Below are 1,090,188 nucleotides of genomic sequence, written 5' to 3' on the forward strand. Positions count from 1 at the left end.
ACATTATACAACATGTTTGCAATGCTGACAGAATGAATCAGAGTGGTTCTGCTGAGGGATGGCCATGGTAATGAAAAAATGTATTGTTAACATGGCAGGAATACAGAATAAGAATGTTAATCATAATTTGAGTTTAGGCAAAATGGCGTGCACTACTTGGCTGCAACCACCAGAGGCGCTGTTTATCTAAATTGGTAGTCTGAGGAAGTGAAAAAATGGGTAGCTTGCGTTAGGAAGACTGAAACTGACTGAAAAGGAACTGACTGAAAAATCGAGTGACTTGCTGTGGTGATCAATAACAGAAGATAAAAGTCACAAGGCTGATATTGAAATAGGAGTTTTTTTTAAAATTGAGATTTAAAACAAACAAAGTGATCGATTTGATATTCAACAATTTGCAACTTCTGCATTTCATACTGCACAGTATTCTAGCATATGCCCACCCTGTGGGCAACGACACATTAAATAAATGACACATCCCCTTGACTCAGCAAACTATCATTCCTTTATTGCTTCGTTTTACGTGGAAGGAAGGAGCAATCCGACTCAAGTCCCCCTTTAATTTATTGGTCACTAAACAACAATGTCCCCCTGAAGGTTTGTACATTTTTCATTAGGTTGTGTTCAATGTTAAATCTGCAGAGTTTTCATGAATTCAAAATTTTTGTAGGACAACTTTTAAAGAAGTGGTCAAATGTCAGGTGAGTTAAATGTAGTGAAAATATTTGTACAATAACCTGCCAATGGAGGTGATACCCTTAGTCACTACTTTTGTATTGTTGATTTTTACGACATGAGAACACTTTTGGAGTCCAGTAATTAGTCCTGTGGTGGTGCATATTGTGTAAGTTGCAAAAAAGCGCTCTACTCTTTAGACCAGAGGTAGTCAAAGTATGGCCCGTGGGCTTGTCGTGTAACATGTATGACATGACACAAAGCCAACGTTATTATGAAAACTATCACATTCTATTTTTACCTCATTCAGATTAAAACATGCATTTGTTTTTAGATGAATTGATTAAATCATTTAGTGAAAACAAAACATAAACTGGTAACTACCATCACCGTTACCTGTACATTATTGTAATTATTACAATAATTGTAAATGTGATTGGCTGCCTTGTTCAACGTGAATAAAAATGAATTACTTAGTTTATCGATTACCAATTACATGTTAGATTTAAGTAAATTAAACAGGCTGATCAATTTTTTGAGAGTGAAAAATGAATGAATAGATGGATTTTTTGCCGTATTCCTCAAAGTGAAAGGTGAATGCTCAGAGATGCTAGTTGTGGGAATGCGTTCACTTTTTTTTTTTACCATGAAACAACTCCCACATAATACTTCCGATTTACACCGTTCACTTGCTTAAAAAATTCACGCCTCCCGGGTTCAAGTGTTCTTTTTATTCATTTATCTTTCAAGTACAATTAATACTTTGTAATTTTCCCATAATTATCTTTTAATTTACTTCATAAGCATTCAGCTGTTAGCATTCAGCTGTTAGCATTCAGCTGTTAGCATTCAGCTGTTAGCATTCAGCTATTAGCATTCAGCTAATATCATTCAGCTAATATCATTCAGCTATTAGCATTTAGCTAATAGCATTCAGCTAATAACATTCAGCTGTTAGCATTCAGCTGTTAGCATTGAGCTGTTAGCATTCAGCTATTAGCATTCAGCTAATAGCATTCAGCTATTAGCATTCAGCTTTCACCATTCCTACACAAATTGCTCTTAGTCTAGTTATGACCCCTGCGTGTCTGGTATCATGTAATTCCCACGCCAAGGTAATCATTTTGTCCCGTGAGGCTGATTTAAACCAGTTGGGGGCAGTGCCAGTGAGTCCAAGTCACTTTCTTTCCACTGCGCGGTGGCTGCACACAATCACACCCACAGTAATGAGAGCGCCTCTCTCAGCTGTGACCCTGATCAAGGACGAGGAGAGATCATGGCAACGCTGCATGTGTTTGGAGTTTGCGAAAACATTCACTTAGCGCTGATGCGCTGGAAGCGCTCATTACGGGCACTCAGTCAGCTTCGCCGGCGCACCCACAACCTCCTCATCCCTCATGGGCTTGTGTGAGCGCACAGACATGAACAAATAAGGAGACGAGACCTATAAGTTTGGTATTTCATTGATGTCAGTCTGTTAAGGCACAATGGGAGATTTATAAACAGTATTTATCATGAATATGCAATAGCTTGTCGGGTTGTGAGAGCAACTCTGGATAATTAGTCTGCTTGTCTTACTGCACTTTCATGAATTTATAATGCAAGCAGGCCAATCTATTTTGCCTATAGACAGCTAATTTGCTGGATATAACTACCTTACGTGATAGTTGCTTTGTCTTTGCGTCCCTGTTACCTGGATTCAACCTTCCCGGCTCCTGTTCTGTCTTCACAAAGCGGCTTTGATATCCTGGAGGAGCTCGGGCTCCTGGGAGTTGAGAGAACAAATTTTGACTACAGAATGGCAATATGAAAGCTTCCCCCCCTCCACCCCCTCCCCGTTTGCATCTTCCCAATCGAGTCTTGCCGGGTTTGAAATGAAGTAAAAAGGGAAAATAAACCATGAGCTTTAATCTTATATTCACTTGCATCTGAATTGAAGTCCGTCACAGACGAGTGTGTGCGTGGCAGCTGACTTGTGTCAACCCAAGGTTGTTGGCACCTCATTAAATCTAATCACTGCCGTGCACAGATTATGACTCATTAAAAGTTTTTGGGGAGTGAGATATGATGAGCGCGAGAGAGAGGAGGAGAACATAATGTAATGCGGATTTGCTACCACCTGCGGCCGTTACACTTTCATAAGGCACATCCCAAACAGACCTCCGCAAAACCCGCTCGCAACACCCCGCCAGTATTTTCAAGACGGTTTTCAGTTTTTCTGCAGCATTGCAAAGCATTAGACTTGCTAATTTTCTCTATTTGTCACTTCGCGAGTGAATGGAGGCCATAAATATTTATACGTTCACACTCCGCCACTGCCTTATACGTTGAAAAGATAGCGGATGATGTTATGATACAGTTAATTAGGTTTGCAGGAATAATGTCAGCAGCAGGTTCACACGCTGAGCCGACGACTTCCCTGCCATTGTCAATGCGCACGAGCGTTGAGTGAATATGAACACAAAAGCCGACAGTGTAGCGACAACTCAGACATAAAGCGCCATTTAAATATCAAAGGAACCACTTTAGAAATAATTGTTGGTCAAGCAGTGCAGTATTGCATGAGTAACACATTGTAGTTCCTTCCCGCAGCATGTTTTCACTCCCAAATACAAATGCGGCCATTAAAAGCCAAATCAATTATTCATCCATTTTTCCATCACAGCTTTGACCAGAGCAGCAGGACAAATTATGATGCAATGATCAGTATGGATCCGCCCCCACAGGGCAAGTGGTCACTTGTCTTCTACATGTGGCCCCGGATCATGCAGTACACCCTGTCCCACACTGGATCACATGCAGCACAGTTGTGGTTTGCAAGTAGTGAGGGGCGACGACTGACAAGAAATGTTTTGCTGCTAACCCTAAAATCCCGTTAGTTTGACTGAACATGGCACCAAGTTGGTTATATCAGTTTTCTCAGGCTATTCTGGCTTCCATCCACCAGATGAGCACAGTATGGAGGATTTGCGAGAGGGAGGGCTGTGCTGTTGTGGGAGTGGCCACTACTGACTACGTTTACATGCGTCAATATTCGGGTTAAGGTCAAAGCATTCCGGTTTCTGAAATATTTGAGGTAACCCGTTTACATGGTCATTTGTGCTTGATTGGAATATCCGGTTGATTTAAACGGACTCATGTCACTCATCATGCTAAATAAAGTAGTTGTTTTTTGTTGATTGTTTTCTGTTTAAATGTTGCTTCTGTTGTCATCATGTTATTAGGTTAAGGATTCCGACAATGATGATGTTCAAAATAATGATGATGACGACAATAATGACAATGTTTGTGTGGATGTTAAGATGTTAAGTTGTGTACGGATGTTTTTTGTTTGTTTTTGGTGGGGGCTGTTTTTTTTTTTTTCTCTGTCTCTGGATATATGGTTGTTGTTGTTTTGTGAACTCATGGGATCCATGGAATGAAATAAAAAAAGTAGTTGTTTTCCTCCTTGCTCCAGAAGTGTGGTTCTTTGTTGCGTCTTCATGTTTGTTTACACCGGCTTGAGTATTGGGTAGCACGCTAGCAGCACGGACTTGTATACTTGTGTATAGACACAAACTGGCGTTCTCACCGTAGATACGCAAAATAACGTGAAAACGCAGCAGAGAAATCAATGTATTCAAGCGAGGCTCCTTTGGCAAATGGGACGGAGCTGCGTATACAAGTCGTTACTTCAAAGACCAAAATTCATTGCAAATTCAAATAAGCAAAGAAGAAGAATAGAAGACGAAGAAGAAAATAGAGAGCATGCGCGCAGCACAAAACAATGCGCCGTTCAATCGAGGTATTCCGAATGCGTTTATATGAGCAAGGATTTGGGTTATCAGAGGGATAACCCAGGGAGTCTTAAAAACCCAAATAAGAGCAAAGTGTGCGTGTTTGCATGGCCTGACAAAATCCAAATATTGCCAATATTTGGTTTTTAAAAGGGTCATTGCCTGCATGTAAACATAGTCACTGACATCACTGATTTCAGATATGGCCAATCAAAGCAACTTTCCCTTTATATGTTCCACGCTAGTCTCGATGGAGACCCATTCTATTATTATTATTATTTTTTAAAGAATAAAAAATTATGAAACAAATACATCACGGTAGACCAGCTGTCTATCTTGCACCACTCTGATGATGTGTCAAGGTTAGGTTGACTTTTCTGCCACCAAAGGTTTCACTACACTAGGCACACCTCCAGGAAACTGATTTGGTCTGCCAAACTGCCAAACATGGGCAGCAAGCCTCACACTGATACAAAAATCAGGATACGCCTGCATTTGTATGGAGCCACAACACTGACAATAAGATTTGGTATTGAAAAAAAAAATTTCATTGTGGAAAAAGGTGCATTGACATTGAAACAAGTATTGACATTGTAAAACAAGTATTGGCATTGTAAAAGGTTGTATTAAAAAAATAAAATACAGACATGAAAAAAACACTATTTTCTTTAAGCATATTTTTTTTGTATTATGATGCCTTTTTCAATTTTACATTCTTTTTTTCCGAATGTCACAGGTTTTCAGTTTCACTTCTTTTTTTTTCAGTTTCAACTTCTTGGCAGTGTTTTAACGTGGGGGGCGGGGCTTTGAGCGCAACAACGCCTTCCAGCTTTTCAGGAGAGAAGAGAAGAGAGTGCGCCCTCTGTTGGCTAAAGGCAATACTCATGGCTACAAGTTCACCAGGAACTCCTAAACCGCCTGTAAACCACAAGGTTATATGTGGTTATATATTATGTTACTTGCCACAAGGTTATATGTGGTTATATATGTTACTTGTGGCGTTAAAACCACCATGTTTGAAATTACTTTATGCTTCATATCATGCTGATTTAGCTAACGTGCGAACTGGTTTACTACAGAAACATTAACACTGACGCCAAAAGGTTACATGTAGAAAAAAACTCAGATTTACAGGCGGTTTAGGAGTTCCTAGTGTTTCTCTCTCTGCTTGCATCTTTACCGCAATGTTTTCAGCAGATAAGGTCAAAGCAACCGGATTGAATGCCATCCCAAATAGAGTAACAAACAGAGGTTGAACATCTGCTGCAGAAAAACGTGGCCAAGCCCACCTCTGGTTCCCAAGACGAATGTCACCTCTACCTTCACGCTGTTGTGCACTACCTAATGATCTAGTAAGTAGATAGTTATGCATGGTTTTGTAAATGCCTCCTGGTTATACGCGAATACAATTCACTTTGAGATAATGAAAGTCTCATTAATCCCAGTCAGCTATAACATATGGTAAACTCTCATTAAGGTTCGATGATAAGGCGCAAGAGCTGCAATCATACTGATTGTGTTGTTTATCAGCTGCTGCAGGGGAAAAAAATGAAATGATGCAATAATACAAAACAAGCTGAACAAGCAGTAACATTTTTCTTTCCCTCTAACAATCTTCTCAGACAACAATTGTTTATTGTTTATTGTTCTGGCCATAATGAATGTTCCATTCGACAATAGTTCTTAAATAGCTAGTTCTGTGCTGAAAGAGGAATTTTGTTGGAACAGAAGAGAGTGTAGACAAAAGAAATCCAATTTAAAAGCATCAAACAATATCTCTATTCAACAATGATAATGCACAGTTTGATTGACACTGTCAGAGAGATAATCTTTCAATGATGCCTTTATTATTTTGGTTGAAGTTTGCCAAAATATATTATATTATATATTATATTGTGCAGTGCAGCTCCACACCACTGAAAACTACTATCACAATAATAAATGCCAATAAAGACTGAGCCAATAAAGACTGAACATTTTTATCTTTATACAGCTCTCGTATTGGGTCTCATTAAATGAGCGTAAAGCAGAACATGCGCCCGGTCAATTTTATTGAGCCTACAAAATAGAATTCATAATCACATTTGTGGTCATTTTAAACACTATCCCGTTCAGTTGCAGTCATCACCAGATCCCGTGTGAAATTGTTTTTACAACAGGTTCTTATTTATTGTTCACTTTAGGCTGTCCATTGGAATCTTTTGAGAAAATTGAAAACACAGGGAATAAAAGAAAGGGTAAACTTAAGACATAATTCAACACCACAGTTACAAGAATCACACTTTTCTTGATATTTGTGATGATAAGAGTAGCCCATAACTTAAAACGGCAACACTATGCTCAACCTGAAAATTCACGACATCACATATATCCTCAACAAGATTGTCGGAACTTAAAACTGGTATATAATAAAAAATGAAAATAAAAATAGAATTATTTTGTTGTGATTTGTTTAATTAATTGACATGTCATAAAAAAAAAGTGCTGTTGAATTGAAAATATTTTATGACTATTTGGAAGTATCTAAATGTTAAATAACTATATAAGTAGCCCACAATTTAGGAATGAATGTGCGTGAAAATAACATAACAATAGACATATCCAATAGAAAATGGATGGACAGATTTGCTATATACTTTTAGTGGACAAACTAATAACAACTAATGACAGTATTCCAACCTTTCAAGTGCAATTGTGTGAGAAGAAATACAATTCTGTAAGAATTTGCAGTAAATGTCCCAAAATAATCTTATTGTCATTATAGCTGTGACATGAAAACTGATTTAACAAAACAAAAGAAGTGATGTGATTATCGCAATCTCTTTGGGCCAAATGTGGTGGAAAGTAAAAGTCTGACAGCAGTATATTTGTGTTTTTTGGGGATTAAAGCACATTAAGTGGAGGGGGGGGGGGAACCTTACATAGTAATGTATGTCATAATGAAAACTCTGAAAGTTCACTGCAAAGTGGAGGCTGTCAGCTGCGTACTTCTCACCATTTCAGATGATGCGCAGAAATGTACAAGCTCCCTAATCTGTGCTGCGTAACCGCTGATGAATATGAATGACTTTATGAATATAGATGAGAGGAATGAATAATGATGGGGAGCGCTTTCCCCTCCCTCCTATCGACGGTGTTGGGGCACCGAGCATAACCAATCATCACCAAGAAGGCCCTTGATTGACAGGTAGTGCGACTTTGCGGAATATGGTATTTTTCAACAATGACAGATAAATTGTTTGGTTGCTCTTCATCTGTTTGCTGTTAAACTAACCTGCATGATGCGTCTGCTGCCTCGGTGTTTAATGATGACTTGTAGTTGGCACATTGTAAATGAATCCGACGAATGCATCAACATTACAGAGGGTAATAAATGACATGCAAAACAAGTGCATGCATTTCCGCTAATGGCTTCAATGACATTAAGCCCATTAAAGTCGAGTTCAGTGAGGCACGGCAGTTAAATGGCCGATGAACTGATAGAAGTTATTGTGTGAGGTCAAGGGTCAACTATTCAAGCAGACCTTTGATAATTGGAACAGCTTGAGGCAACAGTTGTATGTGGCAATCTAACAGCAAAAGTTGCCATCTCTCAACGCTTCAATGCGGGCCTAATGCAGCGTTTCCTGTTCCAACACCTGTGGGATCGCTTACCACCTATTTAACTTGTGTTCCCCACCATGTACCCCAGGCCTCCCATTCCGTGTAATGGCTGCATTGATCACACTGCTGCACCCCCTCCGAACAACATCAATGGGATATCGACTCTGCAGCCTTGGTCCAACGCACATCGTGTCTGTGAGGCGGAGGAAAAAATTGAAATGCAGACCACTGGACCGAACAGGGTGCAAGTTCAAACAGAACTGGCAAAGTCTAATGCGTATAACGTAAGCCCATGAGGTGGCAGGAGTCCAAAATCCATTACTGCATTAATATCGTGGCTGACTATTAAGTGCTGGGTTCAGTTTTTCATGTTTAGAGCTCATTTCCAGGGCAGCACTTTTCTCTGCTTCCTCTGACCAGTTTATTGGTTTTACATGTAAAATTTGTAAAAAAAAAAGTGTGCCAAACAAGTTTGGGTGACCAAGGTGGGACAAGCTGACATGTTTGTTTGCAAATGTGTTAATACACATCTTAATATCATCATTATCAAGGTGCAATAATAGAAGCAATAAATACCATATAAAAACAAAATATAACAGGTGTGTCCTTGCAGATGCGCTTAGAGTGACAATATGCCATATGTGGCTCTTTAGGCTCCCTGTGGATAAAAAAAAAGAAGAAAAAAAGAGTAGAACTTAATATTTTTCTTTTACATATTTATCTTTATTTTTAACTATTCTTAAAATGAATTTCTGATTTAAAAAATAATAATAATGAAATATTAAAAATGTCAGTCCAAATGTTTAAGTTGTCAGAAAAAGAGAGGTGAAAGGTAGATGAAAATGTTTTTTAAAATTACCTAAAAATGTCTAAAAAGGAAAAGAAGAAAATCACCATAAAATGTCCATTAAATCCCCCCTCCCCCCCAAATGTCAGTTGAATAAAAAAGGCAGAAAATAAATCATTTAAAAAGTAACTATAAAACATCCAAAAATCAAAAGAAGAAATACCGAAAATTACCATAAAAAGTCAGAAAATTGATTTAAGAATAGGCAGGAAAGAAAATGTTCAAAAAGTAACCGTAAAATGTCCAAAAACAAGAAGGAATCCCCCCCAAAAATGCAGAACAAAGTGTCAAAAAAAGCCTCAAACTGTCCAAAAAAGGATGAAGAGGCAGATAATTACCATATGTCCTAGATACACCAATCCGACGTCGGCCAAATGTGACCGACCTCTACCCCCTCTGGCGTCGGCCCAGACGTCGGCACGTCGCGTAGAAAAATGACGCAAATACACACCGCAATTACGCAAATACACACTGCACCGACCCCAACTATTACGTACCTTCAGCGCATGCGCGAGAAGTAATTCCCCTTCCATACCATCGGCGGCGGTAGTCATTATTCCTAAAGGCAACCAGAAACCTCTTTACGGGGGCGGGATATAAAAACTTAAACATTGCATACCGGCTACTTTTACTCTATCGATGTCCTCCCACGTGAATGAAACCCTCTGGCTTTTTGCACAGTATCGTATATAAAAGTAAATCCTACCTGCTATATCCAGTCGCGTCCCCATGTCATGCCGTAGCAAAGCAGAAAGGGGACGAGCGACGGGAGCCCGAATCACAAGACTCAGCGATGACCATCTGTAGGCCCCAGCTGTGGAGGGTAAGCGACCCATTGGGTTCGACACTCGACGTTCGCAAAGTTGCCCTTTGGGCATCCGTAGCAGGGAGATGGCGGCGAAACTCCACCCATGTAACACAATTAGTGATAACTAGACCTACAATTATATATAAAAAAAAAAAGTATGTTGATGTGAAACTTTTTTTGTGTACATATTATTGAAATCAATAGTGGGTTTTTAAATTTAGTTCACCACTAGATGGAGCTAAAGATTGCACACTGTGACTTTAACAAACAGTAAGCGTGGCATGGCTCAAGTGGTAGAGGGGCTGCCTTTTTTGCAATTGTTCCTCAAACCTTGAGTGATTTTTATTTTTTATTTTTTTACTCTCTTCCAAGTTTACTATGTTTAGACTGGGACCAAATATAGTGTTGTTGTTTTTTGAGTAAAATTTACTGTGCATGTACTGGAAGCAGTGCAACACAGTGGAACACGATAAAATGAAGTGAATAGACTGTTGGGGAAAAAATTTATACAATTTCATGGAACAAATATTTAGGTTGCAAATGTAGGTCAGTGCTTCTGATTGTGTTTAGGCCAGCAGAGAAGGCCCCCGGCTTTGAAACAAAGCCACCTTGTAAGCTAATCAAGTTAATAACAATAAGTGTTGTTGCTCTGGTTGGTCCTTCTACATGGACCTACCTCCTTCAGGCTGTCAAGCGTCATGCTCACAGGTCAAAGTTCACTGCCAAGCTCTGGAACGCTGTTCACATGTTGTGACATCATTAGGCCGATTCCATGCTTCTTGTCTCAGCACACTACGCTTGGCGTGATAGGGACAGATGTTCGCATCCAGAGACAACGCCCCACCAGAGCCTGGGAACTTGTGCGAAGGTTCGATGCGACGTTCACACGTATCCAAATGCCTTCAGTCGGAGGGGGCGTCCGCTCAGCTGCGCAATGCAGGCGGGGGTCGGGTTGCTGGCTGGGCTGCTTCTCCCGCTGCACGCTTTCATACTCTATTGATGTCCTAAAGAGTGCAGGTTAGAGGTCAGCCCTTCAGCGCTGACGGGGTCAAACTTCATCTCATGAATATGGAGGACGGCCGGGCCCGGGGGACCATCTGCTCCACTCTTTTGGAGCCCAAACAAATGAGCCTGCTGAGAGGGTGCCGTATTAGTGTAATTGCTGTGGATTTCCCAGGCCTGACTTGTAGCGCCAACCCCCATTTTCAGTCACCATTGACAGGTGGGTTTGTAACAGATACGGCACATGTAATATATACATCAAATAATGGCATTTGGTGTTGAATTGAACATGATTTCATTTATAACCAAAATTCTGTATCACTTTACAATAAGGGTACACTTCAAGGGGCAGGTTTCATTTTTAAAATGGATTCAGCTCATTCATAGAGGAAGTCATAGAATTTAATGAATAATAAAGTCTTTTTTTCCCAGAGCACTGTGGAGTGTGGTCCTTTTTTTATTCTTAGCTCACTTCCTCGACTGTCTACTAAATAGATTTTGCAAATCTTAATGAACTGTATGTTCTCTAGTGAATAAAGGGCTCATTTGTTATTTGCTTGGGTGGTTGATTTTCACTGACTGTCGGGGTTGTTAGAAGCCAATCGCCATGTGACAGTAATGACTGTGGTTACAGTACTGTATTGAGGTTCTGCATCATAATTGCAGAGATTACATAACTTGGCGATGTGCCTCCACTGCCAACACAGAGCCAAGCTGCCGTTGTTATCTATTTAGTCGCATTGTCAACAAAATAATTCTGGAACACTGCTTTGTGGGGAGCTATTTTTTCCCCCATTTCAAAAAAATGCCAAATTAGTAGTAATATGTATAAAAGGATTTCTATTTCTATTGAGATTATCGCATACAAGGAAAATGGAGACGATACTTTACAATCACTTGCCACAAAAATTTACCAAGACTTTCACTACAAATCAATGCAATGTCGACCTCTCACTGACATTCAGCGGCCTCCTCTCCCTCTCCCGTCATATTCAACTCCCACAAGGGAGCCCTCCTCAAAGCGATGTGTACTTGTTTTGATCGAGTACATTTCATCTCATGTTTGAATTCAGCGAACAATATACCTATTCTTTACGCACTGATGTGGCTGCGTTGGAGCAGATGGAAGCAAAAAGAGCGGCTGGCAGATGAGAGGGTTTTTGTCAACTGGCATCTTTTTCTAGCAGCATTTTGATGTTGGAAATACAAAAGAGGACTTAAAAAGCTCATCCTTTTGCTTCACAATTGAGAATCTTTCAGCATGTTTGTGCTAAGAATCCGACATAAACAGATGGTAGCTAGATAACTAGCAGACAAGTCATCCTTTTTCTATACTGCTTATCCTCAAAAGAGCAGTGTATGCAGGGAATTTGGTGCGCTAAGTAGTTGACTTGTTACTGTTGTGATGGTACGTCATGCGATTTATTTATTATTGTAATCCCTTTATACTATGTCGAGCAAAAAAACAAACAATACCATATGGTGTTCCACGGGGTTCAATTCTGGGACCTCTGCTGTTGTCATTGTATCTGTTGCTCCTGAATCACTGTGCTAAGTCGATTTTTGCCTGGAATAACGACTGTACTGTATCCCAAAACCCAATACAAACTATATCAAAAGTCACAATTACAATGTTTTTTTAAATTTGTAGTCTGGGTTGGCTTGGCTGTGCCACACTAAAACAGTTTGGGTGAGTATCTCAGCACTATTGACTTTTTAAAAGGGAAAATAATCCCCCAAAAATTCACGACAATCGACGGCAAGTGGCAAAATGGCCGCTACCCGAGATGGACAAAAACGGCTTGATTTTGCTTCATAACTCATATTCCACAAATATAATATTAATCAGAATGCCATGTTTAGACTAACAAGGTCACATATAACATATTGTCAAGAAATGTTTAGGGTTGACTACCACTTTAAAGAAAGTAGCACCCTTTTCAGTGGGCGTGAACTTGATGAGCTTTGTCTGAGTTTATTGTTAGTTTCTGTGTTAAAATTTTAATCTGAAAGGAAGTCAAACGTGACTGCACGTCACCTTAAGTATTTGGGAGAAATGTATTTGCTATATGATGGTGCGGGTGCATTATATTTAAAGTAAATCACATTTATGTACAGTAGAGGCTAAGCTTGGAGCTTGCCTGTCAGCCTGAGTGGCACTTAAGACTCAGAGCATGAATAAATCACCACAGTTTGACCCATTTGAATACCAAATGGAGCCATACCCACTGGGTAACAACAGGCATGCTTGAACTCACAAGCTCATTTCCATGATGGAGGCGAATTGCCACATGCAGACAGTTGGACCATCCCAGGTATACTATCGTCCGGAAAGATGTTAAAACACCACAGGCATGACCGCCTTTTCTTTGGCTTTAGACATCCCAGACCGTGGCCCAAGGTGTCTAATCAAGAACTAATGCGACCGTGGTGTGAACTCAGCATTTCTCAGACACAGCGCTATGATTTTTATGTACCCTTTCAGTGACCCAGCATCACCTCAAGAACTCACCCTTAATTGGGTTAGCAGGATGATGGCAACCTCCGCTCACTTACTCATCCATGCAGAAACAATTCTTTCACTTACTGTCAACTGAAGTACTTTCAATTAGTAAAAAATAATACATAAATTTCTTAGTAAGTAGGCCAACATACACTGGCTTTCGACACCGACATGTTTTTCCACTCATGCAGTCTGGGATGTTGGAAGGATAGTGGTACGCATACACACAGGTTCCGCTTGTCGACGCTGGAAAATCTTCAACGTTATAGTCCTAAACCTGGATAAATGGGAGGGTTGTATTAGGGTGATAATCTATCATAATCAAAGAGACAGAAATGTTGTAAGGGTTAGAGTTAGGGATAGTTAAAGATACCGAGTACATTCACTTTTGGATCTCCTGTGTGAGCTGAATCAAAAAATTACATATCGTATTTTTTTGCATTGCTTATTTGATCCTGCTTCAATTTTTGTTGACTCTGGGATCATTAACTCCTTCACTCCCAGCCATTTCCACTGAAGCAACCCCCTTCGCTCCTGGCTATTTTACTGGATTTTGACTCATTTTGGAAGGCCCACAGAATATTGTGTTCTATTATTAAAAACATGGGACCTACCAAAAGAAAGTTTAGAGACTCTTCTTTCATCAGGAAGAAAAAGTATATTTCCATCTGTTTCCATTTTTCAGCAATTAGCATTAGAATATAGCTAAATTTCATCATTATTCACAAATCTGTTTAAAACAGAGGGAGAAAGAGCTTTTTGCAACATGGCCCTGGTTGAGCTCTTATACTTTGCTGCCACCTGCTGGCCGTTTTTGTAATAACTAGCATTGCTTCAAGCATTCTCTTCAGTTCAGAGGCTGCATTAAAGCCTTCTGTATGCTTAAGCATAAAAAAAAAGAAGTATAAATCCGTCTTTGGGAGCATGGCAAAATTTAAAATAGAACATATTTATAAGTTTTTGGGAGCAAATGAGTTAATAAAAAAAATTGTTTTCCATTAAAAAGTATTTTGGCGTAACAAACTTATTTTGGCTTTTTTTCTGTCATTTTTAAAGACTCAGCTGGGTTCCTGGTGGGCGACGCAACTTTGCACCACAGGCAGGTTATCTGACAAGACGGGCTAAGCCACTGTGTGAGTGTTTACAGCCGACTTCTCTCACCGCCAATCAAAGCGGCCTCTCACATTCCCTTTAAAGGGATATTTGACTCATTAAGCCATTTTCAGCAGTAAAAAGTTAATATTTTATCCAGAATTTGTTTGATAACATCATTATTTTTCATGTACAATGAATACCTTTAAAAAAAAAAAGAAAATTTCACTTGCTGTCAACTGAAGATGACATCACCTGTGCTGAGGAAATAGGTAACGACCAATCACGGCTCACCTGTTTTCTGGGTTTGGTCAGCAAACTGAGCCATGATTGGTTGTGACCTGTTTCCTGAGCACTGGTTATGTCATCTTAAGTCAACAGCAATTGGAAAAAATACTTTTTAAAGGTATTATTTGTTTATGAAAAATAATGACATTATCACATTAATTACAGACAAAATTATATATTTTTACTGTTGAAAATGGCTCAATGAGTCAAGTATCTCTTTAAATGTAGCACACTCACAGTCCAATCAAATTCACCAAAATCACATTGGACCAATTGTCCACTCCGCGCCAACATTTAGACATGGTCTGAGCAGGAGAAGGTTTAGATCGATTTTCTGCTACCAAATTCACACTTCCTCCGAGAATATTCACTCTGCTGCGACGTACCGGCCAACTTGGCACAGACCAGTCTGCCAAATTGGTAAACATGCACAGCGAGCCTTGCACCGCCATGAAAATCAGGATCCGCCGGTAATGTACAATGCCATGAGATGGCTGCTGTTTGATCAGAAAAGCACACGCTCAGGATGTGTCAGACAGCCGGTTTCCACCTGCCGTCAGCATCTGTAAGCCTGTCCCAGAGAGGATGTCTCCTCTTGTCTGAGGAGCTGATTAATTTTTAAACTCCATGTTTGTCAGGATGTGAGGACTGACAAGAACCACAGCACTGGGAGGACAGGAGCGAAATGTGGCTGTCAGAGTCAGAGGTTGGTCACCGATACCTGTGACTCATTAGCTCCCGTTTACACTCCATTTTCATGATAACCCCCCCCCCCCCCCCCCCCCCCCTCCTGCATTTTCAGCCTTTCTGTTTTTACGAGTCACTGTTCTGTGACACAGAATGGAATATTATCACAGCCGTAACGGAGATTGGACAGCGGCTTTGTATAAGCGAATGCTTGAAAGGCAGAACAGATTTTGATTTAAAATTCAGAACTCGCATCCCTTGTCCTGTATTGTTTGAAACTATCTGTCACTGTCCACCATCTATGTTCAATATCACACCAAATGCTGTGACTGACATCATCACACATCTAGCTATTTGATTGAGGAGTGCCATTTTGTGGTGCGAAAGTGCGCACCTTGCTGCAATACTCCACTTTGTTGGCTTCTGTGTATAAGATGATGCGGATAAATGGCAGGTTATATTTTATGACTCTGATACAGTATTCAAAAGAGGCAATTTTATTAATTGCGGTGCTAGAAGGAGAAAGCAGAAGACTGATAATAATAGCATATCTTTAATTCATGTAAGCATTCTCTAATTGCTGCTAAGATTAATAGGTTTCAGCCAGAAAATAGGTATTTAACAATAACTACTTATTTATGGCAGGCAATAATTGTCCCTGTGGTTAAAAATTATCAATTTAAAGGTCTTTGTCTCGCAAATAAAACTACAAACTAGTAACTAGTTCAAAACATTTGGTCAATGCTAAAAGTATTTGATCATAAGTGAGCTGAAATAGTCTCTTGTCCTTCGTTACCCTGAACTGGTTATGCATAGAGAATCAATGGATGGATAAAGGATAAATCAAGTTTCCAATAAGTACATAAGGTATGCAGAAATATTAAAAATTTGATTGAAAGAAACATTTTGGAGACCATTTTTGTCCCTCTGCAATGTTGAAAGGCCTGGTTTGGGCGTTCACCAAAGCTGGCTGGTGTGTTGTTTATTTCCCTGAAAGGAGTTTTACTAATTAGGCTCATAAGAGCTATAACACAGCCTCACAGGGTCACTTTGAAGAACAGTTTTATTGGCTTAACGAAGTGAAGCGCCCTAAAAATAAAAATTTGTCTTGCAGCTGCAAATAGTCCTGAAGCAGAATGAACACGAGCAAAGCCCTGTGAGACATTTGAGTTTTATTTATTGTTTTTTTTTTTTTTTTTTTACCATCCATCTATCCTTCCATTTTCTTATCCTGCTCAGGTTTGCAGCAGAAGCCGGAGCCTTTCCCAGCAGGCTAAATACAAACAGACCCTGCAGTGATCATCAGTTCATCATAAAATGAGAGTATGGATGGGACAGTATACGACGTGGTCATCTACGTGAACCACTACACTACTAATGACTGATAATACACATAAGTTGATTATTAATTACAACAATTACTAATTACCAAGCATTTAAACATTAATTCAAGTATATAAGCCAGCATTAACATTTTTTTTTAAATTAAACTATTTAAAATATACAGTACCAGTAATACATATAACAATATACCATTGAATAAAAACATAGTTATAGGTATATACAATATAATTTTATTGAAAGGCACATTCTATGAAACAAAGACTTGCAGTGTTTTGAGACAGGCTGAGAAATATTCAATACAAGAGGCAGACTAAAGGAGGTTACCCGGCCCACTTCTCCCCCTCTCGCCCAAATAATACCCCTCAGAGAGAAGACTACTAAACACTCCCTCAGCCTCCAGCACATCAGTCCTGCCGTATAAGGACAAAAGTGGGCGGGCTAGGAAAATTCCATCACTGCCTTTGCCTTTTCCCTTATTCAAATCCTCCCCGTACATGTTCGTAACACTCCAGCATGTCTTTATTTACCTGCTTCCGAATTGGGACAACACAAAATGTCCTGGATTGGAGTGTTTTATTACCCTAGCATGCTTGGAGTAGTCACAGAAAAGAAACCGAGTAGATACTTTAATAACATCTCATCCAGCAGGAAAAGAGCAGCGTTTTTTGGGGGGGAAATACTGTCAAGGACAAGTGGTCTTAACAAGAGACCTTTATGGATACAGCTGCCTCTCCAGCTCTTCACACACTCAGTCGCCATTGAGAACGTCTGAAAAAGGTGCTGATGCTCCAAACAGAGTGTGCACAGGGCCTAACATTATCTTTCAGATTATATTCTCCCTCTTGGCTGCCCATACAGATACATAGGCAAGCGTTTCTGTGCTAAAAGCACCACAGAAGCAAGATGCAGTGTGATTCTCAGCGAGAGCCAACAAAGAGTAGTTGTCTTTGTTCATGGCAGTGGATGAGGGAGGGGTGAACAAGGATGGAGGATGGGTGAGACTTTGCACTTTTTAGCACAAAAAGAGCTGAGAAGCAAAATTTCCCCCCACTAATCATCTACATATTTCATGTCTGTTTAGGCCCAAGTCCCAAACTGCATGTTGTTAAACTCCTCGCTGCCAGCTCAGGTGGGGCGAATGGCTATTCTATATATAAGCACCTGCACATTAATGCATCTCACGGAAGCATATGTTATCAGTGCATTTTTGATAACCTGGACCATGTTAGCAAATCTCTACTTATGGGTCCTCCACTGTTTATAAAATGCCTGAACTTGTTTCATGCAAAACATCAGAGATGTCAGAAGATGCGGACTCCTGACTTCACCTGTCAATTAAATATTAATGCACACTTTAATGTGGATGGACCGAGAGCCTGAGAGGGGACTTAGAAGGGAGGCTTATATCTGCCTTTTATTTGAAGGACGTCTTTATTTCGTAGACAGAGATATATTGGGCCATATTTCTATCTTACAGTGAGAATTAAATTTTTTCGGTTGGTTCACACTGGCAGTTCCTATTTGCACGTCCTGTCAAATACAGCAGATAGATAAAATCTGCACACCCCTGTTCAAACGGCAGGTTTTTGTGATGTAAAAACATAAAATTAAGACAATTTCAAAACTTTTCCCACTATTACTATGACCTGTTATTTCTTTTTAAATAGGGAATTTAAAAATTAACAACTGACCATAAAACATTTTCCAACATGCTCTGATCATTTTGTTGAATTATTTGTCCATAGTTCCAAAAGGAGCCTTTTGAGTAAACACAACACTCCTCATAACCAAAAGAAGAGCATACCTACAGTGAAGCATGTTGGTGGCAATATCATGCAATGGGACAGTTTTTTTTTTTTTTGCATCTGAAACTAGAGCCTTAGACAAGGTGAAGGGAATTATGAACAGTTCAAAATTGCAGTCAGTGTTAGCACAAAATTTAGAACATCTGAAATTTATTAGGGTTAATCAAATGGTGACAGGTGTACGCTAATTGCTATTTAACGTGTTTGAACGCAATTGGTTAATTCTGAACATAGTCACATCCTAGATAAACATAACGGTTGTTTCTCAATATCAAGAACACAAAGTAGGTTCTTGTGACGCAACGAGTAAGATCTTAGGCCCCCGTCCAGACAGAAGCAAAGCCGGCTTCGTTCCTCAAACAAATCTCGTACACACAGAAGCATTTCAAGACTTGCGTGTGTCCAAAAGAAGACGTAATGTATATGCCAAGTCTGGAGTGGCGCTGTAGCGCAGCCACAGGGAGTTAACAGAAAGTGTAGAAGAAGAATCAGCGAAGAAGACGAACACTTTTTTTTTCCTTCTAACTTTATTGCAATCTACAGAACAAACATGGCTTTGCATGCATCAAAACAACATGAAAAAGACGAACACAGGATATTTATCTTTATTATTATTCTTTCAGAAATACTTCATTTTAGTATTTAAAAAAAGTTTTAGTATCAATTTTTGTTTTTTTAGTATATGGAGTCGACTTAAAAAAGCGGTCACTTAGTACTGTGTACTGTAATAAAGTAAAGTAAACCACAATTCAAACAGCTGTTTGACCTTTCTTCTTCTGAACGCATGCAACAATATTGAAATAAATACATTTAAAATAAACACCGAAAGGTCATCTATTATATTAATTGACAGACAAAAATGAAGGACATTTTCATTATAATTAGTTAATTTTTTTTTGGGGGGGGGGGGGGCTTCTAAAAACGTTTTCATACTTTTTAAAAGCATTTTTGTGTTTATATTATAACATAAATGTGCTTTCAGTTTTATCTTTAGTTATGGTGTTGTTTTTTCATTCATTAGAATAACCTTGATCCGATGTACCTGTATGATAGACACATGTGCACAAACAGATTGGGTGAAAAAAAAAGAAGAGGCTTCTATTTGCTCAAGTGGATGATGCACCAGGTGACTAATTAAGGCAAGATGCCCTCTGTGACACTATTTCAGGATACACAGCATTCAACTCTACCACAACCTACTCAGCACGTGACTGGTAAAAAAATGGACGTCAACTCCCAAGAGGCTGGGAGAAATTGCTTTGGTGGTAAGCAATTAAAAATGCATCTGGTGATGTTGTTAACTGTTAAGTGGCCCTGATGGGTTGTGAGATAGCACGCCAGCGTGTACTGTAGGCTAATATAAAGTGACATGCGTAGCGTAGCAGGAGTCAGGACCTCATCACCTCTGTGGCTATTAAGACAAACTCCCATGAGGCGGTCAACACTCCAACTCATCGGATGTGGCCATTTAAATGTCTAAAAACAGCTGAGGACTTACAGAATTCATATCAATAAAAATAGGGTGATTAATACACACAATTTAAATATAAATGGCAACATGTAGTATGGCTGATTTGCCCTTTTCTAAAAACAACACATCACATACATGGATGATATAAATCAATCCCATAAAGACTGATAAAAACTCACGGGAGAACAATAAAGACACAAGCTCCCAACTATGTTGCAACCCGATGCAATAAATTCAACCCCCGCAAAGCTTATAAGCTTCAATTTGTGTCGAGAGCTGCTGATTCAACTCAACTGGGGGGGTTGTGTTGCTGCCGTTGTGTTGTTTTGTTGTGTTGTATTTTCATTAGATGGTAAGGTGAGACTGTTCCAGCGTCCGCACACTGCAGCAACATCTGCAACATTTGTCAAATGCGAGGCTTAATGCCTGCCAAAGGGTACAGAAGTTAAGAGGCACAGTATACCGGCCACGAAAAGCTGTTCCATTTCCAGGGGCAAGCATTTGCTGTAGTCACATCCGAGAACAGCCTCGAGCTGTTTTGATCTACGCCTATTACGATGGAGCTTAATCAGATCGTCAAAGAAAGAGAGCCTGTTGGTCTTATAAGTAAAATGTATTTTTACACAAGGGAAAAACAGTATGTTCTTTTCAATGATATGAAAGGAGTATTTGTAATTCATGTTCTGGCAACATCCACCCTCCTCCCGCCTTAGCTCATGAAGCCTGACAAGGAAAGCCACACCTTTCCTCCGACGAGTGCGAAGCTGCCAAATGATGAGAGGACTTGTGAGAGGTAAAGCAGGGGACACGCATTTCTATCTAACTCCTTTCCCCAGATGGCCATGTGGCAGGAGCTGTGTGATCAGAGATCTAATAAAGAGGCAGATATGCTGCAGCTCCTTTCCCTGGAAGGGAATCGTTGCCATGGCAACCGCACCCCTTGCATCGCAGGTTAATAGTGGGAAATTAGGATTTGCCCGGCTGCTACTCACACCAACTTTCAGCGGCGCTCCTGTTGCAGAAAGATATGAGCTGCTCCTACTGGGCCGCCATTACGCAGCAGCAAAACAGTAAGCAAAAATTGGAGTGTCAAAATTCCAGAGTTGAATTTGTGGGAAGTTAATTTTAACTTCCCACAAAGTGTCATTTGAACATTTTTAGAGTTAAGTGCAGTTGATCACCTTAGAGTTAGAGTCTTAGATTAACTCCGCCTTTGCACCTGCACTTTTCCAGTTTCAGCGCCATTTTCCTCCTCTTCCTTATCACTGGGAAACACTGATATTCAAACAAAAGGAGTTTGGTTCCATGACGTCATTTTCACTCATAGGAGAGACTTTGGTCAACGATAACGTGCTTGAAATGCTCTCTTCAAAGCAAGTGTTCTCAACTCGTTGGATGGTCTTCAAGAAAGTGGGACTTGTTTGCAGTGGAATGACCTTCCAGTCGAATAACTGTACTCAATGTACTTTTAATCACATCTCAGCGGGTAGCGCTGCTGTTTTAAGCTACACGGTAGTCAGGGTAAAACTGATGTGTCTTGTCTACACATGCAGTGTTAATTTAACTCTGTTTAGTCAGTTAAAAATGTACTCTGCAACTTTTTTTTTTTTTTAAGTGTGGAGTTAGATAAGCTGAAAATGTGTTAAAATTAACTCTGTCGGTGTCAATTCAGCACTGGACTTTTTCTGTGTACACTACTTTTACAAGCAACGAAGTTGGGGTCCACTTTGGTACACATTTTTTGTGTGCTGTGAGGGTTACAAAAACATCTGCAATACCTTTTTGCCACTTTTTAAGATTATTGTCGGAGGGCCAATGACAGGAGCATGAGGCAGAAATAAAGTGCATATTCCCGCTGTTGGGCTTATACTTCATATTGCTATCATATACTGTTGCACACAAACATATCACTTCCCCATTATCATGTTCAAGTGCTAATTTAATTCACAAAATATTGCTCATTTATTTATTTATTTAGACTGCTTTCTACGACTAATCGTGCGTCTGTGTGTGGCATAAATCAGTTGGGGTGCTTTGAAAATATATTTAAGATGATAATAACAATAATTTGTTCAATGAATTTAATTTGACAATGATTCAAAAGGATTGATGCACACTGTTGTCATGTTTATGTCTGCCTGTGCCGGGATCAAATCCATCAAAAACGCATTCCACCACCTGCGCCACAACTTAGACATACTTTTAGCTGGTCTAAATTGTATTTACTTTCCGCCACTGTATTGTCAGGTGCGTTGGGAGCGCGTAACAGAAAATGCAGTCAGTCTGCCGGAATGCTCAGCGAGTCCAAATTCCCAAACATGGTCAACTGGACTTGCCCTGGTACAAAAATTAAGATGTGACCGTTTTTACGCAGAACGCATATGCGCCAGTCTATGACCCATATGATATAACCCATATCCTGCAGAGTCAAGAACACTTTAGATTCGTTGTTAATTTGTAAAAAATAACAGACTACATGCAGACTCACTATTAGTATCAATTTGCAAAAAAATATTAAAGTGACCATATGTGGAGATAGGCGGTTTCTGCCCGACAGTATTGATATGCGCCATTTAAGGTTTAATATAGCAACAAACAATCCATCATGTTGTTAGGAATGAATTTACAGATACATTAAGGCTTGGACTCGATGCCAGTCAATCGCAGGACACATCTGAACAACCATTCGCTTCCTGTCTAGGGGGCAGATTGCAAATTACAGATCACTGGCCTTATACTGTACACCTCCAATTTAGGGGGTAAATCAAATATGGTACAGTAAATATGAATTATACCTTGACATAAGTGGGGCTTTGCATGTGAGCAGTTCCTCTTTCAAGATAAAACAGTGCTTAAAAAAAGTTCTAAGAGACCAATGACAAGGGAAAAGATGCTGATTGATGTTTTGAATCGGATCACAACTGATCAGAAGCATTGCAGTTAAGAAAAGATATTTCCTCTATTTTGATGACAGCAGTACTTTAAAGGTCAGCGCCTCAACTTTATCGCTGCATCCGCATCTTTGTGCTTAACCACTCATTTATTCAGGCTGCGTCTTTAAGTTCACCCTGTCTGCATGGGATGCCATGACAGTTGAAAACAAATGCAAACAACAATGCCGCCTTTAAAACAAGTCTAAGGAATTTTGCACAGCTGCTTATTTCGATTGTCTCAACTCCTTGTCTTTCTTCTCTGGCTACACTGTGGATGAAAAAAAAGCAGCCGGGCTGCTCCCAAAGCTGCAGCTCAGACAGTAAATGATAAAACGCTGTCATTTCGCTGCTCCCCTCAGAGACGAGGAAGCAGAGGAGGAAGAAGCCAAACAAGTGACAGCTCAGAGAGAAAAAGACATTTCGCTCTTGCGCTTTCTGTTTGAGGGCGGATGAGATTTCAGTCCTTGTCTTATCTGCCCAAAAATCGGTTTGCTGTCACATTATGTAGTGTCTGTTTATTTGTCCATTGACACGGAACACCACAAAACTACACTGCCCACAACACTTGCATTTGGTAACTGTCACCTTAATGCAACAAACATTGCCGATAAGTAGAGAGGCAGTGGTCACACCTACAAGCAGAAATATTGTGTAGACTTAAATAATTTTGGAGGGTCCAATTAAACAAATTGCAAAAAGCTATACAGCCAGTTATTAACATATTCACTGTTGTGGGTGATTATGTTCATGCGACTTGTCACCGACAACAAAGAGGCATTCTGGCACATATATCAATTTGAAACCGGTCAAGACCATCAAGTCAGACATTGTCACATGGGCTAGGCCAAGCAGCCCCTGAGTGGAAGAGTAGAAGCCATTTTGGATAGATTAGACCGTCTTCCGCATCCAACAGAACAGGCTCCACAGCTGTGTACTCGATCTTTTTGGCATTCATAGTTCAAATGAGAATATGCAGTCTTCTGGTTATACTTCAAATCTGTGAGGCAGGCGTGCTAACCAATAGGACAAGACTAAAAATAAAAAAATAAATGAATAATATTAGTATAGAAATGTATCGATAAAGTCGTTGACCCTTGATGCCTGGTACTCTCTACAGTTTAGTAAATAGACTTTGCGGCCTATAAAATAACAATTCTGAGGTTAATGTTAACTTAATGTTAGAGCTGTCAAACGATTAATTTTTTAAATCAGATTAATCACATTTTAGAATTTTGATTAATCACGATTAATTGCTTAATTAAAAAAGGCTTAATTATCAAAAAAAAAATCCCGCCAAATTTAAAGAGCACCAGTTATGTGTTAATTCTTTTGACATTTAATGTTATGAGGACATCTTCAAAAAAATGTGATCCACTGCACACGCTAATCCTCCTCTTTTTCTAATCAGTTAATTTCTTGCATAATTTAAAATGGAGAAAAAATTACCCCAATATTTTGACATGAACAAATATTGTAAATGTGATACGCAAACATTTATTAAATGCTTTACTTTAATGCATGCAACTATGTTTATTGCTAAAACACAACCTGTGCTACCTTAAACGTAGCCATCCGCTGTCACGTTAAAGGATAATCTATGGTCAAAATTAATAGTGCGATTAATCTGCGTTAATTTATGATTAAAGCAATAATTTTTTTTGTGATTAATTAATCAGTTAACGCTTTAACTTTGACAGCACTACTTAATATACAACAAAGTGCCATTTGCGTTCTTATTGGTTTTGAACCAAAGTAGCCTACAAGTAGGCTATGAGCTATAAATTTAAAGTGAAATCTATTTTCAAACACAAAAACAACAACTTGTATTGAAAATAATGTCATTAAATCTGTGTTACTCTTCACCACAAAGAGCCTCGAGCAAAGAAACCTCGACACGTAAACAGATCAATAAGATGGAACATTCAAACAAGGACATTTACTCCATGTAGCTGCTCCGGTATTGGTTCCTCCTGCCCGTGGCTTCGCGTACCCTCCCTAAATAAATTCTCATGCTCGGACGAGTATAGGGAGGGACTTTTTGTTCCCATGGTGTCGGTAAGACAGCAGATGGTGAGGCTGCACTGGTACCGGTGTCGGTGTCGGTGTCAGACGCGTCTCTGTGCGGCTGACCTGCAGCAAGCAGATGCTCGTCGCTGCAGTCTCGCCTTACCGAGGATCTATTTGCGCTGATTTCCGTTTTTAAAACTTGCTGAAATTTGAGCATCGAATCGCGCACCCAACGTCATCATCAGTGTGGAGGAGCTGCGGATGCTGCATGGGTCGCACCGACTATCGTTCTGCTCAGCGCTTCGTAAGTGAGAACAAACGTGCGTATATGCTGAGAAATGGTCGTTTATGAGTAAACCTTAGACAAAGTTGGTCATTTTATTACTATATTTGGTTAATTCAAGGGGAAATGATCTATTTTTCACAAGGCGTCTTAGGTGGTCTTCGTGTAGCGCAAGCTGCACATACAAATAAATAATTTCGTATTGGCATCAACGCAAAGATAGGCGACATGGTAAAAGCGAGTCATAAAATTACGTGAAGAATAAATACATGTGTTATTATTGTATGCAGTTATCAGCAGCTACAATATGTGCACTAAGGGAAAAGTCCATAAAACATTTTCAAGGACATTACAGTGCGTGTAAGAGATGATTGTTATGAAGCTTTGTGTTCACAGGGAGCAAAACAAAGAACGTGCAACTGCAGTGTTATTTCAACGTTTAGACTAATTGAGCCGTTTGCATGAATTAAGTTATCCAACAATGTGCTTCATTCTTGTTGTCTACTTTTTTGTTGTTGTTGACATTTGAAGTGCACTTGACTCTGAAATTACACCAACAATGCACAAACTGCAGTACAGCTGACGAGCAACTGTGGTGACCATCAGAACCATTTGCATGCCCATGAGAACAGACTGGCTTGGCTCCAGATTTGGGCAGATGTCAGCCATGAATACTGAAGAGAGAGTGCAGACACTTAGGAGTGAGCATTGTTAGGGGGATCACCTTTGTCAAGTGGGTCCATTGTTTCATTAGCTGCGTTACACCTGTTACTAAAATCAAACAACAACAAAGTGGATTACAAACTCAGTGGTTAATCTTGGAGTGAAACAAGTCAAACGTTATGTTTTTTATTTTTTTTATTCTTTCTCTACTACAACCCCACAACTTTGTGGTGTTTACTTTACTTTACTAGACAACAAAAGGAGACCCACGTGTCAGGTGACGCCCATGGGCCAATGATAGGTGGGCTTTGTTGTCACAATGTCCAACAGCGCTCAGTTAGTAACATCTGGGGTAACAAAGGAACATTTTGGTGTTTTTGTGTTGCCGTGTATTTGTTGGACTATTGTGCTTTAACTGTGTAAAGAAGAGTGTAAAATTGTCTTCTATATGATTATGCATTAAGTTTTGGCCCCCTAATCTGCGCCAAAAAAAGGAAGATGTAGAAAAAGATGGCTGTGCAAATATAGACAACTAAACATGCTGCATCTTAATTTTAAAGGTCTCTGAACCACATACAGTAGTTGCAGAGTTCTCCTTTAATTTCATGGCATGGTCTTTTCATATTGGGCCATCCGTCGTCCCCTATGACCTTCTCGCTTCAGCCGAGCCGTGCATCGGCTTCCTCCTTTCGGACATGCTTCTATATCTCCTGCTCGGCTCTGCAGCTCTGCCATCAGCAGCTGCACCAAAGCCTCGTGTGATGTCAAGTGAAACTCTTGCATACTAATAGAGCACCAATAGGATGTCTCTCAGGGTGGCTAGAGCAAAGACCTAATAGTGAAAACATCAGGCGGCGAAGGCTCAGTTTATCCATGATTCTGGAGCGCGAGAAAAGTGCTCTGTCTTGATTGCCAGTCATGTGTTTGTGTTACATTAACATTCTCATTAATGTACTCTTTGGCAAATCCATTTGGGCCATTTTTAAGCATTATTGGCCGTATTCTCATTTGGTTATGAAACGCACACGATGGTGGCATAGGCGTTGCCATGGTGACGGCATGCTAGTGCGCCTGTGTGCGGCTGCTGAGCCAGAAAAGGCTGTTTATATTTGGTGCCCAGTGAAAAGGCGGCTCAGAATCAGGGTAGGGGAAAATGTGGTTCTCAAAATAACAATAAATGACCAAATGAACATCACAACAAGCGGTGTTGTAGTCTGTTAACACATTCACTGCGATTGACGGCTATAGACATCAAAAATTCATTTGAACTATTTCTATTAGTTTAACATTTTTTTCCACTTTTGTTAACAAGAGTATGAAAACCTAGATTTTGTTTTTAAAGAAATACAGATATAAAATGTGTGATTAATCGTGAGTTAACTATTTAAGTCATGCGATTAATTACAATTTAAAAAAAATAATCGCCTGACGCGACTTAAAGATTATTAAAAATTTCGCGCGTCAGGCGATTACATTTTTTGATCGTAATTTATCGCATGACTTCACTAGTTAACTCACAATTAAACACACATTTTGTATCTGTTCTAAATGTACAATAAAAAAAAGTTTTTCATACTCTTTCATACTTAGAAAAAATGTTAAACGAATAGAAATAGTTCAAATGAATTTTTGACGTCCATAGCCGTCAATGGCAGTGAATGAGTTCAACTTGTTTTGAAAAAATCCTAAATGATCTACTATTACATTTACACATAAACAGCATAAATCAGAGCAACCTCATTACGTTGTCACAATTACATTAGGCTGTCTTGTGACATAGTTATTATCAGTGCTGAAGAGGCATGCTGTAGTATTTAGATTTGTGAGTGTTTTATATGTGAATGAGTACTTGGATTAAAACCTCATAAGGATTGGCTAAGCAAAGAGAATAAATCCCTCCTGCTGGTGCCTTCAAATCAAACAGTCAGTTGGATAATGTCAAGCTGTTGAGGGATTTTGTTGCCTATTCCTTTTGGGTTGTGACTGTGCGCATGTCCCGATGTAAAGCAAAAAATATTTTGTCAAAGTATAGAAGTATACTTAAAAAAAAATGCTAGCACTGAAATAGGCAGTATTGGCTTCACAATGCCACATCATTCCACTGCTTCAGCCTGCAGATTTAATGACGGCTTCTCAGGATACAGATGCTGCTGTGTAGGCAGCGAGGGAATTAATCTCAAACCTAATCTCTCTCTTCCCTCAGAACAAGAGTTCACAAAGGTGTTATTCCACCAAAGCCATTCTTACAGCCTTTTGCTATATCAAGGCTTCACTCTAGGAGAAATCCTCCTCCGGGTTCCCACATCTTCCCCATTGATATTCTTGTCAGGTCACGAGGCAAGCATATTTGCTCTGAATGTTTGTTTCATCAAAGAAACGGAGTTTTATTGCCATTCGGTAGCAGTAATGACGCCGCTGTCATATAATTTCAGCCAGCTGAAACACATTTCCAAAGAAACAGTGCAACATCATGTAAAAAGTCACCCCAGAAGAGTGGAAGCTGCTATAACAGCAACTCCATAACTGTATCTCTTTTCACTTCCTGCGGTGTAATGGCCAGCACTCGCATTAGGTACGAATGTGCTGCAGTGATTATGAAGCAGGCCATCAGTGAAATGGGCCAAATGTGCCCAGCAGTGCTTCCTTGGATCAACAAGGTCACCGCAGCAGAGAGAGAAAGAGAAAGAGTGGGTAGGGATGGACGCAGACACCCACAGCGTTGCCAGAAACCTGACTCCAGGTGTCAAGAGATTCATGGCCTCGGCATGACAACAACAATTATTCTGGCTATCTCCTTGAATTTCATACCAAGGGTGATGTAATTGTAGTCACGCTAAAGAAGATCATAACAATAAGCAATTCATTTCATTAACTAGGTTAAGGGACATCACGGCTAATTAAAGTGAAGCTGAGGTTGATTCACTTGGCATCCTCCTCAGTCATCATCTAAGAAGTTCAATATGTCTGAGAGTGACTCATTTGTAGAGACAGACCAGCTGATGCATAGCAGGTGTTCATAGCGTAATCGCGAGGCGGCACGGTTCAGCGGTAGAGCGGTCGTCTCCCAACCCAGTGGTTGTCCCTTGAGCAAAATACCGAACCGTCAGTTGCTCCTGATGCTGCGTCATCAGTATGTAAAATGAAAACAACGGTGTTAAAACGCTAAAGGTAGAAAAGTTAAAAGGGTCATTTACCAAAACAAACAGAATCTGTTCTGATGAATGGCACAAAAATTGTATACGATCTACTGAAATCATTTTTGTCTCGGTTTATGTAATCGGACTTTTCAGAGTCGTTATCTCTATCTATATACACGCTCGTATAATATATAGACATATTCACACTGTAGGGGGTGACAAGGTGGTCCAACGACTTCCTGTACACCCTCACATTGAACAAAAAGCAGTGGACATAATGGAGCTTTTAATGGCTTAAGAGACAGATATTTCCCTCCGGAGTTGAGAGGCTAAATCTTGAACATTGGTGCTTAGTCACAAGGTGGGCATAAAGACAAACCAAAGTAATAATTCTGCTGCTACTGTTTGTTCATCAATTCTTTGTATCACCTTGAGAGTAGCACTTAAGAGTAGTGCCGGCTTGAGTGAAGCATTTTCGTAAGTATACAATTAGTAATGTCACCTCAATTCATCATACAGAAAACAAAACACATTCATCATGTCACTAATTTCACCGATGTGATACTACTGCATACTCTATATGTCTGCGGTATTGTACGTCATCGTTGTCCAAAGCACAGCGCCGACATCTCAAAAATGCTTACGCGTCATATTTTTTATGACTTTCTGTCATGAGCAGAAAGCGATTAGCAGTGAAGAGCGCACATTCTGTGTTTATTAAGCCTGTTGTGTAATGGGCTCACAGCCATAGCTGCTGACTGTGCCTGTCACACACACACACACACGCGCACGCACATGTGCGCGCGCACACACACGCTCAAGTGGCTCAGTGACACTAGGCTGCTATGTGCATAATCTACAACGCACTGGGAAAAAAATAACATGGTAATCTCTGTTGAGTTGGCTGGGGGGGTTGAGAAAACCTAATCTGAGATACAGTACTGTCAAGTAACAGTGTGCTTAATTAATGAGGCGCTAAAACTGAGCTAATATTTGGATGACTGAATATGTTGATAAATTCCTTTTTGGCATTGGGCTTGGAAACTGAAGGAATGTAAATACAATTGCCAAATAGAGTTATCTAATATACTACATTTATTATATGAATTAGTTATTTTTAACATATAATAATTAGCGAAATGTAGTAGCCTTCTAGCCTCAGTGCGTGTCAAAATTAATCGATAAATCGACAAGTAATCGATTGTCAAATTAATCGACAACTATTTTAATAATAAAGTAATAGTTTGGAGCCATTTTTTAATCTAAAATTGTCCAGACCCTCTGATTTCAGCATATCAACAGTAATTTTTTCACTGATTTCTGTAGTCTTTCATCCAAGAAGACTGATAATTTTCAGTGTTTAATCAAAATAAGACATTTGCAAACATGTGTTTTTACTTTGGAAAACAATGACCGACCTGGTAACATAGTACAACATCAATCCACTTAATTTTTGTAATGTTTTTTTTTATTATTTTTTTTTTTTTTTAAATCACCATACCAATAGGAGGTACGAAATGAACACCAATCACTGGTTAATAAACAGTAATGGGGGGTCAAATACACTTTAATGCAAAATGAAAAGGAATCCGATTAATAGATTGAATAATCAATAGAATAATCTATTCTAAAAATATTCAATAGAGACAGCACTAAACTTCCAGTTCTTGACTGTGCACTTGTTTACTAAATTGATAAATTGTTATCTGTTATAATTTAATTACGACAACAAATGAATCTCAGTTTTATTGCAGTTTTTCAATGTTCTTCCATATTTGTCTTCTTTAGGTTTCCATGTCGGGACAAGAAAAGGAAAACATCTGAGGTTGAGAGTGCATGTGCTCGAGGATTCTATCTGCAGAGATCTTATTCTGGACTAGACGAAGAAATTCATGAGGATTGCTGGCCACGGTGGAGACTCATGCTGAACCTTCCCTTCCAGCCTTTACTTCGAAGACCGCCTCTCATTTAAGCGTTGTTTGAGCGGAGAGCAGACAACATGGCGCTTGGCTGCCTGCCGCGGCCACCTCGGCTCTGGCTGTGCATGGCCTTACTCCTCGCCTCTCAGTTGCCCGTACATGCCACCGACTGTCCTCATTTGTGCGTATGTGAGATCCGACCTTGGTTTACCCCCCAGTCGACCTACAAGGAGGCGACAACTGTGGACTGCAATGACCTGAGGCTGACACGCATCCCGATCAACCTTTCGACAGACACCCAAGTGTTGCTGCTCCAAAGTAACGCCATCTCTCACACTGGGGGAGAGCTGGAAGCCCTCCAAAACCTGACAGAGTTGGACCTGTCCCAGAACAACTTCAGCTTTGTGGAAGCTGTAGGCCTCAAAAGCATGAATCATCTTACCACCCTGCATCTGGAGGAGAACCAGATCAGCCAGCTCCAGGACAACTGTCTGGGAAATCTCTCTAGCTTGCAGGAGCTCTACATTAACCATAACCTGATTAACTCCATCTCCTCTCGGGCATTTGCCGGTCTGCACAATCTGTTGCGCCTTCACCTAAACTCCAATAAGCTTCATGTTATTGACAGCCGCTGGTTTGTCGAAACGCCTAACCTTGAGATCCTCATGATTGGGGAAAATCCAGTCATTGGCCTTTTGGACATGAACTTCAAGCCACTCGTAAGTTTGAGGAGTTTGGTTCTGGCTGGCATGGATCTTACTGATGTTCCTCCAAATGCATTTGTAGGCTTGGACAACCTGGAGAGCATCTCTTTCTATGACAACAAACTGGTCCGAATCCCTCAACTGGCGCTCGAGAAAGTCCCCAATTTGAAATTCTTGGATTTAAACAAAAACCCAGTTCAGAAAATCCAGGAAGGAGACTTCAGAAACATGCTTCATCTAAAAGAGTTGGGAATCAACAACATGATGGAGTTAGTGTCCATTGATCGTTTTGCTCTGGACAACCTACCAGAACTGACCAAGTTAGAGGCCACAAACAACCCCAAGCTCTCTTATGTCCACCGCCTTGCCTTCAGGGACATGCCTTCCCTGGAGAGCTTGATGCTCAACAATAACGCTCTCACCGCTCTTTACCACCATTCGGTAGAGACCTTGCCGAACCTTCGGGAGATCAGTCTGCACAGCAATCCGTTGCGATGTGACTGTGTCATTCAGTGGATGAGTTCTAACAAGACCTCTGTACGCTTCATGGAGCCCTTGGCGATGCTTTGCACCTCCCCGCCAGAACTCAGGGGCCAGCGTGTGCGAGAGCTAAGATTGCTGGAGTCCTCCGAGCAGTGCATCCCGCTGATATGCCATGACACCTTCCCCGGCCACCTCAACCTCAATCTCGGCACGAGTGTCAGTCTGGACTGTCGGGCCATGGCTGAGCCCGAGCCTGAGATCTACTGGGTGACCCCTCTTGGAAGCAAAATCACGATGGATACCGTGTCGGAGCACTACCACCTGAGCAGCGAGGGGACTCTGTGGCTATCCCATGTACAGGTGGAAGACTCGGGGCATTACACCTGCGTGGCCCAGAACATAGAAGGGGCTGACACACGGGTTGCCTCAATTCGAGTGAACGGAACCCTGCTTGATAGTGCTCAAGTGATGAGAATTTATGTTAAACAGACAGAATCCCACTCTATCCTTGTCTCTTGGAAAGTCAACTCCAATGTCATGTCCTCCAACATAAAATGGGCCTCAGCCACCATGAAGATCGATAACCCGCACATCACGTATACGGCTCGCGTACCTGTGGATGTTCACGAATACAATCTTACTCATCTTCAGCCTGCCACAGAGTACGAGGTGTGCCTCACAGTGTCCAACGTCCACCTTCAGACGCACAAGTCTTGTGTCAATGTCACAACCCGTAGCGCGACCTATGCCCTGAACCTGTCAGACCAGCACCCGAGCGCTGCCGTGCTAGCAGTCATGGCTACCGCGTTAGCCTTCCTCAGTCTGGCTACCGTCGGCATCTACACGGCCCGCAGATGGAAGCGAAAGAACTATCACCATTCCTTGAAGAAATACATGCTTAAAACCTCATCCATCCCTCTCAACGAGCTTTACCCGCCGCTCATCAACCTGTGGGAGGCTGACGGAGAGAAGGACAAAGATGGCAGCTCAGAGGGGAAACCCTCTCCTGTTGATACCACACGTAGTTACTACATGTGGTGAAGATGTAGCAAGGAGGCCCGGTCGCCTCTTCAGCAGCACAAACAGACAAGAACTTCTGACATTTTGGTGCAAAAGTCACCAAGTTGTATTGTGGGCTTTGCTGAAACGTGGCAGAGAGAACAAGGAGAATTTTTTAGTAGTATAGCGTATCACGCTAATTCTTTCTATTTCTTGTTTTGTCTTCAAGGAAGCAGCTGTATTTAGCTTCTATGTTACCTTAGTTGCTAATATTAGTGGTGCAACAGATCACAAAAGTCACGGTTCGGATCGAACCACGGATTTGAGTCACGGAAAAAGAAAAAAAGAAAAATAGTACTTTGTCTTCATTTCTTTGCCTTTCCCTTCCTTTAAACATGGCAAGTGAATAACAAAGTAGCCTTGGTCCAGAATATTGAAAAAATAATTAAAGTAAGCGGTCAAACTAACTAGCCGGAAGCCAGACACTCGTTGGTCATGCTAACAGTAACAGCTAGCCGCTAGCCACTTGCGTCAGAGACTTCGGCCGTATTATACAATGACGGCGTAATTAATTAGCGGTTTCTTAGCGTCCTAAATTAGCGATTGAACATGAGTTCGGGATAGCGTTGTGTTAATACAACTACAATGTCAATCAACTACAATGAAGAAACGTCTAAAAGGGATGTCAAGCTAGCCATCACGCCACGACGTGGGCAAACGTCAAAGTAAAACTGTACTACGGCTATTTTGCTTTGCCGTCAATATATCGCTGTATTTGGTCAACTTTATTTTGAAGTTAGGCTTAGCGTGTTACGTTGAGTATATTTCCGCTTCCTTGACATGTCAGAATGGACTGTGAATTGTTTTGTTTTTGTCAACCAATCCGCGAATCGGGCGTGATCCGAAACGCGGGGCCTGATCCGAACCGATCGCGGATCAATGATGATCCGTTGCACCACTAGTTGCTATGCTGTATCTGTGGTGCATTTCTAACTCACTTTTACTTGGGTTAATAATAATGCAGCAATGGCAAGGGGGTCTTGTGGCAGCATTAGTAATGATGAGTCTTTTCTTTCTGTTTTGTAAAACAGTTAAACTTTGTGCACCAATAGGTAATGGAGTTTGTTTAAACTTCAACAAATAAAAGCTGACAGCGGGTTTTAGACGTGTTACATTGTCTACTGAATGTTAGCGACTGTGCAGTAATGTTGTATCAACTATACCTTTCAACTTTCTGATTTAAATAAAAATAGCATTTTAGTTTGCAGATATTTGTGATGTTAAATGCTAGAATTGCAACTGTTGGTTAGAACCTTTTCTTTTTTAAATTTATTTTTCAAAAAATTAACAATTTAAGGTTTTACCTTCGTTCTCAGAAATAATATGGGGATGTACTTTATTTTGCTAGGATTTTTGCTGATTGGTTAGTTTATTTTTCACATGTAATATGTTATATTGCCAAAATAAATACTTTTCAGATTTTTTTTTGCATATTTGGTCTTTGTTTCCCCTGATGTTTCAGTGCGTATTTTTTCTAAATAAGCAAAATACAATTCTTAAATTAAGATTTTAATATAAAAAAAAATGGCAGAAATGAACTATTAGGGGGATAGTTCCAGTTTCATTCATGTTGGCTCTTTACTTACAGTATTTATTTATTCAAAGTCTATGCATAAAATGTTCCCGTCTCCATCACTTACATGAGAAAAATACTGTTTTATGAATACAGACAAATGTGCAAATTATTATTTTTTATATTTATTTATTTTTCATAAAATTAAAAGAGTAAATGTAACTTCTGCAAAATGATTAGTTCATTCAATTTATGTAGTAAAGCAGCACTTACATTTTGAAATACTGGTTCTTGATCTAAAATATATATAAAAAAAAAATATATATATATATATATATATATATATATATATATATAAAATAATAATAATAAAAAAAAATATATATATATATATATATATACATTGTTTAATGTGAACCAGAGCTCAAGTGTAAGTCAGTGTGGCTCTTGAGAGACGCAACGAAAACCAAGATTGGAGGCCGAGCTGTCCGGAGTGTTTTGGCTTCGCGCAGCACAGCGGTACCGGTAACAGTATGACTGAGGGAGGGAGAGATATGAAATTTAAGACACTGATGTACATAAATATACCTCAGGACAGGACAGTACACATTGCAAACATAGCAGTGTAAATGAACTAATAGAAGAAGTCATCACTTTACCTTGTGACACATGTATGACCCTCCCTTCTTTACTTTGTCTGTGCCTGATGGAGGACCTGACTAAAAACAAAAAGTTATTTATGTTAATGTGATATTTTAGAAGATCACAAATTGTTGAGGGATGACATTATTTTGTGAAGTTACTGGATTGTGTTGTTGTTCGGCGGAATGGCGCACAGTCCACCAGTCTGACGTCCATTCCCACGCATTGCCCACCATGTCGAACAGACCAAAAGCATTGGCGGGAAAAGACATGACCTGCAGGGTGTTTTAGTCAACAAATGACATGTGCATCTAACCATCAGAAACGATTCTAACAAGATCAAAAGACAAGCAGTTATTGATTATTTTAAATTAGGTACATTAAATATATTTTTCAATTATAAATGATAATACTCAAATACTGCATCAGAAAATTACATCATATTGACTTTCTTATAGTGTGACTTTTATTGAATGGATACTTTTGACGTTGTGTAAATGCGTACAATTGAAATTGTATTTACAGGTTGAGAGCTCCCCCTACAGATGCTGAGCTAGAATTAAAGTAATCAAGTGTCATCTTTGCTGCAGCCAAAACCTCTAATATGAACTCTCTCCACAGAGCAAAATAAACATTTCATTTCCTGACTCTCACTTACCGGCGAGGTTTTGACATATCCGTCTTCTGCAGAATTATGGTGAGGGAAGTCCCCTTGCCAGAGGTTGGCATAGTGTTGCCCTTTAGGGTTCAGTTGATTTCCCCAGGGATAAAGTCTGAAAAAAAATATTCATTTAATATAGTATTATTCTTAATATTTAATTTTTACAATTATAAATTTGGATGTAGGATTGAAGTTAAATGAACATCCAAGTTATCATTTTTCTCATGTCTATTTGGATCACTGATATAAATAAATGTCTGACAGGTTTGATGGAAAGGAAGAGAAATTACTTAAAGGGGTTGTTCCACATTAACTTAACACATTTCAAGAAAATATTCATACTGTTAAATAATTTGTATGGTACTCAGAGAGCAAAAGAATTTCACTTTGAAATTCACGTATTATGAAAGATGATGTTAAAACGCGTTATATTAAAGCAGTAAACGGGCATTTGAAACTGCTGGTGACTCTGGAGTCCGTAGAATCTGTAATTGTAGGATCTTTCGAAGGTTTGCCGTGATGCATAAAGCTGTATTTTGGCCACCCTAACACACCAGGAAAAATGTTTGCAGTGGTCTTCAAATGACTTAAAGATCATTTTCACACAGTTTTACATACTGATGCATGCAATGCTACATGGAGATGGATGGAATTCTGAATGGCCACCATGCCCCAACTCGGCTGAGACAAAACCAAGGAGATGGTTGGGTCTCTTTTGGCTTCCAAAGATGTCAAAATGACCTCTGTAAAATATGTGGAGAGACTAACTGACCATTTCCTTCCATGGTATGAAAAAAAGGACTCATTCTGCAATAAATTCATTAAGTCCCAACACAACACACCAACCCACGGCTGCAGACAATACCATTGAAGGTGCTAAGGGTATAGAGGGAAAAAAAAACTCATGGTGTGGCCATCATCATTCCCTGACCTCAATCCTATTGAGAACCCATGAAGCGTCCTTAAAAGTGATGCATGGCAGTACATCTAGAAACAGCAGCTCTGAAGGAAATTCTTGTATCATCAAATTTAATGGTCTAAGTAATGCAGACAAAAATATATATTAAAAAAAAAAGTTGTTTACCACATTTTAACTGCTGAATATAAAAATTCGGAACACTGTGTTTTTAATAGTTTTACAAAAAAATACTGTTGTCACCATAGTGATTATGCTTGATGAAATCAAAGACTTTCTTACATAAGCTAATATTGATAACATTTCACCCACTGTAAATTGCAAACTGGAATAAAAATTAAAAAAACTAACAGATGCTTAAAAATTTCAATGTCACAATTTTTAATCTACACATTGAATGAACATCCTACCTGTCTTTTAAATTGCCTCTGCAGGCGTACTCCCACTCTGCCTCCGACGGAAGCCTTTTGTTGGCCCAGACGCAGTAAGCAACAGCATCTGCCCAGGATACATGAAGCACAGGATGATCCCGCCTAAAATGGACCCGCTTTAATTAGCTCAGTCTCACTATGGCAAAACAAAAACAAAAAATGGATCATAAGAGTATCCCCTTGCCTATTTTGGATATTGGAGTCAGGGCCCTCAGGTTGTCTCCAGTTTGCCCCTTTGACTGGAAGCCACCAGGGGGCAGCAGCCACCTAAAAAAGAAAAAGAAAAAAAGGAAGCACATGACTTGATAAATCATAAATGATTATCAAAACATACCCGAGTTCAATTGCAAGATGTGTCATGCAGCTGTCACAAAAAAAATTGTGTTATAATCACAAAAGAGCTTTACAAGCTTGATTACACAGTGAACATTTCTCTTCAATGTTTGCCTCGTGTCGTGCTGTGGTTTGCTAAAATGTGTGGCGGCTGTGCACCAGCAGCCACTCAGCAAATAAATAAATAAATTGCAGCAAACATGCCCACAGGAAGCAGTGGGGAAAAACACAGCCGATGAACTTCACCCCTTGGCGCAGACAGCTGCAGGTTTCCACGACAACCACAATGAGAGTGCGCCCATATGTGGGCCATTATATACTTGAGTGGTCTGTGTAAAATATTCAGGTTTTTTTTCATGTTTGCGCACCACAACAGTGACAATAAGGAAGTACTCACCGCTTGTGTGATTTCGCTTTTGACTGTCTCACTTAAAATTCCTTCAAAAACAAATGAGTCCCCAAATTTCTCTGCCTGAAAAAAAAAGAAAAAAAGTGAGCAATCCATATCACAAAAAAGGACATAAACAACATGCATAGCTGTATTGATCAATTAGCACCTCTGTCACATAGCCTGTGGTATTGGCAAAGTTCTGGAACTGTCGGTTGGTGACTTCCTGGATGTCCATGTAGAAGGAGTCCACTTGGACCCGTCTCTGAGGACCCTCACCATCAGCAGGGATTCCTTGGTTGTCTGTTCCCATTAGAAAATCTCCGCCAGGAATGAGCACCATCTATATACAGCATACAGGATAAATAATTGTTCATCTCAGTGTCAAGTGATGTTATAATGTTATATGGCTTTAGTTTGAATATTCTAAGCTTTTGCATGATGAATTTTTGACCATTTGTATTCACTTTTTCTCTCTCAAGAACTTGTTGTTTAGGTTACCAAAGACGATCTTGGAGGTGGCATCTAACAATTTAAAGCAAATATCGTATCAAGTAAAATGAATTGTGTAGCACCAATCTTCATAGTTGCGCACATATTATGTGCACGTTTCATATCTATCCAGTATCCTGAAAAATTGCGTTACAGTACTATTGAGATCACATATATTGTCAAAATTTGAATAGCTTAGCATAATTTTTTGTCAATTTATGATTTTTGAAATAAGTTAATAAGAGAGAGAGAGAGACAGAAGGACAGACAGACAGACATGTCCATGAATAATCCATTGAACTACCTTTGGTCAGAAAGCACTTGATTCAAATAATTTTAATAAGCCTTTCAAAAACCATTAATGTAATTTATAGCACTCAATTAATTTATTTGTTTTAATTTCAGCTCAGCGAGCAGGCAACCTGTAGTTAACAGAATTTTTGCAGTTCTGAGGTAAAATAACAAATATAGTTGTGATCAATTTGAGCCACTAAATACACAGAAAGAGCTATTTACTCAAAATAATCTGTGGATGGTTACCTGACTTAGCATCTTCTTGCCTCCCTGTGGGTCAGACTGCATTTCATTGGCAGCTCTGGAATATTTTGCACTTGGCTCCTCCGATGATGTGCTTTCGCCGACAACAGCGTCCCTCTTTAAACTCTCACAGCCGCAACTGGCTGAACCTGGCGAAGTGACGGGCTCGGTGTGAGCCCTGCATACAAGCGTTTTGTCCAGACAGCCCAAATAGATCATTAATAAGGTCAAAAAGCGGAGCATTGTTGCTTACGCGTCGCTCATGTTGTTGATACTTCCGCAAAGTCACGTGGTCAGTCAGCTGGTACTGGCTACTGTACTGTACTTATGTTGCGCCTCCAGAGGCTGATAGTGGTACTGTCAATTTGAATAAATTAAAATGTTCACTAATGTATTTTAAAAATGAATACTATTATAATAATGTATTTTTAATGGCGTCAATGAATAGTTAAGTACGTAAGGGTCATCCACTAAATAATAAAACCGAATAATTTGCCAGAGATCAACAGTGCCGCCGCGCGGGAAGAAGCGGCAGTGAGCTCAAGCAGCAACGGGCAGCTCAAGCTCAGAGCACCACACAGCACCGCACAGCAGAGCACCGCCTGTCCCTCTCCTTGCTGACCTCCTCACAGCCACAAACCCTGGCTTGTATCACTATCGCTCGGTCGCACGAGGAGAGAGTGGAGCCGCCGTCATGTTGTCGTAGCCGGCCCTCGGAAGAGCCGAACATCCGAGCGTTCGAGGTAAAGTTGCAGCTCTTCAACTTCTTTTCCTTATCTTCATCCTCTTCTCGGTAGAGAAGATAGAGCGCTCCATAAATGGCTAACACTGTTTTCCACTGCTGAAGACAACCAGTGCTCTTATCGTTTGTACAAGCCATGTTTTTTTTAAATATTAAAATGACAGACTGACATGTGTTGTTGTTTTTGTTTTTAAATAATGCCAATGCTAGGAGGATGAGCTGGCTGTTTGCACTAGTTTAAATGTTTTGTTTCCTGTGCTGTGTAATCCACTGTTTTTGGTCTGCTCAGACAGAGTCAGATAGAGCAATGTGGACCTGTTGCAGGTGCACAGCTTCCTGTTTGCAGTCCCAATTATTAACCATCCAGACTAAAACCAGCAGCAATCTATTGCTGTAACATGAAACGGAATTTTCCCGCCAACTTGTAGTTGTAGCAGCGACATATTTAAATTTGCCTCTAACCGATGTAATGGAGTAGGCAAACTAGCATTAGCAGGATGCTGGATAGAATCATTTATTTTTTTACGTCCTCTGTTGCAGGTGTTCCTTTGTGTGTTTCCAACATGTCGGATAAAATGTCCAGCTTCCTGCACATCGGGGATATTTGCTCCCTGTACGCAGAGGGGTCCACCAGTGGCTTCATCAGCACCCTGGGGTGAGCACATTTGACTATTTAACATGACACTTGCAGAATTTGGAAGATATATTATGAACAAGATGAAGAGAAGTAAACATGTTTTCTTTTTCTCACTAGAATGCCCATAGTTAATCAAGTCAGTGGTGATAGTTTAGGAAAATGTGGCTTCAAGTAAGCCTGTAACAGCAGCCTAGCCTATTCAAATAAATGTCATTTATACGGTTTGCTGAAATGCCTTTTCAATACTTTTTGTTTACTGTTCAAAATGAAGACCAAAAAAAAGGTCATTATATTGTATTTTACACCATAAAGCCAAGTAATGAGGCAGGCATCGAGACAGCCAGATAGATGATAGTGTTGAGAGAGGTGAAGAAAAGCAAGTTGAGCACACCGCAGGGGAATTGTGAGACACCAGTTTTCAGAGAAAGGGCATAGGGAGGACAGAGACTGCTGAAGACCCTGAGAGTGGAGTGTGGAGGAGAGTGAGACATATTAGAATGAGTGCTTTATGTGCATCCACAAGCACTGGACCATCAGGTTTGCATGTTAGGAAAAAAACAACATTTGCCTGCATGTCTGTTAGATGTAATTTGAATGGCATTCGAATTAACTTTAAAGATTATTTAACAGGGCAGATAAATCTAATAATTATTTTAAGATGCGGAAATGTGATGCATAGTGAAATAATTCAATATTGATCAAATATTGTACATGTATGTGTGTCTTTTTCAATTATTGACAAAAAGCAATGGCAAGGAATACACGTTTCAGAAACCCAGTATGTAAATAAGGCGACTGTTGTGGGGTTACTTGGTTTTGTGTTGGAAGGTTAGCTAACATCATCAATCAACTCAATCCTCGTGGTCTGGCAGGCTGCTATTAAAATTCATAAAGTTAGCCCACAGCATGTCTAGACCAGAAGTTTCATATTGTAAAAATAAAATATTGATCGATTTGTGATAATAATTTCTTGTGAGCTGTGGCTGCCTCTTGTTTGGTGAGTGACGGTAGCTTCAGTCTCGTTCAAACTCCACTGCTAATTTGGTGTAACTGTGATGTTTTACTGCCATGCTTTTATGTTGAAAAACAAACATTACTGGCTCTCGGATGTGTTACGCCGACGTTGCCTGAGCGTTGCCAAAGAGACCAGGACGTTGCCATGAGTTCTTGATAATAATTTGTTGTGAAATGCGCCTTGCTGTCTGATAAACCCTTTTGTACAAAACATGACAGATCTCACTGCCGCCCGCCATAATAATAGGATTCAGCGCATGTCCATCATCCACACTGCTTGACGATTATTTTCCTGGGCTGATTTTTGCTCCCAGTCCATCTCTGTCTGAATACAGTTCCGCATGATCGTTGTTCAGAGATGGGGTCACAGCCCACAGTGTTACGGGGGCATCCTCCCCCAGTACCGCCACAGTAGTTGTGAATGGATCTATTTCATGGGTTCTTCCTTTGCAGTTGGCAACTACCACACTCCTCCATTAATCACTGCTAGAAATGTACTTTTTTTGCATGATCTTGCTAGCGGACAAATGGGCAATTTTTTTTTACATACACATAATGTGGTTCCATCAGAAACACTGCTGTGGATGTTGGTGGTCGAATGTTTGCATATGTAAGAGGCATAATTTCCCACTCTCAATGACGGAAGGGCTGGCGAGAGTCAGTGATGCAATTTTGCAGTTTATCCCATTAAATAAAGGTGTGAGAATCAAGCCGGAAGAATGTTTTTCTTTTCTTTTTTCCAATGCATTTGTAATGGCCATCAGTTACAATTTTTCTATTTGGAGGGGGTCCACTGCACAGGGTTGGTAAATGTGATAATAAATGGTGTTATTGTGAGTATGGCCAGAGTAAAAGCGGTGAACAGATGGAAACTATAAAAGCTAATATTGTCTATTGCGGAATCAGTAAAGCTGTAAGGACGATGAGTCATGGTGTTGCAGAGTTGATTAAAAAATGGAATGACCTCCTGTATAAAGACCAAGTCGTTATAGAGACTTTGAGGCATTTGCTGCATTCCACAACATCCCACGCACATAAGACTGCATACATTTGCAAAATGGTCATACCAGTTTTGGCCTGCTGCTTTTTTTCCGGCTACATTATTTACAACGAGTTGCAAGTTGTAACTATTTAAACTCTCATACATTTGAAGCCTTTTCTTTTAATTTGTGTGTATTTCAAATCACTTGATACTATAGGAAATAATGCATTTAGGATTAATTTGTTCCAGCATCAAACTGTCACTATTGTAAATAATTCTAACTGTACTGTACAGGTGATTTAATAGTACTATTTTAACATTGTTAGTGAGCTTACATAAAGACTTGTTTTATCATTTTCTTTGTAACTGCCATCCATACTGTCATGCAAGAAACATTAGCAATTGTGGCCAATAACCATTGTGTACGTTGCTTAAAATGAATGAAGAGTGATGGTTAGGGGGAAGAAAATCTCTAACAGAAGGTTAATTTGGTCTGCATCCAGAGAAGTGACATTCTCTGCGAGTAAATGCAAAATTTGGCACCATTGGTTCCATTTTGCCTGCTGGCCCTTTCACAGGGTTGAAGGGAAACAGCAGATTTTTGTCTAGGGTGTTTTCTCCACCAGTGATGGGCATTTGATTGAATATCTCTTCAGAAAATTACCAATCAATAAATCCATTGATTTAAAAAAATATATATATACATTTTTATTTTTGATTGAATGGGACAAACTCTGTAAATCAACTTTTTCTTTAAATTCTAAATTCTACTACTTCTTTGCTACTGATTCATGTGAAGGGCTACCAGTTTGATACATATTTCTGAAATATTATATTTGCTCAAATTACTCTCAATGCAGTAATCACCCTTCTATGCATATATATATATATATCCCATTTTTCCCAAACAAATTTATCATCTCATAATATCAATGATGTACATTAGGAAATTAACCATACAGCGTTTAATTTCTGTAGGCTTACAAAGCAGGATGACAGCAATAATTTTCAACAAAAACTAGGCTTTGCTGAAAAACTTACAGTTTTAAGTGTGCCGCCATCTAGTGGTCAACAGTAGAATTACACCCATTATAAATGAGAATTGGACTGAAATACGTTCAATTACTGTACAATTTTTGGGGGGTGAAATAGTGGGTCCGCAAATTGCGAACCTGGAACCCACGAGGGAAATTTTTAAAACTACTTTTTAAATTTGGGTAAAGACTAAGTTATATTATTGTCAGTTCAACATGTTTCACTGAAACTATTAATAAAGACACAGTTGTATTAAATGTGTCTTGCGTGTTAAATTACGGTTAGAAATAGACGTGTTATAATTGTCTGTATAAAAGTTGAAATGTATGCTGAAGGAAAAAAAAGAGAGCAATTTTAGTCGACTAAATTGACAATTTAGTCGACTAAAATTGCTCTTTTTTTAATTTTTTTTACTAAAATTGCTCTTTTTTTTCCCGTAGACTAAAATTGGATTAAAACTAAAATGAAATCAGATGACTAAAACTTTAATTAATATTAGTCAAAAGATTATAACTAAAACTAAATAAAAAATGTATTGTGAAAATTAACACTGGGTCCTTGGTGGTTACCTGGTGTCCGTGGGTACCACGTTGGTGACCACTGCTGTTAATGCCAGTTTTGTGTTGAGCAGATGAACGCTGGCCAGATAAGCCATAGCAAAAGTCTTCACGGATGCAGTTTGACTTTTCAGCTGCCATCTTGTACATTCGACTGTAAACTAGTTGACGGTGAATCAACAGTGCCTCTGCTGGTTGCAATCTAGTTTTCCCTAGTTGATGACTAATCAATCATTTCCACACAATCTACCAATCCAATAATTGTAACTATATTCCTAAAAGACCTTTTAAAACCAGTTTTTTTTTTTAATTGGTGATATATTCCAAATATGCCTCACATGACATTAACAGTGTTGCAATATGCTACAATCTGCAGCTTGGTGGATGACCGCTGTGTGGTCCAGCCTGATGCAGGTGACCTCAACAACCCTCCAAAGAAGTTCAGAGGTAAGAGGCACAGAGATTGTCCCCCATGTGGCTGACATCATCCCCACTAACTGCTGTGTGTTTATACTGAGCGCTCTGTGATCGACAGTGCTCCATGTGTTGTGCTTCGTTTCTGTGGTGACGACCACAATACCTCTGCCCACCGGGCTTCAAACAGGGATTCCATTGGCAATGTTCAAGCTGCATCCATCTCCGACAGCAGCATTGATGTTAATAAACCAAGAACCATTGGAAAGCGTTTCATACGTAAAAGCCTTGAGATGCTTATTTGGGTGTAATTGCTATAAATAGTCCTCATACAGGAAGTGGAACTGGTGACCCTTGGTTCTCAGGCTGGAGGCTTGTATCTCTGGGGGCTGCTGGCCCCCACATTGCATAGAAAGCATCTTGCATAACCTTGACACTCTGTCAGTCATCTCTTTGCAAACAGCTGATTAAAATGTGTCCCTTAAGGAAAATCATGTTTGATAGATTTCGAAGACAAATGTTTTTCTAGAGCACTTGCAAGAACAGTCCAAGCTAACTTTGAAGAGTCGTTTCCAAATTAGCCCACATGATAATGATCTACAAAGAATTCTCCTTGTTGCTGTGGAAATGTAGATTGCAATTGATTCTGCACTAAGGCTAAATCTTATCACATATTATTGAACATGTTTCACAGTAAGAGAGGCACAAACCTTTTAAAGGATTAATGATGTAACATTGATGTTTACGATGATATTTTACAGTCCCAAAGGTGGACAGACATTTTAATTGTGTTTAGAGGCTTTGGTGTGTTCTGATATTTGTCTACACTCGCTTACAAGCCGCCACTACTTTTATATCCCAAACAACTGCCGAGTTTATATGCATAGATGACAGGGAAATATAATCTATTAGTTTGTGTGTTATATTCACATTGTACTGATCTGGTTTCAAATGGACTGTCTAGTGTCTATTAGGGGTGTGCCAAAAAAATAGATTCTCATAAGAATCGCGATTCTCATTTAGTACGATTCAGAATCGATTTTAAATGTCCCAAAATGGATTTTATTTAAATTATTTTATACTGTCTTGCCTTTGTCTGTGTGTACCTTTTATTTGGAGCGCTGTTCATGTTGTACCCGGTTTGGCCACTGAGGGGCAGTGTGGTTCCACGCGGTCTAATACACTGTTAAGTCGTAGCCATATTAGAGAGTAGAAAGAAAAAGTCACGATCAAGTTATTCCAATAAAAGTTTTTACAGCGTGGAGCCGTTCTTTTGAGTGATAAAAAAGCCGTGAGTAGCGCGCTAATTAGCATTAGCGAGTCAGACTGGAGTAGATCATTACAATTCCTTCTATAGATTGAAGCAAAAATCATTGTCAATCAAATCATTCCGAATTTAAAAAAAAAATGTTCTTAATCGAAAATCGATTCCAAATCGAATCGCAGGCACAAAAATCGGAATCGAATCGTGAGGCATTCAAAGATTCCCACCCCTAGTGTCTATATTGTAAATTACCAGCAACATAAGTGCAAACTGTTTGAAGAGCATTTTTTGGCAGCAAACATGATGCCTCATTTGTAAAGAAGGATTTCACTAATCACTTTTCGTCCTTTAATCCTCCATGCTTCCTCCTCTGTCACCTTATTGACTCATCAGAAGGTAGACTGTGCTCTAGCCCTATTGTAATGTCTTTCCACCAGCAGCAATATCATGCTAGATTTCCAATTTTTTCCCCCCCAAATAGCTCATACTAATGCACAAGGAACAACTTGCGGCTTAAGAAAGAAATGAAGCCGATTTGGTATATTTGAACCGTGCTTGTGCTCTTGAACAGAGTGAATGAGATTAAAGAGCCTTTGGTTACTGCCTTGTCAGCTGCTCCTGATCAGAAGAGGCCTTTATGTCAGTGTGAGGTGACTCTGAACGTCAACCAGAAGGTGAAAAGAAGTGCTAATGTGAAGGAAAGCAAGCAGCGAAAGCAACGTGTAGTCTCAACATTGCATGCCCGTTTTCCCAACAGATTTAAAGATTCCTATTATAGTGGATTTGGTATCCCATTCGCAGGGGTTGGTGATTTGAATTATTTTAATATACTTGGTGATTTTAATATACTTTGGAGATTGACAACCACGAACTATAGATAGTTTACTTGACACTTTATGCTTGTTGGTGAAATCTGTAGTTCTGTGTGCGCTTTGCAAAGCCAAATTCAAATAATATATTCGTTGTACGTCTTTGGCATATCGTCTCAACACAATTACCCAGTTCAAGTTACCTCCACGGAGCCTCACAAATCAGTGCTGCGGGAGTGTGGTACTGATGGGCAGAACTAGTGAAAAGTTTTGAGAATTCTTTCGATTATAAGTATTTAAAATGCCTGTAAAAATGAGTCGGTTTCGATTGTTCTGTTCGGCAGTAGTTGCAGTGACTTGCATTTTGTTGCGTTCTACGGAAATGATCGAATGGCTTACTATCATTAATTTGGCCCGCTACTGCCTGTCACTGGTGTGTAGATGATTTGCTTAAAACCAATTCCTAAATCCAGAAACAACCAGACTGATGATATTACCATCAACATTAGCAGTGTTTTATGATCATTGTCATGTTTGTGCAGGCGTAGCCTACAGGTCTTGCTAACTGTGTCATCTGTGTCTAGTACTGTCTCTGCTGAGGTATGCTCAACATTTCCCCCTAATGTAAACAGAAGCACTTTTAATGTAATCAAACTTTCACTCATGCAGGCCATGAGCTATATTTCACACTGACACAGAAAAGAACTGTGAGTGGTAGTCAAAGCAAGGCAAATATACTACTGTGCACAATGTACCAATAATCCACCACTGTCTATTTTTTGTACATAACAGTTCAGTTCGTCATTAGCTTCATCCACAATTAGATTGAAATATTCATCCTCTGCATGGATAAATTAATAACCCTGGAGAGGAGGTTATGTTGTCGTCATCATCATTTCGTTTGCAGTTTCTAAACCCAAAAATATGCAACTGATTTCCAGTAAACCATTATATTAAAAATCTGGTGCAAATCCGGAATTCCGGAATCCTTCCAGGAGTGCATGAAGGTGTGGCAGAGAAGGCTGCGAAATGTGTTCGACTCTGGGGAATTACTTCAAAGGGGAAGAGGTTTGTAGTTTTGGAATCAAAATAAATATTTCTGGACATTTTCTGACAAACCTTACACTTTAGTTCCCAGTGCAATTATGTTGCCCCTGAAAGTTTGAGAATCAACACTTCCATTAAAGGGGAAGTCAACCCTCCAAAAAATCTTGACAATAATGTGTATTTGACCTCACTAAGTCTAAACATGACACTCTGATTAATATTACATTTGTGGAATATGAGTTATGCAGCAAAATCCAGCCGTTTTTTATCCATCTCAGGGGGCGGCCATTTTGCCACTTGCTGTCGATTGAAGATGACATCAATGTTGCTCAGGGCTCATGCAGGTAACAACCAATCACAGCTCAGCTTGAGAAAACAGGTGAGCTGTCGACCAACCAATCACAGCACAGCTTCAAAAAACAGGTGAGCTGTGATTGGTTGTTGCCAGAGCCCTGAACAGCAGTGATGTCATCTTCAGTCGACAGCAAGTGGCAAAATGGCCGCCCCCTGAGATGGATAAAAAATGGCTGGATTTTGCTGCTTAACTCATATTCCGCAATTGTAATATTAATCAGAACGTCATGTTTAGACTAGTCAGGTCACATATAACAAATTATTGTAAAGAAATATTTAAGGTGCTTTACATCACATTTTAAAATACTGGATAACAAGAAACCATCTTTGAAATAACTGAGCTACATACTTACTTGTGAGACAGTTCAAGTCTAATTTACAATTTGTGTTGGATTCCAAAGTGCATTTCCCTATGTTTATTTCTCGGATCAAGATCTTGGATTTTTTTTCCGGTTCATTTCACATCAGGGTCTTCTTGTTAGGATGTCTCTGAACACCAGTACACTTGGAGCAATGCAGAGCCGCCCTGTACCGGTGCTTTAAAATGACCTAAGTTCTTCCCCACACAAATCAGCTGGTTAATTACCAGAAATAGATCTGTCTTAAGTGCATTCCTTTCCAAATAAGTCCAACATAAGTGCATAGTTTTACTGGCGATCAAGAGGGAGACACCTTACTGGAAATGGCCATGGCTGCTATTGCGGGATATTTGTTGTCTTAGATGCTGTACGGATGATGAGAGGCTTCCTCTATCTCTTAACAGGATAAGAAATTAGGAGCGAGTTGCAGTTTATACAACCCAGATCAGTGAGGATGTGGTTGACCTAACACAGAATAGAAGTCTTATGCAATGTGTGTCTTTAGGTCCCCTGCCAGATGTTGTTGGAGAGTTGCTCACATTTCATAGCAATACTAGGAAGTCTTTCTATCACATGACATTTTTTTGTATACTTACTTAGTAGAGGCCAGCTTTCTTCAAAAAAAAACCGATGCAGTTTATGTTATAAATATCGACACAAATTTGAAGTGCTGCCTTTTGTGATAGGGCGTCTTCGGAAAGTCAAATCTAATCTATACAGGTACCATTTCTTAACCTTTTGTAGAAAATGTCATCAGGTCAAGGGTGAGATGAAAGGATGCTTCCTTTTAAACATAGAAAAAGTCAGCACTGTTTAAAATCAGTTTGACGACACAGTTCTGAGCTGGCGTCATCATGCAAGCAACAAGTACTGGGGACATACGGTGAAAAATGCTGTTTTTGTAAAATAGTGGCCTGTTTCTTTAAAAAATGGCTTCTGTAAAGAATTATGGCAAACAAATAGAGCAGACCCTTGCTATTCACATTGGACAGGGACTGGGCCCGACTGCGAGTAACGAAAATCCACATATAATTGATGCCCATTAAACAAGTAATTGCATTTCTTTAAAAACAAAAAACGTGGTTACACTGAATTCATCTTTGACATATGAATGTGTTCTGCTTTCATTTGTTTACTACGGTGCGTCACAAGAATGTTACAACTCACAACTGTGAGGCAATCATGGGGTGAAAAAGCAAACAAAAGAAGACACTTTTTGATATTCTGATCATTTTGCATGACCACATTTAGTATTGTTATCTAATTAGATACTGTATAGGAATTTAGGAAAATAAATATCTACTATTGTCGTGTACCATTGTATTGTAACGATTGAAGTGTTAAAATGATGGGGTGTCTTTTTTTTCAGCTCGTAAAAGATTGTTTTACATCCCAAGAATGTTAATGATTCCTGGAGATACAGTACATGGCTCTGGATTGCTCCCAGCAGTTCTCCTGCCCAGTGACCCCAGAAGGAATTCTAAGCCCTGTTTCAGTACAACTAGAGCAACATGTGCTCTCACAGTTGACTTTAATTAAAAACAATTGCAGGCTGATATAGTTCAACACAGTACATACTGCATTTGACACGATTGTGTGTTATAATAACACAACTGAACTGCCGTATGGTATGTTTACAGATAAGAAGATGTTTTAAAGTGAACATGGAAAGATGTGGAATGCACATTTAGCAGATGCAAGTGTTAGCTCCATTGTTCCTGCAGCCTGTCTCGCTCTGTCTCTCTCTGCTTAACATTCTTTCACTGTCTTCCTGTCTTCCTCATTTTTGGGCCACTTCCTTTATTGCGTGTTTAAAAAAAAAAGAAAAAAAAGAAGCAGATTTCTGGGTCAGAGTAAAAAACAAACAAATACGATATGGTTTAAGGTGAAGAACATTTTGCAGAGTTGAAGCGAGCATGGTGAAATTTGTGGAATTTATAAAGGCAAAGAATGGATGAAAGAATATGGACGTTAACGATAGGGAATCCCCACCCACTTTTTTCATCCCACTCCTCTTCTCTTGGTTGGCCTTATTTGGACATGTTGCTGCAACCAAAGCTGGAAGAGAGAGTGAGTGAACAGGCAAAGGATCGTCCGGTTTTTCTTTTCTTGTTCCTTCCCTCTTCTTACACCCTCAAAATAGACGATAGGCCTGAGAAGAGGTGAAGTCGTTTGCAGCGCAGCTGAAGAGGAACTTCTCAAGGACAGAAGAGGAACTCTGTTAACATCAACTGCCCTCCCGCCTGCTTCCACTCTATCTATGAAAATGAGTTACACATTCACTGATAAGAGCCTCACATTGTTGTTGTTCTTTCGAACTGACTTCACTGTTGTGGCCGCGCACTCCTTTGGGTTGACATACATGCTTGCACGCCCTATGCAGATCCAGACCAAATGTTTCTTATCTTGTACAAAATGGCTGCATACACAAACTGACACGCACTGTACAGTGGCCTGTTCTTCATCAAACCTCGCTCTAGTGCTTCCATTTTCATTCATGAGAGTGCTGTTTGAAGTGTGACACATACACACACACATGTCAGAAAAGTGCAAATGATTGTTTATTATATGTAGTGTAACTTTTTTTTGGGCAAGTTAAATCTGCCAGTCCTAAATGTGTGTGAATGGTAAATGATGCATTATGGTTGCACATGTACCACCATTGCTGGTCAAATTAATGAGTGAACTTGATTAAAACACATTGATATCCTTGATGTTCGAAATGGGCTAAAATAACAGAGTTAACATTGAAGCTCATTCATCCATTTCATGTGACACAATCTAATTAAGATGAATGACCCTGCAGTTGTAATCATTTAAACACCACTATTTTCTTCTTGAAAAATATGCCAGGAAAAGTGTGATAAGGACTATAGAAAAGGAAATGGAAGTTATAGCGACATAACTGAAACGTAGCGACAATCTTGTTAATACGTCTATCCTGTCTACTCAGTACAAGAAGGCGCCATATTGAACTCTTTTTATCGCCCAAAACATTTAATGACGTCTACTAAAATCCAAATGAATGCTTCCAAAAACGTTAATTGACGATTACTACGTTTTTGTTTTTTTCTCAATTGGCAGTGCAACTTGTTGCACAGCCCTGCCTGCTTAATGGGCTTGTGAAATCCAAAACACCCTCTAACTGTGGCCAGCAGATGGCAGCATTGTATCTCTTTCCAATGGGCTCCTGGTAGTACGAAATTACAATGAAACATGACGAATCTGTTGAAATAGAATGTTTTCAAGGACGACGTGAATGATCAAAGCCTTTGTGACATTGTCTAATTCACAGAGCGTCACTAAACAAAAAATATTAGTGTCAAAGTCACTGTTGTGCAGAAAATGTATCTTTTCACAAAAAAACTGGTTTTGTCCTTAAATTTTCGCTCAATGTCACTCAAATTACCTATTTTCAAATGGTGATGACTAAAGAACGGAATAAGGTAGAAACATACTCTTTTTTTCTAATGAAAGAATGAAATGTGATCTTTCATGTGGTACCCACCATGTTTATATAGTCAGAGCACACAATATTCTGTTTGCCTCAAAAGATTAGTTAAAATGCTAGAAATCTGCTGGCGGGGTTGTTTTTTGGGATAACGTGTGGCAGTAAAAGGGTTATAAGGAGAAGTCAGGGCAAAAATTGTATTCACAATATGTTATATTCGTCACCTCTAGTCTAAACATGGTATTCTGATTTTGATTACTCCGTTTTTTCCCCTCTCGCATTGTACATTTATGAAAAAACTAACTCTGTCCCTCTTTCTTCACGCCTTTTGTCTTTTGGAAGACTGTCTCTTCAGACTGTGTCCCATGAACCGCTACTCGGCCCAAAAGCAATTCTGGAAAGCGGCCAAGCCTGGAGGGAACACAGACACGGTGCTCCTCAACAAGCTCCACGTAAGTGTGACAACACCTTGGCCTCGCAGTCATCACTCGGGCCGAGGGCACTGCACACCAAGCTGTCCACACAGCTCACTCAACACAAAGATGCGAGATTTTGAGATGTTCTTACATGACTATTTTGCTGCTAGATTTAACAAAAGCGTAATGTGGCACAATGTAGTAAGTTTATGGAATTGTCAATTTTTTGTTCTCCTATATTTTCAGTAAAGTACATTTGCTGAGGTAGAATTTTAAACAATCTTTTTATAGACCATTATAAAGCCTTTTACTCCAACTTTTCTTCCTCCACACTTTCCTCCTTACCCTTCAAGCTATCACACAATACCTTTTAAAGCAATTGGCTATCTGACCACATTCTCATAAAAACGAACACTGAAATCTTTCGTTTGTTAATACGCATATGTGGACATCTAGTTTTGGTCTGAAGTTTGCATTTTTACTTTCTAGTGTTTTAATTGTCATTCGTCTTGTGTGTTTGTTGGTGCACAACAATAATGCAGTAAATAACAGAGATTTACCATCAGTGATTTCAACCTGGCCCCTCCCTCATCTGCCTTTTTCTTTATAGCATGCTGCTGACCTGGAGAAGAAACAAAATGACTCAGAAAACAAAAAGCTGCTTGGAACAGTAATTCAGTATGGAAATGTTATTCAGGTTTGTCATAAGTGTTTTTATTCCCACTAATACCTATTACATTTGGCTATCTTTGCACTCTTTTTACTAGGGTGTATTATTTCTTCTTATCCAATAATTAATTAATTAATTTATGCAAATGCAAATGTACCAGCATTACTAATGTTGTAGTTAATGACAATGGTCATCAGGCCATGTCGATAGTGTGTATCGCTGGCGTCGGGCCGAAACCTTATAAATCACAATTTGATACATTTCATACTTTTTCAAAAATCTATACTGTTGGTCAGTTCACACGTGTGCGTGCCGTTTTCTTTATTTTAGTTTAATTTTTTTAAACTAATTATTTAACATTCTAAAGTGTTGAAAATTGCTTACTCTCTTTGAGAATGCCATGTTAATGGTTGAATAAACTATTATTGGGCTCATCTGAAAAGTGACTATTTTGAAGGTAAATGTACATGGTTTTGGCCTGACACTAGTGATATTATTATTATGATTATTGTTATTATTATTATTGTTATTATTATTGTTGTTATTTATTGTATTTGTATTTTTTTTATCTTATCCATTATTTTTTATTTTTTTTAAATCTCATCTCTCATATTTTTATCTTGTTATTCTAACAACAATCTCCCTTGAAAGTTCCCCACAAAGAAAAAACACACCAAAAGCATTTCCTCTTTTCTTCCCGCTTAGCTCCTTCACCTAAAGAGCAACAAATACTTGACAGTGAACAAGCGTTTGCCTGCACTCTTGGAGAAGAACGCCATGAGGGTGATGCTGGACCCTGCAGGAAATGAAGGCTCCTGGTTCTACATCCAGCCCTTCTACAAGCTGCGCTCCATCGGGGACAGTGTGAGTCAGAACATACACGCGGGGCAATTGCCGTATTTTGTTTTTATTTGTTGTAGTAGAGATAACTGTCTACATCATAATATAATCAAATGTTTCAGAAAGCCTTTAAAAGCCGTTTCAGTCTGCAATAAAAAAAAAAAGTCTACTTTTTGAGTCAGATGACAGATAGTGGCCACATGTAAACAAGTGAACTTTGGCTAAAGCAATCCCAGTGTCTTATTTTGTGAAATTCCAATGGTGGTCTTTTGATGACACATTTGGCTCGTAAATCGGAGCATCCCTCACATAAAAAGTACAATATGTTTCCTGTTTCCTCTCCCTTTCTTTGCACAGCAAGATAAGTTGCTCACTATCACAGATTTAGACTGATTTGTGAACAATATTTGAGTGAAATAGTGATATTGTGTAAATGGAAGAAGTTTTAGATCTCTTGAGTTCATCTCATAAAAAATGGGGGCAAAAACAAAAATGTTGTGTTTATATTTTTGTTGAGTTATAATACTGTATAACATCTAAATTATTTTTAAAAAACACGCTGACGTCATACAACGGAGACAAGGCAAAATAAATTCTGGTAGTTTATTGGGAGGGAAAATGTTTTTCAAAAACAGATTTTTTGGGGGGGTATTGCAAAAAATGCAATTAACATGCGCTGATGCTCTCCCCCTTCCACACACAAACACTCAAACTTCAGTCAGTGTGTACATGACCCAAGTGTATGAGTCACCAATCAGATTGCAAAGATCTACTCAATCCCTACATGAAGCTCTGCCAGCCCACAGTAGGATTTTACCTGGTCACGAATCTCTTGTTGGCACTAGCACGGTGTTAATAAGAAGCTCGCATAAGCTCCTCCCAGACTCATTTGAGCTATTACAGGAGCTCTGATTATCAATTTAAACCTCACAAGATACTCATTGCTTCATGCGGTAGTTGTCTTTTGAGAAATGATGTATGTTAAAGGTTAATAAAATCCACATCACTGTTAGCAACAAGGGCGACTTTGTTTTTTATTTTTATGTATTGAATGTTGGTTGTGTTTTGTGTGATGACAGGTGGTGATTGGTGACAAAGTGGTGTTGAACCCAGTGAACGCCGGCCAGCCACTCCACGCCAGCACACACCAGCTCGTGGATAACCCAGGATGCAACGAGGTCTGGTGGCGCTGATGCATCTCATCTCAAGCCCTTTGATTTCTCTGTGGGCGTGTTTGGCTCTGGAGAATCTATTTTTAACACATTACTGCTGCTCGGTTATCAGCCAGCTGATAGAAAAGCCACCACCGCTCACAATGTTGTGATTTTTCTCTTGTATCACTGTTTCTTTTTAACTCCCACAAACATCTATTCACAAAAAGATGGTTATTTATAGTTGTACTGTGTATAAGTTGTTCTAATTAACTTCTTGCCCACAGGGGCCACTTCCTTTTTTTTCTTTGGCACTTTGCTACTAAAATACAAACGTTTAAAGGAAATAATTGATGTACTGTATTGGGCATCAGAAAAAACATTCCCAGTTGATCTATATAAACTGCATGGAATGGCGAATGAATCAATTTAGAATACTACACACGTGAATGAGTTTTAGATGATCCCTTCAGTGACATCAGACTCTCGTTTTTTTTTCTTTTAAGGTGAATTCAGTCAACTGTAACACAAGCTGGAAGATCGTCTTGTTCATGAAATGGAGTGACAATCAGGAGATCGTCCTAAAAGGGGTTTGTTGCATGGCAGCATTGTCATTACTTTTTATTAAATTTTTTAAGATAATACATGTATGTTATTATTGTCAGCATTGTCAGTCACAGTATTATTTGGATCACATTCAAATATCCCAACAAGGGCCAAAATACAGTTTGTATCTAAACAATTTAAATTAAATGGTGACTTTATTCTCACATGACATTGTACATTGTGGAAGACAATTTTACAACATCACCCAACGTGATTTATAATATTTCTTGTCAGGCTATACAGATATCATGTCTGGTATGTTTTCGTATCTTATAGTTAGGGCCTTTTTTACAATGTTTATCACCAAGAATAACTTACAAAACTAGTATCAGTCCATGCTAATTGAATGTAAGTCTGTAAAGCTTATGACACATCTTGTAAATCCACAACAGTATGTTTTTACCTGAGTAATGACCTTTTACTGTTCAGCTGTAAATAGCAAATCATAATAATAAAAATGCATTGGGCTTCTGTCCAGGGCGATGTGGTACGCTTGTTTCATGCAGAGCAGGAAAAATTCCTCACTTGCGATGACCACAGAAAAAAACAATACGTGTTTCTTCGCACCACTGGACGGCAGTCAGCTACCTCAGCAACCAGCAGCAAAGCCCTTTGGGAAATAGAGGTGAGGTGCGGGGGGTGGGGGGGGTGTCTTGGACAGTTGTTGAACACCTCCTTGCCGTGTCACTGTTCAACAAATCCTACGCTTATAACAGTTTAACTGTGTATATATCAGGTTGTACAACATGATCCCTGCCGAGGGGGTGCAGGCTACTGGAACAGTCTGTTCAGGTTTAAACACCTGGCCACTGGACATTACCTTGCTGCAGAGGTCAGTCCACCACAAGGCAGTGTAACATACTGTCATTTGTCAATTTTAATTTTGATATTGAGATTGTTGCAGTACAGGAATTCCAAAGCAATTAAATTATGAATTATTAATAATCCGTGTGTATTGATGGATATTCAATTAATTTATATTGTGAAGTGTATTACCTATGTGTTTTGTGTATTTAAAGGTGAATCCAGAGTATGAAGAGGAGGGTCTGGAGTCACGGCCATCAGTAAGAGACACATTCAAGTCGTTTCACTCATATAACATGTGTGCAAAACTGTCTTCAAACAAACACTAAAAGTTGAACAAGACAGGCTTTTGTTAAGATTCTTCATGACAACACTTGCTTTTTGGCTATTACATTACTGTAGTGTGTTTTCATTTGTGGGTACCGACGACCAGCAGATGGCAGTGATTGACTGATAATGTTTTTTCACTGTTCAAGATTCTTAGTGTTCTTGATGTGGCACTCACTGCATCCATTGGGGGGTAATTAATCAAGAAAAATTATAGCATTTATTGTTGTTTGAGTAGAAGATGTATGGCCTATGTAGTTAGCTACAAAATGTATGTAATTAGATGATGCCAGTATTCCTACTAATGCAGGCTATCTATTGTAGTTAAGGTTATTAGCCTCATGAAACTTAACTAACTTAAAGTTTGTTTCACATAAAGACTTTCTTGCAAACAACCCTGCTTATTAATGCCATTATTTGACTTTTAACCCGGCCAGTTACATTGTGTTTAGTGAAGCATTTGTTTTGTTGTCAGAACAATAATGCTTTTAACTATTACATTTCCTGCTGTCCACACTTCATTCCTAGAAATCCTCTCACGGTATTAAAGCAGGAATCCCTTTTGCTGACAAAGCTGCTTACCTTTGTTTTCCATAAAATGTGGCATTGGAAGATTGTGTTTGTTTTTGCAACATTACATGTTTTCTGCTTGCAGCTGGATTCGGAGCAAGAGGCCTTGCGGGCCCGTTTGCGAAATGTACAAGATAAAGTCATGTACACACTTGTCTCCGTTCCTGATGGAAATGACATTTCTTCAATATTTGAGTTGGACCCGACCACGTTAAGAGGAGGAGACTCACTCGTACCCAGGTACTCTAGTAAATTAGTGTATTAAGTTGACCTAATGTGATTTACAGGAGCACATAATTCTCCTGTTATGCTTCATGTGTAACCTATTGGCCTGACCTTGTTTCGCCCTCATGTTGCACAACATGTTCGTAAGTGCACATTGCCTTTGTTTATATTTAGCTTATATTTCACTTGCCTTCAGACGTAACTGGCTGAGTGTCTTTGGTTATATAGTAGTAGCAAAGTGAATTATTAATACATTGAAAATATGAAAATGTAATTTCAGGAATTCATACGTGCGCCTCAGACACCTGTGCACCAACACATGGGTTCACAGCACCAACCAACCCATTGACAAAGAGGAGGAAAAACCTGTCATGCTTCGTGTAAGTGTATAAAGTTGATTAAAAGATGTGATCATGCTGGAATGATTTAAATAACTCCTTTCCTCACCTCCACCGTGTGGAGACAATTATTGGGATAGAAGAAAATTATTTCAAAGTCAACAGTCATTAATGTTGGGTCACAGTCTCTATTTGAGTTCATCACAAAGTTGTTTGATGGGGTACAAATCGAGGCCCTCGTTTTCTTCCGCAACAAACTCACCCAACTTTGGGTTATGAAATGTAATGGGGCACAGTCATTCATTTCTTAATGGAACAGAAAAGGGCCTTTACCGAACTGTTACACATTTAGAAGCGTAGATTTCCCCAGGTTCAATTAGCTGTTTTTGATTTGATTAAGAGTTGTTTCAATACTTCATCCATAGTCTAATGTCCATTGGCCCTTGTTATTGGACTCACATCTTTATGAGTCTATATTCGTCTCTGACATTCCGTATACCTTTGTTGATGACAGATTGGCACGTCTGCACTGAAAGAGGACAAAGAGGCCTTTGCAATTGTGCCCGTCTCCCCAGCTGAAGTGCGAGACCTTGACTTTGCCAACGATGCCAGTAAAGTGCTGGCCTCTATTGCTGGGAAGCTTGAAAAAGGCACCATCACACAGAATGAGAGAAGGTATGAAGCCGAGATGAGTAATAATTCAATCTTAAATGTGAAATTTGCTGATTTTTCCTCTTTGCGTGGACAACCAGAGCAGTTACAAAACTTCTCGAAGATCTGGTGTTCTTTGTTGTTGACATTCCTAACAACGGACAGGATGTTCTTGAGATTACGGTCAACAAACCAAACAGAGAAAGGCAAAAACTCATGAGAGAACAGAATATTCTTAAACAGGTACTAATTCAGCACTTTGTGGCGAGGAAATTCTTGTCTGGTAGCACCTTTTTATGAGATCTCATAGACATGTTCAAACCCTCTTCCTGGATTCAGATCTTCAAGCTGCTTCAGGCCCCCTTTACTGACAGCGGTGATGGCCCAATGCTTCGATTGGATGAGCTCGCCGACCAGCGTCATGCCCCCTTCAGACACATTTGCCGACTCTGTTACCGGGTTTTGCGTCACTCCCAACAGGACTACCGCAAGAACCAGGTACAGGGTTTCTGATCTAGGGGTTTTGCGTTCTGGATTTGTGAGTGACCTGGCATAACTTTTACTTGCAGCTGCTGTGTGTGCTGATCTGCCTTCCAGTAACTCAATAGTCGTTGGCCTTTTCTTCTTTAGCAGCACTAATGTGTTTAGCAAAATACATTTCTAAGAATCTTTGACGAGAAATTGAATGACTCATAATTGTGCCTTTTCCCATTTCCAAGGCTCTTTTGCAATTAATATTATAATACAAATATCCAAAAACATAGTCGGCTGCAGATCCTAGAACTAGTAAAATCATTCATTCATTTTTGAAGCCTTTCTTTTACATGAAACCGAGGGTAATTTAGAATGGACTTGTTTAAGGTTGCAAAATGGCTGACTTAACGAATCGAGAGATATCGCAAAGCATTATTTTGTAAATCTCAGGTCAAGGGGTGACTTGCACTCATTGTCTGCCGCTTTTCATCCACAGGAGTATATAGCCAAGCAATTTCGCTTCATGCAGAAACAAATTGGCTATGATGTTCTGGCAGAAGACACTATCACAGCTCTCCTCCATAACAACCGCAAGTTACTGGAGAAACACATTACTGCTGCAGAGATTGACACGTTTGTCAGCCTGGTCCGCAAGAACCGTGAGCCCAGGTTGGTAAAGTGGTTCTGTGTGGTGAACCAACCAGAACGGAAAAGCATTGATTTGATTATAATGCATTTCCATGGAGATATTTGTTTGCAGAAATTGATTTGATATTTTTTCAGGAGGAATGATTTATGTTGCTTATTTTGTTTATCAGAGATGAAAAGTAACGAAGTACAAATACTTTGTTACTTTACTTGAGTAGTTTTTTCAGTACTTTGTTCTTTCCTGAGTATTTATTTTTTTAGACTACTTTTTACTTTTATCCGTTACATTTTAACAATGCCTCCTGGCTCCGCCAATCAAATGAAGCGTTACACATGTATATACACCCCTACATCCCAGCTCGTGATTGGCTCTACGACACGCGATCACATGACGTGCAATTTGCTAGATTAGAACAACCCTTAAATATGAGGGCAATGTGCGTCGTCACTACAGAGGATAAATTCAACTTGATAGCAAAGCAGCAAGTCAATTTTGCTCCATTTGAGCTAATATCTTTCAATTTGACGTAGGAGGAAATATCTGGTAAAAATAAGTTTTACTTTTACTTGTCAAGTACATTTCAGACCCCGTACTTTTACTTGAGTAATTATTTGAGTGAGTACTTTTACTTTGACCAAAGTTGTTTTTTACACAAGTACATGTACTTTTAATCAAGTACAGAATATCAGTACTTTCCCCATCTCTGTTGTTTATGAAGTATGATTTGTGTATGTCTAGGTTCTTGGACTACTTGTCGGACTTGTGTGTCTCCATGAATAAGTCCATTCCTGTGACACAGGAGCTGATTTGCAATGCTGTGCTGGATCTAGCTAACGCAGACATTCTAATTGAAACTAAGTAAGTGTCCCCTCATCTAAAAGGGACCCCAAATGAGCTGATTTTAGATCAAGGGTGTAATTAATTGGAATTATTAAGCTATAATGAAATGCAATAACAAAAAGACAAAATGCCAGGAAAGATGTGCATTGTATGTCCACCTAAACATGTGAATCTGAGTCAGCAGTAGTGGTGAAATGATTCACAGTTTACAAATAAACTGATAAAATGTTTGTTTCAAATAAAAATAATCAAAATAAATTATTTTAAAAACTACTGTGATAATCAATTGCCTTAAAAGCATGGAACCTACCAAAATAAATTTAGGGAAAAGAGTATATTTCTATCTGTTTCTGTTTTGCAGCAATTAGCATTAGAATATAGTTTCATCATTATTCACAAACCTGTTGAAACCACTGGGGAAAAGAGCATGTTGCAACATGGCCCTGGTTGATCTCTTATACTCTGCTGCCACCTGCTGGCCGTTTTTTGTAATAACTACCATTGCTTTAAGCGTTCTCGTCAGTTTAGAGGCTGCATCAAAGCCTTCTGTATGCTCTAGCATAAAAATGTATAAATCCGTTTTTGGGACAATGGCAATATTTAAAATAGACCGTTTTTATACATTTTTGGGAGCAAATGAGTTCATCGGTAGTTGCCAGCCAGTGTATCTTTATCATTTTCCTAAGTTCTTCTTCTTTACACTTTCCGGCTGCAGACTAGTGCTGTCAAGATTTGCGATTGAAGGGGAAGTGCTTGGAGACAACTCTGAGGAGTCGGAGGAAGATGAGGAAGAGGTGTGGTTGTTCTGGAAGGACAGCAATAAAGAGATCCGCAGCAAAAGCATCAGGGAGTTAGCCCAGGATGCCAAGGAGGGTCAAAAGGAGGACCAGGAGGTGATCAGTTACTATAGGTAGTTATTGGCCTTTTGTTTTCCGAGGAAATCCTTTTGAGGTTTATTGCATGGTAACCGTTACCCTTTTGTAGGTACCAGCTGAACCTCTTTGCCAGGATGTGTTTGGACAGGCAGTACCTGGCAATTAACAAGATCTCTGGCCAGCTGGATGTAGACTTGATCTTGCGCTGTATGTCAGATGAAGACTTACCTTATGACCTGCGAGCCTCATTTTGCCGCATGATGCTGCACATGCATGTAGACCGTGACCCACAGGAACAGGTTACGCCCGTCAAATACGCACGACTGTGGTCGGAGATCCCATCTGAAATTGCCATTGATGAGTGAGTTCATGGCCAGATTATGACAATAATGTGCACATTGTCATGTTTTAGTTTTTATTCAGCTTTTATTATTATCTTCATGTAGTTATGACAATGACGGAACATCTAAAGATGAAATTAAGGAGCGGTTCTCACAGACGATGGAGTTTGTTGAGAACTACCTCAGAGATGTGGTTTGTCAGAGCTTTCCTTTTGCAGATAAAGAAAAGAATAAGCTCACTTTTGAGGTGAGTTTGACCAATTTGGCATTTAAAATGCTTTTACGATCATGGCACGCATTATGGGGGGAAAAAAGCAACAAAGTGATTACTTCCTATTTCTTTTTTTAGGTGGTGAATTTGTCTAGGAATCTGATTTATTTTGGCTTCTACACCTTTAGTGACTTACTAAGACTCACCAAGATCCTGCTAGCTATTCTAGACTGTGTCCACGTGAGCACAGTTTTTTCCTTCAACAAGCTGGAAAAGGGAGATGAGAGCAAAGGTATAAAACGCAGATTGCGTGGGTAGCCTGCAGGAGGGCGAAATAACTAACAGGAGAATGTTTTTTTTTTCTGTTGGTTGTATCTTGTTTGTGTACGTTATATCAGGTAGTAATGTGATAAGGTCCATTCATGGCGTTGGGGAGCTGATGTCTCAGGTCGTCCTTCGAGGTAGTGGCTTTCTACCCACGACATCAAATAGCATCTCCGATGGGGACACTGTCAAGTCCCAGACTGAACCAGAGAAACAGGATATTTTGGTCATGGACACCAAGCTGAAGATCATTGAGATCCTACAGGTACTTGACACGCAATGGCAACGACACCCATGAATAAATTGGAATAGTATGACACATTCATTATTTGCTCTCCTGCACAGTTCATCTTAAACGTTCGCCTGGACTATAGAATCTCCTGTCTGCTGTCCATCTTTAAGAGGGAGTTTGATGAGAGCAACTCCCAAGGTGAATTATCTGTAACTGGAACAGTTGAAGCTCCAAACAATATGCCAGGTGAGATTCATCTTTTGCACATAGAACTTGATATGGCCAGTGGCTTTACTAGTTGTGCCATTTTAGGAGCGTTGGATTTTGAACACATAGAAGAGCAGGCAGAAGGAATATTTGGTGGAAGGTAATCACACTTTCAATATACAGTAGCAGTTGGAAATCAAAGCAATATGGGTCATTTCAATCATTTTTGTGTGTGTGGCCAGTGAAGAGAACACCCCCTTGGACCTGGACGATCATGGCGGACGGACTTTCCTGAGAGTCCTTCTCCACTTGACCATGCACGACTATCCCCCTCTGGTTTCCCGGGCTCTCCAACTGCTGTTTCGGCACTTCAGTCAAAGGCAGGAGGTTCTTCAGGCGTTTAAGCAGGTATTGTCCGACAGTACACAAAAACAAATCTGTCTGTACAGACCAGTTTGTCTGCTCTTTACTACGTTATTGATCCTTCTTTTGAACATTTCACCAGGTCCAGTTGCTAGTCACCAGCCAAGACGTGGAAAACTACAAACAAATTAAGTTCGACCTGGACCAACTGCGCTCTATCGTGGAGAAGTCGGAGCTTTGGGTTTATAAAAGGCAGGGTCCAGATGAGGTCTTGGCCACTGAGTCTGAGCATAAAAAGGTATCAACAAATGTGGATACAACACTGAAAAATACACTGATAGACAATGGTTTAAGTTAGGCTTCTTCCATAAATAGGATGTAATGAAAGAAGCATGTTTTTGTGTAGTGTCAAAGTTTTGACAGGTGAACAGTTCAGGGAATGTCATATATAAAAAAAAAAAAAAGTGGTTTACCCACAAATATGGCAAATGTTTTTTTTCTTTTTACAGTAATCATGCCACCTCATGCCGAGAGTCAAATTTATGTGTGCATACTTATAACAGGTTTGCTCTAAGATCACTTGTAATCCTGGTTCCAGGTTTAAATAACCCACACGGACCTTGCTCTTTTGTGTATTATCTATTGTAGGGCGAATCTGGAGGAACTGAAAAGCCAAGCAAACCGGAGAGCACCAGCAGTTACAACTACAGGGTTGTAAAAGAGGTAACCATCATCCATCAAAAGTGGTGAACAATCAAACAAGATGTTTGGTGGTTTTTTAAACATTGATCACCTCTCTCCTTCATTAGATCCTCCTACGCCTCTGCAGGCTTTGTGTCCAGGAGGGCCAGTCGGGTAGGAAGAGCAAGAAGCAGCAACAGAGGTTACTGCGGAACATGGGGGCTCATGCTGTTGTCCTTGAGCTACTACAGATCCCTTATGAAAAGGTGTCTGTGACCTACTACTTAGTCATCTATTAGGTCTTTTGGTGTAAATAAATGAGTCAAACATTTTTGTTTTCACTCCAGGGGGAAGATTTACGCATGCAGGACATTATGAGGTTAGCTCATCAGTTCCTGCAAAACTTCTGCGCAGGGAACCAGCAGAATCAAGCTCTGCTTCACAAGCACATTAATCTGTTCCTCAACCCCGGGGTGAGCTATCATTGCGCCAATGTCAAGTCCCAGAGGTTCAAGCCAAGCGTGCAACATCTTATGCTTTTCAGATTTTGGAAGCCATCACCATGCAGCATATTTTCATGAACAACTTCCAGCTGTGCAGTGAAATCAACGAGCGCGTGGTTCAACATTTTGTCCACTGCATTGAGACGCACGGACGCAACGTCCAATACCTCAAATTTCTGCAGACTATTGTCAAAGCAGAGAATAAATTCATCAAAAAGTGTCAGGACATCGTTATGGCCGAGGTGATGTACTGTTTGCATCTGTTAGCATCTGTCCCGGTCGATGTTTTGTCCTCATGCAAGCGTTTGCTTTTTTGTTATTGCGCAGCTGGTGAATGCGGGCGAAGACGTTTTGGTCTTCTACAATGATCGCGCCTCCTTTCAAACACTGGTACAGATGATGCGATCAGAGCGGGATCGTATGGATGAGAACAGCCCACTGATGTACCACATTCACCTGGTGGAGCTTTTAGCCGTCTGCACGGAAGGCAAGAATGTCTACACTGAGATCAAATGTAACTCGCTGCTACCACTGGATGACATTGTGCGAGTGGTGACCAATGAGGACTGCATCCCAGAGGTGAGTTGAACAGAAATAGATTGCTCACATATTATTACGCAAAAATGTCTCGTCGCGCCCCTCTAGGTCAAAATTGCTTATATCAACTTCCTAAACCACTGCTATGTGGACACGGAGGTTGAAATGAAGGAAATCTACACTTCCAATCACATGTGGAAACTCTTTGAGAACTTCCTAGTTGACATTTGCAGAGTAGGTAACGTCTGTAGCGATTCAATAGATCATGAAATCAAATGTGCATCGACTGAGAGGGATTTGTTTTCGTTTACAGGTGTGCAACAATACGAGCGATCGTAAACATGCGGACACCATCCTGGAGCGCTACGTGACTGAGACTATCATGAGCATCGTCACCACTTTTTTTAGCTCACCCTTTTCTGACCAGAGCACGACCTTGCAGGTATGAAATCAATACCATGCAAACAACTGTAACATAAATTACAGTCCAATTTCCATTCACATGAAGTTGCAAGAATATTAGGCACAAGCACAACTCCATTTTTTTTTTCTATAGCTGCGTTTTGTGTCATACTAAATGTTCCTTTTTTCGAAATAAATAATGTACGAATTTGAATGACCAAATTCAGGCATATGCAGCAGGTGGGATACGCATGTCATTTTGAAACAGCTTTTGAATAAGATCTCTTTATGTAATAATATAGCTGTCAAACATCCTGAATAGTGAAGACCCCGCTGTCCACGGATCATCCTGCCCAGCGCGTCAGACATATCCGTGTTCTCCTATTCCACTGAGTCTCAGGTGTCTATCATTAAGAGGGGTGAATGGCTTTTCCAAGAAGCACAGTTAACATTGAGACGAGCTGCTAGATTAGATGTATGTGTTTCTCTCGCTTAATAACAGTTACATAACCTTTCGTCTATTAACGTCTATGTTGCGCTTCAGGCGGCCATCAGGCAGAATGTAAGTATGCCTATTATTTCAACTCGTGTAATTAGAACTAAATAGTCCCACTTTGATCTTTAGGTTAGAACTGTGCTGTCCACTGCAGTGACCTTAAGTAATAGCATTGTCGGCCCCTATGAGTCTTTCTGCTATTTGGCAAATACAGTGGTGCCCTGAGATAAAAGTGACACGACTTGACTGGATTTGATTGAGATTCAAGCTGTCCGTCCAATTTTTTTTTGCCCTGACTTACAAGCATAGACTTGCGATACGAGCGCTTTATGGTGGCAGTGAGCTCAACTCAACACTCTTTAAATTAAGCAACAGTTTGGCAAAAAGTGAACAATTGAAAAAATGGAATCCAAAAATTAGGCTTCAAACTGTTTGGTGCCACTCACAGCTGAAGTTTACTGTCAAACTAAAGACGAAACATAGACAATTACAATTTGTGTATTTAAAGCAACGCTAAGGAACTTTTACTTTACCTTGATTATGGCGGCGCCATATGGACAAAAGCGGTAATGTTTTGCCTGAAGGAAGACCACATTTCCCATGAGGACAAGTGCATTGCGTCGTTTTTTAGCTCACACACATTCAAATTGACTTCCGTCTTTGTGACGAATGGGGAAAGCAGTCAGCACATTCATAGTTTTTTTAATGTGGCAGTGTTCCTACCATCCTCCTCAAAGTTGCTTAATGCCAGTAAAAATTATACAGACCCCCTCAGGCCAGAGCAAAAGTACCATTCAACTAGTTTTAAGTCGATGTTTCATCAGAAGAGTTATGAAAATATTGTATTATGGTTGAAAAGTTCCTTAGTGCTACTTTAAAAACAACCTTATCCTCCCATTCTACTAACTTAATGCCAACGCTAATGTTCTGGTGCTTTAATGGATTGAGCACAAACGGTGCAGTATGCACTGACAATATAGCAGTGCTACATTTGTATATCTTCCATTTTGTGAAGAATGACAAATATTAGTGTTTTACTGATGAGCTGAGAGAGAGTCGAGGCGTTATTAATACCACTTGATTTCTAGGCAGGGCACACCCTGCTACAATAAAATTGCTGCATTTAATCCAAGCAGGACTGCATGCAGCAGCCAATTATATTGCAATGGGGCATAGCCTGTCTGGAAATAAAATGGAATTTATAATCATGCCCTAATGAACAGTGTGTCCATTTGTCTGTCTTTTAATACCCTCAAGTGGCCATGGCGGGCATACCAAGAGGAGCTGCAGTCGATTAATGTATTGTGACGAGAACTGTTTCATTCTATTTATGTCATTACTTTATGTTTTTATAAAGCGATGATGGTTTATATTATTGTAATGTGATAGTATGGTGGATTGTCAGGTAAATCTCAGGTACCAAATACAAGTCCCTCCTCCACTGTGTAACAATAATGCAGAATCCCATTTGTTATAGGTGGGTAAAAGATTGACATAAGACAAAAAAGAAGTACTCTGCTGGTGTGAAATAAGTTTTGAACCTCCAAACAACTCTCAAACAACGTTCACATCACATTTGAAATAAGCCTGAAAGCTGACGCCTATTTTGACCCCCTCCCCCAAATATATATAGAATTGTATAAAAAAAATTATATTGACCAAAATCTGTAAATATGTGAGTCCACTTGACAATATAATGGATTGCTATTTTTCGCAATTAAAATACACATTTCAACAATTTTGGTTGTTTTTTGGGGTAAGGCTGGAACTGGTTAATGCCATTTCAATGAGAAAAGATGATTTGAGTAATGAAAAGAAAATAACTCATCCTCAAGGCACCACTGTACAGGTTGAATCTGGTATTATCAAATGTAAAATATTTAATTTTGTTGATTTCATGCAGCCTGGCAATCTCTGGTATTTTAACATTGCCAGAAAATACTGCGTACAAGTGTTCCCCTTCCGATCCATTGTCGTGCACCTTCTTGTAGTATTCCTTGGTCTTGAGTGATACTTGCTCCATTCCATGGCTATTTAAGGCCAGATTTACTAAGGGTTTGCACATGCAAAAAACAAGTGCAAACTTGATTTAGAAGACACGTTTCAATGACAAACTTAATTATGATACTAGGACGACATAAGCACCTTCTGATCTCATTAGGTAATTGATAATATATAAACATATTTGGCACTGCCATATACCATCTATCTGTATGACACAACTTGTTTATTTTCCGTGCATGTTTCATTTCGTTCCTGCTTGTATTCTCTGCCACAGGCTTCTCTATTGGGGAAAATATGCCAGGTATTTGTTTGATTTAATAAAGGTGGAGTGCAGATTACAGTTTTAGAGGCGGTGATATGACGAAAGATTATGTAATATTGTTAAGCATCCGGGGTTGCTTGAAAGGCGATCTATAAATCTAATGTATAATTATTAGGGGTGTCGGGCGATATCAATTTTTAATCATAATTAATCGCATGACTTCAATTGTTAACTCACGATTAATCACAAGTTTTTATATCTGTTCTAAATGTTCAATATTCATACTCTTGTTAACATAAAAATGGGAAAAAAAATGTTAAACTAATAGAAGTATGGCTGCACCATTTAGTCATTGAAGCAGTCATTTCATAATTCATAAAATTGTGTTCAAATTTAAAAAAAAATGGTGACAGCTCGGTGCATTTTTCTTTTCATAATAAGAGTTATCTCATCTTTAACATGAAGTAACTTGAGAAATTCTGCAAATTTTCGCTGGAGAAAAAGAATAGATCGATTGTTATTCTAATCATCATCTCTGCAGAGTGAAGAAATGACTTGATAGGAATGAAATAAGATGTTGTTTCTCTCCTCAGACCAGACAGCCGGTCTTTGTGCAGCTATTGCAGGCGGTGTTCAGGATCTACCACTGCAACTGGTTGTTCCCTGTCCAGAAAGGCTCTGTGGAGAATTGTATCAAAGTCCTGTCAGATGTTGGTAAGCTTGAATGTCCAATCCTAAAAATCGAATTAACCCTCCCCAAAAATAAATACATAATAAATTCATACACATTCAATGTATTCACTTCTTAAATGTGCTATTTGGCACTGAGTTCTCTTGCTTTTGTGTGCCACTGTCAGCCAAAGGCAGAGCCATCGCCATCCCCGTGGACCTTGACAACCAAGTGAACAACTTGTTTGTGAAATCCAACAACATAGTGCAGAAAACGGCAATGAGCTGGAGACTGTCCGCTCGTAACGCCGCTCGAAGAGACTCTGTGGTGACAGCGTCACGTGACTACAGGAATATCATCGAACGGCTGCAGGTGCAGTGTGTGAACAGTATTGTGTGTGTGTTTTTTCTCCAGATTCAAGCATGTGCTAACCGTGTTTGTGCGGGATGCAGGACATTGTGTCAGCACTGGAGGACCGCCTGCGTCCGTTGGTCCAAGCCGAGTTGTCTGTCCTCGTGGACGTGTTGCATCGGCCTGAGCTGCTTTTCCCAGAAAACACTGACTCGCGCAAAAAGTGCGAGAGCGGAGGTTTCATCTGCAAGTAAGATATTAATAGCGATCGATTTTTGAATGGGGTAGAAATCAAAGATATTTATTCATGCAATTGTGTAGGCTGATCAAACACACCAAGCAGCTGCTGGAGGAAAATGAGGAGAGACTATGCATCAAAGTTCTACAAACACTCCGAGAGATGATGACCAAAGACCGCGGTTATGGAGAGAAGGTAGGAGATAGATGGCACACTCGTTTGTGCAGTCGTATAAAGAATTATAATTATGTCCTTTATTTTTATAATAGTTCGCGTAGTGCTCTAGTCCTGAAAACCTTTTGAATTTTTGGTATAGGACTATTATTGTATCGTATTTTAGTGTGTTCATGTGTACCTAATGAAGTGGGCAGCATGTTTATGTATGCCTGTAGATAATGGTCACTTTGGGTTTTACACAAACACAGCTCAAAACACAACATACTCTCTATAATACATGACTGCGCAAAAGTCTTAGGCGCCATTAAACTTGCTGTTTTAACAATGCTATAATGAGCATCATATTTGTTCATCGTTTCATAGTGTAGTAGATACTTTATAGTTTATAGAAAATGATGAACAGATGGGTGGTATTAATATAATTCTACCGGTTGGACTGTTCCAAGTACTGAAAAAAAACAAAAATCCTTTATCTGCCTTGTTATACAAATAATCACCAGAATTGAATAGTATTTTTTTTGTCATAACATTTTTTTTAAACAATTTCTAAATGACTGCTATGAAAAATGTAATTAAAGTGACCTACAATTTTTGTACAGTGCTATACATTAAGAAGCTGAAAAAACAGCTTTTTACAGAAGTGTTACTTCACTATTAACAAAGAAAAAACTACAGTAAAGAATGAATATTTGGTTTCAATGTATGACAGGATGTTTGGACAAGGCATACACTGTGTTCCAAATTGTTGTCTAACAATACAATCAATCCCCCCCCCCCCCCCCGTATTTTGAAGGGCTTTCTATCCTTCAATCTTTGTCACATATCAGGACTTTCTCAGATATCTTTGCAGCCAACCCTCCGCCAAATGTGACAAATTCAATCAGTGGCTAACATTCAACAGCAACAGAATTCACAAATACTCTTTTATGAGCCACTGAATTGGAGGAGTGTGTCCACATTACTCACTTAACTAACATGTCACGCTGTGTTGTTGACCTCTGCTTGAGCTTCCTGGCCTGTTATCTAACCCTGCAAACCTTCTGCTCTCTTTCAGCTCAGGGCCTTTGATGATGAGATGGATATGCCTAAGGTTATTTCTTTTTTACTTATCCATTTGTGTCCTTGGGTCTTGTAGCTTCTGTTATATCTGTAGTGATTCTAGCTCCTGCTGAGGCTGCGTGCTGTAGTTAGTCTGAGTTCGGGATTTCCAATGTCGCAATTGTGGAAAACGGTCAACTTGAATGAAGCAAAGGAGAGAATGGAACAACTGTATGTTGTGGTTGGCGGGTGATGTTTTGTGAGTTACTTCTTGGGGGGGGGGGGGGGGTTATCCACCAGAGCATTGCCACTATCGTCACACAAGCATGTATCGTTTAATGCAATGGGTTTCAATTGAATCATTTTACATAGGTCAGTGCATCCCGGCATTATGAATGTGTGTCATCAAATAGGTACAAAATATAAGGTAAAGTAAAAGACATACAAAATATTTACCAATAGAGTTGGTAAATGGAGTATCTGTCATACCATGGCCCATTCGAGCCTAATTTAAAAAAGATCCATAGCGCTCCCATGTTTTGCTTCCATACACCAGGTTGATGGTGTTTCCCCTGTATGTCCTCTCAGTGCCGATAGGGGGCACTGTGACCATGTGTGTGCGTATGTCTGTGAGTGCACGCGCGCGTATGCGTGCCATATGCACGTATTAATGAGTTGTGTGGAACTGTGACGACAGCGGCAGTCATTGAGGCTGTGTCCTAGTTTCCCTGCCTGCAAACTGCACGATTCCTGGGCCCTTTCCAACTCTTGGCTGAGGTTACATAAGAACCCGGTATTTTTCCCCCTCCCCCCTCTCTCTCTCTCTCTTTCCTGGAACTCAGCCCCTCCGCTGCTGTGTGACCTTCAGCAGTAATTGTGGAGGATAAAAGTGCAGCAGGAGCCATTTACCCATGCTGGGTGTGAGTGTATGTGTGCGTGCACCTGTGTCTAAAAATGTGTTTGTGAGGATGCAAGGGGTGGAGGGTATTCGTTGGGGCATGAGAGTTGACCCTCCCAACACACACACACACACACACACACATACACACACATGCGCACCTGTCATGTGCTGTATCTCTTGTCTCTGACATAAAAATGGCAGTGGTGCCGAAATGTATTTGCCCCGCCATGTGTCAGTCTGCATATTTCGAGTCTCTTCCTTCGCATGCAACATGCTACTAACCTGCAACACGAGGCTTTATTTAACTGCAATATAGGCGACTAAAGTCTTCCTGCTTCCACACGTCCACACAAGCAGATTTTTTTGCATGTACACACCAGTCACATCATTAGGTACCTCCTGCACAATCTAGTGAAATTCAAGCCAGAGTGTAGAATTTAGTTGTTTAGTAGCCGTGCTAAGTGTGAAATATAATCATTAGGGGTGTCAAAATTAGTGTGTTGCTGTTGTCCTTTAACGCCGCTATTTTTATATATTTTTTCTTAAATTTTTTATGTGCTTTTAATGACTGCCTCTTACTTGGAAAGCCCGTACTGGGGGAATTCCAGTCTCAATGCAGCAGACACGTCCACGTCAAAATTGAGCAGTTATAAATTTAATAATAACGCATATATTTGTGGAGACTGCGGTCAAGTTGTATTTTACAATTTTTAAAAAATGTGCACAATTTCACAAGTTACTTCATGTTAAAGATAGATAGCTCTTCATATGAAAAGAAAAATGCACTGAGCTGTCACCAACGTCTTACAAATACAATTATGCCGTCTAGTGGCAGAAAAATGACCTAAACGCAAATCAATATTACACTTGTTTGTTTACAGTACAGTACATATTTTAAATTTTTACCCAATTTCATGAATTATTATGAAATTACTGTATAACATTTTTCCCACTTTTATGTCAAGAGTATAAAAACTTTTTATTATACATTTAGAACACATCTAAACTTTGATGAAAATTTTTAATCGCCTGACCCCCTAATAATAGTACCTAATTTTACTATTCTTGCATTTGAGGTGTTTCAGAAAAGATCCATGACTGGTTTTACAAAAGATATTTCACACCCAAACAAGTTTCTAACCCAACACAAGTTTTCCCCTTCAGTGTGAGCCAGACGATCAATTAGCATGTCTACAAAGAGATTTTTCGACGTTTGCTTTTGATATGGTTTTTTTTTGTGTGTTTTTTTTTTTCAGAGTCAGGGCCGATACGATACTAATGATTAGTATTTAAGGAGGCGATAACCGATATTTGGAGCTGATATTAATTTTCAGTAAAAGGGAAAATATTGGTTTCAAAATTTAACAATTCCAACTCTTAATTTTCTTGGAATGTATTTTAATATATATAATAAAAATAATAAAAAGTTCAATGAAAACTTAAATAAGGAAATAGCTAGCTTTAATTTTCTACAGTAAATCAAGTTTCCCTAAAATTTCTAAATAACTGAAAATTGGTCCATCCCTAGTCTGCTTTATTTTGTGTGGGGGAAGGGGCGACATATGTGGCAGGACAACTCGTCTGTAGCTCCTGGCCGAGAAGAATGACAATTTTTATGACGACGGGGCTGCGGAGGATCCTGAAAGAAACCTTCTGGAGTGCATGAAGGTGTGGCACACAAGACTAGGAAAGTTTCGCTAGACTCAATGGGGATCCCTTCTAAAACTTCCACAAGTCCTGGAACTTTTCTGACACAAAAATCAAAAGACGTATGAATTGTGTGAATGAAAAATATTAATGTAACTTAAGAGGAATGAAATATTTTCAGAGTCTCAAGCAATGTCACAATCAACATTGTATCATCACATCACATGAACTCTCAGGCTTACATAAGGAGTTGAGCATACAAACTGTTGCGGGGTTTTTTTACTCTCAAGTTTGCCTCTTCACCTTGTGTGAGTGCGTGTGCACGGCCGTGTGCGTGTGCACGGTCCTATTATGTAAGCCCTTGTTTAGAGTAAGTCATGCCTTCCACCTCCCTTCTCCCTCACAAACATATGGTGGGATACTGTTTTTCAGTTTTTATAAGATTTTGCTACATTAACTTGATTTATTCAACTTTAGCTTTTGGAGTGCAGGTCAGCTGCAGTGGCCGTAAGAAGCAGGCTAGTGGTGAACACCAACGCTTCTGTGTCCCGCCACCATTTCAGCCCCCAGCACACAAAGAAACATTTGTTTCGGTAGTACTTTCAGAGACGTGTTTTGTCGAATTCAACGGACGCTGCTGGTCACATATACGTCATTCTGTTGAACTAAGAGTTGTGATTGTAATTTGTAACCGAGGGGGTTTGTCCCGGGGAATTTCCAGTTTAGTAGAATGTGATGCAGTCAGGGCGGATGTGGCAGCTGTGAGGGGTTACTCGGTGGTGTCTGTGGTCAGAGTGCGACCATTAACTAAATACGTCTTTGCTGCATTTGCTGCTTCTGGATTTGATGTGGCGTCCATAGACTTGTTTGTAGTTTTTGTGTGCAAAAGGAGCCAGTAAATTTTTTTTGTATTTCCTCACATAAGAGGTGAAAATACAGTTTGCATTAGTAACAACAATAAATAAAGTATTCATTAATTAAAGTAATACTTTTCATTTCTTAAAAATGAGAAATAGTAATTATAACTACAGACAAAGTGCAATTTCTGGAGGAATTGTGTGGGAATGCTGAAAGCTGAATGCTAAATTTAAATTTAAAAAAAATTGACTAATTATTAATTGTAGACTAATGATAAAAACAAACAAACTTGCAATCAGTCTAAGGTGGGTTTCGAACCATCACCTCCTGTTTACTGGACAATGCGCTGCCGCACTACCCACTGACCCACAGCAGACTTGCTGTCATTGTTAAAGTTTTGTGAAATGGTATTAAAGGATTTCAATTTCAAAGTGTCCCATTGAAAATGAATGGGGAAAAGTTGATATTTAGCATTAAATTGTGTGAAAACTGTAAGTAATATGGAGTCAGGAAGGCGTGAAATTTTTAAACAAATTAAAACGGTGTAAATCAGATTTATTATGTGGGAGTTTTGCACGGCAAAAAAGTGTGGCGAATAAAAAGTACCTGAAATAAGAAGAATAAAGGTTAGAAACAACATGAGTGGGAATGCTGTTTAATTAAGATGTCCATCATTTAAGGAGTATGAGAGAGAGAGAAAACATAAATAGTGCCCGAAGTGATTTGGTGTTTTGTTTACAGTCTGGAAAAATGCTCACCGGTAAATCAATTTGATTGTAAATAAGAGACTCATATTTTGTATGATCTCCCACAAGCTGCAGCTCAAGGAAACAACACTGACGTTGTATGTGCGTAATTAGCTCCTGACTTTGACTTCGACTGACAAGTTGAGTTGTGAAAGTGTCTGTGTTTGTTTTCTTTTCTTCTACTCTGTGTTTTCGTGACAGATGGCTGCTGTAAGCAGCTCTGTGTCACTGGTTTAGTGACCTGGTTCCTCTTGGATTGATTATGTAACTCTAACCCCTTCTGCCCCTCGCCTAGCCAAACCCACTGCCTTCCCCTGCCTTTTTACATAACTATGTAGAGCATTGCCTCTTAGCACTTTAAGGCGTCTTATTGTACATACTGTACAGTAAATAATCCTACTCAAAAGGGTCGCATAACCTGAATCCCTTGTGTTTGCGTGCACCATCAAAGAACAAACACAATCCGCAATGCAGAAAACACCATATCACTTGATATTGTGAGTCATCATTATTGTTATTTGCTCATCCTTGACTTTTAAATGTGATGTGAGTCAGTGCTTGTTTTTATTTTATAATTCCTGTGGTGTTGGCTTTGCAGACATCAAACTTGATTCCAAGGCGCTGTGCTTTTTTTAATTAATTTTTTAAAATAGTATCATTCAACCAGACTTTACCTCTTATACAGAAGTTCATTCAAAGTAGGGCTCGTTGCTAAAACGCCGATTCACTATTCCTTCCTACGTCAGCGAATACCGAATATGTGGCCAATTGCCCGCTTTGTGTTGTAGAACTGTAGTAAATAGTCCTCATGGCAAACATCCTGAAATGCAGGATGGGTTAGCCTGCATGCTTCATGGTACACTAGCTAGCCACAGACCATAGATATATTAGCAATAGGGAAAGCCTTAGCTTTTATTGATGACGCACATATAGACGCCAACTTATGTGAGTTTGGCTACAATAAGTCCATTAGAACGATATATATATTAGAGCTATAATACAAACCATGTGTGTCTAATGCTAACTAGCGCGCTACTCGCGGCACTTTTATCACTCAAAAAACCGCGTATTAGACCACGTGGAACCACACTGTCCCTCAGTGGCCAAACCGGGTGCAACATGAACAGCGCTCCAAATAAAGGCACGCACAGACAAAGGCAAGGCAGTATAAAATAATTTAAATCAAATCGATTTTGGGGCATTTAAAATCGATTCTCAATCGTACTAAATGGGAATTGTGATTCTTATGAGAATAAGAATGTGAGTTTGGCTACAATAAGTCCATTCGAACTATATATATTAGAGCTATAATACAAGCCATGCGTGTCATTTTATAATTGGGGTTGTAAGACCATTGCATGACTTTCTCAACATGGCAGCCACTCAGGGGGAAATATCTATGTATTGGTATCTATGAGGACAGACGTTTGCTTGAAAATTTCAAAATGTCTTGTGCAGCTTCTTGTGCTGTTGCTAACAACCGGGAAGAAGAAAAGCTCAGAGATTAACACGCGCATTTGTGTTTGCCGGGGGTGCCATGAAAAGATTGAGTATTGTAAAAAGAGCATCAGGTATGATTTCATGTGTATGGACTCCATATGCACATTCTATTTCAACTCATTCACTCCCATTAACGGCTATAAACGTCAAAAATGTATATTAGTGTAACTTTTTTCTCTCCACTTTTGTTAACAAAAGTATGAAAACTTAGAAATAATTGTTTTATTGTGCACTTAGACGAGATATAAAATTTGTGATTAATCGTGAGTTAACTAGTGAAGTCATGCGATTAATTACAAATTAAAAAAAATTGACGCCTGACGAGATGATAATAAAAAATTAGGGGTGTCCGGCGATTAAAAATTTTGAAAACGATTAATCACAAATTTTATATCCGTTCTAAATGTACAATAAAAAAAATCTAGGTTTTCATACTCTTGTTAACAAAAGTATAAAAAAATAGAAATAGTTAAAATGATTTTTTTACGTTTATAACCGTCAATGGCAGTGAATGAGTTAAAGGGGAAGTCACCCCCCCCCCCCAAAAAAATTTTTCTTGACAACTAGTATAAATACGCTATTCTGGTTAATTATGAGCTAAGCAGCAAAATCCAGCCGTTTTTATCAATATCAGAAGGCGACCATTTTGCCACTTGCTGTCGACTGAAGATGGCGTCACAGTTGCTCAGGTGTCAGGTAACAACCAATCACAGCTCAGCTTCAGAAAACAGATGAGCTATGATTGGTCGTTGCCTGAGCCCTGAGCAACTGTGATGTCATCTTCAGTGGCAAAATGGCCTGGATAAAAAGAACTGGATATTGCTGCGTAACTCATATTCCACAAATGTAATATTAATCAGAATGTCATATTTAGACTAGTGAGGTCACATATAACATATTATTGTCAAGAAATTTATTTTAAGATGTGTGAACTGGCATTTCCACATGGTTCAAGTCCAAACCTGTTCAACTGTCAAAAGTGCACTGGCACTAAATAGTTACTGTGTAAACAGAACTCTGGTTCCGGTGGCGTCACACCATTTGATCGGAGTCCGCAAGTTATGATTTGGTTATAAATTTGCCGAATTTGCTGAATTATCACTCATTCATTCTAATGCAAAGGTAGCGTTTCAAATAGATATGTGTTTACGTGATCTAATATTAAGTTGACTTGTGGCAGTGAGTTAAAAAAAAAAGAAAAGTTTTATTAAATGTCTTCTTTTAGTTTAGTAGTCTCATACACAATTTCTGGTACCAAAAGCATGGCAGCTCTCTCTCAGCAGACCTTTGCATGGCCTTTTGCATGGATTTGATTTTTGCTGTGTTTTTTTTGTTTGTTTTTTTACTGTGCTTGAATCTGTTTTGGCCTAACATTCATCACTGCGCCCAGCAGCTGGATCAGAACCAGCCTGAGAAGTTGTTGGAGGACCAGAAAAGGGTATGTGCATTTAGCTGTAGCAAGTTGTGGAGTAGAAAGTCATTCTGTATTTGAAGCCGTATGGCTATCTATCTCAAAAACGCTGCATAATATTGATTATGCGGAAATTTAGGCAAGGTCGTTTTGTGCATTGGCAGCTCCTTTTTTAGATAAGCTTCAAATAAAGCCTTGTTGTGAAGGCGCTATCATCCATAACCAATTACTTCGCGGAGAGAGGACGAGGTCAGGCAGACCCGACAGCAAAACACAATCATGAGACAAGTTTGTGGGAGTCAGCAGCTGCACCGCAGCTTGAGTCAAGTCAGCAAGTATCAATTTCAACTGCGGCACGGCCATTTTGCAGCAAGATGCTAAAAAAAAAAAAAAAACTCACTCAAAAAAGTCACAATATGGTGTGTCTGTTTGTTCTTCTGCCGAAGAGCAATACATGCATCATTTAATGTTCATCACACTTACGAGCTAATCTTTTCGTGTCCTTTTAGAGCACAACTGCAGGATCAGGTCTTGCATAATAAACGGGGACCACGCAGTTTGGCAGACCCGTCACGTAATCGCACGCAAATACGCGCACGAGCGCGCACAAACGTCCTCTTTCATTTCCGTCACGTTGTCCCACGGGAGGTCTCGACAGGTAGCTACGGGCTGCCGTTGCCATAACAACAGCAAAGTCGTGCTGCTTGACGCTCAACAGTTGATGAGTCACGATGCGAAAGACTTGGCCTCAGGTCCGCCTTCCTGAAGACCGCATCCTTAAATGTCATTAGGCTGGGTCACTGACGATAACAATCACAGCGGGTGGTGAATGACGTCAAATGTGGGTTCGGCTCGTTTAAACGTTTGAGAGAGTTCCTGCTAGTTTCATATATGCATAGTGATGTTGTGACGAAAACTCAGCGCACAAAATGGACGATGACTGTCCCCTGTTACCTAACACGCCCCCTGACACATGGCTGCAATCATGTCATTGCATTTTTCTTTTCTTTGCTCCTGATAGGGCGAGGCGCTGAGGCAGATTCTGGTGAACCGTTACTATGGCAACTTCCATCGGAGTGGTGGGCGGAGGGACAGCTTGACGTCATTCGGCAGTGGCCCCCTCAGCCCTGTAGGACCCGGCAAAAAACCGTCAGGTGGTTAACACTGATGATGCTGAATGCGCATTCGAACGACTTGGCCGCTGATTGCACACGCACACACATGAAAATATTGATTTCCCCGTCTGTAGCGTGAGAGGGATGAAGTCCGTTCTGGGATGTTTCGTTATCTTTAGCCAAAATATGTATGCCTCGTATAGTTGTAGTAAAACAAATGTCTGTCGGCGTGTTATGCAAGGATGGGTCTCGCTATCAGTCTGACCCTGAGCTCTTATCACTTTCAAAGTCGTGCACAGGCCTGCCCTTTGAGCACGACTAGCACCGCACACTTATCACTGATTGATAACGGAGTCATTGTTATGCAGTCAAAATACCAAAGCAGTCCATCTCTGCCCATTGCTGCACCCTTGATGTGTGTGTGTGTATGATGTGCCATTTCAAAGAATGTATTGATGCCAGCGCCTTGTTTTGGACGTTCACACTTAGAAATGTTTACAGTCTCTGCTATGGGGTCTTAGATAAAGGCTTCTGGAAGTATCACGTGCTTTCTAGTTTGTTGATGTGCAAAGGTGCCGCAGCCTGTGGAAACTTGCTTTCCACCTGTTGTAGAAATACTCACTGTTCGCAGGCATGCACAGTAGGGGTGGGAATCTTTGAATGTCTCATGATTCGATTCCGATTTTTGGGTCTGCGATTCGATTCAGCAGCGGCACCCCCCCCCCCCCCCCCGAATGATTTGATTGACAATGATGTGCAAGAAATTGTAATCTACTCCAGTCTGACTCGCTAATGCTAATTAGCGCGCTACTTGCGGCACATTTATCACTCAAAAGAACGGCTCCACGCTGAAAAAACAAACAAACTTTTATTAGAATAACTTGATCGTGACTTTTTCCTTCTACTTTCTAATGTGGCTACAACTTAACAGTGTATTAGACCGCGGGAAACCACACTGCCCCTCAGTGGCCAAACCGGGTACAACATGAGCAGCGCTCCAAATAAAGGCACACACAGACAAAGGCAAGACAGTATAAAATAATTTTAATAAAATCGATTTTGGGACATTTAAAATGAGAATCGATTTTTGGGGCACACCCCTAATGCACAGCCACAGTGAGAAATGTATTGTCACATGCATTTCAAAGGCTTTGAAAGGGATATTTTCAGCAGCAAAAAAGTCATATTGGTTGTTACCTACTTCCTCTGCACAGGTGATGTCATCTTCAATTGACAGCAAGTGGAAAAAAATGTTTTTAAAGGTATTAATTGTACATGAAAAATAATAAATTTATCAAATTCATTCTGGACAAAATGTGAACTTTTTACTGCTGAAAATAGCTCAATGAGTCAAGTATTCCTTTAAATATGGCATTTAAAAAAAAAAAAAAGAAGTAAACAACTTGATTGCCATTGCCCCCAAAAGTGTTTTGTTTGTTTGTAAGCAGGTTTGCACAATGTTAGCAGTGATTCTCAAAGTGTAAAACCAGTACCATATATAGTATGGGGCTTTATAGTGGTACATGAAAGAATCACTGGCGAAGTGTAGTTCAGTTGTATTTGACTTTTTAGTCAATATATTTTAGTGATAGACCGATATATTTTTTTTCATGGCCAATACCGATACCGATTATTAGTAGTCAAGGAGGCCGATAACCGATATTCATTTGCAGTAAGAGAGAACATTTTGTATAAAAAATAAAAAAAAAACTTCGTTGAAATGCCACTAAGCATGTTTGTTTAAAACAACTTTTCACATTTTCAACACTTTGAAGGTTTTTCTTATAATTTTAAATGTATAAGGAATATAGCTTTGTAAAAACTATCTGTGAATATCTTACAAATCCTGATGAAAACACCAAATTTGCTACGTTTGCAAGCATTCACCGTACAGTGAGATACTAGCTATATCGGTCTTCAGATTCGTAAAAAGGCCGATGCCAATATTTGTCAAAATGCCAAATATCGGCCCAATAATCCCTAATGCATTTGCATTTATGAAGAAATGTTTGTTTTTAAATATTTCACTTATGTGCAATATTTTTTTTAAATAAGTCACTTAAGTAAAGTTTTATTTTTTCCCAGAGGTGGGCAAAAAGGTGGAGGGCCCATATTCACAATTTTATTAATTTCTCAGGTATTTTATATATTTTTCATTATTATATATATTTTTCAGTTATCCACCACTGCAAACTGCAACCAAAGCAATAAACATATTGCTAAATCTGTTCCCTCTTTGACATGTGAATCAAAACAAATAATTATTTTCTATTTTTTTGGTACAGCCTTTGTTTTTTAGTTTAAATAAGTTGTGCGGGTTTGCCTTTTGAAATGAAGTGATAGGATTCCGCTCACCATACGCTTATAGTACAGAAAAATAATTCTCATGAACTGCAGTCACATGCCTGCTTTTGTCGCCCCTCTCCCATGTCGACCCGTGGTCTTTTATAGTGCTAGGGGTCCCTGGGGGCCTAAGTCGTGGGGAAATGAGCCTAGCGGAGGTGCAGTGCCACCTGGACAAAGAAGGAGCCTCCGATCTGGTAATCGACCTCATCATGAACACCACCAGTGACAGAGTTTTCCAGGAAAGCATTTTGTTGGCTATTGCGTTGCTGGAGGGCGGAAACCCCACCATCCAGGTGAGTACAACCCCGGCCCACAAGTGTATACCCCTCATTGAAGCAGCACATGATCTGCCAATGTGGTGAACACGGTTCGCCAAGATTTTCACCGCTTGATGTGTAGTATAATGCATGGTTCTAGGAGTATATGTGTCAGTGTGCCACCATGTGCTTTATTTCATAAGGTAACCTACACTAGGCTAACAACATCACTTCATTACGTATTATTATATATGACATATAAAATAGTTTTTCTTTCAGGATTGTAGTGCTTCTAGTCATACCACAGGCTTTTGGTTGTCTCTTTTTACTCAAGTTTTTTTTTTTTTTTTCAATTCTGTATCTGTTTGTCCATTGATGTGTGTCTTGTGATGAGTCTGCCCATCTATGGCTTGTTGTGCAATCACGGGGCTGGCGTAATCAGATTACGGCAAGGAAGCCGCTGCGGTGGAGATAATGCTCTGGCTTCCCACGGCTGCGGCAGAACCGCATCACGTGATGGGGTTTGTTACATAAAGCCTGTGTGAATGAACAATGAGGAATGTCTCAGCCTTCAAAACATTCCTGCTCCCTTGACTTCTCTTGTGGGTCGTGCTGGGCCTCCGGAAGTGGGACAGTGGGGAGAGGAGGTGGAGGGACAGGGTGTGGGGGTGTGGGGGGAGGGGGGGGGGGGGGTCAGGCAAAGAAGAGGAATTTGAAGAGAGACTGGAGCTCCTTTTTTTTCCTGGCAGTCTACAGTTATCAGGAAGTAGTTATTCGATTGTAAACTTCCACACAGTGCAAACGTGTGTCTTCATAATACTTCAAGTATGTTATATGTGACCTCACTAGTCTAAATATGACATTCTGATTAATATTTCCTTTGTGGAATATGAGTTATGAAACAAAATCCAGCTGTTTTTATCCATCCCAGGGGGCGGCCATTTTGCCACTTGCTGTCGAGTAAAGATGACATCGCAGTTGCTCAGGGCTCAGGCAATGACCAATCGCAGCTCACCTGTTTTCTGAAGCTGCGCTGTGATTGGTTGTTACCTGAGACCTGAGCAACTGTGATGTCATTTTCACTCGACAGGAAGTGGCAAAATGGCCGCCCCCTGAGATGGATAAAAACGGCTGGATTTTGCTGCTTAACTCATATTCCACTAACGCAATATTAACCAGAATACCATATTTAGACTAGTAGGGCTGCATAGAACATGTTATTGTCAAAAAAAAAAAGTGAGGTTGACTTTAATCAAATCATTTAGTTGAGTGTAACTAAACCTTGCCTTTTGTCACATTTTGTCAACTTGAGTTAACTGAAGTTAACCTTTGATTTCCACATGTGGAGCTGAGCACCTGTTAGTAATTCTTTATGTTGTTCCCTCGTAACTCAGTTAACTATTTACTCATGACCTTCAGAGCGCACAGAAATAAACCACTGGCCTGCGTACTCCTTTCATGCAAAGCCGGGGACATGCCGGTGCCCTTTACAGCTTTTCAGACTTGCTTTGACACATTCCAGCTTGAATAAAATTTCCTGAATTTCTAAACTGTGTTGTGACAAATTGTGATTGCCCGCCAGCCGGCCATCTGGCAACAGCACGCGCTACAGGTGCGTGTTCACCCGTGTTGTGAAAAGTCCCGGAAAAGTCGCAATTGTGCTCTCGTCGTGTAAAAAAAAAAAAAAAAAGATGAGGCGGGTGACGGAGCCCAATGAGGAGGGAGCCGCTGCATTTGCTTTGCATGTGGCGCTGCGTGACATGAGGGGAGGGGGCGCAAGTATAAATAGCTGTTACATAACATCCCTTTGTTGATGCCAAGTCGCTGAGCGGAAGGAGAGAAAGGGAAGCGCTATGACCTTGTTTTTCAGCGGACCGCCTCCACCTCGCACCTCTCCTCTCTGTCTCATTCCAATCAGAGTTTGTCTCCATGGATACAGACAGGCTGTGTTTACCCAACACCACACAGGGCGGGGGGCTGCGATGCGTGTCCCTCTCCTCTCTCTCTCTCTCTCTCTCTTTTACCAGCGTTTTCTGCTATTAGCCTCCCTCCATCCTCTCCTTGACAAATGTTACAACATCCATCACGTCATCTCTTCATCGGGGTATCCTTGTCATTGATATGCAAACACAGATGGGGTGCTGTGTATGAAAGCATTTATTCAATATCCTTGATATTCAGCTTGAGGTCCGTAGACTGGTATGCTCCTAATGTTTGTTTTTTTCCACTACTTTATGACATTTTTGCACACGAGTAGGAAAACTTTGATGTACTAGTAGAACAATTACATTTGACCAGTGAGACAAAACTGCACTAATTGACAATTACTAATGAAGTTGGGATGGGCAGCTTTGATTTTTTTTTTTTGGTGAGCAGAGGCTTCTACCTCGCAAGCCTTCCATGAAAGCTTTGCCGATTGACTTTTCTTCTGATTGTTGAAGCATGCACGTGTCCCAGATGCAACAAAAGAGCTCTGCAAATCCCTTGTGATGTGATGTTTTCACCTGAATTATCATTTTTCTTGTGGTTCTTGCTGATATTTTTAGAAGGTCATCCACTTCTAGGCAGGATTGTAGTGATTTCTCTAGTTCCAGATAATCTGCTTCACAGTGGAATGATGAAGCTAAATTTTTTTTAGATTACTTTAGAGCTTTCCCCAGACAGATGTGCTGTCACTACCCACTTCCTGAGGTCCCATGAGATTTCTCTTCCTCTCAGAATGACTGACCTGTACGGGTTCACGTGGATAAGACTAAAGTGACGTGGTTTTGTCTCCGTATCAGTCAGTGATGCACAATTTCTTTGCTAAAAATGTCATTGATCCATTTCAGTGGTTAGTTTAGCTACCAATTTGTCCTACCTGATCCTACTTGACTGCTTGTTTTAAGCAATGCAACTCTGGGTTTTGCACCCTACATGAATTGACCAAAAACTATTTTTAATTAAGTTTGGACTACACAATTGATTAAAAAAAAAGAACAATGCATTGAATTGATTAATCTACACCTGTTATTTCATATAAAATGTAATACTTCAGATTGAACAACAAAATCAGGTTGAAACAATCGGAAAGTCCAAATTGCTCAAGAGGTTCATAAACTTTTGAGCAGCACTGTGTGTGTGTGTATATGTGTGTGTGTATGTATGTATGTATATATATATATATATATATATATATATATATATATATATATAATTCAAAAGTTGAGTATTACTAGTAATATACAACTGTTCTAATGTTCTGACTTGGCTTACTAGTGAACGCATACTAGTACACGGATCTTAAGCCGGATATCAAAACAGCTTCCCATAAATAATTTGTGTCAGTAGTTTATATTAATTTCTGAAGAAACCATGACAACAATATATTATCTGATGCTTTTTATTCCGCTTCCATCTTTGTTTTCATTGTTGTAGCATTTACACTGTCAAAAAAATGTTTCTTAAATCTGCTTTTATAGATGAAAACTAGGGATGGGCGAATACTGAAGTATTGAGCTGATACCCGGCATCATCAGGAGCTGGAAATTAGAAAAATAGAAAATTGTCATTAATATCATGCAATTTTAAGGAAAAATCTCTTTCTTTAAATATTATCAGACATTGTTTTTTTGGGGGGAGATTTTATGTATAAAAAGTATTAGTAGTATCAGTGCTCGGTATCGGTGACTCCTCAAGAGTTGAGTACAGTACTCGTATTGGTGTTGGGTCTGAAAAAAGTGGAACATCCCCATTGAAAACTATTGGTAGTGTTGGGGTTAGGCTAAGAATTCTTAAGTGACGCGTGTACAGTATGCCTCTCCAGCCTCCATTAACCAAGCAAAATGTATTTCGCCACTGTGAAATTCGATGATACTACCAAGTCAGAAGTGTCGTGCCAACTTGTACCAGCCCCAGGACCGCATCGCATACCCGGCTGCACACCCAGTTTATTACAATGGCGACATGAACACGCTGATGCAAATATGATTACATAACTTTGGCAGGACTTCAGTCTTTCTGAGAGCTTGTGTGACAAGTGGGTGTGTGTTTTTTTTTTAAACATGGGCATGTGCCTGTTGCTGGAGACAGCTGACCTACTTTTGTGGGTCTGTAAAAGTCAGTGGGTGTGGACGCAGTGTGCGCCCGCTCGCGCTGGAAAGTATGTGTGTGTGTGTGTGTGAGACTTATGTAATTGTAATGGGTGTGTGTTTGTGGGAATAATGTAATGACGAGCGTTTTTTTCTCTGCACATTCTGGTTTAGTCGATGCCAAAGCTACACCCCCCCCCCCTTCCTTCTTTGGCTGGCTAATTTTAAGACAAGGGCATTGTGCCTCCCATCAGCTACCGCCGCAGACATGCTGCAAGATGTGAGCAGGGTGTTAGTTACGGGCAGACACTCTCAGCCGCCCTTCGTCATCAGGGTTGTTTATTGGATGACGGCCTCGCTCAGCAAGCCCCTCCCCCCTTGATCTGCTATCTGCTTGTCCCTGAGTGTTGACAGTGCGTACGTGCAGGAGAGCTCCTGCTTAGTGGTGAAGGCCTGCTCTGGGGTGGGGCATGGGCCTGTGGAATCTGCTCCAGGGCACAATCGCATAGTTTACTCTTGAAGTGGCTACAGAAGAGATTTGAATTTAATTGTGTTAACTTGGTGTTAGCTTGCCTTCATTGTTTGCTTTAATAATAAATTGGTCATAATTGTGCTCTTTTTTTAAACTGAAAATAATCTCACAGGGTTATCTGATGACCATGCGCTTGACACGAAGGCTTGTTTTTGTCAATTTTTTCCCACTTTTGCTCCCCCAGTAGCCCAGTTTTGCATTTAACCTGGAAAGACGGGTGGTTACATAACCGCCACTGGCCCACATACTGTCTCACGGAGTATTCTGTGTCTCTTCCTCTCTTCCAGTCATCTGATTTCCCAAACCCCCCCCCCCCTCTTTTATTTTCCTATTCCTCCTGTCTTGCTTTTCGTCTCTGGACTCTTTTACCCCACCGTCTTTTTGTCGGTGTAAGTAGGCGAGACTTCTCCCTCTCGTGTCATTTTTCACCCTGTTTGTGTGGTGAGTCGGCCTGTGCTGGGTGAGGCCTTTGCAAAAGGGTGCTATAGATAAGAACTGTTACATAATCAAAACAACATTCTAGTGAGCTGGCCGGCGCACACTGTACGTGATTTACAAGTGCTCGAATTCTACATGACCTCATCCCTGAGCGATAATTGAACTGTTAAAATTTGTAAAAATGTGCAAGAGAGATTTATGAAACCTAATTGGTTTGTTATATTAGGGTTGGAAATAAGTCATGCAATAATTAATTGATTAATGGACACCGTATCAATTAGCAAATCAATCTATTTTGATAATCAATTAATCGTTTAGAGCCACTGTCCCAACTTTTCTTGGATTTCTTTAGTCCTTCATGGAAGCAGACTGATCCTCTTTGTATTTAATGAAAATAAGACATTTGCAAACATCTGCTTTTACTTTGGAAATCAATGACCAACATGTTTGCCTATTTTCTGATAAATATTATGGACCAAACCAGTAACTGAATCAAAATCAATATATGGACAAAAAAAAAGGGGAAGTCCACCCCAAAATTTTGGGGACAATAATCTGTTTTATGCAGCCCCACTGGTCTAAATACGGCATTCTGGTTAATATTGTGTTAGTGGAATAGGAGTTAAGCAGAAAAATCCAGCCGTTTTTATCCATCTCAGGGGGCGGCCATTTTGCCACTTGTTGTCGACTGAAGATGACATCAATGTTGCTCAGGGTTGATGTCATCTTCAGTCGACAGCAAGTGGCAAAATGGCCGCCCCCTGAGATGGATAAAAAGGGCTGGATTTTGCTTCATAACTCATATTCCACAAATGTAATACTATTCAGAATGTCATGTTTAGACTAGTGAGGTCACATATAACATATTATTGTCAAGAAATGTTTAAAGTAGCACTAAGAAACTTTTCAACCTTGATCAAATATTTTCATAACTCTACTGATGAAACATCGACTTAAAACTAGTTGAATGGTACCTTTGCCATGGCCTGAGGGGGTCTGTATCAATTTTACTGGCACCAAGCAACTTTGAGGAGGGTGGTAGGAACACTGCCACACAAAATAACTACAAATGTGCTGACTGCTTTATGGCATACATCACTTTCCCCTTCACTCGTTCGTTACAAAGTCAATTTGAATGTCGATGCACGAAAAAACAACGCATTGCTTTTGTCTTCATGGGAAATGTGGTCTTCTTTCAGGCATAACATTACCACTTTTGTCCATATGGCGCCGCCATAATCAACATACACTGAAAGTTCCTTAGTGTTGCTTTAAGGTTGAGTTCCACTTTAAATATATCGCAAAAATAATATTTATTGTTAGTTTGTAATTTTTTTATCATTAAACAAAGCTGAATAAACAATGAAAATCATTTAGTAAACAGTATTCAGAAAAAAATGATTTTGCAGCATTTTTCAATCATTCAAACAATTGATCGAATAAGTGATTCAAAAATATAAAATTTTGGCCATTTCCATGTCACCTCTGTACACCATCAATGCATTTCCCTGTGTTGTGTGTCCAGCGTTCATTCTTCTGCCGCCTGACAGAGGACAAAAAGTCTGAAAAGTTCTTTCGCGTTTTCTACGACCGCATGAAGTTGGCGCAACTGGAGATCAAAGCTACAGTGACAGTAAATACCAGCGACCTTGGAAATCGGAAAAGAGACTACGACAGCCAGGACAAAGACACCCCAATCCGCAAAAAAGGTTTGTGGTTACCTCTTTGATTTAAGCAAATAGCTAATGGACCCCCCCAGTCTATAAAAAAAATATATATTTACCAATTATTTAAAGTATGTTTACTTGTATATTGGGGCTTTCGTGCGTGATCATAACACAAACAATATTTCAGCAAGAGAATCATCAGTCGTCATGACAGAAGAAGTGCGGGAGCAACTACTTGAGGCCTCGTCTGCCACCAAGAAAGCTTTTAACTCTTATCGGCGGGAAGCTGACCCGGAGGACCACTTTGCCTCAGCAGACGGCCAACCAAGCACCGGTGACAAGAATCAGGACGAAGGGGAGATGAGCTACGTCATCATCATCATGCAGCCCATCCTTCGTTTCCTGCAGCTACTTTGTGAGAATCACAACCGTGACCTGCAGGTTGGTCCGTCCAAGCAGCACAATTGTTGTGTTGCACAGTTTGCACTCATTCTTGACTGCACTTCCTCTTTTAAACGGCCGTTGAATTCACATGTAATCATTTCAACCTCCTTGGACTTTTCTTGTGATTGGTGTTTATAGTGCTTTTTATTACTCACAATTACTGGGAGCAAAAAAAAAGAAGGAAAAAAAAGAAGAGTTTGGTGGCACACAACTTTGAATCTTGTTTTAAAAAATTGTGAGTATTAAAGGAGCATTAAAAAATATTATATATTATTATATTATAAATATTTTTTCAGATTAACAATCAATTTAACTACGATTTTTTTTAAATATCGTACTGTGTCTTTTTAATAGTACAGTGTCCAGCTGACAAACTTGAACTGCTTTTATCTCATCAGAACTTTCTTCGCTGTCAAAACCACAAGAACAACTACAACCTGGTGTGTGAGACCCTTCAGTTCCTGGACTGCATCTGTGGCAGCACGACAGGAGGTCTGGGCTTGTTAGGATTGTATATCAACGAAAAGAATGTTGCCCTCATCAACCAAACTCTAGAGAGCCTCACAGAATACTGCCAAGGTCCCTGTCATGAAAACCAGGTACACAACAATGTTTTTTTAGTTAACGGAAACTAACGAAAAAACTAAAATTCCAAAGCAATTTTGTTAACGAAATAAAATAAAAATTAAAATGCTTAAATTGTATTTATTTTTTTAAACGAAAACTAACTGAAACTACATTTTATTTTTTACAAAATTAAAACTAACTATAATTATAGTGAAAATGTCCATTTTAGTTTTTGATAATTAATTTAATACATTAGCCTTTGGGGATGATTTTAATTGTGATTTTAAGTATTTTTATTTAAATATTAACCGGAATGAAGATGTTTGAAAGTGTGTCACACCGAAGTGACATCATCTAGCAGCAGCCAATAGAAAAGCACTTTCAGATGACGCCGCTAATTTGCCTGCTTGACTTTTGGCTCCAATGGCTCGGCTCGCCTGCTTTTTCATTTAATTCAGCCGAAATGCAACGCTAGGCAAGAAATGTGTTCGTTTTTTTTTATTTTACCATGGTGTTTATTAAATATTGTGCACAAGTAATACACATTTAAAAAAACTAAAACAAAATCTAATACTGAAACTAACTAAAACCAAGTATAAAAAAAAAACTACAACTAATAGAACCACCCTTAAAACAAAATAAAAACTAACTAAAATGAAAATTCCAAAACTATAACCCTGGTACACAATAGATGTGACAATATTAATATGCACTTTTGTTCCCGCCCACAAATGCCTCAGAATTGCATTGCCACTCACGAGTCCAACGGTATCGATATCATCATTGCTCTGATCCTTAATGACATCAACCCACTTGGAAAGAAGCGGATGGATTTGGTGCTGGAGCTCAAGGTGAGGTGAAAGTTGAGGGGAAAGCTTTACTTGACTCCTTTCTAAAAGCTCGTTTCTTATTCGTAGAACAATGCATCCAAGTTACTGCTCGCCATTATGGAGAGCCGTCATGACAGCGAGAATGCTGAGAGGATCCTGTACAACATGAGACCTAAAGAGCTTGTAAGGACCTTGACTTTTTTATTATTATTTTTTTTCCATCTTAAATGCAACAACTCCCAACTCGGTAGTAATAGTGTGATTTGTATCTTTCAAGGTGGAGGTGATCAAAAAAGCCTATCTACAGGGAGAGGTGGAATTTGAAGACACGAAGGAGGAGGAAGATAATGGTGATGATGAGGAACATGACGCAGCATCTCCCAGAAATGTTGGACACAACATTTATATCTTGGCTCACCAGGTCTGATTCAACTACAGAGCCAAAAATCGTCACAGGGAATAACTTCCTGTTTGTGTGTTTGTCACACAGCTGGCCCGTCACAATAAGGAGCTGTCCATAATGTTGAAGCCTGGAGGAGGTAGTGGCGATGGCGATGAGGCCTTGGAGTTTTATGCCAACCACACTGCTCAGATAGAGGTAATAAACAAAACAAACAACCAGGGAATCGACTCACAAATGGCGATTGTCAACTCGTGTCTAGATTGTGCGCCAGGACCGTACCATGGAAGAGATCGTGTTCCCAGTCCCCAACATCTGTGAATTCTTGACCTCCGAGTCTAAGCTTCGGGTCTACTACACCACAGAGAGAGACGAGCAGGGCAGTAAGATCAACGACTTCTTCCTGCGAGCAGAGGACCTCTTCAGTGAGATGAACTGGCAGAAAAAACTTAGAGGTATAAAGTAGGCTAATCCAGTTTAGCTGTAATGCTGTGTACCATTTTTCCCCATTCCATTTCCTACTACACTATTGTGTATTTCAGTTGAAAGAGTTGGGTTAACAGCAACAACAAGTAGAATAGAACATGGATTAATGGATATGGATTGGACTACTATATACTTATTCTCGAGTCCGCGATCATTTATTTTCCATTCAAGTCTGAACACGCCATCTCTCCTCTATGTACAAGTGTTTGCACATTTCTACTCTCTAAAATGACAACGGGGACTTTCCGAATTCTCTGTGCCGCGCAACCTCATGAATCACTACTAAGATATTGCTTGCGTATGTACACAAACATAAAAATACAGGCCTGCACCCACGCAGTCACATTTCTAATCTGTCACTCCAAAGACGGATCAAATGACTTGCGCCTCATTATCATTCTGTCCAACACTGGAGTTCAGTTAAAATTATATGCAGCATTTAAAGCCATTTCTTGTTCTTACCATAGTTTAGTACCATTAAAAAAATAAAAAATTAAAATTAAGATTGAAGTAACAACGAACGCTCCTTTATGTAGTTTATGAAGCGGCTGTGAACAAGTTGGTAAGAATGTAACTTCAGAGGTATGCATTCGCACTGGCATATCACTACTGCTGTTTGCTTACTGTTACTACTGTGGAGGGTGAAAGGCAAAGTTCAGATGAATATAACGAAACAGACTGGCAGACAATGAAATACATTTTCTTCACAATCAGAGGTGGCAAATCCAGGTCCAGGAAGTAAAAACCCTGCCATGGTTTGGTTTTAGCCCCTGGTGCTAGCCAGCTAGCTCCCATGGTGCTTATTTACCTGCTAGGGAAATAGCTAGCTAGTTAGCAAGCGAGCATCAGGGGCTAAAGCCAAACTGGGGCAGGGTTTTTACATTTTCTGGACCTGGATTTGCCACCTCTCATGTTAGGTTGGTTTCTCAGGAACAGCAATAAAGTTCCTGGGTCAATGTGACCCACGCTATTGTAACAATCCGCAGTGTGGCACCGGGGTTTTTGTGGGCATGTTCTTTTTCGTTTTTTTGTGCAGTGTATGTTTTTGATGCCGGGGAGGCACGATAATTGTATTGCGGTGGCGCCTAGCCCACTCCTAGCCCATTTTTTTTTTCTTTTTAATAAAAGTGAACCTGTAGATTTCCGTTGCGCTCCCGTTTTTTTGTTGTCCCGCTACGCCGTCCATGGCCAACCGGCCACCGCGCATTACACTATATTAAATGATATAAAGTGCATCTCAGTAAACATTATTAACCACTTTCATTGCAAATATTTCAAATGAACCATTTTTAATAAGTTTCATCATGAAATACTATTTGTAGTTTTGTAGCGTTGAAATGGGTCAGTATGACCCGGGCTATGTAGCGCCCTGATAATGAATTATAACTAAAGATGAACAGTTTTCAATGCAAATATGTCAAAATGAAACATTTTAATTGTCTGTTGATACAGTTTCATACCAAAAACGACTAATTGTAAAATGGGTCAATTTGACCCAGGTTAAGTTTAATGTTCCAAAAGCATTCCGATAAACATTTAACATTTAATTGAAAATATGTCAAAGTGAACCATTTTAATTGTGAATTTTCATAGCAAAAAAAAGTGCAGTTTTCAATGTTAAAAGGGGTCAATCAATTTGACCTGGATTATGTTTAATGTTCCAAAGGCTTTCCGATAAACATTTAACATTGATTTGAAAATGTCAAAGTGAACAATTTTAATTGTCTGTCGATGAGATGTTTCATGGCAAAAAAAAAGGGAATTATTATACTATGGGTCAATTTGACCCGGAATGTTTGACATTACAAAACCAACACAATAAACATTGTTTTAGCTTATTATTAACCATTTTCATTTCCCATTAAAATTAATAATTTCTTACAGTCTATTGATATGAATGTTGGGTCAATTTGACCCGGCATATGGTCAAAACGTTTACTTAAGCTAACATTTGTTGTGGGTAATTTTAACCCACAACTTCTCAGGAAGGGTTCATTTAGAATCTTCAACTCCCAAATGTAACCATTTCTTTCATCCCCAGCCCAGCCGGTGTTGTATTGGTGTTCCAGAAACATTTCGGTTTGGAGCAACGTTTCCTTCAACCTGGCTGTGCTCATGAACCTGCTCGTCTGCTTCTTCTATCCATTGGAGGGGATACACGGAGGTCAGTCATGACCGCTGACCCCATCTAATGTCACTGAGGATGTCATTTTGCATTTCTTGACACTTGTAATAAGTGAGGTAGACCATTTCTGCTTGATTGGCGTGCTAATGGAGATTTAGAGAAGCTTTTAATATTCACTTTTGGCCACAACTCGGGGTCAAACTGAGGTTGTGTGCTCAATAATGCAAAACAGGAAGGACAGCGGCTCGGCCGCATGCTTTTTCTGCCCCGACCTGCTCTCATTATGAAGAGTGTCTTTGAATGACAAACTATGCGGAAAATGCAGTGTTCTCTTACTGTGAAGTGTTTTCTTTTGACAAAAAATATTTGGTGTGTTCTGAAATCACATGGTGTAGCCACCCACAGAGAAGCACTGAAGAGATGAATCCTTCCCTTGAGCGCTTGACCCACTGATCTGCTTTTGCCCTAAAGTTCTGATCTGCTGACTTTTATCACCTGACCAGGATATTAAAGCGCATGACCTGAGCATAACCCTGTCTTTGTTTGAGGCACACCCTTTGCACATAGACAAACTTGTTCCTTTCAGATTAGTTTCCAGACTGCTTTGGCTCACAAAGAAGTTGTCGTCTTTTGGAACTGAGAATGTTGCATTTTGTATTTTGCTTGTTTTGATCTCAGTTCAAGTGAGTAGTGAGCATGAGTAATGTCTGACTGTGTTTTCCCCTCAGCGCAAAGCGTCACGTGAATTGGCAGTATACCTTTGGTCGGCTTTAATGAGCACTTTTATGGTGCGACAGCCTTTGTCCTCCTGCTCACACTTACAAACGCACACACAAACTGCCCTCCTTTGCTCGGTCGGGGCTTTAGAATAATGTTATAAGAGCAGGAAATCTTGGCCAGTGTGTTCTGCTGCCGTACATATAGAGTACATACGTACGCGCATGCCTGACTGGCTTTTGACTTGGCGCTTGGGCTAACATAACACGTGTGTAAGCACTGCGTGCTTGCCACATTCTTCACTGACAATTTAATTGATGCCTCTAAAGTTTGAACCTGAACAACCTCTTGTACCTTCGCGAAAAGCGTAAGGTGGCGAATTGTAATTACGGATACCGCATGTAAACGTCCCTGTCACATTTCTGGCTCTGTGTGTTGCTTACTGTTCTTTCCTGATGAATCTTTCAGCCAAAGTATTTTTAGAGATGGCTGTTATGTAAGTGGCACCTGTCATATGATCTCTACATGAGTTGGGAGGGAGAGAGAGAGAACTAGAGCAGTCGAGGAGGGGAAAGAGTTTTGACCACTCTGCTTTTTAGATTTTTCATTTTAATCAGGCATGCTCCCTGTACCCCGTTTCTTTGCATCTTTGCCTTCCAAACAAGATGGCAGGATAATTTACAAGTAGGGTGTGGCCTCTATGCATTGAGTTTTTTCATTTAGTGACACGTCGCCACATAAACCCCTTGAGGAGTTTCATGTGGCGACGTGTCAGGTCTTCACTCACTAAAGACCAGCCCACATGCTCAAGTCACACAAAATGTGTGTACTGTACCGTCAACTACTTTTAAGGTGTTACGTAAGTGAATCTTGTTGGGTTCAGTCTCGCTAATGGAAGCCCCAGGGTTTTCCCGCAAGGTGGAAACCAGTTTTATGTATCCAGAGGTGGCAAATCCAGGTCTAGAAAGTTAAAAACCCCGCCACAGTTTGGCCTTAGCCCCTGGTGCTAGCTAGCGAGCTCCCTAGCTAGCTCCCCGGGTGCTCCGTTACCTGCTAGGGAGCTAGCTAGCTAGCACCAGGGGCTAAAGCCAAACTGCAGTTTCTGTGTGGTCAATCAGCTGGCATGAATCCCTTGCAGGTACGCTAGACACCCACCTGTCTGCTCTGCTGTGGATGGGAGTGCTGGTAACGCTCATTATCGTGATCATCATGCCCCAACCGCTGGGCATCCGAGCTCTCGTCATCGTCACAATCCTCCGTCTCATCTTCTCTGTTGGCCTGGAGCCAACGCTCTTCCTCCTTGGGGCCTTCAATGTGAGTCGTCTGCCTACTTTTTACCAATTTGTTTCTGCGCTCGCAAATAGATGTTGATTTATTTGCCATGTGAATGAGTTAACTTTTTTTTTTTTAACAATATTTAGATATGAAAAATTAAAATGTTTGATTCTAGGCCTCTGTGTGTGGAGTGTCCATGCTTTCCTTACTTGTGTTCTCTCTGGTGACTACAGCTTTCCCCTCCAGTCTAAAAAAAATTATCTTACAAGTAATAGCAAGCAGTGTTGATGTGACCTTGTCACAGGGAACACATACAGTTACTGATAAAAACAAACAAACAAACTGTTAAACGTGCATGTGGTGTTTATTCCACGAAGAAACACTTAAAAAAAAACAAAAAAACATGCAGTGTTTTCTTCTCAATGTCCACATGCCCACTTTGACGAGCCATCAGAGACATAAATGGTGGGATCTAATTCAGCCATCGGAGGATTTTATATTTTCACCACTCACATCTTGTGTTCGTGTAATATGCTAGACGATTCGTTTTTCAGTGTTTTTCGGCCATGGTTTCCTGCATTCAGTGGACACGCCCACAGCATTTGAGAGCCGAGACAAGGGCTTGATTTTTAGCAAAAGACTTGTTTTATATAATAACATTTTTTAGTCATTTTAAGAATTTTGTCAGGGTTGTTCTCTGTAGTGTGTCAAATTTAAAACACTTTTTTTCCCGCTTTATAGACACTATACATAATAGGGCTGGGTTTAAAAAAATTTTTTGAGTATGTCAAATTGTTTTTTATTTTTTAACCTTATATTGATTCATAAAACCATGAATTGATCATTTTGGTATTTATTTTTCCCATAAATACATAAGGAAATCCAATTTTCAAGGCAGAATTTTGTATTTTTTTTGTTTCTTGTAATTTACTGTAAATTACTGAAACAAAAAAAAACAGAAGATCAGACTTATTGCACTTTAAGACAATTCAGAATCTTTTTAATTTATATTTACAATTATTGAATTGGAATTATGAAAACATTTTCATCGCATCCTTGGTGATGTCAATATTTGTGTAACACTTAAGTGATTACAACACTTTCATTAATAAACTAAATCATTTCACCAGTTACTCTACACAAAATGTTATTTGGAATTTGATGTTTGTGGAGTTTTTTATCATGTTTAAGAAGTTTCTTAATTAATCAATAGCGGGTTGAATTGAAGCAAACCGAATCAAATCGGGAACAAAATCTAAATCGAATCAAACTGAACTCTTGTGAATCGAAATCTATTCGATGGAGGAAATTAGAATCGATACCCAGCCCTAACTTAACTTTTTTTTCTTAACTGAAAAAAATATTTTTACAGCAGTTTTTTCCTTTCTGAAGTCATCATGATGCTATTGTAAAAAGCCCTTTAACTCGAGTGACTATGTATAATCAAACCAGATCAAACCAGCTTCCATCATGAATTCTTCTGATAACAGATGCCGTCTATCTTCCAGGTGTGTAATAAAATCATCTTCCTGATGAGTTTTTTGGGGAACCGCGGCACCTTCAGTCGCGGCTTCAAAGCCATGGTGATGGACTTTGAGTTCCTCTACCACTTCACCTACCTGCTCATCTGCAGTCTGGGGGTGTTTGTTCATGTCTTCTTCTACAGTCTGTTGGTGAGGAAAAGACACACACTGCACGGTGCACACCCATGCATACAGAAGACTTATGATTTTAAGACTTATGGAGAAATGAAGACATGGCAAAAAAAAAGGAGTCTAACCATGCGCATAACAGCAGAATTGAATTGTGGCTTTCCATCATTCGAGGACACGACAGTCCGTCACTGACAGGCCAGATTTTTTTCATATTTGATGGTTTTATGGTGTCATGCTGACTTTATTTTTTTTCCCGAAGCCAGTGCTTTGCAAAATCTGACTTCATATTCTTGCCAAAAATATGTCATACAGATTGACACAAAGGGAGAACTTTTCCAAATGGTCTTGTGAAGTTTTTTTTTCTCACTTTCACTTATATTTTCATGTGTTTTACCTTTTTGTAGCTGTTTGATCTGGTGTACCGAGAAGAGACATTGCTGAACGTCATCAAGAGCGTTACGCGCAACGGACGCTCCATTGTGTTGACCGCTGTCCTTGCGCTCATCCTGGTCTACTTGTTCTCTATTGTCGGCTACATTTTCTTCAAAGACGACTTCATCCTGGAAGTGGATCGCATTCCCAACACAACACTAAGTGACGATTGTCTTAAAGCTCTCCTGAGAATGCCGCCATGGAGGTTGGGTTAGTTTGAAAGAGTCCTGCTAATTTCTTGCCACCTTTTGTGCAGAAAATGGAGCCAGCATAGCCAGTGAGTTTTTGTCTACAAGAATATGTCAAACTGGAGTTGATGAAAACTGCACTGCTGGGAGCGTGCATGAAGGTAACACGACACAAGGTTTCGACAGTATCCTAAAATCTCATTCAATTGAATACCGGTGTTCTATTTTTGAGAAATTCAAAATTTTATTTGTGACCATTAAGTGCGGGTTATCGTGTTGAATGTGCCTTTTGTTGAAACGTTTACGTCTAGTTGAATAATGTGAAAGAAATCTGCAGTAAGGTCTTGATTTGGTTCATATTTGGGAAAATGTTGTTGGTCACAAGCATAAAGAAAACTGTGTGATGTTATAAAAATAGAACAGACATGTTTTGTGTGTTTTATAGCACCAATAGTCATTGATCCTTCTCGTGACTACATCCACATCACATGCTATTTGACTCCAACGATTAACATTTGACCTCTGTGACTCTCATGTGACATCGACATGTCTGCGCTTCAGCACGTGGAAGGGGAATTATTGGTTGTTTGTGAACAAAAACAGACTTAGCAATGAGTTAGAGGTGTAGGTAACAAAAATGAATGAACAATGGGATCATAAAGTACTCTTGTTTGTGGTCACATAACACGATCAATCTATTGTGACATGACAGACGTTAAGAAGTTAATTTAAAAAAAAAAAACTGCATGAGACGAGTTGCTTAAAGAGAAACTAATTGTTCATGAGCTATCCACCATTTGACCATGTGCTGAAATTCAAGTTGTGTTCCTGACCTGTCAACATTATCAGTTTAGATAAAGCCTTCAAAAAATTTTTTTGTTTGAACATTCTGGCTCAACAAAACATTTTTGTTTTGACTTCCTCCACGCCATGAAGCAAAATACTGCACATAAACACATTTTTCAACCGAAACAAATATCCAAGAGAGCCAAGAAAATAACTGTTTAAGACAATCAAGAATTCATTATTGCTTTGTTTAATAATGTGACATTTGTCATTTTTTTCAACATAATGAGCCATAGCAGGAGGTTTGCATTAGAAAAGACTGAGATTTCTAATAGTTCAGAATTGACCTAACTAACCCAGTGGTTTTTAACCTCGTTCGGTGAGTCAGCCTTTGGGGTTCGGCGGAGGTCAAGACACACACCTGACTCAAATGATTTGTGATGATTCGCCTCACTTGGCCATCATTAGCATTCCCTACATTGCTTGGTCTATCTGTGCTAAAGGGAATTTGCTGCGCTCAGTAGTCGACTTGTGGCAGTTGTGATGGATGGTACATCATGTGATTTCTTATCTTATTTTTTATTTTGTTATTTATTAATAATTGTTTCTTACATCTTAGCTCTTCTTCATACCAGCTATGTCAGAAAAAAAAAAAAGAAAGTGCTCAGATATTGGCACATATAGCATGGCGTTCCACAGGGCTCAATTCTGGGGTCTCTGTTGTTTTCTTTGTATCTGCTATACCCATGTCTTGAATTTGAAAGAAATCACATTTTATTTTTCAAGAAAGAAGGGTTCAGTGAATGCGCATAGGAAACCGGTGAGGTGCATTACCTCCAACAAGTTTAATAATAACTGTCTGAAACAGCTTGTTGCATGTGGCCATCATTTTCTAAATGTATTTGATAGCATACTGAACAGCAAAACATCATTTTTATTGTGTCCAATTCAATTTCAGTTTGTACTGTGGCTCCTTTGTGCTTCCTCAGAGGTGGACAGCGACGACTCGCAAGATAGCGACATGGAGCGGACGTGTGACTCGCTACTGATGTGTATTGTCACTGTCCTGAGTCACGGCTTGAGGAGCGGAGGGGGTGTAGGCGACGTTCTCCGCAAGCCTTCCAAAGAGGTGCGTACCATTTAAGTGTGCGTGTCATGTGAGGTGCCTTTAAAAAAAAAAATTTTTTAAAAACCTCCAGGCTCTGAAATGGCTCTCGCTTCAAACGTGTTGGGGGTTTTGTCGTAGTTTCCTACAGCTCTTAATGCACGACCACATCATTTCCTCTGAATTCAGACTCAAAAAGAGGATGTAAAGGCTTACTTTGTGTACGCATACAATATGAACTCGGCTGTCAAGTGCACAAGAGACATTAACAAGTTGCAACTGAAAGGCAACCTTATCCCTCATAATCTTTACTCACTGGCCCACACCATTAGGCATAGCAGCACATCTAATGAGATCCAATATAAGAGCTGCTTTGCAAAACACTCAATACATAATGATTAGCATTGTGGTCGAAGTTTACAGTAGAACTGTGCTCCGTCATAATGACAGCTTTTTCTTACCCTTGATCCCTTTCCTGTGACAGCTCCGTGAGCTGTCTTTATACAGTATGTATACATATGAATAAGAATACATCGGAGGCATTTTTTTGTCTCAAATTTGTGTCTCGTCAGTGTGTGTGTTTTTGACTGGTTTGTCAGTGTGCACGTATTATTTCAGAACCATTTGGCTAATTACATGTTCACATCGTGCGTCTTAAAGAGATTACCTGGCTTTCTGCCATCTGTAGCATCTGGCTGGTTACATCTTCGCTCTTATGTTTCACTGGCCATAACAACCAAGGTCAACCTTGTTTTAAACTCATTGCCTGCGTATGCTTGCATAAAGGTTTGACCCTGTACCATGGTATCACGATCGTAATCGTAAATCCATTTAACTGTGTCTTTGTCTTTTCATAGGAGCCGCTGTTTGCAGCCAGAGTGATATACGACCTGTTGTTCTTCTTCATGGTCATCATCATCGTCCTCAACCTCATTTTTGGTGTCATCATCGACACCTTTGCGGACCTGAGGAGTGAAAAACAGAAGAAAGAAGAAGTCTTGAAGACCACTTGCTTCATTTGTGGTGAGACCACTTAAATCAAGCTCTGCACCAAGCTGCGCTTCAAAGACTGAAAGAGAAACCAGTCACGAGCGTAGACCTCAGTCACGGATTAAACATTTGGCACCTGCAAAATCAATGAGCTGCCATCTAAGACAGCAGACACACACGCCGGTTTGCTTTACTATCTTTGCGGGGCCATCTCATTGACATAATGCGTTTCCGAGCCCCCTCCCCGAACCCCAACCATCAAAAATGATTGCCTACCCCTATTCCTTACCCTAACCTCAACCATAAACCACTTCAAACCCAAAGTCTAAAACCAAGTCTTGACCCTCAAAAGGAGGTCTAAATTTGTGGGCCCCAGCAAAATGGCCCCACAAGGATGGGTGGGCCCCACAACTCTGTGAAATCCCTTGAATGTTGGCCCCACTATGTCACAAAAACAAGACCACACACACACAAAGACAGAAAACATGTCATCTTTAACACTTCATTAATACTGTATTGAAATACAGGCTGAATCAAGGGCGATAAGCTGTCTCGCTCTTCTTGACTCATTTTTGCTATCTTGGAAATTGTCCAACTTGTAAACCGTATTTTCCTATAAAATTCTGAGTTAGTCTAAGGGTCTACTTTATGCAACACTCTAAAAACAGTTGTGTCAAAAATGGAATGAGCCAAAAAGTTGAGTCAAATTAAATAACCCACAAAGCAACCCCATTTTTCCGAGTTGTTTTGTGGGTTATTCATTTAGCCCAACTTTTTGGGTTAATTGAATAACCCAATTAAATCGGGTCAAAAATCAACCACCCAAAATTTTTTAGTTATTTAACCCAAAAAGTTGGGACAAATTAAATGACTAACCAACACAGCAACCCAATTTCTTGGGTTGTTTTGTGTGGGTTAATTGAATAACCCATTGAATTGGGTCAAAAATCAACCGACCCAACTTTTTTAGTTATTTAACACAAATAGGTGGGATAAATTAAATTAGTAACCAACACAGCAACCCTTTTTTCTGGATTGTTTTGTGGGTTATTCCTTTAACACAACTTTTTGGTGTAATTGATTAGTTAACCCCAAATTGTGGGTCAACTTAAATTAATAACCCACAAAGAAACTGTTTTTGTTCATTGTGACCCAACTTTTTGGGTTATTAAAGTTTGGTCACAATGAACAATCTGTCCCAATTTGTTTTTTTTATCTAACTGGCCTATTTAAGTAGTTTTTTAGCTAAAAAGAAAAAAAATGTAGAAAAACTGATTTTCATCTAGATCCAAGGCAACAAATTAAGTTTCTACATTAGCACAAGTGAGCGTCAGAAAATGACAATCAACATTTTTAATGTTCATCTTAACCTGTTGCCAGATAGCCAATCTGAATCAGATCGGCATTGGCTTCTGACACTGCACTTTATTAGTATAAGTCCAATGTGAATACGTCCAAAATATAAATACCTTTCATAAAATACATTTACAGATGATCAAAATCTACAAAGACAACCAGAAAATAAATAAAGCCACTGTAATGAAATGAAAACATAACCCGTCATTCTTCAAGTTGAGGACTGAACTGTGGCAGGAAGCATGGTTGACAACGTTCAAATTTGGTATAAAACAGAAGCCAACTGACTCGAGCTTCATTCTAAATGAGGTCACAACCAACATTTTTCACTTCTTTTGCACAAATAATATGGAATTTGTGTACAAAAATAAACTGCTCAAGGAGTGTCTTGATGCCAATCAATCGGTCGCTGCAGACCTAAATATCTAATGAGAGGCTGCGAGAGAGATCGATGTCTTATAAAAGCAAGCAGGAAGACCGAGAGGCACTTGAGCGTGCGGTGATGGGCTCCCTTCGTCTCCTGTTCCCGCGCGGTTCCTCTGGAAACCATAGAGACGGCAGCTGCCCCTGTGGCCTGGCCTTATTTAACATGAGTGAGTCAGAGCTGATGGCTGACTCGGTGACATAACACTGTTCTCATTCCATATGCTTACCATTCGCCCTGGCTGCCTGACCCAACATGCACACACACGCTCATTATTGGGAACCATACTGTACGCAAATTGACAAAACGTTTTCAGGCATATTGCAAATGGTATTCGAGTGATGTTTAAAAGAGGGGCTTTGTTGAAATATATAAGATATGAAAATCAAGTGTGAACGAGCGAGTGAGTGTGAATGTGTGTGTGTGTAAATGTGAATGTGTTGAGACTGATATGAATTATGGAGGTGATGGAAGGAAGCCTTCAGGACTCCAACCAACGAAAAGGGGAAAGGAGATGCTTTTTGTAGACATATTTACTAGAAACCACAAACCCAAAAATAAAGCAAACATACCAAGAGGGACATTTGGGAGTCAGCCAAATCACATGACTTGGATTGTGGAGGTGTTCTGGTCAAACAAAACGTTGCTCAAACAAGTTTGGTCAAAGGTCATAGCCATGCTCATTCCAATAACTACTCATTCATGGGAAGTCATTTTGCACATTCACATGTGTTGTTGTCTTCAAACATTTCTTTCAGATTGAGATCATATTCTCTGTTTGTACTGTTTTTTTTTTTTGTGGTCACCTGGCCGTCACACTTTTAGGAATCCATCTTAGAGGGTGGCCATTTTGTCACTTGTTGTCGACTTAAAATGACATCACAGTTGCTCGGGGCTCAGTTAACAACCAATCACGGTTCAGCTTCAGAGAGGTGAGTTGTGATTGGTTGTTAAAGTCGACAGCAAGTGGCCAAATGGCTGCCCCCTGAAATGGATAAAAAAAAAACGGCTGGATTTTGCTGCTTCATCCACATTGCACAAACAATATTAATCAGAATGTCATGTTTAGACTAGCGGGGCTGCATACAGCATGTTATTGTAAAGTCTTTATTTTAGTTCACTGCAATGTGTTTAGTGGAATTAAAGCTAAAAGACTCCCTTCCATGCCAAACTCACTGTTGCCACCAATTTGGAAGCATGGAATTGTCCAAAATGCTTTGCTGAGATGCAGAATTCAGGTTGACTTAATGGGCCTAATTCTTATCTATTAGACCTTTTTTTTTTTTAAATCTTTTAATGTTATCACATAGTGATAGTTGTGTTTTTGTTATTTAAACACTGACAACAGTCAGGGTTTCTCACAAAAATGGTGTATTGCTATAACCTAAGCCACTTTAATTCAGACCGATATGAGTACGAGAACTCCATTCTTGAGTAGTCACCGTTACCGATACCAAGTACCAATAGCACACATACTTTTGATAAATAAAATGTACCAAGATAAAATGACAAATAATTTGAAAGAAAAAACTATATATATCCCACTATAGCATTTTTTTCCTTAAAATTACATGAAATAATGACAATTTGGTAGGGCCAATATGCATTTTTTGTGGCCGATACAGATGCTGCGTTGGGTTGGGGGCGCGGGTCGTGTTGGGCGCTCCTGGGTTTGCTCTCCGGCCGGTGGCCCCTGCGGGGCCCGGGGGTCGTCCTTTGGCGCTGCCGCGGCCTGGGGGGCCCTGAGGTGTTGCGCTTGCTCTGTCCTGGCAGGGGTCGACGGCTCCCCTCTTTGGTGGAGATTTTCATGCGTGCCAGATCCACCACACCAGCATCTATCGAAACTCAAACACAATCTGTTTCTTCCTCTGGTCGTTGAATCGGCGGAGGCTGGTGTCTGTGGATCTCACTCTGCTTCATCTGTCCTTCCTTCCTTTCTTCAGTCTCTCCTTTGGTCTCTTGAGGTCTCCCTAATTTGTTGGAATTTAGATGTTTCTGGGGTTGGTGAAAGACTCTGGTTGGTAACCCGGTGGGTAGTAATGTCTGGTCAGTGCTGGATTTCACTTTCCTTTCTTTTCTTTGATCCTTCCTCGGGTCTCCTGACAACCTCAGGACTCTAGCTGGATTCTGAAGTATTCGGGTTAGGTGAACGGTATGGGATTTTTTATAGGTTTTAGGTAAACTAATGAATACGCACGCACACGCACATTCACACACAAAATAAACATTTATAAAAAATAATAAAAATAAATAAAAGAGAGCAATGATGATGACATGTCAAATCGTTAAAATTACCGAATGAACAATACTGAGTTCTCCATATTTTTTTTTATATTTTTTTTAATAAATAAAAAGAAACTTCAGGTTTCCTCGATTACGTTTATAACACTTTAAGGGAAAAATAATCAGCCATTTGGCCCAATTGGCCGATTGTTTTGGCAGATGTTTGAAGGGAAATAATTGGCCGATTATAATTAGGTATTTTTCTAATATCTACTTCCTGATCTTAAAACAGCTCCGTCGCAACTACTGATACCTTGAAATAAGGCCTGGTATCATTTGGTACACGCCCATCCTTCCACATTAATGATGAAGAGCACAACTGCTCTCTGTTAGAATTTGCCCAAAAATATCTTCACAATAGCCTTTTTATTTGGCCATTTATGAATGAAACATCTTCTAATTAGTAGATCAACACCTTAGCTGTTCGCAATGGGAACTCCTGGATGCAAGCCTCTGGCCACTAGTTTTCAGACAGAATTCGGGTTTGAATTTCCCGCCCTGTCTCTGCGGATGTGACATCATGTGCGTGTTGTGTATGTAAAGAAAGGGAAAGGCGGTTTCATTTTTTTGGCCACAGGTGGCAGTAGCGATTTGAAATTCCATTTTCTGCATCCAGTAGCTTTAATATAGCAAAAAGATTCATACTACACCTTTAAAAAAATAATAATAATAAAAAAAAAGTGCTCCCATGAATAAAATACTTCATTACTAAATATGGCTTGAATGCAATTGAGCTGATATCGTTTCGGGACGGTATGGGTAGCTAACCTTATTGCCCCTCTCTATAGGCCTGGAGAGGGACAAATTCGACAACAAGACGGTGACGTTTGAGGGGCACATTAAAGAGGAGCACAACATGTGGCATTACCTCTTCTTCATCGTGTTGGTGAAAGTCAAAGATTCGACCGAGTACACAGGCCCTGAGAGTTACGTGGCTGAGATGATCAAGGTAAATAACTTAACCATAAACCAACACATCGACTTCTTCAAAATGTGTGCAGGGGCTGTCTTGATGCTACATGTTGTTTGAATAAAATGATCTGCATGTATGATGAAGATATTTTTTTTATATGCACCTCCACTGTCAATTCACGTGGACTAATTCCCGCCGTGTCGCAGCTGCTTGTGTCGATAACAATTTGACATCTTGGGTGTTTCCTATTGTGAGTTCAACAACAATAGCGCACTAGACTGGTCATCACGCGCATGCCTAGCACATGCAAAAAAAAATTATCTCATCATATAAACAGAATGATCCTATTTAATGACACAACCAGGAAGATGGCAAAAATAGCATGAGCAATTTAAATTTCATGGAGCCATATTTAGATTTAGAACAACCTGTCAGCGTAATGGAATGCATCTCTACACAATTACAATCTACAAATAGAACTGTTTGTTTTTTTAATTACCAGTAATTAATTAATCTGTCGTAATCGAGACCTCTTTGACAAAACAGTGTTGTTCTTCATAAATGTACGCAATTTTATCACATTATTGTGTCGGCGTACCTAATGAAGTGACCAATGAGAGTCAAAGCGGCATTGCGGCACGTTTTTCTTAAAACGAATGGTCACAAATACTGCTTATTCCGTACAGGAGCACAACCTTGACTGGTTCCCAAGGATGCGCGCCATGTCGCTGGTGAGCAGCGATGCAGAGGGTGAGCAGAACGAAATCAGGAGTCTACAGGAGAAGTTGGAGTCCACCATGAGGCTGGTGGCCAACCTGTCCGGACAACTGACCGAGCTCAAGGAGCAGGTAGGAAATAACGTGACTGTCAACCATGCATGTATGTTTTGCTATTACTGTCCATGACAGTACACTGTTATATAATAATAATAATAATGGCAAAACCACAAATAGTGTCCATCGGCCTAATTTGCATTGAACTTTTCAGCTGCTTACTCCCCAGGCTCTAAATGCAACTGTGGGGGGAAAACAACTGCAGCTGAAACAAAGTGGAGGGAGGGAGAAATAAAACACTAAACATGTTAAATGCTATAATATCTAAAAAGATGAAAAAAAATAAGGGCTCTAGCCTCGCGCTGTGTTGAACACCAATGAATAAAACTGGGTTTAAAAATGGACAACAAAGAGGCTTTTTCAAATGTGCACCCCGAGGCCATCCCATAGTTTGGGAGCAGTGACAGGAAAAGCCTTATCCCCTCTGAGCTTCCACTTGGAAGCAGTTGTTCAGCATACCTCTAATGATTGACATGCAGACCAGCCAATGACCGTATACAATTTTGACATTTAGAGACAGTGCAAGAAGGTGGGATCAAAAGAGAAGTGCAATTCATGGAATTTTTCTATTTTTAAGTTGTTAAAAGGGAACTCTCAGTGGATTATAGATAACATCAAAAAATAAGCCAGATCTGGATGAGAATAGCGGTTAGCTTCGTTAGCTTCAGCTATTCTGACCACCGCTATTCTTAGAATATTCATACCGGTGGGAGCACGGGACTGGCCAGCTCGTGCGGCGGATTCCCATTAGTTACAACTAAATTTAGCGTAATGGTGAGTTGTTGTTTTTTTTTTTTTATCATTTATTTATTTTGTCTTAACGTGAAACCTCCAGGGTTAATTTTGATATGGAATTTTTATTTAGTTTTAGTCTTTTGACTAAAATTAATTAAAGTTTTAGTCATTTGATTGTATTTTAGTTTTAATCCAATTTTTAGTTGACAAAAATAAAGAGAATTCGGTTCAGCATACATTTCAGATTTTGTACAGAAAATTACAACACACTTATTTGTATCTGTAATTTAACACACAAAACACGTTTAACACAACGCTGTCTTTATTAATTTCAATGAAACATGTTGAAATAACAATAATATGCCGTCTTAAAACGTAGTTTTCTGTTTTACTGCACAATGAATGTAAACATTTTGAACATTAAATAAAGTGCAGTGAACAGTTTCTAAGTGGTTCTTTTCTCCCACCCGCGTTTATTCCTTCATCTGATTGGATTTTGTGAATTTTCGTCACTGTGTTTTTCATTTCGTCTTTATCATTGCCGAAATTGTCAATCAATTTAGTTGCCGTTATAGTCTCAATGAATGCCTTCTATTTTAGTTTTTGTTTACGGGTACTTTTCGTCTGGAAGTTTGGCTGAGAGAAAAAAGGCTGAGAAAATATCAATAACATCATTGATTAATCAAATTTGACTTGACTTTTAGCTGTTCAACTTATATACTAACAATACAGAAAGGGCTCAAACCAATACGGCGTCTGACCCTCAGCTAACTGTGCTGAAAGGTTGACATGATCTTCAGTGTCTGGCCACAATGTTCCCAATCACATATTTAAAAATGTTCTTTTGATTTTCCTGTGCAGATGACAGAGCAAAGGAAGCAGAAGCAGAGGATCGGTCTTCTTGGTCACCCCCCTCACATGAACATCAACCCCCAGCAACCTGCTTGAGGCGCGTCTTTTTTGCACATTACTTAAGGTTCATTTGTTCAAAAGAAATACCAAATAATGCCAATTATCAGCGTGCATTTAGGTTGAGGCGGTACAATGATTGCATTACGTCAGCAAGGCACTCTTACTGTCCAGTACATACAACGTATGTTGCTCATTGTCTGTGGAGCGTATGTACTGTAACGTGTGTGTGTGTGTGTGCGTGTGTGTGCGTGTGTATGTAGTGTCCACCAAGTGCCTCGCGACCTGTGAAGCCAAACATGTTGCTTTAGGAGATGAAAACACTACCCTGAACGCTTTTGGCATCGGACCACTCTGACAGCGTGCCAAAGTTCCGCCAATTGTTGCTAGGGGGGAGAATTCCCTTCGTGTGGCCTTGTATTGGGGTTTTAATCTCCGTATTGCACCAGCAAACTCATGTCACGTGGATTTACAGGTTTGCTTCAATTGACACGTTTAGTCCTTCTGCAGCAATAAGAGTACTTCACAATATGCAATGCCTGTATAGGGAAAACTCTTTTGGGATTTACTTTTATATTTATTATTGTAATATCATTTATTTATATAAAAAAAAATGAAAACGTTTACCGTATTTTTACAAAGGGTGGTGATAAATCCTATTTTTTTGTTTTTTTTTGTTTGCTAAACAACTTCCTCCAGGGCACTTCAATAAGACTGCACAGATTTCTTAGAAAGTCATGTGACTTCCGCACTGCGTATTATTGTGCAGGATGAGTAATGAGAAAGAACCAAGTCCCCGCCTCCCAAATGTTTGTTTTGGACTATTATTATCCTCTGCACATAGTTATTTAACCCCCGTCTAATTAATTTAGTCCTGAACACTAATCTGTATCACCTTTTTTTTTGTTTGGCCACTTTTTGATTGCTCCACAAAAGAATGAATAAGTGTACGTGATGTGGGCTGGTGGGGGGGGGGGGGGGGGGGGGGGTTACAAAGAGAAAATTTGAAGTGCTGCTTAACCAAAAACTTTTATAGTAAGCGGTTTGTTTCTCTGTTGTACATTCTTTTGAGTTTATTTAAATAAATAAAAAAAACATGTAAAGCATTCTATTGAACTGAATTGTTAAAATGAATTGCGAAGAAACATGAGAGGGAAAAGTCATTGTTGACAAACTGATCTGTGTTTTTTTTTTTAATCGGTTACATTTGAAATGACTGCCAGAAGGCAAAGCAAACAGGAACAAATTATGTTTTTCTCAAAACAATGTGCAAGTAGATTGGGAATATGAAGCCGTAGATTTGAGCCTGATAACACTTTTTCTATTACTCAATTTTATCATTAAACTCATTTTTATCATTAAACTCATTTTTATCATTAAACTCATTTTTATCATTAAACTCTTTTTTATTATAGGGAATTTTGAGTCACAAAGAGCCTACCAGCGGCTTCTTGGGCAGATTGTATAACCACCTCAAATATAGAACAGATTAAAAGAAAAATTGTTGCGTGTGTGTAAAATTTGATTTGATCTTCATCCACGTCACAATAGATTATTATTTTTAACTAATACCACACAAACAGTTATGTAACCATGCTCGTATAAAGGTTACAGCGCAGGGTGGAAAAAGTATGTGAACCTTTTGTATTTGTAAAGGAGGCAAAGCCAGTTATCAAAATTTGATAACCGGTTGCACCTCCCTTTGGCAGCAATCGCCTCAACCAAACGTTTCCGCAAATCGAACCTGCAACTGAACCTGGAATTTTGGGCCTTTCGTGTCTACTGTCCAAAGTTGAGCAATTTTCCGAGTTTTTCTGTTGATGTTAGCAATGCGTACAAGCCAAAGCAGTTCCAAACCACGATGCCGACGAGGTTTTGATGGTGGTGTGCTGTCTTGTGAAGCGTGTCCACCAATGACATTCGTCCTTGAGTATTGTTCTTCTTATACCTGGCAACAGTGATGTCTTTAGCTGATGCGATGGGACTGTTTTTCACCACCTTTTTGAGCATTTAGTCATTTATACAGAGAGACTCGGTCTGACTGACCATGGACTGATGAACGTCAGGCTTTTTAAGATATTTATGTGTCCATTTTCCACAATTCTTAAGTGTAGGTCCCACTGAAAGCTCAATTGTGTGCATGGTTCAAATCCGTCAACACTTCTTTAAAATAGAAGACTCAAAACTGGTGTGTGTGTTTTTTGAGGACAGGGCAGCTTTAAACTATACCTCCAATCTCATTAATTTTATTGGACTCTATTTAGGCTGATTTCGGATTAGCTCTTGCAAGTGAGCAGATTAGCCAAGTGGTTCACAAACGTTTCCCACCCTTGACAGTGAATATTTATGAGACGTGTACAATAAGCACATGAAGACATAATTGTTTGAGTATATTAACTAAAAGGCAAATTATTATTATTATTATTTTGATGGATATTAGATCACATTTTAGGACAGATTTATGCAGAAATATGAGTTATGGGGGGTATTTGTGTATATGTTTGTTTATTTACTTAATTATTATACAGTATATATCTGTTTTTATATTGGACATACATTATGTTGTTGGGAGTATTTTGTTGTAGTATGCCATTTATAATATACTGATTCTGAATCACTTATAGGAATATAATGAGCCAATTTATCTTCATCTGATCTAGAATCTAATCCACAAAACTGCACAGCACTATACTGAGATCTGTTTCTACTTCTTCTTCTTTTAAATTTAGCAAGTCAAGTAAAACAGCTCTCAAAATGGCAGCAACGCAAACTCCAACACAGTAATCCATAGCATATAGGTATAATTATACCTCTCTCTCTCTCTCTAATAGTGTCATTCAAAACAATGGTTTATTATTTTTGCAGAGGTATAATTCATAGTGGCTGCCGAAGTGTTGCAAAAACGTGACAGCAATTTAGCGCGTGCTGTATAATTTCCTTACCTATGACAGATCTTTTCATGTGTGTGTGCACATGCATGATCATGAAGGCCACCTGTTTAGTTTTTGTTTTGTTTGTTTTTTTGGCGGGGTAGGGTGTGGATAAGTGATGTCCTGGAGTGTGCTGAATGTGCTCAGCCGGCTCAGCAGGCTCCGTGTGCGCCATGAGGAGACCAACGTGACAGGCGGCACGCACCGCCTCATGACAACACAAACACACTCGTCCACGCACGGGTGCACGTGTCTGCACGAGAGCTCAGCGAGAGCTCCCATTTGATAATGAGGATAAAATGACCTGATGGTGATGCGTTTTAGGGAGAAAGAGGAAGTGGGAGTTGTCAGTTTCGTCTAAATATTTTTTTATTGAAAAAATAAATAAAAACAAAAACGTGATTATATTTGTTTTTTCTCTCAAGTGAGTTATTTATATGTGGCTACCATGTCCACGCGCCTCTCGTGTCCAAATCCATCTCAAAAGGTGGACGTGCGGATTTGCCGCCCGCCGGCACGTTTCGTTAGTCGTGGTTCTCCCTGCCTTGTTTCCATACACTTCAGCATGGTTGTACACGGGATCGGCTTCGCTCCGCCCACTCCGCTGACGTCAACCGCCTACTGCCCACTCAGGCGCCTTGTCTGGAGTGAGTGGGCGGAGCTTGCGCCGCGAAGACAGCGCTGCTTGACACGTGAGCCTCATGTGACAGAGCTGGGTCAGGCTGAGCGGACAAGCGGACAGAGTTTATTTCTCTCGTGGAACCCTCATCCGAAACTCCCTCTTGCTACCCACAAGGCGTGGAAGACCCGCCGAGACGCCTCTCAACGCTTGGGAGGGGAAAAACGTCGTCCGCTTTAAATGACAGAATTGACGGGGGTTTTTTAAGACGCAAACTAGGTGCGTAACTTTTTTTTAAATATTTCAAATCGTGTGCATCGCATTTAAGTGCAAATAAGAACATGGAGCGAATCCCAAGCGCGCAACCTCCTCTGTCCAAGGCTGATCTAGCAGACATGCATAGGTAAGTTAGAGAGGAAGAAAAAAAAAAGAACTACCATGTAACTTGAATACGACAGCTAAAAAATTTTTTATTTCTGCAGCATGGATTTCCCTATGTACGCGTATAAACCCAGGCGGGGAATGAAAAGAGGAGAGGAAAGCAAGGTATGTTTTATTATTATTAATTTTTTGGAAAACAATAGTGCAATTGTGTGGCGTTAATGTGAAGGGCGTGAGAGAAACGGGTCTGGCAGCAGTCTTGTACTGTAGACCTCATTCCTGCTATGACATAACTGCTCACGAATCTTCAGGGGTGGCGGGGGGATGAACAAGCCGCTAACTTTTGTGACGTTTTCTCCTAGGAGACCTACAAACTGCCTCATAGACTCATTGAGAAAAAGAGACGCGATCGGATAAACGAATGCATCGCTCAGTTGAAAGATTTGTTGCCGGAGCACCTCAAACTTACGGTAAGTTTTTTTTTTTCTTCTCATCAATATAATGCCGCTGCTTGTTAATGGGATTCATTCTCTTAACGCGCCACCTAGTGGGCCGCCACCACCATTACATTGACTGTTCGTCTCTGCATTCATTATACGCATCAGAATGGGCCTTCTATTTCAACGCCACATGCTTACGTGTGGATTTATCATGGGAGCGTGTCATCTAATACGAATTAACTTTGTAACAATGTGCTGATAATAGTGGTGTTGTCTGGCAGACTTTGGGCCATTTGGAGAAGGCTGTGGTTTTGGAGCTCACACTCAAACATGTGAAGACGCTCAGCACTCTTTTGGAGCAGCAGCAGCAGAAGATCCTCGCCCTGCAAGGTGGCATGCATATCGGTAAGTAAGCCGCATTCATCTCCAGCATTGTTGACAAAATATTATTTCAATTGACACTCAGTCAAGAGCTACCAAGACAACAGGATTTTTTTTTTTATGATAAAAGACATACAAGTGCAAAAAGTGCATAGCCAGCGTGTGAAATTAATCCTAATATTTTTTTTTTAGTAGCCGCTGAATGTGCAGAAATGTTTGAAAAAAAAAAGTGAAAAGCTCCAGTAAAGGGGTGTCCAAACTATGGCTTATGGGTCATTTTCAGTCCGCCTTCCATTTTTTCACGGCCCACAGCATAAACTCAAAATAACATTTTGGCACAGCCTGCATCACAATTTGATAGAATTTATTTTTTAATAGGATAATTGCCCAAGTCATTTTTTAAAAACATTTTGGGAAAATAATAATAATTTTTTTAAAAATCAACAAATCCAGTTTCCTCAATTCAACCTTTATGGATAACCATGACCTGGATGACTGAGAATCTACACAGACATAAGGGGGAAAAAAATTGCAATCACATTGGGATTTTTTTATTGACTTTGAGACAGGAAGTGCTACTATGCTAGCAATATGCAAATAAACCGACAACTAATATGCTAGCAATTTAGCAACATTTCTTTTAATTGCGCTAATAAGCAAAAATGGTTTCCTCCACTTTATACTCCTAGTCACGGCCCACTTAGTAATCAAAAAAAAAAAATCTAATTTTGACAGATTTTTTCCTGTTTTGGTTCTCACTGTGGAGCTCAACATAATACAGGGGCGGCTATTTTCTAGTGGGTCACAGGGCTGTAGACCACCCCAAAATTTGCGTTCTCACTTCGTGACAAACCACTGTGTTTTTACAGTTGTTTTTAAATAGCTACAAATTAATAACAATACAACATTGCTTGTATTTTTATTTGACTTATGGTTGTCTGTATGCGGCCGTCAGAGGAAAAAGTTTGGACACCCCAATCTAGTATCTTAAATCATCCAAAGTCACATATAACACTTTATTGGGAACCATATTGCTAATTTAAATATAAATCCACGCCTCACTACAAGGCAGTGGAACCATGTGACTTCTCCCAACCAATCAGTGCAGAAAGGTAATTGGGAAACTAGACAGCACAAATATTGTACCGGTTTTATTTTGTACAAATTAGGTATTTCATTATTAGTAATGAAAGCTTACTTAAATTAGTGTATGAATATTTTTCTGCTTTTAAACTTTAAAAAATATATATTTTTAGCAAATGCCTGTACATTTAGATGACACACCTTTTAGCAGTCACGCTGCTTTGGAGAACGTCTAAAATGTCCTCTTGCTGTGTTTACAGAGCAACCTATTGTCAGCCAAGAGAAGTCGGGGGAAATGTTCCGCTCCGGTTTCCACATGTGCGCCAAGGAGATCCTTCAGTATCTGGCCGGCCGTGAAAGCGACGGCGACTTCGCGCCATCGCACGTCATCAACCACCTTCACAAATTAGCCGCCGACGTTCTCCAAAGTCCAAAGCGACCCCGCTCTCCCCTCAGCCCTCCGTCTGAGGAAATCCCCACATACAACCAGCACCAAACCCACAAGGAGACACCTGCCAGTTTACCCCCTAAACCTAGCGAGGGCTACGGGCGGGTGCCGGTCATCCAGCGGGCGCACGCGCCGCCAAGCGGCGAGCAGAGCGGCAGTGACACTGATACAGACAGCGGCTACGGAGGAGAGTGCGGCGCCACGCAGAGGTGCCCCGATTACTACGGCCAGGGGGGCAAGCCGATGAAGCGGAGCGCGGCCGAGAGGCAGAGCTCCAACGTCAAGCGGGAAGACGACGAGCCCAGGCACAAACGAGCCCGGGCCGAGTCGTCGGAGGATGAGATGCTCTCGGGCGGAGAATCCTCCGCCTCGTCCTCCTCCAGCGGTTACGGCAGCTACATGAGCGTCTCCCCCAACCATCCGCCTCCGCCCCCGCATCCCCTCTGCATGCCCTTCTACCTCATCCCCCCTTCTGCCGCCACCTACCTGCCTATGCTGGAGAAATGCTGGTACCAAGGCGCCATGCCCATGCTGTACTCCGGCATGGGCGGCTCCGCCACCGCCATTCCCAGCGAGAGACCACCACAAATGGTCATGTCGCCAAGGGGAGGCTCCCCAGCTCCGGCCATATCTCAGACGCCCATGGACTCCCCGGCTCTCCTACAGGCACTAAAGCAGGTACCCCCCCTTAACCTGGAAACCAAAGACTGAGACAACATGGCCGTTGAGTTGATACATTAGGAGGGAGAACATGACTGAGCCGTCCTGTAGTAGTCCATCAAGTCATTTCTCTACTTTGCTTCTCATCGGGGGAATTCATGAGAAAAGGGGTGGCGAAATGGTCCACACGCGTGGATGATGAAAATTGTTGAATGTTAAGTTCAAATGTACGGAAGCGTGGAACTACCAATGCAGAGTAAACATTTTTGACGGGTAAATATATATATGTAGCCTGAATTTCCGCATAAGTCGAATTTTACCGCTAAAGTCGAAATTTACGTCAAAATACTTTGTCGAGTAAAAAAAAAAAAACATTATTGCCGGAACGAGTAGTTCGTGTTTCCGCCCGGAACTTGGATATTATTATTTTTCCACATACAAACATGGTCTCCCAGGCGGGGAAGCGAACCCACGCCAACCTGCATCGTAGGCAAGTGACAGTACCACTCCGCCACCCGGAGCCCGGAACGTGGAAACTTAAACATGGAAATGTATGAAAAAAGAAGGCGCTACGGACGAGGCGCGGGCGTCGTATAGTTGAAACGTCGTAGTCAAGAAATACGTTCAATTGTATTTCTACACATTTGGACGTATTTTCAAATACGTTTAAATGTATTTGCCAGCCAGAAAATATTTACCCCACGTTAGCAGTTCCATGCTTCCGTACCAACGGGCCTGCCCGACACACACCAACATGCGCGCACACTTGATTGAATGTAAAGAAAGACTTTTCAGATGCTGCTGTTCGAGTCAAAAACGCTGACAACACTGGCGCATTTCATGGAGCTTTTGTGAAAGAAACCATTTTTTTGTATACAAGAAAACTGTCGCACCAAATGTTAAGAATTCACCCAAAGGTTGTTTATTTCCCACCGTTTGTCGCCGCCACCATTATCGCTTCAAAAGTCTCGACGCCGCGATGACCGTGCTGAATGCAAAGTCACTCGTTCACACTCGGTATGGATTTTAATGTAATTATTGTGGATAGACTTGTACATTTCTATTTTTGATACCTGTTTTCACGCACTCTTGTTCAGAGCTCGGAGGAAGGACGCGTACTCAAGAGTGTGTACATACTGTAGCACAGTGTTGGACCTGGTCTGCATACTCAACATCTGTTTCTGCTCAAGTCAAACCTGGCGTTTGTTCTTGCTGTTGCCTTTTTACTTGTGAAAAGCTGAGAACTCTCAGATGTTTTATGCTCTGTAACTCGTATGAATCCCAGAACGTGGCGGTGAGGGGGGGAGAAGTGAATGTAAACGTTTTACAAGAGGATTAGTTTTCTAATAGAGAGAGGTACTTGAGATTTTATATTTTGGGACCTACGTGAAAGATGATTGCTGTTTGTACATATTTTGTCTATAAATGTTGATATACATTATATAAGTGTATTAATAAAGTATTTTTTTTTCCTGTGGAAAATGTTTTGGACTCCTGTGTTGTAAGGGCGGCATCGTGACGCAATTCTGGCGTGGCTGGCGCAGCAGGCCCAGCACGTTCATGTTACCGAGGGACACTTATGTAACCGTGCGTTCACAGCCCGGATCTCCTTCTGATAAACCCGCCCGTGGCTACTAATAGAAGTGCAAGAGAACACGCATGCTTGGATACTGCAGCAAAGGCCTCGTGTCTTCATTGGATGGAAGCGTGCCAACACGAGTGCTAATACGCAAGACAAAATAAGACTTTTTTTTTTTTTTTACATTTGATACTATAACATATTCAGCTCTTTCCCAACACTTTATTTCTATAAATCTCTTTCATTGTTTGCAACGTACCTAGAAAATCACAATGCCCCATCAGTTTTGAGCTATATTTGAACAGGTCCGTGGGATACTAATGTGGTCCTTGGTGACCCCTGCGCTAGATTTAACTAGTCGAATTGCAGTTTTGCAGTCATTCTACTAGTGTGCAGGAGGGGGGGGGGGGGGGGGTCTAGACTATTATTATAGCACCCTAGTCATTCTACTAGTACACTGGTTCTCAACCTTGAGTACCCCTATCCAGTCTGTTTCCCATGTCTCCCATAGCCAACACAGATGAGGATCGTTAATTAGCTGATGGTTTGAAACACCTGTGTTGGATGTGGGAGACATGGAAAACGGGCTGGATAGGGGTACTTTTGAGAAGTTTGAGAACCACTGTACTAGTGTAATTGACCTTGTACTACTATGCTTTATGTCCTCACGCGGAGGGCACTTGAGAAAACTAGTAGATTGACTATCAGGCACACTAGTAGAAATACAGTTCATGCTACTAGTGAGGCAACACTGTGCATTAGTAGCACTATTTACTACATTTTTACAATGTCACTAGTAGTACGAATTGCACAGTTAGCTTTTTTTCTTCCTGAAAGGCAGTAAAACATTACTACTTAGCCATTTCACTAGTGCAAAGAATTGTGTTACTAGTGAGAATAAAGAGCGTACTACATGGACAATTAGCGCACTAGTACCGAATAAATGCTCAAATGGCTTTCAAAACTGCAGGTCACTAACCCCACAGCTCAAAACATACTTCGTGTTCTTTGCCAGGGTTTAAAAGTATTTGTAGTAGAACTACTGTACGTTACTAGTGAGGCAAATCTGTGCACGGTTACTACTTGTCGACTAGTGCAGTTTGCCTACTAGTGCAACTTGTATTTCAACTAGTGCGTTCCTTAAGGATAAATTGTACTTGTAGTGCTGTAGGATAAGGAATTAATTTTGTTTGCCACAGTGCAGCCTACGTCAGCATTTTTCTCTAAAGTGAGGGGGATTTCCCATCATCCTCTCAGAACAGAGGTTGCCTTCTTTCCTGCTGTCATGGGACATCATTTTCATGCGGATTTAAATTGCGCCTAATTCGATTTTTGATACATGCCATGACGAGAGGCGTAGCACGCCCCGTGGTGAATGGAATTTTAAGTTCATTTTAGCTTGTATTTTTAAATGCTCGTCAGTAATTGTATTGACATTTAAGACGGTTATATATATATATATATATGGTTCTTCAAGCTATATTGTGCATGCCTGTCAGTTACGTTCAGTTCATATGACAATTTTGTAACTATTCGATAAGGTTACGCTGCTATCTTGTGTAATTTTCTGTCCTGTGTTGAAAATCTTTTTCTGAGACTTTAGCGCTCCCCGGTGGAGAAAACACAGAACTGCACAGTTTGAACTCCATTTATATGAAATTGTGTCAATCAAAACTGAGCATTCTTATCTTTGTAAAGTCACACGTATTTTAATGGAACCTATTAGATAGTGATTGTGTGGCAAATACAAGTGGCCTGTGTATTTAATGGTGTCATATGTTGAATTAAAAAAAAATCTAATTTAAGGGGGGGGGGGCATAATGCGCATTGTCATTTATATGTGCACATATTTTGCATGTATCGCTGCTTGTGGAGTCTATAACTCGACTCAATAAGAAATGTCTCTATAGAAGGTTTTGGATAGCCCATCAGCATATTCGGCTGCATGCTTGTGAGCCGCAGCAAGGGGAGCTGATCCCGAGTGAAAGATGAGGCCCATATTGAGGGGCGGTAACGAGGCTTGGAAAAGTTCCCGGGAAGGAAGGACCTCCACAGGTGCGCTCCATGGCTCGATTTAATTGGTGATTTACATACATTTGAAACATTGCAAGGCTGGGCGCTGCGGGAAAAGGTGGCGCTCCGTTGGGTAAGCGGAGTTCCGCTGCCACCACCACAACTTGCACCCAAACTTTGGGATCTTCTCCCGGCTTCGGCGTGGTCCTCCACCGCTTGTTCTTCTGTCACCAAACCGGCATTGTCAACCACTTCCACTTCCTGCTGTCCGTTCCCCGAAGGTGTCTGCTGCGAAGACGTCTCCTCTTGTGGCTTCTCGCATGACTTCACTAGACGTTTACCCATTGTTTCATTATCCTCGGCAGAAGCGTGGAATCGTGCCGACTGGGTCAACCGAGGCCTAGTAGAGCAAACCCTGGATCTGCGCTTTGTAAATTTCGGTTTCTTGATGTGATTTCCTTCCACTATCAGTTTCACTCCAATAAACTGCGGGGGTTCAACTGCAGGCTGACAGGGTGAGAAATCAAAACACAAAGACATGCACACAAGGTATGGTCAGTGACCAAAATATGAGTTGCATTTCTGCTGATTTTATATCCAGGACATTTACTCGCAAAAAGTTAAGGATGTTCAAGCTTTAGTGTCAAATTTTAGGATGAACCTAAAATGAATTAGGACCTTTACAAGTGAACTTAATTTGACCCTGCAGCTGAGAAGTACTTTTGGAGGTGAACGGTAAAAATTCACATCAGAAGTTTGGTCTGTACACATTTGTAAAGAAAAATCAATTTCTATGCCTTTCTGCGACTGTTCTAGTCCCCTAATTGAACCGGGAAATGAATTGAAATCAAGGACTACATTTCCCATGATTCTTAGACGCGGAAGCAGGAAGTAGTTCTAGGTCCGGCCAACGCCTGCTACGTACGTTCGTGCTGCTAACGATTAGTTGCAGATGAGAATGAGAAGGCAAAAGTGAATTTGGAAGTAAGGAATTTAACAGTTCAATTCCATTTCAATGGGTTTATCTTATGAATCACTATGGCAACCGTATGATAGACATACGCATGGCAAAAAAACGGGGCCTGCGTAATAAAAAACGAGACTGTCTCGGTTATTTGGGACGTCTGGTCACCCTAAATTAAACCAATCCAGGGGTGGCAAATCCAGGTCCAGAAAGTAATAATAAAAACCCTGCCACAGTTTGGCTTTGGCCTCAGGTGCTTCTCTCAACCGGCAGGTAAATGACATTCTCGGGAGCCGGTAGAGCGACACCTCAATGCCCCAAAGTAGAATGACCTGGATGAATAAGAATAGTCACATGCAGTTGGACATTCAAAGGTTTCCAGATTCTAATTTAGTTCACCTGTAAATGTAGAACATTTTTAGGTTTATCGTAAAACGTCACCCAAATATGTAAAAATACACCGAAAACTGGGCACCTTTGAAAAGGCAGGACAACTTAAGTCACCTGTTTGTAGATCAACTGGAATGCTCCCGTGCAAGCGTTGGTGTTGTTTCGCCTGTCCAGCACCACCCTCAGTGTGTCCATCTGTACAGCGGGGCAGAGGCGAGCCGTGACAACGCTGGTGCAGGCCATCGTGGGATTGACGTTGACTTCGAGAAGCCAAGGGCTCAGATCATTTCCCAACATGAAATCGGCACCATATAACTCAAAGGTTGCCTTGCGGTGTTCCACCTTGTCCTGCGCTGTCTGCAAAACATGGATCACAGCTTGCTGCATACCCGGGACCACCACGGTGTCCCACTGTGCCTCGCGGCCCTGCTGCTGCAGAAAAGCCTTGAAGTCGCAGCCGGACCACATGTTGTCCCTGGGCACGCCCGGGTGGCGCTCATTTGATGGCTGGAAGTGCTTCTGGATGGCGTTGTTGCAAAGATGGACCGAGCTGAGAAGATCATGATAGTGGGTGTTTATTTAAAATGACACTTTTGTCCTCGTTACATTGGCGTATTGGAGAACAGTTTCTGTCCCCCATACATTCAATTTCACATAATTCATGCACAAACTACAGAGCCGCGTTTCCTGGTTAGCATAGCAGCTAACACAGCTTGGCATGTTCACTGACCTCTATTTTATTTTATTTATTTATTTTTGCAATGTTTTCAGCCATAACAGAGTATGTTACTCAAATCAATGTAACCCTGCTACACAGTAAAAATAATTAAATCAGTTTTTTTTTTAATTAAGTTTGTTCTTGACCTGTTAGCATAGCAGCTAACAGCCTAGCATGTTGTCTGACTTCTATTTTTCATATTTTTATGTTTTCAGCCATAACAGAGTGTGTCATCAACCCGTTTTTTAAAGCTAAGATTGCTCTTGACCTGTTAGCATAGCAGCTAACACGGCAAGCATGCTGCATGTGGAGTACTAAATCAAAATTCAAATACAATTTTGCTGATTATGGTTTATTACCCATTACTTCTCTTGAAAACCTGGAAAATCATGTAAAATAAACAGTCTGCTTTTTAAAAATTGTCCTCCAATTCTGGAATGACCTTATTTACAACTCGCTGTCAGGCAGAATCCGCACATAAACCATTATTTTTTCAACATTGTAGTTCAAGAGAGCACATTATTTTCAAAATGTTAGATATGTTAGCATTTCCTGTAAACAGCAACCCCATGTGGGGCCTGAACAGTAGTATCGCTTAATACATTTTTTTTTTTTAAAGAGACCAAATTCACACCAAGGTTTTTTTTCCTAAAAGCGATGAAATGTAAAGTCATTGTTCCTGCCTTGCCTGACCTGTCAAGTTTTCTTGTGGAGTAGGGCTGTGTGGAGAACCTCAGGTAGCACTCTTTGTAGAACCAGACGGTCAGAGGGTTCCAGTCAGTGACGAGAAACCACTGACGCACGTCAAACTTGGTTCCTTTGACCAACATTGGCTGCTCCAGGTACTTCTGAACCACCCACTTGCTATCTTTCACCATGGCTCTGTCTGAGTCTACCAGCGCCAAAATCTGATCCAAGCGATTCATACAAACAATACCTGAATGGTGACATATAAAAAAAAAAATATTAAAAAAATTCAGTGGGATTACAATACCAGGACCTTGGGTATATAAATACTGTTTACAGGATACATACTGTATAGACTGCTTTTTAATATATAATTAATTAAATAAATAACAATATGGAGGTAGAACAAAAGCCTCACTCGCCTCTTCCTCTTGACATTGCACCTGGTTTGATAATCCAGATGTTATTGACTCCATCAATGTCCAACTGAGGGCAAAATTCCTTCAATTGGACCAACATGTCCTGGCAGCGGTCCACAAAATCAGCACTACCTCTGATCGATGCGCCTTTGCTACACACAATTTAATGATAAATATCAGAATTATACAAACTTATTGTAATACACTATACGTTCATCTGCTACAACATTACACACTCTTACGCAATCATCTAATAATTAGTTTAACTTATTTATTAGTCTGGTTGCAGTTGATTGTGTCGTAGTGCATATGATCGCGGCGTACGTATGAAGTGTTCACATTCGACTACTAGTTGCCTTCTTCATCAATAAATGAGCTGCTAATCACACTTTGGCTTATGTCAGCCAGCTTGTGACATCACTGGCTCGGCGCAGGACCGTAGCTAGTCATTTGGGGCCCAAGGTAAACACAATTAAAGAATGTTTGTCTTATTTGTAGTTAGGTGTTTTAAGATCGTTAACGCACAGACATGAACCTACTGTATTATGTTGCGTTCGTAAACGCTAGCTGCTCAATTGAAGTTCACAAAGGCTGTAAATTATTATTATTTTTTCTTAATGCTTTAGTTTTTGATAGAAGAAATGCTAATGTTAAGCCTAAATGTATAGTGTCATTAGCTGGTATCTGTAGTTTCCCTGAGTACTCGCCCATCCCAGATAATTAACTCATTCACTGCCATTGACGGCTATAGATGTCAAAAATTAATTTGAATTTGTTCTATTAATTATTTTTTTCCACTTTTGTTCACAAGAGTATGAAAAACTCGATTTTTTTCATTGTACATTTAGAACAGATAAAATTTGTGATTAATCGTGTGTTAACTAGTGAAGTCATGGGATTAATTATGATTAAAAAAATGAATCGCCTGATGCCCCTCATTTTTTATATTTTCTTTTTTTTAAAGAAGATTATTAACGTATTTAACGTTTTTTTCCCACTTTTGTTAACAAGAGTATGAAAACCTAGAAAAAACATTTTTATTGTACATTTAGAACATATATACAATTTTTGATTAATCGTGTGTTAACTAGTGAAGTCATGGGATTAATTATGATTTTAAAAAATAATCGCCTGACGCCCCTAATTTTTAATAATCTTTTCTCTTTTTATTAATCGCGTCAGGCGATTAAATTTTTTAACTGTAATTAATTGCATGACTTCAATAGTTAACTCACGATTAATCACAAATTTTATATCTGTCTCTGATGTACAATAAAAATGTTTTTTTCTAGGTTTTCATACTCTTGTTAACAAAAGTGGGGGGAAAAAACGTTAAACTAATAGAAATAGTTCAAATGAATTTTTGACATCTATAGCCGTCGATGGCAGTGAATGAGTTAAGCGTATTGGAAAAGAGGAATAAATGTGGTGAAGCCATAAAGCTGCTATTAAAAATGCACTTACTGCACAACCAAGTAGTACTTTTGCATAAAGTGATTCCACTGATTTTCCTCCACAAACGGCAACGTTTTCACAGTCACGTCAATGTCGCTGTGCGCTAAGACACTCAGATACTCCTGACACCTCTGCAAGGCCGTATTGATCACTCCTGCACTGACTGTGGGGACAAACAACATCTGTTCTGCATGTCAAATATTCACATTCAGCCACACTTTTTACCCTGAAAGATGACACTTTCCGCTTTCCCCTCATCTTGCGTTGCCTCTTTTGCCTTCATGCTCGTCTCCACCACGTGCTTCAACAAACTGCTGCACGCTGTCCTTCTGAAGTCCTCTTTTTTTCCCCCCACACAGAACAAGAGCACGAGAAAATGTTGAAAGGTGAAATCTGGTTGCGCCGGACAGTGTGGCAGCAATGTGGAGCAGACCGATAAATGCAGCTCTCTCATCATCAGCCCCGAGCCTGTAACATCTCGGGAAGAAGGCGTCGGGGTCTGCAGTGTCATACCACCGAAGGTTACGCAGGTTCACACAGAGACCCACCTCAAACGACAACACAAAATACTGTCACTGGCGCGCCTTGACAAAAACGTATGCATCGCACACGTCTTCAAGCATTTTAATAATTAAAGGGGAGAACCTTGGTAGTAAAGTTTCCGGTATTCGCATAGTGATTGGTTATTTGGTCCTGTCGAAAGGAGCGACACTGGGAGGCATCGTAAAGTGAGCTCCAGTACAAAAAGATCCTTTCGTTTCGAACCAGGCGAGACTGAAAACAGAAAAAGGAATAAATGTTCCCCCCTAGGAGAATCATACAGTACTCAGACAGGTACAGTTGGATGAAATTTTTTTTTGTAAAGTTAACTGCTTCTAGGTGGACAGATGTCAAACTCAGGCCCGAGGGTGAGATTTGGCCCGACACATCATTTTTAGCCCAGTGAAAGCAAATTCCTTACTAAAATCTAACAACATTTAAAATCGTCATATGTAATAAATACAAATCTTTAGATATTGAAGCATCTTTTGTTACAACCCCCTTTATAGTAACCTGAACAACAATTATCCACGACTTCTCATTTGAAAATGTGTTGTGTATTTGTAATGACATGATGAGGCAATTAAACATATATGTGTATTCACAGTCATAACTTCGGCCCGCATAAAAAAATAAATAATAATAATAATTTTACTCTTCTTTTTTTTGTTGGTCATCTTTTCACATTCAAGCTTTTTCTTAAGTGTGATATGTAGTATCATTTTTAAAAACTTTTTTGAAACAAACAAAAAAAAGTATACTATCTTGTAGGGATGTTCGATACCACTTTTTTTTCAGACCGATTCCAGTACAAATACTCAACTCTTAAGTAGTCACCGATATCAATACCAATACTACTAGGTACTTCTGATACATAAAAGTTCCCTGAACAAAACAATGGCAGATCATTTTAAAGAAAGACCTCTCAATATAACATTTTCCTTTCTATTCTTCAAATTTCTGATTCCTACTTCCTTATCGTCAAATGGCCACAAGAAGATGACCAGCACTGGTATCCGCCGCGGGTACCGATACATTGAAATAAGGCTGTGTATCGGCCCGATACCATACCTGGTATCAGGACTCGCCTATCCCAAATATCTTGAAACATTAAGAAACATACCTTTTATAAATAACATTTAAAAAAACTGTAATAGCTGCCTTGTACTCGTCAATTTTTTTAAAATCTTTAAATAAAGTACAACCATTTAAAAAAATAATGTTATAATTTGTAATATTCAACTTTCCAAACTTATTAAATATAGTTTCTTATCAGAAAATAGTGTTCTATTCTGTAACAGTTAACATTTAAAATTTGGTGGTAACCCTGTAACGTGGCCTGTGTTGAATTTCTTTATGTGATGAGTTAATAAAAAAATTATATAATTAAATAAATTAAATAAATTAATAAATTAATAAATAAATTAATTAATTAATTAAAATTAAAAAAGGTACAAGTGACAATGGCCTCTAAACTGGACTTGGGCCAGCCATAATTTAGATCAAAGGCGTAGTAAGATAAAAGATGCAAGAGGTAGCACTAGTACAATGATATTAGCACACTTGCTACATACAACTAAAATTTAGTTTGCTGGGGAAAAAAAAGAACATTTAAAGGAATGCATGTTGGGTGCATGTGACTGTGCTCTTACCATGAAGTTATACATGTTGCCAATGTCACCTTCCTCGCCATGATCACCTCTCTCTGAAAATGGATCAGGAAAGAGATGAATTATATGTGTAACATTTAATATAAGTGTTGTGAGACCCTGTGAAGGATAAACAGTATAGGGGGAAAATTTTGCCTGGATTGGGTTTGCATGTAGATTTGAAATTAGTTAGAACGTAAGCTTGTGTATTTTTTTTTTCATGGAATTAAGTTATTAAACTGACCTTTTGACTCTTCACTATGATATGCTCCAGTGTTATCATCATCTTCATCCTTGTCCTTATCACTCTGGCGGGGTGACAATCCATAGCATGAGTTGGTCAAATAACGTTCCACCCACCCTCTGGCCCGTAAGCCGGCACGGATCACAGGATAGTGCCCCTGCATTGAAAACACTTTCTGCGCCTGAAAGCAACACAAGTAAAGTAGTGGTTAATATACAGTGACATTTGCACGCAGGCCGTACTGTGGATCTGTTTATTTTGGCTTTCTAATGACCTTGACGGCTTTCTCAACCAGAGCTTTAGCTGCTTTCATCTTCTCCAGCTTGGTAGATGGAAGGCTACAAAGTGCCTTAACCTCTACTTGTGCCATTTCTGGAACAAAAGGTGAAGTTGGTGTTTTAGTATCGGGCCTGATTTATGAAAGGTTTGCATGGGCACAAAATTGATTGCTTACTGATCTGCTAACCGAGCACAACAAGGTTTGCATTTGCTAACTGTGCAAAATTGCAGCACAATTCATTTTCCATGTTCTGGGATGAGTATATGCCAATAGACGATTTTAGCATGTGTAATGTGATTTATCGAACCTGAGTTGATTTGGGATGACTGATTTTGCATATTGGACATGCCTGAAAGTGCAGGGAAATGAGAAAAGAAGCAGGGAGAACTTTTCTGCTTGTGTACACATTTTGAAAATGTCACAAATTATCATGATTAATTGTTTTTTAAGCAATGCAGTTTCCCAGCTTATTATCACTATCTACGGGCTGACTTGGAATCCCTCCAGCTAAAAAAAAAAAAACCCAAACAAACAAAAAATTTGAATCGCTAGTCAGTGTTACAAGATGCTAGCAAACCACTACATGATGATGATGATGATTATGGTGATGATATATAAATAGATGAATACGCGAGTAATACTTATGTAAATTCATAGCCATCGGTGAAAACATGGTCGGCCACTCTTACCTGACATTATTCAGGATTTCTCTGCTCAAAACTGCAGTGTTGCCTTTTTGGGTCCCAAAATCTGCTTTTAAAAATGGGGAGAAACTACAAGCATGTTGTTGCGATAATGTTTACATTTGTGACAAGTGTACAGTACATTCAAGACAATTACAGAGGCGTCGTGTAGTGGAGTTTGTTCTGTAAGAAACGGGATACAGCAGGAGCCCATTTATCACTAAAAGCACAAGTAAACATAATTATTTTAAACACAGGTACCCTTTCGAGAGCATAAAAGGTACAACATATACACTAGCACAACTATCGGCAATCACACACCGTATCAAGTTAGTGTAGTTTTAAGGAGAAAGCCAAGGGGGGTAAGAAACAATTTGTTACGCAATTAGCTGGACTGGACCACGTGTCTTCGGATCGAAGGTGTCCCCTGGCGGTGAGACCTGCGCGACACATCTTCGAACTTGACACCTGCTCAGTTGGTCACCTTCTGATTCAATGTCGGCTCATCATGTGTGACAACAAATCCCGTCTGATCGTCTAACAACGCACAGGACGTCTTCAAACCAAATCGTCACCGTCAAACGCATGAGCTGCATGTGATGTCCTACTTTGTGTAATTCCCAATTATTACGCATGAGGGCAGTCTTTCTCGTACTTTATTTTGTGGACTGTTAACTGTACTAGATAGTTAAGATAGATAGATGTAATGGTTAAATAGTTAATCGTTTGAATCTTTGTAACAATAACAATGTGAAACAATTTATATACAAAGGTAAAATTATGGGATTCGTGTTCATGTCATGTTCATTTCGTTTGATTACTCAATCTAGTCCCGAGAAAGCCCGCCCCCAACATACTGAGGTGTTTCTAATATGTCGGCCCAAATGAGATATTAGAAACGCCCCTCAACACGATGTAATACAATCAAACGCCAGCCACAATAATACATTGTGAAATAAATTGCTATTTGGCCATGCGTCCCATTATGTATTATAATGATGGCATGATGTGTTTATGAAACTCATAATTAGATTCTGCAAGTGTAGCTAATGGAATGTACAGTGAGTAACATAAGCATACTTTGTGCTGAAATACCTGGTGAGCAGCTTCTACATCAGCAGATGTGTGTAATTAAATAATAATGATGGCAACGATTGAGATGTTCCCCATGTGTTCCATTGGCTTTCTATGGGCATTGTAGCTTCCATAAATCTTATAGAAAAGACCCAATGATAATTGGACTACAAAATGGATGGATGGAGATTAAAGTATATGTTTTTTTTAATAACCGAAATAATAGACTGGAATGTTGATGCAAATTAATGCACATCAAATTAAGCAATTTGTATAGACAAATTGCTTAATTTGATGTGATTTACAGTAAGTGGACTTTGTGACAAGAATCAACAAAATTGTAATCGTCTCTATTTTGCTGGGTAGCTGCAGCCCTAATCATTTGCCCTGTCATTGGCTGATATTCTGACTCCTTCACTCCGTTTGGTTGAGGCTGAACCGCTCTCTGCATCCTGAGCTGTGATTGGCTGGTTTTGCACCTACTCTCTGCATCCTTTTCCCACAGCCAAGGACCAAGCAGGAGAGCACAGGGAGGGGGTGGGGGTTGGAAAGCGCGGCTGGGAGAGCATCACACTCTGAGGATGTGCAATATCATTTTCTTCATCCGGAAGAGATGTTGACACGCGACATGTTAGCAGAAACCCAAGCGGCTAACGGGACCAGCTCTCGACTGTTTTCGTCTTAACGTCCTGTGCGACAAAGCGAAGGTCCAAGCCGGAGAAAGTGTCACCTTTCCATCTTCCAGGTCAAAACAAAAGCCACCAGCATGCCCGTCCAAGAACCCGACAGCATCCTAAGCTACCAGGTGCAGTAGTGCCGCGTGTCCTGTGCTTTGCATGCATAATGTGATGACTAACCTGCATGCGCACAACTTGAATTTGTCATTTCACGTCTATAAGGTGTGTTCAGGAACTTTTTAAAGACACTTCCTAATCGCTGCATCCACATTCACTCCACGTTTGAATGTTTTATATCAAAATAAATGCTCCACGTGATAAGTTGAACCCGCGCTGCCAACTATCGGCCGTGGGGGATTGTTGACGTTGTTATTGTGACGTGCAAGCACATGCACTCAAGTCAAATGTGCAAGGTGTTATCACATTGCGACACGGTTGACGTCATTTATCAGCATTAATTTTGTGGTTCTGCAAAAGTGGTCGCCAATGCAAAAAAAACCACATGAATTTGCCATAGTGGCTCTAGTCGTGGTATTTCTCAAGTTACCCTCAAATGACCTTGACGCCATTCCCTCCCGTCGTCTGCATTTGCGACAATATTATTAGTCATTACATCAGTGGGAAGGTGAAGTAGGGGTTGTTAAGCATACTGCAGCATGCTGCATGTTGTGATGTGTGATGTTTGATCAAAGCTGCAGTCGGGTGCTGATGTAAAGCGCAGGACCAATTAAGCATACATGTTTAGTCCAACTGCTTTTAGCCAGGACTCACTGTGGTTCTTAACAGAGTCGTTGCTGTGACGATGATCAATAATTATGTCACCATTAGGCTTGGAGATATATGGAGTCAGGAGATGATTCAACTATCGGTGAACTCGTTTGTTGAAATCTGCATGTGGAGCAATTTTACACAAATATCCTGCACGTGTGATATCCATCCATTTTCAACACTGTTTATCTTCATTAGAGTTGCAGGTGTTTTGGAGCCTATCCCCTCCGACTTTGGGCGAGAGTAGTGGGGTACTTCCTGAAGCTGTATCAAAGATTTAATTTGTAGCAGTAGTTTGAGCTCATCTACAACTACACTCCATGATAATGATATATTTTTGTAATATTTGTTTTAGAGGACGAGGAGCCATATTTGGTAACATTCTGCAGCCCGAACTGCTGGGAAATAGAAATAGGTAGTTTCCCGCTGAGCCTCTATCATCCGACCAAAGAATTCCAGTCAAAACAAAACAACAAACATGGCTGATGATGACGTATTTGGGCATTGGAAGTACATTCCAGCCTTTAAATTAAGATTTCTGGTTCACATCAACCACTATTGTTGTGTAACATTATATTTATCAGATTCAGTAAAGCCAATCAAATTATTGCAAGTTCACGAGTAGAAAGTCTGACATCCAGCGCATTTTCCGAGTCACAAGTTTAGAAGACCTTAGACATACGTATGGACATTAGCGGTGTGCCAAAAAATAGATTCTCATGAGAATCGCGATTCTCATCTAGTACGATTCAGAATCGATTTTAAATGTCCCAAAATCGACTTTATTGAAATTATTTTATACTGTCTTGCCTTTGTCTGTGTGTGCCTTTATTTGGAGCGCTGTTCATGTTGTACCCGGTTTGGCCACTGAGGGGCAGTGTGGTTCCACGCGGTCTAATACACTGTTAAGTTGTAGCCACATTAGAGAGTAGAAGGAAAAAGTCACGATCAAGTTATTCCAATAAAAGTTTTTTTTTTTCAGTGTGGAGACGTTCTTTTGAGTGATAAAAGTGCCGCGAGTAGCGCGCTAATTAGCTTTAGCGAGTCAGACTGGAGTAGATCATTAAAATTCCTTGCACATCTATAGATTGAAGCAAAAAATAATTGTCAATCAAATAATTTTGAATAAAAAATCGCTCCTAATTGAAAATCGATTCTGAATCGAATCGCAGACCCAAAAATCGGAATCCAATCGTGAAACATTCAAAGATTCCCACCCCAAATGGACATTATAGATTATCATTGTACGGCAGCCCAGCCGCGTGATTTCTCACAGCCAGCCAGTGAAATAAAAGAGAAACTACTCAAATGAGACAAATGCACTCAGGTGAAGTGAAGCAAATGTTGTAATCAGTCCATGCTAAAGTACAAAATCTGAATTTGGGCTGCTTTTATGTTGAATATTATTACCAGAATAGTCACTGTGAGGCTCAGGTTTGCATATTGCGTTCTGATGAATTACAATCTGACATTATGCATCGTGAATTTGTCCCAGGTTTAATTACTTCAGCAATCACAGCTCTTTGCTTCTTTTAAAGTAGCTCTTTGGCACGTCTTCCAATAAACTTTCATTTTAATCAGTGTGACGACACTGCGATACTGTAGGTCAATGCAGCCTATTTGGTGATTGGAATTATAATTTAAAAACATTGCTGGAGTTTTTGGACAATCCCACAAATTACATTTTGTTTTTTTCAGATACAAAGAGGAGATTGTTCACCTGCATAGTTTGACATTCATCCAACCATAAATTCATCCTTCATCTCGTTGTCCTTGCAGCAATGAATTCTACTTATTGTCTAGTAGTCATAGTGGGCCACTGACTTTCATGCAGGAGGAAAAAAAAGGGGTATTATTTTTGATACATTGGTTTTCATTGGGTGGAATAGTGGTCAAGTGGTTTGCCTCATAGTTCTGAGACCGTGTGTTCGAATTCAGGATCTATCATCCCAGTATGGCGTTTGCGTGTTCTCTCCTTGCTTTCAATGTAGTCCCTTCAAAATACAAAAATAAAAAAATCATACAATCACACCAATAACTTCTGATTGTCTCTAACTGATGATGCAAGAAATGAAGTGTATTTTAACACTTCTCCAATTCTCCTCGACTGCCTCATCCATCATGCAGCCACAAAATCCCACTAAACTAATCTTAGTAGAACTAAAACAATTAGAGGCGGAGAGCGGAATGGAACATGAGGCATTGAGCGAGGGGCGCATACAGTATGACTCATTCTGCCTGTGGGCCGAAGCAGTCGTTAGAACAGCAGCTCTCTCCTTTCCTGTCTCGCCATTACATCCTGTCACGTATTGATGAGCGAGCCGCTGTCACACACGTCTCGAGTTATCAAACAGCAAGTGTGAAATTGTGTGACGATGATGTGTGTGGCAGTGGCACGGAGAGGCCTTCGTGGCTGTCCACAGGCGCCAACCTCATTCTGGAAGTGACAGGTCCAGTTGTTTGAGTCGGGATTTGTGTCCCCGCTGTCAAATCAGGGTGCTTCGTTGAGACGAGAGGGGTGGAAGGAGTCCACGTTGATTTACTGAAAACACGGTCGACAAGTGCTTAATTAGACAGAATCGGATCTGCCACTTAGAGTACAATAGGGTCAGCCTGTTGGCAGAAGAAGTTTTTATAGTAATGTGAAATCAAGCTACCCTCTACTACAGCCTATTCTTGCTATAAAAAAATTGTGTAAAAACAAATTCTAATGTTAGTTTTATGTGTTACTTAATATTTTTCTCCGGAGTGAAGTATGACATTGACTCGCAATGTAAGGGCATTTTATCTGCTAGATTGGCTCAAATAGAGTAAAAAAAAAGACACATCTAATAAAAATACACCAACTGGAAAGCAGGTTTGGATTGCACATCAAATTTAAAGAGGAGGCTAAAATGGAAAAACCGACATGGACAGTGCGCTTACTGAAGATTTGTGAAGCTTTGTGAAATTGGTCGTTAAAATCTATATCCATGTTGTTGGATTTTTGATGCATAAGCTTTTTCATTGCCCCAGACATGTATTTACTCAGACATTGATACAGTAGAAAATACTTCTTCTTTTTTTAGCAACCTGCATACCAAACTATATCATTAGTGATCATTACAAACCTCAAAACTGAACTAAAATTTGTACTGACTAGCAGACACAGCCAAGTGACTTCTTGTTGCTAAACAGGATTTGTGGCACATAATCACAGGTGCCTCTAGGGGCGCATCTAGTAATTTGGGGAACCAAGACAATGTTGTCAGAAATATGTATTTAGATTAGATTAGATTAGATTGGATTGGATTGGATTAGATTGGATGGATGGATGGATGGATGGATGGATGGATGGATGATAGATAGATAGATAGATAGACAGAGCTAGCTCGCTAGCCTAGCAAGACAGACAGATAGAGCTATAGCGAGACAGACAGACAGACAGACAGGTAGATAGATAGATAGATAGATAGATAGATAGATAGATAGATAGATAGATAGATAGATAGATAGATAGATAGATAGATAGATAGATAGATAGACAGACAGACAGACAGACAGACAGAGCTAGCTCGCTAGCCTAGCAAAACAGACAGCGCTAGCTCACTAGCCTAGCAAGACAGACAGACAGACAGAGCTATAGCTAGACAGACAGACAGACAGGTAGGTAGGTAGGTAGGTAGGTAGGTAGATAGATAGATAGATAGATAGATAGATAGATAGATAGATAGATAAATAGCACTTACTAGGAGAAATACACTAGAAGTACAGGGACTGAAGTTGTCTATCAAAACTGAAAAAAATACCCACACAGCTCCTGTGATGCAACATGCCCCATACCCTGCCATTTCATGGGACCCAGCATGCCTCATTCCACCACAGTCCTAATGGAGTGAAAAGGAAAGCACATTGATTGACCTGCCTAGTCGAAGAGGACTGGGGGTGTTTGGTCGGGGGTGAGTGCGACGGAAATCAGTGCTGCTCTATTTGTCCTGACAAGTTCAATGTCTTTCAATGACAAGAAAATTCACACATTCAGATATGTGACAAACTTGCTTCAGATGCGTCCATTGCGTTACAAATGGCTGCCATCCAAATGAGGGAAATATGATTCATTAAATGTTTTTTTGAGAGCTTGGCCATGAGATGGAAATGGTTGTCATTGTGATGAATTCTGTGGAAGTTGCGATTCATAATGTGCGGGTGTATTTCCGCATCAAATGGTGGCTTAACAGCATCCTTAAATAACTAGGACACTGCGTATGACTGCTCTTCTTTTCAGCTGTAAGAGTCATAACAATTAAGACATATTATCTCAGTTTGTTTATCAAACAAAAGGAGAATGAAGCCACCGGTCTATTTTAGGTGTTTCTGTTGTTTTCAAACTGCTTAAAGAATATATTAATGTGGCCAGATCATGGATTGTTTGGGTTGTTAGATTTAGTGAACGTGTGTATTTGCTACTTTTTGTTTGGGCAGCAATGTGTCTTTTTGCCCTTTTGCAGTGAAATGCTAAAATAAAATATCCATGAGGCAATCCAATTCTAGTGGTGTTAAACTTCGGAGTTAACGGTAGCGTACAGCGAACAGAAAACTCGGCACATTTTTTTTGCTTTTTTTTTTTGTCTTTGGCTTTATTTCAAAGTAGTAGTTTATCTCATTCACTGCCATTGACGGCTATAGACTTCATAAATTCATTTGAACTATTTCTATTAATAAAAATAAAAAAATCCACTTTTATTAACAGGAGTATGAAAACCTAGAAAAAAATTCTTTTGCATTTAGAACAGATATAAAATTTGTGATTAATTGTGAGTTAACTATTGAAGTCATGCGATTAATTACAATTAAAAAAAAATAATCGCCTGACACCCCTAATTTTTGATAATCTTTTCTTTTCTTTTTTCAAAAAAAAAAGTCTAGGTTTTCATACTCTTGTTAACTAAAGTGGAATAAAATGTTAAACTAACAGAAATAGTTCAAATGAATTTTTGACGTTTATAGGCGTCAATGGCAGTGAATGAGTTAAGAGAAGAATAATAATATGCACAGGAAGTGACTTGAAATGAGTAGATTCTTATTCAGTGCAGTAAGACTCCAGCACTAGCATATGCATAATCACTTGAGTGTTTTGGTGTTTTTACATTTTTAGCAACTTCATCAGTCCTAAGTAAAGCAGATTGTCTCTGAATATATAAAGTTCAGCACTGTCGCTACTCTCCCTAGGAGAAACAAATTTCATATTTTAGTTGCAGTACATACATTACATGATTTTATTTAGTCTCATCGTGTCATATTATCTCTTTCCACTTCCTGTGGCGCTTGAAGGAGACACAAGGACAAGGCAGCCATTTTGCATCTCGCCGAGAACCATTTTCATGGAGGAGTGTCTGTAATCTGCATGGAAAATGAGTTTTAGAGTCGTCAACTTCCCCAGCCGCGTGTCACTGTAGTTCAGGGACAAGAGCATAGAAACGGGTCGGTTGCCAGGAGATAGAAGCAGGCCGCATAAACACACAGGATGTACCCTGTCGTTGGAAGAGGTACGCGCACTCACCTGCAAAGGGAAAACCCTTGAGTGTCTTGTGAGCCTTTAATTACGTGAAGCACTTAAATGTGACGCAAGGGAGGTGAGTGCTGAATGATAGGGAACCGTTAACCTGCGAATAGGAAAGAAAAACAAAAGCGCTTGCATATGAATATGCAATCAGGCGAAGAGAAGCACCACGGCATAACAAAAGATCTAAATGGCAACGTGGCCGTGTGTGCGTTTGAACCAAATACATGCGCAATTGATGATCGGATGGTGCGTTGCTATTTCTGGGACAAAGACCTTTCGTAGTCTCGCTCTCATCATGCTCTCTTGTTTGGTGTTTATATGTTTGGGAAAGCTCCAACTCTAATGGTGCCTCCAGCTTGAGCTGCAAACCCACACACTGCATAGAGGCTTTCACTCTTCAACAGCCACAGCTGCAATGACTGATAGCACTGTGTGTGTGTGTGTGTGTGTGTGTGTGTGTGTGTGTGTGTGTGTGTGTGTGTGTGTGTGTGTGTGTGTGTGTGTGTGTGTGTGTGTGTGTGTGTGTGTGTACCTTTTCTATTTTAGACAGATATATTCACATTAGAATACTGACAACAAGATCACAGACCTTCTCCAAGGCTTTACTAAGATTTCGCACTTACAAAATCAATGAGTGACCACCTTTGACTGTGCTGTTGACATTTTTCTTCTGTTGGCTCCAGAGGGAATTGCGAATCAGGATCAAACCTTTAGGCATAAAGTTTATACATAATATCAACAAATTACAACCCGAGTTGAAGTCATTTAATTATTTGGCTTCCAGAATAGGTTTCAATTTGAAATAAAGCAATCAAGATATGATTGAAGTGTATACTTCAAGTTTCAATAAGAGGTTCCTTAAAGTATGGACTAAAATTCCTAAGTGAGAATTGATATGTTTAAATAATTTGAATATCAAAGTCTACACTTCAATCACATCTTGATTGTTTTATTTCAAATCCATTGTTATGGTGCGTAAAGGCGTAATTGTCAGTGTTCAAAATCAAATACTTCTCAAACTGTGTATAAAGAATTATAGCCTATTTTGGTTTGAGAACATATTTCATGGTCTGTCTTTTTCCGTCCACTCATTTACACATGATCTTATATCAAACTCAGTAGTGGCCTCAGCATTGCTTCTCCAATTAAAGTCTTGTTTGAACAGACAATTATCTTGGGATCAAGTCCTGCTTAGTCGCAGCCTGACTGATACTCTGGGGAAAAGATGGCAAAGCAAAAAATAAATAAATTGCACATCCGAGTACGGCAGTCCACTTGGACTTTCCGTCAAATGACCATTAACTTTCATTATTGTGACATGTAATTGTGTTTTTCCGGGCATGAATGAGTAGTCATGTCTTCCAGTGAGATTTAAACCGGCATCTTCCATCTTGACTTCACAGCTTCAAATATTCTCATTTCCTCACTAATTCAGACCCACAGGCCTTCCTAATGACATTTGAGGAAGATACGTTGCCAACATTATACACAGTAAGCATTGCATTAGCTACTTGCTAATAGAATAATGGAAACTGGCATATTGTTCGTTACGTGCGTGTGTTCAGATCAAGCACTAATGTGGAATTGAAAAGATGGTCATGCAACAACTCAGCTCTCTGCTTTCGCTTACAAACGTTTCAGTTCGTATCCAGCCCACACATTATATTCTCCGACAAACACACAGATCTGGTTACAGTATTTACATATTGATTATCCGAGAAGCTTCAAATTCATTTTGGATATCAGCGAATGGTCTTTCAAAAAGAAACGTTGCTGAATATCAGCGCTGAGAAACATTATTATTAGACTTAACAGTGTCATTGTTTTGTGTGTGTGTGTCTGTCTGTCATTCAGCGGCCGGATGAGGAGGTGGTGATAGACCAGGGTGGGACCAGCTCAGTGCTGAACATCCACTATGAGAAGGAAGAACTTGAAAGTGGGTACAATAAGGACTTTTCACACTAATGTTTCCTGAAATGAAAAATCCTGAAGTTTGGTGAAATAAGGATATGACCTTCTCAGTGCTTGCCAATTACAAAATATTGGACAGATGGTGATAATTAAAAACGGAATGGGATCTTACCACTTTGTAATTAACCCATTAAATTGCTGTGATGTGAACACACCTCACAGCTTTTTGCGGTATCAATGAATTCTTATCACTTGCTGCGAAACCGTTTCTGACGGAAATACTATTCTTTGTGGGAAATGTGTTCTATTCTAATGCAGTTAAAGTGCATCCGGATCATTTCTATTCTAGTGAAACTGACAGGTACCACAGTGCGCATTAGTATCTACCACAAATAAAGCAGAAATGTTGACACACTATAGTGGCCTTTCAGGACTTCCAAAGCTGTGGATTTGATGCTTATTTACGTTTACACTAAATCATCTGTAAGAAATTTTGTTTTTATATTTACTAATAATACAAAATATATGAATGATATAGTTATATGTAGGGATGGGCAAGTACAGATACCATCGATCTGGCCAATACCGACAGCAGCCGCCATCTTGTTACAGGCATGCATGTCTGGCAGATGCCCATTAAGGTGTACAACCCCTAAGTTCGATTGGGACTTTTTAACTCATTCACTGCCATTGACGACTATAGACGTAAAAAATTCATTTGAACTATTTCTATTAGTTTAACATTTTTTTCCCACTTTTGTTAACAAGAGTATGAAAACCTAGATTTTTTTCATTGTACATTTAGAACAGATAAAATTTGTGATTAATCGTGTGTTAACTAGTGAAGTCATGGGATTAATTATGATTAAAAAATGTAATCGTCTGACGCCCCTAATCTTTTTTATTTTATTTTTTAAAAAGAGAAGATTATTAAAAATAATAATTTTAAAGAAGAAAATATTATTAAAAATGAGGGGCGTAGGCGATAATTTTTTTTGTAATTAATCGCATGACTTCACTAGTTAACTCACGAGTAATCACAAATTTTATGTGTTCTAAATGTACAATATTTTTTTTCTGTTTTCATACTCTTGTTAACAAAAGTGGAAAAAAATGTTAAACTAATAGAAATAGTTAAAATGAATTTTTGACATCTATAGGCGTCAATGGCAGTAAAAGAGTTAAGGTCACTGGATTATTAGTTATTTATTTAAAATGTAAATTCATTTTATTGTGTGTTATATACAAATTACGGTATGTATTTTATATATATAAAAAGATAGCAGAAAATTGTCATTAATTTCAAAGTAAATATTTAATATTGGGATATGTAGTTCTTTCTTTAAAATGATGTAATTGTTTTGTTTTGTTTTTTAAATATTTGAAAAATGGATGGTGGGCCGCAAATGGCCCCAGGGGCCGTAGTTTGAACACCACTGCTGTACAGTAATGAACATTAGAATTATGAATACAGCTCATATTAGATTGTATTGTCTCGTGTCGGCGTATCTGATAGTATGGCCAGTTGCATCCTTGAGTAAAATAAATATTGAATACCCTCTATTACCTCCGTTTCAGGCCACAGAACTCTCTTTGTGGGCGTTCGGATGCCCCGGCAGAGCCATCGGCACCACAAGGCACACGGCTCTCGGCACCGTAAGAAAGACAAGAGGACGGGTAGCATTACGGTGGCGCAAAGCGATGGAAGTGAGAAGGCACCCTGTCACGGTACGCACGGATTGAAACACATTTCCTCCGTGTTGAGAGTCTTCTGACACCTTTGTTGTAAAGTTGCTACTTTGGTGTTATTTTAACAATTACATCACACAGAGGTGGCTATCAATACACACACACACACACACACACACACACACACACACACACACACACACACACACACACACACACACACACACGGATGTCCCAAGGCCAAGATTGACAAGTCACTCACATGTCACTTTATCAGACACGCCGTCCCAGCGGGTCCAGTTCATACTGGGAACTGAGGAAGATGCTGAGCACGTGGCCCACGAGTTGTTCACTGAGCTGGATGAGATCTGTGTGAAAGATGGCAAAGATGCTGAGTGGAAGGAAACGGCCAGGTCAGTATTTTCCCCTCGGAGCCATTGGCAACAAAGTCCGGTAATAAAAGCTTCTGGCAGCTCGGCACAGATGCAAGTTCTCATTTAGAGCCTACTGGAGCATTTCTTGACCAGGAAGAACTCAATTTGCTCTCTCACACTAATACACGTTTCATATATTTAACGGTTTTAAGTTTTGCTGTTGACATTTTTAGGAATTCATAATCGCAAGGAGATCATTTAATGGACCGACGACAAAAATATACGTTCTCAACATGCATTGCGATGTGTTTTTCCTTTGAATTTGGATTTTAGATGACTAAATATCAATGCAAATTATAATGTGATTTATTTTATTTATAGAGTTACATAAAATCAATCACCTTTAACTCATTCACTGCCATAAATCGATGAAAAAAAGATTAAAATTAGGGGTGAATTTTTCATCGAATGACTTCACTAGTTAATTCACGATTAATCACAAATTTTATGTCTGTTCTAAATGTACAATAAAAAATTCTAGGTTTTCATACTCTTGTTGAAAAATGTTGCTTTAATAGAAATAGATCAAATTAATTTTTGACGTTTGTAGCCGTCAATGGCAGCGAATGAGTAAAAAAAAAAGATTATTAAAAATTCGGGGCGTCAGGCGATTACAATTTTTAATCGTAATTAATCGCATGACTTCACTAGTTAATTCACGATTAATCACAAATTTTATGTCTGTTCTAAATGTACAATAAAAAATTCTAGGTTTTCATACAAAAGTGGAAAAAAAATGTTGATTTAATAGAAATAGATCAAATTAATTTTTTACATTTGTAGCCGTCAATGGCAGCGAATGAATAAAAAAAAGATTATTAAAAATTCGGGGCGTCAGGCGATTACAATTTTTAATCGTAATTAATCACATGACTTCACTAGTTAACTCACGATTAATCACAAATTTTATATCTGTTCGAAATGTACAATAAAAACAATTCTAGGTTTTCATACTCTTGTTAACAAAAGTGGGAAAAAATTAATTTTTGACGTTTATAGCCGTCAATGGTAGTTAATGAGTTAAGGCGATGGCATGGCACTTAAAACCGGCAACTGGCTGCCTATCATCACCTGAGTGAAATGAATGGTGGTTGAACTGTTTTTTAAGTTGTTGTTTTTTTGTACTGTAGTACTAGTTCACTTTGCGCTCTGGATCACACATTTAATTTCTGTTTATTTTCTTCTCAGGTGGCTGAAGTTTGAGGAAGATGTGGAGGATGGCGGCGAGAGGTGGAGCAAGCCGTACGTGGCCACGCTGTCTCTCCACAGCCTCTTTGAGCTGAGGAGTTGCATCATCAATGGCAGCGTGTTGCTCGACATGCACGCCGACTGTATTGAGGAGATTGCAGGTGCATTTTTGATGACTCCATTTTAAATCATCAAAAATTAATTCCTCATCTGTACCTGACAGCGACATATTCCTCTGACTTACCCTCGCTGACCAAAACTTGGATATTCTACGTTTACAAAGATAATGCTCTGTTTGAGACAGACAGACATTTCAAACGGCTAAAAATAACTTTCCTGAGAAATAATTTGGGAAATGCTACAGTATAGTGCACTAATACTGTTTAGGGTGTTTTATATAAAATTCACACTTGTAATGTTTCCCTGATGCCACAGCATGAGAATAAAAAATGTGGTTAGACAAATCTGCTAGTACAAATATATCATTAACTAAGTGCTTGTGATCGAGTGAATGACCACTGTCTATTATGAGTTAACCAGACATACACACACACACACACACACACACGCACACACACACACACACACACACACACACACACATGCACACACACACACACACTTCTCCAACTGACTCCTGCCATAAGCACCTGCAGAAACAGATGCATTGATCAGAGCAGGGGTAACCAACCTTCTTAATAACTGACGTCTAATTCAAACTAGTTTGATACAAACAGTACATTTGAAATGACAATTTTGCTATAAAAAAAAAAAGCTTTAATCATATAATAGTATTTATTAATGAACTCATTCACTCCCAGCCATTTTCACTGAAGCAACCCTCTTCTCTCACGGCTGTTTTACTGGATTTTGACAGATTTTGCAAGGCCCACAGAATATTGTTATAAAAACATGGAACCTACCAAAAGAAAGATTAGATTCTCTTCTTTCATCAGGAAAGAAAAGTATATTTGTATCTGTTTCCGTGAGCAATTAGCATTTGAATATAGCTAAGTTTCATCATTATTCACAAATCTGTTTAAAACACTGAGGAAAATAGCCTTTTTGCAACATGGCCCTGGATCATCTCTTATACTCTGCTGCCACCTGCTGGCCGTTTTTTTAAACCATTGCTTTAAGTGTTCTCTTCAATTCAGAGGCTGCACCAAAACGTATAAATACGTTTTTGGGACCACGCATGGCAATTTTTCAACTAGAACGTTTTGATATGTTTTGGGGAGCAAATGAGTTAATGATATTTCATGTGAAGACACTCATCATGTTATGATTTGTCACCTTAACCCTATAAAGCTAAACGTGTCATATTAAATACAAGACATTTTGAGCCCTCTATTTCATGAGTATTTTCTTTCCCCATTAAAACCCTGACTTATATGATCTCACACATGCATTGCATGGATAATCCATTAGAGAGCAGTATCACCCAGTTGATGGCTTTTTCACCGACCTTGCAAGATCGCCACGGAGGAGGCGGGACTTCCGACTTCCTGGTTTTCACACATCAGCTTTGTTTCCGTTTCTTGTTTGTGCCCCTCGGTTGCGCGTTCCCGTCAACGGGTGCGAGTGTGCGCGCTCCCGCCGACGGGGTGGGGGGCGGGGGGACGCGTTTGTTTCAGTGGCCGGAAACAATGCTGATGTGTGGAACCCGGAAGTCGCAAGTCCGTAGCATCTACCCAATTGAGAAAGGAGAGACACCTATACTTATTAATAGTGGGAAATGTTCTTTCTAATTTTTGGAAACATAAATATATGTATTTATTATTAAATTTTTGACAGGTATAAATGTACAAATTTAAAGCATTGTGACTGAATGTATCAAATATGACACAAATCAAAAGTCATATGTGATTTTCCCCCCCAAATTTTTTGTTTTGTTTTTGTTTAGAAGGACCAATAAATACTTTATTTATTTATCTCAGGGAAAAATAAAAATAATAATTACTTTATTTACGAATAATCTGAATTTTCTCTCATGTGTTTCATGGTTCAGGTTTTATACGGGTTAATTATAAACAAGGATTTGACAAGCAACACACGATTTCTATGAACCTCAGCAAGTGTTGGAAAAAATGGGGTAGAAAAATTGGGGGCGGGGGGTCAACATCTATAATTTGAGTGAGTTAATTTATTGTTTAGGGTTTTCATGTAGCGGATAAACCAAAGTGTGAATTGTGTTTTATTTTCAGCCATGGTTCAGCTGTCCCCTTGTTGGTGGTCTAATTAGCAGGGCTGATTATTCTGGCACTGAACTCAACATGTCAGCACTGGCCTTGAGATGTGCTCAGGTTTCATGTGGAATGTGCGTGCGTGTGTGTGCGTACATGCAGACTGCCTAACAGGAAAGTAGGGTAGAAAAGTTCAAATAATGACTCAGCATCTCAGAAAGGACAAAGTGGAACACAAGGCAATGAGATTAAGATGTGCGGATGATTGGTAGGACAATTCAATTATTTAACAATGTCTGGAGAAATATGACTCGCGCAACAGAAATTAAATTAATCCTTGTTGAAGGATTTATAGGATTCAATAACTTGGTCCCAGCAAGGATACTTACTGCCCACTTCATGAGGTACACCTGCACAGTTTTACAAGAACCATCTCAAACATCCTGCAATTTTTATTGTTGCACTTTGCATTCACACTTCTTTCTTTCTGTGTGTCATAGACATGGTCCTGGATCATCAGGAGGCGTCTCATGAGCTGGATGACAGCGTGAGGGTCAAAGTGCGAGAGGCCTTGCTAAAGCGGCACCACCACCAGAATGAGAAGAAGAAGAACCTCATGCCCATTGTGCGCTCCATCGCCGAGGGGACTCGCAAACAGTCCGAGACTCATCTGACAGGTTTTTATTGTACATCTTATTTACTTTTTTTTTTAATCTGATTTTTGATCATCTGATTTACTGTATAGTCATCAATCGCAAGTGTCCGCCTCCAATGTGAGCATGAGATTGCTAATGAGTTTTATTGAATACAAATTTTGTGTGTTTGTTGTTCAACATAGGCCAAAAAATCTTTTTTTTTTTTGCTCTTCTTTTTTCCATAGATAAAACATCATTCAAAAGATATTTTAACTTGAGCTCCTTATTGTTTTTTGTTTTTTACTAAAGTATCAGGTGTCGAGGACATTTAGTACATTGCCTCGCAAGTTTATTAAAGTAGCACCTAGAGCTGTCAAAATTAATTAATTGACTGACAAGTAATCAATTATGAAATTAAATATGAATGTGAATACGAAGTATAAAATAAACACCAATCACTGTACAGTACAGTAATCAGGGGAAGAAAATGCTTTTGTAATACACTTAAATGCAAAATTAAAATGAGTCGATTAATCGATTGAATAATCGATAGATTAATCGATTCTAAAAATATTTGAAAGTGACAGCACTAGTATCACCAAATGTAAGCTTTAGGTCAAAGCTTCCCAAAATTGACAGCATGGATTACTAAAAACATTTTTCTGTTGGGTTTTAGAAGTTAGGGTATTTCTCATTTTATTTTTATGTTATGTTTCTGTAATGGTTAACAGTAAAAGTTGAATTCAGTTGAAGTTCCCCTTCTCTATTATAAAATAATAAAATTCCAAGAGCGCACTGAAATTGAAATTAAACCCTTTCATGACGGGTGCTCTACTATCATAAACATTTAGAGATTCCTTAATAGGTTACATTGCCGTTAAAACTTTGTATTTCTTGTTAACTCATTCACTGCCAGCTCAGTAAAAGTCGATCTTTTGACGTCTATAGCCGTCAATGGCAGTGAATGAGTTAATATTGCGTGTCTAAGGATGTCTCGTAATGGCGTCTACAAATGTTTCATGAATACAATACATTTTTGTTCATCTGGTGTTACGTCCCAAATTCCTAGTCCCAAATATGAGACATTATAACCATATTGCTCTGGATTGAGAAAAGAAAAAGGTATCGAGTTCCAGAGCAAAGCCATAAAGACAGACATTTCGGGGGGGAACAAAATGGCAAAACTATTGCACTTTAAACCACCATCTACAAAGTATTTACCCATTAAAAACATACTGCACCGAATAAATCCCGTGCCCTTTTTCCACTCCACTTGTTCCTCACACTCAGCTGGGTCAGCCACATCTCCCCAGCCTGTGTCCGTTACAGAGCCACCTAAGAACGGAGCAGGACAGGAAGGGCACCAAGTGGACCTCAGCAAGGTAAAATAGTATTTAGTCAACAATCAAACTAAAAAATAAAAAATAAATACACAAAGTTGTTTTCACACGTGAAAAACTGTTGTAAATGTTTTTTATCAGGTGGATCTCCACTTCATGAAGAAGATCCCCGAGGGAGCAGAAGCATCCAACGTGCTGGTCGGAGAGCTGGATTTCCTGGAGAGGCCCGTTGTGGCCTTTGTTCGCCTCTCCCCCGCCGTGCTTCTCACTGGCCTCACCGAGGTGCCCATACCCACCAGGTACTATAAATAGCAACACACATAAACAACACTTCCATGGTGTACATTCAGTAGCGTGGACATGATATACTGCATGCTGCCAACTCATCCTTTTAGGTTCCTCTTCATTCTCCTGGGCCCAGATGGAAAAGCTCAGCAGTACCATGAGATCGGGCGCTCTATGGCAACCATTATGACGGATGAGGTAAATTTTTGCTCTGTTGAGGTAACAATAACATGCTAGCAGACTAGCAGCTTTTACACTTCTGTGGTCCAGATCTTCCACGGTGTAGCTTACAAGGCAAAGGACAAAAGTGACCTTCTGGCTGGGATCGATGAGTTCCTGGACCAGGTGACTGTCTTGCCACCAGGGGAGTGGGACCCTTCTATCCGTATTGAGCCGCCCAAAAATGTCCCATCTCAGGTAGGTACACGCTTTGAGCAGCTGCACCACCAAAGCAATATACTGACGATAGTTTGCTTTGATTTTGTGCAATTAAAGGAGAAGAGGAAGATGCCTGGTGTCCCCAATGGCACAGCTTACCAAGTAGAGGAAGATCCACACGCAGAGCACCATGGACCGGAGCTGCAAAGAACTGGAAGGTGATACACTGCCATGCGCCTAACATTTTTATGCAAATGTTGTTTTTCTTGTTTTCCCTAAATAGTCGACGAAAATGACAGCATCATTTTCAAATCGTGCATCTTTAGATAATGTGGGCCACACCTAAAATTGTTTCTTCTGCAGAAGAACATTGCCTAACAATGAGAGCGCCACTGCCACCTACTGCAGTGGATGTGCAATTACACTTTATTCTCGTCTGTTCCCTGAAATCACTCAAAGCCTTCCTAAAAGACTAAAATGTTCACTTTCTGTCTTTGTAATGGCCACACATCCCATTCATTTAGTTGGTATTGCATCTTCAAAATGTTAAACACGTTTTGGATGGAAAATGCAAATGACAACGTTCTCTCTGTGCACTTTGTTCCCTTTGTGTTACGACCAGGTTGTTTGGTGGTCTGATAATGGACATCAAAAGGAAGGCTCCCTTTTATCTGAGTGACTATAAAGATGGTCTGAGCCTGCAGTGCGTGGCCTCCTTCCTCTTCCTCTACTGCGCCTGTATGTCTCCTGTCATCACCTTTGGAGGGCTGCTTGGAGAGGCAACAGAGGGACGCATTGTAAGGGCAAACACTTGCACAGAATGTAAATATTCCTAAGCAATGTGCATGAGAAAAAGAACACAATATTGATGCATATTGTTGTTCAACTCATTCACTGCCATTGACGGCTATAGACGTCCCAAATTCATTTGAAGGCTTTTGATTAGTTTAACATTTTTTTCCACTTTTGTTAACAAGAGTATGAAAACCTAGAATTTTTTTATTGTACATTTAGAACAGATATAAAATTTGTGATTAATCGTGAGTCAACTAGTGAAGTCATGCGATTAATTACAATTGAAAATGTTAATCGCCTGTCGCCCCTAATTTTTAATAAACTTTTTTTATAATGAATTTATGGCAGTGAATGAGTTAATTATAGACCGATATGATTTTTTCAAGGCCGATACCGATTATTAGCAGTCAAGGAGACCGATAACCATTATTTCAAGCCGATATTCATTTGCAGTAAAAGCGAAAAATATTAGCATCAAAATTAAAAACATGTCTTTTACTTTTAACTCTTTCACTCCCAGCCATTTTCACTGAAGCAACTCCCTTCGCTCCCGGCTGTTTTACTGGATTTTGACTGATTTTGCAAGGCCCACTGAATATTGTGTTCTATTGCCATAAAAACATGAAACCTAACAAAAGAAATATTTGAGTTTCTTCTTTCATCAGGAAAAAAAGTGTATTTCTATCTGTTTCCGTTTTGCAGCAATTAGCATTAGAATATAGCTTAAGTTTCGTCATTATTCACAAATCTGTATAAACTGTGGGTAAATGAGCTTGTTTGCAACATGGCCCTGGTTGATCTCTTATACTCTGCTGCCACCTGCTGTCTGTTTTTGTAATTACTGCCATTGCTTCACCCATTCTTTGCATTTTAGAGGCTGCATCAAAGACTTGCTCTAGCATTTTAAAAAAACATTTAAAAAAACGTTTCAATACGTCTTTGGGACACTTAAAACATTTAAAATAGAACATATTTTTAAGTTTTGGGAGCAAATGAGTTAAAAATATACAAAATTGACAGCTTTGTTTAAAAATTATAACAAAAATTGCAGGGAGCTTTCAGAATCATGTAGCAAGCTAAATTAAAAACAAAGCAAGTAAAGAGTACCCTCAAGTTTTCTACTTTTGCAAAACTTCAACTATTTAAAAAAAAAATATATAAAAAGTGTCGGGAGTTCTCAGTGTCAGCATCATTTTTTAAAAAGTAGAAATTTAAATGAATCCATAAATTAAAATTCCATGTATCTCACTGAGCGACAAATTCATGTGAACGTAGCTAATTTGGGGTTTTCGTCAGGGTTTGTAAAAGGTTTCAAAAGATCTTCGCAGACAGTGAAAAATTGGTTGAACATATTCAAAATGTCTTTGTGACAAGTAAAACCCGTCTTTGAACATCTTAGAAATCCTGATGAAAACCCTAAATTCGCTACGTTCGCAAGCATTCACCGCTCAGTGAGACACCAGCTTTATCGGCTTTCAGATCCGTAAAAAGGCCAATGCCAAGGCCAATATTTGGCATTTTGACAAATATTGACACCTATAGTCGGCCCGGCCAATAATCTGTCTGTCCCTAATATTGTTAACAAGGTGTGTTTTGTACTCCAGAGTGCCATTGAGTCCTTACTTGGTGCATCCATGACTGGCATAGCCTACTCACTGTTTGCTGGCCAGCCTCTCACGATTCTGGGCAGCACAGGACCGGTGTTGGTGTTTGAGAAAATCCTCTTCAAATTCTGCAAGTATGTATCAAATAAGTGTAGCCTTAGTCACATCTTTGTATTCTCTGTTTGATATGTGTTGTTTATTGGACTCTTTAGGGACTACACCCTTTCCTACCTGTCTCTAAGGGCCTGCATTGGTCTGTGGACGGCACTGTTGTGTCTGTTGCTTGTTGCCACGGACGCCAGCTCTCTGGTGTGCTACATCACTCGCTTCACAGAGGAGGCCTTCGCTTCCCTCATCTGCATCATCTTCATCTACGAGGCCTTGGAGAAGCTGATCCACCTGGGAGAAATCTACCCCTTCAACGCTCACAGTGATCTGGACAAGCTGACACTGACATAGTGAGGAACACAGATTGGGGATCTCTTGGCAGAATTTTAAGAATTGATAGCAAGCATAAATAATGTGTTTATGCATTAGCAATAATGCATTCACTGCCGTTGACGGCTATAAACGTCAAAAATTAATTTGAACTATTTCTGTTAGTTAACATTTTCTTCCCCATTTTTGTTGACAAAAGTATGAAAACCTAGAATTTTTTTATTGTACATTTAGAACAAACATAAAATTGATGATTAATCGCGAGTTAACCAGTGAAGTCATGCGATTAATTACGATTACAAACTTTGACGCCCCGAATTTTTTATCTTTTTTTTCCCTTCTTTTTTCAATTCATTCACTGCCATTGACAGCTATAAACGTCAACAAATCTTTTGAACTATTTCTATCAGTTTAAATTTTGTTCCCCACTTTTGTTGACAAGAGTATGAAAACCTAGATTTTTTTTTATTATACATTTAGAACCGATATAAAATTTGGGATTAATCGTGAGTTAACTAGTAAAGTCATACGATTAATTACAATTAAAAACAATAATCGCCTCTTGCCCCTAATTTTTAATAATCTTTTTTTTTAATGAATTTATGGCAGTGAATGAGTTAATAATAATAATAATCCTGTAATACTTTCAATTTCCCTCTTTTGCTATGGGATTTTTTATTTTTATTCAAATAGATAAGAGGTGGACCAGCATCTTTAGAGGTGTACATGATTCTGATAAACTGATCGCAATTGTGCTCTCTCTGACTTTAGCTGCCAGTGTACAGAGCCTGATAGTCCGAGCAATAAAACCTTAGAACTGTGGAGCGAGAGAAACATCACAGCGTCTTCTGTTTCTTGGGCCAATCTCACTGTCAAGGTAATCTAATCATGTCCAAGTTGTACACAAAAATGCATTTTCTCTTGCATGTTTGCATTTGTTAACAAGCAACCTTCCTCTTCTCTGGAGGTTAACACTGATAAGGATATTTCATCAATTAGCTTTTCTTCACTGAGCACAACCATAGGTTGCCTTTTGAATGCTCAATGGACTTTTCCACCTTAACCTTGCTTTTCGGTCACTCATTCCCTCACCGGAGCTGCTGTTTAGTTTACTTCAGTTTCCATCCTCTCAGGAGCACCTCGCAAAAAGTCTTTGCATCAAACAAACTTGTCCTCTTTCTACAGGAGTGTGTGAGTCTGCAGGGGCACTTTGTAGGGACGTCGTGTGGCCATCATGGTCCCTACACCCCAGATGTCCTCTTCTGGTCCGTCATCTTGTTCTTCTCCACTTTCTTTCTGTCAGCGTTCCTCAAACAGTTCAAAACGAGTCGCTACTTCCCCACCAAGGTAATCAGCAGAAAGGTGCTGGATACTTCACTTTATTTGGCACAGCAAAGCAAATAAAGTGGGTCTTCCTCCTGTTACTTTCAGAACAAGAATAGCTGTACCAAAATGGAAATGTCATTAATATTTAGCAAATACAAGCATGTTTTTCGCCAAATGCATTCATAACAAAACTGAGCAATTGTTCTATACTGAAATCACAGGTGTCAAACTCAAGGCCCGACGCATCCTTTTATGTGACAAATTCCATGATCCTTGCCAAAATATGTGCCAACATTTCAAATTGTACAATTATTGTAAATAATAATGTAGAATTGTTTTATTTTTTTATTTTATTAAGTCCTCTCTCAACATACTGAACGGTGTCCTTGAGTGCCAAGAAAGGCGCATCTAAATATAATGCATTATTATTATTATTATTATTATTATTATTATTATTATTTTCATAGAAGAGGAAATATGTTAGACAGGACTTAGATGAAGGTATAAACAAAGCTGAGAATAATTATATACAAACTTGTATTTATACGAGTGATTATGTATTTTGTAGCATTTTTGTGTTATTCCTTTATAAGGATATAATTGGTATATTATGTTCGTTTTTTTTCACGTAAACTTGTAACAGTTAGGGTTATACTTGTTTGTATAAGCTATAAGTTATAAAAGGGTAGGAGTTAAACAAGTTTGTACTTTTTCCTACTCTTTTTCCGAACATGTGTAAATGCTTTGTGTTGTTAATGTTTTTTTATTTAATTTAATTTAATTTTTATTTTATTTATTTTTTATATATATGTTTGAAATTCATTCATTCATTAATTATTATTATTATTAAATTGTGCATGAATTTTTATAATTTTTTTATCCTTTTTTACAGTATCTTCAGCAAACTATTATCCTTGACTTCTCATTTCAAAATTTGTAATCCATTAATTTGTTATGTACTGTATATGTAATAGTTAGACATTTATTTGGGCCCGCCACAAAAATGAGTTTGACAACCTTGACCTAAACCCTGCCTCGATTTTCCACGACCTTTGATTTCAAATTGTATTTATTGTTAATACAACGTACGTTGTCATTCACAAGTTTGAGGTCATTTAGAAATGTCCTTAGCTGTTTGTTTTTCCGTGAAGATAACCTTAAAGCATAGGTGTCAAACTCCGGTCCTCGAGGGCCGGAGTCCTGCAGGTTTTGGAAGTTTCCCTCTTCCAACACAAGGTGAGTCCAATCAGCAGGATCGTTATCAAGCTTATGCAGAGCTTGCTGACAAGCTGATCATATATCAGCTGTGTTGGAGAAGGGAAACATCCAAAACCTGCAGTTGCACCTGAGTTTGACACCTATGCCTTAAAGGGACAGTGTGTATACATTTTAGATTTTTCAATGTTCATTCATTTTAATACCCTACAAATTTAAATAATATGCAAATATGGTCTATTTCCGTATGTCATCAGGTGCGATCCATGATCAGCGACTTTGCCGTCTTCCTCACCATTTTCGTCATGGTGTTGCTCGACTACGTCATCGGCGTACCCTCCCAGAAGTTAAAGGTCCCCAGCAAATTCCAGGTAAATTGGGAAAACCTTCACATTTCTGTAAAACAGATCAGATTACATTTGCATCTTGTGAATATGTTCCTCCATTAGCCCACCAGAGATGACAGAGGGTGGCTGATCAACCCAATAGGTCGTAACCCCTGGTGGACGATCCTGGCATCTTCTATCCCTGCTCTTCTCTGCACCATCCTCATCTTCATGGACCAACAGATAACCGCAGTCATCATCAACCGGAAAGAACACAAACTGCTGGTACTTAAACTCATTCAAGTTGTACTTTAGCATAAGTGTTGTTGACCCACAATCTCATGCACTCCCAGCCATTTCCACTGAAGCAACCCCCTTCGCTCCCGGCTGTTTTACTGGATTTTGACTGATTTTGCAAGGCCCACAGAATATTGTAAACATGGAACCTACCAAAAGAAAGATTAGAGTCTAAGTTTCATCATTATTCACAAATCTGTTAAAAAAAAAGTAGGGGAAAGAGCTTGTTTGCAACATGGCCCTGGTTGATCTCGTATACTCTGCTGCCACCTGCTGGCCGTTTTTGTAATAACTACCATTGCTTCAAGCATGTCACTTCAGTTCAGATGCTGCATCAAAGCCTTCTGTATGCTCTAACATAAATAAAGAAAAACGTATAAATATGTCTTTGGGAGCATGTTAATACTTAAAATGTATACTTTTTTTGAGCAAATGAGTTAAAAATCAAGAAATTAAATGAAAAATTGAAGTGACGTTTGACTTTAAATGTTCATCTGTGTTTCCCAGAAAGGTTGCGGGTACCACTTGGATCTCCTGATGGTGGGGATGATGCTTGCCGTGTGCTCCATCATGGGTTTGCCGTGGTTCGTCGCCGCAACTGTCTTGTCCATCTCGCACGTGAACAGTTTGAAGCTGGAGTCGGAGAGCTCAGCTCCAGGAGAGCAGCCTCGTTTTCTGGGCATAAGAGAGCAGAGGCTCACTGGCCTGGTCATCTTCTTGCTCATGGGATGCTCTGTATTTATGACTGGAGCACTTCAGGTGAGTGCTGCCACTATCTGGTTGTCACATAAATTTGAGAGAGAGCATGACTTTAAAATAGGTGTTTAAAAAAAAAAAAGAGAGCAATGATGATGACATGCCAAATCGGTAAAATTACAGAATGAACTGAGCTCTCCAGAAAAAATAAAATAAAAATAAAAATAGGTGTGTGAGGCGGTTAACATTTTTAATTGTAATTAATCGCATGACTTCAATAGTTAACTCACAATTAATCGCAAATTTGTTCTAAATAAACAATAAAATATTTGTTTCTATGGTTTCATACTCAACGTAAAAGTTGGGGGGAAATGTTAAACTCATAGAAATATGGCTGCATCTTTTAGTCATTGGTACAGTACTTTCGTAATAATTCATAAAATTGAGTTAAAATTTCAAAGATGTACTGTACTGTAAAAAACGTGTGTGATATTTATTTGTGTTGAGGTAATTTTTCTACCACTAGATGGCATAATTTCATTCGTAAGACATTAGTAACAGCTCAGTGCATTTTTCTTTTCATATGAAGAGCTATCTCATCTTTGTGAAATTCTGCACATTTTTAAAGTTTTAAAATACAACTTGACTCCAGTCTCCACAAATATATGCATTAATATTAAATGTATTCCTGCTAAATTTTGACATGAACATATCTGCTGCATTGCGACTACAATTCCCCCAGTGCAGGCTTTCCATATCACATTAATCACGTGTTAAAAAAAATGAGTGGCGTTGAAGGAACTCCAAATTAACACAACCATTTTGACACCCCTACTAAAAAGATTTTTTAAATATCTTTTCTTCACTCAGTTCATTCCAATGCCGGTGTTATATGGCGTCTTCCTCTACATGGGAGCCTCATCCTTGAAGGGCATCCAGGTACTGTATTATGTGACATATACACTCACTTCTCTTAATGTTAATAAATGCAATAATACAAATATAAAGTAGATATATCTGATGATGTCATATATATATAATGCATATATAATACAGCTCCAGTATTGGATGTCATAATATTGCGGCTGGTGATTACACGGCTTAATTAGATAAAGTGTTAACAGGTGTTCTCTCTTGCTCAGCCTCTGGCATACATAAGTCTTGCATTCATGCATATACATCAATCTTAAATTGCTGGGCCACAGTTCTTTGACCGTCTGAAGTTGTTTGGGATGCCGGCCAAGCACCAGCCAGACTTCATCTACTTGCGTCACGTACCCTTGAGGAAGGTTCATCTGTTTACGCTCACCCAGCTGACCTGCCTCGTGCTTCTCTGGGTCATCAAGACGTCACCCGCCGCTATCGTCTTCCCCATGATGGTAAGCTGGCCCGTCACGACAGATGAAATACTTTATGATCGAGTGCCGTTGTACTTAAGCTACGCGTTTCTATGTGTGCAGGTGCTGGCTCTGGTATTCATCCGCAAACTGCTGGACCTGTGCTTCTCTAATCGGGAGCTCAGCTACCTGGATGATCTCATGCCGGAATGGAAGAAGAAAAACCTTGATGATGCTTCCAAAAAGATTGAGGAGGTAATTGAAATGGAAAATGTGAAAGCTCCATTGGAAGGGGGGGGGGAAAAACATACACATATTGATCCTGCATGTTCCTGTTGGCGCAGGAGACGCAAGTTATGCTCAGTACGAAAAGTGAAGATGCTCCAATTGTTCACATCCCCCTGGAGAGCAGTGAACCAGTGCAGGCCTCAAGGGCCCATGACCCCAGGTGAGTGTGACCCAAGGGCCTCACATCCATAAGAAAATTCAGCTTCCTGTATTTGTGTGTGGAAAGAAGTTCTCATTAACGTCATCACTATTATTATTATTATTATTACAGTTCTTAGTGAGATAATGGTGATCTTTTATTTAGTTGTTTATTTATTTTGTTTGCTTTGTGGCATCAATGTTAGCTTTGGGACTGCGGGTTCAAGACCCAAAGAAAAGGAAAAAATATATATCTATTGTATTTATCTAGTCATTTTAAATGTGCAACTCCAACCTCTTTAAGGCATAATAATTATAATAATAATAATAATTCTAGTGTGATATTTACTTCCCTCTGCAGCTGTTATTTAACTTGTCATGAATTTGATATCGTTATCAAACCTAGTCATGGGCCGATTACCGGTTTTAAAAAGTCAAGGTTTCAATAACTGTTAATATTGGCTGTCACCACTAATAAGCTCTTCTTTTCTGTTTTTGAGGAGACTTGTAAGCAGGCCACAATATGATTGGCTGCTTGCAGAGTTGAGTAAACTAGCCGCCTCTTTGACGTTAATGGCCTCTAATTAACTTTTTCCCCCTCCTCTGTGATCAGAGAGGGGAGGAAGAGGGTGGATGGAGGGACACAAATTCCTTCTGATTCATGTGCATTGGCCAGTGACCCCACAAGCCTGTTCTAAAAATAGCTCACCAGTGATGGGACACCGTGACTTACTAAGAAGAATTACAACAGAAGAATGTTGACATTCATTTATTTACTTCAACTTAACATGGTGCACATTTTTTTATGTAGCAAATATTCGACATTTTGTTCAAAAATTAAATAGATTGTGTTTAGTGGATGGGGGGGACTACTCTTACTATTTTTTAAGGTCATTTTAGAAGCATAATTTTTATACATAGGACCAAAATAAAATAAATAAATAAATACATGAATAAAAGTGAAATAAAAAATGGATAATATGTGTGTATATATATATATATATATATATATATATATTAGGAGTTGCTAGAAAAAATCGATTCGGCAATATATCGCGATATTACAGCGCGCAACTCTCGAATCGATTTGATATGCGGCCGAATCGATTTTTAAACATGCATTTTTAATGCGAATATTCAACAAAACGCCTTACTTAGGGTTAGGATTTACACATTAAGTATGGAAGAATGTTATATTAATGGAACATTAAGCCTTAATATTTTATTTCAGTGCTGTTCAAACATGAAACAGACTGCAACCTGTTAAATACAGTAGCTCAGTTATAAGCCTGAATTTTCTGATAAATAAATACATTTTCATACAAATCTTACAGTGTACATGTACAAGTTTACTGATTAGTATTTTCCAAACTTGAGTACAAAAAAATTGCAATAATCAATTTATCGATTCGTATCGGGATTAATCGGTATCGAATCGAATCCTGACCTATGAATCGTGATATGAATCGAATCGCCAGGTACTAGGCAATTCACAGTAATAATATATATATATATATATATATATATATATTACATAAATATTTATCATTTCAATTCAATAACATTTCATGACGGATGTCATGCTGACAGCATCTGCAGCATGAAATAAATAAATATGAGACCTTTTTTATTTATTGATTGACATTAATTACATTTATATATTTATTTTTGTATTTATTTCCGCATTTATTTTGGGAATCTTGTTTTTTATTTTGTTTTTTACTTGTATTTATTTATCTTATTTTTGGGGTTTTATTTACATTTATTTATTTTTGGTGTTTAATTTTTGATATATATTTTTTATGTATGATTTTATTTTCACTTTAATTTATTTATTCGTTAATGTATTTTTCATTTGGGCAGTGTCGGTCCTCCATACATAATTGCATAATTACAATTGGAAGCCAGCAAATGTGTTTTGTGTAAGATGTTGTACAACAAATATAAATCCATGTTTATGTGGACACCGTCTTAATTGCCTTTCCTTTCCTGCACACGTACAGTATGTTTGCACTAACCCTGCTGCAACTGCCACTCCTGCTCCCTACATCAATTTTGAGCTTCTTCTCTCCTTCTCACCTCCTCGCCCCCCAGGTGTGATCCCTCTGACATTAATATATCTGATGAAATGTCTAAAACCACCATGTGGAAATCTCTCAGCTCCAATCAAAAGGACTCTCGTCCTGTATCTGCTAAGAAGGCAAGACTTGACCCTGCGTGGAAACGCACATTCTGTTCCCTGTCTCTGTCCATGTCGTTTGAACAGCTCCTCAGCTGACCTGTGCACGCTGCTCTCTAAACTTGGTTTGTTTACTTTTATAGGATTGAAGACATCGCCTTCATTGATGAGTAAAGATTTCTAGAGTGCACGCAACTGTGCCTCGTATCTGTCCATCTGGTGCCCAGGATGTGATTTGGGACCGTTGGCCATCCGAGCCATTTGGGAAAGTCTCAGTCCATCAACATTCACACACACTCACACACACACACAAACACAGGACGCAGGTAGGACTAGTTTTAATGCAGTTTGATAGCAAGAAGATTGTGAGTGGGGCAGGCTCTTTTCTGTTTGGACTGAACTTCCCACTAACCATTAAATGAAAGTCAATGGGAACATCGAATGTAATTGGGTCCTCCTTGGCCATTGTGCCATCGATAACAATTTTAGGGAAATTGGTTGTTTTAGCCTGATCCTGCCAACCTGATAAATAAACAATGATAGGAAAAATAATGACCAATATACACTAAACTAAATAATTAAGTGTCGGAATCAGCGCTTAACTTTGTGCATTTTAATAGTAATTTAGGTCTCGTGTTTAATGTTAATAAAGTATTTTAATTTCATGGTAATTTTATGTTGATTGTAAAATTGAAATGCAAAGTATGTTTGTATCCAAAATGATGTACTTCCCAGTTGAATATCTTTTTTTGCATTGCCATCATAGAAGCTGGACCGTTGAAGACTTGAAAGCAGTTTTGACGAGAAAGTCGAGTCTTCGCATTGACTAAAAACTTTTAATGTACACAAATTAAGCACAGCGATACATTGATCATGTGACTCATTTCTAGCTTCATGCACAAATAGACTCTCAAATAGTCCAACAATGGTCAACGGATTGCAGTTAGGACATATTGTTTAAATAGATTTTTTTTTAAATTAGATTAAAAATCTAGGTATAATTACTGTGGATCACTTTAACCCTTGGTGGCTCAAAATGAAAGAGATTAAATCAGTAAACAAAAAACCGTTGAACTAATTATGTACTGTATGCTTGCTTGTTGGTCATTCCCTAAATTCGGTGCGTAGTGTGAAGATGACAGAATCTACATGAACGTAAACAGCCAAAAGTATCGTGTCTTATTTCTTTACCTCAGACAAGCTTGTTAAATCTCCTGCAAGGCACTTTGGATGGAGGACTTCAGATTTGTTGAAGCCTTTTGAGTTATAGAGCAGTAGTTTTCTAATGTTTGCTTTATTTTGACATTGGGGGGGGGGGGTGCTATTTAAAGCAATAATTTACCCAAAGTCCATCTCAACTGAACTGTAATGATCACATTTAACTCATTCACTGCCATTGACGGCTATAGACGTCAAAAATTAATTTTAACAATTTCTATTAGTTCAATACAATTTTCCCACTTTTGTTAACAAGAGTATGACAACCGAGAATTTTTTTATTGTATTAGAACAGATACAATTTGTGGTTAATCGTGAGTTAACTAGTGAAGTCATGCTAATAATTGCGATTAAAAATTTTAATAATTGTAATTTTTATTTTTTATAATCTTTTCTTAAAAAAAAAAAAAAAAGTTTATTACAAATTGGAAAAAAATCATTACAATAATTTTTTTTATAAATAAAAAAAGAAGATTATTAAAAATTAGGGGTGTCAGGTGATTACATTTTTTAATCGTAATTAATCCCATGACTTCACTAGTTAACTCACGATTAATCACACATTTTATATCTGTTCTAAATGTACAATAAAAAAATCTAGGTTTTCATACTCTTGTTAACAAAAGTGGGAAAAAATGTTAAACAAATAGAAATAGTTCAAATGAATTTATGACGTCTATAGCCGTCGATGGCAGTGAATGAGTTAATAATAAATGTTTGTTAATCAGGGATCCTTTGCCTCATTTAAACCTTGATGAAACTTGAGTACTGTTGAAATATTTGTTGACTGAAATTGACAACAGTCAGTCAACAGTGGCACATTTTAATCCATCTGACAAATTCTCGACAGTTGCATCCAGATCTTCATTTAAGGTTGACGTCATACTTGATCCGCACTCAGACTTAATGGCCACTTTACTTGTCGTAGCACTTTCTCTAGATACGTCTATGTATGATGTTTCTTTTTCTCTTTTTTTTCAAAAGATATATTGAGCAAAATGACCTTATGGTAATTATTACAATCATTTTATTTCCGCTAACGATATTCCAAGCTGTTATCTTGAATTTCTGTACATAGCAAAAGACGGGTGGCGGCTTGATCGAAAAGCTGATCCTTTTGCCTCAAAATGACCTTGAATTCAATAAGCTAGAAGAGTTTTGTGAAAGTGATATAAGTTATGTGTCTTAGAATATGCCTTTAAGTATAAAATACTATTTGTTTTATAGTCTTTTGCGCTGTATAATTAATCAGCATCTTTTAGATTGCAGTCACGTTGCAACACTTTCTTCTTGGCCTGTATGAAAGTTTGGTCAATTCACGTCCTGTACTTTCAAGCTAATTAATGGCATGATGTAATATTCACTCGAGTGTACATATTTAAAGCCACAAGTGAGTTGAATGAGAAAATATATATGGATATAAATATTTGGAATACTATCATACACCCAACCAAACTGTTCAGTGATGTGCACACATTTTATTTACTCATGTGTCATGTGTCCCTCATTTGATAACAGAGTAATGTATTTGTGAATGTATGGCTGATATGCAGCAGAATGTCGTCAGATGTACTCAATGTATACGACCGCCGCTTCCTGTTGCATCGTTATTGATTGTTTTACAATATTGTAAACTAAACCTTGTCACAATTCACTGGACTGTTCTTTTTCTGCATAGAGTACAGTATACAGTATAGAAAAAGATCATGCTCATGATCGTGTATAGCGACGCTGTGCACCGTGGCCCTCTGATTAACGCGTGATGATGCGACCAAGCTTCAAGGTCAAGCGGCGGTAGAATGGCGTTTTCAGGTGATGATGAGCGACTGGACTGCAGTTGAAATGGAGCCATACAGAGCGAGTGCTCTCTACTTAACTGTACATGTTTTATATGTACGTATATGTAATGTTGATTTTTGGATGATGTCAAAAGAGAAATAAACTATTACGCAATTAAACAATGAGCTACCCTAATTTATGAGGGGAACAACTTTTCACAAAATCAGGCTTATCTCTTTAAAAATGAAAATTGCTTCCTTTTAAAATGTATATTTAACAAATGGAAGTTCCCTTCGAAATTGACGAAGTTACAGCAGTTTCAATGTTGCAGAGTTGAAATCCCGTGTTTTAAGAACGCATTTAAACTTTTGGTACATAACTTTCAAAGGTCCATAGCAACCGATACCTTAGGAAAAATGTATTTACTCTGAACTGTTTTGAAAGACCACTGGAATGTCAATTTCAGAAGCAGGTAAGGACACCATCCGAAAGTGACTTATTTGAGTGCTGACCAAATACAATTGTGTAGAACTGTATTCTAAAAATGCAACGTTGACATAATACACAAACATGATCTTAGATTTCAGTGAAATATGCTTGTGTGAAACAAATTGACGAGAAAATGATACCGCACTTTAAAACAGTCACTTTTTTTTATGTTGAATTTTGATAGTTCCGTTTTTTTCTTGTACCACAAGGGGGCAGCCACAACCCTTATCAAGAACATTTGTCCCCAGATTCTGTGAGGTCACACCATACCCATTTGTCTATTTCTTGCTTACCTAACCTGCAGGATCTCCTTCCATATGCTTCCCTCCTTGCTCCTTGTGACACCCCCCTCCCCCACATTTGATCCTTGAGGTGGGAGCAGCGTGCACATCTGGAGGTGATCCTCGCTGCAGAGGAATAGCCTGTGGGAAGGCAGGCCTACCGGGTTAAAGATGCACAGCACCCTTTATGTATATCTAAATGTGCACGCTGAGCCTGAGGGTGTCATGTGATCCCCACTCCCAGTACTGATGATTACAAACAGCTGGCGGGCTGTGGCCTCGGCCAATTAGCAACGAGGTTGGCTGTGACATCACAGTGGAGGAGTGGGGTGAGCGGGGCATTTTAGATGGCTTTTCACCTCTTGAGTTTAAACAGAGACCAGACCTGTCTTTCTAGGCTAGCTAGCTAGCTCTATCTATCTATCTATCTATCTATCTATCTATCTATCTATCTATCTATCTATCTATCTATCTATCTATCTATCTATCTATCTATCTATCTATCTATAGCTCTATCTGTCTATATCTGTCTGTCTTGCTAGGCTAGTGAGCTAGCTCTGTCTGGCTAGGCTCATGAGCTAGCGCTGTCTGTCTTGCTAGGCTAGCGAGCTAGGTCTGTCTGTCTGTATGTCTATCTACCTAATCTATGATAGCTATCTATCTTTTCCATCTATCTTGCGAGCTCCACCTACAGGTATCTACTAGCTACTGCTAGCTAGCTAGCTAGTTATGTAGCGCGTTCAAAAGACACACTTAACAACCACTTCTGCAATAGTCTCGGGTGACCAAATGTCGTCTTTTGTCTGGACATGTCTACTTTTTTTAGGCCGTATCTGGCCGTCCATTTATTTTTTTCTTCTTATAAATGTATGAAAATGTCAGATTTTCATTGCGGGACAAATAGGAGATGGACTACGCTGTATTTTTTTTATATAAGGTTATATAAGTGTGTTAAAGAAATATATACTTACTTACTTTTCTTTCTTTTTTTTTCTTCTTACTTATGCTATAAATATATACTTGAAATAAGATCTAAAGCTGTATTGGTGACCCAGAATTTTAGCTCACTGGTAGCGCTCGCAAACTGGAGACATGATTGCGCTTAGATCATTATTTATTCATTTATCAAACGTATGAGAATTAGCTTTACTTTCTACCCACACAGAGGAGGCATATGTTAAAAAATATTTACAATCTATGGTATCTTTAAGGAAACAGTATCATTTAGCTACATATTTTGAGGACGGGTTGAGTGTCCTCTTTTTGGGGAAATCAAAATATGGTCAACCCATGTTAAACACGCCACAAAGTTAACAGACATTCTGCTGCTTTGCAAGCAGAAAAAAAACACCCTAACTCTCAAAGCGATTGTTGGGTTATGTCATATGACGTTCAAAATGTCTTCTCAATTTTTTTTTGCTGATTGTTTTGCCATGACATCTATTTGTGACGTCACCCGTCATCAAGAACAGAACATTACTCCACGTTCAAAGACAACATTGCCGCATGCGGGTAAGCCAAATTAATCTTATTTGCCTCTTGTTGGACCCAGTGAGCTGTGGTGCGCTTTTCTCAGTGAACAGAGGCAGCAGCTCTGGGCTGGCCCTCCCCTCCATCAATCTCTGTCATAAATCTGTCACGAAGAGAAAAAAGGAACTGCTGAATACAGATTTGTCAGCAATTAATCTAACCTCTATTACCAGGCTGGGATATTGTGGTCCTCTATATCTGAGAACAATAAGCCACTCTTAACATGGAGCATGGCAATGCGGGTTATGTGCTTAAGAGCACTCTTGCAAAGAAGGCCGTTTTGTAGATGGAACACTTTGTTTCAAACCTTAATTTCTGTCCTTTTCCCTCCTCAGCGCAACTCTTTGCACATAAGCCTGCCCGTGTGAGACTGCTGTCGTCTATAATTGGAAATCATTGAGACAGAGCGGTGCCATTAAACCTCGAGGAGACGCAGAGGACTTGGCAAGTGAGTTCAGCTAATTGACATTCTGCACTTGATGATAGGGGGAACATGCATAAGAAAGACATGGGACTTCTTCCACACACGTGCTGCTGCGCACGCGAGTTTGGATTTGCAGCTCCTCTTTTTTTTTTTTCAGAATAGAGTCCGTATTGTTTTTTAATCCACTGAATCTTTAAAAGATGCAACCATAATAGTCTTATGATATTGATATGATGGTAGCCATGGGTTACCTGTACTGTCCCACCCCTAATATACACTGTATATATTTAATCATGGTATTAAAGATGCTAATATTATTTTCAAAAAGCCTTATCGTTTGAGCGCAGTGACACAGTGGCGCGTTTCCGTTACATTTCCTCTTCGTTTATCAGATATCCTGTTCCTGTTTGTGCCCTCCTTTTCTTTTGTTGTTGCACATTTCACCCTTTACATCAGTTCATGTACAAACACTGAGCTGGCGGGCATGACGTTCGTATTCAGGCAGTCCAGTTTAAAAAAGATTTGTGTGTCATGTTTAACCCCCGCCTCACCCGTGCGCGCGCACACATGCACGCCCTATTATAATTACTGGGACAGTTCAGTGGAGCAGTAGGCCAGTGCTCAGCTGCTTGAGACAGAATTAGAGTGGCAAACAGCTGAGCTTCTCCAGGGTACTATCATGTGACCTATCCCACCCACGGGGGCCGAAAAGACCAAGGGTAGGGTTACCATCACGTGCGGTTTCCAGCACGGCCTTATGCGTGTGTCAATACATGTGTTCCGAAGTGCATTTGCAGCACAAGAGCCACACCAAGCAAAGTCTTGTAAACTGCTGATAGGTCTATCTTCGTCACTTCTTTGTAGCCTTTACACTCCACCCACCACCCCCCAGCCTCGCTCCCACTTTGTTCCGCTGACCCGCTTGGGGCCACATGGCGACATGCGAAGGTGCTTCTTCTGTAACGAGAGAGCACATCTGGAAGCTTCAGCTCAACGCTGCCTTATCTATGATGAAAAGAACAGCCCCTGCAGCACATTGTGGGATTGTTTAGATGCATTGTTTCCTTCCCTGGAAAACAACAGTGTGGCTTTTTTCTTCTTTTTTTTTTCAGTGTCTGTCAGCAAAGCACGTAAATGTGAAAAAGCTGAGCGCCGCATGAGGTTTTTACTCATCTAAACCTTTCAATGGTGTCTTTTCAAGTCAAAGTGCTTTTGGACTAGAGCATGATATCATGCATTAAATTGCAGATGTGGAAAATATTAAAGAAGAAATACTCATCACAGACTTGATTATAAGAAACTAATGTTAGTTAGTCTGGACTATTATAATGAAACCTGAGGCAAACGCTCATAAGGTAGTCAATATTACACAACGTTGGTCATGATCATGCTGGTGTACAGTCGAGATGAGGAGTTTACCAGTTCGCCCTTGAAGGCCACCATACTTTCTGGTTGACGCTACTGTACAAAATAAGGGGTGAAAGTGAGATGTTTTACAAGCGATGTAGACACACGTACAGTGTATAATGTAAAAAACAAATATACATGCTTATTGCTTTCTAAAGGGGAAGTCAACCCAAAAATATATTATTGACAAATATATGTTTTATGCAGCCCCACGCGTCTAAATATAGTATTCTGGTTAATATTGCAGAATATGAGAGTTTCAACAGCAAAATCCAGCGTTTTTTTATCAATATCAGAAGGCGGCCATTTTGCCACTTGCTGTCGAGTGAAAATGACATCACAGTTGCTCAGGTTTCAGGTAACAACCAATCACAGCTTAGCTTCAGAAAACAGGTGAGCTGGGATTAGTCGTTACCTGAGCGCTGAGCAGCTGCGATGTCATATTTAGTGGACAGCAAAATGGCCGCCCCCTGAGATTGATAAAAACAGGTGGATTTTGCTACACAACTCATATTCCACAAATGGTCATGTTTATACTGATAAGGTCACATATAACATATTATTGTCAAGAAATGTTTATGGTTGACTTTCCCTTTAAGTGTGTATAAAATTCTACTGATTCCTTGACCTTGTTTGCCCCTTGTCAGATGACCATGTTTTAAAAAAGAAAAGAAAAAAAGAAAGAAAGGAGGTGGGGGGGGGGCAGAAAATACAAATCGAAGGACTGATTGGGGGAAGGGGTTGTCTGTTAGAGGCGATTGTCTGTTACATTTAAGTACATTTTTTGTGGTCTAAAAACATCCAATACCGTACAAAATTATTTTGTATAGAATTTGTTGCCTAAAAGTCCCGGTACAATACAAAATTATTATGCATAAATATAAACGAAGCTTGAAACTGTTTTAAACTGAAACATTTTAGTTTATCCAAATTGTATTTATTTATTTACTATTTTGTGACTTGCTTAGCGGCTGCTTTTTGCCTTTTAGCCATTTTGTCTTGTACAGCCACTTACTGCCGGCTAAAAATGACACCAGAGTGCCCAAGGGCTCAGGTAACGACTCGTCACGGCTCACCTGTTTTCTGGCTTTGGTCATGTGACATTCACAAGCTGAGCCCTCAAGGCACTGTGATGTCATTTTCAGTCGACAGCAAGTCGCTAAAATGGCCGCCGCCAGAGATGGATTAAAACGGTTGGATTTTTCTTTTAATTCATACTCCGCAAAGGCAATAATAAACAGAGTGCCGTGTTTAGATGAGTGGAGACGCATAGAATTAGAATAGAATTATTGCAATCAAACTCACACATCCAAAAAACACTCCTGTTTGGTTCCTTGAAGACTAAATTGTCAATAGGTGTTTGTTTAAACGTGCCCTGCGATTGGCTGGCATCCAGATTGTACCACGCTTCTTGCCCAAAGGTCACTTGGCATTGACCCCAGTTTACCCGTGACCCTTTCGAGGATAAGCAGCATAGAAAATGAATTGATGGATAAATCCCTCTTTCAGCAGTAATATTTTTAGTGATGCAAGATTAAATTTAGCACCAAACACAAGAATAAATACACCCCTGCGGTAATGACAAATACTATTAAAATGAAAACTCCACAAAGTTTATTTAATCCGATTGAATGGAAGAGTCATTGCGTCTTTGTGCGTGAATGCGTGTGCCTATGTGTGTGCGTATTGGCCGAGCGCCTGGTGTTGTGTACTGCTGAGCCGTGACTGTTTACAGCGGAGTAACATGAGGAGTTGACCGGCTTGTCCCGCCTACACCATAACTCTAAATGCAGAACCACAGCTGCGTTTCCATGTTTGAGGCGCGAAGCAAAATAGAGGACACGAGAGTGCGGCGAAGACATCAACAAATGGAAATTAATCACTTTACATACATGAAGGGGAATGGATGGTGAGTTACAGGTGAGGAAATTAACCCACATTCTAGTCAAACCTTTGAGGCCAAAGCTGGGGTCATTTGCTCTTGCCCGTGGATGTGTTGTAGGGGGGGATGGGGTTACATCAGGAATTAGGTAATATTGACATGGTCGTTGCGACCCCGCCCACCCAACAATACTACGATCAATGCAACTGATCAATAGAAGTCATTGACAATAACTGAACTTCTCATGTGGTCAGCCGAGGAGAAAATTCACTATTTTTTAGTCATGTGTGTCCGTATTCATGCTCATCCATCAAAGTGTTCTAAAAAATGCATGCACATATTTATGCACTGCAGGGGGAACTGGCTCTTCTCTGACATAGCATGATTGCCCCCCCCCCCTCCTTTCTCTCTTTCCCTCTCTCTCTTTTCCTGCTGAAATAGTTTTAACAAAAGAGGGGGAGGGGTTGTGCAGTTGGGGGAGGGGATGTATGTGTTGCTCTGTTGTCACTAGGCCAGAGAGGGAGGGAGGGAGGCTGAAGGGCGATCGAGGGAGTGGAGGAGAAAAAGATATGGTCCCAGAAGGGAGTGCGGACATACACAGTACACACACATACACACACCCACACTTCATACACTCTCTCGGGCTCAACGCTTGTTTTGTGGATTACTTTTCACATTTTTGGCAAGCAGATACAGACATGATCAGGTCAGTAATCGTTTGCTAACTTGGAGCGTTAGCTTGGAAATGTTGTGCTATGCGCTCCTCATGTGATCTGATCGTTCCCATGTGTGGTACGATTCCACTATACATGCTGTTGCCTCCAACGAGTTTACCCCGTGTAAGGTCAAACCAGGGGATGGAAAGGACTCGAGGCTGGAACTCGTGTTCATGTTGAGTACATTCTTCAAATGTCACTTTTTCATTTGTTTGAGGGGGAAAAATGGTTGGACATGTGAATGTGTTGTGTGCATCTGGTCTTTTAAAGGATTAGAAACTTACCTGCCGGCTAACCGTGTGCTTTTGTGGCCACACGTACAAGCAAGCCGTCCATCTGTTAGCATTCAGCAGGACAAAAATGACAGAAACTGAAAGCAGTGAGAGGGCAAGCTCGGTTGCAAAAAGCAGAATTTTAGTCACTTTTTGAATATTTTAAGCATACGTATCTCCGAGCCAGTCTCTCTCTCCCTCTCCATCTGACATTAAACTGTGCGCGTTCCTCAGGTGGCCGTGTGTCCCAGCTGTCTCCAGGTGTGAGATGAACCATGGAAAGGTGCGGGGGTCCGCTCACTAGCCCAGCTCGCATCTATCCACCCAACCGACCGTAGCCCGGGGGGGGTCCTGCAACATGCAGCGGAGCTCCCACTAGCACCAAGTGGACCCGGTCCTGTCCTCCTTACCTGGGGCCAGGGCTGCAGAATGCTCAGTCCTGTCATCCCTTACAGTAAGTTTCCAAACATTTTGCAGATCATCTGTTTTGGGCCGTTATCACTTTTAGGGGGTCATCTGGGGAGCGGTGTAGCCTGGACAGACATGCTAATGGCTTTTACAGCTGAGTCTCCAGCTTTGCATTGAGGAATTTCACAGAACGTGTGCAGCTTCTCCTCTTTTTTTCAGCTCCTTCGTGTGAATGTAGTGCAGTTTGTTTAGACACTCGCTCAGACAATAAGATGTCTGTTCTAATATGTTCACAACAGCAAAACATTTGCTGGTTTGTATATAACAATCCCTAATTGTTACAGGGGTTCTTTACTATACTGGGAAGGCCAGGGGGGGAAAAGTGACATATTTTCTATGCAATATTTCAATACTTCAAACAACACCATGCAGTACTCTCTTGTGTTAATCAGCAGAGGTTGCTATACAGGCTGATGAATATGCTTATATTGATTGACTGGACTATTGATTAGGGCTAGCTTTAACAGGATTACGCTGCTAACCTGATTGGAATAATGCAACAGGAATTTATTTTCACATTTTCATCGAGTAATGCCAAGTAGAGGTGAGAAATGTAAGATGGTTGAAGGGTACTTGAGGGGGGGGGGGTCTTTTTTAGGCTAGACACAAGTCGTGCTAGCGTGCATCTGTCACATTCCTCCCTTCAAAAAAGACTCACATCTTCTTGTTAGATTTCCTCATTTTTTTTAAGGGTCCAAATACGACATGTACGTTGAATTCCAGGTCATCTTTATCACAATGTGACATCAAAAGAGTGATGTTATGTTACTAGTATACCCTTTTTTAGTGGCCAGTTACCAGGGATGAAAGCGCTTGTGTGATTGTTAGTAAGAAGGTGTCAACAGCCTCTCATTAGTCCTGTATTGTAGCGCGCATTAACATGCCCTCCGCCTACACACACTCGCACTTTAGGCTTCTATTACAATTAAAGCAGCTTGTTTAGCAAATTGTAGCACATCTTAGGTCCTCATTAGATGTCATGGCAAAGACGTGCTCGTGAAAGGGGCAAAAAGAGCACAGCGAAGGGCAGATGGAGAGGACGTGAGGAGGGACTGGTCAGCTGCAGCCTGATATATGAGTGGACACAATAAGCAAAAGGGGGCCAGGCCGGCCTCTGCCACATGTGAGTGTGTGTGTGTGTGTGTGCGTGTGTGTGCGTGTGTTTGTGTGTGGGAGACATGAAGTGATGGGGGAAGGGGAAAACTGACCACACAGGCTCGGACACAGTCGTCTTTTACAATAGTGAGAAGAGAAGGCTGCCTGGAAGAAAAAGCTCAAGTAGAAAATGGAAGCAATGGAAAGCAATATTGATTGTTGTGAGATTAGTGTCAACAATTCTCTTATGACATAATATATTGGTGGCCTAGAAGAAAGCAGCTCCTCATGTTGGACTTTGCTCACGACTTACATAACAATGCAGCCCCCCCTTTGCAAGCAAAAGGAGATAACGCTGCATTACTCTCTTCATTAATATCCCTCTCCTCCCATTGATGTCTTCTATATGGCTCGACGCGGTAGTGTGAAGTCTTTAACTAGCCTAAATGACCCAGTAATGTGCAAACTGGGCCGGTTGGGGCGGTGGAGGTCATTTATCAGCACTATGTACTAGTACAGTCCCTCTCTGTGGAAGTGGACAGTACATGTGTGCGGCGCATGGACAGAGAGAGGATATGTGCTGTGTAAATAGATCGCAGGTTAGATTCCTGGCATTCCAGCAGCCTGACTCATCTGAAAAATGACCAGGAGTCTCTTTCTGTCTGTTTGCCAGCAGAACAGGACACCCGCACCAAAAGGCGCGCTTCACATGCAAATGTCCGTCCGGTCGGAAATGAAAGACTTTTGTTTATTGGGAGTGGAGTACAAGAAACAACAACTCCTGGTGTGTGCGTGCGTGCGTGCGTGTGTGCGCATGTGTGTGTGTGTTTTTGCCCCCCTTCCACAGCCACTTCTGATGCTTCACAACCCCCCAAATCCCATTCCCTCTCAGACCCTTCCCCCACATCTACTTTCATCTAATTAGCCCCTAATTACTCAAACTGACCATGCAGTGGACTACGGGTCCAGTTTGCTCCTGCAAACACCCGTGACTTGCATAATTTATGTTCTGCTTATCATTTCGATGGATGAGAATACCAGATTATTCTGAAAAAAAAAAGTGCTTGCATCACTCTTGGTCAATCTATTGAATGAATCAATTAGAGGATGTAATTGAGTTTAATACATTGGTGGTAGAACTTGTATTGATGAGTGCTTTCATTCCTGCTGAGGTCAGCCATCCAACAAAACGCATGCGATAGCGTAAGTGCTACTTTTCCACTTCATGTAAAGTCGTTCTGCTTCTCCTGCCTCAACATGTTCGGTTATCTTCTGTGATATTTGAAGCCATAGGACATTGTAGTTGTGCTACTAAACTGTAACTCAAATCACATTCACGTTTACATGTGGGAATACAGCTCTTGGTTTTTGGGGCCTTCTTGTTGGATGTTGCGTAAACCTTTTAAGATGTATTATTCGGGTGATTATATATAACTTAACTGTAATATGCAATGTTTTAATTTATATTTCAACATACTTAGTTATCATAAGTGTTAACCATCTGAAGCCTTGCAGGTCGTTTTATGCAACTTCACATGTTCTCTAGTCCAGTACTGAACTGTACTGCGGGTCAATCGACTCCAGGGATTCCATTGAATTTGCATTTGATTATTTGAAGTAACAACAAAGCAGTTTACCGCATTTTTTAGACAATAAGTCACACTTTTTTCCATGGTTTGGCTAGTCTTGTGGTACGACCTGTGTATATTGAAATTAGAGCTTGGACTCTAACCCAAAATCTCTGTTCCCTAATGGTGTTGAGGGCAGCGAACCAGTTCAAGAAATTTTAAATTTTTAAAATTGCTTACCTTACAGGGACTGCAACATGAAAAATCAACTTTTTGGAGCTTTTAGTCATGTTAAAATGTTAATTCCTCACCAAAAACATGACCAAAGTTGTGTTTTCCTCCATTCGCCCCCTGTATGAGAAATTCTAGGTTATTCTGCTCTCCAAGCACCAGCCCCTCCCAACCTGAGAAAACGAGCCGTTGGCACGGTTTGACGTCATTGCGTACGGCCCCACCCCCGCACCGCCTCTGCGGACTAAGCGCACGCCCACTTCCTTTGAGACCTCCCTCCATGGGATATTGACAAAAGTAGCCTTTATCAATAAACATTCTGTCCAGATGAATTCAAAGCAATCAATTATCCTGCTAAACTAGCAGTATGTCACACATTAGCTGCTATGACAACTTCTTCCTCTTCTTTTTCTTCATATTTGACTTCTTCAATTTTTTTCTTCTACTTTCTTTTGGCAGTTGGCAAATACTTTTGCTGCATTGCTGCCACCTTCTTTAGCATAACTTATATGATAACTTATTCTGTTGTATTGGAATTCATACTCCAAAATATATGGTAAATGTGTAATCTTGGCGCAGGTTATAAGAGGATGATGCAAATGCCAGTCCCAGACTATTTGAAAAAAAAAACTGTTTTCAATTCATTGTGTGAGGTGTCAAATGCAATCTATTCAAGATGAAATAATAACGTGAGAAGTTATTGGGGCAGGTTAGACCAAATGTTGGTATATTTTGGTGTTTCACCGTTGTGGGTGTGAACACAGCCAACTTGATATACTGCCAATCAAAGCAGTTCCTCTCATTCAATTTAAGTGTCGTGCACGAGAGGGACACTTTTCGTCATGGCGGACAACTTCAAACAGGCTGGATTGTCAAGTATTTATTGGGACCTGCTCTTAAACAGAATCTAGATTAAGCCTATATAGAGCTCTCCTTGAAAGATATGGCCATGAGAAAGTTGAGCCCCAGCATACCATCCTATTACATTATGCCCGCTTGCGGACCAAACATCCAATAACTTGAAATGACCGCAGTACACCGAGCGCCATTTAGTTCAAGTTTGCTGAACCATGAGTGGGTATTCCCCGTGAAGGTGTCATCCATGCGCCCATAGACGTGTGATGTGCATCAAACTGGCAGTACGACTGTATGATGATCACACTGATTAAGGAAAGCTGTCACAGTACCAAGCCGGCTTAGTTCTCATCTTTGTCTGCTGCTAAGCCAAGCGTGGCCAAGAATGGAGGGCTCTCTACAAGTTCCAAGCCAACACCAGTTGCTAGATTAGGGCCGGGGCTCCCTCACTCATCCCTCCTAATTCCTGGGCTAACCCCCACCGCACACCCATACGCACCCTAATACCCTCCCTCCGACACAGATGTCTGATGCTCCAGCACACATCGGCACTTTTAATGGGTCACTGCAATTGAAATACATTTCACTTCAATTGGAAAATTTGTGAAGTTGAGTGTGGAGATACCGCTGCAGGAATTACAGTACTAAAGGGGAAGTCACCCCCCCCCCCATAAAAAAAAAATATTGACAATAATATGTTCCATGCAGCCCCACTAGTCTAAATACGGTATTCTGGTTAATATTGAGTAAGTGGAATATGAGTTAAGCAGCAAAATCCAGCATTTTTTTTAAAAATCAATATCAGAAGGCGGCCATTTTGCCACTTGCTAAAATGACATCACAGTTGCTCAGGTCTCTGGTAACAACCAATCACAGCTCAGCTTCAGAAAACAGGTGAGCTGTGATTGGTCGTAGCCAGAGCCCTAAGCAAGTGTGATGTCATCTTCAGTTGACAGTAAGTGTCAAAATGGCCGCTCCATGAGATGGATAAAAATGGCTGGATTTTGCTTCATAACTCATATTCCACAAATGTAATATTAATCAGAATGTCATGTTTAGACTGGTGAGGTCACATATAACATATACTTGTCAAGAAATGTTGAAGGTTGACTTCCTCTTTAATGGTGTAGGTTGGTGGTCACAGGTTATGCATGTACACTTGCAGAATCTAATGAGATTCAATACAAGATTTAAGATTAATTTTGCCTTGAATATGGTTATAATGACCAGTTTTGATTGTCAGACAGGTACAGGTAACTGTTGTCATGGGGATGTTAGGAATGGTTTCCACTGCATGCTAAATGTAGCACAAAATGGTTTCTTCCCTCCCTGGTCACAGTTTAAACTTGAATTGACTGTACAAGGCTGTATTAGTTGACATTTTACAAGACGCATACAAAGTTGTAAACGTTAAGTAAATTAGAATCCTCTTGATTATGTTCACTTTTCCCACATCCTTGCAAGTTATGATGAATTTTTAAAATATAATATAAAAATACAAATGACTACAAGTTGTACTGCTAAAACAACAACTATACACAGTGCTGTAACGTAATGTAATGACGATAATAAAATTATGGCAAGTGATAATTGTTAAAGGCTAGGATGGGCGCGTACTGATACCAGGCATCGGTATTGGGCTGATACCCGGCCTTATTTCAAGGTATCGGTTTGTGTCTTGTGGCCATTTTACGATCAGGAATTAGAAATTACAAATAACAAAAATAGAAATTTGTCATTAATTTAATGCACTTTTAAAGAAACATGCTTTATTGGTCTTTCTTTAATTTGTCATTGTTTTTTTTTGGAGGACATTTTAAGTATCAAAAGTGGTATCAGTAGAGTTGAGTACTGGTATCGAACATCCTTAGCTCATTTTAATTTTAAGTATTTTAATCAGTGTCCACGGGTCATGTAATGCTGTTTATGCTGTTCCCTCCTATCAATCAGCGTATGTTGTATTTCAAGCATGCAGCATGATTAATATTTATACAGCGCTTGTAGACATACCTCACAATTACTCGATGGAGGTTCCAAGCCCTCCAGTGGTGCTGTTGATGTCTTCAGTTTGTCTGGCCGAGCGAGCGTCAGATTGTGACACTACTGAGATAAAGCCGTATGTGCGCTAATCCTTCATTAGTCTGCTTTCCCAGTCTGCACACACTCCAACTCCATCTCCCAGCGTCTGAGCTCTGTGATCCACTCCCGGTTTTTACATTCCATTCTGCTGAATTTGGATGAGGATTTCAGGTCACACTAGATTACTATGGTTCGAATATGTCTTTTAATCGATTATGGGCCATCTGCCAGTGCTGAAGATGGGATGAGAGGAGATTTAAACTATTTGCCTGCAATCAGTGGGAGCTGTTTAAATGTATGGATATTGTGCTACGCAATATGTTGGTACATACATATAGCTGCAAATGGGGAAATTGAATGTTAACACGGATGCTAAATAAAACATCTCATATTGCTCTCAAACACACTTTTGTTACTAATTTTAATAACTGAATAAAGACGCCTGCGGCCCCTGAACCAAATGAGGCTCTTTAGTCCCTCTCCTGTGGCTCCCTGTGGATCTCTTAAAAAAATTCTTTTTTTAGAAATTAATACATATTTTTTACATATTTATTTGTATTTTTTGTAGATGCAATATTCTTCAAATGAATTAATAGTTTAGATAAAAATGAATAAATAAATATTCAAAAAAATGTCAGTCCAAATTTTGTTGTCAGAAAACCCTGAAAAAGTAAAAAAAAATTACCTAAACATGTCCAAAAAGTGACCAGCAAAATGTCCACAAAGGAAGATGAAAAGCAGAAAATTACCATAAATTGTCCCTGATATTACCAAAAACGTCAGAGAATTTAATTTAAAAGGCAGAAAAGAAAATGTTCAAAAAGTAACTTAAAATGTCCAAAAACAAAAGAAAGGCAGAAGTTTACCATGAAATGTTTTTGTAGTTGTCAGAAAAGTATTAATAAAAATAAAAAAACTGAAAAGAAAACATTCAAAAAGTAACTTTAAAATGTCCAAAAATAAATCCTGATAATTACCATAAAATGCCCACAAAAATTTGACAGAAAGGCAGAAAAGTAATTTTTTTTATGAAAAAACGAAGTATGAAAAATTACAAAGAAACAAATCCAAAAACTAAATACGAAAGGAAGAAGAAAATGAATGTCAAAGTATTGGATGCTGCACAATTTTGTGTTTTAGTTCTAATTAGCTCTTGAGCCCTCAATACATTAGGCTAACTTTAACACACACTGTTTCCTTCATAACAATTTTTTATTTTTTTGCGGCTTCAGACCGATTAAAAAATATATATATTTGTTTGCCCTAAAATGGCTCTTTTGATAGGAAAGGCTGCTGACTCCTGCTGTAGACTTTCACAGCAAAGTCAAGCGCTCATGTTGACCCAATCAATTCATGGTAATGGAAATGTGAGAAAACACTGAAGAAGGTCTTCCAGTAATATGAATAACTTTTTGAAAGAAAAAAAAAGTCAAAAAGTTATTTTTTTTCATATACTTCTGTTTGTTTGTGTGTGTCTTTTTGAGATAATTGTCTCCGTGTATGGGTCAGCGCCATGATCAGGAATTCCCTAGAGTGTAAGGATTTCTCCGATCCTGGGCGGGGCTTGTGATGGCCGAGAGCGCTGCCATCCTTGGATTGGATGAGCAGGATTATTGGGCTGAAGGATCATTTAATTTAGGGATCAACATGTGGACCGTTTAGAGGCCCATCTGGTGGTCCTGGTGGCCATGTGACACGGCCGGCACTAATCTGCATGTAGACAGCGTCAAAGTCGAATGAGCAAGTGTGTGCACGTGTGTGTTTTTTTTTAAATGACCAAACACACAAACATTCCACAGAGTTGAAGAGCTGTTTAATTCCTTTAAACAATGCAGTGAACTGGAAGTGGATTAAGGACCTCCTCCAAGGTCAAATAGTCCTAATTGTACACATTTAAATGTGTCTAAAGTTTGTCTTTCTTTTTGTATGCATAACTATTAGGTATATCAAATTATTGACGCTTACTTGGAAAGCCTGTACTGGGGGAAAAAGTTGCAACGCAGCAGACAAAGCCACGTCAAAATTTAACAGTAATAAAATCTAATAATGCATATATTTGTGGAGACTGGGGCCAAGTTGTATTTTACAATTTAAAAAATGTTCATAATTTTACAAATTACTTCATGTTAAAGATTAGATAGCTCTTAATATGAAAAGAAAAATGCACTGAGCGGTCACCAACGCCTTACAAATGCAATTATGCCATCTAGTGGCAGAAAAAGAACCTAAACACAAATTAGTATCACACTCGGGGTTTTTTTTTTTACAGTGCAGTACATCTTTTTAATTTTAACTCAATTTTATGAATTATTATAACATTACTGTATCAATGACTAAAGGAAGCAGCCATATTTCTATTAGTTTAACATTTTCCCCCCACTTTTATGTTAACAAGAGTATGAAAACTATTGTAGATTTTATTGTACATTTATGGTGTTAACCATTGAAGTCATGCGATTAATTACGATTACAAATTTTAATTGCCTGACACCCCTAATAAATATTAACCTAAAGGTTAAATGTAACTTCCTTGGTAGAGGTTAAAAAACGGGAACATTTACTAAATTAGTCATGAAGCAATGATTCAATTACTCAATCATTTAGGAATGTTCATATCACTTTTTTTTTTCCCCAGACAGATGCTTAATTTATACACCATCATCACACGCATTTAGCATTTTGATATATTTTCTTCAGTTTCCATGAAACAGAAAATGCTCTTCTGTGTAGGAAACTTTCTGTCAGAAGCCCCTCTGGCCCAAGCCTAGATTAAAATCCCCCACAATGTATGGAATGTCAGCCTAATGCTAGTCATGTGGAAGCCAGTCAAGGGTCGCTCTGCTTGTGAAAGTGTGTACAATCACGCATTGAACACACTTTTTGGACTGCTGAATCAAGTGCTACTGTCAGCATGCCGAATGACAAAGTACTGTGGTTGCCCGCCACAAATGACGCCGCCCACGCTCGGCCCCCTGTCCAGCACGACCCCTGAGGTTTGGGCCGAATTAGATCATACGCTCGGTGGGGGTGGCTTTGTTGACTGGGAGACTCGCTGAGAGACAACAATGGCCCCAATGTGAGAGAGGCAAAGGCAGAGGACAGTGCTGCGGCCAATGGAGGCTTATCGCCGTGGCGACCAGGCCGGGGGCTATGTTGGCAGCTTCTCATAAAGATTAGGACAGTTGTCCCCCCTGCCTCAATGAGATGGTGTGGAAGAGCATAGGCTAAGCGCTGACATGATGCTCAGCTAACCGGGATGACACTTTGCTTCCTAATCTCCTCGAGAGCAAAATATTCCCATTTTAATCTGGAAAGTTGAATCTTTGAATCGTTTTCTTTGGTGCGCAGAACGTCACAGCTTGATGTGGACCACTTGTATTTTTCTTAATTTGTGTGTTTGTACAGTTTATAGACTATACCTGAAATTATATATCCATCTTTCATTTGGAATAATTTATGACTTTTTTTTTGTCAGAGAAAAGAATACATGTTATTTTTGTTTTTGTCCCCCCAACATTTGTGTTACAGATACCAGTGTACAGTATAAGTGACACCGTTGAGATGATAAATATTGAAAATATGTACACTGTAGGCCATATGGGATTTAATATATGTAATTATCAGATTTAAAATGGCGTCTGTAGTTTTTGGTGCCAAACTGTTTCCCAAATATATTGGCGTGTGTGGGAATGAGAGGCATTAACTTTGTGCACACAGATTAAGAAGTTCTGTCTATTACCTCGCTTTAGGTGACATGCAGATCCGCCTACCTCAAATATGGCAGATGCACTGATGTAGTGCAGTAGGTAAACCCACTCAAGGTGGTGTCTGTGTATAATAAATACAGTATTTATGTTGACACATTCACAATCACAGTTTATTTTTATTTTTATAATATGGTCTCCAGTTTGGGTCCACTATCGGTTAGCTAAACTGTGAAGCTAATTTTGCTAATTTACCTGCGTCTACGGGTTTCAAAATTACCGATAACGTGTAGGCCTATACATATTTATGGTAACACATTCAAAATCACATTTTTTTTAATAGTATGGTTTCTAGTTTGGGTCCACTATCGATTAGCTAAACTGTGAAGCTAATTTTGGTAGCTTACCTGCGTCTGTGGGCTTCAAAATGACAGATAACGTGTATAGGCTGCATATTTATGGTAACACATTCAAAATCAGAGTTTTTTTAATAGTATGGTTTCCAGCTTGGGCACACTATCGGTTAGCTAAACTGTGAAGCTAATTTAGCTAGCTCAGATGCATCTGCGCTTTCAGAATTGCAGATAAAGTAAGACATCATATTTTTTGTATCTTTTATCTTTGAGTTGCTATTTGCTAACCTTACATGTTGTCATAGTCTTTTTAATCAATTTGATCAAAAACAATCCATGAATCCAAATGTAAAAATCTTTGGAGGTTCTTCCATGTTGATGCTTGCTTAGCTAGGTGGTCTCAGAAATGCATCTCATGGCATACTGGTGGCTGGGACTGCCTGGTGCACAACACAGAAAATAATAAATGTTCTTTCAAAAACCACAAGTATATTGTATAATTCCGATTTTGACATTTATAAGCCAGGATGACTTTCCAAGTCAAAGTCAAGTCGAGTCCCATGAATGCCAAGTCTCTTTCATACGTTTTAGCCAAGTAAGTCCCAACTTCTAAAATGGGCTATTTGTGTCAAACTCGAGTCAAGTCATGTGACTTCCCCGGCAACTATAGATACTCTATGGGTGTGTTCACACTTGCACATTGGTACTCTGGTGTGATGTGTACCCAGACAAGTCGCATGCTCACGCAGGCATTTTCGTCATCAGACCAAAAGTTGCCCAGTGAAAAGCCCAAACAAGCGAATGGACAACATTCGTGACGTATTGTATGAGTCGATTCAAAACTTTAAAACGATAATGTCTACTTAGTTCAAATCCACGCAACCTATCATGAGTAAATCCTAACAGAAGATGTCCGTGCGTTTTTCATCCGCCCAACTACCAAAGTCAGTCAAGTGTATGTAATGTCAATGAGACTAACTGCAGTGTTGTCGACAGGTCTATTGAAGATGCACTGGTCTCCGGAGCACGCCGCCCCTCTATCTCAGTGGCCTGAGCAGCACCTCGATGTCACCTCCACCACTTCCCCTCCATCTGTCCACAAACACGAGCCCTATGTGTCGGCCGCTCGCCGCAATTACGCTCACACGGGTTACCCGTGGGCCAGCGACGACATATCAGCCCTTACCGCTTCTTCGCTTCTCAAGCGCTACGCGGAGAAGTACTCGGGACTGGAGCTGCCCTACGAGCGCCCCGCTTCAGGGGCCTACCCAGAGCCCGGAGCTTTTCTGAAAACCGAATCGGAACCCTGGGCTCTTAGCCAGGGCGTGGAGTGCTACCCCGGAATTGAAGCGCTAACTGGCACCAAGGTGGGCTCCGGATCCGCGGGCATCCCAACCACGGGAAGCGTGACTGTCGTGAGTAGTAACTTAGCCTCGGACCCGGGTTACAGCGCTGCTGGCTCCTGCGGTGCCCCGTCGTCCCAGGACTACCCTTCCGCCTACAACAGCACCTACCTGTCTTCAGGATACTGCCCTCAGCCAGGCTCAGCACTTCCCCCTGCCCCTCTTCACTCTTTGCAGGCCGCGCCCACTCTCGTACCCAGCTACAGCGCCAGCACTCCAGTCTACAACTACCCGCCGGGCTGCTATCCCCAAAACAGCCTCTCTTCCACTTACAGCCACCCCAGTGCCTCCTACTTGCCCCCAGGGATTAGTGCCCCGACCCCTCTGGCCCCCAGGCCCACTATGGTGGGGGGCGGTTACAGCTACCCGTCGCACAGCCTCGGAGGAGGCGGCGGCGAGGCCGGAGCGCCGCTGAAGCGCAAAGCCTTTGAGATGGGAGACGACGGACAAGAAGGAGCCGAGGTGGAGGGATCACGCTACAGGAAATACGGCAACGGCCTCAGCAAAGGCAACGGGCACGGCAACGGCTACGACGTAAGCGGCCCCGGGTCGGACCCGCAGCCATACAAAGCCGGGAAGCCCCTCATGTCACCCCCTTATCGCAGAACGGGCGATTACAGCCCGCCATCCGGCCTGGCGGTGGAGAATACGTCCGGGGAGCACAGCTTTCCTCGTCAGAGGATGCCGATGAAGATACCGGCGTCGCACACACGGGCCGAGGACCCCGCCGGGGGCCACTGAAGATTCCCTTGCGCTTGGAACCAAGGTTTTTAACCCCAAAAACGTTTGAATATCGCTTGCAACAACAAGAGGGCACAAAATTCAAATGTATTATACCTCATCCTTTTCATTATCCATGTTTTCCCAAAGATACACACGGGCATTTTTGGAGTATTGTTGGAGTATTATCGGAGCATTCGCTACATAGATAAAGAAAATTGCAATGTATGCTTCTCTCAGGATCTATTTATTCCTTTCTGCTACTGTGGCAGCACCGTGGAAATGTTGCTTTTTTTGGGGGGGGGGGGGGGGCTTTATTGTATGTGGCCATGAGTTTTAACCGGCCCAATGACTGCAATGTACTCTACCAGCCCACAAAGATCATTTCTGACCAAAAAGTAAGCAGAGCAATAATTGAAAAGGTGCCGTACGACTTCAGCACAATCATACAGTAGCAGATTGAGAGGCTTGAGGAAATGAATGTTCTTATACGTGAACCCCCCCTTGCCCCCCTTGTTTGTTTCCTGCCTCTTGTTTTCAACCGGTTCCATGCTACTGCTGTCCTGTTTATACAAATCATGCTGCTTATATAAAAGCTGGCCTTTAAGTTGTTTCAATACAGGATCTCATTCCTGTGTATTTTGGCAGTATGCAACTTCGGGGCACGTTGTTTTACATGCAAATGCTCAAAGGGGGCGTCGACAAGAATCCATCTTCTATTTTGTCTTAACTATGAGCAACAATCATGCAAACATACTGCTGAACTTAACAATGCAATTGAGCGGCATGTAAATGCGCGCAAAAAAATGGGCCTGCTTGGATTCATTGTCTTTATTTTTGCCTCTGGAAAGGAAGATTTATCGTCATGTTATTGAATACTCAGGAAGAATATTATTACCTCAGAATGATGATGATGATGAAGAATGTATGTTATTACCTTTGGAGTGCTTGTTGGGAGCCCTTTGGAGCAAAACTGGAGCTGTGGGAAAGCAAAGCATACTCTGAAATCTTCAGGGAATTTACAAGGCCATTGACAATAACAGTGGAAATGCACACACACGAGCACATGCATGCTTACACACACACACACACAGACACATATGCACACACAAACACACTGCTTTGTTGCTCTGGGAATAAAAATGGCGATATTTGTACCAGCGCCTGAAACGTTGAATGTAATTCAGATTGTTTTTTTTTTTTTAGAAAGGACAATACATGCCATAATGTACATCGATGACATTTTTAGATATATGAAACATATTTTCTTCATGTATAGATTCCCTTATAGATTTTTGGTGGAGAGTTGAATGATGTTATGTGTTAGTTGACCTGTATGTAGTTTGCAGCAGGGCGAACGGTTTTATAGACAAAAACCACGCATGATGGATAACCGAAAAACAAACACGCTTTCAATACATGTTTTTCCAAAATGTCTTAATGTCAGTGTTGGGTTTCTGTTTTTTGCAGCGTCAGATTGTTGGATTGGCGCCACAAAGGAGTTGGTTTGTGATCATTTTGCTAGTGCCATTTTGTTAATCAGCAAAATCAAATTGAAGAGCACGAACCTCATTGATTGTAAGATTTCGTGTGCGGATATTGTATACGAAAGCATCACATTTTTGCTGCATGAAGCAAATTCATTGAAAGTGTGACACATGACCTCGTCACACATCTTCAAATTCAAATAAGAGATTCAAAAGGTGAAACAAAACTAAACCCCAGTGTTTTAAAAAGTATTTAAGCGCTTAGCTATAAGAATTGAATGCTCTTCAGTGTCACACACAATATGCTACACAAACTTCTCATTTAGTGAGTTTTGTTCAACCCAAAAAGGATTTCAGTGTTATCTTCTCTTTTTTTCATTGTATCTTGTGCATTCTCTGTAACCATTTCTACCTCATTTTGAAGACATTGTACATGGAAATATTTATTTCATGTCCTTTCATATGACAGATTAGGAGCAATGTTTCTCTACTTTGACTTGTTATAGTCTACCTCAGTAAAACTGTCATGTCATGAAAATGAAGATATCGTATACCCACACCCCAAAAAATCTAAATTTTGTCTTTTTTGTCTATCAAACCAAAAATGTTTGATGTTTGTGTGTTGTCTTTCACTAAAATGTACAATGTTGACAACTAAATGTGGCACTGGTGTTTTGTGTTCTCACATATTATTCCTTTCAGAAGTTGCTTTTTGACTTTCGGCTTAGTCCCGGTCGGTCGGTCAGGCGTCGGTCACCACAGCCTTTTATTAAATGAAGAAACACAAATAAGATGGCTTTAAAAGAAGGATGTGCTTGGTCGCATGCCCAAATTATTTTTGTAGGTCAACAAATTGACTAGGTCATCCATTTGTTGCAATTGCATGTCTCTTCTTAAATCATTCCAGCGTTAATGTACTCAAAGCAGAAGGCAGATAACACGTGGCACAGCGACACCTTCAGGCAACTATTGCAGTTGTCGTTTGCGGTGTAAATGGTAATATGCTGCATTTTATATGGCGCTGTAGAATTACACTGTATTATATTGAGAGGTTTTTGCATTCTAATAATTAATTTACCTGTTTTACATTTCGTTCACCTCTATCTACTGTACAACATTAAGAATAATGGAAAAAAACAAAACAACGTTTTGACAGTGTTACAGCTTCATCTTAAAGTGAGTGTATTTGCTTCAAAATGCCACTGGGAGGCGATAGATATCTGGAAGACAGTTGAGGACGGTCCTCTTGAATATGTGTTGAATGTTCCGAGGTGAGCGCTAAGTGATAAACAATGACATCATCTTTAGTGTTAGTTGGAACAAAGTCATTTGAATAAATGCTTACATGGCTTTCGTTGCTGCCATAAGTCTTATTTATTTCCTGTGAAATGTTTCATTCAAATCATAGAAGCACAATGACAATACTAAATATTGTTAATACTTGAGTATAGGGTAGCATTGCAGCTATTATTATCTTTGAGGGCGTATGAGGGGAAAACATTCAGCATTATATTTCTTATGCACACTGCTGAAATGCTCTCATATATTTTGTCTGTGGCTAAAACGCCGTCCAGTGACACACTTAGGTACATATAGTATGTTTGATTACTTTGCCAAATTCTCCCACTGCAGCTTTCAGCTAGCTAGCGAGCAAGCCAGCAATTTGCTGAGCAGCTTGGTGTTATTTAAATTCCCAAGTGTGAAGAATGTTGTGTTTTTCGGGTAACTGTATTGGTCTTAAGTGGTAATTAAATTGACCTAATATTTTATAGAGCGAGGAATATTGGACAAGCCCACTGATGGTCTGCGGCATCCGGAAGCCTTTTAGCCTGTGAGCTAGCTGGTGGCTATGGGCCTCTGGCTGTGGATTGGAAAAGCCCGGTGATGACTCAGTGGGATGTATTCCAGCTAATGGGAGACTTTAAGTGGATATTTTGTGGCTCAAACATAATTTATAAGTTAACTCAGGGCGCGTTCGCAAACAGTGGCCACGTACACTCCACAGCATCTGAGAGCTGAGAGAACGTCTCTATTTTTTTCACAAATTTGAAGCCTCATTTATATACTTGGCAATTATTTTTATTCATTTTAATTTGGCAAGCTTGTTAACAGCACTCTTCTCTGTGGTGTGTCAAATTTAGACATTTTTATTTTCAATTTATAGGGTCTTTAAAAAGTTTTAAACAGCCTCATGATTAATTTATTGTGACTCCATCAGGTGTACATGACTTGGCCACAGGGGGGCAGTATAATACATTCATGAAGGCAAAGGAAGAAGACTTTCACAACTACTGTGATTTAGTGAATTGCAGGAATATTCGTTCTCTTTCGGAAAGAACAAAGAATATACAGGCATATGTCCTTTGTTGTATCGCTATAGTGTCTGTTTTCTTGTGTTGATGCATCTTTTTTGTACGTTTGAATAGCTTAAAGCTAGAGAAAAATATTCCCATTCTCGGCTGCCGGTCCAACCCCGCCATCGATGAATACGTTTCAGCACATGTCAGCCGGCGACCGCCCGCCACCACCGCCCCAAGTAGTGAATGAGGGGTAAGCCTGAAATATGTCCCCCACATCCCCGCACACATCTTTTCTCCCTGACACACATTCCTCGACTCAATCTACACATCCACACCCTCCTGCAGCAATTTATTTACACAAAGACATGCAAGTGTGAGGGGTATGTCCAGAGCGACATATGTACTGTTTGTTTGTCTACTCGTGCCCCCCCCCCCCCCCCCCCCCCCGTCATCTTGAGCAGCAGTTTCCTTTCTGCTCGCCGTGGGAGGATGGGAGTGTTAAAAAGAGCACGGTACAGTGTGAGGCTGCTGATTCAGCCCAGGCCACTGCATTCATACATCTGCACTGCAGTGCTGCCTCTGCTTAGCCCCACGCCTTCCCTCAGTCGCGCTCGCTCTCTCTTCCTCGTATGTTCCAGCCACCAAAATGGCCGAGCACTAAGATGTGCTTACTAGCATGTAGTCAAGTGACTGCTGTTTTTACCGCGATACATTGAGTCTCTTGTAATGCGTAGTGTAGTTTATAAAGCTTTTCAATTGTCCTTATTGCAATAAACTGAAACATAATTCATCCGTTCCAGATGCCTCAAAAACAAATGTTTCCTGGGTGTTTTAAAAAAAATGAAGATCTAATGAAACATAATAATAATGGTTAATAGTGGCTAAACTGCGCACACTCACAGCTATACTTTTGAACATAATTACTTTATTTAAATTACTGTTTATTTTCTGGTTATGTTTCACTTTAACACAGCTTCCTTTTGATGACCAGTGCATCAGTCTAGAATTTACTCCATCTTGGTTTGCTACTCGAAATGTGTACTAAATTGCTGCTAGCTCCTAAGATGCTAGCAGCTAGCATTTGGAGGGCCTAGCAGCTAAGGGTGCGTTTGGAAATTCAGCATGACGCCCGGACTCTACTTTGACAGTTCGAGTCTTGCCTCTTGTGTGGGTATCTGAAAAATCAAACAACACATTCAAAAACAACACTGACTACGTTTACATGCAGGCAATAATCATTTTGTAAGGCTATGTAAACATGCGCAATAACCCGAAAAGGCTCCTATTCTGTTTGTTTTTAAAAAAAACAGTTTTTAAAAACTCGAATAAGACCCCTGGTTTACTCCATAACCGGAATTCTTGCTCATATAAACACATTCGGAATACCTCTAATCGATTGGGGCAATGTTGTTCGTTGTGCGCATCCTTACCAAAAAGAAGTATATTTAAGTATTTAAAAAAAAAAAAAAAAAGAAAAAAAAAAGAGAGCAATGATGATGACATGTCGAATCGGTAAAATTACCGAATGAACAATACTGAGCTCTCAAAAAAAAAAAAAAAAATATATATATATATATTTACCTGAAGTATACTCAAAATTAGGAAAGTATACTTCTAATTTACTTTTCTTGTACTTATTGGAAGTATATTCCACCAAGTAAATGTTAAGTGTACTTGTAAGCAGGGCTCTAAATTAACTTTTTTTTTTACTAGCCAAACACAATTTTCACCAGCCAATATTTTCCCAGTGAAAATTTGCCCACATTTTCTTTCTTTTTGATGCCCCTAAACATAAAGTAACAACAGTATCCCTTACCAAAAAGTAGTATACTTACGTACATATTATAGAGTATACTTAAGTATGCTTTAAGTTTATTTTCGAGTATACTTATTCTTGTACTAAAAGTAAACTTTAAGTGAAATCCTTGAGACTAAATTGGCCTATTTTAGTACACTAAAAGTATACTTAAGTATATCATAAAGTATATTAATAAGTATACTTTCAAGTATACTTTAAGTACACTATTAGGTATACTAAAGTATACTTGAAAGTATACTTGAAAGTATACTTATGTCCACAGCAAAAAGGGCTAGTGGTGAAGTGACAAAATGCATATCAGTCTGAAAAAAATACACTGGATTCCAATGGCAAGATTAATTTACGCCATTTGTTTCGCTTGTTTGCAGGGAATGGTTTACGCAGGACTGCACCCAGCGGCGTCTTCGTCAATTCGCTGGCAAGTTGACTCAAGGGTTTAAGCAATGTGGGATGAAGGCAGCGCTTAAGTAAGGGTTTGAATGCATAGAAAAGTCAAGCTGTACGGGCGTACTTGAACTTTAAGCAGCGACAAACAATCCACATTGGCACGAGCAAAGTGCTAGTCACCCAAAAACGACACTAGTCACAAGTCTAACTGGAAGGCTGCTTTATTGTTTGGAAATAGATTCGTGCTCAAATGAAGACATTCTTTCACTGATTCTCACTGAATTGTCTCATGTGGTTGTGCAACATGTTCCTCTCTCTGGCTGCATTAGTGGCAAGAGATAATGACATTCAAAAGTTGTCCCCCCCCTCCCCCAGTCAGCCTATTTTCAGCAAAAGAAAACAAAGATATCCCAGTCATGCTTAATCAAAACAATGGCCCCCCCACCCCGTATAGTGACGACCCAACTTTGGAAAATGACAGAAACCAGCGAAACACAAGGCAAGCTTTTACCAGACTAAAAGCTTGTGAACAGAACATAGACAAAAAAAAGAAAAAGAAAAGGAGAGAGCCAACTTGTCGTATTACACAATTCTACAATATGAAGGTAGTCCAGACAACCTAACCTACATGGTGAGTTAGCAATATACCGGTTCATTTTTTTTGGACTCAATACATTGCTACTATCATGCTTTTGTTTTGATTCCCTCCTGTGGGTTTTGGAGCGCCGCGTTGCCGATTTTACTGAGAGACTAAACAGGAAGCTTAAAAAAAGGCACGTGCCGTTTAGATATTGCACCGGAAACAAACACACAGGCAACTAAGACGACTGACTAACCAACCCTTGGGTCTTCTTTACACATCTCGCAGCGGAGGTGCCGTCAATGTGTGACAAAACGTGGCGGGGGGTTAAAAGTTGTGATGCGCAAACACGTTACACGCAACTTACTTGATGCCAGCGTTATGAATGTGTGCAAAGAAAACCAACGTTGTTTGCCAATGTACAAAAAGTGAATGCTGGTTAGTGCAATCCTCCCACCAAGGCAGGCTCCCCGATTCTCAGCAAGCAGCCAGTGCAACAGCATGCATCACGCGCTGGCACCTTTGGGTGCTGGGTGGGCCAGAGTTTTGGTTGTTGACGGAATATACACACAAAGAAAGCTGCATGGTCACGATGTGGTTTTAGAGTGGACAGGCGAGTTGCATCACAGACATTGTTCTAATTATATATATAATTATATATATATATATATATATATATATATATATATATATATATATATAATTATATATATATATTTGCAATATAGATTATTTTCCCCTTAATCCCTTTTTTTGTGTGAAAAGTGAATAAAAAAAGGTCTACTCTGACAAACATGTCACAGCCTAACAGGTGTGACGGGGCAAAAGCTGGAAGCCATTCTATTTATGCTTATTTATATTTACGTGTAAGATTAATAGCTGTAGTTTTTGTTGTCCAGTATTTACAAAAGAACTACACATGCCATTAAAATAAAATATTACATTAGGTTCTTATGAAAGTTCATTTTTAGCTTCACTACAAAGCTTATACTTTTTTTTCTTTCTTTTTTTTTTTATCCAAATGGATCCACTTTGGTGAATGGAGCATTTTTTTTAAATACTAGATGAGAAATTTTCTGCTTATCATTCATGGTTTTATTTGGTTACCCACACAGATTTTGGAGCGCTCATGCAGATGGTGGGCGACTTGAGAACACATGGGAGGGTGAACCATCCATAAACAGGAAGTGACATCACTGCACAGTGCTAAAGCTCTGCTGCGACGTGAGATGCGTCCAGTGCTCTGGTAGTTATTTGGTATTGAGTGCGGCGCCGAGAGGGCGTGTTCAATCGTAAAAAAAATCGATGACATCACCTCCCAGTGTTTCCTGTGTGTACGTACGACTGGGGTCAATCTGGTTGTTTCCTTTTACATGAATGAAGAATTGAATCGAATCCATAATGACGTCTTCCTAAATGCAATCCACTAATTCCACCGGCACCTTTGCAAGCCAGAGCGAAAAAGTAATAAAAAAGAAAAAGAAAAGGTGTCTGTTCCACTGAGATGCGTCTAGCCCTATAAGTCTACGCGTCATAAGCAGGAAGTTCTACAACAGAATGGACCGTGACTCCTTCTGAAACAGGCGGCCGGGCGAGATCGTTTCCCATCATCATCATGGCATTAAACACAAAAGGCGTAAAATGGGATTTAATAAATGCGGCCGTCACATTCACTTGCATTGTGTAGCAGAGCTCAATGAGTATAATATCTCCTGAGAAAAAGGGGAGGATTTTTTTTTTTTCAAGCATTGCATACAATTCTCGGGTCTCTGTTGAGAGCAAAATAAAACACTGTAATCGATCAATAAATAAATGGACATCTCGTCATGAAACACAAACCTCCTTCGCTGATGAGGAACAAGGCGGATCTCTTTGGCTTCTCCACACACTCCAACGCTCGCCTTTCTCATTCCTCGACTTAAAATCGGACAAACACGTCTTCCCTCAACTTCTTGCTGCAAATGAGGCTTACGAAACAAAAGGAGAAAAAAACACACTCATAAGCTTAAGATCTCCTCTCAGCCCTTTCGGAAAGGAAATGCATCATCAATAAAAAAGGCCATACTTGTAACCCCCCCCCCCCCCCCCACTGACCCACTTATAAACAACAAAAGCAAATGGAGCATTACATATGTGCATAGAAACGTTAAATATAAGCTTCTGATTTTCTGACATCACGTCCTTCGTCTTTCTTTTCCACATCTTCCAGGGCAGCAAATTACGACTGCAATCCACTCGTGTGTGTGTGTGTGTGTTTTAATATACCAGCGTTTTCCATTCGTCTATTTATAGAGGCAACAATTGTAACGTCTTGGATGATGAGACAGGGTTTCCGTTTGGGATGATGGACCCTCGTTATCGCGCCACTGCAGTGTTAGTGTCTTGTGGACTATGAAAAGTTCATGCAAGAGTTCTGGTCAAAAACATGCCATCATGCAAATCATTTCTATGCATCGAACAAGCACAATTTACCTATGTAGTTGTTTTGGAAATCGTTCTGAGTAAATGTACGTAAGCCCTTGGCCTGAGTTCACCCCCGTAATAAACAGACCCTGAACACATCGGTGTGAAAGGAAAAACATTGGGACGTGGGTATAAATAATGGGAGTTAAGTGGGATGGGCAAAATGCTAAATAGTGTTCCTTTTATATTGGTTTGCATTTTTGCTGCTCACATCAACAATTTCTAGCTTTAATAAAACCCCCCAAAAAAATCCTCCCGACGCGTCTTTCGCTCAACCTCGTTTCGCTCTCAGAGACATTTCAGTACTTGCTCAGCGCAAGAGTTCCTTATGGTCGGCGTTTGGACGTCCTTGGTTGTCTCCCGTGTGGACGTGTGACTCGTCTCCATCCAATCATGTCCCGGCTGATTATGAGAGGAGTTCAAGAGCCTTCGACAGTGTGAGCGCTTCCCTCCGAAGGCCGGAACTAAAAACACTGATTCTTTTCGGACTTGCAAATGAAATAATCTGTACATCCGTGCGGGCGTGAGTTTCCTCGTGTTATAATTTGTGGTGTTAATAGCGTGATTATTATCATCCCATCGCCTTAACATTTGGATTCCCTGACGTCTTTTTGGTTTCTTCCTCGCTCGTTCCTCCCTCCCTTGCCCTCGTTGTCGTCCTCCTTCTCCTTGTCGGGTTTGGTGACGCTATCGTACGAGGGCAGGGAGGCGGTGGAGGGCGTGGCCTCCTTCTCTTGTTCCTGATTGTTCCCGCCGTTCTCCACTCTGTTGTTGGTGGGGACGCGCTTGCAAACGAAGCCCCGCCTGGCCAAGTAGGAGCGGTAGGCCCTTTGGATGATCCGGGACGACACGTCCTCCTGCTTGCGCCTCAGGGTGGTGGTGATGGGCTCGTAGGAGACCTTGGAGGGATTGGCCGCCACGAATCGCTCCTCCATTTGTTGCCTCAGCATGTCCAACTCCCCGCTGTCGCCCAGCACGCGTTTGGTGAAGGCGAACAGGATGTCCAGGCAGTGTATGCGGTCCCCGCTCACCATCGGCATGTCCATGGCGATGAGTTCGATGGTGTTGGGCTTGGGGACGCGCAGCGGGTGTTCAAGCGCGTCCGCAAAGTCGGAAAGCTTGGCGTACGTGATGAACTGGGAGGCGGTGGGGTCAAACTTCTCCCAAATCTCGTAGAAGGTCTCAAAGTCGTCCTCGCTGAGCGGGTCGGCGCTCTCCTCCGTGGCCACGCTGAAGTTCTCCAGGATGATGGCGATGTACATGTTGACCACGATGAGGAAAGAAATGATGATGTACATAACAAAGAAGAAGATTCCCACCGACGGGTTGCCGCAGTTTCCGGTGGAAGGCGTGCCCGAATTCTCCAGCAAGGGGTCGCAGTCGGGAGGGTAGTTGAGGATGGGCAGCAGCAGGCCGTCCCAGCCAGCTGACGTGGTGATCATAAACAAGATGATCATGCTGTTGCCGAAGGTCTCGAAGTTGTACATGTCGTCGATCCCGGCCCCGTGTTTGACGTAGCCGAAGTTGGACATGCCGAAGATGGAGAAAATGAACATGACCAGGAAAAGCAGCAGGCCGATGTTGAACAAGGCCGGGAGCGACATCATCAGAGCGAACAGTAGCGTTCTGATGCCTTTGGCGCCCTTGATGAGGCGCAGGATTCGACCGATGCGGGCCAGTCGGATCACCCTGAACAGCGTTGGCGACACAAAGTACTTCTCGATCAAGTCGGCGAGGAACATTCCTACAGATGAAGAGGTCCAAAACAGACAGAGAAAATAATCAGAAGTCATATTTCATGCGCAGTCATGTGTTAGAAGGCCTAAAAACAACGTAGAGCGACGGAAAAATGCATTTTCCATTGATTGCCATTCAATAGAATGAGAATTTGAACAGGAGATTCGTCTTCATCTTTCACCAGCAAAACTATCAAACGTCTTCAGATTGACCAGGGGTCGGCAAACTTTCTTGTCAAAAGAGACATTTTAGGCCAAATAAATAAGAACAAATTGGTGACATTTTTGCCAATTTTATGGACATATTATGGTCATTTTCTGCCTCTCTTCTTCCTTGTTATGGCTATTTGATTTCTTAATTTATTTGACTTTTTTCTGCTATAAATTTTTGACATTTTTGTGAACATTTTATGGTCATTTTCAGGACTTTTTTTGTTTTTATTTATTCATTTTGTTCTTTTGTTTTTTTTATGGTTACTTTTTAAACACTTTCCTTCCTGCCTTGCCTCCAATCCATTTTTTCGTTTTACTTTTTGGGCAATTTTGTGGATATTTTATGGTCATTTTCAGGATTTCTTCTTTTATTTTTTGTGTGTGGACATTTCATAGTTACTTTTTAAACAATTTATTTTCTGCCATTTTTATTCAATTCCCTGACATTTATGGCAATTTCATGGACATTTTATGGTAATTTTCTGCCTTTCCTCTTCCTTTTTGGTAATTTTGTTATTATTTTTTCCCATCTACCTTTCATCTTTCCTTTTCTGACAACTTAAAAATGTAGACACCTTTTTTTGGACTATTTAATTATTATTACTTTTATCTAAACCATTAATTCATTTAAAGAATATTTTATCCCCCCAAAATAAAAATATGTATGGAAAAAAAAAATCCACTTTTTTTTGGAGAGAGATCCACAGAGACCCACAGGACATGGACTAAGGAGCCAAATGGCTCCAGAGCCGCAGGTTGCAGACCCCTGAGATAGACCCTTGTGGTACACCATATGTTGTCCTTTTAAATATACGGTAATCATTTTGTATTTATTTAGCCAAAGGCAGAGAGGAGGGATAGAGGCGTTTTAATACTTTTAAACAGAGGTGGGTATTCCATCAATATTGACGGAAAGCCCATCAATGACGGACTCTCATTTTGTTGACGATTAACAATTGACGAGAAACGGGTCAGTACAAACGGATCTTGGCATTCTGTCAACGTAAAAGTCAATTAGACAAATTCCAATTGAAATACTTCACACGTGTGCAAGAACCCTTGTAAATACTTGCCCACAATGGAGAGGATGACCACCACCACGTCAAAGATGTTCCAGCCATTGGTGAAGTAGTAGTGACGTAGCGCAAACAGCTTCAGTAAAAACTCGCCGGTGAAGACGACGATGAAGATGAAGTTGACCCAGTAGAGCACATCCTCTGTCTCTTTTGACTGGTCGTCTGTCTCCACCATCATGGTGACCATGTTGAGGCAGATGAGGATCATGATAGAGATGTCGAACACTTGCTGGGTCACAAAGTCAAACACCATGCCCTGGATTTTGTTCTGAGAGAAAATAAATGTCAGTTTTATTAGAATGTGCTTGGTGAGGAAGATACTTGCATTAATTAATTAATTTATTTATTACCTGTGGTCTGGGTATAGGCTTTTGTGGTTTCTTTGAACCGAGTTTCTTCATGGCATTGTAGTATTTCTTCTGTTCCTCCGTCATGAATATATCCTGACCTCCAAAGTAAAGGATCCAAAACAGTGTGGTTTACAATCGTGAAGTAAACGTCTCTCAAGAAGTTGCACAAGCCAGGAAAATAAAACTTATCTTTTTCTTTTGCTGGTTGAAGTTATCAATGATGACACCAATGAAGAGGTTTAGGGTGAAGAACGAACCAAAGATAATAAAGATGACAAAGTAGATGTACATGTACAAGTTGTCTTCATACAGCGGCTGATCTTCCACCTGTAAAGTTGCAGAAGCTAACGTGACCTATTTGAAGCTAAAAACCAAGATTTATATATTATAGTTTTTATCATAGTTAACAAAAACGAAATAAGTAAAACTAAAATTAAAATAACCTTTTGTCAAAGAAATAAAATAAAAACGCGAGTATATATATAAAAAAAAGATCAACAACTGAAACGTTTAGAATCGAGAAAATGTTCTTTTTCGCTTTAGTCAGTTAAAGGGGAAGTCAACCCAAAAACATTTTTGGAACAATATATTCAGCCCCACTAGTCTAAATATGGTATTCTGATTGATATTGTGTTAGTGGAATAGGACTTAAGCCGCAAAATCCAGCCGTTTTTATCCATCTCAGGAGGCGGCCATTTTGCCACTTGCTGTCGACTGAAGATGACATCACAGTTGCTCAGGTCTCAGGTAACAACCAATCACAGCTCACCTTCGGAAAACAGGTGAGCTTTGATTGGCCGTTGCCATTGCAACTGTAATGTCATCTTCAGTCGACAGCAAGTGACAAAATGGCCGGCCACTGAGATGGACTTGAGGTTGACTTCCAACATGAATTTTCATGGTTTATTTTAAATTGCATGGCTGTACAAAAGGAAAAAAAAGGTCGAACAGTGACCTTTGATTTGATATTATTATTATTAGACTCAGCATATACTCTATCCATTTTTTTTTAAAAACAAAAATAAATACTAAAACTATTAAAAACTGAACTAGAACAAAGCATTTTCCCAAATAATAAAACCCACTCTAAAAAAACTATAACTAGCAAAACAAAATAAAAAGTAACTATAATTTAAAAAAAATCCTTAAGTCAAATAACCCCGTTAACAACCATACCTTTCGAGAATCTATCGCTGCATACATAATATCCATCCAGCCTTTGAATGTTGCCTGCACGGTTGAAATACAACACGTAAGAAAACCCGACGTAGCAAGAGGGACGCCATTTTGAAAGTGCTCCTCACCACTTGCAGGAGTGCCAGGTAGCCTGCCCCCACATTATCGAAGTTGATCTTGACATTTCTCCACCTGACTTCGGTATGGTTATCATTAATGAGCGCAAAACACTCCGTTCGGTTGTTAACCTCATTGGGGTGGAACATTTGCTCTTGCGTGTCATTGTAGCAGAAGTAGTACTTCCCAGCAAAGAGGTTCACACCCATGATGCTGAAGATGAGCCAGAAGATGAGACACACCAGCAGCACGTTCATAATGGAAGGAATGGCTCCTACCAAGGCGTTCACCACAACCTGAAGGGAAGAAGTGAGCACACGCTCCAATCACACCGCGTGCGGTTTCCGTTGAGCGCTCACACAAACACTGAGGACGTCAACACATAAAACTGAAATGCACATTCACAAAACTGTCTTGGCCAAATCAAAAATCAAATAGAAGTGTAACAATAAGAGTACAATAAGTCGGCGTCTCTTCAAAAGTGACACCTGGAACTTTTGCGTGTGCGTGGGAATGTTTAGCTGGCTAATGAGCATGATATGAAACCGTTAAGCAGTCAGTCAATAAAGCCCATCGAGACAGTTTATCATCGCTTAGATGGCATCGCTGTTGGCCTCTGACGCCGTCCTACGCGAAGGGAGTGCGTGCTTGGACGCTCTACCGTAGAGACGAACCCTCCCGCAGCTTAGCTTAGCGCTAGCTAACTGCTATAACAGACACAACTTGGGCAGATGATGTGGACGGATTTAAAAGTTTACCAAAAATGGAGAAAAAACACTCGGTTGAGCCATTGGGTAGCGTATGGCGAGGGATCTTAGCGGTTCAAATGAAGTAAGTATGCTTTCCAAAAAAAAGTGACTATGAGGCTTGATAAAGCGCTTTGGACAATATATGGTGTAGATAAAATGCTATATAAGTGCACTACATTTACCATTAAGATCTAGTTGGATATTTTTTGGGGGGACTATTATGTGTTTTGGGGCATAAGTACCCCAAAGTAACCAATTCTAATTGATTCAGGATTCAGTGGTTAAATGGTAAATTACTAAATGTTTTATATGTGTTTTTCCTTTCGATTTGTATTTCATATGGATATACAGAGTCATTATTTCCTAGATTGCCATGAATGACTTCATTGGCCAACACAGTTACAATTTCAGGTTGCCACAAATTGAAATGTTACCAAAACAAATGAGACAACGAAGAAAGTGATTTATAGCTTTCATTTTATGAAGCCGATTCAGTGGTTGGTGCTGCGTCAATTTTTGATCACACATGATCAGATGATGTTTGTATTGAAATCTATTGTTACACCTCTTTCACGAACAAATATCTGAATCCAGACTAAATTTTGTGGTTCATGCTCAGATTACACTCAGGTTTGATTAAAATAAATAAATAAATAATAATAATAATAATAATAAAATAACAGAAGCTACAAGCAATTTGTAGGAAATATGAAATAAAAATGTGTAATCCAGTGTGTAAGCTGTGTTAGTAGTTGTATGAAATACATTAAAGTTGTTAACACATGAATGTGCATTTTAATAGACAGGTTCTGTGATTACACCACCAAGGAGTTTTAGGGCCACACACTCACACGTACATCTATAATATTATGAGAAGAGAGTTGTAATACTATGAAAATAAATAAAGAGAGAATAAATAGAAGTGGAAAAGGTAATTTCATGAGAATAAAGTCATAAAGAGAAGGAAAAATTCGACATTTTCAATAATTAAATTTGATTAAGATCATGGTGGAAGCAAATTGACTCGTTACATTAAAACTTTATCCAGGTAACAACTTTTGCTCTCATCATTTTCATTTTGTCATTTAAGTGTTGCCCTAATACTACTTGGGAATTATAAGAAGCCAAAATATGACCCCCCCCCCAAAAAAAAGAGGCACACACATCAACACTAAGAGCTTGCCAAACATGACACGATGCATCCATATGAAGACCCAATAGATGGATGGCAAGCAAGGATGAGTGGGAAAGGGGAGCATATGCAACCAGAAGTTTGGTGGTCTTCCAGTGTGACGATACCAAAGCCAAACTGCGATAAGATCAGTGAACAGCACATTTTGTGACGGAGCGACAGGCAGAAGCTTCTGAGCCTAACACATTTTGTTTTCCTTTTGGCGCCAACAACAATATGACCAGCCCCCTTCGTCACTGAATCAGGCTCAGAACAGCTATCAAAAGAATTCACTGGAAACTGTTATGTCTTATTTAGGGGAGCAGCAACCAAGTTCATGCACAAGCCAGTTTGAGGATCCTTTCCATCATATGATATTTACAGACTTATTTTGACCATCTGAGATGATCTGCATCCATGCAAAAATGGTTAACAATTTGATCCATGTTATTTTCTAGCCTTTTCTTCGATTTGCATGCAGAAGCACCAGCTGCCTGGTATCTTGGGCCTTACCCTCATCCCTTCAAAACGTGACAGGGCCCTGAGGGGTCGCAAGGCCCTCAGTGTCCTGAGTGACTTAATTGGGCCAAGATCGGAGTAGCCCAAGGCATTAGCTATAAGGCTGACTATAGACACCTACACAGATAGGGACAGACAGGGGACAGAAGCAAAGGAAGAGAGGACCCACATGGTTAGAGGGGACAGAGCGAGAAGGTCGGGCTCTACTCATACTGGAATTTTCAAAACATAGATACAAATGAATTGCAGCCTCTGTGTAGATACAACTGAAAAGGTGGGGAATCCAGATCCAGAAAGTACACAGCCTGCCACACAGTTTGGTGTTTCTAGGTGAGTTAAGATCAAGCCAAACTGTGGCTGTGTTTTTACTTTAGGTCCAGAAAGTAAAAACCCTGCCACAGTTTGGCTGCCATTTGAGTAGTAGCATCTCTGGCTAAAGCCAAACTGTGGCATGGTTTTACTTTCTGGACCTAAAGTAAAATCTCTACCACAGCTTGGCTTTAGCTTAACCTAACCTAACCTTTAGCTTACTGTCAGTTTTGCTTTAGCCACAGGTATTTTTTTTTTTTAGGTGGTTAAGTAGTTAAGTTAAGCTAGGGTGGTTAACCCAAAGCCAAACTGTGACAGGGTTTTTACTTTAGGTCCAGAAAGTAAAAACTCTGCCACTGTTTGGCTTTAGCTTAACCCCCTCAGCGTAACTTAACGACTACCCTTTCTGGACCTAAAGTAAAACCTCTGCCAGCGTTTGGCTTTAGCCACAGGTGCTTCAAGCTTGACTTTAGATCCAGAAAGTAAAAACCCCTTTGGCCACAGGTGTTTCGAAGTGGTTAAGTAGTAGTAGAGAAAAGGTGGCAGAGTTTTTACTTTAGGTCCAGAGAGTAAAAAACCATGCCACAGTTTGGCTTTAGACACAAGTGTTTCTCGGTGGCTACGCCAAAACTGTGGGAGGCTTTCTACTTTCTGGACCTGAATTTCCCATCTCTGCGCTATGTACAATAACAGTAGGTCAAATATATTGTATGAGACCCGAGCTTTCTTCTTCATTATTTCTTGTTTACTTCTGTCTGTTTTTGGAGTAGTTTGGCAAGCGAGTCGAGCGACGACCAGCTCGACAGCACACCTGGAAAGAAACTTGTGGTTGGCACAGTGACGGGGAGAAAAGATAAAACGAGTCCAACGAAGGGAAAATAATCTGAGGAGGGATGCTCTCACAGGCACTCGACCAATAGGACACAATAACATACAGACGTGTACAAAACAATACGGTTTCTATACCAGAGGACATCTCACTTAAAAGAGGACAAAGAGAAGAATGCAGAAGATTGAGGGCTTTTAGGGTGGGGACAGAAGAACCCGTGAGAGTCCCAGCACAGCAACACAAGCCTTACCGTGGACCCTCAAACATGACCCGCTTAACTTAAAGTGCGTACAGTAGAGGAACCTGCTGTAAGAGAGAAGAGATTAGAGCAGAGAGTTGAATTAAATGAGAAGAACTGTTAGCATTGTTTGTTGTCTTTTGGGATAATACAGTATGACTAAAATTTTAGTAATGAGGGTAGCAAAACTTGCTGATCAAAGATCTAATGGGCAAAATTCACATGTGCTTATTGCTTAACCTACGGAAATCTCCAGCATTGTCCACATCTTTGCCTTTCTGTGACTCTTCCAGTCTATGTATCTCTGACACTAAGTGGCCACTTCCCTCTGCGAAAAGAGGACTTTTTATATTCCAGTTCTAATTCAACCAGGAAATGCATTGGTCTGCTCAAACAAGTTGAATATGTGTCTAGAAAAGATTTAGCGAAAGTCAAATTAAGTTCACCTGATCAGGTATGGGGCAAATTATTTTCTAAGCATTCACCAAATAAAAAAAGACAAAACATATATCAAATGTAATATTTACATAAGAAAACAATACATTATTCAGCAGTCCAGACCTAATATAAAAGACAAGAGCACTATAACATTACAGTAAATAATATGATCTACTCTGTTGGTTTCTAGAAGTAGAACGTAAATGTACTTACATCCACAATGAAGAAGTCCAACCAGCACCAGGCGTTAGTGAAGTACTTGACAAAGCCATAAGCCACCCATTTCAGTAACATCTCCAGAATAAAAATGTAGGTGAAAACCCGATCGGCATACTCCAGAATAATACGGATCGTCTTCCTCTGCTCGATGTAGACGTCCTCAAAAGCCTACAAACCAGCACACAAGTTTTACATACTGTACATGAACTGCGATCTTTTCAGCGTTTACAGCATTTGACTTTGAAAAAACACACTTAAGATAGTTTGTTTACATTCCCACAGTTGGTTTGTTACAAATTAGAGAGAAAGACTAAGGAAGAGCAACTTTGCACCATTTCTTCAGCACTGCAAGTGAACATTGTACATCATTTAAGTGTTTTCATTTGGCCACAGGCCTCCTCGCTCCAGAAAGCTGCAACGCTAAGCTGGATTTTGTCGGATGAAAGGTTGGTGCATTAACGCGCTTGGCTTTCCATTAGCAACAATCATACTGTATAAGAAGCAGGTTCAGAAGAAAAGCAGGATCTGGTTTACCTTGTATATCTTGTATAAAGGATTTTTATATATATATATAAATGAGTGCTCTGCCTTACAGGTGCATTCCCTTAAATTAACTTTATTCAAAGGGGCAGTTAAGAATTTTCAAAAAAAAATCAAATTTTCCTCATATTTGTTCTAACTGTCAGAATAAAGATAACAGTAGTCCAGTAAGCAAGCCAATTGTTTCCGGAACAAGAACTACTTCCTGCTTCCGTGTCTAAGAATCTCGTAACCCTACTAGCTTAATGCTACGGTCGCAGAGACCCACACGCAAGCTCAACTTTTCTGGTGGCATACTGTACAGTATTTCTAATGTTACAATGCGGGACGGGCGTGAGGTAAACGGCACAGCCAGCTTCTATTAGTTGCCGGTTTGGAGCAAAAAAGGTTGGATAACGGTGAGTGCGCTGCATTACTTACAGCTGTTGAACTGTCAAGGAAGATAGATTTAGCATTAGCTAAAGTAATAACACAACCAGATTGACATTTGTTACAAATAATTCCTGGTGAGATTTTATTGTATATTTGATTTTCAGCAAAGTTGTAGTGTCCTGATTTAAATTGTGTTTTTTTTGGTCACCCTAGGTAATACTATTAAAAACAAGTCAGGCTACCAACGTAGCAGCTGTAGCTAACGTCGGCTCGCTTACAGTGCTAACGCTAGCTTAGTATTTCTAGCGCTGAAGCTGGACAGATTTCTCCGTGACTCCTAATTACAGCTACGCACGTTTATAAACACATGACATTATGAATGGCAAAATGTAAAACTCCAACCTTTGATACATAAGTGTAAAAAAAAAATCAGTAGCACTGATAGCTTACCAGAGCTCCACTGCTAAGTAAGATCATGAAGATGATGAGGGTTTCAAACCAGTTGTGCTCCACTATCAAGTAGCAGGTCTTCCTCAGGAACCACCAGTGCTTCCCCCAGCCGTGAGTGATGGGAACATCACAGCACTTGTATTTTGCCACACATTCTGGATGACAAATCAGCAAGCGAACGATGCAATGTGTGTTATTGAAATGGCCGATCAATCTTCCTGATGGTGTTTATGCCACGTACCATCTGTCCAGCAAGCCTCTGGGTCAAGGTACTCCTCCACAACCTCCACGACTGCCACCTCCTCCACGTCAGGCTTAATGTCTATTGTGCTGCCCTCAGATGAACTGGTGTCATCCATCTGGGAGAGCAGGTTGAGAGTATAGTCATTTTAATAAGGCGAATATGTGTTTGTATGAATCACTTGATTTATGACTACAATGCCTGTAAGTGTTATAGTAATGCACGCTAGAATGATTCATCCTCGCCGTGACTCTCTACCCTGCAGCTTTTAGCATATAATCAAAAGGAAGCAATTAAACGTATGCTTTAAATACTGCTATTGTTACGCATTCATAAATAATATTCCGCAGGGGCGAACAGATTTTGTTGACTTGATTGAGTTGAAGGTACTGATAAAAATCTTAATTTAATTGCTCACAAAGAATTGTTCCGAACCTGCTCGCACGCGACTAATTTAAAGCCTACATGTTTGTGCACCCGCAAACGCAAAGCTAATTCAATTCATGAGCAAGTGATACTGCATTTTGTAATCTGAAATTGTCAGCAAAAAGCTGCATTTAAAACTGCTCCCGCACTCGCTCTCGCCTTGCTTTCTCTCCAAACATCTGGATGAGTCGTTGCTTTCCTGATTGGTTGGTGATAGTTTTGCATGTCGTCGCTTCCTGTGGCTGGCTGTGGTGCGGCGATTGTAAGGGTGGCTCAGTGAACCCGGTGGAACATAAACCTGGTACAGGTGTATAATAGAGTGCTCTATTAACGCCTTTAAACAGGCCAAGAGCAGCACACACTTCTTTACTTTTTATACTTTGTGTTAAACTTCATAAAACCTAAGAAGGGAGGAAAAAACACACACACACACACAATATAATCCTTTCCCTTATTTGTTTTCTTGTGTGAAAGAAGGAAAAATAAATCCCTCTTGTACCAGTTGTTTATTGAAATGTTCTACATATGTTCAATAAATAAGTAAATAAGTAAATAGATAAATTAATAGATAAATAAATAGATAAATAAATAAATGTATGATCCCTCATATTATCACACAGCCCACATAGAAGCCAGTAAAAAAATTAAAATGAAATGTTTTAAAAATGTATAAATTTGTCAATGTATTTTGCAACCGGGAATCTATACAATATCTCAATGTTATTAAAAGTGAAGACAATTTGCAATTTTGGTATTTTAGCAAGAAACATGAAGTCAAGACGATTTGTCTTCATGGGCCACATAAAAGGATGTGGCGGGCCACATCTGGCCCCCGAGCCTTGAGTTTGGGATCCGTACTTTAAGCTGTTACGTTACCGTTTATTAACGTTCCTGTATATTGAGCATATCTTTTCTACCCTGAAATAAATTTAATTTAATTTTGATAGTACAATGGATCCCCGATATTCATTCTTTTTTTTCTTTTTTAAACTCATTCACTCCCAGTCATTTTTACTGAAGCAACCCCCTTCGCTCCCGGCTGGTTTACTGTATTTTGACAGATTTTGCAAGGCCCACAGAATATTGTGTTCTATTGCTATAAAAACATGGAACCTACCAAAATAAAGATTCGAGTCCCTTCTTTCATCAGGAAAAATGTTTTATATTTCTATCTGTTTTGCAGCAATTAGCATTAGAATATAGCGAAGTTTCATCATTATTCACAAATTTGTTTAAAACAGTGGGGAAAGAGCTTTTTGCAACATGGCCATGGTTGATCTCGTATACTGTGTTGCCACCTGCTGGTCGTTTTTGTAATAACGACCATTGCTCCAAGCATTCTCTTCAGTTCAGAGTCTGCATCAAAGCCTTCTGTATGCTCTAGCATAAAAAATATAATAAAATGACATAAAATAAATACGTCTTTGGGAGCATGGTTATATTTAAAATAGAACATATTTGTACGTTTTGGGGCACAATATTGGAAAAAAAGTTTTAAAAAATGTGAGAATTCCATGACATTCTCACATTGGTCCGTCCTACTTACATCCTTGCTGTTCTCCACATCCGACTCACTGCTGAAGTCCTCCGTGTTCAGGTTTTCAAAATCCGACTCGCCGACGGCGATAGGGACGCACACAGTCAGGTTGGGGTTGTGGATGAAGGACATGTAGTCTTCATCGATCATGTACTTTCCAACGCTGCTCCCAATGCCGCTGGTGGTACCGTTGCCATTCTTAGCATAGTCCAGCTCACGGTTGATGTCCACCGAGTGGTTGGCAATGCAGTTGAGCTTTTTCTCGTACATTTCATCCAGAGGCTTTTGTTCGTCCTCAACAGGCTGCGAGTGACAGTGACAAAAATGGTTTTTGTGTGAGTCACTTTTTGTGTACATTTTTCTCATAGTTTCAATGTCAGTATAAAAAAAACATTAGCAGTTTTGAGCTGACTTTAATAATAGAACCTGATTGATGATCCTGCTAACTTTTTATGGTACATATATCCTAAAGAATTGTGGGAACAGGATCGAATACATTTCGGTACGCTACGACTTTGCATACCTTTGCCACAATGAGCCGAACTTGGACCTTGATCCAGGCAATGCCTATCTTAATGCGAGCAACAGCGAGCTGGAGATTGTTGGGCTCGCCGTCATCATCTGTGGCGGCGAGGTTGTCTGCACTGAATGAGCTCAGCAACAAAGCCAGGAACAAGTTCAAAACCTACGGATGATACAAGCGTCAAACGGTTGCTTTCTTTCCAAAGCCTCGACATGATGTCGCCTGCCGATTGTTTTCATCTTACCACCAAGTTCCCGATGACCATGACCATCATGAAGACTGTGAGGCACATTGTTTGTCCTGCCACCTCCATACAATCCCACATGGTCTCAATCCACTCCCCACACAACACCCGGAATACAATCAGGAAGGAGTGGAAGAAGTCATGCATGTGCCAGCGAGGCAGCTTACAGTCTTCTGCGATCTTGCACACACAGTCCTTGTAGCTCTTGCCAAACAGTTGCATGCCCACCACAGCGAAGATGAAGACAATGATGGCCAGCACCAGGGTCAGATTACCCAGCGCCCCTACCGAATTACCAATGATCTTGATCAACATGTTGAGTGTGGGCCATGATTTGGCAAGTTTGAACACTCTCAACTGCGAGAAAGAGAAGAAAACAAAATGACTCCAATATTTGGACTCAATATTTGGATTAATCCTGCGGTGGTGTAATGTTCCATCAGGGGTGACAGAAGAAGGCTTCCACTTACCAATCGGAAGGACCTGAGCACCGATAGACCCTCCACATCTTGGAGTCCCAGCTCCACTAAACTCAGTGTCACTATGAAGCCATCAAAAATATTCCATCCTTCCTGGAAGTAGTAGTAAGGATCCATAGCTACCAGTTTGGCAAACATCTCCGCAGCGAAGATACCTGTGAAAACCTACAGACCAACACAGAAAATCATTTTGGTTTTATTGAAAAAGGAACAATGTGTGTCAGAAAAGTTCCAGGATTTAGAACATTTGTGAAACTAGCGAAGGTTGATTTCACGTCAGGGTTCTTTCAAGGTTGCAGCATTTCCTAAACGTTCTCAAAATAGTCTTAATTGTCTTCCTTGTCGCAAGGACATTTTTGTAATGGTCTTTCTTGTCCCAAGGAAATTTTGAACATGTTCACATTTCCAAGTTCCAATTTTTAACATGTTCAAACGGCAAAGACCGCTAAAACTAAGAGCATCGGTGTACAAACTATGGGCCGGGGGACATTAGTGGCCTGCAGTCTAATTTTAAGCGGCCCGGGACATATACTTTAAAAATGACATCTGCGACTAATAAAATAGTTTTACACACTGTAGAACTTTACTAAATATGCAAAGATGATAATTAACTATTTTCAATTAAACGAGTAACAATATTTCTGTTCTTAACACTGTGGCGAAAAAAAAGAGACAATTTTCCAAGCAAAAATGGCTTCTTCCACTTCTGCTGTGTCAAGGCCAAAATTGTGAACATATCACATGAATGGTTCCCAAGTTACTGCTTTAAAAAAATTGTCATATTTCAACAAATTACTCTTGTTTTGGTTCTGATGTGATGGGATGCTATTGAGTGCAGGGGTAGATATTTTCTGGTGGGTTGCAGGGTCTGTGGCCACCCCAAAATTTTGTTAAAATTCTAAACTATATGCTTTATGAAAAGCTGTTCAGGTAGCCACTTTTCAAAAGACGCTGTTATATACACAATATGCAATTGCTTGATTGGCTGATTTTGGTGTGCTTGATAAATTCAAAGTAGCCCTTTTTTTTTAATGCGGCCCTAAGAGGAAAGTCAAAAGTAACCCAATTAAGGATAAAAAATGGACCAATCCACTTTATAGGTTTAATTTGACCCCAACTTTCTGGGTTGTTTTATACAAAATAATGAATTTTTTTGACCCAAGTAAAGGATCTGACCAATGTTTATGAGTTGTTTTCCACTAAAAGAGCCATTTCTTGACTCAAAGTTGGGTCAAATTGACCCAAGTAGAGGATCGGTCCGTTTTTGCCGGGCGCGCATGCGCCTGTCTGCGAAGAAATGGCACTATTGACACATAGCTCACATGTGGTAGAATTAGTACCCTGATCCTTTATCACATTTGACATCAAATACAGAATCACGAGGTGAGGAGAACACCCAATGAGTCATACTGCACCATACTCTTCCAAGCTGACCTAATTTCCTGTACTGACATTGAGTCAGGGCTATTGCCAAAAGATGGCTGTTCTATGTTGCTATGGTGACTGACAGACAGACAGACAGACAGATAGACTGTAGTGGTGACTTGCTACAGATTCAGCCAGTCAAGCACAAGGTGTTTTGTTCTCAAGGCTGTAGACTGAGTGCTTGGGATGAGTGTATAACAAAGACATTTGAGCATAAGTTGAGGTAAGCAAGACACAACGGAAATTGGAGCCTGACATGAGTGGGGGTGATGAGGAGTTGGAGAGTATGCGGACTGGCTACATTAAAACTCAACTAAATCTTTAATGAGCCCCCATAAAAGCCCTATATACAGTATGTACGTGTAGTCTTAAGTGCACATATCAAATTGACGCATGCGCGGTAGGGGCAAATTTGCAATATTTCTCCAATTAAAAAGGAATACGAAAAGTGTTTCTTCTCACCAGATTGCCCATCGAGAGGACTCCCTCAAACTGTTCTGTCATTGGATAGTGCTCCATGGCCATGAAAAGCGTGTTGAGGACGATGCAGATGGTGATGGCCAAGTCAACAAACGGGTCCATGACAATCAAGTAGACTATATGCTTGATCTTCAGCCATTTTGGATGGCACTCCCAGATGAGGAAGGTGTTGGCGAACTTGTACCAGCAGGGGGGGCACTTCCTCTGAGATTCCTCCAATTCTGCGGAAATGGCAAAGATGGAAGAAGAGTGCAAAAGTGAAACGTGTGGATTAACCTTTTCCCTACAAAGCCGACGTTGGATGTTTGGCTTAGAAGTAATCATGGTTTTAAAAGGGCTACGCTAGACAATTTATGTAGCATGATGACAGTAAACAAATATAAAACATTGTATACCCTCCAACAGAGTGTTTGTGACTACGCTCATCTGACTGTTGGCACGGTCTTTTCCTTTGAAAGAGGAGTTGAGCTGATCCACAGATACCATGAGAGAACCAGAATGCTTCTTCTTAATTTCCACGTCGGTGGTCTGTTCTCAGAAAAAAGACAAAAACATGTATTTATTAATAAACACACTATAAGATAAGGAAGCCCTTATTAAGTGCTTTTTCTACTACGGAGCCTCAACCCTAACTGGTTAAAAGCATCTGATTTAAATTAGCGTATCATCTGACTTGTTAGTTGGAGGGATTACATAACATGCTAAAATGTACCATTTGCTTTTATTTATCGATTTTTCTTTTTTTTTACACTAGCCTTGGTCTGCATGTCCAAGTTAAAAGGTACACATTTGTAAGTAATCGGAACAAGCTAGCGCCTTATATTTCAAACTCCAAAGCAGTGGGGGGAGGGGGGGGGCATTGGCAGTAAATACACATTAATCAGAAAATAAAAAAAGAAACACGAACTTAAGTTTTTCAGACTCCAAAGTTGACTACAATGAATTGTTTTGACTTGGCTTGCTTGGTGCTTCAGCCACTGATTCTGATACATCAACATTACAAGTATAGATGTGAGCCAGGCTAGCTTGTTCAAGTGACTACAAATGATACCTTTTCATCACTGGAAACCTCAACATAGCCTAATTTAAATCCCAAGTCTATCATTTACTATGCATACCATGATGACAGTCTACATGCAACGGCATGCAGGTCATGTCAAGAGAGAAATTCAAGACATTATTTGCTGCTGTACCATGCTACATCTGGAGAGAGGTTAAAAAAATTGGTTGGTTGACAATACAACCGAGCTCTTATCATGCTAGCTAGAATGAGCAGGGATAGTCCCATAGAGGGGAAGAATCGTAATTAATCTTGCACCATCCAGTGGTTCAGCAGCAGTGGATAACTGAGGAAAATGTAATGGGACTGCCTAAGGAACAAGAGGAGAGCAGGAAGGGAAAGAAGAGGGATAGATTGTACTAGCAGGACCCCAAAACAGGACGACGCTAAAACTGAGGCTGAAGGTTAGCTTATGTACGATTCTCCCTGTATTTACAATGGCCATGAGTAAGATTAGCATTTGACAAGATTTCCCTGAACAATTATGAGTAAAAACAACAAAAGCTGAGCTTATGTTTTTCTTCTTCGATACAAAGTAGTCGAGAATGAATCAACAGAACCTTTGCTGATACAGCCAAGAAACGCGCCATTTTTGCTACCTCAGCACATCAAACAACAATCAATTGCACACAATAGAATTGTTCATGACCAATTATTCAATTATCATGCCCTTTACTCAATATAAATGTTGTTGTTTAGGAAACTGCTAGGGACCATACTGAATATTGATTCTAATGCAAGTACAGTAGCCAATATACAACCTGTACAACTTATGATTCAACTTTAGGACTTTATGACAGTATTTACAGCTCAGCCATCTAAAGCTTGCTCAGCTCACTCTGGCTGTTATTTTACAAGCCATTTGCGCTATGTGAACCACTACACTAGAGCAAAAGCTGCCATAACACCAAGAACTGGGTTCTAGGATAACGTTGTTTACCATCTTGGATGATAAGGAACGGACAAATACGAATGTCAACATTGACAATTAATCGTCTGGAGAGTTTGCTAGTTTATATTTTCTCCGTAAGAGAACACCCTGAAAAGAGCATTCGATCAGTTTAAGTGACCCAATGAGATTAAATGATAAGATAGGTAGAGAGATATAGATATACTGTTGAGAGATTCACAGGTTGGAAGTGGAGTAAAGGAAACCACAGAATTTAGGAGCGAGAGGAGCCAAGGGGAAAGGAGGTTGTGAAGAAGAAGCTGCGGACGACCAAGGCCGCCACCATCATGCCTAAACTGTATTGGTGTCCCATGGACGTCCTTACACTGTCATCAGTGGCTGCCTTATCTATTTTCACCTCAGGCAGAAGCCGTCTGCCAGGCCCCGGGCCGATGAGAGACACCACGCCATTGCAGTCCACCGTGCTGTTCCTCTTCCCTCCTGAATGAGGCGCCAGCTGGTGGATGCGTGACGAGCCTTGGCTGTAGCCACTGTAGCTGTTCCGGCGGAAAGGGATGAACAGGGAACCCCGGCGGTCCTCGCTTTCCTCCACTGTACTGTGCTCGTCGTCGGCAAACTCGTTTTCTGAGCCCATGTCCTTGGAGCGGCCTTTGAAGCTGAAGATGCTGCTGCGGCTGTTATGGCGCGACATGAAGGGCGAGCCCGGGATGCTCAGTAGAGACTGGAGAGGGACAGACAGACAGACAGACAGACAGGCGGGAGTCCTTAAATGGTCATGTTCGGGGGGGAAAGAAAAGGTTGAGTTCCGGGTGACTACAAAAGAAGTAGAATCAAAGAAGCAAATGCCTGTGCAATGTAGTAAACCATGAACCATGCACCCGGTTTTGTTTTAGTCCTACTTTTACGCAGGTTCCGTCCTGGTGTCCCTTTTTAAATATTTTTCTAGTCCAACAATTGTTTGGGCCACGTGTTTGTCAATCACACAGTTGCCATGACAATTCATAATCTAATTCTAATCTAAACTAATCTAACTACAGCTCATCGCTAACAGCGGTGTTTTCGTCATACCGAAACTCGAACTACTACCTCCTTCTGTGTCTAAGAATCATGGGAAATGTAGTCCTACTAGCCTAATGCTGCGGTCGCCGGTCAGACCCAAGTCAAGCTGAGCTTTTCAGGCGGCATATTTTCGAATGATATAATGCAGGAACGGCAGTAAAAAAGGTTGGATGAGGGTGAGTGCCATGACTTGTTTAGCGCTGTTGAACTGTTAACCTAGCATTGATCATTAGCTAAAGTAATAACACAACCACCAGTTAGCAGATTGACTAGCGGTTCAATTTGTTATAAATTGTTCCAGGTGAAAATGTATTGTATATTTGATTTTCGGTGAAATTGTAGTGTCCCGGTTTCTAAAATCTGGTCACACTAATCTTGTGAGACTTCTAGCACTGATGCGGCCAACTTTCTCAGTTGGTTGCTAGCTAAAAGTGCTAGCTAGCGATATCTGGGGGGAAAAATAGTCAGTATGGTGCAGTTGTACGCCACTGAAAACTACAACCACATTCAAACATATTTTTGAATGAATACTGTAGTTTCAATCAAATGTGAGTATTATTATATTATTAGAATGTGCGGTACTACTCTTGTATAGGATCGAATTAAACGTGCAATCGACATGAACTTATTCTCATTGGTGCCTTACCTGGTTCATGATTGATGTCTTCCTGCCCAGCCGGCTTCCCGGGAAACGAAGTGTACTTCTCTTGCTGCCGTCGTCAGACTCAGACTTGACGACCTTCTCACTGTCACCCTTCTCTTTCTCCTGCTCTTTCTGCCGCCATTTCTTCTTGCGATTGCGACGCTCTTTAGCACTCTTGGAGCTCAGCTTAGAGACCTCTGAGGAGCTGCGAGACAAATGACCGCCTCCCTCATCCTCCAACGCGACCTCCGATACAGTGCCAGCAGAGGTCACCATGGCCGCAGCCTAAATGGAATACAAGCCCATGATGCGCATAAACTATGAATTTCCACAGATGTGTACCAACACACCACACCAGTACCGACCTGTGTTTCTTCCTGCTGTCTTTTGAGCTGCTCCAGCATGGCTTTGAATTCAGCCTCCTTTTGCTCAGCCTCTTCGATGGTGGCCTGGTTCTGCTCCTCGTAGGCCATGGCCACCACAGCCAAGATGAGATTGACAAGATAGAAGGAGCCCACAAAGATGACCAGCACAAAGAAGATCATGTAGGTCTTGCCTGCCGCGCGCAGAGTCTGACGCAAAACACAGACGTAGCAATGAGAAGATTTTGAAAAGCCTGAGAACTGTTTTTAGAGCATGGCAAAAACATCTGCCCAGTGCTGGGCATGAGTTTACGATGGCGTATTAGAGCCACGAATATATATATATTTTTTGAGGCGGGGGTAATATTCAGAGAAAAAACGCACAAATTTACAAGAAAAAATTGTATATTTGCAACATTACAAAGCAAATTTACAAACAAACAAAAAACTTGTATATTTGTGACATTACAAAGTAACAAATTTGCGAGAGAGAAAAAACTCACAAATTTACGATAAATAAACTTGCAGATTTGTGACATTATAAAATGGAACATTTGTGAGAGAAAAAAGCTCATAAATTTCCAAGAAATAAATTCGCAAATTTGCGAGAAAAAAAATTCAGGAACTTGCGAGACGTAGCATAGTTATAGTCTGGACGAGGTGCTGGCTTTTGTTCACCAGGCGTTATATAACGTAAATTCGTTGGTGGTTAATGGAAAAAATCTTTATAAAATGAAAAGGTAGGATGGAGACAGATTTCTAAACTTTAGTCGTTATATACGGCAAGCTACAGCGACAACACTTCCTGACCCCCCACAACTGACTGACGCTAACCAAGCAGAATCTAGCAGACTTTAGGTAAATGCAAGTGAATGACAGCAGATTCAACACATCAATTTAGCGACTTGTACCCAATGCTTCAAAGTGCTTAACATGATATGGTTAATCTTTGCTAAAGCAATTACAGTCATTTCTGGACTATAAGCCGCTACTTTTTTCACTTGCATTCCACCCTGCGGCAGAGCGTCAGGCAGAGCAAAACAAACCAAGTGAGCCCAAACACAGTAGGAGAGACAGAACGAGAGCGAGACAATTTGCCCTCATTAAGGAAAAGAAAGTAGCTGGAACCCGGTGCGGTAACATTAAAACACCTGCGGCTTACAGTCGGGTACGACTTATATGTGTAACAAACTTGAGTATTCACAAGAATTTAGCTAACGCAGTTTATAGTCAGGTGCGCCTTATAGTCCAGAAATGAATCCCCTTATTTGAAAACCCAACCGAAAAATATTGTGACTAACATCCAAGTATGCTGTACGTATGATTTTTTTTTCTCGCAAATTTGCCACTTTATAATGTGACAAATTTGCGAGTTTATTTCTCATAAATTTGTGAGTTTTTTTCTCGCAAATTTGCCACTTTGTAATGTCGCAAATATCCGAGTTTTGTCTCGTAAACTTGTGATTTTTTTCTCGGAATATTACCCCCCTCTAAAAAAATATTTAGACTTATATGCATGGCCCTAATACGCCGTTGTATGAGTTTCCTCTTGCCCACTACATAAGAACTTTATCAAAACACATGATGACTGCTAGTTTGTTCTGTGGCCACCTTGACAAGACTGTGGGCACCCTGGTTCGGTCGTTAGCCAATCACAGGGTACGTATTGAGACAGAGAACCCTTCACACTCACATTTAAACCATCAACATTACCAGCATGTAGAGATTTTCCCAGAAGTCTTGTGTCATTAGACGAAAGAGGGTGAGGAAGGCCCATCCAAAGCTGTCAAAGCTGGTGTAACCATAGTTGGGGTTCCTTCCAGCTTTCATACACGTAAACCCCTCAGGACATCGTCTGAAAGATGTGACAAAACAAACGCATGACCTTCAAATGACAAGAATGTAACATTATTACCATATCAATACAAGCGGCATCATTGATAGGTCAAGACCACTTTCTTTTTCACATCCACTTCGCATTCTGAATAGATTTTTAGTAGTCATGGCATATTTAGAAATCCATCAAGCGAGTTAAATACCAACTCACCCCGAGTCTGAACTATTTCCGCATAATAGCGCATCAGTCTGACCTGGATAAAAGTAGAAGTTAGCTGTGGAAAACACAGACAATGTCATCATTAATTACAAGTCAAGTACGTCCATGTTGTGAGCTCAAATAGGACAATAATATGGCCATATTGTCATCTTATTACTGTATGTCATGAAGTCACAAGATCATTGCGACTCACTATCATTCATGATGTATTCGTCCCAATCAAAGCCCTTAGAGCCATTGGACAGGTACAGGTTGGTGGTATTGATAGGCCAAAAGACACATTTTTGCCGCAAGTTCCCCATGAAGAGCTGCAGTCCGATCAGAGCAAAGACGCTGAGGCAGAAGACGGTCAGGATCATCACGTCAGACAGCTTCTTCACAGACTGGATCAGGGCGCCCACAATGGTCTTGAGGCCTGACAACACACAAAAAGCACACACATACACACGTGTGCACAAGTACACATTCATAAAAACGAGAACATTCACACACACATACACGCAGATAGACAGAAATAAAATAAAACGAGAACACTAATTTTGATTTTTAAAGATTGCCCTGATTTATTTAACTTTCTTTCTGATACCAAATCGGACTCAAATTTTGAATTCTCTGGTTCCTATAGTTTTTCTCATTCCACTCAGTTTTTGTTGAGTTTTTCTAATCGCTGTGTCCACGACTAAGTCTTTCCCTCTAACCAACGGCAGTACCAAAATAACAGTCCTGTCTTGTTGTCATGTCCCGTCTTATACTGTTCTTGTTCCACACCCCCGACCAAGTCACGTCCTTCCGAACCCGTGCCAACTTCTTCACCTCTCATACCACCCGTTTTCTGTAGTTCCTGCATACGCTGCTGTCCCTGCTCCAGTGTTGTTAAGTTAAGTTTCCTGTACAGGCACTGGCAAGCCATTATTCATGTTCCTTTTCCTGTTCGATGCCTCATCAAGTCAAGGTTTCAAATTCACGCTCTTGTTCATCTTCAGGAGCTTCGCCAAGTAGCTGTTTCTGTTCCTGTGTTTCACCAAGTCACTGTTCCTGTTCCTGCAGGATTCTTATATATCAGCGCCTGTCCTGTGAAAAACACTTATGTCCATTTTTTTTTTTTACATTTTTGAAATGCCTGTATTCAGTTTCATTCCATAAATGTAAGTTTTTTTTTTTATGACAAAAATGGACATAGGTGTTTTTCACATGACAGCGAAAATATGTTTTATTTGCATTTTGGAAGACAAATACTTTTATTACTGCTGCTTCCCTGCCTTGCCTTTGCTGCTCCTCTGCATTTGGGCCCACACTTGCCTTCACACCACTACCACGAAACCCAACATCCATGACAGGAGTCAAATGTAAAAGTCCCCATATTTTAATGACGTAAAAAGAACATTAAGTATGTATCGAGTTTTTTAGTCACTAAATAACATGCTGCTCCATAAGGATGCAGCAGAGCAACAACAGAGAGTTTATTGATGAAAGCTCAGAATCCTGTGTGGCTTTGAAACATATTTAGCATCTAAAGTGGAAATCTCTGATTTCTAAGCATAAATAATGTAAACAGAACAATAAAAGTGTAGCTTGTGGGTGTGTGGGCTCGAGGGCTTAATATTTGAATGCAGGTGTGACTTCAGTTTGTTTCAGGAAATTGTCCTTTGCCCATATTACTTTTGAAGTGTGCACAATTGCACACTATGCAAACAACTTCTTGCACATGTTCTATTTTTCATCAGATAAACTCAATAATTTAACAGTGTGTTCACTTTCTATACTTACTGCATATGGACATTCAATCTACAGCATTCAGTTACATTTAGATTAAAACTTTAAACACCAAATAACTGCAGCTACATGGGATGTTTCCGTGAAGGGAAAACATCTTTTGCTATGTATGTGCCTTTTGCGCGGTTATTTTTACATGAGTGATATGAATATAGAATTATTATGTACATTATCTAGAAAATAAAATGACTTTTTGCTCATATTAATGTTTCTTTAAAAAAAAAAATCATCAGATAAATCAGTGAATCAAGTTAGGAAACATCCCTTAATAGTTGCAAGTTTACACACACAAAAAAAAAAACTCCATTGAACAAATCACAGCAGGGGCACAAAGCAGGAGGTGAAGACGAGAAAGAGAGGAAAGGCGAGGAGGAGCAATGAAAGGTGCCATGCAGGTCATTTAAACGCCAAGGCTGAAGATGCTCACTGTGTGTCATCTGTCTGTAAACTGGAATTATACCACTGTGGCTTCCACTAACTCTTCCCACTCATGCAGAGGCTGAAGGCTGATTTAGCTGTATGCACTGGTGATATACAGTGGATATAAAAAGTCTACACACACTTCAAATGCCATGTTTTGGTGATATTTCAAACATTTTTCCACCATTAATGTTGTCAATTATGTTTTCCAGAAGTAAAAAAATGGTTGCACATGTGCATACCGTCTTATACCTAGGGATGCTCATAATTAACTCATCACATTCCAACTCATATTAAACGGGGGTCAGCACACAACCTTTCACTGTTTAAAGTGCCTCTGATTAGCCCCACATAAAGTTGAGATGTTCTAGTAGGCTTTCTGGCTGAAATTCTAAAAGCCATAGCGTGAACATAAGACTGCTCATCGACAAAGGAACACAAGCAACAAATACAATGTCACCAAAGAACATCTGAACTTTATTTGAGGTTAACAAGAGGCACTTTAAATGGTGGCAGGTGTGTGCTCACGCCCATTTCACATGAGTTTAAATGCCACATCCACAAGTCATATGAGGGTGTGCGCACTAGTGCAACCACATTATCTCATTTTAAATCAACTCTCAAAAAGATTTTTTGAATAATGTACAGGTCACATTAATGGTGGAAAAACCTATATATATATATATGCATAAGAACAAGGGTCTGTAGACTTTATATATGGACTGTATATGTGTGCGTGTGTGCCTCATGCTGGATTCATCTCATCTGTCATGACATTTTGAAAAGAGTCTGCAAAAAGGCAACATTTGGTGTCTTGGAAATAGCTAATTAATTCCTCTTGAAGGCAAACCTGTAAAAAGCATGTGTCTCCAAGCATCATGCAGCACTGATCTGCAGTCAGATTAGGCTTGGCAGTCTGAAGGAATGTCAGCAGTCTTTGGAAAGAAGATGAAAAAAAAAATAAAGAAATAAATAGAGTTCAACTTTTAGGAAGGAGCCGAGGAAAGGGTGTTATTTCCAGGGCGCAACATTTTACTGTCATCAAAAAAAAAGTGGGTACAGTTTGGAAAACTGGCTCAAAAAAACTGGAGCTTTGTTTTACATTTCAAATCACACATCGGTATTAAAACTGCCAGTAGACTGCTAAGCCTATCAAAAATGTATTACTACCATTTTTGATTCATAGAAAAAAAGAAATCAAAAAAGTTGTTCCATTCGCTTCTTGTAAATAAAGGAATGAGAAAATGAGGATGGCTAATAGCTAAGCTCAGCCTTAGTGTTTAAATGGGAGTCTCACCTGGAATGACAGAAATAGTTTTCAATGCTCGGAGAACCCTGAACGTTCTGAGGGCCGACACATTCCCAAGGTCCACAAACTCTGTTATATATCTGTAACAAGGTAGGACGACACAAAGAGCAGAACTACATGACACACGACACACAACGCACAAGAACGACACGCACGCATGGACGTGCAGGAGCACGACAGCATCACCACCATCGAGGACCAGGAGGGGACACCACAGTGTGGGAGGAAAGAAAGAAAGAAGGAAGGAAAGAAAGAAAGAAAGAAAAGAAAAGAAAGAAAGAAAGAAAGAAAAGAATAGAGAAGCCCGGTCCAACTCGTGGGAGGAAGACGAATGAGGAAGAGGAGAGGATAGGCACCCAAACAAAACCACAGCTAACATCAACCCGGCGACTCGCCCTCCCGCCCACACAGACACCTGGTCTCTCTTACCTGGGATAACCGATATTGTTTTCAAAGCCCTCAGAACCCTGAACGTACGCAGAGCTGACACATTGCCTAGGTTTACAAACTCTGTTATATACCTGCAAGGTGGATCAGACACAGGCACTCAGCAGTCTGGAACCACAGGGAATGTTCTCACATCACATTTTAATAAGCATTATCCAAAATGGTCGCACGGACATAAATACTAAAAAGAATTTTGTGTGGTCCCCCAAAGCCATAACTTAGAGTGAGGTAAACTAGCTCAAAGTTACAGAAGAAATAAACACTTAGACCTGTAAAATACAGTCTGATGTGAGACTGTTGATTTCTTTGCTTTGAAGTCATTACTAATATCCTTGATGCTATTTTAAACTAAAAAAGTTCAACTTTTCTGCGGGTTGACACACATAGTACGGGCCAGTGAACATGGCTTTGTAAACGTATGATGAAGATAAAGCGCCATGTACGTGCATTCCATTTACAATTTCATATTTTAATCTAATGGTATTTTTCATTTGTTGGACTATGAAGCGTTTTTTGGGGGGTGTAAAGTACAATAAGTAACCAATTTGGGTTGATGGGATTCGTTCGCTAACGCGAACAAGAATAGCAAGTGCAGAGTTTGGGTGCAAGATAGAGAGATAGAGAGATAGATAGATAGATAGATAGATAGATAGATAGATAGATAGATAGATAGATAGATAGATAGATAGATAGATAGATAGATAGATAGATAGATAGATAGATAGATAGATAGATACCAAGTTAGCTAGCCAGCTAACTAAATAGCAGCTAGCTAACTAGATAGATAGATAGATAGATAGATAGATAGATAGATAGATAGATAGATAGATAGATAGATAGATAGATAGATAGATAGATAGATAGATAGATAGATAGATAGATAGATAGATAGAAAAGTTGCATCATAGATGCACCTCATGTGTCAAATATTTTGAACGTTAACTGTAACACATGAGCAAAAATCTTTGGCTAGGTTAGCGATTATGTAAGGGCTAACCTATGTAAAATGCTAACTCAATAAAACATTGCTTAGAGATGATAAGATTCATTCATATAGAAGCTAGGCAGTTGCAGTCTTAACATAAAGCTAAATAAGGAGGCTAAAACATTAGAAAGCAAAGAAATGATAACATTATTAGTATATTGTATTTTAAGGCTGTGAGCCCTTTTGTTGTTTTGTTGCTGTTAGCTATTTTGTCATCATTCCAAGTACTGTACTAAAATGTTACTATTGTAAAATCCCAAAAAGTGTCAACATCTCCTTTACAACAACATAATACTTACGCCATTGAAATGACCATGAAATCCAGCCAATTCCATGGATCTCGGAGAAAAGTGAATCCATCGATTGCGAAACCTCTGGCCACAATTTTTGTGAGTGACTCAAACGTATAGATACCAGTGAAGGTATACCTGGAAAGAAAGAAAAAGAAAAAGAAAAAAACAAGCAATAGTTACAGTAAAGAGACAAGATTAATATACTTTTTAAATGTAGAAATGAGAAGCACGGTACTTACTCTACTTGTTTGGACCACTCTGGGGGGTCGCTAAATGTCATGAATATACAGTTGGTCAAAATGGTGCACATGATGATCATGCTGAATAACGTGAGAGGACGTTAAGGATCAACACACGAGTTAGTGTGTGCGTGTGTGTGAGTGTGAGTGTGTGCATACATTTCCACTGTTAATTGTTCACACATCCATGCAGAAAGGATATGAATGTATCAAAATCTTAATTGCTATTCGCCTGAAAATATTAAAAGGGCTGATGATGTACAGGGAGGGCGTGGCACTAAAGCGGAAGAGTGTTTTCCCCTTGTTTAGCACTATGAATGTCTGCGGAAAGAGGAAGAGAGAAAAAAGAGAGATGGTAGAGTTTGCACAAACATGGCATACAGTACAATATTTAAGACCAACATTTTAATTGATTAATTTATTTATGAGATTATGTCTGAGTCACGGGCCTCTGCTGCATTGTGTTCCCCCGTTCAAACACATAGCTGCTTCTCACAATACACACGACAAGTCCGTGTAGATCAATTTTGATGGAGATTTTTCATGAATGTCCCTCTCCTTTACACATTATATTCTACCTTGCCTTTGCCCCTGACTGCTGTGAGAAAACAGCGCGTGATGTAATGGCCCTCCCCTTTACAAAGGACGCGGCACAAACACAGCACAGAGGTGCCACTTGCATCAGTCCTGCAGTGCTTTCGCCATGACAGAGGCAACAAACAGATGCATGTGAAGCTCCACTCCGTGCTTGCCAAATGAGGCTCCTCAGCCCAGGTTTAAAGCTTTTACTGGAAGAGAACTGCAAATGCTGTCATTGATCAGTGGCAGATCTGCTGACTCCATGCTCTCAGCAACCACTCCCCACCCATAAACGGCAGTGGGCCAAGTGGAGCTGGGCACTGGAGTGTGCATGTGGCTGTGTGTGTGTGTGTGTGTGTGTGTGTTTTGGGGGGAGATATGATGTGACAGGATAAAGCATATGAACTTATTGTACAATTATTTAGAAAAAAAACAAATGCAGCAAGGTCTTGAGATGTATGAATGGAAATGCCAATAATCTGTTCCAGCCTAGCTAGAAAAAAAATGTTAATATGCATTTTAATTCAGAATAGCAAGAGTTTATGACTGAGTAAGTTGTATTGTCCATCTACTTTTTGTTGCTGATATAATTATGTTCAAGCCATTGCTTATAGGCATTAAAGAACCGCAATATAGATGCTAACTAGCAATAGCATTAACATCAATCGAGCGGGGCCTTTCTTTAGGGAGTTGTTTGGATGTTTTAAAATGTACAATGTGTAATTATCTTTGTTTTATGCTTAGGTAAACTACAACTGGGAGTTGCGCTATACAGCTTGAAGCATCTTTTTAGTGTTCATAATCTGGCATACAAAACTTGTATTTGAAACTGAAAAGCCATTAATCCATTCCAAACACCCAAAAAAAACACCAACAAAATGTTATTGTTAGAAAAATAGCTTTCAACAGCATTTGGCATTTTACTTTAAAACAACATATACTGATAACAATAGAATGTAAAGAATCAAACTGACATTTGTGTCTTTTCTACATTTTGATTTTATGCTTTATTTACTGGACTGTGTAAATCCTGGTGTGTACACCTGTGCCATCAGGGGGCAGTATAATACAAAGATTAAAACAAAGAAGAAGATCATTGCGTATTGTTGTATGCTAGTTACGTTAGCCCATTTACTGTGTGTTGCATTGTGTGTTAGCATTAAGCTAGAACAAGTTACACGGTTTGGCTAAATACATCGGCTGAAAAATCTCTGAGACATCCTGTTAAGTTAAGTTATGATTTTAAACTGTGAACTAAAGACTAAATGCCACACCACCATCTGTTTAGTACTTTTCGAGCTGCATTGCTAACACACATGACAAACAAATATCTATGCAGCAAAATTAGTCAATCCAGAGCTTCAACCTGAAGCGAAATGGCCAACCTCCCAGCACCTCTGCGCTCACCTTTAACAAAATATTCTTCAGTCCAGGCACAAGATATTAATAATACTCCACACAATCAACATAAGATGAAAGCACATGATCTAAATTCATGTGTGTGTGGTGTGTCCCAGAGGTCAGAGGAAGAGTTTTGCTGACAAAGCCAATACAGTGTGTGCATGGAAGGAGATGTGAATAATGAGCTATTTTAAAATGAGCATTGAGCATTGAGCAAGATACCTAACAGTGACGGCGAATGGAATTAAGAGTCATGTCATGTATGAACTGAAGCTCAGCATCTTTGGTGTCACCAAACCATTTCAAGACATTGTGAAATGTGCAATTATTTGTGTAATAAAAATATTTCCCCCACATTACGTGCTCTCAGTGTACCCCACAATATATCTAAATAATTCCAGGGGATTGTTTATTGGAGTTGTGATGCGAAAATATCTTCAAGTAAAGCAATATATTAGCATGGATGGACATAAAAGTGCATTGCTTGTATTCATTTTGCAAAGTACTCTCATCTTAAAGTATAATGTTATATAAGTGTATCTATTACAGAAATTTTATTATTTTACGTTGATCCCGAATGTTGTCATTATGTGACGGCAATGACGTAATTAACTCATTCACTGCCATTGACGCCTATAAACGTCAAAAATTAATTTGAACTATTTATATTAGTGTAACATTCCCCCCACCCCACTTTTGTTAACAAGAGTATAAAAACCTAGACATTTTTTTTATTATCTTTTTTTTTTTTAAGAAAAGAAAATATTAAAAATTAGGGGCGTCAGGCAACTAAAATCTTCAATTGTAATTAATCACATGATTTCAATAGTTAACTCACGATTAATCACAAATTTTATATCTGTTCTAAATGTACTATAATTTTTTCCTAGGTTTTAATACTCTTGTTAACAAAAGTGGAAAAAAGTTGTAAACTAATATGGATAGTTCAAATGAATTTTTGACGTCTATAGCCGTCAATGGCAGTGAACGAGTTAACGGCGCGCCCAAGTAGTCCACAACATCACAATCCCTATATTAGGGAGTAAGTGAACAGCTTTTGTTCACCATTTTCAAAACCCATTCAATTAATTACTACGACCAAATAAGTGGGCATTAATTAATCAGCGCAGGTAACAGTGTGGCTAATTATGCGTAAGAATGGGACCGAACCGTGATTCTGTGAATTTTCAAAGAGCAAGCCTGCTAACTAACAAACAACAGCTGTTGCTTTTGTGCTTTAGCGCGCGACAGATGTGTTGTCTTATACTTTGGTCAAGGGTTCATTATCTCAACTAGTTGCTGTTTAGAGAAGACCAACATGATGGCATGGGAGGTTGAATACAGGCATTATTACAATAAATAACAATGCAAATTTTTAATGATTAAAAAAAACCGGCCAAGTATATAAAATGAGGCTTTTAAAATTACACATTAATGTAACCATGCCCCGGTCAAAAATGCATCTTGCTTATGTCTACTCGATCCCTACATGTTTGAGTTACAAAAACATGTCTGCTTAAAGACCGCGGCGCCATGCGCTAGCTTGCGAGTTTACACACCTGGCTGGGACTAGTAATAATAACTAGTTGGGCTGGATAACCACTGACGTGGACAAAGGTGCTCAAGTTCTTATACTGTACACATGTAGTAAGGGATGAGCTCAATCTTGCCTGAGGCTGAAGTGCATCACTTTAGCCACGCTGAAAATGACGAAATGGTGAAAAATACAAAAAAACAAAACGTTAATATAATGCTATATCTCCACAATTGAGTACCTCATACTTTTCAGTATTTGCAATCTCTGAATACACTTTACTGGGTCTTCGCATACCAACCTAATTTACACAGTAAATGATACATTTTTAATACTAGCTATTGAAAATTCCGAGCTTACGTCACAAGTCAAAATGGTGGTCTAATGCTGCATTTGAGAAAGTCGGATTTTTCCCACTTGGAGTGTCCCAGTTTCGCCTTCAAAGCGTTCCAGGCAAATATAAATAACAAAAAAAGGCTGATTCTGATTAATTGTTTGTTGTTCTGGTTAACGTCATCGCAAACATATGTCTTGTCTTACATTTGCCTCGAACGCTTTGAGGTCGGAACTGACACCGTCCGATTTCCCATTTTCCCCGAATGCAGCATTTTTCCATGGTGAAACGCTCTCCGCTCATTGAAACGCATCGGACTTTGGATGGTTGTAATTTGATTGGTGAGGATTATTTTGGTCATAAAATGTTGTTTCACTACTACAACAATATGCCTGGTTTGCATGCTAGTCACAGACAAAAGCAATAGGCCTACAATATGCCGTGGAAATGAAGCGTTGCATTGTGGGAATGTTCGGAATTGTCAAACTGTCGATTTTTAAATGACTAATTAGCTGAAGCTACATAATGCAGTTTAAACACAATATACAAAAAAATACGTCAAGGTTGTTTTGTCTCTGTCTTCCCATATTGTACACTGTGACTTTGTGACTAATATTTAGCGGCAGGCTAAGTGTCTATAAGTGATGAATTCTGTACTTATCTCATTTAAGGAATGTCCCCTCAACAAAGACATTCGGGAAGGGCAATCTTTATCAGCCGTTCTTGCCGCAAACTGGATGGCTTGAGTCTTTTCTAACCAGTTGACCCATTAGCAGTTATCCATCACTAGACAATTTTTTGAAATGATGAACATTTTGAAACGTGTGTGTTCAGCTCGTCGTGACCAGCGGCATCATTTGACCTTCACAAAAGAAAAACACGGCGCAAATAACTTACACGCGAGGCCTCTTTACAGAATTATAACATTATGTATTGGAACGCGTCGACATTAGCTGGACCGGAGCCCGTGCTGTCATGAGTAGCTAGCTGACAGTGGTTCCTAAATCAATATCGTAAGCGGCAAAAATTCAACATGGTGGGCCAAGAATGCTTTAAACGCAGAGATGGATGCTTCTGACGCTGAGACTGAATATACGCCTTGCCTGCAAATGATCCCAAAATGCATCATTCGAAATCTTTACCTGAACAATTTGATGCAAAACCCCACCCTCCTCCTTTATAGCAACCACCTAGCACGCAGTCACAGTCACACACACACACGCACACACACACACACACACCATCACCCCATCCCTCCCTCACTCAGTGCAGCAGGATGCTGTGTCATCAGAGACTGAGGACTCAGACAGAGCACTAAAGCCTGGCCCCTGCTCTAATTTACTACACCCTGAAAAAAAAAAAAGAACAGAGGGGAAGAGGTGGTGGAAATGAGATAGTAAGAGACAAAGACTTTTGCTTGTTATGTATTGAAAATAACGCGCAAAGAATAAAAAGGTACTGTGACAAAAACGAGGCTTTCAAGGGCTGAGTCGTTTACAGGAAGCAACGCAAGTAGTGAGTCAAAATTGTCATTTTAACTCTTTAGGCCAACTGTGTGCACATGAGCGAAAGCATACATGGCTTCCGAGCCTTTCGCTGGAAGACTCGAGCAGCTTGGTCTAATCACATGAGGCATTTGAAAAGCCCAGGCAGTCTACAAGGCATCACAGGGGAAAACGAGAACTGCAACGCTGCATTTCTCCTCCTCCTCGCCAATGCCCCCTCTTCCTCTCTTTGTGATGCGCGAGTGCTGTGATCAGGTTTCCTGCATCTGACCGTGACACACACGCACGCACATGCTCAGCACACACGCTAACATATAGTGATGCTATGTGATAGGACGACCGTCGGTCAAGTGTAGGGGATGGTGTGAAAACAACGGGGCGGGGGGGGGGGGGTTGGGGTGCTAACATGCGTGTGGCGCAAGGCACTTTTTCATTTTCATTTAATTCATTGTATTTTAATGCCTGAAGGGGAAATGACATTTTACACACTGCTGTATATATCGCTCAGTATAAACAGTGACTAAAACAACCACAGTGCAGTCAGACCATGTGTTAAGGTGGGACTTTAACAGAAGCGTAAAAAGTTACGGTTTTAACATTTAAAGTAATTTCATGTTTGGAGAAAATAATCCAATCCTTACGTTTTTGTGTTACAACAAAAAACAAGACAGTCATACATATATGTGCCGATATTGTTTTCCATTTCTCCGTCTCCATCCATCTATCTATCTCTTTACCTACCTAACTAGCTATGCAGCTAGCTAGTGAGCTATGGCTGTCTTTCTGTCTATCTTAATATATTTTGGTATAAATGTGGTGTGGCTTTGAGAATTGTTTCCATTCCATTATTGATACTTTTAACCATTTCTCAGTGAATATATATATAATATATATAATATATAATAAAGGAGAACAAAATCCTTACATTATTGTGATACAACAAAAAGTTAAATAGTCATATATATTCCTGCCGGGCCGGTATTGTTTTCCATTTCTCTACCTCTGTGTCTATCTACATATTTACCTACCTAGCGAGCTAGCTATCCTGCTAGCTAGCCAGCTCTGTCTGTCTGTCTGTCTGTCTGTCTGTCTGTCTGTCTATCCTAATATATTTTGGTATAAATGATTAATACGTTTCACCATTTTCTTAATTTGTCAGTGAATAATAATAAGCTGTAGCCCTTTATATTGCAAGGTAACGAAAACGGATCAGAATTGAAAAAACAAATAGCAAAACATCATGTTTCCCCTGCAAAAGCCATTATTGTTCTCAAAAACCTTCGTCCATCTCTCAAAGTAAATATTTGTGTCAGTTTCATCAAAATGACTTTGTGTCATTGTGTACTGATGAGAAAAATTGCATTATGTCGTCAATATAACAGTGTAATCTAGAAGGTTGTTGTGATGTCAACTGCCACTTATGTTTTGGCGACAAATTCCATATTCTAGATTGAAAGTTACACCTGTTACATGCAAAGTTACATGCAAATCTACGTCTCAAGTCATATTTTGGTTAAATCCACAAAAATGTAACTACACCACAATTGATATTTAACTGAATAGAAAAGTGAATGAACATTTTCGGTGGTAACGAACGGCAGCGCTGCCTTTCGGTAGGGGGAGGTGTGGGGGGGGGGGGGGCAACTTACAAGCCGGCACCTGAGCTGCACACGCACACACAGAAGAGAAAATGAGAGCAAGCCACACCATAGATATTAGTAATGTTCATGAGTCCCAAAAGAAGAGACCGAGTCAAGTCTCGAGTGTTTATGGGAAGATGGAAGTCTCGAAAATAGCGACAAGTCATACGAGTCCGACATAATCATTTGATTAGATGTCAAATAAAATGTACGTGTTTAAAGAAATGAGAACCTACTTTTTTATGTGTGACACAATGTGGAACGTGAACAAGTAGTTTTGAGGAAATCAATTATCATCTGAGAAATGTACCAAAGCAACAGAGAAAAAAAGTGTAAGTGAAGTGAATCTTTAAATTTCAAAATTTACCAAAATCAAAGTGCATTCCCACTGTGGCAGTAGACCAAAGTGAAAATAGAATCCTATTACAAATTAATTTATTTGAATATTCACATAATAATAAAACTATTACAAAATGTTACATATTAGGTAATTTACTGTTGTTTATGTACATATAATATATCATAATAATTACCCAGGGCTGGTATACAATTTTGCATTTGTTAGTAAACAAAAGTAAACGAGTTATTTCAGGCAAAGGAGGATGGGGTACGATTTTGGAAGTCTTAGTAAGCAGTTACAGTCCAATTATTCATCTGCAGCAGGTTTTGAACATGTGACCCAACAGTCCTCAAGCAAACAAGACTGAGCTGCTGTCCAAGTTACTGCCGCCCACATACGTGTGGAAAAAGTCAGCAGCGGCTGCAAAAATAGAGAAATATCAATAATAATATCAAAATATCATTTGAAACCACACCAACGGAACTCAAGAAGTATTTGTGTGCTGCGTCTTTAGGGGAAGTTGCAAGTCCGAAAAAATAGAATTAATTTGCTAACTTCATTCCTTTTCATATACGATACCTTTAAAAACACGTTTTGCCACTTGCTGTTGACTGAAAATGACAGTTGCTCAAGGCTCAGGTAACCATCAATGGTTTGTTCATGTGACGTTGGAAAGGTGAGCCATGATTGGTTGTTACCTGAGCACTGAGCACAGGTGATGTCATTTTCAGTCGACAGCAAGTGGCAAAACATACATGGAAAAGCAATGAAGTCCTCTAATTTATTATGGATAAAATATTAACGTTTTACTGCTGAAAATAGCTAAATAAGTAAGTGAATTTATATTTTTGTATACTGTACTATAGCCACACATTTATACTAAATCTCATCATGAATTGAATGGGTTGTTAATTGCCACATGTATTGACAAAATCTCATGGAAATTGACGTGGTTTTGTGAGATCATGACTAATCACACATTCCCCAAGTCATTTTTTTTTTTTTACTAATTATTACAATATTAATTAAAAAAAAAAACAATGTGTGAGCTAAAAATATGCCCCTGTCCAAAAAAAATCAAATATGGCGTAGCCTAACAATATTAAAATCTTACCAACAAACGTTAATAAAAACATTTGTTGATAAGTTTGTCTGACATGACCTTTCCACTTCTTGTCTTCTTCTGCCATCTTGTTCCATTTTTTTCTCCCTCACTAACATTACAAGCAAAGATGAAGCAGTGAATTCCTCACCTTTTACAACAATTGCCCCTTTAAATTTCACAGAAGCAGGCAGCAGAGGAACAGCATGACCCTGCCTCCCTTTTGTGTATTGGCTGTTAAGTGACAAATTGACGTCATAGAAGTTTGGATAATGAGGTCTTTTTTGAACGTCTTAAAGGCCATATTTTAGATTTCTAATATCATTGCTATTAAGGTTAAACAATAACTCCCATTTCAAAGTCACTTTTCATTAAGGATATCAGACTGAAAACCGGACAAATCATAAAGTGATTTTCAATTATAGCTACATTTGCACACTTGTGAAAAATGACAAAAGCGCAAATGATTCTCTCCAGAAAGTCAGACTTCAATGTATTATTCCAAAGATTGTTTAATATAAAATCCTTACCAGATATCATTAAAGTGTAACTTATTGTCAGGCAACTAAGTTGCGCATGTAACGTAGAGGTGACAGAGCACCGCTCTTAGCTAGCAGCCATGTATGCTATAATAGGCTAGCTATAGTTGTAGCATGCTAATTTGCTGCTAATGAAATGAGGATATTACATTTAAGATGGGCTGACTGTACACACAAGTCACACATAATTCCAGCTTTGTCACCCTTAAAAACAGATTCACATGATGTCGCGCCATGTAGAGCAGTTTAATCTGCCGCTTGCTCATCTTGACTGACTTGTTTTGAATGTGACATGACAGACAGATTTACAGTTTTTCCAAAATGCCCCCTTTTTCCAAAACCGTTTCTATTGATTTTGTCCCAAATATCAGAAACAAATTCTGCTTTGGGGGGGAAAAAATACGCAGCAAAGGCCACATGGGTGAACGTTGGTGTTGTAAGTGAGTGCGCGACTAACTTTCTGGTTGACATAGTAGGGGTCCAAATCCTCTAGCGGCGTGGTCACCATGCCCTTCGGAATATCGCCATAGATGAGCGGCAAGCTCTTGCCAGCCTCCAAGTCCCTGTTGGGCTTGGGCTCATTTTCGTCGGACGTGTCGCGGTGACTGCTGTCCGACCTGGGCTTGGCTGGCTTCTTGTTCTTCTCTTCATTGATGCGCTTCTCGATGTTAATGAGCGACTCCGGGGTAAACTTCTTGAAGCTGTGAGGTCCTGGGGTTGCAATAATGGGTGCGGCCATGTTTTCATCCTGCAGCTATTTCTTCTTTATTTGTTTTCCAAAGCAGACATCCAGATCTGAAAGACAGAGGCGTTTATGAACAAGAGAAGAATTTACATAAATAAGACATTAGATTTTGCATGTTAACACTTCCATCGTTTCAATTTCAGCCCAGGCTTTATTACAATGGAGTTTAATTTTGGGGGTGTTTTCTCCAGGTACTCTTGACTTACTCCCGCATTCCAAAAACATCTATGTTTGGCAAAGTTAAATACTCTAATTTGCAAATAAGTGTGACTGGTTTATTTGTCTACATGCCCTGTGAAAGACTGCCGACCATTCTGGGACGTACTGTACCTCACCTCTCTCACCCAAAGTCAACTAAAATAGGCTCCAATTCACTCATGACCCTGAATAGGATAGACAGTAGAACATGGGAGGATGGGTACGTTCAAGTGCCTCCCTTTGTGAGCACCTGTTCTCCTCCAATAAACAGTACCGAAAACTGCAAACGTTCATGAAATTATGCTGGATGACTTTAATCATAGCATGTGATGCAATTTTTCTCCACGCAACAACACAAAACATACTGATTGACACTCATACTGTTGGCTATTGAAATCGAATATTCATTGAGTCATTGTTGTGTTTTATGATATGCATATTTTCACCTTGTTTTGCATGAAAAACGTGTATTGACTGTTTATAAGTATTTTTGGAAGAATTTTGTAATATATGCAGATTTTCTGATTTGTGGGCCGGCCTGGTTCTTATGCCCCGTGAATAGCAGTTTGTCCAATGAAGAAGAATTATTGACAAGTAAACACGTTTTAAACACATACAAATGAGATCGACATAGAAACTCTAGAAACTTTAGTAGACATCTAACATCTTGAATTAATCCAAATGACAAATTAAAGAGCTCTATTTTGGAAAACATTTGTGCTGAATGCTTAATATTCAATATTTTGAGTTTTAGCTGCATAAAACGATCAATTATCATTGATCATTTTACCGCACATTTTTTGCCAGTCAGGTTAAATCCTTCCCTAAGAAATTGGTTAAACAAGATATGAAGCTGTTCAATGTTCAGTTAGATTTTACACCTAAAAAAAAAAACACATACAAAAAAAGTATACACAGAAGTAACATTTTCATAAAGGCTTAAAACCGACATTTTTTTTTGTGCATCCCCAGTAGTCTAAATATGAGTTAAGCAGCAAAATCCAGCTGTTTATCCATTTCAGGGGGCGGCCATTTTGTCACTTGTGGTCGACTCAAGATGACATCAACGTTGCTCCGGTCTCAGGTAACAACCAATCACAGCGCAGCTTCAGAAAACAGCTAAGCTCTGATTGGTTGTTGCCGGATTTTGCTTCATAACTCAGATTCCAAAAATGTAACATGAATCAGAATGTCACGTTTAGACTAGTGAGGTCACATATTTACGTATACTAAATATGAGCTAGTCATTGAAGCAATTAGTAAGCACACATATGTGTAAGAGATGATCTCCATTACAAGCCGTTTGTTTGGCTTCCTTTCACGTCCTTTTCAAATTCCGTCAGCAACAAGGAAGTCCACGGTCAGATTGATCCAACAATTCCCATCGTACTATTAACGAAAACCATCACCAGCACCCAGAAGAGGAAGGAACTGTGTTTTAAGTAACCCAACCTCGGCACAACCTCCACGTATCCTTCCACCCATTGATCTACTTTCAAGGTGATTCCACAAGCATGCACACTGTGTAACTGTAACAGCACTGTATAAGAGCGGAAGGGGTAGTAGGCTAATGCTTTTTAATGTCAATACGCTCATTAGTCACAGTGCAATTTGACCCCGGCCTTTTTGATTACAACCTGGCCAGACAGACAACTCCACAATGAATCATCAATAAAAAGCAGTCTCACACAAAATGTATTACGGAGTCATGTGGGTCGGAGACGACAAAGGAAAAAAAAAATCGCTGAGTCTCGTTTGTCTCCCAAAAGCTTGTCGATGTTCAGTGAGCCGCTGTGTCCTTTGTACAGGGAAATACGCACACACCGCTGTCTGCATTCCATCATTTGACATAAAGCCGCTTCATTCCTCTCCCTCCGTTTGTCTAATTACCTAACATCTGATTGGAGTTGGTCCGATTTGGTCCAAAAGAGGAAGAAGCGTCACACTCACTTTGATCAGAGAGACACACGCACAGCCCCGGAATACAAAACGCTGATCTGCCATCTCCTGCAGTCATTTCTTATTGCTGCTGCCACCAAAATGCGAGCAGTGAAGGGAAAATGTATCTCAAGTTGTGGACTAGAACTTGAGTTCATTTCGCTTTCCGTGAAGGGAGATTTTTTTCCAAAACCTTTTAAGTTGAATTTGCATGAGAACAATTTATTCACACTTCTCATCTGAAAATATTGAGAACATGGTTTGTGTACTTGAGACTTTTTGTACATTGTACTGAATGCTTATATAGAGTGGTAGCTTAAATTTTGGACACCCAAAAGTTGTACAATTCCAAATTCGAGCAACAATTTCAAAAAAATATATATATATTTTTTTACCTCAGTCGTCAAAGACTTTGGCAAACCGTGCATAACTTGTGACTGTTCAGATTCTATTATTGTTCTGAACTCCTGCTTCAATTGGCCGCGCAGTTAGTATAATGCTGTCTCGAGAAGTGTGATCACAAACGTCTGTGATTATAGTTTCAATGTTGGCCGTCTTTCAACGGCAAAATTGAGACTGACTCAATAGCGCCTCTGCTGTTGCAACCAGGTAGTGCACTGCATTTGGCCTCACTTTCTTTGAACAGGAAGTCAAATTGAAAACTTTCCTTACTCAACTCAACTTTATTTATAAAGAACTTTGAAAAACATTAGTATGCTTTATGCGGCCCCACTGATCTAATTACTGACTTCTGATTAATATTGTGTTTGAGGAATAAGAAATAAGCAGAAAAATACAATTGTTTTTATAATCTTAGGGACGGCCATTTTGTCACTGAAAATGACATCACAATGGCACGACAAGGCAAAATGGCTGCACCCCGAGATGGATGAAAATAGGTCGATTTTTAAATTGTATTTATTTATTTATATTCATTCATATTCTACAATGGCAATATTAATCAGATTAACATAATTACACTAATGAAGGCACATAGAACATATTGTAAAGAAATATTTTGACTTGACATTAATCAACCATTAGTTCCAGACAAATAACATGTACATCCCTGTTGTTTTTTTTCACATCCAGATATTAAGAGTGATCAGTGTGTTATTTTTTTCTTTCTTTCACGTTTAGGAATGTAAACATTTTACTTAACACATCTGAGACATCGCTCACTTGAAAAAAGAACAAAGTGAGCGTTGAAATCAGATCAAATTGCAGGTCGCCAATTGCCCTGGAACGGATTGTGTTTGACCTTGGAGGTTCCACCGAATGAACGCAAAAAGTACACCAAGTTACAATAGCGTCTGCAACATTTCATCATCGGTAAATAATTAGATAATAACCTGAGGAACCAAAACAGTGCTTTGTTCATTTCAATCAATTATTTTCCTCCCCACACTGCACTTTGTCAAGCATTGCACTGCTGTATTTTACTTAAGTCTAACAGGCCAGCATCCCCGATGTTGCCAAATAATACAGGCCTCGAATAACCTACCAATACACACTCGTATGTATGCGATTTAATTCATACGCTGACCAGAAGCCGAGTTCTGAGCATCTGCAAATGATAGAAACATATGACATGGAGCATTAGGCCATTTTCTCTCCCCCTGAGCAGGATCATGCATTTTCTCACCTTTAATCTGCATCCCTAATCATGTAAGAGGCGTTCGGTAGCAGCAAGTGTTGTACGGCTAAAGTCTAAAATGACCTACTGCAGTGTGGCACCATAGATTGCTGCTATGGGACCACACTAACTCATATAGGACACCGATTACATCCTGACGACTCGAAGCAGCCCAAATCAGCATTAGAACCCATTCCACGCCGCAGAGAACGTACGTTTATAAATAATCTTCCTCGGGGCTATTTACCACACCCCAATGGAAATGAACAAAAGGGGGGTGCCACTGTCTCCGTGAGGACTCTCAAAGTAAAGACGCATATTTTGGGGGGGACGATGGTGCAAAGAAGACGGGAGTGATGGGGTGCATCGAAAAATCATAACAACAACAAAATAATGACGGAATGGCATCATCTGAAATGGAAACAAGAGAGTCACTGCGGCCAGTGAGAGAAGTTTGATCACACTTTGTATCTGCGTATGTTGTGTGGACCAGTCTAATGCAAGGCCAACACCCCAAACAACATGCTGACTCTCGCTTTACCCCCAGAAGAAGAGAAAAAAAAAAGGGGGGGTGGAAGGATCACCGGCGAACGCGCGTTCGTCTTCGCGGTGTTCTTATAATTATAGCGCAAAAAAAAAAAAATAGTTTCGTGTGATCCAGCGCCATCCCTCCGTGGGAGCCAGGAAGGATGCTGAGAAGGGGGAGCGCTCTGCCGCATTGGGATGCAGTCGGTGGCCAAAGTAGGACTGCGACCCGCGCGGCGAGCAAACCATGACACAAAGCCCCAAAAAACGCGTTCACTTACTTACTTTCCCGCGCCTTAACAAGAATCCGCACGGCGTCCGGAGGAATGCGGCGGTAGAAAAGAGTGTGGAGCAACTGCGGCTGTCGCCATATTGCTGCTGCTGCTGATGCTCGAGCCGCTGCTGCTATCTTGGCTCGGCGTGCGCGCGGCTGCCCTGCATAATTGATGACTCTGGGCAAATTGTTAGGGAGTGTCGGCAAATGCCTGCAGTCTCAACAACGAGACCGCAGCAACGGCCAGGCGATGGAAGTTATAATTCGCTGGACAGCTTGGACGCAGGCAAAAAAAAAAAACGGTCAACGCGAAGATGGTTTTGGTTTTAGCAACCCTCAAAGCGGGTCTTCCAAAGTAAAAGATTTGATTTAAATGTCCAATAACCAGGCGCAGGCGTTACAAGGTTGCACCTCCCTGGATCAATGCGAGGAGAAATCCCATACAGTGGAGACTCTGCATTAAAAAAAAGGGGGGGGGGGTAGATGTCCCACCAGGGGGCGCTGTTTGGCTTGCTTCTGATATGCATTTTCTATTTAATACAGAGCTTCTAGCCCAAAGTCAGATGGAATAAGCTCCAATTTAGAAAACGAATGAAACAAGAAAACAAAAAATAAAATGACACGATTGTTTGAAATAAATTGAGTCGTTTGAATTTATCTTGTTAAATAGACATACTGTACACCTCAACTGGCTGAGGAAGTGCAGGCCTAGCCGCCATCTTGAAGGGGGAGTCCCATTCGATCTCTTCCATTAATTTTTATTTTGGTGTATTTTTTGGCTCTAATAAATAAATTAATAATTATAACTTTGTTGTTGGTTTGTTAGATACAGTACATCATCAGACATGCAGTTATGAATCCAGACAAGTGGGTGACTTTATAAGTGGGGATTTTTCTTAATATATTAAATAAAGGTTAGCCCAAATGCTTTGTAATTAAAAGGAAGAAAAAGAGATCAGCATCAATTAATTAATAAATAACATTTTATAATAAAATAATACATTTTTACTAAAATAAACAATTTTGCATTACAAGGGTAGGCGAACTTGGACCAGTAGTTACCATATCTACTCCACAGTTCTAAGTTTGGGGGGTTGAGGTTGGGGGTTCCAGGATCCAGCCTTCCTGTGTGGAGTTATTCCCAATTCTTCCTATAGCCTACATTCCAAAACCTAACATGTTAGGTTCATTGACGATTCAGAATTATATACAAGATCCTTATATATATAGTTGTTTTATGCACACTGATATAAGATGCATTTTCTCAATCAAGGGACTGAAATGAAATGGATTATCATATGAGGATTTGGGCATGATCATTGATCAGAATCTGTCATTTAAACTGCACGACACCTGGCGATTAAACTCAAACTCCTTGATGGCACTTGAACTGATCACTCCCATAAAAACTGGCTACCATTTATCATCGTGTTTCATTACTAGTTGCGAAATATAGAACTAATCACTGCACTCGATCTGTATTCTTCTGCCGGATATCTTCTATGTATGTAGGTTTTCATACTGGTAAAGTTGTTCTTGGGCTGTTTCTGTCATTACTTTGTGAAAAGATGCTCATAAACACAATATGTTCTTCGCTCACATCATGTCCAACAGCCATATCCCATTTTTTTCCCCCAATTTATTATTATTATTATTTAAACTAGAATATTGGTTGGTGTGGTTGGCGTCTTTTCGGGGGCCGGAACGGCTTTCCATTCATTTCTAAGGGGAATGCTGATTGCAGATATACAGTAAGTGACTTGAGCAACGAGCTTGTTCACCGTACGAATCTAACTCGTATGCCAATGTCAACCACGCACCACTGAAGTCAAGTTTGACCTCGCTGGAAATGTATGGTCATTGTTTGTCTGAGCTCTTCTGCTCTCTCGTGGCCGTATACAGTACTACAACTTTAAATTTATCGATTCACTAACTAGCTTCCGGTTTTAGTATTGGTGGTAATATTATTATATTTTATATTGTAGTAAATATAGTATGGGATGGTCGAATTCAGAACATACTTGTAAAAAAAAAACGTGGAATCCTTTCACATCGTAGTCAAACGGGTAAAAACACAAATAACACCACTAGGAGTTAACGTGTTAACGCGTTTTCTTTTGAAATGTCACTGGCATTTGCGACATTGTTGACGACGTTTTACTTAACTGCGCAGTTATCTTTTGACAGCAGGCGACAGAGATTGGACTAGCGCTACTAACTGGTTCCAAATGTCTTTTCTGATGACATTTTGCATTTTAGTCGTCAGAGTATTGTGCCTGCCCTTGAACCTGCTGGACGCCGCGGGCTTGTACAAACTCTACAAACGCGTCGTTCCGTTTTTCTTGTATCGTCTCTCCAAGCTGTACAACAAGAAGATGCACGAAAAGAAGAAGGAGCTGTTCTCCTCTCTGTCCGAGTTCAAGCTGCCCGGAGAGCAGCTCGCCATCCTGGAGGTCGGCTGCGGCACGGGCTCCAATTTCCACTTTTACCCGGCCGGTTGCAAGGTGACCTGCACGGACAACAACGCGCACTTTGAGAAGTATCTGCAGAAGAACATGCGCGAGAACCCGCACGTCACGTATGAGAAGTTCGCGGAGGCATCGGCGGAGGACTTGTGCTCATTCGAGGACGCGTGCGTGGACGTGGTGGTGTGCACGCTGGTGCTCTGCTCCGTGGACAATGTCCCGCAAACTCTGAGGGAGGTGCGTCGCGTTCTGAGGCCTGTAAGTTCAGCTCCTCCTAATAGGATCATTAACTTATAATAGGCGCTGTTATATTTTATAATCCTAGCGTGCGGGGCTCATTTAATGCTCAACTCCTTATTGTGTCTAAAAACCTGAGGACTCTAGTCTACTTCTCTCCAAATGTGTTAACCACTATTAACAAGACTCGAAATAACGGTTTCGCATTGCAGTTTAGCAGGCAAAATTAGCATTTTGCGCCTCATTAAAACACATTGATTGAATAGCAAAACTGAGAATCAATTGCCAAGACGTTCCCAAAAAACTCGCTGGGCTGCAAACATCACCGGCTGCTGAACAGGTTGCAGATCGCTCGTAAGTCAGTAATCATTGCCTCCGTATGGTGAATAAGTTACACGTCTGGCAAAAATATCATTCTCACAAAAAATGGAAAAAATGGAGAAGCAATGCTAATTGCTAAGCTAACTTAAGATTGACATGTCATCGTGAGACACCAGAATGAAGTGCTTGGGTGATTTAGTACACTTTTCACATTAGTCTGACAGTAGCCGCATTAAAGTGGAGAGTATTCATCTTAAAATAATTGATATTTGCTAAAAGACCATGAAGAAATATTTAACACTAAACGATATTTGCCTTGCAGGGCGGAGCCTTCTTTTTTCTCGAACACGTTGCCGCAGATCCGAGGACGTGGACATATTTCTTCCAGCACGTCCTGAAGCCTGTGTGCTACTACATCGGTGATGGATGCGAGGTCACGCGGGCAACGTGGACACATCTGGAAGCTGCCGGCTTCTCTGACCTCAAACTAAGACATATGAAAGCGCCACTCATCTTCTTCAACAAACCACACATCATGGGCTACGGCGTAAAATAGATTTGTGGCCCACTCACCTGACAGTAGAGGCCATCCCTCGTCCATAGTCCTGATCACCAGTCACTTTGATGCTCGTCTTATTTTTCTAGTCAAATAAATCAGAGCACATTTTATTAACAAAAAAATAAACACCATTTTGATGCACTAGAAAACCTGCTCATCAATCTGTGCGTAACATAGCTCTTTATAATTTTAAATGAACTAGAGGCCTATTGTCTTTGCTAACTTGGACTTAAAATGGAGGCTACACAAATGTTGAATGTTTTTTTTTTACCCCCAGCCAAAAGGGTGAAATTAATTCAAGCGTGAACATTTTTATTTATATTCAATGGTTATGAATATGACATAATAATAAACCAACTGTGCCCATTTTTAAGGCCAACGTTTTATTTTGTTTTTTTTATAATATACCCAGAATCTGTATGAAATTAATTTTGTTGGAGTTCTGAGATTGTGTAGTATCTTCCAGAACTGTTTAATTATTTTAAATCCAAAGCGCATGCATTATTTGTTTCGCTTTTATTTTGAAGGTGTCCAACACCAATCGTTGCGGTGTGTTGGCTAGACTTGGTTTTTGAGTGTGAAGGCTGGCCTGACCGCAGTTAAAAGCAAAACACGAAGTCCAGTTGAAAGTTCAACTATTTGTGTGTAAAAACAAAATTGTGTTAAGTGATACAATGGCGCCCCCTTGTGGTAGATGAATTGAAGCGCATCATAATAGGTGATTCGTTCATGCGTAATCTCCTCAAGGGGCGTGTTTGTTTTCGTTTTCCCAAATCTGACAAGGATCGTCGAGTCCTAAAAAACATGCCGTCTTATCTCTTGATAGCGTGCCGGCTCCTTTGCTTGTTGTTGACTTTGCCTTTGCGTCTCGCGGAGGCGCTCGGTTTACGCGCCGCCTACAAACGTCTCTTTCCCCTGCTCGTCTACAACATCACGTTTTCGTATAACGACAAAATGCACCGCATGAAAAAAGAGCTTTTCCGGAATGTGTGCGGGTTCGCCAAAAGCGACGGTTCGCTCCGCCTGCTGGAGATCGGCTGTGGCAGCGGGGCAAACTTCCAGTTCTACCCGTACGGATGTACGCTACTGTGCGCGGACCCCAACCCCCACTTCGAGATTTACTTGAAGAGGAGCATGGACGCCAACAAGCACCTGACTTATGAGGCATTTCTGGTTGCCTCGGCAGAGGACATGAAGGAGTTGGACGACGAGTCTGTGGACGTTGTGGTGTGCACGTTGGTGTTGTGTTCTGTCGGGGACGTGAAGCAGGTTCTTAAGGAGGTTCGGCGTGTGCTGAAGACTGTGAGTGCCCGCTGCTGCAAGAATCGAGTTGTCGGATATAAGTGTGGCTTTTTAACGTTCGCATTTATTTATTTTTAAATAATGCGATTTAAAACACGGCAGTAGAATGGAATAAATAAAGCACAAATAAAATCATGACTTTAATACAGGCGGTTTTAAGATCAAGCATCACAATTCTACATATTAAAATCATAAAATATTTCATTAAGTGTAGCGAATTCATGAGTTTCACTTTTTAATTGTAACTCCTGAAATAAGTTGTTTTCCACTGTCTTGAAATTTGGTAAAATGCAAAACGATTGACAGGATGACTGGTTGTGTTTAAAACAAACAAACAAACATATACACACCCCAGTTTAAATGCCAGGTTTTTGTGATATTAAAATAAATAAATGTGTTTGCACAAGTGTGCACACCTTCAGATAGATAGATGGACTCTACGGGGAAAAAAGAGAGAGACCACATTAAAGTAAAGTAAATTCAGATGAATTTAAAAAACTTTTCAGCTTTTTTAATGTTTACTCAAGTTGATTAAGGTATACTAATCAACACCTTGATATGACACACCTGTGAGGTGGGATGGATTAACTCGGCAAAGGAGAAGTGCTCACTATCACAGATTTAAGTTTTACATCTTTGAGTTCATCTCATAAAAAATGGGATCAAAAACAAAAGTGTTGCGTTTATTTTTGTTGAGTGTATGTATGTGGTAATTTGGCCATTTTAATGCTTTAGTCGCTAATGTAAAGTTAGCCAACTGTGTGTACATCTTTGCAAAACAGCTGTATAAATTTGGTCTGTCGATTATGCAAGTACTTTAGCAATGAATCATCAGAATTGTTTCAAATACTGAGAGCTACTTCTTGAATACTGATGAGGGCTACCAGTTTCATACACACTTCTGAACTACGTTTGCTCCAATTACTAAATATTAACATTATTTTCTGAATCACTTTAAAAAACAAATGTAAATAAACCTCTGCAGGTGTTTCCATTTTGAAATGTACCACAATACCAATAACCACCCCAGTGCCCATCACATCTGAGATTTTTTGTTTGTTTTTATTACAGAAAATAATTTCAGTTTCCACCATCTTTACATTGAATAGTCCAAGCTTGGATGAGTCAAGTAAGCGGAGTGACAGGCTGCATACAACAACAACAAAAAAAAACAGTTAAAGTCATTACTGCTGCCATCAACACCACGTGACCCAATTACCATCGTGAACAAAAAAAAACATATTTCTGACTGCTTTCCACATACATATTCTAAAATGTCGGTTCCATTCATACCCACTGGCAAATAAATCTATGTAAAAAGGTTTATTCTGGAAGCCGGGAGAAGAACCACGCAAACGCAACCTCCACACACAAAGGCCTGAGCAACATTGATTCAAATGATCTGACATAAACATTGAATGCATAAACAATAATACTGTATTTATCTTCCAGGGTGGAGCCTTCTACTTTATGGAACATGTGGTGTCAAAGGCCTCAACCTGGACGTTCTTTTTCCAACACACAGTGGAGCCTTTGTGGTTCTACATTGGAGATGGATGCGCGCTTACAAGAGCGACATGGAAAGATCTCGAGGCGGCCGGCTTTTCTCAACTGCACCTCAAACACTTCGAGGCGCCGGTGACTTCACTGATACGACCCCATATTATGGGTTATTCCATCAAGTGAAATTTCAGACCTGCAAGTGTAAACCGACGAACATGCTGCTGAGCATTTCATCCAACCCGCGCCCACTACGCAATTCAATAATGGCTCGGCAGTTAGAAAAAAAGCCCAAATAATTGTATTCAAAATGCTCATGTTACGTATTAATACACCCGTTTTTTTGTTTAAACTTTGCGTGTGGCCCTCACAGGACTTTATAAAAATGACCCGATAAGAAAAGGTTGCCTATCCCCTTGCTAAGATGTCAAAAAACTAAAAAAAATGTTAGCAAAAACAGAGTGAAAATATATATTATTTACTTACATAATCGGCAACATTTCATACACTGTTCCACAGCCCCACCCTTCCATGATGGAATAAAATATTACACCAACACCGTGCAAAACATTTTGTCCAGATTGTCTAAGACAGTAACGGCCAATGAATGATCACACAATATTTCAGTTACCCTTTATATCCCATTGTACACAAATAAGGAATGAAAACTGTAACATTTCCTTATTGGGAATAATTTCTGTGTAGCAAACATGTTCACATAGAACTAATACAGTCAATTCTGTAAATGCTGCCGGCAGACCTAAAAACCACCAAACAGCATTTTTTTTTTTAAACAGAAGAATATTTAGAAATTGAACTTTTAGAAATCGAGAGTCAAAAAGCAAAAGCTCATCATTTCAAACCTCCCAGTTTAAAAATATACACAACTATAAATGTTATAGCATTAGTAAATTAAAAAAAATAGCTGGAAAAAAGTCCACGTTCATTTTTGTTTCGATATATGTGCATATATCATTGTTAGATCGAGCGGAGTAAAAAGATTGTGGATCTCAACCTGAAGCGTTCCCAGAATCATGACCGCGTCCAAAGAGCCGAGAGCTGTTCCCCGCTGACGCGCAGTCTCTGCACTTGCACAGTTTATCCTGTTTTCACACAATAAAGTTCCTTTAAGCTTTTCAGTTCCTCAATCAGGGTTTTGTTTTGGTTCTCAAGCACTGCCACTCGATTCTCAAGGCATTTGACGTATTCCTTTTTCTTCCGCCGACACTCCCGGGCCGCTTCCCTGCGAACGACGACGAAAGACAAACAAGAAAGGTTCAAGTAAAAAAGATCTTTTGAAAAGAAGTTACCGAACGCATTGTCAACATTTTTGCTGTAACGAAGATACAGCATGCGATCATCTACCTGTTTTTTGCAAGTCGAATTTCCCTCTTCATGGTTGGATCCTCACTTTTACTCTGAGGCAATCCCAAGGACGAGGCCATCACTAAGGCTTGCGGCAGTGAGCCCGATGACGGTGTCGAACGGATTTGGTACGTTTGTACTTCGCCCCCTGCATCTTAGAAATACAGCAACATGCTTGTGGTCATTCGTGTCACGGCTTAAGAACAGAGGTCACATGTTTGGTATGCATGTGTAGGGCTCAAACTGTTCATTTTAATAGATCAAGTCCACCTTCAACATTTCTTGACAAGAATATGTGACATGTGACCTCACTAGTCTAAACATGACATTCTGATTAATATTACATTTGTGGAATATGAGCTATGAAGCAAAATCTAGCAGTTTTTATCCATCTCAAGGGGCGGCCATTTTGCCACTTGCTGTCGATTGAAGATGACATCAGGGCTCAGGCAGTGACCAATCACAGCTCACCAGTTTTCTGAAGCCGAGCTGTGATTGGTTGTTATCTGAGTCCTGGGCAACTGTGATGTCCTTTTCACTCGACAGCAAGTGGCTAAATGGCCGCCTTCTGTTATTGACAAAAGCTGCTGGATTTTGCTGCTTAACTCATATTCCACTAATGCAATATTAACTCATTCACTGCCATTGACGGCTATAGACATCAAAACTTCATAATTTGAAAAAATAATTTGAACTACTTCTATTAGTTTAACATTTTTTCCCACTTTTGTTAAGAGTATGAAAACCTAGATTTTTTTTTATTGTATTAGAACAGATATAAAATTTGTGATAAATCGTGAGTTAACTAGTGAAGTCATGAGATGAATTACGATTGCAAATTGTAATCGCCTGATGCCCCTAATTTTTAATAATCTTTTCTTTTTAAAGAAAAGATTATAAAAAAAATTATAATCTGTTCTAAATGTACAAAAAAATTCTAGGTTTTCATACTCTTCTTAACAAAAATGGGAAAAAAATGTTAAACTAATAGAAGTAGTTCAAATTATTTTTTTTAAAAGTCTATAGCTGCCAATGGCAGTGAATGAGTTAAATAATTAATTTAAACTAGTGGGGCTGCTTAGAACATTGTCAAGAATTTTTTGGGGTTAACTTTTCCTATAATTAATTCAAGTTTATTTTTTATCAAATTTTTTATAGCAACTTTAAAGACTGTAGTTATTAACCTACACACATGCATTAGACAAATAAAAAAGAAAGAAAGAAAAAAAAAAGCCATTTGCTGTCGACTGAAAATGACATCACAGCTGCTCGGGTAATAGCCAATCATGGCTCACCAGTTTTCTGAGTTTGGTCACATGACGGTTGCAAGCTGAGTGGTGATTGGCCGTTACATGAGCAACTGTGATGTCATTTTCAGTCGACAGAAAGTGGCAAAATGGCCGCCCCTTGTGATGGATAAAAACTGCTTAACTCATTCATAATCCACAAACACAACATTAATCAGAATACTTTTTCGACTCGACTTGTGATTTAACTTGCAGGGATGGTTGGTTTCACCGTGTCAAATGCAACGCTCATATCACTTTCAAAACAAATGATTTTAATTTTGAAAGGACTGCTCAAAATCTTTGCAATAATATGTTGAATGTGACCAACTTCGATTAAAATAGCATTTGTGGAACATGAATTAAGAAGAGAAATCCATCAGAGGAGTCGCCACCTGCTTTTGACTGAAATCCTCACTCACCCTGTACAACCACCTGGTTACTTGGTACCAATATCTGCTGGCCGTCAGGAGTCTGAGCATACTGGAGGATTGTTGTGCCCTGCTGGCCTCCAGTCGGGTTGGCCATGGCGACCTGAAGTTCCTGAATGCCATCGGGCCCTGGATTTGTCAGCTGGATGGTTCCATTAGGAGTCACGGTAACTAGAAAGACCACAAAACATTTGCATCAAAATCAGGAAACCTCTTTTGGCACAGTCAAGTGGTTTTGAGTTTACATACTATACTGGCCGGTGGTAGTCTGATAGATAGGTGCGGGTATGGTTACGCCCGACACCGATGTGGTTGTCGAGTGGTCCTTTCCCTCACTGTGCGGGACGCCCTCGGACGAAAGCTCATTTAGGATTTTTCTAATGTGTAATGAAGAAAGAAGCATCAGACCATGAAGCTGTTCTTAACCCTAAGCCAATCGCATATTGCGTGGGAGCTTTTGGTTTTCTCACCTGTATGATGGTCGCCGGGCCAGGAGCTCTCTGGTCTTTTGAGGTGTGGTTCCACTTTCTGACGAATCCTGGGAATCCTCACTATCTGAACACTATACCAGAAAAGTGTGGGCAATTTGTCGGCATTAAAAATCATAACAAGACTGATGGTCTGGTTGAAAGTAGTGCTGTGCGATTACGATATAAATCACAGCACGATACAAAAAAAATCCATTATATGATATAACCTTTTATTGTTTGTTTTAGGGTCCATACGATTAGTTTCAAAGCATCTGCACTGAAAGTAAAAAAAGAAAAGAAAAAAATAGAGTACTAAAACATTGTTAACATATGAAGTAATGTAAATGAAAAATGAAAAAGATAAACATACAAAAATATTCAAACAAATTTCATTCATCATTACAACAAACGTTGAAAAATACCAAGTAAAATTGAAAGGGGAAAAAATGAATAGTGGAATAGGGTGCAATGTTTAACTCCGACCAGCAGAGAACAGTGTTCACTGCAACGCACCATGTTGGAAAAGTGCTGTGATCCCGTGACAGCAGGTTTTTAAATGTTATATGTTTGTGTTTTACAGAAAAAAACAGAAATATATTTTTGTGTTTTTAAGAAACGGATGGACAAATAATACAAAAGACAAAACAAAGAATTGTTACATAGACAGCACAAAATTGCGACAAAGCACCGCCATTACAGTATATCAAAACAACAAAGAGATGAAAAGGAACAAAAATAAAAGTCTTTTAACATTGAAGTTACATGTAAAAAGATTGTTGACCAGCCTTTTTTCCTGTCAACTTGTGAAACGCATCAACAGAATGTTAAAAAAGAAAAGGAAAAGCAAAAAAAAAAAAGCGAATTCCTTAAAGAATTTTCATTTTGTCAGAACTAGCTGATAGTTGTGTTCCTAAAATTAAACCTGGAAACAGTTAATTTATTTGTACTTTTTAAATTTTTTATTTTTACTGGTTAAATGTGTTATCTGTAATTCTTTAAAAACTGGTGCGTAAAGCCAAATATTTTGGTAGTTTGGTATTTGACATCAATATTTTATGTATGTTTTTATTTTATTTATTGTGTGCTCTATATACTTATTTTATAAATCATTTGAGATAAGATAGATAAGAAAGACTTGCCATGAATTTAATTTGAAAATTTTTAAGAGATAAAATGAGCTATATTGTGATATTTCAATTTTCATCCATATGGCACAGCACCACTTGACACTTAGTAGCCACGGTCTGACCTGTGAAGTCTGCGTCTGTGGCGCCTGAATGACTGACGAATGTGGAGACTGGATGACTCCTTGAACCTGTAGCTGGCCCCCTGGCAGCTGGACGAGGGTCACAGGAGAACCACCAAGTGACATCTACAAAGAGAAACAAAAAAACACACACACACCCTGTGTTTTTAAAATCCTATTGATTACCTTGACACTTTGTTCAAAACTAGTGATCAAATAGTTAACTGTTTACCAAGAAACCGCAATAACATTTCAGACTGATAGTGGGTGTTCCAAATTTGAATTAATGTTCGTAATGTAGTTAGCATCTCTAGAGAATAGACGCATCAAACCACAACAGCAAAAAAAAAAGAAGTGGAATGAGGAAGATGCAAGCCATTTGATAAGAATAAGAAAATATGAGGTTGCGTCCGCTTTAAAACAGATGCTGTGTTTCAGAATTAAGCAGACAAATTAAATAGATGAAAATTCATTTGGATTATTACGCTTTACAATTTCTAATGTGAAAAAAAAAAAGCATACGATTGCTGACTTTATTATATTTTTTGTGACTAGTGTGGGTGTGCTTCCTTCTTCGGTGGTCTTTTCACAAAAGTGTCAAACAATCCAATGGAAGAAGCAAAAAGACATGCGGATTGGATCCTGCTTGAAAAGTGTGGGGCACATTTTCCACTCAAATCGAAACTAATAATGGGTTGGATCATTTCAAATATAAGAAAGACATTTTTAGGACGCATGACCTTTGTAAAATTGATTTAAAAAACATCAATAACTTCAAAGCATCCGTCCAACAATTTTCTTAGCCGCTTATCCTTCTTCACTTGTATGCCAACAAATTTGAGCGGTATTAATTTAGCATGTTTGTTGATCGACAAACAGACTGACACTTTATTTGTCCAGTGACGGGATAATAAATATTACTGTTGGGGTGTAAAACTTATGTTGGGCCAAACATTTTATAACAACAATTATTAGCTTTCCACAAACATTTCATACAACTTTTGAGGCATTCAAAACTTGATGGAGGCGAATAAGCCTAATAAATGATCGTAATTTGGAAAATGAATGGAAAGGTTAGAGAGACCTGACCTTTCATTCTAAAAAAACCCAAAAACAGTCGACTTTAAAGCACTACAATGTATTATTTAATTGCGTATTATGTAATAACCAAACTTGAATAAACAAGATGGACAGAGGATATAATAGTTTATTCGTCCTTTGGGGTGAATTACTCTCGGTGTTGTGTAAAACTAATGTTAGTTCAACTTCCGACCATTTGTAACAACAATACTCTGTTCTACAACCAACAACACTTTTCCGATTTGGCACGAGGACAAAATTCCAGTCATTCATTGAGTATATCGCCAGTTTTTCGAATCGGGTTTTTGCTGAACTATTAATTGTTTTAATTTACAGGAGTGATTTCCTCTCCTGGTTAGTAGGCCCCGCACTCTGTGACGTACTTAAACAAACCCCCTTCGCCGTAATGCAAGTTGGTGTGTTCAACATTTCCCCCCAAAAAAGTGAACGACTCCAACTGAAAGAAAACACTAGCAGACACGCGTTCGAAGGTTTTGCGAGGACATCGAGTTTGCCCCCCTAACGTCCGTTGCAAAAACAAAAAAAAAACAAAAGCGGATGTTGATCTTTGAAGCGCTCAAATCAACAGTTAGCGAGGCACGCGTGAGGCAAGTCCCGCCACTGTGCTTCACAGGACGGACGAACTTGTGTAAGTCTCTGGTGAGCGAATGTGTGCAACTCTGTCACTGGCATTCGGTTGGCCGCGTCAAGAGACGTCAGCGACACGGGGGAGCCATTAAGCCAACTCCACCTTACTTTATTCGTGAGGCGCAGAGGAGTTAAACGAAGCAACAGCCGCCATTACGACCACGGCGGAGCAGGCGGCGAGCAAACGCAAAAGCCGGGGCGAACTTACCTTTCAAAGGACGCCGAACAGCTCCCGATCACGGCGTGGGCTTCGGAGAATTCGTATTTAGACTTTTACACAATAAATAGTGAGGAAAGTTACTCCGCAGGTTTGCTCAAAAACCTGTTGAACTCAAATGTATAAATACAACCGGAGTTGCCGGATACAGTAGGCTTGTATCCAGCCCCCAAAAATGTTCACTAATATCTAAGATCAATAGTGTCCGACAGAAAAAAAAAACTGACGTCATAAATTTGGGCCTCGTACGGCAGAGTCTCTGTGACAAAGTACGTCACAGAGCATGTAGCACGTCACCCCGCCTTCCGCCCGCCTCCTTTTCTTGTTTCTTGCGGTTGAACGGCAGTTTACATCCATTCCGTTGCACTAGCGCCCCTCTGGATTAACACAATCACCACACACGTCATTAGTCCAAATACCCAAAATTATAGTATTTTTGTTTGTTTTTTAAAAATTTGTAGTTATTTTTTATTTTGTTTAACGTTTTGACTCTTTTATTTATTTATTTTAAAAATTCAGTTCGTTTTTAGTGCAGGTTTGGTAGTTTTAATCTTCAAAAATGCTTCATTTTAGTTTAGGTTTTTATTTATTTAAATCTATGTAGTATTTGTTGAGTGCAATATATATATATATATATATGATATATATATATATATATATATGATATATATATATGATATATATATATATCATATATATATAATATATATCATATATATATATATATGATATATATATATATATATATGATATATATATATATATGATATATATATATATATATATGATATATATATATGATATATATATATATATATATGATATATATATATGATATATATATATGATATATATATATATATATGATATATATATATATATATGATATATATATATATATGATATATATATATATATATATGATATATATATATATATATATGATATATATTATATATATATGATATATATATATATATCATATATATATATATATGATATATATATATATATATGATATATATATATGATATATATATATATGATATATATATATATTATATATATATATATATATGATATATTGCACTCAACAAATACTACATAGATTTAAATAAATAAAAACCTAAACTAAAATGAAGCATTTTTGAAGATTAAAACTACCAAACCTGCACTAAAAACGAACTGAATTTTTAAAAAAATAAATAAATAAAAGAGTCAAAACGTTAAACAAAATAAAAAATAACTACAAATTTTTAAAAAACAAACAAACAAAAATACTATAATTTTGGGTATTTGGACTAATGACGTGTGTGGTGATTGTGATATATGATATATATATATATCATATATATATATCATATATATATATAAATAAATAAATAAAGGTCAACTCGCGACTGCTGCTGTACCTTATTTTCGTAAATTTAGCAAACTACTTTTAATTTCTTTACTTTGCATTTAAATGTCCTTTTTTGCTTTAAAATATGTAAACAAATAATGCCTTTAAATGTTGTATTTTAAGAGTTACCTTTTTTATAAAATGCGCTTTATGACTTAAGTTGCTTGCCTTGCCTTCTGTATTAACGTACAGCAATAAATACATTTAAAATTAACCCCAAAAGTTCTTGTATGATATTGACAAAAGTGAAAAAGGACATTTATGATATAATTATAGTTAAGAGTTTTATAAACTTAAGATTTAGTTTATTATTATTATTACTAATATAAAGTTTGCGATTTTATTTAGTTTGAGTTATTTTGTTAGTTTATCTATGGTTATAACTATATTAACCTTGCACATTCATTTTAAATTAAAAAAATAATGGCATACAGCCATACAAACATTGCACAAAAATATATAGCTATACAACACTGAAATAATTATAGTCATGTCTCAATTTACTGACAAATAAACTAAAAATCATGGCTTGTTTAATTGAACACAAAACTGATATTCTCGTACATGAGTGGCAACAGGTAAGCCCACAGGTTAGCAATATTTTACCATCTGAGACCACGTGGCGTACTTCTGGAAATGATACTATTTGATTTCATTAGTCCCGAAAATTATTAACTACAAATAATCTGTTTATGCAAATTGACAATGGCAGAGCAATCAAATGCTCTTCCACTAGATGGCATACCAACACCGACCCAAATGAACAGGCAAACGATTGCACAGGCTCACCACAGATGATTAAACGTTTTTCTTTATTTTTTGTTTTGTTTTACTTTTGCAGTATAAAACAAAGTACAACTGAGCAAATTATAAAATAAGTGAGACCAAACAAGGGGGTGTACCACCTGGATTTCTGGACAACATTGAGTTGAACTGCCTCCTTTAGTGTAATCACATCTTCACGGACCAGTTATTAATCAACACTTAATATTTATACAACATGCTGAGGGTGCATTCACAATATCAACAGAACAACTCAAGAGAGATTAATATCGCCTTAAGTAATTTTGAAACGTGATCAGTGACTTCATAGTAATTAAAAATGTATGAGCATTGTTGACCGGACTGTGCAAGCTTGAACAAAACTGCACTGTCATCAGGTTTGCATAGTGTGTAAGAATTGACAAAGAAGAGCAGGAAGCCAAATAAAAGACATGGAGATTTCTTAGCAACGCAGGTAGAATGTAGAAGGACAGTAGCTGCTCCTCTTTGTTCATTAGGTTTACTCTAAATATATTTCATGATTTGCACCAAGGGACCACCTGGTCCATCCCTGTGTTAGCTGAGTTTTCCCTGAATATATACATATCTATATAGCAATACTATTTATATATATTTATATATCTCGTCCCCACTTCTGCCTCAAGATGAGATGCACCTCACATTATTGTTTGAGCCATGCAAACATTCTGCTGCAAAAGTATGATTAAAGCAAAAGGATGAAGAATTTCCTCCACCAGGGTGAACGTTTGTAATGCATTCAAGGAAACATGATGGGGATAAAACATTTACAGTACAGTCTGTAATGACAGTGCAAAGCGCTGCATTTCCAAAGGGTATATCTTGCAGTGATATTTCCAACATTGTGTTAGTCAGGTTGTAATGCGACAACGTCTAAGAACATTATCTACATGTAAAGAGTAAAAGGTCATCACTAAGATATTATTGTCCAGTACAAAGTCGCTACAAATGATGGCAAAGAGCACAAGAAAAGCACACAATTGCAGGTCATTTGCACATGCCTCTTAATGCAAATAATGTTTACCCCCAATTAAAATGGATTTTAGTCAATTCAGATATTCAATAGTGCAGAATCCAAATACATGACTTGCTGCTGATCACCCCGACGACAAACTTAACAGAATGGCAAATAAACCTTCACAAAATTCCACAAAGACGACACATTCAAATGACCTTAAAGTGGAGGAGAAAGGATGTTAAATCTAGACGGTACCAATATAACATACATCATGAATTTGGTGCACTTATTTTGAAATGTAACAAAAATAACCAGGCAGCCTGTAAACAGTCAAATTGATTGTTTCTCCCGTCGTCGTATAAGCTCAAATTGCTCCTGATGCCGCGTCATCAGCATGTGCACAAGTTTGTTACCTCGCTCATCGTCAGCATCTGATTGGCTAAACGAGGCAACGGTGTAAAGCGCTTTCAGTGCTGGGAAGGTAGAAAGGCGCGTTCTTAGTGTTGCTCATTGTTTTTGTTTTTTTTATGGCCTTAAACAGCAACAGCCCTCCTAGTAAACTCATGAGCCTCTCATGCCAGATCATGTTCCTGAAATGTTACTTATAATGCCTTATTGTTGTAATAAAATAGATGTGTTTTTTTTTAAGAAAGTGCAACATTTTATGTATCGTGTCTATTGATGATTTACAGGTATTTATTTTGACCCTCTGTCACATGACTAATATTGCAAGTACCACCATATTGGCTCACTCTTATTTACAGTCTTATTTCCGCTACCATCTTGCAGCCGAGTCAACCATCTTGGATTCGTCAGCTGATGAGTGTATCATTTTTATACATTTATACACTTAAAAATATCTTTACAGTAACAGTATCGAAAATACAAAGAGGCTTTCAAGTGCACTACAGGCCTCTTATTTGAATCCTTTGGCCGTTTGTTGGGATTGCCAATAAAAGCCAAAGGAGAATAAAAGCCATTAAAAATAGATTTATTAAAATGAACAAGAGGAATGTATGGCTGAAAGTCTATAAGGCAGGAAATATAGTACGTATATTAGGGCAGGAAAGCAGTGAAAACATTTGGCTTCAATATCTTAGGACATATCATCTAATTAAATAACGAACGGACAAGCAGCTCGTTACACGATTGCAGTCAAAGACCAGTTTAAGAAAAAAAGAAAACGGCTCAGCACATGCATGTGTGCATTTGTTTGAAAGATGTAAAAAAAAAAATTCAAGTTGACGAGTAGCTCTTAGAATCAGTGTCACCACGAAGAGGAACGTATTTCAAGAGGTTTGTGGTAATTATTATTATTATTTTTAAAGGCAATAGTATGGAATTCCAAAAGTGGTCTAATGTGATCGGCCCTTTCCACCAAAAGTGTCAAGAAGTACTTTTTGGGGCACCCGCTTGTAATCAAACACTCCTGGCAGCTTGGTATTACTGTTTCGGAATGATTTGCACAAATATATCAATAAAACACAGTGAATATCCAAACATGACAGATCCAGTCACAGACATGCAGTGGGGTGTCACATGGGGTTCTGTGACGGTACATACCAACCAGGCCCTCATGGCAAAAGGCGCTCACATATTGTAAGCAACATAGATGGGATCCAGCTGGTCTGCCAGGAACGAGTCACGAAGGTGCATGCGTTGCTTCTCCCCCCTGGAGTTGATGGGGATGACCCCGGGGTCCACAATGACAACCACGCCCACAATCAGGTGGTGCTCCTCCAGGACCACGTTTGTTATCAGAGGCACCAGGTCCAGCGCGTCCTGCTCTGAGCCGCACAGCTCCGACACCACCACCAGAAGGTTGGTCCAAGTAAACACGGCACTGTGAACAAGATTATACTGCTTTATTTCATGCAATCCTCTCAGATTTCACCCATGCCATGCAAAAACATATTTATAATACATCATCTTTGTCAAATGTCCACGACGGGACGTCAAGCACAAGAAAGCAAAAACACGTGTGATTAACATACTTGAAAATACGTTCCAACGTACTTGCACATACGTACGTACGTTCAAACATACTTATAAGCTAAATGTTAAAAACTTGAAAACAATTATTGACTAGGAATGCACAAACCCTGTAGCATTATGGGAAAAATGCTCAACAGAAGTCATACATTGCAGACATAATACAATAATATAAAAATAAAATAAAAATGACAAATATATATATATATATATATATATATATATATATATATATATATATATATATATATATATATATATATATATATAATTTATGAACATATTGGTGAAATGTAAACCAAATGCAAAAAAAAATGTTTGTTTTTTACTTGTGCATGCTCAAGTTAATACACTGTGGCATTATGGGAAAAAAAAAGCTCAATGTATTTGACAGTCAAATATACTCCACAGTGTTCCACGCTTCTGTAACAAAGCAAAGTAAATGCCTCCCATTTCTTGATAACAGTGAAAACTGTACATCAGGGGCTTTCTCACCTCTCAGCGATACTGCGATGGGAACGAGACACTGATGTCTCAATATCAATAGGGTGGTATCGAAGCCCTCGGAGCTCCAAGGTCTCGTCCAGTGCGCCCACCACAAAAAGAGCGTCATGCCGATCTGAGCATGCAAATACACACAAAAAACATTGTGGTTGTATTATATTATTTTTTGGATAATATATGTTGTCTCTGATATTCAATACATTGTGTTGAATGTTTATTTTACCCCCACTGGCATCCAGAAGCTCTGTCCTCTTAACAAAGCCCAAGTATCCAGTTCTGGCCCATAAGGTCTGCGGGTCTCCAAAGCTGAGCTTGGTGTTGAAGTGGTCGGCCTGGAGGCTCTCCTCTCCATAGATGGTGTAGTAGCCGCTGGCATTGTGAGGGCTATTCACCCAGATCTATGAGAAAGAGGCTCATTGGTCACAAAGGACTAAGTGTGATTATGCCAAAAGCTGAAAAGTTCAGGCTACTTCTCCGAGATGAGAGTCTCCAAGCGGCCCTCTGGTCTCTGGATTTACGATTATGACTCGGACGCCTGGCAATATCTGGAGGGAGTAAAAAAAAAAAAGAAAAAAGCAGTCAGAACGTAGATCATTTTGAAGCAGAAGGACTTGCACTAGAATTTTGAAGTTCACAGAACAGATGACGTATATTGAACTAAACATGCCCAGATTTTCTCTGTAATTAAAAAAAAAAAAATGCCATGCCTCAATAAAGTCTGTGAAACACTGAACCAAACAATAACTCACCTTTCCAGACTCCATCAAGGGAAGACTTTGAGGTGCTCCTCTCTCCACCAGCCTCACTCTGAAATTGCATTGACACTAAAAATGACATTTATATTCAAATTATTGTAACGTATTACACACATTGTTGGGGCAGGTGAATTACAAAATAATAATTATCAACAATAATTATAAATAAATATAAATATAATTAATAACAAAATCAACCAAAGCATTTTCAGCTTAGACTTCAGAAAAAAAAGAAATTGGATGAGAGACAAATTAATTTGATTAAATTCGACTGTGTTACTACATTGACAAAATCCGAAATGTGTATTAAGCCTTGGGTGTCAGTGCTGATGTTACCTGTCATGGCGGAGGGACTTCATGTCCACATACACTGTGCAGGGATCAGGACCAGTGGTACCCTATCACAAACACATGCACATACACAGTGTTACAAAAGTTACCCAATATCCCAGACTGTTGTTTACTGAAGATATGGTGCATCTTTTGGCCCCAAGTGAAGCTGACCCACCTGCAGACAAACAGCCAAGTTCACTCTGGAGCCAAAAGCAGTGCTGACAGCTCTGGTTGACAATCCCAGATCTTTAAACAGCTTGGAGAAGGAATGCGTGAGGGCCAGGCGAGGGCGCTCCTCTGCAATCACGACGCAACTCCGCACGCATGACAGGTTAACCCCACGGGCCTGAAAAAGCATAGAAAGAAAGTCGCTCAAGTTCAGAACACGAGCATAACGTTTTACTTTTCCTCGACGACATGGACAGCAGCCCGCACCTTGAGCAACTCTGTTTGCGTGCCCAGCCCTTTAGTGCAAAACTCCATGACGGAATAAGAGCAGAAGGTGTCTCTGACGCGGTACTGACTGAGACTGCTTAGCCACAGTGACAAACAGCTCTCCAGCTCAAAAGGAGGTATGAGGATGGATTGGTGACCTGAGTAAACACTGCAGGAGGAGAAATCAAAAGCAGGACAGCGTTAGGAGGATGGCATGCGGTACAAATCCAAGGTTTCATTTGCTGTACCTAGCGAGGCACCACAAGACAAAGCCCAGACCGCAGTAAGGATCCAGGCAGATGGCGATTTGGCGAGAAGAGTAGAGTTCACACTGCAGTTTTATGGAGCGGCACAGTGCACTGACGGCTGCATGCGAGATCTGAACAACAAAAGGGACATTCGTGAACAACATATCACTTAACTCATTCACTCCCAGCCATTTTCACTGAAGCAACCCCCTTCGCTCCCAGCTGGTTTACTGGATTTTGACCGATTTTGCAAGGCCCATAGAATATTGTGTTCTATTGCTATAAAAACATGGAACCTACCAAAAGAAAGATTAGAGTATCTTCTTTCATTAGAAAAAAAAAAAGGATATTTCTATTTTTTTCCCATTTTGCAACAATTAGCATTACAATATAGCTAAGTTTTATCGTTATTCACAAATTGTTTAGAACTGTGGGTAAATCAGCTGCAGATTTTTTTGTCCATTCATCCAGAAGAAATCATTGATGTTGGACCAGAAGGGGCCTTGCTCAGCATAACCTTCTATTTCTTCCCAACAAACCTTTTCAAATGCATATTTGTCCACCTTTGGAAGAAAATCTCATCTCATCTCACCTTGACCCCAGTGAGCATGCCTGTGGTGGAAACGCTGAAGTCCAGATACGCTATCATCTCCGCCGTGGGCGGCTTATAGATTTGAGGAGGTCGACGGCGAGGAAGGTCGTCTGCAGGGAACAGAGAGGGAGATTTAGCAAAGGTGATACTACAGAAATGAAACTACTTAAATCTGGACGATAACTGTTATTTGTAGGAAAGGTCCAATTTATTATATAAACTGAATGAACTGTAAAATCAGGTAGAGTCGCACGTGTTTGGAAGAATTGCATGTGGCTTACCAGTGTCAATGATTGTTGGCCATGTTTTAATGTTTACAGAGGCAGCAGCCTCCTTGGAGCGCAGTATCCGCATGAGATTTTGAGTGGTGAGGATACATGCTGCTTTACTGACCTGGTGGCAATCAGATGTTAAATGAGAGCTACATTTATACAACAAACATCTTATTTTCAGTCTTTGACAGAGTAGAACTCAATCTTTGTCTCTATGCACTCAGTCACAACTACACAAGCTGATGTCATGTTTGAATTTCTTGAAGGTAGAAAAAACTCGTCATATTAACGAATGATCGCCTATGTAAACTCTACAACTAGCAAAATCACAAACTTACATCAATGATCATGCGGACGGTAGGCAGCGTGGCCGCCAGGTTCTGAGGGTGTGGAGGTCTGACGTTTACGGGGACGCAGCCAGCGTAGAGGCAACCGTAAAATGACGCGATCAATTCAATACCTTACAGAACGAGATTACAAAAATAAGTCAGCAAATCAATCAAATCAAATCAATGGCAATTACAACAGCGGAACCTACCAGGAGGATAAAGTAACACCACGTTCTCGCCAGTGTTGATGCTGCCTTTCTCCATGAGCGCGGAGGCTATCTTCTCAGCTCGCTTGTGAAGTTGAACGCAGGTCGCCGTGCTCACCGCCACACCCTGCAGGATAAGGAGAGAATCACAGAGACAGACAGAAAAACAAAGTTCAAGACATGTAAATGCTTTTTTTTTTTTTATTCAAACACACACACACATATATATACATATATATATATATATCATATAATATAAATACACGTTTTTAATCAGATTAATCACATCTTAGAATTTTAATTAATCACGATTAATCGTTTGATTAAAAAGTCTTTTAAGCAACATTTTTTGCCAGACAAATTTAAAGAGCACCTGTTATGTGTTAATTATTTCGACATTTAATGTTATGAGGACGTCAATTTTTTTTATCCTCCTCTTTTTCTAATCAGTCAATTACTTGCATAATTATTAAGTCAATTTCAGCAAGTGCCAAAATGGCCGCCCCTGAGATGGATTAAAAAGGGTGTGTTTTGTTGCTTAATTCATATTGTTTAGACTAGTGGGGGCACACTAAACATATTATTGTAAAGACGATTTTTGGATTGACTTCCCTTTTAATTACTATATTACTTGTCAGACCAAATAGCTACCTTGGCATTAAGAAGCACGTAGAGAACATGATCGGCATCTGTCTGCGCCCTCCATTGTAGAGCCTCTGTCAAGTACTGATGCTGAAAAAAAGGTTTGCATTTTACTGATAGGTAAGCCTTATTAAGTTAAATACAGAGGGTATGTACAGTCACCAGCCACAACATTAAGTACACCTGCACAATGTAATGCAATCGTAAATTCTACCAAGATAATTTTGAGTTGTCGCGGAATTCATTTAACAATATGTTTATTATTATGGTTGTGGTTTGCAATGGTGTAAAACGACATCGCAAGATACTGACAAGTTGGATATACAGTATGCCACCTTTAATGTAGCTATAGTAGGATCAACAACTTACAGTGCAGATTGCTACGATCGCAGACTATATCCACTATATTAAACATATTGTTAAACCAGTTTTCCGACAGCAAATGCGTGCTTGTCAAGGATCCCATTAGAATGTGTAGGTGTACTAAAAGAAGTGTCCAGTGAGGGTCTTTGGCCTGGATGGGAATAAAACTTAAACACCTACACAAAGCAAGAGCTGCTACATTCCTGAACATACAGCTGCATAAGCATGAAAAAAAAAATCCAACTATAAAACAAAAGTTAAAATAGCTTATGTGACATAAAAATGCACATAGCTCTGCATGTGTCAGGCAAGAACACAAGCAACCAAAATTCAAGCACAATACAACACTGGTTAGCGTGACAAAAATAAAACGGGGGTATGAGGAAGATACTGGAAAGGGCCGTAATTCTTACCATGACGGTGGGCCACATACAGAGCTACATCCACAAAGACAAGTAAAACAGAGAGAGAGTAGTTTTTTCTTTACATCTCAATCTGACGTGTGGCCTACAACAGTCTCCATTTGCCTATAGGTGAACTATCAGACCGCACTCTGAGGAAACGCGTGTTGAACATGCATGTAGTTTAAAGATATTTAAAAGTAGGCAGCAGTTTTAAAGTGGGAGGCCAAACTACCTTGCGGACGAGATCCTGGTCGTCGATCATGCCGAGCTCTCTGCCTGCCGCCTGAGCGATCCTCTTCCCTGCCACCAGATTTCCCACCATCACAGACGCAGGACCAACACCAACTAAAGGGAACATTTGAATTACTGTGTTACCTCATTTAGAATTTAGCGTATTTTTAACATTGCCGTCAAATGTGAATTATTATTATTATTTTTTTAAGCAACTAGGAAATACAGTGCTGCTCAAAAGTTTGTGAACCCTGCAGGCATGGTCAGATTTTTTTGTATAAAATATTAAAATAACCTTATTAAATGTTTAGTCATACCCCAATCTACAATGCTGACATTGAAAATAATAGACTTGAACAAAAATAATGATAATATTGTCATTCATTCTTGAACAAAAGTTGTTGATTTCAGAAAAACTCAGATTTGCTGATATTTTTAGAAGGTCGTCCACTTTTAGGCAGGATTGTATTTTCAGTGTTCTCTAGTTGCAGATGATCTGCTTCACAGTGGAATGATGAAGCTAATTTTTTTTTTTAGATGACTTTAGAGCTTTCCCCAGACAGATGTGCTGTCACTACCCACTTCCTGAGGTCCCATGAGATTTATCTTCCTCTCAGAATGACTGACCTGTACGGGTTCACCTGGATAAGACTAAAGTGACGTGGTTTTGTCTCCGTTTCAGTCAGTGATGCACAATTTCTTCGCTAAACCTCTAATTTCATTGGTCCATTTCAGTGGTTAGTTTAGCTACCAATTTGTCCTACCTGATCCTACTTGACTGCTTGTTTTAAGCAATGCAGCTCAGGGTTCACTTACTGTTGCACCCAACATGAATTGATCAAAAACTCTTTTTAATAAAGTTTTGACTACATGATAAAAAAAAAAGAACAATGCATTGAATTGATTAATCTACACCTGTTATTTCATATAAGATGTAATGGTTCAGATTGAACAACAAAATCAGGTTGAAACAATTGGAAAGTCCAAATTGCTCTAGAGGTTCACAAACTTTTGAGCAGCACTGTACATACCTGGCTGCTTCTGACGGGGTTTAGGCAGGTTGGTGACACAAGTATGAGGACACATGAGGATGTTGCAGGGGTGCAGGTTGCCGTCTAAGAAGAACTGCTTGGTGTCAGAAATGTGGATGCCCCCCAGAGGTGTTTTAGGTAAAGTGTTGGCTGAGACCAGAGCCAGGCAGTAGAGGCCCACTTGGTGGATACTGTCAATTGCCTGTACAAGGAAAGAGGTAGAGAATGTTGATTATTTTATATCGAGCATATTTGATTTTACAGAACATGAAAATCAAGGCAGAGTAAAACATCTGAGCTGGGCTAGTACCTGAAGTACTCGGCTCATCCACTGGAAACTGTCCTCCTCGCTAGCGTCTGGCCTCTGCTCAGCCACAATCACTACTCTCTCATCATAGAACACAGTGACTGAAAACACAGCAATCCTGATACACAAAAGGACGCACACACAAATGGTAAACGGGTGTAATATCTTCAAAGTCTTGCTTTTAAAATGATTCGAGGTTGACAAGCAAACAGCTCATTCACACACTGATATTGCAGCTAGCACCTTCCTGCCTACACATTCCACAGTGACCCTTAGTTTTTACGACTTCTAATCAAAACAGCTAAGTGTAATATTTCAAGGCATAATAGGTCCTTTGGTAAAATTAATTATGGTTCTGGGGGTGGATGGTTCCTCGAATACCATAGTGACACAACTGGCCAAAATGAACTCTTGTGGTTGAACCTTTATTTTGAGTTTGAACAAAAATGCATTTACTCATATTCAACCCTGCTTCGAAAAGCATCCTACTATTTACTGTTTTACTTCTTTGTAGTCTCCCAAATAATTACTTGAATATTTAGCGGAGAGAAAAAAAATCACATATACTGAATAGTCAGTAAGTTCAGATTCAGTATTTTTCCCGATCAGAGCATGGCATGAACATCAAATAAACAAAACAGAAAATATGGGAGTTAGGGTTAGTAAGTTTGAAGGGGGATTTTTGTAGGCAGATTTTTTTTTTTAGGCAGACAGATGAGTGGATGTTCTTTTTTTTTTGTAGCCTGTAGGTAAACATAGATTAATTGTGCCTTCCGTGAGCCACATACTGTTACTGTATTTCTCCATTATTTCTGCTATGCTTCACTAAAAAACAGTCACTTTGAAAACCTTGCTTCCGTGTGGGGCCGTGTGTGGTCATGTGACTGCCTGGCTCTATTTGACAAATCAAAAGGAGTCTAATGTTGATTTGGTGAAACACAGTAATGTGACTGAAGTCTCTCTGACTAACCAAAAAACATAAATCACAAACAAACATAGATGTCAGTGAGCCAAATATTGCTCAATGTAATGGAATAAAACTAGTGGTTCTTTGTAAGAAAAGCAAAACGTATGTAGCATTAAAACTACTCTGACAAGTATCCCAAAAGCTACTTAAGAAAATGTATTGGAATGAATGTACCTACCCAACTCTGTTTTGTCTAAAAAAATGACGGTGAAAATTAAATGATGGTAATTAAGTAAATAACATAAAAATGCTGATGGTGACCTCGGAATTTTGTATGGTTCCATACTTTGCCCAGAGTTTTGACTGACCTCCTTTGCATCTATACATTTAAACTGCAAGTACAATAATGCCACATAGCGCCTTAGTGGAGCAGTAGCATGCTAACCACCCTCTCACCTCCCACGATAGACAGTCTTGACCGGCTCCACGGCGAGTGCGGTGGCCACTAAGTCGTCTGCGTTATGTCTCCGTCCGCTCACCTGCAGGAGACCCTCGATTTTGCCGACGACAAAGATCAGACTGCCCTATGAATGCACAGTTGGGTTGTTAGAAAGAAAGGATAGCTCATAATAGCACAAATGTGATCAAATTGTCCAACTCACTGGCCCAACAAAGCCCAGGAGTCCTGACCGCACAAACGGAATCTCTCCGATGGGAACGCCGTTCGCATTGACCGGTATCACCTGAGCACAGGGACAGAAGGGTGGAAAAATCAAACAGATGATGCGATCTTTACAAGAGGAACTTTAACTACACTTTCATACCTCAAAGGTGTTTTTGGTCACCCCTGGCAGGCCGTAGTACATGGTGCCTCCAGCCCGGGAGTTAATTATGATCTCACCTATCTCATCTGTTTTACACAACTGAGGAGGCCCGTCTGGCTTGACTATGCACATCAGAGCTGGAAACACACAAAGTGGGAAAAAAATTAATATATTTTCATAGTTTCCTTTAGGCTCATTCTCTTATGCTTAAATATCACCTCCTGGCATGACATGCCCTACATCCTGCACAGTGAGGGCAGAATTTTTGTCCTCCGTGTTGACCCTGATGACACCATGGCTCAGGCCGCCCAGGGAAAGGACGGCGCGGGCAGGAAGTGGTGCACCCGGTAATCCAGGTCTGCATGAATGAGGGTTTAACCAAATATCAGTGTTTAGTCAGCAGTAACAATCTCACTGACCAGCAGAGAAAAACACATTTTGAATTAAGGAGCATGATTGTACTTTTTAGGCCATTATCAGTTGGGCTGTTCAATACCACTTTTTTTCAGACCTTGTACGAGTGCTCAACTCTTGAGTAATCACTGATTCCGATACCAAGTACCAATACCACAAAATGGATGGATGCAAATGTGGGCCAGAGACACACCTGCGTAATGCTACCGTCATGGCCTCAGGGGATGTAGCACAGGGACAGATGGCCTCAGGCTTCAGCCCGTGGGATTGGAAAACGTTCAGGAAGGCATCACAGGAAGAAACCGACCCTGCAAAAAACAAACAAAAAAAAAACACAAGAAGAAATGGGCAGGGCTCAAGGTATGACTGTGTCGTTTGGAAGGAAAAAAATCACAAGGATTTCTCACAGGGGTTAGCGCCATCAGCAACTATCAGCATACGCAACGACACCAGGCTGATGTCTCTTTGCTCCCGGTGGGCCATCATGGCCCAGTGCAAGTCCCGACACTTCACCAAAGCTAATCGGGCTGTAAAACAACCGTTTGCATTCTGTAGCACCTCAACGTATCTTGGGCAAGTAATTGTCAAGGTGAGCCACAAGTGTTTTTACCTTTGTGGATGTGAACCCTCTGCACCCAAGAGAGAGGACACGCCTTCATGACTGCATAGGGAACACTTATAGTGTGGATCCTGTTCATCACAGCCTGTTAGCAAACAACATCTGATGAAGCAGTTAAGCATGAAAATACATAGGTTTTTGTTTTATTTAAGGAAATAATATGTTTTAAAGAATTAGGCCGTATATATTGTGAACAATGCATTTATATTAGTGACAGGAAACCGCAAGAAACAAAATGGCATGTTCTTTCCAGAATTCTTGTGTTATTATAATTTGGTCCACTTGTTAGTTAGAATTGTTGAATTTAATGAAAAACAATGCAGTGTTTTTGTAGCAAACACCGGTACATTTGAACATCTAATGAAATTAAAGAGGTGTAACCAAAATTATGTCATCACAAAGATAAAACATATATTTAAAATATAATATTATTTTAGAAAAGATACCCCCCCACACCCCCACCTCCCCCAAAAAAGTCTTGAAAATAACGTTCTATGCAGCCCTATTAGTCTAAATACAGTATTCTGGTTAATATTGTGTGTGTGGAATATGAGTTAAGCAGCAAAATCCAGCAGTTTTCGTCAATATCAGAAGGCGGCCATTTTGCTAATTTCTGTCGACTAAAAATGATATCACAGTTGCTCAGGCAATGACCAATCGCAGCTCAGCTTCAGAAAACAGGTGAGCTGTGATTGGTCATTGCCTGAGCAACTCTGATGTCATCTTCAGTCGACAGCAAGTGGCAAAATGGCCGGCCCCTGAGATGGATAAAAATGGCTGGATTTAGCTGCATAACTCATATTCCACAAATGTAATATTAATCAGAATGTCATGTTTGGACTAGTGAGGTCACATATATTATTGTCAAGAAATGTTTCAGATTCTCCTTTAAGTTTTAACTGGCGCAACTCTGCATAACTGTGACTAGATAGTTTTGACAACGTCAACAAGTGCCCATTATCATACCTTTGCAACCATAAACACTAACTCACCGTGAGCACCCCATGCCAGAGACCCATGTCCTTCTTACAGTCTAAAACATTTACCAATGTTTCACCTGTGACAGATAAATATAGGATGTCACATTTATATAAGCGGTAACAAACCTAACTCTCAGCCAAAAGTGCCTAATTTAGAAAGTCGACGCTCGCTCACCCTCGCAATAGTTGCAGGCCTGGGTTAGTGCTTGGCAGTGGGTCAGCATGGCAACCTTAGACACCGCCACGCCAACCACGGTGCCCTCTTTATTTGCTTTGTACTGTGTAAAAAGGGAGAGAAAGAGTAGCAGTACAGTTCGGATCAAGTGGACTCCTTTTCAGCATCCATTTATTGTCAAGTCTAGCCGTGTATTTGGCGATCGGTCAGATAGTATAGGCTGCAGCTCACCCGTGACCTAAACTCATTCACTGCCATTGACGGCTATAGACGTCAAAGATCAATTTGTACTGGGATGACAGTGAATGAGTAAATGAGGACAAGCGCTATATAAAAAAAGATGGGTGTTTCCACACAAAAAACCAACAACTTTGTCACCTACCTCAATGTAGGCAGGGTCTGTGTTGGCCGTTGGTATGTGTGGCTGCCAGTCTTTCGAAGGCTTGGTCAGGTACTTTGAGTCCGTAATCACCCATTTCATTCGAGGCCAGCCTGGCAGACAAAGGCACCAGTGAAGGTAAACGGGTGTTGGCTTCATTTAAAGACGAATTTGATCAGACTGAGAACATTCCTGTCTGGAGTCATACTTTTGATTTTCTTGATATTCTTGGCTGAATAATTTGGTTAACTGTGTGGAATTGCTGGTATCAAAAAAAGTGTTCCGAACATTCACAGAGATTCTCACATTGGAGTATAACTAACGTTTAATTAATTAAATGTAATAACATGTTCATCTTTTAATGCCGGTATGATTTTACAACCTTTGAACTGCATTATTTCTCCAGTGGGGGTCTTGGGTAGACCCTTCAGACATATCTCGCTGGTGAGCGCCAGGCCCACACCACAGCTACCGAGGAGAAAGCCCACCTGGCTGATGCCCGCATCCTACATGTCCAAAGCACAAACACACACATGTTAATTGCCTTAACTCCTGAGGAGGAACATTCACTGTAGAAACACCTCACCTTGCGGGAGAGCGGCACCTCTATTGGTACAGGTATGACCTCAGCCAGGAGGCAGCCATAGAAGGCCACCCAGAACATCCCGGGGTCACTGTTGGGGTACACAAGTGCCACCTACAAAGACATAAAATGGATAAAAAAAATTGCATTTGTTTGTTAGTTTTGTGGTTATCGGAGAAAGAAGAAAAAGACAGATAGGAGTCTTTCCTCTGTGTCAATAATATGTTATATGTGACCTCACAACTCTAAATGCGGAATATGAATTATGCAGCAAAATCTAGCCGTTTTTATCGTGGCGGCCATTTAGCTACTTGCTGTTGACTGAAGATGACATCACAGTTGCTCAGGGCTCAGGCAAGGACCAATCACAGGTCACCTGTCTTCTGAAGCTGAGCTGTGATTTGTTGTTTCCTGAGCCCTGTACAACTGTGATGTCATTTTCACTCGACAGCAAGTGGCAAAATGGCCGCCTTCTGATATTGATAAAAACTGCTGGATTTTGCTGCTTAATTCATATTCCACCAACGCGATATTAACAATACGTTATTTACTATTTAGACTAGTGGGGCTGCATAGAACATATTTTAGTCAAAAACAATTTGGGGGGGGGGGGTTGACGTCCACTATAAGATTTCTTAGCAAAATTTCTAGGGAATCGGTTAAGTACTGTACTTCTTGCATAATCCAGCAAACTAAAAAAAAAAAGGCAATCAAAACAATATTTCCCCCTTTGCACTTTATATTGGTCATAACATTATTTTCGTAGACGTGATGCTTGTGTGACTCTTTTCTGTCCTCACCCTGTCTCCGGGCTTAAGAATCTGCTCGTTTTTGGTGCCCAGCTTGTTGAGAAGAGTGTACGCAAGTTTCACACTGCGACTCCATAGCTTCCCTAAAAGACGCAGTGACAGGATTGCACATTTAAACACTGCTTAAGAAAAAAAGAAATATAATAATGAGTCATGTTTGAAGTGTTTAAGCTCAGTTACTTCCAAATAATTATCAGCAATTTTGTGATATTAATACAATCAGCTCTCACCGTAAGTCAGCGTGTAAAGCGGTTTGCCTGTGATGTCGAGAGCTGTGAGGGCGGGGCTCTTCCCCTGCGTCGCCCCCCATCGGGCCAACGCAGCTTGCAAGGCTGGGGGCCAATTGCTGACCACCCCCAAAGGTTCGCCCTTCACCGGGATGATCTGACGACCTTCTGGCTTGGGTGTGTTAGGGTCCGGCTGGGGCACTGAGATAGAACATCAGAACGACATTATTACAGTATAAATGCATTAAAAATGGAAAGGAGATTGAAAAAAAAAAAACTAGGGGTGTGAGGCGATTATTATTTTTTATTTGTAGTTATTTGCATGACTTCAATAGTTAACTCACGATTAATTGCAAATTTTTATATCTGTTCTAAATGTACAATAAAGTGTTTAAAGTTTTCATGATACTCAACAAAAAAGTGAGAACAAAATGTTTAACTAATAGAAATATGGGTGCTTCTTTTAGTCATTGATACAGTAATTTCATAATCATTCATAAAATTGAGTTAAAATTAAAAAGTTGTACTGTAAAAAAACAAGCGTGATATTGATTTGTGTTGGTAATTTTTTCTGCCACTAGATGGCATAATTGCATTTGTAAGGCATTGGTGACCGCTCAGTGCATTTTTCTTTTCATATGAAGAGGTATCTAATCTTTAACATAAAGTAAATTGTGAAATTTTGCACATTTTCAAAATTGAAAAATATAACTTGACACCAGTCTCCACAAATATATGCATTATTAGGAAATTTATTATTATAGGTCTGCTGCGTTGCGACTGGAAATCCCCCAGTACAGGCTTTCCAAGTAAGGGGTGGTCATTAATCTCGCGTTAATTTTTTTTTAGGTGGCTTTAAAAGAACTTCAAATTAAATAAAAAAGAACGCATTAATTTTGACACTCCTAAAAAAAAACATCTACTGTATTGTATGTGCATACATGATGATGAACAGCTGTAGTGCCTCACCTTCTACTATCTCCTCCGAGTCATCAGTGAAAAACTCACTGAGGGGGGGCCTCTTTGGTCTCTTCAACGTGTTGAGCAGTTGCTGGATCTTCGTGGACACTCTGCTGTTCACTGGAACTCCTACGAGGCCAAGGTGGAGATTTGGGGTGAATTTTCAGCACACAGTCACACACACCGCTCGTGCACACGCTAACAAAAGTGTAGCTGTTTGAGCATCTTATCTCCTCACAGTCTGCTGCTTCTCAACCCACAAAATGTGACTAATCTTACATTTGTCTTGAATTGGTGTCATGTTTGGGAATAAAAAAGCAGCACACGTTGAGTGGGATCATCACAAGGAAAACGAGGTGAGAGTTGGGTCAGGAGTGTGTTTTTGGACTAGGACTATGTCCACGGTGCGTATTGATTTCTGTATGCATTTATTACAAACAATAGGGAGAATTGGGGGTGACACAAGGCTGCGGACAAAATACATGAAGGCATTTCCTTACTCTGGAGATTAATTCTTCCTACCAGCCAGTCAAAAACATGTGACAGAGCAAAAGAAGAAGAAAGCAGTACAGTCCAATTAATGCCACAATTGGAATTCAATTGAGAGAAATATTTAGCGAGGCTGCCATACAGCATACAAAAACAAGAGAGTGCAAGGTAGCGGATTACCGTCTGCGGTCTCCATCATGCTGGAGCGACTCTGCCCTCGACTCATCCCACGGACCGTAGCGTTGGACGGCAAGTCAACCCGCGGGCCTCTGGCTGGAAGGACGACTGCAGTTACATCTGGAGGTGGGGCGCTGTTCTCCGGGGGAGCTGCGGGAAGTAAGATGAAAAACAGTTGCATTTAATAGACAGTAGCATTTACAATTGTATATTACAGTAATTTCTGGACTATAAGCCGCAGGTGTTTTAATGTTACCGCACCGGGTTTACGCTACTTTCTTTTCCATAATGAGGGCACAAATTGTCTATCTCTCGTTCTGTCTCTCCTACTGTATTTGGGCTCACTTGGTTTGTTTTGCCCTGCCTGGCGCTCTTGCGCTTGCTTCCTTTATAGTGCGCCTATCTCGGACCTTTTTATTTATGGCATCTTTCTTAACAGTGTTTTTGTTTGTGCTTATGATTTATATATGTGAGTTACTGTTACTTTTGTGATTTTTTATTTGCTGTTGTTTAATTTTTTGTGTTTTTTTTTATTTGTGATGACCATTTTGTTTTTCGGTTAATTTATTTTTGGGATTATTGATTTACTTTTGTTAAATTTTTCATTTGTTTTTATTTGTGTTTTTTGTTTTGTTATTTGTTTTTAATTTTATGTTATATTTTATTTTTGGGTTTTTGTATTTTTGCGTAACTTCAGGGCCACCGTAGTGACTTCCCATAAGACTGTTAAGTTGAGTTAAAAAAAATAAAATAAAATAAAAATAAAATCATCACATTGTTTACCGAGTTTGTTTTATTGTGTCTGTGGTATTTGCAAGGCAGCAAATTTAATGCTTACATGTCATTTGTAAAGATAATTAAGACTTGTATTCTCTGTAAAGTATTTAAAAATAAAATCCCAAGAATAAAGACTCTTGCAATATTACACCTTATTCTCATAAAATAACTTTACCAAAATATATTTAGTTAATTTTCTGTGTACCCATACATAACATATGGCACCACAATTATACGCAACTAGGAATTAATTAAATTATTAACGTATTATTAGTGTTGTCCTGATCCGATCGGGGCAGATCACGTGATTTTAGCTGATCAGTATCGGTTGAAAAAGATGGGATTTTAAAATTGTATTAATTACTAAAGTTAGGAATGACATATCTTAGTTTTTTACTTGACTTGAACCGCTGGTGATTTACAGCCACATAAAAAAGTATCATCTTGATAATTGATACAATTTGGATGTGGTCTTCTTTTTCTTCCTCACTACATTGCATTGCAGAGGTATTGGATCGACAGATACACAAAATCAAGTGACTTGAAAAAAAATGTGATCGGGACATCCTAATGAATGAGTATGAAATTAGTTCAATTATAACAATAATAGTTTCTCTCTCTATACCGTAATACTTTTGTAAAAACTGCGGAACAAGTGTTCAGCTAGACAGTGTACTGGCTCACCGATGCGACTGTGAGCCATCATGTCGGTGACGGCGGCAGTGTGCGGCGGCGGCGCCGGCTCGTGCTGGGGCTGGTGGTGCTGCTGGTACTGAGGCTTGTACAGAGGTTGGTACTGAGGCTTGTACTGAGGCTGAGGCTGGTTGTGAGGCTGCGGCTTGGCCTCTCCGTGCGACATGGTGGAGGAGGCCGATGAGGATGTGGACGAACCCTGGGCCGAGCGGTTGATCCAACAGTCGGGGGTCTGCAGGCTGGCATTGAGCATAGGGGCGGGGACGACCACCGACGACTGCCTGCGCACCGAGGTCTCGTCCTCAGAGGCCGATGAGGAGTCTGAGAGGAAATGTACCACAAGAATAATAAAAAGTAAGCAATTGAAGTGTCTCAAGGCCTCCGTGTCATCTTCTCCTACCTGGTGGTGTGCGTGTTTCGATGGGGGACGGCACATAGGTTGAACGCCGTTTAGTAGGCATGGGCAGTGCCATTTTTTCTTCTTTATGTTTAGCCAGAGCTGCTTGTACTGCTTCAGAGTGAATATCTGACAAAACGGATTAAAAACATGTTAATAGACAAAAACAATATCAACTGCTATTACAATAATAATTAATTCAAAATGTGTGTCGTACAAATTAGCAGCTAAAACTGTACTACAATGAGGAAACAACAGATTAATTACAGCACAGTGTTACTTTAATATTTACATTTCGCAACTTCATTATATTACAATTTTGCAGTTTTTTTTTGTGTGTGCTCACGACAGAGCCCTAATATAAAAGTCAAGCTTTGGCGCCAGCTTGTTGTATCTTGGTGCCAAGGAACTATGTTGAAGTGAGGGGAGGAGCTTATTAAATAGGTGGGAATTCCTGTCTCATAGAAAAGTGGTGTTTTACTGCCTTCTTAGTTGCATAGGCAAGTATAAAAAAAACAAACTATTTTTGTTATTCACAGCAAGGCTCGGTCCTGGACAAACGCTGAAGATGTTGAAAAAGGTATTAAACTTACGTAAATTACTCCCGACAACATTTAACCCCAGAATTAATCTTTCTTTTCCACTTAAGCATTATATACTTACTAATGGTCGAAAATAATATACATTTTCAAAAGTTCTGTCATATAAATCCTGAATATGGAAGCTTTAATCATGATTAAAGTTATAAAATACATGAATGTAAAAAGCAAGGCCTACATAGCATAACATACATGTATACATTTCTTTTAAATTAGATGCCTTCAAATACACCCTTTTCACACAAGTTTTATTTTTCCAAGAAACTAATATAAATGTCCTTAGAATAAGCATTTTTGTACTCAGACAAATGAAACAAAAAAGATAAACATTGTTTTAATCTGTACAGAAAGCACTTTGTAAACACGTCCTGCAACGTTTGTAATCATTTTAGTTTTGTTAAATAATCTGTTGTCAAAGAAGGAACAGAAGAAAGGCCGTGTGTTCCCGCTGAAAGCGTAATCACAATAAGAGGAGGCTAACTGTTCATTAACCCACGCACATAATTGCAGAGGCTTTCACTTGATGACACCCACAGGCACATTAGAATTGAACCCTTACACGGGCAGCCACGCGTTCACAGTGTGTATGGAAGCAACCCACTCGGTGACACATCGCATCGACTGACTGCATTCGAGCATCAAAAGATAAAAAAAAAATAAAACATCAAATGCAGCTCACATTGAGCCTCACAATTACATAACTGTTGATCTTTTGCACACATTTGCGGCTACCACAGGAGAGAGGATGATTCCTTTCACGTCTGGGAGGTAAAATAATGTCTCCATGGCGATAGCATGGTGGGGGAATCCTGACGTCTTTTGATTTATCGAAGCTGAATCATTACTTTTAGAAACACTACTTTTATAATAATTTCCCAAGAGGATAGATCAACCCTTAATATTCTGCTTGGCTACTTGTAGAGCACATTTTCAGTTAGCCTTAACGTAATAAGCCTGTAAAGCCAATTGTGCCAGTCATTAAGGCTTTTTACGCCCCCCAGTGGGAGTTAATACTTTTATCCCCATTGTTTCTGAACAAAAAAGGGTCAGTGTGGTATTTGAAACGTCTTTTTGGCCACAAGAGAAAGAGAAAAGGACAGCTAAGAGGTGTGTGTCATTCCAGAGGGAGTTTAATCTTACAGTCTCACATCTTCTGCCTGCAATCCACTGCTGAGCTGTCTTTTCCCCCATAGATAAACATCCTTGTGTTTTCCACAAGGCCTCCTCCTACATGGCCTGGAAGTGATGTGATTTTGCAAAGGGATGGTCCTCACTAAGGGGGATCCCCAGCTGCTAAATTGTCTCTGAGGAAAATATCACTGCGCTTTTCTAAATTCTAGATCAAAAGTGGGTCTGTGTTAAAAGGGAAATCAACCCAAAACAATTCTTTACAATAATCAGTGTTTCCCAGACCATGTTAATAGTTGGGCGGGGCACCCAAGTAAAATGGCCGCCACCCAAGAAGTTTTCAAGAAAATGTATTAAAAATATATTTTTAAAAAACAAAAAAACGTGTCAGGACAGGATATACCGCATGTCACGTTAGTTCGCCGTCACTCACTCGTGGATCATGAGGCTAGAGGAGACATAGCAACAGCACTGAGACCCACCCACAGGTTAACCCGCCTCCCATCCCCACCGCCAGAGTCCACCACCCAAGTAATTTCAAATCTGTGAGAAACACTGATAATATTTCTATGCAGCTCCACTAGTCTAAACATGGTATTCTGATTAATATTTTGTGGAATATGAATAATGAAGGCAACAAAATCCAACAATTTCATCCAATTCAGGGGGCGGCCATTTTGTAACTTACCGACGACTGAAAATGACATCACAGTTGCTCGAGGCTCAGGTAACGGCCAATCATGACTCAGCTTCAGAAAACAGGTATGCTGTAATTGGTTATTACCTGAGTCCTGAGCAACTGTGATGTTTTCAGTCGACAGACAGCAAGTGACAAAATGGCCGCCCACTGACATAAGAACAGATGGATTTTGCTGCTCAAGTCATATTCCACAAATGCAATATTAATCATAATTCCATGTTTAGACTAGTGGGGGCACACGTATTATAATTTTTTTTTTTAGTTGACTTCCCCTTTAAGACAATGTTGCTCTTTTATTATGTAGCATTCCGCACCTGATCTGTAGCGGTCATCCCTGGTTCCGCCATTGCGATGGGTCCTACGGGAGCGTCGTTCACGGTAACGGGATGAGCTTGAGGGGGGAGGCCCATGGCTGGAAGAGGAACTGGGAGCGGGTGGCTGCACATTGTTCTTTGGGGGCGGGCCCACTGTCCGGGGAAACAAAATATAATAAGAGTTAAACACACACATACAGTATAAAATTCATGAGATTGCAACATAACTTGCTGCTAAAATTCAAACTATGACTGCCAAGTCTCTAGGCTTGAGTTAAAAAATGTGAATAGAAAATGTAGATACAGGAGAGTGATGTATTCCCATGGCTGGGCTCAATACTTTCTTGTTCCAGTAATTGCTTGCTCAAGAATGAATGATTATGTTCCAAGAAATTTCCTGTGTGTTTTTGTTGCTGCAACACACAATGTTTTGTGCATCTGCAGATAATTATTTTAAGAATGTTAAAGAAAAAAACAATGTCAATTTATTTGATAATTTCACTCGGTGCTTTAATGCAATAGTGTGTAGCTAAATCCAAAAGCAGTCAGAAGTCAATTCAAGTTAATCCATCGATTAATATTTAATTAGTCAATTAATGCTTTGGCTTATCAATCCATTTCCTATAGTGCTTTCCTTTATTCTGGTCACGGTAACTGCAGTCAATCCAAATCTTCATATGTGGGAGCAAACCAGAGTACCAGGAGGAAACACACAGGAACCTATGAGGGAGACACGCTAGCTCGCCACAAGCTCACCATGCTGCCAAGATTTTGGCTTATCCGAATATTAATTCTTCATTTTATGAGTACAATGGACAATTGTATCAGTTGATTTTGTCGCAACATATTGGCAATTTTTTGTGTGTGTGCGCACGTAACAGTCCTTAAATAAGTTTGGTGTTGAGGAAGTTATGAGCCCTGACCTCAACCAATTAAATAACTTTGTGGTGAAGGGAGATTAGATTGCGAGTCAGGACTTCTCATCCAGGACCAGTAACCTCAGAAATGTTCTTCTGGATTAACAGACAAAAATTCCCACAGACACTTGTGTTCCTCCGTGAAGCCGTTATACAGCAGCAAACGAGGAAATCAACTTCATATCTGTTTTTACCTTCTACGGATTTGGGTCAGCATAGTGTTACATTTTCTCAAATTGCAGTTTCTGCTGTGATCATGATCATAAAATAGAAATGTATGGAAGGTTCCTTCAGTGGTTGGTAGATATGTGATGTCACTAGGGGGCAGTAGTCATCAATGCCAAATTTTGTGGATGATCGTGTTTGACTTTTACAGCCGTTTGATTGAAACACGTTTTGAATTTTAAAAAATATACACAAGGCCATTCACCTGGGGTGTGGATGAAGTAAGGAGCCAGGAGTTTGGTCCTTTTCTTCTCAAAGCCCTTCTGTGTGATGTCACCTGTACAAGAAAGCACATTTATATAATTCATCAGCAACGTTTGTGAATGCTGTTTATCACCATTAGTTCTCAAGTGTGAGACAAAAAACAGATGGAGGCCCACAGAGAGATGCTGAGACCTCCAGAGATGGCTAACGGTGTCAAACATGCGCCTCAGACAGCTCCACACTTACATGCGACACACGGGGAAACAAAACAGCCCTAAATTTGGAAACATACAGAAGAGTGGGCAAAAATAAGGATGATTCAGAGATACCCTGAGGAGCAGAGGACGAGAAAGAAGGGAAACTGAGATGAGGACACGGAGAGAACAAAGCAAGCCATGAGAAGGAACGGAGGCCTAAAACCAGGCGAGGTTGGAAATTGAATCGCATGGGAAAATTCTAGTCTGTAAACATTACTTCTCTGTAAAAACAAGTAGTACCACGCTAAATAATGACGACAGTCTAATAGAAACAATACCGCGTTATCTGGGCAGAACGTACAGTATCTGAAAAGATTTAACTCCCACTCCCATTCTATTTGGAAATGTTGTGTTCACTGAGTGATTCATGAGGGAATGGATCAAGGATAGTGAATTTGTGATTAGTCTTCATTGCATTATTAGGAGTCTTTCACTTTTATGTTAAGCGGTACAATAGTTTGTCACAATGGTGGTACAATCGCAATTCTACTTTTGTGCCCATGGTTTTTACTTCTATATAATGCTTGTATCAACTTGGAAATGCAAAATGTAAAATTTGCTTGATGTCCAGTAACTAGCCCTACTATGCCGATGGATTACATTAGTGTAAATTGAGGTACAGAAATCTGTAAGTCTCCTTTAAAACTGTATAATTAATAAGTCATTTTTGTTAGATTTATCCATGTACAGTGCAAACTCGGAAATGTGTACACTAAGTCACCATTTGAACAGTAAAACAGAAATACCGAACCACAATAAACTAACATCATGTAAATGAACTGTCTCTGAATGAAAGTTTTGCTTGTTTTAGATCACCAAATGATTCCCGAGCGCGGCCCCTGCTGTTAACTTTTTGGTTAAGTTCATTTCTTTTTTTGGGGCGATATTTACTTCTAAATACCATCACAGGACGGTACCAATGATGGAAAGTCAAAGAGGATAAATAACAATCGTAGAAGTGACCCCAAAAAAAGTGCCTTGACTGCTCAGTACAATATAAATGTAGGTCAGCAAAAAAGTTGAGAATAATAAAAGAATACGAGTAACAACAACCATAATATATACACCGTAAAGTCATGTAAATCACTTTTCCAGCATGAATCCTTTCCCTTTCAATTCCCCATACACGCTTCGAAATATGTTTTACTGCTTTTCTGTTTTCATTTTTGACGGCGGTAAATTTACTTTTACACTTATGTGACATTTTTACAATTGCCTGTGCCGTGCGGTAAAAGCATTTTTTCCCCCCTGCCTGTTTTCCATGTCTCTCTCCTCAAACACACCTGACTCAAGTGATCAGCTAATCAGCAAGCTCTGTAGAAGCCTGATAACGATCTTGTTCGTCAATTGGATGTGTTGATGGAGGGAGACGTGGAAAACAGGCAGGACAGCGGCTCTCGAGGACCAGGGTTCCCTACCCCTGCTTTAAAGATTTCACTGTACTTTATAGCATCAGTGCAGTAACTTTATTGCTATCTCGTTTTTTTTTGCAGTGCATGTGCCATGGCTTGTTTTAACATGACATGAACCCTACATACAAGCTTGGGTTATGACAATCAAGATGAACGAGTTTTTTTTTTTTTGTAACGTACTCAAGCTGTTTAACCCTTGAAACCACAACATAAAGGTTCTGGTCCAATTTCATCCGTAAAGATCAATCAATCAATCAATTTCATTCATAAAAATAAAAAAACTTATAAAGGTTGAAGTCATGTCAAGATTTTTAGATCTCATCAGTTATTATGTGCTATCATTCCTAGTATAGCGGTGTTGATATTTGAGGAAATAAAACAACAATACAATACTTCCTCTATCGTTGCATTCACACAATTAAACCAAAGCAAGGTTTACGCTTAACTAACAATTGACTCTCAGTGTTCACACAATGAGGATGTTAGCCTAACAATCCACAGTTTAAGGCACGTGAATTTTTTTTTCCTGAGGACATGTAAAAGTAAACAGTACCATAAGTAATTCATGAACAGAATGGTTGGCCTTGCTCAGTCACATGATTTATTTTTAGCTCATGTGAACAGGCAGTTTCACTGCGGAAGGGGAGCGAGAGATGGCGTCTTTGTGGGGGGGGGGGGGGGGCTGGACAAGCATTAAATGAATCTCTAAGTAATCACTCTTCCATCTGGATGATTTGAAATTCAGCTGTGCTGTATGCCACTTCCATTATGGTATCCTGGTTCCATCACGGGCAGCTGAGGAGTTGAATCAATCGGAAAACAATTGCTGAGAATGGCTTATAAACACAGTGGCTCCTTGAATGTGGTCTGTATCAAGATGCTGAGCAATCTCCAATTTGTATTGTATAGCCATAAAAAAAAACTGGATATGAAGCACCATTAACTGTAGAGGTTAAATTAGCCAGTGGTGTCTTTGTGCAAGGTATGCAAAGCTGCACTAGGTTTTGTTGGATGCACAGATTAAGGTTAGATAACAGCATTAGCTTCTGAAAAGTGGCACTTGACTCATTTAGCCATATTTAGCAGTAAGAAGATTAAATTTGGTCTATAATTAATTTGATTATGTCATTATTTTTCATGTACAATTAATACCTTTAAAAACACATTTTACCACTTGCTGTTGACTGAAAATGACATCCCAGGTGCTCAGGAAACAGTTGTTTTCTGGGTTTGGTCATGTGACATTAGCAAACTGAGCCAAATGGGATGTCATTTGCAGTCGGCAGCAAGTGGTAAAATGTGTTTTTAAAGGTATTAATTGTACATGAAAAATAATGACATAATCAAATTAATTATAGACCAAATTTAATCTTCTTACTGCTAAATATGGCTAAATGAGTCAAGTGCCACTTTTCAGAAGCTAATGCTGTTATCTAACCTTAATCCGTGCATCCAACAAAACCTAGTGCAGCTTTGCCTACCTTGCACAAAGACAAATAAAAAATAATGAAGTACAGTTACAGTGTATGAACCTTTGCCACCAAATGTTTCAGGGAAGTCACCCCCTCCCCCAACCCCACACACACACTCTGGGCTCTACTTCCGCAAGTAAAAGTCAGCCACTATGTAGGCTTGCCGCCTTTATCAGGATAAAAACTCTCACCTCTTCTCACACACTGAACCAATCAAACTCAGCTTGATCTCATCGTCAGTCTGTAACTTTTTGGTATGGAATCAATCTTTTGTGACTCCAGTCCTGGAACATTTCTGACAGACTATGAGATTCTCAACCCTTGAGGTATTTGGACAAAATGCCTGTCACAGCAATGTTAAATAAAGTGAGTAAAAACAGCATAACATGTCTCCTTTACTTGTCTCGCAAGCTGTAAAGCCCTCTACCCGGGTGGGTGAGCTAAACAATAAACAAACTTGTCGAGCGATGTAATAAGAGAATCAATTTGTGTCTACTTGGGAGGCAAAGCGCTTCTCTGCTGGGGTGACGAGGCCCCATCTTGTTAACCCAAATTCCCACAATGACCGAGTTCATCCTCTCTCCGGTTGACAATCAAATGTTTCCAAGCTATAGCGTGCATTCATCCCAACTGCAACAGTGAGGACGACTCAATTTAATTCAAACAACCAAAAAAAGAGGGAAGCATGAACGCGGCGCAGTTTCCCTCGTTTCACCCTTTGCCGAGCTGAGATGATTTGAATTGCAGCGACTCTCCGCCCCTGCACCCTGCAGGCACTCGGTCTGAATTGTAATTAACTGCCGACCACTATCCCCGACTCTTGCTTTTCCGTCATCACACACTCGCTTGCTTTCTCCGCAACATGATTAAATCGCATCGGACATCTGCACAATGAAAAAGATCTGAACACACGCCTGGATTTTACAGCTGTTCTTTCATAGAAAACAGATCCTCCTTTTAGATGACGAGATGCTCTGAGGCAGCGTGCAACAAAAAGAAAACATATTCATGTCTACAAACAACTTGTCTGATTCTAAACTGTGGTAAAAAAAAGAAAAATGCAACAGATTGAACTTTAAGGACCCAGATGTCGTCATGGTCCTCCTTGTGACTGCATCACTGCTGCGTCTTTCCCAAACAAACCTCAACTCTGAAAGAATAACTTCTTTTTTTTTCATGCTTACTCAATGCTGTCACTCTCACCAACAGGCTCACACACTCATGCCCATTCACCACACACACATTAAATGCATTATTAAATCAAACAGCCAATCGTGGCCCAGAAAGCAAAACACTTCAGCGTTCAACAAAGTTCACTGTTTGTAAGACCCACATCTAACAGCTGTTCTTTTTCCTCGCGAGTCAGTTGCTTTGACATAAAACCTACAAGTGTGACCTTTGAAGAATATTGTTTGAAAGCAGGCAAACAAATCAGGAAACCAAACCTAATAGCTTCACAGGGGCTACAAATAATGGTTTGTTTTCATCTTGGTTACAGACACTCTTCTGGAATTTGGAATCTATTGTAATAATAAAACTTTCTGTCTCCTGAACAGCAAGAACTCTGCTCTATTTATCTGCCTGTCAAATTGAGGAATTTAAAGTTACAGTATAATTCCAAATAATAATTCCCCAAAATGGTTGGATAATAGTAAGGGCATTGAATTGTTGACAGCTGTTAAACTGTCAACCAAATTAATAACACAACCACGAGTCACCAGATTGACTATTGATGTTCAAAATTTTTGTTTTGTCCTGTCAGAGGATCTCCTCCAACGCTCGAACCAACCAACCCCCCCGTGTAGTTGGGGCGCACAAACGCAAGCGAGACACGCAGCGCTACTCGATATTTCGTGTCCGGTCTGAACCTAGCATAATAGCGCTTAATTTTAAAAATAAACATATGGTGCAATTAGAATAAACATACAATGCTTCACAAAGATTAAAGATAATGCGCCTTAAATATGCAAATGTTTTAACATAGAAACGTCATTGATATTATCAATTATATTAAAATTATAATATGGTGTACCTAATGGTCCGTAAAATACGGTAAGTGTATTCAAAATGAGTCCACGTTGTAGCTTTAAATTGTTTTTAAAAAAAAGTATCCAAAATAACTATTTTTTTACGAAAAAAATATTTGAAGGAAGCAACAACTACCGTTGTGCAAGTCACGAATGAGTGAGTGAGTGAGTGTCAGGGTGTGGCTAATTCAGGTAACACCTTGACTCACGGTTTTCAGTTGGCACGCTAGTTTAAGTCAGCTCATGATAGGAACGCTCACACTACATGCATAGTCACACGCGCGCACACTCACGCAAAGGGCCTTGGGGAAGCAGGAGAGGAGTGTCGGGAGTTAACGGAAAATTTGACGTGAATCCACTTCAACTCCTCATGCAAAGAGAGACAAGAGGTGTGGTTGACACACCTGACACATTACACTTCACACACATCAACACGCTGTATGCAGCCACATACTCTCACGTGGGAATTCCACGCAAGCCATGGCAGTTACAAAAAAATAAGGAATCCACATAACACTTGAAGCAACCTACTGTGTATTGTGACATCACAGGTACAACTAAAACAATGCTGTTGTTTGTCATGGTCACTTGAGCCATTAAAAGAAAACTTCTCTCATCTCTCATCTACTTTTAATGGGATTTGTTGTGTGTGCAATTTGAAATAAATGTTGCCGTGTCCCTGTAGAATTTCATTGAATTTGATTTCCTTGGCTTGAATCTCAATTCATAGATCTTATCAGTGAACTGATTACATTTGAGACCACAAATGGTTACACAATTGGTCTGTTTTTGTCCATTCATTGAATGCTGATCTGCTCAAGCAAGATTTCCGGTTGTGTCTGAAATGCGAATGAAAACGTAATCTAAAGCCATATTAGGCACTTGCAGGGAATTTAGACATTGCAGGATTTCCTTCAGATCGACAAATGATAGATGAAATACACAGTAAATTCTGTAGAGTAAATTTTAGTCTATAACAGAGTCTTTTTGGTCCCACAAGGGTTGAGGAACAAACTCGCAGCAAATCTACTCCCTGAGCCATGCTGAGCCTACTGTGTTTACGAGTATATCGCTCGTGTCCGCTGTAATCTTCATAACTTCCAAAAAGGGAGACCAGAAATGCTTTTGGATATAAGCAAAAAGTAGAAGTAGAAGTATAACTTTTTGTTGTTGATGTTTTTAAATAAACTAGTAAAATTAAGTCAAAATCTCTCCGTGCAAAATGCATTGAGAATTCTTAGTAAAAAATCTTTGTTTTTTTCTTGGGATAGGCAAATTCCCTCATACATACTTTGAGTAAAATTTACTCTGAATATTTTACTCTTGTCCAAGTGTACATTTTTCTCTCTTAAGAGTGGGACCAAATAGACTCAGAATTTACGTGTACCTATTATATGACATTTGAAAAGCCGTTTAAAAGCAGGTGTAAATATGGTCGATCAGTTGATGAAGATGGCCTGAATATTGCCGCATTTGAGGATGGTCGGAAGTCGGACTTTTCCGAGTTCAAACGAGGAAGTGTGTACGGCAACGCCCCCTTAAAGTCGGAAATTGCACTCGCGAAGTCGGAAGAAAAAAAAAGGACCCCGAATTCATCGGTGGACTACAAGTGACGTCACTCTACAATGGCGACTCATTTGGGAACGCAGACTGTGAATGGTAAAACACAATTTACTCGAATATAAAACTAGATAGCTTTCTTCATTCCTAAATATTTGACAGTATATGCCGCTATCTTCCTACATACAATGATACGGTGAACTACTGAACTGTATGGAATGCTTATGAAATAAGATAAAAACATTGCGAGAAGGTAAGTTTGCTGGAGGTCAAAATAAAAAAATATGTTATCACTATTCACCATTTTGGTTGTTTATTTTCGCCTCAATCGCTGTCAGGTCGGAACTGGAAAAAACTACTCGAATATATCAGACTTGCGATCATTCTTGAATGCAGTATATGTTCATATGTGCGTTCTGGATTATGGGATAGGGAATTAAAATGGATACACATCCTGCATGCGAGCTAAGAGGTAACATTTCCCACAATAACTGTTAATAGCCTCGCAGAGCCTTCAATGGATGTACATCCGACATATGGCTGCTCTAATTCAGAGGGGGCTTATGGGAAATTCAAAACGTGCAAGTAAGAGAGAGAGCCTGGGGGCTGGACATGGGGTCCATAGTGACTGACACAATGTGGTGCTGACATGCAGGCCTGCATTACTCTATAATGACGCACATTGCTCATTGAAGGGATTTGCCCTCAAAAGTTCAAATGAGACTATGAGAGATATGAACCAAGAGTTGTTCCTTGATCAACATAATAATGCTCTGTTGTCATTAACACTGTCAGTGTTACGTTTTGATACGGGGCACTTGTGTGTTGTATGTGAGTTGGAAGTATTTGGCCATAGAAGAAGAGATGAGTCAGAGAGATGTGATGAGCCACTAAGGCAGCAGCAAAATGAGGAGGTCCAACTGTGAGGTTGCTAAGGCTCCTGCAGTTCACTGCGGAGTTGAAAGCAAGACATTTCAGTGACCCAGCTGACAGTGTGTGTTTGTGTGGAGTGTTCGTTTAAATTATTCAGTCTTTCTTGTCCACAAAGCCTCCATGCATTCTCCATAGTGCCTGTCGGTGCCGTGTTTACGTGTGGGTGTCGAAAATAGACAGTTAAGATGGTAGGTAAGGTAACACGCTGCATTCATTTCCAAAAACCAGTATGAACCTGCGTGACATATGGAGAGCAGCGGAGGTCCGCTTGGTGGCCTCGGAGCAGCACAGAGAGATCATAAGAACAGCTCCTGCGCAACACTTAATGAGCTTTTAAACAGAGAGGCTAAATCAGCTTCGGTTCTGATGGTGTACATGTACAGTGCCCGCCATAATCATTGTATCATTTTTGATGATGCAATTTTGCAAGTAGCAAAGATGTTAACTCCTATGAGGAATAATACCATTAAAGAATATTAGTGCTGTCAAGCGATTACATTTTTTTAAAACTAATTAATCGCACTATTTTCCATAATGAATCGCAATTAATCACATTTCTCTACTTCTGCTTCTACTTTTTTCTTCAAAACTTGTAACAGGTATCGAGTAAAATCTTGGAATTCATGTTAAATATTTTATAATCTGAAATTGTTGTACTGTTGATTAACAAATGTTTTAATACATTTCTCTTTTCATCATCTTTTTTGTATTACTTCCTGTGTAGTTTTCTCTAATTATCTTAGTTTTCAGTACAGATGCTTTAAAGCTGGCTAAAAAAATAATTTAAAGTCCTGATAATGATCACATTTTTTTCCCCCTGTGGGTGGTGAATGGTTGCCAGTCCGCAAAGAGCATGTACATGTTTGAACGTTCCATAAAAAAAAGGTTGAGGACCACTGTTCTAAGTAACATTTTAGCAGCCATGTAACACAATCAAACATAGCTTGCCACAAAAAGCTTAACGTGTGGCGTGGAACCTAAACTGAGCTCTTGTGAGCTACGCTGAGGCCTTGCGTATCACGTCATTAACGATGTAGAAACCACACCATTTTGATGCGACTTTGAGGCATATTTATACCGAAAATGTGGGTCAAAATCCAAATTGTTTTGTTTGTTTAAGAGAGTTAATATTTAATTTTCAAAACATAATTGGAATATGATTTATTGCAACACACAGATATTCCAGAGAAACATGCTTTGTTTTGTGGATTGAGATGAAATACAAATGTACTTATTCCTGAATGAATAATTGTGCAGTCTAAAAATTTCAATACAAAACAAATAGTCCCCAATAAAATCACCATTGAGGAGAACAGAAATAATTGATTTTCTAATGGACAGTGTTGACAACAGGAATTAGGACAACTGTGCAGAAAATTGAAACAAAAGGTGAAATGGAGTAGCAGATCTAGTATATACAGCAGACAAGGCCTTGGTGGCGTCATTGGTTGTAGTTGTGAGCGATACGTCGCATCCTGGCCCAGTGTGGCAGGTTTGCTGCCCCCTGATGCTCTGTGACCTAGATTAAGAGACGCAGCCAGGACCGTAATCTCTCAGTTCTCCACCCCCCTTCACTATGGAACAAGCTGCTAGCGGGGAAGAATAGCCTTTCCGCCGCAGCTTTCAATGTTAGCATGCTAACATGTAAAGCCTGTATATGTACTGCAGCAACTGATGTTGGTTTAAGAGATTGTTCTTATTTTCTTGGATTAAAAAAAAAAAGGTTAATCGGGGTCATGAGGAGTTAACGGTATATATAGGAGTACAAATTTGGGTTTTCCTTCTACACCTAGCGACATCACAGTTGCTCAGGGCTCAGGTAACATGCTTTCTCAAGGGGGGGGGGGGGGATAAATAAATAAAGGTAACATGCTTTGCCACAATTTTAAGTTTTGTCTTAATATCCAAACAACCAAGTGCACAGATGCCATGAGGGCTGCACGCTACCAAGTTGAGCAGCTTTAACAGTCGTGGCTCACAGCTCGAAATTCCAGTCCGACTCAATCACAAAGTCTTTGATCCCCTCAATGGCTTTCTTTGTGTCCTTGCAGTCAAAGACGTTAAAGTGGGTGGTGTTTCCCTCACACACAAGCACATGCTAATACGCATACACACAAACTACTGAAAACAACCATTTCTGTGATGCAAATTTTCCTCGGCTTGTTGCTAAAGGAGTCCCGGTTCAAACAACAATGGGAAGATTGTTGCCGAAAAAAGATATCTATGAGAGAGAGAGAGAGAGAGAGAGAGGTCTGGACTTATTGGAAGGCCAGATGCAGCTCGGTCCGTCCCAAGCAGAGCACAACACTGATCCACAAGGCCAACACATTTGACGGTTGGGGAACATGTGGCAGCATGGCCAGGGCATCTGGACAGCGCAGAGCCTTTGGTGTAAAGTTGCAAGCAAAGACACAGGCGTCATCCTTTGTGGCCTGGGACAGCCCAACTCGGGGAGTCACCTTACGACTCGCACCTGAAAAGACTAAACCGTCAAAAACTGGTGCTCATTCTGAGTCTGACTTGTTCAAATTTCCCCACACACTTTTCTAGTCCTTTCCTTCCAATCCCAACCACACCATAGAATAATATAATAGACAATAGACAAAAAGAATGGTCCATGGGTTATCATGTCACATGTGACAAAAACAGCCATTAATGCATCTATAATTGGGCTAAACATCATCAGACGCAAATAAAATGCATATAAACGGGGAAAATTGGAAAAACGCATCGCCTGCAACAAAAGCAGCAACAGTTGAAGCACTTCATTCCAACCTGAGAGCTCGGGAACTAAGTGTTGGTTATGTGGATCACAACTTGAGTGATGCTGGAAAGCCCTGGTCAGCCTTTACATCATGTTGAGCAATAGCATAGTTCATCTACGTCCTGTGTTATAAAGTGGACCATTGGGACACTTTAGTGTGAAAACCACCTGTGTTCTGCTGCAGTTATCGCTGTGTGGATTTGGAACAAAAATAAAATATCTGCAGATTTAGACTTGAGATATATCTCTTTGACAGATACATAAAAGTTGTATATGCTGTTTGGATATACAGGGACAGTAAAATGAGCTCCAATAAAGAAGTTGTGCAGTGTATATTGTTCTAGTCTTATATTCATTCTTGTTTTGAATTGTTTGGTGGATTAGGTCAGGGCTCCCCAGTCCTTGGGCCAAAGATCATTTGCAAACAAAGAATAACCTTGTTTGAAATTAATGTTAATTCAAACCACAATGATAAACATACAGTGGTACCCTGACTTACAAGTTTAATTCTTTGCGTGATCGCGCTTCAAATCATCATCAAGAACACTTCAAATCATCTTTCCCTGGTGAAATGAATGGAAATGTCATGAATTTGTTCTCGAACCACAAAAACATCAACAAAAAACGTTTATAACCTGTTGTTATTAATTAATAAGAAAAAAATTGCCCTCTACAAGTCTGTAATATTGTACCTTACAAAAACATACAGTAATAACTAGGGCTTGACCGATATGGATTATTTTTTAGGGTGATGCCAATTCCGAATAATACAATTCTGATAACTGATTAACTGGCCGATTAATATTACGGATAATAGAACATCTAGATAGATAGCTAGATAATCAAATAACAAAGATTAATTTATTGCTTGTGTTTGTTGTTGTTGTTGTTGTTGACACTGTGAATGATTTATTGCCATCTAGTGGTAAACTAATAGAATGCAACAACTTTGAAGCATGCCTACCACCAATTACTACTAATAATATTAATTATTATTTGGAGTGAGCGAGCAGGAGCTAGCCGCAGCTGGCCAGCAAAAACTCGCTGGAGGGGCTAACAAGAGTGGCTAGCGGGAGAAGCTAGTAAAAACTAGCGAGAGCAAAGCAGATGGAGACAAGTAGCGGGAGCCTGAATCACGGGACCACTTCGGGCATCCGTAGCAAAAAGGTGGGAGGCAAAATATGTCAGCTTCCTATAAGGCGCGGTACAACCCATGTAATATAAATAGCGATTACTAGACCTACAATTATATATATTTTTTAAATGTACATTGATGTGATATAATAATAATTAATCATTTTTGTAATAATTTTTTTGCATATTATTTAAATAGCGTTTTTTTTTAAACAAATTATTAATTCACCACTAGACGGCGCTAAAAAACACATTGTCCCTTTAAAGCAACGATTTGAACCTCAATTTCATATTTTCATAATTCTTCTGATGAAACATTAACTTAAAGCTAGATTAATAAAACCTTTGTCATGGCCTGATGGGGTCAGTATCGCGCAGCCGTTTGTGTGTACAATAAATAAGGTTAAATCACAACCACCGTCAACTTACTTGAGAAACGAAAAAAATAGAAAATAGCCACTGGAAACAATGTAATTAAGTCCAACTGCGGACGCCTTGGATGTCCGGATTTCACGATGATATGTGCTTGCCCTCATGGGAAATGTGGTTCTTTCAAGGGAATTCAAGGGGAAAACAATACCGCTTTTGTCCAAAGGTGCCGCCATAATCAACGAAAGCGAAATGCTGCTTTGTTCTGCTTTAAATAATACAAGGACTTGCTCGGGTGGATGGAGTTCTCTAGTGTGTCTCGTCTGACATCTTTGACAGGCACAGAAACGGTTTGACTTGACGCAAGCAAAAAATGTCAGTGAATATCTATTTACAGCCTATCCCTGTGGCCGGAATTACTGTTTTTGCACCACTTCCAGCCAACAGACAAATGTAACGATCTAATGGGCCATGTTAAAAATACATTTGTGCATATATGATGCAATAATAATTAACACTGCATTTAAGGGAGCTAGGATCACGATACATCTTATAGCACACTACCAGTGGGCCCTAGTGTTGGGCTCTCCATGCCAAACATGACATTACTCATCCACCCTCGGGCACCTGAGAGCTGCACAGCACCAACCAGGCTGCTGCACTGTGATTCACTGACTTGCATAACAGTCACCACCACCACCAAATTTCCATTTTGTTTTCACACTCAAACGACAAGTAAGCCTCCTGTATCTGCTGCACATTCAGGACAACGATGGGCTGTGAGGTGTATGCAGCATCATGTCTGAATTTGGATATAATATGAATAAACAAGCCCCCAGGTTAACTAACTTGACCCATTTTCTCTGACAAGTGTATGCTCATGTAGCTGTGTGGTTAAACACGGGCACAATAAAGGAAATAACATGCCACAAACAAGAAACAATTACCTGTCCAAGTGCAACATGAATATTGACATAATAAGAGGATGTTGCAAAAGCTAATGTTTAGAGAGGAAAAAATAGGTCAGTGAGTGTAAAAGGAGGATTTGCAGTAGTGTCCAGATTCAAAGGCAACACTACACCTGCAGCACACCCGCCTCCTCGCAAAGTCGCCGTGTGAGTGAGTCTTACCTTCGGACAGTTCCAGGTCCAACTCCGCCAGCTGGTCCCTGACCTCTTTTGGCAGAGCCGAGAACTCGACGCCGCGGTCGGCCATGGCGGGAAGCTCGAGCAGCCTGCGGGGTGTTCGTGATATCTCGGGCGACTGAGGATACAGTCCCGCATGAAGGTGGCGAGAAGGAATCAAGAGGCTGCGGTAGTGTTGGTGGTTGTTACTCCATCCCCGAGACTCCCGGACACCGCCATGACTACTGAGGGAGCTGAGGAACAAGTCGACGTCGGCGGTCACGTGACTGAGGAAAATAGCAAGTAGGGGTGGTACGGCCTCAGAGCGCACCCTAGTGGTGGCTTTGTCGCATAGCAGGCGCCGTGGGGAAAGACTACGCGATTGGACTGTGCAACATCAGATTGGTGACGTCAGCATTGCTGAGCACACTTACGGCCCACTGTTTTATCAAGCAAGTTATCCTTTATGACCTCCCAGTGGCCTGCTTAAATACTATCAGAAGCACTGGCAGTTTGTATTTATTCATTGCTAACTAAAAGTATATTAACTTTATTTCACTTCATTCATGCATTTGTTTTGGCTGTACTGTTTCGACTACATGTGTTTTTGTTGTCGAATCACATTTCAGCCTCTATATTTATCTAAATGAATAGAAAAACAGTATTGATCTGTACAAAAATGTAAGGAAGTATCTAAACATGCTGCTACAGTATTACAACACAATACTATAGTTGAACTGATTCACGTAGTTTGGCTTCTGTCAGTAAGTTACAAACTAATTGTATGGAAGCAGCTGTCCTAACCTAACATTAGCATATGTCATCAGTCATGGCGCTTTGTAATAGTCGCATTCCAATATAATAGCATCTGGCAAAACATAATTTACAATTAAGACATCTGTGATATATTTAGATTTTTTTTTCTTTCCTAGAGGTCCTGAGTGTAGAAAGACGAATGACTGAGAAAAAAACAATAAGGACGCTGTGTTTTTTCCATTAAGTTATTTTATTTGCCCAAGACAATGAATTCAGACTATACACAAGTAGTTCTCCCATCTTGAGGCCTGAGTATTTCAGAAACTCTCTCTGAACAAATATTTCCTGGAGACATGTATGTGGTTGAACCTCAGACTGGTTAAAAAAAAAAAAAAGATAAAGGGGAAGACACATACAACAGACGAGAAAATAGAAACAACTGAAGAGAATGACAGGTTGTTTTCAAGGCGACAGAGTGACAAAGGAAAAATAACAGAACAGTCTTGAAAGTACAATGCGGTATAAAATAATCTCCAATTAAAAACATAACAGTTCAAAAGAAGCACCTTGCACAACCACTTTTGTCTACTTCACAATACAAATGTTGTAAAGCATTCAGGAAATCTGTAATGCTCCACAGACATGTAGAACCACCAAGCTCACTCATTCAAGATCAAGAATACACACTATTCACATTTTCTCTGGTCAACTGCATTAGACCACACCCCTCTCAGTGGCTGGGCTAAACACAAAAACATTGATACTTAATAGAAAAATATATTGCACTACTCCTTCCTCAACTGAAATGCCTGGGGTAATGGTTTAATATTTGTTTACATTTTTTTCGCCCATTCTTAGAGGTCATCTAGTGCCAACTGATAGGACAACTTAACGTTAGAAAGTTCAAAAAATGCAGATCAATAAACTGACGGTGACAAAAAAGTGGCATACCTCAACTTTGAACAATACATGCAGTCAGCGTTTTTTTATTTTTTTATTATCTGTAATCTCTCTTGGAGGCTGGTCTACAAAAAAAAAAAGAGGGGAAGGGTGTGGCAAACTGCTTGTCACACTACGTTTTCTCTCACTCACTACCTACTAGTTGTTTGAGGAACAATCAACTCAAAATGAAAGAAAAAAAACTGCCTGGCAAAAAAGAAAAGAAAAAAAAAGAGCCACCAACTGGATTTGACTAGACAAACCGGTAAGTGTCATCCATTGGATAATTACTGCAGTGAATAAAAGCTTTTGGTATTTTACCCTAATGCAGTGAGCAGTGTTGGGAGATATGTTCATTCTAAGTGGTAGTGGAAAAGATTGCACTATTAAGAAGGGGTAAAAGATAGACCTGGATTAAGAACTGACAAACCTTAAGTGAAACAATCGTGGCGAGTCACCAATTTGAAGAAAAGTGGCGAAAGTGCAATAATGTAAATATTTAGTGAATACAAATATTTAGAAGAAAAAAAAAAACACTAGTGGTTCTCTCTAGCAAGTGAAAAAAGATTTTCACAAACGATGTGAAGAGAACTCTGGGAACTGGGACCAAAAAAATAAATACTTATGAGTGAGGCTAGGAAACATAAATATTGATTCCAATGCAGATTGACCCTGTTGTTCCAGAGTGAAGCATACATATGGTAAGAAGCGAAGGAGTAAAACGATGCAATGCCCGTGAGTCTATTGTCTTTGGGATTTACAAAAAGTAGCAGTCTCATCCAATATCAAAGATAATCAGCAAATTAGAGTCTGGACGGAAATAAATGTTTCGGACATCGCATAAGATTAAATGACAAGGCAACGTATTTAAAGCTAAAGGCAATCCAGCCAGCAAATATGAGTGACGTTTGAGGGGCCAGGCAGGGTCAGATAGAAAAACAAACAATAAAAGCCAAGTAGAAAGCCACAAGAGCCTGCAACAAGCCAACATGTCACCGCATCAGTACAACATCGTTTGAAGCAAAGGACAGTGAACGCTATCTCACAGTCAAATATTCAGTCAGATGCATCACAGCCTGTTTTGTGGGTCACATACAGACAGGCACTGAATTTTGTGTGGGACTGAAGTGATCGAAAGACTGATGACGATTTTTCATTCGTACTTGTCATTCAAATACAGGATGTGACTGAAAACTCCCTATTTTTTCCCCTATTTACATACACAGAGAGAAGGGCGAGAGGAGGCCTGATGCCGTGATTATCATTGGCCGTGAGGGGAGGAGAGGGTCTTACTCTGGGGGGGGGGGGGGGGGGGGGGTTAGAGTGTGGGAGACTCCCTCGGTTTAACCCGTGGCACCAGTCCAACCTCCGAAATGCCACTCGAGTTTATACTGGCTACCAGCGTCAGCACATCATCTCGGGGTTGAGTGGGACTGCGTCACCATGACGACCCCTCCCGGCTGGCCCGACCCCATGCCGGCCAAGACAGACATGGCCACCGCCTCTGCGGCGCGCACGCTCATGCCGTTGATGGTGGGCCCTGGGCTGGAGGGCGCGGCCGAGGGAGACGGCCCATGCTGGATGACTGCTGCGGGGGATCCGATGGGTTCGGCTGAAATCTCCCGGGACGCTTCCTCTCCTCCTGCAGCTGGAGGCAGAGAAAGAGACATTCACCCTTAGGGAGGTGAGCGAGTAGGAACACATTAGATGGATGAGATGATGGATGGATCCTACAGAACACGTACATGTACAACACCGCGTGAGTGATGTTTTGGTGGAGCATGAGGCTTACCTAAGAAAGCAGCTTTCTTCTGCATAACAGTGACGGGGCAGTCTTTGTGGGCGAGGAGGAGCTGCTTCAGCTGAGCCACCTCATTCCTTAGCAGCGTTACTTCATTCTGGCAGCAACACAAACCCAAAGGCAGACAATTACTGTAATTATGAGAAATAGCTAACAAGTCACATTGAATCTGCTGAGGGAGCTTCAATTGCTTCTGTGGGGCCAATGTCATATTTTGACACTTTCTAAAAAGTCTTTTTACCCCAGATTTTTCTTGAAACACAAAAAAGTTATCCATTTGCATCATGAGGAGATGATTTAGGCAAAAAAAATTTGGGGGGGCAAAAATATATATTTTAAGAGGGTGGTGAAAAAAATTCTGTTAAACTTATTGATCTGGGCCTGTGTTCACCAAATTTAATTTAATTCATAATTTATATTATTAAATATGATTCCAAGGAATGCAAGACACTAACATTAAGCTGTTTGCATTACACTCGGTGGTTCTCAAGCATTAGTAAAAAATTTGTGCTGTCAGAGTTAAAGCCTTAACTTAACTGATTAATCACAAAATAATTATCGCATTAATCATTTATTAACGCAGATTAATCACGCTATTAATTTTGACTGCAGATGATCCTTTAGCTTGACAGCGGAAAAAGGTTAAAGCATTTGAGCAATAAACATAACTACATGCATGCATTAACGTAAAGCATTAAATAAATGTTTGCATATGACAATCAGAATATTTGTTCATGTCAAACTATTGGGGTCATTTTTTTAATTCATTTAAAATTATGCAAGTAATTAACTGATTAGAAAAAGAGGAGGATGACAGTGTGCATTGCAGTAGATAAAAACGTTGAAGACGTCCTAATAACATTAAATGTCAAAATAATTAACACATAGCAGGTGCGCTTCAAATTTTTTTTAAATAAATGATGAATCGTTATTAATAAAAATTCTAATATGTGATTAATCTGATTAAAAAATGTAATCGCTTGACAGCTCTAGTAAAATAAAAAAAAGCATGTACAGGCTGCATTTATAGCTATATGTAAAAAATAAAAAACCAAAAAAATAAAATGTCATTGCCTGCTTTCTGGAAAAGAAACACACAAGTGAAGAGAAGCCTTTCTCCCCCCCAAAAAAATGGTGGTAGGAAAAGAATGGGGAAAACTTTGGCAAAAAAAAAGTAATGTTGTTCACATATGTAATTGACACGGGCCATTGTCTGGCCTCTTACCCTAAAGACCCAAACCTACAATCAATCAGGCAAGTTTCTTTTGTTTTGGTTACAAGACCAATACAACACACAACAAGACTCAACAGTGGACTTTGATTGCTTCAGCTAATCATGTTTTTGTTTCAAATCACACAGTATGGATTGAGGTCTCCCCGTCTCCCACTCCAAAAGAAAAAAGTGTATTGTTGAAATCATTTGTTCTAACTGGCTGCTAGTGAAGCTTCGCAGGGCTCCCACAGATCAACACACACTCTTGTCTTCTTGTGTTAAGTCGAGCCTGTAGATTGTTAATGTAGTGCTGCCTTAGCATGGAGAAAAAAAAATCAGGATGAGCAGTGAGCTATTCACAAATGATGTCAAAGCAAATAATTACTGTCAGCCATAATCACGCCAAAACATGCAACTCATACTGGATACCCGCAACGTCATCTATGACAACCCTCAACGCACTCGTCCAAGCACAAATCACACTCTGCTACCATCAAAACCTCCCAGACAATCATAAACTACACAACTCATTAAAATTTAATCGCTTTACATCTAATGTTTGATTTTTATCTGTGTACAGCACTTTGTTTCAGCTGTGGTTTTCTTTAAAGTGCTCTATCAATAAACTCGAGTTGAGTTTATCTCCTGGGTGTCTACACTCTCAACTCTATTTTGCATTGTTCAAAGTAAGTGGTCAGATTTAAACGCCGATGACTGAACGCTTACCGTCAGAGAGATATTCATGCCGGCAAGATCATCCGCCTTCTTCTCCAAAGAATTCACCCACAACTTCCTCTTCTGCCTGCATCGCGACGCAGCTGCTCGGTTCCTTTCGAGAAAACGCTGCCTCCTCTCATCAGGGTCCATCTCGGAGGCTCGCCGCCGCCGGCCTCCAGTTGGCTGCGCAGGGGACACCTGGGGATGAGGATTGCCTGATAAGAACTATGTTAACTAAGCATCTGAATTTGGTGGGATACCTTTGAATGTTAATTGTCAAATCAAATGATCCAAAAAAAAAAGAAAAAAAAAAGGGAAAAATACCATACCAACTTTTTTTGACATCTTTCTTTAAGGAAATATCATCTACAGCAGAACCTTAGTTCACAATCTTAATAAACTCCAAGACTGCCAATAAACTGAACAGAAGTCGAATTAATCCGCTTCCGGAATCAAGTTATGTTTACCGGTACCTTGTTTATATGGCTTTAGTTAAAAAGAAATACAAAACGGTATGAACCCTTCTTTGACGGAGCATGAGCATGGCGCATTGAGAAGCTGCGGACACTTCCTGCCGAGTCGCAGGACGCCCGCCGCGTCACTCCCGTACCACAGCAAACAGATGGTGCATAAGCGGGATCGGAAAAATGAACATCATTCTCATGCCTAGACAGTATTTTAGAGTCTAGACTGATGCTTGGTTGTAATCATTTCTATCTAATTATTTTAGATGATTCTATTATGATTATTGCAATGTCTGAATATTTTGTTTCTCTTTCTATAATGTTTTATGTAAAGCACTTTGGATTGTCTTGTACATAAAATGTGCTATACAAATACATTTACCTTACCCCCCCCCCCCACAGAAATACAGTTAGGTTTCATTATAGCATAACCACTCACACTTCTCATTTCAAACAAGGACAACTGAAAGACGTGATCATAGAGAAAACAAAGTTTACACGAAATGAGAGAAAGCATAACTGAGCATTCTGCACGAATGTGACCGTTTCTGAACTGTTTGTGAACCAAAACAATATTTGCTCAAAAATGTTAGCCGTGAACAGTGTCGCTATTAATTAATTAATTAGAGGTTCCACTGTATTAACTAATCTACCTATGCTATAAAATACAAACGCTCCAAGAATTACTGAGTGGCCTGCATTGTTCAAAGATGGTTTATTACCTGTGGTTGGGCAGGTGATGGTGCATCCGAATTTTGAGTAGGCTGCTGGCTCTGTTCCTGCTTCTGGGGGACGGCTGGGAAGGATCCTGCCCCCCCGCCACCACCACCGTCATGCACTCCTGAGCCTTGATTACTTAGGGCTGCCTTCAAGCGCTGCAGACACGTAGGCGAGACATCCAATAAGTTCCAACTAAGCAGCAGAATATCACGAACATGATGGAGTTTATGTCAGTGGGCTCATCTAGACTCATCTCACCATCTTGGTCTCCGATTGCAGATGATAACCTGATGGGGAGGATGAACCACTGCTGGCTCCGCCCACTGGGGGGCCCGGGATCCCAGGAATGTTGGGTAACGAGTTCCCAGGCCTAGCCAGCTTCACACAACATTAAATAACAAGTTGAGATGCTTCAGATGAGATAAAGCACAACACTAAAGAATATGAATTAACTGTTTGCACGTCTACATTGAGAAAGACTTACAGATATGACCGAGGTTAACTGCACAGGACTGGGCAGCAGTGGGACTGTTTGTCCATTCGCAAGGTGCCTTACAAGGGGATAAGAGCTTGTCGGTGAGCTGTAGACAATATAAAACACATCCCAATCAATTCATGAACCTGACTAACGAAGTTGATGTATTCCTAACATTGAGCAAATACTTTTTAACATTAGTAAAATGATGATTTCTACAATATTAACTGCAATTTAATGCATTTAGGGCTGAGCTGTGAATCTAAAGAGGACAACGTAGTGTTATAAGGCATAAATGTGCGTACCTACATAACATAATTTTGCACTTGTTGGTTTTTTTTCCTGATAGGTCTGTACATTTACCCCAACAGTTAAAGAGTTCTTGGGAGCACTGCCACAAGTCATGAACACAACAAAGCCAAAGTTTACCCGAGTTGCCGGTTGGAGGGCGGCGCCTGCGTGATGACAGATGTTGGAGATGGCAGCGTAGGGTGTAGTGGATCATTGCTTAGGTGTAGAGGCAGAGATCCTGGACGCACAATCGTTGGTGTTGGGGCAGAACTTGCCACTGGCTTTGTCAGAATCTCCTGTTGTAAAATAAAGCAGTGGCATTTAGTTTATCTCAATGAGCTAAGGACAAACTGTTTCTCTTCGCAATCATACTTGTAGTATAGTTGGTATAAAAAGTCACACCCCTGTTGAAAGGCCATATTTTTGTGATATATATATATATAAATCCAACATTACAAAATCTAACCTGTATAACACAATTTTTTTTTCTTTTTTAAGGGAAAATGTAGAATAAATCAGTTGCATAAATACACAAACTCACAAACGTGCAGTACTCAGTCTTTTTGTGTAGGACTCATCTTGATTCAGCAATATTTGCGCACACTGCAAAAACCCAACTCCAAATGTGTTAGATTGCCAGGGCAGCTCCTGTGCACGGGCTGTGTACTGTTCATAATTCCCCCCACTTTGACTAAAGGCCTCAGTTCCATTAGAACAGCTCCAAAGCATAATGCTGCTTAACACCATGCTTCACTGTAAGTATGTTGTTCTGTTGGTGTCTTAGTGCCAAACACACCTTTAGGAATTATGTCCAAAATAGTTTTATTGCACTATAAAATATTTTCCTACAAGCACATGAGATATCAAGGGTGTTTTTGCAAAATGCGGCCAGGATTGGATGTTTTTCTTGGTAAGATAAGGTTTCAATCTTGCCGTCCTACCCCACAGCCGAGACATATTTAGAAAATTGGAGTTTTATTCAATTTTGGAGGGACTTCCTGTTGTTGGTAATGTCACTGTTGTGCCACATTCATCTTCATTGTGTTCCATGATATATTTACCGGTAATTAACGCCTTGGAAATGCTTTTGCGATCCCTCTGGAAGCTCTCTGTGGACCATGGACCAGATGTGACAATAAAAATGTCTGGAAAAGCCTACTAGAACAGTTAACATTTGAGGTTAATCAGGACGACGGTAAACGTGGCAGGTGTGATTCTTATTTAATATACGTTTGAATTTGAGTGGTGAATGCTAAACACAGTCACATCACCAGTTATAAGATAATGTGCACACGAGTGCACGAAGGGTCCCGAAGGGAATTTTTTTTTCAATTGAGTTGTGAAGGTTAAAGGAAAAAGGTTTTGAAATAATTTCTTTCTGTTTTGTTTATTTTTGTATGACACAAAACTTGGTATCTGAACAGGACTGGGTGGACTTTTTACAACCCCTGTAACTCAGTACAAGCCTATTTAGGAATGTATAAAAAGCAAAGTTTGTGGCAATTGAGTTTTGCCCCTCACCCTTGAGTCTTTACTTATGTCTGACATGCTGGAGGAAGAATCCGGACTATCGGGGGGAGAAGAATCCACTTCTAAAGGATCTTCATCTTCATCCTTTGCTGTACATTTTGTTTGTGAAGTTGCACATTGTGTTTGTAAAGTTGAAGCCTTAGAAGAAGAAAAAAGCAGATGAAAATGGCCTTACAAACTAATAATTAAAAATGCTGGTAATGTTTTAAACTGAAAATTTGGGAAAACATGAATTCAATGTATTTTAATTTGTATTCTCACTGCGTGTTTTGTCCTGTGCTCCTCTTCCTGTACTTTGCAAAAGTCATGTTCAAAGGAATTGGCCAGGTCATTGAACAGTCCAACTTCCTCACAGTTCTTCAGGAAACGTGTGGGTGTGGGGGTCTGGTCTGAGCGTGTTGAAGTAAAAATAAACAAACAGAATTAAGTATCAAGTCATGTTTCATATAATCTATAATAGTGCAGGCCCAAATGGCATCATTATTACCTGCTATAATAACAGAGTCTGTTCTAGCAGGACCAAATTTTAACGTCATTTCATGTTTGTGTTTGTGCACAGAAAGATGATCTTCATTGGTAAATCTCTGCAATAAATAAGCAGAACATAACATTGCAGTGAATTATTTGTGTACATTGGAACATACACAATGTGTACATTAAAACTTGAGCATGTCAATGCAGTAAAAGAGCATTTGAATGTTGAAATTACCTGCCCACATCCAGGGGCAGTGCAGACAAATGGGCGATCATCCCCCATCTTTCACAGAAGTTCTGAAAAATATTTCAAGATAATGTACAGACATCAATGAATGTTTAGTTAAATGAGTTGTGATCCAAACTCATGTTATTTATTTTGTACATTTGCTTGGCGGAAGGAATTCAATAATTACATGGTATGGTACATATCAAAGTGTCCATTTGAAGCAATTCAGCTTATTTGACAGATCACCTTCTAACTACGGATGCCGAGGCGTCAACTCTACAACAATGACATAGACGTCACGTCACATTACCACTCGGACATTACACCATAGCATACAAAGACAAGATTGTAGTGTCAATATTCATGCCATGTAGCAATTATGTTTAAAAATGGTGAGTGGTGGTTTCACATCAAGTACCAAACCAATGGTTACGTTTGGGACAGGCCCAGGGCTAACATACCGCTTCTTTGACAGCAATGTCGTTATTGCGAACGTAATAAGTAACGTCATGGGCACTTATAAGGTAAAGCCGGGTACCAAATCAGCAATTATAGGCGCCAAAATTTCAATTATTTTGTTTCGCTGGTCCGCACAAAATGTCAGCTAAGAAATGCTAACTACTAGCTTACGCTTGTTAGCTTCGGACTCTCACAGAACAGTCAAGTTAACCACTGAACGTTAGCACGTTTCTACGGTGACATATTGAAACACACCTATATAAACATTACAGGCGTTTTATATAAAGTATTATGTCCGAGGATACAAAATAGGGCTCACCAGGCTCACCCGACGTTCGAGCAGCCTTGTCGCTCCCCTCCCTGCTCCGTCCGGACACCAACGATGCGGTGCTGTCTCCTCGTTGTTGACACTTGACATTCCCATCCCGAATCTCGCGAGAGTTGCAACCCCAGCCCAGTGTTACGTAAGAGGATAGCCGCGGGGGTATGTAAACACCACCCGGTGACGGCATGTGTGGTTCAACGTATATTTACACTATAGATTTTAAGAAAGTCGATGACAGTGGCGTGACTCAGTTCAAACGTTAACCATTAATTGTAGATCAACCCAAAATCAGTGTGAAAGCATTTACGATCGGAAGAAAAAAAGTTACATCGAGGTCCTATGTAAAAATGATAAAATGCCACACCAGTGTGTAATTTTCAATTACAAATGCTTCATAGTGATTTCAGACAATTTTAACCACCAGCAACCAATAATTGATAATGGAATACACAGCCAATAAGGCACTTGAGGTTGCCTTTAACATGATTCCCAAAGTAAACACAAGACAAAACCACAGTGGCATGATTTTTATCTAAAATATTTACACTACTTATTTTTGAAACACTGATTCCAAATCATCAATCCATATTAAAACAAGCCCACTTGATCTAAAAGATACAAGATCAAAACAAAAAACAAAAAACATTGACTTACGCCTCGAGATCAAAATAGTAAATAGGAGAATTAGGAGTACATCAAAATATTTCTCTGCCAACATTCATATGGCTATTTACAAATACTCAATAAAATCAGAAGTTAAACATTGAATAATAACACACGATATATGTCTATTACAGTAATAAAGGCTGTCTTAGCTACTACATAATAACAAAACCAAACAGAACAGTGGTACGCCACTCAAAACATTCATTCAACAGTCAAATTACTGGCTATTTACATGGACAGTTAAACCTGGCAAACATGTCGATTACATTTACATTCAATGTTTTATGAATATGAATTTCAATCATCCATCCATTTTCTTAACCGCTTATTCCTCACAAGGGTCGCTAGCGCCTATCCCAGCTGGATTCGGGCAGTAGGCGGCGCACACCCTGAACTGGTTGCCAGCCTATCATTCATAACCCAGGTTTTATGTTAGTCCAAGTATTGTTAGGTTCAGAACAAAATCTGATCAATCAGGGTACCTCTATCTTGAGGTCTTTTGTCAAGCAAAAGTGGGTAATTTGGACACATCATGCCATACGGTCATTGCAAAATACAGTGAAAACTCAAGATGGGACAATAAGATAACACCACCATTTTCATGACTTACAGGAAGTCAATTTCCATAGCATTACCTTAAATTGCTGACCAAGTAAAAGTTGTCCTTTAACACAAAAAAAGTGACAGCTTGCTATGTGCCAATCCCCAATGAGCTCACTATTCATTACTTGATCTGCATTTGACCTTAATAAGGTTGCCATTTTCCAGAGTATTGCCTTAACTCGTTGACCAGGCAAAATTTGTCATCACAAACTACTGAAGGGGAAATAAAATAAAAAATAAAAAAGCGGATCACTCAGAATTCCACTAGTATTGCAATTGAACTTACAAAAAAGCTGCCAGTAAATCTGCAAGACAACATTGTGAGATATCCCAGTAGAAAGACAAAAAAAAAAAAAAAGCGTTATTTACAGTTCTCGATACCTTTCAGAGGTTGACGGCTACCATTCCACTCCAAAACTGGACACCAACTAGAAAACCCCGCAATGTATGATTTATGTACCCAAATAATAATCCGCAATAAGAGTCAATCCGCAATAAGTGAACCGAGAAGTAGTGCGGGACCACTGTATATAAAAGTAACATTTTGGACACAGCAATGGATCTACCAGCCACTTACAATATACAAATGAGTAAGGAACTATAATGTAATAATGTAGGTAGCACGGCTGTAATAACCTAAAAACTGAAGAAGGGCTAAAACTTAACTCGCACAAGCCGTGAAAAACATTTGTCAGAAGCAACTTAAACCTAAAATATTTCTATTTACAATTTTTTTTTAATAATCTTATAATAAATATTTACACACACTTGTGTCTCAGTTTAAGAATTATTCTGTTGTTTTGGTGACCTTGGGGGAATGTTCTGTTCCTTGCCACTCCTCCTGAATCCACGCTGAGGGGAAAAAGTTTTGCCTGCGTTTCCACCTGTGTTTCTAGGATGCTCCCAAGCCTTTAGCCCTGCACCCCCACTTCGGCCGGAGCGATTATAGGCGTAAAATGTGCGTGAGACTTGACGAGGAGGGCAGCTGTCTCCACGTTTGTCTGATTTGTCTGCAGCCTCCCTGTTATTGGCTCGCGGATCTTCCCTTCGATTAACTTTGAGCTCTTGCAGAGGCTGGGCGACCGTAGAGACCGGGGGGGCCGGAGAGGGTGTCTGTGCCGGTGGTCCATCCTTAGCCAGCCGCTGGCACACTTCTGCATAGCTGAGCTTTTTTGGCTCCTTGTTAGAGAAGAAAGAAAGGAAATAAATACATACCATGATTTTTTTTTATATGCAGTACTCCACGCAAATGAGTTAACCCCCTCTATATCAATTTCTGTGGTGGTGTACTCATGTACAGTTGAGGTACACCGATAAGATTTTATTAATCCATATAGATGTTTAAAGCTTGAAATCGACTAATTGCTAATTATGTGATTTTTGGCATATCGTCTTCCCAATTGCCAATTTAACTGCCGTCACTGGACTTCAACACTGTAGATCAGTGGGGCAGTTCTCCATATGCCTGTGCGGCTCTGAGAGTATAGAAAATAAATTGGTTGTGGATGAGAATAATAGTTAGCCTCACTAGCTTTGGCTCATCCGAAGACTGCTGGTCCTTTAATGTTCATACCAGTGAGATTATGGGAATGGTGGCAAGTGAAGCTCCATCTTTTGTCACCAAAATGTTTACGTCCAATGGACCTACAAAAGCTGAGAGCCGCTAACAGGTACTGAATTCATAATACAACACCTACGTCACAAAACTTGTAAAGCTTGTCAAAGAATGGCAACACAACCGTATGATGCCACGAGCATGTGGAATTATTTGACAAAAATAAATAAAATAAAATAAAATAAAAAGGCCAGTAACACGGTCACTTGCAATAAAATGCAAGTCTGTCCTGTAATTAAAAGTGAAATAGAGAGTATACATTTTACTACAAAGTGACTCAGGAGGGAGTTTTTGTTCATGCATGCATCGTATGAAAAAGATTCTGACTAGATTCAAAAAAGGTATTAGAAATTGCTTTTTAAAGTTTCAATAAAAAAAAAACAACTGAAAGCCACTGTTGTCTGCTGCATACTGCACTTTCACATATAATACAGGTTATGCTAAATCAGATTGATAACTTAAAATGTTTTTGTAAATGTATTGTTATAGGAGAAGTAAGACATTAATTACAGCAAATGCTGCCTTTAGCACTTTTTGAAATTTGTGTTGACACACTTTAATGCCACTTTAATAAAAGTCAAAGTGTGAAATATAAGTCCTCGCTCTTTCCTTGAGTTCGGCAATTGTTTTAAAAAGGTTTAAAATGTAAGCCAATGTAGTGATGCATCGGAATGGAATCGAAGGCCTCTGAATTGGAATCGAATCGTGAGGTAGCCATAGATTCCCACCCCTAGTGCAAAAGGCCAGGCAAAGTTTGCGAGACAGCCATCTTTGTGTGCACTTCTTAGAAGGCTACTTGTCTAATGCAAAATAAACAGATGTGGCTGACACAATTCTGTGAGTTGATGCAAAGTGGACTCAACGGGTAATACTAAATTCCTGCATCCACTGTGCGCCCTAAAATCTAATGAGCTCTTCATTGGTCCATCTGCCAGGTCTCTACACATTTCCACTGCTATGTGGCAGATTGCCAACGAGCTATCATACTTACTGCTCTACATAGAATGAGTGCTGAGATGTTTACACATGACTCTACTTAAGTAGAATGCCACAAATAGAGCCTCTACTCAAAATTTGCCATTTTTTCCAACACCACCTTTCTGTTTTAGAATTGTTTAAAGGATGAGTCACCAATTATTGGGGGCTAAGAGGCCATATTGTAATGACCCGAACCAGGTTTTTAAAGTGAGTCTTTACCTGCTCTGAGGTGTCTAACGGTGGAGATGCTACTTCGAGGACAGGGTGGCTAGATGTGGCAGATGCGTCTTTTGTTGGACTAACAGGCTTGATGGACGACGACACGTTTTCCTTTGGAATAGTAATGTCGGCCTCGCCCACATCCTCGACCGGTGCCGAAATGCTAAAACACAAGGAATCCCATGTAAGTGTGTTGCAATTATTGAATTCATTTTAAACACTGGCCACAGAGGAAACTGCACCTTCTAACAGGCTGAGCTGGTTTCTGCTTAACCTCTGCAATAGGTGCCACATCTGGACTAACAGGACTTGAAACTGGAGGTTCGCAGATGTTTGGAGGTTTAGTTTCATTTACTTTGTTGCATACAACCTGAGATGGAAATATAGAAGAGGGTAAATATACAGTTGACATGAGTCTGCAGGTAGAAGTAAATTAACAGAGATCATTATTTACCTTGTTGGTCACTTTTAGACCACGTACAACATCAGACAGACGCATCTCTGGTGTCTTCTCTTCTGTCACACTAACCACACATCCTGGCAATGGAGGGAAATTGGAAGCTGCCAGGTCAAACTTTGGTGGAGGAGGCACCTCGACTTCTGTCACAGGACTGGGCTTCTGCTTTAGCCATTTAGGTAAAAGATCACATTTTAGATGCATGAAATATTGTTATAAATCTAATAAAAAGTCTCAAAAGTTGCTGACCATGCTTTGTTCATCATCTCTTTTCCTCCTCATGCCTCTGTAGTTGTTACTTCTCCTGAAATAAAAGCAAAAATATTTAGAGAGGTTGGACGTGAGGTAAGAATGGCAAACATATAATGGGTACACTGCCATCGTAAAATCTAAAAGTGAATTAACAAGAGATTTACAGACCTAGTTCGTATGTCTCCGCTCAGATCCCCACTGGCCATGATGTCCTTTGGAGAAGTGCTTTTAGGACTTAGGGAAGGCAGGCTGGCTGAAGTTCTGGCAATCAAGGACCCTGGTGTCTTAAGGGGCTGTGAGGTCAAGGGCCTCAACAGGCCTTCCATCAGAGATGGGGGAGCCATGGGAGGAGTTACGAGCGTGTCACCAGGTCTGAAGTGTCCCTTTAAATGATTCCTGGGAACACAGAAAGGACCCATGTCCAACAGTACATCTGAATGTTACACATGCATGCGGACAAGACTGTTATCAGGGAAAAATAGGACATTAAGGGGTTACACATAGTAAGGGTTGAACCGATGAGTTGACTAGTCAAAAGGTAAAGCTAAGGTGACTAATTGCTAATCATGCATATTTGACATCTCGCCATCCAGTCGACTAATTTACGGAGAGGACTTGCAACTCGTCTGTCTTCTGCTGTTGCCTGACCATCACACTCTTGAGTGGAGAACTGTCCGGCCAACAAGGCAAAAAGTCGGCATACATCTACATGGGTCGGAGTGTCCGAAAATAAGCTGTGGATGACGATAGTGTTTAACTTTGGCTATTCTGATCACTGCTATTCTTAAAGGGTCAGCCTTAGAAAAGGCAGACGTGTTTCGCCGCCGTCTTTCTGCTACATATACTCGAAAGAAAAAAACTTTGCCAATGTAATAATTGGTGGGAGGCTTAGTGTGTGCAAAAAAAAACAAAAAAAACATTTAATAAAGCAAATAATTTTAGGTCATTGCATTCTATTATTTCAAATTTGACATACTGACCCTTTAAAAAAAAGGACAGCCACATGGAAAATGTGGCTACAATAAAAGCTTAAGAGAAATAGAAAAAGCAGGGACAGTGAAATGTATAATTTTTTGGAGCATGGTTACATTGTCCCGTTTTACAACACGCTAGACTATGGAACAAGATGAGACTAGTTAAAAACAACTACTTTCAGCATAAGACAGAGATTTATTTGTAATGTTTTTTTTGTCTTTCATGCTGGTTGGTCAAAATGTGTCTTTACATGAAACCAGTACATGGCACAAATATCAACACTCCCATTGATAAAGCCACTACTTCTTTGACTTAAGTGGTTCAACCCCTAAAACAAGAAATCATTAATGCCGGCACTTACCGGTTCCTGCACTGCGGTGGATTAGTGCTTGAATTTGCTTTATAGTTTCCCACACTGTTGTAAGCAGTCATGAATCCATTGTTAGGGAAAGGTGCCTGGATGTCAAAGTAGTAGAGTAAAATAAAATTTAAAACCACACTATTAATTGTCACTTACCACACAGTCATTTATTGTTTAAAAATTAGTGACGGGGATTGCACATGATTACGGCACCTGTCTTAAGCCTTTTCAGAACCAGTTTTTCATGTGCTATGATGTTAAGTAATGTATTATGTAACAGTAACTATATATTGCTGATCACTTTATATTTTCATTTAATTTCCTTAATTTTACTGTGCCGTGTGTTGCCAGGTCAGTACTGCATCAATTGGATGGTTAAATTAAAAATACATAAATGTGACAAATGCCCTTACCAGAGGTGTTTCAAAGTAAGGCATTGTTGTGGCATTCCAGGATTGGGCAAGAGCCGGATACACTGGGTATTGCTGCTGAGCACTGTAAACTTGCTGCATGTACAAAGGGGAGCCATACGCAACGTGAGGCTGGGCCTGCTGGTTGTACACACTGGGGTCCACACTGCTGAAGCCCGGCTTACTAAAGAATGTGTTTATTGCCTTGATGCGGGCCTGGAAGGACAAAGCAGGAATTACGAGACAAGATTCAGAATCATCAGCATTTCCAGCGATGATTACATTGTAACTGTCGCCTTTGTCCCCTCAGATCTCATAATCTCACGGTCATTAGGCCATAAAACACTGCCCTGGCTAGGAAGGGGGAGGGATAAGGGAAACAATGGGAAGGGGAATGAAGATGAAGATGAAGGACAGAACACAACAAGAGAGGTAAAACACAGAAATGGGAAGAGAGAAAAACGTTTCTCCCCAGCCAGTGTCAATGCATCTGGGTCCTTCCAAGCGCGATACTGATCATCACCGGGGGTTACGGCAGAAGCACTCACAGGAAATAAAATAAGATGAAACTACCAGTAAAGAAGCTGTCCAAACACTTAACCAGAAACATCAAGATCTGTATGATTATCAAGTAACTCTAAACTTACCATTATTGGCTTCCCCTGAAATACTTTCACTTCCTCTCGTAGATATCTGTAAGCCTGAGGACAGAAAGGATTTTTACACTCAAAACGTGCGGTGGTGGCGGCGGCAACCCCCCCCTGCCCATATAATCCTTTAAATTCCCTTTGCTATGACGGGATTTGCTTTTGCATTTAAAATAAGTAATGTCAATCAAATTAAATCAATTTTGAAATAACAAATGTAATTGCGTACCTTTAGTGCATCCATATCCGACTGAAACGTTATGTACCAGTTGCTGTTGTGTGCAAATTCAGCACTTAACATATTTGGACACTGTTCACTTTTAAAAAGAGCCTCCACCTCCTGCAACAGTTACAAAACACGTTTTACAGCTCTACTCACATTCTCACCAACAAGCAAGTTCAATTTATTGACATTATTTTTTCAAAACAAAGGTTGACTTGGTAAAAGAGAGGTGTTCAAGTAGATGACAATGGAGGAGGGTCTTTACCTCTACCGGTGTAGTCTCCGGCACTTCTCGCAGAATAATAATGGAGCGACTGTGATTCGGGCGAACTTTTTCTCCAGCTTCATCGACATGAACCAATGGCAATTCTGTCACAGAAACAAAAGTTGAAAAGAAAACATCATCTTAATTAATAATTGAAATATTTTGTTCAACAATCAGTTATCTGAGTTTTAGTTTATAATTTACAAGCAAGGGAGCTGCAACAATAATTGGATTATTTAAGACCCCGGTTAGAATTTGTCTACCAAATTAAACAATGCACTTCTTCTGCTATAAGACAGGTACCTCTCAGTACATCGACAATGAGACCCGTGTCATTGGTGAGGGCTTTGATGTCCTCCATGCATGCTATGGTCCTGATCGGAATAAACTGCTCACTGTCCATCACCGATATCAGGTATTGGTCAATTGATAAGTTCTCTCTGGAAAAACAAGTTTCTGAATAAGAAGCCAATACAGTACAATAGAGAAGAGAAATAGCTCAATCTAATCCTTTCATACAACCCACCTTGAAAAGCAGAACTCCAGTTTTTTCTTTAAAGACTCCCTTAGACTTTCAGACATGGGTTGTTCTTTTGTGTCATCAACAGTGCCCTCGATTGGGGTGTTAAGGGCTAAATGCCCTGCATCAAATGGGTCAGTATCATTCACACTGCCCTCTGTGGGCACACAGGCATAGTCAGTGTTATCAGGAAAGTCAGAGTCGCATCCTTTCCCCCCGAGAGAGAGAACATCAGGGTGCACTGAGATGGGAGGCGAGGAGAGACAGGATATCAACAACAATATTTTACAAAATCAAAACATGGAGTTCCTTTCCTGTAAATAAATGCATGCATAACACTTCCGTTGCGGGACTAAACTTGGAAGACTGCTATGACAAAATGGCTCATACCTTCAGTCATGTCAGCGTTGTGAGGATAGTTCTGCAGCCAAGAGGAATTGTCTGTCCCCTCCGAGATGTCATTCTGGTGGGCAGGAATCTCCTGCCACACTTTGGCATTGGGGTTCAAAACGGTTTCCTTGGTGGTGACCTAGATTATAAAAAGAAATGCACAATTTGTAATGGTTCTTTCAGCAGTACATGTGTAACAAGAATGATGAGGTAACAGCGCAACTGAAAATTATTGACTTTGGGCAAGAGGCAGGGTACACCTTGGACTTTTCGGGCACATGTAGACCAATCACACTCACATTAATACCTTTGAACAATTTGGACCGTTCATTGGATAGAAAACGTAAACTCGGCACAGGAAGGTGGCAGCCAAGATTAAAACTCCCGCACTTCAACAGCAGAGAATAAGTGAGGCAGACATGCTAATCAGACATTCTCTGTTTTGCCCGTCACTGGTGTTAATTTAAATAAAGAGTTCATGAAGATGTGACATGTAGGTCTGGGAAAGTGCATTCGACTTCAGGGGGATTACTTCATGTAAATATACCTTTTCTAACCTCAGCCTTGTAACCTTGACAACACACCCAGAACAGCAGTGAAAGGCATGAGTGTAGTTTTTTTTTTTATGTACTAGTGTGCCCTAGTCATTCATTCACCTAGCTTGCGCGTTTGTCTTACTCGTGAGAAAGTGTGTACTACTACTACAACATTGATCCTAAGCCGGATATTGAATAAATGTTCAGCTTTCAATGCAGTAGTGGAAAAAAACATTACTGGTAATACAGTAATACTATTCAAGTAGTTGCACCATATTCATTCTACTAGTGATCTCAACTGACTTGCTCAGTTGCTTGCTAGTGTGAAAAAAAAAACAGCAGACTAGTACTAAGAGATACTAAGCATATCAAACATGTTCAAACTGCTTTAAATAACAATGGATGTTCAGCCTTTTAAGCATCGCAATTTAAAAATATATTACTATGCAAATGTACTGTATATGTAAAAACTAAGATTGAGGCTCAACATATAATCGATAATCAAATTAATCAATAAGCGATGGGTATATAATTGATTTGTCCAAATTCTTAGGCAGACCTTTATGAAAGCAGAATCGTTATCTTTGATTTATCGGATAGCATTCAGAAGCCAAGTAGTATTTCAGGTAGTAATCTCCTCAGCAGTGACAAGCCACATTACGCGTCTACCGTGCAACATAAAGAGACACATTCGACTACTAGCTATGCACAGGCTCATTAACCTGAGCTCCAATAATCCGGTTTTGTTCACACGTCTACTGCGCAGTCACAAACCTGCCTCATTGGTTTCCGCATGCCGGTTCAACCCGCCTATCGGAACCTCCATTCAAAACGCAAGCCTTTCATTCAGCCCGACTTCAAGTCGGGCGTGTACATACGTCATTTAAATAAGAATTTGCTTCTAAATGTATCCTTATCGACATTGTGTAAAAAAACGAGGTCCAATGGAGAAGCTCGAATGTGCTCGGCCACTGGTTTATTCCAGACGCAGTGCACCGCTGTTGTGGAGCGTGTCGGAGCACATGGCGCTGACGTTAAGTTCGAAAAAAGGTCTCCAAACGTCTTCGCTAGGCCGTTAAAATGAATCCCGGACAGTCGTGTTTATCAACAAAAATCTTTCACGGCTCAGTTGTAATAACAAAACAATTGTTGGAACTAAATTCACCTCCTCTGTCACACGGTAACCTTCATCCCAGCTCCTTTGATAGCCATTTAGCTCGTCACCTAGCTTGTGTAACAGCTAACACAGCGAGGAGTCACGTGTAGGCCTGTAACACGCTGAACATCGCGCATGGATTCCAACCAAAAGTGACGAAATAAAACGTTAAGCGACCGGGGTCATGTCTCTTAACATATACATGCTCCTAAAGTTAAGTCAGTCGACAAATGGCAGATTGTTTAAGACGCCGTTTACTAAGACAGGTGAACCACACAAATCCGCCATAGCTAGCTCATGGCTTATATGTTTACTAGTTGACCGTGACTTGTTCACCTTTTAAAAGGTTAAACATTACGCATTATTCGCATTAATTCGTTAAGAAAGGCTGAATTGTAATTAGACAACCATCAGCAAGCGAAGAACGCTGGTGCAAAGTTATAAAAACCGTCTGGCATTTTAAAGTGCTCGATGGGGGCGATGCGTTTAAAAAGGAGGAACAGGTAGTTGCGCGTTAGCTAACGTCCTAGCTAGGCCAAAAACTTACCATGTTTGGACTGGGTATTCAGATGACGTCCGCTTCAGTTCGCAGTTGTACAACAATATCCAAGTGCGTTTACGCTCCTGAATAAGGCTTTTTAAGACATCAACCACACTTCTCCAGAGTGCGGCTTTTCCCTCAACTACCGTCTCCCCGGTAACACGCCAAGCCCAAACACGAGGAGCACGATACACCTCCAGACTACGACTTTAGGCACACGGACGGCTACCTTGGTTGTTTAGAATCAAAAGGTAATTTCCATTTTACGACGTTATCCTCATTTGAAACGATTGGCTTTCAATGGACTGTTAGTGCAGCATGTGACAGCTACGTCCTCTACTCGCGAGTCGCTACCACCAGCAGTTCCACAGGGGCGGCACTTCGCCTCCATAGCGACATCTACGGCCGAAATCAGAACAAACACAGCGTGTCCTCGGGCTGCGGATATAGTGTGAGACGCTCCAGGCACATGACCTTGCGAGAAAACTCTGCCTTTTAGTCCACCCCAAAACCCAATCAATCTGTAAAAGGTTACAAAGCCATTCCTTAAAGCGTTAGGACTCCAATCAATCTGGAAAGAGATAAAACAACAAAAAAAAAGCTATTCCTAACGCTTTATCAGGACTCCAGCGAACCACGATGAGAGGCATTATTCTCAAATGGAGAACATGGAACACTGCTGAACCTTAGGAGTGGTCGACTCGAGACTCCGGAAATTACCCCAAGAGCACAGCGACGACTCATCCAGAAGGTCTCAAAGAACCCCAAGATAACATCCAAAGAACTGCATGCCTTCCTCACCCCAGTGTTTGTTTATGACTCAACAATAAGGAAGAGACTGGGCAAAACTGACAACTGTGGCAGTGTTCAGAGGCAAAAACCAGCGCTGATCAAGAAGAACAAAGGCTTTTCTTACTTTTGCAAAACTAATCCGAATGATATGGCCATCAGTTCGTAACCTGCAGATGAAGCACATTTGGATTCTGCAGCTGGATAATGATCCAAAATACACCAGAAAGTCAACTTGTGAATGACTGAAAAAAAATAAAGACAAAATGAAAGTTTTGGCCATTCAAAAGTCCACACTCAAATCCAATTGTAATGCTGTGTCATACCCATTTTAAAGGTCTTTCATGCTTGGAAAAACCTCCAGTGTTGCCAAATTAAACATCCATTCAGCCATTTTCTGTAATGCTTATCCCTCTGGGTTGCAACAGAGTTAACTTGGCAAATAAAACCCTAAACAGGTTGCACATACAAAGACTTTGATGTGAAGATGATGTCACTGCATTAAAAAGAGGGTCACAGTGTAATGTCCAATTGCTGAAGGCAATATTTTCACAGTATTTCATGACTGCTGATATTCAATGAGCATTTTTGTCAGTACCACACACACACACACGCACACACACACACACACACATTACTGTGATGTTGTCCCCTTCTGTAGGGACGACTATGGGCTGTGAAGCGACTCTTTTCTCAGGACAGTACTTCAGCTGAACAAGGGCTCAGCATTCATAATAAACAACTGCAGAGATATGGGTGGAACTGCAATGACAGGCATAATTGTCCTATATTTACTGAATTATTCATATTGCAATCAATACTGTAAATATTCAAATTTAACCAGCTCATAAATGGCTCTTGAAAATCTCTGTACATTTTTAAGGTTGAAGTTGTTCTTTAAATCTAGATTTTAAGAAATCGACATTGACCTGAATTATTGAGTTGCTAAACTGCATTCCACTGACGAGTGTTGTTGGAAAATGTTTAAAGTGACAAAGGATTTGGATCTCATCTTTACCTGTATACTGTAAAGGTCTTAGAGGCTTCATTGTTGGGTTGTGTATAGTCCTACTACAGTTGCGAGATTGCAATTGAATTATTGAAGTATTGACCAGTGATTTAGAGCCACTGTATAATTACAACGATCCAAAGTGCAATGATTTTCATTGAACTAAGGACTGTCTTTCACCAAGTAAGACCGCTATTTTGACTTGTGACGTAAGCTATGCAGAACTTTTTGTGACATTGTTTGGTGGTGTGCCGTGAGGATTTTCCAATGTAAAATTTATGCCATGAATCCAAAAAGTTTGGGAAATTGAAGAAGAAAAAAACACTAGTTAGAAGACAATCTTCTCCCCACAATAAATAATGTTGTGCTGCCACCTTCTGATACTTTCCAATAATAGAAGTCACCTTTGCTGTCAACACGTAGTTTTAAAAGGAGATTAGGTGACAACTGAAAATCTATATTACCGACTAAACGTTCCAGTATTCTCAAAACTATACTTACCTCTCTCCCGACGTCTGAGATTGTGTATTCTGTCAAACGCTTCTCGACCCCCAAGTAGAAAAACAGTCCTTCCCCTTGAAGGACGCTGAGACGTGTTCGCTCGAATGAACACCCCCAACTCAGTCAAACTCGGAACCACCCACCGATCAAGCGAGTCTTTGAGCTATTACGTCACCAAGAACTGAGCCCCTCCGCTAAACACGTCACGGCCGCTCAAAGGCCGCGCAGTCTATTATACTTTGCATATTTACCTCCGCCAAGGAGACTGTGCATACGTACGTCACTGTTTATCAGTAAGACTACGCAAAAAGTACAATGAGGGAGAGGGACATGCAATACAGATATAGTCACACTCGATTAGAAGTAGAAGTAGCCTGTAATACTTGCGTAAAAAAAAAAGAAGAAGCGTAAAAGTACCGATTAAAAAATGTAACTTTGGTATAAAAGGACAAAGTCTGAAATGTGCCTCAGTACAAAAGTAACAATTAATTTATACAGTCATTATATACAAAATTCGTTTGCGAAAACTTGGCACTAAAAAAAACAAATCTCAACCTTAGCTAACTTTACCGCTCTATACTTTCCTTTTGTGACAAAAGGAGTAGAAAGTAAAGAGGGTGGATACCAGGCAATGTATACCATTTTGTGCGGATCCGTCATGTTGTTTGGCTCTCGTCAGTTGTCATTGTAGATGAACATGCAATCATGCTGCTTCAAGAATAGAAAATACACATAAGACCAGGATGCCCAAGTCTGGTCCTCGAGAGCCCCTATCCGTCCTGTTTTAAATGTCCCCCTCCTCCAACACACCTGATCCGAATGATCAGCTCATCAGCAAGCTTTGCAGAAGCCTGATAACAATGGGTGGGTACGCGTCTGCTCAAGGACTACAATTCCTTTTTACTGCCCCGTGGTGTACATTACGTTCAATTTGCTGTTGTTCAAAGAGGATATATTTTTGAAGAACAATATTGCTGCAAGGATGTGCATCAGTGTGCTAGGACAACTTACAAACGAGTCACAACTTGGGAAAAGTCATGTTTCACTGCCTCTTTATTCCCAAATCATGCAACACGACTTCATAAACGTCAGTGCAGGATATTTTATAGTTCTTTTTCACACACACAGTAAAGCAGTAATTAAGTGTTGTCATGATTAAGCCTTGGTGCTGGAAGCCTGTTTACTCTGTTGTAGCTGTTGGATCTTCACGTTCATGACTTCAATCACAGCTGCAAGAAACCCAAAGATGAGAAGTAAAATGTGACATTATTATGGTAAATGACAGAATGAGACCCAACCGAAATCTCAACCAAGTCAAGAAAGTAAACCAAAGGTTGTTCTTAAGCATGTTTACAAGACTCACCTTGTTTCATGGCATGTTTTTCCTGAAGGGCGGGCTGAATTTTCTCTATCTGCTTTGTCAGGAAATCGAGTTTACGTTTGAAGAATGCCTTTGAATCTGTTACATTCTAAAGGAGGCAAATACAAGTTGCACCTTAAGTTTGCAGTTTTAAAATAGACTTTAACTAATAATGAATCATCTGGAACTAATGTAAAGTATATAAAAGCACCTACTTACCATTTCAACATAATATCCTGTTCCCACATCCACTAAAACATGCTCCACGTCATTTAAAGTTCCAGGTACATACATCTAGATCAAGTCATGTCAAGGACAATGCCCCTCAAGAGACAAAATATGAAAACAAATATTATTTTAAAACGTTACAGGAAAATGTAGTCCACTCAGCATCTTCTGGATTTTCATATTAATTCCTTCCAATGTGTATAGTATATAGAGAAAAGTAAAATAGCCGTCAATAACATATTAACAAAACAACAGAAATGCCAGAACCGTTCATGTTGAAAAAGGCGCTCCAGATGACACTTATCTGTGTTCGGCAGAGAAAAAACTCTGAGCAGCAGCAGGCTATAAATCCTATGCATCCAAAGTTATTTACAATGAACAGCACTCAAGGATACAGAACTTGTAAGTGGGACGAGTAATTCTTTGCCTAGAGGAGAGAAATGAGACAGTTTAGCTGCGTGTTTTATCGAACCTTGGTTAAAGTGTAAACATCAAAACTTGTATGTAATGTAATGTAATGTAATGTAAGTGCAATTAACTCATTCACTACCTTGGATCTTTATAAAGTATTTGTCAAATGCAAAAACAAAAATTGAACATGCGGAAAAAGCTTGGTAAGTTAACTCTAAAAGTTATAGTGCATTTTAGGTTCATCCTGAAAGTCCACCCAAAACCGAATATCCCTAATTTTTCTAATACAGTCATGGACGAAATTATTGGCACCCCTAGAATTTTTCCAGAAATTGTTGCAATTACAAATGTTTTTGGTATCAATGTGTTTATGTCTTTGATGTGCATTGGAAGAAAAAAAAAAGCCAAAATATATATATTTTTTACACAGAATGCAAAAAAACTCAATATTTGGTTGCAAACCCTTTGGAAGAAATAAATAATCACTTCCTATAACCATCAACAATTTTCTTGCATCTCTCAGATGGAATTTTGAACCACTCTTCTTTCGCAAAGTGCTCCAGGTCTCTCAGATTTGAAGGGTATCTTGCAACAACAATTTGGTGTTGAATGGGATTTAGAACTGGACTCATCGAGAGCCACTTTAGAACTCTCCAGCGCTTTGTCTCCAATTGTTTCTTGGTGCCATTCGAGGCATGTTTTGGGTCATCGTCCTGCTGGAACAACCATGGCCTCTGACGCAGACCCAGTTTTTGGACACTAAGCCCTACATTGCGGCCCAAAACATTTTGAGAGTCTCCAGATTTCATGACTCCTTGTACTGTTAAGGTACCCAGTGCCATAATTGAACCTCCGCCATGTTTGACTTTAGGCACTGTCTTTTTTTTGTAGGCCTAATTTGTTTTTCTGTAAACGGTACAATGACATGCTTTTCCAAAAATCTCTACCTTAGTCCCGTCTGTCCACAAAATGTTTTCCCAGAAGGATTGAGGCTTACTCAGGTACATGTTTGCAAACTCCAGTCTGGCTTTTTTTGGTCTGCTGCTACAGAGTTTCTTCGCATTCAAATGACGACGTATGGTCCGAGCTGACATTTCTACACCCAGCGTCTGCAAAACAGCTTGAACTTGTGTGGAAAATGACTGAGGTTGTTTATCCACCATTCAAACTAACCTGTATTGCATCCTTTCATCAATTTTTCATTTCCCTCGGGAGATTAGCAACAGTTCCATGGTTTATGAACTTCTTGATTGATCTCTGGAGATGGTCTTGTATACTTGAGATTGTTTATATTTTTCAGCAATTTTGCTTCTGAAGTCCTCCGACACTTGATTTACCCACAGTTCTAAAAAAGTGCCAACAATTTTATCCAGGCCATTTTATGCATTCTGTGTGAAATTGTAAAATTGTGTCAATTGTGTCTTTTTTTCTTAAGCTTTTTTGTCTTTTTCCAATGCACATCAAGGAAATAACCGCATTGATACCAAAAACATTTTAATTGCAGCAATTTCTGGGAGAAATGGTGTACTTTATGGAAAATTTCCAAGGGTGCCAATAATTTTGTCCATGACTGTAAGTGTATGCTCAGTGATGAGTTGGTGACATTATTCCCAGCATTAATTCTAAGTAAACTCAATTACATTTAGAAAAGATGGTGTTGGCCAGAATGTAACTAGATTACAATGCGTTAACGCAAATTTAAAAATATATTCCGCCCACCTTGATTGTTTTTGTTTAAGCAATTCAAATTTTCTTTTGCTTCAACATATTTAGCCTGGACAACTTTGAGCTGGCTTATTGAGGACGTCAGGAACTCAATCTCCTGCAAAACAAACACAAATGTACAACACTGTACAACTGTCTCCCAAGCAAAGTAAACAACACTCTCACATAGACATTTTAATTAATTTGTTAAATGTACAAATATCTGTGAGCCGGCATGCCTTAATGTTTAGCTTCAAATAGTGTGTGTTAACGTTAAGGGAGGTAGGGGTAAAAGAGCGTGAACATGCTACGTAAAGAATATACACAGAAATAAACTATTACGTTTATTCATTTCGATTACCAACAATACAACAACATTATTGGATTATTATTTTTTTTACACGACAATAATATACGAAAGTAGACTTGCCTGGTCTAATTGGCTTTTTAGTCCCTCAAGCTGAGGGAGAGAAAGGTCCGCGAGATTGATCGCCATGTTGGGAGTGTGTCAGTGTGACAATAGTGATTGCTTCCGGTTCAAGGAAGGTGGGTGTTCGTTCAGAGGACGCCCCCCAGAGGACGTTAAAGGACACGCAGCACACGTGGCCTTATATTTGTTTTATTCAATGTTTGCAAATATTGAGCAGAGACACAATTTAGACGGACCTTTGTTTGATTGTCTTAAATTTAAGTTTATCACTTACATAATTTTTTATACGTTTCTGTAACACCTTGATTTTCAGTTTTGATTCCACCAATCTCAGAAAGTAAGAAGACTGGAAAATGATCAGAAATATCTGTATATAATATTCCTGAATTCGTATTATTTTGAATGGAATTTGTCAGTATATTATCAATCAAGAAAGCCGATTTATTTGTCACTTTTGTTGGATAACAATAATTTGCATATCAATTATTCAGAAAATCTTCTGTAGGAGAATGGTTTTCAGCTCTAAAGAGGTTTATATTAAAGTCCCCAAGAATATAACAGGATTTCCCCTCATTTGTTCTAAAGTAATGTTCAAACTATCATTAAAATAATTTATGTCTGTGTTTGGGGGTCTGTATATAACACCTACAATCAAATTGTTTTCCATTATTGTAACACGGAATTTCAGTAAACAGATTCAGCATTGATTTGATCAGATTTAACGGAAAGATTAGGTCTACTCACAAAGGTTATTTTTTTATGTATGTAAACTACGGCACCACCTCCAATTTTATGTTCCCTAACAACATGAATATATATGACATTCCATATAAATCATTAGTTTCCTCTGGAAGCCACGTTTCTGTTAAGGCAACTAGACTGAAAAGTCATGATCTGGTCATAGCTTTTTGGCAAGCTACAAGCATTTAAATGTAATAATGAAAAAATATTTAACTTTGTTGAGATTTGATATACATATTAAATGTATTCTCTTTATGGTACTAGAGACACTGACCTAAATTAGAATTTGTTGAGAGAGAAAAATATACCAGGATCAAAATCTGAATCATAGTAAGTTCCTCTTTTATAAAATAGAGCAAATGGGTTAAATAACATTTTGTCAGTGTCTGATTTTTGAATCATTAGTGTCTTGCAAATAGGAAGGAAAATCATCCTCAAATGTATGAAAAGGAATTACACAATCTTTAAAAATCCACGATGTTCATATTCCGGTTTCATTTTTAGATGTACATTTGATATGAAACCCATTTTTGCAGAGAGTACAGAAAATGCTCAAATTCCTCTTCTTTTTTTTTACACTGCGAACACTGTTCCTCATTCCTCATGTACCGGCAGATATTTGTCCCTTTATGAGTTTTTGCTTTAGATGGATGTAAAGGATAAGAACACTGTACATGCTCAATGGCTTTCCATATTGATTTTTTCCTGGCTCAAAATGAGGCACAAGTGGTATCATCCTGACTGTGATGGGTGACTAATGACACCGGGTATCGGTATCTGCCAATACCCGCCTTATTTTAAGGTATTGGTACTCGTGGCGGTGACCTATCCCATTATCAGCCGCCCTCCTGCAGCCATTTTACAATCAGGAACTAGAAATGAGAAATTAAATGAATACAAAGTTACCATAATATATATCTTTTTTTAAACTATAATCATTCAAAAAATAATCGACTAGTATATATTAAATTGTAAATATAGTTCAGCGTTGTTGTAAAACACTATACTGTGTTTTTATGGCTTTGGCTGGAGCGCACCCTCTGCCTCACAACCAGGAAATGGGCGTGTGTAATGGTTGCTCCACCATGATCTGTTTACTGTTTCTTTTGTTGGACAATGAAAAGAAAGAAAGCAGTTTCTTCTTCGGTTGTTGCTTCAGGTCTTTCCAGTGCACTGCTGTTGACATAGCGCCTCCATAATGGCTCAACACTGCAACCGCAGTTAAAATGCGTTGCTGCCGAGCTCAATCAACACAGCTGGAGTGCTGCGATATCAGAGGCTCAGGCTGGAGGTGGTGAGCAAATTGGGTGGAGGTGGCCGCCTCTGAATTTTGTACACAGGAAAAAAACCTTCATAAATTGCAATGAGGATACAAAAGTGAATTGTACCTCTTCCAATTAGTCTGTCACATCACTGTTATTACAGCATAGATTAACACTACACCATGTACAGTACTGTTATGTATAGTACATTTTTATTTTTCAGGCCAATTAAGTGTGCAATTGAATAATTTCCTGCAAAATACCTCATTTACCTTGGTACAGTGGTTTGGAATCACCTATTTAGATTTGCCATACAAACACCAGACACTGCATGTTATTGTAGCTGTTGCTAATTAGTCGGACTCGACGGGAAAGCTTTAAAATCAGCAAAAAAGTCAGTGAAGGAATATGTACTCAGCCCATCTTTTAAATTTAAAGTCAGAGTTCATGATCAACAAGCTATACACCTTACACGCTATAGTGATTATGAATTCAGATCAAATCAAATATCTGCGTGGGCGCTCCATGGTGATTTTGCAGTCATGACAAATTATATATTAAAAACTTGTCATTTGTTCAGCATGTAAAAGCAAATACTGCAATTATTGGACTAATCATAACTACTCAGCCATCAAGAAAATTCAAGAGAGAATGTTTATTACAAACCTTTGAGTCAAAAGTATTAAAACACTCCAAAAAACTTGAATTAAAACGATTAAAAACAGTTGATAACAGTTAAACATAAATTAAAAAGTAAATTGCAGTTATTTTACAATTAACATCATTTCAAGTGTAATACCCTTGAAATGAAATACCAACTCAGGAAAAAAAAGAAGAAAAAAAAGTATGCGCTGCACAGAAGAGTTCATCCAGTAGCAGCTGACTGGCCTTCACTACTGCAGCTGAATTGGTAATCCATAGACCACAGGTGCGGCTCCTATGAGGTGTTTCAGGTAAGTGGCCTGCCTTGAAGGGCCCATACAATCCAGCAGTGCACTTCCAGACTCTGCTGAGAACCAGGATTCCAGCAAAGCTTTGGTGAAGCGATCAATATCCCGATCCGTTACATTCCACAGGTTTCCTAAAATAAAAGGGCTGTGGAATTCATAAACAGAAACAAAATCAGGTCAAATTTCACAAATTACCTGTCTAACCATCTTGCATAGAATTATACCCCACTGAAACCCTTTGCTCTACAGCAGAATAAACTGTGCACTTGCACCACTTGGACATTTTTTTAACATTCTATGTAAATTGTAATTAAGACAAATTCATATCTCACCAGCCTGCTATGAGGTAACTGAGGATGATGCCTTCTCCCTCCTGATCTCCCCGCACAGCCAGAGCAGCGCTGCTGCAGCCGACCAGCAGAGAGGCGGCTCTCATTGGTCGCATCAAGACCGTGTGGCTGTCAAGAAATCGTGCGCCTGCACCGTGGCCCATATAACTGGAGGGGTCGAAAGGGGTCGAGTACATAAACACAGGACAAAGGAAAACAAGGTTATTTGTATTTAAAAGAAGGTACCACTTAACAAGAGCGTACTGTACTGTGTAAAATCCCTTTGAACTATGCTTATATGCTGGCTTTTTTTTTTTTTTAAATGCAACTATAGAGTATCTTGTGTGTCACAAAACGTACATGTATAGATCCTTCGTTGCAACGGCTTCTTCCAGCTGTCCCGGATTTGGAGCATGTCCACACACACCATCCCAACCCGGTTTGCTTAAATAAAAGACAATAATGAAGTAGGTGAGAAAACCAAAATAGTTTGCCACTGTCCAAATTGTGAGTATTTGTCTCACCTGCTCAACCACTCTTTGAATTGTTCCTTTGAGTTTTTTAAATTGTCATCAGGGTCCAAAAGATAAAATGTATTCTTCATGTCCACACCATGCTTCAGGATAGACTGAGGGTCACTCTGAAGAAGGATAACAATATTGTCCTCATGACTGATCTCACACAGTGCATTGATACAAGTAATGGGATAAATCATACGTCTTTCTGAATGCTCAGTCCAATCAATGACTGCAGAGACGGCATGCGGCTCACAGAGCGGAACCTTAAAATGGACATGCTCTCCCAAGGCAACCTCTGAAGGTACTGTGGAGAAAAGTCAGCTTGGGGTCAATTATGATCCAATTACAGGACAGACTGTAATGTATTGCTCCATGTTACAAATAGTAAAATTTTGTACCTTGTCCAGAATGAGAACCACGTGACCACAAGGCTCCTCTCTGTCTGCAAACTGCAAAACAGCCGATTGGAGAAGCTGCTCACAATCGTCATCCCATTCAGGACAAACTCCGAGAGCAAAGCTTTTCAAGTCTTTTTGGGACAGCATAGGGATTGCAGAAAGAAGAACCTAGACAAAAGTCAAATATTTAACCAGGTGTTTCGTTGCTAACAAAGTTGGAGACAGAAAACGAAAAGCGCACACCTTTAACATCTCGTCACTGGCTGTCACTCCCTTTGCAGACAACGTTTTGCTAAGGTGCTGGGCTTTTGCGGAGAGCTTGGGCTCCAATGAAAGAGGCAGAAGAAGGCTCTTCCAGCATCCCAACAGCTGCTCCATCTCTCTCAGCAATTGCTAAAACATAACATTAACAACAACAACCAGCGCAACATCCTTTATCATCCACATGCATACATAAATACATATACAGTGCTTAGCATAAATGAGTACACCCCAACAGGTTTGTATGAACACCTTTAGTTTCATTTCAGAATCAAGATTTTCTATGGTATAATACACTACAAAATACTCACACAAATGATTGCAAACAAGATTTGTTCATTAGTACACAAAAAAAGTAGTTTTCTTAAATTTATTACTGAACATTTTGCACAAATAAGTAGACACTGAGAGGTCATAGAAAATACTAAATGTAATCATTTTTGTTGTGGGATGCATTACCTATTTAATTTAATTTTACTTTTTGTACTAGTTAATTTGATTAAACTGAAGATTGTGTCATTTATGCATTCTATTAAGCTTACTTTCATGTTGTAAGTTAAGCGCATATTCTGCAGAAAACATTTTGGAAATTGTTATGTTCATTGAGATATTGAATAAAGTGTTTACATTTTTCGAAGGGGGTGTACAATAAATACAGTACTTGTGACATTGCTGCATGGCAAATGCAATTTTAGTGTTTAATATTTGTTTTGAATTTGACCGATTACAACAGTCTCTCTCCAGCAGTGTTCTTGTTCCTTACCTCAACTCGAGAGTCAAGTTCCCTGCGGCCCTCCCACCACAGAGCTTTCTCAGACACGTTATTCAGAGCCTTTTGATCCACCAGAATACTGTCCATCTCCTGGACCAGCCATTTAATAGAGTGCTGTAGAACAAAAGACAGTTGTGCTTACAGAAAAGCATTGCGAGAGCGGTGCTGCAGATTATTATTTTTTCATTATAAAGGGGGAGTCAACTCTAAAAAAAAAAAATCTGTACATTATGTTGTATGTGCCCCATTCTAAACGCAACATTCTTATTAATATCGCATTTGTGGAATATGAGTTAAGCAGCAAATTCCACCCGTATATCCTCGTCAGGGGCTGGTCATTTTCCCACAAGCTGTCGACTGAAAATGAGGTAACAACCAATCACGGCTATGCTTCAGAAAACAAGTGAGCCATGATTGCTGGTCCTTATCTGATGGCTCATCTGTTTTCTGAAGCTGAGCCATGATTGGTTGTTACCTGAGCAACTGTGACGTAATTTTCAGTCGACAGCATTTGGCAAAATGACCGCCCCCCCCCCCCTGGCATGGATAAAAAAAACGGGTAGATTTTGCTGCTTAAATTATATTCCACAAGTGCAATATTATTCAGAATACAGTAGCATGTTTAGTCTAGTGGGGCTGCATATAACAAAGAAACCTTTTGGATTGACTTACCCTTTAATGAGTACTACATGAACTGTATGGCTAACAATCAGTACATGCAGATGTTTTCCTGAGCCCACTGATGATTGTAACTAGTCAAATGTTTCCAATAGGATTAACCCCCCTCCACACCCCTCTTTTTTCTTTTCTTTTTTTTAAATGTACAATCCCCATGCTCTTTGCCATCTTAGATGGCCATCTTGTCATGCTTACCGGCTCTGTGGAAGTGGGAATGTGTACAGTCACAGGAGCCGATCCCTTTTCGAGACGAGACAGTAGGATGCCTTTACCCATTTCCCGAGCTGTTATTCCAGGCACTGACATCATACACACAGTCACACCTGTGGCAGAGAGAAAGAAGCATGTGGAAATATTCTGCTTTTGCCCTCACAGTCATCAATGAAAGTAAATCTTAACAACATTGCATAAGTTACCTGGGGGGAGGTGTTGCATTTGTTGCATAAACTCTTGGCAGTGGCTTTGAGGGAAGGCTGAACAATCAGCTGTCGGAAAGGAAAATATGTTTTCCAACTGAGACAACCTCTGTTCTGTAATAGCAATGGGACTAGACTCATCGAGAGTTAGGTTGTCCATTTGATCTGCTAGCCCACTGGATGTTTTCTTCAGCTTTCTATTAAAAACACACAACAAATGACCAATAAAAAAAAATAAAAAAACACTAGCATACAATCATCAGATGTTGACATCACAATACTGAGAATAAATACACTTACTTCAGACAGTTGGCTAGGTATCTGATGGTGCGATGTCTGCTTGTGATGCCCAAAGACTGGGAATGAAGCATTGCAGTAGCTAAAGGATCCTGCTGTCCCACCGACAGTGCCAGAAAGGCACAGAGGTTTGGAAAAATAGTGGGATGGGGGAAGTGCTGAAGGGTCAGCCAAGCTGAGCAGAGTAACGCGTTTATATCTTCAAATGAAAGATTGTCTGCAAAACAGAACAACCGATCAGATGGGAAAAACACTTGTTACATGAACACTATAAACAAGAATCAAATGTATGTCCAAAGGTAATTGAGACACCAGAAGAACATACAGGAGGGTTTCAGGAGTTGGATTAAACTGAAATCTGAATTGTTAACATTTTGGCAATGCATGCTTCATAATTAGTTGCAAGCAGTCCCAGGTGAGTGGAATCACTTGAAGCTGGAGATGGGTCCAGTGGATGTAATGAAGTGTATGGATTTCCAAATAATTCTTGTGATTGATATAATAATAACTGTACAGTACTAACCCTGCAGCACACTGAACACAATTAGAAGAAACAAATTAATACATTGATGCATGTTACTATAAAGAGCAGGCAAACAGTTTTTCATTAAAATACATGTTTAAAATGAACTCCAACGCTAAGCTAAACATACAGTAAAAATATTTTTCATTTTGCCTAATGATTGTATTGTAATCCAACTGCTTTTATCATAGTTGTATTTCAGGAAACAAAATATTAATATCTGTGCAATCTCACCCGGTATGGGGTCCGGACAAGGATGATGGGTTTGAGGGCCTCTTACTTGATGTCCACGCTTCTTATTAAACAAGTCTTTACTCTCCAAATCACAACACAAAACCCTCCGCACCACTTCAACAAAATTGTCTTGACAGATGAAAAGAGAGATTAAAAAAAGTTAAAAAGTAAGGGTTGATTGCTCACATAACTGTCTGTTGCTGTTGAATCAAAATAAGTCATTTTCAGAGGAAATCTGTCCTTATTGCCAATATCATGTCATCAGCTGAGTTTAGCTGATACTACTACATTCATTAGGGATGTAAAGATAACAGTAATATCGCAATATTAAAACTGCCACAACATCGTCTTCACATCACGATATTAAAGTAGCACATCTGTTAAAAAAAGGCAAAGGGTGTATGTATTTCATTTGTGCAGTTCTCGCATCCCCTGGTGGTTAGTTTATTAGTGAAATTTTAATTAGGGATGTTTTGGCCAGTTTTCACTCCTATAAATCAGCCATACCAGCAAATATTTTTTTAACACTGTCAAAAAAAACATTACTTTTGGCCTTTCGTTATTTTTATCGCATCGTGCTGTGTGGATATCGTTACATCCCCAGTATTTATTACAATCAATTATCCAGCAGTTTAGTTCAACATCTGTTTTTACCTGAAGTGGCATAGTCTTTTGTCTCAGTGTCTGACGCCCTTAAATACTCAATGCTCAGGTCTAGAATTTCATCAGTTTCTTCTTCAATGGCCCTCATTTTGTCTGGCTCGTCCTCTAACTCCTTGCCGGACACCTTTCTGGATCTTCCACGTCTTAAGGAATTTCGACACATCAATGTTTCGTCTTCTGATGAGGTGTCTTGAAATAGTGCACAGCTTTTCTTCCTAGCCTGTCGTATTGGTCGGATCTTCTCAGCAGGGGTAGCTGAGGCAGCTTTACCTTTGCCAGCAGCTTTTCTTGTGGTGGTTTTCTTTTTGGACACATTTTCAATCAGTTCTTCCTGAGCAATGTTCTCTGCATCACTCTCATCACTAAACTCCAGCTGTATCAAGACAGTTCAAAATATTAGAACATAAACAATACACCCAATTCTTACTTAATTTATTCATTGGATTTGATGCCCACCTTGAAACGAGATTTCTTAGTGCGTCTTGGAGCGGCAGGTACAGGTTTAACTTTGTCTCGAGTGGGCAGGGACTCGTCAAACACCTGAAACTGCAGTTTGGAGGCAGTTTTCAGTGCCTTTTGTACTGTGGCCGGCGATTTTGCTTTCTGAACTGGAGTAAAGGCCAACGTGGGCACCACTGTGTTGAAGTCAAAAGCGCAAAGCTCCCTTTCAGACTTGGACTTAATCACTGGAGTCTTGGGAAAAGGAGTCATGGGAATCATAATTGGCGTAATGGGACCCTGACACTTCGCTTTGGCTGTGGAGCTTGGGACTTGGATCTTTGGCTTGACGGCCTTGACCTTTGTCGGCTTCTTTTTTTCAGACATGGACAAACCTTTAGACTCCTTGAGTGAAGACTGATGCGATTTCAGAACTTTCAATCGCTTTGGTGCCTTCCAAGTCCACACATTTGAGAAAAGTTCCTCTAGCCTGCAATCTTTTTCCGTAGACAAGGTAACCAATGACACAATGGCTTTGGTTGCCATGAGACCAGCTTCCACAGCTTTTAGTTCCGGCGTGTGCAGCGAATCAACAAAGGCTAAACCAGCTTCAAGTACTTTCCATATGTTGCTGATCTTACTGTGGTTGGGTTCAAGACCAGAAACAGCCATGTGAAGGTACACACGGCCCACCACATCATGCATAAGAGAAGACTTAGGGGGCACGTTTGCGGGGCTACACAGTGGGATAAATTCAGCCAATTTAGCCTCAAGTTTGGTAGTGATCGTTTTACAACGAGCTAATGTGGCCCAGTGAAGTTTAAAACCCTCTTTGGCTTCAGAATGATCCAGCTGGAGAATCATATCTGCCTGTGCAGCTGCCCAACGCGCGGTGACCCGGCCCAGGAGGGGCTCTGAGCAGCAAAGGCACTGGCAGCTTGTTTTGTGTGCGAGGCATGAGAGCCAACAACGAGGTTTGGCCTTGAGAGGAGGAGAGCTACTTTCATCCCTCACAATTGGTTCCCTGACAGTCCACCTTGTACTCAGGATGTCCTTCAGGTCGTCCTCCATTACAGGCAATGGAGAACGAGATTTCTGTACTGGACGACCTTTTCTAGGTTTGATTTTAACCTCAGATTTAGACTTTGCATCTGAAAAATCTGAACAGACATAAAGCTGATTAGAGAAAAAAACATCAACCAACCAAGAAAAGGCATAAGAGAAGTCATAATTAAGACGGCTAATTCAAAATCATTAGAAGTATCTACCAATTTGTGCAAACCTGTGTACAGTTCCAGAAGGTTCCTGACTTTGTCTAAATCAAATCCACTTTCTTCTACCTCCCCCTGTATTAGTTCCAACTCAGCTTTCACAACCAACAGCTCAGCACACCTAAGAGAATCAAAATAAGGATTATAGTTATGGAAGATTGAACACAGTAAGTAGCTCATAAACATAACCCGTCATTGAACTAAAAAGGATAATTCTGAATTGAGATGAAGTGCACTTGGTTCAAGATCCGCAAATATATACTTCTGCTGTTTTCTCGCAAAACATTCAACAATACCGGTATTAAGGGCAAGCACTTACTGGCTCAGTGCTTGCAACTTGGTGGCCAGCTTCAAGGCTTCTCGACACTGCAGTCTTGCATCATTGATGGCACCACAGCTTGTTCTCAGCACAATCACTTTCATTGAGCAGCTCAACAGTTCCGACAGCAGCCGCCATTTGAACACAAGATTATTTCCTGTCATAGACGACAATGCCACTAAGTCCAAAACTATTAAATGTTTACATTGATTACCCCTGTTATACGACATACCTGTGTCAATGAAGCGCACATCTGAGCCATTTCCATGATTCCCATAGAAACCTCTCCCCACAAAAGTGACCAGCAGACTGCTGAGAAGATTCAGACTTTCATACAAGGCAGTATCTGGGCTTTTGAACCCTGAAATAAAACAAACAAACAAAAACAATAAAATTTAAAAAACATAAATCAATCTTGTTAAAAGGTGAGGTGTTTGGCGCTACAGTACATGATACCATGATGCAGAAAGCAAAAAGTTAGCTGGTTGTGTGTGCTTTGTGATATCCCACCATGCTGCGTAATGCGGCTCCGCTGGGTTTGAGGCAGGGAAGTTGTGTCCAAACTGAGGTAGGAGCTACAAGTCTGGAGCGCTTGAGCTCGCAACATATACCAGCCCTTAGAACGTTTCTGATCATTGGCCTCTTTAAGCACATCACACAGATAAGAAACCCCACAATCCACCTGTGAAAGAGGAAACACCGTAAAAACAAAAAAGCTCTCATAGCTCTAAATTCAGAATACAAGAACTACGGCTGGACACAAGTTACTTACCTGTCCAATTCTGTAACAGCATTGAGATTTCAGCAAAATGATGAACAGGGAGAGAGGGGATGGTCCCTCAATGTTTGTATCATTGGTGATCATTTTTTCTGCTCGTTCAGTCACAGTCTGAAAACGTCATTATTTAGGAAGACATTTCTGATCAAAATAAGTTTGATGTATAACGTGTGTCTTATAAGCATCATTATCAGAAAATTGCATTACCAAAGCCAGTTCAGGGGAGCCCATTTCTAAGAGGAGGCTAGCTGACTGACAGAGGGAATGTGCACATCCTTGAGTGTCGCCAAGTTGGCGGGAAACTTCAATAGCAAGTTGATATGCTTCCAAAGCTTTAAGAGGCTAAATTGGAGAAATACATAAATAGAAATACAGTGATTTCAAATTAAGAAATAAAAGCAACCAGATTAGATTGCAGAAAAGTCAATCGGACTAACTCAACTTTATTTATAAAGCACTTTAAAACAACCATTGCTGCATACAAAGTGCTGTATGTGGAATAGAAATCAAGGTCAAGTGGGTACATTTTCTTTGGAATGGGCGGCGAAAATCACTGTTTAGTTACCTTTCCCATTAGTTTCAAGAGAGATGCAGTCATCACAATAGAGTTATACGTCTGTTTAGGATTCCTCACGGAAGGGAAAACTGGAGCATGCAGAAGAGCAGCCCACACAGCCAGTGCACTTTCCAAAGATTGGCACAACTCTTTGTGGAACAAAAAAATGTCACAACAACAGTAGGAATGATAAGAATCAAATTGTATGTATTACAAAAGGGAGGAACAAATTCAAATTCAAATACACTACATTTAAAAATAGGGTACATACTGTTCTGTACAGCCAAGCTGAATTTTAGACCATCATATACCAGGACGTTGTCCTCATTCTTCTGCTTGTCTTCATAATCAAAATCATTAATCACTACAGGATCTACACATTGAGACTGCTTACGCATCTCTCGAAGCTTCACGTCCCTTTCAATTGCCTAGCAAGAGAGACAAAGAATAAACACAATTTAAACAACACTTAGCAGACCGGAGGACTTCTTTCCAGCTAACTGATGAACCGTTTTCTTGGTCATTTTTCGCACCAAACAAGTAAAACATTAACATAAATCTTATAGTCTGCAATGAAAAAGGGTTGAATGTGTCAATGGATATTAAATACTATGCAACATTTCATTTTCAAGAGCTGTTCACAATACATAAGATTTGTTATGATGTTTTGTGATCCATTAAGCAGTTATAGTCATCAATTTGGTTTAACTTTTTTTTTCTCTTGCCGGCTACATTTCGCAGCATAAAGTTTATATGTGAAAATCTGTTATTTAATTTAAATTGCTTAGCATAAGTATCAACACCAAATCTATACTTTCTTTGTTTGAGAAAGCACAACACAAAGTTTTAAAACTTAATAACTGTGACCGTCCAAATCCACCAATGCGTACCTCCTGAAGATTCTTCTCAAGAGTGCAGATAAAAAGCCAAAGTAGAGCATGGGCCTTGTCGTCCTTCAGTCGGTGTGTGTTTTCAGGAGTCTCTGGTTCCTCTTCCAAGAGCCGTAAAGCTTCATGGGTAAAATCAACAGCCGTACTGTAAAGTTACAGAGAAACACATGAGCATGCAAAATAAAATCAATATATATTTTAAAAGAATCCACAATCGCAGACTTCATTAAATTTTGTGCTTTTTAGCTATCTCAGCTCTTTAACTGTATGTAGAAATTGAACAGAAGAAGCTCTTACCAATCGGTGTGTACACTGAAGTCCTGAAAACAAACAACATGGGCCATTTCGCAAAGGTAGACAGCACGCAGGTGGGTGTGGGAGCTTTCCTCATGACAGATGTCCAGCAGATCACAAAGAGTATTGTAACGTTCCTGGGAGGTGTCGCCTGCCTCCCCCTTGTAGAGACGCAACTCCTCATCCAAAAGGCAAAGCATTATTCTTTCATCCGGAATGTCAGGACCAAAACCATCACGTATAGTCCTACGAGATCACAATCAACATTGTCAATATTATGAAACGATGCTGAAAAGTTTTAAAGGGTAAGTCAACACTCATTTTTTTTTTTTTATATAATATGTTCTATGCAGCCCTACTTGTCAAAACATGGTATTCTGATTAATATTACATTTGTAGAATATGAGTTAAGCAGCAGATTCCCGCCATTTTTATCCATCTTAGGGAGCAGCCATTTTGCCACTTGATGTCGACTGAAGATGTTGCTCCGGTCTCAGGTAACAACCAACAGGTAAGCTCTGATTGGTTGTTGCCCGAGCCCTGAGCAACATTGATGTCATCTTCAGTCGACAGCAAGTGGCAAAATGGCCGCCCTCTGAAGTGGATAAAAATGGCAGGATTTTGCTTCATAACTCATATTCCACAAATGTAATATTAATCAGAATGTCATGTTTAGACTAGTGAGGTCACATATAACATATTATTATCAATAAATGTTTAAGGTTGACTTCCACTTTAACTATTAGAAGTGGTGCAAACCTGAGTCGGATGTCTGATTCAGAGCTACGTGCACCATCGATTTTGGTTTTCACCCACAAAGAGATTGGCTCCGTCATATGCAGAGCCATTTTATTCCCCAAGGCCTTCAGCCACAGGATGACCCAGTCTAGCGCTCGTTCCAGGTGCCCTGCTCGCTGGGACGCCTGCACAGCTAGCATGAAGGGTCGGTTCAACTGCGGAGAGTCAAAGTAATTCATTTCTATACAGTATATTATTAGCATAATTTAATTTGAGGGTCAGCACAATAAAAAGATTACCCTATCAACCGAGAGTGAAGCAGGACAGTTCTTGCTTATATCATGACACAGGATCTCAAGGAGTGTGAAAGCCTGGTCATACAGACGACGATTGTACAAGCCACAGGCAAAGTTGTTCACCACAATCACTACACATGAGTAAGAGCAGCAAAATAATATGTGTAAATATATTGTGCGTTTCAAAATTATTATAATTTTTTCTAAATGCTACTTCTAACCACCTGCATTGATAAGGTCTTCGTCTGACATTTTGCGCATTTCAGTCAACATGTGTCCAGCTGTGGCTTGGCAGTAGAGCAGCACTCTGGACAGAGTGTCACTGTCCTCCAGCTAGCAAAGGCAATGAGAGACGATGCTTGAACTTTGGCAACATTGTTTCAATCTTATTTAAATATCAATATGAAGAAAGAAGTTCTTCACCTTTGATTTGAGCAAGCTGTTTTCGGCAAATGTAAAGCCTTGGTAAAAACTGGTGCAAAGGGTCTCTTGCAGTCTGCTGGACTCACTTTTTAATACTGAGCTCTGAAAGTATAAACAAACAAATACATAAATAATTCCTCAAAACAACAGATACACAGTACAGTGATGACTTGATAGTTTTTAATTTGTTCCGTGGCCACACTCTTAATGCATCTCAAATCATCTTTCCCCATTGAAATTAATGGAAAGGCCATTAACCCATTCCAACATGCCGTCAAAAATAAACCAACACAAGGCTCAAAATGTATTTTTTCGCAGTTTTGGGAATCACTGACTGAGAAGCAATTTCCTAATTTTGAGGGACTTGAAGCGAGGGCTTTATTAACTCTAACTGAATCACTATCACTCCCAGCTATTTTTACTGAAGCAACCCCCTTCGCTCCCGGCTGTTTTACTGGATTTTGACTAATTTTGTAAGGCCCACAGAATAGTGTGTTCTATTGCTATAAAAAACATGGAACCTACCAAAAGAAAGATTAGTCTTTTCTTTCATCAGGAAAAATCTGTTTCCGTTTTGCAGCAATTAGCATTAGAATATAGCTAAGATGAATCATTATTCAGAAATCTTTTTTAAACTTACTTCTTTCTGTCCCCTTTCATTTCTTTTACTTTACTTTGAATTTCAATATTGCTTTATATTGTCTTTTTTCTTTTACAAATGAATGAAATTAATTGAATTAAAAACTGTAGGGGAAAACAGCTTGTTAGCAACATGGCCCTGGTTGATCTCATATACTCGGTTGCCACCCGCAGTCCGTTTTTGTAATAACGACTATTGATTCAACCGTTCTCTGCAGTCCAGAGGCTGCATCAAAGCCTTTTGTGTGCGCTAGCATAAAAAAACATAACAACTTATATAAATGTGTTTTTGGGACACTGGTAATATTTGAAATATTAAGAAATTCTCATTGGAAAAAAAATCATTGCATTTCCTGGTTATTAGGAACACAAAAAAAAATAAATAAATAAATATATATATATATATATATATATATATATATTTTTTTTTTTTAAATAACAAAAATTTTAATTTTAATGAAACTGTGCTTAACGGCATTGCAGGCCAAACTGTGACAAAATAGGTTTTGGGTACAAGTCATGTGGAATCTTTTTGGGGAATATTTGTCGGCAATTTCAAAATTGAACATGAAGCAAGGTCAATTGGCTAAAAACAATAAATAGGCAAAACTAATTATTATAAAATATATCCACTTTGACCACTGGGTCAAGATTCAAACACCATCAGGTATCCTACTTGTGGTAAACTGCAAAACATGGATTACTTGCCTTGAGAAAGATTATTTCTCGCACTTCCATCTGCTCTAACCCTGTGAGTCCAGACATCAACCTCTGACCTCCAACCCCACAAAAATTATTTTTGTGCATAACATACTGTTTGTACACCGTATGTATAAGATAAGGTTTAATGGCTAATCAACAGCTCCTATTTTGAAAACTTAAGTCTGGTCACTCGTATCTCCAGGCACCAATGTATAAACAATCACGACTGTACACTATTCAAAGAGCTTGGCCCAAAACCATTGTTTGATTTTATTTTGCGTTTGATAGGCATGATTGTCAAGTTCTTCCCTAACAAAATTAAAAAAAATCCCCCCCAAGAAATAGTTACATGTGACAAACCATTAATTCTTCCACAATACTTGATATTTAATCTGATATACGTGTTAGATTGAAGTGCCCTTGAACAGAGTTAACAATAGAAAAAAAAGTCAATATTTAAAGAGTACCAACCTTCAGGATTCTTGTGATCAGGTCTTGGTGCACCTCAAGAAAAGAAAACCAGGCCAGCAGCACAGGACCACTCATTCCCTTCTTATGGCAATTTTCCACAACCCACACCATCAGTCGACATCCTTCCAGGACAGAATGACCTTCACGTTCACCCAACTCAGGGGGGAGAGATCTCAAGGCCCTGGCAGATTTTCTCAAAGGCTCATCACTGCACTCATCAGGTGTCGCCATAGAGTGGATTTTAACGGCCCATGTCCCGAGCTTCAGAGCTGCAGCCTGACAGTCAGCATTGTTCTTCACCTTCACCTCAATTTCATTCAGAAAGATGGAGGCCAGACCATGATATCCAGCTTTACATAGCATCTTGATTATAACAAGCGCCATTTCAAGAAGCGTGTATACACTTGATGTATCAATAGATGGCGTAGATCCATCACTCTTGCAGCCTTGACTATCACTCCAACATCTGGAGAAAAGAGCGTGCATTTCGTGGAGAACAAATGAAGCATCCGCTTCACTCACTGCTTCACAACTTTTTTCAAATTCACAGGTCACACGCTCTATGTATATAGGAGCTTTGGAAATAACAGCAGTTTCTTTGTCCATCAACAGAAGGAAGTTGAGTGCTTGAAGCTGGAAACTTAGTTTGTCTTTGGGATTGAGGACCTTCTGATCCGTGGTAGCATTGAGCCCGTTCCACAAAACGGAGAAGCAATTCCGCAAAAGAACATAAGAGTGCTCACCCTAAAGACAATATGCAATAATGAGTGTTAAGAGTACGCGTAATAGAAATTGAAATAAATAAAACAAGATCACAGTACAAACCTGCTGCGTTGAGGCCAGCCTGGTATAAAGCAATGCCGCAACACGGCTGCAGAGACTGTGGACTTGCAGAGAGCTTAGCTTCTTGACTATATGGAAAATGATCTTTTCCATGTATAGCGGACTGTTTTGGCTGAGAGTATAGACGTCATAGCTATGAATGGCAAGCTCCACAAGTTGTACCAACTGGTTTATGTGATCAAACTGCAGTGATCCAAGTCCAAGTTGATGGTTACAGGCCCTGATGACCCTGTCACACAGTGTGCCACCATAAGATGGGACACGCTTGACAAGGCTCTGCAAAATGTAAAACAAAGGGTTTCGATTTTTCAAGTAAAATTCAAAGAGCTTTTCAAATTTTGAGTATTCTTTGATCTCAAAAGGTACATCGACATGTTCAATATTCACATTCACTCTGAATAGTGTTGTAAAATAATGAAGCTGTTTTCTCACAACAAATGAATGCAAACGTTTGTCTACGTTTGTATATTCATTTGTGCAGCAACCTTGGTTCAGTTATTTACTCGTCCACCGACTTTAAACGGTGGCACTAATTAGCTTATAAAGTTTCTAATGCAAACCTCGAGCTCTTGACATAACAGCAGCGCCTCGCTGAATGAAGCTGTCCGCACAATAAACTCGTCGACTTTCAAAGACTTCATGACGTCTGTAGATAGCTGGAGAAAAACACGTTAACCACCTTGCAACAAATTTGTAGTGAGACACTTTAGCTAACGACCAGACACCGAAGTAACAGGAGTCTGCGTAACTGACTAACGCTGCGAAGAGAGCTAGCAACTTACTTCGACTGGAAATCCTTGTCAATAATACAAATTTTTACATTAGATAAATGATAATTCGTTGTACGTAGTCACACAAATAAGCAACGGAACAATGGCTTCAAACAGCTGCGTGAAAGGGAGTGAAATGGACATGTTCCACAGTTCCACCCCGCACTATGTTTGAAAAGTGTTTGCTAACCAATCACAAAGTGAATCCGCTTTTTCCCGGAAGTGCAAGGTATCATGGGTATTGTCGTTTTCCTTCCCAGTACGCAGTACACACATATTATATTACTTAGTCTTTATGTGGCATTTTTTTCCTTCCTTTTTTATGTATGTAGCCTATGTATGCGTGAAGCCAGCGGCGGCCATCTTACATTGCCACTCACTAAAAGGCCACCTTGAATACATTGATGTCTATGTGTGTCGTTTTCAAGTTATTTTCTGCCTCTAAGGAGAAAATTCCACTGTGAATGACATACAGTGGTACCAATAAGTCTGGGAGAAACACTACATGTAGATTTCATTGCAAAGAAAGAGACTTTTATTTTTCTCTTATAAGGTATGTCCAGGTGCTACTCAAATATTTGTCTGCATCATGTCATCAGAACCATCAATATTTAAGTGTAAGTAATAAGCCCATCAGGAAAAAAAATTGCTGCGAAATGTAAACATAACCTCTGTGAGTCAGAATTCCCAATAATGAGATAATATACTCAGTGAAGTTCACTATTTCTCTCTCGCTCGCATGACTCCCTACAGGGATCCGAACGTAGAACATGCATAGTGCATGTTGTCAGTAAAACGGCAACATAAGATGGCTGCCCTCTGGGTTCATCCATTCATACAGTACTGTAAGTCCATGATGTGTATGTATGTATGTACGCATGTCAAGTTAACTGAAGACTCGATTAATTTATTAACTACTTGAATCTTCAGTATTTATAGTAGCCCACTGAAGTCTGAGTACCACATTTTTAAGATAGTTTTGTGTTGACATAGTTTCTTTCTGCATATAGGTATGGCGAAGTAGTTTAGGAAAGTTTGCTTTCCTGTTACTTTTATAGGGTGACCAAACATGTCCTCTTTTAGAAGGACAGCCCATTTTCTTACGTCCTGTTTGAGCGTTTACAAATTTATGAAAATGTCCGGCTGGCATTGCGTGACTAATAGTTGGTGAAGTACACTGTGTAACGGCAACTAGTACCACAATTTCAAGGCCGGGGCAAGTATCCTCTTTTTGGGGGGGAAATATGGTCACCCTACTGTTACAACACCTACCTGATCACAAATATATATATATTTTTTGTAGGCTTGGAAATTGTTCTGAGCATTAAAATGTTCATTTTACAAATGCTAAAATCTCTGTGGATCAGAAATGCAGACATTGTATGAATGCACATTTTATAATGAACAAAATAGATGGATGGATGACTTATTTTAATGTCAACAGCTTTGATTGAAAGTAATACACACACAGAGGGTAGTTAAACAATTAGTTTTTGGCACAGTTGTGTTAGCTGTCTGCTTATCATAAAATGCAACAGTGTTTTTTAATTGTTTATTGCTCTCTTTATTTTCATTTCATCATGTTTATTCAAGCTGCAACTTTTAAAAGCTACAGCCAACACAGGAGTCATGTCGAGTGCTGATGGCAAGAATAACTTCATGCAAAAACTATTTAGGAACTTGGCTGTTTTTCATGATGACATGCTCCATTTCAGCCATGTTGGAAGTGTCCAAGCGGGCGTCATACTTGGCCAGGATTTTTAAGACGGGCCTCAGCCTCATCCACCATTGTTCTTTTGGAATACGGTGTCTGCAGATTAAAAAAAAGAAGAAGTGTAAAATGGAAAATCAGAATATATCTTAGCCATCCCAATGGCCAAAAACACAAGCACATGCCTACAACAAAATGTCTTACTCAAAGTCGGCTTGTTCTTTGAGCTCTGTCAGAGACTGGAAAATCAAAGATCTCTTCTTCATGCCCAGCACACATGCGGAATCATGGGAATTGGCAAAAATACGGCCTGGAGATTTGAAGTTTAAAACACACATTAGCACAGGGACAACATATCATCAAGCAGCATTACTTCTTCTTAGCATTTGTCTTTCGGTCCTCACCATGTCGGTAGCATTCCTTCAGTTTGTCCGTCATCCATAAAATAGACTTGATTCCCATCTTAGTGGCAAAATTCCTATCAAAGGGGCTGGGTGTTCCGCCCTAAATGCAAAGTACTGTTATTGCTGATTCATATAACTCAAAGAGCATTCCCATTTAACTTTTGCCTAACAATGCCATACCTGCTGCATATGTCCAAGTACATTCTTCCTACAGTCAAATATACCCTTTCCTTCTTCAGAGTACACATTGAAGAGAACATCTGTGGTGTAGTTTTCATTGCATTTCTCATTTCTGGGAGAAAAAAAAGAAGGGCAATAAACTTGAAAAGGGATTTGTTGGGATTTCATCCAAACCTCAGAACAAGTCCTCTCTTCACTGTTGTCTTCATCTTCTCTGTCAGATGCTCCACATTCATCTATAAGCAAGTTGAGAAAAAAAAACTGTGACCTACTGTAGTGGACTGAGCCTGATGGTCATAATGGGTTCATTATTTTAGGAAATCTTTGCCTAAATGAGGCAACATATGCAGATGAATGTGCTACTCTGCACATATGCCTGAATTGTTGAAGACCATGTCAACAAGACCGGAAGATGAAGATAAATCGTAGTACCATTTTTACTATTATTACCATATTTGCAATGTACTTTTTTTCAATGTATAATGAGATTTTAATTCTTACTTAGTTCTTAATTCTACTGCTGTTAGTCAAAGTCATGGTAACTTTTGTACATTATAGCCTTCTACTCAGACCACCTTCAGGTCCTTAATGTTGAAAGGCTCCTCAAAGATGTAAGCAATATCAGCGCCAGCTGCTAAGCCGGCCATAGTTGCCAGATATCCACAGAATCCTCCCATAGTCTCAACAATGAACACTCTTCGCTTGGTGCCGGCTGCCGATTGCTTGATCAGGTCGCATGACTAGAAGGAATAAAGATAAAGGGAAAAGGCACAACAACATTGTAAAATGTTTGCTGACAGTTTTTGTTTTTGTGTGGGAAAATCAGTATACCGAAGTTATGGTGTTAAGAGCAGTATCAGCACCAATACTGAAGGCAGAACCAGGAACATTGTTGGAGACAGTAGCAGGAATGACGACAAAAGGAATACAGAGCTCTTCATAGTTCTCTCTGGCCTGCACCATCTCCAGACCCCCAACAAATGCCTACATTGGGAGCAAAGAGACAGCATGAAAGTAAAAAGTATTTTTTTTTTTTTTATTGCAGACAATATCTATCTTATGGATCAACACAGACAACTTAACAGAACTTCTACCCACCTCAAAGCCTCCAACAAGGATGATACCATGAATGTTGAACTTTGAGATGTTCTGACTTATCTCCTTCAAAAGCTTAGTTGGCAGGGTTCTTCACAAAAACAAAGAGGCATTTAACGTGTAACTTAATGTCAGAGACATTACAATTGTTATCGCTGCCTCACCTCTTGGTACCGAGGAGCGAGCCACCCTTTCCAATCCACCCAGCCACTCCAGTCCAACCAATAGGCTCGATCTGTGCAGGGAAAGCACATTAGTTCAACTTCTTTCATAGAATATAGGCAATGTATTCATAGAACCATAAAACATGATTACCTGCCCATATGCTAAACCATCAAATCCATCATGCACTGCCAGCATTTGATGACCTTGGAGGAGGCCAGTTCTGACAACTGAACGAACTGCAGCATTCATTCCAGCACATGGCGCCCCCACATTAAGTACTGCTATGTTGATATTGCTCTGGTCGGTGTAAATTCACAGAAACATTTGTCAGACATACAGGATCAAGTGGGTCACAAAAAAAAATTGTGATACACATCTTGCCTTTGTGTCTGGAGGATGAATGTGCGACAGCATTTTATAGGCGTTCCAGTTATTCTCGAAGCTCCTATTCTCCAAAGGTTGCGCAGATGAACAGACAATGAAAACTCAATGCAACATTCAGCATTTTCTAAACCGAAACGCGGATGACTCACTTTCCCCTCAGCTTCACTGCATCTTCAAATCTTTTTTCAGCCATTGCTTTGGTGACATCCTTTGTCTAAGAATGCGAGAATACACACTGTTGTTATGCACCCATGTGTTTCATAAGTATAATACTTAAATATTTTGTGTGCACTCTGGCTGACATACCACTTGTACACACTCCATCAGGGGCAATCTGACAGCCATGTTTCCTGACAAGGAGACCACACTTGCAGGAGTTTCGGGTTTGGCCTCCAACAGGGCCATCACTGCCTGCATACCCATCCTGCTGGCCTGATTGATCACATGGCAGACTTAAAGACACCAACAAGCAATAATATATGAATAAAGTATTGTATTGTATTTTAGACCATAGATAAATACCAGGATTCTGTCAAAGGCGGAGGGGGTTCCGCCTCTCTGTACATGGCCCAGTACAGTGGTACGAGTGTCAAAGCCAAGCCTTTTTGACACCAACTGAAAGAAATATGTTGGAAGTCATGAAGTTGTATATTTCTAAAATGAAAAATAAAAAAGTCTGATGAATTAAATGATATCACTGACCTCCCTGATATACTCACAGCTGATGGGTTGGCCATTGAGGTCTATTGCTCCTTCTGCTACAATGAGGATATGCAAACGGTTGCCCAGCTGTCTTTGCTAAGAGCAACACAAAATAATAAGCTTCACAAGGAGTATTTTTTTAATATATCAATTGTTCATTTGTGCAGGATCAAATCAAATTTACCTGAGTCAGTCGTCTGCACAGATGATCCTCCCAGTCTTTTTCTGGGGGCATCTCTGGAATGAATACCCAGTCAGCAGCACATGCCAGAGCGGTCACCAAAGCCAGGTAACTGTGAGTCAAAGGTTAAGACACAGCTTGAGTCTTGTTCGTGGAAACACTCACACTATGACATGTATTAAAAAATGGATTTGTCAAGTAAAGCTATTTGGACAATAGTAGACTTGTTTATCTCCAAATTTGGTCAGTTTCTTTCTTTTTATCTGAAACATGAAGAAATGCCATGATATAAATAATAATAATAATAATAATAATTATATATATATATATATATATATATATATACATATATATATATACACGTAAAAATAACAACAATAATAACAATAATAATAATAATAATAATAATAATACTTATTTTTATCATTAGTATTATATTTATTTTGTGATAAAATAAAATAAAAACATTTGGGACCTTCAAAGTTGAATGAATGTGATGCAGGTTGACTGTGTTGTAAGTTGTAACACCAGGCACCAAGCTTTCCCCATGACTATCAGAATCTGTTAAAACAAAGGCTTGACTCACCCACAATGCCTGCCCATCACCTCTAAGATAAATGTCCTCTGGTGACTGCAAAAGGGTACAATGGCGTTAAAGAGCGTCTAATAATGTCACATGTTGTATGTGGTGCGGGGTATGTCAGAAATGTTCCAGGAAATACATCTTTTGAGATACCAGTTCTGGAAATTTTCTAACACATTCCACGTGATATTTTTATGTATACGTCTACCTCTGTGCTGTGGTGGCAATGGCATCCACGATCTCCATGATGCGATGCAGGGCAGAGTCTGTGCCGATGGTCATGTCAGTGCCGCAGAAGTCATTGTCAATGGAGCCCACCATGCCGACAATGTTGAGGTGGGAGGATTCCTTTGCTTCATTTGTTGTGATATTACCTGAGCACAGGTGAACATTAATTGCAGTCTCAGACATTTTCAGTCACCAGTAAATCCAATCAATGACTTTTTGATATGTTGAAGGTCATAAACCCTCACCAGCTTTGATTAAATCTGCCAGTAGCCCACTCCACTCAGTTCTGAACTGGTTGGCACCTGTGAGACTGCCATCACCTCCAATGACACACAGGTTGGTGATGCCCAGCTTGACCAAGTTAAAGGCTGCCTTGGTCCGACCCTCTCTGGTGCGGAAATCCTGACAACGGGCACTCCCAATCACAGTTCCACCCTGAGGAATGTGTCATGGCAAGTCAACACCAAGATCAAGAAGGTGGAGAGGCAGACGGGTCCTTCTAACCTCCACGAGTGACTTTGGCTGTTTAATGAACCCTGGCATTTAAATGCCCATCCTATTGACATACAGAATTACACCGTCGAGGCTAAAGCTTTGCTAGAATTACTCACCTAAAGGTTAGAGTGTCACCTGATGGTCATAGGTTAAAAATAGTGGTGGTTAGATAAGTGATGTATATTTAAAGTCCTTGTAAAGTGAAAATAAATGGACACATTTATGAATTTGACACACCAAAAGTGTTGATAACAAGCCTACCAATCACAAGTGTTCATTGAATAATGTGTGGCGCTGTGTTAAATAAAGAGTTCACTTTCCCTCAAGTGTGATGTGGACCCACACAACGACACAACACCAAGCGAAGCAGGGACATATTGGACGGCCTCAACACCGTCTGCTCCTAAGCTAGCTAGTTTGCGAGCTTGCAAGCTAGTAAATGTAATAAACAGTTAACTTTCCCTGAAATGTCTGTTGTGTGGACTGTTAAGTTATTAACATTGTTTTTCAGTTTCAATTTATATTTTAGCCGTTTTGGATTTAGTTATAGCAGTATGGCTCAATGAATAGAATTGTATCTGTCTCACTCTCAGAAGAAGGGCAACAAGTTCTTCCACTGCTATCTTGAAGGGAGTCTGGTACCGGTCTCGGTCGGAAGAAGGGAGGCACAGGCTGATTTATTATTGTTTTTCTCTAATCTGATTTATACTGTTAAGTTATTAACATTGTTTTTCAGTTTCAATTTATATTTTAGCCGTTTTGGATTTAGTTAACTCAGTATGGCTCAATGAATAGAATTGCATTCTTATCTGTCTTAGATTTATGAGAGGAGAAGGGCAACGGGGTCCTTCCATCCGCTATTTGGAAGGGAGTATATGGTGTCTGGTACCTGTCTCTTTCGAAAGAGACAGGCTGATGTATGATTGTTTTTCTCTAATCTGATTTATACCTATGGGAACTCGGAGAGGGAGTAGAGAGGGATTTTTCTGGTATTTACTGAGTTGTAAACAAATGTACTGTGGGCTGACTTTTCTATGAACCCTCTTTTCAATAAATAATGATGTGGGCTGGAGAAAGAGCTACACTTTTGAACTGAACACTGCTTGGGTGACTTCAATTGTGTGATCAGAAGCTTCTGATAATTATTTACCTTTGCAAAGGGACTTCTTCACCAGGATCTCACCATTCAGTTAATTGAACACGCAAAGAGTACAATACTTAATATTGTCTACTCTAACAATACCTATGGGAACTTGCAGAAGGGAGGAGAGAGGGATTTTCTTGTATTCACTGAGTTGTAAACAAATGTACTGTGGGCTGATGGGAGGAGACTTTTCGTATTCACCCACTTTTCAATAAATAATGATGTGCCGGAGTAGAGAGACACACAATCTGAACACACTGTTTGAGAGAGTTCAATTGTTGTCATCAAAAGCTTTTGATACCTTTGCAAAGGGACTTCTTCACCAGAATCTCACCATTCAGTTAATTGAACACGCAAAGAGTACAATACAAGATATTGTCTACTCTAACAGGACGTACGCGTGGTGCACAAAATGAGGTAGTGGCAAATTGGACAGCCCCAATGCATGTGCGCCAGTCCACACTAGCGGAAGCTAGCTGGCGAACTGGCAGGGCTGTCCAATTCGCCACCAACTTGTTCCATGTGTCATGAGCGGGTCCACACAATAAAGACATCATAGCCAAAATAACACAACACAATAGCTTACCAGCTAACTGCATGGTGTAATGGTGTCAATTGGTTAAGTTACAGAGTAACTCGCATTCTAATTAGGCGCTCTAATTATGTAGAGTCCATACTTGGGCTTGTTTTTAGCCTCGACCCAAAAAATCTGTATTGATGAAAAAGAGTTTAGCGTTGCTGTAGGCTATATCTTGAATTAAGTACTAATTTTTTCTCAGTCTGCACATTTTTCTGCATTTATCTTGCAGATGCTTAATGTATTTTAAAACAAATCACTGAACCACTTTACAGAGTCTTTAAATTTCGCCTTTTGTTTTTCTTCTCACCAGCTGCAACATCATGGACACACTCTCCCATGTGGCAGGGCGGATGTTGTCTCCACCGTCTACCAGGCCCTGATAACCCTGTCAATAAACAGAGCGAGAGAAAGAGAGAGCACATTAAGACTTGTGGAAGTTTTAGAGTCTCATTCCTGATTGGAAAGCCTCTCCAGCCAACATCAAGTCATGGCCTTCATGATTCACTCCACGAATTGACTATTTCCAGTGTCCAAAGTCCCTGCTAATGTCAAGTTGCCTTTGCTTTCATGTGTTGCATTGCATTTCCCTGTTGCTTGATGGACTAATTTTTAACAGGTCCACAGTATTTTTGATCCAAGATTTGTTTACTAAACACTGGCTATAAATGTTAACAGGAATCAAAACACAATGCAAGTAGAATTTACCTCATGGACAAAAAACACTTTGGCTCCGGTGTACAGTCCCATTCGAACTGTGGCCCTCACAGCTGCATTCATGCCTAGAGGAAACAGTGGACATCATATTCATTAACGTTACAGTACATGCTGTACAGAGTGTAACCAAAACCATACAGGGGAAAAATAACTTTTTATTCTGTGCAAAGTATGTATACACACAGGTGTAAACATTAAATATCGCTGAGTTTGAACTTTTATATCAAGTACAATATATTGCTAAACTACCGTGCAAACTGTATGTGTGTGTTTGTGAGTTTGAATTGTTGTTTGTCCATATATGATACGTGCACTGCGATTGACTGTCAACCAGTCAAGACGAGTTCAGGACCTCTCTCTCGACTGTCACCCGCTACCCTGATGGGGACAAACTCTATCAAAACTAGATAGATGGATATATTTTTTTCCACGTACATTATCAAACAACTCTTTTTTTGACAAGCATTCCTTTTTTTTTTTTTAGTTATTGTCTTCATTTCTATAAATTTATAGAAATAAAGATAGTAACTACAGCAAAGGCAGTGACTGCATCCTCGTTACTCAGGCCAGGGTCACTTAAAGGGCAAGATGCGGATAGACTGACTTTGCATTTGCCAAAAGTATCTTGCCTTATGTTACAAACATGAACACTCACTTTACCTCACAGATTTAATAGCACATGACAGAGAGGTCATGATTCTATAATTAGCCAGAAAAATAGATCCTGTGTCACAGAGAGATGAGCAAGAGAAGTTCTTCAGCTGTAAGTGGGGCTGAATTATTAATCGAATTCAAATCAACGTCACAATAAAATGCAATTTTAGTCGCAAAAGACGCAATTTGGAGAAAAAAAAAGATTCAGTTGGTTGGTATAGGCTTTATTTTTTACATAATGTATTTATATAGTGCAGTCCACATGTTTACATATAATTTTTTTCATAAAACATGAAAAATGTAAATGCCACAGATTTGTTTGTATTGTTTTTGTAATGGGATTTATAACTTACTGACTTAAGTTTACGTTACACTTGTTTAGTAGAAGTTGTGCAAGTCAAACTAGGCTAGACAGTAAACCAAAACGCCTACGCACAATAAATCAGATTTTTTTTAATATAGATACATTTTTTGCTTGTGTTTGTTAAAAACACACACATTATATTGCAGCCGCAATATTGAGGGGAAAAAACATTGCTTTTCAAAATCGTTCAGCCATAGCTGCAAGAAAGAAATAAGAATTTTTGGGGTGTGAAATTGAATCACAGTGGAAGATTACCAATTGAGTCTGTCTTGTAAGAATTCATTAAGGCCGGAAAAACACAAAGATAGAGACATTGCAGCCTCTTACGCTTCGGCAAGAAGAAGGTCAAAGGTGAAATCAAGTGAAATGTAAGTGGAAAATTGGCAGCACTTCATGAAATACTAGCTATTCAAAATAGTTCAGATTTCTTGCACAAAAAAAAGATGCAGTTGAAATGTATTGTCATGAGCATCATTTGTAGCTGTTTAAAATTGTTTACCATCTGAAATATTTTGAATTTATCCCCAAAAAACGATGCTTTAGTCTCAACCTCTGACTTTGCATAAACAGCCTCTGCACTTCACACATATCACCTTGAAACCCCCGCACTTACCCTGGGCATCACCGCCCGAGGTCAGCACTGCAATCGCCCGACCCTTCCCCATCTTGCTGGGGTCGACTGAAACAGTCTCTGCCATTGTCTTGGAGCTAAAGCTGGCCGAGGAAGCTGGTCCTCCTTCACAGTGAAAAGCCCTGCAGCACTTGTGCGCAAGGAGCCTCTCGCATCTAGCTCAGATAGTAATAGCCGACGCAAACGTTGCACAACTTGACATACGATGAGGCAGACATAATCGCCAACACACACATTCCGACACACACACTTCAAGCGCTTCATTCTCGTCATGTTGTGTATTTTTACACATTGAATCCGAAGGGATGCAATGGGGTTATTTTTGTACCCACATATAGAGTATCAACAACAAGAGTTATTTGGATACTTCATTCATGTCAAATACCATAAATCACAACTGAAATGATGCATAGGCAATTGTTTACTAATGAGATGGTCTCATTGAAGTTAAATTGTATATTAGGAAATAATTGCAAAGAGTGTCGTTCGAAAAATTTGAAAATAATAAACACTAAGATACAAAATAGGAATGCTTGAAGTTACACACACAAGTGAAACGGAAATTGTTTTACATTTCACTTCATCAATTTTTGCCATTTGGACTAAAATCTTGTGTGTTTTCTTCGTATTGATCTGTGAGTTGCATGAGTATGTGTCAGGCATCTTTGTTAATAAAGGTGCATTTAAAAATAACAGCATTGTTCATTTTGGTTTGAAATAAGTGCTTTGTGTTATTCTTTTTTTAATACATTTAAAAATTAAACAAACAAATACAATAATTCAATATAATTGAAGAATAATATTAAAAATGATTTTAACAGGTGAATTTAATCATAAATTGATACAGGAAGCATCATACCAAACGTGCAAATGTTATTTTAAAAGCCTTTAAAAAAAGAAAAGAAAGAAAAGCTCTCCTTCTACATCCTTATTCATTCTATAATCACAAAAACATGGCTCCCAAAACCCAAAACTATTTACATTTTTGGCCACTTGGGTGCAGCAAAAACAAGTATTGTGGTAACCAGTCTTGAGCAACTATTCCATGCTTGAATCTTATGTTTGTTAGACACTGCATTAAACATTTACAAGTAATTACTTTTTCTTTCTGAAATTGATTGATGGTTGATTGGTTTTGGAGCATTTTCATCTGAAACAGATTGCAGTGGTGGAAAACGAAGAAGACAGTCAACAGTGGGCTGGAATAACAAAACCATCTGAGAGAGCATACAGAATTGAACATTTGACACACAGAGGTGGTAAAAGTATACACAAGTAGAAGTACTGATACTTAGTTGAAGTACAATTTAATGAAAACAAATATATATGTACACACTCTGAAATACACTTATGTACAATTTTGAAAAGTCAAAATAAAGTTTTTTGGGGGGCAATTTGTGCATAGTATCTGTTTTAATAACTTGGCATACGTCAGTCATGTCTTCTGTCATGAATGATTGTTTTTTCCCGTTTTTCCTAACTTTCTTAAAAGTAAAATTAGAGACACACGTTGTATTCAGAGAGGTCAGATGTTTTCACAGATCATTTTCAAAATACGGTAGTACAGACAGAGCATACTGCCATTTTTAACAAATAACAAACTTTTTAGCTTTTTTTTTTTTTTTTTTTGCTTTTTAGTTTTGCAAAATCACCCTTTAAAAATGCTGGTTATGTCCTTACAAGGATAGCACACAAATAGCCTTGAATTCAAACCGCTTATACAGTAAACTAAATGGTACATTTTCAGCTCATGTCCTGTGTAGAGGTTGTAATTCATATCACTAAAATCCCCGAGGACAAAAAGACTACTCACACACATCTCAGCTTTGGTTTTCACTGCGTTTTTGTTGTTGGTGTCACATCTATCCAAACCTAGGCGCATTGAGGGACATGCAGAGCTCTCCTGAGGCACAGCCCCAAAGCGATCAATAAGGCCATTTCCAGATAATCACCCCTCCCGTCTTCCTGGACGGTGTTAACACTTGCGCAGCCTGTAATAAACCATATGGATCAATACAACGGCAGTTCTACACAGAACTTTTCCACCTCAGCTAATGCAGTGAAATGTGAACTGGATTTTGGTACAATCTGACCTTCTTTCCGCTCCAGTTATTTGAATCCTACTAAACCTGTCGAGATCACCAAGTGAAACAGACAGGTCTGGTTACATAATCACACACAGTTCTCACTGACTGACTGACTGACAGCACATCTCCATTGAGGTATGTTTTATTCTTTGTCCTACATTAAATTGTCAAATTGTATCTTTTGTCTTGCTCATATATGAGAGGTGTTTTGAAATGACATGAGTTACTTTATTCCAAAAGGAACAAGAACAAGCGAGTCCAAATGCTGCTCAATAAATGACATGGAAAGTAACTTGGTAGAGATCCCATGCGCTTTGAATTTTTTTTTGTCTAGTATCTCCTAATTACTACATTTGAGCTCAAATAATGTCACCTGTGTGGCTGGAACTCAAACTGTTATGTTGGAACAATTTATGTATTTCATGATGAATTGAGTCTTTTGTTAATGGCCTATTTTTTTGGGTGGGCTGGCTGTCCCAATACTTTTGTCTAATTTATCATTCAGCACTCTGAAGTGGTATATGGACAAAAAAAGACTAAAACTGTTCATATAAAATGGGAACAGAACACTAAAAGATAAAAACTGTCTAATGAGACCATAGTAAAATCTAAATACCTTTATGTATTTTTTAGTGTTATTAGTATTGCTATGTACATAATATTGTACGTTGATGACCAAACACGAAGTCAGGCGGTGGCCATCTTTGTGTTTATCGACACTGGGGAACGCACGCAAAGCAAAGCCTTTCCCCTCATAAATCACTCACTGAAAGTGTCGCTGCAAATGTTGCCAGGTTTTATTGCAGTTTAATCAGCTCAATGAATGTTTTAATAGGCTGATATTTCAGAGAGTGGATGGCACTGCAGTGATGAATGGTGAGGGGTGAACTGTTCCCCTCCCTCCAATGCTTTTTCTCTGCCAAGAACCACGAAGGAAATGTGTTATCAGGAAACTCTTGTATAGATAATACCCATTTATTTCAAAAGTAACAAACTCATCTGCAAACCAATCTTGTTGTAATTGGCTAATTGCGGAAGCGGTGATTTCTATCTGCTAACGCTATGGGCTTTTCAAAATATATTATCTAAAAAAAAATCCGCCATCTCTCCTTCCGCAGGTCTTTTATGAATTCATCAAGAGGCCTCCATCTTTCTCCCTGGTCTCCTATATCATTTAATATGTCTTTACCCCTCCTCCTCTCTCTGAGGATTGCACTGTTTCTCAATTTGTCATCCCTGATATCCCCCTCACATTATGTACATATCTTAATCAGCCCGTTTTCCTCCTCTCCTCCATTTCATCACTTTTTCTACCGTTCTTCTTTTGACCTTCAGCTCCCCAGCTTCATTACACTCCTCCATCTCTGTATTTCCTCCCAACTCTCCTGACCGTAAGTTGGTAATGGAATGTAAAATCAACATGGTTGTGACATTTCGGCATTTCACCGACCGACCCTTTCCCCCCACTTCCCCAATCATGTATATTGTTGTCTTGTCGTTCACGTCCATGTGATATGCAGTGTGACTTCTGTAATAAGGACATGGATGGGATGATGGAGGCGGCTGGAGGCTTTAATTAAAGACCAAAGGGTCACAGTGAATAAGTCGGGTTGGGTTTTCGGGGGAAGAGAGGGGGGCAGACGGTTATCTGCCGCTGGAGTGATAAATCAACCTGCCCCTTCAGCCGCCCTCAACACAACATCACGCCACTGCATTGGGTCCCCCTCCCTTTTCCAAAAGCAATTCCGTCATGTCTTGTTAGCTCATTCGTCTTCATCAGTAGCAGTGGGAGGTTCGAGCCCCCGCACCCACCGCCTCACCTCGAGCCACCCTCCCCACCCACCATCCCCAACCAATGCCAAGCCCCACTGATCAAAGCTGAGCCAGCCTGTGCATTGGCATGGGCGCGCATGAAAACAAATTGTGTGTGTGCAAAAGCTTAAGCAGATCGCAGTTAATAATGAAGGCAGCGTTAGCACACACTGAGTGCTAATGGCATTTAGGGCCAATTAAGGGATGACTAATTAATGAGACATTTCCTGCAAGACTTATCGATGTTTATTTGCAGTCACATAAATCACTTAATTGTATTCCCTCCGAATATTTATATCTTCATGACACATAATGATACATTGGTAAGACAGTTGATTTAAGCAGATTTCTATGTTTATCAATGAAAAAATGGAAAGCTAATGAGATCATGGGAAGTATTTCATTTAAGTGAACATTTTCCCTCCCTAAAAGAAGACCTAATAGAGAAAATAAAATTTTGCATGTTTGTGTTCAAATAGTCGGGTCTCTGGAGTACATGCCCACCCAGCGTAAAATTCAACATCCAAGTAAAACTTACGTTTTCTGGCCATTTCAAAAAAATGTCTGTGAGCAAGCCCGTCAGCACTTCCGGCTGACTGTTATGAAACAGCAGGAATTAATTATTAAATACATAATAACTACCTCCACACCAAGTTTCTTCAGAAAGAGAGTTAGAGTTAGCACAGATTAGCATTAGCTAACAGTGTTATCAGCACTTGGCAAAAAGTCAACATGGAGGTAAGAAGTAGCTGCGTTTGCTGATGCTATGTAACTACTAAGTGGAGGAGTTCAAGTATCTTGGGGTCTTGTTCACGAGTGAGGGTAGGTTAGAGCGGGAGATCGACAGACGGATCGGTGCAGCGTCTGCAGTGATGCGGACGCTGTATCGGTCCGTTGTGGTGAAGAAGGAGCTGAGCCGAAAGGCAAAGCTCTCGATTTACCGGTCGATCTACGTTCCTGTCCTCATCTATGGTCACGAGCTGTGGGTCGTGACCGAAAGAACGAGATCCCGGATACAAGCGGCCGAAATGAGTTTCCTCCGCAGGGTAGCCGGGCTCTCCCTTAGAGATAGGGTGAGAAGCTCGGTCATTCGGGAGGGACTCAGCGTCGAGCCGCTACTCCTCCACGTTGAGAGGAACCAGTTGAGGTGGCTGGGGCATCTGGTTCGGATGCCTCCTGGGCGCCTCCCTGGGGAGGTGTTCCGGGCATGTCCTACCGGCAGGAGGCCCCGGGGACGACCCAGGACACGCTGGAGAGACTACGTCTCACGGCTGGCCTGGGAACGCCTTGGGATCCCATCGGAGGAGCTGGCTGAAGTGGCTAGGGAGAGGGAAGTCTGGGCTTCCCTGCTAAAGCTGCTGCCCCCGCGACCCGACCTCGGATAAGCGGAATTGAAGACGGAACGGAACGGAACGGAATGTAACTACTAAATTAATTACACAAATCTGCTATTCCACACCATTAAACTTTATTATATATTGTTCTTCTCACTTTTTTGATGTGCTTCTATACATCCACATTTCTTGACCAATTCACACCATTCAAACTCCAACATATTAAAATTCTGTTTTCCCACATTTCCATTTTTTGCCCCCCCAAAATCTAAATTTATTCCTAACTATACATTCAACATACGCTAACTGAAACAGAGTCACATTCAATTCACTTTGGGAAGATTTTTCAACATTTTGAAAATTCACACATAATGATTCCCACAAAAAAGGGAAACACACTTTTTTCACCAACATATTGCACATTTTTCACCAATATCATTCCACAACATTCCATATCCATCCATCCATCCATTTTCAGAACCGCTTATCCAAACGAGGGTCGCTGGTGTGCTGGAGCATATCATTAATTATTCCAGATCATTAAAAAATTATTACACATCATTCCATATATTTCAATAACAATCCATATAATTCCCCACTTTTCACCAACAATTGCACATTTTCCCCAATATCATTCCACATCATTCCAACACTTTCAATATGCTTCCATATCATTCAATATCATTCCATGTTGTTCCAATGATTCCGTATCCCCCCCCAGCATTCTAGCAATCAAACACAATTTCTCCAGAAATAGCATTTTCCAAGTTGATACATTTATTTTGGTGGCTTTTGCTTTAAACATTTATTGAGGTAAAATTTTGATTTTGTAATCAACAAGTGTTGACGGTGATCACAGATAAGCTCAACTTACTTGATTGCTTGATGATGTTGTTGGCGGAGTTATGGCCAGAGGATGTTTGCTGGAAAAGGGCTGGCTCACTTGCATGACTCACTTTGCCGCCTTCTTAAAAATGTGTACATCATTCTTGTCAAATACTTTAAAATGTGTGTATTTTTACTGTCACCTGTACTACTGCAGTGATCCAAAAAAGGTTCGATTTAGTGTTCGGACAGGAGAAATTATAGTGGACATTTGTATTTGTTTATCTAACAAATGTTCCCAAATGAAAATAAGGAAAAATAATCTCAATATTTATATTCGTATGTAAACAAACAATCTGCATTGAATATGACAATGTAATTTCAGGGTGAATTTTTCTTCCCTTTGCACTGCTTATTGAGGCTGGTCCTTGTTTTGGAATAAGCTTTGCAAAACAAGTCATTAAAAAACTAAAAGACAAAGGAGAACAGAGCGGTGTTTGCTTGGTACTGGATGAACTGAGCTGTTGTGAGTTTTACTGAGCTGCCACATGACGTCATGCACAAAAAGCCAAATAACTGATTTTGTCCTTTGAAACAGACATCTTGCGAGATACAATATTTTTTCTAAACATTCTGTTCCAAATTGTATTTGCTCAGGTGTGTTTGAGTTAATTGGTTCTACTGTAGAATTTAATTCCCTTCAATTTAAAGTTGAGAGGTTCAGAAGCTCTACTGTACAGACTTGTATGACAAATAACTGTTACAGATTCTTGGCCCAAGGCATCAAATTAGCCTTTACTACAAATTGGTAAAAAGGCATGGATAGTGGTTTGAGGAATAAAACAATATGTTTGAAATGTAAATGGTATACTGTGTGTATATTTTCTTTTACTTTAGAAGGGGAAGATGTTGCATGTATTTTTCCCTCCCACCTCATACCTTGTGGTGATAGTTGCCATTACATCTGCAAAGTTGCAGAATGCAGTGAAAAGATGGGTTTGATCTGGACTCTATGTCATTAGTAGTTTGCTAGCAGCAGAGAACAACACAGATCAACTATGGATGTTTCTGCGCCGGTACAACAAAGAAAAGCTCACTGCTCTGTTTTTCCGCCACTAACAACAACACAAAGAAACATTTAGCTGGCGACACACAAACAAGCGACATCAAATGAGGTGGCCTTCCTGGCTACGACTAATTATAGTAAACATGCTCTGTTACACATGTAATAATATGAATTTTAAAAAAGATGGACATCGAGAATATTTACTCATTTAATACCAGAGTGATATGTGAGTTATTTTCCTGAGAAATTTCGATTAATCAAAAGTAGTGGGAAAAAAATGGGACTGCTCTGACATTTCAAAATGATGAGCATACTCTAGATAAGCAAACACACCACCAACAACACAAACTGTCCATAATTGTTCCCCCTGGTCACACGACAGTCCAGACTTTGACTGACAGCTGTCAATCCGGGCGATGAGGTTTGACTGAGGGGGTCAGCCGTGGTCCCAGGGGCCCTCGTGTGTCATCAAGTAGGGCCATGGCTGGAAGGGGATAGAAATAGACAAGGTCTGCTGTGGTCCACTGAGCTTTGCCACCCCGCCCAGCAAGTGGAAGGGAGAGACATGGAGAGATGGAGGGAAATAAAAAAAGCCCCCCGGGGATGTTAAGAAATCGTTTAACTTTGTGACAGCAGGAGTGGCATCTGTAAGGGCTGCACATGTCTAGATGCATAATAGTGTACTGTAATACTGCACACTCAACTTTGTAGAATGGATGACATATATATATATATATATATATATATATATATATATATATATATATATATATATATATATATATATATATATATATTAGGGGTGGGAATCTTTGAATCCGAACTTTTGGGTGTGCGATTCAATTCTAAATAGATTTTTGATTAAGAACGATTTTTGATTTTTTGATTTGATCGACAATGATTTTTGCTTCAATTTATAGATGTTCAAGGAATCGTAATGATCTACTCCAGTCTGACTCGCTAATGCTAATTAGTGCTCTACTCGCGGCACTTTTATCACTCAAAAGAACGGCTCCACGCTGAAAAAATAACAAACTTTTATAGGAGTAACTTGATTGTGACTTTTCCCTTCTACTCTAATGTGGCTACAACTTAACAGTGTATCAGACCACGTGGAACCACACTGCCCCTAAGTGGCCAAATCGGGTACAACATGAACAGCGCTCCCATTAAAGGCACACACAAACAAAGGGAAGACAGCAAAAAAGAATTTAAATAAAATCGATTTTGGGACATTTAAAATCGATTCTGAATCGTACAAAATGAGAATCGCAATTCTTATGAGAATCTTTTTTTAATATATAAAAGTATTATATATATATATATATATATATATAATATTTTTATATATTAAAAATCGATTCTATATATATATATACAGTATATATATATATATATATATATATATATGTGAAAAAATATATATACTGTGTATATATATGTGAAATAATTTCTTTATGATTATGAGAATTTGTACACAAGGTATACAGTATTTACTAAAATGAGTAGAAGATGGCCATTTTTAGGAATTAGATTAATACACTGTATATCCCTGATTTGGCTGAAAGGCATACTCCTCATGTTGTTAAATTCAACAACTGGATCCAAACGTGAAAGGGAAAATGGAAGGAAGAGTGAAATGAAAGAAGCTTAATGTGTGTGCACCCCCCCCCCCCCCCCCCCCTAAATTAAACACCTCTCGAGAAGTGAAAAGTAAGAGATGAAATATCCGAGTGTCAAAAGCTGGCAGCAACATTAGAAGGGCACAAGCAGTATAGAGAAAGTATTCACCTTGATAGGGTAGGAAAGAAGTAAAGAAAAGGCCGCTGGTGTTGACAGTTTTTAGTACTAATAATGGCCAAACACTGAACATAATGAACATATGGAAGGATCACAATAAAGATAGGCAGCAAAAAAGAGAGGCAAATACATTTAGAAAAGTAGAGAAAATCGATTTTGGGACATTTCTGCGGCTGATTAATAAAAGGCTACAACAACAAACACAAACCCGCACTGTATTTCTAGGTACTAGCAGCACAAACACCATAACAACGGTAACAACAATGCTTTAATATGGTGAGGTCACTATGGTAATGCTTATGAATGATACGACCGACACAAAAACTGGTATATTTTGTAGATATAACAATAAATGTGAAGCCACATTTTTTTATGTAACTATATTAGCAGCACCCTCCTTAAAGCTAGATAGAGATAGATTTAAGGAGGGCATGATATGTTGGAGCCGCCAACATAACAAGGCACCACAGAACAAATATAAAGTCTACACTGTTAACCCGAATAGGGTTGTGGTGGTGGGTGTGGGGCAGGGGAGTCGTGGAGGGCTGGTGCTGGGGGGTTGTGCTTGCCCTGTCCTGGCCGGGGTCGACGACTCCCTTCTTTGATGGAGGTTTTCATGCATGCCAGATCCACCACACCAGCATCTTTCGAAATTTAAACACAATCTGCTTCTTCCTCTGGTCGTTGAATCGGTGGAGGCTGATGTCTGTGGATCTCACTCTGCTTCATCTGTCCTTCCTTCCTTTCCTCAGTCTTTCCGTTGGTCTTCTGAGGTCTCCCAAATTTGTTGGAATTTAGATGTTTCTGGGGTTGGTGAAATATTAAGTTTTTTAACCCTGTGTGTAGTAAGTGGTGTCTGGCTGGTGCTGGATTTCACTTTTCTTTATTTTCTTTGATCCTTCCTCGGGTCTCCTGACAACTTCACGACTCTAGCGGGATTCTGAAGTCTTCGGTTTAGTTGAAGGGTATGGGATTTTTAATAGGTTTCAGGTGAATTAATGAGCACAAACTCACACACAAACACACACACACACACACACACACACACACACACACACACACACACACACACACACACACACACACACACACACACACACACACACACACACACAAACACACACACACACAAACACACACACACACAAAGAGAGAGAGCAATGATGATGACATGCTGAATCGATAAGATTACCGAATGAACAATACTGAGTCCATGGTAAAAAGAGAGAATCCCGTCACTTTTCAAAATAAAATATTTTTAAGCCTCGGCTAATCAATTAATTAATTAATTAATTAATTTTATTCTGGTCCAAAGTGGCCCACGGCCCGGTACTGGTCCACGGCCTGGTGGTTGGGGACCACTGCTTTAAAGTACTATTAATTACAGTATATTATGCTCACTTTGATGGGAGCAGTTCCCATTTATTGTCAATTATTTGTCAAAATTCACTCCAGTGGATATCTGCAATTGCACATGGATGATAAATACAATAAATTCCAGGCAGATGTGAATAGCAACTATACATGAATAAATAAATAACATTATATATGATGGCATTGACAAAAAAAGAGTGTATGGGTGTGTGGGTTGGGGTGCTGGATCAATATCAGGCGACGTGATATTCTGCCTGGGGGCTTAAATGAGAGAATGTCAATACACACACACACCCCCCACACACCCCCACACACACACACGCACCCCCCCCCCCCCCCACACCAGTCCCAGCATCACCTTTTCACCAATTCATTAAAAACAAGCTCGCCGGGCCTCATTAACAGCAGGACACACAGTGTTGCATCCATAACCAGAGCCCACAGAATTGCCTTCTTGCCCCCAAGACTCTATCCATCTTTCTATCTATCTATCTATCTATCTATCTATCTATCTATCTATCTATCTATCTATCTATCTATCTATCTATCTATCTATCTATCTATCTATCTATCTATCTATCTATCTATCTATCTATCTATCTATCTATCTATCTATCTATCTATCTATCTATCTATCTATCTATCTATCTATCTATCTATCTATCTATCTATCTATCTATCTATCTATCTATCTATCTATCTATCTATCTATCTATCTCTAAAACAACCATCATACCATGCAGGGGAGAACAATGTCAGGAGGAGAAATCAACAAAATAGGTAAAACAGCGGAGATGCTCCACTGCCTGCCTGACTGTTTTGGGTCTCTACAGACTGAATGGATGCAAGAAAGAGATATGTGGTGCGTTCAAGTCCCTCCCCAGCGCTACCACCCTGCGTTGAGAGTATATGCTTGGCTTCCCCTGGTTCCTTAACATTCCTCGCCATCCTCCTCCAAAGCCTGGGAGACGACTGAGGCAGACAGCAGCGCTTGTTATAGTCACAGGCCTAAATTCAATGTGTGTGTGTGTGTGTGTGTGTGTGTGTGTGCGCGCGTGTTTGTGCGCATAGGGGTGTGTGTGTATACGTGTGTGAGCATCCGTACTATACATGAATACAAATTGTGTAAAAGGAATTTGTCTTTAACTGCATTAATTTGGGTTAAAATCCCAAGATATCAGCTATACTTCATGTTTTAAATAATGTTGAAATGGAAATTTTTGTGGGTAATATTACAAACTAGCTTGCAGTTCATTAGATGAATATAACTGAATATATCATAATATGAATAATTCTGGTAGTGAAACCAAGTTTTACAGCATTCTGATCAACTTGAGTCAGTGTTTCTTTTCTACTTTTGGGGGGGGGGGGATTCTTAACTATTATCTGTTTTGTTTTTACTGATTGCTACTGCCTCTTAGTGAAGTATACATGGTCTAAATTTACAAGAATATATGTGAATGTACAGAAATAAAACAGGAGTTTTTTAAAATTATTTTTTATTATTTTTTGTTGTTCAGTGAAATAATGTAGTTTAAGTACACAAAGAAACACCCCAAAACATAATTTTACTGTAAAAAATTACATAATATGCGGGTTTCCTTGTGACAGAATAAAATGTGACTCAAATGTGTCTAAATTCCACTACAATTTCCATTTCCATTTTAATATCAATTTTGAATAAATTAATTCCAGCATTTTTTATTTTCAAAATCACACTGAAAGTTTAGCGAAATGTTGCTCCCCTAGTCTGAAGACTCTGGACATGACATTGTTATTATATTGTAGTTAAAAGAGGATCTTTCCATGCTAAAACTGCTTTCAAAATGTATATGTAATTCATTTCACTAATCCCTCTCCCCTTGAGTTTCTGACCAAAGCCTCGCTCCTCACAAACATACAAAAGCATGGTTCTCAAATCTGGCTCAAATCATGGCTGCTACATTGTGGTAGAATCACTTATTCATAATAGAATGTTATTCTAACACTAAATTTCATCAGTATCACGTTTTATTTTTTGGAATGTACAACCACCAATTAAACACTGCTACCCCTCCCACTTACAATGCATATCTGGCATTTATAGCTGTCTATGGCAGTCAATGACTGTTATAAAAAAAAAAAAGTTGACATACTTATCTTTCCATGTTCACTCTTCAAGCCCAAGGGAACAGGTCAGCAAGAGGGCATGGAAGTGTGCCCGTGAGTGCACAGTAAAAGGCTAGAGGGCTTGATATATATATATATATATATATATATATATATATATATATATATATATATATATATATATATATATATATATATATATATATATATATATATATATATATATATATAACCCCGCCTACATCAAGAAAGACAACAGTGCCAGTGGCAGCAAAGAAAAACTACTACCGTGACTACTTCTGTAAATACTGGCACAAGGACCCCCCTTAGCTGTTCAACAACATGCCTGACGTTAAACAACTCACGCAAGTAGTCTAACAATATGCCCAATGTAAAATACACAAACTCAGCACTGAACTAAAGCTAACATTAACATAGCATTTATCATCCACTGATGCCATCACACCACAACAGGTAAGGTAAGGTAAGGTAAGGTATTTTTATTGTTTGAATACTGTGCTGTACTGTAAATGTAGAAAACATAAATAGAAATTAAAATAGGAATTTTCTGTTTTTGGAGCTCGGGAACAGATTAATTGCATTTACATTATTTCCTATGGACTTTGAACACATAGCAGGAACGAATTATGTTCAAACTCCGAGGTACCACTTTATATATATATATATATATATATATATATATATATATATATTTACATTTTTTTTCCACAAATAATTTTACACATGTACTAAGAACTGGTCATACAAAAAATAGTTTTTTGTTGTTGTTGTAAACTCCCCCTTAAATATAATTAAAATTGGGACCCACTTGATAAAAAAAAATATTGTGTATATATTTTACATCCTCTGAATTTTACTCACTAACTTACGCAAATCACAAAGAGCATAACTATCTTAAGAATAATAAAGGCCAAACTTGCAAAATACAGATTTGTCCGTTAATCAAATCCACGCCACAAGTGAGATACAAGTGGGAACATTTAAATTCTAATGGAATGTGCATCAAGATATTTTCAGTGTATTCATCCCCTGTGTGTACTGTTGGTGCCAGTGTGTGTGTGTGTGTGTGTGTGTGTGTGTGTGTGTGTGTGTGTGTGTGTGTGTGTGTGTGTGTGTGTGTGTAAATTGCATGTGTGTGCCTGTCAGTGAGAATGTACTGGAGGGCTTAGCAGGTGGACAATATTGGCAGAAAGACTCCAGCGACTCAAGACAGCTTAAAAAGTCTCACCCAGGACCTCCGTTGGATGCAAGCAGGCTCTATAAATTATTTACCAGGCCTGCTTGATGAGACCGAAATTGTAATGAGAGAAACGTTACAGGGAAACTCATCCGTGTCGGTGCACACGCAGTAAGTGTAAACGGGTATCATGACAATGCATATGCCGAGGGTGTTTGCTCGGATCTACGTGTGTGCTCATTAGCTTCGGTGTTGCTGGGAAAGACGTAAGTCTTGCATAATTAGGTCTTGGTGGGAAACTATACTCATCTTCTTCATATGGAGAATAAGAATTTGCTTTAACACTGTAACTCAATAGTATGTGTTTAGCCAGAGAAAACTGTTTCAACATCACTTTGTTGCGTAAATCGGGTCAATTAATGTTTTAATGAATTGAAAGAGACTCGAGTTTAATGCCTGCGCTAACCTTGAATGCTTTAAGGGGGCACCGATAATCGCTACAATTTAAAGGGATACTTGACTCATTCAAGTTAGTATTTTGTCCAGAATTAATTTGATGACGTCATTATTTTTCCATGTACAATTGATATCTTTAAAAACACATTTTTCCAGTTGCTGTCGACTGAAGATGACATCAGGCATGGTGAGGAAATAGCTAACGACCAATCATGGTTCACCTGTTTTCTGGATTTGGTCAGCAAATTGAGCCATCCATGATTGGCCATTACCTGTTTCATCAGCACGGCAAATGACAAGTGGCACAATAAGTTTTTAAAGGTATTACTTGTTCATGAAAATTAATGAAGTTATCACATTAATTATATAATTTTTTTTAAATCTTCTTACTGCTGAAAATTAGTATCAGTATAAATAAGGACAATCGTGTCATGACAGTCAATCTAAGTCACCAACATTCTGATTTGCTTAATAGAATCTTGACTTCAGGTTGTTTATTGACTCTCCACGAGTTGTTCAATATACGGTAAGAAGAGCTGCAACGCGATGGTTTAACATTTAACTACAACATAGAGTTAAAGGTCTCATATAATTCAACTTTTCCACTTACTAAAATAGTTCTCAAATGTGTAAAAGACATGTCTGTGACATGCATTCGTCAAAATTGACGTTGGATTTAATATTTTTGCTGTCCCTAAATCAGCCCAAAAAAACGCTCCGTTCAAAACAGCCTGTTTTAGGGTGTGTGTCACTTTTATGAAAATAGCTGCACCAGGCAACGCCTAGGCTATATGCCCTTCTCTCGAAGAAGAAGCAGTGATTTCGGTCACGGTAGCCATGTGCTAATGTTGTGAATGGAAACGACTGGCCATAGGAGCAGAAGAAAAGAAAAATACAGACATGTCTTTTACACACTTGAGAACTATTTTAATATGTGGAAAAGTGGCATAACATAAGAAAAAGTATCATAACGTTACTACAGAGACTATGTTGTAGCGTTAGTTTGTGATTGTTTAGGCAATGGTTATTTTGCCGTAGTCGGCAAATCTCGCGCAAATGTTATTTTGCCATGAATGCTTGTAGAGATTTACAAGCGGTTATGAATAACACAAATGTGCACATTTAGACCACTGCAAGCCGTCTTGTCGAGACCACTTAGCGGACAGTTAGCATCATAAAGTTATGTCAACTAGGTGGCGAGTTGCCAGTCACGGCTAATTAACCACCGCGGATTATATCTTGACAAAACAATACGCAGTCGCTTCATATTATCCAACCACCGTCTGCTTGATCATATCTGACCTCTTGTAACCAAACAACCTCCACACGATAAATGTAGCTCCCACTTTAGGCATTAAAAATACATCAGTAATATGGTAGAAGGTGCACGTCTCTTATTAGAAAGGATAGGAAGGAAGGCTAAATCCAAAATGTTAAACTTAGATCTTTCCCGTTTGCAGTTGTCACACACTTGAGACCGATCCATTATGTTTAAACGTGTTGCTAATCCAACTCTGAATAGGCTTCCACTAACAAAACAGTCCTCTGAGAAATGATGTCGGTACACGTCCTTCAAAGATCAAATTAATCCACTGTCTTTTCAAAGACTTTTTCCTGATCATTGTTTCCCCTCTCCACGGAGCATCTGCGAGCAGGGAGAGAAAAAGAAAGGAACAGCCCTCTTCTTGAATTTCAGTGGGCGTGACAAACCTTTACCAAAGGTGGTGCCACAACCCGAGGGGGCTGGGTCGAGTGCACTTCCGTGTCTTTTTGACGTCACTAAGTCACGGAGGTTTAATCTCCTAGTTTGAAGCACACATTTTAGAAAGGGACGAGAAAGCTAAAGAAATCACGGACGGACTTTTTTCATACCTGGTTGGATTGTAGACAGGCCGGGGATGCATATTATTGATAGAAAACCCCACTAAAGTGCATTTTCTCACTATGGGACCTTTAAACATTTATATGCTCCCATGTGTTAATATTAAAAATCAATCATATTCATGTCTGTGTAACGAAGACACTAATCTTGTTAATGAATTCTCATAAAAATGACAATTATTAGTGTGTTACTTTTGAGTTAATTTAAATTTCCTTTAACACCACCAATTTTTTTTCAAACGCGCGATTAAAGACCAAACAAAGACCGAAGACCAAACTAAATGTATGTATCGTTTTTTTGATACAAGCTCCTTTAAATTCATATATTGAATTTAAAACTACAGTCTTACCGCTTATGATCCGTTCATAAAGTGAATGAATGATCCCATGCAGTAGTTCTAACTATCTCAAAATACACACAACATGCATTGATAACTTGTATTTCTTTAACCCCACCATAGATCTTTGCTTTCTTTTGCATTATGCCACTTTATTTGCCTTGAGCAGGTTTGCTACGGGACACAATGAAGCAAACATACAGAAGCGCTGATGACACAAATACGCTCCCATCTCCCTTTCCTGTCGACTTTTCGCTTCTCCTGCTAACAAGCCCCAAGCCCCGAGCCCCGAGCACCTCGCGCTGTCTCCCTCTCTGTTACCTTCGAGTCTGGCCGTCATGCTCCTGTGGCTCCACTCGAAAGGTTACGCTGTGTACCCACCGTCACTGCCTGTCACCCCATCACCATCAGCCACACACACACAAACACACACACATTGCTCCGTCAGTCCCAGGCCCTGTCAACAACATATTTAACATTGAGGCTTTGTAAAGGCAAAAGTCGAATGAGGTAGAATTGGATTTATTTTCTAATAAACCGTCAGAGTTGGGACGGCTTTCTTTTCATCGTCAATCCGTCAGTATTTCAAGCCGATTTTTTTTTTCTTCAACTATTGTGTTTCTGTGGCCAAAAGGAATTCATTCATCACAGCATGTCAATTATGTCTGTGTTGTTGCATTGGCTGCTAGTGCTCACGCGATAGTTTAAAACCTGCTTCTCTACCTGTGAAAATACGATGCAAACACATGGCAAGGCTTGATATCCTTGAGAATAAAAGTGCTTTTTAAAGAATAAACATTGCTTCTCTCCCTCATCTGCCTCTCTATCTTCTTCCGCTTATCCCTCTGCCGCCTTCTGTCTCTCTTGTTCTCTGCGGGCCGTCTGTGAAGTGTTCAAGCGCTCTGACGACACGCATCGCCGACTCCTCAACATCTTGTCTCGTCATGGCAATTACACACACACGCACGCACGCACACACAGAACGCAACTCTCAAAAAATATTAGGAACAAGTATCTCCTCGACGGCACGGTGTTACAAGTTATACCATATAAATCTGAACAATAGTGTCGGTTTAGCAAAGGCCTGCACAACTGGATTGACCTTGCCTGCTTAAGGCAGACAAACAGTCACAGACACCTCCTGCTCCTGCGGCAAGCACGTGAGTTGGGATGTGAAAGACTGAAGGAGCGAGCAGGTGGTTGGAAAACTCGGGCCACGGACCAGTCACTGACCCCATCCACATGACAGCAAGAGGATAAGGGTTAATTAACAGCCAACTTTAAGAGTTTAATAGTTTAATGAATGATTCATAGCTTCTGGTCTATACCCAGTATTGAAAACACATGGACGGAGTCAGAGCCTGCATGAATTATTCACTTAGCGTGATACTCGACATTTCACTCACACTGAGCCAAGCCCAAGCCCAATTTCAGCGCGTGGGGGGGCAGGAATTAATTTGTCCATAGGAAAAAGCTGAGAAAATGTCGACGTTTTGTGCTGTTTATGGCTAGGTATAATCGAAAATCAAATAAAAGCTACTTTCGCGTCCCGAAAGTAGTAACCCATAAAGGCAAATATTTTTGTTTTAATTATCAAAAGAAGACAGCAGACCTTTGTCTGAAATCCGGAGGAGCGTAGTCGGACAACGGTCGTATATGCAGTGATTAATTCGTAAAAGTTAAAGCTACAATAATGAAACCACTTACATAGCTGAATAAAACTCTCAACAGGCCGGTGTAATATTACTGGAAACATAGCAAACCGGGATATTACTATGTGGAGTTTGTTCTACAGCTTGTGCGTCCAGGCTAGTTGGCTGTGTCTTTATTTTTAGCAATGCTAGCTATGTTAGCTATCACGACGAGTGGTTCTTAAATTGAGGTCCTTCTTCCAAGAAGGCTACAACATACTTATGGAAATATATACTTATAATTAAGCACTGTTTCGTTCACAAGACTTCTACATAATTACACAACGTAGCTACATGACTGATGAGTCTCTGTTTGACCGTTGAAGTCGTAACATTTAGCCAGATAGCTTGTAGCCTGACGCCATTGGTACTTTTGTGTTCATTTGAGTTGAAGAGAGAATGATTCTGAAACACATTTACAAACCCGAGCAAAAACAAGACGGCAGTCATTTATTACTTTTTTTGAGTTTGCTGACTCAACCACACACAAAATAGTTGTAAGCCTACAGCCTTTTATACACCTTAATTTTGGTCGTTTGGTCGTTCGTGATGTCAATTGTCTCCACACCATGCAAATCCGACACAAGTTCAGAAAAATCTCTTTTACTTAGAGTGTAACGATCATATCCGACCTATTTGACTATTTTTAGAGCGTATTGGCTACGTCCAGGCTCACCCAACGCTTTTGCATAGTCGCTTTCCATCATTTTTAATGGGTACAACCCTCCTATATTGTAGTTAAAATATTTGCTGTGGGTCCACAAACACCCCCACATAATTTATTTTGCTAATTATTTTCTAGGTTTTGTGTTTGGATGCATATATTTGATTTGTCCTATTGCCATTGAAGGTATGACTAATTTATGTTTTTCTGATGCGGGTTTTGATTCAGGCAGTTGAGGCACGGTGTGGAGGTGAGACGGTGCCTGTTTTTTTTTAGGAGTTTGTAAAATAAAAATAAATGCTCAAAACATACCACTGTAGCCCTTTTGTATCGTGGAGCTGCAACATATGCTAAAATGAAGAAATCATGATGCCGATTCAACTTAAAATGTGACAAAAGAGAAATAAAGCAACAATGGAACATCTAAGATTGAAGACAATCTGTTCATGGATGCAAAAAGCTGTCCATTCTAAAGTCAACTGCAATGAATTGAATTCTATAATGGTTCAGAGGGATTGTCCCAGACTGTTGTCATTTCTATGAATGAAATACAAATACATCCACCACACATACGTCCGCAGAGCTCACAATCTGTCTGCCTGCACCTCCATTAAATCCAAAATTGTGTTATATTACCTGCACCACAACTTAGACCTGCTTTTTAAAATTTGAGTCTACTTTTTCTCACCAAATTTTCAGGTGTTATAGAAAACGCCCTCAGTCCGTTCTCCAAGGTGCAACGTGGTCTTCCAAATTCCCAAGCACAGCAAATTAGACATGCCCCAGCACGAAAATCAAAATGCACCTGCGCTTATACAAAAATAGGATCCACAATGTCAATGAGATCATTTTACTCTGATGACATTTTGTGTCATCTAGGTTGTGGCGATTTTAAATCTTTTCATCAATGGCTGTCGGCCATCTGGTTATGTCGTTACGACTCAAATGTTTGCTTTCTAAATACACTGAACTTTCGACGGCAGAAAGGTAATCTTTCCAATTAAGTGGTTTGAATTCTTCCAATGTCAGTGTAACCTACAAGGAAAACACACTTGAGAGATAAATCAGCAGAGATCATTGATTGTGTTTGTTCACGGATTGCGTAAAGTGTGTGCGCGGCTTAGCCGTCAGAACACAATCGGGTTGTGTGTGAATATTCTGCGACTTTTTTTTACACTCTCCACTTCAGAAATGAACAAATAAATGCTGCTTTTTTTGAGTTTTCAGGTAATTGATTTGTCATCCCTGATGCAACAAAGTCGTGGGACCGAAGTCTCTCTGGAAAATCTAAACAAAGAGATTGTGCAAGCAATAATAAATGGATAAAACTACAAGTAATGAGCGGAATGTAGCTCAATGTAATAGTGTAAAAGAAGCGAAGAATATTCTAATAAAAGCACCTTTGCTTCCCCTGGTCCATGTTTAGTGTGGTACACACCGTGTCAGCAAACAGCACAGTGGCGACTTGCCAGCCTATTTATGCTACATATGATGATGGTTGGAAGTCGTATATATATATAAAATGGCGAATAGTGATAAATTGTTTGTTTTTTTTGTCCTCAAAACTCATTTTGACCTCCAGCAAACTTGCCTTAATTTATTGTTTTTATCTTATTTCATAAGCATTTCATACAGTTCAGTAGTTCACCGTATAATTTCATGCAGGGAGATAGCGGCATACTTTCACGTACGTTGTGTTACGTGAAGTATGTTGAATATTTATGAATGAAGAAAGCTATCTAGTTTTATACTCGAGTTAATTGTGTTTTACCATTCACGGTCTGTGTTTCCAAAGGGGTCGCCATTGTAGAGTGACGTCACTTGAAGTCCGTCAGTCAGGGGTCCTTTTTTTCCCGACTTCGCAAGTGGGATTTCCGAGTTCAAGGGGGCGTTTGAACTTCCGACCATCCTCGAATGCACCATTAGGCCAACTGACTGATTACAAGTTTGAGGACACCTGTGATGCTAATTAGGGGACACACCTTGTTTGAAAATATCCCTATTGTTTAATTATTTTCAATCTTTTCGAAGGTTCCATCATTTTTGTCCTGGCCTGGTAAAAACACAATTCAAAAGCAATGTATTTTCATTGGTTAATTTTCATTGCATTTAATTCATTATTACTTTTGTCAGATATGCTATTTTTGTGAACACTTTGGGTTTTTGTTTCATTAACAGGGGGTACCGACAAAAATAAATAAATGTAAACACACTACAAGAGCAGTAAGCACACAATTCTGTTGGAAATGTTCAAATTTGGTGCGTTTCCAGCAAGCGTAAGTGTGTGCATGAGGCTCGATGATCATGTGAAGTTAATTGGCTGTATATTATAGAACAATTGCGCAATACAGTATGTTCTTAATAGGCAAAATTGCCTGCAAAAGAGATTTCTAGGGTTACAATGAATTTGCAAGGGGCTAAATGCAAAATCACTGCTAGATGTCAAGACGACGTCACAAGACCTTCTTTCAGCCAGTATCAAATCATATAAAAGAGGCTACTGTAATCACACCGAGGCGCTGTGCGTGTGTGTTTATCAGACAGTATTGTCCAGTTTATCAGACAGCTGCTGTCATGTTCATGTCGCAGCAGGCCGCTATAGGCAGTCTTCTTGTCTTTTGAGTGATGCCATGGCATGAACAGCATGGTTTAAGAGCTAAAAGAAGGTCATCGATGTCTTGCTTCACGATCGCTCCCTTCTTCACTCGTCTCTCACTGTTGCTCCTGTCATCCCGACTGGATGATCCCTCTCTCTCTCTCTCTCTCTCTCGTTCTACCTCCAACCTGGATGTCTTTCTGTCCTTCATCAATGTTTTTCACTCCTTCCCTTTTTATATTCAACATCCCTTCTTGGGGGATGTTTTATCTGGAAGCCATTCAGGATCTATGAAGAAGTAAGTGCAAATTGAAATTGCTTCTGTTGAATGAAATTGCTGTCAAGAATCAGAAAAAAGACTTTAGGATATTTTCTAATATGGTTATTTAGTTATTTGTGCTCCACAAAGAAAACTCTTGCATCATAGTTTTCTCTCCACAGTACCATTAGGTAGTCGAAAAAATTCTCCAACTAGTGTAAACACGGTATTCTGATTAATATTGCATTGGTATCAATCTCGGGGGGCGGCCATTTTGCCACTTCCTGTCAACTGAAAATGACATCACAGTGGCTCAGGACTCAGGGAACGACCAATCACGGCTCACCTGCATTCTGGGTTTGGTCATTTGACGATTGCAAGCTGACCCCTTAAGATCTGTGATTTCATTTTAAGTGAATCAGACTAAAGCAGTAATAATTGTCTTAAATTTAAAAACGTTTTTATGAGTTGTTTGGGGGCCCCTGGAAATTCTTCACCTAATGGTAAGTCCAACTCTGAGCCCACACAAATATGTTCTCTCTTTCCACAGAAGACTGCTTTCGCCATTTAGATGAAAACTTTGTCAAACAGAATTTACACCTGCATTTTTATGCTTCTAATCAAAAGACCCAATTTTTTTTTTTTAACTTGTCATTGATAAACACTCACAGAAACTCAACAAATAAGCACAAACAATGCACATTAAAACTTTATTTTTTTTGCACACAATAAAAACAGTACACTATGTGACTGATCTGCCAAACTGGCAATGGCCGGGCAAAATAAGCAACACACAAATTGAAGCAGCATGTACGCAAGAACAACAAGACACAGTTAGAAAAGACACCAAAATGGACGGGAAAACATGAATATGAATGAAAATATGGAAGTTGAACAGGTCTGGGTGAGCATAATAACATTTTACATCCCCACACCCCCTACATTGTGACATGGTTTTGAGTAGGCCACAAACATTAAGACATCTTCAGCACATCAACTGCGAAAGGAGCAAGTCCAGGACAGGTTCATGCACAGTGATACCAGTTGGAATAGTACCTGGTTGATTTCTTATCTTTGGTGACACTAATCTCCTGACTGCGAATGAGAAACTGATTAAATCCCATCATATCAACCAGCCACATCTGATTACAAAAATCTCCATCTGGAACTGCTGCTGAACATGACGCTGAGCAAGTTTTGGGCGTGCAGTCGACTTTTTGAGTTGACCTCTGAATTGTACCATACTTATATCTTCTAAAAAAGAAAAGAAAGAGAAAATACATCATTTTTGGTGAGTAAAATGCAAACAGATAAATAGATTACATTGATTGAAGATATAGGGGTCTGTTTTTGTAGACAATGCATCTGTGCCGTGGCACAAATGTCGGCGGAGCCTGATTTTCATATCGGTGCAAGGCTTGCTGTGCGTTTAACAGTTTGGCGGACACTGATCTGCCAAACTGGCAATGGGCGGGCTGATGCAGACGTTTATAGATGGGTGGTCTCCAAGTGCTGATTTAAAAGGAACCCCAACAGTCATGACAAGTTTGCTCTATATTATTTATTTGGTTGTTACTAACATAACTATGAGATTCATTTTTCAAAAATCATTAAATACTTTTTGTAGAAACTTTATTTGGATGGTGGTATTTTCGTCGCAACGCATTCAAGTGCGTAGTGACGTAGAATGGCGGCTGCTCTCTGCCGAGCAATGTGAAACACCTATGAAGAAAGCAAGGTAAGTCTCCGTTGCGTTCCTTAAGAAACAACATGTAATTGAGAGAGTCATTTACAAAATGTATTAAACTGGATATGATTTTTGAAAAATGTGTCTCATTGTTATGTTAGAAACAACCAAATAAATAATATAGAGCAAACTTGTCATGACAGTTCCTTTTAAGGGAAAGGTCAAATCCCCCAAAATTCTTGACAATATGTTCTATGCAGCCCCACTAGTCTAAACACGTTATTTTTGGTTAATATTGCCTTAGTGGAATATAAATTAAGCAGCAAAATCCAGCAATTTTTATCAATATCACAAGGCAGCCATTTTGCCACTTGCTGTTGAGTGAAAATGACATCACAGACCAACTGTAGCATCCAACCACAGCTCAGCTTCTAAAAACAGGTGAGCTGTGATTGGTCATTGCCTGATCCCTGAGCAACTGCAAGTGACAAAATGGCCGCCCCCTGAGATGGATTAAAAAAAAGGCTGGATTTTGTTGGATCACTCATATTCCACAAATGTAATATTAATCAGAATGTCATGTTTAGACTAGTGATGTCACATATAACATATTATTGGAAAGAAATATTTAAGCTTGACTTCCCCTTTAACTCATTCACTGCTATTGACGGCTTTAGACGTCAAAAATTCATTTTAACTATTTTTTTTTTTTTCTTCTTTTTTTTCTTTTTTCATTAGAGCTCAGTATTGTTCATTCGGAAATGTCATCATCATTGCTCTTTTTTTTTCTTTTTTTTTTTTTTTTTTAAATATATATATATATATATATATACACATATATACATACATATATACATATATACATACATACATACATACATTTTTTTGTTTTTTTTGTGTGTGTGGGTGAGTATGTGTGTGTGCGTGCATGCGTGCGTGCGTGCGTGTGTTTGTTAGCTCACCAGAAAACCTATTAGAAAAAAAAAAATCTCATACCGTTCACCTAAATCGAACACCAGGAGACCCGAGGGGACCGAAGAAAACCAAGGAAGGTGAAATCCAGCACCGACCAGACACCCCCCACCAGAACTCCTCCCCAGCCCAAGAAACATCCAGACCCCAACAAATCCAAAAAACATAAAATCAGGGAGGCCTCAAGAGACCAACGGAGAGACCGAGAAAAGGAAGGAAGGACAGACGAAGCCGCGTGAGATCCGAGACACCAGCCTCCACCGATTCAATAACCTGAGGAGGAAACAGATTGTGTCTGAGTTTCGGTAGATGCTGGTGTGGTGGATCTGGCATGCATGAAAATCTCCACCAAAGAGGGGAGCCGTCGACCCCCGCCGGAACAGAGCAAGCGCAACACCTCAGGGCCCCCCAGGCCGCGGCAGCGCCAAAGGACGACCCCCGGGCCCCACCAGGGCCACCGGCCGGAGAGCAAACCCAGGAGCAGGAGCGCCCCCCGCCCCAACCCGGCCCGCGCCCCCGGCCCAACGCAGCAGGACGGGGCACTGCAGGCCCACCAGGCACCCCACCGGCCCCCAACCCCCGCCCCCCCCCACAACCCCCCGCCCCCCATCCACCCCCGCCACCCACCCCAACCCAGCCCCAGCCGCCCCCATGCCCCCAATCCCCCAGACACCCCCCACCCCCAGCACCCCCCCACCCCGCAACCCCCACCACCGCCCCCCCCAACAAAGCCGCCCCCCCCCGACCCCACCCCGACCAACCGGCAGCCCCCCAACCCCCGACCCCCAGCCCCCGGGGACCACCCGCACCCAGGCACCGGCGCCGAAGAGGGGCCGGGCAGCGGAGCGGAGAGGGCAGCCGCGCCCACCCCACCCCCCGCCGTGTGGAAGGACGGAACACCGGGGGCAGAAGGGGGCAGAAGGGGGAGATGGGGGCACCGGAGGGCGGCCGACACCCCCGAACCCCAGGCCCAGCGGGGGAAGGCCCCGGTCGTCACCCCAGCGTTCTTTGTGAAAATTAACCCCTGTTACTGAGTCCGCCAGCTCGCGGACTGGCGAACTCTACCCCTAAACCGTGAATGTGACCCCACCCAGTGTATATACAAGTGTGTGTGTGTGGTGCATTAAAATTAGGAGCAGGTGAACCGGAGCCGATGGAAATGATATTCCCACGCTCCGATCCACCCGCCACCCAAGCATGTTACTGAGTGTATGTGGTGCATTAAAAAAAAATAGATAGGGCGGGGGGGGGGGGGGGCGGGTGGCGACACGGACAGGGGACCGCAGCACTGCTCTATACTGCGGCCCCCAACCGATGGCACCCCCACAAGCCCCCCCCCCACCCACAAGTTGTGTGGTGTATTAAAATTGGAGGGGAGTTGTAGGGTGAAGACGGTGTTTCCACCCTACCCCACCCCCCAAAGTGTGTTATGTGCCCTATATGTCTATAAAAGTGTATTGTGCAAACCTAGTGTAGTGAGTTAAGAGGTGTGACCAGCGGGGCCCCCCCCAACCGGGCGGGGGCAGGAGGCGCACCGGCCCACCAAGCCCCCACCCACCCCACCAGGACCCCGGCGGGCATATGGGACCCGTCCGGCGGGGCGATAGGGCTCGCCCCCCGGATACTGGGTCCCGCCCGAGGTGTCAGGACGCCCACCGGAGCGGGGCGGGCACGACACCAAACCCCAGCCACCCCCGCCGGCCCCCATAGCACCGAGACCCGGGCCATGGATGGAGCCCCCGGCCCAGGGGAGGGGAAGGAAGGCGTACCGGGGAAGGGGAAGGGAGGAGGGAAGGGGACGACAAGAAGGGCAGGGGGCAGCGGCAGGGACGCAAGGAGAGGGGGAGAGGAGGAGGAAGGGCGACGAGGGAGAGGGGACAGGGAGGCGGAGGACGGGCGGGGAGAGGCGAGGAGGGAGAGGCAGCAAGGGGGAGGAAGGGGGAGGGGAGAGGGAACCACCGGGCACCCCGGCGGCCCACAGGCCCCGAACCGCGTCGCCGGGCCCAGAGCGACGGACCGCGCCGGAACGGCGCCGCCCCCGACACCAGGGAAAGCCCCGCAACGCAGCACCCCCCAAGAGACCCAGGGAACGGCCAAGACGCAGCCGCCACCCAGCAGCCAACAGAGGGGCAGACCCGCCCACTCCCCGCCAGGGGGGACAGCACCCACAGAATTAACCCACTGGCATGCCGTGAATCCGAATATCAACCCCTGGTGCCCATCGGAGGTGAATCCGCTCGATCCCGCTGGCAGCAGCCGGGTTCCTGACTATGGAAACACAACCATTAGTTACAAATTGCCTAATACAGAAACATCAATGCCAGTTATAACGCTGCTGTGGCTCTCGCTAACAGGCAGAATTAAAATCCAAGTTTAGGTTAAAAAATTCTATATACGTAGACCATGTTTCTTTAAATTTTGACATTTGGTTTTTATTTGAGGCAGATATTTTTTCCATTAAAATATGATTTATGAGGAGGTTAGACCATTGGTCGATATTCAAAGTTTGTTTATTTTTCCAGTTAACAAGAATTGTTTTTTTTGCGATAGTAAGGGCTACAAGTATAGATTGAAATTGTTTATGTGGTAAGTCAATTGTTGTTAAGTCACCTAGCAAACACAAGTTTGGAGAGAACGGTATCCTACAGTCCAAGACAGCGGAAAGTTTTTCTAAGACTTTAGTCCAGAAACACATAACCGGAGTACATAACCATAAAGCATGAAAATAAGTGTCTGTAGTGTTTTGTAAACACTGGAGACAAATGTCGGAGTCTGAGAGTCCCATTTTCTTCATCATATATTGAGTAATGTATGTTCTGTGAATAATTTTATATTGGATAAGTTGTAAATTTGTGTGTTTTGTCATTTTAAAAACATTTTCACAAACTTGAATCCAAAAGACAGATTCCGGAGCTATAGACAAGTCTGTTTCCCATTTTGAGATGGGTAAAGACGTTTTATCAGTATATGAAAGTAACTTATATATTTTTGAGAGTTTTTTTGTTGTTGTCGGAGAAAGCTTGGTAATATCTTTAGCTAAAACAGGCGGTTGGAGCGTACCCTGGAGTGTTGGAATTTGTTTCTTTATCATACTTTTAACTTGCAAATAATGTAAAAAGTTTCCGTTTTTTATTTTTTTTAACTATTTCTATTAGTTTAAAATGTTTTCCACTTTTGTTAACAAGAGTATGAAAACCTAGAAAAAAGTTTTTATTATACATTTAGAACAGATATAAAATTTGTGATTAATCATGAGTTAACTATTGAAGTCATGCAATTAATTACAATTAAAACTAAAACTAAACTAATTAATTGTAATTAATCACATAACTTCAATAGTTAACGCACGATGAATCACAAATTTTATATCTGGTTAAAACTAAAACTAAACTAATTAATTGTAATTAATCACATAACTTCAATAGTTAACGCACGATGAATCACAAATTTTATATCTGGTCTAAATGTACAATATTTTTTCCCCTAGGTTTTCATACTCTTGTTAACAAAAGTGGAAAAAAATGTTAAACTAATAGAAATAGTTCAAACAAATTTTTGACGTATATAGCCGTCAATGGCAGTGAATGAGTTAACAGATACAGATGTGCATCTGCCATGTTGAGACTGTTGTACGCAACTAGGTCACCACAATTAAAGACAATGAAATGACACGCTTTGATTGGCCACTCCCACAGCATCGCAGCCCTCTCTCTGCAGATTGCCGACATGCTCTCGTTAGGCATCATTTCCAGAATTGTCAGGTTTTCCTGAATGCTGTCTTGCTTTTGTTCTGTTCTTCTCTTCCTTCTTTCTCTATTTATTCTATTTGTGTGTCATTTGAAAGATGATGTCCATTTTTCACAGTCCGTCATGGCAAACCGCACAAACATAACTGATCATAACGTTTTGGCAGAGTACCTAATTGCAAAGTACAAATCTCGACACGAATTTGAGCGATAATTCATTATTTACCGTTGGGAGGGTGCTTACTTAACCTTGGGGAGCGGGTAGAATTAAAATGTGAATTTCAGGGCTGAAGCCCACTCAGTATGCCTCACCATGCCGCCGAGGGGGAGCAAGACGGTGGGGGGAAAAAAAGGAGTGTGAGAGCTGAGGATGGAGATGCAAGTAAAAACGGTGGCAAAGGGAACAGGTGCAAGGGCCACAAATTAAGAGGGGAGTATTGTGCAGACACTGTAGGGGAAGTTAGTCACGAGGAGATAAACGAATGGGATAGAATGGGAATCTAAGAGACAGGTAGAGAGAGGGAGGATAATGTGCCCGGGAGGGGAAAGAGGAGAGGCAGGGGCGGCAAATTTTGGAGCACGACACCGATGACAAATTGTGATTAATAGATGGGGTCCGGGGCCAGCAGTGTGGAGAGCAATTCATTAATAGAGAGAATTAGAGAGGATGTGCAACTCAATCTGCACACTGTCACTCGCAATCAAGGCCTCTAATCAGATCTGCGCACAAACAGAAGGCAGCTGCCAGGGGGGGCGTTGTGAAGCGTTTACAAAGCAAAACTTCCACAACAATGCATTCCATCCCACAAACTCAACTGTCTGAATCATTTATTTTAACCAAACAGACAATTTTTTTTCTCATAGCTGCTAAGAAATCGCAGATAAGTTTAGATTTCATAGTATGGGCCCTTGTATCAATTTAGTCAGAGAAAGCATGTGGAAACCTAAGCAAAAATATTTCAAACATAAATAAATATTCATGTATATATTTTTTTGTCAAGCAACCTACTCTGAAACAATAATACATTTATTTGTAGGCGCCTTTCTGGACAATAAAAGTCACCTTACAGCAACAGTTAAAAACATACATATACAATGTTAAGAAAAAAATTAAATTAAATTAAATTAAATTAAATAGACGATGCAGTTATGGACAGATACCAGCTGTGAAAAAGAAACAGTCACGTTGAGAAAAAATATACATTCTAAAATGCTGAATACACAGCATATCAAGCATATTATTTTTTAACATTATTTTACAAAACCTTGATTTACAATGCTAATAAAGGTCCAATCAATGTATCATATAGTCCCTTCAGATTGTTTTAATTCTAAATCCATAATAATAATAATAATAATAATAATAATAATAATAATAATAATAATAATAATAATAATAATAATAATAAATTGTGAATGTGTATATACCCAGCAAGTCTATAAGGTCAATTAGTGTAGTTCAGAGTTCAAAGCAAACATGGTGAAGCTGCATTTAGCTGTTATGCTGCATGCAAATGAAATAAGCTGCCAACAGAAGTGAAGTCAGCGCCCAGTGTGAATACTTTTAATTCAAGGTTATCAACATTGCCTTTTTTCCCATATCTTTGATGAAGGTCTTTTAAACATTTTTTAAATCAATTTAACTGTAAGTTTTTTTTAGGGATGTATCGTATCGAGGCGATACCAGGCCTTATTTAAAGGTATCTTACTGGTGACGACGGCCGATTGTGGCAGTTTTATGATCAGGAACTAGAAATTCAAAGTTCGAAGAATAGAAAATTGCTGTTAATATGAAGCAGTTTTACAGGAAAAATGCTACACTGGGATATATAAGTCATTCAATCATTGTTGTATCAAAAGTACTAGTGGTATTGGTACTCGGTATCAGTTTTGGCGACTACTGAAGAGCTGAGTCGAGTTGAAGTACTGGTACCGGTCTGAAAAAAAAATGGAGTTTCGAACATCCCTAGTTTTTTTTAAATAGTAATTTTAGAATGCTACGTAATATTTTAAAAATATTCTGTTAATGTGTTTAAATGTCGTCAATGTACGTTTTGGTAATTTTCGTAAGCTACTTCTGTTTTCTCTGTTTTGCTCCTGAATGTCTCAGAGTCATTGTGTTTGTAAATCCTTTTAGGTGTTGTGTTTTTGGTTGTGTGAAATGTGCTCTATAAATAAAACTTTCCTTGCCTTGCCTCGCTTTGAAATCACAAAAAAATTAAACCATTTAGATATATTACCAAAAAAATAAATATATTATACAGTACAGGATCGATACAGAAAAAAAGAACCCTTCGAAATAATCTGGATTTCTGTAATAATTGGTTATAAAATGTGATCTTAAGTGATAACAAAAGACAAGCACAGTTTTTCTTATACTAATACCCCATTTGATATGGTTCCATATTTTTTACTGAACACACCATGTAAATGTCACAGTGCAGGTCAGAAAAAAAACATGAGAACATTAGAATTTAATAACTAACCTTAACCAATTATGAAAGTCTTTATGCAGAAATTATGAGAGCTTTTTTGTGCGAAGCACGTTTCCCATCAGATCATGTTTTTTGGGGAAAAGAAAGCACACGGAGTTTGTGCTGATTGATTGTATTTTATTTTTAAGGAATCATAACGGTGTTGGATGTGGGCCATTCCACCAAATCAGTGATATTAGATCACTTAATACAGTAATTATTTATTTTTTTATTAAGCAAAGTGTTGCCTGTTAATCTTATTGCAATAAATACAATTTAAAAGATTAATTCAAACTACTTTGAAAAATACCATTTATTGCCTTACCGTACTTCCTGGAACAATTTTGAACAACTCGTCGCTTAGAGACCCGCTTAATTACTGTCCACTGCCCTAAAAACAAAAACATAAGGACGGCCCATGCGACTTTTTTTTTAGTTACAATGCCAATAGAGATTCTCTGACCCCAACATTTCTATTAGCCTTGCAACCTCAACATGCGCCACCCTTGCAAGGATTTTGCTCGCTCCTTCGTATTTACTCTCTGACCTGTGATATTGCAGGTCAGGTTGAGCCCTTTCCACTGCCACTTACTTCAGTATCTGTTTGTTTCTTGCTTGTACTCGCAGGACATCCGCAGAAAATTTGATCCTATGGAAAACTCTTTGATGAAATGATGGCTTTTTGTTTATGCTCTGAATGTACCACAGCATGGATGGCCAACTACATATGCATATGGAACACATTTTCAAGAAAAACGTTTTTTTTTTAATTATTATTATTAAAAACCTTTTATTAATATTATTTATTTTATTTTGTTTACTTTACAAACCCCAAAATAGTCTTAAGAAAATATTGATAAACATTTAAAATAAAATGCTCGCAAAAAAATAAAATAAAAAATAATTTTAAAAAATGGGTTTAAATGTAGAAAAGAATACTGGGATCAAATATTGTAAAAATATTAGGGAAAAAAATAAAAGACATTTGAATATGCTTTGACTGTAGCTTTAAAGGGGCATTGTGCCGTTTAAAAAGGCAATATTAAAGCCAATGTCCATATGAGTACAAAGAGCCCTGACTGTTTTTCTCTGACTGCACCTATCAGCTTTTATCTTCCCTTTATAGTGGAGTGTGTGGACCCTCACACCCCACAGGAGGGGCGGAGTTTTGAAGTCATGTCTTTCACGTTTTTCAACTGTGGCTATCGATTTAAGATCGTGCACAAACTCGCACGCGCACCATGAACGAGTCTGACACAGATGCTGCAGTTACGCTTTGGGCCATAGGTGGCAGTCACGAGTAAAAAAAAAGTGACAAACTGCACAAAGACCCTTTAAAATGTACTATCACCATTCACCACTAGATGGCAGATATGGCTTAGTTAAGCATACCCCTGGTCTTAAACTCCCCTATAACATAAGTATGTCTAATATATTTTTGCATATTTGGAATGATATGTAGGACAAACAAAGTACCTAAATAATACTACAATTTTGAAAAAAATATTTATTTTTTTATGTGGAAAAAAATGCACTAAAGGAGTTCTTGCACTTGATTGTTGATTTGCTGAGCAGTAATTTTGTGCTATCCTTGAATGTCAATTTTTGTCCCTTGCGCTGGGAAAAGTACATAGTACATAGAGTATATGTCCTTGATCTGCTCAGTGTGTAACATGCCTTTAATTTAGATAACTTTAGTTGTCAATTAGCATTATATTTATATACTTTATAGATAAAAATTGGCCAAGTAATCTAAAGTATTTTTCAAAAACAATAATAATTTCATTAACATTGTTAGCTGCATATGGGAAAAATGTATCAAGATTTATATATTTGTGTTATCATTGTTGTAGTTTTTATTGTTCTGTATTGTTGTACCATATGTAATTTAACACAATTCTTTGGTTTAAAAAAAATGCCTGGACAATATCTATGCATGAATTAAGATAATGACATCAGTTACACCCAACTGGTTTCTATTTCCATTTATTACACAAATATTTTGAAAGTCCAACATCTAGCTGCATTTAACCTCTGCTCCGCTGTATCGCTCATTATTGTGCTTGTAGTTCTACACCGCAAAGAGCAACTGCTTCTTAAACAAAATGAATATTTATCTGACATTGTCAATCAGAATGGAATCTTTTATTTTTGTACACTGAATAGTTGCTTGTACAGCTATTGCATTGGATTTCATTCGATTGTGCACGTGTAGCTGTAATTTGATGAACACTTGCGCAATTTAATTCAATGACAAAGTGTTCGCTGAAAATAATCATAATGGGGTCACTGCCCCTTGATCCCATTGACAGAAACAGTCATGTTGTAAAATTCAGTCGTCAAAAATAAGCATGTTGAGATGAAAGTATTTCTTCCTGCAAACATTTGCTGTACTTAATTTCATACGTGGATGATATACCACAACATGATATCATATATGACCAGGAAGCTGCCGAGGCCTGATGTCATCACCTCACATCTTATATATTCATCGACTTAGTTAATATTTCATAGGGCTCTAAAAACCTCATTCTCTCTAAATTGTCTTCCCTGCTCGGCAGTAATCATTTAAATTCAGGTCGGCACCGTGTGTGTCACCAGTGTGTCAGAGTCACCAGTAAATGATGTGCGCGTCCGTATATGTATGCATCCAAGCACTCACATGGAAGCCATGAAGGCACATAAAGAAGCAATGATAAGTCCTGCACACACTCACTTATCCGGGCCATTTTCACTTCCCTACTTCACATTTGCACATTTTGTTAAATATACAGACCACACAGTTTGCCACTTTTAGGCCAGCAGCGCTTCTTTTGCAACTTCCAATGCAAATGTGAGTAGAGGCTTGGCACATGCCTCGGGGCGCTGCCGGCTGACAGTACGCATCCTGGGGAGTGATCTATTGATCCATATTCAATATCTGCTCGACACTCCTGCTCGGTAAAGTTGGGAGATGAATAAATGAGGAGTAAAACTGACAGCACATACAAGTAGAGTTTTACCCTGGAGGGATGCCGCCTGACTAAATGCTCGGAGCTCCTGTTTCTTGTGCAAAAACAAAGCACCCATAGAAGCATTTATAATTGATCTGAGTCTACGCTGGATGGACAGTGTGGCAGCGCAAATGTGTCACAGATCAGTTGTCTGTGATCATGTTAAAAAAAGAAAGAAAAGCAACGCGCTATTTGACAAGGTGCACTTATTTTATTCACGTCTTCCGTGGATTTTGAAGTCACAGAAGGAAGACGGAGGAAGAAGGTGTCGGCGCAATGGTGGTGTGTGTCAACAGCGATTTGTCTTTCATCTCTAACGATGTCTGAAAGCGACACAAACATACGCGTCTTCTTTTCGCAAATTCGCTCTATGTGCTGTGTCCTCGTCTCACGGTGCATGCGAGGATCTTTACACCCTGTAAAACCTGCCCCAGATCTCGACGGCTTACTAAGCTTTGTATGCTTTTTTGGCTTGCCACCGAGCCCTCTCATGAGCGGTGTGAAAGCCTGCTGTTGTCTCATGGAAATATTTCATTTTCCAATTCATTATTAATTGTTTGAATGCTAAAAGAAAAAAAGAGAAGCTTTCAGTTCTTTATTATAATTATATCACCCATAACCTTGTGAGGAACAAGCGGTTAAGAAAATGGATGGATGGATATATCACCCTTAAAACTGCTTGGAAATAACCCAATGGGTGCTAAAATAAATAAATAAAAATTTAAAAAATGTATATTATTATAATTAACTTAAACTAACAAAATAACTTCAAACATTTTTTTAAATCATTAATGAAATAAATGAATAAAAAAAAGAAAACTATCAAACTACATCTTTTGTTAAAACTAACTAAATTAAATACAGTATAATTATAGCAAAATTGTCCTTACGCAACACTTAGTGACATTTGTTGTTTTTTAATCTTGCACTTAACAAATATTCCATATATTTAGAAAAAAATAAAGCCAATACCAAACATTAAAAAAATTATACTAAAGCTAAGCAATTTTGAAAAAAATACCAATAAAAATGAGCAAGTTACTCTAAAAACTAATTACAGTTAAACTGACTTAAAAAAAAAAAAGTCAAAGCAAAATGAACTTAATCAACTATATAATTAAAACCCCCAAATTATTTTAACTCTGTTTAAAATGAAATATTTTTACAACAGCTTTAATTGTGCATCATCCATTCACCTCACAACCTTTGCTAGCGACGTAGCGTAATGTGAGCAAGAACGGCCTCCAAGGGTTAAAATTTCAAAAGAAGACCAAGTACGTCAGTCATATCATTGACATTATAAAATAAATAATACTTTGCATTGCATTTGTAAAAAGGCGCCAGCTCCAAATAGGAAGACCAGAGCCAAGAGTTGAACCCCAAACCTCTGGGGTTGGCAATTTCGCCACTTGCTGTCACCTGAACATGACATCACAGTGCCTCATCAAGGGCTCAGATTGCAAAAGTCATACGGCAGGTGACAAGTGTGCTGTGATTGGCCATTACCAGCAAGTGACAAAATGGCCGCCTCCAGAGATGGATAAAAACGTTTGGATTTTTCTGCTTAATTGGCAGAAAATAGACTTGACTTCCCCTTTAACTTGTGTTTTCACAGTATACAGTTGTGCTTGAACGTTTACATCCCCTAGGGCAGTGGTCCTCAACCCTGGTCCTCGGGGACCGGTATCCAACCTGTTTTCCATGTCTCCCGCAGCCAACACAGGTGATTCATATCATCAGCTAATTAGCAAGCTCTGGAGAAACCTGATAACGATTCCCACCTGTGTTGGCTGTAGGAGACATGGAAAACAGGTTGGATACCGGTCCCCGAGGACCAGGGTTGAGGACCACTGCCCTAGGGCACTGATTCTCAGCCCCGGTCCTTGAGTCCAGCCGTCCATGTCTCCCCAGCCCAACACAGCTGAGGATCGTTATCAGGCTTCATGCAGAGCTTGCTGATTAGCTGATCGTTTGAAACACCTGTGTTGCTTGTGGGCAACATGGAAAACAGGCTGGATAGGGTAATGCAAACTTATGAGAGCACTGCATGTGAGGAAATGGCTTAATGCCCATAAAATTCCAAATATTGTGGCAATTGTTTTTATATTTTCAGAGGTTGAAGTTGACACGAGTAGATATGTGCATGTGAATTTTGGTGACGATTCATAGCATTTTTGTGTCATTAAGCGCCAGATTTTGTACATTTACAGTTGCTCATAAGTTTACGTACCCCAAGGGTATGTAAACTTTCAAGCACAACATTATATGTAGTGTAACCAAAGACTCTATGAACTCTTCTTCTGCAATTCCAATTTGTAGATATTATTGTTCTTCTGGCCTTAACCACTTTTAACAACAGCATGCAACCCAAAAGACAAAAAAATGTGTGGGCAGTTAGGATGGATACATTATTTTTCTCAGCCCAGATACGCATTGACTCTGAAAATTTTGACTTTTTAGGCAATTGCCTCAAAGGTAAGGTCATAGACAGAAAATCAATAATGATGTCCTTGGAACTGACAGAAACTTGGTAAGTAGTTCTCATTATGTAGATTACAACAACATAAACACAAGTTGAATTAAGATAATATGCACAGCAGACGAGAGGTTGACACATCCACCTCACAATTCTCAGGTTGAGGGTTCAAATCTGGGCTTTAGCTTCTCCCCTGCTTTCTCCCACATTCCAAAAACTTGTATAGGTTCATTGGAAACTTTTAATTGCCCTTAGGCATGAAAGTGAGTGTGAATGGTTGCTTGTGTGATTGGCTGGCAATGAGTCCAGCATCTTGTGCATCAATGTTGGCTATAGGACAGGATCCAGTGAGGAAACATGATCATATCATGATGATTATCAACCTGTGCATTTGTCTTTTTTTCCCCCATTTGTAATTGGAAATCCAAAGTCAGAAATTAAAAAGTGGGTGATGTTTTGTTCATTGTGGCAGTAAGAAGCTATATGCATATTTAGTCATGCTTGATATCAAACTTCCAGGTCATGTAAATATTAAAATTAAACTCAGCCCTGTGGCACATCTAAAAAAAAAAAATTCACAACCTTAATATCGATTCATTTAAAGTATGCAATTTTTGGGTGTTAACCCCCCCACAAGAAAATCGCTTTTCCCCCCTACACTGGTAGCCAATTGAAAATGGGAAGAAGAAAAAAAGAATGACACAGAGATTGATATCAAACATTGCGAGTGATCAACGCATCTGCATTTTTGTCAGTATTATTTTACATAATTATTTGTCAAGACGAGCTCTAATTAAACATGCCGGGATCCGGAAAAGGTCACATGTGGTTGTATGCGCGTGCAAGTGTGTGTGCGCGCGCGCGTGTGTAAGTGATGGAGGAGAAGGGAGGTACGATGGAAGAAGGGAGGGAGTCGTAGTCGGATTGTGATGAGGAAAGAGGAGCGGCGCACAAAATACAACAAGTGAGGAAACTGTTGCTCGCACCGCAAGCTCGCTCGGCGGCGGAAGTCTCGTCAACTTTAAAATGAAAAGCAGTCGCGACTTGGTGCCTTGAAGTGACACTCTTCTAATTATTTCCGCTGCCTTTCTTTTTGTTGTGTTTTTTTTTAATAGTTAGGAGAGAAAAAGTTTACGTCGCAGGTCAACTTCAGTCGGACTCGTTATTGGGAGGTTTTTATTCCTGCAGCATGAGGAAACAAATTAACAAGCACCCACGGTGAGTTGGTAATATAACAATGTTAATTTACTTTGTTGTAGCGCATGATTCAAATGAGGCTAACTTGAAATAAATTGCACAACTACTTTGTTTTTAAATTACTTCGTCCCGCTCTTTTAATGTAGAGATTTTCCAAGATGAGTTTGTGTAATGTGAAGTGAATGAAAGCCCCCAAAGTATAAATATAGCCTATATAGATACACTGTAGGCCTATGTGAATAATATTGAGATGAATGTTTTCAATTTGAAATATAAGTAATCAATAAAAAAATACATCTGAGAAATATATTGTTTATATGGTATGTAATCTATGTACCACTTTGAATTAAAGATGATTATTTACATTAATTGCTTAGTATTAATAATGTGCGTATAAAATGTTTTCTCTCTGCAGATCGTAAAGAAAGACTGCGCTGTGATGTCCAAAAATGGCTTCAAATGTTTTTCCTCATGCACTGCCTTGTTACTCAAAATCTGGGTGTTTCTGAACTGTAAGAGATTCACATTTGAAATGGAAAATTAGAGGACGACATACTAGATCGATCCGGCAACCCGTCAAACTAAAAAGAAAAAACAATTTGGGTGGAATAAACGAGCACGTATTTGCCAGTTTCCAGTGGACAGTCAAGTGAGCGCCATCCCCCAAATGTGCTGGGTGAGATGAACCCCAGTGGGAATACTGTAGACCCCACCTGACAGCTTTCTCAGCCTCAACACGCGAGAGCATTGTGGCCTGAAACAAAACAACAACCATTCAGGAAGTCTTGCCAGTGCAGAAGTTGAGAGTGTTTACGTTGTCTTATAAAGAGGAAAAGATTGACGGCAAATGTACTGACACGAGCAACAATCCGCCCGTATACTACCAGTCCCGCACACAAGCACACACGCTTGCAATCTCCCTTTGGTGACGTTCCACCCCGAGTTCAGCCTGGCCGGCACAACCATTCCAGCCAAGGGGGAGGAGGACTTCCTCACGCTGGCCGCCTCCCGCTTCAGCCGCAAGAAGCGCGTGATCGGGGCTGGAGTCGGCGTGGCCATGGTCCTGGTCCTGCTGGTGGCCATCCCCCTATTGGTCCACACCACCAAAGGGGGCGCGTCTGGAGGTGGGGGCACGCATTACGAGATGCTGGGGAGCTGCAAGATGGTGTGCGACAATTTTACCCCCCCTCAAGGAGAGCTGACAGGCTCCTCCCCTCAGCCCCCAGACTTGGCAAACCGTAGGGGCAAACAGGGTTTCAGAGGAAACCCAGGACTTCCTGGTCCCCCGGGCCCTAAGGGGCCCTCCGGAGAGCCCGGGAAGCCAGGTCCACCTGGGCCGCCGGGGCCCGGGCCTGGTGGTTACGGCCCTTCCTTGTACACCCCCAAGATTGCATTCTACGCCGGCCTGCGGAAACAACACGAAGGGAGCGAGGTACTGAAGTTTGATGACGTGGTGACCAATGTGGGGAACTACTACGAGCCCAGTACGGGCAAGTTCACCTGCCCTCTGCCTGGCATCTACTACTTCACCTACCACGTTCTGATGAGAGGAGGGGATGGGACAAGCATGTGGGCTGACCTCAAGAAGAACGGACAGGTGAGTGTGTATGACCGTCAAATGTCCCGATCCCTGTTTGTTTTGGTGTCCACATCGATGCGACTTGGTTGGCTCGATATCAACGCTCAGCTGGCAGATGATTGGCTGTTTGGGAGGGAGGAGCAGATTGTTTTATTCAATAACAATGTAGATACAAAAAAAAAATGTTAGTCAATAGCACACAGGATACAAACTGCATTTTGATGATACCGCCATCTAACCCCTTTAGAATTTGTGAATCCATTGTAGAATATTTAACACAGAAGTCACAGTCATGGTATCTCAGGGCTATATTTCAAGGATGTCAATCGATTGACTTAAAAAATAAATAAATGAACAAATATGACCGGAAATGAAATGTGGTTCCATTATCCTATTGACGCTTGCAGGGAAGGTGAAGCCAATCACAGCTGAGCAAGGCAAAAAGCTGACTACACCCTTGATTGGTCACTAATCAATCCAAAACATTACCCACGTGCCAGATTTGTCCAACCTCGTCATTTTATGTGGCCCACTAAAGCAAATCAAGTGAGCCAACCTCATGTTTCTTTCTAAATGTTTTTGTTTTTGGCTGAAAATGTGTAGCAATTTCTAAGGATGGATGAGTACCGATACCAGATACCGAAATCAGGCCGATACCCAAAGGTACTTGCGATGGCCCTCTTGTTGCCATTTTATGACCAGGAACTAGAAAATAGAAGAATAGAAAATTGCTATTAATTTCCCGCAATTTTAAGGAAAAATGCTACATTGGGAGGTGATCTGTCATTTTTTGGGGGGGACATTTTATGTATTAGACCTTCATATGATTTTCAGATCGGATCAAGTGAAGTTCACTTGGCTTTCTTTAATGTGTGGAGCTGCTTCATGTGCCGAGAGACACTTTTTTTTTTCTTTTGGTTAATTGCCATTTAAAAAAAAAAAACATTGAATCAACCTGAAGTGGGAAGCAAAGCTGCTTAAAAATGATTGGATTACAAAAAGTACAAACAATTATACAGCTCGCAAGCAAGGAGAGTCGAGCTGAGATTGACAGGCAAGCGATCACGGGGATAGCAATTGTTCACGTCTTGGTGGAACAAAGCCGGCATGCAACAGCTGGCAACTGGCCTCTGAGGAGCTGCAACTTCAACGCTAATAAATAAACAAGTAGCCTACAAATGTCTAGCAAAAAGCCTTGAACGCTTCCATCTGGAAATTTGTGACAAGCTTGGAGTACCTCAAACCCTCACTCTGTTGAGGAGCTCTGATTCTGACGTGTGATGGCGAATAGAAAACTGACATCCTGGGGATTACCAGGAAAAGAGAATAACAAATATATACTTTGCATCGCAACAGGCCAAGTCAAATTATGGCTGTGTTTGATGGCTCAGTATATAATTTACTTGGTGAAACAGCTGACAGCAGCTGCCAGGCTGATGGTTTCTTGTTCACCGCTCTACTGATTTACATACTTGAACAAGAAAATGAGGCAAAAGAAATGAGCGTAGTGACTGTTTCACTGTTTGCATACATTGTGAAATAGACTTTTTTTTTTTACAATTTAAAACAGCTGCCCATTAAATGTGTTTTTGGATACTATTGGCATAGAATTTTGAACAGATTTTTTTTATGCTCCATCTTTTGGGGAATATTTTTCCTGATTTGTAAAACCCAATGCTTTTTTCGATGAGGATACATTAGGAAATATGTGTTATAAAAAATGCTTGAATGGAAAAAAATCTCTTTGTGGTCACGTACATCTTAGTGAACTACGCCCTTAGGTGCTGCATCTATTTCCTCAAAGGATGATGGTCGGTCTACCTATTTACTCAAAGCTCGGTTGTTTTGTTATATTTTTGTGATATTGTCACAGGCTCACAGAGTTATTAATAGGTGGTTGAGCCATGACTAAACTGTCATCATGTTGTACTTTGTTTATTGGAATCTCACCCTTGTGTGCTAAATATAAAAAAACATTGTTGCTTTGGCCAGTTCTTGCATTAGCATTCCATAGAGGGCCGTTTGTTGGTATTGCAAACAAGCATAAAGATGCAATACCGCCCCCCACTGGACAAAGAGTGAAAATGCCCAATTTACTTGACTTGTGCAGAAGCAAACATGATTAAAAACCAAGCCCATGTCATGGGATTTATGTATGATGATTTATAGTTCCTACAGTAGCCAATATATCATCATTTTGTTCAACAAAAAGTGTGATTTTGTAGCACGATAAACTATGGCCGATTCACCTACTTGCAAAGTATTTTGTGGTCTGGCGGGTGCAGATTTCCGGACACGGACAGCTCACGCAACGCACGCGGTGTGAATTGCAGTCGTATGGAAAACGCACCATGGCTGTTCCGGAGTCAGTGTGAATTGTGCTTAAGGTTCCATGTTAGCGGAATAGTAGCTAGCGTTAGCCACCAGATGATAGTCTGTTGGAGATTTTGTAGCATAATAAACTGATCACCACATCACCTATTCACAATTTTTTGGGTGAAACATTTTGCGTCTGCATCTGTCTATTTTTGTTCCCTTTCTGTAGCATGCTAAAATGCGGCCCAAATGACCTGTTAGTCCTAAAGTTCCATGTTAGCATGAGAGTAGCCAACATTGGCCACAAGCTGATTGTCTTCCAGTTTATCAATGGACAGCAGAATGATGCAAGTTTCTAGTTGAGGTCTGATACGTATGGCGAAGCTCCTTGAGGCGGTGAACTTCGCAAGGTCATGCAGCGAAAAGGTCTAGATAGCACTATTAGCAGTGCTTCATCACTTGGTAACAGTGGTTTGTTTTGACGCTCCACTGGAAGCAATGCCTGCTTCAGTTTGGTTTTTCAGATGAAAACGTGCATTTTTATAGAGCAGGATTTATGTGAGCAATAAAAGCCTGTAAAAAAAAAATAATAATAAAAAATAAAAACTCCCTTTTTCGTAGATGTGACAAGATGTCTATAAAGCGCAATGTAAAGAGTGAAGGCAGTTCAATTCCACACAAAATTAGGAGACTTCAAATAGTCATTCCTGTCGTCTTCTGCTGTTAAATCTTTCATAGACTTTAGATGAGATCTTCTCCACTCAACCTGTGCCCCTCCTTACACATACCCTTTTACAGCCCACACTGCCTATTGACTCTTTCCCCATTAATTATCTTTTCCATCAGCTAAATTATTTAACCCAATTCAGCGCTGATCTTTCCCTCCCATTTTACTGTCTATTTTTTGTGAACACGTGAGGTCAAAAAGGCAACCTTGAAAACTTGTTCAACTTAACGGACACAATCGTTACAACGTATTTTTTTATCTTGTACTGATGTTAATATCGTGGGTTTTCTCAAATTGGCATTTTGTACCTCTGAGATTTGTTCTTACCAATGAGATTATTAGAGAGGTTAAAGACATTTGTAGTAGTGGCATACTGGCTTTCCTCTTACTAAATAAAGAGCCAAGCAGCTTTTGGCTTTCATAATAACATCCACTCATGTCCTGAAAGAAAATGGGTCACTTTTAATTTCGATCAGTGAATGGTCTTTTGCACAAAATAATAATTGATTTGTTAATTTTATGTACATGACACACTAAGTAATTAAACACCACAAAATGAGTACAATTTCTATCTTCTACAATTTTGTCATTCTTGTCTCTATCTTTTACATCATCACTGTCAGATGGTGGGGAAAAAAAGGCATTGTGCTTACATTACCAGACACTGCATCGTTTGGTGTTTTACTTAAAATATTGTAATTCCATTATCAACACAACTCACTCACAACAACCCACTATTTGTTCATTTGCAAATGTAATACGCTAAATAAATAAATAAATAAAATATGTTGCAATTGATTAAAATGGTAGCTTAATGGAAATATGGCACCACCGCCAGCCGTCTTCGTCGAAGTCTGCTCTCACGCCGAACCCCCGACGAGACAAAAAGCCTTTAATACTTCACAAAGCAAATGACTGTGGTTACATCATCTGCGCCAAATTCTTTTTCAAAGGTCTTAGAGCCATGAATGATGCCATACCCCAAAAAACGATGAGCTGAATATTTTGTGTCAATGGTAAAAATGAATCTCCACGCAAATTTATCTTCATGGCTAGTGCCTCCATCTGCGCAAAATAATTACAGCTATAAAGTTTTTTTGGGGAAAAGCATCTTGCCGAGGTATTTTCACTCGTTATTGTCACACAAAAAATATATCCAGGCGTTCAAACTTGAGACACAATGCCGCATTGCTCATTATGCTTGGTTCATTGAGAACCGTTTTTAGCAAGTTAAGTACAATAATGCCCTTGTACGTGGGCAAGGACAGCCGCATTCCCCGATGTATTCTTTGTTTATTGAACAAAACAAATGGTCAAACACACAAATACAAAATGAGAACACTGCTGTATCAGATCCAGGCTCACACACAATCAATTCCAGATTCTACCAATACCAAACGGCACATAGGAACACACAGATACTAATTTAAGTAATTAATTACAATAATTGTCATATCACTGTTTCTTTAGATTTATTTTTTGTTTATTGTTTTCATATAATACTGTGCTATTGTTCTTATTAAAACACAAACAGAAATTGTGTTTTTGGGGGGTGCTGGTCCAGATTAATGGCATTTCAATAACCTTAATTGGAAAAATGAGGAACTTGGATCATGAGGTTGGTCATCTAACGAATTCAACTATAAGTTAAGGTACAAACATTATTAAAACTCATTCATTACCATTAACTAGAATATTTGTCAATTCTGTTTTTCAGCGCCTAACTGTTCACTGTAAATTTCAATATCAGAAACAACTTTAATTATGCACAACCACCAGTAGATGGCAGCAATCCACCATTTTAATCCAGTGGGAGAAACAGTTGCATTTTCTTAAAGTTGCCTTTGTTCTACTGCTGATTATAAAATAATGTAAAAAAGCAAAATGTAACTTTTTTTTCATGGTAAAAGTATAGCGTCTATTATTTCATTTGGTAGATTTGGTGAATATGTAATCATTAAACACACTGTCCTGTCGGTCTTGAAATAGATAGAATGCTTTTCAATGGCTGTGACGTAAACAAGTAAACAATTTAGTCTAAATTTGTACTTGCAACTCTGCTGAAATATATTTTTTAAAGCACCACAGCACCATCTGTTGGATTAAGTAGGGCACTAACACACTTGCCCCTTCAGCAAAAGGCAAACTCACCACTAGCAAAAAGATATCCCTATAAAACCCTAACGACTAATTGTCCCTCACGTAATACAATTCAACTACAGTCATAACCTTTTGTCATTAGTTGAAATGTAGGCTTGTCATGTTCCCGCAAATTATCCTAACAATATAATAAATATTTCATAGGACTGTAATCATGTGCATGTATGAACAGCATCAGATTGGTGATGATTACTGTGTTGTCAGTGGGGGGACAAGAGTAAGACACGGGCGAGGGAGGGACGCCTGCAGAGACAGGCGGCAGTCAGACAGGTGAGCCACGGTAGAGATGGATGGATTTCCACATGAGACTGGGCAAAGAAGGAGAGCGCAAACACACCGGTGTCCTCTGAAGCGGAAAGTAGAGATGCATGAAACAATCACAAACTGATGACGAAAGTATTGCCATGTGCAAGTTGACTTTTCAGATCTCAAGTGGAAGAAATTCTCCTCTCTCCCTGTCTCCCATAATTCAAGATTCAGATAGGTGTTGAGGAAGACGACCTTTTCAATTGATATATAATTCACCATCCAGTTGTACTTTGCCCTTTACACTGATGAGCATGGAGCGATAATAAGAATATTTATAGCTGGTCCGAAAAAGAAGCGCACAAGGTTGGCCATTTGGCTGCCCGGTAGCAACCACGCGCGATGACATCACCAGTCGGAACATGTCTATATTTTGCCCAAAAATGCATCTCTGCTTTTGACATTGAGTGACCTCATTATGTGACTGTGGCAACAAGTTGAATCAAACATGTACAGCACAAGGAGACTGCTGGATAAACCTTGCCTTTAATAAGGCAGCGGCCTTATTAAAGCCAACAAAATGCTCTGACACGCGCTCCGCGGAGACTCGGCCTTAACAATGCAAGGTGTAAAAGTTGGAGGAAAAGGAAAAGATTGGGTGTGTGGGTGAGGATAATATATGTGCCGTGTCTGCTGCAGGTGCCTTTCTTTTTAAAGACTCATTATTTCTACGCCTTGTATGTAAAGAGTTGCCTTCAAAAGTCGACGATAACTGCTATGGCAAAAGAAACAACATTTTAATGATTTCCACTGTACGTTATCAGGCGGCGTAACAGTTTCTATGAATAAATAGATGGTAAGGAAATAGAAAAATAATTCAATAACGCACAGTTTTACAAGCTGTTAATTGGTCGTTAAGAATTTAATAATTGATGCGAAATGAAATGCACTACCTGCTGAAACCATTTCAATGAGAAGAAAAAAAAAAGAACATAATGAGCTGTTGTGGGTTTTTTTTTACATTGTCTTTCACAATTGTTGAATTTTTTTTTAATCAATATTGCTGAAATAAACACACCTTTACTATATCTAAAATGTGAAAATATACATTTGAAAATGGCAATTCATTTCCTGATGTGGGTTGAGTAGCCAAAAATTGCACTTGAGTAAGAGTACTGTTAATTTTCAATAATATATCTCAAGTAAAAATACAAAGTAGTCCACCAATTAATGACTTACTTCAACGTACTCGGAGACAAAAAACTACTCAAGTAATTAGTACATAGTGTGTAACATGAATAGGCAAGAATGTCTATAGAGAAATATATAAAATAGGAGTGTGTGACTTCAGATATTGCCCAAAAATATCGCTCTAACTAAAACAATAATCAAATAAACATGTATAAAATAACATAAAGTTTTCAGTCACTAGAAATAGTTTATTTGTTTACGTTCGTGAAATAGAACAAGAGATTATATTGAAAAAAAACTCAACATCTTTTCTCAAGTAACAAGTGGAGTTCTTGTAGGCTTGAAAGGCTGACATTTTTGGCACACACAAATGACAGTACATAACATAGTAGTTATTCTTTTTCATAGTCCATCCATCCATTTTATTAATTTATTCATGGTTCATGTAAATAAGTCACTTTGAAAACTTTCCTTCTGTGTGCACACGTGACTTCCTGGCTCTGGTGATTGGTCAAATGGAGTCAAAAGTCCCCAAAGTAAAAAATAAATGTAAATAGATGTAGCTCATTGATACCCACCTCTGATTGCTTGTTAATTTTCTTAATCAATTGAGCTCATTGTAATGTAAAACTGCGCTGCATCATACGAGGAGCTTCATTTTGTCTTTGTCATGTTGCTAAGTAAGCTTACATAACTGTTCTCATATATCATATATCATATTGTTTCAGTTTGACCAAGATGATCAAATTCATTGCTACAGTTCTCCAATTGGATGTGATTAGTTTGTGCTGATGTACCTGGATGATCGGTGTAAGTGTACGTGTAATTATATGTCGGACCAGATGCTCACACCAAAAAGGTGCGATATGTGGAAGGTGCTGGCTACTAATTACAGTGTCGAAGACAGTGATCCCCAACCAAGCTCACATTAGTTGCGCAACTGGAAATTATTCACTTTTATTCAATTGCTTTGGAATTTGGTATACAATAAATCTACCATATTTTGTTCATCTATCTATGCCAGTGACATGCATTGACAGGCAAAAGCTTTTCCATTCTTTTGTTGTATTGAATAGGTTTTTTTTTGTCTGTAAATGACCCTTACCTTTTATAAAAGATTCATTGATAGAGTATTCTAATCAACTATACTTTTAGAAGATTTGATATATACATAGAGAAACGGTCTGAGTCATTGCGGCGTTTTGTCAAAATACACAATATAATGAAAATAACATACAGTATATCCTACAGTACATTTACTTCTTAACACAACATACTGTATATCAGTCTTTTTTCACTTAATTGTGTCATTTATATATATATTTGGGCTTATTAACAGCACTTGTAATGACCAAAATATAACATTATGTTTTATATATGTTATTATATAATTATAATTATTATAATAAGTAATTGTCCTCATTTAATCAATAGCTCATTATTTTTTCTTGATTAACATGTCAAACCATAGTTATGTATTTGTGTCCATGACAGAAATGTTAGTATTAGTGTGAGAACATTACGCTGTATAAATTGCTTGCTTAATTGGCTTTTCAGAAATTTAGGTGTAAAATTGTAAAAAATAATAATAATTTCCTCATTCAATTCCTCTGTTCAAAATGGTAAAACGTCAATAGCTCGCTACAATTGAAAGAGTCCGCATTAAAGCACTTAGCGACGCTGGTGCTCTAATAAATTTATATAGCAGAGCAAAAACAGTGTAGTATAAGATAATAGTACATTTATTATAAATCAAGTGCTGTCTTTTTCCATTTCATCTGATTAATTTTCCTCCTTTACCCTCAAAGATGTCCAACTCCAGCCAATTAGAGACTTTCTAATCAGCATCTTGACACCAAGGGTCTTGAGTGTCAGGGAAAAATATTAGCATTTATATGCCAATTAGAGGGTGCAGGAAAGGCTCCTTGTCAACCTGCATAATGGAAACAGGAAACCTCTGACTGGTCGAGAGTATAGAGGCAGGAAGAACATGGCACCTTTAACCAAATGGGGAAAAAAAATCAAATTGCCCTTCTCTTCCAGTTCACCCTCAACAACAATCCCTGTGGTGAGTTTAAGAGACCGCCGTCTCAATGGCCTTGCTCCGCTGTGAAAGGTCCGTACATCACAGTGAACCAATCCTGTCAGTTTTATTACCGGAGGATTAAGAAGCACTTTGAAACAACAAAAAAGTGGAGAGAAAAAAAATATCATTCTTTGTGGGCCTTCTCCTCAGTCTCGTGAAGGAAATCCAAGTTTTAACGTATTCTGATATAAACAGATACTGCAAATAGCGAAAGGGGACACCAGAACAAGTCAACTGTCTCAACTTTAAACAAAGTCTTTCATTTTGCATAAGATGTCTTTGAGAAGTACCAAAGATAACAATATCCAATATGTAGGTTTTTTTCCCCCATATCTACATATCCAACTTCTGTCCAAAGACACCAGACATAAAGAAAATAGCATTTCAGCAAGTTCCGGCTTCAAACCAGTAAATGTAATCATCAGCTTATTGTTATGCTATTTATCGCTGCATAGACAGGAAGTCCGCTAACATGTTTTCCGAAATTCCGTGTTTAGTTGCATGATTTTAAACAATACTGCTCTCATACTTAATTTCTCCACCCACCACCCAGCTTTTTTTGTCAAACAAAGTGGCTGGCAAAAATGCTAAGTAGGCTAGCTTCAGTCTTGTAAGATGCTCAGATTAATGTTATCTAATAGCATGATCAGCGTTAGCATATGATAAACAACAGATAAACACACTATATAGTAGCAAATATAATGTCACATGGTGGCATAGGGGCTTGCCCTACACCCCGTGAGCTTGTGCTAAGCTAACGCACGAGCTAGGCTAAATGCTAACTGGAGTCAATGCAAGAATATAGTTTGTTGTTCAATGCCAGGACACTTATTTATTAGTAATCAGGTAACGGTTATCATAATGCAGCTGGTGCAAATCCGGTTGTGATTGAGGGGGATCAAATTGGGAACATTTCAATCTGCGCCTCCCCGCCTGTTGACAAATTGTTTTTCAGGGGGCATCAAAATCATCCAGTCGCCACGGGCATCCACTTTGCACACCACTGGTGTAAATGCCATTGTGAGTTAACCATCCATCCACTCTCCTCTTACATGAAAAGTGGAGGGAGCGTAATCTTCTCTATTGTCCCTCGGGGTGCCCCATCTTCCCGGCGGCGAAAGATCAAGCGCAACAACTTTAGACCCACCGACAGAAATCCACTTCCTTGTCACTATCACTCCGTTGTTGACAATAATCCGGATTTTCCTTTCCTCACTTGTTCTCACTCCCTAAGTCTCAGCACCTCCTGCCCACTTTCAGGAAACAAGCACTTTCACCGTCATTGTAAGTGACAGCAGAGGCTTAGATTCATCTGTGCTGCACACGGGCTCACAAATCTCTGCTGGAAATGTTGCAGAAGTGGAAGGGGGGGGGGCGCAGGGGGAAGCATCCAATTGGCATAATAAGTGGAAACAACTGCAACAATTCGAGAAAAAGTCTTCAGAGGTCAACTTCCTCCACACGTGAATGAGCATTGTTAAAGGTCTGAACTAAATCGTGACCTTTAACCCTAAAACGCATGTACTGTATATTATATAACACTTGAAAAGATCTTAATTTAGATGCAGTAAAACCCATCACAGCTACTACCAACAAAAAGTTCAGAAACTCCTTGAATACTATATGAAAATGATTATAAATGGATGGCCATGAATTAACCATAAAAGTGAGGGGACAAAAACACATTAAATGTCAGCAGCTCCACTGACCGAGGCGACGATGGCTAACACGCGTGTTGTCGCTAAGAAAGTCAACCATAAAAAGCCATTAATAACAAGGTGTCCTTTTAGGCTAGCTAATGTAATTAGATGATGTTCATTTTTTAAAAGGCCATTTTAATAAGCCTCCATTAATATCATTGCTTGGCATGACTGTTAGATAATGACCATTCAGACGAGCACTTTTTTCACATTAAAATTGAAAGATATATAAAAATAAATAAAAATAGAAACCAATAGATTTGAATTCATTATTTATAATTAAAATATGTTCATTACCAAAAGCAGTGTTTTTGAAAGAACTACAGTATTTCGGACATATAATCACCAGTCACTTCATTAGATATGCTTGAACAATCTTAACGAAATACTTTATTTTATTTATTTTACTTGCTGCTGTTCTAAAAAATAGCTTGCCAGTGATGCGACATTGTGATTTCCTAGGAATGTTGTAGAAATGATCTTTTGAGAATGTAAACAATTGCAGAGATGGATATCAATAAATGGTTGCATATTGATATTCAGTTTCTTACCTTGTTAAATTATTGGGAGAAATCATTGATCATTAGTTATTAATAATAACATAATTAATTAAAGTTAATTTCTCAGTTTCAAAAAGGGCAGTGACTCCTGATCTAGAGCATTTTAATTTTTATTAGCAATTTAATTTTGATCCAACAATCGCTTTTCTCAATGTATTTATTTATTGAAGAGACATTTTAACAGTGTACTTTTAGTAATATCACAACCTTACAATTTTGTTGTTATTCTTGTCATTTGCACCTAAGAGAAGAGATGACCATTCGATAAAGAAAAAAAAAGAAGACTTTAGCTCAAATATTACAGCAAGACATGTCTCAGAGCATTTCCCTCTGCATTGAAGGATGCATAACAATGTACGTGAACAAAAACAATATTTTAAAACACAATTGGTCTACATGTCAACGCACAGAAGAAAAAAGCTCAAATTGAAATGGCATAGTGTTTATTTGCAGCATATTCCAGCCGCCTGTCAGCCTGCAACTCAGCTGAGAAGAGTATCAGGGGAGTTGTACCATTCAACCATGTAGACAGATGTTGGATGTACAAGATGTCAGAATCTCTTTCCTTCTATACTTCTCCAAAAACCCATTAGTCCTACTTCGGGGAATTGTTCTGTCCCTTCCTAGCAAAACAGTCTCCCCAATAAAATGCAAAAAAAAAAAAAAAAAGCTATCCCATATGTTCTGCAGCACACTTCATTGTAAAGACGAGAGCGATTCCTGTAGAACGATGGGGAATGCGTTCTTTTTTTTCCTTTTTTTTTTGTACCTCCTGCTAGTATTTCATGGGTCCATTTGACCATTGCAGCCTATCCCACATTTATTGTGATTGTGTAGCGTTATTGAGGGGTTGGCCCTATTAGGCGCCGAGCTGCCATGGCTGTCCGACTACCAATTACCGAAGCCTGCAAGTGTGTATAGCCTACCCTGGTGCATCTGGATGTAGGGAGGAGTGGGTTGTGTGTGTGGGAGGGGGGGTAGGGGGGGGGTGGGCTGTGGTCCCCACGAGACCTGCCACAGCAGCACGCCGTTAATCAATCCGATTTAGACCGGACAGGGACATGCTTAGTCGCTGCTCCCGCCAACACCGCCATGGTGAGGAGAGAAAATGTGTGCGTGACCGGCATCCCACTGAAGTGTAAGGACACAAAAAGATGGATAGATGGGCCCGGAATGAAGAGGGAGCGACGGCGGTGCGAACGGGTGAGGGATGATGCGGGTGGGTGAGGTGTGGACGAACAGGCAACAATTAGTGTGGTGGTGTGCGTTGAATGAAAGCAAAGGGGGATGTATCGATTTGTTTCTGTCTTACTACGGAGAATGAAATTACTCACGTATTTGAAATAGAGCAATTGTCTCCACAGAGAAATTGATTGTGTAATGGGTTAAAATGATGAAATGAGAAGAGGAAGCTAATCATTAAATGGAGGACTGATTTGAGTTTTCTTTGTAATCAAATGGAAGTCGGAAAAGCTTAATGACTGCTGGAGCCTTTCTCTGCATTACAGAAAAACGGGACGTCTGATATTCTTGACTTAAGATGAGAAAATGTGTGATGAAAAACTAACGCAAAATTTCAACAGACAACAACAAACATTGCAGACAACTGCAATAAGGACTTTTTTGTGGTGTTTGTGAAATCCTGATTAAATCATTTGGTTAGATTCATTTTTTCAAAAACAAACCTACAGTGGTGAGAAACTGGTTTCTTTCTTTCTTTCTTTCTTTTAGGTATACAGTATGTATTTTACTTATGTAGGCCTACAGTATCCCACAAAAGTATATATTTAAGTACATATTTAATTATATCTTTTCATGGGACAGCACTAAATAAATGACACTGACAAAATGAAATAAAATCAGTGTACAGCCTATAAAACAGTGTAAATTTATTGTTTATTATTTGTCACTACTGCACTAGTCTTTTTGGTAGCCTTGATAATTTTTTTGTAAAATACATTGCAGTCGATCCTTGCAAATTTCACATATTTTGCTTTTTCTTGATGTTTTGTGCTCCCATTTCTTGTGCAGATGTTTTTCCAAATTTCTTCAAATTTCTTGCAAAAGTAGCAATTGTTTGAAGGTTCATACCTACCGTAACATCTAAGCTCATTTTGGTTAGCCTGCCTATGGTGTTGGCATTATATGTTAGCATTTAGCTATTGTGGCCTTTTGTTCAGATTAAATATGGTTTTGCGTGAACATTTTGTTGTTAACCCAACTTCAATTTCGACTCTATCTGGAAGTGACAAACAGCTTAATTGGAGTCTTCTTTTTGTTTCCTCAAAGTAATGTTTTATGTACTTGTACTCTGATTACATACCATACAAAACGAGTTGTTTTAAATGGTGATATCAACTGTTGCAAATAAGTACTTTACATGACTATATAGTATATAGCCTACAATATATTATGTATTTTCATTGTTTGCATGTGAATGGATGTGTAGTAGTTCACTTGCCAGACTTGTGTCATATGTCTCATTTACCAATTTTCAAGAATTAGCCCATACAATGGTGCAGAAGACGGGACTAAAGTCGTAGTAGCAGCCCTAGGATCACAATTGCAGTCATTAATATGTATGTGCATTTACTCCCCCCCCCACAATCGTGTGCTTGGATGGCTGGTTCCTCACCCAATGATGGTGCAATTCATTATAAACAGATTTGCTTACAGAGTAGGATGAAATAAGGACCGCCTATCAGCATAATGAATGCAGCTGTCCTATCCGCCATCACAGTGACAATTTTCCCTCCTTGAAATGTGTTTGAATAAATCCTTGGATGAAATGTGTCTGAATGTGTGAGGAAGGAATGAACATGACAATACATTTAGCCGCTGCGTCGGCGGCTTCAGGTTACACGTAAGCTCTAATGAGAGCGTTCCTGGCTTGCGGAGACATCATTAGATCCCATTTGTTAGCTGTTGTGTAAACATGTGCATGGAGCCTCACGGCTGATGAGTTATTTTTTAATTATTTACGCAGGGTGTAGTGGTTCACTTGTCTGACTGGTGTGCAGAGAGGACAAGGTTCAGTGCCCACTCAAGGATGATGTGGAACTGTTGCCTGCGATTAAATTGGTACCGGGTCTGCCTTTTGCCCAATGTTAGCTAGGAAAAGGCTTCAGCTTGCCACAACCCTCAGCAGGATAAGCAGAAAGAATGGAAAATGGATGGATGGACTTTCTCTGGTCTTCATATATGACACCACAAACATTTAAAGACCTTTAGGCCCCATGAAAACCATTTTTAAAAACAATATACTTAACTCATTCACTGCCATTGACAGCTATAGACGTCAAAAATTCATTTTAACTATTTTTATTAGTTTAACATTGGTTCCATTTTTGTTAACAAGAGATGAAAACCTAGATTTTTTTGTACATTTAGAACAGATATAAAATTTGTGATTAATCGTGACTTAACTAGTCAGACAAGTCATGTCATTAATTACGATTAAAAATTTTAATCGCCTGATGCTCCTAATTTTTAATAACCTTTTCTTTCAAAAAATGAAAATAAAATCTTTTACATTTTTAATAATGTTTTTTTGAAGAAAAAATTATTAAAAATTAAGAGCATCTGGCGATTATAATTTTTAAACGTAATTAATCGCATGACTTCACTAGTTAACTCACGATTAATCACAAATTTTATATGTGTTCTCATACAATATAAAAAATCTAGGTTTTTATACTTTTGTTAACAAAAAATGTTAAACTAGAAATAGTTTAAATGAATTTTTGACGTCTATAGCCGTCAATGGCGGTGAATGAGTTCATTTGAACATTGGTTGCACATGATTAAAATCAGGAATAAGGTTCAGGAGATCCCTTGCTTCCTTTTCTCTTTAATGCTTGCAATATTATACTAACAGTAACGACCATAAAACTGCATATTCTAAGTTTAACTGCCTTGAGTACACAACTGTGGAGCCTTTTTTTCCTCTTAATATGCGGAACAAGGTCTAATCTGTCCAAATGGTTTCTACTTTTATAGTGTCTTGAAGGGGGGCACACAGCCTAGCCCATGTGACAATGTGTGACCCAATGGTCTTAACTGGTTTTAACTAGATAAGTGTGCCAGAGTTCACATAGATAGGGAGACGCCAAGCCAGGACGGGTCACAGCGACACAACGGCCGAGCTCAAGTAACCTATCTATTCATTAAGAGGCCTAATTTTACGTCACTGGTACACATTTGTCGTGGCGTCAAAAAAGGACAAAAACACACCTTCTAAAATCGCGCATTATGATGGCATGTTTTATTTATTCATTTATTTTTTAAAGATTTGCTTCACTGGGAGAAAAAACATTTTGTTTCAGTTTATCTACTTATTTTGAACACGTCCATCGGTTGAACATGATTTAAAAAAAGTTACATCTATTGTTCAGTTATTTTTATAATTACATCAGTTTACTGCATTTCAATCATGTGAAAATTAAGCTTTTTTTTTTCCAGTGGAACGTCAAATTGTACACTTAAATTTGGAGGTTTCAAAATAATTCCATACATTGCTAAATTAATACATTGGACAGCATCAATCAATTTTGAGCATTATCATATTTGGAAAAGCAGATTATTATTATTTTTTACAAAATATCATTGGATCTTATTCAATTACGATGCATGTGTACCTAATGTTGTGGCTGGTATGTGCACAATGTTCAGAACAGTCTACTCTTCTGTGACAAGATTCAACCAATGATTTTTTTTTTTTTTTAACACAGGACAGGAATACAACTGAGATGAAACCACACCAAGATTCTGATACAGATTTAAAATGTCATTGTTACCTTGGAGCAGACTGGTGTTCACTTGCTGTTGAAATTGGAAAACACTCAAACATAAATGTTTTACAGTTTGTCGTTGCAGCCACTTTTTTCTCTTTATGGTGACGCCACAAGCGAGCACCATTTTCATCTGTTTTTCCCCCCCCAAAGATTTTATTAACCTCCCCTCCTTTCATCAGGTGAGGGCCAGTGCCATCGCCCAAGATGCGGACCAGAATTACGACTACGCATCCAACAGTGTCATCCTGCACCTGGACGTCGGCGACGAAGTGTGCGTGCAACTGGACGGCGGCAAAGTTCACGGCGGCAACACCAACAAATACAGCACCTTCTCCGGCTTCCTCATCTACCCTGACTGACACGCTAATCTCCGCCATCGCCCTTCTGCGTCTAACAGGCTGTGATTTCATTGCCAATTTGGAAGAGAGTTTCTAGCAAAAGAATATATAATTGTCTTTTCATCAGTTAACATTTACCTCAGACAAACACCTGGTTAGTTGTAATTCTGTGCCATGAACGGCGTCTTTCACTTTTGCTCAGACACACACACGCACATTGCACAAATGAATTGAATTTAGACAAGACGTCCACCCATCAGAGTGTGCGTTAGCAGCCTGTTATTCTCATGCTGATACATTTTCAGCATTGGTGGGGGGCGGGGGATGGAGGAGGAGGGGGGGGGGGTTATAAATATATTAGGGGTGTCAAAATTAGCGCGTTCATTTTTAATTAATTTAAAGTTCCTTTAACACCACAAATTTTTTAAACGTGTGATTAATGACCCCTTACTTGGAAAGTCTATGCTGGGGGAATTCCAGTTCTAACGCAGCAGACACGTCCACGTCAAAATTTAGCAGGAATAAATTTAATAATAATGCATATATTTGTGGAGACTGTGGTCAAGTTGTATTTTACAATTTTAAAAATGTGCAGAATTTCACAAGTTACTTCATGTTAAAGATTAGATAGCTCTTAGTATGAAAAGAAAAATGCACTGATCTGTCACCAATGTCTTACAAATGCGATTATGCCATCTAGCGGCAGAAAAATTACCTAAACACAAATCAATATCACAATCGTTTTTTACAGTACAGTACAGTACATCTTTTTCCTTTTAACTAGAGCTGTCAAACGATTACATTTTTTAATCAGATGAATCACATCTTAGAATTTTGGTTAATCACGATTAATCACTTAATTAAAAAGGCTTTTTTATCAACATTTTTTGCCCGCCAAATTTAAAGAGCAACTGTTATTTGTATTTTTTTTTCGACATTTAATGTTATGAGGGCATCTTCAAAAAAATTATCCACTGCACACGCTCATCCTCCTCTTTTTTTGATCATTTAATTACTTGCATAATTTAAAATGGAAAAAATATTTTGACATGAACAAACATTCTCACTGTCATATGCAAACATTTATTAAATGTTTTACTTTAATGCATACTTTAATGCATGTAGTTATGTTTTTTGCTCAAACACAACCTGTGCTACCTTTAACGTAACCATCCCGCTGTCAGCTAAAGGATAATCTGCGGTCAAAATTAATAGTGTGATTAATCTGCATTAATACATGATTAATGCGATAATTTTTTAACTTTGACAGCACTAATTTTAGCTCAATTTTATGAATTATTATGATTTTTTTCTGGACCGATGACTCAAGATGCAGCCATATTTCTATTAATGTAAAAAAATAATCACTTTTATGTTAAAAAGTATGAAATAAAATGAATTAATCATGAGTTAACTATTGTGCTACTCACACTGGTGTATGGAAGGTGCGAATTTTTGGTGGTGGTCGGAGGGGCCGTAGGCGCACGCTGGCAGCCACGCCTCCGTCAGCTTGCCCCAGGGCAGCTGTGGCTACTTAAGTAGCTTACCGCTACTACAGTGCGAATGTGTGAGTGCATGAATAATGTATCCATTCCACTGTAAGGCGTCTTTGAGTGTCTAGAAAAGCGCTATATAAATCCGATGCATTATTATTGAGGTCATAAAAAGAATAATCAATTTTAATCGCTTGACACCCCTAAAATATTGTAACTGATAATGTGTCTGACTCCGTTGCACACATTTTTTTATAATCCATCTAAGGTAGAAGTTTCAGTTTGACCGACATCATCACACAGGTAAGAGCTTGTCATGCCAATAGAAAGTAAAAGATATTTTGGGGGAAAGGTTGGTTATCAAAATATGCCCCAACTGAATTGAAATCATAGCAAAATATTGTGTTTTTGTGCAAAATGTAAAAATATGAATACGATGCAACATGCTCGCCATGTCTGTTGATTGCGTTTAGTTTGACCTTTTTCCACAGCGAATGTAGCTGAGAACAAATGGTTCCATGGATATATATTTTTTCAGTTACCACGGAAGTGATCGTTTGGATTGAGACTGTTTGTCAGTGAAACATGAAAAACGCACACAAAAAAGACATTCCAGTTTTTATCAGGTCATTATAGTGAATATGTTTGTGGATGGTTTTGCGTGCCTTCTTCTCCACAATTTCAGCAACGAGAGGGTAACACGACCTCACATCTCCATTGAGGCCCAAGTTGTGTATTAAAGTTTCATACGAAAATCAGTACAAAGCAGAAAATTGAAGATTCAAAATGGTATTTATTGTACAGGTAGTTGTTCTACTGTAGCTTTGAACAGAACCTATGTTTACTTTGCTTTATGTTACGCTAAAGAGTATCTCATCAAAATCAAGCAAAGTGACTACCTATTTCATTCATTTTACTTGCGAATGTACTTCAGTAAAGGTGTTTTTCAAATGCAGGCGACTGATTGACACGTATCAAGCATACACATGTGTTTCTGTGCCTTACGTGCTCCGTTTCCCTTTCACTCTCCGTGCATGAAACTGTTCTCAAATCGGAAAAGCTGATCCTCGTGCAGTCCGACGTGGATTCTCCAGGAAATCGACATTTGCGGGAATAAAAAACACGAACCAGGGACTGGATCTTTGAATGTATATGGATGTCATTTGTGTCTATTAAAAAAATAAAAAGATGAACGGGGGATAGAGGTTCTGGATGGAGGTAGCAGAATAAGAGAAGCATGTCATATTGAAAATTTGCATCAAGAAATATAATATGCCAATGTATCCAAATCATTATATATCACTATTAAAACAAAATTATCATTGAAACACATGCATTGTAGCGCTTGACGTGTGCCAGAGACTTGTCGGCCCCTGTGAGTGATGCTTAAGAGCGTGACTGTGGATGTGAATCCGTTCTGATGGAAGGTGGTACACAAACATTCCTTTTGCGTGCCATGCCGCATCCAGCGGTGTCTTCTGCCGCTGTCACCTGTGGGTGTGTGTGTGTGTGTGTGTCCTTTGTTGTCACTGTACTTTGTAAGCTTGGTTGTACGCGGCATTCTCAACACTTGAACAACATGAAACGTGATAATAAAAAATATCTAAACAGCTGTTTTCCTTTTTTCTACATTACAAATTGTGACACTCAACAGATGTTTTTTTTTCTCCATTTTAGTTCTAAAAAAGAGAAAAGTATAAACCCAATTCCCAAAAAGTGTGAATAAAAACTGAATGCAATTATGTGGAAGTGCCAAATTGTAATATTGTATTAAATAAGTTTAAACTGAGAAAATGTATAATTTGAAGGGAAAACTGTTGATTTTAAATTCCATGGTGTCAACAAATCTCAAAAAAAGTTTCACCACTGTGAGACATCCCCTCTTCTTCTTACAACTGTCTGCAAACGTCTGGGGATCGAGGAGACAAGTTTCTCGAGTTTAGAAATAGGAATGTTGTCCCATTCTTGTCTAACACCCGTCTTTCTAACTGTTCAACTGTCTTGGGCTTTCTTTGTTGCACCTTCCCCTTTATGATGCGCCAAATGTGCTCTAGAAGTGAAAGAAGTGGACTCCAGGCTGGCCATTTCAATACCCGGATCCTTTTTCCTACGCAGCTCTTATTGCTACCCGTCCCAACTTTTTTGAGATTTGTTGGCACCATGAAATTTACAATCAACATATTTGTCCCTTAAAATTATACATTTTCTCTGTTTAAACTTTTGACCTGTTATCTATGTTCTATTCTGAACAAAATATTTAAATTTGGCACTTCCACATAATTGCATTCAGTTTTTATTCACCATTTGTATAGTGTCCCAACTTTTTGGGAATTGGGTTTGTATTTGCCAAATTTACCCAAAAAACAAACAAACAAACAAAAAGTAATTCCTTGACATATACTGTATATAGTTTTTGTTCTTTTATCTGTTTGAAATTGAAGTATTAAGACGATCCCACGTTTTATGTGCGGAGGGGCCATCCATAAAAGCAAATGAAATATTGGGAGCAAGTTGCAGTTGCATTTTATATGAACAAATGATTCTTTATAAATCAGTCTGTCAGTCTGTCTGTCTGTCTGTCTATCTATCTATCTATCTATCTATCTATCTATCTATCTATCTATCTATCTATCTATCTATCTATCTATCTATCTATCTATCTATCTATCTATCTATCTATTAGCTATTTGTGCTTCAAAGTTTAGTCCACTGTATGGTAAGCAGTCGCAAATGTTTTATTGTTTTCAAAGGTTGAAGTTGACATGAGTAGAGATGTACATGTGAATTGTGACGACGATTGCATTTTTGTGTCATTAAGCGATGTTTACCTTTTGCACATTTACTGTTATGCTCACAAGTTGCCCTATTTGAATTTTGTCCGTTCTGATGCTTCCAGATGCTTAGAAAACAAACAAAAAAATAAGGAAAAAATGAAGACATAGAGCTTGATCTTTAATCAAAGTAAGGAGTGAGTATACCATTCTTGGTGAGGAGTTTTGAATGTAGAGCAGATGAGAGCTTTTTGAGCTGTTGGACATGGGGGTGTGGGGGCTGCCATCCCCCACCCTGCCCTCAGCCCAATGCTCCCCCTCGCAGATTCCAGCGTTAAGTTAATTGGACAGGGAGCGAGGGTTGAGGAGGGAAGCGTTCAGCCCCATTAGCAATCCCTCTGTGGCAGGCTGATCCAAGAGGATCACAGACTCACAGATAGACGGATTAAAATAATCAATAGGCCTCTCGCTCGCTCTCTCAAACACACTCACACATACACATGCAGTCTGAGGAATACCAGTTGCATTCCACTTTTCAATGTTGTCTTTGGACTTTTGCAAATTAGCTTTGGTCACATATACGAGCGCGCACAAACGAATAAATGAGAACAAGTAAAAAAGGTCAGTGAGCTGAACGCAATCAGACTTGTCTATATGCTGTCGACATTTCCTTTATTCCATATTTCATGTTAAGATTATTTATATTAACTTATAATTGAGTACATTTTGATGGTTATGTAACAAGAGGACGTAATACAGTTGTGAAAATAAATATATGCTGCGATAATCAAACATATACAGTACTGTATTGGTTATTACACAGTATGCTAAGAGCTTTTGTTGGTTAAAATGTTTATATATTATGACAGGTCCTCACAGGTTTTATTTAAATTTAAAATTGCATGATGGGTCAGATTAAATGCTCCCAAGGGCTGTATATGCCCCCACAGTCCCTAGGTTGTCCACCCCTGATTAAGAGCATTGGCGCACAATCTATTATTTATTGTATCATTTTAGGATGTGTAATAAAACCACCATAAATCATATATGGATGGCTTTGAGCGGAGTCCTCGTACCTCCAAAATCCGTTTCAGGAGACTCCAAAAAGAGTATTGTTTGTTCAACCATTAACATTGCATCATCAAAGAGAACAAGACATTGTACTCAGTGTGTATATGCCTCCTCAAAATCCAATTTTTCAAGGTCTGCACCTAACATGTATGCTCTCTACTTAACTCCATATATATATATATATATATATATATATAGAGAGAGAGAGAGAGAGAGAGAGAGAAATATATACATTAAAAAAAAAAAATTACAAACTGGGCCTACTCAAATGTATCTATCTAACCTAACTCTCTTCACTCCTTTTTGACAGAAAAAAAAGGTGATAAAATCCGGATACAGACTTTCAATCTTCAGGCGACTTAATTCCTGCAAGTTTCTGGAGTGAGGAAGAGGTGGCATATGCATCACACACACTTTTTAGACAGTTGAAGTACCAAGAGACCATATTTGCACAACAAGGTTTCCGCGACAGGAACTTTATAATTGATTAAAGAGCTAATTTATTCATTAAAAACACATAAAAATTGAGTGATTTGGGGGGTCGGTGTGTGTGTGGTATTTCAATTAATTTTAATAGGTAAATTGATTTCTATATGCTTGCAAATAAATTAAATCACAAGCTTGGTCACGGAAAAAATCAATCTTGCAACAACAAAAATCTGTGGTGCTTTTTCATAAATCATAAATATTATTTTACCATCTTGCATGGTTAACTATTTTAAATGGCGTTTTGTTTTGTCATCTTACTGCTTTTATGTTGGGGTTTCCTTTCATTTGATTTACATTGTTATATTTAATCTCTGATGCCACGCGTAAAAACCAAAAACATTTTTTAGACTACAACAGTGACTCCTGCTGGAAATTTTGCTGTATTACAGTAAGTGTGTTGCAGTACCAACGCGCTGCCTCTGGGTGGCGGTCGACGTCGTCCAGTTGTCTGCAGGCAAAGATGGCGGTACGAAAGAAAGACGGCGGCCCGAATGTCAAATATTTCGAAGCGTCCGATACTGTCTCTCAGTTTGATAATGTGCGCGTCTGGCTGGGAAAGAATTACAAAAAGGTACTGGCAGCATGATTTGTAGACTTCCATTTTTCTCGCCGAAGACGTGGACTGTGAGCCACGGGCATTAGAGGCAGTGACAAAGAGGAGGGAGGGTGCTCCGCGTCCAGCTGCTCGCTCGCTTCTCTCGAGTCAGGATACAAAAGGATGCTGAGCTCGTAGCGGCGCCAGATGCAGCCGCCTGTGACTTTATCCTCGCGTGTTAATGCGATGGACATGACGAAAGAAGCGGCGCGCGCGCTGGCTTCGGAGCCAGGGCTTCACGCACCGGGCTCGGACGCTAGCTAGCTAGGTAGCTAATCGGCTAACGGTGCAGGAGGAGCAGATCCAGATGTTGGCTGGATGTGGCGCGCGCCAACTGGATCCGGGGCTGCCCATATACAAGCGGCTGGACCACAATTGACTAATAAAAGCGTTATTATTTGAACCATTACAAAAAAAAGGCAACAAAGCCAAGTGCCTAGTTCACCCTCAAGTCTCATCAGTAGTACCAATGCTTAAAAATAAAGCAGTGGCAAGTCATTTGAGCATCTATTTTACACTACCATCCATCTTAATATCCATGTACTGCTATGCTTTTTGCCACAAATTTGGCTTGTATAATTGTATAATGTTATTAGTACTAGTAGCACACATCCCACTAGTCAGCACTAGTGCATTAATTGGCTTATTAGTCAGGACAAACAGTACACAATGTTTCACTGCTAGTTATTGGGACAAGGACCGAGGCCTGGCATGAAAAACTGTGTGTTAATCGCATCCCCCTAAAGGGTTTCTAGTTGCCTATACACAGGAGGTGCCACAAAAGCTTTCTTTCGACTAAATGAAACTCCTCAACTCACTTTTGCAAAAACTGAGAATTACCAAAGATAAGTTCCTAAAAAAATTCTGTGAATAATTTGTTCTCTAGCCAAACTTGGATGTTGTATAAACGCTCAAACGTGCCAAAAGCTGCTAACCAGGCATGATTTCCGTTTCCAGTACCTCTAAATGAAATGTCTCCTCTCTCAGTACATCCAAGCAGAGCCCCCAACCAACAAGTCTCTTTCCAGTCTTGTGGTCCAGCTGCTCCAATTCCAAGAGGAGGTGTTTGGCCGACACGTCAGCAACCCACCGCTCACCAAGCTGACTGTATGTATTTGCCACATGCGCTTTGAATGTTTAACTAAACATTTAAAGGCCTCCACTGCTAAATATAATTTTAAAAAAATAATAATATTTGTCTCCAGATGAAATCTTTTCTGGACTTCAAGGCTGGAGGTGCTCTTTGCCACATTCTGGCGGCTGCCTACAAGTTCAAGAGTGACCAAGGATGGTAAGACTTTCTTTCCAGCTGCATTATACAGCAAACCCCTGTTTTATAGCGGCGGGATATGTTCCCACACAGACACACTTTGGACACATTTCAACTTAAAACATTCTTAAACTTAAAACACACTTTATATAGTATTGCTTAGTAGGGGTGGGAATCTTTGAATGTCTCACGATTGGATTCCGATTTTTGGTTGTGCGATTCGATTCGGAATCGATTTTCGATTAAGAACGATTTTTGATTCAAAATGATTTGATTGACAACGATTTCTGCTTCAATCTATAGATGTGCAAGGAATTGTAATGATCTACTCCAGTCTGACTCGCTAATGCTAATTAGCGCGGTACTCACGGCTCCACACTGCAAAAAAACAACTTTTATTGGAATAACTTGATCGTGACTTTTTCCTTCTACTCTCTAATGAGGCTACAACTTAACACTGTATTAGACCGCGTGGAACCACACTGCCCCTCAATGGCCAAACCGGGTACAACATGAACAGCGCTCCCAATAAAGGCACTCACAGAACAGTATAAAACAATTTCAGTAAAATCGAGTTTGGGACATTTAAAATCAAGTCTGAATCGTACTAAATGAGAATCGATTTTTTGGCACACCCCTTTTGCTTAGTGCTTGTTCTTACTCTGTTGTTACTCACAGTTCAACAAACAAGAGGCACAGCGCGCTTGCTTCAAGCTGTTTATTTGTTACTCCCAGTTGAAGTTTATGACTTAAAGAAAACACAAATAAACATTGTATATTACCCACCAAAATGTTTAATCAAATCATATTATTTCATTTAACAAAAGTCTTTAGTGCTGGCATGTGATCTAAAACGCCATTGAGAATTATTGTACAAGCAACATTTTGGGTACGTGAAAAGATCACTTCAATAAATACAAATTCAATGCAATATTTGACAGAACCTTGTAGCTATGAACACAGCCTTCTTAAAAAAAATCCAGGCCTGTAATTAGTACTGTTCATGTATGTACAGTACAATAAGTACATTTTAGTACAGTAAATTTTTATTTGTCTTGCCTAAGTACAGGCACAGGCCCATATAATTTAATGGAATCATTTAAGTTATTTTTTTTCCTCCCCTTCTTAAGCGCGGTGTTAATGTTTAAACTGTACATAATTTTACAGTCACTTAGAAAAATAAATATACTTTCTGTGTTTTAATGTTGCCTGTATACTGTAAAAAATAAAACATAAAAAGTGATTGCTTAAAAATGCGCAATATAGTCATGAACCTCAATATATTGGGGGTTCACTGTATCTTTCGCTCAGTGGTGCTGTTTGTGATAGTAGATTAGGCGTAAATATAATAACGTGGCACATAGGGATGTTGACTATGGTGCAGTTTCGTGTGTAACTCTAGTCTAATTTCCTGGTAGGCGCAGGTTTGACTTCCAGAATCCGTCTAGGATGGACCGAAATGTGGAGATGTTCATGACAATTGAGAAGTCTTTAGTGCAGGTGAGTCTTCCTTTCTTGCATATTTCATGACACACAAACCTGCAATTTCAAACATTTCGATAATTCATTCATTAATTCTTGCCTAACTTTTTTGTTGTTGCCGATTTTGCTCTTTTCGCACCGGAGGTCCATCTTTGTCATCCCAAGTCACACAAACGGGAATAATGACGTTAGAAACGATTTTAAGCATATATTTTGTGCTTCAGAATAACTGCTTGAGTCGACCTGTCATCTACTTGAGTTCTGACATCGAGCCAAAAGTGCTGGGGAAGCTGAAAGACATCATCAAAAGACATCAGGTGTGTTTTCAACCACATTGTTTACGACAGTGATTAGGGAGAGGATGGCGCCGATATTGGACATTTTGACGAATATCGGTTTGGGCCTCTTTTTTTTTTTTTTTATCTGTCGGCCGATAAAAGGTCAATCTAAAACCTTTTTAATCTCAGGGAACTATTTCTTTAAATGATCAGTTAACTTTATCAGAGATGCTGCTGACCCTGGGAACCTTCTGAACCTTTTGTTTTTGTTTGACAAAAACAAAAGTTTTATTTATTTATTTTTTTTTGAATTTTGGAAAAACAATTACTGTAGAAAACTATAGGGAGTTATTTAACTTTTTAAGACGTACTAATAACCTTGGGAGCTCCCTAAAAAAAAATTCTAAAGATAAAAAAAAGAAAAAAAATTCTAAAGATAAAAAAAAGAAAAAAATTCTAAAGATAAAAAAAAGATAAAAAATTCTAAAGATAAAAAAAAGAAAAAAAAATCAACATTTTGAAAAGTAAATAAACATGCTTTAAAACAAAGTAAAAATATTTATTTATTTATTTATTTATTTTACAGCAATATTTTTTCCCCCTTTTTACTGAAAATGAATATTGGCTTCAAATATCGGTTATCGGCCTCCTTGACTACCAATAATAGGCATCGGTATCGACCCTGAAAAAACAATACCGGTCTATCTCTAAGAGTGATACTTATTTTAAAAATGTTCCTTTTTTGGGGGGTTCATCTTTCTCCGTGACATCTCATGGCTGACAGGACGTATAATTAACCTATGTATCCACTTTTTATAAGATGGCATGGCATGCCTTGAGTTTTGCTCAATAAAGATTTGAAAACACTACTGACTTATTTATAACAGCATACGAATAGTTTGCTTTATATAAGGCATAATCAGTTAAGGTTAATATTTATTTATTTGCTGAATTTGTACTTTAAAAAAAAAAATCGGTATTATTTTACGTTTATGGATGAACTCTCTTGCAGGGCTCGGTGACTGAGGATAAAAGCTCCAGCTCTCACGTCGTCGTTCCAATTCCCAGCAGCTTGGAAGAAGGTGAGACTTCAAATGTTTTTTAAGGACAACATTTTACAATGTTATGGAAAATAATTATTTAGCATGTATTAACATAAGTTTATAGAATATTGTGGACACCTGTATTTTCCTTTACAATGGGCTTTTCACTTCTTGCACATGAAGCAATATGGAAGTGACCTGTCCGCTTGATACAGACCGCTTGCTTTCGTGTCTAGCTGACCTTCCTCTTTTCTCCTCCCAAAACCTAACCAGCATCCAATGGCTTGAGCTCTGATTTCTAACATTTCAACCGCTGGAAAGTTGCTGTTTTTTATTGAATTTATTTTAAACATGCATAGCATGTGGTTTACTGGCCTCGGGGGTTGACTTGCAAGCTTTAAGGTGTACAGTCACCACTCTAATCTCCGCCATTTAAATGACGCTTAGTTGGTAGCCTCGCTTTTTTTTTTCTTCACGAATGCGCAAACGTAACGCGCACTTCGCTTATTCCAAATGTGTTCATGTGCGGTTTGAATTTAAAAACAACAGTTTACACTTAAACAAAGGAGTTCATCGAAAAATTCATGAACTGTAAAAAAACGATTTTGGTGAATTGAATTATGTGAAGTATGAATAGATGAGAACTGGGATTGGGAATATCCACCAATGAGCCACTTCATTGATTATGCCGTTGTGGTCATCAGGTGTGTGTGTGGGGGGGGGGGGGGGTAAATCACGGTTTAATATTTGAATTTATGGTAATATCTCCTTTTTTTTTTCAGAGGAGTGGGTGCGCCCTGTGATGAAGAGGGACAAACAAGTTCTCCTTCACTGGGGATATTTTCCTGATAGGTTTGTTCCCAGTTGGAGCTCCATTGCATCAAGGATGCACATTTTAGAGGAAAGCGATTCCTAGTTATTGAGAATCTTTTTTTTTTGTGTCTTTTCTTGACCTGTAGTTACGATACGTGGATCCCAGCTAGTGAGATTGAGGCCTCTGTGGAAGATGCCCCCAGCCCAGAGAAGCCCAGGAAGGTAATTGAGTGCCAGAATGATCCAAACACAACTTTTGAACTCTCTCACTTTGCCCTCCAAAATTCTGATGGCATAGTCTTTTGTCTGCAGGTCCACGCGCAGTGGATTTTAGACCTGGACCAGTATAATGAGTGGATGAATGAGGAGGACTACGAAGTGGGAGAAGGCCACCCCAAGAGGAAGAGGATATCGGCCAAGACTCTTACGGACGAGGTGACCACTCCGGACGAGCGCAGAGATAAGAAGCCCGCCGGTGCCAAGAAGAGGAAGCGCTCGCCGTCACCGTCTCCCACACCGCCGCCGCAGGAGAGCAAGAAGAAGAACGCTAAAAAAGGGTCTGTGTCAGTTGCCGCTGTTAATTGAAAAGTGAATGGCATTTAAATGAAATGTATGTGCGTGATGTGACAGGCCGACAACCCCGTACACTAAATCCAAACGGGGCCAAAGGGAAGAGGAGCAAGAGGATCTCAGTAAGGATTTGGATGAAGCGTCGCCTGTTCCAGCATCTGAAGACGGAAATGCAGCCAAAACAAGTGCGCAGAACGTCATTCTTGCTTTGTGAATTGCGAGCCAGCCGAGCAAACTTTTGTCTTCTTTTTTTTAGATAGCACCAAGAAGGATTCTGATTCAACACCAGTCAAAGGAGGAGCAGATATGGGTGAGAAAGAAACAGCTTGAATTTGGCCAAATTTGTCTTTGTAGAACAAATTTCGAACTTTTGTTTTCCTGTATGTGGATATTTTGTTATTTTAACAGATGAGCAAGAGGATGAGTCCATGGAAGTAACAGGAAAGGTAAGTTGGTGTGCAATATGGCAACCGTACATGCTACTACAATCATTGGCCCGAAGATTTGGTATACCTGTGTAATTTAATGGCAGCCATAGAGACAACTGATCCTGACTAAAATTCTGCCTCAACAAAGATAATTATATATATATATATATATATATATATTAGGGGTGTTAGAGAAAATCGATTCGGCAATATATCGCGATATTACAGCGCGCAATTCTCGAATCGATTCAATATGCGGCCGAATCGATTTTTAAACATACATTTTTTTATGGGAATATTCAACAAAACGTCTTACCTAATGTTAGGATTTACACATTAAGCATGGAAGAATGTTATATTAATGGAACATTAAGCCTTTTAATATCTTATTTCAGGGCTGCAACCTGAATTTTCAGATAAATTAATACATTCTCATACAAATCGTACAGTGTACATGTACAAGTTTACTGATTAGTATTTTCTAAATTTGAGTTTTAAAAAAAATCGCAACAATCAATTTATAGATTCGTATCGGGATTCATCTGTATCGAATCGAATGGTGACCTATGAATCGTGATACGAATCGAATCGCCAGGTACTAGGCAATGCATACCCCTAATATATATATATAATAAACGTAATATTTATGATATTTTTTTATTATTATTTCTGATTTTAAAAAAAAACATTTATTAAATCATAAACTATTTTATGTTGCCTTAGGAGGAGGAGGAGGGCTCCCCAAGTGTTAAAGGGGAACCAGTCAAAGGCGCGGACCTTCACGAAGACAATGTGACGGAGCAGACGCATCACATCATCATACCAAGCTACGCTGCCTGGTTTGACTACAACAGGTAATGCCAAACTCAAGAAGGTCGCATATCATGGGATGCTACGTGACTCATTGTATCCTCCCCTCAGTGTTCATGCTATTGAGCGCCGAGCCCTTCCAGAGTTCTTCAACGGGAAGAATAAATCGAAAACCCCAGAGATGTAAGTCATGTTGGATTCGTAACTCATCATTTGGTTTGTCTCAAGTCATATGTTTTATTACTTGAACTTTTCTCTCTGCTCCCACCCACCAACAGCTACCTGGCATACAGAAATTTCATGATTGACACTTACCGACTGAACCCTCAGGAGTACCTCACCTCCACCGCCTGCCGCAGGAACCTGGCTGGAGATGTCTGTGCAATCATGAGGTGAGTTCAGAATGTCATTATCGCGACAGTGTTTTTCAACTCTACGTGGTGATTATGGAGAAACTGTTTGCAGCTACAAGCATCAACAAACACAACAGTCAATGGTATACATTGACAACAATAAAACACATTAACAACAGACTTTAAAAACATTTAAGAGTAAAGAAATAAGAGCAGTTTTCTAAAATAACAAAAATTACACTTTCAAATGTTTACGAAAAAGGTTTTTAACCTGAATTTAAAAGCATTCACACTAGTGGCTGACTTCACTTCTGTCGGCAGCTTATTCCATTTGTGTGCAGCATAACAGCTAAATGCTGCTTCGCCATGTTTACTTTGAACTCTGGGCTCCACTAATTGACCCAAGTCTGCAGCTCTCAGAGCCCTGCTGGGTTTTTATTCAATCAGCATTTCTTGAATCTATTCAGGACCCAAAACATTCAGTGATGTATGAACCAGTAACATAATTTTGACATCTTGGAAGCCTTTCGGACTGGAGTGAATGTTCTGAATCTCTTAAAGTAAGGTATTTTGTGGTATAGGTTGTGGTATGAACCAATCAGAATCAGCCATTATTTCGATTTACATATTTATAATTGCTTTGAAAACAATTTAGGTGATGCCATAGTGCGAATGTGTTGCCTCTGCAGCAGTAGAATCCAGTTTGCTTCTCGTTGAGATCGATTAAATGAACTTGCAGAGTCCACGCCTTCCTGGAGCAGTGGGGGCTAATCAACTACCAGGTGGACTCTGAGAGCCGGCCCACCCCTATGGGCCCCCCGCCCACTTCTCACTTCCACGTCCTTGCCGACACGCCATCCAGTCTGGTGCCCTTACAGCCCAAGACGTCCCAGGTTTGTACAGATGTGGAAAAACACAACATATACCGTACACATTAGCGTTATTTAACGTGTGCGTGTTGTTGTAGACTCCTGCGCCCCAACAGATGATGTCCTTCCCAGATAAAGTGAAAGATAAACCAACAGACCTGCAGAACTTTGGGCTTCGGACCGACATGTACAGCAAAAAGTTGGGCTCCTCGAAGGTATTCGTTAAAAAAAAAAAAACAGACAGATGTGATTTACAGTCAGTCGCATGAAAGTGTCTAAAGTTGAATTGAGCCACCGTATTTATGACATAATAATGTATTTGTGCACAGAGCAAGAGTGCAGCAAACTCGATGAGGGATTGGACAGAGCAGGAAACACTATTACTACTTGAGGTACATCGCTTTGACCACATGTAGAATAAATATACTGGATATTAGAATTATAAATGGCTGTTTTCAGGGATTGGAGATGTACAAGGACGACTGGAACAAGGTATCAGAGCACGTCGGCAGCCGCACGCAGGATGAGTGCATCCTGCACTTCCTTCGCCTGCCCATCGAGGACCCCTATTTGGAAGAAAGCTACTCGTCCCTGGGACCGCTGGCCTACCAGCCGGTGCCTTTCAGCCAAGCAGGAAACCCCGTAATGAGCACAGTGGCGTTCCTCGCCTCTGTAGTGGATCCCCGCGTGGCCTCGGCAGCGGCTAAATCTGCTCTGGGTGAGATTTCTCATTTTCATTCATTTGTGACTTGAAAGAGTGAGAGCTCGTGTTCATAATAGTAGAGCTGAAATGATTAATCAAGCTCACATCATTCAATTACAAAATAAGTTGACGCAAAATTTAACACACCGATTGGTTAACAGTTAGCCAGTTAATAGTCAGCCGCTAGCCTTTATGCGCTAATTCTCTGACTCCCACGTCACTCACCAGGCCACATCACAGATACTACAGTGTGAAAAGTGACGATAGTGACCCCAAGTGGACAACAATAATACTTGCACCTCTCATGCACAGTTTGTTGTTTAACTCATTCACTGCCATAAATTCTTTTTTTTTTAAAGATTATTAAAAATTTGGGGCAAGAGGCGATTCATTTTTTTAAATTGTAATTAATCGCATGACTTCACTTACGATTAATCACAAATTTTATATCGGTTCTAAATGTACAATAAAAAATTATAGGTTTTCATACTCTTGTTAACAAAAGTGTGGAAAAAATGTTAAACTAATAGAAATAGTTAAAATGAATTTTTGACGTAAATGGCAGTGAATGAATAAAAAAAAAAAGATTAACAATTTGGGGCGTCGGGCGATTAAAGTTTTTAATCGTAATTAATCGCATGACTTCACTAGTTAACTCGCAAGTAATCACAAATTTCATATCTGTTCTACATGTACAATAAAAAAATCTAGGTTTTCATACTCTTGTTAACAAAAGTGGAAAAAATGTAAAATAATAGAAATAGTTCAAAGGAATTTTTGACGTTTATAGTCGTCAATGGCAGTGAATGAGTTAATAATGCAAAACAAACGTTAATCTGATTAATTGCTAGGATAACTGGTACAATCTTTGATTCCTGCAGCCCTAATTTTGTCGTAACTTGTCCTCTCCTCAGAGGAATTCTCCCGTATGAAAGAGGAAGTTCCTGCGGCCCTGGTTGAGGCTCATGTGCGGCGGGTGGAGGAGGCAGCGAGGGTCAGCGGGCGACAGGACCCCGTGTACGGCCTAGAGGGTAGCGGCATCGCCGGCACCGGCCTGGAGGAAGGCGAGAGACCGGGTAGGGATGACGCGTGCCTTTACAACACAATAATCCATCAAAGCAAATTGAAAACGTTTAAGGAGGTTTTAATGGTTTCCGGCTCAGAGGAGAACAATGACGAAAGTAAGAGTGACAGCCACTCAAATGAGGAGAAGAAGGATGCCAAGGTAGGATGCGTTTTTGGTATACTTTTGTTTTGTAGCGCGAAGGTTGGTAGACTCATGCTCTGCCGTCCTCCTCACCTCAACAGGACAGCAAAGATGGAGCAAATGAGGAAGAAGAGAAGGTGACAGAGAATGGGAAGAAGGAAGAGGAGAGAGGAAGAGACGCTGAAGGCGAGAGGGAGGCGGACAAAGCGGAGTCAGAGATGGGTAGGAAAAAGGGCGGCAAATAGGCCAAAAATAACTTCTCACACTTAAAAATTTTTTTTTACCAAAAACTGACAAAAAACCCTCATACTCACAAAAAAACTCACACTCACTGTTCCAAAAACTCTCACATCCACTAAAGAATCTCTCACCCATTAAACCTCACACCTACACACAAAACTCTCACTCAACATAAAAAACGTTTTTCATTAACTAAGAAAAACAACCACAAAAAATTCACACACACACACACACACACACACACAGTAAAACACCTCTCGCTCACACACACACAAAATATCACTGCCAAATAATACACACAACAACAAAAAATCACACACAGCAAAAAAAATTCTCACTCAAATAATGTCACAATCACCTCAAAATGTACACACAAAAACTACACGCACACATAAATACTGAAAACCTCTTGCGCTCACCCAAAAAGCTAACAAAAATAACGGTAATTTTTAATGCCATGTGTGATAAAATTTGTAAAAATAATAAAATAACTGAAATTGAAAAAAAAAACTTTTTTGTTAAAGGAATGAAATAAAACAAAAATGTTTTTAAAAAATCTTATATTTATCTCTAATTACAGCCAAAATATCCTTTGTTTTTGTCAGTTAATATACATGAGCTTTCAGGGATCATTTCAAATGTATTTATTATTTACAGAAGAAGGAAGGCTGTTTGACCTTTTGACTTATTATTTTTTAATCTTGCGCTGAACAAATAAGCCATAAAAAAAGTCATTCTAAAACTAAAATGTAAGCATTTTTGACAAAATAAAAACGTTCAAACCTGATCTTTAAACAAATTAAAACTAACTGAGTTGAAATAGAAACTAAATATCATGAAAAAACCCAAAATTATTATAACCCTGGTGTGTGACACTTTTTGCTTTGTTTCTGTGTGAGTTTTATGTGACGGTCACATGCACAGAAAATCGGGTTCTCATTGAAGGTGGTAACTTTTATAAAAAATAAAAATAAAATTTACCTTTCAGGTGACAGCGAGAAGGAGAAGGATGTAAAAGAAGGCGAGGAAGGACAAAGAGAATCCGAGAGCGAGGGCGAAAAGAAGGCCAAGGTGGAGCGGGACGTGGGCGAGGGCAACCTGGCCACCGCCGCTGCATCCGCACTGGCAGCGGCAGCCGTCAAAGCGAAGGTACGGCACAAAATCGCGTGACTCAACTTCGACCTGGGAAGTCAATCGAAATGTTTCTTCTCATCATAAAAACATGGAAATTGGTTAATGTGATGAATAGTGTGGTTTGTTTGCAAGTTCCTACATTGTGAAAGCACCCTGAATGCGCCATGTTGTTTATGCAGCAAGTGTGGGGTTTACTGTAAAACTAAACACAACAAAAATAATTACACACATTGAATATTTGAATACAAGACATACTTTGTAGGGGTGGGAATCTTTGAACGTCTCTCATTTCGATTCCGATTTTTGGGCCTGCGATTCGATTCAGAATCGATTTTCGATTAGGAAAGATTTTTGGTTCAAAATTATTTGATTGACAATGATTTCTGCTTCAATCTATAGATGTGCAAGGAATTGTAATGATCTACTCCAGTCTGACTCGCTAATGCTATTTAGCGCGCTACTCGCGGCACTTTTATTACTCAAAAGAACGGCTCCACGCTGAAAAAAAACAAACTTTTATTGGAATAACTTGATCGTGACTTTTTTCTTCTACTATCTAATGTGGCTACAACTTAACAGTGTATTAGCCCGCGTGGAACCACACTGCCCCTCAGTGGCCAAATCGGGTACAACATGAACAGCGCTCCAAATAAAGGCACACACAGACAAAGGCAAGACAGTATAAAACAATTGAAATAAAATTGATTTTGGGGCATTTAAAATCGATTCTGAATCGTACTAAATGAGAATCGCGATTCTTATGAGAATCGATTTTTTGGGCACACCCCTAATACTTTGATTTAGAAACGTTGCCAGTGCTAATGCTAGCAGTCAATGTAAAATCCCATTGGCAGGCTAACTGAAAATTAGCATTGAGTTCTGGGAGTGATATTCCATTCCATTATTGATTATTATTTTGTAGATTGTACTTTGTATCTGACTATAATCATCATTTTTGTCGTTACCAGCACTTGGCTGCAGTGGAGGAGAGGAAGATCAAATCTCTGGTGGCTCTGCTGGTGGAGACCCAAATGAAGAAACTCGAAATCAAACTACGACACTTTGAAGAACTTGAAACCATCATGGATAGAGAGAGGGAGGCTGTGAGTGGCGGACTGTGGGACAAAATCTCATTTCCAAAGATAGCGGTCGTATTTGTTTCAACGTGTCCTTGTCTGTCTCCACACTTCCAGCTGGAGTACCAGCGACAGCAGCTTCTGGCCGACCGTCAGTCCTTCCACATGGAGCAGCTCAAGTACGCCGAGATGAGAGCTCGCCAGCAGCACTTCCAGCAGATCCAGCATCAGCAGCACAACCAAGCCGGGGGTCCGCATCCCCCCCAGACCGCTTCGGGTTCCCAAGTCTCGGCTACGGCTCAGCAAACCGCCAGCACGCCGGCGCCGCAGCCGGCCCCCAGCCCCGCGCCAGCGCCCTCGGCCTCCGCCGGGCCGGCCTCGGAGCCCCAACCGCCTCCGGGTGCCCACGCGTCGCCCCCGTGCCCCCCGGGCCAGCCCGTGACCGGCCATTCGGGCTCCGCCGGCGCCCCTGCACTCCACGGTCAGTGAGAAGCAAAATCCCATCACAGCAGCTAACTGACTTACTGCCATTGAATCTTTTGAATGGAGCTGCATGCTCTTTTGCTCTAATTCACCCAAGCTGTGTGACGACAGTCAATCCAATGTTTTCTCCTGTTCCCATCAAACCACTCACAGAATCCAACACTCCTCTACCCGCCGAAACACTTCACCCATCTGCTCCGGTTCCACCTCCACAGTAAAAGATGAAGAATTGCCATTAAGAAAAAAGGGGAAAAAAACAGTTTCTTATCCAGCTGGACAATTGATGAGAGCCAAGACCACGTGTTTAAATTGGATCAAGAAAATTGAGATGAAGAATTTACTGTAGGTTTTCGCACTACACGATTTGACATTTTTGGGTGAACTGTGAGGGTCTTGACATGTTTGTGCTGGAGGAAACCAAGAGTCATCTTGTTGCTTTGATTTCCCGCAAGAGTCCATTGCAGCCAATTCAGTCTCAAGTCTTTTGGCTGTCTCTTGAGTTCCCGTCGGTACTAATTGACAAAAAATGCACTTTTAATCTTCCTTTGGGTCTCATTTTAAGACTTGAAGCATCCATGAAATTGAACTTAAGCACTTATATAACCTTTTTGCTGTCTTAAATACCTGTTTCATACAGTTTTGCGTGAACACTCTGAAGGACACATTTTCGGCAATGTTACCTGAACAAAGTCTGGATGCTATTTAAAACAATGTACTGTAAACTGGATCTTCTGTTACAATTTCCATGTATTTGTATGAGAACTGATTACAAATATTGACAGTGTGTCCGCCAGGAAAAAACCCACGTGATTTTCAAGTACTTTAAAGGGGAAGTCAACCCCCAAAAATGTATTGGCAATAATATGTTCTATGCAGCCCCACTAGTCTAAATACGGTATTCTGGTTAATATTGCGTTAGTCGAATATGAGTTAAGCAGCAAACTCCAGCCGTTTTTATCAATATCAGACAGCGGCCATTTTGTCTCTTGCTGTCGAGTGTGATCACAGTTGCTCAAGGTCTCGGGTAACAACCAATCACAGCTCAGCTTCAGAGAACAGGTGAGCTGTGATTGGTCGTTACCTGAGCCCTGAGCAACTGTGATGTCATTTCCACTCGACAGCAAATGGCAAAATGGCCGCCCGAGTTGGATAAAAACGGCTAGATTTTGTTTCATAACTCATATTCCACAAATGCAATATTAATCAGAATGTCTTGTTTAAATCAGTGATGTCGCATATAACATATTATTGTCAAGAAATGTTTAAGGTTGACTTCCACTTCAATAATAATAACGTTCAAGCACTTGGAGAGTAAAATGGATATAATGAGAAGCTTGCGAAGTTGTGAGGAATGTACTGTCGTGCCGTCTGAAAGGAAAAATTGAAGCAGCAACCGCAAATGTTCTCATCCTTTTTGTCTATTGCGAAACCAAAATGTTTTTTTAAACAAGTTATCTCACACTTATTCCGTGAGTTTTATTGTTGTTTGGAAAATGAAGAGGATTGGTAGGTTCATTTGAAGTTACAAAATGCAGAAGGAAAGAAAAAAAAGACAAAAGAGAGTTGTCCTTCGATATCTGCGAGAAAATCCTCACTTTTTATCCTATCGATTTTTATATTTTTTACTGTTTTTCCATCATCTTTCTTTGATATCAACATTGTAACGGGATATTGTTACCTTTGTAGCCTCTATTTACCCTTTTGTGCGAATGCGAGGATGTGTGAAGGCATGCCTTGAAAATCTGTCATCGTTCTTACGACCATGCAGTTTGATTTCCGGTGCCATTCTGTGTGTATGTGTCATGAAGTATAACCCTATGAACGGGTGAACTCGTTTTGTTCTGTCAGTATTTCGCATCTCACCTGAGCTGTGACTAAAAAGTTACCGGCATCTGTGTTATGACTACATTGCGTGGACTTTGTGAAAAGAAATACAGCGTTTGTGTGTGTTCGGTTTCTGTATGTTTTCATTCTGCTGAAGGGAGCAGCTCTTGCATTGATATTACAAAATGTCCAAATGTCCTCAGTAAACATCACATCAGTGCGTGGATCCCAAAATCTGAAGAGGTTTGAATTCCATAATGTTGAGGGTGGAAAATAAAAAAGAATGTGGAAAAGCACATTGTATTCGGTTTTTGAATGTACTGAACAAGAAGCACATTGTTTTATTAGTCATCGATGTTTCGATGCAATATTTTTTTACTTTTGCGTTAATACTACTTTTACGTTACTATTTGTTTGCCTTTTGTTCTAGGTGGAGATGGAGAAAATCTTATAATGCTGAACTAGCCATACTCAACAAGACATTGTTTTGGGACAATTTAAATTTAAAATATAACTGAATACATTTTTTCATCAGTATGATTTTGTTCATTTATTGGGAAGCATTCTTTTTCTTTTTTTTAAATTGTCAAAGTACATAAATCTATAATCTGAGAAATGTATGTAATATTGCTATTTCTTTAAGAAGACAAATCAACACAATGTCAGCATTTTTGATTTTATTTTTCAATGTGAACCCATTTTACCGAAGTTTTTTGATTGGTTGTGCTGAAATTGGAATGCGAAGGATTTCTGTAGATTGCGTTTAGTGGCGTGGCTGCTTGGCATTGAAAATATTCAGAAAACTAATATACATGATGTATACAATAACATACTGTAAATTGATTAACAAACGAAATATAACAGTTAAAAATGTCTCTAAAAATGTATTTAATAGTTTCTGGTTCTTTGCCGAGATAGTCTTCAGCCCGTCAAGTACATCCGTTTCGAGATGTTGGACAATGACAAATGATTAACAGTGAAATTCATCATGATGTCTCATAACTGAAAACAGAAACAAGCATTTCATTGTGACACGAAACGTGTGAAAATCATCCCTTTGTTTCGTCGTCACTGCTCTCTCCACACTGAAACCTGACAAAGTCCAGCACTCGAGCCTGCTGACCCTTAAGAAACTGGGCCACAGTCCTGCTGGGGTCTCCCAGGAAGACCTGAGGCAGTAGACGCGTCTCGCTTTCACCGCACGGCAGGTCATCCATGTTTCCGAGCGACGCGGGCGCCTCTCCCACGACGTGCTGTCCCAGCTTGCGTCCTAAACGTCCCCGTTCTTCTTCTTTTCCGCCCTGGAACACGACCAGAGCGCCGTAGCGTCCCACGGCCACCTCAGTCGGGCCCGCCACACCGCCGTGAACGTACGAGCCGATGTTCCACTCGGCGGGGATGCTTACTGTGACCGCCCGCCTCACCGACATGTTCTCACCCAGGCGACCTGACAGGAATGGACACATTTTGTACAACCAGGGTAGCAGGCAGAGTTGGGTAGTAATGTGCTACACCGACTCCATTACATTTACGCAAATAACTGGATTAATTGTATTGATGAAACAATGTTCTTGGAACGAAGCAGTAAAGTATAGTTTTGTCATTACATGTAATCAGTCAGGTGCAAGCGTTGCTACTAGTACTGACCTATGATTAAAGCCACCTGATCAGCGAGGGTGGCTCCATTCGACAAGCTTAGCTTGCTCAGTTCATCAGATGCCAGGAGACTCTGGAACATTAAAACAAATGACAAACATACTTATATAGCAGGGGGAAAAAACAAGGAAAAAACGATGAAAAGAAGCTGCAGACTGAAACAAAAATGGGTTCTTGTAATAACTTTCCTGCGATATTCTGATTTATTCAGATGCACGAGTTTCCAGTGTGACCAAAGCTCCTTTGCCGTTTAATTATGATATGATGGCACTTCAACAGGAAAGAGGCAGTTGCCGTGGGAACACACACGCGACCCTACCTTCACGTATCCCGTCCGACTTTGGCTTTTATTTTGGTGGTGGGCCAAGGTGGAGAAGACGACGTCTTTCACCAGCTGCTGAAACTTCTCATTGCGAGCGACAAAGTCTGTCTCGCAGTTGACCTGCAACATACAAAACATTGGAAACAAATCTAAAGGAATAGAATAGGCATATTTAGAGTAATATTCACAGGGGGGTAGATAGGGACTGAATCCTGACATGTCTAAAAATAAATAAAGAAATAAATGGGGGGGAAATTGACTACCAATCCCCTCCACGCCGTACCTCCACCATGACAGCAACTTGATCTCCCACAAAGAGCCCAATGAGGCCCTCTTTGGCTCTGCGACTCCCCAGCTTGTTTGCTTTGCTCCAGCCTTCCTTCTGTGCCTGCTCGTGCAGCCAAGTCTCCGCCTGACAGTCGGACACATCGCGTTCATCGCTACACGTAGTCATTGCACACCCCACTCAAGAGCATCGTACGGGGAAATAAAGGCAAATGCAAACCTGTGCTATGTCATTATCAAACTTCTCCAGCGCATTCTTGCAGTTAATGAAGGTGTATCCGGTGCTTTTTCTCAGTTTGACCAGAAGGCTCTTGTCAGCTGCCAGAAGAGGAGGGCATGCTGTGTGCAAAGTGCGCCTGCTGACCTGAAGGTGACATGAGATTGCGCACAGGCGTTAAGCCCCTTTTTCATTTGCCTTATTAAAAGTGACATAACACAATCATCTAGTCATGTTTTTCGAATATAATACGAATAAACACAAATTCAATGACAGCAAAAAAAGCCATTTTATGTCAGACTACTACGGCACCGGGCGAACAAAAACCTCATCACAAGCTTCAATTGGCAAATAAAAACAATCGATCTCAGTCCGCTAACCTTTGCCACATCTTTCGTGAGAATCCTTAATAAAACGCTCAATGACATGTTTCTTGCATCCACGCGTGAACACTTACGAAAGCTAAGTATATGTGAAAATTATGAATGTCATTGACGTCCACGCTGTATATGGAAGCCGAGTAGAGTCAATTTGAGTGCCTAAAAAAGCCATGACATGTTGTACAACGCCCTCTGGCATGAAGGAGGGTAACTACATATGCTAAATTAAATAAAATAAAATACTGTACGGTACCAATATCTATTCGTACTTAAAGATTATTAATCTTTACGATTATCCAAGTCTCCTACATATAGTTTAAGTCGTTTTAACTCTGACATGTGAAGCACATCCTAATAAATGACTTCAATATGATACCTGAATAAAAAATAAAAAATAAAAATAATATAAAAAGTAGCCGACACTTTATGTAGCTATACGACAAAAAGGTTGGGAACCACTGGCCTACAGGAATGCAGAAACCAACTATTGACAATTCCTAAATCATGAAAATCAGTAGAATATTAGATGGCAAAACATCAACCTTCAATTCTTTGTGCTTTTACAAATCTAGGTAATTGTCAAAATGGTACAATGACCGTTTGGGTCTTCAGAAAGGCACTTATCATTTTCAGTTATTCATGCAAGACTTTACTTGTAAATTGCCTTGCAGGGGATGTAGAACCCCTCATATTTACATACTTAATGGTGGGCAACAGGATTTTCAAGTTTTTGTCTTTCTCTTTTTGGTCTAATTTCCTTTGTTTTGCCCCACCCGATATTCCTGATAGTCTTGCTTTACTGCATCTCTGGCGAGTGGTCGAGATCACTTAATTTTTTGGTATTGCTTGCACAGTCTTGTTACCTAGAAGTAACAAGACTGTTCTTAAACTTGTGTAAACAGTGAGATTCTCATTTTGTTTTTTTATGTCACATGAAAAAGACCTTGCTAAATTTAAATGTTTATGATTACAATGTGTTTTTTTTACACCAGGACTGTACAGATGCTGGATGGACTGGATGTGTTAATCAGCATGCTTGTCTTGATATCATCATGCAAAGATTGGCGGGATCACGAGTTGTTACAAATGTAGTGAAATTTAAAGTAAAAATGTCTGTGGAGGGCGCACGTGACTTAACTCAGTCGAATCTGTCTAGTCGAATCTGTCTAGTCAGAGCTGCCTTGAAAAAAACCTGTGAAACACAACATCTGACAGAATGACAAACCTAAAATGCAACTTTATACATTTTGTCACAATAATACAGAAGCGTATTGCATTCACTTGAAAAAAAAAAGTCCTATTTTTCTGACTAATTTTTTGGTGGAGCTTTGTTTCTCTTGCCCCCCCCCCCCCCCCTGTTTTTTAAGGGTTTTTTTCTGTTTACGAAAAAATATTTTCCTCAGTTTTTCTTATTTTATTTTTCAGTTTTTCTGAGTAATTGTTCCCTGTTTAATAAAATAATAAATTTTCAGTTTTTCTGAATATTTTCCTCCTGTTTTTCTAAATATTTTTTTCTGTCAAAAAATATTCAGAAAATAAAAATTAAAAATACTCAAAAAAAACAAAGCTCCCCCCAAAAATTTGTCAGAAAAACAGGAGTTGTTGTTTTTTTTTTCAAGTGAATGCAATACGCTTCCATACAATAAGACATGCGAGCTTCACTTTAAATACAAAGATCATCTAATTCATTAGTTACTTTCATAGATGAAAACTGCATGCAAACTACAAAAGTTATCACGGTTATCACTTGATTTTTTCCCCCCTTAGTAGACTAAAGTTGAGTTGGCATACAAAGCAGGTGTTGAGTTTCACAGAGAAAAGATAGCAAAGTGTATTTGCACATTAAGAAAATATATCTGGAGTCACCCAAATGGAACAATTATTAAACCAACGCAAATACCTGAGCGAATCCTGTCTAAAGGGCATTTTCGACACCTTGTGCGGTGAATCCTGCCATGTGGCCTGGCGGGTATACGACAGGGCTGTGCTCTATAAAAGGGAAAGCACAACAAGGTTCTGTCCATCTTGTTTCCAGTGAGCCAGGATGAAGCTCATTGCCGTCTTAGCGCTTTGGGTCACTCTCCTCTGTCAGGCACACAGCAGTAAGATGTTTTTTCCTTCCTTTTTGACATTGTGGCACATCTGTATGGGTTTAAAAATTGTCACAGAATTTATTAGTGGGTCATAAGAATAATGTGTCCTGTTGCCTTCTAGACTCCCTTGACTCATGTCAGGCTCGCTGTGGATTTGGAACTGACAGCGATTTCTCCTGTCAGTGTAATCCGTCCTGTGAGCGCTTCAGAGACTGCTGTTCGGACTATGCAGTACTTTGTAAAGGTACGTCCGTTTGAATCATGTAAAAAAAAAAAAAGGCTATGTTATCCAGATTCACATTAAAATGTACTTTCCTTATCTTTATTGAACATGATATCATGATGTCATTTGTATTTTTCTACACATATTTAGGGCATGTGGGGTAAGGGTTGGGCTATTCACTTTTTCTCTCCCATGATAACATTTCTCTCTCTTTTGGTCCATTGCAATTATATACTGTCTGCTAATTGTGTAAATTTGGTGACGACAGACAGCCAATAGCTACTTTCCTTACTGGGGAGTTGGCAACACTGATCTCCTGTTTTACAATTGGCCACCAGATGTCGCAGTGGGGAGATGGTTAGAACATTTAAAAAGATCGATTATTTTTCTGAATCAATTGTTCCAAATGATTGGGTGATATGATCGTTTAAGTGTTTCATTTCTGCCATCCACAGGAGTAACTCAATTCTACTAATGCAATACTTTAACTTACCACCAACACCTTACCATTGCGTGTGTTCTATGTTCTCTTTATTTAGCTGGATCCAGATCTTGTAACGGCCGGTGCAATGAAAAATACAACTCTCAAAATGAGTGCCACTGCAACTCGAAATGCACGCAGTACAATAACTGCTGCAGCGACTACGCAAACGTATGCAAAGGTAAGCCAGAGTAGAAATCAAGTTCATTCACGTGTGCTGCCACACGGAGAACACCTGCTCACCTTCACGTGATGGATCATGACCCTTAAAGTCGTCTGCTGCATTCGAAGTCAAACTTTTCCGACATCCGACTAGGAAAAGTACACTGGAATGCCCATTTGAACTTGGGAGTTCCGAGTTGCGAAGTCAACGTCGACCCCCAATGGAGACACAGACCGTGGATGGCAAAATAGAATTTACACAATTATAAACATATTTATCTCTTTATTTATTATTACATCCATTTAGTTAGTCGAGATAAGTAACTTAACGCAACCCAACGCGATTTGTTCATACCGAACCAGAAAAACAAACAATTCATTGGAAACAGCACATCTTTGTTTACGTTCGCCTTTAAGGTCGGAATGGGAAAGAGATTAATTCAATGTATTTCATTAATTCAATACATTTTAGGAGGAAATACAGCTTACTGACATGTTACTTATTATTATTATTATTATTATAGTCCAGTGTAACTATCATCATCTCTGTTTGATGTCTATGCAAACTGAATATAAATCAATTACCATATTCAACCAGCAGGTGTCAGTGTAACTCTAGATAAGACTTTCCTATATCTGTATGCAGTTGCAGGGTCACGAAGGTCAAATAATTAATACTGAACATGTGCAGGTGGTGAAACCTTGATCACCGATGCCGAAATCAAGTCTGTCTCTGAAGCACTTTACGCTCTGGACTCAAACCGGGCTTCCGCCTCACAGTTGGAGATTGACTCCCAGGCCTTGATCTCAGGATCTCAGACCGGCTCCCAGGCTGACCTTTCCCCTCGCCCGTGAGGCAACATCTCATCTTTTTTTTTGGGGCACTTTCACACGTCTTTTGCACCAGTTGAACGTCAGGTCGCGTTTTGTTTTTGTGCTTTTAGCTTTTTCCGCTTTGTGGATGAGGCGAGTTTGTTCTCCAGGCCCACTTATGCGGCTCTCGTGGCTCTGTTGGACAACTACAACAGGATGACGGGACAAACGGAGGACGATAGCCCCCAGGAGACGGCTGAGCAGGACGTCTTTCTCAGGGAGACCATGCTCAACACCGAGCTGGGACGAGAACTCTTTGCCTTCTTGTACACTAAGGGTAGGTCAACACACACACACACACGCACATGCACACACGCATATATTTTGTTTCATCAAATAGAAGTTCTTTTGCCCTTGAAGGCATCTACGCGTCAGAGGAAGAGTTCGTCTCCGACTTGAAGATGATGTGGTTTGGCCTTTACTCTCGAAACAACAGAAAGATGGATTCCAGTGGCTTTGAGCACATTTTTGCAGGTTTGAACTAAAGTAATATCATCTAAACATTTAAAGTAAGGATTTCACACACAAAAAAAATGAAGGCTGCAGAAAGCACTTGACCTTTGTTTTTTAATTCAGTTAGTTTGGAATAGTTTTTAGAGCAGCTTTATTAGTTTTTCTTAGAGTTCTTTTGAAAATGCATTATTTTAGTTTTGTGTTTATTAGTTTTTCTTTTAGTTTTACTTCTTTTTAAATATATATGGAGTATTTGTCGAGTGCAATATGAAGGATGAAGGATGCAGGAAGCACTTGACCTAAGTCAGTTAGTTTGAAATAGTTTAAAGGACTTAAAACCTTCCTTTTTAGAAAGACGTATTGTGATTTTTATGATTATTTTTTTAAAATTGGTTTTATTATGTGTTTTATGTTTACTCACTGTAGCACTTTGAGGTTTGATGTCAAATATAAAGTGCTTTACAAATAAAATGTATTATTATTATTTTATGTTAGATCTTTTAAATGCTTTATTTTTGTTTTGTTTTTATTCGTTTTTCTTTTAGTTTGAGTTTTTTTTTAAATATATATGTGGAGTATTTGTCGAGTGCAATATGAAAAAGTGACTAAGTGTTGCGTAATAAATAATAATAATAATAATAATAATAATAATAGTAATTTATAATTTTTGTAAACACGGTTATATATGATCTCACCCATTTTTATTATGAATTTTTTATTTATTTTAATGAATGCTGGGGCCATTCAGGATATGCGCGTGGGCCGCACGTGGTACGCGTGCTGCCAGTTGCACTTCACTGATGTAAACAAACAACATTTAGTTTTTTGATTCAAAATTAGCCCGTTGTCATTAGTTGAGCTCGCAAGTTACATATGTAAACATTATAACGCACTTTCAAATGTCAACGCTAAAGAAAAATTCAAGCGCTTCCAAGAACTCTAAACTCATGTAAGAATAAAAAAAAGACAGAAATGTCACTCTGTTCCAGGTGAGATCAAGGGTGGGAAGGTGTCAGGCTTCCACAACTGGATCCAGTTTTACCTTCTTGAGAAAAGAGGACTCCTGAATTACTACAGCCACAGCTTCAACGGGCCTGTAAATACAAACCTCCTCCGTTGTTTGTCACGCTTTATCCCGTGTGTGACGCTTCCTTCACCATCTTGTCTCATCTTCCTCCTCGCAGTGGACAACCTTCCCAGATGTGCTGGGAATGCAGTTCAAGTGGGACGGCTACTTCAAGCAGGTGGGCTCTGCCGTCATTGGCGGCAGCCCCGAATTTGACTTTGCCATTTACAGCCTGTGTTACATCACCCGGCCCGGAAAACAGTGAGCGCCGCCGTCCGGCCTTGTCAGCGCACACTTGCTGGATTGGATTGACAATGTTTGTCTCTCTTTCTTAGTTGTCGTTTGAATCTGGGCGGAAAGGAGCTGATCATCCAAACATACACGTGGGATAACTCGCACTACGGCGATGGGAAGAAATTTATTGGCACCGGTTATCCTGTAACACCCCGGACCTAAACAACTCTTGCTGGAGTCTACAATACTCTATGTTGTGACACTCCTGCACAAGCAACATATTGTACACGTCTCACATTGAATGATGAGGAATATTGAGGAAACACTATCTTGGGAGAGTTTAAAGAATGGACTCAAAAATGCGTTAATAAAGCAATTCTGAAATGATGCGGTCCTGGAAGTGGCTCATACTTGCATTTACTTGTGGTGCAACGTCTTTAAATTAATGAGTTTTTAATATATATTATATATATATAATATTTTATTTTAATTTTTTGCCTCTTGTCCGACCCCGTCATTCAGACATGTCAAGAAAGCTGGAAACATACTCAACATAACACACACACTTCAAAATAAAAATGATCAAATAGTCCAAGTATACTTTTATTTTGAAGTTGGCCCATGTCGTGGCTAGCTTGACTTTTAGACGTTTCGTATTTCCTCATCGTGGTTTTTATTGACGTTACATAGTCGAGACCAACATCAAAACAACTTGCAACACAACTCATTCAATCGCTAATTCAGGACGCTAAAAAAAAGTTAATTACAACGTCATTGTATGGTACGGTACAAATCTCCGACGTTAGTGGCTAGCTGTTAGCATTAGCAACGAGTGCCTGGCTGGCAACAGTAAATGAGTTTGACAGCTGTTACCTGTTTGTTTTCTTTTTCTTCTTTTTTAATATTCTGGATCTATAGGCTACTTTGTAATTCACTCTCTATGTTTAAAGGAAGGGAATGTGCTTTAAATTGCAGTTTGAGGTCTTTTTTTTTTCATAAAAAAAAAAACGATAGACCTTTGTCCTTATTTAATTAAAAAAACACTTTTGCCCATTAAATAATAATTATATATATATATATATATATATATATATATATACACACATTAACTCAAAATGTCGAATTTAGCCGATTAGATATTAGGAACACAACTTTAAGTAATTTTGAGTTGATTTTGTAGTAATTTAATGGGCAAAAACGTTTTTATAAAATAAATGAAGGCAAAGTACAGTTTATCTTATAGTAACCACAAAAAAAAGCATTGAGATTTATGTTCATTACATGGACATGAAGAAAATATGTCTGCCGCCCCCTTTAGAGATGTATTTTTTTACGTTAGCGTAGCATATTTTGTGTGTTAATACTAAAGCCAAGGTGCTACTGACAAGCTAACTGATTTGATGCCCATGACCAAAAAGTGCGAAGTCGTCGACTTTCATAAGTGTGGGAATGAAATGACATTAAAATGTACAAAACAGTTCCATTTATCTTGCCCGGTCGTGACCTCGGCACCCTGAAAGTCTGACCCTGGACTCGCCCCTGAATAAAATGTAAACAGTGCATCAAATTGTGTTGGAACATTTCTGAGGAGTTCCACAGATCATGAGAATGCGGCGCTCTGGCAGGGGCAGCATCCAACTGCGCCTAATGGGGCACAAAATGGCCATTTACGCACCCTGAGTGGGTGCAATACTGACACCAGCCCTTGAGTATAACGAGCCTGTGTCCATTTGACACAATTGCTTATTGTCTTTACGGTACGGGCCGAAGAGACAAAAAGACATTAACCGATGCTGTTCTGCTTGACCTCCTCCAAACAGTAGTCACCAGCTAAACCTGCTCATATCAGCTGTCTATAAAGCGGCAGTGTGTGTACGTGTGTGTGTGTGTGTGCGTGTGTGTGTCCAGCTGGGATGGGGGTTGATTTGAGTCTTTTTCACTCATCTAGGGTGACTAACAGGATAAATTCTGGTCTGCCGACAGAACAGGGGGACACACTTGCAGTCCGTGTTTAAAGAAAGCATTACAGGAGATGGATCTGCCACTGATCCCATTGTCCGCTCGTCTGTGCGCATTCATGCACAATAAGAGCACAAGAGCCGTCAGTTTGCGGCGAAACGCCGAGCCCGGCTCATTCAATCTGCTGCGGGCCTCACATGCAGCCGCCGCGTCCGAGGGGGGGGGGACGATTTCTCCTGCAATTTTGTCGCAGAATATCAAATTTGCTGAGCGGGCGGCCGCTAAATTGGAAGAGTAAATCTTCTTTCTTTTCACGCTGCCGTTTTTGCAGCCGAAATGGAATTCGATTAAATCACAGTGGGGCAAATAAAAGAAAAAAAGATTCAATTGTTTCTTTTGTCATTCACACAAGTTGATAATCGAATTATAGCTGGCCACCCGCCAGCGTGTCCTTGCATCTCCCCCAAATTGGCTTCTCCTGGCAGATCTCGTGAGCCACCTGACTTTTGTTTTGTAATTATATTATCCCGCTCTGTGTGTAGCGTGTTGCGGCTAATGGCAGCGCGGGCTAGCCCAGCTGCACATGCAGAAACAAAGCTGCTTACGGGCCCAGACAATAGGCCCGTGAAAAAGGGACGCCTGAAGGCGGTCAGCCAATGAGCACGCACAACGGGGGGCCAACAGCGGCTTTAGAGAAGGGTTAAGGGGGTTTAGTGAGGCGAGGGGGTGGGGGTTCGAGGGGACTATTTTATCCAGTCGTGGGGTCCATCAATGAGATGGTTAGCAGGGGGACACATGGTCAACATCACCCCAGCCTCCCCCGGGTCGGCGTCGGGCTGGAGGGAGGTTCAAGTGTGGCAAGGATGTGGGTCAATTCAAAAAGTTGATGGGGGACCATGAAACTCGCAGCAACGTTCATTCTCTGCACTTTTTGTATGCGCTCCATATTGTTACCACTATTAGCATACTATGCTTTTTGAAGTAAAAGCACACATATGGAGAGCCACCGTCTCGGCTGAGTTGGATGTTAAACGGTTGAATCGCACAACTGGACTCGCAATAACTTAGTTGATTACTTCACTTTTACAGATTACCCACGGCTGGAAAGTAAAGGAAAAACACAACTCATGCTGCTCCTCCTTCCATTTGTGAAAAATGGAAATAGAAATAATCTGCTAAAACATAATAAAAAAATAAATATAATATAAATATAATATAAATGTAAAAATAATAATAATAATAATAATTATTATTATTATTATTAGAAAAAAACAAAGAATTTGTATTCAAGTCACAACATGTATGACAAATATGAAAAAAATAACAATGACCAACAGAGGGCAACAGAATGGGAAGCCTGGAGGTTCGCTAATTAGCGTCCTGAGTTTCTTAGATTTCATTTTCATTTCATTTTATTTGAAAGGGACAATGCACATTAATGAACAGCAAATTAAGTTGTAAATATGCCAGATTCTAGCAGCGGTTTCTAATTTGCATCTGTAGTCCCCTTACCCTAACCCCTATACATAAATGTATCATTAAAAAAAGGAGACATGATGAGGGAGTGTAAATTTCTAAAAGGACTGCACTGTTCTTTTATCTTTGATGCTCGCTATACTACTAATAACAACCAGAAGACTGCATATTTTCAGTTTCATTTTCAGTATTTTCTTTATTAACTCATTTGCTCCCAAAAACATATAAATATATTCTATTTGAAATGTTTTAAGTGTCCCAAAGACATATTTATACTTTTTTAATGTTTTTTTTTAATACTAGAGCATACAGAAGGCTTTGATGCAGCCTCTCAACTGCAAAGAACGGTTGAAGCAATGGTATTTATTACTCAAACGGCCAGCAGGTGGCAGCAGAGCCAAAGAGATCAACCAGGGGCCATGTTTAAAAAAAGCCAATTTACTCACAATTCTAAATAGATTTGTGAATAATGATGAAACTTAGTTATATTCTAATGCTAATTGCTGCAGAACGGAAACAAGTAGAAATATACTTTTTTTTCCTGATGAAAGAAGAGATTAACATTTTTCTTTTGGTAAGTTCCATGTTTTTATAGCAATAGAACACAACATTCTGTGGGCCTTGCAAAATTTGTCAAAATCCAGTAAAACTGGAAAGTGAAAATGGCTGGGAGTGAATGAGTTAACTTTACAAGCAATTTGAAGAAATATTTTACACTCAAGTGTGCCACAAAGTGAATGGTTATACATATGTATGGCAGGGAAAAAGTTAACATGGTATTAAAATGGCGCCTTAACAGACAAGTTTACTCAAAATACATATCTCAAATATCTTTACAGCCAGCCAATGAAAAAAGTGTTTTTAGTAAGAGATATATTTTTTATATCTATTCTTTAATATTGTACGACATATAACTTTACGGCTCTGACAACTAAATAGAATGTAAAGAATCAAATAGGTTTTGACACTTTTTTGTGTGCTGCTTCTTCTGGTGTGTGCGCCTTGGCCGCCTGGGGATGGAGATGGGCCTCAGGAAGTTGCACTAAGAGTATTTATTGGTTGTTCTTCACAGAGGATAAATAATATATGCCTAAGAGTGTTGCTATATTACCTGTTTGTGATTTAGGGTTAAAACACGTGAATAAAGATGCTATTCTTTAGTCCATCTATAGAATTTTGCATTGTTTGTTAGCATTAAGCTAACTAGACATCTTAGCTGAAGCTATGTGGTTGTTTGAATGCAGAATAGGCCAGCGCAAGACTCGCGCAAAGTGCAGTGTAACTGTTCACAATGGTGGAGTTTTCTTTCGTTTGCAATTTTTGTCGATGCTTGCGGTTAGAAGTTGTATTTTGCGCTGTTGTGGGAGTGAACAGAAGAAACTTGATTCCCGGCCAATCAAAGTGGCTCCCCTCATTCCCTTTAAAGAGAAGGAACACGATCTAGATACAAAGAAAAATAAAAAGGGGTTAGATCTAGACTGCTGGACAATTTGTGTGTAAGCGCAGAAAGTGGATGGCTTCTCGTGCAATCAGCTGACGTCCCTGGCGTATTCACAAATAAGCACGTACATGCATGTATGCGCTCCTCACGTGCGGAGGTGACTTCTCTCATCGCACTTTGAGTACAACAGATGGACGGAAGCCTCTTTCCCCCCACAGTCACACACATTGAAGCACATGGGATTGAGTGGGAGTTGGAGTTTATGCGTGCGCCTGTCTGTGTCTACTGAAGTGAAGTTTGATGGGTTCATTTAGGAAAAAAAATATCATAACCATTTTCGACATACTGTGGAATTCACACATGTGGCCTGGAAAGACATGATAATGTCTTCATGATGAGACACCAATGAATGAAGGAATATCCGACAATAGAGGAAAATTTCAGGTGAACGTTTGAGGACGTCATCATGTAAGCCATAGCAATATTTGCCATTCTCTGTAGAGGATAAAGAAAATATTTAGGTGAGTATTGTTAAATTGTTAGTCAACATGTCATGTCACATTCCAAACTGTTGCTGGTTGTGAAGTGAGTTGAGTTCCCTGCCACCATACCGTGTCATGTCTCACATTTTTGAAAGAAAAAAAAAAAGTCAAGGTACCAATTCGACCGTGTCAAACAGTGCAGAATTTTGCTTTTAAATGATACAGGTGTACCTAAAGAAGTGGCCTGTGAATGACCAAATGTAGCACTTTTTGAACATATGTTGTTTAAAATAAGTAGGCCAAAAAAAGTGAGCGGGGAGAAAAACAGCATGTAAGGGAGATGCATGTCGTCGGGCCTCATAGTGAATACCGCGAGGACACGAGGTCTCTGCTAGCGAACGTCCCTCCAGGGGAGGCAGTAGGCCCAACATTGCAATTCCCAATTCAGGCTGCAGGTGCGGAATACGAGAAGCTGGGAGATGAACGAGCACTGAGAAGCTCATACTCTGGTTTTGCTTTGCACTATTCATCAGGGAAAATATCAAGAGGGACAGTCTCAGTCCTCATCTTGTTCCCGTTCTGACCTCTTACTCAACCAAGCCAAAATTGTCATGTGATGCATTTAGATTTCCAAACTGTTGATTTATGCATGATTCTTATTGTATTTGCATGATCCTTCCCGGCTGGTTATTAGTTTGGTGATTCATTTCTTTGAGTGCATTAAAAACTCAATGACGGATAGTATGTTGTAAATTCCACGTCGAAATGTAACGTGATCTATGGCTTTTTTTTTTATTCACATGATCATTTTTAGTATCTGAAATATATGGATGGATGGATTCCAAAGTCAATGGTTTATATCTAAAATGGAGATAATTGACACAAGCCTCGATTATAGAATAAATACATAACAACTAACAGACTCATAACAAGTATATTGTATTGCTTACAATAAGTGTCCTCTATTTTAATTGACGCCACATCTTCATGAATTTCTAGTGAAGGCCGCTTGTGCAAATAAAAACTTAATCTCAAATAAATGCCTCATTTTTTCCTCATGAAAAAAAAAAAACTGGTGGCTGAAATTATCTTTATTATGATATATGATATAATGTGCTCTAATAGTAATTACCAAATAAACACAATGCTTCATCCTGACCCATTACAAATTAGGGGTGTGCCCAAAAAAATCGATTCTCATAAGAATCACGTTTCTCATTTAGTACGATTTAGAATCCATTTTAAATGTCCCAAAATCGATTTTATTGAAATTATTTTTGACTGTCTTGCCTTTGTCTGTGTGTGCCTTTATTTGGAGCGCTGTTCATGTTGTACCCGGTTTGGCCACTGAGGGGCAGTGTGGTTCCACGCGGTCTAATACGCTGTTAAGTTGTAGCCACATTAGAGAGTAGAAGGAAAAAGTCACGATCAAGTAATTCCAATAAAAGTTGGGGGGGTTCCAGTGTGGAGCCGTTCTTTTGAGTGATAAAAGTGCAGCGAGTAGCGCGCTAATTAGCATTAGCGAGTCAGACTGGAGTAGATCATTACAATTCCTTGCACATCTATAGATTGAAGCAAAAATCATTGTCAAGCAAATCATTTTTAATCAAAACTCGTTCTTAATCGCAAATCGCTTCTGAATCGAATCGCAGGCCCAAAAATCGGAATCGAATCGTGAGACATTCAAAGTTTCCCACCTCTATTACAAATACTATGTGTTTCATAATAATACCATTTACCAGAACATTTACAGAAATTCACACGATCACATAAATAGAACTGTTATAATATTAAATAATGCAGTGGTGTCCAAACTACAGCCATTTGCGGTCCGCTGTCCATTTCTAATAGCCCATATCGAATAGAAAAAAATAACATTTGGCATGGCCCACAATGCTATTGGGTGCTTTTTATTTCGTTTATATGGCACATTTTGTAGATAAGAAAATACTAAAATAGTAAAAATAAAAAAATAAAGGAAAAAAAAAGATAATAATCCTCATGATTAAAACCATTTCATTTCCAGAAGCAAACTTTCAAGCTGCCCTGCTCCATCGTGCATCAGGAGTTTTGATGTTTTTTTCTCTCTCCAAAACTCTGACTGAATTGCACACCTCATATGCTCCGAGTTGCCTCTTGTGCAACAGTTGAGCAGGCCGCCACTGAGGGACGGCAGGCTGCAAGAGGGCATGCAGCAAACACCTGCTCACATGCAACTTCAAGCTGTCACATACAGTTAAGCTCAGGCGGCTGAGCGCGTCTCCCCAAACGTGCTGCCTCACTGCAACAAAGGCTAACACCCCCCCTCCAACCTCCCCCCTCCCCACCTCCAAACACACACACACACGCAGACACGCACGGGGGCGCCGTGCGGCCCTCAAGCCACGGGCCGGCCACGCGCAACTTGGCTGGCTGGGAGGGGGGGAGGGTGGGGGAGGAGCTTGTCAGTGGAGGTTAAAGCCAGAGCTCCTGCACGGTGACCCTCACTGAGACTGCGCTGCAGCTCTGCAGAGGCACACAGACACACTCTCTCTCTATTGATGGACAGACGAGTCCAAGTGTGACCGTTGGACGCAAGATCAACTTCGAGAGGACAGGTACGTCTCTCATCAGAATTTCACACGTCTCTCATCAGAATTTCACATTCATTTTACTATTTTGTAGCCTGAATGAGTTAGTCACTCGTTTTTACTGACAACTGGGTGAGAGAACATTTTCGCGCGCTTAACTCTCCAAACTACTAAATACTCACACAACCAATAGGCTCATTAGAAAATAAATCAATAATATAATTTGTGACGTGAAAAGTATCCAAATAAAAGCTTCGCGAACGCGACGCAGAGGGACATCATATTTCAATTCATCCAGAGTTCTCTGTGTCTGATCTGGGGTCGTCAGGGTTCCATTTTAATCCCGTGATCGCCGCGGAGTAAATCCTACGATGGCCCAGATTGGAGTAGCAACCTGTCAGTGACTTTATCCTCCCGGGGCTTTACCAGTTCAGACGTTGACTGGGATTACAAGCAAGTGCGGGAGAGAGACAAGGAACGGGATTGCATAGATGGCGGGATGAAAGGAGCACCGAGAAAGTTGGGTCGACTGGTGAGCAAAGAAAGAGAACTGTCCAGTGCTGAAAGCTACTTACTGTACATGGGAAACCCGCAACCCTTACCAAACACCCAGCATTTCGGCATTTGCGTTCATTTAGAGTTATTTTGTTATCAAAAATCTACGTTTTCGAGTGTTATGATCCATCAAAGTTGTCACAGTTGTGCACATTTAATTCTGGCTTCAATCAATTTAGGGACATTGCAGTCATGGAAGATAAAAATTCTGTTGTAACTTCGACTTGAATGATTTAACACGCTAGTCTCGCCCTCCATAAAATATTTAAATGGTATAGAAAGTAGCATATCACGAAAAAAAAAGTGTTAATCTGAGCAACCACCTCATTAATATATAATGAGAGAACGGCACATTTTAAAACATACTGAGTTTATAAGAATAATAATACATAATACTTACTTCTGTAGATATTAATAACAATTCATTTATAGTTGTTCAATTTGTAGTGTACATTTTCACATACATTTGTAGCACAGTTCTATTAAATTCAGTACCGATACACAGCCTTATTTCAAAGATACTCACGACAGCGGTCGATACCAGTATCAGCCTCCCTCAGGAACTAGAAATTAAAAGACTAGAAAATTGCCATCAATTTCATGCAATTTTAAGGTCTTTCTTTAAAATGATCATTATTATGTTACTGTTTTTTTTGGGGGGGGGGGGGGGTTTATGTATCAAGAGTACTATTGGTACTGGTATTGATATTTTGAGTACTCAAGAGTTGAGTACTCGTATCTCGTATTGGTATTTGGTCTCTCTCTCTCTCTCTCTCTCTCTCTCTCTCTCTCTCTCTCTCTCTCTCTCTCTCTCTCTCTATATATATATATATATATATATATATATATATAAATATATAGTTAAAGCGTTAACTGATTAATTAATCACAAAAATTATCACATTAATCATGAATTAACGCTGATTAATCACACTACTAATTTTGACCATAGATTATCCTTTAGCGTGACAGCAGATGGCTACGTTTAAGGTAACACAGGTTGTGTTTGAGCAATAAACATAATTATATGCATTCAAGTAAAGCATTTAATAAAGGCATCACATTTAGAATATTTGTTCATGTCAAAATATTGGGGTCATTTTTTCTCCATTTTAAATTATGCAAGAAATTAACTGATTAGAAAAAGAGGAGGATGAGCGCGTGCAGTGGATCAAAAAATGTTGAAGACGTCCTCATAACATTAAATGTCAAAATAATTAACACATAACTGGTGCTCTTCAAATTTGGCGGGACAAAAATGTTGAGTAAAAAAGCCTTTTTTATTAAGCGATTAATCGTGATTAATCAAAATTCTAAGATGTGATTTATCAAAATAAAAAACTTAATTGTAATTGTGACAGCTCTATTATATACATATACAGTATACATATATATATATATATATATATATATAAAGTGAATGGCGTGATGTTTTACAGCTCACGTTGGATGCTTGTGTTGTTTTCAGAAACGATGATGATAAAGGCTTTTGCGAGACAAGGGGAGGGAGAAGAGGACGTCAGCCCCGTGCAGTGGCTGGAGGGTGACATGAGCTCACCCGACGGCGACTCACCTTTGACCTCGCACCGCTGCAGAGCGCGCGGCGTCAACCACCAGCCGTCGGAAGAGGGCAGCGAGGAGGTGGAGGAAGACGAGGAGGAAGGCGAGGGAGGCAATGAGGGCGAAATTGAATCCAAACAATGCGGCCCCAAGAGGAAGCGGGTGACTAAGGCCAGGCAGGAGCGCTTCCGCGCCCGACGCGTCAAAGCCAACGCCAGGGAGCGCTCGCGCATGCACGGCCTGAACGACGCGCTGGAAAACCTGCGCACCATCATGCCCTGCCACTCCAAAACCCAAAAACTGTCCAAAATCGAGACTCTGCGTCTGGCCCGTAACTACATCTGCGCTCTCTCCGCCGCCCTGGATGGGGGGCTCTCCATGGAGAGCCGGGCTTTCATGGAGACCCTGTGCAAGGGCCTCTCGCAACCCACCTCCAACCTCGTGTCCGGCTGCCTCCAGCTGGGCCCGGCGCCCGGCGCGGGCGGGAGGCCTGACGACAGAGTCCGGCCGCCTCCCGTGCCTCTCGCCGGCATGGCGAGCTACGCCTCCCCGGGCCTGCCCAGTCCACCCTATGGCAGTTTTGACTCCGCCCACCTGCTTCACCTGAGGGCCATGAAAGGAGGGGCGTACGAGAGCCACTCGCCAAACGAGTACAACACCGGCGGGGTGGGGACGCCCCCCTACGAGGGGCCCCCCACTCCGCCCCTGAGCATCAGCAGCAACCTGGTCAGCAAACAGGAGCCGTCACCTCACTACTTAGCGCCGTCGCACTACTCCCCGTCCCCCGTGGACCACGGCCTGTACCCGCCTCAGACCGGCTACGGCGTGCAAGCATCATATGACTCCTACCATCCACCTCACATGACCCCCCGACAGATAACCCCCGTCTACAGAGACTAGCAGACTTCCTGCCAACTGTAGACTCAAACTATTTGATCCGGTGTGTGGTGCGCAATAGACTAGCTGAATAAAGTTAGAGTAAGTTGCATATTTCTTTCCAAACTGATTACCAAATGGATCCCAGTGGGAATTCTCATGACGGATCATCTGCAATGTCCTATTCATACAAGCACTTCTATTTTAGCTCTTTTTTTTTTGGTAGCAACAAATATTCTACAAAAAGTAAATGTATTTTTATTTATTGTCTAATTTAATACACACAATCTCGATCTGCTGTGTACGTGTTTTTATGATCGGTTTTGTATTTGTGGTGTCATTCCTTGCTGTCTTTTTCTTTTGTGCGTAGTTTTCTTTGTTGTGTGTGGCCTCATTTTGAAGGTCGGGAAATATTTCTTTTTGTAGCACTGTGTTGTAGATCTTTGGTGTAAAAACAAAGAAGAATATGAAGAAAAAAATGAATGAGTGGTTCACAAGAAAATTTTTACTCTCAGGTTACCAGTGATTGGAATATGGATATTACGTCCATACGATTTTTCACTTGTATTTGTATATTTTGGATATTGACATTAAAAGATGAATAATCAACTGATGTTGCGTTCAACAGCCCTGAGCTGCCTTAATGTTGTTGCCCGACTTCATTTCACTTGTTTTTCTTTTTTAACAGATTTCGTGGTTTATCCGCACTAATCCTGCAGCCATCTTTTAATGAAACCGCTGACGTACAATGTAGGATTGAAAGACAGAAATGTGTGATTATAGCTTAAGTTTCCACTTCCCTTTTCACAAACACCAGGATGGAATAATCCTCCACTGCAATTTGACACGCACATTACTCTCCATCTCTCCATCTATCTATCTATCTATCTATCTATCTATCTATCTATCTATCTATCTATCTATCTATCTATCTATCTATCTATCTATCTATCTATCTATCTATCTATCTATCTATCTATCTATCTATCTATCTATCTATCTATCTATCTATCTATCTATCTATCTATCTATCTATCTATCTATCTATCTATCTATCTATATATCTATCTATATATCTATATCTATCTATCTATATATCTATCTATCTATCTAGTTAGCTAGCTGCTATTTAGTTATTTGGCTAGGTATCTATCTATCTAGCTATTTGGCTAGGTAGCTAGCTTGGTATCTATTTTATCTATCTATCTATCTATCTATCTATCTATCTATCTATCTATCTATATCTATCTATCTAGTTAGCTAGCTGCTTTTTAGCTATTTGGCTAGGTATCTATCAATCTAGCTAGCTATTTGGCTAGCTGCTATTTAGCTATTTGGCTAGCTATCTATCTATCTATCTATCTATCTATCTATCTATCTATCTATCTATCTATCTATCTATCTATCTATCGATCTATCTATCTATCTATCTATCTATCTATCTATCTATCTATCTATCTATCTATCTATCTATCTATCTATCTATCTATCTATCTGAGAGTGTGCAGTTGAGGTGATTCATGTTTCATGCTGGTCAGAGTGGAGACCACCCACTGAGAGGTCGCTTAGCCAGAGGTGACAAGGTCAGCGCAGGTCAGAGCTCATTGGTGGGAATGCTCTTAAAAGAATCGTGGTCAACCGTGGCACCATCACACTTTTCCTCTCAAAATCCCCACTAATACTAAATACGAATATGTCAACCGTCATGATTGAGATGTTTGCAAAGCGCAGCAGCTAAATGTGTTGTGAGCTAAATATAATGCTGGCAGTTCCATTACAGATGATAATCCTGACGAACATCCCATGCTTGATCTGGGTAGGGAGAAACCTATCGCCTTGTTTCCCCAGGGATTAGCATAAGCCTGCGTGTGTATTTGCACAAAACTGACCAGGCAAACTAAGTGTGTGGCGCACCGTGAACAACAAAACCTCTGTGAGAAACACATGTGAGAGTGGACCCGTTTATGAATATGAAAAGATGCTCAGAGGCCAACTCACTGGAATGTTTGCAGTTTGAGCATCAATCGAAGGATTGCTGTTGACCTGACCCCATTTGACCCCATGATCCCTGATACTGCACTTTGATGTGGAAGAGGTTTCATTGGAAGCTATATTGCTCTTTTAGTTTGAGCAGCGCTGAATGAAGTAGTTTCCAATTCTTCAAGATACGCTCACTTTACACTTCATTACGATACATCACGCCCTGGCTTTCGTTTCTTACGCTGGAACTCAAAACTTTTGCGATCGACATAATATGCACTTGTACACCACTGCAAATAGTGTCAATCAAACCTAACCACTATTATCTTTGTATCCTCCACTACACACTACTCAATTATTCCCATTTCTTAGAGCGTTCATTCATTGATCATCATCTATACCGCTTGTCCTCATGATTTTGGTCGGAACATTTATTGATAGATAGCACTAGGTCTGTAGATCAAAATAGTTGAATTATATTTTTTTGTTGCTAAATCTAATGAAGCTGCAGACTGAAGATATGCACACTTAAATACAGTGATTTACAACGACTCTAAATGTATGATTGTAAATGTAAAGGTAAATGCGTGAGTAAATAAAATTGTGAAACTCTCACGACAATTTGGGAATCAAATCCCCTCATTTGGGAGCGCGTTTGTTATAGGTATGGTCGATGAGTGGATTCGAGAAATAGCTGCGGATTAGCAGCGCCACCAAGTGTTTAACTGGTGATATTACTTATATGAAATTGGTTGTTGGAAGTTGGAGCCTTTAGCCACTAGATGTCAGCATTGAACAATATGACAACTTGACCGAACCTTGATTTAAAAAATAATAATAATGGCGTTACAATCACGTTCCTTCATTGCTGTGCAGGTATAAGAATTAAAAAAAAAAAAAATCATATTCGGTTTAAGTTGCTGTAGCTCCTGTAGTGTTGATCATATATATGAGTGCACATTTGTCGAGATCTGCACATGCCAGCAAACGAGAAGATGGGGGAATAGAATTAACCTAATTACATGCAAACTGGTGGATGGAGTGTGTTTGGGTGTGAATAATCAGGCTAATGAAGGTACCTGGGGACTGTGCTCAATCAAAAGTGTGCATCCAACCGGAGCTCATATCAAACTAGGATTAATCAAGGAAATCTGCCTGATTAAATCTTCAAAGCAAGAACTGAGGACCTCGGTCTAATAGGAAAGAGGAACGTGATGTGTATTTTTTTTTTTTTTATCTTGGAGGTGGAGAACAAAAGAAGCACTGCAGGCAAATCACATGAAGAGGAGCCAGAAACAAACGCAAGACTGGCACCATTTGAAATAAAATTGCTCGGCGCCTCATAAAATAATACAAAAGACTTATTCCACATATGAATGAAAATATTGGAAAATGAATAGGGGGAAATTGCAAATCAATAACTCAATAGTAGTTTGTGTCAGGTGCATTTCTCAACATAAAGGACTATAGGGCTGCAAAAAAAAAAACACAATAATACTAATCAAGTGATCTGGTGATTATTTTGTTGATTAATCGGATTAAAAAACATTTTTAAATTTACATCAGTCTATTTAAAATAGCAACATTATTTCAAATTGACTAATGCACAAATATATCATTAAAACTGCATGGATCAAAAACAACCCAATTTTGGTAATAAATAAATAAATTAATTAATTTAAAAAAGGACCGACCGACTCGGTACTTGGTTCAATTTGACCAAACTTTCTGGGTTGAACCCATTTTTTCAAATTGACCCAATAGTGGATTTTTGACCCAAATTGAGTTCTTTTTTTTACCCAACTGTTTTAGATATGATTCATACTGGTTAGGTCTGACACATGTCAGAAAATAGGCAAAAAATGTTGAGCGTCAAAATAGTTCTCAATGAATTTGATAATTGATAATATGGTGTTGATTAGTCAAGTAATCATTGCACCTCTACACTAAAAAGTTATTGCATATACTAGAGTACAATATGGACCAAATGCAATCAAATACACTCCTCAAATATTTATTTTCTCACTGAATAATTTTGAATGAGTCATAAATGAATGTCATAAAAAATATATATATATAATTGAATATATGTAAATAAATAAACATGCACCACGAAAGCAGGCTGTTATTGTGCAGGACTCAATTGTCCTCAAACAACCTTCTCTGAACACGAAGTGCTCACAATTCAAACGATGTCAACGGAGCATCCTGAAAAATGTAGCAGCCCTGCTGGCGTCCCGTGGTCGTTGGTGTTGCTTTCGAGTTTCAATGAGCTGTTACGCGAGTTCAAAAGGCCCCACACATGCAGCAGAATGCACGAGTGTACAAACGCTGACGAGCCATAAATAGATCAGAGAGGAGAATACGACTTCCTGCACTCCTCGGCCAGATGTGATGCTGAGACATCTTGTGAAAGTTTTATTGCGGAGGAGAGAAAGAGGAGCTTTTGATAGAAAAGTGCAGCTCTCTGAGTCGAGGGAGGGGGGGGGGGGGCACGGTGGCATATCGGCAGGGGGGGGGGGGGGGGGTTATTGCATGGATAGAACTGTTTGCATGTAAACGTATCCCCCTGCTGAAACGTGCTCACTGCTCCACTTTGTCGCCCTTGCCGCTGTCCCCTAGCCTAACCCCTCCGTGGCATGTTGACAGAAGGCGCTCGTGTGTCATGCAAATGAAATAAAAATAAACCAGAGTTAAAGCAACATGAAGGCATAATTGGGTCGTTTTGCTCCCAGCGTCTCCCTGCAGTTTTGTAGTTGGAAAACTTAGCTGAGGAGGCTATGTTTTATCCAGCATGCGTTCCCATTTCCGCATCACATAAAGTTACCTGATCGAGACATTTCTGAAGGGGAGGGCGGTACAAAGTAGAACCCAAAATTCAGAAGAATTTAATGTCGATTCAAGTAACGACCTGTATAGTAGTGCTATCCTAGTTCATGAACGAAAGCCAGTTCAGAAAAATAACCTGGACTATTAAAAAAAGAAGAAGAAAAGTACTTAGGCTATGGCAATATGTGTCATTATAAAAACAGCTGCGTCAAAAATTATCCAAATATGGGTCAAAAAGGGACTGACCCAACTTTTTGGGTTATTCATTTAAATGAATTGGGTTGCTTTGTACAAAAACGACTGAAAAATTGGGTTGGTTTTTCAGGCAATTCAGTTGACCCAATTTTTTGGGTTACTCATGCAACCGTTGCTGGGTTATTCATTTGACCCAAAAAGCTGGGTCAAATGAATGACCCAGAATTGAGTTGTTGTGTGGGTTATTCACTGGGTTGCCAATTTGGCGACTTTCCTGCTAAATCTGGCGAGTTTTTGTTTTTTAAACTTTTTGCCTCTGCCACGAGGTCATTCCTGTCTCTTACAGTGTCCATTACTATTATATACATACTCTGTATATTTGCAATTATGGAAATTAGGCAATGACATCATTTAGTGACTTTCTAGCTACTTTTAGGACAGCCAATAGCTATTTTCCTTGTGTGAATTACACAATTGACAGTTAAATGAATTGGGTTATTAATTAATTCTTTCATTCAACATTCATTCATGCATGCATGCATTCATTCATTGGAATATTTATTCATTCAAACGAATTACCCAATGACAGTTAAATTAATTGGGCTATTCATTTAACTGTCACTGGGTTATTCATGTAACCTATAAAGTTGGGTCAAATGAATAACCCCCAAAACAACCCAATTTTGGGGGTAATTTTTTGGTACAAACAACCCAATCCATTTAACCCAAGAAGTTGGGTCAGTCTCTTTTTGACCCAGTTTGGGTTATTTTTTTACCCTACTGTTTTTAGAGTGTTGGATGCTGGACCTGACATATGAACTAGCTTAGTACTAGATAGGATAATAGCAACATACAGTATATAGATTTAAAATGGGACTGTAGTGAAAGCAAATATAATCTGTTCTGCTGTTGGCCAGGATACAGTGCGAGATCCTGGAGGTTAATTTATTATTATCGTTATCTTAAAGTTAACCTTTCCGTGAGTGAACATGCCAGCGTGTACTACAATCCAAAATGCTTGAATGAGATAAGATAGAGCGCTATATAAGTGCACTCCGTGTACCACTTTGATCAAATTGGATTTTTCATTCTATGACATGTTTTTGACAATATTACATTGAATAACCCATTTGATTTGATTTCATTATTATTATTATTATTATTATTATTTGACAGTATGCAACTTCAAAATGGTTTGTTTTTGGCAGTGTCTGCGTGAATTTCTTTGCAGGGTGTCACAATAGCCTCCCGAAGATGCTGTTTGGATGTGAACTGCCTCCCGCACTCATAAAAATTTTTTTGCTACTGCCTCCCATCCGTTTTTTTTTTTTAGAATTCTCAAAAGGGTCTCAACAGACTCATTTTGTCTCTTGACGATTACAATGTTATTTTAAAGTGCCATATAGCAAAACTGTTACTCAAAAACATGAGTGGTCATCACTGTTTGCTTTCATGAAGCGCTAAAGGTTGTTCACATATAATCTAACTCATTCAGCGCGAGGTGTGTAACCCGTAAGCGAGTTGAGCTGTCTCCTAAATTGATATTTGATCCCATCAGAATTAGATTGACATTTATTCGACATTGTGCCATATGTCAGTCACGGCCCTTGGCTCCCGCATGTTCACTTAATAATCCCCCTATATGTCCAAAACATCACTTGTAAGCACATAAATGACACCTGATCCGATTGGACACCTTAACTGGTAATGGGGTGGAACACAGGTACAGTTGCAGCGCTGCAGTATCATGTTTGATTCGCGCGACCGCGTAGCGATCCGAATTAAATTCCTCTGCGTTTGCAGTCAGCACTTGAGCGAGCGCGTCTCGCTGCATGACAAACTCAATCGCAAAGAGCGACAGGGATGCTGAGCGCGCTAAGGAATTTGGAGTGCATCAGCATTTTATAGGTGGAAACCTACTTGAATATTTAGCGTGTGATGTCTGGGGCTATGCGCTACGACAGAAGAAAAGCAGCTGTATCAACAACTTTTAATTATTTACCTTGTCAAGACATTGTGGGCGATTGTGTGGGAAGAGGTTGACTTTTTTTGTTCCACAGTAATTGTGTGCTAGCAAAATCCATAAAGGACGTCGAGTTTGGTGTCGGTGAACCCGAGCGCCTTGAACTCAAACTTATCAAAAATATTTGGAACTTATATTTATTTATTTTTAGAGAGCTCAGTATTGTTCATTCGGTAATCTTACTGATTCGACATGTCATCATCATTGCTCTCTTTTTTTTTTTTAATTATTATTATTATTTTTGTATGTGCATGTGCGGGTGTGTGTGTGTGCATATGTGCGTGCGTGTGAGTGTGTACTCATTAATTCACCTAAAACCTATTAAAAATCCCATACCGTTCACCAAAACCGAATACTTCAGAATCCAGCTAGATTCGTGAGGTTGTCAGGAGACCCGAGGAAGGATCAAAGAAAAGAAAGGAAAGTGAAATCCGGCACCGACCAGAATCTTTCACCAACTCCAGAAACATCTAAATTCCAACAAATTAGGGAGACCTCAAGAGACCAAAGGAAACAGCAAACATTAGTGACACCTGACTTCATATTGAGCATAGCTTATACTGTAGTTTGTCATTTTGATTTAGGCACATGGCAAATTTTGGCGAGTTGAAACCTTGAATCAGTCAAAAAGCATTTATGTAAGTGTGAGGTGGGATGGGAAATGCTATTCTGGCCCAGGATGATTAGACGACATTCCACAAGTCTTCCTTACACACGGCTATTATTCTAAACACAACTATACGTTCATTCATTCCACTGAAAGAGGATCTTTCAATTGCTTGAAGTTTCGGACCTGGAGCCTCATTGTGGAATGCAGGATAGATCTTGTCTAATAAGCACAACATGCTCAGTTCTTCCTTTGATCACAATCATCATCAAAATGATTGTCCGTGAGGAGGCTTTTGCTTTTTCGATTTAAAAAAAAATAAAAAAAAGTTGCCATAAACTGAGTCTTCATCTGTATGGATTTATTTTCTGTAGCACTTGTAATCACTAAGGGTGGAGCTTTTGCAAGTGGAGTGTTAAATAGTTTGCTCATACTGTATATCTGCCTTTGACCTGAATGTGTTGACCAACACACGTGTTGTCCAATGACGACTTTGTTAAACACTGGCGGCCCTCGTGAGGACTCGGTGCTAACGATCACAGCTAAAATTAGAATACGACAAGTGTGACCTGCTGTCTCCGAGATGGGACACACGTACACCAACACGCTACTGAGTACCCTTCGCTCTCCCACTTGGTAGCAATAATGTAGCATACATTATTGATAACTTTTCCTGAGTTTTTTTTTTTTTTTTTAGTAAGAAGAGTCTCACCTCACTGACTCTGCATAACAACTACAAGTCTGCATCTTAAAATTTGACCCTGATATCTGTTTATTTATTTATTTATTTTATTTGGGGGTGGGGCACTAGAAGCAAAGCAACTAATGACTAAATGAAGATGATGACGAAAAGTATACATTTTACAAGCAGCAAGTAGTTTTGCTACCTTCAGATCCGATGAGTGCAATCGGGACTGGGCTGGCTCGCACATAACGAACATCCATGTATAATTAGCACCTATGAAATGCATTGGGAAATTGGCAAAAAAATGAAACTGAAAAAAATAATTCTTAAACGCTGATAATTATGAAATGGGGTTAATAAACAAAAAAGAAAAACTTAAGTTAAGAATTTTTTTTTTATATTGAAAAAAAAGAACCATCTGCGAATAGGCAAATCCACGGGTGTTGAATCGTGAGTAGGCAGGGGTCGACTGTCTATTGTTGCATAGGTGCAAAATATGAGTTGTTGACAGATGAGTAAAATAGCCAAGAGCTAGCATGTCTCTAAGTTAAACAATTTTAAAGGGGAATTTTTTAATTGTATTTTTTTGCTTTTTATTATTTATTTATGTTTTACTATTTGTTCTATTCGCCCCCATTTGTCAAAACATGGTATTCGGATTACTATTGTGTTTGTGGACTATGAACTAACCAGAAAAATCCACTTGTTTTATCCATCTCAGTGGATGTGGCCATTTTGCCACTCTCTGTCGGCTGAAAATGACATCATCTTGCAAAAGTCACATGACCACACCCAGAAAACAGGTGAGCCATGATGGTCGCTACCTGAGTCCTTTGGCACTGTGATGTCATTTTCAGTTGACAGTATAAATGGAAGTAAAAGGACAAAATGGCCACCATATATATATATATATATATATATATATATATATATATAACCAGTTCAGGGTGTACCCCGCCTACTGCCCGAAGCCAGCTGGGATAGGCTCCAGCGACCCTTGTGAGGAAAAGCGGTTAAGAAAATGGATGGATATATATATATATATATATATATATATATATATATATATATATATATATATACATACAACACTATGGTCGGTCTGACCCTCACGGGGTAAGGATAAATTATTTGTGGTTCTGGTAATAATAAAAGCTGCTTGTTGTCGACGAGCAAATTACACACGCACACACACTGGATAACATGTCACCTGAGTCTGCAGGTCTGGTTTCAGTTTACTTTGGTGACATCCATTAAAGTCCTGCTGTGCCTGCTCCCCTCCCTCCCCCCATCCTTAAACAGCACACATTAGCACCTGGCCCATTGGTTACAACAATACAACTACCTGCATTATTAAACCCGGGCCCGCTAATGAGGAAACCTTATCTCACCATGTGAAGTCTATCAGATGAAACATGCACGACTGAGTTAAGAGGTCATGTGGAAAGGTCCTGGAATTCACATTGGCCTTGCCTTTCTTAGGGTGGTAAATGCCTGCTTTTCGGGACCCCGTCAGCATTGTCAAAACAGCTGCCAGCGTGTCTCGTCAGACCGCGCTTTCATCCCCAGTCAGTGTGCATTAAACTCAATCTCTCATCCGCTCCCTCAAACGTTCCATCCATTCTCCCAGGCTGTCAATCTCTTGTCACACCTCTTGCCTCTGCTCCAATTTGTTATGCATTACGCGAAAACACATCACAAGAAGATGGGAGCAAATGCCTCCATTTGCTTGCGATGGGGTGTGAAAACAGCAGGCTGGTAAAAAGGAAGGAGAGAGCAACATAACCCCCTTGCCTCCCGATTCAAACACCCCAAGAAAATGCACCGCTCTGACTGCTCTCATTGGCTGAGGCCGCAGCCAATCACAGCTTGGGAGTGCAAGGTGCCTTTAGGATATACCCAAACCCCAAATATATATATGTGAGAGAGAGAGAGAGAGAGAGAGAGAGAGAGAGAGAGAGAGAGAGAGAGAGAGAGAGAGAGAGAGAGAGAGAGAGAGAGAGAGAGAGAGAGAGAGAGAGAGAGAGAGAGTTAGTGCAGAGGTTCCCATCTCGTGAAGCTTCACCTCAGCTCTTTTCGCTGTTGTTCCTGACTGAACGTCTGGTGAAGACATTTTAGCGTCTGGCATACAGTAGAACCTGCGTGCATGTTGCAGGAGCGGCGTGCTTCTCCTCCAGCGACGACGTGAATCGAGATCACAGGCGCAAAAAAGCAGCTGGAGAGGAGCGACGACAGCGGGATGCAAAGTCAAGCTTGTGAGCGTCGGAGGCTTCTTACGCATTGATGCTGACTTTTGAGAGAGGCGCGCTCGAGCTTTAGCACACTTCACGGGAGACGAGATCAGGACGACGTGGTGGACAGGAAGAAGTTCACTGTGGAAGGATTCAGGATGATCTTAGGTGAGAAATGAATGATGTTTATGTTATCAAAGTTTTTTTGGGGGGTACATTGTGCAACTTTGATGCATGTAGTCAGTCACAGACGAGTAAACAAAGAAACAGCTGCGTTTTTCTTTATAATTGGCGCATTTGACAATTTTTGTTATCATGATCAGCTTTACGGAATTTTCTTGGCAGGTCAATGAGTATGTGGGAAAAGGTTCGAGAAGACGTACATTTACACATGATTACATTTCATGTGACAGTTGAAATGATCGGTCATCTCAGTTTACTGCTTAGTTTCCATAAGTTATGAACACAAAAGGCATCCTTAGCCAGCAACATTTAATTTGAAATGCATTTAGTCAGTGTTCAATTATTTTGATAGGTCTGACTTTTTTTTCATGGCTCAATTATAATATGGAAGGACAGCACATAATTACCAAGAATAATGTCAATCTTTTATTTTATTTTATTTTTTTTAATCAAATTTGAGTAAGGAGATTTGATTAAAAAGAATAATTGGTTTTACCATAGCACATTTAGCAGGTCTTTTGTTTTGTTTTGTTTTTTAACAGAGCCGCCATCTTGCAGCGCCATTTTTCTACAGTGGCCCTGAATGCACAAATACAGTAGATAATGTTTGTTGTCTGTCAAGCAATGCTTCTGTCATCATTTGATATAATGATATCAAAGTGCGCACTGATTGCTGATGTGATCATGCAAGGACAATGTTACATTATGACAATGTTTGAAGGTCATCTTCATTTCCTCTCCTTGTTCAAAAAGGGAGGGGTGAGAGAGTAATATAGAATTTCACCACTAGGCCCCCTCAAATGTACTTGAATGAAACATGTTTTTTTTGTTGTGGTCCATTTTGTTAGGGTTGGGTGACAACGTGACAGTTGCAAAGAGCAGAGTTCACATCCATCATTTTCTTCATTACTGTGCGGATTAATTCTTATCTATGAGGTGAATTGAATAGACACATTTATGTTGGTTTTGATCATTTGAAGAGTCATAAAATAGTAATTGGATAAATTGCAATGACAGCGTTGTCTCTGTAGATTATGCGAGTGAATATTTTATTCAATCTATTTTAGCTTTCACGCGCAAACCCCCTGTGCTAGAACAAGCATAATCAGATTTTGTCTCGAAACACACTCACATGTCGTTATCAGTCACAATCACATCAGCATATTTTCTCTGCCCAGACACCATTTGAACACCGGAGAGCAAAGATTCACACATTTTAAACATGTGCTAAATATGACTCATCTCCCTCGGTGCAGAGCAGCGTTTGGTGACTATTCCGTGTTTTTTAAAATGAATATTTCACATCCAGAGGTTTGCGGTCGTTAATTATTTAAAATAAAGGACCAAAGCTTTTTTTTTTTTACTCTCACGCAGACCTTCCTCGCATTGTGTGTGTATGTGTGTGTGTGTGTGTGTGTGTCCTGCCACTCATCAATGCCCCCTAAAAGAATCAGAGAGGTATGTTGCCTTTGATAAACAACATGACCTTTAAATCAAGGCAACTCATTGAAGGATGACCAATATTGACATTTGAAATGTATGCTTAACAAACTGACATATTTCCCACAGACTGACTGGGTCTAGCAGAAGTTTGATTGAATTGGAAGAAATGAGCATCACAAAAGTAGCACATTTCTTAACGCGACGAGTAAAACAAAAGCTTTGAAATCATTGCACGAGGAGAATAGCATCTCCGTCATTGCCTTGACAACCCTGCTAGCTACATCAGTGGAGCATAATATTAGTGGATCAGCCTGGATACCATTTTGTTCAGTGTGATGTTATTGTTCACAGTTCTGTGCATTTTGTTTGTTAAGCTTCATGTTGACGCAATAAAACACTGGAAAGGGAAAGATGAGAAAAAAACAGGAGAGTTAATGAATAAGTATAGCATGAGAGGCCAAGGGTGCAGAGTTTTGTCAGGAATGTTAATGTTATATTATAATTGTGTAGCCTATATTAAAACATTTTTACAAAAGTAATCAGGGTTCTTTCAGCTTGAGGTGGCGTGTGCAACGAATGTTGTGTATTATTAGTTTTGGAGCTTTTTATTATGTTGAATTAAAAGTCAGTGGGCTAATTAAGTGCTTCTTTTTCTTTACCTTTACCGCCTATAACCTTTACAATCCTCAGTCACTTATGGAGGACTTTGTATTATTAGAGTATTTAGTTTTAAACCTTCTAAATAAACAGTAGATCACAACGAGCATTAGATGACGGCAACAAACTCAACACATCTCACTTCACAACAAACAGAAGTTGAAAAGATATCTTTAAAAAAAAAAAGGAGTTCAATCTGTTTATTGCCACTGCCAGTTGTTGTTTACTGTCAAATTAAACATTTACAATAATAATTACACACAGAGTATTTAAAACAACCACACGACTTTGTATTAAGAATCTCCGCTAGCTTAATGCTAACACACAATGCAAAACACCTTGGACGGGCTAACAAATAGCATTGATTGTACACATAACCAAAGGTATATTTTCTTTATCCTTCAAAATGACTAACATTTGGCGAGTGAAAATAAGCCAGTTGATATTTCTTGAACCCAGTTAAAATGTCTGCTAAGGCGCAGACAAAGGCTTTTGCTGAGCCAGAAGTCTGGTGACCATATATATAATAATAAAGACTCCGGCACAAAGGCAGAAATGTGTAGATCTGTCATTTGCTGGTTTCAAGGTTGCCAAATAAGGCCTGAGAGTCACGAGCCTGGCGCCTACCCGTCATTATCTTTGTGTGTTGCTTCAAGACCATGCGATTGCATCGAACCACACAGGCTCTCAAAATAGAACCTGTAATTATTGCTCCCCCTAGAAAATGACATCCTACTTCTATATTGTCTGTCACCTGAACATCCATCCTTTGTCTCCTCCCTTAAAAAAAAAAAGTCAGTGAAGGATGCACCTGCTTGCTCCATTGTTATCAACGTATGGTGGCTCCTTTGCGTATGTTTTTCCTTGGGTTCCTTGCACGCTCAGGTTGCATTGCTCTGCCAGCCCTATTAGTCAAGGTCCAGCAGGTGTGTAAATGCTCAAATAAAAGGATAATAATAATGTGGAGTGGCAAGGCTGCGGGCTCGTGTTGACACACTGGATTTCTTAATGACCTTCACTGTGGTTTCATGCCGTACGCTTGTCTGTTGGCCTCAAACTGCGCAAAACGGTGACCTCAGTATAATGAAAATAGACTCGGCAACCAGGTGTGGGATGTTCCGACAGCTCCCTAAAGGACCAAGTCATTTAAAGAGCTGCTCAGAAGCTTCCTTGAAAAGAGTGATCATATGCTTGAATTCTCCTGGTTGGCGGTAACGCACGATTATCTGTCTTACGTCATTGTGAAATAAGGGCTTTGTGGATGTATCCGCGGTGCAATGCATATTTTCATATTTGAGAGATGTTTTCCCTTTGTCTTAATTTGTTCATGTTTCATCTAAAAAAGGGTGGACCACTCTTTGTTACTGGAACTGGCGTGCAAGGCTTGGTCTGTATAATTTTAAACGAAACAAAACGGTACATCCACGTCAAACAGTCTTCCCTGTTTTCGTAGCTGCTAAGTAAACTGTTGAGGGAATGCTAAGAGCTGCGACTTGGCTAGCTGGCACAGCTAATGACTGTTCTTCCATGGTGTGAATCCGCAGCGGCGAATAGGCTACACTTGCCACAAATATCGCAACGAGAAATAGCTAAGCATGCGACACAGTGAACAAGAAGAGAGCAGGAGGAGATGGAGAAGCCCTGCTAACCGCTAAGCTAACGTAAAATGTATTGTAATGAAACATCAAAATAAATGCTTAGGGGTCAGTAAACCTTTGACTGAGGTCTGGCTTCAGCAAAGAATTAATAACTATGAACAGCAAATTAGCAGGTATATTAATAGTGCTGGCGAATAAGCTACACTTGTGGCAAATAGCTAAGCATGCGGCACACTCAGCAAGAAGAGAGCCGGAGAAGACCTGCTCATTTGCTAATTGCTAAGCTAACGTAAAATGTAGAGTAGTGGAACATCAAAATAAGGGCACACTTTTGACAGAGGTCTGGCTGGAGTCGCATTACAGTGAAAAGGAACTAACTATGAACAGCAAATTATCGGGTTAATTAGTGTCGAGAGAGGAAATAATATATAAACGGTTACACAGTGAATCTTACTGCATATGTCAGTCAGGACGAGGAGCCTATAAGGTCAAAAGTTTATTAATGTATTAGGTATTTGTGTTCATTTGCACTATTTGTAACTATTTGTGTTGCATTTTAAGTTTAAGTTTTGAGATTTGCAAATTTCCATTTCGAAAGACTTCTATTGTAATTGTTACACTTATGTTTATAGATAGAAACTTTTATTGTGAAGTGATAAAATCTACACTGTGATGTGAATTTTAGGTCATGTTACCTCTAGATGGCCCAAAATGTTAGCAAAGCGCTGCTTTTCCCGTAAACGTTGCTTTGACCTGATTACAAAAACAAAAAATAGGTGAGTTTGTTGGCAAATAACAGAGGAAAGGTTCCAAGAAAAATCTGTAGACGCTTTCTGAACTAAGACCTTATGAAATGTGCGCAGTTTCACGCGAGCTCCATAATGGCAGCTTTGTGTGACTTTTAAAGGCATTTTTAATGCGCTGGGCTAATGTGCCGGTTTCGGTCGTTTTACACTATGTTAACATGTTCCAAGTATTGGATATATTGCTACAGAGCTCAGGATTTTTTAACGGCTAAAATGTGACAAAAAATACCCATCCAGTGAGGAGAGATGAAAAAAGAATCCAAAATTTCTCATGCGCATGTGACATTTTGCATGTGACAGCCAAAAGTTAAGCCTTGGAGGCAGGTACTGTTTCGCTAATATGTGGAAGTCGCTTGATAATAACATGGAGGTGTTAACCAACGTGTGCCACATTCTGCTGCAACCGCCAGTGATGTTTCTCCTGTACATTAACCTGCAGGTTACACGGCTCTTTACATCCCCTGTTCACCTTGAACTCACCTTAAAGCATGCGGCTTCCCCCCCCCCCCCCACCAACCTCAGATGCCTTCCCTCACTTTCCCTTTCTTAGTCCAGTGCTTTTTCTTTTCCTTTCTTTTTTTCACCCGTGCTCGATCGACTCCCCCCCCCCCCCCCCCTGCTATTATTCCTCCACAAGCTCATCTTCTTGCTAATTAGGGGATGTTTGCCACTGTGGTAATCCGACAAATGTTGAAATGGCAGACTTGTCGGCATTTTCATGTTTGTCTGTGAAAATTTGGCCTAAAGCAATTTGACAGCACACTTGCATAATCATAATTCATGTGAGTGGGGAAAATAAAAACAAGTGTTTGGTAATTGCAAAAACGGTGAGATCTCAGAGATTTCGCTGACGCACACGCATTCACTCTCTCGGTGAAAGGACTTATGGGAGTTGTGTGGCAGGCAGCATTTAAGGCCAGCCACCAGGGCGCAGAACATCTATCATTAAAACAAAGTGCAAACCTAAATCAAGCCGCGCTGTCCAGATCTCACACACACCGACGCGACATTCATCGGGACCGAGCCCAGAAGTTACACAGCAGTGGTTTGTGTGCTTTGTGGTCAGTCCCATGCTTGGGTTAAAAAAGCTCTCGTTTGACTTTGGGGGTAAGCTGAGCTGCAGTAAATTGGATTTGATGCTTAGTAATTCATAGAACAGCAGAGTCACGCTGCAGTCGCAGGAAAGTTTGCAGTGTTTATTTAGAGGTTGCATAGTGTACAAGCGTGGAACTGCTGATGTGCAGTCAACTTTTGAAGTAACATTTTGCAGTACGCGTATTTGTTTTTGTTGGAATGTATTTGCAAGTGCGTTCCGAAGTACTTGTAAATACATTCGACCGTACTAGCAAATACTTTTTACTTGCAAATACGTTTTAACGTTCATGAAAATACATTTTAGTTTACCTGAAAATAAGCGTAGCGCTCTTGTTCTGTTTGTTTCAACAATGTCCATGGGTCATTGTAACCCGTTCATCAACAAATATCACATAACGAAATGCAATGTTTTAATATTTAAAAAGCGAAAATTAAAAAACAAAGGTCAGCAGACAAAGTTGAACCTAAGTTTTTTTTTTCTAAACGTACTTGCAAATATGTTACATTCGAACGTAGTTGTTGGATAAATGCTTAAAATTTAGTATTTTTTTTTTCTTCACCCTAATGCCACGGGGTATGCAAATGTACAAGTCAATGGGAAAAAATGACGAACAGAAATCATGCACTGCAGACATAATGATAAATATATAATAATGATAATGATAAAAATACAAATAACGATGTTTGCTCCATTTTTGAACGTATTGGTAGAATGTAGGCCAAATGCTGAAAAAACCCACTTTTTTTTTTATTTGCGTATGCGCAAGTCAATGCACTGTGACATTTTGGTAATTTTTTTTGACATTTTAATAAATTATTTTTTAAAAATGAAAATAAACAAGGTTTGTGTATTGGTATAATGCTGGACCATAATGCTAATAAATAAATAAATAAATAATCAATCACATTAGCAGGTTAAAACATTGTGGCATTATGAGAAAAAATGCTATGTTTTGAGCATTTAGCCTACAAGTACGTTCGAGCATATTTGCAAGTACGTTCAAAAGTACATGCAAGTATGTTCGAACGTATTTGCAAATATGTTGAAAAGTATTTGCCTGTCAAAAATATTGATTTATTTATTTAATGAATGTATTTATTTTGATTTGTAACCTTTTTTCTTTTCTTTTTTTTTAAACAAAGTTGATCCCGTTGAGATTAGCATTAGAGCTCATAAATGATCACCTGCACTTTACGGTGCTATTTACCACTAAATCAACTTGAGAATGTGTGATGCCGCCGCATAAACTGCGGGGGGGAAATAAACACAAGCAGAGTGGGTCAAGACAGAGCTGCAGGCACCACATTGGATGCTCTGTACACACCAGCGTTGTCAGGGGAGGATTCTGGAGGTATCTGTGCACAGCAGCCCATTTAGATGCAGATGTGAGGCGCCTGACATTCTGTGCCGAGCTAAGAAGGAAAGATGGCTGCATTTCTTTCTTTTTTTGGCAACAGTCCCTCCCACTCCCTGTCTTGGTCCCACCATGAAGCAGAGTGATGCAGTCAGCCAGGGAACCCTGAGAGGCGGCACCATTGTGGCTGACATTGACATTACCTCTGTGATTATTAAAGCGAAATTGGCCAAATGAATTGCCAATTTGAGACACAGCACGTTGGGCGTGCACGTGCCTGCGCATGCACGCCGCGCTTTGTGGTGATAAGCTGCTGGCCCGTGGTTGTCATTTTTTTCCCGCCTTTATTCCCCCTCATTCCGTCTGCATCTCTTCATTTCAGGCCGGCTCTCACAAATCCACCCCAAAATTCAATAAGCTATTACATGGGCATTGATCTTTTTCACAGCCAAACATTTGCATAAGAAAACAAAAGGCAGTTGCGGTGAGGGTCTGGGAGAGGCGAGTTGTTCCCTTTTCCTGAGCGAAGGGCCAATAGATGGCGAGGTCTGGATTTATAGAGTTTGACAGCACTTTAACACTTTAACTCTCCTCTCAATGTGTCCAATCAATGCCAGTCGTCCTGTGTGCTTGCGCCGCATTCACTTATCTGATGTCATTGTAAATCACTCAGGAAGAGCGTATAGGTCGCGGAAGACAAGCTGGCAAAGGATGTGACTCGAGCTTGAAATACGTGACTCTATTGTGGCATGATGCAACTTTAATGAAGGAACGGCAGAAATGATTTGACTTTTAAACTGTAATGTGGCGTAAAATGAGCAGCGGGAGCACGCTTGGCTAGGCAGAGAGCACTGCAAAAAGTGAAATCTTAAGTAAGATACAAATTCAGAAATTTGACCTAAGTTTGCTTGTTTTGATTTGAAAAGTTATTTTTTACTTCAAATGAAATTGTCAGGCAAAATCATTGTGCTTATTTTAAGACACTTATTACTTAATTATCTTATTTGATCAAGCAGTTTGGACATCGAGCGTTAACAGCCAGTTTTAAGTACTCTGAGGATTAAAACAAGCATTTCCCACACTTTAAGATGACAACTAACCAACATCAAAGACCCTGAGCTGGGGTTTCATGAGTTTTCTTATTTTAAGATTTTGCATAATCTAGTAATAAGATAAATGGAAAAAAAATACAAGTACGAAAACAGACGAGTGCGATATGGTTCATTTTGTTATATTTACTAAGATAATTTTTCCATTTTTCAGTACCAGCTCAGTGGTCTAGTGGTAAAGTGACTTGAAGGCTGTGGGTTAAATTCCTGACTAGATCATGACAAAGAAAATGGGACCTCTTATTTGCCTGCTTGACACTCAGGCGAAGTTATTGGAGCGTTAAAAAAAAAAATACTCAAGAAAATAGTTCTGTTTATTACAGCTTGAAAAAAGTCAACATTACTTGTTTTTAGTCTGAAAATACTATTTTCAAGACCGCAATAATTGATATGGGCCTTGTATTATTTTCTTATTTTAAAAAAATCTTACAGGTAAATTTGAATAAAATTTTCTTGTTCTGTTGGCAGATAATTTTGCTTATTTGAAGTAATAATTTTCTTATTTTACGATATTGTTTTCTTAAATTTTCTACAGTCCTTTTTGCAGTGAGGAAATATTACACCTCCTGCTTAAATCCATACGTCTTGAGATGTCCTTCTTTTATTTGCATTGTTAACCAAGCATTTAATTACATCACAGAAGGTTTCCAGCCCGCTTTGATTGTTTTTAATCCAAGATGCAGATTATTTGTCACGGTTGGCTGTGGTTTTGGACCCATGTGTGGCAGAGCGAGGAGGCCGAGGTAAATTCCAAAACAAATTAAACAATTATTAATTAAACAAAAACAAGGTGGTGCAACGTGCCGATAAAAAACAACAAAGTCCTAAACCAAAGCAAACTCAAGTGGCTTGACGAGGAACTAGCAAGACATGGGCGAAACGACAAAACTTGGAAGCAACAATGGACCGACCCGGACTGGACAAACACAACAGACTAAATACACAAACACAAATAAGAGACACCTGGGGAACACAATAGGCTGAGGGCACCGATTGGTCAGACACACTGGGAAGGGAAGAAACACAGGTGGACGTGATCAGACATAACGAGACAAGGGGGGAAATCAGGAACACGTGACAAACACCAACCACAGACAAAAACAACAAACATACCCATAATAACAATAATAACAAAATCCAACCCCTACAAAATTGAAACATAACATTATTATACGTTTGTGTTTGTAAACGACCCATTCAAAACTGACTCCTCCCATAGCTCAACCCCCACTCTTCTTATCTGCCTTCAACGACACGCCCCCCGCTCTGTGATTGGCTGGAGGGGTAAACATAGACTTTCCGCCCACAAACGTCCCTCGCATGGCAAAACACAACTAAATGGCAGAATACAGGCTGGGGTGATGGTGGATGATGACAAAATCACCACCACACACTAACAGAAGCCCAGAGGTGTTGATTGAGAAGGATTACATGTGTATATACCCAGTGTTTATTTCTGAGTGCAAACTAAAAATCTCCCCTTTAAGGTAACCTTGAATTCTAGCCTTATTGTTCATTATCGCTATTAAGTCTCTCTTTTTGTGAACATTCATTATCGTTTGTTGTATTAAATGGTATTTTAGATTGTTACTAAATTACAAAAGTGCCCTGACTTCTTTGATTAGAAAATAAGGAGGACTTGAGCAATTTCCCTGTTTGCCATCCCAAAATTATTTCTACTCAGCCTTCCCAATCCGTGAAAGAAACATGTCTGGCTCACCAAAATAGCACAACACTGAACCAATTCCTCAGCGGGGGGGGGGGGGGGGGGGGGTAAGCAGTCATCACAAAGCAGTAGCAATAAGAGGACGAGAACAGCATTACATTCAAATTGTTTCTTGTGCTGTCAGATTGGACCCTGAGCATGTTGCGGGTCCCCCCACCAAAGATCTTGACGGTGGGAATAGCATGCAAAATAGTGGCGGAGATAAAGACGAGCCGCGCAAGTGAGAAAGTACGGATGCAGGCAAGCAGAATAAGAGACCATGAAATGAGGACAGAAAACAACGTCTGGCGTCGGAATGGATCGGCAGAGAAAGTGAGAGGAGGCAGATATCTGCAGCAGCCCGGTTGTGAGGCTTAAGGAGCTTAGCCCTCTCCCTGCACATCACACAAGAGTCCTTAAGTACAGGCATCCAGTGAGGCTGAGCTGCAAGTGAGAGGAAAGTGAGCAAGGGGCGTCGTGGGAGGAGAGGTGCAGGCGGGAAGTGCATTTCAATTCAACGCAACTTTTGATTCCAAAACGAATCATCTAAATAACCTGCCTTTCAGATGAATTCATATTTCGTCTGTCTTTGTTTTAGTGAAAGCCTAACCTAACCAAAACATTTGTATTCGGAATGGGTGATACAGACATCATGTATTGATATCGGGCCGATACCTGGTTTGATGTCACGGTATCGGTACTCGCGGGGCCGTTTTATGATCAGGAACATGAGACACACATGTCTGACAGATGCCGTTTAATAGTTGAATTATTTATTTAAATTAATTTTACTGTGTCTTTGGTACAAAATATATACTCATGAACAAAATGGGAAAAAACGATAACAAAACATTGCCATAATTTCATGCAAGTTTATGGAAAAATGCTATATTGGGATACGTGGGTCTTTAAATAGGTAAAGATATATATTAAATATATTTTATGTATCAAAAGTATTAATGGTATCGGTACTTGATATTGGCGACTACTCAAGAGTTGAGTACTCATACTAGAATCGGTCTGGGGGAAAAAAGTCCCTAACTTGTATAATTTATCTGTTCGGATCTTGACAAAAATAATCAATCACAATCAAAATATTGGGAGGGTGGGGGGGATGGTTGCAATTAGATTATTAAAAAAAAAAAATCATATACTGAATTTTCATTTTAGCAAGACATTTTGCACCATATTTGCTTTCTGCAAGTCCTCTAAGGTTTAACGCTGTTCAAATGAAAATTCTCAACTAATCTTCTGAAATGGCAGAATAATTTGAGTTTTGAGTTTATTTGAACAAGAAAATAATAAATAAATAAACAAGAATTTGAATAAAAATACAACAACAAAATAACTACAAAAACAAGAAAAATTTGACAAAGCGCACCAAATTCGACAAAGTCAGAGGAAGAATTGTATTGATTTTAGAGGATATGTGATCCAAGATACTGCAAGTCGCTGGGGTCAAAGGTAATTCTGGTAGCGAGTGAGAATAATCTATTCGAGCACGTCTTTTTATTCATCTCAAATTGTCTTTGTGTACAGGAAGCGTAAACCGAGCGGGGCCGGTCCCTGCCTTCCTCAGGAGCCCAGCCGCCTTCCCGCCGTCCCCCCTGGACATGAAGCCCTTCCTACAATTCCCGCTGGAGTCGCCCCACCCTGCAACTCTGGGTCTCTTCCCCAACTTTAATATAGTAAGTGCTCCGAGTCATGTCAATATATGCTGAATAAACAGAATCCGAGATGATCACAAGGTGCTCGGTATAGTGTGGATCTTTGTCACCAGAAAGACACGCAGAGGATTTGCACATTTTTCTGCAAAGTAACAGCTATTTAAATTTTTATCCAACAGCGACGCTCATTTCAAAAATAAAAAAAAGCTTTGGTTAGTGTTCTACAGCACTAAAATGACTTAGAGCTAATCAATTGTATAAGAGGCCCAAAGCTGAGTTCTCGCACAGTCAGCATTTCCTGGTTTTCATTTCCAGATTGAGTTTCATGTGAAGGTCAGCGTGGCCACACACATGCACACAACATCGTCTCGGTCATCTGCGTGCGCTCGGGCAAAAGGACCCTTGTGTGCGTTTATGATTCATCCGGCGTTATTGAGGACATGGAGTGTGGCCACGCGTGTCATAAGACCTTCATAAATCACTCTCCAGCTTATTATGAATAATCAGTAAATGGATTGCCTACATATTGTTCTTGAATGATCTTGTAAACACACTTGTATGTACGATCAAAAAAATCGGATATAATCAAATACTTGATATCATTACGTCTTGCAATTGTGATCATATGTGTTTTATTTCATCAAATCATGTTTAAAATTGCAACCTTTCCTTGAATATGGAATACAATATAATTTAGATGAAACACTTTTTAAATTACCATAAGAACTTGTCATTTGCGACATTTTAACGCTCCTCCTGATTGACGTATGATTTAGCGTATCGTAATCCATTTCTGGGTGGGTCTAGCTAGACATATGTGAAATGTGCACTTCATCAACCGAGCACTTAATTCCAGAGTGTCCCTGCTTTCATGTGCTATGGGGAAAAAAATGGATCTTATACCACTTGGGAACTCGTAATTACCAGTTCTGTTAATGTGCTTTTGTTGTAGTAGTAAAAATAATAATAATAATAATAATGCACATGGCAGTTGACGTCGTCTTTGCTCGTAAAACCAAACAATTACAGCAAATAATGAGTTGTAAAGAACAAGACGTTGAATTGTGTACGCTATGTAATTGTGCAGAAACTCAGATATCAAAATACATTTTAAACTCAACGTGGTATTTACTATCATTTCGATACCACATGAAGGCAGCATTAAACGCGCTCGCCGAGTCAATCTGAGGTTAGTTTAGCAAATTAGCAAGGCTTCTCCACATTTTCTTGTCATCCCTTCATGAGAATTGATATTTGTCAGAAATGTATCTTATTGGCCGCCACGGAGGCGATGATTATTGGATTACTGGAGTGATTCTGCAATGTGATTTAGCCACAGCAGTCGTCGGCAAAAGCTCGTCGCTAGCTAGCTGCGGCGTTAGTAGCACAGAGCTTCCCTTGACCTCCAACTACCCGTGAGGTGATGTGAACCCAGCGAAGCTTTTTGGGACCGTCTCTGCGGATTCGAAAATCTTCCAAATGTTTGATCCTCAGTTTTGCTGTTTTGATTAGGCCCAAAATGTAAATGTTGTTTGCGTTTGTGTCACATTTGGGATCTGTATGATGAATTACTTTTGATTTAGTCATTGAGAACTTACTGAAATTTAAACAATTATGAATTGAACACTGAAATGGGAGCAGAGGTGCCTTGAATTGGCTCAATTATTCAGATTACTCACATTAATTACTCATTCAGCTTGTTGACTGACACACACTCTCTTACACAAACTGAAAAGTAGAAGGACAGGAAGAGAGAGGGGAAAAAAAGCCAAAAATAAACAGAAAACATGAATATGCCAGCAATGCATTCCAACGGGATTCAGGTTTTTCAGACCAATACAATTTCCTCGGGTGTCTGCAGCTGTGGAGCGTAAACGGTCTTTCATTTTGACTGCATGCGTCCAGCAGATGATAGGCTGAGTAAAACCACGGAGAACTTTTGGTGGCTGCTGAGGGCAACACCCGCACTGTCTGTGAGTTTCTGAATTCCAACAGGAAGCAGCAGCGACCTCGCATCTCATAAAGTGTGAGCTCCAACAATAAGCTCGACTGATTTTTGGTTCTGACCTTTTTGTTGTTGTTGTATTTTGCATTTAGTGTGATGAATTGGTTCAACCAACAATCAACAGTATGTTACTTATATATACCATAATTTAATTTCCAAATATACAATCTTAGTTAATACCAAAAAAAACCCCAAAAACATTACAAGCAACTCTTTCTACAGTAACACACTGTAGATTTTCTATCTAATCTATGTAAGACAGTAGACTGTAGTGTCTTTTTTTGGACGAAGGGAGTCTGTAATTAGGCCCCTCAAGACACGATGTGAATTAAAGCATTTGAACCGCACCCAGAAAAGTGAGGCCCAGACAAACAACAGCCGCTGAGAAAGAGCCCACCCCACAACCCCCGTTTGTCCACATCAATCACCTCACCCCAAATTCACGCTTGTTGACATCGCTTCTTTTAGCAGCTCACCTGCAACCCCCTGAGCTCATGCTGTGTTGTTGAATCTATCAAGTGACCTTTGTGCTCACCCTCCTCAGATGGACCCCGTCCAGAAGGCCGTAATGACGCACACCTTCGGGCATCCCATGGTGAGGACAAAGCGACCCATCATCTCCTGCAATGTCTGTCAAATTCGCTTCAACTCGGAGGTATGAAATTTGACATGGCGGTTCGCACCCAAGTCATGAATGTCCATTTAAAGTTCAGCAGTTGGACTCAACACGTGATACTCTACATTTAATGAGTGTGAAGGTTTCACAGATGATCATCTACTATCAGGTGACGTTTGCTTTGTGTTTAATATATATTTTTTATGACCTTGACTTGTTTACAATTCTTTTTTTTTTACCACCTAGTAATAAACGGCTCTTTGGTAAGGAACAAAGTGACACGGCTGAAAGCAACATCAGATGACGCCTGCTATTCGCGAGGACCCGCAAATATTGAAAATCAGCGTATGCCCATTTTAAATGCATTGAAAATATATTCTTGAAAACTAAACCACCAATAAGTATTTTCCATGAAAACCAGGAGCTCCCCCTAAAAACAAAATAACTAGCAAAAAAATACATTAATAAAAAATAAATTAAAAAAAACATAAAATATTAAATACAAAATATATTTTAAAAAATCTGAAAAAAATATGAATTTGTGGCTACTGAACCGCCGGTATGCAAAACAGTATATTAAATCAGAAATAAATAATTATAAAGAAAAACTAAATTAATTATGATTAGAGCTCAGTCTTCGCATCCAAAATCCACATTTGCTATTTGCCTAATGTAAGAAGCGAATGCCAAATCATCTTGAATAGGTTGTACTTTTGCCACACAAAAAAAACACGTCATAGTCCAAAAAAAGGAAAAATCCAATTTGATCATTATCATAAATGGTAAATGGAATGCACTTATAGAGCGCTTTATCGCCACCATATTTTGTCCAAAGTGCTTTGACAAGCCTCAAATTCACTTTTTCCAAAACCTATCTGAGTGTACCAAGACTGTATGTGTCCAAGGTGTTTTCCTTTTTTGTTTAAAGTAACTTTAACCTTCGGGATGCCTTGCTGTACACTGGCCAATGGCGGAACCAAGCCTGTTTTTTTTTCGTTTTTGGTAAGGTTTTGAATCCACTGTGATCTATCGTACCAGCTATCTAGCACTAAGCTAAACTTCCATTAATTAGTTTCTACCTAACCTTCATATGTGATGTGATTTTTGCTTTCATATTTGCATTTTTTTTTTCCTTCAAGGATGTGTAAATAAACTAAAACTAACCTGTGAGGGTTCATCTCAACATTCAACATCGGAGTTTGCAAACTTTTTTTTTGCTAGGACGGCATTCTCATACACACGTAAACACGCCTGAGTATCGTCGTTAAAGAGCGAGCTTCACTCGCGACACGACAATATGCTATTGTCTACCCCTTTAATATGCTACAGATCCAATTGTTTCTTTTCAAATGAATGAGGCTAATCACTCTGAGTCCGGGTTGATTTGCTTGGTCATCATAGCTCAGCAATAGCTAGCAAGTGTCAGGGTACAGGAGACTATTAGATTTACTCTGATGAGAATTTAATGGAAAGAGTGTGAAACAGGACACAAGGCCAAGAAGGAAAGTGAACAGCAGCACGTCTTTAAAGTTACATTAAAGCTGATTAGGCTTTTTTTTTTTTTTGACAGATGGTGCACTGCCAGCTTGAAGCAACGCATCTAAAGTGCAAAAAAAAAAAAAAATTTAAAGGGAAGGAATGTAATGTTCCCGTTAAGAGGACAACGTTGCAACTTCACCAGTTCAAAATGATAAGTCAAAAATCATGTCTCACCACGCAGTCCGGGTCACTTCTTTTCAGGGTTTACTTCTGTTTGTTTATGTCATGGAAAGAGTGGTGCTAAACACAATGCAGTTATTATCTCCTCACCAATAATAACAGGAAAGATTAAAAAAAACAAAACGTTTCTTAATGCTGTTCATTGCTGTCCTTTATCGCGCGTGTTGTTTTGAACGTATTAGTTTATTAGTGTCCATAGCTTACACCAATATATTATCACACCCACATACCATGTGATTGAAAAACAAGTAAGATTAAGTATATAGTGAAATATATACCTAATCGTACTTGTTTTTCAAGTGAGCTGAAGTGAACTGCATTTCTTGATGCAGATGAGGTTTTAACGTGAGCATCCAAGAAGACGATTTATACGTTGGCTGTTTGACATTTAAAGTGAGAGAGCTCTTGTACATCTGTCTCTGGGCAAACCACTTTAAGACATAAACCTTGTAAGATAAATGTTTTTTTTCAAACTGTGTGCATTTGAGTAACGGCTGGTTTGAAGGTATTAGTGTCCTTACAAGGATTATCATTAAAAAGGTGGTCGTGTGTGGTTGCCGTGAAAATGCCAGAAAGAAAATGGTCACAAGCGATTGTTATTCCCAGTCCGAACCGACCTCAACATCAAATCTTAGGGCATGTTAACATGAAAAAAAAATCGAGTAAAAATATGAAAAATGGCATAGTTGAAAATCTCTCCTTGAAAAAACTTTCACACAGATCTATAAAATGATGCGGGTGCTCTCGGAACAAAGAAGTCAAAACGACACGACGTAGGCTACGTTTCCTTTTCCTAACAGTTAAAGGATCCAAACTCTCACTAAAACCCTCTTACAGTCTGTCACTGGAACCACGATCCAAAGCATAAATAGCATTCCAGCAAAACTCTGATATGCCGTACAAGCAGAGCCTGAAATATAAATACGTAGTGACAATTGGGTGCTAAATACTTGTCCTCTAAATGCAGCAGTGTATAAAGGACACGGGCAGAGGAGTCATCTGAAACCTGTGTAACACTGCCCTGTTCTCCGTGAGGGGCCACTTAATTATATCCCCCACTTATGTTCTCACATGGTCCACAAGTGCAATAGATGTGAGAATGTGGAGCATTTTGTTCACGACAGTATGACTGCATTTACATACCATAGACAGTCAGGGCTCTATTTTCGTGCCCGGTGAAAGTCTAGTGAAAGGAGCGGTCTGAATCCACGCAGAGGCAGGCTAGACCGGGTTATGGTATTTTCGCAGATATATGCACTTTGGAATAGTTAAGAAATTTGCACCGTGGTCGGGTGTGAACCAGGGTTAATATGGTCTTGGAATTTCCATTTTAATTCGTTTTTATTTCATTTTCAGTTTTTGTTTTTTAAATTTAGTTAGTTTTCATTAGTTTTCAGGGTGTTCTGTTAGTTTTTATTAGTTTTAGTTATTTAAAAAAATGCTTTCAGTATTAGTTTTTTTTTTTTTAATTTATGTGTATTAATTGTGCACAGAGGTGGCAAATCCAGGTCCAGAAAGTAAAACCCTGCCACAGTTTGGCTTTAGCCATTGATGCTAGCTACCTAGCTAGCTCCATAGCAGGTAATGGGAGCTAGCCAAACTGTGACAGGGTTTTTACTTTCTGGATTTGGATTTGCCACCTCCGCTCGTGGGCAATATTTGATAAACACCATAAAATGAGAAAAGTAACACATTTCTTACCGAGCGTTGCATTTCGTTGTTGCCTCGGAGCGACGCAATCTGAAGGTGCTTTTCTATTGGCTGCTGCTCGATGACGTCACTTCTGTGAGACACTTTCAAATGTCCTTATTCCAGTGAAATAAATATACTTAAAATCACATTTAAAATCATCCCCAAAGGCTCATTCGTTAAATTAATTACCAAAGACTTTTCGCTATAATTATAGTTAGTTTTAGTTAGTTTTGTAAACATATAGAATGTAGTTTTAGTTAGTTTTCGTTTTTTAAAAAGCATTTTCGTTCATATTTGATTTAGTTTTTAGTTTTTTAGTTTTTTCGTTAATTACCGTTAACCAAAATAACCTTGGCGTGAACAGAGCCAACTTGATTCGCCGGCAATCAAAGCGGCTCCTCTCATTCCCTTTAAAATTTGAAAGTGAGTCGCAGTCCTTGACATGGCAAAAAAAGAAATTGATTTGCTCGAGTCCACGCACGCCAGAGCCATACCTATGAATAGCAACGTCAAAAATACTCAGTCTGGCCACTTCAACTTGAGTACAATTCCTTTTTTATGGATGATTTTAGAGGGACGCTCATTTCATGTTTTTTGTTTTTTATTTCACAAAGATGGCGGCCATTTGTAATGTTACTACTAAATGAAATACGATGACATCAACCACACACGTCAGAAAATCGCGTTACACTACCTGCGCCAATACTTAGACTTGGTTCCATAGTCTAATTTAAACCACCAAATTGCCAGGTGTGCCGGTCGCATGACAAAGAAAATGCCCTCGATACACAAGAACGGCCACCGTGACGCAGAGCCGTCTGCTAAATTCCCGAACAGGCAAAATGAGGCTCACGCTGGCACATAAATCAAAATATGGCAGTTGTTACACTCAAGCGCAAGATGCTCTCATGCACGTCGAGCCTCTGTCATGCGGCTGTCCGATCCCCCGCCACCTTGTTTGCCGTGTACGATTGGTCGCACTGCACCTCTACTCTTCAAAACTTCCCAGAGTAACTGGAGAGGATGGGAACTTTGTGAACACGCTTTAATAATGAATGAATAATCTGCTTGGAGTAGAGTTTCTGCAGGTGGAAGGTGGACAAACAGTGACACGTTTTTTCAGTGGTTCCCACAGCTGCTTTTGCATTATAGTTGCAAAGCTCACCTCCGCAATTTCTTGTTTTACGCCTGAGGGAAGCCGTTGTTAAAAAGAAGTAGAAGTGACGACGTGATTGATGTGACCACTCCGAATAAAGTGCCTCTCACGGCTCCCCTCTTGCGCTACATGTTGTAATTATAACATTGGCAATTCATCTCAGGCCGCAGAGGACATATTAGCCTGCCAGTGTTGAGCACAGTCCTGCTGCAAGGCTGACGTCACGCCATGCTGCATTAGCCGTCGTCACCACTGCAGAACGACAGCGGGCACACGCCGCACACCGTTCGATCCCGAATGTTTTTCCCCCTTCACCTTCCTTGTCGACAAGTTCGTTCTCAGCCCGTTTTCTGCTCGCGTTTATAATGTTTCTCTTTCATCCTCCGTGGGGTTGACTGTATCATCTGTCGCCTTCTCGCCAGCTTCTTCACAACCCCCCCTCCCCCCCACACACACATGCCTGTCGCTGCTGCCTGTACCCTGATTTGCCTGAGACCAGCTCGCTCCATTTTCTGTGCCTTTGTCACTGTATAGATAAAACATCAAAGCATATCCTGCTTAGAGAGAAAAGGATTTCAGGGACGTTGGCTTGTTCCTATTTTCTCCCCTTTTAAAATCCCATCCATGCCTCAATCATCCTAATCCCCTTCCATAAAAGGGTCGTCATTCGTTTACTCGTCTTACTCTTCTGCACTTCATTCATATTTTATCATTATTCACTTTGCCCCTTCACCTCAATGATCTGACAGCGTGATCTATGTCTTCGCGGTTAGCTAGTGCATCCTCGCGCCAATCCCCGAAGACTGTCCAGATTCTACGTTTGATTAATGGCCGACTTTCATTGATTTCTTAGGACCTGGTCTTGAAGGTCACAGAGAGTGAAAGTCTCCGAACTCGTTCACAAAGAAAACAGCTAGGAAAATAAGAGTTGCTCTCGTCTAGCAGTTGTTGGTGGGCTAGTAAAGCATCATCCCCTTGTCTAATGGAGGGCTTTGGGAAGCTGCGGCCACGGGGTTGAGTTACACAGGCGGCGAGCTACGCATGCCATTCTTTCATCACCAATCAGGATGAGCGCTATATGGGTAACTATCATCACCAGCTAATACATGAGGTTTACAGAGGCATCTTGAACACGACTCGGTGGTCCATCAAGCCCCAACCGTGCATCCATTAGGAGCCTTGTGGGCTTCCTCTGACTTGTTTTTGACATAATCTTGAATTAACTAATCTTGTGTTTATAGTATTGCGGTCACAACATTGGCAACAATAACACCATGTAACGTGATCCAATACAAGAGTATCTATTATTCTGCCTTTAGTACTTTGGAAAACCTGACTCTGTATTGAACTTTACTGCACTTATTTTATTTTTTTAATTTTTTTATTTTTTACAGTTTTCAGATAGCTAAAAGCTCTTGCTAAGCTAGCTAGAAAGCTACTTATCTTTACAGCTAGCTTTCTATTGGGATAGTGCAGCTGTATTTCGTGATGCGTCTAAAGGCTGACTTTGCGCATTCTATCTCTAGGGATGCACTGATATCACTTCTTTCTTTATTTTTCTTTTTTAGACAGAATACTTACATTTGAGTGCTAGCTTGTCATGACATTTCTAAATTGTCATGAAATATTCACATTTTAACCAAATATTGTTCAAAAAGTTAAAGCTGTCTTGACCCAAAATTGTATTTAACTGAAATGCCTTATAACACAAGGCATGTCAGCTATGTGGTGTCTCAGTCTGGACACTAGGGGGCACTAAACGAGAACACACAGTAAAAAGAAATAAGAGACAAAGAAGAATGTAGAGACTGGCAGATATACACAATGCCATGTAACGTCTGGAATGAAATCCAATTTATTGTCATTGCACATGTCACGAGTATAAAGCAATGAAATTCACTTAACAGTTACAACCCGTTCAAGAAAAATTAAAAAAACAATGACCAAAATAGCGGCCAGATTTCACCGATAAAAACAAAGAAAAGAAAAACATAAAAAAGAGGGAGCAGGGAGAAGAACAGTCCCAAACGATGCTCCTGTAAGGGAAGAGAAGAGAATATGAGAAAAATATGACTGCTTAAGAATTAAGATGAAGACTACGAGTGGTCCTAAAATCATCTCTCTTTCACGCACACTAAGAGAGATAAAAGTTTCTCCTGCACTATTTCACATCTAAACCAGAAAGTCGTCAAACAACATTGGAGATAGTGGAAGCTTAATGACTTATTCTTAGAAATTACAATAAAAGAATGTTCGAGTGTGCCTAATGGCCATGTCAAAGTAAAGCAAACTCTTCAGGCCATTTAACTAGAATGTTTTTTTTTTATATGACTGGCTTTCTGACTCACTTTAGCTGTCAGCAGCCAGATTAGGAGTGAAGATGATGGAAGTGAAATGAACATCCTCACAAATCTCCACATCAAATTGTGTTTTCTTCCAGAATCAGGCGGAGGCTCACTATAAAGGCAACCGACACGCTCGCAGGGTTAAGGGCATTGAGACGTCCAAGTCAGCTCGTCTTCAGAATGGCGACAAGCAGCACCCTCCCCCCACCACTTCACCCTCACCGTCAGGCCCCTCACCACCATCCAACCTGGATCCTGATCCGGATAAGCAGGGTGAGCCTCACCTGTGACGTGTGATGATTCGTACAGATGCAGACACAAAATCTGGCACAAAATGAGCCAGATGCTCAACACATCTGCTGTGATGCTTTTTCATATTGTCCTGCTGTTATGCGGTAGTCAGTACACTGAGCCAGATCTTGCTAACGTGTCACCACCCTGGTGTGGACAGACCTTTGGGCATGCCCTGACAGCAAAACACTGTCTCATTATTTTCACACTTTTCTATAAAGTCCTCACGTGTTAAAGAGGCTTTTATATGGCTGCTTACTAACCTGAAATATAATTTGCCGCTTATAGACGACACACAATCCTGCCCCAACTCTGAGTCACCTTTGCCCCCGAGCCACCTCTCAGCGGAAGCAGAGTGTCCCTTCTCGGAGACCGCCGGTGCACCTGTGCCATCCTCCCCCTCGCCGGCCACCGGTGTCAGCACGCCACCTGCGGACTCAGCGGAGGCGGTCCTTCCTGACACTCCGTCTCCCAGCCCTCCCTCTGGCGAGTCCGAAGAGAAAGCCAAAAAGCTTCTCTACTGCTCCTCATGCAAAGTTGCAGTTAATTCCCTCTCACAGCTGGAGGCCCATAACAAAGGTAAGTCGTACATGTGAGAAATATGCAATGTTGGAACCGCATGGACTCATGGCTGCTATGAATCTCAAGTTTGTAATACTGTAGAAAAAGTCATAAAGCAGGACCACTACTGCCACACAGTGGTGTAAAGGAGATATTGCAAACCATTCCTTTTTAATCGCCCTAGGTACAAAACACAAAACAATTCTGGAGGCACGAAGTGGACTGGGGCCCATTAAAGCCTACCCACGTCTGGGTCTGAAAGGCAGCCCCGAGCAGGGCGGGGAGCTGTCGTCTGACCCCGACGCTCAGGAACGAACCTTCCACTGTGAGATCTGCAATGTCAGAGTCAACTCGGAGCTGCAGCTTAAACAGGTGAGACTTATTTATTTATTTTTATGTTTGAATAGTAATTGATTAATTCATAAATTTTTGGTAAATAAATACAATTTTAAATGTTTTTAAAAATGAACATTTTGAATATTTTGAAACTTTTACATTTAATAAATTTTATAAAAATGAAAAAAAAATTTTTTATTTATTTTTGTCATTCTTTGTTTGTTTTTAAAGAATAGGAAAAATACAAGCACAGAGAAAAACAATTCAAATCTATTTTCTGGCTTTCTTCATTTTGCAGCATATTTCCAGCCGGAGGCATCGAGATGGAGTTGCGGGGAAACCCAATCCTTTACTTAGTCGTCACAAGAAGCGTGCAGACTTCATGGTATACCATTCACCTTTACTTCACCATATGGCCAAAAGTTTTGAGCCGCGCTTCATAAACAATTACTGTAATTCATCATTCACTCGGCTAGACGAGTAAGTAGACATTTAAGACTTGACATGCATAACCCTGACCTCAACCCAATCGAACACCTTGGGATGAACTACAACATAACAGACAGAAATTCACACTGATACACTCTATCATGTTGTAGAAAGTTGTCCCAGAATACATTTTTACATTCTGTACTTTTGTCCATATGTGTTTTATTCACCATCTCAAGAAGTCACATGCCATTTTCCTTGTCTCTCCCAAAGGAACTTCCAAAAAATCTGGGGGCGGGACTTTTACCAAATCCTCTGGCTGTTGCGGCAGCCATGGCCGCTGCGGCATCCTCAAATCATCTGGCACTCCGACCTCACGGACCGCCAACCCACCCTCACCACCACCCTCACCACCACCTGCTACAGGGTCCGCCCCTCAGCCTGCTGAGGCCCGCCCCGGGGCCCATTCGCACTACGCACGGGCCAATTCTCTTCACTCCATACTGATAGCGTGAGCACGAGGAGGAGTCAGGCAGAAGAAGCACACTGTGAAGCGGAGAGCCGAACCCAGGCGGTGTTTCATTCGAGTCGAACTTGTGACTGACGCTTAGTTGCAGACTGCTGCTGCTGTTATGCTAACAGGGAGAACCACAAGTAGCGGACGACTCGTTTTAAAGGGACAGCGTACATTTTCATCTTTCCCACTTCCGCTAATGCCAACTAGTCACCCGGTCGGTCATGACCCTGCAAAGACCACAAAGTGGACTATTAAAAGCACTTCCACTTTGCAGCCGTCCGTCTTAACCGCCGTGTTTCAAACCCTACCTCTTAAGTGATTCGAACCTTCTCCACATCCGATGCATCCATTTCATAAGAGAAAGAGAAAAAAAGAAGAAGAAACCCGCTGGGTTCTATATTGTGGTCTCCTCTGATGTTAGCTGTTAGCGATCACTGTGTAATGGGTCCCCCACTTTTTTTGTGGTCAATGAATTTGTGTTGCTGCTGGAGTCTTCTGCAACATTTCTCTGTACTGTATGTCTAGATCTTCCCAGCTGGCTTAGGGGGTCTGTACTTACCTCTGTGGGACACAAACAGAGGGTAAAAGAGGAACAGAATATACAATACGTCTTAACGAAGATAGTCAATGAAGCACCTTAACCATGTCAATGGGTTGGCAAAGTTGTAGTTGTGGTGAAGAAGTACTATGCAGCTATCAGTGTTTATATTTGTGGTCTGATTAGATGTTGGGGAAGAGGAAAAAAAAAAGTTAAAAGAACATCAGGGAAGACTAGGCAAGTATCTTTAGGTTTAGGTCTACATACATGTTAATTGTCAGATAAAAACCCCGGATTTGATTCCCCAGATTTTCCCCCGGTAATGTGCTAAAAAAAACAAAAAAAAACAAAATGTGACTAGGCACTGGGGTAAACGTCTGCATGTAAGTGATTTCAAATGCTTTAATTTCCGTTTCACGGCACAAAACAGAAAAGTTTCAGTATCTCAGAGAAAGACTTTCAACACTGTGAGCACAGCAGGGCAATGATCGAGTAATATAGTAGCAGCTATTTGCAATATGAGCATATGCAGCTCACAAACACACACAAATACAATGCAAAATATTATAATAATAATATGCATATTATAAAAAATAATATGTTCTAATCTATAAACATACACCAGCATTATGTTATACATATACGAGAAACACAAGCACACATACACAGACATGAGTAGAAAAAAACATCCTTTTAGATAGCTTTGCAGGTGTGCGGTAGGAAAAAGCAAAGGTTTGTTTGCTCTGCTTCGTGACCCGACACAACTTTGAAGAATCCCGACGAAAACTGTCACGGCAGCATGTCACACACTTGTGGGAAACTTCAGCAAACAGAAACTAGCAATACTTTCTGCTCTATTTTTTATGTGAAATGCAAGAAGCGCAATAAAGTAAAATAAAGATTGTGTCAAAAGATATATTCAATGTTTTTAGAAGTGATGTGTAGAAACATTGCTGTAAATGTATTTAAAAAATGACAAATGGAAAATGCGGGGGGATTCCAAATTGTTGAATTCTAATAGAATTGTACCCAAAATCATTAAACTCAGTTTATGATTTTACTACAAGTGGACAGACTTTTTATTTGAATCTGTGTTTCCACAGTTGGTATTTTGTTATATTTTAATGTTAGGAGATTGGGCAACATCACTGAATAGGGTTTCAAAACTCGGCTAGAATAGTAAACATAATTGAGCAAATCAAATCTGCAAAACAGTTTTGCAGTCTTGGATTTGATTGTCAATACTTGGTGAATGGACCATATTGGATCTCTCAACTTGACATACATTTCTGCAAGTTATTTTAGTTACAACACATCTTTGCCTTGACACAAATAAAACGGTCATGAGAGGCAGAGATTCACTTGCACGTGACGGGTAAAACAAAAAATAATCCACCCTCACCCATTTTAGGTATGTGCTTTATCTTGATTTTATTTTTTATTCCAAAATGTCGTTCAATAAAATTACTGAATTTTCTTGGGATAGGCAGATATTTTTTTTTTTTTAATAATATAGGTAATTTTACATCACAATAAACTAGACCACTGTATCGATATTTAAAAAAAATAATAATAAAAAAAAAATATATATATATATATATATGCAACACACTTTAATTGCTTACCTCACTTTATTTTGATGTGACATTAAACAGATCTATATCAAATGAGAAATACATCAAATAGTAGTAATATTTATCAAATGTAAACAAAAGAGACAGAGTGGCCTACATGTTTTTGCACACATGTAGATTTCAATCTATACAAGTTGCATTATAAATGGTTTCAGACAAAAAAATTATTTAAAAAAAATGTTTTTTAAACATCTACTGCAATGTAATTTTGAGGATTTTTTTTGTACAAAACTCAGGACTGTATAGTAAAAACAAATCACATTAGTGATAGTGATATTAAACTTGTTGGTCATTCCCCCAGAATATTATGATTTTCCATTTTTAAGAATCTGATGGTTTTCCAGGATTACTTTATAATTTTCTCTCAAAAAGCCTGCTATTTTGCTCATCAAAGTTGGATACACACCGCTTTAACACGGTTCCAGCCAGATTCTGTGAAAAGTGTAGTCGAGCACAAAAATGTTCTTTACAATAATATACTATATTTTTTGTGGCCCACTAATTGAAACACAGCATTCTGAATTAAGCAACAAAATCTGTTTTTTTCTATCTCAGAGGCCGGCCATTTTGACACTTGCTGTCGACTGAAAATGACATCATAGCTCAGGTTGTGATTTCATGGTGTGTCCAATCATGAAAGACAGTAAACAAAGGAGTGGTGTTAATTTCAGCAAGTAGTCAAGTTGTGCAAAGAGCCCATTGTATAACCAGGGTTGGGAGGGTTACTTTTAAAATGTAATCCATTACAGTTACAAGTTACCTGTTAAAAAAATGTAGTTAGTAATGTAATCGAAGTACCATAATATTAAAGTAATGTAACTGGATCACTTTTGGATTACTCCAATATTGAGTATGCCCATGAAGACAAAATAAAAATAAATATCACCACAATATATATTCTATACGATAGATAGATAGATAGATAGATAGATAGATAGATAGATAGATAGATAGATAGATAGATAGATAGATAGATAGATAGATAGATAGATAGATAGATAGATAGATAGATAGATAGATAGATAGATAGTCATCAAATGAGGATGACGCTGTGTGACATCAACTGCAAAATGAACATTTATCCCAGTCACAAGTTTAGCCGTGTATATGTTGTGTATGATGTTTAAATAGTGAATTGGTGCAAGGAAGATTTGTTTGGAAGGTGTAACTCACATTATGGTTGTAGGCTAGCGGGCTAGCTAGCAAGAAGCTACAGCGCATAGCATGCTGCTGGACTCTCAGCTCAAACTTTCGCTCCGAGTAAATTCCGGTGAATATCGGTCGTCATTTCCTCCTCCCGTCCGTGAAGCTCTCTCTCTCTCTCTCTCTCTCTCTCTCTCTCTCTCTCTCTCTCTCTCTCTCTCTCTCTCTCTCTCTCTCTCTCTCACTCTCTCTCTCTCATCGTAATCCCCATTTTTAATAAATGTACCTGTAACCTGATTACATGTTTTTTTTCCTGTAACTGTAATGGAATACAGTTTTTTTGCAATCTGATTACGTAACGGCGGTACATGTATTCCGTTAGTCCCCAAGCCTGTGTATAACTCACAGAGATTAATGAATACCTCAAAAATGATTTGATTATGTTACCTGAGGCAACAAAGTAACTCCAGTAATATTCTGTAGCAATAGTAAGGCGGCGCAGTTCCCAGCATGCTTTGCAGCGCTCCTGGTAAATAGTTGTAAAAAGTTATTGCACTTTATTTGCTTTGTTGCGAGTGTGTCTGAGATGTATTTTTTTTTTTTTTTTTTTCTTTTTAAGAGCTCAGTATTGTTCATTCGGAAATGTCATCATCATTGCTCTTTTTTTTTTTTTTTTTTTTTTTTTTTTTTTTAAATATATATATATATATATATACACATATATACATACATATATACATATATACATACATACATACATACCTTTTTTTTTTTTTTTTTTGTGTGTGTGGGTGAGTATGTGTGTGTGCGTGCGTGCGTGCGTGTGTTTGTTAGCTCACCAGAAAACCTATTAGAAAAAAAAATCTCATACCGTTCACCTAAATCGAACACCAGGAGACCCGAGGGGACCGAAGAAAACCAAGGAAGGTGAAATCCAGCACCGACCAGACACCCCCCACCAGAACTCCTCCCCAGCCCAAGAAACATCCAGACCCCAACAAATCCAAAAAACATAAAGTCAGGGAGGCCTCAAGAGACCAACGGAGAGACCGAGAAAAGGAAGGAAGGACAGACGAAGCCGCGTGAGATCCGAGACACCAGCCTCCACCGATTCAATAACCTGAGGAGGAAACAGATTGTGTCTGAGTTTCGGTAGATGCTGGTGTGGTGGATCTGGCATGCATGAAAATCTCCACCAAAGAGGGGAGCCGTCGACCCCCGCCGGAACAGAGCAAGCGCAACACCTCAGGGCCCCCCAGGCCGCGGCAGCGCCAAAGGACGACCCCCGGGCCCCACCAGGGCCACCGGCCGGAGAGCAAACCCAGGAGCAGGAGCGCCCCCCGCCCCAACACGGCCCGCGCCCCCGGCCCAACGCAGCAGGACGGGGCACTGCAGGCCCACCAGGCACCCCACCGGCCCCCAACCCCCGCCCCCCCACCACCCCCCGCCCCCCATCCACCCCCCGCCACCCACCCCAACCCAGCCCCAGCCGCCCCCATGCCCCCAATCCCCCAGACACCCCCCACCCCCAGCACCCCCCCACCCCGCAACCCCCACCACCGCCCCCCCAACAAAGCCGCCCCCCCCCCCGACCCCACCCCGACCAACCGGCAGCCCCCCAACCCCCGACCCCCAGCCCCCGGGGACCACCCGCACCCAGGCACCGGCGCCGAAGAGGGGCCGGACAGCGGAGCGGAGAGGGCAGCCGCGCCCACCCCACCCCCCGCCGTGTGGAAGGACGGAACACCGGGGGCAGAAGGGGGAGATGGGGGCACCGGAGGGCGGCCGACACCCCCGAACCCCAGGCCCAGCGGGGGAAGGCCCCGGTCGTCACCCCAGCGTTCTTTGTGAAAATTAACCCCTGTTACTGAGTCCGCCAGCTCGCGGACTGGCGAACTCTACCCCTAAACCGTGAATGTGACCCCACCCAGTGTATATACAAGTGTGTGTGTGTGGTGCATTAAAATTAGGAGCAGGTGAACCGGAGCCGATGGAAATGATATTCCCACGCTCCGATCCACCCGCCACCCAAGCATGTTGCTGAGTGTATGTGGTGCATTAAAAAAAATAGATAGGGCGGGGGGGGGGGGGTGGCGACACGGACAGGGGACCGCAGCACTGCTCTATACTGCGGCCCCCAACCGATGGCACCCCCACAAGCCCCCCCCCCCCACCCACAAGTTGTGTGGTGTATTAAAATTGGAGGGGAGTTGTAGGGTGAAGACGGTGTTTCCACCCTACCCCACCCCCCAAAGTGTGTTATGTGCCCTATATGTCTATAAAAGTGTATTGTGCAAACCTAGTGTAGTGAGTTAAGAGGTGTGACCAGCGGGGCCCCCCCCAACCGGGCGGGGGCAGGAGGCGCACCGGCCCACCAAGCCCCCACCCACCCCACCAGGACCCCGGCGGGCATATGGGACCCGTCCGGCGGGGCGATAGGGCTCGCCCCCCGGATACTGGGTCCCACCCGAGGTGTCAGGACGCCCACCGGAGCGGGGCGGGCACGACACCAAACCCCAGCCACCCCCGCCGGCCCCCATAGCACCGAGACCCGGGCCATGGATGGAGCCCCCGGCCCAGGGGAGGGGAAGGAAGGCGTACCGGGGAAGGGGAAGGGAGGAGGGAAGGGGACGACAAGAAGGGCAGGGGGCAGCGGCAGGGACGCAAGGAGAGGGGGAGAGGAGGAGGAAGGGCGACGAGGGAGAGGGGACAGGGAGGCGGAGGACGGGCGGGGAGAGGCGAGGAGGGAGAGGCAGCAAGGGGGAGGAAGGGGGAGGGGAGAGGGAACCACCGGGCACCCCGGCGGCCCACAGGCCCCGAACCGCGTCGCCGGGCCCAGAGCGACGGACCGCGCCGGAACGGCGCCGCCCCCGACACCAGGGAAAGCCCCGCAACGCAGCACCCCCCAAGAGACCCAGGGAACGGCCAAGACGCAGCCGCCACCCAGCAGCCAACAGAGGGGCAGACCCGCCCACTCCCCGCCAGGGGGGACAGCACCCACAGAATTAACCCACTGGCATGCCGTGAATCCGAATATCAACCCCTGGTGCCCATCGGAGGTGAATCCGCTCGATCCCGCTGGCAGCAGCCGGGTTCCTGACTATGGAAACACAACCATTAGTTACAAATTGCCTAATACAGAAACATCAATGCCAGTTATAACGCTGCTGTGGCTCTCGCTAACAGGCAGAATTAAAATCCAAGTTTAGGTTAAAAAATTCTATATACGTAGACCATGTTTCTTTAAATTTTGACATTTGGTTTTTATTTGAGGCAGATATTTTTTCCATTAAAATATGATTTATGAGGAGGTTAGACCATTGGTCGATATTCAAAGTGTCTGAGATGTATTTTGAAGATGATAGACATAGGAACAAGGAATAGCTCAGATGACCGACAGTACGGACATAGAAGCTTGAACGCTGGCTCAAGTGAGGAGTCAAGTGTGCGGAGTGACCGCTCAGGGAAATAAAGCCACAGAAGAAGCTCAAAAAAACATTTCTTTCCTAAAGGAGGAGTTCTAACGAAGAGTAAAGGTAAGACTATAAAATGTTAATTGGACCTGAAATTAGATCGATTTTTTTTAAATCACAAAAAAAGTGTGTAGTAAGTTTGAGTAATGCTTTCTGTGTAGTTTCTTCTTTCAAGGTTACCATTACTGAGATCTCGACATTTGATGCATATTTTCCTTGAACTTAATTATGATTAAAAATTAATCGCCTGTTGCCCCAAATTTTTAATAATCTTTTCTTTTTTTAAAGAAAAGAAAAGTTTATTAAAAATACAAAATTGTATTACTTTTTTTTAGTTAATAAAAAAAAAGAAGAAGAAATATTAAAAATCAGGGGCGTCAGATGATTAAATTGTTTTCGTAATTAATCGCATGACTTCACTAGTTAACTCACGATTAATCACAAATTTTACATCTGTTCTAAATGTACAATAATTTCTTTCTTTTTTAGATTTTCATACTCTTGTTAACAAAAGTGGAAAACATGTTAAACTAATATAAATAATTCAAATGATTTTTTTTACGTCTATAGCCGTCAATGGCAGTGAATGAGTTAACCATCATAAATTGTCATTTAATGCACTTGGCCTTTTTTAACGTAGCAATGATCACTTGATTCCGCACCTAATTTAATAGCCAAGGATCATTTAGTGCTTTGGAAAGCGTCTAATGTGATTTTGGTCTTGTAGCCTACGTGTTTATGAGAGGATACCTGAATGTGGTACGAACCCTGGTCACTGTGATTATTTGGTAAAACACTTAAAAGTGAAATATACATGATCATGAGGATAGATTAACCTCTACATCCGTTACTTTGAAACTAAGAGGACATGATTATGCAACTTTGCTCTCTTTCTGATGGTGACATGTCAGAATGCGGAAAAACCCTACCTCGATTACATCATGCCAAGGCCACTGTAGCAACATGCAAAACATGCATAAATTGAAACGTGACTGGAAGCTAAACAGAGAGCGAGTCGGTGCACGGAAAGCTCTCCGTCGACTTTTCAGACAACCAGCAGAAATATTTCACCTTTGGAGGTAAGAAAATGCTTGAAAATCACTTTCAGCGCTGATGTGGTTTTAGCTCTTATTGTAGTTTTGTACAGGTAATCTGTGTCATGGGTTGCTATCATGCAAATGTGTTCCTCTTTTGGTAGAGGGAGAATGATTTGTATACAAAATAACTGAAGAGGAAGAAATTAACTTCTCAAACTTAAGACTCAGTAGAGAATGTGCATGAAATGAACTACTGGACCACAAAAAAAAAATGCTATTAAGAATCTGCTATCTGTCAAATGTGTAACCAGTGATTCCTAACCAGCAATGTACCTCAAGATATCATCAGGTGTGCGGTTGTGCCACTGGAACTTAAATAATTTCACTTAATTGGTTCACATTTGTTCATCTATCTTTGCCAGTGACATGAAAAAAAAATTGTTACATTATGTTCTATGTTGCCCCACTAGTCTAAACATGGTATTCTGATTAATATTGTGTTTGTGGAACATGAATTAACCAGCAAAATCCGCCATTAATACCCATCTCAGGGGGTGGCCATTTTGTCACTTGCTGTCGACTGAAAATGACATCATAGTCGCTCAGAGCTCAGGTAACGACCAATAAGGGCTCAGCTTGCCAGTGTCACATGACCAAACTCAGAAAATAGGTGAGCCATGATTAGTCGTTACCTGAATTCTGAGCGACTGTGATGTCATTTTCAGGAATTTCAGTCGACAGCAAGTGACAAAATGGCCGCCCCCCCGAGTTGGATTAAAAACGGGTGGATTTTGCTGCTTAATTCATATTCCACAAACACAATATTAATTCGTGCCACATTTGGACTACTTTATTGGGTTGACTCGACTCTAGTGAGAATTTCACTTTCCATGACATTACAAAAACTGATAGCGAACAATCATTTGACAGAATGTTGCTGAACGTCACCAACCAAACAGAAGACGCCTTCTCCTGCTACAGCGCTTCAGTAGAAGGCTACCGCTACTTCGCTGTGCTGTGGGGATGCGCCGTCACCTTCACTGGCACGGTGGGGAACCTGATGACCGTTTTAGCCTTTGCCTTGGACTCCCAACTGAGGACCCGCTTCAATGTGCTCATCGTCAACCTGGCTCTGGCTGACCTCCTCTACTGCACCATCCTGCAGCCAATCTCCGTTGACTCCTATCTGCACCTCAGATGGCGCAGCGGCGAGGTCTTGTGCAGCGCTTTCGGCCTGCTTCTCTTCCTGTCCAACTCGGTCTCCATTATCACCCTCTGCCTGGTGGCGATTAGTCGATACCTCCTGGTTGCAAAAAGGGCCCTGTTTGAACGGCTTTCTTCCAACTGGGGGCTGGTTTCCCTCCTGCTGGCGTCATGGGCGCTCGGCCTGGTCAGCTTCCTTCCGCTCTGGTCGGTTTTTGTGTTTGTGCCCCAGGTGTGCACGTGCAGCTTCCATCGGACCGAGGGTCGCCCCTACACCACCATCCTGCTCTTTTTCTACTTCTTCGTGGGACTGGGCTGCGTCGGCACCTTCTACTTTCTCATTTACCGCCGCGTGCGGGTTGCGTCGAAGGCCCTGCTGCGCTACAGGCTCAGCCGGCGGTCTTCCAGGAAGAAGCCGGCACCTTCAGCACCAGCCACCGATGACAGTGGCTTGGAGAGCGGGATGGCGACTGTAAGCAGTGAGCTTAGCGTGCAGAGTAGGGAGGACGTCAACGGTGACACAGCATCCCCCGAAACACAGGACGAGCCAACCAATCAATTGGGAGAAAGCAAGCCCAAATCTGATATCGCACCTGCGCCCGCCACTGCGGAATCTCACCCAGCAGCCTCAGGGGAAGATGCAGAGTTCAAGCGTGTGACGCGCATGTGTTTTGCAGTTTTCTTGTGTTTTGTATGTTGCTTTGTCCCCTTCCTGATACTCAACATTGTGGATAAGGAAGGCCGAGCCCCGCAGGTACTGCACATGTTCTGTGCGAACCTCACCTGGCTCAACAGCTGCATCAACCCGGTGCTCTACGCTGTCATGAACAGACAATTCCGGAAGGGATATCAATCGCTGCTCACAAGGGCAGTGAGGCCATTTACTTGCATCTGGATTAAGAGGGCCTAAAATCCCTCAATGTAAAAATTTACCGTCATTTGAATGTGAGCACTTGCAGAGACTTATAGAAGTATATTGAGATCGGTTTATGTTAAATTATTGTTGATAGCACTGGTCAACAGCAAAAAAGAGCCAGCTTTATGTGTCCCTAAATGTATTTTTGACTTTTAATTTTTTTTTAAATGTATATATATATATATATATTTGTATATATATAAATTGGTAAAAATTTGGTGACAAGTGTAATTAATGAGAAATAAAAATATTATATTTTGCATGATCAGTGTTAATCATGATTAACAAAACATTTCAGAAAAATTCCAGGACTTGTGTCACAGGGACTTGTAGATTGTTTGCATTTAGAATCTCTCTTGTAAAAGATAAGATTTCAAATTGTGACACAAGTTGAGAACTTTTCTGACAAACCTCACATAATTAAAAGGTCATTTAAGCCAATTCAGAAGTTACTTCCCATCCGTCCCTTCTCATTAATCATTACCCAAGAGTTCTTAGTTTCAAAAAGGTTGATGTTCCCTTTTGTAAAGAAATTTAACAGAATAATCATCCTATACTCCATGTTTTTTTATTTATTGGTCAAGCCAGATTCAAGTTGACTGTGAGATGATTGCTTTGAATGCATATTACCTTTTTCAGGATGTAACAAATTCTTACTTTGTAATTGACATTTCATTGCTGCATCATGTGTCATGTTATGGATGAATCACCGCCATGTTGCAGAGTCATCAGGAATTTCCCATTTGGTGTAAGATGTACATTTTGTACTGTAAAATGAGGAACTTGTGCTTCACTTTGAAACTATCAAGATGAGTTGAACTGTAGTTCCTTCTCATGAGTGACAATGATGTACCAGGGCAAGTTGTTTATGACGATAACGGCAATGAAAGTTGAGGTGAATATTTCACCCTAAATTTAAGATGTAGTTCAAGTTGCCTACTCTCTAACAATTGGTGCTGACACATTGTATTTGTATATTGAATTAAATGTTGTATTTGTTTTTCCATAATGTCGTATTATGTGTGTTCGGTGTATTACTTGAACAGAGACGCCATTTCCAAATGTTTCATTTATTTCTTGGAATCTCAGATTTTTCAAACATTAATGGGTTCTCCCATTAACACTAAATAGTGACGGTAGAGGAAAACGGAAGGCGAAGTGATGTTTAAACACCTTGGCAGGATGTCTGAACTTTTTATAGACTGGTAGGTACCAAGGGTTCATCTATAAAGATTTCAGAGTCAAAAAAGTGATTAGCGATGCTGGGATACATCAGATCCTCTCCTGGGGTTGCACCAGAGTCACACAGCATGGGGTCCAGATCATAATTATCCAGATGACACTCCAGAGAATCCCCAGTTTGCCCTGAAAGCGAGAAATGAAGAGAAATAAACAGAAGAAAGGCAAAGATATGCTGATGCTGCCGGGAAAAGTGTTAACCTATATGAAATGTCATGACTAAAAGAAAAAGTAACCGCATAACACATGAATTCCTTATGATACTGCTTTACTACACATGACCACAAGTTGTTTCAATTGTGGTCACAAAACGTATTTGAATAAATACATTAAGCAATGGTTTGAAGCATCAATGGAAGTACAGAAATCTGTGTAACCGACTGTAAATTAACATCTAGTTTGAAAATCAATGACTCGTTTAAAGCTCTGGTTTAGATTGAAATTGGCCAAATGTCCGGATTTCAGTCTCTAAAAACGAATGCCTGTTGTCCTTCATGAAAACAGCCTGAATGTTGAGTTTAATCAAAATAAGACAAATGCTTTTACATTGGAAAACAATGTGCAACATGTTTCCCTATTTTCTGACATAGATTTTTGGGAAGAAAAAAAGTAATCTATTGTGAAAACAATTGCTATTTTTCATATGAAAAACATATAACAGTTTGGGGGGTCTGCTGAGTTTGATTTTTTTTTTAGTAAAATTGGCATGCTGATTTTGAAATTGCAGTCAAATAAACAAATTGAATTATAAACAGTAATACAGTAAACTTTGATGCAAAACCATTTTTATATTATAAAATATATATCATTGTAAAATATATAGTACATATTTTTTAAAGCACATCAAAAGTACGCCAATTCTCTGTAACCTCCCAAACCCAGGCTGGTCTCTCAGTCAAGATGGATCACTTCAACATACTTCTTTGACACCAACTGCATTTTACACAGAGCTATAGCGGCATCTTGTGGCATTTCCGAAAGCGCACAAACTCCACAAATAAGTGAATCTTTCAGTATATAGTTCCAGGAAGAAAAAAAAATCTGGAATCTGAAGTGAATTTGTGAACAGTAAACTGCAGATACGCAGGGGATTACTGCAGTTATGACTGCAAAGCGTGCGATCACTCACCAACAGCCGATCCATATTGGTCACTCGTTGGCTGCGGGACTTCATCCTCTGTCACGTCTGAAGCGGTGGGTGACACAACTTCCAGTGTGTCCCTACATGTCATTGTGTCAATACATATTGATGGTAAATTACTATTCAGTTATTATAAGGAAGTGCTGCCACCATGAGTGAAAATTATTTTATTGTCTTTATAGATTCTTTCTTTTCCCCAATATGCTCTGTATATGGGACAACGTTTGAAGTGAGAAACGAGTCTCTTCCCATCTAATCTTAACCTTAACACAGTGCCAGAGCACAGAAGCTACTTTCCCCAAATCCGTTTGTATCTGTGGCGACTCTGTGTCAGTCACCATCTTTAAGTATGTGACTGTAATTGCATGAGGAAGAACTTAATATAAATACTGTAAATGTATGTGGTGCAATGCTGCCCCCTGTTGGTTCAGCCTGTAAATTCAGCACACACAAAAAAGTAAGTAGGATTAAACTTACCCTTTCAACGCAAACACTAGCCTGGTTTTGATGTACTTGAGGTAAGGAGAGTCATCTAAAAAAAAAAAATAGGTTAGAAGGTTAGAGACTATTGTAAAGTCTGACTACAAATCATCGTTACAACAAAATGTACTGTTAAAACCGTTTTTCTTACTTCCACTCTTATCAGCATAGTATTTTCCAAAAGCCTCATCTTTGGGAATGTTGGGATATAAATAAAGCAAAGGATTTTGTGGAACTTCTTTTAAGATGAGGAAATGCCTGATGATTTCATGGAAGGGAATCTGGGAGAGGTCCGTTTTGGTGAACGGCTGGACTGTCCTCACTACCGGCTCACCTATAGATGGCGAATGGGCAAACGTTAGTCTGCCATAGCAACAGTATAAACCATGCTTTTCAAATGAACCATGCTCACCAGTTGCATCATTTTCCACCCAGGAGAAGGTGATCCCTCCAATGACACTTTCGCTAAAACGTATCAGGAAGGTGCCCTTCTGTTTTTTCTTCAGGAGGGTCTTCTCTTTGCATTTGGTCACAAAGCCCATGATGAGCCTGCGATACACATGAGGGGAAACTAATTGGAAAAAATATATATGAAAGGCTCAAATTTGAATCAAGCCCTGCGTGTTTAAATACGTACTCATCCCTCCACAAATTTTCAAGATACGTTTTCACCATCACCACAATGCTGTCAAACCACATCCAGAATGTGTCAGGACTGTTTTCCTATAACAGGACAGACCAGAGAATGCAACACATTGATTCCGGTGCAACGGCTGTCAGAAAAGGAGATTGGTTGTCAATTAACTAATATGCCAGGGAATAGAAATGAGAAAATAGAAGAATAGAAAATTACTATTAATTTCATGCAAATTTAAGGGGAAATGCTATATTAGGATATATCTTTATAATGATGTCATTAGGGGGGTGGGGGGGAGGTGGGGGTTAATGGCATCGCTACTTGGTATCAGTATCAAAGGCCAAACTAGAGTTGAGTACATATACTGGTATCAGTCTGAAAAAAGCGACATCTAACATCCCTAATTTATAGTCTTATTTACATGGAACTTGCAGAAGTCATGACACCAACAAATACGGAGTTAAAATTCTTACCTTTGAAAATTTGGACCAAGTCACACTACAGATGTCATAGCTTTGTTGCTTTCCTGGATGGACCAAAAATAATAATAATCAAGTGCAAGAAATCTTTTTTTATCTATCAATATTATATATATTATAAGTCAATATGTCTGTCCACAGACTTATAAGCTATGTGATCTTAAAAATAGGTATAAAATGAACATGAACGTGAAATGTTCCTAACGTGAAATGTTCCTAACCTTGTCTGATTTTCATCTCTAACAGTAGAAACAAATTAAAGCTATGCAAAACCTTGGGAGGGAATCACATGTCATATCGCAAGATGGTAACTCTTCAACTTACCAAAAAGTCTGTATGCGATCATTTCCAGCTGAGCATCATTCAATTCACGTTTGGTGGCTGAGAGAAACTGCCAACTAAGCATTTCTCCAAACTGTGGCCAAGTGGCTACTGGAGATTCAGCGAAGAACATCACATCCTGTGGGATTTTTTTTTTTTTAAAGATAATTTTTGTGGTAGCTTGGAACAGTTTAGAATATGCTTGTTTGGCATGTCTCACTTTAATGTCCTGGCTGAGCATGTTGAACCACAGCACAGTTGCCCAAGCACTCTGCTGTTGGCTGGAGTTGGAGATAACAACCACTGGTAGTGAGGTGGCCTAAGGTAGGGTGCGAGGAATTCACTTACAACTTCAACATGCGGAACCCATTCCCTCATTACATCGTTTTAGGTGAATATTTGTTCTATATGGAATAAAGACACTTTACCTGCAACTCAACCGACAGTCCTTTCAGCTCAAATAAAGTGTTGAAGTAGATGATGTGCAGCTCCTCTGTCACACTCAGAGAAATCTGTCATCGACATACAACACGCCGCGCACGGTTAGAAACTCGTATATAAATGATAGCTATGCGTGTTCCCCATGTTAAGCCGGTCAACTCACATCATAGGCTCCTTTGCCACCACCTCCTGACTTCTGCTCCTTCAAAATCTACAAAGAAACAAATGCATTGTGCAGTGGTTGGACAATTGACAATGACTTCTTATGTTATAATACAAAAAAAAAAAAACAGCATTTGATTGTTTTCCCCATAGTCACTCAAGAAATTGTAGCCAAATCCCTCATTTAGAATCAAGGTCACTCACGAGATGCCTGAAGTCTGCCACCATGCCGCCACTCTGACTCTCTGACATGTTCAAGGCTTTGCTTGTCGTGCCGAGGACATTGAAATGACGATATCTGCAAGCATGACAGCATAACAATATAAACGCGCTAAAAACAATTCCCAATGTAATACCACGTCATTTTGAGGCAAAGAATGAAAGAAAAATGTTTACCCTTTCATCTGCGGGGCCTCCCTGATTAAAAAGAAAAAAAGATAGAGGAGAGAAAAAAAAGCATTAAACGCACAAGAGCAACGAAACATCAATAGAAGTCCGCGCTGAGAAACAAACTATTTTACCGGTCCATGGATATGCTGACTTTCATGGAATGATTCAGCTCAGGAAACTTGACGAGCAGTCTGGAAGATTTTAGAAATTTTACAGTGTTGATAAACACGCAAGACTGCAAACATTTAGTTAAGGTTTTTTGCCACTAGAAAATTCTCTTTTGAGTATAACACATTATAACTGTGAAGTAAATGTGCTGCTTATGTTTATGTAATTTTGTAATCTTCCCTATGGAGCAGTTCATTAAACACAAAAAAGTTGGGCTCGACTTGCAAATAAGGTCCATAAAGGTCCTTATTAGGGGTGTGCCAAAAAATCGATTCTCATAAGAAGCGTGATTCTCATTTAGTACGATTCAGAATCGATTTTTAAATGTCCCTAAATCGATTTTATTTAAATTATTTTATACTGTCTTCCCTTTGTTTGTGTGTGCCTTTATTGGGAGCGCTGTTCATGTTGTATCCGGTTTGGCCACTGAGGGGCAGTGTGGTTCTATGCGGTCTAATACACTGTTAAGTTGTAGCCACATTAGAGAGCAGAAGGAAAAAGTCATGATTAAGTTATTCCAATAGAAGTTGTTTTTTTGCAGTGTGGAGCCGTTCTTTTGAGCGAGTCAGACTGAAGTAGATAATTACAATTCCTTGCACATCTATAGATTAAAGCAAAAATCATTGTCAATCAAATCATTTTGAATCAAAAATCGTTCTCAATCGAAAATCAATTCTGAATCGAATCGCAGACCCAAAAATCGGAATGGAATCAAATCGTGAGACATTCAGATTCCCACCCCTAGTCCTTATACATGCACACGCAGTTTTAAATAACTTAGCATTTACTTGAATTGGAAACTGACCTGGTCCGAACACAGAACTGTACACTCGTGTGGCAAACCAGAGGCAGCACTCACCTGGTTTTAACAAAGAACTGCACACCTGTGCGGAGAACCAGCGGACCTTTCCCCTGAGGCATGGATGGCTGAGTCTCAACCACAAAGGAGCTTAAAGAAATAACAACAATAACAATAATATGAGCATTTTAAAAGGTGAAGTCAACTCCAAATAAATCTTTACAATATGTTCTTTGTAGCCCCACTAGTCTAAACATGGGCATTCTGATTAATGTTGTGTTTGTGCAATATGAATAAAGAAGCAAAACCTGTTTATATCCATCTCGAGGGTGGCCATTTTGTCGCTTGCTGTTGACAGCAGTAACATGTTGTATGCCCCACCCACTCGTCTAAATACAGCATTCTGACTAGTATTTCTTTTGTTGAATATGAATTAAGCAGCAACATTTTACCAATCTCAGGGTGCGGCCATTTTGTCACTTGCTGTCACCTGAAAAATCACATCACAGTTGCTCAGGGCTCACTCAAGTAACGACCAATCACGGCTCAGCTTATGAACGTCACTTAGCCAATCTCAGAAAACAGGTGAACCGTGATTGGTCGTTATCTAAGACCAAAATGTGATGTAATTTTCAATTGACAGCAAGTGACAAAATGGCCGCCACCTGAGATGGATAAAAACGGGTGGATTAGTAGGTTCGCATGCAACATATATTGTACATAAAATATTGGGGTTGACCTTTTAAGCAAATCTCCCAGGAGTTTTTCAGTCCTCCTTTGCAGAAAAGGTTTCTGGGCCTTCACGGGGTCATTGTCATAGGAGATCTTTCCAGCCAGCTCCTCCAGCTTACTGAGGAATTCACGCACTTGGAAAAGAAATTCTGCAACACCGGTAAACCTACAAGGGAAAGAGAATGAAACAATCAAATGTGCTCTGTGAGTTTGAATCTATCGGGTTCATTTTTAGCTTGAGCACTTCCTCAACTGAGAGGACCATTAATATGAAGTGAACATGTGACACCTTTGCGGGAATATTTAATATTGCATCCATGCCAATGTAAAGTCTGGTCACAAGATTAAAATAAGCGACATTTTCAGATTTAAATTGACATCTTTTGAATAAATCTGATGTGCATCCGCACCATGCAACGTACCATTTTTCAAGCTGATCCAGACAAACTCCGCATGCCGCTCCGATGCAGCTTTTTTGCTGCCTCTTCTGCCATTGCACCATTTGTTTGTTCACCAATAAATCTATCAGGTCCTCAGCTCTGTCCAGTAGCCTATTAAGGCCAATCAGCGTGTTCTAGATCCAAAATGCAAACATGAGAGAGGAAATAATACGACCAGGAGACACTGATATGGTTTCACGGATCCATCGTCTCAAACCTTTCTGCAATTGTTGAGTTTGTTTATTAGTGACTGAAATGTTGCTTCTTGTGTGTTTGCAGGGTTGTCTGTTGCCGTAGCTGAGGCTTTTCCACGGTGGGATTGCACAGTTTCCGCATAAGACGAACAAAAAACACAAGAACATAATAAAAAACTTTCAGATATATGGTAATAGAGAATCGCTCTTTGCTTACCTTCCATCAAGAATGTTTGGTATTTAAAATCAAACTCATCTTGCTGCTCCTCCAGACACATCATTGTACGTTCCATACACTGTAACCCCCACGCATAAAATAACAAACTAAAAGACACGTCAAATATTTCCTCCACTTATTCACAACGCTAAATCAACGATATCTGCACCTGCACTTCATTTTTAAGGCTGGTCATTCTCTGGTCAAGGTCGCTCTGATTGCTGGTCTCAAAGCCTCCTTGTTCTACTTGCAAAACCCGCACCTGATAAGACACAAAGCGGGAGAAGGAGGAAGAGGAGAGGATTTATGTAAAGTCCACCTAATAGTGGTAGAAGAAAAAGGAGAACAACTTAAGAAAATACTCATACATCGGCTGTATTCAAGTAGAATGGAGTCAAATGTAGCAAAGGTTGTTTTGATTTGGTGTTCAACCAAAACGCGGAGGTCAAAACACCGTCATGTGAGAAGGAACTAAATCAAGGCTTCGGCTCAGTGTTTCTCAAAAGGACTAAAAATATGCAAGCCTCTCAGAGTAGCAAATCAAAAATGTGTGGAACATACTGCTCGATCTTTAATTTCATTGGGGAATTATGTCAAACCCGCCACATTATTAATTAAATATATATTTATTTATTTTGATTACAAACCCGAGGTAGGAGTAAACATCTATACAATGTAACGAATTTTCGTTTTTTTCCTTGAAACCATGCATAATGCCCCCCTCGATTAGGCATGTTTTTTTTCTTCAACAATTTGTAATGCTCGAGAAATTACGGTATAATGCACCTTATGGCCAGTGACTAATAGAAGAATTGAAACTTCCTGATGAGCTGGAAAGCTAAACTCAACTACTGAATGCCAAAATAAAAGAGAGAGAGAGAGAGGGGGAAAAAAAGGAACAGGTTGCTCATTCACTGAGTGAAATCAAGATGAAAACATCAATGAATAATTAATTTAATTAATTAATAATTCTTAAAATAGAAACGCTAACATAGTTTTAGAGGTAAAGTAATAATTTCATAATTTACTTAAAGACAGTAATTTAACATTACTACAAAAAAAATAATACCAATTCCACCCCACCGTCTTCTTCTGGCTGATTAGTAGCTGCTAGCACTCTGTGGAGGCAGCTGTTATCTTATTGATGAAACCCCCAAAATAACTTTGTATACATGTCAAAACTGTAGGTAAAATGGGAGAAAATGAGATAAAGATGTTTTGGATTACCTTCTTATTTTCTTATTTTATTGGCAGACTTGTTATCTTGTGAATAAACACAATGCTACTAGATTCCTTTTGTACGAATATGTGTGAGTGGGGCGCTCTAGACAGTAAAATCTTGCCACATTGGGCATGGCCAGCTCTGCTATGTTACCTTTTGTTTTCCTCAGAATGTGTTCACCAGACTAGGCCCGGTAGCCATAATTTTTGCCACAAAAATACACTTGCTCCAACCTGCTCAGCCAGTTCTGCAGTCTGCAAGATCTCTTTTTCTTTTTCCAGAAACCAATAGACTGTGTTTGCCAAGGCACAAGGGTTCCCCTGGTATCTCTGTGAAAAATTGCACATATCAGAAACAATGTAAAGAAATTATCATTTTCAGTCTGGACACAAAAACAGAACATCATATCATTAGGTCATAGTGGAAATGTGTTGTTCTAAGATATTATTGTCAATACTGCATTTTCGTAACATAATTCATTTTGGCATAATTTTCCAAACATTCAGTCCAGACCTGAAAGTTTTGCTTATAGCGTCGAATGTTGTGCTGCCTTAAGAAGGAATCCTCTTGTACAAAACGACTGTACTGGATATCTAGATTCTCTAACAGGACCTGGAACAACACCACGGCCAAGTCGTGGTCGTTCGCTGCTCGCTGCCTAGATAGGAGCACACATAATAACAAAACAATGTATAATAAGCAGGGTGAATTCAATGTTTACTGGTGTCTAAAGAGACCAAGTAAATGCATCATTTGTATTTTCACTCATGGATGCAGCTTCGTCAACAAGATCACCTAAGGGGGAAGGTTTGCATCATCTAGTAGGCCCTATGCGGGATTGGTGTGATCATTGCATGTGTTTTTTTTTAGAAAGGCACACACATTTTCTCCTGTGAGCCTGCCTTCCCTTGGCTTACTGTATTTAATATTAGTATACCATGTGTTTTGTTTGAAGTAATCCAAGCTTACCACTGCTGTGATTCTATCCATGCAGACAGGTAATGGCGGACATCCATGGGGAGAGCATCCCTGTCATACAGGTCGTATATCTGTTGAGTGAATGCAGAAGGCAGCTTCATCAGCCTCTCCCACTGAGACATCCTGCGGGCAGGAGAAAAGAGATAAGGGTTGATAATTAAGGCACCCTTAGAAATTACTGTAGTATTTTCAATTTGTGGTCAGGTCTAAAAACTCACATAACGTCCAAAAATATTAGTACGATAGTGGTGAATCATGCGTTTAGTACTTGGGTTTTCAGTGGAGATGTACCCAACGTAATGCACTCTACGCACTATTTCTTCAAAACGCAATGAAACAGCAGGAAACTTTGCCATCTGGGGCAGTTCACAACCAAGATTTATCTAATAACATATCAACACTGTTGATTCGTAAACATAGCCTATTAATGTGTGCAGCACGCTACAGACTTGTTTTGTTAGTTATTATATAGTTATATTGGATAGCTCTGACCTACCTACCAGAAACCGAAAAATACTGACCTTTTTGTTGATTAAACTGATAAATGACAACAATGATGATTACCTGAAACCCTCAAAAGTCTGAGGCAGAAGCTAAACGGTGAAAGCGCAAACTTGGTCGCCTAAACAAAACAAGTCCATACCTTGCTTCATGAGATGATGGCAACAGGTTATCGCGACAATGGTGTATTTAATATTCAATTTTTCGCCGTAATAAGCAGCCTGAACGCGACCAATGGTTTGCATTAAGTGAGAACATAACGTAGGCGTGTCAATGTTATGAACAGTATTTCCTTGGGTCTCGTTTTCGTCGAATTGGTTCCTCCCACACCTCTGAAACGCGAAGAAGCCATTTTGGTTCAAAAATATTAAACTAAAGCGCCAGTAGGAGCCACAATGGACTTCTGCGATTGTACAGTTTCCCTCACCGAGTCAAATCAAAGAGCTGATTGGTGGAGTCGCAATCAAGCAGCGCTTGCAGTTGGTCGACCAGTGCGTCAATCAAAAGTGTGACGTAGAGAATCGAAACTTAACTCGGATTGGATATTTCCGAGGAAATTGGTAATGAAAGTGACACCGCGAGAAATCATGCCCGCAACCTTTATTGTAAATTTAATTTACCTCTACACCCACCTATTAACGATTTGTTTGTTTTTCTTTTCACTTCCATTCTTTGTCAGACCAAACGTGAACTACTCAACAAATTCCATGGAAGACCACATGGGGGTTGTCTTCACCATCAACGGTTTTAAACCATGGATGGTACGAGTCGTACGACTGACATTTCAAGTAAACAGAAAGTGGTTGGACGGTTGAATAATCTCAACGCCTTTACTGTAGTTGATAAGAAATGTAATCAGCATTAATAATTAAATTATTTTATATGCAGAGAGAGAGAGAGAGAGAGAGAGAGAGAGAGAGAGAGAGAGAGAGAGAGAGAGAGAGAGAGAGAGAGAGAGAGAGAGAGAGAGAGAGAGAGAGAGAGAGAGAGAGAGAGAGAGAGAGAACGTAACTTTGAACAAAAATTGATTGGTAAACAAACATCTGGGAAATTTAATCAACATTAATAATTGAATTATTTTATATATAGAGAGAGAGAGACAGAGAGAGAGAGAGAGATAGAGAGAGAGAGAGAGACAGAGAGAGAGAGAGAGAGATCGTAATATTAAACAAAAATTAATAAATAAAAAACATCTGGGGGGGGGAAATATATATTTTCGCAATAAATTTGAATGCAAAACAATTATTATCTGATTTTACACTTGCTGCTGCTACTGTTATTAGTGTTAGTTAACCCCTTCAGACCCATAGATGGTCCTAGTGGACATGACATATTCGCATGTCTAAACCAATAAAACGCAAAATTTGGATGATGTCAACGCCTCTATTTCATGATTGGATCTTACATAACCGATCACAATCGCAAATTGATTTGCATGATGTTGATGTTAAAAATGTTGCCTATAAGCGTATAGGTTTACAACACGTTACAGTTATATTATCCTGGCATCCACTATAACAACTAAAAACATGAGATAACCCCCCCCCCCCCCCAAAAAAAAACATTTCCATGTTGTTCTTATGTGGGAAAAGAGTCAAAATCTGCAAAAATAAATAAATTTTGCCCAGCAGAATAAATGAGGGTCACCAAACCAAGACTCTATTGCAGGGATGGCACCAACACGTGGGCTAAAGGGTGCTAGGGCCCCACCAGAAATCTGTGTAGTCCAAGTTAGGCCCCTTCAGGATTTGATTTTATATTCAGTATATTTTGAAATTATTTTCTCAGCCCCCCTATGTATCGGTCAAGCTCCCCTGCAGCAGTCGCCTATTGTGTATTCAATGTTATTGTTATTTGTCTGTATTTATAAATAACAAGATACATACACATACATTAGTATGATCTAAAATGCTTTCTGCATTTATTTGTTTTCATTCCGTTCATTCATGAGATTAATTATTTTTATTGTATTGTATTGAATTCCTTCCTTCATTTATGCAGCGGATAAGACTGTGCTAGGCTAATGTACAAGTAGTTTAAAATTAATTCAACACGACTCAGACAACATATTACAAAGTTTGTTTTATTTTAGGTAGAAAATATACAAAGAAAAACAATTTTGTTCATGTCAAATTGTAAACAAAAATACTGGATATAGCTTGTTATGTGGTCTTTTTTTTCTCTCTCTCTCTTCAGTGCTCATATAAGTATGTGGAAATGCCCCACTGGTAATCCTGAATACAGTAGTGTATAGTTTTTAACATTTCTCTGTCAGTTGAAGTGGGCTACATTTTAGCTTTTGATGTAATGTTCTGTCAAGTCCTTCATGAATAGAAATAAGCAAGGAGCAGATGAGGCTTCTTCATGTGGGCACTGCTTTGGGCTTGAGGAACATCCTGCTGTGCCAGTAGTCGGGATTGTCAAAGGATCTGTCCCCATTTGCAGGATCTCCCACCTCAACTCCAGCTCGTACTTTTACATAAGGGTTGACGCCCAGCTGACGAGCCGCGGTGCCACTTGCCTCTCCCTCGCCGCCTGTTTGCATGTTCTGGTACACCGCTGCGTCTGCAGGCTTGACGGCAGTGAAGCAGTCCATGTCTTCGTATTCATAAGCCTCGCCCCCGTCCCGATCCTGGATCTTCAGTGCCTTGTTTTCCCGAAGAGCTTGTCTCAGTTTCGGCTGTCTGTTTGTGTAATGGTAATTACTGTCTTCCACGTACTCCTCTTCGTCCTCCTCCTCTTCTTCCATCATCCCAGCAGCTATAAGAGGAGGAGGAGGAGGAGGAGGAGGAGGAGGAGGAGGGTCATGTGCCGGAGGGTCTTCGTCCGTCTCACTACACCTGATATCCATATATTCATATTTAACCTCTTGAGAACCAAGCTGTTGGGAGCTGTGATTGTTCCTGATGGATGGCGTGACATCACCCAAGCTCGCCGTCACCTGTGACGATAGTGAGGATGTTCGCTTCTTGTTGGCCTTGAGCCGGTGGCCGTTGTCCTTGAGGTGACTGTTGATTCGGGGCAAGAGGCACGTCTGCTTGTTCATGTACTCGTATTCCTCGTCGTTCATGTTGTACAAGAGCCCGGATGAGTGCGACTTGCCCAACCCGCCGGGAATGACTCGAGACGGACACAGCAAGGTTTCTGGGAAGTAAGAGGTACAGTTATTTTTCACATTTACTCACTTGGATCAATAAACCCATCCATCCATTTTCTATACTGCTTAAACTCAAATATATCACCTCTCTCCGGGCTGTCTCCAGGCAGCACGTAACCGTTTTGGTCCTCTTCGTCCATCTCTGGGGAGGGCGTCTCAGGCGGCCCACCAGACAAGCTGTCTCTCTGGGACATGTAGGCACTGTCCTGCCGATGACGCCGACGCTTCGGGCTGCCAGTCAGAGATAAGTCCTCGATCATCTCCAGCTCGGTGGCGGTGCCGCAGCCCTCCGAACTCTCGGATACGGTGCGAGCAGAGTTGAGTCGAGAACGTGACTGCCACGAAGCCTGAAATATTGTCAACAATGCATTCATTCACATTGTGTAAGTACGTTTGTGAATATATTGACACAGGATAGTTTTTGTGACATTTTTGTTCGGTGGTGTGTCGTGAGAGTTTTCACATATGAAAAGTTAGAGGCTGTAGTTGGGCAATACTGTATCTATTCTATAGTAATGTTGTATCTTTAGTTAATGATACAGTTAATCTATAATAATTTCATAGTGATTATTAGCAGTTATTTGAAGTTAAAAGTATGCATTAAGATTTAGTTAAAGAAGGTAAAAAAAAGCATTGATTTGTTTCCTGTGTTAAAATGGTGTATTGAATTCTTTCTACCACTAGGTGGTAGTAGCGTTTCCTATTAAACATCACTGTGCGTTCGAGACAGACAGGAAGAAAAAGATATACTTTGTTGCGCATAATTAGAAGAGCAAAGAAGAATAGAGATTATATAGAGAGAACGGTAAAACGGTAATGCCAAAGTTTTTTGTTGTTGTTGTTTTTTTCAAGTTGGAGTAAAGTAGGAATGGCAGAAATGGAACATTGAAACGATCAAATCATTTGAAACGATTGATTCACATAAAGAATCAATCTTTTGGAGCGTTCGAAACATCTCCCCACAGCGACATCTGGTGGCCAAGTGTGAAACATTACAATCAAACAGTAGATAAGTGTTCCCAGCTCCCCAGTAAGGAAACTAACAATTGGCTGTCTGTCATCACCTAATTTACACAACTGACAATCGGGCTATAATTGTAATAGACACCATAAGAGAGAGAAATAATATCATGGCAAACAAAAACTGAATAACCCCCACCCCGTCAAAATAAGTATAGATGAGCTTTTTGTTTCTGATACTTGGTTTGTTTTTAATTTTGCCTCTCAACATGACTTAAATGCTTTGATGAAACCCCAAGTGCTATCACATTTGATCAAAAACTACATTTCAACAGGCTACATTTCAAAGGCTGTTTTTTTTATTTATTTTTGCGACAGGGCATCAAGTTTTGACAGAAAGTATTAGAGAGGAAAAATAATGACCTGCAAAAACATGACACCCATAGCAGGAATTGAACCTGGGTTACCTGGATAACGTCCTCTCGTGCGGGTGCGTTACTACTAAACCAATCGCTGCGTTCAAAGCATTCAAGAGGATGTTGACATTTTGTCATGTAGGGCGATAATTCAGCAGCGCAATTTTACATACGAAGTATACTTAGGTTGGATTTATTTCAAATTTAAGACATTTTAATATAGTGCAATGGTCAGATTTGATTTAATTTCAGAAAAGGCACTTGCTGAAACAATGGGACGTTTTTTGGCGTAATGGAACGCGAAAGGCAACTGTCACGTGACATCCTGATTACTGAGACAGATTTAGGAACGCGATTCGAATCACAAGTTCCGCCTGGGTTCCGGTACGTACCAAAACGCAGTTTCGATTTTGCCATCACTGGAGTAAAGAAAACAAAGACAACTCGAAACTTACAATTAGCCCCCACAAGTAATGGCTCTCATCGTGGTTTAGCCAGTGTAGTGGTAGAAAACAAATAACTTGGCTCAAAAGCAAATGCAGCTTACCTGTCCTGGATTGTCTACACCTGAGGTCATTGGCAGATAACCAGCACCACTTGGTGAACTCAGAACCACCTTAACAGACACAAGGTATATTTACGTTACAGGAAGTTACACTAGAATATATGCACAGTGTTTGGAAAGTCACTGTGCATTTATTATTATTAACAACATTTGAAAGTAGAATACAGAAGGTACACTAATTGTATTTGAACATGTCTGCACAGTGACTTTCTGAACATTTGTATTTTAAAAATAGACAAGAATTACTTTGTGAGAATCCATCCTGGACAGGCCACTGAGGCTCCTAGACTTAGTGGGAGACAGGTAGTGGGAGGGCGGGTTGAGGTCGTCCATTGATATTTCCTCCGCCTGGTCCTCTAGCTCGAAGTCAAGATCCTCCAAGTCATCCAGGTCTGCACTACGTTGGGTAAACTCATCAGGGGGCCCGTCAGGCTGGCTGCAGTCCTCCTGTTGGCATTAAAAAAATATATATTGACACAAATTAAACATAAACATAATACCTGTGTGCTGTTACCGAGTCTGTTTCGCTGTCTTACCTTTATCACCAGGTAGCGAGGAGGATCTCTCGCCATTCTGGTAAATTCATTGGCAAGCTCTTTGAATGTGGGACGGACGTTCTCGTCAATCATCCAACCTGCAGTTTGTTGTCACATTTACAATGAAAAATGCTATTCAATCCTATCAATATATTGATTAGGTTGTAATTCTGAGCGGAAACTAATGTTCATCAACTCACACTTGACCATGACCATGTACACGTCAATTGTGCAAATAGGGGGCTGGGACAGTCGCTCGCCCTTTTCCAGCAGATCAGGAACGTCCTGCGGGCGCATGGTTGAGTACGGCTCCATCCCGTGGGACATCAACTCCCATATTGTTACGCCTGTGAATGAATGCCAGATTTGATGTGGCATCAAAAAGCACGGCACCCAACAACTTTCAACATATATTGTAGGATAGAGAACAATGTATTATTGCCCACCAAGTCCTGTCATATTTGTTGTAATAATTTGTCCTTATTTTCCTAAGTTTGCTTCATCAAAATATATTTATTACCATAATTAACTCATTTGCTTCCATCGTAAATGTTTTACGTGTCCCAAAGACGTATTTATACGTTTTTATGTGTGTGTGTTTTTTTAAAGGCTTTGATGCAGCCTCTCAACTGCAAAGAACGGTTGAAGAAATGGTAGTTATTACACAAACGGCCAGCTGGTGGCAGCAGAGCATAGGAAATGAACCAGGACCATGTTGAAAAAACAATTACTCAGAATTCGAAATAGATTTGTGAGTAATGATGAAACTTAGCAATATTCTAATGCTAATTGCTGCAAAACGGAAACAGATAGAAATATCCTTTTTTTTCCTGATGAAAGAAGATACTTTCTTTTGTTTTTATAGCAATAGAACACAATATTCTGTGGGCCTTGCGAAATCAGTCCAAATCCAGTAAAAGAGCCGGGAGTGAAGGGGATTGCTTCCGTGAAAATGGCTGGGAGTGAATGAATTAAACGCCAGGTCAGGAAAGCGGTTAGTGTTCGCTCTCAGTGCAATTTTTATTCACGGTATTATTTTATATCGAACCACAAAAACATGGTGTGATTGTCAATGAAGAAGCAGTTTGCCACAAAGAAAGGAAAGGCAACAATAAATATGTGAGTGTATATCATTTCAGAGGTTGGCAATGATTGATCGCCCAAGTCACTGACTACATTTGTGCATTTCTAATCACAAACACACATGAACGTAACATATGACTGTTATTGGAAAACACATTTTGCATTGATGCAGAAAATGGCACCGAAAACATGACTCACCATAACTCCAGACGTCACTTTGATGAGTGTATCTGCGAAACAGGATGCTCTCCAAGGCCATCCACTTGATTGGTGTCTAAATGCATATGTGAAGTACAGTATTCAAATACAACACACATTTAATCCAGTGATCTTTATTTGACTGAAAGTCAATTTTTCAGCCAGTATACGAACCTTGACTTCATTGTAAAAATACTTTTTGTCATCAGGGTCCAGTAGGTCGGCAATGCCGTAATCGCAGATCTGGGCGGTGTAATTATTCTTCAACAGCACATTTCTGGCAGCCAGGTTCCTGTGAACCATCCTGTTCTCCTCCAGGTAATACATACCCTAATGACAGAATACAGTAAATGCAATACACCACCTTGGCTATTATTACATAGAGAAGTGCTGCTCAGTCAAACCACTTGACTTTACCTTTGCAATCTGCACACACCAGTTGAGGAGCCTCTGTGGGCTGAGCTTGTTCTTGTTGTTCCTGACGTGCTCCAGCAGGGAGCCTTGGTTGTTGAGCTGGCTGATGAGCTGCAGGCTGGCGCCGGGGCAGATGCCGAGGATCCGGACGACATTGACGTGGTCCAAGCTTCCCATCACCATCATGTGCTGCCGTCAACATTGAGAACTCATCACTATTGCTGGCAGTTGATGAAGTTATAACCGCGCATTTATATATTTGTTCAATTCTCTTTCGAAAATGAGCGATGTTTGGGTTTCTCACATCTGTCACTTCGAAGAATGTCTGCCGCCCAGTGCGATCATGAATGGTTTTTATGGCAACTGGAAGCTTCACTGTATCTCCCTCGGGGATCCAAATGCCCTGTGAAACGCAGAAGGACTTTAGCGTGCTTTTAGTCAGTAGTAAGCGTGCAACAATGTTGTTCGCATTGGCACAATCTTCACTACCTTATTAACTGATCCAAACACGCCGTTACCCAGCAGCTTGAGCTTACGCAGCTCAGTGGATTTCAAGATCCGAGCGTGGACTTTGGGCCCCTTCTCACCAGAATCCAGCGGCTCAAAGCCCTGAGAGCACACAAAGATGTATTATAAACCTAGAAAGGATTAGTTGTGGATGAGCATATTGTAATGTATGGCACTGGAAAGTCTCCCAATTGTTTGTAAAAAGAAGAAGCAAATGAATAAATTTCAAGATAGACACGACTCACAACATTTAGGGATAGATAAAAGGCAGTGTACTCAATTTCTCTAAACCTCGTGTACAATGTGACCTAAACACCCGAGTTTGTAATAAAAAAAATATAATAATAATTTACTTCCTAAAATACTGCTAAATCTATGAAACACCGATTAAAATGTGCCCTAATACACTTAATTCTACTGAAATACTCACTAAAATATGCCAATATGTACTCAAACACTCCCTAAAAGTTACTTTAATACTATGAAATACTCAATAACAGCTGCCTAAATCACTTAAATCTACTGAAATACTCCCTAAAAGTTTCTTAATACTTTTAAATCTGTACACACAAAAATACCCCTGAAAAGTTACCTAAATACTCCTAAATGTACTCAAATACTATTTTGAAATTACCATACTCTTTGTTTTGTGGAGTTAGGTCTCTACCTCTCGTCTTTTGATGTCAAGTACCTGTTGTTGTTGTTGTTGTTCTTGTTTTTTTTGGGGGGGGGGGGTATAATTTTTCATATTGTCTGTATTCTGTTGGTCTGTTTGTTCTATCAACTGAAAATCTAGAAATAAAGTTTAAGTTTAAGTTTAAGTTACTCTTAAATATACGGGGAAAAAAATGTATCTAAATAATTATTCAAAATGTTGTACATAAAACAATTATAAGTGATTAATTGCAAATGTTTTGCACTTAAAATTAAATACAACTGAACAGTACTTAACAAATGTACTGTACTGGTTTTTAAAAAATATATATATTTATTTTTAAGTTGATGCCACTTTCACATATACTGTAATGCAGTTTGTAAATGTACTGTAATTTAGTGATTTCTCTGTGTACCACTAAAAAGAAGTGGTACTGTACCACACTTGAGAATTTTGCTGCCCAGCTTGTTATTAGAGAACATCAAAATAGTGAAACAGTGAACAGTTCTACATGTGCATTCAAAATATTAGACTAGATCAATTTAACTTAACCAATAATGTTCTTTAAGTTCATCCTGAAATGTCACCCCAAAGCCAAAAATCCAGATTTTTTTTTCTTTTTACTTATTTCAATATATTCCCAGATTTACGTACAATAAATCCATCAGAAGAACGCAGCCATTAGCCAGACTCACCCCTCCATTGGCCAAGTATCTCCTCATAGCTCGTTTGCGACGGATGGCGAGGCTTCTGCGGTACAAAACGCTCAGCACGAAAACAGAAAAGCTGGCAAACAGAAGGACAATAACTCCCAGCACGATTCCAGTGGTTGCTTGTCTAGAAAGACAAAAATGGAGAAAAAGACATTTCACATTGAGGAAACTTAATACATGAGCGCAAATGGGGGATGAATGAGTGACGAAACCTACCCAGAAATGTATCTGGAGGAACCAATACAGCCTCCAGTTCCCGGCCCAAAACACCTAGAGAGAAATCATATTTCAGCTAAACGCAAAAAACACAGTGAGTTCACAAAGTCTCAGAGGTTTGCCTTACCCTTGAGTGCAGTTGATGTGACATGGTTCGCAGCGGCCCTTCTTGTTTGGGTATTTAAAGATGACCCCCTCGCCTCCCATCACACCCTCAGGACACAAGGAGACACAATGTGGGCCGTCCTGACGGTTGGCACACGCTACACACTCATCTGCTCCCTGCACACAAGGGAATTTTGAAAATTGGGTTTCGTGATTATTTCTTGTACCACTAGAGCGAGCCCATGTACCAGACTTCAAGAATTTTTGTGAGCATTCTTTTTATTTTATTTACCATGCCTGTGCAGGTCTCCTTCCCCTCCTGGACTTTACACTCAGGGTGGCAAGGCATACATTCTCCCGATGGATTCGCAAACTCTCGTGTCTCCCTACAACAGGATGGAAATAATGTTTCAAAATGCATCCAAAAACTGGAGATAACAAAACAAAAAAAATAGCAACGTCGGGTTGGCAGGATTGCGGCAAGAATGAAAACTGACCCTTTCAAGAACATGCAGTCTGGCACACAAGTTCCCCCTCTGCTGTACTTTTTGCAGGAGAGACACTGATTCGGGCCTGGACCCCAGCAGCCTTCCGAGGAGCAAAGGGGGTCGCACACGTGGCCGATCTCAACTACACATATGCACAAACAGACATACAGTAAATGTCATCTAAATTTCATGTACCAAATTCAATTACCGGTAAATGTGTACGTAAACTGTGTAAAATACATTAACAGAATACAATGATAATTCACAACATTTTTGGGATCATAATATTATTTGCAATTCAACAATTATTTTAGAAATAAATACAACATTTTTAATTAAATGTAAATTTATATATTTTACAATAATTATATTATTTACACTGTTTAATTAGATAAATGATCACTATGGTGGGCTGAGAGCGAAGGTCACAGCAACAACAATAGCAATAACAATAAATAAATATATAAACGTGTATATATGTAAGATATAAAATACTTAATTGTAATATAAAAATTATTCAATTTCTTTATTTGGTAGAGTTTATGTAAGTATGATTAAGTGACTAATTATTTCATAAAATAAAAATGTTAATTTTATATGTAAAAATATAAATATTTTTCTGTTTTTTTCACAATAAAGTCATAAACCAATTAGTCAACGAGATTTATTGATTGATTGATTGATTGATTGATTGATTGAATGAGTGAACTTTTTATTTCAAACATGCAGAAAAAAAACAATGAAATTCAATAAAAAAAATCTACAATATAATATCCTATACAGTCTGAAGTAAAATAAATAAATAATAATAATAAATAATTTTAATTAAATTGATTAATTAAATCATGAATGCAATTAATCAATTTTAAGGGGGAGGGGGGGCAGCTAAATTAATACAATAATAACTATTGCAGAACTGCCAATAATGTAAATTGCAAGATTGCAGCTGGCCGTACGTGGCCCCAGAGCCATATTTGCCAAATCAACTCACTGCACTCATTTTCTGGCCGGTTTTCCTTAATGTCAATGTACTTCTGGCGTCGCTGCGGGCGCGAACTGCTATTCAAGATGCGCGTCCAGTTGACAGTGTGATGGTAGCACAGCTTCTTGTTCCCTGTAATGTAGACGCTTCCGTCATTTATTCTTTGAAGCGAGCGTAAGCCCAGAGAGGTCAAGGATGGGATCTTCATCACCAGCAGTGAGTAGCCCCTGAAAAATAACGACAACTTAATGTAAGGGAGGGGAAAACAAGATTTGGTCATTCTGTTTCCAAATGATTGTCACTGGAAAAAAACATGGAAAAAAAAAAGACACCCACCACCAACTAAGATTAAGAAGAAAAAAAAAAAGGTGGGTACATGAAAATATTACTTTACCTTCGAGAGCTCACTCCTCTAAATGGTTTTAAAGGGGGACAAAAAAAGACACAATGTGATTACTGTATTAGAATACAATGTTACACAGAGTGGATAAAAACGGCCCCAAAATAAAAATCACCTGTAAAGAGTTCTGCCTTGAATGGTTTGCAGGTTGGAAAAGACGGATAAGTCAGTCATGTTTTCAGGCCATGACTGAATACTGAGGATGTCTGAAAGTAATATATTGTGTGTGTTTAGCGGTCAAACCAAAGAAAAATGAACACAAAATGGCTGAGAAAAAGTCACATTTTGAACAAACACAAACCTGTAATCTCTCGCACCGTGTTGAAAACCTTCAGTTTTTCTGGATCAAGGGCTGGGATGTTGTTGTAATCATCACTTTTTTATTGGCAGAAAAGACGCAAATGTCATTTCAAATCACGCAGACATCAAGGACACAAGCATTAGACATAGAGAGTCTTGTTACCCGTGGATCCCTGTCACCAGGAAGTGAAGACTGCCCTGGATTTTTGTGCAGTTGATGAAACTGTCGATGTTAAGAGCGTCCACCGTCTGTCGGTTCTGAGTTCCTGTTCCGCGGCAAGCTGCAAGGAAACATTTCAATGGAGGAATCCATTTTGGGGGAAATAATGCACTATGCACGTCCAATACTCTGCAGAATTTCAATGAATAATTATAATGAATTAATTATATAAAATTTTGACTCATTGTACCTTTTGTTAAAGAGTTGTGTTTAAAATTTAAAATGTAATGAAAATAAATATATCTAAATGAAAACAGAAAGGGGGAAATTTAAATGAATGCAAAACAAATATTGGCTCTATGATTAACACTACACTGGAATGTAAATGTTGCATTTAGGTCATTTTAGTTAGACACCTGTGACATTCAGCACCTTACATACCTTTAGGACAGAGGCCTCCACAGAGCTCGCACCTTTTCAATCCATTTTTCTCCACTTCCATTTTATGTGCAGGACAATTGCTCACGCATGAGCTGCCATCCACTACGAAGTTTGCTGTGAAAAAAAACCGCGCACACACACGTACGGCTAAGAGACACAAACACCACAAATATATTGCGAATTGTAAAACAACGATTGCTTGAGACTCACTGGGACACTGGGACACACAGATGGAGCCATACTGGTACTTGGCATCGGGGTTGGGCTCCAGTTTGAAGGTGTGCTTGTTGTAGATCACAGTCTGGGGACACTGAGGGACACAGGAACCCGAGTTGTTGAAGTTCCTGCAAGCCTGTAAAATGGAACATATGGTCGGAGTTTGTCATTTGGGTCAGCCTGGTCTTGGGGCTCTCAAAAGTAAGTGTGTCGCAAGGATTATAAATATTAGCATTAGCAATATTAGAATTTAAAAAAACAACTCATTCACGGCTATGAACGTCAAAAATTATTTTGAACTATTTCTATTAGTTTAACATTTTTTCCACTTTTGTTAACAATAGAATGAAACCTAGAATTTTTTTTTATTGTACATTTAGAACAGATATGAAATTTGTGATTAATCGCAAGTTAACTAGTGAAGTCATGCGATTAATATCGATTAAAAACGTTAATTGCCTGACGTCCCGAATTTGTAATAATCTTCTTCTTTTTTGTTATCCATTCACCGCCATTGACGGCTATAAACGTCAAAAATTCATTTTAACTATTCATATTAGTTTAACATTTTTTTTTCCACTTTTGTTAACAATAGTATGAAAACCTAGATTTTTTTAAATTGTACATTTTGAACAGATGTAAAATTTGTGATTAATCGTGAGTTAACTATTGAAGTCATGCGATTAATTACAATTAAAAAATTTAAACGCCTCTTGCCTTTAATTTTTAATAATTCAAAAAATAAGAATTTATGGCAGTAAATGAGTTAATATTGCGTTTCTGTAACATAAATTAAGCAGCCAAATCCACCATTTTGTCTCCATCTCAAGAGGCCCATTTTATCACTTGCTGTCGACTGAAAATTACATCACAGTTGCGCAGTGCTCAGGTAACGACCAATCACGGCTCAACTGTTTTCTGAGTTTGGTCATGTGATGTTCGCTAGCTGAGCCATGATTGGCCATTACCTGAGCCCTAAGCCACTGTCATTTTCAATTGACAGCAAAATGGCCACCACGTGATTTTTTTTGTCTTAAAGGCAAAGTACGCCTCTGGGGACAAACAACATTCGTTTTGGTCCAATCATTGATTTGACATTGTGATCTGAAAAGAAAAGGAAGCCAACCATTGGGACTTACAAAGCAGTCAGTGTCAAGGGGTCCAGTGCAGCCTCCCGCACACTCAGTGTGACAACACTCACTTGGGTTCCGGCCAAAACAGCGGCCATTGCACTGGGGAGCGCACACCGTCTTTGTCACTGGAGCACATTTGAGACGACGTGTCGGTTAAACAAGCGGACACACAGAAAAGTAAGACGGCGATGTCACTCACAGATCTGACACGTGTCGTTTCCGGGACCCCAACATGGAACATCCTCACATGCTTCACTGCAAGGCTCTGACGCATACATTCATTTCAGTAAGGTTAATAGCTTTATTGATTTAACACTTTTGCACAAAATTGCACCTCAGTTGACAGACATTTAAAGAAAATGACATTATTCACATTGAGGAATGATAGAATATAAAATGAATAGTAAAACAAATATCATACATATTTTAAGTGCCCCAAAAATATACAATATGCACGCTCAAACAGTTGCTAAATATATTTATATCTTTAAAGGTGAACTCTTTGGAATTAAAAGCTTTGTACAAATGGTATTCATCCCATTAATGCTAATGAAAACTCAATTGAAGTACATTATGTGTTTTAATAAATATTGCCTTTATAATCATCCTAAATCCCAAATTTTGGGGCAACCTGTACACAGGGACATAGAGCACAAATTACATTCAAATTTAAAAGGTAATTGCTCTCTATTGTATGTTGATGTTCAACATTTGAGTGTACAAGGGATTAAAGTGTGGACTACTTTTAACATCATTATCACTAAAAGGCCCTTTTAATCTATATTTGCTCAGATGATATCAGTTAAAACTCACTGGGTGGTGATATTTCAAGTCAGATATTTGGGCTGGCTCCAAAAGCTCATCAAATTCTTCACATTGTTGCATTTTGTACTACTCCCTTAATGTACACAATGCAAATGCTTTAAGTGTCTACCGTATTTAACAACTGTGTTTTGTCTTTAACATACAACAGGTCAAAAAAAAAAAAGTCTACACTCATCCGGTTCAAATGAATAAATATTTCAGAGATCATTTCAAAAGGTTTCCACCATTAATTTGAAATATAACTGAAAACTGAACTGGGAAAAAAAAGAAATATTTATAAGAGTTGACGTAAAAAAAGAAAGAAAAAAAGATAGCTTGCACACCCTCTTAAAATGAAGATGTGGCTCTGTTCATAATGAACCAATCACATTCAAACTCATGTTAAATGAGAGCGAGCACACACCTGCCACCATAAACAAAATCAAATCAAGTTTAACCGTTTAGTTTTTAAACTTTTTTTTATTATCTTGGTCTCACTTTTTAAATCACAAAAACCTGGCATTTGGACAGGGGTGTGTAGACTTTTTATATCCACTGTAGCTGAAGCTAGTTTAGCTACTTTAAAAAATATACTTTTTTTTTTCTCAAGCTGCTGTATCTACCTGCAGTCCAGGAAGTCAACCGCCGGTATAATCAACAAAAATTGAAGAACCAACTTTTCCACAGGCATTTTAGTACATCATCATTCTTTTTTACCCTCATGACAAGCCTCAGCAATTAATTTGATTTGATGTACTTTTCACTCACTTTCAGCTCCATTGTCCTCCAACACAATAGGCGCTGCGCCGTCCTTTACGATGTCCAGCCAGTTAACCTGTGGGGCGTAGCTCAGGTACTTATTTTGGATGATCTTGACTCCTCCTTCCAGTATCTCTGTGTGTGGCAGACATTACATGTAAAAATGATGAGACACAAATAACAAGCCGCAACACGTCCATGACTCATCGTATCATTCTCAGACATTATAAGATATTGCAGCACTGGAAATGCACTATCGTGGGTAAGTGCTCATATTTCACCGGCAGTTGTAAGGCTTACACGAACGAAGTATTGCTATGACCTCACCAAAAACAATACACGCTACACACGTACAATTGATGTTCAACGACAGGTATGCTGAAGGCGTGGCAGTGTGGGAGCTCCAACAAGCTGCCTCTTATCTGCGCAGCCGCCCACACTTAAACGTTATATATTTTAACGGATACAGTATATTCAAACGTACACTCTCACATTTACTGTACATGTACACTATAACATATATACTCCCTAATATATACACTCGAATATATACTGGACACGGTCTAAAACACACACTTGCATACTTTACTACGCACCTAAACTAAACAATATACTGTATTCTAATGTATCACTGAAACAAACACTAACATAGTGTAGGCTATACATAAATGGTTTACATCTTATTGTCGTTATACGCATATTGTAAACACTCCTGTTTTTCCAGCTAATTTTTGGGTGGCTTTGTTTTTGATTATTTTTTAATTTTCTGTTTTATTTAATATTTTTTATATAAAAAATTCTGAAAAGCGGAAAAAAAATATTCCGAAAAACTGGGAAAAAATCTGAAAAACATTAAAAGAAAATATTCAAAAAGCAGAAAAAATTTCCCAAAACAGAAGGAAAATTAATAGAAAATTACTCCGAAAAACAGGGGGGATATTCAATGTAAAAATTAAAATTAAAATTAAAATTAAAATTAAAAAAAACACAGACAAAAATACAAAAAAAACTGAGGTTTTTTTCTAGTGAATGTAATACTAAATCTATCAACTATAACTGTAAAATGTACATTGAAACATAGTGTATATACTATCATACACCTTCAAACATACTGTACTGTGCATTCTAACATATAAATTGAAATATGCACTCATATAACAACATATAGCCTATACTGTATACTCTAATACACTAATACATTCTCTGTATGCACGCTAACATATGCATGTATATAATTTATACACTTCAGTTTGTTTTGGTTGTTTTGAATCCCGTTTTGTCATATTTGTTAAAACTGTGTCTGTATAATATAAGCCTGACAATAGTACAAAATGATTTGTTAAAAAAACCAAAACAGGATCCCCACTTAAGAACAAAATGACTTTCTTGTGTACCTGTGAGGTGTGTCAGGCCCAGTTCCTGCAGGCCGTGCTGTCCGTCCTTCTGATAGTTGACCATCACTGCTAAGGCGTAATGGTCGTCGTACAAGGTGGTGCCCCTGATGACACGAAGGTGGTCCAGCGGCAGGAAGCTGAACTCGTTGATGGCGAACAGGATGTAGCCTGTCACCTCTCTGATGGACTGCATGGGATTTAAATATTGGTGGTTTTGGTTGGCATTGCACTCTGAAGGACTTTTATCCCTTTTGATTAACTTTCTTAATTTTGGGTTACAGAACGTAATTGAATTGTACAGGTGTGCCTAGTAATGTATCCAATTACTGTTTATTTATTTATTTATTTATTTCATTTTGAGTGGCTCACCTGGAGGAAGGAGAAATCTCTGGTGTGTTCCATCATGGTGATCTCAAGGTTGCCCATGACGATCTCACAACCAGTGTACCTCTCCCGCATCAAGTTGTACTGGATCTCGGAATTTCCCGTCGTGCTCAGAGCATTTTGGGTGCCGCTACAAACTACCACTGGGAAAGAAATAAAGAATAAACATGACAAAGGTCAAATAGTTCACTACAACTCCAAAGGAGTGGGCCACAGACAATAACGTCATTGTTGGGTTGCATCACATGCTACGATTTTCTTTACTACAGCAACAAACTAGCAATGATGAAAGTGTGATTCTTATCCATTGTTTTTTTTTTTTCAACAGTTGTGACGGTTAAGTGTTTGGCAGAAAAAGTTCTTGCAAGCATATCACTCCCTTGCCCATGGTTCACCAATTGGCATTGGAGCAGCGTTGCCAAATTGTCACCTCGCAAGAAATGTTTGCAGTTGAGTGCCAGTTTGAGACCATTTATGGTTGTAACACTGCTCCGAACCTGCCATGGATAGTGTTAATTTAATTGTACAGGCATCGTGATGGCCATAAAACATCTCAAATTGGCACTGAACTGCAGTTGGGGACAACAACAAAAAACTTCTCAGCAAGCAACAATTTTGTAATGTTGTTCCAATGTCAGTTGGCCAGCCATGGGCCACGCTTACAAAAACTGCAAGAAAAGACCAGAAGTTGCAGAATATGAATGGATTTGCTTCAACAAGGACTGTGCTGTATATAAAGGGTGAGGCTCCAACAAGAAAACATAAGACAAGGTCTTGCCTATGTGCTGGAGGAGTTCATTCATTGAAAATCACCACGAGGCTGCTTTGCTATTCAAATGTCAGGCAGCAAGACACTAACGGTCTGATGAAAACCCATCATTTGGGGGTCTCTGTTTGTATGGAGTCAGTTAACGTGAAATAAAGAAAGAAGAGTTTGCACTACAGCAATACAGTGTGACATGGAAACTGGGCAACACAAAAGGGGTACAACTTAAGAGTTAATTTTCAATTTCTTGAAAAAGATATGCCTCAAATGTCAAAATACTTTTTTCTTCGTCTTTATTATTATCATTATTATTATTAATTATTAATAATAATAATGATAATAATAATAATTAGTTGTTGTTATTATTATTATTATTATTATTATTATTAGTTTATTACTTTTGTGTTTTTTGTGATGCGACCACATCACGGTGTCAGTGATGGCAAGGGGGAAACTGTAATGACGACAGAACAAAAAAATGTACTTATTGTGATTCGGGAACTGCTTTGGCTTCTCGGTACAATCTCAGTACAATGAGCAATACAGTAAAGTATATCAATTACGAGGGGTGTTAGAAAAAATAGATTCGGCAATATATCACGATATTACAGCACGCAATTCTCGAATCGATTCAATATGCGGCCGAATCGATTTTTAAACATCAATTTTTTATGGAAATATTCAACAAAACGTCTTACTTAGGGTTAGGGTTCACACATTAAGAATGGAAGAATGTTATATTAATGGAACATTAAGCCTTAATATTTTATCTCAGTGCTGTTCAAACACGAAACAGACTACAACCTGTTTGTTAAATGCAGTGGCTCAGTTATAAGCCTGATTTTTTTGATAAATAAATACATTTTCATACAAATCTTACAGTGTACATGTACAAGTTTACTGATTTGTATTTTCTAAATTTGAGTTCTAAAAAAAATCGCAATAATCAATTTATCGATTCGTATCGGGATTAATCGGTACCGAATCAAATCGTGACCTATGAACGGCAGGTACTTGGCAATTCATACCCCTATCAATGACTCACTATTCCTTATCATACACATATTCATTTTACAGTACTGATGCTAACTTACTGTAAATTAAATCACTCTGCAAGCACTTTCCTGTTTGTGTTTCATTGTGTGTAGTTTCATTTAATTTGGAATTTTATTATAACGTTGACTTGTCTTTATACACACACACATGACACATAACTGGTAAAACGTTACTTCAAACTTTGGCTCTACAGTTAACAAAGGCTCTATGATGTAGTCAGTTTGTGCTTTGAACATATTTGTTATTCACTTTACATTATTCCCTGAAATAGCTTTTAAAGAACGAAAAAAAAGTAAGATCCTAATCAACACTAATGGACCATACTGGGCTAATTATTCAACTCCAAGGTGACTGTAAAGGTACAAATGTTTTAAAGTAGCCTCCAGGCTTGGGCTTGCAATAAGTTAAACGACATACAAATATTAATACATGCAGAAACACATTCCATTAGGGTCAAAATAGAACAACAAGGAACAGGAACAAAACAGGTTAATGATTAAAATGATTATTCCAATGTGAGCAGCGTACGTGACCTATGCGTCCATAAAGTTGTGATAAGAGTCCATTTATTGTGTTTTTCAAGAACCTGGGGTTGTCACGAATAGATGTGAAAACAAATATATTATATTATTATCCCCTGACATCACCAAGCAATTTGTTTAGGAAATAATGTGTTAGGCAAGAAAATAATAATAATAATAATCAAGATCAATATCTTAGAACAAACAAAATTGTTCAGGGGAGTTCCACTGAAATTATACAAAATTTAAATGTAAACAGTATTAGTTGTGTCATGGACCACAGCTTCTAAAACACCTCAATGCAAACGTGCATGCGCCAGTATGTTCATAATGCAAAGGTGACGGAGCAGGGTGACAAACTGACAGAGGTGGCAAGTTCCAGTTTACCTTATTAAGAACAATAGCGTAAGGTGTAAAACCAACTGTATGCATTTTCCTCTTCTCTTGAATTCTGTCATGCTGTTTTCTGCCTGGCCTATTGTCTGTCTTGCTGCATCTGAAACATTTACAGTGTTTTGGCCACCCCCCTTCAAGAAGCTGCACATGCATGACAAATTGTCTGGTCTCTTTGATAATAAACTGTGCGAGTTACTTTGTCTTCAGGTTTTCATTTTATTAATTTTTGCTTGGAATTAGTTAGTTAGTTAGTTGGTTAGTTAGTTAGTTAGCTAGCTAGTTAGTTAGTTAGTTAGTTAGTTAGTTAGTTAGTTAGTTAGTTAGTTAGTTAGTTAGTGCAAGTCAAATGTTGCTAGAACAATAAATACACTCTTAACACTGCTTGGTCAAAAGTTACCCAAATTGAGTTGCTAACCCAAAAAAGGCAGAGCCCATGCTGGGTTATTTATATGAGGATTTGACCGAACAACCACATTTTGATCCAAACAAAGGGGAAAAAATTAAATTAAATTAAATTAAATTAAATTAAATTAAATTAAATTAAATTAAATTAAATTAAATTAAATTAAATTAAATTACCCTTACTGATGACTTGAAGCACCAAGAACTTACCAGCATAGATTTGATTAATAATAATGCTAATTTTGTTACTTCAGTACACAACAAAACTCTGTTCAAAATCCGAGCTTCAACCCAATTTGCTGGGTCAAAATAATTAGCCCAACCTTGGGTAAAAACTAATCCAATCTACCCAGTGAGTGTCTTAACAAAACAATCCACCTCTGTAAAAATGTATTCAAGTGCAGCACTGAACTTTCCTCCACTGCAAAGGGATGGATGCACGTGTACACTAATAGCAGGCTAGCGTAGCATAAAAATGCAACGAGCGATATGCAAACAATGCACAGGCTGCGGCTGGGGGAGGCTGAGAATGTCAACAGGCCGAGTGGGTTTTCTATCAAAGGACGACTTTCAGCGCTGGCAGACGGATGCCGGGTGAGAAAAAAAAGGAACGGGGCGGAGGGATTAGAGTCAACACACACACAGATAAACAATGGCTTCCTTTTTGAGAGATGTCAAAATTGTAGCGCATCAGTGTCGCATCTTGTGTGCGATTGGCTGTGTTGGATCATTCCACCGCTAACCATAGTATGAACGGCCCGAAAAGGGGGTCATTGCCCTCGGAACTGCACTGTAAACCAACAAGGAAGGAGGAAAACACAACACATATCGGGTTTACGCGTTGTCGTTACCAAGATTTCTGTTTTAAAAGCAAAGCAGGGAGGAGGAGGTGATGACAGCCCGAGTAAAGCGCTTGACACAATGAGCGCGGTAAACAGAAACTTGGCAAAGAGCGGCGAGAAATGACTGCGTGATGAGCGAGCTCACATGCACAGATACCTGAGCGCGGGTGTCGTTTCCTGCCAGCACAAATTGTCACTGCTGATCAGGACTTGTAATTAAAGCAGGTCAATTAATGCTGGCAGTGGGAGTAACAGTAATTTGCTTCAATTAATCATTCTTGACATGTTAATAACTTAAGGTTGCCTATGATTAATTTAAAATCTACAGATAAACACAATATAATCTACGAGGTGTGTCAGGAAGGTTCCGGGGCTGTTTTCTCATCTCGTTCTTTTATATTTATAGACTGGATAGAAGTGTTGTATCCAATTATTTACTGGAAATATTACTAAAGTACTGGTTAGTGTAATTGATAAAATCCTGGTTAGGTCACCTTATGAACCGCAATCCTTTGTAAACCACGGACGTCCTGTACTGTAAATAGTGACTGTGCCTCAAATAGTTGCACCGTGAGCTGTCCATTGCCTCATTTTTATTTCAGAACAGAGAGCTAGTCCCACTATTACCTTGAGGAAAGTTTACGCTAAGGCAGGGACATCAAACTAATTTTCGTCAGGGGCCACATTGTAGACAGGCTCTGAAAACCATATAAATGATATCAATATGTTATTTACAAAGACACATTTGCCCTGCATTTGATTTCTGTACTGCATGTATTGTATATTCTTAACATATAGGAAACACCTATAATATATAATAATATTTTGGTATACAGTACAACTGTTGCCCAATTTTGTCAAGAAGGTATTTGGTGAAATGTAAATAGGAAATAAACAATGATTTATAATTTCGATTTTCTGTCAAATTTAAAATGATGAATACATTCAGCAAGAATCATTTGCTTAGTGGGTCACATTAAACGAATCCTTGGTTTGATTTTGACACCTGTGCACGAAGGAGGTGTCAGTGCACCACACCACAGCCTGATTTGTTTGCCTACTGCTGCGCAGCCCATGGCAACATACAACAACATGCAATTCGTCATTGAATTCAACAACCAATCCAAATGTGTGTAAATCCTCCTATCTCGTAACCCGTTGCATTTTCTACAAGGCACTTTTGTGTTTTCCTCCATTCTTGTAAGGCCACAAAGTAGGGTCGCGGACAAAGAGAAACAAGGATTTTTTAATTTTTTTATTTTTGGACAAACCAGCCCATGAGAACTCTGTTGTAAAGGGAAAAAAAAGTTTAAAAAAAAATCAATAATAAATCCAAGCACATCAGCAAGTGCACCCTAACGCAAATGCCCTATTAAAATATTATTTTGTTCTTGTGTACTGTTTTGCTGTTCAGGAACACTCGTTTAACATTCGTGACGCGTGGAAACACAAACTTGACCAATTAGCTGCGCCAACTAACTGCACTACATTATTCATTGGAATTGAAAGAAAAAAAAAGGACATGCAACTACAATCCGCTAATGTGATGCTGTTGTACATTCCATTCCCTAACCTAACCCTAACGCATTTTCGTGCATCAGTCAAGAGATTGGCATGTCTAACTTAAGCCGTACAAGCATTTTCAAATAAAGGCCTCCTCTCAACTAAATGTCTGGTATTCATTAATTAAAGCCCCCAGCCACCATTTGATAAACAAGATTTTTCATTATAGTTAGTTTGTTTTTCATTTTGAATTTTATTTTAAAATGTTGTTAGTTTTTATCCGTTTTTAGAGCAAGTTTGTAGTTTTTATTAGTTTCTAATTTTTTTTTCCGAAATGCTTAGTCTTAGAGTAGTCTTTATTAGTTTTAGTGTAAGTTTTAGATTCAAATCCAGAACCGCAGAATTGTGAGGCACACCTGCTAACCACCAGGTCACCGTCCTTGATAAAGCAAGATATGAGAAATGAAACTTAACAGCCTAAGTCGTCTTGTAGACACACAACTGTGCTAATCAGTCATAAACAGTCATCTTTCTACATTGTAAAATCATAAATACATATAAAAGCTCTTTCACAACAGGCCTGTTTACTGCACAGTAAATTCCAGTTTAACAACAGGCCAAGAAAGCAGCAGCCTCAATGACGTTAGCCCTCAGATTGATTTAAAATTGTATTAGTTGCCCTGTTGTTGTTTTTTTAACATAGAGGTGTGGTCGCATGCAAATCACGTTGTTGTTGTTGTTGTTCCTTGACATTTGAACATCAGCTGCCGCAGCCTGATGATGAGATTCTGACGACTGTTTTGCTTTTGACCACATTGTTTTTCTCAGTCCCAGGCGCCACCGACGTCTGAAGCAGCAGGTGAAGGTAACAAGTAGGCGGGGTCAAAGTTCACATACTCTCTCTTGGATTCAAATCACAACAACGCTCTCAGTGGCGCTACACTTCCTCTGGGTCGATGTCATGTAACACAATGTAACACTTGTGTTATTGCTCAAAAGGGTCAAGTGAGAAACAAATATTAGTGATTTCATGCTAGGTTTCTAGCTAGCTAGCTAGCTCGCTATCTATCTGTTACCTGCCCTATTACTTAACATGTTTCACAAATGAAAGAAATTAACAGCATAACAAATTAAAACATTTAAGACTGCTGTGTGTTTTCAGAGTGTGTTGAAATGAGTTGAGCAACTCTGCGCGTTCCAGAACCTCGAAAGTGTGACAGGTGAGATAAGCCCACAGAGTTGTGGGAGAGGTGCAGGTGACTCATTGCAAACAGGTTTTGAAGTTTGTAGAGCAGGTTGTGATTGTGTGGCCCGACAGGTGTTTTTTTTTTTTTTTTTCCCATATCACAGCACGAAGTTAAGATTAGACAAAAATGTAAATTTGGTAATCTGCTGACTGTGTGCGTGTGTGCGTGTGTGATTTTACCTCCTTGCGTCTGAGCACTGCAGAGTTGCAGAACCAAGCACGGCGGCAGCAGCAGCAGCAGCAGGACACGACGCACCTGTTTGCCCTTCCTCACAAGCGTGGTCATCCTCATTCAAAACGTCACGCTGTTCCGAAGCAGCATTACCATCCCATGAAGAAAAGGGCCAAAAGGCTCATTTCGATCAGTGAAAGTAGTAGATCCAGGAGCAACGGTAGTAGATACGGTCCTAGTCGTTCCGTCTCCAGCTCATAGTGTGAAGTTGAAATGAATCCAGCAGTGATTGGAGCGTCGCTGGAAGCCAATCAGAGAGTGGAGCGCGTTTTTTCTCCCTTGCTCTGATTTGAATGGGAGGGATCAGTGTGAACAGCGCGCGCACACACACACACGCACACGTGCATGCATACTCACGCACACTCGCATAGCCAGCCAACAAGCACACAAACTGGAAACCTTGAAACACCTTGGAAGACAGGAATAAATTGTGACTTTTGAATGTTGTTATGCATCAGAGGTTATTGTACTTCTATTATTACCTCCCACTTTAAAAAACTGATTGACTGGCCACCAGTCCACGGTGTACTCTGCCTCTCAGTTAATTACAATGATAATAAAGTATAGCAATCTATTACAAGCTGAATTGAAGTGTGTAGCATGATAGCATCCATATGACCTTATTTGGCTTACGTTGCTATGCTTCTTAACTGTTTCACAGATCAATGGATTTGATGAGAATCGCTTCTGTATCGCTTCAGGAATGTTGAACCTGTTGTCATGTACACTGGCACAAACAACAAGCTGAATGTGCCATGATTAAGATGGAATGGTACCATTTGTTATGCTGGCGATTCAAACAAGAAAAAAAAATGCTTGCAAAATAAAATGAAAGTGAACCACTGTATTTTGTTTGTGTGTCTCTGTCATAGTACACACATCAATGTTATCATTAATGCAATCTAATAAAAATAACTACACAGTAGTTGAAACATTTTTGTTGACAAAGTAAAATTGTGTTGAAATGTTTTTGAAAAAAATGTTCAATAACAAACTACATTTTACATTTATAAAATTTACCAAAACTAGCTTTAATTATGGTGAAAATGTCCTTCGCTTTTGTGTTTGCCAATTAATCTCATACATGAGCTTTCAGGTTCATTTTAAATGTATTTATATCCGCATTGATGTACAGCCCATACAGAAGGAGGAAGGCAGTCGTTTGGGAATTGTCGTTTACTTTACGTTACTACACAGTACTAAGTGAACTATTTCTAATTTTGCACTCAACAAATACTCCACATATATATTTTTTTAAACTAGTAAAAAACTACCAAAAATGACGCCCCCCCAACAAAAAATAAAAATAAAAATAAAAATAAAAATAAAAATAAAAATAAAAATAAAAATAAAAATAAAAATAAAAATAAAAATAAAAATAAAAATAAAAATAAAAATAAAAATAAAAATAAAAATAAAAATAAAAATAAAAATAAAAATAAAAATAAAAATAAAAATAAAAATAAAAATTTAAAATTTCAAAATTAAAATTAAAATTAAAATTAAAATTAAAATTAAAATTAAAATTAAAATTAAAATTAAAATTAAAATTAAAATTAAAATTAAAATTAAAATTAAAATTAAAATTTAATTAAAATTAAAAATAATAAAATAATTTAAAAAAAATCACATTTAAAAAAAATTAAAAAATAAAAATAACAAAATAAAATTAAAATTAAAATTAAAATTAAAATTAAAATTAAAATTAAAATTAAAATTAAAATTAAAATTAAAATTAAAATTAAAAATAACCTGTGACAAATCCACCCTAACTGAATTTAAAATTATGGGGAAAATAATCAAAACAAAATAAAAAGTAACTATCATGACACATCCAAAACCATCATAACCCTGACACACGTACTTTTTTTTGTGAGAATCCCCACACATAAAAGAGAGGGGGGGGGTCTAATCAGCATGGGTGTTCTTACTGTTCTTATCATGTGTGGTGTACTCCAGATGAGCACACCACACAAATACAGCAATGCCACTTGTAGTTTCCAGACTGACCTGTGTGAGGCAGCATAGTGCCACGCGGCATACACACTACTGTAAAATTCAAAGAAGAAAAAGAGGAGTTGAAGAAAATTGAAGAAGCTATATTATCTAATTTTCACTTATTTTACAACCACTCAAACAACCAGCAACAGCACAAGCTACAGATTGCATCTGCTAAGTTTCACGTCACGATTCTTCAATCAGTCCATGGTTTCGCCATTTGACAACAAATCTGTTATCTGAGCTAATTTTACTTGGTGCATGTGTGACGTGTCATGCAGTCCCAAAGAAAGGCAAAGGTTGTTACAATTATCATAAAAGTCGCAATTCAAAAAGGGTTTGGTTGTGCATTCCGGCTTTTTCATAGGTGACTAACATTGAGTCTTGAGAGGCCCCACACGTTGTGCAAACCACAACAAGCCAATGGTGTCTGCCTATCCTATTCCATTTGACAATAGGTTCAAACATAGGCTAATACACACGGAACTTCCTGTCATGCGACGTCAGAGGATACTGTAGTGTGGATTTTGTTGTTTAACCGTCTCACCGGTTGAGCCCGTCTTTTAAACATCATCTCTTGAAAACTTTCGAGGCAAAACTAAAACGTATCTAGACCTGCACACAGAACTAGCACGTAGCTCATAATCTTTATTTCAGGTGTTTTGGGGGGGACTTTGACCCTTCCACTCCTTCACACAGATGGTCTGAAGATTACTTGTGACTTCACTTCTTTGCACTTTGACGGTATGGTGTTGAATATGCTGCACTCTGAGAGCACAAATTTCAGCATGATAATCCTCATAACACCTCATTTTCATTTAATAGATTAAGTGAACAAGCATTTATTTGATATGCAACTATAGTGTGCAACTACGTCTTACTTGTCAGGAAAACTGTGTATACGAGTTGACATTTTTATTGAAGTGTATGACTTGTGAGATACATACAAAGTTCAGTAACCTTCTAAATGACAAACCATTCATGATAAATAAATCATTCTGTTACACGTAAGTGTTTGTGATCATAAATACGAGTATGACTAATGAAACTTAGATGTTAACTAGTGGCTCCTCGATTATAGAAATAATAAATAAAAGTTATTTAAAAAGTAATAAATTAACATTTAAGAAATAATAAAAGTTGTATTTATTTGTTTTACAAACTAAAATACTTATTTAAAAAAAACATGGATAAAAACATTAAATATGTGTTTGGGGGAATTGAGGGTGGGGAACTCCTGAAAAAATGTGGGGGAGAGAAAATATGATCTTTTTTTTTCCAATCTGCGAATTTGTGAATTTTAAGTTGTAATATTACCAATCGCCACTAGATGGCAGACATGTCTTACAGGGTCAACAATGTGAGTAGCCCTAATCATCCCACTGTGGCCAACATTCGCCGAAAACTATTCATCGACAGGGGGGTTGGACTGGTCCTGATGTGCACCATTTACAGCCTGAACTGCCTGTTCTAGATTCTCCCGAAATTCCCAATGGCCACCATGCCCCTGGGTCATGTTGACAGTTTTTACAAATGTGACAAAGTGACTTTTTTTAAAATTACAAACTCCCCATTTAATGGGCACGATTAAAGAAGTAAATAAATACCTGTAAATTACATAAAGGCAGATGCAGCTGTTTGTTATAATTTATCTTTTTTTATGATAAATATTTAACTCACTGCTTCAATAATTTCTCTCACATGTTAAAAATAAAGAAATCAAAAAGATGTTAGTGTTTGAGTCTGATGATGATCCTTCATTGCCAAGAAATGCTAAATAATACACAAATGACCTCAAATGAAAAGCATACCGGCAGAAGTAACATTTAACAGAAGGTAGTAAAAGTAATAAAAGCAGGTAGCATTAACTGAAAGTCACACTCCTGAACTTTGTAACCTTCATATCATATAATTTACAAATCCTCTTGTTGTTTTGCCATCTAAACGTCCCGAAAACAACTTGTTGCTGTGAGAGAAGGCGAGCCAGCTGGACTGCTTTGTGAAAACCCGCTTGGCCTGAAGAGCCAGTCTCTTGTTCTTCTTTTTGCCTCATAACAGCTCACTCACACTAAAGCAACATTTTAACACAAAGTCAAACAGGGGACTGAAAATTATCCAGTATGGCCACAGATTGGATTAAAAAAGGGAGATTCATTCCAAAAAGTACAAGCGCTACAAACTAATGGTTAATATTTCACCACTACCAGGAAGTTATGCTATAATGCTTCACCCCACTTCTCTCTCTATAATCAGAGAAAGAATAGGCTACTTAGGCAAACACAACATGAAGTCACGGAGTGAAAGCAAAGCACACACGAGGACTTTTTTCTCTTTTTTTTTTTGACAGGTACTAAAAAGAGATATTTCTTTAATTCAATTTATGAACACATGGGGGAAAAAGACCATCATAACATGAAAAAAAGAAATCTGTATTTTTTTCATGGTTTTGAAACAAATAATAAATAATAAGAACCACAAGCATACATTTTGAGATATATTTTTATGTTGAGCATGTGTGACGTTATTATTGTGATGCGGCTGATGCCCTGTGTGATTGTCTTTTGACGTTTAGTTTGAATTTAAGAATTTCACAAAATTCTACAACGATGTGAAAGTTATTTTGTGCTTCAAATAATATAAAACTTGAAAATTCAAAGTTAAATGGCTCTTGAATTAAAATAATTTGAAACGTTCTTCAATCACGTAAAAAAAATAATCTTACATGTACTGCCCAACTCTATGCTTTTCATTAGCCATCTTCTTATTCTATTTTTGGATGGAAAATGTATCCATAATGAGCCTATTTTCATATTTATGAATGCAGTGGTTGAAATTACATTCAAATTGCCCAATAATATAGAAAGAGAATGGGTGGTAAACCTTTATAGCTTTGTTGTTGTTTAGACTGCCCTCTAAAGGTTGGAGTCTGTCACAGTAACACAATCGTGCACATAACAGGTGCTCGCTTGCAGTTTTCAGTGTGATTGTCGAATTTAAAAACAAAATATAAACTATGCTCCACTACACTTCTACTTAATGATGCATGAAGATAACACCAATCAATTATCATCCAATCAGGATCACTTTGCTCTTGGCTCAAACCGCCATCATGAACGTATTCCTAATGAAATATTCGGTGCCTTTTTTTTTTAACATCCTTCACGATGTATAGGCTTTGTATAAAGAGAATCCTACTCCTGTATGATAAAGATTTAATGTAATAAGCTATACTAGCATCTGACAAAATTTACTTGCTAATTTATATTTAATAAAATCAACTGCTCAAAATAGTGAGACGAGTTGTTTTACCTCTTATGTAATCAATATCACACTTAAAGGGGGAAGTCAAGTCAAATATTATGAGCAGCAAAATTTGTATCCATCTCAAGGGGGCGACCATTTTGCTACAGACTGAGAATGACATCAGTTTCTCAGGCAGGTAACAACCAATCACGGCTTACTTAGTTTCTGAGTTGGTCATGTGACATTTGCAAGCTGAGCCATAATTGGTCGTCATCTTAGCCTTAAGCAACTGTGATGTCATTTTCAGTTGACAGCAAGTGGCAAAATGGCCGCCCCCTGAGATGAATAACAACGGGTGGATTTTGCTGCTTAATTCATATCCCACAAACATTAAATAATGAAAAAAAAAAAGGTTACATTAGAGGGGATGCATAGAACATATTATTGTAAAGACATTTTTTGGACAGTGTCTGCCAAAGCTAACCATTATTATAATCGTAAAGGCAGTACAGTATTGGATTGTTTTTTCAAAATGAGTACAGGAAGTGTATACGTCAATTGCACAAGCAAGATGAGGCCAAGCTGATGAGACTGGTCCTACAGAAAATGGGTTTATTTGTGATACAGCAGGAAGTGATCTGTCCCCATGCACTCAGCACTGAAACATGGTCGTCTACATATGTAACTAGAACGGTACAGAATGAATACCGGGGTTCTTCACTTTTCACATTCGCTTTACTGACGTGGTCACGTGGATTTTTTATTTTTTTTAATATACACCCCCTCCCCCAAACAAATAAGACCTACCACTAAATATGGATCAAGTATACAGGCAAAACAAAAGCTACAGCAGGACAAAACCTTTACCTAGTCATCTCAAACTACAGTGCACAAACTTGTGTTTTGACAGCACAAGAGAGAAAAATAATCAATACATTATTCCTTATAAATATTCAGATGCAAAAGTTGAAATCAATTTTAGCCGTCACTACATATAAGGCCACGAAACCCAAATGATCAAACTCATGGTCGAACATAGAATAGATGAACAGATACATTTGAAATATAATCGTTGTCATGTACGGCACGGACAAAATCTTTATTTTTTTGATCAAGAGACAGAAGCCTGCTGGTATCGGTCGCTTGCTTGTGTCCACATTTTGATCTGCTTTACCCTGCTTTATTTCCTATACTGACACATCACCTAAATAAAAGACTTTGTGTAAAATAAATATACTGTACTTAACTGCCTTTTCGACAGCCACACATAACATTCACATTCAGTAAACACGGTTATGAGGTTGCAGTGACAAAACCTTCCCACTAATCAGACGGACAACAAGAATGGATGACAACACGTTTTGAGCGTTTTCAACGTTCCCGCCAAAAATAGGCCTTGTGTGACAAGCATGTGCTCATCTGGTACCAGATCGAATACTCGCAACTCAGAATGGGGTGTTGGTAAATTAGCCGCCTGTGGTTGTACGCGGAAAGCCGCTTGAGTATTCATTCGATATAATATGCCAGTACGACTTTCGATATCAACGATATCAAATAAAATGCTCGAACAGCTTCCCATAGTGGTTGTTGTCAAACATGGCTTTGTCACTTCGCAGGGAGAGTTGACACGAGAAGAATGAGCCTCAGTGAGAGAACACAGAGTCAACCTCTCCGATGTGGCGGAGTCATGTGACATATACATACAGTACACTGTACTAAAGACAAGAGGTGGACACAAGAAACGCACACGCCAGAGTGATTGTTAATGGTTTGTGTATGTGTGTGTGTGTGTGTGGTTGAACCTGGGCTCAGACAACGACAGACTGATAATGAAAGACGAAAATCTCCTTCAAACTCTATCCCGCACCCTCAGTCCCAAATAAAACAGGAGAAAAAAAAAAGAAAAGTCGGACGGCTGTGGCTGCCGGACGTTTCTCGTCTTCCTACTTCTTGTTCTTCAGCTGATTGGCCAGCCAATCGAGGCCCTCGTAGAGGCCGTCGCCGCTAGTGGCGCAGGTGGCCTGGATGTACCAGTTGCGGTGGCGCAGGGAGTGTAAACCCAACTTGTCTGTGATCTCGGCGGCGTTCATGGCGTTCGGCAAGTCCTACAAGAGGGAACAGTTTGGTGAGTGGGTTATTGTATTGTATTCTGTGTTCCCAGCTTGGGTTCTCAAACACAATCGCAGCTTGGGTTTTAAGCGCACCCTCTCATTAAGGCACCTGACCTCGCACGTGCTTCAAATCATAGATATCTATAAGAACACTAGATGGCTCGTGCGTGCTGTGAGCAAATGAGAAGCAACGTCGTCGCGGGGCGGCCATCTTGGGGCAGGGCTGCCCGAGCTATTATAACATTATAGTCAATGGAGCACGGACTTTGAAATAGCTATATTTTGCTGCACTCTCCCAAATTCTCAGCCAATTAAATTTTTTGTTGTTACACAAGTGATAACACTAACAACTATAGATTTAAAATTTCTACCTGAATCATATAGCCATGTTAATAAGGCCAGTTTGTAAATATGTCAAAAATTCAGCGAGTTATGAGTATTTAAGTGAGTAAATCGACTACAGCACAGTGCAACAGAGCAGCCCCCTTTCCTAAGATGGCTGCCAACTCCGCCTTGAGCCTACTACTGTTCTTATAGATATCTATGGTTCAAATTCTTTAATTTTGTTAAATGTTTGAGAATGTGTATTGTACCACTTTCTGGACTTTTGAATTTGGAAGTCCAGTAGAGTTGTGAGCTATCGCATCTCCTTTGTCTCAATATTTTGTCAGTTAACACAATTTTAGCAAAGAGGAAGTCAACCCAAAAAACGATTTGTTGGCAACAATATGTTTAAGTCTAATACGGTATTCTGGTTAATATTGCGTTAGTGGAATATGAGTTAAGCAGCGCAATCCAGCAGTTTTTATCACTATTAGAAGGCGGCCATTTTGCCACATAAATCACAGTTCCTCAGTTCTCAGGTAACAACCAATCACAGCTCAGCTTCAGAAAAAAAGGTGAGCTGTGTGTCATCCTCAGTCGACAACAAGAGATGGACAAAATCAGCTGGATTTTGCCGCATAACTCAAATTCCACAAATGTAATATTAATCAGAATGTCATGTTTTAACTAGGGAGGTCACATATAACATATTATTGTCAAGAAATGTTTAAAGTTGACTTCCCCTTTAAATTGTGCACGTGTATGTGAGTGGGCGTTTCCTGCCTGTTTATTGGCAAACACGAGGAGCACTGCATCTCTCAGCTCATCCTCGGCCAGCATCCTCATCAGCTCCTCTCGCGCCTCATTGACACGCTCTCTATCATTGCTGTCCACCACAAAGATTAAACCTGGAGGGTGGGAGAGAAAACATAAATAGATGTAAACATTTGGCATCATCTGCCCTGCTCTATTCAGCTCACCTTGTGTGTTTTGAAAGTAGTGTCTCCAGAGGGGGCGGATCTTATCCTGCCCACCCACATCCCACACAGTGAAGCTGATGTTCTTGTACTCCACTGTCTCCACATTAAAGCCTGAGAACAAAGCGTTACCACATGAGGTCAAACAACAACTACGCCGCATATGGTGGGCTGCGATGAATCTTGGACAGCCTTGCGCATACCGATGGTCGGGATTGTGGTGACTATTTCCCCCAGTTTGAGCTTGTAGAGGATTGTAGTTTTTCCCGCAGCGTCGAGGCCCACCATCAGGATCCTCATCTCCTTCTTCCCTATGAGGCTCTTCAACAGATTCCCAAATATGTTCCCCATGATTCAGAGAGGCTTCGTAACGAATCTAGATGCCTATGTGCAACGTCTCCAGCAAGGAATCCGTTACGGTGGGCTAAATGAGAAAACAAATGGCACCTTCACTTATTCACAGCTTCGTGTACATCACAAACAAATGAAACGTACAAACAACCACATCAAACAGCCAGGCTATCTGAACATTCCACACACGCAACGAGACACAAGCAAGCTCCACTCATCGCCCACAGCGGTGGTCATAGTGAGTGGAAGAGAGGCATGTCAGCGCAACACCTCCAGGCTGCAGAGCAATCTGTTCAGAACCTTCTTTCGTTTTTTTTGTCCTCCCTCAAACATTAGCCTGAATGAAATGCCCTCATAAACCAACGCTGAATGTCCTATATTCTCAGGGCTGCCTTTAAAACTTAACATTTCAAAAGGCCTAAAACACTTTCTTTGGGCTGGGAATGAGGCAGCAAATGACATCCTTTCATTTTCCCACATCCAGGCTGACGTCAGGCAAAAGGTGGACTACACCCAGGACTGGTCGGCAGTCAATCACAGGGCACATAATAAATGTTAAAAGGATACTTAAAACATTGTCTTTGAGGTTAATAACGTTTTTATGGCGGTGACAGTTTAAGCCTGAGATTATATAATTCCCTTTACTTTATTTCATATGTGAAAACTGCCTATTTCCAACATTTGCTACACAAAATAATGCTTAGTTTAATTGAAACTGACAGTAAGGTAGTAAGGTATTAATTTAAACAAACATTTACATTTACACCAATGGACAATTTAGAGCAGTGATTCTAAAAGTGTGGTATAGTGGTACATCGGTTCCCTCCAGAACACATGAATCATGTAATCAACTCAGTTGTATTTAATATTTTAGTACAACACATTTGCGTTTAATCTTTCATAATTGTTTGTTTTCAACCTTTTACTTAGATACACTTTTGATTGAATAAACTTTTGAAATACATTTAAAAGGGTAATTATTTACGTAGTTTTGTAATTACTTTCCTATATTTAATCACAGTGTCCATGTTTTTAGGAACAAACCTGTTTTTGAAAACTTAAGTGCTACACTATTTTACTTTAATTTGGTTATGATTGTACTATAGGAGAGCTAAGTTATTTCAAGCTGGCATTTGTAAAAGTTTGAAAATGTGAACATTTCTTTATAAATTCATTTGTATTCATTGTCCAACTATTTAAAAACTCAGGTAGCAGACTAAATACTAAGCTTATAGGAAAAATAAACAAAAGTATATGCATATAAATAAATAAGAATATAGCCAGTAACAGCCCTGTCCATGGTACTGAAGAGGCGCATTGCACTTTTACTCCCAGGTTTAATGATTTCTCTGTTGTTAATGTTTTAATACAGCAGTAACCAAAACAAATAAATAAATAAAAATTAAAGGTAATTGTGCCAGCACGGCCTCTGTCAGCCGGTCGGTCACATGATAGGAATGCGGCCAGGGTGACCCAGGTTAGCTCCGTTAGCCACCAATGCTACCGTCGTTAACATTCCAGCTAACTTGTCACAATTAACCCGTTACGTTGCTTGCGCTTTTATCGACGCTGTACCGAGCGAGTCGCCGCTTATTTCGCCATTTCCGCAAGAACACGTCCTGATTATCCTCCGTATTATACGACGATAAATCAAGATGATTGCCGTTTCAATAGCGAAATCGATGAGACGTGTCGGCGCTAGCAAGTGTCTCTTTCCACCCCATCCCTTCATTCATCCGCTCTTCCCATCCACCTCCTCCGCGGGCATCCTGCTGTCACAAGGCCGTCTACAGTGACTCCTATCCGACCAAGAGTGATGCCGAACACACGCTACAAACCGACCGACCGACACAAGAATATATCATCAGCAGCTGGGACTTACTTTGTCGGGTTTTAGTAATCGTCGATGAGTGCCAGTTAGTATGAAGGAGCCACTACTTACCTAGCTCGCTTAGACGTCTCGCGAGATTTCATCAAGAGCAGCGGTCTAATGAGACAAGTTCTCGTGAGAGTACGCATGACTCAACGGACTGTGGCGAGCCCCCAAAAGATGCGAAAGAGCCTTTGATTAAAAATAGGCAGTTAATAACGAAATAGCTGGATATTATATTTTACCTCATTTCACAATCTGTTTTACAGATTTTTGTATATCCTTTGCTTATTTGTGGTTCTTGTTTATTTGTGGTTCACAGGTGATTGTAGTTATTTTGGCACAATTTGCATATGTCCTCATGTAAACCTTGTAGCAGGTGATTACAAATTACACATACACCAATGTCATACATTTCCCTGAATGTCTCTGCCTACCTGCAATGCAAATGTATTTGTAAAAAAATATATAAAAACAATGCAAACATCGATCATTCATATTATAAGACATAGATACCACTACATACATATTATTGTTTTCGAATGAATTAATGAATACAATTTATTTCAATCAGTCATAAAAGGGGAGGGAGGGGATACCACACGCAGGTCCGTCATAAAAACAAAAACAAAACAAAACACACACACACACACATATGACCGAAAAAGCATAGGCTTCTAGAAGCTGACGCTTGTTAAGTGTATTAACATTTTACATATTAGAAATTGTGTTTAAGTATTATAGGATTCCTGGTGCCATTAAAATTACCACCATCATATTTTTAACTGTAATGAATAGCAGTTGTGTCGTGGTATTCAAACCCATTGCCTACAACCAGTTTTCTTTTAACAGTATTTAATTTTAGCAGTATTTAAACCATGCATCTGTGCTGATAATAATGCTCCGAACTGACACCGTCAAAGAGGTGTTCATTTAACAAAAATGTTTATTATCCATCCATCCATTTTCTGCCGCTTATCCAAGGTCGGGTCGCGGGGACAGCATGCAGCCTTAGCAGGGAAACCCAGACTTCTCTCTCCCCAGCCACTTTGTCTAGCCGAGAGACAGCCCAGCTTGTTCTTGGTCATCCCCGGGTCCTCCTACCAGTGGGACATGCCCGAAACATCTCTCCAGGGAGGCATCCTAATAAGCACACTCCTCAATGTGGAGGAGCAGCAAAATACGGTTGACAACCGTTGTTTAACCATTGATTTAGACAAATATTCATCTGACAGATGTGATTTTTTCTATTCATTTCTGCACTTAACTTTTTTTTCTTTTTTTTTTTTACAAATGTGGATTTAGGATATCCACCATGCATTCATGGTTAGTGCTAAGTAAGCAAACAGGCCAGGGTGGCCATCGGCTGATAGAGCCTACGTGGCAGGCCTGAAACACCACAGCGCCCCCCAGCGTACGCGAGGAACAGCACGTCCTCTGCTAATATACAGATGTGTGATGTTAGCGGAAGGTCTGCGCAGGCGGGCTCGTCCCACTGAGCCAAGTGTCGGGGGCCAACGTCCACGGGCAGCTCGGTCTTATCTTTGCACGCTTTTGAACACATCAGCATTAGCCGGATCACAGACACTTTCCACCTGAGGGCCCAGGCAGGCGATTATTTCGCTCGGAGATACCACGGAAATTGCTGTCTTCTCATCTGCTTTTTTTTCCTTCCGCAGAAGTTCACAATGCAGGGCAGCTTTGTTTTGCTGCTGCTTGCAGCTTTCGCATGCACGGGGGGACTTGTTCGCGGCGACGACAATGCAGCCGAAGAGGTGCAGGTGGAGACCTTGGTGAGCGGAAAACGATGTTCCATGCGACATAAACGATGCATTGAGGGGTGAAAAAAACAATACTAACGGTCTACTATTTTGCCCCAAGCTGAAACCCGAAACTTGCACCGTACTCTCCACAATGGGGGACACGTTGCAGATCCACTACACGGTAAGACACGATCAAAAGCACTACACGATTCGATTCATCATCAATACCTCCTAGCTAAATATGCTATGTGCGTGCTATGTACGTGTAATTAGTGAGTCAACTAATTCGGCAAGATATACCGGGCGACTGCTGTTGTGTGGCGGCCCTTGTGTGCAACACGTCAGCAATAATAGAGAGCAGCTCCTCCACGCGTTCACATTGCCAGGCTGGCTATCTGACTGCACTGCTGCACACACACACACGCGCGCGCGCGCACACACTCATTGTTAATCTGAACAGTCACACTAATGCAATCAACAACACAGTATTTGATGTTTATTCATCAATTATCAGATTGCATTCATTCATTCTCGTTCATTCCACTCTCGTGGTACATATAGTGATTTCCTAGTCCAAACCGCAAGCATGGAGGACAATGCAAACTCCACACAGAAAGACCAGAGCCGAGATTCAAAACCAAAATCTCTATGACATTTGTCAGCAATCATATGCGATGTTTTGTAAATTTACTTTAATATTAAAATAGCGGCTTGGCAGATTTATTATTTTTTTGTCTTGAGTTGTCTTGTTTTGAGCAAAAAATTTGATATACGAATGCCAAATTGTAGCGGCGAACATCACAACAAGCAGGAGACAATGAACAGCTCTTCAAAAGAGAGGCCATGTGCTTGCTTTAAGCTTTTATTGCCACACAGAGTAGAAGTGTAGTGTAAAAAGGAACTTATAACAAAGATAATTACACATTGCGTATTTAACCAAGTCCACTATCTAAAAGATCATGGAAATTCTCATTGTTGGCCTGACAAAACTCGCATCAATACTAAACTATTTAAAACCCTTTAAACATGTAATACTCAGATGAATATGAATAAAATATAAATAAAATTCTGTATCCTCTGCAACCCTGTTTCATCTTCAAACCTATAGTTAAACCTGTATAGTAAGTGTGCATACCAGAAGGAGGTGAACAGTGAATTACAGGGTGAAATCATGATACACAACGAACAATTTTGTGGCTGGAACTGATTAATGGCATTTTCATTCATTTCAATTGAGAAAGATAATTTGTGACGTTTTCCTCACTATACTCCAAATGATTCATCCACTTGAACAAATGAAAAATGCCACACCTCAATTTGTTACCTGTCATTACATTTACTATGACTAATAGCACCATATGTCACAGTGAAAATCACACCGATCTTTGCAGAGCAGACATGAGATCTGTAAAGCTGAAGTTTAAAGGCGAAAACGCTCACCCGGAGCAAAAACGGCAAACTGCAAGCGGTTGGAAGAAATACTCCCACAAGAAGTTGAATAGGGTGGGAGTAATGTTGCCATATTTTTTTTCCTTGTATCTGTGGGTGTCTGTTATTCTGTAATATTGTAACCTGCATTGTGACGACAGCAGCTGTCAGCGTTCTCAGCAGCGTGGGAAACTTTTTCCTACGGGGGCCATTTCAGTTCTTACTGAGGGGCAGCGACATATTAAAGCCATGAAAAAAAAAAGAGCTAATGAACAAATATGGGTTATATTCTAAACATCTGTGGGTTGAAAATTGTTGGTCTTTTTCTAAAGCATTCCTCTTGAGATTTGTTTTTAGAATCGCATAACAAATTACAGATCAAACGCTGTTTCCTGTTGTAAAGGAAATAGTTACTTACATTTCTTCTGCTTACCAGGGTAAACTGATGGATGGCAAGGTCATCGACTCCTCGCTATCTCGGGACCCTCTTGTTGTCGAATTGGGGAAGAGGACAGTCATTTCTGGTGGGTTAAGTGCTAAATGTATTGATTTGGGTCAATTGAAGTCTGTAGCTATTAAAAGAATGCACTCGCTTTTGGGATTTACTGTCTTTTGTTTGAATTCCTCCCAGGTCTGGAACAAAGCTTGATCGGCGTGTGTGAAGGGTGAGTAAAAAATAAATAAAAAATGCAATTAAGTGCTGCTGAAAACTTACTTTAATTTATATCGCTCAATGATGGACTCTAAAATGCATTCTCAGTTTATACATTTTGGTTTCTTTTCCACTCTTTCAGGCAAAAAATCAAAGCCACAATTCCATCTCACCTCGCCTACGGTAAAAAAGGTTACCCTCCGACAATTCCAGGTAGAGAACACATAAAAGTAAAACATGTCCATTTTGTCAATACAATACTGTATAAATGATTTGTATGTTATGTTTAAAAAATAAAAAAGGCTCAAATTGATTTTAAATCCAATTAGTTTGTAAGTCTTCATCCTATAAAAAAAAAAAAGGCATATACATTCATATCAGACACCAGATTGAAGTTTAAATACTGTGAAAAAGTCCAACTTCTTTATGGACTTTATTCCTCTAATGAAACTGACCAATCATCGTAATATGTCAAGTGATATTATTATAGCAAACTGAGCAGTACAATTACGTTTCATACTTGCCTGCAACGTATACATGGACACTCACAACATTGTGGAGTGGTCACATCAGCCTACTGGAATGCTAATAGTCGTTAAAGATGTTATAATGTAAGATCATTTTTGATTGTCCGCAGTCATCTCTTTTCATAAATATGTCACACTTGGCACTGTTAACATGCTTTGGTGCTGCTGTTTTGATTAGCAATGAGTTTCAGATTGGTCTCAGCAGCCAATTAGTTCATGTCTAATTAAGTGATCCTCAAAATATGACTCTTTTTTTTAGTTGTACGTAAAAAAAACTGGCTTTTAGTGGGTTGCACCACTGGCGACAATAGAGGAACACCTAATACTGCTTTCTATAGAGGGCTTGTGCTATAATCCCATCATTTGAAACAACATGCATACAGTGACAACGTTGCTCTCGATGTGAACTAGGTGACGCGTCCCTTGAGTTTGAGGTGGAGGTGATCTCAATGACACAGCAAACCCCTTGGCAGAAGATGGTGAACGACGTGTTCCCCCTTGTGTGTTTGGCTCTGGTGCCCACTCTGCTCGGCTTGGTGGGAATCTACCTCTACAACAAGGGCAAAGACCCCAAACCCAGCAAAAAGAAGGCAAAGGACAAGAAGAAGAAGAAATAAGGACGGGACAAAGAACTATTTAATTACTTTTTTTTTTTTTATGTGTTTTCTTTGTGTTGATTTTGTAAAACATCCCTTTGTAAAGATATACTTTACCTGGAATTGACATCTCTTCCATTTAACGGGTGTTAATTGTACAGTAAGCAGCTTCAGTGGCACTGATCTCAGACAGATTATCAGCCTCCATGAGCTTGATTAAACTGTGCATCACAACCAAAATTCAATAGACACAGACGACACATCTTCTCATTCAAGAATTTTTGTTTTATTGGACTGCAATTTTGAGTTATAATTTCTCATATATTGTTTGCGGATTTGTGCTTAAACAGTTTACAATCAGGCCTTTTTAGTCATTGTGACATTTGACCACCACATTCTAAGACTTGTGTCAGCAAATATATTATCAAATAAGGAAAATTAAATCTTTGTTCTCATAAAACTCTCTAATATGGGTGTCTTGGTCTTTATTGTTTTTGTTTTGATTTTAAGCTGTTGAAGTCACATCCTTTAAATTTGTTTAAAAAAAATAGTGATACAGTACTACCAAGTAGCCTTTTACAGGCCACAATCTTTCAAAATACAGAAGATAGTACTGTATTTATTACTGAAGGTTGTCAAAATCTGAATTTGATCTGATGTTAAATTACTGTGTCGTATCAGCATTCCATGATGTGCTGCATAATTTGCATTGCTATTCGTAAGAAATAGTTGTAAACTAAACATCACTTACATTAAACGGAGTAAAACATGCTTTATTTATTAAAACGGTCTATTTATACGTCTTTACCACATATCAAATTAGCCCAACAGATTTGAGTTTGTTTTTTGTTGTTGTTTTTTTATTAAAAGTATGGTCTAAACAAGTGTCGGTTGATACATTGAATTGATACACCTGAGGCCATGCAGTGCAGACATGTAAAGTCTGTCTCACATCTCAGTTGGGTTATTACATTAAAAGTATAGATATTTACTAAATGTAGAATAAATGTTATTCACCAACTACTTGAGATCTTGTTGCACATTGGCACTATTTTTTTCTCGAGTTGATAACTGTAATCAACTCTCCGTGGTTACGCGCATGCGCACGCAGGTCACATCCCTCCGCATCAACACATTGGTCAATTAATTTTAAACTTAACATATGGTAAAATAAAATTGATTAAAACATTATAATATCAATAATATAAATATAACGCCCAATACATATTAGTTTTATTTTTTTAGAACAATAATTTGGTGCCCAGGGCAGGGCGGAAATGCACTACTTTGCGCGGCGCAACCTCTTCCTGTCCTCTTTCCAGCTTCCCGTGCAGCATGGTGAGTTCGCTACAACGGTAGTCGTTCGGCAAAAATGAAATAAAGCGATATATTTGTCGACGAACGACTCCGATTTGGTTACTCGTAGTTAATAACATCACAGCGATCCACAACGATGTGTTGTATCGTCGTTTGAAGCACAGTAAAACATAAAAAAATGTGTCCGGGCCTAAATGCTAGCGGTTAGCGAGCTATCATTGATGTGCATGCGTTCTGGTAGCGTGCTGTGAATAAAAGCGAAATCGTACGAGAGGAATATAAATGACTTATCGTGACTATCTATGTAAGTAGAGTCGTATAAGGCTCTTATAATTATAGAATTGGGACAACCGATGTACAATGTAATGTGTGTAGTTTAAAGCCGTTTTTTTTGGTTTGTTTTTTACGTTGCCTTTGTGAGTTGAGAGCAGGGTTTGCGTCTGGACGCAAAATTATTCTTGTTTAATGTCACAGCAGCAAATTTTCAGGTGCTGTACTAACTATCATACGCTAGTGTATGTGTTCTATCACCGTTGACTGATTTGTGAAAGAAATCTATCATACGTTAGTGAATATATTCCGTCAAACCATTACATGAATTGTGAAATAAATCAAAAAATTTTATATTTTGTGTTTCAGACCAAGAAGAGAAGGAATAACGGTCGTGCCAAGAAGGGCCGTGGGCATGTGCAGCCCATCCGCTGCACCAACTGTGCCCGCTGCGTCCCCAAGGACAAGGCCATCAAGAAGTTTGTCATCAGAAACATTGTGGAGGCTGCAGCCGTGAGAGACATCTCAGAGGCTAGCGTCTTTGATTGTAAGTGCGTTTTCTTATCTGTATCACAAATATCTATACATGTTCTCCTGCTAATGTTCTCTTCCCCACCGCCCTCCTCTTTTGCGTAGCTTATGTTCTGCCTAAGCTCTATGTGAAGCTGCACTACTGTGTCAGCTGCGCCATCCACAGTAAAGTGGTGAGGAACCGCTCCTGTGAGGCCAGGAAAGACCGCACACCGCCACCCAGGTTCAGGCCCAATGTGAGGAACCGCTACAAAGAAATATTTCTCATACAGTGCAGATACCATTTCTAACTTGTTTTTGTGTTTGTTGTTGTAGGCTGGTGCACCAAGAGCTCCTCCAAAGCCGATGTAAATGACATGCTTTACGCCTGAGGAATAAAAGTTCACAAAGTTTTAAAGTTGTTGATTGAATTTGTGACTTTGTTTATTCAGAAGACAAGAGACTGTGTTGACTTTTTATTTGGAGTAAACCCTTACAGTACAAAACTTACAGTAGTGAAATGCATAACTCACACATTTGCGTTTGCATTAATTCAAAGCCATCTCAGGTCATTTACAGGAGGTGAGAATCTTAAGAAAACATCCGAGCACTTCAAAAATCATACATTTAACATGGTGTAGTTGTAAGCTGAGGGTTGGTAGCACATGCAACAGGGTTTGAAGCACATATCTACAATTACACTGAAGGTGAACGGGATAGGTGATAGCCAATAGCTCATTAAAAAGTTTTTTTTAATTTTTTTTTATGATTTTTGGACAGTTAAAGCCAGCAAAGGTTTCACATCTGCAGTGAGTTTTCTTTGGCTCTTAGCAGCATTATATTCTATGGGCATCTGGTGGTAAAAAGTGTAAAGCTGTTCTAAGCAAGGTTGGTGGTAAGCACATCACAAAGCTGGGCTGTTAGAGCACAGGTTGAATAGTTGCAAAACATTACTAAAATGAAGGCACAATATCAAAAGTACTAGATACAGGAAGCAAACCAATGTTAAGTTACTTAGGCCATTAGTTACATCAAGCATATATTAAGCAGGGAACCTTTTAACAAAAGTATTTAAAACATTTCTCGGTACAACAGTCTGATCGTTTCAATGTAAGGCAAGCTAACTTTAATGATAAAATGCTATTGGAACTGTAATTTGCCATTTCTGTTCATTATTCACACTATTTTTGGGCATCTATGACATCACTGTCCCAAAAGTGTAAGACAAAAACACTTATTGGTGAGGTTTCAAACTTTTTTTTCTTAATATATATACAATTGTTGCTTCTTTTATTTCTTGGCTTGTGCTGTTTTGCAAAATATAGCTTGAGAGTTAGGGAGGGAGGGACAAAGGTCTTCTTAAAAAAAAAAAAAATCCAATGCCATCCACATCCAATCTATTAATAATTTGCAGTGCGTAAATTGCCACATTTTACATTTGGGATGATAAAACTGGGAGATCTATGTAGGAATCCTACTTGTGTACGTGTTAACTCCTTCCAACATTTTAAGTACTGGTACCATGATTGGTAGTTAGTTCATAGATATAGCTCTTGCCATTGAATTTCAATTACGATGAGGGAAGGCACAATCAGATCATTGCAATATTGTCACTAAATGTACATGATATATTTTGCGGTTGACAGAATATCAGAAATTACCCTCCCACCTCAGCGGCAGTGATGTTTTTTCTTCTTCATATTTTGAGAGAAATGTGCAGCTTGCGAATGTATTCTATAAAACAGTTTAATATAATCAAGATATTCGGGCAAGAATCAGTGCAACAGAAGCAGTTACAGAACAAATAATTAAAAACAACAGACACACAACACTCACAAGTCATCCAAGTAAAGGCCTTCATTGTACACTTACACTTCCAGAAAATTAAGAGCATCTCACATGCGTACACTCACAAAAAAAAAGTGCATTTATGATTCACAGACAACTTTTAACACATCTTGTTGGGACTTCGACCTGGCTCTTGAATTTGGTCTGCACTTAAAACAAGGACTGAACAACTTAATAGTGAATGTTGATGTGAGGTTTTTCAGGGTATTTCTTCAAATGAGGCAAAGGTCTTCACATTTGACTTTTTGGGATGAAGAATCTGTTAAAGTGCTCAAGAGTTTTCAGGTCGGATTGGTCAACCACAGTATGTGCGTCAGGTGGGAATCCTGAATTTGGGCGCAAGGCACATGTGTGGACGGGAAAGTGCATGTTCAAAGAGGTTTTCAAAGTGCATTATGACAAATGATTTCTTTGTGCTGTGCAGACCAAAACCAAGCCAGGCCGAGCTCATCGGGAACGTTCCTCAGTCCAGGATGTGCTCGCCACGGACGATGTGAGAAGAAAACTCGTAGCGGTCTTGGCTGCGGTGGCCGCAGATGTTACACTCGAAAGGCTGGCGAAATCCGTGGCAGCCCATGTGGATGGTAAACATGACGTGGTCCAGGAAGAGCACGCGGCAGTGGTCGCATCGGAAGCAGCGCACCGTCCGCCCTTCGCCGTCGACCACTCGTAGAGTCTCCCTTGAGGTGGACGAGGGCGCCGTAGGCGAACTTGGCATCGGGGCGAGGCCAGAAGGCGGGGGCGCGTGGTGACCTCTGTCCTCTCGTTTCACTTCCCTGTCTTTGGCGTGGCTCGGGCTGTGTCCGTCCCAAATCTTGTAGTGCGGAGGAGGAGCTGCGTTGTGGAGATGATGCCCGTTGTTCCTATGCAGGGCAGGGCCGGGAGCCGTGCTGTTGCACGGCTCGTCCGGCATGCTTTCCGTGTCCGTGGAGTCTTGGCAACCGTTGCTCGGGGAGGTTGCCTGACTTCGACCGATGGGCAGGTCTTCGTGACCCTCCGCCGCCTCCCTTCTCCCCACATTGTTGGCCCCCAGCCCCGCACCGGCCCCCATGTAGTCCAACCTCAGGCCGAGAGCGCCGGGCGCGTATGCTGCGCCGTGCATCGATCTGAATTCGGATAAACATGAAGGGTGAGTGGTGGGCTGATGGAGAGGCTGCAGGGTGTCCGCCATCCCCCCTCCTCCACTGCCTGCATACTCTCCTCCTCCAGGAACGCGTAAGACTTCCAGGTCTCCTGGATGTGCATCTTCCTCTTTGTCCAAAGCAGCGTTAAGTTCATAAGGTGCATTTCCATGACGTATGTGCTTCTGTCCTGCAATTATAAAAGACAATCCTACGAGACTGAAACATATTATACACTACCAGCTAAAAGTTAGGGCTTTTGGGTTTACTTTCAGGATGAAGCCAAAGTGCATTATGACCTTTAACCTACAACCTCAATCAAAATGCCTTTTTTTTGGTGAAAAAAAATAAAGATACAGAATTAAAAAAAAAAATGTATACCATCAACGTGACCTCTGAAAATAATTGTGGGAAAAAATGAAATGTAAAAGAGGGGAAATAAAATAAACAAATGAGACACTGTGTGTGCACCATTTGATAATTGGGGATTTACTAGCCAATCACTTTAAAACTCATGTTAAATTAAGAGTCAGCACAACTGCCACCATTTAAAGTAGCACTAAAGAACTTTTCAACTTTAACTCATTCACTGCCATTAACGGCTATATACGCCAAAAATTCATTTGAACTATTTCTATTAGTTTCTTTTTTTCCCACTTTTTTAACAAGACCATGAAAACCTATATTTTTTATTGTACATTTAGAACAGATATAAAATTTGTAATCAATCGTGAGTTAACTAATGAAAGTCATGCGATTAATTACGATGAAAATTTTAATCGCCTGATGCCCCTAATTTTTAATAATCTTTTTCTTTTCTTTAAATCGTGTCAGGCGATTAAAAATTTTCATGGTAATTAACTGCATGACTTCAATAGTTAACTCACGATTAATCACAAATTTTATATCTATTTTAAATGTACAATACATTTTTTTCTAGGTTTTCATACTCTTGTTAACAAAAGTTTAACGTTTTTTAAACTAATAGAAATAGTTCAAATGACTTTTTGACGTCTATAGCCGTCAATGGCAGTGAATGTGTGAAAATATTTTCATATCTCTTTTAATGAAACATCAACTTAAAACTACTTGAATGGTACCTTTGCCATGGCCTGAGGGGTCTGTATCATTTTTACTGGCACTAAGCAACTTTGAGGAGGATGGTAGGAACACAAAAAACTACAAATGTGCTGAATGCTTTATGGCATACGTCACTTCCCCATTTGGCAGAGGCTGCAAAACAACTGAAAAGTTTTGTCTGAGGAGACAAAAAAGAAAACAGGAAAAGGGAAGCTACCCTGATAAAAGGACAGTCAGGGATCAACATTGGCACAGATTTCACACACACAAAAAAAAAACCCCAAAGAATGATGCTGCCACCTCAGTGCTTTACTACATTATAAATACTGATCACTTTTAAACTTGCAATTTTGTCAGAATTTTGAGGCAGTTACCCACCCAGAATTGTTTGGTTAACGTCCAAGTACAGTAATAAAAATTCTGGGCTGCTTGAATTTGGAGGTTCCATTGTGTTCCATCGACAAAATAATAGGAATGGCAAAAGTACACCCTGATTTTTTGCTTTGAGTCAAATCTGTGAGCCTTGTTCATCAAGTTTGTTTTCACATCCATGAAGCAGTTATTTTCTCAAAGCTCACCAAACGGAGGCCAAATGCTCACCTACAAATTTTTGTGGCATGGATCTTTTGCGTTTGGTGACGCTGCTGGCGAGCCGATCAACAAACGCCATCTTGTCTGAGGAGGCATGAAGCGGGGAGTCTGCTATGTACTCCATCTCCCTAATCTCCTCTCCTACAAAACACAGAATATATAACATTTGCTCTGGTCAAATATCCTAAATAGGCCTGCTACGTTTTCAAACCAAAGCATGTATGAAAAAGTCAGCAAGTATGGAAAACAGATGGATGGGTGGATCATTTTGATGATGTCATCTTACACATAGTGACCCAAACTTCACCATCTTTTGAAACAAAAAAAAAACACCAAAAAAAAAATTTGAAATGATAAATTAGGTAGGGAGAATTGGTCTCCTGCGAAGTATTTTCCCATGTGTTTATTGACTATATTCTACTGTAATTTTGAAGAGATACCGCAGATAAATTAATTTAATAGGGATGCACTGTTACCACTTGTTTTGAGACCAAGTGCAAGTACATGTACTTGAATTTTCCGATACTTGATAATCTCATTATGCTTGACAATGATAAATAAAATGTGTTTTTTAAAGTACATGTTAAAACCCCCACCTTCCCATTTTTTTTCACAATATTATTTTATATGCAGCCTCACTGGTCTAAATATGGTATTCTGGTTAATATTGAAATAGTGGAATATGAGTAAAGCAGCAAAATCCAGCCATTTTTATCCATCTCAGAGGGCGGCCATTTTGCCACTTGCTGTCGGCTGAAGATGACATCACAGTTGTGCTCATGTAACAACCAATCACAGCACAACTTCAGAAAAAAAGTGAGCTATGATTGGTTGTTGCCTGAGCCCTGACCAACAGTGATGTCATCTTCAGTCGCCAGCAAGTGGCAAAATGGCTGCCCCCCGAGATGGATAAAAACGGCTGCATTTTGCTTCATAACTCATGTTCCACAAATGTAATATGAATCAGAATGTCATGTTTAGACTAGTGAGGTCACATATAACATATTCTTGTCAATAAATGTTTCAAGGTTGACTTGCACTTTAACCAAATATTATTCAAAAACAAACTTTTCTTGAACATGGCACACGTTTCACTCAAATATATTTTGGGGAGTAACTGCTTGTCAATACTGACATTTTAACATACAACTGTGTGTTTTTCTAACAGTCTCGCCACACATTTCACTTAAATGTAGCCTGACGCACAAGGCATTTTCAGTAATGTGGGGTCTCAGGCATAACCCTAGGTGGTACTATGTAAAAGGAATACAGGTAAGAATCCCATAAATATGCAATATAAGAGGCAGACCAAGTGGGATTAGTGCATCTGTACAAGTATACCTACTGTACAACATCGGCAGCGACACTGCAATCATGCAACCCCAGTATCTGTTGAGATACATCTGTAATAGCATGCTGTATTGTGGTTCAGATGACCCATGCTCACCTAGATGCTGAGCACTATTAGGCTGCTTGGACTCCACGCTCTGTAAGTAGTTGTAGCAGCGTTCGAGGTGTTCCTCCAAGGTGCTCTGTTGCTTGTAACTGCGACCACAGTAACTGCACTTATATGGCTTCCCGGCAGTTGGAGAGGATACTGGAGCCAAAATAGAAAGAGGGAATTACTTTTGTCACTATGCAAAATAACATGGGGGGGTGTATACCGTTATTAGGCCTCAAAAAAGTTTTACCGGCATGAGTGCGAAGATGGCCGGCGAGGGCGTCTCTTCTTCTACAGGCGTAGCTGCACAACGGACATTTAAAGGGCTTCTCTCCGGAGTGCAGCTTGATGTGACGGAGTAGGTTTCCTTTTTGAGTGAAGGAGGCACCACACTGATTACACTGGAATGGCCGCTCACCTGAACAAAAATCAAATTGTATACTGCTTTGTCAGACATTTATATTCAAAATCTAGTCATAATAATGGGTTTCAAATACCTAGACATTCACAATAAGATGATTTCACATGAAGCATTTCTTTACCTGTGTGGCTGCGTTTGTGTACCATAAGAACATTGGGCCCAATGCAGATCATCCCACAGATGTCACACTTCAGCTTCCCACTGGGCAGTCGGATGTTGTCATGATTGGCAAGCTCTCTGTAAGCAGGCGTTTCCGTTCCCTGATCCACACCTCCTTCTTCTACACGTTCCACTCGCTCATCATCGTTACTAGGTCCGGGGTCTTCATCACTGTACAACTCTACTTTAATAGAATTTGCTACAGGGGTGGGGAAAATCAGTGCCATTTTTAACAATGGAATGGAGGATGATGTGTCCAGTATTTATCACTTACCACTGAGTGAGCGATGAGGTGAGGTTTCCTTGCTGTTTGGAGTGCTTACTGTCGGACCACCAAGGCCCCCAGAAAACTCTCTTTCCATTGAAGTGTCTCCAGTATTAACTGCAAATAACATAACAAAACTTGATTGAACGTACATTGTTACTTAAGTCCTGAAATTAAACAGTACCTGCACTACAATAAATAAATAACTGACCTGACATGTAAGACTGGCCATTGCAGTCATCAACGTCCATACTAGATTTCGGCCGAAAACTGAAATGACAGTTTATGTCCACATAAACTCACACTTTCATACATACATACTGTAACATGATGTAAAACCAAAACGTGAGCTAATGAAGTTGCACTGGTTATAGAACTGCAGAAAATCGCAGTAAACCCATGACACTGTGACTCAACTGCTAAATTATCTTATCGATATTTAAATACAGTAAAATCATGTCAAGGTTTGCATACTCAAATCATTAGTAGCTGTGCTAGCAGCTACACGGGAACTAACTTTAACATGATCGGCAATGGATCAGCTGATCGACTCACTTACATTCTCATGACACTGACAAAATCATCGAATACTCATGTGCCCTCAATTAGTCATATGCGTCTCCGCTGCGTTTTAAATGGGTCTTGAAAGCTAAATCACAAGTCGGCCTTGGCGGCTAAAGCTAAGCTAAGCTAAGCTTGCTGTGCCCAAACGTGAAGCCAAGGCAGCTAAAACCAACACTGCAACGTTGGTACTCGTCCCGCTCGCTCATTGAACATTGTGCCTTAAAAGTTATGTCGCTAACGGTACAATGTGAATGCTTGACATGCACGACAAGTTATGAGACTGACAAATGCTATATTTAGCCCACTATATGCTAACCATGGCGGCCAGTGTTTCCTAAATGGTTGCTATGGCACCCGCAGCCTCGCTGAACGCTATGACAAGCCCACTACGGACTAGTTATAACAAACTCTCCACGAGTAAACAACGGCAACCGACATTTAAATGAGTCCACAGCCCATGTATATGCGGTATTACCTTTGCCTGGCGAGGGCGACGAGTGAGGTTATTTGGTTTTTGCATCTGCTTGTTTGGGTTTATGACGACGACATCACCGGCCGGCAGCGCAACCTCACGCGCCAAACTATTTCCGGTCATATTTTCTAGAACCTTAATATACTGTGCAGACAAACATCATCAGGTCTATTACGTTATAATGTTTTATTGTATATATCAATGCGGGCCGTCTCTAATGGTACGTGAACGAATCAAACAATTACCCCCCCCCCCCCCCCCATTTTTTCCAAAATCCAGCACAGTGCAGTACTTCTCTTATATTTAAAAAATAAAAATAAAAGAAAATAAACTTTCAATTACAGTACTTTTTGAACTGCAGTTCAATTGCATTTACATTGAGTACAATACATTACATTTGCATGTAAGTGTTTGTTCTAAGCCATTTAAGTACAGTAGTTTTTTTTATGTAACTTGTGTCCAATACTTTTTTATTGAATCGTTGTGTTTTCTTTTCTCACATTAAAGTACACTTTTGGTCAAAAACTGTCCATAACGGTAGAGTGGCTTAAAATGGACATTGTTTTACAGCATAACATAAATAAATAAAATAAAAATAATAAGAGGGAGAGGCTTTTGAATGACCATACATAGTAAGTCATACAGGTGTCTACTGTACCTGCAATGTAGTAAATAAAAATACGGTACACTTTTCCTTTTCCTGAGACATTGGTAAGGTTTAAACATTCATTTGTTATTGTCAGACAGGTAGACCGGGAACTTACTATGCATTCATGGGAAATTAACCGGATGTGACAGCGTGTGAGTACTTTTGTCACCTGCTCTGACACTTTGTTCTAGTGTTTGTCCTGTCTGGAAAGGTCGAGTTCAAAGGTCCCCAACACCCGTGTCAATATTTGCAGCTTGCAAGTTGCAGGGCGCCGAGAGCGACCCCCGGTGCCGTGTCGTAGCTTTGCAGCATGTGTGACGTAAGCGCTGCCTTTTACGACGGTGTGCTTACACAATGACACTTTCCGTTACTTTAGCCTGCGAGTTGTAACCGCGTTGGAAAAAAGGAGCGCTTATTCCGTAAACAGTTAAAATTCGGCCCATCGTTTAAAGATTTGGACTTATCTATCGCTATCAAAGACTGTACTGGATTGCGAACAAACAGTTTTTCCCTTCCATAAGTACAACGCGTACTTCCCGTGGTGAAACCGCTTCGAACTGGTACAGGCCTCGCAGAAAGATAGCTCCCAAAAAGTTTGTTGTTGTCACGTGACGTGAGCCGAATGTGGCGATAAAAGTTAGTTTAGAGCGTCAAACTAGCTTCGCGTGCTACACAGTTAAGAGGTAAACGACGCCATCTCCGCCGCAATGCCGCAACCAAAGTACCGGAAGATTGCTGTGATCGGTTACAGATCTGTAGGTGAGTAAAGCTCCCGAGCTCTGCTAGCTAGCTTGCTAACAGGCTAAAGTCCTGGCTTTGTTTTCGTTGTGTCTGGCTGACCTCAGCAACACGCGCTTTGTTTTGACGTAGTTTCATTACACTTGTGTTTTTCCCGCTCATAAAACGAACAAGTTGACGTTTGGCTGGAGCCGCACATAATGTTCTAACCCCGCGTGCGATAAAAACGTCCGTGGCATTCCTGTTAAGTTATGTTGTATGTACAATTATTTCATTCGTAATACATAACGTGTGTTCATGCAATCCGATTAAGAGCGATACACATACATTTGAGTTTTTTTTCTTCTAATGAAGAGATTTTTATTACACCTTGGTATTATGTTCAAATGTATCCCATGATATTTTCAGAAAGCTATTATTTCTAATCATGCCAAAACTGTGTGTGTGTGTGGGGGGGGTGGGGGGGTATTTATAATTGAGGGCTATAATAGCAAAGAAAATCAAGAGATTAATACACAAAATGTGTGGTAGTCCAATGTAAAATAAACAATACGATTTTGTACATTTTTAATGGGGAATAACTCCTAAACAATGATAATTAAAATTGTGCTATAGCTTTGTTGATGGAACCCGTTGACAATGCAATCATGTGAGTTGCTCCATTTCCATGTGTTTAACTTGCCCTTCAAAGTCTAGATACAAGTGGATAAATGATCATTACATGCTCTGACATGTTCACAAACTAATACATACCTCAGAAATAACACAATCAACTTTGCTGTCTGTTATGACTTATCCTGGCACTTGCGATCACATATCCCTCTGGTGTCCATTGGCATTACCGGTAAAGACAACTTGAATGACATATAAAGACCATTTGTCAAAAAACAAAACACAAATAAAATATCACACTAGACACTAAGATGCATTTGTTTCAGTTTTCATGGAAAAGGCATATTAAGCAGAAGCAGAAGAAGAAAGATCCCATATACCCAAAAATGTAATTAGCGTTTTCAGAGAACATGTTGAAATTCATGAAAAATAATTTGGGACGCACAACGTTGAAGACATCTTGGTATTGAAAGTAAAAAAAAAAGAAAAGAAAAAAAGATTTTATTGTCCCTCTTAGAAGCAATTATTACCATTTGAATTGTAATAACTGACAATAATTACAATACTGATATCAGTGAAATTAATTATTAAATTACTTTCAGTCTTCACCTGATCAAATTATGCGAAATTGACCCAAATATTAGAACAAGACCCACTCGTTGTCAACTTCATCAAGTCTTACGAGTTACAACATAATGCTCTTCATTTACTGCAATATTTAACAGCTTTTTACTCCCATTATAAATGTTAAAACATTTGATTAGCTGATATTTCTGGAATAGTATTTATCTTGATTTGGTTGTAGTTGCAAAACAATTTTCTAATATGCATGGTAAACACTGTCATTAAATAATACATTAAGTCATATGTTAATTTTCCCTCTGCAGGAAAGTCATCTCTCACAATACAGTTTGTGGAAGGACAGTTTGTCGACTCCTATGACCCTACAATTGAAAACAGTAAGTTTCACCATGCAGCATTGAACCGTACAGGACAGTATACAATTATCACATTTCCTCAAGTGACTGGGGTGTTTAATTACATAGCAGTGTTTGCCAACTTTTATTGAGACATTTTATTGAGTCTCTGGTACCCTGACTCAAGAGGCCGCCGCATGAGGTATTGAGTTAGAAATACAGTACTTAATAAACCTGGTATTTTTCTTTCCCAGCCTTCAATAAAATGGTCAGCGTCAATTGTCAAGACTTCAATCTTCAGCTGGTTGACACAGCTGGACAAGTGAGTTGTTTGTAACTTCAGCCCCTTATTGACATACAGAGTTATACTGCTGCAATATTAAAGTGTTTATTATTTTAACTCGTGAAAATAAATGAAGACTTGCAAATCCTTAGTCCTGTGCCTGAGACTAACATATGATGTCATCCTATCGTTTGTAGGACGAATACTCAATTTTTCCACAGTCCCACTCAATGGACATACATGGATATGTCCTTGTTTATTCTGTGACATCCATGAAAAGGTATAAAGTTGCATAATTATGTATCTTTAACATATCAATTAAAGCATATTTTTATCATTTGTGTTCATTTCTCATCCCAAGTTAAAAAAACAGAGCAGAATGTATTAAAAAGTAAAAACAGGCCTTGTATCTTTGGAGTAATTTACGATGTGATAAATGAGCTGTGTATATTCTCTTCTCAGTTTTGAGGTCGTTCAGGTTCTACACGACAAACTGCTCGATATGGTTGGAAAGATTCAGTAAGTAATCTTAAATATTTTTAACTCATTCACTGCCATTGACGGTTCTAGATGTCAAAAATTAATTTGAGCTATTTCTATTAGTTTAAAAATTGTTCCACTTTTGTTAACAGGAGTATGAAAACCTTGGAAAAAAATATTGTACATTTAGACCAGATATAAAATTTATGATTAATCGCGAGTTAACTAGTGAAGTCATGCGATTAATTACAATAAAAAAAATATATAATCGCCTGTTGCCTTGAAAATATTTTTTTCTTTTCTTTTCCTTTTTCTTTAAAAAAAAAAAAAAGGAGAAAAGATTATTAAAAATTAGGTCGTCAGGCGATTAAAATTTGTAATTGTAATTAATCGCATGACTTCAATAGTTAACTCACGATTAATCACAAATTTTATATCTGGTCTAAATGTGCAATCATTTTTTTCCTAGGTTTTCATACGCTTGTTAACAAACGTGGGGAAAAATGTTAAACTAATAGAAATAATTCAAATACATTTTTGATGTCTATAGCCGTCAATGGCAGTGAATGAGTTAATACAACAACATTTGTCCCCCAATACATTTTGTATTTAATGTTTCACTATTAATATTTTCTATTTAGAGTTCCAACCGTTCTTGTTGGGAACAAAAAAGATCTCCACATGGAAAGGTAAGCATGATACTTTTTGGCTTGTTTTAAAAATGTTTCAACAGACTTACGATCTCCGCGTAAGAATCAGGACATATGTGAGTCCCGACCAGTTGCTAGGCCGATGGTGTAGATATCAGCGCTATATAAATGCACTCCATTTCCGGCATTTGCTATTGTATTTCTGTAAAATTTCTGTATTCTGAGTAGCCTTGGAATGAGTGGGTATGTCGTGAGGAGAGAATTCCAGGGTAGAAAGTTCTGTGTGAACAGATTATGTTGTGCTTAAAACAAATAAACAGGAGAAAATGGGAAATATAATGTTAATTCCGATGTTCGTATCAGAATTTTTTTTTCTTATTCTCACTTTTTGCTTTCTTCCTCTCGTCTTATAGCGATTTATAGCAAGACAAAAACAAATTTGTAGAGTTAATTGACTCATTTAGCCACTTGATTTTTGACTCAATTCACCAAATCTATACCATATGGTGATTCTCAACATCTTCAGCAATTATCTTCAAATTTGTTTCATGAATTTATCAGTCATTTAATCAAAATATGACATTCGTAATAACGAGGTTTTTGAGACTTGGTTTATTAAACTACTTTAATGAATGCTCTTCAATATATTGTTTGTCTTTGCTACCTACTGTACCTATCTACCACTTTCTGGATTTTTCTTTTTTGTATAATTTTTTTTTCCCTTGGTGTAGTTCTGGTGCTCAACTGTATGTTGCTGTCATTTCATAACCAGTGTTTTCACTGTCTCGTTTCTCAGGGTCATAAAGCCAGAGGAGGGAAAGAAGCTGGCTGATTCCTGGGGTGCTGCTTTCATGGAGTCCTCAGCCAAGGAAAATGAGGTAATTCCAGGCATCTTTTTCTCGTTGGCGCTGTCTGCACACGTTGACCATCTGCTTGCTTCTTCCTTCGTTACAGACCGCCGTGGAGGTTTTCAAGCGAATCATATTGGAGATGGAGAAAGCCGACGGGAATGCCCCGCCCGAGGAGAAAAAGTGTGCCGTGATGTAAGAGAGTAATTGAGGACATGATACAAGTCACTTGCTGAAGACAGGAGGCACAGCTCCACCAGCATACCAACGACGACCTCACCAACAATAAGACTGATGCCATCTTCAACTCACATTAAAACTATTCCACCTAAAGACGCTCAGGCAGAGAAGCACCTTCATTGGACATTTGCTTTAAATAGTTATATTCTTGAGTGGGTATAATTTTTAGCCCAGAAAACTCAGCTCCTCATTAACTGTATCCAGAATTCCCTTGAACATGTAATGGTAAATATTTGTGAATGCCTGATGTTGAGACAACAACATTGGTTTGTGTAATTTTTGAGTGGTTGGTGTATCGTGGTGGCGGCTTAAAGAGCCCCAGTTCACATTGCTCTAAATGTATTGGTTGATTATGTCACAATGCCTTGGATGCTCTATTAGGAGTTTTCACAAAAACACTCAACACCCTTCTTTCCATTGTAATGTTTAGCAGTTTCTTTTTAAGCTATTTATACATGCAACCTGTGAGCTTTTCTGCTGAGCAGATTAGTCCACTGTCCCCATTTCGACATTTTTAACTTTTCTATCATCAGTAACAAAGCGGAACTCTCAGATGAATTTCGTACAGGTTAGAAAAATAGCTTCGATTTTTGCCATGTATGGCTTTTCGTTAGTTATAAATAGAATAGGTTTTGTTGTTTTTTGAGTGATACATGCTTTTTCGCTCCCCATCAATTAAAAGTAGTGTATAGCAGTAATTTATCATAAGTCATTTTGACATTTTGTGTGGGTTTAATCTGAACTCTGGATTCAACAATCACTGTCAAGACACTTGAGATGCAATGTTTGCATTTAGCTTTTCTTGGCTCTCGTTGCCTTAAAATACACTCGTCTGTGGACTATAATCACATTACTTATTCATCTTTTTCTTCATATAGTTTGTAATGGTTTCTTTATTTTTATTTTTTTTTATCAAGTGCTTTGCTGAGTAAGTAGTTCTATCATGAACAGAGGCTGGTCGTGCTGTGTCTTGTGCCTTACACATCTTTGAAACTCTCACATCTGGTTCTCTTCATGACCAAAGGTGCTCTTACAGGGTTTCTTCTTCCGTCTGTTAACTTGATCTCATGGGTATTGATAGTGGTGGTGATGGTGTGCACAAAATGGACGCCAATATGCCGATGACGGTCAGCGTTCATGCAAAAATCTTGCTGTAAACAGTTTGTATATAAAATCTGTTACTCATTTGATGTTGTTGTGTGTTTTTGTCCTGCATTTTTATTTAGGTCGCCAGTCATTTCCAGGATACACTTAAAAAGGAAACGGATACTATCTGTTCTGTTATGCTTCCAGTTTGTTATAATAAAAAAATATTTCTATTTAGAGATGATCATGAGACCTTAACTTTAGAGACACTTTCTGAAGTTAACCACTTGGTGACCCTCTGAGGTTTGGGGTCAACCGCTTTTGGCTAGATATTTCTACTGCGCCGACAGTAGCAATATTACGGTAATGACCTGCCAGCTATTCAGGATGCTCTGGTTCGTCTCGTAGCCGCTGCGCCGCATTTGCGAGCCCTTGGCTGTTTGTCACACGACCCGGCCGGCTGTGGAGGAGACGTGACACCGCGAATGGAATATGGAGTGTGTAAGTCCGCCGGCTAACTTTTATATTTGTTATTTTAACTATTTAACACTGTCTGACCTTATCTCGCGCGATAGTCTGAGACCGCTAACAATAGCAACGATGCTAACCAACTATTTGGATTGGAATACATAGCGAAGTAGCTAGCTCGATATGTGTGACGTCTCTGTTGCATATTGTTAATGAAACGAGTTTAGTGAGTGATCCAAATGTCTCTTTAGTTTTGTTGGACAAAAGGAGTTACTTCCCGTTGGAAGGACGATCTATTGACAACAGGTTTTGACTGGTCAATGCTAACGTTATTAGCTTGGAGTTGGAAGCAGTTACTGTACTTAAAGCAATGGTTGTCATTTCCTTAGTCGGTAAACATTGTCTTTTCTAAGTCCTCTATCTGCAAAGACCACAAAAAGGTTCATTTAATCGGTCTGGAGGCATTTTTCTTTACAGTATTGCATCTCAAAATTGACTGAACCAGCTGAGGTACACATTTTGCATGAGAATATGAAATTGAACACATTGGAACTCAAAGCTATTATTGTGTTGTTGAATTGGGACCAAATGGATACATAGGTTAATAATTTTTATTTTAATTACCAGTGCTAAATGCAATCATGCAATATGATGGGGTGATTAGGGTTCCTACACAATTATTTAAAGAGCAACTTGTCACTAGTCCGTTAACAAAGTGCAGTCCGTTTCTTGGAGGGGTGTTTACTTGCTTGGCTTCAGATGGATCCAAAGTTAAATCAAGTACACTACTAATATTATTGTACACCGTTAACAAATTTACAAACATAACACATGCTTCATTTCCTAAAAAGAAGAGTGACAAGACAATCTACTGTTACAATCCCAAGTGATGTTGGCCACAATAAAAACATTACCTCTACAAAACAGCATACTGTACGTAAAAATAACAATAAGAATCAAGAATGTCTTTATTGTCCAATGTGTCAGTTTAACAAGCACAGCCAAAAAAACTGAAGCGTGATTTAGAAGTTTGGGTACTCATGAATTCAAGCTATTTTGGGGAAACTGGAGCAAGATTCCCAGTGAATGAGTGTCAATATAGGAAACGGAAGCGTGCAATATGTAACTCATTGACAGTTAATAGACAGGCTGTACAGTTCACTGGAATCGAGGTTACTTAGGTTACAGGTCTAAAAGATAGTTGGGTAAAAAGTGACATTATTAAATGAGCTGTTTATGAAGCCTATTTATTATTATCCTGCTATTTAAATCTTGTCCTGACATGTTTGTTTTTTCTTTCAGATTCCAGCGACTATTGAAGATCTTGAAAGCAAAAAGGATCCTGTCATCGAGGGTAGGAGACAAAATGACATCATGATGATATTTAAAAGGTTTCTCACCCCCGTCTTGCGCTTCCCTTCAGACCCTGAGCACAATGTGTACACCAGGTTCATGAAGTCCCATCGCTGTTATGATCTTGTACCCACCAGCTCCAAATTGGTTGTTTTCGACACATCCCTCCAGGTCAGATAGAATCTGTTACTCTTAAAGTCAAGTCTGTCCTTCTGTAGAACAGAAGTGCAATTGTGTCTTAAAGGGGAAATATTATGGGATCATTAGCTAATCGTGTTATCAGTGTTGGCTTCTGATAACTGTTACCTTCGAATGTGGGGTGATGTTATTGATGGTGGCTTTTTTTTGTTTTTTTGTTTGTAATTCATCTGAAGTGCCCCCACAAGTGGAAAAAAAACAATATAGTACTTTCAAATTTGTTTAGGCGTATTCGTCTATTTCGTCACAACTTATTGCAACCCTATAGCGCCGCCTGCAGGTCATCATGGTAACGAAAGCCATTCTCAGCTTTGGATAGATGCAGGTGAGGTGAGAAGTGGCTCAATTTGCAAGAAACAGGACCGCCTCCTCAAAACAGGCAAATTTCATCCACCACTATATGATGGGGGGGTGAATTAGGGGTACAATGGTACTGTAATTTCTGATCTTTGGAGTATTTTGTCCAAAAAAAAAGTCACAAATAAAGAACTTTGTGGAAAAAACCCAAACATTATACATCTCTTAATTTCACAGGTCAAGAAGGCATTTTTTGCTCTTGTTTCCAATGGGGTGAGGGCAGCTCCCCTATGGGACAGTAACAAGCAGTGCTTTGTCGGTAAGCTTATTTAGTATATTACTATATCATATCATTTGAGCTTGTTTAGAAAAAACAAAAAAGGACCTTATATTTTCTACAGGCATGCTAACCATCACAGACTTCATTAACATCCTTCATCGCTACTATAAATCTCCTCTGGTAAGATCATAGATTTGCAGGTGTGCTGTTTTATTGAGATAACTCATGTTTAATGTCAGAATTGTATTGCTGTGATTTTCAGGTTCAGATTTACGAGTTGGAAGAGCACAAAATAGAAACATGGAGAGGTGTGAGTTTTTACTGACCTCTTAAAGTATATATATCTTTTTTAATTATTACTTATCTCAATAAGTTAAGTGTCTTTTTTAATGCTTTTATTTTAACAGAGCTATATCTTCAAGACTCATTCAAGCCGTTGGTTAGCATATCACCCAATGCCAGGTTTGTTTTTATAATTTTTGTTTGATTGAATTTCGCCTCTTAAAGCTGAAGTCAACCCAACAATTTTCTTTACGATAATATGTTGTATGCGCCGCCACTAGTCTAAACACAGTATTCTGGTTAAATACTGTGTTTATGGAATATGAATTAGCAGCAAAATCCACTCGGTTTTTATCCATCTCGGGGCGGCCATTTTGCCACTTGCTCTCGCCTGAAAATGACATCACAGTTGCTCAGGTAACGACCAATCACGGCTCACCTGTTTTCTGAGTTTGGTCATGTGACGTTCCCAAGCTGAGCCGCGATTGGTCGTTACCTGTGACGTCATTTTCAGTCAACAGCAAGTGACAAAATGGCCGCCCACTTTGTATTGCAGCTTGTATGACGCTGTATCTTCGCTGCTCAAGAACAAGATCCACAGGCTGCCAGTAATCGACCCCCTAACGGGAAACACCCTCTACATCCTCACACACAAGCGGATCCTCAAGTTCTTGAAGCTCTTTGTACGTTACTTTTGGCTTCGCTTCTGCCGTACTAAAAATACAGAATTTCCAGCGTGGAACGCCCGAAGGTTGTACAGTGGCGACATTTTCTGTTATTGTTTTCAGATATCGGAGATGCCAAAACCGACGTTCCTGAGTCAAACTTTGGAGGAGCTGAACATAGGAACATTCCGGAACATAGCGGTGGTGCGCACAGATACACCTCTGTACACGGCGCTGGGTATTTTTGTAGCGCAGCGAGTGTCTGCGCTCCCCGTGGTGGACGACAAAGGTGGGTGGGCTGCTTGATAAAACATTATTGAATGTGAAATGGCCTGCGCTGCCAAGCACGACTTTGTCACTTAGCAACTGAACTTATTGAACTGAACTCATTAACATGGTAACCTATGCTATAAATCAGGAGTGGGTAAAATATGGCCAGCTTAATTTTTTATTTTCCTTTAGCACACTGCCAGTGTTCAAACTATGCATAATGTTACATGATTACATAATGTGGCTTTAGTATTTTGAAGTTGCTATTTGGAGTAAAATGACAACTACGGATTTACATCATCAAGATGCCATATTTGTTGCATTACCTTCCATGTATGTATTTATTTGTTTATTTATCTCATTAAATAATTGAGCAATGGTTTAATTTAAGTAATACAATTTTAACATTTTTACGCATGTACGATTTTAATTTGTTTTTATTAAATATTTTTTTACATTTTTCATTTTTACAATTTACATAAGAATTTCAATTGTAACTATTGTATTAATTCGTGAATTATAATGATTTTATGATTTATTTGTTTGTTTGTTTATTAATCTCTACTAAATAATTGGTCAATGGTTTAATTGAAGTAGTACAATTTAAAAAAAAATATGTATGTACAATTTTCATTTATCTTTATTAAATAATTGGTTAATTTATTTTAGTTTAACTGTAAGTGATACCAAAATTATAATTTTTTTACATTTTTCATTTTTACACATTACATACGAATTTCAATGTTAACTATTGTATTAATTTGTGAATTATAATGATGTTTTATTAATTATAAATATATTATTAATAATCATGAATGTATTATTTTTGTATTATTTAAATAATTGCTTTACATATACTTTTTTTCCCATTAATCTACACAGCTGGGTAGACATTGCACATTGGCAGCTACTGCTAAAAAAACATGCATAAATCTTCTGTGTTCTTATTTACTGACACCTTGTCTCTTGTGCAGGTCGAGTGGTGGACATTTACTCCAAATTTGATGTCATTGTAAGTTAACAATTGTTCATATTTGTTTAGATTTGTTCCCGATTAGAAGTAACATAAAATCGACAGTTGTCTTATATTATGTAGCTGAACAATGATGGCATATGATGATGAATGAAATGCTATTTTTGCGGTCCCTGCCACAAATTGTGGAAATCCATGAATAACTGACACCCAGTGAATAGCTGGATTTACAAGTAGTGAATTTTGAATATGCGATGTAACCCCCGCAAGTAGCAAAGGACACCGCCACAAGTGCACTTGCGGTCTCTTTGCTGAACCATCGGTAAGAAAACAAACACATTCATCCTCAGAATAGTCAAAATAACAGCCAGCCAACTTTACACTCTCATTTGTTGACGCCCATGTCACTCACCAGGCCAGGCCCCACCTTTTAAAGCCATTCATTAGGGGTGTGGCAAAAAATAAATTCTCATAAGAATCGCAATTCTCATTTAGTACGATTCAGAATCGATTTTAAATGTTATTTAAATAATTTCATCCTGTCTTGCCTTTGTGTGTGTGCCTTTTATTTGGAGTGCTGTTCATGTTGTATCCAGTTTGGCCACTGAGGGGCAGTGTGGTTCCACGCGGTCTATTACACTGTTGTAGCCACATTAGAGAGTAGAAGGAAAAAGTCACGATCAAGTTATTGCCACCCCTACCATTCACACCTAAAACGCACAGATACCACAAGTTGACTATACCTGCATCTCACATGCACGTCATCATGTGCTTAAATAATGTCACATCAATTTTTCCCCAGTGACTTGATTAATCAACGGGATCATTGGTAGAATACCAGATTCAAAAAAATAATTGGTAGCTGCAGCCCGAGCTCACACAATGCGTCCTCCAATTTATAAGTCAATCCAGCGCAATATCCATTTTGTAACAAAAATTCAGAGAGTTCGCCCAAACAATGTTAATCTGTTCCAAACTAATCAGCACTTACTGTATACTTCAGTACAGCACAGACACAAAATGCACTTAATATTTTAAGAATTACAGAACATTGTTGAGATTCCTTCATTTATGTAAGCAGCGGAGGGATTAGGGATTTGTCATTGTTGTGTAATCAAAGTTGTGGAAAGAGCTCCTTAACATATGAGTTGAGGTTGATGGGTAACAAAAATTCCATCGCATACACTTCAAATATCATCCGACGATATTATTTTCCCTGCAGAACCTGGCAGCAGAGAAGACTTACAACAACCTTGACTTGACCGTGACCAAAGCCTTGCAGCACCGCTCTCAATACTTCGAAGGGGTGCTGACCTGCAACCGCCACGAGACGCTGGAGGCCATCATCAACAGACTGGTGGAGGCTGAGGTGAGGTCGGCGGAGCGATTCCGCAACATGTCGCGCTAATAACGTCATGGTGGGGAACATTGTGCCGAGTGACAATGGCGCCGGTGCAAGTGGAGTGATTGTGATTGCGTGTCGACAAGGTGCACAGGTTGGTGGTTGTGGACGAGCGGGATGTGGTGAAGGGCATCGTCTCCCTCTCGGATATCCTTCAGGCACTCGTGCTCACTGACAGAGACGAGGGTAAGCCAAGCGTTTCGCCGCACAGTAACTCTCGCTCAACTCAAAGTCATAGTTTGATTTGTCACCCTTAGGCACCGCATGAGGCGAACGGGATCCACACGAGAGGTGAGGCCGGAGCAAAGGGAGAAAGAAGTGACGCGAGGGAACGGGTGGGCGATTTGGACGGCAAAATGAACGACGGTCCGTCCTATCTTTCATGTTCACATCTGCGTCTGTGCAAAAAAATACGTCACCAAGTTTTATCAAGCGAGCAATCTAACACCGTGGTAGCACAGCAATTCCTGTCAACAGAGACTAATTTGACATCACAAAGGAGCCAAGATGCTCATTTTAACTCATTAACTGCCATTGACGGCTATAAACGTCAAAAATTCATTTGAACTATATCTTTTAGTTTTAACATTTTTTTCCACTTTTGTTTTTATTGTACATTTAGTTTTGTACATAAAATTTGTGATTAATCGCAAGTTAGCTAGTAAAGTCATGAGATTAATTACGATTAAAAACTTTAACCGCCTGACGGCCCGAATTTTTAATAATATTTTTTTCTTTTTACATTTATTCACTGCCGTTGACGGCTATAAACGTAAAAAAAACAACAACACTTTTGTTAACAAGAGTATGAAAACCTAGAAGTTTTTTATTGTACATTTAGAACATACAGAATTTGTGATTAATCGTGAGTTAACTAGTGAAGTCATGTGATTAATTACAATTAAAAATATGTAATCGCCTCTCGCCCCTAATTTTTAATAATCGTTTTTTAAATGAATTTATGGCAGTGAATGAGTTAATTTTGAACAATGGTCAGCTACCAGCTAAAGGATAACAAATTCTTGGATTGGTATGATTTCTTCTTATTTGTGGCAAGCCAAGCAACCCATCCAGGGACATTGATTAAAGGGGGAGTCAACCCGCCCCAAAATATTCTTGGCAGTAGTCAGGTTTCCATCCACGTTTCGAAATTTCTATGCGAATTTTGTGAAAATGCATAAAACGGACATGCGACTTATGCCCGTTTCCGTCCGCTTGTTTTTTGCGAATATGCGCCACGAGATGACGTTATAGTGACGGAACTTGGGAACGTTGATTTTGACGGACTGAACGGAAGTAGTCTGTCTTGTTGGCTTCCATCCCGCATGTAAGTGAAGTGTGTCGTTATATTGAGAGCTGATGTTAATAAAGCCATCTAAAATTGCTTGAATGTTTTTTTTCTTTAATCAATTGTAAAAAATAAACGTGTTTCTTCGTCTCCCCAAACATATCTTACTTTATCAGCCGCCATTTATTGTGACTGCAAACGTGCGTGTGACGTAGTATCAGTCAAAACGTGCGGCGTATATCCGGTCCATCGCCAAAATTCGCATTTTCCTTTTTTTGATACGCTTCATAAACCACCCCCTAAGCGTAGCAACTTTTTTTGTGTGCGAATTTTGGGCCTTTTTTTTTTTGAATTTCTGGCGTTTCCATTCAGTTTCTTTTTCGCAATTCTTGAAAATTTTAATAAAAACAGGTGGATGGAAACCCACCTAGTATTTATGTTCTATGCAGCCCTACCAGTCTAAATACGATCTTATATGAGTTAAGCAGCAAAATCCAGCCGTTTTTATCAATATCAGAAGGCGGCCATTTTGCCATTTGCTGTCAAGTGAAAATGACATCACAGTTTCTCAGGTTTTAGGTAACAACCAATCACAGCTGAGCTTCAGAAAACAGCTGAGCTGTAATTGGTCGTTACCTGAGCCCTGAGCAACTGTGATGTCATCTTCAGTCGACAGCAAGTGGCAAAATGGCCGCCCCCTGAGATGGATAAAAATAACTGGATTTTGCTTCATAACTCATATTCCAAAATGGAATAATCAGAATGTCATGTTTAGACTAGTGAGGTCACATATTGTCAAGAAATGTTTAAAAGGTTGACTTCCTCTTTAAACTATCATGTATTCTTGCTATGCTAGTTACAGTGTTCCCTCACTATTAACGAGAGATATGTGAGAAAATTGAATGAAGTATGTGGTTCGGGGTTTTACAGACTTGAAACATAAATGTAAACAATCAAGCTGAATACTTAAACAAGGTAAGACTGTATATGAAATGTTGTCATCTCGGCTGATAGGCCCACCCCTTGTTATACAAATACACTAAGGCCTGTTGAAGTGAATGTGTGAATTGAACTGACAGGTTCAGGTTGTGATGTGCTTTGTGGCAAATGAAGAACCTTCCAACCTGACAGCTTAACTACTAACTTTCGTGTGACCATAAGATGATTTATGACAAACACCTAAAGTGGTAAAGATTTGACATCTAAATGACCTGTTTTGTTACATATACCTAAAAAGGGATTTGTATTACTCTTGACAGCGCTGTGAAATGGCTCTTTTTGGAAAGGGGTCTAACACTTAAATACAAATGGTCAAACGTATCCATTATTTCTTTGGTATTCATCATTTGAAACAAAAACGATTTCTACGTTTCTGCTTTTATTTATGTTGCATTTGATATATTGTGTAGCATTTCTCTTCTTTCTGGGGATAAGCAAAGAAAGAGTCACACTACTAGTTTTGAACCTGTATGGAAATTTTTGTATTAAACCGCAATTGGTTGTAAAGAGTAATAAATGTTCCTTGAGAGTTTGTGTGTTGAATATTCATGTTATGAGATTCCGTGTGAAAAAAACGCTAACATCAACAACTACCTTAACTGTTATTTTGGCTCACATGGGGGCAAATTGGACAAAACACATCATCTTTCATTATTGCCTTTAACGTCCAAATGCATAAGCTTGACAAGCTTTTACAGTGCATGTGAAAAAAAAAATGGATACATTGACAGTTTGCCTACAGTGGTCTGTTTCAGCATTTTCTTCTCACACGCATATCTATTGTGAAGCGGAGTCATGTTAAATAAACATCGGTTACAGACGATTGTGAGCCATGCAACGAGGTCAGTAGTAACGCACATGAGGCATTTTTTGGGGTTGTTCAATAGCAGACAAATATAAATAAACATTACAGCAAAAGACAAAAGTGCATCTGTTCCCTGAAACCAAAAACAATTTCTGAGAATTGGAGTCATTTCACGTATTACGTGGTCACAAAAAAACAACAACCCGTTAACAGTGATTATTCAACTATATTACGGGGTGGGGAACCTGTGGGCCAATTTAGTGGATGTGATAGCAATTTTATCAAGCCCCATTCAATTCTAAAAACTAGGGACTGTTCTAAATCGTGTACAGGTCATTTGCATATTATTTTTTTTAGTACTTTCTAAAAGGGAAAAAAAAAATCAAAGTAGTTACCCATGATGGGAAAAGCTTCCCCACCCTTGAACACAGTCAACGAATACATACAGTCAACATTTTCAAACCAGTAGTATCCTATGAGATGCTGATATGACATTTGTGATCCTTGTATTTGTCTGACTACGTCTACTATGTGAGAAACATTTACATCGTCAACACAAATTATGTGATGCTGTGGGCAGTGTTGTAGTGGAACCAGATCAGTTATTTGCTTCCGAGCAACACTGTGAAACCATCCATCAACTTCTGTTATGACTACTTAAAAAAAAATAAAAACAATTTTTTAATTGTAATACATTCGCTGTCATGGATTGCTTCCAAGTGCAGGGAAAGTCCCGGGATACTTGTAGTGGTGCGGAGAAGGGAAACCAGACCGGTTTCTGGGTAGGTGAGGTAGGGTTTGTCAGGAATCAAGTGCCTTGAAAAACTTGCAAAGCTACTTACTGTCTTTGCAGTAATTTTTAAAAGCGTCACATATTCTCAGTGCGTCTGAGGAAGGCTGACTTGAGGGCGTGACACTTCCATGAGCTATTTGTTAGTGTTTGGCTGCCTTCAGGTCAGACTTTGATATCCTCTTTGACAGTAAGCTGGGACAAGCTCTTTTTTATGCGCAGGGCGGTCAAGCGGGCAGCGCCGTTGGCGTACCAACACTCCCTCATTATTTTGCCCATAACCCGCAAAGCCTGGAATAGAAGGAAGAAGATTAAGTTAGGTGAAAACCCTATGCTATATGTATATATGTATTGAAATGCCATCAAAACAAAAATCTGTAAAAAAAAAAATTGTCTTGCTAGCTTGCAGAAATGTTATACAATAATGGAAAAGTTATTACTTGTACGACACAGTTGTTCTGCAGGAATCAGCAAATCGAATTTAATGCATTTTAATGGAACTTAAAACTAATTGAATGTCTACGTCATACTGTATATACACACACACACGTGCAAACGCATATACATGCGTATACCGATTATATTTCAGGGCTGTCAGTCGACTAACATTTTTAATCGTAATTAATCACATGATTTCCGTAGTTAACTCGCAAGAACATTATATTTGTTCTAAATGTACAATAAGATATTGTTTTCAAGAGTTTCTTCTTTCATCAGGAAAAAAGTACATTTGTATCTGTTTCCGTTTTGCAGCAATTAGCATTAGAATATAGCTAGGTTTCATCATTATTCACAAACCTGTTGAAAACACTGGGGAAAATAGATTTTTGCAAGATGGCCCTGATTGATCTCTTATACTCTGCTGCCACCTGCTGGCCGTTTTTTGTAACAACAACCATTGCTTCAAGCGTTCTCTTCGGTTCACGGGCTGCATCAAAGCATTTTGTATGCTCTAGCATTAAAACAAAAAAAAAAACATTAAAACTACAAATGCTTTTGGGACCATGGCATTATTTAAAATAGAAGAGTTAACATACAAGTGGACAAATGTGATTGTACTGTATCTTTCAATTCATTGATTCAGTAACTTTATAGTAATTCATAAAGTTATTTGAAGTAAAAAATAAATAAAATACATAGATTTGTGTTGAGGTAATTTTCTGCCACTAGGTGGCAATAGTGTTTCATGTTAAAAGTTGGTGACAGGAATCACATTTTTTTATTTTCAAATTCAGAGCAATTATATTGTCTACCTAAGTGATTGTCAACCTTTCAGTACCCAATAACCAGCGCAAAGGATTTCTTATTGACGAAATGTTTTTAAATAAAACAAAGTGCTGTGCCATTATTGTCTGATTTATTAAACTTTGGAATTTATGTGGTCTCTTGAACTATTTTCCAAAAAAAAATATATATAACAAAAAACTGAAAAAATAAATAAATAATCAATTTAATTGTAAATAAAGTTTTGGGCACATACAACTTATTATCAACATAAAGTGTCCTCTTTTGGGATCATAGTAAATCTCTGTTCACCAAAATAAACTCGTCATTCACCGCAGCTAGAGCGACAACACTTCCTGATCCCCTATCAGCTGACTAACACTATCCAATCAGATGCTAGCATACCATCGGTAAATGCGAGTGAATGACGGAGAGCAGCAGATTTGACACATCAACTTAGATACTTGTACAGAAAAATACCAACATTTATGAATGTGTAAACAATAATTCTATAAACATAAATGTACAAGTAAATATACATTTTAACAAATTAACTTAAATGCTTGAACGTCCGGGTGTGGACTTTCGCAAAGCGAGGCGTCTTTGTCGCTGGCCAGTGGCCGTACACAACGGTTCAAAGAGCGAATGCTTAACATGATATGCTTAATTTATGCTCAAGAAATTACTATCTCCTTATTTGGAAACCCGGCAGAAAAGTATTGGCACAAACAGTCGAGTAGTACGGGTATTTTTCGTAGGTTTTTTTTTTTAATTAAAAATTTTAATGCTTCTGGACACCGTATTTAAAGTTGTTGTTTTTTTAAATGCCATTTAACTCATTCACTGCCATTGACGGCTATAGACGTCAAAAATGTATTTGAACTATTTCTATTAGTTTAACAATTTTTTTCCAATTTTGTTAACAAGAGTATGAAAACCTAGAAAAAAATTATTGTTTTTAGAACAGATATAAAATCTGCGATTGATCGTGAGTTAATTATTGAAGTCATGCAATTAATTACAATTTAAAAAATTTAATCGCCTGATGTGATTAAAAAAGAGAGAAAAGATTATTAAAAATTAGGGGTGTGAGGCGATTATTTTTTTTAATAGTAATTAATCGCATGACTTCACCAGTTAACTCACGATTAATCACAAATTTTATATCTGTTCTAAATGTACAATTTAAAAAATCGTTTTGAGACTCTTGTTAACAAAGGTGGAAAAAAATGTTAAGCTAATAGAAATAGTTCAATTTTTTTTTTTACGTCTATAGCCGTCAATGGCAGTGAATGAGTTAAGGCCTTAATTTGAGCAAAATCTATTTAGCCCACATGCCATTACCTCGTGGCTTTGCCACCAGTTTGGGATGTTGGGTCGCGTCTTTTGGTCACACGCCACCTTTTTCATGTCTTCCACTGAAGGGTCCGAGGGCACCAGGTCGTAGTAGGGTAGCTGATATTCCTCATGGATACCTGCTAACACAGCGCAACACACAGTTAAGAGCAGCACTGCGAGCACGGAGGTTGAATAACCCGAGTGCAAACGCATCCTGCATGACCTCCACTGTTACAGCGGCGTGCAATCTCCCAGTAGACCAGCCCCAAAGCGTAGATGTCAGCACATTTGAACGAGTCAAAGTGCCTCATGTTGATCGTCTCATCCAGGACCTCTGGAGCCATGTACCTGTGAGGAAAAAAAAGAAAAGACAGTAACAATTTTTACCGATAGCCAGAAGTCAAAGTTTAAAGTATTTTCTCCGCACCTCTTGGTTCCCACTCTTTGGTTGGGAGCGATGTCGATAGTGTCTGTGACAGAGTCGTGGCGGACGGCTAAACCCAGGTCAGCGATGGCACAGGTGCCGTTCTTCTTCACAAGGACGTTCTTGGACTTCAGGTCACGGTGGGCGATGCCCGGTTTTCCTACAAAGTTGATACATGAATTTTTGCGATTTATCACAGGTGGGTCTGAGTCCACTCTACTTGCAACCGAAGTATTACTTCCCCCTAGTGGCCCACAAGAGCCAAAAGAACAGGAAGTGCATTTTCTCCGAGGGAATGCACCTTGCGTTCCGAGTATCTCCATGTGCAGATGTGCCAGGCCGCTGGCAGCGGTCAAGGCCAGCTTGATCATCCCTTCAGCCGTGACGGAGTAGCGGTTCAGGTAGTCGAACAGGGAGCCGTACTCGTGGTAGTCCGACACCAACCACAGCTGAGTCCATGTGCCATTGTCTACACCGAGACAAGACAATGAATAATTGATCAGCCGGATGTCATCAATTGGTCTTGCTGGCAAATAATGTATCTTGTTATGAGAGAGAATTTAATGGTTCTGTGATGTGTAGTGACATACAGAACCATTAAATTCTTTTGATCAGCATTTCGCTATACTTTTTGTGACTTTTTTTGGTTTGGTAATACACAAACTGTAGTAGTCCACTTTTGTATTTCAAAAAATATATATTTTAAAAGATTAATTTTTGACATTTTAATGCCAATTAGGGCCTTGTTTTTTCAATTTATGAATTTAATGCCATTAAGCCTTTAAGGATACGCAAAAACACTGACAATGGAAATCTATACATCGCAAAAACAAATAAAGGCAATCACATGTAAAAATACATTCAGTGTAAATATCCAAATGTTAAAAACATTACAAATACCAGTATTGGCCACACCTCTTGTGAATGAATCTTACGGAATTTTAAGGAAACATTTTATATTGGGATATATAGTTTTTTCTTTAACTCATTTGCTCCCCAAAACGTATAAATATGTTCTACTTTAAATGTTTTAAGTGTCCCAAAGACATATTTATACGTTTTTTAATTTTTTTATCTTTATGCTAGAGCAGGGGTGGCCACTATCCAGCCTGTTTTCCATGTTTCTCTCCACTAACACACCTGATTCATGATCAGGATCGTTATCAGCGTGCTGAAGAAGGGAGACATGAAAACAGGCTGGATAGGGGCTCTCGAGGACCGAACTTGACCACCCCTGTGCTAGAGCATACAGAAGGCTTCGATGCAGCCTCTGAACTGCAGAAAACGGGTAAAGCAATGGTAGTAATTACAAAAACGGCCAGCAGAAGGCAGCAGAGTATAAGAGATCAATTAGGGCCATGTTGCAAAAATCTCTTTTCTTTAATGTTTTCAACAGGTTTGTGAATAATGATGAAACTAAGCTAAATTCTAATGCTAATTGCTGCAAAATATACTTTTTTTTCCTGATGAAAGAAGATACTCTAATCTTTCTTTGGTAGGTTCCATGTTTTTATAACAATAGACTGTACACCTTGCAAAATCTGTCAATATCCAGTAAAACAGCCGGGAGTGAAGGGGATTGCTTCAGTGAAAATGGCTGGGAGTGAATGAGTTAAAAGTTATTTTGTCATTGTTTTTTTTTTTTTTAAAGGGAAGTCACCAACCCCCCCCCCCCCCCTCCCCCGCCCCACACCCCAATAGTGACAATCGTGTATTCTATGCAGCCCCACTAGTCTATATACAGTATTCTGGTTAATATTACGTTAGTGGAATATGAGTTAAGCAACAAAATCCAGCCCGTTTTTTATCCATCTCAGGGGGCGGCCATTTTGCCACTTGCTGTCGACTGAAGATGACATCAAAGGTAACAACCAATCACAGCGCAGCTTCAGAAAACAGGTGAGCTGTGATTAGTCATTACCTTAGCCCTGAGAAACTTTGACGTCATCTTCAGTCCACAAAAAGTGGCAAAATTGAGATGGATAAAAACGGCTGGATTTTGCTTTAAAAGTCATACTCCACAAATGTAATATTAATCAGAATGTCATGTTTAGACTAGTGAGGTGACATGTAACATATTATTGTCAAGAAATGTTTAAGGTTGACTTCCTGAAAAAAAGTGCTATTGAAGATATGTAAAATGTTGGTTTTATTTCCAAACTACATTTCTTGGGAGGTTCCACTGTACGAGACAAAACCAAAACGCATAATCCATCATCTTCTTTCTAATCACATTAGCTCATGAGAGATGCTCACCTTTGTTGTCAGCTGCAATGAAGCCCAGGATGTTCTCATGTCGGATCATGATCGTCTGATAAATTTCAGCCTCGCGGAACCAGGAGCGCTCTTCTCTGGAGGAGAAGATTTTCACCGCCACATCGCCACCCCGCCAACGCCCTCGCCACACCTCACCGAAGCGCCCCTTTCCGATGACTTCTTGGAGAACAATTGTCCTGGCGACTGTCCTCTGGACAAACAGAGGCAGGCCTGAACAGCAAAAGAATAGAAACGATGTGAACGGCGCACATGAAAAGTCACCACACGGTTCAGGAATTACACTTTGCCTCACCTGAGCCGGAACCAGACGTCGACAGGTCGTAAATGAAGTCCTGCAGGCTCCTGTCGTTGGGCATGTAAAGGTGGTCGCAGGAGGGGTCTTCCGCCTCGAGTCTCCGTCTGTGGCCGCAGGCCCTCCGCTGGTACTGACACACGAGCAAACCGAGCAGCAGCAGCAGACAAAGCAGGAGCAGCGGCCCCGCTATCACGGCGACCAGTTCTAGCAGCCCCCACGTCCCACCTGGCCATAAAGCTTCATCGGGGTCTGACTGGGTGGTCACTGAGGAGAATGAACTTGCCGTTAATATGGAAAGCAATAACTCATCTAACGCTCATCCTTATTTCACAGCAAGCAGAAACAAATGCGTCTCCCCCCCCCCCCCCCCCCCCTATGTAGGCTGAACTTCAAACTGAACCATTTTTGCGATTCCACTGCGTATATTTAAATATGTGGTGCTGTACTCACAAAGAAACAAACAAACCAACGCTGATGAAATCATCGCATCCTTGGTAGAAGTTATTACATAATCCAGCAGACGGCAGTGAATGTGTGTGGGCTGAGTTGGTTGAGGAGGACATTGTGTCTTTATTTTGTAAGGCCGCGAAACATGTAATGTCGTCAACTTGCATGCAGACACTCACGTGTGGTGCACTCGGTAATATAGTATTTTATAAAAGCGTAGAATATAAACATAAATAAATAGAAAAGCATCATGATTTAATGTTTCACTTCAATTCATTCTGCTACTCCTTCTGTTGTTCCCGCCTCGGCCACAGGGGGCAGTATAATAATCATATAGTATTAATTGTCACTAGTGGTTTGCTTCTCACCAGATGGTAGGGCTGGGTTAAAAAAATAATAATAATAATCGACATAGAATCGATTTTCCTTTTTGAGCCTGATATCGATTCATAAAACCATGAATCAATTATTTTAATATCTTTTCCTTAAATTCATGAGAAAATAGTATTTTTTTGTATCTTACTATTTTCTTGGAATTTACTGTTCACATGAATTTTAAAGTATTTTCTTACATTTATGAAAGACCTGACTTATCACACTTTAAGACAATATTTTTCATTTATATTTACAATTATTTAAATAGAATTATGACAATATTTTCATCTCATCTTTGCTGATGTCACACTGGAGTGAATATAACACGTGTTACTTTCATTAATAAACCAAACCATTTAACCAGTTACTGCCGCCGTAAACTTTAATTTGGAATTATTGTTTGTGGAGTTTTTATCATGTCCATGATATTTAAGAAGAATTTATGTTCCATAATTCATTAATATCGATTGAAGTGAAGTGAATCGAATCAGGAAAAAAAATCGAAATTGAATCGATACCGAGCCCTACCAGATGGCACTTTGAGGTCAATGCTGTTGCAGTAGTCTGTGTAGCAGCAGTGGATGTTGACCAGGCCCTCTGCACTGAGACAATAGAAGGGCTGTCCGGGAGGTTCGAGCTTGTCTCTGGTGATGCATGTACGAACGTGCTGCTCTTGACCATCGATGAGGGACGTGGAGGCCATGCAGGCTCCGTCCGTCTCACACCAGAAGCCCGTCGTCCTCTCACACTGTGCAGTGGTGCAGTTGCACAGAAGAGCTGCGGAGATAGATGGAGGCATGAAGTGAGTCCACAAGATATGCCTGAAAATTTTAACAAAACTGAGGAGTTCAAACCATCTCCTCACGCGTGATGACACGAGGCATGTCAGTATGTCTCATGAGACTGGTTAGTTGCAAAGACCACCGCAGGAGTACAGGAGTAACAGCAAAAAGGGACGAAAACGTTTTGGGTCCAGTGATCCTTTCATCATAATACCTTTTTCCGGCCAGGGGTAGGAAATGTATATCAGTAGCGATTAATTTACCAATTTAACGTGAATCATTTAAGATCCAAAAGGAAACTAACAGACCGAAAGATCATATAGCAGAGACGGCATTCACTGCAACTTGGACAAGAGCCAACCAGAGTCACTGATTTGAAGACTTGCAAGTTGACTTAACCAAAACTAAAGGACTCGTTGTGGGCTTGGTCTTCTCTCTTTATGGACAGCCACATGTAGAGGATACAATTGCATTAATAAGATTATTTGACGTGTGAATTGGGAGACTCACTGATGTACTTGCCTGACTTCAATAGTTTAGTGACTGTGTGAATGTGAGTGTGATCTGTCTCTTCTCTATAGTATGTGCCTTGTGAGTAAGTGATGACCAGTCCAAGGTGTCACGGTAATCAGATTTTTGCCTGAAGTCAGGACTTGCTTGAGACGTTACGGTTAAGACGGGAGACTTTGTAGGCTACCACAATCTTTCTTGAAGTATGTTTCTTGATTGTAAACATAACTACTCATAATTTCATACAAAGCTATTTCTTTTCTAATCGTCATTTAGGCTTGACAAAATATTATGCTCTGTCCACAGCCACCTAATGTTGTGTATTATACATTCAACAAAAACATCTCCAGTGTCTCCACAAGATGATTTACTCGAGAGCTTCACTGTAAACAAGCTGTCATTACTTCAATTAGACACATGCGATTAGTTCAGAAGAGCGTATGGTATTAAACTAAACGGTAAGAAAACATCGTTGCTGAAACAAAATCGGAATTACTCTTGATGCCACAATGTGACAACTCATCTAACGAACGAAACGTCACAAATGACGTGTTGTTTTTTTTTAACAACTCTGCGTTAGCTTAAAGAATGTACTACCGAGGTGAGTTACATTCATAAGTTTAATACAGCGTTATAAACAAAAACGAAAAAGAGAGCGAGAGCCAATCTTGTGACAAGGCTAGCTCTACTAGCATACTGCTGCTAGCGGCGAACGCCACCATGGTACGCCCTGTTGGTTCGGAGGTGAACATAACTAAGATGCGACTCACCTTCACAGCTTCGGTACACCAACAGACAAGTGACGAACACCAGCGTAATGCGTAAATTCGCCATTACGAAACGAAAACGAAAAAAACAGCGCCGCGTTTCACTACATCGTAGCACGTTTTTTGCTAACTAAGTTAGTTAGCTAACGTGAGCTGAGGCGAGGACACATGACATGAATCCTCCTCCTACAGGCAGTACAACACACTGATTGTTTACAATAACAAAAAATGACTGAAACGAATTCTACACATGATTATTACTGTCTGGCATACTCAGTTTTAATGAAAGTTTGCTACATATTTACAATATTTACACGTTTTGCTGTCTTTGTTCAATAAAGAATACATTCACAAAACAGCAGATAAAACAAATGTACATATTTAATGATACAGACGTCTCAAATAAACACCAGAGGTTGTTTTGAGGTGCTCATTTATTTCCCCCCAGACCCACCGACCTCATAGATGCACTTTAAACTTAAAGTATCTTTGTGCAAAGTAGGGCCCGTGGGCCACTTCAGGCCCAACCGCAATCTCTGAGCGGCCCTCACAGCTTTTATGAAGTCAAAGAAATCGTAACGTGTGCGATGCTTATATTTTGAAGTGCACACGTCACCAATGTAAGTGAACAAGGACAGCAACTTGTCTTCATTTGTTGCCAACAGAGAGATCGTCACTCACTGTATAAACTTCTCCAACCATTGTGGCAACTACTTAAAAAAAAAAAAAACAATAGCTCCAACACCGTCGTACTCATCTTCGCAACATTCTTATTTCCTGCACGGTGGACTGAAGAGGGGATTTGCCCAGTAATGATTTGAGAGTCCTAAGAACATCTAATTGTGATTTGTTTTCATAATATCATCACACACAAAAAAATCCAAAATGCTTGGTTCACAAATGCGCAATGAAAGACTTTAACTGGAGCCTAATTTACAATTTTAAAGACTGCATGCACACCAACACGCACACTTGTGTGAATTGTACAGCGATGTGATGGGAATTTTTTTTTGCCCAAGGGCCACGGACAGATGGAAGGCCAGGTCATTAGCGGTTAAGGTAAAATAATAATAATAAATTAAAAAAAGTTAAAATCTGTATTTAAAAACTATTTGCATATGTTTATGGAAATAATTAATCATTATTTTGATTACCTATGTTCAGAATTTAATTGGAGTCAATGAGAAAATTGTATTAAATATATTTTAAGTGTATATTTTTAAATAATTTCATTATAATGAATACATATAAGTGCAGTCTATTTACCCTTTACCATTAACTAATTATTTAATTAGATAAATTAATTGAAAAAAAATGAATATGTACATTTAACTAACCAATCTTTGCCCACTCCTGATGTAGTGACGTCTATGCCTTTTGAACTCATGAGGTAGATACAGTAGTGATGGCTAGATGCATAAATTAGCACCAAAATCCGTAATCATGGGTTTTACAGATTGTGTCAAAAGCCTTTAAAAAAAAAAGTTATGTTTTTTAAGATGGACTTAAACGATTTATAGTGGAACCTTGGTTTTCTTGATTAAACCAGTACAAAATGTGCGATTAAAGCTGGAGCAAAATTTCCCATAGGAAATAATGCAAATCCAATTTGTCGGTTCCACTCACCCAAAAATATCAATACATTTATGTGTTAAGAGAATTACAATAGTTTAATGTACAGAAAACAATGTGAAATGTAAATGACTCACGAAATGGACAGATTAATTTTAAACAAGGGCTACAACTAACATTTTTTTTTAATTAATCAATGAATCTGTCTACTTTTTGTTTTGTTTTGATTATTCGAAAAAACAACTCCATTCCAAAGGAATGATACCATCCATGGTTTGGTGGCCATCCCTCCAAAAACTGCACTGTATGTAAACTAGGGCATGCAAAAAACAAGGTTCCACTGCTTTAACTCTTAGCGCTTGTTTGAAGTTACCATTAATCAATAATTACTGTTTTCAAGCCCCGAGTTGTGATTATAAAGAAAAATAACTTTGGTTTAAAAGGAATAATAAAGCTTTAGGAAACATGTTATTTTTTGGTCTTTGCGCTGTCCCGTTCTCTTTTTTTCTCCTTTTTCTCTGTTTTCTCTTTCTCCCTTTTCTCCTTCTTTTTCTCATCCTTGATCGCCTTATATTTCCACTTTGGTGGTTCCAGGTAGCCTTTCTCCATCTTCTTCTTCTTCTTTTCTTTCTTTGGCGTGGGCTCTGTCGGTCTGTTGATGTTGATCTGCGGGATACATCCCGAGGGGAACACGCTGTTCCTCCTGGCCATACTTCGGGGGATGAACTTGGAGGCGACCTTGGTGGAAGCCAGTGAGAGGATGCTGCCCCTCCTCTCGGCGTCAGCGCAGCAGGTTGTAGCGATGGAGTCTGCCGAGTGGATGGAGGGAAGAATGTGTGACACGGATCCGTCGCTGTGGCACACGGAACTTTCCTCCAGTTCCTTCTCGGAGTGTTTCTTCATCAGCTCGGGTACTGCGAGTCGCCTCTTGCCCACCTCGGGGGGACTGGTGGGGCACAGTGGCCGACACCCAGTGGAAATGAGGGGGCTGTGTATACTGGTGGTCATGCGCACCATATGGTCCAAAACACCATTGTCTTCCGGGTCACGAGGAAATCGAAATCCAAATGTGCTCTTAATGTGATGGGTGATTTTTTCACGGGCGCTTTTTTCCGCCACGGCCTTTGCGACCCTCTCCTTGAGCTCAGGCCACTCCGCGATGTAACTTTCACAAAACTGCTCAGCCTTTGGCCTCATTTTGAGGCGGCGCAGACGATGGAGCGTCTCATAGCGGCCTGTTTTTAGCGCCCAGTCCTGAACGCACTTTCCTCTTGTGGTGTCTGTCACATGGATGTCAGCACCTGCACAAAAAGATGAGCAGAAGTTGAATGTCACCGTGCAAAAAGACTTTGGCACCTTTAGATTTGTCGTTTTAACTATAGTGACCATGTATGTACATAATATAGCCAGCAATCTAGTATTGAGTCTTTTTGTCATCTTGGGCCACCATACATCAAATTTAACAATGCATGTATATTGTGTGTGTATATGGACATTTTCACTAGGGATAGACCGTTTATCGGCCGGGCCGATTATCGGTGCCAATATTTGACTTAAAAAAAATATATATATATAAATCTGAAGGCCGATAAACCTGGTCTCTCTCTGAGCGGCTAACGTTTGTGAACTTAATGAATTTCATCATGGTTTGTAAAATGTTGCATAAGGTTGCATATATGTCCACAGACTGTTTTTACTTGTCACAAACAGGTTTTCTTGTCACAAAGAAATTTTGAACATGTTCAGACAATTTTTTTTACTGTTTGCGAACATCTTTTAAAATCTTATACAAACTTTGACGAGAACCCAAAATTTGCTATGTTTGCAAGCATTTGTCTCTCGGGGAGATACCAGCTTAAGAAATCAATTTAAAACTGGGTTCATTTCATGGAACTTTATGTACCCGTTATGTATTTATTTAAAATTCCACTTAACTTTATGAGAGATGCTGCTGAAATTCCCTGCACTTTTTGCTTTTATTAAAATTAAAACGAAAATAAGTAAGAGACTAACATTTCAGTTACCGGTATGTTAAAAATTTGGGAAAACTTTATTAGTTTATTTACTATTTTGTTAGAATTGTAAAACAAAGCCGTATATTTTCTGTGTTAAAATTAAAAGCAAAACATTAAATGTAAAAAGTTGTTTTAACAAACATGCATATTTTTTTTTTATGCTAATATTCTTTTTTTACTTTTTTGCAAAAGGCTCTACATGTCGGTTATCGCCTCCTTGCCTACTGAAAACCAAGCCCTGAAAAAAACATATTGGTCTATCAATAATTTTCACTTAGGGGTGTACTCGGGGTTTAGCTTTAATGGCTGTATTTCGAGTTATTTTGAGGGAACAATAAAGTTACACTGCAATATAAGCTATACAATGACTACAGTACTTTTCATTGTGTTAATGTGTTACTTCTTCAGTGTTGCCCATGAAAAGGTATAAATATAATAAATGTGTGTGTGGGGGGGGGGGGGGTACTCACTTTTAATATTTTAATGTTGTAACTTAGGTGCAAACAAATTGCTCTTGAAAGCTTGACAAAAAGCTATCATTCTAATGACATCCAATACAGGACCTGCTATAAAAAAAAAAAAAAACTTTGCCTTTACCCCTCGACACTCAAAACTGATCTTGATTATAATTGCAAAGTCAGACTTGCAGTAGCTAATCGACAAGGTTCCAGATTAGAAAATCAATGATTGCAGGTGGATTTATTTTTTTTGGTGTGATAATATGTTCGGAATGATCCCTTAAACCGGTCTGGCGTCATACTCTAGCGGACAAAATTAGCTGGCTTAAAATATGGACAGCTCAACGGCCTGGCCAGCTATTCTGGAACTGTACGTTTGGAGGTTAATGGGATAATGGCCAGCTTTCAAAAAAAGATCTGTGTCATCATAGTAGAGCAAGTCTTGCGCGAGAGTTTTGTTGCAAATGAGTATGAAGATCAGAAAATGTGCACTTCATCGTTGAATTATCTTACATACCGGCCATTACAAGCGCAGCGACCACGTCGTCGCGGCCCGTCATTGCAGCTTTGATGAGGGCTGTGAAGCCACGGCAGTCTTTTATTTCTGTGTCTATTCCAGGATAATAGTTTAGCAGGTACATGACCGTGCTGACATGACCTAGGAATCAAAAAGTGAATAAAAAAAAATTATTGCCAGAAGTGAACGTTATTGGGATGAATGCTTGAAATTTGTAGAGTAATTTTTACTCTAAACAGAGTAAAATTGGAAGAGAGTAAAATATTCAGAGTAAATTTTATGCAAAGTATTTTTTACTGTGCACGAGAGAATTGTTCTATCCCATGACAAAGCCCTGTTAAAGTTTTTTTTCCACTCAGAAATTCTAAGTATTTTTTTTCTGACTACATTTGACTCATTTATTTTTATTTTTTAAAGTCACTCAAGGGTTGAGGAACAAACCCACAACTTCAAATAAGGAGACAGCCACTCTACCACCTGAGCCATGCCACTTTTGCTGTTTGCAACTATACTGTGTGTCCAAAATGAGACAAAAAAAAGAGGTATTTTTTGGGTACAACGATTCCGCCTGACACCGTCAATATACTAACACACAGCAGGAATGGCATGGCTCAAGTGGTCGAGTGGCTGTCTCCCAACCTGACGGTTGTGAGTTTGTTCCTCAACACTTGAGTTTTATTTTTTATTTTTTATAAACTGGTTACATGTACTCAAAACTATTCCTATAAAATTGACTTAGAATTTCTGAGTGAAAAATTTTTACTAGTTTTTTTTTTTGTAGGACAAAGTTGTGACCAACCTGCTTGGGATGCAATCATCAGTGCTGTATTTCCTTCATTGTCCTGATGATTGATGTCTATATAGGGGCAAGTGTTAAGACTATATGCAATGTCTATGAATCCTTTGCAGCAAGCCACCATCAAGCCATTCTGTAGGACGGAGTTCATAAGATGAAGGGAATTAAAAACATTTGGTCAGGCAAATTAAACTCTGTTCTACATCTGTTAAATAAACTCAACAGATACAATTGAACAGAATAGAAATCCAGCATGCAAAATCTGACCCTTACCCAGTTATTGATGTCCAAATCCATGACCTCCTCTCTTGTCACCCCTCTCTCCAGAACCCTCCGCAGAGCGGCCGGGTCATTGCGAGCGCAAGCTTGGTACAGCGTCGATGCCGTTCGCCCGTCGGATGTCTCCGGCGCGTAGTCCGGCAGCACAGAGTCGTCGGACAGAATGCTGTCTGAGTCCCATCCCGACGGAGACCCGTCATCCTCGTCGGGGCCTGCGCCCAAGTGAGGGTCCTCTGCTGCAGTGGCCATTTTCCAACAGCAGGTGAGATGAGTCTATCCTCTGACTACATCTACCAGGGAAGCACAGACGGGATGGAATAAAGCAGCCCAGGTGTAGAAAATCATTACAATCCGACAAGGAGGCCTAAAACACTCAGAGAATAGTTTGTTTACAGAAAAAGTGGTGGCAAAGGTCCACCTGTTAGGGATTAGGGCTGTATTACCTGTCTGTCATGGAGGCGGTGTAGCCATGTGAGGGCCCTCACAGTTAAGTAACTGGATCAGGAATTAAAAGCCTTGCTGAGCGCACACGCCTGCTAAATAGGGAATAACCCCGCACATCAGAATAACCTCAGTCACGAGTGGTGACCATCAACAGCAGATATGACTGTCTTTCTTTCTTTTCTTTCTTTTCTTTCTTTTCTTTCTTTTCTTTCTTTTCTTTCTTTTCTTTCTTTTCTTTCTTTTCTTTCTTTTCTTTCTTTTCTTTCTTTTCTTTCTTTTCTTTCTTTTCTTTCTTTTCTTTCTTTTCTTTCTTTTCTTTCTTTTCTTTCTTTTCTTTCTTTTCTTTCTTTTCTTTCTTTTCTTTCTTTTCTTTCTTTCTATCAATCTATCTATCTACCCATCCTTTCTTTCTTTCTTTCTATCTATCTATCTATCTATCTATCTATCTATCTATCTATCTATCTATCTATCTATCTATCCATCCATCCATCCATCCCTTCTATCTATCTATCTATCTATCTATCTATCTATCTATCTATCTATCTATCTATCTATCTATCTATCTATCTATCTATCTATCTATCTATCTATCTATCTATCTATCTATCTATCCATCCATCCATCCATCCCTTCTATCTATCTATCTATCTATCTATCTATCTATCCATCTATCTATCTATCTATCTATCTATCTATCTATCTATCTATCTATCTATCTATCTATCTATCTATCTATCTATCTATCTATCTATCTATCTATCTATCTATCTATCCCTTCTTTCTTTCTATCTATCATCCATCCTTTCTTTCTTTCTATCTATCTATCTATCCATCCATCCAACCCTTCTTTCTATCTATCCCTTCTTTCTTTCTATCCATCCATCCTTTCTTTCTTTCTTTCTATCTATCTATCTATCTATCTATCCATCCATCCATCCCTTCTTTCTTTCTATCTATCTATCTATCTATCTATCTATCTATCTATCTATCTATCTATCTATCCCTTCTTTCTTTCTATCCATCCATCCATCCTTTCTTTCTTTCTTTCTTTCTTTCTTTCCATCTATCTATCCATCCCTTCTTTCTATCTATCTATCTATCTATCTATCTATCTATCTATCTATCTATCTATCTATCTATCTATCTATCTATCTATCTATCTATCTCTCTATCTATCGATCTATCTATCTATCTATTTCTTTCTGTCTGTCTGTCTGTCTCTCTCTCTCTCTCTCTATCTATCTATACTGTACGCCCTCAAATTCCCATCGAGATATCAAACTTACCATATCATGTATTGAACAGCAAGTGTAAGCCAACAGATATCCGCATGCAGATGACAACCCGTGTAACTTCTGCTTTTGGGTGACTTCCAACTTCTTCCGACACTCCCGCCAAGCAGCCGAAAAGTTAGTTTCCCGCGGTGCCTCCGAATGGATGTCTTTTACTCATTTCCATCCCACATGTTGTCGTGGTGACAGGAAACTGAGAGGAGTCGTCGTCACTGTCGGACACACTGTCTGTTCAACACTTGTTCGCAACTCATCCCACTTACTGTAAACCTTTGGAGGGAGGATTACTTGCTGCTTGTGCCATATTTTTCTTTTCAACAGTGGGTGTGGAGAGACATCTTACTTATGCTTGGCTTTCAAAAGCTTGACTTGACTCCATTATATGACAATTGTGTCCTTTGTTTGTTTTTATATTTCCCACTGTGGGCATTCTTCTATGTTGGATGGACTTTAACAAGTACAATACTGTGCAGACATATTTTAGCAATAAAAATATTTTATTTTTGTCATACCTTTTCATATTTTACTGTGTTTTTGGTTCTGTATTATAATTTTTTTGATCCAGTGGACTGTTTATTCAAATTTTAATCTGTGAACCAAAATACTTGACTTACTTACCATATAGAGTATAACAACCATTCAATGTCTTTATTAAAATTATGCATAGAAAATATACCACAGGCCACATCGTTTCTTCTGGAAAATTATTTTCTTATTATTGATAACATTAAATAAAACGGTCTAGTTGAAAGCATGTCCTAGTCACAAGTGACTGAAAAAGCGGGAATCAGAAACAAAAATAGCATATTTGAGAAGTCAGGTATTTTCCAACATTAATATTAGTGTGCCTGCAACCCATTGCTGTTGATCAAATTCAATCCCATCAGCCTATACCAATAGTTGGGTTATGTTTAACACGAACCTTTGACCCAATAGTGTCAATCCAACAGTTGAATTACAAAACGTTTTGTTGTTGTTGAACTACAAAACTGACCTAGCAGTTTTCCCAACATTTACTGAGCTCCTGCCATCTAGTGGAAGAGCATGTAATTGTTCTGCCAGTCGTTATACGTCACAGGCATAATAGATAGGTGAATAAAGATATATTATTTGCAGTATGTAAATGAAATATTTCGGACCAATTAAATTAAATTGGATAATTCCTGAAAATCTCCCACCAAGTGTAGCAATGTAACCAGCCTCTTTGCATTAAATTTTTGTCACAATGCTGAAAAAGTGTCCTAAAACTTGTGATTTCTGGTGAAAACGTTGTAATAAATAAATAAACACAATCTCCCCCACACGTACAATAATGATTGTAACGAGCACATAAATGAGTCAACAATTTGGAAGTGATGTATGATATATGACGTAAGATGTCAAGAGGCAAGAAGACCAGAGGAATCTCATGAATTGGCTCTCACGTGCAGTATTAATCCCATCAGTGAGAACCGACGTGCTCACAACAGATGGGACACTTTCCAAGCTCAAGTGCAAATAAACAATGGCAGCCTGTGTTGTCTGACGTCGTTGTTGAAATGCACCACAAGATGGCGACCTGTTTTTCATTACCACACTCACAGACTGCAGCCCATATGTTTAGGCCCAACAGTGATCAACATTTCAGCTATGTACGCATTTTATTGACATGGTTTAAATATACCACTACTAAAAAGGCAGATGGGAAACAAATATGAAATAAACAATATTGCAATTGTAATCAGCACAACTGTGGAATGCTTCTGTGGTTGAACAATATGGGCTATAAAGAGAAAAACATAAGAGAATAAGTTAAGGAAAACATGACAAGCAAGGTTTTTATTTATTTATATATATAAAAAATATATATAAACAGAGTGCTTGTAATGAATTGATTAATTGTACTGTACAGTATAACATTTAGGAATTAAAATGTTACTTGAAGCTGGGTGAGTTAACTCATTCACTGCCATTGACGGCTATAAACGTTTTTTTTATTTTTTTACTATTTCTATTAGTTTAACATTTTTCCACTTGTGTTAACAAGAGCATGAAAACCTAAAAGTTTGTTGTGAAATCTGAGTCAGCGGTTACACTGTACATTAAAAAAAATGGGTCCTTTCCTTTTCTTTCTTTGAAAAAGTAGAATGCACTCGGGTCATTGCCTCATCTGACCTCTCCTGGATTTAAGAAGTCTTACCTGAACTCTTTATCCTCATTTATTGCCCTTCTCCTGTTGAATGGGTAAAAACAACATATATAAAAAAAAAAAAGGCAGCATATTCTGCTCAAATGTTAAGCCAAATTGATTAAAATTATAAATGTCTTTTTTTTCTGGACCAATTTGTTTGTTTTTGGTTTTATACACATATGTATATATGTATTGAAAATATTAAATGAAAAACATGAAAAGCGTGAAATGACTCAGCGAGATGTAAACTGTCCTCGTAACATTTCCAATGAACGCTCACGATGACGGTTATTCAAGTTTTCTGAGACAGTTCAAAGGCCTGCTGTGGGAATGAGCCCGTGGGACTTGTGGGATGTGGCTGTGGGCCTGTCTGGACACATCAAACCCCCTCCCTCCCCTCCTAACTAGAATGGACTGAGGAGTGATCCCTGTGCATCTGACCAGCTATCCTCATGTGCCGAGAAGAAGAAAGCTTCTCTTCTTTTGTTCTCCTGGAGTGAAAGCCAAACACACTGACTGGCATGTTTGTCTAACTCTTCCTCTGTCCATCCGTAGAGGAGTGAGGACGATCTGGAGATGAAGGGGGAACATCGATTCATGAGGAGGACAAAAGGACAAGCCCTCCACTAACTTTGGTGGTACTTCATTATACTTATTTTCTCATGTTGTGTTTTGTAGCCTTCTTGATTTTAGGTGTGCTTGTTTTGTTTGTTTAATTATGCTAATTCTGATTTGATCATCTACACACCTTTCTGTCATACTTTCAATGTGCAAGTAACTCGTCTCTCTGTTGTTGTCATTCTAGCCTATATTTGTGCTTGTCTTATTGTTGTGCTGTTAAGTTTAGCGCTGATAAGATAAGAAACCACTCAAACTGAAGCAAAATTAGCAGAGCGAAAGGTGTGACTCGAGATTAAAATACATTTGAAAGTGACATTTTTAGTCTAATCTCCACTTCAGTTTATTTCTACTCTGAACTGTAAATTTGTCGACCGCTATAAATGTCAACAAAGCCATTTTGTACAGCATTGGTGTCCAAACTATGGCCCGGGGGCCATTTGCGGCCCACCATCCATTTTTAACTCGCCTGGCATGAACTAAAAACGACACCTGCTGCTACTAAAATGTTTTTATATACTGTATAGATTTTCTAAATATCCAAAGATGCAAATTGGCTTTTGCTGTGCTTGACCAATTAAAGTATAATCATTTCAAAGTGGCCCTTCCGTCCTTAGTAGAGCAAATATTTGTCCACAAAAAAATGGCTTCAATGATTCAATAAAAAAAAAAAAATGCTGCTAACTTTATAACTGAAATTCTATTTATGAAATTAATGTATGAATGAGCGTTTGATCGAGTGGTAAAAAGCGCACGACCTTCCACTCCATCAACCTAATCACCGGCACCATATAACTTTCTTGACACACACACTTTGTGTAAAATTTCAGACCGCGGCAAAGAGAAACTGTTGCCCGATGACAACAATCAGCGCACCAAGATGGAGTTCAAGTGGGCCAGGAGGTCCAGTGTGACTGCAGGATGCAATGGTAATAATCACATTAATCGTAATAACTAGAATACAGTATGTTTTTAATTCTTGAACAATAATGACTCAACTCAATATTATTTATAAAGCACTTTAAAACAACCATCTCTGCATACAAATGTACACTGAATAAATGCTGTAAAGACAGGTCAAATAGATAAATTATTATGAGTAAATAAAATAAGTATCATCACTCATATGTCCAGGTATGACTGTATTTCTATTCATCCTCGTAAATCACAATGACACTTGTGAGGCATTTTGAGAACAGTTTTGTGGGCTACCTTGGGACCTGCGAGTATCTCATCTCGCTGACCCCCGACTGTTTTGACAAAATCCTAAATGTGTCATCACTTCATCACAATGCACAACTGGCCCTGCATTGTTTAAAAACGAATTGAGTATCAAATCAGAATTCATGAAAACTAGTGACGACCAAATCTTCTGTTAATACCATTGTTTAAGTCATTTTACTAAGGTTGGTGGGGAAAAAATGCTTGTGATATCTTATAAGTTAAATAAAGTAGCAAAGCTCAGGTTTTCCGACAAAATGAAAAGAGCAAATCCATTTAGCAAGAAATATGAAGTACACTTTTACTTAATTACAATTTTAAGGAAAAAATGGTTAGCTCAGTGAAGCATAATACATCCCCAATTTCTACACTGCAAAGAAAAGTCGAGTTACAAAGGTCACGTCATGATCAAGTTAGGAGTTATGCAAACAAAAACTAACCCTCAACTTTGACCGAATGATTAAATATTGAATGGTTATAGTCATTCAAGGGTTATCTCATGGTCGCGAACCCAACACTCTTTCAATTGAGTCGCATTCATGTTGCGCTGTTCAAGCAAGCGCATTAATAATAAACATGTTACATAATCAATGATGAATACAAATCATAATCTTTTCCTTTCGCTGACTAATTCCACGTTTGGGTTCGTGCGTGTTTATGTGCATTTGAATCACACTCGCGGCTGCCACTGGACAGCTGTACTCGGAAGATCATCTAGTCATGAATAATTAATCTTGGCTTTGAGATTAAATCTGCCCGCCTCCATCCTGCCAGCTCATATCACTGCTGATATTTCCACTTGTTGCTTTTTCCACGACGGATTCTTTGCTACCTGTGCTCACAAACGCAAGTGTGGTTTCAGGACTTTATCAAATATATAGTAATAATTAAAGGGGAAGTCAATGCAAAAATAAATAAATATTGGCAATAATATGTTCTATACAGCCCCACCAGTCTAAATACGGTATTCTGGTTAATATTGTGTTAGCTAAGCAGCAAAATCCAGCCGTTTTTATCAATATCAGAAGGCGGCCATTTTGCCACTTGCTGTCAAGTGAAAATGACATCACAGTTGCTCAGGTCTCAGGTAACAACCAATCACAGCTCAGCTTCAGAAAACAGGTGAGCTGTGATTGGTCATTGCCAGAGCCCTGAGCAACTGTGATGTCATCTTCAGTCGACAGCGAGTGGCAAAATGGCCGCCCCCTGCTATGGATAAAAACGGCTGGATTTTGTTTCAACTCATATTCCACAAATGTAATATTAATCAAGATGTCATGTTTACACTAGTGAGGTCACATATAACATATATTTGTCAAGAAATGTTTAACATTAAATAGAATGCAAAAAAATAATGATTAAGGGGATACTTCACCTTTTCAGCAGTAAAAAGTTAACATTTGGTGTATAATTAATTCGATATTTTCATTATTTATCACATCCAATTAATGCTTTTAAAAAACACATTTTGCCACTTGCTGTTTTCTGGGTTTGATCATGTGACATTCATAAGCTGAGCCGTGATTGGCCGTTGCCTGAGCACTGAGAACATGTGATGTCATTTTCAGTTGACAGCAAGTTGCAAAATGTGTTTTAAAAGGTACATAAAAAATAATTAAAATATCAGATTGATTATCGACAATTTTTTTTTACTTTTGACTGCCGAAAATTGCTAAATAAGACATAGTATAAAGTTTAAATCATTGTGACTCCTTCTGGTGTGTGCCACTTGGCCAAGCCAAGCTGCTTACCAAAACAGAAGCAGAGTGTAAAATCATATTGAGAAAACAAAGGAGGGTTGTCAAGAGAAGGCAAGAGAGGAAGAAGAGGCGGGGCTAGGATTTAGCTGCTGTGTTATCCCACTCTCATCTCATACCCCCCCACCCCCGCCTGACTCTCTATCAGCCCCTCAAGTACTTACGGCCCCTATCATACTCTTTGCTTACTATCTGGCCACAGTGAGCTCGAGTGTTTAGACCATTTTTGTCTGCATTTTATTTTTGGAAAATGACAAAGGGACGATCTTTATGTCTTTTTTTCTGGAGATTACCGCCGGAATAGTGTACATGTGTCAGTGTATATCTACCACTATGCTTGCATTGGATTGGACTTTTGAATGTGCCAGTGGCAAAGGATGGTCATGAGAGGGGGTCACCGGCAACGGGGATGCGGGTGTCAGCACCTGTTTCGAAAACTGCTCCGTAAATGTGGATGCTGCTTTGTCCAAGTGAGAGGTATTGTACATGCCTCAAAAACTACATCTGCTTCCTTATCTTTATTTACATTCTTATCAGATTTGTTTTATCTGTAATGTTGTTGTTGGTTTTTTTAAGTTTTACTTGATCATTTGTTGCTTACATACCAGCTCTAAAATGTGATATTTGGATTAAATAGATGTTTGTCATTATATATATATTAACATTTAAAGGAGCTAGCTGTACTATAAACAATAATTCTCCACCAGTGTGCCTTGAGAAATTGGCTCGAAAATGTTTTGATTTGTTTTTATGTGCCTTGGCTCATGAGGTAAAGGTTGGGAAACACTGTTATAGAAGATCTGAACAAAAAAATATCAAATATCCCTATTCAAAAGGTTTTATTTACATTAGCGAGCTTCACTGTATATATATATATACACAAATTAATATACATTATCTGGTGTTTTCTTCTGCTGTATAACATTGGTAATTTTGTATACAACTGTGTGTGTGGTAACCGAAACTAATACTGCTGATATTGTCGCAGTTGTTTGGATCCAAAGCAACTAAACACAGACGCGCACCAACATGCATATGCACACAAATACACAAACGCTCATTTTGTGTCATCGCTGCCTTGACCCTTAAATCCAGTGTTGTTCCAGTTGCTCACAAAGTGATTACAGAGCCGCTCTGTGTGGATGGATGCTGAAAATGAATGATTGATGAAAATTAAAGCCTTGCGGGAGAGTCTCTACGGTATATGAACGCAATTGGTGGTAAACCAACCATTAGTTTGGCTAACCAGGAATACTGGAATGATCACTATCAGTAAAAAATAATAATAAACTGCGACAATTTATTTATTTATTATTATTATTATTTTATTTTTACTTCACCCAAAAATATTAGTTGGTACAGCATTTTGTATTTGGTCATGCCACTTTTTGTTGCTAGGTAGATTTTTTTTTTTGTCAGTTTGCAGACCAAAAACAAAGACTAGAAAACAGGTGGGCCGTGATTGGTCGTTACCTATTTCCTCAGCACATGTGAGGTCATCTTCAGCCGACAGCAAGTGAAAAAAATATGTTTTAAAGGTATTCATTTGTTCATGAAAAATAATGACGTTATCAAATTAATTCTGGACAAAATGTAACTTTTTTACTGCAGTCAAGTATCTCTTTAAAGTTGTTTTTAAAAGTTCTGAATGGACTACAGCATCTGTCAATTGGCTCCAGATTTGAACTTTGTTCTCCATGCTGATATGTTTATTTGTCGAATATTTAGGCAAGTAAACATGCGTCACACATTGCATTCTGACATAAAACAGGATGAAAAAGTTCAAAGGGGTGGACATTTTTTGCCGTATTTTCATCTGGGGATTTCATCCGCTGTGTTGAAAAACACGTGAGTTCCAAATAATACATTCATAGCAAATCAAATGCCATTAGTTCTTGGCAGAGGGCTTCGCTGCGTGCAACTGTAGTCTGCGATATGTTATATTTAACCATCCATTTCACCCCCTGCAAACGCTCAACAGGAATGCTGTGCAAGGATTTAGTTTTAATGAGGATTTCATCTATTAGTCTGAGCAAAATATGAAGCGGACGTCAGTCATCATCAGCCGCCAGACGCACGTGACTTAGAAATGACACGCGGAACGTCGTGCGACGCCTCTATCTCGTGCTTAAACTCGGCGAGATGTTTAAGAAGCATCTCATTAAATGCCGCATTTTGTCCTTTTGACCATTTATAGTCTTCTAAAACAAGTTTCCCTCATTAGAGCTGATAAAACGTTTTAGTTTTGAGCGAATGTTTTAACGCATTCTCAGATTCCCACGCACGCATAATCAGTGACATGTAAGGTATTTATATATGCTGAATCCCTTGCGATTGTCCAATGCAAATAGTTACTTATTATATCAGCAATACATTGGTATTCTATATGACTAACTAATTAACATATCACATATCAACTGACAAGAGGACCTGGCAACTCTCACAAATCAGCTTTAGTTTGCCTGGCTGTTTCCCTTTAGAGCCTGCATGCGAGATTGAAATCCCAGCGCCGGTGCCTGCGTGCACTGCTGTCACCCTCGGGTCCGGATAGACGTCCAGCTGTTGCTCTGTGGGAAAATGACCCGTTACATAAGCTCCTCAAACAAACACTGACTTGCACCTCAGCAGCCATTCGGACATCGCAGTGGCAAGACGATATGCTGAACAATCCTATTTTGTTGTGTTGGACGAAGTGGCCTTTGATGAGCTCTGATCGAAATCATACTGGACATTTGGGAATTCCTCAAATGTATGTCCATTTTCAGGTTCAAGTCAGTCAATGATGAGTGTGGCTTTATGTATTTATTAGAACTGACTGACCAAGATACAGAAACGACCCAAGGTCTATTTGTTCTGGTCAGGCTTACTTTTTATGAGATCCAGTTGAATAACTGATACTATCAAAAACTCCCAGAGAAAGAATTTGTTTGTATTAGTCTTGAAGGTGAATCCACGTGGCTAAAGTTTAGTGGAGCGCAGTTGTTTGATGTTCAGATGAAGATTTCAAACGAAAACATGACAAATATGTGCGGACCTTCACCCAAACGTTCTTTTTTCTTTTTTTCTTTTTTTTTTTGAGAGAGAGAGCTCAGTATTGTTCATTCGGTAATTTTACCGATTCGACATGTCATCATCATTGCTCTCTCTTTTTTTATTTTTATTTTATTTTGTATGTGCGTGAGAATGTGTGTGTGCATGTGTGTGAGTATGTACTCATTAATTCACCTAAAACCTATTAAAAAATCCCATACTGTTCACCTAAACCGAATACTTCAGAATCCAGCTAGAGTCGAGAGGTTGTCAGGAGACCTGAGGAAGGATCAAAGAAAAACCCAAACGTTCTTAACTCATTTACTGCCATTGACGGCTATAGACGTCAAAAATTAATTTAAACTATTTCTATTAGTTTAACATTTTTTTCCACTTTTGTTAACAAGAGTATGAAAACCTAGAATTTTGTTTTTACATTTAGAACAGATATAACATTTGTGATTAATTGTGAGTTAACTAATGAAGTCATGCGATTGATTACGATTAAAAATTGTAATCGCCTGACACCCCTCATTTTTAATAATCTTTTATTTTTTTATTTTTTTTATTGCGTCAGGCGATTACAATTTTTAATTGTAATTAATCGCATGACTTCAATAGTTAACTCACGATTAATCACAAATGTAATATCTGTTCTAAATGTACAATACAATTTCTAGGTTTTCATACTCTTGTTAACAAAAGTGGAAAATATGTTAAACTAATAGAAATAGTTCAAATTAATTTTTGATGCCTGCCGTCAATGGCAGTAAATGAGTTCATCAAGGGTTATGACATCAGTCTAAGTCGTTTTTCAAAGGTGGACTACAACTTTTTTCCTATAATATTTCCACCATCGAAGAGGATGTTTGTGCTGTGGGATATTGCTGGCTAATGTATACCCATCTGCATTTGTACTTTCCTGTTCGTATGTTCTCTTGTTCAATGACTGTGCGGCAGTTTGGACAAATGCCCGGCCCACATTTTCACTGGCTTCTCGCAGGCTTGTCATTGTGATTAAAGCTTACATAAATGTGCTGACAGGGAGTAATGGCTTATGGCAATATATTCCCGGAGACCTGGTGGATGACATGTTAATGTTAGGGTTCTTGATGGAAACGCTGCGAGTGAAGATTCGATGACACGACACAATGTATAAGATAAAAGACGGGAAAGAAAATCCAGCTGGGGGCATGACAGGATCACCTTTTGTAGTCTTGATGAATGAAAATGATGCACTGAGATGAGACTGTTTTGAGGTTTATACTTTCACGTGAGTGTGCTTTTTTATTAGTGTTGCAGTCATTAGACAGTAGCAAACTTACATTAAAACTGAGGATGTAAGCCAAATTCAATTCAAAGTTTGATTAACATTACCAGTCAAAATATCTTTCATTTCGTCTTTACTGTTTTAATCATATACGTAATAGGAATTATAAATAAGAAAAAAATAATATTATTTAAAATAAGTCATTTCCCAAACTGTATTGTGTCTAAAGTGCAAAATTCTTGAATATCACATTCTAAAATGAAGTCTTGCCAGATTCTGAAAGAAATCCTACACATTGTCACTTGAACTTGAACTACTTTTGAGTTCAGTTTTTGTGTAGTTATACACTCCAGTTCCCACTTGCTTTGCAATACATACTAAAAACCAGGGGTGGCATGCAATTAAAAACTTTTTGATAGTAATGAATCACATGACTTCAATAGTTTACTAAAATGTAATCAACATTTTTATATCTGTTCTAAATGTACAATAAAATTACAGTTTTTTAAAAAAGTTTTTATACGCTTGTTAACATAAAAGTGGGGGAAAATTATTGAAATATGGCTGCATCTTTTAGTAATTGATACAGCAATTTCATCATAATACATAAAATTGAGTTAAAATTAAAAAAAATATGTATTGTACTGTAAAAAAACGAGTGTGTTATTGATTTGTGTTGAGGTAATTTTTCTGCCACTAGACGGCGTAATTGCATTTGTAAGACGTTGGTGACCGCTCAGTGCATTTTTCTTTTCATATGAAGAGCTATCTAGTCTTTAACATGAAGTAAATTGTGAAATTCTGCACACCCCAGTCTCCACAAATATATGCATTATTATTACATTGCGACTGGAATTCCCCCAGTACAGGTTTTCCAAGCAAGGGGCGGTCATTAATCGCGCGTAAAAAAAATTGTGGCATTAGAGGATTTTTGAATTAATTTAAAATTCACGCACAAATTTTGACACCCCTACTAAAACCCCAAATTAATTACTTAAACATACATTATTATAATTATTTTTTTAAGATAGAACTGCAACTAGTTCTATCATGCATGTCAGTCAGCTATTGCATATCACTACAGTATCAGAAACAGGACCCAAAAAAAAGGAACTGTTTCTGCTGCATATATTTTCAAAGTCTATGACAAATATGTAGAGTCAAAATAACGTGTCGAATTTCCACCTGTGATTTGGAACCCTTCCTCACGAGAGCAAGTCTGTATTAGTAATTAGAATTTTGCAACGACTTAAGTTTCAGTTCGGGCTCAGCACAGGAAATTGAACATTTTTGTGCAGAAATCTGTCTGAAGCTTGTGACCCGAGAGGACAAACTCCCACAATTGACCGCTCTACTTCCCGCAGCAGAGTCCTACTCAGTGGCGACCGTCGACGGTACCATTAACCCGACGCTGGGCCCGGCGCCCCACCAGGCCTCAGGCAGCTCCAGCCCCGGAGGATCACGGCACCCCGTCAGCGCATTGAAGAAGTGGCTCACCAGTCCGGTCCGCAAGCTAAGCTCCGACGCCAGAGGAGGAGCCGGGCGGGTCGACAAGCAGGTGCGCGGGTCGGACGGGAAACGGCGGCCGTGGCTTCTTTCTCACAGTGGAGCTCAGCTGAGACCTTTGGACCTGCATGACGGCGACTTCATGATCCTCTCCTCTGCAGATGCGGTGGGGTTTGAATGCCACGAATATGCGTATTTATTCAGATGAAACGTTTGAAGGTAATGCTTGTGTGTTCCTGCACAGGTATCGAAAGATGACCTGTTGAGTCACGAAGCTTCATCTCCTCTGCAGCCTTCCAATCAGGGTGACTTATCGGACCTCCTGCAAGGCGGAGATGCACTAAGTCTTGTAATGTCTCTATTATAACATTACAGGAAATCAAACAATACCACATAGGGCTTTTCTAACTTTAGATCTTTTGTAGTTGATAAGGTGATGTTAGTCAAGGTGACTTCAATTAACCGATGACATATTTTCTTTTTTTTTTGCGCCTTTCTAAACATAACCCTGTGTTTGTGTTAGTTTAATGTACTGAGGGCCCAATAGCTAATTAGAGCTGCACCTAAACACAAAAATATGCAGCATCCAATTCATTTTCTTCTACTTTTTGTAGTTTTTCATACTTTCTTTTTCTTACAGTTTTAGATCTTTCTGCCTTTCTGTCAAAATTTCTGACATTTTTGGCAGTTTTATGGAGATGTCATTTTCTGCCTCTCTTCTTCCTTATTTGGACATTGTATGGCTATTTATTGACATTTTTTCAGCCTTTTTTGCTATCAATTTTCTGACATTTCTGGCAATTTGATGGTCATTTTCGGGATTTTTTGTTTTGTTTTTGGACATTTTATAGTTACTTTTTGAACGTTTTCTTTTCTGCCTTTATTTTTTAATGAATTTTTTTCCAAAGACATTTTATGGTAATTTTCTGCCTTTCTTCTTTTGTTCGGGACATTTTATGGTATTTATGTTTTCTTTGCTGTCTTTTTTCCAGTTCTCTGACATTTTTGACAATTTCTTGGACATTTTATACTTTTCCTCTTCCTTTTAGACATTTTAGGCATTACCTTTCATCTTTTTTGAATATTTAAGTATTCATTTTTATTTTATAGTTAATTAATTTAAAGACAATTTTATCTGAAAAAGAAAAAAAATATGAAAAAAAAAAAGAATTACTACAATTTTTTTGTTTAGAGATCCACAGGGAGCCACTGGAGAGGGACTAAAGAGCCACAAGTGGCTCGAGAGCCGCAGGTTGCAGACCCCTGAACTACACGGCATAGAATTCTATTCCCGACAACTCTCAATGTTTCATATTTGACTTTCAGCACAAATTCTTAACCTTCCCTGAAGTTATTTAAATTAAATGGAGCTTTTCTTCAGCAATCAAATCCCTTACTTATTCAGGTTTCATGTCCTAATGATGATTTATCATAATACATTCAAGCAAATACTGAGAGTGCTCAGGCTATGAATCACAAAACATGCAAACACTGAGCAGCATTTACATGTGAACCGCTTCATATTCTCTAATTGTGCCAAATGCACATTTCACCTCTGTCTGGTAACCCTAAACTGCACTGAGAGGTTTATGGGAGTCGACTCAATCCTGCGGGCTTTTTGCGACAGCATCTGGATGTAATCAAGCGGCCAGTAAAACAGTCAGTGTTGGGAAGGGGGGTGAGGGGTTTAAATCCAAGTTAGAGCCTAAAGGCGAGGTGAGATGCAGGCCGATGGATGTTTGTGGGGTTTGTCTCCCCTTTTGCAGATATTCATTCAGAAAAATGGACATTTGTGAGGTCAGGGGTTACTCACAATATCTGTTCTAGCTCGTTCCAATGGTGTTTCGTGGGAGTCGGGTTCAAGGCTTTCCACAACAAGCTCAACCAAGTGTGCCCTTCAAGGAACGGAAAATGGCCTTAGTAAGATGAAGAGACAAAGAGGGGAAGTCAAGTCAAACATTTTCTTTACACTAATGTGTTCTATGTGCCCCCACTAGTCTAGACACGGTCCGATTAATGCCGCATTGGTGGAATATGAATTAAGCAGAAAAATCCAATCCGTTTTTGTCCATCTCGGGGGGCAGCCATTTTGCTTTGTATAGCCACTTGCTGTGGACTGAAAATGACATCACAGTGACTAAGAGCTCACGTAACGAGCGTCACGGCACGGCTCACCTACTTTCTAACTTTGGTCATTTGGCGGTCGCAAGCTGAGCCCTTAGGCACTGTGATGTGGAAAAGTTGACACGCAAAGAGATGGATGAAAACAAAAAAATTTGACTCGTCGGGGCACATAGAGCATATTGTAAAGAACATTTTATAAGACTCATGGGCAACGAAAATCTGATCAATTCATTGTATTGATTAAGAGGTGCATTTAAATTATGTTGTTTACAAGCACACTCTTTGTGTTTATCTTAGCATTTCATTCCTTTATTCCTCCTGCCCAATCCACAGACCAAATGGTGCATTTGAAATACTTTAACATTGGTACCTTACTTTATCTCCGAAAACGTCAATTGACGTTAAGGACACGCCCACTGTATACCGCCAATAACGTCAATTGACGTCAACTACGTTTTGTTTTTTTCTCAATGGGCAGTGCAACGTCGTGTGCAGCGCTGCTTTGTCAATGGGGTTGTGAAATCCCAAAACACCCACTAACTGTGGCCATCAGATGGAAGATGGTAGTATCAAATAATTACATGAAAACATGGCGGATCTTAGGAAATAGAACATTTTCAAGGATGACGTGATTGATCAAAGCGTTTGTCACATGAAATCTAATTCGCAGAGCGCCACTAACCCGTGGGCAGTATTTTATTTTGAAACGGCCTAAAACGGGTCACAATACCGCCTATAGGGGCTAAACAAAAAATATTATTGTCACTGCTGTGCAAAAAAATTATCTTTTCACAAAAAGCTTGTTTTCTTCTTATTTTCGCTAGATGTCACTCAAATTACGTATTTTCAAATGGTGGATCCTATAGAACGGAATACGGTAGAACCATACTTTCTTTCTAATGAAAGAATGGAATCCAATCTTTCATATGGTATCCACCATGTTTCTGTAGTTATAGCACACAATATTGTGTTTGCCTTGAAAGATGAGCGAAATTGGCTTGCTCTGTAGGGGTTGTCTTTTTGGTTAACGTTTGGCAGGAAAATAGTTAATTTAAGAGTTTGATTTGTTCCACAGCCACAGACTTTCGGAACTCAAAATGCTCATGTTCTCAAATCATCTTTCCCACTTGAAATTAATGAAAATATAATTATTAATCCGTTCCAATGCCCCAAAAAACTATTTTTTTTTTTAATTTAAAAACTACTCTACAGTATTGTGCTATGTAAAACATACAGAAATAATGTAATTAAATAGAGTATAATAAAATTTTATACTATTTATGCATCATGATAATTTAGTGGACATTGTGCTGCTTATTCTGGTGCCTTGGCCACCAGGGGGCAGTATAATTCATATAGCCATAGTACACGTGGAGTAGATTTGGTTATGAAACGTTGAAGGTCATCTCATCTATTAGCTAATCTTAGTTGTTTTTTTATGCCTGTGAGTATTGTTATACATTACTGTATTCTCTTTCTCCATGTATTTTGATCGCTTGAGTTTAAATAAAAGGTGTTTACAGGTTACAGCTAACGAACTTGGTGGTCTAGTGAAATCCTCAATGTGTATTTATTTTAGTGTTATGTTTAGTTTTGAAATTAAATTCTAATGGGTGTGGCTTGAAGTGAGTAATTGGGTCTTTTTTCTTCTTCTTCTTTTTAAGAATTGCTCACTATCTGACAAATGTGAAAATTGCTGCCAGCACTTGTAATTTAAATTTTTGCTAGCAGCTCAAGACAGAAAAAATGTCAGGTCGCTCAAGTTACCATTGTTTTTCCCGAACAGTGAAAGCGGCCTAAAGCCTTATTGTCGTTGAGATAACATCATTTTGAAGGACAGTTGCACTTTTAAATGGCAAAATGTCTGGTGGGTGAGGATCCGATCAAACAGCAAAGTGCAAATTTGACCTATATCGTGACTTAACAGAAGGATTACGCAGCGGTGTTCAGAGATAGAGAACAGAATGTAGTGAGACTGCAGTATGTCAAGAGGATTACAGTCAAATTCACATTAGATTAGACCACTTTTAGGTGACGAGGGGGCATTTGTTATATAACGGTGTTACCTCCACCCACCGCTAACACCCCCCCCCCCATCCTCTTTGACAAATCACCACCACCATCCATCAGACCCCATGCTACTTTTCTATATTTCTCACATCTACAAATCTCCCTTAACAGCTGCAAGATCCACCAGAAAGTGTGTAATACTTTCTTTGGTCATGACTTTCCAAAAGCGGATCAGCAAAAGTGCTCCTCTAATGGTGGTTGAAGACTATTTGCAGCATCACCTAATAATTCCACGCGCAGGACCGCAATCAAAACTTTGCAAAACTCAAATTAGGTTCCCCTTTAACTCATTCACCGCCATTGACGGCTATAGACGTCAAAAATTCATTTGAGCTATTTCTATTAGTTTAACATATTTTTTCCACTTTTGTTAACAAGAGTGTGAAAACCTAGATTTTTTTAATTGTACATTAAGAACAGATATAAAATTTGTGATTAATCGTGAGTTAACTAGTGAACCATTAAAAAATTTAATCGCCTGACGCTCCAAATTTTGTATAATCTTTTCTTTTTTAAAATCGCGTCAGGCGATTAGAATTTTTTATTGTAATTAATCACATGACTTCAATAATTAACTCACGATTAATCACAAATTTTATATTTGTTCTAAATGTTCAAAAAATATATTTTTTCGGTTTTCATACTCTTATTAACAAAAGTGGAAAACTAATAGAAATAGTTCAAATGCATTTTTGACGTCTATAGCCGTCAATGGCAGTGAACGAGTTAAAAGTTACAGTGCATTTTAGGTTGCTCCTGAAATTCCACCCGAAAGCTGAATATCCCAAACTTTTTGTGAGTAGTATAAATGAACATATTGCTGACCAGAATGTGTACATTTTCATTTTAGAGCTACAAATCCAGTGTAAACACTCTGGATGAGGAGAACAGCTGCTATGTGACCGGAGATGCTGGGAGCCAGTTGTCTGTGGCTGTGGACAGCGAGGAAGAAAGAAACATTGCCTTTGAGAAGAGCTTGTAAGTGTCTCCCATTTGGGGGAAAGCATCAAATGCAGCACTCAGAACAACTGTAAAAAGATCCCTGAACTGACCTAAATCTTTTCCTATTTTAAACAACAATATGTCGCTCGTCATTATGGCTTGTATGAGAATATAACCTCCCTTGTTTCCATGGCCATTCCGTGTCATCTACTTGAGTGATCTTTAGCATTAGTAGCGCGTTTGTTGGACTTGCCTGAACACGTCTCATGTTGTGTTAGCAGACTCCTCACTGCTCAAACAAACTTTTGAAGCACACTAAAGTGGGCAATGTTTATTTGAAGACAGCAAACGCCTTGATTTGTATAGCTTTTTATGTCATCGGTTGATAAATGCATTTTTATTATTTGAGTTGGTTAACACAGTGGTTTAAAAGTACACCATTGCACAACTATAGTTGGAGCCCTAAAGCAGGGGTCGGCAACCTTTACTGTCAAAAGAGCCATTTTAGGCCAATGAATAACCAAAAATCTGTCCGGAAAACATTTGAAGATTGTGATAAAGGAAACAGTGTGCTAGTGTTAGTCTAATGTACTGAGGGTCACAGACACTGCTAATTCGAGCTACGTACACCATGGCAGAAAAATATGCAGCATCCAATACTTTTGAGACTTATTTTCTTCTACATTAAATCTTCCATTTTTGGATTTGTATTTATTTATTTATTTTCAGACCTCATTTTTCATACATTTTCTGCCTTTCTGTCAAATTTCTTACATTTTTGACAATTTTATGGACATATGGTAATTTTTGCCACTTTTTCCTTTTTGAACATTTTATTATTTTTATTTTATTTTTTATTCTTTTCCCTTTTTTTCTGCCTTTTTTGCTACCAATTTTCTGACATTTTTAGGGGGGCATTTACATTTTATGGTAATTTTCAGGATTCATTCTTGTTTTTGGACATTTTTAAGTGACCTTTTTTGTTTTTATTCCCCCTGCCTTTTCTTAGATAAATTTTCAGACTTTTTTGGGCAATGTTGAGTACATTAAATGGTAATTGTCTGCTTTTTTTCTTCCCTTTTTGGACATTTTAAAGTAATTTTTTTAAAGTTTTTCATCCCACCTTTTGTCTCTCTTTTTCTGAAAACTTCCAAATTTGGATTCTAATGACATTTTTTACCCCGCGACCCTTGTGTGGACAAGCGGTTAAGAAAATGGATGGATGGATGAAAAAAAAGTGTTTTAATTTAAAAAAAAAAAAATAGTTATTATTTTTTAAATCAAAATCTTTCATTCATTTAAATACAATAATATTTTATATTTTATCCAAAAAAAAAAGAAGATTAAAATGTAAAAAAAGAGAGCGAAAAAAGGAGGCAGCCACAGGAGAAAGCCGCAGGTTGCATACCTCTGCCCTAGAGCAAAACAACCCAATTTTTACAATTATTTGGTGCTGATGATTTTGAACGGAAAGATTCATGCTAAGCTATGCTAACCTTCTCCTGCATGCGGCTGATATACAATAATGAATTAAGGCGGTTTGTTGTGTTAATCTTCTCAATCTCCACAAACAATTTTTAGTATTCTTTGTAAAACTTGCATATTTGTTGTATCAAATTTACTCAAAATGTATTTTTCTGCTAGGTATGTGCTGACAGAGCTGATAGAGACTGAAAGGTTGTATGTGGAAGATCTTGGACTCATTGTACAGGTACAGTATAACTCGCTTCCAAATAGGGATAGAACTGATTTAACGACTTTACTCCTCAGCGACAACATTTAAAGCTTGACATCAGCTAATCGCTAAAATCTCATCTTCCAATTTAAAACAGGACTTTCAACTATTAACGCTCTGTAAAGCAGCGAAATATCCGACCAGTTGTATGGTCATCTGCAAAAAAAGATGCAAGTCTATCCTGAAAAACAATAAAAGCACGAGTGAAATAAAAATAGTGGAACTTTTATTTTTGTAGCCTAGCAACAATGTACTGTCATTGAGAGATGAGCCAGGCCGAAACGTCGAAAAGAAATGTGCAGGGCTCCTACTAACTAAAACAAATAGTTACCGTGTGCGTATACTCTATGTATGCTTTTGTGTAGGGCTATATGGCAATCATGACCAATCAGGGCGTTCCAGAAGACCTTAAAGGGAAAGACAGAATCGTGTTTGGAAACATCCATCAAATCTACGATTGGCATAAGAGGTGCCTTTTTCCAACTCCACCAATTTGTACTTATTTTTTGTGTTTTTGTCACTGGGTTGCCTTGACTGACCTTTGTTTCATAGTTATTTCCTGGGTGAACTGGAGAAATGTGTGGCTGATCCGGACACCTTGGCCCAGCTCTTCATCAAACACGTGAGACTTTTTCTCAGCATTTTCTTTTTGAGTTTGTCTCAATACTTGACATCCATACATCCATAAATACAGTCAAACAAATAACAATTCCATTTAATCTCTCACCCATCCAATTAAACTCATTCACTGCCATTGACGGCTATAGACGTCAAAAATTCATTTCAACTATTTCTAGTAGTTTAACATTTTTTTCCACTTTTGTTAACAAGAGTATGAAAACCTAAAAAAAAAAAAATTCTTGTACATTTAGAACAGATATAAAATTTGTGATTAATCATGAGTTCGCTATTGAAGTCATGCGATTAATTACAATTAAAAACTTTAACCGTCTGACGCGATAAAAAAAAAAAGATTTAAAAAAATTACGGGTGTCATGCGATTAAAATTTCTAATAGTAAATAATCGCATCGCTTCCCTAGTTAACTCTTGATTAATTACAAATTGTATATCTGTTCTAAATGTACAATAAAAAAAATTTTAGGTTTTCATACTCTTGTTAACAAAAGTGGAAAAAAAATGTTAAACTAATAGAAATAGCTCAAATGAATTTTTGACGTCTATAGCCGTCAATGGCAGTGAATGAGTTAACTATTTACAGTGTAAAACCCCTCTCATTTATTTACCCCCCCCCCCACACACACACACACAAAAAAATAGCGCTAATGGTGCATTTGCATGCGTTAACCCTCTTCGCCTTCTCCCAGGAGCGTCGTCTTCACATGTATGTGGTTTACTGTCAGAACAAGCCCAAATCAGAGCATGTTGTCTCCGAGCACATCGAGACCTTCTTTGAGGTGAGAACTTGAATTCCTCACGAATGGTTCGCACGGCGTTGCATATTTGTCACCGCTGTCGCGTGTGTCACCTGCCAGGATCTCAGGCAGCAGTTAGGTCACAGGCTGCAGCTCAACGACCTGCTGATCAAACCCGTCCAACGCATCATGAAGTATCAGCTTCTTCTCAAGGTCTGCACCTTTGGTTTACTGCGTCTTCTTGTGGCTTTTATGTTGTTTTTGATGCTCTCTGAGATCCGTGCAAAGGTAAAAAAAAAAGAGGCTACGACAATTCTGTTTGTTTGTCATCCTCAGGACTTTTTAAAGTATTACAGCAAAGCAGGACGGGATGTTGAGCAGCTCAAGGTATTATTGTAATAACTCCCCCCCAAAATGTATTTTCATTAATTAATTAATTTATTGATTGATTGATTGATTGCCTCCCAGAGGGCAGTGGAAGTAACGTGTTTTGTGCCTAAACGATGCAATGACATGATGAACCTGGGCAGGCTGCAAGGCTTTGAGGTAAGAGAAACCTGCACACACCCATGTAGGTTCAGGACGTGAACATTATGGCGATGACTCTGATGGTTGTACTTTTTTTTTTTTTTTTTTTTTTTTCAGGGGAAAATCACAGCCCAGGGGAAGCTCCTCCAGCAGGACACTTTCTCTGTGAGCGAGCAGGAAGGCTGCTTCCTGTCCAGACCTAAGGAGAGGAGGGTCTTCCTGTTTGAGCAGCTGGTCATCTTCAGTGAGCCGATTGATAAGAAAAAGGGCTTTTCATTACCTGGCTATACTTTTAAAAACAGCATAAAGGTATAATATATACAGTATATTGGACAGGTATTATTATATGTCTCTGGTTGTATGATGAGCTTTTATAAAGTACACTTTTGCTATGTTACAAATAGCATAGACAACACAAATCATTCTTGTGATTTTTAAAACAATTTTTTCATATGAAGTAATGTAATTAGGAATACTGCCTACTGTCACCATCATAAAAAAAAACTTTAGATAATCTGTTGCATAATATTGTTAAGGGCATATTGTAGAAAACATTTTATATATTTTTTAACAGTAAATGGTAAAAACAACAAAACAATGTGCTTATTGCCTAACATTCTGTCAGTAACAGTCTACCACTTTTTTTCCAGGCTGATACCAATACCAAGTACCGATACCACTTTGATACATATACCCCCCCCCCCAAAAGGCAGAACATTTTAAAGAAAGACCTATGTTTCCCAAAATTGAATTTTTCATTAAAATATCATTAAATTAATGGCAATTTTCTATCCTTCAAATTTCTAATTCCTAAAATGGCCATAAGAGAGCAGACAATACGAGTATCGGTACTTGCCCATCCCTACATGTTTTTGTTAGTTCTTTTATGGCAAAAAAGGTACAAAAACCAGATAAGAACCAAGATGAACACGTTAATCGTGTGTTGCTAGTTGAACTGACTGACTGAAATTTTATACAATTGAAGGGTTGTATAGAATTCAATATTGTTCAACCTTGGGCGGTGTTTGATTTTAACTCATTCACTCCCAGCCATTTTCACAGAATCAATCCCCTTCACTCCCGGCTGTTTTACTGGATTTTGACAGATTTTGCAAGGCCCACAGAATATTGTGTTCTATTGCTTTAAAAACATGGAACCCACCAAAAGAAAGACAAGAGTCTCTTCTTATATCAGAAAAAAAGTATATTTCTCTCTGTTTTCGTTTAGCAAAAATTAGCATTAGAATATGGCTAAGTTTCATCATTATTCACAAATCTATTAGGAATTGTGAGTAATTATGGGGGGGTTTTTTTCAACATGGCCCTGGTTGATCTCCTTTGCTCTGCTGCCACCGGCTGGCCGTTTGTGTAATACCTACCATTTCTTTAACTGTTCTTTGTAGTTGAGAGGCTGCATCAAAGCATTCTGTATGCTTGAGCATTAAAAAATAAAAAATTGGGGAAAACGTATAAAAACGTCTTTGGGACACCTAAAACGTTTCAAATCCAAAAAGCGCTATAATCCTTTACAGTTGAACTAAATTTGACCTGGAAATGTTTCAGTAGTTTTTGACAAATACGCTTCCTGGTTCAATTAGAATTGGTGTTTAAACAGAACTCTGCAACCTAATGTTCAAATTTTTTCATGAGACCAAGATGATAGCAGACAATTTATCAGCACTACCTCACCATTATGAGGAAAATGGCTGCTGAGTGTCCTTAGCAAGTTGAAATAAAAATACAGAGAGACTAGAAGAGTCACAGAAAGGCATTGACGAAGGGGCATATACATGGACCAAACACTTGTTGTGAATTTTGACATACGGCACATGTGCACGCATGTAAAAGTTTCGGAGACAAAGTCCAAGTTCAAAGGTCAAAGGTCATCCTGAAATTTCATCCGAAAGCCTTTCATTTTCTCTCGGTTGCAGGTCAGCTGCTTGGGCGTGGAGCAGAATTCCGGCGAGGGCCCGTGCTTCCTCGTCCTGACGTCCCGCGGGACAAACGGCAGCGTGACTCGCTTCGTCATGCAGGCATCCACTCCGGAAATACAACGAGCTTGGTTCGGCGACGTGGTGCAGATTTTAGAGACTCAAAGGAACTTCCTTAATGGTAACCAGGGCATCATTTTGGACAATAAATGTCATAAATGTGACGTCGATGTGATTATTTCCGCTCCTCGCTCCCAGCTCTTCAGTCTCCTATTGAGTACCAGCGAAAAGAGAGCAAATCAAACAGCCTCGGCAGGAATATGAAGTCTGCGAGCGGCCTGCAGCCTTACATGTCAGCTTCGATGGACCGCCACCAGCAGCTCGGCCTGCTGTCTTACAACACCTCCCTCCCGTCGCTGCATCCGCCGCACCACAGCCCGGCTGCAAAAGCAGTAGGCGCGCAAATGATCTTTTTTTTTCGGCTCAGGCCAGAAACATATAGCATTTTCTCTCGTTTTCACTTTCAGGTTTCTAACCCTTGTGCCATGACGCATCAGGCGGCCCGTCTTCAACTCTCGTCACAGCCGCAGCTCACTTTGGGACCGGAAGTGAAAAGAAGCCACGGGATGGATATTTGTCTGCCACCCTGCAGCCAGCACAGCATGCAGGTGCGCTGCTATCGCTATATTGCGTTTTTTGAAGCAATCGTTCATATGGCTTTTTACTGGTGACCACTTTTTCAGACCGGTACAAGTATAAATACTCTTGAGTAGTTACTGATACCATGTACTGATACTACTAGTACTCTTGATGTATAAAATGATACACATTTCTTATTTTCCTTTTTTACTTAAAATTACATGAAATGGATGGCAATTTTCTATTATCTTTTTTCCATTGTTTCATTCAATGCATATTTGTATAGCACACTTCAATGAAATGAATTGGAATCTAAAATTAAATTAAAAAAATTAAACCTCAGTAGTCTAAACATGACATTCTGATGAACTCATTCACTCCCAGCCATTTTCACTGAAAACAATCCCCTTCACTCTGTTTTACTGGATTTTGACTGATTTTGCAAGGCTCACCGAATATTGTGTTCTATTGCTATAAAAACACGGAACCTACTAAAAGAAATACTGGAGTATTTTCTTTCATCAGGAAAAAAAAGTAAATTTCTATCTGTTTCAGTTTTGTAGCAATTAGCATTGGGATATAGCTACATTTCATCATTATTCACAAATCTATTTAGTAATGTGAGTAAATTGGCTTTCTTTCAACGTGGCCCTGGTTGATCTCTATAGCTCTGCTGCCACCTGCTGGCCGTTTGTGTAATAACTACCATTTCTTCAACCGTTCTTTGCTGTTGAGAGGCCGCATCAAAGCCTTCTGTATGCTCTAGCATTTAAAAAACAAAACAAAACAAAAACTTATAAATACGTCTTTTGGACACTTCAAACATTTAAAATATACATATGTATTCGTTTTTGGGATCAAATGAGTTAGTATTACATTTTTGGAATATGAGTTATGAAGCAAAATCCAGCTGTTTTTATCCATCTCAGGAGGCGGCCATTTTGCCACTTGCTGTCGATTGAAGATGACATCACAGTTGCTCAGGCAACAACCAATTACGGCTAACCTGTTTTCTGAAGCTGAGCTGTGATTGGTTGGTACCTAAGACCTGAGCAACTATGATACCATTTTCACTTGACAGCAAATGGCAAAATGGCCGCCTTCTTGATATTGATTAAAAAAAAAAAATGCTGGAAATTGCTGCTTAACTAATTTTCCACTAACGCAATATGAACCAAAATACCGTTTTTAGACCAGTGGGGCTGCATAGAAGATATTATTCTTGGTTTGGTTGAATGTGGATTCAGTGTAAAGCTATCCAAATATTTTGTGTTGTCATATCCGAGCTCATAATGACCATTGCTCGTATTGTTCAGGTAACATCCGGTAAATCAGATTGTTGAAGATGTGGTGAGTCTGGCATCAGTCATGCTGCTGATGTTTTTGTGATCATCGCGCCAGAGAGGAAATGACACTCTGCTTGCCGTGGTCAAATATCCTCTTGTTATCTCCAAACCTTGTCAGACACGGCCGTTCATTTGTGGCAAGCCGCCTGCCTTTTTTGTTTTATTGCATTCACTCTGACTTCTAAAGTGACTTGAATACTTTTACGGTATGTGCACAAATCCACTGGCATCTTCCTATTTTTTTTTATTATTGTTTGCACTTTGTAAGGAAAAATCATTCACGGCCTTCCGTCATCTTGAATTACTTTGTACACAATGCGCAGCGTACGTTACTATTGACTCAGCAGCATAAAGTGTGTCGTTCCGAATGCTGTGCTTGACTGAAGCAGGTGAAAAGTAACGTTTTTTTTTGTTGATGTGCTGCTTTTGAATATCGTGGTATGACGACGCAGATTGTGGCAATTTCAATATCGCGATATCACGATATTGCCGTTGTTGTTACATCCCTAGTTAGCACAAAATCTTAGAACTAGAACAGCAGAAGTCATTTGAGGTTGTTTTTTTTTACTTCCTCATTAGGAAAGATGTCATTTATTTTCAATTGAGTTGTACACGTCACATTAACAGTGGAAATTATTTAAAATGATTTATTTTTGTCTCAGAATTTGAACATGGGTGTGTAAAAGTGGAAAATTTAACACCTAAGGCTCACTTTTCCTTCCCTATTGTGTTATATGCATGATGTCAGCCATGATGTCATTTTTGGGATATACTGTACTCTATAAAAGAATATTTTCACAGGCCAAGTTGGTGACTTTGGAGATTCCACTCACTTTCATCTTGTGTATTCATTTTTCATTTTGAAACAATCATCAACTCTGAATTTTTTTCCTTCTTTTAGGTTGTGACTGCTGCTTTCCAGGCGACGTCTCTTCATGACAGTCAAACTTGAGCATATCAGACAAAAACAGCAGCATGTGAACACATCTGGATGGAGAGCTTGTCTGTTATCACACATTGAATGCATTCAAAGACATTTTGGTTTCCTCCATACACTAGGCAGCATACATGGGATGTTTAGATGACAACTATTGTTATTAAAGCACGTGTTTGTTTGTTTTTAGACTCCTGCTTTTCCATGGAAATGTCCTCTTTTGTTATTTTTATAATGCATTATTTTTCACATGGGTTCAAAAGGCACCTCAATTCCCCGTCCTCAAATGAATTCAGTTTTGTAAGTTGCATTTAGCATAATAGCTGTGTTTACACTGTGGTGGCCGGTTGAAGCTCAGCCATTGTTAGCTTGCTATCTGAACCAAACACGTTCCTGCTTGTGTCACTACAGAAAGACGAGAAATGGATCGGGGGGGAAAAAGAGTGCTCGTCTGTACGTCTGCCGTATCGTGGCTAGCTCGGAGTTGTAATTGTAGTCCGTTGTTGCTTTCTTTGCTTGGCTTCATGCTGTAAATAAAATCAACAGCGAAAATATTTGTTTTTCCTGCATTGCAAACACATCTCTGTTCTGCAATAAGTTGACATCCGTAATAAAAGAAGTCAATGTCGCAATGTACATTCAGCTGTGCTGTGAATAAAACAGGCATTATTGTTCAGAATGTCCGTCAATCAAATGGTGAGCCACTCCATACTTCCTGTATGACTTGTATTTACAATTCAGGACAATTAAAAAGCGACTTTCCGTTCACTGCAGTTATAAAAGTTTTAGGATGGCTTGTTTCTATTTTCACTAGGTTGGACGTTATCATGCCAGGACTCTCACCTCAATTATACATCGCCCTCTAGTGGGAAAAATGGCATATTACAAACCTGAAAGCACATTCGACAAAAATGTTAACCAAACATTTTGATTTTCCTCAACACTGAGATTTTTAATACTGTTTTTTCCCCTCCCTGAACACATACATTATAAGGTGACAGCACTTGGAAACAAAAATATTTATGAGTATTAATTCAGTGAAAAAAGTGGCAACTGAAAAAAAAAATATATATATATATATATATATATATATAAAATAAAACATGCAGAATAAAACCATTCCAGTAAAATCTTTTTTTTCCCACGTAATACAGTGTTCCCTCACTATAACGCGGTTCCTGTATTTTCTTACACTAAATGCCTTGATGAGAAAAGTGTATGAACTGTGGTGAGGGGTTTTAGAGCCTTAAAACATTTATAATAAATGTAAAACATAAAGCTAACTACTTCACAAATTTCATTTATTGCGGGTATTTTTTTGGAACCTAACCTCAGCGAAAAACAAGGGAACACTGTATATCCATCCAGCCATGCATTATCCGAATCACTTATCCTCCATAGAGTTTTTTTTTTTTTACTTACGATTTTAATTTAATTTAATTTAAGTATAGCGCCAACTACTGGCAAGGGGGACTTGCTCAGTATCTTATATCAGGAGCCTTCACGATTATCCCTAATAAAATAAAAATGCAGTAAATACATTTGAGTTAACCAATCAAGCCAGATTAAAGATCGAAGCGGCTCATGTCTGATTTGAAATTGACACCTTATAACATTACTACTTTCATATGTTCAACTGTACGACCTTATTCACTTATTCACATTTTTTTTTACTGTGCCTCTAATTCGCCTTTGTAGTATCAAACCTGCCTTGCTCAGATGGCAGCGATTTCCATATTAAACTGCCAAACTGATACTTCAACAAAATAAATAAATAGGATTGAGATCAGCTGAGTTCAGCTCTGCCAGCTGTTACAAATGCAGAAATCAAAACAAAAATACAGTTATTGTCAGTGTAAAAAAAAAAAAGATGGCATTGAAAAAAAATCTTGTCAATTACACCTTTGCGCAAAGTCTCAAAATAAAATCTATTTAACATTGATTGTAATTGGATCCTTAAAACTGCTTCCTTGCGTTTTAAAACATACACTATGGCCCAACATTTGTCTGAGGCAGCATTTGAGATTGATTTTCACTTGAGTGTATGAGAGCATTTTAGCAGTGCGTATGCTGAATCATGTCCATAACGGCCGCTCACACGTGCAGTTCCCAGATTAGCTTGCACACATTTTCAGGCAGGAGTGATGATGAAACAACAGCTTCTCCAGCGGGAACGCAGATTGGTGTTAAAAATCACAAATGTCGATGACTCACGTTGGGCTTTGTAAACAAAAACACGTTTATACTGTTTGGTTTGGAGTATGTAAGTAAAATCCTCGTTGAATCCTTCCCATGGCACACAAAAAAAATAAATGCAGCAAAAACACCATCGTGTCCACTTTGGCAAGTCAAGATGTGAGCAAAAAAGCAAACCCATCACCATGAATGAGTCAAACACTGAAATCTGTTCTTGAAGAAGAGGAGGCCAAGTTTGCTTTGCGAGGCGTTAGATGAGGCTGGCTGGTAGCGAAACTTGGCGTAGGCCTTGTCGCTTTCTGATTGGCTGGTCCAGGGGAACTTGATTTTGCTGGCATGACTGACGATGACGTCTTCGCAAGAGCCCACGTGGAGAGATCCCAACGCATCGATGAAAAACTCTGCAAACATACACATTATTAAAGGAAAATCTGAAAAAATACAAAAACTAGCCGCACAACTTATCTTTTGTTATACCTTACTAGCAAAAGTGTTTTTTTTGTACTCACCCATGTGTGCTACCCTGTTGAGTCGCGGGTCGAAGCCGACCTGCTGGATTTTGTCAGTCCGAGCCAAGAAGAAGTTAACCACTCCGTCGGTCACCACGCAGTTGGGGAAACCTTGGATGACGTGATGGAAGCCTCTCCTCAAGTGCAAACAGTCCCCATCCTCCTCCCCGGGTTCGATTGATATGGTCTGCCTGTAGGTGGTGGTGTACCCTGTCACCTCCCGAACTGCACCGCCCACCTGGACACACAAACACGCTGTCAGTGAGCCGCCAGCATCGCTTGTGAAAGGTCAGCGAAGTCCACAAAGTACTTTAGTAAGTCAGTGTCAGCCATATTGGATGAGGCAGATCTGCTCGTATGCCGAAACAAATAATTCATAAAGTGACAACCTTCAAAATCATTCTTTATCTGATGATTAGAAATGTTTACTGCACTCCTATATATGTTTCAATATTTTACGTACATTACACTCTTGCAAACATTAGAAAACATACATTTGTTGGTTTGGTGCTTTTCTACTGTTTTACCAAAACAATGTATATCGCGCTAATATTTTTTTTATTCTGAATATGAGTATGTTTATGGTCCAATGTGAGTATTTTCAGCTATAAATTTATGTAACCTATACTTAGCCTGTTATTTGCTGAAACACAGTTTCTGTGCTCAGGCCAAAACAATATAAGTGCTGCTTTGGCGCCATCTTGTGGCGTCTTGGTGCTAAGGAACAAAGTTGAAGCGATTGATGTGCCGCATTTAGACGAACGTAGTACATCTCCCAACACCAAACGAATCCCATCGCGCCACTTTGTCACATCCAATATGGCGGCAATATCGCTGTATGATTCAGCACTATAGGCGGGCTCTATGTACTGTAGTCTGTATGTCTATGTTTGTGCGTGCCTCACCAGGTCCAAAGTGGTCCTTTCTAAAACATCCACAAATTTCTCCACCTTGGTCTTGCTGGTGAAGATGAAGTCATCATCCACCCACAGCACATATTTGGTGATCACCTGGGAAATGGCCAGATTCCGACCAGCAAACCAGCCCTAGAGGTACCGTGGCAGGGAATCAGCTCATTTCACAGCAGTTTGGCATGTAGCTAACGATTAAAAAAACAACAACAAAGCTTTAAGGTGTTTATTGCCACACCCAGTTAAAGAGAATTACATGTTGTTTATTGCCTTTGCTAGCTTAATGCTAACACCTAATGGGGAAACCCTACAGACGTGCTAACGAATAGCATGTAGCATTGATGTATTGGTGTTCAGCAGGGTGACCAAATGTCTTCTTTTGTGAGGACAGAACATTTTCTTATGTCCTATTCGGGTGTCAGGGAGTATATATATGTATATATATATATATATATATATATATATATATAATATTTTTATTTTTTGCTTAAGACTATTCCATCTCAATATCTTACCTTTCCAAAAGGCATGATGTAATGTTCAATGTATGGCCCAGAGATGCTTTGGGGATTTTGACTGTCATCAGCAATGATAATGGTGACGGTTGGATAGTATTTCCTCACGCTGTCGATCAGGTTTTGAAGCTTGTCGTAGCGCAGTAAAGTCTTGGTTGCTATGGTAACCAGAGCGCTGATGTTGTACTCTGGAGTGAGGGGACATGGCAGGAAAAGTGAAATATGTTTATTTCGTGGAAAATTAAAATGCTGATTATTCTGTGCTATGAAAATTATTTGTTTTTATTCAAAACATACCAACGTCGCTTCCTGCGTCGTACAATTTGGGTGTTATACCGTGACGGATCTTGATGATGAAGTTGGCTTGATGACCGTCTGTCTCAAAGTTCACTGAAAAACAACACAAAGCACATCTGAATATTAACTTCTGTTTTTCTGCCTACTAAAAAAAAGTCATTGACATCAGATAATATGTTGATAAAGGTTTTGAAAGAGAAAATCAAAATATAAGACTTTTTTAATTTTTTTTTTGCAAAATATTTTCTTGAAAGTAAATACCCATAATGATAAAACAAACATTGATGCTATTTATTTTAGGTCTTGCCAAATCCTCACCTGCGTCGGCTGTGTTGGGGTGAAACAGCGTATTCGTGTACGTGACAAACTGCAGCTGCCGGTTCAATTTCATCAGAAGGCTGCTTGATAAAGTCATGTGCATCTCGCCATCACCTTGGATTTTGACCCCGTCCACCTCTGCCGCGACATTCAGCGTCCCCAGCGTGGCAGTGAGATTTATCTGCAGCAAAGGGAATCGTGAGAAAATGTCTCCAATGTGATTTTTTTTTTTTAAGCAACAGTTTAATACTCACCGAGTAGTGGTCTCTGGGAAGGTCCTGTAGAGCCAATCCTGAAATAATCATTGAATGAAGATGTGCTTTTTCCGTCATAGTGAACTGACCAGTTTTTTGGATGATACATACCTGGGATGAGGATTGTTTTTAGAGGCCGCACCTCCACGCCCTGTGTTGGATACTGTAACGGGTTGTTTGCCTCTGCAATAATAAGCATGTCTGCAGATGTCTTTAACCTGAGGGTCATAGCCGACACACAATATATCTATATATATATATATGGTAACAGTATTCATCTTTAAAACACAGTTCAAAATGATATTGATATAGGACACTCGATCAAGTTTTATTTTACTCAGGAAACATGGAGATGATTAAAGTCAATAATAGTTTTCAACAACAAAAATGTATGCTATGCAACTATACAAATAAGTAAATATAAAAATAAATAAAGTTGTGAGGGGATAAATATTGTAAACGAAAAATTTGGATATGGAGGAGCAAAAATGTCCAAAAAAAATAAAAAACACAAGTGACAATTAAAAACGGATATAAAAAATAGAATTCAAAAATGTTATACAAAAAAGAATATAAATGGGAAAAAAAATATATATATATACATAAGTAAGTAAAAGTAAAAATAAATACAAAAATAAATATATATATATATAAATCAAAATGTTTATGTATATTTATTTATTAGATGCTGTCAGCACGTCATGAAATGTTATTCAAATGAGGAGGCGGTCCTAAGTGTGTCTTGGGTTGAACTATTGTTGATCGACATGTCAGTCCATGTCACACTTTGCTGTTCTACAGCAAGGACTGAGAATTCACGCACACGAAAAACCTGACCTGTTATTTACCAGAACTTGTATGAAGCTGTCGAGTCGGCCAACTTGCTTGGTGTGAGTGAGAGTGTCGAAAGGCAGTTTGTAACAGCGAATAGTCCAACCCAAGACACATTTAGGACCGCCCACTCATTTGAATAACTTTACATGACGCATTTCATTCCGACAGCGTCCACAGCATGTAATGAATGAACATACAGTATATATATATATATATATATATATATAAATATTTATTTTTATATTTATTCTTATTTTTTGGAATCTCATTTTTTATATTTGTATTTATTTTTACTTTGATTTACTTATGTATATTTAATTTCTATAGAGAATTTTCATGTATTGATTGATATTTAATTATATTAATAGATTTATTTTGTATTTTATTTTTTGAATCTGGTTTATTTTTTAATTAGTTTTTACTTTTATGTATGTATAGTTTATATTTCCATTTGTATTATTTTCTATACATTTTTGAATGATATATTTTACAGCCATTTTTATTGTCACTTTTATTTATTTCATTTTGGCGTTTTTGGTCCTCCATACTCGAAAGTGGTGCACACCCTAATAATATTACATCGTTGAAGTACTTTTTGATTTTAAATTTGCTGTTGAGTCCCTATATAACAACTAGATCCTATCCTAACCGCAACAGAATCCATTTTTTTCACGTTTTTTCTTTGCAATGCTTCCCACCTTTTCTGGAGGCTTATGAACTCCTTGGCCCGTCTCTTCTTCACGTCCTCCAGCTCGCTGGCCTGGAAGGCCGTGTGCAGCGATTGAGCCGCCACCCTCGGCGATAACATTTGGAAGAAGGGCAGAGACACCCCTTCGCTCTCACACATGCATCCGTTGCGTGCCAACAAGCTGTACAGAGACCCAAGAGATGAGTTTGTTGGGGGGGGGGGGGGGGGTCAGCTCGTCCACTTACCCTGCCACACTCTCCCGCACATGAAAGGGAATGGCGCTCAATTGAGGATGCGGTTCCGGGAGACGGTCCTCCAGATGCCTCTCTGCTCGGAGGCCTGGTCTCTGCCAGACATCGATTGTTGTGTAGGCCCAAGTGGGCCACGTGTGGATGAGAGCCAGTACCAGAACCACTGATACCAGGATGCCGAACAACACCGTCTTCCTCAGGGAGCGCATCCTAACACCTGATGAGAACAAGGCCAATTAAAGCGGATCTTAAAAAGGACACTTGATAAACAGAAAGCTCTCATTCACAGACGTGGGATATAAAATGAATTTGAGTCATATATATCATGTGTAAAACTATATTTTGGGTTCAGAAGTCATTGGACAATGGATTAATTTTGCCTTTATACTATACTATACTTAATTGTCACCTAGTACTTTAGATCCATAAAATTTCACCCCCCAAAACGATAACATGATTTTAAAGAAATACCTACATTCCCTTAAAATTATATTCATTTAATTTCTAGCTGCTGGTTGTAAAACAGCCACAAAAGGTGTTATGTTCCTGCTCCCTGTTCATTTTTTGTTTTCTATTCAGGTACCTTTTGGAAGTGTTGGTGGGCGGAGCTTCCTTGCCGCACCTGTTGGAAATCATTGGCTATTTGAACTTGGTCACAGAGAAAGGAAGGTGCCGGATTATTGTTTCTTTCCGATTGCTTGTTCCCACCGCCGTCGCTAGTTATTCATGTTAGTTTATCTTTTGTCTATGAGTCAGAGTAAGTACTTTGGGTTTTTGGACTTCAATTACACAATTAAAGTGAAGTGGTTAAAATGAATTATAAAAGCTGCGGGATCTTTATGGTATTTTATTCAATTTAACATTTTCAACAATTTTTGTTGTGCAACTATAATGTCTCGAAGCTACCTGTTAAATTGCGCTATTGGCGTGGAAAATGTGCCACACTCATAAGTCGATTATTTGGAACAATTTGCAAAATCGGAATTGATAATATTATTTTTGTTAAAGACTTATTTAATTGTAATGACCAACTCCTCAATTATTCGGAATTTTTACTGGAAAATACATTTCTTATAAAAAAAAAATCAAGAATTTCATTTTGTGATAAATTCCATTCGTAGTGGAATAATATAATTAATGGAAGGTTATAATAACCAAAATGATCAACCAGTGAGTAGAATATTCTTTGTATAAATGGTGTGGACATCTTAAGCAACAAATGTACCAATAAACACAAAGTTAGAAAGATTATGCCACATGGAATTTTTGTTGTTGTTGTAATGCTAAATTTAGAAATATTAGTTGGAGTAAAGCATGGCTTGTTCCTTTTGAGTTCTTCATTACAAATAATGTTAGAAAACTACATTTAAAAATATTGCACAATATTTACCCAACAAACAGATATGTTTCACGTTTTGTAAATATTAATGACAAATGTTATTTTTGTAAAGTTGCACCGGAAAACGTAACACATTTATTTTTTGATTGCCCAATTAAAACACAAAATTATATTGGATGGTAAAAACATTATTACCCTTTTTTAATCTAAGAACAAAAAATTGTCAACTTTGGTTAATTAGTATGTTTTATTGGGAACATTTTATATCCATAAATGTAAATTTCTAAACTTGAAACCTTTATTCAAATTATTTTTGATTGAAATTGACAATTATTTTAAGTCTTTTAAATTTGTAACAAACAAGAAATGTCATTTGATCATTAATATCCGTGCAGAATAATAATAAAAAAAAACTCCTGAAGCTACCTGAATTTTTTTCTCCCTGTTTATAATTTTCATTTCGATTATGTGATTTTGTAAATTAACGTGTATTAGTTAGCCCCAAGGACAATGTGAGTTGCACATCGGTCTGTTCTAAAAATAGCTCACCAGTGATGGAACACTACCACTTGCCAAGAAGAATTACAAAATGTTAACTATAAATTTATAAATTTATTTTGTGAGTTAGTTAATTATTTCAACTTAACAAGGTACATGTTTCTTAATGTCATGAAATGATTATTAAAAATTAGGGGCGTCAGGCGATTAAAATTCTCAATTGTAATTAATCACATGACTTCAATAGTAACTCACGATTAATCACAAATTTTATATCTGTTCTAAATGTACTATAAAAAAAAATCTAGGTTTTCATACTCTTGTTAACAAAAGTGGAAAAAAGTTTTAAACTAATATGAATAGTTCAAATGAATTTTTGACGTCTATAGCCGTCAATGGCAGTGAATGAGTTTTAATCGCACTAATAATTTTCACCATAGATGATGATGGCTACGTTTACGGTAGCACAGGTTGTGTTTTAACAATAAACATAAATACATGCATTGAAGTAAAACATTTAATAAATGTTTGCGTATGACATTTAGAATATTTGTTCATGTCAAAATATTGGGGTCATTTTTGTTCCCATTTTAAATTATGCAAGTAATTAACTAATTAGAAAAAGAGGAGGATGAGCGTGTGCAGTGGGTCAAAAAATGTAACTAATTAGAAAAAGAGGAGGATGAGCGTGTGCAGTGGGTCAAAAAATGTTAAAGACGTCCTCATAACATTAAATGTCAAAAGAATTAACACAAACGGTGCTCTTCAAATTTGGGGGGACAAAAATGTTGATAAAAAAAATACTTTTTGATTAAGCGATTCATCAAGATTATTCAAAATTCCAAGATGTGATTCATCTGATTAAAGAATTTAATCGTTTGACAGCTCTATTATTTACCCATGTCTACAATCAAGATGCAATTAAACCTGTACCTTGTAAAGTGTTACAAGGCTCAGAGCAAAACATACATAGCCAGAGCCTGGAGGAAATGGAAACATTGTGCAACTGTGGTAATTGTGCGGCCTTGGCCAGATCGATTAAACCGACAAACAACAGCTCACGCAGCCGGGACTCAACCACGAGTGGGTTACTTTGAGAATGCTGGATTAAGATGTAAAAAGGAACGAATCAAATATGTCAAGCATTTGGAACTTGTGTTCTTCCCATTTCCAAGGCTCCCTTCCATTAGGATCAGATGATTTGCATGCAAGAAAAACATTCAGTCAGGCTTTCCTCCTACTATACCAGCAGTGAAACCCCCGAAACCCATTTCCGCTGTAAGAAATATGTGTGGTGGGGGCTTCAGGATGCAACTAAAGTAGTAAAATATGATCAGATGAGTCATCACAATGTCCTAAGACCGAACCGCCCTCCCCGGCAACAACAACACTTTCGTTCTGCACACAAGCAAGCATTTCGTACCTGGCAATCCGTCTATCCGATCAGGAAAAGATCTGCATTCCCGGCAAGCGTGGAGCCAGCGTCTTCCGCTTCTGAGGAAAGGAAGGAATTCTATAAGAACAAAACAACATGCAGCTCTTCTTGCGATCATGTGGGATAAACGAAATTGGACTTTCTAGTCTAGTTTTGATGCAACATACGTTCTACTTTTACTTGCTTATACGTGTTAACTTGAGACTTTTACTCTGCCCTGCATTCTGAGTCCATTTCAGCGTCAAACAGAGCCAGACAGCAATATGACTAGTGATGGATGCATCAGCATGCAACTAAACGTTTCAAGAAGAATACCCCTGGCCTTACATTAAGCCAATGTTTACATTTAAGTACGGTAGGCTGAAACACTAGTTCAGGGGGTGTCAAACTCTTTTTTTTGGTCACATGCCACATCACATTTATTGTTTCCTTCAAATGGCGAATTATGACTGAACTCAAATATCCAGTCTAATCGCCTCCTATTACATCATCAGTGAAATCATATTGTATTAAAGAATATAAAGTTCAACGGAAAATCTCAATTTGGGGGAGGGGTGAAATCGGGTATCTCCAAAGGCATATTGTGATGATATTGTCTCACGTTTTAACAATTGTCAGTTTTCATGATTAGTCATGGGACACGAGCTCAGGTTTGATCAGCCTGTAGCTGGCCACCTCTTATAAAGGTGACAAAAAAAACAACAACAACATTGACTCAAAGGTACACTACTGCTGATATTTCAGAAATGTACATCCTCATGTCTGCAGCTTCAATTTCATTTTCAACATCTGAACAAGTCTCACATTAATGCGCACCGCACTAACATCACGTCCTGTGTTTCACGGTTTATTCTAACAGGTTTATTGTGGTTTTGGTTCACCCCCAGTGTAGTCACATGACTGTTTGAGATGACACAATTTAATGTTATTTCGAACATGTATATAAAACAAACAAACTGGTTGTAGAAGTACATGTGTAAAGACAAAATATACAAAAGCAATAAAGTAATTATAATTAGTGAACACATTGAACAGTGTGCATATATTGTCATTCTTTTACATATACATATATATTTTTCCTTATCAATAGCAACAATACTAATAATAATACAATAATAACAATAACATCAACCAATGTTACTTTTCATTGAAAAGCACTTCTTCTTCCCTATACTTTTCCCCCAAAAATTATTTTATATTTCCTTTTAAACTAGTCTTTGTTTGGACATTGTTGTAAATCAGTACTCAGCCTGTTCCAAATTTTCACTCCACATGCAGATGTATAAAAACTCTTCAGTGTCGTTCTTGAGTACTTTGTTTTTAAGTTATGAATTCCCCTAAAACCGTAACCTCCCTGTTTCTCTGAAAACATATTTTCAATATTTGACCGGCAGTAAATTATGTCTAGCTTTATACACCAATTGTACAGTGTTGAATTCCACAAGATCAAAGAATTTTCCAGTTTTAGATTGTAAAAACTGTGTATTGGTGTGGTGGAGCTATGGACTGCTCTTAAAGCACTTTTTTTGTGCAAAAGAAACAGAGGTTGTAATGATGTGTTGTAAGTGTTCCCACAAACTTCTGAACAACAATTTAAATATGGTAATACTAAGAGAGCAGTACAGAATGTGTAATGATTTCTGGTTGAGAAAATGTTTGACTTTTGCCAGAAATAAGATGCTTTTTAGAAAGTTTGGATACAATATGTTTAATATGTGGTTTCTAGCAGATTTTACTATCAGGAATTTAATCTCATTTACTCTTTCTATATCTACACCTTCAATTTGCAATCTCACGCAGTTCCCTATTTTAACATTACCAAACAAAACTAATTTTGTCTTGTTTAAATTTATTAATAACTTGTAAGTAAGTGGTTTAGAAATTCCCATAATTTTCACATCAAGTTGATCACAATCAGTAGATGTTTTATCTTAACAATTATTAACAATATGAATTACTTATTTTTCTTCAACAGGACTGAGAAACATTAAACGCAACATTTTCTTTTAAAAGCAAGACATATACAGTACTTCAATTCATATTTAGATGATATTTTTGATTTATTATTCATCCATTTCTTGTCCTCGAGCGAGATCCTATCTCAGTTGACTTTGGACGAGAGGCGGCTACGCGCTGGACTGCCGCCAGCCAATCACTGGCCACATTCAGACAAACCACATTTCTCATTCAAATTCATACCTATAGACAATTTAGAATCTTCAATAAACCGTACACACACGTTTTGCTAGTCTGAGAGGAAGCCGGAACATGAGCACGAGGACAATCTGCAGTCTCCACACAGGAGGGCCTGTGCTGAGATTGGAATGAGCTAAAAATTGTGATCTAGACGTGCTAACCATTCTACACCGTGCTGCTATTGATACATTCTTAGCCATATGTTTTCTCATTTGTACCTGCAGTAAGCATCATCTGAGATCTGTTTCTAACATGAACCATCTGACACATGATTATCTTTTTATACATAGTATTGGATAGCAGGTGTGCCAACCATTGTGCTCCCACTGGTCAGTTTATATGCATGCAGATAACAATTAGCTGTTATGTGTACATGTCGCTAAAACAGAACAAATCATATCAATGATGCCTCGTGTATAGGGTGGCTGTTTTAATTAAGTAAGCTACCAATGGAGGAGAAAGAGGCAGTGGACATGCTGCCCATATATGGACACAATAGAGACCGCTTGGAGATGGTCACCGTCAACATAAAAAAAAAAATACATAGCTAGCCTGGTACCTTTTCATCTCACACGCTATGTCATTGTGTGGCGTGTTAACATTAAGAACGACCGCACCAGGCCCGTTTGTTGTCAGGTCATGAACCACACGACAGCAGATAGTTAAAAAAAACAAAAAAAAACACACACACACACACACACAACGTGTTTTTTTTGTGTGTTTTTTAAAGCATCTAGTGTATCAGGAGCTGCCCCTTTTCTTTCGATGAAAAAGCTCACCTCAGTTCAAAGGCCCATCGCAACCGGTTCCCCTGAAGCTGTCTGCGAGGAGGTCGCTCCTCTTCTTATGGACCCTCCTCCTCCTCCTCAGTGCTCCTGTAGACGGATGCGGACGACGCCGGGGACTGGGGAGCGCTGCGTGCATTCAAGCTGCGTACTCGCGCATCTCCACGGTGCACAAATCAAGCACGAGTGAAATGGAAGAGAATAGTGTACGCGTATCCTTACTAATGAATGAGTCCAATGTGGCTTATTACTGTACACGCGTGCTTTGAAACCATTAGTGTTGGTATGTAAAGAATAGGTCCCGTGGGAATATGAATACTTTCATTTGAAAACATACCACTCGCAGTATATAAAGCAAAAACACCTTCACACACATTCATGTTGTGTTTATTTTTACTCAGCGGTTTCCCACTACAAAATGTGTTAACGAAAACGATTGACAGGCAAGTTAGCCAATCACAGAAGACCACTTCATCCTTTCTGACCAATCAGCAGTCAATAATTTGTATTCCCACCTGCCGCCGAGGAGAATAGACACTAGAGTACCAGTACTCCGTAAACGCTATTTTTCTAAAGTTGCATTGTTATCGAACGTTAGATTAGATACACCTTCTTCTATTTGATAACAACACAACAGCCAACGGTGAACGTGCTGTCGATAATATGACAATACATAACAATGTAAGGGATGTCAGACGCTTAAGAGGCGAGATGGGACTCCTTCCTCAATACCTTATTTCTCCCATGGGTGGATTAAACTTCTTTAATTTCATTTAAAATAATTCATCGCATTTACCCTGCTAAAGATTAGATTGTAAAAAAAAGTTTAAGAAAAACATTGATGTGTGCTGTAGCTTCTGCTGTGATTCTCCGGAAACTATGGTTCACTTATTTCGGCAATGTCAACATGTGAATTTTTTTTCTGGTTCAGGCTGTGTTCTTTTATAAGAACTTATTTTGACAAAGATTTTTTTTTTTTCTGAAGAATGTTATTTGTGGTTTTGTTGAAAGAAATTGAAAAAGCAAAGCAAATGTGTTTTTGGTTAATTTATTTATTATTTTTGGCAAAATTTCACATACATAAATGTAAATTAATGGGAATTAAGCCTTCTTCTTTTGGATTTCACTAACGAACTCAGTTTTTATTTTCTGTCAATTGGATATTGTAAGAAGGAAAAAGCAATGAAGACTGTTTCTGCTTGTGTTGAATGTAACATATTTATTTAATTTTATTTGACATGTATTTTTTGTTACCCACTAGCGTTTCTTGTTTTGTTTTTGATGTTCATGTTTGTATGGTACTTATTCGACGTACCTGATCCTGATTGTAAATTGAAATTATTGAATAAAGTAATAAATACATTTAAAAAAAGACTCCTTAAAACAGTCTGTCGGTGATGGCCACCTCCAAGGAAGATGTGAATGTGCAAGTGTATTTAAGAATAAGACGTTTAAAATGACGACAGTCCTAAGGGGCAAAACTTGTTTCTAGAATTGAGAATATTCTTGGTTGACTTCAAGATCAATTATGTAGTTATTTGAACATTTGTTCCTGCCATGTACCGCCAAATAAACTCCACACCACAAGAAGAAGAAGAACAAAACGAATACGTACTGGAGCGTAGAAGAAGAACAAATCGACGAAGAAGAAAAGGAGGAAACGAAGGAAGGGGGTTGGGGAGCGAGTCAATCATGGCTGCTCACCTACTATGGTGGCGAAGTAGATTATACGTATTTTTATTGTTATGTTCAGTTTGTGTCTCGGCGTTCTTAAATTTAGAAGAACTGAATGAGATGAAATATGAGATTCAGATTCTTCCCGATCCTGTCATCATGGGGCAGGTGAGTGAGGCGATTTACAGGCAGCAAATGTTTAGCTAAAGCTACATTTTGATAACGACAGTTGTTTACGCTAAGATTGCCTGTAGGAAATAGAAGCTTAACATAAACGTGCTCAGACGTATGTGCCTCTATTGGTATGTGCTTTTAACAGTTAAGTGCTTCAAAACGCAAAAGCCACTTGACAGCTGTCACCACAGAACTTCCAACAAACAACAAAATTTAATTGCAAATTAACATCACACGCAGCAATGTTAAGTTGTATTACTGGTTTCCCCTAGACGAAGACAGATGAGATCATGATGGTGTCCAGCAAATACAAACAACTGTATGAATGTCGACTTCCAGCCCAGGCGGTCCGCTTCCACCAGGACCCAGTGTCAGATTCTGACTCACAAGGGTACACAGGGCCGGACATCCCTGATCTACTCAGCCCCATGCGGGCCCCCCCATGTCTAGTATTGGTTGGTACACATTGTTCTATAATGCTCATTAATAAAGCTTTAAAGTGTTGCCAAAAGTGTGACATGAAGGACAACAACTTTCTAAAATGAAGTTCGCCTGACCCAGAAATATGCAGTATTGCGCAAAATTTCAAGAACAACATTAGACGTTATCGAACATATGTAACGTAAATGTGACTCAGTGGAGAGTGGACCTCTACCAAAGTTTAACTGTTAACAAAACAATTATGTTTGTTTGTGCGGTTGTTTGCGTTGTAGCAGGATACTTCCTGGCTTGTGCAATATGATGCGCAGTTGTGTAGTACCATTTGAATTATTTGTGGTTGACGCTTTAGTGACTGAGGTGATGAGTCATCCTTCAAAGGCCATGTGGCACCCCTTGATAAGTTTTTGGAAACCATCCATCCATTTGTTTTTTTATAGCGCTTTGCCTCATCCTGGTCCTGGGTAAATTGCAGCCCATCCCAGATGACTTTGGGTGAGTGGCAGGGTACCCCCTGGACTGATCGCCAGCCAATTACAGACTATATACGGTGTAGACAAAGAATAATTCCCATTCAAATTCTTACTTATGTACAATTTATAATCTTTGATGAATACTGTACGTCTATATTTTTATATTTACTAATACTCGTAAAAATGATCCGATACTATGACAACCATACCAATTTATTAGACTTTTTCAGACAGGTGGGGTAGGAGCTATGCCGCTTTGCAAAAATACTTTAAAGCAGGGCTGGCAAACTCAATCTCGTAGGGATTCAAAACTCAACACGCATTTTAAGTCCCGGGAAGAACATGATAATTAATAAACTTTTCAAATATGATTATTTTAATGCCTTCGTATGCGGTTAACAGTGACACAGTCTCTGATGCTCTTCATGTTGCAGTTTTCCCAAGAGCCATAGCAGAATGCACATTAATTTCATAGCTGCTATTGGCAACAACTTAAGGCCCAGTTATTCCACACAGTGAATTGCCTCAGCAAGCTTCAATGTATTTCTTTCTCTTTCATCCGCAATGTCCATTTTGTTACTTTGCATGTCAACTTTAAAGACATCACTACCACACTCGCAAAAAAAGGACCGAAACAAAGAGCAACGTCTAGCTTGGTTTACGCTTGGTTCACCCTTTTGGACTCATGCAATCATTAAAAAAACAAGACACCAAATGCCACAGTATCATAGTTCTATTTGAACAACCATGTTGTGCTTGGTTCCTTCACTTTTAATGCATTTCTTCAGAGAAGCAGTTTGAAGGAAATTACATTGGCTTATAATTTGACACTTATTGATATAAAATAAATATTTATATATTAACCCTTGTAGCAGTGAATGAACTGCTGTTTATTTGCTTTTTATTTTTTCCCTCAGACAAAAGACTGGTGGACATATGAGTTCTGCCATGGTCAGCATATTAGACAGTACCACCTTGAAGGTAAAAAAATTTGCTTTACGCATTGTTTTCTCCAGGTCGTCTTAAATTTTGGTCACTTTGCAGATTCAGAAATCAAAGGGGACATTCTCTTCCTGGGCTATTTTGAGTCTGAATTTGACTGGAGCAATGAAACCGCAAAGGTTCGGATTATCTTTAGATTTGTCTTCCTTGTACAATGATGTGTTAGAATATGTTGTGATTATGTTACAGGCCTCCAAACAGCACAGACTTAAACGCTTCCACAGTCAGACTTATGTAAACGGATCCAAGTGTGACATCAATGGGAATCCCAGGGAGGCCGAAGTCCGGGTGAGACTTTTATATTGACATTCAACAGACAGTTAAATTATTACCCCGGTGCAATCTAATGAGATCCAATGAAAACAATATGTTTATATAATTGTTGTCTTGCACTAGAGAGGTCCAATATTTGATCCCTCCCATGTGACCTTTGGATGTTCTTGTTTTGGGGATTTTTTCTGGTTACTCTAGGCTTCCTCCTACATTCCAAAATCATACACGTTAAGTTCATTTAAGACTCTAAATTATCCATAGGGGAGAATGTTAGTGTGAATGTTGGGTTGTTTATCTATATGTGCCTTGCGATTGGCTGGCCACCATCGCAGGATGTGCTCCACCACTCCCCAGTCAGTCAGCTCGCCCGTGGCCCAAATGGATGGGATGGATAGATTGACTGTGTAATGTACTAAATCATAAGGGCAGTGAGTGGACAATACATGTGTGTTTTTTGTTGTTGGGTTCACCCCCTCCCTCAGTTTGTGTGCGAAGACGGTTCGGGTGACTACGTCGCCCGAGTGGACGAGCCGCAGTCATGCCGCTACGTGCTGACCATTCATACCAGTCGCACATGCCAGCATCCCTTATTGCGACCTCCGTCCACCGCCAAGCCCCAGGGGATCGTATGTCAGCCGGCACTAAGTGCGCAGCAGTACATGGACTATGTCAAAGCCCAAGTCTGTGAGTTCACGATCATCTTTAAAATCATCACAGTGCTGCAGCGTACAGACAGCATTTTGCTTCTACAATGAATTCCTCACTGAAGCAGTGAGGGCAAGGAGTATTTCTAAAAATAGCAATCAAAAGATGATGCTCAGTTGACATGCTCTAGATAAATAAACGCTTGTATTTATGAGTAGCTTTGTGGTAGTATTTTCTGAAATTGTGTTCTGTTTGAAATTTTTTATTTTTTTTCCAGCAGACACAAAGCGTAAAGTGGAGCAAATCTCAGAGGAGTTGAGAAGTCTTGATGAGATGTTGGCTGGTAACGAGGAAGCGAAGGCACCGGTGGAGGAAATGTCACCAGATCCCAGCCTTGACCTGGACCAGTCAGAACAAAAAGGTCCATCTTGATGCATCCAAGAGCAAATGACCTGTCATGTATTAGTTGTTTTTGTTTGTTTGGGATTTTTTTTATCTCTTTTAAATTTGTTTGTTGTCCTTTTTTTTTTTTAACAGATATTGCTGACATGTCTGAGGATGCAGGGTCAGAAGACCCTGAGGATTCTCTATTTTGGGAAGGAATTGCGAAACCAGAAAGTTCAAAAACAAGCTCTTCTCATGAGGACACTGAGGTACATTGACATTTTGTTGTGCAATTGTCCATTATTTAAATAATAAATACATGCAATTACTGTATGCCTAGTAGAGAAAATACCGTCACACAAACTTCTTTGCAAAACATTGTCCTAAATTTCTTGTACTGATAAATTTCCTGCAATCGTTATTTAGTGGCAGGATGTCTGCCATGCAGTAGTAAAATGTCGTGACAAGTGGCTGCCATCTTTTTGGAATAAAAAAAATATAGTACCAGCTTTTTGGTTGACTTTTTAAATGAAACTTGTCAACCAATTGAGGAGAGGCTTCACCAAGTAGCAGATGAAATGAATGGGTCAAAGAGTTACACTTTAGGTGTATGTTTGACCAGATTTTTCTATAGGTCACGTCACCCAAAAATGTTTCCCAAAAAGGCCATTTTCCCACACACTCATAATTCAATTTCTGTGCCATCATTACTCATGCTTCCACCCGCATTCCTAAAACATGTGTGTTAGTTTCACTGAAGACACAATTTTTCCTTAGGTGTGAATTTGAGCGCTTGTGACAATTTCAAGTCCAGAGTGTATATTTTGCCCATATGAGGACAAGCGCAATTGAAAATGAATCAATAAAATGTTAATAAATACACCACTAAAGGGCATAACTTGACTGTACTCTTGATCTGATGTTTCACTCAGCAGGCAGTTGACGATGGATTGAACTCACTTACAGACAATGAAGTCATTGATGATGGAAATGAAGGTACCTTTATTATATATCACTACTAATACAATCTTGCAACAATTGATTTAATGTTTGTATTGAACCGCTTGGAGATGCTGCGCTGGTTATCACTCAACTCACAAAAAATGTTTCCTTATTAATTTGTGAATTGTGTTTCAGCTGAAAACTTCAACTTTAAAATCATCACTGACCCATCAGACCTGATGAAATTTGTCCAGCATCTCAAGGAGAGTAACAGAAAGGTTGGCGTTTTCACATACATCAGAACAGCATCCGTCTTTGCGGTGCCTGTGTATTCCAATCCTGTGCGACATTTGTGTCTATGTAGAAAGCACAAAACCGAGCAAAGGAACAAGAGGGTAAAAGGGGATCCATGAAGCTCGGCAAAGATGACGACGACGAGGATGATGAAGATCAACGGCTGCTTCAGGAGTTCGAGGATGAGATGGCAGACGTGTCTGTGCCGGCAGATAAGACTGATGAGATCAAGGAAACGATGCAAAAAGAGTTTGACAACATCATAAATGAGGTAACAGACAAAATCAAAATCAAAACACTAGTACACAGGAAACTGGGATTCCATTTGCATTCAAATTTTGAAAACAAATTTCATAGGAAATCATGTAAATAGAGGCATTCTGTTCTAGCATCAATCTGTTGACTGTCTGTCAGCACGAAACGTTAACTGGCTTTTCTTTTTTTTTTCTTTTGTTGGTAGGCACAGCAAGAATTAGAGACCGAAGGGTTGAAAGGGGAGTTTGATCGCACTCAAGCAACACAGGCACTGGAGACAACGCTCGATAAGCTTCTTGACCATTTGGAGGAGAAGGACGAGCAGGACCTCGAGCAGGAAACTGCAGGAGCGCAACGAGCCAACGACCCGACCCGGGGCAGCCCCAGCTTGGCGCCAAAGCAACCCGGTAACCTAACCTGGCATAGTCTTGACATCATGTTTCCCTGTCTCCATCTTCCTCACCTTCCTCACACGTGCACGTCAGATGTGGTTGTAATATTCCATCCCGGAATAGGCACACACATGGATTTGATGCAGAGACAATGATGCCTCAAAAAGCTAATGATAAGCAGTGTACAGTATACTTATACCGACCGATCATTGACATCTTAATTTCTTAAGATGGGGGAAGACTCCACATGTGACAAGGCAAAAAAATCTGAGAGTGTATGCTTAGTGCACTTATACAAGGTCTCCCTAAAGTCTAGAAGATACTTTAAAAAAATCAGCAACATTTTAAATACAAATGGTATAACAACTTTTTTAAATTATTAAATTCAACGTTTTGACATTGTTCTCCACAAAGAACAAATGTCCACACTATAGTGACACCATGTTGAGCGCTTGAGATGACCATGTAGTACTAAGACTGACCTATAGGGGGAAGCATGGTACCATAGGGAAGCCTGACTCAGGAAAATGCTTCAAATAGAAGCACAAGGAGAGGGGGGGGGTCTATTATGTAAACCTTTGTTGTATCCAACTGGTTTGTGATTGGAACTCCTATCACTTTTAGATCAGGTCACTTCCCACTTTGCTATTGTTCCATTTCACGTCAACTGGCTCAAGGTGGGGGGGTGGGGGGGGGGGTTTGTTATGTAAACCTTTGTTGTATCCAACTGATTTGTGATTGGAACTCCTATCACTTTTAGATCAGGTCACTTCCCACTTTGCTATTGTTCCATTTCACGTCAACTGGCTCGAGGGGGGCTACACACAAGATGATTTAGTGTCAATATTGAACATGGTTTATTTGACCATTTTCTGAGCAGATTGTTGAGGAAAAATCATTCTAAACATGCCCCCGCCCACACCTTAGGATAATTATTCAGGAACAAGACATCCGATAACCAGTCCTTTGCTGACTTTAACCAGCCCAATTATCTGTACATGTGAAAACCGATTTAGATCGAGAATGTCCTCTCGTGCTTTGTGTCGACGTGAGGATTGTTGTCTCTGACAGCCAGTTGTTTGTCCCTCTTTTGTCTCGTCACCCCAGACCAAGATGCCGATGACCATGTTAAGATCAAAATAACTAAGTATAAGGCAGGCAGCGGCTCTGACGGGGAATTCAAAGTACAGGAGTTGGGCAAAGGAGATCCCCAGTGGCAGCACATTAAGGACGTGGTTAAAGAACAGCTAGAGAAAGCAGGACTGAAGGCCGAAGGTATGAATGGGGAGTGTTAACGTACTCGTATACTTTATGGCTCTCCGCCCCTCTTCTGTCTCTAATCATTTTGCCTCTTTAACCTACTTTGGCCATCATAAAAGATAATTTGTCATACGACTCAGATGTTTCTCTCTTTTTTTCCTTTCAATTGCTTATTGGGTGGATAGTTGGTGAATTGGGTGTTCAGACATTAGACCGAAAAGTTAAACTGTAAACAAGGAAGTATTCTCTACAGTGGCTTGAAATGAAGTCATCCATGTGTGTGTTCTAGCAGTCATCCATTCCTCATTCTAGATTTATTCTAGACGTGTTATTTGCATGCCGGGTGCTTTATTATGTTGAATGTAAACGGAGACACCCCGCACCACTCGTGTTTTCTTCTCTAGGTAAAATTGAGGTGAAAATCTTGACGCGAAAGAACGCAGACGAGGCAGGCGACCAGTGGCTGACCGAAGAAGACACAAAGTCATTTCGAGAGCTCCTCATAAACCTGCTGGTAATTTATTTTATAGGCTTCACTGCATTGATCCCCCCCACACCCCCCCCCCCTTGTATGAGTCACTCTGAATAGACCCTGCTGTGTATCTTTTTACCCTTAACATTAGCCTTGAATAAATACACACCCTCAGGCTTAAACAATCATAGAGCATGAAAGCAGTAACACTTTGTTCTTTTTATTTACAAGACTGGCGGCACAGAGGAAGTTCACAAAGAGCAAAAGCGACAGCAGGAGTTGGAGAATAACTACAGATTTGTGTGGGGCGAGGGCCAAGAGGAGTCCCAGTCTTCCAGCAATTCGGACTCGGACGACGTGGATTTGTGAACCCGCTCGGCAGGTTGTGAATGTGTACTTCGTTGATGCGGGGAGACTCTGAAGCGCAGCCCCTAATTGACAAAAGGATTCATTTGTTGCTACTAAAGTCTGCAGGCGACATGACCTCACGTTTGCACCTTCGACAAGCTTGCCTGGAGTCTGCAAGGCATCGCGGGCACATAGGTTTATGTTGTACGACAGAATCACTTGTCAGCTCTACTTGAATGAGTTATGCATTTTCCCTTCTTTTTTCAAAATGGACAATGCCAACCTTTTTAGTCGAGCTGCCTTTTTTGCATGGTAGTCAGTCATGTTGCCATTTACATAAGTCCCCGATGGTGTATAACACCACACCTCAGTGCTTGCACAGGTCGTTTACCTTCTACTGTATAATAATATGACACAAGGGAAGAAACTGTCAATTAACACAAGTGTACATTACACACGCTGTGGCACTTTAGGATTTTTGGACAAATGCCACCAAAGGGCTTCCTTTGGTTTAGCACATGTAAGAGAAACGCTTTGATTACCATTCAATGTTGTGGTTTGATTTTGTTCTATCAATAAGTTATTGAAATGTTCAATTACTTTATTAACTGAAAGCTATAATGCCCATGAAATACAATGTACCAAAAACATGTTTGTATAGATTTTCAGTCATTCAGGTCATAGTAATCCGCAAAAGTTGAATCGAGGCAACTGGACTCTTCTTGGTAACTGGAAATGTTTCACATTTAAGCCTAACTTAAACAACGCAGGACAGTGTCCGGTAGCCTTCATTCAACTTTTGCGAGCATAAAAAAACAACATTTTTCTACCCGTCTTGATTTGTATTTAAAGGGCTGAATTTGTTGACTTGTGTATATTATAGCTCAACCTGTATATAGTTTTCTGATTTTTTTGTTATAGTTTTGTTTATGTTGCGTGGTTGCTTCAAGCTGAGTAATTAGTGCAATCTTGATGAAAAACAGCGTCTTACAATAGGAGTAAATTATAGCGCGCCTTCCTGCTCCCTGAGAGAAGACTGGAAAGGTGTGTATATTTTGGTACCCATTCATGGCTCTGTATTGCACCTCTTGGCTTCAGGGGCCAGAAAAAGAAACTCCCATTTGGTCTACCTGAATTGCTTTGTATGAAAGTCTTCAAAATAAAAGTACCACTGAAGTCCGGTTGACTTAATACAAGTTTTATGTTGAATTGTTGTCTGTGTTAGTGACAGCTGAATTTGCCACACACACCCAACCCCAAAATTTTTAACGTTTTGAGAGTATAATGCGGGTTTGTGTGCGTGTGGCAATGGCAGGTGTCTTTGCCAGCACCGCCCAGTGAGATGCACGTAATACGCCATTGGCTGTCCGTAAAGCCATACATGACGTCATAGCCTAATTTGCATGTGGCCATAGGAGAGAACTAAAGTGATGGGCGAGGCTTGCCCCCCCCCCCCCCACCCACGCAAAATTTGGCTGAAATTGTTTTATTTGTGCCGTAAAAACTGGCTTGTACAACTAGCTGTTTTTTCATCATGTATTATGGCACTATTGTTTTTTAGCTGTCGCTTATGAATTATGGTACAATTTTTTTAGTTGTCGCTTTTAAAACATTTTTCTTTATTGCACATCAAATATAAAGACCAATCGTGATGACGTCACCCAGACTGAAATGGCACCGTTCGTTCGTGATGTAAAAACTTTCAACTTCCAGTGTCTTCTCCGCGTTCGTATACAATTTACCATTGGCAAATGTTCTAAAATGTAAGTTTAAAAAAAACTAACAAAACTTCGAAATGTAAGTAAAATGTGTAAAAAAAACGAGGAGGCTGGACCAGCCCGGCTGGTCCAAATGACGTCACGTACTAAACGGAAATATTTTCCCAGACCACTTGTACTGTTATTCGCTCTACTTTTAAGCAGTCGAGTGTGGCTTTTCTACGTTCTCCTTGGTTTATATTCGCAGCCGATCATCGCCGTAGCGTTTTCCCGAGCATTACAAGTGAGCTGGGGCGCTCGACTTGCATCTACTCTACCACGTTTGTGTACAACTTATGTTGCTTTAAACGCTAGCCGGTTAGCTAACGCCAAGTCCGGCTGTCAGACTTTCGAGTAGTGATAAATTGTCCTCGTGATGGCGTTAAGTACCCTTGTGTGATTACTAAATTGGAGATAATTCCTCTGCATCTCCTCGTGCTTACTGTCAGTGACATTTTTTTTACGTGGCTAGCTAAGCGAAGAAATAACCACTCCTGCAACCTGGGATGTAATCTACTGTCTCTCTTCCGGGTGGCCGAAACATTCCACGGCCGTGAAACAAACGGCTGCTATGGTGTCTCCGGTACGTGTGGCTAGTAAGTACAATAAACCACACCTATCAGAACTGGGAGTTGACAAACCTCCATTGACGTCGGCGTACAAGTTTTTCGAGGCCTCCCGCGGACTTGTGTGATTTCTCTCAATCTCTTGGCTGACCGCAACACACATGTGCAGCATGAAGTCACCGGCGCCTAGAATCTCCTTCTGTGTGGGGTTCCTGGTGGGATTCTTCACACTCTACCTGTTTTTACGGCTAGTGGGCTTCGACAAGAATTTATCTGTGCAACCGATCAGCAAATGGGTTGAACAATACGACCACCACCTGCAGCAAGAAGAAGATGGGGAAGAAGACAGGAGGTGGAAGAAAGAGAGGTCTGCCCTCTTCAATCTCAAACACCCTCATCATCCAGGTAAACGTGGCACTTTGCATCAACATTAAGCAGAAGAGGGTAGTGTAGTCAAAAATTGTACTCAAGTCCTGAACTGACTTTGTTGCGAAAATGATGAGAGCGGCACTTGCCAAATTCAAGGCCGAGCATTCCTGAACGTATTCTCTTTTTGCAATAGCAAAACTTGCATTGCTTTGCAGTTGTTGGGCAAGGCATCAAACCCTAATACCAAACCCTGTTGTTTCTTCCTTACTGTAACTGCAGCTGGAAAAAGTTCCCCACGGGGAAAATAAAAGTATATCGTATCGTAATAGGTCGCCAATATAAATGAGATACTGTTCACCATATCTGGTTAATTAAATTACTGTGTGGAAAAACTTTCAAGCCACAACTCTCTGATGAATGAAAACAGATTGTGCAAGCAATAAAAAAAAATATTTTTTAAAGGAGCGAGCGGAATGTAGGTATTTCAAAGGAATTAGGCGTAGCATTCCAAAACCCAAGCAGAAAAAGTGTGTTGCTGCTTTAAAGTAAAGCATTTCAAGAGTGAAGGTGGAAAAGTGCTATATAAATGAACTACCATTTTAATAATAACCATTAAAACTACCCTAATAAATTCAAATCATCCAAAAAGTTACTTAAATTTCAAGGAAGTGAATGTAGTCTTGATTACCCATCTCTAACAGTAACCTTAGAATGCTTACATGGACTTATTCCAAATGGCGTGTTGCCAGTTTGTTATTACTCGGTGTTTCCCACAGATTTGAAATCTACTTGGGTGTGTGGACTCCGGTGGTGGGGATGGGAGGAGGGTTGGACGGGAGGTGGGTCTCAGTCCTGTTACTACGTCTCCTCTAGCCCTCACGATCCACAAGTGAGTGACGGCAAACTAACATTACATTTGGTATGTCCTGTCGCAAAACTTTTTTCTTCTTCTTTTTAAATATAATAATATTATTTATGTATAATAATATTAATATAATTAATACATTTTCTTGAAAACTTCTTGGGTGGTGGCCTGCCCAAGTATTCATTACATTATCATGATTTACATAGCTGTACGTTCATGTCACATGCACTTCCCACTTTATTTGTTACGAAACCTGTTTTCCAACTTGCTATCGAGCCAAGGCGCATGCAGTATAGTGGTACCTTTTTTAATTTAGGATCTTAATTCATTCCGTGACCTCGCTCATAGGGTTTAACAGTATATCGGTGGTACGGATCAACGGACTCCCAGATTAACTGAGACAATTACGGTCCACTAATCTTCTTCATATCCTCAAATTCATCCCTGCTTCATACATCAAAATTGTTCAACTGTATTAGTGTCCAAGTTCGCAAGGTTGGAGCTTACATGTCCGGCCCATGTGACCGGTGGTCGCAGCATATATGAAGTCAAAATAAAATGTCAAGTATGCACTGGTGTTAGTGACAATCTTGGAAGAGATTAATTGGCTTTGGTAATGGCTTGCCAATTGTAAGAACTGTGAATAGTGGTTTGTGCACTTTAAAAATACAGGGGGGGGGGGGGGGGGGTGCTGGATGCTGAAGACATGTTTTTTAGTGAATGTGGATTAAGTAGTGATTTGAAGGTCTCATATAATTAAACTTTTCCACAAACTAAAATAGTTCTCAAATGTGTAAAAGACATGTCTGTGACATGCATTTGTCAAAATTGACGTTTGGTCTAATATTTTTGCTGTCCCTAAATCAGCCAAAAAAACGCTCCGTTCAAAACAGCCTGTTTTAGGGTGTGTGTCACTTTTATGAAAATAGCTGCACCAGGCAACGCCTAGGCTATATACCCTTCTCTCGAAGAAGAAGCAGTGATTTCGGTCACGGTAGCCATGTGCTAATGTTGTGAATGGAAACGACTGGCCATGGGAGCAGAAGAAAAGAAAAATACAGACATGTCTTTTACACACTTGAGAACTATTTTAATATGTGGAAAAGTGGCATAACACAAGAAAAAGTATCATAACGTTACTACAGAGACTATGTTGTAGCGTTAGTTTGTGATTGTTTAGGCAATGGTTATTTTGCCATAACCGGCGAATCTCCTGCAAACGTTATTTTGCCGTGAATGTCTCTGATTTGCCGTAAATGCTTGTAGACATTTACAAGCGGTTATGAATAACACAAATGTGCTATTTTTTTTCCACTTGCTTTAGGCACTAAAAATACACCAGTAATATGGTAGAAGGTGCACGTCTCTTATTAGAAAGGATAGGAAGGAAGGCTAAATCCAAAATGTTAAACTTAGATCTTTCCCGTTTGCAGTCGTGTCACACACTTGCGACCGATCCAGTGTTAAAACTTGTTGCAAATCCAGCTCTGAACAGGCTTTCACTAACAAAACAACCCTTTGAGAAATGATGTCGGTACACGTCCTTCAAAAATCAAATTAATCCACTGTCTTTTCAAAGACTTGGGACGAAGGAAGCACCCGCGTTTTCCTGATCATTGTTTCCCCTCTCCACGGAGCATCTGCGAGCAGGGAGAGAAAAAGAAAGGAACAGCCATCTTCTCGAATTTCAGTGGGCGTGACAAACCTTTACCAAAGGTGGTGCCACAACCCGAGGGGGCTGGGTCGAGTGCACTTCCGTGTCTTTTTGACATCACAAAGTCACGGAAGTTTAATCTGCCCATTTGAAACACACATTTTAGAAAGGAGGATAAAGCTAGAGAAGTCGCGGACGGACTTTTTTCATACCTGGTTGGATTGTAGACAGGCCGGGGATGCATATTAATGATAGAAAACCCCACTAAAGTGCATTTTCATACTATGGGACCTTTCTTTTAAAAAAACAACCTCTCATTATAGGTTAGAATTATCTTCAATTGTTTTTGAGAAACATCTCATACCTTGCTCACCACTTTCTTGTGTGATGTTACACAAGGACGCTGTCAGAAAGATAATAATTTTCTCTTTATTGGAATTGTCTGAAGAAAAGGAACATAACACTTATATTTATAAAAAAATAAATAAATAAAAAAGGATGAATGCCATAGTGCTGCTCATTATTCTAGCATTCTGAAAGTAGACATAATTTAGTCATCTTAATCTTAAAACAGCAAAAGTTTACCGGTAGTCTGATTTATTTTAATTTATTTGTCAAGGAAGTGAGGGGGAAAAATGCATATGTTTGTTTTTATGACATGTATGTAAACTTTTGGTTGCAATTGTATGTGGCTTATTGTGTCATGTGGGGGACTACCGGTAATGTGATTTTTCTTTTTCTTTTTTTAAACTGCTGTTCTTTGTATTTTTTCAGGTGAGGATAGCAGATTGGCGGATGAACTGTACAAAAAAGTACGTGTTCTTTGCTGGGTGATGACTTCAAAAGCCAACCAGGCCACGAAGGCTCATTATGTGAAGGACACGTGGAGTCGGCACTGCAACGTTATGGTCTTTGTGAGCTCTGTAAGTGATCCCGACTTCCCGGCTATAGGTGTGAATACAAGCGAGGGCCGCGACCAGCTTTACTGGAAAACCATCCGGGCATTCCATTACGTCTACGAACATTACGGTAATGAGGCCGACTGGTTCCTCAAGGCCGACGACGACACGTATGTAATAGTGGACAACCTTCGGTGGGTGCTTGCAAACCACACCCCGGACGAGCCCATTTACTACGGTCGAAGATTCAAACCGTATGTCAAGCAGGGCTACATGAGCGGCGGCGCAGGCTACGTGCTGAGCAAAGAGGCCCTGCGGCGGTTCGTACAAGGATTTCAAACCAAAGTGTGCACTCACACCAGCTCGGTGGAGGACCTTGCATTGGGCCAGTGCCTCGAGAAAGTTGGGGTGCAGGCAGGAGACTCCAGAGACACTGTCCAGCGGGAGACGTTTCATCCCTTCATCCCTGAGCAACACCTCACTGCTCACTTCCCCAAGAGCTTCTGGTATTGGAGCTACTGCTACTACCCCATCTCAATGGCAAGTAAAGGAATTTCTCTTTCACAATTTCTTGACAAGAGTCGCCTGAGTACTGATCTCTCGTGGCACGGCGTTTTTTTTAAATTGCTTTAATTTATGCTTCGTGGATTTCCTCCGAATTGTCAAGGGTCAGGATTACCCGTATGAATCAGCATCTAGTTATCTTAATCGTAGGGCTGCTTGATTATTGAGAGGAAAAAAAAAAATCACGATTATTTTGGCAATAATTGAAATCACGGTTATTATTTCTTTTTGGTATAAAAACAAGAAAATGATTAAGCATTTAAAAATATTAAAGCTACTGAACGTAGAATATTCCATTTTGAATTGCTACTGCCACCTGCTGACAAAAAAAATGAAACTGCACATGCCGTTCTTCACATTCACACCACGCACATTACGTCACATCCGCAGGGTGCGCGGGAGATTCTAACCCGATTCCAGTCTGAAAACGATTGGCCAGAGGCTTGCAGGAGTACCCGTTGTGAACAGCTAAGGTGTTAATCTACTAATTAGAAGGCATTTCAGTCATAAATGGTCAAATAAAAAGGTTACTGTTAAATTATTTTGGGGGGGAAAGTTCCATATAGCAGCTTTAAGAAGAGCAATTAAAAAAAATTAAAACACTATTATTTAAGTTCCTTTTAGACCAAACTGAATTTATAATAACATATCTATAATAATATATATTTATGTATTCATGTTGGCAAAAAATTTAAGTTGGATTGCAGCTTATGCACTGTGCAGTAGGACAATAATTTATTTTTTTTGGTACAAAATAAGAAAATGTTTACACATTTAAAAATATTAAGACCAATTAAAAAAATATAGAAATGCTATAATTATGTAAATTCCTTTTGGACCAAGCAGAATTTACAATAATATATATATAATAATAATATATATTTATTTGTTTATGATGGCAAAAACTTGAAGTTGGAGTGCAGCACGACGATTTTTTGGGTACAAAACAAGATAATGTTTAAACGTAAAAAACTAATGAAAAATATGAAGACAAATAAAATCATTTGAAACACTATAATTATGCAAGTTCCTGTTGGATAAAACACAATTTATTAAACTAATAATAACAAAAAGGTGCAAATGTATAAATATAAACAACTCCAAAATTAGTTTTGATAAGAATCTTGTTTTTTTATGATTATGCTGATTTTGTAATTGTGGAGCATAATAATTTAAATTGTGTTTTGAATTTTGATTAATTGCACAGCTTAACCGTGTTGACACATTGATTAGCCGAGGTAATTACCTGGCAAAAATACGAGACTTTGTTTTCTTTGCACTTTCTGTCACTCAACCACACTTTTAATTGTTCCTCCCCAGGGTCCTAGCTGCTGTTCAGACCTGTCTGTGTCTTTCCACTATGTGCATGACGCCAACATGTATTTGTTGGAGTACTACGCCTACCACCTGCGTGCCTTTGGCTACAAATACCGCTACCAGCCGCCCACGCCGCTCGGCAACACCTTTCAGCAATCAAACTCCAAGGATGCTGCGGCTGCATCTGACAAAAAGAACAAAGATGATTCTCAGGAAAAGGCGCAAAAAGAAGATGTAAAAAGTGACAAGGAATCAGACGATTCCCTGCCTCCAGCTGACAAACTGTAGGAACACGCGGGGGTGCGAAAAAATGGGGTCATTACGAAGAATCTGTTGGCTCATATAACAAAACTATGGCAAAATATCAAACTAATCTCAAACATCAGCCTCACCTGCGTTTTTCTAGTTTGTCAAGTCATGCCTGTGCATACCAAATCAGCTGCTTTCATTTCATAAGGGTACAAAACACCATTGCTCAAAACATTTCTTAACGTAACAAAAACCCGTTTGAATCTCTTTTTTGCCTTTGTTATCGTCGCTGCGACACGCCTTGAACTATCCAAACAGCTGCCAAAAGTGTCACATATTATTAATGGCCGCCTTGTTCAAAAATGTCATACTGACTGGCCTCTCAAAAGAGTTCTACTTAGGGATGGGCCTTTGAAGATATTTTCTCAAGCGAAGCATCTTGACACAGTCTAAGGTTTGACCGGCCTTGCCCAAGTAATGAAGCGCGAGTGAAACAGAGCAAATGATAGCAAGCGTAACGTTTCGCATTTAAGTGATTTAACTTAATAGAATGAAATATAAACTGAGCGTATGTATTATTTCAGAAGTAGCAAACTTTGGCATTAACACAAAAAGTGTATGCTGTGCTTCTTTCTTTAGCATTCACTTGGCTTGAAGTACTTCGCTTCACTGTTTTAGGTAACTTCTTACAAAATGAGTGCATCAGAACAGCATTTAATTGCATTTTGCACAGAACACAACAACACATTTTGCCACAATTGTGACCATCCACTTAACAGGTAGAATACATGAACGCTACCTTTCTAGTATTCCCCCTAAAAACTGTCCAGTTTATTTCAGTATACCTTGTCCCAAAAGGAAATCTGTCTTGCAGACAGGGTATAAGACAATTAGGACACATTAGAAACAATAAATACATTTCAAACACTGGGAAAAAAAAAGTACATCCTACACATTTTTAACAATCCAAAATGGACACATTGATTTATTATAGACACCCCAAATTGCACTGTGCTTACCGAGAGGTCAAATTTCCGTCCAGACCGCGCAATGGCGGACACCATTTGAACGTCTTATTAGACGAAGAAAACGGAACATTCTCGCTCGACTGCACACTTTCAGGATGTTGATTCGTCTCCGGAGGTTAAACAAACCTTTCCACTGGTGCGTTCTTCCAAAGAAAGGAGGCCTCAACTAAAAGCAGCCATGTCGCATTCTTGGCTTGCACTTGTGGAAAAAGACATACTTGGACTTAAGCTTGGACTCCCACAGTGATTGTGTGAATTTGCGCTGTATTGTCACCTTGAGGGGTAAAATGAACGAATTCAAGCCTTCCAAAGGTGAGCACGGCTTTTCCTTGCCGGTGTTTCACTTCACTTTGTGAGCATTTTCAATAAGGAGGACATATCTTTAAAATAATGTGGTTGACACTTACGGTATTTTTTTAGGGATGCACATAAATGAATTTTTGGGGCCAAAATCGAAAATGAGAAATGCTTGGCCGAAAACCGAAACACAGAAGGAAAAAAAAAAACCTTTTTTTTTTAATTATCATTGCATTTATAATTTTTTTTGTAGCTTGTGCAATTCAAACTGTCAACCCGAAGATGCTCATTCTTAAATATAGTGTCGTGGCATATAGTGTTTTTAAAAAAAAAATTGATCAAATATAAATACATTTTGTCATGTCTTTTTACCCACATAAAAAAACACCTGGATATATTCATGCCACTAATTTACTGTAACTATTATCCTTACTGAACATGTGGGTACCTATTCAAATGGCTTTAGGAACTTGTACCTGCACAGCTTTATTTTGTCCAAAAGCACACAAGTTCATTACTTTCATTTATTTGTGTATAGACAGCAGAGACCTTTTTTTTGTGGTTGCTTCTCAGGAATCGCAGGCAGTAAACCGCAGGTCTGTTCTGTGTTCATCTTGAATGGGAGCAACATTTGTAAAGAGAGAGTCATTTGACAAGTTCATTTTTGCTAAAGTCATCTTTAGACTGATGAGAGCATGAACCGTGGGACCATTTGAACAATTAATGGCAGCTGTTAGGGGGGTGTTTATGTACATGTAGAACTGCAAGCGTGCAGCAATTTGCATTTTACTCATCAGCATCCTATGTAATCATTTTTGAAAATGAAATGAAATTTGTCACTTTCCAAATTGTATTTAAGTACCTGCACCTTCCCTAGAAATTTCTTTACAGATACAAGCTTTTCTTTTCTTTTTTTTGCCATCAAACTTCATTTTGTGTTCTTGACAATCTGCTCCTGGTAACATGAAAATCGCTTTTAAGGGAAAGGTGTACAATACTGTAATTGTGTGTTTGCAATGTATTTATGACAGTATTGATGTTTTTGAATCGAGTATATTTTTAGAGTGAGTGTGTGTGGTCAGCCTATTTGCAGCGACTGGTACGTTAATCACTATAAATAAAGTGTTTTTGATTGTACATGTTTTATGACTGTTTTCTTTGTTTGCTTCGACTGTGATTAAAAAAAATGTAATAAGTTTGAATCAAAATCCAATTATTAGGCAATTGTGTGCATTTTATTGTTTTTCTTGGTCATTGGAAGATAGTGTTTACAAAATAACTGGATTCTGGCATTGACTTGGAAGCAAAAGTCATTGTATTTGAAAATGTGTTTGGATCACAACATCTAACAGTGCTCATAACACGAGTAAAATGAAACCTTAATGGATGGAATTCGATGTTGTCCTCCATGGAATACACTTCTTTTTTTAGTTGGTTGCAGCAATTTGTGCATTCATACAGATGACAGGTCCTGAAGGTAGGATGAAGTGTAAAGCAAGTAGGGCAAACTCGAAGGCCTGAAAGTGACATTCTTTAATAAATGAAAGAACAGAGACACTCCAACCATTTCCCTCACTTCCCTTTCGGACTGCAGGAGATATAAATTAGCTGGTGGCACGAGGGGAAAGTGCTTTCAAGTATTTGGGTCAAAAACAAAACCTGGTGAAGAGGAGGAGAGGCAAGCGGGTCAGACAAACAAAACTGCCTTCACAACACATGGACTTTACCCCACATGAATCAATATTCCAGGCCTCATCTCCCTTGTGAGCCATGGGGCCAAAGAGAAGAGCGAGCTGAAAAGACAGATGAGGCCGAAAGAGGAGGAGGGCTATGGGATGTCCTGGAAAGAAAGGGATTCTCATTGGCGGATCGGGAAAGGATGGCTTGGAATTTGAGGCGAACCCGTGGAGAAGAATCGTACAATCGTCAAGTCTTCTCAGTTTTCATCCAGGCTACCGTGTGGACTCTGCTTCTATTTGCTGAGGTAAGGTACCAGGTAGTTTGGAGTACTGGGCATTACATTATTTTCCTGCAACTAAAGAAATATTTGAGCAGAAATAGACTGCGTATGTTTTGTTTCTTCACATTAGGATGGCCTCCAAGTTCAAGTGGCTGATTGTGGTCTTGCTCCTGCTAAATGAACAAGCGCTATGCAAGGCGCAGCCTTCTGCGTGGTCGCCAGCGAGTGGCATTCTTGGAGCTGGAGCGACGGCCCAACTATATCCTCAAACACAGCCACGGTTTGGTCTCCCGATTGCAGCAGAACCTGATTCTGAATCGGTGCTTGGGCCCGCAGAGAAGAGCCTAAATTCAGCCAAATACATGGTATCCATCCTCAAGGCAAAGCTACAAGGGAAGATTCCAGATCTCCACAATGAGAGGAATATAAGCTGTAGGGAGCTGTTGTCAACCAGTGGTCTCGATGACCCTTTATCCTCCAGGTTCCCTCAGGAGCTTCTGGGTCTGTCTTTGGTGCCAGTGCTGGTGGTGGCCGGCTGCCCACAAGAGGCGCACGCTCTTGTGGTCACGCTGTACGGCCTGCTGGGGGTGGCCGATACCAACGAACTCCTTCTGGAAGTGGAAGACCTCATCCAGAGGACAAAGTCGCCATCTGAACCTGTAACGTCCACTCAGGAGAGCCGGCAAGCAGAGCGCCACCTAGATGCTGTCATGTTCAACATTCAGCAGCTGGCCACGGTGGGAAAGGGTTCGGGGCGAGCTAAGATGAGGCAAAATTGCGACGGTTGGACCAAAGTTAATGGAGCCGTGCTGCTTGGAGTAGTCGTCCCGGACACAAGCAGTGGACTGGAGGCGGCTTTGGACAACTGCGAGAGGATGGGGGTCATGTGTGCTGGGGTCACAAGCAGCGGGCTCCCCGGACGATATCAGGCAGTGTTTAAGAAAGGCAGTCGTATCCTACCCTCTCACGCCTCTAGCTGTTGGATCCATCAGTGTAGCGCAGAGCTTTCATTCACAGACGCCTCTGCTCGACGACTGCGACGCGACCTCCAGAGGTCGTGCATCAACCAAAAGGAGGAGCGTGTGTACAAAGTGATGGAGTGGATCCCCGCAGTCAGCACCCTCTACAACTTAGGCACGGCTGTGTATTACGCATCGGTCAACTGCTCCGAAACGGCAAAAGAAAGAGCCGTGCTCACTGCCGTGGACCTCGGCACAGACGCCCTCATGGTCGCCACGGGTGGCGCCGCCGGCGTGGCCGGTTACGCTCTCGGCGCCGGTCTCAAGACAGGCGTCAAGGCTGGGGTCAAGTACATACTTGGCTCCTTGAAGCAGGAAGACGATGTGTTGGTGAACCAGGCCAAATGGGAGGAAGGGGTCTTTACTGTACCGTAAACTCAACAAACCACGACAACCATCTTCACTGTGATATTCTCTTTTCATGTAGTTTTAACCTAACTTTCCATTCTACAATGTTTTGTTTAGTACGCTTTATAGAACATTCACACTATAATGTCACATTTATTCCAGGTGGCAAAATACAAAGCATTCTCCAATGGCACCAAATCACTTTTCTGCCATCCAGAGACTGATGCCTATTGTTTACAAATATTGTTTGAATGGTTTATAGGTTGCATTATGTTTGACATTGAGATAAACTTTATACTAATCATTTGATATGCATATTTTGAAAGATAGTAACCGATCAGCTAATTTGGAGTGATGCAAGTCTGCATTGTCCACTTTTGGAACCCTAGCCAGGACCTACCCACTGCCCCCACCTCCCCTAAATTAAATTTCTCATTGAGGTATTTTAATTAGTATAGACTAACACAACAACATTTTAAAAAGGTTACTTTAAAATGTTACTTAAATGAGCATTTTCTATGTCCATTATTCAACATTAATTTGTTTAGAAATGCCAGTTGGAAATAAATGTTTTCACATTGGAAAAACGTTTTAGCATCGCTTCCCTCATAAAAATCAATGTTTAAAAAAAAAATACAAATAAATCATATTCTTGATGTAAATCTTGGATTTTCATAACTCATGTAGGCTACATGTCACAAATTCCAAGAACAATAGATTGCTGTTAAGTATTTTTTGTGTGTGTCAAATGTGTTTGAGTAATAAAGTCAAACGTCATACCTAAACATTTTGTGCACTGGTTTTCTTTTCTAACAAATTAAATTATCTAATTTAACATATCCAAGGTGTGAACAAACTACCACCGTAATAAACTTTGCGAAATAACTCGTGAAAATTATCTTCAATAGGCAGAATTTTCCTATGCAGGTTGGGGATTGCTCGGGGGTCAGTTAAAGAACAGAGCAACAGCTGGCCATTTTCTCACTGACATTTGAGTGTCCTTGACTGTACTGGGAGATTAAAAATAAAAACATTAAGTGTGACATCTAGTGGTCAAAATCGCATCCCAGCATATTTTCGATAGACCAACACAAGTGTGGTGAATTTAATGTACATATGTACAGTAATACACGTGTACAAAAAAATAAAAAATAAATCAATTTAAATGTTCTCGGAAATTATCAACTCAAACTTTGCTCAGGGCAAAATAGATTAACTTGGCAACACTTTAACTAACCCCCCCGCCCCCTCCAAAAAAAAATAAAAAATAAAACACACAGAAAAAAAGTAACGCCCAGATATACTGGAATCACTCAACATCGTGAAGCAAATAGTAGAAACGAGGTTGGTTCTAAAAGGCCAGCGTTTAGGCACTGACGGCAATGCAACTGCCACATCCAACATGGCGGACGCGCTGACGCTTATCCCATTGTACTACGTCATACTACTATAACTCTATGGGAGAGAAGGACACCCACATTTTGGCGGGTCCTGTCGTCATCCTGACGTAAGTGCGTCAGTTTCAAGTGGGAGGGGCTTAGGGGGCGGACGGGGTCCGGTGTGGCTGTGGCGGTGGCGGCAACCCGGCTGAGAGGCTAGTCGACGGGAGCCAGAGCGAATACGCGGGGATTTGTGTCACTTAACGCTCGATTCGCAACAACCAACTCTGTCGATATGTCCGACGACGAGCAAGAGCAGACCATTGCCGAGGACCTAGTGGTCACCAAGTACAAGATGGGGGGCGACATTGCCAACCGTAAGTGTTTGCTGTGCAAGCTGCTCTGCTCTGCTCATGGTGGCCTGTTCAAATGCAGCCATGTGGTTTACATGCGAGGCATACGTATGCTACGCGCGCTAGCTCCTATCATGCTAACTAGCTAGCTAGCTAACAGGTGCAGGCAACGCTCCTCTTCCAGCCTCGTATGATATTCGCGCTGTTTTTGATTTTGACGTCAATGTGCAAATAACATTAAACGAATTGGGTGCTAATCAAAAGTTAGCTTCTTCATTCAACTAATGTGCCGTATTGAAATGTAAAAAACTCAGCCATGCTCTTGCACTATCACCAATGAACTTTGATTTTTGACAACTTTTACTCAAAATTTAAATTTTGCAAATGTGTCATAGTCAATTGGCATTTTTTTTATGCCTATGCAAGCATTAATTTAGTGAATTAAACCAGTTTCCCAACTAAACAAGTAACACATTTTACACTAGGAAAATATAGAACAACACACCACCATAGAAAACCCTCAAAAATATCTACTGTATGTCTGAATATTGATATATTGGTGAATTTTACATTTTGCCATCTAGCAAAAGAGCATTCTAATTGTTCTACCTGTCATGTCGCCGGCATAGACAGATGAACAAAGTTTATATGAATCCCAAGTTTGTAACATCCATAGGCACATGAAAGAAACAGAGAAAGTTGGCGCCTACTCGTGGCGTAGATACTGAGATACCATTCGGAGAAGTCCCAGCTGAAACGTCGTCCACCAAAGCGCAATTCCACATTCTTGGTGGCGCCGTAGGTACGTATGGCTGTGCCATTGGCAGCTTCCATCCAGGGGCTGTGTCTATTGGCTATGTCGGCAAGATGCTGCGTTGAGCACCACAGTCTATCGGCAAACGTCAGCCAAATATAGTCTATAATAAACAGCCTGCAGCCCCGGGCTAGCGCTCATAGCAGCTGGCATTTTCCTGCCCTCTACCTTGGCACCAAATCTGCAGTGGTTGGAAGTGGAACACAATCCGTTGTCCCGTTGGTGGCGGGCCGTCACCGTGGCTGTAGTGTTTGTAGTGTCCTCTTGGGGTGGCAGCAGGGTCCAGGTGTCCTGGTTGGGAATTGGACAGTTCTAAGTAGAGATGTAACAACAACAGCAGCAACATCATTATTAAAGTTGCAAACAATGTCGTCGTCATGTCATGATATAAACAGCGCATCTTTTGAAAAGGCCAGGTTATTTTCCAAGTTGTGTCTGTTTTAAGACCCACGCTAATGGACAGATGAAGGGCTATTTAACCCGTTTGTTCCTCCACAAATAGACACGATTCACAATGTGCGCGTGCGTTAGCAAGTAGGGCTGTCACTATCGCTTATTCCATCGAATAATCGCCCCCAATTATTTATTTTTTTAATCCACTAAAGTCGGATTTAAGTTGAATAGATTGAGGTGACATAAGTACTCATCATTTATTATCTTCTATACATATGTGCTATTAAACACTAACAACATTAGCTTATGCTAAATGGTTAGCGATCGCGATTACCATTAGTGCGCTAGCAATTAACACTTCAGGTAAATAAAGACGATGACTCAACACATTGTTTCATGAGTAAACAAAGGTATTAGCCTTTGCTAAACGGTTAGCGATCCTGATTATCATTAGCGTGCTAGTGGTTACCTATTAGCAAGTAAGTGCCTCACTGTGGGCTCTTTGCACAGATTGACTACATCCTGAATTTAATACCACGCCTTTGCTTACTGCCTTTCGTGATTGAACAAACTGATTAATCCAGGTGTGTCTGGCCATTGTCGTCGTGGTTACTGAGGTCAGGCACACCTTTATTAATCGGCTTGTTCAATCGCGAAAGACAGGAAATGAAGGAGTGGTATTGAGTTCAGGAAGTAGTGGATTTGTGCAATGGGCCCATTAAGTGTTGTTAGTGATTGTAGGTCAAATATTTACCTTGAGGTTAATGTTACCTGTACTATTTGAACTATATGTATATCTATGACCTCAGCTAATTGTATAGACGAGACTAGGGATGCACGATAATATCGGTGGCCGATAATTATCGGTGGCCGATAATTATCGGCATTTATCGACCAATTTGACATCATACAGATAAACCAGATAATAAAGACATCTGCCGATAATAATAAACATACAATGTTGGTCCATTGGTTGCGGTTGTGGCTCAACCCCTCCCCTCTCCTATGGTAGTGTCGTATTTTTGTGACATCGTAATGCGTGCGACCTCGTGTTCGCAGAAGATTCAACAAGGCGACATGGCAGCCGCCAGTGTGGGCTTTCTATACTGTCCTGTTATGGAAAATAACTATTTAACACGTATTGACGTAAGTTTATACAGTATTGTGGACACTTATATTTTCTTTAACGATGGCCTTTTCACTATCGAAGTGATCTTGACTGATAAGTCTGCTCGATACAGACTGCTTGCTTTCCTGTCTAGCTGACCCTCCCTTTATTTTCCCAAAACCCAACCAGGCTGCACTCCCATAAATGAGTCATACCAGCAGATATTTTTCAACATCAAAACATTGCCTTTAGCCCACTTCATCAGCCAAAAACAGCAATGTGAACTACATAGGCCATGATACCACGCACTGCAATCACCATCAGGAGCTATTTTCTATCGCCAACCTCCTCGCGATATCGTGATAGTTATCATATTGTGACGTTTGATTGTTGCGTCCCTATTTCAAAGAGTCTCGAAAGATATGACTTGAACACATAAAACTTGCCTGTATCTGGAACCCTCCGGCAGCGCCGTCGCTCTGGCTGTCGTCGAGTCATCCAATGCTGCCACCGCATGGAAGTATTTCATAACATCCTGTTATTCCTCCGAGCTGCAACTGGGCCTTGATGTGCTAAAGCCATGGCCGTGCGTTGTGTTGCAAGTACGCCTTCGCGTCGATGCTCGCATTGAAACAGGACTGTTCTCATAGCAAGCAACAGACGTACTACCCTCAGCCCTTTGACGTCTATCATGTCTTTGATCCGAGAAATGGCGCCCTCCCAACCCGCCCTTAAAGGCATGGGTGCCTGGTGAATGTCTGTCCCTTTTATGGGTCGCCACAGAATCATGATTCTTGAAGCTAGTCATTGACATTTAGCGGCACGGCGTCACATGCTAATGAGATCCAATAGCGGAAAAAAATAAAGTACCTTTTTTTTAGTCTTGTCGAAAAGATCATCTTGACTTTTCTGCTTGCATTTAGTAAAAGTATTAAGTACATAAACTGCACAGCCCACATGAATTAAGGTGGAAGTGGGTCGCAATAATCTCATCGTTCAAGCAGATTGTTATTTACATTTATATTTCTTAATGCTTCCAATTTTTTTACTTGTCCCTCCCCACCCCCCTCTGGCAGAGGCTCTGCGTCTGGTTATGGAAGCAGCCAAGCCCGGAGTGCCTGTGCTCAACCTATGTGACAAAGGTGACGCCTACATCATGGCTGAAACTGGGAAGGTGTTCAAGAAGGAGAAGGACATGAAAAAAGGTAGGATGGTCATACAGGTGAACTCCTTTCAGTTGTGCGGCGCTGTGGATGAAAACATATGAAAATAGCGGTTCTCTCTTCCTTTTTGCAGGCATTGCCTTTCCTACCAGCATCTCGGTTAATAACTGTGTTTGCCACTTCTCGCCCCTGAAGAGTGACCCTGACTACACACTTAAAGATGGCGATCTGGTCAAAATGTAGGCACCTCCCCCCTTTCTCTGTGTCTTGAGCATTTTTGTCCCCGTAATCTTTGTGTCCTTTTTTTGTGGCTTGCGGGAGATGTAAACTCCAAAAAGTCTACTTTACCTTTGCTGACATGCAACAGAAGTGACCTTCTCGTTTTACAAGAAAACGGCACATTTACTCCACTTTAACAGACGTAACATCTGTCAGTGTCAAATATAAGGCATTACTCCTAAAGGACACGTGCTTAGGTCTCGATGATTAACCAAAATTTTAGCGCAATTTTGATTTTAACTTCTCGTAATGATCGAAGAAAAACGATTAATGTGCAGAACAATGCGGTGCGTTTACAAGTTCCCTACTTTTTGAAAGAACCCTGAATGCACCATGTAGCTTGTAGCTAGCCCGGAGCGAATCCGTGCGGTTCTGCCATCCCTAAGCGTCCTTTAAGCTGTTCAATGACACTCCAGTTGGAGTTAACTGTAAATTTAAACACATGATGAGGAGAATTACATACAGTAGTGTGTATTTAAATACAAAACATGCTTTGTTTTTATCACATCGCGAGCCTAGCACTGATGCTAATTCAAGTGACTGGAGGATCCCATTCAAATGCTAACAGGAAAACAAATGTTGTGGAAACACATACCCTCAGGTAAGATAACGTTACTCAAAAGGCACAAATTCTTCCCAATTTGTGAAAAGCGGGTTATTTTAATAGAATTCAATCGCAACTTCTGTTCTCATTGTAAGCGTGTACACCATGGATGCACGGCACCACACTGCCCCTAAGAGGCCAAAACAGGAACACCCAGTATTTGTTTTAGTATACAGTATTTTTTATTTTAACTTTCTTTTCTTATTTTTTTTAGATTTGCATAATTTTATTTTCCTCAAAATTCAAGGATACAAATATATCCAAATACTTTTTTTTTGTCATAACACACATTTCCATATGACAAAATACAAGATGTGTTCAAGAATTGTGTTCAATGTAAAAGGATGAATGGGCGTAAGGCTATGATCATCATTTTGAGTAGTTGAGTTTTAGTAGTAGTGGAAAAAAAAGTTTTAAAATCAATGAATAATTGTGTTATTAATCGTGATTATTTTTCCCATAATCATCCAACCCTACCTGCTATACCAAGGCTTCAAATAAACAGTTCGCGAGTCAAAATTGGCATTTTGTGCCTCATCAAAACACATTGAATAACAAAATTGAGAATCTCACACTTTTAAGTTTTACTGCGAGTTGAACCACCAAGATGGTCCCAAAAAGCTTTGCTGAGCTGGACACACGCACGTTGATGTGCCGCAAGACGCTTACGTCATATAGCGATGCTACATGAGCAAGCTAGCAACGACTATTGGCTGGCTACTAGTGCGGCTCAATACGTTGCTGAATTGCTCCTAAGTTAGTGATATTCGCTTCCATGGCGGCGTGCAAGATACACTTCTGTCAAGGTTTGTTCTCAAAAAGGGATTATGAGGAAGAGAAGAGAAGAGAGAGAAGTAATGCTAATTGCTAAGCTAACCTAATTGACATGTAATGGTTTTGAACAGTGTTCATTTTAATCAAATGGATCTTTTATCTCTGCTTTTCCAGTGACCTCGGCGTTCACGTCGACGGATTCATTGCGAACGTTGCTCACAGCTTTGTGGTGGGAGCCACTCAGGTGAGGACACCAACATGAAACGCAGGGTAGCATTTAATTTGGTTTAATCTTCGAAGAACAGCTCGTAAGCTTCTTGACTTCTCTGCAGGAGAACCCCGTCACGGGGCGCAAAGCTGACGTCATCAAAGCAGCCCACCTATGCGCCGAAGCCGCTCTTCGCCTCGTCAAACCTGGTAACCAGGTACGTCTGCATCGAGTGGTTTCAATCCACCAAAGTAGCAGATGATCATACGGCATGCTCTTAAATTTTGCTCAAATACAGAACACTCAGGTGACAGAGGCTTGGGGCAAGATCTCCCAGTCATTTAAATGCTCCCCTATTGAGGGTGAGTACATATCAATGTCTTTGTGTCATTGATCTTGACACGTGTTGTGTATCTTGGCATTCCGTTGGGCTTCAGGGTTGATCTGTAAAGTCTCTTATGTTTTGAAGGTATGCTGTCTCATCAATTAAAGCAGCATGTCATCGATGGCGAGAAGACCATAATTCAGAACCCAACAGACCAACAAAGGTTTTTTTTTATTTTTCAAGTTTGCTTGAAGTTGTGCTAGTTTTGACTCTACCCACAGTACAGTATAATGTTTTCCATTGTGACTGTCGTTACAACAATCATGTCTTGCATTGGAAGGGATAGGAAGACATTTTAAAGCTGAGGTTCTCAAAATGGAGTCCGGGGACTGCCACGGCTCGAGCTGTAGCTTGGGTGTTCAGACGATCATTTGCAGAAAATTGTGGTTTTGTTTTTTGTTTTGTGATAAAGGTGGTTACCTGCATATGGCGACTGGCCATATGCATGTATATAAATAATAATTATTATTATAATAAAATTATATATATAATTATATTAAAAATTATAATACCATAAAACAAACATACTAAGCAAATTACCTTACTACCTTAGCTTTTGGCCAATTAAAAGTTCTGATATGAGTATATTACTGAAGTATCACACAAATTTGTTATGCCTACATTAATCACTTTACTCGTGTATTGCTTGACATGCACCATTTCTATGTCAATGATTGAAAGAGATTTAAAGTGGAAGTGAACCATAAACATTTCTTGACCATAATATGTTGAATGTGTCCTCACTAGTCTAAACATTCCATTCTTATTAATATTACATTTGTGGAATATGAGGTATGAAGCCAAAATGGTCGCCCCCGGGGTGGATAAAAACGGCTGGATTTTGTTGCTTAACTCAGAATAACATATTTAGACTAGTGGGGCTGCATAGAACATACTATTGTCAAAAAAAGTTGGGGGTTGACTTCCACTTAAAATATGTCCGCTTCATCGAGAAGTGCGAAACCCAAACCATCTTAAATTAGAAAATATGGATATTGAGGCTAAAACGTACAAAACATTTTTTTGTTGGACTCACCATATGACTATTTTGCCGATGCCAGGAAGGATCACGAGAAGGCAGAGTTTGAGGTGCACGAAGTTTACGCTGTGGATGTCTTGGTCAGCACAGGAGAAGGGAAGGTCAGTGACCTTAATATTACAGTGAAGCCAAGCCATCCGATTTCCCAGAATGCACAGGGGACTTGCATTATGAATGTTGAATAGATCTTCACAATTCCTAAATAATAACTCTCTTTAGAAAGGTGTACTGGTAATCTGTTAAATCCGTTAGGTTGGCGTCACTGAAACTTCCAGATTAGCACGGTGGCTGTGTGCTGACCACAAAAATGTTTGATCATGTATACCGTCAGGCCCGAGATGGAGGTCTAAGGACCACCATATATAAGAGGGACCCCAGTAAGCAATATGGCCTGAAGATGAAGACTTCCCGTACATTCTTCAGTGAGGTTGAACGCCGCTTTGATGCCATGCCCTTCACTCTGAGGTGAGAAAACGACCGACCACCTGCTTGAATTCCAAAATAGTTCGGCAGCAAAAAGATTTTAATACCAGTTGCCTTTGTCTCGTTTCACTCAGAGCGTTGGAGGATGAGGCCAAAGCCCGGCTAGGAGTAGTGGAATGTGCCAAGCATGAGTTGCTGCAGCCCTTCAGCGTCCTTCACGAGAAAGAGGGTAAGGCTTTCCCCTCAGATGCGTTTCGGCTCTTCAGCATTTGATCGAACTTGTCATTGATCTCCCACTTCTCTTCATCTTAGGAGAGTTTGTAGCTCAGTTTAAGTTCACAGTGCTGCTGATGGCCAACGGGCCTCACAGGATCACCGGCGGGCCCTTTGAGCCGGAGTTTTACAAGTCAGAGCATGAAGTCCAGGACGGCGAGCTAAAGGTACGAATGAGATCTTGAGCAGAATAATGCACCGGTTGGGTAGAGTTAAGCGGGCCTTTTACTTTGGAGTAGAAATTTGAGATAACGAGCGCTAGATGGTGGCGGCGGATTCCACTACCAGCAGTTTGGCATAGTGGAATATTCTTCACAGAAGAGGCCTCAAGCGGTTTACTTCTCCCGCTCTGTCAAATTATAAACAAAACAAAGAGAATTACACATGTATTTAAAACAACCGCATCACTGTCCACTAGTTCAATTGGCATTATGGAAAACATTAGCTCAATGCTAATACAAAATGCCATAAACGGGCTGACAACTGGCATCTTTATGGCAATTATAAATTGACTGGTGCAAAACAAACGTAGACAGAGACGTATATTCTTTATCCTCTGCGATAAAGGACTGTTACTGCATCTTCCTGAGTACGTTATGAAACTCTTCTTTTTATTTATTGATATTTGTTTAATACCGCCCCCAGTGGTCAATATGTGCACACCAGAAGGAGCAAAAGTGATGGAACAGATTAATTAATTTACACTCATTTTGATGGGAAAAGACGATTACACAAATTATTTTATAATAACTCTTGTCTGTTTTCTAGACTTTACTACAAAGCTCTGCAAGCAGGAAAACACAGAAGAAGAAGAAAAAGAAGGTATTCTAAACTGAATTGCATCCATCTTTGTCCCATTAAGTTAGATACTTTTTAACCAGTGTGGCTACTGTCAAAGTTGCACAATAGCCGTACTTTGCTCATCCACTTTTTTGCCATCACTTCCTTCAGGCCTCAAAGACGGCGGAAAATGCAGCAGGACAGCCAAGTGAGGAAACAGAAGCAGCAGAATAAATATCTGCCCTCCACACCCATGCAAGAAGAGCCCAAAGAGAAGCAAGAAAACTAACCTGCTGTCCTACAGTCATTCTGAAGAGCTGATTTCACAATTTGTCCAATTTGTAACGGCAAGCACTGGAACTGGAAGTGAATATTTCATAAGCGACATTGTTTCTTGAATTGTTGGATGCCTAACCCTTTACTGCATTACAGAAAAGGACAAAAACGATACGTGACTGTTTGTTTCTAAAATATCTCAAGCTTCCATTGGGCATTAATGGGACTAACAATTTGTTTTTGAAGAATTATAGGAGCTGTTGTTGTCAGCACATATCCAATTGGAATACTGTACATCGTGTGTCTGAGACCATTTTTCTCCTGATGAACCAAATTAATAAACGGCTTGTAAACTTCAGTTGGATTATCGTGTTGGTCATCTGCTATTTGTTCGATGGACATGCAGTAAAGGGTTCTATTTGGTGCTCGTCATTCATGATAACTGACAATGTTAGAATTGTTCCACAAGTGTAGAAGGCAAATGACAGTATTTTCAAGGTTTGTAGTGTTCAGTGGAAAACCTGCGTCATCCTGATCTGATCATATTTTTCAAGGAATATTCTCTCAGAGTTAAGAATTGAATGGGGAAAACGGGTGTTGGGGAACAAATGCTAAATTTACTGCCATTGATTAATGACGAGAAGCTATGCAGGTTTTATGCTGCTGAAGAGAGTATCTCAGTATCGTCCAGATATGTCCAAATGTGCAGTCCTGCATTGTAGCCCAGTCAGTGGGCAAACAAATTTTCAAATAACTACAATAAACCTTTTCATATTTGTTTTCAATAAAGGCACGTTTATGCCTAACATTTACTATCATTTATTGTGATGGTGTATTTCTACCTGTCTGTCCATCAAATTACAATAGTCATAAATTGTTGCATAAACATGCTGTAACTGATTCCCCACTATACAATTAACAATATAGCGTGTAAAAGTAAGTTTTAAAAGAATATATATAAGGGCAAGTTTATATTAAAACTCCCAGACACACTGATGCAATTTAATCATTTTCATAGAATCACGTGATCCTCTTATTTTATAGACTAAGTGTCCACTTTATACATTTACGTGTGTATCATTTCGTGACACAAGTTTCTCGTATATCATAGACTCACGTGATCCTCTTTTATTTTATAGACTAAGTGTGTCCACTTTATATATTTACGTGTGTATCATTTCGTGACACAAGTTTCTCGTATACCTACGAGTACATTAAAAGTACATCTCCCGTCATGCTAAAGACTACACAGAAGCGATGGCGCTTGAACATGACGTCACTGTCCTTATAAATTGTTGCATAAACATGCTGTAACTGATTTCCCACTATACAATTAACAATATAGCGTGTAAAAGTAAGTTTTAAAAGAATATATATAAGGGCAAGTTTATATTAAAACTCCCAGACACACTGATGCAATTTAAACATTTTCATAGAATCACGTGATCCTCATTTATTTTATAGACTAATAAGTGTGTCCACTTTATACATCTACGTGTGTATCATTTCGTGACATAAGTTTCTCGTATACCTACGAGTACATTAAAAGTACATCTCCCGTCATGCTAAAGACTACACAGAAGCGATGGCGCTTGAACATGACGTCCCTGTCCTTATAAATTGTTGCATAAACATGCTGTAACTGATTCCCCCTATACAATTAACAATATAGCGTGTAAAAGTAAGTTTTAAAAGAATATATATATGGGCAAGTTTATATTAAAACTCCCAGACACACTGATGCAATTTAATCATTTTCATAGAATCACGTGATCCTCATTTATTTTATAGATTAATAAGTGTGTCCACTTTATACAATTACGTGTGTATCATTTCGTGACACAAGTTTCTCGTATACCTACGAGTACATTAAAACTACATCTCCCGTCATGCTAAAGACTACACAGAAGCGATGGCGCTTGAACATGACGTCCCTGTCCCTATAAATACAGCCTTCGTCTTTCGTCACATCCTCTTTCCATTGCTCTACTCGCTGTGAGGTATTGAATTGTATTTTCTCTCATCACAATCCATTCCAATCCTTTAAATTTAATCATCATCCGCAGACACTAATATTGTTTTTTCCCTCTCTTGAATAGATTCCTCTCCACACGATGAGAGCTAAGGTAAGATCGTTCTGTTTGTTGCCCACACTTGAGAATCACTAACAGGAAACGACTGTTAATATAATCGTAACGCATTGGCTAAATAAATGAAGTTACCGCTTTTTTTATTTCTATTTTGTCATCGTCGTCGTGTAAGGCTTGTTGTTGCTCTAAAACTAACAGCGTAGTAAATTAAGAGAATGGTGTTTTTGCTAACGCTAATTGCAGGCCCAACTGTGTCGTATGCGAGTAATGGAGAACAATGAGTGGTTTACTTAAACGTGGGCCTTTCTGTGTTGTGTGATAAAGGAAACTAGGAATATTTACTACGTTAAGTTGCTGTTGCGACGTACAACTAGTCGCTAACATGCATGCTGCAGCACATGTAATGCACGTGTTGGTTTACATTAACGATTTTTTTTCTTTCAGTGGAGGAAGAAGCGCATGCGCAGGTAAGCACGAAATGTTTTTGTTCTTTTATGGCGTCAATGAAGAAATATTTTTCTTTTAATGTCCAAAGGTAAATTTTCAAAGTGAACATTTTTGCCTAGGGTGTTCGAGCCCGATTTTATGAATTGGACTTTCCTAAATGAATCATTTTGTAGTTTAGAATTACATTTATTTTTTGTGCCCATTTCAAATGTATTTTTTAGTTGGGTAAGCTTTTATGCCTGCTAATGTATCTCTCCTTTATGTTATAGTCAGTGTTGGTAGGAATGTAAGCAGCTGCATGTGTCAATTTAAAAGCAGCCTCGTTTGACTCTCACGTGCTTCTGCTTTTATTAAAACGTGCGCTAGGCTTTAACAACCTAATCAAAGTGTCCCCTTCCTCTTTCTTCACCCTCTCAGGCTGAAGCGTAAAAGGAGAAAGATGAGGCAGAGGTCCAAGTAAACCGTCATCGTGCCGACTACAGCCTGTTGGACTTTCTTGTATGACTGAATCGGCTGCTGGCCACCTCCATCTTGGTTTCTGACAACCACCTACCTGTGACGGTCTATAAGATGGCACCAACCCGGCAGTAGACATCGGAGATGCCGCCATTTTGGTTCATGGACCATGAAACATCTTTTATCTGGCTAACTGTCATTTGGTGTATGTAACAATAAATGAACACTGTTCCAAACTTTTCTAGAAGTCACTTCTTAATTAGTCAACTCAAGATTGTACATGACGGGTTTATTGTATTCATGCTTGTGAAATTAGGATTCTAAACATGATATATCAGTTGTGCCCGGATGTGCTTATTGTAAGCGTTAGTATCATTAAGTGCACTGGTGAGACATGTGGACTTGTACATCGAGCAGTTGAATAATCAGTTTCTATAAATTATAGTAGTGATACAGAGAATGAAAAACAATGCAATAGAGTGCTGCTATTCACAAATATACTTTTAATTTACATTTTTCCAATGAGGCTAGATGAGAGAATCTTTTGCTCCACTGTAGATATCAAACTTGGAAACAACTTTACTGATGCCCAACCACTAGACTATTTGGCAAGAAACACAGTTCGAGAGTCCATGGGAGTAATGGCTGCATTTTGTGCGAACTATTTTTTTCTATTGTTGATTATAAAAGAACGGGACAAGGCAGAAAGAGTCTATTCTGTCATTTGTCAGATTTGGTTTATGTATAATTATTGAACAAACTTTCATGTGGGTATTGGAAATTTTCTATGATGACTGGCAGTGAAATATGAAAGTAAAATTATTTGGAGATCAACTGATCAGGAATAGGTAACATTTTGAGTGTTGTGCTATAGCAGCTTCTAGCTAATGCTTTAAAGGTGCATTTTAACATCCTTAATGCTAATGTCATCTAAGCTACATGTTAAGAGAAAATTAATAGTGTCTAAAGTTCGTCTGTTGCACGTATTTTTATTGATATTATATACTTTCATCCTGCTTCAAATATTTTGAGAACTTTCTTAATATGTGAAAATCAAATTGAATAAGAAATTGAGATGTTTCTATTAATTTGAATGGTGCACCATTACACACCATTTTAAAATGTTTTATGCTGAATGAATGTATAATTTTAAAAATACTAATAACTTACCTTTTTCACTAATAGCATGCTGCATAATTAACCAAGTTCTCTGTGTGGCTGTCACTGTCAGTAGGTAAAGTTTGGAAATGCCCTTTTTTAGTATTTTGAATACTCGAAGGGCGGCGCTAATGAGCCAGCACGCTGCAGCGTCGCACACCATTACACCGTAGATTTAGAATTGGCATTGTAAACACAAGGATATGGCTGACGACAGGGGTGGAGGCGAAGACAACGTTAACGACAACATGGGCAACCAGCTACAGCTCTTTCCAGGTAAACCGCCAACTCGCCGGCTTAAAGGCTTCTCCGTTCGTCGTCTCCCGGAAAAAAATTGTTTCCAGCTAACATTTTGGCTCGCTTTATCGCAATAACAGGCCACATTCAGTCCCAACACAACCTCTTGAGCTGCTTTTATCTCAGCTGGCAGCACAGGCTCGCTGTAGTTTTCCTCTTCAGCGACTTGTATTTCTTGCTGTGCCATAACAGGCAACGGGGAGGAGGAAGACGAGGAGGAAGATGACATGGAGAGTGAAGACCGAGACAACGAGGAGGCAACGAAGCCCAGCATTATCACTTTCGACCCCAGTCTACCTACTTCACATGCTGTGAGTGACTAAACATGTGTCAATCTTACTTTCTTTCTTTCTTTTTAAATCACGCTCTTTTGGTGTCAACACTACCTTGTTTTGTCAGTACCTGGGCTCGGACATGGAGGAGTTTCACGGCCGCACCGTCCACGACGATGACAGCTGTCAGACCATCCCTGTGCTGCCACACACTGCTGTGATGCTGGTGCCTGGACAGACCCTGCCCCTGCAGCTCTTTAGGCCGCAGGAGGTCAGCATGATGAGGAGTGTCGTACAAAAGGATCGAACCTTTGCTGTCTTAGCACACAGGTACATGGCCACCGTATTCATACAGTACATGACTGACATTATGTACTTTGCATTAGAGCTAAATGATTTAGAAAAATAATTTGTGATTTTATTTTTAGACCCTATTGTCGGACCACAATTTTTCATTTTTGCTACGTAGATATTTGTAGATGTCAGTGTTGGTCTTTTCTTGCAACGAAAAATACAATTGAGAACATCTTGATGTTGGTCAACTTCCCGTTATCCATCCATGGCATAATTACTTTCAATCACTTTGTGATCATAAATATAATTTTTTTTTTCGGTATTAAGTGAACACTAAAAAAAAAAAAAGCGCTTTTGTTAGTGCAATAATAAAAATAAAATATAACGATTCATTCATCACACTGCTAATCTTGACTGGTTTTATTTAACCGTTCTCATAAAAGGAAAAATGCATTCATGAATAGTGCGCAATCGTTACTCCAGAACAATATTAAGACAGCAGGTGTGTTCAACTAATAAATGTGAAAAATACCCCTGCCTGCAAGCATAATAAAATTATGAAAAGAATAATTGTAACAAACATTCCACATACAAATGAAACACCTCAGAAAATCTTCAATGTGTGAGTATCCTAGTCTTTTTAGGATTATACCCCGCTATTAAATCAGGAGACATCTTTTTTTTAGTTTTTACGCACGGTGCTGTTTATTACATCTTGCAGTGATGCCGGCGAGCCGCAAGCAGAGTTTGGAACGACAGCAGAAATCTACGCTTACCGGGTAGAGCAGGAGTACGGCATTGAGACGGTCAAAGTGAAAGCTGTGGGCAGACAGAGATTTAAAGTGCACGAGATTAGAACTCAAGCAGATGGGTGAGTTGGAATTGTCTCATAAATCATGAACCAAAATAATCGGATCTGTTAAATGCTTACGTATGTATTAATGGAGTTCATCCATGTTTTTTTCTGGGAAAAACGACTGTATTCCTCAATTTTTTTTACCACAAAGCACCTAAAGGATTAACTCTACAATTGTTTTGCTTTTTCTTTGGCTTTTTTGTATGTTTTTTTTGATTCTACCACATTAAGGTACCAGTAATGATAAAGAGAAGTGTGAACTTTTTGTGATAAGGAAATACTTGTTGATAAGTTTTATTTGACTTCTTTTTTTCCCCCCTTTAGAAAATGTTGGTTACAATTAGGGCTGCAACTATTTTAATACTTTATTAATTTGTCCCCCCCAAAAAATCCAGTTCGAGTTTTTTCCCATCCCTTTAATAAAAAAAACAACATTGTTCCAAATTGGATCGGAAAATGGGATTATCATTGTTTGCTGAATTAAAGTAAATGTGTTTGCAATGTCTTGTATAAATTAAACACAATTTACACAAACATTACCATTGTGCTTTCATGGAGCACTACAGACTTCGGAGAATATTTACTGTTGAAAAACTGAACATTTGAGGTTTGGGACAATTTTATATTAAACAAATAAACAGTTATTTAATCCAGGCTTGCTATTTACCCGAGAAGCGTGTCAACAAAATACATATTATTTACTGTGCTCAAAACATGGACTTTTTCTATTTCACAACCAAGAATATTGAGCATACAAATAGTAAACAGTGCATACCGATTACGTAAGTAACACCAAAGTTCAAAGTGTGGTATTCTTCGATACACATGCACTAATTACAGCCTTTAAAACACCACTAGGTGGCAGTATTGTTCTGCAAACATACTGTATGCTTGTTTCATCCGTATTTGTGAGGCTCATCAAAGCGAGGCATTTTTACTTTTAGTTTTATTATACTACTGTTAACTCTTTATACTTGAATTATAGCTAACAGTGTTAAAACGTACTTAAAACATTGCATGTACAGACACTGAGGTTTTATGATGGTGACAGTTTGAGCCTGGAACAAATTGAATTCACACATTAGGAGAAGCTACTAATAATTCACAATGGGCTGACTCAACTTCCCAGGGCAAATTGAGAAGTTCTTCAAAATGTTCCTGCAGTGGAGAGGCCACTAATTTAAATTTGTAATGGGGAATTTTTTTGTTTGAAATTACGACAGCCAGCGTGTGTTACAAAATTAGGAACATATGCACATTAAAAGAACGGACTTAATGAATATATCTTAATAATTAATTGTATGAATCATCTCTGTACTCTGTGTAATTGACATTCCAAGATGAGGTAGGTAGTATACATGGACTGTTAAATTCTGATTTGTGCTTGCAATTTAACATCTGGCGAGGGCATGCAAATTTCAAGTGTACTATTACAGTTGACAGCTAGAGGGCAGACACGCGAATACAAACGTTTACTGAAGTTGGGTTTAAGTCATCATTTCTCACCTAGAGTGGCTCCTGTGAACACGCACGTTGTGTATTATGTAACATATTGCCTAGAAATATTAGAAAAGTCAGTAGCGCTTTTTGTGTGGCTTTTAATATCTGCAATGAGTTTGTTTGAATTATCCTCCTTGCTTCCCGATGCGCTGTATGCCACAGTGGCTCCGAAGAAGAAAAAGAACCCGCTTGCATATGGTCGTCATGATGTCTGCCGCGCTCTGCTCATAAAAGACACATTTCCGCTGTTTGCTCGCGGTGCCCATGATGCTCACAAATGACCCAAGTTATCATGTTGAACTTTTGACATACTGCCACTGGCGCCAGTTTGGTGGCAAAAGCTGTCATTCCAGTACAAATGTCTTCAATGGAATTAGCTAGTTTGCACTCATTCTGAGGTGATATTTTCATAATGCTTTATGAGCTTTTTCTCTAATGTCTTTTTGAAATCTCCCCTCGCTGACTTTTTTTTTTTTTTTACATCCAAAACTGAACATTTTCTTAAACTACATTTTATGATTGTGGGTTTCTCCCCAGGATCCGTCAGGCCAAAGTCCAGATTCTTCCAGAGCGAATCCTATCAGATCCCCTATCTGCTGTCCAGCTGACGCCCCTCTCCAGGCTCGTCGTTCACCCTTCCTCCAAGCCACCAACTCAGAGCTGCAAGCAGGCCGAATGCTGGTGGAAAAACTACCAACAGGTCAAATTTACATTTAACATGCTTTAACTACCCAGTCAGGAAGTCTTCAAAATGATCTCCAGGGCGACCGCTAACGCCAAACGCTGCGGCAATCTTGTGATTTAGAGCTAGAGTAAAATTCTGGGGATAAATTTGCCACACTAAAAACAGACTTGGAAACACCATCCTGTATTATTTCATTATGTTGTTCTTCAACATTTCTTTTTTTCTTTTCTTCTTTTTTTTTTGTGATTCCACCACTCCAGTAGGGTACCATAATGACAAATTGTGATGTAGAAAGTGGGACTATAGAACCAGAAATGAAGGTGTGTCATGGCTGCTCATGACAAAATGGCCACCACAACATCAGTAGTAAATTAGCTACACTCGAAAAAGAGAATTGTTTTACCAACTTTAAAAAACAACAACACTTCAAGTGGTAACACATGAATTAATTAAGTTAATCCAAAGTGAATGTATTAAATTAAATGAACATTAATATATTCACTTTGGATTAACTTAATTCAATCGTGAGTTACTATTTGAAGGGATTTTTTTCAAGTTGGTCAACAATTCTCTTATTAAATTTAGTTGGTTTAACAATTCTCTTTTCAGAGCGTAGTTAACTATACTTCAAAGTAGGGATAGACAAATTACTAGGGGTGGGAATCTTTGAATGTCTCACATTTTGATTCGATTCATATTTTTGGGTGTGCGATTCGATTCAGAATCGATTTTTGTAATGATCTACTCCAGTCTGACTCGCTAATGCTAATTAGTGCTCTACTCGCGGCACTTTTACCACACTGCAAAAACAACAACTTTTAATTGGAATAACTTGATCATGACTTTTTCCTTCTACTCTCTAATGTGGCTACAACTTAACAGTGTATCAGACCGCGTGGAACCACACTGCCCCTAAGTGGCCAAATCGGGTACAACATGAACAGCGCTCCCAATAAAAGCACAGACAAACAAAGGGAAGACAGTATAAAATAATTTAAATAAAATCGATTTTGAGACATTTAAAATGGATTCTGAATTGTACTAAATGAGAATCGATTTTTTGGGGGCACACCCCTACAAATTACCATGTTGATTGTTGCTGCCGATAATAGGCAATTTTGAAGCTCATCGGCATCTTTTATGCAATTTTTATGAAATTTTTATTGCTGCATCAGAGCATTTCAGATATATTGAAATGTTGTAAAACTTTATTTTCTCTAGAAAACTTTAGGGAACTGTTTATTTGTTGAGGTATTTAAGTAAGAAATGTTGCTGACCGTCTGAGCCCCCTGCTTAAAAAAAAAACAAGGCACTTAAAAAAAATTAACTGTTGGGAGTTTGTAATAAAAAAAATTGTGACAATAATTTTGCTTTTGCTGCAAATGAATATCAGCTTCAAATATCGGTTATCGGCCTCCTTGGCTACTAATAATTGGTATTGGCCCTCAATAAAACACATCGGTCCATCTCTACTTAAAACATTGTCTTTACAGTTAACTAATGTTTAATGATTTGTATTTGACCTTGAAATAGATGAGTTTGAAAAAATGAATATGGATATGGACTGTGTTTGATCTTCTAGTCCTCTATTTGACACCTAATGCTTTTGGTATTTAACAACAGTACGTATACAGTCATAGTGGATGTATGTATACTTTTGGTCTGATATTTTTAACAGTTTTTTTTTTTTTTTTTTTTATCTCAGAGGAAGTTTCACTGTGCCAGTCTGACCCCCTGGCCACCGTGGGTCTACGCCCTTTACGACTCCGTAAGCGGCTAACAATATTTTGTCAAACCAAGTTGAGCAATCTGGATGTGAAAGTAAACCACGTGGTCTCCTCCCTCCCTGTAGGAGTCGCTCATGAACCGAGTGAAGAAGCAACTTCACGAATGGGACGAGAATCTGAAGGATGACTCCCTCCCTACGAACGCCATAGGTCAGCCCCAGCGCTGTTTATTGCACACTGAAGGCTGACATGGACACATGCGCACGCAATCTGTCTCTTTGTTTGTGTTCCCCTTCCTTCCTCCCCCTCTTCGGCTCCTGTCTGGCTATTGTCAGACTTCTCCTACAGAGTGGCGGCGTGTCTGCCCATAGATGACTCGCTCAGACTGCAGCTGCTGAAGATCGGCAGTGCCATTCAGAGGCTTCGCTGTGAGCTGGACATAATGGATCGGGTAAAAAAAAACAAAAAAAACACACACACCACCAAATCTTCATTCAGTAGTTGTGAAATATTTGGAATAGGGGTGTCAAAATTAGTGCGTTCCTTTAACACCACAACATTTTTTTAATGCGTGATTAACGACCGCCTCTTACTTGGAAAACCTGACTGCGAGAATTCCAGTCGCACCTCAGTAGGCACGTCCACATCAAACTTTAGCAATAATAAATGTAATAATAATGCATATATTTGCGGAGACTGGGGTCAAGTTGTATTTTACAATTAAAAGAATTTGCAGAATTTCACAAGTTACTTCATGTTAAAGATTAGATAGCTCTTAACTCATTCACTGCCATTGACGGCTATTGACGTCAAAAATTCATTTTAACTATTTCCATTAGTTTAACATTTTTTTCCACTTTTGCTAACAAGAGTGTGAAAACCTAGATTTTTTTATTGAACATTTAGAACAGATATACAATTTGTGGCTAGAAGTCATGCGATTAATTACAATTAAAAAATGTAATCGCCTGACGCCCTTAATTTTTCTTTTTTTATTGCGTCAAGCGATTACATTTCTTAATTGTAATTAATCACATGACTTCAATAATTAACTCACGATTAATCAAAAAATGTATATCTGTTCTAAATGTACAATATTTTTTTTTAGGTTTTCATACTCTTATTAACAAAAGTGGAAAACAAGAAATAGTTCAAATGAATTTTTGACGTCTCTAGCCGTCAATGGCAGTGAATTAGTTAATGTGAAAAAAAAATGCACTGAGCTGTCACCTTCTTACAAATGCAATTATGCCATCTAGTGGTAGAAAAATGACCTAAAGACAAATCAATATCACATTTGTTTACAGTACAGTACATCTTTTTAATTTTAACTCAATTTTATGAATTATTATGAAATTACTGTATCAATGACTAAAAGATGCAGTCATATTTTTATTAGTTTAACATTTTTGAGTATGAAAACTATTTTATTGTACCTTTTTATTCTACATTTAGAACACATATAAAATGTTTGATTAATCGTGAGTTAACTATTGAAGTCATGCGATTAATTACGATAAAAAAAATCGCCTGACAACCCTAATTTCTAACAATATTTTGAAGCTAATTGGTAAAGGTTTGAGTCTTGCTGCAAAAAAATTATAAAAAAAAAAACCAGCAGCTAGTTATTGGAGATCTTCTCGTGTGGTTCCTGGCTACTATCAAGGTACCCTTGAGCCAGGCACCGCTTTCACTCTAATTTTACATGCCCACATGTGTGTGATTTGGTTTATGTAGCTGCTGCAATTTGAAGTTCCCATTTAGGGATTATAATCAGTAATAAAATAAAAAATAAAAATATTTAATCAAATGGTCATTCTTAATGCATTGTAATATCAGTAGTACTTGTTATGTTTCCATGGAACAGTCTTTGCACATCAAGACCAGTGGATCTTTTCCCATCTATTGTACTTTTTTTGTCGATTTTTTTCTGTTCTATTTATTTATAATTTGTATTTACTCAAGAGCATAGCATAAACAGAAAAACAGCCGCTGTTTTTTCATAAAGAAGAATGAAGCAATTATTTCACATTTTAAAACAGTTGTCTGCTGTCTTAATCAAAGTTTTTGTCATTTTTCCTGAGGAGAGATTCGCTCTCATGCAAATGCCGATTATGGCATTAATTGCCATGACGACCAGAGCGGAGAAAGAGCATTGCGAGCAACAGAGCGGCTACTTAGTGATAGTGACTGAAGAACTTTGCGGCTACATTTAGTGAATTTTCCGACCCTTTTTAGAAACAATTTTAAATAAAATCAATGAGTGGTAGATCAAACAACTTTTTATAGTGTTATTTAGGACTAATGGAGATTGTGAGACCTCCTCCAGCAAAGCAGATGTTCACCCTTCGGCATCCAGACTGTGAATAAATAGCATTTGGATGAATCATCACTGGAATATTAATTTCACATTTGATGGGTGAGCAAGCACGAGAGAGAGAGAGAGAGAGAGAGAGAGAGAGAGAGAGAGAGAGAGAGAGAGAGAGAGAGAGAGAGAGAGAGAGAGAGAGAGAGAGACAACTATTTGTAATACAGCAATAAAAAATGTCAATTTTCACAATCTGCCCCCTTTAAGGTCTGAAATGTCATTTAGTATTACAAGATATGTTATTTAAATGACAACTATATTATTCATATAGTTTGATCTCTTTTGTGTATTCATTTGCGACAAGCAATTGAATACAATCCGTGCATAAACGTAAATATAGTTTGAATTTGTTAAAATTGTGTCTTTCCAGCAGCGTACAACTGCAATTAAAGGACATTAAATGTGGCTGCTGCTTGTTTTTAAATTAGGACATCACATTGTTATCAGCTTAATGCAAGATTTCCATTTTTAAATGGGATGGTTTTTAATCGACTGATATGCGGCTCACATTCGGCTTCTTCTGCTCACCGCTTGCATCCCTAATTTCATGTAAATTAAGCAACCAACTTTTTCTTAAAGCCGCGCCATGCTCTCACTAGAACCACTACTTTACTGTAAATTATATTTTGTTTTTTTCTCATTGGTTTATAGCTATATGATTTTAATACACATGTACATTGCATGAAATATGCATCTATGCCATTTATTTTTTGATTAGCAGTAGCAAAAGCACACATCAATGTCAATTGAAGCTTTTACTGATGAAATAATTGTTTGCACTCTCCCACTGAAGCATTAGTTTACGTATGTCCCGGATGTGTCAGCCTGTCAGTTACCACAGATTCATTGAAGGTCATAAGCAATCTTAATGGGAACATATTATGCTCACTTTCACCTCTACGCTGGCTATTCTTGGACTTTGTTAGAGGTGATGCACGCGCGTGAAGCAAGACCTGAAAAACCTCTTAGTCTCCCTGACTTGGACTTGATAGATATTTTCCCCTTTAAGAACATATGATCATTTTTCTTAGATGACAAAATTGTTGTTATAGATTAGGGATGGCCCGATATTCAGCATTTTATTAATATTGGCATCTGCCTCTTTTTTTTTTTTTTTTTTGTTTAGATGGCAGATATATTAAAAACTGTTATTTTTGCTCCGCCGGGCGCTTTTCTCCTCCGTCTGCTGAGTCAGCGGCTGTTGACTTCTTGCAGCATTGGCCTGCAATTGGCCCGCAGCACCATCTGATTGGTTGCTCGTGCAGCGCTAACAGCCAATAAACAGCAATTAGCGGCTATTAACCCGCAAGATAACGGCTAGCTCGCGGATTAACGGCTATTAGGTTAGCCGCCGTTTTTTAGCGGCTATTTGGGAGTTATCCCAGGTTTAGCGTGTGGGTGAACAGTTAGCCCACGAGCTAACAGTTATCTCGCGAATTAGCAGCTATTTGGGAGTTAGCGTGTGGGTAAATGGTTAGCCCGCGAGCTAACAGCCCACGAATTAGTGGCTATTTGGGAGTTGGCAATATAGTTGGATGCAAAAGCTGATGGCAAACAAAAAACCTTTAACATGTTGCAAATAACAAAATCTGTTTAATAAACGTGCTTGAAGGCATTTAAGTAGTCAAGTGCTGGCGTTTTTATTAATTTATTATTTAAAAAAATTGACACCAACTTTTTTCCCCCTTCAAATATCGGTTATCGGCTTCCCTGACTACCGATAATCGGTATCGGCCCTGAAAAAAAGCATATTGGTCTATCTGGATTTTAGGGAGTGTGTACCTATTATTGACTGTCTTGTTGAAGACTGCCATTCTGTTTCAATGATCCATTCTGTTTTCTCCTCAGTGCACATCACTGTGCTGTAAGCAGTGCCAAGATACGGAAATCACCACCAAAAATGAGATCTTCAGGTAAGGCAATTGAGAACAGATTCACATTTGCAATGCAAACCTGGCTCCAGACAGCAATTATAAAACAACAACTTGGCGTGTCGGATAGCAACGTAATTTCCCACAGTGTCATTATGTGATGAAGACCTCGCTGTTGACATTGTTACTGCACTTTGCAGACAAGGTAATTTCTCATAAATATCTGCTAATGGTCACTTTGAATCAGCCTCAAGTGTAATTCCTTGTCACTTCTAGGACGCCAAACAATATGGCGGCAATCAGCCAAATAACGGCGACATCAGAAGTGGTTATTTGGCCAGGAAGTTGAAGTTACATCATAACACGGGCCAACCTTATGAAACAGCGACGTGACACTTCATTTGTGTCACGCTCTTGAAACTGACCAGACACGCACTGGAGCCGAACCCCATGAACTCTCATCCATCGAGAGTAATTGCATTCAATGACTCGTTATGAGTTAGATAGATGTTTTGCATTAAATGCTGACTTTTAATTTTGTAACTATACAAGCTGCGTCGAACTTAGTTACATCGATAACAGTGGAATTATATAATGGCTAGAACCTTACGCCAAAAATCCTTTTTTAGTATGCCCTTTGAAAACAAACTTATGTTTGGTGTAAACAGGAATCGATTTATTAATAGATGTATGAAAGTATCAAAGACGGGAATCTGACGTCTCTCTTGAATGGTATTTGTTGTTTTGGCCACCTGATTGTGTGCACGTGTGTCCTCCTCCAGCTTGTCTCTGTACGGCCCCATGGCTGCCTATGTCAATCCACACGGTTACGTCCACGAGACTCTGACTGTCTACAAAGCCAACAACCTCAACCTGGTCGGCAGGCCGTCCACACTCCATAGCTGGTTTCCAGGGTAACTCGCTCTTTGTAGCTCGCGCACCCCGCTGTGACAATACAGAAAATTACTTGGGTATGACTCAGAAGTGTTGTCTAGCTTTTCCCTCTGAAAAAACTTGGAGTAAGCTACACGGCAATTTCCACTCTGCAATTAGTTCACATTCGAAGCATGTACTGTAATAATAATTTTGTAGCTTGGATTTATATAATGCTTATTGGAATCTAAGCAACCTTTGCTGCTGATCTTATACCCCCCCCCCCCCCCTTATTAACTTATTCACTGCCATTGACGGCTATAGACGTCAAAAATTCATTTGAACTATTTCTATTAGTTGAAAAAAAAATACACTTTTGTTAACAAGAGAATGAAAACCTAGAATGTTTGGGGGGATACTTAGAACAGATATAAAATTGTGAGTTAACTAATGAAGTCATGACACATTTTAATCGCCTGACGCCCCCAATTTTTAACAATCTTTTCTTTTTAAAATCGTTTTTGAAAGAAAAGATTATTAAAAATTAGGAGTCAAGTGATTAAATTTTTTAATTGTAATTAATTGCATGACTTTACTAGTTAACTCACGATTAATAACACAATTTAGATCTGTTCTAAATATGCAATAAAAACAATTCTAGGTTTTCATACCCTTGCTAACAAAAGTGGAAAAAAATTTAATTAATTAGTTAAAATGAATTTTTGACATCTATAGGCGTCAATGGCAGTGAATGAGTTAAAGAAATACCATGCCTTTACACAATCAATCAATACCTGGGGGGCATACAATTAATTACAATCAATCATAAAAAGGAAAAACAAAAAAATACAGTTAGCAATAAACACTAAGCATTGCATACATTTGCTGCTCATCCAGGCACTCTTCAAGTTGATAACATGTTCAATCGCTAATTTACTAGGCTAGAAAAATAGCTAATTTATCATGCTGTCATACCATTAAAACTGTCCACATTTTTTAGGATGATATATTTTATCATAAACTATCGCAATGCTATCAATGTTTCTTTTAATGCCACTGATATAACATTAGAGCATAAACATTTCTCAAGAGCAATTAACTTTTAGTTCTCAAGAATATTTGAAAATGTAAATAAAATAGACTACATGCTCTGTTAAAAAAAACAAAAACACTAACACATATTTACCCAACATACTTTTTTAAGCAATTCATACTGTATAAAGGCTGCTTTCTCAACAGTGTTGAATGGCTGCAACTCATTTGCTATAAAGCGGATAACACTGTCAGTGAGGCGTTATAATTGCCAGCTGTTGGGAAATGGATGACCTCCATGTCCCGCCGTGTTTTTTGTTCCCAGATGAAGAATCTGGATTGTATGGTTGTTTGAAAGGGGAAGTCAACCAAAAAAAGAATAATCTTGACAATAATGTGTTCTATGAAGCCCCACTAGTCTAAATACGGTATTCTGGTTAATATTGCGTTAGTGGAATATATGAGTTAAGCAGTAAAATCCAGCAGTATCAGAAGGCGGCCATTTTGCCACTTGTAATTGAGTGAAAATGACATCACAGTTGCTCAGGTAACAACCAATCACAGCTCAGCATCAGGAAACAGGTGAGCTGTGATTGGTCATTGCCTGAGCCCTGCGCAACTGTGATGTCATCTTAAATTGACAGCAGAGATAGATAAAAACGGCTGGATTTTGCTGCATAACTCATATTCCACAAATGTAATAATAATCCGAATGTCATGTTTAGACTAGTCACATATAACATATTATTGTCAAGAAATGTTGAAGGTTGACTCCCCCTTTAAATGGACACTCAACTTTCTGTGGAAATCTTAGCTGCGAGTACTCTTAATTCCTTCTGCTTCTTCAAAGATAACCCAAATTAAGTTTTTGAAATAGCGAGTTTATCAATTCAAAGCTACCTTGCCCCCCCCTGACACTATTAATGCTGAGACCATTTTCACTGACCACACACTCAAGCCTGATTACCTCCAGACATGTTCAATCAAGAAATCAATTAAATACAGTCTGCCTGACAAAAGGAAGTCTACCAAAATATCTAAAAAAAGGGTTACAAAGCCATTATTAAAGTTATTAAGACTCAAGAGAATCACAATGAGAGTCATTGGCCACAAATGGAGAAAACACGTAACAGTGGTGAGGTGGCCAGCCTTCAAAAATTACCCCAGGAGCACAGAGATGACTCATGCAGGAGGTCACGAAGGAACCCGGGACAACATCTAAAGAACTGCAGGACTCCCTCGCCTCAGTGTTCGGTGTCGACTAAATAATAAGAAAGAGACTGGGCAAAAATAAAATCCATGGCAGTTTTCCAGGTCGGAAATCTCTGCTGCTTAAAAAGAACAATGAAGGCTCGTCTGACCTTTTTTTTTTTTTTTTTTTTTTTTTGTGTACGTTTTAGAAGATGTGCATCTGGTTACATTTGGTATAACGGCATTTCATAAAAAGACTCATACGAACAGGTTTGGGGATGCTTGCGCTTTCAGGACCTGGATGGAGAATGTTCAGCCATCAGGTTTTGCAGCAGGACAATGATCCAAAATACTCCCCTTTTAGTACTATTATCATAGCAGTCCGCCTGTTTTTAGTTTTTTTTTTTTTCTCTCGACGTAAAGCTCCGCTCCTCCGCTTTCAGATACGTTGCGAGCGCAAATGGTTCCGTAGATACATTGATTTGTAAGAGATGCGTCATCTCCTGTCTCCTGCGTCACTCTCCTCTATGACGCAGCGCCCCCCCACCCACCCCTCATCCACACATGAAAATCCAGCTACCGTAATGTTTATGGAATCAATGCAAAGCTCTGCTTCTTCTCTCTCAGCAACCGTTGGAATTACGTTGCTAGCACAAATAGTTCCGGTACTTTGAAGTTCAGAATTTGATCCGCCTCTTCTGCTCAGGTACGCTTGGACAATCGCCCAATGCCAAAGCTGCGGCTCTCACATGGGTTGGAAGTTCACCGCCACCAAGAAGGACTTGTCCCCACATCGTTTCTGGGGTCTGACTCGCTCGGCCCTGCTTCCCCGTATCCCCCCCGACGATGGCGAGGACGGGCGGGACGGCTCTCGCCTCTTCTGCCTGTGACGTCTGACCTCCTGTCCTCGTCATGTAAAAACTCCCGCCTGGTTGGTTGTGTTGCCTCCAAGTAATCAATACATCACACGCTGTCACCCCGGGCAGTAAATCCATCATATCAGCGGAAAGGTCATCCAACCTTTACATGGCACATGCTATAGGAGGAAGGCGGATTGTTCTCTAAGCTTCTTTATATGTGGGTGCACCCGTGAAGACAAAAGAGACATGCTTCCCATTCGTGGTCGTTTGAGCATGCCGCTTCGTCTGTCCAGCTGCAAATTGGAAGCATCATGCTTTGGGCCCTCCAGCTCGCCACTCGGGTTTTAGAGCGTGAGCAAACTGTCTATCAGAATTTCCAGTGAGAGAGGTTTTTTTGCTTTATTCGTCAATGATATTTTGGAAACCTGGAAGTAAAGCGGTTGTATTTTTGTATGCAGATAAGTTGCTGATGACTATAATGGTCTACTTCATGAGGGCCTTTTGTGAATCGAGTGTGCTTTGTGCTCTAATGGCAATAATGACCCTTTACAAAGGTCACAACTAATGGCGACTAAGTGGGAGAGGAGCATTTAGCTATCATGTAGAACCTTCCGGCTGTTGAATCACTTTCAGAACATCAAGCAAGAAATGTACAGTATGTTCATGAATGGCAACATGATGTCCTTTCTGACTGTTTGGTATGAGTTTGCTGTTTTTGCAGCATTGTCAAAATGTGCTGCAAGATGCTGGTTCATGTTTGGAAATATTCTATATTAAAATTGCACTGAATGCGATATGCTCAAGTGCTGACAATGTAAATATTGTGTTGGCATCCATAGATTTATTGGGGGGGATTTTTATTTATTTATTTTTAAAACACCTCACATCGTTGTGAAAGTCTAAGCTTTTAAATGATATCCATGTTAGCAATCAACCACATTCGCATCAAATTGTCGCATCTAAACGCAGTGAAGCATAATTGAGCCCTTTTTAATTTGCTGCTTATTCACAGCTGTCCTGCAAGAGTAACAGTTAAATGGTGTAAAACCTCAGTGGGATCACTCTCAATGAAGCACATTGCCTAAACGGAAGTTGTTTCGCACTGCAAAAAGTTATGTCAGACTGACATTATCATCCTTTGAGAATGGAAAATGAAATGTCTGCAGTTTATGCATGTCAGGTGACTAGCAGATGTGTGAACATGACCTCTAATCCTAAAATGGGAAAAAAAACTAGTTAAATCATGTAGGCTCCTGTATTTATGCCCTTTTTGCAGTACGGTAGCTACACCATCTGCTGTCTTGTGTGGCTATTATGCGGCCTTTAAAAAAAATAATTAAAATTTACAACCCAACCAAACTAATGGCCTGAGTCATTTTTTCTGTTTGCTGATTCATTTCATAGGTAGAATTGAGTCAGCGTCTTAACTAAGCATGTTGCTAATTTTAGCAGAGGAGCATCCTGAGAAAATGGTCTGGCAAAGAAATACTTTTTGTCAAAAAAAAAAAAGACGTGCCATTATTTTAAGAGGGTGATAACATATATGGTTGGTTGGATATTCATTTGTATGTAAACATTTTAATTCAGTGGAAAAGTGGAACCTCTAATGTTGAACACAATCTGTTCCAGGGTGCTTTTTAAAGCAATTTCTCCCCATAGGAAATAATCAATCTGTCGCAGACATAAAATCTTTATTAGCACTGTAAAATGTAATGTGAAATTGTAAATTTGCCCTGTGAGGATACATAATGTTTTCTGAATCTGATTGTCAAAACAATAAAACATCTCTACTTTAGCTTTGCTAACAATAAATATGGCGAAACTGGAGTCTTATTACTTTGAGTATCAGTCGGCTTCATATAACTTCTGAGGTGTTTTCTTACTCTTTTGATGTTCTACCGGCTGATTAGTGGATGTGTACGGTTCGTCCTTAGATGATTAGTGAACTAAGCTTTAGACATTCCACGCTCATCTGTTTGGGTTGTTACCAAGATAAACATACTGTAAAGCAAAGAGAATTCACCTTGTATTTAAAACAATCACACATCTTAGCTTTAAATGAATTAAGCAAAATGCTAACAAACAATGCAACATTTGGGACGGTTATTCTTCATCTGGAACTGGAGCTGTAGATGCAAAAAAAAAAAAAAAAGGCTCACAGGAACAGCTTAAACTTTATTTGGGGTCAATTGTGCGTGTTTAAATTGTGGCAGGTTAAATTAGATTATTGTATTTAATTCTGAACATTGTCAAAATGCTAGTTATAAGAGGGTGTGCACACTTATGCAACCACATTTAAATAATTTTTTACTCCCTCTGCCGATTTTTTGTCTTAATTCAGTTGAAAAGGTTTTGAAATGATTTGGTCTCATTTTCGACACCACAAAAACCTGCCATTTGAACAGGGGTGTGTAGACTTTTTATATCCACTTTAGCTCCATAGCCGAGAGTAGATGACCAACATTTCAAATGATAAAGTAATGGTTTGTTTACATGTAATTTAGTGACAGAAAGAAAGAAAAAACGATATAATCTCTCAAGCCCCGGTGACGGTCACACACAAAAAAAAGACTCCAAAACCAATGTAAGGTTTTTCAGATAAGTTTATTTGTACACAATAATTGAATCACTGTTCTGTGTTAAATATAAACTAAATCATGCTTAGGGCTACCAAAGCCCATCTCTCACGATCATTCTACAGATTTATTTATTTTTGATTGAGTTGCAAGCAAAAATGTGAGATTCAACACACAATCGTGACAAGAAGCAGTTTAGCAACGAATAAACAATTCTTCCAAAAGGAGCTTCAAGCTTTTAATTGTCACTTCCCGGTCGGTGTCCAGTTGAAGTTAACCGTCAAATTAAACATAAAACAATGATAAGTACACTTTGTGTATTTAAAGTGACCACATTGCTTACTTAGCTTTATGCTAACATATGCATATGCAATGCTCCCGCCTATGCTTAAGCAACAGATATTTGAACACAAAACGTGGAGCGACACATTAACACAGAGAATAACGAAACACGTAGGCATAAATAAATTCTTTGATTCTCTGTGAAAAACGACTAACTACTGTAGCATACTGAGTCGCTTTCTTTACTGTTCTTATTTTTGTGTGTGTATTTTACTGCCCCAGGTCGCCAAGTTGCACAAGCCAGAAGGACCCACAATGAAAGATGGTTTCAGATATGAGTGTTTGGAGTTAAACGTCTGGCCACGGAACAAACTGAACTGGTATCTCAAGACGCCACTGTGTTGGTTTTTAACTCATTCACTGCCATTGACGGCTATAGACGTCAAAAATTCATTTGAACTATTTCTATTAGTTTAACATTTTTTTCCACTTGTGTTAAGAGTATCAAACCCTAGAAAAAAATGTATTGTACATTTAGTACAGATATAAAATTTGTGATTAATCGTGAGTTAACTAGTGAAGTCATGCGATTAATTACGGAAACATTTTTAATCCCCTGACGCTCCTAATTCTTAATCTTTTCTTCTTTATTTTTTTTTTTTAATCTTAATTATTTATTTATTTTTATATAATTTTCTTCATCTTTTGTAAAAGAAAAGATTATTAAAAAATTAGGAACGTCAGGCGAATAAAATTTGTAATAACTAATTGCATGACTTCACTAGTTAACTCAATCTATCAATTTATTTCATTAATTTTTAAAAGAAAAGAGACAATAAAAAAGCTAAATTCAAGAATGAAAGGGGACAGAAAGAAGTAAAACTTGTTTTGTCTGCCCCTGATCAACAAAAAAACAACAACTCAGGATTAATCACAAATTTTATATCTGTACATTAAAAATTGTTTTCTATGTTTTCCTACTCTTGTTAACAAAAGTGGAAAAAAAAGTTAAACTAATAGAAATAGTTCAAATTAATTTTTGACGTCTATAACCGTCAATGGCAGTGAATGAGTTAATTGTGCAGGTGTCTGCTTAATGTTCTGCTATACTCGAGTGACACCATAACAAACCAACGGAACACGATTGCTTATGGAGACTTGTTTTTCTTTTCTGTCGCCTCACTCAGTCACAGTTGCCTTCTTTTTTGTGTTTGTCCAGCTTCCTGCATCTGGAACCACATGCAGGCCACTCACTCACGCTTGGCCGAGAGATGCTGTATTTAAAATATCACGTGTCACTGACAAATGATATCTTTCCAATCCGGAGAGACCGCGGAGGATTAGCATCTGCACGGGCCTGCTTCGCCGCCGCCCGCCTCTCCTCGCCCGCTTACCACCCTGACACGCGTTCTTCACTTGTCATGGGTGAGATTTTTGAAACTGGTGTAGAAGGCGCTGACCAGCGTGGCTTCGTCGTGCGTGGAGTCCTTGGGAAAGGAGCGGCGCTGGCACAGCGGCATCAGGAGCCTCCGAGGAAGCGGACCGCTGAAGAGGAGGTAGATGAGGGGGTTGGCACAGCTGTTGAGACTGGCCAGTAACATCAGGATGGTGAACGTGGCAGCTGTAACGACAACCGGACACAACATTAGATACACCTGCGGTCTAATGAGATTGGAGCATTATCTTAACTCTACAAATGTTGTTTTCTAGACACTAACATAGAGGTCTTCATGAAACCATGATATATTATTATGGATATAGTTTGCCGTGGTGTCAACTCATTTGATTTTTGAAGACTTTTGCCCAACTGTTTTGTCTTGCATGCACAAGCTTAACTCATTCGCTGCCATAGACGGTTATAGACGTCAAAAATTCATTTGAACTATTTCTATTCGTTTAACATTTGTTTTTACTTTTGTTTACAAGAGTATGAAAACCTAGAATTTTTTTTATTGTGCATTTAGAACAGTTATAAAATGTGTGATTAATCGTGAGTTAACTATTGAAGTCATGACATTAATTACGATTCAAAATGTTAATCGCCTGACGCCCCTAATTTTTAATCATCTTTTTTTTTTATTCATTCACTGCCGTTGACGGCTATTAACGTCAAAAATTAATTTGAACTATTTCTATTAGTTAAACATTTTTTGCCACTTTTGTTAAGAGTATGAAAACCTAGATTTTTTATTGTAATTAATTGCATGACTTCAATAGTTAACTCGCGATTAATCACAATGTTATATCTGTTCTAAATGTACAATAATTTTTTTTCTAGGTTTTCTTACTCTTGTTAATAAAAGTGGAAAACATTTTAAACTAATAGAAATTGTTTAAATGAATTTTTGACGTTAATGGCAGTGAATGATAGAAGCGCTAAATGGTGGCCGTGTCAGATAAAATTAGTAAATATTCATCAAAAAGAGGCTTTAATGTTTTTATTGCCAGCATGGGGCAACGTAGTCGGCAAATTCCGTGCGGACGGATAGCAAGTTAACCAAAAGAAAGACGCTGGCACATTGCGCTGGATACGTTTGTGCACAACGCCGTACTAATGGGAAATACATTTCAGAGGTAAAAAAAAAAAAAAGGGGGGGGTCATTTTTTTAAAATTGCCTGTGTTGATAGCACACCTTTTAGCAATACCCCAAAAAATCCCACCAACAATAAATCTCATAATAATTGGTTGGGAAATGACACTTTCAATGTCCATGCACTGGAAAGTTGCCCCTTCCAACATGGCCGCCACAAAGGAACGGCCGTTAGTGGGCTGCTGGATCGTGCTGGTTATAATCCTTTAAGTCGTAAAGTTTAAGGAGATATCACATTGAGCGGCGAAGGATGCAAGTTTTCACGAACATAGTGAATGTTGTTGTTTTTTGTCAGGGTTCTTTAAAGGTCCCAAACTATTTTATGGTTAATTGGGGTTTTCACCCCAGATGGGCGTGGCAATCAGTAGTACTGAACTTTTACTTTATATTAACTTTGGAGACTATGATTTTGATGTCAGTTGTTAGCTTAGGGAAAATCTGATGTATACATAAAGAACAAATAAAACATTTTGGTCACATTTTGAGTTTTGTTCAATTGTTGTGTTTGAGCTGAAAATGTCAGGGGAAATGTATTTGATAGTCATCATGAAGAATACTTGACATTTTGATCGTTTCACATTCTAAAATTATTAAAATAGCCTAATTGATGTTAGTTGATCTAATTGGAAACGTCGGAGGAAATGTGGAAACAGTAAATATTTCATTTGACTTTATTTTATTGTGTAGGAGTGGCACTTACTTTCTTTGGGTGCATTGGCGTCCCACACGGACCACAGCTGGACCGTGAAGAAGGGGGACCAGCACACCACGTAGGCCAGCACAATGACCACGGTCATCTTGAGGGTCTTTACCCTGGCTTTGGACATGCCGGCGGCGCCGCTGGCTCTGGGGGCCAGCGGACCGGCCAGGCCGCGCCGCACTCTGCGGCGCAGGTTCTGCTGGATGGCCCTGCAGATGCGCACTTGGCAGAAGACGAGCGTCATGACGGGCACCACGAAGATGACCGCGGTGGTCCACGTGATGTAGGTCTTTAACCCCCACGGCTGGACGAACTTGGCCCAGCAGTCGAACACGCCGGGCTCCACCTCCACCCGGGAGAAGATGAACACCTGTGGCAGGCTGCCCACCAGGGACACCCCCCACGCCGCGCACACTGACGCGTTCATGCGCCGGTGAGTCCGCTGGAATTTAACCATGGGGTTGCACACCGCCTGATACCGGTCCACCGTCATGGCCACGATCATGTAGGTGGACGAGAACATGCCCAGAACCTGCAGGTACTTCACCAGGCGGCACACCAGGTCCGGCCCGACGAACCTGTCCGTGATGTCCCACATGAGCTGCGGGCACACCTGGAAGAAAGTGACCACCAGGTCGGCCAGCGCCAGGTGGAAGACGAAGACGCGCATCCGGCTGATGTGCTTGCGCTGCCGCCACAGGACCAGCAGCAGGACGCCGTTCAGGACGGCGGCGCTGGAGAAGATGATGGCCAGCAGCGTGATCTCCACCCCGGCCAGGGTCTCGTTTCTCGGATCCGCCTGCTCGCTGTCGTTGACTGCCGGTGACATTTTTCCTCTGCCCGCCCGACGTGGAGGTATGTGACGAAATGCTCAGCTTGCACGCAAATATTGAAAAAGTCGCTGCACGAGTAGAATTAATTGTGTGGCAGCTTTTTGTTTCACTTCTGAAGTCAGAAGTGCAGACTGATGTGAGCTGGACTTGAATCATCAAGTGTGTGCGTCTTTGCGCAGGTTTATGTGACGCTAACACAAAGGGTGGAGCTTCCATTCGTATTCTGCATTTCACATTATTATTACCGGCAGCAACACATTCTAAATCGTAAACACGTTTCTACTTGACTTCTTTTTAAGCTACCGACCAGTTTTCTTTACTTGACTGCATCTTCTACCGTATGTAATACTGATCATAATAATGGTAAGAAAAGTCGACACACCCCTGTTCAAATGCCAGGTGGTTGTGATCTAAATAAATAAAATCATACATTTTTTTTCACCATAAATTTGACCTATGCATGACAAATGAAAAAAAAGAAAAAATAAATTTCAGAGAGAGAAATTAAAATAAACAACTGTTATAATGAGGTTGCATAAGTGTCCACTCCCTCTTATAACGGCGTTGTGGCTGTATTCCGAATCAACCAATCAATTGGAGTTACAAATTTGTATTTTATTTTATTTGATCCAATGTGGATATAAATCAGATAGGCCTATATGTATCTGATGCAACTATAGAACCATGTACCCCAAGTAAAGTTCTGCTGTTCTAGTAGACTTTTCCAGATTATTATTTTTTATTTTTTTGCGTTCTAGCAGAAGCCTAAAGGTTTTGTGCTAACACTGACTGCTATATGGAACTTTTCATAATTCCCTTCTCCTTGACTAACTACATTTTCACCAGGAATGCAAAGCATTTGCATTTGGGAGATTTCACGTGTGTTTTTATTCTTTGTAAGATTAAGCTTGTCTTGCCAGCTAACCCATTGCCCAGATTTATAAAAAAATAAATAAAAAATGGGTTGAGATAAGGCTGTATGATTCATAACATCCCCGTACTCATCACACCTCTTTGTGTGAAATGTTAGAATTCAAATTATGTTGTGCAGTTTCATTTCTATCATTTAATTCAACCATTCGTTTGCAACAATTTATACTGTTCTGAGATTCATGCACACATTTTTTTCAGCAAACACATTTGTATTTTTAGGTGTTTAACAGTAAGTTAAAAATGACTTAGGCAATTATGCAATGAGGGTAATGTTATGTCAAACAATAATATAAAAATTACATTAGAGCCATAAGAGATATTAAAAATACAATAGAGAGATCAACAGAAACTATTTTGTGACATCCTTAATACATTTATAATAATTGTGTTAAATACATTTAAAGAATGGACAAGAATAAAAATATATTGTGCAACATCAAATGTGAGGGAGGTCACCAGCATCATTCACAATGGTTGCATAAATTACAGATTTCAGATTCTATGTTAAATCGAGGCTAAGGACTTATAGTTTGATCAATTCAACTAAGAAGCGGGGAAATGTTGGTTTGGAAGCCAAAAGTTATTATTGTTTATGTATAAATATGTATACGATTTTTTTGTTTTGTTTTTATTGACATGATATTCAACTTGACTGTTGGAGCCATATTACAGTGTTCTGTTTTTCCTTCTCTGCGTGTGATTCCTGGGTTTGACCGCATGGTGGTGCATGTGGCCCCAGAAAATAATCGCCAGGTGTGTGTGAACCTTGGAGGCAAACAGTTTTTTGACCGTTGTCGTTGTATGTGGAAAGGATCGTGATGTGCTTTGGACATTAATGGAAAAGGATTGGGCTTTTTTGGAATTAGATTCTTTTTGACCACACGACTGAACATTTTTCGGTTTTTGTTTTTTGATGCAATGACGCGTTCTTGTTGCGTTGCGTTGTCGCGTTGAAGAGTTCTCACAACAAATATAGCGTCTTATTGGAAATGCTCCATATTGACAATTCAGTCACAAGTCATTTAGTATATAACAACAAATAAGAACCGACATAAGAAATATACATTCCAGTTGAGTGTTACATCATCGTTAACAAATATTGCACGTTAACGTAGAAAACTTTACAAAATAAATATAGACAAATTATTGACAGATTTCAAATAAAAAAATAGAATATATGTCAACATATTTTAACTTTTCTTGTTCATATTTGAGACACAATGTAGCATACTAGCAAACAAATACCTTAAAACATGGAGTCCCGTGGGTGGTATTTTATTTTGAAATAGCCTAGCCAGAACCATCAAAAAGCCCGAAACGCGTGACAATACCATCCACGGGTTACAATTCGGCTTTGTGAATATGAAATTTCCCTAACAGAATAAAACAATAATATTGCAAATTTATTTATCTCTGTACAAAACAAGTGATATTCCCCTCAATCGCCAGTCTCAGACCAGTGACGTCATGACGCCTTCGCCCAATCATAGGAAGGTAAAACGGATGTCACTTGACCTAACCGGAAAAGAAAAAGTTGTTGTTTTTTTTTAAGGCAGAAGCTGGTGGCGTTTGTCTTCGTCGTGTCTGTGTTTGTTTTCAGCGAAACAACTAGCGGATGTACTCAAGTAACAGACGTATGCTTTTTTTTTTTGTTCCTGTTAGCCTCCCGTTGCTAGTTAGCGTTTGCTAGAAACGGCCGGCCATAGTTCGAAAAGAAATTAGCAGTAGCGCTAACTCTCGAACAGCAACAATGTCGCAAGATGGAGCTGCGCCTCTGCCCCCGATTCGTTCCCAAAACACTCGCATTCCCATGAATTTTATATTCTGTAACCGCACTCCCCGAGTAGTCCGGCCACTGTGGATTGATTTCCGTGGGGAGCCACAGCCCTTCGACGATTTACAGCCCATGACGGGACGAATAATCAACACCTACGTCGGTAAGGTAACGCTTTCACAGCAGTGTTCAGAGAGTGGTGTGACTGATTGTAAAATAGATTATTTTTAAACCAGTAAAGCTGAATTGTAAGAAAAAAATCTGCAGGACACCTAACGTGTTGTTGTTGTTGTTGTTTTTTTATTAATGTGAACCCCACCAGGTCACCCATGGATATTCATAGATGTAGAGAATGATGACATGTTGAACGCGAACGGCAAAGCGGTCTTCATGGCTGCTGTGCCAGAAGATGAGGATGGTAGATATTCTCCAATTGTATACATCACTCTACCAGGTAGGTTTACAGTATGCACACAAGACACCAAAAGGGGGGGGGGACAACTCCAAAGAAAAGGCTAAACTTGTTTTCATCTGCTTTTTCTACACTTGAAGTAATTAAAATTATAAATCTGATTTTAAGATGACCTTAAACTAGAAACATGCTAATGATTCCAGTTCCAAGTATGTATTTAACTTACTTGCACGTGTCCAGTTTACAGCCTTAAGGACTTGGCCCTTCAGGTGGTCCGTCGCCTGGTACGGCCGGAGGACTACAGACGTTTAGAAATAGCGCGGTGCCTCATCGAAGAGCTGGAAGATTCGCCCACTTCGTCAAAACATCTACGGCGGTTGAATCAACGCGTAAAGCGGTATCTACGTCTACGCAACAGAATCCAAGGCGCCAGGGGGGGTAATTAAGATCACTCCCAGACTCGATGTCCGTAGCTCAGAAACATGGCAAATGGGTAGACTGACCTTTTTCTTTTCATTGTTGGATTGTTATACCACTAAATGAATTTCATAATACAAATCACAATATTTAAAGCACAACATCTGATAAAAAGGTGTATTCCATTTGTGTAGTTCTAGCATCCATTGGTGGTTCGTTTATTAGTACCGTTTAATTTTAATTATGAATGTTTTGGAAGTTATCACTGTCTCGTATAAATCAGTCATAGCAGCAAATATTTTTCAACATCTCCGTCAAAAAAACAACAACATTACTTTCGGCCCGCTTCAGTCAAACACAACATTGTGAACTACATAGACCAGGGGTGTCAAAACTTTTTCCTTTGAGGGCCACATACAGAATAATCGAAAGATACAAGGGCCACTTTGACATTGTCTGACTTTATTAAACAAGTCAAAATTGATATATCAATTAATTATGTACTATAGTTTAGCTGTTTTTTAGTTATCTTTAAACAGGACAGTTTGGGATTTTTCTTGATTTTGGGGTGGCCCATATCCCACAAGAATAGATCCGCCCCCGCCATGAACCATAGTCCACATTCAGAATCAAAGGAAGAGTAATCGGTAATAAAATGACAATTTTTAAAGCAGCATTTACTTGAGGAGCTTAGTTAATCATTAATGTGATATGTTCACAAATTAGACCTTGACGCAGACAGCGGAACATGGAGGAAAAAATGTTTGCTTCTGGAACTGAAATATCTGACTTCATGAATTAAATTACGAAGAGAAATATTTATATTTAAGATTTAAATTGTTTATTTGCATATCTTTCTCGAAAATGGGTGGTGGGCCGCAAATGGCCCCCGGGCCGTAGTTTGTAAATCTCTGAGAGAGACCATGATAGTTTGCGCCGCTGAGCCAATAGGCACATGACAATGACATGACCAAGCCAATTTCTTGGTCACTGCTGTTAATATGTACACCAATACAATATTGTGCTTTTTCTCCCAATAGGAGATTTTTTGTTTTTATACAATGTTGTGAGTTTTTTGTGTGTGTGTGTGTGTGTTTTTTTTTATTGCCAACCTCTCCGCGATATCTTGATATTTATCGTATTGTGATGTTTGGATATCATTACATCCCTACCGAACACATGAATATTTTTAACATTATATATGAACCGTTGCCGCCGGGGTTATGCTGTATCATTATTGCTTTGCTACTGTTATGTCGGAAGAAGTTTCATTACCAATGCGATGTTTGTCATGGCATTAATCTGCACCGCCTCTCACCATCTAACTTGATGGCGCTAAAGAGATGCTGCAAAGAGGAATGGGACACACTGTTTATAAAGTGCACCAAACTTACATATGTTGTTTTGTTTTTCCAAAATAACTTTTTTTTCTCCCCCCACATTGTCATTATGAAGTGTTGTATATATATAATTGATATAATTTCAGGAGGAGGATTAATACATTTTGGCATAGAGTGAATAAAAAAAATCTACACACGCTTGTTCAAATGTGAATTTTTTTGTGAAATAAAAACAATGAGACATTGTACTTAAATGTCAGTTTGAAACGAATTAGGACCTGTCATTTTACATGCGAGCCAGATGTTATGACATGTAAGCACTTATGACAATGCATGGGTTTAATATATTTTATTACTTTGTTTAAAATGACTGAGTATGTGTTGATGATGAGGCAACATTGTGAAATGTTTAGATGTGATTCACCGGGTTAGCATTTTGTACTTGAACAAGAACATCACACACAGTACAATATGTTTTGCTGACAGCTACCGTTGCACTTACGTACTCCCATGAAGGGAGCAATTCTTACGAAGGAAATACCATTATTGGATGAATTTTCCGATACCTTGTATGGGGTGCTTTTTTTGATGTCATATATGGGTGGACCTTCGGATGTATGCTATAAAAAAAAAAAAGAAGGCATTTGGGGAACTTCAGAGGATTTTTACGACAACCATTGGCCTCAGCAAATTTCGAAGAAAATGTATATAGGAAATGTAGTCATTATTTGCAGCTGTTTAGCAGGTTGAAATAGAAAAATAGACTAGCCCATGTTTCAGATCGGAGACTCCTAAAATATTCGCACTTAGGCAGAATAGGAGAGGGAAATGTTGCTGAGTGAAAAGAAAAAACATCAAATTAATTTTAAGTATTTTCTCCAATGTATAGTCCAGTTTGCTTACATTTGTGGATTAAGCGGATTAGCTACCCGATTTATTTCACCCAAAAGGATCACAGTTCTTCAACTACATAAAAATCGCTTTATCAACCTGTAGCAGACTTGTACTTATGCCCCCCGCCTCAGAAAATAAATTAATATATTATTCATAAACTGTGGACGTGGCGGGGAATGTTAGATTGTAGCCAATCAAGATTTTCTGCTAACTGACTGCTAATTGAAATTGCTCATAATTCCTTTCGCCTCATCGGACTTTTCCGAGTTTAAACCAGGAAGTGTGTACGAAGTCGGAAAAAAAGGACCCCCGACTGACGGACTTCAAGTGACGTCACTCTACAATGGCGCCCTTATTGGAAACACAGACCGTGAATGATAAAACACAATTAACTCGAGTATAAAACTAGATAGCTTTCTTCATTCATAAATATTCGACATGACGTCACATAACACACGTACGTGACATTATGCCGCTTTCTCTTCGCATGAAATTATACGGTGAAATACAGAACTGTAAGGGATGCTTATGAAATAAGATACTGTTAGAGTAGACAATATTAAGTATTGTACTCTTTGCGTGTTCAATTAACTGAATGGTGAGATCCTTGTGAAGAAGTCCCTTTGCAAAGGTATTAATTACCAGAAGCTTCTGATTCACATAAGACAAGTCACCCAAGCAGTGCTCTGTTCAAATGTGTTCTTTCTCTCCAGCCCACATCGTTATTTATTCACAAAGAGGATTCATAAAAAGGTCAGCCCACAACACACCTGGTTACAACTGAATGAATACAAGAGAATCCGTTCCCATGGGTATAAATCAGATTAGAAAAAATACAATAATAATAAGCCTGACTCCCTTCCGACACAGCAGAATCCCCGGGACCTCCCTTTAGATTACGAATGAATAGACAGACCCGTTGCTCTTTCTCATGAAAGTAACACAGATAAGAATATAGGTCTATTCATACAGCCATACTGAGTTAACTAAATCTAAAACGGCTAAAATATAATTTAAAACTAAAAAACAATGTTAATAACTCATCAATACAAACAATAAATGAAGCAACATTGCGATTAGGTAAGTTTGCTGGAGGTCAAAAGGAGTTTTAAGGACCAAAATTAAAAACAATTGGTCACTACCCGCCATTTTGTTTTTTTTCTTTTGCCTCGAACACTTTCAGGGAAAAAACAATATATATATATATATATATAGAGAGAGAGAGAGAGAGAGATATCCGACTTCCGACCATCTTCGAATGTAGCATAAGTTCCTAGTTGTAAATAAATAAAAACAGTCCCAAAATATGATGCTGCCACCGCCATGCTTTACTGCAAGCAAACATACCTTTTGGAATTCTCGCTGAAAAAAAGTTTAACCTTAGTTTCATTTGATCATAACAAAATAGGATAGCTCCAAATCACTCACTGTATTTTATGTTTATAAAGAACAACAGCAGGGGGGTAAAATCGTTACTTTTATAGGTAGTGAGAAAGGGGCCTGTGTAAACAAACAATTAATGACAGGGTTGTGCAGTGGGCAGCTTTCTGCTGCTTTGGGAGCAGTTGAGTAAATTGCAACGCTTAGCCATTGTAGGGAGGAAATACAGAGGCTCATTCACACCACCTTCCCATATACTGAAGCCAACCAGAATCGAACCGGGGAACGTTGAAGACTAAACTGTCCATAAGTGTCAGTGAGAATGGTTGTTTGTCTGAGTTTGCAAGGGTAGTGTTGCAAATAGTGTTGCTGGACGAAAACTAAAAAAGCTGCGACTCACATACAGTAGGTCAAATAATTGTTGACACTTTTTTTTTCATCTATCATTGTCTCCATGCTAGTTTTACGTCCTGTGACCTTTATCCAGCAGGTCAGCAACATAAAACACAGACAAGCTCCCTCCAGCCTCAAAACATGCCACAGTACAGGAATGTATTGGGGGGGGGGGGGGGGGCGGTCTGGTGGAAAAGAAACACTCCTCATGTGAGTCTTGGTCTGACCTCCTTCTGCAGCAGGAGCATATCATGAATTCCATCCATGGCCACACATTCACACGTGCTTGTTAGATGGAAGAATGACAACTATGTGCTCATTTTGTTTCACTGTGGAACCAAAAAGGCCTTGCGTTTTTTTTGTTTTTTTTTATATATCACAATACAATAATGATGTAGACAACAATGAGTTGGCAATGCAGTAATCTACATCAATGTCTAGTCTACGCTATCCATTAGGGATCCTTTTGATAGTTAAATGTTCTTTGAAATTATGATTATTTTAAAACATCAATACTTCTTCACTTACCCACAAAGAATATAGCCTCAGCGCTGGGATTACCTCAAATCTGAGAGGATTTTAATTTCCCAATCCTGTGCCTTGTGTTTAACGAGTTTAATAAACATGTTCACGGAGGGTAAAACTTTTTTGTTTGTTTTTCTCGCCACTGCAGCCTTTTCTTTCTGAAGCTTTCTTGTTGGTGTGGGTGACTTGGGCACACTCTGGACCGCAAACTCCGCCAGAGTTTGAATATGTGAGTGCATGAATAATGTAACCATTGTGAAGCGTCTTTGAGTGTCCAAAAAAAGTGCCATATAAATCTGATCCATTATTATTATTGTAAATAATTTTTGGTTTCCGTGAATGGGTTCGTACAACATACAAGATTAGAAGGTGCATCTCAATATATTAGCACAACATGGAAAAGTTATTTATTTCACTTGTACAATTTTAAATGTTAAACTCAAACTAGATATACCGGTACATTTACTTCATTCAGAGAGAAAGTCTTCATGATTTTACTTTTTGTCATTTTGATTATTCTAGTTCACAGTTAATGAATACCCCAAATTCACAATTTGATGAAATTAGAATTTGAATCAAGAAAAACAAAATCTAAATGATTTTTTTCACCCTTGTGTTTGAATGAACTTTATGATTAAGTTTTTTGGGGGAAGCACCTGTACATGACGTTTCAGTGAATTTGTTTGTTTATATTAATTTGCTCCTCTGTCGTAAGATAAATAAGTTACCCAAAATGTGGCCATGATTGTATATTTGTTATTATGAGTTGTTTCTGAATTCCTTTAAAATGTATTATACCCTAGTGTGAATTGTTTGCTTCAGAATGTTTGTGAAGGGTTGTTTTAATTTTATTTCCGGTATTATAAATGCGGGAAGTCAAAATGTTTATGTTTCATTTATTTTCTCCTAAAAATAAATTGCATTGTGAATTCTCATGGCCAGGCCATGAGAGTGCCATAAATTTAACATCTCATATACTTGATTAAGTATTTAAGAGGTTGAGCATTTGCATCTGTACATACTATTGCCTTTATATTTTGTAAGATACAATATTTGTATGAAAAACACTTCGGAATAAATGGAATAAATGGAATAAATAAATAAAACTATGGAATAAATATGAAACCATAAAATTAAAAACAGTAACTACTGTACTGCAATAACTGAGCATGCTTTCTTGTGCCACGTGACCACATATTCTTACTTTGCTGTGCAAACTAGTTAATCGTGTGCCATTTATAGCATCGAAATGTTATGATTACAAAAAATCTCGGTATTAAAAAAAAAACACTTAACTGATCGTGAATTTTAAAAAAAACACTCAAATGAAAAACAGTAAGGATGGCAGTCATTTTTTAAATATTTCTTTCCACAATGTCTATTGGGTTACAACAATATCCTTGGTTCCTTAAAAAGAGAAAAGTCATCATTAAAATAAATAAATAAATACAAATCATTATTAATATTAGTTACAGTATGTTCCACCAACATGCACGCACCTGTTCTCTTGACCAAATCTCGCGAGGTAAAAGGTAAAAGCAACGCGCAACTTTGTCTCCATCTGGCGTTGCAAAACGATATAGCCAAACAAACGTTTTACTCGATAATTATTACCTTTCCAAGTTATTTTATCGTCCCCAAAAAATCTTCCCAAGCTTCCTGATAGATTCTGACTCACGGTAACAGGGTATGATTAGATGATAAGATGATTCGAATCACAAATCTGGTTACATCATTTCTTCTTTGCCGCAGAGAGAAGGTAATTTTAGTCGTTACATTTTTTTGCGGGGGAACTTACTTTGACTTTCATGTACGTAATTGCTTCTATATACATGGTTTTTATTTGTGTTAGTGTGTGTGTGTTGTTTGCTTTTTGAGTCTATAGTTAGTGGTAAAAGATGGCTAACGCTTAATTAGCTGGTTAGCTAGGCTAACGTCACGTGAGCTAGTTCTTCTTAGCAACTTCCGAAATGTTTGGTGTGTCTAACGTTGCCACACTGTTAAAAACAAAAAGGAAAAAATAACCCATTTAATTCAAATAACTAATTTTCGTTATGTTTTGTCCTTTTATTACCAAAAGTTCATAAAATGCTCACGCTCTGTCATCTACCAACTGAATTTTTGTCTGTCTGTCTGTCTGTCTAGGTTTTCTAACATGGACAGGAACAGAAAGAAGGTGGCTTTTAAAATATCAAAGCGTCAAAGAGTTTTCACTCCGACTCTATTTGCCCGTCAAAGAGATGTAAAACGCACTCCTGGCAAAGTGTTGCCTAAAGCAGATTTGCCTATCAGCGACTCCCCAGGATCAATCAGCTTTGGTGATCTGAGTCTCAACACCCCTAAGAGGAAATCCCAGACGTCTCTTGATGCGGTTTCCTCCCAAAGCAAAGCTGACCTCAGGAAGCGCGCCAGGAATTGTTTTGAAATGTTCACATCCCAGGTAAATTTGTGCAGTTTGTCATCCCGATGAATAAAGATGTTTATTTTGCAATTCATTTCACAATGGCAGACAATGGAAGATGAGTAGTACCGTCTTATTGTTGGTCATTTCACAGGACACCAACCAGCAGGAGTCTACACAAGGCGATATAGATATATCCCCTCACCCCTCTCATGTTTTCAAAAAGAAAAAGGAAAGGACGCCAGAGGAAGGCTTGAAGGCAATCTACAAAATGGCATTATCTGCAGCTATAGGTAGCAGGGGATTGATAAGCAACCCTACAAAAATGAGCAATGACACCAGTTTCCAGTCTCTGCCCCCTGCAAGCCCCCAGGTGACAACTGAAGAAGACAGTCAGGCTTCGTTCTCAAGTGATTGCTGCTGGTCGCCACAACCGAAGATCAGTGAAGATCAGCGCTCAACTTCTCGGCCTGTTGTGGTTTCGGTTGGCCAAGGAGATGACGCAGTGCCTGGAGTGGACACAAGGGTAAGTCTCAATTAATCAATAGAAACTGGTTATTTTTATTGTGCTATGCAGTGCTCGTCATAAAAGAGCAGCTCCCAACAGATTTAGGTTAGAAAACCTTTAGTGTAAGTTCCGAGTTCAAAGTGGTAAGAACGTCTGCCTGACTGTTGTGAAATAATAAAAATAACACCAAAGGCCAAAGAGGTTAACATAAAATACAAAGGTAGGTAAATAAATAAAATTAAAAGATACACATTTCGGTCTTAAGCAGCAAAATCTACCCTTTTTTATCCATCTCAAAGGGCAGCCATTTTGCCACTTGTCAACTGAAAATTACATCACTTTCGCTCAGGGAACAACTGAACACGGCTCACCTTTAAAAACGTTTTTTTTTTTTTAGTTTAGTCATGTGATATTCACAAGCTAAGCCGTGATTGGTCGCTACCTGAGCTTTGAGTGACTGTGATGTCATTTTCAGTCTATAGCAGGTGGCAAAATGGCCGCCCCCGAGATGTTTAAAAATGGGTGCTTTATTCATATTCCATGAACGCAATATTAATATTAAGACTAGTGGGGGTTGCATAGCGCATATTATTGTAAAAAAAAAAGAAGAAAAAAATAAGAAAAGATAGGATGACTTCTTCTTTAACTCATTCACTGCCATTGACGCTAATTATTTTTTTCCAGTTTTGTTAACAAGAGTATGAAAACCTAGAAAAAACGTATTGTACATTTAGAACAGATATAAAATTTGTGATTAATCGTGAGTTAACTATTGAAGTCATGCGATTAATTACAATGAAAAAAATTAATCGCCTGACGCCCCTAATTTTTAATAATCTTTTCTTAAAAAAAAAAGATTATTAAAAAAAAATGTCTAGGTTTTCATACTCTTGTTAACAAAAGTGGAAAAAAATATTAAACTAATAGAAATAGTTAAAATTAATTTTTGACGTTTATAGGCGTCAATGGCAGTGAATGAGTTAATCATATTTACAATTTCTTATGTACCTGTGGATGAAACGAAAGCATGTGGTAAACATTTTCATGAGCCATGCGCATGTCACAGAGCCCGTTCTTTCAATATATATTTTGACACCACTAAAATGTGTATGCATACAGTATAAGATATGTCAAACTGATATGCAACATATGTTAAAGTGATGTATCATTAAAGTGTCAATATTATCGTCTTTCAGGGCATTCTGTTGGAAAACGTTAGAAAAGATCCTTATTACTCCCAAGAAAACGACTCTGCCTCAGTGTTTGAACCGCAAGCTCAAGACATTGAGTCTTCCCTCCATGCTCTTGAGTTTATTCCAGATTCCCTGTCTTACGGCATGACTCCTCGGAATTACCCATCCAACAGCTGCGTGAGCCCGCCAGTGAATTACAACTTTTGTGACACATCTCCCTTTTCATCTCCGAGCGAATGCAGTGAGGATTTAAAGAGGCCTTTCCTCATGTCCCAACAGTCCTACAAGCAGCAAGAAGACAGAAGTCCTTCAGCAGTGGCCAGAGAGGCCCGCACGACTCTAAACCCCAAGACCCTAGACTTCCCCGACCCTTTTGCTCTGCCGCTACGTTCAGACAGTAAAGGAAGTACCTCCACAGCCACACGCAGACGGTCATATGCCGGCTCTTCCATCCATTCCCCCCGTTACTCATTTCAACATGATAGCGCACCTAAACCGAGACAGTCCATGGGCAACACTCAACCCCCTTGGTCAAGTTACCCCTACAACGCCGGCGGCTTCATAGACACGCACTGCCATCTTGACATGCTCTTCGGAAAACTGCGCTTCCGTGGCTCCTTCGGCCGTTTCCGAAGTCTGTACCGCAGCAGCTTTCCGACGGAGTTTCAAGGCTGCATCGCCGACTTCTGCAACCCACGGCTCATGTCCAAGGAAGCCCTGTGGGAGGATCTCCTGAACGAGGACATGGTCTGGGGGGCTTTTGGGTGCCACCCACACTTTGCTCACGAGTACTCAAGTGTCAATGAACGCAGCATACTGAAAGCCATGGGCCATCCAAAAGCCGTGGCGTTTGGCGAGATGGGTTTGGACTACTCTCATAAAAACAGCACAAGTGTCTGCAAGCAAAAAGAGGTAGGGTTGGGATTACGCAATACCAGTCAGAATTGAACGAAGCTTTAGCGTTCTCATGGTTGGGTGTCTTGATCGAAGGTGTTCGAGCGGCAGCTGCAATGGGCAGTGAGCATGAACAAGCCTCTGCTCCTCCACTGCAGGGATGCGGATGACGACTTGATGACCATCCTGAAGAAGTGCGTCCCCAGAGATTACAAAATTCACAGGTGTGTTTTCATGTTATTGTTGGCCACCTACTTCGGGGGTGTCCAAAATCCAGTCTCGGGGCTGTTTTCAGACTTTAATTATTATCATTGCCCCATTGCTTATTTTAAAGACAAATCAAATAATAAATGGCTTGCAACAGAAAGTTAGGGCTTGTTAACTGTTGGAGGATGTCACACTTTAAATGATCAAACACAATTATTTAATTACATTTAGCGTGCTGCACAAACACAAGCTGAAGTCGCCGTCCTATTTTCCTGTATGTAGCCCTCAGCGGAAAGCTCTGGGCGCCGGCAACGACATCGACACAATCCTATCCTGCCTTTTCTATCCTGATGCTTGGATTTGATTTTGGTGTTTTAGGCACTGTTTTACAAACAGCTATCCGGTGATCGCACCCTTCCTGGAAGCGTTCCCCAACATGTACGTGGGCTTTACAGCCTTGATCACCTATTCCAAAGCCACGGAGGCCCGAGACGCTGTCGGCAAGATCCCTCTAGACCGCATTGTGTTGGAGACAGATGCACCATATTTCCTGCCAAGAGTGGTATGTAGTTTATGTGTTTAATTACTAACAACGCATCATCAACTGTAAGTATTGTCGGTCGTCATTCCTCATCAAGTGTATACCATTGTTGTTACTCTTTAGCAGAGGTTACATGACATTTCTTCCATTCTGATAGGTTAAAAAAGACCTCTGCAGATTTTCCCATCCGGGACTGGCCATCCATACCCTCCAGGAGCTGAGTCTGCTGAAGGGGGAAGACATGCCCACCGTGCTCGCCACCATCCGAAACAATACCACTCAGCTTTACGGCATCTGAGCGCGAGAGCTCATGTTGCCGAATGTTACGAAAGTCAGCGTTGTTGAAGTTGCTCACTTCATATTTTGAGTTTGATATGTACAGTATAATGTACATTTGTGGAGGTGCATGCTGTCATATTATAAGCAGTTGCTATAGTGTTGTGGTGTTATTGGTTTAACATGTTTTATGTGGTCTGTTTTGCTTTGGTTTGTAAGCTTGCCAAATAAATGAAACTCTTTAGTTTCTGCAGTTTTGTTTTAGAAGCACTTGTGTCCTCAGTATAGTAAGATACAGAAGAGGACCAGCAAAACATATTTAAGCCGCATGATTGGGGAGCTGAAGTAGCTCTGAAGGACGAGCACATTTCCACTGAGAGGTTCATTTGGAGTGCTTTTTATTTTGATCAGACAAAGTATTTTAAGTGACATGGACGGCTCTGACTCGTGGCAGACAGCATGGAGTGTGCTGTTCCCAGTTGCTCAATAAATACAATCCCAACATGTCGGTCAGACACACACTTTTGGTCCGGATGCAACAGATGTGCCCAATGCATGTGGCAGCACATCCACTTCTGCTCTTGATTTGTCTGCTCCTTCTGCTCCAGGCGCAAACAGCTTTTCTGTGTTCGTTGAAGAACATTGACTTTTCCGGTTTGTTTTTAAGCAACATGGGGTAATTGATTTCCATGTGTTTTAGTGCAGTAGAATCGAACCGTTTGTCACAAAAATCCAAAGCAACAGACACATTGCACACTTATTCTTTTCCTGCAATGTTTGTTGCATTAATTTAGCCATTTCTTTCCCTCCTTTCTAGTATAGTACTGTATTTTTTTTCTTCATTTAATGTATATCAATAATTGATGTGTTGTAAATATTGAAATACTTAATATTAATAGAAGATTAGAACTAGGATAACGACCATGTAGCTATAAAATACAAAAATAACAAATTTGAAATAAATGATTGGTCTATTTTTAATTATAAATAATAGCATATAATATAGTATTATTGTACTATCAAAATTGCCTATTTTACATACACATTGGAATGTTATCTTTTAATCTATAATGAGTTTTAAAATCAGTATTCATCCAAATTAATGGCGCAGGATGAAAAACAGCGTGTGTATTTGATAAGTGTGGCCACGAGTGGGCGGTATTGTAACATTTACTATACTAGCAAAATGGTAGAAGAAGGTTAGCAGAGGTTTATGTCAGGCTACGAATAATGTCTCCAAATTTTGTGGCGAAAAGATTTTAAAATGGACAAAAAGAAGAGACCGTTTGACGTGACTGCCTCTTCGGTAAGTTGCACCTTTAGCAAACATAATATCGACGTCGCGCGACGCTAAATGTCGCTAGAAACCTAGCTAACGTTAGCCAACATGCTAGTTTGCTAGCATTACTTTACATTGATTTGCGTAGCTTATCGTTTTAAGTTGTTTCTTGAACACGCATGGTTTATTATAGCTGGTGGACCTTAAAGCTGAGCTATACAGAAAGCAGGAGCAATTCAAACAGCAGAGACTTGGCCAAGAAAGTGCTGGCACTGGACATAAACCAAAACCCAAAGTCAAGGTACGTTAAATGTACATTTGAACTTTTCCATGTTAAAACGTGCTGTCAACTCAATTTGTTTCTGTATCCACCATGTAGAAACCAAATGTCTGGGTCAAGCAAAATTCTGGAGTTTCGGCAAGAGCTGAGAAAGATGCAGAGCAGTTGGCTGAGGAACAGAGGAGCCTTGATAATGCAAAGTAGGTGGTCAATACTGTACTGAAAGCCCTAAAACTGTCATGAATACGTTTTGTTATTATCAGGAGCAAGCTGGAGGAGAAAGCCAAACTCTACGAACAGATGACTAAAGGACATTTTCCAGGTCAGATATGAATTACATGCCACTAACTGTATGTGTGATTTAAAATTGTGCGTCATGGTATCAACCTTGTTGTTAGATGAAGAAACAGAGGGGTTGTACCTGGTGGATTTTGCTCAGAAAATCATTGATAAAAGAAGAGAAACACACATACAGAAGGATGCAGACAGTGAGGAGGAGGAAAGAGCCAGATTGTCCCCTGTTCCCCCTCCTCAGAACCCAGATGAAGAATGGTAATACTCATTTTCACGTGGTTGACACTTGGTTTGCTTCTATGAATATAGTGCTGACTAGTGAAGTCATCAGAAGTAAATTGGTGTACCTTGTTTTGCTGTAGGGTCGACTTTGTGGACGCTTTGGGACGATCCCGAAGGTGTATGAAGAAAGACCTGCCGGATTTTGTGAAAATGGATCGCGATTTCAAAGGAAATGGGTAATCAAATACAGTTGCAAATTTTTTTCATAATGGATTTGTGATCTGAGCGTGTATTTGTTCTATGTAGAAACATGCCAGCTGACTTGCTGTCAGAAGACATGCGCAGAGAGCTGCAGAGGCAAGAGTGGGAGCGAGAAGAGGAGGAAGCCATGAAGAAGCCTGTTGGACCCGTCCACTACGAGAACATTAGGGCTCAAGGTTAGCTCTTGTTGGGGCTCCCCTGATTAGGAGCGTAAATCATCACCTTCACTTTGGTGCTTTTGTGTCATTTCGCAGAGGCTCGGGAGCTTGGCGTGGGCTACTTTGCCTTCTCTCATGATGAGGAGAATCGCAGAAAGCAGAGGGAGACTCTGGACATGCTCAGGGACCAGGTGAGCTGTTAATTTAAATAAAACTTATACTTCAGTAAGTCAGTACAATAAAAAATTTTTTAGAGACAATACAATTTTGTATTTACAACCCTTTTTTTCCTTTAAATTGTATTTTTTATTTATTTATATTTTTTAAATATTATTATTTTTCTATGGTTGATAGCTTGTGTCATGATAGACTTCCTTATCACAAACACGCCACCCGCAAAGCAGACGTGGCATCAGTAAAGTTGAAGGTTACGCATGAAAAAGAAAGCATAAAAGCTGGTTAATACAGTATAAAATATGTATCATTTTTTTCAGGGAATTATTATTATTAAAGGTCTTAATTATGAATGAGATGTCCCAAATTTGATTGAAGTGAAAAGGCCTTAAGTCTTATATTTGACTGCCGAGACACTTACTATCCATTGTTTTGTTATTACACTCTTCATATTACATTTTTACAAAATAGTAACAATGCCCCCCCCCCCCCCCCAAAAAAAGAAAGAAAAAAAGCCTGTGGTGTTCCCCTGAAGAAGCTGACCATCCATATTATTTTTTTTAGACAACTGACCAGCGGAGCAAGAGGGAGCGACTGAAAGAGAAGAAGAAGGCCATCCTGCAGGCCCGGTTGGCCAAAATAAAGCAGAGGAAGCGGCAGGCCAAGGGAGGTGTTGCAGAGGAAGAGCAGCTCAATGAGGAGGATGAAGGTCGAAATCCACCACAATATTACATTCTACTTTCTTTGTTTCATTTGGTAAAATATCTGCTTGTGTGATTATGGTGACTTTGTAGATGAGGATGAGGCTGCGCCCTCACCACCACCTCAGGATCCACTAGAGGTCAGCAGAGTGAAGAAAGTGGAAGTGGAGATTCAGGAAAGAAGGGACACCAAACCTGGAGTCCCTCATGTCCGAGAGTGGGACAGAGGCAAAGGTACATTTGTGTAAAGGAGTCATAGAAATCCAATAATAGCGGTAAACAAAATATGTTAACAAAACTACATTTCACTTTCTCCAGGGTAAGAGAGGTTCACATACACACAGGGTTAAAAAACGGAAAGACCACATGAAATTTGACATTTCGCAGGGGGAAAAAAGCTAATTACCATCAGAAACATCCGTATCAAAATGTATTAGAATTTCTGTCCCCTGTCTGACAATTCAACTCACGTGTCTTTCTGACTTTGTTTTTATTCAAGAGTCCATGTTTGGTGAGTGGAAAAGCCGGCGTCAGTCAGAGAGAGATTCCGAGTTTGCACCTCCCTCCGCGTACTTTACCGACCAGAAGCGCCCGAGACCCGCAAAGACTCAAATGCCAGAGAAGAAAAATCTCCCAAAGTCCTTTCCATGGACACAAGGCCCAGGTGGGAGCATTGAGAGCCAGGACGACGATCCAGGCCCTCCCCCCGAAGCTGCCCCCTCACATCCCCCGCCGCCACAAAATCCCCCAGTCCAGCCACAGCCTCCGCCGCCATGTCGCCCTCCAGCTCCCCCCTCCAACCTCCAGTACCCCCCTCCTCCTTTTTACCCTCCATTTGCTCCTCCACACTATATGTGCCCACCTTACCCATTTCCTCACTTCCCCCCACTCTACCAAAACCAATATCCGCCTCAGTGTCCGCCTCCGATGCCGAGCCAATTCCAGCCCCAGGTGCACCCCCAACCCACTGTGCCCGACCAGGCCAACCTGCCACCCAAACCCACAGAGCCCAGCCAGCCTCAGGCACCCCCCCAACCAAAAGAGCCCGAACAGCCGCAGCAGTCACCTCACGGCCCAGACCAAAGTCTGGATGACATGCTGTCCTTCTACAGGAACGCCACCTGATACTTGAGTGTAGAAAAAGGAGGGGAAAAAAGGTAAATTCTCATATAAAATGTACAACTGTGACACACATGAGGAGGACTTTTGGCACATTTGACCCCTTTAGGCCATCTAGGGTCAATGGTAATTTCATTGACATTTCTGTGGTTCAAATATTTAATAAATAGACTGATTTGACATTTTTGTGACTTGGTTCATTTTGAGAATACAAATTCAGGATGTCTTCATTTACGCTTTGTATTTTATTTAGGAGGTGCACGGGCACAATACAATGAAATCCAATAAGAACGTACAAATTATAGGGCAAAAGTTTTGAACCATCAACACCACTGCAAATAACACAGATGTTGCCAATGTTCCAGATCAGGCCTGCAAGTGTGTGACTACTAAAACAACAACCACTAGATGGTGCTGCTGCTATCATTACTGCAGTACTGTAGTTAAAAAAAACTTTCAGTACAAGCAATCAACCCCGATCCAACGGTAGTGCCCCCCGGCCCCCCACCGTATATATATAATATACATATTGGTTAAACTCCCACACCTTTTTTTTTTTGGACTTGATTTTGCTTTAGATAAATTAACTGCAAGCAGGCAATGTACATGCCAACAGCAAATGATGTCAGCTTGCTGACAAGGTGGACAACGACAGGGTGGACATTTTTTTAAGCTAATATGGTAGCATTTAATGACCACGTGGTGAATCTTCACTTGACATTATTCAGTTAGCAAGCTGACTACTGTTTAACAAACCAATTTCTAATATTGGGAAGGTTTTTATATCAATTGATATTTCACAATGACAGAGTGGACAACATCCGACTGCACGTGATGAAAATGAATGAATGAATTAAATTAGTAAAAAAGTCCAACAACTATCAATTGTTTTAGCCTCCATTGAAGAAAGACAAAATACTGGTAGTAATGTCACTGAAAACATCGAAAGGGTTCTTAAAGGAACAGTAACCCCCATAATGAGAGGGTGGACAGTGATTTGTGCACGTTTGGCCACTTGTAATTTGACCTCAGATGAATTATTCTGCTCCATTTTCATGACGACAAGGTGATGAACACCAAATGTACTTTATAGTGGTATTGACCCATTAGCAATGTTACACTGGCAACAAAAAAACACATCACGCTAGTGTGATTTTCACTTTTTTCCCCCGATTGTCTCAATAAAAGAACATTGTCCGCCATGCAACTTCCACATACAGCACACAATAGAAATGGCACTCTGCAGCCACTTCAGTCAACCATTAATGAACCCATTGAAGCGATAGTCCACCATGCCCTCAAGTGGCGGCCTGCTGACTGGCCACTTTAGTGCATCAAGTGACTTTTTTTTTTTTTTAACGCACAGACCCCCTCCCCTCCACGCCCTCCCTCTCATAGCGCCACTATACTGATAAATGATGTCAGCGCATGAATGTGTCACTTTAATCCAACCAAGACTTCCTGCTGTTTTCATAATGGAAAAAAGGAGAAAAAAAAGACTGTCAGCATGCGGAAGCCTCTCGGGACGCAATGTCCACTGCTGTTTGTATAATGATCATTTTTACTGCGTTAATTTAATCATGTTTTAGCAGCTCTATGCGAGTTGGCGCCTGTCATATTGATTCCCGTCTGATGACTATTAAATATTAAAATGGGGGTGATGGTTGCTACAAATTGTTTGACATTTTGGGATATTGGACTTGAATGAAGTATCTTGAAGTCTGCACATGACTTTATTCAGATCTGACAAAAAATACTTGAACTTAATGTTGTAACTATTGGCTTTCTTTAAGAGACCGTCTCATAATATCCCGGGGCGCTTTTGTAAATGTGTTTGTTGCCTCAATATGCTTGATTTAACCAGTTGAGTCTTAATGACCTATTATCCCTAATGGCACTTTCCGTATACCCTCCACTTGTTTTTATGGCCATGGCTTGCAATTCAAGGAGGAATCCTAAATTGTTCCAAAAAGCTCATAATGTATTTTTGTCTTCAATTGGCTGCCTTGTAAAATTGTGTTTCTTCTTTAGGTTTGACACACTTGTCCGCGGTCCTCAGGTAACTTTCCCCAGGTTAACAATTTATGGCTTTGATTTCCACTTTCAGTTTGTTAAGTTCACTTCCTGGACGGGCCATTAAAGTGCAGCATCGTTAAAGTGCCCTCAGGCTTAATTAAAAAAACCTCGCCGTCGAAGGCCTTGTTTGAGTTTGAACCATGACAAAGTATCCCTGAAACAAGTCACACGACACACTTTGAACAGGTTGCGTGTGATGAGCCGTGTATGTCCAGCGTCCCATAGTGACATTTAACATTTATATTGACACCTTTTTATATGATTGCTCTACATTACAATATTGCAGTTTATGGCAATTTATAGATCAATCCACATGGGTTATTGAACTGAATTGTTGTCCGACAGTGCAAGCGCAAAAGTGGAGAGAGGATTCATCGAAGCTATTCATTCGGTGAATGGAAATGTTGGTCAGTGGGCAAAACTGCTGCTTTTGGTTTGCTGGTTGCTTTTCCAAAAGAATCGATTTGAATGGATGCAAATAAAGAGTAACTTCACACACAAAAAAAGTGTTCAAAATGACACAGCATGTCCATGTGAGAGGTGTGGCGCTACTTTGTAGGGGTGTGCAAAAAAATCGATTCTCATTTAGTACGATTCAGAATCGATTTTAAATGTCCCAAAATCGATTTTATTTAAATTATTTGATGCTGTCTTGCCTTTGTCTGTGTGTGCCTTTATTTGGAGCGCTGTTCATGTTGTACCCGAATTGGCCACTTAGGGGCAGTGTGGTTCCACACGTTCTAATACACTGTTGAGAGTAGAGAGTAGAAGGAAAAAGTTTATTTTTTTTGCAGTGTGGAGCCGTTCTTTTGAGTGATAAAAGTGCCGCGAGTAGCGCGCTAATTAGCATTAGCGAGTCAGCCTGGAGTAGATCATTACAATTCCTTGCACATCAATAGATTGAAGCAAAAATCATTGTCAATCAAAAATCGTTCCTAATCGAAAATCGATTCTGAATCGAATCGCAGACCCAAAAATCGGAATCCAATCCAATCGCGAGACATTCAAAGATTCCCACCCCTACTACTTTGTGTGAAGTCTCCAGGGTGGCGTTTCTATACTAATACGTGGGCCTCCTTCCTTCTCTTCCAGCACATTAGCCGGCCAATGTTGACACCGCATGGCCGCCCCTAACGGCCTTGTCAATTGCGCTCGTGTTGCAAAGGGGAGCCAAAGGAAAAAAAGGAAATAAAGTGGCACGGGGTTGTGTGTGCTGGAAAGTGCCCAGCATGCTCGCTGCCCGCTGTGAACAGATGCAGCAACGAGCCATCCAAGTATTCTTTGACATTAAGCCTGATTCCGCATGTCGGACCTCTGGGGGTCCTTTGTTTTTATATACTAATTACTCACACTGTACTGGTCTTGAAACTACACACTTTTTGGACACTTGCGGGGCAGTGATCTTCTATACAGTGCTGGAGTTCTAGCGCGCTAGACTTCCATTTTAGCTAGCATCAAATAGCAAAAGTTCATTTGAACTATTTCAATTAGTTTAACATTTTTCCACTTTTGTTAACAAGAGTATGAAAACTTAGAATTTTTTTTTATTGTATATTTAGAACATATATCAAGTTTGTGATTAATCGTGAGTTAACTAGTGAAGTCATGCGATTAATTACAAAAAAAATTAATCGCCTGACGCTCCTAATTTTTAATAATCTTTTCTTCTTTTTTTTCCTTCTTTTTTTTAAGTAATTATTTTTTAATGTTTTTCTTTCTTTTTTTTAAAGAAAAGATTATTAAAAATTATGGGCGTCAGGCAATTTTTTAATCATAGTTAATCACATGACTTCACTAGTTAACTAACAATTAATCACAAATTTGATATCTGTTCTAAATGTACAATAAAAAAAAATCTCGGTTTTCATACTCTTGTTAACAAAAGTGAGAAAAAAATGTAAACTAATAGAAATAGTTCAAATGAATTTTTGACGTCTATAGTAGCCGTCAATGGCAGTGAGTGAGTTAAAGAGCCTTCACTTAAATGAGTCCAAATTAACTGACCAAAATTTGAGGCTAATTGAATACATTCCCATCCTAATATTGTGTTCTCTGCTCATTATGCCGCGTGTGCCTTTTAACTGTTTGATGCCTGTTCTAAGAAAAACACTATTACTACTGCTACACCTGGAGTTTTCCCACACAAAGCAGGGGTATTTTCTTGCGCGTCACACTGTCAATCTTATTTTTTTTTTACGCTTTTCCTTTGTAAGAAGATATGCCATTGTACGCTTGACCTGGCGGAGCACAAACAACCTCCCAGCTGTGCTTTTTTTCTGTGAAGGCCAACTAAATTTAGACTGCTGTTTTCAGGTCTCCTATTGGTTTAGTAAATTATCGTCAACAGAATTTCAGTAAACAGCAGTGCCCTCCTATTCTGTTGAAAAAAAAGAAGAAGAAAAAAAGCAACAAATACAGTGGTGCAAAAGATACAACTTTTTCCAGATATGACCTGTGGTTCTGTTTTGACTGTGAGCAATAATACTGTTAAGCTTTACTTCTGTATTATACTGCCTTGAGGTGACCAAAGTGTGCACACCAGGAGCAACACAATGGTCATTGAATTGAAGCAAAAATATGTTTGCATAAAGTCTCTTAATATTCTACTTAATCATGTCAATACGTCACTTTTTTTTCATAGCACATTATTCAAGAGTGCTATTTTTCCTGAGTAACAAAAACGATCTGACTTTTTTATTTCGTGGTGGAGGCAGGAACAGATGAATGGCATTGCCAATGTCCATTCATTTCAATGGGTGATGTTACAACTTCTAAGCTCGTATGTAAGATGAAACTTATATCTCAAGGCGCCACTGTATAGCGACTTTATGCAAATGCTGGAGCACCAGCAAAATTCATTGGCAGCTCACTCACAGCCATGTTTTCAGATTCAAGTAGATAAAGGTTTTGCATAGACCCAACTATTTCTCTACAAACATTTAAAAGTATTTTTTTCACTTTATGACCCCCCCCCCACCCCCCCCCCCCCCTATAATGTAATGTAAGGCCACTAGGGTCCATTGGTATCTTTTAAGGTGACTGACTACTGCTCCTTCCACTCTCCCCTGCTCCCGTTTGAGTGAAAAACAGCAAAACAGTGGCAGGAAGGAATATATCAAGATGGAGTTCCTTTTTTAAGCCTTTCTTATTGTTTCACCTCCGAGCGGTTGAGAGGAGGAGACGCGCCCCTCCCTCGCCACGACGCAAACAGGAGACACTCGGACAAGACGGGCCACCTTTTATCTCGCCGTCTTAGCATCATCGTGTTTGTTAAACACACGTAGCGACAATTTATTAGGTACACTTGCACCATCTAATGACCTACAATTCGACACGGAATGTTATTTACCGTCGATGGATCTAAAATTTGAGGAAAACCGCAATCTCCGTAAAAATGTATTTCTCTGAAAAAGTAACCATGACATAAATCATATACATTTGATCGCAGCCATACATTTTTTACCTGCAGAATGACAAAAACTGCGATAAGCCACTTTAATTCTCAGTGGCTCAATTGTCGAAAATGGCTTTTTAGAAGCACACTTTTGCTTGCCTCTATGTACTATTTTTCTAGTGGCATATGAAACCTAACCTTAAAAATATGATTATGATAAAAAAAAATTCTCAAGATCCACATCTTGTTATTATTATTATTTTTTAGCAAAAACACAAGCAACATTTCGAGGTCAGCCCAATAGTCACAGCAAATTTGCAGATGAGGTGGAGCAGGCAGTGCAATACGTTCAATAGAGACGATGACTTCATTCGCTGGTGGGCTTGCACTTGTTCAGCTGCCGCAGGAAGTACATCCTCTCCTTCCTGTTCCTCTTTGGAGCCGAGACTGTTCCCAAGGAGGGCGGGTTCTCACTCTTCTGTTTAAAGGATCGCAGCCAACTCGACGGTGTCTTTGCAGCTTATTAGACTACATCCATCCATTTGTGAGCAATAGCAACATAAACAAACAAGCTAATCTTTTTATTTATTTATATATATATATAATCATTTTCAGCCTATACTTTGTGTGGACCACCTCGTACATTTTTTTCTTCGGTATGTTTATGCAATGGCCTGATAGACTTATTGAGTTATTATAAAAACACAATGACTGCGCCAGCCAATGGAGGTCAAAAGTGGAGCCACGTTATGATTAGCAATAAGCCTAACACTGACATTGCTGTTTAAAGACGCAGTGATTGATTAATGCATTTGCAGGGATTTAGTTGGCTAGTAAAATACTGTATATGCAATGTCTCAGGGAGCTACTGGGAATTATTTCTATATATATATATATATATATATATATATATATATATATATACAGTATGTATAATTGTTTAGCACATAAATAAAACAAAATAACAATGTGCTTGACTTCACTGCTGGATTTCATGCTGTTTACATGCGAACGTCATGTATATAGGGATGTGAGGTTAGCTTGTTCAGGAAACGGGGAGGATAGCTTCCTGTTATGCAGATGGCTGTTTGGTAATTTGGGTTGTCAAGTGTGTACTTCTTTAGGTTTCTATGGGAAAAATGGGAATGGATTAGGGAAGCATGTTATCCAAATGCATATGGTTTGCTAATGTAGCATGTACATATGTTGATGTTACGTCTTCCACTCTTCCTGTATTTCGAGGTGCATTATTTGTGCAGTGCTTATTTTTAAATGCAACACTGAGCAATTAAGGATGTCACAATTGCTAATTGTAGATTTTTGTCATTAGAAATAGGAATTAATATGACTACAACATATGTACAATATGTATAAGTATATACTGTAATTTTATTTTCACAAATTCATTCTCAATCATTTATTCATTCTTTTTATTAATCACAGAAGGGGCAAAAAAAAAGTGTATTAAAGGGGAAGTCAAGTCTTTCATGGAGGGTTGTTTGTCTTTTCAATGTGTGGTACAAAGAAAGTGATACTGTCTGTAAATATGGGAAGTGACCATAATTAATTGCTTACTGCCATAGATGCCAGGGGAACCATGTGATTTCTCCCAGCCAATCAGTGAAGAAAGGTAATAATTATGATCACAGGTTAGAAAGTACCGTTTATTATGCTTGCATATCAATTTGTGAATAATTTATTTTTAATTTAAAAATCAAAGATACCAAGGTGAAATCAGTCATGTGATATATAATAATAATAATAATAATAGTTATTATTATTATTGATTTTTTAATGAGAATAATACATTTTGTAATAATTAGGTTAATTATTTCAGCAGTTGTGTCAATGTTTGTTTGTTTTTAAATTCTGTGATTATTTATTTTGTGCTTTAGTTTAGTCGAGCTCACCATTAACACACACTCATAAACACACACACACACACACACACGCACACGAAGTTAGTGTGTGTGTGTGGCCATGAGAGCAGCGGCGTCTCTTGAATGGTGAGGACACAGAGAAACACCAGCTGAGTGTTTTGCCCACCGTAAAAAAAAAACGACATTTGGGCACTTTATTTATCCTTTCAGTGATATTTAGTTTTTGGAACGCTGCTTCTGTGGACGACATGTGGGAGCTGTTAGCTTCATCAAAATGAACACAGGTAAGCTAAAGATTTGACATTTTTGTAAATCATATATGAATCAGCTGGAGCATAAAGTTGTTAAGTACTGTAGATGTATTTCATGTTTTTTTGTTTTTTTTCCAGCCTTGTAGATAAGAATAAATAATGAAATGAGCAACATTTAATAACTCATTGCTTTTAGTCAATTGGTGCCTTGACTTACTTTACCACCGTATGAATGACTTTTATAGGCGCTTGAGTTGTTTTTGGAAATGGAAATTGGGAAAACCATGCTCAGCTTCCTGCCCTGAGATTGTTCATGTTTGCTAAATGAAACACATTTATCACATCTACGTTGCTCCACATTTGTCACTGTCTTAATATATACGGTACAGTACAGTGGTTGCATTCTAAATGCACGAGCAGTCGCTTTAAGGGGCTTTGAATCACAGGAAGCCACTCAGGGAAATCCCTTCCATTATTGTTCCTCCAAAGGGTGGACAAGCATTCTCTAAATATACCTGAAGGACCAAATGTACACTTTAAAACTTGACAGAGAAATCTTTGATATACGAATTGTAATTACTCCACATGCACGCATTATAACTTGACCTTTTCAGGGACACCTCGAGTGATCCATAATCTATTTGAAGGCACATCATCTTACTGTTTCCTTTTCCTGTTGTTCCTTCAGACTGCACCAACAAACCCTGTGTCGCTCCAAAGCCAACACTTGTTTGTCCCGCCCGCGTGACGCTAATGTCCGCAGTCAGGGGTCCCAAACCTTCTGTTGCTCCCAAACCTATCCTGAAACTCCATTGCAGGGAACTCCTCCTATCAGATATCCCAGAGGGATACATTAATGGGGGTCTCAATGGAGGAACAGGTCTCAACAAGGAGGTTGCTGACCAAGAGGAAGTGTCGTCACAAAGACGGGGTCCGGGAGAAGAGACGTTTCCAAAGATGGATGAGGACTGGAGACTAACGGACAGCGCCCTCACGGAGGAAGTGGACTCCCTGGACACGCTGTGGACCAGCGACGACCGGCTCACCACTGACTCGGAGGACGCGGTGGAAATGATTGACACCACAGACGTGACTGAGGACATGGACGAGGATGCGGGCGAGGCGCTGGCTGACACGGACGGCCTCTCAATGGGAGACATTTCCGTGAACAGTGTGGACGAGGAAAAAGGGGCCGGGGTGGAGAACATGGCGCCAATTAGGCGGGAATTGTTGGACGACACAGCCGAGTCTTTCCCTGAGGATGTCCTTAGTGAACCCAGCCAACAGGCATTCCCTCCCAATGATGTAATCCCTTGTAGGACCCTTAACGGTGTCCACGAAAATGGTGCAGTTGATGAAGACCACAACATTCTGTTTGGTGTCCGGACGCGGATCTGTGAAGCTAAGAGGCAAATCGCCTTGGAAGACTGTCAAAGCCACGAGCCTTATTATGTGTCTCCAGAGGACATTATCAAGAAAGAGATGATCCCAAATCAGAATAAAGCTTGCGGTATACCAGGCAGTCCACTCTCACCACCAAGGCAAGGCGCCTTAGCAGGGAAATATCACAAGACTCAAAGCCAAAGGGGCTTTGTAGGGTACCAGAGAAGTAGATCTGTTACAAGTGAAGAACACAGACTCGATGCCTTGTTGAATCGTTTGTATTGCCAACCCAAATTCCGTCTGCTCTGCAACTCCGATACCTCATTGACCTCTTCTTTCGCGGGAAACCAACTGATCGTACCGAGGAAGTCTGACTTCTTCAGCCACGCTTTGGCGGATGACGTCACAGATACACACGGCAGCGAGGACCACCTCTATGAGGACCCGGCAGATGATAGCTCCGAGGGCGAAAATGTGTTTCCTTTGAGCAGGAGCGCATCGGGAATGCGCTCTCGCTCTCTGTCGCGTCACATGAGCAGCGAGGCAGGAGGGCGCCTCATAAATGGTCCCGGGTTCAGTCAGAAAGGACCCGTGTTGAGCAGCAGCCCCATGTTCAAGGGCTACCCCAAACCTCACTATCTCCCCCTGTACCCCTCGTCCTCCACGCCCACGCCCGGTTCTGCCCACAGAGGTGCTGAGGGTTCTCCTTGCGGAAGGTTTTCTAGATGCTCCCCTCTGTCATCCAGTGGCCTGTCGACCCCCGCGTCTGTGGTGGACATCCCGCCGCCTTTTCAACTGGCATACATCACCAAGAAACCCATCGCCAAGAGTTCGCCGTCACTCCTCATTGACGCGGACTCCTCAGAGAAAAACCGAAAGAAGAAATCCTCCATCAAGCGCTTCCTGATGCTGAAGTTTAGGCGGAAAGCCGAGAGCAAGCCCTCCAACCTGTCCTCGTCTGAGTCGTCAACAGAGTCCAGCCACCCGACACCTGGCAGACTTCTGGATCCGGACAGACACAGCGTTACTAGTTCTCCGCGACTCCTCCAACGCTCCGATTGCCAACCTCAAGCATCACCCGAGCCCGCGTCTGCTTTCTTGTTGTACCCGAGCGGCAAAAGAGCGGGAAGCTCGGTGGCTTTCCTCAATCGCAACGTGGTGCGAGTGGAATCCTTTGAGGAGCGCTCCCGTGTGCCTTTCTCACCGTTGCCCCTCACCAAGCCTCGCTCCATCTCCTTCCCCAATGCAGATACCTCGGACTATGAAAACGTTCCTGCTGTGAACTCAGACTATGAAAATGTTCAGGTGCCGCAGTGGAGGCGGCCTTTGGGGGACTTCTTTGAGCGACCCAGGCGGGTGCTGTCGTCCGCCAATGAGACGGACGGTTACGTGGACATGAGTAGCCTCCCTGGTTTTGACGTCAAGGCGATGTCGTCTGAACAGGAAGAAGAGAGGTGAGTCAGACTGAGTGTGGAATGATGTCGATGAGTTGCAGTGTGAGGCTGAACACGATCCGGATCTGTTCAGAATACAACACAATTTTCTATTGTGAAGTAACGGAAATGTACTAGTAGTGGTTAGAACGTGTACAGTTCTGAGGTTCTGAATTTAATTTTCTTGTGTCGAATTTGCATGTGTTCGTGTGCGTTTTGTTACTTCCTCCCACATTCCAAACCCGTGCACGTCACGATGGCGCAAGGTTAAAGCAACACTAAGGAACTTTCAGTTTAACGTTGATTATGGCGACGCCATATGGACAAAGTCGTGAACGTTCTGCCTGAAGGAAGACCACGTTTCTCATGAGGACAAGCACATTGCGTCATTTTTGAGCTCACAACATTCAAATTGACTTCCGTCTTCGTTATGAATGGGTAAAGGGGGGAAATGACGTATATCATAAAGCAGTCAGCATATTTGTAGTTTTTTGTGTGACAGTGTTCCTACCATCCTCCTCAAAGTTGGTTAGTACCAGTAAAAGTGATACCGACACCCTCAGGCCATGGCAAAGGTACCATTCACCTAATTTTAAGTCGATTTTATCAGAAGAGTTATGAATATATTTTATTAAGGTTGAAAAGTTCCTTAGTGCTGCTTTAAAGCAAGATGTCTGCCTTTTCTACATGAACTAACGCTATCAGCCAGCCAGCCAGCCAATTATACACTCTGATTAGCTGACACCCACGTCACTCACCAGCCCAGGTTCCGCCTTTTCAGGCCATAAACACTGAAAGTCACCGCAGTAGAATGCGAGGATGGCAGACAATAACACAAGAATATTTTATTGATAACATCATTCATAATAATAAATTATTATTAATAATAAAAAATATTATTATGCAATATGTTACATAAAATATATCATATCATATTTTATTATGGATTTTTCTACAATCCCATTGTGTTATTAGTGTTCAGCCACAGTGTGTCCTCTGATGCTGGGACTGCAGTTGGATACGCAGTTGGAAACACCTTAGTTGGGGATGTGTTTTCCTTCATAAATCATGTGTTTGCGACAAATAGCCGAAAAGCATGCATTGGTATGATCAGCGATACTCTGCTGACATTAACCCCCCCCCCCCCCCCCCCCCCCGCCCCCTTCCCTGCATTTCTGTTGGCCATGCCCATGCAGTCGCACAGTCCACTCGGAATGATTAATAGTCACCGCACTTTGGAGCCGTTTCTCTTCTCCTTCCACTAAAGAACACAAGATTATATCTCCTTCTCTGCATTTCGCTGCGTTCTTCTCGCCCGTGTGGTTCGTCTGCACTCGGAAAATAAGTCACAAGCTCTAAAATTAGTAGTGCAGGTACATCAATTGAATGTCGGTTTGAGTATGAGGCAAATGTTTCAGGTCAATGCTTAAAATGCTTAAAATAGCTATCCGTGATTCTTTTTTACTTTCATCCATCCACTTTCTATGATACTAAATGTTCTACACTCCCATTCACACCTTTGGACAATCGATCCACACGGCAGATTCCAACCTGATATTCAAATCCTGGACCTCTGGACTGAATGAAAGGCAGACATGCTGATCAGAAGCTGTTTGTGTTGCTATGCTTAGTATATAGTATACTTTTGGCCAGCTGAGATAGGCTACACCCCTAATGAGGAAAAACACTATGGATGATGAATAGATGCACTTAAATGAGTTAATAAACATCTTGGTAATTATGTTAATTCAGTGCAATGGTGCCTTAACCTACGAAAACACAAATCATGTTTCGCCACTGAAATGACTAGAAATGCCATAATCCGTTCCAAATTCACATTGTCCTCTTGGTGTGCCTGCTTTGGCCACCAGGGGCCAGTATAATACAGAAACACACACATGAAGAAGACGGTCACAACTCGCTCTGTCAGCTGCAGTTATAGGCCTATTGGTTGTTTTAGGCAGATGATAAAGAATATATGGCATACTGTTTCATGTTTGTGTTCAAATCTCCGGTTCTTAAAGCACAGATGTCGAACTCGAGGCCAGATCCGGTCTGCCAACTAATTTCACGAGGCCCGTGAAAGCTAATTATTTCATGTTTCTTGCTAAAATATCAAAATCGCATGTCTTTGATTTTAAAATGTTGAACTATTGCAATTATTTTTTGCTTATTGTGTTAGCACTGCTAGCGGACATTCCCAAGTCAAAGTTAGGTGGTTGTTTTGAATGCACAATCCAGTTCAGTTTAACAGTAAATTCCAACTTGGAGTGGCAATAAACAGCTTGAATTCTCTTCTTTTTTTTTGAAAAAGTATTCAAGATTTGCCAAACTGCTGCTTGTTGTGGTGTGTGTTGAGTTGTGTTTGCTGCCAGCATCCAGTTTGCATTTTTTTGCTCATTTTTGGGGTTCAAATTTTGCTTGCAAGTCAAAGTATAATAATAAAAACAAAAAAAACCCACAAAACTCCCAAGTTGGGTCACACGTAAATTTATGAGACGTCGTCAAAAGTTCTGTGCTCAGTCTAGTTTCGCTTTGCAATAGCCTGAAAGCTTGCTATTAGCAGCTGCTTCAGAAGGCATCAGTGGAGCTAACACACTCAGCCGTGAACCTCAGGCAGACGGAGAATGAATAGTGTCTCCCTTCTTAAAAGTTTTATGGCAGTTTGCTTTGCTCCGTGTCCGCATTTAAGAAGCGACAAGATCAGCGTTAAGACTCCACAAATATAGAACGCGTCTCCATGTCGTCATCCAAACATTAGATCTGGTAGTTTTAGTAATGAGCCGTGGCGCTGTAACGATGCTCGCATATGTTGCTCATATGTCGCTCATTTGCATCTCAGTGGGGTTGAAATCCGTCGATGCTTTCCCGTGATCACAATTGCATCGCCGCCGCAATGTAAAGAGGCGTTTTATTTGCATATGGCGCGCGTTCCCTGTCGGGTTTTCAGCCAGTCGAGGGCTCCCCCGTCGAGGACCGGCAGACTCGACTTGAGCGCGATTGTCACTCCAGGCTTTGCTGGGGCCACTTTATTGGTTGCGGTAAAGCTGCAACGTTTCAACTATTCACAACTGGCTTCGAAGACTCCAAATGTTTATTGTGGTGATATTTCAACACGGGGGATCGCAAAGGAGTCGTGCGGCTCATAAAAAACGATCAAGATTTATCGTCAAATTAGAGCATTAGTCGCGTGCACCCACTGGACACTTCATTAGGCACACCTGCACAAGCTACTGAGATCAGTAAAGGTTTTGTGGCAAAATGATAGTAACGTTCTGCCTTTACATCACAAATACTGTATATAGAATATTGTTGTGGTTGCAGTTTGATGGTATTGCATTTGTATCCATAATAACTGTATTAAAGGATTGAATGCCTCTCTGGGGGGATTTCTTACTGGCTTGAGCATGTGTACCTAATAATATGGCTTCTTTTCGTGGTTAATTTTATTATTATGAATAATTCAAATGAAGCAATCAGAGGCTGGGTCAATGCTTTTTTGTGTGTGCTGGAATGATCAAGCCATTTGGCCCCCGGGCATCCATTTTGGGAGGGGCATCCACATCATCGCTATCACAAGCAGTATTTAAATTTTGTGAGAATAAATAAATAAATAAATAATCCAGCTATGACGACAAACAAAATGTGCTTTACTCTGTTTCTGCAGCGCCTATACAGAAGCCTACAAAGTGTGCTCACTTGCTGCCGGTCCACAAAGCGGGCCAGGGAGTATTACCAATAGACCCACAACAGCCGATGAAGACGCCGGACGCACTTCGGAGGAGGACGATGCAGGTGGCGAAAGCAACTATGACAGACAGGTACATTAGGATGAAAAAAAACAAAAAAAAAAACAATGGCAAACTTTTGTTTACATTAAAGCTACACAAATCCATAAAAATAATGCATTTTATTTAAGTGTTTTTTTTTAAATAATGAATTATAATCTCAATCAAATCTATGCCAGATAGCAGCGTAGCACAATTCAAGCTTGGGTGATCACTTGTTGCTAGGCAAACCAAACAAACGTTTTCTTTATCAACTTGGGCGACCTTTTTTGAGTGAATTTCCTGGGTGGGGCTCACTAAAGTACGAGTGATGGAATTTGTTTGACATTGCGAGTCTACAAAGATGGCTGACGTCCTGTTTAATTTCAGACTTCTTTTTTTTTTCATGCTTCATGTTATGATAAACATGTCCAACCAATTTTGTGTCGCGGGTAATTTTTTTCAAACTTGACAAAAAATACTGAGCTGTTTAAAAGGCATTCAGAATGCTCTCATCAATCAGGGTCAACGGGCCACTACAAGGCTGTTATTATTTGCATTTTATGGACCAGAATTGTATTTTCCTGTTTCTGCAGAGCTTGTAACACTTCAATGTTAACAATCCATATTACAACACCTTTACAGATCGACGGTCGATCTCGAGCTTTTTACATCGCAATGGATCTAATGGACACCGAGCGCCTGTAAGTTATCTCGTCATTATTCAAAGTCATTTCGGCGCCTGCTCAAATCATTCTGTATGTGTCTGTTTATAGACATGTGAAAGCACTCAAGATTCTTCAGGAAGTAAGTGATGGATCAGTTCATTTCATTTCTCTTTTTTTTTTTTTAATCATTTAATTCCCTTCAAAATGCCCCTCTGCTTAGTAAGCCAAGTGTCAGAAATGCATGTCGTATTTAGGAGCACCACGTGAACAGATGTCCATATGCCATCATACAGTAAATACACATTTTCCATTTAGTTTTATTTGATCATTTAGGTACATTCGATGCGAGTCATTGCCGATGTTAGCTTCGTTTTCTTAATGAGGGCTTACTTAACTAGTGAGATTGTTTCACTTCCTTTTAATTCTGCTAGTTAGCTTAATGAACCAGCAGGCAAAGGAAGTGAAAATACGCAAAAAAAGAAAATTGTGCCTTAATTGGACATTTCTTAATGAAGAAGTCGTACATTTTTTAAAAATAAGCCGCCTCCGTGCCGCAGGACTTTCGGGAAGCAGTTAGGACCGCAGTGACGGCTGACGGAGAGCCCGTTTTAAATGAAAAAAGACTTTGTGAGATTCTCAACGAGTTGCCTGATGTTTACCTCCTGCACCGCACAATCCTCACCGAGCTGGAAAATCGAACTCGGCAGTGGTGAGATGTGTTCAAATTACTTTCACTTTGCGCAGTATGTCACCTCTAAATTGAATTTCCAACACATCTTCCATTGCGCGGAGAGCTTGACGTGTGTATTGTTACGTTTTGTCAATGCAGGGAAGAAAGCCAGAAGATCGCAGACATTTTCCTCTCCAGGAAGGCAGAGTTCTTGCTATTTACCAACTACATCGGGCACTATGACCGAAGTATGAACCTGCTGGAGGAGAGCTGTCGGACCTCAGCTGAATTTGCCGCCATCGTTCACAAGTTTGAGGTCAGTGCATCCCGGACAGAAATAAACTGGTCAACTACAACATACTGTATGTTGTGAATATGATTATGAAAAAATTCACATGAGGGCGATAAGGGTGATAGGCAGGTGTCCCAATAATTTTACATAAAAAAAAAAGAAGTAAGTCATAATTCTGAGCTGCTAAGTCATATAATGAGATCCTATCCCATAATTATAACTTGCCATTAGGTCCAGTACCAGTAACAATTCTCAGGCTATGTATAGATTTAGTGTGCTCCAAGGCAATCTCAAAGTCAGCTTTAAGAATGTATTGTTCATGGTAAAATTGCGGCAATGAGAATTGTCCCAATTCTGACACACAAAAAAAACAATACTAGCATAAATGGGCTTCCTAAACTCATTCACTGCCATTGACGGCTATAGACGTCAAAAATTCATTTGAACTATTTCTATTAGTTTAACATTTTTTTCCACTTTTGTTAACAAGAGTATGAAAACTTAGAATTGTTTTATTGTACATTTAGAACAGATATAAAATTTGTGATTAATCGTGAGTTAACTAGTGAAGTCATGCGATTAATTACGATTACGAAATTTTTTAGTCACCTGACGCCCCTAATTTTTTATAATTTTTTTTCTCTTTTTTTTATCGCGTCAAGGCGATTACATTTTTTTAATTGTAATTAATTGCATGACTTTAATAGTTAACTCACAATTAATCACTAATTTTATATCTGTTCTAAATGTACAATATTTTTTTCCTTGGTTTTCATACTCTTGTTAACAAAAGTGGAACATTTTTTAAACTAATAGAAATAGTTCAAATGAATTTTTGACGTCTATAGCCGTCAATGGCAGTGAATGAGTTAATTTGTAGATGAAGGAATTTTTATTATTATTACATTAATTTAATTATATAATTGTTATTATATATTTAAAATGTATATTATTATTATTATTATTATTATTATTATTTCTTAAAATACACCACATCCATTAACCAATTATAAAAACGAAGATAAAAATTTTTATTGACTCATTTTGGGGAAAATGGTTAAATACATGCAACAAATATAACCATGCTGGACTAAAGAACAGAGCAGGTCGTTTGTGGTCCCCGGGCCATACATTTCCCACCCCTGGCGTAGCGCCCATATAACAATACAAAGTTCATCTCTCCACGGTACACAAAAAACTCAAATTGAATTTCCTCCAGACCCTCAAAGGGCAGCACTCAACTGTGCTTTTTTCCCCCCTCGGTTCAGTAACAGCTTGCTTTTAATGCAGTTGACATTTGGACGTCCACGTGCATTCGGACTTTCCTGTGTTGTAAAGGTCTTTTAAGCATGAAGAATTGTGTGTCACTCCCAAGCTGCCTTTCTTCTGCACCAACCCTCTATCTTTATTTTGTGGCGGATGCTGCAAGAATGATAGTATAAAGTGAAGTTTTCCCTTTTTTTTTTTTTGTGAAAAATGTGTAAGCAAATGCAAAATTTTCTGTATGATTCCGTGGCGACCAGTGCTGGGGTTGCTGGAATAGGCTCCAGTTCACCCATGACCTTTTTGAGGACAAGCAAAAAAGAGAATAGATGGATGGAAGTAGTTTTGTTATCATCGGCCCGTTCATGTTTAATTCCACCATGTGACTGAGGTGAAATATTATATATTCTTTGTTAGCGCAATATTATTTTTGCACATTCAGCGAGCAGTTTCAAACCGTTTTTTATTGTCCACAGTTAATGTGATGTTCTTGTGTAACCGCCGTACTACAGAGATGATGTTTTGTGTTCACAGCAGCAGAATCCATCTGGCCAAACAGTTTCTCTCAAGCAACAACTCCTGCAGGTGATCGTGCGTGTGGCTCAGTACCGCATGATCCTTACAGGTGAGTACACTTAGAACAGCAAATAAAGTTCCCTTTTTTTGATTTTGACAATATGCTTATTTGTCACCCTTGCTTCCAGATTACTTGAACAACCTCTCCCCCGATTTGCAAGAATATGAGCACACCCAAGGTACGATAAACATGCTGAACAAAGCCAAGTATGGACACAAGCTGTTGCTCACAAGGGAGTCTTACTGGCCTGTGTTTGTTTGTTGTTGTCCGCGACTTTATGGGGAATTTATTCCATTTGGCATGGAGAGGTGGCCTTGAGAGAGCCAATTTAGAGGACTTTACTAGGAGGAAGGTGAGCCACCAGTGGTCGTTTTTGCGGGGACTGGAAATCATCACAGTGGCAGCAAACAAGTAAACAGGGCGCTTCATGCATAAAAGAATCCGCGAGGAAGAGCCTTGCAGTCCGTTTGTTATTGTGGTCACAGTTTGCTGTGGTGTAGAACTGCACTGCATCTTTCAAATAGTTTGGCTATTTTTTTTATTTATTTTAGTAGTGCAGGTCATCAACACGGTAAGCTACGATCATAATAATAGGATGTTAGTTAACAAATTTTTTCTTTTGGACATGTACTGCAATGCAAATAAGTACAATAATAAACACAAATACTTGCAAAATAAACAATACATGAGTCAAATCAAAGTGAACCTCGAGCTTGCCAATGTTTAAAGCGGAAGTCAGACTTCAACATTTCTTGACAATAATATGTTATATGTGACCTCACTGGTCTAAACATGACATTCTGGTTAATATTACATTTGGGGAATATGAATTATGAAGCAAATCCAGCATTTTTTATCCATCTCAGGGGGCGGCCATTTTGCCACTTGCTGTCGACTCAAGATTACATCACAGTTGCTCAGGGGGGGACTCAGGCAACGACCAATCACAGCTCGCCTGTTTTCTGAAGCTGAGCTGTGATTGGTTGTTGAGCAACTGTGATGTAATTTTCACTCGACAGCAAATGATTTTGATAAAAACAGCAGGATTTTGCTGCTTAACTCATATTCTTCTAACGCAATGTTAAACAGAATACCGTATTTAGTAGGGGTGTGCCAAAAAATCGATTCTCATCAGAATCGCGATTCTCGTTTAGTATGATTCAGAATCGATTTTAAATGTCCCAAAATCGATTTTATTTCAATTATTTTATACTGTCTTGCCCTTGTTCGCGTGTGCCTTTATTGAGAGCACTGTTCATGTTGTACACAATTTGGCCACTTAGGGGCAGTGTGGTTCTGCTCGTTCTGATACACTGTTAAGTTGTAGTCACATAGAAGCAAAAAGTCATGATCAAGTTATTCCAATGAAAGTTTTTTTTTTTTGCAGTGTAGGATGTTAAGATGCTTCTAAGTCAACATTCCTGAAGCGTTTTGTATGAATAGTCGTTTTTTTGAGTGCTAAAAGGGCCACGAGTAGCGCGCTAATTAGCATTAGCGAGTCAGACTGGAGTAGATCATGACAATTCTTTGCATATCTATAAATTGAAGCAGAAATCATTGTCAATCAAATAATTGTTCATCTAAAATTGATTCAGAATTGATAATCAATTCTGAATCTAATCGCAGGCCCAAAAATCGGAATCGAATCGAATCGTGAGACAGTCAAAGATTCCCAGCCTTACTATTTAGACTCGTGGGGCTGCATAGAATATATTGTCAAGATTTTTTTTTGGGGGGGGGTTGACTTCCCCTTTATTGCAGGCATGACATAAAATGTTCTTGTGCCCCCCCCCCCGCCCCTTTTTGCTTGACTTGATTCAGCTGCTGTCGTGATCGTGGCGGACATTGCAGACCAGGCAAATGACAGCTTAAAACACGGGGTGAGTATCATGTTGGTTTGTGTTTTCCGCACATTTTGATCCACTGCACACGCTCATCCTCTTTTTCTAATCAATGAATTACTTGCATAATTTAAAATGACCTCAATATTTTGACATGAACAAATATTCTAAATGTCCTACGCAAACATTTATTTTTACTGCTTTACTTGAATGCATGTAATTATGTTTATTGCTCAAACAACCTGTGCTACCTTAAACGTAGCCATCCGCTGTCACACTAAAGGATAATCCGTGGTCAAAATTTATCGATTAATCTGCGTTAATTCATGATTAATGCGGTATATTTGTGATTAGTTAATCAGTTTATGCTTTAACTTTGAAAGCACTAAATATTTTCTGATTATTATTTTTTTGTCAAATAAATGTAGTTTGATCGTTAACAAAAGAACAAAAAAAATCCTGAATCTGCAACTTCCCCCAACTCCTCCATAAAACTTTGAGAAAAATATTTAATAAGTACTGTCGTTTTTGGTGACAAATGGCAACGAAAGTGTTACCTCATTGGTGGAGGTAATGACAAAAACTCTACCCCGTCTCTATTTGTGTCTGTTAGGAGAACTTGCTGCGTCTGGTCAACATCGAGTATAGTGTTCACGGCCAGCGGGACCTGCTGCAGCCTAGTCGGGTATGACTCTCATAACATCGCATTGTTTCAGTCCGTGCTGGGCCACACCCCTTTTGGCCTTTACTCAATGACTCAGCTGTGAATCCCCCGTTGGCCTCAGTTGAAATGACTAAGTGACTAATTGTGTGTCATTTTTGTTGTGTTTCTTCATGCCAGGTGTTTGTGAAGGAGGGCACCCTGATGAAGGTCAGCAGGCGGAACCGACAGCCTCGTCACCTGTTTTTGGTAAATGTTACTTCTGTAAACAGATATGCTTAGTTATCGACATCAACCACAAACACCGTAAACCAATTGACAAAAATTGGTGACATGAGCTGGCGCTCTGATGAGATTTTTTTTTTTGCTTTGATTTGCGCAAACTTGTTTGAAAAACGAGCGCTGGATTATGAGAGCAAACTCAACGCAATTCACGACAAACAACAGTTTGGTAATTGTGAACAATTGTTCAAAAGAGGCTTCAAGCTGTTTAGTGCCAATAGTTGAAGTTTACTCTTAAACTAAACTTAAAATAAAGATTTGCACAGTGTGCATCTAAAACAGCTACATCAGTTTGACTTAAGGGTAGTCTGCTAGCTTGATGCTAACACACAATGCAAAATGCCATAGTCGGGCTAATGAATAGCCTTCTATGATGCGGTGTCATAAACCTTTAAGCGATGGATACATACTGACTTAATCATGCTAAATTTTGTAATTCTCTAAATTCAAATAGTTGAATTAATGATATTTATATTATTAAATTTGATTTAAAATAAATGTTATTACATTATTACTACCGGTATAGCTTTAGTGCAATACTGTAGAGGGCTTTTTTTTGGTATTTTACAGGAGCTTAATGTAATTTCTGTTAATTTCAAGAGAGGCAGAGAAAGTGTTTTGAGTGAACTTGTAAGTCAAGGCACCACTATGTTTGCTTCATAATGCAACCGTGTTCATCTAATGGGAGACACGAAGACTTATATCGCCAGACCTTTTCCCCTCTGGCCTATTTCTACGTGCAGACTGCTCTATTAAGAGCAGTTTCCTGACAGGATGTTTCTGGATTCTGACTTCCTGAGACACTTAAAAAAAACAAAAAAACAATAAAAAGTCACTTAAATTTGTTGGGATTTTGGACAAATGATGCCAACATTAAATTTCAGTACTTCTCCTTTCTGCAAGTTCTTTTTAATTTGTTGTCAGGACACCAAAACACTAAAAAATAAAATAAAATATTTTTTTTGTTGCGTCTGTCTTCTATCCTGCTGGTGTTTCCACCTTGACGGCGATCAAGTTTTATCAGCTCTTATTAATAACAGCATAATAAAACATGCCTGCTGGAGCTTGAGTTTCATGACACTAAAACTCGCATCCACTTGATGTGATACAGAGGTTAACAGCGCAGTGTGTACATTTTTATACGTATCAAAAGATGGCACTTGTATACTGGTGGGTGATTAAAGTGTGTGCTACATTTCTGCGTGCTTGATCAAGAACGTACAATAGTCAATGAGATCCAGTACAAGTGCTTATACTGCCACCTAATGGAGAATAGCTTTCATTACAACGTTTTTTTTATATTGCACTATAAATTAATATTTTACATTATATATATATATATATATATATATATAATATTTTCTGTTCTGCTTGAAAACTTTTTTCTACTGTGTTTACGTCTTTTTATTTCTGTGTCTGTGTTTATAGATGAACGATATATTACTTTACACGTATCCACAACAGGATGGCAAATACAGACTGAAGAACACTCTGTCACTCACTGGTTTGAAGGTAAAGAAAAAAACAAACGAATCTGTATATTTTTTACACCCCTATATTTATTTATTTTTTATTTTAATTCCTAAACTATTTGTTCCATTCATGACCTCATGACTCAATTGCCCAGGTCAGTAAACCCATCATCGAAAATGTCCAACATGCACTGAGGATGGAGGGAAATGACATCTCCATCACCTTGTCTGCAAGGTGAGAGACAGACGATCCTCGTATGATCATTCAAGTTTGTGCTATTTCAAATCGTTTATGTCGTGAGAGCGTGTGTATTATTTGGCAGCTCCTTCATCGAAAGAGAAGACTGGTTTTACACTTTGAGTCGCGCTGTGAGCGAACACAACCGAGGATCTGCGCCATCAGGAGAGGTACGCAAGTTTAGTACTCCTTTACAAATTTCGGATAAACTCACTCATCATGCGTATGTGTATGTGTGCCCAGGCCAGAGATCATCCGCATGTCACCTTAGGAGAAAAGCCCCCCACACTTGTTCCAGTATCTCAAATTATGATGTGTATGAACTGCACGTCGGACTTCAGCCTAACTCTCCGTAGACATCACTGCCACAGCTGTGGGAGGGTGAGTCGCCATGCGAATAATGTGCCAGGCAACAATAGTGCATATAGTAATATACACTCCCTGTGGTGCCCTCCTTTTGGTACAGATTGTTTGCAGGAGCTGCTCCAAGAATAGATATCCACTCAAGTACATGAAGGAACGCATGGCCAAAGTGTGTGACCACTGCTACAACGAGCTCAAGAAGCGAGGTGCGAAAAGTCGCGCTATTACAATTACAATCACTACCAAACATTTTTTTTCTCACTGGTGGCATCGGGGCTGGAACTGCATTTGTTCTCGCGAACACTAGAGGGCGCTGTGAAATTACGTAACATTACAAGGGCGTATGTTACTCAAGACGGCGGGAAACGAGCTTTATTAAAAGTAATGAGGTTGTTAAAAAAAGAAGAAGCTAATTGTATAATAAATGGTGTGCAAAAGAAAGCGTATGATTCAGTGCACTTTTATACCAAAACTGGACATTATTATCTTGACATACAGCCATATATTGTCTATAATGTAAAATACTGTACGTAATCTAAATATACTATTCAAAACACATTTTAGATGCAGTAGTACTACAACTACCATGTTAATTAACACATTTATTGATCAAAATTGGTCATTATTATCTTTGGGGAAAAAATATGTCAGATATTTATATCAGATATCAGCCATAAATTGTAAGTATGTTCACTTTCTTAGTTATGCGGTTTTCCTCATAAGTTTACATGCCTGGCTGAACTTGTAAAATAAGATGGACAGCATTCTTTCAAGAAAGCATGCACAATCAAGCAAAACACATTTACTTTAATTTTTAATGGTGTTCAAATTAAAAAGAAAGCAATGACATAGTCCCTGTTTAGTCATCAGTCCTATTTCCCCCCAAAATGCCAAAATATTTCGCAATGTCTGTTATCGTACGTAAGCATATGACCACAACTGTTCTCACGCAGTTGTTTAAAAATGATCTATCTACACTTCAGGAGATGACACACGCGACCTCCCGAGGAATAGCAGCCCTCGCGTGAGCCGCTCCACCCGTCCGCTCTCCTCCGTGTTCCAAAGCATCCACCCTCCGAACATTTGGAGGCATCGCAAAGGCATGCTCACCTTCAACCAGGTACACCTCCCTCACAAGGACAGATACGGTGTTAAAATAAAATGAATAGCCTCTAAGGCAAAAAACTCCTTCTGCAGGTGACCGTGTCCGACGAGGGCTCCATCAGCGGCAGTCTACATCGCAGCAAGAAGAGCAAGAGAAACTGGAAGAGACTGTGGTTCCTCCTAAAAGACAAGGTGCTTTACACCTACAGAGGCCAAGAGGTGAGGGGACACATGCACTCCCCTTCAACCTGAATAGAACATTTTTGAAAATGCATTGGATGGAATGTGAGCTCTTACGTTAATGCATTATTGTATCTGCAGGAGAAGGTGGCTTCGGAGAGTTTGCCTTTATTGGGCTTTACGGTGAAGCTACCAGACGACCACCAAGGAGATGACGATGCCTCCAATGTGTTCCAGCTTTACCACAAGAACACTTTGTACTATACGTTTAAAGCAGAGAACAACTTTACAGCCCAGAGGTGAGAAACGTGCGCCGTTGTCTACTTCAAATGATGACGACTGACATCTACTGGCAATCATTTCATATTCACTTGGAATTTTGAAATTATTTTTCAATTACTTTTATCCTGTCCTATTTTTTTAAATTCAAATACAGTGGTGCCATGAGATACAAGTTTTTGTCATGTTCATTGTCAAAACAATTATACAGCATCTAAAAAAAAAATCATATTAAAATGAATGGAAATGCCATTAATGGAATCCAGCATGATAACAAGTATATTTTGTATAATATATATAAGAAAAATAGCACTCCATAATGTGCCTCATTAAAGTGGGCCTCCAGGGGGCAGTATAATACAGTCATTCAGTTACAAATGAAGAAGAGTTTCACAACCACTGTTTGTTACTCAGTAAGCAGCAGTAATGTTAGTCGTTTTTCGCAAATGAAAAATAATATATACCTGTGAGTATTGTGATAATGTATGTCTATGTGTTGAGACACTCTTAATAAAAGGTATTTGTTAGCCCCTCTATGGCGTTTCCCATTATGTGTTAGCATTAAGCTAAGCAGGTTTTAAAGCAAAGTAACATGTCTGTTTTAAACACATTGTATAACATTGTCATTGTATGTTTGGTTTAAGAGTAAATTTCAACTGGAGGGGCAATATTATTATTATTATTTTATTTATTTTTTTAGAACTGCTGTTTGTTGTGAAGTGAGTTCAGCTGAGTCAAAAGCAAAAAAAATATGGCTGAATGACAGCTTGTATCTTGAAAAACCTGTAAGTTTGGTCACTCGTATCTCAAGACACCACTGTGTGATCATTTCTATCCTGGAATTGTGTCTTTATTTGACATTTCGGCTTCAACATTCATACACAATGCTAGGGAATTACAATTCAATTCAAAATTACATTTAATTAATTAAGTTAAATAATTAAATTAAATTAAAAACTGATTTTTTTTTTGTGTGTTATGAGTACGTTTCCCTCATGTACAACCTGCTTCTCGCGCAGATGGGTCAATGCCATGGAGGAAGCCACCGTTTTATAGGACCAGATCATTCCACCCTTTCAAAAACAACAACAACAACAACAACAACAACAACAACAACAAACAAGAACTTTCCCAGCCAATACTGCAGGAAAGTATTGAAAAAGACTTCAGGTTCGTTGGGAGAGAGGGGAGACTTTCTCCTACTGTTGCAACCTTGCGGCAGATGTGATGCTGTGCACCACACGAAGCGCTGGCCCAGATACCTGCCAGTCAGGTGACGTGACCTCTATCTCGATCAGCCTCTGATCAGCACACTCGCTGACTGCGGAGCATGGCGGTTTATCGACACTGTTTAGACAAGATTGTAGAGCTCTTCTAATAAGACATTTTTTAGAAAATGTATTCTTCCCCTTGATGTTATTAGTCTTTATAACGTATTACCAATGACTGGTTTCATTTATATGAAATGAAGAATCTGAAGTATTGTCTTGTACTGTATTATTTGCTTCTTTTTTTTTGCACTATAACTTCATAAAAGAAGCCATACTCCTCATCCATTTTGATCTGGACTGTCATTGTACTGTATCTTCTAGTCTAGTTTTTTTATGCTTGAAAAATGTCACGACACACCCCTAAAGAAGGTGTCATAAAAAGTATATGCATATATTGAAATAGTTATGATCTTTTCTCACAAATCGACCTATATGCAGTGTCAAATGTATGGACCTGTTTAGTTTAACAATTATTCTGTTGTACACACCTGGACGAAATTGTTGGTAGTCCTCTGAAAAATAAGAACATCAGAAGAAAACTAATAATAATCAAATGCAGAAAAAATTGTAATAATAAATACCAACATTTGTGAAAAGTAATCATTGAAAATCAGGAATTTATTTGGAATTGTGCGTAAACTGATTTCTTCTAAAAAGAATAATCCTGAAACAGGCATATTTAAAAACAAAAACTAAACATGGACCACAGGAAGGGAAGGGAAGAGTTATCTGGGAGATTAGAAAGAAATGATTAAAGGTAAAAGGTTATACTCACCTATCTCCAAGCAGTTTGATGCTCCTGTGACTGCAGGTGCACATGTTGTTTACAAATTTAAGATCCATTGGAATGTAGCCATGCTCCCTCGGGCGTGGCCACAAGGGGAAAATTATGACAAAATTAAAGACACTTATCATACAAATGGTAACAACCAGAACAACCGCCAAAGAAATTCAAACTGAGCTGTCATTGATTGAGCCAAAGTGATGAAGTTAAAAATGCTCACTAAAATTTTGAAAAATTATTTTTCATCCACCCACCAACAGTTTTGTCCATGTGTGGACCTCCTGCTATCTAGTGGGAGAGCATTTAATTGTTGACCAACAATACATTATATGTAGTCAATAAATCGTCAGTGGTGCACATGAATGACAATTATTACCGGCAGAACAGAACTGTACTTACTGACTTATCAAGCGTATTTCCAAAACATTACATTAAAACAAAGAAAACCATAACAATGGGAACCATCTGCGCCCTGTCGATGACTGTTGGTCTTAATATTGACATTCCGCAGGCTGTTATTGACGTAACACGGGAGAACACCAACGCGCTATATGGACAATATGGAAACATCCGCCCGATGCGCTTTTAGAAGCCCTCGTGGATGTCAACAGTGTGCGGCGCAGCCAGCAAAAGGCCGTTTCTGCTCAGCTTCTCAGCTCCCCCTGAGGCTGGCTGACCCAGAATATTGTCAAGCGGGAGGACTTCTTTCTGTGGCTGCTGATACATTTGCAGACAGGCTCGTCCTACATAGAGGGCAGATCATTCATCACGCAGCTTCCAGACCCCATTCTGTTACTTTTTTTTTTGGATTTCAAGCAAGTTTCTTTTGAGTTTGTTGCTGCAGTAAACTCGCAAAGTATGGCATGTGGGATACAGTTATTGTGTCCGCCGACTCCGAGTGTGCATAAACAAACATGCATCTAGCACTTTATGGTTTACTCGCCACTAGCTGCCAAATTCTAGTGTGAAAAATTATAACACTTTGGTTTAATTGGCTCTCTGTGGGCTAGTAAAGCGGTGTGTTGACATTGGAATGTATTTTATTTTTATTTTTTTCACCAGTGCCGCAGTAGCATGTGCGATCATCCAAGCTCGCTTCCATGTTGCCGCAGGGAGAAGCAATGCAGAAAGGAACAAATAATCAATTTCCCACGCGCGCACGCGCACGCGCACGCGCACTGCCTACTCAATAACATTGGACACATTCCTCAGTAATGCGCTCGGCTTTGAAATCATTGACAACTGACGCAACAACGAAACGGTGAACTTTAGCGTGATTCTTGGGAGTTTTGGCAGGTGGATGTCAAAATAAAATACTCACACGCTGTACTCAAAAGACTGGAAATGAACAACAACGAACTACTACTACTACTACGGACAAGTTATGCTACACACGTAGCAGCTAGCGTAGTTTTAGAGAAAGTTAGCTAACTAGCATTGGCTCATGTTTTTATGCTAACGTGTTTACATAGCTCAAATGCTAAACGTACACCTTACCTGTAGGCTATGTATGTATGTGTTTTTTGTTTTTCCTGATTTGGCGGAGAATGTTTTTGAACACTGGGAGCTAATTGTTTTTAGTCGTGTTGAGAAAGTAATGAGTCCATTTTGACAAAGGAGTGGAAAGTGCATATTAATGTTGGCAAGTGTTGAATTATTAACATTGTTTTTCAGTTTCAATTTATATTTTAGCCGTTTTGGATTTAGTTATAGCTGTGTAGCTCAATGAATAGTATTGTCTATTGTATTCTTATCTGTCTCTTTCGCCTGAGAAGAGAAGGGCAACAAGTTTCTTTTACTTATTATCTAAAAGGGAGTATAGCCTAGTACCGGTCTCAGTCGGTCGAAGAGACAGGCTGATTTATTATTGTTTAAGTCTAATCTGATTTGTATTCCTGGGAACTTCTGCCTTTTTGTGCTCATGGGAGGGGAGGGACTTTTCAATAAAAAATGATGTGCACGGATGAACACGGCTTGAGTGTCTTCATTTTGTGTGATCAGAAGCTTCTGTTATAATGATACCTTTGCAAAGGGACTTCTTCACCAGAATCTCACCATTCAGTTAATTGAACACGCAAAGAGTAGAATACAAATATTGTCTACTCTAACACAAGAACCATAAGTTGTCAGAAAAATAAGTATGTAGTTCAGTTTATAGTCATATAATTGATATAAATAGATTTTTAAAAAACATGGAAACAAAAAATCTTAATCAGAATTAAAATTTGAATTAAAAAAGGCACATTATAGAACACAGACTAAAACAACTATCTACATAAAGTGCACACGAGACAAGTATTGCATATTGCATGGTGTATTGCACATATTTTAGAGAGTGGTTATTTAGGGCTCTTACCGGAGTTGGATAAAAGCTGTTCAGTCTGTTTGTCCTGGTTTGTAATGTACTGATACATGAAAAATCAACATGAACACAGTGCAACAAAGTACTTCCCACCAACTGCGAAGAAGCTTCAACCACATTGCTTTTCCTCTTTCATTTGAGTGTGTGGGTAGAATTGGAAGATTATATTACATAATGGTTGTGGGGACTTAAAGAAACAACTGTGTCCACTTGATGCTGCCTTGACGTCTCTGGGCTTAAACCGTGTCTTGTGTGGCTCATCGTCACCATGCGGCGAAGCTCATAAAAGCACGAAAAGCTTTCTCATGTCCCACTTTGCAAACTCTTTTCAGCCAAGGCGATGTTACACCTTTCCCACCTCCCTGGAATCTTTAAATATAGCTCTCTCCTTGCATCCGCAGGACACTGAGTGGAAAACCCACACAGCCTTCTGCTCGTTCTTCGGCGATCTGTTGTGATGTGACCATTCTGTCATCTCGCTTGGCAACACTAGCAGGCAATTATGCTCAAATCAACATATTTTAAGGAATGGCTTTTTATTTATTTATTTATTTTTAGCACAAATGAGGGGGTGTTTGATGCATATACAATGAGCTGTGCATGTGGCACCACTATTTCACACCCTGTGCAACAAAGAAGAAACAAACACAGAGGAGAGCTTCTTGTTGTGGGTTAACAAAGAAAATTAACACAAGTTAGATTCGGTGCATGAAGAATTTTTTCCCTCTTGGGAAATTATAAGAAAGTAATTGGTGGCGTTTTTCATTGCATATAGCAGCGACATGCGCTGCCCAGGCATGAAATAGACTATAGTAGGAGGACATTTTGTTTATGGACGAGAAAAATACTTTTGTGACAGAGCCAAAACTACCACCTCCTCATTAGGGTTAAGCAACTGTGTGACGTGTTATGTGCATTTGTGTGTATGTGGTGCCACCTTGTTGACTGCCAAAAGCTCCTCCACCACCCCCCTAGGCGTTATATGCATTCCTTTAATAGTATATACACTTACTGGCTACTACATATAATATGGAGACCTACAAAATTGAATGCGTTCCAATACAAAGGCGCTCTCAGTATCCTATATTTAGAATGACTGCAATGCCAGTTTTGATTGGGACCGATGCAGTGGAATAGAAACATCATGTACGTTTGTAGAATTCCTCTCATGTCACGAAGCAAGAAAACAAAAATATTTGTGAAACTATGTTGTGAATTCATTAACTCCTCTCTGTCAATATCCAACCAAAGTGAGCGTATCGGATTGCGCAGGTGTACCTAATGTTGTAGCAGGGTAGTCAGTATATGTGTATCAAAACACACATACAGTTCACTATAATGATTCCTAGAACTTACAACATACTACTAACTAACACTAATACTATTTTCAATGTGAGTACTAATACTAATTCTAATTCCAATACTACCACTACTACTACTTAATTCTAAAATATACACTAATACCGATGCCAATAAAATTATACTAAACTATAAAATAATACAAATTGTAATAGTAATATGGATTGTAATGCTGTACTAATTATAATACTGTACTAATTATAGTAATGCTAATGCTAATGCTAAAATCAATGCTAACACTAACTTTTTGTAATACTTAACTAATTTAAATACAAATTTTAATCTAATACAAATTCTATGCTATCTCTAATACTACTTTTAATATTAATACTAACAACAACTAACTTTATTCTACAATAATACTACTAATTCTAATTCCAATACTACCACTATAATGCTACTACTACTACTACTTAATTCTAACATATACACTAATGCCGATGCTAATAAAATGATACCGCTGATAATACAAATTGTAATAGTAATATGGATTGTAATGCTAACTAATTACAATACTGTACTAATTATAGTAATGCTAATGCTAAAATCAATACTAACACTAACTTTTTGTAATACTTAACTAATTAAAATAAATTTTTAATCTAATACTAATTTTATGCTATCTCTAATGATACTACTTCTAATATTAATACTAACAACAACTAACTTTATTCTACAATAATACTACTCCAACTACGCCTCCTCGTCCTACTGCTACTACTACTACTAGCAGTGGTAGTAGTACTGTACACCTAATAATAAATAAATAAATAAATAAATAAATATATATATATATATAATAATACAATGCTAGTATGAACTCTAATTATACTAATATGACTACTAACATAAATACATACTATTACCACTAAAACTCATTCGAATGCTGCTGCTACTAACTACTACTACTACTACTACTAATTATTACCACTATTAACTAATTCACTACCATAAATTCACACCAAAAAAGATTATTAAAAATTAGGGGCAAGAGGCAATTACAATTTTCTATTGTAATTAATCGCATGACTTCACAAGTTAACTCGCGATTAATCACAAATGTTATATTTGTTCTAAATGTACAGTAAAAAAATTCTAGGTTTTAATACTCTTGTTAACAAAAGTGAAAAAAATGTTAAGTAGAAATTGTTAAAATGAATTTTGACATTTATAGCCGTCAATGGCAGTGAACAAATTAAAAAAATATATTATTAAAAATTTGTCAGGCGATTGAAGTTTTTAATCGTAATAAATCGCATACAATATTTTTTTCATAGGTTTTCATACTCTTGTTAACAAAAGTGGGGGAAAAATGTTAAACTAATAGAAATAGTTAAAATTAATTTTTGACGTTTATAGCCAAAGTCAATGACAGTGAATGAGTTAATAAGACTAATAATTGATTCATTAATAATTGATAGTGTACAATAACAACAACAGATAATTAAATTAACAGTTAAAAAAAAAACGACATAAGATTGCTAAAAATAAAAACAATGTATACAATGCCATATTTTCATGTTGTTGAGTATGTACTTAATAATGAATAAACTAATTTTCTCAATTTTTCTTTTCCGTTTTTGTTTGGGTAAAGATGCCCACAGAAAAGAAAGTAAAGGTGCATTCCCTTCTAATCACAAACAAAGAAAAACAGGGGGAAAAAAGAAGCGAAAACGTGACTGTATAGACTCGAGTCAACCATTCATTGCATGCGCCAACAGAGTTGAGCGCGCGTCCGCGCTCGCGTGCGTGTGTCAGGTAGACGTCACGATGTGCCGGGAGGGCGTCGGGGGCGAGCCAGCGCCGCGCCACACTTCCTCAATCGAGAGAATCACAGAGTGAAAAAAAAAGGAGGCGACGAGAAAGAAAGAACAACTTTGGCCCGTGTGGCGGTGAAGGAACAACAGACAGTTTGCTGGACGAGGTGAGACAGTCCTTGACGACTTTATGTTTGTCGACTTTTTCGCCGACTTCGGGCTTGTACGTGTGTGTGGAAAACGTCCCTCATGGAGACTTTAATAGCACCTTCTGCATTTGTCACGCATATAAGCGTAACGTCTGATGTTAGCTAGCTTCACAAATGAACGATGCGTGAGCGGCGGCGGCGCCATGCATCGATGCATGGGCTGCTTGTTTCAATAACGCTAAAGTTGTCTAACTATGAGTCCTGACGTTAGTTTATTCTTAGAAGTATTTGCAAAGTAAGCGAGCTGCGTGGATGCGGTGGAATATGTGAGCTGTCACATCGCGTTTTGACTCAACCGGGTCGACTATAGTCCTCTGCCAAACAAACCGGCCGCCAACTTTTGCCATTGGAGCCTTAAAACCCAACCGTGTTCTCTGTCTAATTATGATTTACCGTTTTTATTGGCCAGCTCAGTCAGATGCAATTGGAAATTTGCATTCCGCTCATTGCACTTTATTGTCAAGTAGTGGAAAGCTTGTAACACCCAAGGTGTCTGTGTTCGGGAAGTAACAGTTCAGATTGACGCGTTGAAGCATCTTCTTGATGACATGCTTCAAATTACACTGCAACAGTCATTTCCAACCATTTCCACAGGAAATTCTACAGGTGACAACAACAAAAAAAATTGACCTAAAAATGTCTGCTTATACTGACATACACCCCTTGAAAGACACAAATACAAAATGAGCACACTCGCAAGTAACGACTGCAGTTTCAGACGTCACTCATGAGGCCACACCCCCAAAAGACACAACCCCAATACATATATACTATGAGTAGGGTATGTTTGGTAATTGCACTTTCAGTCTGACTTCAGTACAGGCAGCATGTGTTTGGTTTTCACTTGATGTGAATGTAAGTGTTAATGGTTGTCACTCTACAGTATATGCCCTGTATTGGTGACCAATCAAGGGTGTACGTCACCTCTCACCTAAATCAGCTCCAAAAACAGGTAAGTAGGGCCCAACCAATATGGATTTTTTTAGTCAGGTTCTGGTATTTGGTGGCGTACAATTACGATAATCGACTAATTGCCCCCCCCCCCAAAAAAAACAACTTTACATTACTGCTTTACAATACTTTTTCCTTTAGTATTTGTTAAAATTTTCAACAGAGAGATACATCTGGAAAAATGGGCTAACTTTGTATTTATATTTATTTTTGGGTTGATTAGTTCAGCAAAAACGAGGCTGAATGCTTGCTTCAAGCTGTTCATTAGTCACTCCTGTAAAATATGTACAGTATTTGCATGTGGAAAGAACATAAGCCGGACGAGTGCACAGCGGTGGCCTGGAGATGTTGAGTACTTTATTTAGTCTTTGGGGCCCCACACAATAACCGTACAGAAAGTGCGGGATTAGTGAAGTGAGGCTAAAATTGTAAACACCCACTTTAAGAATGTGTTGAAATAGCAGCATATAAACTATGCTGCATTAAATATTATATCATGTATACCAGGTATGTATATTTTAGGCATGAGCTGAAATTAAATTCTGACTGTATGATAAGTTGAAAACCGTGAGCAAAAATATCACGTTATCATAGCATCGTGGACACGGTATTAAAATTGCAGCTCTAAAACGTTGAGTTTTTTGTTTTTTTTAATATCTTGGTAAATAATAAAACAAGCATTTTTTCTCCCAGTAAACACCGTCAATTTTATTAATTTATTTTCTGAACAGCTTTTTAAACAAAGTAATAGACTATTTGGTACAGAAGAAACGTGTACCAACTATTTTAGGTTTAAAACATTTTAATAAATAAACATTCTTCTGTTTAGATTTTTGAATGTCTTCTCGTGAACAATTTTTAGAACAGACTAGTAGGCTACTCATGTTGGCCTTGGGGCTAACTCGTACCCGCTGGCACCATTTTTTGTGTGTTCACAATCACATTATTGGAGCAAAAAGGCATCCGTGTTTGCAGAGTGTCTTTCGTCTTGCTCCATCCCTCCTCTCCTCCGTGCGTAACTCACGCCTCCTTTCCCCTCTTTGCTAGGAGGAGGAAAAAAAGTGAACTGTAGGCAATTAACTCTAAAGAGTCGGCTTGTCTATGTAACTCTGCAAGCAATATTGTGATTCATATCTGCAATTCCTATTTGGCATCACAAAAAAAGCATGAAGACTCACAAGATTTGCTGAAGTAACACTGAGATCGGGAACCATCCATATCACCTAAACTTTGCTTGGAAATTTGCTGTCCTCCCTTTGATTAGCTTACCCTCTTCCACATCACAAATGTGACTGCAGATGCTATTTGAGTAAAACCGGCTCGTTTCAGGATATGTTTAGTGTTGAATGATGAGTTTTGCTCTTTTAACATTTCCCCCACCATGACGGCCCACCAGTGCGAAGCTTTAACACAACTCAAGGATGCTCTGCAGATAAAGTTTTCAAGAGGGACACTTATTCTGTTTTGCCCCCTCCATTAACTCTAAAGATGAACTCAACCCCAAAATATTCTTTACAATAATGGAATTTGAGTTAAGCAGCAAAATCCACCCATTATCCATCTCATTGGCGGCCATTTTGCCACTTGCTGTTGGCTGAAAATGACAGTCTTGTCCTGAGCAACTGTGATGTCATTTCAGTCGACAGCAAGTGGCAAAATGGCCGCCCCTGAGCTGGATAAAAATGGCTGGATTTTGCTTCTTAATTCATATTCCACAAACACAATATTAATCAGAATACCATGTAGAATAGTGCGGCTGCATAGAACATATTGTAAAGAACATTTTGGGGTTGACTTAACCATTAAGCAGTCTTTTCATGAATTCACGCAGGATTTTATGAAAACGGTAACGGGTTTGAATGAATATTTGTTGAATTATAAGAACCTAGTACATTTGGTGCAAATCTGGATTAAATGACCAATAAGAGAATTTATGTTTTCTTTTTTTCCATTTCACACAAGGCCTTATCCTCACACCTTGAGTCGTTTTGTACGTGGTGGCAAGCTCGTGATAGAGAACCCACCGCCGTACTCCGTGGTCGTTGAATGCATTTGCAATGTTCTAATGTGCAGAACTGTCTTTTAGTCGTAACCGTAAAACCTGTTAGCTAAGATTGTCTGTGCAATGATGAAGAAAACCGTCCTCGCCAGCAACCGCACGCTTGTGTCATTCAGTGAAGACATTATTGGAAGGAGGCGCAGAACGGGGGTGAGTTGGTGAGGGCGTGCGTTTTCAGAGAAAGGCGCACAACTTCTAAATTTAACCGAGGGGACAAATCAAAACTGTGCATGCTCGGCAAATCAATCTGGACTGCCCTCAATCACACAGCACAGTGCGTGTATTGATTATACTCCGCAACACTGTAGCCACGGTCCATGCGTGACTTTGCGGCAACCCAAACACGCACACACACTTGTCTTTCTCGTTGCTGTTTTTCTTCCGAGTATGTTTTTCTGCTGGTCTCAGTGTGGGCGGTTTCGGGCTGAGGAATTGCCGAGCTTCCTGTGGAGCGCCGTGTGCTTGTGTTGGAGTCGGGACATGTCGAGGCTCGCTTTTGTCGCGGCAGGCATGTCCTCCATCTTTGCAGCTGCTCTCTTTCACACAAAGCATGAGTGTGCAAACTGAAGTAGCACAGGTCAAGAATAATGGCACATTTGACATTAGAGGGGTAGACACAAAACCTGTGTTGCATGTTTATGCTATTTAAAATTAATTTAATGATATTGATAGACCAATATGTTTTTCTCCAAGGCCCTCACTGATGATTAGTATTCAAGGAGAGCGATAACCGATATTTCAGGCTGATATTCATATGCAGTAAAAGAGAAAATATTGGCATCAGAATTTCAAAATGAACTTTTTCTTTTAATTTGAGACATATACATTGACAATTGACAATGTTGCTTAAAAATTATAAAATATAATATATTGTAAATAGTTCTCTAAAGTTTTCTATTGTAAATAAAGTTTACCAAAATGTCAAAAAAAAATTTTTAATTAAAAAGTGTTGGGAGTTCCCAGTGTTTAATAAAGTGGAAATTGAAATAAATCCATAAATGTTCACTGTATCTCACTGAGCGACAAATGCATGTGAATGTAGCTAATTTAGGGTTTTCGTCAGGCTTCGTAAAAGGTTTCAAAAGATCTTCGCAGCCAGTGAAAATTTGTATATGGTTCAAAATGTCTTTGCGACAAGTAAAAACTGTCTGCAAACATCTTACAAATTCTGATTAAAACCCTAAATTCCATGCCTTCGGAAGCGTTCACCGTTCAGTGAGATACATACCAGCTTTATCGGCCTCCAGATTAGTAGAAAAATGATGGCGACATTTGTAAAAAAAATATCGTCACCGATAATCGGCCCGGACGAAAATGGGTCAGGTTTATCTCTATTTAATGATTTATTTTTTTTTTTTTTAGAAGAAATCTATATCTACAGTTCGAGAATAGATCTTGAACCACTACTGATATTAGAAAAAAGTTCATTGTGTGTGTGAAAAAAATCTTTATCAAATTCATGTTCATTCAATTTGCTTAAAATATTTTAGGGCCACCGTAGTTGTTGCGTGCGTTCTGTAGTACGCAAGTGAGTTAGAGTTGACGTTTGTAACAAGTCATGTCACATTTGTTTGTGGCATTGCGTATCAATTTACACACAAGCAAAATGCAAATGTTGGGCTGTCCTATCCGCACAGAGCTTAACCCGTAACTGTTTACGGGCACTACTCTTAAAATAGAGTGATTTACAAGAGAGTTTTCTTCTTCTTCAATGTTTCCCATTCCCAACCTCTATTGAGCAAAGGCACCCATTTTACATCTGAAAAAATCGCACATCACAACACAGAATGTCATACAAAGCTTTAAAAGCATATAATTTCCGCTGGCAGAGATAGATTAAAACAGTTCTGTTTTTAAGGAATAAATAAGTGAAATTGGAAATTTGATCACATCACCCCGATTATTTCTCAGGGCACGTTAGGGTGCCACGGCTCGGCTCCCCCTGGTTCGGAGTCAGTGGCCAAGAAAGAAGTTAGTAATTGGCGTGCGTATAACTTAACGTGCCGCCTGAGAAATCCCCGGGGTAACACTCCCTTGTTTGTCTGTCTTTGGCAGCAGCTGACTTTTGGGACTCACCATGTCTCCTTTCTTGAGGATTGCCTTCAACTCTTTCGAGCTGGGCGCCCTGCCCCCGTCAGCCGACCCCCCTTTCTGTGCAATCAAGATGAAGGAGGCCTTGACAACTGGTGAGAAAAACATGAACTTGAACTTGTCAATACACTAAGAACCATCAAAGCTATCTGTAGCATACCTCCTTTCCCCTAGAACGAGGTAAGACTCTAGTACAGCGGAAGCCCACCATGTACCCGGCGTGGAATGCCAGTTTTGATGCACACATCTACGAGGGCCGTGTGCTGGAGGTGCTACTGATGAAGACGTCAGAGGAGCCGCTGGCTGAGGTCACGGTTGGCGTGTCTGTCCTCGCCGAACGCTGCAAGAAAGCGAACGGGCGTGCTGAATTCTGGGTAGAACACCCTCAGTTGGTTCTTTGTACAAAGCTGCAGCACAGCTTGGTTTCCAAGTGTGTGTTTCTGTGTTCAGGTGGATCTTCAGCCTTCCGGGAAAGTGATGATGGCAGTGCAGTACTTTCTTGAGGGAGTGGAGTCAGGTAGAAAAAAAAACCTGTTTTACTATCAATCCATTTTCTATAGCACTCACAAGGGCAACGGGTGAGTTGGAGCCTATCCTAGTTGAGTTTGGGCAAGAGGTAAGATACACCCTCGCCAGCCAATCACAGTGCACATAGAAATAAACAACCATTTAGTCACATTCACACCTAAGGATAATATCGTCTCCAGGTAAATTCCTGTATACTACGTCATACTTACAACGTGTCGTTTATTTATTTCGTACACTTACATTCCATCTAATCGTAATAATAATCATAATAATAATTGTATTAATAATAATAATCATCATCATCATCATAATGTTGATGATAATACAGTAATAATTTAGGTTTCTTAGTTAAATTATTATTTTTTGCCTTTGTTTTGTCAATGTGTTTATGAAACAATACAAAAATTTCAAGTTACTAAAGCGTACTAAAATGCACCTGAGTGTAATTTACCACTACGTACTTTCATATTTCCATCCATCCATTCCAGCTGACTTGGGGTTAAAGGTAAATAATACCGGACAAGGCGGTCCTTGAGCAAGACACTAATGGGGTTTCCATTAAAAAAAGTTTTTACATTTTTAAGTGAATTAGTGAAAATGCACAATTCGATGAGAGGAGACTGCACCAAGAGATGACGTCTAGTGTGACTCTGCCACAAGACACTCGGCCGACTGTCCACAAAAGATGATTTTTCCCTAATTTGACTAAATTCAGAAATATTTTAATTTCTTCCCCCAAACATTACCTTACTTAATCGTCCGTCGCCATTTTTTGTGAACATCTTTTTGTGACGTAACATGCTATCCGTTCCTATCATTGTTTGTTCACAAAACCTGTTCTTGGAGCCAAAATTTGCATTTTTCTTTTATCAATACGCTAAAACAAAAATCCACTCCCTCCCCAAGAGTACAAACTTTTTTTGGTGAATTTTAGGCCTGTTTTCTAAGTGTTTCCATTCATGTTTATTTTCACAATTCTTGAAAATTCTAATAAAATGAGTGTGATGCACCTACTGATACCCCAAACTGCTCTCCGGACACTCAAACACGTGTACGTGGCAAAAAAAAGAGGATCTTCATCATTCACACCATCACTAAATGGGAAGTGAACACCCACTGCCTCCACCAAAGTCACGCGAAAGTAGCACATTTTCACTGACCCTAATACTTATATATTTAGTTTGCATTTAACTTGCAGGCTAGCCAAATTAAATCATGTAAATTACTTTTATTTTTATTCTCTTAGAATTAGATTTTATTTAATCAAAGCATCACCATCACCACACAAATGTAATTACTTAACAGAATTTTTGCTACATACGATATGCACTACTTTTTGTTGTGAGTTTGTCCTCGTCCTCGCTGTGTTGCTTTTTCTCTATTGTGAGTGAGTGATACAAACCGAAGACCAGAAATCTCTCAAATAATACAGTGAGACTCTCATCATGTGTTCATGAGAGACCCCTCTGGACTTTGCAAGTGGCTGATTGAGAAAATAGGTTTTCAGAGCAAGAGAGGAAAGTGGGTGAATGATTTTTTTTCCCTGTCTCCTAACTTCAGCATTATGAAATACTGTGTTGATCAGCCTATTATCTGTCATCCTGCTCATAGGAAAACAATGAAATGACAACAAATACATCAAATAAATTAAGAGACTAAAGATATCTGAGTGGATTACAATCACCACGTCATGTCTGTCAAACAAACGTTGTTTCCGCCTGTGTGACTGACAGAGAGCAAACAATCCGCTACAGAAGAAGAGGCCCCCACCCTCAACCGTAGACGAGGTGCCATCAAGCAGGCAAAGATCCACTTCATCAAGAATCACGAGTTCATCGCCACCTTCTTCAGGCAGCCCACATTCTGCTCTGTGTGCCGAGATTTTGTCTGGTTAGTTCAGCCTACTTTCTGCTGCTATAAACAAACCTTCTGGGGAATTAAGGGGAAACTTCGAAACCAACTCGATTGCTTCTTATTCCATTGATAGCAGCGATGCACTAAATTGTTTTGAAACTCTTTTTGGTCTCACTCAGCAGGAAGTTGAGGCAAAAAGGAAACACGGTTGCACAAATGATCACGGGCGTACTAAAGATGCTCGTTATAACAAACAAAGGATCAATCACAAATCACTTCAAATTGTTGTTAAAAAATAATAATTTTTAAATGACACATTTGTGTTTCTTTTCCTCTCACAGGGGACTCAACAAGCAAGGCTACAAATGCAGACGTGAGTGAACAGACATTTTAAAGTCCCTTTGTATTTACGGTGGTTCAAAACTTTCTGACATGTCCACTCCCCCACATACACACACACACACACCAAAAAGTGGGGAAAAATACACTTTTACTGAAAGCAATAAGATTTTTATGCAACGTGGCGGTTATAACTGACGAGATGAGCGATCATATTAATTATGACACGTCATGGCATGTCTATATTGTCAGTGAGCATGTAGCTGCATGTGAGCAAACTTGGCATCATCAAACTTGGCATCAAACTTATTTTCAACTCCTGTTCATTTCTGTTATGCAGCAGTTATCATTAATAAGAGGCAGGTAAGGGGAATGGAGCAAACTTCATATTGCCAAACAAACCAGACTTACCGTCATTTCTCAAGTATAATACGCACTCGAGTATAATATGCTGGCATCTGATGTGATTGATGCATGTAGCGTTTATAGCTGCCGCTAATTCTCAACTCCAATCCATATTGCTAGCAGCCAAAATGATGTTATTATGGAGGCGAGGAAGAAAGATACGGCATGTGGATGCTTTTATTGCTTCAAGATATTGGATAATGGGAGCAATTAGAAAAGTAATATGTGATTTACCGGAACTTGTGTATGCAGGAAATGGTGTATGCATACTGCTTAGAGTCCATTATGTTATTGTGGAGGTGAAAAGGGGAATCGTTAGGAGGTAAATCACAGAGAACGCTTTATTGAACATACCGTACTTCTTAAAACTTCTAGAGGCTCGGAGGATAAACTAGGTACCGTAACCCAGCATGCCACACGCGGGGAGAGGGAGGAGGCGGGGGCGGGAGAGGGGTAACGAGAAAGAGGGAATGAGAGAGAGAGAGCATGAGAATATCCGGGGGGGAGCTCCACCTGCATTGAAGACTAGCTTAAATGTATTTGTCAGGACACGAACTTTGTTCTACTACTGAGCTAATCACCAAACAAAGTTTTGTGGTGGTTTTGGGTAGTGTGTCCCGTGGGATTTTATGAAAGCACATCTCGTAGTAGCCGCTCCTTTAAGCATTGCCGTTATGCTTGCTATGCAGCCAGTTGTAAATTACGTCATTCATAACTACAGTGCGTAAGGGGGACAAATAGCAGGTTATCAAAGTACGGAAGGCCTACCTGTCAATCTTTGAGCTCCTTATGCAGGTCAGGGTGCTTGTCTTTTAAATGCTTTGTGATGTTGCAGGGGTTTCCTTCCGCCTTTCACCTGGCAGGTTTTATAACATCGTCTACAGACCTGCGTTATGCTTCCCCTTGCGCATTTTCTTCAGCCATCATTCGTTTTCATGGTCTCCTTCTTTTTGTCTACCTCCGCATGTGTGAGTCAAATACACTTTTATTTGCAATGTGCTAATTCCTACTTCGTGGGCTCCTTCTTCTCTTGCGGCGCACGCGTGGGTCAAACCACGCTGCTACCACCTCGCTACTCTGGCGTTATGAGATGGAAAAAATGACGGGTTTCTGCTCTGATTGTAAACACTGACGCTCGAGGAAGCTGAGGACAGCAGCCAAACATGAGCGAGCGTGAAAACAGTCCACCAATCGGGAGCGGGCGTTCACACCGCTTAATTTGCATAATTTATGTAGGCAAGACACATGAATCCAACTTATAACACGTCCGCAAAAGGAGTCCACCAGCCCACCAATCAGTAGCGCGCGCTGGCACAGCTAAATTTGCATATGGCACTGATAAAGGTCGCTTGCCTCGGCGGCTTGGCTGGAGGGAAAAAGTTGCGTTGAGTCGGGGCCATATATATTTCCATAAACTCTTTAGCGTGACGTCATTTGTTTTGCGCATGTGAGTCGCATCACGGTCGCGTTGCTTTCACATTGAAGTCGCATTTTGTTTTTGTCATGTGAACAGTCCATAAAAAGATTTAATAAAAAATCCGAAATGGGCATCACGCCTTGCAGTGTGAACGTAGCCTGTAAAGCACTGGGGGAAACCATGGGTTGTAGTAAAAGTTGGATTGATTCTCCACTACCAAATGTCAAGATGATGTAATTTAATAATGTGCAATTTATCACTTTTTTGTGGTGATATGACTCTCCTTTTTATCAGAATGCAATGCGGCCATCCACAAGAAATGCATCGAGAAAATCATTGGCAGATGCACCGGCACTGCCGCAAACAGTCGAGATACTGTGGTACGTAACACATCTCTCTGCAGTACATAAATATCTTTACAGAGAATGAACAAGTGTGCTAATATCGAATTGTGTGGGTTGTCTGGTCAGAGTTTAGGACAAAGGCAAGGTCCACGACTTGTATGGTCATCAATAGTGAAGGATAAAGATGTTCAAAGACCAACTGAGCTAGATAAGAAACTAGATGGAGATGATCAAGCACACAGATCCGCACAGTGGTGAACGCAAGATGAGATTAGGTTCGATGACACACAGCAGAGTTGGGGAAAAACAAGAATTTGGGATATACAAGGGAGTTCAGAAAGGACTTAAAATGATGAGGCAGATTTGTAAAGCTGCGAGACCACTATTAAGGATTCCTTTGCCACGGCTCATTTATGGAGAAGATGAATCGCATTTGTTCCCGCAGTTCCAGAAGGAGCGCTTCAACATCGACATGCCACATCGTTTCAAGAGCCACAACTACATGAGTCCCACCTTCTGCGACCACTGTGGAAGTATGCTGTGGGGTCTTGTCAAGCAGGGTCTGAAATGTGAAGGTAAAACACACACACACACGCTGTCATGATTCTTTTACATTTTTCCATGATTCTGTATTTTTAAGCCACTCTGTTGTCTTTGAAGATTGTTCCATGAACGTTCACCACAAGTGCCAGCAGAAAGTGGCCAACCTCTGTGGTATCAACCAGAAACTTTTAGCTGAAGCACTTACACAAGTCAGCCAGGTGAGTTGCTGCAGATCTACTATCTAATGCTGCAATGTGTAAATGTTAGAAGTTTAATGCAAATATCACAACACACTGTTGAATCACATATGTTTCTTTGAGGACACTTTCCATATATAATCTTGTACATTACCCATATAGGTGACTTCAAATAAATAGCAGGCTTTGTGACCGACGAGCTGTAAAACTTCTTTTTGCCTATCAGAAATCCTTCACTCGCCGCTCTGATCCAATCCTTGATCCAAACCTACCTGATATTGGAATCTATGATGAGGTTAACAAGCTGTCTGAACTGGATATCAACGGTCAGTGAGTGTTTGCGTGTCCTAAAATGTCGCTGATATTTCTATACATTCTGTTTGTAGTGATGCTTCAGTAAAAATATAATGTCACTTCTGCATGTGTGGATATTGTTTGTTAGACCCAAACCATTATAGCAGAATATGGGATGGCTCGAGCCCGCGGCCTCAGACTCGTCTTACACACCTTACTCGCATTAACGTGGACGACTTTGTCTTCCACAAGGTCCTGGGGAAAGGTAGCTTTGGCAAGGTAAACAACGGCAACATCTTAAACGCCATGCAGGCCTGTAACTCATTCATTTCCTTGTAAAATTGGTATTAAGAAGATAAGCATTGTCTCTGTGTCAGGTTCTCTTGGCCGAACTGAAAGGTCGGGAGGAGTACTTTGCTGTGAAGGCCCTGAAGAAAGATGTGGTGCTGATGGATGATGATGTGGAGTGCACGATGGTGGAGAAGAGAGTCTTAGCTTTAGCCTGGGATAACGCTTTCCTCACACACCTTTATTCAACCTTCCAGACTAAGGTCAGATTCTCTTCTGTGCCAATTCTAACTGTGTCATACTTACTAAAATATATTTTTTGACTGCAGGAACATCTGTTCTTTGTGATGGAGTACTTGAATGGAGGAGACCTAATGTTTCATATTCAGGAAAAGGGACGATTTGATCTCGGCAGAGCCACGTAAGAAAAAGAAACCAACTCCTTAATAGCGCCATTGTTTATTCAGTATATACACCTTTGTCCACCTCTCTTTATGGGATCCCCCCCCCCCCCCCAAACTTTGACTTCACTGTATCTTGATGGCTGCCGTCCGTCCGTTGGTGCTCACGAGCACAATGACCTTGTAAGGACTGAGCTTGCCTGTGTACTGTTTGTAGGAGCTATCCATTACTACCACCCACCTCTCTCCTTGACGCTGTGGCATTCAGCCTTCACTAAACTCATAATGGCGCTGGCACACTGGTTACAAAAGGAGAGGGGGGGGGGGGGGTAGTCTGAAACTGAACCAGCCAAATGACCTTTCCAAAACTCACATTGACAAAGACAGTAGGGCTTTAACACACTACAGTACTGGCACACTACCCGCGAGCTGTGCAACGTAAGATAGAAAAACAAACACATTTAGCCTGGCAGAGCAAGTTTGCCCAGGTATTGTGTATGTTCACACATAAGGATCAAAACAAAAGACCAATATAATGATATCTATGACAAACAGCAGCTCGTAGCATTGAAATGCTGGCCATATCCTGCTAACAGGAGATGAAAGAAGACAACAGGGAATCCTCCAAAGTCGAACACCATCACTTGTGTCATGCTGGAAATATTATAAAATTGTTAACATTAAAGCTAACTGTCATGCAAGCACAATATAAAGAAATTGCATGACGTTAAAACTCAGCGAAAATTCCGTCTCTCTCTCTCTCTCTCTCTCTCTCTCTCTCTCTCTCTCTCTCTCTCTCTCTCTCTCTCTCTCTCTCTCTCTCTCTCTCTCTCTCTCTCTCTCTCTCTCTCTCTCTCTCTCTCTCTCTCTCTCTCTCTCTCTCTCTCTCTCTCTCACTCACACAAACACAAACACAAACACAATTGAAAATAAGTATTGTGCCTTTATACTAGCATCTGCTTTCCATTGGATCATATGCACTCAGAATATGTAAATAAGCATTGGGCTCAGTGTGTGCTCAAGCTGTCAAGGCAAAGTGCAATGTATCTGCTCCATTCGGTTATGCAATATTTTTCCTTAAGGCGAGACTGAACTGCTGCTGAGATTTAAGTGGCTTCGCTCTCTCACTCTCTCTGCAGATTCTAACCAAAGGAGCCAGTTAGTGTAAAGGACAAGCAACCTCATGCAGCTCAGCCTATTTAAATTGATTTACACCAGCTTCACATAAACAGCTGGACTTTAACTTCAGGCTGTTCTAAAGTAGGAGCACATAAAACGCTTACAAAACAAGTGGGCTTCAACTTTAAGGTTAATGACTTGATTTAGTTTGAGAAGTTAAGGAACATAATTTACTTTTTTTGTATTTTATTGATCAGCAAAGCATTTTCCTACGTTGCAAGTTCCATCTGCTTCTATATTATAATAACATTTTTCCTCTTTGCCATCACTAGTAATCTTTTGTGGTGGCATTACACCAAAAAAAAATCAAACCTTAGATAATGACCAATCATGGCTCACCTGTTCTGTGAAGATGACCTGCATGTACAATAAAAAAAAATCTATACGGACAGGACCATTTGAAAACTGCATTTTATTATACTGTGGTGTCGATTAATTGTTCAGCCCTACTAGAAGTTTTTTTTTTTCCTTCTCTGCACAGTTCAGCCCGACACAGATGACAAGCGAAGCAGGTCACTCGAGACACTCGACTCTTTTTGGCCCATTGCCACGCTCGGCTTTCACATGATAGCAGCATTATTCGCCCGCCTACTACTCCATACAAATGTCCTCCTCAATAATTCACGTCGACGCTGAAAGGAGCCCCCTGTAGACGCCAGCGTTTGACTTCCCCCGCCGGTTGGCAAGACATTTATCTGTCCCGCCGTTTTTGTCATTACAGATTTTACTCTTCTGAGATCATTTGCGGCCTTGAATTCTTGCACTCCAAAGGGATCATCTACAGGTTAGCAAGTCAACCCAGTGTTCCCATTTTATGTCCATAGTATGATTTTGTAACAATGAACAAGTTGCAAGTGTGAAGTGAAAATGAGCATCTATTTTCACACTTCCTGATAAACTGTCAAACACTTCACTACATTTTCACTATCATGTGTAACCAAGGGCTTTCAAGGGTCATGTAAGGACAATATCTACTTGTTTTTTTGTTTGTAATGCTTCATTTTTGTTCCTGCAGAGATCTAAAGTTGGACAATGTGATGCTGACTCATGAGGGACACATTAAAATTGCTGACTTTGGCATGTGTAAGGAGAATGTCTTTGGAGACAACCGGGCCACGACTTTTTGTGGTACACCTGACTACATAGCTCCTGAGGTACTTAAATCTTAAAAAAAAAAAATGCTTAAAAGAAGTTTTATTGCTGCACAAATTGTGCAAGACAGGAAACCAGATACAGGAACTGCAAAATTTTAGATAATTTCCCTAAAGACTTCAAATTGTATATGACATCACTGCAAAAATGTGAGAATCACTGGCACATGTATCTTAATAAACATCTATGGATCCTTTGCGTCTCCAAAATTAACACATTCATTCATTCATTTTCTATGATGCTTTTCTTCAGTAGGTTTTCTCTTTTTTTGGGCAAGAGCCGACGGGTACACATTGGATTTGTCGCCAGACAATTACAGGGCACATATAGACAAACCACCATTGACACTCACATTCATACCGAAGTACAATGCAGAGTCTTCAGTGAACCTTAAATGCATGTATTTGGTATGTTGGGGAAAGAAAACCGTTGCAAGTAATTAATTAGCCTTGAACATGAAATCAAATAGTTAAATGCTTTACATGACAAAATAAAGCTAGGAGTTTTTTTCTGACATTTTTTCCACAAAATGTGCATGTCTACATGGCTGAGTATTTGAGATCCCACCGGGATCTCGAGATGATATATGCATTGGTGGTAGAATTCAATTCACATGATGTTTTCTTAATTTGAAGGAAAAAAAAAGAAAAAGTTTGCTATGTCTTAATTTGCCAACTGTGAGTAGGTTACGTTAAGCATGTTTTGTTGATTCATAGATCCTGCTGGGCCAGAAATATTCTTTCTCCGTGGACTGGTGGTCATTCGGCGTGTTGCTGTACGAAATGCTTGTCGGACAGTCGCCGTTCCACGGAGATGATGAAGATGAGCTGTTTGAGTCCATCCGCATGGACACTCCTCACTATCCCCGCTGGATCAACAAGGACGCCAAGGACCTGCTGGAGCAGGTTTGTACACACAGAACTACTACTACTGTACTCCACAGAGCTTGATGGATGATCTTGAATTCAATATCAATAGTAGAAATTGAAAGATGTTTTTTCGATGTAATCATAGACACCGTTTTCTTTTTGTCATTTGTCTCCCTGCAGTTATTTGAAAGAGATCCCACACGCAGGCTTGGGATCGTGGGTAATATCCGCTTACACTCATTCTTCAAATCCATTGACTGGCAGGCCTTGGAGAACAGGGAGGTGGAGCCACCCTTCAAGCCCAAAGTGGTATGGCACACACACACACACACACACACACACAATTGTAGAAACCTCCTCACTGTGTCAAGTTTGTAACTGCTGCAGATGTTTGTTTTTGTTGTTGTTCATGAGAGATATTTGCTGCTGATTACAGAGAGCACCAAACGACTGCAGCAACTTTGATCGGGAGTTCCTAAGCGAGAAGCCCCGCCTGTCCCACAGTGACAAGAACTTCATAGACTCCATGGACCAGTCGGCATTTGCCGGCTTTTCTTTCATGAACCCCAAGATGGAGCTCCTCTTAGAGAAGTAACTCTTGAATGAACAGTGAGACTGGGTTGACAAAACCCCCGTGTTAAGGTGCAGTTCAATTTGTGTGTCACATGGTTAAACCTGCCAAATAGCTGGTCCACCAGCAGAATTTGCGTAACCTTGTTTTAAGCACAAATTACTCTCCTTGGGTACAAATAGATATTTTTTAGAACATTTGGAGGTACTGTATATAATAAGAGCATTGTGTTTGTGTGCATGCGTCTAGCTGTTGTGTAGCTTTTGAGAAATAATATTACAGTATTGCCTGTAAGAAATAATAATACAGTAATAAAAAATAAATGGTGGTAGGTTGATAACTTACATTGTATTTTGTTTCACTACTGCCATCTTGTGTGTGGTTTTTGTAGTAAACAGCCGTTCAAGGCAGCAACTAACAAATGTTGATTTACTGTACTGTACATAGATCTCTAATCAACTTTGGTGTCAACCTATTCTAGATTTTAAGACTTGTTAATTACATCTCTTTATTTGAATAAATCAATGTCTTGCTAACAAACATGGAATAAATCCACCAGTCTTCCATAGCAGGGGTGAGCTGCCTTTATTCCAGGGCATTGGATGTGGGCTCTCATGCCAATATTCTAAAGACAAATAAAACTGTCAAGCAACTGTTATTAAAAATAATAAAACTTTCATGTTAAAAATCTAAAATAGCAAACGCATTTTTAAAAAATCTTGGTATTTTGAAAACACGAGCATCAACATAATAAATGTTGCTCGAGTTCAGACATCATTGGACGGAAGTAGCTGAAATTATGTACTGTATATAGATAATGTACGGTATATTGGTGTAGCATGTGTATTGGTACGCAGTGAATGTATTTTATTTTATTTTTTACTGTCTCCATCTTTTATATCTAATTAAAAAAACACCTCCAAACCAAATCTCGGTTTCTGTGTCTTTATAACCTATAGTAATTCATTTATGAAAAGCTAAGCTGTATATACTGTATGTTGCATGAGCGTCTCTCAATGCATATTTATTTATTTTCTAATGTTATTGTTTAGTTTTCATATGGAGTTAATGTGTTACTGTCTCTTTAAATAAACATGACTGCCAAGTTACAAGCGTTGTAGCCACCAATGGCGTCGCGCGTCATTCATGTCGTCACTACATAATTACGTCTGTACAAATGTGTACGGAAGTGGATTCGCCGCTGAGTTCCTGTCATGTGTGCTCGGACTGATTCTTTCTTTTAACGCAGAGAAAATAAATTAACTCTGGCATTTAATGTCGAAAACCTGCGTTAAGCAGAGACTTTCAAACGGGACAAATAGTTCCACAATGAGCTCACAGGACGTCCTCAAAAACGCGTCCACTCTCGCGTCGTACAATGTGCTACTACAGGTGAGTAAATGCTAATGTGGGTAAATTTTTGTGTAAAATGCTTACTGAAATATATTAATGTTTAATGTCAGGTGATGTTCCGTGGGCTCACCTTCTTATTGAACGCTTTCACCCTGCGTTACGTGTCTAAAGAACTGATTGGAGTGGTGAATGTCAGGTAAGACCAGTTCAAGTCAGGTAAGACCAGTTCTTAAGACTGGCATCATAGGCATGTATTTTACATAACCTATCTATTTAATTACACATTTACTTAGGTAGACTAGTTTCGTCGAACTCAAAGCTGATTTATTCTCAGGATCAATTGAAGACACAGATCTTTAAAGTACGGAGCCCCTAAAGTGACATATGGTGGAAAAAAGTAAAATATGTTTCTCATTAGGACAAGAAACTTTCTCTTCCGAATGAGAAACCTTGTCATAATGAGAAACTTTCTCGTCAGAATGATAAAAACAAGAAAGTGTTCTCGTTTAAATGAGAAACTTTCTCGTTAGGACGTGTGTGTTTACTACTCTTACACGCACACACACACGTCCCACTGATGATCTCTCATAATACAGTGGTTGGAAGCAACTGCTAAACTGCTACATTAGCTCAACGCTTTTTTTTTCTTTTCTTTTTTTAATAGTAATGGGTGCTATTGTCTTCATATTTTCAGGCTTACGCTGCTGTACACCACATTAGTATTTTTGTCCAGAGAAGCCTTTCGAAGAGCCTGCCTGAGTGGCTCTGCCGATTGGAAGCACAACTGGAGGCAGCTTATCAACCTGCTATGGCTGACGTAAGCAACTTTGTTAACTGTGTCACGTTTGCTTGTCTCTTTTAAGCAGTCTTGGTCTGTCAGGTTGCCTCTAGGTGTGCTATGGGGAGCCCTGCTTGCCGCCGTGTGGCTCTGGCTCCTGGAGGTGCCGGACCCTCAAGCGGTGCCTTTCTACGGCCCCGCCGTGGTGCTGTTCGCCCTAGCGGGGGTGCAGGAGCTCCTCTCCGAGCCCCTTTGGGTGCTGGCCCAGGCGCACATGTTTGCGAAGCTAAAGTTGGCCGCTGTGAGCTTGGCCATGCTGGCGAAGTGCAGCATGACGGTGGTGCTGGTGGTGTCTGCCCGGGAGTGGGGCCTTTACATTTTCTCTGCTGCTCATGTAAGAATCCGCTCCAAATCCCATGTGTTACTTGTTAATCCAAAATGAGTCACTTTTAATCTTTTGGTATGTTTTAGCTGGTGTACACAGGAGTCCTGGTGCTGTGCTATGTGGTTTACTTTATCCGTTTCTTGCCATCCAAAGAGGCGAGCGAGAGTAATTTCCCCCTGCGCAGCATTCGAGATCTGATGCCGCACACAGCTAATGGAGAGGTAGTGTTTGTTTTTATCACTTCGGCAGTTTTAGAAAAGGCGGCAGGTCTCCTTAGCATCCGTCTGTTTGTAGCCGTTGGTGGACTGGAACACGGCCGGGCTGACCTGGAGCTTCTTCAAGCAGTCGTTCCTCAAGCAGATCCTGACGGAAGGCGAGCGCTACGTAATGACCTTCCTAAACGTCCTCAGCTTTGGCGACCAGGGCGTTTATGACATCGTCAACAATCTGGGATCCATGGTGGCGCGCTTCATCTTCCTGCCAATCGAGGAGAGCTTCTACCTCTTCTTCGCCAAAGTGCTGGAGCGAGGCCACGATGTCAAAAGCCAGAAACAGGTGCGCACTGTGGAGGACCAAAAATGCCCAAATAATAAATCAGTAAATAAAGACATTTATGACCACCCCTTCATTTGAATAACGTTTCATGAAAGCATTTCATGCTGACAGCGTCTGCAGCATGACATAAATAAATATGAGAGCAGAGTGTTTTTACTTATTGATTGACATTGACATTTAATTATATTTATATATTTTATTTTTTTGACTTTTTTGACTATTTATTTTTTATTCATGTGTGTGTGTGTGTGTGTGTGTGTGTGTGTGTGTATATATATATATATATATATATATATTAAAACAACTATTTAATTTTTGCAATTTTTTAAATCCAATTTTGTCTTTTTTTATTTATTTTGGCATTTTTGGTCCTCCATAGTGCACAGGCATATTTTGTGTAAGTAAATATTGATGAGCTCAAGTTCATGCTGCGATTGTTGTCTTCAGGAAGACGTCGGTGTCGCCGCAGAGGTGCTGCAATGTCTGCTCAAACTGGTGCTGGTGATTGGGCTCATTATTGCAGTCTTTGGGTACGCCTACTCTGGACTGGCCCTGGATATTTATGGTGGATCTCTGCTGAGCAGTGGGGCAGGTAAAACAGACAATGATAATTGGGGATGTTCGATACCACTTTTTTAGACAGATACTTGTAGGAGTACCCAATCTTTGAGTAGTCACAGATACCAATACCAAAAGTGTCGATACCACTAGTACTTTTGATTTCCCCCCAAAAAACAATGACATATTATTTTAAACAAAGACCTGTATATTCTAATACAGCACTTTTCCTTAAAATTGCATGAAATAAATGGCATTTGTCTATTTGTCTAAATCCTAGTTCCTCAAAAACCAGCCACAAGAGGCCGTCGCGAGTACCTATACCTTGATATAAGGTCTCGTATCAATACTCACCCATCCCTAATGATAATAATAATTAGGGTTTGACCAATGTGGATTTTTAGCGGCTGTTTCCTGTATTTTGCAGAATACAATTCCGATCACTGATTAATTGTGCGCTTAAATAAAAAAAATATATAATGAATATAATCATGGATTGTTTGGTTCATTAATGCTTACAAAAAACAAGTTGTGAATTACAGACAGAACTTTGGACTGTTTTACAAACTAATACTTTGTCCTTTCGTATTTGCATATCTTTGCAACAGAGAAAAAAATCGCAAAAATTGGCCAAATGCTTGTTTGAATGAATGAATTATCTTTGTCATATGTTGTAATGTGTTAACGTGGGGGGAAATTGGCCAAAACAACCCATTTTTGCCGATATGAAAAGGGATTACCGGTAGTGGGTCAGGAGGCCCTAATAATACTGATAAGTTTGATAACTTTATTTATTTCGTGCGTTTCATGGTAATACAAAAAACAACTGAATATGTTATGAGAGCGCTATGTTAGCAGAGGAGGATCTAGCGTTGGCCAGCAGCAGATGTCAACATAATTGATGATTGACATTGCCATAGAGGTATTAGTTGAATCGTATGTTCTCAATATAAGCATTATTATTACTTTATGACCTGTAGACGAGTGGCGAGACTATCCAAGAATTTTCAATTGACTGCTTGTTGTTTGTATTTTGTTGAAGGTCCATCTCTGCTGCGATGCTACAGCTGCTACGTCCTCCTGCTGGCTGTGAACGGCGTGACCGAGTGCTTTGTGTTTGCTGCAATGAGCCAGGAGGAGGTTGACAAGTGGGCACAAATAAACATTCACCACATCACAACACACTGAGCATTTGCCAGCCCAATTAAAACTGACTGTCAAACTGAAAATAAAGAAATGAACTGTTGCGTATTTAAGATAACCACAAACGATGTCTAACGAAAGCTAACAAACGATGCTAATTGCCGTAGATGGCCTGAAGAATAGCATCTGTTGGGCTGTTATAAGCCTTTAAACGTTGGTTATTTGAACCCTTACAGACAAATATTCTTTATCCCCTGCAAAGAGTGACTAATATTGGATGTGTATGTCTGTATTAAACTGGCCTCAGATAAAATGGACAAAATGATAATCTTTTGATTATCATTTTTTTTCATCTAAATGTTATCGCCATTGTTAATGACAATTACATTATTCATTATTTTAGGGAAAACATCTGTATTTTTACTGCACTACTTTTCAAGAAATTGCAATTTAGGCAGCTTAATGGAGCCTTAACTGTACTTTCGCCCCCTGGTGGTTGGCTGACTACTAGATATACAGCAGAGCCCACATTTTAAATGTAAATAAACTCTGACCATCAAGTTCATTTTAATCATAGCATCTGAAATAGTGGTCATAACCAAAAAATATTACCAGTAAGCCCTACCAGGAGGAGCAGCAAAATATCCACTGAATTGAAGTAAAAATAAAAAATAAATCTGTCAAAAATGGTTTAATTAATTAATTCCAATAACAAATTCAACTTGTATGTCGCGGCACCACATGTATCTTTCATTTCTAGGTACAACTTGGTGTTGCTGGCCCTGTCGGCGTCCTTCCTCTTCCTGTCCTACATGCTGACGTGGTGGGCGGCCGGCGTGGGCTTCATCCTGGCCAACTGCCTGAACATGGCCCTCCGCATCACGCACAGCGTCCTGTACATTCACCGCTACTTCCTGTCCAGTCCGTGGAAACCCCTGCGAGGCCTGCGGCCCTCGGCGCCGCTGTGCCTGGCGCTCGCCTTCAGTGCGGCCGTCATGGTCATCAGTGAGGTATCGTCACACTCGTCGTTCCAAATTTGGAGTTAACGGCGTTTGTATCGAAAGTGGCTGTTTTCGTCGTCGCAGGTTGCTTTCTGCTGCAACGGCGGTTGGCTCCTCAGGTTGGTCCACGTCGGCGTGGGAGCGGCGTGTCTTGTTCTTGTCCTCGGAGCGGTTGTGCTCACAGAAACGCAACTCGTTGCGTTTGTGAGGACTCAGCTTTTGCCTCAGTACAGGAAAAAACACGCGTAACTTAAAGGACAGCAAGAACTGATTTTTTTCTATGGACCTTGGAAGCAAATGCAGGTGAGTCTCAATAATTTAGAATATTGTAGAAAAGTGCAGTATTTCAATAGTATAATTTCAAAAAGTCAAGTTCATTTATTATATGCATTTATTTTATATTGATTTTATTCACTGCCAGCCCAGTAAAAAAAACAAAAAATATTTTGACGTCTATAGCCGTCAATGGCAGTGAATGAGTTAAATGCACAAGAAATAAATTTTCAGAAGTTTTCTGAATTCTTACCTAATTTCTACATTGAAAGTCATTTTGATAGTTTCTTATGTAATATTTAATTGCTCCGATAGGATTTTGGGTTTTCTTTAGCTATAAGAAAATCAACACTATAACAATATATTCTGTATGAAGTGAATTGATGAAATATATCAAATTCACCACTGAACCATATTAGGTTTTCAACGATATTCTAATTTATTAAGATGCACTTGTATGTGAATGAGTGATGAACAACACATGATTAGATAATGACTCTGTACATGTGAAGAAGTGTATCCTCATTGGTCACATCATTAGGCACACCTCCCTGATCTATTTTTAATTAAATGGCACTTTAATTATGCTCAGTTTTGATTCATAATTCATGAGCTCACGTTTGTAATAATGCATCTAACTACTGTACTCAAAGGCAGTGTCTATCAACATGAAGATTTTTTGCCTAACTTGTACACATGTACCTAATGAGTGTGACTAATGAGTTCATGACAGCTAATTTGGGACCAATTTAATTGCGTGTGACGATTGAATGAAGCTTTTTGTTAACAGATGAAGTTACTTGAAGGAGCTTCATACAGTTTTATGAAATATTTTGTTTGTTTCATACTGCCTCATATGACAGCAACTGACTCTGTCCTTGATGGACTATGGGCAAAAAAAAAATTGTAATTTTATTTTTTTTAAATGAAAGACAATCTGAATGTTCAAAACATTTATTTTGATGTCAGTTTTGTGTTGCGTAAAATAATGCTTGCGAGGGAGGAGTTGTCCCGGTGCTCTGTAGCTGACGTCATGTCTGTCATGTTGTTTATGGAATGACCTTGTTAATCTGTTCACAATGTTAATTTCCAAATTCCAACGTTAATTGCACATGAAATGTACAGTGGGCATCAAAAGTCTACACGCCCCTGAATTTTTCCAGCAAAGGCTGGGTTCATGTGTAACTTTTTAACCCCCCGGGATTGCAATTTGTTTCTCTAGCTTGACATTTCAGCAGGAAAACAAGCAGTTTTTTTGTTTTTTGGGGGCAGAACCACAAACTGCTCAATTACAGTTGTTCTTCCTCCAAACTTTCCACAAGTGGATGAAGCAACCGTCAGGGCTGGCTAATGATGTCATTATGGGGAGTGAGCAGGAAAGGACTGGAAACAACATTCGTTTTGATCCCCCCGTCTTGTGTGTTTAACTCATTCACTACCATTGACGGTTATAAACGTCAAAAAATTATTTTTAACTATTTCTATTAGTTAAAAAAAAAAATCCCACTTTTACAAGACAAGATATATGAAAGCCTAGAATTTTTTTTTTATTGTACATTTGGAACAGATATGAAATTTGTGATTAATTGCGAGTTAACTAGTGAAGTCATGCAATGAATTACAATTAAAAAATGTAATGGCCTCTTGCCCCTAATTTTTAATAATCTTTTTTTTTTAATGAATTTATGGCAGTGAATGAGTTAATACGATTTTAATCCGAACACAGTTTCTCAATGTCTATAGGCTTTTTTTTTTTTTCTTTTTTTTTTTTTAAGTTTGAAGCTGTGATTAATTTGCCCACAAACTGTAGGAGGAGCTTTTACACTCATGACATCATTTGTTAATGTTGAGCAACAAATTCATGGTCCACTTGTGAGTCAGAGTTTATATAAACGGGGCGCGCTGAGGAGAAAACAGCTGACATCGCCAACATGTCTCAAGTAAGAGCACTTTTGACTGAGCGCGCGCTGTCCCCAAAACTTGAACATTGGTCACTGTTGTTGTTTTTCTTCGCAGCCGCAAGACGGAGAAGTGCAGCGTCCTGCGGTGAGCCAGGAGGAGCTGGCTGACACGAAGAATAGACTTGGTGGCAGTGGACCAGTGAAGAGCAAAACGTTTGAAGTCATGGAGGAGTGTGGTGAGTGTGCACACACGTGCGGAAGATGCAATATGTTGTTGGCAGAAATGAAACATATGGGTTAAATTTGAGTTGACATTAGTAAGTTAGCTTATGATGTAGAAAAGTTTCCACTCCATGTAGGGCGACGAGAAGGAATGTTTTAATGACGGGAGGCAGACTGTGTTCCCCGTGGAATGAAGTGTACATGTGTAGTTATCCTTTTATTTAGGGCAGCCATTAAAATACTTGGAATTTCCCCCCGCCATAAAACCACCCAATATTATTACTATTTATAGTGTAGACGCAATAAAATAATTGCTTTAATTTAAGAAATATATTTTTTTCAAATGTTATAGATATATATATTTTTATGATTAATTGTAATCATTTTGTTGATCATATACACTCTGAAAAGAGAATTGTTGAACCAATTTAAGATTACAAATTAAACTTTAATTTTTTTAAATGTATTCCAAATATATTAAGTTTAATTGAATATGAGTTAATTCCCTTGTTAATCCGAAGTGAATATATTAATTTTAATGAACTCCTAATTAATTAAACTTAGTGTATTCACTTTGGATTCATTCAATTGAATTGTTACCAATTGAAGCAAATATATATTTTTTAAGTTGGTCAACAATTCAATTTGTAATCTTAAATTGGTGTAACAATTCCCTTTACAGAATGTACAAACCCAAAATTCACCATCTCAAGAAATTATATTACACAATCAATGTTTTTTTTTCCTAATTGCCCTTCTGTGTTTAATAGCATAATGTTCAGTTTTTTAATTGGACTACTGAAATAAGATTAAAAATTAAATGTTCTACCATATTCAAGTTTATAAATAGGTCTACCCATACAATATTTAGTTTGTCATAAAATATTTGTGTTTTAGGTTTTATGTAGAATTAATGTGATAATTGAGGAAAATGAAGTGTACGGTACAGCAACATTATTCAAATGAATACAACATGGCATCAAAATAAGTTCAAATCAGAACACTCTCCCATCCTTCTATCTGTCAAAATGAAGCTACAACAACATTGAATTGTACTGTATTATACAAGCACACCTTTCATTATGTTCACAGTCACTATTACTTTTTTGTAAGGTGTGACTGATTTGAAACGTAACTAATATTTTCCCCTGCCCTCTAAATTTCTGCACACATCACAGGTCAGGTCTGAATATCTTGTTTGTTCAATTGTCCGCAGAGAAAATGGGTAAAACTGCACCATCCGTCTTCAGTGGCGTGAGGTCAGGAGGAGAGACGGCTTTGAACACGCGCTCAGCTCGACCCGCCAGGAAGTAGACGGAGACCACCTTAGCGCTTGTGGCTCAGTGTTGGTTGGGCATCTTTTTTTCCCCTTTCTTTTAAACACCTTTTCATACTGTCAGTCCATCATAATGTACACCTGCACCATCAAATGAAAGCCAACAAAAGCTTTATTAAAGGTATGTTCAGAAAAGTATTATTTGATCAATATATTGTGATTGTTTATATTGAATTCTTTCATGTAGCTACATGAGGAAATTAACTCATTAGAAAGAGCTATTGGTATAAATATATCTTGTATTGGATCTCATTAGATTGACTTGTAAGAATTGAAATTTTACTTTGTGTCTGTCACTGATCTTACATGCGTTTGCCAAGTAATAATAGAAGTAATTTGATTACAGTACTGGTACTTTGAATTACTTCTAGAAATTCCAAGAAGAATGGTACCGTGTGCCATCTGCCTTGACATGAATTAGATTTTGCACAAATTTTATTTTATTTTTATTTTTTTACAATAGAAATGTGAAGATATTACTTAAAATATGCTGCTACAGCAAAGTTGTCATTCCTGTTATGCGTTTGGCAATATCAGTTGCAGGACTAGTTAGAAAATGACTGTACGCAAAAAACACAATCAAATTACAGGGAAATCAAGATTTAAAAAAAAAATGTTTTTATTCAAAAGTTCTAAGGCAAACAGAATAAAAGCGCATTGAATTACACTTAATGGAGAAAACAAAAACAGGTTGCAGTATTGAAAGGAACCGCCTGCCATCAGCGACACTTCTCATTTCATAAATTTGTGGTGCTGATCCTGTAGAATTTTGGCCGAGGACTTGGCGTCGTAAAAGAGCTCGTTGATCTCCTCCACCTGCTCCCGCTCGACCGTCTCTTTGCCTTGAACGCGACCCAGCAGGCTGGCCGGTGTCAGGAGCTGAACGGCGTACCTGCCGACAAACAGGACATTACACTTAAGTTCAATATTTCTTGACAAAAAAAAATCTCATTATGAAGGAATTATTGTGTTAAAAAAACTAATAGTAAAATAAACCATTTTATATATTGTCACTATTGGGTAGAATCGTGTTTCCAAAATCACTACATTTCGTACGTACCTGAGGGTTGTCTTGGCGCCAATCTCCGCAAGGTGTGCGAGTGCTTCCTCGCTGATACTGAGCCCCTCAATCTGAGCGCGGATCTTGATGATCTGGAAGAAATCTTTTTTAACGATCCGTAGTGACAAAAATGCGCGTGGTGAGCTTTCCTGTGGTTCCCACTGACCTGCTTCATCTCCTGCGGCGTGTACAGCATGGTGCGGATGATCATCACTCTGTCCAGCAGGTCCAGTGGAATCCCGTGTGGCGAGCAAATGTCCTCGGTCCCCCTGAAGAGCAAACGAGAGACTTTTTTTCATGGCAATCAACGCAGTGTGAGTTTCGAACTCACCTATTTGCGGTACACTAATAAAACGATTTTTGTGCGCTTCCTGTACTAAACACACAAGAAGCCACGAAATGCTGCCAAAGCTTTGGCTAACAAAAAGTAGTGGTTAGTGTTAAGGAATAAATATAGATTTTAGCCCTGGATTTAGTGGAAATGTGACACGTGGCCACCATCTTGGATTTTTCTAAAACGGTGATTGTCAAAGTGTGGTGGTACTCTGGCACCCTCTAGTGGTACTTGAAGTAATCAGTTACAATGGCTTTTTTTTTAATCCAGTATATTACCATTTAAATAAATTTGCATTTATTCATTTAGAAATGTTTGTTCTAACATTTATTTAAGTCAAATGAATTGTATTCAATTAAAAGTGCAATACATTGGCATTCATTTTTTGCCTTCATTTTCTATTTAAGCAGTGTCAATTTACAAACGGTGCATAATGTTATAAATCATCCATTTTCTGCAAATATTAAATATATGTTTTAGGGGAAAAAAACATGCTTTGTTTTGATGAATACTTGGGCACACTATACTACAGTACACTATAATACTAATCATTAAGGTGGTAACTGTTTTTAGGTGCTAGTTGGTGTAAATGGTTTGAGAAACACCGTTTAAAAAATAATAATGGAATGAGCGCTTCAAACAGCAGAATAAAAAAAAAAGTTTTTTAAAGACAAAAATAAAATATTGGATATTTTTTAACAAAAACTTGCCAGCCTTTCGGAGAGGGGGTTCTACGAGTAGCAGACAAAATGAAAATGTCGTAAAGATATGTTGACAAATAATGTTTTTACTCTAACTTAAAGTCTTTTTTTGTGTGCAGATTTTTCAATCGGTAATGTCAGCCAAAATCACTCACCCAAAAAGGCAATTTTCCTGACAACTCAATTTCACCGGAACTCATCCATTTTCAAAATTCTTGTTGTGTTATACTCAGGTTGGAGTGGCCATTTTTACCAAATTGAGCATTTTGACAGATTTTTGTGAAATCTTATTTTGCTATTTTAAGCAGAAATCTTCACCCCATGTGTCTGTTTTTGCACGGCTGAGTAGCTATTAAAAACCTTCCATCCACCTGATGAGACAGTTTCCCCTGTTGGAGGCGAAGACGACGATAGGCGCGATGGTGCTCTCCAGCGCTCGATGAAGGTACGTGAAGCACTCAATGTCCAGCATGTGGACCTCGTCCACAAAAAGCACGCCGGGCACCAGCTCGGCCACGCCCTGGTCGATGTAGCGGTTCACCACCTTGTTGATCTCCGCTCGGAGCTTATCTGCAAAAAAAAAAAAAAAAGGAAGGACAGCTGAGCGACGCAAGTGCAAGTGTGGACGCGGATGCGGATTTGACGGCACGGTTGCCAACCTGTGATTTCAGTCTTTTTGGGCTTCATTAGCTGTCCCATCATGGAGAGAATGTCCTGGCCTCCCTGGACAAATATATTATGTCAAATAAGGATGCCATCCATCCATTTTCTGTAGCGCTTTAAAAAAAAAAAAGTTTTTACCTGCGGTCTTGCATTGGCCACATCGAGGTCGTGCAGTGTGACGTCTTGGACGATCTCCTTCTTTTTGTGCACGTCCCCCTTTGGCAGCGGCACGTACTCCTCAGCCTCCAGATCAAACTCTGTAGCAAAGGTGTCACATCGACCTTGTCTCTGCAAAGACACAAGGAGCATAAGGGTTCCTGTGTATTTAAAAAAAATAATAATAATAAAGATTTCCATGGCAGAGCAGGTGGCCCTGATGATTGTCAGACAGCCTGTCAACAAGTGACATGTGGCACCTCCTCCCCTTAGTTGGCCACAAGGCCACCTGCAGTGATTAAAGAAACCGTCATCGCGACCTGTCAACAGAATCCGCAAGCCTCGCTGCAGGAAAGGAGCCATTTTGGGAGATGGAGCGATAGCGGGAAGAAAAAGAAGCTTTTCTGAACACTCAGAAAGGAAGTGAAGATTGTCGCGCCGAGAGTAAAGAGATGAAAGGTCAGACAAAAAAAAAACAACTCTTCAATGAAATGAACGAATGTATAGTTTTGTGAATGTTTGCGGTGATACCTTGACAGCTCCACTGTTGGCTTCAATGTAGATGACGTCTCCCGCCTCCACGCGCTCCTTTTGAAGACTCTCGTAAATGCTGGGATCCAACTTGGAACAATAAAGAATAAAAGGTTGGACTAGGACAACTTGAGCTACAACGAGGACGGGTAAACTTTTCTTAGAGGGCCACATTTAATTTTTAAAATGAAGAGATGGGCAAGATCATTTATACTGGATGAGGTTTTTTTTCTTATTGTTTCCGTTTGCACATGATTCAAATATGTTCAATTAATTAAAAAAAAACTAGTTTTATGTAAATACTGTTATTCATATCAATAATGATTAATTCACATAATAATTATAATTAATTTGCCAATTATTTAAGAAAATAAACCCCAAAAAATTCCATCTGTTAGGCGGAAAACTTACCGGTACAATTCCAAATGGTCAATTTCACATTTTTTCACAATTTGATTGACACTATCGGTCTGCCCCCATGTCATGTTATTTTATGCGTTATTAAAAAATGTAAATGTTGCAAATAGCTTGAGAACAAATCTGTTACCTTGATGTAATATTTGAAGTTTTGAAATGGACTAATGAAAAAAAACAACTTTTCTACAATATTCAAATTTCTTACATTGCTGACCCTTTGTGTTGAGGTTCCGGAGCCAAAATCACATTAACCAGGGAAAATAAATAGTTATATTAGCAATTATTTTATAAATATATGAATTCAAGTTGAGAGCTGACTGCATGCTCCATGTGCTAAAAAATGGTGGCGCACAAAAAAAAAAAAGGCTTTAATTTCATAAAATACAAGCAGGACTAAAATAGACATTGACGATAGAAGTGTTAACTGGCTTTTGAATGACATGGAATTATTGACTACAAATTTATAATAATAATAATAATATTAAATACATTTATTTATTTATTAATCACCTTTAAAGCAATACCCGCACAAAATGCTCTAAAAACAAATACAATTTCACTTCAATTCCACTTTTGTCTCACTTGTGATAGATATCAATCACCAAAAATAGTAGGCTGCTTTACATGAACAAAAAATCGATTTCCTCAGACCTTGAGCTGCTTGGTTCCCTTCCCCGTCCTCAGACCAATGATGACGTGGCTGATGGTCTTTCCGTAGCCCCCCATCGGGTTCTCCGTCTCACAGGGGGTCAGCTCCGTCACCTCGCCCTCGTACACCTCCTTGGTCTCTTTGATGCGCAGCCCTGAAAGGCGAGTCGACACGACAATCACACACGCTGACCGCGATGGAGTGAATCAGGGTCTTTGTATTCTCGTGCAAAGCATGCCCGCCGCATCCCCTCTGAAATCGCTTGTGCACGTGCCCGTGAACATTCCTGAGTGACCCTTTTCACATAAGCGCGCAGCCCGAGGAGGTGCTCGCAGGTGGCCGCCGCTCCGCGGTTGAGATCAAAGAGAAAGGACTGTGTGCAGGGATGCTCTAATTGGCGCGGTGGTGACAAGCTCGGAGGAATCTCCATCACTGACTGGAGATCGGGTTCGAGGGGAGGAGCAGCGGCGCTCGCCATCTACAAAAGGTCTATTTCCTTGCCTATGACAGGTAACATCATCAGGGGAAACGTTCCAGCCCATTTAACCCTTCTCAAAATGACTGTGCAAAAGTCTTTGGTCTGTATTGTTTTACTAATTACGTCACAACCTAATTAAAAAAAAGAATCCTATAGGAAATAATATCTTAGGTAAATGATCATCATAAAACAGTCAAGCTAAAAAAAAAAAAAAAGAAGCACAACATAGCATCAAACTAAAATAAAGTAAAACTACACACCATTTAAGTACGCCTAGCTTCCGCTAGCATCTTTGGTTAATTTTCAAGCTAGTCATTAGCAACATGCTATTTAATATGATAGCTGCTTGGTTAAATTTAATTATGTGCGCAATTTAGGAATTCACCTATTTGTGTACTAACCGATACCAAGTACTGGCAGCAATTGTGATTATTTTAATTAAAAATTGTTCAAAAACTAACTTTTCATAATCGTGGCAGTTTCACTCAAAAATAACTTTTAAACAACTTGTCATTACTTACATTTTACTTTCCCACTGCATGTTTTTCTAACAGTCTTGCCACATATCTCACTTACATGTAGCCTATAATGCAACAAAAGGCTTTTCATTGATTTATGTGGTGGCATTATCTTCACATTTTATTTCTCCTGCAAAGTACGTCAGGCTGGTGAAATAGTATCAGTGTGTGTGTAGTATTGGAAGATTCTTGTGTGTATGACTTGCAACATTAATGAATTCCTAATTTTAAAAAATAAGCATGTAACTATTAAAACTATAAAACTAAAATACATTAAAACTGCTCACCCATTGCATACACCTAGCCAAGTTTTTTCTCTGGTTACTTTAACTCATTCACTGCCATAAATTCCAAAAAAAAAATATGATTTGTAAAAATTAGGGGCGACAGGCGATTTAAAATGTTTAATTGTAATTAATCGCATGACTTCACCAGTTAACTCACAATTAATCACACATTTTATATCTGTTCTAAATGTACAATAAAAAAATTATAGGTTTTCATACTCGTTAACAAAAGTGGGAAAAAAAGTTAAACTAGTAGAAATAGTTTAAATGATTTTTTGACGTTTATAGCCGCCAATGGTGATGAACGAATTGAAAAAAAAGAGAGAAAACATAAAAAATTTGGGCCGTCGGGCGATTAACATTTGGTAATCCTAATTAATCGCATGACTTCACTAGTTAACTCACAATTAATCACACATTTTATATCTGTTCTAAATGTACAATAACAAAATTCTAGATTTTCATACTCTTGTTAACAAAAGTGGGAAAAAATGTTAAATGAATAGAAATAGTTTTAAAAAAAATTACGTCTATGGCCGTCAATGGCCGTGAATGAGTCAATAGCTAAATGTTACTTATTTTAGGATCTGCTTGGTAAAATAAACATCGAGTGTAACGTTAATTAATTGGATTGCTCACATACTGAGCAGCTCGGGCCTTTCCGATGTCATGTCATGATAAGTTTCGTTTGTGGTTCTAAGGTTCTCATCACATTTTCCTTTTTGCGATGATATCATTCTGTGGTGGCATCACAAAGGATATAGCATTGGAACCACCGACCCGCCAAACATGATTGTGGCATCGTCAAAATGGCTGTTTGTGAAAATGGATTTGAAAGCACTTTTTGCATAGTACTGAACATTAAAGACCACGCCATGCCTCAATGTACAGGTGCATTCTGTACATTTAAGATCCTTTTTTCATTTTTGTATTCTATCAATACACATTCTCTTTCTCTTGCTGCCGTTTTGCTTTGCCTGCATGTGTTTGATGTCGGTGATGCATATAACCAAGCTACTCTCACCGATGGCCCTCCTGAAGTTCTCCATCAGCACTTCTGTCTTTTTAATCTCCGACGAGTAGACCTCGCTGCCCACCATGGGGCAGAAGGGCACCTTGTTGCCCAGCTCCTGTGCTATGGCTAAGGCCAGGGCCGTCTGCGAGGAGAAACATCAACAAATATGAGTGAGGAATAACAACAAATTAAGAGGCTGAGACTGCTCATTGCTCAATATACGACCTTTCCAGTCCCAGGTGGCCCGGCAAGCAGAACTGCCCTTCCTGCCATCTTCTTGGAGCGGATGAGATCCACAATGATGCCACATGCCTGTAGCGTAAATGTTATGGGAAAAGTCTGAATTTAAAATGTGAATTTAAAAACCAACACATGCCATTGTGATATCTCCTGATATTATTATTTATCTACTGCAATTTGTTTATGACAACTATTTAAAGGAGCACATCGAAACATTATTCCAATGTGCATAATTTTTTTTCTGAGTTTATTTGGTTGTGAAACTTTTCTAATGTAAAATAGATATCTTGGCTCACTAAAGGTTAACTTGGGATTAGTAGTGTAGTAGCGTGAAAAAGCGACTCCACGAGCTAGCAGGTTTAGCTAAAAATGCATAACGGTCTTTCAAACATACAAGCTTTCATGAATATTAAGTCATCTAAGTGTTTATACCAAATAATAGAAGAATATCAACCGGTCAACGTTACCTCTCTGGCGGCTTCCTGGCCGACCAAGCCGCACGCTGTCTGTTTAGCGTTACCGGCCTCGTCCAAGCCCAGTCCTTTGACGTGACTGTGCGAGGCGACCCGTTGAGTTTTCGTGGTGCTTTTCACCTCCTCGATCTTCATGGTGGTTTAAGTAGATAATGTCGCGAAACCGTAAAGCGATTTAAAAGCGACAAACTAGTCACTTGTGTTTCTATTAGCTTGGTAGCGCGCCGCAGTCGCCGCCGCCGAAACTCAAAACACAGGAAGAATGGTTACCATGTGTGGGGTTACTATGGAAAATTGGCGGAAGTGTTACCTCGAAGCCCCGCCCTATTTTGTATTATGAGCAAGACCATTGGCTAGAAACATTGCATGTAAAATAATAATTGGCTGTGGCTCATGTCAATCATTGCTATCACCAGAAATCCCACCCTAAGCGTTTTCATTTCCGTTTGTAGTCGAAGTTGTCAAAGTGGAATCTGGCAGAAACAAACCCGTGAGTTAAACAGTTGTTAAATAAATTTGAGGAAAATATCATAAAGGTAGTTTTAATGGTCTCGTGAATATACCTGTGCTCTCTTTTAACCACGAAGTCATTACAGTTACTTCGCTAGCCGTTGCAAACACTACTATGGGCTGGAGCTAAACATAAGGGACGACGTGAAAGCACTGTTTAGAGATTCAGCGTAATGATAATCGTGTAGGTGATTTGCAGTTGCAATTTCAGTATTGTGCAGCAACAAGTCGCCTCGCTGTGGCGCCCAGTCCATGGTCTGAAGAGATACCGCCAGGACATTTCACGTGACAGCACTTCAACATGGCAGACAATAAGAGTACAACTTTGAATTTCAACATCGGGGTGCTGGGACATGTGGACAGCGGCAAGACGTCATTGGCTCGGGCGTTGAGCAGCACCGCGTCCACGGCTGCCTTCGATAAGAACCCTCAGTCGCGCGAGAGAGGCATCACCCTGGACCTCGGCTTCTCCTCCTTCACCGTGGACCTTCCCGAGCAGATGCAGGAGAGTGGAGACCAACGGCAGCCCTATGACAACCTGCAGTTCACCTTGGTGGACTGTCCGGGACATGCCTCGCTCATTCGGACCATCATTGGAGGTGAGACACCAAAGTCTGCTGTCCTAAACACTATCAGACATTGTAGTTCCATGGACAGTAGATTATTTTAATTATATAGCGTTTCGCTTGGCTGCTCTTTGCCCAGTACATGTATGTGGACCCCCCCCCCCCCCCCCATCTGCATCTGTGGGAACTGTGAAGTATGAAACTATTTAATTTTTAAAATGTTTTTGGTTATTTTATGATATATATGTGGATTCTGAAGTTACATGCGGCTGCGTTTTTGTTTACAGTAGTATGATCACTTGCATCCCACTGTCCTGGTCCTATTTCATAATTCCAGCAGGAGGCGCCAATGATGCAGAAGTGAGACTCATGACTTAATTGGGGTGACCAAGTGGTTGCCACAGCTGCCACACAGTTCTGTGGTTTGGGTTTTGATTCTTAAATCTGGAGTTTGCATGTTTCCGCCTGTGCTTGAGTGATTTTCTCTGAGGTAGCTTATTGAAGAAGACTCTAAATTATCCATATATGTGTCAACGTGAGTGTGAATGGTTGTTGTTTAATATTGTGCCCTACAATCATTTGACTGGTGTAGCCCATCTCATGCCCAAAGTTAGGTAGGATAAGTTCCAGCTCCCCTGAAGTCAAGTGCTATAAAAAAAAAAGATATTTAATTTGTAGTCCCACTTGTAATTAATTGTGAAAATGCTATTTAAAAAAAAACATTCATTATCTGTAGACTTTATCCGATATAACTTCATCCCTGACCCAGTGGAGGGGCACATGTTAGAGATTAGGGTTGGAAGGAGAAAGTAGAAATTGGGATATCTATATTAACCCCCCCCCCCCTTGTCCCAAGTGGGGAAATCACAGGAAATAGATGGAGCCAAGTGGAAGCAGAGAAAAGAGTTGAGCACAGGAAAGCAAAGTCAGGAAAGGAAAGACAAGCAAGCGTGCGGCAGCTCTCGTTTCAACCCTCTAGCCCTTTACTCTTGTTCAACCCTCCCACTGATGTTTGTCTCCTTGTCTTTTCCTGTTTAGTTTGCTGTCGTCACCCTCGCACATTTGTACATAAACAAATAGGCAAGCCCATGTTGTATCTACAGCTAATTTCAGATAAACATAAGCGGCTTTTGTGTGTTTGCGTATCTCGCAGGGGCGCAAATCATCGACCTGATGATGCTGGTGGTGGACGCGGTGAAAGGAGTGCAGACTCAAACAGCGGAGTGTCTGCTCATCGGAGAGCTGACCTGCCCTCGCATGGTGGTTGTGCTGAACAAGACAGACCTTCTGCCGGCCAACAAGAGACAGAGCGCAATCGAGAAAATGACCAAGAGACTTCACAAAACACTGGAGAACACCAGGTCTGCATCAAAGCAGGAATTAGACGCATGCTACCGCATAGTGCATTTCCTAACTGACCAACTGTTCTCAATTTTGCAATGTTAACAGTTTTAAAGACTGTCCAGTGATTGCAGTGGCAGCCAAGCCCGGGGGCCCTGAGGCTGCCGACACAGAGGAACCGCAGGGGATGTCTGAGTTAATCGAGGTGAAAGCGGCCACACTGATAGCTTTTAAGACTCTCTTTTTAATAAAAATGCCACAAAATGAGACTCCATACTGTTGAGGTTTTAAAGTGGTATTGCTAAAAAGATCATTGTGGTTGTATTATGTGTAAGTATTTCTATTTCGGCATTGGTAGTGCATTTGCTCAGATTGTGCTTAAAAAAAAAAGAAGTCTCACTAAGTATTTATGTTATCAAAAGTCCTGTAATATTTGCTGCATTCATTTAGCTTTTCTTTTTTTTTTCTAAAATTGGTCAATTAAAATCTTTTTCTTAATTATTTTTAAGGGGATTTATTTATCTCATTCACTAATAGGATGGATGGATTTTAAGTCTCACATGTATGCAATAGCATGAGGATAATCATGTGTGTGTGTGTGTGTACAGTACAGTCCATAAGTTTGGACACACTTTCTTATTCAATGCATTTACTTTATTCTCATGACTGACATTTTTTGATGATTCTCACTGAGGGCATCAAAACTATGTATGAACTGATGTCGAGTTATGTATTTAACACAAAAAAAAAGGTGAAATAACTGAAAACATGTTTTATATTATGAATTCTTACTTTGCTTTGGTTACTTTTTTTTGTGCATACTCTTGACATTCTTACCTCTGGGAACTCCTTAAAGACTGTTGGGAAACCCTTTCAGGTGATTACCTTTTGAAGCTCATGCCAAGAATGTGCAAAGAAGTAATCAGCGAAAAGGGTGGCTATGTATTTATTTGATTATTTTCACTTGTTTTGTTTTGTTAAGTACATAACTCCAAATGTGTTCGTTAGTTGTCACAATGTCCATAGTCATGAAAATAAAGCACAGTATTGAATGACAAGGCGCGTCCAAATTTTTGGCCTGTACTGTATGTATTTACATGATCTTTTCTTCTGTTTCAGCTATTAAAAAAACAAACCTATCTCCCACGGAGAGACCCAGGAGGCAACTTCCTGATGGCAGTGGACCACTGCTTTTCTATCCGTGGCCAGGGAACGGTCATGACTGGGACCATCCTGCAGGGGTCACTGGCCATCAACGACACCGTGGAAATCCCGGCACTGAAGGTGCAGTACACATTGTTTAATCGCTGTTCATACCTTGCTTTGATCTGGTCAGGCAGAAGGAGGACTGGGTGGTGTGGGTCACTTCAATCTGAGGGAAGCATTGGGGGTTATCGGTTTACAACGGTATCGACTGCGTGATGAAATAGCAACAGTGTGTAAGAATATTTCTTCATGCGGCATAAGAAGGCATTCCAAGTTACCACTGTATTTCGTGGTTCCATCTGATTATGTTGTATTTATGGCCTATACATGTTTTTAATTCAAATCTTTTCTTAGTTATGACTTTACCACTGTGTTAGTGGAAGTAAATTGCACGTTCCAAGTTCTGACTGATACAAATTCATCGCTGATATTGGACCATTATAAACCCATGAGCCACTGTATGGAAGTGCAATCATCAGATGCGCCTCAAAGGTGAACGATGCAGTTCTCATTTTCACCTCATAGTGGCGACAAATGTTTTCAATTAAAAGTAATTTGTGGGGAAACTACTGTGAATTTCTGTTGCTACTCCTGTTGCAACTCAAAGTGACCAAGGTCGCCAAAGAACTGAAGCCAGTGACTTGCTGATAAATTAATTGGTAGTTAGTCAGATATCTATAGTGTTTACTTGAGGGATTTTGTTTCCATTGAAATTAAAACTGTAACGTATACTTAAAGTTTCACCCAAAATAGATCTTTTTTTTCTTCAGTTTTTTAAAATTGGTTTAATTATAATTAATGAAGCAATTATTTAATAAAATAAATAATATGCATAATCTATATGTAAAATGTATTTCATTGTTTACAAAAAAAACACTCAATTAGTTAATAAGGTAAAATATTACAAACTAAATTAAAAACACATTTTAATCCACCTATTTTAGAAAAAAATGGCTAAATTAGTGCAACAAATGTTAAAGGAAACTTGATAATGCAAATGTTTGGTGGGCTAGTTTAAAGAAAGGAGTGGGCCATATTTTGCCCCCCAATTAAAGTATCATACTACAGTAGTGGGTACATACTATAGGTTAAGTTATATTTTTATTAACAGATGTATATTATTTATAAATCTATTTAATACTGATATTACAATAATTTATTACAAATTTTGTTACCTGTATTTTTTGTTGACTTTACTGTTTACTTTACATTAAATTATGAAATTGCTTAATGTTGGATTTCAGCTATGTTTAAAAAAAAAAAGTGCTCTATATAAAAGTTCCGTTGAGAATACAACAAACTGCACCGAATGTCTCTTCGTGGGAATTATTTTGTTTAGTTTTCCCTAAATTGTGTTTAGACTTAAGATGTGTTATTCCGTCACATGTCTCCCATCAGGTGACTAAGAAGGTAAAGTCGATACAGATGTTTCGGAAGCCAGTGTCAGGGGCCATGCAGGGGGACCGCGTGGGTGTGTGTGTGACACAGTTTGACCCAAAGTTGTTGGAGCGGGGGCTTGTGTGCACCCCGGGCTCCCTGCGCACCGTCTTCGCCGCCGTCATCTCCGCCAGGAAGATCGGCTACTTCAAGGGCTCCCTCAGCACGCGGGCCAAGTTCCACATCACGGTGGGACACGAGACCGTCATGGCGAAGGTGACTTTCTTTGGACTGCCGGCAAACACGCCGCCGCAGCCCTGCTCGCTGGAAGCGGCCTTCGCCTTCGACAGGGAGTACCTCTACCAGGAAGACTACGTCACCGGCCAGGGAGAGTCCAGTTCAGGACCCGACCCAGAGCAGTGGGCCTTGTTGGAGTTCGAGCGGCCCGTCACGTGCCCCTTACTCTGCCTGGTGATCGGCTCCAAACTGGACACGGACATCCACGCTAACGCGTGCCGCTTGGCCTTCCAAGGACGCCTGCTGCACGGGTTTGAAGATAAAGGCTATGCAGAGACGGGCCTGCCTCGCCTGCTCATCTACAAGACCAAACACAAGGAAGGGCAAGTGGAGAGGGTGAGTGGTCGCTCTAAATCCTAAATCATGGGGATAGGAACCGAACTCTTTCACGTACAGCAAAAAAAAACAAAAAAAACATATCTCATTTACACCGCAAAAAAAACTTGCTTCAACCACATTCAAATTTATTAAAACACACATCGCAAATGTATTGGAATGCAAAATCACTTAAAATGTATCGAAGTTACCACACGTGTTGTAGTGTCTGCGATTGATACGTCAATGTGGCTTTAAGAGGCGGGGCCTTTTGGGGTTGCGTGGCGTGTGAGTGTCTGGGCCTGAAACGTGGATGACAGCAGCTTTTGTTTCAGCGTGCTTGTTGTGTTTGACTGTTTTAACTCATTTACTGCCATTGACGGTTATAGACGTCAAAAAATCATTTAAACTATTTCTATTAGTTAAGCATTTTTTCTACTTTTGCTAACGAGAGTATGAAAGCCTAGATTTTTTTATTGTACATTTAGAACAGATATAACATTTGTGATTAATCGTGAGTTAACAATTGAAGTCATGCGATTAATTACGAGTAAAAATGTTAATCGCCTGACGCCTCTAATTTTTAATAATCATCTCGTCAGGCAATTAATTTTTTTTGTAATTAATCGCATGACTTCACTAGTTAACTCATGATTAATCACACATTTTATATCTGTTCTAAATGTACATTTTCATATTCTTGTTAACAAAAGTGGAAAAAAATGTTAAACTAATAGAAATAGTTCAAATGAATTTTTGACGTTTATAGCCGTCAATGGCAGTGAACGAGTTAAAAGAGTTCAATAATAAATGGCCGATGTAAGTATTCTTTAGAATTATGGCTGAACAATTAATCAAATTCAATTCGACATCTCAATGTAGTAGAATACAATTGTTCAAATCACAAAGGCTGCATTTTGGGGGAAAAAAGGGTTCTATGTCAAAGTGTTGGTTAAGACTTTTTGACATATCGGGCCTAAATCTAACATTTGCCAAACTGCCGATCGTCATCATTTTATCAACCGCAGATATTTCCGCTCTATATCTGATGGGCGAGAGTCACTCACCTAGGCCTGTCACGAGAACACATTTTTTCAAAGGATGTTTCCTCAAGAACTATCATGATAAAAAAATATTGTTAAAATATTTTATTTTTTAATTGTATTTGCTTGAACCAAATGAAAGCATGCAATCTCCCGGAGACTTCCTCTCCCACCCCTTTCAAGGCTAGGCTGGTGCAACCCTCATATTATTATTCTAGGCGTACCTTTGAGAAATGAGGGTACCTGAGCACTCAAATTGGTCTCAGTCTACATTAGGGCTGGGAGATATGGCCCAAAATAAAATCTCAGACATTCTGGGCGTTTACAACTTTAATGGTTTTAGTCGAAGTAATAAACCTAACAAACATTTATTTTAAAGAATCTTTGTTTTCTTAAAAAATAAATCCAAAGTGTTCAGACAACAATAATGTGTAATGATTTCAAATCAGTTTGATCGGAAACTTAATGTTGATAGCTTTTGCATAAAACCAAACCAAACCAAAACTATTCATAGCTTGTGCATAACTTGCTTAAATGTCACAATTAAGTTGTTACTAACTATTGTAAACAAGTCTTGTGAACCAACCAGCCAGCATTCTGCTAGGTGTGCAAATTACAATTCGCAAAAACATTTGGATATAAAGAATTTAAGAACAGCTTTTAATAATCCAGAAAACGTAAAAACACTTCTGTAACAAAAAATTATTGAGAAGCACTACTGTATGTGTATATTTTATTTATTTATTTATATAGTTCCGAGACATTAGACAAGTTTAGTGCTTAAGAAATGCAGTCCGCATGTTTACACATCGTGAAAAGTGATAAAACCACAGATTTGTTTGTGTTATTGTTGTAATCTGATTTATGATTTACTGATTTATGATTTACTGATTAATGTACACGCCACACTTGTTTGGTAGGATTTTGTAAAGTCGTAGTGAACACTTAAAAGACTGCAGGTCAAAGTGTTTAGTAAATTAACAACTCTAATTAAAGTACTCTAAATAAATAAATTGTCTTTCATAGTAATTGAATATTTGCTTTAATTTTAGTGCAAGCCTAACCGAAAAAAATATGTACCTAGTAATGATATAGTTTATTGTAATACATTTTAATGTATTTCTTCAGGGTACAAAATAATTTCATATTAAATTGCAATCACATAATGCTATTTAATTATTTTTCAGAATCGCTCGGCCCTATTTCAAATAACCATGAAAAGATCGCTTCAAAATGTGTATAGTGTAGTGAGGGCACGAACAATTTACTGCAATATATTGTAGGGGTGCGCCGATCGGTCGGCCCCGATTTCCTTAATTCTGGAAGATCGGTGATCGGCCGATCCCTTAAAAATAAACTGATTCCTGTTTTGCTGAGATGACTAATTTTCACATTTTCATTTTTATTTGAGAGAACTACTTCATGTGTGGTTAAAACACACCCCATTTGTATTATTTCACCGATATTGTAGAATATTTTCCAATAAAACAAGATTGGAACACTGAAGGCATATGTTGCTTGTAATGAAAAAAATTGGTATCGGCAGGTCAAACTTTATCCAATGACTAATATATTGTGGAAACACTATACGAAGAGTTAAAACTGTAAATATACGAGTACTACTAACTATGATTCTATAGAAATATTATCTTCAGATTTAGAAAAATGACAAGGTTTTTCTCTCAGTCGAGATGCATCGCTTGAATCCGCTTCCTTGACACCAATTAATATACTACTTTCCTATTTAGACCTGTCATTGATGGCGCGTCTTTGTTTCAGAAAGGGAGCAAAAACCGCAGATTGTTGAATTTTCTTACTGAAAAATTTGACTTTGAACTGCGAATATGCAGGTGAATTTCTACTTTGCCTTTGCCTTTGCCTCTGTGCCCTCCCGCTCACCCTGCAGTGCTCCCGCTGCTTTGGATGTTTCTCATTGCTGGTGGCACTGGAGCATGGCTGGCAGACACAAAGCCCGTATTGTGTGTTTCGCAAACAGACACGTACACACAAACAAGCGTGCATCGGCAGTGCCGCTGAGCGGCGTTTGAGACGTGTGGGTGCACATGCCTGCGACACGGAGGTGCATGCGGGTGGCCGCCTGACGCCACTCGCCCCGTCTAGCTGTCAGGAGACTGGCGCTGTTTGGACACACCTGAGTGGCACAGGAATAGCCACATCGCTTGGCGTTCACATGACTCTTAGTCCACGGAGCAGCAGTTCCCGCGCTCCTTGCGTCTTGGGTTTTAACGTCACAGTGTCATTTGCACATAGTAGCACCTTAATAGGAAGAAGATACACAAATGAAAGTGGCTAATAGGCAAGGAATTTATTTTCACAGCTGGAGACAAGTCCCTGTGAGTCACAAACATTATGGCGCCGACTTCAGGAAGTAGCCTTCTGACTAATACAAAGGATGCACAAACAAACACAAATATGACTTCGACAATGTAGTTTTCACTCTTGCTGGATTTTGTTGCTTAACTCGTATTCCACAAGCACAATATTAACCAGAATTACTATATTTCAACTAGTGGGGCTGCATAGAATATATTATTGTCAATTGGGGGGGGGGGGGTTGACTTTAAGCTCTATGTTACATGTATACTGTACATACATAATGCTAAACAGATGTATTAGTCATTAATTGCCAAAGCTGACCTAAATGAGCAAAATATGATTATTTTTTTCTGTAGTAGTTAATACATCATCATCAGCAGCAGTATGAAGAAGATAATATTATATTTATACTATAAATGTGTTGTTAATTTTCAAATTTACTGGTCGAAACGGCACATTATTCTTTCTTGATGATCAAATTTGAGTAGTTTACTTCTTGTGCATTCCAGAACCTAAAAAGCATTAAAGCACTACAAATTGTTGGGCGGTCACTGAACATAACAGGATGTTTAATCCCTTTAAAACAATGACCAGCTGAACTCATTTTACAAACATGGCGGACTTGCTTATTTTGCCATGAAAACGAGTGGTAGTGTATAATGTTTTCAATGTAATATGTTAAATTATATATACTTTTCTTGAATAAGATTTTTTTAAATACTGGAGCCCCCAATATAAGTCAGTTCCGTGTATAATTTTTTTTAGTTACGAAATTCCACCAAATATTTGTGACACATTTCATTTCATCCATCCATTTTCCATCAGCACTTGTCCTCATTAGGCTGTGCTACACCCTGGATTGGTCGCATGTTAATCACAGGGCACCTAAAAGACAAACAACCATTCAAAAGAACTTCACATGCACTATTTAGGAACGTGGGAGGAAGCTGGAGTTCAAGTTGACAGTCAAGATGTTGAATTATTATGAAAAGTATTATGAAATTTAGTAGATCTGAACAATTAATCAAATTCAAAATTACAGATTAATTCATTGTTTAAAAAATACATTCGATTTAATCCAAATATAACCGTTCTCCTTTTTCATTCCACCCACCATAATAAAACAAATGATCAAACTGCCATATCTTCACACAACGTGCTCGAGAAGCCGCACGTGTAGTTAACTTCTATTTGCGTGTTGCTCCTCGCGTCGAGGTGAAATTCAGGTCAAGTGTGCAAAGCAGTTTCCCCGTGTTTGCACCTCAAGGCGTTGACTGCTTCAATCCTCAACTCTCGAGTGAAACGATGCGAGCAGGACGTCAGACTGGTCGTCATGTGGCGTTCGCCCGGTTATCAGCCTTCAAGTTATAGTTCATAGTTGTCATTGCTGAGATATGACTTTTGGCACGGTCTGTCGGACGTCTATAGCCCGCTGTATGTTTCTTTTAATCGGCGCATCAGTCACGCTTAAGGGTCAAACGTTCGAGAGTGAATGAGGGAGGCAGAAGAGAGGACGAGTTAGCGGTGGCGCTTGGAGGGAGGCTCAGAGACAGAGCGGTGCCCTCCTGTTATCAGATTAGCGATGGATGATAAGCAAGGAATACAAACAAATGGCATAAAATGCGCAGGAACGAGGAAGCAGAGACAGCCAGGCGGCAAGACGAGAAGAATGCGCTGGCGGTGGGCTTCATGAGGGTACTTGACAACGGGGGGGGGGGTGGTCCTCGCCGCTACCGTCATGGCTGACAGTTTCACCTCTGTAATAAGATTAGTTTGTGCGCCGTCAGTCAAGCACTTCTGAACGCTGTGATTGGGCGGTTCACGTTCTTCCTCTTTGCGTCATGTGCAGGTGACGGACGACTACACCGTGATTGGCCGCAACCTGTTCAAGAAGGAAACCAACCTGCAGATCTTTGTAGGCCTGAAGGTCACGCTGTCATCGGGCGAAACCGGCGTCATCGAGGGCGGGTTCGGACAGAGCGGCAAGTTCAAAATTAGAGTACAAGGTAAGGACCAAACGTGGCTCAAAAGTGGTCGTTTGTACAAGAGGGTCTTCTTCTACTTCAGTATCCGCCCCAAACACTTTTTCCGATTCTTGGGGCTCGGCAGATTGTTTTCAGGATGTGGTAAGAGTGCTCGGGCTGACATCTCCAGCCGCATTCCCAGGATTCCTTCGGGGATTGCCCGTGTTCCGGGGGAAATCTGTTCTGTATTTATTTTACCTTCTGTTGCTCCAAACCTACTGCGCCACACCGGGAGGGGAGAGAAAACAAAAACATATCAAAAAGACAGCCTCACCTACATCCTCTTCACTGACACACACACACACACACACACACACACACACACACACACACACACACACACACACACACACACACACACACACACACACACACACACACACACACACACACACACACACACACACACACACACACACACACACACACACACACACACACAGTCTTGAGAAAAGTTAGTGCTTGTGAATGAGTTTCAATGAATAGTTGCACTTCTTCTAAGTCATTACCCTTACAATCGGAATTTGGTTTCTAGCATATCGCTGATTACAGAAAAGCATTAATAGTTGGGGTAACTATTCCAGATCTAAACCACTCTATTAATATTTGAGTGTCGTCATAATCATGATCGGGGAATGCAGATATAATATCCATCTAGATTTAAAACCTTTTGTGAGATGAATGAGTGAACAGCTGGACAGATCATAATGTAAAATGTAATGAGCTTCATCGTCGCCACAGCAAATTACAACCTGATCTGATGAGATTTTCCATATAAAATCGCAAATGTCGGACAAATACAAAATGTAGATTAGTTCCAGATTGACAGATTACGTAATTTGTGTGGATTTTACTGAAATCGATTTTCGACTACACAGAAAGTTAGGACTTTATGACATCATATAAAAAGGATTTTTCACCAAAAAGTTAATAGGATAGTTTTGGGAAAAATGCTGATTCATTATTTAAAAAAAGAAAGAAGAAAAAAACACTGACGGATGAATGAATGATTGTCCAGCCATCATCATCAGCCTCAAAGAACATGTATATGATCAAAAATCCTATAATATTCATTGCAATTTAGCAAGATTTTCTGTTCAAACCGCATACATAAAATTCAATTACAGTCGAACCTCGATTTTCATGATGAACCCATTCAATAGTCTAAAACCGAATTGTACAAAAAGTTAAAAATAAACTAATGCATATGAAAATCAAGGTTTCACTGTATCATATTTGCACCCCCCCTCCCCCCATTAATTAATTGTTTAATTAGTGTAATTCAGGGGTGTCAAACTCGTATTAGCTTGGTAAAATAATGGTATATAACTTAAAAACAATTGCCGCCAATTATACGCAGATTTTCGCTATTTGTGGGCCTAAATTACGGAGCTCAACTGTAACCATATTGTTCCAAAAAAATAACACAAATGCAAATGGAACGCGGCAACACTTTGCCTGGATGAGTTCCGGACGTGTTATATCTACCTGTTTTGCATATATATTGTTCCCAGAATGCATTGTGTTTGTGTGGCGTAGTTAATGAAGTTATAAGGACATTCATCCTTGTCATATGTATTTGTGTTACCAGTAATTGAATTTGTGAAGTTTATGTTGGTCTATGATTTTTTTTTTTTTTTAAACAAACAGTAACTTTAAGTTGTGTGTAAAATAATAACATCCAGGACGATTCCGTGTACAAGTTGCATTTCTCATCTGAGGACTGCTTGTGAAATTACTAATATATATGTTTTGATTGTGGTTGGCTGATTAATTGGTCCGACATTACAATTTTTATTTTTTTATTTTTTTTACTTACTACAAAATCGTCTCGCACGCCGGATTAACCCCCTTTGTGGGCCTAATCCGGCTCGCGGGCCGTATGTTTGACACCACTGTTGTAATTATAATGAGAAAATATTAGTAACATTTAAAATGTCACAAACTGTACAGTTAACATTTTTTATTTATATAATTGGTTATGATCAAACCATATGCCAATAACACAATTAAAAAACAGAATTACTGAGTATTTTATTATTGAAACAGATGAAGTATTTTGGACATTTTAACTTTTTGGTTTCGTACGAATGACTTGGCCTATCTTTCAGTAAAAAAAAAAAAAAAAAAAAAATCAAACATGGCCCTTCATTACAAACTTTTTGCCCACCACATAATATGTGGGACTCTACTGTGCGTGTTTGCATGTGAACCCAAGTTCATTCAAGTTAGTGCACGCTGGCGTAGTCACAACTAGCGGCGATATCTCCCAGCATAACAACCCTTACATCGGCGTACCGATAACAAGAAGAATGCTGGCGCCATTATGCATGAGGCCAGACAGACCGCGTGTTAAGCAATGAAACTAGAACATTGCTTACCCTCCGTGTCCAAAAGCGCGGGCGAAATTAGCAGCCAGTTTGAATGGAGGGCACAAATGGAAGCACAAGAGGGGCAGAAATGTGACTCGGCGTAAGGAGCGTGACACACTCGCTCATAGTTCTCAGGAAATGAAGGGGTCAAGACGGACAACGCACTTGGAAGCACAGCGTTGGAGTGAACATCAGCATGACGGCTCGTTGAGAAACCGAAACCTGCTCTTCTGCACATTTTCTGCTGTTAAATTTGAAGAATGAAGGCCGTAGGTCATGCGGGGGGGTGGGGGGTGGGGGGGGGTTGAACGAGCGAACGAGCGCACATGCTTCTGTGACTGACTGGTGATGAACTTCAGCGAAATACAAACTCACTAGAGATTCAGGAATTGTATGAAAGCCGAATGTTTATTTTATGGTTGGAGTCGCTCCACAAGAGTGGTACTGCAAATCACGTGCGTTATTAAGAAGTTGATTGATGCAACTCTTGGCAATTGGACGTCATTAGTGGTGGCTTATTAATAGTCCTTCCATGCACTGCTTCAAGTATGTGTATGTCCATGTTTTGTTCTGTTTTTGTTTTTGTGTTTTATTTAGTCGAGTCAGATTCCCGCTTCTCTGTGCCGCCTTGTCAATCTAATCTGCCCAGGGCCTTCCGAATCAGAAGCGCTGGCCAAAATGTTTTTTTTTTTTTTTTCCATTTCTCTGATTGGTTGGTGAGAGCAAGCCAAGTTTAACTATGAAAACAGCCATAGACATCATCGCCAATAATAATGAGCATTGCTGGCGATACTATATTAACGTAAAGGGGAAGTCAACACAAAAATCTATCTCTAAAAAAAGTCTAAACGCAATATTCTGATTAATATTGTGTTTGTGGAATATGAGCTATGCAGAAAAAGGCACCTGTTTTCATCCATCTCAGGGGGCGGCCATTTTGCCACTTGCTGTTAACTGAAAATGACATCACAGTTGCTCAGGACTCAGGTTAGGACCAATCACGTCTCAGCTTCAGAAAACAGGCGAGTCGTGATTGGTCGTTGCCTGAGCCCTGAGCAAATGTGATGTGATCTTCAGTCGAAAGCAAGTGGCAAAATGGCCGCCCGTGAGATGGATAAAAATGGGTGGATTTCACTGTTTAACTCATATTCCACAAACACAATATTAATCAGAATACCGTGTTTAGACTAGTGGGGCTGCATAGAACATATTATTGCCTTTTAAGTTAATTCATTATCAATTTTGATGATCAATTACATTTTCAATTAAGTAAATCGATTTAGAACTGCTCAACATGATGTATGTGCATCAGGGATGGGCAAGTACCGATACCAGGTATCATATGGGTCAATACCACGCCTTATTTAAAGGTGTCGGTACACACGAAGGCACTCGATACTGGCCCACTTGTGGCCGTTTTACGATCAACAACTAGAAATTAGATGAATAGATTTTTTTTTAAATTAATTTCATGCAATTTTAAAGAAAAATGCTATATTGAGATATATGGGTCTTTCTTTAAGATTTCCGGCCATTTATTTTTATTTTGTTTAACGTATCATAAGTATAAGTGGTATCGATGACTACCCGAGTCTGAAAAAAAAGTGGTATCGAACATCCCTCACGTGCATGCTTTTATTTAGCGTCTTCATGTTGTTGATTGTTGTTGTATAAATATTGTTTCTATAATTGTGGCGTGACGGTGCTATTAAGAGGTGGATTACATTGGGCGAGCCCCACCCGCTACCACTGGACCTCATTAATATTGTTCAGGTGTGCCTAATAAAGTGTCCAATGAGTATGAGATACAGAATAGATCCTCTCCCCCTTGTCAAATCCTCCTATGGCATGAAGGTCGGTAAATAGAGAAATCTAAAAAAAAAACATGTCTGCGGATCTTCTCTTCAGAGGGTCTCCGCCCAGAAACCAAGCAGTTGCTGTCCTCGACCACTTCCAAGAAAAAGGGGAAGGGGGGCGGCAAAGACGCAGGCGTCGCAACGGAAGATGAACCCAAAGCGGACACTCGGCATGTTAGCATTCACTTGGATTTCAAGCGCTACGTCTTTGACCCCCACAAGAAGATGGTTCAGTTGTGACCTCTGACCGTCGCTTGAACATTCAACAAGACTCTTTGTCCTTAAAGCGAGACTTCATTTTATCAGGGTGGCAAATGCTTATATTAAATGATGTGAAATGATATAGCTGCAACCGCTGGGAATTTTTTTAAAAATTAATTTCCCTGTATGGAGATGGACTTGATTCATTCTAACAATAATGTGTTTGTTTTTTTCTTTTCTTTTTATAGCTCTTAAAATCTGATTTGCAAATAATTGATTTTTTGTTCTCTCTACGCGTCCTCTGATAACGGTAGCTTTTTAAACCAACTAACCAGCTGGTATGAAAAAAATATTTGGTGATGGTGTTCTAAAGCAATCATGTTCTTATCGGTCTCGCTGGGGGTCAATGATTAATCATGCAGTCATTTTCTGTTTGACATCATTTCTTGAAATGACAACAGTGGAAGGGTTTTGAGCTGCAATTAGATCCGATTAAATGGAAAAGTCGCACAAATAAAACGATCAGAAACCCCATTTGCCATTCATTATTTTTGCATCTTCACTTGTGTTGTGCTTTATTAATTATTTTGTGCTACGAATGCAATCGCAGAGCTTCAAAAGAAGGTGAATTAATTAGCGGTGGGTAAAAAAAAAAAAAATGCAATTACAAAATAAATTGGTGAAAACGCACCAAAGGGCACATTAGAACCCATAATAATTGAAATGAATTGTTGTAAACTGATACCTGTCAATACTTTTAAACATGATTATTATTATTATTATGGTTTATTATTGCTTTTGTCCTACAGTTTCTTGTACTGTACTCCATTACAGGCAATCTACCTTGATGAAAAGATTCTAAAGCGAATAAAGAAAATTGCACTAAAATGTCTTCAGTAATGGAGACATACATCAGTATGGCTGAAAACACTTAACGACGGCGTGTCTAATATATTGGCTGTGAGCTTTAAGGGGCGGGGCCGTGGACTCTTAGTATGTAGCCGATGATGTCAGCAAGCGGCGGCTGTGAACAGTGCTTCTATCTTAGCGGGAATCTGAGGAAATTGGAGAGAGCGGGAGCAAGAGGGGACACTGCAAGGTTTGTTCCCCTGAGTGACAGTCCTTTTAGTCTTATCTCCTCGCGTTCCTCTTATAGAAAAGCAGGCAGAGAGGGGGAAAAAATATTCGTTTTACTCTTATGTGTCTGCAGTTTGGCTTTCTAGCAGCAGTCAGTCGCCACCCATTCGGGGTTTTATTTCTATCCATGATGCGCTCTCCGCAATCCCTCATTGCACACTTAAATAGTATTTGGTGTAGTCAATTAAACAAACTACATTCATTTAATTTGTTCAAGTAATACTGTATATATATATATATATATATATATATACTATATATATCTTTAAAAATACACTGTTAGTCCAGGTTTAATTGTAGGTGCACCTGCAAAATCATACAAAAGCTGAATCAGAAAGTCACCAATAATGCTCAATTTATAGAGACACTGTCATTAATATAACAAATGTTCATTACGAGTGAATGATTCTGAATAAGATTTTTGACATTTTCATTCAATCATGAATCATTATTTTAACAATCCCAGCTCACCCAACGATAAATAAATTAACCAAAAGCTATTTGACGTTTTGAATTGCATAATTGAAAAGGGGTAATAAAGAGATGAAGATTAATATGCACTATTTGACAGTGCTACTTATCAAGAACAACCCCCCACCCCCGCACACCGTCAACCTTAACATGCATGCTAATCCTGTTGTGTTTGTATATGAGAGAAGTCTTCCCATCATGGGTGAGGACGTTTGTGTAATCTGCTTTAAAGACTGACGCGACTTTGGCAGGGGGAATTGACACGCAGGGAGGTTGTGGGACTTGGGTTAGTTGGGAGCAAAAATTTTGTGTAAAGTAGTGGTGGGTCAAATAAATAGCAATAATACACCAACATCGGTTTCTTACAGTACTGTGATAATTTTGACTTTTTAATGTGATGTGAATATCAGTACAGGGAGTCCTCAAGTTAATGCGGATTTCCGTTCCTACGCTGGCGATGTAACCCCATTTTCGACTCGATATTTACATCAAAATACTTTGTGCAGTAATTTTAGAAAAATATATTTGCGCGACTCAAAAGGGCCGGAACCAATATTTTGCTGACGGACAGCAGGGCACGGAAAACACGGAAATGTGACGCGCCTGATGGCGAGCCGACCTGCTCGATGGACGGCCGTTAGTGGAGGTAACAACAACGCAACTTTAAATAACTTTAAAATGCCGTGATTACTGTGGGTAATTACTAAAAAAAGAAGGTGCTATGGACAAGGCACGGGCGCTGTACAGTCGAAAGTTTTTGATTGTGACGGCACCATATGGACAAAAACGGTAGTGTTTTGACTGTAGGAAGACCACATTTCCCATGAAGACCAACGCATAGCATCTTTGAGCTCATGCCAGAGAATGAAGTCCAGGCCAGTGTTCATCCTTGACTAACTTTTCTTTTTGTCTCCTCAGATAAAAGTTTTCGCACATATACGTTTGAATTGACTTCGATCTTTGTAACGATTGGGGAAAGGAGGAAGTGACGTATGCCATAAAGCAGTCCACAATCCACATTTTTAGTTTTTTGTGTGGCCACCATTTGAAATTATTTTTTTTTAGTAATGAATATTTTTTTTTAATATTTAATGGAATTATTTTTTACCTTCTCATAATTGTTTTAATTGTTATTATTTTTATTATTATTATTGTATGTAGCTTTATGTAGCTTTTTGCATTGCCTAGTGTATGAATTAAGCACCACAAACTTGCCTTGCCAAATAATTAAATAAATCATAAATAACTTATCAGCAAACACAATTGCTCAGAATGGCAGACAAATTTTCAAAGGTAAGTTGCTCAAAAAACTTGTCATTTGACATTTTAGGCAGACTTAAGAGTAATTTTTCCGCAGTTGTCCATTTAATAAATGTTAATAAGTAAATACATAAAAATTTGTTTTTATGATAAAATCTTATCCAATAGGAGTAAATCACTACTACTGAAAAAGTTAAAAGTTGTACAGTGCAAAAAAAAAAATCAATGTTCACATTTGTTTAATGCTCGCAAAGGCTGTCTATGCTAGTTTTTACATCTTTAGTTATAAATACAACTTTTTCACAATTTTATAAATACCGTAACTTTATCGATATATTATCATTATCCTGTGTGATTGTGCTCCACTCACCCCGTGTAAATCCACTGTCCCATTCATCACCACTTTCACAGCTCCCCTTAGTGATAACACCCAGACGTGATGATTTTCCATCATACGCCTGTAACCGGGTAACCTCGAGGTCACGACAGTAGCTGCGGGTCAACCTCAGAGCGGCCCAATGTTTACAGATGGGAAACGAGCGTCGATGTGCACAGATAACGGGGCCTGCTTCTCCCGAGACAAAGCAGCACGAAGGAGGGGGTAATTGACAAGGCTGAGGAGGAGGGCGACAGAAGCCGTTTCAAATGGGACTCAAGGCAGGCGAGATTGAAAAGACTAATTAGCTGCCATTTGACTGATAAATGGCTGCAACATTAATTAGCAATTTAACCACTGGGGAGCCTCCTAACGTGCTCTCCTTGTATTAATGCCTCGCCCCAAATTACATTCTTTTAAGGTTTATTTGCCGCTCCAAAACAGTAAAACTTTATTCACATGAAACTGCGGTTTAAGTACTACGTGGATAACCGATTTAGTTGAGTACGGAAAAGGGATAACTTCTCCAAAGTTCTTTTAGAATAAAGAGCAATTAAGAGTCCAATTATCACACTTTAACAGGAGCAAATGTAAAATTCAACACGCATTCACAATCATGTTATATGTTTAATCGAATATAAAGTATGTTTACTCGCAAAAATGTCCACAGATTAGGGGATGACTTTGCAAATTAAACGGGATAAAAAAACAAACAAAGAACTTAAATCATTTGTTTTAAACGTTACATTTATGATCGTCATTGCCTAATATTATTTTAAATGAATGCAAATTTGTTCTATGAGTTCTGTTTTGCCATCTATGATTCCCCACGTTTCAGGTTTTTGCCATAGCATCAAAGTCCAAATTTTTATTTCATTTTATTATTTTTTATTTTTAACTACAGGTGTCAAAATTAGTGCGTTAATTTTGAGTTAATTTAAAGTTCCTTTAACGGCATTTATTTTTTTAACATACGATTAATGACCGCCCCTTACTTGGAAAGCCTGTACTGAGGGAATTCCAGTCGCAACGCAGCAAACACGTCCACGTCAAAATTGAGCAGTAATTAATTTAGTAATAATCATTGCATATATTTGTGGAGACTGGAGTCAAGTTGTATTTTACAATTTAAAAAATGTGCAGTTATTTCATGTTAAGATGAGATAGCTCTTCATATAAAAAGAAAAATGCACTGCGCCGTCACCGTCTTACAAATGCAATTATGCCATCTAGTGGCAGAAAAATGACCAACACAAATCAATATCACACTCGTTTTTTTACAGTACAGTGCATCTTTTTAAATTTAACTCAATGTTAGGAATTATTATGAAATTACTGTATGACTAAAAGATGCAGCCATATTAGTTTAACATTGTTTCTACTTTTATGTTAAGAGTATGAAAACTTTAAAAAATATATTTTATTGTACATTTGGAACAGATATAAAATATCTATTGAAATGATGCGATTAATTACGGTTAAACATCTTAACTGCCTGACATTCCTATTTTTAACATTTTCTGGTACAATATTGCAATTGTGACCTTCAGCTGACGAATCGATGATTGACGCTGCATGTAGCTAGGAGACGGTCGCATCATGCCAACGAACACGTGCATAGAGTGATAGAATCACATCGGCCCTCGCAAACATCGCCTTCCAATCTAATTTAGCTGTGATTAAAAATGCCTGTCGTTTAATTAATAGCGCCACAAGCCTCTTTGAGTCGGCCGCTCCCATTTCCGCCACTGGTTATCTCCCACCTGCCCAGCTGCTCAACTCTTTTGTGAGTTGTGACTGGGAATAAATGCACTATATGGTGTGCGACTATTCAACTTGGTTTATTGCAAAATGTTACCAGCGAAATGAATGCTCTGAGAATTTATGCATGCAGTTATCTTCCAGCGATTTACGTCCTTTGCAAATCAAACTAAGGCTAATTAGCGGATCTGTTCTTAAATCTGCAAGGCGCAACCAAAATGCCAGAGTGAAAGAAAAGCCTGTAAAGATCGTCATTGTTCCGCCGTCACCGCTCGAATTGTCTGCGTGTCTGCGCCTGTCTCCGCCGAACCAGCAAGACAACAAAACAGCCGTGCAAAACGAGCGCTGCCAATTCAATGAAGAGGCATATTGATAAAGTGTTGCCATATCTCAGAGTCATTCACACGCGTTCACCGTGCAGCCGACGCGCCAAAGCTGAATTGTCTTTGTCATCCCATTCGTCACCTTAGGACAGCGCCGACGGCCATTGACAAGCGCAATAACAGACGATCATTACAGCTGAGCTCAGCAGCGCGGGTCAGAGTTCACCTGCGACATCACCTCCAAAAATAACAAGCCGGGATTTGTCTGTTGTCGATATCATCTTGTCATTTGCTTTCTCTTTGAGTAGAGCAGCAAGGGCCTCGTGCTTGCTTCTGACCTGGACACAGATTGATTGGAAAATATGTTTTGCTAGATAAAGACTTTGGATAATGGTTGACTGACCTTGAGGAAACAATTTTTATGAACATTTCTTATCAATTTTTTTTTAAAAAATATGCAGGCCATTGCAAAATTATCAGTTTCTTTGATTTTTTTCTGTTTACATGTTTAACCTGTATAAACGTACCGACAAAAAAAGCTTAGCTCACATTCGATCTGGCCGCAGCATTAGACTGGTAGGACTACATTTCCCATGGTTCTTAGACACAGCAACAGGAAGCAGTTCTAATGCCGCATTTGAGGATGGTGGGAAGCCGGATATATCCGAGTTGGTTTTTCCCAGTTCCGACCTCAAAGCGTTTGAGGCAAAAGTAAACAAACAAAATGGCGGATAGTGAGAAATTGTTTTTTATTTTGGTCCTCAAAACTAATTTTGACCTCCAGAAAACTTGCCTTCTCCCAATTTTGCTTTATTTATAGTTTTTTATCTTATTTCATAAGCATTTCATACAGTTCAGTAGTTCACCGTATAATTTCATGCAGGGAGATCGCGGCATGCTGTCGCGTACGTTGTGTGACGTGGAGTTATGTTGAATATTTATGAATGAAGAAAGCTATCTAGTTTTATACTCGAGTAAATTATGTTTTACCGTTCACGGTCTGTGTTTCCAAAGGGGTCGCCATTGTGGAGTGACGTCACATAGTAGTCCGTCGGTGAAAACGGGGTACTTTTTTTTTCTGATTTCGCAAGTGGGATTTCCGAGTTCCCGTACACACTTCCTGGTTTGATGTCGGAAAAGTCAGACTTCCGACAATCCTCAAACGCAGCATAATTCCAGTATAACGAAAACATGGACGCCTGCTAGCGATTTGATGCGGATGAGAATGAGAACGTAATAGGAAGGAATTTGAATTAAATATGACAAAGTAAAAAGCTGACATCCATACATACATAAAGCACACCAGATTACAAGGCACACTGTCGATTTTTGAGAAAAGTAAAAGATTTTAGGATTTTTAGCATGCCTTTTGGTCCAAAAAATACGGTATATGGCGCATCACAGGTTGGACTATTTGAAAAATATTTGTTATTTTAACGGGCTTTTGTCACATGCATCCATGGACTTTAGGATTAGTTAAAGGATTTTTACAAAAAAAATGGTGCCAATTTTCAAGTGAAATCTAGTGACCGTAGCCTATGTTATGCAATTGTGATTCTACTCTATTTTTTTTTAATAAGCTGCTCTGAAAGGCACTTTAAACATCTAAGCAACAGCGTTTAAAAAAACACACAAACAAACAAACAAACAAACAAAAACATGTTATATTGTACATGTTTAGGTTATTTTTAAACAGTACATATTTAAAAAAATAGTTCTGAATTTGTATGAAGCGTGTCATTATCCGGCAATTATAATTAATAAAAAATGTTTTTTAAATGAAGATCTTAGGTTGAGAACAATTAAAAACCACCAACTTGAGCAATTTGCAGAAAATATATAATAAATAAATAAATAATATGATTTAAACCTTTGGTTTCTCACACAAAAATGAAGTCTATCCAATTGAAGTATTTTTGTTAGACATATTGTTGCACTCGCTAGCTGATCAAGAGACCATTTGACACTGAGCATGCTACTGCAGCATGGTTAAAAGGCGAACAATATACGGTAGGTTGGATGTTGATGCAATACGATAATGGCATGAAATTATTATTTTTTCTCTTTCTCTTTCCATGTTGTCACCACGTTCTTGCTACCTTCTGCCCAGTTACACCAAAGGAAAGGAAAACCATGCCTTTAGTGTTGTCGGTCAGACGATGACAAAGGCCAAAAAGAAAGACTGTTGAATTCAATTCAATTCGAACCTGATGTCTGAGAAAGGCCAACGACATGGAGCCTGGTGGTTGCCCAAAGCGAGCTGCCGCTTCCCTGTAAACGCTCATGGGACTTCTGTAAATAATATCGGAGTCGAGGAGAGGTCAGAGCCTCTCTATATGTAAGGTACCTGGGGGATGTTGGTGCCATACAAATACAATTGACTTGACACCAGAAACCACTAAACTAAATGCATATTGATGCAAAATGGTGACAACCTTGACCCTGGGTTCTTGTCTTGAGCTTTTAATAAAAGCATTTGTTTCAGTTTCACAAGAACCCCGAAAGGTAGACTTTCAGGGGGAAATGTTTGTCGCGCATTTGAAGTCGTGGGGAGTTCAAGATGCAATGTTTTGATCAATTAATTGTGCAATTTGTTTCCATTATGCAGATACGGTACTTCTTAGTTGCCTCCCTTTCTTTCTGTCCATAACTAGGCTAGGTTTAGTTATACTATGGTCACTAGGTACAGTACTAGTCACCATTTACATAAATGCGCTAAATACATTAACGTTTGAAGGAAAACGTTTCTTTCTTTACCACAGTTATTTATTCTAAAAGAGTAAAATAATGTGTTCCAGGGGTCTTCAACTGACATTATCATAAAACTGTCATTAACAGTAAGTACAAGGTCCATTCCACCAAATCGGTGCCATTTTCTTGTTTTCTCTCAAGAAAAGATTTGTTTAGTCTTTTTTCAACTCTAAGTCTGATAATGCACATATTGAACTTGAAATGTATATTGGATCTTGTCACGCAAGCAAAAGTTATAACGTTACTGTTTTGTGTACTGAAACTCCATATTTGAATCACAGGATTGAAAGTAACAGGAGTGAGTTAGCATAGTATTAGCACATACGTGACATACAGCCTCCTAGCATTCATGCTAATAGCATGTTGACACTAAGCGCATTAGAGTCATTTAACAAGATTTTAAAATACAGTCAAAAAATAATTGAGCTAACAGAATAGAGTCCAGTCACCTTGATTCAACTTTTGGTGGCGTATTACAGTTTATTATGCTACTTTATGACCTCAGGTCCATTATTTTAGCATAGGAGCATTTAATGGTTATGAAGTGAAAATACTTTAAGGATCTTTGCGGTTCTCCACAGAGTATTGCACGTGTGTAACATTTCAAACCCACAATACCCTGCAAGTCCCTTTCTGTCAAAGCAAACATAAGGATATCAGATTAAGAGGTATTTATTGTACCCTGAGGGTTCTATAATGTTCCGTAATGGCCCAATGTATACAGAAGGAATCCTGGACTGACAGCCAGGGACAGCGGAGTTGTGACGGCTTTGGTCCGGGGCTAATGGGGTCCCCGCGGTGACTCGGGTTGTATGCGCGAGCCGTCTGAAAGCGCAGCACTGTCAGGCTGACCCAAACACTGCCTTGATGAGGCTTTTAGAAGAGCAGAGTGACTGACGGAGGTTTAGAAGAGATGTGACACCGCAGCCTGCGCTGCTGCTGTTTATGTATGTCTGCTAGCCCTCCAAAATCTATGTTTATGATAACAGTGGCCGGCTGCCCATCTGATAGCCGCGCTTGCTAAGGGACAACTCCTGCGAGAGGGCAACACAGACACGGGAGGACATGCGAGAGAGCGACCGTAACGCGACGGCCATATGTGTCTTCAACGCTTGCAAACGCTCTCGCTCGGCAGTCTCGAAACTCTTCAGTCCTTGTCTAGCACTTTGTTTGAGCTCAAAGTAGAACGCCTCTCAAAGTAATCCCCCCTTCCCGTGCCTTTAATGTGATTCCCCCCCCCCCTTTTTTTTTTGGGCCCTTCGGTTGTCTTCCTTCCTAATTAGCTCATATCCCTCTGCTTTGCCAGAGCCGGGGTGATGACATGCATACGGCACAGCCCCAAATCAAATATATGCACATGTGTGTGACTTTTAAAAGCCTCCCAACACACACACCAGCTCATGAAGGATCTGTTGTGCCCCTGCACTTATCTGCTCTTTTTTTTTTAAATTTGGAAATTCACGTTACAAAAGTACACATGGGGTTTGATTTATTAACTTCAAAATCAAGTAACTTAGCAGCTTAAAAATGTATATATAATGTGTATATATGTATATATGTGTGTATGCTATATTTGTATTTGTGTATGTATATACTGTATATGTCTAATAAATCGCCAAGTATATAAAATAATACTTCAGAATCATAAAAAGAAATCTAATCATTCTCCACTCACAAAAGATTTTAGATGTTTTTTGACTATGAAATTATTTTATTTAGGGATGCATGTTATTATTAACTCATTCACTGCCATAAATTTATTTGAACTATTTCTATTAGTTGAAATTTTTTCCCACTTTTGTTAACAAGAGTATGAAAACCTAGAAACATTTTTATTGTACATTTAGAAGATAAAAAAAGAAAAGATTATTAAAAATCAGGGGCGTCAGGCGATTAAAATTTGTAATCGCATGACTTCACTAGTTACCTCACGATTAATCACAATCTGTTCTAAATGTACAATAATTTGTTTTCCAGGTTTTCATACTCTTGTTAACAAAAGTGAAAAAAAAGTCAAATTAATAGAAATAGTTCAAATGAATTTTTGACGTCTATAGCCGTCAATGGCAGTGAATGAGTTAATTGGATGCAAAAGTGTTTTCTTTGAGTGTTCAGAACTCCTTTTTGGTAATGAGTCAAGCAATGCTGCCTGGATGAGTTGCCATAGTGATGTGGCACAACTTTCAACGGCTGAAATGCATGTTTAAAGCTGCACTTTGTGACAATTTTCCCCCAAATTTTTTTACAAAACCCTTTTTATTTGACCATTTATGACTGAAACATTTTTTAATTAGTAGATTAACACCTTAGCTGTTCATAATGGGAATTCCTGCAAGCCTCTGGCCAACAGTTTTCAGACAGGATGCGCGTTCCCGCCCTCTGTCTGTGGATGTGACGTCATGTGTGCGTTGTATATGTGAAGAAGGGAAAATGCAGTTTTATTTTTTGGCCACAGGTGGCAGTAGTGATTTGAAAAATAAATAAAAATTGCGTCCAGTAGAGGTGGAGAGACCTATGCAGATGTCCGGCAATGCCTGATTTTTGTATTTTTAATTTTTTAATCAAAAAATGACGTGGTGGGCAAGTCTGTTCCACTCCACTCCTGTAGGTAGCGATAATGCGTCTTCTGGTGGGTCACTGCCCCACTTGTCCCCAATAATAATGGACTAAATAGAAAAAAAACCACTGCTTAAGTACAACATAGTTGTATTTAACTTTAAATGTTTTATTTAAGAATTCTTTGTTAGTTAATCTTTATTTAGGTCAAATGTTTATTTAACTTATGTGCAGTAGATTTTAATTGAACCATTACATGTTTGATTTTTAATGATCCGATATTTAAATGCAGTGTTAATGTTAAAACAGTGATGTTATTTTTGGCTTACAATAAGATTAACTAAACCTTCTTTTGTGATGGACTCTGCTTTTTTGGTGTGTCCTTCTCATGAGACTACAAACATAAAAATCAATGTATTGTTTCATGAACATGTCTCTCTGACCGTGTCAATCAAAAGTGAGCGTGGAGCTCTTGTGTTGCTTTTTCCTGCCTTTTTGTCCAGTTGCTTCAAATTTGCTTGAAGTTTCCCTCACTTGTCCTTGATCACTAAAGTCCTATCAAAGGAAAACCGCTTCCCCAAGTTCATATTTCAAATATTTTAATTGTCTTATGCCGCTTTCGTTTATTTTTCTAATAATCCCTCGAGGCAAACGCAAGACTGTTTACTCCCTTTGATTTGCAGTCCTGTTACTTTTTTACTGCGAGTGTTAATTAACCTTCAAATGAAGAAATTACAACCGGCACACAAACGAGCCGCAGCGCCGCGCACATACCGACGCAACAATAGACGAGAGGCTTTTTTTTTTTTTTTTTTTCATCTGAGATCTCCCTGCATGTGTCTTTCTCTCACTTTACTTGGTTTCCATCTTCTGACACACACATTAGACAACATGCCAGTCTGCATTTCTTCTTCGGCCCTCGGTTCTTTTGTGCACCAAAGTCTTCGTTAAATTCTCCATTCTTTCAACTTCTGTCAGTGGGAAAAATAAAACATGAAAGGTTCAAAGACAACAGCTATCTGTTTTCTGTTCAGAAGCACTTAATCTCCTTTTTTCTTCTCACTCGCCGCTCGTCTTGCTGTTCCTTCTTTCTATATGTCGTCCACGTGGGCCTTTTTTTTTTTGTTCCTTCCTCAGAGCTGCCCCAACGTTCTATTATTTTGATTATAGCCTCTCATTAGCTGCTCAGTTTAATTAAAAGAGCTCATTCATATGAAAATGGGAGGCAGATAGTGATTTTTTTTTTCTCTCCTGGAAACAATCGCTAACCTTTTCCAGGAGACTCTTAATTGGAAGCCTTTTTGATTGGTTTAAACATACATTCAACACATTACGGAAAACCTGCTTGTTGTCTCCCTCCTAATATAACAAGCTATTTTCCTCACAGAACAATGATTAAAAATAAACTTTATTTCTAGCATCTGCAACTGAGTGGGCCGACGGGCTAATTCATGCAGTGTTTACAACCCTCAAAATGATTCCCACCAGGCTTTTGTCTCCTCCATTTTCACTTTATCACGCATCCATCTTCCCGCATGTTTATCATCAGGTGTGTGTATATAGCATCGTTGCACAGGGGGGAGACAATGGCGCAGACGAAGGCGGCCAATGGAGGGTGACTGATGGTGCACACTCAGTGATCCCTTTGTCATCTTTCTTCTTATTATTCACCATCTGCGCCTTTAAGCGTCAAATCTGCATTTTAGCATGTGACAATTCTAAATGAATTGTATCTACGTGCAGACATTCACCACATTTTTGGCCAAACAATCACAAATTTAGAAATATGGCTTCGAACATGTACAGTGGAACCTCGGTTTTCATGATTAATCCGTTCCTGAAAGTCAGACTGAATTGTATGAAATCCAAAGAGATACTTCCCATTGGAAAAAATGTCAATCTAATTAATTTGTTCCAGGAAAAACTAATATTAACAAAATACTTTTTTTACAGATCTATAGCTTTGCAAACAAAAAAGTAAAATTAATATAAATATTTATATTTATATTATATATTTAAAATTAACTCATTTGCTCCCAAAAGCATGTAACTACGTTCCATTTTAAATATTGCCATGCTCCCAAAGACTTTATGTTTTTATGCTAGAGTATACAGAAGGCTTTGATGCAGCCTCTCAATGGTAGTTATTACAAAAACGGAAGGTTCGTCAATCCGTCACAGACGGAAGTGGATTTTTTTCCATCAATGTAATCGTCAAGCCACATTGGCGGATGCCCACTTCGAATGACGGAAACATTGACTGATGCTAATTTTGCTGAGCAATCGACGAATGACGGGTTGACGGTTCTGCTTGAAATATTGACGGATTGACAATGACGGAAGGGTGTCCCGACTGTTGACGATTGCCGAATGACGGACGCTCAAAATTCATTGACACGCCCACCTCTGGCATTCACTATGATAACTTTACAAATTTCTACCAAACAAATGTGGTGTAAACATAATGCAAAAGTATTAGCCCCCTTGACATTTTCGACCCTTTGCCACATTTCAAGCTTCAAACATAAAGATAACATCTTTAGGATACATTTTTTAAAATATTTTTTGGGGTGAAGAATCAACACCAAGTGAGACACATTTGTGAAGTGGAACAAACTTTATACAATAACTTTTTTTAAACGAATGAATAACTGAAAAGTAGGGTGTTTAAAATTATTCACCCCCTTTTCTCTCAGTACAGCCAACTGATGTGGATGTTTCTTTCCTATGGGAAAATAAAGCAAAGCAAATTTTTAGGTTGACCAGTGTAGCCGTTCCACTCTAGTGTGAGATGAAATGTTGTATTTTAAATAGACACCGTCACATTAAAAGTATTTTCACAGATTTGGACATTAGCGAAATGATTTTATTTCTTGATCATTTTCTCAATGTTTACTTGTGTGTGCTGAAAATAAGATTTTTCTTTGATCCAGCTAGACAATCCCTAATTTGTTTGTGCATCCCTAAACCCTTATTTGCACAAACATTTTCGGAGAATCAAACGGGGAATACTCAGAGATCACGCAATGCTGTGCTTGTTCTTCATTATTACATAACAACATTGTTCCGGTCCGAGCGAAAGTAAGCTGTTATGACATAAAGTTACCATAAAATGTATTTTTGTAGTATCCTCGAGTGCAACTGTTTCTCGGAACTTGTGCAATCCACATCAAATCAAATCAGTGATGAAGCCTTTTGGTTTGCATCCTCATTTGCAATTGGCAATGTCTATTCATTTGTTTTGTAAGTATGATTAATGGGTAAAATAGCGCAGAGCCAGTTCATGTTCTGTCACTGAAGTTTGTTTGGTAGCCTTATACAACGCCACGATAGGCTATAATCAATTAAAACATGTAATGAAGTGAACCATTTTCTATTTTTAAGTCATTTATACCTTTGATGAATTATTGATTACAATTTGTTCTCAACAACAAATGTCATAAAATATTTATGATTAATGCCTTATATCAAAGTTGGACCAAGGTTTGCTTAACTGTTCAGTCCACTATATTTTTGTACTATATACATTAAACATAAATATGACGTTATATTAAAATAATAGAAATGTCTTGCCGTGAATACACTGAAGCTCCATCCACTTGTATTTCCAATCTGAGGGCGCTTAAGTGTTTCGAGAAGCAGATTAGACAAACGAGTGCTTTTGAGGGCCTCGATCTCGTCTCGTTACTGCTGTCGGGCCTAAGGCTTAAGAGTAGTGTCCCACGGAAATGAGCCATTAAAATTGAGGATGTATTTATTTTTTCTGCTTCCCCTTTTCCGTCTTCGCATTTGGCATGGGCCACGGGAGCCAGGCAAGCTGTTTGGGAATGATTTGGGGGCAGGACAGCACCCATTATAGCCGGTTGCTTGATTATTATGGCTTTTATATTTTATCAGCAATATCTGGAGGCAGAGTTGAGTGTCTTGAACGCTTCCTCTGTGCGCAGACGCGAGTTAAAGCATGGAAGTGGCGCTCATGTTCTCACAGGCAGACGCTGGGCTATGAAAGCAAACCCGATTAAGTGAATATTGGGCGCGCTGAATGAGTTCGTCATCCTGTGTGTTGTGAAGCAGTTGTGTAAAAATGGTGTCTCGTTCATGACTGACATTTGGTATTGTCTTCTTAGCTGGTCTAAACGTTTTCAGGAGCACTGATCTGTATTTACAGATACAAGCTAAATTCTAATATTTGTTCCGTGAAATTGTAGTAATTTATTCCCAACAGTCATTGAATATGAAAACATTGCAGGTGTGTTGTTCATGAATTCTGTCATTTCCAAATTTATGGGCGGCCTTAAAGGTATCCAGCAAAGTGTGATTTGTGATTGGATGGGGAAGTTCATTCAAACACTTGTCGCAGGCTGACAATTGAGGGAAATACAGCATGTACAGTATTAGTTTAATCTTGTCTTGGCATGAAAACGACTAATTTTAATGGAGCTTACTGAGTCACTTACAGTAGTTGTGAAACTCTTCTTAGGTCGTCAGCCAGACTGTCATACTGCCCTCGTCACACACATCAGAAGCAGTGGCAATGGTTTAATCTTGATGCATAAACTGTTGAATTCTTTAAATTCTATTTCATTATGTACTAGATACTAGGTACTAAATGCACTACAAAATTTTTCTTTTTTGGGGGGGTTAAAACAATTTGTGATATAAGCGTTTTGAGTTATAAGCATAATTATGGATGCATTTGTATCCCAAAGGCACAGAAGTATTATCAATGTGATTGTTTCTTTAACCAGTCAAAGTTAAGATGTCCCTCACTGATGATGTCAGCATTTTTCTGTCCTCTGATTGGTTAGTCAGAACAAGACAAGTTAAATTAGCAAAACAAGTCCGTAGTGATCTGCACACATATGGATGGCATAATATACATCTCTGTCAAGTACATTTTATTACATTTTGATCATGTTATCAGAATTTAGCACACAAATGTTTATTCTGAGCTGCAGCAGATGATGTATGTTGTCAGATGCTTGCTGTTAAATTGTGTTTTGTTGTAGGGATAGACAGATTATCGACAACAACATCATTTTGACGAATATTGGCATCAATCACACAGCCGATAAGAGAAATGAAATTTAGGAAAACTTTATTTACAGTAATACAATACTATTACATTTATTTTTCATTTAACTTTTTAAGACTCGCTGATCACCCTAGGAGTTTTTTTTAAAACAAAATTGCCTAATCTAAAAAAACGTATTCAAACCCAAAAACATATAAATACGTTTTGTTTAAATACTTTTTCCTTCATTTTCCAAAACCATATTTGTCATCATATAATGCTAAAACATACAGAAGACTTTGAAGCTTCTGACCTGAAGAGGTCCCGTAAAGCAATGGTAGTTATTGCAAAAAAAATGGCCAGCATGTGGCAGCAGAGTATAAGAGATCAGCCAGGACCATGTTTCAACAAGCTCTTTTCCCCAATGTTTTAAACAGGTTTGTGAATAATATGTTCCATGTTTTTTATAGCCATAGAACAGAATATTCTGTGGACCTTGCAAAATCAGTCAAAATCCAGTAAAACAGCCGGGAGCGAAGGGGGTTGCTTCAGTGAAAATGGCTAAGAGTGAATAAGTTAAAAATGTTTTGACAATGTTAATAGTTGGAGTTTGTTTGTTTTTTTCTTTTAATTTTTACACTAATATTTTCCCTTTTAGTGAAAGGGAATATTGGCTGCAAATATTGCTTATCGGTCTCCTTGACTACTAATTAATAATAGGTACCGGTATTAGCTCTGAAAAAACACATTGGTCTATTTCTATTTTGTTGGCTCCTATAATTGTGAAGTGATAGAGCCGTGGGATTAAGCCGGGTAATTCCCCACCGAAGGCCCAGCTACCAAATGCACAACCCGCTTAATGTCAATGTTACCGATGGCCTTCTTTGCCGCCAAGCGCAGGCTGCTTTTCAGAAGTGAGGGATGTGGTCGAGGTTACCGCCGAGGTGTGATCTGTCGACTACAAAGAGGCCACCCTCGGTGCGCCGTGCACATTTTTGACGTCAGCTGCCACACAGGGGAGATGAGGCGACACCTCCCACGGCCACAATGGGAGGCGTTGAAGATCAGAGGCCGAGCAGAGACTCAGATGAGTGGCGCACAAGCACCCAGACAAGGTCTGGCCACAACAAAGGAGCATGTTAAGACACAGCAAAAAAAAAGAAAAAAGAAAAAAAAAAGTGGGTCACTTTCTGTTCTTGAAATTGACCTCATTTTGTAAAGACTGTAAAGTTGTGTTAGGAAAACATATTTTCATCATTACTTAACATTTTGACTATTGAACAATTGAAATATGTTGCGCATTAAACTATAATGCTCTGTTCTGAATTATACAATATTTAAAAAAAAAAACATGTCAATTAACTTTATTAAAATCGTTTTTCTTCTCAAGTGTAGCATGCTTCCCCCCTCCCCACTGTTATATTTTAATATATGGGCAAACTTGCGGAGAGATAACGTGATATTGTTTTCAAAACAATGAATGCACCTGTTCCGCATGATACTAACAACAGATTGGGGTCTTATTGAGGGAAGAAGTGCTGATGTGATGAATACAAACAGATGTAACAGATGTCGTATCAACATCTACTGCATGGCTCAATGCACTTTGCTACTCGCTTTATTTTCTGTAAACATGAATGTTTGAATGCCCCATAGCCCTAAAATGTTCTTCCGCCCTGTGTCATATTTCATTGGGAAAAACGAAGTTGATATTGACTTTGAAAATAGAAAAGGGCAACATTATACTCCCTGACTTTAAATAATGAGATGGATTCTTCTTCTTCTTTTTTTTTTTACTCTTACAGTTTTGAAAATCATTCATTTTACACCTTAAAAAACTCCTTAGCGCTCAAAGTACCACCATAATAACCAATATTAAAATACAGTGCTTAATTGAAAATTCAATTAAACTGTGCAGCACAAAACAATTTAAATGAAAATTGTGCTTAGGTAAATGTTTAAAAACAAACAAGCAGTTTTTAAAAGATAATTGGAAATGTCGTTTGAAAGTTAAATACAACTGAAATGCACACAAAAATAAAATACTGTACTTTAAAAGTAAAAGCAATGTTCTTTAATGGATTTTTTTTTAAACTTGGCTATATTTGTAGCTCCAAGTGTCAATTTAACATTTTATTGATATTTAATTCAGTGATTGTTGACCATGAGAGAGAGCCCACATACCACTGACTATGTTAAAATGTAGTCAATAGTCAGGTTTAAGGTCAAAATTCCTGTTTCTGAAACATTCAGCTTGAGCTTTTTTAATTTTTTATGGCAATTGTATTTGAGCACAAAGAAAACAAATTGGAAGCATAGAATACATATACATGTGGCTCTCCTTTCCCACATCACAGTAAGTTCATCAAAGTAAGTGCGTAAGAAAGATGACTTACACAAGCGTGACACTGTGCGGACGCGAATGATAAGCCGTGATATAGCGAAGAACAGCGTCCTCAAAAGCACAGATTTTCATGCGGAGGGGTCGTTTGTTTTCACTTTGTTTTAACCTTGATCAACAGTGCGTGGGTCTTCGAAACAAAATGAACACACATGCAGGAATTTCATATCACTACAGGCAATCGGTTCTAAGAATTGTTTTCCATAATCCCTTTCGCTAACAAAGGTTGATGAAAATATAACCTCCTCACTTGGGCTGCCTGTGAAAACACCGCAGGCGCGTTTCGATGAGATTTGCGAGCGTCTCACTTGCACTGATTGCTGACACGGTAGCAGACACATGTAGATATTTGCAATCAACTTAGCATTGCTTTGATCCCATCGGTCCGGTCCTTCCAGCCTACAATGAACTGGAACGTGCAGAGGCCGTTATATAATTAAAGGAGCAATACCGGTGGTACATGTTAAACCTGCCTGACATCCTCAGTATCCATTACCGCAGAGAGCAATCGTGTGAGTGTAACTGGGAGATGAGATCAATAGAGGCAGAATGCGCGATTGATTCAGGCTTTTAGATCTTTCAGATTAGTGCCTCAATCGGAGACAAATGTGGAGGCTTATTCATGCGAGCGTAGTGACGGTCTCAACTAAGAGAGTGATCAAAGCCCAATATCACACTGATGCGAAACATTTGGAAAGTGACAAGGGGGCGCCGGATTGACTCAAAATCTTCCAGATTTATTACTTATCGTTTCAATGGTCAGTTGGCCTACCGTGCGTAGATATTGACACACGATGAAAGGCGAAAGGATGTTTTCAGTTCTCAGTTGTATGCGGAATACATTATAATGTTTTTGCTTGATGTCTTTTTGAAATTGCAGCATTCTATCAGTGCTGTTGGAGATATTTGTTCCCAATCTAAATATATTCGGGGATTAAATGATCGAAAATGTTGTTAACTCATTCACTGCCATTGACGGCTATAGGTGTCAAAAATTCATTCAAACTATTTCTATTAGTTTAAATTTTTTTCCACTTTTGTTAACAAGAGTATGAAAACCTAAAAAAATAATATATTGTACATTTAGAACAGATATAAAATTGGTGATATACTATTACTATACTATTAAAGTCATGAGATTAATTACAACTAAAAATTGTAATCGCCTGATGCGATTTAAAAAAAAAAGAAAAGATGATTAAAAATTAAGGATCAGGCGTTTCAATTTTTTCTTATAATCAATTGCATGACTTCACTAGTTAACTCGCGATTAATCACAAATGTTATATCTGTTCTAAATGCACAGTATTTTTTTTCTAGGTTTTTATACTCTTGTTAACAAAAGTGGGAACAATTTTAAACTAATAGAAATAGTTCAAATGAATTTTTGACGTCTATAGCCGTCAATGGCAGTGAATGAGTTAATCGACTAGTCACCGATTCTTTTTTGCGATTAATCAGATCATGGAATTCGGATTATGTCAATTGAAGCTTATCACACTAGCAAGCAGCCGCATTTATATAACCGCTATAAGGTTCCAGCTTGAAGTGTTTAAGGTATGTGCAAGGTTATTATAGTTCACGAAAGCTAATGACTAAAATTGAAACTACATTTTACGTTTATAAAACTAACTATAATTATAGCAAAAATGTCCTTTGTTCTCATCTTTGTTAATGAATGAATCAATTTAATACATGAGCTTTCAGGGTTTATTTTAAGTGCGTTTATTTCCGTATTACTCAACCGCCGTTAATACTCCATATATTTTTTCTTTTAGAAAACTAATACTAAAACTAATAAAAACTCAAGTAAATCAAAACATTGTCAAAACATAAAAATCAACAACCTCCCTCTAAGAACTAATTAAAACTTTTTTAATTTAAAAAATGAAAGTCAAAACAAAATATAAGCTAACTATAATGAACAATCCAAAACTATTATTAAACCCTGGAGCAAACTAAAAATAAATAACAATTAGTGTAATAGCCCATTCAACTTTTAATTCACTTTACAGCCTGGACCAGCATTTATCACATTTATTAACGTGAAAATAAAAATGAAAGCGATACAGCCACAATATGCTTTTTTGTTTTTTTTGATGAAAACTCAAATTGCAACCACTACGCATGTGCGTCAAGTCCAACAGCGCCGTCAGCAGGAAGCTAATCAGGCACTTTTGAGAGAAAACCAATCTGAAAAACATAAACAATGATGTTGATTATTACATTCATTGTTGACAAAATTGTGACTCGTCGGCCATCTTGTATGTGTCATGTATGTATTTCGATTCGAAACACAAGCGGGCAAAGTGGCTTCAGTTGAAATTGACCCACATTTAGAGCCCTGCTAAAAGCGTTAGCACTCTTATTCCGCTTTTAACTCTAGTTTGGGCAAGTACAGGATAATATTGTATTTGATATTCATTTGACAGCTTGGGAAGTTCAACTATAGCGACTTTAGTTTTCTGTTAGCGCGCCGCCTTGTAGCGACACATCTAAAGGTTCGAGGATCATTTGGTCAACCCGTTCTGTGATCTCTGCTATTTGCTGATGTATTGTAGCCTAATAGATTGTCCAGGCAATTATTAAAGCTGCTAACATCCCAGTTTTGCTTCACAGAAGAAATATTTTTAGATCTTGACATGATCCATTTTCTGTTCTATTAGAAGCGTACTCTTATCGTTGTTAAAAAGTAATATATCATGTAATAAACCCATTTCGCAATGTGCGCCCCTCACAAAGAAGCCCCAAATCGGATGCTAGCACGTTTAGCGTGCGTAATTAGCAGCTCCCAGCTTTCTAATTAGGCTTTTTAATCACATTTCGGTGATATTATTTCATCACTTACTGAGGGCCTTTATCAAACTCGTGCACATGCAGTGTTTATTATAGGAAGAAAAGAGGTGTTAATTCTCTTTAATGCTTCCAGTCGGACGGCGACTGAGCGGAATATCAAACTGAAGAAGAGGCAAACCTCAACGCGCCTCGTCGTAAGGCAGAATTCCATTCCCCCTCACAGATGCAACTTCATTTAAGTGGAGCACTAAAAATCCCCACCTTAAAAATCGATAACGACCGAAAACCAAATTGAGATGAATTATGTCTTCGAGTGCATGGAGCAGTCTCGGCGCGTTTGCTGTGTAATTAACCGAACGCTGGCGGTGACGCTGTTTGTTGATTGGCGGGCGGAGTCGACGCCCGTCACTGTAGTCGCTGACAGTGAGACAAGCAACAAAACGCAAGACTTAAAGCAAGAATTAGCGCAAGGGAGCCTCTTTTCTAACATGTACAATGCTTCTGTGCGCACGGCCATTTCCAAATGAGATGAATAAATTGAGCAGATTAATTATGTTTGCCGCTTTGAGCTATTATTCTCCTTCATGGGAAGCGACGGATGAGATGAGAAATAAGCATGATCCCTAGAAGACAAATACAGTTATTTATATCAAAATTCCCCCCTCAGCATTTTTCTTTTTTAATGCCTGATGGGCGTAACTCTAAGTGGCTCATCAATTAACCTTGTTGTTCTTCACAGATGCGAAGCGCACACGCAATTGCATGTGATTGCTTTTCCATGAATAGCTGTGTAATATAATGTTAACCTATAGCCTACATTGCATTTTTTTGATGATGATGTTTTATGAGTTCATAATAAAGAGGCATTCTTCTTTTGAACATTTTGGACATACAAAATGTTTTACTCCCACAAGTCCGAATTTAGAGTTGTTTGTGCGCCTTCAGTGTAGTACCACATGGTGCCACAACATACCAGGCAGCGCTGCACTTTACTGGAAGAGATGAGCATAACTAAGAGCAAGAAGAAGATGACACACCTTCATTGTACTATAGTACGTGTTGCCATTTTCGCAGTCGTTCCGACCAAGCTGACATAATTTGTGTCATTGTGTTCTCGTTGTTGAATGCTCTGTTTGTATGTGTTGCTGCTCCATGTGTGATACAATAGCAGCTATTTGAATGTTTATAATTACGCTAACATCTATGCTAATTTACGTTAGCCAGTCGATCGTGTTTTGATTTATATGTTAGCATTAAGCTAACATGTGGCAACTCACTCTTATGTTAAAGGGGTGGAATTTGCCATTTAAAAAAAGATAGCAACATTTTTATGTGGCCACCTTCCAGTCGTACCAAAGCCTTGCTGCAGTGTCAATAATTTGACATTAACTATGGTTGCTTTGTTGGTAGCATACCACTTTTTTCAGATAATTTTAAAGAAAGCCTTTCGTTTATTCCTGACAAAATGCATAACAGTCACTTTGCAGTAGAAGGAAATTTTAAGTTTAAATACAACAATCTTTAAAAATTCAAATATAGGTGAAAAACTCAGCTTTGCTGCTCTTTTTGTTTATCTTCTCACTACCAGAGTCTCTGCCACCTTGAGACCCCAAAAAGGAAACTTTTGAGGACCAATAATTTCCTGTGTTGGCCTTGCCCGACCAATTAGTTTCATAAAAATGTTGCTTTGGAGCTTTCGTAAAAAATGGGCCAAATATCGTGAGGAGAATTCTATGTGTGTGTAGCATTGGCATTAGCCACTTAGCTTGTGTCGCGAGGGCGAGTTTTAAGACTAGGAAGGACAGAATTGTTTTTGTGCGTGTATAAATCCCACTAGAACAATATCCCACCCCAACGACTAAATGAGGCAGGATGCGCTCCTGAGTTAGCATGGATGCTATCGTGGGCCTGGAAAGACAACCACTTCCTGCGTTCCTGTTCTTTGCTCTGCTTCTGCTGCTAATTCTTATGTCTACTTTTAATTTTTTGAAGGTGGATACGATAAATGATTAACAGTTCGTCAGGAACGCTTTCTGTCCCTAACAGTGTTTTTTCCTTGGGTGCAGTAGTTTCTTAAAAATCTATTAAATGGGGCCAGAGAGGTATGATTTTTTTTCTTCATGTCACTAATGAACTATTGTCAAATCATTAGGGGTGTGCCAAAAAAAATCGACTCTCACAAGAATCCCGATTCTCATTTAGTACCATTCAGAATCGATTTTCAAGGTCCCAAAATCAATTGTATTTAAATTATTTATACTGTCTTGCCTTTGTTTGTGTGTGCCTTTATTGGGAGCTCTGTTCACGTTGTACTCGATTTGGCCACTTAGGGGCAGTGTGGTTCCACGCAGTCTGATACACTGTTAAGTTGTAGCCACATAGAAGCAAAAAGTCAAGTTATTCTAATAAAAGTTATATTTTTCGCAGCGTGGAGTCGTTCTTTTGAGTGATAAAAGTGCCGCGAGTAGCTCGCTAATTAGCATTAGCGAGTCAGACTGGAGTAGATCATTACGATTCAAGCAAAAATCATTGTCAATCAAATCATTTTGAATCAAAAATCTATCATAATTGAAAAATCTATTCTGAATCGAATCGCAGACCCAAAAATCGGAATCGAATCGTGAGACATTCAAAGATTCCCACCCCTTCAAATCATACTAACAGTTTTTCAGGGACATTTTTTTTAGACAAAATGATATGGTTTGGTAGAGGATGTTGCTGTTTAAACATATACAGTATTTAATTCTTGAAGCAAGCACGCTTGTAGAATTAGTTTGAAGTATGTGACAGACCACGTCCCCGCCATAAATTCAAATGAAAGAAGAAGCTTGCCTTAAAGTGTGCACGCAGCCGCCATGTCAGCCTCTCTCTCGCCAATCAAGCCCACACATGGCCTTTTAATGAGCCTAATTCAATCAGTTCACACTAACTCTCCTCCTCCCCTCTTTTCCTGCTGAACTTGCCGGGTCGTGTGTTTGATTGAGGCCCCTCCCTGGTGTGTCGGTGCGGGCCGGCGGGCTCCGTCGGGACTGGCGGCCCGCTCGCATCGCGACTCAACTTCCCAGCGCTGGGAAACAATCACGGGCCCCTCTCCTCTTACTTCTCTTTCGTGTGTTCGCCGCTATTCTTTTCTTTGCCTGACTCACTTCAGCACTCCCGTCTCCTCCGTCCCCGTCCTGGGGCACTTCATAGCCTTGTATTTATTTATGTATCAGGAGACGGAAATGGACTCCCACCCAGGGAAGAGGGGTGAGAGAGAGGTGAATTGTGAGAGCGTCTGCTTGGATTTTTGAGTGTATGTACTAAGATACTGTAAAGTGTGTATGTGGTGTGTATTCACTGACAGAAGGTTTGGAGTAATTTTTTTTTTTTAACAGTTCAAACTTCCCTCAAAATTTCCATTGCCATGGCAGCAAAGCATTCGATGCACCACCACTCAAATGTTGTTTTTTGTGACAATGATATATTTTCATTGAACAACTTTTCAGATTTGGATTTTTTTTTTAGTTTTGAAGTTTTTGAAGTTCAATGAGCTCCCAGTGTCATCAACATGTCTTAAAAAGTTATATGAAAACTTAAACAAATACATAGCTCTTTATGGTTTTGTACAGTAAATGCCAAAATGTTAAACTCTCACTTACTCTGTTTTAATTTCAAACAAAAACAAAAAAATGCAGAGAGTTCCCACGGTCAGAAGAATCTCTAATGAAGTTAACTAAAAAATGTAAATAAATAGTTCCCCAAAGCTAGCACAATTTTAAATTGAGTTGTTTTTTTTTAATGCTAATGCCGATATTTTTCAAAATGTCCAATATCGGCACCGATAATGCAGCTGATAAACTTTTAATAATTAAAATAATAATAATTGATAATAATAATATGTATAATATTATTTATTTAATTGAAATAAAAAAATATATATTTCATTAGCATGAAATAATTTCTCCCATCAGAAAAAAATGCAGTAATTTTCTCTGTTCATATATAAATATATATTGAGCCCATTTGAATGTTGTTGCTAATCAAAACAGTAGCACTGACTAGAAACTGCATTTGTTGATATGAATGGGCAGTATTTTATTATTTACAAAAAAAATGATACAATTGCATCATCCAGCCCATCCAGCTGACTTGGTCATTCATTTCATGTCGTAAAATATCTTCTTTTTTTTTAATAAATCCCGCTTTTGCTCATGGCCTTGACGTCATTTCCATGGCAAACACATGGCACCCCATATAACCTTTTTTAAATGAACATTTTGCAGTATTTCTTTAATAGTTGATTATTCCTGGCAGACCATCCATATAAGGTTCTCACACCGCAAAGTTTTCTTTCAACAGACGTGAGTCATGGCAGGGCGCACGCACGCATGCGTGACCAATCACAACCACAAACACACATCTCATCCCAAATGAAAAGATGCAAAACATAGCGCTGCCTGCCATTAGATGAGATGTTGTGATTAAGCTGCGCATTCCCAACTCCTTCCTGTGCGCGATCCTCGCCTGACCTGCAGGCGACCCCTTTGAACGCGGCCCGGGACTTTGAGCCCGAACGGGTTGTTGCGGTGTGTCGACATTCTGTCCGTTCCCAGAGCGTTTGCGTTATCTCCTCCATCGCGGCGGCGAGCTGTTCTAATTGCACGTGTTCTCTTCCTGGACGAACTTGCATTTGCTCTCTCACATGTTTGTACACAGCGTTGCCAGCCTTCAACTTCTTGGTCTCAGATACTTGGTAAAGCGCCAAGACCGGTGTCGGACAAATATTATGCATAATTAGCATTTCATATTTTTGTAGTCGCTATACTGTAATTTGAAAATAGTTATATTAAAATACGGCCTCTATTAAATTACATTACACTGCTTCTGTGTTGTTTTTTTGGTAGTTTTAAGTCAGAAGTGTGACATTTATATCTATATATGCCAGATTTATTTAAGGTTCGCGTGTGCTAAACGGGTGCAAAAATGCCTTTTAAAAACACATTTTGCCACTTGCTGTTGACTGAAAATTACATCACAGGTGCTCAGGAAACAACCAATTATGGCTTGCCTGTTTTTTGGGTCTGGTCATGTGATGTTATAAACTGAGCCATGATTGGTCGTTACCTGTTTCCTTATCACGTGTGATGTCATCTTCACGGCAAAATGTTTTTAAAGGTATTAATAGGACATGAAAAATAATGAAGTTATCACGATAACTTTAAATATTGCTATGGTCCCAAAAGCGTATTTAGCCTATACGTTTTTTAAATGTTTTTTTTATGCTACAGCATACAAAAGGCTTTGATGCAGCTTCCGACCTGAAGAGGTCGCTTAAAGCAGTGGGGTCCAAACATGGTTCTTGAGGGCCGGAGTCCTGCAGGTTTTGGATGTTTCTCTTCTCTAGCAAGCTCTGCATAAGCCTGATAACCTGTTCATTGGATCAGGTGCGTTGGAGCAGGGAAACATCCAAAACCTGCAGGACGCCGGCCCCCGAGGACCGAGTTTGGACACCACTTTATTTTATGCGGTTGCTGGCTTCTCTAACGTTGGAGTGATTATTTTCTGTATTTTCTTATTTTCTGTAAACAAATGTTTCATGGTGCAAACCATCAGCGCTACTTAAATTGTAAACCTTCTCATAATTGCGGTCTCATGCACTTTTACACCCGCTGCCAACAAAACACAATTTGTTTTAGTGAGTCAGCACAAAATTTAGTTTTTGGCATCTTTGTAAATCAAACTTTATGTACCCATTAATTGAGTCTAGGATAGTGACCGGTAACCTGTGACCCTCAACAGGATTTTAAAATGGATTTAGGGGTCAATGTTAACTCATTCACTGCCATTGACGGCTATAAACGTCAAAAATTCATTTGAACTATTTCTATTAGTTTAACATTTTTTTCCACTTTTGTAAACAAGAGTACGAAAATCTTGAGAGAAAAATTTTTACATTTAGAACAGATACAAAATTTGTGATTAATCGTGGGTTAACTATTGAAGTCATGCAATTAATTACAATAAAAAAAAATAATCGCCTGAAGAGATTATTAAAAATTAGGGGCGTCAGGCGATGACTCCACTAATTATATTAAAATATTCCAGGGTTTCATACTCTTGTTAACAAAAGTGGAAAAAAATGTTAAACTAATAGAAATAGTTCAAATGAATTTTTGACGTCTATAGCCGTCAATGGCAGTGAATGAGTTAATGGCAACATTGCCAAAAACAACTCATCCAAAGTTATAATTTTAGTCATCTTAAAAAAACTGCCCCTTCTGGTGTTGCTATAACGCTTCACATTCCATCCAAAAATGCATCAACAGTGATTGAAAAACCAACATCATCCCATTTAGGTAGGCGGGGCTTCAAAAGAAATCCAAGTTGCAGCAAAGTTGAACAATACATGCTGACTGAGTCAAGAGTGCCTTTGTATGTCGGTCAGTCCGGAATTGGTAAGAATCAATGGATCAGTCCTGCCCATCCTCCAATAACCCTCCAAAATAAAAATAAACACTTCTGTTGTTCTTTCATTATCTTGAATTTTGTTAAACGCTGGTGGAAACATAACCTCCTGCCTCACGCTTTGAGATAAAAATCCAAACATCAGTGAGAAAACATCATCAGGTGCGCCTTGGTTGTATTTAACGTCCACATGTGGACATTAAGGGAAACATTACACATGCGGTGACAGTCTAGTAAAGGCTTGATTTCTGCTTTGTTTGGCTGCAAACGCAATTTTTTCCCCCTCCCGTCCTGCACTGTCAATGTTATGAAAGAAGTGAACAGGGGGTAGGATTTGAGATATTTTGAATATATTATACACACAGGTCCAAGGAAAACATACTTTTCTCTTACGTTTTTGTGGCTTATGGGGAAGAGGACGACGTTTAAAATGCATGAGAGCTGATGCAAAGTTACGTTGGTCAAGGATGGACAATGATCTCTTTCATTCAGCCTTTGCAACATGTGGCCGAGTCAAGACTTTACTGGAATAACAATCGCTCTTTTTATTGAGACAACTGGATAGATGTAAAGATACTGGTGTGTTCTGTATGGCGAGTGTGTGTGCGTGTTCAGAAGTGGGTAGTGTTAAGCTACTTTTACTGCTTATTACTCTTCGTTAAGTAACTTTTTGGACAGATTGTATTCATCAAAAGTTAACGTTTTACTTTGACGAGTATTCTTGGTATAAAAAGAACAGCTGTGTCATACGTTGGTCATTTTAGTCTTTCTAAAAAAAAAAATCTTCTTTTCAGCCTACAAGAATGACAATTGGAATTTAACTCGTTCACTGCCATTGACGGCTATAGACGTCAAAAATTAATTTGAACTATTTCTAGTAATTTAACATTTTTTTCCACTTTTGTTAACAAGAGTATGAAAACCTAGAATTTTTTTTATTGTACATTTAGAACAGATTAAAATTTGTGTAATCGTGAGTTAACTAGTGAAGTCATGCGATTAATTACAATTAAAAATGTTAATCGGCTGTCGCCCCTAATTTTTAATAATCATTTTTTTCTGAATTTATGGCAGTTAAGGAAATACACTGCCGTTTTATCATCTGACTGGTGCTGATTCAGAAGTGTAAACAAAGAAAGCTAATCCAAGACATTGTCGCAATTTTGCTGTAATTTATTACTTCAAAAAGATGTTATTATAGTTTAAAGATATTGTTTGACAATATCTGAAGCTGCACATTTTGTCATTTTCGCGTCCATGCTCCGATAAAAAAAAGAAAATACTGAAAAAGAGTACTTACTCAAGTAATTCGTTGAAAGACTGTAGCACTCATGCCCACATATTTGCGGTGTGTTTTGAATGGAGGGGCGCAACTGAGCTTTTTATTTTATTTTATTTGTTACTGTATGAGAATAAGGTGTAATTCCACATCCACTACAGTAGGCGGCAGTGGTGCTCATTTTCAGAGAGTGTGAAAGAAGTATTAGCTCCTCTGCATAAGTACACTTACAACAATTTTATATACAAATGATACTATTTATAGTCACAGTGGAGAGTTGGGGTTCGTGAAATATTTTGTTCTTCCCTCTGTAACAAAAAATATGTAAAAAATAATAATAATAATAATTTATTTAGTAATAATTTCCTGAAAATGTAATAATGCTGGACAATGTAATAAAATGTGCACTTAACTCGATCAAAAAATATAATAAAACACAAAAATGTAATAATTAAAAAAAAATCCTTTGCAAAACATTTTTGCAAATAATGTTATACCTTATTACGTTAAACAACACTAAAACTCTGATGTAACAGTTAACATGTCTTTGATTGTTTAACAATAAAACACAAACGTAACATTATTAAATAAAAAGAACAGGTGCATTTAACCCTAACACTTAGAACTCCCAGAAGTCTTTGCAGCGGAGCAGTTCTAATCAAGTGGGCGGAGCTTACTCTGATTAACACTCTGCAGAGTTGGTTTAACACCAAGTAAATCAACTCTGCCAAATGACTCCAACATTCACCTCCATTTTTAATCAGACATTGTTGAAAATGTGGAACTTTTGGATTGAAAATTAACATATATGTCACATTGTCAGGTTTTAAATAATCACATTTACATTTTTGATTGAGTTGAATGTGAATTTTAATACCTTTTCAGGCATGATTACATTTTCAGTAAATGATGAATGTATAAAAAATAAAAAAAACAGCGCTGTTACTTGTGTGCAATTTCTCCCTCCTCTTGCCACCTGTGATGTATTTGCATGTGGCGTGTGAGGCTGCAACTCGTCACCTGCAGGGTCACGTCTGCTTGCTTATCACTTTGTAGCTCTCTGATTGGCTTTTATCAGCCCTCTGCGCTCTGGTTGCCTTTTATCTGGGTTGGGGGGGGGGGGGGGTCCAGTGTTATGTTTGTGTGTGCGCGCCTATGTGTGTACTCGTAGGTCTCACTGCAACAGAACAAAAATTGGCGCGATAACACAACCATTACAAAGTCGAGGCCCAACAAGTGATAATATTTAATATTACATCCTTGACCTCGTAACCTTTTCCAGTAGCTATTTGCTCTCTAGCCTCATTTCTTTTTATGTTTTCTTATGTATGGATAAGCGGGTTGAAGAGGCAATGGACCCGTTTTTGGAGGTTGTTATGCTTTTTTTTCTTGCTTTTTTTTTGGGGGGTGAGCTATGTTCCTCTAGGGGGCAGTATAGTCAAGAATGACTTTCGAAGTGATTATTCGTGGATTTTTGTACACCATGATCATGTAGCAGAGCACCTAATGGGCACACGTTTGCTCAATCGAGATGCCCGCTAAAGTGACGCGCAATAGAGGTTATGATTGTGTGCTTAGATTAGGAATAATCAACACAATATAGTATATAATATTTCACCTTGCTGGTGGTAAATTCCCTGGCCTGCGCTGAATACTGCAGAATGGAATTAATCGGCATCACAAGTCATTTGTAATAGCCGTCAGCTTTCCCGGCCGGCAGGCACAGCAAAGAATTTCTTTTAGCCTCCCTCCCATTGTTCAGACCTTTAGTTTAATGGTGTATATCAAACACACGCAGATCTCAATTATCATTGTTAATGAGGGAGCGACTCTGGAGGAATCCCTCTTTACATCCGCAACCTTCAAAGGTCCTCAAAAGAACATCTGAGGGCCTTTTATCGGACAAAGTTTCTCCTTCATTTGAATAATTCTCTAAATGGGCCGCAGGGAGATAGGAGTTAAGAGTGATGTCCTAAAGCCCTGAAAACTGAAATGAGATCTGCCTATGAGGAGAGGAAAGACCTCGCCGTCTATGATATGGATTAGAGTTCAGGGATGCGTATCATTCGCTTCTTTTTTTTTTGCACGTCCTTTATTGTGTGTGCGCGCGCTGGTGAACATGCACGCATGCTGAGAGCTACAAAAGGGGAAGGTCAGGAGGTGCGGCGGCGCTGCGCCTTCACGGGGCCTTCGCCTCATTACAAAGGAGCGCGATAGCCATCCGAGTCCCAATAATATTTAGCACATGCCTCCTGCTAATGAAGCGCTAATGTCCGCCGTCTGGAAATGAGAACAGTCTCATCTTTATGACCTGCTTCAAGCCCAGGCCTTTTTCTTTTTTTTTTCACAGATGCAATTGAATCACCAAAGAAGGCTCTGAGTGTGACTTGCTATTTGATTGCATTGAATTTGTCGTTTTAACGTTAACAAGGCGATGTTGGGGTAGTTAGATACGCCTCGAAGCTAAGGAGGCAAAATGAAGCTGTTGTTTGCTGGCTTATGAGGGAGAAGTTTGAAATCCGGAGCCACGCAGCACAAAAATAACACATTTTACTAGAATTCATTGGCATCGACAAATTACCGCGTGTGTTTCACGTACCGTACGAGGGCTCCCTCGAGTAACAGTTCAACTTTTTTTTTTATCCAGTAGAATTTGTTGTACTGCTGTTACAGTTCAGTTGTATTTAACTTTTGCATACAATATGTTTGCATTAAATCATTTATTCTCTTTTTTTTTTATACAATACATTTGAATTGAATTGTTCATTAAGTATACTCTTCAAACTGCTGTGTCAAAAAGAACCCAATCTGGGGCAAAAATGTGATCAACTTACAGTGATGTTAACCCATTTGGGTTGTTTTGGTTGGTTCATTTTTTGACTCTAAATGTTTTTTTTGTTTTTATTGTTTTTTTTAACCCAGCAGGTTTAAGAATTGACAGTTTTTTATTTTCCTATTTATTATTATTATTATTATTATTATTATTATTATTATTACTATTATTATATTTCAACTGTGCATAATTTTTATTTAATTAAAAAAATATTGCGTATACATTTTAGGATTAGTGTTAGGGTTATATTTACATTTCACATTTACCCTTCTTTTTGATGAGCACACACAACTGTATTTCATTGTTAGTCATTGTAGTGGTACTTGGTGTAAAAAGTTTACAAACTACTAAAATAAAATTCCATCCTTAAACTCAGAGCTGTGAGGCAGACTTGCAATCCACTTTCCAATGTGCTGCCCAATAGTATATAGTAATCATACATGCACTATTATGCAAGCTCCACTTTTGCTAGTCAGTGTTATGGATTAAAAGTGGCGACTTTGCCCAACTGTTCTCTTTACTAAGATTTTTAAGCGTGGGCACAACATTCATAGTCCATATCAATTAAATATATTGCAACATTTTTGCTAGATAAGCCACTAATATCAGTTTTGTGCACACACGCAGGAACACTAACTTTAACCCTTAAGACTAAAATAAAACTGTCTTGGTTAAATGTGCTTTAAAGATTAGCGGACCACACTCATAGCTCTTGTGCTGGATAAGGTTTATAGTGGGAACATAAATTAGCTTTTAAAGCTACGCAATAAAACGTTGCGGAGATGTTCATTTTATCTCCTGCTGGTTTATTGGCCTTTCTATATCTGTTTTCCTTGGTAACCAGTAAGGAACCGGCTTGGATTCTTCTGCGCTTCCCTTGTGGGGTCATGTTGCAGTGTAAAATCTGAATGCAGCAGTGAATTATCTGGCACGTGGCACTTGAACGGAGCGAGGGTCAAGCGTTCACAGTGGTTTTCTGAAATGCTGAATGCTAGCTTGTTAGCATCGCTATTTCTCAATGGGTTTGATCTCAATCAAGAACGAAATCCGTTGCAAGGATTCTCCAAATTTACAACATTGTAAACTTGAAATACAACCTAACCGTTTCGAATGAAGCTTGTCACTGTGCTTGATTTTTTCAAAATGCAATTCAGTATTTTTTAGAGGTGCAACGATTCATCATTTAGTCAACAACTAATAGATGATCAAAAATAATCAATTATTGTTTTTGATCATTGATAAATTATTTTGATAATTTTTCAAATTGAATGTTGTCCATATACTCGAAATTTCAGCTCTTCATCAGTAAATATTATTCGACTTCTGAAGTCCTCCATGAAAGTGGAAGCTTAGTGAAAGTTTATTTATCTTTGTTTTGGACGAAAATAAAATGAAACATTTTTGCTTCGTTTCCTCACGTTACAGACCAAGCCAGTAACGGAATCATAATTAATTTGTGTTTTAATTTGAAATAATGTCCAGTTAAAAAAAAAAAGGGATGAAAGAAATTGTTTATATAATTTTAATAAATAAAATAAAAATTTTATCTGATTCATCAATTAATCTAAAAAAAATAACCAACTGATTCATTGATTACTGAAATAATTGTGTTTTCTATTTTTCAAGTACAGTACATTGTTAAAGTATAGTTTGGTTGTATTTACTTTTTAGGTGCAGGCACATACATTTTAATTTATTTAAGTAAATTTGTTTTCTTTACTTTATATTTAAGCACAGTGTACTGGCTTGCAATATTAAAAGTACTTTTCAGAAATAATACCTCTGCCTAATTTTTGATGAACAAGTACTTTTTTTCTTGTAACTTTTTTATGGATCTATTTAATTAGAATATGCTGTGGACCACAAAAAAACATGCAGCGGGCCGCAGATGGCCCCCGGGCCGGACTTTGATCATCTTTTCCGAGGGAACCCGTATTTAAATTTACGCTAACATTTTTACCTTCGCACTTAATCTGTAAACATCCGACACGCACACACACTGTCTGCAGTCGCTAAAGGGCAAATGCAAATCACCACAAAGTTAAAACCAAAGAATGAAAGCAAATCTGAACTCGGCTTTTTGCTTAATGCCATTAAGACACAATGACCGTTCCTCGCGCACGCACGCCCCCGCGCGCACACACAAGCAAACACCTGCACAAAAGAAAAAGTGATTGTTTCAACTTTCACCCGTGCCCTCTATTTTCTCCTTTGGCGGCCCTCTTCCTTGTCAAGAAGATTTACATGCTCATTTTTTTCCCCAACCTCCTTTATGCCCAGATTGTCCTCCTCTGTAGGTTTACGCACACACCGCTCCCTCGTTGTACAAACACAGCTGACAGGAGCTGGACGGAGTCCGGCGCTGCCATGACACGGTCGCGTGCCGTCCAACAAATGCCTCTGGTTGTGCCAGCCGGCGTGTGCGCCTCTTCACGTTTGGAGTGCAAGCGGGCGGCCTCCCCCTTTGCAATCTATTACTGCTTCAATCATCAGCTTTGCCAAACTGCACTAATCAATATGTCCATCAGGTGGATCCTCAAATCCAGTTTATTTCTTTTAGTTAAAAAAAAAAAAAAAAAAAAAAGTTCCACCACAGACGTGAGTGTCCATTCGGTTAATTAAGTTTAAATCTACCTCCTTTTGCGCAATTCAATTTGCAGTAACATTGACTGCTTAGCAGCACAGTTCTTCTCATCAATAACGGAGCTTTTGAAACGACCTTTGCCCTTTGCACGCGGTGTGAAGCGGCTCACTGTTTACCTTTGCTGCAGTTATAAAAACGCGCTCAGACTATTGTCATGTAAATGAGGCTGCCGGTGGTCTTTTGTCTGTGATGACATTCAGACGCGCCGCTGTGTTACTGTGTGTGTCCAAACGTGTGTTCAGTCTTCATGTCACGCGCGAACCAAACAGGTGAAAATGTCAGAAGATGTTTATCAGCACAGATTATGATGTTTTAAATCAGATTTTCCAAAATAAAGGTCTTCATTTTTCTCATATTTAGTGAATGGGATGAATTTGATGGAAGTGGCTTTTTAAATGTATTTTAAAATAAATCATAAATGTTGATGAATTAAACCAACATAATTATGCTTTTCTTGCTGATTTTTGTTTTTTTGTCAATATTATCTCTATATTTATTGTGTGAAAGCTTGGAGCCTCGCACACACAACTAACAGACTTAATGTTCGAACGTGATATGGTGGAGAAGACAAGAAAAAGTTTTCCAAGTAAGCAACGTCAACTAACTTGTGACATAGGTGTCAAACTCAGGCCCAGGGACTGGTTCTGGACCACCATATCATTTTATGTGGCCCACAAAAGCAAATTTTTTTTTTTGCAACACCTTCTATGATTCTTGCTCTAATTCTAACTCATTCACTGCCATTGACGCCTAATTTTTAATAATCTTTTGTTTGTTTTTTTAATCGTGAGTTAACGAGTGAAGTCACGTGATTAATTACAATTAATTTTAATCACCTGACGCCCCTAATTTTGTATAATCTTTTCTTCTTCTTCTGTTTTTAAAAAAAGAAAAGATTTTAAAAAAGATTATTAGAAATTAGGGGTGTCAGGCGATTTGAATTTGTAATCGTAATTAATCGCATGATTTCACTAGTTAACTCACGATTAATCACAAATGTTATATCTGTTCTAAATGTACAATAAAAAAATTCTAGGTTTTCATACTCTTCTTAACAAAAATAGGGAAAAAATGTTAAACTAATAGAAATAGTTCAAATTAATTTTGACGTCTATAGCCGTCAATGGCAGTGGATGAGTTAAATATAAAAATAAAAATTTAAAATAAATATTGCAGCATTTTTTTGCTACTAACTTTTATTTGTATTTTTTTTTAATTTACTTCCTGTTACGGCCTTTAACCTCCCACCAAACTTTGCCACTGGTGCAAAGATGGACAAACACGGACTGTAGCAAGATTTACTTTCAGTTTGACTTGCTTGACACTTTTTGGAAAATCTCAAGTAATGTGCACACTTTACAAAGCCAAATTCAATGCATATTAGTAGTACGTCTTTTTTGGCGTATCATCTCAGAGCAAATTTAATTAATAATTTATTGATAATAAAACATTAATTCCAAGATTTTACTCAAGTGAATATCTGTTACAAGCTTTGTAGGAAACTGTAAACGCATAAGTAGAAAATGCGATTAATCGCGATTAATTATGGAAAATTGTGCGATTAATTACACACACACACACACACACACACACACATATATATATATATATATATATATATATATAATTCATTGATTAGTCACCCATAAAATATTGCATTAATCATGTATTAACGCCGATTAATCACACTATTAATTTCGACCTCAGATGATCTTTTAGCTTGATAGCGGTTGATTACGTTAAAGGTAGCACAGGTGTTTGAGCAATAAACATAACTATATGCATTAAAGTAACGCATTTAATAAGCGTTTGCGTATGACATTCAGAATGTTTGTTCATGTCAAACTATTAGGGTCGGGTTTTTTTCATTTTGAATTATGCAAGTAATTAACTGATTAGAAAAAGAGGAGGATGAGAGTCTGCAGTTAATCAAACATTTTTGAAGACGTCCTAACATTAAATTTGGTGGGCAAAAAATGTTGATAAAAAAGCCTTTTTAATCAAGCGATTAATCGTGATTAACCAAAATTCTCAAATGCGATTAATCCGATTTAAATATGTAATCGTTTCACAGCTCTAGTATGCACTAATCTATTCAATCATGACTGTTGGAAATGACGTAGACAGTCACGGATGCCTTTTTTTACCATGTGGCATTTTAACCAGCCCTTTAGAAACCAACCTGCAGCTGCCTCCTGCTGCATGGCACAACACACACACACAAACACCCTTTGCGCACTCACACACAGTCCAGGGGGCAGTAAAGTGGTTATCTCCCTCTCTCAGATTCTAATCTGACAGCAGCTCCAGCCTGTTGCCAGGTTACCCCCGGGGCGTCAATCTCCATTTAAATCCCGGCTGCCTCCCCATCCAGCCATCAACACCAGCCACTCCCTGAGGGTCCGCTCTCTCCTCCCTAGCCCTTCCAGTCGCACGGTGGCAGGGGCACCGGGTCGCATTCGCACGGGCCAGCAGGTGACACACGGATGCTTTGGGATCAGCTGCCACTCGGGCGAACATGTCTATGTGTGTGTGTGCTTTGTTAATGGCGTGTTTGTTCAACATGGGCAGAGCTGCAGGCTGCTCACACACACACTGTACAAGCCGTCCTTGTCGAGGGGAATGTGGGCTGCATGGCTCTGTATGACGGAGGTTTGCATCTGTGGGAGGATGCGGGCAGCGTCCGTCTGCGCGGCGGGCCCGAAATGATTGAGCGATGGACCGATAGGCCGTCTGACTCTCCGGAGAAACTTCTCCTTTAGCCTGTCCTCCGCCGGCCCGTCAATGGACTCCCATTGTGCGTGTGTCCGAGAGGACGCCTTGCGCGTTGACCCTCGCCCCGGGGTCGCAGAGGGGGGCACGGCGGAGGAGAAAGCGCGCATAATTGCAGCGCAAACACAAAGGCCGGCCCGCCGAAAGGTCGCGTCGGCGCGCCGGCTCGGCCTCTCAGAAGTCGACGGGCGACGTTTAGTCGAGTGCTGGTGGGCAGGAAACATTTCCGGAACGTTTGATTCCGTCACGTGGCTTTCGCCACTCAAATGTGAGACTGCTTACGTGTTGTTTTTCAGCTTCAAGGTTGGCACAGGAAGTTATTGAACTAATCTTCATATAGCACACATACCTGTTGGATAGACTTTCTAATATTTTGTCCTTCTGATTGGAAAATCTAAATATTAGTAAACACCTGTTTGTTGGATGCTGCTCAATCCCCTTCCCCCCCAAAAATAAATAAATAAATGACTTATTACCTGACATTTAGCCCAGGCGCGTGTGCCATGATTGAGCATCATGGTTGTTTATTATATATTGTCATTATAGAGTTGTATAATATTATAGATTTTAAAACATGATAGTATTGTTACAAACTAGGGATGCGTCAGGCGAAAATTTTATATCTGTTCTAAATGTACAATAAAATATACGTTTTTATAAAGTGAATAAAATGTTAAACTAATAGAAATATGGCTGCATATTTTAGCCATTGATTCAGTAATTGTATAATGATTCACAAAATTCAGTTAAAAGTCAAAAGCCGTACTGTACTGTAAATAACAAGTGTGATATTGATTTGTGTCAAGGTCATTTTTCTGCCACTAGATGGCATAATTGCATTTGTAAGATGTTGGTGACCACTCAGTGCATTTTTCTTTTCACATTAAGATCTACCTAATCATTAACATGAAGTAACTTGTGAAATTCTGCACATTTAAAAAATTTTAAAATACAACTTGACTCTAGTCTCCACAAATATATGCATTATTATTAAATTTATTACTGCTAAATTTTGACGTGGACGTGTTCAGACTTTCCAAGTAAGGGGCAGTCATTAATCAAATGCGATAAAAAAAATTGTGGTGTTAAAGGAATTTTAAATTAACTCAAAACGAATGCACAAATTTTGTCACCCCTATTGCAAACATATCGGTATGTTGAGTTTTAATCCAGTTTTCTCACGCATGTGAAAGGTCGTTTATCTGTATGTAAACTACTATTGACTGGTGGATCTCGTTCCATGTCAAAACACTGCATTTAACCAAGCAGATTTTGATTTTAATGAAACTTGGTCTCAAATTTTAGGTCAATCGGAGCAGGGGTTTGGGAGCTACGGCCTGCCGAATTTTGACATTTTTGACAAAAAGAGGCGTGGCCACTCTCCTTTCAACCCTTATATCTCAGGAACTACTGGGTCAATCGTAACAAAACAGGTATTGTTGGAAAGGGAATTCAACAAGGATTCCAAATTTGCATATTTTAGTAACTTGACCTTTAAGGAGTCAAATAATGAGTCAAAGTATCCATACTCTCAGATATTCATCGTAGACATGTATACCGTGGATTATTGCTCGGAAGAAGAAAAAATCTGAAACTTTAAAAAATATTTTAGAGAACATGTGAGAGATTGCATTTCATGAAAATAATAATATAACGTGATCCACAATTTTCTTACACGTGGAACCCCTGTCTTGGGCGGCTCATGGTGAGCATGGCTGTGCCATTTGGCTGAAATGGATTCAAGGAGAATGAGGACCATTCATAAATCATGGCACCCGCCACACTCCTGACCCCCGCACCCCCACCAACTCACACGACAGTTCTGTTAGCACATGAAATGCTACACTGCTCAAACCCTGTCGTGGTATGAAACCAAGGTGGCCAGACAGAAACCTGAGAGTTTGCTTTGTGGTATTTTACGCTAATGTGGAATTTTGGCTGTCCGAACATGAATGCAAAAATATGACACCATTCCTTAGATGAAGTAAGCAAAATATACCACTAGGAAAGCGCAAATGTCGCTAGCTCGTCTTCCCTGATCTAAGATCATATTGTTATTTCTTGAGAGTTTAGACAACAAAGTAGTGAATCACCAACACTTCAATTTCATGGACTCAGCCAGCTTCATTTTTTTTTCTGCTGCATTTATCTTCAAGCGAAATTTGTAAATTCTTCACAAGATGACTTCAAGACATACGGACATGTTGCTGAACGACCACATCAACTGCCAGAAAGACATTGGCTTCAATCTGCATGAGTCAAATTATCATCCAAACTATGAAGGTAAGTTTCTGATGTTAGCTAGCCTCTAGCATAGCTAGCATGTTGTTTCTGTTTGTTGACCTTATCGTTTGGGCTAGCATCAATGTTATGTGTAGTTGCCTGGTCTGGAATAAAGCGTTGAATTCTAATCTTATATTAAACGAGGACTCAACAGGGGTCAAGTCATAGTCTGAGTGAGTCTAAGAGAAGGTCAAGCAATCGCGTCCTCGTCCACAGGAAATGTAAAAAAAACAACTAATAATACTGTTGTACTTAACACAATGGATGATACAGTAGTTTGTCATATGCTGAAACTATATCCTCTTTATTTCATTCAGAAGTGTAGCATTGACTAGCTAGCTGATAGCATTTTGAAAAACGCATCAGAAAACTGAGGAAATAGTTGGGCTTGATGAGATTTTGTATCATCAATGACTATTGACAATTTCTTATCGATTTAGCAATGAAAGGATGATTCAAAAACATACAAGGCGTTGTGTGCCATGTTAGCACGAGCCCCTTGTAGACGCTATCAAAACGATCTGCCGTTGACAGGCAAAGCCAAGGTCAGTTCCTGGCCCTCTCTCCATTCTTTGTGTCGGAATGTGCCGGAATGTGGGCTCCAACAGGTGGACTGCTACTTCACAGAGGAAACAAAGAATCTTGACACAATTAATTTAAAGGATCGGAAATCCACATACCTTAGGGCGAATCTGTTGTGTGTGCCTAAAAACTGTTGTGTGTACTTTTCCCATAACAAACTAACCAAATTGTACTCATTGTAGGAAACAAGTTTTTCCTTGTATGACTGAAGACTCAATGACAGGAAACCATTCTCCTTTTCTTCAGCGAGACCAGAGAGAGGGAAGCAGGCAAACAGAGGTTGACTTTTAAGCACAAGAGTCCAGACATTTCCTTTTATTTTTCCCTTGTGGCAGTTTTGTACCCCTGGCTGATAGATGGGGTTGAGACGCCGTTGTCACCTCATGCGCACATATCGTCCCACTCTCTTGCAGATGGACTGTTAGGATGTTTCTCATCTCGGGCACCTTTTTCCATCCAATTCCAGCTGAGCAAGTAGTTGACAGACATTTCTTGGGGTTAAACAGCAGAAATAACCAGCCTGAAGTGCAGTGGGATAAGAGTGAAATGCTCCTCTGTCAGCCCCCCTCCCCACAATCCACCCACCTCCCTTTTCCCTTCACTCAGATTGTTATCGCGGGTGAGCTTATTGCTTCCTGTAGAGACCTGGAGCTGCCTTCCCTGTCCACTTTATGTTCCTGGATAAAAGCTAAAGCCAAATTATTACTACTTGCAATAAACTGGACAAAAGTATCCGTTTTTTAAAAGTCAGAAAACAAACTCCAACAAAGTGCTTTATGGTTGTAGGAAGGTTACTGCCTGGTTTCAGTTCTGGCAAGGCCTGGGTTGTTTCCTTTAAAAGTACAGGCTGTCCTTAAAAATTTGGTATCATTTAAATTATTCATATTTGAGTAACTGCATGTCCTAGGCCAGGGGTCAGCAACCTTTACTGTCAAAAGAGCCATTTTAGGCCAAATAAGTGACAAATAATGTGTCTGGAGCCGAAAAACATTTGAAGATTGTGATGAATGAAACAGTGTTTGTGTTAGTCTAATGTACTGAGGGCCCAAGAGCTCATTTGAGCTGCACCACAATCAATATGTAGACATTCATTTTCTTCTACCTTTCCTCTTCTGTTTTGGTATTAAAAAAAAAATATATATATATATATTTTTTTTTCATACTTTGTTTTTCATACATTTCTGCCTTTCTGTCATTTTTTTGTTGTTGCAATTTTATGGACATGTTACAGTAATTTACTAAAGCTTTATTTATTTATTTTTTAAGATTATTTTGTGTCTTTTTGCTATAAATTTTCTTTAAATTTTTGGCAATTTTGTGGACATGTTATGGTAATTTTCTAGATTTCTTCTTTTCTCTTTTTGTATATTTTATAGTTACTTTTTGAACTTTTTGAACATTTTATTTTCAGCATTTTTTTAAAAATCAATTTTTGCCTCTTTTTTTTGTGCAATTCCAAAACATTTTATGGTAATCTTCTGCCATTCTTCTTTTTTGGGGGGGACATTTTATGGTCACTTTTTGGACAATTTTAGGTAATACCTACCTTTCATCTCTTTTAGTGAAAACTTAAAAACGTGGACTCTGACATTTTATCTAAATCATTAATTCATTTAAATAATATTTTATTTAATTTTTTTTATATGTACCAAAAAATATAAATTTCTATAATTTTTTTAGAGATCCGCGGGGACCCACAAGTTGCAGACTCCTGTCCTAAGCAAACAAAATTAAATAGATTTATTTTAGAAAAAAATAAATATATATATTAAAAAAAAACCTTACTAGGCTGCCTAATCACTATTACAAAGGAACCTTCCTAAATTGGTGCATGTCAGCATTATGCTTTTTGTTGTTGTTGTTTTTTTTTGGGGGGGGGGGGGGTCTGCTTACAAATTATATTATTGTGATGACTGTACACTTCAGCCTCTCACTGCAGCACTTCTAGGGTAACCTGAGACTTCCACTCTCTGACACCCATTGCCCTGCACGACTCCCGCGTCCCCTGATTAGATTTGACCCCTCAAATTGAATCCCCCACTGAAACAAACACCCTTTTATGGACATGGTTACACAAACAAACAAAGCACCCAACCACGCCCCAAAATGCTGCTTAGAAGCTTGTTTGCGCGGTGGTTCTTATTCTCAGTAAAAGCTGCTAATAGGAGCAAATTACTGCCAACAACTCAAGCGCATCAAGTGCCTCGCTGCTCTGCCGTAATGGAGTTAACTTGTGACCAATCCGATTAAGAGCCTGCGAGGGGCTATTGGAGCCTGTGGAGGGGAGAGTGGCCTGGAGAGGGTGGAGTAGCAGCGGTCCTGCGGGAATACGGGCTCCTGGGGGCCTCTAACTGTCATTGTTAGGACATGATATGATTTGGATGGAGTGGGGCATAGATTTATTGTTATTTTTTAAAATATTTTTTTGTGCCTTTTTTCAATTTTCTTGTTATTTTTGGTAATTTTCTTCTTTTCTCTTTTTGTATATTTTAGTCACTTTTTGACCATTTTCCTTTCTGCATTTAAAAAAATCTATTTCTGACTTTTTTGGGAAGCAATTCCAAAAACATTTTATGGTAATTTTTTGCCATTCTTCTTTTGTTTTTGGATATTTTATGGTCACTTTTTGGACATTTTTAGTGAATTTCACCTTTAATCTCTCTTAGTGAAAATTTACAAACTTGGACATTCTTTGAATATTTAGCTATTCCTTAAACAAAAAAAAAAAAAATCTAAATCATTAAATCATTTGAAGAATATTTTATCTAAAAAAAATATATATATATATATATATTTTTTTAGAGATCCACAGGGAGCCACAGGAAATGGACTAAAGAGCCACAGGTTGCAGACCCCTGTCCTAGGCAAACAAAATAAAATATGTTTCTTTTAGATTTGGACAGAGGTGGCAAATCCAAGTCCAGAAAGTTAAAACCCTGCCACAGTTTGACTTTAGCCCCAGGTGCTAGCTAGCTAGCTCCCTAGCAACCTCTCATGGTGCTCGTTTACCTGCTAGTGAGCTAGCTAGCTATAGATAGCAAGCATCAGGGACTAAAGCCAAACTGTTTTTACTTTCAGTTGCTAGCTAACCAGCTCCCTGGCTAGCTCCCATGGTGCTTGTTTACCTGCTAGGGGGCTAGCTAGCTAGCCAGCATCAGGGGCTAAAGCCAAACTGTGGCAGGGTTTTTACTTTCTGGACCAGGATTTGCCACCTCTGGATTTGGATGGAGTGGGACATAGATGGGTGACTCAATATGATGCGTCTAAAAGCAAAATACATAAAGTGGGTTCTTAATCCAGACCTCTTTGTAAACTAGCGCAGTAAAAGATAAATTGAGTTTGAACATTTATATTTTTTAACCAGTTGTGTTCCAAGGATAAAGGTTCCATTGATGATGTTTTCATTGAATACTTACAAAGTTAAAGATGCGCATCTCCCCTTTTGAGTCAAAGCTCCTCTCAGATGTTGACGGCCGTGCTCGGTTTGTTTTTGTTCTGCTTCGTGTGAGACATTAGGCCTGCTAGTGACCCTCAGGGTCAGCGAGAACACAGCCCTCAGCCCGCCGGGGTCAGCTTTGTTTGACGTCTGGAAATGTTCGGGCCGAAACTCAAAGCAGGCCCGTTAATCAAAGCTAATGCAACTTTGATGCCGCTGCATCTCCACTTCATTGAAGCTCCATTACCACGGCCCGGCTTCCTCATTCCGCATCCCTGTCCTCCCTCCTTCCCCTGTTCAACTGGCTCCATTACCAGAACCCCCCACCCCCACCCCCCTTCATTCAACCCGCTCCCCTTAGGCATCCCAAACCTCATTTGCGCAGACATGTTTAGCCAGCACAGGAAGCAACCCATGCCCTTAACAAAATTACAGTCCAGCCAGCGAATGAGCCGCGGGGCCAGTCTGTGGGGACCAATCACAGAAGGTTCTCGGCTCTACCAGTTCCTCATTTGAAAGGACAAGAGTGGAGCCTTAAAATATGTACTTTTTTATCTATTCTCATGCCGTGCGTAACAACTTTGGACCTGACCAGCAGCTCACCTCTAATGATGTGAACTAATGTTGCTCCATTTCAGCTTTTCAATGCACTTCATGTGCTGCTTTGAATGATGTGAGTGATAAGGCTTGTAATGATGGTGATGTAAATGTAGCGAGCGCTGCGTTAACAGACTCAGGGCGCTCTGATCGCTATCTCGGCGGCGCCTCAGTAATTTGGCTCTGAAGTTTGCTCTATTAATGGAACGCTGCTTTGCCTTTCCCCTCTCGTGTCCTTTACTTTTCGCATTCTGCATTCCTCTTCGGCCTGGCCGATACTCGTAAAAAAATACATATCCTCGCTGGTCACAACAGTAGGTACACCTGCACAATCTAATGACATCTGTATCAAAAGGTAGATTTGTACCTTTTTCTTAGTGACATGATACAAACTGAAAACAAAAGTTTATTGTTCACAAACTGTTGTTAATTTGGGGCAGTATGGATGAAGATGCAATCGATTCAAAACACTTTATTGGTCCCTGAGGCGAATTTCAAAATATTCGCTGCAGACTCGTGTGACTTTTCTGCTCCAGCTTACTTCCACATTCCAAAAACATGTTTTTTAGGCTGATTGAATGCACACACCTATTAGACAAATTTGTGACATCTTCCCAACATAAACTTTTATTCTTATATTTTTCTTGCTTCTATTACATTATGCGTAGCAGGAGTTCTCTGCTTGTACTCAAAGTTAACATGTAACAGATAACTTCTTGGGAGATCTGAAAAGCTCACCATGAGCTCCCTCTCGACCTTCACGAATGCAGTTTAGAACGCCGTGCACCGGGACCTCATCACCTCCAGCCGTCAACTCGCCGTGTCCTTGGGCAAGCGTATTCAGGACTCCCACGAGCAGCTCGAACACCTCTGAGGATTATTCTCAAACCCAGCCGGCAAACGGTTTCCCACAAAAAACACTAAATTGTTAGCTGGCATAACACAGCCAGCTTGTGATGGCGGCCATTCGCTAAGCTAAAGGCTATAGCTAACTCGACCCTTAGCTAACTTAGCCTGTTGAAAGCCAAACTGTGGCCGGTCACTTGGCTACAAGATGAGCTCACAGCCTTGATAATATCTCAGCTCTATTTTTCAAGCTAGCTTGCTAACCGATAAGAACATGCCAGATTCATGAGACATTCAGTTACGCACAGGTGTGCGACTAAATTAATAACTGTGATAGAGAAATACTGCTCGATGGACATTTAAGTGTTTAAGGTAAAGTACAGATCCTTTTATCTACAAAAACAGTTGAATGTATTCATAGGCATTATTTCCACCTGAAGCTGGCATGATTGTACCGTAAGCTAACAGTACTATTCGAGCACTCACTGCTATTAGCTGAGAACTGTTCTCCCAAAGCGCATACAATCATGTATAGGTATAAAAAGCATTTTGCCACTAACACTTTTTTTTCTATTTATTTATTTTTTTACCAGGTCAGGTGGGGTTTTCTGTTAACATCTACGTTCTTACACACACACAAAAGGATTGTTGACGGTATAACATGAATGAGCAGGTGTACCTAATGTTGTGTCTAGTGAATGTTTCCAAATGTATTTGTCATTATTTCTGCACAGTATGCCTTATGCCTCACACCTTCCTTGTGAAGCTCCGTGGGAGTGCGTTTGTCTCTTGATTCCTGTTTAATATTCCAAGGTGCTCAGTGGTGTTGGGAGGACCAACAAACCTCCATTAAATGTCTATTTCTGTATGCATCCAGGGCTGTAGAGGGGAAGCCATGTGAGATATCTCCCCATCCCTCATTCCAATCACCTCTCGCTGCATGCCCTCTGCTCAGGTAATTAACTTCTCCCTCCACCGGGCCCGCTCTGCTCCTTATCTGGACTCCATTCTGTTAAAACTATCAGCCTCCCTCGCCCACCGCTATGTCTAATTCCTCTGCTTGAAGGTGGGGAATAATCCAGGGCCAGCACCTGCCCTTCGCTGCTTCTTCTTCTTCTTCCATCACGTCACTTTCCTCTTGACACCCGCTCGGCACCCTTCATCCCTCTCTTCTTGTTTTGTCCCCCCCTTTTTTTTTTAAAAAAAGAAGAAGAAAAGAAACAGGGCTTTTCAATGATTCCGTTCTCTCTGAATGGAGATTCAAGCGCCTGTGATTGGATTAATTAAACGTGTTATCCCGATCTTTGAAAGGTAGACGTGATCCCTGTTCACTATATCCTGATTAGCGCTCTCCCACACACACACATACAAGTTGAGCAAAGACAAGCTAAATCTTAAGACTTTTTGAAACTGCCGGGGATTAAGGAACAGATTGTAATTGCTTTCTCCCTCCTTCCGTAGGTTCATTTATATTGACGACTTGTTACTTCTCTGTGGCACAGCGGCGACGTCTCCGGACAAATGACAATGAGAGAACGGGACGAGACGAAGAAGCTTCAGCAGCAGTGCGAATCATTTATGATGTAGAAAAAGGTAACGTGGCCGTCAGATACGGGAGGAAAACGGAAAGACAAGCATGATCTTTGGCAGATAATCCCGAGCCTGATTGAATGTCACAGCACTTCTCCCTCCGTCTCCTCTTTATATCCTTCTCTCGTTTCATGTGACTCTCAGTGTGTGGTAGCGCTCGCCCAGCTAGAGGCCAAGTGTTAAGTGTGTGTGCGCGCGTGGGAGTGTGTGTGTCTGTGCGCCGAGGATTTGTTCCAGATTGTGTGCGGTTTAACCCACATTGTTAAAAACTAAGCTCAACTCATCCCAGTGGAAGTGAAGCCTTGCAGCTGTGACTTTTCCTGTGAGATTATTACAGGTTGTCTTTTTTTTTTTTAAGTTAAAGGCTCGTAGGTAGCGATTTGCATAAATGTGACTTTGTAAACAATTGTAATGATTCATCATGATTTCATCTGTCAAATGAACAGATTGGAAGAGGAAAAATTACATTTCTGCAGATATTGTGACTTAATTGATATTTTATAGCTAATCCCCTGACAACAAAAGTGAGTGCACCCTTAAGTGAAACTGTCCAACACATTTGGAAAATTTTAGGTCAAATAAAACTGAATGTCCACTCCATTAGTGCACTAGTGAGTTGTTTATGCATAATCCACTCATTGGCAGCCCTTAATAGGAAAATGAATCATATTTATTAACTTGAACGCCACATTCCTGATTATAAGGCGGCAGAACCATGTGATAGTCAGCCATGTCCTACCCAATTACTGGATGATACTATTTTTTTTTTTCATCGGTTCACAGTAATGACTTTCCTGGGAATTGTCCTTTAGGTTTGCCTGACTATTCCCCTTAAAAAAAAAAAAAAAGAACCAGCACTTTAATTGTCTGGGGCTCGTCTCGTTTCTTGGTGTGATTTGGCTGTCGTGGCGGAGGGAGAAAGCAGGGAGTGACAGGAGGAGATGCGGGGGAGGAAAATGCACCAGTGCTCTGACCTGGCCGCTGGCGAGGCCGCCTAAAGCGACCAAGACGGAAGAGTGAGGAAGAGAAAAACATTTGAGCAGCGGCCATCATGGGTGGCAGCTCGCCGCTGGCAAGTTGACTCTGACGCTCACCTCTGTTGGATGTGTCTCAGGGGAGGTTTCCCACTACACTCTGATATATGAATTGGAGGAAAGAAGTGCTTGTAAATATTTCTAAATGTTAGTAGCCAAAGTGTCATTTATTGGGAAACTAATCCATTGAAAAAATATACTTGGTGGTTTTAAAGAGATCTGATAACCTGGCAGGAATGATGAAAGTCTTCTCAATGTTGTGTAAATTGATCTTTAAGAAGACCAAATTTCATTTTCTCTGGGCCAATAGGAGTGGAACTCCTTTCTCCTTTTTTGATGGTACCTATGATATGTTGTAAGGTGCCGGTACACAAAAACCTCACTGTGATCTTGACTTACTTTGAGAAGTCCTTTGTTGTAGTTAAATATAGAAATAGAGAATATATAAATAGTGAAGGTAATCGTCCGGTTTCATGTCTTGTAATGAACTACAATAATTTTCTAGCGTAAACAGTCTTAATCAAATAGGCACCTATTTAATTTAATATCAAAATTCCCCTAGTGATTCATTATCAGTCAAAAGTATAAAACCTTGTCAATGCAAGTTTAGGATAAGCTGGAGCTAAATTTAGTTGATGCAAAGCGAGAAACCGTTTCCAATATAGCGTGATATAAAATACCCTGTTATCTGATGTTTCCATAAGAAGAAAAGCAGATAAGCGATGGATGTGATGTTATGTTAATGAAGATTTTGCATGATTTGCTTCCCGTACGCACCCGCGTCTGACAGGTGTCCGCGCACCAACACTTTAAGGGATAGCCTTGATGGTACTTCACATGGGAGCGACAGTAACTGAACTCATGGACATACTTTTAAGCAGGCAAAAAAAGGTGATTAGGGTTTTTTTTTTTTTAAAGATGCTACAACGAGGGGAACAAGGGATAGGGACTCTTAACTGAGTAATAAAGCGGTCACACCTACTACAAGTCTTAAAATATTTATTGTATTTTTCACACCTAGGGGCACTCTTTAATTTTCTAAATAAAAAAATCAACTGTGCGCCTTGTCATGCAGTCAGCCATGTCGACTTTTCAGTTTGTCGTCTTTAATTCAAATTCCTTCAAATGCTTCAACTTTTGTTTTCATCTGTTGAAGGATCCCCTCCTCCGCTCGAAGCAACTTTCATGTAGTTACACGGCAAACAAAAGCAAGCGAGATGCGGCGCTACCCGATATTTGTGTCCGGTCTCAACCTAGCATAATAGCGCTAAATCAGGGGTGTCAAACGCGCTGCCCGCGGGCCGGATTATGCCCACAAAGGGGTCGGACCAATTAATCAGACGGCCAAAATCAAAACATACAAATTTGTAATTTCACAAGCAATCCTCAGATGAGCAATGCAACTTGTACAGGGAATTGACTTGGATGCCATAATTTTTAAACACGCGACCTAAAGTTAAGTTTTGTTGAAGAAGAAAAAACCTACATCAACATAAATCAAACGTAAACGTGTTGAATATAACACACATTCAGCTACTGGTAACACAGACACATATGACATGGATTAATGTCCTATAACTTCATTAACTGTGCCACACAATGCATTCTGGGAACGATATATCTGCAAAACAGGTAGATATAAATGCCCAGAACTGATATGGGCCATGTGTTGCTGCGTTACATTTGCATTTGTGTGTGTGTGTGTTTTTTTTTTAATTTTTTATGGAACAATGTATTTACAGTTGAGCCCCGCTATTTTTTGGCAGGCCTGCAAATCTGTGCATAACGGACTCCCAATTGTTTTTAAGTTAATATACCATGATTTTACCGGTCGAGCCCACTTGGTAAAATATTTTCCTCCATGTGGCCCCTGACCTAATATGAGTTTGACACCTCTGCACTAAATCTAACAATCATACCACACAATTAATGTGGCTTACAACCCGGTGCATAATTTTTATTTTTTTATAGATTGGTGTTTGATTGATATTGCACCTAATAGTACGGTGCACCTAATGGTCCATAAACTACTGTTTATATTTTTTTAAGGATGACCACTACTGCTTTTGTTGTTTACACTGTATTTGCGTTCCTGCTTTCATATTTTGTGCGCAAGAAAAATGTTCGAGTTGCACTTATTTAAAAAAAATAAATAAAATAAAATTATATATATATATATATATATATATATATATATATATATATATGTACAGTACACATTTTGCAAATGAAAGCAAATTAGCTTTATTTACATCTGAAAACAGAGCGGTGACATGACTAATCCCGTCTCTTACCTACAAGGATCCAATCCCTCCTTATATCTTTCCTATACGTTTCCATGTGCGTACTCAGTCTAACAAGCAGCCCGCTGTAAAATGAGCCATCGTAGAACCAGCAGCTTTGTTGGCATGACAAAGCGTGGCGCAAGCACTCAAATGACAAACGAACTACGGTGTTGCATAAAACTGCCGCCACCCGCCGCGGTTTGTGTACAGCCGACAGAAGAAATTGAGTTTGCTATATAACGTGTTGTTCATTTATACTTTTTTACTGTTTGATTACCACACACAATCGGCAAATATATTGAACCTTGGCCTGTTCATTGAGCTGATGCTCATTAGAACGCGAAAAAGTAAATACAATAAAATGCGACACATTTCTAAGACGTCTCACCTTGCACAAAGTGTATTGAAATAATTTGTTTTGCAAAAGGTCCCGCGCTGTCCCTCTGGGTCTGTTTCATTATGCCTAAATGGATTAGCATAGAAAGACAGTGATGGAGCCAGCAGGACATTAATGCTATTAGTACCTGCAGACTGAGCAGCACTGATCAATTGTCAATCCAAACGCATTTGGCTAAGACTCACTGGTGATAAAGACTTTCAAATGAAGAGCACTTTGCCCTCCACGCGATAACCATTTCCTAAAGGGCACAGCGTTCCCAATCCGAAGGGGAGAGTTCACTTAACATGTATGAGCATCGGTAGCTTTTCACGGTGGAGGGTTATTGATAATCAATCTGCTCAAACTGATGGAATCTCGTCATAAACCGCTTTTACATTGACCATCTTTGACGTACATTGGAATATAGTCTAAAGAGATTAGTTTTGTTCCCAGCATAGTTTGCCGGTCTCCATTTCCTGGATGAAATTCCAACGTAAAGGACACCAAAAAAAAGGAGAATATGTGATTTACAATCTCTTGTGTGTCCCACCATCACGATAACCTTGCTGCCTGGCATCCATTATCTCTTAAAGGAAGACATCATTGGATTATACGCTGGCCCAAACATCTGATATGTAACGGATACCTGCCATTATTAATTACTAAGAGCAATTACAGGGGAAGAGAACATGGGAATAACACATACAGTCAGGCTTTGTTTTCCATAATGGACCTAGATTCTTTGGACATAATCATTTCTGGGAATAACAGTAGTTTGTGTGTCTATTCTTATATTTGTAATATGTGTGGCTAAAACTGTATTACTGACATTGTAATGCCACCAATTAGAAACTTTAACTCTTATTCACTTCAGGGCCACTTTTATTTTTGCCATTTGAATTAAATAAAAGTCATTTGTTAGTTTCTGCAAAACGTCTCCTCATGATGCAAATGAGATTTTTTTGTGTCCTGAAAAATCTGAAAAAAATAACTCAGCCCATTATTTTAAGGTGTCGATATAGTAAATAGTCAGTTAGTAGGATTATGCAAAAATAAACAAACAAAATAATAACAACACAACAGTACCTGCATAGAGGAAGAACCTCTTAAGTTATCATAAGGATCTAAATACAGGTGTAGATTTTCTCACATGTAAAAAAAAAAAAAAAAAAACAGTCTGCATTGACTGGCCTTTCAGCCAAAATTGAGATGGGCTCCAGCTCACTCTCATCCCTAATGAGGATAACCGCTATCAAAAAAATTATAAATTGATGTTGGTTTACTAAAGGAAGATTTTCTTCCCAGTTTCCCCCCCCCCCCCAACATTTTTCCAACATTTTGTTTCTTTGGTAAACCCCTGTATTTTCTGTGGAAAATGTATATTGAAGGTTTATCAGTTTATTTCCCCCAATGCATTTCAATGGGCGTCAAGTATAAACAGATTTCCGCTATTTGCGTGCCAGTCCGATCCTTATTCCCTACTAATAGCAGGGTTCCACTGCATAGTTTTAAGTTGCAATATCACCATTCACTACTAGGTGGCAGACATGGCATTTTTTGTGGATTTGGTATGCTAAACATAGTAAATGACAAATATATCACCACCTCAATAATATTACAATTTTGAGTGAGTTGATTTTTGTGAAAATATACACAAAATGAGTTCTTGCACTTTATGTTGGTTGGCTGTTGAGCAGTTTTGTGCCGTTCTTGAATGGTAATTTTTATGCAAAGAGAGCCTTTTGTATCGGAATAGGAATTGCAGTGTGTGGTTATTTTGTTGTTTGTTTCAAACCCTATGTTGTTAAATAGCGAATCCTTTATACATGCATTGAGAAATCCTTGAAAAATGAACTGTATCAACAGCATGCATTTTGCATGTATGTATATATTTGGTCCATATTTAAAATGGCATTTTTGTCATACACCTGGTTAGAAAGTGTGTGGTCCTATGTGACCCCCCAGTAGCACAGATGACAAATTGTGGCCCCTTCCATCATTTAACTAATTTGCTCCCGAAAACGTATAAATACGTTCTATTTTAAATATTACCATGTTCACAAAAGTATGGTAGCACATACAGCCGGCTTTGATGCAGCCTTTGAACTGAAGAGAACACTTGAAGCAATGGTAGTTATTACAAAAACGGCCAGCAGGTGGCAGCAGAGTATAAGAGCTCAACCAGGGCCATGTTGCAAAAAGCTCTTCCCCCCCACTGCTTTAAACAGATTTGTAAATAATGATGAAACTTAGCTATATTCTAATACTAATTTCTGAAAAAAGGAAACAGATATTTTTTGGTAGGTTCCATGTTTTTATAGCAATAGAACGCAATATTCTGTGGGCCTTGCAAAATCAGTCAAAATCCAGTAAAACAGCCAGGAGCGAAGGGGGTTGCTTCAGTGAAAATGGCTGGGGGTGAATGAGTTAAGTTAAGTTAAGTTGCACCTTTGACACAAAAACATAAATTTCTCCCATAATTCTTATTAGTATTTTTTTTTATATCTAACATTTATTTTAGAATAGAGCATACTTATTTCTAACATATTTTTTTTTCTGTTTAAATAATCCTGGCTTGAAGTATATCATTTTCATACTAGATCCTATCTACAATGTTATGACAACTCTCATTATGATGCACTATAAACCAAAACTACAATAATAAACATTCTCCGACGATGTCAATCAAAAGTTACAAAATTACACGCACTTAAAGTAAGGTCACCTGTTAGCTTTTACTTCGAGTCTATGGCAAAACAGTGACCTTTCACCCCAAAGGTGACATTGAAACAAATAATGGCTGGTTATTCCTTTGCTATTGTACGTCTCAAAGGTGCGATTGGTATATTATGCCGTGACTCTGAAAGCAGCTGCTGGAGCGTTTGAAAGGAAGCGTCGATGAAGATGTTCCCGTGCAAAGTGGAGGCTTTAACACTTTTTGTCACGAGATGGATTGCAGTCATTGCGAGCAAAAGCTTTTAATTTGACTCCGGTGTGGTAATTAGGTTTCAATTGGCTGTGCTCGCTAAGAGGAATGGCTAATGAAGTTAGGCGACGCACAGGGCTGTGTGTGTAGAAAGGCGCCGGGAGTAGTTTGGGTCAGTACATTTAACAGTCTGCCTCTTATACTCTCATTCATCGTGTAATGCTGTTTATTGTGCGTATCACAGGCCTTTTATTCTCCTGTTAAGTGGGCCCGGCACATTACTGTAATGGGGATGAAGCATGAAAACACTGAAACCTGAGCTAGCTTGACTTCCTCCTCTCATGTCTTCATGAGACCTCTCATAACGCCGCTTCCGTCCCATTGGTTCATCACGTCCCCGACGTCTCCTTGCCGTGATGTCCAAACTGTGTTGATGTCATGAATGGCAGAAGACGGAACGTGGAACTCTCAGGTTACCCGGCAAGGAGAGCGCAAGAGGGGGTGCGATGATAATGAATTGCCTCAAATGATGTGTTGTTGGTATGTAATAATTGCGATCTAAAGTCCACGTTATGGACATGTGATCATGTGAAAATGAATTGTGTGGACATTGTGTTCTGATCTACTGTATACGGTTGGTGTGCGCGAGGCAGTGGGCACATTAACCACATGACGACCCCGACGTGACCCCTGAGAAGCGTGTAGGCGCCGGGTTCAGTCTGACTCTTGTCACATGATCCCCTGATGCCCCCCCACCCCCTTCCTCCTCCTCTATCACCACCACCATTATTCACAATGGAGCATTAATCTGAACAACACGTACACACACAAATAAAATCATTGATGTGAGCGTCACTAATTCCAGGCCAGTACAGGATGTACCGCACCTCTCACCCAAAGTCAACTGGGAGCCATCTTAGGAGTGCTTTGTGATCTTTGACCTTTCATAGAAATTAACTTGTAATCATCCTCAGGTCTCACTACTGTCATCATAGAAGGACTCGCTGCTGTCTGCTGACTCGAGCTGCTTTGTCGCTAAAGGATTAGCTAAGTGAGGAGAAGGATAAGATGGCCTTGAATTGTTTTACTGTAAAATTTTCAAATGACCTTTTTCTAATATTCTTTGAAAAGCCCTTTCACTTATGAGTTATTTTAAGAACTGGTCCACAGGCTACTAATGCGGTCAGTTGGGGCTTCCTGGTGACCCCCCGTCTATTATAGGGCAGATTTGATCGCCATATCTGCCATTTGAAACTTGATCAGATACAAGTAAATAAACCTACTTATTTTAACTTTTTTTGTTGTCATTCATTTCTAAACATAATTCCTCAAGCTGTTTCCCCCGCTTTTTTGTGTGTCTTTTTCACCTGACAAATGATTTACTGTCAACATTTAATCAAACATTAAATCACACTTTTATTATATTTCCAGAATTTCTCACTAGTCTTTATTTTAAAGGTGTGTCCCAGATCTCCTCTTCACTTCAGTCCAAAACAGCTTTTAAAACATTGAATGTGAAAATGTTGCGATTGGCTTGTTGTGTTGCACATTTTCTGTAGTTTATTTATTGTGTGTTGTAAAAATAGATTTGTTTGTGTAGTACGTTTTTTTGTTTGTTTAACCCCTTTTCGAAAAGGGTAGAAATTAGCTTTTTTTTTATGTTAAAATACAGTACATATGTTTTTACCAGCGTTCGGGCTGTATAATTGAGCCGGTTTAAATGATTGACATCTCGTTTGGCCAATCAAATGACAGAATCTACTCATTCCAAGTTTGGTAGCACTTTGGTAGGAGACTACTTAGCACTACTTAGCAAGATAGCTGTTGGATGGCTGATTCGAAGATAAAGGTAAGTCAAATTTTTTTTGTAAATGACTGTGGGGGCATTGGATCATTTGGTTGTTGGCTTGTTGCTCACTTTTAAGGCTGTTGTCTATTAAATACGTAGCTTTTTAGCCATCAGTAGAGGTAGCCTTTATATGCTAACCTGTTGGTCTTACTCAGACTTTGAAATGTTTTATATTAATGTTTGTTTCATTAGAGTGGACATGCTAATAAAAACGTCTTCTTCTTTTAAACATGTTGCTTTAACTTAACTCAGCTTTTTTGATTCACTTTAAGAACAACCATAATGCATGCGCACAAAGTGCTGTACATAAAGTAAAAACAGACATATAAAAACAAAGAACAATTAATGACACAAAAAAACTGTCAAACACAATAAAACATTAAAACAATGAGCTATCACAATCCTGCTATTCTCATATTAGTTTTAGAATCTTTAATTTAATAGAGTACATAAGGTCAAGCAAGCAGTCTGAAGCCGACTTCCGCTTCTTTTCCCCTCTCTCCCGCAATGGAGGCCTCCAGCATGTCTGCATCCTTGGAGTTGTGTGGGCTGACTCCAACTTGACTTCCTGTCGCAGAATTTTACAGAATCCACTCTCACACGTGGAGTATCGCCTAGGTACAGTAAGTGTGTCTGTCTCTGATATAATCTACAGTACAGTTTCGTCCCTGCTCACAGTGTCAGATCAGATCAGCATGATTACAGATGCAGCGATCTGTTGTTGTTTGGCTGTTTTCCAGAAGATACAGAGCGCCAAAAGATATATTTGTCCACAATGTAAATATAATAGTAATTAAGTATTCCCAAAGGCAAGTTTTAAGTAATTCTTATATATCTTAATTTGGGGACCTTAGTGTGGAATGTAGATGCCCTATGCCAATTATCTCTAAAAAAAAATATATTTATTTTTTAAAATAATAATAATAAAAAAAAAGAGCTTTTAGTAACAAATTTTCATCGACCAATCAACATTCAGCATCGTTTCAAAAGTAGGTTTGTGTACAGTAGTCATTTCTCAATAGAGCAATGCATAAAAGATGAGGACGAGGTTTCAAGAGCACAAAAGGTGTCACTCAATCCACAATGATTGTATGGCTGCGTCTTCACTATGCGGCAGCATTGTCTCCGTATGTGGCTCACGGCAAAGGTTCATGGAAGGAAGTATTTTTCTGAAATGACAATAAAAAGTACATGGTGAGGGTGTAAACGAGCACTTTGATCATGTGTGTTACACAAAAGATCAAGTTTAGAGGAGATAGGTGGGATATCTTTTCATTCTTGACTACAAGCTGAGTGACTGTGAAATCTGTCATATACGGTAGTTGAATGAACATAATAGGAAGAAAGGTATAAATAAATAAAATAGGGGTGGCAAAATTAGTGTGTTAATTTTAAGCTAATTAACGCCACAAATTTTTTTTAATGTGCGATTAATCACCGCCCCTTACTTGGAAAGCCTGTGCTTGGGGAATTCCAGTTGCAACACAGCAAATACTCAAAAACTCAAAATTTAGCAGTAATAAATGTAATGTTAATGCATATATTTGTGGAGATTGGGGTCAAGTTGAGTTTTACAATTTTAAAAATGTGCAGAATTTCACAAGTTACTTCATGTTAATGATTAGATAGCTCTTAATATGAAAAGAAAAATGCACTTAGCTGTCACCGTCTTACAAATGCAATTATGCCATCTCGTGGCAGAAAAATGACTTCAACACAACTCAATATCACACGTTTTTTAGTACAGTGCTGTACATCTTTTTAATTGTAACTAAATTTTATGAATTATTATGAAATTACTGTATCAATGACTAAAAGATTCATCCATATTTATATTAGTTTTACTTTTTTTCCAATTTTTATAGTAACAAGAGTATAGAACAGATATTAAATTTGTAATTAATCGTGACTATTGAACTCATGCGATTAATTACGATTAAAAATAATAATCGTCTGACACCTCTAAAAAAATATTTGGGAGGCCGGATGCAACAAAAAATAATTGACGAGCTCAGGTATTTATGTAATGAGGTCATCATATTTAGAAAACTGGCTTGTGTGGCGGCTCTTTGACTTGGAGCTGCTGTGAATCCCTACCGTGATTTGTGTCTGAACCGATTAGGCTCTCTGCTGCAGGTGACAAAACATCCTCCTCCTATTGCCGCCGTAAAGAGGACAATACAACAGGGTTTTGTTGCTCGTTGGTCAGCGCAACAATGGCACTGAAATGAAAGATGTGGACGGATGAAGTGGGAGGAGCTTCCAGTGGGTTATTTACAGCAGCAGTAGAGGTTCCAGGTGAGAAGGATCCGTGTCCGTCTTTTCTTTTATTGCCAGTCTTTCTCCTCACAGCGCTCTCGTCCACATCTCCAGTTTCCTTTGGCCCCGTTTCCATCATTCGGCCCCTGGCCCCACCTACGTGTGTGAAAGTTATTGTATCATTTTCATTCAACGCAATATGAGGCGGCTTGTGTTCCCTTTATGATCAAATGTCATAAAATGCTGATTAGGATTTCATGATTCTGCATGCAAAACGCCTGATGTATAAAAAAATGGAGCTATGTCAGAGATATGGAGGGGTTACAGGGACATGCAGTTTGCAAATTATATACGGTATATCCGAAGAAAGAGAGCAATAAAAGGGAGAGGAAATGAAAAGCTGATAAGTTATGCAGTTGTCAGCTCAGGATGTCACAGCTCCATATTTGCCATCTAAAATCATGGATTTGTATGCAAATGTGCATGTTTGACATACTACGCTTTTACCAGTTCAGTGTCGCAATATATATTTGCATGATTAACTCTATACTGTCGTTGATTTTCAGCCAACCGCATCACTTATTGAAACCTCCACATGTCTGGTTGTTGCTTATGCTTTTTATTAACAGCCTCTTTAGAGCCATAATTCCACCAAGTTGTGCAGTTCACTCCAGCTCACTATGAGGAGGTTTAGCATTATGATATTAGATCATGACGTCATCATACTAGAGCGACACAACGTTAACCTGACAGTTCAACAAAGACTGCAACACGCTAAACAAAAGACAACAATGGAGGATTTTCAGCATTTAGCATTCTTTCTTCTTGGCATGTGGCTGTCTACTGAAGACGCGCTTTTGTTTGTTGCAGTCATTGAAAGTGTTGATTCTGTCACCCAATCGTTTATTAGCTCCACCCTTTTTGATTTCTACCAATGTGGTTGCCTTGACTTACAAGTGTCCTAACTTGCGTGCTTTCAATTTAAGAGATGTTGCTTGGTTGTTGCTTTTGCTTTGTTTTGCCCGCAAAACTGTGGCTCCCTTTGGATCTCTATCCCGCTAAAAAATAATAATAATAGTAATTGAAATATATATATTAACTCATTCACTGCCATTGGCGGCTATTGACGTCAACAATTCATTTGAACTATTTCTATTAGTTTAGCATTTTTTCCCCCTTTTGTTAACAAGAGTGTGAAAACCTAGAAGTTTTTTTATTGTACATTTAGAACAAATTTGTGATTATTCGTGAGTTAGCTAGTGAAGTCATGCGATTAATTACAATTTAAAAAAAATATTCGCCTGACGCCCCTAATTTTTAATAATTTTTTCTTTTCTTTTTTAAATCGAGAGGCGACCAATTTTTTTTTACTATAATTATTATTATTTTTTTCAAAAAGAGCTCAGTATTGTTCATTTGGTAATGTCATCATTGTTCTTTTTTTTTTTTTTTTTTTTGTATGGCGGTGAGTATGTGTATGTGCGTGCGTGCGTGCGAGTGTGTGTGTATTCGTTAGCTCACCAAAAACCTATTAGAAAAAATCCCATACCGTTCACCTAAACCGAACACCGCCGTCAGGAGACCCGAGGGGACCAAAGAAAACAAAGGAAAGTGAAATCCAGCACCGGCCAGACACCACCCACCGGGCCACCAACCAGAATGCTTCACCAACCCCAGAAACATCTAAATTCCAACAAATCCAAAAAACCAGGGAGACCTCAAGAGACCAAAGGGAGAGACTGAGGAAAGGAAGGAAGGACAAACGAAGCAGAGTGAGATCCACAGACACCAGCCTCCACCGATTCAAATGACCTGAGGAGGAAGCAGATTGTTTTTTTACTATAATTAATCACATGACTTCAGTAATTAATTCACGATTATTCACAAATTTTATATCTGCTCTAAATGTACTAAAAAAAAAATTGGGGGGGGGGTTCATACTCTTATTTAAAAAAGTATAAAACTAATAGAAAGAGTTCAAATTAATTTTTGGCATCTAGTGGCAGTGAATGAGTTAATATATTGTTTTAAATTTTTATTTGTATTTTTTTAGAAAAAATAGTCTTTAAATCAATGAATGGTTTATATGAAACTAAAAAATTAAATATTCAAAAGTTGTCAGAGTTTAAGTTGTCAGAAAAATAGATGAAAAGTAGATGAAAAAGTTTTAAGTTACCTAAAAAAGTCCACCAAAAAAGTGACCATAAAGTAGAACAAAAAAGTCAGATTTTTTTTTTTTTTTTTTAAAGGCATAATAGAAAACATTTTAGAAAACAAAAGAATGAATACCAAAAATTACAGTGAAATGTACTTCTAAATTGAAAAAAAGCAGAAAAGAAAACGTTTGAAAAGTAACTATAAAATGCCCAAAACCAAAAGAAGAAATCCCGAAAATTACCATAAAATGTGAAATTAATTGTCAGAAAATTGATAGAAAAAAAGGCAGAAAAAAATATCCAATATCTTTGGTCCCATTTGCAACATTTGACAAAGGGAAAGTAGATAAATTGAAACTAAAGTCTGCTGCTTCATCATGTCATAAAAAATACTCCTCGATGGACCCCACGGCACGACATCAATCCCCCCCCCCGCTCAAATTTCCTCAGGGCTGAGCCTTGGGCCTCCCCTTTTTTTTTTTTTTTTGTCAACAGTGTTATAAGATAGTGGGCCAAGACGCCCAGTCCCAGGGGCTCACGCACACACAGGACTTTGGCGACCCTCCCTCCCTCCCTCCCTCCCTCCCTCCCTCCCTCCTGTCAGCAGTGCAAGCGGCAGGAGAAAAGAAGGGATTGTTCCGAGACAAGAGGGATGAATTTGTCTGCCCCAGACAGGTGAAGAAAAGCAGTCTGAAAGGGACTGTCAGTGCTTGTGGCGCTTGGAGAGTGTCCCGCTTTCCAGTGGGAATGTGCCATGTCAACTTCTTCTGTCACTCCACTTTCATGTACAGAGGCAAGTCCAGTAGTGGCTGGCAACACCTTCACATTTCTTTATTCACTCTCATGTGAGTAGAGTATGTCACTGTCTAAAGTTCTGAGTAGTCATTCTTCCTGCGGGACACGCTTCATACGGCTTTTCTTTCTCTTGCCCTTTGTTGTATGTTTTGGTATTACTGTATTCAGATCTCAAGCAAAGACTTAACCTTTGCGCATGACACCCAAATGTCACTGAAACTCGCCCCAATTTGTGCCCTTACCTTCCGTGGTGCTTTTGAGTCTGCTGTCCGACATACAGTCGTTGCCATTGGACCATAATTACGCAGGGGAAAGAGATACGGACAGTCTCGAAATCAAGAGTCATTTGCTCATCATATAGTAATTGTTTCTGACTACTCCCTCTTCCTCTTCCGGGGGTATATTCTCACTTCTAATTCGCCAAGATAACGAGCTGTAGCAGGAAAATACACCGACTGAGATGATGGAGACGAGTCACTTTTCATCTCTCTCTTTAGCTAGTCTGCTCGCATTAGATGGATCTGATTCTGCTATCAATTAGCAGCTCTAAGGTCATGATAAAGATGCCGTGCACGTTTGTCCGACTCCGAACCATAGTTGACAAGATCGGTATTACGCACTTGGCTATTCTTTTACCGGAGCAAAGTGTAACATAAACTTGACACTAGGAAGTTAGGAAATGCTGAAAGGCTCTGAACTGGATGCAGCTGTCTCATTGCGCAATGAATAGGTGAGACATTTTTGATTAGCATCGTCACACGTGTGCAGTCATCAAACAGTCGAAATTAAGCACAAGTGGGTACAACATCAGTTCCAAAATCAGGTCGAAAGTCAGTGAAGTATAAAAATGTCTAGTGCTGTCACTATCAAATATTTTTAGAATCGATTAATCTATCGATTATTCAATCGATTAATCGACTAATGTGATCCATTAAAATTTTGCATTTAAGTGTATTAGTAAAAAAATGGCTCCAAACGATGACTTGATTATTACTCGATAGTTGATTACTTGTCGATTAATTTTGACAGCTCTAAAAAGGTCTTTTTATAACCACAAAGAGAATAACCTCATGTAAGATTGAAAACTTGAGCTCTGTTTCTTTCTGGAGCTTTGGCCTGTCTTGGACATTGTCGTGAAATTTGTGACTTCATGTTTCTCAGCTTTGTGTTCTGAAGATTCTAGAGCTTTGGTCTATCCTGGACATTGTCTTCAGATTCAGGACTTACGTGTACCCATTCTGTCCTGAAGCTCTTCTTTCCAAAGTCTCATTAAAAAATCTGTTGAGTCATTGCCTGTATGTTATTTAGTAGCTTTGTCATATGAAGTCTTTCACACTGTAAAAAAATGCCCCCCCCCCCTCTATTCATCTGTTATCATTTCATCACGCTTGTGCTAGTTCACTCCTCTAAACTCACTTCTGTCTTTGTCTTGGAGTCCAATAATTGAGTTAGCTAGAAAAACAAATGGAATGAAGAGGGGAGGATGTGTGTACAAAGTTGCACGTTGGAAGTATGTCGTTTGCTTATGAGCTGATTTACAACGGCCACCCAGTCCCAACGTTACTCTTTTCATTCTTTCCTAATCTTTATGGGAACTGCCTCCTTGTTTTGCTTTGTCATGTTCTCGGGGAGGACGTGACATTTTAAAAGTGTCTATGAATAATTCCAAGAGCAAGGCGGGAGGGCCCAGAAAAAAGACGGAATAAGTGCTTCCAGGGTCAAAGGTCAGGGAAATCTTGAGGGGCGACCGTGTGCTGCACTTGGGTTGACCCGTGTCATCATGCAGGCATCCCAATAGGGCTTGCATGTTTAGTACATTTGTCTAGTTTTTTTTGTGCTTCTAGTTTTTTTTTTTTTCATTTTTGACTGTACTATGGCGTAAGATGTTTTCAGCTTTTTGCCCTTATTTTTATTGTGACATAATTAATTTACCACTGCCAGAATTTAAACTTAATTGTCTACAACACAGTACAGCATGAGCAGAGGAATGATGCACCTAATCCTAAAAAGGATTTAAAATGGGTCCAGATGAATACCGATTATATTTGTATTCATTATTTAATTGATTTATTCATTTATTTTTATTTATTATTTATTTTTACTTAATGCAGATAATCCCGGCGTTTAAAACTGGCATCGTAAAAAATTAACACGTATGAATATTTTGGTTTGTTGTATTTTTTGTATGCGCCAAATACACACAAAAAAAAGTCACAGCTTTATTTGGATCATGATCACATGATCATGTGTGCTTGTATCATAACTTGAAATAAAATATCAATCAAAAATTATGATTTATCCAATTGTGCATATTTATTTATTTTTGTTAATGGTGACATTTAACAGCTCATTTTTGCTGACCTTATAATAATTATTTTTGTTGAAGGGTTTTGATAAGAATGCACAATAATTAACAGTTGGAGGATGTCCATTGGGATACGATGTGGTTGTTAACCGGGTATTTTAGGTTTTTGTGGTGTCTTTGATGCAGGCTTATGATTCATGGATGAAGTAATAATATAGATTTAAGGACCTATAGATTGCTTGGCTAGATACAGTCATCTTATCTCAAACTATCTACATTTTCATCTGAAGAAAAGGAATGTAACCATGAAGTCTTAAGTGGCAGATAGAAGGAGCAGATACGTCTGAAGTTGATATCTTTATTTCATATGAGTATAAATGATGACCAAGTCAGAAGAAAGCGCTTTAGCTAAAAATATAGTCGTAACTGGAACAACATAATATAATCAAGGAACAAAGCAGTGAAAATAAATTATCTGAATAGCAATAATAATAATAATAATTACAATTAACAGTGTCAAATTATAAATCATAAAGCTTTTTTGTTTGCTTGCTTTTTTTATTTCTATTTTCGGTGATGACAAAAAAAACAATTCCAGCATATTTTTATTTAATGTAATAAAGGAGATTGGTTCATCGCCTTCTTCTATACAATATTCACAGTTACTATAAACACCATCTGAACCACAATGCAGTCCTGTTGTCCGTCTGTCCAAATTCGAAGCAATGTTAAGTTGTATTATTGTGTGTTTTTATGTGTGTGTCTGTACTGGGCCAGCAGGAAGTAGAAGAATTAGGTACCTATAGATTAACCTCATTTAGTCCAACAACACCATTTGCATAATCAATCAGAAGACCCTCAAATGTCTTCCCGTAGTGTCGTCCACCGTGGCCCGCCTCAGCCCATGGCCGTCACCATGTTGGAGTGGTGCGGGTGGCCGAAGGACGGGTGGATGGGGGTGGGAGTGGGCAGCATGTGTCCGGCGTGGCTGAAGGGCGGCAAGTGGCCCATGGACATGTGTCCTGCCAGGGAGCTGAAGGTCGAGTTCTTGTCATGAAGACTCTTGGTAAACTCCTCGTAACTCTCGTTGCACCGCTTGATCTTTTTGGACTTGCTGGACATTTTCCTGTTTCGTGTCTGTATTCCCTCTTTTTTCATGGTCAGGGGTCGGTTCACCTGTGAGGAGTTACAGTTCTGAGGTTAGAATGCAAGAAATTATATTTTAAGACTCTCTTAAAGCAGGATTCAAACATATTTTAGATAGAGACGTGATGGGTGTGTCCACAAAATTAAATACCTCCCTTTTTCTATCATTTAAAGGGTACTTTATACACTCTAAAAACAGTTGGGTCAAAAGTAACCCAATTATGGATAATAAATAAAAAAAGGACTAATCCACTTTATGGGTCAATTTGACCCAATTTACTGGGTTGTTTTATACTAAATGAACCTTTTTTCTTTCTTTTTTTACCCAAGTAAACGATCTGACCAATATTTATGAGTTGTTTTACACTGAAAGATCCATTTCTTGACTCAAAGTTGGGTCAAATTGACCCAAGTAGAGGATCGGTCCATTTTTGACTCATATTTGGGTTATTTTTTACCCAAATATTTTAGAGTGTAGACAATATATTTCACACACCAATTTTACCAATAATGACCTAGCCATTGTGTACTATGTTGCTAACCAAAACAGCAGCATTAACGCAGTATAATAAACAGTATTTCAGTTTAATAAAAGCATTTAGACTGAACAACACATTGTGTTAAGGAAAATGCCAACCCCGATCTTTGCAATCTGTGATGTCATTGGCAGCTGTAACGGCTAAGTAAAAATGCCACGTCATATCGCATGAGCTTTCAAAGCAAAAACAAAGCCAATCTTTCGGTATACAGCTCGCCACCAAAAGCCACATCAATACAGTAAATTGTCTTTTAAAGTAGTCCTTAACCATGTTTATAATCTCATAGTCACTGTGGCTAAAAAGTGAAGCGTGGAGAGTCTGTGTCATCAAAATGCTCCATAGCTTTTTATAACAAAAGCCATCTTTGTGTTAAATCAAAATTTAACATAAATTCTATTCTACAAAACTAAATGCTTAATCTTCAATATAATGGACAGATTGTTAATCGATTATTAAAATAATGGTTAGTTGCAGCCCTAATTCCATCCCTTAATTTGTATGTTTGTTTGCAGGATATTAAACAACCTCCATGACTAACCAGGGAAATCTGATTCTTAATAACCAAAAATTCAATTGTTTTCTGATCACACAGTTTTCCTGTCGCAGCAAGTTTGTTCATTTGTGAGGGCCGATCGCCTGGTGCGCGGGTGTGTGTCTGCAATTATTTTCCTCCCACCCCATGATTGACCACTTAAGTCGCGTTTGGCCGCATCGCTCGGTATGCGGCAGGCCAAATGTTACTTTTTAACAAACATCACCTCGCTCATCCCTTGATAATATGCACCCCGAGTAGCTGATGTGAATTTAGACGTCGCCCATCTTCATGCTATTCATATCGATCCCGGCCTTGTGGTTTCACTCAATAGCAGTCGCACCATTGTGACTCTCGGGGGAATAACCATGGAAACAATAAAGCACAAAGAGACCGAGCGGCCTCAAGTCCAAGCAGTGTGTGAGCGGGTCAAACAACTCTCACTCTCCCCTCGCTGCCTCAACAATCAGTGAAACCTGCCCCGCTCACTTCCCGACTACTGGACCCTGTCGGCTTTGTGCGGGCCCAACCTGCCGATCAGCACTGGGAGACTTACATTATGCAGCTTGTAATAGAGGCCGCAGGCGTTGCACACGGGATCTCCATTAGCGTTGCGCCGCCAGAGCGTTGTGGTGGTCGTCTGACAGTTAGCGCAACAGGTGCCTGCTCGTCTGGCTGCCGACTGCAAAGAGACATTGGTTAGACCGCTGCTAATACTCACTAAGAGTCATTCAACAGCGTGGGATCTTTTCATTTAAACATAATAACATTTTGTGAGGATAATGTTGCCTCCATATACGCTGTTACAATTTCATCCCTTATTTATGTTTCTTTGCAGGATTAAACTACATCACTGATGTCCATGGAACGTGTGAAAGTGCGGCAAGAACCAACTGCGTTTTGGTATGGATCGAGATTAATTGTTTCTGCACTCTAAAAACAGTTGGATCAAAATAACCCAAATTTGGTCAAAAAGGGACTAACCCAACATTTTTGGTTTATTTATTTAAACAAAAAAAGTTGGGTCAAATGAATAACCCACAAATCAGCCCAACTTGTTTGTTTTTTTACAATTCAGGTTTTTGGGTTATGCACGTAAACCAAAAATTTGGGTCAAATAAATAACCCAATACCCAAATTTTGGGGCTGATGATGATCAAATGCTTCTGCACTCTAAAAGCAGTTGGATAAAAAAATAACTCAAATTGGGTCAAAAAGGGACCAACCCAACATTTTTGGTTTATTTATTTATACAAAAAAAAGTTGGGTCAAATAAATAACCAATAAAACAACAACCCATTTTTGGGGGGACTGACCCAACGTTTTGGGTTACTTATTTAAACCCAAAAGTTGGGTCAAATGAATAACCAACAAAACAACCCAAGTCAGATTTTTAGGTTATGCACGTAAACCAAAAAGTTGGGTCAAAAAAAGAACACAATACCCAATTTTTGGGGCTGTTTTGTCAGTAATACATTTTGATAACCCCAAAAAATTAAAAAAACAATTTTGGGGGAGTTGTTTAGTGTGTCATTCGGGCCTAAAAGATTTGCCCAAGCAGTCGGGTCGGTCCCTTTTTGACCCAATTTGGGTTGTTTTTGACCCAACTATTTTTAGAGTGTGACTTTGCAGGGCATCGTGCGAAATCGTAATGACAAGATTCAGAAATACGGAGAAGGTGGTCTAAACGTATCCATCCAAATTAGGATTGTTTTGCCTTGGATGAGGTTTTGTTCAAGATATTAATCTTATTCCCACTGCGCTGGAAAAACACAAACATTTTCGCAACAAGGAAGCTGCAACTAAGATTTGTAAGGAAATATTTGCTATTGGTGCCAATTTGTTTTTCTGAAATAATAAAAAAATACTCCTACTTGATAACAAATTAGCTTTTCTTGTTAAAACTACAAGTCAGCACTTTCTTTTTTCATCAAACTTCTCTCCACTCTTTTTTTTTTTACTAAACTATTCACATTAATTATAAATATGCCATTCAGTTCAACGTGCGGCATGTATAAGGGAAGTAAACATTTTGAAAAACGCTGCAACGACGTTCATTTGTGTTGCGCAACTTTCCTAATCTTCCCAACTAGTTTGAAACGGTGCTTTTTTGCTCCACGGGTGCTTGACCACTTGAAAAATGAGGTCTGAGTCTATTTAGGAGGTCGAGGGAGGAAACAGACGCTGGGCCCGCCGCTTTATCTGGACCGGTCAGATATCCGGATAGGAAACAACTGAAAGGCTGCTGCCACCGAACACAAGAGTCACTGCCGAGCCATACGGAAACCGGGCCTGAAATATGGCCCTATACGCTATTATTGATAGAACGTGTTGAAATCATATATTTTGCATCAATCACAAACATGTGGAATATATTTAAGATAAGGTCGACATGCACACAGCCACACAATGTTGATCAATTCAGGTCAATAAACAAACGTAATTCTCATAGGTTAACTCATATCACCCTGCTGAACTAGATTTTTCTTTTTCGTGCTATAGATTTTCAAATATGATACCTTGCTTCTTTATCCATCAGCATTTTATAATTTATCCACAATGAAGCACATCCTAAAAAATACTTAACTCTCCAAGTATGAGGCAAAGGTTTTAACACTGCACTTAAATAAAGGGAAAAAAATAATATATATATTTTTTTAAATACACAAATAAATATTGAAGACACGTTCTAAAAGATTAAATTTAAATATACATTTAAATGTTAAATACAACTGAACTGTGCTTTGTAAATATACTGTACTGGATTGAAAAAAACCACAAACGTTAATACACTATAGCAATATGTATATTTTGAACATTTGATTTAAGTGGGACGCATACCACACTGCTTTCTTATATTGGCTCATTTTCTTCTCAACTTCTTTCTTTTAACATATATCTTTCTTTCCCACTATGTTTCCTTGTCCAAAGCTGCCCGAAACCCCGGCATGAGTCTTCTCAAAAACCCCCCAGCAAGATTAGATCATGATGTCATATTAAAAAGATTAGATCATGATGTCATATTAAAAAGCGTCTCCCCGCGTGGTCGTGGTGAGGGGCGCTATCAGCGACAGTATCAGAAGTAGCAGCAATAATGATAGCAGAAACAAGCAGCGAGGTCCCGCTCGGCTGACATCTCGAGCTGGAGGAGCAAGAGGTGAAGTCCAGACACAATTCCTGGAAACTCTTTGGAAAAATATAACTTTCCTGGAATTGTCTTCTCCCTCCCCCACTCAAGCCAACGCTCGTATTTACTCGCCCCGCAACACAAACACGAGCGGGGACTCACCAGTCTGCGTTTGGGCTTGATGAGTGGTCGGTTCTGGCCGTTCATCTTGTGGTACAGCCCGCAGGCGTTGCACAGGTAGTGTCCGGTGCTGTCCCGTCTCCACAATGGCGTGGCTGTGGCGCCGCAGTTCACGCACTCGCGGCCCTCTGAAGGAAACGCAGTCACACCATCATTTGAGATGAATGTGTAAAGGGGATTTTTGTTCATCTTTTACCTTAACATGAAGCTAAAACTCAAATGCAAAGATTATGTGTGCTAATTATGGAGCAATGGGACAAATTAAGAAGTCATTGGTATCCTCTGCTTTTTTTTTGCCATCATGTTTTAAGAATAATTATAAACAATAAATACAAATAATTGAAGAAATCACATTTTCAAAAAAGTGCTAAATCTATTATAAATGTAATAACCAGAAATGATATACTGTATGATGGTGTTAAGGGAACATAGTCTCATTTAAAGCTAAATATTTTTGATTTTGGGACGTGACCAGATCTCGGATGCTGTTGGGCTGAAGCCAGCTCAGAAGTAATTACAGAGTCACGGTTAACAAAAGAGGATTATTGTCACTGTGTTCAGCTATGAGTGCAGTCTTATGCTTGATAACCATTTATTTTCTTTTTTTTTTCAGAGAAGACTGTTCTAATTTAGGAAATGACACATTAATTTCACTGCCAAAGACTGGCATTTAAAATCAAGAGTCGTTAAAATTAATAAATTAGGCTAGCATTTGACTGTTACAAATTGATTTTTTTGGGGGGAGTGTTAGCAATAATAAATAATAGAGCTAAAATAACAACAATGCTTTTTGGCTTTAATTTTGCTCATCAACAAATGTGTTCCATTAAGGTTTTTTTTGTTTGTTTTAAAAACATAATTTAATAAGCTTATTACACGGTTTAACAAACACTATATTGTTTACAAAACCCTCAATAGAAAATATGTCAAATGTCTTATTTACATTCTAAATTCACATTTTCCAGCATTGCGTGATTTCAACGTTATTTTCCACACAATTGTTCAATTTTATATTTGTATCTATATTTGTTTGTCATGCAAATCCAGCGCCCGTTATTTCCAGAGAACTCACCGGTGCATGACCGAGTTTTGCCTTTGCTCTTCATGGTGCTGAAGCCGCTGGAAGCCCCGAGGAGGCTGCCGGGGTGAAACAGACTGCCGCCGTACTCGTGAGCCGCAGGCAGCGAGTAGGTGGGATACGTCGGGATGTGATGGTGGTGGGCGGAGACGCTCTGAGCACCCATGGAGGCCAGGCTGCTTCTCATCGGGCTCGAACCCTCCATCTTCATCCCCTCCGAAAACGAAACGTGGTATTTAATACATTCCTTCTCGTCCATTCTCGGCGAGGCGGTCCCCGGGTCCGGCGAGACGTCCTTCGGGGGCGTCGGGGGAAAAGTATACAGTTGCGGGCTGGAGTGGGACGGCGGCGTGAGCGAAGTGGCGGAGGCCGTGTTGGACGTGCCGCTGCACGGGTAGACCGCCGACAGGCCTCCGGGGGACGCCGAGCCCGGGTGGTGCAGGCTGGGCTTGCTGAACGGGCTCACGGCCCACGCGTTGTGGTGATGGTGGGCCGACAGAGCCGCTTTGCTGCCGTCCAGCCAGGAGATCCCCGGGCTGTGGATGAGATGAGGCCGGCACACCTGTGTCCCCGACAGGCGAGCTGCGAGGGGGAAAGTGGAGGTGACAACAGGCCCACGAGGAAGAATTGCGTTAAAATGTCTCCGTGGGAATTTATTACACTATTAAAACTATTAATATGCGAAGAGGAAATTACTTTCGCAATGTTTTTTTACGGCATCAAATGTTACATTTGAAACCTACCGTGCGCCTGGCTGTACACTCTGGCCCTGGCAGGGTTGTGGTAGTACGGGTTCCCCTGAGAGTCCAGGTGGTTAAAGAAGACATCCACCTCGTCCGGGGGCAGCAGTTGGGTTGAAGGCTCCATGTAGTTGTGGCCCAGGCTGGGATGGTGCGAGTCCGGGTGCTGGCCGTTCAGCACGGCGTGGGGGTGCATCCAGCGGGGCTGATCAGCCGCCACATCCATCTTCTGCTTGCTTCGCTGGAGTTAGTTGATTCTATTTTTTTTTATGGATAGCCAAATATATCCAAGGATGGGAAAAAAAACGCACGGATGTGGGAGAAAAAAAAAGTGTCCTTTTTTGCAGCGTTCTCCTTCAAGAGATCTTCACAATGGCCATTTGCACTGAAGCACTAATGTTGTTTGCTGTCGTCCGAATTGAATTCAACTCCTCTCTTGCACATGGAGTCCAAATCTGCAGTGAGCAAATGCAAATATTACAAAATAAATAAATAAAAACACTGCATGAGCAGCATTCGCCTTTGAAGTGTACTCACATGGAGTAACTTGGCGTCCTTCAGGTGCTGCGTCCGTGTGCGGTTGTGCTGCTTGCGTCCGAGTGTTTGTCAAGAGAAGACTCTGCCGGTCCACTGGGACTTGAAGCAACACGTAACTGCGCCTGCCTGCCTGACAGCAAGCAGCCACCATTGTCAAGCTGTGGGCGGAGTCACCAGGAAAGGCTTTCTTTCGGCCAATGAGGAGGCCAGGGTAGAAGAGAGGAGGCGGGGCTTCCGGACAGGATACTCTTCAAGGTATTTTAGATTATCTCCGATTGTGTGCCTGATTTTAAACTCTGGTATGACTTGATGAAACTGTTGGGTATCTCTTTAGAGTGGCAGGGAAGTTTTCCATTTTTATTCTTCTCCAAATTTAAGTGTACGCCCAGACCTTTATGATGACGATGATTATGGTCATTTACTACTTTCTGCATTCTGAAAATTGCTCCAAAACGAGCATCTTAGTTCGTATAGTTTACATAAATTGATGTTACTGTTTGTGTGTGTGGGTGCGGTGGGGGGGTCCTTATTTCTCCCTCCTCGCGCGTGATTGACAGACAATAATTGAAGAGGGAGCGCGTGCAGCCCTGGAAGTCCACACTGCCGCCTGCTTGACGCCGTTTGCTGACGTCATTGCATCAGAGGGAAAGGGGGAAAAAACTGATTCAGGACGTGATTTTTTTTAAAATTATTATCTGCAATAGAGATAGTGAGAAGAGAGGCATTGACGGAGGTTGCCCAGCTGATGAACTCCAGGAAATTATATTTACTCCGTGACAACTTAATATACATCAAGTGCACTTTCTTTGATTTCATTTCGAGGAAACTCCAATGGGCAAACGCAACTTCACTACATATCGATTAGATCAGATGAAATGAGATTAGGCTATTCACCAGTGACGACATTCCCATTGAAACACACCCATCAAAGGGACACGTTCTCTTGATTAGTTCACTTGCACTGTGAAAGTGATCACTAATCAACTTGTTGCCACAATAATGATGGGGCCTAATATTAACATTGTGAAGTCTTCTCTGTTGCAAAACTTTATGATTTGCGAGCATCATGCGTTATCGATGTCATAGTTATTTTCTTTCTTAAATAAACTCCCAAGACCCAAAGAATGATATCACCCAACTGAATATTTGTTGAATTTGGCAGGTATATTATTATTAATTTTGTTTCCTCATCCTGTAGTTCTACTCATTTATCCCCATTACATTTACACTGATGTAATGCGCGAATTTCTCTGCTATAGTGACTGATAATGTATGAATTTATGTGTTGTTCTGCAGGCCATCTCCTTTCAAAATTGACCATATTTGAGTTTTCTAAATTTTCGGATAACCACAGGTGCCCTTTACCATCCTATACAGTAGGACCTTTTTTCCAGATATGCATAAGCTTGAACTATAATGAAACAAATAAGAGGCAGCAAAAAGAAGTAAATAAATAAAATACACAGTTGGCCTAATAGGTTTACAGTTAAACGGTTGGCATATTATTTTTTCTTTGTCATCTCCAATAGGGAGATTATTTACTATTTACTGATAGGGGGGAAAAAAAGCCAAATAGACTGACGTCAACGGAGGAAAGGGAGCAGAGTGGCTTTGGGTATATATTAGAGCTCATCAGCATGATAATATGAGCAGACACATGCTTCTCGTGTGAGCCCTTTTGATCCTGCCTGGTGATAAAACCTTATCGGCGACAAACATCCACTTCCATTTTAGGATTTGACATTAATTCAATCCCTCCTCTTCTTTTTTCATGCTCCTTTTTTCCTCACGATCCAAGGAGAAAAAGAGGTCTCAACACCGCACAATCTTATTATGCAAAGAAACGGAAGTGGCTTTGGCCTATAATAAAAATAAGGCGACGTCATCTTATTATTATTGTTTTTTTGTGTGAGTTGTGTTTGTTAAAACAAATGCTAATTATTATATTATTATTGTTGGTGTGAATGTGCATTTTAGCCAAATTGGAAATAAAATGCAGTTCGGATCCTTAGGTCCCTCTAACCCATCCCGGGGTAATTTTTCATCGGTGCGGGCTAATCTTTGTTCTTTGTGAAGATAATAAATAGCCTAATCGTTATCAGCGGGCTGCTGGAGGTGTCGCGAAGAATGGGGGGGTTGATCGGCCCGGGAAATAGGCTCCCAAGTGGCGCAGAATAAATGGTATTTCTTATCTCTCGCTCCCAGATTATCGCCGCCTTTTCAAATTGGCACAACAAATACATCTAATGCAGGGAATGCATCATTTGCTGGTCCAGATCTGCGCGGATGATTGATAGATAGACACACAGATAGATGCAAGGAGGGAGAAGCGTGTCAGCTTTTTATTTGCACATTTAACGCTCTGCATGTGCAAACTCTTTTTATTGTGTGCAGTGGGCTTCTTTCTCCCCTCTTTTATTTTTAGGTTATCTGTGGCAGCCATCTGAGGTTCCGCTTCTTTGTTGTGGCATCACGAATATTATTTCTTTCATGTCGGATTTTACTGGATAAGGGTTAAATAGACACAGCCGCTTCGACGCTGCTCGGGAAAAAAATAATATTTGAATATTACTGCGGTTGAAATCTGCGCAGATAGAAAATTCGAACCGCTAAGTATTAAGATTAAATGTTCTGTTGCAAACTGGCTTTGCTAGATCTTATAGCCACTTAATACTGAAGATTGCACAGCCATGTTCACAGTTTCGTTTTAATCTTTCTTCTAAATCATGAGAAAATTAGTTCGAAATCATTTTTAAATTCAAAAGTGTATAGAAATCTCCACGGACTTGACTTAAAGATTTGCGCTATTCAGTGGGAAAAGAGAGTGCTTGTGTGTGTTGGCTTGGCGTACCATACAAATATATTTCCCAAGCCATAAATACAAGATGGATGCTTTAATAAGTTGGCAAGTGCAGCAGCAGGGTGCTGGTGCTGCTACTGCTGCTGGTCTCCAGGGTAACGCAGATAACGGAGCACTCATTTTCCATATCTTACACTCTTATTATATTCAAGGATTATAGTTCTCCTTCCCTCAAAGGTCAAACGTAAAGTCAAGCCAGTCAGGAGTGTTCCTCCTCTTCCTCCTCCTCCTCCTCCTCCTCCTCCTCCTCCTCCTTCCAGTGACAGAGCGTTTCATATTTTTTCATATTTAAACGTTGCAAGATGACCTTTGCTGACACACAAAGCGCACACACAACAACATCTCTCTGAATTTAATCTTCATGTAGTCCTGGCTGGGTTTGAGCAAATCAGTTTTTTTTTTTAAGTCTTAAAATGTATTATAATAATTGATCTCGTATGTGCGTATAGGTGCAAATTCATGCGTACAGATTTGATCATGCATATCGTGAATTCTCCGGACACGATATGAAGATGAAGATTTCTCACAGAAAAATTAACCTAGATGTCGTCTTAACAAAAATTTAATTGAATTGAATTACACATTTTATGAAATCGAACTCAGTCATTTATATTTTTGAAGTAAATGATTCAACTCATAGAAACGACATCATAGTTTAGGTATAGAAATGTATGCCGTCTCGAAAGGCCCTTGACTGTAAGATTAGATGCTGGAGGATTCCATCCGGGCCGTTCACTGCGCTTCAGGTTGGAATAAATTAGTGGGCAGCGCCACCTAGCGTGAAGTGTCAATATTGCTCAGTGAAAAGATGTCAAACCAAGTTCAGGACAGATACTTTCATCTTACATATCTGCTCATAAATATTTTTTTTTTTGCGACATCCATCCTAAAATAAATTTGCTCATAAATCTTTGTGATGGAGATGATAACCTAATATCATTATTTGACTCCCGAGTAATTGTTCATTTTCAACTAAGGTCCAAAAAGTACAGGTATAAATAGGCTTAATAATCATAATAATGGCATTGGAGCACCCTAGGAACACGTCATAATGTACATTTCCCCCTGGGAGATGTAGAACAGTGTTGTCCCGTTTTGTTTTGTTTTTAAGAATCACATTTACGCTTATGGCAGTGTGTAAAGTGTACTCTAATGTGTGTTGAGTAATGCAATTTATTTGCATGTATCCCACTTAAAGTTTTCAAGAAAAGTACCAGAGACATCCCGAAGTGTCCTCCATCACTCTGTGGGATGTCTTGAAAATGATCTCTAATGACTAATTAGAGGTCAAAAGGTTTAATACTTCACTTCCTGCCAAGAGACTAGCAGGAACTGAGCGTTTACAACACCTTGTCACTAACAACCTGTCAGTCAACGCCGTCCGGGGAGTTGAAGAATTCAAAACAGCTCTCTCCCCGCCACCCTCAACCTCAAAGTCTATTCACCAATTTCAGACTTTTCACCTTTATTATGTCTAATTCATTTCCTGTGGGGATACTGTGTGTTTGTGCGCCAATGTTTTTTTTTGAGTGTGTCTGTCTTGTAATGTCAGCAAAGCAGCAGTGAGTGTAGTTTCATAGTCTCAGTTTAGGGGGGGGGGGGGGTGTTCGTCTTTAACTGCATTTCTTTAGTCAACTAGCATAATTGCCCGTAACATGTTTTGAACGGGAAGAGTCCAGTTAATTTGATTCAACCTTTGCGGATTACCATAACCTAGATGGATGAGAATCTACAGACTTTTCTTTTTAGCAACCACATTGGTATGTTTATTGATCTTGTGACTCTAAATCGAAAATGACTTTTTGCATTGTATTTATTTCAGGGTTATATTTACATAGTTTAGAAGAAAAAAAAATTCTATAGGAAGCATGCGGAGTAATTGGAATTCTGAGTTTGAATTTGGAGTCAACAATAATGTTAGATTATAGTTCAAATGTGTACATTTCTGAGGAAGAATTATGTTTGTATCATTATTTATATACCCTTATTCACTTTAAAGGTAGTTTTAAGTGTAACATTGTGAACTGTCATACAACTGTAAAAATATATCATATTAAATCGATAAACAAAACTCTAGCACACAGAAAAGTTGTAATACGAAGATAAATCACACGTCACCGCATCCAAAATGGTAAATCGTTACAGAATGTTGCCATCACATAAACATCAACTCTGTTTGCCTCATCACAAGAATTCCCCACCTGAAACCTCCGCTATATATCTTTGTGGGTATGTTTGTGTGCAATATTTTCTACAACCATTTTTTTCCCGCCATGTGCAGTTGCCGCGTGTCAAATCTGACACTGATCCTCAGTCTTGAAATCCTGATTTCCCTCCTCTTGTGCTACGATGTCGGCTGTTTTGCTTAAGCTCATTCTCAGAGGCAATCCGCCCTGCCTGGCTCTCGTTCTGTGACACGCACACACACAGGCGACACTTTCAACATTTTCTGATCTGTCTCTACATTTGTTATCTCCCTCCCTCTGTTCTCCAGCTCACAAACTACTGTAAACTAATAACCTCAAAAAAAAAATCCCCATTTTAAATGTTGCTGTATTTCTTCAAAGACAAAGGGGTCATGAGATTGTATTTACAACGTGTGTGTTTGTTTTTTCGTTTCAGACTCTCTTTTATCCTCACGCCGCAATTTTTTACCCTAAATCTTCACCCAGAAACCAACAATGGGAACACTTGCCATGCGTCACCAGAAGGAAGGTGAGTCCCCACAAAGCACTTGATTGAAAAAAAAACACACGCACACACATTGACACACGCTTGCTTCATCATTCATGACAAATGTGTCGTAGATTATAGTTATAGATTATATTCTATGACCTTTCCTCTATCATGCCCATTTTAGACTCTAACTCAGTGGGATTCTACACTTGCCCCTATACTTTAACCATCAAACTTTGTTTCCACTTTGTGCAGCATTTCAGTGAGCTCGTCCATATCGAGCAGGGGTCAGCAACCTTTCTTGTCGAAGGAGCCAATTAAGGCCAAATAAATAACCCCAAAAATCTGTCTGTCTGGAGCCATAAAACATTTGAACATTGTGTTGAACGAAATAATGTATTAGTGTTAGTCTAATCTATTGATGGCCCAGGAGCTAATTAGAGCTGCACCATAACAGAAAAATATGCTGCGTCCAATATTTTGAGATTCACCTTTCATCTTCAGGGTTTTTTTGCTGTTGTAATTTTTATACTTCGTTTTTCATAAATTTTTAGACTTTTCTGCCTTTCTGTCAAATATCTGACTCTTTTTTTTTTTTGCCTCATTTTCTGCCTCTCTTCTTTGTTTTTTGGACATGTTATGGCCATTTTTTAAAACTTTTTTCCCCTTTTTTTTGGCTATCAATTTTCTGACATTTTTATACATTTTCTGGACATTATATGGTAATTTCCGTGATTTCTCCTTTTGTTTTTGGACATTTTAATAGTTACTTTTTGAATGTTTTCTTTTCTGCCTTTCTTTAAAAAAAATTCTGACCTTTCTGGCAAACTAAAGATATGTAATTGGTAAATTTCTTTCTTTTGTTTTTGGACATTTTTGGTTTATTTTTAAATGTTTTCTTTTCTGCCTTTTTTAAATTTAATTCTCTGACATTTTTGGCAATTTCTTGGACATTTTATGGTAATTTTCTAATTTTCCTCTTCCTTTTTGGACATTTTATCATTACTTTTTGGACATTTTTAGATCATTTAAAAAACGTTTTCATCTACCTTTTGTCTCTCAAGTCAAGAATTTGGACTCTAACTTTACTGAATATTTTATCTAGAAAAATACAAATAAATGTTAAAAAAATATATTCATTTCTACAAAAAAAATTAACAATCCACAGGGAGCCACAGGAGAGAAACTAAAGAGCCGCAAAGGTTGCAGACCCCTGATATATATAGCAACACGATTGGCACAAAATGTAAAATGGCCTCAGTGTGACGTATTGCAGTTGTACATCACGCAAAACTACATCCACAACAATCAACCTATTATTAAATGAATACTTTAATATACAATTACTCGTACCTTTTAAAGGTATAAATCACAAATGATTATTGTCAAGACTGAATTTTTGATATTGCTCTTATAGAGTGTTCAGGTGTACCTAATGAAGTTTCTGGTTAGTGTTGCATGGCATCATGCCATCACCCGATGACAACAAATCTAACTTATAAGTTCATATTAATGTTGTAGAGTACAAAAATATATATATACAGTAAATACTGTATATGTGATTGTTTCAAAAGTCATACACTTCAACCTTTAGTGTCTCCTCCTCCCTGCAACATCTTTAGCCTTCTTGTGCAAATATAGATTTGAAATGAGGTGGAGTCATGAGGTGGAGTGAGGCCTGCAACGTGGTGCCATCTGTGCTCTCCCTCTCTGCCTCGCCTCCTCCTCCCCACACTCCCCCCAAGCCTTCACCACATCAGGATACACTTGTTCTGTTGAATTCCGGTTTCAAACGGAACGCTGCCTTGCTTGCTGTGTTGCCTTGCACGTCTCATGCAAGCAGGTACATGCTGCCTCCCTCTTGGGCCTGTGGTCAGGGGAGGGAGGCCTCTAACGGCCTCTTCCACTCGCACACCTTTTTGAAACTTCGCCTGCTCCCGCTTCCTGCCCCTTAGCCTCACTCCCCACAGACAGGCCCCCCCGCCTGCTCCCCTCCGACGGAACACGTGAGCGCCCTTATCGCCCTCAGAGCACATTAAACCATTCGATGTTCCCTCTGCTATTATGCCGCCACTAAGTTCATCGCCAATTTTATCCTTAGGGCGAGCGGTCAGGTTGTTGTTTTTCTAATGCGGGTACACTCGTGTTTAAACTGATAACATTCTAAATAGAACCGGGCAAAACAATATTGTGACATCTGTCTTTAAATGCCTTCCACAGATCTGACTTTGGGCACGATGTCCTTTTGACATTTGACCTTAAGTATGGTGCCCCCTGTGGTGAAAGTAGAGACTGCAATGAGTTTTTTTCAAAACTACCAGGTTTCTTGAAATTGTGTAATGTTGTTTGATTAGTTTGAGAAATTGGAGCCAAAAAGGTCAATTATATTTTGCTATATTTATAGTGTACCCCATTGTGACCCCAGACTCATTTGTTTATACATAATAACAATAATCAGGTGTAGTCTTTGAGTGAAGCCCTTCTCTTTTTATTATTATTAATCTTGTCTTATGTTTTTTTTTGGCAACAATTTTGCACTAATAACCCAAATCAGTGATGAATGCCTGACAAGATTACACAGTAAAATGCTCGAGTCGTCTTCTTTTGTGCAACACTGCCATCTGCTGTTCAATTTGTAGTTGTCATCGTGTGGAATCAAAGCCGTCGTGATGATGATGAGGGTGGTTGGGCCCTCCAGGAGCTGCTATGTGAAGCTTGAGGAGGCCTGCCTTCGTATACCTTAATCCATCTTAATATTAATACTTTCATTTATTCATTGGTCCCTCTGCTTTTCGCAACTTCTTCTAATTGATTGTATATAAAGCCTGAGCCAGAACAAAATTTGTCTTGAGGCCTGACTAGCAAATGCTTTCACATAATATAAGGTTGCATATATTGCCAGCAAATCCCTTTAAATGAGATTGAGATCATATGATTAGTCAAAAAAAAAAAAGTTTGACTAATCTGTGGAAGGCTTAGGTGCTAATAATCATTTGAAGTCATTTGTTAAGATCACCACAGAGATGGTTTTTGATTTTGCACATAAATCCCCCCCCCCCACTGCCAATCATAAGATGCTTGTGGTTTCATTGACACTTACGATAATCCTTGCAAATTTTTGCTCCAGGGGTCACAGAGGTCACTGTCAGTTACTTTATCAGGAGGCCAAAAGTGGTACGAAGGTGCGGAAGGTCTCTGTTTTCACTCTGATATCTGTTTCGGTTACGGAGGCATTAATGAATGACACAAGTCACGGGGGGAACTTCCCTTAAGGGAGCTCAGAGCTTCTGAGAGGTATGTGCAAGCTAACCGCTGCCCATCTTGGGCTTCCGGCTCTGGGGCAACTGAGCACGCCGGTACCCCTCACAGCTCGCAACAGCACCACTATCACCCCACTCCAGACACCGTGCCAGGATACTGTGGTGACACAACTGCGAGCCGCTGTTCCTCCCTTGTCAACAAGACTGATGGATACAGAAAGGATAAGCGGAGATGATAGCACGACTGATTGATATCTAACGACACCACAGAATAACGGGTGCGCAATAAAAAGGTGCGGGGATGATAAAAAAAAAAAGAGAAAAGAAAAGAAAAGAAAACCTCCAGCAGGCAATTAGAGAAGGAAAACACCTGCCGGACAAAATCGGATATGATAGACAGTGTTCATTGGCACATCATTGATGACATGAACACGATGTATTCTTTTGTTATTTACTGCTCCTTGTGAGTTTTAGCTTTATCTGTAGTTTCTTTAGTTGTCAGAGTCTAAAGGTACAAAGCACCCCGTGTTAAATTAGATAGACAAGAGGATAGGTTTGTCAATATAGGACTAATCAATTGCAGTTTATCATCAGTACCAGTATGCTTTCAAGCCACCAGGGGGCAGAACATTTTTCTCCATCCTGTACTGTTTACTGCAGTAGCACAAGGAGCAGACTTAAATTAAACAAGCTAATGATGTTCAATGGGAAAATAATTGACAATCAGGGACAGAAATGGACTCCTATACTATTTCTGGCAAAGTGTCTGTTGAGGAGAGCGAGTGTGTGCTTGTGTTATGGTGAAGTACCGAGCCAGGTTAGAAGTAGGTTTCAAGAGTGTATGTCCGTGTTTCGATCAGAGCCTGCCGAGCACCTTCGGTTGTTAACAATAGACTCCCGTCTGGATGAAGGGAGTGACAGCTCATCGTGAACACCGCTAAAATTGGCACAGTCATTCACACTCTCACTGACCGTGCAACACGCGCACGCACACGCACGCACACGCACACGACTCAAAGGTTTGTACGAAGTCCATCCAGAGAGGGAGACACTTACTTGATGCCAAAGCAGGTGTAGTTTAGTGTGGCCTGCATCAGCAGTGGATATAAAAAGTCTACACACCCCTGTTAAAATGCCAGGTTTTTATTTTATAAAAAGATACCAAATTAATACTGTCAAAGGTTTTTTTTCCCCCAGCATTATTGTGAGCTATCATCTGGACAATTTAAATGGAAAAAATAATACTTTTTTTTTCGAGAGATGGGAAGCAAAGTAAATTTAGCACTTTAGATGATAGCAGTTATTTGATGACTCCAATTTAACATGATTTTCAATGTGATTGGTAAATTCGCCAGTTTTAAGAGGGTGTGCACAATTGTGCAACCACATTATTTCTGTTTATTTTTCAATTCCCCTTGATTAGATTTTTCCCCCAGTTGTACAGGTCACAGGTCAGGTTAATGGTGGAAAAAGTTTTGAAAGTATTATATCTTGATCTCGTTTTTTTTTTACATCACAAATAAACTGTCATTTGAACGTGGTTGTGTAGCTTTTTTTTTTACATTCATTGAAGATGAGTGCAGCAAAGTGTGTGTGCACAAAGCAAATGTGTCTATCTTTGGTGTCATCGCTGAGATGTGTGTTAACAGAGTTGCAGGCAGACCACAGAGCAAGGTTGTAGCATGCTTGTCATCTCTGTGCTGCATAAATGACATGCTGAAAGATTCGGAAGCTAATTCAAGTACCACAGTAAGCTGTTTTGAAGTTCTGGAATTTATTTATTCCATTCAAGCATCATTCATTTATTTCGGTGACATGCAGTAACAGTGTTCTGTCAAACAGAAATGTACAGATTTTTTGTATGTGATTGCAACAAACAAATGATTGTCAATACAATTTACAAATCTACTGTGCGGCTCGTCTTGAGTGTAACAAAAAATGTCCCCATCTTTATGAAGAACCTGCAAAGTTCCGTGGCCTTATCTTCATCTCGACCCTCTTGAAGGAGTACCGTTCACCAGTTCGCCCATCAGTCAGGATGTACCACGTCCCCCAGTAGATACCGTTTGTCACACCGCTGTAGCGCCCCTGGTAGTAGTGCCCGTTCAAGTTGGCGGCCAGGCAGGCGTCAAACCACCAGCCCGCACCGTAGTAGTGACCACAGTTTCCAGCAGCGTAGCGGTCGTGATCTCTGTCGGTGGTGCTGAAAGATCTGCCGTCATGGTTGTAACGTTTGCTGTAGCTCAATGCATTGCCAGCATCACCAGAATACTCACGCGATGTCAGGCGGTACCTGGAGGAGACAGGAAAGATTGGAATGTCAAGATAGTGGCTATGAATTAAGTGTTAGGATTAACGATTATTATTATTATTATTATTATTATTATGTAATTTTTATGTAATTGTATTACTTAATTAATATTATTTTATTGTATTATATTGTATTATTTTATTATTATTTCGTTGTAATTAATGTAATTTAATTAATTATTAGCGATATTTATTAATTATAAGTATTAACAGTGTAGCGTTCAGATGTCAGCTATTCTTTTAACAGTTTTATTATTTGTGGCATTTGGCCTTCGGTGGAGACTTACTTGACTTGAGCCACCACTTAGTATCACTTCGATCACACCATCAACACAATCCTTAAAGCGCAATTTAACAGCACTCAACACATAAGGTCAATATTGATCTAAATATGTGGCAAAAACATACAAATTGTTAAAAAAAAATAAAACAAAAGTTCATCATGCTTACTAGAAATGCTGATTATTAAATATACTTACTGTAATAATGTGTGCAGATGATCATGTGTTTTGCTAGCCAAATTTCACGTAATAAGTTTTGCTCCACCAATCAAAGGAAAGAATAAGGCTACATTATGCTGCATTCGAGGAAGTTGGGAAATCGCATTTATCCCACTCGGACTGTCCCAGTTCCGACTACAAAGCGTTCAAGGAAAATGTAAACAAGAAAGATGGCTGATTTCAATTAATTGTTTGTTGTTCTGGTTAACACAGTCGGTTGAAATCATGTTGGGTTACGTGAAGTTGCTTTTTTTTGAATAACTAATGTTATAATAGATAAATGTTTATAATTGCGACTGGCTGGCAACCAGTTCAGGGTGTACCCCGCCTACTGCACGAAGCCAGCTGGGATAGGCTCCAGTGCGCCCCCGCGACCCTTGTGAGGACAAGCAGGTTAAGAAAATGGATGGATGGATGTTTATAATTGTGTACACTCTAAAAACAGTTGGGTCAAAAAAATTGCCCAACAGATCCTCCACTTGGGTCATTTTCACCCATCATTGGGTCAAAAACTGGGTCATCGATTGTCTACTTGGGTCAATTTTACCCAACTTTCTGCTTTTGTTTATTTCTGTTAAAACAGGGTTATTTTGTATAAAACAATCTAGAAAGTTGGGTCAAATTGACCCATAAAGTGTATTGGTCCATTTTGTATACTTAATTGGGTTACATTTGACCCAATTGTTTTCAGACTGAAACTGGCCAGTGAAGTTGGGGTTCAAGTTCAAAGGGGCGTTCCCGTGCATACTTCCTTCCTGGTATGAAGTCGGAATAGTCCAATTTCCCACCATCCTTGAATGCAGCATTACAGTATTGTGGACCATTCCTCGTGAGGTGAATTTGCAATCTGATTGGTTAAAATAACAGTCGCATTGCTGATAAATTTTAAGTTCCAAAAAAAATCAGACATCCACATCCAACACTGTTAGCAATGCAGCCATGTGAAATGGTCCAAAATGAACAAAATACAAATGTTAATATTTCATATATATACATTATATTATTTTCTCTAGTTTCCCAAAAATGACTTTGACAATGACAATATTTTACCCATCTCATGTAGCTAAGGTTACCAAAATGGATGGATGTTATTTTGTTAGTTTTTTTAATTAAAAAAAAAAATGCCGGGTGTGTGTTTCATAAACAACGTCTGTTGTGCTTCACCTCTGTGCCTCTGCGGCTACTTTGAAGTTGTTGTATGCGGCGTGGCGCCTCTGCTGGTGCCAGTCCTCCAACTCTATACGGAGCTGGTGTTGGCCAGTGGACGTAAGCGTGTGCAGTGCCCCGTTGCCCAGCCAGTGTTCCCCTTGCGGATTGCCAAAGCCCTCCCGGTATTCCCGCCATGTCCTGTTGAAGTCCACTGAGCCGTCCTGACGATTCTGGATCACCGTCCACCCGCCTCCCGTCGTCGCCATGTCACATTTAGCCTGAGCCAAAACAAAGACTTTGATATTCCAAAGCTCGGGTCTAAAAGAAGCAGGGTGCAGCGGGGGTCCGCACGTGTGTTTAATGGGTGCGCTAGATGTGAAATACCTCCAGTGCTGGTCTGTGCAGGTCAGGTTGAATGGTGTAGATGCCGTTCTCTTTGATCCCCAGTCTGTAAATCTCTGCACAGTCCTGAGGATGCAACCTTTCCAAAGGGGCAACTGACAAGCAGAGTTCAATTTCATTCCATGAATTTGTCAAACTATCACTGCATTCAACAATAGTCACGCGGCTTTTTTTTTTTTTTCTGTCAATGTACTAGACGACCTTTTGGTCAAATTACCGGTAGTCTTTTTTTCTATTAGATCTTTGTGTGTGAATGCTGAGGGATTCGGACATCTTAATGAAATTTCAAAACAAAGAAAAACAAATGATGAGGACTATAATGCCATCACTTTATAAAGGGGTCAAGAAAGAGCTCATTAATTTTTGGATAACGGTGAGTTTACATGAAAAGTTTTTTCACTGTTTAATCATGGCGTCAATGGAATAGTCCATATACCATAAGAACCATAATTACACCACTGTAATTAATTTCACCACCAATCTCTTCCATCAACCCCCAGGAACCAATTAGTGAGCGGCTAAAAATATATATTCTTTTAACCACATTAAAGAGGAGGTTTAAAACATTCTTAAGCATCAAAATCACTTTATTCAATGTGCAATTTATATTAATAATAATAATAATAATATTTATTTATTTATTTATTTTTGTAAATTTTCTAAAAAAAAATTCATCTATGTGATGCTCTTCCTGTCTGCATGCCTATTTGCTCTTATTGCTACTGGAAGTCAAGTTTAAGTCTAAATCCGCCCATTTGTATCCGTCTCAGAGGACGGCCATTTTGCCTTGTACTGCCATTTGCTGTCGACTGAAAATGACATCATAGTGCCTAAAGGCCTCATGTCATGTCCCGACACGGCTCACCTGTTTTCTGGATTTGGTCATGTGACGTTCGCAAGATGAGCCCTTGGCACTGTGATACCATATATGCTGAATACAGACTCAACATCATAGCATGGACTGAATACTTTAAATGCGGTATTTGTATTTATTTTAGTCTCGTTTATAACTTGTGCTTTAAAGGAGTTACCTGTCGGAGGATGATGTGTAATGCTCTTGAGGAAAAGAAGCAGGTCTTTCTCCCTCTCTCTTCCCACGGTTGCACCCTCTGTCAACGCAGAGACATATTTGGTTATCAGTATGCTGTATCGCTCAGGTCACGCAGCTCTATTTAAATGTAACTCGTGTCATGAGGCATAAAATCGGTGTCCGTGCACATGTGGACATTTGTTTTCGTCCTTCCTCATATGGTTAAATTCTGATGCACTCACCTATGACTGACACTATGGCCTCACTGTGTGTGTGTGTGTGTGTGTGCGTGTGTGTGAGGGGAGGGGGGGGGGGGGGCACCAGCATGTGTGTTTGTTCACCCATCTGTGTGTGTTGTAGACGAGGGGGCGCATATAAATGTGCGGTGCTAACCCAGTCGTTTAGCCATCGCCCCGAGGGCCTGGCTGTGACAGTGGAGGTCACACTCTGTCAGCACGGCTGCCATTAGCGCCAGGATGGCCCCCAGTGAGTTGCTGTCCTGGCCAATCCAAGCTCCTCCCGTTTCCTGGAGAGACAGCATGCAGCGCTGCAGCTGAACCAGGCGCTCCTTAATCACACCTCCGTCCTGCAAAGGCAGTGGCCATATTCTCTTTACGGAGAAAGTGTACTGGATGTCATTTGTTATGATTATGCATGCAGGCAACGTTTGAGTGCTTAACCAAGGTTATTTTAGTTAATGAACACTAACTGGAAAAAGTACAACAAAAATGCAAAAAACAATTTTGTCAACGAAATTTAAAAAGAAAAGCTTAAAAAAAAACGAAAACTAGCTGAAACTGCATTTTACATTTACAAAACTAACTAAAACTAACTATAATTATAGTAAAAATGTCCTTAGTTTTTATCTTTGGTAATTAATTTAATACATGTATTTACATACATACTTTGAGGTTGATTTTAAATGTGATTTTAAGTCCATTTGCGATATTACCCGGAATAAGGACGTTTGAAAGTGCGTCATAGCAAAGTGACGCCTTCTAGCAGCCGCCAATAGAAAAGCGCCTTCAGATGACGTCGCTCGTAGGCAACAATTTTGCGTGCTTGACTTTTGGCTCCCGAAATGCAAAAGAAATGCGTTACTTTTTTCATTCCAACAGAACCACCCAGAAAAGTAATTAAAACTAACAAAATAAAATAAAAAACGAAATAAAAACGAACTAAGATGAAAATTTTACAACTAAAATAATATCCCTGGTGCTAACTGACATTCAAAACCGAGTGTGATTGTTTTGTGTCACTCTCAGTCTCGTCTCTTAATACATCAACCGCGGTGTCCCTCGTCCACCTGTTGTCGCTCGAGCTCAACACAAAGCAAACAATGAGGACTTTTCCGACGCACAACTAATTTTATCCTTCCACCCACCGCTATTAGGTGGCGCTAAATTTAGTGGGCCTTCTGTCCCATGAGACCAGACCTGCCTGGTCTACGAGTACGACTCAGCATCCAAGAACTTCCTTGGCAATGTAAGACTTACAAAAGTGAAGCTGTCACTCACCTGTGGCTGAACCTGCGTGAGGTCCGGCCTGTGCTCCACCTTCCAAGGAGCATCTGAGATGGCCGGAAGTGAGACCCCCTTCCTGCAGGCCTGTTGACCCACACATGTGCCGGTTCCCATTCCAGTAGCGGGCGGGTGGGGTGCTGCCACCAGATTGTCCCTGCAGGGAGGCTGTGTGCAGGCTGACGATGCCTGACGGGAGAGCAACGCTCCCGCACACAGTGACAACAGAGCAAGCATGCCCAATGAACCGAGAGGGAACATGAGTAAACGCAGATGTTGCTCCTGCAGGCCGCAGGTGACGTTTGACCAACTTGGGAGGTGTCTGTCCTGTTCTTGATCTCTTCAAACTTCTACTTGTCACATTTCAGGAAGTGGCTCTTCATGTAGTGTTTTGCTGGATTATCCTTTGATTTTATATCTTTCTGTTGCTGTCCTCCTGTGCCCCGTTTGCTACAATTGATTCTGTCATCTCTCTTTTGTCTTTCTTCTGCTGCTCAGCGCATGTCAGTCTTGGTCATCCTCTTTCTCCTGCTCTCACTCTGCTTTGGCTCAGATTCCTAGATAGCTGCCGCACTCTTTGCTGTGTGACACGGACTAATGCACCCACCCCCCTGTTACACACACACACGTTTGTTTTGCTATCTTTGTGGGGCCATCTCATTGACATGATGCATTTCCTAGCCCCTTCCCCTAACCCCAACCGTCAAAAATGGTTGCCTACCCCTTATTCCTTACCCTAACCTTAACCATAACCCAATTCAAACCTAAACTCTAAAACCAAGTCTTGACCCTCAAAAAGAGGTCTAAACTTGTGGGGCCCAGCAAAATGGCCCCACATAAACGGGTGGGCCCCACAACTCTGTGAAATCCCAGAATGTTGGCCCCACTATGTAACAAAAACAAGACCACACACACACACACGCACGCATCCGAAATTGTCTATGGGTTATAAACTTTTACATTTTCACACAATTTTACAGTAGAAGACATTAGTAGCCCATATCGGTGAGGCTCTAGTTGAAAGTGATTTATTTCCAACGATCCCGCACTAAAGGGCATGAACCATGCCTCGTATCTATACTGGGGATGAAGAAGTGCAGCAGATGCGTCAAGAATGTGGCTCTATTAGCCTCGTCCTTTGTGACATCTGACTCACCTTTTATGGTGCAGTGTTTGTGTTGACAAACGGAGTTCCGAGGAGGTCATAAACACTTGAATAGGTGAGGGGAGGCAGGAATTTCACCACAAACACCAAGTTGAGCCAGTCAGAAAGTGTTCTGCACAACAACTGGAAAGAGGTACACGCTCGCTAACAAGGTGCACAATCAAGGGACAACCAGTAGTGACACACTGTCATTCAGTTGGAGAAGAAGAATCAGTCAAGATTTATTTGAGACAGAAAATAAATAAAAATACTGGTAGAGACCCCTTATTTCCCTCAAGATATGTTATGTACATGTTTATGTTTAGACACATTTTATAACCATTTGTAGCTAGCCACAGATGGCCAAGTATGGACTTTTAACACTGCAGTAGTATTTTATTTTAAACATGGTCACACAATATCAGTTTCTTATTTTCATAAAAGTCCCTCAAAACACAAAAAAAAAAAGTTTTGTTTTTGTTATGAAAATTACCTAGTAGGCAATGTAGGAAACTTAGTACACAATCAAACCAAAAAAAGCAATGAATCTTAAGTAAGTGGGCATTGCCACCAAGTGGTGGGTGATGATATTTGTTTGTTTTTCATTCAATCAGTGCAAACTATCACAATGTTATAATTCTAACATTAACAACTGCAATAAAAACTAAGAAACAATGGAAAACATTTTTATTATTATTTAAACTTTTTTAAGCATACCGGTATATGTATGATACAAAAATCAGGCAATCCGATTCAGGGTTTAACAAAAAGCATACAACAATCAAATAAAAGTAAATTATATAGAGAATTAAGATAAGAAAAAAAAGAAATATAGATACAAATATTACAGTAATTACATTCCAAACACATAAGAGACATTAAAAAAAGAAAGAAAATAAATCCAACATATCCTAGCAGCGCTCCTGCATGCATGATTGTTTGCATATCAATGAGGTATTTTAAAAATATTTATGCATGAATAGCAACTAACAATGGAGCACGTTAAAATGGTAACAGGTTGCGTGCGGGGCTAGACGTCACTAGCAGTGACGTCGATGTGGGCGGGGTTTCGGAGAAGGAAGTGAAAGGGGAAGCGAAGATCTAAGAGGGGAGTGAGGGCGCATATACTTAGCTCGCTGGTGGGCTAGCCTGATAAAGTGCCAAATTTGTCAAGTGACACTTAGTTGCCGTTTCAGTCTATGATACATTTTGTTTTTAGTTGCCAAAAATCGGTAATTCTGTCACAACAGCGACATCGAGTTAGGCAAAGATTTCGTTGCCGGCGAGTTAGCTAACGAAGCGCCTTGATACGCTGTCAGCGATCGACAATAGCTAGCTGGTTAGCCAGCACATCCCAGCCGGCAAGAAGACGACATCCCGTGTTACAAACGACAAGTAAGTGTGGTCGTTTTACGATAGTGAAATGTGGAATGAAGACAAAGTGTGATTACTGTGCTGGGACTAACGCAAACGGGGAGCTGTTTGTCAAAAACAAGGCCTCCCGTGGGCCCCACTTTATCAAGAAAAACGGCAGGTCCAAGTCGAATATTCGTCAAGATTTTCCATGGAATAGAATGGGGAGGGTATTCGGGCACGAGAACATTGGAATCGCGTCAGTGCATGAATGCTTTAGCAGCGCATTTATTCGGATATGTTTTAACACATTAAACAGAAAAAAACGTGCGTGATTCTGTCCACAGGAAGGCTTGTTTTTCTGTGCATGTCAGATTTATACTGAGATTGCTGTGACTCACTAGAGTTCACGTCGACACACGCTGCTCACGCTGTGCTGGATGACGTGTAGTTGCACAATAATGTACCCGGCTGAAAGACAACACCTGGCAACGATCATGTTTTGGATGCACAAAAACATGTGTCCGTTTGCACTACAAGAAGCTCATGCATAGTGTTGACTTGCTACTTTTCTGATAGAGTCGTTATCATTTGCCATGATTGGTTAGCATGATTAAAGATCACATGCTTTTAGAAAATACACAATCATCGCTTGTGCTCAAACTACAAAGCAGTTTGAAATATTTAAGCCAGTTATCAATAGGGGTGGGAATTTTTGAATGTCTCACGATTCGATCTGATTCCGATTTTTGGGCGTGCTATTTGATTCAGAATCGATTTTCGATTAAGAACGCTTTTTTGATTCAAAATGATTTGATTGACTGATTTTTGCTTCAATCTATAGATGTGCAAGGAATTGTAATGATCTACTCCAGTCTGACTCGCTAATGCTAATTAGCGCGGCACTTTTATCACTCAGAAGAACGGCTCCGCGTTGAAACCCCCCCGCCCCTACTTTTATTGGAATAACTTGATCGTGACTTTTTCCTTCTACTCTCTAATGTGGCTACAACTTAAGTGTATTAGACTATGTAGAACAACACTGCCCCCAAGTGGCCAAATCGGGTACAACATGAACAGCGCTCCAAATAAAGGCACACAGACAAAAAAGGCAAGACAGTATAAATTCATTTAAATAAAATCGATTTTGGGACATTTCAAATCTATTCTGAATCGTACTAAATGAGAATCGCCATTTTTATGAGAATCAATTTTTTTCCCTGTCTTCTTTAAAGTGTCAACTGAAGTCAGCTACTGTTTTTCATAAAACAGTACTCAAGCTTCTGTGACATGAAGTGACAAGGGAAGATTGCTGGAGAGTCTACATGAATGCATTCTACAAATTCAATTTCCTTCACAGAATGAATAAAGTATCTGTATCAGCATGTAACTTTACAACTGAGAAAAATCAGCAAAAATATACAATTTTTTTTGCATGGGGGAATGTTTGGATGTCATTATCTTTGTTTTATGTTGTGATGTGTTAATAAACACACACTAAGTTTTGCCAATTTTTAAAATGGCTATAATGTCTCCTCAAAGTATCTCCTCCTCACCTCTGTGGTGGCAAATAAGAGACTTCTATCAATGATCAGCAATGGCGGGCAAGGAGTCATTAAGCAGGCCAAAACAATATTGCATTAGAACAGAGAAGATGGAGAAGCTAATGCTAATCGCTAATCTATCGTGAAATGTAGAGGTGTAAAGGACCAGAAAAAGTGCTTAGGTGTACTCTTGTATACATTTCACCGAAGTCTGGCTGAAACCACATTAAGGCGGAGAGCAACCAGTTGTGTGAGAATTAGTATTACAATTAATAAGTAGCCGGAGATAACATTTGATTGGAAGAAAATCTTGAATTGAATCCAAATCGTAATGTCAGAAAAATCTTTTACAAAAAAAATCGTTCAGGCATATCTTCTTTATCTCTTGCAAAAATTGGCTAATGTTACAGATGAATTAATCTTCATGAATCGTTTTTGCACGAAAGTGCAAAGACTAACGGGAAAATAATACAGCAGCCAACCTGCTTTTCAAAACTCTTTCTGTTGAAGTCTCGAAACTTGCTGATAGCTGGCGGTTGAATATGGCAAGGCGCACGTATGAAAGCCAGAGTTCAGTCTGCATATCGTATTTGTGCAGAGATACATTTCCCGATAAGGATACTAACATAGACGGCTTTTGTGTTTGTCACAATCCCCTAAATCTTTATTCAGATATTTGAACTGCTTACTGGTTTCCTCTCTAAAAAGCAAAGTCAATATTCTTGTATTGGACTAAAGATTAAGTACTGGCAAGGAATGTGAGGTGAATGCTGGAATCTAAATGAGAGAGTAAAGATATTTACGGTATGTTTACTCTGTTCTGTACGTTTTTTTTGGGGTTTTTTTTAAAGGGGGAAAAAAGAAGAAAAAGCACACCTTGCCTAATGTGCAACTGCCGTTTGTTACACAATTATCTCAAGATTACTCACTACTGAGACATTTGTTTTAACGGTAGTTTGGCAGCGTCAATCAAAAAATTACTCCTACAAATCTTTCTGCATTGTTGTCAACAGACGGCGTTGTGACATGAAGTAGTTGTAGTAAAGTGTGACTTACTTGGAGAGGAGAGGAGTGTCGTGTCCCTCGTGATTTGTCCCGACAGCTTGCAAAGCACATGACAAGCTTTTCACAGCTGATTGGTCCGAATGCATCAAGCGTCACACGCACGCACGCACATTTACAACTTGCAGCGTGATTTTTTTCCTCACAGGGAACATGGCAAACCTTCTTTTTGTTTTGTTGTTGTTGTTTTTCATATAGCTTTTGAAGAATGACCTCCAGAAAGAAAGTTCTTTTGAAAGTCATTATCCTTGGAGATTCTGGGTGAGTTGTCATTTTATTTTCTTGTTTCGTTGTCGTGTCACATTCTTTACAGATTTATATATTGAAGATGGGGTTGATTTTATAAAAACACTGACATAAGACGTTTCAAGGATTAATACATATTTCATTTATATCCGATTACTTACTTTAACTCATTCACTGCCATTACCGCCTATAAACGTCAAAAATTAATTTTTTCACTTTTGTTAACAATAGAATATGAAACCTAGAATTGTTTTTATTGTACATTTAGAACAGATATGAGATTTGTGATTAATTGCGAGTTAACTAGTGAAGTCATGCGATTAATTACGATTAAAAACTTTAATTGCCTGACGCCCCGAATTTTGTAATAATCTTTTTTTCTTCTTTTTTTGTAATTGATTGACTGCCATTGATGGCTATAAACGTCAAAAATTCATTTGAACTATTTCTATTAGTTTAACACCCCCCCACTTTTGTTTTTTTAGTGTACATTTGGAACAGTTGTAAACGTTGTGATTAATCGGGAGTTAATTAGTGAAGTCATGCGATTAATTACAATTAAAAATTTGAATTTCCTCTTGCCCCTAATTTTAAATAATCTTTTTTTTAATGAATTTATGGCAGTAAATGAGTTAATAGTGATTCATATTTTCTTCATAATCGAGCAGCCCTAGGCTGCACCGTGATTGGTCATTCGTTACCTGAGCAATGTGATGTCATTGTCAGTCGACAGCAAGTTGCAAAATGGCTGCCCCCAGAGATGGCTACAAACGAGTGGGAAAGATTTGACCTCCAACCTAACTAAAATGTGTACCCCAAGTTGAAACTACTGCTTTGTTAAATCGCCTTCATTCGTAACGACGTCGTTGAGTGTTTTTGACGTTTATCAGAACGGCACATACAATAGCGCGTCATGTGCTGTCCTGCTGTCTGTCATGTCCCACCAGCGTTGGAAAGACGTCCCTCATGAACCAGTATGTGAACAAAAAGTTCAGCAACCAGTACAAAGCTACAATCGGCGCAGACTTTCTGACCAAGGAGGTGATGGTGGACGACCGACTTGTTACCATGCAGGTTCGTGACATTCGATTTGATTCCCGTCAACACCGTAACCCGATCCCGCCGCGTAACAATTTTTCCTTCCTCAGATTTGGGACACCGCGGGCCAGGAGAGGTTCCAGTCGTTGGGTGTGGCATTCTACCGTGGAGCGGATTGTTGCGTGCTGGTGTTTGACGTGACCGCACCCAACACCTTCAAAACTCTGGACAGCTGGAGGGACGAGTTTCTGATCCAGGCCAGCCCCCGAGACCCAGAGAACTTCCCCTTTGTTGTGCTCGGCAATAAGATCGACTTGGAGAACAGACAGGTAGACATTAATTATGGATGATGTCATCCACCTCAGTGTTGGCCAGACTACAACAAATGTTCAAATGCGCTCATTTTCAAAGTTTAAAGTGTTCCAGTGGAATAAACTGGAATTTGTGGGAATAAACCAGAATTTATTTTTTTTGCTATTGTTTTGCATGCATTTCCACTAATGGCTAAACAAAACATGTATATGTATGCTTGTCATTTACTGAATTCCCCACTGGGCATTAGCCAAGGCGGTATGATAACCAAGAGCAAAAACAAAAACAAAAAAGTTACAGTTTCATGATATTAAAATGACCTCTTTTAAAAAATAAAATAAAAATTTGGTTAAATAAAACTGCATTTTCCACTGAACACAATTTATTATTTTTTTTAACAAAATATTAAACATTTGGTACGGATAAAATGTATACCGTTTAAATAAATATTAACATTCGTCATCTGTTTTAATTTTTCTTAGTAAGTCACTATGTTTCCATTAGTCCCGGGGGCTACTCATGTTGTCCTTGGGGCTAACTAATACCCACTGGCACCATTTTTAAAGCACAATATGCATGAATCAAAGGAGCAAAAAGGCATCCACGTTTTTAGTGTCTCTGTGCAACTACTCACTCCTCCCCTCTCTGCCTCAGAAGAAGAGACGATCGGAAGCTTGTTTACTCAACTTTGCAAGCAGCCAATCATATTGTGCCCTGCTTACAAGTCCTCTCAGAAGCTGAGAAAAATATATAATTTTTAGTAGCATTAGTGGTTATTGAAACTGTGACTTTTTGAACAATTATACCGTCAAACTGATCATTAGCTAATGCCTATTTGTAAAGCTTAATTTGCTATGCAAATTTACCAGAAGTTTGGGGGAACATTTTCCACCCCTTTACAACCCGACGGCTGCTTGACTTCAGCAATCAGCGCAAGTGCAGTTGAGGAAAGGAAGAACTGCTGAATGCCCAAAACTCTTCCTGCTTTTTAGATTAGTTGTTGGAACAACCTTGAAGTCCAGCTTAATTGTAAATATTGGATTTAGGCGCCACCGAAAGAATGTAAGCGTATTTTGACTACCACGCAGACGCAGTGTGATTTGAGAGTGCATCGTTGTCGGTCTCTATACGTGCCTTGACTAATCGCAATTGACTGACGGCCAATCTGGTCAACTAGGATAGATTAAAGCTACCCCTTGAGAGGATAAACAGTTTAGAAAATGGAAGGATGTGTGACTGCACGGGGAGGGAACAATGCGTGTCGGGCGTTAACGCCACATTCGGTGCCGATTAGCCATTGTTTTCACACAAGCCCTTTCTTCACGTCGCCTCACAGGTAACCACCAAAAGGGCTCAGGCGTGGTGCCAGAGTAAGAACAACATTCCCTACTTTGAGACCAGCGCCAAAGAAGCCATCAACGTCGAGCAGGCTTTCCAGACGATCGCACGCAACGCCCTCAAACAGGTGAGCGGCAGCGAGATGCGGGATTTGCGGCGCCCTCAGACGTCATTTTCTTTTGAGCAGACCAGAAATGGCAGCGAGTATTGATTCCACTTCTGCACTTATGTGAAAGGGATTTATGGATTCTGTGGGCTTGTTGGGAATACCTCGTTATAAAACAGCTGTGATTTTAATCTGTAAAGCACTTTTGAGTTGCAATCCGTGTGCGAAATGCGCATTATAAATAAAGTTTTGATCGATGGACTTTGTTTGTGCCGTGCAGGAGACGGAGGTGGAGCCGTATAACGACTTCCCGGAGCCCATAAAACTGGATCGGAACGACAGACCGAAGCAACCGGGAGGCGGCAGCTGCTGCTGAGGGACGACCGGCAACATCTCCTCTCTTGGTTCTCGGCGGATCGGTCACCTCACCCGTACCTCGCTCCCAGGGAAATGCCCTTCCCTGCAAGTCTTCCTCCTTCATTTCATCCTCCTCACGCAATAAGAAGCCACTCACGGATGTACCGCCTCCCACTCTCTCTCTCTCTCTTCAATTCCAACGAATTGTGATAAACTTGGTGTCCGAAGAACACACAAGAGGAGAACAGCGCCCCCCACTGGCACTCCGCAGTGAGCCATCAACTTGTTGGACCGGATGACGGCACCAATGTTGAAACCAATTGGGAACATAACTGGACTGGTTGATGCTTCGTAATGTGTGATGTTGGCTAAGCTCAGCATCCCAAGAAGCCTATTAGCTCTTTCTCTTCTCTTTCCATTGCCTGTTAAAAGTAATCGTCTTGAACTATATGTATACATATATATATATAAATTACATATATATATTTGAATTGGAGGATGTTACATCTCAAGCCAATCTGAAACATGTTTTGTTTTGTTTTGCACTTTCTTTGCCTTTATATGTTCTAAATGTAGAGGGATGACTGATTTTGGGCAACGTCTGCCATTAAATATGCCTTTCCTTTGAGGGTAATCTCTATTTCTTGTCACTTTTTCCCTGTTAAAATTCCCCCATTGAACACGTTGATTGTATGGGCCCCTCCAGTATAGACTTTTAACTGCTTCTCACTTCTGCAAATAATACACTCATTGAACCGCTCCTTTTTACTGTTCTTTGTGTTTATCTTTCAATGCTACCAAATGTCTAAATATTGGTCACCCACGTCTCTCTCCTCACGTATCTGCTTGTAGCTCAGGTCGGCCAAGTTCTTCATATTTTTTTAATGGATTCTGTGTTACGGTGTGTAGACAAGTCCGAGGCTTGACAAGTCCGAGGCTGGTGGATGGAAACAAAATATCAAAATATCCATCGTTCTGCCGTGGTATTATTCCTTTTCCTTATAGAAACAAAATCACTGCAATGCCAATAATGTTGTCGATGGGAATTTGAACGTCAAATAAAACTCTTGAATATAGCTGCACTAATACTCTATTGGTCTTGAAAAGATTGTCACCTGGGGTAATTACAGTGTATGTATAAAAACGAACAGCACATTTAAGTGTGTAATCATCTGCAAGACACGTGACCACTACATGATTTAAAAAACAACTGCTGAATGACATGAAGTCCTCGCTTTACGACGTAGTATAACTCACTCAATTGTGAAGTCTTACTGAAGGTAAATACACAAAGTACACTACATAAAAAAAACACTTCTCGGTCATAAACTAGTCAGTCGTATGTCGGAACGTCTACATGTCCCGTCACCACGCCCCTTAGTTGGTTTCCTGTTCCTCGGCTCGACGACGTTGGACCTCGACTTCCGGTGCCTTCGCGGAAATCGCTTAATCAAAGAGCGGCTACTTCCGCCCTGTAGCTGCTTTTCCTGACACACCGAAAATGGTGAGTTGCACTCCACATCTTTGATCCTCGGTATCTTTTTGCTCCACTCCGTACTATAAATGTGTTGCCTGCCTTCGATAGCTGCGCCACTCGCTTCAACGCGCTGGACAAAATGTTAATTACGTTACATTCGCTCATTCAAACATGCTAAGTAGCTAGTTAGCTAACAGGCTAATTGTAGCTAGTTGCTTCTTTCGTGGAATATGTGTATTAATTTAGCGTTTGGTCCAAACTGAGTCGATTATTATCCTTCGGAAATCGATGACTCTTACGACAATCATAAAAGACTCTGGCCGTCAAGTGAAAAGCTAACAAGCTAAAGCTAACAGCTGCTGATGCTGTCAGTTGAGCAGCCTCCATACAGTGTACCGACTTCTGTATATTAAAAAAAATAAATCAGTAATTAAACTAAGTACAAACTGATTCTACGTAATATAAGGTTGTATGTTCTAATCAATAATTAAGATGGTAATTTACATGTGCAGCAAAAAAAAACAACATTCTCTTTAACGCGTCATTACTCTAATGTTTTTAATATAAAGTACAATACTACAGTGATATTTGTATTCTTGAAAGCATGTATTCATGGCATTTCTGTTTATTTCAATGATGATTTGAAATGGAAGCATTTTGCGTTCAACTGTTGTTGTGTGCTCCTCAGACGGCCACCTTGCGGCCCTACCTGAATGCGGTGCGAGCCACCCTGCAGGCTGCCCTGTGCCTGGAGAACTTCTCTTCTCAGGTGGTGGAGAGACACAACAAGCCCGAGGTGGAAGTCCGGTGAGTGCATTGGCTTTGGTTATCTTCCGGGGAAGTGCCGCAAATAACTGCATCTCTGTCCGTCTGGTGTCCACATGCAGGAGTAGCAAAGAGCTTCTCCTCCAACCGGTCGTCATCAGCCGCAATGACAAGGAGAAAGTCCTCATCGAGGGCTCCATCAACTCGGTCAGAGTCAGCATTGCTGTGAAGCAGGTGAGGCCAGCCTGCGCCGTCGTTGCCATGGGCAACCGTCTCCCGTCCCGTGATATAACACAATCACGCGTCGCATCCACCAGGCCGACGAGATCGAGAAGATCCTGTGCCACAAATTTATGCGCTTCATGATGATGAGGGCGGAGAACTTCTTCATCCTCAGGAGGAAACCGGTGGAGGTGAGCAGTGCTCCGGGGCTCAGGTAACAACCAATCACGGCTCAGTTTCAGAAAACAAGCGAGGTGTGATTGGTCGTCACCTGAGCTACTGTGATGTCATTTTCAGTCGACAGGAAGTGGCAAAATGGCCGCCTCCTGAGATGGATACAATTGGTGGATTGTCCTGCTTAATTCATATTCCACAAACACAATACTACTCAGAATATTGTGTTTAGAGTTGTGGGGCCGCATAGAACATATTATTGTAAATACATTGGGGGAGGGGGGGGGGGCTAGTCTGTATATTAGACTACGAAATGATGTGAAAATAGTTTTCGCGACTCAAATGTTTGCGTGTTCAGGGTTACGACATCAGCTTCCTGATCACCAACTTCCACACGGAGCAAATGTACAAGCACAAGCTGGTGGACTTCGTCATTCACTTCATGGAGGAGATCGACAAGGAGATCAGCGAGATGAAACTGTCGGTCAACGCCAGAGCTCGCATCGTCGCCGAGGAGTTCCTCAAAAATGTCAGATTTCAACGCGTCGGGGCTTCATTTAGTAGTGGGGGGGAGGGAAACGGCAAATCTAACAAAAATATTTTTGTTTGCAGTTCTGATACGGAAAGAAAACATTCCACTTGGATGTTGGTGTGAGAAGAAAGACATCAGCCAAGATGACAAATATAAATAATGTACAAAATGTACTTACTGTGCTTCTTCTCATCCACGTGGACGAGCACAGGCTGGATTTGTTTTCCCTGATGATTGAAAGTGTTTGTTTTTTAATATATATTTTATTGCGATATGCTTTTTGTTATGACCGCGAGGCAATCAATTGGTGCACGTTATGTTTTATTACAGAGTCCAACCTATTGTAGATTGAAATCATGCAAAAATAAATATACTTGCTGGGAGGGAAGATGAATAGAAACGTTGTCTGTTCATGAGTAGAAGGGGAAAGATGGATGTGCCTCACTCTTCTGAGGTTCGGGGTTCGAATCTCATCTTGGACTTTTGTATATGAAGTTTGCACGAGATTCACTGAAGAATCTAAATTGTCTTTTGGTGTGAAGTTCCAGTTTACTGATGACCCATTAAAAGAAAATGGACACATAGAAAGACAATGGCTACAAAGCAGAGAAACTTTATTGACATTTGTACAATGGAAAAGGAGCAGCAAGGCAAAGTACACTTTTCACAACAGTTGTGTACATAGACCAATACAGAATAGAAAGAAAAAAAGATTACTATAATCATTTGACAAACAAATGCTTAAATTTGTGTTTAACTTTATAGGCACAAATCTGAAAACAAGTATTTGGAGTATGAACATAATAGTTGATTAACAACATTGAGTGCACTTGGCTTCCAAAATATTTAGACCCAAAAGATGTTTTTTTTCATTTTCCTTTCCAGATGTATCACTGGTATTCACACCCACATCTGGAACATCTCACAAAGACAACGTACATGTTCAAAAGGCTCTTGAAAAAAGTTTCAGAGACCCCAAAAAGCACCAGTGACACAGTCACAACTACTTCTGTGAACATGCATAATGATTTACACAGCTTATGAAATATTTCCTCAAACAGTGGTGGTTCCTACCACTAGTCGTGCGCACGCTCCCTCTAGTGGTCCACAAAAGAATCGCTGCCAATGTCCGACTGACTTGCTATTTATATAGCGCTTTTTTCTTCTTTTTTTTAGCAACTCCATCATTGTCAGTTTTTTTTTTTTGGCACTTGACATAAGTCTAAAGAACTTTGTGGCCACTTTTTGCAGAAATATTGTATATGATTTTTTTTTTTGTGTGTGTGATGTTCAAATCACTGAAGCACATACAGTAATTGTAGCGTTGTTGCTCTCGGCGAGGATGTGTTTTATATTGTACAGTGTAACAAAAACACACAGCGTCCATTTGGAAAGACCCCCTCGAGTCGGAGCACAAAACGAGATGCTCGCGTCGAACGTCTTCCTGTCGTCGAATGCGAGCGTCCTCGCGAGACGGCTGAGAAGGTCACACAGGAACGAGCGAGCGAGGGCGTCAGAAGTGCGTCGGCACGGTTTTCAGAGCGGCTTCTGTGCAACGCTGCACGCTCACATTCTGCCAGAGCCACCGTTTTTCACAGCAACGGGGGAAATAAAACAGATGGGAAAGTATTTATTTATTTATTATGTCGCATTATTTACAAGACAATGAAAAATGCAAATGGACATTAATGCTGATCATGGCGAAACGTCGTCAGGCTACATTCACAGTGAGAATAAATTGCACATGATTGATGAGGTCAAATGTATTATTTGACTCATTCACTCCTAGCCATTTTGACTGAAGCAACTCCCTTCACTCCCGGCTGTTTTGGACCGATTTTGCAAGGGCCCACGGAATATTGTGTTTGCTATAAAAACATGAAACCTACCAAAAGAAAGATTTAGTCTCTTCTTTCATCAGGAAAAAAAAGTATATTTCTATCTGTTTCCGTTTGGCAGCAATTAGCATTAGAATATAGCTAAGTTTCATCATTATTCACAAATCTATTTAGAATTCTGAGTAATTGAGGATTTTTTCAACATGGTCCTGGTTCATTTCCTATGCTCTGCTGCCACCTGCTCGCTGTTTGTGTAATAACTACCATTTATTCAACCGTTCTTTGCAGTTGAGAGGCTGCACCCCCCCAAAAAAACAAACATAAAATACATCTTTGGAACACTTAAAACATGTCAAATAGAACATATTTATACGTTTTTGGGAGCAAGTGAATTAAGAGGTTCCATGTTGTGTGTTGGCTTCATAGTACACATTAAGTGGAAGACAGACACTGGAGGTAGATGTTTGTAAAGCATCTATCAAGGCATGACAGGAAAGGACGGAGGCGCGCGTGTGGACAGCGAAGCGTCCTCCTGGTTGAGATCAGTCTGGGTAAAAAAATAGTGGTGAGGAGGAGGGGGGGGGGGGTCACTCCCGATTGGCTGTGGCCGCACGCTTACGTACCTCCGGTCGCACTCGGTGCGTGTTCACGGCATCCACGCCCAAATAGATGGACTCCACTTTGCATCCTGAGGAAATAAACACTCGTCATCGCGTTTCGCATTCGACATGAGGATGAAGACGACTTACCGTACGCCAACGGGGTCAGTTTCAACACTGTGTGCAACGGGCACTTCAGGTAAGGCAACTCAACTGTGAAATGAGACACAAACACATTTCAATGAAGTCGCTTGAAAAAAAAATCAAATAAAAACAAGTCAATGTGTGTTACCTGCGCTTTTGTCGAGGAAGTAAGCGAGGAGGCATCGCATGACCGCCTGGTGACAGATGACCAAAACGTTCTCCTGCCTCTCCAGCTCCATGATGACGGGCTCCAGACGCTGCACCAGGTCTTCGTACGACTGAGACAACACACCCATAAGAACTCCCCAAAATACATTATTATTATTTTTTATTTTTTTTTAACTAGCAGGTCCACTGCTGACCTCTCCTTTGGGATAACGGTAGCGATATTTGTCCTGGTCTCTCAGTGCGAACTCCAGAGGGTAATGCTCTTGGATCTCTTCATACATCATTTCCTCGCACACGCCCTGCCACACGAGATGGGAGGAAACGACGGGTTAAGCAGTGGCGGAGCCAGAACATTTTCATTGGGGTGGCCATTGTGATTTTATAATAAATAAAAGAAATACTGTATTTTTTATAATAAATAAAATATATAATAATAATAGGAGTGCCAAAATTAATGTATTAATTTTGAGTTAATTTAAAGTATCTTTAACGCCACTATTATTATTATTATTTTTTTACGCGCGATTAATGACAGCCCCTTACTTGGAAAGCCTGTACAGGAGGAATTCCAATCACAACGCAGCAGACACGTCCACATCAAAATTTAGCAGTAAGAAATTGAATAGTAATAGTAATATTAAGTAAGAATGTTACCTCATGTTAAATATTAGATCGCTCTTAATATGAAAAGAAAAATGCAGAGCCGTCACCAACGTCTTACAAATGCAATTGTGCCATCCAGGGGCAGAAATCAATCACACTCGTTTTTTTACAGTACTTTTTTTTTTTTTTACTGAATGACTAAAAATTATGTTAGTTTAACATTTTCCCCCATTTTTTTGTTAACAAGACTATGAAAACGTATACAAATATTTTATTGTACAGTTAGAACAGATTTGCGATTAAGCGTGAGTTAACTATTTAAGTCATGCGATTAATTACGATTACAAATTGTAATCGCCTGACACCCCTAAATAATAAAAATAAAAATATAAAACAAAAAAAAAAATAATAATAATAATACTAATACTCAATAATCATAATCATATGAAGAAAAATCACAGATAGCAAAATGTTCCCTTAGGTATAGGGGTGGTCAGAGAGTGGCCAGGGGTGGTCATGGCCACCCCTGGCCACTGGCGTTAAGGTGCCTTCAAAAATGTTTGGGTGAGCGCGGAATATTCCACTCACGGCGTCGATCTCGTTGAGAGTTTTCCACTGTTCGTACGGCACGCCCAGGCACTCGGCCGTCTGGATGGTTCTTTTCATCTGGCTGGTCCACACCTTCAGATCTTTGATGTTCTGCTCCTGGATGTACTTTCGCAGACATTTGGCATACTATTAACAAAAAAAAAAAAGAAAAAAAAAAGAGACTTGTAAGAACCACAGAGTCCAGTTGAGGCATGACTTTGTTGACGGCGGAGCACCTCTTTCCCCCGCACCGACAATGCGGAGTCGCCCCCGATGCGTCCCTTGATGTTGAGGTCGCTCTCGCCATGCCGACTCAGGTAGATGGAGCGCGGCGTGATGTGGATGTTCATCAGGTAGTAAACGATGCGGCTCTGGATGTGGTCCTGCACGTGATTCACCAGGTAGCGGCGGCCCACGTCCATGATCTTGATGTAGGGCGTGTCCCTGAAAGAACATTCGTTACATGCGCCAGTCGTTTGGAGGCCCGTTCTGAAGACTGTAGAAACATTGATCGATCGATTTATTGCTTCAAAATCCAGAATTTATTTTTATTTTTCATTAATTTTGTTGATTGATTTTTAAATTTAGGTGGGGAGTATTTTGTGGAATACACTGACTATATCGCTGCAACTTTAAGAATTTTTAGGTAAAAAAAACAATTTAACAAAAAATTCAATGCATTTATAATGGCCATCAATTACACGCGTATTTTAGCTACCCTTATCAAAGTTATAATAATTTGGGATTTTTCATTGTGGTTGGTTTTCTTTTTTTTCTTTGGTAGGTTTGTTGGGTTTTTTTGGGGGGGAAAATTCTTCATTTAAGTTAATTTTTTATTAGTTTAATTAGTGATGGGCTAGTACAATACCGGGCTTCGTATTGGTACTCACGATGGCGGCTTCTTGTGGCTGATCAGAAACTACAAATTGGAAATTAGAATCGAAAATTGCCATTAATTTGAATTTGAACAAACATTTTTACATTGGGGTATATACATCTTTCTTTAACATTATTTGTCATTGTGCTTTTTTGGGGCAAATTTTACATATCAAAAGTACTAGTGGTATTGGTACTTGAGATTGGTATCGGTGACTACTCAAGATTTGAGTACTTGTACGAGTATTGGTCTGAAAAAAAGTGGTAATGAACATCCCAAGTTTTACTATTAGTTTTTTTTTTATATGAAGTTGTCCAGTGTAAGATAAGAAAAAAGGTCACAAAGTATTGTGCAATAAAGTAAACTACAATTCTCAAACAACTGACTTATCTTTCTTCTGAACGGCTATACAGCAATACTGAAATAAATGTTTAAAATAAACCCTGAAAGTGTATGAAATTGCCAAAAAAGACAACAAAAGGACATTTACACTAATGTAACATGTAGTTTCGGTTGCTTTAAAAAGCAAACAAAACTATTTTCCATTTTTATTTTATTTCGTAAATGAAAATATTTTTCCAATTCGAGTTTTATTTATTCGTTAGTTTTGGTTAACTGTAATTGGTCTCGATGATAAAAAAAATAAAATAAACAAACCTCTGGTCCCAAAGCACAACTAGCTCTATTAGATTGTATAAGTGTTGTTTTGCCACCTCACCTGTCCAAAACCTCGTCCAGAGGCTGATAGGACGACTCGTAACACTTGATCCTCTTCATAAAATCTTCAATGGCCTCTTGAGTGTCACAATGGATGTAGTCCGGACTGCCGAGCTTCACTTGCTAGCGTGATGTCAAACACACGCGCGCACACACACACACTTGAAGATGTTGCGTTTGTTTGAATGTGAACGCCGAACGTCGTCATGACAACTGAACTCACCACGATATTTTGCGCGATGACGTCCGGGTCTTCGCACACAGACTCCACAAAGAACACCTGAATGCACCACGACAGCGTCAGCGCGCTCGTCGCACAACTGCCGAACGCTCTGCCACATTTACCTTGAAACCGTTTTGCTCGGCAAACTTCATGATGGCCCCTCGTCGTTCCCTCGTCGTGTTGGTGGCGTCGAAGACCTGAAATTGCAGCAGAAAAGTCAACTGATGATCATTACTTTAGTGGTTTTGAATGGAGGAGAGGACTCACGGCCACTTGGCCTCTTTCAATGCTGAGGTACTGCCGGACGTCGTTTAGGGCCGCCGTTGCACAATGACTGCGGAAACACACACACACACGTCAACACACTTCACACATGCAACTCAATAAATGACAACATCATGGAAAATGTTGATTTGTAGTAGTTCACGTCAAAAAATAAAAGAAATATACACTCTGAAATCAGTCAAAAATAACCAAAATTGGGTCAAAAGAAAGGGACCAACCCAACTTTTAATAACCCAAAAAGTTTGGTAAAAAAAAAAAAACCACAAACACCCCCCAAAATTGGGTTGTTTTGTGAATTATTAATTTAATTTGACCTTACCTTTAGCTCAAAAAGTTGGTTGGGATAAATTTTGACCCAATTCAATTGAGTTTTTCAATTAACCCCAAAAATTGGGTTTCTTTGTTGGCCATAAATTTTATTTGGCACAACTTTTTGTCTTAAATAGCTCAAAAAGTTGGGTTGGCGAATTTGTGAGCCAATTCAATTGGGTTATTTAATTAACCCCAAAACTTGGGTCAAATAAATAACCCCAAAAATTGTGTTGCTTTGTTGGTTATTAATTTAATTTGACCTTACCTTTAGCTAAAAAAAAATTGGTTGGTATAATTTTATGACCCAATTCAATTGAGTTATTCAATTAACTCAAAAAAATGGGTTTCTTTGTTGGTCATTAATTTAATTTGACCCAACTATTTGTCTTAAATAACTCAAATAGTTTGGTTGGCTCATTTTTGACTCAATTCAACAGGTTATTTAATTAACCCACAAAGCAACCCCCCGAAAATGTGTTGCTTTTTGGGTTATTTATTTGTTAATCTAATTTTACCCAATTTATAATTAAATAGCTCACAAATCAGCCCATTTAGGGGAAATGTTTTGGGGGTTATTCATTTGACCCAACTTTTTGGGTTAAACAACTCAAAAAGTTGGGTGGGTCCATTCTTGACCCAATTTTTTTTTTTTTTTTTTACCCAACTGTTTTTAGAGTGTGATGATTCTTTATATACACTGTTAAAAATGTAATGATTTTTTTTTTGTCATCACTTTCATGGTCAACTTATTTCTGGCAGAAACCCCAAATGAGCTTACACTTAGCGCCACCTGTTGCTCTGACATGAAAATGCATTTCTTACATTTAATTTGAAACTAAACTGATATGATAAGATAACTCACCGTCTGATTTCTAAGCCCTCTTCATTATCCGGACTGAAAAACTCAAAGGATTTGTAGATCTTCACACGCTCCCGACGGTACTGGCCCACATTGAACTCTGTTGCACATTTGAAAAAACAACATTCATGCTTAAAGATGCTGTGGCTCACTCACCATTTAGTTTAAAAAAAATAAATAAATGTGACCGGTACCTTTGGTGGGCACTCCGATCCAGTTTAAGTAACGTGTTAGCTTCTTGGAGATGTAAGTCTTCCCTCGCGCCGGGAGGCCAACTGTCACGATTAGGGTGGGGCAGTTGGTCATGCATACTGTCCAGAAAAAATTTAAAATCATTTCGGATCACTTGGTGAATCAATGTGAAAGTAATACAGGAAGTCAGGAGCCTCCTGACAAGACAAAGACGTAAAATGTGGATAACCACAAAAGAGATGATATAGCATGTTTAGCAACATATGGAGAGTCTACTACTTTCTTTTTACCCATTAGCAATTGATAATAATAATAATAATAACAATAATCCTCTCTTCTCTGTCCCATAATTAAACTCTGTGGATTGGAGTACACTTTTCAGTCTTTATATGCATCCACAGGTCATAACCACGAGTCCTTGAGACGAATTGCTAATTGTTATCCTAATTGATTTATTTGCTGGCGTTTCTGCAGAAGCTCCAGGAGGAAAAGAGCAGCCAGCGAGTTGAGAGTGGACTCATCCGGTGACAGATGCAGCAGTGAAAGCTGCAGCTGAACCAGCAGCACAGCATGCAGGGAGGGCTTGACTCAGCAAAAACAAAGGGGGCCTGCGACAGAGCCATCCAGAGGGGCGAGGAGTTTGTTTGCAGAGTGCGTTTGAAAGCAACCCACCGGTTGGTATTGTGGACAAATTCAATTAAGTCCCGTTACTTAAGGCTGAAGCACGTGACCGTTTGGAGCGAAAATAATAGTGTCAAAAGCAAATACATGATACAACTTTAGACGACTCGGACCATCCTTTTGCTGCATCTTACCACTTCTCTGCGCAATGTGGCCGCTTTTGCCCGGCAACCAGATCTTCCTCAGCGGGTTCTGAGTGAGCTCCCGCGGGCAGGCGTCAACTAGATACTCCTCGTTGTCTAACATCATTCACGGCGATGATGATGATGATGATGATGATAATAATGATGATGAGGTTGCTGGTGACCAAAAGTAACTAACTAAAAGCTCGGGCTCGGTTCTGAACGCACTGAGGCTGCGGGCGGGAGGATGTCTCATATCAGCTGAGGAACAGCAGGTTGTCGCTACCGTAATGGCCGGAAGAGTGCGCGCAACGAGAATCGAGGGGCAAAAAAAACACCTTAAATGTGTCAATACAAACATCTGCGGGGTGATCATTTAACAAACTATTAAACTACGGTAGAATAAGATGAAAATACACGAAGAGTTTTGGCTTTCAGGCTTACAGCTTTTGTTACCGTAACGCCACAATTTACGAGGGTGACGCAACGAGAAAAACAGTCGTTTCATAGAAAAATAGCCTTTGCGTGCGCAACACGTGGACAGCGAGTGCAAGCGGCGATCTTGGCGAATCAGAGAACAGACCGGAAGCCCGGCAGCCAATGAGCGTGAGGGAACACGACAACAACCAGCTCGTGCTTGGCAGCTGGCAGCCCTCAGATAAAAACAAACGCAACCTTTTTTTTTTTTTTTAAATCACGATTACTCATAAACTTAAGGAATGAGTCGCCCAGTTAGTAATATTATACATTAAAATACTTTTTTAGTGCTTATGAATGTCGAAGTCCTTTTATAACTATTTGTAAGCAGTATTTAGAAAGGGTTGTGCAATTTACTATGATTTCTGACTCATTTAAATGTATCCACATGGTGCAACTTTCTCATCTCACACTTACATGTAATGACACAAAAACACCACCGAGTGACGTTGTTTGACTACTTTCATATTCTGCATTTGTTAAGGAGACAAACGGGCACTGATATTGCCCCCCAAAAACTGCCATGGATGAACTCAATAGGTAATGTTACTCAATCAAAAACATTATTTAAAAATAATAGACTGGTTTAAATGTAAACAGAGTTTTATGTAGACCAAATAAGACAGCATAAATTGTGTTTATCATAACACCCCGCTCCCACTCCCCCATATTTGTTCTTCTTTTAACTGCAGAATGTACATTACGCACACCTGTTAGAGGTGCGGTGTTGTTGCAGTAAATGCCGTTATAATAGCATTGATATATTATTGTATAATAATGTTTTTTTTGTTTTTTGCTGCAATATTAAAGGAGTGATTTTGGTTTGACTTTTATTTTACTAATGATAAATATACTACTTGCTCTTGCACTTACTACATAATATTCAGAGAAAATCCATTATGCTCGTTTGTACAGTTGTTTAAATCGCACGGGCTTCTTATGCTGTTTTAGGTGACTTTGGGTAGCAGCGTTACAGCGCTACTTCAGGTGTGGCGTGTAAACTACTGTGTTCCCTCGTTTTGCACTGGGGTTAGGTTCCAAAAAATACCCGCAATAAATGAAATCCGCAAAGTAGTTAGCTTTATGTTTTAAATTTATTATAAATGTTTTAAGGCTCTAAAACCCCTCACCACACTGTGTATATACACTTTTCTCATCGAGGCAGTTACATTTTCTCACACTTCTCTCATTTAAATATTGTCAATGTTCAAACCTTCATAAATGTTATAAAATAGGTACATTACTGTAAAAAAACAAAACAGTGAGGCCGCAAAAAGTGAACTGCGTTATAGTGAGGGAACACTGTACAGCATTTTAGCATATTGGACACATGCAAACAATAATAATAATAATAATTAGGGGTGGGAATCTTGGAATGTCTCACGATTCAATTTGAGTTTGATTTTTGGGTCTGCGATTCGATTCAGAATCGATTTTCGATTAAGAACGTTTTTTATTCAAAATGATTTGATTGACAATGATTTTTGCTTCAATCTATAGATGTGCAAGGAATTGTAATGATCTACTCCAGTCTGACTCGCTAATGATAATTAGCGCGCTACTCGCGGCACTTTTATCACTCAAAAGCACGGCTCCCCGCTGAAAAAAAAAACTTTTATTGGAATAACTTGATCGTGACTTTTTCCTTCTACTCTCTAATGTGGCTACAATTTAACAGTGTATTAGACCGCGTGGAACCACACTGCCCCTCAGTGGCCAAACCGGGTAAGACATGAACAGCGCTCCAAATAAAAGGCACACACACACACACACAAAGGCAAGACAGTATAAAATGATAAAAATTAAATCGATTTTGGGACATTTAAAATCGATTCTGAATCTTACTAAATGAGAATCGCGATTCTTATGATAATCGATTTTTTGGCACACCTCTAATAATAATAATAATAATAATAATAATAATAATAATAATGTGTTCACAGAAATCTTTTAAAAGCTAATAAGTAATAGATTGGCTCCTTGTGAGGGTATACGTGGCTTGTAGCTCAAAAGTCAGCTGGTCTAATCTAGAAAATTGATGAATAGGCAATCACTTATGCACGGCCTGCTTTGTTTGTTCCTGTTACAAAATGTCAATGCAGGAAGCATGACGACTCACTCCAGTGTCAGAAATATCATCACATTATTAGACGTGGCAGTAATGAGATTTGAACGACGGGGGAGGGGGTGTGAACAGAATGGTTCCACATCAGCTTCTCGACATGATGCAAAGACGACAACAACAAGGATCTGGTTTATGTTTCATTACTACACCGACAAGACGCAGCGGAATCCCCGCCCGGGCATTACATTTTGCCACATGTGCCCAATATGCCAAATGGCTCACATCTCCAGATGTAAAAGCTGCGATGACAACAACATAGCCTACTGCACGCGTGCGCATGCGCCGCCACAGCTCTGCCTGCAGCCTACAATGAGCTTCGAGAGGGTGAACTTTCCCCCAGATTCTGCTCAGACTCCGCCAGGGAGGGAGGGAGCGAGCGAGAGGAATGATTTATTGGCATTATTCAGAGAAGAAAGCCATAATAAACACACACAACAAAGGCATATTTGAGTATAAAAAATAGAAAGATGAGTTGTGTGATAGATGTACACGCAGTTGGAATATCTCATGACTGAATTGTGGCCTCCCTCTGCAGCACATACGTGACAAAACTGACCGGATGCCTTTACTGCCACCTCGCGCCGTCGTGTTAGCATAACCAGCAAGCCATTTGGAATAGATTAAGGTCAACAGAGCACGGTGCCATGATGCCACCTTGCATGCCGTCAGCTTGCCAGTACATCTGTCCAACTCATACAACGTCGTCGCATCTTCATGAGGATTTAACACGAGGCGCAAAGTGCATTTACTTTCCAGAACTCCCTCTAGGCAATATGAATTACATAATACAGTAAGAGACTGTTTGTATGATCATGAGTCATTGGCTTATATAGGACACGGTAAAAGGCACACACAGCGTTTAAATTAACCATGCAAGCATTCAAAAATGACATGAAGAGAATCGAGGCATTTTGCGTGCGGAGATCAACTAGTCCAGGGATCAGCAGCATTTACTGTCAAAAGAGACATTTTAGGCCAATTAAATAATAACAAGAAAAATCTATCTGGAGCCGAAAAACATTTGAACATTATGATGAACGAAACAGTGTGTTAGTGTTAGCCTAATGTACTGAGGGCCCAATAGCTAATTAGAGCTGCACAATTTTTCCTGCTTTGTTTTTTATACATTTTTAGACTTTTCTGCCTTTCTGACAAATCTTTGAGATTTTGGGCAATTTTATGGATAATTATGGTGATTTTATGCCTCCCTTCTTCCCTTTTTTGGACTTTATGGCTATTTTTTTGGGCAATGTGGATATTTTATGGTAATTTTTTAGATTTATTTTATTCTGAGACATTTATGGTTACTTTCTGAACATTTTTTTTTCTTCAATAAAATTTTCAGACTTTTTGTTTTTGCAATTTTGTAGACATTTTATGATAATTTTCAGGATTTATTTTGTTTTTGGACGTTTTATGATTACTTTTTGAACGTTTTCTTTTCTGCCTTTGTTATTCAATTATCTGACATTTTTGACAATTTCAAGGTACTTTATGGATTTTTTGACTTTTTATGGCCACTTTTAGGTATCATCTACCTATCTTTTTTCCCTGACAACTCAAAAATTTGGAGTGCCATTTTTTTGATAATTTAATTATTAATTAAAAAATGAAAACATGAATGTATTTAAAGAATATTTTCACTAAAGAATCAAAATAAATGTGTGTGTGTTGTTGTTTTTTAAGAGTCACATGTGTCTCCAAGCCGCGGGTTTGACTCCTGAACTAAGCCATAGTCCACCGCACACAGCACCATAAATCCATTTGTAAAGCACATATTTGAAAGCAATGCGCTCATCAGCTGATAATAAACTTAAAAGAGAACGCTTCTGGGTCATAGTCTGCCTCTGAGAACGTGCTAGGCCAGTCTAAAAACAAATGAAACGTTTGAGTGATTGCAATTGCAGGGCACATACAGACAAACATTCACCTTCAAAAATCACACCCAATGACAATTTTGAGTCTTTAACAAAGTTAAAATGTCGATTTGAAATGTGGAAGGAAGCCAGAAACCCCCACAAAAAATCCCCACAAGCCCAAGGAAAACATGCAAACGCCACACAGGGAAAGCCCTCCAAGATTCCAACTCATGACCTTTCGACCTCTGTACATTGCTTGACACTCTAACTGGGAATCCTCACTTGAAATCCAACACCTCACTCGTCCAAAACTTGACGCTGAACTCTAACTTTAACTTGAAACACTAAACCTAATTCCTGACACTAACCCTAAGACCTACTCCACACTTCAAATTTTACTCGATTACTAGCCAAAGTAGTGTCAGAGTAGTGAGTTAAGTACTCTGCTGTTAAATAACAAAACATATCAAACAAGAATGTCACACGGTAGAGTGCAGACTGAAATAATACACGCTTGGATAAACAAAAAAATCACATAGTGTAAATAGCATAGTGTAAAAATGTAAAGTTAGGTACTCTTCTGTCAATTAAATGACATCCAAATAGCATAATAATTTTTTTTACATTGCGTCAGTAAATTCAACAACCAAAATAAGACCGGTCAGAAAACTTTCATGACTTGCGTCACAAAAGTTATATTCCAAAGTAATTGAATGCACTTCCGTAGCCTTGTTTGCCACACCTTCATGCTCTCCTATGAGGATCATCTTCAAACAGATGACCCACTTGATTTTAGGAAAGCGGGGGCGGAAATACATGTAGACAGGTCTGGTGAGTTTAGAGTCTTGGCAGCACAGCTGAAGCTAATGATCAGCTAATCAGCAAGCATTGCAGAAACCGGACAACGATCCTGATTATAAATCAGGTGTGTTAGTGGAGATAAACATGGAAAACAAGCTGGATAGGGGCTCCCAAGGACCCAACTTGAGCACCCCTGGTTTAGAGGTTAGGTCTTCTTAGCCAGGAACTGTCAGATGCTCGGGTGAGTTTTGCTGCTGCAACTCTCACCACCTTTTCTTAAAATGAATAAAGTAGCCACAGGAATTATTTTTTTTGCCCAGATTGAAAGCGAGATTAAATAATAATCATACTTTGGGTTTTAAATATGTTTTTGGACACCTGCTATGCTACATAACTTTTCTGACCCTCCTCATGAGCAAATTGCCATTAAAATTTTCCCCTAACAAAACTAAATGGACTGTAATGCTACTGTATGAAAAGCTGATCAGTTGTACCATTATATGTCGATTTGATTGCTTAAAAACGACAACAAAATGCCTCCTTGTTAGCAAACTCGGTCAAAAAACACGCAATTTGACAACAAAGTAACAAAGTGTGCATTAAGCAAATGTCATCGTAAAAAAATGTTTAATTTAGTGTTCATTTAGTGTAAGTGGGTGTTTCCCGCAGTTTTCCTCTCTTCGGCATCCGGAAGCGAGCCTACGTGACACACGCTTGTTTACTTCAGCTCGCTGCTAGCCAAAGTAGCACAGCTGCAGCTCCTAAAGCGACACTTTCAATACAATAATAACTCATGCAAAGGCAGAGCAGGCGAAAAAATAAAAACAAATCTCCATCTTACCTGCCCTGACTCGCGTGTTTCTCGGGCGGCAGGAGCCCCTCATAGTCCGGGTTAAGTGCTCTAGTTCCACGCGCGGAGATGGAGACTGAGAGAGTAGACAGCGAGAGGAGAGGAGAGGAGAGGAGAGGAAAGGAAAGGACGTCCACACTGGAGAGCCAAGCCGAGTCGCTCGTTCGGCCAGCAATGAATGAAGAGCGCGCGCGCGCGCCCTCCCCGACACGCCTCCCCACGTAAAGCAGAGCACGCGCACGTTCATTTGTTTTTGTTTTGGTCGTCCACTTCCACGTTACTTCTGGCATGTCTAGTCTAGTGATGTCATCTTGAAACGACGCATGGGTTAAACATTGGGCCACATGTGACTTTAAAAAGGAAAATAAATACATACAATTAAGATCCAACATTTATATGCCAAATTGTTAATTTCAACAATAACCTATTCCTCATGAAACAAATGTATCATAATTTATTCCTATTTTCCCTCCAAAAATATTTTTTTATAATTCATTCAATATAACACAACCCTCTATAATGAATAAATAAAAGCAAATGTTAGAGTTCATTTTGATAATAAACTAGTTTATTATTATGTATTTATTAGATTATTTTTTTTTAGAATTAATGCACTTACAATAAATTCACCATTTATCTAAGCAAAATTATAAATGTACAGTATTAACAAAATTGGCTATAGTAGTAATAATAAAACAGTTTTATAGTGCATATAATTAAATTATCACTAATTTGGAAATTATTTAATCAATACTTATTTTACTCTATACAGTATTAACATATTTTATTGTATTTATATATATTATAAATCAAATTATGATTAATTTACCAATATTCAATAAAAAAATAAAAACAGTTTAAAATGTCAACCAATTTATTTCATTTCAATAAAATAATTCACTAATTTTACAAACGGTGTTATATATTATTAATAATAATCAATTCACAAGAATTAAATCAAATAGGCATGTAAGCATTGTAATTTTTTATCAATTATAACAATTTAATCTATTATTTAATAAGATGCATAAAATGTTAGAGTGGGCTACGGGAGCTGCATGATGGGGAGGTATAATGAGATCTGCAACAAGGTTGGACATAATAATGTCCATCTTGCCTCCATTAAAGTGTACGTCAACAGATTTCAAGTCATTTTAACAAACACATTCTTGCCACCACTCTTGCCACGTAGGAAGGTGCAGGTATTTGACTGGTATGCCTGCATTCTAAACATGTTTTGTTTTGTACAGTATGGCAACAAATACACTGTGCCCTGCCAGCACTGAACATGGTAAATGCTACACTTGTATTTTGCTTCTATTTACAAGGACGTGAGGAAAAATATCCAATTCCTCACATGCAAAACACACTTAGGATGCTCTTAAATGTGCATCTCAGCATACAAAAAAAAACACCTTTAGATACTGAAATCTCCTCCACATGGACTTGATTGGTTATTGATTGAAACGGGTGTCAAGTGGAATATAATATACGTAATAAAACTCAAATAGATCTACTATGTTGCTGTTCTTCACCCCCCCCAAAAAAAAATATATAGAAAAAAAGTTTTAGATGTTTCAAAAATGTATGGCAATACAACTTCTAATGGCCTCAATGTTTTCATATTATATATATATATATATATATATATATATATATATATATAAATCTACATAAATTATCACTATATGAGTGTGTCTTTGACATAAGACAAATAAGTTTACACTAAAAAAAAAAGGCAAAGTCTCATCTTGTGTTGAAAGCAAGAACGAAAACAATCCCCATAAATAGCCTAAAAGCGATTGCATTTGTTGTATTCCACATGAACTTCTCACTGGATGTCTATTCCACAGTGCGGATTTAAACATGAGCCTATTTTGCAAGCAAACAAGCTAAAATTCCTTTGGCTCGGCCTCACTGCAGCCAGAACAGTTAAACCCTAAGTAAGCTCACAACTGACGAGATATAACAGCGAGCTATGCAAAAGTCCATTTGCGTTGACGTCTCGCACGACAAGAGTAGAAGAATTTATAAACCTGAACCGGTCCCGCAATAACATCAAGCACGGTGGACGAGTTCTGGAAGTTGTGCGCAGTTTATGCACAAATGGAAAAGTACAGACACACCCTCCACCACGAGAAACTGTTATTGTTAAAAGCTCAATTGCCGAATCAGAGGAACACTGCACACAATTGTGACATAAAAAGAATGATTTTTGCAATAGGTCGTGTCATTGAAGTGATTTAGATGTGGCGGTCTCCCAAAAGTGGATGCCTCCAAAAGCATTTTTTTTTTTTAGAAAGAGTGGACATCACATGACCAAAGCCAGAAAGTAACACAAAGGAACAGGGATTAGGTTTTAAAGCCCAGCTCAGTTTGTGTTCTATAAAATACAGCCTGGACTGTCAACATTAGTGCACAAACTTGTATGAAAATGTGTCATGACATCTGACAAAGACTTGTGAAGTCCATTTGGGATGCTTTCCGCCGCACGCTCAATCTCCTCCAGGCTGGATTATTGCACAATCTTAATTCAAATGAATCCTTGATGTCTCACCTGTTGCAGTTTCTCCTCGGCAACACTCCCAACTGCTCTTGGGAACGTCAACAACATCACACACTTTAAGAGCTTAAGTCAACCTTAAACATTTCTTGACAATAATATGTTACATGTGACCTCACCTCACTAGTGTCAACGTGACATTCTGATTAATATTATATGTGTGGAATATTAGTTTTTATCCATCTCAGAAGGGCGGCCATTTTGCCCCTTGCTGTCAATTTAAGATGTTGCTCAGGTCTCAGGTAACAACCAATCACAGCTCAGCTTCAGAAAACAAGTGAGCTGTGATTGGTCCTTGCCTGAGCCCTGACCAACTGTGATGTCATTTCCACTCGACAGCAAGTGGCAAAATGGACGCCTTCTGATATTGTTCAAAACTGCCGGAATTTGCTGCTTAACTCATCTTCCACTAATGCAATATTAACCAGAATACCGTGTTTAGACTAGTTGGGCTGCATAGAACATGTTATTGTCAAGAATTTTTTGGTGGGTTGACTACCTCATCCACTCCCAGCCATTTTCACTGAAGCAACCCCCTTTGCTCCCGGCTGTTTTACTGGATTTTGACTGATTTTACAAGGCCGTTCTATTGCTATAAAAATGTGGAACCTACCAAAAGAAAGATTAGAGTCTCTTCTTTCATCGGAAAAAAAAGTTGATCTATTTCCGTTTTGCAGCAATTAGCACTAGAATATAGCTAAGTTTCATCATTATTCACAAATCTGTTTAAAACTGGGGGGGGGGGGGGGGTTGCAAAATGGACCTGGTTGATCTCTTATACTGTGCTGCCACCCGCTGGCCGTTTTTGTAATAACTACCATTGCTTTAAGCATTCTCTTCAGTTCTGAGGCTGCATAAAAGAAAACATTTTAAAAAGCACATATAAAAACGTATAAATACGTCTTTGGGAGCATGGTAATGTTTAAAATCTAATTTTTGGGGGAGCAAATGAGTTAATAATAATAAATGACAGTAGATATACCTGCACAATCTAACACTTTTAAGATTCAATTTTACAGCAGATTTTCTTTACTTCTCTTTAACGGGATCCAAATGAATTGTTCTTTTCAATTTTTATCCTTTCATATTTTTCATTATTAAACATCCATCTGCATGGTTTCCGATTAGGGTCGCTGGTCAACGGGCGCTTCCCCCAGTTGACTTTGTGCGAGACAAACTGCCATACCATTTATTATTAACCATAACCAACTACTACAGCAGCAGAAGAATTCATCACATCAATCGCATTTCACTTTTACGTGGTGTTTTATGAAGTTTCGTGTACTAGAGAGAGCTGATGATAACATTATAAAGCATTCAAAGTGCAATTTTATTTGAAATACTGCGCAATGTAGCTTTACATTCAAGACAATAAAATCCTAGCTTCCTATACAATAGATAATGTGCACAACAACAGTAGCCATTTCTCTGTCATAGTTGTCTTATGCCGCCATGACTATATATATACACATATGTTTATTTATTTATTTTGTCTTCAAGGAATGCAACGTGGTGACAACAAGGCCTGGATGTATAATTAAAAACATTATCCCTGGTCAGAAAAAGGAGTATGTTTATTACAATTAAAATGAGCTTCGTCATCTGGAGGCAGCGGCCTCTTGCGTCTTTTATTGAGCAGAGGGTTGTTGGACGTGTCCAGGTCTTTAATTCTCACCTGTTCATAATCAACACGCATGGTGGCCAAGGCGCTGGTCATTTCCTCCTGATGGACACGCAAACGACAACAACAACAACTGAACTTTCTATCTCCTTGTGGACAGAAATTTTAAAACTCTCACCTTGACGTCATCCCACAGTTCCTTATCCTCGGTGAGAACGCGAGAGGTGTGGAGAGGGGTGAGCGGGACCACCATGGACTGCTGCGCGATCGATACACACGCGTGTGAGAATAACATGGGGGACGTGGAATAGCGCGGTGTGTGTGGATTGCCAACTTACGCTGATCCAAGGATGACTCATGAACTGACCGATGGTCATCCTCTCATTGGGGTCGGTCTTCAGGAGCTGGATGATGAGCTGCTTGGCTGCAGAGGACACCAAATGTGGTTGTGAAATGGACAGGAGAACATGCAAACGCCACACAGGAAGCTGAGATCCAAACCTGCTGTTCTTTTTTTTTAAATTTAAAATCTAAAGTCTGACCTTCCTCCGAAACGTCCGCCCACTCAGGGTTGGGGAATTTGTATTGCCCCAATCTGATCCTCTGCTTCATCCCAGGAGAGATGGCCTGGCCCGTGTTGGAGTAGAACGGAGGGAATCCGCACAATCTGACCAGACATATTTAACACATTAGCCTCAGTCATTCTCCTCTTGCTTAACGTAATGTACACAATGACACTCACAGAATGTACATGATGACGCCCAGAGACCACATGTCACATGACTTGTCGTATTTCTCTGGGCCGAGCACTTCAGGGGCTGACGGGGCGGATAAAGAGCAACACACAAACCAAGAAATGAATTTTGTGTGAATGCAATGATGTAAAACAGCTAAAATCGCAGGGAAGCGAACAGTGGACGGCACAACATAGCAGCACGTTGATACTGCAACATAAATACGCCCCCTGGTGGCTGATCAACAGATGGTTGACAAATACAAATAAAAGTGAATGTGAAAACGAAAATAGTAAAATACAATTTCTTTTTTTTTTTTAACTTGACCAACGAAAATAATTACCATATTTTATCATTTCAAGTAAAATTCAGATCAAATAAAAAGACTATAATTGACAAATACAATATTTGGAAAAGTAAAATCACTATATTCATGCATTTACGACAGTCGTCACAAGCAACATTGTGCCTTGAAATAAGATTGACTCGAGTTACTTCTTTTTTTTCTTCTCTGGCTTGTGAACAGAATTTTGAGATACGAGTGCTAGATGGTAGCAACTCACTTCACTACAATTTAAACAGCACTTTGGCAATCGTCATCTCCATGTAGCTACTGTACTGTAAATCCGGAAGTCTGTATACTGTATACTGCCCCCAGGTGGACAAGGTACACACACAACAAGGAGCAGTACAGTCAAAATTAATTACAGTATAATGTATAAACTGCTCAATTGTCCACATTCTATTTAATTATATTATATATTTTTATATAAAGCACAATATCATTAAGTGCTATTTGCCTTATATGAACAAAAGATATTGCAATTTTTATTTTTTGGTGGGGGGTGGCTGGAATGGATTATTTATACACTATTTCAATTTATTTCAGTGGGGAAATATGATTTGAGACGCATGTGTTTTGAGTTAAGAGCAAATTAAACTCACATCTCAAGGCATCACTGTGAGAGCTAAAAACACAGTAAATTCAATTATAGTTATACTACATAATTTGGCAACTGGATTCACCTATTTCAAAAAACAATAATTTTTTTAATTCAACTCCCATTTTTGTGGAAAGCAGTTATTGGATTTTTATTCACATTTTTTTAAATATTAGTTTTGAATTAATTATAATGGGCTTCAATTCCAGGCGGATTTTCAATGGTTCAGTTTTTGGTTTTGCTTTCTTTATTAATTCAAACTCCAACATCCAATTCAAACTGAGAACGGTGATGTCAAACAAAACACAATAAAAAGAAAACACACAAAACAAAACAAAAAACCCCAAAAGGTCTAATCAGACAGTAATTTTTTTAAATTATTAAATACTGACAAGGCTTGCTTGGTCTTAATCCTCCTCAATCTCCTTCCAAACCCTTCAATTTCCTCACAATAAGTCAAAAACAAAGGTCGACATTTAATAAATCTACATCTGTAGATAAACTGTTTTGCCATTGTTATCAAAGTTTTGAGCATCATTTCCCTTTTTCTGTCTTGTATTACCATATTTCTACTCGCAAGCGATGAAAATACAGTAAGAAGAAGAAGAAGAAGAAAAAACAGCATTAATCCAATAGAAGAAGACTCAGTATGCACATGACTGCTACGCGATGAACTCACCGACATAATACGGAGTAAAACAGGGAGTTTGGAGAGAATTGTGCACAGTGGTCTCCTTTGCAAAGCCAAAGTCAGTCAGTTTGAGTGACGCGTTGGTCTCCTTGGTCCTGTAGAGCAGGTTTTCAGGCTAAAGCCACGGAGACGAAAATATCACCTTTAATCATAAATGATCATGTTTTTAATGATCTGCTGTCTCACCTTCACATCCCTGTGAGCGATGTCCATTTGGTGGATGTACTCGATGGCCGAGCCGATGTTACGCATGATCTCCGATGCCTCTAATCGGGCAGATATCATGTTTAGTATCAGTTTTGCAAGTGTGTGAACCTTGCCGGGGCCACGTGAGGAGGATGTTTATGAAGCGTGACCCGACCCACCTCTCTCAGTGAAGGCCCGGTCCCCTCTGGCCTGAATGCGACAAAACAACTCGCCTCCCTCCATGCTGAAAGACAAAAAGATGAGCACCGAGGCAGCAGAAGCCCCTTTACCAAATGACCATCATGACAAAACAATGGTGCCATTATGTACAGGAGGTCCCCGGTTTATAACCAAGTTTGCAGCTCACAATATGCATGTCAAATTACTTGTCAGTAGCAGTAACTAACTATGCTTGCTCGCATTCATGTTACAATTACAATAATGCAGAAAATTACATTTTAAAAAACAGAGGGATGCAGTCGGATGCAGTTGGACCCCACGGCGAGCGACAATTAAAATAATAAACATTGATAAATGATTTAAATGGAGCATTAGTGCTGCTCACCACTCCATAACGATGAGGAGACATTTCTTCCCCTTGTGCATGTTCTCATACAGGCTGAGGATGCGGACCACGTGTGGACCACCGGAAACCCTTCCGTGCAGCTCCACTTCACGGCGGGCTTTTGGGGTGTCGTGTAAAATCTGCTCCGCACACGTGATCAGAAAAAAAGCATACGCATATAAGTTGAAAAATTTCTTTTTTATTACAATGTTTTCATTGTGTTATTTATATATCATGTTTGTGAAATACAAGGTAATTATGTTCTATGCACCCGCATTTGTCTAAACACGGCACCCTGGTGAATATTGCTCTATTTATCTAACGAGGCGGCCATTTTGCCAATTGCTATTGACTGAAAACGACATCACAGTGGCTTAGAGCTCAGGTAACAACCAATCACAGCTCACCTGTTTTCTGACTTTGGTCATGTGACATTCGCAAGTTGAGCCGTGACTGGTCGTTACCTGAGCCCTGAGCATCTGTGCTCTGTGTTGTTGTTTTCAGTCAACAGTAGGGTGACCCAACGTGTCCTGTTGGGGCTTCCGGGGTTTTATAAATTCATGAAAATGTCCGGCTGGCATTGCGCGACTAATAGGAGGGGAAGTACACTGTGTAACTGCGACTGGTACCACAATTTCAAGGCCGAACAAGTGTCTTCTTTTTGGAAGTGGAATATGGTCACCCTAGTCAACAGCATTGGCAAAATGGCCGCCCCCCAAGATGGACAAAAACAGGCGTATTTTTCTGCTTCATTCATATTCTACAAATGCAAAGTTAATCAGTATACTGTGTTTAGACTTGTTGGGCTCCATGAACACATTATTGTAAATAATATTTTGGGATTGACTTCACTTCTAAGCAGAAAAATGAAAATTACTTCACAGTGCCTAACGGCTGAGCTTGTGAACATCACATGACCAAACCCAGTGATGGTTGTTACCTTTGCTTGTATAGTTTTAAGTTGTAATATTACCATTTACCACTAGATGGCAGACATGACTTCGTTGCACTTGCACCGGGCATTATTATATTATATTCTATTTTATATTCTTATTCTATTATTTTCCCCAGATTTGGAATGACATAATCAATAATATTAAATAAAACAATTGGGGGGGGGGGGGGTTAATGAGCAAAATGAGTTCTTGCACTTAATGTTAGTTTGCTGTTCAGCAGTTTTGTGCCGTCCTGGGCTGGATCTTGCATCGAGGACTGAAATGTACATTAAGACGATGTATTTTACACGTATGCACAGATTTTGCCCATATTTAAAATTACATTTTGGTCATTCAGCTTTAAGAAGTGGACGTATGTGACCCACGCCCATTAGCACTGGTGACAAAATTGTGGCCTCCATCATTTGAGTTGTCCCCCTTTGCTTTTAATTCATGCCCCTCCCCTCCGTGAGAGAACGAGTGTAAGTAACCTTTAGGGCGCACTTGTGTCCAGTCTTCTTGCAAAAGCATTCCAGCACTTTGCCGTTGATTCCCAAGCCGAGTACGTGCGAGGTGATCTTATAGTCGTCAGTCACCGCGTTCTTCTTCAACTTCACGTGCGTCACGTGATCAGGAGGCAGGTCGGAGAGTGCGACCAGGCTGCTGCTGCCGCCGCTGCTGCAACTGGAGTCACCTCCGCCGGGGAGGATGTCGCCCGTCCCAGGCTGCGTATGCGTAGTCATCCTCAGCTTGTCTTCTTGATTGATGTTGTTGTTGTTGTTGTTGTTGTTGTTGTTGTGCGTGTTTGCACCGGTACACATCGCGTGTCATTCTAGTTCACGTTCGCACGCCCTCGGCAACTTTAAACGCTAAATGCAACATACTTGGAAGTACACAAAATCCTACGCGACTTACTGCAGAAAAGGGGCGGAGCCGTGCAAAGGGCAAAACAACTGTACGTTCTCAGAAAGTAAAATCGAATGTAATCATTGTTAATGTAACCATCAATTATTTGAACAGCCGAAACGTGGTGCACGCCGGTGTTCCTAACAACAGGATGTGCCCCTCCTTGCAGGATGAAGTTCCAATAGCTCCCATTCAATGACGTCACTATTCTAATGAAACCAGTTTCTTAAAGGACCAACAACGCGCAAATACGCACGGTGGCACACAATGTTATAATTTACGTAATTAATGTTAGTTAAAACACAAATAAATGAATACAATCTTTTGAATGGGAGTCTACTCTGTATGGGCAAAAAATAGCATCACACATAAATTTTCTTAATCACCAGAAATCCAAAGGAGACAGAGAGAGAGATTTAAAAAAAAATCTGATACCTTTTTTTGTCGAAGTGAAAGTCACAACTCGTGTGTGAGAGATTTTTGGTGGGAGTCAGTTTTCTATTATGTGTAAGATTTTTATTTTTGTGTCAGAAGTGTTTTAGATTTTTTTGTGTGAGTGATAGGTTTGTGTGTGTGTGTGAAAGGTCATTTTTAGTGGGTGTCAGTTTTCTTTATATGTGAGATTTTTGTGTGGGAGCAGGTTCTTGTTCAGATGTGCATGAGAGTTTTTGGTGAGTGTGGAAGTTTTTTTGTTGAGCTTGAGTTTTTTTTCTCTCATTAAAATTTTTTTTGTGTGAGTGATAGTTTTGGTGTGTGTGAGGTCATTTTTGGTGGGTGTTTTCTTTAAGTGTGAGATTTTTTTAATGCGTGTAAGCAGCTCCATGTTGAGATGGATACGAGGACATTTTGGTGAGTTTGAGAGTTCTTTGTTGAGCGTGAGGGTTCTTTTCAATACATGACTTGTGTGTGTGTGTGTGTGTGTGTGTGTGTGTGTGTGTGTGTGTGTGTGTGTGTGTGTGTGTGTGTGTGTGTGGTCATTCTATTGTAGGTCCAAGTTTTCTGTTGGGGTAGAGGTTTTTTGAGAGTGAGTGTGTTGGGTGAATGTGAGTTTTTTGTGGGGGTGAAGTTTCTTGCTGTGTCTATGTGTGCGTTTTTTTTGGGAGTGTGTTTTGTATGTGTGTGTATATATGTTTTTATGGGTGTACGTTTTTTTTGGGAGTGTGTTTTGTATGTGTGTGTATATATGTTTTTATGGGTGTACGTTTTTTGTTATGTGGGAGAGATTTTACGTTTAGCTAAATGTCACCTCATTCTTGGAATTTCATGATTGGAAATATGAAGTAAACTCACCCGTAACTGAAATGAAGACAAGCACTGAAGTAAATGGATAGATATATGAAATTTATTATAGAAGTAATTAATAAGCTATTTTGACACACCTGTATTGTATTGTCTCTCTTTAGATAAAGCAAATGTCTGGTCTTCGCATTCAGACAGTCGAGCTGTTCAAGGTTAGCCCTGCAGGGCTCGGTCCAGTACGTGCTCATCGTGTACTGGAAAAGGCATAGTGACCCGCAGCTGCTGATCCTCCTCCATGGTGCGCTGGATTGTCTCGTAGGCGTTGGAGTTTCCACACCAGCTGCGACGAGCCACCTTCACAAACAGAAAAAGTCATTCGCATCAGACAGAAGTCATCTGTCAAATCCGCTTTTCGGTATCGTCTCACCCCATTGGAAACGTCCCAGTTGAGCATCAGAGAGGCTCGCTTTGCCGCTTCCTCAGAGCCGTCCAAAAGCAAACCAAATCCTCCGTTCATCACTTCACCCCTGTAGGTGGCGCAATTAACAACACGTTCATGTTACAATGTCCGGTCCGGTGGTCCAAAAGTGGCCCAACGACATGCTTTTCATTACCACAGCATATTGCGATAAAAATATTGAGCTGCACCAGAAGATTAAAAAAATGCTATATGTTATGTTAAATGTTAGAAACAGGATGCTATTTTATTTTTTATTTTTTTTTAATCAAATGCAGAAAAATGTTTGATTAAATTTTTTTTGCCAATTTTATGTTAATGTTAAATGTTAAAAATGCTTACAATATATATATATATATATTATATATTTTTTATTTATTATTATATATTTTTTTAATGACATTTTAATGTTTTGAGATACCTGCACATTATAATGAAAATGATTTTTTTTTTTTGTATAGTCTGTATAGTCTATGTAACACAAATGTAGTCCAGGTGCCTGTTCTACAAAAAGCTCACCAGTGATGGGAAATTGTGATTTCCTTAAAATATTGTAAAAGTGATTTGAAAATGTAAACACTTACAGAGATTTCTACAAATAAAGTGCTACATAATCCTATTTTTGCTTCCCACCTTGTTAAAATGTTGAAGTGATCAGTATTTTCACATGGGCGAATATCATTAATTATTAGATCATTGGTATCCATTTGCAGTAATCACCCAAGAATTAACTTTTATTATGAAAAAGGGTGGTGACCCTGGTTTTATGGCTTAGCATATAATGACCTACAGTGCAATGTTACCTAAGAATAGTCACTGCTCGCAAATTCACATTTGCCTTCCATGTTTCTGTTTATGGACCCCAGAAAAAAAAAATGGACATCTGGTATAGCCACATCACTGACAAAAGATAACTGACCAAAGCCTTACCAGCCAACACCGCCACCGTTGTGCAGAGCTACCCAGGTGGCACCCCTGAACGCATCGCCGACAAAATTCTGGACTGCCATATCTAAAAGAAGTACGGTAGGCTGTCATTTGAATGAACACTCTGACTGTGGGAATCAAAGCCAAACACATTCGTAATACATGAATGCAGTAGAAGTCAGATGAGATAACTTGCACCTGAACATACCTGCACAAAAAGCAGAGCCATCATACACATTGGAGGTCTCTCTGAAGGGACTGTCGGTACCACTCACATCATGGTGGTCTCTGCTTATCACCACTGGAGCCTGACACAGATAAGTCCACTCACTTCAGAAAGGTCCACACATACAGCGTGTACAACAATTTAAATGTGAATGCAAAATTTTTACATTATGAATAAATCGATGAATAAATAAATATCAATTCATAATTTAATACTAATAAAATATTAATACCTTCTCATTCATATGCATACAATTATTTTGTTTTAGTACATGTATTTACAGTAAAGCAAAATATATTTTTTAGCTAAAATAACCAATATTAGGGAAAACACCTCAAACACCAATAAATAATATAAAATAATAATAATGATTTAATAATTCTAATAAAATAATACCTTCTTATTTTTATGCATACGAGCATTTTATATTATTATTATTTTTGCTAAAAGAATAACATATTTACATATTTGAAATAAGCAAAATCCGGGGGGGGGGGGACGCCTGCTAAATGTTTGCAAAAGTATTATAGACGAAGTATAGTAGCAGTATAAAAGAAGTATGCGAGCCATACTTTGACCACCTCTAGACACAAGTTAAAAAGGTTAAAGAATCTTTGTGCAGTTTGTCACTTTTGCGCGTGCGAGTACGAGTACGTGCACGATCTTAAAGCGACAGTCAAAGTTGACAAACAAAGACATGACTTCAAATGAGATAAGAAAAATTCCAAACTCTTAGCATATAATGGATCATTATGTGCATCTCTATATATTACCGAAACTTTTCTTTCAGCAACAGCTCTGTTGATGGCCAAAGCAATAGAAACTCTTCCTTTCTGGTCTGAGTAGAGAATTCTGGCCTGGGATCCCACAACCTGCAGAAAGTGGTCGCACGCACACACAAAAGAAAATCATCTCCCGTATCGTAAGTGCCTTGTGAGTCCCCATACAGTTTGTACCGTCGTTACAAACCATTTTGTGTTTTCCGGCCTCCCTGATCCAGAAGATGTTATCGTCGTACTGCTGTCTGACTCTGTCGCTCACATTGGCGCTCAAATCTTCCAGGACCGAGGCAGCGATGTCGTCGGTTACGGCGAGGTCACGGGGGTCGCCGGATGTGCATACCCAGCGAAATGGACCGAAGCCCAAGGAGAAAATGTCTCTGGGAGGTGGAGACTACAAATTATTGCTCACAAGAGAGAAAATGGGACTCAGGTCACATTCACTTGAATGATATGGAAGCAGCACGGGTTCATGCAAAGTTCAACTGTTTTTTGTTTTAGTTTTTTAATGTAGGAGGAGAAGCGTGCATCACTTACCCCATGATGTGTTGGACATAGGATGGGTAGCGGAATTCTGTCGCTCCGCCACCAACCTTTTCCACCTCAGCTCCTATAAAAACAGCAAAGAAAAGTTTTTTTGTAAAGGATACTACACTTTTGGGTGAAATTTCAACCATTCCAGGTTATCTTATTGTGAGTTGAACACGTCCAAGTGTAATGCTTCCAGTAATAGAAGAAAATTAATACATTTTATAGGGATACTTGACTCATTTCGCCATTTTCAGCAGAAATAAAGTTGATATTTTGTCTATCATTCATTTAATAACTTCATTATTTTTCATGTACAATACCTTAAAAAACACATTTTGCCACTTGCTGTTGAATGAAAAAGTTCAGGGAACGACCAATCATGGCTCAGTTTGCAAACGTCACATGACCAAACCCAGAAAACAGTGATTGGTCGTTACCTGAGCTCTGAGCACCTGTGATGTCATTTTCAGTCGACGGCAAGTAGCGAAATGTTTTTATGAAGAATTGTACATGAAAAATAATGAAGTTATCAAATTAATGATAGACAAAAAAAATTCTGCTGAAAATGGCTAAATGAGCCAAGTATCCCTCTAAAATGTATTAAATTGTTTTCTATTACTGTAAAGAGAACAGAAAATTAATCCGTTAAAAGGTACTGAAGCAAATATGAACTTTTTATTGCTGAAAATGGCTAAATCAGTCAAAAATCCCTTTAACTACCGATAAATAAATCTTTGTTAATCCACAGCCTGCCATATTTAAACTACAGTATATTCAAATGTTTTAACTGATTACATTTCATTAGACTGAAATTCACAGATTTTTTTGGGCTGATTTAAGGAATCTAAGTAAATAAATAAAAAATAAAAAAGTTTTTGCATGATTTAAATGAAATCAATTAAATAGACGAAAAATACTGAACAGTTTGCGCACGTGCCTTCCAAAGTTTCGCGAAAGTCACATTAAGTAAGCTTATCCTAAAATGTCACCCAAAACCGCTAACGTTTTGTGAGTTATTGTGAACACAAGCCAAGTGATTACACGGTCTCATTAAAATTAGTGTACCAGCTCTTTGCGCCTCCAGTAGAAAAGCGTTGCCATAATCCCAAAAGAACATGCCCGCATCCGACAGCTTGTTAATAGCATTCACTTGTCTCTGGAGGCTGTGGGAAAGAGAATAGCATGCTAGCTCCTTTGATTCAAGAATCCCACTGTTTTAGTATGACCGGCTTAACCTTTCTTTGACCATGCTGCGGAATCGACTGGGATCAGCGGACATGAGCTGGTTGGCCTGGCGGAAGCTGAGTTGTACCGGGTAGTAGCCTCCGTTGAAAGGGTTGTGGAGGGAGGTTTGGTCCGAGCCCAAATCCACCAGGAGCTCGCCTGTCCTCTGGTACTCCAGCAACAGCCTCTCCCTAATTAAGATATCACAAATAGAAAAGTTTCACAAATGTGTCAAAGATGCGACTTTCACTGTAAATGTCACATTTGTTGTACGCTCACCACAAGTCCACAATGTTGCCATGGTAACCCAAACTGAGGGGAGTCTTTGAGCATCTGGTTTCTCTGTAAGGCACCAAAATGCTCATTTGGAATTCCTGAAGATTCACAGCTTGAATGGCTCATTTAGGTTTGTTATGACCTAACGAATAACAACACAAGCATGCTACTTGTTTAGCAATCATGGAAACATGTACTGTATATGTTACCTGATGCGTTTGATGCAGTGCTCCAAATCCCCGGTGACCTCCATCAACCAGCCTTGCTGGTGTCTCTTTTTGAGAGGAGCCTCATCCACCTAACACACACACACGTGACATCACTCAGTGTCACTCAGTGTCACTCAGTGTCACTCAGTGTCACACACACACACACACACACACACACACACACACACACACACACACACACACACACACACACACACACACACACACACACACACACATTGGAAGCCATCGCTGCCTCACCTCTGCAATGACGCCAACGCAACCGGTGATGACGGCAGCTTTTGCCTGAGCGCCACTCATGCCCCCGAGGCCGGAGGTCACGAAGACGCGTCCCCTCATGTCACCGGAGCCCAGGTATCTCCGACCGGCGTTCAGCACAGTCAGCTGCACGGAAAAGAACACCAAAATAAGTACTTCTAACATGGCACAACATTACCTCATTGCTCCAAATAAGAACATACAATGTATAAATGTTTCTTCAATTTTGATGTAGTTATTTATTTTAATTTTTTTTTTTAAAGCTAGATAACACTTTGTCAACAGTACTGAGAATACAATCAACTTTAATATTTTCAACTTAAGTGGACACACTCAACATAGGGACTGTGTTTGATTTTGTCAAGTCTTTCAATAGTAACTTTAATGAAACGATCTTATCTATACCTACATTAGATATAGTTACGTTGGATTACTAATTACTCAAAATGGCAGCCATACACTAAAAACAGTTGGATCAAAAATAACCAAACGATGGGTCAAAAATTGGGTCATTTTGTATAAAACAACCCACTTTCTAGGTTGTTTTGCAAAAAAAATAAAGAAGTTAATTTTATATAGAACAACTCAGAAAGTTGGGTCAAATTGACCCATAAAATGAACCGGTCCATTTTTTTTATCCATAATTGTGTTACTTTTGACCCAACTGTTTTTACAGTTTATCCCTGTTGTTGTTTTTTTAATTACACATAAGGGTAATCATAAGAGTGATATAATTTGATTTTTAAAAAAAAATCTATTTTGTACCATAGTGCCATGAACAATCCCTTGAGGTCCAATGTAACAGTAGCTGCCAGCTGTCATTTGACCATACCTGAAAAAGTAAATTAAAATTGAGCTTAACATACAAACAAACATTTCACTGCATTACCATCATTGTAACTCATAACACAAATAACGTTTTAAAGACATACATTGACACACCGAGAGCAAACATCCTTTCATATTGCTCTCTGGAGGAGTAGTTTGGGATAACCTGAATGAAACCGAGAAGGCAGTCAAGGCATTAGAATGTGGTGAGAATAGCGTGTTTATGTTGCTGGCTTTTACCATGCCGTTGGTGATGATGGCGCGGGGCGAGGAGGGCAGGCTGGGGAACAGACCCATGGGGTGACCGCTGTACATGACCAAAGTCTGCTCCTCCGTCATCTCACTCAGATAGTTCATCACAAGATGGAACTGCACAAGATGGAACTGCACTTTCAGTATCACTTCATGGTTCAGTAAGATTTCTCAAATGAACTCCAATTTGAATGAGAATAATAATGTTAGACTTGATTAAGTTTCACGGTAGTTTAATGTTTTACTCTTTCTATCGGGGTTGAAAAATGAGATTCACTAGCAATGAAAATGTCTTCTGAGAGGTGGAATATGCCCACACAAATAGCATGCATTAAAAAAACAAACCAACTGCAAAGCAGATTTTGACATGGCACAACAAATCAAAATAAATTCTTAAAAAGCTTTTTTTTTTTTTTTTTTTTAATAAATGGTACAATTTGTAATTTGACGAACTTAAAAAAAATTATACATAAAAAAAATCACTAAGTACACAAAAACTGTATGTTATGTTATATCATGCATGCTCAGTAAACGACCAATCATGGCTCACCTGTTTTCTGTGTTTAGTCATGTGACTTAAGCAAACTGTGCCATGATTGGTCGTTATCTGCTTCTTGAGCATGCGCGATGTCATCGATATTGTGTACCTCAATAACAAACATTTGGCCAAAACAAGAAAATATTTCATTGTACCTGAGCCCAATTACTGAAAACTTGCCCATTTCCTCCATAAGTGACAAGCTCCTGGGGAAACTAAAACATAAAAGCCAGTTTGATTATTCGAGAGGTAAGAAATCAAATAAATGAAGCTGCGGAAGAAACTTACCTGGGCCACTGCCGGGTCTAAGTTGTTCATGATCATCAGCATGATGGACGCCGCTTGGCGTGTGCGGCACGGGTACTCATGAATGGGGTACGCTCTGAACAAGACAGCAACCCCCAAAACTGTCAATACGTACTTAGCACACTCTTAAAAATGTCATTGAAGTCTCTCACCGTCACGTTGTTGTCTTACCTCAGCCGTAACGCAGGGCAAAAGCGATACATGTAAATGTGGCCGTACTGGCGGAGCTCTTGTGCAAATTCTGGTGCGAGTGTTGCATGATGGGCCGGGGGGAAATAGCGAAGAGCGTTTCTCAGTGCCAGCTAAATGTGCATGAAAAATAGAGGTCACTAGCTTTTCTTAATTATTAACTCAAACCTTTGCGTCACTTTTGGCCAATCAGTGACCTTGGCGAATAATCAATATGGTAGTGCACCAAAGTCGTCAACAGTGATGTTGCAATATGGACCCCCACATGACATGGTGACAGAAAATGTCGTTAGGCTGGAACCAACAGTCACCAGACTTTCTCATTGATTATCAGCTTTTTTTTTTGCATTTTATTTTGAAATCTTCTTTGCCATAGCATCACCGAGAGGTAGTAGTTAACACGTCTTCCTTAAAGATCTGGGTTAGAATCTCAACTCAGGCTTTACTTTGCATGTAAGTTGAAGTTCATTGAAGATTTACCAAGAGATACTTTTTCGGTACCGATTAATACATACTTCGGAAAGAATAAATTTTCCCACAAGCTTTTTCCTCCAAGAACTGACCTTTGACCTATAGTATTAATTTTGTTTTTTTTGTTTTACATTGTTAACTTGATGGCATAATTGCTCGAGTATTTTTTTTAATGCTTCCAGAAAATAAATAAAAACACCCCAAAAATTATATTAAAAAAAATTCAAGCTACAGGCATAAAGTTTTTTTTTTTTATATAAAAGATCACAGGCAGTAGGTTGGTGACTCGTGCTCCCGTAGGTCTGAATGCAAGAGTGAAAGCTGTCTGGACCCCCAATTACCCTGGTGACCAGTCTAGGGTGTACCCCAAGGACAAGCGCCACAGAAAAAGCAAAGTATTTTGCATACTAAATTTGTGATGTACAAATGATGGAATCTACTTACCCGCTCCTCTTGGATTGTGAGGTTTGGGGTCCGAACGGGCGCATGGGGCACATTTGGGTCTCTTCCTCGGTTCGGGGGCAAAGGATCTAGAGGTAAGCCGCTGCATATTTCTTTTAGGGTGGCCATCCTGTCAAGTCCTCAATTTAAAAAGAACGCGGAAGGACTGCTGCTGAATATTTGATGGGACTCGCTTTGGAGTTGTCCTATTGGCTTTTTGGTCATCTTTGCCCCCTGAACATTCACCAATGACAGAAAAGGATGTTTGGTAATTATTGATGGCAAAAGGAGTTTGAAGCAGCATGTGCCTCTGTGGTCAAACGTACCTCTGACCTCTGGTACTTGAGTACACAAAAGTGAATGCTAAAGTATTTGAACAACAGATTAAATACAGTCAACCCTTGTGGCAGTTCAGCATATTCACTAACTTTGATTCTAATATTTAAAAATATTACAAAATTCCCCCAAGGATAGACACCCCCCCCACACACACACACACACATTTTCTGTAGAAAACAAAGTGAATGTTCATCAGCATTTTTTGATGAATTTTTTTGGCTTGATGTTTTACCCCCCCAATGCATTTCAATTAGATATTTGCTATTCACTCCTCCATTACCCCCCCCCCCCCCACACACACACAGAAAAAATTATGCTATGCACTACCACTGAACAGCATTTATTTTAACAATTTAAGTGACTTGCACGCCATTGAAAGAGTTGAGGTAAATGCTTTGCAGACAGTTTGGCCCCACAGGCAACACCCTTGACAAGGGAAGGGACCTTAAGTGTCGTCACCAGTCTACTCTATGCAGCACAGTACATACAAAATGTGCATTGTACGTATTAAATGCAAATGACACAATAGTGAGAATAGTATGTAACAAAGAATGGACATGTAAGCTTCTTTGTAAATAAACGTTTGTTCTGTGATCAGCTTAGTATTTTCAAATCAAACATTGGTATCCAAACCAAAAATGTAACTAACTAGCACATCAAGGCTCACCTAAAGTATTTCCCAAATAAATGGCAGTTAACTTTCTACTGAGCTCCCTGTACTATTTGACTCCTGCACAGGGTCAGATGTGGACTTGGAATCGGCATCTGATTCTGAGGCTTCTTTGGAGGTCTGTTCTGCTTTAGATGCATTTTCTTCTGGTACCTTGTCTTCTTCTTGCGGGTAGAGTTCCGGATAGCGCTGCATGCACTCTTGCATTGCTCTGAACTGATCCAGGCACTCTGAGCCCTTCAACTCCTCTTTACTGTAGTGGAAACAGGAGAAGGCCTCCTTAAATTCGGTCCCACAGGGACCACTGGCCATACCACCCAGGCAGGGGCAGTTCCAGTTAATCTCCCCACTTGGAAGAATCAAGCCTAGTAAAACAGAGAGGTTAAGAATGAAAAACGTGACGAAAGGCAGAATACAGAAATCCTTGAGCCCTGTCATAAATAACAAAACACTGGGTAATTGAGGCCAACCCCATAAGAATGCTTCAACTACTTTAATATAATTTCAAACATAAAAAAATAGCTACATTATTCACACAATTCCTTAACACTTATTACTACGTTACTGTTATTACTGGCTGTGGCGCCATCATGTGGCATTTTATGGCATTAGCCACTACAGTACCTACAAACCTTTTCTGGTTCCTCACCTCGCTCCTCATAAGGATCATCGGGGTCTTCCTCAACAAGCTCAGCGTTGCTGGGTGTTGCATGATCCTCTTTGGTGACAAAAAATATTTTGTCTTTACCTGTGTGGGAATAATAACGTTGTTTATGTCATGTCAGTTGAAAACAATGGAACAGTGGACGAACAACTATATATTAAGATGTTACCCATTCAAGGTTAAGTAAATAAATGAAAACAAATGCTATGAATCTCACAAGTTGCCGCGTATATGTCTAAGTCTTCATGCCAAAAGACATGAAATTACACCTTTACATACTGGCTCAAACTTATGTCATCATTGACTTCCATACTGTATGAATGAGTTAGCCGAGCTAGCCCAGCGTGCTTACCCTCTTCCCTGACAGTAGTCATTTCTTCACAAATGAAGACGTGAACCCCCGATTTAATGCAGAAGCAGCAGCCCGCCGGGTGCAATTTAGGTTATAGAAACATGTCACAGGCATACGACAAGGTCACAACGTGTTAGGCATCTACAGCTGTTTCACAACTGCGGGCGACGATCCAGCTGGTGGCTCCGGGAGCTAAGTGAAATCCCCATTGACGGAAGGGGGAGGCTAACTAGCTTTAGCACAAGTCACATGTACTTGTGTGAGCCAATAAGAATTGGCGTATGCGGTCCTCGCAGCGTCACATCCTTATTTAATTTTATTGGGTCACCTTCACTGCGCTTCCTTCAGTTTAATAATTTACCCTACAAATGAATTATCGTGCGCAAACAAACGGAAAAATTGACGTTCTTCCAAAATGTTTATTGTAAACGTTGTTCTGAAATGTTTGCATCTACTACGTATTCCAAAGCCTTTATCTTACACTTAAAACAAATTCCAACACATTGCCTATGTACACAAAATAATTTATCTGTCGAGGGGGAAAAGTGACAAAATATTTCTCAAAGCAGACATTAAAAACAAAGGACACATGAAGGACATGAATATATACCACCGAGTTAATACTGGAACTCCCTTGGATTGCTTTTTTAAAGGCAGGGACCTGTTTTAAATGGCTCAGTGGCGGACACACGAAAAGCAGATGGATTTCCTGCCAGACATAAATGTTAAGACTCGCAATCCTTTTGTTCTTCACTTACATGTTCTTTTAAAAACGTCCCAGGAGCACCGATTGAGAAAGGACAGTACTATCCTGAACTCCCATCATGTTTGTGACAACTCAGCTTCTAGTCTGCTTCTTTAAGATGTCAGAAGGTTGTAGGCTTGCACACAGCAGGCATTGGGGCCACCATCATCCCAGCCAAGTATGCATACTGAAGTTCTATCATGTTGGTTGGGGATAAAACAGGCTGAATGCACCTCACAAAGTCAGCCTTAAAAGAATATTGGGGAGCTTCTAAATGGAGTAAAAAAAAAAAAAAAAGTCAAGTCTTTTGTGTTTTGAGATGAGTGGAGGTAGCACAAGTTCTGTCGTCTCACGTCTTGTCACTTGATCCAATCCTGGGCGCCAAAATATCCTGAAGACGGGAAGCTGATGATAGGGTTCTTCACAAAGGTGTTGAAAATACACAAGATGGCGGCGCTGATAACAATTACAAGAGTCCTAAAAGAAATATCCCCCCAGACTGCCTACTTCACTCTGCTCTTTGACAAAAATCTCAAAGTACTGATAAATGATGGTGACGGCCAGCAGGATTCCCGTGCCAGAGCCGATAGCGCCGAGGAAGTCAGCCATCACGGATAAACCGCCGATACACAGCCCGCCGAACGCAGCTGCAGTTGGTATGTATCTAAAGCACGAAGGGAGGAGAAAAGGAGAAAAAAGATAAATTAATACTTATATGATCCAATAGAAATACAGTTAAGTGTCACATTTTTTGTTATTTATACTTGTTGTTTCTGTGTAGGAAGATAGACACAAAAAAAAAAAGTATTTCGAAAGTGATTTTACCTGTTTAGCTCATGGACCATAGAAGTCTCTCTGTGTCCCCTCATCACCATCTGCTGCTCTTTTAGCTGTTTTGCCACCTGCACGAAAAAATAAAGTTATTATTGTTTAGAGTCAAGTAGAAACTACAACACAACAGGCTTGTGGAATTCACTTGAAAAGGTCGGAGAAGTTTTATTTTACATCTTTTGCAGAGGAGCCCGAGACTTCGATCCAGGTTTTGGAGAAGAAGGCACATGATCCAAGCATGAAGGCAATATAGATAACCGCGTGGACGGGATCGTCTAGAACGGATCCAAATGACTCAGGCGGGGAGAGGAAGTAACAAAGACCGCCGACAGGATACGCCCGAGCTGGACCACCACTTGCAGTGTCCTACAAACACAACAAACAAGACGACATAATTTGTCATTTCATCAGTACCTTCATGAAAGAAAGTCAAACGCCACACTGACTGAAGGACTGCCCCCATTATTGTAAACAGGAAGTGTACTTACAGACCACGTTCCGAGCAGATTGACCAAGAAATTCCCACTGAAGCGTGTGGAAAGCATCTGCGATATGACATACAAATTGGAGACCAGCGCCGACTGCAGGATGATGGGAATGTTGGAGGTGTAGAAGAGCTTGATGGGGTAGGTGTTGTACTGGCCACGGTAGCGAGCGGACTTGATTGGCAGATCCACTCTGAATCCCTGCGAGAGTTCAAGATATCTTTTGACAACACCTTTTCCATGCATATTTCGTCATAGATGCCTGTTAGAAGCGCTGGGATATGTGTACATATGAGAGAGAGAGAAAAAAAAAGAGCTCACTTGGAAATATATGACTACAGCAAAAACAAAGACTGTTGCAATGAGGTTCATGAGGTTGGGAAGGTTCTGTCTGTAGAAGGCCTCTCTCAGTGCACGCACTTTGTCCGTCCTGGTGGCCAGCAGATGGAAAAGAGCGATGATTGCGCCTTCAAATTCGGTGCCTGTAAACGTCATGGCCATAGCAAGCGCCATTACAAATACAATCAAATAAATACATATATTCAGCACTTTTCCTGCGGATTCTTACCTCTGCCAGTGTTTACGGTGGTAGGGCTGAAAGCCTTCCAGACGATCGTTTCACAGATGTTGGTTGCGATGAACAGTGAGATGCCCGAACCAAGACCGTAGCCTTTCTGAAGCAACTCATCCAGCAGCAGGACGATGAGGCCGGCCACAAACAGCTATGGAGTAAAGATATGCAGTGTTAAAACTCACCATGTTTGCTCAGACGTCCAAAATAAGCACAGGCCTTGTATTTCAAAAAGAGGGAGTTAAACAATGTTTGTTTTGCTTTTGTTTCTTTCGGTGGTGTGTAGAGATGTTCTTTTAATATTTGATTAACTTATTTATAGAGATGTACCTAGAGTCAACAAAACACATTCTACAAACATTTTTATTACGGCAGTATCAGGATTTGCTGTCAACTGACTGAATGCTAATAAGATGGCACCAAGAGGATATATTGCTAACGAGTGGGTGGATGACCTCATTCGGATGCTGACAACACGTCGGAAGGAAAGTGAGTAAGGACACTGACTACTCCCCCCCTTTTTTTAATACATGTAAAGGGCAGCATTATTTTGGCATTGACATTACAAGACTAGGCACAATGTATCAATGTGAGTTTGAAATACAAAAGGACTCTCCATTCCATCTGTCCTTGTTTTTAAGTTGGTCGTACCTGAATGATGATGAGCAGACAGATTCCAGCTCCCATCTCTGAGGGGTCACCATACATGCCAGTCATTACGTAAACAATAGCCTGGCCAATGGTGATGATCATTCCAAACACTGAAAAACATTGAGAAACATCAGACGCCTGTCTTGACTTCAAGTCACCAAGTGAAAATTTAGTAGCCTTTTTTGCGTGTGTACGTTTCTGTGCTCCATTGAAGAGGGCTCTGTCTTTGGGCGTGTCTCCAACTTCAATGATTTTAGCCCCAGCAAGCAGTTGCATGATCAGGCCAGAGGTGACAATAGGGGAGATGCCCAGTTCCATCAATGTGCCTGTGGGAACACTCCCATGTTAAACAGTGAACCAGTCATGTGCTACAGTGCAATTCCATGTGTTCTATGTTAGGGGGATATGCTCATAATAGACAAATACCCCGATTTGAGGCCAGAATCACTCTCATCCAGTAGAATGGATCTGCAGAGTCAGATGACATGATGCCAAAGAGAGGGATCTAAACAAAAAAACATTACACATTACTGTTATGCATGCTTTGCTACTACATACAAACAACTGTTGAAGACAGATTAATTGCAGGTACACAAAATGTTATCAAAGTTAGTGTGCTACTAATCCATAGTGTTTGTTTTATATGCCTGACAATAGTACGTTTTATCTATGACATAACATAGAATAATCCTTTAATGACCCAGAGATGTGGAGTGTGTTTTAGGAGCAAAAATAGCATTTTCAGTTGACAGTTTTACTTAAATTTGTTATTAGAGTTCATAATTTAACAAAAATCTAAATAAATAAATAAAACTAAACTCACTTGGCAGCAAACCAGGAAGATGAAAAGAGTGATGGCTGTCCATAGAACCTTCTCCCTGAACTGGATCTAAACCAAGACCATCGTAACATGTTTACAACAATCTCAAAAGGAGTTTACAGTTCCGTGTCATTACTCTCTGAGTGGCTAGTGGCACATACCTTTCTTTCAGGTTTTTGGATTTCTGGCAAAACTGCGCAGAATGGCTTAATCACTTCCAAGAATTTGACTGAAATCAAGCAAAGGTGAACATTTCTCAGATGATTTGAGTTGCTCATCCGTGAGACGTGGCAATGAATGAGGGGCGGACTTTACACTACGAGGAAGAATCGACGCCGATAAACGTGGAAAACAAAACAATACTGGATTAAAAATAACATAACATAACCTTTCTAGCTACACACAAGACCCACTGCATTGTAATTGTTTGTTTACAGAAGTTAATAGATTAAAAACATCAGAAATTGACAATGAAACGTCGGCGGTTAAGCGTCGTCATCACTAACTTCCCTGTCACTGTATTTGAATGAGTGGCTAACAAGTTAGCATCAGACGTTTACCGCCAGCCAAAGGACGGCACTCGGGTTTAAATATTCATCGCAAACCGTAAATACGTTGTTTCAACAAGCAGTTTATCTTAACCACGATACTAGTTCGCAAGCAACATCTGCAAAGGGGAAACATTTCTGCGAAGCTAGCTTGCAACGCTCGCTAACATGCAGCGCTACTACGTTTTCGTTTACGAAATTAAACAAACCACAAGCAGACCAGAAACAATGCTGAAGTCACGCAAGAGGATACTCACTACCCATGGTGTCCCGAATGTCCACTGGATGACTCTTGTGTTAAGACAGTCTTCCACCTCAGTGATCAATCTGAGCAGACGCCGGGAGTGTGCCTGAACAGTGGAAGAGAGACTCAACAAACAGACACGTCACCATTTTCTCGCGAGACAAACCGTTTTTTCCTTCCTCTATATATAAATATATATACATCAATATTGATGCCTTGTGTGTTATATCCTGAGCCAGGAGACGGCAGCAGAGAGCTGTAGATGAGAAGTTCAGCGATGAGTCCTGCACATTAAATAAAAGTCTCAGTTGTCTCACCTGCAGACTACAGTGTTTCCCAATTTTTATTGATCCCAATTTACATGCGATAATCTCACACTACTAAACAAAAATCTAGCAAAAAGTATGACAACTGAAATAATGATGATCCTGTCTCTATTTATTCTCACATGTAGTCCTTGTGGCTTGTGTAATTGATCACAACGCTGTAAATCACTGGAAGGCAGCCATGACTTTGTTGTATGAATAGGTGTCCGTCTGCCATTTAAACAAAAACTATTTACTTGTTCTGCATGTCACCATGAGTGATTGGCATAGCTAGAAGATTTATGGGTAATTAATTAATAAGATTTTTTTGAAAAATTAAGAGAAATTGACACCCCTGATGATCACTCACAACACACCAGTGAAGGGAATCACTGGAGTAGGATTAGTGCACCTGCAAAGCGGTACAAATATGCCCAATTAATACATTGGCTTTATTTTGTCTTGTTTGCCAAAAGTTACACACAGCTATATCAACTTTTGCGCCTCCTCGTTATTGCAATTATTCCAACAGCAACGTACAAGACTGCACACAAAGGCAAGTTCGTACAAGACTTTCTGAGCAAAATGATGAAACTGTGATAATTCAGTTTCTCCTACACAAGCTAATAGGCTACAGGAATATATTCATTGACAAAGACATCACCTCACTTCAACTAATCTCACACACTGAAACGTATACAATTTATGTAATCTGAACATGTACTTTCTTAACAATAAAAACTGTCAACAATTGAACTAAAAACAAAGCTGGACAAGTATGTCTCTCATAATCCAGGAATACAATGACAAAGGCAACGCCCTGTCTTTAATTTATTTTTTCCTGGTATCTGAGTTTGACACACTAAAAGATAAAGATGAAAAGGTTTTTGTCAAGAAGGTTGGCAACAGTTCAAGAAACAGTTATGTAAAGTCTGCATAAATTCTTGATGCTCCTTACATCTTCCCAGAAGTTTGATTAATAATGTGTCTTTATGACAACAACAGAACTTTTGATTATTTAAACTTAAAATTGGTTTACTTGTCATTTTTGTTCTGGAGTGGACTACCATTCACTTATTAGTTACACAAATTGAAAGTGAAATTTATTTCTTTTATTTGTCAGTCTCCACGAAGAATGTTACTTTTTTCTACACCACACAAGGAAGATTTAATTTCTGCCTAACTTACTGCACATTTGAAGTTATAGAGCTATATTTAATCACAAACAGGCTGATGGGGACAGATGTGGGGGTGTTAGTGTGGTTACATTCCGATGGATACGCTTCCATGGAAGGGAGTTTGAGGGAGGGTGATAGAGGCAATGAAACGAAAATGAAAACGGGTGGGAGCAAGTCATAAGACCACGATTCCCAACAGAGTGAGTCACCTCCTGTCTTTCTCTCCCATCTCTTTTCCCAAGTAAACTACTTATGCGACATAAAATGGATGTTGATGGTCAAGCTCCAAAAAAATGTCAGAGAGGGACATGCAGATCAATAAATCCCAGCGCTCATATTATGCCAATTTACCGGGAAGCCTGTGATAGAAGATCCGCCGGCCTGTGCTCACCTGCGAAATTACCAATGCAATGTTTTAGCCAGATCTGCACAGGGTTACACCCTCATGAAAATAGAGCCCTACAACCCTGCATCTAACCTTTATTTATTAAAAGAAAACGTTTGTTTGTTTTTAACTGAACTATCCTGCCAACCATCCTGCCAACAAAATTTAGAGGGAGTGTGGTGTAGAAAAAAAATGTACGTCAATTAAATGTAGCCATTTTTTTTTAAAATCCACCACAGAACCATAAAAAAGACCACCACACAGAATAAATCACTATGAGCGACAACCCCCCCATCCCATGTCAACTGCCCTTACATGGAATTTAGCCATGGAGTTTAATCCAGATTACTATCGACGCTCTCTCACTCCTCCCGCCTTATCTTGGCCTGGGTTATTTTTAACTCCTCCACCCAGATGGATTCTTTGAGACAATTGAACGTGCAAGCACCTTCATGTCGCGTGTGTTCACCCTACAGTCTATTCTGTGGCTTTTGTTTCATAACACACGTACGTCATTATCATCATCATCAGGCCTTCACACGCATATGCACTCACTCACCTTTGTTTAGTGTTCATTACGGTAGCATCTGATAAATTCGGCCAGCAGCTGGTGTGAAATGCCATTTTGCAAATTTTGATGGTGATGCTCTTATGTTTGTCCTGTCAAGACAGTACAGATATTTCAGATATAGGTGAAGACTGAAGTAATATTAGTGCTCCTTCCATTTGGCAGTAAAACCTACATGTAATCATCTTTACTACTAATAATCTTTTCAACATTAGGAAATTTGGGTAATTTTGTAAGAACAAGAATAATGTCCTAATTTTGCAACAACAACAACAAAAAGATAATAATTTAAGATGATAATAATCTTACATTTATGAAAAGCTATTTATGATAATTAAGTGGTAATGTTATGAAAAAAGTTCAAATTTTAATACCTGTTACTGTTTTTAAAGGGTTATATTTCTATACTAATTTTAAGAAGTTTTGCTAAGCAAATTTTGCTTACTCCATTGACTGATTTTTTTTCTTATTAATAAGAAAATTTGTCTAAATTTTGGGAAATGTTGCTTATTTTTAGTATGTCAGTCCATCTGCTTCAAAATACTGTATTGACAAGGCTTAGGTCGTCAGATCCCCTCAGTAAAGAAGAGCTAAGCAGCCTGCTACACTGGAAGTGCGAACACAGTTCAATGGCATTATTGCTTATTATAGTAAAATATTTTCTGTTAGATGCAATAGAGTCATTTTTGGCACTACAGGCCAGGATTTTAATAAACAAAATACCTTTACTACCTCGAGTAATAATAGTTTAGGCGATTACGTTATTGCCAGAGCACAAGCTGGTCGATCTAGTTAGTAGTTATTAGTTTTAGAATTCCGGTAGTCATAGTGTTAAAGAAAGGAGTGGCCCTTGTTCTTTAGTTAGATTTAGGATAAGGGTTTAACATCACATTAACAGTGTGCTCCGCTAAAGTCTCCCCCTCACCGGAAGTTTCCGTGCATTATTACATCGAAAGCGGAAGTGCTGTGTGCATACAGTGTACAGGTCAATAGCACTTGACACAGCCAATATAAGTGATTAAACTCACCCTTTTTCATCAGCACACACTAACAAACGTGTGGGAATAAATCAGCTAATCAATAACTGTGAGGTTTTGTAGCACAAACGAACCCTTGCTGCGTCGAGTGGCAAAAGAAAACCATAAATTAACATTTGGCACTTGACTTGAGGTGCGTTCAATGACCTCTCACAGTGTAGGATATTTTACATTTAACAGACAAACTCAATCAATGCAACAAAATTGAACGCCAACAACTAAGATAGTTAAAAAAATGCGGGCTTTCTAAAAGAGAATAAAGTTGAAAATTACAATTTTAAAGTCACACACTTACGAAAATGAGAACTGTTAAGAATGTTGCCATTTTGACCCTTCAAAGTTGCTTAGGCTAAAACTTGTGTTTGATTATCAAACAAGTTTTTTGTGTTTTGTTTTTAAACCACTTATTTAGCATTCAACTACTATGGCGTACAACTACCGGACAGCCGGTGCTGGTCCCAAACTGTTGTATTCATATTCATGAGGGGAATTTGTTAATTTTGAATGTTCAGAATAAATAGGGAAGAAGTGTGCACTTAAAATCTAAAAAAATGCTGAAAATATACATAAATAAAATAAAATGATAAACATTACTGAAATTACTTAGTTCATCATTTGTAATTTGATCTGTGGCACTATTACCTCATTCTGTTGCATCCTGTGGTGGAATGTTGTTAGACAGGCCATGACATCACACTCTTTGGCCCAACATATATGTCAATTTGGAGTTGGGTCAGGCTCTTAGAAAACCCGAGCGCACCTGATTAGATGTCCACTAGAGCAACATGGTTACGAGCCTCCAATAGCTAAACAATTAGATAAGTATTTCCACAACCTTTGAACTGTGATGACTGCTATGGCGTCTACGCACACAAAACCATGTGTGCTGTGTGCGCTGCTGGCCCACCCACGGTATACATTTACATAGATACGTATGTGTGTCCTTTGATTTTTGTGAAAGCATTGACATCATTTGTAGAATAGACTTAACCTTCACAGAAGAAGCCTCTCATGATCGTGTGAATCAATGCAAAGGTCAGTGGTCAATTCCTAGAGGTAAAAATATATATTGGAATTGTGTTATCAGCAAAGCTAGTAAGATACCACATTTTTGTTGATGCTGACCATTCCAATCTTGTCTCAGACTAAAAATAAGCTGATTTGCGAGTTGTGATACGAGTCAAATGCATTCCATGAACATGCTTATAACTCAAAACCCTTGTATCTCAAATCATCTTTCTCAATAAAATGTATGAAAATGTCATTCATCAGTCCACTCCCCCCCAAAATTTGTTTTTAATGTCTTTTAAAATCATTTGCTCTCAAATACGCATAAATAGGTTATATTTTAAATGTTGTAAGTGTTCCAAAGACGTATTCATACGTTTTTTTTTTTTTTTTTTTTTTAATGCTAGAGCATACAGAAGGCTTTGATGCCGCCTCTCAACTGCAAAGAACGGTTGAAGAAATGGTAATTATTACACAAACCGCCAGCAGGTGACAGCAGAGCAAAGGAGATCAACCAGGACCATGTTGAAAAAAAGCTTCTTCTTTTTTTTAAACTCACATTTCTAAATAGATTTGTGAATAATGATAAAACTTGGCCATATTCTAACGCTAATTGCTGCAAAACGGAAACTGATAGAAATGTGCTTTTTTTTCCTGATGAAAGAAGATAATCTTATCTTCCTTTTGGTAGGTGACATGTTTTTATAGCAGTAGAAAACAATATTCTATGGGCCTTGCAAAATTAGTCAAAGTCCAGTAAAACAGCGAAGGGGGTTGCTTCAGTGAAAATGGCTGGGAATGAATGAGTTAAGAAAAATCCTACTCAAAATTTTACTACAATATTTATTAATAAAAAATAATCAAATAGAATGTATTAAGCAGTTTGTGCATCATCATTAATTCATTGCGATTCTTTATAGTGTGCTCGATTTGGCCACCAGGGGAAGTATAATACAGTCATGAAGAAACAAACTAAGAAGACTTTTCACAACTTCTGTGACTTTTTTTGTGTGTGCAGAGGATAAAGAAAATATACCTATGAGTATTGTTATATTGTCTGTCTGCACGTGTAGACACACTGTTGGTGTTCAAATGTATGATGCAAAAAGTGTTTAAAAATGCTATTTGCTTAGGGTTGTTTTAAACACACACCATGTAATTTTATGTTTCAAGTGGGAGGGGCTTCTAACAGTTTGAAGCTTATTTCTGTAACTTCTGTAAATACTGACTTTCTGCCAAACCGTTTTTTGTTGTGAAGTTGTGAAAATAAGTAAGTATATAAATAAATAAATAAATACATAAGGAAAAAAAAGGTAATTAAATTAAATAAAAAAACAAAAACTAAATGTAGTCTGATTAGAAACCTCCACCCAGCAAGGCCTACAAAATACAACTTGTTGTGACCCTTATGAAGTAGCCACTGTGGATACGTGTGTGCAAACTACCATGTTTATATTCATGCGTCATAAACTAAGCGCTGTTACTGCAATCACAAAGTCACTTACGCCACGGCCCACACCATCCACTGTGCTATTGAGGTCAGCCTGGCTTTATTCGTTCTTCCAGTGTGTTGCATAACAGTCAAGTCGAGATCCAGAAGCTCCAAATCTGATCACATTCCAGGAAATCTGTCAGATTATATACACTTCATGCAGTTTTTGATTAAAGTAAATTGCTTAAATTATGCAAAAACAACAAGATGCCACTTGGATTTATGAGGCGGAACGTCTTGATAGCTGTTGCTAGACAGCTGTCTAATTCTCATAAACAAACGCGCACTTTATATGACTCGTGAAACATTCAAATATTAGCGGACATTCAACAAACACATTTGTTCCCATAATACATGTTGGAACTTGAGTTAAACTGTGGGCAACATGTTGTCTGACTTACAAGTTTTAAGGTTGGCGATTTCCACTTCTTTCAATATTCCAAACATGTGTCTGTTGGGTTTTAAATTGTCCATATGGGGTTGTTCAATTGGCTGGTGATCAGTCAGTATACACCCGTGATAAGCTCTAGTTTGAGCACAAGCATGTAGAAAACGGATACTGGACAGTGGACAGCCAGGCTAAGGTTGAAGTAACAGCAGCGGTTCTTCAAAAAGTTATTCACAGCATGTTAAGACTTAAAAACATCAGTCGCAAGTGATGACACGTGACTTGACGTGGAACATGAACTAAGCAGGGCAGCCATTTTGCCTCTTGTCGCCTGAAAATGATGTCATCGTCACAGTTGCTCAGGGCTCAGGTAACAACCAATCACGGCTCGCCTGTTATCTGAGTTTGATCATGTGACAATTGCAAGCTGAGCCCTGATTGGTCGTTACTTTTGCCCTGACCAATTGTGATGTCATTTTCAGTTGACAGTATGTAACAAAATGGCCGCCCACTGAGATGGATAAAAACTGGAGGACTTTTCTGCTTAATTCACATTACACAAACACAATATTAACCAGTACACTGTGTATAGATTAGTTGGGCAGCATAGAACATATTTTTGTATTTTAAATTATTTTTTATAACCTTGTGAGTTTGTCTTTCGCGGTTGTTTTGGGGTTTGTGTGTTTTTGGTATTTAGATATTTGGGGATGTTTGTTTTGTGGGTTTTGCTTCCAGTTCGTTTCTGCGGTTGCAAAATGTTTGCTGCATAAAACACTTGTGAATAGTTAAAAAATAAATAAAAAATATTCAGTAATTTTTTTATTTTTGTAGCGATATGCAATTAAAAGGTAATGAAAGTAGGTTTGTATATATAACCAGCACTTTTGTTGCAAATGACTGATAATGCATCCATCACATCTAGTACCTCTTCCCTTGCTGGAAAACCTATTTATATATTCATTAATTTATTCCATTGCTCAGCAAGTTTTGTTTCCCAGGTTGGAGTGTGCCCATGGTGTGTTTGCGTGTGCTGCCAAACGCCTCTCCTAATGCAGCCGTTCTGGTTTTTCACGTTGCACTGTATAATCCGAAACCCTCTTGCACAAACCAGTCTGCGACATCGCTGTAGGATGGAAGCTAATTATTGTGGGTGCAGTTCGGGCTGGTGCAGTGAACTGCTTCGGGACATATTTCTTCAAGTACGGTATGTGCCTAAATACGATAAGCCTTGGTCATTAGGAACAATTTGACATTTTCAAGAAATATATAGTGTACCACTACAGCATTTTATTGTTTTTGTGCAATCAACTCCTTCACAAAAGCAGTAATAACCACAGTAGAAATCAACTGCTTACCACAAATGAATGTCTTTATTTTCAAGACATCGCTAACACACAGGTATACAAGCGAGGCTATCCGCTCTCGCAATAACAAAATAAATTCAGTATAAGAGAACATATAAGAGTGGTTATTTGGAATGTGAAATTTTTTTCCTCCCCATTTTCAACAACCCTTTCAAATAAAGTCTCTTGGTAGCAAGTGATTTCAAATCAGTAAATTCTCTTCATGTCCATGTTTAAGGAATGAATAAGAGAAAGTCCAAGAAAAAACACAAGTAATAAAAAAAATCTTGTAATGTCTTTTTGTTTGCAGGAAATTAAGTGGAGAGGGGAACTGTTGGAAAAAGGCAAACTCCTTCTGTCTCCATCTTGTCCGTCCTGTCCATCAAAGTGCCTGATTGGACACAAAGCACGTTTCTAACAAACACCAACATGAACACAAAATGTCCTTAACACAGGAGCTTACACTGTTGATTGCTACAAGGCTGCTGACCTAGCCAGCCACGGTCAGCCCTTAAAAGCCCCTCCCCCAGTACTTATGTGCTATACTCATAGGGACTTCCCTAAAAACACCAAATAAACTCACGCCACAGGAAAAGCACCATGTCAGACTCTTTGAACTACAGTACACTTGAATTTCAACCACCTAGCTCGCCATTTTCTCTCTCAGAGAGAATGCACAATAAAGGAACTTTGTGTGTACCGCAGGAGGAGGGGGAGTGTCCTAGGAAGCTACAAGTCTTTTTGCGAGACCTCAGTCTCGTTCCTCCTATGCGCTAAAGAAAAGAAGCAGTCTCAAAGAGGGAAAAGTGCGACTAAGGGCTCAGGCGGCCCCGTCCTCTGGCAGGTGAGGGCGAGCGCGGGACCCACCGCGCACTCTCCCTCCTCACCCCGAGGTGTCCGAGGTTCCCTCCAAGCAGGCGGGGAGCGTCGCACCTCCGAGACGGTGCACCTCGGGGTAGCGGGGCGTGGCCTCATCGGGCTCAATCCCCAGAGTTGAAATTCAGAACATGCGGTCTCCGGTGCGAGCCTCAGTCATTGCTGTGATCCTCCAGCTGGGAGATGATTGTGATCAGGTTCTGGAGCCCGAAGATGAAGCCGCTGTCCTGGCCCTCGTGCACCACGCTGTCCTCGCCGTAGTGGCGGCAGGTCGTGTGAGCGAAGTCGATCATGCGCACGTCCACGGCGGGGCTGCTGGAGTCCGCCGGGTTGTGGGCGGAGCGACCGCTGCTGCTGTTGCCGCTCCCTCCGGCCCCGCCGGCGCTGCAGCTTGCCGAGGAGGAGCGTGGGAACCCAAAGGCCCCTTCTTCCTCTTCCTCCTCGTCAGACAAGTCATCCTCATCGCCTTCCTCTCCCCCGCGGTGTCTGGGTCGAGAGGACGTTCGGGGAGGGTCTCCGTCATAGATGATGAGCAGGGAGCTGGAGTAGAATCGGTACGACTCGCAGGACTCCAAGGCAGCTTGCATCTCGCGGAGGCGTTGCAGCACCGGGGACAGCAGCTCGCGCCGCAACCGACGTCCGTCATGGAAAAACTGGTAGAGGGCCTCCTCGAAGCCTGCGAAAGTCAGCTTTCGGCCGTGGTACTTATTCATGAACATCAGCTGGCCAGAATCTGACTGGTACACCTGCGGACATCAGAGCCAAAAATGAGTACAACAGAATCAAATACAAGCTGCAGTGGTACCTTGACTCGTATGTTCGGGAATCAATGCAGTCATATCAAAAGTAGTCGACATGAAATTTTCGCTCCGCTGGCACCATCCGGTATTGCTTATTAACATTGATCTGACATTGTAATAAAAAATAATTTATTGCTTGCGTTTGATACAAAATGCATGTGGAGAGGACCGCGAAAAAATAATAATAATCCATTAAATTGCAACTGGAGCTGTCAAAATTAGTCGATTGACAGTCGATTACTTGAAGCAATCCCCTTCCCTCCCGGCTGTTTTACTGGATTTTGACTGATTTCGCAAAGGCCCACAGAATATGGTTTTCTATTGCTATAAAAACATGGAACTTACCAAAATAAAGATTAGAGTATCCATTTTCATCAGAAAAAAAGTATATTTATTTCCGTTTCACAGCACTTAGCGGTATAATATAGCCAAGTTTCATCATTATTCACAAATCTGAACTGTGGGTAAATGAGCTTGTTTGCAACATGGCCCTGGTTGATCTCTTATACTCTGCTGCCACCTGATGGCCGTTTTTTGTAATAACTACCATTGCTTTAAGCGGTCACTTCAGTTCAGAAGCTGCAGCAAAACCTTCTGTATGCTCTAGCATTAAAAAATAAATGTATAAATACGTTTTTGGGATCACTGTAATAATAAAAAATAGAACATATTCATACATTTTTGGGAGCAAATAAGTTAATAATCGAGTAATCGTTTGGAGCAATTTATGAATTGAAAATTGTTGAAACGATCACATTTGAGCATCTCAACAGTAATCAATCACTGATTTTGGTAGTCTTTCAGGGAAGAAGACAATTATTTTCTGTGTCCAATCAAATAAAGACATAAGCAATGACCGAACCGGTAACAATCAGTTTCGAAAAGGTTGACGAGTACACCAGTCCCCCTTATTTAAATGACTGAAGTATTAAATAAACAACAATCACTGGTTAACGAACAGTAATCAGGGAAAAAATGCTTTTGTAAAACACTCGATTGAATAGTTGATTCTAAAAATAATCCATAGTGACAGCACCAATTGCAACATTGAGGGAAAAGAAACAAGTGTTTTCATTTTCTCTGTGTCCTGTTCCATAAGTGGCTTTTTGATGCAAGGGCACCTTAGTGGCTCTTTTAATGTTTTTATTTCCATTGCACTCAAGCGGGTCTTAACTCAAATTTCAACTCACAACTCCCAAAAGGCACTTTTTAAGTCAAGGTACCACCAACAGTAACTCGAAAGGTTCGTCAGTGTCGACTTTTACCTGCATGCCACAGAGCCGCACTCCTATGGAGGCCGACGTGCTTTGTTGACACTTGCGGATCTGATTGGCTTTCTTCTCCTCTGATGCGTCGTCGCCATGTTGGCGGGTCCCCATCTTCAAGTCCAGGACACACGGTACTGTGTAACGCCATGTTAGGTTCTCCAAAAGGATGAACTCTGTGGAAGCGAGTCAAGGAATGCACGACGACGCTGGAGCAAAACCACACGCGCTTACTACGAACATGTGTCATGTGTTCCATGATGACGTCAACATGAAAGGATACTGTATTGGTTCCGGTGCTTTGCATTGTCCTTCATCCTCTGCAAGTGCTGCTGGTGACATTTGAGACTCCAGGGATTGTGTTTGATCTGCGGCACCATGTTGCCCTTCTCCAGGCTTAAGTACAGAACCTCGGCCTGCTGCTGCGCCTGGACGTCGTCGCGGTAGCTGCAAAAGAAGAGCACGCGCCCAAAAGGTCAGCGCTTGTGTCGCAAAGTACTTTTCGGTTCAAAATGTACAGCGCGACCATTTTACCTTATGATGTTGTCATCTTTACGGCTCTGGCGAGCTCGTTCTTTGCTATAGTTGTCGTTCTCGACGTGCAAGGGGGACTGCTTTTTGTTGCTCCACTTCAACATCTTGCTCTTGGGCTCGCAGTCGGTTGAGGGGTCCTTGTTTTCCAGGTCGCCCGATTCGCTATGAAGAGGGTAAGCGATGAGGCACAGGTTCCCTCCCTCGTCCTCTTCGAAACTGACCGATACGACACCTGTGAAAAGGGACACACAAGATCATTTGAAAACATTGCAACTGGAAGATCACAGCAATTTTTTATGCAAAGGATTCAAATTTGAATACAAAAATAATACATAGCCATTAAAGAAAAGGCAGACAAGGCTGAAATTTGTCATAAACACATTCACTGCCATTGACGGCTATAACTATTTCTATTAGTTTTAACATTTTTTCCACTTTTGTTAAGAATATAAAAAAATATTGTACATTTAGACGAGATATAAAATTTGTGATTAATCATGAGGTAACTATTGAAGCCATGCGATTAATTAAAATTTTAATAATCTTTTTTTCAAAGATTATTTTAAAAACGAAAAGAAAAGATTATTAAAAATCAGGTTTTTGAAAAAAGATTATATAAAAAAAAAGAAAAGAAAACATTATCATAAATTAGGGCGTCAGGCGATTACATTTTTTAATTGTAATTAATCACATTACTTCAATAGTTAATTCACGAGTAATCACAAATTTTATATCTGTTCTAAATGTACAATAACAACTTTTTCCCTAGGTTTTCATACTCTTGCTAAAAGTGGAAAAAATGTTAAATAGAAATAGTGAATTTATTTTTGACGTCTAAAGCCGTCAATGGCAGTGAATGAGTTAAAAGCACATTTATAAAAAAACAAACAACCTCAAAATCAAACAGACACGAATTGCACAGTAAGCAAAAATACAGAGCATTTATTTATCAGACAATAACAATACATAGTACATACTCAATGTTTTATACAACCCCAAAAGAGTATAAAGTGTTCATGGCAGACTCATCGAGGGTTGTGTAAAAGGTAGAGGTACCTCACACAGAATACATATCATGGCTATTGACATAAAACACGGACAGGATGTGGTCAATACGCTGGCAGAAATAAGGACGCAATGTCCCATCAAAGAGCAAAACACTTTTACGAGACCCACAATTGCGTTGCTTATGAGCATGACTACGCATTAATGCTGCGGGCCTGAGGACCCAGCGGCCACGCCGCTCCCCGAGTTCAAGGCGCCGTATGACATCATCTGTGCTGACATCGGCATCCTTCGGCCCTTTCGCTTCCTCGCCACTGTGGCCTGACAGAGAACTTGCGCAGTCATCGCGCCACAAAAAGCCAGTGTGGGAACTTGTGACGCAACTGCTTATTTTTCTTATTAAATAGGCAGTTTGTCCCTGGGACCTTTATGTTACCAGGGATATACTTGAAGTATAAATGTTGAGGTACACCCAATTGTGTAAAATGCCTTTACAAAGCTATGTGAGAATGTTTCATCGTCGCGGTGTCTTAGCAGTCCTAGAAGTCTGCTGTGTAACTGCTCAGACTCCACACATGGTCTTTTAATAGTACAACGCTACATTTCGGAGGAGTCAAATAACATGGATGTCTTATCTCCTTAACAGATGCCATTGGACATGTGGATCAGCGTGTACTAAATGTCATTAGTCTAATGGGGTAATGCGAGGTCCGACGTGGACAATTATAACTATACTACAATAAAAAGGTGCATGAGAACTAACTAATCCTGGATTAACTGGTGGTTACATTTAATATTAGATTCACGTGATGCGCCACCTACAAACACCAATTTTGTTTGTGACAAGCCAGGTTTGGATGGATGTTGAGGCCTGCTTCATTGCATGCAAGACTACCTTTTGTTTTTGTTGGAAATTAAAATAAAAGTTTTAAGTTTAAAATGTCAGTTATTTTGACAAAGGGAGCTATTTACCTGAAGTTTTATTTAAACTTTTTAAGACATGATAATGAAAACGGGAACTCCCTGAATTTTAGAACAAATGTGTTTTTTTTTGTCTAAGATCATACGCCTAAAAACTTTTCAAAAAAGAATTGGAGTGATACCAATATTGACCCTTTTGATGAAAACGAATATCAGATTAAACTATCAATTCTCTTCATTTTAGGAGTCTAGAATTTAAGGCCCTACGCTGCGCCTTATAAATGTAATCTGCTCAGGACCTTCAGAATGTAGTACTGGTCGATATAACTCAAATGATATTAGCAATAGGACTGTTTGTTTTATTTAGCCAATCAAATTTCAAAATCGCCTCACAGGGCCAGCTAGCTGGACTACAAAGCCAAAGGTTAGCATTTGTCTTTAATTGGTTGTATACATATTGATTCTAAACTGTTCCGGATGGTGTATAGTTTGGTGCTGTAATATTAGTTTTTTTTCTCTCCTGAATTGACGGTTTCAATAATTGTTACATGATAGTGGTGGTATCGGGTCGTGCAAGGCCACACTGAAGGCCTAGGTCCTAGATGCAAGGCCTGTCCCTGCTTTGCCATGTATTGAGAACACAAGTGAGGTCTTACCATCTTTAGATAACATTTTTCACATTCCGTTCTTTTGAGACCCTTTCACCGAATCCTACCGCGAACGATTCATGCGAACATCCACGTGCAAAGTGCAGCCTACAGACCGTTACGTAATGCTTAGCATACAGATGAGAAACATGCGAGCTAGCTTGTCACCACCATGGCAGACGCGGTTCGTTTTCAACAGTCACACTTACCTTTATACTGAGGGGTGAATTTCCTCATTTCGGCAGGGAGGCTCTTGTAAAACTGGTGCTCGCGGGGAATGAGCGGCTTGCAGATGGTCTGCTCCCCGAATCGCAGCACGCAGGAGTGTCCTCCCACCTGGTGCACGAAGGGTTCGAGCATCACCCCCTTTCCCGAATAGGGAGTTCCATCCGCCTGCATGAGGGCTTCCAGAGCGGGACTCATCCTCACTGCGCATCGGACATCTGAGCGTGATGGACCCACGTCGCACGCGAGACGAGAGGCTCCGCCACTCGTCTGGCTCCCTATCCTGGACTTATTTCCTATTAAGCCCACAGGGGGCGCTGCCGGTCGACTGCTCGAGCGAACTGGGGGAAAACAAAGGCTGAGCAGGAAGAACAGAGGCAAGAAAATCCTTTATACCCTTCGCGTAACCTGCCCTGGGCCAGTGTATAGCCCTCTTCTGTAGAACTATATAGTCTCCGCGATTAACTTCGTGTCATCAAACGCTACGTGTGCGTCACTAAAGGCTGATAAAAACGTATTGGCTTGACGTGGATGTTTCCTGTCGTGGTACTGTGGCTCAACTGACGCACTCGCTAATGTCCCTTCCTGATAAAAAAACTGGAATCCCCGCCCTCAAGCCACGCCTTCCCAGCGAGGATCAGCCAATCACTGAGGCGCTGTTGTCGCTGGGAGGAGACAAGGCATCTCGGAGAGGATCACGCAAACAAAGGGGGGAGAGAGAGAAACGAAACGGGGGGGAGAGAGAGAAACGAAACGGGGGGAGGGGAGAACAGGAAAAATACTAGACACAAAAACACAACACTGAAGGCCTTTTTTGTGTGTGTGTGTGTGTGGGGGGGGGGGGGGGGGGCTGTTTACTTAGGTTGCAGTTTCTTGGCTTTTGTTGCCACGGTGACGATCTGCAGTTTGCATATAAGGTTTGTATTTGGTCTTGAAATGTCAATGAGAAGTAAAACAAACCCAAGAACAACATGTACTCGTAGAGTTTGCATGAATTTAATGCAGTACAGGTACATTACATGTCATCAGTGGGGACTTGAATCCTTCTTAATACCACCACTAGCATGTCACAGCCGTAATACAAAATTTCAATATAGCAAAATGCAACTGTCACATACATCATCTGGAGCGGTTCAGAATAAATATTAATCTAATAACATACGGAACAATAAAACATTAAGTACACAATATTATTCATATTACAAATGTATCTATGTGCAGATCACCACAGATGTGTTTTGCTAGTCGGAGATGGCTGTAACAAATTTTGCCCTGAGCAACCAATCATAGGAGGGAAAAATGCACGCTGGCTCTTCGAGGACCAAAAGTGGTTGAGTAGCCATACATTGATTGTACTTTTAGAATAATATGAGTCAAGTTGTTTTCATATTTTAGGTAGAAGCAGAAGACACCACATGCCATAGCTGTTTTTCAAGTCTGTGAAGTAACAATGGATTGAAGGTGAGGCCAGGGATGTTCCGTCTTTTCTGACTGCAAGTTGCACACCATTGTTTCCGCCATCGTGTCATTCTTCACCTAAAAGAGTGACTTTGAAGTCTTGGCTTCTGTCTGTGGCCACGGTGGATTTGATGTGTGGTCATGTGACTCCCTGGCTCTGTTTGATTGGTAAAATGGACGTTAAACGTCACTAGCAGACGGTGGATTGGTGAAAAAGTCATGTGACAGCCCCTGAGGCACAAGTCTCAGACAACAAAAACAAACACGTAACGCTAACAATAGTAGATATAGATACAAATAAAAGTAGCTAGTGGAATGTGGCTCAATGTAACAAAGTAAATGTAGCGCATTATGACACACTAATATAATTTACATTACATACCACTACAGATTTGGAAGGGTCTGGGCAGATTAGATTGACATGGCATCACTTAAAGGCTGAAATGTGATTGGACAAAAAAAAATAAAAATAAAATAATTATATCATCCGCATACACTACTGGAAGTAGAACATCTAAGAGAAATGCTATGAAATAAAGAGAATAGATTGTTAGGAAAAATTAATTCAAATTCATGGAACAAAGATTTTAGGTTGTAAGTAGGTCAGTGCTTCTGATAGTGTTGACCCCGACTTCCCACCTGTGTAGTAGGGATACTTACTGCATCTAAAAATAATATTTTAATGGCGAATAGAGCACACGGCCTTTATCCAGACCACTTGACAAATTTGCAGTAATTACGTTATTTTGTTCCCATGTTGCCCACTGCATTGCACTCAAGCCCCCCAGCAGGAAACATGACACACCGCCTCCCACAAAAGCCCCTCCCTCACTTGTGGTGGACCAACAGTCAACAGCAGAGCATGTACGCATTGTAACAGTCTAACGTCTCATGGGAATTGTATGTCCAAATTGAAGACCCTGTTAGAGTGCGACGGTAGTGGCTCACCTAGTTTGACCGTTTCACCCCAGACATGCTGATCAGGCGCTCTGTGTGGTCACAAGCTAGTGTTGTCCAGTATAACTTCCTCGTAGGGAAAAACAGTAGGTGTCAAAGTCAAGGCTCGTGGGCCAAATCTGCTGAAATTTGCCTCAATCGTCCTTGACTTCTGTTGAAAATAAGCCATAATAATGCAGGTTCAATTATGCACTATGATGGGGTAATATTTAGGGTTCCCCTCACACAAACAACATACCATATCAGGTAAAAAATATGAAATATTGAAAAAAATAAGCTGTTTCATTTAAAATGTTTTTAAATCTTGTCCCTGTTTACACAAAATATAAGGAGTTTTGTTTGCATTTTGTAACTTCTTCTTTACTTGAGGGCAACCATAATAACTATAGCCGTGATGAAAACAAGTTTGACATTCCTGTACATAGGGGTTTTCTAATAACATCACATTGCCCGACACCTTCATCCAAGCACGAGGATTTGTGCATCTGGGAATGGGAGTTGTTGACCGGTCATCAATGTCAGCATATCAAGTCAGGTGCTTTCAGTTGGTTGGGGGTTTAAAAGTGGCTTTGTTATAATTGAAACTTAAATATGAAATGCATATATTAGGTTTTTACTCATTCAACAGCAGATATCTTCAACATGAGACTTGGTGTTTGTCATACTACTATGTAGCCACCTAGCATCATGATGTTAAGGTGTGACGTAACTAGGAAATTTCCCCGAAGAGCTGCTGAACGTGTCGACCACATGGGCTGGGTCTTCCTAAGAATTCTGGCTGCACTTGTCATCCTGTTCTCATTAGTATCACACATGTGAGAAATTTAGAATCAATGTGCCAAATAGCAAGCATTCCTATTGTAGATAAGTGACGTCCTATCTTTATAAATAGATCTGAGATTTCTATCTTCTTGGTTTTTAAATAGATAACGAACAAGACCTGAGCTAAAAGTTATCTTAGCTTCTTCGATTTCTTCTAGTACTACTATTTCTTCTTTGTATTTTCTGGCTATTTGGATGTCCTGTGGCAACATGCTGCCTATCACAGGTCAATCCTGGTACTACAACAGGCATCATTACGTGTGCGTTGGTCATCTCCAATCCACCAAACACACAATGTTTTTTCCCCCTCTTTATATGTGAGATCTCTCAGATTTTAAAAATTGGTTATAAGATGTTAAAATATGTTGTGCGTACCCTATATTCCTGATCTAGCAACATTATTAAATGAACTATTTTACTATGGCTCAGTGGAAAGTAAAATGCCATTCATTCCCACTGTGCTTCAGGAATACTAACCAAATTGGACTGGTGTTTTTGAGTGATAGTCAATTTAATGGGTCAGACTAGTGTGTCACTGGTTACAGTCTAATCACACTAATCTCTGATGTTCCAGTTCAGCACTGGGATTACAAATGGAAAGAAAGAATCCCAGAGCCAGATAGGGAAGGGATTAAATGATCAGCCCTTAAACAGGACACAAAGTCTTTTCTCTCTTGCTTTGCCTAGAACAACTTCCCAGTAGCCTGTTTGATGGGGTTGACGGTACAGTATCACCTTCCTCCACACTAAACACAAGCATGTCGAGCTTGTGGGCAAAAGAAAATGGTCTTTCCCAAACTGTATACTACAAAGTTGGCTGCATAAAATGCCCATTGATGTCTTTTTGGCCTCGTCGCGCTGGCTTCAGTTTCGCCAGTCACTGTTTTGTTAGCTCCCCTCATGTCATGGGTCCTTGCGCATGGACAATAGAGTACCAGTACCACCGGCTCCTCAGTCCAGCAGTGACTCAGGGCAGTGATGTAATCTCCAACAACCTTTTGTTCACACACATTGTACATTTCAGAAACCAGAATTCCAAGCACAGCAAGTCTGATAAGAAGACAGCAGGATTCTCACCTTGATCGTAAATATAGAGTACACTAGACATGGTCCAATACAAAGGTGCACTCCTCTTATGGCTCAGTGACCTTATTAATGACTGCATGAGCAGAACAACATGAACCTTCCAACGGTATCTATTTACAGACGTGTAAATATGATCTTCACTATGAATGCATTATATCACCTGATAGGTGAGGCAGTGGAACTTTGTAAGCACAACCTGTTGGCGCTGGCCAATGTCCAATGGCATGCACGTGTAACTGTAGGTTGACTAGTGCTGATGATAATAAGTTGAAACATGAATACAGTGATGTGTATCCACTCATGCCGCTGTTGACATGCAAGTTATTGCGTGACATTTAAGCATACAGTGGTACCTCGGAGTTTGAACATAATTCGTTCCCGCGAAGTGCTCAAAGTCCGAATTGTTCAACCTCCGAATTTTTTTTTCCCATAGGAAATAATGTAAATGCAATTAATCCGTTTCCAAGCTCCAAAACCAGAACATTCCTATTTTAATTTCTATTCATGTTTTTTACATTTACAGTACAGCACAGTATTTAAACAATAAAAATACCTTACCTTACCTGTTGTGGTGTGAGGGCATCAGTGGATGATAAATGCTATGTTAATGCTAGCTTTAGTTCAGTGTTGAGTTTGTGTATTTTACATTGGGCATATTGTTAGACTACTAAGCGGTCCTTGTGTGTATTGTTTAACGTCAGGCATGTTGTTGAACAGCTATGGGGGGTCCTCGTGCCAGTATTTACAGAAGTAGTCACAGTAGTTAAAACTGTGCGATAATCTCCTTCCTAATTCCACTGTGGTTCGTGGCACTGTTGTCTTTCTTTGTGCCCATGGCGAAGAAAATTGTCGTGGAAAAATCGGAATGCACTCGCGCGCATGGAGCACCTCCGGGAGTATTCACGATCTGACTGGAAATGAGCTGTGCATTGTCTCAACTAACGCAACGTGAGCATTCGGTATTGTTCGGCTTTGCTTCGGCTTCACTCCGCTACCCGATTTCAAGGTATGTTCGGCATACAAATGTAATATTAACTCATTCACTGCCATTGACGGCTATAGACGTCAAAAATAAATTTTAACTATTTTTATTAGTTTGACACTTTTTCCACGAGTATGAAACCCCCACCCCAATTTTTTTTATTCTACATTTAGAACAGATAAAAAGGGGCGTCAGGCGATTAAATGTTTTAATTGTAATTAATCGCATGACTAGTTAACTCACGATTAATCGCAAATTGTATATCTGTTCTAAATGTACAATAAAAAAATGGAGGTTTTCACACTCTTGTTAACAAAAGTGGATTAAAAAAAAAACTAATAGAAAAAGTTAAAATTATTTTTTGACGTCTATAGCCGTCAGTGGCAGTGAATGAGTTAATCAGCATGTCATGTTTAGATTAGTGAGGTCACATATAACACATTAGCCTATTGTCAGGAAATGTTTAAGGTTGGACTTCCCAATTAAGGACAGTAGAGGCTTATTAATTTAGACATTATCTTTCACTTTCTTTCCACACTAAGTTGACTGTCACACTACATTGCCACCATAGTAAAATGTCCCCATTTTTGTCATTTATCCTCTTACGTTCCATATTGAAACAGATTGGCATGAGTAATGTTTGAGAGACAAAGAAGGCAAATGCAAGTCTGCTGATGATCTTATTTTTGTTGTGTGTTTGCGATTCTCCTAAAAATCAGTTTAAAAAGTCAACTCACATCACGTTTGTTTGCTTTTTAAAGACACGCACAAAGACATTTGGTGTTTTGTTGTTGCTGTTCTTTAAGCCATTAAATCTTCAATGATTTGACAGATTTTCATCTTTTGCAACTTCATCTTGAAGCTATTGTTGCTGTCCTCTGTTCCTTCAAAAGAAACAGTACATTTATGGGCAGAGTTCAGATGTGTTCACTTATGCAAATAATGGATTGAATTTCAAGGGTGGGGGAGTCACACAGCTTTGTTGTGGACATCCCATTTTTTTTGCGGATCATTGCGCCCTCCCTCTCACTCCCCAACACGTGAGCCAGCGGAACATGGCCGAGGGTGATAGCTTGCTAGAGAAAGGCGATTGCTCCACATGTTGCTCCAATGAGGCCAGGTGTCACTCTAGCGCGCTTGCAGTGTTAATAGTGACTATCAAAGGTGTGGTGACACAAAATTCCATATCAAGGACAGCCTTGTTTACTCCCAGGTTCTCCAACAGCCACCCTCACATCACTCCTTATTCCTTTTGTCGATGGCGGAAACAAGACTCATCTGATTCGTCTGATCACAAGATGTTGACCGCCAGTGGTAAAAATACAATCAAAGCGCCAGCTTGTCTCTGGCAGCATCATAAAACAACCGAATCACACGCTGCAGTTTCGTTACAGCATTGAATACGTGTTTTTACTCGGGAATCCTTTCATTTGCTGCTACTTAACTACCCACATGAGCATTTTTAATGAACTTTTTTACTTCAAAGCAAGACCCGAGGAATTGGATTGGTGTTTTTGTGTCAAAATGGATAAAATAACAGTCAATTCAATGTTTTGACAATAGACGTGTGCACTATGTCATTTGCCAGATAGGAATAAGGATGTTTGAACTGTAAACATTGTGAATCATAAAACGTGACAGGTCATATACACATAATCTACAAGGAAATTGGTATTCTTGAGAAACATAAAACGTGCTTGAAAATGTAGCCAACATTGAGCCTTTATGTGAAACTAAACTTCTTATTGGATGGGCAGATTGTACCATAATCTGTGACTGTGTGGCGTTTGATACAGTAAATCATAACATACCGTTGAACAGGTTGAAAACTTGTGTAAGACTAAACTGTCTGCACTCGGGTCAATTAGTGGAGCTCAGAGTTAAAAGCAAACATAGTTTTAAGCAGCATTCAGCTGTTATGCTGCACACAAATGGAAAATGCTTTTAAATCCAAGTTAAAATAAAACTATGCTTTTCCACATAAAAGCATAGAAAAAAATGTGTTCCCAAAATCTTCTTGCACTCTCTTAGTTCGTGACTTTTTATTTCTTTACTTTGCTTTTATATCTTTAACACTTTTATGTTGTATTTTAATTACAGTATGTGAAGCACAAGTTACCTTGTGTATGAAATACTTTTTATAAATAAAGCTGACTTGCCTCGCCCATAATTATGAATCATTGCATATGATTATTCTTGACAGCCATGCAAATGTGAACATTATAATAGCACATAGCTTAGCGTGTCAGTATCTCTGCAATGTGTACTTCAACTGGTTATAACTGCTGGACTTATTGTCAAATGTCCATGTCGACATTGCTCATAGCTCTAAACAATAACTCGTATTGTGTTTTATGTTATGTACATTTGTGGGATAAATGTGTTGGAGCATTGTTAATAGATTATTCAGGTAATAAATACAGCTATTTAATCTAAAGACTTCTAAAGATTTTTCACATTAACCAACTAGTGTGCCAGAGAAAGTAAAAAATATTCTCCATCTGTGATCAAGGAAACTTGCCAAATGCCGATCCTTAACTCATTCACTGTCATTGACGGTTATAGACGTCAAATATTAATTTGAACTATTTCTACTAGTTTAACATTTTTTCCATTTTCGTTAACAAGAGTATGAAAACCTAGAATTTTTTATTGTACATTTAGAACAGATATAAAATGTGTGATTAAATATGAGTTAATTCGTGAAGTCATGCGATTAATTACGAAACATTTTAAACATTTTAATCGCCTGCCGCTCCTAATTTTTAATAATCTTTTCTTTTCATTAATCGCGTTAGGCGATTACATTTTTAAAATTGTAATTAATCGCATGACTTCAATAGTTAACTCACGATTAATCATTAATTTAATATCTGTTCTAAATGAACAATACAAAATTCTAGGTTTTCATACTCTTGTTAACAAAAGTGGAAACAATTTTAAACTAATAGAAATAGTTCAAATGAATTTTTGACGTCAATAGCCGTCAATAGTAGTGAATGAGTTAATTGAGGGCTATTATTATTATTATTATTATTATCAGTTTAAATAAATAACTCATTCTTATCATCACAACACAATCACACCGTAGGGCAAAATGTGAATACTTCGACAATAACGTCACTTTGTGCTTTTAAATTTAGTACGTAGAAGTCACATTCCATGGCCGAATTGGGCCTACACGTGCAAGTACTGTTGGGTGAGGTAGAAAGCTCCTGACCAGTCTCACACATTAAGATTACATTCTTCAAGTCCACTGACACATTCTACACATACATTCCGGGAGCTTCGCATAGCCCACTACCCACTAAGTCATGCCTTTGCACAGTCATGATGCATGGAAACAGAAACTAGTGCCCGTTGCGGACAGATATTGACGCACCGTACACGTGTCAAGTCCCATTACCTCAGTGACACAATGCAACCCTTTTAAAATCAGTAACAGTGCAGAAATAAACAACATAGACGACTAAATACAAGAGTAGCAGATCACGTGCGGTGAAAGCTGAGCGCATGCAACAGCCCCTTGGCAAAGCACCAACATAAACTTGACCCCCCCATGACCAAAAAAAGCCCCTTCCAAGAGGCACAGATGAATACAGCCGATGTCTTGTCAACAGATGATTGCGATGTTGACAGACAATAACCATGCTATCAGCACTTTAGCCTGTCAGTTAACTAGCCAACAAAACCCTGACACACTTTGACTCGGTTCTAGGAGGACCCGCCTATGAGCTGTGTTTGTAAACACATGTCACGCTCCAGGCATGTCATTATATTCAACAGGAATGTTTGAAAGCGTGCGCCTCCAAAAACTAAATGCATAAATAAATCACACAAGGAATGGAACCGTTTGCTTTTGCGTGGAGCATCACTCACGTGCTGGTATTGAAAGTGGACAAGACATGTAACGACTTGTAAACAGTGACTCCTTTAGTGTGATGGCCCACTTTCGCCACATTGTGGATCAATCCGGGTTCTTCACTGGCACATCACTATGGAAACAGTCTCCAGAGCACAGCATGTAGCTATAATAGCAGTGTGGGACGGTTTAGTCAATGTTTAAACAGATGTGTGAAGTCAGGACAAGATGCAGACAGATTTTGGAAAATTTTGCTGCATCATATAGCTTCTCCTTTGCCTTCATGTGCATGAATGCAAAACTTAAATCTGAACATCTTTTCAGTTCGTCTGACCTTTTCATTCTGAAGTGCTTAGAGAGTCAAACATTCACACGATGGAATTGTCATAGACAAAACAGGCACCATCATTTTTGTGCCGGGGCGTGTTTGGAATTTGGTTCCACAACCCAAGTAGACTAGATTCTAGACTCGGTAAAACCTGGTCTGACTTGTGGTACAAGTGATGTTAATGCAATTTGTTCACGCAAACATTCGGTGCTCCTACGGATGTGTGTGCTGATGCCATCATATGTCATTCATAAATATGACAACAGTGTAGAACAATCCTTCTAAATTATTGTAGAAATTAATTAATTAATTGAACAAATTCTTATCATTACCATCTTCGTAAATATTTTAATAGCACCCCTCCAACCGCACAACTGGGGGGTGCTGGGGGGTCTCCCGTAGATGCACGATCCGGGGATGCAAGGCGGTCTCTAATTGCCCACGCCACGTACTAAGTCATAGGTGTCAAACTCCGGTCCTCGAGGGCCGGAGTCCTGCAGTTTTTGGATGTTTCCCTTCTCCAACACAGCTTTGTGCACGCCAATCCAATGCGCGGAGAGTACATTTTAATGGGAATGAGGGGAGTCGCTTCGATTGGCTGTGAGTTGGCTGAATTCCATCCCACAACGATTCGAAATACCATGCTAGTCAAGCAAAATACCAAAAGAGAAAAAAGTCCACCCATGCGCACAGTTCCTTTTGCGCTAGACTTGCGCTGGGCACAAAAATAGGGCCCTATGACTTTCTTGAGGAAAAAATGCCTTTTTCCCTATAACATTACAGCTTTTTTTCATCTATCTAAAAAAATAAGCAACTTTTTAATAACTATTATTATTTATGGGTGATACACATGGTGTTTATCTTTGACCCCAAAATGTTTCAGAATCCCAAAAGGACAAAACTGGTTTGTTCTGCAACAATATTAACAGCTCTCTTACACTTTGAGGCGTAACTGGGCCATATTCCGCCTCCTCAAGCTCCTAATGTTTACATTCTGTTAGCACATAACGTCCTAACTCATACTGAAGCTGTACTAGTATAAATCAACCGCAGTGTCTCTTCAGCAGTCCCCTGCCTCTGCCCCACATCCTGTCTGGCCCACCATCACATTAACATCCTGTCACAACCAAGGTTGAGTGTGCACCAGGAGCTGTTGTTGTCACGAAACAACTAAACATACTGAATGCAAATGCACGATTATTCATGTTCCATCCATGCGCTAAATGGCTAAATGTGTTTAGTGTCTATCAAATCATCGTTCCTCACAATCTTGCCTACAGGAATGAGCACGATAATGTTGAAACATAATGTGTGCAAAAAGGTCACATCTACATTGCTCACTCCTCTGCTTTCTGCTTTTAGTTCATGACAACAATCCAGAAAAACAAAAATTTTGAAAGTTCAGTTCAGTTCAACTAGCTGTAAACAAATAGCAGTATTTCACAATCAGTTGCTTGACTCTTTCCCCTGCAAAAATAAATAAATGCAAAAGTCTCCATCCTGCTGCTGCACAAACACAACATAATCCAAAATATCCGTACTATAATGGCTGCATATTCTGGAAATAGAAGGAATCACCATTTTATTTTGCAGATCAAAAACGTGCAAGGACATTCTGTACTCTGGATAATTATCTAATGACAGGCTTTCATTGTGAGCCTCAACGCTACATAACTACACAGATGAAAAAAAACAAAAACATCCCGCTTGAATGGAGTTATTTGCATGGTGTGCCACTTTAAGGCTCAAGTTGGACGCAGTCCAATACTGGCACGACGTACACAAGAATCCTGTATGTCTGGAAGGTTTAGTGGGTGGAGATGAGAACAAGAAAAGAAAAACCTTATGACCTACAAATTTTCCTTCTATCTTTCGAAGAGACAAATATTGGCTCAAAGTCAGTTTCATGACATTCTCATTAATGCAGTCTTGCCATTTACTTAACCATGACTTGAGGTGTGTTTGCAGAAGAATAGTTTGCAGTGTGACAAAATCTTGACCGTATGTAAGCACAGCATTCCTCTCCCGATGCTAACTTTGCTGTACATGATATACTGTAGTTGCATGTGACACAAGCAGACAGTGAACAAAAAAAGCTACAAAAAAACAGCCAATCCTCTTCTTTCAGCCTCCACGTGCTGCACGGGACATCACGTGGAGGCTCGGATTGCCAGCAGCTAGAACCATAATATTGTGATTCTCATGAACAACCCCGCCCCCTCCCACACACACACACGAACACTAGCTGCAACACATGCAGGCTAAGGATTCCAAAATAAACGGAAATATTTACAATCCAACGGCTTCCAAGAAGTTTATCATGTCACATGGAAACACTCAGCTTCAACAACGCTGCAGGACCTTGTCGTTCCACCTCGCTGCAAGTTTTTTGTTGTTGGGGCAATTCCTACCACAGAGAGAGAACCCTCAAACCAATAAACAGTTGTTACAAATAATCTGCCGACTCGGGCAAGCTAAAAAAAAAAGAAAAGCGAACCTTATCTTTATTTATGTGCAAAGGTCATGGCTATGAATGCTGTAACCCCCGTTGGGTGACTGTCAAGTTCATTGCTACTTTTCTGTCTTATCAGGGGAAAAAAAAAAGGGTAAACGTGGCTTCCCTCCATATGGCTGCATGTTGTTGTGTCCAGCCTTTCAGAGTGTCCCAACGTATAATTGTGGCCTTGAGTGTGTATGACTGTGTAGTCTTGTGCATGCATAGTATTTGTGTGTGTGAGTTCGAGAGGCGTATACGTTCACGCAGTTATGTAACAAGAGCATGCGTATAACAGATGTATGCTGACACAGAGTACATACTGTTCTGAAGTAAAAGGCCCAATTACACTGACAAAAACATGGATGGTCATGCATTACTGTAGGTTTTCTAAATACTGCCTTAGCAGCAGATGGGCACAAAAACAGTTTATATATGAGGGAAAGGTCATCTGAATGGTGACAAACTTAGATGAACAGAAAAGGCGCATAGACCAGAGGGCACACTATAAAAACAGTTGGGTAAAAAAATAACCCAAAAATGGACCAACCCAACTTTTTTTTTGTTATTTAACCCCAAAAATTGGGGTCAAATTAAATTAATAACCCACAAAACAACCCAAAAATTGGGTATTGTGTAGGGTATTCATTTGACCCAACTTTTTGAGGTATTTAGCCCCAAATGTGTCAAATTAAATTAATAACCCAGATATCGACCCAATTTTTATTTTTTTTGCAGGTTATTCATTTAACCTTGGGTTGGTTTGTGAATTATTCATTTGACCCAACTTTTTGGGTTAGTTAAATAACCCCAAAAAGTTGGGTGAGTCCCTTTTTGATCCACTCTTTTTAGAGTGCACGGCAGTTGATATTGCTAGCTTGCTAGCTACATGTGTCATGATTACTGTTAAAAAAGAAAAAGAAAAAAAAGGCTGCATTTCTGGCAGTCTGTCACACGTTTTTGTTCAGGTCTGAAGCTCTATGAAAAGAAAATGTCATAAAGTCTAAATGCATTTTGTTGTTGTGTCTGAGGAATATATAAATACCACTCCCGAGTTACTGATTATACATCAAAAACATGGGACACAATGTTCGCCAATGTGCTGCTAAGAAATGCTCTATCTGCTGAAGTCATTCGAGACAGTTTGCTCAACAGATAGTTTGTTGCGCGTGTGTAGTTTTCGGTGAGTTTTTTTTTGCCTCACAAATCTCGAGGTCTTGAGACGGATAAGCAACGTTTGATATTTTTCACCAATCAAACCGCATTCTTCCTTCACAGGGCCAGTTTTCAGCAACTACGTCATATCAAAGGATAAATTGATCAATAGGTGGGCAGTTTACACCTTCTTATATGACCTAACCCCCCCCCCCCCCCCCCCAAAAAAAAGTGTAAGCGCCAGCAGGCTGACAGTTAAAGAGTTATGATAGAGGGCTGGAAATTATAAACTGTTCCCCAAACATCTATTTCTGATCCAAAAACTGAGGTGGAGTTCCTAGAAGTACTTTACAAAGAATCCAGAACTACATGTTTACCAGTTCCACGTTTTGAGTCACAGAGTTTGTGAGGGATCAGAGTTTTTGTTAGAGTAGCTGAGTGTAAACATTAATCCTCATTGTTCGACCAGTGTGCTTCTCTCTTCTTTGTAATCGAAACATGGGAATGTGAGAAACCTGACACGTTACACTCCATATAACAGAGCAGACAAACACACAATGCCACCAATAGTGTAGCAAACATATACGTTTCTTCGCATAGTATAGAGTCTGACACGTGTAAAGTTGCACTGTAACAAGAGCTTAGCTGTTGACATTTCAGAACGTCACCCAAGAGTAAATAATTCACTACAAAGTTCAGTAAGCATTTTCAGTAAGATAATATCACAAAGGCAGACAAAGACAAATGCATGGGCCATAAAGTGCAATGCAAAATGCAACAACATATGTACACAGCATTGCAGAATGAGGAAACTGAACAATGTTGCTGATTGTTTAAAAAAAAAAAGAGTCAGATTTCTGTCAGCACTAGAGCTCCACTTCCTCTCAGATGTCAGCAGCTGTTTTTCCATCCATGCGTCCTGCATCCATCCACAATTTGTTCTAACTTTTTTATCTAATAATGTATAATTAACTTAATTCTAATTCAGTCCAATTATTTAATGGAATATTTTTTAGAAAGTCAAATGGACAGTGCAATGCACAATTATTTACTCTCTTACTTAGAAGCTTAGAAGAAAGTATTTTACATGGTGATTTTATTTATGAAGAGAAACAAACTAAGCTAAATTAACCTGAAAGCTACCTGGTTCCGTGTGAAAAGTAAAATCTGCATCAAATGCCACCATCCAAAGCAATTCAAAAACAGATGCAAAACAAGCTAAAGGTGATGGTCTAGGGGCTGCTTTGCTAATTCAAGACCTGGATGAATTATAATCTTTACCATAATATCCTGAGGCAGAATATTTGAACGTCCGCTGGTGACTTGGGTTCTGCAGCAGTATATTGAACCAAAACACACCTGCAAGTTCTGAATGCCTTAAATAAATAAAATAAAAGGTTCTGGAGTGGCCTAGTCAAAGTCTGGACTTGAATCTGATTGAAATGTTGTGGCATAACCTTTAAAAGGGCATTCATGCTTGAAAACCAGTGTTGCTGAATTAAAGCATTTTGCAAGGAGTGGCCTAAAATATATAGACAGAAAATGCTTTATTTCATTTGCTGCTGAGCGTTATTAGGTTAAGAGGGTAAGTACTTTCTCATGCAGGGCCCTTTGAATATTTTTTCCCTTCACCATTAAAAATTGCATTTATTTTGTTTGATGAAGTGAAAAAAGAAGAAGAAGAGGGCAAGTACTTTTTAGCAGCTCTGTATGTAAATTGTCTATTTTACTTAATAAATCAAGTAGTAACCAATTATTTAATTAGATACACGAATAAACAAAAACAAATGGCTAAATTAATGGAACAATTTCTCAATTTATTTTTTACTCATTATAATAAAAAAATTAACTTTGTTATGTTGTATGGTGATATTGTCAGCGCTTATACGTCATCAAATTTGTTGTTTCCCTCCTAAAACAAAAGGTTTAATGATCATCTTGAACTTCCCTGCAGCTCTTACAAAGTTTGAAAAAAAACCTACCTATAAATGAGTGGCCTGAGCGGTTAACCCAATCATGAAAAAACAACAACAAGATCTTAGAATATATACTTGAACAAAATGAAAATGCTAAGCGTTGGTAGCACTCTTCAGCTGGCCAGCTCCAACCGTTCGTTACATGCTGACACTCGATAACACATTAGTACAGCATGTTGTTTGAATCGATGAGTGTGGAAAATGACCTTCAGGCAGGTTGATTGACTAACTTGTGACGTCTGTTGTCCATGCATGGTGTAAATAAGTTATATGCATACAGTGGATATAAAAAGTCGACACACGCTTGCTCAAATGCCAGATTTGAAATAAACAGTATCATTTTAAACCTTCTTCCACCATTTGTAAAAGTTATAGGCCACAGATCTCGGAGTCATTTTTTTAATATTATAAACACCTGGCATTTTTACAGGGGTGTGTAGACTTTTTATACCCACTGCACAATACTAGATGCTTTACTAGGCGTTGTCAATAGAGCGCCACAAGTAAGCATGCTGTGTTGAATGGTGCAGGTGCACAATACCTGCCGCTGTGGCCGCTGTGGCCGCTGTGGCCGCTGTGGCCGCTGTGGCCTGATTCACAGTGCGGATAAGGCTGTGGCCTCGTGAGTTGTGTTGATGGAGGTGCAGAAGTATTGGGGCACTGCAGTGCTTTTTCTGTTCAATCTCAGCACACGTGATGATTGATGCACGTTTCTGCAGAGTTAAGTGTGTCCGGAGAGACGCATCACTCCACCCTCTCACTCACTCTCAGTCTGCCTCCATCTCATTTTGTACAAATTCAAAATGCAGCTCTCCCTCTGCCCATTGTGTTATCTGCACTTTATTTCCTGCAGCAATTTGCTGTCCTACTTCTCGTGCCTGTACTTATGCATGACCATGAGTGGTTCAAATGAATTTTATGGAGCAGTTTTTAGCTTTAGTTTTATTTTGTCCTCATCATCTTTAAATGGTCTCATTCAATTCTCTCTTTACATTATGCATACATTCACATAATTGATTACTGTTTTCAAAACAACATGTCATCTTATCCCTCCCGCCCTCAGTCCGACCTGCACCTGTTTCTTTCTTTCTCTCTCTCCTCTTCTGCCACCCCTCTCTTTGCTGCAGTGTGGAATTTTCCAAGCTGCAGTATTCGGGCTCATGGTGATGAAGAAAGGTGATGCGGATGGGAGAAGCTGCTGAAATGAAAGGTGAAAAAAAGCAAAGCAAAACAAACCAGAGTTATGAATGGCCTCTCATCTTTCTCCTTACATCTAGTGGAAAAATACCAGCACAGCACCAGCACACCACATTCATGTATTCAATCTTAACAAATATATCATGCTTAATATTGCTTTTCAGCATGTCCATGCAACATCAATTAATGTCCAGAATAAAAATTTTTTTTTTATATATATATATATTTGATGCAGATCTGTATAATAATAAATAATAATATTTTAAATGTGTTTGGGTTTCGCAGTAACTAATGCATGAATGTTAATGACAGAAGGTTATTTTTGAAGGCGTACAATTAGTTGGCCTTGGCAGAGGTCTCGTTTAAATGTCTCCACTGACCTACAGAAGCAATGATATAGGTGTGGATGGAAAAGAAGTCTATTAGATATTTTTTTGGAATACCCTAAAAATCTCCTGTATCATTATGTTCATTGCCATTAGTAGGCTTGGAAGAATTGTACGTTGGTTGTGTAAAGGGAATAAGTGTGGAATGTGTTCACAGGAAAAGAAAACAGAATTGCAACATTTGTGGTGGGAAAGAGGAGGAGGTGAGTGGAAATGTGTTAATGACAATCTGTGAGTGTGACAACTGAGCGCCAATGGCCTTCTGTTGCCATGTGGTTGCAGATGCAGTCGAGGTCACTTAGGTGAGGATGTGACTGGGGTTGGACTTTTGCTGCAGTCCGCTGGCGACGATGTGACATTATGATGTAAATAGTGATTGTGGAGGAGGCGTGTGCAGGGATCAAAGCGGACATCTTAGTCCTGCAACGCCAGCGATGACAGCATTTAACCTGCTGAAGAGAAACTGCTGTCCCACAAATCAAATGTGAGTCTGTTTGTTGGATTTGGCAGTAATTCACTGTATTTATCCATCCATTTTCTATAACACTTGTCATTACACTCTAAAAACAGTTAGGTCAAAAGTAACCCAATAATGGAAAAAAAAAGAAAAAAAAGGACCAATCCACTTTATGGGTCAATTTGACCCAACTCATTTCTTGACACAAAGTTGGGTCAAAGTAGAGGATTGGTCCATTTTTGACCCATAGTTGTTGTTTTTTTTGACCCAACTGTTTTTAGATGGTAGGGTTGCACCTTGGATATTTGGGTGCAGTATAATAAATAAATAAGGATATATTATACATGGAGACTCCTCAGTAAGTTGCAGTAATATTAGTTGGATAAAAAACAAACGTCGATGCTACTCTATCTATGGTAGTTTCCATTTTGTGTTAGCATTAAGCTAGCAGACTTTAAGGGAGAGGTATGTGATTGCTTTAAATATACAATACAATGTGTAATTCTCTTTGTTTGATGTTTGACATTAAACCTCAACTGGGAGTGGCAATAACAACTTGAACATTGTATTTGCAAACAACCATTCACACATTAGCCCCTGTGGACAATTTGCACTGAAGCCAGAGTACCAGGAGATAACCCATGAAAGCACGTAGAGAACATGTAAAGCCCACGCAAAAAGGCCAAGCCCAGATTCAAACCCTGAACTTCAGAACTGTGAGGTAGACATGCTAACCACTACTACACCATGCTGCCCTGCACTGCAATTAGTCAAAACCAAAATATTTAATTTGTTTGGCGTTATGTGGGCAGTAAAAAAAATAATAATTAGGCTATTTCTATAAAATTCTATAAATCCGATAAGATGTCAAACTGTCAAAGGAGCATGTGCACCATCTACAGTTATATGATATGTTGTATCGTCAACACAATATAAGCCAAATATTTTCAATGGTATTTTTTTGGGCCACTTGATATTTGCATTTTATTTTATTGTGTGATCTACAGTATATAACTAGACAAGGAAAATACCCCAGAAAATTGACATTAGTTTCATGTCATTTTAAGGTAAAATACTATATCGGGTTTTATATCATGAGGATATTGTCATGCTGGGTGTGAATGGTTGTAAGATGGTGGACCCAAATGCGGGGAAACACGGCAAGGAGACATGAATGAAGTGCAATGTGAGGAACTTTATTGGAACGTAGAGACTAAGGTGTGTAGACAATGACTGGATAGGACGTGACTGGACGCGAGTAGACCGGTCGCCATGACTGGATCAAGACGCGAGTAGACCGGTCGACATGACTGGACTGCACTAGGCAGAGCGAGGATGACTTGACTGTGACGAGGACGACGTGACTGAGAAGACGACGACTTAACTGTGATGAGGACGACTTGACTGAGACATGGACGACTTGACTGTGACGAGGACGACTTGACTGTGACGAGGACGACTTGACTGTGACGAGGGCTTAGCTTTGACACGACAGGAAACACAGACTCCCACACATAACGTCGTCAATGCTCCCACAAACACAACAGAATAAATACACCAGCACTAATGAGACACACCTGGGGAAACACAAGTGGCTGAGGGCACTGATTGGTTGCACACTGGGAAGGGAAGAAACACACAGGTGGACGTGGTTAGACATAACGAGACGAAGGGAAAGACAAGGAACACAAAACAAAACAATGAACACTCAGACAACAAAGAACACGAACACCCAAAATCAAACAAAAACCCAACCCCGTAGATCCGAAACGTGACAGATATACACATATCCAGCTTGTTTTTACCTGCACCAAAAAGTACCGGTAAATGTGTTCTGTTATCTGTTTGTGTGTGTGACTCTTTAAGGTCTGTGCTCCCGGTAACAGAAAAACACATAACATACTATACTCTCAACATTTCATATATGATTGCATGCCTGCAGTGATAACAGCTAGCAAAACACTACACCACAAACGCATGGGTGTAAACTTAACACTGTTAAGATGACGTCAAGTGATTTTGACAAGATTTTATAGGAAACTACATTACATATTAACTTAGTCGGTGTGTTTCTTGTGCAATGAGTGTAAATGCGAGAAAACTTAGTCACTCATCACTGACTAATCCCCTCCCGTCATTTGTTGCTCTCATTTGGTCACATTGTGATGCCAAGAGAAACTAGACCCGGCAGTCCTTCGTGACAGAGAGGCTTTAATGGGAATCCTGAGGGGCTTGGGATCTGGGCCAGAGGGGGAGCAGGTCGGCCGGTGCCTGTCATCTGTGCCTCTACTATGTGCAGTGTGAGTCTCTGTAAGAATACGCTTGTTTGCTAATCAGCTCCCAAGCAATTAAGAGCACAGTTCAACATGTTCCCACAAGAGTTTTCTAGAATTTATGGCAAAGCATTTTCTGTATGGCTTATTCTGCTCAAGGTCATGGCGGGGACATTTATTCTCACTTGACACAGGACAAAAGTTGGACAACACCATGCACTGCGCCAGTCAATCACAGAGTGATTATGAAGAGTGCGTGAGTGAGAAATGATCCCACGCCAGCTGTACAAAAGTCAGCTACGGTATTTGGATCACTATACTACCAAGGACTAAGCACTATAATGTGGTCATAAATGGTCATAATGTGAGTGAGTGAGTGACACTGTGCCGCTACAAAATCCTGGCGCTTGAAAACATGGAGCACACTTCTTCTTTTTTTTTTTTTTTTTATTGTGATATTTGTCACAATTTAAAAACTATTAAGGGATTTGGGCACATTGTTTTATCAAAAAAAAAGTGCTCATCAACTCATTCTGTGCCACTCACAGCTATAGATACGAACTATGCATTGTAACTGGTAGGGATGTTTAATACCACGTTTTTCCAGACTGATACCAATACGAGAATATCAATACCACTAGTACATAAATTTCCCGCCCACCTGACAGCATTTTTCCTTAAAATGTTCTATTCTTCTAAGATCTTATGTCAAGTTCGGGTCACAAGTCACAAGATGGATGTTATGAGTACCGATACTTTGAAGGGGAAGTCAACCTCCAAAACAGTTTTTGACAATAATATGTTCTATGTGGCTCCTCAAGTCTAAATATGTTATTCGGTTTAATATTGCGTTAGTGGAATATGAGTTTTGTATCCATCTCAGTGGGTGGCCATTTTGCCACTTGCTGTCGACTGAAGATGACATCAATGTTGCTCAGGTCTCAGTTAACAACCAATCACAGTGCAGCTTCAGAAAACAGGTGAGCTGTGATTGGTCGTTGCCTGAGCAAATGTGATGTCATCTTCAACAGCAAGTGGCAAAATGGCCGCCGCCTGAGAAAATTAAAAAGTTATATTAAAATTAAATGAAAGATTAACCACAACTGTGTGTCGAAATTGCTTTCAACACGATAAGATGTGTAAAGTGAGAGGCAAATATTAAACTCCACAACCTGGCCACGACATCAGAACATTCACTCAGGCACGTCTGTCAGAGCTATGATACTAGCGCAACTTCACCCCCCCACGGAAAAAGTGTGACTTTTACAGGCAGTCTAAAAGAGGTGATGGATGTGATTGCCAGTCGCTACTTTAGGTTTGGCTTCTTTGAGAAGGGTCAGTAAGACTAGATTTACGATACAAGGTCAGAGAGACCCAATTAAAATTGTATTCACACACGTGGCCCAGATAGAGTATACATGATGGCAGAAATGAATGCATGGACCCAGACATCAAAAATGTATCATACACAATACAGCTTGTCGAAAATGCTTGCTGTGAAAAAACTTGCCGTGAAAGACATGCAGTGCAGCCTTAGAGACAATGTGATTGCTCATTTTGCTGATCATGTTAAGTTTAAGACTGCTAACAGACGTCGACAATGACTAAGAAATGAGGATCTTCTTTAAAATTCAAAAATCTTGATAATGTTATCATCCAATAGACACATCCTCCATCTTTCAGGTACCGCTACAACAACGGAGCGTGTGATCCCTTCTAACCGACTGAGTGGGAATGCGTTTGAACCTCGCCTATGTTCTGTGATTTCAGCCTTGTCTGACTCCATTTGTCCATTGAAATAATCCTGGAGTTGCGTAACCTTGACCCTCCTCCTGCCCACCACGATGACAAGCGGTGGAAAATCCCAGAGATCAAGAAAGGGATCAGACAAAAGGAGGACATTGAGGACAATGTAGAGATGGGATAAAATAGAACAGGTTGTGGGTGTAACGCTGCTGGGCTGGCAGGCAGGAGAGGACATCAGGACCTTGTCTCTGAGAACACAGACTCGCTGAGAACGCTGGGGTGGCAGACGGAGGAGGCCTTGCCAGTAAAAGAGTGAGGTTTACTCTGTGAAAAGTCATTTCAGCACATGTCCAGTTGGTGTGTGCTGTCGGGAATAGGAAGGAAGCCTGTGCACTGAAAAACTGTGATATGAGATCATACAAAGTGGAATGGAATCTCTACTCCACCTCATCCTCAATTTTGAAGGGGAAGTCAATCTTAAACATTTCTTGACAATCATATGTTATATATAATCTCCCTCACTAGTCTAAACATGACATTCTGATTCATATTACATGTGTGGAATATGAGTTATGAAGCAAAATCCAGCCATTTTTATCCATCTCAGGGGGCGGCCATTTTGCCACTTGCTGTCGACTGAAGATGACATCACAGTTGCTCAGGGCTCAGGCAACGACCAATTACAGCTCATCTGTTTTCTGAAACTGAGCTGTGATTGGTTTTTACCTGAAACCTGAGCAGCACTGATGTCATTTTCACTCGACAGCAAGTGGTAAAATGGCCGCCTTCTGATATTGATAAACACTATAGGACATAAACCAGAACATTGTATTTAGACTAGTGGGGCTGCAAAAACATATTATTGTCAAGATTTTTTTGGGCGGGGGTCGACTTCCACTTTAAAGGGAAAGTCTTACCCCCCAAAAAGTCTTAAAGGTCTTGGAACTGAGACATCCCATCCCTGTTAGCGTGAGGTGATCTATTTCACAATGATTGGGGATGGAATCGTTCCAGCAGAGCAACCCAGAATATTCTCTTGGGTCTTTTGAGTCAAAATGAAGAAGTAACCTACAGAGACTTATAGCAGGACACGGGAATACAACATAAATTGGAGCCTGAACCAAAGCTCAAGAGGATACATTAGCTCCAGCTCTTAATAAGAACAAGTTTAAATATAGCCAGAAAGGAGGGCGCGAGTGCCCAGACAGAAAGCGTTAGCAATCACTTGAACCTGCTATCATTTCCAACAACTGCCTACAAAAGCATCTAAAATGTCCCTTGTGAGCATGTATGCACAAGGGGATCACAACACCAGACTTGTTGCTCATTATTTATGGCACTTGAGGTAAAGTGTTTCCCAAGTATAAATAAACCTCGGTTGCATCGGGTATAACGATCCGAAGGATATATTCAACCCATATCAACAGGATTAATGTTGGCCATGCCCTCCTTGTCTCAACTCTCTTCCATTCACACCTACGAGTCACCTATATCATGAGATGTGCTGCATGTATTGGTGTGAGAGATTATGTTGCCGCATTCCAAACACTGCAAGTGTGACCTGGGACATGTTAAAGGTCCTTCCATAATCCACTGCCATCCTCTTATGTGATGGCGCATGCTCATTTCCAATCTGCGTTCATGCTTACGCAATGCATTTCTGCTCAATGATTGTTTTGTTTGCCATATTTTTCCTCGAGCTGCTGAGTTTATTGTGAACAAGAGTCCCTTATCCTCGTCCAGAGGGGGACAGACAATGGAAAACACAGGCCATAGCCACAGACTGTAAATCTAATAGAGCACAGATTTGCTCTGTTGTTCTCAGTTCATAGAGCAGTGTGATGCTTGTGCTAATGCAATGTTGTGGTGATCTGATTAGAACGATTTGGCATGGGAAGTGCATTGCTGCTTCCTTCCAGAGGGACACCAAGAGAATAGCAACACGGAAAGGCTGAAAATAAACAAAATAAAATAAGGATGCCATAAGGTGGATGCCAACTGCCGCACATAGGTCTACCAAGTTTTTTTTCTTTACATGACCTCTGGATGGCTTCAATTAATTTTTATGTTTTTAGAGAGGAAGTCAAACCAAATATTTTCTTTAAATAATATGTTTTATGCAGGTCCACTAGTCTAATAATGCGTTTGTGTAATATAAATAAAACAGCTAAATCCACCCGTTTATATCCATCTCAGGGGGCGGCCATTTTGCCTCTTGCTATTGACTGAAAATTATATTACAGTTGCTCATGTAACGACTAATCACAGCTTATCTTGCAGTCACATGACCCAAACCAGAAAACAGGTGAGCCATGATTGGTCATTACCTGATGCTACATTTGATGTTGGTTTTGGTCCTCAAAACTCATTTTGACCTCCACGAAACTTGTCTTCTCGCAATTGTGCTTCATTTATTGTTTTTATCTTACTTTATAAGCATTTCATGAAGTTCACTAGTTCACTGTATAATTTCATGCAGGGAGATCGCGGCATACTGTCACGTACGTTGTGTTACATGAAGTTATGTCGACTATTTATGAATGAAGAAAGCTATCTAGTTTTGTACTCAAGTAAATTGTGTTTTACCATTCACGGTCTGTGTTTCCAAATGGGTCGCCATTGTAGAGTGACATCACGTTGTAGTCCGTCGGTGAAATTCGGGGTACTTTTTTTTCCGACTTCGCAAGTGGGATTTTCGAGTTCAAGGGGCGTTCCTGTACACACTTCCTGGTTTGAAGTCGGAAAAGACCAACTTCCGACCATTCTCAAATGCATCATGAGCCCTGAGCAACTGTGATGTCATTTTAATTTGACAAAATGGCCGCCCCCTGGGATGGATAAAAACTGGTGGATTTTTTTTACTTAATTCAAATTCCACAAACACAATATTAATTGCAATGCCGGGTTTAGACTAGTGGGGGCGCATACAACATATTATTGTAAAGAATTATTAAAGAAACCTTAAACACTTTTTTGCCAATTATATGTTATAGGCCTATGCGACCTCACTAGTCTAAACAGGACATTCTGATTAATATTACATACAAAATCAAGCTGTTTTTATCCATCTCAGGGGGCGGCCATTTTGCCACTTGGTGTCAACTTAAGATGATATCACAGTTGCTTAAGGCTCAGGCAATGACCAATCACAACTCACCTGTTTTCTGAAGCTGAGCTGTGAGTTGTTGTTACCTGAGATCTGAGCAACTGTGAAGTCATTTTCACTTGACAGCAAGTGGCAAAATGGCCGCCTTCTGATATTGATAAAAACTGCTGGATTTTGCTTCTTAACTCAATTCCACTAACACAATATTAACCAAAATACCGTAGACTTGTGGGGCTGCATAAAACATGTTATTGTCAAGAAATCTTTGGGGGGTTGACATCCCCTTTAAATGTAGAGCTAGATGTATGCACATTGCAGATGTGAGCCCACCACTTGTAGCCTCTTCATCCACCGATAGCTACCCCCTACTCTGTCGTGCAAAGCCATTCGTCAGATAGCCTGTCACCACCAGCCAAAGTCAACACTAAACTCATCCCTGCTCGGAAAATGTGTGTGTGGGTACGGTGTATGTGTGGCATGTGCATTCTCAGACATATATATCTTGTGGCAAGCATACGAGTCAGCAGACTTTAGTTAACCCGGAACCCCCGCGAGCATCACCTCAAAGGGTGAAAGGAAGCCAAGGCAAAGGGTCATCGACACTGCTGATGTCCTGAATGGGAACATTTGGCTTACATAAGTTTCAGTGAAACCGATCTAATGCCGGCACATTTTCAGCTGCGTGACACCGAGTCAACTCAGCTGGTGTTTTCTTGGCTCCGCGAATGAGACATGACGATGTTTCTATGAAGGAAAAGCAGTGAGACAAATGATCACTTGGAAATGTACCACCTGATTTTGTGAGATTAAGCCAAACTAAGTCACTTCAAATGTATGCACTGTATATTTTAATTCATTCACTGCCATTGACGGCTATAAACGTCAAAAATTCATTTTAACTATTTCTATTAGTTTAACATTTTTCCACTTTTGTCAACAAGAGTATGAAAACCTAAGCTTTTTTAAAATTGTACATTTAGAACAGATATAAAATTTGTGATTAATCGTGAGTTAACTATTGAAGTCATGAGATTAATTAAGATGCCTGATTAAGATTAAGATTATTCAAAATTAGGAGCGTCAGGCAATTATTTTTTAAAAATTGTAATTAATCGCATGACTTCACTAGTTAACTCACGATTAGTCACTAATTGTATATCTGTTCTAAATGTACAATAAAAAAAATCTAGGTTTGCATACTCTTGTTAACAAAAGTGGAAAAATATATTAAACTAATTAAAATGAATTTTTGACGTCTATAGCCGTCAATGGCAGTGAATGAGGTAATGAGAAATTTGTGTTTTTTGTTTTATGTTTGATGTACAGCACTTTGCTATTGTGGTTTTTTTTCTTCCCCTTTAGGACACGTCATTACAACAGCCTCCAACACATTTTTTAAATGCTATATACAGTAAATAAAGTTAGGTTTTCGTTTCAGTTATAGTATGTTATTTATATAAAATGTACCTACAAAGGTTTTTCAAAAACAGCATTCATTATTGAGAAACATCCTACCCATTTATTAAAATGGAAACAAGCTCCCCTGTTTGTTGCTGTATTTACATCAACATAGTCCCTTATTACATACTGTACATCAAGGACATTCATTATATAGCCCAGTGGCTCGTGTGACAGTTCACTATATCATCTAACCCTGACCATCATCCCTCCTCATGTTCTTAGACGCAGGGACAAGATAATGTTACATGTGTGCTACTTCTAAGCAGGATCAATAGATCAATGCTGCAAATGAAATCAATGTACACTTGAACCTTTATTAAATGGACTTATATTGAAGTACTTTTTTCGTGTCTTAAAAACACCCAACAGTGAAAAAAACGTTTTTTTTTTTAATTACTTATTTTGCAGCCTAAAAATGCCCAGTAATGTACAACATTGTAATAATTAAATATAAACGAAGCTTGAAACTATTTGAAAAGGCCAGTTAAATCGAGATTCCACTGTACCACTTCACTATCGTCTGTCTCTTTGCCTCTCAGTAAGGTCAAAGCGATGCATGGCCTGTTTTTGAGGCCCTCAGGAAAAAAAGGGAGGTTAGGCTAGTAAGGTGGATCTCCCCTAGACTCACGTGCAGAGGACAAGAGGACCTCGAAGGGCCTCATCATCTCAATGAGGCCTCTTGGCAGAGGATAGCAAAGATGAACGCATCATGTTGACAACTCTAAAAAAACAAGCATGGAATCAAACACATGTAATTTGTATTGATATAGTAACTCTCCTGTTATCTTAGGGTCAAATAAAGTTTAGAAATATTGAAAAAAAATTCTAAAGTAACCCCCTCCCTCACATTGTGCATAGAAAAAGGCAAAAGGGCTAGAGATGGGGGAAATAATTCTTATTTATGCAGTCATGTTATATGAAATCACATTTTCACATTATTTATCAACCTTGGGGGAAAATCAGACCTCCAAATTAACCAATCAATTAGGTGTGTGTTAAGATAAGATAATACTTTTTGGTTCCCAGAGGAGAATCCCAAGTGTTACAGCAGTACAAGATGAAGTAGCAAACAACAGATTATTTACATAAAAACAACAACATTAGAACAAAGTTTTGACACTCCAGCAACTGTCTTCCATTTTCAATTCCTGTTGGCACAATGGCCACGTGTCTTAATCCAAATGCTCGTAGTTGTATGAGCCCACATCTTGCAAGCATATCCACACAGACGGAAGGTTATCAACTGGTGTTCTCGCACTATCACACCTGTCGAGCTAGCATGTAACACACCTGATGTCGCCTGCCTCAGACTACGTGGAGGGCGCAGGGGTTAACTAAATGACAGCCTGGTGTGTCAATGTGTCAAAAGACTGGACTGAATACTTTTGTAGTGTGTTTTCCGTGGTGGAACAGCAGGTCCACAGAGGTTAAAAAAAGGAGCATAGCAATTTCCTTGGAAGCCAACACTCATTCAGTGTTAATTCTTAGGTTATATTAAGACCTAAAGACGCAATGGTCAATGACATTCTTAGCCTAATAGAGAAGGCCTAGCACTTTGAGTCCTGTTCTGGATCACATTACGATCATGTCTGTCAGCAACTGGAGTGAGGCGAGACATGACGCGTGGCTGCACAGAGACGATCTTGTAGAGTTCTGATTACAAACCAGAAAGAGAAGCTATTGATTTACTAGATACTGTAATCTCTCTAGACAAACATTACCAAAAGATTAAACCTCCACATTTCTTTGTTTAGTGGATCCGTTGGTCAATTGCTTAAAAAAAAAAAAGATATCCCAAGTTCAAAAATACACTTTGAACAAATAAAATCGCCCTCTACCACATATTCTTTATCAATGTGCTGGGAGCTGATATCGATTTTTTCCCCAGTAGAATGTAGCTGGAGGCCACAGACAAGGGTTACCAGACTTGTTGACAGTGACTACATAATGAGAGCTGGGAAGCTGAATTGTAAAAAACAAAACAAAAATACATTGGGAACAGCTTTCCATGTGTTACAATACAAACTGAACATGGAGTCATTTTTCCACCCTGATTGGAAAACGGACGTGACCGACTATTGAGTAGTCAATGATACTGATACCACTAATATTTCTTATACATAAAATTTCCTGAAAAAACAAACAGTGATAGATAATTTCAAAGAAAGACCTATATATTCTAATGCAGCATTTTCCCTTAAAAATGCATAAAATCAATGACAATTTATATTCTTCTCATTTCTAGTTCCTAATTGTTCAACAGTTAGAGTACCAATACCTGGTATCGATACTTGCCCATCCCAACGCAAAACCTGTTCCATATCTACAATCACAAATCATTTCGTGTGACCTTTGGGGTCAATACATTGATTAGGGTGGGAACTGAACTGAGTGAGCCAACCAATAGAAAGGAAAAGATGCTTAACAGGTGAGTTTTGGTACCACTGCAGACATTTGATTTGGGACAGCAGACTGACGATTGTCTCATCATAAAAGTGATCTCTCTGACTAAAGATAAAGAGTCAGCCATCTTCCTCTTCCTCCTCTGTCCTGCCCACGGTCTAAAGACTCACGTGACATGTTGGTGCCAGTGAGGAAGTGTGTTGGTGAGAGGAAATATGCGAAAGGGCAGGCCTCAAAGCAACACGTGCCACAAGCATGATAATCTCAAGTTTACATTCGGCCACTTCTGAATAGAGGAAGTCGGCTTGGGAGGGTCTGGCTTAATACAGGAAGTGTGAATATTGTACGTGTGGACGCGGCAAAACAAACCGCTTATCCTATCCTTTGTTGCTTTCTGACATACAAATTTAGCTGCAGAGGGGGAAAAGCAGCTGACAGAAATGGGACAAAGACAACATATCTTTTGCATGGCAAAGCTTAATCGAGAGGAAAGAACAGGTGGGACGAAAAATCTTGCAGGCCGGTATGTGGCTGACTCCCAAAGATGACGGAATGGAACGTCGTGGCAGTTAGAAATGATTGCCAATTGGCAGTGTGAGGTGATTATTTTCTGTATCTGTCACAGATCAACAAATGACGTGCATTGAGTTCATGGTGTGACATGACATTCTATAAGTTGCTCCAATTTCCAGTTGGGACTATGTCTATTGTGCGCAGCCTGTCCCTGTTGACATGAGGCCAGTGGGGTCACATGGGTCGCTGGCCACAACAATAGGTACACCTGCACAATGCGATGAGATTAATTTAACCATGTCGCTCACGATGGGTTATCAATTCAAAAATAAACAGGGCTCTTGCTTTGACGCTCAGGAATAATAATAAAAGAAGATTGCCTTGGAGACGTGACGCAAAAGCGATGTCATGATTTGGGATGATGCCAGACATTCTGTGATAACTCGCTTGCAATAACAAACCATAGACATAGCCTTATCTACCGTATACAAAACTAAAAGTGATCATAAGCTGCTTGGAAGCAATGTGTAACCTGATCTGCAGTAGAAATAAGATATTAACAACAACGTAATACAAAAAAGTTTCGTCTGGTGATCCTATGAAAGTATTGATACAAAGTAACTGTACTCTAAAAACATGTTTTGATGAACACCTTGTCGAGGCTACTTGACAAACACACATAAACATAAAGTAAACTCCTCACGTGTCATATTCGGGGTGCAATGAGTTCGGTTTGCCTTGAGAAAGGAGTGTATAAATAAACTAAGGAGTGGCGTTTTTACTGGCGGACCTTCACCATGAAAAAGGGGAAGTGAGAGCAGCCAGTGGCAAAGGTGAAGAGGTGGGGAGATTAAAAAAGATAGTTTATAGAATAAGAGGGGAGGGGCTAGTTTATAGAATACAGGTGGCATTAAGAGCAAAGACAAGGCCACTCACACAAATTGAAAAGTCAGGAAGTTTGGATTTTTACCACTGTGCTGCCCCTAGCACAATACAAGGATAATAAGATCAATTATGATGGGAATTAAACATAAAAATAATGTTGAATACCTGAAATTGCTGTACATACTGTATATATCAGTCATACGTCGCACATTGGTTGACTTCATGTGAGACTTGAGCACGGCAAGTATCGGAGCCACTGTGCCTGTGCTCGTCAAGTATCTATACAGACAGAGCAACACAGGTGTAAAATCTAGGAGCAGTGTTAGTAAGGACACACTAAGAATTTCTGATGCGCATCGTTGGCATGTGATGTAAAGTTGTTATATAATAAGATAGTGCTCATGTATATCAAATTATCAGTGTATCTTACTATATACGGCGCCTGAGGTTCCTAACAGCTACTGTAGACTAACGTTTCCAAACCCTTACAGAGCTTACATACTTTACATTTGAAAGGGCTCACAGCACACCTCCTAGCATAAATGTCATAACAAGATCTGTATACTGGGATATATATATATATATATATATATATATATATATATATATATATATATATATATATACAGAGGGAATCTGTTTGTGTTTTTGATCTTTGTTGTGTGTTTTTTTTTAACTTTCTTTGTCTTTTTCACTTTCTTCTTTTTTTTTTATGTGAAGCACCCTGTGTTGCTTTTTAAAGTATGAAAGGTGCTATACAAATAAAGATTTGATTTATACTGTATTCAGTAGCTATACTGAAACAATGACTATCTTGTGTAAGTTTACTCATATATTTACTTAGTAAGTGCAAAATCGTGGCCTGTTTAGTAGAATACAAACCCGACGCACTTGCAAGAATCCTTGACTTATTCTGTTGTATGAATGACAACAAATGGATACACAGGTTACAGTGGAAGAGCATTTCATTAATTTGTTCTGCCTGTCACTATAGGTCATTGATATACCTGTGGATAAATATTTGAAGTAAATAGATCATAGTTTTTGGACCAAAGAAATGTAATTGAGTAAAATGAGTAAGTGCCACAGTAGACCACTTTTAAAATTGCTGATGAATAATAATAAAATAAAAAAAACATTTATCAAGGTGGTAATTTAGAATTGTGCACAACACTAGCATGCAGTCACGAAAAACACGTCATGCGAACGTGTTCCAGTGGCACAAGAGCTTGTTTTGTTTTTAATCATGAAGCAGCTATGCCATATGTTGAATGTTGCATCAGAATGATTGCACAATAACTGAGAGCTGTTATTGTAAAATTGTGGCCAAAACTCTGAACGTGCCAAAGATTGAATTCCGCTGTGGACAGTACTGCACGTTTTGCTATCACACACTGGGTTTTAAAAAAAGAGGAAATAATCCAATTCCACTTAATTTGTCTGAAAAGTATTTTTCATTAATCCCATCTTTGTTCATTGCCAGGGATGTACAGTGACAGGCAGAACAATTCGATTGATGGTGCAATAAACCTGTGTATCCCCCTGTTGCATCCAACCGAATAATTAGCCTACATTAGTTGTTGTATGCAACTATGAAGGTCAAACAGAAACAAGTTCATTTTAATTGTAGTATTCTTGCTTTGTCTGACATTTTTGTTTGTGTTTTTCTCATGTAAAATGGATGCCATGGTTGAAGTTAACACCACATTATTGACTGGTAGTAGCGTACGGCAATTGCTACGTAAACCATTTGAGAAAATAAACTTACATTTATAGTTTATTGTTCTCATCTTTGTTTTAAACTTCCACTAACGTAAACATGCTGCCCTAACATGAACTGCCTGTTTACAAGATCAGGAGAGAGACACTCCACTGGTTTATTGGACAAGATCGCCCCCTGGAGGTGACTGTATTTTTCTTGTATGCATGTCTAATATCTATCTATCTATCTATCTATCTATCTATCTATCTATCTATCTATCTATCTATCTATCTATCTATCTATCTATCTATCTATCTATCTATCTATCTATCTATCTATCTATCTATCCATCCATCCATTCATCCATCCATACAAACATACATACATACATACATACACACACACATATATATATATATATATATATATATATATATATATATATATATAGTAAATGAAGCAATTTAATAGCATAAAAGTACATTAGCATAATAATCCAGCTATCATTTTAAGGCAATGCATACGTACTTCCGTTGTGCGTATAGCACACATACGCAAAGTCGTAAACGTCATGACGCAAATGTATGAATACGCCTTCCAATTTCACAATAGATCTCGCTGATAACTTTTCTGGTAAAAGGAGAAGAAGAAGAGAGAAGAGAAAAAGGAAAACGTTATCATCCCATATGCCGAAACCCGGGATCGAACCAGGGACCTTTAGATCTTCAGTCTAACGCTCTCCCAACTGAGCTATTTCGGCATACGTCACTCGCTCATATATATAGTAATTGTACTTTTACCGTGCCAAGTATGGACCTAGCTAAATTGTCGTCAACTTTTTGGAGACATCGTAGCATAAATTAGAAATAATAGTATTACCATGGCGGTATGTCAAAAATCTTGGCGTTTTCCCACCACTTCTTCAGGCTTGTTTCCTTGTGGATTTCTTGGCCTTGTGAATTCGTTCTGATGCTTCACCACAAGGAGACGCTAGAGCAGCACACTCCGCGATTACGGTCTAGGTACTGCTTTACACAATGTTCAATGTAATCACATTAAATGCTGGCTGCAGTGCACCATGGGAGAGCTGTTACAATATGTCGACCCTCTTGTGTAGCTAAATAAGATCATATTACTTGTAGAAACGGCTTCAATCTGTAAACTACACAAACTATCCTGAAATTGTGAAAGTAGTAGGCCAATCTATTTGGTAGTGTCAATAGAAACTGAGCGCTGCTGTCTTTTTAAAAGCTGAAGTTTTGATCCATTTCGTGTACAGGACCTCTACCTAATAAAGAGGTATTTCTGTCAATACAACTATACCTTCTGTCCAGTACACCAGTCCCTTAGGGTCCTGAAAGTGAAATTAGAATTGCTGTCTATCATTCACCTGAATCGCCTAGGGACCTGTACATGCCCAAAAACTGATCCTTTTTTTTTTTTTTTTTGCAAGCGTTTATATCTTTTAGTGGGTCCTCAATGCAAGTCTTCAAAAACCCACCCATATGCACTCTCCGGAACATAAGACAAAATCACCCCTGGACACAAGTTTCATCCATCTGCATTAGATCACCAAAATGATTCCCGAGCGTTGCTCCTGCTGCTGCTCACCGCTACCTCAGGGGATGCGGAGAAAGAATTTCGCCTCACTTGGGTGGGTGTGACAATCATCCATCCATCCATTTTCTTAACCGCTTGTCCTCACAAGGGTCGCGGGGGCGCTGGAGCCTATCCCAACTGGCTTCGAGCAGTAGACGGGGTACACCCTGAACTGGTTGCCAGCCAATCGCAGGGCAGTGTGACAATCAGTGGTAATAAAAAAAAAAAAATCTGCATGAAATTAGATGTATACCATTGCATGATGAAATTCAGTAAAAAAATCTGCCATTTTGGCCAAATTTCATTTATGGGTATCCATAGACACTTAACATTGGGTGAACATGCCGATCATAGGATGTAAAAAGTCTCTGAAAGTTAGCCATTATGTTTTGAAGCTGCCATTTTGGGTTAATTTTGAGGCTTACGTTGACAAAGTTCGACCAGGGAATTTGTCAAAATGAGCCTCCGATTATAATCAGGTGTCCTTGACAAATGGGCAGTACTTAATTGTTGAGCTTTTTTTGTCTGCAACATTTAATGTCGGATTGGCCCAAGTTTGATGATCATTTTGAGCATTCACCATGAAAAAGGAAGTGCGAAGGACTGCTTCTTTCTGTTGCTTTACATTTTCATTTCAGTGGCAATCGGGGGACTGGCAGCATGACTAATAATAACTGTGGCCTATTCTCATATATAATACAAACAACATTGTTATAAGGTGAGCAGCTACGCACGGTATGTAAGACTATTGTACAGGGGAGCGAGAGCAATGGCAAACCGCGCTAATCTGCAGTGATGCAGCGCTTGTCCCTTTATTAGTCATATAATGTTCTGATGCCAGCTCGCACGGCAGCCCCTCCCCTCGTAATCTCTCTCTCTCTCTCTCTCTCTCTCTCTCTCTCTCTCTCTCTCTCTCTCTCTCTCTCTCTCTCTCTCTCTCTCTCTCTCTCTCTCTCTCTCTCGCACGCTCATGTTTTTGTGTGTCTCTTTCATCCCTCAAGGTGACTTTCCATCCTTCCAAGACACTGCAGCTGTTTCCCACTTTGTTTTGAAAGGCCCAAATGTGGATAAGAGATGAGAGAGATGCGGAACGGTGCACCAGAGAAGCAGCAGGAGAAGCACGAGCGGAAATTGGGGATGAGAAGAAGGGCATAGATGGTATGATCCGGCAAATCAGTGAACAGACAAAAGCTCACCGAGAGAATTGCTTTGGTACAGCGGAAGAAAACAAAAAACATCGACACAAAGAAGCGCATCTGAACTGTACAAGCTCAGCGACTAGTGAGGGCTTATGACAGTCATAAATACCACAAGTATCTGGGACAGAAATTCTAAATTTAGGGATCAAATACATGTGGGGAGTAAAGAGAAGACACTGACAGGGAGGGACAGCTAAGGTCCAGGGGAATATGAAAGGATGCCGCATTCACCCCTATCAGGATGAAAACTAGTGTCCCCCTGTTGTTTTCACAAGAAACTACAGCAACAAAATCTCTTCTTTAAAACAAAACATGTAAGCATTAATTTGACGTTATCGTATTTTTGCATTTTCAAATTTGGACCAGTAATTCAAAGTATTCAAAGGACATTTCTGCATTGCTATTTTTCCACCACTATATTAATACCTCTTTTGCTTTTTCTTTAGGTTTTTTTTTTGGGGGGGGGGGGGGGGGGGCGCAAAAGTGGACCCAACAAGGGGTGTTAAGAGAAGAAGAAACGCCGGAAGTCACATAAAGTAAGTCACCAGCTTTACCAATAGATAATCCTTTGTTATAAAAGTTATGGTACACAATTTTATAGCTTTTTACTTCAAAGTGGGTAACTTCTTTTTACACTCATGGCAGTTAAGAATAATCAAATTTTGATGTGTGAGTCACTTTCACATTACAACTGTATTATTCGTCTTCAAGTTAAGTGTTTTATTGTTTTTATATTTCACTACTAGCAGTGGTTATCTTGTTTTTGCTGCAGTTAAGAATGTTAAAATATTAGTTAGGAAAGTTAACATACCTTAACATGTTACTTACGTCGCAACGCATTCAGTGCGTAATGACGTAGAATGGCGGCAGGCTCTCTGCCGAGCAATGTGAAACGTCTCTAAAGAAAGCAAGGTAAGCCTCTGTTGCGTTCCTAATACGACAATCAAAACTCTTGATTGTGTCTGGTGAATGACAAGAACATGGCGTGGGGGAGGGTGACTCTCCTGATGGCGTGTTGTTTCTTTAGGAACGCTACAAGGCTTAGCTTGCGTTTCAGAGAGAGAACCTGCCGCCGGTCTACGTCACTACGCACTTAATGCATCGTGCCGTAAATACCAATGGCAGCGTACGTCCAAATAAAGTTTCTGCAAAATGCATTAAACTGGAAATGTTTTTTGGAAAATGAATCTCATAGTTACGTTGGTAATAACCAAATAAATAATATAGAGCAAACTTGTCATGACAGACGGGGTTCCTTTTAAACAATTGAAAGGGGTTAGCTAGCCATTGCCCTGGAATTGATTTTGTTCAACCTCACAGGTTCTGTTATAATTAATAAAATAATTAAATGTTCACAATTCAATACAACACACATACAAAGATGAGTTGGATCAACTCATAGGTTACATTTTAATACAGATTCTGTTCTATACAATAACACATTAATATAAATTTTTATACAATACTAATATGTCTCTATACACAGGGTCATAAATGTACAATACTGTTTACACACATAGAGATTCGACACAAATACGATTACATGTATCTCTTTACTGTAGCTCACTTCATCACAATGGCTTTCTTTCTGTCCGGCAGATGATTTTGACCAAAAAGAAGGAGGAAAAAAAAATCTGACTATAACTCAAATCTGACACTTCAATATTTACATCCCTGAAAAATGTACATGAACACACGAGAATTCTTCACCTTTAGTGTAAAAGGGGGTGAGAGTGTGATGGAGAAGATAGCCCAAAACCTGAGGTGGTTTCCAATCCTCGAGGGGTTTGTACAAAGTTGGATGTTTTCTCTACCTATGGAGTGACGTAAAACTTTACTTTTTGTAACACACACAATAGAATAGCTGATTGTGGGCTGGTTTTGTCATTTCATGTCCAGCACGTTTGTAAATGTGAGCCCTGAGGAAATAGAGAAACACAGGTACAGTGTAAATATGTCAAGGACTCAGTGCTGTAGATGGCAAAGACCCATCCGCTTCAAAGTTCAGTCCAAATCGAGTTTCAAATGGAACGGTATGTGATTTGCTTTATACTACAGGTATGCGTTTACCTGCTGTAATTACAGAGACATTTCAGACACTGTTCACAAAATATTGCCCTTTGATTTCCACTGAAAAGCTGAAGTGATACAGTGGTATTACAGTGGCCTGTCATACACACATAGTTACAACATAATTAGCTAGCCACATAATTAAAGTCAAACCCCAGCGCCCCTGCTGTTAAGCCCCATTGCTTCACTGTGTTATCTGTACGGTAAATAGAAAACCAACAATTGTGTCTTCACATTCTTTTTGTTCACATCTTAGGGGGTCAATGCGTCGCTCATTTCAATACACACACACACACATAAGCACGTCACTATCACTCACCCTGGGCCATATCTCCAGTGTGGCTTTCAAATCCATTTTAGGAGAAAATAAAATAAAGTAATGCCTTTTAAATTAATTCTGTTCTAAATATCTCGTTTTTATTTTTAATTTTTTTCCCCTACCAGTTTGCCGGCAATTTCACAATGTAAACTTCTGAATGTTTGCATTTACTGACCATAATGTTGCACTAGCACGTGCCAAGTCTCACCCCTACTCTGTAAACATACAACAGGACATTCAGCACCACACGCATATTTCATGAACTCAATTACGGCATGAAAAGAAGAGGAAGGGAGACCTCAACATTTGTTCTCACTGAGAATACATGTGCAGGTAGATATTATAGATGTTTGTGTGCTTTTTAATGACGAAGCGCAGACCAGTGTGCAGTGTATGTGCACTGTAAATTTCAAAGAGTAAATTTTACTCTGAAAAACGCTAATCAGAGTAAACTTTACACTCAGAAGACAGTAAAATATATATAATTAAAAAAAAACAACTCAAGGGTTCAGGAACAATCTCAGAACCTTCAGCATGGAAGATGGCCACTCTATCACTTGAGGTATGCCATGCATACTGTTGAATAACATTGCTGGTGTGTCCAAAAATTGCCTGAGGTATGAGGATTCCACCTGACACCAGCGATATATTGAGTACTGACACACAATAGGACCGGCATTGGCTCAGCGGGTTGATTGGCCATCTCCCAACCTGAAGGTTCCGCCAGCCTTGAGTAATTAAAAAAATAAAAATAAAATAAAAATAAAATATATATATACATATATATATATATTGCTCTCTTCCAAGTGTGAAGTTTACTCTAGTTCAGACTGGGACCGACTATAATCTTAAATGGAAGTAAAATTGGAAGAGCAGTTTTTCAACTGATCATCCAACCTTTATTCTCTATTGTGGGATATTTTCAGGCTGTGTTCATTTGAGTTCATATGCTGCCATAGATAGTTAAACGTGGTCAACTAGCTTACATCAGGAGTGCAGAAAGGTGGCTCTTTTATTCCTCTTCTGCCAGAGGTCGTGGGATCTGTCCTTTGTAAACTAACGCTCACGCACATGCAAGGATATACACACCATTCATCAACAGACCATGGCATACAATCCCTCAAATTCCAAAGACACACTTGACAAGTGCGCACATACTGAAGACCAGTCTCATTCCCTCACCGCCTCGGTGAGGCATCGATCAGTGCCGTCGCTGGCCTCCACTCGGGACTTGCGAGTCTTCCTCTGGCCGCCCCCCTCTACCCAGGAGTTATGAATAACTGTGCCCCCAATGGGGGCTGGGTCCACCTGCAGAAGGGACACGACCCTTTTCTTGACTCGTGTTTTCAGGGCCCGGCGCAGCTTCTGCCTTGTGAAAGCATAGAGCAGAGGATGGAAGATTGTTGTTCCGTAAGCCATCGCCAAGAAGCAAAGACGGATCCGCACCAAACCGTCGCTGGGGCCCATACACAGGATCAGAATATTGACTGCGGACAATGGGGCCCAGCAGCCCAAGAAGGTGGATATAATGATTAGAGACATTTTAAGGACACGACGTTGGCGCTCCCGACGGTCCCTGTGTCTCCGAACGGCCCGTCTCAAGGCAATGATCGCAGAAACCGAGGCTTGGACCCCCATGGAGGAAGCCGGTAGTGGGGTGGTGGCAGGGGCCTGTATGGATCCTGAAGCGGGAGTCGGAGAAGCAGGGGTGGCGGGTGTGGTGGCGATGGGGGTGGTGGCAGCCGTACTGACCGTAGTGACCGTAGCGCCGCTGTCGGATATCCCCTGGGGCATTGAGCAGAGTGGTGGTGGGGATGTCGGCGTCGGGGTGGGAGACGGAATAAGGGGAGGATGGGAGAGATTCTGGTTCTGATTGGCGGACACGACCTCTGTTGGCAAGGTGAGGTCCTTCTTCTTCGTCCTCCTGCAGCGTATCCTGCAGGTCGAGTCTTTTGTACGGTTACTCCTCATCATGTGGGAACCTATTCGAATGTTGAGCGCCTGTAGGATGCGGGAGTAGGTGAACAGCATAACAACCACAGCGATGAAGAAGCAGGGTACTTGTAGTAACAGGTGGTAGTACATCGCCATTCCTGTGTAGTAGCCTTGCCCCCCAACGCATAGCAATGTTCTGTTCTGCCATACTGGCGATAGGTGGTGTGACGGGGAGGAAGGGTGTGTTGAGGGTAAAACAGAAGGTGGAAAAGAAGAAAAAAGTGTTGTGGGTTCTGTCATGGACTGAAAATCATTCAGGCCCCCTGGCTCCTCTTCCTCACTGTCCTCGGCTCTTGCGGAGAAGAAGTCACCCTCAAGGAAAGGCAGAAAGAAGACGGCCAGAGAGACAGCCCACACCGCCGCCAGGAGCAGCCCAGCACGGCGAGGGTTCAGAAGGCGACTAGCCGGACGCACAGAGATGTCGTAGCGGTCCAAACTGATTACCAGGACGTTAACAGCTGTGGCCACACTGGTGAACGTGACGCAGGCTTCGTGAAAGCAGCACAAGGTCGCCAAGCTCCCGACGCCGCTTTCATTGGCCGGCAACAAGATGACAGCCACCGTCAGCGGCAGACACAGCACACACACCAGTATGTCCAGAACGTGGAGGTTGACGGTGACCAGGTTACTGACCGAATCCACCAGGTTGGACTGGGCACAGTACAGCACGAGGACAGTCAAGTTGCTGCTGAAGCCCAGTACCAGCTCTAGGATCAGCACTGTGGTCAAAGACACCTGGAAGCCGAGAGGATATGGGGCGCTCCAGTCCTCCTCCACCCCACCCCCACCCCGTCCATCCAGGAGGCCTACCCCCTGACCATCGCTGGTCTCCGGGAGGTCACGATAGCCTTCGGTCTCCATTGGTGCCACGGTACTCCTTTACACATAGCAACAGCGGCTACCGCGCCAATTCATCGTCATCGATGAAGATGGGGGCGTCAGGGTGGTCTTCTGTGAACACAACAAATAGACATGAGAAAGATCAGAGGTGTGAAATTGTGCTGTATTTTCAGTTCAAGTCAAACTTGTCATGTGGAGACGGGCTTTGAGCTGATGTAGCGAGATGAAAGTGACGGTATCGGTTGATTGGACTCACATGGCGCAGTCAAGCTGTTTTTGAGGACCTAGGATCGAGAGCAGTGATTACCAATCACTGGGCAGCGCGAGAAATAATCAGATGTGCTTCGGGAAATTTTCACTTAACTTATTCACCGCCAGCCCAATTAACTTTTACTGCCAAACGTTATCCAAAAAGACTACTGACCTGTAGAGTGCCAGCCGATATGGGCATTTTCACTCATCTTTCAAGTTAAACAGAATTGTGTGTGCTATGACTACATAAACATGGTGGATAGCATATGAAAGATTGCATTCCATTCTCTTATTTAACAAAAAAGTACGATTTTACCTTATTCCGTTCTTTAGTAATCATCATTTGAAAATAGGTCATTTGAGTGACACCAAGCTGTAATGGAATAAATAACGAAAAAACAAGCTTTTTGCGAAAAAGTACATTTTCTGCACAACAGTGACTCTGACACAAATATTTTTTATTAAGTGACGCTCTTGTGAATTCGATTTAATGTGACAAAGGCTTTGATCATTCATGACGTCCTTGAAAATGTTGCATTTCCTAATATTTCAATGACTTTTTACCAATTGAAAAGAGATACAATGCTACCATCTGCTAGCCATAGTTAGTGAATGTTGTTTATTTTTTCCAGCACATTCATGAAACCAGAGCTGCCCAAGACATTGTGCTGCCCATTTAAAACAAAACAAAAAACAACATAGTTGACGTCAATTACCACTGATTTCGCGACTCGTTGGGATTTCCGTTAACGTTAATTAACGTAGAAAAATAGTTCAAATTGATTATTTACGTCTATAGCCGTCAATGGCACTGAATGAGTCTAATCATGATTATTTCTTAACTTCAATGTATCTTTGTTTATCTACAGTATGCCAGCAACGTATAATGAAAAGCAGATGGATTACTGTTCCAGTCGATGGCAGAATGTAGAATTAACTTTTGTATCCACCTGTTGCCAAACGGAGTCCAGATAACAGGCCCAGACCTCATACCGAGTAAGTACATTTGTAAGTAAATTGAAACAAGATTGTCATTTTTTCAGTGTGAATACTTTATGTGTCGTTTACGTTTGGTGATGTGCCGTGAAATGTTTCTAATGCAAAATGTGTGTCTTGGCTCACTGAAGGTTGGGAAACACTGCTCCAGAGAGTCTTGATTTGAGAGCATTAGCATGGGATCATTGAGCAGTTAATAGATTTAGATACAAGTTTGAACGTCTCTTACGAAAATACTTCCAATTGTGTGCTGAGTATAAAGTAACATTCTGCTCAGGCTGAGTAGGCGGATGCTTGATTATGCAATATACGTTAAATGGGTCAGAAAGCGTGTGTGTGTGTGTGTGTGGTCCACAGAATATAGACCCACAGGAACACTTGCTACTACCTGGCATCTTTCAGTCGGATACCACACACAACTCAGCTTGTGATGAGAATGAAAGCTGATTCGAACCCTGGATATGCCAATATAAAACCACCATTTTAAATACTTTCCAATACCACAAGCAGCATCAAACAGTCAGCTTCAACCTTCCTTAGAAGAGACAGCAGGATCGCCGCGAGACTGTGTGGTGAATGTCAACATCGCAGACACCCGACTGAGGGTGGCAGCAGTTAATAGTTCTCGCAGGGGGACGTAATGAAGACGAATGGATCACTGATCCACAGAAAGTGGCACATAAACAAACCTATCAGAAAAAGACCAGTCTTTCACACACCCCTCCCCTCCTTCACTTTCCCGCGCCCCTCACATCCCATCTCGCTCTGCTCCCACTTTGGTTTACTGGAAGAGACAGACTGTTTTGCATAAAGATTCATGCTGGCTGAATTCTCTGGCTGAAGACAATACAGTGGTTATAACCTGTCATAAAGAGACCATCCAGCATGATAAAATCCTTTAATGCTGACTCGTGAAACGTTTGAACTGGAATGAATGGATTTCAAAGTGAATGAACCTTTTTATACATAAATTTAATAACTATGATGTTACTATTAAGAATAATGTGATTAACAGTTTTTTTGGGGGGTAAAACTCTATTCATAAATATTTATTTTGGAAAAACATGAATAACAATAATAACATTTTATGATTTATTTTTCATGTATTTGTTTATATTTTACATTTTATTTATATTATTTTGTTTTTATTTAATAATTTTAATACTAGTATTTTAGCATAAATCTACTTTTAGATACATACTTCTATATGCATTACTAAAAGGATTCAGGGCTCGAGAGGGAAACAAATATCAATTTATTTTTACACCATTTTAAAGGTACAGTGTGTAACAAGGGACCACGAAATGTCACTATAGCATAGAATGCAGCCGAAATGCATGCATTTAGAAGCACACACACATTACGGTGGCTCAGAGAGACTACACTCCACACAACTGCCACCAATTCTTATTTTGCGTGAGCATACGATCATCTCGGCGAACGGTGGTGATTTGGCAGCCGGTGTGAAGCCTGGCAAGCAACGCCGAAAGACAGAGCGAGCTGGATTTAGCCAGAGCAGCTAAAAAGTGCGGCTAGCGGGGGGTTAGTCGGTGCCATAGGCTGAAGTGGCTAACGAGCGGCTAGCGGGAGAAGCTAGTAAAAAAAAAAAGAAGAAAAAAGCTAGTAAAAGTTTGCGAGAGCAAAGAAGGTGACAAGCGATGGGAGCCCGAATCACGGGACTCAGTGACAACTGATGTGATAAAACATATATCATTTTTAACAATAGTGGGTTTTTAAATTGAATGTGTTTGCAACTAGATGGCGCTAAAGATTACACACTGTGACTTTAATGCTACAAATTGAAAATACAGTATTGTGTTATGGGCCCTACAATTAGCATAAACCAGACACTGGATGGTGGTCAACTACATTTGTGTAGCACTTAGCATAAATTGTTGTTTTGGGCCAAGCGGAGCCTTTTGGCCACACCTGACGCTGCTCTGCTCTATAAATGAAGAGATGCGGGTGCATTGTTGAGCCTTGCCACACTGTTGACCTTTTCTTTGGCACAATTGCTGTTCTCACCCTCTTGTGCGCCCTTTTCGCTTCGTTTTATTTCACACCTTTCCCTCCTATTCGTCAACAGGGTGGAACCTGCAGAAGCGGGAACTCCGAGTGGAACAATGGTCCATCATAATCCGCTAATAGGATCCACGGGGTTTGCGGTGTTGCTGGAACATTGATTTAAAGCGTTATCGATCTGACGAGCTTCGGCAAGAGCAAACACACTCCCTGTCGTCCCTTCACAGGTACCTGTGATCTTATTTGAAGGGTTGCCTATGAACACTTGTGAGTGTTGTTAATTTAGTGTGACACAGGTCACAATATTGTTTGTGGTGAAAGCAGAAGATGGCAAATTGTTTTTTTTTTCCCGCCTGGATGGTTTTGATGGCTTGGTGAGCATCACTGTGTAGACACATTCTGGGGTCTTTGGTCTAAGAAGAGGAATGGTTTGCATGTATTTAGAATCTGGGCATCAACCTTATTTCTCTCAACCTGTAATGCGTTTTTTTGCTCACTATACAATAGTCATTTCTTATAACTGTAACCATTAAATAATTGAAGCTTTTTTCACATGACACGTTATTAGCTTTCACCATCCATCGTTTTTTTTAGAGCGCGTGACCTCATTAGGGTCTGTTTCCAACCAATTGCAGAGCACATATGTTTGGACAAACATCCACTATTTTAAAGTCAAACACACCTATGAGCAATTTACTCTTTAATTACTCTAACATGCATGCTTTTGGAATGTGTGTGGACAACACATGGTCAGAGTAGTAATTTGAACCCCGCACCTGAGAACTGTGAGGCAGACATTTGATCCACACTTCCACCATGGTGCCTTTCTAGACTTTTAAATGAGGATGTTCCAATTATTTGCAGTAAGAGAAAAAAACTGAATGTAATGTATTGTTTCATGGTCATGAGAAACCGTCTTATACCTTGGACTAACCACTTGTCAATTACAAGGATGACACAAATACGGTAGATAATGTAGATTTAGAACAGCTGTCAGGAAAAACACTCGTCCACCATCAGAATTAAGAGTGACATTCACCCAGTAGAGACAGACGACCAGCTACACGCACATTCACATCGTCACGCAGTGGGAACTGAATCCACGCTACCTGCAACAGTCTGGATAGTGAATCACTACAACACATCAATGATTCCAACTTAAGAATGTCTAACTTTAAAACAGTGTGTGTAGCTGCAAAGATTACTGCTCTGTCAATTTAACTACCATAAAAAGAAAATAGAAAACATTTGTGTGCATTCTGCGCAAACCTACAAAATAAAAATAAAAATAAAAATAAAAATAAAAATAAAAATAAAAATAAAAATAAAAATAAAAATAAAAATAAAAATGAAAATGAAAATGAAAATGAAAATGAAAATGAAAATGAAAATACTAAAGATAAAAGTGACACCATGTTCTGAAGAAGAAGGTTACGTTGTATCAAGCATCGGGTCGTCATCAGATTCTCATTAGATGCGGTTAGGGGTTAATAGAGAACTGCTGAAATGAGCATACAAAACAACTTTCAACAAGTGTAATTGATGCCATTCTCTGACTAAGTGCAACAATGACAACGCCAATTTTGCGATAATGGACACTGGATGGTGTGTGATGAGCTGGGAAGAGACTCAAAGGGACACAGACAAAAGAAAATGTCTGTGTTAACTAGCTTTCAGGGCGAAATGTCAAAGCCCTTACTGTAAGTAGATGTGGATCTAACCTGCAGACAGGAAAATACAGTTTTCTTACAGAGAAGTCCTTTCTGCATCATTTACTATGATCAACATTTATTTTAGAATGAAATTTCAAGAGGTCAACATAGGGCACACTCAATTGAAATCTTTTATGTGATGGACGTTTTCCAGGCAGTTTTTAATGACATCTTCCTGGCTAATGACACTCAATGTGTGTCTTGTTTTGTTGGATCTGACTACAGAGTTTGATAAGGTGGATCACAGCATTCTGTAGGCTCATTTGCAGCACCAGGTGGGCAAAAGTGGTAGCACTAGAGAGTAGTTTAGATCTTGTTTGGCAAACAGAACCTTTTGTGTTTGCTTCCTTGTTCCTTGTTGAGTCCTGCCCTACCCCCACTGTAGTATGGTGCTCCACAGGGTTCAATGTTGGGGCCCCTGCTGTTGTCATTGTATTTGCTGCCCCTTATGAAAACATGATATTTCCTTCCACTGCCATGCAGATGACAGTCAGATCTACGTCCCGCTAAGCAAAAAGTATGCTTTCTCATTAAGGCCACTTTTGACATGTCTAGAGGAAAGCGAGGCGGTGGCAGAAGTGAACAGAAATTGTGGTCTTTTTTACACCAAGTATTACCTAAAAAAATACTTAACTCTTTAAGTACCGCCATAATGATCAACATTAAAATGCAGTAGCATAGTAGACCTAACTGCTGCTGAAAAACAGGACAGAGCTTTTATTAAAAACGATATAATACAGTGTGAACATTACCACTGTGGTTAAATACTGAATAGGAAAATTACTGCACTAAAGGAAAGATATTGCACAAAAACATCCATCCATCTATTTTCATAACGCTTATCCTGTGCATGGTCACAGACAGCTGACTTTGGACAAAAGGCAGATTTCACCTTGAAATGGTCGCCAGTCAGACGAACAACCAATCACTCACATTGATGCTTTCACTAAATGGAAGCTGAACCCAACCAAAGTCAGGTTTAAATAAAAATAAAAACGGTTGTAAAACTGGATTAAAATATGTTTAAAATATGTTTAAATTAAACCATTGTAAGATTTAATTTATTAAATAAATAAATAAATACATATTTAATTCAGAGATTCTTTCAAGTACCACTAGAGGGCGCCCTCTTACCACTAGTGGTGTTACACATTGAGAATCACTGGCATTGAGACTATACTGCACGCGACCACAGTATCGAATGAGAAATGAGAGTCACTAACGTTGATTTTAAATTCTTCAAAAAGCAAAGAAAGCTATCTGTTTGGTCACGTTGTCACAACCAATTTCCCGACTGAGTGTGTCGACATTGAATAAAATGTGTAGCTTCTTTTTTATTAATTTTTAATTAATTTATTTTTTCTTAAGAGTTCAGCATTGTGCATTCGGTAATTTTACCAATTTGACATGTCATCATCATTGCTCTCTTTTTTTTATTTTTTATTTTACATTTGTTCATTTTTATCGTGTACGTGGGTGAGTGCGTGCATGTGCGTGTGTATGTGTGTGTGTAGCTTCCTACCGACAAGATCCTGATTGGTGTCAGCTTGTTACTGTCTGTCAAGGCCTGCTTCATGCTGTCCTCATGCAAACCTCCATGCAGCATGTGCTGTGTGCACACGATCCAATCACATGCATAGTGTTTTGTGTGTGTGTCTGTGTGACTGGGACTTGTTTCTTGCCAGAGACATAATTGCTTCTGTACAACAAAAACAAAATGTAGCATTTTTTCTTCTTGGCACAAAGGATGGGAATTGATCAATCATTTGTGTTGTGAAGCAAACATTAAAATGGACCGCACTACTGCAACCAGTAGACGCACTTTGGATTCAGTCGAAACGATTTTACCGTCTAAAGAAAGAAGCAGGGCACGCACAAGTCTGAAAAGGCCTTTTTTCATTTGAGGCGCTTCTTCTAGGTGGATTGCATCCTGCTAAATTGTACATTAATGAATGCACTGAACGTTAGGTCAGATGAAGAGAGGATGCGCACGCGTGCAATTCTTCAAAGTGCTTGTCGGTCTGGGTCCGGGGGGACCCGAGCCTGCATGTTAGATGTTTCTGTTTAGACTGAAATTAAAAGCTGCCGATGCCTGCTGAGGACCTAATTATTCAATCAGGAGTGTGATGAAAGGTCAGAATTAAAACAGATTCATCAAAGCAATCAACGAGTGGTTGATAATAAGATCGTTATCAACACATTAACAACTTTGCTCTGTTGTGTTGACTTTGTATCAGTGTTTGCATCCTATTTCTAAGAGGAACTTGTCTTTGCCCTTTCTTTCTTTTACATAATAAGAGCCTGCAATCAACAGCACCGTTTTTTTCTTCTTCTTTTTTTAAATCACAGAGTTAATTATTTTTGTGTACAGAACAACATGCTTTAATCTGAATTTTTTTTTTGTCGTTGGGGCAGCGTGGTGCACAACTGGTGAGCATGTCTGCCTCACAGTTGTGAGAGTCAGGGTTCAGATCTCGGCTCAGGACTTCCTCTGTGGACTGGAGGCTCCAGGACTCAGAAGTTGTGAAGTCATTTAAGGTATGATGACGTTCTTAACGCCCTATTTTTGCCCTACTTTTGTTCCTAGCGCAATTCTTGCATGAAGCGCAATCTAGCTGAGCACAGGGGTGGAGTTTTCTTTCACTCTAAAAACAGTTGGGTAAAAATAACTCAATTATGGGTCAAATATGGACCGATCCTCTTCTTGGGTCTATTTGGCCCAACTTTGAGTCAAGAAATGTGTCATTTTGTATAAAACAACCCAGAAAGTCGGGTCAAATTGAGCCATAAAGTGGATCAGTCCATTTTTGATCCACAATTGGCTTACTTTTGACCTAACTGTTTTTAGAGTGTTATTTTTGTAGATTTTGCACATTTTTCCCTTTGTGCTCTGTTGTGGGATGGAATGTAGCCTTTCCCCTGCCAATTGGAGTGGCATCCCTCATTTGTCAGAGCGCACGCCGGGCTTGACATTGAGAAAACAGAATAGATTCGCTGGGGTCATTGGTAGATAAATTGCAAGAACTCCCCCTTCTTTGCACCCACAACCTTGCGTCCGTGCATCCTGCATCGCCAGAAAAATACTGTGAATAAATAAATAAATATTGTATTACAAATAATAATGCTTAAATTTATAGAGAAGAGATATAATTAGCTGTTTTAATGAATTAATTACTTAATTGCACAGTTTTCCATACACTGTAAATGAAAAATCGTTAAACCCCCCCCCAGTAATTTTCCGGCAGCTGGTACGCCAGAAAAATACTGTGATATAATAACAGAATGTTACTTTCCTGTAAAAACACAGCTTTTTTCCCATAATTAAAGTACAGTTTTTAACTGTAATTTTAACAAGATTTTCATTTTAAAAAAAAAGTTTAATTAGAAGCATTTTCACATTTTAAAACAATAAAATTAACTTGAAATATGGTAAGTAAACATTGTATTACAAATAATAATGCTTGAATTGACAGAAATGGGATATTATTAGTTGTCTTAATTAATTAATTAACTGCACAGTTTTCCAATCGCGATTAATTGTGATTAATCACATTTTTTTCTTTCTACTTTTGCTTCTACTTTTTTCTTCAAAGCTGATATTTACTTGAGTAAAAATCTTGGAGTTAATACAAAATCATCAAATAGAAAGTATATTTCGAATCAACGACTGTTCATTCTTAGAGAGCTTTGACTAGAACACTTCTCCTGTAAAATGCAACTGTTAAACAAATGATCAAAATGGACTCAAACAATTCTCAGAACGTCTCGCTTACAGATTTAGTATTACACTCCAGCAGCATTGGTTTGCGAGGCCCCGCGGAGGTAAGCAGGGAATTTTGCTCTAAGATGGCGTAAAACTAATATGCTATTTGAATTTGGCTCTGCAAAGTGCGCAAATTATTTTAGAGTTAGTTCTCAAGCAAGTAAATCAGAAAGTAAAACGACCTATAGTCCATGTTTATTCATCTGAGTTAACTGCATTTTTTTAACGCTTTAATACATTTAAATCAATCTCCAGAGTTAACGCTTTCATTTTGACAACCTCATTTGAATATGTCATTTGCACTTAAAGGCCTCCTATTTTCCTTTAATTTTTTACTACTGAAGTGCATGTTCAACTCTGGAAAAAGTACTCAGTATTCAAGATGAAATTGTGGTTTCGCCCAGTGATGGGGATAATTGTCACATCGTCAGCGTGCCAAGCGACTCCACACTCACAAAGATGAAAGGCATTGTCGCTGTGTAATACGGTTTACTGAGGCTTGAGAAACTTGTCATCTGTTCCTTCTATTATGGATTTTTCATTGTCAAACTGTGAAATGTCACCACAAACGGGGAGGCGAGCAGAAAGCTTTGATTCTGTGCGACACCAGAAGTTGACATTTAGGCAAGATGGGAAAGCGAGCAAACAAAGGAAGAAAAGGAAGCCAACGGGATGATAGTGCATGCAGCACGCTGACTCACGGCTGTCTTAGGGATTCCCGATGTCCGCAGTGAGACAATCGATCAAGGCCTTCATTATCTCACTCAATTCTTCCCGCGGCGCAAACGGCACACAGCCAGCAGGTGGGCAGCAGCATCCCTGGCAGGCCCCCAACGCGGTGATTGCCACTGCTACAATGCAGTGGCGATTCTACCTTCAACACTACACCAGATCCAACAGATCACATTGATTTTCTTTCCACTCGATTTCTTACCACGTACAAATAAACTTAAAATCTTTAAACAAAAGATTTTGAATTGAATGCCGTATTTAAACAGAAGTATGGTCCAAAATTCGAACCAAAATCCAGTGTGAAGATTATTGAGCCATATGAATACTGCCTGGCAACAAGTGATTGCGCAATCTTTTGATGTGACCACGGAAATAAATATGGGTTCATCTATGTTTCATGGTGACATATTATGGAAATGTGTCTTTTTAATGGCTGATATAAAAATAGTCTGATCGCTGGATAAAGGCTAAAAAATAAATAAATAAATAAATAAATTAATTAATATATATATATATATATATATATATATATATATATATATATATATATATGTATATAAATACAAATAATAATAATAATAATAAAATAAAAAATAACAAGAAATAAATAAACACAGGCAATTGAGCAAAGCGCAAATTTCTTTTTTTTTAATTTCTAATCTTTGTGTGGTCACTTGTAGCTGGGTAGAGAGTGATTAAAAAAATAGAAGGAAGAAAAAAGTGATTGGGTCGATGATGGTTGGCAAGGATGATTTCTCCATAATTCAATGCAAAAATATTCCCATATGCCAGGAAGACCCACTCTGCTTTTGCATGGCAAACTCGGGGCTGATGGCATCGTGCCCGTGGATGGAGAGTTGGCAGAAGCAGAAAGTGTCATGCTGCACACATGAAGGTCATTACAAGAAAAACAACAACAAAAATGGATTGTGGGACAAGTTAGACACATTAATTCCATAACTGAATGTATTAGATACAATATACAGGTGGCCCTTTGGTTCTGTTCCCATGGCGGCAGAAATCAAATCAATTATAATGAGAAAAGTTGCCATATTCTTACACCACTGTAAACTAGTTCATTGTTCACCGTGTGTAACCATGAAACATTGTATGTACATCAGGACTTATGGAAACTGAGGACCCCCTGTAGTACATGTTAGCAGGGCTGGACTGGCCATCTGGCATATAGGGCAGATGCCCGGTGGGTCGACCTCTATTGGGGCCGACGCAGTGCTTTTTAATCATTATTTTCCTACATTTTACCCCAAGAAACTGGCCCACAATTGAGAGCGACCAGTCCAGTTAACCATTTCCAAACTGAAACATCATCAATAAACATCAGTGGCAGAACTACATGTTAGGCAAAGTGCTTAAGTCAAAATGCCAGGGCCGATTTTTTGTGCCCTGCATGTTAGACATTTAAGCAGCACCATCTGCTGGATAGGGTGGGGCACTGCCCCTCCTGTCCCAAAATTGAGTTTCTTCTGGTTGTTTATGTCTATTTTGTCACATTAGAAAAAACAAAACAAACAGAGAATATTTTTCCTTCTATGTAGCCTACTGAAGTGGTTCATGTTCCCCCCCCATAAAAACTATCTCGACTCTATGTGCGCTTCAGCAACAACATGCTCCCTGTGTCAGATTTTCAAATCGTACTCGTGCAAAGCGGTTTCTCACCACCGCCCACACCGCACACCCACAGGCGCCCACGCGGCTCCCTGCACATGCTCCCCGCCAGCACGCTCGCTGCGGATGTGGCATAAGATGGATCGCTAGGTGCACGACACGCTGTGCGCTTAAGAAACTGCTGAATCTCATCCGCACGTGCGAGGAGTCGGGAGGGGCAGCTAACGGAAGTTGAGATCAAAATTGGAGTTGAGGTGGAGAGAATAGATGATGGATGGAGGGTCGTGGGGGGTGCGCAGATGGATGCGGAGTCGCGTGATCGCTGGAGGGGAATGTTTACTCCCTGCTTGCCACCTCCATCCATCTCCCTTTGGTAATGTCCCAGTCGGGCCACCTTGCCCCCCATTTTTTCTTTACACCATCCGTCTTACACTTACACATGCCTGATTTTCTGCTTGTTGCACGCCACCATGTTTGCTCACTATTCAACTGGTGAAGTTGCTCACATATTTTTATGATTAAAGGGCTGGATGCAGATATATGTTGTTTTTCCCTGTATCTGTGACAACAGAAAATGGATCATAAATATTTGGAAGGGAATCTTAAAGTGGAAGTTCTTGAACAGATCATGACACACTAGGGGTTGATCTCATTTGTCAACAAGTGGACTTTACTAATCCACACTTAGGTTTAAAGCTTGAAGTTGACTAATCACTAATCAAGTGCTTTTGGCATCTTGTCTTCCAATCAGCCAGGAAGACTTTTGACTTGCCATTCTGCTACCATTGCCCAACTTGTTTTTTATACATCTGTGCGGGTCTGAAAGTTGAAAAGAAGCTGGTGGTGGCTGAGAATAGCGGTCAGCCTTGCTAGCTTCAGATAATCTCATCGATACTATTCTTGGAAGATTCATTTGTTTGTTTGGACAGTCAAACACACATTTTTCACTTTTCCTAGATTTTTTTTCTTCTTGTTTATTTCATTATTTTATTTTATTTTGTTTTTTGATCTACAGATAACAGTCCCAACTCCCGACCACATCTGGCTAGCATGAAGCATCAGGAAGAAAGTATATTTCTATCTGTTTCCGTTTTGCAGCAATTAGCATTAGAATATAGCTAAGTTTAATAATTTTTCACAAATCTGTATAGAACTGTGGGTAAATTTGCTTTTTTCAACATGGCCCTGGTTGATCTCATTTGCTCTGCTGCCACCTGCTGGCCGTTTTTGTAATAACTACCATTTCTTCAACCGTTCTTTGCAGTTGAGAGGCTGCATCAAAGCTTTCTGTATGTTCTAGCATAAAAAATACGTCTTTAGGACACTTAAAACGTCTAAAATAGAGGGAGCAAATTAGTTAAATAGCACCACGTCATCCCCAAAAGACACTGCCCCGTATGCTAGATGGCCAGTCCAACCCTGACAAGAGCACAAGAGACCCAAGGTTTTCTGCACTAATCGTGTCAGTTTCCTGAACATAGCCAATATAATGTTCCCATAGTGGAGTATAGCAAAAAATATGAAATAGTAGTGACAAGGACTACAATTGTGGGTGGAAGATGAGCACATGTGTCAGAGCAGTCCTAACTTTTAGGTCAAAAAAAAAAAGGAGGAAATCCTGCCACATTTTGTTATGAAACTCTGACAGGCTGCTACCTGAACATCAAAAAAAGAAGCAATACAAGTCCGGTTAATTGCCACAGCCTGTAATCCATACAAGCGGGCTGTGTCTAAAGAAAAGACCTTTGTCTCAAGGTAGCTCGTCCACAAGGGTGTGAGACATCATTACTACTTGACAGCTTGTTCGATGGATTTCATTTAGTTCCACCATTCATTAGCGCACGCTATATGCGGCGATGACGTCCCTAGCCGGCAATTTTGCCATTACACGTGCCACCCATCAATAAGCTCTAATCAAAGCTGCCGCGCAATCACACTTCTTTAAGACAGGAGGAAATTAAGATAAAGTGGAAATCAAGATAAAGTGGCAACGGTGCTGAAATCAGAGTCAGCGAGCATCCCAGGGCCAATGATGGCCGTGATGAAGATGACACTTACTTAGACAATAAGCCCATGATCAAGAGGGAGCGTGTATTAGACATCTACCATGCTGGCAACAACGCCTACATTCCTTCTGCTCCGCGGCGTGGTCCCTCAGTGTTCCATTACGCCACCATTTTTACTCGTGAACGCGCACAATGCAACTCTGTTGAGCTGTGGCGTTGTGTGAATAAGTAGAGAAGTCTTTGCGCGAGGTCATCTGTCACTTTGGCGCCGCTCTCGAGCTATTTGTGTGATAACAAGCCTCTACACGGCTCTTTTCCAAGGCCTCAATAAGCTTGTGTGTGCGCAGGACGACTGCTGTGTAAAAGTCACACTCGGCCAGGTGGCCATGCGTGAACATTTCTATTATGGATGTTGCTTCTGTTATATACTTGTTGATATAAAAAAATCTACACACACCTGTTTAAATGCCACACTTTGGGACATAAAAAAAGAGACCAATTAATAACTTATTACAGCTGTTCTAGTTAGCTGCTTCTGACATCTTTTTTTTTTTTGCTTTGTAGCAGAAGGCTGAATCTTAGAATATAACCTTCAGGCTTCTGCTAGAAAGCAAAAAAAAAAAAAGAGAGAGAGAGGGAGGAAGAGAAATGTTGGGAATGCTTACTATAGCGTACTGTAGCCACAAATGGGGGCAGGCGTATACTGACTCCTTTTTAATTTGAGATTGAATGTGATTGGTGAATTCTGATCACAACCACATCCCAATTATAAGCGGGTGTGCACACTTGCACAACCTGATAAATTCACTCTCCCTCTTGAAAAAAAAAGAAAACATTTTAGACTGACAGGTAATACTGTAGGTCACATTAACTGTGGATTTATTTTGTATCACAAAAAAAAATGCATTTAAATGCATGTGTAAACTTCTGTAAACTTATATCCGCTATGTTAAATAGAGTAGAAAAAAAACACGTTTCACACTGAATATATTTCTATATTAAATAGTAGAGTACTGTACTTATTCAACACCAGCATTAGAATGAGCGAGTGTCTCCAAGCTTTTGAATAATACTTGGCGCAGGAAAACCTTTGTGTTCAAGGGCAACATTTGTAGATCAGATGAAAAGAAAAAAACATTGAGTAAAATATGGCAAATCGTTCATTTTGATAATAAAATAATCTATTTGTTCATTTGTAAATGTATCCTACACTCTTAATTTCTTTAGAATGAAGTTGACTAAAAGTAAACACATTAAATACCAAATTTGAGGCACACAACAAAATGAATGCAACCAATTTTACAGGACTGTTGAAAAATAGAGAAGAAAAATACGTCGCCCATCCTTGCTCTCGTAACAGTCGGCAGTAGAATTACAGAGCCACCGTTATTTATTTATATTATATTAGTATACTTTGTGTATGATATACCGGTACATGCTCAGACCTCCACCAAGCCAGAAAATTCATAGCGTGTTGTACTTTTGTTTTGTTTATCCATCTGTTTATTAGTTAGCAGGCTGCTTTCTGATTCATGGAAGATGACAAACTGACTGGTGTGGCATTATGCTTCTGGTGGGTGGATGGTTCCACCGTACTGAGTCACATGGTAGAACGTACATCCCTGTATCTTATACAGATCCTCGCCAAAATAGTTATCGTGCATCACCCTTAACAATGTGTTGAGTAAATTTGTTTTGCACGTTTTAGTGTCGTGTTATTTAATGTTGAAAAAGTCAAAAGTCAAAAGTTAAATTGGCCCAGTTGCCCACAGTACCGAGATTTGTGCGCATGGGTCGAGTTGTCTTTCTTTTCGTATTTTCGCAGATGAGTGCAGTTAGAAACTTATGTTAGCTCCGTTGTGGGCATGAACACAGATGGGAGCGGCTTATCTCATTCCCTTTAAAGTCATTGTGCGAGAGGTGCAGAAGCTAAAATAGACTCTCTGCAGTCCATGCAGAAGATCTAAGCATGCATATAAGATGATGTAAAGTTGGCCAGGGTGATAAGTGGGCACTTGGAGACCGCCTTCCAACCCGCTGTTCCGCATCCAGGAAGCTGATTTAATTTTTTTTTAATAAAATCAAGGTGATAAAATGTGGTCAATGAATTGCTCGTTGTTATATTTATGAATGAAATATGATGTCGTCCACTACACATGTCCCAGCAGTGCAGAAAAGACCTGCTCCCTGAATTTGTAAAATTTAGCCGCAGGAACGCCCAGCATGGAGCAGTGCGGCCTGTCAATTTGTCAAATTCCCACACAAAAAAATCAAAAAAATCAAAAAAAATCAAAAAAATCAAAAAATTCTAAAAAAATATAAAAAATGTAAAAAATATAAAAATTCTAAAAATTCTAAAAAATATAAAAAATATAAAAAAATCAAGATCTGTCCATTTTTACGGATGCGAAAGTGGAGCCCATGATCTTTGATTTTGTAGTCATTTCCTTAGTGCGCGAACTCCAAACAATTAGTGAATAAACTTGTTATTTAACATTTATTTATAAAAAAGTTACAAATGAGTTCATTAGTGTTGGAAGAGAAACTGGTCTGGAACATTAAAAAGCACATGAGGCAGTTAGCGACAGCATATTTTCGAATGGGATCTTTCAAGAAAACAAAACTCGCCAGTTGATTGCTGACTTTGCAAAAGCAGACGTCTTTCGTTTTGATTCATAAACCAATTGCGGAATAAATGCCGACAGTTGCGCAATAATTTAATTTCATAAAAATTAAGAGCCTTTGCATTCTCTCCTAAAGGCTAAACAGAACAACAACAAAAAGAGCTGTAAACTAAAGATGTCAATGTCTCTTGCGTGCGAGTACACACTCCAAACATAAAGTGACTCGGTTCGTGATAAAAACCAAAACAACTTTACAATTCATGCAAAGGTCTCACAGTGCACGACTAAGAGATCTTTTTCTATACTGTCGCTGCCTCCACTTTCTTTTTCACGCTCGCTTCAACATCGTGCTCCTGATGGTCACTCTTCGCGCGTCTTCTTATAGCTCAAGTTGTGATCCATACTTGGATGCGTTCTCCGCCAATGTCCAGTACCAGAAGCACTCACTGCATTTCTCTATCTAAAATTGATTTTTTTGGAGCTGTTATATTTAGGCACGATGTTATGCAACGCCGCTAAGAATATGCAGCAAGGAGGAGAAGAACGAGAGAAGGTCAGAAATGGCAGGACAAGAAAAGATGTGACAAGAAAGGAGTAAGTGGAACTGATGAGGCAGGTTAAAGTGATTAAGCTGTTTCGCCCAACCGAGCAATTAGCACCCAATTATTGCCATTTATCTGCGGCAGACAGGACATTGCTGGGCAAGAGGTGAGCACGTCCTGCAGGTGTTCCTACCGCCGCTCCTTCATGAAAGATAGAGGTTTAACCTGAAGGAGAATACCGCATAACACCGGTTCATTTCCAATCGGAAAAGATGAGATCATTTGCGATAAATGCGACAAAAAGGCCGTAATGGGAGCAGTCGGATCAGAGTGAGCATGAGATATCTTCCGATAGAAATCTCATACTTCCACTTCATGACAATTTTGACTGTTGAACAGAATGAGATTCTCGACGGAAGCGTGGAAGTACTGCAAAGTATTTTTGTTCCAAATGCTAAAAACATAGCATTTTCCCAAGAAAGCTATGGGGGTATTTTCCCATAATGCCCAGGGGCAATGCCACATTTACGCTTGTGCAAGTCAATGCCATTATGGGACTTTTTTTTTTTAATTTAGCCTCTGTTTTACCAAACCGTTTGAATGACTTTACTAATATGTCCAAACGACAATATGTTCGAATGGTGACGTAGCCCATTCAAAACTGTTTTAATGCAGTTCCACACTTCCGTAAATCCCAGTGTTCTCCTGCATGCATGACTACGAAGCTTAGAAAATTGGGTTTAAAAAAAACCCGGAGAAACAAGTAATGAAATGAAAAAAATATTGCTTTATTAAGCAACATTATCTACCAATAGACCAGGAACATTTTCTTAGAGCAAGTCACGTAGCCTAAACATAGCTAGCATGTCAATCCTGTCTTAAAAGGACCCCGGACTGTCATGACAAGTTTGCTCTATATTATTTATTATGTTTAATACATTTTGTAGAAACTATTTGTTTGATATTGATATTGACGTACGCCGCCATTGTTATTTACATGGCAACGCATTCAATGCGTAGTGATGTAGAATGGCGGCGGGCTCTCTGCTGAGCAATGTGAAACGCCCATAAAGAAAGCGAGGTAAGCCTCCGTAGCATTCCTAAAAGGACGATCAAAACGCTTGAATGTGTCTGGTGAATGACGAGAGCACGGCGTGGGGGAGGGTGACTCTCCCCATTGCATGTTGTTTCTTTAGGAACGCAACGAGGCTTTCCGTTTTTGCAGTGAAATACGCATCATTCCTTGTTCATAACGAAATAGCACGGTGTGCTAGTGTTTAGCACACCTGCCTTACAGTTCTGAGGTTTGGTGTTCGAATCTCAGCTCCGGCCCTTTTGTTTAGTTTGTTTGTTCTTACCTTTCCCGCCATTACTCCTGCTTCCTTCCACATGCCCAAAACACACGTTACGTTTAATGAAGACCCCAAATTTTGCATGGACGTGAGTTTGAACGGTTTTATGTCTACATGTGCCGACTCCAGCTCACTGGAATGATGACAAGAAATAAGGAAAAATAGATGTATGAATGTTTCTAAATATAGATCTCCATTTGCTGCCAGAACTGTCCTTCAAAATGTAGATTCTATTTATTCACGGAAGAAAACCATTCCCAAGCACTTTGCTATAATGAACCAACTATCAACAACCTTGGACGATGAGCGCAATGTGGCTTGCATGCTGTAGTGTACAGTACTGTAAGTAAAGAGTTGTCCCTGATTGTCCATCCATCAATTTTATAGCACTTGTCATGCGGGTCACGGGTGAGCTACAGCCTGTCCCAGCTGACTTTGGGCAAGACCAGCCCAGTTGAGCGTTCACATTCACACTTATGGACAAATGTGGGCGTGGGTTGTGGGAAGAAGCCGGAGCACTCACAGTTAATCCAGGCAAGGCTGCCCATATTTTCCCTCAGTGTTTGAAAAAGTAAGGCCATTATGGCAAACAATAAATATATTTTCAAGCAAGGAACAAACAGGAATGACAACAAGCAGCAAGCACAACGTCAGTCATTGCGTACTCAGATAGTTGCATCACGTAATGCCGGCATTTTTAGACGCGCAATTTGGGTGAAAATCACTCCTGATTTTGGAAAATAAGCCCATCACTACCGGCCTTGAAGAAAACAAATATAATTATGGTCAAATCTAGTATGATTTGTCTTCAGACAACATTTCGATGTTGACTCGGAGTAACAGGGTGACTCTGGGTACTCCGGTTTCCTCCCACATTCCGAAGACATGCGTGGCAGGTTAATTGAACACTCCAAATTAATTGTCCATAGGTGTGATTGTGAGTGTGGACGGTTGTTTCGTCTGCGTGTGCCCTGCGATTGGCTGGCAACCAATTCAGGGTGTACCCCGCCTACTGCCCGAAGCCAGCTGGGATAGGCTCCAACCCCCCCACCCCCTCCGCGACCCTTGTGAGGACAAGCGGTTAAGAAAATGGATGGGTGGATAAAAGTAAATGTGGCACCTTTATGCGTTTCCATTTTAAGAAACAAAAGTAAAAATAACACACTAGTATTGTGAAATACAATTTGACAAGAACACATGCAGCTGCACTATGTGCAGAAGATCAGTCATGCTCAGTCCATAAAGTGTTCATATGTGTGCCCTGTTGTCCGTACAAGCACACTTTCCCTGCTCTTGATAGTCAATTCCAGCCGGCTCACCATGTTGTGCCGGTCTTATTTATCGCTCTGCCTCCTCTATATATTGCCTCTTCGGGTGTCTGGTTTTTTTTTGTTTGTTTTTTACAACCATCCACCTGTCTTTGTCCCACTGCGCTGAGATCTCTTTCACTTTCTTATTTGCACAGGCAGGCACTCTTCAGAGAGTCGTGCTGTTTACTAAGCAGGTGATAAAGTGCTGTTAATATGTCACAAACGCGGGGCTTTTTGAGTTTTGTTTGTTTTGCACCTAAAATCAATCAATCTAACCCAATTTGGGTTATTTTTGACCCAATCGTTTTTAGATTTACTCAAACAACCATTCTCATATCTATCTATCTATCTATCTATCTATCTATCTATCTATCTATCTATCTATCTATCTATCTATCTATCTATCTATCTATCTATCTATCTATCTATCTATCTATCTATCTATCTATCTATCTATCTATCTATCTATCTATCTATCTATCTATCTATCTATCTATCTATCTATCTATCTATCTATCTATCTATCTATCTATCTATCTATCTATCTATCATCCAGAGTTCAGAAATTTGGATTTTGAGTTTTCTATGGCTTCCTCCCACATTCCAGAAAATACGCATGTTAGGTTGATCTCAATTCTCCATAGGTGATTGTATCTGCCCTATGATTGGCTGGTGACTAGCCACGTAGCCCACCTCACATGTAACCCTAACAAGGATACGCAGTAGCCTATAGAAAATGGATGGATGAATTAACCTGCAAAGACTCTTGTGGCCCAAAGTTGTTATTCATACACATACAAAAAGTCATTATTAGATACACATGTGACATGCGTAGTGTTTCTTATATTGCCATCTCTTCACATGTAGTATATATTACAGTCATATTTCTCCCCCCCGTACCTGTGCAAACAGGTATCATCATATTAAAGTAAAAAAAAAAAAAACCCTTTCATTCCCCTTTTTAAAAAATTTTTTTGGAGTCTGTACCGCAAAAATTACCATCTCTCTACAGACTGAGCAGTTCAGCACACAGCACAGCACAGTGAAGGCAGACTGTTTTCCAGGAAATATCAATGATTTTACACATTCATGGCAGTGCATTTTGAGATTCATTTAATTCGCTTGTCATTTACAAAATCTTCCATTTTGATACCTGCTTTCAAATGTTAGTATTTTCCGACTCCAATCAAAACAGAAGGCCAAAACAACATTGTCAGTAATCAGAATAATTAAAACTCATTTGCTCCCCAAAATGTATAAATACGTTCTATTTTAAATGTTTTAAGTGTCCCAACGACGTATTTATATGTGTTTTACGCTAGAGCATACAGAAGGCTTTGATGCAGCCTCTCAACTGCAAAGAACGGTTGAATTTTTTTAGTTATTACACAAACGGCCAGCAGGTGGCAGCAGAACATACAAAATGAACCAGAGCCATGTTGAAAAAACCCTCAGTTACTCAGAATTCTAAATAGATTTGCGAATAATGATGAAATTTAGCTACATTCTAATGCTAATTGCTGCAAAACGGAAACAGATATAAACCTTTTTTATTTCCTGACGAAAGAAGAGACTTTAATCTTTCTGTTGGTAGGTTTCATGTTTTTATAGCAGTACAAAACAATATTCTGTGGGCCTTGCAAAATCTGTCAAAATCCAGTAAAACAGCCAGGAGTGAAGGGGATTGCTTCTGTGAAAATGGCTGGGAGTGAATCAGTTAGATGAAACACTCCAATATGTTTTTTTGCCAGTGAAGTAAAACCTCAATTGAATCCAATGCAGGCAGGAGGCTTTATGAGGACTTTTTTTGTATGACAAAGGAGCTCTTACATAAATCTTGCACACTAGGGACGCCCCTTTTAATCGGCTCAGCAAGTGAGTCTGGCCAACCACTCAGCACTGCCACGCGTGAAAGGTAGAAAAGGAGCACAAGTGGACACATCATATCACTTTGCCTCTTTGCTGAGAAAGTAAATACGACAGCCGGCCTCAACGTCGGCACAGCGTCTGGCTGCAGAGTGACTGGTGGTAGAATATTTCTCTCATAAGCAGCATCAAAGCGTCTATAAATACACGCACGCAACGCAACGCAAACTCTCCATGACCCACATGCCTATGCAAAAACATCAATGGAGAGCTAATGGGAAATACTTTCTAATTATTTTGGAACAAGAAAATACACAAACAGACGAGATGGGCTTGAATTGACATATGTTATCACTGGAGTTTGAATCACTCCGATTGGCTAAAAAGTTCAATTAGTGGTGACCAGACTTGAGAGCCGATGTAGATTGTTAATGAACCAGAAAGGGAACTTATTAATTAAGACAGAGCAATTAAACAACAACAAAGGGAAGATGTGGTAACTTGCAATTTTAGTTGTTTCAGGCCATGTTAATGTTAGACACATAATAACGTTTCATATATATTTTTTTATTCTATAGTGTTATTCTTAATTTTAAAAAAATCTAATCAATAAATTAGCAATATTGTTTTAAAACGGACACATTAACTCTTTTACTGCCAAACATCCCAAAAACAACCCCTAGAGTGCCAGCCGATTTCGAGCATTTTCCCTCATCTTTCAAGGCAAACATAAACATGGTGTATACCATATGAAAGAGTGGATTCCACTCTTTCATGAGAAAAAAAAAGTATGTTTCAAATTCTACCTTATTCCGTTCTTTAGTAATCACCATTTGAAAATAGGTAATTTGAGTGACATCGAGCGAAAATTGTCAAAAAAAAATAAAATAGGGAGAAAACAAGCTTTTTGTGAAAAGATACATTTTCTGCACAGCAGTGATTTTGACACTAATATTTTTTGTTTAGTGACGCTCTGTGAATTAGATTCAATGTGACAAACGCTTTGATCATTGAAAACGTTCTATTTCCTAATATCCGCTGTGTTTTCATGTAATTTGACACCCGGCAGCCCATTGAAAAGAGATACAATGCTGCCATCTGCTGGCCATAGTTACTGGGTGTTTTTGGATTTTCACAACCTCATTCACTCATTCAAGATGTTTGTCTAATCATGCTGACCAGTTTAACAAATATTACAAGACTTTATTTTATTTTTTTAATTGCAACATTCCCCTCTAGACAAACAACAATATAATGAGATCCAGTACTAGAGGCACATTTCTGATTCCAAAATAATACCGGGTTTAGATTCACGCTGTCAATTGATATTACTGGAAAATTTTGTTTAATATTGTTCTGTTTGTAACATAGTTGCACTAAATGAGTGACCTCATCAAGCTCCATGAGACGGACAAAACATTCAAACTTCTACGCCACTGCAAACTCCATCCATCCAATTTCGATCCCATTTATCCTCATTAGCGTTGCAGGCAATTGGAGCCAATCCCAATGTCCCGGATTGGTGGCCACATTGATAAACGAGCATTAAATGAGTTTTCATTGAACCTAACATGCATGTTTTTGAAATGTGGAAGCAGAAGTACCAGGAGGACACCCAGATTTGAACCCAGATCTGACTGCGATGCAGACATCATAACCACTTTTTTTTCACTGCACTGCCCAGTGGCAAACTATAAACATTCTACTAAGAAAAACAGAATTGAAACAGGATTAGGATAGAATGTCATTGACTGTAGTGAGAGCAAAAACTCTTGATAGAGAAAAATCAATAAAAACAATTCAAATAAAGTTGAACCGAGGCTCAGTGAGATCAACATTAATGCGATGACAGCCGACAAAAGCGAAAACTTACGGTGATGGCTGGCGGCCTGGTGACAAACCATTGCGTGACACTTGCTATGTATGCAGCTAATTGGGACCTTGAGCATCCGCGTCATCCTAATGAGATGAGATGCTACTTTGCACCATGCAGCCTCCATTGGGCTGAAAAGCCCCCATGCTGGTGCCACCCTGCCCACACCGGCCAATTTCACCAATCTCGTCAACACATATGTGACACACTGCTGGCGTGCTTTTCAAATCATGTCGCAACTAAATCACGTTTCCAAATGAAATGTGCCCGTTATAGGAGTCGTGTCTCGGAACGCTGTCAGTACATGGAGGTGCGTGATTGTCCCGGGAGGTTAATGCCATTTAAAAGCAATTTGCGGGAGACAATGCAGTCGCAGACATTAGTTGGGGAAGTGAAGCATGTGGCCCCCAAAATGAGCATCACCATAAGCGTGGCCCGTCCATGTGACTGGAGCCCATCAACAACAAGCACCGCCGATGTATGCCTCTGCAAAATAATGCACTCACGTACTACTACTACTACTATTTAAAAAAAATTTTTTAAATAGCCTGTTTTTTTGTCACCTTCCTGTCATTTCTAAAACACTAGAATATTTTCCTTTTGCATTTGTGAAAATAATTAATTAAAAATATATACTTTTATTTGTAACGATTTTATACTTTAAAGTCAATTAACTCACCAGTGTGACGAGTGGGACCTCCGTTTACATCCTATTGCAGGGGTCCGGAACCGGGTTCCACTCCAGCGCTCCCCAGGACAGCCGGCCGACAGCCCCCAAAAAACGTGACCAGAATATTTTGATTCCCTTTTGTCATAAATATTACATAGGCAGGAGGTGATGGTGGTGGGGGGGACCGACTTCCTCCACTGCAGCTAACAGGTATCACCTCGCCGTCTCAGCGTTTAAATTCCACGCTCTGCGCTCCACTTCGCCGCAGCACACTTTCCACCGCATCCCACACACGGACCAGCCGAACGCATCTGCTCGCAAGCAGTCTCTCGGATACGTTGATCTGCAGGAGGGAAGGAGGGAGGGAGGGAAGGAGGGAGGGAGGGAGGGAGGGAGGGAGGGAGCGAGGGAGGGAGGAGGGAGGGAGGGAGGGAGGGAGGGAGGGTATTCGTTGGAAGGGGGAGGAGTCAGGGATGCGGGAGCACAGGGATGAGGGACAGGAGTGTGTGTGCGCGCACGAGACAGGGAGAGAGGCGGAGATGCTTTTCACAAGGACGACCTGAGATTCCTCAAGGGTGAACGCTCTCAATTCAAGCAGATTTCCCAATTACGTGCACCCCCGCATTCCCCTTCACACACAAAAAGAGTAGATGGAAAACAGCAGCTTATAGGGAAGCCATATTTTGGAGAGGGGATGTTGGCTCCCTCACCTCAATAACAGCAATTGGAGCATCCTCCTGCGCTGTGAGCCACTTTGTCACAATGAGCGATGAGCAAGGTCACGCTCTGTTTAAACGGTGACCTTGCTCACGCCATAAACACGAGATCCATGTCTCCCGCTGGTGATATGCACGCGCTTGTTAGAGGACCGACAGGAGACGTGGAGTGGGGTGAGAGATGAGACGAGGATGCGGACGGGGTTAAATGTAAGGCGAGAACACCTGCGCAGGTGGAATCCACGAGGAGAGCAGTTCATTGCTTCACACATGCTCGGAAGAAGAGCCTGCTGGAATTGTATCTACCGTAGTTGGCGAACAAATATGGACGACCTCTTGTGCATTTCCGCCTCAGATCATCTCATCGCATTCTTCTTAACGTTGAAATGTTAATGTTCTCCCAGTTTGGAGACATCAAATAAGGTGAAAACGCAGCACAGAAATCAGTGTATTCAAGTTAGGCGGCCTTAATGAGTGGCAACGTAAGATGGCCACCAGGGGTTTATGCTCAAATGAATTTGTTTATTTATCTACTTTAATTAGAGTTGTTAACTTACTAAACTTTGTCTTTTAAGCATTCACTACAACAACTTCAGAAGATTCTCTCTAATAATTGTTCGGAGTTCAGTATCTCGCTCAAGGATACATTGACGTGGTCACAATGGCAGGGGATCGAACCTATAACCTATGGGTTGGTAGACAACCACTCTACCACACAGCCACGCCGCCCCACAAGTTAGTAAATAGTAAGGCTGGGTTTTAAAAATCAAATAATCGATATTGAATGATTTCCTTTTTGAGCGTGATTTTGAGTCATAAAACCATGAATCGATACATTTTAATACGTCTTTTTCCCCCATAAATTAACAAGAAAAATTGATGTTCCATAATTAATCAATATCGGATTGAATTAAGGGAATCAAATCGAATTGGAGGGAAAAAAAAATCGAAATTGAATCGAACTGAACTCTTGTGAATCGAAATCGAATCGATTGAGGACATTTGAATCGATACCCAGCCCTAGTAATTAGTCGAAAATCAGATTACAGTATAACAATAATGCAATGGTTCTATCACTTCCATTTTTTCATGTTTCATGAAATGTTTATATGTAAACATGCGGACTGCGCTTCTTAAAGGGGTACTTGACTCATTCAGCCATTTTCAGCTGCTGATATCGTCATTTTTCATGTACAATGAATGCATTAAAAAACAGATTTTGCTTCTTGCTGTCGACTGAAGATGACATCACGTGTGCTCAATAAACACGTAACAACCAATCATGGCTCAGTTTGTTCACGTCATATGAACCCAGAAAACAGGGTTCAGTTCCTGAGCACCTGTGATGTCAGTTTCAGTCGACAGCAATTGGCAAAATCTGTTTTTAAAGGTGTTAATTGAATATGAAAAACAATGAAGTTATCAAATTAATGCTAGAGAAAATATGAACCTTTTTACTGCTGAAAATGGCGCAATGAGTTTTTTTTTCTTTTCAATCTGATTGTAAATGTTTAATTCTTGGGTTTGAGGTCAATTTCAAAGACATAGCCACATATGTCTCTAAATATGGTTCCTTGCTAGCTGAGAAGGTCAAATGATGGTCCTAATTTCCATGTTTGGCCCTCGTATGATTACACAGTATGACAAAAACCTCTCATGCTCTCGGCTAAAAGATTCTAGGACTGCATAGTCACACCTTACCAGGTTTTCTCCGGAGCCCACCTTTCCCCTTTCGCACCACGTTTACCAAACAGGACCCCCTGTGAGCCTGCAAGCGAACGGACGGTTATTGATTCATTTTTCTCCGTTTTCTTCCCCCCTGAGCAGTCACAGATGTGCGCTTGCTAGCAGAATCTCTCGTGAAAACAGTCACAAAGCTGGCCAGCAATTAGGAGCATGTGCCAAACACCCACATGCCGTATGCTTGTGCCACCCAGCCACACACACACCACACACACACACACACACCCCCACACACACACACACATACGTTAGAAGCAACCAAATTACAACACATGCTCTCACATTTCTTCCGCCCTTCTGATTGGACGCCGGTAACATGATGACATCACCACACAGAGCAGTTTTTTTCAAGATCTGCAGACGCTTTAAGATCTTTAGTGCAACTCCCAATTGAAGTTTACCGTCAAACTGAACAACTTGATGCTAACAAGCAATTCAGAACAATATAGATTGGCTAATTAACTCATTCACTGCCATTGACGGTTATAGACGTCAAATATTCATTTGAACTATTTCTATTAGTTTAACATTTTTTTCCACTTTTCTTAACAAGAGTATGAAAACCTAGAATTTTTTTGATTGTACATTTAGAACAGATATACAATTTGTGATTAATCGTGAGTTAACTCGTGAAGTCATGCAATGAATTATGATTTTAATTGCCCGACGTTCATAATTTTTTAATTGTAATTAATCGCATGACTTCAATAGTTAACTCACGATTAATCATAAATTTGATATCTGTCCTAAATGTACAACAAACATTTTTTTCTAGGTTTTCATACTCCTGTTAACAAAAGTGGAAAAAATTATTAAACTAAAATAAATAGTTCAAATTAATTTTTTACATCAATAGCCATCAATGGCAGTGAATGAGTTCATATGTATGAGTATATGTAATATGAGTATTACGAGCCGTTACCGCATATATACTCTAAAAAAAGTTGGGTCAAAAGTAACCCAATTATGGACAAAAATGGACCGATCCAATTTATGGGTCAATTTGGCCCAACTTTCTGGGTTGTTCTATACAAAATGACCCAATTTTTTTTGACCCAAGTAAAGGATCGGACTAACATTTATGAGTTGTTTTAGGCTGAAAGACCCATTTCTTGACTCAAAGTTGAGGCTCGGTCCATTTTTGACCCATAGTTGGGTTATTTTTGACACAATTGTTTTTAGACTGTATAATATTATAAAGTGCTTTAGTATTTTCCTTATTAATAACATTTTGGGGGGGGATGTTGAAACGGAATGCTTCGCTTTTTTTATTCAATGGTAAAAAATGATTCACGATACCGTATGTATTTAGATGCATCCATATTTCATATTTCCTGCGTCAGGAAACATCAAGATACAGACTAACATTTTTCATCTGGACTATAAAGTCTCTGGAGAATCTTGTATCTTTCTTTCGTCCACAGAAAAAAAGGTCCTTTATAGTTCTTAAAAGCCCAGAAAAAAAAACCTTGCCTTTTGATCCACTGATACAAAAAGGTCATTTTTTCCTCCTCACATTTGAAGATTTACGATGTGAAGTTATCCGCGTTTTTTATTCGTAACGGTAAACAGCAAAGCACTGAAGCATGATGACATTTTGTTCCCTGTGCTGTTTGCGTGAACATCCGTGGTCACGTTTTCAAATCAATGTGGAGATGAAACATTCATTGAAGTGATCACGCACGCGGATTTGCCCACGCCGCTTTGGTATAGATCGTACGCCCCGTGTGTCTGCGGCGGCATCAGAGAGCCCCGTCGAGCCTCTGGTCAACCTGGACCACAGTCAAGCCCTGCGGCTCAGCCCGCCTTCAACCTTGCAGCGCGCTCAAAGCTGAGATTAGATCACACCACAGCGGGCGCACATTGCTCAAATGCATGCTACATTGTACGCAGCATGTACAGTAGGCGATGATGGAGATGCGGAAAATATTTCGACTGAGCCAAAAAAATGGCGCAATGAAAGAGCCAATAAGGAGGCTGTATCACCAAATTTTTCATTACAAGGATAATAATGCTGGATCGTTCAAAACAATTCTCAACACAAATCCTTAGCCTTTCCTAAATATTCGAGTCGAGCAATCATGTGGCAATGAAACCCTGCCATTGCCCGGAAGCCATTACCAAGCATCCAATCAGATTGCTCGGATGTCCTCACTATACTTCTCAGAGCCTCTAGGGGGAAATAGCTGCATGGTAAAATAGAACCTGAAAGGTCAAACGCAATCTGATTCGGGATGCTGGGTGACCTCTACGAGTTTTCCCCAAGGGATATAATGGGAGTAAAAAAAAAAATCCAGACTTAAACCGTCACCATCATAAAATCTTATTTAAGTGTTCAGGCAGTCACGAAATATTTTCACGGAAAATCCTCAAATTTTCAGAGGAAGCCTAAATGTGCAGATCCTGATTTTTTTTTGTACGAGCACAAAGCATGCAGCTGGGTGTTCCGGCGCAGCTTAAGGAGTGTCCTTGTATGACAATTTGTTGGCAGAAAGTCAATCTAACCCATATCTAAATACTGGCACAAGGTAGATCACTCTTATGTGATTTTGGTGAATTTGGTTTTGACCCATACTGAGCTTCGTGGATATATTTATGTCACCTCCAGTTATCACCAGTTCATTCTCTGAGGCCACACAATGTCTCGAGCAATGACAATGCTCCACAGCTCGTTCTGGAGGTAATGCTTTGGTCACCTGGAGGCAATATATACAAGCATATACATTTATACCAAATAGAGGAGACGGTCTCAATTCCTCAGCAAGCTGAAGTACAGTCATATTAGTTACTTTTAGGAGGATAAAGAATTCATGCCTGTGAGTAAGCAGACTTTTCAAAGGCAAAGCTACGGTATGCGATTGTTTGGCATGCCTTGAATTCTCTTATATTTAGTTTGAGAGTATGAGATGAGATGAATAGCATAAAACCTGTTTTGGGAGGAATGTTTTTCTATCTGCCAAATTGCTTCTTCTTGTGAAGTGAGTTGAGTTCAACTATCATCATGTGTCATATCTCAAATTTTTGCTCACAAGTGGAAAAAAACAAACAAACAAAAAATCTGAGGAATAACTGCTTGTATCTAGAAAATCATGTAAATTGAGTCACTCGTATCTCAAAACATCTCCGTATTTGTTATATAAAAAAAAGAGTAATATTCACTTGAAAAAAATTTGTAAAGTTTTTTTCATTTGACAAGTTTATTTATTTATTATTATTATTATTTTTTATTTTTTTAAGCTACTCTAGGCTTGAGAACCGGTCACTTAAAAAAAAGGTAAAATGTTCTTAAACTTTCTTTGTAAAATTTACTTAGAATTTCTGAGTGGAAAAAAAAACGTTACTAGTTTTTTTTCACGTAATTATTACTCTTTTTCCCTCGTTTTATTTATTATTATTATTATTATTATTTTTAACAGTGTTAAGTGTTTTGGTACTGATTTCTATCCGGCATCAATTATGAATGCCCTTGAAAGCAGCGTGCTGCAGACGCACCCTCATAGCTGACCTTATTACAGTCACGGCAACGAAAGACCGCTGGCTGGAGTATCCCATTAAAGGCAGACAGTGCAAATGAAAATGTCACGATGCCTCCCCGTGTCAGCCACTGACTCAGCGACACTTTCTGCTCAAACTGGGAAGCACTTGAGTGCAAGAGCAGAGATTGAGCAGTCACATAGACCCGAGAGCAAGTCCAATGAGAGGGAAGTGGACTCCGACAGAATCATGTCTACACACAACAAATATCATTTTACCCTGGCGAGAAAAAGGTCGCAAAATGACTTTGGGCGGATGTCTCAAAGAGGCTGAGCCAGGGACAGAGAGCAGGCAGAGAGGATTGTGGGTACGTTTGATGGCAAGCAAAGCCCGGAGCCAAATGGATTAAGAGGGTGAAGGTAGAAGCAGGAGACACAAAAGACAAGAAGATCTGCAGTGGCTGATTAAATGATGCCTAGCCAATTAAAATGCTGCATCATAAATGAGCTCACATTTACCTTTTGCCAGCCACAAGAAGGCGATGAAGGGCATCCGGAGACATTTGACAAGGGAGGCGCTTTAGGTTGGCAGCTGGCTTGGCCCTCTCATTAGTCCTCCTCCCGCACAAACACTTCAATGTGGACATTGTCCATATGACCGCGCGACCCGCTGAGACCCGCTGAGGGCCGCCGAGGGCCGCTATGCACCTTTAGCGTCTGTTTGGGGGTGAGCGGATGCAGTCATTGTCCTGCTGGTGGGCATGCAACCTCTGAAAGCTTACTGGCTCCTGCAATTACAATTACATCCTTGAACGATCCTATGTGGCCGCTGACCATGAATGGGGTGTCCCTGTTGAGCAAGGTTTGGAAAATTAGTTTTTGTGCTCAAGGGCCAGGTCACAGCATTTTATATGTGTTGAAAAATTAAATATATTAATAGCACGTTTTGCACACATTCACATATTTTGTCCATTTGTCCATTTGTCCATTTGTCCATAATAGCATTTTTGTCATACATCTGGTTAGGAAGTGTGTGGTCCTAAGTGGCCCCTGAGTAGCAATGATGAACAATTGTGGGCCCCTCTAACATTTAAGTTGCCCATCCCTTTTTTTAAATAATGGTGGAAAAAGCTTAGAAATGAATTATTTTATGTTTATATTATGTACCGGATTGACATGTCGTGTGCAAGTAAATGGACGGACAGACATTTGCGACGACGTCGAACCAAGCTATAAGGAACTGTGTGATGGATCGAAGATGAGACGTTCACTGACCTGTCACTTCAATGCCGCTTGTTTCCATTCCCGGCCCCTTCTTCCTGACCCTTGTCTCGGGTTCTCCGCTCTCTCCGTGTCCCGTCCCCCCCCTCTCCCCCAAGCGTTCAACCTGTCAGCACTTTGCCTTGCCCACTCAGCCATACGCAACCGGCACAGCAGCATCTGCTGCCTCCCTGCTCTCCAACCTGCATGGAAACTTTCCGACGGCTCGTGGTCATCACCTCCCCAAACATTCGTAGACGGGCGTCAGCATTTTCTCTCACTCGACCAGCGCCACGGTGTCGTTTGATGCTGAGGGCACACATTTAGGTGAGGCCTGTCGAGGACGATATGCTGAATAATTGAGATGGCGCCCTAAGGCGGCTTAACCCCAAGAGAGATAAACCTGGAAACAACTCATTTGTCATCACTCTGAGAACACGTCCTCATGTCATATTGCCTCAAAATATGTTTTTTTTTTGTCGCTAGACAATAATCTATCTCCCTGATAACATATCTGATGGATTTGACTCCCCATTGATTGAATAGCTGCAGCAACGCTGGAATAGAGAGCTTTAAAAGGGAAAGAAGAAAACCAACCTCCAAGAAGTTCAGGTCAAGGCCGTGAGTGAGGAAGAGGAAGGGGCATGATGAAGGGAACGAGTTATAACTTGAAGCATGTATAAAGTTAATGCCAATTTTCTATTCTTCTAATTTCTCATTCCTAGCTCCTGATCGTAAAACAGTCACAAGAGGGCGGCCGTACCGATACCTCAAAATAAGGTGGCACAAAATCTGGTAACGGCACCCTCCTATCCCTATTCCCTACTATTCTTATACATTGTAGCAAGTATAAATAAAAATATCAATGACATAATTGATTAGTCAATGTCGACTCACCTACACCTAATATTTTGTATATCCCTGGTAGTAATAAAGCAGTGAGTGTAATGTAGCTCACTGTAACACAAAGAAGAAATATCATAATAATAATAATGATGATAATAATCTATTTTATTTATAAAGCACTTTTCAAAACAACTCAAAGACGCTTTACAGTTTAGATTAAGTCAGCAAAATCAACAAACCAAGACAAAAACACGACACTTAAAAAGCAAAAGACCATTAGTCAGTTGAAGGAAATAGAGTGATGTGTGTAATTATGACAGGTTGCAGCTAAGTGATGTTTTGTGGTGGTGTAGTAGTAGCAGTACTAAAAGTAAAAAGGTAATACTACAAAAATAAACATTCAAAAGTTCTACTAAAATACTATGAAACCGTGTAAATATAAAATAAAATCGACAAGGTTTACAACCGTTAGCAGACAAGCTAACAGTAAGCCTAGCTTCTTCTCTTTCTGCTGTGATGTTTCGGCAGCCTGCGTGCCCTGCGGCGCCATGCTGCCTCTCGCGGGTCAGTCTTGGTACTGAAACAGTCGTCGTTATGTGTGTGGCGTAATGTGTTGGTCACCTCAAGTACATCACACACTTTAAGAGAAACAAAGGGACATAAAAAAAAAAAGAATTCTCTTCATGTGTGACGTGTCACAAAGTAGTTGGGTTTTAAACTAGGGTTAGGGCATGTTAAAGGGGCATATGGGCATACATTTAAGAAAGGTAAAAAACGTTTGTATGGTTTTAAGGCATAAGGAGGGGGGGGGGGGGTATTTTCAATGAAAATGGACTTCCACTACTTTTAGTTTTAGTTGACTGTTCAATGTTTACCTTGCATAACTTGTATGAAAGTCAAATGTTAATATGGTGCTTAATACATATTAGGTCAAGTTAAAACACCTTTTATAATGGTAACAGTACATTTGCATTATTTCCTGTGGGGATTATTCTTCTTATTTTTTAAGTATGAAAAATAATGGATCCATTATCTGTAGTACTTGTCCTCATCGGGGTACTTAATTCAAAATGGCAATCATTTTTGAGGTCCAAGTGGTTGTGATATGAGAAGTTATCAGAAGGGTCAAACTGGAGCAGACATCAAGGTCTTGCATCTGTTCCCAACAAGCGAGTGTGACGTTCCAGCTTCCGCTCCTTCCAATAACGACTTATTTTCAGCAATCTCTGCTTCCTAGCCAGCTGCTAAATTACAGATTACAGATTTGTGTATAGGCAGCGGAGAGGGGGTAGATGGAAGGAGCGCCGATGGCAGAGGAATGTGTTGGGCCAAAAATAATAATAAGAAAAAAAAAACATCTCAGAATGGAAATACCGTTTAAGAAGGCAGATGAGAAATGACATATGCTAATTTTGCTTCACGCACCTAAAATATCCCTTGAGAGCTTTTTAATAATGCTGAGGCATTGTGACAACCAGCTCATCAGAGCCATAATGAAGATAATATGCTAATAGCTGACTCATTCTCGGAAGGAAAAAAAAACACACACAAAGCAAACAACACATCGAATACTCGCCTATCTTGAAGGGGGAGATGGACATCAGATGAGGTCGAATGAGGACGCGGGAAGGGAAGTTGGCCGGGCGGGAGAATGAGGGAGGGAGGCGGATGGCAACACTAATGGAGTTTACATGTAAGATTTATTTTCCAAACAAAACTTATACTCAATGCTTTGGAGTCCCTGGGAGGCAATTAGTGACCAGCAGTGAGGAAAAAGCGGACAAAAAAAAATGAAACACTGTGGATGAGCAAAAAATATGAAAAATAAGTCTAAGAATATGAAAACTAGCCAGGAAGTTACTATTTGTACCCGGAGAAAGATTCATGTTTAGCACAGAGCTCACAATAGTCCATAAGTTGCAATCAAGATAGTCGACCTAATTTGGTCAAATTAATAGTTTTTCACAACACCTGCTGCAAATGGGCTGTTCGCTAGCTTCATTCTAAAGTTAGTTTTGTTGTGCTAACATTCTTTTATTAGCTTATGCCGGGCAACAAGTGTAATGTGTTGTCAAACGACAAATTGGCTCATGTTTGAGTGAGTGTCAAAAACATGGAAGGAAATGTAGCATTTTCATCTGTTGCTGCACACAACAAACAAACAAACAAACAAACAAACAATTACATTGTTGGTCAAGATCTACTCTTACATTACAATAATATTGCGTTTGTGGAATAGGAGTTTTCATCCATTTCAGGGGGCGGCCATTTTGCCATTTGCTGTCAACTGAAAATGGCATCACAATTGCTCATGGCTCAGGTAACGACCAATCACGGCTCACCAGTTTTTTGGAATCTGAGTCATGATTGGTTGTTTCCTGAGCCTTGTGGAACAAAATTGTAAAATTTATTATAAACACTTATTAAAGAATTATACATGATTATTAATTAAAATATGTGACTAAATCTTGGCTAAAACCTTTTTTGAGTTTTCGTTGACTATTAAATGAAAATTAAGCCTAAAACAAAAACGGCTGCCAAAAACAACACAAATGTTGTACCATGAAAAGATAGAATACAAACATTATATAAGAATGTGTGGGTCGTAGTCACTTTTGTGAGACACTGGACACCCTTGACCCTTTTTACACACCTGCATGAATTAGCCAGTCACTTCCTGTCAACTATTTGTACATTTTGGATCTTAAGTGTACAATCCGCAGCTGGTCCTGAACCTGACACTTTATAACGCAGCAACATTTTGTTAACATTGCGGGGAGATGTTAACACAGAGCTGTCAACCTGTATGCATTCTAAGTAGCAGGAACATATTTTTACTTCAAAGAATTCCATATGATTTGTCACTTGAAACGCAGGGAAAAAAAGCTCATGGGGCTTGTTATTTCAATTGCATGTGCAGTATTTCAATCTGTGAAAATGAATTTTTTGACGTCTATAGTCGTCAATGGCAGTGAATGAGTTATCCCTACAGAGAAGAGAGAATGTAAGTAGTGTTGATGCTCCAAGTTTTATGATTATGTAACATCCATGCTAATGTGGGGGCAGTAAAATATAGACAGATATACACAAAGCTGGTCAAAGCTCCTTGTTCACTTTGATAGTAAACTGGGATTGGGAGTCACATTAGAAATTTTGAATATTATATTTATTTATTTATTTTGATTTTGATTTTTTGGGGGGGGTGTCTATCCACAAAAAAATAAATAAAAGCCTCCTGAGAGTGACCGGTAAATATGAGTAATCAAAGTGTCCTTATCTGCTAAACTGCTCTTCTTCTACTCCCCCAAAGTATACTTATTTAGCCTTGGCAGAGGTCTGTTCTCTTTTGAGTGCCTTTGTAACACTTATGTAGTACAACTCGGACGCGTACCGTCTGCGCTTGCATTACAGGAGCCAATAACAAAGTGTGCAGAGCCTGTTGAAGTTGCGGTTGAAAGTTCCTCCAGGAGCCGCAGAGGTGAGCGCGGCTGCTCCGATCAATCGGAAGTATAAATGCTGAGCTTGGCGCACGGAGTGAAAGAAGGACACGCACACAACTGCTATATGGGAGATCATAACATGGGGGTTCGGGGAATGTGCTGCCAACAGCACAGACGATCTTTATAATAATAATCCCGTCTCTCCTGAGATGCACCCACTTGCAAGATGTAGCCGTGAGCGCGCGCGACTCTCGACAGGACACGCGCAAAGCAAAAGTGACTTGACGAGCGGGATGGAAAGAAAGACGCAATTTGAGGCGGTTCGTATGCTAATAGAAGCGAGAGGCTAAAAGTGAAACAGAGCACATTTCATCGCTATAGCAACAGCCTTTGTACTTGTGGAGGCAAGTGGGTAGCGTGTGGGAGGGAAAATCTGGGGAGGGAAAGAGAGCGCGAGTGAGACTTTGGCTGGCCTCTTGGTGAGCTGCTCGTCATGCAGCTTCTGCCAACCAATCACCTTCGGGCATTAAACAGTCAAGGTCACCCAGGAGGAAAAGTGAGCAACTCTTACACAAACATGTACACGATTCAAGTTATCTCTTACACACAGAGAGAAGGCCACCAGCTACCATGCATGCATGCACTCTACTCACAGACAAACTCTAATGACCTTAAAGAGATGCAAAAGTGCATTTTATCTACATAATAATAATAATTAAGGAAGGAAATCGATTTTATTTAAATTATTTTATACTGTCTTCCCTTTGTTTGTGTGTGCCTTTATTGAGAGCGCTGTTCATGTTGTACCCGATTTGGCCACTTAGGTGCAGTGTGGTTCCACACAGTCTAATACACTGTTAAGTTGTAGCCACATTAGAGAGTAGAAGGAAAAAGTCACGATCAAGTTATAATAAAACAAAACAATAAAAATAAATTTTTTTGCAGTGTGGAGCCGTTCTTTTGAGTGATAAAAGTGCCGCGAGTAACGCGCTAATTAGCATTAGCGAGTCAGACTGGAGTAGATCATTACGATTCCTTGATACATCTATAAATTGAAGCAAAAATCATTGTCAATGAAATCATTTTAAATAAAAAAATCTTTCCTAATCGAAAATCGATTCTGAATCGAATCGCACACCCAAAAATCTGAATCGACTCGAATCGTGAGACATTGAAAGATTCCCACCCCTAGTTTTTACTGAGGAACAGTGATAAAAACAATTTACACAATTATAAATATACTGTATTTATCTCTAATTAATATTATAATAATGTAGTTATTTAATTCAAACCCCAAAACGTATGAATACGTTTTTTAATACTTTGTCCTTCGCTCCCAAAAACTTATTTATAAGTTTTTTATGCTAGAGCATACAGAAGGCTTTGATAGAGCTTCTGAGATGAAGAGGTCGCTTAAAACAATAGTAGTTATTACAAAAACGGTCAGCAGGTGGCAGAAGAGTATAAGAGATCAGCCAGGGCCATGTTGCAACAAGCTCTTTTTGCCACGGTTTTCAACAGGTTTGTGAATAATGATGAAACTTAGCTATATTCTAATGCTAATTGCTGCAAAACGGAAACAGATACAAATATAATTCTTTTTCTGATGAAAGAAGAGACCGTAATCTTTCTTTTGGTGGGTTTCATGTTTTCATAGCAATAGAACAGAATATTCTGTGGACCTTGCAAAATCAGTCAAGTAAAACAGACGGGAGAAAAGGGGGTTGCTTCCGTGAAAATGGCTGGGAATGAATGAGTTGATTTAGTACTTGTTTTTTTCTTGACAGAACAAAAAACAATTTATGGGAATCAGCCATCTTTATTGTTTACATTCGCCTCAAATGCGTTGGGGTCGGAACTGAAACAATCCAAGTTGGGACAAATCCGATTTCCAACCTTACTCAAATGCGGCGCAAGTCCGTGGCTAAAAAGTGCATTAAGTGGCGGCCATATTGGAAGGGGCAACATTCCCATCAATTCAATGTATGGATAGATGTTAGCTTAGCATCCGGAGCATGTTGTATCAACCTTTTTATATCGGTGACTGTTTTTTTGGCTATGGTATCTAATTATAACAGTATCTAACAAACATTTAAAATTGCTCCAATGATGGGTCATATCTTGAAAAAAAAAAAAAAAACTCACTTCTAAAGTACAGAGTGTGAGTACTCTGTTGAAACGTGTCATTTCTGACCATGATTTCTATTGTCTGCGCAGAGGTCCTTAATCTCCATATTAAGGCCCGGCTTTCGACTTTCATTGGGAATTACAATAACATCAATGGGATCAGAAATGAAGAGGGGGCGCTCACTTCAATCGGATTCAATTACAATTTAGTCGCCAACATTTGCACAATTTTGCTCTGCTCGGGATAACCTTGACTTTCCTAAACACCGAAAAAAAGAGAGCCAGATTATGAAATTGATGGAAGGTTGTTACAGCTGCGCGAGGGAAAGTCGCTCCATTCGCACAAGCCACGTGTGATTTACAACTCCTGACATCACTGACTGCTATCTTAATAAGCAAAATACACACTCGGGCAAGTTTTCTGACAAAAAAAACATACTGTTCCATATCTTACAGTCATAACATTTAAAATGTGCAATGCATCTTTTTTGCAAGCACGTTTGTATTCCCTGTAATGAACCTACCGTTCGTCAGCCGAACAATCCCGCTCACTTCTGACAATGAACAATTGGCAGCGGGTGTGTTTGCCTTATTTCAGCCGTCACACTTTGATAGTGTGCTGACTTTGGAAAGGATGCCAGGTGAAGACGTGTGCTGGAGTGGATGCGGAGCCACTGAATGCTCCCGCCAGGGGAAATCAAGCGAGGGCAGACAGCATGGAAAAGCAAAGGCACGAGCAGTCGTGGCCAACAAGCAGAAAATCCTCTCATTAATGAAATATGCTGATGAAAACGGAACATCCTGATTGGTCACACACACACATGCACAAATTGAAATGATTTGTCACAGATGACATTGAGATTCATTGTCCAGGAAAGTTTACATTTAGTTTATTCAAAATGCCATAAAAAACTCACAAACAAACAGTATTTTTTTTTTACTTTCTCTATATCTACCTTCTGTTGAGTAAACATGCATCCACACGTAGAAACACATTTTCCCCAAAATCACAGAAACATGATGCCCGATTCTCCAATTGTAACCATGGCGGATACACTTTCTGCCACCTAGTGGACAAGCATACACCTGTTCTGCCTGCCACTATACGTCACTGGCATAGACAAATAAACAAAAATGACAGTTTATCTGTAGTAACCAAATGTTTTTTAGGACCAATTAAGTGAAAGTGAACAATTGGCTGTGAATCACTGCCATACAGTACTTGCGAAACAGTAATGCAAAGTTATACTTAAAAAAAAGCTAAGCTTGTCTTCAGTATGAATATGTTTTGAATAAACAGTAGCCTTTTTTTTCTTTTTTTTTTCGGTTGGGAAATAATAATAAATAAAGAAAAACGAATATTTACTACTGACATGTAACAAGAATGTTATAAAAATGCTGATGTTGGTGTAGAGAAGTACTTGGTCACCATCACCGGACTGTTTGCAGCAAGGGAGACCCTGGAGAACAGTTGAAATGTTCAATACCCTCCCACATCTTAGCAACAATGCAAACACACACGAGCGCATGTGATGCGTGTGTGTGTGCGTGTGCGTCTACCTTGAGCCTTGCCAAGGCACACCTCCTCACACTCCTCCATGTGGACGAATCGGTTGTCGTTTCCTCCGCAGCCGCTGTAGATGAAAGGCCTGCACGCTTGGACGTGGCTGTTGAAGTACCAGCGCAAAGTGAAGCGCACGCAGTTGCCTTCCTCCATCGGCACCAGGCACGCTTCGGCTGGAGCTGCAGTGACGAGCGCTGATGTGGAAAAAAAGAAAAGAGGGAGCCCAAACATAAAGTAAGCACACCTTTGAGTTATGTGATCAAACCAAGTAAATTATAATTAAAATGTTGGTCATAAAATTTGCATTATTTACTAATAACCTACCATGTAACTCATTACTCGGTAGCTTTAACTCATCAGTCCAGGTAGTTTTTACCCATTGTTGGATCAAAATCTTGACTCAACAGACTGGGTCAAATCCTCAACCCAATGGGTATAGATAACCCAGCACTGGCTCAGTCCCTTTTAGACCCGGCGCTGGGTTAGCTATTTCACCCAATTTCAGTTACTTCTGACTAAGCAGTTTTAAGAGCGCGCACTGCACAGTCGTTCCAAAATGTTCTCTCTGGTATCATTTCCTGATGGATTAATTAATTGGTTGGTATCTCAACACTTTTGTTTGTACCTTACGTTCTACTGGATTGAACACAGTTCCACGACCTACAATTTGACTTTCTAACTAACCCAATGTTGTTGTTGTAACAACCCAGAAAGTTGGGTCAAATTGACCCAAGTAGCAGTCGGTCTAATTTTTGAACAATATTGGGTTATTTTTGACACTGCAGTTGAGTGTACCTTGAGTTTTACAAGATCATACACAGTCTGCACTCTGAAAACAGTTGGGTCAAAAATAACTTAAATTGAGTCAAAAAGGGACCGATTAACTACTTAAGAAAATTTAACTTTCTAAATAACTCAAAATTAATTTGTTTTGTAACAACCCAGAAAGTTGGGTCGAATTGACCCAAGCAGCCAATTAGTAATCGGTCCAGTTTTGAACAATATTGGGCTATTTTTGACAGCAGTTGAGTGTACCTTGAGCTTTACTGGATCGAAAACAACATGCATTCTAAAAACAGTTGAGTAAAAAAGAACCCAATTTGTGTCAAAAATGGATCGATCCACTACTTGGGGCAATTTAACTTTCTAACAAACCCAAAATTGGGTTGTTTTGTAAAAACCCACAAAGTTGGGTCAATTTGACACATTTAGTAGTCAGTCTAATTTTTGAACAATATTGAGTTTTTTTGACCCAGCAGTTGAGTGTACCTGGAGTTTTACTGGCTCGAAAACATCCTGCATTCTAAAAACAGTTGAGTCAAAAATAACCCAATTTGGGTAAAAAATGCACTGATCCACTACTAAGGACAATTTGACTTTCAAACTAACCCAAAATGTGGTTGTTTGGTAACAACCCAGAAAGTTGGGTCAAATTGATCCAAGTGGTAGTCGGCCTAATTTTTTAACAATATTGGGTCATTTTTGACCCAGCAGTTGTGTGTACCTTGAGTTTTACTGGATCGAAAACAACCTGCATTCTAAACAGAGTTGCGTCAAAAATAACTTAATCTGGGTGAAAAAATGCCCAGATCCACTATTTGGGAAAATTTGACTTTCTAAATACCATATTTTAACGGATATAAGGCGCACTTTTAAAGTCTTAAATTTTTTCCCAAATTGACGGTGCACCTAACAGTAAGGTGCGCCTTGTGTGTGGACCAAGGTCCAAAATCTGACTTCCCGCGACACATTGCTTATATACAAAATAGGCGGACCTGACTGAGGACAGACATGAGAGTACGGAAGAGTCAACTTGGTGGCCCTGACTGCGCCTTATAATACGGTGCGCCTTATGGTCGTGAAAATATGGTAATCCAAAATTGGGCCGTTTTGTAACAACTCAGAAAGTTTGGTCAAATCGAATCAAGTCGTGGGTTGGTCCCTTTTTGACTCAACTGTTTTCAGAGTGTGTGATATACCCAAACATTTCTATCCTCAGCATTCTGATTCCCTTTCCTACCTTGGCCTTGTTTCTTTTTGATGGACCTGACCGTTCTGGGCTTGGCTGCTTTCAAAGCCGGAACTTTGCCTCCTCTCTCTCCACCAACTCGCACGACGTTGGGTGCGTTTTTGCCTTCACCTTTGACCGTTTTCTGTTTGTCAGGCTCATCTGTGGAAACACCGGTTGCAGCAGGGATCAGTGATTGAATGGTCACAAGTTACAACAGTTGACGGAATCTTACAGCCATTAAAATATTTCAATTTCATCTAAACATGCCCTATTGTGTTTTTTCAAGGGGCCCTTGAACGCATCATAGACAGGTGGCAACAGCATATTAAGATGGATGCTGGTTGTGGCACAGCTGAAAAAATGATAAGTGGTATAGAAAATGGATGCCTAAATCATACGTACAAATGAATGTGCACTTTTTAAAAACCAAAAATAACTTCCTTTCTATTTTGGGTTTACTAATCTTATTGGCAAGAATAACATTTTACAGATTTATTTATTTTTTGTTCATTGTTGCCATTGGATATTTAATCACATGCCTACTTATGCGTTACTGTCATTGCATATGTCACTCAACTCTGACTGTCAAACACAAGAGGGATGATCAATCATTTGCTCATAAAAGCCCCCCCCCAACTCCCGCCACTTGTGAAATGAAGTGCTCCAGGCCAAGTCCAATACCGTCAGTCTGATTGTCAGCAGGAGGGAAATACAGCAGCTCATCTAAGGGGTCGTCGTAGTTCTCGATGGAGTAGATGTGCTCGTAGTCGGGGTCGTTGGTGTTCATCACCACGCGCAGCTCACGGCCTGAAAAGAGCAGTGGCAACATGCTACACATCCAAATGGTGAAATCTGTCTGTTCACACCTGGAAATATATATATATATATATATATATATATATATATATATATATATACATACACACGTATACAACCCCCACCAATGATTCGGTCCAACTGTGAGGGCAGGCACACGGGCCGGACAAACAAACACAAAAGCCACCAAGCGGGTCGACGGACGCACTCACCCTTCACAGCCTTCCGGGCCGCGAGTTGCTCCACCGCCACGGGCTGGGAACGAGTGACGGAACCGGACGCCGAGAGAGCTACAGGACACGGAGGACGAAAGGAGGCACCGAAGGAGAGCAAACAGAGTGGAGAGAGGCAGCCGGTAAGCGTTTCCACCACAGAGAAAAGGACAGAAGCTCAGAAAATCGACAAACCAACCCAAAGTCACCACAAAAGTCATTCGAACATTCCGACACGTGAAACAGACACGAGGGTCATCCATGACATGCAACGGCACGCATGTACATTATTGAGCACGCCATCACTACACGTGTGGCAATAAATAAATCATGGCTGAAATGATTGATTTGGCCTCATTCTCAGTGGTAATGCATATTGATAAACTAGTGTGTTTATTTTGAGACATGGATCTGAATTTTGCTAATTATACACATTGTCTGAATTAATTATGAATGCATGTTATAGTTAACAACAAAAAGGTTTATTCATTTTGTTGACAGTATTATGCCACATTAATCAATAGGTAGGTTATTGTTACATTTATACCTCTATTTAATAATAAATGAAAATGTAATGAAATTTGCAAGTCAAAACGAAGCATCATTATAGAATATCTATTAGCGCTTTTACTGGAACTTATTAGCAATGGATGAGATATATTGATCAGATTTGGTCAATATATTTAGTGCTTATCAAAGTTTTTATAATTATTTATTTCTGGCAGGTCGTTGATTCAGTAAACAAATCTCTTAAAAATGGCCACATAATGTCTAACATGGTTTATTAAAACTGCATCATCTAATTGTAGTGAATAAGATCCCAACGAGATTTTTAGCCCTTATAACACATTTCCCTCTGATTGTGTGTGTGTTTTTTTTTATTAATCTGATCTAACCGCAACTGCACACTGATTTGGTTGATTGATTGATTGGTTGAGTAATAAAGAAAAACTAAATTGTTTTGTAAAAAACATTTTTTGAGAAAAAAATAAATAAATCATCTCCGAATATGCAGGAGTCTTTAGTTTTAAGTGCAATATCCCCATTCACCTCCAGATGGCAGACATTGAGCTTTTCCTCTGATTGTGTGCGCATGACATAATATTTTTTTTTTATTCTGTCCAAACAGAACACCAATTGATTAATTGATTGATTGATTGATTGATTAAAAAAACATGTTTTTTTTGTAATTTAAAAAAAAACTAAACATATTTTTGGGGATTAAAAAAAAAATCATAAAATGCTGATAAACATTTCATATATGTTTTCCATGGAAAATTAGGATAAATTAGGGGAAATCCCGGAAGAAAGGGGAACAAAATTAAAAAGAGCAATGTCACCATTCACCACTAGATGGCAGACATGTATCTCTTACTACAACGTAACTCGTCTTAATAATTTGCGGAAACATAGCACCTCAATAATATAAAAATTTAGAGTGAGTTGGTTGATTTTTGCGAAAAAATGTACGAAATGAATTCTTGCACTTAAGGTTGGTTTCTTATTCAGCAGTTTTGTTACATCCTTGAATGTTATTTTTTTGAAGAGAGCCCTTTGCATTGAAAAAAAAATACAGTATGTGGTTATTGTGCTGTTTGCTTCAAAACCTTTGTTGATGAGTTATGATAGGGTAATTCAACACATGCATTGAATAATGTATTATCAAAAATATATATATATCAAGAACACATATTTTGTACGTATTTTGTCCAATTTGTCCAAATAGTATGTTTGTCATACATCTGGTAAGGAAGTGTGTGGTCACTGTTCTAAACCATCACCTGTGACCCTAATGATGATATTTCAAGAAAGTTAACAAAAGAGTTATCGATCACTTTCTGGACACAACATTAGGATGCATTTAAATCAGTTGATGCACATTACACTACACCGCCTGCTGTTAATGCACAGCCTGCTGCAGCATACTGTATGTGCAATATGACTCATACTGAGCCACAGCCTGTGTCCCCCACCCAACCCCCAGCTCGTGATGCGGTTCGACGGCTCACTCACCTCCACATGCTACTCAGCAGACAGATTACAGACAGGACGGACAACCAGCAAAAAGAGAGAGAGCAAAAAAAAAGAAAAGAAAAAAAGGTCAGTTCAAAAGAGTGGTGACATTGCTGTACTGTAGTTGAGTAAGACTTTTGAGTCGAGTTGTGACAGTTGAGTCATACGCGGCCATCTTAGCTGAAGTTCAATTTGGGGACAGCGCACATATGAATTAGCAATGCAAACTGCATCCAAGACTTACCACAGTGCTGACTCATTTCCGTGCGAACGTACTCTCTGACGTCGGTCTCCTGAATCACAAATAAGAAACAGAAATAATGAAACACTTAAAAATGTGTGTCACAACTATTTGTGAGGATTGTGTTCCAGTCTTCAGAATGAGCCTTGGGCTGAAGTACTGACCGTCATGCCCGGCTCTCCTCTCTCTCCCTTGGCGCCATCTGGGCCCATCTCCCCCTACAACATGGGCAGGTATTAGGACGTGCACGACCCACAGAGTGGCCCGCAGCACATTCATTCATTTGACGCTCAACTAAATGCAAAGTCAAAGCGAAAGGTTAATTCAGCATAAACCCTCTTCAGAATTTGAAATAGAACTGATAGAAAATCATGTAATTGCCTATAAACCGGATTAGAGGCACACAAATGGAGGAGGAAGACATGAATCCTGAAGCAGAGAAGCTCAGTCCAAAAAAAAAACCCAAACAGACAGAATGATTCATAGTCTGGAAAAATGTAAGTGAATTTATTCATTCATTTCATTGTTCGAATAAAAATTAGGGGTGTCAGGCAATTACATTTTTTAATCGCAGTTAATCACGACTTCAATAGTTAACTCACGATTTATCGCACATTTTATATCTGTTCTAAATCTACAATAAAATGTATAAGAAAATAATTTTTATATTTATATAAGTTGTCATACTTTTGTTAACATAAAAGTGGGAACAAATGTTAAACGAATATAAATATGGCTGCATTTTTGTAATTTTATCAAAATTAAAAAGACGTACTGTACTGTAAAAACAAGTGCGATATTGATTTGTGTTGAGGTCATTTTTCTGCCACTAGATGGCAAAATTGCATTTTTAAGACGTTGGTGACAGCTCAGTGCATTTTTATTTTCATATTAAGAGCTATCTAATCTTTACCATGAAGTAACTTGTGAAATTCTGCACATTTTTTAAATTGTAAAATACAAATTCAATACTTGTAAATTTTGCCGTGGACGTGTCTGCTGCGTTGCGACTGGAATTCCCGCAGTACAGGCTTTCCAAGTAAGGGGTGGTCATTAATCATGCGTTAAAAAAAATTGGTGGCGTTACAGGAAATTTCAATGAACTCAAAATGAACGCACTCATTTCGACACCCCTATTAAAAATCTATATTTTATCAACAAATAGAAAGATAGAGCTATATCAGTTGCTAACTCAATTAGAAAGTCATAATTAAAGAAAACCACAAACCGACTCTCCGCGTTCCCCTGGGATCCCGGGAACACCACGTGGACCCACCATGGCGGGACCAGCAGGACCTCGCTCTCCCTAGCACGGAAAATAGAACAACAGTTGACACAATGTAACATATATTGGAGCTCTTCAAGTCAAGCCTGCAGGCAGATGACTCATTATCCACAAGCAGTGCCATCCATAAATACATGCAATTAACATAATGGCTTCAAACATCCACATATTGATGTCTACTAAATGTAATCTTTCTCTACCTGAAGTTCAACTTCCTGCTTTCAGGACAAACTAAAAAAAAAAAGAGAACCTTGCATCTCAGCTGGGGAAAGTAAGTGCAATCATAAGCCAGATATTGCTCTCCTGTCAAGAGCTTTTTTATTTATGAGCTTGATGATGAAGTAGACAAGCGGGTCAAAGTCAGGCCTCATCAAACTGTCAATCACGGCACGAGCGACAACACACAGCACTCACTCAAAATATAACAAAAAACGCTACTTTGTTTTCAACTATTTTTTTTTCAACTATTTTTTTTTTCTTTCCAGTGACGACTGCTAATGTTTTAATTGCTCACTTTATATCATAATAAAGTTGTGACTCATCACCTTCTGTCCTTGGAGCCCTTCAGGGCCTTTAGCACCAGCCGTTCCCTGGGAGCCAGTCAGTCCAGGCGGCCCGTCCGCTCCTCTGGGCCCCGGGGGACCGGGGACACCAGGCGGACCCTGCATGGTTCACAGGCTCCGTTCATTTTGTATTTCTTGCCGTTAGATGAACAAAACGTTGAGGTGGACGCGCTCCCTCACCCTTTCACCTTTGTCGCCCTGAGTTCCTTTGGTGCCCTCGACCCCGTCAAAGCCACGGTCCCCCTGCAAAGACAATGAGGTGTTATTGAACATTAAAACACTTCGCTACTTTTATCAGATCACTGAACTCACCTTGGGACCGATTATTCCCTCTTTTCCTGGGATTCCCGGGGTGCCGGATGGGCCCACATCCCCCTGGAAACAAAAACACACTTAAGGTACCATCACCAGCAACAGTAAAACCTGTCATACTTGCTTTGCTAGTTGCCATACCTGATCACCTTTCCTTCCTGCGAGGCCTGGTCGCCCATGGAAGCCATTATCACCCTGATTACAAACACATACCAGTACATTTCTATTGGTTCATTGTATATATGTTTTCATATTGCATTTATGGAATAATAGTTAAGCAGCAAAATTACCCGTTTTTATCCATGTCAGGAGGCGGCCATTTTGCAACTCGCTTTCGACTGAAAATGGCATCACAGTTGCTCAGGGCTCAAGTAAGGACCAATCACAGCTCAGCTTACGGAGGTCACATGACCAAGCCCAAAAAAGCAGGTGAACCATGATTAGTCGTTATCTGAGCCTTTAGGCACTGTGATGTCATTTTTAGTCCAAAGCAATGGGCAAAATGGCTGCCCCCAGAGAAGGGTTAAAAACGCAGGGATTTTGTGGCTTCATTCATACTTCATTTCCAAAAAAATTGGACTTGACTTCCTCTTTCATGAGATTTTGACCTTAACTCTTTTGTTCCATTAATAAAGTTGCTTTTTTAACGTCCCACCTTTTATTCATTGTCATTGCATTGTTCTAAATGTTGTTATTTTAAAGACTTCTGTTGACTTCAGAATGTAGTTGATTAGTGTTTTAAAGGCTTTTTTTTTTAGCATATATATTTTTTTATCAGCCGTGTACATTGTACCATTTTAAAATAAAATAAATGATGAATTGTGTTTAAATGCGTTTGAGGGGTCTAGTCTGTAAAATAAACACAACTCGTGTCCAAGTTTTTCATGTTAAATATGGGACAATCATTACATTGTACATTGTATAATGTCAACAATATTTGTTTACTGTAAGTAGCACCACAAATGGCTTTTGCCATTTTTTCCTTTTGCATAATTTAAGTGACTTCCAGGTAAGAGCTTCATCAATCATGATTCCTAAATATTTAGTTTATTTTACCCTTTGAATTGTCATTCTGTCTATTTTTTTTTAATGATACATCATTTTTCATTCTTGTCTTTTAGCAATATCTACTATGTCTTCTTGAGATTGAAGGACAGTCTATTAATATTAAGCCACTTTAACACTTTCCAACTCTGAATTTAAGCGAACGTAAGCAATGTTTGTCATATTTAATGTACAAAGGCAATGTTGTTGTGGTTTTTCTTTTTCTGCTCATCCTTCACCTTCTCTCCTTTGGGCCCATCGCCTCCACAAAGCCCCTTGGATCCTCGGTCGCCCTGGAAACGCACATAAGTTCATCATGGTGAGAGACACGGAGAGGCTTTTAAGTAACAAAGGGGATAAAAATGCACCCCGGCCGTCCATCCATAGGCCATCAGTCCTTTCAACGGCCACCAAGGCTGATGCGCTTTCTCACACGCACACACACACATGCGCCGGCGTCCGTACTGAGTCCCACAAAGCAAATGGACATGACAATTGTACGTGATAATGATTATTGAGGGGGCACTTATAGATAAAAGTGGCAAGGCAGCCGCAAAAGAGCAGCAGCGGACTGAGACATATAAACAATTTACAGTGAATCCCCTGACAATGGCATGCAGTTATTATATAAAATAATACTTTAATATACAGACAATACAATGTATTTCACACTTGTATGGATGTTTTTAAAATTAGATAGCTAAAGCAAGAATTCTTATACGTTCCTGAAAGTAATCCTAACAAGTTTTTTTTTTTGTCATTTATTTTATTCTGTTGTTCAGAAATTAACTTACAGGTTTGTGACCGGTGTAAATTCTGCACCAAGAGCGCGGGGGCAGGTTAGACCCAATGTTGGTAATATCGCAGACGAAAACAGGCCGGTGGATTCGTGAGAGGGAGAGCTGTGCTGCTGTGGGAGTGGGCACAGCCGACTTTATTCATGGCCAATCGAAATGGCTTCTTTCATTTCCTGAGTAAATGTGGCACGTAGAGTCTCGGCATGGCAGAAGCACATCTGCTTCTTGAAGTGGGCAACCCCCACCAATAAATTGATTTAGAGGATTTGGTGGGGGGGCTTTGGTGCCTTGCTAATCTCTACATGGATTGTAGTCAGGGGGCAAAAATGCAATTATTTTGTGTTGACTGTGGGACGGTCTGGTTTATTCATTTTGCATAATTCAAGAGGAAAACATTCAAAATGATTTCCTGTATCCGCTTTGATTCCGATCAAGATTTAATTGTTTTTTTTCCTTACCCCATTGTTGACCAAACACGTTCTTTGGAACTTTGTTATTCTGTTAGGTACAATTTACATTAATTATCTTCAGTCTGATCAATTTCATGCTGTCATGCAGTTGCTCGTCGCATCATCCACCCCTGAAAGACATTTGACGCTTGAAACCACATGCCACAAACTCACCTTCATTCCTCTCATTCCGAATATGCCAATCTCTCCTTTGTCGCCCTTGTGCCCGAGCAGCCCGTCTTTCCCAGACAAACCCTGCAAGAATAACACAACACGCACACTCACCCGTTGTTCTACACGCTTTGCGGCGCCAAGCCAAATATAGACTATGCCGAATTGGAAAGATTTTTGGATGTAAGGAAACCGACCGCTTCACCGGGCACGCCGGCCGGGCCTGCTTCTCCCTGTAGACAAAAGTCACAATTATAGTAATTAGAGCAGGGGGATGATGATCTGCACCAAGAACTATCTGGCTATGCTATTAATTCCAATGCAGTTTAATTATAACGATCATCCATGCGGAGCGCCGTTGCTTGCCTTCTGTCCACCAGGACCGCGAGCGCCAGGGAATCCATTGGATCCTCTTTCCCCGGGCTCTCCTGTCAGCCCCTGATGATCAGTGCATTGAGGGACAGTCAGAAGATGTTGACAATTATAATTTTGTTTCGTTTGTTCATGAAAGCAGAGAGTACAACACCTGAAATCAGAATAACTTTTGAATCAACACTTTTTTTTTATTGGAAAGGAGCTAAAAAAAAAGGAATAACAATAAGCAAGATATAAATAAATACTATATGTTCTATTTAAGGCATACATTTATTTAGTATTCATTTATTTTTTTGTACGTAATTATTCTCAAATTCATCATCAAAGTATTTCAATGAATGAGTATCTTAACTGTCAAGGTTAAGCAATACACAGATGTTTCGTGCTTCACAATAAAGCATACCGTCACTGCTATGTGAAAAACACTTATGTCCATTACTCCCCAATTTTTTCTTTTTAGGTTTTTGGGATGTCTGCATTCAGTTTCATCCCAATTACATAAAAAAAAAGGTACAAATAAATAAATAAATAAAACAGTATCATCCCAAAAACATTAAAACAAATGAAAAAACGTTTCATCCCCAAAATATATTTTTTTTAATGAAAAAATGAATGCAGACATCCCAAAAACCTAAAAATCAAAAAATGGGGGAAAAAATGGACATAAGTGTTTTTCACATGGCAGTGACAATATGCTGAATTTTCCACACCGTTCCAAGTGTTTATTGAATATTAGAGTGGGAATTATTTTTAATGATGTAAATAGAGTGGCACTTAAAATTTTAGTTTGCGGAAGGATGACGTGTCTTGCAGGACAAAAATGTCTTCCAGGTAGCTGACACAATTACCTGCTCCCCTGGTGGTCCCTCTTGACCCTTTCCTCCTTTTTCTCCTTGCACACCTTTGGGCCCTCTGTCACCCTAAAAAAAAAAATTGAAAGACGGTGAACTATTTGATAGAGTTGAATTTAACGATATGAAACCATTTTGGTTAATGATGTGCCAATTGTGTGATTCACTGACTTGTTCTCCTGTATTGCCCTTTTCTCCTGGAGGTCCCCCAATCAGCATGGTGTCCCCCTATGATGAAAAATATTGCAGGATATCAAGATATGAGGAAATATGTGTAATGTTTCACTAGTGAACTCCCACTACATTAACATTGAGTGTAATTATAAACTCTTTATGCACTTTATGAACTCTTTTTTTTTAATCTCCTGAAGCAGTCTGTCAGTATGTCTTACATCAAGTGTTTGTTTGGCTTTATGCATATAAATCACTGCAGGAAAGCGACGGGCAAACCACTGCAGTGGCGCTTATTAGATATTAACATGCACACACCTTCTCTCCTTTGTCCCCTTGCAGGGCAATATCTCCCTGAAGACAAACAATAACAAAAAGAGCAAAACATTTCATCCTTGGACTTTAATTAACATGAGCAGAATGCTTATGGGGTGATGCTCGCATGATGACATGAACAAATGGGAAAAGGACTGTCATTAGTATTCACCTTCTCTCCCCGAATGCCGCGCAACCCTGCTGGACCCTGATGGATGGGCGCACACAAACACACACACACACACAGACATAAACACAATTATACAGAGCTTCACAATGAAAAGCGTCATGATTCTTCTGCTGCTTATATACAAAATATACAACAGCTTTTCATTGCACCAAACTATGCTATGTTTCTGTTGCAGCTGGCCTATTTATTTATTTAATTACTATATATACTGTATGTTTATATATATATATATATATATATATATATATATATATATATATATATATATATACACACCACACATATTTAATTTCCCAATACCAATACTTTATGCAATTGAAGCCGTGGGTAATATGTCTGGTAAAACGGAGTTTATCTCAAATCATAGCTTGATAAGGAATACAAGACATCAAAGTAATTTATCTATTTTAAGAAATATAATGAGGTAAACAAACACTTGATACACGAGATACAGGATGACTCAAATAAAAATTGCCAGCAAATAATTAAACAAATACATCCCACAACAATTTCACAAGTTTGTCAATAAATCACTTTTTGATTGCAATTGGTCTGTACATTTTAATGACACCATGTCTGTGTAATACAATTCATTAACTTATTCACTGTCATTGACAGCTATAGACGTCAAAAATTAATTTGAACAATTTCTATTAGTTTAACTTTTTTTTTTCTTTCATTTTTGTTAACAAGAGTATGAAAACCTAGAAAAAAAATTGGGGGGTACATTTAGAATAGATATACAATTTGTGATTAATCGTGAGTTAACTAGTGAAGTCATGCGATTAATTACGACTACAAATTTTAATCGCCTGATGCCCCTAATTTTTAATAATCTTTTCTTTAAAAAAATAAAAATAAAATAATAATAATAATCTTTTTTTTTTAAACTAGTTAACTTGCATTTAATCACAAATTTGATATCTGTTCTAATACAATGTATATATTTTTAAGTTTTCATACTCTTAACAAAAGTAGGGAAAAATGTTAAACTACTAGAAATAGTTCAACCTTACTTGAATAAATAAAGTTTTTTTTCCCCCTGATGTGAGATTAGCTGAGTGATACTCTAAGATAAAATCAATTTGTTGAAGGAACTTGGAAGCATGTATTTATTACTTATTTCACACCGTAATATTAATATTATGATTATTCATCAAACGAAACCCCAATGCTAACCCACCCAAGAGATGCACTATTTTACTTTGCTGTAAGGAAACACCAGAGACGAAACAAATAAAAGCAGCTAAAAATATCATACAAATAATAATAACTCACACAGAACTCGTGCAAGTATGGTGATATTCAGATCTACTTGTGATAAGAAAAAAAGTAGGGACATTTTTGTCTGGATTCATAATGTTGCATTATTTGACTTATCAGTGAGCATTGCTTGATAAAATCTACAGACCTTATATATTTCCGCATGGTGAAGAATGCAACAAAGCAGGTTGGCCCCTAATATGAGCGGTGCTTTATCGCCAAAATAAAACCGTACTGTAACTGTAACCGTACTGAATACAAATTTTGACCAGCATTTATTTAAATTAAAACACACACACACACACACACACACACATATAATCATAAGGCCAGATTTCGAACTATCATCATCATCACCACGCATGATGTTTCTCAGGATGCTTTTCCTCAAGGCAACTCAACTTATTTTTAAAGCACTTAAAAAAAAACTCTCTTTAGAGAAAGTTTGAAAAATATTTCAGTGAAAAAAAGCGGAACATGTTTTTCCTGTGTCTAAAGAGATACGAGCAATACTGTGAAGCAGTCATTTAAGAATAAAGACACCCCGCCAACTCCATAGTGAGCTGCATTGAGTCTCTCAAGAAGTAATTCACCTTGAAACTCACTAATCTCACTTTTTATGTTTGTCATCTATTATTTAAGGGTCACCATTTTATTGCTTGTAGGTTTTACAATCAACATTTATATGACAGCTTGGAATTCAAATGTTGCTTAAATCATTGCCTGGTCACGGTTTTATGATAGTGACAGTTTGACAATGAAACGACCACATACAATTTACCAGCGTCCGCGAACGGAGTATATTCAAACTTAGAGGTTCCACTGCATTTTTGTATTATAGCAACCACTGAAGTTATAGCAACAAGTGATGTATGTACTCACCGTCAGCCCTCTCTCTCCATCCAAACCTGGGCGTCCCTCTTCCCCCTAAAACACCACTCAAAAATGAAGATCTACTACTGGATTGCCGATAGGCCAAGACTTGCACGGGGCGTGTATGGACTATCGGCTATCCAGTAATATATACAGATCAGTGTTTTTTTTCTATTTGGATAGCAGAGAGCTTACTCTGGTTCCTGGGTCTCCCCTCTCTCCTCTTGGACCCGTCACACCAAGTCCAGTTTCCCCCTGGTCAAATAGATGATGTGTATGTTCGTATAAGCCTCACTGGCATGTGATATGTATGTTGGATAATTGTTACCTTGTCTCCTTTGACCCCGTTTACGCCAGGAGAACCCTGGAAAACATTTTTTTTTTTTAGGCTGAGCTTTCCCCCCCCCCCCTCGCAAGTTAAATTAAGCAAACTTTAAAATGGGATCTAAACTCACAGCTTGTCCAGTAGGTCCAGCAGGACCAGGAGGTCCAATATTTCCCACCCGGCCCAGAAATCCTTGGAGACCCTAAAAATGACAAATTACTATTTGACAACGATACCAAAGAGACGTTTTTTAAAAAAAACACACACTTTTGTGTAACAGTCTACTAACCCTCTCTCCTGGTGGCCCAAGTATTCCTGGTTCTCCATTTTCTCCTCTTAAACCAGGAGGCCCACTATTCCCGGGCTTCCCCGGCAGCCCTGTAGGACCAGCTGAACCAGGAAGACCTAGATCTCCCTTACATACAACACATAATGACAATGTTGAGGCATGCTTCTAAAACCGAAAGCCTGGTGGTAATAGGACCAATATGTTGGCATGTACAATATTTACTGACCTTTAAACCTTGCGGTCCAACGTTACCTGCAGGACCTAACATTCCTATGCCCCTTTCGCCCTGCAGCACAAATGTGTCACGACTTCCGCTCGGATGATATGGAAATTTCAGGAGAAAAATAAACAACACACCTTATCTCCTTTCGGGCCAGGAGAACCTTGATTTCCCTGAGGGACAAGCAAAGCAAAAAAGATGGACTTGAGTAGCAACATCAAATATTTAGGGGGGGGGGGTTAAGCTGCATATACCAAATAATTCTCATCATATTTGCATCTCAAATCATGCTGTAGTGGCAAGGCAGGAACATTAGTTTTATAGTGCAGTGGTGTCTTGAGATACAAGTTTATTTTTTCCATGAAAAAAAGCATTTTTGTACTTTATTTTTTAACAGCTGTTGCAAAATTTAGTTGAAAATTTTAGTTGGTGTGACCTTGTGTTTTAAGTGCTTCAAAGTAGGGTTTCAAGAGTTTGGCCTCCAGGCAGGTCACGATTTATAACAGCTGTTACAAAATTGAGGTTTGAAGATTCAGCCGTCAGAATGTTTGAACTCAAATTTGAAAGTGTCATTGCAGAGTATCATGGAAGACTTTGGCCTCCAGAGAAGTTCACGATTTTTAACAGCTGTTGCAAGGCTTAATTGAAAAATGCAGCCGTCAGTTTGTGTGACCTTAGGTTTTAAAGGCATCAGGTCTTCAAAGTAAGGTTTCAAAGGAGAGTTTGGCCTCCAGGCAGGTCACGATTTATAACAGCTGTTACAAAATTGAGTTGAAAAATTCAGCCGTCAGAATGTGTGACTTCAGGTTTTAAAGGATTCAGGGCTTCAAAAGTAGGGTTCAAGGGAGAATTTGGCATCAAGGGAGGGTCCCGATTTTTAAATACAATGTGACAGTGTGCATGCCTTAGTATAATGTTGACATTTGGACATACATGGAAATGTCTCTGCTACCCAGTAAGCTGCAGCAATACTAGCCACTCTTCATAGAGGATAAAGAATATATGCTTACAATTACCCATTATGTGTTAGCCATGTGGTAGCAGACTTTAACACAAAGTTATGTGGTTGTTTCCAATACACAATATGTAATTCTATTTGTTGTGACAGCAAACTTCAACTGGGAGTAGCATTAAACAGTTGAAGCCTCTATTATTTTTTCGAACAGTTGTTCACTATTTAAGTGCTGCTCATTGTGACGTGAGTTGAGTTCACTGCCACCGTACATCAGTATCTTACTCATTTTAGAAAAAAAACAAAACAAAAACTAGGCCAACTGATACTCACATCTTCTCCCGGATCTCCTGCTTCACCAACCTCCCCCTAATTATGATAACATATCTTGCTGTTATGCCAGTGAACAATTTCAATTATAATATAGACTGCATGTGACTCCACTCACCCGTTCGCCTCTGATGCCAGCAAGCCCTCTGTCTCCCCGGCCACCCTGTATTACACAAATAAGCAGTTTAGAAGAGAACATTTATCCATAGTGCCCTCAGTCTCGGGTGAGGACCCTCACACTTACCTTTTCACCAGGCGCACCTCGCTCTCCTGGTATTCCAGGCAGTGTTTGTCCTGGAAGCCCCTGAATTGCAAGGAAGAGTTACATTGTGGCAAGAATCTCCCCTTTTTATTGAATGTTTCCCAATTCGATTGACAGTTTTAAGCAGTTAGGCAGAAAGCGTATTGAGCCGACTTGTAAAACTGGCTCACCTTTTCTCCTTTGACTCCAGGGGGTCCCGCTGTAGCCTGGTAGAGAGAGCAAAAAGTGCAATAATATGATAATAATTACCTGAGAAGAGAAGTGTGGTGCTTTTTTTTTTCAAAGACTAAAAGCTTTTTAAATATAGCTGTGGGAGATTATTTAAAATGGACTTTTTTCTTATTCCACTGGCAATCGGTGGCAATCGTTGCAGCCACTCGAATGTGTGTGTTAATATAATTATTCCGTTTTACTTGCTCATTGTTGGAAGGCTTTGATGGTTCACTCGCACGAATCAACCTGCCATAATTATTTGAGGATCTCGGGAATTTCAAGTTTGCTTAGTAGTATAGTAGGCTTTTTCACATGACAAAAAAATGGAGAAAATATTGCAAAATTCAAGGGCAAGACCGCAATCTCGCCAGCTGTATGTTCTCAAAATATTGTCTGCTGCGCGGTCGGGGGAACGAAGTGGAGGTGCACGCTAGTGAAATGGATGTCGGAGGTAATTTATCAAACTGTTGAACTGCCTGACAGCGTCACGGTGGCTCTGTCCAAGGTGCTGAGCCTGGAGCGCTCATCTATGAGGAGGCCACACAACACACTCGTCACGGGTCATGTCAGCAGCACAAACAAGAGGAAAGACTGACACTACATTAAAGCGGAATATAAACTATGGCAAAGCTCAACCTTTGCACATTCATTCACCAGCAACTTAATAAGATTGTAATGCAGCTAATGGCATCTAATAGAAGGGCTTCATTGACGCTGTCAGGATTCATTTAACAATTTGTTTATTTTTGTGGTTGTAGTTTGATATGTCTAACATTTGGGAATAGGTTAAAATTTCACACCTGTCAGTATTATGATGAGCTTGTGTGTTTAATACTGTGGCTGGTGAGTGTCTAAGCATTACAGGTAGAGCACAGCTATTAAATTCAAGGATGGGGGCCAGATCCAGTCCATGGCATCATTTTATGTGGACCATTAGAGCAGGTAAAGTGTATCTACTTTGTTTTTCTTACTAAATGTGTCACACCAGAGGATTTACCGATTTGCAGATTTTTTTCTCTCCAATAAATTTTTTTTTTTTTGCTTTTTTTCTGGAAGGGTCTTACCCCCATTTTTCATGGAAAACACATTGTAAGATCATTCCTGTTTTTTCACGATTTTGTTTATTAAATAAAAATTAACAATGACATAAGCATTTTTTAATCGATGGCAATTATATGCAGATTTTTTTTCAATAAATAATTGTGGGCATTACCCCAATTTTTTTTATGGAAAACACATTGTAAGATCATTCCTGTCTTTTCAAGAGTTTTTTTTAAGGTAAGAATGACATAAGCATTTTTTAATGGGTGGCAATTTTACGCAGATTTTTTTTCAATAAATACTTTTTGCTTTTTTTAGGAAGGGTGCTACCCCCATTTTTTATGGAAGACACATAGTAAGATCATTCCTGTTTTTTCAAGATTTTTTTTAAGCAAGAATGACAAGCATTTTTTGGGGGTGGCAATTACACTCCGATTTTCATGCTTCACAAGCTGACTTAGTCCCTATCCCCCGCGAAAAGTGGGGGTCCACTGCACACTATATACATTACATTGCCAAATTAGTTATTTTACTAATAATCTCACTGTCTGAAACATAGGGCTCTATTTCCATTGACAACACATTTGCCGAAAGGGCACAAATAGGTTGTCACAAAGTCGATCTAAATATGCACCTGCACAGACCACGTTTAAATACTGGTGCAAGATAGGCCACTGGTCTAATGCAACTTTGGTGAGTTCGATTTGGGGAAAGGCAGACATACTTAAGTGTATATCCGCTCATATTGACTTTTGCCACAACTTAGCTAGAGAAATGGCAAAGCTCCACTCGTGCACAGACTGCTGGGATTACGTATCGTCCCAGACCGACCGTTGGTTGCGCCACATTCAAAGGGAGGACATACTTTGATTGCCGGCGACTTAAGCCGGCTGTAAACACTCTCAGAGTGGCGCAGCCCGCCCCCACCCGCAGATCTGCCGGGCTGCGCCAATCTCACAATATTATCAACACTAAAGTGACAAACAAACTTCTTAGCAAGCAAGCAAGCAACCGACCCGTTGCATATTGAAGGCCTGAGAAAACCCCGCAGTTGTGAATTAACATCAATTATGTGCCACTGCATGCATCACAAAGTCTGCCAGAGTGTACTCTCAAGTTGGCTGGTGTGTTGGGCGCTGCTGCAGGCTCTGATGTTTGACGGCTTGTGGCTCACGCAGAGGGGAATCAATCGCTCCAGCCTTTGAGAAAATGATGACTATGTAGTACTTTGGTATGAGTCATTTTACAACCAGATGCATGCAGCTAACACATTTCCTCGTCTGAAGAAATACCAGGTTAGTGGATAAATGACACGAGCGATTAATTTGGACTCTAATATAAGGGTGGAGAATATATACCTGCAGACTTGTATGATATACTGTACATCAATGTTAGTGACATTGCCTGTCATTTTTACTCGGCTTGACTTTAATTTAGAGTTTCAACGACAGAATTAGAACAGGCCCAAGCCAATCTCCCAAAAGATGTCTGCAGCCATTTAAATGCAGAACGTCAAAAGCAGAGCGAGGCGACCATTCTCCAGAGTCAGCTTTCAATTTTAAAGGCGTTAACAGCGCGAAGAATTGCGGCTGAGTGAAGGTGGTGTGTAATGTGCTTTGCAGGTTAACTGAATACCGGAGACCCGGCAGGCAAGGTGGGAGAGAGATTTACATGTTATTTGTCAGGACAAAGACATAGCGAGCCGCCAGATGTGTCGTTTGTGTGTCATCCAAGCTAAGATTTGTGTTTTGGCAACACAATGCAAGGCCGCTTGTGACACTGGCCAACATTCTAGAGGCCATCTCGAAATTCTCATTAGTGGCTGAGCAAATTGTCCATGAAGGGATGCAAGGCTGAAGCTGATCTGCACGTTTGTGCCTCATCTGTTTGTTTTTGGATGCAGCAAGTGCTTTGCAAATGCAAAACAAACAAAAGCACGGAGCTGAATGCACAATGCAGTCCACTGGTGGGAATTGTTTGAGCTCCGAAGCTACGGAATAATTAGTTTACTTTTACATATGCAAACACTACAGCCTGCTGAGAGGTAAGCAGATATTCTGGTATGCATTATGGCCAGTGTCTGTTCAAAGGGTTTATTTCCCACTCGTAAGTGGTGCACAGTTAATGTTCGGCAGGAGGCCGGACAAGGACGGACCGCACCGCATTCGGTCCAGAGTGGGAGAAATGCTACTACAGTCTACTACAGTTTATAGAGGTAACACATCACTGGGACACTAATGGGATTGTGGTCACAGTTCTCGGGTGTAATTTCATTTTAGTAACATGTGACTTTGGCTCACTTAGCAATATGAAGTCATAAACTGGCCAAAGGTGCTGCAAAAAGTAATGCTGACCATAAACGAGACCTCTATTGCCTCCAAAATCTATTGTTGGAAAAAAAGTAAGCCTACTGATTGTACCACATAAAATCTGAAAAAAAAGTTGAATAATCATATGCATAATATAAATATAAATTAAAAAATATATTTTTTAAATTATTTAATTGATATATTATTTATGTATTTAATTAATTAATGTATTTATTTATTTATTAAAAAATATATTATATAAATAAAAATAAAAACTAATGATAAAAAAGTGATGTTTTTATGTATCTTTTGTATTCTTTTGGAAAATAGATGGTGTTTGACTTTTTTTTTTTTTTTTACATTTCTGATAAGCAGACAGATAGACTTACAGTTTCTAGAAATATTGCTCATAATCAAATTTCACCTATTTTAAAATCATTGTCTTTCTGGAATATAAATAAAGCAGCAAAATCCACCTGTTTTTAATCCATCTCATGGGGCGGCCATTTTGCCACTTGCTGTCCAACTGAAAATGACATCACATTTGCTCAGGTAACGACCAATCACGGCTCAGCTTGCTTCCAAACGTCACATGAACAAAGTCTGATAACAAGTGAGCTGTGATTGGTCGTTAGCTTACTTGATTTTCAGTTGACAGCAAGTGACAAAATGGCCGCCCCCCCTGAGATGGATTAAAAATGTGTGGATTTTGCTGCTTAATTCAGATTTCACAAACGCAATATGAATCAGAAAACTATTTTTTCTCGTGGGGAGCATATAACATTATTGTAGAGAATTTTTTTAGGTTGACTTCCCCTTTGAATTCAACTGTCATGCGCATTAATATGCAATATATTAACGCTAATTGAGGCCTTGTGCTTTGAATACAGATTTACTTGGTGCACAGCACAGTATAGCAAATTGTTGGGCTCCGGACCAACTGAAGAACTTTTAGAGAACACAGAGGGGTGACTCATCATCCTCATCCTCATCCTCATCCTCATCCTCATCCTCATCCTCATCCTCATCCTCATCCTCATCCTCATCCTCATCCTCATCCTCATCCTCATCCTCATCCTCTATTGGACAAACAGCAGCAGCCAGGCCCGTGGCCTCACTGAAGGAAGAGCACGGAAAGCTGTGCATCCTCAAATCAAAACGATCTCTGCAGGATCCTAATAATAGCACCGCAGAGGTGCTACTTTGTGACTTGAGGCACTAAATCATGCCGCTTGGATCTTGCCCAATACAACCTGGCAGCACAAACTATTGCAACATATTCTCACCTTCCCTGGAGGACCGCTGTCTCCATGCTCCCCCTTGAAGCCTGGCTGACCTGGAGGGCCAACAATGCCCTGAGGATTAGAAATAGTTAGGAGATTGAACACTACGTACAGTGAATGACACAAGCACACGTACACAGTGCGACATGCACAAACACGGAAACACACAAACCTGCTTCCCTGGCAATCCAGGTAATCCATCTTTGCCAGTTATTCCATCTCTTCCAGGAATCCCAGGCTTTCCTGCTTCACCCTATGAGGTGCCACATATTTATATTTACTTGATGGCTCTCTGCATCATTTGCACAGCTGTCACTGTTTGATACTACAGCATTAATGGTTGCCTTCAGAATCTCTCTCTACTTATGTGCTTGTTGCTGAATACTTGCATGGCTCATACTACCGGAAACAGATTCCTTGTGTGCTTTTTACATACTTGGCCCATAATGAAGGTTCTGATTAAGTAAAACATTTAACAAAAATCATATCAAATAAAATTGTAATTCTGACTTCATCTACATCACAGAAGCCGACCTAAAAAATTGTATTCTCAATTAGGGGTTTAATTCTGCCATCGGTGCGTGGCATAACTGGCAGGTTAGACCCAATGTTGGCCATTTTGCAGACGAGCACAGGCCGGCGGATCTGTGAAAGGGTGAAATGCGCCGCTATAGGTATTGTCACAGCTGACTTTCAAAGCAGCTCCTTCAGTTGTGCCCCAGAGTCTGCTCTGAATTGGGCACTTGGAGACCGCCCCCTACCCCTGTTTTTCATGCGGAATGATTTTAAAACTTTAATTCAATAATTCAGAGGGTTTGGTGCAGGATGTTCACATATTGAAGGAGGAGTCAACAACAACAACAATATTCTTGACAATAATATGTTTTATGCCCCAACTAGTCTAACTACGATATTTTGGCTAACCAGCTAAATCCAACAGCTTTTATTAATATCACGTGGCCATTTTGCCACTGAAGATGACATCACAGTTGCTCAGAGCTTAGACAATGACCAATCACAGTTTATCTGTTTTTTGAAGCTCAGCTGTGATTGGTTGTTACACAAGACCTGAGCAACAGCGATGTCATTTTCACTTCTTCAGTCGACAGCAAGTGGCAAAACGGCCGCCCCCTGAGATGGCTAAAAATGGCAGGATTTTGCTTCATAACTCATATTCCACAAATATGATATTAATCAAAATGTCATGTTTAGACTAGTAAGGTCACATATAGCATATTATTGTCAAGAAATGTTTAGCGTTGCCTTCCCCTTTAATGAGTGAATGTCTACCCAGTGCTGGTTTGAACAGGCGTAAGGTTTAGATCAATTTTCCGTCACCAAATGTCATCTCCAAAATGCTGGCCCACCATCTTGGCAGAGACTGGTCTGCCAAATTGGCCAACAATTGCAGTCAGCCTTGCACTAATACAAATGATGGGATCGGCCGTCTTGAGCGCCATTATGCAGATTTATGAAAGTAGAGCCCTTACTTTGCATCTTGGTTTGAGAAAATGAGCGACAGAATTGTCATGAAGTAAAATGCGTTTTGATTTGATTAACCAACTGATTGTATCCAGCTATGCAATCCCTGCACTAATTAAAAATAGATTGTAGCAGTCAAACTTTACAAATAGTAAGTGTTATTTATTGCAAATGTCTTTGAGATACGTTATTAGCAGCGTAATTCATGATGTGACATTAGTCGGGAAATTACACCAAACAAACAGGAACACTATTACAGGCTTTTATGTCTAATTACTTTAAAAAATAATCACTAAATACCACAACGCTGCACACTTACCACCTGGCCTGACAAGCCTGAAGGCCCCTGTGGACCCTGCAGGAGGAAATAAATACAGCAGTATGACAAAACACACCAACACCATGAGACTTTCAGAGAATTTCATGAGGAAGCATGAGAGCATTTGGCTCGGAGTGACAGACAAACACTTACTACTGCTCCTGGAGGACCCGGGTTTCCTGGCAGTCCTGTGCTGCCTTGGGCACCGGGAGGACCCTGCAAGGAAGCTGATAAATTCACTAGAACTCGGAATGGTTATGCGGATACTCCTGAAATATTGAAATAAAACACGACAATAAGAAAAAGACTCGTGCCTTACCTGAACACCAACGCCTGGTTCTCCATGACTACCCTGTGGAACACATTTCACATCATTTTATGACTTTACTCAGTGGGAAATAAAATGAATATCATTTCAGGGCACAAATATTGTCTGCTCTACAGCAGCGTTTTTGAAAATCAAAAAAAACTTAAGTGATCTCACCTTCATGCCTGGTGGACCAGGAAATCCATTTGGACCTATGGAGCCCTGAGAGAAACATAAATTGTAACCATATTAAAATTAAAAGTTGGTTTGCAGAGGTTGGATCGGGGCAATTGGATTCTTCCTGTTTGTTGAATAGGTTCCACCTTTAATCCAAATAGCGTATTCAGATACATTTTAAAGGGGAAGTCAATCTTAAACATTTCTTGACAATAATATGTTATATGTGACCTCACTAGTAAAAAGATGACATTCTGATTAGTATTATACTTGTAGAATATGAGTTATGCAGCAAAATCTAGCCATTTTTATCCATCACAGGGGGGCGGCCATTTTGCCACTAGCTGTCGACTGAAGATGACATCACAGTTACTCAGGCAACGACCAATCACAGCTCACCTGTTTTCTGAAACTGAGCTGTGATTAGTTGTTACCTGAGACCTGAGCAACTGTGATGTCATTTTCACATGACAGCAAGCAGCAAAATGGCTGCCTTTTGATATTGATGAAAACTGCTGGATTTTGCTGCCTAACACATATTTCACTAACACAATATTAACCAGAATACCATATTTAGACTACAACATATTATTGTCAAGAATTGACTCCCCTTTAAGTGTAGGGTTTATACTTCTGAATGGTGTTTACCTGGGAGTGGTCGCAATAATCCTGCATAACTACCAATCATTCATCTGCCTGGTGGTGGCGGATGCTATGCAGGATGGTTATTCACCAGTCACGTTGCTCAACTAAAACTATAGCAATTCTATTTTGACAACCCTTCAGGCACATATATGGAGACTCTACACTTAAAATATAGAACTGGAAATGCCTTTTGGATTGAAAGGGAAATATTTTCAACAAACAAGAACAGTCCAGCTACCTTGGTTCAATCTTTGCAAATTACCATTACGCGAATGACTGAGAAACTTGACAAAGTGTGGTCGAATTATGCGCATGGGTGTCCTTTTGTTTCTTTTGGCATTTTCACAAACTAGCTCAATTAGAACACTACATTTGTGCCGTTGTGGGCGTGAACACATTAGCTTCCCCGCTTTCAGCTGGTGCAAAGTTTAGACTATGTTCAGCATCCAAATTGTTGGGGCATGTAAAAAAAAAAAAAAAGAAGATCTTCGTCTGGTGGAATTCCCAGCATGGCGCAGCGCGGCCTGCCAAATTCCCAAACATGCTAATCAAGGTTTGCACAATGAATGAAAATCTACGAAAATAGAACCTTCTGTGTTGCAATTTATTGGATTACTTGTGTGTGTATGTGCGTGTGTCATTCTTACAGTTAACCCCCTGATGCCAGGCTCTCCTGGGTTTCCCTATGGGTGAAATTGTCAAGAAAACACATTAAATACAGAATAATAACTGACTCAGTAAGATGGGTAATTAAACCAGAACAGATCTATAATGTTAATAGGACATCTTCACAGGGGAACATGACTTGTAATTACATATAATACACTTTCGTTAGTAGAAACAAAGCATTTTAACAACATACATTTAAAAGTCATACACATATCTGACTTACAAAAGGCAGGTCAGCATAGAGGATGAACAATGTCAACAAACAAACACTCACACTGTAGATAAGCTTTGCAGTGCTGCAGAAGGGGCAAAGCCAAGAGCAAGCTCAGCATGCACAATTAGCAGAGCCAAGCGGCGACAACAACAACGCTACGCAATTGGACTGCATCCAAATTGAAGCAACAGCCCCACAGCAACACTCAATTTTGGGGAGAAATGTAGTTAGTTTGGATGTGAGCTGACTTCCATGTCAGAATTTGTGGTATTTTACATATTTAAAACACACACACACAAGAACTCAAACTTCAAATAAGGTGAGTTGGACAGCAATGCCTTGAGGACCAGTGGTCGTCATTAATATTTCAAGAAGAACCTGTCACTTTCTCAGCTACTTCCAATACAAATGGAAAGATTAAAGTGGTGAAATCTGTCTGCGAGGAACATGATGTGCACGGCTCAATAATAACCATGTCTCGATTGCCCAGGGAGGGTACAAAGTCACATTTTATAGATGGAAAATCTTGCAACTCATTTGCACCCAATCATGCAAGTGGTAAAAGTGGTATCGAGAGTAAGGAATTAAACAAAAAAAGAGCTCAACTAGAGTTGCTGATGAAAATTTAATGCAAGTCCTGACTGACTAAAATGCCAGAGAAGTATATACGCTTTTTATATTTTGAATGCCGGCATACTGCTATTGCCTCTATAATTAGCTACAGATCTATTTGGATTAATAAATAGACCCCAAGGTAAAAAAAAGAAATCATAAATAATAGTTAGATGTTTTGGATTTTTCATTGTAGTTTTTTTTTTAATCCATTTTTATTTTTTGTTTTTTATTTTAGATAGTTTTAGTTATTCTTTAGAGTGTTGTTGTTGTGTGTGTTTTTTTTTACAGTTTAAATTTTTTCCAAAAATGCTTAATTTTAGTTTTATTAGATTTGGTATTTGTTTCATGTTTTGTTTAAATATATGGAATATTTGTCGAGCGCATGAAAAAAAAAAAAAAAAAAAAAGGTCAGTAAGTATTGTGTAATAAAGTAAGCTACAATTCAGAAGCGACTGTTCAACTTTTGTTCTTCTGTACGGGCATACAGTCATACCAAAATAAATATTAATTGACAAAAAATGAAAATAAAGAACAGTAGCACTCTAATTACAATTACTTTTAGCTAGTTTTATTTTAAAAACAAAAACAAAACAAAAAAACACTTACATTTTATTTAGTCATCCAAAAAGTTTTTTAATTTTTTATTTTTCTGTTTAGTTATTTTGTTAGGTTTTGTTAACCATAATAATCTTGGTGTTGTAACATAGAAGACAATTTTTTACAATTCAATTACATATTGAAATTGAATTTGGCAAATCGACATATTTGACTTAATTTTCGTGTTTAATGTTAGTTTCCATTCTCAAGATGCCCAAAAGTGTTTCTTTGTCCGTTTACTTGGTTTACTCACCGGTACTCCTCGAGGACCAGCCAGCCCCGTTAGACCCTGCTCCGACAAAGAGGAAAAGAAAACAAAAATTGTGAAGAGGTCATTTTTACAGCTTGGCAAACACAGCTGAACTTTGGAGTAATCTCTTAAGTGGTATGAGAGTTAAAGTGTCTATTAGTCCATCAGATTGTTTTAGATTGGCAGAAAGGAAAGTACAATATCTCGTTTCTGTGCTATTTCACTCAAAAAGAAGGTAAGAAAAGCAATGGGCTATGCAGTCATCAATTTCTATGATTGCTGTGCTTTAATGGGGACATTTAGAGTATGTGGTCAAAAAGACATTTATGCTTTGGTTTATGAAGAAATAAAACAAAATAAAAAGTAATTTCAATCAAAACTACTGCAATTCTCCAGTACTTGCCGGTTTTCCATCCTGACCAGGTTTACCAGGTTCTCCTGCCGTTCCCTGAAATGAAAACACACAATTTACTTCCCCCCCCAAAAGAATTTTCATACAATGACACGATACACATTAGATTGAATGTTTGACTTTAATATTCTCAAAACACAAATTAAAAAAGGCAACTCACCTGTGAGCCGTTATTTCCCTTCTCTCCTGCCTCGCCTCGGCCTCCTTTATCACCGCGAGGTCCTTCAAATCCCTGCGAGTACCGATGACGCAGCATTTAGAGACGTGCCGTGATGAAATGTGGCACAGGCTGACAAGGCGTTTAATTCTACTGCGCGTAAATCTTACCCGGTCACCTTTATCTCCCGGTTGTCCAGGAGCACCAGGGTCTCCTTTTGGTCCAGCAAGCCCAGGAGGGCCTCTAACGCCAGGTGCACCAATCAATATCGAGTCAGCAGATGCACCCTGTTGTGGACAAAAGAGGCTGTCGACTTGTTTTTCTATTCTTAAATAGTGCTGAATATCCAGGGTTAAATTGTGAATTCACCTTTTGACCAGGTGAACCAGGCAGGCCCGTAAGCCCCAGTTTACCCTGATGAAGAGAAAACACTGTCATCTTAATAGTGAAAGGGGGAGGTTTAAAAAAAAACCTCATATTTATGCAGTGTTAATTTTGACAAGAGATTTTATTTTTTATTTTTAGTTATAGTCTTTTGACTAAAATTAATAAAAGTCGTCGTCATAATTTATTCATCTGATTGTATTTAGGTTTTAATTTTAGTCGACAAAATAAAGACCAATTTTAGTTGACTAAATTGACAATTTAGTCGATGTTTTCTTTCAGCATACATTTCAACTTTTATACAGAAAATGATAACACATTTCATTCCTTCTTCTGAATTTTGTGAATTTTCGTCACTGTGTTGTTTTTGTTTTCGTTTTAGTTATTGACGAACTTTAGTTAATTTTAGTTATTGCTATCGTTTCAATGAAAAGCTTCAATTTTAGTTTTCGTTAAATTTTCGTCTGGAAAAAAAATTCTTGACGAAAAATATGACGACATTTTTTGTCGACGAAATGACCACTGTATTTATGGGAACAGTCATAACTGTATGACTGACTATGACATGATGAATATGAGCTGTGAAAACACAAGCTGTCACTGACCACGTCTTGGGCCTCAAATTTGATATACAAAACACCGCTGCTCAAGGAAAAACAAGCAATCAGAGACAGAAGACGTGACTTATGACATAGGTAACACCTCGCCCTCTTTCAGGTGGTTTCTCATGTGACAATATGGTGATAGAGATGGCTGACTTTTTCACGGGTTATATTTCATCTGTACTACTGTCAAGTAAATGTGAAAAAAAAGTTGTTTTTTTAAACTGCAAACTTCTGCTCTAACTTCATTCATTCCATCCCTGGAGTGTGATGTGCGTGGAAGTCAAATCTATCAATTTAGCCCACTTACATCGTTGCCTCTCTCTCCCTTCTCTCCTCTGTCACCCTGAAACACAGATGTGCACAATAATAGTAGAATCATCTCCCGTCCAGTACAGAAACCCTTATTCATAATGTTCTTCCTTACCTTGTCCCCTGATCTCCCAACGTCCCCTTGTTCTCCAGCTCTCCCCGGGACACCTGGAATTCCCGGCTTTCCTGGCTCTCCGGCTGGCCCTGGGGGTCCCACTGGCCCTCTCTCCCCAATAGCTCTGCCCGGGGGCCCGGGTGTTCCTATCAGACCTCTGTCTCCTTGTTCGCCCTTTGACCCCCTGTCCCCCGGAAAGCCACGGGCCCCCTGGTGCCAAATAAGTAAAAATACACATTTGCTACAATCCCACTTGCTTGTATATCATTTTCTAAGTTGTCCTTACATCTGCACCAAATGCTCCTCTCAGACCGGCTTCACCCCTGTCTCCTTTTTCACCTCTCACTGCAGGGGCGGCCCCAGCGCCGTCCGTCCTGTCTACAACCGCCTTCAGGTCAGACACCTGTATCGACAGCAGAACAAAATGCCATGAGTGTGTCTGCGAAAGGTGCTGAACTGTGAAATGATTTCAACATCTCCATTCCATTTCAGCGGCTTGAAAATTGCTTGTAATCAGTCTCCTTTGTGCAACTTTTCTGCTGTTGAGCTCAGAAACTATTTAAGGTGGCGGAGTGGTTTAAAAGCACATTTTGAGGCGAGTATCGGGGAAGAAGCTCAGAATAATACAATTTTGCTCACAAAAACTGATTTCATGTGATGTTAAGAATCAGAGTAGTTGAGGTTATGTTTAAAGGGGAAGTCAATCTTGAACATTTCTTGACAATAGTGAGGATATGTGACCTCACTAGTCTAAACATGACATTCTGATTAATATACCATTCGTGGAATGTGAGTTATGAAGCAAAATCCAGCCGTTTTTGTCCATCTCAGAGAGCGGCCATTTTGCCACTTGCTGTCGACTAAAGATGACATCACAGTTGCTCAGGGCTGGGGCAACAACCAATCACAGCTCACATGTTTTTTTTTTAAGCTGAGCTGTGATTGGTCGTTGCCCGAGCCCTGAGCAACATTGATGTAATCTTCAGTCGACAGCAAGTGGCAAAATGGCCGCCCTCTGAGATTGATAAAAACGGCTGGTAATATATATATATATATATATATATATATATATATATATATATATATATATATATATATATATATATATATATATATATATATATATATATATTAATGCAATATTAACATATATAACATATTTAGACTAGTGGGGCTGCATAGAACATATTATTGTCAAGAATGTTTTGAGGGGGTTGACTTCCGCTTCAATCAAAGGGACGATGTATCACTTATGATGCTCATCAATGAGCAAATTTAGTGCAAGTCCAATCACTGTACATCCTGAGCGTCCCATTTTTCATTGTCTTATTGACCATTAAAACTCAGCCAACCTGTTTAAATGGGATTGAAGAGCTTTTTACCCACATAATGTGTTTGACAAGACAAAGCACTGCTGAGCAGATGTCACATTACAAGTGTCATTTATTTTCACCCATAAATCAATTAAAGTGTAATATTTTTATCGTAGCTACAAGCGAGCCGTCTAATTGTTTTGTAAATGGGCAGTACGACGGTGCATGTGGTTGCCAATTGGTTTTGTCTAAGCTCTCCGGTTTCCACTCGGCGCTCCAAAAACATGCTTGATGCTGTCAATGTGAGAGTGAATGGTTGTTTGTATATCGATGTGTCCAGTGTTTCATCTCTCTCATGACCAAAATGATCTGGACTCCAGCCCACCCGCAACACTGAACAGAATTAACAATAGAGAATGGATGGGAAAGTTTCAATTGAATTTGTAGGCTTGCCTGTTGTGTCCTTTACAATTTTATAGAATTCAATACAATCCTTTGGAATGCAAACACAAGACTAGGATGGTCCGATCCGATTTGTATTGGAGAACGAAACCAGATCCAAAATAGCAAAACAGCCCTCCATAATAATGAGTTCACATACCCGAATTCCAAGAATGCCCAGTGCCTTCTGTACATCCTGATAATTGAAACACAGAAATATTAACCCCAAAAAAGTGCAGATGAATTGAAATACAAACGCGGATGTGTTACCACTGCAGTTCCAGGTTTGCCAGGTGCTCCGTCCTCTCCTGGGTCCCCCTAAAAGGAGAAGCATCCAAGCGTCAACACAAGAAGCAAACTGTTCAGTAAAGCGGACAAACAAGCTGAACTTACAGTTTCACCTTTAAGACCGGGAGAACCTCTCTCACCCTGGAAAAAGAAAGTTGGCGTCAAAAGAAAGATTGACGTAGTCGCTGACTCAAGGCAAATGAGGACAACTTACTCGAGCACCAGCATTTCCGGGAATCCCCGGTACACCCTGAAGGACAGAAGGAGAAGGAGATTTGTTGGTTTGTGATTAATGCTGGCACGTATTTGATGACTTTGAGGATCTTCAATAAAATCTAATGATGGTGACCTTGTGCTCCTACAGCGGATATTACTTTGATGATAGCGAGAAGAGTGTTATGCAAAAAAAAAGATGAGATCACTTGATCTTTGCCTTTAAAATTTTAAATGATATTGCTTCATCATTTCAAAATGAAATAGAGCCAAAATAAGCTTTGTGAGGTCAAAGTGACCTTTGACCACCGAATTCTAATTAGCTCAAGTGGGTCAGATTCAATAAAATCCCCTCAAAAAGTATTGCATTCAATGACAAAATATAAAGATGAGATGTGAGGTCGCAGTGACTTTTGATCACCGAATCTAAACGGTTTGCCCTTGAAAAAAAATGAACACCTATGCATTTTTTTTACAAGGTTCCCTTGAGGTGTTCTCGGAGAATGGGACAGAATAATAGAACTCCCCCCAGCCACGGTTGTCTCCAGTGCGGAGGCAAAAGAACACGCGCAGATAAGGCTGTGGGAAGGAAGCAGGCGCATACACAGACAGATTAGATAAAATACACATCACTGCAGCGACATGTGGGAGGGCGATGCGGCTGGGGATAACACGGCCACACAAGAGCTGAATATAGAGAGAAGCGCTCACACAAACCTGCATGCTGCATGTCTGTGTACAACAAAAGACTAAGGCTACAGAGAACAATCGTTTAGCACATAATGACTGTCTGTCCTTAGAGGTCCACATTATTCCTAGCACACCGCACAGCAGTCGGGGCAGGTGATGTGTGTGAATCTGCAATATACACGTGAAGAGTGTTATTAACAATGTTGAAATTTGGTTCAAACTCACAGGTGTTCCTGGGGGTCCTTGGGGGCCTTGGATCGGTGTTGCTTCTACTCCTTTGACGTACATGACCTGATTGAGATGCGCAGTGCAGAGATTAGTAATGGTATCGTGAACTGAAATGTACTTATTGTGAGCAATTATTGAGAGATGCTATTGCCAAATTGAAATGCCTAAAAAAGTATAGAATGTTACTGGATATGCGTTGGTAGCACATTTACTGCCGTCAAAAGCTTTTTTTTTTAGTGCCCATAGAGGCAACGCCTGTATATATATTGTATAATGTTGTTTATTGAAATGTTAAGGTGATATTTAAAGACTAAAGTGATGTATACTGCTAGTTTAGGGGAATTACTGTCAAATTTGAGCATTTGAGTTTCTGTCATACATTTGCTGTGAATGTGTGTATTATCGAAGGACATGGCTGACTTATTTTGTCTTTATTTTTACTTTCACACTGCTGAATGAGCCCATTAAAAGCTGCAAAACACTGTGAGGACGTCTTGGATTCTCTTTGCTGTCACACGTCTTACAGTTCCGAAAAATTCCAGTACAGTGATATCTTGAGATACAAGTTTAATCTGTGCAGTGGTGACACTTGTAATGCAAAACAGTCAAATGATTTTCCCTATTGAAATGTATGGAAATTCTGTTCCAGCGCCCACCAAAAAAAAAAAAAATCTATTTTTAACTCATTAACTGCCAGTGACGGCTATAGGCGTCAAAGATTCAATTTTACCGGGAATGAGTTAATAAGGAAAATAGCACTCTATAATATTTTACATTTTTTATTGTTATACTTTATAAAACATAAAGATAATGTAAATAATTAAAAAGTTTTGCTCGACCTGGCCACCGGGCAGCAATATAATGTAGTCATGCAGACAAACGAAACAGAGCTACATTCAATAAGCAACTCATATATCGAACACCTTCGTATCTTCAGTAATATTAGTTATTTATTTAGTTCTTAAAATTTGGGGTTTGACTTTCCTTTTGAAGATTATAAACAGCCACATAAATGCTATTTGTTAGCTCATCTATGGCGTTTCCAGTAGTATTTTACGATTAAGCTAGAACACTTTAAAGCAAAAATATGTGGTTGTTTTAAATACAATATGTAATTATCTTTGTTTTCTGTTTAGTCTGTAATCTTGAACTGGGAGTAGCATTAGACTACTTGGAGCCTCTTTTTTTTAAAGGGTGCACTGCCTATGCCAAACTGCTGATTGTTGTGAAGTGAAGTTGCGTTGCTCAAATATGTTTGCATGCAAATCAAAGAGAGAAAAAATCAGCTAAACAACAGCTTGTATATTTATCTCAAAGCACCACTGTATTTTGCAAACAATTAGTGTTTAGCCGGAGAAATAACAGTTCAACCTTAATACTTTAATTGGTAAAAAATGTTTTGTCATTCCCACCTGTCCTGGAGGACCTATGTTGCCGGGCAGTCCAGAAGGTCCTGGGGGGCCAGCGGGGCCTGAAGGCCCAGTGAGACCCCGGTCTCCTTTTTGCCCGTCACGGCCCTGGAAGAGAAATTATTACACAACTAATCCTTTCCCAAAGGCTTACTTCCTCCGAGCTTATAGTGGAGACTGAACTATAACATCAAAGCAGGTGGCCAGTGCCATCCCTGCACTGATGTTCTAAAGATCATTAATAGGAATTTGCATATGAAAACACAAGTCTGAAACTGCTCTGGATTCCTCACATAAGTGTCTTCTTCTTACAAATTTGATTAGAATATATTAGAATATAGCGTGAGGCAAAGCCAAAGTTGATGTGGCACACAATGAAGTAAATTAAGTGAAATCAATAAAAGGAAGAGATGGCAGAAAGGTGGAGGGACAGAGAAGACATAACGTAAAACCAAAAGTGACAGCGCAGACACTTGAGAAGAATGATGATGTGCAGTAACTGAGATTTGGCAAAACTAACATCTCGTCCAGCAGATCCAGCGTCTCCTCTATCGCCCTGTAGATTGAAGAAAAAAGTGTCAGCTACCAAAAGAATCACACACATCATCATCATCATCATCATCATCATCATCATCATCATCATCATCATCATCATCATCATCATCATCATCATCATCATCATCAGCCATAACTTTCACAACTTCATTAAATGTGAGGAGTGTGAAACTAGAGAATAAGTGACCCTGGATGTCAGTCTGTTTTTTTGTGTGTGTTTTTTTAACCATAATACTGGTCAGGTAAAACAAAAATCAACAACAATAAAAGAAAGAGCAGTCTGTGAGAAATGATCATAGAATGGAACACGAACCTTTCGGCCATCCTCTCCTGGCACACCGTCTTCGCCCTGTGTAATCAAAACAAACTGCATTACCGACTCTACAGGGGGAAACTGAATGATGGCCAGTTTTGCAGTAGGGGCACTCAGATAATTTAGTGGCACCACTTTACAGACTCATTCAGGACAGCCATTATGCAGTCAAGCCTGAAATAAAAGTCTGCACTCTTTCTGACTCAACAAAGCACACATATACTCATTTAATACTGTTTTCTGACTATTGATATTGAACATAATCAAAACCACAAGTTGGAATCCTATTTATTACCATTTTGCCAGGAAGCCCAGGTTTACCATCTTCTCCTGCTTTACCCTGAAACGACGCAAAAAAACCGAATGTATTTACTCGTAAACAAATACAGCATATATCTGTGTGCCTATAAGTGTGAACGTGTACTCACAGGTGTTCCTGTAGCAGCTGGAGCGCCCACAGGCCCTTGGGGACCCTGTTCCCCTCGAAGTCCTGCTAAACCCTGGGAGCAGTTTCAGCATTATAAGCACAGTGTTTTTACAGCATATAGCAGGAAAGATTGAATTAGTCACTGAGCTGCAGCTCTTGCAAATATCTATTCCTAGAATCACTTTAATTTCATAAGTATAAGATGAGTCATTATGTGCTTGAAGAGTAATTATGAAAATGGCCATTTTGATGTGACAGTCCCCCTTCAAAGAAAAGTGACAGGGAGATCATTTCCGCAGCGTAACAGCTGCTAACATTTCCACAGTGCCCTCTGTAGGATGCAAGCATGAAGTACAACAGCAGTTTTTCCATTTACCAATGCCGGGCTGTAAAAGTCATCAATACAATTTTCTTCAATTTGTGTATACAGTTTTAAATGTTTTCATAAAGGTAAACTCACATCTCTTCCAGGATCCCCCGATTTCCCAGGATCACCCTGCAATTAATAAACGACAAGAAGCACACAAAACGTATTAGCGGTGGACATGTTCTACTTTGGATAATGTTCAACATACAGCATGTTTGTTGGGTTTGGAGCTCCAGTACCCTCTGACCAGGTGGTCCGGCAACACCTGGTTTACCATCCAGACCAGGACGACCATCCAACCCGGAGGCTCCCCTTTCTCCCTGATTACACAGAGAAGTGACGATTAGAGCCAAATCTATGACTTGCTACATTTTGGAGCCACCAGACGACCCGCCGGATATTATGACGTTCTTTGACAGGCTAACCATTCCAACAATCACCCCCAGAGGACAGTTTGAAATAGATAGATAGAGAGATTACAAGCAAACAAGTAATGAAGGCAATTAAATCAATGCAGAGCGGCAAAGCCTGACAGGTTTTTAATTGAGGTGTACAAGGTATTTGCTGATACGATAGCACCGATACTTGCAGGTCGTAACAGGACATGGCAGTACCCGTTTGCTTCCTTGTAAGAATTTGACTATTTGAATACAATTATTATTATTATTTTTTTTTTTTTGCAATACTAGAGTAAATAGATGTAATTGTTCATCCACTACAGTAGGTGGCAGTACTGTGCTCATTGAAAGAGAGTGTGCAGAGACGTATTTACAAATATTTTGTAGATATATGATAAGATTTATAGTCGTGGTGGAGAGTTAGGGGGGCTTGAAATATTTTTTTCCTCCAAGGAGAGGGTCGGGATTGTAAGACCGCACTACATGCAGATGACCAGCTTTTGTGCATATCCATACCGATGGTATTAATAATATCCATAACCAATAAAAAATAAATCAAAATTTGCATTAAAAATACAACATATATGTTTACATATGTACAGTTTACATTCTGTATGGCGTAGGAGGAGTTAAAGTTACAGATTAGCAGGTGACATTAATATACTTTAGCTAAAATTACAGTCCTTCCTAAGGATCTTCATGTGTTTCAGATGATCCCCATAATAATCCCTGTGAAAATATTCAAAAGAAAGACTAAGCTTTTCATTTATTGCTGGGATGAATAAAATATACCTACAGATACTGGTAGGTTTGGATGACAGAATATTATTTGGTATTACTGGGCTGCCAACATAAAGCTAATTCATTGGATTTACACATATGAGAATAAGATGGGTCCAGACTGTGTACATATAAAACTATAATCCGCTTGCTGCCAACAATCACATTATCGCTACGCTATCACACAATGGGCTCTTTGCACAAATCCACTACTTCCTGAATTCAGTACCACTCCTTCATTTCGTGTGTCTTTTATGATTGGACAAACTGATTAATCCAGGTGTGCCCGGCCTCAGTAACCACGACGACAATGGCCAGACACACCTGGATTAATCAGTTTGTCCAATCATAAAAGACAGGAAGTAGCGGATTTGTGCAAAGAACCCATATAGCTCACAAACCCAGATTAAAGCCTCATTTAGGATTATTTTTCCATTTAAGCATAACAAGTATTTTGCTCACAAATAAGCATTTCTTTCTTCAGTCTGTTTGACAATTTCAGTATTGTCATAGAAATGGGTTGATAGGGTTGTGATGTGATGCGTTTATCCCGTTTGAGTCACCACCCCCCCCCCCCCAAAAAAAAATACACCAGATCACATTACTTTAGGATTTACAGAGATGTAAGAAGAGACGAAACGTGTATCTGTGATTTACAGTAGACTAGAAAACCAATAACATGGGACAAAACTGAAATGGCAAAAGGATTTGGGGGTTAAGCTTTCTGAGCATTTGTGGCAACGTAATCGAGAACAACAATTCTAAAATAAGTGTGATATGACTACCACTAGTGCTACGCAAAGATCCACTGAACTCAATGTGCCATCTGCATAATGTCGTTACATTGTTGTTGTTTTTTTTATATCCATTTGTTTAGGGCAGTTGAGATTTATTTAAATTGTACTTTTCTGAACTTGGGGTGATACATTAATTTGACAAAATCAACACAAATGGGAAATTGGTGTATGCCTATGTTTATGGATTGTGTCTTAGTTAACAAAATGGAGGTAACAGGAGGTAGCATTAGGCTAAGTTAGCTCGCCGCCGTTCAAACCTTCTCTCCAGGTGTTCCTCTTTCTCCGCTGTCCCCCTGAAAAAAAGACATTTTTGTGTGGTAAACATAAGTGAAACACAACCACTATATTTCTGTACAGACAGTTATAAGTAGAGATGCAAGCGACAGAAAGAAAACTCACTCTGGAGCCGGCAAGCCCACGTTGTCCCTCGGGACCCTTTGGAGAGAGCAGGGAAGGAACAAGAAGTCACACAGGTTTACCAACCATGCATAACAAATCAACAGCGAAAAGGGTCAGTGTGCATACTGATGCATACACCGACGCTGATTAGGAGCTCATGGAAGCAATTGTAAACTGCAAGTACTGTAGGAGGCAGACTCACTCTTTGGCCTACAGCTCCCGAAGTTCCGGCTTCACCTTTCTGACCGTTGCTTCCGTTCGCTCCTGGGCTTCCTCTGTCTCCCTGACAAGCACAACAATAGCATCAACACTTAGTTGGGCCGCACAGAAAAGTTTGCTCCGTTTCCCCATACATGATTAGAAAGTATTTCCTTGATAGTTTCCTCTATTTTTCAGATCTGTACGCGTAGCTGGAAGCAGGTAAAAGATTCGAGTGTCAAGTGGAAAATGATGTTGCCAGTTTCACCCACTCATCATCCACATGCTGTATTTAAAGAACGTTTCAAATTGGTGCTTTACCATGACAAATTGATCCAATTAACGTTAAGGATGGCGACTGTCAACTTGGCTGTATTTCCCGAGAAGTGAGGACCCTGTGGTGTGTAATGGTCTGACTTCAAATCAGATGGCAGTGCGTTTAAATCATCCATCCGTCCATCCTTCTATTTTCTACCACTTATCCTGTTCAGAGTGAGCCGGAGCCAACTGCCTGTGGGCGAGAGGCGGGGTATATCCTGGACTGATCGCAAGTCAATTACAGGGCCTACAGAATACTGACAAACAAGCATGAACACTCACATTCACATCAAAAGGGAAATTTGGAAGAACACAGCAAAATCGCCAGTGTCAGATTAACACTGAGAGCGTTAGATATAACACTAAAAAAAGTGTTTATGTGTCCACACCAATGAGTGTAAATCTTACGCTTTTCAAAGTGTTACTTTTTTTCCCACACTTAACCAGAGTTACTCCAACACTGTTATGGTGTTAAAGATCTACATTGGTAAACACTGAGTAGTGTTTAAAATAATCTACACTAGAGTCAGTGTCAAATATTTAATTTAGCTAAACTAAACTTACTTACTTCTAGAGTTTAAACACTTATGAGTGTATTGCACTAGTGTCAGTGTTAAAAAGTTAGCTCAAACTACACTTTACAAATGACTAAATGGTACTTCATTTATATAGCTTTTCCTTCTTACAAGGCCCCCAAAACGCTTGAGAGAGTTTGGACATTTTTTTAAGGCAATAATGAGTGAAAATAGTTAGGTTTAGCTAATATACATTTTAGGAAGCCTGTTTTGTATTAAATAGATGGTTGAACTGTGGCAGATTCAGATTCGGAATATTTATTGTCATTGTCACAAAGGAACAACGAAACTTCGTTTGGAGCATCCACACAGCAGAATTGGTAAAGTGCAAAATCCCACAAAATAAGCGTCAAAGGTAAGTGTGAAGATTCATTTGCACCTATTAAACTGCTAACCCTTTATTTATTGCATCATCCATAGCTCTAAAACCTTGAAAAAGGGGTTGCCGCGAGCCATCGCTGCGAGCCAGCTCACATCAATGGTTGGCCGGCGCGAACTGAGCTCGTATCATACCATTTTAATCAACGATAGCATCATAAATTTGCAAAATAAATTGTGTTGTTAATTTGCTTCTTTTTTTTTTTTTGCATATTAAATTACCAATTGAAGATGATTTTTGGGGTGGTGTTGTGTTGATGTTGTTGTACAATGGTAAATGATGTAAATATAAAGTATAATTAAAAAAAATTTTGACAGCAGAATAAGCCAGAACTGGTCACGTCCCATTCCAGTTCATGCAATGTTTCAAATGTTTGTTGTTGTTTTTTAAAATAATAATTGTCATTGATTAAAGTAAACAGCAGCTGAAGTAGAGAGTAGGAAAAAAGTTAGCTCCCCTTTTAGCTACCATAACATGCATTGTTTGGATTTATGAGGAAGCCGAGAATCCGGACAAAACCCACGTATTGTATGCATGAGGAGCATTTTTTTTATCGCCACACAGGAAGTTGACATCTGAGACTTAAAGTGCAAACCTGTGACTGTGAGGTAGACATGCTAGCCACATGTGCGCTATTTGAATCACATCAGGGTCAAATTGAGACTCTTGAAAACCTAAATTTAGCTGAGTTCGTGATCTTCCAGAACAACAAAACATCATTTGTGACATGGATGGATACCATTAGTCTGTATGCCTTTACAGTGTTACCATGGCGACTCTGCCCTACTGGACTCTTTGGCCTTGCTATTGCTGCGTGTAATGCAACTAACTGCAAGTACAGTTGCGGTAGAATCTTTTTACACACCTTCTCCCCTTGCTCTCCTTTCAACTGGCCTTGGATGTCAGCCTGTTAAGGAAGAACAGAGACCTTTACGTGTAATTATAGAACCAAGTGTTATCGCAATTTGCTGAATATGCGCATGCTCATTGATATAAGAATTACGATATACAATTGCAATCAATTTAGCCAAAGATGATTGATTTTTGTTTAGATTAGCACAGGGTTATGAAACGTGACATACCAATTTGCCCTGTGGCCCTGGAGGTCCTTGACTTCCCTTAAGAAAGAAATGAAAAATATGCATTTTTATTCAACAACGTGTCGGTGTATTCATATAACATGAAACTTCATGAGGACAAACCTGCAATCCTTTCTCTCCTCTGAGGCCGTTGAGTCCAGGGCTGCCCTGTGAACAAATGCAGATCAATAAAGATGTTAAGTAGCTGACCTTGCATCTGTGGAAAGGCCTGCCAACATATTGAAAAGCTGTCTGTGTGAAGATGCACAAATGTGGGCCTCACATTTCGCCCCTGCTCTCCCGGCTCACCCGCGTCTCCTTTCTCTCCAGGCCGCCCCGACTGGCCAGAGATTCCCTAAGGGCGAAACCAAACACAAAAAAAATGTGAAACTCAAACTATTTTAAACGTAAATTCAAAATCACGAGTCAAGCCAAACTTGTCATACCCTCACTCCTCGTTCTCCGGCCTTCCCGGGAAGTCCTGACTCCCCCTGAGGACGATACAATAACAAACAACACTGAAACACTGCAGCCATGCTGAGAATGATGATAATGGAGGTCACTTAAGAAATCAGGATTCATTGTCCCAAATTATAATCAAATGAGGTGTCATTGCAGGTTATGCTGCGTGTGATGAAAGCAGACACAACTATACACAGGTACTGCACGTTAAATGACAATCTGCCTCAGTTCAAACTCGAAATGCTAATGCGCATAGTGACTAAAGTCATGTAGTGAAAGTGGCAATGACATATGGAAATGAATCACCGTGATTAGATTTAAAATCCTTTACATAGCCAAAAATAATGAGAAAAGAGTTACAAAGAGAGAATCAGAAATCAGACGTACAGGGGTGCCTTCATCCCCCTTCTCTCCTCGTTCTCCCTGTAAAACAAGCATAAATAATACTGACTTTTTAAAACTGATGAAACAAAAAAAAAAAAACACTCATTGTGCAAGAAGCATATACAGACACACAATGGCATATTTCTCTCACAAAACAAGAGGGGATCATGTATTACCTATAACAGCATCCTGTGAGGAAGATGCACGGAGGAAGGAAGAGAACAACTTCTCACATTCAGCAGGTAGACAATATTTGTGAAGAAATCACCTATTTGTCAAGACAGATCTGTCTTTTCCCCAAACTAATTTACATTTACATTGCAATTCAACTTTGAAATTGGTTGCGATTGCTTCGAGATGAAGATGTTGAGCTGACAGAAATAATCCTATCACGCTGTGTAATACATCACAATGTCGTGTACGTATCATGGCATGACAATGCAACTCAAGCTGTCATGCAGTGTGCAACTCGTTGTCACGCGTGGCCAGCAATTGTCGACCGCTAATTTGAATTGGATTTGAAATTTGAATTGCAAGTGACACAATGGCCCAAATAGAAATAATTAATTTATGAGTTTTACAATACTATATTTATAATTTCATATGTATCTGTGGCAAAAACAAAACAAAAAACTATCAATGCTATCATTGGCAACGGCCTCTGAAATATCCACACACTCTGCTTTATTCTTGTGCATTTTCCTTTCTTTTTATTATTATATTACAGTTACAGGAGCCAGCGAAGTCAACCCCCAAAAAATGTCTTGGCAATATTATGTTCTATGCAGCCTCACTAAAATACAAAAACAAAATACGGTTTTGGTTAATATTGCGTGATTCCACTGTCCGGCCCCTCTCTGGCATTGGTTCCTGGGTACGGGGGGTGTGGGGGGGGGGGGGGGTCCCCGGGATTTGGGGGTCAGGGTTTGTGGGGCTGGCAGATGTCAATCAGAATGTCATGTTTAGAATAGTGAGGGCACATACAACATATTATTGTCAAGGGATGTTTAAGGTTGATTTCCTCTTTAAAAAAAATTGTGCCGAAAGTGAGTAACTGACTGTAATTTGTTTGCGATTGTCCAGTCCCTTGAGTGTGCAGTCACCTGTTTCCCAGGAAGACCAAGCTTCCCTGGGATTCCCGGCCGGCCGTCCTCTCCCCTCTGTCCCGGCTCACCTGGGTCTCCCTAATGGGCAGTTTCAAGAGCAATTTGGCAAGGAGATAAATACAAATAAAGCAGAAAAGCCAAATGAAGCACAGTAGGCTCCTCACCTTGGTACCCGGCCTAGCGCTAACACCTGGAGTTCCCTGAGGAGGGAGAGAGCACATGATTTATGCATTTGCAGTTTGGGGCACGACTGAAATGTGGCACAAGGGAACGCGGGATGAATAATAGAAGATATTGTCAGGAATATTTCACAGGCACTGTACTGGTGGTGCAAGCAGAAGAGCTAGTAGATAAAACAGAACTCTCCAGTATGATGTTAGGATGACGGCCGGCTTTCACTCACTGCCTCTCCTCGCTCTCCTTTAGGTCCAATCGTGCCCAAGCCTGACCCTGGAGATCCCTTTTAAGGTTAGAACAAAGGAGGTGTCATTTGGATGCTGGATACTAGTGCCTTTTTTTTTTTTTTTTTTTTTTACAACTTCACAGTTACTGACTTTCTCTCCTCTCTGTCCCGAGTCTCCCTTTGTTCCTTTGGGCCCCTCAAAACCAGGCAGACCCGGCTCCCCCTTAGGGAGAAGAGCAAATGGGAGGTGTCAGGCTATAATGGTCAAATTGATGATTGTACGAGATATTACTTACCTGCTCTCCTTTCTTCCCTAAGGGACCTTGAACCTGGAGGATTTTAATACACAGTAATGTCAAAGATTTACGAAACTCGTAATTATTCCACTCATTATTTTTCAGACAACTCACAGTTCGCCCTGGTTCCCCTCGTGCACCTTCACTTCCCTGAGAACACACAAGTTCTTTAATCTTTTGCTGGGATACTCATTACATGCGATTATGAGACGTTCTGCAGTAGAATCACGTTGCAAGTGACCTGACCCATCTGGTATGATTACTCCTATTTGAATCAGTCTCACCTTTTCTCCCGATGCTCCGCTGGGCCCCGGGGAACCCTGAGGACAATTGGAAAGACTTAGACATGAGACTCCCAGCAAAAGTCAGGTTATGAAACATAAAAGGCGATGCCGGGTATATAGTCACCCTCAACCCTGGTGGTCCTGGGGTTCCTGGTTTTCCTGAGTCCCCCTATGAAAACATTGGGAAAATAAGGATGTGAACGCTTGGAAATAATAGACTACAAAATAAATGCTTACTCTCTCTCCCGTTTCACCAACAAGTCCTCTTTCTCCCTGCAAAGAAACAAATCCACAGTATTCTTATGTTATGTTGTTTTCTTTATTTTTGGGAGTTTTTATTGTTTTCTGTTAAATGTTGCTTCTGTTGTCATCATGTATTTGGGTTGATGACGCTGATGGTGGGGGGGAGGGGGGGGTAAATCTGTTTATTTTCAGTTTGAATATATGTTTGTTTGTTTGTTTTGGATCCACGGAATGAATAAAAAGGCAGAAAAAGGGAAAAAAATGCTCAGTTGATGCAAAATGTTCTGATATGTCACCAATGCCTCCATGTAGCATACAAATATTTCCATTTCAATTTAATGCAACCATACTTTTCACACAAAGCGCTCCTCTAAGTTTGGGCAACTATGAATATCATTTCACACAGCCAGACCTTCATGAGGAAAAAAAATTGACATTTAAATTAGGTAGTCTATAGTCTGGACAAACAAGTCAATATTATGTCAGCTATTAGCTTCTACTTTTATTGTGGTGAATGTATACAGACTGTGCTCATACAAGCATAAACATTACTGCCCAAAGTGTTTTTCAACACGTGTTTTTAAAAGTACATTGTATGCTGCATGTTCTAATGTTCAGGCTTGACTCCTGCTCATGTCTCCACTTACCCGGTCTCCCTGCGATCCAGGCTCGCCCGTCTGACCTCGATCGCCCTATTGGGACAGAGCGCGATAGAGGTCAGGCTTCTAATTAAATGTTACAGCACATCTCATTTTTCATACCTTTATCGTACCTTACTGCCAATTTCTCCTGGGGGCCCACGAGGACCCTGAAGGACATAACAAGACTCTTAATGTGTGCAGGCAATCGCCGACAAAAGGGTGCTCACCCACATGTGTCCAAAGATTAAATAAGAGCAACTAAAAAGAGCCTGACATCTCCCCATGTCTTCTTCCTCTGAGACTGTAAAACCTAAATGTATTCACATGACACGTAAGTAGAGTTAGTTGTTTGTTAGGCTGACCCACCCTGTCACCAGGATCGCCCTGCCTGCCTAGTGGCCCAGGCAGCCCAACAGCACTGTCACCCTGTAAAATGAGAAGGGAATGCATTTTTAATGACTAATTAGTGGAGGACAGCTGCTGAAAAAAGAAATGAGAAAATGTTATCTTTTAGGAATTAATACCTTACTTAACGTCCGTGTACATGTTTTGATGTATTCAACATTCTTCCAAACTGTTCAAAATTCCAACCGACATCACTGCTTGTCATAATTGTAATGGAGTGCACATGACACTGTATATATATATATATATATATAGCAGAGTAAAAATTGAACATCTTTTCTTAAAATTGATAGATTATTAATAATCAATGAGAGTCATCTATGTGAAGACACTCATCGTGTTGATGATTGGTCTCATTTATCTCAATGAATAACATGCAAAACTCTATTTGTACAAATCTCTGCATGTGCTAATATGTCACATGATCACTTCTACATCATTCCTAGGAAATCCCAATACCTCATGAAAGGTGAGCTTTTATAGCCATTACATGTTGGCGACGCCTGCTCTAGCCACTGATTGTGAAAATGGATGCCTTTCTAACATAAAAAGTACAATTAAAAAATAACAGGGAAACGTTTCAAAGACATACAATTCTATATAGTTTTGTACAGCAGTTTACTTCAACGGGAAGTCAACCCCGCAAAAAGTTATTGACAATAATATGTTCCATGCAGCTCCACTAGTCTAAAATGCGCTATTCTGGTTAATATTGCGTTAGTGGAATATGTGTTAAGCAGTTTTCATCAATATCAGTAGGCGGCCATTTTACCACTTGCTGTCGAGTCAAAATTACATCACAGTTGTCTCAGGTAACAACCAATCACAGCTCAGCGTCATTAAACAGGTGAGCTGTGATTAATCTTTCTGTCATGATGTCAACTGTGATGACATCACAGTTGCCCTGAGCAACTGTGATGTCATCTTTAGTCGACAGCAAGTGGCAAAATGGCCGCCCCCTGAGATGGATAAAAACGACTGGTTGTGTTGCCTAACTCAAATTCCACAAATGCAATATTAATCAGAATGTCATGTTTAGACCAGTGAGGTCACATATAACATATTATTGTCAAGTAATGTTTAAGATTGACTTCCCCTTTCAATAATTTCCCAAGTACAGTATTTCACTGAGTATCTATTACAGCGCCGGCCCAAGCAAAGTAACAACCTAATACTGAAATGCCTCAGTGCACCTCATGACGTATATAGCAAATCAACCTGCCTTGTCTCCTTTGGCCCCCTGTGACCCGGACAGCCCTCTAGGACCTTGCACACCTGGAGGTCCTGGAGAACCCTGATTATAAAAAGGCAATTAGTGAATGCAAAGTACCAAGCCCCACATGCATCGCAGAATTAATTTGCTAACTAAGTGTGTCAGCACATTGATTGACTGCACTTACTGTGGCACCCTTCTCGCCAGCTACGGCCACCCCGCTGCCGACTCCTGGAGGTCCCTAGAAGCATAGGGATAAGCGTTGAGTCATTATGCATATGCATGCAGGTTCCTCAGGATATTTCTGCAAGAAGTAGGCAAGATGGCAGTCGGGTGACTCACCCTCTCTCCGGGGCCGCCCTTGTCTCCCTGCAGAGGGAGATAGAGAGAAGAAAGCTGAACATTGTTGGCAGGCTGAACTTGCTCTTGTAAAGGTTATAAGGTGGATATTTTTCATTTGCATGACTTACACTCTAACCAACAGTAATAACAGAAGCGATAACAAAAGAACAACTTTGCAAGTCCAACACAAATACAAAAAAGAATCGAACATATTTCTCCATATTCAAATATAACAGTTGCACTTTTTAATGTTGGCTTGTTGGAGTAAAAACTTAGTTTAATGCCATAATATTTATGGTTATTGAATGCTAATATAATGTACATATGATGTACATACGGTACAGTATATGGGGAAATAGTCAAATCTATCAGTAGTTTTCATGACATTCTGCAGCTGGAATACCCTTTATTTATCAGCCTTGCCACTCAACTCTGTATTGTGACTCAATGCTACCACCATGTGCGCGATTGTAAAATAACAACATGCAGCCTTTTGTTTTTATGTCTGTGCACAGTTGACAAGTGTATACAATACAACTATATATATTTTTTAAAGTGTTTACTTGCCCTCTTGGGGATAAACATCAGGAGATGTTAATATTTGTCAACTGTGGGCCTGTGAAGCTCTTTGAGACTCTTTGGTGCTTAAAGGGGAAGTCAACCTTAAACGTTTCTTGACAATAATATGTATTATGTGATCTCACTAGTCTGAACCTGACATTCTGATCAATATTAAATTTGTGGAATATGAATTATGCAGCAAGATCCAGACATTTTTATCCATCTCAGGGGGGCGGCCATTTTGCCACTCACTGCCGACTGAAGATTACATCACAGTTGCTCGGTGCTCAGGCAATGACCAATCGCAGCTCACCTGTTTTCTGAAGCTGAGCTGTGATTGGTTGTTATTTGAGACCTGAGCAACTGTGATGTAATTTTCACTCGACAGCAAGTGGCAAAATAAATGCCTTCTGATATTGATATAAATGGCTGGACTTTGCTGCTTATCTCATATTCCATTAACAAAATATTAACCTGAATACCGTATTTAGATGTGGGGCTGCATAGAACATATTATTGCCCCCCCAAAAAAAATTGGGGGGTTGACTTCCCATTTATAGAATTAATAGTTAGCATTGGTTTATGCCTTTTGCAGGTTCTCTGTGGGTACTTGGAATTTTTATCAGTCCAAAAATATATCTCACTCACACCACAGAATGTTTATTTTTATTTATTTTATTTTTTTTACTGTAATGTATCTAAATACAATTAAAATATTGATTGAATATACTATGATGCAGTTTTGCAAAGACCTCTTGTACTTGATCATTACAATTCTGTCGGTGGGTGTTTCATGTAATCAGTACATGCATATTGTTATTCTAACTTGTGAACACAATGGAAAGAAAGGTGGGTTCACAACCTTGATGGAGAGTCCTGGCGTTCCCGGTATCCCGGGGCGACCATCCTGCCCTGGTATACCTGGTTGTCCTAGGGTACCTTTGGCACCATCGATGCCTGGCCGACCAGGGGTCCCCTGAATTGACAGTATTCAAATGTCCTTTCATTTGATCTTCTGTCACGACTAAACCAAATGTAATTCTGACACATTTTGCCATCTGCAGTGTAGTTAAAGTTGGGCAAAAATGAATATCAATATAATATTATTTGTGTAATTTCTTCTTACAGGTACTCCAGGGATGCCTGGATCTCCCTTCCTCCCTGGAAAGCCGCCTCCCGATGTGGATCCCGGATCCCCCTGGAGCATTTGTAAGGTACCAGGAACAGATTTTCACACCGAGTTTTCACATGTGCCCTCTCTTGTAGTTGATTAGGACAGATCATGTATGGCTCAACTCACCCTTTCACCTCTCTCTCCCTTTGGTCCTTGTGACCCTGTTGCACCAGGTTCTCCCTAAAGTGGCAGAAAATACAATATGATAATGATGCTTTAATAGCAGTAGAATGCATCTTTGAGTTGAGGACGACTTACTTGGCTTCCTCTGACACCAGGTAGACCCTGTGAACCCTACAAAACACATAAAGTCATTATCTCTTTGTGTGCTCAAATAATCGATTTTTTTTTTTAATTCTGGTTTTACTGCTTACAGGAAGTCCTGTATTTCCCTGGGAACCTGGTCGTCCTGGTAAACCTGGATTTCCATCAATACCGGGGAAACCCTACAAACATTTACTGTTTAGATCAGCCTACGTCGACATGACATTGGTGAGGTTTTATTTCTACTCACTCTCTCGCCTTTTGACCCCACTGAGGGTTCAATAGGAACTGAAGGCCCTGGTGGACCTTGACGCCCTTCGGGACCCCTCGGACCATCTCTTCCAGGAAAACCATCCCGACCCTGATGCACACACAAACACACATGCACAACAACATTTTTGGGTGTGAAAAATTGCTTCTTAAACAGGTACTGTGGTGCCTTTGATGTTCTGTGACCAAGTATGTGACTCAAACTATTATATCTCAATAATCTCTCAACTTGTCTTTCCCCATTGAAATGAATGGAAATGCCATTAATCCATTCTAGCTCCCCCACCTTGCAAAAAAATGTATCATGTTTTTAATAAGAAAAATTGCACTCAAAAAAAAAAAACAATAGCATTTAAAGGATTAAAAGGTTGGTGCATATGCTGCTTCTGTTTAGCATACCTTTGCCACCAGGCGGCAGTATAATACAGACATACAGGGTAGTAGTCATTCTTCTCAGAGGATAAAGAATATATGTTTGTGAGTATTGTTATATTGTTTGTCTATTATGTTGCTCCACCATTTGTGTTTAAACATCCATCCATCATTCCTTAAATGAATATAACACCGTAAAAGCATTGCTCTTCATTTGTCCATGTAAGGGCTTTTGCATTGTTTGTTGGTATAAACCTAAATGGACTTTGCTAAGGCAAAGTTATCATATGTTGTTGTTTTTAATACAAAACGGCAGTTTGACAGTAAACGTCCACTGGGAGCATTAAAAAGACCCTTTTTTGAACTTTTTTATTTTTTTTTAGATATACCAAACTTAACCTTGCTCTGCAAGATGAATTCTCGCGGTATTTGTGAATTCACAAGCTCCGGAGAATACATCTTGTACCAAGCCCGTTAATTTCCATCGATCCGAACGACCAATCACAGAGCGACATTGTGTTTGGGACGTGATATGCAACTGTGACGAAACCAAGAAGCCTGCGCCGACGCCGGGGCAAACAAACATGGACGAATGGACGCTGCAATTAATTGCGTTCTTGCAGAATTACCGTTACTCACCGTTTTCCTTGATGAATGTTGAACAGCGAGAGGCACACTAGTAAATATGTTTGTGCTTCCCCCAAGTCCCAGATTGATATCGTGGAGAACTCCCTTGAGTGAATCACAATATCAATCTGGCTATTGCCAGGTTATACCAAACTGCTGTTTGATGTGAGTTGTGTCGAGTGCTCATGCATCATCCTAATGAGAAGTGTTTGTAATATTTTTGGTTTACAACACAACTTAATGTTGTGCCATGTGAATGTAATATTTAATGTTGGCGAATGACTTACAGGTTCTCCTTTGCGTCCATCGATAGCATCTCTGCCTCTTTCACCCTGAGGAATATAACAATAATGCATAAACAGGTGAAAAACAAAGTGTAACAGAAGATCAAAGAGAAACTGCGCCGCACCTTCTCTCCACGATCTCCCTTGTCTCCCTACAAAAAAAAAAACATACACAAGAGGTTCAGTCATGAGGAGCGGAAAAGAAAGAAGAACAATCTGTAGGGTGTGTCTGGACGTCGTAAGCAGAGCTGTTTGTTCAGTGCTTAATAGAAGTAATCCGATTGTAATTACAAATGCTGCCAAACTCAAGATGACTCACCCGTGGACATTGAGCGGTACACTGTTCTGGCCCCGGGCCACCCTAAAACCACAAACACCATGCTGAAGAAAAGGTTGGATGAAATACACAAAAACCACGAGGAATTAAGACAAATCCGCACCCCTGATCCTTTGGCAATACCGCAGAGCAAGTCTGCCAGATCGGTATGTAGCGCGTCCAACTGGGAGGCATCGCGCACATACAGAACGTTCTGGGTGCTGCCGTCTGTCACTGCTTGCCGCAGCTCCTCGGTATCTGCCCGATCTACTCCGACTGCCAACACGGTCACCCCTGGAAAACACCCCCCAAAATGACATGATTTTTAATGAATGGAAGCAACAAAAAAAAGTCACATTTGACATATGATAGCTCACTTCTCACCTGTCGCTCGGAGGCTGGAGGCCGCAAGCGTGAGGCTGTCCGCAGATTTCTGATCAGAAATGATGACAACAACCGCAGGGACCCTCGGCCTCCTTCCAGCGGAGGTGGTGAGAAGATACTGAGAGGCAAAATTCAATGCCTGGCCTGCAAACGGAAGTAGACCACATCCAAGTGACCGACAACACGATAACAATGTTCTTGTAGATTTTTTTGAAAAGGTCTGAAAAACTGACCAATGTTGTTTCCGGGACTTTCGCCAAAAGGCGTCGACTGGATTTCTTGGAGCAGTGTGTCTGCCGTGCTGTGACGATCGAGTTGGAACCAGGTTTTGGGTCTATAACCATACACAACAACCCCCACCTGAGGAGCAGAAAACAAAATATGGCTACGAGACACCAGAAAACTCGCCCAATCTATTGAATGTGTGTTTTTTTTAAAACTGTTTTTATTTATTTTCTTAATGTTTTTCTTTCGTACCTGTGAGTCACGCACTCCAATAGTCTGGAATGAACCCACTGCACTTGTGAGAAGAGCGCGCAGAGGTCCGGCAAGGTTAGTTCGATCAGTCGATGCTGGCACGAGAAAGACCACATCCAGACGTCCACCGAGACACACTGTGGAAAACACAAGTTTTCATATACTGTAAAAACTGGAAGTAAAGCAAGAAGATGCTTTTTGGCCGTTCATTACATGTAATTGCCTCATGGAAATGTCAGTTCTCTGTTAGCCAGTCAATAGACTGAATTATACCTAGATTTGCTCCTTTTGCTACTGTATTGCTGAGAGTACAATTTTCAAGGCATTTTGATTAGCTTGGGAGAGTGCTTGAAGATCATTCCAATCATGACATACAATATGTTTACAACGTACTTTGCAGGGATACCTTTGAATGATGGACCACATGCTACTTCATCAAGAAACGGTACATTTCTATTAAAGTGCCAGTCACAAGCTTTTCACAATGGCACGTAAATGAATACAAAAAAACAAGCCTGCACTGCTATAAACGAAAATGGAACTCTAATGAAATGTATTTGTCTCATAGATCTACCTTGTGCAGTATTTGTCCAATTCTTAGCTATTTTCTTTTCATTAATAATATTATCATTGATAGAGCATACAAAAAAACAAACACTTATGGAGCTGAAATGTCACCAGATTGTCCAAACATGTTGAAATTCAAAATGGCACAATCCATCATTTCTAAATGATTATGGTCATTATTATATGTGGGACAGAAATCTTTATATGTTATATATTATACATCTTTTTTTTTTTTTTCATATTTTTGATGCACTCTACACCTGATGTGCTATATATAGTGCATTTCCCATGATTACCCAATTTATCCATAAACTAAAGTGGAAAATGAAAAATGTGAGTTGAGAGTATTAAAAGCCATAAACCATCAAGTGGCGCTCGGGAGCAATGTTTTAGTTTCGCTTGAGCGGACGTATATCTTTGCCAAGTGACCATACTTGCACCAAAACAAGCCGGCTTGGCCGCGATTGAGAGAACAGGCCTGTGTGTGTGGACGCAGTAAAACACACTCACGTGCACACGCGACATGTGGGTGCACGTGCGTGCGTGGTCAAAGGGACAATTCTTGACAAAATGTGCTTTATATACATCATAGTTAGTTTTGCTCATTGCACACTATAGCTTTTATTGTCCATAGAGGGCATCAAAAATAAATAAATAAGAACTACAGTATATATGTATGGATAGGTCTGATGCCACTGAACATTTTTGAGTGGTCGGAAGTAAAAAAACAAAAAAACAAATCATAATTGACTTAGTTATCACACTTCAAAGAGGGAGTCAACTCTTGGCTAAAATGCCATGAGAGGGTTCATTTATTTTTCCGCACAAGATAAGGTTGAACAACAACAACTTTAAAAATATAGATATTTGCACACTGTTCTTTTATATTACATTGTCTATGTGTACTTCTAAAACCATATTCTACATGAAAAAGTACATGTTGAAGCCTTACCGTTGCGTTCATTGGCAAAGCTCTCTCTTCCAAGTCCACTTTCAAAAGTCGGCTGTATGCTGAAGCGGTACTGATGGCCCAGACGAAGTCCAGTCACCTGGTAAGAGCTGGATGAAGCAGGCAGTGTGACGGATAAACCCGGACCCCGGTCTAAGAAATGTCAAACTACAAATTAGTGGACTACGCAAGTTTGTGTATCAGAAACAGCAATGCCAAATAACCATGTTTTACCATTTTCCTTTCTCCAGCGAAGAACATACCCTCGGACACCCGGTAATGGTTGCCAGCTGAGGCGCACAGAATCCTGTGTTACCTCTGCTACTCTTAAAAGTGTGGCCGGGAGGGAGGGAGCACCAGCTTCATGCAGAGATTCAGCACATTACAAACGGTAAGGATCAAGAGGAAACTTTAGTGAACCGTACATGGCGGCTACGCGTCAAAACAGAACTTACGAGTGGTGACTCGGACAGACACGGGCGTTCCCTCACGGTTCTGAATTAGAGCCATGACATTCACCAAATACTGCACTCCGGGATCCAGTCGGTCTAAAGCCACGACGGTCACGTCTCCACCCACCAACTGACTTGTCTCCTCGCCACCTACAGCCAAACAGTAAAATGGTTAGAGACTGGACATCTAAATATTAGTCACAGAGCTCTGATGTATTAAAAAAAAAACTTAGGACCACCAACCATCGGTTCTTTTCCACGACACCCGATAGGCTGTCGCTCCTCGGACGCCAACCCACGACACTCTAACAACCTCTCCTGGGTTCTCCTGGACTTGGAGCGACGTCACCGTGCCAACATCAGACTGATTTGGTTCTGCAGTAAACGTATTTCAAATATTCTTCATATAGGTCATTTTCAGAGCAACATACCGTCTATTTAAATTCGGTTCAGTACCTGTTCTGACACTGAGGAAGCCGGGACTTCCCTCTCGAGAGCCACTCAGCGCAGATACAAACACGCTGTAAATAGTGTCCGGCCGGAGTCCGTCGATGGTGAAGGAAGAGACGTTTGCTGCCACGTTTCGAGTTGTTTCCACTCCTGCATCAAATCACAACCAAAACAAACACATTTTGTATTTGATATTTGGAGTGCCACACACACGTTTTATTCAAAATGCCTCTTACCGTCAACATCATTGCGCCATCTGATTTTATAGCCAGTTGCCCTTAAGGTAGGCGACCATGCTATGCGTATCCTCTGAGGTGTTACGTCGACTGTGCGAAGGCCATAAACCGCTCCACTGTGCGGGTTGGTCCGGGTGGAACGCGTCACGGACTCGCCAACACGGTCGTTGACTATGGCCGCCACACCAAATACCAGCGCCTCATCGGGTTGCAGGCCGTCCATCGTAAAGACGGAGGTTTCAGCCGCCACGTCGCGAGACTGCTCTCCGCCTTAAATGCAAAATGAGAAAATGGAAGTCATATAAACAAAAAGCAAAGCACCTGTCACGAAGGAATACAAAAAAAAATGTCAAGCATTTGAAAAAGTAACAATTACCATATTGTGAATGATACCTTTGACCCCTGCTACTGGCAGGGTATAGGGACTAGGTTGGCCTGCAAATAGCTAAAATCTGAAAATTCTGATATTTTTTTTTTAAGCCCAAAAATTATTCCAAAAAATGCTGATCAACATTCAACGAACAAACACAACCTACACATTTAAAACAAAAGAGCCACAAACATTACAATTCTATAAGAGAGCCTTGAATAATATTTATTACTCAAGTGTTTAATTTGCGCCTTGTAAAATACTGTATGTTTCATTTGTTTTTAAATTGTTGTCCTCAACCAAGAAAATCATCGAATAACTGGGGAAGAAAAAAAAGCGTGATTAACTTATCAATAAGCCTAAAGGAAAGGAATTTTTTTTTTTTATTATTATTATTTTTTTTTAAAGGCTTCCATTTTCTTGATCACATAGCAACTGGACTCAGGAGTGATGAAAAAAGGCCATGTGGAATGATGAGTCCACACCATCATGTCTAGTGCCAAGTACACTAAAGATGGTGGTCCCATGCTCCCATCTGCAATCCAAGCCATGAATGAACGCGTGCCATATTTGGCTTAGGTGTACATTCACTTACTATTTCCTTGTCTCCATGTAATCCTATAACCTGTCGCTTCATTAACACCAGTCCAGGCTATTCGAATTCTCCTGCTGTTTGCCAGTGCCACTCTTAGGTATGACACTCGTCCAATGTCTTGCTCTGAAATGAAATCGCCACCGGGAAAAAGAAAAGATTCAGGAACCACTAAGTTCATTTTTAGTTCCCTGGAGAAAATAGAAAGTCCATAAGAAGCAGCTAACTAAAGGTTGTGAAATGTTATGAACGGACAGAAAGCAAGCATGTCACAACATAACCCACCTGGTCTGACAAAGACGCTGGCTGGCTCGCCTTCGTTGTCTCCCACCAGCGGTGTGACACTCACATCATAGGACACTCCCACGATCAGGTCTCGGAGGTCAAGAGTCGTCTGGTTCCCGGGGACAATCTGAATATTTTGCACCCCCACTGGCGTGATAAGGAACAGCAGAGCTTTCAAATGTATCAAGCATACTCTAAATGATTATTTTTTTAATTCACAACATAAATCAGTGTACCCTCAGGACTTTGGATAATAATGCGGTACTGCGTGGCCCCAGCTATGCCAGTCCAGCCAAGTCTGACCGTACTGCCCAAAGACTCCAGCACTCTCAGGTTGGACACCCGCCCCACTGGCTGTACTTCTGTAATTGCAGCATGAGAACAACATAGAACAAGTATTCATTAAAAATCCTATTCAGATGTTTGTGGAATTTAACTCAACAATTCAAAAGTTAGCGAAGTTACCTTTGGAAGTGCTTGTGACAGGTGTGGCCTCCTCACGACCCTCAAACAGCGTGTACAGGGTGATGAGGTATTCCGTGTTGGGCTGAAGCCCAGTCAGCTCGTATTTGCTGGTGCTCCTGGGTAAAGACAAGGTCTGGGCACGGCCACCTGCACACCAATGAGTGGTTAATAGAATGCACACGCAGTTCTAAGAAGAGGTACAGTGTTCCCTCCCTTTCCGCGGGTGATACGTTCCATGCCCACCCACGATAGGTGAATTTCCAAGAAGTAGAGGTCGTTAAAAAAAAAAAAGATTTTTTTTTTTCACCCTTCAATAACGCTAATACTGTACTGTCTGTCACCTTAATGAGCTCTGCTTGCGGAGTTGTGTAAAAGAGCAGCCTCTTTGAAGTCAATTGCCTTCAATTAACTTGTTTTTCTACTCTCCTGTGAGTGCAAGTGCACGGAGCGGGGTGGGCGGAGGAATGAGATGCATTGTGTACGAGTAACTGGGATCTGTTCTAAAAATAGCTCACCGATGATGGGACACTAACTTGCTAAGAAGAATTAAAAGAAGAAAAATGTCAACACGTTTCTTAATTTATCAAATATTCTATAGTTTGATTAACTCATTTGCTCCCCAAAACATATGAATACGTTCTATTTTAAATATGACCATGGTTCCAAAAATGTATGAACTGAAGAGGGATGCTTGAAGAATGGTAGTTGTTGCAAAAACGGCCAGCAGATGGCATCAGAGTATAAGAGATCAACCAGGGCCATGTTGCAACAAGCAGGCTGGGAGTGAATGAGTTAAAAATGTAATAGAATGTGTTGAATGAAAGAAAGAGCTGTTTGTATTTACTCAAATATTACAAAAAATAAAGAAAATAGCAGCACAAATCAAGAGTGTTATGGGCTACTCACTATTGAAAATGGGGGGGATAAAAATCCGCGATAGAATGAATCTGCAATAAGTGAACCTCGAAGTAGTAGGGACCATATAGCCTAATAAAATGCAATAATAGCTTGTCATTATTACACGGTTTAATTACTTCAAATCCGATTTTTTATTCTATATATCTGGATTGGATCGCAATTTAAACATGAAAATGTACCAAATAAAATGTCCAGTGAGTTTATAGTAAATGATTTACTTATAACCAATTCAAATGACAAATCACCTTCGCCCGCTCGCCATTCCAGGCGGTAGCCCTGAGAGGATGGAATGATTCTCCATGTGAGGCGGATGGATGAGGGACTGGTGATCGCTGCATTGAGGACCTGCTGCAGCTGGCGATCTGAAGAAAACATCAATTATTGAATAATGAGTAGCATTGCTGACATTATTTCATCACCTGTAATAGACAATGATGCTACTGCTTTAATTTCCATTTAAACGGTATTATTTTAAGACGCAGTCCAGTGGAATGCAATGTGACTAAGGGCAGTCCCTTAACACACACTCCGCCCGTGCATCAAAATGAGAGAAAGTGTGACCTATCTTTGAGCGTCCCCCAAAAAATCAAAGCAAGAGTTATCTGTTAAAACAAAAAAAAAAGAAGCAGAACCCCTCTGTGGCTGAATTAAAAGATTAAAATCGGGCCGCTGCAGCTAATCCAATCCTTTACATCAAGCGTGTGAAGCACATTAATAAAGCAATAATGAAATCACGACATTGGGTTATGTTATGTCAAAGTATAAATCCTAACGGATGGTCCCCTCGGCACTAAATTTTTTTTTTTATAATAATCAAAGCCCAAAATATGTCCACTTCCTGCTTTATTTAGCATCCCAATGCCTCAAGTCATGTAGTTCCAAAGAGGAAGAGGGATCAAGAGCTAAGACAGCACATTTGATTATTACCATGTTTATACACATTATATGGCCCTTAGAGCAGTTAAAGCAGCTAACCAATGGAGAAGTGGGCAGCTTCCCAACACACACACAAACTGGGATAGAGCTCGAGACGATGCCCATAACATTTTGTAGAGGAGCAAGGACAAGCAGTGACTCAGCTTTCAGACAAAATTAAAAGGAAACCATATGGTTGGATATTAGTCACAAGAAGCAGATGGTGTGCGTGCGTGATGACCGTAGGTGTAGAACTCTTTCCTAAACAGAATTAATGTGCAACATGTAGCTTTCTGAAGCAAGCGAGCAAACAGGAAGTTTCCCATCAACGGCGTCTGTCCCCTTTGGTTTCCATCTTAAGTCATCTCCAGCAGCATGACATAATGTATATTTCAGCTTTACATAGACTTTCACATTTGGTGTTGAGGTCAAAGTCCTTAAAGTGGAAGTCAACTTGAACATTTCTTGACAATAAATGTGTTATATGTGACCTCACTAGTCTAAACATGAAATTCTGATTAATAGTACATTTTTGGAATACTAGTTGTGAAGCAAAATCCAGCCATTTGTATCCTTGTCAGGGGGCGGCCATTTTGCCACTCGCTGTCGACTGAAGATGACATCACAGTTGCTCAGGGCGCAGGCAACGACCAATCACAGCTCACCTGTTTTCTGAAGGTGAGCTGTGATTGGCCGCACCCTGAGATGGATAAAAATGGCTGGATTTTGCTGCTTAACTCATATTCCACAAACACAATATCAACCAGACTACCATATTTAGACTAGTTGGGCTGCACAGAACATATTATTGTAAAAAAAAAAAATCAAATGGGCTCCACTTTATACTTACCTATCTTGAATTTGGCTGTTTCCCTGGAACCCTCAACATTTCCCTGATAGAGTGGAATCACAGTGAGGATGTAGTCTGTGTCTGGCTGAAGTTGCGATATCGTGTATGTGTCGCTGTCTCCTGCCACCTCCACAGTTTTAATATCTAGACCTTTTGTAAGGAGAAAAGGTCAAGTAAGATTTGGAGCCTTTTCGACATCAAAGTTAATGCTGATGTCCTGGTTTGTGTCCTGACCTGCGACTCCTCCCCATGCCAAACGGTACGCCACCGCACCGCTGACGCCTCTCCACAGCAAACGGACGCTGCTTTCTGACTCCGTCTCCACCGATAACTGCCGAACTGCCTCCAGGCGCACTGACACACGCAGGAGAATGAATACACACACAAGTAAGCATGAAGTCCCTGCGAATTGCATATTATTATTGAATGTGATTTTTCTACACAAGGACACAGTAAATAATGTGCCGGTAATGCTAGCACATATCCTATACTGCACTGGTTTCTCAACCCCGGTCCTTGAGTACCCCTTTATCAAGCCTGTTTCCCATGTCTCCCTCAGCCAACACAGCTGAGGATCACTATCAGGCTTCATGTAGAGCTTGCCGATTAGCTGATCATTTGAAACACCTGTCTTGGCTGTGGGAGACATGGAAAACAGGTTGGATAGGAGTACTTGAGGACCGCGGTTGAAAACCACTGCTATGGGGTAGATGCCACGGACTTCCGACTTTTACACATCACCGCCGATTCCGGCCACTGCTGAGCGCGTTCCAACACTTGCACCCCCTCCCATGCACCCCCCCCCCCCAACCGCGCGCTCCTGCTCATCGGCGGGAGGGTGTCTCTGCTATCTGAAATGTTTCGGACACTGAGACAGACACTAAACACTCGCAGCCTCGCACCCGTCGATGGGAACGCGCAACTGAGGGGCACAAAGGTGGAAGCGCAAGTACTGGGATGCGACCCACACGTCGCAAACCGGAAACAAAGTTGATGGGTGAAAACCCGAAAGTCTCCTCCGTGGCATATAGTCCATACTGTATAGCTAATGTATTATATATTCGGGATGTGTCAATACCACTTTTTGTCAGACTGAGTGCAAGTCCTTACTTTTGAGTACTCAACGAGAACGGATACTGCCACTGTTTTACTATTCTGACAAAAGTGTATTTTATTGTTGTCAAATAATGTTCAAAAACACAAACTTTTCTTGAACATGACATAAACTTTAATTATAAAAAATAATGAAATTTTAATAAAAAAAATTAAATAAATGTAATTCAATTTTTAAATTGAATTAAATAAATAAAAATATTAAATTACATTAAAATGAAATTATTTTTTTTTTTATTAAAATAGAATTTAATTAAAATTAAATGAAAATTCAAACCATTTAAAAAATAAATTATATATATATATATATATATATATATATATATATATATATATATATATATATATATATATATATATATATATATAAATTTAATTTGACCATTTGTCATGACTGACATTTTAACAACTGCATGTTTTCCCCAACAGTCTTGCCACACATTTCATGTGAATAAAAAAGTGAATAAAAACCAACAGAATACTGCTTTTTGAGAACATCAAAAATTATACAATAAAACCATGACAAGACAAATGAAATGATACTTCATCACACCATTGCAACTTTTCTTTACGTATTTGCCACTCTACAGCGCGTCATCCGCCGTGGCTTCATGTACCTGGTAATTGTGTGTCTGTAATGGGTCATGGAGGCTACTCACATGTGCGGGCATTGAGGGTAGCAGGAGATGCAGAGTTTTGGGGGAATAGCGGATAGAGGCTAATGGTGTACTCCGTGTCGGGTTCAAGTGACTCCAGGTTGACAGATGTGGAGTCTGCAGACAGGGACTCCACCAATAGCTGGCCAGATGGCTGACCTACTCTTGCGGATAAAAAAGCAAGAAACACAATAAACAAGTTAGAGTAATCACAATCACACCGTATGTTGTTTTTATACACACTATAAAATAGTCACCAGTCAAATAAATGTTTGATACAGCGGCAGATGATTGATTCCATCTTGAACAGGTTATGAAACAAGTTTCACATTGTATAAGTGCCCCAATATTGTGATTGAGGAATGCCAAATCATCATTTGTAAAAAAAATAAAATAAAATAAAAATTCAATCTCTGCCAATTGCAAACAGCAGCAGAGGTATTCAAGTAGAGGAGCTCCATGTGAGTCTGGCACTCCCGCCACATGTTCAGCTAAAGAACATTCGATATCAGCCCTCAGGGGCCACTCCTCACTCTCTTGAATCATGGCATACGCAGCCCGACGTTGACACCGTTGTAACCTATGACACGCCCAGGAATTTCAGGCAAAATAACTGACAATCCAAAGAGTATGGCTTCATTTACACTGTAGATTAACGCTAAAGAGCGCTAAAAATCTGTTTGATATTTTGGGTAATGTTTCGGCAATAAAGGTGCGACTGACAGCTAATGCCGCGAGGCAGCAACTTGTTAAGTGAGCGCATGTTCATCTTACTCTGCGTTGACTACGGTACATTCTCAACTTGCTTCAAAGCCTGCCACCAGCAAGTTATTAAGTACTGTTGCTTCTTTTCCTGCTCATTTCCACTTCAGTATTTCATTCTGCCTTGGCAGGCCTTTGACAAATCAGTATATCAATATCCTAACCAGCGCCGCTTGGAGGGCAATTCAACAACGCAAGTTTAGGACTAAAAATATCTTGTATTAACAGAATAGAAAAATAAAGAGGAATACATAGTGCAATACAAATTGTTAGCCAGGTTTGTGCCTGACCTCGTGGCCCGTAGGTAAGTTGGTATCCCTGCACAGGAGATGAAGGCTGATCCCAGCCCAAGGAGAGAGTGAAGAATCCTGCTTGGATCAAATGAAGACCTGAGATGCCAGGCAAGGACCCTACATGGAAAAGACATCCATTTTGCATATTAGGATGTGTTTTACACATCAGTACCTGTCTACGTATTACTTACTGGTTTGCTGATTAGCGAAAAACGATTCTCCAACACTGTTGGGGTATTGCGCAATGACAGTCACAAGGTAGTCTGTTCCCGACCTGAGAGGCCGTGCAGTAAAGCTTCTCTGACTGGCAGACAGTGTCTCCTGCAGGAAAGAGGTGTTTTTACAAACAAATAGCAAAGGGAATTTCACCTTGCCAAATTATAACCTCAACAGCATCTGCATAATAAAGACAAGGCATGTTGATACTTAGCATGGATGTGTGTGTTCCCCATTGAGCACAATTAACTGAAGCTATAATTAGCTCTCAGTCATGCCAAAGCAATAACCTGCCAAAAATAAATGCATCTATCCCAAATGATCTGGACTCACCTGCCGCAGTTCTGCTGTGATAGGTTGACCCTGGATAGAGAGGGGCACATACTGAACCACATAGCCCCTCAAGGGCCCGCCTGGTGAATTCCAGCGGAACCTGAGTGAATCAGACGTCACGCCTGTGAACTGAATGCTGGCAGGACCGGAACGGGCTTCTAAAAAGAGAGGAGATGTTTTCAAACGGAGCAGTTCTCCATGGTAAGCTGCGGTTCGCTGTGTGGACGAAAGTATTGAGACATATTTCCTAACCCAGGGGTCAGCCACCTTTCCTGTCAAAAGAACCATTTTAGGCCAAATAAGTCATTTTAAAAATCAGTTTGGAGCCCAAAAATATTTGAACGTTGTGATGAAGGAAACAGTTTGTTAGTGTTAGGAGTCTAATGTACTGAGGGCCCAAGAGCTAACAGATAAATATGTAGCATCCAATATGTAGACATTCATTTTCTTCTATCTTTCGTTTTCCGATTTATTTATTTTTAGGATGTGTGTAATTTAACATACTTTGTTTTTCATACATGTTTAGACTCTACTCTTTCTACTCTTCTGCCAAATTTATGACATTTTCAGTCATTTTTTGACATATTATATGCCTTTCTTCTTCCTTTTTTAACACATTTTATGGCTTTTTTCTGCCTTTTTTTGGGGTATAAATTGTCTGACATTTTTGCCTTGTTGAACATTTTCTTACCTGCCTTTTTAAAAATAGAGTTTCTGACTTTTTGGGCAATTTTGTGTACATTTTATGGTAATTGTCAGAATTTCTTTTTTGGGGGGGGATTTTATAGTTACTTTTTGAATGTTTTCTTTTCTGCCTTTTTGTCTTCTTTTTTGACATTTATGGTCACTCTTTGGACATTTTTAGGTAATAAAAAATGTACTCTACCTTTCGTCTTACTTTTTCTGACAACTTAAAAATTTGGACTCTGACATTTTTTGAATATTTAATTATTCTTTTTTATGTATTTAAACCATTAATTCATTTGAAAAATATTTTGTCTAAAAAATAAAAATAAATAGGCCTATGTCAAAAAAAACGTCTTCTTTTTTTAACGATCCACAAGGAGCTCCAGAGCCACAGGTTGCAGACCCCTGTCCTAACCAAATGACTCCATTCTTCTACTCCGTTCCTGTATAAACATACACGTCCCAATACTTTTGTTCAAACAGCCCATTTGTTTTTACTACTGCATGTACCATCACTCGCATAGACTCCGCCAGCTTTGGAGCACACCCGGGGGCTCACAAGTGGAAGAAGAGTGTTGAGCAGTTTGAAGTCCCCGACAAAGGAGGTGAAGTCACTGCTAGGCTTGGAGGAAATCTCAGACAGTTCCTCACTGTCTGCACTCTTGATACCTGAGAAAAGATGAGAAAAAAATTCATCACAGACAGTCTTTGACAAAGAGCAAACTGCACACCGAGCAGCCTACCAATTGAAAAGATGTGCACCCCAAGACTGTGCAGCTTCTCCGCTGATTCCCGCACACTGTCCTGTGACTTCCCATCCGTGATCAAAATAGTGATCTGACGATTCAAAGGAGAATTAGAGGACTGAATAATAGCTTTGAAATTTTTGAGAATTGGCTGCGTCTCACACCTTTGGGACGTCCCGGCTGTATGTGGGGTTGAAGAAATTATCAGCGGCAAACTTGAGACCAGCACCGGTGCGTGTATTTCCCCCCTTGTAGTTCATATTCTGCACAGCTTTGACGAGCTCCGTTCCATTAAGGTATGCCGTCAAGGTGAACTCAACCCTGGATTTACAGGAGGATAAATGACGGTAAAACATGACTATGCTGCTTGGGCAGAACGTTTCTCTTATTTGCATTGAACTTCAGTGTCATCGGTTACCTGGAGGTGTCACTGTACTGTATAGCCCCAAAGCGAAATCCTGTCTCGCTGACAGAGCTCGCAAAAGGTTTGATGATTCCGGCTATAAAGCCCTTCACCTGCTGGAAGTTAACTTTCCCGATACTGGAAGATCCATCCACCAGAAAAACAATGTCTGCTGCTTGCACGTTATTGCACCTGCCTGTAAAATGGAGAATACACGAAGAGACCCATGGTGATGACATTTATACAGTATGATAGAAGCATGGCTTCAAGATCATTCAGCAAATTGTCACCCTGAGCTTCAGTGTGTGTCATGAATGACAGCAGCAGCGGGACGGTGAAAATCCAGCACCTCATCTTTACAACCTGGGAGGACACAGAAAGCATAATGTTACAAAAAATTGGGGAATCCTGCCTGCATGCTTCAGTCAAAATGCTGTATTTTATTGTTAAAGAACGTGCAGCAGTCCCCGCATACTATTTAAAATCAATTTTGTTCAACTAACAGCTGGCACATGTTAGTTAAATTCCAGAATCTTCACTCTTCTCTTATAGCAGCTACAGTAATAATAATCAAAACACCATAAAAAAAAATAATACAGTAACGATGCAGTGGAAAAAAAGCAGAGAGTGATTTTGTAAAGCCAGAAAGGAATGTGAAAAAACAATTCATCATTCGTATATTGCTCAATTTCATTGTGGGGCCTGCCTGCCCGCCCCGCATCGGAGCAGCTGTATTTCTGTCAGAATTGGTCCTCAAAGTTCATTCATCCTGACAGGTTTAATGACATAAAGAATGCTATAAGGTTTCCCACATTGTCCTCTGCCATCACAGCTAGAACCTAGCACAGAACCTCCCTTTGGATTGAAGTGGAACGTTTGACTTGATTGGCATAAAGATGGAGAACAAAATAAAGCAATTAGTAACTTCATCATCACTTTATAAAAACAGTCAACTGTGATTTAGTAAAGGTTGAAAAAAAATGGCTAAATCGGTGAACATACTCCAGTGATGTGCAAAGCCTGCAGGCTGAAAGTTGTAGACTTAACAATAAAAAATAGTTTTTTGTTCAACTGCACAACTTACAAAACCATTTTAAAGTCTTCAACTCTCTACACTCTTTCATGTTTTCTTGAAATGGTTTAATTGTGATTGCGTGATCGAGCTAGTGAACTAAAAGTTGAAAATTGAATTGAATGTACAGTATATAATTGTCATCATGCGGCTTCAATTTCTTTCCAACAGTTGAGAGCAGGAAGACGTAAACATACCAGTTGTAATTATACAAAACAAGCATACACCTGAACAATTTTCTCTGCTCTTCTTGTCATCGCAGAAGCCAACTTTTTTTATGACAGCAAATTTAAAGGTGCCGCCAAACGTAATTGAAGACATTCCTTACTAGTCCACACCTGGAATCTTTCAAAGGATGACCAAACCCATGTGAGACCACCTGAGGATGGAACAAAGCGTTCAAGAGAACATCCGCCATTATTCAAGCGCATGAAGAAAGAGATGAATTCTCATTGTGGAGTTTATGGGGGAAGGAAGCACACCCTGCAAGCGATTACCAGAAGCCCAACTCCGGCAGGATCACAAAGTGGTGATTTAAGGGCAAGTAGGAACCATCACAGAAACCAGAATTGGTAAATCCCTCACATATAGCGTGTGAATGATGGCAGATGCTGTCATTCTGCCAAAATGCCATAGAAAGAATATTACTCTGGTTCATACACTACATCACAGCATAGCATAGCAAACCCTTGATATTGTGAAATGCCTTCCTGTGGGCTCTTTGAGCAGCATAAACATCTGTTTTTGTGTGTCAAAGTTCAAAACAAACATGGTGAAGCGGCATTTAGCTGTTGTGCTGCGTGCAAATGGTGTGAATGATTTTAAATCTAGGTTAAAAACCTTGCTGTTTTCCATGCCTTTGATTTATTTATTTTTAAAATCAATCTCACTGTAAATAATTTTAATTTTAATTTTAATTTTAATTTTAATTTTAATTTTAATTTTAATTTTAATTTTAATTTTAATTTTAATTTTAATTTTAATTTTAATTTTAATTTTAATTTTAATTTTAATTTTAATTTTTGTAATTTTAGAAAGCGACTTGTATTACTTGTTCTTTGTTCTTTTGGTAATTTGGTAAGCTGCTTTGCTCCTGAATGTGCTTTGCCGTTCTTTGTAAGTACTTTTAGGTGTTTAAGCAAGAATATAGAAATAAAGCGGCATTTCCTTACATCCTTCTAGTGATTCCATAAAATCATTTTTAAATCGCTCATTTTTGTCAGTAACTTTTTTTTTTTTAAATCATTAAAAAAAAAGGCAAATATTTTGGAAAAACAAGCCATCCTATTTTAAGTGCCATTTACACATTTAATATTTCTGCAGAAAGTATTCTTGACTTCCTCTCCATGGACACAATAAATTATCCTATAAAAATTCTTAAATGAACTTCCAATGGTAACAAAAACAAAACACCCTAATGAAGGGATCACATCCCACATAAATTAGTCAATTCCAAATCCAAGCTAAACATCCGCTGCAACCCCAAATCTGGTCTGCTATTACCACAACTGTTGCACAACACTATTTAAAAAGCCAGATGGACTGAAACAACCCTAAATGTTTTGTCCTTCTTATGCAACAACATGAATGAATGAAGTCAAAGACCAACTGACAAGAGTTATTTGAGCACCAAACGACACACCCATTCAAATGTTCTAACGTACAGAATGTCCACAAAAATGCTACATTGTCCCAACCCTCCAAGTCCCTCTTAAATGACACATTTACGTGGCCTCCACTGCCAAAAATGTCGGGAAAATGAAGGAAAAGATGATGATGAGGAAGAGGGTGAGTGAAGGTGAGACAGGGAGGAGGACAAGTGGCATCACTGCACTCAAAGGCTTTGAGAGACATTGTTTAGACTAGAGACACCCCAGACATGTGTGGATGGGGGGAATTTCTGACTTGAATGTGCCAGGCCACAACAAAGACGAGAATATTGTCAGATGGCGAACACACAATTGCAAACAATCAGAACACAAAAAGCGTAGGAGGAAGCGGAGGGATGATATTGATTTTCCTTGCTCTGCATCATGGTGTGCAAAGGACCGAAATGCTCTCGCACTAAACGAGTTCAGCTGTGTAACATTTGGACATTCCTCATTTGCATGCGCAACTGAGAGTTTGCTAAAGAAAGTTGACAGATTTGATCAAGCTTTTTAAAAAACTAATGGTGTTCCATTACGCGTCTGTGAGGCACATTTTGCATTTTTAGAAGATATGTATCCACAATCTTGTTCAAAGTTGATTCTCTAGGAAAGCATCTTTGGCTACATTTCAAATTGTTCTCTACAAACATCAAGAGTTACTGTTTGCAAGTGCCTGCTTGTAGAGCAAAGCTTGACCTTTCCATCCTAGAACAGAATTCAACCCTAACATTGAATTATATCCTAAGCACGTCATCAACAATGCATCATATCTTCTCCTCAGATCAACGTTAACATTGTAACGCCTCACCTGAGGTTCCTTGCTCCGTATAGCGGGCTCCGGCTTGCTGCTCCCCGCCTCTCCACCTGTAGCATATCCTACGCTCCCGACTCACTTTCTGCAGTGCTCCACGGCTTCGGGCTGCAGTGCGTCACCAAGTATCACGCAACACGTCTGGAGCGCAACAGCTGCCGTCCTGTATCCCCGCAAGACTGCAAAAGTTGTTCTTTCTTTTTCTTTTTTTTTGGAGGTGGGGTATTACTGGGACAGCTTTGCCTGGTGCGGCCTCAACACAAGCAGCGACATCAGGGGCGGCACAAGAACAGTTCAGACTTGTTCGGATGCCTAAAGGGGACTACTGATGTTTCCTCCTATCTCAAGTCAGCCTCCTCTTTGCCTTCCGTCCCTCCCTGCATGTGCAGGAGCTTTCTGGAATACATGTAACTGGAGCAAAAATGACTGCCTGCATTACATTTGGTTAAGACGCTTACTGCAATGCAATGTAGATGGCATCACATAAAAACTAGGGATGTCTGATACCACTATTTTTTCAGACCGATACGAGTAAGGGTAATCATCCGATACCGATACCAGGTACCGATACCATTAGTCCTTTGGATACATAACATTTCCCCCCAAAACAATGGCAGATAATTTTAAAGAAAGCCCAATAGATCCCATTATAGCATTTTTCCAAGTACTGATCTCTTGAAGTAAGTCCGATACCCGATATTAGTGATGTTCGATACCACTTTTTTTTTCAGACTCATACCGATATTCAATTCTTGAGTAGTCATCGATACTGATACCAAATACCGATACCACTACTACATAAAATCCCAACCCCAAAATGACAGTTAATTTTAAAAAAAAAGATATATATATATATATATATATATATATATATATATTCCAATACAGTATTTTTCCTTAAAAAAAATGAACAGCAATTTTCTGCTCTAATTTCTAGTTCCTGATTGTAAAACAGCCACAAGAGGGTAACCTGGTATCGGTTCTCGCCCATCCCTACCCAATATCGGTACTCACCCATCCCTAATAAAAACTGATGATGTATTTAAACCATCCAGAACTTACAGAGAAATAATTCAATAATAACTAAGGTTTGTCATTTGAGTGGAATCCTAAGATGTAATAGGCCAACCGGTTGCACATTTTTGACCCAGCGGTGTCCAAACTCGGCCCTCGAGTCCTGCAGGTTCTGGATGTTTCCCTGCTCCAATGCACCTGTTTCCAACGAACAGGCTCATTATCAGGCTTATACAGAGTTTGCTGACGAACTTCAGGTGTGTTGGAGAAAGGAAACATCCAAAACCCGCAGGACTCCGTCCCTTGAGGACCGAGTGTTGGCACTACTGCTGTAATAGGTGAAGTCTGATCAGGGGCCCAATTAATTTAAGAGTGTGCAGCTTCCCAGAGATCACTATGCCACAGGGGGCACTTCGGCCACATTTCAAACAATAAGCTAAGGTCACGTCTAGCAGTGCATTTCTGACACCTATTACATCAGAACTAATTACGCGAAACTGGCAAGAACCAGTCTTCACCGGTATAATTCAAGAGTGTGACTGCGTCGGCACCACAAATGACAGCCTGCAAAATGATCGTCAACATAATTCAGTACCTTTCCCAAACAGATTCAATAAAAGTGTGTGGTTATAATCCTCCAAGGGCGTAAACAGCTTCACAGGCAGACTGAGAGGGGCCTGAAGAAATCAGTGTGCGGCAGATGTGGATGGCGCTCTTATAAAAGCCATGCTGCAGCCCTCATGTTCTCCAGACGAGTCTTTATGAGCCTGCGTCGGGATAGTAAAGCGCATTGGAGGATCTGCTTCCATCTTTGCTTTGCACACAACATTCCATCTTCAAGCCACAGTTTAGCATCTTCAGATCAACTCGATCTAAGAGACGCCGTGGTTGCATGGTTTGATACTGGTTGATCCAATATTAACTTGCACCAATATTCAGTGGCAGACCCATGAAAGAGGACTGAGTCACATCATATGTTTGTGTGTACTGTATTGATCAAGGTGAAGTTATGCGTCACCATTAGGTGGATTTCCAGTCAACAGTCATTTTCTTTTCCACTTGATAAACACACTTTTGCGTGAGTGGATTTCCGCCTGTCGTTGTTAAGTGCAGACTGGCCAATTCGTGTTGTTTGAGACACAGTTTAGCAGGTGTTTGCAAAATGTTATCCAAAGAACAATGGATGATGTTTGAAGATGAAGATGTTTTCCCATCAAGTTCTCTCTTGTACATCTGGACAGTTGTGGAGCCAGGCTTTTTATTCTGTTCTCTCATTACCGTCCTTCCTGATGAAAAACAGCAGGGACACAGTTGTCTTCCTCCATCACAGTAGCTGGGGAGAAAGAGAGTAGAGAACAGACAAAAGAAGACTTTAATGGTAAAGTTGAAGTAAAACAGAGTTATTATGATATTATGGATAGTAAAAAGTTGGTAAATGCTTTAACTTTTTGTCCCTGCTCACAGTCGTTGTCTACTCTGCACTCTAAAAACAATTGAGTCAAAAATACCCCCCACACACACAAAAAAAAATGGCTCAACTCAGAAAGTTGGTTTGGCTCAAAATAAATTAATGACCAACAAAGCAACCCAATTTGGTGGGATTATTTGTGGGTTATTCATTTTATCCAATTTTGGGGGGTTAATCGAATAATGCAACTGAATTGGGTCAAAAATGATCCCTACCAACTTTTTGAGCTCTTTAACCCAAAAAAGTTAGGTCAAATTAAATTAATAACCCACAAAACAACCCAATTTTGCGGGGTTGTTTGTGGGTTATTTATTATTTGACCCAACTTTTTGGGTTAGTTGAATAACCCAAAAAGTTGGGCTGGTCCTTTTTTTTTTATAAACCAATTTGAGTTATTTTTCACAACAGTTTTTAGAGTGTACACTCTTAAAACTGCTGGGTCATAGATAACCCAATCTGGGTCAAAAATTGGATGACTTGAGACATTTTGACCCAACTTTCTGTTGGTCTTTATTTCAGTTTATACAAAACCACACACTTTTTTTGATTGGTCACATTGACCCAAGTTAATGTGTCGGTCCAACTTTTGACCCAACTGTGTCATTGAGTGTGTCATTATCTAGTTTGTTCTTTTCTACTTTTTGTTAAACTGTATCGTCACTATCCTGCCATTAAGGTATGATGCCAGAGGGACACGTGTGACCATAGGGAACTTTTTGTTGTTGCCCTTATTAGAATAAAGTATAATTGCACATTTAGTACAGTAGGTGGCAGTAACACTCTCATTGTCAGAGGTGTACTTACAACAATTTTATAAACAAATAATAACGAGTATTTATAATAATGGCAGAGAGTTGGGGGGGGGGGCGAAATATATTCTTCCTTTAGGGAGGGGCATAGCAAAAGAAATGACCGAAAAGCACAGCTCTAAGGTGAAATCATAGATTATGAGGTAACAAGAAAGAGATATTTTAATAGTAAAAGTAATTTATTGACATTTACTACCAAATTCTTGTCAGAGTGCACCCTGCTGATTGAAAATGGTGCCTGACCAAAAAAACAAAAATGTTCTTCAAATGTCAAATTCTAATTTTTAAAAACTATTTCCCGTGTTACCAGCTCAACTGTTCGCTGAAGGATGCAGTCGTCCCTTACCTGGTATTGATGCGGTGTAGACACTCTTGCTATTACGTTAACAAGCTATTCCATCCTGTCAGACTTCATGTTCTCATTCATTCATCCCAAATTGCTGTCTGAACACGCCAGCCTTACAATACATATACAGTATACTCGACAGTAATGACATTCCATTTTGCCAATGTATACACACAAAGGTTATATTGTGAGTACGATGATAAGTATATAACATATGATGATTTATTGCCGCACTTAAACTTGTTTAAAGTGTGTGTTTGCAGAGTGCCCGTGTTGACCTGCAGTGGAAACAATGAGAAGGCAGCATCTGACATTAATCGAGAGCTTCTAAAAACAGCGCGCTACAGCTAGCGTGTCTGAACACACTGATGTTGTGCGGCCCTGTGTATGTGAGATGATTCACCGCTTAGGGGGAGGGACGTTCTTTTCCTCACTAATGGCACTGCTGGTTAAGCGTCAACATTGATGAAAGAGAAAATAAATAGAAATGAAATATTTAAGAATGACAGAATGTGTTTGTATAGTATGATCAACACTGCTTGCAGATGTGCAGGAATATCACACGTTTGTGTGGCTACACTTTCACTGGAATCTTGGCTATCCAGGCTAACCAAGTTACCTTTACAGTCCTCCCATAATTTTCTATATCGACTAGCTCTAAAGGCTCTAAAGTGATTGGCTGTCATTGGTGCCATGCGCTCAGATGTTACGTTTGCCTGTGCATTTGCGTCACAAAGCTTAGAAGGATCTGTTTAACGAAGGATGTAGCTGATCATGAGTAGATGTTTTATTTGGCGTCAAAATACGTCTTAGGCCTTAATTTTAAGGCAGACAATACAGGTACAGTCAAACACACATAAAAGTAGCTGTTTTGTACACTAGACAGTTGGATAAGCAAACTAAGCGAACCCTAACTAGAAATTCAAATGTTAAGGTAGAGGTAGAGAACAGGGCAAAAATTACACAACAGACAAAAATTGTATGATTGGACTTAATTTTATGCCAGGTAAGAGCTACTACTAAAAAGCCAACTGCATGCTCCCTCAAAACTTGCAACATCAGTGAGCTGTGTGACCCAAATGCACATTTTAGAGTGACCTTTAATTGTGGGCATCCAAAGGCACACTAATTATCACGCGGTCTAATCAGCATTTTGACATGCCACACTTTTGAGGTTGGATGGATTACCTCGGCAAAGGAGAAGTGCTCACTGACACATTGAGACAAATTTGCGAGCAATTGAGAGAACGAGGCTTTTGAGTACATAGAAAAGACTGAGTTTGTCTTAATCTCGTGAAAATAAATAAATAAATGAATGAATAAATAAATAAATAAATAAATACAAGTTGTTGGAATACATTTCTACGATGGCGTATTAGGACCACGTATAATTATTTATTTTTTTAGAGGGCGGGGGTAATATTCAGAGAAAAAAACTCGCAAATTTGCCACTTTATAAACTCGCAAATTTACGAGTTTTTTTCTTGCAAATTTGCCACTTTATAAAGTGGCAAATTTGCGACTTTATATAGTGGCAGATTTGCCAGAAAAAAACTCAAAAACTTACGAGAAATACACATAGCGTACTCCTCGACTGTTTGTGCCAATACTTTTTGGTCGGGTTTCCAAATAAGGAGATAGTAATTGCTTTAGCATAGATTAACCATACCGTTGTGTACTCCACACCCGGACGATCAAGCATTTAAGTTTATTTGTTAAAATGTATATTTACTTGTACATTTATGTTTCCAGAATTATTATTTACACATTCATACATGTTAGTATTTTTTTGTACAAGTATCTAAATTGATGTGTCGAATCTGCTGCTCTCCGTCATTCACTCGCATTAACCGATGGTATGCTAGCATCTGATTGGATAGTGTTAGTCAGCTGATAGGATATCAGGAAGTGTTGTCGCTCTGGCTGCGGTGAATGACGAGTAAAGTTTTAATTTAAAAATGAATCCGTCTCCATTCTGCCTTTTCATTTTATAAACAGTGTCCCATTAACTACCATTGAATCCTCACATGATTAGACTATGTGCATTTCTCGTAAATTTCTGAGTTTTTTTCTTGCAAATCTGCCACTTTATAAAGTCTCAAATTTGCGAGAAAAAAACTCGTACATTTGCGAGTTTATAAAGTGGCAAATTTGCGAGTTTTTTCTCTGAATATTGCCCCCGCCCTCTAAAAAAATATATATTTATACGTGGCCCTAATACGCCGTGGTACATTTCAATCCCAACATGCCATGAAAATATTGTGATTGTGATTTGCAAATTAGGATACAGATGACTAGAATGCTAAAAGATTTGTTGCAATGTAAATATATAAGTCTGAACATGATATAGTTTAAACCAGTGTGAGTTTAAGCCAGCCAATCGCAGAGCTTCAATTGGCCCAACATGAAAGTTTGTGGAATATGAGAAGAAGCTATAGAATACCTGGAGAAAACCCACACAAGCACCGGGAAAACATGCTAACTCCACGCAAGAAGCCCAGAATCAAGACTCGATCCTCAAAACCTCAGAATTGCGAGTAAGACCTGCTAGTGATACAGTACTGCCATTCATAAAATGTTGTGTAGAAAAGATTTGTGAATGGATGGTAGCATCGAGTGACTAATCATCTTGTTAAGTCTCAGACAGATGACTGAGACTTGAGTCATAGACTCACTTCATCCTTTCATCTTTTCTAATCTGTCTCCTATTAACGTGACTCAAGCAGCAAATAAACAAAACTCATTGACGCCCTCTAGTGTGGCATCGCAGAAGTACACATTATTTTTGTTGTGGAGTCAGACACTTTCGCAACATCCAAAGGTCAGTATAAAGTCATGAGAGATGTCATCGTTACATACAAGACCCCAGTGTGCTTCACAACAACTCCTTACATCAAATACTATTATTGCAAAATACCCAAACAGAAGCTGTTTGTTAATGGCGTTTGACTCCTCTTGTGCGCTATACAGCTTCACCAGCAGAGGGCGCCACACGACAACAAAACAAGTTTGAATTCTCGGGACATTTGTTAGGGCATGTCTGGTATAAGTGACCACAACTAAATGAGAGTAGGCTCACTCAAACCTTTGCAATTGTATGCTCATGTTAACGAGTGTTCAAACAATTTGAAGATTCTTACAAAGAACAATTATGAAACAGAAGGGGGTCACGCTGTAAATGTCAAAGATCAGTTTAGTCAGAGAGGATTTAGCTACTTAATGGGAATGACACATTTTTGCTAAAGCTCAGTCCCATGACCTTTTTAAAGAGAAAAAATAATAATCTCATCAGACAGACTTTTTATTTCATGTTTTGCATCAAACACATCAAGAGTTTTCCGCTGTTGAACCACTGCCGCATCCCTTTGCTGTGTTTTCCCTTTCCACCCTTCGTGCTCACCTCCATGTTCAGACTTGTCAGTTAGTGGCGCTTAATGGGTTGCCCTTGTCCTCCCGGTCTGGGTTATCAACGCATCGTTATGTCGCATGTTTACAGTGCTTAAACAGACAACTGATAACCGAGAAGCCGCTGCGCTTTTTGTCAGTGAAAAGAAAGAGCAGATGAATAAGACCCATACACCGCCATTGAGATGTGTTTCTTTCAATGTGCTGATAACTAAGCTCTACACAAAGAAGTGCAACAAATACTGAAGGGCTTTCCTCATCAGGGATGAGAGCGCTATTCTGTCTTCAAGGATGCGCTGAATGGACTCCAGCCTGGTCTTTTCAGTACGTAATTACAGTAGCCCTGCATGCAGGCCTTTCACTTCTGTTGGATGGGCTGTATACACTGCATACATGGATCGCACATGATGGACATTTCCTTCAATGGAAGCTCTTCTCTGTCTGGTCAACCGGAGAGTAGATATGCATTGAAATATGACCGGGGCTGAATGTGAGGAGTGTAAATGGGAACACAGATTTTAGCAATATAGATCATTTTATGACACAGGCTCACCATTTCAATGCGGCAAATTGTAAATAAAAAATGTTCAAGGGCCCCATCTCAGTCACCACTTATGCCCCCCTTACGGGGACCGTTTACAGCATCTACACAGCAGTCAATACTGTCTGATGGCCTCTTGGACTGCAATTATTTCTTATCGATCAACTGTATACGTACAATGAGTGAAGAGAGAGAGAGAGAGAGAGAGAGAGAGAGAGAGAGAGAGAGAGAGAGAGAGAGAGAGAGAGAGAGAGAGAGAGAGAGAGAGAGAGAGAGAGAGAGAGAGAGAGAAATTTAACTGCTCGTGCCACTGAAAACTTTCAATTCAATATACTTTTTCCCACAAGGGGGGAAATGGGGGTGGAGTCGACCATACAATGTAGTTTGACTTGGAACTTGTTGGTGCCTAATTTACACAATTTAGCATCTTACCGTCTCTGTTGGTGACGTCACTGCCATGTAGTACAAGTTGACTGACGCCATAAAATGGCCAAGCGAACCAAATTAACATAACAGAATGCAGCTACTTGTTTTGCCAGCAATTTTAACGTGTTAAAGGCTGAACCATTGACAGAAGAAGTGAGCAGCACACCTGGCCAGTGCCGCTCGCTGGTCGGGAAAAAGTCCGGTCTTGATGACGTCGTCACGACTTCGTGACTGTACCAGTATGTCACTCCAACGACATACATTTTTCTAAACCGCTTAATGTTTGCCATGTTTGGCTTTTGATTTCAATTTGTTAAATAAAGTTATTAAAAAAAATAATAATTCTAAACTCGTATTTTTTTGTGTTTCGTTTATTTATTTATTTATTTTAATTAGGTCACACTGCTAGCATACTGTGTTTTCAAATATTAATTAAATGTATTTACATGAATTAAAACAAAAGATTAATTGAAAATGTACAGTCTACATATATCATTAAAAAATGTGTAGCCTCAGTTAATTTTGTATCATAATATTCTACATAAATAAAACATGGTGTGTCACAAAATTAGATGGGTCTACTATAAACGGGGGGTGGGGGGTGGGGGGGGGCTTGCTGCAGCCTATCCCAGCTGGCTTCGGGCAGAAGGCGGGGTGCATCCTGAACTGGTTGCCAGCCAATCGCAGGGCGATTTAGTGATCTAGACGAACATTTGAGACATCATAGGTTATATTGTTGCACACAATCTCGGTTCTAATTCATCCCCAAATTGTCTGGTTGGGCCTACATTCAATTTTCTTCTTCTTCCAGACTGAACTCATCCAAGCATCGCATGGAAGTCTCCTGACTGATTCAAAGAGGTGACTGAACTGATAGATCTGAACAGTTTTAGGTCTCCTCGTAGGGATCTTTGCAGAGAGAAAAAAGACACGGAGAAAGAGTTGTGCCTGTGAAATGTAACATGGATAGCGTGTGTATATAGAAGCCAGTGAAAATGTCCTGATGTTTGTACCATCTGCCTGGTCTGTTCCTCACATTGATGTGTGTGTGGACTTGCGGGGGCCTGGCACCCATCACACACAGGAAACAGGCGCTGGCGCTTAACACACAGGAAGTGCAGTACACACAGGAAACCGTGCCTCAACTCCTCGTGCAGGTCTCGCTCACTCCTCCGTCCTGCACGCCTCCTCGCCATCACATCCTAAAAGAGGCCTGTCCGCCTCAAGGCAAGGCTGACAAACTGCTTCAGTTCTCTGCAGTGCTTCCAGTTTCATACACACACACACATGGTCAAGACTCACTCACCATCCCTGAAGCCAAATCTGGTGTTTGGGTCTCAGGGTTCAACAGTGAGGTCAACACTGAATTATCAACACTTTAAAGATGAATACGCAAGCAGCTGAGTCGGCATATGTTCCTTCTCCAGGAGTGGGAACGTGGCCAAAGATTTTGTAGTTGTTAAAAAGATTGATTTTTCACTTAGTTAGATTCCATTAGGATCATTAAAGCTACTTTCTCTTTTTATCCCAAAAGTCAGGAAATATAACAGTCCTTGATGAAATGCTTCATTTCTGTAATATTCCATTTGGGACACCTGCTCAATCAAATGCGATCCACTACAAAACTACATTGATGAGAAATCAGTCAAGTCAATCAGTTTTAATTTCCACCGACACAAAACTATGACGTTATTTTTTTTAAAATGTTGTCATTGTTACTTTCAGAGTTGTAGAATGTTGTTTCTTCATTCTTGCTTTTTTTCTTTTAGGAGTCCTTTTTTTAAAATGATTTTCACGATGAAGGCCCCAAAGTATGACATTTTACATATTTAAGTACAATTTTTACACAGTTTTCAACAAATTCAAACCATACTACACAGTTGGTTCAAAAGTAACCCAATTAGTTTATGGATAAAAAATGGACCGATCCATTTTATGGGTCAATTTGACCCAACTTTCTGGGTTGTTTTATACAAAATGACCCCATTTTTTGACTAAAGTAAAGGATCTGATGAGTAAAGGATTAGTCTATTTTTGACCCATAGTTGGGTTATTTTTGACCCAACTGTTTTTAGAGTGCAATTTCAAATGGGCCTTCTCTCTCCCTCTCTACCTTAATTTCCAAATAAATGGCCAAAATTCAAATTTGGGAGTAATTTACCTCTAACTTCCACTTTTTTGGACCAGTTCAAATTGTTATAACTTCAGTTTAGCTCATTCCTATTAAAAAAAAACATTTCCTTTCCTTTTAATCTCACTCTGTGCCAGCCATTTTCCCTCCTTTACTCTACCACGTGATTTAAAAAAAAAATATATATATATATATATAAATATGAATCTGTAACGCATGGGAGTGAATGTCTGGATTCCAAAAAGACTATCATTGAATGAGATTGCCTGAAAGACAAAAATTTGGTTCACAGATAAAGCGACCCACAGTAGAGAGCATCCCCGAATGATAAAAGAGTGACAGATGTGAAAAACGTGAGGGTGAGAGAGTCAGTCAGTCACGTTTGATCGAGCCATGAGGCTTCTTTGATTCCTCTGCGCTTCATAAGAAAAGATGGATGAGGGGTTTCATGTGAGGGACGAGCAGCCGATTGGTCATGCATCCCTCTGACACGTGGAGCTGCGACTTAATTGAAAACCGACTCCTGGAGTTGCAACCCTGTCTGCCCCCGTCAGCCCCCCTCAGGTGGGGGCGACCTCTTTGGCCAAGCCTCGATGACCTTGTGTCGGGAACGGCTCGCTTGATTGATACTCACCTGGTTTTCATTTGCTGTCAATCAACACGCTCCTCACATCCCCGGACATCAGGGTCAGGCAAGACTGTATGGAAAATAATCACAGCATTTATTTGCTATTCTTGATATATACATTAATGTCAGTGTAATAGTAGTACACTCTTTGGCCTCAATCTTTTTTTCCACTACTATTGCCACTTTTGACTTATTAGTATGTAATAACATTTCGCAGTTAATTACTGTGCTAGTCCCAATTAGTAGCTTCCTGTCCAAACGTTTATTTGATATCCTGGATATCAACTTAGAGGGGAACTCAACCCAAGATGTCAAAATGTCCTTTTATATTGTAAATGGGCATATCTTCTTTGTCTGATGCTGTTTACTTAAATGTATTTATTCTATAAAATACACTCTAAAATACTGCATCTACTCGCTGACGGGCACCATATTTAAGTTACATGCTAAAATTCGCTAGAATGTACATGTACTTTATCAGCCCTTTCGACTCTCCCTATTTGCTAACAAAACCAGACAGATTGTTGGTAAATAATCAATGACAGCCAATATGTGGGTCAAATCCACTTATTTTGCCAGCTCATGCCGTTCTCATCTATCCTCAGTCACCAGCGTTAGCAGCTAGCGGATAACAGCTAGCTGCCTTAGCTAAATGCACTGGTTGACAACTATGTGCTAGGATTGCGAGTGACATTAAACTCTACTAGTTAGCATATGGCACTTCACTAGTAGTACGCAAGTGTGAGTTAGTGCTCAGTTTTGGCAGAAATGTATTTCACTGTGGGAATTTGGCCATTTTTATCTCCATATTCAAGTCTTGCTAAGTTATTTTAAGGGTCTATTACGATATCTGTATCAAAGGAGCATTGATTTTTTTGCTCGCGGTTTACGGCAGATTCCAGTAAGTTCCCTCCTGGCCCTGTCATGTTTTGATGGGTTTCCTGATGGTTCTCACATTCTGTCAAAGCTTTCTATGAATCAAATGTATGTGGACACTGAACCATGTTTGTTGGCCCGGCAGGCAGCAACGAATTAAAGTTAGCGTGAGCACGGGGGTCACATTTAGATTGCTGCTCAATAAATGTTTGACAATATTAGTTTTCTTCAGCTCTTGTACAAAATCATGCAAAAGAACCTCTGTCTGTCTCTGCCTCTCTCGTTCTCTCTCTCTCACATCATTTTTATCATTAAAAAAAAGTGTCATTCATGGGATTTTACAGTAAACAAAGCCTAACTACAACCCTCACTATTATATGAACCTTAAGATTGATATTCAAGCTGACGAATGAATGCTCAAGACTTGAAGTTCAGTTTCAAAAGTCAAAAACCTTGAATGATTTAGGTCACATGATAGATATGATGTACCGTTTTGTGTGCGCCGGGTTCCTCTTCCATCTACCTGAATCTGACAAAAGATCAGTCTTTCTAAAAGCTCCTCATCTGTTGCTGTATTTTGTTACTCCACTGCGCCTTACTTAGCATGTGTTCCAAGCAGCATCCAGATGGACACATGACCTGTATGAATAGGAATGATCGTGAGGATTTCTGTTGCGCACACACACGCACACACATATCTGCACAGAGCATCTCAGCCCTGATGGAAAAAGTGTGCGGTTGGGAGTCTCCCGAGTGCTCATTTTTCCATATGTTGAATGTTGAAATCGCTCCACTCTCAGCACGTTTTATGGCAATGACAGTAGCCGAATGTAAATCAGTCCTCATAGCGAGTGATCAAGCATGTCGGCTTTTGCCTTCCACCGTGTACAAAGTTATTCCATGCAGCACCCCACAGCAGTGACCGCTCCCAGAGTCTGCACGTCTGGCTGATCTCCACGGGCCTAATGAGCCAAAGAGGAAAAGAAGGAGTCTTAACAGGGCCATTACACTCAAACAAGACTCTAGGTTTACACCCTGGCAATATAACATTTAAAATCACCCCATGTAACCTTGATCTCTCTGTTTTGAACAAGTCAACATGGAACTGGAACCTTGCAGTGCAGCATATAAACACCCCTGACGGACAAAGTGCAGAACGAAGGACAACCGACCACAGGCGAATGAATGAATGAATGATGATGACGGTGGGTTCAAGGTATTTACTGTAAAAATAAAAGCATAGCGGCTGATGGAGGCATTAGTGTGCAAACCTTCTGGAGAAATTATGAACTGTGCATCATAGTGAGAAGTGTAATTTACTCCCAGCATAGCCTCGACTCGTACCCCAAATCCATGTTTGCATATTCATTTACCGTTTAACCACCAAATCCGGAATCCATTCGATGGGTTAATAATTGCAATTTTGCCGAAAAACACGTCATAGTCCAAAAAATGACAAATCCAAAATGATCATAAGGGTAAATGGTGAATCGAGTGCACTTACACAGTGCTTTATCTACACCATATGTTGTCCAAAGTGTATTACCAAGCCTCATAGTCACTTTTTTGAAAACATTGGAGTGTACCAAGACTGTGGCTGCCGCGCTAATGCCGCCTCGTCAAACTACAAAAAGCTGTTATTTTAAGTTTCAAATAACTTACTTTAACCTCTTGGATCTCTTGTCCTACACTGGCACTGTAGGACTAAAGGTGTTTTTTTTCGTGTTTGGTAAATTTGAAATCCATCTGTGTCGTGTCTGTCATAGCAGCTAGCTAGCATTAAGCTAACCTCTGTAAAGGTTCGTCTATTTGGTCCAGTGTCCAAATTTGCAAGCCCCCTTCGTGCTAGAATGTCAACAAAGTCCAACAGCAAAATAACGACAAGGCATTAATACACCGCCTAGATGAGCTTTATTGATTGATTGCTTAACTGTTAGCATTAGCCACCTAAACATTGCCGTACATACGCAAAAACTTGAACTGTTTCCATATGTGGATGTTGGATTTTTTTGGGAATGTTATTTATTTTTTTATCCAATCAAATGCTAGCCTGTATGTGTTTGTCGACCGTCAGGGCCTTCAGAATCAATTAGCTACCGAATGCACTTCCCGCCACTGCTTAGCTGCTTAGATCATTCTTACCTTTGTAAAGGCAGACTAGCTCAAGCACGTGTACCTAATGAAGTGGCCCACGAGGGCCTTTGTCCAAACTGGGCCGTATTTACACATTAAGACTAAGAGAAGAGATGAAGACACACGCGATGCTTTCCATTTGTGTCGCAGTGAATGTATTTAAAAGCGAGGGCCAAATGAAGACAGGTCATGCGGGCCCTTGGGGGGCCCCCGATTCAAAAGGTTAACTGCCTTGCGAAGTGGTGTATGTCATAAAGGCTACATAAAAGTGACAATTGTTGGGAAAATGTGACCATTGTTTGGAAAGGACTGTCATGACGCTTGCTAAGCCCAGACGGAGTACTACCCCCCCCCCCTTCCCCCACCCCAAAATCCTCCACCTCTTCCTTGGTAGATTGGCTAATATTTGAGGAACGGCATCATACATTTGTTGAATAATTAGTGTTACCAGCATTTAAAATCTTACATTAGGACTCCTTCAGCACGTTGCTATAGTAAGAGTCAAAGCATAACACACGCAGTATCACTGGGAATGCTATAAAAGTGTCTTGTATTGTCCAATCTTGTTCAGAATACAAAATGGTCAAATTATCCGACCTCGACTTCGGAAGGCAAATCCTGGCAAGTGAAGCAAATTAGAGAGTGTAAGTATTGGAGCGGCTGATTTAAAGTGCAGCCTGTCACATCCTCCGGCTGAGCATGTTGTGGTATGCGGCGGGTACGAGCTCAGTGCCTCCCCTGGGAAATATTGTGTTACAGCTGCTGCTTTTTAGATTACAAGCGGGATTCAGGATACAGCGGTGCAATGTTGGTTTGGATCAGCGGCGGATCAGGCAGCCAAATACAGAGGTCACTTTTGGATAACGTTCCCTACCTCTCCTTCCTGCCTGTATTTTCTATATACTGCACACTTTTCAGTTGCAAACTTGACATTTGTTGTGTTTTCAAAATGTTTAGAGTAAAAGCTTAGTGGTGGGTTCCGAGTTTTTTTGCGGCAAAAGGGAGGTGCGGTAGCTGCACGGTGATACCTTGCATGCTTGCTTTTAGAGCGGAGGACCGTTTCCTGCTATTGCAGGAAACTCTCATATTGGAAACAGATTTCTTCTAACACAAGATTTAAGCCGAAGCCCGATAGCAGCCAGCAAACTCATCCCCTCTGGAGTTTAAATGCTGTTTCCTTCATTATTTGTGCACGTTTACATGTACATATTTTCTCCCCTGCTTCTCCTCCTCCTCACTCAAGCTTCATGTTTCACTGTTTGGCTTTACAAATGTCAACACACGGGAACCATGCCCGGGTGGAGGAGGTCTACGCCAGCCATGCTAGTGAAGGCCCGAGCAGAGGTCCCGGTGAGACGGACTAGCTGGGGCCCAAACGTAAATACACCTTGCGACATACACGCACTCACACTCGCTTTTAAACACTTCACAAAGGGAGGAAGTTATCATCTACGTGTCGCGGTACAAGCAGACCCTCATCTGTTGAGTGTATAAAAGTGTCAGGAGAAAGCCCGGTGACCCTGGACTCAACCCAAACAGATTTTGCGCTGGGCGCAGCTTGTAGAAAGACACATGTTGGGCATCTGCACATGCAGGAACAAGGATGCATTCTTCAATACGTGCTTGTTTGTTTTGCTAAGACGTGAAGGGTTCACTCACGCATTCCGAAAATCTCCTCATCCGTGGGTTCTCACTGCATTTTGAAACAGTTTGCAATTAAGAGACACGCATTTACTGAAACAGCTCTTGTCGACCACCGTGCATGGTAGAGCAGCAGGTACCTTCAGCCGGTTGCCTTAATCATCCCTCGCAGGGGCTGTAAAGCCGGGATTACCATGGTGATAACCCTCAGGTCAAAGGAAGTGTGCCAGGGCCGAGACCCCACACACTGCAAGCAACGTGTGGAAATGAAGATATCCGCAATAAGTTTGAATATATTATCTTTTTTAATTTGCATCCGTTTGTATCAATTTAATGTGCAATGCCTGCTTTGAGATCCGTATAACGCATTCGGGGCGAAATATTAAATAGCAGTCTGTCACTGAAATATTTGAAAATTCCCCCAAAATTGTTGAAATACATTTTTAACATTTAAAAATAAAATGTTTCATAATTTTTTAAAACATCATATATTATTATAATGAATTATACTCCACAGTATTTAATGCTATAAGGCCCAAAAAAAATTAACTGCCAATTTACTGAGCTATCCTATTCGAATATACTGCAAAGGTGTTCTAACATATTGGTATAATTTGACTAAATGCTAAAAGCATTTAAAAAAAAATCGCATAATGGTAAATGGTACTTCATTTATATAATGCTTTTCCATCTTACAAGGCCCTCAAAGCGCTTTACATTTGACGACTCATGATGCAGCATCAGGAGCAAGTGGGGGTTCAGTATCTTGCTCAAGGATACTAGGATCGAACCCACAACCTCTAGTTGTCTACCACAGAGCCACACCGCCCCAAATAATGCCATAGATTTGGGCATGCGAAATTGTGGCATACCCCGTCACATTACGGGTACTAAAAATGCTATGTGTTTAGCATTTCGCCTACGTTTTACCAATACGTTCGAGCAACTTTCTCAAGATGTTCGAATGACTTTGCACTACATTCGGACAAAACTGCTTACTCCACATTGGCAGTTCTACGTTTCTTTAGCTTCTGTAGAATTATAATAATTGAATATTACTTTGATACACATTTTTACTTATCAATAATTTATGTAATTGGCTGGTTTTACTGTATCAGACATCCACTTGTTGACTAGTAAAGGGCTTTAAAAAATAAAAAATAAATAAAAAAATATATACATATTATTATTATTATTATTATTTTTAAATTGCGCAACACATTTTAGTGATAGTGTACCTTCGGGTTTCAAAATTCTTCTCCAGCCTCCCTGTGTACAGTTAGCACGTTCTGCCCGTGCCTGTGTGAGTTTCCTTCTGCATCCTCAAAACATCCATGTTAGGTTTATTGAAGTCTCTAGACCAGGGTTCACCAATTCCGATCCTCGAGATCCGCATGCCTGATAACTCATTAATTAATTCATTAATTATTAGTAATAACTAGGGATATTCACTAACGACTCTTTTGAGAATTGGTTATCCTACCGATTATTCTCCCACTCCTCCAACCCCATCTTTTCAAGGCAGTCATTTTTGTGTCGACCCGTTTTTGTGGTGGCCAAGCTAGCCAACACTAACAAAGTCTTAAAATAATGTGATCAAATTGTTATTTCAGTAGTGTGTATCAAACTGCTAGCCCTTTACACTACAAGTCCATGGTGCTACCTTGCCAAAGTCGTCTGGGACGGTCTCCAACTCACCTGCAACCCCAATGAGGACAAATTCCATAGAAATTTGATTAATGGATGGTTTCCAAATTGAGCGTTCCGCATCTTTGCCTCTAAGCATTACGTTTCTCCATCACTAATCCTTTTCCCTGCTTGGCCCACCTCTTGTCTTTGTCCTACTGCGTTGGTGGGCCGGGCCTCTTCTTACCTTCCAGGTGAAGCTACCCTAGAAACCTGGCATGAGCTGTTTCTGCAGGCAGATGCGGGTATGCATAACATCCGCCTTCATTAGCCTTTAAATCAATCAAAAACATTTCTGTTTTCCCCTCCGTGCGTTCTTTTAATTAAACACACTCCTCATGATATCCCCAAGTCGCCACACGTGCAACAAGCCACTGAGGACGGAAGGAACCAAAGGAGACAGACCAAAACATGCTGAAGGCTATGAAAAGGAAAAGGAACGTTTTCCATGTATGTCGCGTGTTTCTTTGTTTCTTTTGAGACGTACTCTGCCAAAGAACATTTCTGGACAGTTTCAATGCGAGTGCATTGACCCTATGCAAGGACAGAATGTCTTCCCTGGGTCCCCGGAGCCTCCCCATGTCTATCAGAACCTCCACTAGTGCTTTGCTTTGGGTTCACATTGAGAGATTTGTCTTGGCAATGGCCCGCTGATTAAAAACTTGGAGGGAGACGAGAGAAACAGAATACACTCGATCCACAAAATTGAGTGCGTGGTCCAACATTTCACTTTCCAATGCTCTGCCAAGAGATTAGTTTTCATTCGTGTTTGTTTGCAATGATTTAAACAAAGCAAAACGGTCCATCGCGACTCAGTGTGTCCCAATCGTTATTGATAATATTCAGAGATGACTATATGAGCAAGGGCAGAAGTTAGCATGCCACTAAATCTTCTATAAATATCACATCAACAAAAAAACAGACATGCCTCGTTTACCTCACTTCCTATTTTTATTCCTCCTCTTTATCACAGCAAGCCATCTTTCCATCATGCAAATCTCATCAGCCCCGTGCAAAGCTGCATCGGGTTGACATAATTATGCAACTGGTGACGGTGCACCTGGACGCCATGGGAGGTGAGACTGCTGCACAGCTAGTGAATTATAGCACCTTTTGTTCACACCTGTAATGAGGTGTTTGCCAGCTGCACCTGGGTCACGTCCAGGAGTTATAGAGCTGTTGCGTTTTCTGATTTATATACAGTGTAAAGCTCTCATTAGGAGCTGGATACATGGCTATGATAGGACGATAAGGCTAGCAGATTTGAGTCTAGCGTGAGTTTAATATACAAGCAGGGGGAAAGCCAGGTCAAACATGCCTACAGGCAGTAGCTTGTAGTTTTTTTCATTGGGCATTTCATTAAAACAAATAAAACGGCCATTTTGTTTGCGTACATGGCAGCTGTTCCTTACAACATTTTAACTAGCAACAGAGATCAAAGTGACAATATCATCATTGTTGTTGTTTTTTTACATGACAGGGCGTCCTTTAGTAATGCCAAGACTGACCTGTGTGAGGCCACAGCGCATCCAAATTGCTGAAATAGTAGTAAAAGAAGAAATGAAGAACACTAGGCTAACCGTTAGCTTATCTGGTAACTACATCTCTGTGGCAATTAACCCTTGTCCTTGTTATTTTTATTATGTCAAATAACTTTGGAACGGAGACACATTACACAAACAATCAACACAACCAGTTGCTCGTCTGTTTGTGTCTGCAAAAGCGACATTTTCAGCTCACTTCTTAATTGGCTATCGTTCCATTTCACTTTAATAATCGCGGAGTCTTTGGCGCTTGACAGCCTGTCAAATCTGATTTAATAGTATATGTATGTACAGTACATGAATGTCTTCATCTATAATGCCAAACCAGTCATCCAGGCTTGAATTTAACATAGAAAATAGCTGTGTTTATGTAAGATAGCATTACATGCTAACTGTTCCCCTTAAATTAACCTTTTTCTCTTTTCAGCTATTAAGATCCAATTTGTGACAGATGTTACAGCTTTGGCAGATGCTCACACTTTCCGAGTGACATTAAAACAGCAGCATTGTAATCTTCATTGATTTAGTAAATGCCATTACACCATCTTGGCCAGGACTATCCTCTAATGAAGCCGTGAGAGAAGGAAGCAGGCTCAGCCCCGCCTCTGCAGCACACAGTCTGCTGCCAATTATCTAGATTGGACAGGGCCTGCAGTGTGAAGGTGATTACCTCCCGGCACCAGAGGCTCTCACCGTCAGGTGTGAGAACACATGAAAATGCTGAAACAGGACACTGCTTTAGAGGGGTTGTAGTCCATGTGATTCACTCAAGAAAATTAGAAATTAGGCATTCTTGTAGAATCTTCCAGAGAGGCTTGTTTCCCAGATGATCGTGCCAAAGTGGGTTTTTACAAAGAATGCTGATTGTACTAGTTCATCAAGAGCCTAATCATTTGGGGGGGAAAGGCAGGAAGCACACTTCTAATTAAGTTGAGCCCAGATTCAAATTAAATCTGGGGAGAAGCATTTCCTCCAGCAACAACGCTTTTAAAGTTCTGGGTTCAATAAAAAAAACATTATATTTATGTCACTCACCACACTAAAAAAAATAGTCGGGCTCCTCCTTACTCCAAAAGTGTGCTTCTTTGCTGTGTCGTCATCTATGTTTACCTCTGCTTGTTTGGCTTTAGCCACTGATGCTAGCTAGCCGGCTAGCTAGCTCCTTAGCAGTTAAACAAGCGCTATGAGAGTTAGCTAGGGAGCTAAAGCCAAACTGTGGCAGGGTTTTTACTTTCTGGACCTGGATTTGCCACCTCTGTGCTTGAGTACTTCCGGTGGGTTGCGCGACAGAAGCACAGACGTGTATACACATACATATACAGTGGTATGTTCACCGTTGAGACAGAAAATAACGTGAAAATAGTGCAGATAATTCAATGTATTCAAGTGAGAAGAAGAAAAAAAACTTTAAAAACTCGAATATTGCCAATATTCGGGTTTTAAAAGGGTTAATGGCTGCATGTAAACGTACTCACAGAGGCCCATTGAGTCTGCGGCTCAGTTGAACGCCGTATCGACCACACGTGAGTATTTGCAAGCAGAAATGATGATCATATATGACTCTTGGCAGCCGTCTTAGCGCACACCACATTCTGGATAATCTTTTGGAGATTTCAGAGAATCATAATTTTTCCAACATTAATCACAATAGACAGGAAATGCGCAGATTTTGCTAGCATGCTAACATGCTACTATTCTACTACTATTCTTTCTTCGATGTATTTTCCATCAGTCTGGATGCTATTCTGCCTCTCAAAGGTCAGAATTGGCATTATGACAGACCTCTTTATGTGTGTGGTGTGCTGTGTTGGTTATCTTGAGTACACCGCACACTAAGGCCAGTAAAGCACACACTGTCATTTATTTCCCCATATGTGGCGTATTTCACATTTTAAAAATCGCTACATCTACCCCGCTTAATGTTACTCAAATGTCCAAAATGTCCTGATAAGCCACAGCTGATAAGCCACCATTCTCCATATATGGCTCTTGTCAAGAAAGTGAAGCCTTTCCGCGTCTCCCTCGCAGTTGTTTGGACAAGTAGCTGTAAACGTCTGCCCATAGGGAGGACTAGTCAAAATTAACTGCGCTGTTTAAAGTCAACAGCTCCCATTGCCTCTCTGCCATTCTCCTTATATAGCCTCAAATTGTGCGTTTTGTTTGGCTGCAGCATCACATTTCCTGCAGGGGTGGTGGACAGTGGATGAACCCCTCAGAGAGGACATCTCTGGAGGCGTACGAGGTCACTGGCTGCAGGCACCTTTTAGCAGTAATGGAGCCCCCTTTGTCTTTGTGAGAGGCCCTTTGTCTCTTAATATTGTCACACTCCACTCTGAAATTATTTGCAGCGCAAGCCCCTGATGGTCACATTGTACAACTCCACAGAGGAGCGGTCTGTCACGGATGACCCTTATTGATCTTATCCCAACTACCGTGACATCTGCTCGGCACTAATTGAGAAGTTTCATGTACAAATGGCGGCTCTCGTTGTGCTGGGCTGTTGTAAAACTAATTCTTTCACTGGTATTAACAAGGCTGCTTTGTTTAATGGCTGACTGGTGGTTACCATAAACAAGACACCATCTGAATGGACCGCTCACTAGCCACAACATTGATGTTTAGCGAATATTGGTACGTATGGTTCAGTTTGTTTACAATTGTGGTTACAGTTTGGTGTGAAACTGCACACATGATTGATGATGATTTGTCAGGGAAGGCGTCACCAGTACTGTGCTAGCATGATTTATTAGCGAACGGGAATCATTTTGACAATGATATCTGGTTGTAAATTAAATCAATTAAAAACATTTTTTTACTAGGCTTTAGGCATACATCCGGTTTTCTGTCACATGTGGGCATCACACCGTGAGAGCGGAGGGCGCAATTCGCCCAGGGGCTTAAGGGGTCAAGAGGAGCCACGCTTCCTGTCCCTGTCTCACGGAAACTCTGCCGACTGTTTTACTGGTTCTCTCCTTGTTCAAATTTATCATCCCTGCCATTGATGTGGCCTCTCGCAGAGACCATTAAAGACCAAAGAGTATCACCCCAAACCAGATGTTTCACCTAACCAAGTGCAGCGTGGCAGCCGCGCATACAAAGTGTATGACAGACTGATGAGCTGGTCATAAAGCACTGCACCTATGAGACACCTGCTTTTAATTTGAACAAGCCTATCATCACACAGGATACTACTGTACATTAGAAACAGAGATATCATGGTGAGTGATGTGAGGCCTCTGGTGAAAAAAACATCTCCATTCCATTTTTGTGCATGATGGAATGCACCCCAAAGGCTTAGAAACGCACAATTGGCAATAAAGCACATTGAAACATCGAAAGTCAAACAGTTCGCCTGTCAAACAATATGGAATTTGATATATGTTTTTCAGAAAATACGCTTTTAAAATCTATAAATAAATCCTGTGAAATGATACGGCCATTCGTCTACTCTAGTATTGCATGTTGCTGAGGTATTACACAGTGTAAACATTCAAGTGAGCGTTGTTGCAAAAGAAAAGAAAAATACTGCACAGTTTTCGTATTGACAGTGAACTTTTTTTCAACCTTTCACGTTCTAATGTGATAAGCTCCCTGTTTTAACATGACAACTTTTACATTTTAACGTGATAAGTGGTACATGGCATGCAGGGACTAGTCTATCCATGACAGCCCATCTGGCTCCTTCTCACTGGGTTTCTGTCGCCTCTTAGCAGGTCATCCCTGGGGGCCATCTAATTGTATTTTTGGAGGCCTGTTTTTTTTCTCCTGAATCACGCCTGTGATGCTTGATAAATATATACAGTATGTCAAATACTTTGGATTTTATATAATGAAGAAAAAAAGAGGTAATTTTGTGTTGTAGCCGCTTTTATGTGTTTCTGCAGGTTTGTGCATACAAGCATTCAGCCATGAACGTATTTAATGTGTTTGGCTTCTTTTTGTGGGAATGCATTGTAAAGGCTCTATACTACCGTCAGCATATCTGCCAAAAGTTTCTAAATCTGCAATCATTTTAAAACTTAAATATATCACCCCCACACCACCGCCAGGCATTTGAGGACAATGACATCGTAAAGCGTAAAGCTCATACAGTATGTAATTTTGCTGTCAGAGGCCAGAATGCACAGGCCATTGGGAGTTATTTGAAGGCTCGGTAAGCTTTTCTTGCAGGCAGCTTTGTGTTTGTTGTGGGCGTGATGGTCCCTCGAGGAAATGCAGCCTGAGTGTTGCGTCTGCTGCGGCCAGATGGAGCTCCTGCACGAAACTGGGTGAGGAATTTGGGGGTGGAGACGTGATCGTCTAAGCTCGGTTATGGAAGCATCTTGTGATGGCAAGCTGATAATAAGATTTGGAAAAAAAAGAAAACAAGTTTAGTTCTAAATCGAATTTTGCACTAGTGTCAACTTACATTTTTTTGCTTAAGGGGAAAAGATATCAATAGTGAAAAGTACACCCTAGCTTGAGAAACTCCTGTGATAAACCATAATTACGTCAGTGTTTCATAGCTGGAATTTGACTGCAACTCGCTGTTTCCTCGGAATGGAATCTTGAGATTTAAGACAAAGTGACTTCATGTATTCAACAGAAATACGAGGAAGTGCTAACTACATTACTTTATCTAAACCATAAAGTATTGCTCTGTATCTCCCAGTGGAGCTGCATGAGATTGGCAATAGGTTACAGCGGAACCACTAAAGTCAAACATCCCAGAAGTCCAAGGGGGAAACAATATTCAGCAATAATACGCCTCTAATGTTACTTAAAAACTTAGAGTAAGGCCCGACGCCACACGAGATGTCTGCATTATGCACACATTTGTATTCAACAAGTAGCAAAGGATTAAGTCATGTATTTTACTTATATGTCCACTCGAGTTAAGGTTAAGAGAGAGAGAGAAAATCCATGTTCAGCATTTTTAGGCGCCACTTATAACTGTATTCATTTATTTATTTATTTACTTTTGAACCACAAACAAAATGCCGCACTTAGGGTTATTTCTATAACACATTCATTCATTCAGTGTATAGGCCTACTGTATATATTTAAAATATTTGAGATAGTGATAGACCCATGGCTTTTTCATATTTCATATTTCATTTTTCCAATATGTTTTTTTAAGGTCTATACCAATTATTAGTGAAGGAGAGCGATTAGGGATAATTCAAGCTGATGTTCATTTGCAGTAAAAGAGAAAATATTAGCGTCAACATTTAATTTTTTTAAAATTATTATTATTATTAATTTTAAACATATAAAGAATTGACAGCTTTGTTTAGAAATTATAACAAAAATTGCAGGGAGCTTCCAGGGCGATCAGCATGCGTTAAGCTAAATTAAAAACTAAGTAAATAGTTCCCTAAAGTTTTCTATTGTAAATAAAGTTTTCCAAAATTTGAACATAATTTCTAAATTGTATTTATTTTGTGTTTAATTTTTAACTTATTCACTGCCATTGACGGCTATAGACGTCAAAATTGAATTTGAACTATTCATTTTACTCCCCCCCCACACACACTTTTGTTAACGAGAGTATGAAAACCGAATTTTTTTTTATTGTACATTTAGAACAGCTATAAAATTTGTGATTAATCTTGAGTTAACTAGTGAAGTCATGAGATTAATTACAAAAAAAAAAAAATGTAATCGCTTGATGCCCCTAATTTAAAAAAAGAAAAGATTATACAAAATTAGGGGGCGTCAGACGATTAAGTTTTTAAAATTGTAATTAATCGATTAATCACCAATTTTATATCTGTTATAAATGCACAATAAAAACAATTCTAGGTTTTCATACTCTTCTTAACAAAAGTGGGGGAAAAAAGTGAAACTAATATAGTTCAAATTTATTTTTGACGTCTATAGCCGTCAATGGCAGTGAATGAGTTAAAAATAAAAAGTGTAGGGAGTTCCCAGTATCCGCGTAAATTTTTATAAAGTGGAAATTTAAATAAATACATGAATGAAAAGTTCCCTGTATCTCACTGAGCAATAAATGCCTGCGAATGTAGTTAATTAGTTTTTTGTTTTTTTGTCTTTTTGTCAGGGTTGAAAAGATCTTCGCAGACAGTGAAAAATTGTCTGAATATGTTTGAAATGTCTGTGAACATCGTACAAATCCTGAGTCACAGTCAGAATCACTGATTCCGTGCTAACGTGTTTGCTACTCACAAGCTCGCAAACATACAGCATTTTGAGATATAATAGGCTCCTTCCAGCACTTCGAGGCTAAAAGCGGACATATCGCCAGCTACTGGAGGTGGTCATGTGGTTTCTCTCTCATTAATGTCTTTGTTGAGCTATAGCCGTAGCTTGACTAAACTGCGCATGTAATCATATTTAGCATAGCACAGTGCGTCATCATGGTTAGCTTGGAACAACCAGTTATCTTTTCTATCCTTTCGAAAAAGGACTCGTCCCTTATAGATGTGGCCTCTTTCTACCACATTGGCTTAACTTGAGGTTTGCATCTCTGCGCTGTTCCCACCAGTAGAACCGTCAAGTCAGGGTAAATCACTTATATATGTGCAGCTATCCAATGTAGCTGAATCCAGACCAATCCATTATTATTCCATCCATCCATTTTCTATAGCTTTTGTGCTTATGAGGGTGCCGTGTGGGTTGAAGAGTGCAACCTAGACTTGTCGCCAGCCAGTCACAGGGCACAAATTAACAAACAACCATCAGTTTAGAGCGGGGGGCTGTCAAACATACGGCCCACGGGCCGGATCAGGCAAAAAATTGTAATGTCGGACCAATTAATCAAAACACATACATTCGTAATTTCACAAGCAATCCTCAAATGAGCAATGCAACTTGTACACGGAATCGTCCTGGATGTATTTATTTTACACACAACTTAAAGTTACAGTTTGTTAAAAAAAAAATATATATATATATATTATCATACACCGACAAAAATGTGTTAAATATTACATAAATTCAATTACAGGTAACACAAACACATATGACAAGGATTAATTCCCTTATAACGGCGCCACACAATGCATTCTGGGAACACTATATATGCAAAACAGGTAGATACAACACGTCCGGAACTCATACAGGCAAAGTGTTGCCGCGTTCCATTTGCATTTGTGTTATTTTTTGGAACAATATGATTACAGTTGAGCTCCGTAATTTAGGGCCACAAATAGCGAAAATCTGCGTATAATTGACAGCAATTGTTTTTAAGTTATATACCATTATTTTACCGATCCGGCCCACTTGGAAATATATTTTCCTCCATGCGGCTCCTGAGCTAATATAAGTTTGACACCCCTGGTTCAGAGTCTCCAGTAGAATGTGTTACTTTCACCTGAGTACAAATTTGGCAAGTATTCCTAATCCTGTAGTCTGTAACTTATACCATTTAATTTGAATATGTCAAGGCATCTGCATGACACCAGTAGCACCATTATTGTATTGTGGGAGGGTTAAGTGGCTGCTGACTAGTCACAAGGGTCCACAACGAGGTGACAGAACTCCACAACAAAGTAATTACGCACAGCATGGCGAGCTTGTGATGTAACATGTAAAAGTTGCGGTCACAATATGACTACTGAAGCAGGTCACCACAGCAGCCGCAGTCATTTACATCGACAGCATGCGTCGCTCTTATGTAAAATGTCATAAAGCGTGGGCGTGTTTGGTGCCCCCCTCCCCCGCATTGCTTACAACGCTAATACAATTATGACCGGTGACCAATATGAGTTCATCAACAAGTAACAAGATGACAGTAAGTCAGAGCAGATACAGTGGGCATAGAACGTAGCAAAATAAAAGCCATAGATAATTATGACGCTATAAAAATCGACAGTGGATATAAAAAGTCTAAACATGACCAAAATAAATCATTTAAAAAACATTTCCACCATTGGTGTGTTGTATAAACTGTAACCTCGAAGAAAAGAAAAAATCTTTTCGAGGAGCACGGGTGTGCAGACTTTTTATAACGCACTGTATTTTCAACATTGTTGAGTTTATGTGAAAATCTGATCATCTTTCATACACTGAAAAGTATTCAAAACGGATTAAAACTTTCAATGATAGAGACTGTGAAGTGGAAAATTCTACGCGGGTTGGCTCGTCAAAGCGGGCACACGGAGCAATGTTTACGTCACTAAGAATTACTTAAGAAACATTTTTTTTGGGGGGGGGGGGGACAGGTTGTCACCTAACAAAATAACCAAGCATTTTTTAGTGTTAATAGTTATGTTATGCTATGTTTTTGGTACTACTGTAAACTAGTGTTGAGGTTAATCGCTCAGGCTGTCATTTTTGACATGCAGACTGATTGACTAACATTACAACAAAACCATTAGTGCTGCAACTCGTAATTGACATGTAGCCCAGCCTTGTAAAAAAAAAAAAAAAAAAGCCAACGATGGAGGTAATGAAATCCTGAATGGTTTTAAACTCCCAGCCAGACATTTTTTATAGGTCCCAAAAAGTCAAAAGGACGACTGGTAGTACTGGAGGTACTACAGGTACTAAACGAAACAAAGTGCACACTGTTCTTGGTGTGTATAAAAACAAATTGTTGAGGTAGGGTTCGACACTCAACATTTAATATTTGACCCAATCAGCGGTGGTCGGTCAGTCAAGCATGCAGCATTTAGGACTGACAGCTGTGTTTAAAATCAATAGTTGTCCAGGTGCTGTGGAGCAGACCATCTGGTGCGTGCGTGAGCCCACCTCCGTCGGGCCTTGTTGACACAGGGGGCCATGAGCAGGATGCACCTCGCTACCAGCCAGACGCTTTTACCTTCACTTAAGTCACGTGCTGCACTGGAAGCTTTGGTTGCTGTGCTGATGTCGATCTTTGTTGACGTTCCACAGTATCAATCAGCATTAAGCATCAACCTTAACTCATTCACTGCCATTGACAGCTACAGACGTCAAAAATTGGTTTGAACTATTTCTATTAGTATAACATTTCTTTCCCACTTTTGTTAACAAGAGTATGAAAACCAAGAATTGTTTTTATTGTACATTTAGAACAGATATAACATTTTTGATTAATCATGAAGTCACGCGATTAATTATGATTACAAAATGTAATCGCCTGACGCCCCTAATTTTAATAATATTTTCTTTTTTTTAAGGAAAAGAAAAGATAATTAAAAATAAAAAAATAAAAATTTAAATTACTTTAAAAAAAGAACAAAAGATTATTAAAAATTAGGGGCGTCAGGCGATTAATTTTTTTTCGTAATTAATCGCATGACTTTACTAGTTAACTCATTATTAATCACAAATTTTGGATATGTTCTAAATGGGTTTTTTTTAGGTTTTAATACTCTTGTTAACAAAGTGGAGTAAATGTTAAACGAATAGAAATAGTTCAAATGAGTTTTTGACGTCTATAGCCATCAATGGCAGTGAATGAGTTAAAGGCAGAATTAGTGACACTGATTTTGCATAGGATTTGATTACAAATAAAACTATGCCGTAAATTTTCACAAATACCTGTCAAAGAGCCAATATACCAAAGAAGAACAATGAGAAAAATGTGGATAAAATATGGATCATTCCCCCTGACCCAGAATGCAAAATTCCTCGAACATTTCACATATTCGATGAATCCTAAAGTTTCATGTGAACTAACAAATTATTAAACAAGTGCAGCTGGTACTGTCCTGTTGTCATCCTCTACAAACCATCAAGCTAACCAACTAGCTAAATGCTATCAAATCGCTACTCACCCAGCCTAACAAAACATATTAAAGTTCTCCATCTGAGTCATTGAGAGACTGCTACGACGACGATAAATACAAATTATCACATGGGGAGTACTTCAGTTTTTGAGTATCAAAACCATGTATACCATTTTGTAACTTACAACGCAGTTGCTAGCTAAGCTAACCTCACGGCCGAGCTCGCTCACGTGAGTGTTGTTATAGACTCGGAACGTTCATTGGGAGTTTGAATACAGTTCTGTAAATTGAAAATGTCTGTGTGGAAGATGGCCAAGAATATGGCGACCGCGTGTTGACTTGTTTTTTTGTAGCTAACTTATCCAAGTTATTTATTCCTAGCCCTAGAAAGTAAGTACAACCAGCAAACCGGGGGTGGGAGCATTGTATTAATGAGTACAAAGAAAACTCATCTTTTGAAGAGGTGCGTATAATATTCAAGTGTGTTATTATCAAGAAATTAATCTCTGTGGAGCCCATAAAATCTTGGTTTAAAAAGGCTGTCGAAACAATTGGATTTTGTCAACGTTAGCGCTTTGAAGTTATTAGTGTGTTGCCACACAATGGTGGAAGCGTTTCAGAAGAGGCTTAATCACTGACTCATGAACATCTGCTTTTAATATCTGGACTGAGGCCATGTTGGTGAAACTGATCCAAGATGCTTTAAACAGGGTTAAGAGTGAGGTTAATTTTTTAGACTCACACCACACCGTTCATTCTGTCTTTTTTGCAGATTAATCTCCGCTAGGGCACATACATACGCTACGGGGTATCATTAGATGGATTATAAAGTGTCACCCTCACTGTTTTTTTTTGTTTTTAATCTAAGCATTTTTGTATTTACACTCAGCTGGCTCTGGCATTCATCAAGACAAGAGCCGGTCAGACATATTTACAAATGATCCATAGACGGGACGCAGCGTGAGAACGTCGCATAAAGCAGACAAACCAATAGTGTGCTCGTCTTTACTGACAAATATCTGTGGGGGGGAGACTCAGCAGACACAGTTGAGATGCAAATAGTTCATTAATAGCGTACGATTGTGAGGGAAAAAAACGGGGGGGATGGGAACAGGAAGTGAGGATGCAGGAGACAGAGATCTTTGAGAGCATCTCCCGGAGGAGAAGGACTCCTTTGTCCCCAGGGTCTCGTGTATGGAGTTGTGAGGGGGACATCATGCTGAGGAGCCCCGCAGGAAGTGGGCTTATCAAGGTCGCCTCTCTGACCTCCGGCTTCCTGCTTGACAGAATGAGCGACTGTGCGGGCGCACGAGCTTTGCCGTGTGACTCGAGTCGCTCTCACGTCCCCAAATGGCTGCTCGGTCACTCGCATGAGACATCCGACATCCGCGCTCTCCTCGGTTGCATCACCTCATCCACAACAGATGTTCTCTGAACTTCTCTCTCACTCGTCAAGATGAAAACTACTGTATAATGTCCAGCTTTTTACCTCAACACTTAGTTATGAAATTACACGGAAACTCCACAAAGCAAATCCTGCCATTTTACATACTTCTCCGTGTCATAGCCTGCAAATCCTTTTTTTCCCGCACTTTTAATTACAGGAATTTTTCACTTTCCGAGTCATGGTGGTAATTCTTCCCTGCCCAAGAATTGAGACCTTTTGGTTTTCCACACAACTGTATCTTTTTGTAACTGCGTGTGGCATGAGTAACCGAGAAATTTCTTATCTGATTTTTCCTTGATTTTATTTTTTTAACCTCTCCTGTTTGTCTGCTCTGCCATGAAGAATTGGAAGAGTTTTTATGTGCAACAGGGGAGTAGGATCTGCGGTTGTTTACATTGTGATGGATATTTTTCTCTGTAAGAGCCCAAGTACTGTTTAATTTCATTAATATTTGGATTAAAGGTGTTTTATGATTAGGATTATGCTTACATTATTTACATTTTGAAATGTTGATATTCCAATGGTTTCATTCATTGCGCTTAAAATGTGTGTAGCTAATTAAAAGGATGTAAGATTTTCTATGGAGTACTTTTATGGCGGATGGATCTGTGTTTAACCTGTGAGTGATGCGGTCAGGAAATTTGGAGCGGAGCCAGCCACACAGTTTTGACCTTCCTTTATCTCTCCATTTCTTTTGCTATCTCTCGTTTGCTGTTTTATGCGCCTTATTCTTCATTTTTGGCAGTTTGGACTCATTTTGTACCATTGCTTTAATGACGAAACTATGAATAAAACCACATGGAGTGGTAGAATCCCTGATCATTCTTCCATATCTGATGAAATAGCATTCTACCTCCACTTCATTTTAATTTCACACTTCTATTAAAGAGATTATTTGCGCTTGTTGAGTCACGTTGTCAGTTCCTCCCCAACCCAGGAGGGAAAAACTGTAGAAAAACTGTAGAATCCTATTTTCTTTTTCACACAATATTATGCACTCCCAACGGCGCCTTCTCGTAACCGGTCTTATCATGAGAGAAACTCAAAAATGATTGAACAGATTTCCTTGAAAGTTTGTGGAGGAGTGCGGCCAAGGAAGAAGTCGTTATATTTTGGGATGTGAATTCAGGAAATAAGCCTTATCTCTAGCAACACGGGCAGAATGGGAGAGTCCGTATTCATTCATGCTTATTACATCATTCTCTATGAACTTTGAAGTAGCCTCCTAGCTAACAAATAACATTTAGTTTTTTCACCTCCAAATTATTTCAGCCACAAATGCAATTTCTCCTCAAACAAATATATAATTTGGTACATAAATGACCCATGAATTCCTCTTCTTTCTTCCTCCTTTGTCTTCACTGTGAAGAACTGAAACACTTCAGAATTCAGCCTGTTAAATGCCTTTTCTTTTTGGTAGCTCTGTCGTTCAGAATGAGGCCCATCTTGCACATTACTGCCGCCAATAGGACTGGAGAGGAACATCAACTGTAATTCACAACTGCTAAACATTACAACTTGGCTAGTATAGATCTTATTTTTCTTTTTTCTTCTTCTTTTTTTTTATGAACAACAGAACAAGTTTGCAAAGAGCTCTGTTTCCTGTTACAGTATTCCTCCAGGGAAAAATCATCAACTTATCTTTCGTGCTTGTTCGGCCCTGGTGGAGGTCTCTGGTTTATTTCTGGCGCACGAGCATGACGAGTTCTCGCTCCCACACTGCCGGAGTGTGCAATGCATCCTCCGAGTGCAGTATTTGCTCAGGAAAAAGCTTACACAGCTTGGCATTGCAGTGAAGGTCAGCATTGTGAGTGATGGTGCGGTGCGAAGAGGAAGGTTTTATGAGGACACTCGGGAGAAAGTTATTGAGCGCTTGTGTCTTTTTGAGTCCAAGTGAACTAGGTGACAATGTTTATGTGCATGAGGCAGTTAATATTTGTGTTTGCTAAAGAGAGTGTGTGTTTGACTTAGCGGGGCTGCTGGCGTGAGACTGTTACACACACACACACACAAACTCGGGTTGATGGTGAATGGCCGCTTTACGCTCGCATCCTTCGACAGCAGAGGCACGGAGGAATGCATTTCGTCTGCGCATGGCTTTAGTCCCTTGTCTTCCCGGTGTTTGTTGTAAACATCATAACGTTCTGCATTGCCCTTTTGTTTGTTTTTTGCTGGAACCTTGTACAATACCTGCACAGACACAACATCTTTATTTTAAGACAGCAAAAGGAACACGCGGTTTTATAGAAAACTTCATCCAAGAAACTGGAGGGGAAAATAGCCTGAGGACAATTGTTTTGTTTTTCCATTCTCTTGGCTGTGGTTTTTCTTCCTTGTTAGCCAAAAAGCGAGACGTGTCACGGCGGATGAGGCTGTGAACAACCCCGCCACACAGTGACCCCCATGCGAGTTCATTGCGCTCACAGAATAAACAGCTCTGCTTTTGACGTTATAAGCTTCTCCTAGTAGTAGCACACTGATTTAGTTCAATTTTTTGGACGTGTGCTTATTGTGTAGCTATTATTTTCCTGCTTAACACTTTTCAATTAATATAGTAATAGTTCATAGTTGGTAGCTCTCTGCTGTAACATGGTTCCAAATCCAGCCAGACTATTTTTGTACTATAGCTTAGTGCGCAGTTTGGCTTCTCCATCTTCTCACGTTCCGTCTTCTTGCTCAGCGTGTCGCATGATTTGTTACTTCTCAGATAATTTTACTGGTAGCGACGCTTGTTAGAACTGTACCAAATTCACTGCGGGGAAGGCAAGGAATGGTGATTTAGAGGAGCAGCTCTGTGCAATGGAAGGACAGAGTTTAGCCACGCTAGCTAGCTAGCTAGCTAGCCGCAGTGCGTCGCTGGTGCACAGAAGTTAGATTAGCACTGTTTTAGCTGGGAAAGCTGGAAGAATGGGCTCAACAAGATTTGTTAATAGACAAAGTACAGAACAAAAACAACAACTTCGAAACCACTGCAAATGACAGCCATAATAAACATTTCTGAATTGGCCAAAACGCAGCATCAACTTCGCAAAGGCAGAATTTGACACTGCTGTGCCTAATGTTGTGGCCGGCATGTATACATCAACTGCAAAGTTTAGTCATCTATCCTTTAATTAAGTCCACATGTTTACACTGCCAGACCATAAAGAGGAAGTGTATCGTGACCCCAAAGGCTCCGTTTGACCATGAGAACCAAAGCAAAGAAAAAAAATGTCCTGGGATGTTTCTGGTGTGTCATCTCCACTGTTATCCTTCCCATGAACCACAGCTTCACTCTCTAGTTGGGAGCAGCTGCTGTGTTTAGATCTCAAGCAGTCACAAGAACCCTAAAACACAAACAAATTCATGATCATAGGAAATGCTTGGTTAGTTTGTTTAAATTAAATCCTAACAGACATATACAGGAAATGGGTACACTGTATGCCTGTGCCATCTACTTGTTTTGCTTCAAAATCCTGGTATTGAGCTCACAGAAAACACACAAAGTCAAAAATAATTCATTTTCATGTCAGCCAGTAGCCGAACGACCCCCCGCAGTTCACTTCCTGTCTCAGCTTCTGCTAGCTGCTAGGCTAATTGGGGGTCATATGTGTTGGTAGAAATGCATCACTTTGGGCATATAACTACATTTACCATGATTTCTCAACATTAGCGCCTAAATCACTTTTTAAAAGATTTTTTTTTCCTCTGTACTTTATACTTTTTATTATCCACGCTCAAAAATGTACCTCAATTCCACTGAGAAGTCATCAATCAGAGATCAATTACACAACTCATTGACAGGCCTCAACTGTCTGTCCCGTTATGAATATTAAACAGTTTGAGCCATAACTATTCAGTTAATAGCAACACATCAATGTTTGTTTCGAAAAAGTATTTTATAATTTGTTAGCTAATGCACCTCATGATTCCCTTTCTGATCATTCCTCATTATCCCAAATCATTTAGCTTCCAGCTATATAAAGATGGCCGGATGATGTTTATCATCACTTTCTCACAAATGCTGTTGCGCTATGCGTGCAATTTCTTTTTAGCCAACAAGTAATGAGAGCACTAAAGGACATTCACCCATCTTAAACTGCCACGCTGGGTGTGTTAATCCCCAAAAAGGGAGTGAGATAATCCCGAAAATGACTGTGTGGCATGATAGCAGTTTGTAATGAAAGTTTGCATGCATGCTTAAAGGATGATTACAACTGCTGTGATGAGATTGAGTGCAGTGGAATCAACAAACAACTAATACCCTCAAAGCGTTTCAATTAACAGATTTACATTTTGAGGAAGAAAAATTTTCCGTTTGGCCCTTCTTGCCGAATGGGCGGCGTGCATTGCTCGTTACATGACTCACTACTCATTTTGTTACTACTATCACATACTCGTCCTGATTGTTTTATTCCTCTCTGACATTCCAGATAGCAACAAGAGGAGAAAGCGTCTCTCCTTGTTTTCAATGTGATGATATGATGACATGATGTGTGAGGTAGGGAGCATGGGAATCATCTCCCCCTTGTCTCCATTTTGTCTGATGCTATGTCTCCCCTGGATTAATGTGAATACGGCCAAAGTGATCATTAGCTTATCTGGTCGTGGATATAAGTCACCCGCTTGTCTCGGCGCCTCCTCTCTAATGGCACACGCGCTGCTTCCATTAGGCCATGTGTGTGCGTGTACGGCTACGAAGCCACCGAGTCACATAAAGAGCGAGTTAAATGAGGCGGAGTGACATCCATAAAGTCAGTGTGATGCATGCCTCTCTTCGCCTTTCACCTCCCCCTGCATACGCACAAGGGAGATGACCTCAGGCAGCCCGTAGAACTCGGTAAATAGTCCCATTGTTTGTCAGGGTGGGAAAAAAAAGTTGTACTAAATGATTTTATTGAGTAAAAACAGAAATTCCCAACGGGTACAAGAACTGAGGCACACCCCTACAGTAATTGGATTACTTCACCAATTAGGTCGTGTTAGGCCGTTTGGTTCTTAAGATTACCATTAGGTGGGTCGGGCCGCCAGGACAGTTCGTTTGGAATAATATGACTCAAGTAAAAGTAAAAAGTTGTCCTTTAAATAATTCATTGAGAGTAGCAGTAAGAACATAATCCAGATTAAAAAAACAAAAAACAAAAAACAGAAAAATTTAGGAACTGAGTAACTGGTAACTTCTGACTTATAAATTTTTTTAAATAGCGATGTCAAATCAACAAAAAATTTGACATCAGAATATGCAAATTCAAAGTACAGTTACTGAGTATGGTTATTTCAGAATTGAGTAAAGAAATAAAAATAAAAGTAGTCCTCCAAAGAAATAATAATAATAATAATAATAATTACCTGGGTAACTGGTTAGCAATTTATTTCAATGTATTTCTTTTTTAATCCATCACAATAATATCATAATGGTTTGATTTTGTCGAAAATTGAAAGTAGAACTATTGAATTTTTACTATATAGTTTATAATTTGTGATCTATTGTTTGGACCACTTACTAAAAAGCAATGCAAAAGCAGCTTCATACATTTGAGAGCGTTCCCCATCCAGCTGACTTTGGGCATGAGGCAGGGTATGCCCTGAACTGGTCGCCAGCCAATCACAGGGCACAGACAAACAACCATTCACGCACTTATTCACAATTTAAAGTCTTTGATTATCTGTACATGCAGGTTTCGGGTATGTGGGCGGCTCGGGGAGAATATGCAAACTCCAGAGGCTCGAAATCAAAACCACTGGACATGCTAACCACTCCGCCGCTAAAGTACCCTGAGAAAAACTCCGTAATTAAAAAAAATTATGATATTGGTACCAGGGGTGATTCTGGGATCAGAAGTTTACATGTATAGCCTACATACAAAATAGGAGTTTCAGTGATGTGGGCATCCTGTCCGTTTGCTAGTCAGTAGCACCTTGGCTTTAGCATTAGCACATTAGCATGCCAAAAGTGTGTTTCTTATTGTATTTCAAGTACTGTATGGTTTTAACATTTCTCCAGCTTGTTAAACACAAAACTTTTTTAAAGGTGAAGTCAGTCAACCCCCGAAAATCTTTTGGACAATAATATGTTCCATGCAGCCTC

General features: G+C 39.6%; 65 protein-coding genes, 5 long non-coding RNA genes and 1 other non-coding gene across 128 annotated transcripts; 37 read left to right on the forward strand and 34 right to left on the reverse strand.

Annotated features, from left to right (window-relative positions):
* Positions 1-24,799: 24,799 nt before the first annotated feature.
* LOC147167132 (leucine-rich repeat neuronal protein 1-like) lies at positions 24,800-34,518 on the forward strand. Of its 2 annotated transcripts, none has more exons than XM_086087904.1 (2): positions 24,800-25,161; positions 30,713-34,518. In XM_086087904.1, the coding sequence occupies exon 2, from the start codon at positions 30,924-30,926 to the stop codon at positions 33,069-33,071; it is 2,148 nt and encodes a 715-aa protein (XP_085944030.1). In that variant the 5' UTR covers positions 24,800-25,161; positions 30,713-30,923; the 3' UTR covers positions 33,072-34,518. The 2 variants fall into 2 exon arrangements, with proteins under 2 accessions (XP_085944030.1, XP_085944029.1); XM_086087903.1 differs by having other exon boundaries at positions 24,800-25,145.
* Positions 34,519-34,847: 329 nt separating this feature from the next.
* Positions 34,848-39,286, reverse strand: sumf1 (sulfatase modifying factor 1). Its single transcript, XM_086087259.1, has 9 exons — positions 39,006-39,286; positions 38,143-38,316; positions 37,983-38,057; positions 37,437-37,519; positions 37,232-37,354; positions 35,903-36,017; positions 35,406-35,519; positions 35,262-35,321; positions 34,848-35,139 (listed from the first exon to the last, which is right to left on the reverse strand). Exons 1-9 carry the CDS (start codon positions 39,243-39,245, stop codon positions 35,038-35,040), a joined length of 1,086 nt encoding a protein of 361 aa, XP_085943385.1. The 5' UTR covers positions 39,246-39,286; the 3' UTR covers positions 34,848-35,037.
* Positions 39,287-39,559: 273 nt separating this feature from the next.
* Positions 39,560-108,037, forward strand: LOC147167134 (inositol 1,4,5-trisphosphate-gated calcium channel ITPR1). Of its 4 annotated transcripts, none has more exons than XM_086086027.1 (60): positions 39,560-39,745; positions 40,285-40,399; positions 44,346-44,416; positions 52,010-52,119; positions 52,694-52,780; positions 53,459-53,617; positions 54,673-54,771; positions 55,251-55,334; positions 55,829-55,975; positions 56,087-56,182; positions 56,370-56,414; positions 57,137-57,291; positions 57,557-57,656; positions 58,129-58,289; positions 58,367-58,508; positions 58,605-58,763; positions 59,236-59,408; positions 60,127-60,246; positions 60,944-61,138; positions 61,213-61,464; positions 61,550-61,691; positions 61,794-61,947; positions 62,054-62,244; positions 62,325-62,457; positions 62,524-62,578; positions 62,661-62,826; positions 62,924-63,079; positions 63,430-63,504; positions 63,591-63,728; positions 63,810-63,935; positions 64,007-64,207; positions 64,293-64,544; positions 64,611-64,736; positions 64,816-64,944; positions 68,260-68,380; positions 68,524-68,708; positions 68,789-68,937; positions 69,009-69,120; positions 70,157-70,192; positions 77,183-77,230; positions 78,225-78,357; positions 80,770-80,957; positions 87,487-87,670; positions 87,816-88,069; positions 88,471-88,671; positions 89,380-89,490; positions 89,557-89,652; positions 89,747-89,890; positions 89,960-90,067; positions 90,132-90,324; positions 92,397-92,519; positions 94,336-94,511; positions 95,981-96,145; positions 96,532-96,721; positions 96,816-96,908; positions 98,523-98,662; positions 99,496-99,661; positions 104,480-104,640; positions 105,291-105,452; positions 107,034-108,037. In XM_086086027.1, the coding sequence occupies exons 2-60, from the start codon at positions 40,308-40,310 to the stop codon at positions 107,118-107,120; spliced, it is 8,217 nt and encodes a 2,738-aa protein (XP_085942153.1). In that variant the 5' UTR covers positions 39,560-39,745; positions 40,285-40,307; the 3' UTR covers positions 107,121-108,037. The 4 variants fall into 4 exon arrangements, with proteins under 4 accessions (XP_085942153.1, XP_085942155.1, XP_085942156.1 ...); XM_086086029.1 differs by having other exon boundaries at positions 77,186-77,230; XM_086086030.1 differs by lacking the exon at positions 77,183-77,230.
* A 2,553-nt stretch (positions 108,038-110,590) lies between these two features.
* Positions 110,591-115,505, forward strand: LOC147167135 (class E basic helix-loop-helix protein 40-like). Its single transcript, XM_086087905.1, has 5 exons — positions 110,591-111,033; positions 111,113-111,176; positions 111,374-111,481; positions 111,733-111,856; positions 113,176-115,505. The coding sequence occupies exons 1-5, from the start codon at positions 110,972-110,974 to the stop codon at positions 114,072-114,074; spliced, it is 1,257 nt and encodes a 418-aa protein (XP_085944031.1). The 5' UTR covers positions 110,591-110,971; the 3' UTR covers positions 114,075-115,505.
* A 1,730-nt stretch (positions 115,506-117,235) lies between these two features.
* LOC147167136 (tubulin monoglycylase TTLL3-like) lies at positions 117,236-126,244 on the reverse strand. Its single transcript, XM_086088033.1, has 12 exons — positions 125,651-126,244; positions 124,956-125,053; positions 124,682-124,862; positions 124,441-124,493; positions 122,894-123,022; positions 122,682-122,796; positions 122,474-122,587; positions 122,258-122,411; positions 120,797-120,945; positions 120,381-120,624; positions 119,084-119,519; positions 117,236-118,122 (listed from the first exon to the last, which is right to left on the reverse strand). Exons 1-12 carry the CDS (start codon positions 125,655-125,657, stop codon positions 117,433-117,435), a joined length of 2,370 nt encoding a protein of 789 aa, XP_085944159.1. The 5' UTR covers positions 125,658-126,244; the 3' UTR covers positions 117,236-117,432.
* A 1,009-nt stretch (positions 126,245-127,253) lies between these two features.
* Positions 127,254-157,563, forward strand: slc4a8 (solute carrier family 4 member 8). 3 transcript variants are annotated; one of them, XM_086088031.1, is made up of 25 exons: positions 127,254-127,523; positions 135,560-135,641; positions 137,195-137,344; positions 137,583-137,718; positions 138,928-139,088; positions 141,614-141,790; positions 143,039-143,130; positions 143,230-143,387; positions 143,484-143,571; positions 143,644-143,790; positions 143,869-143,969; positions 144,374-144,548; positions 146,151-146,284; positions 146,393-146,608; positions 147,360-147,465; positions 147,774-147,935; positions 149,387-149,500; positions 149,579-149,740; positions 150,260-150,511; positions 151,319-151,387; positions 151,654-151,827; positions 151,909-152,040; positions 152,130-152,233; positions 154,306-154,411; positions 154,534-157,563. In XM_086088031.1, exons 1-25 carry the CDS (start codon positions 127,485-127,487, stop codon positions 154,537-154,539), a joined length of 3,243 nt encoding a protein of 1,080 aa, XP_085944157.1. In that variant the 5' UTR covers positions 127,254-127,484; the 3' UTR covers positions 154,540-157,563. The 3 variants fall into 3 exon arrangements, with proteins under 3 accessions (XP_085944157.1, XP_085944158.1, XP_085944156.1); XM_086088030.1 differs by having other exon boundaries at positions 127,255-127,523; positions 146,363-146,608; XM_086088032.1 differs by lacking the exon at positions 154,306-154,411 and having other exon boundaries at positions 146,363-146,608.
* Positions 157,564-158,523: 960 nt separating this feature from the next.
* LOC147167138 (fidgetin-like protein 2) lies at positions 158,524-178,932 on the forward strand. Of its 5 annotated transcripts, XM_086088167.1 has the most exons (5): positions 158,524-158,851; positions 159,630-159,669; positions 160,023-160,135; positions 164,623-164,842; positions 175,738-178,932. In XM_086088167.1, the coding sequence occupies exons 4-5, from the start codon at positions 164,818-164,820 to the stop codon at positions 176,883-176,885; spliced, it is 1,173 nt and encodes a 390-aa protein (XP_085944293.1). In that variant the 5' UTR covers positions 158,524-158,851; positions 159,630-159,669; positions 160,023-160,135; positions 164,623-164,817; the 3' UTR covers positions 176,886-178,932. The 5 variants fall into 5 exon arrangements, with proteins under 5 accessions (XP_085944293.1, XP_085944294.1, XP_085944292.1 ...); XM_086088168.1 differs by lacking the exon at positions 159,630-159,669; XM_086088166.1 differs by having other exon boundaries at positions 158,524-160,135.
* A 4,130-nt stretch (positions 178,933-183,062) lies between these two features.
* Positions 183,063-228,046, reverse strand: scn8ab (sodium channel, voltage gated, type VIII, alpha subunit b). Of its 5 annotated transcripts, none has more exons than XM_086087090.1 (28): positions 227,615-228,046; positions 222,745-223,082; positions 213,516-213,634; positions 213,314-213,403; positions 213,081-213,209; positions 211,338-211,429; positions 208,041-208,262; positions 207,839-207,902; positions 207,505-207,646; positions 205,795-206,001; positions 205,433-205,714; positions 204,125-204,448; positions 202,153-202,285; positions 201,740-201,978; positions 199,844-200,017; positions 199,374-199,730; positions 199,130-199,291; positions 198,616-198,909; positions 196,644-196,761; positions 196,403-196,557; positions 195,035-195,208; positions 193,002-193,124; positions 190,580-190,864; positions 190,452-190,505; positions 189,465-189,602; positions 189,276-189,380; positions 188,923-189,193; positions 183,063-187,644 (listed from the first exon to the last, which is right to left on the reverse strand). In XM_086087090.1, the coding sequence occupies exons 2-28, from the start codon at positions 223,024-223,026 to the stop codon at positions 186,485-186,487; spliced, it is 5,895 nt and encodes a 1,964-aa protein (XP_085943216.1). In that variant the 5' UTR covers positions 223,027-223,082; positions 227,615-228,046; the 3' UTR covers positions 183,063-186,484. The 5 variants fall into 5 exon arrangements, with proteins under 5 accessions (XP_085943216.1, XP_085943212.1, XP_085943215.1 ...); XM_086087086.1 differs by having other exon boundaries at positions 204,092-204,448; XM_086087089.1 differs by lacking the exon at positions 211,338-211,429 and adding an exon at positions 211,779-211,870 and having other exon boundaries at positions 204,092-204,448.
* Positions 228,047-229,763: 1,717 nt separating this feature from the next.
* LOC147167140 (thiol S-methyltransferase TMT1A-like) lies at positions 229,764-231,564 on the forward strand. The gene is made up of 2 exons (XM_086087009.1): positions 229,764-230,326; positions 230,949-231,564. The coding sequence occupies exons 1-2, from the start codon at positions 229,832-229,834 to the stop codon at positions 231,180-231,182; spliced, it is 729 nt and encodes a 242-aa protein (XP_085943135.1). The 5' UTR covers positions 229,764-229,831; the 3' UTR covers positions 231,183-231,564.
* A 211-nt stretch (positions 231,565-231,775) lies between these two features.
* On the forward strand, positions 231,776-235,123 carry LOC147167141 (thiol S-methyltransferase TMT1B-like). Its single transcript, XM_086087008.1, has 2 exons — positions 231,776-232,487; positions 233,940-235,123. Exons 1-2 carry the CDS (start codon positions 231,915-231,917, stop codon positions 234,171-234,173), a joined length of 807 nt encoding a protein of 268 aa, XP_085943134.1. The 5' UTR covers positions 231,776-231,914; the 3' UTR covers positions 234,174-235,123.
* On the reverse strand, positions 233,531-241,055 carry atf1 (activating transcription factor 1). 2 transcript variants are annotated; one of them, XM_086087006.1, is made up of 7 exons: positions 240,722-241,055; positions 238,789-238,911; positions 237,540-237,631; positions 237,319-237,446; positions 237,061-237,240; positions 235,353-235,506; positions 233,531-235,230 (listed from the first exon to the last, which is right to left on the reverse strand). In XM_086087006.1, exons 2-7 carry the CDS (start codon positions 238,909-238,911, stop codon positions 235,086-235,088), a joined length of 822 nt encoding a protein of 273 aa, XP_085943132.1. In that variant the 5' UTR covers positions 240,722-241,055; the 3' UTR covers positions 233,531-235,085. The 2 variants fall into 2 exon arrangements, with proteins under 2 accessions (XP_085943132.1, XP_085943133.1); XM_086087007.1 differs by having other exon boundaries at positions 235,353-235,500; positions 240,722-241,052.
* A 1,870-nt stretch (positions 241,056-242,925) lies between these two features.
* dip2bb (DIP2 acetate--CoA ligase B (putative)b) lies at positions 242,926-279,362 on the reverse strand. Of its 4 annotated transcripts, XM_086086517.1 has the most exons (40): positions 279,091-279,362; positions 266,034-266,105; positions 264,687-264,839; positions 261,949-262,074; positions 261,540-261,869; positions 260,082-260,228; positions 259,913-259,930; positions 259,422-259,541; positions 258,456-258,653; positions 258,217-258,308; positions 257,420-257,530; positions 257,216-257,339; positions 256,837-256,946; positions 256,455-256,557; positions 256,292-256,356; positions 255,291-255,384; positions 255,088-255,207; positions 254,874-254,988; positions 254,485-254,624; positions 254,267-254,403; positions 254,105-254,185; positions 253,899-254,026; positions 252,539-252,653; positions 252,229-252,430; positions 251,199-251,311; positions 250,976-250,999; positions 250,209-250,289; positions 249,561-249,684; positions 249,361-249,482; positions 249,032-249,143; positions 248,751-248,860; positions 248,159-248,289; positions 247,911-248,079; positions 247,651-247,821; positions 247,479-247,540; positions 247,137-247,194; positions 246,858-246,932; positions 246,611-246,785; positions 246,379-246,502; positions 242,926-245,734 (listed from the first exon to the last, which is right to left on the reverse strand). In XM_086086517.1, exons 1-40 carry the CDS (start codon positions 279,173-279,175, stop codon positions 245,482-245,484), a joined length of 4,890 nt encoding a protein of 1,629 aa, XP_085942643.1. In that variant the 5' UTR covers positions 279,176-279,362; the 3' UTR covers positions 242,926-245,481. The 4 variants fall into 4 exon arrangements, with proteins under 4 accessions (XP_085942643.1, XP_085942644.1, XP_085942645.1 ...); XM_086086518.1 differs by lacking the exon at positions 259,913-259,930; XM_086086519.1 differs by lacking the exon at positions 250,976-250,999.
* A 709-nt stretch (positions 279,363-280,071) lies between these two features.
* On the reverse strand, positions 280,072-289,588 carry atf7b (activating transcription factor 7b). Of its 3 annotated transcripts, none has more exons than XM_086086572.1 (12): positions 289,472-289,588; positions 288,700-288,761; positions 288,478-288,574; positions 288,252-288,379; positions 287,982-288,128; positions 286,599-286,756; positions 286,179-286,275; positions 285,953-286,072; positions 285,697-285,849; positions 284,520-284,708; positions 282,572-282,677; positions 280,072-282,427 (listed from the first exon to the last, which is right to left on the reverse strand). In XM_086086572.1, the coding sequence occupies exons 2-12, from the start codon at positions 288,745-288,747 to the stop codon at positions 282,192-282,194; spliced, it is 1,479 nt and encodes a 492-aa protein (XP_085942698.1). In that variant the 5' UTR covers positions 288,748-288,761; positions 289,472-289,588; the 3' UTR covers positions 280,072-282,191. The 3 variants fall into 3 exon arrangements, with proteins under 3 accessions (XP_085942698.1, XP_085942699.1, XP_085942700.1); XM_086086573.1 differs by having other exon boundaries at positions 289,481-289,554; XM_086086574.1 differs by having other exon boundaries at positions 282,309-282,454.
* Positions 289,589-289,989: 401 nt separating this feature from the next.
* Positions 289,990-302,727, reverse strand: larp4ab (La ribonucleoprotein 4Ab). 5 transcript variants are annotated; one of them, XM_086086570.1, is made up of 15 exons: positions 302,591-302,727; positions 298,059-298,197; positions 297,675-297,909; positions 297,452-297,588; positions 297,149-297,252; positions 296,890-297,000; positions 296,661-296,714; positions 296,017-296,229; positions 295,604-295,698; positions 294,436-294,663; positions 294,265-294,319; positions 294,013-294,180; positions 293,801-293,928; positions 293,559-293,721; positions 289,990-291,925 (listed from the first exon to the last, which is right to left on the reverse strand). In XM_086086570.1, exons 2-15 carry the CDS (start codon positions 298,066-298,068, stop codon positions 291,527-291,529), a joined length of 2,100 nt encoding a protein of 699 aa, XP_085942696.1. In that variant the 5' UTR covers positions 298,069-298,197; positions 302,591-302,727; the 3' UTR covers positions 289,990-291,526. The 5 variants fall into 5 exon arrangements, with proteins under 5 accessions (XP_085942696.1, XP_085942695.1, XP_085942694.1 ...); XM_086086569.1 differs by lacking the exon at positions 302,591-302,727 and adding an exon at positions 300,298-300,686 and having other exon boundaries at positions 297,675-297,825; XM_086086568.1 differs by lacking the exon at positions 302,591-302,727 and adding an exon at positions 300,298-300,686 and having other exon boundaries at positions 294,013-294,177.
* Positions 302,728-303,625: 898 nt separating this feature from the next.
* On the reverse strand, positions 303,626-306,801 carry pfdn5 (prefoldin 5). Its single transcript, XM_086087157.1, has 6 exons — positions 306,724-306,801; positions 306,309-306,411; positions 304,574-304,605; positions 304,170-304,244; positions 303,954-304,059; positions 303,626-303,819 (listed from the first exon to the last, which is right to left on the reverse strand). The coding sequence occupies exons 1-6, from the start codon at positions 306,787-306,789 to the stop codon at positions 303,746-303,748; spliced, it is 456 nt and encodes a 151-aa protein (XP_085943283.1). The 5' UTR covers positions 306,790-306,801; the 3' UTR covers positions 303,626-303,745.
* Positions 306,802-309,362: 2,561 nt separating this feature from the next.
* espl1 (extra spindle pole bodies like 1, separase) lies at positions 309,363-324,364 on the reverse strand. Its single transcript, XM_086087951.1, has 32 exons — positions 324,206-324,364; positions 323,984-324,079; positions 323,406-323,699; positions 322,581-323,324; positions 320,769-320,870; positions 320,570-320,678; positions 320,349-320,476; positions 320,071-320,264; positions 319,315-319,557; positions 319,018-319,162; positions 318,399-318,555; positions 318,137-318,276; positions 317,779-317,913; positions 317,566-317,682; positions 317,304-317,475; positions 317,026-317,154; positions 316,794-316,950; positions 316,486-316,595; positions 315,222-316,363; positions 314,757-315,138; positions 314,103-314,231; positions 313,349-313,562; positions 313,049-313,245; positions 312,828-312,955; positions 311,946-312,068; positions 311,165-311,314; positions 310,922-311,089; positions 310,723-310,827; positions 310,530-310,645; positions 310,366-310,449; positions 310,009-310,173; positions 309,363-309,821 (listed from the first exon to the last, which is right to left on the reverse strand). Exons 2-32 carry the CDS (start codon positions 324,062-324,064, stop codon positions 309,620-309,622), a joined length of 6,462 nt encoding a protein of 2,153 aa, XP_085944077.1. The 5' UTR covers positions 324,065-324,079; positions 324,206-324,364; the 3' UTR covers positions 309,363-309,619.
* A 1,330-nt stretch (positions 324,365-325,694) lies between these two features.
* pfkmb (phosphofructokinase, muscle b) lies at positions 325,695-334,625 on the reverse strand. The gene is made up of 22 exons (XM_086086277.1): positions 334,391-334,625; positions 332,751-332,824; positions 332,353-332,430; positions 330,072-330,261; positions 329,807-329,972; positions 329,602-329,646; positions 329,019-329,127; positions 328,835-328,930; positions 328,655-328,747; positions 328,439-328,564; positions 328,282-328,346; positions 328,130-328,193; positions 327,899-328,045; positions 327,748-327,818; positions 327,587-327,674; positions 327,320-327,472; positions 327,064-327,228; positions 326,663-326,724; positions 326,489-326,600; positions 326,309-326,408; positions 326,109-326,214; positions 325,695-326,003 (listed from the first exon to the last, which is right to left on the reverse strand). Exons 1-22 carry the CDS (start codon positions 334,473-334,475, stop codon positions 325,862-325,864), a joined length of 2,337 nt encoding a protein of 778 aa, XP_085942403.1. The 5' UTR covers positions 334,476-334,625; the 3' UTR covers positions 325,695-325,861.
* Positions 334,626-371,170: 36,545 nt separating this feature from the next.
* c1ql4b (complement component 1, q subcomponent-like 4b) lies at positions 371,171-389,444 on the forward strand. Its single transcript, XM_086087011.1, has 3 exons — positions 371,171-371,464; positions 371,859-373,040; positions 388,981-389,444. The coding sequence occupies exons 2-3, from the start codon at positions 372,501-372,503 to the stop codon at positions 389,158-389,160; spliced, it is 720 nt and encodes a 239-aa protein (XP_085943137.1). The 5' UTR covers positions 371,171-371,464; positions 371,859-372,500; the 3' UTR covers positions 389,161-389,444.
* A 5,949-nt stretch (positions 389,445-395,393) lies between these two features.
* On the forward strand, positions 395,394-410,437 carry smarcc2 (SWI/SNF related BAF chromatin remodeling complex subunit C2). Of its 2 annotated transcripts, XM_086087243.1 has the most exons (26): positions 395,394-395,534; positions 396,546-396,665; positions 396,764-396,849; positions 398,247-398,328; positions 398,535-398,627; positions 399,601-399,670; positions 400,414-400,483; positions 400,591-400,666; positions 400,757-401,001; positions 401,075-401,199; positions 401,271-401,324; positions 401,423-401,460; positions 402,166-402,296; positions 402,364-402,435; positions 402,531-402,644; positions 403,345-403,498; positions 403,573-403,689; positions 403,804-403,866; positions 403,934-404,192; positions 405,092-405,253; positions 405,341-405,402; positions 405,486-405,606; positions 406,613-406,773; positions 407,727-407,861; positions 407,952-408,315; positions 408,471-410,437. In XM_086087243.1, the coding sequence occupies exons 1-26, from the start codon at positions 395,424-395,426 to the stop codon at positions 408,533-408,535; spliced, it is 3,150 nt and encodes a 1,049-aa protein (XP_085943369.1). In that variant the 5' UTR covers positions 395,394-395,423; the 3' UTR covers positions 408,536-410,437. The 2 variants fall into 2 exon arrangements, with proteins under 2 accessions (XP_085943369.1, XP_085943368.1); XM_086087242.1 differs by having other exon boundaries at positions 405,092-405,402.
* Positions 410,438-410,803: 366 nt separating this feature from the next.
* On the reverse strand, positions 410,804-413,162 carry tsfm (Ts translation elongation factor, mitochondrial). Its single transcript, XM_086087298.1, has 6 exons — positions 413,002-413,162; positions 412,625-412,768; positions 412,403-412,531; positions 412,117-412,239; positions 411,789-411,870; positions 410,804-411,588 (listed from the first exon to the last, which is right to left on the reverse strand). Exons 1-6 carry the CDS (start codon positions 413,047-413,049, stop codon positions 411,191-411,193), a joined length of 924 nt encoding a protein of 307 aa, XP_085943424.1. The 5' UTR covers positions 413,050-413,162; the 3' UTR covers positions 410,804-411,190.
* Positions 413,163-414,952: 1,790 nt separating this feature from the next.
* endou (endonuclease, polyU-specific) lies at positions 414,953-418,973 on the forward strand. Its single transcript, XM_086087156.1, has 9 exons — positions 414,953-415,103; positions 415,216-415,338; positions 415,857-415,979; positions 416,652-416,811; positions 416,905-417,110; positions 417,194-417,307; positions 418,276-418,382; positions 418,471-418,613; positions 418,688-418,973. Exons 1-9 carry the CDS (start codon positions 415,046-415,048, stop codon positions 418,806-418,808), a joined length of 1,155 nt encoding a protein of 384 aa, XP_085943282.1. The 5' UTR covers positions 414,953-415,045; the 3' UTR covers positions 418,809-418,973.
* Positions 418,974-426,399: 7,426 nt separating this feature from the next.
* On the forward strand, positions 426,400-430,117 carry LOC147167153 (neurogenic differentiation factor 4-like). The gene is made up of 2 exons (XM_086087066.1): positions 426,400-426,541; positions 428,537-430,117. The coding sequence occupies exon 2, from the start codon at positions 428,542-428,544 to the stop codon at positions 429,526-429,528; it is 987 nt and encodes a 328-aa protein (XP_085943192.1). The 5' UTR covers positions 426,400-426,541; positions 428,537-428,541; the 3' UTR covers positions 429,529-430,117.
* Positions 430,118-439,853: 9,736 nt separating this feature from the next.
* LOC147167154 (zinc finger protein 385A-like) lies at positions 439,854-464,911 on the forward strand. 2 transcript variants are annotated; one of them, XM_086087917.1, is made up of 8 exons: positions 439,854-440,222; positions 451,545-451,693; positions 454,222-454,332; positions 461,301-461,478; positions 461,785-462,075; positions 462,242-462,429; positions 462,692-462,778; positions 463,096-464,911. In XM_086087917.1, exons 1-8 carry the CDS (start codon positions 440,213-440,215, stop codon positions 463,327-463,329), a joined length of 1,248 nt encoding a protein of 415 aa, XP_085944043.1. In that variant the 5' UTR covers positions 439,854-440,212; the 3' UTR covers positions 463,330-464,911. The 2 variants fall into 2 exon arrangements, with proteins under 2 accessions (XP_085944043.1, XP_085944044.1); XM_086087918.1 differs by having other exon boundaries at positions 454,222-454,272.
* Positions 464,912-471,098: 6,187 nt separating this feature from the next.
* Positions 471,099-474,197, forward strand: gpr84 (G protein-coupled receptor 84). Its single transcript, XM_086086269.1, has 2 exons — positions 471,099-471,206; positions 472,095-474,197. Exons 1-2 carry the CDS (start codon positions 471,100-471,102, stop codon positions 473,275-473,277), a joined length of 1,290 nt encoding a protein of 429 aa, XP_085942395.1. The 5' UTR covers position 471,099; the 3' UTR covers positions 473,278-474,197.
* A 140-nt stretch (positions 474,198-474,337) lies between these two features.
* stat2 (signal transducer and activator of transcription 2) lies at positions 474,338-484,130 on the reverse strand. 2 transcript variants are annotated; one of them, XM_086086268.1, is made up of 24 exons: positions 483,967-484,130; positions 483,315-483,446; positions 482,859-483,003; positions 482,579-482,674; positions 481,293-481,385; positions 481,124-481,202; positions 480,930-481,015; positions 480,695-480,846; positions 480,280-480,438; positions 479,601-479,690; positions 478,705-478,764; positions 478,580-478,600; positions 478,388-478,481; positions 478,185-478,232; positions 478,009-478,092; positions 477,801-477,899; positions 477,584-477,719; positions 477,254-477,306; positions 476,781-476,866; positions 476,556-476,692; positions 476,295-476,477; positions 476,141-476,195; positions 475,652-475,743; positions 474,338-474,648 (listed from the first exon to the last, which is right to left on the reverse strand). In XM_086086268.1, exons 2-24 carry the CDS (start codon positions 483,443-483,445, stop codon positions 474,479-474,481), a joined length of 2,349 nt encoding a protein of 782 aa, XP_085942394.1. In that variant the 5' UTR covers position 483,446; positions 483,967-484,130; the 3' UTR covers positions 474,338-474,478. The 2 variants fall into 2 exon arrangements, with proteins under 2 accessions (XP_085942394.1, XP_085942393.1); XM_086086267.1 differs by having other exon boundaries at positions 480,930-481,202.
* Positions 484,131-485,917: 1,787 nt separating this feature from the next.
* On the reverse strand, positions 485,918-508,000 carry erbb3a (erb-b2 receptor tyrosine kinase 3a). 2 transcript variants are annotated; one of them, XM_086087039.1, is made up of 29 exons: positions 507,723-508,000; positions 500,796-500,953; positions 500,427-500,613; positions 499,042-499,167; positions 497,669-497,734; positions 497,476-497,594; positions 496,331-496,472; positions 496,121-496,234; positions 495,683-495,800; positions 495,521-495,594; positions 495,335-495,425; positions 495,214-495,231; positions 494,829-495,046; positions 493,847-493,979; positions 493,642-493,735; positions 493,372-493,526; positions 493,245-493,298; positions 493,011-493,152; positions 491,643-491,762; positions 491,458-491,556; positions 491,157-491,342; positions 490,914-491,069; positions 490,740-490,815; positions 489,659-489,805; positions 489,459-489,556; positions 489,169-489,369; positions 488,905-488,973; positions 487,067-487,328; positions 485,918-486,968 (listed from the first exon to the last, which is right to left on the reverse strand). In XM_086087039.1, the coding sequence occupies exons 1-29, from the start codon at positions 507,832-507,834 to the stop codon at positions 486,187-486,189; spliced, it is 4,317 nt and encodes a 1,438-aa protein (XP_085943165.1). In that variant the 5' UTR covers positions 507,835-508,000; the 3' UTR covers positions 485,918-486,186. The 2 variants fall into 2 exon arrangements, with proteins under 2 accessions (XP_085943165.1, XP_085943166.1); XM_086087040.1 differs by lacking the exon at positions 507,723-508,000 and adding an exon at positions 502,671-502,764.
* A 5,598-nt stretch (positions 508,001-513,598) lies between these two features.
* On the reverse strand, positions 513,599-518,771 carry LOC147167158 (ADP-ribosylation factor 3). Of its 3 annotated transcripts, none has more exons than XM_086086173.1 (5): positions 518,721-518,771; positions 516,631-516,851; positions 516,431-516,541; positions 516,234-516,358; positions 513,599-515,120 (listed from the first exon to the last, which is right to left on the reverse strand). In XM_086086173.1, the coding sequence occupies exons 2-5, from the start codon at positions 516,776-516,778 to the stop codon at positions 514,959-514,961; spliced, it is 546 nt and encodes a 181-aa protein (XP_085942299.1). In that variant the 5' UTR covers positions 516,779-516,851; positions 518,721-518,771; the 3' UTR covers positions 513,599-514,958. The 3 variants fall into 3 exon arrangements, with proteins under 3 accessions (XP_085942299.1, XP_085942297.1, XP_085942300.1); XM_086086171.1 differs by having other exon boundaries at positions 518,661-518,742; XM_086086174.1 differs by lacking the exon at positions 518,721-518,771 and adding an exon at positions 518,532-518,556.
* A 1,317-nt stretch (positions 518,772-520,088) lies between these two features.
* Positions 520,089-524,082, forward strand: fkbp11 (FKBP prolyl isomerase 11). Its single transcript, XM_086086170.1, has 7 exons — positions 520,089-520,255; positions 520,328-520,441; positions 520,530-520,592; positions 522,276-522,363; positions 522,471-522,504; positions 522,634-522,704; positions 523,430-524,082. Exons 2-7 carry the CDS (start codon positions 520,337-520,339, stop codon positions 523,633-523,635), a joined length of 567 nt encoding a protein of 188 aa, XP_085942296.1. The 5' UTR covers positions 520,089-520,255; positions 520,328-520,336; the 3' UTR covers positions 523,636-524,082.
* Positions 524,083-524,806: 724 nt separating this feature from the next.
* LOC147167160 (small ribosomal subunit protein eS26) lies at positions 524,807-526,132 on the forward strand. Its single transcript, XM_086086698.1, has 4 exons — positions 524,807-524,952; positions 525,571-525,748; positions 525,838-525,968; positions 526,048-526,132. Exons 1-4 carry the CDS (start codon positions 524,950-524,952, stop codon positions 526,081-526,083), a joined length of 348 nt encoding a protein of 115 aa, XP_085942824.1. The 5' UTR covers positions 524,807-524,949; the 3' UTR covers positions 526,084-526,132.
* A 42-nt stretch (positions 526,133-526,174) lies between these two features.
* LOC147167161 (zinc finger protein Eos-like) lies at positions 526,175-535,247 on the reverse strand. 5 transcript variants are annotated; one of them, XM_086086695.1, is made up of 8 exons: positions 534,492-535,245; positions 532,849-532,907; positions 532,647-532,754; positions 532,335-532,571; positions 532,043-532,210; positions 531,799-531,948; positions 530,361-530,492; positions 526,175-528,870 (listed from the first exon to the last, which is right to left on the reverse strand). In XM_086086695.1, the coding sequence occupies exons 2-8, from the start codon at positions 532,886-532,888 to the stop codon at positions 528,023-528,025; spliced, it is 1,683 nt and encodes a 560-aa protein (XP_085942821.1). In that variant the 5' UTR covers positions 532,889-532,907; positions 534,492-535,245; the 3' UTR covers positions 526,175-528,022. The 5 variants fall into 5 exon arrangements, with proteins under 5 accessions (XP_085942821.1, XP_085942818.1, XP_085942820.1 ...); XM_086086692.1 differs by having other exon boundaries at positions 534,438-535,245; XM_086086694.1 differs by lacking the exon at positions 534,492-535,245 and adding an exon at positions 533,677-533,897.
* rhebl1 (Ras homolog, mTORC1 binding like 1) lies at positions 534,649-540,277 on the forward strand. The gene is made up of 8 exons (XM_086086697.1): positions 534,649-535,081; positions 536,560-536,631; positions 536,844-536,911; positions 537,070-537,152; positions 537,335-537,391; positions 537,994-538,041; positions 538,799-538,880; positions 538,957-540,277. The coding sequence occupies exons 1-8, from the start codon at positions 535,030-535,032 to the stop codon at positions 539,047-539,049; spliced, it is 555 nt and encodes a 184-aa protein (XP_085942823.1). The 5' UTR covers positions 534,649-535,029; the 3' UTR covers positions 539,050-540,277.
* Positions 540,278-540,546: 269 nt separating this feature from the next.
* On the forward strand, positions 540,547-547,748 carry prkag1 (protein kinase, AMP-activated, gamma 1 non-catalytic subunit). 2 transcript variants are annotated; one of them, XM_086086006.1, is made up of 13 exons: positions 540,547-540,677; positions 541,947-541,998; positions 542,068-542,168; positions 542,730-542,811; positions 542,894-542,952; positions 543,035-543,080; positions 543,180-543,234; positions 543,611-543,737; positions 543,843-544,008; positions 544,964-545,001; positions 546,185-546,331; positions 546,451-546,550; positions 546,622-547,748. In XM_086086006.1, the coding sequence occupies exons 1-13, from the start codon at positions 540,669-540,671 to the stop codon at positions 546,630-546,632; spliced, it is 993 nt and encodes a 330-aa protein (XP_085942132.1). In that variant the 5' UTR covers positions 540,547-540,668; the 3' UTR covers positions 546,633-547,748. The 2 variants fall into 2 exon arrangements, with proteins under 2 accessions (XP_085942132.1, XP_085942131.1); XM_086086005.1 differs by having other exon boundaries at positions 543,611-544,008.
* Positions 547,749-549,297: 1,549 nt separating this feature from the next.
* On the reverse strand, positions 549,298-558,878 carry LOC147167164 (activin receptor type-1B-like). The gene is made up of 9 exons (XM_086086003.1): positions 558,689-558,878; positions 557,155-557,403; positions 555,802-556,068; positions 555,489-555,719; positions 553,534-553,701; positions 553,236-553,392; positions 553,032-553,156; positions 552,815-552,945; positions 549,298-550,537 (listed from the first exon to the last, which is right to left on the reverse strand). Exons 1-9 carry the CDS (start codon positions 558,750-558,752, stop codon positions 550,412-550,414), a joined length of 1,518 nt encoding a protein of 505 aa, XP_085942129.1. The 5' UTR covers positions 558,753-558,878; the 3' UTR covers positions 549,298-550,411.
* An 84-nt stretch (positions 558,879-558,962) lies between these two features.
* On the reverse strand, positions 558,963-566,283 carry ankrd33ab (ankyrin repeat domain 33Ab). 2 transcript variants are annotated; one of them, XM_086087240.1, is made up of 5 exons: positions 566,053-566,283; positions 564,317-564,612; positions 564,047-564,176; positions 563,248-563,388; positions 558,963-561,558 (listed from the first exon to the last, which is right to left on the reverse strand). In XM_086087240.1, exons 2-5 carry the CDS (start codon positions 564,569-564,571, stop codon positions 560,726-560,728), a joined length of 1,359 nt encoding a protein of 452 aa, XP_085943366.1. In that variant the 5' UTR covers positions 564,572-564,612; positions 566,053-566,283; the 3' UTR covers positions 558,963-560,725. The 2 variants fall into 2 exon arrangements, with proteins under 2 accessions (XP_085943366.1, XP_085943367.1); XM_086087241.1 differs by lacking the exon at positions 566,053-566,283 and adding an exon at positions 564,766-564,860.
* A 2,388-nt stretch (positions 566,284-568,671) lies between these two features.
* On the forward strand, positions 568,672-591,932 carry arhgef25b (Rho guanine nucleotide exchange factor (GEF) 25b). Of its 6 annotated transcripts, none has more exons than XM_086086641.1 (17): positions 568,672-568,866; positions 569,677-569,775; positions 577,489-577,796; positions 577,875-577,979; positions 582,675-582,802; positions 584,411-584,477; positions 584,867-584,970; positions 585,054-585,123; positions 585,828-585,917; positions 585,996-586,088; positions 586,212-586,262; positions 586,344-586,421; positions 586,521-586,712; positions 588,335-588,515; positions 588,593-588,786; positions 588,862-589,002; positions 591,221-591,932. In XM_086086641.1, the coding sequence occupies exons 2-17, from the start codon at positions 569,727-569,729 to the stop codon at positions 591,269-591,271; spliced, it is 1,902 nt and encodes a 633-aa protein (XP_085942767.1). In that variant the 5' UTR covers positions 568,672-568,866; positions 569,677-569,726; the 3' UTR covers positions 591,272-591,932. The 6 variants fall into 6 exon arrangements, with proteins under 6 accessions (XP_085942767.1, XP_085942769.1, XP_085942766.1 ...); XM_086086643.1 differs by having other exon boundaries at positions 577,492-577,796; XM_086086640.1 differs by having other exon boundaries at positions 568,672-568,863.
* A 235-nt stretch (positions 591,933-592,167) lies between these two features.
* b4galnt1b (beta-1,4-N-acetyl-galactosaminyl transferase 1b) lies at positions 592,168-604,511 on the reverse strand. Its single transcript, XM_086086644.1, has 12 exons — positions 604,274-604,511; positions 601,287-601,357; positions 598,021-598,243; positions 597,786-597,956; positions 596,365-596,471; positions 596,254-596,291; positions 596,000-596,180; positions 595,682-595,774; positions 595,385-595,572; positions 594,864-595,004; positions 593,959-594,196; positions 592,168-593,850 (listed from the first exon to the last, which is right to left on the reverse strand). The coding sequence occupies exons 3-12, from the start codon at positions 598,233-598,235 to the stop codon at positions 593,630-593,632; spliced, it is 1,593 nt and encodes a 530-aa protein (XP_085942770.1). The 5' UTR covers positions 598,236-598,243; positions 601,287-601,357; positions 604,274-604,511; the 3' UTR covers positions 592,168-593,629.
* Positions 594,856-599,486, forward strand: LOC147167168 (uncharacterized). Its single transcript, XR_015096256.1, has 3 exons — positions 594,856-595,010; positions 595,982-596,197; positions 598,606-599,486. It is a non-coding gene; the product is annotated as an uncharacterized LOC147167168 (long non-coding RNA).
* Positions 604,512-605,933: 1,422 nt separating the features above from the next.
* Positions 605,934-614,481, forward strand: os9 (OS9 endoplasmic reticulum lectin). 4 transcript variants are annotated; one of them, XM_086087839.1, is made up of 15 exons: positions 605,934-606,121; positions 606,400-606,582; positions 607,956-608,019; positions 608,083-608,159; positions 608,230-608,328; positions 608,796-608,997; positions 609,236-609,379; positions 609,496-609,611; positions 610,275-610,338; positions 610,480-610,562; positions 610,649-610,849; positions 611,039-611,240; positions 612,333-612,500; positions 612,890-612,999; positions 613,189-614,481. In XM_086087839.1, exons 1-15 carry the CDS (start codon positions 605,972-605,974, stop codon positions 613,324-613,326), a joined length of 2,001 nt encoding a protein of 666 aa, XP_085943965.1. In that variant the 5' UTR covers positions 605,934-605,971; the 3' UTR covers positions 613,327-614,481. The 4 variants fall into 4 exon arrangements, with proteins under 4 accessions (XP_085943965.1, XP_085943966.1, XP_085943967.1 ...); XM_086087840.1 differs by having other exon boundaries at positions 610,278-610,338; XM_086087841.1 differs by having other exon boundaries at positions 609,239-609,379.
* A 390-nt stretch (positions 614,482-614,871) lies between these two features.
* Positions 614,872-624,007, forward strand: c1galt1lb (core 1 synthase, glycoprotein-N-acetylgalactosamine 3-beta-galactosyltransferase 1, like b). Its single transcript, XM_086086025.1, has 3 exons — positions 614,872-616,033; positions 619,291-619,955; positions 621,300-624,007. The coding sequence occupies exons 1-3, from the start codon at positions 615,790-615,792 to the stop codon at positions 621,582-621,584; spliced, it is 1,194 nt and encodes a 397-aa protein (XP_085942151.1). The 5' UTR covers positions 614,872-615,789; the 3' UTR covers positions 621,585-624,007.
* A 610-nt stretch (positions 624,008-624,617) lies between these two features.
* On the forward strand, positions 624,618-626,982 carry apof (apolipoprotein F). Its single transcript, XM_086086024.1, has 2 exons — positions 624,618-624,854; positions 624,961-626,982. Exon 2 carries the CDS (start codon positions 624,962-624,964, stop codon positions 626,222-626,224), a length of 1,263 nt encoding a protein of 420 aa, XP_085942150.1. The 5' UTR covers positions 624,618-624,854; position 624,961; the 3' UTR covers positions 626,225-626,982.
* Positions 626,983-627,731: 749 nt separating this feature from the next.
* Positions 627,732-637,266, forward strand: LOC147167172 (proliferation-associated protein 2G4-like). The gene is made up of 13 exons (XM_086086026.1): positions 627,732-627,953; positions 631,321-631,449; positions 631,541-631,646; positions 633,239-633,308; positions 633,397-633,489; positions 633,571-633,634; positions 633,742-633,820; positions 634,719-634,797; positions 635,028-635,161; positions 635,254-635,348; positions 635,432-635,559; positions 636,161-636,214; positions 636,344-637,266. Exons 1-13 carry the CDS (start codon positions 627,872-627,874, stop codon positions 636,404-636,406), a joined length of 1,176 nt encoding a protein of 391 aa, XP_085942152.1. The 5' UTR covers positions 627,732-627,871; the 3' UTR covers positions 636,407-637,266.
* A 1,075-nt stretch (positions 637,267-638,341) lies between these two features.
* On the forward strand, positions 638,342-639,677 carry LOC147167173 (uncharacterized). The gene is made up of 4 exons (XR_015096303.1): positions 638,342-638,448; positions 638,548-638,574; positions 638,983-639,005; positions 639,403-639,677. It is a non-coding gene; the product is annotated as an uncharacterized LOC147167173 (long non-coding RNA).
* Positions 639,678-640,779: 1,102 nt separating this feature from the next.
* crbn (cereblon) lies at positions 640,780-655,784 on the forward strand. Its single transcript, XM_086086858.1, has 11 exons — positions 640,780-640,875; positions 641,089-641,207; positions 641,296-641,498; positions 642,184-642,333; positions 644,356-644,518; positions 646,209-646,271; positions 646,356-646,440; positions 646,566-646,681; positions 650,447-650,511; positions 651,252-651,383; positions 654,272-655,784. The coding sequence occupies exons 1-11, from the start codon at positions 640,803-640,805 to the stop codon at positions 654,453-654,455; spliced, it is 1,353 nt and encodes a 450-aa protein (XP_085942984.1). The 5' UTR covers positions 640,780-640,802; the 3' UTR covers positions 654,456-655,784.
* A 2,702-nt stretch (positions 655,785-658,486) lies between these two features.
* On the reverse strand, positions 658,487-661,403 carry LOC147167175 (oxytocin receptor-like). The gene is made up of 2 exons (XM_086086859.1): positions 660,575-661,403; positions 658,487-658,904 (listed from the first exon to the last, which is right to left on the reverse strand). The coding sequence occupies exons 1-2, from the start codon at positions 661,401-661,403 to the stop codon at positions 658,696-658,698; spliced, it is 1,038 nt and encodes a 345-aa protein (XP_085942985.1). The 3' UTR covers positions 658,487-658,695.
* Positions 661,404-663,859: 2,456 nt separating this feature from the next.
* vhl (von Hippel-Lindau tumor suppressor) lies at positions 663,860-666,480 on the forward strand. The gene is made up of 3 exons (XM_086085962.1): positions 663,860-664,277; positions 664,437-664,568; positions 664,767-666,480. Exons 1-3 carry the CDS (start codon positions 664,091-664,093, stop codon positions 664,970-664,972), a joined length of 525 nt encoding a protein of 174 aa, XP_085942088.1. The 5' UTR covers positions 663,860-664,090; the 3' UTR covers positions 664,973-666,480.
* A 4,521-nt stretch (positions 666,481-671,001) lies between these two features.
* Positions 671,002-675,739, forward strand: tatdn2 (TatD DNase domain containing 2). Its single transcript, XM_086087796.1, has 7 exons — positions 671,002-671,234; positions 671,621-671,915; positions 672,031-672,402; positions 673,581-674,489; positions 674,568-674,695; positions 675,057-675,240; positions 675,377-675,739. Exons 2-7 carry the CDS (start codon positions 671,631-671,633, stop codon positions 675,515-675,517), a joined length of 2,019 nt encoding a protein of 672 aa, XP_085943922.1. The 5' UTR covers positions 671,002-671,234; positions 671,621-671,630; the 3' UTR covers positions 675,518-675,739.
* A 791-nt stretch (positions 675,740-676,530) lies between these two features.
* On the forward strand, positions 676,531-680,165 carry ccdc174 (coiled-coil domain containing 174). The gene is made up of 11 exons (XM_086087797.1): positions 676,531-676,801; positions 676,968-677,075; positions 677,154-677,254; positions 677,318-677,376; positions 677,453-677,606; positions 677,711-677,806; positions 677,877-678,007; positions 678,086-678,180; positions 678,728-678,872; positions 678,958-679,098; positions 679,364-680,165. Exons 1-11 carry the CDS (start codon positions 676,760-676,762, stop codon positions 679,987-679,989), a joined length of 1,698 nt encoding a protein of 565 aa, XP_085943923.1. The 5' UTR covers positions 676,531-676,759; the 3' UTR covers positions 679,990-680,165.
* Positions 680,166-687,450: 7,285 nt separating this feature from the next.
* Positions 687,451-707,724, forward strand: fgd5b (FYVE, RhoGEF and PH domain containing 5b). 3 transcript variants are annotated; one of them, XM_086088088.1, is made up of 21 exons: positions 687,451-687,617; positions 688,273-690,421; positions 694,068-694,221; positions 694,813-694,871; positions 694,944-694,974; positions 695,393-695,544; positions 695,665-695,821; positions 697,595-697,685; positions 697,765-697,815; positions 699,459-699,517; positions 700,092-700,163; positions 700,320-700,388; positions 701,850-701,933; positions 702,049-702,128; positions 702,196-702,301; positions 702,375-702,512; positions 702,598-702,700; positions 703,478-703,614; positions 703,692-703,817; positions 703,920-704,077; positions 705,077-707,724. In XM_086088088.1, exons 1-21 carry the CDS (start codon positions 687,608-687,610, stop codon positions 705,111-705,113), a joined length of 4,023 nt encoding a protein of 1,340 aa, XP_085944214.1. In that variant the 5' UTR covers positions 687,451-687,607; the 3' UTR covers positions 705,114-707,724. The 3 variants fall into 3 exon arrangements, with proteins under 3 accessions (XP_085944214.1, XP_085944216.1, XP_085944215.1); XM_086088090.1 differs by having other exon boundaries at positions 703,692-703,790; XM_086088089.1 differs by having other exon boundaries at positions 702,217-702,301.
* A 3,862-nt stretch (positions 707,725-711,586) lies between these two features.
* On the forward strand, positions 711,587-728,210 carry prkcda (protein kinase C, delta a). 2 transcript variants are annotated; one of them, XM_086086607.1, is made up of 18 exons: positions 711,587-711,757; positions 716,865-716,995; positions 717,075-717,274; positions 717,351-717,417; positions 719,162-719,318; positions 719,624-719,655; positions 721,738-721,823; positions 722,233-722,362; positions 722,448-722,548; positions 722,754-722,853; positions 722,970-723,100; positions 723,199-723,372; positions 723,439-723,530; positions 725,411-725,473; positions 725,705-725,843; positions 726,558-726,746; positions 726,891-727,019; positions 727,147-728,210. In XM_086086607.1, the coding sequence occupies exons 2-18, from the start codon at positions 716,887-716,889 to the stop codon at positions 727,303-727,305; spliced, it is 2,058 nt and encodes a 685-aa protein (XP_085942733.1). In that variant the 5' UTR covers positions 711,587-711,757; positions 716,865-716,886; the 3' UTR covers positions 727,306-728,210. The 2 variants fall into 2 exon arrangements, with proteins under 2 accessions (XP_085942733.1, XP_085942734.1); XM_086086608.1 differs by having other exon boundaries at positions 716,868-716,995.
* A 260-nt stretch (positions 728,211-728,470) lies between these two features.
* On the forward strand, positions 728,471-734,886 carry rft1 (RFT1 homolog). Its single transcript, XM_086086273.1, has 10 exons — positions 728,471-728,673; positions 728,745-728,830; positions 729,329-729,451; positions 729,515-729,806; positions 729,884-730,018; positions 730,092-730,352; positions 730,800-730,944; positions 731,953-732,058; positions 732,814-733,063; positions 733,139-734,886. The coding sequence occupies exons 1-10, from the start codon at positions 728,557-728,559 to the stop codon at positions 733,301-733,303; spliced, it is 1,680 nt and encodes a 559-aa protein (XP_085942399.1). The 5' UTR covers positions 728,471-728,556; the 3' UTR covers positions 733,304-734,886.
* A 200-nt stretch (positions 734,887-735,086) lies between these two features.
* On the forward strand, positions 735,087-736,924 carry mustn1a (musculoskeletal, embryonic nuclear protein 1a). Its single transcript, XM_086086275.1, has 3 exons — positions 735,087-735,267; positions 735,344-735,464; positions 736,667-736,924. The coding sequence occupies exons 1-3, from the start codon at positions 735,259-735,261 to the stop codon at positions 736,762-736,764; spliced, it is 228 nt and encodes a 75-aa protein (XP_085942401.1). The 5' UTR covers positions 735,087-735,258; the 3' UTR covers positions 736,765-736,924.
* A 457-nt stretch (positions 736,925-737,381) lies between these two features.
* Positions 737,382-744,601, reverse strand: ruvbl1 (RuvB-like AAA ATPase 1). Its single transcript, XM_086086274.1, has 11 exons — positions 744,303-744,601; positions 743,821-743,907; positions 743,605-743,737; positions 741,300-741,451; positions 740,232-740,321; positions 739,683-739,832; positions 739,541-739,604; positions 739,253-739,451; positions 738,013-738,115; positions 737,847-737,938; positions 737,382-737,678 (listed from the first exon to the last, which is right to left on the reverse strand). Exons 1-11 carry the CDS (start codon positions 744,441-744,443, stop codon positions 737,519-737,521), a joined length of 1,371 nt encoding a protein of 456 aa, XP_085942400.1. The 5' UTR covers positions 744,444-744,601; the 3' UTR covers positions 737,382-737,518.
* Positions 744,602-744,747: 146 nt separating this feature from the next.
* On the forward strand, positions 744,748-806,406 carry eefsec (eukaryotic elongation factor, selenocysteine-tRNA-specific). 3 transcript variants are annotated; one of them, XR_015096236.1, is made up of 8 exons: positions 744,748-745,417; positions 746,538-746,745; positions 746,834-746,930; positions 747,845-748,009; positions 749,330-749,941; positions 755,150-755,306; positions 805,196-805,273; positions 805,780-806,406. XR_015096236.1 is itself a non-coding variant. In XM_086086272.1 (7 exons), the coding sequence occupies exons 1-7, from the start codon at positions 745,120-745,122 to the stop codon at positions 767,242-767,244; spliced, it is 1,590 nt and encodes a 529-aa protein (XP_085942398.1). In that variant the 5' UTR covers positions 744,748-745,119; the 3' UTR covers positions 767,245-767,304. The 3 variants fall into 3 exon arrangements, 2 of the variants coding, with proteins under 2 accessions (XP_085942398.1, XP_085942397.1); XM_086086272.1 differs by lacking the exons at positions 805,196-805,273; positions 805,780-806,406 and adding an exon at positions 767,192-767,304; XM_086086271.1 differs by lacking the exons at positions 805,196-805,273; positions 805,780-806,406 and adding an exon at positions 759,605-759,916.
* Positions 806,407-814,289: 7,883 nt separating this feature from the next.
* On the forward strand, positions 814,290-837,364 carry LOC147167185 (uncharacterized). Of its 5 annotated transcripts, none has more exons than XR_015096268.1 (6): positions 814,290-814,381; positions 814,895-815,004; positions 816,504-816,679; positions 824,952-825,016; positions 829,800-830,030; positions 835,258-837,364. XR_015096268.1 is itself a non-coding variant. In XM_086086750.1 (5 exons), the coding sequence occupies exons 3-5, from the start codon at positions 816,616-816,618 to the stop codon at positions 829,974-829,976; spliced, it is 306 nt and encodes a 101-aa protein (XP_085942876.1). In that variant the 5' UTR covers positions 814,290-814,381; positions 814,895-814,999; positions 816,518-816,615; the 3' UTR covers positions 829,977-830,723. The 5 variants fall into 5 exon arrangements, 1 of the variants encoding a protein (XP_085942876.1); XR_015096269.1 differs by having other exon boundaries at positions 816,518-816,679; XR_015096267.1 differs by having other exon boundaries at positions 814,895-814,999.
* Positions 822,241-829,943, reverse strand: gata2b (GATA binding protein 2b). The gene is made up of 6 exons (XM_086086749.1): positions 829,776-829,943; positions 829,242-829,693; positions 828,493-829,080; positions 827,403-827,548; positions 824,670-824,795; positions 822,241-823,072 (listed from the first exon to the last, which is right to left on the reverse strand). Exons 2-6 carry the CDS (start codon positions 829,462-829,464, stop codon positions 822,794-822,796), a joined length of 1,362 nt encoding a protein of 453 aa, XP_085942875.1. The 5' UTR covers positions 829,465-829,693; positions 829,776-829,943; the 3' UTR covers positions 822,241-822,793.
* Positions 837,365-840,447: 3,083 nt separating the features above from the next.
* LOC147167187 (fibrinogen-like protein 1) lies at positions 840,448-846,020 on the reverse strand. The gene is made up of 6 exons (XM_086087057.1): positions 845,480-846,020; positions 844,356-844,548; positions 843,964-844,041; positions 842,915-843,027; positions 842,546-842,808; positions 840,448-840,864 (listed from the first exon to the last, which is right to left on the reverse strand). The coding sequence occupies exons 1-6, from the start codon at positions 845,741-845,743 to the stop codon at positions 840,522-840,524; spliced, it is 1,254 nt and encodes a 417-aa protein (XP_085943183.1). The 5' UTR covers positions 845,744-846,020; the 3' UTR covers positions 840,448-840,521.
* A 1,669-nt stretch (positions 846,021-847,689) lies between these two features.
* Positions 847,690-855,058, forward strand: LOC147167188 (ras-related protein rab7-like). The gene is made up of 6 exons (XM_086087058.1): positions 847,690-848,021; positions 850,784-850,846; positions 851,779-851,905; positions 851,980-852,198; positions 853,518-853,646; positions 853,906-855,058. Exons 2-6 carry the CDS (start codon positions 850,794-850,796, stop codon positions 853,999-854,001), a joined length of 624 nt encoding a protein of 207 aa, XP_085943184.1. The 5' UTR covers positions 847,690-848,021; positions 850,784-850,793; the 3' UTR covers positions 854,002-855,058.
* A 316-nt stretch (positions 855,059-855,374) lies between these two features.
* Positions 855,375-857,540, forward strand: arpc4 (actin related protein 2/3 complex, subunit 4). Its single transcript, XM_086088087.1, has 6 exons — positions 855,375-855,486; positions 856,148-856,266; positions 856,347-856,458; positions 856,542-856,637; positions 856,979-857,149; positions 857,233-857,540. Exons 1-6 carry the CDS (start codon positions 855,484-855,486, stop codon positions 857,236-857,238), a joined length of 507 nt encoding a protein of 168 aa, XP_085944213.1. The 5' UTR covers positions 855,375-855,483; the 3' UTR covers positions 857,239-857,540.
* A 209-nt stretch (positions 857,541-857,749) lies between these two features.
* LOC147167190 (6-phosphofructo-2-kinase/fructose-2,6-bisphosphatase 4-like) lies at positions 857,750-871,672 on the reverse strand. Of its 4 annotated transcripts, none has more exons than XM_086088083.1 (14): positions 871,464-871,670; positions 864,560-864,676; positions 864,369-864,465; positions 863,177-863,243; positions 863,032-863,106; positions 862,910-862,966; positions 862,688-862,809; positions 861,329-861,536; positions 861,093-861,239; positions 860,096-860,200; positions 859,882-860,011; positions 859,740-859,802; positions 859,614-859,678; positions 857,750-858,725 (listed from the first exon to the last, which is right to left on the reverse strand). In XM_086088083.1, the coding sequence occupies exons 1-14, from the start codon at positions 871,504-871,506 to the stop codon at positions 858,666-858,668; spliced, it is 1,356 nt and encodes a 451-aa protein (XP_085944209.1). In that variant the 5' UTR covers positions 871,507-871,670; the 3' UTR covers positions 857,750-858,665. The 4 variants fall into 4 exon arrangements, with proteins under 4 accessions (XP_085944209.1, XP_085944211.1, XP_085944210.1 ...); XM_086088085.1 differs by lacking the exon at positions 871,464-871,670 and adding an exon at positions 865,373-865,811; XM_086088084.1 differs by lacking the exons at positions 857,750-858,725; positions 871,464-871,670 and adding exons at positions 858,735-859,537; positions 865,373-865,815.
* Positions 871,673-875,390: 3,718 nt separating this feature from the next.
* On the reverse strand, positions 875,391-881,223 carry LOC147167191 (MAP kinase-activated protein kinase 2-like). The gene is made up of 10 exons (XM_086088086.1): positions 880,200-881,223; positions 878,774-878,913; positions 878,388-878,452; positions 878,209-878,288; positions 878,011-878,137; positions 876,399-876,474; positions 876,199-876,323; positions 875,995-876,080; positions 875,835-875,915; positions 875,391-875,758 (listed from the first exon to the last, which is right to left on the reverse strand). Exons 1-10 carry the CDS (start codon positions 880,527-880,529, stop codon positions 875,582-875,584), a joined length of 1,287 nt encoding a protein of 428 aa, XP_085944212.1. The 5' UTR covers positions 880,530-881,223; the 3' UTR covers positions 875,391-875,581.
* A 715-nt stretch (positions 881,224-881,938) lies between these two features.
* On the reverse strand, positions 881,939-890,001 carry uroc1 (urocanate hydratase 1). The gene is made up of 19 exons (XM_086088080.1): positions 889,790-890,001; positions 888,857-888,987; positions 888,668-888,761; positions 888,535-888,594; positions 887,830-887,958; positions 887,694-887,755; positions 887,527-887,593; positions 886,744-886,887; positions 886,483-886,571; positions 886,277-886,339; positions 886,009-886,188; positions 885,839-885,936; positions 884,780-884,852; positions 884,433-884,622; positions 884,237-884,335; positions 883,446-883,545; positions 883,241-883,322; positions 882,281-882,380; positions 881,939-882,207 (listed from the first exon to the last, which is right to left on the reverse strand). The coding sequence occupies exons 1-19, from the start codon at positions 889,913-889,915 to the stop codon at positions 882,067-882,069; spliced, it is 2,028 nt and encodes a 675-aa protein (XP_085944206.1). The 5' UTR covers positions 889,916-890,001; the 3' UTR covers positions 881,939-882,066.
* Positions 890,002-890,449: 448 nt separating this feature from the next.
* Positions 890,450-892,038, reverse strand: LOC147167193 (mitochondrial intermembrane space import and assembly protein 40-B-like). Its single transcript, XM_086087314.1, has 3 exons — positions 891,812-892,038; positions 891,445-891,543; positions 890,450-891,160 (listed from the first exon to the last, which is right to left on the reverse strand). Exons 1-3 carry the CDS (start codon positions 891,831-891,833, stop codon positions 890,820-890,822), a joined length of 462 nt encoding a protein of 153 aa, XP_085943440.1. The 5' UTR covers positions 891,834-892,038; the 3' UTR covers positions 890,450-890,819.
* A 172-nt stretch (positions 892,039-892,210) lies between these two features.
* Positions 892,211-896,863, reverse strand: LOC147167194 (protein transport protein Sec61 subunit alpha-like 1). Its single transcript, XM_086087626.1, has 12 exons — positions 896,720-896,863; positions 896,076-896,143; positions 895,918-895,983; positions 895,521-895,599; positions 895,289-895,420; positions 895,095-895,204; positions 894,441-894,594; positions 894,194-894,354; positions 893,876-894,073; positions 893,562-893,753; positions 893,382-893,458; positions 892,211-893,220 (listed from the first exon to the last, which is right to left on the reverse strand). Exons 1-12 carry the CDS (start codon positions 896,724-896,726, stop codon positions 893,034-893,036), a joined length of 1,431 nt encoding a protein of 476 aa, XP_085943752.1. The 5' UTR covers positions 896,727-896,863; the 3' UTR covers positions 892,211-893,033.
* Positions 896,864-899,159: 2,296 nt separating this feature from the next.
* On the reverse strand, positions 899,160-903,137 carry LOC147167195 (uncharacterized). The gene is made up of 3 exons (XR_015096336.1): positions 903,081-903,137; positions 902,693-902,795; positions 899,160-899,234 (listed from the first exon to the last, which is right to left on the reverse strand). It is a non-coding gene; the product is annotated as an uncharacterized LOC147167195 (long non-coding RNA).
* A 1,281-nt stretch (positions 903,138-904,418) lies between these two features.
* Positions 904,419-911,261, reverse strand: LOC147167196 (inositol hexakisphosphate kinase 2-like). Its single transcript, XM_086087475.1, has 5 exons — positions 910,671-911,261; positions 907,889-908,120; positions 907,638-907,801; positions 907,355-907,530; positions 904,419-906,035 (listed from the first exon to the last, which is right to left on the reverse strand). Exons 1-5 carry the CDS (start codon positions 910,882-910,884, stop codon positions 905,442-905,444), a joined length of 1,380 nt encoding a protein of 459 aa, XP_085943601.1. The 5' UTR covers positions 910,885-911,261; the 3' UTR covers positions 904,419-905,441.
* A 31,361-nt stretch (positions 911,262-942,622) lies between these two features.
* trnaf-gaa (transfer RNA phenylalanine (anticodon GAA)) lies at positions 942,623-942,695 on the reverse strand. The gene has a single exon. It is a non-coding gene; the product is annotated as a tRNA-Phe (tRNA).
* A 2,513-nt stretch (positions 942,696-945,208) lies between these two features.
* Positions 945,209-957,498, forward strand: LOC147167198 (uncharacterized). The gene is made up of 4 exons (XR_015096382.1): positions 945,209-945,269; positions 951,079-951,205; positions 953,292-953,454; positions 957,355-957,498. It is a non-coding gene; the product is annotated as an uncharacterized LOC147167198 (long non-coding RNA).
* LOC147167199 (G protein-coupled receptor 22-like) lies at positions 946,120-973,628 on the reverse strand. The gene is made up of 2 exons (XM_086088011.1): positions 973,313-973,628; positions 946,120-950,068 (listed from the first exon to the last, which is right to left on the reverse strand). The coding sequence occupies exon 2, from the start codon at positions 949,976-949,978 to the stop codon at positions 948,293-948,295; it is 1,686 nt and encodes a 561-aa protein (XP_085944137.1). The 5' UTR covers positions 949,979-950,068; positions 973,313-973,628; the 3' UTR covers positions 946,120-948,292.
* Positions 973,629-987,783: 14,155 nt separating this feature from the next.
* LOC147167200 (uncharacterized) lies at positions 987,784-993,573 on the reverse strand. 2 transcript variants are annotated; one of them, XM_086086849.1, is made up of 6 exons: positions 993,525-993,573; positions 991,512-991,589; positions 991,165-991,290; positions 990,493-990,642; positions 988,469-988,666; positions 987,784-988,368 (listed from the first exon to the last, which is right to left on the reverse strand). In XM_086086849.1, exons 3-6 carry the CDS (start codon positions 991,268-991,270, stop codon positions 988,340-988,342), a joined length of 483 nt encoding a protein of 160 aa, XP_085942975.1. In that variant the 5' UTR covers positions 991,271-991,290; positions 991,512-991,589; positions 993,525-993,573; the 3' UTR covers positions 987,784-988,339. The 2 variants fall into 2 exon arrangements, with proteins under 2 accessions (XP_085942975.1, XP_085942974.1); XM_086086848.1 differs by lacking the exon at positions 993,525-993,573 and having other exon boundaries at positions 991,512-991,644.
* On the reverse strand, positions 991,284-1,054,619 carry col7a1 (collagen, type VII, alpha 1). The gene is made up of 116 exons (XM_086086907.1): positions 1,054,368-1,054,619; positions 1,051,129-1,051,201; positions 1,050,854-1,051,034; positions 1,050,600-1,050,756; positions 1,050,433-1,050,526; positions 1,050,200-1,050,358; positions 1,049,003-1,049,160; positions 1,048,645-1,048,774; positions 1,048,451-1,048,570; positions 1,047,402-1,047,557; positions 1,045,864-1,045,983; positions 1,045,630-1,045,779; positions 1,044,110-1,044,226; positions 1,042,947-1,043,093; positions 1,042,718-1,042,843; positions 1,042,482-1,042,628; positions 1,042,200-1,042,322; positions 1,041,235-1,041,504; positions 1,041,005-1,041,148; positions 1,040,792-1,040,923; positions 1,040,552-1,040,698; positions 1,040,331-1,040,456; positions 1,040,100-1,040,249; positions 1,038,581-1,038,717; positions 1,038,337-1,038,463; positions 1,038,104-1,038,247; positions 1,037,844-1,038,013; positions 1,037,723-1,037,764; positions 1,037,529-1,037,555; positions 1,037,407-1,037,451; positions 1,036,101-1,036,211; positions 1,035,961-1,036,032; positions 1,035,845-1,035,880; positions 1,035,713-1,035,766; positions 1,035,539-1,035,610; positions 1,035,275-1,035,388; positions 1,033,852-1,033,878; positions 1,033,697-1,033,750; positions 1,033,519-1,033,590; positions 1,032,258-1,032,317; positions 1,032,023-1,032,058; positions 1,031,898-1,031,942; positions 1,031,245-1,031,280; positions 1,031,132-1,031,176; positions 1,031,008-1,031,043; positions 1,030,838-1,030,873; positions 1,030,724-1,030,756; positions 1,030,579-1,030,650; positions 1,030,428-1,030,484; positions 1,030,189-1,030,224; positions 1,030,022-1,030,102; positions 1,028,922-1,028,957; positions 1,028,519-1,028,563; positions 1,028,356-1,028,427; positions 1,028,196-1,028,240; positions 1,028,076-1,028,111; positions 1,027,859-1,027,900; positions 1,025,726-1,025,806; positions 1,025,524-1,025,559; positions 1,025,382-1,025,417; positions 1,023,389-1,023,469; positions 1,023,243-1,023,278; positions 1,022,784-1,022,855; positions 1,022,651-1,022,695; positions 1,022,356-1,022,391; positions 1,022,008-1,022,043; positions 1,021,491-1,021,595; positions 1,020,076-1,020,141; positions 1,019,162-1,019,197; positions 1,019,053-1,019,088; positions 1,018,930-1,018,977; positions 1,018,820-1,018,855; positions 1,017,192-1,017,308; positions 1,016,906-1,017,115; positions 1,016,789-1,016,824; positions 1,015,862-1,015,906; positions 1,015,663-1,015,779; positions 1,015,496-1,015,567; positions 1,015,327-1,015,371; positions 1,014,927-1,014,962; positions 1,013,226-1,013,261; positions 1,011,934-1,011,978; positions 1,011,769-1,011,801; positions 1,011,603-1,011,665; positions 1,011,450-1,011,485; positions 1,009,821-1,009,901; positions 1,009,652-1,009,720; positions 1,004,973-1,005,008; positions 1,004,785-1,004,844; positions 1,004,659-1,004,703; positions 1,004,544-1,004,579; positions 1,003,396-1,003,431; positions 1,003,265-1,003,324; positions 1,003,039-1,003,164; positions 1,002,880-1,002,951; positions 1,002,753-1,002,788; positions 1,002,620-1,002,679; positions 1,002,434-1,002,478; positions 1,000,271-1,000,306; positions 1,000,102-1,000,137; positions 999,784-999,840; positions 999,610-999,681; positions 998,753-998,824; positions 998,584-998,619; positions 998,390-998,470; positions 997,209-997,262; positions 996,067-996,120; positions 995,926-995,988; positions 995,794-995,856; positions 995,596-995,712; positions 994,994-995,071; positions 993,930-993,983; positions 993,769-993,817; positions 991,512-991,589; positions 991,425-991,440; positions 991,284-991,290 (listed from the first exon to the last, which is right to left on the reverse strand). The coding sequence occupies exons 2-116, from the start codon at positions 1,051,190-1,051,192 to the stop codon at positions 991,284-991,286; spliced, it is 8,733 nt and encodes a 2,910-aa protein (XP_085943033.1). The 5' UTR covers positions 1,051,193-1,051,201; positions 1,054,368-1,054,619.
* Positions 1,054,620-1,063,178: 8,559 nt separating this feature from the next.
* On the reverse strand, positions 1,063,179-1,065,209 carry LOC147167202 (uncharacterized). Its single transcript, XR_015096388.1, has 3 exons — positions 1,065,145-1,065,209; positions 1,063,393-1,063,641; positions 1,063,179-1,063,288 (listed from the first exon to the last, which is right to left on the reverse strand). It is a non-coding gene; the product is annotated as an uncharacterized LOC147167202 (long non-coding RNA).
* Between the last annotated feature and the right edge of the window lie 24,979 nt (positions 1,065,210-1,090,188).

The sequence above is a fragment of the Leptonotus elevatus genome, chromosome 10 (assembly GCF_054856555.1).
Source record: "Leptonotus elevatus isolate MCC_2025b chromosome 10, RoL_Lele_1.0, whole genome shotgun sequence".
Taxonomy (NCBI): domain Eukaryota; kingdom Metazoa; phylum Chordata; class Actinopteri; order Syngnathiformes; family Syngnathidae; genus Leptonotus; species Leptonotus elevatus.

Coding starts and splice junctions, on each gene's coding strand:
- LOC147167132 (XM_086087904.1), top strand. CDS start 30,924: ATGGCGCTTGGCTGCCTGCCGCGGCCACCTCGGCTCTGGCTGTGCATG.
- sumf1 (XM_086087259.1), bottom strand. CDS start 39,245: ATGCTCCGCTTTTTGACCTTATTAATGATCTATTTGGGCTGTCTGGAC. Junction 36,018..37,231: donor AGAGGCAATTTAAAAGACAG/GTAGGATGTTCA, acceptor ATTTTTTTTCAG/ACTTTATCCCTGGGGAAATC. Junction 35,322..35,405: donor CCGAACAACAACACAATCCA/GTAACTTCACAA, acceptor TTTTGTTTTTAG/TCAGGTCCTCCATCAGGCAC.
- LOC147167134 (XM_086086027.1), top strand. CDS start 40,308: ATGTCGGATAAAATGTCCAGCTTCCTGCACATCGGGGATATTTGCTCC. Junction 58,509..58,604: donor AACAGAATATTCTTAAACAG/GTACTAATTCAG, acceptor TCCTGGATTCAG/ATCTTCAAGCTGCTTCAGGC. Junction 96,909..98,522: donor TGCTGGGAGCGTGCATGAAG/GTAACACGACAC, acceptor GTGCTTCCTCAG/AGGTGGACAGCGACGACTCG.
- LOC147167135 (XM_086087905.1), top strand. CDS start 110,972: ATGGAGCGAATCCCAAGCGCGCAACCTCCTCTGTCCAAGGCTGATCTA. Junction 111,177..111,373: donor AAAGAGGAGAGGAAAGCAAG/GTATGTTTTATT, acceptor GTTTTCTCCTAG/GAGACCTACAAACTGCCTCA. Junction 111,857..113,175: donor GCAAGGTGGCATGCATATCG/GTAAGTAAGCCG, acceptor CTGTGTTTACAG/AGCAACCTATTGTCAGCCAA.
- LOC147167136 (XM_086088033.1), bottom strand. Junction 122,797..122,893: donor CCGGAAACTTTACTACCAAG/GTTCTCCCCTTT, acceptor TTGTCGTTTGAG/GTGGGTCTCTGTGTGAACCT. Junction 120,625..120,796: donor TGCAATGTCAAGAGGAAGAG/GCGAGTGAGGCT, acceptor GTCACCATTCAG/GTATTGTTTGTATGAATCGC.
- slc4a8 (XM_086088030.1), top strand. CDS start 127,485: ATGCCCGTCCAAGAACCCGACAGCATCCTAAGCTACCAG. Junction 143,388..143,483: donor GAGGTGCCCATACCCACCAG/GTACTATAAATA, acceptor TCATCCTTTTAG/GTTCCTCTTCATTCTCCTGG. Junction 150,512..151,318: donor TTATGACTGGAGCACTTCAG/GTGAGTGCTGCC, acceptor TTCTTCACTCAG/TTCATTCCAATGCCGGTGTT.
- LOC147167138 (XM_086088166.1), top strand. CDS start 164,818: ATGCTCAGTCCTGTCATCCCTTACA. Junction 164,843..175,737: donor CAGTCCTGTCATCCCTTACA/GTAAGTTTCCAA, acceptor TGTTGTCGACAG/GTCTATTGAAGATGCACTGG.
- scn8ab (XM_086087086.1), bottom strand. CDS start 223,026: ATGGCCGCACCCATTATTGCAACCCCAGGACCTCACAGCTTCAAGAAG. Junction 213,404..213,515: donor ATTAAGATTTTGATACATTC/ATATCCTTTCTG, acceptor ACGTCCTCTCAC/GTTATTCAGCATGATCATCA. Junction 204,449..205,432: donor AGACATCAATCATGAACCAG/GTAAGGCACCAA, acceptor GTCCCTCTCCAG/TCTCTACTGAGCATCCCGGG.
- LOC147167140 (XM_086087009.1), top strand. CDS start 229,832: ATGTCTTTTCTGATGACATTTTGCATTTTAGTCGTCAGAGTATTGTGC. Junction 230,327..230,948: donor TGCGTCGCGTTCTGAGGCCT/GTAAGTTCAGCT, acceptor TTTGCCTTGCAG/GGCGGAGCCTTCTTTTTTCT.
- LOC147167141 (XM_086087008.1), top strand. CDS start 231,915: ATGCGTAATCTCCTCAAGGGGCGTGTTTGTTTTCGTTTTCCCAAATCT. Junction 232,488..233,939: donor TTCGGCGTGTGCTGAAGACT/GTGAGTGCCCGC, acceptor TTTATCTTCCAG/GGTGGAGCCTTCTACTTTAT.
- atf1 (XM_086087006.1), bottom strand. CDS start 238,911: ATGTCACTTGGTGGTTCTCCTGTGACCCTCGTCCAGCTGCCAGGGGGC. Junction 237,632..238,788: donor CACAGACGCAGACTTCACAG/GTCAGACCGTGG, acceptor TTTCTGGTATAG/TGTTCAGATAGTGAGGATTC. Junction 235,507..237,060: donor TAACCAGGTGGTTGTACAGG/GTGAGTGAGGAT, acceptor TGTATTTCTAAG/ATGCAGGGGGCGAAGTACAA.
- dip2bb (XM_086086517.1), bottom strand. CDS start 279,175: ATGGCCGACCGCGGCGTCGAGTTCTCGGCTCTGCCAAAAGAGGTCAGG. Junction 250,290..250,975: donor GTATGTGGCCCACCGTCATG/GTAAGAATTACG, acceptor CCTTTTTTTCAG/CATCAGTACTTGACAGAGGC. Junction 246,503..246,610: donor GCTTCTGGATGCCAGTGGGG/GTAAAATAAACA, acceptor TTGCATGCTCAG/ATCGGCATGACGCTCTTTTT.
- atf7b (XM_086086572.1), bottom strand. CDS start 288,747: ATGGGGGATGATCGCCCATTTGTCTGCACTGCCCCTGGATGTGGGCAG. Junction 288,380..288,477: donor AGACTCTGTTATTATAGCAG/GTAATAATGATG, acceptor CAACACGCTCAG/ACCAGACCCCCACACCCACA. Junction 282,678..284,519: donor GCATGAATATCTCTCTGACG/GTAAGCGTTCAG, acceptor TGTTGCTGCCAG/AATGAAGTAACGCTGCTAAG.
- larp4ab (XM_086086567.1), bottom strand. Junction 294,181..294,264: donor GAGATGATGAACAAAGCATG/GTCAGCAACTTT, acceptor AAATGGCTAAAG/CAGAAGCCCAGTCCTGTGAC. Junction 293,929..294,012: donor GTCTAAAAGTGACCAACAAG/GTAAATAATGAT, acceptor TTTCCATCTCAG/GTTGTATGCAACAAAGTAAA.
- pfdn5 (XM_086087157.1), bottom strand. CDS start 306,789: ATGGCGATCAATCTCGCGGACCTTTCTCTCCCTCAGCTTGAGGGACTA. Junction 304,606..306,308: donor CTTAAACAAAAACAATCAAG/GTGGGCGGAATA, acceptor TCTCTCCTCTAG/GCAAAGAATTACTCGTCCCA. Junction 304,245..304,573: donor TCGTCCCACTTACAAGTTCT/GTATCCTTGAGT, acceptor GACTTGATCTAG/ATGTATGTACCTGGAACTTT.
- espl1 (XM_086087951.1), bottom strand. CDS start 324,064: ATGAAGTCTTTGAAAGTCGACGAGTTTATTGTGCGGACAGCTTCATTC. Junction 313,563..314,102: donor TTGTCCGGACCCCATACCGG/GTGAGATTGCAC, acceptor TCTGTTTTGCAG/ACAATCTTTCATTTGAAGAT. Junction 313,246..313,348: donor TACCTAGCCAACTGTCTGAA/GTAAGTGTATTT, acceptor TGTTTTTAATAG/AAAGCTGAAGAAAACATCCA.
- pfkmb (XM_086086277.1), bottom strand. CDS start 334,475: ATGGCAGAGACTGTTTCAGTCGACCCCAGCAAGATGGGGAAGGGTCGG. Junction 332,431..332,750: donor AAGTGTTTTTTGTCCATGAG/GTAAATTCTACT, acceptor GTTTATTGACAG/GGTTATCAGGGCCTGGTAGA. Junction 329,647..329,806: donor ATTGCCACCACAGCACAGAG/GTAGACGTATAC, acceptor ACCCTTTTGCAG/TCACCAGAGGACATTTATCT.
- c1ql4b (XM_086087011.1), top strand. CDS start 372,501: ATGGTCCTGGTCCTGCTGGTGGCCATCCCCCTATTGGTCCACACCACC. Junction 373,041..388,980: donor ACCTCAAGAAGAACGGACAG/GTGAGTGTGTAT, acceptor TCCTTTCATCAG/GTGAGGGCCAGTGCCATCGC.
- smarcc2 (XM_086087242.1), top strand. CDS start 395,424: ATGGCGGTACGAAAGAAAGACGGCGGCCCGAATGTCAAATATTTCGAA. Junction 395,535..396,545: donor TGGGAAAGAATTACAAAAAG/GTACTGGCAGCA, acceptor CTCCTCTCTCAG/TACATCCAAGCAGAGCCCCC. Junction 403,690..403,803: donor AAAAGTTGGGCTCCTCGAAG/GTATTCGTTAAA, acceptor ATTTGTGCACAG/AGCAAGAGTGCAGCAAACTC.
- tsfm (XM_086087298.1), bottom strand. CDS start 413,049: ATGTCATTGAGCGTTTTATTAAGGATTCTCACGAAAGATGTGGCAAAG. Junction 412,769..413,001: donor TCACGAAAGATGTGGCAAAG/GTTAGCGGACTG, acceptor TGTCACCTTCAG/GTCAGCAGGCGCACTTTGCA. Junction 412,240..412,402: donor AAGTTGCTGTCATGGTGGAG/GTACGGCGTGGA, acceptor TGTATGTTGCAG/GTCAACTGCGAGACAGACTT.
- endou (XM_086087156.1), top strand. CDS start 415,046: ATGAAGCTCATTGCCGTCTTAGCGCTTTGGGTCACTCTCCTCTGTCAG. Junction 417,111..417,193: donor TGCCTTCTTGTACACTAAGG/GTAGGTCAACAC, acceptor TTGCCCTTGAAG/GCATCTACGCGTCAGAGGAA. Junction 418,383..418,470: donor GCCACAGCTTCAACGGGCCT/GTAAATACAAAC, acceptor TCCTCCTCGCAG/TGGACAACCTTCCCAGATGT.
- LOC147167153 (XM_086087066.1), top strand. CDS start 428,542: ATGATGATAAAGGCTTTTGCGAGACAAGGGGAGGGAGAAGAGGACGTC.
- LOC147167154 (XM_086087917.1), top strand. Junction 451,694..454,221: donor TCTTCCCCAACTTTAATATA/GTAAGTGCTCCG, acceptor CACCCTCCTCAG/ATGGACCCCGTCCAGAAGGC. Junction 462,430..462,691: donor CGGAGCTGCAGCTTAAACAG/GTGAGACTTATT, acceptor TTCATTTTGCAG/CATATTTCCAGCCGGAGGCA.
- gpr84 (XM_086086269.1), top strand. CDS start 471,100: ATGCATAAATTGAAACGTGACTGGAAGCTAAACAGAGAGCGAGTCGGT. Junction 471,207..472,094: donor GAAATATTTCACCTTTGGAG/GTAAGAAAATGC, acceptor ATCATTTGACAG/AATGTTGCTGAACGTCACCA.
- stat2 (XM_086086267.1), bottom strand. CDS start 483,445: ATGTCTCAGTGGGAGAGGCTGATGAAGCTGCCTTCTGCATTCACTCAA. Junction 478,765..479,600: donor CAGTTCTTTGTTAAAACCAG/GTGAGTGCTGCC, acceptor AAAATCTTCCAG/ACTGCTCGTCAAGTTTCCTG. Junction 477,720..477,800: donor TGCTCAGCCAGGACATTAAA/GTGAGACATGCC, acceptor AAAATCCCACAG/GATGTGATGTTCTTCGCTGA.
- erbb3a (XM_086087039.1), bottom strand. CDS start 507,834: ATGAGGATGACCACGCTTGTGAGGAAGGGCAAACAGGTGCGTCGTGTC. Junction 495,595..495,682: donor CTGGTGACAGGGATCCACGG/GTAACAAGACTC, acceptor CCAATAAAAAAG/TGATGATTACAACAACATCC. Junction 493,736..493,846: donor GACTGCATGTTCTTGAAAGG/GTCAGTTTTCAT, acceptor ATCCTGTTGTAG/GGAGACACGAGAGTTTGCGA.
- LOC147167158 (XM_086086173.1), bottom strand. CDS start 516,778: ATGGGGAACATATTTGGGAATCTGTTGAAGAGCCTCATAGGGAAGAAG. Junction 516,542..516,630: donor CACCACAATCCCGACCATCG/GTATGCGCAAGG, acceptor CTTTGTTCTCAG/GCTTTAATGTGGAGACAGTG. Junction 516,359..516,430: donor CTACTTTCAAAACACACAAG/GTGAGCTGAATA, acceptor CCCACCCTCCAG/GTTTAATCTTTGTGGTGGAC.
- fkbp11 (XM_086086170.1), top strand. CDS start 520,337: ATGCAGGGCAGCTTTGTTTTGCTGCTGCTTGCAGCTTTCGCATGCACG. Junction 520,442..520,529: donor AGGTGCAGGTGGAGACCTTG/GTGAGCGGAAAA, acceptor TTTTGCCCCAAG/CTGAAACCCGAAACTTGCAC. Junction 522,705..523,429: donor TTACCCTCCGACAATTCCAG/GTAGAGAACACA, acceptor GATGTGAACTAG/GTGACGCGTCCCTTGAGTTT.
- LOC147167160 (XM_086086698.1), top strand. Junction 525,749..525,837: donor AGAGGCTAGCGTCTTTGATT/GTAAGTGCGTTT, acceptor TCTTTTGCGTAG/CTTATGTTCTGCCTAAGCTC. Junction 525,969..526,047: donor CACCCAGGTTCAGGCCCAAT/GTGAGGAACCGC, acceptor TTGTTGTTGTAG/GCTGGTGCACCAAGAGCTCC.
- LOC147167161 (XM_086086692.1), bottom strand. Junction 530,493..531,798: donor TAATAGTGCTCAGCATCTAG/GTGAGCATGGGT, acceptor TGTGTTTTGTAG/GAGAGGAGATTAGGGAGATG. Junction 528,871..530,360: donor CATGCCACAAAAATTTGTAG/GTGAGCATTTGG, acceptor TTATAATTGCAG/GACAGAAGCACATACGTCAT.
- rhebl1 (XM_086086697.1), top strand. CDS start 535,030: ATGCCGCAACCAAAGTACCGGAAGATTGCTGTGATCGGTTACAGATCT. Junction 537,392..537,993: donor GATATGGTTGGAAAGATTCA/GTAAGTAATCTT, acceptor TTTTCTATTTAG/AGTTCCAACCGTTCTTGTTG. Junction 538,042..538,798: donor AAAGATCTCCACATGGAAAG/GTAAGCATGATA, acceptor CTCGTTTCTCAG/GGTCATAAAGCCAGAGGAGG.
- prkag1 (XM_086086005.1), top strand. Junction 542,169..542,729: donor TTTTCGACACATCCCTCCAG/GTCAGATAGAAT, acceptor TTAATTTCACAG/GTCAAGAAGGCATTTTTTGC. Junction 542,953..543,034: donor GCTACTATAAATCTCCTCTG/GTAAGATCATAG, acceptor TGTGATTTTCAG/GTTCAGATTTACGAGTTGGA.
- LOC147167164 (XM_086086003.1), bottom strand. CDS start 558,752: ATGGCGAATTTACGCATTACGCTGGTGTTCGTCACTTGTCTGTTGGTG. Junction 556,069..557,154: donor TGACCTCAAAGTGCCATCTG/GTAGGGCTCGGT, acceptor CATTCTCCTCAG/TGACCACCCAGTCAGACCCC. Junction 553,157..553,235: donor CAAAGAGTGGGAACCAAGAG/GTGCGGAGAAAA, acceptor TTTTCCTCACAG/GTACATGGCTCCAGAGGTCC.
- ankrd33ab (XM_086087240.1), bottom strand. CDS start 564,571: ATGGCCACTGCAGCAGAGGACCCTCACTTGGGCGCAGGCCCCGACGAG. Junction 564,177..564,316: donor ATTTGGACATCAATAACTGG/GTAAGGGTCAGA, acceptor TCCGTCCTACAG/AATGGCTTGATGGTGGCTTG. Junction 561,559..563,247: donor CGCTGCGCTTGTAATGGCCG/GTATGTAAGATA, acceptor CTTTTTGTGCAG/GTGCTGACATCCATGTGACA.
- arhgef25b (XM_086086638.1), top strand. CDS start 572,184: ATGTGCCAGTGGCAAAGGATGGTCATGAGAGGGGGTCACCGGCAACGG. Junction 586,089..586,211: donor AGTATCAGCTTCTTCTCAAG/GTCTGCACCTTT, acceptor TGTCATCCTCAG/GACTTTTTAAAGTATTACAG. Junction 589,003..591,220: donor GCAGCCAGCACAGCATGCAG/GTGCGCTGCTAT, acceptor TCCTTCTTTTAG/GTTGTGACTGCTGCTTTCCA.
- b4galnt1b (XM_086086644.1), bottom strand. CDS start 598,235: ATGCGCTCCCTGAGGAAGACGGTGTTGTTCGGCATCCTGGTATCAGTG. Junction 597,957..598,020: donor GTGCGGGAGAGTGTGGCAGG/GTAAGTGGACGA, acceptor GTCTCTGTACAG/CTTGTTGGCACGCAACGGAT. Junction 595,005..595,384: donor ACATCATGCCTTTTGGAAAG/GTAAGATATTGA, acceptor CGGTACCTCTAG/GGCTGGTTTGCTGGTCGGAA.
- os9 (XM_086087839.1), top strand. CDS start 605,972: ATGGCTGCTCACCTACTATGGTGGCGAAGTAGATTATACGTATTTTTA. Junction 609,380..609,495: donor GGACCAGTCAGAACAAAAAG/GTCCATCTTGAT, acceptor TTTTTTTAACAG/ATATTGCTGACATGTCTGAG. Junction 610,339..610,479: donor CATTGATGATGGAAATGAAG/GTACCTTTATTA, acceptor ATTGTGTTTCAG/CTGAAAACTTCAACTTTAAA.
- c1galt1lb (XM_086086025.1), top strand. CDS start 615,790: ATGTGCAGCATGAAGTCACCGGCGCCTAGAATCTCCTTCTGTGTGGGG. Junction 616,034..619,290: donor CAAACACCCTCATCATCCAG/GTAAACGTGGCA, acceptor GTATTTTTTCAG/GTGAGGATAGCAGATTGGCG. Junction 619,956..621,299: donor GCTACTACCCCATCTCAATG/GCAAGTAAAGGA, acceptor GTTCCTCCCCAG/GGTCCTAGCTGCTGTTCAGA.
- apof (XM_086086024.1), top strand. CDS start 624,962: ATGGCCTCCAAGTTCAAGTGGCTGATTGTGGTCTTGCTCCTGCTAAAT.
- LOC147167172 (XM_086086026.1), top strand. CDS start 627,872: ATGTCCGACGACGAGCAAGAGCAGACCATTGCCGAGGACCTAGTGGTC. Junction 631,647..633,238: donor GATGGCGATCTGGTCAAAAT/GTAGGCACCTCC, acceptor CTGCTTTTCCAG/TGACCTCGGCGTTCACGTCG. Junction 635,162..635,253: donor GCCATGCCCTTCACTCTGAG/GTGAGAAAACGA, acceptor CGTTTCACTCAG/AGCGTTGGAGGATGAGGCCA.
- crbn (XM_086086858.1), top strand. CDS start 640,803: ATGGCTGACGACAGGGGTGGAGGCGAAGACAACGTTAACGACAACATG. Junction 641,499..642,183: donor TTTGCTGTCTTAGCACACAG/GTACATGGCCAC, acceptor TACATCTTGCAG/TGATGCCGGCGAGCCGCAAG. Junction 642,334..644,355: donor ATTAGAACTCAAGCAGATGG/GTGAGTTGGAAT, acceptor GTTTCTCCCCAG/GATCCGTCAGGCCAAAGTCC.
- LOC147167175 (XM_086086859.1), bottom strand. CDS start 661,403: ATGTCACCGGCAGTCAACGACAGCGAGCAGGCGGATCCGAGAAACGAG. Junction 658,905..660,574: donor CGCCAATGCACCCAAAGAAA/GTAAGTGCCACT, acceptor TTGTCGTTACAG/CTGCCACGTTCACCATCCTG.
- vhl (XM_086085962.1), top strand. CDS start 664,091: ATGTCGCAAGATGGAGCTGCGCCTCTGCCCCCGATTCGTTCCCAAAAC. Junction 664,278..664,436: donor AATAATCAACACCTACGTCG/GTAAGGTAACGC, acceptor GAACCCCACCAG/GTCACCCATGGATATTCATA. Junction 664,569..664,766: donor TGTATACATCACTCTACCAG/GTAGGTTTACAG, acceptor GCACGTGTCCAG/TTTACAGCCTTAAGGACTTG.
- tatdn2 (XM_086087796.1), top strand. CDS start 671,631: ATGGACAGGAACAGAAAGAAGGTGGCTTTTAAAATATCAAAGCGTCAA. Junction 674,490..674,567: donor GTGTCTGCAAGCAAAAAGAG/GTAGGGTTGGGA, acceptor TCTTGATCGAAG/GTGTTCGAGCGGCAGCTGCA. Junction 675,241..675,376: donor CATATTTCCTGCCAAGAGTG/GTATGTAGTTTA, acceptor CCATTCTGATAG/GTTAAAAAAGACCTCTGCAG.
- ccdc174 (XM_086087797.1), top strand. CDS start 676,760: ATGGACAAAAAGAAGAGACCGTTTGACGTGACTGCCTCTTCG. Junction 677,255..677,317: donor AGGAGCCTTGATAATGCAAA/GTAGGTGGTCAA, acceptor TGTTATTATCAG/GAGCAAGCTGGAGGAGAAAG. Junction 677,607..677,710: donor CAGAACCCAGATGAAGAATG/GTAATACTCATT, acceptor GTTTTGCTGTAG/GGTCGACTTTGTGGACGCTT.
- fgd5b (XM_086088088.1), top strand. Junction 694,872..694,943: donor CTAATGGACACCGAGCGCCT/GTAAGTTATCTC, acceptor GTCTGTTTATAG/ACATGTGAAAGCACTCAAGA. Junction 702,129..702,195: donor TCCATCACCTTGTCTGCAAG/GTGAGAGACAGA, acceptor TTATGTCGTGAG/AGCGTGTGTATTATTTGGCA.
- prkcda (XM_086086607.1), top strand. CDS start 716,887: ATGTCTCCTTTCTTGAGGATTGCCTTCAACTCTTTCGAGCTGGGCGCC. Junction 723,101..723,198: donor GGAAAGGTAGCTTTGGCAAG/GTAAACAACGGC, acceptor TCTCTGTGTCAG/GTTCTCTTGGCCGAACTGAA. Junction 723,373..723,438: donor ATTCAACCTTCCAGACTAAG/GTCAGATTCTCT, acceptor TTTTGACTGCAG/GAACATCTGTTCTTTGTGAT.
- rft1 (XM_086086273.1), top strand. CDS start 728,557: ATGTCGAAAACCTGCGTTAAGCAGAGACTTTCAAACGGGACAAATAGT. Junction 728,674..728,744: donor CGTACAATGTGCTACTACAG/GTGAGTAAATGC, acceptor GTTTAATGTCAG/GTGATGTTCCGTGGGCTCAC. Junction 730,945..731,952: donor TCTGCTGAGCAGTGGGGCAG/GTAAAACAGACA, acceptor ATTTTGTTGAAG/GTCCATCTCTGCTGCGATGC.
- mustn1a (XM_086086275.1), top strand. Junction 735,465..736,666: donor TGAAGTCATGGAGGAGTGTG/GTGAGTGTGCAC, acceptor AATTGTCCGCAG/AGAAAATGGGTAAAACTGCA.
- ruvbl1 (XM_086086274.1), bottom strand. CDS start 744,443: ATGAAGATCGAGGAGGTGAAAAGCACCACGAAAACTCAACGGGTCGCC. Junction 743,908..744,302: donor GCCAGGAAGCCGCCAGAGAG/GTAACGTTGACC, acceptor TTTACGCTACAG/GCATGTGGCATCATTGTGGA. Junction 737,679..737,846: donor GGCGCCAAGACAACCCTCAG/GTACGTACGAAA, acceptor GTTTGTCGGCAG/GTACGCCGTTCAGCTCCTGA.
- eefsec (XM_086086271.1), top strand. CDS start 745,120: ATGGCAGACAATAAGAGTACAACTTTGAATTTCAACATCGGGGTGCTG. Junction 746,931..747,844: donor GGATGTCTGAGTTAATCGAG/GTGAAAGCGGCC, acceptor CTTCTGTTTCAG/CTATTAAAAAAACAAACCTA. Junction 748,010..749,329: donor TGGAAATCCCGGCACTGAAG/GTGCAGTACACA, acceptor GTCTCCCATCAG/GTGACTAAGAAGGTAAAGTC.
- LOC147167185 (XM_086086750.1), top strand. CDS start 816,616: ATGTGGACGGATGAAGTGGGAGGAGCTTCCAGTGGGTTATTTACAGCA. Junction 816,680..824,951: donor AGCAGCAGTAGAGGTTCCAG/GTGAGAAGGATC, acceptor GTTTCTTTGCAG/GATTAAACTACATCACTGAT. Junction 825,017..829,799: donor CAAGAACCAACTGCGTTTTG/GTATGGATCGAG, acceptor GGCGTCCTTCAG/GTGCTGCGTCCGTGTGCGGT.
- gata2b (XM_086086749.1), bottom strand. CDS start 829,464: ATGGATGTGGCGGCTGATCAGCCCCGCTGGATGCACCCCCACGCCGTG. Junction 829,081..829,241: donor AGTGTACAGCCAGGCGCACG/GTAGGTTTCAAA, acceptor TCCCCCTCGCAG/CTCGCCTGTCGGGGACACAG. Junction 827,549..828,492: donor CAAAACTCGGTCATGCACCG/GTGAGTTCTCTG, acceptor CGTTTCCTTCAG/AGGGCCGCGAGTGCGTGAAC.
- LOC147167187 (XM_086087057.1), bottom strand. CDS start 845,743: ATGTTCCCTCTCGGTTCATTGGGCATGCTTGCTCTGTTGTCACTGTGT. Junction 843,028..843,963: donor TACACATCATCCTCCGACAG/GTAACTCCTTTA, acceptor TCTGCTTGTCAG/TTGCCCCTTTGGAAAGGTTG. Junction 840,865..842,545: donor GTAGCCGCAGAGGCACAGAG/GTGAAGCACAAC, acceptor TGTCTCCTCCAG/GTACCGCCTGACATCGCGTG.
- LOC147167188 (XM_086087058.1), top strand. CDS start 850,794: ATGACCTCCAGAAAGAAAGTTCTTTTGAAAGTCATTATCCTTGGAGAT. Junction 850,847..851,778: donor ATTATCCTTGGAGATTCTGG/GTGAGTTGTCAT, acceptor ATGTCCCACCAG/CGTTGGAAAGACGTCCCTCA. Junction 852,199..853,517: donor TCGACTTGGAGAACAGACAG/GTAGACATTAAT, acceptor GTCGCCTCACAG/GTAACCACCAAAAGGGCTCA.
- arpc4 (XM_086088087.1), top strand. Junction 856,267..856,346: donor AAGCCCGAGGTGGAAGTCCG/GTGAGTGCATTG, acceptor GTCCACATGCAG/GAGTAGCAAAGAGCTTCTCC. Junction 856,638..856,978: donor TCAGGAGGAAACCGGTGGAG/GTGAGCAGTGCT, acceptor TTGCGTGTTCAG/GGTTACGACATCAGCTTCCT.
- LOC147167190 (XM_086088084.1), bottom strand. CDS start 865,487: ATGATGTTAGACAACGAGGAGTATCTAGTTGACGCCTGCCCGCGGGAG. Junction 862,967..863,031: donor CCGAGCAAAACGGTTTCAAG/GTAAATGTGGCA, acceptor TGGTGCATTCAG/GTGTTCTTTGTGGAGTCTGT. Junction 861,537..862,687: donor CTGGACGAGGTTTTGGACAG/GTGAGGTGGCAA, acceptor ATGTTCTTTCAG/GGACACGCCCTACATCAAGA.
- LOC147167191 (XM_086088086.1), bottom strand. CDS start 880,529: ATGTGTACCGGTGCAAACACGCACAACAACAACAACAACAACAACAAC. Junction 878,453..878,773: donor CTCCTCATCGTTATGGAGTG/GTGAGCAGCACT, acceptor TTTGTCTTTCAG/CATGGAGGGAGGCGAGTTGT. Junction 878,289..878,387: donor CCGGGCCTTCACTGAGAGAG/GTGGGTCGGGTC, acceptor CTGCCCGATTAG/AGGCATCGGAGATCATGCGT.
- uroc1 (XM_086088080.1), bottom strand. CDS start 889,915: ATGGCCACCCTAAAAGAAATATGCAGCGGCTTACCTCTAGATCCTTTG. Junction 888,762..888,856: donor TGCCCTGCGTTACGGCTGAG/GTAAGACAACAA, acceptor TGTCTTGTTCAG/AGCGTACCCCATTCATGAGT. Junction 883,546..884,236: donor TTGCTGAAAGAAAAGTTTCG/GTAATATATAGA, acceptor TATCTGTGTCAG/GCTCCAGTGGTGATAAGCAG.
- LOC147167193 (XM_086087314.1), bottom strand. CDS start 891,833: ATGACTACTGTCAGGGAAGAGG. Junction 891,544..891,811: donor GACTACTGTCAGGGAAGAGG/GTAAGCACGCTG, acceptor ATTCCCACACAG/GTAAAGACAAAATATTTTTT. Junction 891,161..891,444: donor TGATCCTTATGAGGAGCGAG/GTGAGGAACCAG, acceptor CTGTTTTACTAG/GCTTGATTCTTCCAAGTGGG.
- LOC147167194 (XM_086087626.1), bottom strand. Junction 894,355..894,440: donor CACCGTAAACACTGGCAGAG/GTAAGAATCCGC, acceptor TGACGTTTACAG/GCACCGAATTTGAAGGCGCA. Junction 893,754..893,875: donor ATCTGCTCGGAACGTGGTCT/GTAAGTACACTT, acceptor TTGTGTTTGTAG/GACACTGCAAGTGGTGGTCC.
- LOC147167196 (XM_086087475.1), bottom strand. CDS start 910,884: ATGAGTCCCGCTCTGGAAGCCCTCATGCAGGCGGATGGAACTCCCTAT. Junction 908,121..910,670: donor ATTCACCCCTCAGTATAAAG/GTAAGTGTGACT, acceptor CCCTTTTCACAG/GTGTCGTATCGGTCAGTTTC. Junction 907,802..907,888: donor AAAGATGACAACATCATAAG/GTAAAATGGTCG, acceptor CTTCTTTTGCAG/CTACCGCGACGACGTCCAGG.
- LOC147167199 (XM_086088011.1), bottom strand. CDS start 949,978: ATGGAGACCGAAGGCTATCGTGACCTCCCGGAGACCAGCGATGGTCAG.
- LOC147167200 (XM_086086849.1), bottom strand. CDS start 991,270: ATGAACACCAACGACCCCGACTACGAGCACATCTACTCCATCGAGAAC. Junction 988,667..990,492: donor CAAAAAGAAACAAGGCCAAG/GTAGGAAAGGGA, acceptor TTTCCACATCAG/CGCTCGTCACTGCAGCTCCA. Junction 988,369..988,468: donor GTGCCTTGGCAAGGCTCAAG/GTAGACGCACAC, acceptor ACTGTTCTCCAG/GGTCTCCCTTGCTGCAAACA.
- col7a1 (XM_086086907.1), bottom strand. CDS start 1,051,192: ATGAGGTGCTGGATTTTCACCGTCCCGCTGCTGCTGTCATTCATGACA. Junction 1,033,591..1,033,696: donor CTGGCGAGAAGGGTGCCACA/GTAAGTGCAGTC, acceptor TTTTATAATCAG/GGTTCTCCAGGACCTCCAGG. Junction 1,025,560..1,025,725: donor CGGGAGCTGTAGGCCAAAGA/GTGAGTCTGCCT, acceptor CTCTCTCCAAAG/GGTCCCGAGGGACAACGTGG.